The 1,060,801-nt window shown below is 38.7% G+C and overlaps 2 protein-coding genes and 1 pseudogene across 10 annotated transcripts; 1 reads left to right on the top strand and 2 right to left on the bottom strand.

The window, feature by feature from the left end:
* Positions 1–4,886: 4,886 nt before the first annotated feature.
* On the top strand, positions 4,887–10,357 carry LOC306642629 (golgin subfamily A member 7-like; annotated as a pseudogene). Its single transcript has 3 exons — positions 4,887–4,892; positions 8,287–8,337; positions 9,493–10,357. The product of its transcript is annotated as a golgin subfamily A member 7-like (transcript).
* Positions 10,358–241,212: 230,855 nt separating this feature from the next.
* On the bottom strand, positions 241,213–249,771 carry TMEM200C (transmembrane protein 200C). Its single transcript, XM_079108964.1, has 2 exons — positions 248,418–249,771; positions 241,213–245,576 (listed from the first exon to the last, which is right to left on the bottom strand). Exon 2 carries the CDS (start codon positions 245,474–245,476, stop codon positions 243,572–243,574), a length of 1,905 nt encoding a protein of 634 aa, XP_078965090.1. The 5' UTR covers positions 245,477–245,576; positions 248,418–249,771; the 3' UTR covers positions 241,213–243,571.
* Positions 249,772–308,560: 58,789 nt separating this feature from the next.
* On the bottom strand, positions 308,561–799,374 carry L3MBTL4 (L3MBTL histone methyl-lysine binding protein 4). 8 transcript variants are annotated; one of them, XM_079109226.1, is made up of 19 exons: positions 799,034–799,372; positions 682,045–682,127; positions 680,917–681,019; positions 669,449–669,500; positions 636,717–636,808; positions 602,820–602,924; positions 601,258–601,393; positions 599,571–599,662; positions 597,354–597,508; positions 595,955–596,031; positions 563,723–563,808; positions 560,153–560,263; positions 501,160–501,274; positions 472,907–473,009; positions 425,629–425,802; positions 413,900–413,970; positions 321,992–322,161; positions 313,386–313,448; positions 308,561–310,165 (listed from the first exon to the last, which is right to left on the bottom strand). In XM_079109226.1, exons 3-19 carry the CDS (start codon positions 680,986–680,988, stop codon positions 310,001–310,003), a joined length of 1,839 nt encoding a protein of 612 aa, XP_078965352.1. In that variant the 5' UTR covers positions 680,989–681,019; positions 682,045–682,127; positions 799,034–799,372; the 3' UTR covers positions 308,561–310,000. The 8 variants fall into 8 exon arrangements, with proteins under 8 accessions (XP_078965352.1, XP_078965353.1, XP_078965356.1 ...); XM_079109227.1 differs by having other exon boundaries at positions 799,038–799,372; XM_079109230.1 differs by having other exon boundaries at positions 799,238–799,368.
* Between the last annotated feature and the right edge of the window lie 261,427 nt (positions 799,375–1,060,801).

The raw sequence follows: 1,060,801 nt of genomic DNA, 5'->3' as shown, positions 1-1,060,801 counted from the left end.
TCCTTAGGTTCCAGCTCAAAAAAAAGCCATCCCCATTCGTGCCCTTGGGGTTTCTAGACCTGAAGATCGACAGCGCACCTGTAACGTGCTTGCTTGATTCTGTGGCCTGCGTAGTCCAGGCCATGAACACTCCTCCCATGCATGTACAAGGCCGGTTGCTTAGTACTACTCTTGGGCCTTTTAAGAAAACAAGGGGAACATTCTCCTCCCTTTCCCTTCCACCTCTACCCTAAAGACCTGAGCAGGAGGAGTTCACTGCTTAATCTGCCTAGGGCATTCAGGTGCATTCTGCAGGCCCTCTGCCTCTTCCTGGCCCTGAAGTTCAGCTTTCTGGGAAACTGATTCTGTAAAGCCTTATGGAGGAGAAAAGCTATTAAAAAAAAAAAAAAAAAAAAAAAAAAAAAAAAAAAAAAAAAGCCATCCAATCAACCAGAAACATGTGACTCTTGGGTGTATCTATGAGAAAGTGGTGCATTACCAACTACCTATTAGTTTAGTAATATTTCAAAATTAACTGCCCAAATAGCACCTTTTATAGCTCATTAGGGAAATGTCTGTTTAGAGACAGAGGTGTTGTACTGTTAAATGTGACCAGAATGTGCATGGTGCAACCCAGTGGCCAGTTGTGTTTTGTAGAAGCCTCAGTGGGGTGAGAGGGAGGAGGAAAAGCTTCTTGCTAAAGGAAATCAGAAGGTGGCTCTTCACAAGGTCATATTAGGGACAGTTGGTACCAGTCAAAAAGCCACTCCCTATCAACTATTGCTAAGTAATTTGGAGTGCTTCTTTATAGCACTGTTTCCTTGTATTTTAAGGTAAAGTTTTTGTCTCATGAGATCCTGTTATCTTGGGAATTGTAAGCAAACACCCTCCTCCTCCTGTAGCCAAGTGCTTACTGTCGCCTCTCTCAAAAGAGGCAAGCCAGTCCTTGCCCTTCTTCCAGCTCCAGAAAACTTGGGTAGCACAATGCAGTGTCAAAACAGTCACAAGGAGAGATTGAGTGCTTGCTTAGTGAATTGCACTTTGACCTGAATTGGGTGAAACCATGAGTAGAATGAAGGTGCGGCTTACTGGAGTCTGAGTCCAGATCGACTTAATCACTGGAGGAACAGCTGATAAAAGTGGTGGTGGAAGCGGGTGGTGGCTTTGTGCCAAAAGATCAGTGATTGTGAAATCAGGTGTGCATCTCATGTGATGATGGGCAGGTGAGCACAGGTTGACATGGTGTTCCTTTCTAATTCTAATATAGAAGTGATGGGAAGCCCTTCACCAGGAAAACATCTTTTCTTGACAGTAGAGAAGGATCTTCAAGACTAATGCAACTGAGAAAGCATGACATAGGAAAAAGGAGAAGAAAATTTAGAATAAAAAGTCAGAGAGTCTATTGATAGTGGGAGAAATTAGCAGATGCTAGAACCCTGTGTGGTTTCAGATGCTGCGGGAGACCACAGGGAATTGCTGGAATTGAGATGGAGTAAGTGTAGAAGATGGGACTTGAAGTAGCACTTCTAGAGCCAGCAGACATGATAATGAATCTGGTCTCCAACACCTCTGTGTGTGATCTGTTACATTTGCACCTAGTACACATTATGAAGCTTCATTTTTTTCTTATTTATTGAAAGGGGTTAAGGATGCATGCAGTATAAGGCTGTGGTAAGGATCACCTGGGATAATACATCTATGATGCTCTGCATATAGTAAGAATTCCATAAATAGTAGGTTTTGAATGAACAGTGTTTTTAAAGGGGATCAAAGGTCACCCATAACTTCTACCATTTGTTATCAATTAATGATTTTTTCCCAGCATCCAGCCTGCCTATGCATTCCCTGGGATGAAGATCTCACTACCTTAAATGATCCATTTCACCTTCCCTAGCTGAAGGCAAAAATACCTTATCCCCCTCTTCCTTCCTTCCTTCCTTCCTTCCTTCCTTCCTTCCTTCCTTCCTTCCTTCCTTCCTTTCTCCCTCTCTCTCTCTCTCTCTCTCTCTCTCTCTCTCTCTCTCTCTCTCTCTCTCTTTCTTTCTTTCTTTTTCTTTCAACTGTTTTTTATGGTTTCTATCCACAGTGGTCATCCAAACACCACTTCATGGGAAAGCCTTCCAAATTGTTTAGGACAAATAGTAGGGGCCCTGGGTGACTTCTTTTGTTGAGGCTAACTATGCTTTGTCCCTTTGGTCTCTGCTCACATGATGGGCTGTCACTATCTTTCACTGTGTCTTGCTCTCTGGATTGCCTCTGACCTTTTAGTAAAGCACCTTTGCTCAATGTGCTGCTGCCTGTGCAGCCTGCACTTTTGTAACATTTTGAACAGGCCCTCACACTCCTGATACACCTTGGGTTGAGTTGCCTGCTAACTACAACTCATAGATCTTTGGCACATTTGACACTATGTATACTATCTATCATATCATAATATTTAGTATTATAAATAGTATAGAGTTGTACTATTTGGGAGTCCTAGTTTTGTCCTTCCATATTTATCTTCTAAGAAGATAAAATTGGACTAAATGACCAATGAAGCCACTTTTTTAATAATTTATTTTGAAATAATTTCAAATTTACCAAAGTAGGGGGAAATGATACAAAGAAATCCTATGTCATTCTCTTCTAGTTTTATCAATTGTTATTATTTTACGTTTGATATATCTCTGGATAGATACATTGATTGAGAGATACTTATGATTGATATTATTTTCCTAAACTATTTAAGGGCAAATGAAAACACCATGCTCCATTCCCCTGAAGTATTCCAATGTATACATTTTCCCCAAACTACATAAGTAGTGCCCTCCTACATAAGTACAATATGACATTGAGATAACACCATCAAACAATCCTTAAAATTGATTCAAAAAATTTCCAGCTTTCCCCAAAATGTCTTTTATTCCTTTGTGGTTCAGAATCTAACACGGATCACCCATTATCTTCAACTGGCATGCCTCTTTATTCTCTTCTAATCTGCTTCTGTTGTTCAGTCTTTCTCTCTCTCCCCTGATCTTGATGGTTTGAAAAAGCACATATCCTCAACATAGACCCACTGGATATTTTTTTAATACCCAGGCTCAAACAGAAAGAAATAAAAAAAAAAAAAATCAAGTGAATCTAAGTTGAGAACATGTGCCTTTTCGAACAACATGTATAATTTTTTTCTTATATATATGTGTACACACACACACATATTTTCAGGAATATCAAAGAAATGTTACAATGCTATTGATAACGCATTGAAGGGTAATTAACTTTCACCATTAGGATATGAACCTTCATCATCTGGATTGCTGGATCTGGGGATTCTCCATTATAAAGTCACCATTTTCCCCTTTGGAACCAGTAAATATTTTGAAGTATATACTTTGAGAATACACAAATATTCTGTTCCTCATTGAGTCTTCCTTTAGCCAGTCGTGGTGGGTATTAATGACTCTGCTTTAATCAACCACCACTGTGATGGCTGCCAAATGGCAATCTTCCATTTGCATCCTTTTAAAAATTTTTGCATGTATTAGTTGGCAGGGGTTCTACAAAGATTTTCCCCTTTCCCCACATTTGTTTACTTATTCCAATATAGGCTCATGAATCCTAGTCCATTCAATGGGTTATATCCTACTAGTTTTATTATTTATTTTGATGTCCCAATTGCCCCCAGATTTTGCCAATGGGTGTCTGTTTAAGCTGGCTCTTTGGTAACTCTGACATGTCCCCATTGTTCTTTGAATACCCTCTTACTTTCTGGCACAAGATCCTCTAGGTTCATCTTGTCCTTTCCCTGCCCCAGCCCTGGAATCAGCCCATTCTCCAAGGAGATTTGGTTCTTCTAGTGGAGGATGGTATTTATAAATGAGCTCTGGCGCATGCTACTGGCCTATGTGATAAACTCTAGGACTTCTCAGTAGGCAGAGGTGGGAAATAAATGATACATGTTCACACCCAACCACACAAATATATATTTATATTCATGTCTGTATGTGTACCTATACCAATGTGTCTATATCTCTATATATTCATTTATAAATATGAGTCTCTCTATCATGAATTTACACAGATACTGCCAATTTTAAGCTGACACATTGGTATTCTTTCTAGCCTCCTTCCTTTCTGTATCTATAAATCTCTTCTCTACAGAGAGAAACCTGACTCCCATTGTTCTCAGTATACGGACTTATTTGCTTTATCTGGCCTGATGGAACAATCTTCTAACCACATCAGTCCTTGCTCTTGTGCCAGCAGCTACCTTCTTGGGCCTCTCGTTTTCAGGGCCTCTGGCTCCACCACAGCCTCTTCAGCCAGTACCCTTGGTTCCTGGTCTTGCCACTACTCCTCAGTTCCTGACCATACCTTGCCAGTAAAGTGACTTTTCTGTTCTTGCAGTCGTTTACATCAAAATCCCCAAGTCATCTTGGATCACATCCCATACCCTATCTGCAGCAAATTCTGTTTCTCTACCTTTGAAGAGGTCCAATAGGATTTATTACATTCTAGCATACTACACATCATGTTTGCCTAGTTACACTGGCAGCTTCCCCTACCCTGCCTTCATATTTAAACTCTATGAAAAGGCAGATTTTTTTTTAAGCTGTGTTATTAATTGCTAAATCCCCAGTCCTTATAATGATGCCTGATAGGCAAGGGATCATCAATAAATACTGTTAAATGAATGACTGAAAATACAGAAACACATCTATATATTTAAAAGTAAATATAGATAGACCCATATCTGTGAGTGGTTGTCAGTGTGACTTGAGGAATTGACACCAAATGGTGTTCATGTAAAAGGTTTCAGAGAGGAAGCCTACACACACCAAAGGCAGTGTAGTAAAAGGCTATAAAAATGTAAAGTCAGAAAAAAAAGATTACATGGTTGATGAATATGAACTAAAGTAGGTAACATGGCAGTAGGTGCTGTTAGGTATTAACTGACTATTTATCAGACCAAAAGATTAAATTATATACTATCAGGCATTAAAATTAAAAGTCCTCAGAATATTTCCAAAGATAGTCTCTGGGATTATGTTTTCTGTTAAAAGATTTTAGATATATTTTTCTCATGTGAAAACAGAAGTCTCTTAGAGGAGAAATAACTCAATAAGGAGGCTCAGGAGAGACCAAATCTAGTACCTTCTTTTTTTTCAAGTGGCCTCTCAGCCCAAGAGGGAAATAAACTCCCTTTTTGTATTATTAATGTCCAGTTCGGTCCTTTATCAGCCAAAAGCCCTGAGAAAACATTTCCACAAGATGAATTAGAAACTTGTACATGGATTTTAGGATTGATTAGTCATCAGATTCTTAATGTACCTTATTCTGCATACTTTAAAAGACTCTGAGTGCACATCTGAGAACTGTTTAGAAAGCAAGTTTCACTGAGACCAGTCCCACCATTATTTAATGACTGTACTTGGTGATAGCACATGAGACAGAATAATTTACAATTGGAATTGCAAAGTTCATTATTTTCACTTTCCATAAGTTCCCTCGCCCCACATATACAGATACATATTTCAGGCAAGTATGTGAGTCAAACAAAAGATATAACTCTGATAGAAATTTTAGGTATTCTAACATAAATGTTTTCAGTACATCCTTAATGGGATGATCAGATGGTTGGAAAGAAGGTTATTTCTCTTAAAATAGCATGCAGCTTTCAAAATGAATTTTGGACTCTGCAAAAATAGCTATCTGGTTTATGCATTAAGCATCTTTTGAAAGGAAGACCTTTCCATGTTTTCTCAAAGGAGCCATCTTTGCTAACTCAATGACTGGCAAAACTCATCACTGGCATCCTGTGCCTACCCATGCGCAACCCGGAGACTTGCCTTCGCAGCATAAATCTCTTCTTTGCGATGCCGTGGTTCTGCTGCTGAAAACCTCAAAACGTTAAGCAAAAAGTGGAATAAAGTTATGACTTGCAAAATGTCCCCAAAGTTCTTCTCTTTGCTGCTCCCTTGTTAACTGTATGGTCTCAGCCTATGCTGTCTAAATCCCAATGCCTTTAAATAACTTGGGAATGGCATTGTGTGCCTCGTAGAATAGGTAGGAGTAAATGAAATAATTAGGTGAAAGGACTTTGAATAGTATACAGTTCACCACGCTCCTCCTTCTCAAGCTAACTATATTGAATAATGGCAGAAATTTTGAAATGTTGTTGATGGAAAACCAGTCTCTTATTTCCCACCCGCACTCTGTTTTTCTCTTTCTCTAAGTCAGATTATCCTATCCTACTTCCTGCAAAGTGAAGTCCTACTTTCATTCTTAAGACCACTGAATGTTCAGTGATTCCGCTGACCTCCAGAACTCATTAGTTTCAGCATGGCATGAACTAGCATTAGAGTGATTATTTTTAAGTCTCTAAATTAAAATTTAAAAATTTAACCAAATTGCCAATAACAGAAAGTTCCCGAGTAAGCTCTGCCCTTTGCAGCAAAATATCAAACAGCAGTGACTGATCAATAAACCCTCCACATAACTGCAGATCATAAAGTTGCTGTAAAGATTCCTTCTTCTTTGCTTGATGCATGCCAGCCTGTGAAAAGAGCGCTCCAGGAGATGGAAGCCTGTGAGGTTCTTTTCTGATCTAGAGCAACGCATGCAAACTCAGCAGTAAGTTGAAGTTAATTATCTGAAAAGTGAATTCTTTGCCAACTTTTGCAAAGCAAATAGTTTTCAAGATACAAGATAAGACTAGTTTAAAGTTGGCAACTGCCGACATCCATATTTATCACCTTAAGCAATGCTGGGGTTTAATCTGAGTTTTACTTTCTTTCTTTAAAAATTATAGTCACTTTCTTTGCCCACAAAAGCCCAAGTATTGTGACTGATTAGTAATATGTATTTTCATTAACTAAAATTTGGTTAATTTTTATTCTATGAGATCACAAATTATCTTTCTGTCAGCTGAAAATTAGGTCCAGAAGCCCAGTTTCTAAAGAAGACAAACAGTTTTTTCATGAAAATGAATTTGGGCTATTTGGGCATAAAGCTCCTCCATTTCTGTGAAAGCAATGGGTGATTACTGTGGTCTTTATTGTACCTGGGGTTTAAGTTCAGGGTCACTGCTAACCCAAAGGACTGTTTTTGCTGAAAAGTAGCAAGAGGTTTCTCTTCCAGTAAATGACATCCCTGCAGGCACACAACTGTTTTATAGCAGAGCAAATAACTGTGTGGTTCCAAGTATTCATTGGTCTTAGTACTGCTTCAGGCTTTAAAGTCATGTATTATTAGGGTCCCACCAAAATTTAACAGCACCTGATTTTGTGTGGTCAGATCTCAGCCTTGAGTGTTTTCAGGAATCCTTTCCTATTTGGTGACCCTGAGTTTATTTGTGGTGGCAGGGTCTTAGGTTTTCCTTTAACTACTATTATGTTTAGAGAAGAGGAGAAGAAAAGTTCATCAAAACAGAGCCAGAAAAGTGGCTTTTTTTTTTGTTGTTGTTGTTGTTGTTGAACAAACATTTTGAAGATCTAAAATGGACTTTCTAGCCAGGCATGGTGGTGCATGCCTGTAAACCCAGCAACTTGGGGGACTGAGGCAAGAGGATTCTGAGTTCAAGGTCAGCCTCAGCAACTTAGTGAGGCCCTAAGCAACTTCATGACACCCTGTCTCAAAATAAAAAGTAAAAAAAAAAAAAAAAAAAAATGGCTAGGAATGTGGATCAGTGGTTAAGCATCCCTGAGTTCAATCCCTGGTACTGAAAGATAAAACAACAGCTAAAAATGGACATTCCAGAGGTTTTTCCTTCTTAATGCATTTGTATAAGGCTCTAATGAAATTGGTAGGGCTAGGTACTTCAGGACAAAGTAAATGACCAGCCAATGTCATCAGTGACAGAGTCTGATGACAAGGAATCAGTCTGTCTCTGGTCTAATTAACCCTCATATTTACGATCTTATTTGGCCTGATGCAGTTGTTTTAGGTGGTGGAATTGTTCTGTCCTCAGAGTCAGGGGCTGATGACAACTTGCCAGACCCAGGGCATTATGAGGATGGATTTGACAGGAGGCCTGTACACAGATGTCCTGCAAATATGAAGTATTTCTTTAGAACTCAGAGAAACTATGTTATGAATAGCTACCTAAGCAGATACTATACAACTGACATTATATAGGGCAAGATTTGCCCAGAGAACTAACCATTCAATCATCAGATTTTAAGCACACTTGTTAACATTCTCATATTTCCCATATCATTAGATCAATAAATTAGACAATGCTTGTTTTCCAAAGACAATTCAGACCTTAAAATTCGCTAAGAAATTCTGTCCGAATTCAACTTTTAAACCTGTGTTTCTGTGCAGATAGTAAAGATTCCTGCAGAACTTCAAGACCCTGGAGGCTTGTCAGATTTCGTCAGATCTGCCTTCGGACTACATATACCTTGCACAAGCCCACTTCCTCCTTCAATGTGGTTTCCAAATCTCCATGTATCTGGCCTGGGCTCTCAATGGCCTCCTAACTTTTCTCCCACCCTGGGTGCCCTCTGGCTCATTCTCCACATTCCAGCCAGACAGGTCCCTCTTTGCTTAATACTTTTCAATGACGGTCCTTTCCACCAGAGATAAAAATGTTTAAATGCAGAATGTAGCCACTTAGCTACCCTGCAGCTCTATTTTCTCCCACCTGACCTGACCCCAGAGAGGCCTCATTTTGTATTCCATGATTGCAAAGAGTTCTTTCCTAACCTCTCAGGTGTTTTTTTTTTGTTTGTTTGTTTGTTTTGTTTTGTTTTTTGTTTTTTAACCTGCCTGGGTCCCTTTTCCCATATCTCTATCCTGCTAGGCCTGTTTCATCCTTCAAAGTGTAAATGAAGATTACCTTTCTCAAAGGGAACTTGCTTGCTTTCTTCTTTCACCTCTCAATGCAAATTAGATCCCCCATGAACTTCCATAGATTCTCCCCACCCAGCATGGGTTGTTTAGTATTAGCCAATGGCAAGTTCCTAGAAGACAGGGAACCTGAGAGTTTGTTCTCTTCTTTATCTACAACAGGTAGACCATCCTGCACCTAGAGACAACGTACTATCACTGTTAATCTCCCCAGCTCTAGAGCTGGAACACCTGGCTTAATTTCTAGCTCTTTCTGACCAGGGATAAGTGATCTAACACCTCTGTGTACCAACCTCCTTAACAGCAAAGAGCACCATCAAGTTCCTATCCATTGGATTTCCTTTTCTGTCAAGTAGGGAAAATGCTAGGTCCCTTCCACCCTGGGAAATTGTGAGACTTTGCTAGTTAATATGTCAGGTGCTCAGGAAAGTTTTGGGCATGTGATACACAATGCTAGCTGTTATTTTAGTAGGCGGTCTTTCAATCAACAAGTTTTGTTTTGTTTTTTTAATGAATGAATTCTTATGAATTTGTTCACAGATTTCTTCCTCATTTTGGGTAATCCTTCCTTAATTTACATGGTATGATATAGAGAAAAAACTGTTTTTGTGCTTAAAATTGTCAACCAAGAATTACAATTTTCTTCTTATCAAGAAAGATATGACAGAGTGACAGCAGCTGGAGGGCAGAAGAGGTGGCGCCACCGGTCCTGTCTTGGCCACGAGGCCGCAGCAGGCGCCCGTTTCCAGGAAGGTAGTCATTCAAGGAGACTACAGCAGTGGCTCACGCTGCCAGTTCCAGACCAAGTTCCCTGCAGAGCTGGAAAACGGGACTGATAAGGCAGCAGTTTGAAGAGACAGTTCGAACTCTAAATAACCTTTATGCAGGAGCAGAGAAGCTTGGGGGCTAATCGTATCCTGAAGGCTGCTTGGCTTGTTTAACAGCATATACCATCTTCTTATGCATGGAGACTCAGTATGAGAAGGTTCTGAGGAAAGTCTCCAAATATATTCAAGAACAGAATGAGAAGATATATGCTCCCCAAGGCCTCTTCCTGACAGACTCTACTGAGAGAGGACTTCGAGTTATTGAAATTACCATTTATGAAGACAGAGGCATGAGCAGTGGAAGATAAACCATAAAATTAAAGATCCCACCTCCAGCTGGGACCCTCATCTACCCACTGGCTGATCACAGAGTGTCCCTACCTCCTCTCCAGAGCATCATTCCTTTGTATCTGCTGCTAGAGCCACGTGCCATTTACTCCAAGGACTAACTTTCTAAAATTCCACACTTGGAGTGACCTCTAGTCACTCAGCAGCCACTTTGTGTCTCTAAATTGTGTAGGACTGTAATCCTTTGATTCGTTTCTGAGAAAACAAAATGAAGCATTTCACATTTTTTTATTCAAAGTGATTTAATATAATACGCAGTTGGTCAGCCCAATGCAAAGTTTAATTTCTTACCTGCCACCAGTACCATGAATTCTCTTCATTCCTTGCATCAATTTTCCAGGTGGCTTTAGACTTCAACAGGTTTGTATTAGCCAATGTTCACTCTCATTCCCAAAAATTAATAAGAGGCTTTTTTTCTGGGTGAGGGATAGACTGTGGTTATACTAACGCATTTCCCAGATGTCAAAGAACTACCAGTTTTGCCATGATTCAAGTCTTAAATTGATTTCTGTTATTCAGTTTTCAAACTGAAGCTCATTAAAAAAAATACTGTATAATGTTATTTGTTTTATTATAGCAGTTATACCTAGTTAAAGCAGTATCGAATGCAATTTTCAGTTATTTTCTTTGGAGACTTTTACGTTATTATTGCATTACCTTGAATGTTGCAAAGATGTGGTATGTGTTGCTTGTTCATGACACAAATAAGAAAGCACAATAAAGTGGATGGTAAGCCATCAAACTCTTATGTCCCTGCTGTGTCCCTGAATGTGTAATAAGCAAGTAAACATTTTAATTATAGTTTTGTTATAAATAAAACTTATGAGAAAAAAAATTGGTAGGCATAATACTGTATATTGCTAATTTTTAACCCTACTGGCAACTTTATGATTTATAGATTCCTCATACAGTATTCAGTGCACAGAAATCTGGATTGGTTCAAGTAAGTTAAGTGACTTCAAAGTTAAACTCTCAAGTTTGAATCAATATTTCTAGCTCTTCTTTTGTCTGTATGTTTCCAGTGTTTGGGTTTCTTATGCCCTTCATTCTTTTTTGGGTTTGAGAGCACTGAATTTGGGAGAAAGTTAAGAAATATATTAGGAGAGAATGAAAGAGTTAAAAGTTTTACTTTCAGAGGTATTGTAGGTGCTAATACTGGATTTAACTTTTCAGATGTAATTTCTTTTCTGAATGTGTTAGTTACTCAATAAATCCCATAAGTCTGTGCAATATTTTAATTGTATAAAACTTTGTTACTTTATAGCCTTTTACAGTGTATCTTTCTGCCTTTTAAACTCATTGCAATAACTTTGCTGAAATATTGATACCTTAGTAAAACTTTGCTTAAACAAAAAAGAGAAAAGAAAGAGATGACAACATCAAAAAGTTCCAGTTCTGCAATTGCACCAACTCCTAGTTGTAGTGGAGACTTTTTACTTTATTTTTTAATTTTTTTGCCTTTCTAACACAATCTTGGCCTAAAATGACTGCCGCCCCAAACTTGACACATTTTTTGATGGGGAAATGGAAATAGGACCTAGAATATTCCTGTTAATTGAGAGTAGAGATATTTTGTTCTTTTCCTCCAGGTAATTCTATCATTAAGATGTATTTATTAGGAGCATTGCTATACAGAAAGGGTGGAAGAATTGCCAGCTTTTCAGTATGGATATTTCTCAGAAAACTTGGAATGGAACTACCATTTGACCCAGTTATCCCACTGCTTGGTTTATACCCAGAGGACTTAAAGTCAGCATACTACAGCAACACGGCCACATCAATGTTTATAGCAGCTCAAATCACAATAGCTATGGAACCAACCTAGATGCCCTTCAACAGATAAATGGATAAAGAAAATATAGTAGTACATAGATACAATGGAATATTACTCAGCCTTAAAGAAGAATGAAATTATGGCATTTGTAGGTAAATGGATGGAGTGGAGAACATCATGCTAAGTGAAATAAGCCAATCTCCAAAACCAAAATGTTTTCTCTGATAAGTGGATGTTAATCCATAATGGGACAATGGGGTGTGGGGAAGAATGAAGGAACCTTGGATTGTGCAGAGGGGAATGAGGGAGGGGAGGGGTATGGGGATGGAAATAACGGTGGAATGACAAATATTATTACCCTATATACATGTATGATTACACTACAGTGTGACTCTGTACCATGTTCAGCCAGAGGAAGGAGAAGTTATGTTCCATTTGGGTACAATGTGTCAGAATGCATTTTACTGTCATGTATAACTAATTAAAATCAATTTTTAAAGAAGAAAAAAAGAATTGCCAGTTTTTGTTTTTTTTTTTTTTTAATTAGGGTAAAGAAAAATTGACTAATGTAACATTAGCTACCTATATTTTGGTCTCTTTTTCTTTAAATGAATAAATACATTGCATAAATTGAGTTTGGTTTCTACTCAAGTCTCACCTCTCCTGGTTGCAATACCTCTTTTTAAGCTCTGTGTACTTTGGTGGTTATTTTCTAAAACTAACAAATCATTCACCGCTACATATATATCATTTTCCAGGTCAAAGTTTTGGAAAACCCATTGCAACCCTTGTTCCAAGGATGCCTGTCATGTTGGAATGTCTTTTCTGAAAATATACTGATATCTGTAATTTGAAAATATAATTATTTACTTTAGAATTGAGCAAAATAATTGAGAATATTTTGTGATGGCACTCTACCATATTCTGGAGGGTTATCCTGCTATATTTGTTTGCTTATTTAAGTATACATATGCATGTGTAGACTTCACTCTGAACATTAAAAAACAAATCTCTGCTTTGTAACGCCACATTTCCAATTTCTCTCAGGGCATGAGTTAGTTGCCTGCTTTACTGGGTTTTGAAAAGGCTTTTGTACATAAAATTACACCTTAATTTAATGAATCAAACCCATACCTATTTTAGTAAGAAAATTGGAACATAATTAATGTCCTAAGCTGTTGCCTGGTTTATCCTTGCCAGACTAAATTTAGATGTATAGAACCATTTTATATTAAAGGCCATTTTATTTGCTAAGTTTCATTTCTTATTTAAAATAGGGTCTGTATCTTTCCATGGCTTCCCACTCCCCAGTCTTCAGATTATCCCACTTTAAAAATCTTCTGTTTTAAAATTTTGACAATCTTATACTTATGTATATTTTTAAGTACAAAAATACCACGATACTGTACATATTGCTTGGTAACCTTATTATTTTCACTTAATAAGTATTGTAGAAATCTTACTGTTAAAAAGATAAAATTTTTACTTACAAAACAAGGTTAGATTCTATGTTTCATAGGTTAGATTCATATTTCAGCCATGCTGAAATATATTCTCTGAAAGCTGATATTTATATATGAGTCTAAGCAGTCTAAACAGTCACTGCTCCAATGTTGCTGTCCAACATGGAAGCTAAGTATTAGTCTTACAAAATGTTAGGTTTTGCAAATAGCTCCCCTGTAAATGGAGGGTAGTCCAGGGTGGAAAGTCAATCATTCATCATTTGGTCATTTTTACAACTACCAATAGAGTGATTAACGTAATATTTGTGTTTGAAGTACAGATGTATATCCATTTTACTGCCCAAGTATGGATTCCCGCTTGCTGAGGTGAGGTCATATCAAATGTAGTTGGGCACATGCTGCCTGCCTAACCCTGGGAATTGTGATTTAGGCAGTTCAGAGCAGGTTTAGAGTGCTTTTATTTGCTGCAGCTTAAGCTTTATAATTATAGTATAATACACATTTTCATATATGGCATACTATATGCACTTTATGGTGGTATAATATGCATAACATTAAATTTACCTTCTTAACCATTGTAAATGTACAGCTCAGTTGCTGTACATTCACATTGTTGCATAATGATTGCTTGAGCCTTTTTGAACCACCAGCAAACCCTCAAGTGTTTCTTTTCTTTGGGTGTCCTTCTTTCTCTAGCAGTGATTGATGAGAACATACAGTTAACCAGCAGTACTTGGCAGTTTTGGATACTTGAAATTTAATTCTACCTAAAGTGTTTCCTGATATTGTCTCATGACTGTTTAGAACAATTGTGAGTTTGTCAGAATTTACTTAGAAGTATAGGACTAGTATGAAGTACATTGATCAATACCAGGCAATACATTTTGCAAAACTTGACCTTTACAAATGGATACTTCATTCCTCTTTTAATGTCCCAAAGTCCCAAAGCAGTGGACATCTGTGCTGCTTCTTATTTTATGAGGTAATTGAAACTGTGGGGACAAGTATAGCCACCAAACGCAGTATTGTTATGTTTATACTCAGACTAACCAACCAGACTGCTTTTGCAAGACATGCAATGAGGTAACTTAGCTTGAACTCAATCACTTGTAGGACAGCCATCCCTGACAAGATTGAACAGGTGGGCTCTCTCAAAGCTATCATGCCTCCACATCTGTCACTTTGAAGCAAAGAAGAGCCAGTGCCAGGCAGGCATGGCTTTTGTTTCTGATTTCCTTTCTGTACTCTTCAAAGAACATAAGCAGGCATGTGGATTTGCCCAGCATGCCCCAGTGGCTCTCTAGGTACTTGTGCATGACCGAAAGAACCAGGTGGGAAACTCAGCCATACAGAGACTGATTTTCATTTGGATTTTTCGTTTGAATCCCTCGTGTAGATCTAGTCATTTTTGCTGAGTGTTGGCTCTGAATGAGTGTTCAAATCATGAATAGACCATTGCTCTTTTGCTCCCATCTCTTCTTCTTGCTTCTCTGTGTGTGCAGGGAGTTAACCAGATGTGCATACCCGACTGATGTGCTCAGAGCAGTCTATGGGAAAACTGGAGTTCATATCACATTCCATATCTTCCCCATACATTTCTACCACCCCTTACCCTGCTGATGAGGTGCCTTCTTTCTGGATAGTTCAAGAAGTACCCATTCCAAATGAACAAATGTGTCTTGGAACAACAGCTCTCTCTTTTCATTTGCATGATCTTTGTCTATGTTGCTGTGATCTGAACGTTTATCCCCTCTCACTCACATGCTGAAATCAAGGTGAAAGTACTAGAAGGTGAGGCCTTTGTGTTGTGAGGGTTGAGCCCTCTCGACTGGGATTAGTGTCCTTAGAAAAGAGACCTGGGGGAGCTTCTTGACCCCATCTTCCATGTGAGGACACATAGAGGATGCCATCTATGGAAAACGGGTCCTCAAAAGACACCAAATTTGCTGGTGTTTTGAACTTGGACTTCCCAGCTTCCAGAACTGTATGAAACATATTTCTGTTCTTTATAAACTGCCCAGTTTGTCATATTTTGTTATAAAGACAAACTCTTAAAAAATATTGGAGACCCCAAATTGCTTCTGTGTATGTGGATTATATTAATACTTATTATCTTTGAGAGTAAAAGTAAGAAATTTAAGAAATATCAGAATGCAAGCTGTCAGAGTGGTGACATCATTACCTGCCATGTAACATCTGGAAACTTCACTGTGCACTCATTAAAAAAAATAAGAGTAATAAAGACAAACATGTCCTAATTCTACTGGGAAAATAGTTTTCACTTTGCTGATCCCCCAAAAGGGTCTCAGCTATGGGTCAGCATTCCTGGGACTGTGCTATGAGAACCACTCTCCTAGAATAAATCCTTATTTATTTTTAGTTCTTTCTAATTCTTTAAAACATCACTATTTTGCAGAATCCAAAGGACACATTTTAGGAAAAGATATTTGATAACATTCTGCTTGACTTGAAGTGTAGGTGGGAAAGGTGCTTAGAAAAGGAAGTTTTTTTTTCCCCCCTTAAGATACTTTTCTCAGAGTTAGAGTGTCTATTTTTTCCCACCTCCCACATTTCACAAAGTTAGTACTCTGTCAAAACTGGAGTCTTCAGTTGCAATTAAAGAACTCTGGTATAGAAATAGCAGATGAAAGTGTAGGTAAAGCTTGATTTCTTTTTTCTATAATTGTGTTGAAGTTAAGTTAATGGACTTTGTGGATATTTGAGTCCAATATTTGACATGCAATCAAAATAAGGAGAAAGCATTTCTCCCTTGGATATTAATTCTGCAGGGGACCTGTGGAGACGGGAGATTGATGGCATTTGAAATGCCATCAGAGATGCTTGCTGCTGGAGATTTCACAGAGGAGCCACAGAGAACCATAAAGGACTAATAGTGACAAATATAGCAAAACTTACAGGAAAGCTGGTGGATTAAGGAGCTAGAGGGATTGGACCAGCATGTGGCAGGGAAAAGTATGTAGATCTTTATTTATACACAGCGAATGCACAAAATTAGTAGCCAGTCCATGCTATCAGTAAGAAGCAACCTAGTGAAGGGGGAAAGGAAGAGTTTAGAGGTCAGGCTGTCATGACCACCATTCACTGTGTGAATCTGGACCAGTGACATCATCTCTTGGAACATGTTCTCTCTTCTGGGGAATAGTATTCAAATACCTGCTATGCCGGTGACTGCAAAGAGTAGAGATAATGGTTTCTGCACAATGCTAGTTGCTTAATAAGCGATAGCAGCAAAGATAGGATGGAAATAAAAGGTCACATAGTCACACAGTGATAATGGTGATAACGATGATTGTTTGTATACTGTGCTCTTCACAGACCTCCAAAGGTCTAAGGGAAAGGGGAACAATGGCACCAGGTCCTCAACTTGGCCTTGACCACTGGAGAGCACCACCATTGTTCAACAGGTACCTGCTGATGCCTTAGCATGATGTTGGACTGGAGGATAAACCAGGAGGGCTCCCGTGGTGGAATCATTTCAAGACTGATTCTCTAAGATCCAGCAGGGAAACTCCTTCCTGGCTAGACTCTGCGTCCCCACATGATATGCGAGACAACAGTATGGGTCAGTGACATTCCTTCACCAACATTTCAATACAAGTATCCACTGTCTGCCACTGAAAAGAGAGCAGGCCATTTCCCTGGCATTTTCCATCAAAGACTATGGCAAACAAGTCTTGCCAATGAGTTTTGTCCTCCTTGCCAGCATCATTGCATGTCTAAGCTGGGGTGTTAATGTTCAGATGAGTCACTTATGGCAGTGGCTAGACGTTTTCTCATTATTTATTAAGAGTGGTGTGACTTCCCATTTCCTACCCATCTTCCCTTACTTGCTTTGAACCCTTTGTAACTATCTAATTTGTCAGCATTGGCAAATTTCACTTATGTGCTACTTTCTCCACCTCCCAATCATTAATGAAGGTGTAAAACACCGGGGGAGAACAGAAGGAAATGAGACATGTTTCAGGAGTTTTTAATAACCTATGAGTACATCCAAAGATGTGAAAATGACATTTAAGATAAAGGGGGAAAAGCACAACCTGGTAATGGGATTCTTTGCACTTTCTAACCAAAGTTATTATACTGAGCAGTGAAGGACGAAGCCTTTTTTAGAGAGAAGGAATGGCGCTTAAATGTTATATTGTGTTTTAGACATTGGTCAGGTACATAGTGTCACCTTTCATTTGCTAGGTACTTCAGGGAACACCACCTTACTTTCAGGTACTCCATGGACATCTATGCGGGGTGTAAAGAAAGGCAGGGAAGATGAGCAGGAAATGAAAAAAATCACACCATTCTTAACTCACTGATACTTGCTGACATAATTTATTCTCTCTTGGGCTGCAAGTCAGAATGTTCTGGAAATACCCGGTTTCACAAGAACTGGTCAAGTGACACAGGACACTGGTTTTCCTTGGAATTGAGATGAACCTAAAGCATCATCATCCTGTTTTGCACAAGGGCCAGAAACAATGCTCCATCAATAACTAGCAGCCTTGAAGGCTTAACATGTCAGTTGACTGCAATAGATGTCAATGAAATTGTACTAATAATGAACTGGGCATCTACTGTGTGGTATTCCACTTTGGTTGCTGAAAACAATGTTCATTCCCCTTAAGGACATGCAGTGTTTTTAAAAATTACCCGAATTTAATCATTATACAATGTGTACATGCATCAAAACATCACATTATACCCCATAAATTTGTGCAATTATTATATGTCAACTAAAAATTAGACAAAAAAAGTAAGTTAGGAACATGTGGCAAACTGATCAAGGAAAGCTGGCAGCATAAGATGAAGTGACATCATGAGTTTTCAGGGCCTAGGGTTAAGGGACTTTGCAATCCTTGGCCCTCAGGGGTGATCTTTGCAGGATCAGGAGAAAACACCAGAATTGTCAACGTTGATCTCTCACCTACTTTAAATTTCTTTTTTTTTTTTTTATGATGCTTTAAGATGTGCCTTTACAATGCCCATTGGGTAGTATGTTTACATAATTTATACACAAATGTTGTGCCATCTTGTTTGATGAAGTAGAAGGACCAGAGCAGCAGGCAGTGAGGGCTGAAGCAGCCAGAGAAGAAAATAACCATGGTGGGGTCAAGCCAGGAGGCAATGAGGGGTGGAATCTGAATGGGTGGAGGAGGGAGGGAAGAGCATTCCAGGCAAGGAGAGAGCATGAGCCCAAGAATGGAGGTTTGGTGACCATAGAATGTTCTTGAGAGTTGGAAGAGACTGAGCAGCCCAAGAAAGAGAGAATGTATTTGAGAATGGAAGAGCAGGCCAAGGTTTGTTGTCAGAGTAGGCATGAGCAGAGCATTCAAATTCATTACTTAGAGAGGCCTGGGTGAGTGGCAGAGGACATACAGAGAAATGATAGTTGATATTTGAGAGTTTTGGAAATGGATTTTGAGGATTGAGAGTCATGTTTAAGGGAAATTCATTTCGTGACAGAATGAGAACTGGGTTGGAGGCGTAGGTGTGAGGTAGGGATTCTCAGTAGAAATAATGGGAAGAAAGTGGAGGCAGATCTGGAGTATTGCAGTTTCCCCCGATAGGCTTATAGTGATCCTATGCATATGTATGATTACATGAATGGTGTGAATCTACATTGTGCACACCCATAGAAATGAAAAGTTGTACCCCATTTGTGTACAATGAATCAAAATGCAGTCTGTAAAAGTTTTAAAAAAAATTTTAATATGAAAAAAATTTTTAAAAAAAGAAAGTGGAGGCAGACTGTACAGTTCTTATGTAGTAAAGTAGCAAAATGAGCCACAGGTGACTCGGTGAGGGATGGAGGCTGCCCTCAATTCATTGTCTAGGAGGATCTACCCAGTACAGAATACTACCTGCTGAGTATACTCTGACTTGGAGTCACACACACACACACACACACACAGCTCTGAACTCAAGCTTTGCTACTAACTCTAGCAAGGGGCCCACAGGCAAGACTCTCACCACTTCAACCTGTTCTCTGACCTGTAAAAGGCAAACAACAGCAGTGCCTATTCAGAGGGGTATTGGAAGAAATAATGGGATAATGCATTTAAAACCTCTTCGCAAGGGATTTAGACAGAGTTCAGAAAGATTCATTTTTACTTTAATAAAAACTTATTTTAATGAAAACAGCAACACAACATAAACATTAATTGGATTAGATGCTCTTTGAAAACAAACTTTGAAGAAAATATTACACATAGCAATTTTCTATTGATCTAGCTTTCTGTTACATTTGTTTATTTATACTTCACACCTCATGCCTTCCAAAGTAAACATTTAATTTCCACCCATGCTTCCTTGTTTGAAACAATCCTTCCCACTCCTTCACAGGCTCATCCTCTGTGTATGGTAATGACCTTCTTCTTGGAGGCTCCAGAGTTTCAGGAGGGCTCCTTCAGACACAGACTCCTGGGCTTACCAGTTTCTGATAAGATTCCAGGAGATGACAGGGTCACTGGTCTAGGGATCACTTTGTGAAAACCACTGTCATAGGAAGTAGAGACCCAAGTTTCTGTTTCTAGGAATAGACTGGGTTCGGATGCTTGGTTTTGCAGTAAATTCCCACACTCTGTCTACTGAAGAGATGTTCTGGTTGGGGTGTGCCTCTGTCTTAGCTTTGATACTGTTCCTTATATATAGAAAAGCAGAAAAAGACAGGAATTTTTGTTGATTTTGTTTCTTCCACATCCAAGAGATATAAGAAATCTTTATTCCCATCAGCATACAATCATATAGTTGTTCTCTGGCCATGTAAGAAGAAAATTGAGAAATGGTCAGCTCCTTTCTTGCCATATCCCTAAGCATGGATGATTGGACAATTCCGAGTAAAGAATTTTATGACCATAGTTCCCTTAGCAATGACTCTAACTCCATATAATTGAGTCAAACATAAAATGTTTTGATGTGGGGATTTTGTTTAAAACTCCAAGCTCATGCTAAAAGACATAGAATTTTATAATTATTTTTAGAATTTTTGTTTATTTTTAACTGATAAAAATCGAGCATGCTTATGAGGTGTAACATGATGTTTCCATAGATGTATGCACTAGATAATGTTCAAATCAGGGTAAGCCAAATCTATGTCCTCAAACATTTGTCATTTCTCTATGATGAAAACATTCAAAATTAAGAATTTTAAGTATGGCAAAATACACGTAATATAAAATTTACCATCCTGAATAGTTTTTAACTATACAGTTCAATAGCGTTAAGCAAAATCACATGGCTACACAACTGGTCTCCAGAGCTTTTCCATCTTCACCATGTGGAGTTCTATGCCCATTTAACTATACCTCCACAACCCCAATCTCTCTGTTGTGTGGCAACTACTGTTCTTTTTTCCATGTCTATGGGTTTGACTACTCTAGATATCACCTATGTGTGGAATCGTACACTGTTTGTCTTTTTGTGACTAGCTTATCTTGCTTAGCCAAATGTCCCTGAGGGTTATCCAGTTTGCAGCATGTGTCAGAATTTGTTCCTTTTAAAGGCTGAATAATATTCCATTGTATGAATATATGTGCCTTACTTATCCATTCATCCATTGATGGACACTTGGGTTGCTTCTGTCTTTTAGTTATTGTGAATAATGGACTAGGAGCATGGGTATACCAATGTCTCTTTGAGACCTTGCTCTCAATCCTTTTGGATATATACCCAGAAGTAAAACTGTTGGATCAAATTATAATTTTCAGTTTTTATGAGGAACCACTATTCTGATTTTGACTGTGGCTGGAGCATTTTGCATTTCTACCAGCAGTACATGAGATTTCCAATTTCTCTGTATCCTCGCCAACACCTATTATTCTTGTTTTCAAACTTTTTTTTGAGGGGTGATAATAGCCATACTAATGGGTATAAGGTGCTGTCTCATTGTAGTTTTGATTTGTATTTTCCTATTTATAAGTGATTTTGAGCATCCTTTTAATGCTTATTGGACATTTTGTATAGTTTTTTAGCAAAATATTTTTTCAAATGCTTTGCCTATTTTTATATTAAGATTTTTGTTTTTATTTTGTTGAGTTGCAGGAGTTCATCATATATTCTAGATATATGGTGCTTATCAGATGTATAATTTTCAAAAATTTCTCATTCCATGGATTGCCTTTTTCAATTGCAACTCTTGATGTACAGATACTTTAAAGTATGATGTTGTCCAACTTATCTCTTACTTTTGTTGTCCATACTTTTGGCATCGTATCTAAGAAATCATTGTCAAATGCAACATCATAAAGCTTTTCCCTTCTATTTTCTTCTAGGTATTTATCATCTTATTTTTTATATTTAGATCTTTGATATAGTTTGAGTTAATTTTTGTATGCAGTGTGAGTTGGGGGAGCAACTTTATTCTTTTAGATTGCATATCCAGTTTTTTCAATACTATTTTTTGAAAAAAGTCTTTCCCTACTGTTTGGACTTGGAACCCTTGTTGAAAATCATTTAAAAATATCTATGAATGCTTAGTAAGTTGTTGTACCATCTTTTGTTAATATCAGTATTATTGTGCAAGGGCTGAAATCTCTTAGTGGTGTATGAGGCAACTTGAAAGGTGGTTGTGGTACCACACTGCTTCCATGAGCAACTCTAAATTCTTGTCTGCTACCTGAAACATCCAGGTCAACTAAATGTCTCTTTACAGTGATTACTTTTTAAAAAATGATGAGCCCCACTTTCCACTTTCTTTTCAGGTCTGATGATTTTTGATTGGATCATGGGCATTGTGAATGACAAGCTGTAGACAATCTGGATTGTGTAACATTCTTCTGAAGAGTGGCTTTTGCTCTAGTTGGTTACTCACTTCGTTGGTTTTGAACTCACCCCTGTGGTGAGCAGTAGCTGAAATCCCTGCTTCATTCTTTCAGAGTCTGGTCTTTGATTTTTGTCTGGATCCTTGGGATTGCCCACATATGTGTTTAGTTAGAAGTTTGTCCAAAATCAGATTTTTGTATATAGATTTTTATGCTGATCTTCTAAGACTATTTTACTTGTGTGATTTTCCCTCACAACCTGCTGACTTCCTTGTGAATCTTGAACTCTGGCCACTGGTACCTGAAGCCTGTAAGGTTGCCAGTTTCTGCTGCTTATTTACATAGAGATTGAGGGGTATTCACGCCCTTGAAAAAAAAAATCACACATTTTGCCCTGTAGTTGAATTTTCAAAGGTCTGTCTGCTTTGGGTCATTCCAAATACTTCAGAGAGTTGCTTTATTTTCTACTTGTCCATATTTCATTATTGTTATCTGGGTAAAATAAGTCTTATTGAGTTACTTTATCATTAGCAGAAGCTGGAGCTCTAAATCTATTAAACAATGGATTTAATAAAGAATTTTCTCAGTATAAGGATAGCCCACTGCAATTCACCTTCATGCTATTAGGGAGTGAGAACTCTGGCAAATACTTTTCTTAGCTTACTAATCCTCTAGTGTGACAAAGGTAGATAATATTTACTCTGTAGTCTCCCACATATGAAGCTTTGTTACTTTTGTCTTCTCGGTGATACTCTAAGCTAAATGCTCCTTTTCATGCATGTGTAGGGGCAGAGTGGGAGGGGAGTGGGTAGCCCTGAAATACAGAACTCCTCTGAAAATTGAATTACCTATTCTTCCTTGGAAAGGAGAGATGCTGTCGAGAAGCTGAAATCTCCTGTGCTTTTCATTCCCCCAGATCTCTGATCATCATAAACAGCTTCTAAGCATTACTTATTTGAGGTGGGAGAAGGAAAAAGTCTGTCTTTCAAAGCAGCTACTTCAAAAACAGAGGCTGTAATATGGAATGAAAGAGAAAGTCTCCATCACATAGGATTGGTGATGCACACTTCGTAGCATTTCTCTAGGGTCCTCTCCAGAGAACCTACAGCCCGTTTTTAAAGATGTTTTAAGAATATATTGTATGTCCAAACCACAAAGGATCAGATATTGGAAAACAGACATTGGGGATATGAGCTGAAAAGAGTTCATCTACAGGTAGGTTAAAAAGTAATATTGGGCATTTCAAAATGGCATCAGATATCCAACTACAATTTTAAGAAAGTAAAATAGAAGTAAAATTCCCACATTGATGATTGTCTTCACACACCAGAAGATAAGGTATGGTTTATGCAAAAGGGATTAAGAGTTATTCTGTCACTTCCCCATCACCTCCTATTATTTAATACCCAGGCTAAAGATTTTTAAATGTATTTCATTACTAAATGCAATCTGCATAGCAGGTGTTTATCAGACAACCAGTGATTTTAACCAGGGTGATCATCAGAGTCATGGGGGTCCTTTCCCTGATGTGGATTCAGTACAACTCAAGGATTCTCCTGTATTTTGGAAAGGTCCTCTAGATGATTCTACAAACAGCCTCCGAGGCATTCCTAGGAAAAGGTTCATCCATAAGAAACCACAACAAACAGTGGCTCAAAAGTGAGGACATAATAGAAAGGAGAATGTTCATATTGTTTCACTCAAGTCAAACTTCAAATATTTCAGGTCATAAAAGATAATGCAGTCATGTTTAATGCTATATTTGGAGGAAATTAAGCAAATCTGAGAGTGTAAGTTTTGCAGGTTATTCTTGGTGTCATCTTTTTAAAAATTACATAAGGCACATTAAAACATCCTTCTGATGAGAGATAAGGAATCTAAAAATTCAAATCTGCATTTTCTTCTCCTTCAGACCCAGTAAATGGGAAGCAGATCTCAGCCACACACAGAATTTAACATGCATAGAGCTGCTTTCGGCCTCTAGAGGCAAATCTAGTTTCTGCTTGAAATCATGTTACCATCGTAGCTGTTTCTGTTCTGCTTATTGAAAGAGCTCTTGCCATGATTGTGGATGCTAAAATAGACTTCTCAAGAGCTGGTACACAGAGAAAAGCAAAGGAGGTAGAAAGGACCCTGTGGAAAACTAACACCAACTCTTGATCTAATTCCCTTATACCTTTTACTTCTGGAGTCAGCATCCCAGTCTCAGTGTAGTTTAAACATAATGGTTGGAGAATAGCTCCCCTTTTTTGCAGCCCTGGGATAGAACCCAGGGCCTTGTGCATGCTAGGCAAATAATATACAACAAACGATATCCCCAGCCCTAGAAGAGCTTAGGAACCAGTTCCTTTGTAGATAGTATAACACCAACCAGGAAATAGAGAAGGAGGATAATGTTCCTGAAGAGATAATGATGCCCTCATATTCCAAAATTTGAAATCTATTGGTCTCGTTACCAAGTGCCACAGCAAGGTCATCAACACAAACAATCATGCCTGAAAAACCTCTTCCCCAGTGACATCAAAGACAGATCTGTGATAGTCACCCAGTGCTTGAGAAAGTAATGAATTAAGTTTTCAGTGTGGAGTAGTGGGGAAAATATTCTGAAGCTAAGATTACTGAAAATATTGAAGACTCATGTAATTTCCAGAAACTTCTTAAGTGTGGAATGAGATAGCATTAACTTATCTCATGATATTGGGAAAATTCTACCTCATATAGTTTTTCTCAGCTTTCAGCTGTTCCCCACCCATCTTAAAATTTCCAGTGTTAAGACTGGTAAATTTGTTGTGAGAAGGAGTACTAATACCGAGAGATTTTACAATGTGGAATTAATTTTTTCAGACCCCAAGCCCAATTCCAACTGCACAGTGGTTATTTCTCAGTGTTACGTAGAAAAGGCCAGATGATAGAGAATGCATATGACACAGTAGAAGCTATTATTGGCCTTCATAATCAAATGGCATTAACAAGGATGATTTTGTGCAGTCGCTTTTAATTTTAAATCAATACCTACAATGCTTGGGGGTAGAAAATGAAGTACTTTTAACTGCTATATATTGTTCATTAAAGTGGATAGCCTTCTAAAATGTTAAACATGGCTAAAACCCTATATATTGAACTCTTGTTTAAACTAATTCAAGCTCAATCACGGAGGGTTTAGATCATACATTCTCAGGATTTGGTCCCATTACCCTTTGAAGAGCAGATGAGGGAAATGTGAACTCTTTCTTCCTTTTGTGTTGGATATTGCTACAGTTTGTATCTTGAATGTCCCCAAAAGAATGGTGCATTAAAGCCTTGGTCCTCGGGGTGGTGCTACTGGGAGGTCGTAGAACCTGTAAGAGGAGGGGCCTAGTGGAAGGTCTTTAGGTCATTGGGGAGGTGATTAGTGGGACCCCTGCCCCCTCCTTATTTTTTTTTTTACTTTCTGGTCATGATGTGAGGAGTTTTCTCTCCCATCTTCTCCCACAATGATGTCCTACCTTACCACAGACCCAAAGCAACAAGGACTAACTAATCGTGGCCTGAAACCTCCAAAACTGAGAGTTAAAACAAACATTTTCTCCGTATAAATTGGTTATCTCAGGTATTTCTCATAGTGACAGAAAGTTGACTAACACAGTCATATTATTATCTGCTTTTCATTAACTCCGACTTAAGTTTAAATTCCGTGTCAGTGATTTGAGGCCTCGTCATCAGGGCAGTGCCAAAAATCTAGATCCAGAGGCTCTTTTCATTAGGCTCAGAAGGATATGATGTAGCGTTAGAAATTATTTCAGTGCAAGATTTAGCATATTCTATTCTGACTCATGCTCTGAAGTAAGCTGGATAAATAGATGCTCAAAGCTGGACAATTTATGAATAGAGTAAAATTGATAACACTGAAAGCCTCAAGGCATCCTCTCTCTGGATGGAGAAGAGCTTCTAGACCAGAGGCACATACATTTAAATGGAAATGGGAATTAAAATAAAGTAAAATTGGTAGTTTAAATCAATGCATAAAACCTCAGGGACTAGAGACCGGGGGCTGAGACCAGGGAGGGTGGGGCGAGTCTTGAATTTGTTCTGGAGTCTCCATCTTAGTGCTGGGGGAACCCTGGAAAGACTCTGTGTACACACTGAACTGTGTGACCTTTTTCTATGCCTCCTTGGAGTTGGCCCCAGAGCCTGTATAGCCCAATAATTACAAGTTAGTCTCTGAAATCAGAATCCCACTTTGAAGTTCAACTCTACCCCTTCCTCTGCGACTTGGGATGAGCCTCTTCATCCCTTAGGTTCTTTATCTGTAGTGCAGATAATATTTCCTAAATCCCAACCTGCAGGGTTCTGTCCTTCCTATTCCTCAGTTTCCTCATCTATAAAACAGTATTATAACAGCATTCATTTCACAGGTTGTGGAAGAATTAAAGGAGTTGATTTATAGAAGCATGCCGATTCTGCATGACACTTGCTAAGTGCAACATGAGTGACAGCTATTATTAATGGTGTGAGGATTAAATAAAATAAGGAATATACAGCAGACTGTAAACACTCAGAAGGCATTAACTGTTTGAGCTTCTTTCTTAGTTCTGGACTTCCATTAAGCTCCTTTTGGGAGACTAAAGCCTCTCCTAATTCCAGCTTGCCTAGAGTGGGCTTTGATAACCATGCTCTCCCTGTTGGCCTTTTCCTAGAGGTTTGACCCTGCTCATCCACCAGCTAGACACCCCAGAGCACAATGCCACTGCTTTCTGCCCAGAACTGTTGCTATTATGTCCCACTTTCCCCTCTGCATCCCTCGTGTATACCGACACGTCTGTTTTCTATACCTGGATCTGAACTTTGTGATTTGGACTAGTGCCCACCTCCTTGGCCAGGGGCGGAAAGCTCCATTCATTCTCCCCAGGCCCAGGCTAAGCCTCTTTCTCCACCAGCCTTCTGCTCTCATCCCAGCATGCCTTAGAGTCTTGCACACTTGGAATAGGACTATTTCATCACTCTAGATAAGGTGGTAAGGAAGGGAGATTTTTTAAATTATGGTAAAACATACCTAATATAAAATTTACCATCTTAACCCAATGCACAGTTCACTCGTGTTAAGTATCTTTACTTTGTTGTATAGCTATCACATCCAAATCTAGAACTCTTTTCATCTTGTCAAATGGAAACTTTGTACCCATTATAATAACTCAATATTCATGCCTACCCCTCCCCCACAGCCTCTAGCAGTCACTATTCTACCTTCTGTCTCTGTCAATTTGACGGTCCTAGGTTCTTCATAAAAGTGGAATCATGCACTATTTGTCCTTTCATGACTAGCTTATGTCACTTAGCATAGTGTCCTTGAGGTTCATCTGTGTTATAACACATTAGAATTCCTTACCTTTTTAAGGCTGAATAGTATTCCATTGTACATATACATTTTGTTTATCTATCCATAGACATTTGGCTTCCTTCCACTTTTTGGCTATTGTGAATAAAGTTGCAATGAACATGAAATGTAAAAATGTATCCCTTCCATACCCTACTTTGAATTATCTCAGGTAAATATGCAGGAGTAAAATTGCTGTATCATACAGCAATATTTTTTAATTTTTCAAGGAACCACTGCACTATATATTTGGGGGGGGGAGTGACTTTGCTTCATAAAGATCATTTTTGTGTCATTTCAATTCATGTTTTTGTCCATATGAGTTGCATAATTAACTATTCAACATTTAGATTTCAGCTCAGGTGCCAATACTGGAGATCAACCCTGCTTATCATTCCACAAAGTAAGAACCTTGGTTGCAAAACCTTAAGCATGCTAAAGGAAGTGTTAAAATGCTATATCAAGAAGAGAGGAGACATAGGACATCTGGAAATCATTAACATCAATCAAGAAAACGCTGTCTTACAAATATTGCTATGAGTATTTCTCCTCAGTGATAAAAACTAGCTCTCTCAAGGGAGAAAGGAAAAGGTTGTTTTGCTGAGTAAAGAGTAATTCGCTTAGACCCCAAGGAGAGCAGATGTTGGCTTTCATTTCTAAAATACCAGACTGGAAAGTCCTGTGCTGTACAATCTCATTGTACTCTTCCAGGGAAGAAACGGCTCACTTTGTTCTCAGGCTTATTTCATAGTGGAAGCTTTACTTCCTGGGGTCCCAGGGTGACACACGGTCTAAGTGAAGCCCCAGTTGGAGTCACAGTAACCATTGATTTAAGATCACCCATTAAGCAATGGAAGGAGCAGAAAGAGGAAGTCCTCAGAGAGGAATTATTTTTGGATTCTTGGGAAAGACATAAAATATCTGTAAGGAATAAAGCCTATTGATAATAACAACAAAAACATTCACTCTTTTTTCATCCAACCAGAAATTTCTTGATGCTTCATCATGGTGTTTAAGCTATGTGCTGCTTATGAAAGAAAAAAGATTGATTGGTTTTATTCCCATTCGTAGTTTCTTATACCTAGAGGGAAACTTTAGCTTCCTGCGAATTTTTGTTAAATCTTTTAGTATTTCATTGAAGGATAAAAAGATTGAAAAAAAAGGAAAAAAAAAAAAGAATTATATGTTTCCTAGTTTATGTTGAATTTAAAAAAAAAATCCTCAATTTTCAGCATCTAAACAAGACTTTTCAGTTAGCTTTCTACCCTTTGACCTTAGACAAAGACCTTTAAAATTGATTTTTTTCATAGCAGAAAAATGACAAAATGGAATGTTTCTGTTGAAGTCACTTATAATACAATACACCATTAGCTTATTTTGCTTTTCTATGGAGGAAGAAGGCAGTGAATAAATTATAATTGCAATACGGGCCTAGATTCAATTTTAAGAGGGCCATCAGATCTGCTGATCCAGAATCTGAAAATGCAGCCCCAGAACACACATTGTCCAATTCCCTCTCCTTTTTCCTTGCAATTTATTTTTGCAGAGAAAATCTACAGGACAGGAGTGGTCACAAATAACCATTTCACAAAGGATTATTATTTGACATTCTAATTTACATGAAAACAAACAAAATATCTAATAAGCCAAGAATTAAGGATACTGGCCAAAAGTACTTTGGAAATCTCATATATATTCAAACACAATGATTATATTCTGTTAAAATACTGTTAAGAAAGACATGGAAGTTTCTATTTTGTAAAAAAAAAAGTTCTCTTTAAGAGTGGAATTAGAAAAGTTTACAATATTTTATTTGTGACTAATAAATAGGATTGAAATATGAAGAATTAAGAGATGTAATATGCTTTTTTATTTTTCTGATTTACCACATTTTAAAAATTGTGTACTTAATCCTCAGGTTATTTTTATATTTGAAGTGCTCCCTATAGACACTCCTTAATGACATTTTAATGGGGGTCAGGGTGGAAGAGATAGGAGGGAAACTTCAGTGTTTACTTCAAAATCTTCACTTAACCACTGCCCCCTTGAACTTCCAAGATTATTGGTCTTTTAAGCTGCTTGTTGATTGACCTAAATTTTTAAAAGATATTTATTGTGAGCTTGCTCTGTACTAAACACCCTGCCAGACACTGAGTCATAAGAAGAACGAAAGAGACAGCAGGTCTACCTTCAGGAAGCTTGAGGAGGACAGATACTAAGAAAGTAACTGCAATACATACAGTGCATCCTTTGCCAGGTGCTTTGGAGGAAGAATGCAGGGTCTATAGGAGATGGAAGCTGGGATCTCCAGTGTAGAGAGGCTTGAGGAAGGTGGATTGGAGAATGGAGGTCTGTGTTACCCTCAGGGTTTCGGGGAATATAACTTTTCTAGGGCATTTTCACTTAAAAAACTGAAACTACTGGACCAAACTGAATCTCCTGGACAAAATGGCAGCATGCTGGATGGCAGCCTGCTAGGTGTTATGGGATTGGGTGGCCTCCTTGGAGTCCTTGCCTACAGCTCCTTGTTCTATCCCACTCCAGGCTAGCTAAAAAATATTTTGACCTCCTTTCTTAAAGATCTCCACTACCTATCTGTTCTAGAAACAAATTTCTTAACCGTTTTTATATACTCCAATAGGTGAATGCCTCAGGTCCATCCATTCTCAGTTTTGAACCTAGTTCTTATTGGTGAACACTTAAAGTAAGCACTTTCGACGCTCACAAAATCAGATTTCTTCCTTTTGTCTGATGAAGGGTTTTTTTAAAAACAGTGGCAAAATATATGTAATATAAAATTAGCATTGTCATAGTGTGTATTTTTTTATATCAGGGATTGAACCCAGGGGTGCTTAACCACTGAGCCACACCCACAGTCCTTTTAAAATATTTTGTTTAGAGACAGGGTCTCACTGAGTTGCTTAGGTCCTTGCTAAATGGCTGAGGCTGGCTTTGAACTCCTGATCCTCTTGCTTCAGTCTCCTAAGCTGCTGGGATTACAGGGTCTCGCCACTACACTCAGCCATCGTCACTATCTTTAGTGCAGTTCAATCCTGTTAAGTACATTCCCTTGGCTGAAGGCCTCCTGCAGTATTCTTTCCATCTTACAAAACTAAAACTCTGTACCCATTGAACACTGACTCCTCAATTCCCTCTGTCCTCCAAACCCTGGGACCACCCCCCCACCTACATTCTGTCTATGAATTTGACTGTTGTTGGCACCTCACAGAGATGGAATTGTCCACTTGGGACTGGCTTACTTCACTTAGCATAATGTTCTCAAGGTTCATCCATGTTGTAGCCTGTGTCCGAATTTCCTTCCCTTTAAAGCCCCAATAGTATTCCAGTATGTATCACATTTTGTTTATCCATTTATTCCTCAAAGAACACTTGGGCTATGGTAAATAGTGCTGTTATCAACATGGGCACCCTGGGATTGTCTTTCAAGTCATAATGTGCTTGAATGATTTTCACATATAGGATGAATCGATAACAGAAACAACTGTGGGTGGAAAGCTCCAAGAAACCTGGTTGTGTGACTAACTCTATCTTATATCTGATGTGTGACTTTGGTCCAGGTGTGTCCCTCTTTGGGCATCAGTTTCCTTCTCTGTGAAAGCAGAGAGTTGAGCTCCATCTCTATGGTCCATACATGATCCCGACACCCTGGGAAGTCTAGGATGGTGGCATATTAAGGGCTGCCATAATATAGATGCTATATAATATAATGTCTTCATTAATTGAGCTGTCTTAGGTTTTCAAATGACCTCATGCACATGTGGGGTTTTTTTTCCCCCTAATCTTCCCATCTTGGGAGAGAAGAGAAATAAGGGTCAGCCACTTTCCAAAGGAATTTAGAAATGAGAAAAAAAAAAAATAGGAGTCTTTCTCTGCATGGGAACCTATGAAAAGAATGCTAAGTACCCGTCTTAGCTTCCCCTTTTGAAGTGACACAGGCTTAAGAGGGTCTGTCTAATAGTAAAGCAATTTTCATTGGAATATAAGTGGGATCTTTTGTCTCTGTCAAATGCAATTTAGAGAAATGACTCCAAAAGGCCCAAATTTAGAGCATATTACAGTCCTAGCCATAGACCTGGCTAAGCTTTTCATAACCTAAGATTTATCTTAGATAATGCCTTAGCATGTGAATGATTGTGAAACCTAAACCTGACCTTTCCAGTGACCCAGAATATTGGATTCCTTCTTTTTTGCATGTCATAAGTGAAAAGGAGAGAGATTCATCTTTCCATGTGTCCCCAACTCACTGTTTTTCTTACAGCTTCCTGTAGCACTTTTACTTTAAGAATAGTCCATATGATCATTTACTAAGAAGTAAGAGTGACAGAGTCCTGTCAGAAGCACTCTCTGAACACAGAAAGGGATTATCTTTCAAAAGAAAATAGTCCTACAGTTGAAATTGTCTTGTTAAATATAGCAGTTACTGGGTTTGTGTATTAACCCTCAAATTACAGAAGGTGTGGATTTACTAGATAAAATGGAGGATACCCAATTTGCACATCAGATAAGCAGTGAATAGTTTTTAGTTGTTAGGATGGCCTATGCAATATTTGGGACATACTTATACTAAGAAAAAATCTGTTATTTATCTGAAGTTCAAATTGAACTGGGCATCCTATATTTTTATTTGCTAAGCATGGCAACTCTCAGTAGACTCTGGGAAAAAAACATGGCTCAGTTTCAAAACTAAGAACTCTCAAGAAAAGGAGATTTATTTCCTAAGAGGATCTCACAAACATGTGCTTATTCAAATTATGCTTTACAGGTTGAGACACAAAATTGTAACAGGCAAGACTTTCATACGATTTTAATAATGAAGGCTCTCTTTTTTAAAAATAACTTAAAACCATAGTGCAATAGATACCAAAAAAAAAAAAAAAAAAAAATCCATCAGCACTAAAATTATCCAGAATAAGTGCAATAGAAATCAGGTAACAGATTTAGATAAGTTTTACTGTGTTTTCTTTCCTTTTATTTTTGTGGAAATGTAACTCATAGAGTGTTGTCAACATGAATGTGGAAGACAGATGTTTCTGTTCTACCAGCCAAGAGTTACATAGTGAAGTAGAAAGGGGATAAAATAATTTTTTCAATGGAGATGATGGTTTTATTTGATGTAAAAGTTTGTGGCAAATGGAGCAGTTGAGGGATGAATAGTGGTTTTACAAGCTAGTGACTTAATGACTTTTACAACCACCTGAAAAGCTGCCTCACAAACAATTTGCTGTTGCAGAAGTAACTCATAATATTTGATTGGGTTCATGGACCAAAGTCCAACCTTCTCCTTTCCCTGCTTATATGTCAGATTCTCACAGTGATCACAAGAGGTCAATGATGAGCTCACAGGTATAAGACTGTCCAGCAGCAACTGGTGATGAGCTTCAGACGAGGAACAATTTCTTGAGCCAAGAAAAATGATTAAACTAAAAGGAAATACATTGGATTGCCTAGGACTGCATTTCTAGAAAAATGTAGGTTCCCAAGCCTAAGCCTCACAGGGATGGAAGGCCCATTGTTTTGAGTGCCAATTTTCCAGATGGTGCAGAGGACTGATGGGAACAAGTTCTTGATCTTTAGATGTTTATTGATCAGTGATGTCCAAGAGAAAAGCTAGCATCTATTTTGAGCAGAAAAGATTCTCATTCATTTCCCCTCCTCTCATTAATGAAATGTCAGATTTTATAATACTGAGCCAGTAATATATCCTTCACTGGGTCACTGTTCTCATCTGTTCCCATGAAGGCCAATTCCCCAGCCTCAATTTGCTTCCTATTTGGAATTAATATAAGGTAATGAATGTTTTCTCTTGATAGTTCTGAAAAGGATTTCTGTCTTGCTTTCCAGAAAGGTGAGATAACTTCTCAGGATCTCAGCAAGAAGTTGTTCTCTCAGGAACTCTCTGATGTCCTTGAAGAAAAAATACAATTGGCCGATTGAGTCAGACACCTTGTCATCAGCCTAGACTCCTCCTTCACCTGTTATTCAATAAGTCTCTTCGTTCTCCTATTCTATGTTTGGAGATTCTGTCAGATCAGAGCCCTTTCCTCTACCTGGCCATCACCCAATACCAGGGCCTTATCTCTTACATGACCTACTTCATCCACCTCTTCACTAGTTCCTTCCTTCTGGTTGCCCCGACTCTTAAGGATATCGTATAATTATTAAAACTGCATTCTAAAATGTGGACTCAATCATTGGAACTGTCTTATCCACAATAGGTTCAGATTCCTTACCCTGATCACAGAGTCCCTTATTAACCTTTGCAGCATATTTTCTTCCAGAGCTTCATCCCCCAATGCCGTGTTTCTGGTATTCTGAATATGCCCCTTGGTGTGTGATCTTTCATACACAAACCTCCCAAGGACTTGGGCCTCTGAGGAAGTTGTCCTTTGAGTCTCAGACCAACCTCATAACTCTATGAGCCACATGGTTATCTCTCTGTACGCTGACCTTCATCTCTCTTACAGCTCTTGGATTCTTTAAAAATTGTACTTCACTACATATCAGTCTGCTATGGTTTGAATGTCTCCTCCAAAGCTCAGTTTGAAATTTAATTGCCATTGTAGGTCTGTATTAAGAGGTGGAACATTTAAGAAGTGATTGGATAGGATGCTGTCCTCATGAATGGATTAGGCCATTATCACTGGAGTGGGTTCATTATCACAGCAAGTGGGCTCCTGCTACAAGGATGGGTTTGACCTGATTTTTTCGTCTCTCATATGCTTGCTTGCCCTTATGCCATGTCATGAGGCAGCACAAGAGCCCTCCCCAGATGTGGCTTCTGAATTGTGGACTTCCCAACCTCCAGAACCACAAGCCAAACATACTTCTATGTATGGAGCAGAAGAAAATGGACTAAGGCACAGGGCTTCTGAAAATGACTGCCATGATCAATCAACAAACCCTGATTGTTTATTACTTTTTATCTCTTAAATGTCAATCTGGAGATAAGAAATGTGGGAAGCATACTTTATATATGTCTACTTAATTCTATCATCTGCCTTCTCACCTGTCTCTGAGCCCTTCTGCTCTCATCTCCAGGGTAAAAGTGTCAACAAGACTGCAGTGCAGTATCTCAGTCCTGCTCAGCGCCACCCGTAGCCCTGTGCACCAACCCATAACCCTCAATACCAGGGGGTGCAACCTGGAAGTTGGAATTCGACTTGGAGAGAGGGCAAGATGTGCTTTTTATAGAGGGCTGCCCTAAACCTGTCATCCATCACCACAGAAGGAGAGTGGGAAAGAATAATCCCTATGAGAAGGAAACTGAGGGAAAAGGTAGTCTAAAGTCTAAGGTGGGAGGAAGCTGGAAAGGTTAGTGGTTGCTCCTGCTTTTGTAGTGCAGAGACTTGGATATGGAAAGTGTAGGAACTATTGATGATGTTAATCAGTCTGAATACCTTTGGGGTAACCCATTATGCTGGCAAATGCTATTTTCTGCCTGCATCTAGACCATCCTCATATATTTTTTTACTTCATTGCAGTCAGTGCTTCCTCTAGGGCAGGTCTGGTGTCCACATATTCTTGTGAAATGAAAACAAACCCTTATATTACTTTTCTGCAAATTCCACAAATTATTTTAAAACATGGCCTAATGAACAACTGTATGACTCACCTTTTGGTGGTAGGCCACCTGTTCTCTGAAGTTTAGAATGGAATGTAAAAGATGCTCACTGCAGTTCTGTGCTGCAGAAAATGGAAAAAAACGCTGCAACACATCTTTATGAGCTTTTCCAGGGAACCAAGCTTAATAGTATGTTTTATGCAGCATTTTAATGCTAAATTAACTGCCTCACGAGCTGGATCTGGAGCTTTTAAACACAAACAGGGAGACCCTAGTTCTCTGTGTGAGCTGGTCCCGGAGGCAAAGCATGCACCTGGCACTCAAACCCCATTGCAGGGGACGAGTTGCCTTTGACAAATGTCTTACTCAGCACAGGGTCACAAAAAGCAAGTCTGTGAAGGCAGAAAGACAATGGTCAAGGCTGGACATAACAGCACATACCTGTAACCTCAAGAACTCTGGGGACTGAGGCAGGAGGATGGCAAGTTCAAGGTCAGCTACAATACTGAAGTGAGGCCCTGTCTCAAAATAAAACATAAGACTGGGGGTGCTGGGAATATGGCTCTGTGGTTTAGCGTCCCTGGATTCAATTCCTAGTACCAAAAGTAAATAAATAAATAACTGAATAAATAAATAAATAGATAGATAGATAAATAAATAGATAAATAAAATAAAGGAAGAAAAACAATGGTCAAGATCAATTCTATAGTAGATCCTATAAGTAGGTATCGCCAGCTTTCCAGGGTCAACCTGCTAACCTGAAAACCATCACACAGTGGCCTCCTGGAGATCAGAAAACTGTGCTTACATGTGATGTTTCTTCTCCCCCTCTTGCTCCATGTGGCTGTATGTGGATTTTACCTTCTCTAGTTTGAGAGGAAGTGAATTTCCTAAATGGAGAGAAGATGATCCATCCTGAAAAATTTCATTCCCAAATCCCAGTGGGAATGATCTTGAGTGGCATTTCCCGAATGTCCCAAAATAGTTATTTTCAGAGTAAGTTTGGAGGAGCCCTTAGGCCTTCAAAGTTTTCTTAAGGCCCACTGCAGAGTGCACACGTGTGTATACATGTGTGTGCATGTATATGTATGTACAGGTGTGTGTGTGTGTGTGTGTGTGTGTGTGTGCAGGTATATATGTTTATATATGTTTATATATGTGTATGTGTATGTACAGATGTGGGGATCACCCTGCAGTTCAGGGGGGAAGGGAAGGCAAGGAAGCTAATCAGGCGCCACTCACTGCATTAATCAAAGCAGCTACATTTTATTATTTTACCTATTCACTTGACATTTGCAGTTTTGTTTGAATTAAGAGTTCTGGTACCTAAAATGAAGGATAGATGGAGGGTAAGGAGGAAGGGTGAGAAAATGCAAAAAGAGGGAGTAAAGGAAAATTGAAAAGAAAAATGAATTCAATATGAAAAGGGAAAGAGGGAAGAGTATTTATTTCATTTTCTACTCTCCAGTACGTTTCCATAACTTGCCCCTCTGAGTTTGGCACAGTGACATGCCTGTGGATTGAGGAGGAATGCAGAGTCTCCAGCCCAGAGTCCCTGAGCCTGTGACCTGGATTGGCATTCTGAGGTTGGAGGTGGTGTGGATGCACAGCACTGGGCTCCCCAGGGAGCTTCTCAGCGGAGCTGCGGGGCTTTCTCTCAGGCACCTGTGCCCTGCAGTCCTTGTCCTGCCCACCCAGGCGGCTGCCCCAGGTCAGGCATAGGGCTGCATGCCCTAGGAAGAGGCTAGAAATGGGTATAATTGGGGAATCTGAGGGCTCATGCACACTCTCCATTTGAAAGGAAAGACAGGCTTGGCAATAAGGCTTTTGTGAAGATTTCATCATAAAAAATAAAAATTTTGAGGCCACAGGGATAAGATAAAGGTAGAGTGACAGTGATGAACTTTACTGAAAGATTTGCATAAATGAGTGGGTTTTGGTTGAACGGAAACATAGGTATTTCTGCCAGAAAGCTTGATGGGTGCTTCTGTAGCCTGCTTCATTCCAAGGAGGCTTACATGACCATCCAGGCCATTGGAACCTTGGAATCCTACCTTGATGGTGCTGCTTCAGAATGCATTCTGCTCCTCTCCACCTTGACGTAGAGCTGCCAGAAGCCCCAAGGACTTGGAGACCCAGTTATAAAGCACTGATGACTCTCTATTTAACAGGACCTCTCTTTCCTCTCCCACTGAAACTCATCTGACCAGACAACCCTGGAAAGATCCAGAATGAGTTAGCGAAGAATAGATTTAGTTCACAAATCACCTGACATGCTTTGCAGGCAAACATGTCAATTCCAAGATTGTGCTGTTTTCACTGATGGAGACTCATTTAGAGAAGAAAGAAGTGGAGTGAATTTTGTCCTAATTTTAGTCCAAAACTAGAATAATTCTTACTTTTCCTTGTTTTGACTGCATGTATATGAGGATCCTTTTATTCCCCCTAAGGAACACAGCATAACCCACATCTTAGCCTACCTCCACAAATCTAGACTTCAAAACCAACTTGAGGAAAGCCATTTCTGGCTCTTGTTTTCATTCTTCTTCCAATCCTATGTAGGTTCCTAAGAGGACTTTTGGAATCCTTTTATGAAGGTTTAGCCTTCATGGAAAACCTGGATTGAATAGGCCAACATGACTTTTGTCTGAATAAGGAAAGAATTCATTACACAAACAATGTGCCCAGTTTGAAGCAAAATCATAATAGCCTCTGGTTCCAGAGTTCCAAGCTTGCTATTTAACAGATATGTGGTGGGTGAGGTGAATAGACACCTTGTCTTCCCGATAGCAGAGGCTAGATTGTCCCTTGCAAACAGGCCATAATTATGTTCCCCCTATTTTTATATTCCCCACAAGGGATCTAAGGGGGACAAAAATCCCATCTTTCCTAATAGTTCTATGGCAGGGGTGGGGGGAGGCTGGCACTGCAGAATACAACCCCCTGGGTGACACTGATCATGAGATCATGAGAGTAGCTTTTGGCCTGAGGGGATCCTGTCTGTGGCACTCAAAAACCAGCAAATCTTTACAGATCTGAAGAGCTCTCAGATTTATTGATCTCTTGCAACTCAATATCTCTGTTCCCATGCTGCTGTTGAAGACTAAGAAAATAGGTCTCAAGGAGGCTGACTCCCATGTGGGAATCTCAGAGTTAGGGCAGGATGAGCTCAAGGTCAGGCCTTCTGATTGCAGACCCTTTTCCCTTTCCCATGGCCCCAGAATGTCCACTATCAGTGGACAGATATGCAAGAACATTAACCCTTGCTTCAACTCAGAAAGCATTTGCCAAATGTACCTCTGCTCTGGGGCAATGATAGGGGAACTGTACCCTAAAGGGTAGCAAGCACTTTCAGTAAGTCCTTAGTTAGAAGGAGAAAGGCAAAAATAAGACTATTCGTATCCAAGTGCTCAGTGCTCACAGAGGTCAAATCAGGCAATTTGGAGCTGGGTGAGGGAGGACTTCATTCATGCATGTTGCTAGAGTGTCAAGAGGGGCAGCTGGAGAGGAAAGAATCTTCCCAGAGAGTATGGGGTTCATGGAGACTGCATGGAGTTTTCAATGGGTCAGGGTAGAAAACTTCAGGTGTAGAAGCAATGTTGACATGGATCCACCGTCCAGCATTTTTTTTTTTTTTTTTTTTTAGGCCGGGTCAATACAGAGTGAGCAGGAGGGAATCATAAAAGCTTAATCAGAGGAGTGATTTGATTAAGACAGAATGTAGGAAGATCCCTCCAATCCCAAGGAAGAAATCTGCAGCTCGATTTGGTTCAGAGCCCCACAAAGCTTCTCAGAGGTGTTTGCATGGCAAGAGTAGAAGAAGCACCAGTTCAACAAGGAATCTAGAATCAGCAAAAGAAATATGACTGGCATTTGAGAAATTTTTCCTCCTTTTTTTTTTTTTTTTTTTTTACTTCATGGTTAAAATCTTAGACTTAGTTGTTTTGTTTTTTTTTTTTTTTTGTCTTTGTTTTTGTTTTTTTTTTTAAGTTAAATATTTCATGTGTTTTTCTCCTTGGACAGTGTATACTATACTTTGAGGTTACTTCCTTACCACACAGTACCATAAAAACACAATAAATATTTCATAATGTTCTATATTAGGTTGCCAGTTCTTGAAAACAGCTCGCCCCCTTGCCTGGCTCTAAACCTGAGAGCCCTTGGGAAAGGGTCAGAGGAAGCTCGTTCTCCTCCGCCTCCCCTCTCATACCCCCACCCAGGCCACCAAGAAGCTAAACAATTCTATGCCAAGGGAAGTCATTCAGAAGATCTGAATTAAATTTCCCTACACTTTCCCCCTTCAACAGTTTTGAACTCACATAACATTGTAGAGTCAGAATTGTTGAGATCATCTGGTCTCAACTTCTAAATGAAGATAGTGAGGTCCAGAATTAGAAAAGTAAAGGGCATTAACCTTAAACATTGGCCTTTATTTATTGCTAATATAAGATGGTTTTCTGAAATAGGATGCAAAGAATTGTGGATTGGAATAAATGGAAAACACTAGAAGGAACCACCATTAAAATATAGTCACAAAAAACTTCTTAAGCCCATTTTATGCAAATTATTGGTCTATACACTTCCCTGAGGTCCTTCTCAAGCTTATATTTCCTGAAATTAAAAATATGGGTAGAAATATATACATATATAGAGTATCTATTTCTTTCAATCAATCTATGTATTTAGAACTAGAAAGGATTAAGTATTGCTAATCAATCAAAATTCTGAGTTTCCTAAGGAGATTTGCAATGACTTATAGCATCTTCAGGCAGGAGAATTGCAAATTTAAGACCAGCCTGGGCAATTTAGCAAAACCCATTTCAAAATAACAAAACCAAAAGATCTGGATGTCCTTATCATAAGGTGTTTATTAAATATTAACACAAAAGTAGAAAGCTAGCAAAATATCAGTATCATTTACTGAATCAAACTCCATATTGTCAATAATACTGTAACGTGGCCACAAATCCAAAAGTCTCTAAGTGCTGGTTTAAATCAATAGGAATTTATTCTCTATGATCTCCCCGAGGCACAGAAATGGGGATCTCTCAACTCCAAACCTGGCACCACCATGAATGGGAATTTTTCAAGTCAGTGGAAGAATTGAAGAGAAGCAAAACTATATGGTATAAATTTCTGTATGTTTATGTCCCTTCTGTTGCTGTCCAAATCTTTGAGGTATGATTCCCCCATGGAGGGAAGGAACATTCTCAGAGCATAAGGAGATGCTGCTCTACATCCAAAGTCCCTAATCACCTACCTTGGGGTAACATTTCATTTTTGAGCAAAACATTTTTGTGTTGAATTCCTATTTTTTCATAGGGCTTTCTGAGATTTTTGGTTTCATCATGCAGTTGATTTTGCATGACATATTTTAATCATTATTTAACACTATTATGTGGTAATGATACTATCTCATCTGTGTTGTCCAAGCCATTGTCACTGCTGGAAAATAAATAAGAGAAATTTGCATGGTAATAAGGCTGTATAGGCAAAATCATTGCAATTTATCATCAGCACAAATGGATTCATTATTAGCATAGATGAGGGACCGGGAATCATCACCTCTGATACTGAAAAACAAATACTTTGCTGCCCTATTAGAATGTACAATATTTATGATAGAAATTTATCTTCATAGTTCTGAGTGTAGGCAATTTCAGAGTACATTCTGGAAAACATCCCTAGGATAGCAGTGTTTAATTGTTTTGTCATCACTTTGGAACTGAATGAAATTTGGTGCTAATGTTTTTATTAATAAAGAAAGGGTTAAACTTAAGCAAATAGCTATAGCTATCATCTAAAAACTAATAATTTGAGATCCTTTCATTGTCTAAAGGTATTAGAGATGGGATGCAGATTCTTATCCTCCAATGGCAAATTTTCAAAGGTTTAGGTCACAGGGATGCAAGAAAATTCGAGGTAAAGGTCTAGCAATTTCAAGATTTATATCATCAGGATTTATATCATCAAGTTATATCATCAGGATTTTGCATGGCTTGGTGAGTTCAGAGCTTACAGGCTTGGATGCAAAGGGACTAGTTCAGGAGCAGCACCATCTTCCTATTAAGGGCTGTGACTCCTACTGTTACTGGGAAAGAGGAAATGTGAGAACATTTCATTTCAGCATTTATTCATGAAAATGTTCCATGTTTCTTTCATGCAGCTCTGCAGTCTACCTGGAGATTCCATTATTTTTCCCTTTTACCTTTAAATCCCTTAAAGCTCAGATGTTCATAAACCTTGAAATCACCTCTAACACAGACAGAAATTATGTAAAGAACTAATATGCTTTCCAATTCTCAAAGACATTGGGGTTTCTGAGGCTAGAGTTGGGCAGACTTCTTTCAGCAGGATCAGCCTCGTGCCTGTATTCTGAATTCATATTGTCTTCCAGCTGTTTTTGTTAGTTGATATGCCTTGGATGTGACTTGTCTGCTTCAAAACTCATGGTAAAATTTAGTCCCCAGTTTAATCAGTATGAAGAAGTGGTGGAAACTGTAGGGATTTGGGTCATGGGGGCTCTACTTTCAGGAACACACTAAAGTTATTCTCATGGGATTGAGTTAGTTTTCATGGAAGAAGGTGAGTTACTTTAAGAGTGGATTGTTTCAAAAGCAGACTTATTGCTTCTTTTGTGTCCTGCCACCACGTTCTGATGCATCAGGAAACCCTCACCAGAAACTGAGCAGATGTCAGCTCCATGCTCTTAGACTTTCTGGTCTCCAGATCCATGAGCCAAAACAAATCTCTATTCTTTTTTAAATTTTTTAAATTGCTCTAATTAGTTATACATGACAATAGAATGCATTTATGCACTTTGATAAATCATACATAAAATGGAGTATAATTTCTCATTTTTCTGATTATACATATTGTAGGATTACATTGGTCTATTCTTAATAAATCTCCCAGTGTGTAGTTTTTTTTATACCAACACAAAGTGTATTAAGACTCTCCTCAAATTGTTGTCTGTAGAACTAACTGTACAGTTTTGGCATAATCTAGGAGCTCAGTAGAAATGTAGAACCTAGGACTCCTGGTAGACAAGCTGAATCAGAAACTGCATTTTATTTTTTTAAATTTTTATTTATTTTTTAAAGTTTTTATTTGTTCTAATTAGTTATACATGACAGTAGAATGCATTTTGATTCATTGTACATGAATAGAGCACAGCTTTTCATTTCTCTGGTTGTACATGATATAGAGTAATACCATTCACGTAATCATATATATATATATATATATATATATATATATATATATACACATACCTAGGGTAATACTGTCAATATCATTCCACCATCTTTTCCACTCCTGTGTCCCCTCCCCACTCCCTCCCCTCTGCCCCATCCAAAGTTCCTCCATTCTTCCCCTGCCCCTCTCCCACATTATGGATCAACATCCACATCAGAGAAAACATTTGGTCTTTGTTTTTTTGTGGATTGGCTTATTTCACGTAGCCTGATATTTTCCAACTCCATCCCTTTACATGCAAATGCCATAATTTTATTCTCCTTTAAGACTGAGCGATATTTCATTGTTATATATATTGCAGTTCCTTTATTCATTCATCTATTGAAGGGCATCTTGTTTGGTTCCATAGCTTAGTTATTGTGAATTGAATTGTTATGAACAATGATGTGGCTGCACCACTGTAGTATGCAGATTTTAAGTCCTTTGGGTATAGACTGAAGAATGGAATAGCTGGGTTAAATGGTGGTTCCATTCCAAATTTTCTGAGGAATCTTCATACTGCCTTCTGGAGTGGTTGTACTAATTTGCAGTCCCACTAGCAAATTAATGTACCTTTTTCCCCACATCCTTGCCAACACTTATTGTTGTTTATATTCTTGATCATTGCCATTATGACTGGAATGAGATGAATTCTCAGGGTGGTTTTGATTTGCAATTCTCTAATTACTAGAAATGTTGAACATTTTTTCATAAATTTGTCGATTGACTGTATATCTTCTTCTGTTAAGTGTCTATTCATTTCCTTAGCCCATTTATTGACTGGGTTACTTGTTTTTATGGTGTCAAATTTTTTGAGTTCTTTATATATCCTGGAAGTTAGTGCTCTATCTGAGGTGTGTGAGGAAAATATTTTCTCCCACTCTGTAGGCTTTCTCTTCCCATTATTGATTGTTTCCTTTGCCGAGAAGAAGCTTTTTAGTTTGAATCCATCCCATTTATTGATTCTTGATTTTATTTCTTGTACTTTAGGAGGCTTGTTAAGGAACTCAGGTCCTAAGCTGATGTGATGAAGATTTGCACCTACATTTTCTTCTATTGAGCACAGGGTCTCTGGTCTAATTCCAAGGTCCTGGATCCATTTTGAGTTGAGTTTTGTGCAGTGTGAGAGATAGGGATTTAATTGCGTTTTGCTGCATATGGATTTCCAGTTTTCCCAGCACCATTTGTTGAATAGGCTACCTTTTCTCCATTGTATGTTTTTGCATCTTTGTCTAGTTTGAGATAACTGTATTTATGTGGGTTTGTCTCTGTGTCTTCCATTCTGTACCATTGATCTACCTGTCTAATCTGGTGTCAATGCTATGCTACTTTTGTTATGAGAGCTCTCTAATATAGTTTAAGATCTGGTATTGTGATCTCTCCTGCTTCACTTTTCTTGCTAAGGATTTCTTTGGCTATTCTGGGTCTCTTATTTTTCCAAATGAATTTCATAATTGCTTTTCTATTTCTACAAGGAAAGACATTGGGAATTTAATTGGAATGGCATTGAATCTGTGTAATGCTTTTGGTAATGCTTTTGGTAGTATGGCCATTTGGACAATATTAATTCTGCCTATCCAAGAACATGGGAGATCAGAAACTACATTTTAATAAGATCTTCTTATTCATATTATTTGCATCTTAAAGCAAAACACTATTATCCAAACATCATTAAAATTTCCATCACTTCTGCACACTGTTACGTTGGGCACCAAAGTTTACCATGAGTTTTTGAGGGTACAAACCACATTCAAACTGCAACAGGTAGCAAGAAAAGTTGGGAGACTGAATTCTGTTACCTGTTGCTACCTTTCTTGCTACCTGTTGCAGTATGCTGATCCCCCTGAAAGAAGTCTTTGCCCAACTCTAGACTTATAAATTCTGATGTCTTCAAGAACTGGAAGGAATCTTAATTTAGATTAGATAATGAAATATTATTTAGCAATAAAAAGTACAAGACATTGCCATTTTCCACAACTTGAGCAGACCTGGATGACATTATGTTAAGTGAAATAAGCCAGACATAGGAAGAAAAATAGAGAAAAAATAGTAGTAACCAGGGTCAAGAGGCAGAGGTAGAAGAAGGAAAAGGGGAGACGTAGTTCAGAGGATACCAAGTAGCAAATATATAGGATGAACAAGTCTAGAGACCTCATGTCCAACATAAGGGCTTTCAGTGCAGAGCTGAGACACCTAAAAGAAGATGTGCCTTCTCTCTTATCTTTTGTTAGCTGGACAAATGTAGAAAGTATAATGGGGACTCCCCAGTCTTAGGGCAATATTTTTAATGAAGGGTTGGGAACTTGGGGTGCTGATGATAGTTTGAACTCCCAGGTGACATTTAACAATGTCTGGAGACACTTTTGATCATCATAACTAAGATTGTTACAACTACTGGCATTTATTGAGCAGAGGTTAAGGATGCTGCTGAGCATTCTACAAGACAGAGGACAGTTCTCCTACACAAAGAATGATTCAGCCCTTTTAAATCAGTGATAAAGTACCTCTGGGTTAAATCCCCAGTACCAAAAATTAAAAATAAATCACATGATTTATTAAAATAAATTATTAAAAATAAGTCACATGATGAAGATAAAAAAAAAAAAAAAGAATGATTCAGCCCAAAATGTCAACAGTGGGACATTTGAGAGGACCCTGCCCTAGCATATGGTAGAGCCACTAGATGGAAGGAGCTCAGGTTCCTTCATGGAGCACCCCAAAGCATAACTGCTGACATACACAAAACTGTGAAGGGAGCAAAAACTAAACCATTTGTGAGTGAAGATGCTGAGAGCTAAGGGCTGTTTGTTTCAGCAGTTAGCCTGCCCTGAGCAACAATATAGCATTCCACCTGGAACTGAGTCCTTGTTGGTGAGTTGCTGTGCAGAGCTACCTAGGCTGTCTTTATTGGAATGATCCATCTTGTTCAAAGTTTGAAGTGAGCTGAGCCTTGTGAGGAATATAACATCTTTCAATGAGAAGCAGTAGGCATTGCCCATAAACCTCATGCATTTCGGTCACTACATAGCAGAGCCCCCTCCAGGGATGAACGTGGGCACCTGTGGTTACCAAGGAATTAGTCATCACCATTGGTCTCTCTGAAGCACTCTTCCCTAGGCCCCTGCATTAGAAAGATATGGGGTGAGCTGGTCTCAATTACACATGTGAAGTGACTTTATTAGGGACTAACATGACAGTGCCAACTCCATCTCAATACTTTCTCAAATGAGGGGAGGCATATCCTTCTGTAAGTTCAGACTTCAAATGTTAATTTTTATTTTATAAAAAGTGAAGACATTGGGAGCTAGGGTTGTGGTTCAGTGGTAGAGTGCTTGCCCAGCATGTGTGAGGCGCTGGGTTCAATTCTCAGCACCATGTATAAATAATAAAATAAGGTCCATCAACAGCTAAAAAAAATATTTAAAAATAAATCAAAGACACCTGAAAGAGTGACCACATTGTTTGCATGCTCCTATTGCCTGGAAAATAATGGGGAATGTCTTGCTGCAATATGATTGAAATTGATGGTTCTGTGACCCAACACAGCTTACACCAGCTCTTTTTATAATTGGTGCACTATAGTTTTACATAATGATGAGATTTATTGTTTCACCTACTCTTGCACAGGACAAAGTTGATATCGACTAGGCAGGTAACTTGCCCAAGTCCCTCATTCTGCAGAGCAAAGATGAAAACTCACATGGCCTTTGTTGCCTCTGGTCTCCCAGTTACTTTTGAGAGCAGCATTCTCTGTAGCACACTCATTTTTCTCCTTCATGAAGCATTTTGCTCTCCACCAGGCAATTAGGGAATGAGGCTCTGTGGTGTCATATTGATCTTTCCTGTTCAGATGTGTAATTAGCTGTTAACATTTCATTACAATCAAGATTTTCTTGGGTTCATTATGACCCCCGACTCATCAAGTTCCCAGGCCTCTGAATGCTGTGAGTTAATTAATGTTGCTATTGGATGTGAACATATAATATGTGGAACCTGGAGTCTTGGTAGGAAGATACTGTTTGGTGATACATTAGTTTTCATATTAAGTAAGCTTTATCAGAAATACCTACAGAGAAGCAGCTTAAAGCAGTGCTCTCCAGATCCAGCAGAGAGACTCTAGGCTTGCAAACAAATGTTACAAGAAGGGTTATATTTAGTGATATGTAAATGTAACTCTGGAGAGTCATTCTTCTTGAAGGACAATCACACAGGTTACTCAAAGGAGAGAGATATCCTGACACTTTATTATTTGAGCATGGGATACAGTGACAAGCATATCCTTGGGTACCCAAACAAACTTCTACTTACCTTCCTTGCAGGGCAGGTCCTACTTTCAGCTCCTGAAATTGCAAAGCAGGTGATGATGAGAGGCTCACAGAAGAGATGAACCACTTATGGATTAAGCAGAGTGTACTGTGTCCTTTGCATTCAACAATAAAAGGACTAAAGAGAATGCAGGGAGTGGGCCCTTTCAGGCCTCCCAGCACTGTGGACAGTATAGATTTCCCGTATATTCCATGGCAGGGTGTTTGCAATCTCAGCATGTTTGTGGTTCTCATCCTTTTATGGCATCTTAAACCACATGACTACACCAAACTGCAACTATTTTTACCTGTTTCGAGTGGGCTGTATTTCTCCCTGTTTATACCTCTTGTTGCAAAGTCACTTCAACTTAAACTATTACTTCCATTGAATGAAGGAATATACTCATCCAGAATGAGGGCAGATTGAAGCTGCTGCAATGGTAGAGGGACCAAAAAGGATGTAAAGCATATCCACTGGATATATTCCAGGATCATGATGTTGCTTTTTATTTAAATTTAGTGTGGTTTTTCTGCAAACCCCAATGAAACTGGGGAAGAGATTAAATATCATATTTGGGTATGTTTAAACTTTATAGAAAACAAGCCAGTAGAAGATAGGGCAAGAAGCTTCATCTGAGTAAAGTGTGTACTTGCTTGCTGGCAAATCAAGACATGTTTATAGGGTGGGGAAGAGTTGGTTAAAAAAAGAAACATTTCGCTGCTTGGTCAGCTGTCACTGACGTAGGAACTAGCAGCTCAAAGACTGTAAGCTTCATGCAGCTACTTGCTTCATGGTTCCTTTCTTATCAGCTGATAGATTGAAAGAGGAGTTTGCTGAAGCTCTGATTTGGTTTTGTTTCCCAAGTCTCCTGTTCCTTTCCTCCATCTCTTCTGCACTTCTGGGGCACCTACCATGGACATTTTTCCATTCTCCCCACTCTGCCTTCCATTTTTGTGATTATCAATCTGTAGATTTGTGGTTCTAGGTGGAAGTTCAGAACCTTCTGTCTCTGGAATCAAACACATTTATGTTGAATTCCAGTTTCCCTAGTTAGTGGCCATATGTTCTTGGACAAGCTGTTTAACTCTTCTGAGTAGTTTTCTCATCTACAGTGTGTGGATAATAATAGTTATGTACTTTATAGGCTTTTATGTGAATTAAAATAAACAATGTATGCAAAATGCTTAGCAACCAGCCCTGCACCAAGGAAGCATCCAACAAACAATAATTGCTTGTGGGTTTTGCTGATGATTATTACTGTCGCAATTTTTACTCTTGCTGTCAAGAGGCTGATTGGCTCTACTGTCAAATTGTACTGTCAGAAGTTGAATCCAGGCAACCTCACCTGCCTCTCTGCTCCCATGCCACTTCCCAAGATCCCTGGTCTGGGCTAAGGCAGTCTCTCTCTCATTCAAGGTTTTGCTTTTCATGGATTCAGCTACCTGCAGTCATGGATGATCTGAAAATATTGAAGGGAAAATTCTAGAAATAAATGGTTCATAAGTTTTAAACTGCACACCATAACACGCATGATGAAATCTTGTGCCATTCCATTCTGACCTGTCAGGACTGTGAACCATCCCTTTGTCCAGCACATCAGCATTCAGTATGCTACCTGCCAGTCACTTAGCAGTCATGGTAGTGATGAGATCAACCATGATCTGAAGGATCACAGTGCCTCTGTCATTCACCTCACTTCATCTCATCTTGTGGGCACTGCATCAGCTTCCATCAGTACAATAAGAAGGATGAACACAGGGAGAAACCACATTTGTGCAACTTCAAGTATACTATTTTGATTGTTCTGTTGTATTATTGTTGTTAATCTCTCACTGCCCACCTTATTAGAGCTGTGTGCATATAGGGGGAAACATGTTATATATAGGGTTCAGTACTATTTGCCATCCACTGAGAGCCTTGGAATGCATTCCCCATGGATAAGGGGAGACACTGTACTTTGGTATCTGTGCTAATCAACTTTTCATTGCTGTGACAAGTACCTGAAATAAACAACTTACAAGGAGGAAAGGTTTATTTGGGCTCATGGTTTCAGAGGTTCAGTCCATGGTTAGTTGGCTCCATTGCCTTTGAACCTGTGGCAAGGCAGCACATCATGGCAAGAGTGTGTGGCAGAGGAGTTACTCACCTCATGGTGGTCAGGAAGCAAAAGGAGAGAGAGAAAGGAAGAGAACACAATCCCAATATTCCCTACTAGGGCACACACCCCAGTGATCTAATTCCCTTTCAATTGGTCCCACCCCTTAATGGTTCCACCACCTCCCAGTACAGCTTGGTAACCAAAACTTTAGCACATGGATCTTTGGCCAAGCTTCCAAAAAATACCAGTATCTTACAGAAACATCTTCCTACTTCTGTTCTTTCCTATTCCCCATAGAACTACAAGAGTAACTTTTAGTGATTTGTTTTTATCAGATCATGTAACTCCCTGCTTAAAATCCCACTGCAACCAGAATGAAGTCCATCCTCCTCCCCAAAGACTAAGAGGTCTCTCTATGCATTTCATCACCTCACCTACCATCTCGCCCTGGTTCCCTATGGCTCAGCCACGTGGCTCCAGTCTGTCACTCCACCCTGTGTGGTGTTGCCTCAGGATCTTTGTACTCCTTCTCTTGCCTAGGAAACTCTATTCCCAGTCTTTTTGGATGTCCAGGTCTTCCTGTTGTTAGGTAATGAGTTCAAGTGCCACCTTCTTTGAAGACTACACTCTGACTGCTTGTTAAATAATGGGTTTATCAGTATGCATTCACAGATATTTGATTATTCTTGACCTAAACATGACCTTCAGGTACATCAAACACTCCCCACCACTCCTTCGTTCCCATCACTACATTTTACATACAATCTCGAATGTTAGCTATTGACATTATTTCATTTGTGGTTACATTTGTGTGTTGAGAGTATCAGAGTTCTTATATTAGAATGTAAAGTTCAGGAGGGCAAGTACTTGGTCTTTCTTCTTTAGTTCTGTATCCTAAGCACCTAGCAACTTCTCTGCAGATATTTGCCTGATGTTGTATGAATGGGGACATGTATAAAATCAGGTTGACTTTTGTCCTCTTCCAGAGGGTTCATTTATTCCATGTTTTTTTCCTCCACCAATGCCAATATGTGCACACTGCAGGTATGGACCTATGTCAGGAATGACAAATAAATTTTGTCTTAGAACGACTCTTATAAATGGGCACTGCCAGTCGCAGCTGTGTTGAGAAGGATTCTGAGGCTGTATACAATCCCAGCAGAGTGGCATGGTGCATTAGCAGTGATATCCTCCATAGGGCTTTAGTTTCATGTGGGCAGTTTGCCAGTGCTGATTGGGACAGAGTCTCAACATCCTTTCTAATTTCAGTTCATGATGCTATTCTATTTCTTTAAAGCAGACATACCTTCTTACCTATATTCTTTGAAGGGCACTTACTAGTATCCAATGAATTCTGTCGCATTTCTGAATATTTCCAAGAGTATTTTTGTGCTTGTTGATTTTTCAGTTTACCTAAAGAGCATAAAATATTCTACATAAATCTCCAGATACATCTTTATGACTGACTAAAATTTACTCAATTAGACACTTAATGCAAGACTGATTTATATTATTAAGTTGGGTCAGATGGGACCTCAGGGAAATATTTTTAAATTAGCAAACTTCTTTGGGTAGCTGTAGTGGCTTAGGAGCTTCCAGAAACTACCCTTATGTTTCCTAGAACAAAAAGCTTAAGGTACAGACATACAGAAATATATTTTCCCACACTCCCTGCAAGCTAATTATTGTTTGTGATTTGCATTCACTGTGGGAAAATGATGCCAAGAATATGATTAGATTAAAATATGGGTTCCACAATTGAATCTGTTTAATCTTGAGTCCAATAAATGTCCAGTGAAATAAACCTGGTCTCATTCCTCATGCCCCAGAAGGAGACCCCTTATTCTGATGGCCAAGGAAGTTGGGTGCAGGGAAGAAGCCAATCTCAAGCACTCTGAAAACACTGTGTGGCATATTTAGATATGAGGACATATTTAAAATGACCTGTCCAGCACACTCCTCTGGGCTCCTGCCCAGATTCTGTCTGAATTCACATTCACTGGGACAAAGGAGACAGACGGCGAATCTGCCTTGGTCCTGCGCTTCCCTGCAGGAAATTCTGTCCCAGTGAGACTGGCACGCTTCTCTCCCAGTCATGACACGTGCCTTCCCACCTGTGCCGTCCCTGTTCGCCACCACTGTGCCCAGGAACCTTCCTTCACACTACATCTTAGATCTAATCTCATTCAAGCATTCAGTGTGATCCATTTCAAGGAAACACAATTTCCGTCTCTTATTAAGTACACCATGGTGCTCACTTATTTAACTGTCCAGGCAGTGAGAAGCCTTCCCAAGCTAAGAGCGATCTCCCGATTCACTGGGCTGTTGATAGACCATTTATTTTATTTCTATTTTATACTCCAGGTTGAATATCCCTTATCCAAAATGTTTGGGAGCAGAAGTGTTTTAAATTTTTTTTCCAGATTTTGGAATATCTGCATGTACATAATGAGCTATCTTAGGGATGGGACCCAAGACTAGACATGAAATTTACTTGTTTCATATATATTTTAAATACATAGCCTGAAGGTAATTCTATATACTATACCAAATCATATTGTGCATGAAATAAATTTTATGTTGTGGAATTTTCTACTGTAGCATCATGCTTGTGCTCAAAAAGTTTTGGATTTTGAAGCACTTTGTATTTTTGAAGTAGAGATGCTTAACCTGTAACTTGCAACATCTCCTCTATTTTGTAATCTAATGCCATCTTTTTTTATATTGCATTTATATTGGATTTTAACTTTTGCTGTATAGTGAGCATGCACACTTTAATTGGATTTCATGTTTCTGGAAGTAAGGAATATAATCATTCTTTATATCTTCAAACCAGAAAAAGCAGGTAGCAGATTGCTATGCACACATAAGTGTCTTAGCTAAATATTTGGAGAACGATAGAAATAAGAGGCAGAGAAAGAAAAGAAGGGAGGAAGAGGGAGGGAAACAAGAAGGGAAAAGAAGACCTAGTTCCTGAAATCCCAGTCTAATTTAGTGATTGTTTTAAAACAGATGCTAAATACATGCTTGCTTAGTAGACAGAGATATTCAATCTTGCAAAAGTGTCCTAAAGTTGCAAATCCACTTCTACTCTCTCTAGTTCTCACCATTTCTTCACATATACAAAGCATCTGTTCAGACTCCACTTCCAAAATGTGGATTTGTAAGAAAACCAATTCAAACTAAAAAGCAAAGCCTGAATTTTAGAAAATGTCATTACTATATAGATTGATCATTCCCTTAACCTCCAGAACTATTGAACCTCAGCCTTAGGATGGCACATATTTTATACCAATACTAACCACATAATCATTGATTTAGAAGTTGCTTGTCAGATTTCAAATCTGATAACGAGGACCTTTTAAAATATGAGGTCTTAGTGTTAGAAATCAATAATTGACAGTTAATGTTTTAAATTGAAACACATGAATGCAATTTTTTAAGGAGAGAGATCTAAGAAAAGGAATGTTTACAATCAATGAACCAAACCCTTCTGTTACAGTTATAAGCAAACTGGTGGAATGAGGTGTCCCTGAAAATAGTAGGCCCTGCACTACTTATGGTCAGTGTAACATGAGGAATGATCCACAGAGAGGTGTTTGTGTGTGTGTGTGTGTGTGTGTGTGTGTGTGTGTGTGTGCATGCGCGTGCACTCATGTTTACACACACACGTGCGTGCGCGCACACCCGTGTATGTTTGCCAGACTTCAAAAATTAAAGTGCATGCTCCCAGGTAGGTTGATTGTTCTGCATCCCTAGAAGATCCTAGCAGATGTGATTTCAGGTCAACAAGCTGAGTCAATTCCACATTTATTGAGTGTTCAGCATGTTTCAGAGTGTGCAGCATACAAAAGAAGTCAAAGCTCACCATTTCGCTTTGGGCAGGCGCAGCCTCCTAACACATTCTCTCACCATATCGTCACACAGCCACTCAAAGTTAATGTCTCACTTTAAGGAAACAGATTTTTCATCTTAATTACAAAGATACTACCTGCTTAATGTAGAAAACTTGTTATATTCACAAAAAGCACTCAGCAAAAACAACAGACAATTTGAACACCAAAAACAGACCCGCGGTTCACATTTTGATGTTCCTTCTTCCAGTTGTTTTAGAATACAGTTGGTCAATGGGCTTTGCATCTGTGGATTCAAAAAAATGGCAGATTGAAAATATTTGGGGGAAATTGTGACTGTACTGAACACATAGGGACTTTTTCTTGTCATTATTCCCTAAACAATATGGTATAACAATATTTATATAGAATTCACATTTTTAAGGTATTAAAGGCAATTTAGATTTGGTTTAAAGAATATGGGAAGATGTGTGTAGGCTATATGCAAATACTACGGCATTTTATATAAAGGACTTGAGCATCCACAGCTTTCGATATTCACTGGGCAGCTTGGAACCAATCCATTGCTGATGACTGTGTAAGATAATAATGTGAACTTCATCTATAATGTTGATATTCTATTTTGTAAAAACGGCTGACGTGGCAGGGTGCGTCAGCACACTGCAAACTGAGCTTCTATCTGACTTGCTATTGAAATGATGAACACCTGATCCTCAAGTATTGGTGTTCACCAGCTGATGTGATGGAGAGAAGTTTTGGTCACAGATCACTGTACCAGAAACAGGAAAATGGGAGATGGAGAGACCTGGATATGCCTATTAAAGCTCTGAAGTTGTAAAAGAAGTCCTTCCCCATCCTTAGGTCACAAGAACAGTTGATGGTTTGAGTCTTAAATGTCCCTCAAAAGCTCGTGGTTTGAAAGCTTGGTCTCAAACTGATGGCACTGTTGGGAAATGGTAGAAATATTAGGAGGTGGGGACTAGCTAGAGAAAATAGGTCACTGGGGGCATGCTCTGGAAGGGGATTTTGGAACCCTTGGTGAGAAGTTTCTCTAACATGCACTCCCCACTCTGATGTGCTGCCTTGCCACAGGCTCAAAGGCAACAGAACTGACCCAGTGACCATGTACTGAAACCCACCTCTGAAGCAATGAGCCAAAATACAAACCTTTCCTCCTTTTAAGTTGTTTATCTCAGGTGTTATGTCACAGAAACACAAAGCTAACAGTCTTCTGGTAACAATATGGCTTTTGTATTTCATATCTAATCCATCTGATTTTCACTTTGGATGTGCTACCAGGCAGACATTCAGTCTCCTTTTCCCCATTTAGTGAAGCAGCATCCCAAACACCACCCATTACACAACTCATTCTTCCCCAGCAGATTGGCAAGACTGCATCTGCTATACATCATGTTCCCTGTGTTATATGAATCTATCGTTAGTTCTCAATTGTGGTCAGTATGTTTATTCTTGCACAAACATTACATATTATTACAACCATTCCCCCTTCTCTGTGGTTGTGCTTTCTGTGGTTTCAGTTAAACATAGTCAACAGTGGTCTGTAAATATCAATATTCTTCTTGACTCTTCCATGACAGAGACCCTACTCACATAATTCTAGTATGTTGTTATAATTGTTCTATTTTATTATTAGTTACTGATGTTAATCTTTAACTGTGCCTAATTTTCTTTTTTTTTCTTTTATTGTAAACAAATGGGATACATGTTGTTTCTCTGTTTCTACATGGCGTAAAGGCATACCATTTGTGTAATCATGAATTTACATAGGGTAATGTTGTTTGATACATTCTGTTATTTTTTCCCTTCCCCCACCCCTCCCACCCCTCTTTTCCCTCTATACAGTGCTTCCTTCCTCCATACTTGCCCCCCTCCCTAACCCTAACTCTAACCCTAACACTAACCCTTCCCTCCCCCCATTATGTGTCATCATCCACTTATTAGCGATATCATTCTTCCTTTGGCTTTTTGAGATTGGCTTCTCTCACTTAGCATGATATTCTCCAATTTCATCCATTTGCCTGCAAATGCCATAATTTTATCATTCTTTATGGCTGAGTAATATTCCATTGTATATATATGCCACAGGTTCTTTATCCACTCATCAATTGAAGGGCATCTAGGTTGGTTCCACAGTCTGGCTATTGTGAATTGAGCAGCTATGAACATTGATGTGGCTGTATCTCTGTAGTATGCTGATTTTAAGTCCTTTGGGTATAGGCCAAGGAGTGGGATAGCTGGGTCAAATGGAGGGTCCATTCCAAGTTTTCTAAGGAATCTCCACACTGCTTTCCAGAGTGGCTGCACTAATTTGCAATCCCACCAGCAATGTATGAGTGTACCTTTCTCCCCACATGAATAGAAATGTGCCTAATTTTCAAATGAAAGTTTATGATAGTATTGTGTACAGGAGAAAACATGGTGCACGGAGGGTTTGTACTATCTGCTATTTCAGGCACCCAACATCAGTCTTGGAGTACATCTCCCATGAATGAGGTGTGACCATACCACTGTATCTTTATAATATTGTAAGACACGCGAGACAAGTTCTTTCTCTTTACTTTTCTTTTTCAAAATTGACTTAGTCTATTCATTTCCTTGGCCCATTTGTCAACTGGATTATTTGAATTCTTGGAGTAGAGTTTTTTGAGTTCTTTATAGATTCTGGAGATTAGTGCTCTATCTGAAGTATGATTGGCAAAGATATTCTCCCACTCTGTAGGCTCTTTCTTCGCATTGCTGATGTTTCCTTTGCTGAGAGAAAGCTTTTTAGTTTGAATCTATCCCAGTGGTTGATTCTAGCTTTTATTTCTTGTGCTATGGGAGTCCTGTTAAGGAAGTCTGATCCTAGACCAACAAGGTGAAGATTTGGACCTACTTTTTCTTCTACAATCTGCAGGGTCTCTTGTCTGATTCCGAGGTCCTTAGTTCGTTTTGAGTTTAGTTTCGTGCATGGTGAGAGATATGGGTTTAGTTTCATTCTGTTGCATATGGATTTCCAGTTTTCCCAGCACCATTTGTTGAAGAGGCTATCTTTTCTCCATTGCATATTTTTGCCCCTTTTGTCTAGTATGAGAAAATTGTATTTATTTGGGTTTGTGTCCGTGTCCTCTATTCTGTACCATTGATCTACCTTTCTATTTTGGTACCAATACCATGCCGTTTTTGTTACTATTGCTTTGTGGTAGAGTTGAAGATCTGGTATTGCAATACCCCCTGTTTCACTCTTCCTGCTAAGGATTGCTTTAGCTATTCTGGGTTTCTTATTCTTCCAGATGAATTTCATAATTGCTTGCTCTATTTCTGTAAGGTACGTCATTGGGATTTTAATTGGAATTGCATTGAATTTGTATAGCACTTTAGGTAGTATGGCCATTTTGACAATATTAATTCTTCCTATCCAAGAACATGGAAGATCTTTCCATCTTCTAAGGTGTTCTTTAATTTCTTTCTTTAGTGTTGTATAGTTCTCATTGTAGAGGTCTTTCTACAAGCAATCAACAAACATATGGAAAAATGTTCAACATCTCTAGTAATAATAGAAATGCAAATCAAAACCACCCTAAGATTCCATCTCACCCCAATTACAATGGCCATTATCAAGAATACGAGCAACAACAGGTGTTGGCGAGGATGTGAGAAGAAAGGTGCACTCATACATTGCTGGTGGGGCTGCAAATTAGTGCAGCCACTCTGGAAAGCAGTGTGGAGATTCCTTAGAAAACTTGGAATGGACCCTCCATTTGACCCAGCTATCCCACTCCTTGGCCTATACCCAAAGAACTTAAAATCAGCATACTACAGAGATACAGCCACATCAATGTTCATAGCTGCTCAATTCACAATAGCCAGACTGTGGAACCAACCTAGATGCCCTTCAATTGATGAGTGGATAAAGAACCTGCGGCATATATATACAATGGAATATTACTCAGCCATAAACAATGATAAAATTATGGCATTTGCAGGCAAATGGATGAAATTGGAGAATGTTATGCTAAGTGAGAGAAGCCAATCTCAAAAAGCCAAAGGAAGAATGATATCGCTAATAAGTGGATGATGACACATAATGGGGGGAGGGAAGGGTTAGTGTTAGGGTTAGAGTTAGGGTTAGGGAGGGGGGCAAGTATGGAGGAAGGAAGCACTGTATAGAGGGAAAAGAGAGGTGGGAGGGGTGGGGGGAAGGGAAAAAATAACAGAATGAATCATACAACATTACTCTATGTAAATTTATGATTACACAAATGGTATGCCTTTACAGAGAAACAACATGTATCCCATTTGTTTACAATAAAATAAAAAAAGAAAAAGAAAAAAAAATTGACTTAATTACTCTTCGATGTAATTTTCAAAAAAAAAATGAACTTAAGCTTATGGAGTTTAAAAATATACCTTGAATTCAAAATATACCTTGAATTTTTGTTAAAATTTCATTTAATTTGTAGATTCTCTTTGGAGAGAATCCATGTCTTTATATATCATTCCACAACAAAGCAAGGAATGTCACTCCATTTACTAATAAAATCTTCCATGACTTTTAATAAAGTTTAACAATCTTTATTATACTGTATTTTCCCAGTGTTAGAAATTATAAGCATTTTTATGTATACAGAAAAGTTAAAAAAATTTATAGTGAATATCTCAGTTACCACCACCTAGATTCCACCATTTACATTTCACTCCCCTTTTATTATGTTAATTCATATTTCTATCCATACATTAGTCATCTCACTTTGGGTGCATTTCAAAAGTAATTGATGGGTATCAGCACAGTTCCTTAATACTTGAGCATACATAGCCTTAATGAGGGCCTATAGCTTTTCTGTTAGTGATACCATTTGTATGAACTTCCAAATGGATAAAACTTATCTGCAGTGAAATATATCGTAGCAAAGGAGTCATATACTATTTTGTGGAAAGTTTCTTTCATGCAGCATAGTTTTTTGGATATTCATCCATGGTTTTTCAAGTATCATTGGAAATTACTTCTTTATTGTCATTGTATTCCATTGTGTGGATTTACCAGATTATTTTCCTGTTCTGGTGAGTACCTGGGCAGTTTTCACTCTCTAGTCTTTACAAAGAAAGCTGCTATGAACATTCTTGTCCAAATATTTTTTGGTGAACAGCTCTTAATTTCTTTTGGGTTAATACCTAGCAATAAAATGACTGGGACATGAATGTATGTTTATTTTCCTAAAAAATAAACTGTGAGGCCTTTCTGCAAAAGGGTTGTATTATTTTGTATTACCATAAAAATTGATGAGTTCCAGTGACTTTTGAACCTCAACACACTTAATTTGACTTTTAAAAAGATATAATTGTACATTATGGCCTTACACAGTGATATCTCATCATGATTTAATTTTCATTCTCCTGAAGACTAATGGTATAGAACATTTTTCATGTACTTATTGAGCATTTGAGTATCTTCTGCTATGACTCTTTTGTCCAGGTTTTAAAATTTGAATATTTTCACTGAGTGTAGAATTGTAGATGGGCAGTTATTTTCTTTCAGCACTTTATGATGACATTGCTTTAACTTTGGGCTTCCAATAAAAGGGATATGTTGATCTTACTATTGGTCTTTTGAATATAAATTTGTATTTTTTCTCCATATGGCTTAAATATTTTTATCTTGATTTCTATTCTTTAGCACTTTAACTGAATATATGTTTTTATTTATTCTGAGGATTTTCTAGAAATTCTTGAAGCTGGAACTTGATGATTTTACAGTTTATGAGTATTTTAGCCATTATTTGTTTACATACCCTTTTTACCCCATTGAAAACTAAAAATTGTTATTCTATTTCTTTTTTTTATTATTGTAAACAAATGGGATACATGTTGTTTCTCTGTTTGTACATGGCGTAAAGGCATACCATTTGTGTAATCATAAATTTACATAGAGTAATGTTGTTTGATTCATTCTGTTATTTTTTCCCTTCCCTCCACCCCTCCCACCCCTCTCTTCCCTCTATACAGATCTTCCTTCCTCCATTCTTGCCCCCGTCCCAAACCCTAATTCTAACCCTAAAACTAACCCCTCCCTCCCCCCATTATGTGTCATCATCCGCTTATCAGTGAGATCATTTGTCCTTTGGTTTTTTGAGATTGGCTTATCTCACTTAGCATGATATTCTCCATTTTCATCCATTTGCCTGCAAATGCCATAATTTTATCATTCTTTATGGCTAAGTAATATTCCACTGTATATATATACCACAGTTTCTTTATCCATTCATCAATTGAAGGACATCTAGGTTGGTTCCACAGTCTGGCTATTGTGAATTGAGCAGCTGTGAACATTGATGTGGCTATATCTCTGTAGTATGCTGATTTTAAGTCCTTTGGGTATAGGCCAAGGAGTGGGATAGCTGGGTCAAATGGTGGTTCCATTCCAAGTTTTCTAAGGAATCTCCACACTGCTTTCCAGAGTGGCTGCACTAATTTGCAACCCCACCAGCCATGTATGAGTGTACCTTTTTCCCCACATCCTCGCCAACACCTGTTGTTGCTTGTATTCTTGATAATTGCCATTCTAATTGGGGTGAGATGGAATCTTAGGGTGGTTTTGATTCGCATTTCTCTTATTACTAGAGATGTTGAACATTTTTTCATATGTTTGTTGATTGCTTGTAGATCTTCTTCCGTGAAGTGTCTATTCATTTCCTTAGCCCATTTGTCGATTGGATTATTTGCATTCTTGGTGTAGAGTTTTTGAGTTCTTTATAGATTCTGGAGATTAGTGCTCTATCTGAAGTATGATTGGCAAAGATTTTCCCCCACTCTGTAGGCTCTTTCTTCGCATTGATGATAGTTTCCTTTGCTGAGAGAAAGCTTTTGAGTTTGAATCTATCCCAGTTATTGATTCTTGCTTTTATTTCTTGTGCTATGGGAGTCCTGTTGAGAAAGTCTGGTCTTAAGCTGACATGTTGAAGATCTGGACCTACTTTTTCTTCTATAATCTGCAGAGTCTCTGGTCTGATTCCGAGGCCCTTAATCCATTTTGCGTTTAGTTTCGTGCATGGTGAGAGATATGGGTTTAGTTTCATTCTGTTACATATGGATTTCCAATTCTCCCAGCACCATTTGTTGAAGAAGCTATCTTTTCTCCATTGCATATTTTTGGCCCCTTTGTCTAGTATGAGAAAATTGTATTTATTTGGGTTTGTGTCCGTGTCCTCTATTCTGTACCATCGATCTACCTGTCTATTTTGGTATCAATACCATGCCGTTTTTGTTACTATTGCTTTGTAGTAGAGTTGAAGATCTGGTATTGCGACACCCCCTGTTTCACTCTTCCTGCTAAGGATTGCTTTAGCTATTCTGGGTTTCTTATTCTTCCAGATGAATTTCATAATTGCTTGCTCTATTTCTGTAAGGTACGTCATTGGGATTTTAATTGGGATTGCATTTAATCTGTATAGCACTTTAGGTAGTATGGCCATTTTGCCAATATTAATTCTTCCTATCCAAGAACATGGGAGATCTTTCCATCTTGTAAGGTGTTCTTTAATTTCTTTCTTTAGTGTTCTGTAATTCTCATTGTAGAAGTCTTTCACCTCTTTTGTGAGATTGATTCCCAAGTATTTTTTTTTTTCGAGGTTAATGTGAATGGGATAGTTTTCCTAATTATTCTTTCCAAGGATTCATCACTTATGTATAAAAATGCATTAGATTTATGTGCATTGATCTTATATCCTGCTACTTTACTGAATTCACTTATGAGTTCTAAAAGTTTTCTGGTGGAATTTCCTGGTTCATCTAAGTATATAATCATATTATCAGCAAATAGGGATAGTTTGAGTTCTTCTTTTCCTATTCATATCCCTTTAATTTCTTTGGTCTGTCTAATTACTCTGGCTAGAGTTTCAAGGTGGATATTGAATAGAAGTGGTAAAGGGGGCATCCCTGCCTTGTTCCAGTTTTTAGGGGGAATGCTTTCAGTTTTTCACCATTTAGAATGATATTAGCCATGGGCCTTTACAATGTTAAGGAATGTTTCCACTATCCCTATTTTTTCTAGTGTTTTGAGCATGAAGGGGTGCTGTATTTTATCAAATGCTTTTTCTGCATCTATTGAAATAATCATGTGATTCTTAACTTTAAGTCTATTGATATGGTGAATTACATTTATTGATTTCCTGATGTTGAAGCAACCTTGCATCCGTGGGATGAAATCCACTTGATCATGGTGCACTATCTTTTTCATATGTTTTTGTATGCGATTTGCTAAAATTTTGTTGAGAATTTTTGCGTCAATGTTCATTAAGGATATTTGTTTGAAATTTTCTTTCCTCGATGTGTCTCTGTCTGGTTTAGGTATCAGTGTGATATTGGCTTCATAGAATGAGTTTGGGAGGGTTCCCTCCTCTTCTATTTTATGGAATCCTTTGAGAAGTAATGGAATGAGCTCTTCTTTAAAGGTTTTGTAGAACTCGGCTGAGAACCCATTTGGTCCTGGACTTTTCTTTGTTGGTAGGCTTTTGATGACTTCTCCCAGTTCATTACTTGAAATTGGTCTATTTAAATTGTGTATGTCCTCCTCGTTCAGTTTAGGCAATTCATATGTCTCTAGAAACCTGTTGATGTCTTCGAAATTTTCTATTTTGTTGGAGTATAGATTTTCAAAACAGCTTCTAATTATGTTTTGTATTTCAATCCTGTCTGTTGTGATATTTCCTTGTTCATTCCGAATTTTAGTGATTTGGGTTTTCTCTCGTCTTCTCTTTGGTAGTGTGGCTAAAGGTTTATCAATTTTGTTTATTTTTTCGAAGAACCAACTATTTATTTTGTCAATTTTTTGTATTGTTTCTTTTGTTTCAATTTTGTTGATTTCAGCTCTGAGTTTAACTATTTCCTGTCTTCTACTACTTTGGGTGCTGGTCTGTTCTTCTTTTTCTAGGGCTTTGAGCTGTAGTGTTAGTTCGTTTATTTGTTGAGTTTTACTCCTTTTATTAAATGCACTCCATGAAATAAATTTTCCTCTAAGTACTGCTTTCATAGTGTCCCAGAGATTTTGATATGATGTTTCTTTGTTCTCATTTACCTCTAAGAATTTTTTAATTTCCTTCCTAAAATCTTCTGTTATCCATTCATCACATAAGAGAATATTGTTTAATCTCCAGGTGTTGGAGTAGTTTCTGTTTTTTACTCTTTCATTTATTTCTAACTTCAATCCATTATGATCTGATAGAATACAAGGTAGTGTCTCTATCTTCTTGTATTTGCTAACAGTAGCTTCGTGGCATAATATATGGTCTATTTTAGAGAATGATCCATGTGCTGCTGAGAAGAAAGTGTATTTGCTCTTGGTTGGATGGTATACTCTATAAATATCTGTTAAGTCTAAATTATTGATTGTGTTATTGAGATCTATGGTTTCTTTGTTCAATTTTTGTTTGGAAGATCTGTCCAGTGGTGAGAGAGGCGTGTTAAAATCACCTAGTATTATTGTGTTATGGTCTATTTGGTTTCTGAAATTGAGAAGGATTTGTTTGACATACATGGATGAGCCACTGTTTGGGGCATAGATGTTTATGATTGTTATATCTTGCTGATTTATGCTTCCCTTAAGCAGTATGAAATGTCCTTCTTTATCCCTTCTAACTAACTTTGGCTTGAAGTCCACATTATCTGAAATGAGGATGGATACTCCAGCTTTTTTGCTGAGTCCATGTGCATGGTATGTTTTTCCCTATCCTTTCACCTTTAGTCTATGGGTATCTTTTTCTATGAGGTGAGTCTCTTGTAGGCAACATATTGTTGGATCTTTCTTTTTAATCCAATCTGCCAGTTATGTCTTTTGGTTGATGAATTCAGGCCATTAACATTCAGGGTTATTATTGATATATGATTTGTAGTCCCGGTAATTTGGTTCATTTTTAAATTTTATTTATTTATTTATTTATTTATTTATTTGACACTACTTGGTTTCCTTTATTCGAGAATTCCTTTAGGATAATTCCTCCCATTGCTGATTTGCTTCTTTGTTTTTCATCTCTTCCTCATGGAATATTTTGCTGAGAATGTTCTGTAATGCTGGCTTTCTTTTGGTAAATTCTTTTAGCTTTTGTTTATCATGGAAGGATTTTATTTCATCGTCAAATTTGAAGGTATGTTTTGCTGGGTATAAGATTCTTGGTTGGCATCCATTTTCTTTCATGGCTTGAAAAATGTTGTTCCAGGTCCTTCTAGCTTTTAGGGTCTGGATTGAAAAATCTGCTGATATCCGTATTGGTTTCCCCCTGAATGTAATTTGGTTCTTTTTTCTCACAGCCTTTAAAATTCTGTCTTTATTTTGTATGTTAGGCATTTTCATTATAATGTGCCTTGGTGTGGGTCTGTTGTAATTTTGTGTATTTGGAGTCCTATAAGCCTCTTGAACTTGATTTTCCTTTTCATTCTTCAGATTTGGGAAATTTTCTGATATTATTTCATTGAATAGATTGTTCATTCCTTTGGTTTGTTTCTCTAAGCCTTCCTCAATCCCAATAATTCTTAAATTTGGCCTTTTCATGATATCCCATAGTTCTTATAGATTCTGTTCATGATTTCTTACCATCTTCTCTGTTTGGTCAACTTTGTTTTTAAGTTTAAATATTTTTTCTTCCATGTCTGAGGTTCTGTCTTCCAGGTGTTCTATCCTATTGGATATGCTTTCTATGGAGTTCTTAATTTGGTTTATTGTTTCCTTCATTTCAAGGATTTCTGTTTGTTTTTTTTTCAATATCTCTAACTCTTTATTGAAACGATCTCTTGCTTCCTGTATTTGCTCTTTTAACTGTCGATTGGTGCGATCATTCAATGCCTGCTTTTGCTCTTTCATCTCATCATTTGCTTCCCTGATCATTTTATTTATGTACATTCTGAACTCCTTTTCAGTCATTTCTTCTGCCATGCTGTCATTGGGTTTTATTGATGTAACATCTAGATTTGTTTGGGGCATTTTCTTCCCTTGTTTTCTCATATTGTTCAGGTATCAGTGGACCACTGAGATATTGGAGATTTCCTCTATTGACTTATAATGTCCCTGAAGATTTCTATATATATCTATATGTATCCCTTCAGTAGCCTGAAGTCTTGGAGGAAGTTGATAGTGCGGTGCTTCACAAGGAAGCTGCCTCTCTAGGAGTGGTGTCCTTTAGGTGGGGTATATTCCCTGTTAGTGGGCAGAGGTGCCTCCACTTGTTGACCAATGGTCATTCAAAGGGGAACTAGGCTGTGGGCTGAGGCAAGGCCTGTTTGGGCCTGTGTCTCTGGTTTTACCGTCCTTTTGGGAAAAACCTCACCCGGCAGGGAAGACTCACCAGGTGGGGAGGTCTCGCTGGTCAGTTTCCCTCCTAGAGGTTCCCCTCAATCTACAACTACTGCCTGGGCTGGGCTGCCTTCCTCTGCAACGTTCCCAGGGGCCTGGACCTACCTCCTGGGCCTGGGAGCCTCACCATTCGCAGATGAGTCTCCTTAGGCTGCCTCTCCTCAGAGAATCTGCCTGCAGTCCTGGAACCTTCGCTCTGCCCCTAAGCATGTCTCTGTGCAGTTCTTCCACCATGAAGCCTCCTAGGTTCTGGGACCCTGCTCTGTACCTAATAGCCTGGCTATGCGGCCCCTCCTCTGAGCAGCCACCTGGAGCCCTGTATAATCGCTCCGAGTCCCAGCAACCCGCTGCACGCCTCTTCCTCTGGACAGCCGCCTGGTGTTCCTGTGCGGTCACTAGGAGTCCAAGCAACTCATTGCGTGCCTCCTCCTCCCATCAACCGCCTGTAGCCCTGGGCAGTCACTCTGAGTCCAAGTGATCTGCCCTGTTCCTCCTCCTCCGGGTAGCCCCCCGGGTGTTCAGGAGCAGTCGCTGTGAGTTGCTCTGAGTCCCAGCAACCCGCTGCATGCCTCCTCCAGCAGCCGCCTGGATCTCCGGTGTGGCCACTCCAAGACCAAGCGACACACCATGCTCCTCCTCTAGGCAGCCCCTGGTGTTCAGGAGCGGTTGCTTTGAGTCCAAACAACTCACCACTCGCCTCCTCCTCTGAGCAGCCACCTGGAGCTCTGATGCAGTCACTTCGAGTCCAAGTGACCCACTGCGCTCCTACTCCTCCTCCTCCGGGCAGGCCCCTGTGTTCAGTAGCGGTCGATCCGAGTCCAAACAGCTCTCCGCGCAGCTCCTCCTCTGGCAACCGCCTGTAGCTCTGGTGCAGTCATTCCGAGTGCAAGCGACCCGCTGCACTGCTCCTCCTCCTCCTCCTCCGGGGGGCCCCGTTGTTCAGGAGTGGTTGCTCTGAGTCCAAATAGCTCTCTGCGCAGCTCCTTCCCTGGACAGCTGCCCAGAGCCCCAGTGGTTGCTCCGAGTTCAAGCGCTGTGCTGAGCGGCCTCCTCTCCGATGTTCCCAGTTGTCCGAGTTCACTGCTCCTGCGGGCGGAGGGGTGTCTCACCGGGCAGCTCTACTTCACAAAGTTCCCTGCGTTCCGGGACTACCGCCCCATCCGGGACGCCTCCCCAATGGGAGAGACTTACCCGGCTGCTTTGAGTTGGTCCCAAGTGTCTCAATATCTCCTCTTTTGAATCCTGAGTCCTGGAGCAACATGAAATGCAGCCACTCTCTAGTCTGCCATCTTGAAATCCCCTGTTATTCTATTTCTTCCTTATGTTCTACCACTGTTGTTTGATTCTGCATTTAGGTATACTTTGTGCATATGAGTGCTTTATCTTCTTGTCATTTGATCCCAAATGCTTCCATCCTCCCTTTTGATGTTTTTTTGCTTATATTCTCTGTCAGATATTAAGATTTCTTTAATTCCAAATTTGACTGTTTTAACTTTTTCCATCCATTCTCTATTTTTTGTTTTAAGCATTCTGTAGCAGAGAAAATGCTGCTAACTTTTGTTTCTGTTGAAATCAAATCTGAAAGCTTCAACCTTCTAATATGCAAGTTTAACCCATTAGTACTTATTGATTACTATTATATTGGGAATAGGAATCATTCCATTTAATACTCATTTGTTTGCTCTGTTTTGCTTTTGTTTATTTAAGCCTCCTTTCCTATTTATCTTTAGATGGATTGCATTTTCTTCTACTGCTTTAAAAGTTATTTTGTTCTTTCATAGTTGTTCCTTAACCTAGAAATGTTTATAATTATTTACAAACATTTAAACAATACCTTTATCTTTCCACTAACTATAAGTATTTGAGCATGCTATTATGTCCTTTCTGACCCCTCCATATCACGTAAGAATTGTTTAGAATTAATTGTGGGTTGTCCAAAAGTGTGGACATTTTGTCTTCATCCCCACTCTTCTCTCTTTTTCAAGTTTTATAAACTTATCACTGCTGAGTATTTCCTGATGATACTGTGATCTGGACTATTGCTTCTAACTTATAGGAGAAGGAACAGGCAAGTGTTCTTTCTGAATTACTCAGGGAAGAAGTGAATGTAGATCCCAAACTCTTCTCTTACCCCATTCTCTGATTGTTGTTTCACACATACCCTAGTGCAAAACAACCCAAGTTTTACCACTTTTTAAAAGTGCCTGGAATTCATACCCCCATTCAGTTTCTGTAATGTCTCTAAGGTTGATTCTGGGAAGAAAGCCAGCATCAGATGCTTTATCAGTACAGAAATGGGATGGTCTGTATTCCCTTATAGAACAAGGCATGATTCCCTTGGGGAAGGAAGGTATGAAGAGTCTTCCTCAGCCCTGTTTTACAGCTTTGAGGGTATCATAGAGAATTTCATGGGCAGTGCAGGATTATTGTCAGAGAGGGCCCTGCAGCCATGTCAATGGTATAGTACCAGCTCAAGTTGTTTAGAAAAAAAAGAGAACAAGGAGATAAGAATTAAAGGGTATTGTCAATTTTTTTCCTAAATACCTGAGAAATCTCCTGAGAACTTCCATTCAAAATCTAGGGGAAAGTTTGATAACGGTGAACAGGGATGGGTGTGGATGTATGTTCAGGAATGTTCTCCCTGAAGCTCTGTAGTTCTGGAGGCAAGAAGCTGTTAAACCTGTGAAATTTGAATAGCAATGTATTATTAGTGTTGGTATATACTGTGTTTTAATTATTCCTTTGTCTACCTTTTTTCTCCCTCCCTCTTGTAACTGAATGGAAGACTCCAAAAGTACAGGATCCTTCTTAGTCTTGTTGGCAGTTATATCCACAAGTCTGACACAATGCTTGGTATATAATTATATGTGCTCTATAAATATTTGTTGAAACTGTATAAAATTGAAGTATTTATTTACTAAATGTATGCTCCCACAGGCCACATATGAGAATGCCTATTTTCTTAAATTCTTGCAAATACAGGATGTTATCATTCTTCATAAATATTACAAATTATGCAGATACGAAATGATATCTCATTTTTATTTCATAATTTACATTTTTCTGATTCTTGTTATAATTGAATATTTATCACAGATTCAGTGTTTTTAATATTTAAAATTTTTTATCTTTGATTGACAAACTGTATGTATTTATGGGGTACAATGTGATATTTTGATATATGTTTATAATGCGACATGATCAAGCTAATCAACATCATGGGTGAATTTATTATTCGTGTCTTTTGTCTATTTTCTCTTGGGGTATTCATTGTTTTCTAACTGATGTTATGAGATCTTTCTGTAGGAGCTCTTTATTATACATTTATATTGAAAGCTTTGTTTTCTTCTTATTTGTCATTTGTCTTTCAATTTTGTTTTTTGAGAATTAACTTTTTAGAATTTTTTACAGGCTGCATTTTGACTCATTGTACACACATGGGGTATATCATTTCATTTCTATGCTTGTGCAGGATGTAGATTCATACCAGTTGTGTAATCATACACGTACAAAGGGTAATGATGTCTGTCTCATTCCACGATTTTTCAAACCCCCCTCCCTCTCATTTCCCTGTACGTAATCTAGAGAAGAATGGAGAGTTAACTTTTAACGTGTAAAATATATCAAACTTCTCCTTTATGTTTATGTTCTAAATATCTTTCCTTAATTCTCTTCTAATTCACTTATCATTTTCTTTCTTTTCTCCCTCTCTTCCTCCAGGCCTCTCTCCCCACTTTCCTTCTCTCTCTCTCTCTCTCACACACACACACACACACACACACACACACACACACACACACTTAACACTTAACACTATAAAATATTTTACTTAAATAGTTAGATGATGATTCTGGCACGATTCTCCTTTAACATCATCTTCCCACACTAATTCAAAAATTCCCATTTTATTGTGGTCTAAATACAATAAGTTCAAACTTTTCACTTTTAAATGAAACACAGGGACAATAATCATCCTTTCCCAAGTGATAGGTGCAGGGTCTGAACTTGAGCAGGTTAACTCAACCTGTACTCTACTGAAATGAAAGAATATTGTTAGAATGACTGATTCACAAATCATCGTAAGGAAATTTCTCAGAACAGAATAGTTGAACTAATACAATGACATGATAGTACATACTCTTCTGCTCAACAAGTGGAAACCCAGCTTGGTTCGTCTTTGAAGACAGATGAAATTACCTGCTCCTCTTTTGTGTGTGCTGCATTTCTTGTGGCCCTGGTGTTGTACATCAATTATTTTCCAAATGCCATGTCCGAAATCCATGATCGTTGTTAACAGACACAGTATAAAATAAAGCTTCTGAGCAAAGTACCTCAGAATTTGTAATAGTTTCCAAGAAAAAAGTAATAAGAGTTGATTGACAATTTTGCATGGCAAAGGTTGTCATTTGAAATAAAAATGCAGGCTCCCATAGTGTTATTCCGAACATGTCAGAAGGGAAAAGGATTACAAATGGCTGAAGTAGCAGCAGCTGCCCTTGACACTTCAAAGTAGATACATCCTCAGGTTAACACAGACCAGTCTAGGAGTCCTGAGTCTTCCAATGCTGCTTCCTCCTGAAGATCACGGAGTGGTGGGTTACATAATTCTTTGTAAGAAAGGCCAGAAAAGAATGCACAGAGAATTTGGTGGCCCTGTCTAGAATCTTGATGAGAACCAAGTGCATGATGTTCTTGCATTTAGAGCAGGGATACCTGGGGTATCCTCCTGCAATAGGTCTAGGCACCCTATCACTTGAAAAGCATATGTATGCATTATCTTTAGTGCACATTTTGCTCATTAAAGAGGCAGAGGACATGCTTCTGGCCCCATGTGTTTTGTGGCTCTTAAGCAGTATCTGTCCTTCCATTAGCATTAGTGATGAACTAACTAACAGCTGTGAGAGCTGGTAGTCAGAAGGTCAAAGGTGAAATATTCCCTCCCATTAGCCCATTAGTGCAGCATAAGGGCTTCTTCATTAGGAGCATCCTTCCATCTCTTGGTCCCAGAGGGTGTGAAGTTTGGGCACATGGTTCTCCACCAGGCAGATTGTGTCACTAAGAAATCCTGATGTCTCCTTGACACCAGAGACCCAGGGTCAGAGGTTAAGCCAATAAAGTGGCCCTTGGAGATAGTTCCAAGGCTGATGAAGACTAAGCAGTGAATCTGCATGACGTGCAGAAAGAGATGCAGCTGTAGCTGAATGAGCACTTGATTCTCAAGGTTGAGACTCGCCCAAGCTGCTAGCCTTGACTCCTGCACAGGCAGCTTTCTGCCCACTACCCTATAAAGAAATTGTTGTGAGAGAGACTCAGTGGAAATAAAGAACCACAACTCCAAAGTCCAGAGATGAAAGGGACTTGCCCTACATCACACAACTGTGGCGGCCAGGTCTTTGTGGCCTTAACATTCCAGTCTGCAAGTTGTCCAAACTCCTTGGTGCTTGGGATGTGGGCAGAATAGCTGTGCTTCATGATAGTTCAGAAACCTCTCCCTGTGAAGTCCATTAATTTTAGAATAGCACTTTGAAACGGGTCTTCTACCAGGATGAGGACAAGGCAGGTAATGAATCCCAGGGCTCAGGGCTTTGCTCCTACAAGTGAAGTCTCCATAACCTCCAAGTCCAACATGACTCCACTAGTGGAAAATTAAACACCTGACCCCATGTGATGAGTTGCTATCAAAATGTAGGTGCACTAAAAAATTGTAAGATTACCTTTGTGCCACATGTCTAAGGTGCACACGATACATGAATGACTTCTGTTTAAACTTGGATCCAATTCCCAAGATACTTTATTATCCATCTGCAAATATTCAAAATCCCAAATTCCAGGCATTTTGGATAAGAAATTCTCAATCTTTACTGATTATCTATGGTCTTTCTACCCCACCTTCTTCTTAAAAATCTTGGTTACTTCTGGACTCTACTTGCTGCCTGATTCATCCTCTCTGAAATCTGAGACCTCTTTTTCTTGGCATGATGGAATGACACACAATGGATAAGTTGGAGGATAGGGAGTGGGCATCAAGTCACATCAAGAGTGTCTGTCATGAGTCACAGACTCAGCACAGCTCCCAAACTGGCCTCCGTTAGCCATGGGGCATCCTGTTCTGTGGTCACTTCTAATGTCCAGCAATGGTCACTTCTGCTAACTGATGGGCCTCATTTTCTACAACAGAAGGAAGATTTTGGTATCTAGGAAAGGAAAACTATAAATTCCCAAAAGATACTTAGGAAAGAGCACAAGCTTTGACTGTCAGTTACTTAATCCTAAGCAAAGAGGAAATCTCATTAAATAAAATGCAGTATCCCAGAATCTAATGGGGTCAGTGCAGTCTTCTAAGATGACAGTTTGATTGCTTGCTCAGGGCCTTCTGAGTCACTGGGAAAGCTCCTAGGAGGCACAGATTCTATCCTTATTTTGGGCAACCTGGAAGACTCCTCAGACTTCTCCAGGGAGGTTCTAGGCAGGTGGTTCTTTCTGCAGCAGTTGGTGATTAGGGCATGTTCTCTTTCCTTCCTTCACCCCTTATTCATGTTCTAGCTTCAAGGTCATTTTATGTCTGGCCAGTGGATCTCACCCTTTATGAGGCATCAGAATCCCCTGGAGGTGTGTTCAAGCACAGGTTGCTAGGTCCCACCTTAGTAATTTCTGATTCCCTAGCTCTGGGGTGGTATCTGAGAATATGCATTTATAATGAGTTTCCAAGTGCTCCCCCTGCTGCTGCTTGGTGCTCACACCTGGAAAGGACCAATCCAGGTGCCAAGACTCAAAGATTTGTGCACATGTTGTCTTTGTTTTACTCAGAAACTAGAAACCAAGATGAAGATTCTAGGGCAGGGAGTTTATTTAGAGTAGATCTAAGAAAACCCTGGTGGGAGAATGGGGATGCACAAAAGTGAAGGAAGAGAGGGAGATAAAGCTTGCACTGGTAGCCCCAGGCGAGACCTTGCATAGAAGAGTTCTTTTACAAGGGGCTGACCTGTCACCAGTGCCTGAAGGCTGCTCCTGGAGGGCATGGTCTGACCCACCCCTGTGTCCTAGCCCTCTCCCAGGCAGAGCAGGTTCAATCACAAATTACCCTCAGGCCTGGGGTCTTGGGCACCTTAGTGTCCTGGGGTGCCTTGATGGGGAGACCTTGGCAGAACACTGACTGGGATTATCACCTAGGTCTTTTTGGAGTTTATAGTCAATTAGGGAAAATACATGATGTGCACAGAAATTTTTAATAATTCTAGGCAGAGAATTATTAAAATGAATAATTGGCAATGTTAATAAATAGCCATGTTATAAGAAATTTCCATTGCTCAAGAACTTGGAAAAGAAAACCACCTTCTTTGACTCCAGACTCTTCTATGAAAAAACAACCACCATGGAACAGGATCCCTGTTGCCCAAATTAGAACAGATAAAGTCCATCGCCCACTCAGCCTCCTCAGTCATTACCACCACCAACAACACAGCACATAACACATACCTGCAAGCATATGCACACGCACAGACACGCGTGCACATGCACACACACATGCATACGCGGCCACTGAGCTTGTTGATTTACTTTCCTTTGCTTCTTCCCCATCCTGAACTCTATGGCCGGATCCCATTCTTCCCGTCACTATCTTCCTATCCCCAGGAAGCTTGCCTCTTCATGGCCTCAGCTTGCTCCTCATCCCTGTCACCAGGGGTAACAGGAGCCTGATCCCTGAGATCCAGGTGCCACAAGGAGCTCCGATGCCAGTGTTTGATGAACTCAAGTCAAACCCCTGCAGTTTCCAGCTGTGTGATCTTCACACAAGTACGGGGCCTCTTCCACTTCAAATTTCTCATCAGTGAAGTGGGAGAATAATTGTTCCCTCTGCATGGAGGCATTGTAAAGATTAAATGCTTTGGACTCCCCAAGTACTTGCCAAGTATTAGGTCCTAATAAACCCAATAAATCAATAAACCCAGTTTAATAGAGCTGTTGTATGGACTCAATAAGATAATGATTACAAAGTGACCTACACAATTCCCAGCTCACAGTAGGCACTTTTGTATCAGTCAATGTCATGAATAATCACGATTCTTCCAAAGTAATTGGGAAGTGAATATTTGCCTCCAGGCTGTCCTAAATTCAATGCACGATGACTCTGTACCTAGAAGATGCCTATCCTCTCAGAATATATCCAGTACCTCCAAGTCAAGATTTGCTTCTGCCCCAAGTTCCAGGTTTTGTGGGCAGTGTTCAGTGGCCTTATAATTGGTGGACATGGGCACCACACCCCCTCTGTACCACCACCTCACCAACAAATAGTAATTCCTTGTTCATAATAAATATGCTTTTGCTTTATGAACACACATTATAGCATGCCTTACTGAATTAAATAAACATTTCACTGTCTTTGTAGACCATGAAATTACTCAAATTTTAATCTACTTGTTATATTAAGAGAAGAGGCTTCTAATTTAATAGGTTCCACAAAAGTAAGTAATTCATAAACATGTTTTCAAACTCTTTGAAGCCAGAAGAAAAGACTGAAATGTTGTGATAGGAAGAACCCGTCCAAGTCCCAGTTTGGGGATTCAGGATGTGAGGATTTCCCCAGCAGATTTGGTATGTAATTGGGCTGCTTTCTACAGCAAAATCCTCTGTGATGGGGGTCAGGCTCCTGCCTGCTGAGTGGTTCAAGACAAATTTCTCATACTCTTAGGCAAAACACCAGCTGGACCAAAATATGCACCTGCAAAGATACACCCTCTGATCTCATTCCCAGCATCACATCAGAAACTTTCTTTAACCAAATTGTAAAAGAGTATGAAGAGGGAGCCTACTGAATGGGATATCTTTGCCAGCTGTGCCTCTACTAGGGGATTAATATCCAGAATAGACAAAGAACTCAAAAAACTTAACACACACACACACACACACACACACACACACACACACGACCCAACTAATAAATGGGCAAAATAACTAATCAGACACTTGATTTTTTAAATTTATTTTTTTTAATTAATTGTACACAGATGGGGTATAACTTTTCATTTCTCTGGTTGGACACAAAATAGAGTCACACCATTTGTGTAATCATACATGTACATAGGGTAATGGTGTTTATTTCATTCCATTATCTTTCCTTCTCCCTGCCCCCTCCCCACCCCTCATTTCCCTCTACACAATTCAAAGAAGACATACAAATGGTTAACAAGTATGTGAATGAATGTTCAACATCCTTAGCAATCAGGGAAATGAAAATCAAAACTACACTGAATTCATCTCACTCCAGTTAGAATGGACATCATCAAGAATATAAATAACAATAAATGCTCATGAGGATGTGGGTCTATGAATTAGTACAACCACTCTGGAAAGCAGAATGGGATTCCTCAAAACACTGGGAATGGAACTACCATATGATCCACTTCTTGGTATTTATCCCAAAGAACTACAATCAGCATACAATAGTGATACAGGCATGTCCATACTTAGAGCAGTGCAATTCACAATAACCAAGATACAGAATCAGCCCAGGTGCTCATCAAAGGTGAATGCATAAAGAAAATGTGGTACATATACACAGTAGAGGTTTTTTTTTTCCCCTTTTATACACAACAGAGTTTTACCCAGTCATAAAAATGATGAAATTATGGCATTTGCTGGTAAACAAATGAAACTGGGGAACATCATGCTAAGTGAAATAAGCCAGACTCAGTACATGAAAGCTTCCAGCATGTGAATCTTTGGGGGAAAAACCTAAACCAGACCACTTACCTTAACTGAGAACTTGATGAACTTGTTTCTATCTGTGTAAACCAGTATTAGGATATACCCATCAGCCTACAAACTTTTCTGAGGCTCCTTTCCTCTCCAAGACTTCTCTCTATCTTCCCACCAAAGATCTTGAACATTGGAATTATGAATTATATGCTTTTTTGAGTCTTCTTTTGTTTCACAAAATGTTTTTGAAATTCACTCATTTCCTTGCATGTATCAGTAGTTTCTTCTTTTTCATAGCCAAACAATATTCCTTTGTGTGGATATACCACAATTTGTTCATTTACCAACGGAAGGACATTTGATCTTTTTAAAAATTTTTGAGCTCTTATAAATAAAAAGGATATGAACATTCATGTAAAGGTCTTTTGGTGGTGGGATATAGGAGTAGTTTTGCTGTGTTAAAAAGAAAGTATATGATTAACTTTAGTAGAACCTATCACATATGTTTCAAAATGGTTTTATCATTTTACACCATACCAGCAGTGCACAAGAATTCCAGGTATTCCACATTCTTACAAATTCAAGTCTGGCTTTCTTAAAGGTCAATGGATCATCTGTTTCCTCTATCTATTTCCTATGCCTGAAGAAAATGCCTGCCATTTATTGATAGCCTCCTATATGCTTTTAATCATTATTTGCTTTAAATGTCACAACCATCCTGCGAAGAAAGTATTTTTATTTTCTTTTTACAAATGAAGGAAGTGAAATAATTGCTCACTCCCCTAAGCTAATAATGCACCCCACCAGGATTCACCATCTAAGCTCTTAGTTTTGGATGGTGGCCAAGGTGAGAGGCAGTAGGAGTCCTCTACCTGCCTCCTAAATTTGCGGCTCCAGGGCAGGGGCTGAGGCATGAGGACTCGTGCAAAGCCACTAATGGAAAGTCTGTTTATCAAGCAAGCTTTGGCCTCATTTCTCTGCAATCAAATATATAATGATCCCGATTATAAAGGGACGTGCTTCAGAGACCTGTGAGAAAAGTGGTATCGTTTACATTGCTTATGTCTTTTTAACCTATGTGGGCATGGATTTCAGTTTCTAACATCACACCAAAATTGGTTTTGCCACTGTGGGATATAAGTTAAAAAAAAAAAAATGGATGACTTTTGTGCGGAAATACCTTGGGAATTCACAAGCTGCTGATTTTGCAGCAGTGGACTTCGACCTTGAAGAAAAGGACCAGGCGAAGGGCGTCAACAACTGGGTTAGGAAGGCTACACATTTTGTAAATCGATAGCTCTACTTCAGGTGGGTTAGTAGAGATTGCTATCTTAAAATAGAGCCTGAAGCAAGTTTGAGCTGAGCAGACAATGACACTATTCTGGAACAAATAGAAAGATGATTTGGTTTTGGTCAATACAACATATGATACAATTCATTTTTAAGTGATAAAGGAAGGTTTGACTTTTCTTCACCAGCTACTGGGCACTGGGCTCTTACACACACTCTCTCATTTAATCTCACCCTGGCCCGTAGGAAAGGGATTTTTATCTTCATTTTTCAGATGAGGAAGATGAAGCTCAGAGAGGTTAACTAACATATTGATCAAATTCCTGTGATAGTGACAAAATACCGAAGATAATTAACTTTTAAGGAGGAAAGGTTTGTTTTTGCTGCTGGTTTCAGAGGTTTCAGTCCATGGTTGGTTGGCCCTGCTGGTTTGGCACAGTTCATCATAACAGGAACACATAGTGGAGGGGGTTTGTTTAGTTCACGGGAACTGGAAAACAAAGAGCTTGGTCCCCAAATCCCCTTTGAGGTCACAACCCCCAATGATCTAAATTCCTCCAAGCAAGCCCTACTTTTCAAAGATCCCCACTTCTCAGTAGGGCAATCCTAGGGATAAACATTTTATACATGGGCATTTGGGGGACATTTAAGATCCAAACTATAGCAACTAACTTTCAACATTTGTGCAGCAATGGCAGAGCTGAAATTTCATTCAGCTCTGAATTTCAAAGCCAGGACTAAGTTCATTGTAGTATTCTGTCTCTTTGAAATAGAAACTTTGGTTATAAATTTAGACAAATTGAGGTTATTAGTGTTAAAAATCACAAATGTTCAAATAACCAGCATTTCTTCTACATGTACAATGTGCATCAATGCTGTACAAAAACTATACTTCATGTTGTCTAAATGGTGTTTATTTTTATGAGCAATTCATCAATAAGAAGAATGTAAGTCTAAAGATTCAAGATCACATCCCCCACCCAAAGAAAAAAACACTAGTTCAATCAGAAAATAAACCAAAGAGCTGTTCACTGACAGACTAATTGTAAAAGAAAAGCTTCAACTATCTGGGATCCAACTAATCAAGACCCTCAATGAACCAGACCCCCTTTAGTGCACTTAATAGCAAATTACAGAAAGGAAATGGAAAAATTTATTTCTAAATCTCAATCCTAGAGCACATCAGAGTTCTATGTCCAACCCAGCTTTTACATCTGCAGAATCTACATGAATAATCTTATAATTGATATTCTGGAGCAATGGCCGAAAATCACTGCTGAATGTTCCATCATCAGAGAAAGATTCCACTGTGCTCACTGTGCTGTGCTGGTGGAGACAGGAGAATGGAGCAGCTCATTTTGAAATATTTTCAATCACAAGGATCATAATGAAAAGGATTTCTTAGCTCTCAGTTACCTAGAACATGGAATTAATCAAAATACCTCATTGCCCACACATTGCTCTCAATCAAGGTTTTACTGCTCTCAGATTTGCAGCTTTTTAAAAAATCATGCATCATTCTGGTGACACTGACAGAAGAAAAGGCCAAGAGGAGGACTGTGAACTGAGCAGACCTGGGCACAGAAATACTGGACTCTACAGCCCAGGAGGAGATTGGGTGGAAGCCAAGTACGGTACACTGAGCACCCCCATCAGGGTCTACCTGCTGTTTGCACTCACTATTTTGAAGCTGGGAAATACACATGCTCACATTTAGCTGTGGCTGGCCATCCTGAGTGCTCCCCCTCACCAATATTTTGTTCCCAGGAGGTTGACTTTGCAGGTTTTGCTGTTGCTATTTATATCACAACTTCAACTTCTAAATTTGCACACTTCTAGTTTGTAAAGCAAAGGGGGCACTATGGTTCAAATCCTCCTAAGTGAGAGAAGAGAAGGAAATGGAGGGTGAGTAAGTATCATACACCAAAAGCCAGCATGATCCAAAGAATCCAGGCTGGGGGCCTGTGTGTCAGGCAGACAGCCATTATGGGTCAGAGTGGCCTTGGAATAATTAAAACGTATGGCTCATTGTATTTCTTGTTGAGGAGAATTCACCTGGGGACTCAGGTAGCTTGGGAAATTTTATCCTGTCCTTCAAGCTACCCTGAATAATTTATTAGGGTCCTGAAATGGTGAGTTGCTGAATCTCTTGTAGCAAAGTCCATAGATTCACAAATCTTCTCTCAGTGCCTCCTATGCTCAGTAGTCCTAAAGTCCATTCCTAAAGGAATGTTTACAACTAGCAAACACAATTGTGGAACATGATGCTACAACAAGGACAGCAGCACAGAGTCCTTAACTCCGTGTGGCCAATCCAACTGTGCAGTGACCCTGCAGGAGCAAGCCCTCCACAAGAGGTGGCTTTGCAGAGGTGGCATCCCAGAGAGTGACTATAAGGCAGTCAACAGCACACAATGCCAGCTCACAGTTCCTCTTCAGGGCTGTCACCAAGGAAGTGACAGGCAAAAGATGGAGCAAAATCACTTTACAAATGTGAATAGCAGTGAGTGCCAGTAGGCATGTGGGCCACTGGGCCTCTTGGCACCGCTGGTAGAAATGGAAATTTAGACAGCTGTGATGGCAGCATGGCAAACTGGTAGCATTTAATAGAATTTAGTAGGCCTTCCCAGAATGCCTTCACTCTCGCCCACATATGCCAGAGCAATGCATGCAGAATTGTGTAAGGGGATGTGTGTTGGATTCGTTTTGGCACTGTGTGGGAAAGGAGAAAGGACAATATCCTTGTGCTCATCGTTGGAGTTGGGGCCAGGTGACAGGTGGTGGATACCTGCTCTGGAATACTGTGAAGCCATTAGAAGCAACAAGCCAAATGTGCCAAAAGCCTCACGGAGCAAACAGTGTGGATATGAAACAATGATAAAACAACTTAAGAGACAGATCAAGAATTAGAGCAAAATATGAATAATGTCAATTAAAAAACACAAAAATATTTTATAGGAACACATGCATATTTAAGAATGCATATATTTGGGGGGAGGATAAAGGGGAAAAATAAAATAAGAACTCTGTATGGACCAATGTTAACACTTAGCAGTATCATGACTGATGAGTAAGGTTTACTAAACTTTCTATGTCTAAGGTCGCAATTAGAGGGGTACTGTGGAAAGGAACAGTACCCCCATGGAAAGGAACAGGGATAAGATGTGGACAAACTTCAGTAAGGACTTAGTGCAAATATCCTCCTGGAGTAATTGAAGATACTCTGGTTTTGTCTAAGGAACACTGTGACCATTTTCTATGGATAAAGCAAGGCAGGCTAGATTATTCTATATTAAAAAACAGTCAAATCTTAGTGGTTTCAAAGAACTCATGCTATATATCCATCACAGTTTTACTGCATGTCTTCCCTGCGTGAAATGGTCCAGAATCCAGGCTCTAGAGAAGCCCACAGCATGTTACTGGTGTCTGTGGCAGAAGAAAGGAGACCTCAGCTGAAATGCACATTGGTTCTCAAGTATTCAAGCCCAGAAATGCCACCTATCACCTGACCAGAGCAAGCCTTGTGGCCCACACTACCTGGAGAATATCTGGGAAGATGGCAGCCAGAAATAGCTGGTTAGACAAAATAACATGAATGACAACCTTCAGATATCATTTCTTTCGGTTTTGCCCAGTTTTCTCTTGCAAGCTGTGTAACTAGAAGCAAGCTATTTAGCCACTTCATGCTTCAATCTTCTTTCTGTAGAATGGAGATTTTATTACCTAACCCCATAAACTTGGTGTACAAATGGGTGAGGTAGCGTAATGGATATTCCTAGCAGTGAGTCCAGCACCCAGTAAGCCCTCTGTAAATTATGACCACCATTGTTCTTATTACTATTAGTCTTATTTCCTTTTATCATTCCTCCCTCAGATCCATTCTATGCATTAGGACTACTTTGATCTTCCTCAAGCATGGCTCTGATCATGTTGCCTCTGAGGTCAAAAGCATGCATTTGCTCTCCATTAATACATGCTTTGCCTGATTCCCATCAACATGCATCATGTGTATTTTGTGCCACACTACATCTGCCAGATGGATCTTTCTCCCAAGCCCACTGACCTGCATCAAAGACCCACCAAATCAGTCTTCAGTCCAACCTTCCAACATCAGATCCCATGACTTTTTCACATCCAAACTAAACAGTATGCAATGTGAACTACTCCAGTCCTCACTCGTTCTTTACCCTATCTCCTTTCTTTCATTCATTCATGCAGTGAGCACTCACTCCACAGCAGATATTTTTGTAGGTGTTGACAATACATAAATGAAAGGACAGACTGATCAGTCCTCAAGAAACTTGCAAGAAATGTTCAATAAAATGATGAGGATTGTTTTGACTAGTGATGTGAGCTAGAGAGGACAGTGTAGCGATGGGATAGCAAGTGCTTAAGTAGGGTTTGCTCGGGCAGCCAGGGAAAATTGAATGACGACCCAAATGAAGAGGAGGCCCCAGGTCAAGGAACAGAAAGGAAGGCTGTAATGAGCCAAGTGCAGTGCACAGAGAGAGGAATGGGAGGGACAGGTCACCTACAAGAACACAGGACAATTAACCTGGGCATGTGATGCAGGCCTGTAGTCTCAGGCAGGAGGATTGCTTGAACACAGGAGTTCAAGACAAGCCTGGGCAATACACTAAGACCCCATCTCAAAAAAAAAAAAATTTTAAACAATTGCTAGTCTTTTGGGAATTTTATACTTTTGCTCTTCTGTGTGGGCCTATGCCTCCAATACCCACTTAACCAGATCTAATCATCCTTCAGAATTCAAATATGCTTCTCCCTGATCTTCGTCCCTTATTTGCATTATGCCTTGTTAAAAGCAGTTTTTCCACCTCTAAACTCAGAGGGTAACTTACCTAACTTGGAGGTTTACATTCATTTACCTGGATAAACATTTCTGAGAGGCTCAAAGATTTTGATTCTGAGAAACAAAATGTGTATTATTAAAGGTACTGAAGCATTGAGCATTTCTTAAATATACACATAAAAGTGCTAAGGATATCTACATGCAGTTCTACTCTCCATAAAATTCTAGGAAAAGCTTCAGAAAATTGGATTTTAAAAAGTTTCTGGAAATTGGAACAAGTCATTCAGTGTCTTGGGACAAAGAGCTGGGACAATAAAACTGCTTGGTCAGGATAATTCTTCTTTGAAATGTCTTAGCCAGACCCCTTGTCTTGTTATTTATAATCCGAATCCCTTTGTATATTTCTAGAGAAGACAACTGAGCAATAAAGCTTTGCTAAGGAAATAGCAGCTGTATGGTTTTCAGTTGTTGTTTCTAATGCCTTTCCTTTATGACAGTCTGAGTTAGAATTTCTCTCCAAACACAAAGAAAAGAAAAGAAAACAGAGAACTCAGTAAAATGATATCATCCCAGGCATTTTTAGGTCTGAGTTTAAAAAATTGCTTCATTTTCCTATAGAGCTCGTTAGTTTTCCACTCTTAAATTAATGACCATAGAATGATTCCGTTTTCCTGGCCTCATGGTGCCAGGGGGCTTGAATCCCTTAGTCAAGCACACAGTTGTTATTATTTATTAATATTCACTGAACATCAGTCATGCACTTAGATGCCACTGAGAAACCAAAATTAGCTGTGATCACTCTCCAGTGAATTCAACCTCCAAATATGACAGGATTCAAACCAAAGGGGGAAGCCTGTTTCCAGAAAGCAAGGGTGACATCATACCAGTGGCTTCAGATGGTAAGTGGGCCAAGCTGGTTCTGACATTTGTAGGTTTCATGATGGCTCCAGATTAGCTTTTTGGTTACCTGTGTTTGGCAGAGGAGGGGTGAGGTGAGAGCTGGTGGCAGGGGCGGTGGTGTGTGAACCACCAGGACGCATTCTCTCAGGGGACAGAAGGGCTGTTCTCCATCCTGGCTGAAATGTAAATCTTGAATCTATGTTTAGTTTCACTGTGTTTTGAAGGTGGATGTGCTTAGAATGCACAAGCCAACCCGGCAATGTGAAGGGGGATAGAAAGGCTCAGGGAGTGAAGGCTGACCTTTTGGCCACTGACAGAATGAAGAGTGGGTGCAGGCATTGGAGTCTGCAAGATCAAGGTTACAGAGTTAGAAGGGATACTAGATAACAGCAACAGGTCTGGAAGAGGAAGTTTTGCTTTATTTTTTTTCCTTTTTTAAAAAATCATTTTTATCACATTGTAGTTTCCAGTGAAATTTACAGTAAGTTTTGGCAGGCGCACACACTTACATATAACTCACAGTCCTGCCCAGGTATGGGCTGTTTCCATCACCGGGGAAGGTCCGCGTGCTCCCACCCTTTCGCTGCGGCGGAAGGCACTGCCCTCTGGTTTCCCTCACCAGAGCTTACTTGTGCCTGTTTTTGAACTTTGCACAAATGGAATCAGGTAGTCCACACTCTTTGATGTCTGCCTTCTTTCACTCAGCATGTTCTTGAGTGCCATCGTGTTATTAAATACATTGTTCCTTCCTGTTCCGTGCAGATCATTGTATTGCTCTTCTATACTTTTGAAACCCACTCTCTCCTTTTGAAGTCATTTGTGTCTGGTTTGGGGATTTTTTTATTTTTTTTCCCCCAGTTTTGTCTGCTGTCACAGGAAAGTGGCCTTGAGCATTGTCAAATGAGTCTTGTTTTTGTTTTTTAATATATGGTTATCTTTCTTTGGGGCAATGCCTAGGAGCAGAATTTCTGGGTATTCCATTGTTATGTTTGGTGTTATGAGAAACTGGGAGTCCTCCAAAGTGGTTGGACCCTTTTCTATCCCTTCCAACAATGTATTCTCAAGTCATTCCATTTTCTGCCTCTTGCCAACTTTGGTGTCATTCACCTCTTAAGTTTTCACTTCCCTGATGACTAATGATGTCGCATACTTTTTCATGTACTTACTGGCTATTTCTCGGTTTAAGTAATTTGGGGGGAGTTACTTTTATTGTTTTATTTACTTCTTACTATTAATTTGTAAGAGTTCTTTATGTATTCTGTATATGAGGTTTTTCTCAGATGTATCTATTGGGAATATTTTCTTATAGCACAAGGATTGCCAATTTATATTCTTCATGGTGTTTTAAAATAGAGAAGTTTTTAATGTTGATGAAGTCTAACTTAATCTCATTTTTTCTTTGATAGTAATACTATTTGATTCCTGTCTAAGAGATCTGTGTTTACTTCAAAGTCACAAAACTTCTCTGTTTTCTTCTAGAGATTTATAGATTTAGCTTTTATGTCGAGGTCTAATTACTTTTTTAGTGTAAGCATTTTAATCGTGAAGTAGGGAGTAGGGCTTGTCCCTTCCCATACTGGGTTGCAGTTGCTCCAGTGCTGCCTATGTCAAATATCCCTTTCCCCACTGGATTTCCTTGGAGCCTAGTAAGGACAGCATTGGACTAGGAAGAAGTCACTGGTGACCACAAAGGAAAAGGTGGGTGCTGGAGAGATGCCAAGGAGAGAAGAAAAAGCCTATAGTACAAACTAGCAAGGAGTTTTAAAATAAAAGCAATAAAAGCCAGATTATAAAGTCTAAGGGGAGGAGGCAGATTGAATGGGGAGAGCAGATATAGAGGGCATATCTAAGGAATTTGCCTATGAAGAGAGAGGCAAAAATAACACAGTAACTAAAATAGCCTTCTTCAGGTCAAAAGATAAGAAAAGCATTTATTATCAGGCAATGGGTCAGGGAAATAATAATGATAATTGGGAATTTAAAGCACTTTGCCTGATAAACAACTCCAGTGATGTTCCTTCTGTAGAGACCTTGCCTGTTCTATGGGAAGCTCTCCGGTAAACCGAGAGGGACTTAGAGGGACATACACATTTTTTTTTTTTTTTTTTTTTTTTTTTTTTTTTTGACAAATAGCTACTCAATATACGAGGCTCTCTTGGCACTTCTACATTGTATAGAAGTCAGCTGTCTCAGTTGTACAGTGAGTCTGTGGGCAGAAAAAGGCCAGGGTTCCCAGCAGCTTCTATGGCTGTACCATTGCGAACAGGTTTTCCTGGTGCAGAAGCAACCATTGAATCACCCAATGCCCTCTACCATTTCATGCTCATGCTGGGCAAAGCAGTGCACTTTCAAAAAACACCAGCAGAGTTTCTATGCACCTGCTTTTCCATGACAGTCTTCATAAACATTTATATGAATGAGGGGACAGTGCATATATTTTCTCCAAACCTTCACTTTAACCATGTACTCTAAAATTCTAACTGCTCTCCTGACCTCACATGGGACACTTTCAGGTCCTTTGCAATTTGTTCTCCAAAGTAGCTATTAGCAAGCAGGAAAGGAAGGATAATAACACTTACTGAATGTGAACTAGATTCCAGATAGGACTGTTATATACAGTTGTACAGACTGTGCACAACACCAGAATATTATTCCTATCCTAGCCTGATGTTCTGCAATGTGTATCAAGTGCTTCTCTGTGGACTTTGTGAGAGGAAGTCCACTGTTTCATTTTGTGAAAAGAGTTTTACCATGCCCATTCTATGCAATAATGCCACTTGCCCAAGGTCATTCAGTTAGTAAGTAGTAGAGCCATAATCTGTAGATCTGTAGATTCCAAAAAGTTAACATATCAATGACCTTTAAATGTTGGACTGACAAGTATCATCTTTAGAAGCTAGGCAAGTAGAATATTTGGGCTGGAACCAGCAGTCTTTAGAAAGTGTAAGGCCAAAAAGGCCACTGGACTAGAAGAGAGGGGAGGAAATAGTTGAAGGTCCTAGCATGGCTAGAGGAAGAAGGACAGAAATCTCAGATTGGCAGGCCTACAGAGCTGACGGTCCAGCAGGTAAAAACTCCTACCCAGAGTCAGAGGAGTAGAGTCAACTACAACTACCAGGCTGGCCTATTCTGATTGTTTTGGGAAAACCTATCTGGGTTGAGTCACTAAATAAGGGAGTCAGGGTGGGTTCAAAGGCCCTGTTCTATTGCTTGGAAACTTGAGCAAAAATATCCAATGCTTATGTTCAAAGGCAATCTGGCTGAGAGGAAAAATAAGTAAGAGATCAAATTGTGATTCTCACATTAACCAAGCTCCACTACTATGAGACTTTAGGAAAGTTATTGAATCTCAGTTTCACCTCTGTGCAATGGTATTATAGTATTAGCATACATAATTGTTTTGATGATTAAGTGAGATCATGTAACTAATGCACACAGTTGTTTTTTAATAAACGCCAGTCACTCTGTGGCTGTGGGCTCAGTGCTCTTGGCTGTCATCCTTTAAATAGAGAAGGGGAGGAGACTCTAGAGCTCAGGTACTGCCTATGCCACAGCAGGTTATTGATGCCTCTTTAAAAATTGTTCTTCATCCAATTACACTCACTTCCTCTTTGCAGGACATCATGCACATCAGAATGGATTCCTAAAGTGGCCCAAAGACTAGTACAGCTGTGCAATCTGAACTCTCATTCTGAGAAATGCGAACTCCAAACTCTTGGAAGGCAAGAGCTGTCCTTGTTCGTTTTTGCATCCTCAGATCTTGGAACCTAGAAGCTCTTCCATAAATGTTGGCCAGATGACCAGACAGCTAATGCGCCCACTTGCCTGGTCCCTGCTCCTTAGACCTGGCCTGTATCTAGGGCTGGTGAGTTTTGGTGGATAAGCAGAAGGAGATCCTGAGGACTACAGTGCTTAAGCAGGGTAAAAACCCTGGATGTGTCTGTGGGCTTTGAAGCCAGCATTGCACTGAAGTCTGGATCAGCAGCTGCCCGCCTGTAGCAGGCTGTCCATTTTCAGAAGGCAGCCGTGCCCACTGGGCACCTGGAGCCCACATCCCCATGGCACAAGAGCCATTTTGTCAGCCCAGAAATACACCTTTCCTTTCTCTGGGCATTAAGAGAACAGAGCTGTTGAACAGTGAGGGAAAAACAAATCAACCTGTGCTGCCCTGTGGAAAATCCTCTCTCCTCCCTTCTCGTAAAACAAAATGAGACTGACCCTGCTTTTCCATCTGAATTAGTCACTGGTCAGTGCCAAGGTGACAAAATGCTTGAGCTAAGAGGTCAGACCCACAAGGTTGAGTGGTAAAACTTTGGGATTGATAGCTTCTAATCAGAAACAAGGTAGGGAAATAGAGAACGCTTTCAAAGTTCCAGTAAATATGATGCTAAAATATGCAGCCATTTGGATATTGCCATGTTATCAATTCAATTAACCTTGCTTCATACTATCAACTGCATTCAGCAATACGGATGTGTTACAAAGCAACGGGGAACAGCTCTCCACCAATCATGATCCCAGATAACGGAGAAAATACAGCTCTTGAGTTTCAGAGTTTTGCAAAGAAATAAAATTTAACTCTATAGTTATGAAGCCAGTGATAACCTACGATGAGGCTGTGAACAAACCTGATTTTCATTTTATATGCCACATAAATTTGTCAAAATCATCAGCACATGAAACTCTGTATTCTGATTAGTGGTGATAATGGGAACCAGGTTTTAATATTCCACAGTTGAAACGACCCTGGTAGTAATGAAATAAAATTGATACTGAAATGTTTTCTTGAGGAGGTTATTTTTTTTTTTTAATAATGCCCACTGAATTTTTTTTTCCTGATTGCTTTAGAAATAGAGAAACAGATGTTCCTCTTGCAGCAGCTCTGTTTTTTTAAAATTACATTTTCTGCTCAAGGTAAAAGCATAAAAAGTACAAGCTGAAACTATCACTAGTTCTACCTTACTGTTTTTGAACATTTCCTGAAGCTGGTTTTATAAATATTTTATTACAAAAAAAAAAAAAAAAAAAAGACAGATGGGAGGAAAATTGACAACATATCCTGGTAACTATTAGGTCTTTGGTTTTATTTCAGCTTGATTTATCTATCTATTCATCTATCTATTTTATACATACAGAAACATTTTTCAATAATTCAATGCATTGACAACTCTTGTAGATAAGACTGTGGCTGAAATGATTACTAATTTATCTACTCTTGAGGTCTTACAAACAAGGCTTATGGAAATTTTGGCAAGATAGGACAGAATCCAGAAGAAATTTGATTAGGCATTTCTGTTTCAATTTATATGATTTAAACATCAGCTAACTTGCAATCCTCAACCAAAATAAGGTATAAACTTCCAAAAATATTTCCTAAAGTCTGGAATTTAAATCTCTGCTTCAAAGGAAAAAGGAAACAGCTCCCACTTCAGTGTTTTCCAAAAACACCGGAAAATAGAAAACCTATTACATTTTAGTACTTATTCCAGGTTTAGGAAGGAAATGACAGAGTTCAATAACCATTGCTATAAAATAGGTTCCCGTAACTTTTAAACCAGGACTATTACTACTTATGGAAAATGAGATCTTTTCCTGACATGGTTTATAATTTAAGTGTAGGTGAGAGTCAAAATGATTTGAGATCCCGAGATAAATCACTGTAGCTCTGCTTCATAATGAAAGGAATTTACTGAATTAGGTGGTGACTGGTGCCAATGAGACCAGCCTGAACAGCAGAAATGCCAGCGAAGGCTGAGCAGGGCTGTCGTGACTGTCATTCCTTCACTCGCCTCCTTGTAACCATCAACACCGACCCATCAGGGACCCAGTGGCAGGCGTTGCCAGGCTCCATGGCTGTCTTACATGTGCTCTGTTTCCCAGGCAGCTGGGAGACCCTTGAGGACAAAACCTTAACCGTGAATGCCTGACACATTGCAGGTACTCCCAAAATGTTCTAGAATAAATAGGTGTCAAGCAGTTTGCCAGGAGGTAGGTGGAATACAGCTAAAGAAGAGGTTCCTGATCAGTAGTCACGTACCATCAAGTTAGTCAAAAGAACACACAAATACGGAAGACCAATAATCAAGGGTGAACGGTGGTAATGCCTGAGTAACAAAGACATTAATTGCATCAGGACTTAAGGGGAAGAGGAAGGGGAGGCTCAGGAGGAGAAAGCAGAAGTTAACCAATGGAAGGGAATCAGATGTCTGATGTAAAACAATCTGCTGCATGTGATATAAGTGACAATATCCAGTGACCCCAAAAGCACAGGAAACAAAAGCAAAAGTAGACAAATGGGATCCCATCAAACTAAAAAGTTTTTACAAAGTAAAGGAAACAACAGGTTGAAAAGATTGCCTACAGAATGGGAGAAATTACCTGCCAACTATGCCTGACAAATGATTAATATCCAGAATATGGAAGGAACTCAAAAAACCAACCAAAGTAGTAAACCAATTAAAAGACAAATGACCAAATAGATATTTCTCAAAAGAAGAAATAAAAATGGCCAACAATTATATGCAACAATTGTTCAGTATCATTAGCCCTCAGTGAAATGTAAATCAAAACTACAATTCTCACCCCAGTTAGAATGGCTATTATCATAAAAACAAAAACAAATAAATAATCAAAGGAAAAAACAAAAATCACAAATGCTGGTTAGAATGTGGAAAGAAAAGAACTCTCAATACACTGCTAGTGGGAACATAAATTATTATACTCAGTATGGAGAACAGTATGGAGTTTCCTCAAAAAAATAAATAAGCATTCATCCATCCCACTTCTGAGCATATAGCCAAAGGAAATGAAACCATCATGCCCAAGAGAAACCTGCATGTTCATGCTTATTGGATGGAACTGAGGACATTATGTTAAGTGAAATAAGCCAGACACAGAAAGATGACTGCTACATGTTCTTTCATATGTGCAAACTAAAATCAGCTACCTGAGTGTAGAAATGTGATTACTAGAGGTCAGGCAGAGCAGGACAGAGAGGGAGTGAGGTGGATGAAGGGAAACTAGATTTGATCAGTGTACTCTGTATGCAGTGTGAAATATCACACTGAATTACATTAAAATATATAATTAATACATGTTAATTAAAACTAAAATAAAAAGTTCTATTATTTTACAGGATTTCATTTTATTTATGTGATTACAGGATTAATCCCAGCAATTCAGGAGTCTGAAACAGGAGGATCACAAGTTCAAAGTCAACCTTAACAACTTAGTAAGGACCTAAGAAACTTAGTGAGACCCTATTTCAAAATAAAAAAGCACCAGGGGTTAAGAACCCCTGGGTTCAATCCCCAGTACCAAAATAATGGTAATAATAATAGCAATAATAATAACAACAAAATAATTTAAAAGAAAATAAAATAAATGACAACATTCAGGAGTGAGAGTTAGCTGGGTGGAGAAAAAGATTATGGATTCCCTATGGTATTTTTTCTCTCTTCTTTTCCATATTCAGCTCTTGGTTCAGTACCTAACACATGGCAGAAGTCTAAAAATGTGCTGAGCAACTGTAGAATGAATGGACAAAAAAAAAAAACAGAAAGGGAGGAGGAATGTCTGACAGGTTGCAGGTCATGGCTTGTGCAAGGAGAGTTAGATCTGAAGGGAAAGGGGGAGAAATGAGCAGACACAATTGAAAGAGGATTTTTTTTTCTTTTCTTTTTGGTACCCAGATCAAACTCAGGGGTACTTGACCACTGAGCCACACCCCCAACCCTATTTTGTATTTTATTTAGAGACAGGGTCTCACTGAGTTGCTTAGTGCCTCACTTTTGCTGAGGCTGACTTTGAACTCATGATCCTCCTGCCTCAACCTCTTGAGCAGTTGGGATTACAGGCCTGTGCCACCATGCCTGGCCCTGAAGGAGAATTTCCAAGCAGGGAAAGGTCCCTTCAGAGAGGTGGTGACAGAATGAGACTGTAGAGGAGTGCTGGGAGGACGTTAAAAACCCAGCACAGCCCCCTCTGTCACCAGGCTCCATTCCACTCCTCCTTCAGCCCTCCTCACAGATTCCTGATCCCTGGGTTTGGCACCTAAGCACCTCTGGCTTCCCTCCTCCCTGTAGCCAACCCCCAGCAAGGCCACGGTTTATTCACTTGCCTCCCAGCTCTTGAGGTGAGACTGTGAGCCTCGGTGAGAAGGGACCCAGATATCATCCATCTCGAAGTCTCAGCACTGAGCTATAGGTGTGGAAGGATCCAGTGCCCACCTGGGAAGGTCGCCACCACTAGTATTCAAAGAGAGAAGGGATGCGATTCAGATATGGAGGCAGCACAGAGGTTGTGAGGTTAAAGGTGGGTGTCTGTGGCAAGACCCTGGGTGAGATGAGGGGGCTGAGGGCTGAGGAGGGCCGGTGGGGATGACACAGAGAGCTCGGGTGGGATAGATCTAAAGTCAACAGAACTCAGTGACCAGGAGCAAAGAGGAGCAGCTGGTACATGCAGGTCAGGTGGATGGTCTACTTGCGGCAGTGAGGGAGAGGGAAATGGGGGGGAGGTATCTCTATCTATGTCTCCCTGGAAGGTTAAACTTGGGAGGCTCTGAGGATCCATTTCAGGTGGGCTGACTCTGGGCTGGAACTGGCCAGGCAGGATGGACAGGGCACAGCAGAGACAGCCTGGGAGTTCAGAGGACCTGGGAGGAGGCGGGGCACATCCAGAGAGAACAGAGTCAGGTGCTTTGAATGCACCAGGTTCGCAGGGGGAATGAGCATCCAGGGCAGGGCCCCAGGGCAGGACCCCTCCTGCTGCTGCTCAGTGGGCAAGACCCCCATGCTGTAGGCCTCCCTCTCAAGCAGCTCCACCTGTCCCCCGATCCGCTCAGATTTCTCCTCTCCCTGAGAGCATAACTGTCTTCTCAGTCAACAGAGACTGAAATGCTAATAATGGCCTCTGCCTTTTAACAGGGAAGGATAAATAACTGTAATTTCCAAACACTTGTTTTTCTTAAAGGAACATGCACACGTGTTTCTAAGCCAATGTATCATTGGTTAGCTCTGAGTTTCTCCTGGAAAATGGACCGGAGAAAACCCAGCAGGTTTATTTTTAGTTCTTGTAGGGATGAATGACCATCCCCTGTGGTTTAACGATTATTTGAGTATCCCTTTTGGCTGCAACCTGAAAAATCAATCTATGGTTAGCACAGCTTAGTCTGTTCAAAAGGGATCATTATAACTTATATTTCCAGAGAGTGTAGTTGGCAATCTGGCACCAGGAAAGGGAAGCTAACATTAAAACCAAAGGTGTGAGGGTCTCAGTTGCTCTCAGCCCTTGAGGGTCATCTGTTTAGGGCTCTGAGATAGGCAGGCATATTCTCTGTACCTCCATTTATCTACCTGTGAAATGAGACATTACTTGCCTGATGTCCTCTCACAAAGTAGAAATGACACATCCTATAGGTAGTTTCTTTCTACCCAGTCCTTAAAAGAATGACATAGAACTACATGGACTAACATAAAAAAATGTCTAGTGTATTTGGGAGGAACTGTATGTACCTATCAGTGGACTGATTTTATATATATATATATATATATAATATATATATATATATATATATTTAAAGTCAATCCTGCCTATCCATGAACTCTACATCCTTGTATTCAACCAACTGTGCATTGAAAATATTAGGAAAAAAATTATGCCTCCACTGAATGTGTACAAACTCCCCCCACGTCATTATCTCCTAAACAACAGGGTATAAAACTATTTACATAGCGTTGATATTGTTAGGCATTATTAGTAATCTAGAGATGATTTATAGTATATGGCAGGATGTGGGTGGTTTCTACATAAATACTATGCCATCTTATATAAGGGACTCAAGCATCTGAGGATTTGAGTATCTGCAGGGGTCTAGTGCAATACTGGAATGCCTGTGGAATACCCAGGGTTGATTGCACATGCACACAGACACACAGACACACAGACACACACACACACAGAGTTATGTATAAAAAACACAGGAAATTCTACATAAAATTATAACCATGGTGACTTCTGTTATATGTATGATTGCAGGAAATATTTACTTTATTTCTTCCATTTTTAACAATTTGAATATTTACAAGTTTGCATTTTTTTAAATAATCAGAAAACATAGATGAAAATATAAATAGGTAATGACGACACTTCTCTGCCTATGGAAGCCCATTTTGCTCCGTCAATCGATAGATAACTCTTATCCATCTCTGGAAGAACTCTGACACGGCTAGTGTTCCAAGACCTCAAATGGCCTTTACTCCTGACAATTTGCTTTTCACGTCTTGGGTCTCTAATGCCAACTGGTTATCAGAGCCATGCTGATGCCAGCTCATGCAAGATGCCCATGTGCAACTTTAGTCTGCTGACATTTTAAAGCCCCCAAAACTTTGCCAGGAAAAAAAAAATGTTTTGGTAAGGAGTAAACAAATATTTATAAAAACACATGTTTTGTTTTGTTTTGTTCTGTCTTAAAATAGAAAAGAAGCCTTAAGGGGGTCCTTTTTAAACTTTTATTTCAAGAGATTTGAAAAATGATTTGGCAAAATTTGTGTTTCTCCCGGTAGAAGTTAGGAACCAGGGCCAGGGCACGTACATGGCAAGGGCTCTCCTGGGCCCAAGTTCCGAAGGGCACTGGGGGGCTCATTAAATGCCTGCTCAAGCTCAGTTTTATGGGTTGTCTGGGTCTATCATGAGTCGGGGTACAATTATGATGGGAGGTATGAAATTAGTGCAGCTCTGTTTGCCTATTACTGCTGACCAAAACGAATTCTGGCCTGTGATAACTAGGCTGTAACTTTAAAGACACTTAGGAGGGCGATAAAAACACACATTCATATACACTCCATGCATCTGGAGGATTTGCTGGGAAAGAGTGGCAGGGAAATATCTCTCAGAAATCCATGCCAATTTTTCTATATTCAAATATTTTTATCTAACCACTAACCTTGACTTGTGGTATTCAAAATTCTGGGCATTTCTTACATGCTTCTGTTTAATTGAACCTGCAAAGAAGGACTATATCTTACAATTTTCAAGCTATCCTTCTTAAGCCTTAGAAAGTTTGATATTAATAGTTGGGTGACATATTTCTCTGGGAATCTCAAGAATCTTTAGAAAGCATTAGTAAGAGCTGATGATCTTCACAAGAACACTTCAGAGAAGAGGCTTATTGTAAATTATTTACAGAAAAAAATGTTTTAAAAAATTAATTGATGTCCATTCTGCTACCATATTGATTCCTCCTCTTCTCAACCACACAGAGAACATTGTCAAAGTGTTGGATCTTCTAGCATAGAGCAAGCAACAGACCCTATGTCTAGTCCAGGCTGGGAGGGCTACTTTCTGTAGGAATGATTGGCAGTATACCCGAGCAGAATGAAAGGGAAGACATTAGGTGCATAAAGAGATGAAGGCTCAAAAATCTTAAGTGACTCATAACATATCATACAATCGGTTATTTGCAGACCAGGACTAGAACCCACCCTTGACATTCCCAGCCAGCCTTCTTTCCACTAGGCCAAGCTGCCTGTTTATCAAGGGCTCAACTTGCTCCTGTCTCAGGAAACACATTTTAACAGGGCTCTTCTGAGACACAATGATTTAACCTAAAAGAAGGATGCTTAACAATGAGAATTTCAGACATCATAGCAAAATTGCACAGGTAAATCTGTGGAGCTGTCAGAACTTTTGGCTCTCTTCCAAGGCACAGCTCTGGGGTGATTATTTTGCTAATGTAGCTTTCCCCTTGGAAACCCATTACTTGTTTTTCAGCTCTGTTAGACTTGGTGAGATGCCATAGATGTGGGCTTTCAGAGCCCTAGAATGCACGCTAGGGCTCCTTTTTCTTTGATTATAGAAAAGAAGGGCTAGTACTGTTTACATAGTGATCTTGTTGCAAGTATGACTGTTTCTATCACTGAAGACACCTGTCCAAAGTAGTGGTGTGTTGGAAATGGTTCCTACTGGCCCACAAGAGCCAAACTGGTGCATCTCATCCAGCTCCATCCAGTTCAGTGACTTTATACTGATGTCCTGAAATCAGTCACAGGGAGCATCACAGAGCTTGGCAAACACTAAAGGCAATAAAATATCCCCCCATAGAGTGTGTTTACCAGCATAGTATTGGTTCTGAATATGCATTTTTCTACTGCAGCAAGTAACTTTATTCTTTGAGTAAATTATTACCAACCAGTACTTGATACCTGGCCAATGCACAATAGATCTTTGTAAAAGAGAGATTGAATGAATGAATGGGTCTCTTCCATGCTCCATGCTAGTTATTGAGACTCAATGGGGCATTGAAACTATGTTTATTTGGGATTCTCCATCCAGCTTTAGTTTTGCCTGGTGTTCATATAACTCTCTCAAAAAACAGCTTAGACTGTGGGAGTTTTTTTTTTTTGTTTTTTTTTGTTTTTTTTTTTTTTTTCTTAATAGAGATCTTTCTATGTACTTTTTTCGGGCAAGAGAAAAATCATTCCTTCTACTAAAATAAGAAAGCCTGATTTAATTGTCATGAAAGATAATTTTGACTTTCATAGTACAAAAAGAAGGAAAATTTATTTTTACTCAGGTTATTTTTATTTTCAAAAGCAGAAGCAAATCCTAACTATAAAAGCTAAAGTATCTGACGTTGTCTCATTAATATTCTGCTTCTCTGATTACTAGCTCCAGAAATTATGAAGAGTTGCTTTTAAAATTGATGTTCAAATTCAATATGATTGTGCTTTGCATCTTGTTCCAGTAAAATCTCTTGTTGCTTTGCTTGTTGGAAGCCAAGAAAAGAAGCAATTTTTGCCTTGGAAAATCCTGTGAATATTTATATAGTAGTTCTAAGCTGCAGTGAATTTAAGAAGCTTAGAAGAATTTTGCAAAGTTTTTAAAGCAGGGAGTCACTGTAATACCTTGGATAGAAATACATTCATGTCAACTTGAAAATATGTGAGTGCTACTATTACTCTGTTGGACCAGAATGCAGCCTTTTGAATGTTTCTAAAATAATCTGACATGGCAGTTTCTACTTACTCAAAGTGTGCTATTTAAGATTATTTGCACTAGTTTGGTATGTCTGATAAACTCTTAGTAAAGGTACAAGGTTTGGCCTTTGCTTTTCATAAATGCCCATCAAAATAAGTCTGGAGAGAAATTTCCTTTATTATCTCTTAAGTTATTTAACCTCAAAACTCTGTTGTCTTGGTTGAATTCTTCAGAGAAAATATTGAGTAAAGGAAACTGGAAACTAAAATGCGTGACATGTTATCCCACTTACATGAAGATCAAAAACAGGAAAACTGACCACTAGTGTCAGACATCCATATCATGGTCACCCTTGCAGGGGTCATGATGGGGACACTTTCTGGGTTTCTGTTAATGTTTTCTTGATCTTGAATACACAGATGTGTTCACTTTAAATACTCAAACTGTGTACTTATGATTTGGACATATTTCTGTACTTATATTTCAATACAGAGTTTACTTTTAAAATAAGTAGGCAGTTGACTGATTATCTTTGAGATTCCAAAGTGTTTTAAGGAGTGAATCTAAGTAGATAAGTGTGATTTCCAAGAGGGCATTACTCAAGTTAGGTCAAGGCCTAAATGGGGAATGGAATCTCCACACAGAAAGACTTGGTCATACTGTATGAATCCCATCTTTGACTCTGAAAGAAGGGCTGTTACATCATGTGATCAGCAATTTGTTTCAAGGGATATTTTCATGCTCCCCTATAAAAGTGGTTATTGAATGAAATGCTGTCTTCTAGTCCTTTAAAACGTGTTTGGAAACTAAGAAAGACTTTTAGGGGTCACACATAGAGCTCTGTGACAGTTTCGAGAATCCCATACTGATATCTTTTCACCCCATCCTAAAATCTGCTAGGGAAAGCTGAGCTAATTAGAAGTGGCCAGTTAGGAGTTAGTCAATAAATAGCTTGGATCAGCAGACAGTTAATGCAATGCCAGATCAATAGCAACTCTGAAAATTATTTCTTCATTTCCTTCTATGGCAAGTAAGTTACCCATGAAGGACAGAATGTCAGCCTTCAGTCAGGGAAGCACGGAGCTTTTCATTATTCTGACATTGAAAGTTGAGGGGGCAATTGTAAATAGTTCCAAGCTCCTCATTGATGTGATGTCAGATTTTCATTTTGAAATGGAATAGGCTCTAAGAAGCTCTTGCAAGGAAGGCCTGCTCTTCTCAGTCCAAAGTGCTTTTCCTTTCCCTGGAGAGATCCATGAGAAATGAGAACCTGCCATCACTTAGAACAACTCTCTGACTTGACTTTTAGGAGGTGATGGGTAGTTAAGTCCTAATTTTACATAATGAAGGAAAAATTAAAAGAACATTAGAAGATCAGGGGAAACATTTTGGAAGAAAGATATTAAAATTTCTCTTTAAGGAATCTTCTAGTAATTCATATGGGATGCTATTTCGTTTCCAATTTTATGGCCATGTCACAGTGAAAATGAAGTTTCTTTTTGGTACTGTATGATCCAAAAGAGGCCTTTGATTGTCAATGTTTATCACGACCTGGTTGGAAGGTTACAGTTTTGGACCTTGGGAAAACAAAAACTCTGTTGCTAATAATTTACTTCCTAAAATTAATAACCTCCAGCCAGTTAAGAAGTGCAGATGGAAATCTGATGGCTGTCTTGATTTTTCAGAAGTGAGGGAAATGTAGAGTGAAATTGCAGAGTATTTGAGTTTGTTCATTTCTATGATTAACTTCAAACTGATAAGTGAAGCATATTTTTATTCCCACATACAGTTTGAGAACTCCTTTTCTGAATCTCAGATGTGGAAAGACATCTATACCTCAGGAGCAGTTTCTGCTCTACTTATTCTTTGGAACCTCCTACCTCCTGGCAGCACAGCCACATTTCCCTGGGGGTGAGCAATCTGGAACCAGACAGTGAGTTTTCTTTTTTTCCTTCCTGTTTTAGGAAAATAAACAGATACAGAATTTCTTCATCTCTGAAGATACAATTAAATTCTGTTGCAATGCCATTAATTCAGGGAAAAATAAAAGATCTGTCATTTCATCCACAACTTCCATGCATGCTTTTTCCCCCTTCTCTAGCTCTCTGTTCACCCATTCTCCCTGCACAGTCATGATGGGATATTGATTGGCTCACGAGGAATTAATTATCAGCATTGCTTTTTGTTTTTCCCAAGTTACAGAAGGCAGTGTTAAGGTACACCCCAACATGGGGAATGGTCTTTGGTGTTAATTGATGAGTTTTCAGATGTGTGCCCTGTCCGGACACCATTGTCAGGGAGGGAAGACCCCCTGGGGCCTGCTGGAAAGGAGGCTATCTCTCCATCTGAGTGTCTGGTTGGCATCTCCATGGATTGATGTCTTTCTTCCTCTGACCGCCTTCTCTCCCTGCATAGCTCATATTGAGCCAAGATGATGCTCTTTGCACAGGCCTTTCCTCTTCCCCAACCACTCTGCCTCACAGTGCCCCTAGAGAGTTCTTCCTTAAGTCCAGTTCTCAGCTCAACCTACTTCCATCTGGAGGCCTTCTTGACCTCTCTGTGTGAAAAGGGTGTCCGTGCATCCTGCTTCCTTGTTATCTGTCCCCTGATTTTTCCTTCATAGTGCTATTATTACACTCGGCTGTTTAAATGGATTTACCTGCTTCCCTAACTAGAGTTTGAGAACCATCAAGTTATTCATTTTGCCTCTTTTGCTCACTGCTCTGTCCCCAGAGCTTGGCATGGTGTCTACTCTACAGTACATACGTGGCAAATATTTGCACACTTTTATTTTTCTACTACCGTGTTAATGTTATACTTTCCATGCAAACTCATACCCAGAACGTTGTACCAGAACTAGTTTTAGGCTTGCCAACAATTTATTTGACAGACCATAATTTCTTTTTCTATGATAAATGTCAACTTGAATAACAAAATTTTTTTTTTGTATGGGATTGAATATAAACCTAAGCCAAAGGTAACTAAAACTTCCTTCAAATTGTATCTTTCAGGTATGATTAATTCTGCTACAAATATCCTGTTGTTGATTAAAATGGGGTTTCAAATCCAAACAACAATAATTTTCAATAAATAGAAGAAAACTAAAGGCTTGAATGTAGCTTTATGGTGGAGCACTGGCCCAGCATGCACCAGGCCCCTGGGTTCCATCTCTAGCACTGCAAAAACAGAAAATCGTCAAATGAGTAAAATAAATAAATGAAATAAAACTTACGGAGTTATGGACCTCATATCCTTCTGGGCACCAGGGCTGGCAGGATGGGAGGAAGATAAGCATTTGTCTCTTCTGCACTAATTTGCACCTTTCCTTCCTCAGCACCTCCTCATTCCACCGCCCTCAGGTGCTTTAGTATTCTTCTTCTCAGAATATAAAAGTGAGTCTTTGAATAGGTTATTCACTTCAAAGAACACCTGACTTGATTAAGAATCATTATCCCTTCGAAGAGTGTTTATATTATTAGAATTAAATGGACATAAAGGATTACATAGACCAATCTCCTTCTTTATGACCTGATCTGCTTTTTTTTTTTCTTTTGTACCTGGGATTGAACCCAGGGGTACGTAACCACATCCCCAGCCCTTTTTATTTTTTATTTTGAGGCAGGGTCTCACTAAGTTGCTTAGGGCTTCCTAATTTGCTGAGGCTGCCTTTGAACTTTCGATCTTCCTGCCTCAACCTCCTGAGTCACTAGGACTACAGGTGTATGCCACTGTGCCCAGCCCTGATCTACATTTTAATATACACAAAAGGTTGATATAGCATTCCCTTGTGTAACAACTTCCCCTTCCAGAATCTTCCACCCTGCCAAGCACCGTCTGGGGCCTGGCTCCCTGCCCTGCTCCGTCCTCTCAGCCCACCTTACTGCTCTCACCCTTCTGTTGGGTGCTTCCTTCTCCCTCCCTTCCTCTGCCACATTTCCCAGCTGCTCAGCCTGGCTCACTTAAGTGTTTCAATCTCCCCATGTTGGCCCATCTTTTCTGCTGGGACATTTGTCTTGCTTCCTGGATCCCCAGCCCCACCTGGGCCTGCCACAGTTACATCAAAGTCAACAACGTGAATGAGGGAAGCTAAAGAGAGTGAGTTCTGAGGGTGGAATTTCAGGAATTAGCCAGTAAAAAAAGTCTGCTCATTTGGGAACTGAGATGTTCTGTCTCCTGAGCAGTCCTGCACTTTCCCAGAGCTTTAATCCATCCACCACTTCAGGATAGCTTCTTTTGGTGGTAAATGTCACACACACTTGCAGGGTATTGGCTAGGGTTAGCCCATTTGTCAATCAATAAGTACATTTTAAAATTTGGCATCTACTCCTCTAAGTGATATTGTGGAAAATCAGGTTATCTTGTCCCCAAGATAAGCTGATTCATCCCCTCAGCCATGTGTGTGAGCCTGCTCCATCTAGGGGTGGCTCTCTGCCTCCCTGGCTTGACATAAAGTCTCTCAGCAAAGTGGTAACAGTGTATATGTATACTGAATGCCTTCCCCTACTCAGTTATTGTACCTCATTATACTTTATCATAAGATTCGAGTGAATTCAGAGAGGAACTGGAAGAATAAATGGAGGATGAATATTAGAAATATTGCTAAGTTCATAGTTCAAGGCTGAGGATGCATCATGACTTTGCAGTCAGGTAGATCTTGTTAAAATTGTGACTTCTGCTTTCCTGGGCAGAGCAGTGAATCTCTCACCTGCCAGGGAAAGGGGGCGGAGGAACTCACAGAGTTCTGGTGAGAAATACAGGAGGTGGTACAGATGTGTGAAGCAGTCTGGTTCAGAGAAGCTGCTCTTTTATTACCATTTCCCCAGGGAGACACCTAGGTATCAGAAGCCATGAATTTCTGGATTGATAAAAAGTTCCCAGATGCCAGGGAACAATTTAGCCCTGGCTCATACTTGCTTACTCCAAGTTTTCCTTAACAATCAAAAAAGGGAGATAGCAATAGCCTCACACAATTTATGCCTCTACTCACAAAACTTCAAAAGCCTCCTAAATGCACCTCCCTGCCAGAGTTTGTGATGAGCTGTTTTTAGACACTAGGATACTGGCATGGGTCTAGTCCTAAACTTTAGTGAGTCAGGTTTCAAACTGTATGTTCCTCAGGGCAAGAGTGGCCTTTTTTGTCTAGTCATTGTTATTCAGCAGGGTTGGGTCCATTGTAAAGCAGCTTTGACTATGAATAATGAACACTGACTGTCACTTTACCAGTGTTGGAAACCCTGTGAGTCCACCTGGAATAGAGTCCAGCTTTGTGTGTGCACACCAGCGGATGTGCATAAGCATGTGTGAACATGTGTGTGTGAATGAGCATGGGTATGTGTGCAAGGAGTGTATGTGCAAGCATGTAAGAATACATATGAGCATGTGTATGAAGGCATGTTGTGAGTGTGCATGAGCGTGTGTGCAAGAGGGCATATGCATAAGTGGAAGTACACTTAAATGTGTGAGCATGTGCATGAGTGTATGATCAATCATGGGTGTGGGTGGGTGTGTGCATACGTGTGCACGTGAGTGAGCCTGTGTGAGAGCGTGTGTGTGAGAGCATGTGCGAGAGCATGGGTGTGTGGACATGAGTGTGCATGAGCATGTGTGTGTGCAAAGGAGCATTTACATGTGAGAGTGTATGTGTAGATAACCCCTGGTGAGAGAGCTCTAGGGACAGAGCTACATATTTGCAGTTGTGCCCAATTCATCTGGTCTCCTCCAGGTTCCTGTAGAGTGGGTCACCAGGTTCTTTAAAAATCTGCTTGCCTTTATGGAACTTGCTGTCCACATCATCACTGTTCCCCCCGCCCCATCCTTCTCTTCAGGGGTGTGCACACCAGCGCATGTCCATAAGCATGTGTGAACACGTGTGTATGAATGAGCATGTGCCCTGCCGCTGCTGATCCCCACTCTCCTCCCCAACTCCTCTTCCAAGATTCAGTTAGAAGGGCCCTGCAGGTTTCCCTTCTGAGGAAGCCCCACAGGCCCCTTTTCTTGCCTTACCTCTGGTGGGCATCTGTGAGCGTTAGACCAGTGGAGACTTACGCTGCGCTACGCTTTCTGGCCAGACCCTCCCTCTCTTGCCACATCTAACCCCACAGTTACACTAAGGGAGAACTACTGTTAGTTTCGTCTTTTAAAGTGAGGGGGATTAAGGCTCAAAGAGGTGAACAGCTGTCCCCGTGTTATGAGACCATCTGGAGTGGGGTCAGAATCAGCCATGTTTGGCCCAGCCTTCCTCTTTTGTGATTCCCCCTAATGTCTTTAGTTAGGGATGGATGGGGAAGGGGCAGATTGAGCATACAGGTGGATGAAACTCAAAGACAATCATCTTACTTCACTGATGACAACATGAGCCCACAGAGCTGACTTCCGCCAAGATGCACATTTTTGAGGATAGAGCTAGGATGACATTGCAAATGTTCCAACCCTCAGGCCCATGCTTACCGCTGTTCAAACCCCTTTCACTCACGCCCTGCTTCTGCAAACAGGTTGCTGATGAAGACCTGCAGGAGGAAGTTATAGCTCTTGTTTTCTTGGCTGCTCACTCTTATGGCCACTGTGTCACCTCCCCTGGTGAGTGGAGAATAGGCCTCAGAATAACAAGCAACACTTTGAATGAGGGGTGCTGCTTTGATGTTACAAACCTGTGCAGAAAGCTCCCTGCCACAGTGCATTTTTCACACTACATAATATTTGTTTTCTTGTCTTGCATTTGCAGAAGTTGTTTTCTTTCTAAAGAAAAGCACTTTTGTATAGATGAGAACTGCCAACCAATAGGATTCACTATAAGTGATACTGGGGGCTATGCAATTTTGCCAGGGGAATCCCAAATCAGTATCTGCAGATGTTTTTCTTTGGTTGAGTTTCCCTGAGATGATTTTTGCAATTGCCTTCCTGGTGACAGGAGTCTGCTCTTGGGGAATGGAAAAGGAAGAGTTGCACCCCATTACAAAACACAGATTTCCATTTGTTCCTCCTCGTTTTAGCAGGTGCTTAATCCTCAAGTGTGGTTCTGTCTGGTGTTGCAGTCCTAGAACATCTATTGTCCCTGTTGTCTGGAGAGTAACCTCTAGACTTCAGGCAGGGTGTGATAGGGAAGTACTATCTGACTACACAGACCAGGGATGAAAATTGGAGATTTGGTAGTTTTTACAAAAACTTTCAACAAAATCTCCTTTAAAAATAAAATTTTTTTAAAGCGTCACTCACATCTTTTCCAGGCACCTACAATATCTGAATATTTCTGCAAGCCAGTGTGACAAGGCAGCTTGCTTATGATTAGTTCCCTCTCTTGCAGTCTAAGGGTTTGGCCAATTATTTTTGTTCCGTGAGTTTTCTAACTTAAAAAAAAATCAGCTACTTTTCTCTACTGGCAGAACCTTTGAAAAGAAATTTTGTCCTTTTAAGTTTATCACCTCTCCCATTTAAAAAAAAAAAAATCACTGCCATTGTAGCAAAATTTTAAGAAGAGGCCTTAATGTGTTTCAATCTGCCACATTGACCTGGACTTATCATCTTCACTTGACTTAAAGAAATTAAAAATTTATAGAAGGTGACACAACTCAGTCTGAGGCATGGCCAGAATTTCACCCCTCTAGGAAGGAGAGGAAAGGAAGACAAAAAGGAAATCAGGACTGAGTTTATGCAGGATGTCTGTTAGAATGGTAACAGGATGGTGAGCTGGTGGCAGAAGGTGGTCTTATGACACCTGAAATGGTTGCTGCAGAGTGTGGTGGCCCCAAATAATGATCTTCACTTTCTTCTTCTTTTTACCTGCTTCTTTCCCCATCTTTTCTTTCTCATTCACTCCCTTTCCTCCATGAACACATGTGAAGAGACCACTTGTGTCAGGCTTGGGCAACTCCTGGGGATACACCGGTAGGTGAGATGGCACCATGCTGCCCATCACAGGGAGCCCACCATTTAATGGACGTCCATTGCTGTGTGGGGCAGCACACCCAGATCAGAGAGGAGGGGCAACACACCCATCCCAACTTTGGAGCAATGAAGCCTCCGGCTCGTCCCACCACTTCCAGAGCTCCTTTTCCTTGGACCCTTTGTTCCTTAATACCAATGTCATCTTGGTTATTGCAACCAGCATTAGGAGATTCATAACTATTTATAGAAATTCTACTGGTACCATGGGAGACCTCGTAAATAGCTCATATAATTATATTCTCATAACAATCCGACAAGATGAGTAGTATGAGCTTAAGAAAACTGAAATTAAATAATTCATCCAAAGCCGCCAGTAGCAGGGAAGGCTTCCTGGCCTGTCCTGCCATTTGATTTTTTACATGTTCTTTTTCGGTGTCCTCCTACTCTCCAGTGTAGATCGTTGCCACTGTACACTTGCCATTATAAATTTACATTTTTTTGTATATTCTCACAGGAATGATTCCTTATCTCTATATCCCAAAGGCCTAACTCAGTATCTGGCACAGGATTAGAATTCAGTCAATAAATAATGTTTTTGATTTTTTTTGCATAAGGCAAAGCCAGGATCTGAACCTAGATCTTTCTAATTACAAAGCTCATGCTCGCATATTTCATGGAGTGACATATATGTGCTCCAATTGAAGCTTTCTCTCCTTGGTGTCACCTCTTCCTCTTATAAACAAAAGATCAACTTTGGCTCTTTCTCACCCTCTGTCCCAAAATGCTCCTGCTGACAATTGTCTTCCTCTCTCTGGGAAGACCGGCGATTAAACCCATAAGCACAGATACATCTTTTGCAAAATCAAATAAATGCCTTTTGGAAAAAATCCTTTATTGCTTTCAAGTGCAGTCACAGCACAAATTTAAGCATCAAAACAAACTTTTTGTTATAAATATTTACTACATTATGAACAGAGACTTAGGATTCCATCTGTTCCATGGGATTTTCATTTAAGTAGAATCTTTTGAAACCAGATCAGCAAATCATTGTTACCACTGGCCACACATGGAAATATCTTGCTTAAACAGAACCCTATGTTCAAATGGCAACTGTGATGAACCTGGAGTTTGCCTACACAGCGCTGCAGAAGGCAGCAAAGATAAGCAAGGGTGGGAACTGACTCATGGACAGTCAATCAAAAGGTTGCATTTCCTGAACAACTCCCTGCCTGCTCACCAGATCTGGAAACCCAGGTGAAAGGAGCAGATGGGACTGGTGTTGGTATTAAGACACTGTTGGCCTCCCTCCAACTCTTTGCCAATTTCTTTTTCTTTGCCAGATTTGTAAATACTTCTGGAGGCAGAAGAGCAGAGGAAGGAACCTGGTTAGATTCTGCTCTTGCACTTGGAAACCATGGTCTTGGCATGCACAAAGCATCTGAATCCTAATTCTCCATCTCTTTACTTGTAAAACAAGGTTAAGGATATTAAGAAACTAAAGGAAAAAATACAGCAAAACATTAAATAGCACTTTTCAGGGCACATCAGGGTTGGACAATGACTCTTCATTTTCCCTGAAAGAAGATTAAAGGATCATATGTGGAGGTGCCCAAAATCACACCCAGATATTCTGATTTAGTGTGAGACCTGAGCAACTGTCCATCTTAGATGTCCCAGGAAACCTAGACAGAGAACCACTGCTTTAAGCAAGACAAAGAGCCAACTTTCTCAGTTGGGACAAAAGTTTTTGACGTAGGATCTGAAATTTTAGTGGAATAGCAAGTTCAAGATGTAAAAAGCAAGAGCAATCTGCACTTACAAAGCATTTTACAATAATTATGTTCATCCTTCCTTTATCCTTGAGGACAAGTTTGACTTTATGAGCCATACTTTCTGTTTGAGAACATGAAGATAAAAAGGTTTATGCAGAACCTCAATGGCTGTGATAGGATTGGAATCCAAAGTATTTATCATTCACAAGAACTGAACAATACAATTCTTCTCAAACAGAATACCTACCAACAATCTGAATAATGGACTTGTACTGATAATTTTGTCAAATTGGGCTCATAAATTATGTTTTAATACAATATTACAAGTTGGTTGAGGTAAAAAGCAAATATCAATCTTAGAAGAATAAGTCAAATATGTCATTCGACCATTTGTAGAAATGATTAAGAACTTGTCTTCCAACAACAATCTAGATTTTTACTAGAAATAGAGCCAAACCCAGTGGAATGCACAAATGAAAGAAAACAGTTTCTAACAAACATAGGTTTCTAGGTGCAAAATCGGGAAATACAAGTAAGATATCTTGGGAAATTCCTAGAGGTTTTATTTAATGAGAAAGCTAAAGTGTGCTTCTTGGAAAAGAATAGCAAACTCTTCATCCAACTAGCTCCTTCTAGGCTGAACTTATGAGAGTTTGGTATTTCACGCTTTGTTTTCATAACTGCCTGTGTAAAAGATCCAGATCAGGAAAACAACAACAGAACAATTATCTAGAAACTATCATCTGCTGTAATTTGCAATTTGCTCCCTATTCTTCTGTCAAATAGATGGAAGGCATGGGGACAAAGTGTAGCATGGTACAGAAATCATTTGCTAATGATTATGAAGGGGCTAAAGGAATTCAAATACTAAAGCTCCTCCTATAACATAATAATCTTTCCAAGTTGTTTTTATACTATTCTTCCTCAGTCCAATGTAAAGAGATGAAGAATATAGTGTTCATCATTCTAGGTGCTTTGGCTATAATTTTGGCAATGAAATATCATGAACAGTGTCATAATATAGAGGCATTTAATTAGAGCCATTTAACACATTGTAACTTACCAATGATTTTTGGATTCAGCATGCTTCAAACAGCTGAGTTTTTTAAATGTGGAGATTTGTTCACCACTAAATATCAATGGGCCTCTGCAGCTGCACAGCCCCTTAAATCTGGCTTGCTCTGTAGCTTAATGAGCCTTCAGGACCGAGATAGAACCAAGGAAGCTGTAGCTAAGAAAAATACCCAACTGGAGAGGGTGTACACCCAGCCAACGGAGGTGGCCCTGGGCCCAAAGGAAAGCACTCAGCCTGCAGAATGGAATGCACCCGTTTACCTATTCTAACTTGAGTTTGTGGACAATTTTTGAGGGTTGGGGAACTCAGTCCCAAGCACGGTTGCATAGGAGGCCACAAGAAGGCTCATGTCACTCAATTCAAGTTCCCTTACCTGTCTGTTCCCGTAGCAACTCTTCCTCTCCCATCAGAGCTGAAATTCCCAGTGTTAAGGTTACTGCTCTAGCATCCATCAGAAAGGGAAATCCGCTGTCAACAGAAGGAAAATGTCTCCTGCAAGGAAAAGGAGGTTGAAAAGGCCATTAGCTCTCCCTGACTTTCCCTCTGTTACTTTTTTTTCTTCTCCTTTTAAAATTTTTAAATTTTAATTATCAACACATATTGGTTGTGCAGATAAATGGGTTTTACCATGGCATTTACATACATACATGTATCGAGTTTTGATCATGTTCCCCTTCCCTTCTCCTGTTCTTTTTTCTTTTTTAACTTTCATTTGATTGATTGATTGATTGATATGTGGTGCTGAAATCAAACCCAGTGCCTCACGCATGCTAGGCAAGCACTCTACCACTGAGGCACAACCCCAGGCCTATTTTTTTCTCAAATATGGTCTGGTCATCTCTCCCTATTTCTGGGCTCTGCATCTGAGGATTCATTCAACCACAGATTGAAAATATTGGGGGGAAAACTGTGTCATACTTTTTTGTTGTGATTATTCCCTTAACAATATACTATAACAACTATTTATCTAGCATTCACTTTGTATTAGGTTGGTAAGTAAGCTAAAGATGATTTAAAGCATATGCTGGGACATGTGGAGTTTATCTGTAATTTCTACACAATTTTTTACAAGGCTCTTGAGCATCAGTAGATTTTGGTATCTTTGGGGTGTCCTGGAATCCATCCTCCATGGATACTGAGAGACCACTATAAAATTTCCCTCTTTAGCACAAAAATAAAGTTCTCTTAACACCTTAGGATCAGATTTTTAAAAGAAGAAAAAGTAAGAAAAATCACATTAATTCCACAAACCAGATATAAACACTGTTAACACTGAGATAAGAAGGATGTCCTCTCAGTGTTCTTCCTATGTAAGAATATCCTTCTTTTACATATACTTCATGTGTATCTATTATTATTTCCTTAGGATACAGACTGACAGGGGATCGCCTCAAAAGCAATGCATATTCTATGCCTTTTTGATAAATATTATAAAATTGTCCTCTCGAAGACCAATTATTTTATATTTGCATCAGAGAAACCCGAGTGTCCATTTCCTAACACATTTGCTTACAGGGGACATTATATTTAACTTACTAGTTTCAAAGGTGGAAGTCATTTCATAGTTGTTGAAATTCAGATTACTTTAACATTCCCATGAATTTTTACCTCTTGTCATGCCCCAGGGGATTGGTCCTCAGAGAACACTCCTTGAATATCCCCATTTCTCTGTCCCCTATTTTAGTTCTGTAGTAGCACTAGGGCAGGCTGACATTTTCCAAAGGGAGGTTACTGCAGAATGAAGTGGAGACAAGAGGAAATAATTATAGAAAATTAAACAGCACAAAAAAATACATATCTAAAGACTTAACTGAGGAAATCAGGAGTACTTAAAATCAGAAAAGATCTTTCCAAATTTTTGCACCCTGTGTCACCTGGATTCCTCTATGTTTCTTTTCCTACAGAAGCCAACTACTTGAACATCTTCTTTTCAGACATAAATGCTGCTTAAAGCTGCAACATATGACTAGTCCTAAATTTCACAGTCTCAGAAATCTGTATTCTCAATTTTGATGTTTCTGTATTTTGGGGTTGAGAGGTCTGACATGGCACAATAAATCACACTTGGTTGCATATTTAACAAATCGCCTGTGCAAGAAAGTCAAAATTACATGCAATTGTGAAGAATTTGAGACAAGGATTGAAGGAAGGTCCAGAAAGCCCATATCTTGAAAGATAAGGCCATGAGTCAATACATAAATGTATTTCTTACTAAACAAGAGTACCGCACAATTTCTACCATCAAAGTAAACCACTGGTCTTACAGGGTTTGGAGGAGTGTAGCTTCCAGGGATCAGTGAATTTTCACTAATGGGAATGTATAGGGACTGGGTGATCACTTTTGTAAGCTAGACTACTCTAATGGAAGTTACTGATTGGTTGGCTTTCAGAAAGGTAAGGCTGTCACTGATTGGCTGACTTTCATAAGGGAACCATTTACTGGAGTAGGGATGGGCTTGAAATTGGTTCTGGCAAGTCCCAGTTTATGGCTTGGGACAAATGCCAAAGAATTCTCCTTTCTTGAACTTGAAGGGCAGAAACATTTTATTTGGTAGTCCATAAAAGACATAGGGTTGTTTTGTTTTGTTTTGTTTTGCATTAATTGCATGTTTCAGTAAAACTGGACAAATTTTAGATCCACTTGAATTACCAGAACCATTAAGTTCTGGTATTTGAATTCCAACTACTTTCAAAGTACTTTGTGATAACCTTCAGACATGTTTATTAAAATGGCCTCTTGGAGTAATAAAATTAGATGTTCCTTGTAAATAATTTGTGAGCCTCGTTTTCTTACAGGTGGAGAAACTGAAGCCAGAGGCTTCACAGTCCTGGAAGATCCTTCTTTCCCAGTCTTTCTACCAATCTCATGATACTATACTTTTCTGGAATCTTTTGATGGGAATCTGGTCAATGAATAAGAGAAAAAACTATATCAATAATTCATTCAGAGAAGTCATGCATACTTTTTAATAAAATATAAATTAAGTGGAAATTGCACTCTTAATATTAGTATTAAACACAGTAACTTTAAACAGCATCACCAACTATTAAGAATATGTGAATATTTGTCTTAGTCCATGTTGTGCTGCTATAGTAGGATACTGGAGGTTTGGTAATTTTAAAAAACAGAAATTTATTTCTTACAGTTCTGGATGCTGGGAAGTTTAAGATCAAAGCACTGGAATCTGGTGAGAGCTGTCTTACTATATCCTTTTATGACAGAGAGTATGAGAGAACTCACCCCTCAAGCCCCTCTTTAAAGACATTGAAACCATCCATCAGAGCTTTGCCTAATCACCTAATAACCTCTTAAAAGACCTGCCTTCCCATGCCATTATATTAGCAATTAAACTTTGACCTTCACCATTTAAACCATAATAATATTCCTTTATCTTTAATACAAAAATATTTCCTGTTTCTACCTTATTTCCTAGGAGGAAAAAAGGAAAACAGAAGAGAGGAATAATAGGAATTTGGAAGGAAGTGTTCTGATGGAGAGAAAGAAGAATAGATCAAGGAAGGAAGGACTGGACCGAGAAATAAGGTAACATGAAGGTGCAAACAGCTGATCTATGGTCCATAGAAATAAAATAAAAAGTGGATGTTAGATATAAAACCATCTGATCATGGGATTGCAGAGGAGTCCACAATGAAGTAATAGGGTTTTGCACAGTCAAGCTGATGTTTTACTACTTCATCTGAGGAGGCTCACCTTGTGCTTCTGCATTCAGACTGAAGAAAACTAAAGAGCCTGGTGGTGATTTTCCTTGCAAAGCATAGCTCCTGTCCCCTCCTCCCTGGCCCGGCCTCTTTTTGCTGGTCCAGTTTCACGGTCTCCACGTGGCTCTCCATTCTCTTCTCTCTCGTCATCTTTCACACAATAGTCAGCTGCCTTTTGAAAACCCAGGTCTACCACACTCTCTCTCCTCCAAAAGCTTGCCATTGCCCTTTGGCATAGAATCCAATTTTTTAAAAAAATGTCCAATAAATAAGATGGACATATTACCTAGCATCCCAATAGTGGTACTTTGCGAGAGAAAGGGGTGTTATTCCTGGAACTCTCTGGGGAAATCTGGCCAGGTAGTTCCCCCACCTCCAGGGCTGTCCATGGTCCTGTCTCCACATGCTTTTCCACTTTCACTTTTGCTTCCTGCACCCTTTGCTCATAATGTTCCATTTACACTGGCCTTTTTCCCTCAAATGCCCAATTCTTTCTCACTATAAAGGATCTGCAGATCCTGTTCTTTCTGTCTGCAGCACTCATGTCCCTACCCAGGGTCAATTTCTGCTTATTCTTTAGTGTCAACTTTTATGGTGTGTGTGCGCACACATGTGTGTCCAGTATAATCATTTTTATTTATGATCCAGTTACATCTCCTGGTGATCTCATCTTTTGTTCAGTGCAAAAGCCTTCTCATGTTCTCCTCCAGAACGTTCTTTTGATCAACAGAACAAATTCCTTGACTGCCCAAACTAAATTTACTGCTCCTATGATAATCTCTCAGTAGAGCTAGCATATAGGAAAAATATCCTGTATGTTAGTTTTACTATTAGTCATTTTGTATTTCTTTGTAGTGTTGTTTAGTTAACGTCCATCTTCTCTTCCGTGTTGTATGCTTCCAAAGACAGATACTATTCATTGGTATTCGGTCTTTATTCCTATGTCATAGCAGTGTGCAAAGCACATGGTAACCCCTCAAAATATTATCTACTACAGTCCTTGAGATACATTTGTTGAATGATGGATCAGTATGTAGATGGGCGGTTAAGAAGAGAAAAGCACTTATCAAAATGTATAGGGAGAGGGCAGTACAAATATTTTAGACTTCTGCTGGACCCATTTGAAGGTTGCAGAATATCCCAAATAATATGTATCAGTCTGCATAGGCTCAGCAAACTACAGTAACAAACATCACCAGGATCTTAGCTGTTGACAAAAACAAAGGTTAATTTCTGTCTCATATTGCACACGTATTGTAGTTTGGCTGTGTGTCTTCTTCGTTCAGATTGTTGTGGCAGTCCTATTCCAAACCAGAGAGAGAGAGCATGTTAGAAACACGACTTGGTTCCTCCATGCTCTGCTCAGAAGGAGCAACATTATTTCTGCTTCTATTTCATTGACCAAAGCAAGTGACATGGGGCAGAGATGTATAATCCTTTTCACTGGGAGACATCTGTTGAAAGGTGCATATGGAAGTCAACATTTTGAAATATAATATTCTCTATTATATAGTTCATAGGCATCTAATGCTTTTGTTAGAGAGAGTTTTCTTGCTTGCATATTTTAATAAGACCTAGTAAATAAACAGAAAATGTGATGACTGATTTTATTTTGGGGGCAACCGGGGCTCTACAAGATGAGGCAGTAACTTGACATTAAGGAGCACACTATCCAAGTGTCTTAACAAGTCTACCATTATGTTGCCCCTCTATGCAATTCTATTTCCTTCACACCCCCATCCTTTGAGTCATCTCTATGCTTTATGATCGTCTCCAATACCTTTTTCACTTGTGGGAGTTTCTTTCATATTAAAGTTAGATTTTCCTATGGAAGAGTGAGATAAATTCAAATGCACAAAACCCAACCTTCTGCTTCTAGTAGACAAGTTCTATATTTAACACCTTCCACAGACCATTAACATCTCATTTCATAGAAGAAAATTGAAGTGTTCTACTGGGTGGGTTGGTCAGTCACTCTCCTGCTTCCTGCCTCCATCTAGTTCTGGTGGAAGAAGACTCTAATGAGAATTAAACTCAGCCCTCCTGCATAATCCATGCCCTTCCCTCCTTTTTAAAGTGAAAAAGACAGAAATGCTGAAAAATTAAGAATCAAGGGAAATCGCAGCCCTTATAATTGAATTAACATCTGCTTTGTCTAAAATGTTATGCATAGTTTTGAGGCACGAGTTGAACTTCTCTTTGGAAATGGAATGATATTTAAGGAATAGACCTCTGTGACCAAGGATGGGATGGAGCATGGTGAGACAAAGCTTGGGCATGTGGCAAGCTAATGAGCCTCTTTAAAAACGTGTGGGCAGCAAACGTGCAAAATAAGAGACTTATTTTCCTTCTGGCAAATGAGGCTTTGATCCTATGACCTTCATACATATTTAACTGCAGTTGACTTCAATTGACCTCAACTACCTGCAACCCTATTTAACTTATCTCCATTGTGCCAAAAGCAAAATCAGAGTTAAAACTAGAAAGGGAGAGCAAAATAGGCTGAAAAGGCAGACATTGTGTAATAACAATTCTGCAAGCAGCAAAACTCTGCAGTTATGATCACCAAGGGGAATCTTGGAGTCATGGAATGGCCATCCATCTCATGGAGATGCTTGCGCTGTGCCTCATCTGCTTATGAAAAGCTCAACTATTCCTGAAGCTGTAGAGAAAGAGGGTGGAACATCTTTTTATTTTATTAAAGTTTTGGTTTTCAGCTTTATCTCAAGGTAACGTTTACGATCAGAACAATGAGGTGCATTTTCAAGGAGAAGAGTGGTTACTTCTACTTGAGACTGGCAGCATCCACCAAGGAACTGGGGCATCCGATGTTAGAGAATGCCAGCATCGCTGTCTAGTTCAGGGGCACAGGAAATCAAAAGTGAGTATGCATTCTATTCTATGTGTTTTGAAGAAGACTACCCCTTTGCTGAACCCTTTGGTATGAATTAGCTAAGTAATGAAAAAATGAGGGGAAAAAAACACTACTTAGGAGCAAAAGTTAAAGAAATTGAACAAAATCAGTACAGCTGGGGATGCTGTGATGACTAATATGCTAATCATATCAGTTAGCTTATCTCCAAAGCCCTCAGTCTTCCATCTCACAGTGATAACTTGCCATGGGTGCAGCGGTTGCCCTCTCTGATTTCACATGATCTGTACTTACTGCTTGCCTGATTCTGTTGACAGAATCTACTTTATATCTGAGTGTTGAAGTTTTAGGGTTGAAATTGTTTTTTTAAACTCAAGCTGTGCCAGGCATGGTGGTGCATGCCTATATTCCCAGCTACTCTGGAGACTGAGGCAGGCAGATCACAAGTATGAGTCCAGCCTGGGAAACTTACCAAGACCCTTCCTCAAAATAAAATAAGATGGCCTGAGGATATAGTTCAGTGGTAGAACACATACCTCGCATGTGTGAAGCCCTGGTTCGATCCCCACTCTTACAAAAAATTAAAATTAAAAAATAAACTTGAGATGTTTAATCAGGATATTTTAATAGTTTATTCACATAAACACAGTGACTTATAGTTAGTTATAGTAATGACTACAGGTTATACATCTTTATCCCAACTGTGTCTTTTTAACTTCTGAATAATGCTCTTCTATGTTTAATCTTTACTTATGCTACTCTGTGTTTCTACTTTTCAGGAAATAACACCAGCTTGATGGTCAGAGAACTCAACTACCCTCCACACACACCGTAGGCATATACTGAACTGCCATGAGTTCAGGAAAGATCCAGTGACATCATTCCACTTTCTTTATACCTTTATGTACTTCATAGTCCATCTTATACTTGAGAATTCTGGTATACAACTTGTCTCTTTTTTTCCAAAGAAGCAGTATACTGTACTTGTTTATAGCAAAATATGGCAAATTTTAAAAAAGAAAATCTATTAAGTTCCATAGAGTGAATTTTAGGCTTTGTGGACAACACGGATGAATTCTCGACTGCCATGTAATGTGAAAGCAACCATAAACAATATGGAATCAAACGGGTCTGTTCCAATAAAACTTTATTTACAAAAACAGGCAGCTGACCCCATTTTGCCTATGGGCTGTAGTTCTGTGCCAGTTAAACCAATCCTTGGCACAGAACATGGACTTTGCATCCATACTTCCTCATGCCCTGGGTCTTTCATCTGGAGCAAGTTTCCTAACCTCTTTGTGCCTTAATTTTATTCCTCTTTATGGGAATAATAGTAATACCTGCTCTCTAAGGAGTTTTTTGAAGTTTAAATTAGATGATATTTTCTAAGACTGGTTAAATTTGTGTCTGAAATCAGATTTAAAGATCACATAATGTGCACCAAAATAGACAGGTAGATCAATGGTACAGAATAGAGGACACGGACACAAACCCAAATAAATACAATTTTCTCATACTAGACAAAGGGGCCAAAAATATGCAATGGAGAAAAGATAGCCTCTTCAACAAATAGTGCTGGAAAAACTGGAAATCCATATACAACAGAATGAAATTAAACCCATATCTTTCACCCTGCACAAAAATCAACTCACAATGGATCAAGGACCTTGAAATCAGACCAGAGACCTTGCATCTTATAGAAGAAAAAGTAGGTCCAAATCTTTACCTTCTTGGCTTAGGATCAGACTTCCTTAACAGGACTCCCATAGCACAAGAAATAAAAGCAAGAATCAACAACTGGGATAGATTCAAACTAAACGGCTTTCTCTCAGCAAAGGAAACTATCAGCAATGTGAAGAGAGAGTCTACTAAGCGGGAGAATATCTTTGCCAATCATACTTCAGATAGAGCACTAATTTCCAGAATCTATAAAGAACTCAAAAAACTCTACAAGAAGAATACAAATAACCCAATCAACAAATGGGCTAAGGATATGAACAGACGCTTCACAGAAGAAGATGTACAAGCAATCAACAAACATATGAAAAAATGTTCAACATCTCTAGTAATAAGAGAAATGCAAATCAAAACCACCCTAAGATTCCATCTCACCCCAATTAGAATGGCGATTATCAAAAATACAAGCAACAGGTGTTGGTGAGGATGTGGGGAGAAAGGTAAACCATACATTGCTGGTGGGGCTGCAAATTAGTGCAGCCACTCTGGAAAGTAGTGTGGAGATTCCTTAGAAAACTTGGAATGGACAAACCATTTGACCCAGCTATCCCACTCCTTGGCCTATACACAAAGGACTTAAAATCAGCATCCTACAGAGATATAGCCACATCAATGTTCATAGCTGCTCAATTCACAATAGCCAGACTGTGGAACCAACCTAGATGTCCTTCAATTGATGAATGGATAAAGAAACTGTGGTATATATATATATATACAATGGAATATTACTCAGCTATAAAGAATAATAAAATTATGGCATTTGCAGGCAAATGGATGAAATTGGAGAATATCATGCTAAGTGAGATAAGCCAATCTCAAAAATCCAAAAAGCAAATGATCTCACTGATAAGTGGATGATAACACATAATGGGGGAAGGGAAGGGGGCAAGAATGGAGGAAGGAGGGACTGTGTAGAGGGAAAAGAGGGGTGGGAGGGGTGGGGGGGAGGAAAAAATAACAGAATGAGTCAAACATCATTACCCTATGTAAATGAATGATTATGCAAATGGTATGCTGTTATTCCATGTACAAACAGAAACAACATGTATCCCATTTGTTTACAATAAAAATAAATTTTAAAAAAATCACATAATGTATTGAAAGAAATAAAAGATCATTCTCTAGACCCCCAGTCTTACTCACTCTCCACAGCACACAATAACGTGCAAATTATACAGATGTTCAATATGTCTGTGTTGAATTGGAATACTCTGGCTTGCTTTGTGTTTCTGTTTTTGTAAGGAAAACTAATTTCTCTTCTTACTCCTCCACTCTAACAAATACATCAGTTAGTTATTTTGCTACTCCTGCAGCAAAATTATATATACTTCAAGCTGCTGCAAACCAATATGCTCCCTCTCCTCATCTTGCCCCCTTTAGAGTTTAGACTAAAACTTTTAAAGGAAACTTTTGTAAAGAGAGCAAATCTTTGTGATTTCAGATTATTTCCATGGTGACAGGCTCCAAGATGGTCCCCAAATCATCCTCCCCTGTGAGTTCTCATGCTTCTCTGCCATCCCCTCCTCCCTGGTATAAGTGTGACTTGTGACCCACTTCTCAATAGTAAATGATGGCAATGATGATGGGAAGTCACCTTCAGACAATGTCACTGAAGGTTGTAACTTCTTTCTGGCACTCTTCTCTGATACTCTCCTCCTGGTTGATAAGAGTAAGTTGACACATGGCAAGAAATAGGGGATAACTCCAGAAAGGCACAGAAGCCCTCATGTGACAGTTCACAGAAAACCCAGTCCTGCCAACAGCCACATGAGCCCAGAAGCAGATCTCTGTCAGTCAAGCTTCAGATGAGACGCCAGCTCTGCCCAACACTTTAGTTACTGCCTCGTGAGGGACCCCGGAGCAGGGCACCCAGCACAGCTCAAAGATTCCTTACAGAACCTGCGAGATAATAAATGTGAATTATACTAAACAATGATATTTATGATGATTTTATTATGTAGAAGTAGATAATGAACACAATATCAAACCATTGAATTGAAACACCAATTATTCCACATATTTATAAAAGTTTCTTATCGATGATTTGGTTTGTATTTAAAACTTGATTTTTAATGGCATCATGCTAGTGAACTTGGTTCACTGCCAGTACCATGGTAATTAATAATCCACAATAACTCTTGTGTAAAATAGCCTTCTAGAAAATTTGGTTCCCCAAAAAAGAGCTCTAAGTCTAGGAAACAATATCAGAGAATGAACAAATTCAAATATTTGTGACATAAAACACAACTAAGCGAATCTGAAGACATTTTGTAACTGCTCTGTGATGGGTTGACTCATAACACAGAAGCAAGAAGTTAGTCATTTCTAAATAGGTAGAGAAACAGGAACTGGACTTGATGGGAGTTGTTTCTATCACTCCTATTCCATCTAATCATGGTCTCATACATGATCTGGTCAGTATTAGGGCAAGGGACTTGTGGCACGGCAATAATCTGAATTAGTATCTTGTGTTTTAATGGTTTCAATGTATACTAACATCCTAAGCTGCTAACTTTCCATTGTGCAGTGCTTTAAGCTCTGTGGGGGAAAGATTCCAGATGACTAAGTCACAATAAGTCAGGTCATGTTTCCTCTTCCCTGTCCGTGAGAATGGACAAGTGTAATCATGTGCTGGATGGACTGCATCACTCTATCCTATGCTAGGGTGGTGTGAGCAGACCCTACCATCCACAAACAGAGTCAGATTTCCTACACTCGGCACTGATTTCCCTTGCTTCTATAACCCAAGGGGTAAGAGAGCCAAGTGATGATGGTGTAGATCCAAGGATGTGGGGTTTTTCATTATAATATTTCTGTTTCCCTTAGTATTGGGAATGGATAACCAGTTTCTGATACAGGTTGACATTGATGGGGATGCTAGAAAGTTAGGTCCTTCACACTCTGATGTGGTGCAAGGCAGTGGGGCTCATCTCTCAGTTGACTCATTTTATGAGGCAGTCTGGTATTTTCATTTCCAGAGGACAGAAGATGAACAGTGATCTTTCCTCTTCTCCTCACCTAGAACCTTAGAGGACATACTCAAAAAAAGGGGAAAAGGAAGTCATGATAAAAGAATAACAAAGGTTATTCAAAGCCACTCAGGCTTTGTGGAAGATTTAATAGACTTTCCTCAGCAACAAGCAGCAGGCACAGACTGAGTAGGTGGCTGGGACAGTGACTTCACATACAAAGGCACAGGATGAAATTTTTAGCCAAGCCTTCTATGGAATCAGTTTTATGGATTTGGGGTTCTATTTAACTGATCAACTGCTTTGACTCTCCCCCTGACTTTGTAAAGAAATGCCTAATTGCATCTTGGTTTCATAATAACTTGGTCCAGATCTAATTGGAAAATTTGTTTGCTCTTTTGCAAGAATCACTGATAAGCATAATCCATGGATTCATCACGTCTAGACTGTTGGAACTCACTCTGCCTAACGACAACAGCATGAAAATCATAGTTGATTAATACTGTGGTGCCATTCTGAATGGACTCCGAAGCTTGTTGTGGTCACAGTCATTGCTTGCTAGATTGTTTTCCTGCTTGATTCCAGGTTCAGTAAAGCGTTCCAAGGCTTGCAATACTGGGCCGGCATTGAGCTGAGTCCCCGGCTCCTGGAACTGTCACGTTCCCTGCTGTCTCTGAGTGAACCAGACTGGAAAGGTGGTGGACCCGGATCTGCTATGAGACCCAGCTGGGTCCCTACCATCCCCACTGCCGAGAGAGGTCACAACTGACCAGTCAGTCCAAGGTTCCTCTGCTGATTGCCATCTAATTATTTTCTTGGCTGCTATCTTGTTTATAGAGGAATGTGCTCTCTGTCACAGTGTAGGTCAACCTGACCACACTTTCAAATTATTAGAAGTGAATCTGTAGGGGATTTATGATGGACAGTTAATGTGGGACTTTGATTGTGCCTGTATATGTGAGACCACTAGTTGTAAATTCTGTTTTTCTTGCCTGCAATTGGCTGTCACTTTTTTTTTCTTTTTTTTTTTAACAGTGTAATTGTGTTAAATCAATTACTGGAAACATCAGACAATGAAGTATCTTCACCTAACACATCTACTTTACTGCTCTAATAACAAACTCCAGTTTACAATTGTGGTATACTATTGTTCCCAACAAGCCACTCTCCTCTCTGCTCAAGCCACTTACTTCCCTGACCCGGGGTACCTGTGTTACTCTTAAAAGCAAATGTATTTAAGCTTCCAGGAAATATTTTCAATGCCTAGCTACTTTTGATCAGCACAAAACTACCTATACTACCTGCCAGACCTGTCTCCTCAGATTTCACCTCCCTGTTTCCTCTCCGTCCACTCTCCTTATCTCTCAACTGGAAGGCTGCAAGAAAGAACTATGCATTCTACCAATACCCAATGAACTAAGTATAATCAGAATGAGACCTTTAACTGAATTCCATACCCCAGTTGTATCAATCAGTTCTTCATTACTATAATAAAATACCAAAGGCATTTAACTTTATAAAAAGAATAGGTTTATTTCAGATCATAGTTTTGGAGGTTCCAGGACATGGGGTCTACATGAACTCAGTCCCAGGAAGAACAACATTACATTGTGGAGGGTAGAAACAGTGGGAGCTCATGCAGGAACAGGATCACACCTCCAACAGGAGCAGAGATGAAGAAGACAGGCAGGGCCAGGCTAGCTTCTTTGATTATAATCCTCTCTCCAGAGCTCAAAGGGTTGCATGTGAACTACTTCATGTCCCTGATTACCTCCCATTTGGCACCACCTACCAAAGTTTCCACCACTTCACAACAGTGTCTCTTTGGGGACCAATTCTTTAAAACAACGTGTCCTTGGGGGACACAAACTGCAGCACAGTCAACAACAGATCAACAGTAAGAACGATCCGAGTGCAAGTCTGGTAGACAAGTTTACAAACATGCTGGTCAGCTCAATGGCTCTTTTCTTGAATCCACTGGGAATTCCAAGGAGCAGTGCTCAAAACATGCCAGAAGGTGCATTGTAATTAGAAAAGTGTTTTATTCACTGTTTGAATTGGAAAAGTAAACAGAAATTCCAATATGATTTCCTGTTGCCTTCTGAATTACATTCAAACAAAACCCATTTGCTTTTTCTCCCATGGCACTATAATAGCTTTCTTTAACTTCCCTTTCTCCAGAGTCCTGGGATCAAAAGAAGTCAAATTCTGCTGTGCTTGATACTGGGGCCTTTCCCCTCTTGGCTGTTTCTAAGTGAATTGACCGGGTCCCAGAGGCCTGAGCTCCAGGCCCAGGTTTATCATGATTACTGAGGATGTGCCAGGGTCCTAAAGTGTGTCACTCTGGAGATTCCCCGGCTGCTGTGTTAAAAGGAAAGTCACTGCTGAAGGATGAAGACTAGACACTCTTTCTAACTCTTTAAGAAGGGTGTCTTGAGTGAAGTCAGAGCACACGGGGCCCCTGGTGGTGTTTCCTGCATCTTGGAGAATGGTTTTCAGAGCCCTCCTCCTGTCCTGGAGGGCATCCTTCAATCTTTCAGATGGAGCACAAGTCTCTGCTCCTGCAGGGGACTTTCTCCGACCCCTATAGGTTGGGACAGTTCCCCTCATTCTCCTGTGGAGCTCTTTGTTTTGTCCTCTGGATGCACCAACCTAGCTGCATCATCATGCTCTGCTCCTGGCTCTGTTGCCTCCCACAGACCATGAGCTCCTGCAAGCAAGGATAATCTGAATTCTGCACATTTTTTAATTCTAGCACCTGCCATGGGGGCTGACACACAGTGGATACTCAACAAATGTCTTTGAATTTACTGATGAGTGAATGACAACAAAGAATGCCCAAAGTAAAATGTTCTTCCAATGAAAGTCAATGTTCCAGATTCACCTCTGACACTCACAGACCCTGGAGTCCCTCAGATTCCTAGGAAGGGAAGCGGACACATTCTACCTGTGCTACTGGAGAGCCAAACAAGACCAGCCCTAGGTACACCATGTCCCTGGGCAGAGGCAGAAAGCCACTGATACTGCTTCCAATTCTGGCTCCTGCCCTGCAGCAAGCCCCTCTTGCTGACATCTGAAGTTTCCAGTTTCCTGTGATCTCTGCCTTGATTTTCCCCTCACTAAGTAGAGATGACAGTGTTCCTTACTGTTGAGTTCTGGGAAATGGACGATACTGCTTGCCAGTCACCACTGATGCATTCCAGAGATATAAATGAGGTTGCAGAAAAATATACAATGGATTTTGATCTTCTTGAATGGTATCTAATCAACACTGATACTTAAATATTCTCACTAGTGTAATGTCTCCTCCCTATTGACAGTCGGGGCTGGTGCTACCTCTGTTCCTCCTATTCCTTTTCTCTGAGCTAAGGTGCAACCTATGGGCCTTGTTCCCAAGCTAGGCAAATTGGCTTTCCCACCTCTGCCCCCAGGCTTACTTCTGCTTTTATAGAAGGCTTTGTAGAAATTTCAGGGCACAATCACAAATACTCCCCCAACTTGTAGGCGGGCTCATAGATAGTAGGTAGGTAGATAGATGACAGATAGATGAATAGATAGATGGGAGGAATATAGATAGATAGATGATTGATGAAAGAGAGAGAGAGAGAATGAAAGGAGAGAGAAAGAGAAGGAAAGAAACGAAGGAAGGAAGGAAGGAAGGAAGGAAGGAAGGAAGGAAGGAAGGAAGGAAGGAAGGAAGGATCGATCACCAGCTGGGAATCACCCACCTTGGCAGGCCCAGGGCAGTGGATGGAGGGGACTTTCCAAATGCTATGTGCCTGTAAACTTGACCATCCTCAGTTTGGACAAACAGGTAGGAATGACCCTTCCCTCTTTTTATACCCCTCTAACTGTGCTTGATCTTTATCACCCCAAGGCAAGATTCTTTATGATTAGAACTCTGAATCTATTTCTAACTGTGAATGCTGGGCACAAGACTTCAGCGTGGTCAGTGGACACCTAAGAGACAGCTGCAATGTATCCTCAGCTGCTTGCAGGAAGAGGTGGTGGGGCTCAGTAATGGGGGCACGTGTTTCTGTTCCCTCACATCTGAGCCCCTTAATTCCCTCCAATTCTCCAAGCCCATCCTTCTCAGAGTAGATGAACCTTCTGTATTCTTCCAATAAATGCCAAAATTGTTATTTATGACAATATACACCATTTTAAGAGGTAAATACTTCTAAAATATTTATTATGAAAAACTGCAGCCCTTTATCTCTCCCCTACCCCCTGCCCAATGACATCCTGTCCTCCATCCTTAAAACATGAATCACTTGTTTTGTGGCTAAATTTTCAGTGTTAATCTCATTGGGAGTGTGAAGTTATTTGCATCTGTATGTTTTCCATCACAGTTATAGCTCCTGTCTTTTACAATTCTTCCTATCTGGATTGCCTCATTTATTCTTTTACCTGATGTTCTACATATCCGTCTGTTATGGTTTGGGTCTGGAATGTCACCCAAATCTCATGTGTTCGGAGGTGAGGCTTTGGGGAAGTGATTGGCTCGTCAGGGCTCTCACCTCACCAGGGATTGGTCCATTGATGGCTAAATGGACTACTGGGATCAACAGGATCACCCCTGGAAGGGTACATCTTCTCTCTTTTTCTGCTCCCTGGCTACCAGGATCTGAGCATCTTTCCTTTGGCATGCCCTTCTGCCATGATATTCTGCCTTACTTCAGATCAAGAGGAATGGAACCAATCCACCATGGACTGAAACTTCAGAAAACCATGATCCAAAATAAAATTTTCTTCCTCTAAATTGTTCATGTCAGGTTCCAGATAATGAAAAGCTAACCAACATACCATCACTATTGCCAGACCTGTTGATAGAACTGCAAATCTCATCTGGTTTACTCTCCACACGATGGAGCACATCCTCTAGGAACTTCTTGAGCAGCATTTGTGAGGAAAAAAAATCTGAAATATTTTATTTCACACTTGATTGAAAGTTTGGTTGAGAATAGAATTTGAGATTCACAACCTTTCTGCATGGAGTTTTGAAAATATCAATTCATTGTCTTCATCTTCCATGTTGTTCATAAGAAGGATGATACTGCCAGGCTCAATGGTGGCTCATTTCTATAATCTTAGCAGCTAGGGAGGCTGTGGCAGGAGGATTGCAAGTTGGAGGGCAGCCTCAGCAAATTAGTGAGGCCCTAAGCCACTTAGTGAGATCCTGTCTCAAAAAAGAAAAAGAAAAAGAAAAAGGGCTGGGGATTTAGCTCAGTGGTAGAGTACCCTGGGTTTAACCCCCAGTCCAAGAGAGAGAGAGAGAGAGAGACAGAGAGAGAGAGAGAGAGAGAGAGAGAGAGAGAGAAAGTAAGCTTTCTTGATATTTTGTACATAACACTTTTTCCTCTTGGACATTTTAAGATATGCTTTGTGTCTGTGTTCTAAGTTTTCATGACGATATGATTTGGTGTGAGGTTGTTTTCTTTGTTGCTTTATTTTTATTTTAAAAATTACCCATCATGTTGCCCAACAGTTGAGCCCTTTCGGTCTGAGAAACAGAACCTTTGGTTTGAGGAAATGTCCTTGAATTATTGCATTGATGATACCCTTCACTCCATCTTCTCTTCCAGCAGCTTTTATTATTTCTGTATTAGACTTCTGAGATTTACCCTGTACTTGATTTTTAAATTTTCCCATATTATTTTAAAAATCATTTGACTGTGTGTGTGTGTGCATGCATGGGTGTTCTGGGAAATCAAAACAAAGTTTTCCCTTTAATATTTCAATTAAGCTTTAAAATATATTTTAATTTTATTTTCGATTTTCAATAGCTCATTTGATTCCTCTGAGAGTTATCTATTTTTTCATTTATTTGGATCACACTGTTCCAGTTTAATAGATAGAATATCTCCTTTTATATCTCTGTGGATATTAATCATAGTGATAGTTTTTAAAAATTTGCTTGTTTTGTGTATCCAGTAGAGAATGTTTTGTTTTAGTTTCCCCATATTGGGTGTCTTAGTTTCTGCATTAGTTTTCAGGGGCTTCCCTGGCAAGGTACCACAGACAGATTGACTGTCTCCCAATTCTGAAGAATAGATGTCAAAAAACAAGGTGTTCTGAGCTGTGAGAGAAAGGACTATCCAGGCCTCTTACCAGGCTTGTAGATGACTGTGTGTCCTCCTTGTGTCTCTGTATATTTTCTTCCTTCTCTGCTTGTCTCTTTCTCTTTATATGGAGTGTGGTTTTAGTTTTCTTTCCTTTTTTTAAAGACACAGGGTATCACTATGTTAAGCTGACTCTGACTTCCTGGACTCAAGCAGTCCTACTGCCTCAGCTTCCCTAGCAGCTGGGACTACAGACATGCAACACCAGACCCAGATATTGATGTCTTTAAAAAAAAAAAAATGACACCAATCGTATTGCATTAGGACCTACTTCCTCCTGTATGATTTCATCTTATATGAGTTTGGACTTCAGTAAATGAATCTGATGGGGTCAGACAACCCATAACAGTCCCTGACCATCACTTGGGACTTTCTTTGGATGTTTGGCACGTGACAGACACTGCTGTCTTATGTGTAAGGAAGGGCACTGAGAAGCTGATCTGGAAGCCCCATGGGGGTGGAAATGGATGGTGGTGGTGTTCACTGGAAGAAACTCCACCTGGGCCACTGTATTACCAAGCATCTGGAGGTCCTTCTTCTTGGGCTGATAAAAAACAAAACAGGGAAAAATCAATCAATAAACTAGCCATGTTCTCCTGGAGGTTCAAGCCTGGATGTCAGCATTCCAAGGGCTAATTATGAGATGGCAGCCATGGTTACCAGCATTCAGTATGTAAACCTTTATTCAATTCTTGTTGTCAAAGTGCTCTTCCCACCCGCATCTGTGATTGTTTTTCTAGAGTGTAGACAATCCTGTTTTACCTTCTCCAAAGAACAAACATCCCATCTTCTGAGGCAGCCACCTGACTTTTCTTAGCAGGGGAGGGATTTGGGGGTCATGGTCTTACTCAACAGGTTTTGAGCCAGTCTTTCTGTTTCTGCTTCACCTTTACCCTATACCACCTATTCTTTAGACTTTGGGACTTCCGGGTGCCACCAAATTGTATAATAGCTCCCTCCATTTTCTCTGTAGAAGGAATTCTGTTTCCTTAGATCTTCAGAGTCAGATGTCAGCAGACCATTTTCTTTTCAGTTTCCAAAGGGTTTTTTTTTATTTTATCTCTTTTCCCATTTTCATTGTCCTTGTGTGTTTATTACATTAAAAGCACAAACAAAACCTCCTTCCTGTCCTACTGTGCCTTTAGTGCAGTTCCAATAGGGAGCCTATTAATATCAGTTTCATAGGTAAACCTGTGTATTCAATTCCCTCTGTATGACCAGAAACAACGCTACACCTACCCACCGCCCCCACCCCTTGTACTTAGAACAGCCAGAGCTGGTTCCTCCTGTGTATAACAAAGATTCCAGGCTGGCAAGGGCAGGGAAATGGAGACAAGGGAGTGGAACGAGAGTCAAAATCACTCTTCCTTCCCATATATGCACACCCTACACTTCAGTCAAATTTTAGCCAAAGAGGTTGCTGCTGCCCATAAAAATCAGGCTGTTTTTCCCTCAGTATCTTTTCTTATACAGTTGTGTTAATTACAGGTGGGGCCACTTCCTGAGAACCGTGTCCATGGGTGTTCTCAGCCTCGTTTGAACGTTGTAGTGTATACTCACACACCTCAGCGGTATAGGTCAATCACTCCATGTGGCCTCTTGATCCAATCAAAAGACATGTTAAGCCAGTCAAGGTGTCACTTCCCAGTAATCCCAGGTACTTGGGAGACTGAGGCAGGAGGATCACAAGTTTGAGACCAGCCTGGACAACTTATGAAGATCCTGTTTCAAAAAAAAAAAAAAAAAAAAAGAGCTGGGGATTTAGCTCAGTGGTAGTGTATCCCTGGGTTCAGTTCCCAATACTTCACACACAAAGAAATAGACACAGATTGACAAGGTTGTTCTGTCTTAGGGTAAACTTTATTTTTATCAGTAAAAGAAACTTTAAAATAATGATAAAAAGTATTGAGTAGTAAATACATAAGCCAGTAATATGGTTGTTTAGTATCAACACCAAGCATTATGTACTATCCATAATTCTATGTGCTATATATATATATATATATATATATTTTTTTTTTTTTTTTTTTTTTTTGTGGTGCTGGGGATTAGAACCCAGGGCCTTGTGTTTGTGAGGCAAACACTCTACCAATTGAACTATATCCCCAGCCCGCCCTGCTATACTTTTATATATAACTGGCATCACAGTAGGTTTGTTTACACCAGCATAAGGAATGGGAGGGATGTGCTATACCACAGTGTTAGGACAGCTACAATGTCAATAGATGCTGTAGTTTCGATCTTAAATATCCCCCAAGGCCCCTCTGTCAAAGTTTGATTCTCAGGCTGGACTCTTGGGAGGTGGTAGAAAGTTTAAGTGGTGGGGCCTAATGGAAAGTCACCTGGTCCCTCTGGCCCCTCCTCTTCTGCTCTTTTTACTTCCTGGCCACCATGTGATGAAGGGATTTGCTCCTCTGGGTACTTCCACACAGTGGGGCCAGCTACCAGGCACTGAAACCTCTAAAACTCTGAGCCAAAATAAAACTATCAGTTGAATTTCTCAGGTATTTTTTTCCAATAATGAAAAGCTGACAAACACACTAGATGACAGAAATGTTTCAGCTCTGTTACAGTCTTCTGGATCCATACTTGCATGAGCCCGTCAGTAGTTGACTGCAATGTCACTATGTGACTCACAGCTGTATTTCTCTCTTTGTCTGAGCTAATCCCTTCTCATCCCTGACTGCCTGGTAATCGTTCATCTTCAAGTTCAAGGCTCACTGATCCCCATCCCAGGAAGTCTATTTTAATACCTTCAGGCAGATCTGGCCCCACCCCCGCTCCACCCCCACATACCATGTGCATACCTGTATTTGACTGTTCTTGTCTGTTCACAAGCTTTCCCGGCTCTTGATTCTAGACCCTCCCAGGTGGAAAGTGTGTTCTATTTGTGCTGCAGTGCCTGATGCCTAGTAGGTTTTTGATGATTTCTAGATGCTCATGAATCTATGGATCCATGAAAAGCAGATATATTCCAGAAAATAGGTTCCAGTATGATTTCTGGATTTCATATTGGGAAACCCCATGTGTGGCATGTATATATGCAATGCTATGGATAGCTCCTGAAACAAGTGTGGAATTCTGCTCAAATGGTCCTTTGAAAGCTGTTGAACTGCCTCAATTCCTCCAGCTTGATCTCTCTCCAGAAGGTTAAGCATTGAGTGGGCAAAGGGAGCACATTATTTTCTGCCAGCTTCTCCCAACTTGCTATGCAAGTGCACATGGACTTCTCAGACTCGACTGGAAACAGCCTCATGCTGTTAGCCCATGATAATAGAAAATTTGGCATTATTTCTAGAGGAGAAAATAGTAGTGATTTCCTTTAGAGGGTCTATGAATGCTGATATATTTTATTGGAACAATTTCATCACCAGCACAAAGGTTCTGAGGCGATCCCCCCAAAAGGGAGGTGGAACTCAACTCAGGCCATGAGGGTCCTTGATGTCCCAGCAAAAAGGAATTTCAGGACAGATCAAAGGGAGGCATGGATTGAATTTATTGAGAGAAAAAAAGAAGTACGCATTCTGAGAGACAGGGTCGAGTGTGGGCGTTGGAAAGAACGCACTAGCTCCCTCTTAGCGAGGCATATTTATATAGTGAGATCAATAGTACAGGGACATGGTCCAAGGTGTTTTCAGTTCTCCTTTGTGTTGGTTATCATTGACCATTAGCAGGATGGCGGGGTGGGGTGGGGTGGTCATCTACTGACATGTTGAGCATTATCAGGTTGTGAGGCATGTCATTTTCTTCTCCTCTTTGTTTTTGATGCATTCTGCTTTGTGAACATAGCACTTACTTTGGTACACCTGTGAATAAGTTCTAACAATTGACTTAATAGTGCTGTTTGCTACCTCTAAATCTGGACTTTAACTCATGTAAAAGTACACTTTAAATCTGCACTTTAAATCATGGTCACCCTTGTGACCTCTTCTATCCTACCTCAATTTCATTTCTTTGTTCTGGCCCTGGACCTTTGTGGGTTGGGGCCAGGCACCCTTGTAGCCCAGCCTGGTTGAATGCTGGGGATGCAGGCAAAGAAGATGTCACTGCACTTAAATTGCCTCTATATATCAAAATATATAGAGATGCTAAGTCCGCTGGCTAGTTTTATCAGTGATCAATAAAGAGTGCCAGTCGTACATCATCCCGTCACTCAAAATGCACAGAGACCCTCAATATTCACGATGCAAATTGTACAGATGGTGAATTCAAAGTTCTCCAAGGAAGCTGCATCAGAAAGATCCTGCAGACTGTGTAACCTTGACTGAGTAACACTGTGACTGTGGAGAGATGGAATGTTGTAAATCCAGAGCTGAAATTATCTTGGGCTATCTTTGGCCCTTTAGAAAAATAGCCATTTACCGAACATCCAGTCAATTTCTCAGAATGTATTAAAACTTAGTGCACCACTAGCCTCTACCACCCCTAAAGCTAAGAATGTTATAGCATCTGAAACCTAGAGAAAATATTCCCCCTTTGTTATAATCTGCCCACCTAATGCCCAGACCAATCTTTGAATGCATTGATTTATGACTTTTTTTTTTGTTGTTGTTCTTTGGCTATAAAAGTTCACAGAATCTCTACCACTTCTTCCACTTGGGTGGGCCATCATTCATTATAACGTGAGTCCGTGTTCTTGGGGCCTTGGTCACTCAGTTGACTCAGAATAAACAATCATTACACTGAGAAGAGAAAATAATCAAACTTTCACATACTATAATTAGTACATGTTCATACATGGTAAACACGCAGAGCAGGAGAATAAGAGGAGGACAGAGATTTGAAGCGGGCAGTGACCCAGCTTGGGTTATACAGATGAGAAGTCTGGGGTCTGCCCCAGGATTGGCGATTGTCCTCACTTTTTGGAAGATTATCCCCAACCTTTCCATAGTTACACCCAGCTTTCTCCTCCTCTCAAGATTAGACTGAGAGAAGGAAGTGATTCTTTTGGAACCAGAGAATTCAAAAGGAGTGCTCCTGAGAAGCTCCGTCATTAAAGTATTAAGTTTCACATTGATCCACGGCTATTTTAATAGGTCTATTCAGGACTCCTGGAAACTCCAGCCTCAGCCCCGCCTCCTCTTTGTTCTGCCTTGTCTCCAAACCCAGTGGAAATGTCATTCTGTTTGTCACCAGTTTCCTCATGAAAAGTAGTCTGGGGAAGGTTCACAAAATCCTTGGCCCTCGAAGATTTGTCCATGTGTTTTAACTTTCAAGGCGAACAACAGGGGGATTCTCAGGCTTTTTTTTTTTTTTTTTTTTTTTTTTTCCACATTGAAGAATGGAAATGTAAGCTTTGAAAATTGATTTGTCACTGTCTGGCTTTCAATTTCTGACTGGAAAATAATGATAATCATGTCCCCTTCTTGATCTCCCTCAAGTCAGGAAGCAGCAGGGGACAGGGTCATCTTGAGGAAGAACACCAGTCTCCAGGGAGTTTGTCCTAAGTGTGACGACTCAAATCATTTACAGAGATTACCTGACTTTTCTAAATGACACTGTTGTTGTCTTTTTAATGCCAGGTATGTATACAGGATTTCATGAATCAGGATGATGGCTTTGAGTTTTAGCTCAGGGCAGGTTAAGAATGAGCAGCTTTAATGGCTTTGGCATAAAATATATTCATACTTTTAAAAAATGGTGTTTGGCTCTATCTGTCGTAAAATGGTGCAGATATGCAAACTCTCTACTTCTTTTACAAGATGAAGGACTATATTATCCTGAAGTCTTCAGTGTAAAAGAATAAAGGAAGAAAGGAAGGGAGGAAAGAAGAAAGAAATAAAGCAGGAAAGAAAGGAAGGAAGGAAGGAAGGAAGGAAGGAAGGAAGGAAGGAAGGAAGGAAGGAAGGAAGGAAGGAAGGAAGGAAGGAAGAGGGGAGGAATCAGGGAGAAAAAAAGGAGGGGAAGAGAAAGATCAAGGAGAGAAAAATGAGGGAAAAATATGTGAAATAGCACCCAAGCCACTCTCACATAGCTCTTAAACAATTAACCACAGCATAAGTACATAGCTGAACAAAATAGTAACGATAGTAAAAATCACATTTTCTATAGAAGTCAAATGGCATTGGTATGCTAGATATGGTTGAAATCAGAAAAGTCCTCATCTTTGAAATCTGCAAGCCCTTCTCTAGTTCAGTTTGGATACCAGAAAAGTTGAGGCTGTTGCAAAATTCTCTCCTTAGAGCTTCATGACATCCAACACAGGAAACGGATTTGCTTATACCCATACATACAGGGAAAATCATCAAACTAATATTGGAAAAGAAAATTTGGTGGCATGTGGTCACATATCACTATTTGGATCTGTTTTTGTGAACAAAACAAGACAAAGCCTCCATTCCCTTTCAGAAGACAGATTTAAAATAGCTAACTTTCCTTTTCCTCTTTTATATTTTTAAAGATTGAACCAATGTGTAAAACATGATCCAGGAAGTTCCAAAGCTACACAGCTACACTAGTGGAATCAGATCTAGTCTGTTACCTACGGTTTCACTTGTCAAACGAAGCCAACTTTCATCCACTTCAAAATTTCTTTGAGAATTGTCTGCGACCCTTCCAGTTTATTTGAAGGGCAACACAACCTAATCTTTCCTGGGAGCTTAAAATTGCAACTTGTTTAATCACTCAAATGATTTCTCATTTGGCTTCAAATCATTGCTGGTCAACTGCCAGTTCTACCTATGTTTTGCCTTGTTCTGTGTGCAGACAGCAGCCACGCCCTCCTGATTTTCTCCAGGGGTCTCAGCAGCCTCAGATGTGCCAGCAAGGCTGGATTGCTGTCCCCAAGAGGAAAGAGAAAGGTCTACATTGATCAGGTGGTCACTGAGAGCGGTAGCCAGTTTCTCATCCACCTCCAATTCTTACAACAATCCCACAGAGAGAGAACATATACATATTTAATACTGACCCATTTATTTACTCCAGGTTCATGGGCAAGTATAAAGTGATCTCGCATAGATACGTAATTGGAATCCCAGAAAAAGAAAACAAAATACATTTGATGAAATAATGACTGAACTTTCCCCAAATTTGATGAAAAAACATTGATTTATGAACTCCAAAAGATTGATAAGCCCCAAACTACATAAATACAAAGAAAAGCCTACTTAAGAACACAAGGCAGATAACACTCTAGTAGGTAAGGAAACAAGTTCAGACAGAGATCAAGTGACCTGCTCAACCTTACAGTTAGGAAATGTCCGATCTCGAGTTTACAAACAGGTCAGCCAGTTATGGAAGCAACTGGGCTTTGCACTGGGCACTGCAGCTTCAGGGTGTGTGGTTGTGGGTTAAAGCTGGGCAGGGCCCTTTCAGGAGATCACAGTCCTAAAGTTATCAACCGTATAAAAGTGATGCATTATATGTCCATGTATCTGACATCTCTACACGTTGTGTCCTCAGTATCTGACACACTGCAGGGGTGCAAGAACGTCAGTACCTTCACAAAGGAAGCAAGCAAGAAATGCAATAGAAGGGTGAACAGGACAGTGTTCATACACTAGCCAGTCTTACAGTCTTGCCAGGGAGCCAGAAGTGCTCCATATTAACTCTATTCAAATTAGAGCGATAGTTTTGAACCTTGGTTTTGTGCTAGAGTCACAGGTTGGGGGTAGTGGAGGGACAGAGAGAGGAGGTGGGCAGTGGGTAAATCTTTGAAAAAATTCAGAGTTTAATTCAGACTCAAGAATCTCCAGGTAGGACCAGGGAGGGGCTTTTAAAACGTTCCCAGGTAGTGCTAATGTTCAAGCAAGCCTGGAGATCCCCAATATGTGCAGCATTGAGCCTATTACAGGGACAAAGAATGGAAGCATCAGAGCCACAGAGTTTGGTAGGTCTTTTGGAAGTGATATGGTTTGAGCAAGGTCTGTGAAGATGAGTATGGTTTAGCATGGCCGTTGCCAAGTCTCCAACATTGACCAGGAAACCAAGGAGGAGCTGGGAGTCACCTACAGTCATGAGTGAGAGGCACAAGCTGAGGTCTGAAGGCCAGAATATCAGGGATAGAAGCAATAGAAAACAATTAAGTTTGACTCTGCAGTTTGAAATGCCCACGTAGTCACCAGAGGGCCAGCTGGAACCGCTCACTCACTGGGAGGATTCAGACCCTTTCCATGTGGAGGAGCAGATAAGGCTGTGTTCTGTTGGGAAGTTCAGCTTTGTGCCTCTAGCAGGCCCTCAAGAGCCTCCTCTGCAGAAAAAGGAGGCTGTACCTGAAAGGCAGTTCTTAAACGAAGCTCTTGGAGTAACAGGCAGTGGTTTGAATTCAGCAGAGGAGTTTAGTGAAATGAAGATTCCCAGGCCACCATCGAAGACTCATTTGGTGGCCTGTGGGCAGGGGTGTGGAATGCAGAAGCCCGTGTCTCCTAAGGAGCATCACAGGAGAGTCCGATGCTGATCTATTTTCAGAAGCATCACTTAAGACGTCACTGGGTGCCTCAGGGACCGATGTGTGGATGAGGGAAGAGGCAGTCCTGTCCCTCACTGCAAATGCAGAAGCTCCAGATTTGGTTCATATATTGGACTTTGTGCAAGACTTGCTTTGAAGAGAAGGTCTCCTGGAGAACAGCAAAAGGAAGCCTGGAGCCATGACAACAGATGATCCCAAGATCCCATCCAAATTCCAACAGCCTGTGAGCCTCTGTGGAGGATATTACCAAGGAGCTAGGAGAGAGAGAAGAGGAGTGAAGACAAAATTAGAAACAATGCTTTTATCTAGAGTGGGCAGAGGAGATGGCAGTCAAGGGGGAAATATGTAAAAATGTTAAAGTCTTTACTTTTCTGATATTTAAAAATTGTACATTATACAGATAAACCAGAAAAACTGCAAACATCTGGCAAAGTAATATTTTCCCTTATATAAAGGGACAGCTTTTAACCCAACTACAAGGTTTAGGTGGGTAGTTGGTGGTGTGAAATGAGAAATCATCACAAGGACAAGCAAGTGGCTTCAGGGCAGCCATTATGGAGAAGATTGCTCTTCTGTAACTCAATCCAACAAGGACTACAAAACCCCTGCCACCAGGTCACAGAAGGCATTCCCAGAATGGATTTTGAAAGAGGCATGTTTGTGGAAAGCATCCATAGAGTATTTTGCACTGGGAGAAAAATCACACTGCACATTCATTAGGTCTGGGTTCTAGCATACATTTGTGAAATAAGCAAATAGGGAAAGAAATTGAGAGAACAATAGAAGTAGTATTAAAATATGAACTTTGAATAATTTCAGAAGAGCAAAGTGGTCAGTCTCTTCATAGTATATCACTATGATACAGATAAATAACCAGATGTGCCACATTCAAGAGACCCATGTATGCTCACCAATGCAGAGAGCTGATTCTCCAGCTAGTCTTCCTTGATAGACTAACCGTAAGCTCCCTTCAAGAAAACCATGTTGCATCCCAGCACTTAGCACTATGCTTGTCAGACAATGGGCATATACTAAATATTGTTTGACTTTAACTAGCATGGGTCTGAAGGAAATGCAGAAGAGCACTTCCTGTGACTCAATAGGAAAAGGAGTTGAATGGAAACAGCAATCAGAAGCCTTGATCATCCGTGTCTGAGGTTGTTCATTCCAGAACCACACTGGTATTTAAAACACGATGTTTTCATATTACTTCTGCCTTTACTTACATTTCTGCATAATAGGATTGAGTAAACGCCACTCGGCTCATTCGTCACTATGAATTCAAGTCCTCTTAACCCAAGTCCTTTATTTTCTACTTTAAGTCTCAAGTTCAGGAATCCTTCAGGTTTGTATTTAAGATTTCTTTTTCTCTCTCTCTTTTCTCCCCTGCCCTTTCCTTCCAGTCCTGGATTACCATCCCCTACTGCCTTTGGCCAGAAATTCCCATATGTGAAAATTCTTGAGTCAGGTTAACTCAACCAAAATGGAGCTTCTCTCCTGGTGCCAGAATTGCAGGAGGAGGTTGGTCACGCCCCCACAGCACAGCACCTGAAGAGGAACCGCTGCTGCCGTGGGCACAGATGACACTCACTGGATGCTGTGCTGAATCCCATATGGAACTTGTTCTGTTTCTCTGGAGAACCCTGACTGGTACAGTCAGCATTTTCCACCTCCCAAGCCCTCATCCAAATCATTCCTCCCACACCCTGGTGTGAAAATCCTTTCTCCTTTGAGATGCTGTCAGTCTGACTATATCACAGTGTCAGTTAGAATTCCCTTGGGTATAAGCAACAGAAATTGGCTGGATGAGATGGGCTAAATAAGAATTTATTCAAAGGATTCTGGGGAGCTGCAGAATCATATCATGGGGTTGGTGTGGTGGGATGGGGTAAGGGTCCTGGGTGGAAAATCTGGTTCACAGGCTAAGCCGTTAAGAACCCTGCGCAAAACCACTCTGAGGAACTGATCTGCTGAATATCCACTGCTGTCCCCACTGGATAACAGGCACTCCTGGAGGCTGCTATCCATGCCAGTGCTTCTGAACCTAGAAAGTGAGCATAGGGTCTTGGCAGCCATCCTCTTCCTGAATGGCTTCTGCAGAATGGGTATAAGGTGGAGCTTTGTGCTACAAGTTGGAGCAGGTATGTCTGCTTTGCCATCTGCAAAGGAGTCTGAGAAAGCCATCCCAGTATCATAATGAAAGGAAATTCTAAGGTAGGGGATTCTACAGGCAGATTCTACCCTGCCAAACTCTATGCCTACAAGCATGTCACTCTGTCTCACTGTTACTCGACCTGCTGCCTTTCAAGTCACTCCTCTCCTGTTAGGAACCCAACCAGAGTCTTTCCTAGACTCTGTCCTGATGTCCTTAGCAAGGACTTCAGTATCTGTACAGATGCTTCTCAGCCTATGTTAGGTGACCTCCCAGTAAACTCATTGTATGTTGAAATTATTATAAGTAAAAAATGCATTGAGTGCACTTAACCTACCAAACATCCTAGCCAGAAACTGCACACTATAGAATGCTGGTTGTTTCCCCTGGTGATCCTGGGGCTGCCCAAGAGTCGTAGCTGGCTGGTGCTACCCAGCATTGAGAAAGAGAATCAGGCCACCTTTCACTAGCTTGCCCAGGAAAAGATCCAAATTCAAAGCACAGTTTCTACTGAATGCACAATGTTTTCCCACCATCTTGAAGTTGAAAAATGGTAGGTGGAAGCTTTGAAAATCAGGACCTTCTGTATTATTTTACAAACCTCTGCCTGTTGAGCAGCAGTTTACCTATCTGTCCTTGTTATCTGCTTAGTCAGCCTACCCCTGCATCATGACTAAGGAAGCTTCTGCTATACCTCCTCCCAGCCCTGGCTGGTTCTATCTGATGTTAGTGTAACAAGTGGACCACCAGTCCACGCCCTGCTCGGCTGGCCAGGAGACTTCTTCCGAGTAGCAGGTCACTTCCTCTCTGCCTCCACATGCAGTTCATATCTGGGATCACAAGGGGACCTCTGTGGCTCAGAAGAGGAGAATTTGGTCCACCCTTGTCTCCTTGGAGCCAAGAATGACTATCTAGTGTTCTTCTTACTGATGATAGCATCTTGACCTTCTTGAGTTACTGAGTTCTTTCTTATTTTCCTTGACCTTCTGACTAGAATCTAAATTTATATGACATGAAAATTTATTTGCTCCTAGCTTTTGGTTGTTGTTTTCAGTGCTGGAAATTGTATCCAGGGTTTCACACATGCTACGCAAGCACTCTGCCACTGAGCCACACCTCCAGCCCTTTATATTTTTATTTTGAGACAGGTTTTCACTAAGTTGCTGAGGCTGGCCTCAAACTTGTGATCCTCCTGCCTCAGTCTCCAGAGTCACTGGGAATACAGGAGTGCACCACTGTTCCCGGCTGCCCTCCTTATTTTTATCAGCCTTCCAGTGGGCTCCTGCTGGTCTTTCCCTTTGGCTTAGGCAGCACACTTGTGGCAGACCTCCAGAAATCTGCTGCCAAATGCTTGTTGTCAAATCCCTCTCACACCTACCCAAATGCTACCTGAGGCTACCTTGGTCTCTCTCCTGTTCTTGGTCTTCCAGTCATCTGAGCTGACCTCTTTCTCCTATGATGGAGGTAATCTACTTTTATCTCTTATCAAAATTCTTATTCAAACCATTCTAGCATTGCAGAAATAGTTTTCTATTGCTCATGATTTTGTGTATATATTTTTAAAAAGATTGGCTTCTCCAAGTTCAAACCAGGACATAAAATTCTTTGGATTAAAAATATCACTCTTTTCTTATTTGCAAGTAGCAAGGTCGAAGGAGAAAGTACTCTGTTGAAGATAGGGGAAATAAATTGGGGAGACCCTCTAATTTGGGGACTCTAATGGCTCTCTCTGTTCCCATGTTGTATCCAAGTTCTCAAACTCAGTGAGTCTGAGAAGGTGAGTGTCAGAGTATACAAATATTTACACCATCCTTTCTAGAAGGCTCCAGAGCACCCTGACAAAATGCATGGGGGATGAGGAGAGATGAAGTTATAGCAATCTACTGGCTTTGAGGCTTCTTTCTCACAGCTTTATACCTATGACCTTTCAGAAAAAGAAAACCTGATTTCCAGGATGTAGAGATTGTGTGTGAAATCTCTAGTGCTCTGGCTGCCTGTTATTGTACCCTTCATTCAACATAGTACTTTCTCCCCAAGCTTATAAGGTCAAAGTGTTGTGATTCTAAGAAGAAATGCTCCTTGCAAACAAGAAGTCAGAGCGAGTGTTTTTAGTCCAAAGTCTATTTTATCTTCTAGTTTAAATGAGGACAAAGGCTATTTTTTTAATATATGTAATATTCTAAGTAGTTCATTTCTCCAGTGCTGGAATAGTTAGGATAAGGTTTTGGATAAGAGAGAAAACCAAATTATTTTTCATGAGCACCCAATTGTTGAAGACCCTTTTGGAGTAGGTAACAAACACATTTCTTGGTTAAGGATGTGACCTCGACTAGAAGTACTTCATGGATCCAGAGTCATGAACTCATCACATTGGGGTTCCAGGTGGAACAAGGTCTGAGATCTAACTTCCATATTTTTGGAGTTTCTCCAAATCCTAACACATACATAGGTTCACAGTGAAGGACATTACTGCCATGGGCCTTTCCTTTTATTTATTTTTTTTTGTACTTTTGAAATTTCTGATCATATGTACATATGATCAGAAATATATATGTATATATATGATTTTTTGGGGTATTTTTGAAATTTTTGTCATAGTTCCCTTCCTGCATTGATGACCTTGGAAACTTGAAAGTTGAAAGTTCCTGGTCTTCTCAAACTACAATTTCAGAAGTAATCTTGGAAGGTTCACTTTTAGCAAAAATTTGATTCACACTATGATGCTCATAGACAGATCCGATTGTCTGTGAGTGACATCGTGGGCACAAACAAGCAGGCCCCAAAGGAGGATACAGAGAGACAAACTCTCAGTGGGACAAGGGCACTCTTCTTTATATGTGACAGTAAATGAAACTAATGTCTAATTAAAAGGTTGACTTGATTTAAGTACACTTCCTTGCTTGGGAATCTGATGCACTGAATCCCAGTTCAGCAAGGTTCTGATTGGTACCTTCCAGTGTCCTGTCCTAAGCAGTCAATGGGAAGATGTTTTTGACCTAGAGAGGCTGGAGCCTAACAGTTTAGGATGGAAAATAGCCCAAATGGACAAGTAGAAAATGTTAAGGGAGACTGCCAGCAATTTATAAGCAGTGATAAAAGCTGACAAGCAGCCAATGGCAGGGAGCTGGGGACAATGGTTCCCAAGAGGATAGGTAGGAACAAGACCAAGACTTAGAGGGGAAAAAAAGTCCACATGTTTCAGAGAATAGGACAAAGACCATTTCTGGATAAGCAAGAGCTTTATCACAAGGGAGAAAAAGGAGGAAAATAGCAAGCTACTGGTCTCAGGAACTACAGAACAGGGTCAAGGGCAAAGTGAACAGCGCATCCTAACTACACACCTCCATCCCCAGCATGTCCACCACACCAGACCACACATGCCCAGTGACCAAGTCAGGTGATTCTCCGACATAGCATCTGTCTCTGGCTCCATGGCCACTGCCCTAATTCAAGTCTTCCACTCTCTCACCTAACTCGCTTTCCAATTCCAATCTGCCTTTTCTCAATCCTATTCCCTATTCCCTACTCCCCTGGGGTGGCCTGTGTGAGCTTTCAAAAATGCAATGCCAATCAGTTTCTGACTCCATGTTCTTCCATTGCTCCATCCTACCCTGAGCTACAAACCTAATTTCTTTATCATGACCACTGGGTCCTGCCAAATCCCTCCCTGGTCTTCACTTGTATCTTCCCAGAGGTGAAGTGAACTCTTATAAGCTTGAAAGATTTAAGTTTTCATTCTTGCTCATTGGGCTTTACACCCACAGATCTCATAGCCTCCAGTGGACTGTCTTTTCTGCTTAAACCATGGCCTACCCAATTTCTACTCCAATTGTAGCTACAGGTTTCCTTTCCCCCAGGAAGCCAGCTCTGAAATAGGTGCCTCTTCTCTGTCCCCTTAGGTCACCCTAAAAACTCTTTCATAGGGCACACCACCTCCTATTCTTATTCTTTGTTAAGTTTATTTTTCAGAGAACTTAGAGAAGAAAACTGTTTCTTCATCTATTACCAGGCTCCTAGCCCAACTAAAGAGGGTTCCTCCACATGCTGTTTGGCATCACTAACATTCTTGGTCTTTTGCCTGGACTGAACCTTGAGTGTGACTCAAAATGTGGTCTGTGGACCAACAGCATCGACATCACCTGTTAGAAATGCAGAATCTCAGGCCCCAGTAAAGACCAGCTGAAGCAAAATCTGCTTTTACCTCTGTCTCTAGAAGCTTCCCACATGCATGAAAGTCTGAGTTGCTCAGCCCTCACCGTAAACTCCATGAGGGCAGAAGCTCTTCCTCATGGTCTTTCCAGGAGCTGCAAGATGGCCATGCAACATATATTACTTGAAAAAGTTAACTAACTAATCAAGAAGAGGAACTTGGTTCTGAAATCACCCTGAGGCTATTGCCTCTTGTGGCTGGGAGCAGGACTAGTCTCAGACACGTACGCAGTGGAGGCTCCTGGGGGCAGGAATCCATGTGGGACATGGAGGCTGAGGGAGCTGGAGCCAGGCATGCTGTGAACCCAATGGCGAGGATACAGTGGGCAGGCTCCTGGGTTCTGTCTGTTCCTATGAAACACTGGAGAAATCCCTTTGTCTCTATGGGCCTCATTTATTCACCTATAAACTGAGCAGACATAAGTATCTGTTTTACCTTTCTCCCTGGAGTCACAGGAGGATTAACTGAGAGAATGTGTATGGAGACACTTTGTAAATAGGAATCAATTTTACCAAAAAGAGGAGTCATTATTCACTCCTGCACTTTGATCTTCTACTCTGGCACCCACCCCACAGCAGGTAAGACCGGGCTCAGGTGGGGCAGCAGGCACTGACCATGAGAGGACGGATTTCCAGGTCACTGCCAAGAGGAACGGCTTCTCAGGAGCTCTGAGCCAGGTGCATGGTTGCTGAGGGCCCCGCCCTGACTTGGCCTCTCTCTTGGTGTTGAATTTATTCCAAGCATTCAATAGGGATAATGAGCAGCAAGAAATCCATCAGTCCCCTATCAGCCCTGTAATCCTGACCCCATTTAACAAATCTGATGATACTTAGCGTATCAGCATGTTTGCTTTCTTTCCAGCAAACAGTCAAACATGATTAAACTCTTTCCTCATTTCCATATTAATAGCACACCCGTGTGAAGAATTTAGGAAAGCACATTTCTGGAAATCTCATTTTTGATTTAAAATTTTCCAGTGTGGCACTGAACAGAGACACACGGATGTGCAAAAATACCCCTGCCTATCAGGGAGCTCAGAGGAAAGGCAGCTCCCTTGCTAGCAGCTTCTAGTGGTCAGCAACTCAGTCACATGATGCTTCCTTCTCCTTTCAGTTTCTGTTCCTAATTGACTCATAATAATTGTTCGTGTTTATAGAGTACAATGTGATATTTCCATACCCTGTGCAGGGATCAAGTCAGGGCAAGTAACATACCTATTACCTCAATCATCTATCAGTTCTTTGTGCTGAAAACATCCCAAACCCTCTTTTAACTGTTTCTGAAATAAACATGACTCACTATGGTCACCTTAAGGTGCAATCGCAGACCAGAATGCACTCTTCCTAACTAATGTTGTATGGTTGACCAACCTTTCCTGTCCGTTTCAAAAGTCTGCAACTTAAAGGTACTCTGGTTCTTGTCTCTGCCAAGAATAAAGGGGGCGTCCTCATAATCTGGGAAAGGCCCTTCTTAGACTGAAGATGGCAATGACATTATTCCAACACCTTCCGGAACCTCAGTCCTTTCTTTTTCTGGGTGGATGCTTCCATTTCCTCTCGCTGCTCAGATTTGGAGCTGAGGTCAGCGTGCAACTAAGGAATGGGAGAACCTCTTGACACATGGATACAATCAAGTCTCTGACTCCCTGAGCCCATCTTGCAGGATCACAGGACACCATGCTCTCTGCCTCCCGAGGATGTGGGTGCTCCACGGGTCATCTCTACAAGGAACTCTCCCAGCTGAGGAGACCTCTGGGTGCAACCTCAGGCTTGGGAGGCAGGCAGGGCAGGACCTGTGTCTCAGCTCCCCCATGGACAAGCCGTGTCTCACCCAGCACTATTCCTTCACTTATAAAAATAGGAATAAGATGGCATTGCCTCCTAAGGTGGTTTCAGAAGCATTTTAAATAAATGATGTATAAAGAGCACTTTGCTCACTGTTAGGATATAGTAGATGCCCAGTAGAAGTTGGCTATTGTTATTTTGTCTTTTCTGCTCTAAATAATGCATCACTACTCACTGTTCCTTCTAGCATCAGGTCAACAGTCTTGGAGAACAAACTGCTTGCAGCTCCAACTCACTAGGCTAGACCCCTTCATCATCTGGGTGGCAAGAAGGAAGGACCCCTCCATGGAAAGGAGAGGAGCTTGTTCTACTTCTTCCTTTCCACTGTGTCTCCACCTACTGTGGATTTACAAAAACCCTGTTGCTGGGGAGAGGAGATGTGTACTTTAGCCCCAGCTCTGTCTATTATCATTTGGGTGAGCACTCAATTTCTTGAAGCTCTAAAAGTCAGGGATTTCTCTGAAATTGGGTGTAGCAAAGATGATTTATTTGTTAAAAAAAATTAAATTTAAATTAACAGGACACTGTAAGGCAGATTTTACAGAGGAGGAAATTGAGACCCAAAACTGAGGTTAGGCAACTTGCTTCAGACTAGAGTACAAGACTTCTGGGTGCATACTAACTGGTTTTCCACATGGTCTCATTGTTGCCCCAAAGACCCAGGAAGCCCATTTATTGAGAAAAGCTGTGCTCTGCAATGATGGAATCATGGTTGTATTACCTTTCTGTGACTACAGCAAAATACCTGAGATAATCAACTTAAAAAGAAGAAAAGTTTATTATATTTATTTATTTTATTATTATTATTTTTTTTACAGCATGTTCATGAAGGCCTTCATGGCCACTCCAGCCTCAAATGGGGAAACTGAGACAGAGGCTCACATTTTATTTATGTTCCCAAATATATGTTTTTTCTACTTTATGTATGGTAACCATATGTCCAGGATCCAAATTTGTACATATTGTTTTTCTTCCCAGGCTTATAATTTTTTTAATTAATTAAGAGGCTGCATCTGAAGTAGAGCTGGTCACTCTTACCACTCCCCATTACTCCTGGGCAGGCTGGGTAGGACACTGTGGAGGCATGTGGCTCCACCTGCCCTGTAGCTTGAGTTCCTCACACTGGGTCTGAGTTGCTCTTAGACAAATCCAAGGTTCTTTCCACTGGTGTTCTTGCTTCTGTTCCTCCCCTGCAGGCCTGTCACTGGACCTTGGCCTACAGAGCCAGACAATGCAGAAGTGGGCCTTGGAGCCCCTTCTTTCAGTCCATGAAGTGGTCAGAGGTGACTGCAGTGAACACCTTCAGTGTCCCAGTTCCTGCCTTGGGGGCCCTACTTCCACAAACCTAGGGGAAGTCCCTTTCCCCATTTCACAGATAAGAAACAAGACTGAGCTTCAGTGATTTACCCAAGGTCTTAACCCCAAGTCCAGGATCCATCTTATATCTAAAAAAGCAAATAGAACCTGGATATTGTCCAGTGATGTGACAAGGAAAAAATGGACTAACCTTTCTGATCTGGCTTGAGCCTGGCTTGCATTGGGTAGCTGCATCTTGCTTCCTCTGACATTTCCTTGTGTGAAATGTCTTCAGATGAGCAGCTAAGAGGGCCAAAGTGAGGGATCCCTGGGCTCCTGGGGTTATGGAAATTCTGGGCATTCCCACCTGCACCCTCCATGGCCAGCAGTATGAAGGGAATGGTGCTCATGGGCACAGAGTCATCTTCAGAACCAGCCTCATCAGATGTCCCACATTTATTCCTGCTGGCTTGGTGAAGGTGGCTGCTGTCCACTGCAGGAAAGTCTCTGTGACTGGACATTGCGATGACAACACAGACAGATCTATCCTTCCTCCTCACAACAGGGTCTTGGGAAGGGCAATTCTGTTGAGGTGATTTTACCTGGCTTGACTTGTGGGGATGGTTTGGGGAGCCATGGCTTTGTTCCCTGGAGTGGCTATTGTCACAGTGCTGTAACTTTCATCTGTGATGGATGTCTGAGGGATCTGGAAGGTACAGAGTATTGATTTTCTTGGTGCCTTGACAATATATGGATTCTCACAGTCTGTCTCGGAGCTCTTGGTGTGGTTCTTGGAGGTCATATGCTGTGGGAAAGTGCAACTGAGATGTCCGAACCCCAGGCTGTGCCAGTGTGGGTTGGATGGGATACTGAGCCCTGTGATTGACCACAGATCTGGTGGACACAGGGCACACCACCCTGGGCAACCTCCTGAGTAGCCATGTCTCTCTTCATGAGGAAGAAGGTCTGTGAGTTTTGAGCTGAGCTGTCACTCCTTGCGCTCTCTGCTCCATGACTGATGCCTGGTGTAAATGGGGGATCTCGTGGGGGTGTTGCTGCAGTGCTCTAGAGGACCAGACGGGCTGTGAATCCTCCTCAAGAGAGGGTTTGAATGTGAGCAGTGCAGGCTGACTGGGGTGTGGCAGGGTGCAACACCTTTCTTCTTGGAGGTACTGCAGACATGAGCGACTCAGCTCACCTCTGAATGACCAGGGATCCTGACTGGCTAAGAAAATGTTTCTCAGGGAGCCTGTGATTCAGAATCTTCAGATTTTCTGGGAATGGCTTCTCCTTTTTGAGCTTCATCCCCTTTATCCCTTTAGGGAAGAGTTGTCTCTCAGGAAGTTTTTTCATGCACCGTGAAGTCAATACCCAAACTGTGACTATTCCACTCACATCTTGATCCTGTGGGCTTCATCCTGAACACCAACCATACAATCCCGGGGGCTTGGTTAAAGAGAATATATATCATTTCCTGGTGGTCAGGAGCCGGTACTGGTCCCTAGGGATCTTCAGTCCCTGCACAGAAGAGCAACATGGGATTCTGAAACAGGAGTGGATGCCCAGAACCCAAAGAAAGTTTATTTCAAGTCCTGGTTTCAGAGGTCTCATCCATGGTTACAAGTTTCTGTTGCTTCAGGTCTATGAAGACAATACATCATGGCTGGAGCACACAATGGAGGAGGCTTGTTCACCTCATGGTGGCTAGGAAGTAAAAACAGGAAGGGACAGGAGTCCCAATATTCCCCATGATGATATGCCCTTGAGGACCTATTTCCTTTCATTAGGCCTCATCTCCTAAAGGTTCCATTGCCTCTCAATAGCACTATAGGCTGGGGACCAAGCCTTTCATACATGGGCCTTTGGGATACAGTCAGATCCTGACTATATCAGTGGTTAACTTACATCCAACTTGATACCCTCTTTCCTCCCTGGAAAAGCTTTAATCCTGGCTGTGAACTCCAGGCCCATGTGAGCTTTTTTCTTACTGAATTCCTGGTCCAGGTGTCTGACCCCATGCTTGGAGTTATGGGACATCATTCTATTTCTGAGTTCTGCCCTCTGCTCAAGATCAAAACACTAGTGTTCGGTGTGCACCAAATGATACCTGACTCTCGCTCTGTGAGTCACTCAAAACGATTTGGAGTTTTTCTCACAAAACACAAAGCAAAGACAATGGCCCTTTCGGTTTGGGACTAGGAGTAAAGAACATGAGATAAAGTCCTCTCCTCCCTTCCCTTTCCTTTCCTTCTTCTTTCATCTCTTCCCTTGGCACTGATCCAACTCTTAGTTTCCAGCTCGATTGCCCATGTGCACCTGCCTGAGCCCACTTGTCCTGGGGAGGCCATGCTTGATCTCACTTTCAAAACTTACCAGAGAGCCGTTCTGCTGTAATGTTCCAGTTTTGTCCTGGCCACGGGCTCCCAGCTCCCTGTGTCTTTGACTGTTTGCCTGGGAAACACCATATGTGTGAACTAAGTTTATAAAGCAGTGTGTTTAAGAATAAATTTCAAGATGCTATTTTTCAGCAGCCTATGAATCACTTAAACTCATTTGCAAAATAAACTGTTTGCCAGGGGAAATTCATCTTTGATGACCGTGGAGAGAATGAAAGTCATAATACATGGAGCTTTCCCTCTGGATAGCCATGAGCTATTCTGCCAGGAGGGGTAAAAATGAGTAGCCATATAACTTTTAAATTCAAGTTCCTGAGGAATAAAAATATATATCACGTGTACTATTATAGACTCTGATTCTAGTTTTCAGTGCTGCGTGGCATTTTGTCAAACAACTTGGACCTTATTTTGGTCTTTCACCAGAAGTAGGAAGATGAATATTATAATAATAAAAATATATATTTTATAGAGTAACTTTATATCTTGATTTCCTGAAAAGTCATTTTTTTTTTCAACACCTTCTAATACAAAATTTGTCTGGAAGATACTTCCCCAGAAGGAATGTTAAGCAAGAGACTGGGTGGCGACATGAAACATAGCCAGTGTGTTTCTGGTGGGCAGAGGGGATACAAGTGCAATGGAGATCAAGATCTGCCAGGAGTGTCGCTGGCCCTCAGGCTCCTTGTTTTTATTTTATCATGTTGTGCTGCCTTTTCACGTCTGTGGGATTGTCCCCTCAATGGAGCCTCTTCAGCTCTTTCTGCTCCGTGTGTTGTTTTTTATGTCCTTATCTGGAGAAGAAAAGCTGGAGCCTGCTAATGATGATGAAAGAGACCCGCAAAAAGCAATCAGCACCACTTCATCAGGAGCAAAGCTACTATTTAGGTCATTGCCGTGGATCAGAGCCCTTAGCATCGATCCCCTCACTTTCTTTAGGGAGCAGGCCAGCCTGCGCCGGGGAATTGTCTGGTGAAAGGTGGCATGTCACAGAAATGTGCACCTGGAATTGCTGACCCTTCAAGATGGATTGCAGCAGGGGCAAGGACCTGCAGGAATGCTCTTGTTTACTTGCTGCGATAATTGTACAAATTGTGCTGGCTTCTCTGTCCTAGCAGGGTTTCTTTCAGCCGTTCTAGACAGGGCCAGGTTTCTAAAATCAATTTTGATTGGGCCTCCCGGGATCAAACCAATCAAAATGACCTCATTGAGTGACTAGTATCCAAGCTCCCTGTGATAATGGAGTGCTGAAAAGGTGCTGTGAAATGGGGTTTCTGTGCCGACATGGAAGGGAAGTGGGCTATTGAGTTTGGGTTCCAAAGCAAGCCCCTCACCTGTGCTGAATAGAAGACGGTTGCTCTGACTTTCCTGCAGGACATGGAGTAAGGGAAATCTTGGTTCAAGCTAGTCTGGTTCCCTATAGTCTAGAGAGTTGAAAGTAACTTGGGTATTGGCTGACTTAATGCCAGCATGAGTGACCTCCTGGTGTGGAATGTGAATCAATTTGTGGGTGTGTGTGTGTGTGTGTGTGTGTGTGTAAGCCTGGGGATAGCAGGAGCTGAATCCAGGAAGGATCAAATATTATTTTACTGATCTTTTGGTACTTTTTTTTTTTTTTTTTTTTAACTCTGAACCTTAAGCCTTTCTGCATAGAAGTCCCTGGGTACAGTGCACCAGGCTGGAGACGTGAGGGCCAGGGAAGTTTCTCAGTCTGCATTTTTCTGTGAGTTTCAAATTGGAGGTTGAGAGTCACGTTAATCCCCAACCAGTTGCTTGGTATGGATGGCCTTGTCCTAGTTGTCACAATGGTGTTTCAGGACACCATGTGTATGTACAGGTATGTAGGACCCTAATTCTGAGGACAAGAGCTGTCTTCATTCATCTTATTTCTCCCAATGGCCAAAACTATATTCAAATTCAATGAACCAGGGAGATAATACCAACTTCTAAGAAAGAGTCCAGAGTAATAGTCCTGAATTAACTTTGTGCTGAGTCCTTCCCCCAACACACACACACACACACACACACACACACACACACACTGCTGACTTATATATTTATTATACTGTAATTTTTATTATTGTTTTAGAATGTATTCCTACTTATATTTTAAAAGATAGTTTACTGTAAAACGGTGTCTCGGACCAAGGACATAGCTCAGGGGCAGAATGTATATTTAGTAGGTGTGTGTTCTTGGATTCAAACTCTGGTAACAGCCTCAGGTACATGTCATGTTTACCTGTTTACCTTGTCTCTTGTTTGCAGAAAGAGACCACATCACCTCTACCAACCAGGTGTGTGTTGATGTTCACACAACAAAAAATCACCTAAGGATCCACTTCTTAGAACGTGTCCCTATTGTTGGTAAGTGACACAGGACTTCTATTTGGCTTTTCTATTTCTTCTTGAGTCAATTTTAGCAATATGTAACTTCCTAGGAAATTATACACTTCATCTAGGATATCCAGTTTGCTTGCTTATAATACTCTTCTAATATAATAGCAGTGATGTTCTCTCTTTAATTCCTGATTTTATTAATTGGAGTCTTTTTTTTTCTTGGCATGTCTAGCTAAAGCTTTCTCAATATCCTTGATCTTTCAAAGACAACATTTGATTTTTCTCTATTGTTTTTGTATTCTTCTATTTATCTAACTTCTTTCTTCTATAGTCTTTGTAACTTCCTTCCTTCTGCTTATTTTGGGTTTAGTTTAATCCCCCCGCTACCCAATTTTTTGTTTGGTTGTTGTTCTTCTTAAAGTGGAACTTTTTTAGAAATATTTTTTAGTTGTAGATGGACACAATCAATACCTTTATTTTATTTGTTTATTTTCATGTGGTGCTGAGGCTCGAACCCAGTGCCTCACAAGTGCCAGGTAAATATTCCACCACCGAGCCACAATCCCAGCCCCAAGTGGAATGTTTTCTAAAGCAGAAAATATCTAGTTTCTTAAGGTGAAAAGTAAGGTTTTTGATTTGAGACTGTTCTTCTTTTTAACATAGGCTCATTCAAATTCTGAGCTGTGGCTAAACAGGCCAGGAAGGGCTATCATCAGACATGTAAGAAGTCTTACTGGTCCAATATCCACTCATGTAGTTGCTTACTTTTGGGACTCCATGACAATATTTTCATGCTGGAATGAACCTAGGTAATTATCTAATCCACTTCTACTCTGCTGTCCAGAAACCTGAGGCCAAGAGAGTTTACTTGACCCCACCAAAGTCACGTATTCAAGAAAAGAGTTAGTAGTAGCACTGTGCCCATTGTTCTAAGCTTTACTAGCTTTCTGAACCATGCCTATGATCTCTGGATAATCATAAGCCTACTTAGAAGGAAATTTGGTGTCAGCCAAAGAGAACAAGTGTGTCAAGATAATCCCATAAGAATCTTCTGCCAATATTCCACAGAGAGACAGATGTAGAGTTCTGCTTGAGTCAAAAATGGTAGGTTCTTCCCTAAAGATTTTTGATCAGAATCTCACAGAACATGATAATTGATTCCCAGATATAGGCCACTGTAGGAAGGATTAGGGATACATGTATTAGGCAGGAAATCTTGTTTCCAGAGAGATTCTCATTAAAAAGAATTCTTAGATAGCCTCCAATGAGAGTTAGAGTCAGTCCTGGAGAAAATGAATTGGTTCTGGAGTCTCAGACAGGACTGAAGTCCAATGTAGGACTAAGCTGATACAATCACCTAGGTTAAGGGTATGCAGGAGTTATTCAGGTCACACCGTGGTGCCAGATGTGAAGGCAGCAGGAAACCAGATGAGAAGGCTAATGCATTTCTTTGTTCTGAGAGAATACAGGGTGGCAGAATGCAGTGGCCAAGAGGGGAGTCCAGAAACAAGGATAAGGACGGGTGTGGAAGAAGATAAAAAGTAGGGAGGGGTTGAAAGTGGGAATAGTAAGCTAAACCTCATGGTTCCAAAGTACCATGGAAAATGAACTTGCCCTCCAAAGACACAAAGGAGTCTCTGGACACAATCTGGAAGTAAAGTGGGCCAGGCAGAAGCTGGTCCAGAGTCAAGGTAAGGACTGTGTCCATTCATCCCTGAGTGGTCAGTGCTTGTCCCAGCATGGGTTTGGACTTTCCCCTTCCACATATTCCCCCCAGGACCAAGAGTCTTGCTGACACTAGAGAATCACAATCAGATTCCCTGCCTCCTCCTGTCCATGACTCAATATTAGCAGATGTTCTCCTACATGTCACTATGTACCCCAGGAAAAAATGGGTTCAAACCTGCCGTCTTTGTCCTTAGCCCAGGGGAAAGACCTTGAGATCCAAGGAGAACTGTCAAGGCAAGACCTACAAAAGCAACTATAGATTCTGATACTAGGGACCTGGGTGAGCAGAGTTATGAGAAACTGTCCCTGATGGAGCCCATCCCCAGAAGTGTCCTCCTCTTGTGAAGGCAGCCAAGTTGGTCAACATCTCAAGTCCTGTTGTGTCCAGGAGGACATGCAGTAGATTCTGAGCAAAAAGACTTTGGGATTCTGCATCACATAGAAGAACTCCAAAGGTGGAGACCCTGAACTTCTCCTCAATCATAATTTTGTGTGGATTCAGCCTCTCCCTCCCTGGTTTACCTCAGCTGACATTCACAGCTTTCCTATGAGGAGTGGAAACACACTTTATAATTCCAAATGAAGCTTAGTTTACTTTTGCATCATGCAGGAAGAGGATGTCTCAATGACACCTGCCCCAATATGCTCATAGAGAGTCCCTTGTTAGTAGGACAGTTTATCGGAAAATATTCCTGCTTCAATTTTTCTCTAACCTGTATTGAGATAATAGTTAACACATTGTGGTAACTGCCATGGTACTAGCAGGGAATCATTGGTTACATTCTCTGTAAATATCCAACCATGACATAAAATATGGCACTTTCAAATGTGATGAAGGCAAAAATGGAGATGGAGAGGGTCTGGGCAAGGGGATGACCATGTGGCCTGAAGAGAAAGCAGAGTATCCCTAAAATACAATTATGCAGAGATTGAAAGTTCTTTTTACTGAGTGTTTTTCCACCCCCAAAGAGAATATTTACATCCATGATATTTCTTCCTCAAGATGCATTTCATTTCTGGCTAATTGAGTCAGATTACAAATCAAATCTGTTTAATGTAAACAGAAATCCAGTTAGGCTTCACCCTTTCCACCTGAGTCACTCTGATAATTAAGTTCCTGATTTATCAGCTCTCTCTCTCTCTCTCTCTCTCTCTCTCTCTCTCCCTCTTTTTCTCATATCTTCTCTCAGATTGTCCGTGGTCCATCCCCCTCACACCAGCCCTATGGGTGTAAAGCTCCTTGACATCAGACAATCTCAGATGCTCCAGTTAGGGGATCAATAAATACCTCAAAGGCCACCATTTACTCTCCTAACTTATCTGCTTCACAACCAGCACAGCAACACACAATGAGAAATGCTTTCTCAATGAATGATAGTCTCTGTTGTGGAATATTAATTAATTTTAGGAATACCTTTTCCAGTGTACAAAGCATCTTCTCATATTGTGTCATTAATCATTACATTAAAACATCCCTGTGAGTTTAGGCCAGTTATTATCACTGACGTTCAGATAGGTTAAAGGGACCTACCTGTTCAAGGACACAGAGGTAGTGAGTGGTAATTTGACAAATATAGATAAGATAGTCTTTTCACTCAAGTTGTCAGGGTTTGCTTTTTTTTCATTTTTAACTATGTCATAAAAAAGATGAAATGCTTCTATCCTTAATCATAAATTTGAAAGTATTTGGTTTTATAGGTAATAATCTGGACCTAAACAATGGACGAAGAGAATATCTGATGGGTTGGTGGATTCATCTTCAGTTTTAAAGGGTTCTGATGATTTTATTTTAATGAACGCAATAAACAGGATGAGGAAAGGTAAGACATGAGAGTCTGTCCCTGAAGTTTCATTCCATGGCCTTCTTGGCTTTTGCTGTGTTCTTTGTGAGCACTGCATGTCGGACTTGAGTCCATATGTGCAGACCACAAATATGACATGTCACTTTCACCAGAATAATGCTTCCATCACACACCTCTATTCACAACAATTCAACAGCCTTCCTGCTGTGTGCCCAAGGTAATCCAAAACCCACGTCTAGCACCCAGAACTCCCCTTAAAGACTTATTTCTCACCACCACATTCCATGAGATTTTATGCATAATTTGCTCGACCATCCCGTAATGATGAGTTCTCTCTCTCTCTCTCTCTCTCTCTCTGTCTCTCTCTCTCTCTCTCTCTCTCTGGATTTTCTAGACCTTTACCACTGTATTTTCTTTCAGGGCTCAAATGCTACTTTGGGTGGAAGACTTCTATTTATTCTCACAAAGAAACAATTTCTCCTAGTTTAGAACATCCATGACTTTCTATCTACATTTTGCTACATGATTGCTTTTTATCCATTACTACTATTTATAGCTCATTTTCCTTACTCTACCTGTAAGATAGTTGTGATAGGTTTTAATCTGATTGGTTTTGCATTGTTGTAGTAAGCACAAAGCATCATGCCTTACACATTTGGTCTGTAGCCAGCTGGATAATGGCCCCCACATAAGTCCTTGTCCTAATCCTCTGTACATATGACTTTACGTGGTAACAGGGATTTTGTAAGTATGATTGAGTGTATGGAGAATAGATTACCTGCATGGGCCTGGTGTAATCAAACTCTTTGTAACAGGTAGACAGGAGTCAGGGTTAAAGGAGAAGGTATATGAGGGGAGCAAAGATTGGAATGATGTACTTTGAAAATGGAGGAAGGAGCCACAAGCCAAGGGATGGGTGCAGCCACTGAAAGTAGGAAAAGAAAGGGAGCAGATTCTCCCTTGAAAGGGAAACTGCCCTGCCAACACCCTTACCTTAGCCCAGTGAGACCAACCTGGAACTTCTGACCTCCAGAACCACAAGAGAATAAATTTGTGTTGCTTTAAACCACTGAATGTGTGATAATTAGCTATAGCAACAACAAGAAATGAATACAGTGCTTGGAAAAAAAAGTGTGTTGAATGAAAAATAAGTGGATGACTATGAATAATTGAAAGAATCAATGAATGAACTCAGAAGGTTCTAAAATGAATCTCTGCTTCATAATGTTTTCTTGCTTCCTATGTCTCACCAAAATGCAAGCCGTTTCCATAGATAAAAGCATGCCTTAATATTCTTTAATATTTTTTTGGAGGTCCAATTAAAATGCAGATGCTTCAGCTGGGGTTCTGAAAGAAGGGAATGCTTATCTTCCCACACCAGGTGTCCCACTACTCTAGAAGGCAGAGGGCCTGAAGCATAGAGAAGACAGGACTCAGCAGGCATAGAGGACTTGAAGGACTTGGTACACAAGGCCTCTCTGAGACACAGGAGGAAGATCTTGGTTACACAGAGAGTGGCCCAGTGCAGTCTCCCGATGGTACACCCTTGACCTGGAAAGGCAAAGAGTAGCAAGATGGGGAAGGACAGGAGTCATCAAAATCACATCTCTACTCCCTGGAAATCTCCTTTGACCTGCTAGGACTGTTTTGCAGAAACTCCTATTTCTAAGGGCAAAGACTCATTATTTTTCAGGGACCAAAGTTCAAGATAAAGCAATTTTTTCCAATGTATATTAACTTTTCCCTTGATTGACTGGTGTGCCCTCTTTTAACTCTAATTGGAAACCGACCTGAATAAAATACTTGACTTTGACATACCACAATGATTTAAAGCTACTTTTCAAATCCAGTACCAAAACCCACAAAATAATAATTCAAAGGGGTTAATGTGTGGCTTTCCCACTACCTCTTGTACACAGAGAAAGGTTAAATTAATCAGAATTGTCACTGGGCTACAAATCAATTACTACTTAAGGTTACTTTTCAACTTAACTGTCAAACTCTTCATATCCCCTAAAATACAATCCTAACTGTGGTCTTTTGCAAAATAAACCATCCCTTTTGTTAAAGCTCACACACACACACACACACACACACACACACACACACACACACGCACATTCATCTCTTCATGGGCTGTTAACTGAGAGCCGATCATCTCCCTCATTTTCTCAAATAGCAGATATCATTCACACGGAGCCAGAGCATAATTTGAATGAAATCGAATGAGATTTTCCTCAGCTTCAAATGAATTGGAGTGGAAGATGATAATGCTTTCTATTTTTTTCTTGTCCAACAAGCCCAGCTCTTAGCTCCAAAAAGAAGACCAAAAAAAAAAAAATCTCCACAGTGTTTCAGATTTAAATACATTATATTTAATGCAGTTTCTAAATTTTAACTACTTCTGATTGTTTTAACTGCTCAGAAAGACATACGGAGATTTTGAGGTCTTCCAATTGAACTGAAATCAAACCCACAAGAGCAATGTGGATGGACCTATTTAGAAAGAATCTCTGAGTTCTTCGGGCCTCCATGTGGGACATGCATCTTTGTGCATAACTAAGAAAACTTAAAAATTAAAATTCCAAGCAAACAAAATGATTTTAATAAAACTTCTCCTAAGAAAAAGAAAAAGGAGAGAAAATTCTTAGGTAGAATTTCCAAGCAAACCATCCTTTCTATTTGGATATAATTTTACACTGGACTAGAATAGTACCTTACTTACTACCATGATCTATTTTTGCTAGCACTAAGAAATGCTTTTGGGAAAAATAAACAAGAACATTCTAAATTAAGTTGCATAAATAATTTTCACATTTCCTAGTTGAGTGTCTGTGCATATTTCATTGTCTGCCATATTATCTGTGAAGGTGCAGCCAACTGTTTAATATCCTATGCCTGTTCAGATACTGCTGCATGGTTTAAAATTGCAGCTACTGTTTTTGAAACTCACTAATGCTTGCTTCTATGCCTCTTGTATTTCTTCATCTCACAGATTTTGTTCAGTTCCACAATTCCTATATCATTCTTGCCTATAAGTTGATAACTGTTGTCTTATTCTCAATGGGGAAGTTACCCCATATTTTATCTGTACTAGTAAAATAAAGAAGGTCTGCTCATAGCCTAGTATTTCTGAAGGCTGCTGATTGGTCTAACAAAAAAATGACAATACAGATACTTGTGAAGCAAATGGAAATGATTCTTCCTTAAGATCACAGGTTCAGTGATGCAGCCATGAGAACAAAAGAGTGGTAATGCTCTTAGGACAATCTGTTTTACTAGCAGTCCTAGAATTACTTATTTTAATTAAAGATTATATATTAGGCAAAAGGTTTCAGCTCTGATGAAGCCCACAGGAAGATCCCATTATCTCTTATCCTTTCTTGAATGCTTTCACAAGGGACCTCTGATCCCAGTGTTTTGGTGAAAGCACATGTTTGGCAGCCATCTGCACAAAGCACCAAATATGAACTTCAAGGGCAAGAGAGCCACATTTGGAAGATAACTCATGTGCACACTATAAATATTTCAGAGCAGATTGTGCCTCTGTAGATTCTGAGTGAGTTGTGAAGCTCTGACGCTCTGCCAGTAAGTAGTTTTGAGACCTTGACCTTCACTTTTTCTCAGAACTTGTCTTTTTGCCTTTCTGTCTCCTTATTTATTTGTTAAATAGAATGAATAATCTCAGTCTACCAAGTTTGAGTATTATGGGATATTTTGAATTACCAAAAAACATAACACTTTTTCATTCAGCAAATATTTATTGAGCAAATACCTTGTTCCTGGTGCTATGCCAGGTACTGGGAAATATAAATGTAGTCATGACAGAAAGTGCCTCTGCTCTTATAGAGTTGACTTACAAGTGTTGCTACTAATATTATTACAGTTATTATTTAACATCTACTACTTCCTTCTACTACTGTAATATTGGTAAGTTCATAAAAGACATTGCTATTGTTTGTGTAACCATCAACAATCTTTTTAACATTATACTATTTGGGGGCATCTTCATTATTGTTAAATGATTTCTTTCATTTCCAAAACTTTTGTTGATGATTTTGTAGACAACGATGTGATCACCATCAATTTCTATAATTAGAGTTTTTACTTTTAATTTGATTCATGTTGAACATCTCAGACTAACATGTTAGGACCAATCAGAACTAGCCACACTCACAAGCACACAGGAATAGAATAATCTTAAAGGAAATCACATATCAGATCTCCATAGATGTGTTCAGTTTCTATTTTCAATGTTCTTTTTTTGAAAAGTGTTTTACATGGAAAATAAGACTTTGAAATTAGAATTTTCTTAAGCATCTAGTATATGCTAGGCATTTGACATCCATTGCCTCATTTAGATACCCTGGCACTTCATGACAGGGGTTACTATACCTACTTTGTAGTTAAGGTGAGAAGTTGTGGAGATACAGTGACTTTTCAGACTCAGCCAATTGCATGTTAAAGCCAATGCTCCTTCCACTGTACCCAATTCTGTTTTGTCTATTTAACAACCACAAGAAAAATTTTGGGGGATGGGGACTGGGAATTGAACTCAGAAGCACTCGTCCACTGAGCCACATCCCTAGCCCTATTTCGTGAGACAGGGTCTCACTGAGTTGCTTAGCCTCTCCTTTATTTATTTATTTTTATTTTTTAACTTTATTTTTTTATCCTTCTTTTATTTTATTTTATTTTTTATTATTCTAAACAAATGGGATACATGTTGTTTCTCTGTTTGTTCATGGAGTAAAAGCATACCATTTGTGTAATCATAAATTTACATAGGGTAATGTTGTTTGATTCTGTTATTTTTTTCCCTTCCCCCCACCCCTCCCACCCCTCTTTTCCCTCTATACAGTCCTTCCTTCCTCCATTCTTACCACCCTCCTTATCCCTAACCCTAAACCTAACCCTAACCCTAACGCTAACCCCTCCCACCCCCCATTATATGTCCTTATCCGCTTATCAGCGAGATCATTTGTCCTTTAGTTTTTTGAGATTGGCTTATCTCACTTAGCATGATATTCTCCAATTTCATCCATTTGCCTGCAAATGCCATAATTTTATCATTCTTCATGGTGGAGTAATATTCCATTGTATATATATATCATAGTTTCTTTATCCATTCATCAACTGAAGGGCATCTAGGTTGGTTCCACAATCTGGCTATGGTGAATTGAGCAGCAAAGAACATTGATGTTAGCCTCTCCTTTTTGGTGAGGCTGGCTTTGAATTTGTGATCCTCCTGCCTCAGACTCCCGAGCTGCTGGGATTACAGGTGTGCACCTGTAATTTTTTAATGTGAATTTTAAAATGAAAGTTTTTAATGTGACTCAGTTCATATGCAGTTGATCAATAGGCACCTGATGTCAGTTTAATTGATGGCTTGAGGGTAAATAGGTGAATTTTCCAGCTTGACAAAAAGATCAGGAGCTGGCTTTGTCACCATAAAATCAAAGTCTTATCCATATCTAGAGGACTTTGTTGAAATTAAACAGAAATGCTTCCATGAGAAGTGACTGGTATGGTGGCTTCAAGAACAGTGATATTTTCCAGTCTGTCAGATGTTCTGAGACTTTAACTGCATTGGAGTCACTTCAGAAACGTGTTAAAACACAGATGTCTCGGGTCCTGCTCTTTACCAACCCCTGCTCCCAGAGGATTTCCAATTCAGTGGTTCTGCAATATCACCTGAACATTTGTATTTCTGACAGATTTCTGCATGGTATTTGAAACCAGTGTTGAGCTATCTGGGGAAGGTGTCAGTGAAGACAGGGAAGTTAAAAGACATTTTTTCCCGTGTCAACAAAAATTGATGTAAAGGGTGACCTTCAAATCAAATACACGCATATATTTACATGTGTACTCCTATATTCACACACTTATATATGTATGTGAATATGCAATATATTTAATAAATATATAAATGTATGTACACCTATATAAATACATACATACACACATACATTTTATGTTGATGAAAGTGGTCACTGTTGCAAGGAAATGTCTTCAAAGACTTTTATTCTGAAGAAGAAAACAAGAGACCAAGGGGAGAAAGCTACAGTAGTGTTTGAGCTGAATATTGGTACCTACTCCATTGCAGACTAAACTGTGCTAGTATTTTAATTGAGATTGCTATTATTTTTATTACTCTCGATAGTCAAATTCTATAGATTTTGAATGGCCTGCCATAGGCCTCTTTTCCCAAAAAGTCTATCATTTTTTCACATATATTTTTGCAGACCAACAAGGTTTCCAGGAACATAGATAACAATATTTAGAGCTAAATGCTATATAAAGAAATTCTTATCAAATCTAGTGAAAATGACCCAAAAAGCAGAAAATCGAGATGAACTGGCAAATGTAGGTGGAATGGATGAGATAAAGGTGCGTAGGTCTAATAAAAACTCCTTGCAAAGCTTCGTGTCAAATCTCTTTTCTGAATTTGTCTAAACATTATGGCCAGCGGCAGAGTCACTAGTCCTCAATGTTAAAGTTCCTGGAATCAAAGAGTCTTAAGTAAGAGAATTCTTTCAGGTATTTTACTAATAAAATAAAGCCCTCCATCTTTTCTTAAATTAAACAAGACTGTCTTTGACCATATTTTGAGCTGAATTCAACCTTACCAACTTCTACCCTTGGGAACTCTCTATTTGAATTCTGGTAGTGCCTATCAGCTGGTTTTCTGTTCAGGGGAAGGAAAGCCTTTTCATTCCCCTTGGAAATTAATGGGTTGGATGCCTTCCTGGAGGTTACAAAGAGGAAGGTGAGGATGTGCAGAGCTATTGCAAAGTGAGGGGAGAGCTTGCAGGAAAGGGTACTTAAGCTCATGAGATTTGACGTCTTGTCTCCTGGGTTCATTGCATTCCATGCCTTCCCTGGAGGAATTGTAGTCAAAATGCAACCCTCTAGGTTAACATGTACAGCTTGAACACAAGCTTTCCTGTGTTCCTTAGCTTCATACCTTCCACACCGCCAAGTTCCCGGAAGTCATCTCTGGGGTGTCATTTGTGCTTCAGTACTTTGCATTGTCACCTTAAATTAGCTAGCTGTAGAATTGTATTCTTAAAACACAATGTAAGAGAATGCTAATGTTTTAATCCCATGTAAGCTCCTAGTGGCTGATTTGGCTAAATCAGACAATGAGGAAATTGAATGAAAACTTGCTGAAAATGTGCTTCTCAAATGAGACAAAGTGGGAGAATTGAAGGCAGAAATCTGGTGAGCTGACATCTGCAAAGTCATCAGGAGAACAAAACACACAGTATTGTTCAATAATGGAATCAGAATCGTAGATTATGGAGCAAGGCTTCTGTTCTGTTGTGTTTTTTTGTTTAACACCAACCTTTATTTTAAAAAGACCACAGTCACATTCTACTGTCACGTATAACTAAACAGAACAAATGAAAAAATTAAGAAAAAGAAAGACCACAGTCCTGGGCTGAAGGGGAGGTTATCACAGGTTTGGAGTAAAGGAGTAGGCGGTGTTCTGAATTAATTAAAATGTCCACCTGCCTGAGATATTCCAGCACCTTTGGTGATGACAAACCAAGTTCATCAGCTGGATGTAACTGTGTGACAAATGAATTAACAGCTTACCTTGAGAAACTCAAGGTTATGTGATAGCTACAAATGTAGAAAGTTCTCCATCTGCTAAAATTTTAAACCTCTGTGGCATTTTTCAAGACTTGGTTCTTACACATAGATGTGCATTGGGATCACCCAAGGATTTACTTTTTTATTATTTTTTGATTCATTGTACACAAATGGGGTATAACTTTCATTTCTCTGGTTGTACATGAAGTAGAGTCACACCATTTATGTAATCACACACATACATAGGGTGATGATGTTGGTCTCATTCTATTATCTTTCCTTCCCCCGTCCCCTCCCCACCTCTCATTTTCCTCTGCACAATCCATCCTTCCTCCATTCTTGCCTCCCACCCCCACCCCCATCATGTATCATCATCCACTTATCAGAGAAATCATTTAGCCTTTGGATTTTGGGGATTGGCTTATTTCACTTAATATGATATTCTCCAACTCCATCCATTTACCTGCAAATGACAAACTTTTATTCTTCTTTATGGCTGAATAATATTCCATAGTGTCTATATTCCATAGATTCTTTATCCTTTCATCTATTGAAGGGCATCTAGGTTAGTTCCACAATCTACCTATTGTGAATTGAACTGCTATAAACATTGATGTGGCTGTGTCACTGTAGTATGCTGATTTTAGCTTCTTCAGATAGATACCGAGGAGCAGGATAACTGGGTCAAATGGTGGTTCCATTCCAAGTTTTCTAAGGAACTCCACACTGCTTTCCAGAGTGGCTGCACTAATTTGCAACCCCACCAGCAATGTATGAGTGTACCTTTTTCCCCACATCCTCGCCAACACCTATTGTTGCTTGTATTCTTGATAATCACCATTCCAATTGGGGTGAGATGAAATCTTAGGGTAGTTTTGATTTGCATTTCTCTTATTACTAAAGATGTTGAACACTTTTTCATATATCTGTTGCTTGCTTGTAGATCTTCTTCTGTGAAGTGTATTGATTGGGTTATTTGTATTCTTGGTGTGAAGTTTTTTGAGTTCTCTATAAATTGACCCAGACACCCAGGGATTTATTAAAACATAAGTTTCTGGGCCTCAACCCACAATTTTTCACTCAACAAGGCAGAGCTGAAGTATTAATATTTGCATATCCATCAACTTGACAGGTGATGTTGAGGCTGTAGGTTCAGACACTAAAAAGAGACCTTAGGAAGAGACTGGTGATGGGGTGGCAAACACCTCAACCAGGAGTTGTAGGACCTGCAATCCCTTCTAATTAACTCTCATGTGACCAGCACCAAACCACTTGTTTTGTTTTGTTTGTTCTGTGTGTATGTGTGTGTGTGTGTGTGTGTGTGTGTGTGTGTTTTATCTTTTTGGTACTAAGGATTGAACCCAGGGGGTGCTGTCACTGAGTCACACCCCCAGTACTTTTTATATATTATTTTGAGACATGGATTTGCTAAATTGCTTAGGGTCTTGCTAAATGCTGAGGCTGACTTTGAACTCACAATCCTTCTACCTCAGCCTCCTTAGACACTGGTGTTATAGGCATGCACCACTATGCCTGGCTAAAAGTTTGCCTTGTTGGTTTCCTACTGGTAAATGAAGAATTCTCCCCACAGTGCTGATTAATGGTACTTTACCAACTCTCCTTGAAACCTGATAATGTATGTTTTTCAACTGAAGTCTTGAAGAAAAAAGAAATGTAAGTTTTACTATCAATCCATTATTTCACAATCAGCAAACATTCAACTTCCAAATCAATAGACTATGTCTTGGGAAGAAGCTGACGTCTGATTAGGACCAGCTCCTGAGCCGTGCTCCATCACTCAAGCCCTCCCAGATTCTCAGATGACTACATAGTTTCTCCGTGACCTTTTCATCTGATTTAGTCTGAGCTTCATGGATTCAAGACTATTTGGTCTGGGGATTTTAAGGAACTGGGAAGGCTCATTGATTATTTTCTTTTGGATTATGCCACATATGTTAAAAGTCACTAAGCAACAACATCTGAAAAATCTCATTTGCCAGAGGAAAGGAAAACAAACATTTGGATCTTATATCTCAGACCAGAAATGGAAGGACAGGATGCAAATGGGTGGGCTCACATCAAAGTCATTATTAACTGTGCTGTAATATTAATTTATTACATATTTCTTGTCTGAACGTTCCCTCTCTGCTTCTAGAATGTGTGTCAATCTTCCTCCTGGACATACTAGGGTAGTGTGAATGTACATAAATATCTGAGATAAGGTATTTAGCTCTATTATGTTGTTTTATTCAGGATTGTTAAGCAAAGTTTCATGATGCAAGATAATAAAACAGAGTAATTTTAAAGTCATTTTCTGACTCCTTTCCATAAGCACCATCTAATGTTACTTCTCATTAACATGTACATCACCGAATATTCTACTGCCTTACACAGAAAACCCCAATGAATTGTCTAACAAATGGTCTTATCTGGAGAATAGAGACAATTTCCATATGCAGGACCATCAGGGCATCCTTCTGGTAAACCAGTTTGGAGTATCATTTTATCTTTTGCATTTTCACCCTATCATAAACAAAGAGGAATGACTAGCTCCCATTAGTGGATAGGGATAGTAGACAAGCATTCGCAGGTGTCCAGCCATTGCTGGGCTAACTGGCTTGCATTTTTTTCTTTGGGTATCATTTTCTAGAACAGATAAGTACTTATTTAGGTTTAAAATTGACAAGACTAAAATCTTTTGATCAACATGAAAAAGCCATCAAGTTTGCAGATAGATTAGGAAAGATATTTTTCCTAGAGTTGTAATTGCAATTTCAAACCCTACATAAAAGTTCCCTTTTATTTCTGCAAAGTTATTTCATCTCATATCTGGGAAAGAAGCCTCTAAATATTATATAATATGGTGCACATAGAAGATGACATGAACCAAGTATAACAAACTAGAATGCATTTATGAGAACTATCAAAGCACAAGCTGAAACACTTTTCCCTTAAATAACCTTTCTACTAAGAAAAGAAATCATTAAGGCTAAATATTAAGAATATAGATTTTCAATAAAGTAGAACCAATTAGCTCTCCATTTTAAATAATGCAATCTGTATAAGATGGAAAATTGCTTATAACAATAATATAATGAAATTCTATGTTGCACAAAGGTTTTCATGTATTTCACAGTTTCAGTGATTTCTTTAAACATTATGAAAAGGTGATTTCTGAATGTGATGATATTGCATAATTACACTGTTAAATGTCATGTAATTCAGGAAGAAAGAAATAATACTACCTTCTATTTGAACAGTACTTTACAGGTTTTTAAAAAATTTTTTATGGAGTTACAAATCATATATCTTACAATTCACGCAATAGTATACAATTCAATCATTCTTAGTGTATTCACGGATATGTACAACCATTGTCACACTTAGTTTTAGAACATTTTTATCTCCCCAAAGAGTAAGTTTAATTCTGTTATTGCCTCTCTACCTACCAAACTCCTTAGCCCTAATCAATAACTAAGACTATCAAAACTTTCCTATTCTAACTTTCATGAATGGAATGATAATATGAGGTCTTTGTGACTGGCTTATTTTACATAATGTGTTCAAGTTTCATTCATGTTGTAGCATGTATCGGCCTGATTCCTTTATATAACCAGTTAATATTCCATTGCATGACTATATCAAGTTTTATTTATCCTTTTCTCTGTTGATAAATATTTGGGTTGTTTTCTCCTTTGGATGTTAATAAATAATGCTGCTGTGAGCATTAATGCACAAGTTTTATGTGGACTTACTTCCCATTTCTCTTGGGTATATACCTAGGAATAGAAGTGCTGGGTCCTTTGGCAACTCTATGTTTAATTTTTTGAGGATCTCCCAGTCTGTTTTCCAAAATGACTACGACTTTATACATTCCTTTCCACAGTGTATGGATGTTCTGATTTCTTCACCTTCACCCCAAAACTTGTTATATCTTCTGATATTTTGTTCTAGCTGTCTTAGTGCTATAAAGTGGTATTCTCATTGTATCTGATTTGCATTTCCCTCTTGAATAATTAAGTCAAACATTGTTTTGTGTAGTTATTGGCCATTTGTATATCTTTCCTGGAGAAATGTACATTCTGATCCTTTACCCATTTTTAATTGCATTGTCTTTTAATTATTGAATATAAGAGTTGCTTAAAAATTGCAGATAGCAATCCCTTATGAGACATATGGTAAATGTTTCTTCCATTTGATAAATATTTCATTTTCTTGATGGTAGCCATTGAAACAAAAAACTTTTTTATTTAATGAAATTCAATTTATTTTTTCTTTTGTTACTCATATCAAAGAATCCTATGTTAAATCTAAGGTCATGAAGATTTATCTCTGTGTTTTCTTCTATGAGTTTTATAGTTTCAGCTCTTAACTTTAGGTCTCTGGTGCACTTTGATTTAATTTTTTAGTATGAAGTGAGGTAAAGTTTCAATTCCGTTCTTTTGACATGGCTCTCCTGTTGTCCATCGCTATCTGTTGAAAAGACTTTCCTTTCCCCACTGAATGTTCTTGGCACCCTTGTGAAAAATCAGTTGACCATAGATGTATGGGCTCATTTATCAACTTTCTCAATTAAGTTGTTGATTCATTTGTATCCTTGTGCTGGAACCACAGACTTGACTGCCATTGCTTTCTGAGAAGTCTGAGTCCTCGTACCTTGTCCTTCTTTTGGGAAACTGTTGTGGATATTTTGAGTCTCTTACAATTCCATATGCATTTTACAATCAGCTCATCAACTGCTACAAAGAAATCAACTGAAATTTGGATATAGATTTTATTGACTCTAAAGATCAGTTCAGAGAGTATTGCTATCTTAGCATTAAGTTTTTGTTCCGTGAATATATGATGTATACCCATATATTTAGATCACTTTTAATTTATTTCAACAATATTTTGTTGTTTTCAGAGTTTAGGTTTTGCACTGCATTTGTTAAATTCATTTCCAAATATTTTTGCTATTATGAAGACAATTGCTATCTTTTAATTTTCAGGTTGTTCAGTCAAGTGTATAGAACTACAAATTACCTTTTTGTATGTTGCTTTTCTGTCTGTAACCTTGGTTAATTCACATATTGGTGTATTTCTTAGAATTTTCTGTATATAAGATCATGTTATCTTAGAAGGGAGATAATTTTTCTTTTCCAATATGACTGTGCTTTTATTAAATCCATGAAGTTCCTCTCAGTTAACTTGCACCATAACATCCACTGTTCTTTTTTTTTTTTCAAGGAGATAATTTATTTATAGTAGTAAGGATTTCAATAGATAAACTATAGATACCAATAAAGATTAAAAGTAAACTGGGATTGATTTTCCATAGCTAGCCCATTTTAGAAATCTTTATTTTAAAAATTCACACTTGCATCTTTACTATAAGTATAATAATGGCTTATATAAAGATACCAAAGCAAAGATTTGGCACATACTGCCAAGCATCTCCCAATATTTGTTATTCCCTTCTCCTTTGTAGTTATTGAATCCCCGGCATTTAAGCTGGGCACATGGCTGCTCAGAGAAAAAAAAACAAAAACAAAAAACTCAGCCTCGTGGCCAACAGATCAGCTCCTTCCCCATAAAATGAATAAAAGGAGTCATTCAACTTCCTTGCCACATCTCTATAAAGGAAGCTGACAGATGTCCTCTCTTTTTCTACCATCAGGAGGACTGGAAACTTTCTATGATGCTGGTGAACCAGTTTCTACCCCAGAGACTCCTATCAACTGACAGAATAGCAACCTGAGCTCCTGGGTGACCGTGGCATACATAGTTCATCAGCCTGATTATCCACATGCTTCTGACTATTACCTGAGAAAAATACCTTCCATGTTTTACAAGCCATTGTACTTGGGGTCTTGAGAGAATCCTTAGGTTTGAACTTCTCCACACTCTGTTTCAAATTGAGTCAGTTCCTTTGGGAAGAGATTAGGAACTAGCTAATGGCTCATTTCCTCCCCCAGATAAAATTCTCTGAGCCAAGTGTTTGGCGCAGGGCTGGAAGATGTGTACCCTGTGTCGGGGAGGAAGAAGGTCCTCTCAGCTTTCATCTCCTGGGTGAAACCACCACCTACCAATTCAGGGCAAAGATAATTAGAGCCCCAACATTCTCACCATGCTATGCCTAAAGTACAGCCTCCTTTTCATAAGGAAGGAAGGTGTTGGCAGAAGGAGGGAATATTTACCTCTCACGTGCACTTACCTGGAACACAGTTTCAGCCAGAGGTAAGTGGGGGAAGATGAGAGATACTGAAGTCCTACTCATTCCAGGAAGAAAGCCCTCTGACTGAGGGCTCTGGGGAGAGGGTCTCTTGTTCTTAGTTATACAAGGTTACAGTGGAATCTCTCCCTCATTGAGAGTGGGGGGAGGTCACAGGGAGCAGTATTGATTGGTATACCACAAACTTAAATTTTCTTGCTGATTTTTCATGACTAGTCATGTCTTTTTTTAATTAATTTTTATTAGTGCATTATAATTACAGATAATAGTGGGATTCATTGTGACATATTCATGCTTGCACATAACATAGCTTGCTCCATTTTTTGTTATTTCCTCTTAGGATATTTCCAGAGTGTTCTAATGTATTCTTTGCTTTATCATTTTTAACAGTTTCACCAGGAAGCAGGTTAGTGGAGCTCCTCAGGTTGTGATGACAGAAGCTGATCTCCAGTATCTTATGGTTTATAAAGTAGTTTCACATACATTTTTTAAATTATGATTCACTTTTTCATGTATGTTTTTCATATTATGGTTCATTCCTTCTATAGACTTTGATAATTATGTCATTTATGTAGCATTTCTCTCACATTTCAGTTGATATTTACTGAGGAGGAATTCCATGTCAGATACTGAGAGTATAAAGATATGTGTGTTTAGCTCTGTCCTTCAAAGAGTTCACATCTTTTTTAGTCAACATTTTGTCACTGTGACCAAAAGACCTTACAAGAACAATTAGAGAACACGTTTATTTGGCGGATGGTTTCAGAGGTCTCAGTCTGTAGATGGCCAATTCCATTGCTTTGGGCCTGAGGTGAAGTAGCACATCATGGGGGAAGTGTGTGGTAGAGGAAAAGAGCTCAGGACATGGCAATCAGAAATCAGAGGGGGGGTGGGGGTGGAGAGAGAGAGAGAGAGACAGAGAGAGAGAGAAAGAGAGAGCCCTGCTCACCAGAGACAAATATTAACCCCAAAGACACTTCCTCAGTGACTTACCTCCTCCAGGCACACCCTACCTGCCTACAATTATCACCCAATTAATCCATTGAATGGATTAATGCATTGATTAGATTAAGGCTCTTGTAACCCAATTGTTTCACCTCTAAACTTTCTTGCATTTTCTCACACATGAGCTTTTGGGGGACACCTCAGAGCCAAACCATAACAACATCTGCTAGAAAATATGCAGGAAATTCTAAGTTATTGCAGAAAAAAGAATAGGATTTGAACACAGGTCACCTGAAATTTAATCCCATGAGTACATTATGCTTTCTGTTGAATCTTTTCTGTTGAATCTTGGAGACTATATCAAGAAGACAACTAGAATAGCCTCTTTTAATGCAAAAATTATAGTTTTTACTCTACAACTAATTGAGGGCATAGAAATTATAAAAGTCTGTCTCCCACCTGGCATATGCTATTCTATGATATCACTTCTAATTTCAGCTCATAATAACATTGAGTGTCTGTATTTGTGTTAGTTAGCTCTGCAGCACTTTAACAAATACCTGAGATGAACAACTTACCTGGAGGAGAGTTTTGCTTTGACTCACAGTTTTGGATGTTTGAGTTCATGATGAGTTGGGCCCATTGTTTTTAGCCTGTGGTGAGGCTGCATGTTAGGGCAGAAGCATGTGGTGGAGCACAGCCATGATCAGGGAGCAAAAAGGAAACAGAGACTTGGGTAACATAACAACCCATAGGCCCCATCAAGGGCACACCCCCAGTGACCAGAAAATCTCCCACCAGGCCTCCCATCTTAAATTTTCATCACCCTCAATAGCACCAGGCCGGGGACTAAGCCTTTAATACACGGGCCTTTGGGGGACATTTCAGACCCAATTTGTCCTAAGATATTTTTGTGGAATGTTGAGGGTCCAGTGTTTTGTTAGTGAAAATGCTTTGACTTTCAGTCACTCCTTAAAGAGAAGAGCATTTCCAGAAGTCAAAATGGAAGAGACTTATGGCAAAAAAGAAAGAAAGAAAGAAGAAAAGAAAAGAAAAATGAAAAAGAAATCCTGGGACAGGAAGAACTGCATTTTCATAGAGGGATGGAGGGGTTCTATGCCTACAGGAGAGCACTGTGGAAAACCAAGACCCAGCACTCACGAGGACGGTCTGACTACCTTGGACAATCAATGCCATTTCCAGAAGGAGGGGACCCCCAGGGGGTGGAGGCCACAAAGCAGCTGTGTCAAAGGCAAACTACGATGAGCCAACAACCTGAGGATGAGGAGGCTCTGGGCACTGTGGACCCAAAGCATTAGCAACATCACCAGAAGACAGATGTGACTAGGACAGTGTATCTTCAATTTAAAGAGGGAGAATTCATTGAAAAGAGAGTGAAGGGGCTGTCCCTCAAGCAAAGATGATCCACCTTTTGCAGAAATCAGCTGATTGCAAAGACATAAAGGAGGCAACATTAGGCTTAATGAAGCAAGAACCATACCACAGGATGACACAGCCTGCTCAAGAAACCAGCAAGGGAAGCAGAAGCCTTCAATGCCCAACCCAGGAACACCTCAACAAGATCTGCCACAGTTTGGATCTTGTGCCCATACGTTAAATGTTTGTTCCCCAACATGGCACTATTGGGAGGTGGTAAAGCCTTTCAGAGGTGGGGTCTTCTGGTCATTGAGGGCCAGAAGGGATTCTAAGACCCCAGTCTCTTCTTCTCTTTGTCTTTCAATTTCTAGACATGAGGTGACTAGTTTTCTCTGCCACATACTCCCCACCACTGCCAGCTGACTGGCCTACAGTCCTAAAATCAGTGGGTCCACCTACAATCAACTGAAACCTCTAAAACTGTGAACCAAAATAAACCTTTTTCCTTTGAAAGTTAATTATCTCAAGCATTTGTTAACAGTGATGGAAAGCTAACTAGCAGAGCTACTCACAAAGAGTTTGACCACATTCAAATTAGAGGGAAAGCCTTGAAGTACACAAACTCCTTGGCTCTGAAGAAGAAGAGCTATGGTTAGAACAGTCCTATGCCAAGGAATTGGCCCAAGTAAAAATGGAGAGAATGCCAACTTGAAAGGTCCAAGTGGAATGCAGCAGAAAGTCTGTGATAAAGAAAAGTTGAGAATTCCAAGGCAAGAACAGGTCCCTGGGGAATGAAGCATGGAAGTCATGACCATAGACAAGGGAATGATGACAGTTACAAACTCAGGGCAGGAAAGAAAACCAGAAGAAGTTGTGAGGTTGGTGCTAAGACACCAACTTGTTAGAGGAGACACAGCAGGTAATAAAGCAGAACAGGGAGAAAGAACTTCACAGCAGGAGCACAACCTGCTGGAGATGGTGTTAGGGCTATTGCACCAGGCGAGTCTCCACTTGTGCTTGGGTCACACAAAGGCCACAGTTCTTTTGAGCAGCTAAGGATCATGGCCAACAGCTTTGGGTTCCCAGGGACCCAGAGGACCCCTTTGGAGAGTTCTGTGGCCAGAGGAGAAATACCAGATTAAAGCTATTTGAAGTATCTTTGGGTAGCAGCAGCAATCAGAAAAGGCTATTCCAGAGGTGAAGCTTCTCCAGGATCAAGAAAAACATAAAAAGAATCTGGTTCAAAGTCATTCAAGATGAGGTAAAATTTCCCAAGTACAGTTATGAAGATGAAAGGAACTAAGTCAGTTGGTTCACAAGCATTCATTCTGAAGGAAGGGAAGGAAACCCAATGGAAGGATCACACGATGGTAGACTACAAGGAAGGAAGAGAGGATCAGGAAAGCCCAGTTGAGACTCCTTAGCTGACTGAAGATGGTTCCTGGATCAGCACGTTGAAGACTTGGTGGATCAAAGTCCAGAAGCCAGTCACAAGTTGAGAGTAACATGGCAAAAGAAAAACAAAATGACCAAAAGAAATGAAATAGGAGAGTTTCCCAATTATTTTGTAGCTGCTAATAATAAACAATAATCAGATGAGAGCATTTTGAAGCTTTCATAGATTTTTCTTTGGGAATTTTATGAGATGTGAAGTCATCATTATCATCTATATGCTGATATTTGTACAAAGCTTCTTAGACGGAGTCTCTGGATTTCCTATTAAATATCTTTTAATTTTGTTAATATTACCTGTTTCATTCTCTTCTTCTTTCTCTTTCTGCCCTCCCCTCCTTCCTTCTTCAGATATGTCAAAATATCTGAGAATCAAATTTCAAAAACAATTTTAAAGTGATTCTTTTGCAGAGGAAAGTTTGAAAAGCACTAATCTAGAACAGTGTATAGTTAGATTTGTGGGATTATTTAAGGCAATGTATGTGTCCAACTTGTGTAATAAAGAGAGTTTACCTTCCTTAAGGGACTTTGAGTAGCTAAGGGTGGTTTTTATATTATTCCATCTACATATGACCACAATTATAAATTAAATTGTGGTCTTCTTACATTCTTCTGTTTTGTACTTTAGGAGTTTTTCAGGGTTTTGTTTTTGGTTTGTTTTGTTTTATGTATGTGATGGACAGAGTGTTTATCTCAGATTTCCACCTAAATTTCTAAAAGTACTATTGAACTTGATACTTCTTGGAGAGTGAAGTGGTTGGTACAATATCTAATCTAATGGATAAGCACATTAAATCTCAATAAATCCAGTTCAATGTTCTGCAAAGGGATCTGGCATAATGCCCAACAGAAAATGCTTAGCAATATTGAGAGGAAGAGTTTTATACTGGAAATGTTGTAATGTTCTATGTTTATTCCAGGATGTCTTATTTATTACTACTCACTCATGCCATCACTGTTGTAATGTTTTAAATAAATTTTGTATCTTATATAAAGGAAGATAATATATAGAGAAAGAAGGACTTAAATTTAATTTTCATGATTGAATAGAGAAGTTAATGGCTTAACCCCATGCTCTGCTTACTAAGATGGAATGGCAAGTTTTCCTTATGGAAAAGATTTCTTAACTTGGCAAAAACATTAAGTTTGACCTGAAGAATGAAATGAAAACCTGAGTTTTAAGAAAAGTTGAATGAGAACTGTTGGTTAAGTGTTGAGCATAGAGGCCTGATGTGGAGAGGTGTGTTGGTGTGAATGGCTCAGGCAACAGAAATGTGTCTTAATTCTGGAGGCTAGAAGTCCAAGGTCATGATAATGGCTGGACCACGATCCATTTGAAGGTGCTAAGAAAGGATTTGTTCCAGGTTTCTCTCCTACCTTCTGGAATTACCTTAACTGTGGAATCACAGTTCCCATCTTCAATGGCATGCTCTGTGTGCCTATCTTTCTCTGTAGACACGTTTCCCCTTTTATAAGGGTACCAGTCATAACTGATTCAGAGTCCATCCTACTCCAAAATGATTTTATCTTAGCTAATTACATCTTCAATGATCCTATTTCCAAAAAGTTCTTATTCTGAGTTACTGAAAGTCAGGGCTTCAATGTGCCAGATTTGGGGAGGACACCATTCAGCCCATAACAAGAAACATGAGACTTTGGAAAAATATGAATAAAGAATAATATATGGATAGTAAAAGAAAAGGGGGTTACCTCTTTACTGCTATCCCAGGGTTCATCCTCCCAAGGGAAAAAGACATAAATACCCAATACTACAGTGGAAAGTAATGACTAAGCATTTAATTTCATTTATCTTGGTGTGGATGGGAAAAGTGAAGTCTCCAGAGTTAAAGCTAGGTACTTGATCAAATAGAGTAGCAAATCCAAAACCTGAATCTGGGTCTCTTTGTTCCCTACACTGTCTCCTGTGTCCATCTTACTAGGAGCTGGGATAGTGTGAACAACTTTGTCCTTGAAATTAAACCTTGGCTATCAATCTTTGAATATTCAATGCAAGGACCAATTGCTTCTGGACATGAACTTGGACATCAGAGTCACCCAATCTCCTTAAGTTGCCCTTTAAGGTGTACCTGTGGTAGAACTTTCTCAGGGCACAGACTAAAGTTCCTGCTTCATCTTTGACAGCACTCTGTGCTATGTGCACCCTGTGCTTCTCCATTTCTCTATCCAAAATTTCTGTCCTTACTACAGAGCTTAGGACAGCATCAAGATTTAAGGTAAGCAAAAGTGTGCTAACCTGGGCTGGAGTTGTGACTCAGTGGAAGAGCACTTGCCCCACATGCTTGAGGCACTGGGTTCCATCTTCAGCACCACATAAAAATAAATAAATAAAATAAAGGTATAGTGTTCGTACACAACTAAAAATTTTAAAAGGTGTGCTAAACTACTTTATTGCTTCTTAATAAGTGATAGGTAATATTTCAACGGTATTAAGCTAGACTACTCACTCTCACTCCTTTACTAGGAGTCTTCGGGCTTGGTGACAATCACTTGAGAAAATAATAAGACTTATTATATTTTCTCCCATTCTGTAGGTTGCCTTTTCGTTTTGCTAATTATTTCCTTGACTGTGCAGTAGCTCTTCAGTTTGATGAGCCTATTTTTGTCTTTGTTGCCTATACTTTTGGTTCATGGAATCATTACAAAGGTCAATGTCATGACACCTTTCTTCTATGTCATCTTCTGTGAGTTTTAGAGTTTCAGGTCTTATGTTTAAGTTATCAGTCAAATCATTTGAGTTGCTCTTCATAAAATGAAGGTTTAATTTCATTATTTTAAAAGTTTAACTCCAGTCTCCAACATTATTTATTCAAGAGACCCTCCCCTCCTTTCTCCATTGTGCATTCTTGGCACCTTTGTCAAAGATCAGTTGACTGAATGTATGGATTCATTTCTAAATTCTCTGTTCTGTTCCAGTAGTCCATACGTCTACTTGATGCTGGTAGCGCATTGTTTTGATTACTGTAATTTAGAGTGTACTTTGAAATCAGGAAGTGTGATGTCTCCAACTTTCTTCTTCTTTCATAAGATTTGCTTAGGAACTTTGCAGTTTTTTTCCAATTCTATATGAACTTTAGAATTTTTCTATTTCTGTCAAAAATACCATTGAGACTTTGATAGAGGTTGCATTGAAACTTTGGGTAGTATGGATTGTTTTAATGTGGTCTTCCAAACTATACAGCTGAAAAGGGCTTAATCTCCAAATTTTCTAAAGAATTCCTACAAGTAAATAACTTAAAAAACCAATAACCTGGTTGAAAATTTGGCTAACGACTTGAATATATATTTCTAAAAAAAATGAAAATGGCTATAGGTGTATGGAAAAATGCTCAATATCATCAATGATTAGGGAAATGCAAATGAAAACCTTAATAAGATATCACCTCAAACTTGTCAAGATGGTTATTACTAAAAAACAAAAGCAAGAAAGCAAGTGTTGGTAATAGGGTGGAGAAATTGAAACCTGTGCACCCTGTTGTTGAAAATGGTTTGGTTACTATGGAAAACCATATAAAGATTCCCCAAAGCAATAATAACAAAAACACCATGTAATCTAGCAGTCCCAATCAGTTTTTATCCAAAACAATTAAAACCAGAAACTCAAAGAGATATCTCAAAGAGATATTATTCAATTTAAGTAGTCTACAAATTATTTTTATATTATAATTATCTCCTGCCTATGCTCATGCAGCACCACTTATAATAGCCAAGATGTGAATACAACCACATAGACAAGCTCCATCAATGGATGAATGAATAAAGGGTGGCATATACATACATACAGTGGATTATTATTCACCCTTAAAAAAGAAGAAAATTCTACTACATGTGAAAATATGGATGAACCTTCAGGAAATTATGCTAAATAAAATAAGCCAGACACATGTAAGACAAATATGGCATGATTCCACTTGTTTGAAGTATCTAGAATAGATGGAACCAAAGAGTGAAATGGTGGTTCCAGGGACTGGGGAGTTATTAATCAGAGAGTATGAAATTTTAGACAAGTCACAAATGAGCTCTCGTGATCTGCTGTGCAACTTTGTACCTATTGTCAACAGTAATGTACTATACACTTAAAATTTAATTAAGAGGGTAGATTTCATGTTACGTGTTCTTATTACAATAAAATCAAATAAGAGAATCTGTGGTTTTTTGGGGCCAAATTAAAGGTCTCAGATTCACTGGGTAGATGTAGGTGGTAGTCATCATCTTCAAACTGCAAAAAATGGTTGCCATCTTTTTTATCTGTGCTTCATACTCTGACATCTTGGGTGGTCTATGATGAATTTAACACATTGAAGAATAAATAGTTTCTAAAGTAGTTGGAATGCCGTTCAGCTTCAGGGCATGTCTTGAGCTGTCTGGATAAACTACACTGCATCTAATCACACTGGATTTCTCCCTTATACCCCCTCCCCCATTCCTCGATTTCACCTTTTTTCAACCTATTCAAAGATGAGCTCGAAAGAATGCTTTCGAACTGCTCTTACTTTATTCACTCTGTGCATAGGATTTCAAAAAGCAAAATATTGATCAGGCGACTATCCTGGATTGTCTCAGAAAATATTTCATTCTCCAAAACAAGTTATTATCTTCAGTTGCTACTGGAAATGCATCAGTTTCATTATATCAAATTTATAATTGAAAAATGGCACGAGATTAATTATGGAAATGCTTTTCAATTTCAATAGTCAATTAACAGGCAGTCATATGAAGACTGCAATAATTCCATTGTGCTGCAAGCTCTGTACTACACGTCTTATTTTAGCGTAGTTAGGCTTTTAAAAGGGAATCTGATTAGCATTTATATTTTAATGAATTTGACATTCAGGGGATGGATGAATTTACTTTAGATGCTGGATTATCAATTAATGCTTATCAAGTTAACACTGATTTTCTTCATAATCTAGGACCGTCATCACAGGGAACTTTTCTGCATGAATTTCTGCTAGAGGTGTCATTAGGTTTAGGTGAAAGACTTCTGAAAGAGCATAAACTCCCATAGATCCTAGTAAAAAATGTTCTTCTGAAATCTACCTATAGTTTTGCACAAGTCTTAAACATTCATCCTATGCCTTTAACTGAAAACATTGTTTTTTTCTGTAATGACTCCAAAGAGGAAAGCAAGAACAAACACAGTCTCCTGAATTATTCAATTTAAGTAGTCTACGAATTATTTTCATATTATAATTATCTGCTGCCAGAGGCACAGATCCTAAGTGTACTTAGATAAGTAGTGACAAAGGTATAAATAAACAACACTGGATTGACATCATCCTAGAAAGTGGTGAGACTTTATTCCAGTGCCTTGGCTTGAGGTCTCTCCTTGAGCCCTCGAACAGCTGCCCATGTTGCCTGGAGGGTGTGGTTACTCTCATTTCCTCCTTCATGCTTGGAAGAATGGGGAAAGCAGACGTCATGGCTGTTTCATGCTCATTGATAGCTCTCCGACCCTTCCCATAGTTGCTAGAACACTGGTTTTGAAATCTAAGAAACCAGGCATAATTCTTGGTTCTACACCCACTTTTTAGAGTTATTCAAAATCCCTGAGTCTAGGTGACCTTTTCTGTGAGATTAAAATACTAAAATCTACCTCACATGGTGTTATGAAGATTAACTAAGGTGCACCTGCCACTCAGAGCATACTCAGCTGATCCTCCACTCACCCTCTTTGGTTGAAATCTTGGGTGCTGGGTCTTTTCTCTTCCTCTCCCACATTTCAAATGACTAAAAGGATGCATTCAAGGGCTGGGGATGTAGCTTAGTGATAAGAGTGCTTGCCTACTATGTGCAAGGCCCTGGTTCCATCCCTGGCACCACAGAAAGAAAACAAGTTGAGGGGTGGTTGTATATTCCAGCCTTTGAGGACAGTGCATTTGAAAAAAAAAAAAAAGCTACTTTTTCTAATCAGAAAAACTAATCCTCACTAATACATTAGTAAACTTGAGTTATTTCCCTTTCCAGGTACTTTATTTGCATTTTAATTTAAACCTTAAGGAAATGTTGTTTTAACCCAAATAAAGTCAGGAGATTGGGGAATGATATAATATTTGAGGCCAGGAGACTCTACTTCTCTTTAAATTCAAGACAACCAACCATCTGCCTGAGTGCACAGTTGTCTGTTACAGGTAGGTGACTTTGCTCAGGAAAAGATTCTGTGTACAGGTTGCAGACAAATTTTGGATGAGCTGCTTTAAATAAACTCATGCAGGCGTTGAACTCAGAGCCTAGAATCTAAGTGTATTCACAAGGAAGTCGCTTTCCCACACATTGCAATGACGGTTAGCAGTCGCTGCTTAGCAGATGAGAAATAGAGATCAATACTGAGATCAGGACAGCAAGCGGTGGTCTCTCCCTTTGTGAAAACCATCCTGTGGTTTCTACTGGAAGCACCAAGAGTTTATCTAAGAAAGCAGCTGATTAACAGTCCATTTAAATTCAGAGCCCCAGGTGAGAGTCATTATTGCACCCCAGATGAGTTGGTGGACCACAGTTTTAGCCTTAAGAACCTTCCTAAGCATCCTTTTTCCTATGCAAGGTTCTGCCTACCTGTGAAGGTTTTTTTGTTTGCACTATTGGCAGTTGAACCCAGAGATGCTCTAGCTCTGAGCTACATCCTTTTTTTGCAGGGTGGGAGTGTATCAGGTACCAGGGATTGATCTCAGGGGCACTCAACCACTGAGCCACATCCTCAGCCCTATTTTATATTTTATTTAGACACAGGGTTTCACTGAGTTGCTTAGTACCTCACTGTCATTGAGGCTGGCTTTGAACTAGCTATCCTCCTGTCTCAGCCTCCCAAGTCATGGGATTATAGGCGTGCACCAACACACACAGTGGTTACATACGTTTTTTAGGAAAAAATCTGGAGACAGCATCACTCTAAGTTGTCCAAGCTGATCTTGAACTTGTGATCCTCCTACTTCAACTTCCCAAGTGACTGGGATTACAGGCATGAGCTACGGAGCCTGGCTTCCTCATGATAGATTTTAAACACTTTCTTGTTGGCCAGTCCTGATTTTGTATCATTTGCTTTTCCCAGGTAAACTGATGGCCATTCACTTTTGCTTTCCTCATACTTTTCTAAACCAAAAAATAGAATATGTCTTGACCATGTAAGATGCTCTGTGATTAAAGCAAAGTAGATTCTTTTCTTTTCTCTCCCCATGTGACTTTGTACATTCTGAATTAAACTGAAGAACTTGGGGAATTCATATACAACCAGAATTGCTGCAAGCACTGATCCCAAAGTAAACCATGCACCATGAACCATCATTGCTCAGCTCAAAACTGATGATGATGTGCAAAACTGAGAACCCTTTTAGATATATGCAAAGTTGGTCTCAAATGTTTTCCTAGTACATTTAGGCACAACTCTTTTTGCTAGCTTTCTTTTTTTCACATGAAATTTGAAATTCATAATCAACAGGACATGTGTTGGGAGCCATATTTTGTGACCAAGGGCACAAATATAAAAGCAAAAATAAAATTCGATACTCAATACTATTAAATCTTCAGGACCAAATTACTCTCTTTACACCCGTCTAGACAGCAGCAAGTCATTAATGAAATATATGGGTGGAAACTTCACTGTACAGAAAATAGTTAATTTCATTGACCAATGAATTAGGGACCAAGGGGATGGTGCTCAATGAAATACTGTGTTCCCCTGAACATTAATCTAGTTTACAAAGACCTGCTGCAGCGGGGCTTTCTTCACATTTTTGTTACACTACTGTCATGTAGCATCAATTGTCAATGTCAATTGGTATTACCCAGTTAAGTAGCTAGGTTAGGAGTGCCTAGCTATAGTAAAATATGTCAAAGCATATTTTTCTTTCTTACTATGCCTAAAATCTTCATTTTGCTGGTGTCAAAGGAGAGGAAGGATGATCAGTGAATCTGATGACTACATAAGAAATTTTAGTGATCATTGACTAAAAAATTTTGCAGTGTTTCTTTCCTCATTTTGGAGCAATTAAGGGAACACAATCTTTGATGTGTAATGCTAAAACACAAGGTTAAAGATTTGTTATAGTTTGGCTAGGTGGTGTTAATGCAGGAATATTCAGAATGAAATGATTAGAATGTGAGAGGCATTACCTAATCAGTCCATCCTAGTTTGAATGGACTTACTGGGTGGTAATTACAGGCAGGTGAGGCATGACTGGAGGAGGTAGGTCTCTAGAGGTGTGCCTTGGGCTTTTTCCCTGTGGCTCCTTCCCCCTCCCTCTCTCTCTGCTCCCAGGACTCTGCCATGTGCAGAGAAGCTTTCCTCCATTGGATCCTTCCCCCATGATGTGCTGCCTCACCTTGGAACCAGAGCAATGAAGTTGGCCATTTGTGGACCTGAGACCTCTGAAACCATACACCCCAAATAAACTCTCTCTCCTCTGAGTCATTCTCGTCAGGTACTTTGGTCACAGGGATGTAAAAGCTGACGAAACCAGGACTTCAGCAGTATACCTAATTGTACCCCTCCTTTCCTTTTAAGATAAAGTACAAAAAAGAGTAGTGACCATGAAATTCTTCAAGCTTCTATTTGAAATAAGCCATTTGATGTGTCAGTGATAACCAGTTCTGCAGAACTATTCCATTTTCAAGTTCAGTACTCTCAGCTAATTTTTAAAGCCACCTCTGAGTCTTTGGAGATTCTAAATGGCCTGTAGAATAATTCTGATTATTCAAATAGTTGAACTATTCAACATAGGCAAGCAAGAGGTCCTGTGTTGACTCCGTATCCCAAATCTCTGCAGGCCCTGTTATGAAAGATAAATGAGAAATGTTTTCCACTATCTGTTCTTGCTTTCCACAGAGTGAACTTTAAATCAAATTTTTAGCTTTATGTCACTTGAGAAAATAGTGAGAAGGGCTTTCAGGTGGAAGAAAAGAGCAATGATTGAAGCTTGTGAAGGGTTTGAGAACAGCGTTGTTAAAATGTGTTGTTGTTGTTGTTAATGGTGTTGGTGATTTAAATTAGCATTAGCTGGTAACAACCAAATAATCAGGAATTTGCTCCATTTATTTAGGGGTAAGATGGAGGATACATCATTTGGGGTATATATTTAATAAAGAACAGTTTCCCTTCATCATGAATGAATTTGGTGGCCTGCTCTTTGCCACTACAAAACATCAGGAAGAGAGTATAAGTGGAGCCCAATACATTTAAACAATAATGAATCAAATTTCATTACTATATGTGAAAGAATGCACCAGAATAAGAAAGAAAGTACACCAACTTTAGGAAAAGAAATTATGCCTTTACTGGGATTAGAGGCCAGCGTGCCTCTTTGGGAGACCAATGGGTCTCTGTGGACAAGAGCTCAGAGTTTTGACACACAAAGCATGCAGTGAGTTTTCCAGAGACACATCGAGTGTTTCAAGGTCAAAGTGGTTTGAGATGATTGAGTTTCAGGTATCAAACTTTGCCACACTCACAAGATCCAGAATGGGATCCTTCTTAGGTTCCTGCATCTATTCTGCTAGAAGTAAAATGGGGGAAGAGTTATGCTCTGGAATAAAGGCTTCTTCATCATCCAGCAGATGTTTAGACAACAGAGGAATCTTTGCTGGTACTTACTTTGCTCATTAAAGTGTTTTCATTAAAATTTGCACAAATTAGCATTAATGATCATCTGAACCTATAGTATATAATTAAACTAGTGGGTGTGTGTGTATAGGGTGTGCTCTTAAACTTGGAAGGGCCATAGTTTGCTTTCATACAATTATTTTCTTCCCATAGATACATATGTAGAGTACAGTAGGTCCCTCATATCCTGATTCTGAATCCACAAGATTCAACCAACTGCAAATGGAAAATATTTGAAATGAAAATAGTATCTGTACTAATCACCTACAGACCATTTTTCTTGTTATTTCCTGAACAATACAGCAGAACAACTATTTGCATAGCATTTATTCTACAATAAGTATAATAAATAATCTAAAAATGATTTAAAGTATAGATGAAGACATGTATAGGTTATATGCAAATGCTATACCATTTTATATAAAGGATTTGAGTGTCCATAAACTTTAGTAGAGCTAGGGATCCTAGAACCAATCCCCTGTGGATACAAAAGAATGACTGTATTTTATTTCAGAGACCTTAAAATACATGTTTTGAACCATAGTGGTAAAATTCTTTAGAAGTTCTTGTTAAATTGGATGTGGTCAGAAACATTGTTTGCGGTCTCCATCAACCAGGGTAAAAGGCTGTGTACACTACACACAGTGTATAACTGCACAGAAGTACCCAGGGGGAAAGCGCATGGGTAAAACCCATCAGCCCTGGACTGGCTATGCACACACCAGGCTTGCATGCTCTGGAGGAAGGGGCATCTACTTGCCATTTGTCTAGCCAAAAGGTATAAATTCAGTAAATGCAGGTATATGATACATGTAAGTGGAAAGCTGACTGAGAAGCCCTTATTGTCCAAGAAAAGAAAGCACTCAATTCAGGATGAAAGGAAAGGAAAATGAAAACTTACCTAGATTTGATCTGGGTATATGAAATTAACTGGGTCATGGTTTGTTCATTAATAGAGTCTTCAAGTGACTCCTCAGGGCTAGGCACTGGATGAGGTAACTGGTAGAGCTCTTGCACCTTACTACTTCAGGTAGCAGAAGGTAGGATGGCAATCCTATGAGCAAAAGAAGGGACATCATGTAATTAGTGCCCAAAGTTTACATAAAACCCTAAGGAAGCCAGAGAATTTAAGATCAATATCTTTGTCAGGAATGAGTGGAGAAAAGGCCATCATCTCCTTTGAAGCCCTGTTTCTCTCAGAGTATTCAAATGAAGAGGCATGTGAAGTATGATCAGGATCCACCTACTTCCAGGGATCCTTGTACTTTGTAGCCCTTTATTCCTTCCTCTTTGGATATTTTCTCCTTACCCTAAGAAACAAAGGTCCCAAATAAAGGACCTCCATACCTAATCAGGCCCCATCGAACTTAATCTATTGTGGGTCTGTGGTGCCACTAAAGGAAAAGGAAACTAATTGGATAAATGGGTCTATTCTAATGTCATATGGTTGATTGTCTTCTACCCTTTGTCTCTGGGGCAACACATATATGGGACCCTGACCCAAGATTGACTAAGGTGGGGAAGGTATTTGGGAGCCGTTGGATATCTTGGATCATCTTAAATCACAGCACATATGCAGATGCTTCATCAATCAAATGAAGTTATGAAAAGTTTATTCCAAGCCAGAAAAAAAGTTCCAATTTAGAACCACAGAGCTCATACATTCATTAGCATAGTTTTTTTTTTTTTATTTCTCAAAAGAATTACTGAGAAGGCCTTTGATGTATCAAATATTAAGCCTTTGATGTATCAAATGCTATATGCCTGGAGGGATTAGTTCTGATTAGAAAATTCTAGTCTCTGCTGTATCTCCCAGGCTTTAACAACTTGTGTATCCTCTTATTAGGAGGTAAAGGGCAACTAGCATTCTTATGGGAGGTTCCCATGTTTGTGGTACCATAGTGTGTTTCTATCCGTGGAAGATATTCTGGAGGTGGCCGTCCCTGGGGGTATTACTGATACTGAAGATGTTGTTCACACTATTCAGACAACATCATTTCACGTGTTCCTTAAGGATGAGCAGTGCCTTCTAATTCCCTAAAATGTCAAAGATCCACTGGTTGGTTTTCTCCCGGGAAGGAAGGGCAATCCGGTAGCCTGTAGTCATCTAAAGTTTCTCCCTTCGTATATGTCTTTTTTCAAGACTGTTTGACATTGGAGCAGAGAGAAACTGAAGACTTTTGCAGGGTCAGTTTCTTAATATGACATTTAATGGGATGGGCCACATTTGCAGCTGAGTGGTATCTGTAAAGTGTGTGAAGAACAGCAGATATGGGCGGGCTGCAGGGCAGGTCCCTGACCCTGAGTTCCTTGTCATTTGTATAAAATCCATCTTTGTTCATCTAAAATCTTAAGCAACTCTTTAAATATCTTCTTTCCTTGTGGTCATATCATTATATAATATTCACTCTGGAGAAAAAGGAAAATGTGATTTTATAGGAAAAAGAAGGCATTGGTCAATTTTCCCAGTGCTCTGGAGAACTATTATCTGTGATATGCTGATGGTGAACCTTCAGGCTCTCCTGCTGCAGTGGAAACCACTCTGGGTCATAACCCTAGGAAGGTCCTGTGGTGCAGAAGGCAAAAGCCAGAGCAATTTCAGCCACTGGCCACTTCCTGTGAAGGTTGCTTCCCGGGGACTTTTCAGCAGCTTAGCTGTAGTAGAAATAGAGGTCTTTTGATATTGGGTAGTGACTCAAATTTTACTCTCCCAGGGTTGTATACTATTTTGAGAGTGAGCAATTAAGCAGTGCTTGGATTTTTGGCTCACTAGATAAGCCTGGAATGATTCATTTTTTCTTCCTAAATAATCACCCGCCCATAGAGAGATTTTTTTTTTTTTCCTACAGGTGAACTTCAGGGTAGGCTTATAGTACTTGTGTCCCAGGAAGCAGCCATATTGTTTTGGATTTAAGTACCTTTCAGAAATAAGAGCTCTGCACAGTGCTTGACCTTCCCCTCTACAGTGGGAAATACCACCCATCTCTCCTGCAGAGGCTTCCATCCTGACCTCCAGGGAAGGATGGGCAGGTGTCATGTATCCTTGGCTGTCCTTTTGCTTCTTATGCTCCCAGAAGACTGTTCTTCCAAGGAGAGGTTGTGGCTCCAAATTGAAAGAACAGTGAGCATTTGCATTTGTTGGTTCTCAGTTTATATGAACATCTTCCCCACCTGGGCTCTAAATTTGCAATCAATTGGTACACACAGAACTGTAGAGAGAGACAAGGTGATGCAGTGTTTCACAGGATTCTCAAGGTCATGTCTTCTTGCCCCTAACGCATCAGACATAAACCTGCCCTGAATTGAACAGCAGGGTGAAGCCTGGTATAGGAGAAAGTATAAGTATCTTCATAAGGAGATACTTATGAAGGTGAGAGATGCATTTATGTTTTGCTTTCAAATTAAAGGTCGTTTCCCATGGCCCTTGTTCAACCTCTTTCCTCATAAACTCATTCTCACATTTTCTGTGTTATTAAATGTGTATTAGGTTTCTTCAGAGAAAAAGTAGTGTTTTTCTTCCAATTTTTGGCTTCCCACCTCACAAGATTAAACTGCAGAGTGGAATGATTTTAAAGGAAGTTAGGCTGGCCTCCACTTTTCTCAGTGGGCATTTGGAAGGAGTGCAGAGCTCCCCACAGGCCATGAGTCACTTTTCACAGAGGGCCCACAGTCTCCCAAAGGCTCCATAGGCCACCAGCTTGGCCTCATCCCAAGTGCTGCAGGAGGATCTTTAGAATGGAGTTCCTAAAGCCTTTCCCCTAAATGATCAGGAGAATGCAAGATTTGGCTTCTGTTGCCATTTTTGTTGTTGTTGTTGTTGTTGTTCATTTGAATTAACAAATATTTCCGAGATAGAGCTCTCCAATGTCTTCTCATTTATTAAAACTATCACAATGAACTTGTTAACTTCTACCTTGGGAAACACTGCACAGTCACAAAAGGAAGCAAGTAATCCTGTGAACTGTTCTTGAGTCAGAAGCAACTGGAAAGTCACTCAATGCCTCCCTTTGGCCCCAGTGCCTGAATGCTCTCCTTTCCCACCCCAAAATGGAATGTAGAATAGTTTCATGGTCTGTTGCATTGTTTTTGCACTATACATTTCACTAATTTATAAAGGACCCCAAAACTAGAATCTGAATCCTCACAGGTTCAAAGGATATGAGTCAGTGGGATGCAGGTATTCTCCTTCACTTCTTCCTAGCATCCTAGAGAAAAATTCTTTGAGCCTTATTTTCCTCTTCTCTCATGATATGTCCCATAAGGATAGTTGTGTACACTAAGTATGAATGTTTTTAAAGGGTTCAATGGGACCATCCTAGCCTCCAATCCAAAGTGAATGACCAGTGGCCAGTGCATATGCTTGATGATATTAACCTGAGGGGATCTCTATAAAATTTAGTTATGGGAAGGGAGGCACAGTCAGCTTCCCTGAAGAAGATCTGAGGAATTAAAATGTGCCCATAATGCAGAAGGTGGTGACAGGATTGGGGGCTCATTCCAGAGCTTAGGCAGTGATATAGACTGCATGTTATATACCCTAAAATCCATTTGTTAAAACTTAAACCCCCAATGAGGTGGTATTAGGAGATAAGACCTTCTGGAAGATGACTGGGCCATTAGGATGGAACGTTCATACTGAGATTAATGCTCTTAGAAGAGGAGACACTAAAGAGATGCTTCCTATTTCTCTACTTTTGACCATACATCTTGGTCAATTTTCTGTTACTACAATCAAATACCTGTCCTTTTACAGAAAAAGAGATGTATTCATTTCATAGTTTTGGAGGTCCAAGAACATGATATCAGCATCTGCCCAGCTCTGCTGAGGGCCTCTGGCTACATCACATCATGGCAGATGGCATCATGGTGGAAGCATATGTTGAGAGGGAGGGATCACATGGTGCAACATGAGGCAAGATGCAGGGAGGGTCCAGGCTCACTCCTTTCAAAGGAACCCATTCTCCCTGGGAACTTACTGACTCCTGCAAGACACAACCCACTCTGCAAGACTTCATTAATCCACTCATGAGAGTGGAACCCCCCAATGACCTAACTGAATTTCTACTAGGGCCCACCCCCTCAGGTTCCAACTACCTCGGCATTACCACACTAGGGACCTAGCTTCCAACAGATGAAACTTTGGGGGACACACTCAAACTATATCCAAATCATATTCCTAGGTGTGGATGCAATGAGAAGGCAACCAGAAAGAAGGCCCTGATCAGCCACTGCATCTATCAGCACTTTGATCTTGAATAACCCAGTGTCCATAACTGTAAGAAATAAAGATCTGTTGTGTAAGCCTCCTGGCTGGGGCGGATTAAGATAGGCAGGTAACTCTGTGGGGAATAAAATGGCTGAGTTGCAAACCTCATTATCAAAGGGGTTTCCTCAAAATAATCAATGTGGAAAGCCTTTTTGAAATAGCCGGGGAGCAAATCAAGGCTTCTTAAAATAAAAAAAAACAGACATTATGCAACCAAATGATGAACTGTCTGTCTCACAAACTCCCCAGGACCTCACTGAGGACTGTCAGATGACAAAAGCAGGAACTGCACCATACTGTGAGATCCCAGGCTACATTCCTAAGTCTCTCAAGGGACTGGAGGAACCTGGGGCCTGAGCTCCTGGGCCACAGGATGAGCAGTTGCTGTGTTGAAGTCACAGAAGCACCATACAGGGTTCAGTGCTGCAGCTGCCTGCATTAGCCCTGGCCTTGGGGCTCTCAGAAAGAAAACTGCTCCCTGATGTGCCTCCTTTAAATACAGAATGGAACTCCCGTGCCCACAGCCTCTGGATGGTTTATGACCTTCCCTAATTGTAACTCAGAGCACAGAAATGGCAGAGGAGTTGTTCTAACTCACCTTAGAGCAAACTTCTGATTCACAATCCTCAGTCTTGGGGTGTTATAGGAAATACAGAGGCCCAGCCTGAGACTACTCAATTCAGCTCTCAAGTTAGTCCTTAGATGATTCAGGTGAGCAACTGGGACCAGGAACCCCTCAAATCCATTCAAGGTTTCATAGTGACATGTTTCATTTTTAGCATGACAATGAGACATTTCTACACTACACACAACACAGGAAGAGGGTAGCTCAGCTGCTTTGGCATAGCTGTCTTCTAAAGAATAAGCCAAGGACCATTGCAACAGGTCAGAACCTAGGTGCCCCTTCCTATGGGATGCACCCTGCTCCCGTGAGCAAGTTCCTGGATGTTCAGTTTTGATGAAACCTGGAAGCAAGTGCATCACTAGCTAGCAAGGCGTCCTAACCTGGGCTCCAAGTGCCAAGTCTACCTCTGGTATAAAATACCTTGAACTATCCAAAGAGCAATGTGGCAGGACCCCACTGTGTTTAATGGGCTTTAACATTAACTTTGAACATATGGATTTGCTTCCATCACTTCAACACCACCTGCCTGAAGGACAGACTGCAGATTAGGCTTGCTCACCTAGTTAAACCCACAGTCCCACTACTCTCAAGAGCTGGTCATGGTGTAGTATGCATGAAAAACTTAAGAGTTCTTGTTTTTACATTGCAAATTTGCCTAGGAGGTCGGTGGTGGCAAAGTCTTTAATTGCTAGATAATTCAGATAGGCAAATTAACTGTATAGAACTCATTTTCTTCTGAAGTAGATCATAAGGGGAAGTGTAATTGCTAAGAAACTATAAAATGTGGCACTGAAGTAAAAATGAGACCATCCTGTATTTGTAGTGACCAGTGACCTTTTCTGACTTTTAGGCCATGATCAGTGATCTCTTAAATTTGAACAGCTGACCTTGAAGGTGGTTATCATCCCTTCAGATCCAGAGTCATAGTATATAGAGCTTAGCATCAGTCTGGTGCAGTCCTTCTCTCCCAGTTTTAATCATGAGGGAGTAAGAATTCCAAGAATTTGTCAGTGAATAAAACCCAAGTGCATATGCATGCATGCACAAAGCTTATTTTCTGATTTCTAATAAGGTTGTTTTCATATAATACTAAGATGTTTCCAAATCCAAAGACTGAATTTATGAAGGGAAAATAGTCATCATCCATTGTGTATTAGTCAAGATAGGAAAGGATATGCTGTGGTAACAAAACCCCTCAAATCACAATGGCTTCAACTGCAAATGTTTGTGTTTTAATCACCTCTAAACTGAACAGCAGAGGGTTCCACTCCTCTTTGTTACCCAATTGCCCAGGCTTCTGGAGGCACCACTATACTTACAGGTTGCTTCATTTTTTGCCATGGCATGCGGATCTCACATTTCTAAGTGTCAATCTGAAGTGACACTCATCACTTCTGCTCTCATCCCACTGGGAAGAATGCATGTGGACCCTCGTTGCAAGTGACCTAGGAATTTAAGTCTTCTGCACAGAGGAGGAGGGAAAACCCTGATGTTGGTGAACACTGAGATCCACCATAGTTAACCAGGACTCTGGAGCACCAGTTCTGCTGTGTGTTGTACTAGTTACTGATACCAAAGAAGTCCCTAAACCAAAGGATGAAGAAGTCTGTGGGGAGGAAGGGGGAGTGGAAAGAAGGAAGGGGTTAGTTAGACTTGCAGGTTGACAAGTTACAACATGCCAAGTATTTCCATAGGATATTATGGAGGTCATAATGAAAGTATCTCCATAGCATGTTATGGAGGATGTTGTGTCCGATATGGCACAAGCATGATGGGAACATCAGCAAGGGTTAAGAAAGTAGCTGATGTTTGAGTTGGATCTTAAATAAAGAATAGTGTGTCCCCTTAGGAACACATTGTAGTCCCATCTGAAATCTTTCCTTTGTGACTGTTCGGTTGAGGCTTGTTTGAGTTCTATAAGCTTCTTGATAGAAGTTCAACATTCTCTGCTTTTTCCATGCAATGAATAAACTTGAACTTCTGAAGAATCAAGTAATACATGAGCACGGTTGTCTCATCAGTGACAGCTGGAATTGTGACCCAGAAGGAAGCTGGCAAGAGCCCAGGAGGTGCAAATGGAAACTGAACCAAGGTGGCTGTATTATATTTTCAACATAAAATCAGAACGTGAGGACTTACGGGAATTCTGAGTTTTCCTTTGCATGCAGTGGTCACCCGGGAAATGCTGTTTATATGTCATAATTTTGGAATTTCTGAGCTATTCCAGAAGTTTATGGCAATATAGAAACAGAATATCTTAAATAAAATGAGAAAATATGAGATTTTTTGTTGCTGACACAAAAATACAGCAACTTTTACAACATCCATTTGTTGAAAACCTGCACCCAAATCCACAAAGGGCTATGATTTCAATGAAGACAACGATAACAACTAACACAAGTTTGCTAAGCACCATTTGTAATTCTAGGCACATATTAACTCATACTCAAAGCACCCAATGTTGCAGGAACTGCCAATATCTTTAACTTACAAATAAAACTGACAAATAGTTGTGTGCTGCCCAGACTACCAAGTGATGGAACTAGAATTTGTACCCCTACAGTCCAACTTCAAAGCCCAAATTCTTCATCAGTCCACTACACCTCTTTAATTAAGTGATTTATCCTCTGAAACAAGGTCAGTGATAATCCCTTTTCACTAATTAAAAAATAAACAAAAGATCAGGAGCAGTGGCACACACCTGTCCATAATCCCAGCAACTCGGGAGGCTGAGGCAGGAGGTTGGCCAGTTCAAAGCCAGCCTCAGCAAAAGTGAGGAGCTAAGTAACTCAGTGAGACCCTGTCTCTAAATAAAATACAAAACAGGGCTGGGGATGTGGTCAGTGGTTGAGTGCCCCTGAGTTCAATCTCCAGTACCAAATAAATAAATAAGTAAATAAATACCTGACTTGCAGATTTGTTTTAAAATTACTAGTATTAAGTAGAACCTTTGGGGGCCATTGGTGGATCTGAGCTCCTATGCCAGGTCCAACTGACCAAAGCAACATGGAGTCACCGATGCTAAAGTTCTACATCACCACCAAGGTGAAATAGGGTTGTTCATCTGATCTTCCAAGAGACTGGGAGAGTAAGAGATAGTGGTCAAATCCCCAGAGAGTTTTGGTTGGTATGAAAGGCAGTACCCTCTGTTTTAACGTCGAGAAGGACAGTAGCTTTAAACAACCAATCTGTTTATTGTTCTCTATTTCTGCGTTCCTCCATCTTTTCTGTCTATAAAACCAAACTCCTCCACTCAGCACACTGGAACGCTCATTCTATTTTATGATGTATTGCCTAATTCTAGAACTGCAAACTAAAGTCAATTAAAATCTTCAAATTTGTTATAGTTTTGTCTTCTGACTAGGTTGCAAATATTTTCTTTGTAGGTATCCAAATCCACAAAAGACTTAGCTTCATTTAAGTTACTTTTTATAATATTTAGCCACTGTCAAAAACACTTTCCTTGCTCTTCAAGGACTAGAGCTAAATACATTTAGATGTGTGATGCTATAATATTGTGATAAAGTAGAAAATACATATTTGACCTTTATTCCTGGGTTCCTGAAACCCTTATAATTTCGTAAATGTGAAAGTGATAAAGGTAACTGAAGGGCTGGGGATACAGCTCAGTTGGTAGAGTGTTTGCCCCACAAGCACAAGGCCCTGGGGTCAATTCCCAGAACCACCAAAACAAAAAAAGAATTTGTTAATGAGGTTAGGGAGTTGTAATTTCAGCTCTACCCACCAACTTCTGGAGAAGAAATGGCCAATGATTTAGTCAATCACACCTCTATATAATGCATACATAAACGCATAAAAGGATGAGGTTCCAAGAACATGTGGGTTGGCAAGCAGGAGGAGGTGCTGGGAGGGTGGGGAACTCAACATGGGCATGGAAGCTACATAGCCACACCCTGAAACTCGCTGGGCCCATCTCTTCCCTCTGCTTGTTTCAGAGTTTCATCCTCTGAAATCAACCAGAAAACTAGGAATAAAACTGATTTCTTGAGCTCAGTGAGCTGACCTAGAAAACCTGAGGAGGAGGTCACAGAAACCGGCAATGCATATAGTTAGTGGTTCAGAAACACAGGTAACTTGAGCCAATCCCAAAAAAACAGTAGTGGAATGTTCTCTTTCATTTTTGTAAATGCTAACACACAAGGAGGTGAGGAGGGGAAGAACAGAAGTTCAGTGGAGTAGACAAAGGGGAATGAAGGAAAGGGAAAGGGGTTAAGAATAGGAAAAAATGGAATGGATCAGATATAAGTCTCCTATGTGCGCACGTGACTGCACCACAGTGAAATTCCACATTACGTACAATTACAAGAATGGGATCTAAATTATAGTAAGTTTTACACCGTGTATGTTTAATATATCAAAACACACTCTGCTGTCATGTCTATCTAAAAAGAACAAATAAAAAAATGAAAAAAAAAAAGAAAAAGAAAAAGAAACACAAGTAACAACCTGGTCTTTCAATAGGCATCTGAAGTCAGTCAGTCCCATGGGGTTGAGTCCCTAAACTCTGAGTTTTGACACAATTTCCAGGTAGACAGTGTCAGAATTGAGTTAAATTGTAGGACATCTGAAAATTAATGGAATTGTTGTGGGCAGGGGAATCTCACACATTTGTTCACAGAGGAGTTGTAAGTAGTACATCAGAGTACAAAGAAAAACTGGTTTGGTTCTCTTTCAGATGGGGACATTATGTATGAAGGCCACGCAGCACCATGGTTGGCCTGGTCATGCCTGGTCATTGCACTGGGTGCGAGCCCTTTCCACCTCTTAGAGGGAAGGTAGGCAAAAGAAAAAGCACGTCAATGACCCATGATGAGATTGTCAGGTAAATATCCTGTATCCCTTGTCCTCTGTCTGTTTCCTAGCAGTTGGTTGCCTGGAACTGCTTTTAAACAGCTGCTCATCTGGGCCTGTGGTCAAAATTTATCCATCTGCTCTCCCTTTCTCTTAAACTCTGGAATAACTAACAAATTGCTATCCATTACTTCTCCCAGACAACATGTTTTGTGAGCTACTTGAGGCTGTTCTAGAAGATACCAATAGACTAGTAGTGGAAAGAAACTTCAGATTGGTTCAGAGAGAGGCATTTTTCATGGGAAGAACTTTTTGCTGTAACTTTTAGTGTCATTTTCTTAAAACTCTGGCCTTTTTGGAGAGAATTGCTGTTTTGAACCCAGAGGCCCATTCTGCTGCAGCCGCTGCTTGCATTTGCATACCCTGCAGAACCTATTTCTGGGTTCCGTGAAGCTGCTGCCTGCCTACACAGCCAATCTGCCACTTCTCCTGGCAGGGTCCTCTGTGTACGAGCATGTAAACCACACCCAGAGCAGGGCTGCAAATGCTCTGTCCCAAGTCCAGTTTCCCAAGAAAAATACTGAAATGGTCAAAGGTAGCTTCAAAAAAAGGTGACAAGCAACAAGACTCTAGCGAGTGCCAGTCCTAATTTGGAGCTGATCTCAGTAAAAGTGAGTGGTGAATGAAAAGTGAGCAGAACCAGAAGGTATGGATGTGGAACAGAAAGCTCTCGTGCAACACCGAATCAAGGGTGAAATCCTCTGCTCTCTCTCCATGGCCTAAGGTGAGGAGATGTTCATCAGAGGGGATCTTGTCAAAGGCATCGTGTGTGGCACAGCTTATAATAAATAGAACAATGATAGTTCTGAGTTTTCCCTGTACAGTAACCAAGAGGACCTTATAGTAACTTTGGCTATTTAATTGCTATATCATATGTTGCCACTGTCGAGATTTTTGCAACACCCAATTGCAAGAACTGTTTGTAAATTTGCTTGCTGAAGTTGTGGAAAGAGCTTTTCATGAAATGAGCATAGACTTTGCAAGCAGTGAAGCCTTCAAGTCCCACCTGAAGGTTCTCAAGCTATTGAGAGCAGCTTCATGCAGAAGAATGGCAATTACATTGATTGAATTCCTGTACCTGCATCCTTTTCAGGGGCTTTGCTGTACTCTTCTGAACATAAATGAGTCTTCAATGAATATTATGGAATGGGTGATACCATAGGGAAATAGTTCCTGGAAGAGCTATGATTTGAGATGCTGTTCTGAATGTACCTAGCTAGTTCTCTGAGCGATTAGCTCTCTGACACCCTGTCCCACTGTCCCTAAACCTATGAGCCTAGATAATTGGAATTAAGGAAGATGTCTGGAATCATGTAAAAGCTACCTTACTTTTGTAGGTATTAAACCCTGATCTTTGTTTCAGTCGCAATAGGCCTTGTGTGGTGGAACTCTCAGTCTAATATCTACCCTTGGTGGTTTCTTATATAACTACAATGGAATGAATGTTTTTCAAAGGAAGACTTTCAGTTTATGGTCTGATGCCATAAGCCTCTTAAAAATGGGTTCACCTAATTGTCCTGGTTCATCTAGAGCTTTCCTGTTCTTAACACTGAAAACCCCAAGTTCAGAGAAGAAGTTAAGAAAGTGCATCTTAAGCTGGGCATGTCGGTGCACCCCTGTAATCTCAGCAGCTTGGGAGGCTGAGGTAGGAGGATTACGAGTTCAAAGCAAGCCTCAGCAACTTAGCAAAGCCCTCAGTAACTCAGTGAGACCCTGTCTCTAAATAAAATACAAAAAAGGGCTGGGGATGTGGTTCATTGGTAAGTGCCCTTGGATTCATTCTTCAGTACTGGAAAAAAAAAAAAAGAAAGAAACGAAAATAAAAAAGAAAGTGCTATTTTAAAATATGCTGAATTGGAATATTGATTATTTGAAGCCAAAACCACATGGGGAACTATAACTTCAGAAAAGACCATTCAGCCAGTATTTTCCTATATGCAACAAGCCCTAAAGATTGTTTTGGGAGGGCTTTTGTTCATGTGCAATGCCCGAAAATAGCTTTGATCACCAGAGACTCATCATTGGAACTGCAATCCACCCAAGTAAAGAAACTTGCTGGAGTAGCCCTTATCTTCCTTGAACTTCTAACCCCACCCCAGACATCTCTTAGTAACATCCCTAGAATTTACTCCCCTAATCCAGAGACCTATCTGTCCTATCATTCTTTCGCAAATTTGTTTGTTGTCTAAAAAGTATAAAGCATCATACTTAAGTACGTCCTTTGGAATTCATTCTCCTGTGAAGAGCCTACATACCTGTACACTTCATAAAATGTTCATGCTTTTCTCCTGTCAGTCAGCACTTGTATAAATCAGGTCCAAAGAGCTTACATAAGATCTCTCTCTCTCTCTCTCTCTCTCTCTCTCTCTCTCTCTCTCTCTCTCTCTCTCTCTCTCTCTCTCTCTCTCTCTCTCTCTCTCCTGTACTAACAAGGCCCTCTGTCTAGGGCAATCTGGACTGAATGGTCAGTCCCCTTACTTGGAAGGCACAGTGAAGCTTCCCTATGATCTGATATGCTGCTGCATATTTGTTGCGTGGTCTAGATTTCAGGTTATAGCAATACTCTCTGGTCAATTATCTCCATTATCTCTGGTCAGTTATCACCAAGGAACACATTTACTAGATGGGGGGGGGGGGTAGGAGGATGCAATGAGGGATAAAGAAAGCAGGAAGATTAATGTCATATTGGAGTCAGACTGCAGGGCTTCTTTTACACTATAAATATTGAATGAAGTGCTGATGTAACCTTTACTGCAGCATGACATGGGATTTGGCTGTTTTTATGGCCCCCGATTAAAGTAAGACACGAGTCTCTGATTAGATTATTCTTTCCCCCCCATGGACCTTTGCCCTTCACTTTTCCAAGAGTGCTATTTTATGTATGCAATAACTCTAACTCAAACTCCAACACCAAACTATGTAGATCACCACCTAGAAATCATATCCTAAGAAGCATTTTTTATATTCTTGACCTCCAATTATTTATAATCTAAGACACTGGCTTCCTGATAAGCACATCAAAGAAAAGAAAGAGTTGAGTCTCACAATCTGCCTCCTTTTTAAAAGCATATTATCTGTATGTGGTGAAACCATTGATGTTCTGATGAGAACAAGAAAATGGATGGGTTTTTAATGGCTAGTTTTTTGCAATTGCAGATAGCTAAAAACAGTCAACTGAAAAGCAAATTGAGCTCTAAGGAACAGAATTCAATCTGTTGGTTTTCTTCTTCCGGTCCATCCTATTCAGTAATTTAATTATTTGTGAAACTTTTAAACTCAATTGACTCTCATGGAATTTATCCAAGTTGGAGGGCGTTTGGTGTTTTGCTCATTACCTCTTTTGGTCGTGCTCCAGCAATTAGCAACTTGGTTTATTCAATCATAGAAGACCAACCGTATTTGAAATGCCTGTGTTTAGTGTTTAATGTCTTTCAATGATATCCATTTTAAAAATTCAAAACATTAGTCTGCTTATTATGTGGAATTGCAGAAGAACTATCAGGTTCAAATTGAGGGAATATTTTTCCTTTTTAACTTTATACAAATTTCCTGAATGGAAATTTTAAAATTCAATTGCAATGAGTAGGGTTGAAAATTAAGTGATCTAATATAAATAACATCAGGGGGTAAGCCCTCATAAATCAGCAAGTCCGATGTTAAATATAAGTCCATGGTATTATTGTAGATACTAGATGCCACCTACTGGCAGTAATTACTCTTTGATGCAACTGGTCATGGATTTAATATAGAGGGAGAATATTCTAGATACTTGTAGTTAAAAATCAAATTTTGTTTATGGCATCCTTATTTCCTGCAGATCAATCACTGAAAAAGCATAGCTATATTTTGAAATTCAGACTGCATTTAGGAAAAAGATACTGTGAACGGAAAGGCTTATTTGGATGTCACTTATATTTGTACGTTTTGGTCACCCAAGGATATCTTCGTGATGAGACTCATCTGACTACAGCTGATTCTACAGCCTAACTTCCTCCCAGTTGTGGTGCAGCATACAGGCAGTGGATATAGTCCTTTCGTCATTGGTACCTGAGTGCATTTTGCAAAAGCAGTCAAATGGCAGCTGTTCTTCATGTAGGATGTGGCAGTGTGCCAAATATACTGGCTTGTGTGCTATTGATTAGCAACACAGGCTCTATCTGCATTTTTATATTTGAGAATGATTAGTCGTGGCCTCCATCATAAAGAAAGTTAATTACATAAATCAATCTCATGCATTTCACATCTGTAAATTCTACTGAGGCCAAGCTTGCACTCCAGGTAGAAATAATAAGATACATTATGAATAAAGGAGCTAATGATCCCTGGCTGCTGTGGTGTGAACATGTCTCCCCAAAAGAAGCATGTGCAGGAAACTCGATTCCTCACACAACAGTATTGGGAGGTGGGGACTAATGGGAGATGTTTAGGTCACCTCATGCAGGGATAAATATCAATTATAAAAGGACTTGAGGCTGAGTTCAATCTCTTGCTCTCTATCTCCCTCTCTTCACCCTTCTGCCACAGGAAGATGGAAAGAGATGGCCTTCATTAGATGTTGGTCCCTCTATCTTGGGTTTCCTAGTCTCCAGAACTGTGAGTCAATAAATTTCTATTCAGTACAAATTAGCCAGTCTGTAGTATTCTGTTGTAGCATTGCAATATGGGCTAAGACATCTGGGTATCTTGAGAGGAAGAACATGCATAGCAAAGTCAGCTAATGTTTTAGGACAGGCCTTGGCAAACCACAGCCTGTAAACCAAATCCAGCTTACTGCATGATTTTGTAAATAAAGTTTTATTGGAACATAGCCATGTCCATTTGTTTGCATATACTCTATGGTACTTGCTCTGAACAACAACAGAACTGAGTCAGTGAGTCAGATATTACATAGCCCACAAAGCCTAAAATATTTACTCTTTGGCCCTTTATAGAAACATTGCTGACTCTTGTTCTACTTTCACGAAGGCTATCTTTCATTTAAAATGCTAAATCAGCATCTTTGTTTCAATCAGCATAAACTGCACAACAGTTGTAGTTTGACCCTGAAAAGATGATTTCACCATCAGAGTGGGACAGGGACAGTTCCTACTATGATTTGAACTCCCATATAAGTTCCTAATTTGGAAACATAATCTCCAAACTCATATGTTAATGAATTTGGAAGTGGCGAGTTTGTGAGGTAATTAGGATTAGATGGAATCATAAGAGTGGAGCCCCATGATGATATTAGTGGCTTTATAAGAAGAGAAAGAGAAGCCTAGCCAGCTTATTTACTTTATCTCATCGTGTGGTGTCTCCTGACATATTGTGATGTAGCAAGAAGACCCTCACCAGATTCCTACACTGAGCTGTTGAATTTTCCAGTCTCTAATACTATAAACTAAATAAATTTTTATTCTTTATAAATTACCCAGTGGCAGGAATTTTGTTAGAGCAACAGAAAACATGCTAACATAGCTACTCTTCGAAGTTTTCACAAGCAGCTTCCTAGGTGGATCTGCCTACTATGTCCTGTTCCTGGGCTCTAATGAACCAGAGTACCCACCAGAACTCGGTGCAAAAATAGAATTTGTTCCTTCACAGAGCAGAACAGAATTTTTCTTCAGATTTCAGTTTCCATTTAGCTGAAATATATTTAGTAGTGTTGGTAACGATAATAATAAATAATAAATTGGGCTTAAAATTTATTGAAATAGAGATATGAAAGAAGCAGTGGAAACATGTTTTTCTTAACATTTTGGTGACCTGTCAGCACCTTTGAGTTGTACATCACATTGTGTAACCAATTGGGAAAACTTCAGATACTCAAGGATAGGAGGAGTCAAATACATGAAAAGCAAAAGCCCAGATGCTTAGGTTTAAAAAAAAAAACTCACAAGAATTTCATATGAAAGTATGAAATTCATACTTTCATGTACTATTGTAATGTGGAAACGAGATTCAAGAAACCCCTAATGGTGACTTTTTTTGAAATGTCATTATTTGCTGATATACTTAAGACCCTTCATTTAAAGAAAAAAAGTCTTACAATGATAACAACAAAAAGTGGGTTTTGTAAAATTCCTATGCATCTTTGAAGGCATCAAAATTTGATGCCTCAAAAAAATGCTATATGGTAAAAGTAGGAAGGGTTCCATATGCCATCAACAGATGAATGGATTAAGAAAAAGGGATATATACACACAATGGAATTTAGATTGGTCATAAAGAAGAATGAAATTATGGCACTTGCTGGTAAACAGATGGAACCAGAGAGCATCATGCTAAGTGAAATAAGGCAGAAGCAGAAAGTCAAGGGTAGAATGTTTCCTCTCACATGCAGAAGTTTTAGAGAAAAATAAAGGGAAAAAGTGGGGAAAAGCCCATGACAATAGAAGAGAGATCAGTGGAGTTGAAGGAAATAAGTAATGGCGGAAGGAGGAAGACAGGAAAAGAGAAGCACGATGGGATGAAATTGACCCAACTATCTTCTGTGCGTATGTGGATCTACCACAGTGAATGTCATGTTTATGTCTTTCAGTAAAGTGCTAACTTCAAACAACCTATAAATAAATAGAAAGAAGACCAATAGAATGAGGAAGGGGCATGGGGGAGGAAGGAAGAAAGAGGAAGTCCTGGAGACTGAGGTGGAGCAGATTGTATTCCATGCTTCTATGATTATGTCAAAATGAACCCCACTATTATGTATAATGATAATGGACTCATCCATAAAAAATGAGAATTAAAAATATATATAATCTCTCAAAGGAAAAAAAGAGGGAGAGCTATTTTCTTTTTTTTTATTGTAAACAAATGGGATACATGTTGTTTGTCTGTTTGTACATGGGTTAAAGGCATACCTTTTGTATAATCATAAATTTACATATGGTACTGTTGTTTGATTCATTCTATTATTTTTTCCCTTCCCCCCCACCCATCCCACCTCTCTTTTCCCTCTAAACAGTCCTTTCTTCCTCCATTCTTGTCCCCCTCCCTAACTCTAACCCTAACCCTAACCCTAACCCTAACACTAACTCCCCCTACCCTCCCCCTTATGTGTCATCATCCACTTATCAGTGAGATCATTCGTCCTTTAGTTTTTTGAGATTGGCTTATCTCACTTAGCATGATGGTCTCCAATTTCATCCATTTGCCTGCAAATGCCATCATTTTATTGTTCTTTATGGCAGAGTAATATTCCATTGTATATATATATACCACAGTTTCTTTATCCACTCATCAATTGAAGGACATCTAGGTTGGTTCCACAATCTGGCTATGTGAATTGAGCTATGAACATTGATGTGACTGTATCTCTGTAGTATGCTGATAGTCCTTTGGGTGTAGACCAAGGAGTGGGATAGCTGGGTGAAATGGTGGTTCCATTCCAAGTTTTCTAAGGAATCTCCACACTGCTTTTCAGAGTGGCTGCACTAATTTGCAGCCCCACCAGCAATGTATGAGTGTACCTTTCTCCCCACATCCTCGCCAACACCTGTTGCTTGTATTTTTGATAATCGCCATTCTAATTGGGGTGAGATGGAATCTTAGGGTGGTTTTGATTTGCATTTCTCTTATTACTAGAGATGTTGAACATTTTTTCATGTTTGTTGATTGCTTGTACATCTTCTTATGTGAAGTGTCTGTTCATTTCCTTAGCCCATTTGTCGATTGACTTATTTGTATTCTTGGTGTAGAGTTTTTTGAGTTCTTTATAGATTCTGGAGATTAGTGCTCTATCTGAAGTATGATTGGCAAAGATATTCTCCCACTCTGTAGGCTCTTTCTTCACATTACTGATAGTTTACTTTGCTGAGAGAAAGCTTTTTAGTTTGAATCTATCCCAGTTATTGATTCTTGCTTTTATTTCTTGTGCTATGGGAGTCCTGTTGAGGAAGTCTGGTCCTAGGCTGACATGTTGAAGATCGGGACCTACTTTTTCTTCTATAATCTGCAGGGTCTCTGGTCTGATTCCAAGGTCCTTAATCCATTTTGAGTTGAGTTTTGTGCAGGGTGAGAGATAGGGGTTTAGTTTCATTCTGTTGCATATGGATTTCCAACTCTCCCAGCACCATTTGTTGAAGAGGCTATCTTTTCTCCATTGCATATTTTTGGCCCCTTTGTCTAGTATGAGAAAGTTGTATTTATTTGGGTTTGTGTCCATGTCCTCTATTCTGTACCATTGATCTACCTGTCTATTTTGGTACCAATACCATGCCGTCTTTGTTACTATTGCTTTGTAATAAAGTTGAAGTTCAGGTATTGCGATACTCCCTGCTTCATTCTCCCTGCTAAGGATTGCTTTAGCTATTCTGGGTTTCTTATTCTTCTAGATGAATTTCATGATTGCTTGCTCTATTTCTGTAAGGTACATCATTGGGATTTTAATTGGAATTGCATTGAATCTGTATAGCACTTTTGGTAGTAAGGCCATTTTGACAATATTAATTCGTCCTATCCAAGAGGCCGAATCTTTCCATCTTCTAAGGTTTTCTTTAATTTCTTTCTTTAGTGTTCTGTAGTTCTCATTGTAGAGGTCTTTCACCTCTTTTGTGAGATTGATTCCCAAGTATTTTATTTTTTTCGATGCTATCGTGAATGGGGTAGTTTTCATAATTTCTCTTTCTGAGGATTCATCACTTATGTATAAAAATGCATTGGACTTATGAGCATTGATCTTGTATCCTGCTACTTTACTGAATTCACTTATGAGTTCTAAAAGTTTTCTGGTGGAATTTCCTGGTTCCTCTAAGTATATAATCATGTCATCCACAAATAGGGATAGTTTGAGTTCTTCTTTTCCTATTCGTATTCCTTTAATTTCCTTGGTCTGTCTAATTGCTCTGGCTAGAGTCTCAAGAACGATATTGAATAGGAGTGGTGAAAGAGGGCATCCCTGTCTTGTTCCAGTTTTTAGGGGGAATGCTTTCAGTTTTTCACCGTTTAGAATGATATTAGCCATGGGCTTAGCATAGATGGCCTTTATGATGTTAAGGAATGTTCCCACTATCCCTATTTTTTCTAGTGTTTTGAGCATGAAGGGGCGCTGTATTTTATCAAATGCTTTTTCTTCATCTATTGAAATAATCATGTGATTCTTAACTTTAAGTCTATTGATATGGTGAATTACATTTATTGATTTCCGGATGTTGAACCAACCTTGCATCCCTGGGATGAAACCCACTTGATCATGGTGCACTATCTTTTTAATATATTTTTGTATGCGATTTGCCAAAATTTTATTGAGAATTTTTGCATCAATGTTCATTAATGATATCGGTCTGAAATTTTCTTTCCTCGATTTGTCTCTGTCTGGTTTGGGTGTCAGGGTAATATTGGCTTCATAGAATGAGTTTGGGAGGGTTCCCTCCTCTTCTATTTCATGGAATACTTTGAGAAGTATTGGAATGAGCTCTTCTTTAAAGGTTTTGTAGAACTTGGCTGAGAATCCATCTGGTCCTGGACTTTTCTCTGTTGGTAGGCTTTTGATGACCTCTTCTACTTCATTACTTGAAATTATTCTATTTAAATTGTGTATGTCCTCCTCGTTCAATTTAGGCAATTCATATATCTCTAGAAACCTGTTGATGTCTTCGAAATTTTCTATTTTGTTGGAATATAGATTTTCAAAATAGCTTCTAATTATGTTTTGTATTTCAATCTTGTCTGTTGTGATATTTCCTTGTTCATTCTGAATTTTAGTGATTTGGGTTTTCTCTCATCTTCTCTTTGTTAGAGTGGCTAAGGGTTTATCAATTTTGTTTATTTTTTCAAAGAACCAACTATTTATTTTGTCAATTTTTTGTATTGTTTCTTTTGTTTCATAGACTAAAGGTGAAAGGATGGGGAAAAACATACCATGCACACGGACTCAGCAAAAAAGCTGGGGTATCCATCCTCATTTCAGATAATGTGGACTTCAAGTCAAAGTTAGTCAGAGGGACAAAGAAGGACATTACATATTGCTTAAGGGACCCATAAATCAGCAAGACATAACAATCATAAACATCTATGCCCCAAACAGTGGCTCATCCATGTATGTCAAACAAATCCTTCTCAATTTCAGAAACCAAATAGACCATAACACAATAATACTAGGTGATTTTAACACACCTTTCTCACCACTGGACAGATCTTCCAAACAAAAATTGAACAAAGAAACCATAGATCTCAATAACACAATCAATAATTTAGACTTAACGGACATTTATAGAATATACCATCCAACCAAGAGCGAATACACTTTCTTCTCAGCAGCACATGGATCCTTCTCTAAAATAGACCATATATTATGCCACAAAGGTAATGTTAGCAAATACAAGAAGATAGAGACACTACCTTGTATTCTATCAGATCATAATGGATTGAAATTAGAAATAAATGAAAGAGTAAAAAACAGAAGCTACTCCAACACCTGGAGATTAAACAATATGCTATTACATGATGAATGGATAACAGAAGATATTAGGAAGGAAATTAAAAAATTCTTAGAGGTAAATGAGAACAAAGAAACATCATATCAAAATCTTTGGGACACTATGAAAGCAGTACTTAGAGGAAAATTTATTTCATGGAGCACATTCAATAAAAGAAGTAAAAATCAACAGATAAACGACCTAACACTACAGCTCAAAGCCCTAGAAAAAGAAGAACAGACCAACACAAAAAGTAGTAGAAGACAGGAGAGCTATTTTCTATCTCTAATTTCGAGGAGGAAAAATGAAGATTCGGAACAACTTGTGTCTGAACAGTTCAGCTTGAATGATTGCTATCTATTTGCCAGCTTTGTTGTGTTGTGGTAAGTTTTCTCTTGGGGTAAAAAGAAAATCACTATGTCTCAAATTCTCTCAGCTATAAAATGGAGATAGCTTCTACATCACAGAGTTGTGATAAGGACTGTATGTGATAATATATACATAATTGTTAGTAAAGCGATTGTCTTCACAGATGTGCTCAGTAAGCATTGATGATGGCGAGGAGTCATGGCATGCACAGGAAGCAGTCCCACAGCTGGCCCTAGATCCCATCCTTAGAAAGGCCTGCTATCAAGGCTGACCCTTGCCTGGAACCTGGGAATTTGACTAGTGAACACTTCCTTAAAATCAATTAAACTTCCTAACTGATAAGAGTGACTTTCTGTGTGTTTGTGTCAGTACAAATAATTTGGTCATATGCTAAAGACCAGATTTCCTTCTGGAAGGAATTTTGATATCTACTAAATGGTAGTAGCTATGTGACCAACTCCCAATAAAAACCTTGGGCTTTGCTAAAGAGAGTCTTTGATTCCTGAATGGGCTTCCCTGGGAAGAAACAGCACACACTGCTTACCGGAGAAAGGAGAGGCCCAGAGTGGCCCCTCATAGGAGGGGGGAGCCCAAGGAAACCTGCACATGGCTTCTCTGGTTCATGGCTTGCTCTTTTCTAATCTGGAGGTACATCTTCTTTATGTCGCTGTCAGAAATCTTAGCTGTGATTAAAAATACATGCTGATTCCCACAAGTCCTTTCTAGCAAATCTCCAAACATAGTCGTGGTCTAAGGAGCCCCCAACACATTATGTATTTAATATTTTAATGCTAATTTGAGTAGACCAGCCCAGTAGGTCCTAACCTTGGCTGTAACAGGAATTATCTGGGAAATTTTACACGCACAAACACACACACACACACACACACACACACACACACACTCTCTCTCACACACACAGACACACACATCTCTCCAACTGCCTGTGCCCAGACTCACAATCACAGGAGGATTCCTGCTATGAAAGAGCTACTATCAGGATTTTTTTTTTTTTAATTCTGACATTTCTATTCAATTCTTTATAAAATCATCTTTATGTCTTTGTGAAAATTGTCCTCTTCAGGAATGTTGCCAACCTCTTCTACTAGATGCTTTGGCAGCCTTTTAAGTTTTTATTTTGCTATTATTTTAGATTTACAGAAAAGTTACAAGAATAGTAAAGAGCACCTGTTCAGTCTCTCCTGGTTCCTCTGATGTACAATGATTAGAACTGAGAAATTCATGTTGCTTTTAACTAAATAACAGACTTTATTTGAACACCACTGGACTTTTCTAGTTATATTTGCTGTTGATGTTTCAGGGTCCAATCCAGGATCCAACCTTGTGTTTGATTGTCTCCCCAATCTCCTGAATTCATGGTAGCTCCTCAATCATCTTTCCTTGTCTTTCATTACTTTTTTTTTTTTTTTTTTAAATACTGGGGATTGAACTCAGGGACACTCTACCGCCAAGTTACATTCCTGACCCTTTTTATTTTTTATTTTGAGATAAGTTCTCACTAAATTGCAAAGGCTGGACTCACACATATGATCCTGCTGCCTCAACCTCCCAAGTAGCTGAGATTACAGGTGTGTACCAGATGCTTGGCCTACAAACTTGGTAATTCTAAAGGGTGCAGTTTTGTAGATTGTCCCACAATTTGGATTTGTCTAATGTTTTCTCATGATTAGGCTTAGGTACTTCATTTTCAGGAATTACTATATAAAAGTGATGTGCCTCTCTTGGTGTATTACAACAGCAGCAGGTAACATTAACGCACCTTTTACTAGTGGCGACATTGACCTTCATCACCTGTTAAAAGTGTTGGCTTCAGGTTTCTCCACTATCAAGGAAACATTTTTCTTTATAGTTAAAAAAATTTTAAGAAGGCATATTTAAACTGTGCAAATCTACTATTTGTCTTCCAACTTTTTTTCCCACTAATTTTAACATCCATTAGTGGATCTTTCCTGTCAAGTTCTAGGGACAATTTTCCATTTTTCTTATTCCTTCTGTATTTATTAATTGAAATTTTGTAAGAAGAGCAGTCTCTTCTCCCTCACTTATTTATTCAATTATTCATTTTTGTCAGTAGGGACTCATGAATATGCATTTAATTCTATGGATTTTAATAAAATATTTTTATTTTATTACTTGAATGACTCCAGCTTTGGCCACTGGAAACTATGTCAGGTTGAGGTCTCTGCCTTTGGACAACCCTTCATCCTTGTTTGAGTTCTTATTTACTTTCTAAAGCTATATAGTCCCAGTTTCATCATGTATTTGTCTTGCCCCAGCCTCTTTGTCTAAGAAGACCTGATTCCTTTGGTGGAGAATGGAATTTAGATACCAAGGTTGACTCTGGTGTGTTCACCCCTATTGCCTTCAGTCGCTCTTGATGGATACAATGTGGAAATATATGTACTTATGCTAACCCACGCATACCCACACACATCTCTCTGTTCATTTCTGCATCTACTGAATACACTTTTTTAAAAAAATGAATTCATGCCAATTTCTCCAATTCAATTCAGCACCTCAGGGTTCATTCTTGCCTTCCTCCTTTCATAATTAATATTTTTTTTCTTTCTATATGTGTTCAGCCCCAGTACACATACAAAGTGGTTTCAGAATTTCTAATCAAACCCCTGTGAGAAACTCACTAGGTTTCAGTGTTTGTGCATATTTCATTGTGTCCTTATCAGTTGGCCTCTCTGGTCAGAGTTACATTAAAGATGCTCTCTGGCCATTCCAGTCTCTGTGACATCTACATCTGCTGCAGTCTTTTCTATTTTTGAAGACAGGTCACATTTTTCTGCCCCTTTGTGTATCTACGAATACTGGGTTTTATTTGAATCGTGTGTATGAAAGAATGCTAGAGATGAAAGTAAGTAATATGTAATCCACAAAATAATCATGCCTCTACTTGTGTCTGGTTGCCAGAGTTGGGGGAAGGAGCTGATTCAGTCTGACCTGAAGTCATCATGGGTCCGAGCTTTGTGACAGTTTCCGCTTGACTCAATTTGCCACCAGTTTCAAATACTGTAAGCCAGCATCAGGACTATTCTGCTCCAACGTCTGGGACACAAGCACTGGTGAGATCCTGGAGAGCTCTTTGGTTTGACATTTGAACCACCAGCTTTCTGGGCTATTGGGAAACTTCATTCTGCATTCCATTCCAGCTACCAGCCGCTCTGGCTCCTGGGGAAGTTTTGCTGTCTACTTCTGCCCAGCACTGTTAGATTCTGTGGAGGTCTTCTACGCCTCGGGAAGTTCCTCAAGTCTTTCCCCCCTCTCATATCTCTTGGGAGGCAGTTGCCTTGCCCTTGAGGGAGGCACTTCATGCCTTTAGGGAAAAGTCTTTCATCTCTCTGGTCCTGCTTCAGCCTTTGATATATCACTAGGGCAAGCAAAATAATAGCTCCCTGAAGATGTTCCTATCCCAGACCCCAGAAGTTGCAACTGTGCCATGTTACATGAAAAAGAGAAATTAAGGCTGTATAAGGAATTGAGGTAGTATTAATCAGGGTTGTCCAGAGAGACAGAGCCAAATAGGATAGAAAGGTAGATAGTTGCTGGGAGTGGTGCATGCCTGTAATCTCAGCAGCTCAGGAGGCTGAGGCAGGAGGATAGAGAGTTCAAAGCCAGCCTCAGCAACTTAGTGAGACCCTGTCTCAATAAAATATAAAAAGGGCCGGGGATATGGCTCAGTGGTTAAGCATCCCTGAGTTCAATTGCTGGTACCAAAAAAAAAAAAAAATAGTAGATAGTTAGATGATTGATAGATAACTAGATAATAGAAAGATATCAATTGAGTGAGGGGATTTAATAAGAGAAAAATTGGCTTACACAATCGTGGAGGTTAAGAATTCCCACAACAGTCTATTTGCAAGCTGGAGACCCTGGGATGCTGGTAGTGTGACTCAGTTCAAGTCAAAAAGCCAAGAACAAGAGAAGTCAGTGATGTGATTCTTAGTCTGGGATCAAAGACCTGAGGACCCAAGGGACCTGTGGTTTAAATTCTGCAGTCCAAAGGCCAGAGAACTGAAGTTTTGATGTCCACAGGTAGGAAAAGAAGATTTTGCCCCAGCTCCCAGGGAGAGGAAATGACCTCTTTTGGTCTATCCAGATCCCAGATGTTTTGATGGAGCCTCCCACAGTGAGGGTGGATTTTTTCCTCCATTCACTAACTTCCTTGCCGATCTCTTAAAGTTTCCTCACAGACATGACACAAAAGAATGCTTTATCAGTTCTCCACAAATTCCTTAATCTAGTTAAGTGGACACCTAAAATTAACTATCACATTTGTCAATCCACTAGTTTTAAGAAAAGGAGATTAGGTGGAGTCCAGTGGCGCACGCCTGTAATCCCAGCAGCTCAGGAGGCTGAGGCAGGAGGATTGGAAGTTCAAAGCCAGCCTCAGCAATTTAGTGAGGTCCTAAGCAACTCAGTGAGACCCTGTCTCTAAATAAAAATATAAAAAATGACTGGGGATGTAGCTCAATGGTTAAGTACCCTATACCAAAGGAGGGGAAAAAAAGGGGATTATTATGGGTTATCTATGTGAATAATGACAAAAGGATCCCAAAGTCCTTAAAAGTGGAGAAAAGGGCTGAAGAGCAGAGTTGGAGGAGATGCCATGATGGGAGCCAGGTCCAAGAGGTGTAATGCTGCTTGCTCTGACAGTGGAGGAAGGAGCTCTCATCTAGTGAGTGAAGGCAGTCTCTAGAAGCTGGAAAAGTCAAAGAAATGGATTCTCCCCTAGAAATTTTAGGGAAAAGAGCAGTACTATCTCAAAATACTTTTAGTCCAGGGGGACTGTGTCAGACTTCTGACACACAGAACGTAAGAAAATTCATGTTATGCTGAGCTCATACCTTTGTGGTAATTTGTTGCTTCAGCAACAGGAAACGGATACACTTCCCCTGAGCATCAGGGAACACCTGTGGGAAAGATCTGCAGGAAGGCCAGTTGCTCCACACCTGGGCCCTGGAATTCTGACCTCATGAACCAGCCCACTTGTGCCTACTAAAAGTTCCCGAAGAGTCAGACTGGTGTTAAGGGACTGAATTGTGTCCCCATCAAATTCCTATGTTGAAACCCTAACCCCAGCACCTCAGAAAGTCACTGAATCTGGAGACAGGTTTTTAATGAATTGATTAAAGTAAATGGAAATCGTTCAGGAGGGACCTATTCCAAGATGACAGGTGTCCTGATGAGAAAAGGAAATAGGACAAGACAGCACAAAGGAGAGACCACAGGAAGACACAGGGAGAAGACAGCCATCGGCAGGCCAAGGAGCAGAGCCTCAGAACAAGCCAACCTGGACAGCGACTTGATCTTGCACTTCTAGCCTCCAGAGCTGGGAGGAAATACACACCTGTTGTTTAAGGAACACAGTTTTGAACTTGCTGTGGCAGCCTGAGCTGAGCGGCTGAATGCAGCTGGTTTCTCCTCAGTCCCGTCTACAGAGGGTGTATCTTCATGACACTCCCCTGGTGTGAAAGCAGTTAGGATCTCTCATCGCCTATCAAGGGCTCATGACATTTCAAATTTTAACTTAAAGTTTCTTCATGTCTTTAACTCTTTGTTGATTTAAAAAACATTTTTTAAATCATATTTTGTCATTTATCCAGCTTGTTTTGTTTATCAGAATGACTTTCTACATTGAATGTGGAAGTCTCCAAGTACCAGTGTTTTGAAAGGGCTAAATGTATAACCAGGATGGAAATCCTCTTGGCTAAGAGCTCTCCTAATCTAACGGGCTTGGCAATTTTTCACAATTTAAAGCATCAAGCAACCTTTGGAAGAACAGGGCACAATCCATCCCCTCACTCCTTTTACCTCATTAGAAGTATTAAGATAAGTGCTCTTTGACCCATGGGATAGGAAATTTGGATGCTGTTTTAGGTCGCTAGTGAACACATAAGTTTTAGGGGATTTTGTTTCCAGTAATAACTGGTCATGACTGCCTTTCTCTTCCCTCCTCCCTCCTGCCTTTCCTTCCTTCCTTCCTTCCTTCCTTCCCTCCCTCCCTCCCTCCCTCCTTCCTTTCTTCCCTTCCTGGTGTATTACCGAGACTCAGCAGACCTCCAGTAGAATGCCAGACTGTTACACTACAGGGAATAAGCTTCTGGAAACTACACTTTTGTGACAAGAAAATTTCCATCACAAATCTCAAATTCCTAAGGAAGTTTCTAAAGATAGTTCTTCTGGATTAATACCTAGTAATTTTTACACTTCTCTTTTGTATTATCTTTCTAATTATTGAGATGTTTGAAATATTTTTGTTGACCTCTGCTACCATTTTGAGGGAAGTGTTTTAAAAAAATGTATATGTTTAATACTTGAATTTCCTTTTATAGGAATCTACTGCAGACAGATTTTGCTTTGGAGGTGCCTTTCAGCCATGATTTCGATAGTTCTCATAGGCTTTTCATCTTCCATAGAAGAGGATTTTCTCACACAATTCTCCTGTAGTGTAATTTATATGCATATTTTTAATAATCAAATTTTTACTGAGTGCCTCTGTTTAAATGTCACTATTTAAGGGAGATGGACAATCATGTTCAGAAGCCTAAAATCCTAACTCAATTAATGCATGGTTAAAATTATCAGTAAATTTGATTCATAAAGGAAAATTCCTGAATGGCAAAAAGCAAAGAATGGAAGCATTGAAAAGATATCGAGGTCACTGATGTAGAGATTATTTAAATTCCATTGTCTCATACATAAGCCATCCAGGCACAGTCCCTCTCCAAGGGCCTAGTCCTTACCTTTTCTAGTGATGTGCTTCTTCTCATTCTTAAGGCATTTCCCAAATGGTCACATTCATATCCAACTCTCAAAGCATGCAGAGGTGGCATTTACAGCAAGTCCTGTAACTTCAGGTGGACCGCGATATCAATGTTGACTGGGCTGGTGCTTATTCTCCCAGAGGAGAAGTAGGTAACACTTGGATCTGACAGCCTCTGTGACAATATTTATCATATAATACAGTGTAGAAGCTAAGAGCTGTTGGGCCCTCGCTGCTATGTGCCAGATACAGACTCGTGTATTTCACAGCTAGTATCTCATGCAACCCTCACAACAAAACCAGAGGGCAACTAGCATTACCTCCCAGTTCATAGATGCAGAAACTAAGGTTTAGTCCAGTCAGGACACCTATGTTTTTAACTACTATACAATATTGTCTCAACCAGTGACTACGGGCACGATTGATTCCATTAGCCCACAATTACAGAGGCAAGTGTTATTTTAAGTTGTGGACATTGTCAGTCTGAATAGTTGCATGCAATGTAATTCTTCTATAATGCAAGAATTTGGGATAGACTTATACTTCTGTTTCAGAACCATGTTTTATTAGATTTTTTATTTTATGGGTTTTCATATTTCATAGGCATGATTTAGTTCATGCTATACCCAACTCCACAAAAAAAGAAATCTTGATATAATTGAGTGCCACTATTGTATTAATATGGCCATTGGGAAAGCTTCCTCAGAACTAAAATGGAATTATAATCCCATCCTTAATTGGGGTCAGACTGAAGACCATATCACAGCTACCATTTCCTGTACTTCAAGGGATGCTTTCATCATAGAGACTCTGGTTCTGGGAAATGCCTAAAATTCAAGTGGAAACAGACCCTCAAGAAGGGCATGTTCAGAAGGCCTACAGTCAAGAATCATGACATCTACAGAGCCCACTGGAGAAATGTTTCTTCTTTGTATCACTCAGAATGTACCCATTCCACTCAGAAAGCAGTTAGCCCCTAGCAGGGATTCATGACAAGTTTCACAGGGTCTTGATTTCTAATAAAGAAGAAATATGTAATTGGAAAGATACGTTAGAACATTTGACTAATGAGCCCTGTGTTAGGGCTTCGGGTCTCGTGGTGGAGAATGTCCAGAGCCCATGATCATGAGCTACATCTTAGCTTTCATTTCTGGATGAAATACTTCCACACTCCTCCCCAGTTTGAAGTTTTACATTTTTAAATGAGTTTTGAATGATTTTTTATTTCTCTTACAATGAAGTAATTTGAAAGTTAATTAAAACCACCTGGACTTCTGGACAATAGCTCATATTTTAATATTGTTCTTTCATTAATGTTCACCTATAAAGATAGCAGTTCTCAATAAGAGAGGGTAATTTTCCTTCTACCCCCAGGGATATATTCTGGATTTTCACAACTTGGGCAGAAAAGATACTACTGACATTCAGTAGGTAGATGCCAAGTATGCTGGTAAACAGTTCTCCATAGCAAAGAATTATTTGGCCCAAAATGTCAATAATGCCAAAGTTGAGAAATTATGGCTTAGGGAAAGCACTTATAAAAACATTAAGATTTATTTGTATTTAATTTTAGTCTGTCAACTTAGAGATTTTCATCATGCCTTAATATTCTTATTAATTAAATGATATTTGTCTACCTCCTAATTAGCATTAAATAACTTTCCCTATATTGCAGAGCTATAGAACTGTTTGCTCTGATCTTTACAAAGAATATGAAGATAGTTCCTTTGGGATGAAAATCTTCAATAAAACTGATCTGCACTCCAGGCACAAGAAGAAACAGGGATCTGGCTTCTCCCACTACGAATATCTCACGTATCTATTTTCTAAAAACGGAAGCAAGACCAGAGAATTACTAACAAAGAGCAGATTTGGAAAATATGGATGCCAGAGTATTTCTTAATCCAGGCCCAGAGCCAGAGATGTCAGTGGGTGCTCCCACTTGATTGCCTGTGTCGTAGAGGCCGATGAAAAGCCACGCAGAAACATCTCCACAGCTGAGATTGTCAAAAAGGCAATTTTATGAAACAGGTGAGAGATTCAAACAGGTCTTCACTGTGGATGGAGAGACTTTGCTCCAAACCAACACCTGAGCTTCTGCCAGTTCAACCAAATGCAGTGAAGGAAGCAGGGTGGGATTAGAGCAAGCAAGGCAGACAGATGGCAATTTGTGAAGAGTTGAATCAACATAAATTATATCTCATCAGTGAGCAGAGAAAGGGGAGGATGTGTTCCAATGTTCGGCCAACCACTGAGAAGCTGCATGTGCCAGCGGCACAGCGGGCCGATCGTGGGCCTCATTCAGAGCTGGATGCAAACACAGAGGTGGAGAAACCCTCTTTATTGGAAAGCCATCTGGATTACAACTCGCAAAGAGACATCTATTTGAAACAATACAATAAATAAAACTAATGAACACCTGGTATTTCAGAAGGCGTTCATCATAGACTACAAAAAGCCAGAACAAAGTAGCTAATAACTGGATATGACAAGGCAAAAGGTGCCCAGGCCTCCCCAGTTCAAATCTACTTGCTTCATGGTGTATGAAATAAGTGTTAATGTTATTTTCTGAGGTTTGGAAGAGTTACTTAGACCACATACAAAATGTTTTCATTTTTTTTCCTGTAGTCTTAAAATCTGCTTCTTAAAGGAAATACGGATGAAACTGAACACCTATCTCTCACCTTGCACAAAACTCAATTCAATGTGGATCAAGGACGTGGGCATTAGAACAGAGACCCTGTGCCTCCTACGCCCAACTCTTCATCCTGTTGGCTTAGGAACCGACTTCTTCAACAGGACTCCTAAAGTGTAAGAGGTGAAATCAAGAACCAATAAATGGGATGTTATCAATTGAAAAAGTTTCTTCACAGCAAAAGAAACCATCAAAAATATGAAGAGAAAGCGTACAGAATGGGAGAAAATCTTTGCCACCTGCACCTCAGATAGAGCATTAATCTCCAGGATACATAAAGAACTCAAAAAACATAACTTCAAAAAAAAAAAAAAAAAAAACCCAAATAACCCAATCAATAAATGGGCAAAGGAAGTGAACAGGCACTTCACAGAAGAGATAAGAAGTCAAGAAATATATCAAAAATGTTCAACATCTCTAGCAATTAGTGAAATACAAATTAAAACTACATTGAGATTCCATTTTATTCCAGTCAGAATGGCAATTATCAAAAATACAAGCAACAATAAATGTTGGTGAGGATGTGTGGAAAAGGGTACATTCATACGTTGCTGGTAAGGCTACAAATTGGTGCAACCACTTGGGAAAGCAGTACGGAGATTGCTCAGAAAACTTGGAAATGGAACCACATTTGACCCAGTTATCTCACTCCTTGATCTATACCCAAAGGACTTAAAATCAGCATAGCTTAGCTATGCTTCACTAAGCAGCCACATCAATGTCAATGTTCATAGCAGCTCAATTCACAATAGCTAGATTGTGGAACCGAATGAGATGCCCTTCAATTGACGAATGGATAAAGAAAACATGGTATATATATATATATGCACAATGGAATATTACTCAGTCATAAAGAAGAATGAAATTACGGCATTTGCTGGTAAATGAACAGAACTGGAGGCTATTATGCTAAGTGAAATAAGCCAATCTCAAAAAAAAAAAAAAACAAAAACAAAGGCCAAATGTTCTCTCTGATATGCAGATGCTAACACACAATAAGGGAAGAATTGAAGTTTGTTGGATAAGACAACGAACGTTGGGAATGAAGGGAAGGGTGGGGTATGGGGATAGGAAATACAGTAGAATGAATCAAACATAACTTTCCTATGATTGTATATGAATATGTGACCAGTGTAAATCCATATCGTGTTCAAACACAAGAATGGGATCCTAATTAGAATAAGTTATACTTGTATATGTATATCAAAATATACTCTACTGTCATGTATACCTAAAAAGAGCAAAAAAAATTTTTTTAATGCTTCTTAGAAATTAAGTGACTAAATATTAATGTTAACTTTCTAAAAGTTTATAACTATCAAGGGAAATAGAACAATCAACCTGTCCAGCCTTAGCACATTATAATATAGAATATAAGATAATAGAGATGTGAGTTTGCATACAAATGACTTGAAGTCGTGACATTTATAACTTTGGGAGTTAACTTTAAAAGGTCTGTGAACTGAGACATAACAAATATCAGATGCATGTGAAATTAAAAAAAATCTTTTAATGAGATTTCTGAGTGAAGGTAGGCTATTTAAAAATCTCTAGTGTATTGAAGCTTACAGACCAGGACCAGTGAGATGTCTGAACCAGTAGATGGCACTAAAAGAAAAACCAACCGGCTCTGAGACTTTTCAAGGACTTCAAACTAGAGAAGTGAAAAATTTCAAGGTGATGTAAAACAGGTGAAAAAAATCTACATTTCCAATTACATACATGAAAAGGCAAACAATAGATTGTGGGAAAAGCAACAGGACATTTATAACACATCTATTTTATTCTGTCCATTTGAATTATTGGCTATGGGACAAATAAGTTTTACACATCTTGAAGATCATTTCCAATGAATAAGTTGTTGTCTCAAGTTTCCATAAAATAATTATTTAGACATGCCATCATACTAATTGTTCAATTGGAATAGCAGCAGGTGGTTAACTACTTGTAGTAGTTAAGGGACCAAGGGGCAGCTTATATGTGGTCTATAAAGGCTGGGTTTTTTTTTTTTTTTTTTTTTTTTTTTTCTGCTTTTCTGTACACTTTCACCATTTGAGACGTTAGCATAGGACATGCAAAGGCAGAAAGCAGTATTTAATATTTAATAAAGTTATCCTCTGCTGATATTTTGTGGCAGATGTGCTCTGCTTAGTAGGATGTCAGAAGAAAACAGAGAATCAAATGCATTAAAAATTATCAGTCATTCTCATTGGCTGTCCCTGAAGATGTCTCTGAAGGGTAATTACCTGTGTACAAGATGGAAAGAAAATAAAAAGATGAAGAGACATTTTTGTATACAAGTATAGGGACTGATTTTATTGGCAGGAATCATAAGCCTCAGATGCATTATTTCTTGCTACTTTCAGTGTTCCCTTTATTTTTTCCCCCTAAGATGAATTCTGCATTACATACAGGACTTACAGAGGAACAATAGGAGTGTGTTTAATAATTCATTCTGAGAGGAATGAAAATAGAAGAGCACATCTTATTATGAGGATATCAAATGGATTACTTATTCTAGCACGTAGGAGAACACCACAAAACCCTTCCGTTCCTACTAAAAAGACACATTCTTTTTTGTCTTGGACATTCCTGACACCGAAGAACTTAAGATTCATGAACAAGAGCTACTTCCATTCTTAGTGGCTTGTCCCCCTTTGGAGTTTAAAATTGAGATACAGATACAATGTTGTCAGCTAGGAAAAGGAGAAAAGGGAGGGAAGGAGAGAGGAAGGAAATCAGGTTGGCGAGCCGAAAGGTCATTTTCTCCTTCGTGCTAAATGTGCATTGATGTGAGCTGGCAGAAAGGTTGTTGCCCCAGGACGCAGCGCTGTAAGTGACATCAGCACAGCCCTGTTGAACAACTTTTACAAGTACACTGCTTCCTCCAAACCAAATTCTGTTATTTGAATGTGAAATGGCAGCTGTGTCAAAACAAGTTTGCATTATGTCGATGTAGGTCCTAATTTAAAAATGCTGATTCAAAAATCAGTGTAACTTGGCAACAATCAATTATATTTGTCAGTTTCTTTGAATAACGCTTTATGAATTTTTCAACAATCTAGGACTGGATTCCATGTAGCCCCATGGTCTAGGAGCTGTGTTTTCTGAATCAATAACCCCTGCCATTTGTTAGACTTCTGACACCTAGCAATACTGTAGGCCAGAAGTTATGAAGCATCATTTCACTCATGTACTGCTAGATTCTGATTAGATTACAACAAACATACTTTTCCAAGCACTGATGAGGTCATAAGGAAATAAGGGGATTTATTCTTTTTAATTATCTTTTATTTTTTCATATTTTATCATTACACTATAGTTGTAGCTAATGGTGGGATTTGTTGTTACACGTACACAATATAAAAATATAATTTGGACAACATCATTCCCTAGTATTTCCCCTTTCCCTTCCCTCCTCCTTCCCCTTGGTCTAACAAGGGGCTTTTGATGACCAAAATGAGAAATTAAAAATAACTCCAAACAAGAAAAGTGCCCATACCAGGAACATATTTGGAATATAAAGCGAGATCCACCACTGATGGAATGGATAAATCTGGAGATGGTTGCATTTCTCCTCGGCACCTTCTCCATGGAAGGAAATTGCCCACGAACTCATAACTCTCACGGGTTACATGATCAAATGTAGTCATGTTAAATATAATCATCCTATGCCCAAGGAAACGAGTGATCATATCCCCTGCAAAATTTTTCTTTTAAAAACTAGGATAAATTAAAGAGATATTTTATATAATAAAATAAGAGTTTATGATATACAAAAAAAGAAATTCCTAAAAGGTGTATTTCTAGAAAAAGAAAGGTCTAAAATGAAAGAAGATTAATAAAAAATGTAGGTAAATGTCTACGTAAATTTTAAAAAATTTCTACACAAAGTAAAAATAATTAAACTATAAGGATAAAGAGTGAACTGAAATACAGATTTAAAAAAATACTGTGATTTGGAGAGAGGTCATGGGATATATTTCTTCAAGGGTTCTGCTATTATTGTTCAGGAACAAGGTTAAGATAGTGGTGCATGGTAACATTTTGAAGGTAAAAGCTAAAATATTAGAAACAATGAATCACAAATAAGTACAAGGAGAAAAGGAAACATTTTTAAATCAAAAGAAGGAAAAAAGTATCCTTGAAAAAGCAGGACAAATAGAAGGCAGAAAGCAAGAAGTTTGGGACAAGGCTAGAACTTCTATTTCTGGATGGATAAATGATTGGATACCTGGGATAGCCTTCCTATACGAACAAATAGAGGCTTGGATAACATGAAAATAAATTATCTGAATGTATGAACTGTGATATGGTAGTCGATTAAGAAATCCACAGAGGTCTATCATCTGCCATTTGCCTGCCTCTCGCCTGTCCATCACCTGCCTTACTCCTATCCATCACCCAACCCTCGAGGTTCACCTCCCGATCTTCCAAAACAGTCAGCAAACTGATCACCAACCGCCAGGGGAGCACCAGCTGCCTGCTGCTGCCTGGAAGTTCACTGTCACAGTACCTGCAGGTTTGATTACACGTGGCTGCCGCCATTTTGAGACAACAGCCAGGCCCCGTAGGACCCCTGGCCGGACTGACTGAGCCCCATCTCCAGGATCCCTCAGCCTGACCGATCACTCCCTGCCTCTGGGGCCCTCGCATGAACTGACTGCTCCCTGCTGCCAGGACCCCCAGATCAACTGACTGCGCCCTATCACCGGGACCCCAGACAGACTGATTGCACCCAGCCTCCAGGATCCCACAACCACACCAAACACACAGGACCTCCAGGACCCCTGATGGACCAACTGCATCCTGTCTCCAGGACCTCCAGCTGACCACGTCCACCCCTGAGCTGCAGCTCCCCATTTGCCAACACATTTGGAAGCCAGAGCAGCCATCTTGGATAATCCTGGAAGCTGGAGCTACGATCTTTGGGTGGGGCAAATCCCATCCTGAGACGCCTGCTGGAAGCTTGAAGCTCATTGTCAGGTACTTCTCATGCATCAGGCTACTGAACACTGACTGGGAGGTTTCGTTAGTTTATGCCTGCTTTACAGTAGATTTTCTTTTTTCTCCTGTTTAAAAAAATTTGTTCTTATTTCTTCACTTTTCTTGCTCTCTTTTCCTTTTGTTTACCTGTTCTCTCAGAGTCTCATTCTCCCTTTTTTGCCTGCTAACATTCGATTTCTTTTGATTACACTCTCACACTTTCTATTTTCTAGAACTTCTGGATATTCTTTTCTTATTCCATTAACAGCCACATTCTACATCCCTCTGCATCCTCTTTGTCCTCCATTAGAAACTGCAAACCTTATCGCAAACCTGTTTGTTTTACCAAAGATAATATTTGAACTCACTTTGTTTATTATGACAATTTTGTTATTGTCTGCATAGGGGCTATTTGGTCTAGGACTGCATAGTGTCTGATTTGGGCACTGCTAATATTGATCTCCCCTTAAAGAAACGGTTTTGGAAACCTATAGGGCCACTATAAGCCCATAGGGGGAAATCTGCAATACCCCAGATCTGCACTGCTAGAGGGGAGGATACATGAACAACATGAAAAAACAAGGGAAGAAAATGATCCAAACAAATCTAGATTCTATATTAATAGAATCCAGTGACAGTATGTTAGAAGAAATGTCAGAAAAGGACTTCAGATTATACATGATTAACATGATTCACCAAGCACAGGATGAGATAAGAGAGCAAATGCAGGCAATGAATGATAATACCAATAAGCTGAAAGAGCAACTGCAGGAAGCAAAAGATCATATCAACAAAGAGATAGAGATTCTCAAAACAAACCAAACAGAAATCCTTGAAATGAAGGAAACAATAAACCAAATAAGAACTCAATGGAAAGCATCACCAACAGACTAGACCACTTGGAAGACAGAACCTCAGACAATGAAGACAAAATATTTAATCTTGAAAATAAAGTTGCCCAAACAGAGAAGATAGTAAGAAATCATGAACAGAATCTCCAAGAACTATGGGACATGATGAAAAGACCAAATTTAAGAATTATTGGAATTGAGGAAAGCACAGAGATACAAACCAAAGGAATGAACAACCTATTCAATGAAATAATATCAGAAAATTTCCAAAACCTGAAGAATGAAATGGAAAATCAAATACAAGAGGCTTAGAGAACACCAAATGCACAGAATCCCAACAGATCCACACTAAGACACATTATAATGAAAATGCCAAACATTCAAAATAAAGATAGGATTTTGAAGGCCGCAAGAGAAAAGCATGAGATTACATATAGGGGGAGACCAATACGGATAGCAGCCGACTTCTCAACCCAGACTCCAAAAGCTAGAAGGGCCTGGACCAACATATTTCAAGCTCTGAAAGAACATGGTTGCCAACCAAGAATCCTATACCCAGCAAAACTAACCTTCAGATTTGAAGATGAAATAAAATCCTTCCATGATAAACAAAAGTTAAAAGAATTTACAAATAGAAAGCCTGCACTACAGAATGTTCTCAACAAAATATTCCATGAGGAGGAAATGAAAAACAACAATGGAGGTCAGCAAAGGGAGGAACTACCTTAGAGAAAAAGCACTCAAAGGAGAAACCAAGCCAACTTAAAAACCAAAAATAAGCCAAATGACTGGGAATACAAATTATTTCTCAGTAATAACCCTGAACATTAATGGCCTAAACTCATCAATCAAAAGACACAGATTGGCAGAATGGATTAAAAAGAAAGACCCAATAATATGCTGCCTGCAAGAGACTCATCTCATAGAAAAAGACATCCACAGACTAAAGGTGAAAGGAGGGAAAAAACCTACCACGCACATGGACTCAGTAAAAAAGCGGGGGTTTCCATCCTTATATCAGATAAAGTGGACTTCAAGCCAAAGTTAGTCAGAAGGGATAAAGAAGGACATTTCATACTGCTTAAGGGAACCATAAATGAGGAAGACATAATGATAGTAAATATTTATGCCCCAAACAATGGTGCATCCCTGTACATCAAACAAATCCTTCTCAATTTCAAGAATCACATAACCACAACATAATAATTCTGGGCAACTTTAACGCACTGCTGTCTCCACTAGATAGATCCTCCAAACAAAATCCAACCAAAGAAACCATAGAACGCAATAACACAATCAATAACCTAGACTTAATAGACATATATAGAATATTCCATCCATCAACGAGCAGATACACTTTCTTCTCAGCAGCACATGGAACCTTCTCGAAAATAGACCATATATTATGCCACAAAGCAGACCTTAGGAAATGCAAAAAATAGAGATACTGCCTTGTGTTCTATCAGATCATAATGGACTGAGAGTAGAAATCAATGACAAAATAAAAAAGGGAAATTACTCCAACACTTGGAGACTAAATAATATGCTATTGAATGAAACATGGATAACAAAAAACATCAGGGAGGAGATTAAAAAATTCTTAGAGGTCAATGAGAATGATGATACAACATATCAAAATCTCTGGGACACTATGAAAGCGGTACTAAGAGGAAAATTCATTGCATGGAGCACATTCCAGAAAAGAATGAAAAGTCAACAACTAAATGACCTAACATTACAGCTCAAAGCCCTAGAAAAAGAAGAACAGAATAACAGCAAAAGTAGTAGAAGACAGGAAATAATTAAAATCAGAGCTGAAATCAATGAAATTGAAACAAAAGAAACTATTCCAAAAATTGACAAAACAAAAAGTTGGTTCTTTGAGAAAGTAAACAAAATAGACAAACCCTTAGCCACACTAACAAAGAGAAGGAGAGAGAAGACTCAAATTACTAAAATACATAATGCAAAAGGAAATATCACAACAGACACCACTTAGATATAGAACATAATGAGAAGCTACTTTGAAAATCTGTATTCCAACAAAATAGAAAGTACCAAAGACATTGACAAATTTCTAGAGACATATGCTCCTCCCAAACTGAACCAGGAGGACATACACAATTTAAACAGATCAATATCAAGCAATGAAATAGAAGAAGCCATTAAAAATCTACCATCCAAGAAAAGCTCAGGACCACACGGATTCTCAGCTGACTTCTACAAGACCTTCAAAGAAGAACTCATTCCAATACTTCTCAAAGTATTCCAGGAAATAGAAAAGGAGGGTACCCTATCAAACTCATTCTATGAAGCTAATATCACCCTCATACCCAAACCAGGAAAAGACACATCAAGGAAAGAAAATTTTAGAACAATATCCTTGATGAATATAGATGCAAAGATCTTTAACAAACTATTCCAAACCGTATCCAAAAACATATTAAGAAAATTATGCACCACGATCAAGTGGGGTTCATCCCTGGAATGCAAGGATGGTTCAACATTCATAAATCAATAAACGTAATCCATCGTGTCATTAGACTTAAGGATAAGAATCATATGGTTATTTCAATTGACGCAGAAAAAGCGTTTGACAAAATACAACACCCCTTCATGCTCAAAACACTAGAAAAAATAGGGATAGTAGGAACATACCTGAACATTGTAAAGGCTATTTATGCTAAGCCCATGGCCAACATCATTCTTAATGGAGAAAAATTGAAACCATTCCCTTTAAAAACAGGAACAAGACAGGGATGTCCTCTTTCACCACTTCTATTCAACATTCTCCTCCAAACTCTAGCCAGAGCAATTAGGCAGACTAAAGAAATTAAAGGGGTAAGAATAGGAAAAGAGGAACTTAAGCTGTCACTATTTGTGGATGACATGATTCTATATTTAGAGGATCCAAAAACCTCCTCCAGAAAACTTCTAGACCTCATCAATGAATTCAGCAAAATAGCAGGCTATAAAATCAACATGCATAAATCTAAAGCATTTTTATATGCAAGTGACGAAACAGCTGAAAGGGAAATGAGGGGAAAAACTCCATTTGCAATAGCCTCAAAAAAAAAAAAAATACTTGGGCATCCATCTAACCAAAGAGGTAAAAGATCTCTATGATGAAAACTACAAAACATTGAAGAAAGAAATTAAGGAAGACCTTAGAAGATGGATAGATCTCCCATGTTCTTGGATAGGCAGAATTAATATTGTCAAAATGGCCATACTACCAAAAGTACCATACAGATTCAATGCAATTCCAATTAAAATCAATGACGTACCTTACAGAAATAGAGCAAGCAGTCATGAAATTCATCTGGAAGAATAAGAAACCCAGAATAGCTAAAGCAATCCTTAGCAGGAAGAATGAAACAGGGGGTATCGCAATACCAGAACTTCAACTATACTACAAAGCAATAGTAACAAAAACAGCATGGTATTGGCACCAAAATAGACAGGTAGATCAATGGTACAGAATAGAGGACACGGACACAAACCCAAATAAATACAATTTTCTCATACTAGACAAAGGGGCCAAAAATATGCAATGGAGAAAAGATAGCCTCTTCAACAAATGGTGCTGGGAAAACTGGAAATCCATATGCAACAGAATGAAACTAAACCCCTATCTCTCACCCTGCACAAAACTCAACTCACAATGGATCAAGGACCTTGAAATCAGACCAGAGACCCTGCATCTTATAGAAGAAAAAGTAGGTCCAAATCTTCACCTTGTTGGCTTTGGATCAGACTTCCTTAACAGGACTCCCATAGCACAAGAAATAAAAGCAAGTATCAATAACTGGGATAGATTCAAACTAAAAAGCTTTCTCTCAGCAAAGGAAACTATCAGCAATGTGAAGAGCCTACAGAGTGGGAGAATATCTTTGCCACTCATACTTCAGATAGAGCGCTAATTTCCAGAATATATAAAGAACTCAAAAAACTCTACACCAAGAATACAAATAACCCAATCAACAAATGGGCTAAGAAAATGAACAGACACTTCACCGAAGAAGATCTACAAGCAATCAACAAACATGAAAATATGTTCACCATCTTTAGTAATAAGAGAAATGCAATCAAAACTACACTAAGATTCCATCTCACTCCAATTAGAATGGCGATTATCAAGAATACAAGCAACAAATAGGTGTTGGAGAGGATGTGGGGAAAAGGTACACTCATACATTGCTGATGGGGATGCAAATTAGTGCAGCCACTCTGGAAAGCAGTGTGGAGATTCCTTAGAAAACTTGGAATGGACCTACCATTTGACCCAGTTATCTCACTCCTCGGCCTCTACCCAAAGGACTTAAAATCAGCATACTACAGAGATACAGCCACATCAATGTTCATAGCTGCTCAATTCACAATAGCCAGACTATGGAAGCAACTTAGATGCCCTTCAATTGATGAATCGATAAAGAAACTGTGATATATATATATATATATATATATATATATATATATATACACACACAATGGAATATTACTCAGCTATAAAGAATAATAAAATTATGACATTTGCAGGCAAATGGATGAAATTGGAGAATATCATGCTAAGTGAGATAAGCCAATCTAAAAAATCCAAAAGACGAATGATCTCACTGATAAGCGGATGATGACAGGTAATGGGGGGTGGGAGGGGGACAAGAATGGAGGAAGGAGGGATTGTATAGAAGGAAAAGAGAGGTGGGAGTGGTGGGGGGTAAGGAAAAAAATAACGGAATGAATCAAACATCATTACTCTATGTAAATGTATGAATATGCAAATGGTATGCTGTTACTCCATGTACAAACTGAAACAACATGTATCCCATTTGTTTACAATAAAAAAATAAATTAATTAATTAAAAAAAAGAGAAAGAAATCCACAGATACCAAAAGCAGAGTCACAACTGGAATTCAGGTGGTAAAGAGACACCAGAGCCAGCTTTCACCCTGAGGGATGTGGCTGGACTACTTGGGTTCACACAGAGGTTATGCATCAGATCCCAGGGCCTGTCCAGGGTGGGGAAATCTAATGGGATCACAGATGTATGCAGGAGGCTTCTACCTTGTCAAGATTAGTGTGAGATTTCCCTGACCGCAGAGAAGTGGCTAGAAATGAAATAGGCCACCTTCCCCTCGGTGCTGGGTAAAAGGAGGAACCCTCTCCTGAGGATTCATGTCCATGAGGCTTTTGGTTCAAGTTCATATTACCTGTGTTTTCCAACAAGATCTCAAAGAGATCATTTGGAACAGAACAGTGTTAGCACAGTCCTCAAGCAGAAGACAGAAGCAAACATCAACTCACACCTCAAAGAATTCCTGACGATCTAATTCTTAAAGACAGTAAACAGCTTTCAGCCAAAATCAACACTCCTGAATGAGGATGACAGAATCCACAGGCAGTGGAAAGAGACCCACAAAAGATTTCAGATGCTGGGGCCATGGTACCCAACTTAAAGGAGAAATTTAATGTGTTTAAGGAAATAAGAAAATGTTAAAAATTGAAGAGAAAAGAGTCTATTCAGAATGACCAGGCAGATTTGAAAGAACCAAATAGACTTCTACAACTGAAAAATAGAGCAATTCAAAATTTTAAATTTAGACACATTAATCAAATTACACTAAGAAAATTAATAAATAAAAAGATTGATCTAAAACATTATTCAGGATGCAGAACAGAGACAGACATGAAAAATAACAAAAGAAATATTGAAATGAGAGTTTAATGAGATTTAACATATTTAATCAAGTTTCCAGAAGGAGATCAAATCAAGCAGACACAAAATTCAGAAAGAGAATATCAAACCCAGGAAACTAGGGAAATCCAGGATATATAACATCTTTAGTCAAGACATACACTGAAACTCAAAAATACCAAAAAGAAGATTTTAAAGAGGCCAAAGTAGTTTTGTTTTGCTATTTTAAATGGTATAATTTAAACTGATTATTGTTTGTATGTGGAAACACAATTAACTTTCATGTATGGATTTTGTATCCAAAGACCTTTCCAAACTTTTAATTTCTGTAGATTATTTGGATTTTCATGGATAATGTTATTATTAATAATGAGCTGTGTATTTCCTTTTCAAACATATAAAATTTTATTTATCAATTTAATTTTTTTTTGCTTCCCTCATTTTATCCTCTTAATTCTGCTGCAAAACATGGAACATTAATTGTGTGTTCTATTTTGTTATACATAACAGCAGAATGCATTTCCACTCATTGTACACAAATGGAATGCAACTTTTCATTTCTCTGGTTGTACACGATGTAGAGTCACACCATTTGTGCAATCATACACGTACATAGAGTAATGATGTTTATCTCATTCCACCATCTTTCCCATCCCCCTTCCCCCTCCCCTCCCCTCATTTCCCTCTGCACAATCCAAAGTTCCTCCCTTCTTCTCTTAACCCCCACACCCCTTGCCCCATTATGTATCAGCATCCACTTATCAGAGAAAACATTTGGCCTTTCGTTTTTGGGATTGGCTTATTTCACTTAGCATGATATTCTCCAGCTCCATTCATTTACTTGTAAATGCCATAATTTTACTCTTGAGAGAAGACATCTTTGTTACTGATTGTAAAGAAAACCTTTTGCTATGTCATTATTAAAAATTGTGCCTGATTTTTTTTTTTAAAGAAATTCTTTATTAGGTTATGGAACACTTGCATAACTTTTCATCATGGAAGGGGAGTTACCTGGCAGCTTCCTTCCATCTTTTGAGATGACAATGTGATTTCTCTTTAAACTGCTAAGGCAATGATTTCAATGAATTACTTTCCTAATGTCAAACCACCCGTTTTATTCCTGAGATAAACTCCTCTAGATTATGACATTTTTTTTTTTTATTTACTGCTTGATTCAGTGGACTAAGCTTTTATTTGGGATTATTGTTGGTGTTTTTCTTTCTTGTTTTATTTTTAGGGTTAAATTTTTTCTACTAGACTTCATTCTCCAGAATAGTTTGTATAAGCTTGGAATTAGTTGTTCTTTGAACTTCCTGTAAAGTCAGAATGAGTCTTTGTGATGTTTTCTTTATAAGGTTTCTGACTGCTGATTCAATTTTGTTCATGATTGTAAGAATTTTCAGATTTTCTATTTCTTCTGGAGTCGGGTGGTAAGTGGTGTTTTAAGAATTATCCCATTGTGCTGAAACTTTCAGTTTAATGGACTTTAAATTGGCCATGGCACATTTTTACTTATTAAATCTCTGAAGTGTCTATAATCAAGTCCCTTTTCATCCTAATATTTCTTGTCTTCTCTCTCCCTCTCTCTTTGATTAACCTTTTTAGAGTCTTGTCTGTTTTATTCATCTTTTTCAAAGAACTGACTTTTGGCATTGATTTTCTCATTTATGTCTGTTTTCTATTTCATTAATTGTGGCTTTTATCTTCATGATTACTTTCCTTCGTTCTAATTCCTTTGGCACAAGTGAGTGATGGACATGAAAATGCAGACTACTGAAAGGGCCCTTGCCACAGAAGAGGGTGGCTCCCATAGCGAGATTCTGGGGACCAAGAAGATGGGATAAAAGAAGGGATGCCACCCTAGAAAGGTAGAAATGTGCTCAATCATTTTTGCTAGTGCAACAGTTCTCTAACATTTGTTCTCAGAACGTCTTTACACTCCTAGAAATTACTTAGACTTTAAGGAACTTTTGTTTAAACAGAAGATTTTTACACACACATATAAACACATATACCCCACAACACACACACACACACACACACACACACACACACACACACAGAGTCATCCCAAATATCCATGGGGATTGGATTCAGGAGTTCCTGAGGATACCAAAATCTGCAGATGCTCAAGTTCATTATATAAAATGGAATAGTATTTGCTATAACCTCTGCACATTTCCCGGATACTTTAAATCATCTCTAAATGACCTATAATACCTAAGACAATGTGAATGTTATGTAAGTAGTTGTTATACTGTAATTGTCTAAGGAACAATGACAAGAAAAAAGTCTGTACATGTTCAGTAAACACATTTTTTCCAAATATTTTAAATCTGCAATTAATTGAATCTGTGGAGGTGAGACCCAAAGATACAGAGGATTTATATAGATATGTATATATGTGTCTCCATACACATATATACACATATGCATACATATATAATATACTACTGTGTTCCAGTATGGTATATACTAGTATATTCTTTACTATGTTAGAAATTAAAGTTTATATATTTTTAAATACAAAAATGTACAAGCTCACATTTCTTTGTTCCTTTAGTCTTTTACTGAAAGTATAAAGAAACATTTTTGGAGAAAAGTTTTGTAATAAATGTAAAACTTTTAAAAGACTTATCTTTTGATATATGAATCTATCCAAGAATCTTGTATGAATGATAAGGAAAAATATAATGTGTGTGTGTGTGTGTGTGTGTGTGTGTGTGTGTGAGAGAGAGAGAGAGAGAGAGAGAGACAGAGACAGAGACAGAGACAGAGACAGACAGACAGACAGATAGGCAGGCAACTTAAGGTTCCCAAAAGAAACATCAAATACTACAATAGTAAGTATACCTGGTAATGCAGAATAAAATGTTTATGTATTTGATTATGCTCCCACCTCTTAGGGAAATCATCAAACATTTGTAACACCAATATACTCACTTATAAAGTGGGAATAGTTATAATATTTCAGAGGGGTTTAGTGAATATAGATTATCCATATCAAATATTTAACAGAGACCCTGGCATGTAGTAAGTATTCAATAAATATTAGATATTTTACTACTATTGCATGTGAAATGCCATTAAATTATGCAAGTAATTAAGAGAATATAGAATTGAATTTGCTTACATGAAATTGTATTCTTACTATAATTATGAAAAGATTAACAAGACAGCCTACACGGCCTGCTTCTATTTTTGAACAAACATAACCAAAAAATTCTGCAGGTATATACTCAAGTTTTATTTAGTGAATATTACATGTTAGTTATGTATTCTTCTTCTTTTATATATCTGTATTCTCTTACTTTCCTTCCCTGTGATGTACTGATAAAAGAATTTTCCTTAGAAACTGTACAACACCATGACTGACACCAGAGGGCGCAGCAGGACTCTTGTGAGTTTCTTTGGGCTCTAATGTTGAGGGGACAACGCACGCTGAGCTGTCCCTGAGCTGTCCAGGGTCTGAAGAAGACAAAAGCTTCAACCCGGAAGACAGAGTGAACCTAGAGTAGTTTCCCACCAAAAAACAAACTAGCAAAAAAATCACCTGCACATTAGGAGCTACCAGTGCTAGGGTTCCAGCTCAGACCATTTTTATCAAACTCTGGGAGTGTATCCAGACATAGGCTTTAAATTTTTAAAAAATAAAAATAAATCCCAGGAGATTTTATCATGCAGGCAGGGTTGAAAACTCCTGATGCATAAGGGACCAAAGTGACCCCAGGTGCCAGGCAGGACGGGAAGGGGCCATGCCAGTTGCTCTCATTTCCTCAAAGTCATGGTCTAACTGCTGAGGGTTCTGCATGCACCCCCTTTTCTCCTACTCTTATCAGCAAGCCTTCTTCCTCTTCCATAGTCTCTCTGGGAAAGATCTCAGCTGCCTGGCCTCCAACATGCAGTCCTGGAAGACAGAGCAGGACAGAAGCTGAAGGGCTTGAGGCCGCAGTCAAGCACAGCTCATTCAGATGCTCCACTCAGGAGTTCGCACCACACTGGCACTTCCACGCCACAGTCCCAAGGCCCAGAAGAAATTCACTCAGTGCTGCTGCTGAAGCTCCCAAATTCCTTGGAGGCCAGCTTTCCACAAGTCCTGCTTGTGTGGGGCAGACAATGGTGCCTGGAGGTTGGGGGTGGAAGGAACTCTGCAATCTGATTTCTTGTGCTGTGCAATTTGTTGAGGGGACAACCTATGCTGAGCTGCTCCTGAGCTGTCCAGGGTCTGATGAAGATAAAAGCTTCAAGCAGTCTGCAATAGCAGTGGACCAGTTCAGGAAGCATCCCAGCAGCCTTCAAGCTATATATGGGTGGGTCCCAGGCATCTTCCTAAGTGTACAGGTTACCTGGGTGTGAGTTCCTACAAAGGACTGTCATTGTAAGCAGCACAGAGGCCCTAAGGAATGCAATTCCCCTCATTCTTCTAGTGAATTTGGGTAGAATCACAATCTGTGTGTGTGTGTGTGTGTGTGTGTGTGTGTGTGTGTGTGTGTGTGTGTGTGTCCCAGGATTTTCCACTTGAATGCAGAAAGATCGCAACTACAAATAGGTGTATCTGGAAGTTTCATTCTGCGTTGTGATTTTTTTTTTTTACTTCCCCTTCAATACAGCCCAGTTTCTACTGATTTAAGACAAAGAGTAAGAAGTAAAACCAAGACCCTAGCTAGAATGCTTTCATTAGCAAAGAGTAATTTCCAGAAATCTCCAAAGAAATTGGTTGCTTGGTTGGTTATGTCACTGGAGGCAAGGGATAAAGCAATAGCTTTAGATGTTACATACATTCTCTGGGGAAAACTTGTAGGTCTATTAGAAGTAGCTGTGGGACAGTTGCTTGGAGAAACTAAGGAGAAGTAAGTTCTGACCCCACTAAAATGACCCATTAGAGATGTTTTAGTGATTTATTTCTAACAGCCCAAACCTTAGTGACTTGGGACAGCTGTTTATTATTTCTTGCCCTGTTGTGTGGATTGGCTAAGAGTTCCTCTGTTGACCTTGCGGATGCATCTGGGGCAGTTAGGCCTTTCTGTCCACTGGATCTTTCATCATGGGCTTTCTCCTGGCATGATAATCTGAGAGCAGCATTTCCAAAGAGCACAGGTAGAAGCTAAAAGGTCTCTTGAGACTTCAGCTCTGGCATTTGAACACGACTTAGACCACATTCTGTTCATCAAGGCAGGTCAGATACGGGGAAATTAACTCCATCTCTTGACAGAAGAATTTGCAAGACATTCGAAGTAATATACAGCATTGCTTATCTTGGACGCTAATTGACATTTTAGGCCAAATAAGGAATGTGTATTTTGGAATGCTTAGCAGCACTTCTGGCTTCTCATTAGACACTGGTACACAAGCAAGCTAGTGCACATGCACACTTACATATACAATGACCAAAATGTGTCAACATTGCCAAATGTCCCTAGGGGACTAAAAATTATTTCTGGATGAGAACCACTGATCTCCTACAGTGTTGGTCTTATTTTATTTAATTTTTAGATGGATTCTCTCATACTTGGAATTAGCATCTACTGTTTCAATTACCATACTGACTCAAATATGCTTGTATAAATTAATGCCCCCACCTGGGCTATCTCATTTTTGGGAACAATAAGTTCACATACCAATTTGTGGGTGGACCCACAAAACCTTCTACTGAGCTATATGAAGCCCATCCATCATCAAATGTGGACCCTCAAAAGCAATCAGCTTGTCTCTTGTGTTTGCTTCCATGGTTAGACTCACAGACCTGTATCTGGGTCTGTAAGGTCAGGGTAGATGCACAGTGGTCACTTCAAAAGAGAGGGGGAAAGAAGTTCAACTCACAGATGGGAATGGAAGTAACTCTGTACAACTCGTCAAATTTTTGGTTACTTCATTTTTGTTCACACACACAGGTGACATTGCTAAGTCACATAGTCTGGGGGTATAATTTGTGGAGCCTCATTTCTTATGAATGTTCTTTGTGATTTAAACAGTCATCTCTTCCCAGCAGTGATTAATTTTCAGGTTTTCCTTGTACTTCATTGTTCCCTTCCACAAATACCTGATTTGCAGTAATCATTACAAAATAACAGGAAATCTTAACATCTTCAAATGCCAGATGTGCCCTGGTTTGAAAATGACATATATGCCCGTGCAATAGCAGGCTCTTCCCCAGCTGGTTAGGGCTGTTTGTGATGATGATAATCTCAGCTGAGAGGTGTTGCTGACACCATTATTTCTTAAAAGAGACTAAAGGACCCAGCATCTTTATGTTCAGAAAGCATCCCATTTTGTTGTCTCACTTCTTTGATGTTGCCAGGAATCACTGAACTGAGAAGCAGAGAGAAAATTCATATTCCACAGAAAATATATTTTTGCTCAATAAAGGAACACATCATTGGGATAGGAGTTTCTGCTTGTGGAACTGGACACACATGGGGAAACCAATGGTGAGAATAAGACTCTGTCATCTGATTGTGTTCCATGGCCAAGTCCTTTTACAGCCTACCTTATAAATAAAGGGCTCCAAATCCTTATTTTTCATTGAGCAAGAAATTGAGATGTGGGAGCAGGCACCAGGTTGCACGAGTTATCTGTGATGCTAACACAGTTACAGCTTTGCCTTCACGGGTCTGATGAATCGCTGCCAGATTTTAATTGGAACCTACACATGAAAAAGACAGACTCTTTTGACTGTCTATAAATAATCACAACACAGCGGAAATGTAGCAGCTATAGAAATAGTTACAGCAAATAAGAACTTCCCTTGGAAATCTGCAGTCTTTTTTCTTTTCTTTCTCTCTTCCTCTCCACATCATCAGCACTTCCTGTTGCTTCGTGTCTCTGTTTCCTTGAACCTAGAATTGTCTCCTAACCCAGGTTTGTAATTTGGTCCATATAATTTTTGCTCACTTCTGTTTTTCTTCAATATTAGGCTATGCGGTTTTTGCCTTGGTTTTTAAAATTCCCATAAATGATTTAAAAGTTCATTTTCAGTAACATAATATTCTATTACTTAGAGAACATGAGAACCAAGTACCAATGAAAATATGTTAATTGAAAATAAGTGAGAATTTAAAGATTTCTAGGCAATCTCAGGAGCCCTAATCTTTATGTAATGTGCAGGCTTTGGTTTTGAGTTGCATGATTTTCTAAGGGTTCAGAACCTAACAAATCAGAGCATTCAGACTTCCAGGCCTCAACATTTTGCCAGAGAGCAAGTGTGTGATAAGGTGATGAACCACCTCCATGCACATCCTTGTCTCAGTTTCTGTAGGCAAAAGTTTACCAAGACTAAGACAGACAGCCTGCCCATTGAACACTGTAGACTGTACAACTCTTCTACCCCTACAACATAACAAAAGTGAAGTTTTTTTTTTATTAAAATCCTTTTTTATTTTTAGACTGCATTTTGATTTATTGTACACAAATGGGGTACAACTTTTCAATTCTATGGTTGTACACAATGTAGATTCACACTATTCATGTAATCATACATACACATAGGGTAATACTGTCTGTTTCATTCTGAAGTTTTCAGATGGAAACCAGACAGAGAGAGCCAGAGCCCCAGGTCAACAGAGAGGTGGGCACCCTTCCTGGGTATCACACTACACACAGCAAGCATTTTGTATTCTGTACACTGGAAGAAGCAAGACTTCCTAGCAGTGAGCATTGGGGGGATTGTCATTCTGTACTTGGAAATATGCTAGGTGAGCCCAAAGGCAAGAGTGGAGACCCTCATGAAAGACACAGAAAACAATGATAGCTGGATACTAGGTGCTTGGCTAATGAAAAAAGAATCCATGGAGAACTTATTTAGCCACAAAGAGTCCAAAGTTTCAGTCATTTTCATTGTGTTGTATTTATACTGGAACTTTGCCACATGAAACTTTTATGTTTATATGCATAAGTATTCTTGTGTCCACTGAAGAATCCACTTGATTCTCATGTTATGGAATGAGAACAATCATTTTCCATCTTTTGAATTTTTTTATACAGTCCTACATTAAAGAACTCTGCAAGAAATTGTCAGTGCATTATGTGGACAGGGAAGGTTCTGGTGTCCGCCGTGAAGAGGTAGTTAAGCAGCAGAACTCATGGAGGACTGCCCCAGAAGAATTCATTTCTCTCCGTGTGATCATGGGCTGAACTTGGACTCCCCAGAACTCATATGAAGTCCTAACCTCCAGTCCCACAGAATGTAACTGCATTTGGAATTAGAGCTTTTAAAGAGATGATGAAGGTAAAATGAGGCCCTTAGAGTGGTCCCTAATCCATTCTAACCTGCATTCTTACCTAAGAGGAAATCTGAAGACAGACACATAAAGAAGGAAGACCACAGGAGCACACAGGGAAATACAGCCATCTGCAAGGCAGCAAGAGAGACCGCAGAAGCCTAATTTGCCCAACATTTTGAACTTGAACTTCTGGCCTCTAGAACCCTAAGACAATCAATTTCTCTTGTTGGTGCCACCCAGTCTGTGGTTCTCTGCTATGCAGCCTGGGCCCACTAACACAGTGGGGTGCTCTACTTTAAGTCTGCTCAAGGTTGTGGGTATCAGTGGGAAGAAAGTCACCCACAGGGCTGTGAGTGTTGTGGTTCTTAATCTAAGTAAAAAGGCAGGTGTGAACTACCTGGTCCTGTGATCCTGAAATCCCTTAGCACCCTGACCATTCAGGTAAGTCTGGAATTTGCATGAGTCACTGTGATGGGAATAATTACGGGCCTTGGCATTAAGGCACTTCCGATGACATCCTTTCCCTGCAGCATCCCCTCCATTCCCCTTCATGACTGCCCTGCCAGCCCTTCAGAAAGTACACGTCTGGGTTTGTTGTTGTCCACTCAGAGTGACTTTTTTCCTCACTATATACATGTCCTTATCTGAGCCTTCTGAGAATCAGAGGACAGGGTATTTGAAAGACGATTGAGCAGCATTAACGATTGGGTCTTGGGTTATGGTTCTCAGACTTGAGCCTGCAATGGAATCACCTGGAAGATTTGTAAAAATTGCTAAAACAGGTTGGGGTTGTGGCTCAGTGGTAGAGCACTTGTCTGGTATGTGTGAGGCACTGGGTTCAATTCTTAGCACTGCATATACATAAATGAATAAAATAAAGGTTCATCAACAACTAAAAATAATATTTTTTTAAAAAAAATTGCTAAAACAGATTGTTGGGCTCCGTTTCCAAAGTTTTTGATTGCCTAGGCTTAGGGTGGGACCTGAGAATCTACATTCTAATAAATTCCCAGGGATATTCATGCTGCTGATTCAGGGTCCATAGTTTGAGAACCATTCATTCATCTTAGGCCAGAACAAAAGGAAACTGATTATTCATTCTCTCTTCTCTGATCTGACCTTAACCCACCTTTGCTCACAATAGCAGATAGACTAGACCATTTCATATTGTAACTGTATTTTAAATTAGGCTTCAAGTGAGGTAGAATGTAACTTAGAAGTATCAGAAAAAGGTGTTTTGCTGTGATTAAACTTTTCTTTAAATGAAGCTCCTGAGGAGGCCAGCTTGTGTCTAAGAAGAAGACATTATTTACAATTCTGTTTAGCAAGACCTTCTCTTTGTAGTTGATCAGCAATCAATGGTTGTCCATCTGTATCCAAGGTGGATTTTCCATCTGTATCCAAGGATGCCCCCCCATATCGAAATCCAAGGATGCTCAAGTCCCTTTATATAAATGGCACAGTGTTTGCACATAACCTATGCATATCCTCCTGTGTACTTTACATCATTTCTAGATAACTTATAAAATCTAATGTAATGCGTTATGTCAATAATTGTTATACTATATTGTCTAAAATATAATAACCCAAAAGTGTACTGCACATATGTAATTTTTTCTGAACATTTTTGATTCATGGTTGGCTAAACTGGTAAATGCAACAACTGCAGATCCAGGGGCCCAACTGCACTACAGTATTTAAATTTTATAAATAATTTCCTTTTACGATTTACATGTGTATCCCTAAGAATGGCCAAAGGGAAAGAAAGTATTTCTCTATTGCAGTGATCTAGAAGCTAATGTTGATCTTTGAGTTTATACAGGGCATCTATTCTTCAATTTATAAGCATCGGACTTAGGCTTGAGCCACCGAGACAAAGAACAGGCTAGAAGAGTCGAATCCTATTACAGTACAATTGAAAGGAATGTTCAAAGTATTTTGTTTTGTAAGACTTGTATTATATCAGTTTCTATTTGAGTGACTATTGATTCTACCTTGAAAGTATTTTTTCTTAGAAATAATATAATTAGAGTCTTTGTTACGAGAACGAGTAGAATGGTTTTGTCAAAACCCCCTGTTTGGGGGTGCTGAGTGTGCTCGCAGTCTGCACTGCTCCAGCCCCCTCCCAACAGTGACCACAATGGACCATGTGAGGCAGAGGAGGTACCCACTAAACTTGGGCCCAGGGGAGTCCCCTGGCCTCTCTGTATTCATTTAAGTTCTTTTAGTTGTAAGCACAATTGCCAACTTCAGCAAGCAAGAAAAGACACTATAAAGCAGAAATTAAGGGGAACTGAATAATCCTCTTGTATCTAACCACAACAACATAACCAGGCCTGGCATTGCAGGAGCCAGTCAGCTCCTGGGACTTCAGTTACAAGACCTCGGGGACATTCTTTTCAGAGCTGGCGTTGACACCACGTGACCTACGACCTCTAGGGCTTCTTATCTCTGCTTCTCCCTCTTTCACATTTTAAAGTTACGGGAGAAAAAAAAAATCTGACTGGCCAAGCCCAGGCCAGGTGTCTACCCATATTACTAAGCTGTAGCCAGGAAACCAAATTAGCTATGGCAAGTTAGAAACTGGGGGTCAGTGATTGAGGGTCTTCCTCTGGAGGGAGGAGTCTCAATATCAGGCAGTGATCTCAAGATACAGTCATTCTTCTGCTCTATCACTCACTCCCCGAGACTCCCCAGATAATCTCTGATAAATTAAACACCCCTTCTGGTTCATCACAGCTGTCTCCATGACAGCTCCTTGGGCCAAGGTCCTTGGCTCCAGATGTATGACCTATGCTTTCTCCCTTCTGTCATAACACCCACTCTTAATGCTCAGGTATTTATAAGAAGACTCCTGACAATTCATACTGAGGAGTGAATAATGGATAGCCCTTTGTTCACTTTTTTTTAAAATAGTTTTTAGATGTTGATAGATCTTTATTTTATTCATTTATTTATATGTGGTGCTGAGATCGAACCCAGTGCCCCACACATACCAGGCAAGCACTCTACCACTGAGCCACAACCCTAGCCCCATGTTCACTTCTTTTTTAACTTTTAAAATCGAGGTAAAATACACCTGATGTAAAATTTGCCACGTTAGCCATTTTCGAGTACATCATTTTGTTGCATTAAGTAGATTCACACTGTTTTACAGCCGTTGCCATGGTCCATCTCCAGAACTTTCTCATCTTTCCCAGTTAAAACCAGTTATTTAACAGCTTCCCACCTCACTCCCCCTATTCCCCTGGTAACCTCTAATTACACTCTGTCTCCATAATTTGCCTACTCTAGTTATCTCACGTAAGTGGAATCATACAGTGTCTTTTGGGACTAGCTTATTTCATAGCAAAATTCTTAAAAGTTTCATGTATGCAGGATCTTGGGTTAGAATTCCCTTCCTTCTTTGTAAAGGCTGAACAATATTCTGTTGTATGTATATACCACATTTTGTTTATCCATTCATCCATCTATGGCCCCTGGCTTGTTTCCACAATTTGACTTTTATAAATAATGCTGCTATGAACATGAGTATATGTTTGATATATTTTGAAGCATATCATGTTACTAAATCAAAGAATATAATCTATAGTCATGATGTTGCAGGACAAGCTGGGGGGAGGGGATAAGATAATTAAAGACTCCTTTGCTCCCAATTTATGCCCTCTATAATCTAGTCTGTCATATGGGATAACACAATTTCTTCCTGTAACTGGATTGTTTCATATCAGTTCAATATGGTACAAAGTAAAAAAGGGTCAAATAGATCAAGATACCTAGAAATAACTTTCATCTAGTAATTTGTAATCTCCATCTGAGGCTACATTACCCCTTCCTGACTGTAATGCTTACTCTTGCAGCTTCTCCTTTCTTGCATGTTAACCAAATGCTTTGTAAATTTTTAAAAATACTGCTTTTCTTTTGAGTAAATATTTTCAGACTGTTCATTGACTCAGTGTATTATCACTGATGGCATAAAGGAGATATTTCTTGTCACTGCCCTCCAAATCGTTCTTGAAAACCTTGGATTTTGTCTAGTTTACCATTACTACTAGAAAAGGCAACAAAACCACACATATCCTAAGTTAAGTGACTGGATCTAACCAACATAATTTCTGACATCTGGTCCACAATGTGTTTTTCTCTATGTCTTTTAGCAAAAATTGCGAAAAGAAATTTGCTTTCACTTGATAGGACTGGCAATATACTCTCACAACTACATAATGTTCCTATGATCGATTGGGTAAGAAAAAACTTGGACCTGGCTTACAGATGTTTCTGGAAAATGCACTGGTATCTCTCAAAAATGAAGAAGAACAGCAAGGTAGTCTTACTCTAGGGTGACCTAGAAGAATACCAAGGAAGATAAATCCTGCTGTGGGCAGAACTTCAAGTGGTGCACCTGATTATTCCTTTTGCCTGGAAGGAGGAAAGCCTAGTTTCACCTCTACATTTAATCAGAGTATCAGGCACCCGGAAGGAACACACCTGGAAAATAGGTGACAAAGGAGGTCTTGGGAAAGAGGGATGAGGACAGCCCTATTTAAATGAGCACAGAGTGTGAAGACATGTGTGCCCGAATGTGCTCAAAAAAAATAGTCTCGGGAGAAGAGGATTTTAATTATCAGAAGGAAAAGATGACCCATTTTGTAAATTTCAGTCGTCCTCTTCCAAGTTATTTTTCTCTGCCGTTATGTGCTCTGTTCCCAGTGGGATCATGAATGAAGTGATCATGGCAGCAGAGACAACAGCAATCCCTCAGTGTGGTGGCAGGTTGTTGGACCACTTCTGTCAAAGGGGGTAGGAGGGAGGACAGTCCTTTATTCTCACTAGGATAGATGTTCTGGTTATGGATTTGCCTTCTTTGCTTGAAATGCTCTGCCAAATATCACCATCTGTGGACTTTCAAAATGCCATTTTCACCATCATGGTAGCCCACGTAGTTTTGATTCTACAAATAGAAATAACTTTACAGAAAATGTAGCTTGTCGATGAGCTCACATGCACAAAATTCACCAGTTTCAGTCATTGCAATCGTCTTTTGAAGACATAATCACAACCCCAGCTATATGACCACATTTCACAAACTAAGACAATATTCCTGGAATATGGTGCATTCTTTGAGTCAGCAATCAGTATGTATTCATGTTTTTCCCATGGCCATGATTCATGTGTCCAAAAATCAAGGAGTAGAAATGGAAGGGTTCCTCTTGCTGTTATCCCTAATGACTTACTAGTGAAATGTTTGTTTCTGGTAGCTGAGAACATTTTGGGTTCTGCTGGTCTTACGATGTTAGGTCCCAAGAGAGGGATGCTTCCACCATGGTGTTGGTGTGGAACTATAAGCTGAGATTGCCATCTGGCCTCTTTGGGTTAAGCATGCCTTTGAACCTACAGGCAAAGAAAGGAGGTGTAGTACTAGCTGGTGTACTTCATTCCCACTATCAAGGGAATTGATTTTTTACTACACAGTGGAGGTAAGGAAGGTGCCTGGAAGGCAGGCGATTTTGATGGTACCAGTTAGCATTTTCCTGTTCTGCAATGAACAAGTACAACAGCATGATGTAGGCAGGGAAGCTCCTGGCACAGACCTTTTAGGAATAAAGGTTACGGTCACCCACAAGAAAAGAAATCACAACTAGCCAACGAGCTTGTCAAAGGTGAAGAAAATACGGCACATGGAAACTTCTTTTTTCTGTTTTTCACTCCAGCTCATCTACCCTCTAATTTGATCTGTTCATATTAGTTTGTCTTACTACATGTCAATATTGAAGCTGTTAATAGCAGAAGGTTGAGTGTGACTCAGCTACAAGAGGAACACACATCACTCAAAGAAGAATGCACGAATCTGTATCCTCTTTCACAAAGCGTTCTGGTGTGTTTTTAGGCATATGAGAAAAAGTCATATCATGTTAGGTAGTAGCATGATGTTGCTATGTCTTTATCTGGAAATTGAATGTGGTTAAAGAGGTGTATATGGGTGACAAGTTGACAACAGATGGACTCTGGTGCTTTTTTTAAACTGTGTCAGCTTGGTTAGGCTGGACCTATTTTCTCAGAATATGTTGTTCTGGATAATTTTGGCTTGGAGTTGGCCAAAAGACCAACCGGCAGAAGGTGGAAGCAAGATGGCAGGTGTTACCTTTAGTAAGTTTTTGGGTTAGATGAGCATGAAGCAGACACCAAGGTGCTGGTGTGACTGGCTTGTCTTTGCCCTCTTTCCCTCCTCATCCAAACTTTCTGACTGGTGAACAGACCAAGAGCAGCACAGGACGACCTCCTTACATTCAGTGGTAGACCCGTGGCACTGCTTCTGACAGATGCCCCATGAGTCTTCAGCCGGCAATTCCATGGTGGTGTCTGCACACACTTAGCGTCTCAGGTTGAGGACTCCTCCTCTGAACTCCAAATGCTTTTCTGGACCTTCTCTTTCCCCAATTCTTTCTACACAATTCAAGGCCCCATCGCTGCATAATATTTCTTGTCCTATTACTCTTAGTGATTCTGCTTTCTAAGTGAATCTGACTCAAAATGCTATATCAAACTAGATGAAGAAGCTTCTGAGTAGTGAGTGATTAAGAGATGAGTGTCCAGTCCAGGAAACCTATATAATTAATGATGATTTTAATGTCCTTATTAACTAGCAATTATACTAGACAACATTTATTGACACTTACTATACGCCAGACACAGAGCCTTATCTTCCTTATACCACTTACTCCTCACAAAATCCTTCGGAGATAAGTATACTTATTCAATTTTGCAGGTGAAAAAAATTTCAGAAGTAGCTTAAAGTTGAAAATGCGCATTCTAAGCAACTATGTTCTCTCTATAAGATGTCACATACCAAATTATTTATTTACACACATCTGTATCCTCCATATATCCTCCAGAATATATTTATTTATTTCAAGGTCAAGAAGTACATCTCTTAAATCCGAGATCTGAAAATTACAAGATTTTACAAGAAGGTTGTGGCTGCCATTAGTGCTTTTGGTTAAGAAAATTTGTCAGTGAGTCTTGGAACTGATGATTGTTTTATTTTCAGGATGGGACCTGAGCTACATGAAAAGATTCATAAGGAACAGAGTGAACTTATGCTATTGGTGGGAATGATGGTAATGGGAAGAATATGGATTATCTAAATCACATCTTGGCGGGGGGAGTGGGGTGGCAAGGGTGGGCATCCATTATACACAAAAAGCCGGTAATCTTGAAAAATAGCATTTGTTAAGGAGTGCACACTCCTACTCAGCAGTAGGGGGCGCAAGACGTAGGGAAATCTAAAATTTCAGAACAAACACTAAACAAAAACGTGAAGATATCTGAGTCATCTGGGGATAAAAGCATGAGAAAGTGATTTTACACAAAGCTGCCTGAAAATGGGTGTTGATATATTTTAAATAGTCCTCAACTTAAAATGGTTTTGAATTGCTCACTAAAGCCCTAGCACACCAACACCATTAAGGAAGATCAGATAATGATCAATGTAGGAACTCAGGAAAAAGCAGGATAAGTTGTTTTTCTACCTAAACTAACTGATTGTTCTTTTGACAGTGGTAAAATTACCATCAACTATGTCAATTAGATCCAGTCTTGAACCTTTTATTGTGGTCTGAAAAAAACTAAAACTGATGAGAAAACTAATGATATCATTTAAATGAACTTCCCTAGGCAAAATATGACGTGATTATATAAAAATTTTAGTGCTATAGCTACATTACTTATTTTGTGAATAAGAAGCACATTCTGCTTTGACTGTCAAACAGAAATTCACAGACCTGTTCCATGAAGACTAAAAAGCAGAGAAAATCTAGTTCACATCAAGTGTGTGAAATCTCCACAAATCAATGTTTTTGGTGTTAAACTTTGAGTTCTTTGAACACTCTCCATAGCAAATCTCCCAATAAAAATACCCTGAACTGGCATCAGAACAAATCTAAGCTCTTTCAAAATTATTTTGACCATCTCTGAACTTGCTAATTAGAGTAAGACAGAGGGGATCACATATATTCAAATTAAGCAACTTAGTTGCATAATAAATTATTCCTAGTTTATTTTAATTTAATTATGAAAACTTAGTTTGAAATCAGTTCCAATGCCTGTAAAATTGACATTTGTTTGGTTCACTTGATTTTCAGAGCTTTTTCTAGCCTCATGACGTCTTTGTGGCAAGGCCCAGAATCACAGAACACAGGTTTTCACGTATGGTCATAATATTGACTGTGGTAGGCATAATGAGAAGATAAACCATTTGCTGTGAAAAACAAAATAAAATATAAAAACTGACCACAGAATTGAGTCTCATGTATTTGCTTTGGTAATATAAATTCTCAAGCCTGGGCTAGGACAGAATTCTAGGACAGAAATTATAATTCGGAATCTGTTGATTTTCTTAAGATTGTTATCCAGGTCATAATTACTATGTCACGCAAGGCTTATCAGTCCTATTTTCTGATTGAAGTGAGTGCTTTATTACTATGCTATGTGATTTATTTGCAAAAGCGTTTTGTTGTCGTTTGGTTTGGTTTATAGACCTTAGAGTAAAACAGTAAGTTTCAAGGGCGGTCTGCTTTATGCTTCAGTGGCTGATTCACTGGTGCATATGTGTGTGCACACACACCAATTGTGACTTGGTATCTCCTTCGGCCCATAATTTTTGCAACTGAACATCCCAGGTAGTGGTTCTACCAGTGCTTCTATCACCAATACTCATTTTCATTTCAACATTTCAACTTGTAGATTCCCCAGTTGACAATTTCAAGTCAGCACCTGGAAATCAATCTCAGGCACTGATCAGTTTTAGACATTATGGTTAAAATGTTCTGCATTTTAATAGGCACTGTGGTTCTCTTCACAACCATTTACTCCATCAGCTACCTTTAAGGTTGTAAGGAGAGTTTATGAATCAAAAGTTACAATGACTGGATTATTCATTCTAAGGCAAATCTAATATCTTATTGCTGTCCCCCCCTCCCTTTTTTTTTTTCATGAATTAAGTGTACTGAGAGATGTTGGGCAAAGATCAAAGATCCTCATTGCTGTTGAGGTTGCTCTTCCTAAACTGTGTGGATGAACTCAGAGAAGAGCCCCGTGACATTACCCAGATCTCATAATTTTCAATGGGAAGAAAAGTCCACATAAAACCCTCAACTCCAGTGTTTATAATCCAAAACAGCCTTTTAGAACCAGAATTTACAATTTCCTTCCAAATGACTGTGGGAGCATGGCTAAATAATTATACATCTCAACCATTGTGCAAACCAGTTTAATTAGCATTTTTCAGGCATGTCACATTTATACAATCTCTAAATAATTTTCTAAAATTATGTTGCATTAGGAGTTGCCACACAACAACTTGGATATTTTTACTCATGACCTTAACCATGCCTGAATTAAATGATTTTTTCTTTTCACTTTATTTAATTATTTATATATTCGCTGTGACTTGATGCTTCCATTGAACATGATTCATAGTTCCAGCCTGGCCAGATGCTCTGCTCAAATGATTTGTTTAAGTGTTATGTTTAATTGCCATTGACTTAATTAAAGATGGCATTTTTATCAGGCAGTTAGAGCATTATTAAATTTCATTTTCATTTGTGTAAAAATAAAAGAAATATCAGAAAGTATTCACCACCATATCTCTGTATAAATATAAATACTGTATAAATAGAAAAAAAGTTTCTAGTGTCCAACATCCATGGAATTTAGACATGGGTAGGTTTTGAGCATACCTTTTTCTGGTGGCATGTTTCAAAAAGGTATCAGTCAGTTAGTTCTCTCTATGAGAAGACATTTTAAAAATTGGGGAACAAAGAATTACTATATTATTAGTGATGTACTCAAATTACCTTTTGGTCTCCAATAAGCCTAGTGTTATTATTACTGTTATTATAAATGCATTCATTTGTCTCTAAAGTAGTAATCCCAAGCAAGACTCATAAATCAAGAAATGTTCTCAGGCATGAAACTAAAATGAAATTAGGAATATAAATGGAAGAAATTGTACAATCAAAAAACAAGCACGGAAGTCATATTTAGTGCTTCAAACACACTGAGCTGTGTGGTTACATAAGCAGAAGGATTAGCATTTAGGTCACCAAATTCATCCTTTGAATTTTCTTGCTCTTTATCAAGGATCCTATTTACTTTCTGACATCATTTACCTTACCATATCTGACTTCAGCAATTTATCTACCAGTATTTCCAAATTGTATACCTCTTACCAATAACTATATCTTTAGGAAAGATTTATTAGTGACTCTGACAATAAAACTTCAATTGGTAACATCCACTGAATTTTATCTGTAATGGAAAGTACTTTTGTAAAATTCTTACTTGCATGGATTAGAAAAAAAGAATAAACACATCTTATATTTTTGCCTTGATTATTTATGCACTAAAACTCTAAAAAGATTTTTGAAGAATCAAGTAATTATGTGGGGAATTCAAACAAACTAATATAATCTCTTGCTTTAGTAGAATGTTTCTATTGAAAAGCACATTTTTTGCATATGTTTTCCTTTGCATATTTGTAGGTAAAAAAAGCTGCATTTGTACTGCATTATTCTGGCCAAATCTGTTTTCAGTGACTCCCAAAATGACTGGCTCTTCAGAAATCAAAGGGCATAGTCTTTCAGTGCCAGTCCACAAAGAATATTCATTTGCAGCAGGACATTTGGGTCTTGAATAATTTTTTTCTCTTGCTGTGAACACCTATGTGAGGATAAATAAGAATGGAATGCTTGCTATTAGCAAAACTAAGTTTTTTTTTCTGTGACATAAACGATGTTTCAGATCAGTATAGGAATCTATAGAAATACATTTAGTTATCTCATCTAGATTATGAAAAATGACGTTAGCCAAATAAAATAGGCCCCAAGTTTATACCGTTTCTAGTGTTCACTCTACATGGATGAACACAGAATTACCCACCATCTTGGAACAGTTCACAAAACATTGACAAGTGACAGATTCTTCTTTCAAGTTTTATCTCTTTATATACCCATCTAGAGAAATAATTACCAAAACTTGGATTTTTGATTTAAATGCCAATTTTCAAGTAATATGTAATTCAACGACAATCATTCTTTCTCATAAAGATAGCTTAGTTCCAAAATGAATGTGGTGTGTGAGTTCCATGTACTGATATTTCTAAGGTGGGAAGCCCTGTTAGAAGTCAGTCCTAAATGGGGAATAATGAAATATCTCACTTCACGGAATATGAGTATTTTAATGCCCTCATCACTTTAATCTTAGTTTCAAATATGCTTCTATTTATAAAAAGATATTTATTTATCTGTATCTGTAGATATAGAAATATATAGTTTTGATTTATTCTTTTTAAAATAAATGCCTCACTATGCTCTCCAGGGGACACCGGGGGAAAGTCCAACCTAAGTTAACTTGTGAAAATCTATCATGCTACATTGGGTTTACCTTTTGCAAATACTCATGCTGACACTCTCTGCCTACCTTTCTGTAGGTATCTGACATTTCTTCATTTTTCAGGATGCAGCAGGAAGGCCTGGGTGACCTTTGTAATGCTTACATTGTACTGAAATTATTGGTCGTGTACTTGTCTCAAAAAAAAACCCACTGCAAATGCCTGTAGGTGGAAATGCTATCTTGCTCATATTTTCATCCTTTGTACCTAAAGCACAGAGCCTACGTGACTCATGATAGGCAGTTTAGAATATATCTTGAGCTGATCTGAAAGTGATTTGTATGTTCCACCAAGAGGGAAGCAGCTCCGGCCACAGTCACTTACCCCTACAGGTGAAGTTATTTTCTTTAGGATAGATCACTACAAAATGAAGTGATAATAATAAGTATGCACATAAAACAAAGCAGTTATACAAATCCTACACTGAGACAAAGTAATTTTTTGACCTTGTTTGCTCCAATTGACCTAGTGCACCAGTAAACAATAACTTTGGATTATCTTCCTTTGAAAGTACAGACATAGTTTAAAGATAATTGAGTTTCTTAACTTGAAAACAATTGTAAATTTGCCCATAGGTTTCCTTTCAATTATTAAACATTATTAGATCTTTAGTATCTAGTAATATCAGGAGAGTTGACAATAAAACAATGTCTTAAATGTTGAAAAATATACAAATTAATCTTTAGCTATGCATTTGCTGAAAGACTATTTTCTGAGGAATAAAAGCTATTGTAATTTGTATGTTAAGACTCTTGTTTAGACACAAAATGATCCACAAACAAGAGTAAACAAGTGCCCTTTCTTAAGACCAAGAAACATTCTTAGAGACTCTAGCATGACTTTATCTGTTTTGTCTTTCCGTGGGATTCTTTTTTCCTTCCACCCTGGGCCTGCATCCACCCGTCTTTCCTGGTTATCCACAGCCAGCTTCCCGCTCTTGCTAGCACTTGGTCAAAGATAGGATATGAGGCACAGGTTTTTCGAAAGCCCAGGTGTATCTATGTGCGTGTTTTTAGTAATGAGAGAACAAACATCCTGTTTGTCATGCAGGACTACATCTTGGCTGGCATTATTTAAGGGGTTAGGGTGGCAGTCAACTTAAAGTTGAACTACAGTATATTTTCAGATGGCAGAAGCCCTAAATGGCTCCTGCTCTGGAGTATGGGCTAAAACCCTGGACAGAATATAGAAACCTATACTGTGGTTCAAGCCAGCTGGCCCCAACACTAACCCAGTGCTTTTTAGACATCACAGATGGACAGATGGCACACAGAGAAAAAGCAATTTGGGGAGTGACGGGCAGCTGTTTGACTGCCCAACTTGTGGTGTCTTAATAGTAAAAAAAAAAATTATTTTCATATCCACTTAAAGAAACTCATTCCTTTTTGAAGAAAAAAACCTCAAAGATGGTTTCACTGGAAAGGGAAAAAAGAAAAAAGAAGTCTTGGAATGCCTCTCACAGTTACTCATGAAAAAACTTACTCTAAATATTCATATATTCATCCAATGATTTTTTAGCTTTTCCCCTCCAAACAAAATTAAAAGAAGAAATACTGTGAGTCTATCAAAAACCAACTCTGTCTATATCACTCCTATTTTCTTTGTTATGAATGAGGAAAGCGTTCACCTTAAACTACAATCTTAATACAAGAAGATCTTATTTATAAATCAAATGACTATAAAACAAATTTTTATATCTTGGCAAAAATACTATTTTAATAAAATACAAATCCTTTTACTTAGTTTGCACTAATAGTATATATTGTTCAAAATTTTTTTAATTCTCTAATTCCCCCCAAAATATTCAAAACTGCATCTTTATGAGAAATCCAAAATGAGCAAAGAGACACTTAACAGGAAATACTTTTGTCAAGACAGTTTAAATGATTTAGAAGAATTCCTTGTAATCCCAGCAACTCCGGAGGCTTATGCAGGAGGATCCCAAGTTCAAAGCCCGTCTCAGCCACTTAGTGAGGTCTTAAGCAACTTAGTGAGACTCTGTCTCAGTATGAAAAATAGAAAGGGCTGGGGATGTAGCTCAATGGTTAAGTGCCCCTGGTTCGATCCCCAGTACCAAAACAAAACAAAACAAAAAACTCCTGATCTTTCCTTTAGGACTTCTTGACAGACAGGGACTGGGACCTCAGGGGCTTACTGACCCTTCTGATGTGACAAGCTTCAATAAATGGAAATGGTATAATCCTAAATAAGTGCAGTCACGTGAGCAATTTGAATACTCATGGTCACAAATCACAAGAGCATGTGTCTAGTTCTTAATAGTTCTGTTTTACCAGGGGTTATTGCAGGAGTACAAGTCTTCGTTTTTAAGCTATACTTTATTTTCTGATAACCTAAGTTATTAAGTCTTTTCAGTACAGTAAAGTTAAGGTTATGTCCCTAAGAGTTTAGTAGTAAATTTAGTCTAATAATTACTTTTTCTTAATTATTTTGCCTTACCAAGAGTGGTTGATATTTACTGGACTTTTTGTGTGTGCCAGAACTTATTCTAAGTCCTTTGAGCATATTAGTTTATTTAGACCTCATTTGAACAATTTATTCTATGAGTAAAATGCCATTTATTACCTCCACTTAATAGATGTTGAAACTCATTGTTATGGAAGCTCTCTAAGTCACACAACTATGCTACGTTGCCTTACATATTACAATTTTAAACCTAAAGTTGTTGTTAATAAAAAGGAAGGCACAATTAAATAATTCTATTTAGCAGCTGATTCTATCTGAAATAAAAGCAACAAAAATTTTATAACACTAAGTCACAAACCTGTGACAAGCACTTTACACAGTCATGAATTCATTTACTATTCACTTAGTAGTCCTGTGGTGTACCATTCCTATTCCTATTGTATGGAAAGGAAAATTGAGATACAGAGAGGCAAGTAACATCCCTCTGATCGCCCAGCTAGTTCATGATAGAAATTCAGGGGGGAACAACTGTTGCCAGTTTCCATGATTACTTCAGCATCTTAGGCCTGTCACTGCTGATTGCCTCTGAATAATTGTTTCATCCTTCTAAATCACACCAAGTGTGGCTGTAATTATAAGATGGGGGATTCCATGATCCCTAATGTTCCTCCATATATGCCCCTTGGATTGATGGGGTAGAAAAGTCTGCAAAGTCACTTAGGAAAAAAAAAAATACATCTAATGTCAGTCCAAAGACTAAAACACAAACACCAACTTTAAATCTGACTGTAATTCTAACATTTCTCAGCATATGACTAAGAATTGTTCTGGAAAGGGATCTAATGGAAAACTAAGGAAATATGAAGTGCTTCAATGGTCTATTAAAATATTCATTTCATCTTAGTATTTGCCAGCAGGTTCATACAACTGTCAAAACCCTGAAAACACAAGTTCCACTGCTTACCAGCTGTGTAACCCTGAGTAAGTACTCCATCCCTTTGACCCAGTGTCTTTCTATATAACATGGGGATAATACCAATCCTACTTCAATAAAGTTGCTGTGAGGATTAACTGATATAATATATGTCAAGCTGGTAGAACAGAACTTACCCACAGTAAATATTGAATAACAATTAGCTCTATTATTGAAAAAGATTTTTGCTCCTATCCAAGTTAATACTGTGAATTTTCATGGTTATCATTGCAAAGGATTCCTCCTAAAGTTTGAGGAAATCCCAGATGTCTCCCAAAATTTGCAGAATTGAATTCATCCTGTTGGGGGGAAAATCTAGTTAAACTGCACAATGATTAAGATAGATACAACTTGAAATTAAAGTAATTTATCTAGCCAAAGGATTTAATTTCAGAAAACCCGTATGTATGAGATCAACATGAGCCACATTTATTTAATCTGACTAATATAACTAGTCAACCAGTATCACTAAGTATAACTAGTTATTTAGTCTGAATTTTCTAAAGTTTGTAAGGAATAAAGAATACATCTTATTCTACTCACCCCTCTTCATTTAGGCTAAGAAATGGTGGCTTTATTATTTGCTAAATGTCATTACAATGTATTTTCTGAGAACTGGATTAGCATTGCAGAACACCAGAACCATTTTTCCTTTTATATAACATACTCTCAGTATGCTGAAATTTGGGAAATTTCGCTTTGTTTGTTTGATTGTTTGTTTTTGGTAGTGCAATGATGCAATTGGAACTGTTGGAATTTAACATTACCTGGAGGTCTTATTATACTTTTTTGTCACTCTGGTTAATATAAACTCACTTTTGCTCCATAGAGAGCTCAATAAATTAACCCAGAGCCTTAAAGTGAGTTATTAACCTAATGTAGATTCAAACTGAGAACAAATTAGGTCTTTTAAAAAATCATTACAGACTGTTTCATAAATGGAAGTTTATGAAGTATTGTATACACTCTTTTCTAAGTCTTGTGCACAAATATGATACAATTGTATTCAGGATAAAACCAATACTCTGAACTTAGGTAAAGCTTTAAGAGCTGAAGGGGATCATAGAGATTATATTATCCTCCAGGGCCCAGTGGGATTAAGTGATTCATCTAAGATTATGTGGAGAATGAGTGGCTAATCTAGATTTCAACTGAGTCCAGGCCCATTATTGTACAGCATACATTCAGACAATGTATTATAATGGTAGTAATGGTTACAACAGCCATCATTTCTTGCACACACACTCTGGGCCAGTAGTCTTCTAGGCTCTGTATGTATAACTCCTTTGACCATGCTATATCTTCTCCATATCTCTACAAGTATGTCCAGTGATTTTCATTTTGCAGATCAGATGCCTAAAACCCAGCATCTGTGCCATGTTCAAAGCTTCACAAATCTGCAGTCTTTCTGCAGGACAGCTGCTTTGTGCACTAAAACCAACATGACCACTTCTTGTACTGGTTTTCCTTTGAAATCAGTATTTCAGTCTTCTGCAAAAATAGTCTCCTCTGTGTGAAAAACTTCTATCTGAATGGCCAAAAGAAAGCAATTCCCAAACTCCTCAGGTCACACTCAAAGGAGGAGGCATTGGAATTGCAATTATTTATCTCTCCTGTTCTTGAACATTAACTAGTTGACTTTTTAAAAAATATCTTTAGTTGTATTTTGTTATTTTAATAATAAAATATGTGGTACTGAGAATTGAACCCAATGCCTCACACAAGCTAGGAAAGCGCTCTACCACTGAGCTACAACCCCAGTCTGCTAGTTGACTTTTAATAACATCAAATGTAAACAATCGGCTATAATACTGAAATACTACCTTTTTGCCTATGTAAGTTATGGATTCAAGACCAAAAACTTAAAAACAAAATCAAATGGTGAAACCCAAGAAAATGGGAAGGGAATGAATACAGGGCCTGGTCCTTTAGAAATTAATACTTCAAGGTTAACTCAAAATATTATAGAAAAGTGCCATTTATTCATTGTTTCATTCCACTCAAAAGAGGAACTCCCAAATGTTAAGTACTGCCCTATGCTTTTAAAAGTTAAAAATATACTGGAAATCTATTGATGTACTCATACTTTCACTCATACTTTGGGGAAAGATAACTACAAAGTAGCAATGTCATAGCAAACTATTTTAGATTCACCAGATAAACTGTTAAATGTTTACTGAGTTTTAGAAGCAGCATTAGTTCCCAGGCAAAATGAAGTGATCTTATGTTTAACTGTTTGTTTGGAAACTTCTTTTATTAAAAAAGACTTTAAATATTAATGCTATTTTCAATACAGGAGTGATAATACTCAACAAAGCATGTTGTACTTGATATTGTGACCTTAGGAATGTAACAGTCCACCTAGCTTCTGGATCCCTCTAGTCCCAGTATCAAAATGCAAATACCCTTTTAAAAAATAAAGAGGCCTTTGGACAGTTGCAAGAGCAGAGTAGGATGGGGCAAAGAAAGTGCTCTTTTCCTGAATTACTCATGCTTTTGGCTTTGACTTCATTTAGAAAGACCAGTTCTAAGAGAACTGAGACAAACCCTTCTATGCTCCACAAAGAGAGGGAGGGGGAAAAAAATAAAAGCTTGTCAGAAGCAGCAATCCACAAAACCAGCCGCAGAGTACAGGGGTTAGGGAAATTAGGGCTCAAAAACAAAACAAAACAAAAAATTGAAGTAAAGTGCACAGTTACTGTAAAAAATATATTATTCTGATTCTAAGAAAATTAAGAGAATTTTATCTAATGAACTAGATTGCTGACCTTTTAATACATTTGGTTTTCATGAAACATACAATCACCATCGGACATAAAAAGACTAGTTAGCTTTTTAAAAAAAATTGCTTGGAGTTATCTACAAGAATCTTGTGAATGCAATTCAAGAATAACATTCTGCAGCTCTTTGGATATTGGATGATTTCCTCAGACCGGTCCACAAAGGAATAGGGAGCTGTTAACGCTCTAATTCAAATGAGCATTTCTCCCATCTTCTTTCCTTTCCCCCTAAATGCCAGTGCTTTCCAGCTCTCCCTCTTCAACGCCTGTGGCATGAGACCGGGAAATCATAAAGAGTTTCTCCTTGTTTGTAAACTGCCTCTGCACTGCCTGAGGTTGCTCAGCCATTGGTGGCTCCTGGCTGGGACACTCCGAGGGGTCCTGCTCCGCATCCAAAACGGTGGCGGCCTCACAGTCTTGCCTTTTACTGGCTACTACGTCCACCACTGACTCCAAGGAGGTGCCGGCCTCCCGCAGGGGGCTGTAGCCCTTATTGCTACTGGACAGGTCATCCGACTGGGAGCTTCGCGAGTCCCGCCTGGCGAGGGAGGAGTCCTCCAGTCGCAGGGGAGGCGAGGGGAAGGCGGCTGTGTCCTGAAGGCTAGAGTCCAGGTCCGCACCGCGCGGGGAGGGCGGGGGTTCGGGGGATGGTGGCGCCCGGTAGTCCGGGAGTCCGCTGGTGCTGCGGCGCCTCAAGGCCGCATACCTGCCGGTCCTGGGCAGACGGCCTCCATGCCCCCTGGCGGTGTGCGCCGCCGCCACGCCCCCGGGCTCATCCAGCTCCCCAAGCGCCCAGTGCGCGCCGCCCTCCGCGCCGCGAAGGTCGGTCAAGCTCAGTTCAAGCTCTCCCCGCGGGATTTCCCGGGAGCCGCGTTCCCCTGGTGGCCTCTGCCAGCTGCAGCTCGCGCCCTCCGCTTCTCCATCCCTGTCGCGGTCCCCTTGTAAGGGCAGCAGCGCGAAGGCGCTTAGCGAGGAGCCCACGAGGGAGCTGGCGGTGCTCTGGCGCCCCCAGCTCTCGGGTGGGCTGCAGGGCGCCGGACTGCTGCTGCCGCTGGCGGCCGCGGTGGCAGTGGCGGCGGCGGTAACCACGGTGGCGGCGCCTGCGGCTGCGGCCCGGCGACGGCCGGTCACGCCGGAGCGCTCGCGGTAGATACTGTACACGGCCTCCGCCAGGCTTGGGGGCTCTCGCGGGCAGCGCGGGGATGAGGCTAAGTCGGGTGGGGATGCCGCGCCCCGGGCCCTTCCGCTGCCCCCGCCCAGTGCCGTGGGGTGGGGCCAGGAACCCCGGGCCAGCATCGCCGCCGCCCCGAAGGTGTCCCCAGGACCTCCACAACCCCCGGTCTTCAGCTCCAGTCCCCGCGATTGCACGTAGCTCAGGAAACCGTTGAGTGGTGCAGTTCCAGGGGGCGCCGAGGCGGGAGCCGAGGACGACGACGAGGAGGCAGCGGCGGCTGCGGCCGCTGCGGCGGCGGCCGCCAAGTCTTTGGCGCGAAGACTGTGCACGTCGATGACGGTGGAATAGAGGTCACGTAGGTTGATGATCTTGGTCTTCTTGTCCCGGTTTTCGTGCAGTACCGCGTTGGCGCAGATGAAGAGGAAGATGCCGATGCCCATAATGAGGGGCCCAAAGACTTTGAGTTTGTCCGAGTGCAGGTAGCCCGAAAAGATGCGGAAGAAGAAGCCCACCGACGTGGAAGAGGATGAGGGAGGGGCGGCTGACCGCGCTGGAGGCGTGCTTCTGGGCACGCCCACGGAACTGGAGTTGACACCCTCTGGAGTCCCAGGGTGACTCCTGGTTGAGTTTTTGTTGCCATTGCTACTGTTGGCGGTGGTGGCCTGGACGTGGTGGCCACTGCCCTGAGACAGCAGCTGCTTACTTCCCTCCCTACTGGCAGCGTTGGCCTTTGGCCAGTAGCCCACCACAGCCATGGCTATGCCCACGAGCAGCACCAGGATCCCGCAGAGGGCTATGAGGCCTGAGATGGAGCAGAGCTTCAGCTTGCCTTTCACCACTACCACGTCATTCTTGCGTCTCTTCTTGGCTTTTCTCTTGCGCTTAGGGACCTGGCTCTGGGGGCGGAGGGGATCCTGCTTTCTGGCGGAAATCCTCAGCAGGCCTCCGGTGGCGATCATGGCGGACTCCTGGAGATGGGGGCTCGCCGGTGAGTCTGCGGTCCAGGCTTGTGCAGAGGGAGCGCCAGCTGCCCACTAGCTGCTTCCCCACCTCCTCCTGCTGCAAAGCAGAAGAAGAGTCAGAGGGTGTAGGTTTGACTGCAGCAATATCCCACGTGCTGCAATTGTCCCACTCCAGGATCCCGGATCCCATTCCATGTGTGACCCCCACCCTCACCCCGAATCTTTACCCATTAACCCAAGCGCCCAGTAGAGAGACCAAAACTGGGGAGGTATAAATGAAGAGAAACGGTGTTGACCTGATAAAATAATTTTGAAGTAATATTCTCCCTCCTTCCCCATCCTACCCACCCCCATTCCATAGATAATCTCCACCACTGTTCATTTCAAATCCTCCTGGCTGGCAGTCAATGAGGATTCCACCATTGATAAACAGTGTGGGAACTTGAGGACTGTCATGGAAGTGCCTTTCTCTTCCTTTGTTTCATTGGAATTAGAATATTTCCCAAGGGATGGTAAGTCTTCAGGCAAGACCAGGAATCTCTCAATGTGGAGCCTAAAGTTACTGAAACGGTCATGAAAATTCCTATTGAATGAAGGAGAAATAATTCATTTCACTGGATGAAAATAAAAGCCTATATACACTGGCAGGAAGACAGTTTATTTTCTCCAGATAATTAACAGAGTTCATTGTAAGAAAATACCAAAAACATTTCAGTACTGTGGCAATAAATTCCTTCACAAAGTTGGCTCTCACCTATTCTTGTTCCTACCACTAAAGGCAAGCAGATCCCTCTCAAACCTTCTCATCTCTTATCTGCAACATCTAAACAGCTTCTTGGGGTGGAATATTTAGTTTTAGGTAATGGTTATGTAACTGAGCTCTACCTTCTGGCCTTCACTCCTCCCTCAGAGGGACTTCCTTAAAGGTATCTTGTACTAATTTCATCAGGGAATTTGAGAAGTACCCTGAAATCTCCAGGAGAAAGATATTTTTCTCATGTAGGAAAATCACAATCTTTAAAAAAAAAAAACAACTCTGCCATAATAGCTTTCTGACCCCTTATTAATGTTCCAACAGCACTCTACAGAATCCTATTCTACAGTATTCAAATGAGTAGGCAATTAACTAGGTGAAGAAATCCACATAATAATGATGATTTGTAGGATGGCATTTCCCCAAGTGAGAGCTATTTTCTTCATCCTTTTCTCATGAGGTCATTTTGGGAAGGGAGGGTAGCAGTAATCAATGGATTATCCTTAGGAAGTTTATTTAGTTGTTTGTAATAGAATCTGGGTAGGTAAATTCACAGAGGCCTATCTGTAGTTATCTGTCATCTTCTTAAAAGTCCAGTCTTTCTGAATCCTTAGAGTAAAACATTTTCTGTCCCATTGGTTGTGTTATCTCCTATAGTAGAGATGCTAAAATTAAGGGCATTGCATGAATCTGAAAGATGGGGAGATATCTCTTATAGGCATTTTGGTGTTTTATACTTTATAAGATAAATCATGTTTTAGAATAAATGACCCTTTGAAAATGTGGGATTACTTAGGTAGATTTTTGCTTTTAATTGTTGCTTGGGTGGAAAGCTTTGGCCCCTAATTCCTTCATTATATCAATATAGGCATGATCTCTTCTCCATGTGGGAAAGCAGATGGTAATTAGCTCTTTAGAATGTTTGCAAATCAATACCTCTTTGGAACTTAGACTTCAGTAAAAAAGAAACACTAGGTAGGTTAAAGAAGGGTCACTAGAAAAAAACATACCTGCAAGCTTTAAAATTTAAAAAAAAAATTTTTTCACTAGTAAGTACAAACATCATGTACATACCTGTGCGTAAAGAGTAGCTTACTATTCTTCCACACCCCCCATAATAACATTTATTATTTACTTGCAACATTGAGGCTGCTACTTTAACTGGACCCTGGACTCCAGGATCTTTAATAATCTGGAGGTCTGTGGTTATCTTGAAGAAGGGTTGAAAGACAAGACATTGTAGAAGCAAATCCAGACTCAGTCTGCAGGGTGGCTCTCCCAGGAGAGAAGGGCTAACGTTTTGTTTAGGCATTGATAAGGTGCACCAGGATGCTAAATTGTCTTGGGGGAGGAAGGCACCCACATGTATTTCTCCTCAGCAAGGCAGCTTTGGCTCAAATAGGATGTGAGGAGGGTTGGAATGGATTTCAAGAATCGTTTACAGATCTTTAAAATTAGTTTAATAGCTAGTAATTAGTTCCCTAGTTTATCATTCCTCCAGCCCTGTTGAAAGCTTAATTCCTTTTCAACGTATCACCATCTGACATGAAATACTGACAAAGGTCAGGAGCCTTGGAAGACCCACCTTTGAGATTTTCCTTTAGACTTAAGGTAAGAAAGCAAACTTAGCAGTGGAGATTGTCTGCCCTCACAAATGACTTGCCTGGTGCTGGTCTTTCCGTGGCTAAGGAATGGAGGATGGGGGAAGAAAAGGAGTGATGTCTAAAAATACAACTGCTTCCAAGAGAGACATTCAAGTTCTCGGCTCATGATGGATTAAGCCCCACTCGGCGACTGAGGCTCAGAACCCGCAGGCTTGCGAGCGCCATGCTGTGCCGGGCACCCAACCCAGGTCCTAGACCCCCAGCCCCTCCTGGGCAGGGCAGCGCACCCCTTGCCCTTCTCTTTGGTCTGTTTATTTCAGTTGGAGTCACATGAGTGCAGCAGCTGCGAGTTCGCCTCTGGAAAGAAGACAGGCAGGAGAGAAGTGAGGGCAATCCTGAACTCGCTGTTTCTGGTCAGCGCATCCCGGGTAGCCCGCCCAGAGAAAATTCTCTCCCCGAAACCAGCCGGGGGAACCGGGGCTCGGGGACAGGAAGGCTGGGGAGGGGCAGCTCGGGGGCTGGGGACTGACAGAAGTGCTCAAAATGGCAGCACTAGACGCAAACAATATCGCTCACTTACCCAGGGAGACCGGGGGAGCTCGGGGCCGGCGAACAGGCGCTCGGGCGACACAAAGGAACCATGGAGAAACTTTTTCAGCCCGAGCCGACGGCGGGGCGCAGGGACAGCGCCTCGGGGCCCTCCACGCGAGCGCTGCTCAGCAGCCCAGCGGGGGCGAGCGTCCGCCCCGAGCTCGCAACCCCCTCCGGCGCTGTGGCGGGAGCCATTTCCAAGAGTTTCCAAGAAGTGTCAGGTCCTCCGCATCCTGCATCCTGCCTCGGAGCCCTTCTGCCCTCCGGCGCTCCTCCTCCAGTTCTCGGTGTCCCCTCCCGGGGCGCTCCCGAGCGGGCCCCTGCGGCCGCGCGGTCCCCGGCCCTTGCGCTTCTTTTGTGTGGCTGCGGCGCGCCGGGCTCCGCCGGGTGGAGTTGAGCCCGCGGCGGCGGCTCCGGGCGGCCGGACTGGCGGCTGTTGCTAAGAGACCGGAGCCATGACACAGGGAAATTGCGGCAGGATGGCAGTCGGTACCCAGCCCGACTCAGCGGCTCAGGGGCGCATCCGCCCCCCGCCCCGCCCCCCGCCTCCTCCCGGCGGCCCCCCCCCCCGCGGCCTTCCCCCCGCTCCCCCACTTCCTCTCCAGCCGGCCTCCCGTCCCTTCGGAAGCGCAGCGTCCCCCGACGAGGGGCGCGAAGGGAGGCGGAGGAGGCACCGGCGCCCGGCGCTCAGGCTGCGGGATCCGGGCGCCAGCGCGCAGGGCAGGGCGCGGGGCGACTCGGCCTTCCCCGCCCCCGGGGCGCCCCGGGACCGCCGCCAGCCTTCGCTGGCACCTTTGTTCTTTTTCTCCCAACTACCTGTCTGAGCAGTGGGCCGGAGGGGGCCCCAAGAAAGCCCCGTCCCTCCCGGGGGATCCCCCCATCAGCATCCGAGGGGCGCTTTGGGAAGCTGGGGAATAGTGTCCCAGTCTCTCTCCCCCTGCCTCCCGCACCTCTTCTCTCTCCTCTTTTGTTGCCTCTACTCTTCGACGCGACACTGTCTTGACAGCTTTCCCCCCTCCCACTTGGGAGTTTGCAGTGTGGACGGCCGGTGAACACAGTAAGTTGTCCCCTGGCGAGCTCGCGCCCCGGTGGAGTGGAGCGGCCACCGCAGACCCGGGCACACCGCGGACTCTGGAAGCCTCTGTGTGATGTTATCGTGCTTCAGCTCAGCTGGGCTTTGTGACCGGCCTTAGGGGGACCACGGCTGCTACCCGGGACGCGGGCAGCTGGGACTCATTGGAGATTAAAATCTGTTCAGAGGCTCTTCCTTGGGCAGCCCCTGCTGCTCCTACCCTGTGCGGTAATCAGCAAGCATTAAAAGGAAAACTATAATTCTCCAGGAATCAGGGTTAGCATCAAAGAGGGGAGGTGGGGGTAGGGAGGATGTCCAAACTCCCTACGTCATTTGAAAAAGAAGGGTAGAGAGAGGAATCCTGATTCCTAACTCATCCCTCCCTCTCCTCTCAACTATAAAGTGAAAATGAAGGGGAAAGAGAATTTCCAAGTGGAATTTCCCCACAGAGTGTTGAGAAAGTAAGAAAGATTTCGATTATCTATTGAAATGAGGCAACCAGGACTCAGGAAAGAGGTACAGAGAGCAGATAAAGCAAGTGTGCTGTCTGACATTTAGGATCCAGACAAATATTTTGGCGGTGGTGATGATGGGTGGGCGTTGTATATCTTAAGTTTTGCTGTTTAGGGGCCTACTCAGAAGGGCTCTGCTACCCGAAATCCTAATTACAAGATTGTTTTCAATGTAGACAGCATCCACTTGTTAAGTGGAGAACATACATTAAAAAAAAAAAAAACTATAAAGGCACAAAATGCGTAGTCAATGCTACAAATGTGTATCATGATATATGAGGCTACAATGGAGATGGTGGGCAGATGGGAGGAGATGGAGGAGAAATGTGTCCTGAAGTCCCTGCACCTGCCCGTTTCAAAGGTATCTTCTGTCACCCTTTTCAGAAAATTGTGAGTCTAGATTATGATCAGGGTTCAGAACCCACCTCCTTCCATCTGTCATTCCTGCTCAGATCTAGAATATTAGAAGACAAATCATAATAAAAGGAAAGTCTTAAGTCCCACATTGGCTTGTTTCCTTTTAGGGAAATCACTTCAAAGGAGGAATAACTCAACTAGGTCCGATTGTTTTCTAAAGCCTTTCTAGCTTTGAACGTCTGCATTTCTTGAGTCCTGATAATAATCTGGTGTTCTGTACAAAGACTGGGCCTGCGGTCTCATTTCATTACATAGCTTGCTGCTAAGGAACATAGGGGGCACCTGCTGTCCTCTGTTTGCTGGGCTGTACAAACAGGAATATTTTCAAAGAACTTCATTATGATTTTAGATGGATTAAGCCATTAATAGTTTCAAATTTCTGCATAAATTATAGCCATCATTTGCACATTTAAAGCTCATTTGAGGGATTTGGAGAAGGATCTTTTTGGACAAATGGGTCTTGGGACGCAGCTAGCTTATTCTTATGTTGATGACTATAACAGAATATGTGGTTTATTATTCAAAAGCTTCTTTCCAAACTGAGCTCTTTGGAACTGTGAACTGTTCCATTTAACCAGAGTGTTAACACATTAATTTTCTTTGTTTTCAGCTCAGGGTATCAGAGGAAATCAAAGAGATCACATCTGTTTCCATCGGAGTTCTTTATTCCCTCTGAAATACGGTATCAGCAGACATTCCCAGGACTTTTCAAGTTATGTCAAGTTATTTTTTGAAGGAACAATGATCCTCTTGGCCCTTCTGGAGTTATTTTCCTTCTTTTCACATTTCAGTTTGGATGATTTCTGAGATAGTGGGACACCACTTTCATCCTGCTGAGGACAGAAGGGCCAAGGCTACCTAATTGTAATCATTCGCTGATGTCTCTAGATCTCAGAGCTCAGCAGAACATCTGAGCAGGTTGTAGCAGGGATGGTCATGAAGCAAAGCCTTGCGGGGAGAAAAGAGAAGAGGGAAAAGATTAGCTTAGTTTAGTTGGATTAAACTCTGACGTGCAACCTTTCATTTGTGCTTTCTTAAAAAGAATACTTATGTAATGTATTCAGTTTCATAATTTATTCACAACTCATTTAATGCCCCTTATTATTTCATCAACCTGGACTGACTGACCCAACTGTGCCACCTGGATGACTCCAGGGAAGACAGTGACCTGCCAAAGGCACACAGAGGCTCCTCTGGTCTTCAGGAGTGTGCTCACAGGGAAAAGTCTTCTTATGCCCGTAGCTCAGTAGCTTCCACCTCTGCACACATCTTGCTCTCAGGGATTGTTGAGGCTGCAGAAACTGAGGTAGGTAGGGTAATAGGTCCTGGAACCAGTTTATCTCCTCCATTAACCAACTTCTTAATTTGGTTAAGTAACTAAATCACTTAATCTTGCCTGCTTTAGTTTCCCCATCCACAATGGGGATAATGACACTACCTTCCACAAAGCATTGTTGTGATGAGATCTCAACAATTTTAATTGATATAAGCCAAACTTCAGTCCTTTATAAACACTTGTTAAACTTAGCTAAGTCCTTATTAGTATTGCTATCCCCAGCTTGATGCCCTCACCCACCTGTTCCATTCATATTTACCAGGATCTACATGGGACTCAATATGCACTTCGTTTCTTATAAGGGGTTCTAGCAGTTGTGACTGAACTGTCCCTATCCACATGAGGCATGCCAGAGAGCCAATTCCAGACAGCCGGCTCTGCAGGGTAAAAACACTCCTCATTGCTACTTTGTTCATTTTGCAGTTAACCTGGACTCCTTAATTTCATTTTGCTCAAAAACCCTGATTTCAAACTCATGTCGCTCTCCAATCAAATTAGAAATTTGGAGAAACACAACACAGAGGACTAGAAGTTTGAGGACTTCACTAAAAGGACTTTGTAGCCTTTGTATGGCATCTCTACATAAGAGAAAAATCATCACTCCAGATTGAGAACAGGGTGCAAACCCTCATTCCTTCTCTTTCTTCCTTCTTCTGCCCTCTTCATACCCCTGGCAATAAAAAGTAAAATGACAGGGAAAAAAAAAAAAAAAAAGGAATGACAAAGGCAAACAATACATGAAGCACACAACTGGATTCACTAGGTTTATCCAATTAAAATATTGCCAAGGTCACCCTTCTGCAAAAAACAATTTTGTTGTTTATCTGAAATTAAAATTTAACTCAGAGTCCTATATTTTATCTGCAAATCAATCACAATGGACCTTGGTAGTGTCACATTTTTTTCATGGTACATGTAAAAGTCAAAAGAACCTGAGAAGACAGCAAAAATATGAGATGCAAGAGCAGATTAAAGGAAGCCTCGCAAGAAGTCTTTGGGAATGGAAGAAACAGGAAAGGAAAACTCATAGCAAAGCCTGGACAGAGCAACAGAGCTGCAAAGTCCTAGGATGACTTTTCCACGGCTGCACTGAGTACATCATTGCAGCTGCTTGTAGAGAGGTTAAGCGATTTGCATTTCTAGCCTTTCCCAGTAGAACACTGCTGTGCTAGAACAGGTGTGTGCCTCTGTCTCCAGTCCCTAGGGTCCCACAAATGACCTCTGAAGAGATAGAACACAGCTTCACTTTCAAGAATTTCCCATTTGATCAAAGAGAAACGCATATCAATGTCAAGGGCATAACCAAGCCCATTTCTTGTGTTTCTGAGAGGTATCAAAGAAATTCAAGCCAGATACTCTACCACAAAGTCTAAAGTAAAGAAATAATACAAATCTTAAAAAACCTTCCTTAGAACACATCATACAGTATCTTCTTCTTTTATTCTAGACAAATGGCCTGTGGTAGTGGCAGCCTTCATTTCTGTCTTCAGTCCTACTCATTCATATTATTATCAATAACCGTGTTCTCAACTGGAGGACCTACCAGAGGTTGTTTTCTCTGAGAAGTAGGTTCATTTTTGTACATTCAATTTTCCCCAAGAGCCTGAATTTTCTATCATTTTCCATGTACACCATCGAAGCTGGATTCTATGCCTTACAAAATAATTGAGGTCTGAGAAGAGAAAGTAGAGTGTGTTGGTAGGCCTGAAAGCAGATGAAAGCCGAGCTTGGTAAGGGCTTTCATGAGAAGGCTTTGTCAATGGAACAGCCAAGAAGAGACCCACTCCTAAATTTGCCCTGTGTTCCCAAAGCACATCCTAGATATCCATCCTAATGTTCTTATTATTTTGTGTAATCTACAAAATTATGGATACATGGCTTGTCTTACTGAGAGCTAACAGTGACTCACATGTCTGATCTTTCAAAATTAATTGCGATGTTAGCTGCTGTGGGTACAGAGCAGGAAAGAGGAAACACAAAAAAGAGCTAGTTTTCAAAAGTAAAAAAATCATAAGATCCCAAGATTACTATTTGGGTGATAGATCTCTGATTCATCCAATAAGCATTTTCTTTAACATCTCATGTGTGCCTAGCTCTGTGATTCCTGCATTCTTCATGGAATGAATATTTATTATTCAATACGTATTTTATGTTACAGTTTCCATTCAAGACACTGGAGACAGAGTGGTAATCAGTACACAATCCCTCTCTCCTGGTGGAGGGAGGGGACAGAAAGTACATAGTCAACAAAAAAATGGAACATTTCAAATCATGATGAGTGGTATTAAGAAACTAAAAGAGAGTTCTGGGACTAGTCTTGGGGGACAGCAAGAGAGAACAGGCTAGACTGGGTATTTTAGGAAGGCCTCACCAAGGGCTGACCTGCCACAGAGAACTGGAAGCTGAAAATGAGTCAACCATCTGCAAGGATTTCTGGGTCAAGAAAACAATGAGAGGACATGGTTTTATTAGTGTATAATCTAATTCAAATCATTTAAAAAAATAGTGACCAATGTAAGGTAAAGGTAAAAATCTTTAAGTGCTAAAGGACTTTAGAAGAGAAAGAAAAGATCATTAGGCAGTGTTACAGGGAGGAAAATAGGAAAGGAGTATTTCATAGGTCTGAATTCTCTCCCCACTCCCACTTTGACCTGGAATGGACCTGAATAATAAAGGGAAGGACAAGATCAGGCGTGAGAGCAGGAATGATCTGGATATAGCCTCACTGATAGGCGAAAGGGCCCAGAGAAGACAGAGCCCATGTAATAGGCAGCCCAGCAGGTACCTGGTTGACACATATTCAGAAGCTTATAGTGAGAAGAGGTGGTCGGGCACTCCAGCCCCTTGCTCCTCAAAGTGTGGTCCAAGGACCAACAGCATCAGCAGCAACTCCTGGAAGCTTGATAGAAATGTGGATTCATTTCTCCATCCCAAACTGCATCAGAATCAGCATTTTAGCAAGTGTCCAGGTGCTTTGTGTGCCCATAAAAATTTGAGAAATGGGGTAACAGAACTTAGCTGATCCCAATATTTGTTGTACTGGCTTGGTGTGTGTGTGTGTGTGTGTGTGTGGTTCGTCTGTGAGAGAAAGAAAGAATATGTTGCTTTTAAATATGTGTTCCAAATAGTGCCCTTGGAGGTATGTGACATCTGAGTCCATATGCTTTTCTCTTACCTAGGGCAGCAGAATATTTGTTTTATTCCCTCAAATAGAAGATAAAAGTTAAACGTGGTGGCTTTTGAAACTTTAAGCATTTGCTTAATGAACAGGCTTGGTGGATTTGGGACTTGAATCCAACTTTCTACAAAAGACATATTTACTCTGCTCTTGAATCGCTCTTTGGATTCAGATCATTCATGCTCAAGTTACTGCCCCTCCCAGTCCTGTGGTGTTGAGCAAGTTATTTAAGTCTCTGAATAATTGTGTAATCTATAAGGAGTGGCACATTACATCTCTCTTTAAGGGCAGCTGTAAGGAAATGAGATCAGTGGCAGCACTGTGTAACTGTGGGCCAGGGTTCTGTCCCCAGCACCTCCACCCTCCATACAGAGTACCCCCAAATGAACAGATGGAAGGAAAAGTAGGTACTTGCTACATATATGTTCCTCATCCCACTACTTCACTGTTCCTAAGCCGATTCTGTACAGAAATCATGGAACCACCACTGTGAATATGGTTGGGGATATGGGCATTGAGGCCCACAGGGCATTTGTCAGATGTAAGTGGTGCTTGTGATGAACATGAATGTTTATAGAGGGCTCTTTACCCATCGGGCACTGCACTGGGCCCAGGAGCTGCAATGGAGAGTGAAAACCACCTGTAAAATGCAGGGTTCGGGTCAGATCCAACAACCCAGAAAAGCCTCCAAATTGCTTTGCAGTTCCAAACAAGTCCCAAACAGATTGCAGGGGCTTCTTGGGCCCACACTCACCTCTTTAACTGACCCTCACTCTCTTAGAGTCGTCATTCTCTGATATAGGTTTCCTTAAATCACACCCAGGCTATGGGGACTGTAAGTATAAGTGCTGCTGTTTAGAGACCCATGATGGTTCTCTAGTTCCCTCAGAATATTTTGGAATCCCCACTGGTGAGTTTAATAATACACATAACAATATAATTTTTTAAAAATACATTTTTTAGTTGTAGATAGAACCAATACATTTATTTATTTATTTATTTATTTATTTATTTATTTATTTATATGTGGTGCTGAACCCAGTGCCTCACACATGCTAGGCAAGTGCTTTACCATAGAGCTACAGCCCCAGCCCTGTAACTATAGAATTTTAATGTTTGAGGCTCAAAATCAAGAAGAGGCCAAAGGGCTACAATGAGGAATTAAATTCCATGTTTCAAGGGGTGTCACCTACTTACTTTTTAGTGTCCACATCTTCCAGATGAACCCTGATGGCAACATCTGTAAAACATTCATATTCTTTGGGAGTACAGAGTCAAAACAAAAGGGAAAACTGCCTCTATCAATTGCCATCACAAAGCATGTACATGTCTAATCCGTAAAACCAATAAAATTGGCATCCATCCCATGTTTTTACCCAATGGATCTCTTCCAGTCCTATCGGAACCATAATAGATAAGTTAAATGATCAAAATAAACTCAAAGTAATATTTAGATTTTTTTCTCCTGAAGAGGAAAAGCACAAAACATTTTCCATACTAAATTTAGTTTTGAATTTCTATAAAATCTTACTGACAACAATCTGAGCTGGCTTCTTTATACTGAAGAAGATTGAAGTATCATTACATTGGAAAAGCATCACAAATATTTCTTTTCTAGTGAGAAAGATGCCAACATCACTTCTTGACAGGCAAAGGAAAGCAATTACACAGTTTTCCATAGAGGCAAGATATTGGCATGGTATATTGGAAAATGAGATGCAGGAGAATCAGAGATAATATTGCAAATTATTCCTGATTTTTATTATTTTCCAAAGTTATTCCCCTCCCAGGGATCTGGATTTGGCTATGGGCGGGTCTATAAAGACAGCTGAGTATTTACAGCAAATCATATAAGTGTTTAATATATTCACCTCACAAAGTGTAGCTGGGTCACAGATTTCCTTCAAATTCTTTCCAATCACTTATAGCTTCTGACTTTGATGACATTAATATTAATGCATGATAGAAAAATGATACTTTCTGGAAAGTTGATACCAATCAGCATTATAGCCCTACTTCTGTTTTATTTTATTTATTTAGTTGTCAAGGAAATTGTTTTCCCATTTATAGAGATAACTACATAAATGATCAAGACTAAGACTTCACAACCCAAGGAGAAGAATTAGGAAAGCTCCTAATTTGGAGCAGTCACCTTGAGAGCTAACTCATCAGAACACAGATCTGTGGAATGGCTTATTGTGAGAACTCAGAAAATCTACAGCTCCCATTTTGTAAGTAGTGAAGCAATTCCTCTGGCAGCTTGTCAACTGCGGTCATAGGTGAGGATTGTTGGCTGGGCTCGGGTCAAAAAACTATGCTTCTCAACTCTGAGGAAGTTATAAAACTGCAGAACTTTATCAATGGAAATAACTCTCTGATTTTCTGACCTGTTGAGACATCAAAATGTCACCTAGTTTCAATCTCCAAGCAAGACAGGGCTAAGGGATGTCCAAACTATGGCTTTCTACCCTTTTCTTGGGTGATCTCACCTCACAGGCAAGGTGGAGACTTGGAAATGTCCTATGTATTTAAAAAAAAGTAGAAAGTCAAACTAGATAATTTGATTCTCTCTTTGCACTTGCAGCCATAAAAATCTCAAGGGCATATTGCATAACCTCTTGGACCCAATACATATTAATGCACTATTTAAATGATGCATAATGTTGAATAGTTGGTATTGAAAGATGTTATTAAAAGAAAGTACTAGATGGCTTTTAAAGATTCCTTCCTATCTTCTAATCCCTCATATTCTTACTTACAACTGTGGAAACTAGGGATTGGTCATTTATATAATGTTCATTAGGCCACTTTTTCAACTTCTCTGGAATAATGAGAAATATTGGCTTACACAAAAAATAATAAAACTGCAGTGTCCCCAAACAGAAAAGTTAGTATATTTGAATTTGTACCACTATGTACACTGTGTATGAGTTTATACCTGGACTTCAGTGGGAGGAAGAATGTTTGCAAATCTCAGTTCTTCTTGAAAAATTGAGATACAAAATTTACTTTGGATTGAGTTTGCCATAGTCTGGATGAGTGTCCATCAAAGTCCCCCATGTTAAAGGTCCAAACCCCAACCTATGGGTTGCATTGGGAAGTGGAAAAACTTTTAAGAGTTGGGGGCTAGTGAAAGGTCTTCTGATCATTTGGGGGTACTGGCACCTTGGATCCTTTCTTTCCCTCTCTTTTTCATCCCAGCCAAAGGTGGCTTTGCTCACCACATGATCCTGCTACAGTGTGCCACCACAGGCCCAAAGCAATGGGGTGCACAAATCATGGACTGAAACCTCTGAAACTGTGAGCCAAAATAAAACAAACATTTAACATTTGGCTGAATTATTTGTTAGAGAGACAGAAAGTAAACACAAATCACAGGCTATCTAATATTACATTCTTATGTGGAAATATAGGAGACATTAAACATACATGGAATACTATGGAAGTAAAACCATGAACTTTTGTCTGATATAATTTTTTTTTTCCTAAAAGTCATTCTATCTGAGCCTAGTTATGGAACTAGGTTTTGACCCATTTATGGATTTTTCAAGAATATAATTTCTAATACATAGTCTTAGCTAGCATGAAGGTTAGGTAACTAAGAACCTCCATTTTTGCCATTTAACCTATTGACCTTGAAGATGATGCTGCAAACACCATCTTCTTTGTTGTTCTCTGTCCATTCTGGCCTCTGTCAACAATGCTGCATTTCAGGTTTATTTAGCTCATTAGCTACCTTGTTTCTCTGGACAGTACCCCCAGAAGTATTAGTTGGCGTTTTCCCCAGCTTGCTGTCATCTTTTTCGCTGGTACATTTCTCCATCTAAGACATCATTACCTTGTCTATGGCACCTCCTTCTTTCTGTCTCACCGTTACCTAGGGTACTGTTTACTCCTTTCTCCTGATCATTAGTGAACATGCAGAAGCTCAGGAGCACCAGGGGAATTTCTCTCCTGGTTATTTGTATTTGAAAGCTCACTATCCATTCAGGGACAAGTACCTCGGGACCTGTATTGTTTTAAAACAGAGAAAGGGCTCAGCCCTCTTTGAGCCCATTTTTGAAGAAACATTTTATAAATATTTCTTTACATAAACCAGGTTTGGATCTAATCACATCTAATTACCTTCAGCATTTCATCACTGATATACATTCTATAGATTTTCTAACTTCCATCACAGTGTCTCTGCATGAGGTTGATATGATGGACTAGTTGTTTGCAGAGTTCTCCAGGATGCTTGTGAGGCTGGTCCTTTCTGCAACCTCTATTCTGTAGGATTCTCAGACAGAAAGTCATCCTCCCTGTGCCTATGAAGAGAAGCTCCTCTTCTGTGCCAGAGGTTCTTTCTTATCTCCGCAGCCTCTGGGCTTCCCATTTCTTCTTTTAGCAAACCTAGGGACCCTGCTTCCTTCTGCTTGTCAAAGCCATCCTCTGTATGCACTCTCCTCTTTGGGATTTTTCTCTTCTCCAGCTCCTTCTGAGTCAGATGTTTCTTCCTGGACACCACCTTTCTTATATTCTTCAAATAAAAGTAGCAATAGTTTTCAGAATTTTACTGTCAATCACATGGGCAAACAGTCAACATAATGTAAATAATACATCTGAGAGATTACAGGATCTTACAAACTGATGAGACTGGAATCCCATTGTCTTTATTGCAGCTTATTTTATTTCTGAGAGTGTGGCTTGCCCACGTCCCCTCCAACAGACAACTAGCACAGACTGGACACATTCATGCTTTGGCATGGCCCTTCTCCCCAGCACTGTGGTCTTGAGGAGTTGGACAAAACCTTAGGTTCATGCTAGTGTAAAAAATGTGAGTGATATGCATCTCAGAGGCCTTCCAGATTGGAAAGATGTCCCCAGCCTCTACCTAGAGCACAATCCCTCCGTTTCTCATTCTCCAGTAACCATTGTCAGTACTACCCCACCTTTCAGCTATTTAGGAATCCAGCAAATTGTCCCTTCATTACTGGAAAGTAGGTTCAACCAGGGAAGCTACTTCATGTGCTCTTATTTTCTGCATCCTTAACACCAAAGTAAACGACCAGCAAGTATTATCACACACCTTTACGTACAGGACAGTGAATTGATTTGGTGGGCAAAAGGGAAGTACTCACAACTGAATTAAAACTATTAGCCTCCCATTAATCAAAGAACCTATGTAGAGGCTGGGGTTATGGCTCAGTGGTACAGTGCTTGACTAGCATGTGTGAGGCACTGGGTTCGATTCTCAGCGCCACATATCAAATATAAGTAAATGAATAAATAAAGGTCTGTCAACACTTATAAAATATATTTTTTTAAAAAGAGTCTATGTAAGTAAGAACTGGAAAGAGGTTCTATCACTTGAATAAATGCAGGAACATGTCATTTTTCTGGATGGAAGCAATATTATAAACATGTCAATTATCCCTTTGTCTTAATGTAAATCCGGTTAAAACCCAGCTGGGGTTTCCTTTTTAATTTATTAGCCTATTCTAGGGATCTACTCAAGAGACATGAAAAGATATTTGCTTATAAAACTTGTATGTGAATGTTCGTAACAGCATTATTCATGATAACTTAAAAAATGGAGACAATCAAATGCCCATCAACTAGTGAATGGATAATCAAACTGTGTCATATCTGTTCGGAGGAATACTACCCAGCAATAAAAAGGAATGAAGTACCAGCACATGATACAACATGAATAATCAGAACCATGCTCAGTGGGAAAAGACAAGACACAAAAGGCCATATATTGGAATTTATCACTCCATTTATATAAAAAGGTCTAGAGATGTAAAATCTAAAAAGATAGTGGCTGTCTGGGTCTCGGGTGGGATGAAGGAGTGACTGAATGGGCATAGGGTGTGCCCTCCACGTGGCCTCTAAAGATGTTCTAAAACGAGATTGTGGTGAGAGTTACAAAACTCTGTACAGGCACTAAAATTCTTTGATTTATACATTTAAAATAAATAATTTTATACTGTGTAAATTATATCTTGATAAAGTAAAATAGAATATTCTAATGTTTATATGTAAACATAGGGAGGTATGAATAGCCAAGGCATTTTTGAAAAAAAAAGAAAGTACTGAGGAAAGCCTAGTTATTTCCTTTGGGAAAAGTCTTAGAAGGACCTTATAAGGAGAATTTCTGGATTAAAAATATATACCCAAAATGAATAATGGTAATTGTGTAAATAAGTCTGCATGAGTCCATTTTGATAACAAACCTGGACTAAACCTCACACCTGAAACAAATAAACCAAAATGGATCAGATTTAAAAGGAAACATAAAACTCTTAAGCATTTAGAAGAAAACAGAGAAAAGAAATCTGTGGGCTATGGGGCTTAGTGGAGAGTTCATAAACACAACAGGGAAAGCACAGTCCAAGACAGAAGAGTAAAGCTGGGCTTCCTCAAGATTAAAAACTTTTGCTCTGCAAAGAACCCTGCCAAAAGGATAAACAAAATAAGCTACAGACAGGGATAAAATACTTGTAAAGCACATTTCTGAGAAGGGAATCATGTCTAGAATATACAAAGAACTCTTGAAACTTAATAGTAAAAAATCCATTGAGAAAATGGTCAACGTACACGAATGGACATTTCATCAAAGTGATCAATGGATGCCAATTACATGAAAAGAAGTTCAGCCAACCTCAGTAGCCATTAGGACAACGCAAATTAAGACCTTGATGAACTTGTGCTCTACTTCTACTAACATAATGACAATACCAAACACTGGTGATGGGGAGGAGAAACTGGATCTGTTATACATTGTTGGTAGGAATGTCTCTCAGTAGGTGACAGGGTTATATGAACATTCACACTACAGAATGCCACTCAACAATCCAAAGGAACAAACTATTGACATAAGCAACAGCTGGGGTGGATTTGGAATGCTGAATGAAAAATGCCCACCTCAAAAGTTTCATGCTATATAATTCCTAATGGGTAACCTTCTGTAAGAACAGGGTTGTAAGGATAGAGAACAGATAGATGGTTATCAGGGGTCACATATGGTGGGGGAGAAAGGAGTTGGGATTAACTATGAACTGTAGGCCAAGAGATCTTTGTGTTGCTGGAATAGATCTGAATCTTGATTTTAGAGGTGGATACATGAACTACACATGTTATAAAATGGCACAGAACTCTGTCCACACATTGTTCCACAGTTTGTTGGCTGGCTTTGATACTGTGCTTCAGTTATGTAAGATGAACCACTTTACTATACTGGGTGAAATGTGCATGCCCCATCTTTGCAACTTCCTGTGAATCTATAATAATTATTATTTTTGTATTTTGATTCATTATACACAAAATGGGTTATAACTATTATTTCTCTGGCTGTACATGAAGTAAGTTTGCAAGTTTAAAAATTGTTTTAAAAAGGTATGTAGATACAAATATACTATAAAAATTTAATGATTGAATAGATATTTAAAATAATATAGATAATTTAAAATTGTAGATAAATCAGTTAAGAGATTTTAACATATAAAAGGTAATACTTGGTTAGAAGTTAAAATTTTAAAATAAATCTTCCTAAGTTAGCTATCCAGTTTAAAAATAAATGTTAGGTCCTTGCTTTTTGTTACACTATAGAATGAATTCTTTCTTTAAAAGAAAAATAATCATGCCACTAAAAAAATGCAAGTGAATATATACTGAATCTCAGGATAGTGAGAATCTTTCCACCAGAAAAACTAAAACATGAAAAAGCATATATTGATAATTTGTACTATATAAAATTTTAGTATCTTAGTATCCAAGGAAAAGTCAAAACAAAAATAATAGGAAAAACTGTTGCAACATAGATACCAAAGTATTGTTATCTACTCTAGTTTGGATCTGGAGTGTTCCCCAAAGACTCCTGGGTTGAAGGCTTGGTCCTTATCTGGTAGAGCTATTGGGAGGTGGTGGAAATTTCAGGGCGTAAATTCTAGTTGGAAAAGGTGAGTCACTGAGAGCATGCCTGTGAAGATATATTTTGTCCCCAGCACCCTCCTCTACTCTCTCTCCCTCTGCTTCTTGGCCATCATGAGGTAAGCCACTTTTTGCTCTGCTGCACCCTCCCTACCATGATGTTCTGTGTCACCACAAGCCTGCAGTGATGGGGCCAAGCAATTGTGGACAGAACTCTCTGAACCCACAAGCCAAAATAAATCTTTCCCCCTTTACGATGTTTTTTTCAGGTATTTTGTTACAGCAACACATAGCTAACTAATGCAGTCTCTTGCATTGTCTGCAGTATATTTAATATACAAAAATGTTTCTAATATCTAAGATATGGGAACAGACTGAGAGGGGAAACCAGCAAGTCCTGTCTGTTTAAATTCTTCTTGGCCCTTCAGTTGTAGCACTTCTTCCTTCTGGATATGCGGCAGGACCTTTTCCATAATGGGGGTCATATGACCTACAATCAAACAAAGTAGGTCAAAGAATTTCTTTATAGCCAATTCTTACCCTGAAAGTTGGGGAAAAGTTAAGAGCAATAATTTTAAGCTTTATGATTGGCTTGTGGGGACAGGTGTTCTTATTTCTATGACCCACTTTGGGGAAAATGGATTCTGGTATCTATGACTTGAACTGAGGAAGATTGAGGAGGTGAGGAACTGGAAAGCAGCAGATGGAAATGAAAACTTCACTTCTGAGGTCTTCACTTTTTTGAACCCCAAGAATCTGTATTAACTGTTTATTTTCTTTTTTTAAAAAAAGAGTACTTTATAGTCCTCTAGATTCTATGGAATAATTTTCATGACTTTCCTTTCTTCAGATCATAAATATTTTTTTCCTATTGTTTTCATCTGTTTCAGTGCAAGTTAAAACAAGTTGTCCTTTTGTTAGTTTGATTTTTGAAGCAGACAGTTTCCTATTTTCCTGGGATACATTTCCTAAACTCTCCTTCCCCTCCTCTATTTTAAAAGTGCCTACAATCAATCTTCCCTTAAACACTACAGACTTGGTTGTTTGGGTCTTAGACTTGGGTGTTTGTACTAAGGCTCAAAGCTTCCAGTAAGATCCCTGAGACAAGCTGGGCATGATAGTGCACTTCTGTAATCCCAGTGACTCAGAAGGCTTAGGCAGGAGAGTCGCAAGTTCAAGGTTAGCCAGGGCAATTTAGGGAGGCCCTTAGTAACTTATAGAGACTAGTGAGACCCTGTCTCAATATTAAGAAGGGCCAGAGATGTGGCTCAGTGGTAAAAGTCCTGGGTTCAATCCCCAATACTAAAAAAAAAAAAAAAAAAAAAAAAAAAGGAAAGAAAGATTCCTGAGATAAAACAGGACTCTGAGCTCCCTGGGAAGGCAAAGTATACCGAGCTCCTTGTCATAGGCAACATGAAAGTATGAGGATTTGGGGTCTCCTCTCCCCTCTACAGCTTTCCTGGTTTTACCCCATAATCCTAAAACAGGGCAGTGAAAATCCCACTCTTGCCCACATGGGCCTGGGTGTTTAGGACTTCCTAGGGATCATCCAGCAAATTAGATCAATTGATTGATATTAATAGGAAGCGTGGATGCTACTCCCGGGAGACTGGTTAAAGCCCTCCATAGAGACATCTCCTTCCCTTCTCCATCTGTTGTCCAACCTCCAAGTGACTCAACTAATCTGAATTTTGGATAGTGGGTGGAGAAGGATCAGTCTATAGAGGCCCTATTTAAAATGTCTGCAGAGATTTCCCACCCAATGGGTCTAAAGAGCTATGTGAATTTTTAGCACAAAAATTCAATATGCCTACAAGTGCCCAGAAGGACAAGGAAGGGGTATGTTCACCCAGAGGATAGATGCCAGATGAATAATAGGTTCTCTGCACTCTTCTTGTCAGCGTGAACATCAGCTTGTCAGTTTGTCAGGACAATGATACCTAATAATAATTCTCAGCATTTGTCAACTGCAGAGACCTTTACAAACCTCAGTTTATTCCCCAAACAATGCTGACAGGGGTTGGGTTATTTCCATCAGACACATGGAGAAATTGAGGCAGTGTTTTAGAGAGAGAGAGAGAGGAGTCAGAGTGGGCATTAACCCAGGGGACTGTCTCTATATTTCTTTCTGCTGAGTTTGCTACAGAAATATTATTTATAAATTGTGTGAAATGATTGTAGCACCAAGACCACCAATTCAATCAAGGAACAGCACCTGTGTTGTAGCTCCATTTATTTCTCACCAGCCAGAGCTAGCTCTGAGATAGCAATCGGGAGGCTGAGAAGTCATGGCTTCCATTAGTGAGCTCTAGGGCCACCTGTAGAAAGTGAAGGGAGAGAGATTTCCCTGCAGCACTGGTGAGAGAGGCTCTTTCTCCTCACAGGCGTAGGGCCATTTCCCAGAGGAGTTCTGTCTTCTCTGTTCAGAAAGCTGAGTGAATGTGGGTGAGCATGTCATGTTTCTCAAATGAGTTGCCTATAACCCAAAAAGTTCCTTTAAAGATAATGGGCTTGGGGTGCAGCTCAGTGAAAGAGCACTTGCCTAGCATGCACAAGGTGCTGAATTCCATCACCAGCATCACAAAAATAAATGAATAGATAAATAAACAAATATATACACAAACTCATTAAATTAGTGGCAATGCGAAGGTAGAGCTAAATGCTATGATTGAGAAATGGCCATTTTCCTTTCAATAGCACTGTAGATAGGGCTACTGCTGGCTCTCAACTTTTATTTTAAACCAGTAGTTCTCAAATGCTCTTGTACAGCAGAATCCCCCAGAGGACTTGTTAAGACACCAGTTCCTGGACCTACCCCTGGATTTTCTAATTTAGAGGATTTGGAGTGACTTTTGTCACTTACATTTCTAACAGGTTCTCAAATGTAGCCAGAAGACCAAATCCAAGTTTTTGAAAGTCCTGCCAGCTAATTGTGGATTTTACAGATGAACCTTTGCAGTCGACTCCCTGATAGTACACATTAATTTTGAACCTCAAGTAAGTGAAATATGGAAGATCACCACCACTGCTACCCTCCAAAATAAAAAGTTTTGCATTCTTCTCGATAGCAGACCTGCATTACACATGACTGTACTCAGGTCAGGCCCAGCTGGCCCAGCTAAAATGCAGCTACTCAGGAGGCTAAGGCAAGAGAATTCCAAGTTTGAAGACAGTCCCAGCAACTTAGTGAGATCCTGTTTCAAAATAAAAATAAATAAATGGAAAGGCCTGGAATGTAGCTCAGTGGTAGTGTGTACCTGGATTCAATTCCCAGTATTCAAAAGCAAAAACAAAACAAATGAACAATGGTACTCAGTACTATTGCTTGAATTTCATCAATAAAAACTTAATGGAATTTGTTTCCTCTCTTCTTATTTATATAAGTACTCACATAATATCCTTAATTTTGTTTCTGGGAAGGCAAGGCCTTAAATATTCACTCTTAGGCCCTTTACAAAGAGAGGTAGCTGAGCTGGGTTCCACATGAAGACGCTGACTTGGGAATGACTTTGAGAACCACTGCTCTGAACTGTTCTTTATTAAATCCCCACTGCTGTCACTGCCATAGCCAGTCCTGCCTATCACGCAGTATCAAGAGAGATAATCCCCCCTCAACACATATTGCTCCATTCTCAGCAGGGAGTCCAGGGAAGCCTAACAACTTGGCAACGACTCAGCACCTGTTTAGAATGTAGAGAAAAGAGATTAGGAAAAGCATGGTGGAAGTCCTTGAGAAATTTTTAAAAAGGTGAAATTTGGTTTGGATGAGGCCACCTCTCTCTTGCAAGGTTCTTCCATTGTACAAGCTTGGGACTCTGGGAGTTCCCTGACAGTTCAATACCCCCAACTCCTGCTCCCCTGAGAGATTTTACCCAGTCCACCTGAAAAGCTACAGTCCCCTCCCAAGCCAAGTATTGGGTAAGTCTTCTGAATGTAAATCTTTAGAATTTGTAAGTCTGTGACTCATTTCTATTATTTATGGTCCATATGTTCTCTTCCTTTGTCATTTAATATAAATTGCATGTGAGGTCTTATTTGGAAATCAGTGCACTGAAAAATGTTACTCTTTAATCTTGATTTTTGTTTTTTGCCCCTACTCTACAATTTTGCTCCACAATTCTGCTCCAATAGCAGATTGTCAATATTAAAAATCACTCAAGGTGAAGTTTTCTGTTGTAGCTGGTTTTAAAGAAGTTGTACCACCTGACTTCTGCCTACTAATGAATATTGAAATTTTCTCCAGGGAAAGTTATCTCCTCTTGACTCTTCATACCAAGGAGTGAGGCAGCTCAGGGCTTGTTCCTTACATCTTCCCTGAAAAGAGCAGAGCAATCTCACAACAGGGTGAGCATCACTTTTGCTAACACACTGAACAGTTCCCATGGAAGAAAATGCTGCTTTTCTTTTTCACCTCGGTGCCCACAACTGGGAAGCTCCACACCATTATGAAGGAAGAGAGAGCAGCGGAGCACAATGGTTAAGTTTACAGTCAGGGGACCTAAATCTGAGCTCTCATTCTTTCACTAAGAGCATGAACTTGGGCACAACATATAACTCCCTCCCGCATGTACAATGGTATAATAATCACAACTTGGAGGTGGTTATAACAACTAAAAACTGTAATGTGGATAGTCTGTAGGACAGGACCTGGCACATGCCTTACTGAGGACTCCATAAATTATAGTTCTCTAAAAAGTACTTTATTAACCAGAAGTTACTCATGTATATGCTCTCCACTAAATTCATCCATCTATCCATATATTTACTCATTCATTTATTAAGAAATTTTTTTTAAGATCTTTTGCAAACCAAATACTCTCTGGGATTTGGGGACACAGTGCATCCCGCTCGAGCTACATTTTCATGGACTTTGAGCTTCCAGAAAGGAGGTCCCATCCCTGTTTATCTACCTAGAGCCTAGTACTGAACTTAGATGCTTGAAAGGTGTTTATTAAAGAATAACACTTCTGAAGAGTGAGAAGTCCGCTGTGGTTACCTCCTCTCTGCTGTGGCTGGTCTGGGCCACCATTTGCAGCAGCACCATTGGAGGTCCCAGAGCTGACCATCCTCAGAGACCTGTGCTGGAAACTGCCTCCCCAGTGAGGACAGAGGGGAAGCAATGGCCCCTGGAAGACAGCAGTCACTCAGACAATTGTCCTCATCTTAATTGCCACTGTAATTCAGCACTAAATTCCAAGTGGCAGCCACACAGAGGTTGTTTTCCTACATAACTAAATGTTCTTTTCATTGCTGTGTTATACTGAACAAGCTGTTCAAATGTGAGTAAGTTCTGGGGAAGGAAATATAATATTATACTGCCATGCATGCTGAAAGGCAGAGAAGCTTTCATATCATGGTGCAATTAATTAAAGAACAATCATGAAAATGTTCCAGATAATTCACATCAAGCAGCTATTCACTGTTACTTTATTATTTGGGATAATATGTGTGATTATTGTTTAATTTGTTTTTAACATGGATGTACAGTTTTATGTAATCCTTTTATAATTAGAAGCAGCTAGAAGTTCAGGTGCTCTGAAATCTTTCTTTATTCAATTCCTCAACTTTTAGAAGAATTCCATTATGCAATTAACCCAGATTATTAACACATACACATATGTGCTCTGTCTCTTTATTACATGCAGGCACAACTATAATTCTGTCTGGTTTAATTTGTAAGCTTCATGGCAAAAGCCACATTGTCATTTCTTTGCAAATCTAACTAACAATGCTCATGGATTCATATTCCCTATTAGAAGAATAATCAGCAGTCAGCCAACAAATATTTCTTGGACAATTGCCCTGTAAAATGTATGGGAATGGAGTTTTGGAGTTAAGTATATAAAAAATTATAGAGCTTTATCCTTGATCTCTAGACATTTTCAGCTTTGTTGGGAAAATAAGATATAGGTATGGGATGATAATTAACAATATAAGGCAATCAAAGTTGAGTGTCAACTGATAGTATCCAAGATAATCACTGTAGAAATCCATAGGGGACAGCAGTATCTGTGGTTATACTTGGCTCTGGAAGCCTTGCTCAATTAATGGCTCAATTAATGGCCCATTTCATGAGAGGTTGCTCAATTCAACAGGAAGATGGTGCATTAAGTGTACTTCCTTGCTACTCAGAGTGTGATTTTTAGGGCCAGAAATGGCAGCAATACATGGGAGCCTGTTAGGTATACAAAATCTCAAGCACCGTTTCAGACCTACTGGGTGGGAATCTGCATTTTCACAAAATCCCCAATGATTCATTAAGGTTTTAGAACTACTGACCTATACTGCAGAAACAAAAGTCACTTTTCTGTACCTGAGGGAAATACGAGACTCATACTTGGTAATCTTATTCTTGCCCCAATAAAAAACAAGGTAATTAAAGGAAATCATTCACCAACAAGCAAGTGCTCTCTCTGGGTACTAAGCATCTTGTTTCAGTCACACGCAAAGTGTATGCAAGAACCCAAAGATGGTTTTGGATATTCGATCATTCTGGTGACTTCACACTAATGACATGAGGTCTAAGAGCAAAATAGATCCTTAACATTCCAAAGATATCTCCTCCATCAACCTGATCATCTCAGGAAGTGGGATAAGGGTATGAGAAAGTGCTCAGGACACAGGGCGATGTCTGGAGAAGGAGGAATCTGACGCCAGAGCTCTAAGACCATGGCTAGTTCAGTGTTGCATTGGCTTTCTCCTTGTGCTGGAGACTCTGGATCCAACAAACTACTTGACATTTCAGCTTGTGTGTTTATCAGTCTTCTTGATGAAAAGCATCCAAACGGGAATTGTTAACTTTCTCCCACAAATCTGTTTTCCCCTGGCTCTACCTCTTCTTGAGAAATGATATGTAATAACCCAGTTAATAAGCCCCTGTCCCCCATCAAATAGAAATCATTCTGGGGGCTGAGGTTGTGGCTCGGTGGTAGAGTGGTGTCCTGGCATGTGTGACGTCCTGGGTTCAATTCTCAGCACCTCATATAAATAAATAAATAAAATAAAATAAAATAAAGGTCCATCAACAACTAAAAAAAAGCGTTTTTTTAAAAAAATCATTCTGAACTCTTCAGTTTTCCTCCTCATCCTATAAAATCCACAAGCACTTTTGTCAATTCCACTCTCAGACCATGATCTTGGATATGTCCCCTTCAGGTCACGATGGTCTTTGGGCACCAACAGTCATCTTGCCATAATGGCAAGTTACTTAAGTGGTTTTTCTGTTTTCACTTTTGCTTTTATCCAAGTTAATCTCCAGAGAGCAACCAGAATGATCTTAGAATGATAGTAGTCTCTTCATATCATTCCTCTGCCTGAAATGTTAACAACTTCCAATTTACCTTAAAAAATGGAAACTCTTAATCTGCTTCATGTTACCCCTTTCCTTTACCCACCACTCACCCTTACTTTAATCCATTCAAACTGATCATTTTTTTATCTTTAATCATTCTTTCAACACTATCATCTTCTTATGATTTTTGCCTTTGTTCCCTAGAACAGTCTAGAACTATAGTACAGTCAGTCTGATTATTCACATGGCAGCCTCTGAGCTCTTTCAGATCTTGGAGTAACTGTCCCTACTTAAAAAGGCCTTTCCCAAAGTTCAACTTGTTGGCAACACCAGTGCTCTTTATATATGTCATGGTCCTAATGATAATCTTCAATCACATGTTTTAATTTTGTTTGCTCCTCAACTTCAAAATGGCAATATAAACCTGGTAAATACCTCATCTCTCTAGTTCATCTCTGTTTACCCAACACACAGTGTGATCCAGATAAATGAGAGAATGAATGAAAATGTAGTTCTAGGTTTGTGTGATTTGATTCTTTTCCCCTCCTTCAGGGTAAATCTGAAACACTTTTTTTATTCAGTTGCCCAACTCTTAGAAATCTACTGTTATATAATTAACACAGATTATTAAAACAGGCAGCCATAATGTATCTCTGTATTTCATTTAGACATAACAAGGGGCAACACATATATTTAATGTAGGAGACAAGTGTCTCTAGCCAGCTGATGATATGAAGAGGCGCACACCCAGCACCCAGTCATCTTCTGAGTGTAATCAAGCTTTGCTTCCAGTATCCAGACCAGACAACACAGCTGGGTATAGATGGGTCTCCCTGAAAGGACTTTTCAGGTGTAATTGAGGTAAGAGAGGTTCTGGAAGTCACTACATCCTGACAAAGTGCATGTGAATCCCTACAGCCTTAGGAAATGTAGATGAATCTCTACGTCCTGACCTAAACATGGAGGAAATAATTACTTAGATTTCCTTAAATGGTTTGGATTGTTGGGCCCCTTTGAGCTCTAAAGAATTTGGTGACAATTTAAAAAATTATAAACTACCATTTCCATGTCCAACACAATACTACAGAGACTCATACTTGCTGAGTGTGGAAAGCATCCCCCTACACATGGCTGTCCACATCCAAATCCCCCAGAACCTGTGCATGTGTTACTTACAAGGCATACAGTTGAGGGCCAAGAGGTGGGGAGATTATTGTGGATATCTAGATGGATTCAGTGTCACCTTAACAGTCCTTTAAAAAGTCGAAGAAGGAGAGGTGATAACAAAAGTGGAGTGTCAGAGTCAGAGAGAGACTTGAAGACAAAAACATGTATGGTTCTTGAAGATGGAAGGAGCCATGAGTCAAGAAAGCAGTTTCTAGAAGCTGGAAAGGTCAAGGCAACAGGCTCTCCCCTAGAGACTCCAAAGGAACCAGACCTTCTGACAACACCTTGACCTTAGCCTAGTGGAATCCTTTTCAAACTTTTGATTTCCAGATCTGACATAATGTATTTTCATTGTTCTAAATAGGTAAGTTTGTGGAAATTTATCATAGAAACCAATATAGTGGGGGTGAGTGGTAAAGATAAATTCCTTCACAGTTTTCATTTTCATTTGTAATGTCTGCTTTCTAAAATTTTCCCTGTGGTCCTAATAGAGATCATTAAAGACAGAGCATTTCACTCAAAACAGAGCTGCCTCCTCTCCTCACTTTGATCCTCTTCTCTCAGGTTCACATACCATCCTCACAATTTAATTAGCTACCCAACCTACCACAGATTAAACATAACAAATGTTGAATGATTGAAGCAGAAAAATAATATCAGTTATAATATGTGAGAAAGAATGGCTTTCCTGGGAGAGAAAGGATAGAAAACACACAAGAAGACTGCAAGAGGCAGGCCACCCTGGGGCAGCTGATGCTCAGGAATGAGACTGTTCCCAGAGGAACCACCACTTTACAACCCAGCACATTGCTTATTGTTTGAATGGAGACCCTGAGCTGCAGAAAAAAGTTATGTCAGTCACAACAAGCTTCCCTAGACATAGGGAAATGTGCCCTACATTTCAGAGAGATGTTTATCAAAAGTAGTTAAATTTTAAATGAGTTGATGCTTAAAGGTAGACAGTTCAGATTGATTTTCCAATGATACCAGATAGCATGGCATTTCTGTGGGAATCTCTATCTTCTCATAAAAATGACCATCTGATGTGGTTTTCTAAAGGACATTAAAAGATCTCTCTAGGAAACTAGACTCATATGTCCACACTGGAAAAGGGAGTGAAGGGATAGATGGACTGTTGATTGCAGTCAGAAAAATCTGCTCCTGGCTTCCTACCAACCTGCAGGAAGAGCTGTCGGTTGAAAGAGGAATTCTCAGCAAGCATTAGAGCTAAGTGCTTACAATACAATTAGACAGAGGCACAGTTGACATTTAAACATTTTTCATTTTTCATTTTTAACCACCTTGTAAGCATTAAGTAATTAAGCCTCATCAGGCACTGATGTGAAAGAATTACCTCCAATATTCTGCAGATGAAAATAGTTCATGTGATACTTATGAAAGTTCACCTAACAACGCGAAGGAGGAAATGTGTCTTATGCCATGCCTGCTGCAGTATTTTATTTACTTTGCTTGCAATGCTAGGGGTTGAACCCAGGGCTTTGTACACACTAGGCAAGTATTCTATCACTTAGCTACACCCTCAGCCCTACTGCAATATTTTGAAGCAGTGATAGTTAAGAGGGACCTCATGTAATTGAAAGGAGACTCTGTTCAGATATACAACCAAATATTCAGTCATCTCCTCCTGGCGAATGCTGGTACTGCTGATCAGGACCACAGCATGAGAAACATTCATCTAGAACAAAAGGAAACAATTAATTCTCATTTCTCTAGTTCCTGTCCCAACCACCTCTGCTCACCATAGCAGGTAGGATAAACATTTTTTCATGTTGTTCTTGTATTTTAAATTTGGTCTTCATTAAGTTAGATGATAACTTAGAGAGTATCAGAAAAGGATACTTGGATGTGATCAGATTTTTCCTCAAATGAAGCTCCTGAGAAGGTCACATGTATCCATTGAAAAGATGTTCTTTAAAATTCCATTTAACGAGAAATTCTTTTTTTTTTTGGTTAATGTGCAATAAACATAAGATTGCCTCTCAGTATCTGAGGAAGATGGGTTCTAGGACCCTTCACAGATACCAAATTCCATGGATGCCCAAGTCCTTTATATAAATGATGTAGTATTTGCATATCAGCTATGACTTGTGAAAAAGATGAATTCTATCACAAAAGGAAACATCCATTCAATGGGGTCTCTTTATGTTTTAAAAAAATGATCCACTAGTGTATCCTGAGATAGTCAGGAACATTCTGGAACATTTCTCACAACTACATACTGATTTTAACGCTGTCATGATACAAACACCTAGTACAGTGTCGGCATTAATTAACCATATTTCCTTATCCTTAAATATAGGAAAACCTGCTTTTCTATGCTTCCCAAAGCTATATTTCTTCAATGAGACTTAAGAAAGGTACACAACAACACAAACAGGACCTATAAAGAAGAGAAAATCACTATCAGTCCTATTGCAGGCAATTTAACTATCAGTCAAATTGTAAGGGACAATATATCATTCTCTAAAATTTCTATTTGAGAGGTAAATAAATTTATTTGTTATGCCAATCAAATTGAGACTGAAGCCTTATAAACTGCAAAAAGATTTGATGGTCTCTGACAAAACGTGAGAGAGGGAGAATGTCAAAAATGATTTAAAAACAAAACAAAGGTGTTGTGGTTTCAATTTGGAACGTCCCCCAAAGGCTCATGTGTTGGAGTCTTGGTCCCCAATGCAACAATGTTCTGAGGTGAGGATTTAGGAAATGATTAGATCATGATGCCCATAACCTCATGGGTAGACTGAGCCATTTGAGCCATTGGTGGCTTCATAATTTCAAAGAATTATCGGAGTTCCTGGAATTATAAGAGGTGAGACTTAAGTTGAAGACAGCAGGTTTCTGGAGGTGTGCCTTGGGGACGATATCTTGTCCATGGCTCCTTACTCCTTGCTCCCTCCCCACCACTGTGAGAGGATCAGCTGTGCTCTGCCATGCCCTTCTGTCATGAAGTGGTTCTTATCACAAGACCAGAAACAATGGACCCAGCTGACCATGGACGGAATCCTCTGAAACCTCCAACCAAAATAAATCTTTCCTCCTTTAACTTGTTTTTCTAAGGTATTTTTGTCATAGGAAAAAAAAAAATCTAACTAACACAAAACATTGAGAGAAATGTGTTCTGTGTGTAAGGTAAAAATGATGTGTGTAACCACACTGTCTTCCTAAAGGACAGGATTCTTGGCACCCAGTGCTACTCTTATCTGTGCAACACCTCAGTGTGTTTGGAAGCAGAGCCTAGAGAGGGTGGAACTTCTCTGCAAATCTTGAGGAGGAGAGAGGGGAAGGGATTCCGAGGGTGGTCAGGAACTACAGCAGGTAGGAATGAGGAGAGGTGTCTAGGTCATATGTGAAGAAAGGTTTCTCAGTGAGAAACCTCCTTTAGAGGAAAGGGTGGGCAAAAGAATATTTAAGGAACGGGATGTGTATTTCAGGACACTATGTTGTTGGAAATACAATGAATATGTGACTTTTCCTAATGATGCTCCAATCTTTAACAGAAATGACTTTGTATAATTGGGTGTGGGTGTGTAAGCTGAATTTTACATCTATTTAGCGAGAATACAAGGGAAAACATGGCTGTGGGAATATAAACCTTTCTAGAACTCTCAGGTCTCTCGGCTTTAGACTTCTATGGGAAATTTAGCTTAATCGGATATAGTTCTTACAGACTGCAAAAGCCACAGTGACATCTAGGTTATGTCTATGACTCCTTAGAAACTTCCAGGGGTTGTGGGTGGGAAGGAGCAGTGAAGGACTTATTTTAGTGCATTCTAAAAGAAAGGTTGTTGGTGCTTAGCTGAAGGTAATATTTAACTAGGAACCATAGCTTTTATCTTATTGTTATCACATCCTTATTCTGAGGACAGAATGTTTTCAAGGCTGCACATCAATACCAGAATACTTTTCATTACAGTTTTACAAAATTTCTACCTGGGCACATGTTCAGGGATAATAGAAACTTAAATTTAGTTTCACTGAAGAAAATTCTTTAAGGTGTATTAGGAAAATGGTTTAACAAACATTTGAGAAATAACAGTAAGTGCTGGGCAGAAACCTTTTTAGTCTTTCAAGAAGTTGCTGAAATTTTTGGTGTGATACAGGCTCAAAGGGGTAGAAATGGCATCTATAATGAAGATTAAGTCATCATATTTTAAATTGGATGTCATTTATTCCATGCATCCTGTTTTGATTTAAGTGGGGGAAAAAAGCTTAGAAGTAATGTGATTAAAGATTGTTCCCTGGAGCAGTCCCTGAAAATGGTGGAAACATGGGTATGAGAAGTAAGAAAGGGCTTTAGTCTGAATTTTGATTCTGCAAGCTATTGTGTCTCTTTATTAAGCTGGCTTGTTAGCTTGAGGCTTGTAATATCTCTAGTTCTCAACAACTTTATTTCATATACATTTCATATATTTTCAATGTGCCCTTTGAACAGATTATTATGAAATGTTATATGAGAATGTCAGTCTCCTGACAAAAAGAAAAGGAGGCTTACGTTTTGTGTTCTGGGAGGATATGAGTCAGGGACTTGGAGAGAAAATCTATGAAGCAAATAAATATAGATAGTTATGAAAGAGTAGGCCACAATTATATCTCCTTTCCACTGGGAAGAAGCGATTCTGCTTCCCATAGCATACAAGGGCAAAAATTATCAATGCAACTTTTCTGGAAATATGAAGTTAGCAAATTAACATTAAAAGTGATCACCACCACGTATGTGGAAAATGAAGCTTATGTGTTGGTTGGCACAGGCAATGAGTCACCATTATCTATCAACATTGAAAATTAGGGTATGCTGCTGCTTTATTGAACCTAACAGCGCAACCTTCTGGAAATGCAGTTAGCAAGGTAGCTCATGTGTGGCAATGGTGGTGGGGGGATTTCTTTAAGAGGAGACTTCTTTAAGTGATGAGAATCTGTAGCTTCCCTTCTCCTCCTCTCCTTCACTCTTTCGGTTCTTCTCTGTCAGTTCTGTTTGGACTGAATAATTGATATCCCCGCTTCTCTCCTCTCTCTCTCTCTCTCTCTCTCTCTCTCTCTCTCTCTCTCTCTCTCTCTCTCTCTCTCTCTCTCTCACACACACACACACACACACACACACCACACCACATTTTTACAGCCTAGGAAAGCTCAGGTCAGAGGTTTCCTAAAATTTCTATGCAGTGTTATATTACTGACTTATAACTTGGAGTCTTAGGTTATGCAAGATTGCAAACAAATGTGAGACTCCTATTCCACATGAATTTCCACTTCCATGTGGAGCCTACCAGCAATTCCTCAGGTATGGGTTTGCATTTAGCTGAGCAGCATGTTCCACATCAATGAGTCACACAAATATCTCGTCCATAGTTTGTAATGGATAGCTCAGAAGGTTTCTGTGTTTGGACTGAATATTTCTGAAGGCTTGATCGTACTCACCATCAGTACATTGACAGATTCTGTGCTTCTATCCTTTCAAAGACATCACAGTAGCTTCAGAAAGGATAACCACTTAGGTGGAAAGTGGAGTTTGCAATGAGTCATCATTTCAACATTGAAAATTAGGGGAGGCTGCTGCTTTATTGAACTTGACGGTGTAATCATAATGAAAGAAGGAGCAAGTTATCTGCATCATTAGGGTATGGATAATGTGCTCAACGTAGGCTTTGGGGCTTCAGATTTCAATAAGGATAATGTTTATTTTTCAAAAACCTACTATGTGCCAGAAACCCTACATGGAAGTTGATATTCCTGGGCTTTAAAAATCATTGCTTCCTTCCTTTAGGATTGACACATTATCTTCACTATATAGAAACCGAAGCTCAAGGATGCTGTGTACTTTGTCCGGTCACTAGTAGATGCCACATCAGGGGAACTTGGCTCCATAATCTGGTCTTCCCATTATAGGATGTTCCCTCTTGATGAGGGGAGGAATGCTGATGGAAAACTGTGGAATAACCAAGACATTTCCCATCAGCTAGGAAGTGAAGTGGAGACAGTATTTGTTTGGCTACAAGAAAATACCTTAAATAAGAAACCAAAGGTAGAGGAAAGATTACTTCTCCAAATGGAAAAATGTTAAGAGATTAATAAGCGATTTAGATCAGAGAATACACAGTGAGATCTCCAAAATTAAAGATGGAAGTGAAATGTCAAACTGACAGGGATAAACCTTAGTGAGATCTCATGTGGTTTCATGAGTGGGTAGAGAAGTAGCAAATGAGCTCTAGCGTGGGCAGGAGTAAGGCAATATAGTCAGGGAAAATAATGTAAACTTTGCTCATGACACCCCTGAGTTTTCATACAAAAAAAGGAGCTTGATATCAACATCAAATATCATATGTATAGATCTATAATATTTCACATTTTAAAAAAGATGTTTCAGATCCATTATTTTACCTTTCTAAGGAATTAGGGAGAGAAGTTAATTGTTACCCCATTTTACAGAGCAAATAAAGACCATGTTGCTTCAGTAACTTCCCAAGGTCATTCTGGTAGTCGGTAAAAGAATTCAATCTTGAAACCAGTACCAGAGAATTCTACTCCCTGCCCTTCCTTCTGTAGGTTCTTTTATAGGTCATAAAACCAGTAATTTCAGGTTATTATCAAGACATATTATTTTATCTTTATCATATCAAGGTCAAGATCTTAGGCTTTGAAGTCAGACAAACTTAGATTTGAATCACATTTTGCCAGAACACTTATCAGAAAGCAGGTTATTTAAACTCATATAAAATAAAATGAAGTTACAGAATAGCATCTGCCTCACAGAAGTTTCAAGGATTAAATGAGGTAAGATATGAAAAGACTTAATGCCTGGCACATAAATGCTTAATGAATATTTATTTTTGTTGTTGTAAATGGGAAGGACAGTGCAGTAAACTCACAATTCATTGTGTCCCCTGTGCTCCAAGCATACACAAATGATAGATAAACTAATAATAATAATAATAGCAAATAAACACAGCTATCTTAAAATTCTACATAAACTTTTCCTTAGACCAGAAATGGAATAACAATGAAACCATCAGTCAGGCTGAAGATGGGGTCCCTTTGCTCCGTGGGACTGGAAATGGACAGGAGAAGGGATGGTCTGGCCCATTCAGGGTAAAGGAGAAGAGTGTCTCCACCTGAGGTTGGGGCCAGCATCAGGTTCAGTTCTTGGAGCCTGGGGCTGGGCAGTGCTAACCCTTGGAAGAGGAAGATGTGAAAATTACTGTGAACAAGCTACAGTGTAAAGAAAGTCGTAGACCATGGAGAATGTAGACACAGTGGGTCAACAGGAGCTTCATGTTGACTGGGACAGTGAAATCGGGACAACTTACCGAGGTCTGGATGACAATAAAAGCTCTGACCCTGAGCTGTGGGACAGGCAGGTGATGAGCACATTCTCCAACCAAACCTCTAGACTTCAGGACTCATAGAACAGAAGAAATTATCCCAAAACAACCAGGCCTAGTCCCTGAAGATGATCCATTGAGACCTATTGGTTTCCAAAGACTTTTTGATTTGTACAATTCGCAGAAACATTTAATGCTAAGAAAGAAGAACAGACAATTAACAGGAATTAAGTTCATAAGTTAAATATTTTATTAGACTGAGAAACACATTAACAATATTTATATAGAAGGCTGAAATATAAAAACTGGTATAATCATACGAGAAATAAAATTGTGGAAAAAGCAGGTAGAAATAAAATAAGAACATGTAGATATGACTGGGAATCCTTTGAAAACTTAAGAAATAAAAAATGTTATTAGAATTTTGAAAACTTAATAAACAATTTAAATCATAGGCTAGATACAAGAGAGGAGATCAATGAACTGCAGAATATTGCTGGAGAATTACCCTGGAATTCAGTTTAAAGAGACAAAAGTAAAATATGACAGAGAAGTTCAAATACATGGTGAATAGATTGACAATCGCCAACAAATGTCAGTCTGAATTTTAAACAAAGGACTAGAAGGAAGTTTTTAAAAAACAGCACTAAAAGAGATAGTTACTAAAAACTTTTCAGACTTGATGGAAGAATGTGTTTTCAGATTAAAAATGCCTAAAAATAGAACTTAAATAAATCTATTACTTGAAATTTCAGAGTAAAAGTATAAAATATTAGAATAAAAAGAAAGTCATGGAAAGTACCAGGGAATAAAACAGATTATTGGCAAAGCTATGGTACTCAGATTTCTCACCAACAATAAATGCCAGAAAACAGTAGACTTAACAGCTTCAAGATGCTAATAGAAATAATTTTCAATCTTGAATTTTGTGCCTTCTTAATTATCACTGAAGATTGAATGCAAAATGGAAACATTTTCAGACATATAGTGAAAAGAGAGTTTATCAACTACAGACCTTCATTGTTAAAGATTGCATCCTATCTGAAATAAGGAGATACATAAGAGAAAAAGACCACAATAAATACAGAAAAATTTATAAAATATACTACTAAACAAAATTAGCAATAGATTATAAAATATGAAAAACTAACTAGGGGTTATGATTTCAGTAAAGCAAAGAAAAATCCCAACCCTTATTAAATATGCTAAATTTATAGTCTGGTGTGTATGCTGTATATTTAAGAGTATAAAAATACATAAATGTACACATCTGATAAAATCACAAAGAACTAAACACACACACATGTACTATGCATGCACACACACACACATACAAACACACAATTGGACAAATGTAAAACTGATGAAACTTGAATGAAATCACCAGTTTTTATCAGAGTTAATTTCCATACTATAGTTATAAAAGTTTTTGCCACTGGGGGAAACTAGGTGAGGATCTCTGGATAATTTCTTACAATCACATGAAGATCTACAATTATTCTCAAATAAAAAGTGAAAAAAGTAACAAATATTCCAGTTTCAAAACTTCCCAAGGAAAACAAAAGTTGGAGATATGGAAATTCCTATCAATTCAACAAGAAAAAGGGAGAAATGAAGGAAGAGGTTTTTAAAAGATAATAAAAGAAAACAATGCAAAATATAGATAGAAATTTAAACGTAAGACTAATTACAATTATGGATTGCACCTATCCATTAGCTTAGGACAAAGGCTATTGGAATGAATTAAAAAAAAATAAAATCCAGCCATAAGTTGCTTAAAAAAGACATGTAAATCAAAATGTTAAAGATATGTAGAGAAAAAGAAAAATGATATACCAAGTAAATATTTACAAACCAAAATATAAAAGATACCCGGTGTAGTCATATTAAAATGATGCAAGATATAATTTAAGGGAAAAAGCATTAACAGTATAAAACAGCAACAAAATAGATAATCAGGTAAGAGGCCATAGTAATTTTGAACTTTTTTATGTACAAATTAGATCTGAAAGAAAGACATGATTAGCATTTATAAAATTCTATAGACTTTATTTCATTCAGTTCAATAAACTTTATAAATTTAATCTAAAATTCCCTTGCTGTTTTAAAGACTAGAATCACAAGGAAATTTTGTTTTACCTGCAGAGTTGAAACTTGGCTTAAAAAAAGTAAATGTGGCTAAAAGGTCTACCTAAATTAACAGAGCCAATGTTGTTATCAAGGGTTTGTGTGGCTGTATACATCCTCAACTCTGTGGGGGAAAAAATTAAAGAAGGCAACTAAACTCTTCTGTAAAGTATCTATTTGTTCCAGCGTTAGACGTAGTGAGTTGTTCTGGATCATTTTTCTGACACAAGACTGACATTCCAGGGGATGTCCATGAAGGCATGTGAGTTGTGGAGGTTCATTTGATGTGATCTTGTTATAGCTTGAATGTTTGCCCACCCCATAAACTTATGTGTTAAGATCCCAACTCCCAAGGTGATATAAGGAGATGGAGCCTTTGGGCCATGATTACGTCATGAGTTTAGGGCCCTGTTATGGTTTGGATGCGAGGTGTCCTCCAGAAGCTCACGTGTGAGACAACACAAGAACATTCAGAGGTGAGATGATTGGATTATGAGGGCCTTACTCCATCAGTGAATTAAGCCCCTCATGAGGATTAACTAAGTAGTTACTGGAGGCAGATTGGGTGTAGCTGGAGGAGCTAGGCATTGGAGGTGTGCCTTTGACGCAAGCATATATATATGTGTGTGTGTGTGTGTGTGTGTGTGTATCTTTTATATATAAATATTGTTATTTTTAGTTATACATAATAGTAGAGTCTATTTTTGACATATTTATACAACATGGAATATATCTTATTCTAATTAGCATTCCAGTCTTGTGGGTGAACACTATGTTGATATTCACTGTGGCATATTCATATATGTATATAGGAAAGTTATGTCAGATTCATTTCACTATCTTTCCTATTCCTATTCCCCTCCCTTCCTCATTCTCCTTTGTCTAATCCTCTGAACTTCTATTCTTCTCCTCCCCCAGGTATATAATTTTGGAGTCTCTGCTTCCTGATTATTATGTGAACCACTTCCCTCTACCACACTCCTCTGCCATGATACTCTGCCTCATCTCCAGCCCCAAGAAATAGAACCAGCTGTGTAGGAACTGAGACCTCTGAACAGAGAGTCTCCAAATAAACTTTTCCTCCTGTAAAATTGCTCTTGTCAGGTCTTTTAGTCACTAAAACAGCGCCCATTCAGAAAGGAATTCAGGGAACTAGCTAGTCCCTTGTGTCATGTGGGGACACAGCAAAAACACTGTCATCTATGAAGAAGACCCTCACCAATCACTGAATTTGCTAGTCTCTTGAACTTGATCTTCCCACTCTCTAGAACTGTGAGAAATTTCTTTTGTTTATAAGTTACCCAACTTAAGGTATTTTGTTACAGTAGTCAAAATGGACTAAGGCAGACCTGAGACAGACCTATCATTAATCATCATTAATATTTCATTCAGAGCTCCATGAACTTAACTTTCTCTTCTGAGATGCTGAATCTGAAGGCTAGACAAGTTCTGGGTCAATGATATCCTAGGGTCAGTGTTACAGACCACTAGAAGTATGAATTAATAGGAACATGCAAAGCACACCATGCTCAGTCCATGACTTCACTGGTCATCCTTTTGAGAAATCAGCATTATTCTACACTTTCCATCATTAGGTTTATACACTCAAGCCTGGGGGATTTTCTGTGACATTTGTAGAAATTATTTTTGGGGCATGAGTTCTAGCAGTGACATTCTTATTACCTTTTAGAGTAGCTTTTATTCATTTACTGATTAGAAAAGGCCAGCATATCAGAATGAACAAGAACCCTTCTTCTTATACCTCTTCTGCCTGTGGTAGAGACAGGGATTAGGCTGGGGGATGAGATCCTTGGAGATAAAGAGCAAGTGTGCAGGTACATCTTTACACACTAACACACACATACATATACACATACACATACACAGACACATGATACCACTTGCAATGAACACACTAGAAAGATATTGCTTTAAAACACAAACAAAATTGACTTGCAACAAACTCTCATTGTTTTAAGCTTGTAATCAGTGCTATGGGTCACCACACATGTTAGCATACCTTAGTTAGGCCCTGGGTAAGACAAGCACAGAAAGGATTCTAAGGGGGTAGGGGATGCAAAGGATGTGGACCAAGCAGAGGAGGAATCTTCAAATGATGGACTTGGCATAAAACTTATTGTTTACTTACCAGAATCTTATATCTTACCCTGAGCTAGTTGAATGACCTCTAAAATCCTAACAGTATATAATTCTGATGTTATGACTCTTCTGCTCCATTGCATTAGCCTGATAGACTAATGAAATTCAACCAATTTGTGAATACAATATTTTTCAAATATAATACTGCTAAGTACATGTATTTAATTGGTGGGCTGACTGGACTTATCTTTGTTTTCCATATTTTCTCCTTTTAGAATGTTTTGCAAATAATTTTTGTTGCCTCATCAACTTTTCTGAGTCTCAGCTTTGTTTTCTGAACACACACACACACACACACACACACACACACACACAATTTTCTTTTGCAGTTTGCAGACAAAGGGACAGCAGTTTGCAGACAAAGGGATCAGTGTTGTGCTGAGGCTGACTTGGACTGACTCAGAAGAGTTGTTTGGGGCATCTTTTTCCAACTCTACATTCAGTGATGTCACTTTGGTAGTGACACTTTGAAATCAGTCATAATGAAAATATTTACACCATGGAAATTGACAAATACCATAGACTAGGCCTTTTTATTCTGTTTTCTTTTCCTGAAAATCCATTCGTTAAAGTTTTACCAGTATGCCACTGCTCAGAATTCTCTGAGTCTACAGTTAGTTTCCCCTACAACAACCTTCTAAAGCCTGAAGTAGGGCCACTTCAGAGTTTTTCTTGCTGTGCACTATTCAGCTGGAAAGTGAAGACACTCACTGCACATGGTGGCTCATAGCATTTATCTTCCTCTTAACATAAAACTACTGTATTATTCCTTCCAATGTTAATGTGAACACAAATGTCTTGCTATTAGAATACCTTAAAAATCAACAAAGTGTGTCCTTTGGCTGAAATTCTTGATTCTCTTACATTGCAAAATATTGGCTCCCATTATAGTAACATCATAATTCTTATCAAGCATGCTTTCTTGTCAATCAAGGAATGATATGCTCAATGAATATCACATATAAAACAAGGGGATGGGCAATATGCTAGATATAGAGAATGACTGTATAGCATTAAAGTATTATCTGCAAGGAGTGTACAATTTAGATTAAGAGGTTAGACATGTACACCTGAAAAGTCACATAAAGAATTTCTGTAACAGTGTGTCCTTTAAATGTATTCAGATGTTCTTATGGTTAGTTTCAGCAAATTGCACACCAACACACACACACACACACACACACACACACACACACACACATAACCTATCAAAGATTTTTATTAAAGATTTCTGAATGAAGCCAAAGGCAGAAGCTGCATCTCACATTATACCACAAAATTTTCCAAAAATCGTTTTTTTAATATTGCTTCAGTTTGAAAGATTGTGCCCACCAAAACTCATGTTGAAACTTAACTGCCAATTCTTAAGTTAATGATTCTTAGAGGTGGGAACTTTGGAAGATAATTAGGATTAGATAAGGTCATGAGCGTGGGGTCCCCATGATGGTATTACTGACTTTATAAGAAGAGGAAGAGATCAGGGCTAACATGCTTGCTCTGTCTTACCATGTCATACCCTTGACCTTGTTATGATGCAGTGAGAAAGTCCTAACCAGACACCAGTCAGATGTCAACATCATGCTCTTTGGACTCCCCAATCTCTGAAACCATAAACTCAATAAACTTCTATTAGCAAAACAAACATCTTTGAGGAACAAACTCTCATTACAAGGCAAAAGATAAAAATGTGGTAAATTCATATGACTTCATGCGTTGCTTCTACAAATAAAAAATAATTTAAACTGTATCACAAAGATCATTGTAAATTAGAGATAATGAGTTCTGAGGTTTTTTTTTTTTCTTTCTTTCTATTTTTTTTTTAAAACTGGGGATTGAACTCAGGGTCACTCAATCATTGAGTCACATTCCTAGCCCTATTCTGTATTTTATTTAGAGACAGGGTCTCACTGAGTTTCTTAGTGCCTCACTTTTGCTGAGGCTGACTTTGAACTTGCGATCCTCCTGCCTCAGCTGCCTCAGCCTCCTCAGCTGCTGGGATTACAGGCATGTGCCACCATGCCCAGTTTTCTATTGAGAGAGATGAAAACATGAAAGGTCATTTTTAGGGTGAGAAAGCTTGAAGAAGGACACATTGACAGGCGAGTAGAAGGTGTCCCAGTAACAGGAGGGGAAGTAGAGTAACCAGTTTAGTGCTGCTCTCACCAGGGCAGTTACCTGGGAAGTCATTAAGGTAAGCACATGGTCACCTCTTGAAGACAGCAGCCAGTTCCATGTGTACGCAGATAACCCTTCTTGCTTTTCATCTTATCACACACTTCTACATCTGTAAAATGACCCATAGTCTATGGATACTTTTCCCTCTCTCCTAAAAGAGGAAGGCGTCTATTTCAAGTAGACCAAGTGAAGTGTAGATAGATTTTAGGACTTCTCCAAGGTCATTCTGCTTCTAGACGTAGTAGTAGGTCATACCTCAGATATTTGGATCTTAACCAAGGTTCTAACTGCTGATGTATTTAATGGGAGAATGTAATAGTTAGCTGTTTTTTTTTTTTTTTTTTTTTTTTTCTGCTGTGACCAAAAGACCTGACAAGAAAAATGTAGAGGAGGAAAAGTTTATTTTAGGGTTCACTGTCTCAGAAGTCTTAGTCCATAACTGCCTACTCCATTCCTTGGTCTCTGAGGTGAGGGAGAACATCATGGTGGAAGAGTATGGTGAACAAAAGTGGCTCCAGACAAGACCACTAGGAAGCAGAGAGAGAATTCTACTCAATAAGGATAAAATATATACCCCAAAGGCACACCCCCAGGGACCCACCTCCTCCAGCCACACCTTACCTGAATACTGTTACCATTCAGCTAATCCCCACCAGGGGATTGATTACTGGTTGGGTTAAGGCTGTCATAACCCAATAATTTCACCTCTAAACCTTCTTGCATTGTCTCACATGTGAACTTTGGGGAGACACCTCACATCCAATCCATAACAGAGAGTTTTCCAAATAATTTTGAAATGACTAGATATTCCCAGAAGAGATAAACCTGGGTCTCCCTTGCTTCAGATAAAAATTTTACACATGAAAGCCAATAATCCCCTGGAGAATGGCAGCGCCATACTTTTTGGGTCATAAAACATTGGCCACCACATTTTGCTGGTATTTTTTTTTTTTCTTGTATTCTTGTAACAATCAACTACAGGATTTTCATCTGCATTTCTATGGTGCATTATAGTTGTACATAATGATGGGATTTGTTGTTACATATTCATACACGCACACAGCACAATGATATAATTTGTTCAATATCATTCCCCATTGTTTTCCCTTTCCTTTCCCTCCTTCCTCCCCTTGGTCCCTTTCCTCTGCTCTACTGGTCTCCCTTCGATTCTCATGAGATCCCAGTCTCCCCTACCCTTCTTTTCCTTTTTCCTGTCTAATCCACATACAAGGGAAAGCATACAACCCTTGACTTTCTGAGTTTTGCTTATCTTGTTTAACATAATGTTTCAACTGCAGAATTTTTAAGGACTGTTTTCCCCTTTTCTTTTCAATGCAGACTCTGATGACTTCAGTGTGAAGAGATAGCTTGGCAGTAAAGCCTATTGTCAGCAACTTTGGAAGGTTTCTGGCTTGAAAATTTTCATCCTTGTCCTCCAGCATGGTTGATAAGTTCAGAAATCTTGCCCCACTGTTATGAAATATTACCGAACTCCAAAGTTAGCTCAGGGATTTGCATGCTTTCCTTGCTCTTTTGATGACAGAACTGCAGTTTAGAACATGGGGAACCCACAGTGTTAGAGAATCACTGTGTGGAGTCCTTAAACTAACAGCAACCTGATTTCAGGTCTGAACATCATATTAATCTAAACAGCTCCTTTCACAATCAACTACTAAGCACTCCCACTCTTCTGATGGTATCCAAGACACTTGAGTCATTCCACCGAGTCTCATCAGGGCTTCAGGGATATTTAGTTCATCTGAATTCTGAACAATTTTCTCCAGCATCATCAGCAGTTGCTTCTGACCACATGACCTTGAGTGAGTTGTTTAACACCTTCCTGAACCTCAATATTTTCATCTCCAAGTCAAGTTATAATACATTCCATGTCTTCCCAACTGTTCTGTCTCCCAAATTAGCTAATAGGTAAGAAATCACTTGGAAACCTGAAAGTTCTACATAGTATCTTAACGAGAAGATTAAGATACACCCTCTTGGCTGACAAGAAAAGCAAAATTACAAAATCTTGAGTCTCATACACTGGTCTCCAGAGCTAGCATGAACTCACCTCTCAGATCTGTGTTGTGGCATTCCTAGGATGTTTAGCACACATATGTAGTAGGGATTTTCTTAAGATTATTTTCTTTCATCCTGGTTTCTAACAAGCTGTCCCCAAATCCAAGTAACATTGTTGACCTGGCATTTTATTTTATTTTCTATGACAAATAAATTATGGGAAAAACAGGAGTAAAGTGTTCTGGATTGTCTCTAATACTTTTCCAACAAATATACTACATAGCCTTATTGAATTCACAACCCACATGATCTACATGTGACCCAACATCAGACAGATTACCCAGAAAGTAGTAGACCAAACATGTGAAAAACTAACTCAAGTTGTGTTTTAGTCAGATTTTTCACTGCTGTGACCAAAAGACTGACAAGAACAATTAGTGGAGGAAAAGTTCATTTGGGGTTCACAGTGTCAAAGGTCTCAGTCCATAGATGGATGATTCGATTCCTTGGGGGCTGAAGTGAGGTAGAACATCATGGCAGAAGTGTGTGGCAGAGGAAAGAAACTGAAGACATAACACCAGAAAGCAGGGTGATACTGAGCAAAAGAGAGACTGAGCAGAGAGACTCATAAAATATATACCCCAAAGATATGCTCCCAGAGACCCACCTCCTCCAGGCACACCCTACCTGCCTACAATGACCACCCAGTGAATTCGTTCAAGTGGATTAATGAACTGATTGGGTTAAGTAAGTCTCTCATAATTCAATCATTTCACCTCTAAGCCTTCTTGCACTGCCTTACCCATGAGCTTTTGGGGAAATCCTCATATCTAAACCCTAACAAGTTACTTACAGCAACTTTCCCTACATTTCTTTTTTCTTAATCCTCAGTGAGTCTTTCCAATTCTGACCTGGGTGCCTTTTCTCTTTTCACTCCCTTTCTCCCAATCCTGTATCACATAAGCCTAAGAATCAAGCAAGCAAAAGCAAAATTCTCCATGGAGGGCAGGTTGAAAGGGTGAACCTGATTGGACAAAGTCAGAATTCTCAGCAGGGATTAGAGGGATGAAGAGGACACTCATACATTCAGAATTTTTGACCTATCACATTTATAAAGATGCAGCAAGTATTCTGTCTTAAACAATTCAGACAATTCAGACATGCCTGTGTCTGCCTGGAGTTCTGGAGCAGGGTAAGTCAACTGACGGTGTATTTGTAGGAGGAATCAAAGAGAACCCTGAAAATGAAGACAGAGAGAAGGACTGAGCAAAATACATTTTATTGAGGCCAGTAGGCAAAATGTGGAAGGTCGGGTGAGTCTGAATAGAGCAGGATCAGTGTCCCCATGGCTCATATCTCACAAACTCACATCAGAAACCTGGGCAGAGCAGGCGACTCTAAAAGAATAGATGAAAATGAAAGAGCTGAGACTTTGGAAGAGGAAGGAATGATTAGGGCTGGTGCCAGCAGGTCCTGCTGTGACAACAACTGCATCTGGAGCACAAGAGACATCAGAGTGCTTGGTGTAAAGACTTGGGAGGGACCAGCTGAGGTTGGCAGCCTGCAACACTAGCAAGCACTGGAAACGTGATTGATGGCTTTAGGGTCAGTGCTGATGGAGGCTGGGGCCAGAGAGGAGGCAAAGGGCCAGTGCTTCAGAGTAGCCAACAGAAGGCACTGGAATGTGCAGGGCAGGCTAAACATACAGAGGGAGGCTGAGATCCCTGAGTGGCACACTCATCATGCTCTTCACCCTTCCCTTGCATGTCTCTCTAAAGCGTAGCATCAGAATGAGTTACTGATGCTTCATTTTTCTTTCAGGCTTGCCAAGGGTAAATGACATGTAGTTAAGTAGCATGGTAAAGTTTCAGCTACCTAAAAAATTTAACATGTTTTTCAAGTAAACAGATTAGAGATCAGGTTTGACCATTGCATTCCATGTAGCAGCTATATGTAATCTGATTTAAACTTCACTGTTTCCCACTGTGAGTGGTCTTGACTTTCTCATTTACAAAATAAGTGATAGATATAAATGATTCAGAAGATACTTTTCAGTTCCATATCTGCCTTCCTCTGGTTAGTGGCACATCTTGCTGTTCACTAGGTTTTGGGCACAAGGTTGTCTGTAATCCAAAAGTTAAGATCTGTTTTGGTGTGTTTTGCACTACGTTAACAACATGCCTGAGTCTAGGTACATTATAAGTAAACAAATTGATTTGGCTCATGATTCTGGTGGCTAGAAGTGCTAAATACCTTGGTGCCAGCATACTGGTGAGGAATCCCTGTCTATGTCACAACATGTCAGAGAAGCATAAAGGGAACTGGCCTCACACAGAAGAGACCAAGTACATGGGGTAGCCTCACTTTATAACAACTGGCTCTTGCAAGAACTCACCCTTGTGAGGTTCATCCTACTCCACAAGATAAGGATAATCCATTCATGAAGGCAGTGTGCTATTGGTTCAATTCACCTCTTAAACACATTCTGAAATGCTATCGTAGAGGTGTTGGGAGATATTTAAGAGGTTTTTGGGTCATTCATACTGTTCTTTTGATCCTGAATTAATTCTCAAGGGAATGAGTGCATATTTGCTCTCATGAGTGGATTAGTTACCATTAGTGATAAAGCAAGGCCACTCTTACTCTTTGTCCCTTTTGCAAAGCCTATTTGTGCTTCTGCTTTCTGCCATGAGCTGAAGCAGCATGAAACCCTCAGCAGAGGCATCCATGGGGATTTTGGATTTCCTAGGGCCCAGAATCTTGAGTCAAAACAAACCCCTGTTCTTTGTAATTTACCCAGTCTCAATTATTTGATTATGGCATTAGAAAGTGAACTGAGGCACACATGCATGTTTCAGGAGTTCATAATGTATTCCTCTTATTCTTCCAGTGAATACTGGTTGACAGCAATGCCAGGCAATGTCACACAACATATGGTTATCAAAGAAAGAATCAGAGAAGCCTGGAGAAAGAAAGATGAAACAAATTTGTGGCAGGATGCTCCATGTACAAGATCTGGGAAGACCCTGTTGCTCTCAGATAACATACCAGAACAACTAACCCCGCTACTGGGGATCTTGATGATTGTTAAGAGTGACATCCAAGACCAGGCCCAGGAGCATGGGAGAGAAGACAGAGCTCTGGGCAGTGGAAATGGATGTACAAGATTTTGGGAGGAGGTACAAGTGCATTTAAGCTATGGAAAGTTACTGAAATAAGCATAATAATACTGCATTATAAAATTCCAGAGAGGCATTTGTAGAGATAAGCAAATCCACACTACTAGAATCTTCCAAGGCATTTAAAGAGTTTAGTCATTGTCTTAGGGGCAATTAGGAGTGACTGAAATGTTTTCAGTGGGAGAAGGAAGTGATGAAATTTGCATTACATAAGTCACTTTTGCTGCATGTGTAAGAAATGGGGTGGGGCTGGAGGAAGGGAGGTCAACTGGGAGGCCATAGAAATAATCTGGGTGAGAAAAACTATCATTTATATTATAGTTTTAATCTAAAAATGTCCCCCAAAGGGCTTCTGCATTAGGAAATGCAGTCATATTCAGAGTCTAAAAGACTGGATTATGACAATTACAACCTCATCAGTGAATTAATCCCTCTGATGAAGTAATAATTTGAGATGACTATAATTTGTAGGCGAGGAGAAGGTAGGTCCCTTGGACTATATCTTGTCCCTGACTCCTCACATTCTCTCTCTGCTTCTCAACTGCTTCTCAAGCTGAGCTGCTTTCCTCTGCCATGCCCTTCTGCCAAGTTCTGCCTTACCTTAGACCCAGAGCAACAGAGTTGGCCAACCACGGACTGAACCTGTGAAACTGTGAACCCAAAATAAACTGTTCTTCCTCTAAGTTGTTCTTGTCAGGTATTTTGGTCACAGTGACAAAAAGCTGACTAACACAATTTAAATAGGAAAATGGCAATGAGGGTGAAGAAGGACAGTTTCCAGGTTATTTAGGGTGAAAAATCAATAGGATTCAGCTGCTGATCAGATTCAGGAAGAAAATGAGTGAGGAGTCAGAGAACTCCTGAGGGTGTCTGACATGGGTAACTGGGTGGGTGGTGGTGCCAGGTGGGCAGAGGGCGCGTGGGTGTGGGAGATGGCTGGAAGTGGGCAAAAGGCTGGAACCTACCCATTCATTTTGAATATGTCAAATTTGAAAAAGAAGGACAAATAGAAAAAATGGTCAGACAATTTACAGTAAGTAGAACGCTATAAGATGTGGGAAGACCGTGTTTCTGCCAGATGACCTGCTAAAAGATAACATTTTGCACATGGAGCAGCATATTATAAATTCTTGTAACCTTTCTCCACCTCCTGCAGACTTATGACCCCCAGGGGGTCCAAGCAGCCTTGGATCCTTCTAGCCACAGGGTCTAGGACACAGTTGGGCTCTGCCGTCAACCAATATTCACTGACAGAAGAATACATAACCAAATTCTAAATTTGTTTGTCTGACCTATTCCAAAGTGAACTTGTGAGAAAAGTGAGCTCTTACTGTGTAGGTCTGGAACAGAGGTGGGAACTCTAAGCTGAAGACTTAGATTCTGGAATTATTGATCTTCATTGCAATGGAGTAGGCCAAGCAGTTAGGGAACCTGAGACCCCTAGATGGACAGGGGGCTAAAGAGCACCAACATCAGAGATAATAGTTCTGTTCACAAGAGCTCTCATTAGGGAGGAATATTCTGATAGCTGAGGAGAGGAGGTGAGGTTTTCAAGGACCAACCCATAATCAATAGTTTATTTCTAAGCAGTGTGTCTGTTCAACTGTAGGGGTTTTGCCTTTTCTGTGCAGGTTTTGCAAATGTTGGCCTTAAATAAATGTTGAACAATTATTTAGGGAACATTTTGTTGGAAGAGGTGCCAAATGATTGGTTTTCCTGGAGCACATGCCAAACAGGTTGCCGAGATGGCTCAGGAAGTACAGCATACTCAGAGGAAGAAAAGTTTGCATAGGATTGGCCAGAAAAGGAGGGCTGAGCAAGGTCACACAGAAGGCCAGGACACAATGGTATGAAAATAAGGACTTGGGTATCAGAGCACAATGTGGCTGGAAAATCAGGTCAAACCAGGATGGAGACATTGGCACTGAGTGGAACAGCCAGTGGCTCACTGGTCATCATTGGCAATGTTCTGGGAAATGGTGGTAACAATGCCATATTGCTGAGTGTTGGCCTGTGTTACTGGGGGTCAGGAAAGGAAGACAAGGTGTGTGTTTGTCTTGCTGTGCTCTGGTCTCATGGCCCAAGTGGTCACTTGGCAACTGTTCAGAATCAAGACTATGGTGTTTCATTACTTATCTTCTGGTTTTAGTGTTTGGTGTTGTGAATTAGGTCGAGGGTCTTGTGTATGCTAAGCCTGTGTTCTACCACTGAGCTACACCCCCAGTCCTATTGCTTGAGCTTTGACCTTTATCTGATTACTAGTAATAGTGAATATTTTTCCTTATGATTATGTATAATTTTCTTCTTTTATTTATGTACTTTGCCCAATATTCTGTGTTAGTCATCGTCTTACTCATTTTGAAGATGTATTTATATATCATAACCTCTTTGCAGCTACATTTGAGGCAAACATATTTTTCTCAGTTGTCAAAGGACAAAATTACCACAATTTAAAGATCTAAATTGGTTTTATTTTCAATTCTAGAATTGGGCAATACTTCATTCCACAAAATAGAATGAGTGTTCCAATGAGCTCGGAGGAGGTTGGTTTTAAAGACAGAAGAGGGCTACAGAAGGAAGAAACAAGAAACAAAAGTGGATTGATCAGTTTCAAAGTTACTTCACTTGTAAGGTGAGAACAGGAAATCAGAACAAAAGCAAAATAACTGGTTATTTAATACCAGGTTTCATTAGATTAGTGTAAGGATTAAGGTAGAAAGAATTTCATTCTTAGGCCAATTAAAACAGGACTGTTGAAGAAATTTGACAACTATCTTTCCAATCCTGATTTCTCCAAAGGTCAGATAAACAGCTCAGTTTCAGCTTGGTGCCTTGGAACTTCAGCACTGGTGATTCCATTTTGATTTTTAGCCTAATCTGTTGGGGCCTCGTTTAGAAGCAGAGTTCCAAACTATGGCCTCCTGTGATTTTTTTTTTTTTTTACACTGTAAATCTTTACTTCTTTTAAACACATTGAATTGTTTTCTGTCTGTATGTCACACAATCTTGCAGGGGGTTATGGACTTTTAATAGAAAAGTGAGCAGCTGGTTGAGCGAGATGGATAAGGTGGGGCTGTCTGGGAAGCACCATGTAACTTTGAATCCTGGGATTAAAAGAACACTGACAGGCAGCTAGTATGCTCAGAAAACCAGCCATGCCCTGGCAAGAAGAAAGCCTTGCTGAGATCCCTGGTTGGAACCAACACAGGCTATGAAATCCTGCCCGATGCAACTGATGCTGGGCAGAGGAGCCATCAAATGTGGGGAAGGCAGGGCAGCCATTTGGGTGGCACACAGACACATGACAGCCTTGGGGGTTCAGAAGTCACATCATCTCTACAGTTACTGGTCCAGGTACCTGCTCCTGGGGCTCATTGTTGACCACAGGTTAAAGCCCTTAAAGATGGACTTGGGGATCCTTGGCTGACAGAAACAGGCAGCCTACAGAAGCAGGAAGCTCTACAGTTCTCAAAGCCAGGATCTGGGGTTCTACTTCAAGAGGCTCTTGTGGGAGGGAAGCAGCAAGGAGTAGACACCACTGCAGTTGCTACCAAAAGGTGCTGTGACACATTGGCTCATGGTATACATTGCTCTTCACTTAAGTCATTCAATCATTTAAAAATTGTTAATTGAACACCTATTCTGTTTATTGCTGCAGCTGAGATCAATGCAATATTTTGGGAGAGTAATTTAAAGAGATTGTGTTAAGGAAGAGTCCTGAGAGAGGAATGGCCCTTGCAGGTACGCAGCAGGCTGAATGAAAGCTTACTGAGGATCTGTGCCCCTGTAAACAGACGTGTCACTCACAAAGCCTAGGACCACACCTGATGCATCCCAAGTCCTCACCAGTGTTGTGTGATGAAGGTGTTTACCGGGTAGCTTTCCTGCAACACTGAGCTATTCGTCTGCCGGGCACTTTCTGTTCAGCAAGTAGCTTGAACACATTGGTTAGCTATGTGGCCTCTGCATCCAGAATACCTGGGTTCAAATCTCACTCTTCACATGTGTGTCCTTGAGCAGGCAGCAGACGCCTGTTTGGTTTCCCACTGGTAAAATGAGGGTCATGAAAAGCACCTGCTGCACAGAGCTGCAGTGGAAATTAAGTGAAGGAGTGAGCAGAGGGGCCATGTCCTTATTGTTGCTGGTATTATTATTACTGAAGCAGCAGCAGCAGCCAAGTCTCACACTCCCTCCTGAGAATCTCCAGGAAGTGGCTGGGGATCCTGTAAAATTACAGGAGATCACAGCTCTGATTTCCTTCCGGTTCTGCCTCTGTTCCTTAACATAGACCTTTGCATAGAACTCCCTCCACTGCCATAAAATGCTCCCCAGACACAAAGCAGGTGGTGGCATGGTTCCATGTGGCCCTCATTGCAGTGCAGTGACAACTCTCTGGCAGGGCAGAGGAGTTCAAGTGTTGAGGGAGAAGGAGCAGGAAGCTTGGCAGCTTCTTATTTATGTGAAAGGAATTGAGAAGAGAGGGCAGGTGGGAGGAAAGGCTGCCCTGCCCTCCTCGTGGCACCGTGGCCCTTGCGGGCAGGCTTCACTGACCAGCTGTGGCTCAGCGCTGCCCTGCTAAGGTCATTGGGTCCATGCAGCATTACACAAGTTTTTCCTAAGGGACAAGATGACTTTTTTGCTTTTCACCAGTTCTACTTTGAGGAGCATCCTGGAAGCTGGGTGTGGGCTGGATGCCATGTAAAGGGCATTCATTGTTCCTGAACCTGCTTCACTGCTCAGAGATGAGAAGGAAAACAATGGAAAGAAAAACAGAAAACTGAGGCTCCTTTGTTTTCTCTTTTAGAAACATAAAAGGAAGCCTGAAACCAAAGTTCTGATGATGGCACTGTATGATTTCTTCCTTTCCCCATGGAAAATTTTTAAATAGAAGATTCATTTTCTAGGTTGACACTTGGGGATTTTCCAATCTCTGGTGGCAACTGACTGTTGTCATTCCTGGAAATAAGGGTAGTAGGATCCAGGATTTCTTCTGCTGATTTTACTTTTCTAAGGGTGACAGTACAAAGCTCCATGGCTCTGCCTCCACTGTGGTGACTTAGAGTGGTGCCACCTGATACAACTTCCATAATGATGCAAGTGTTCTGTAATCTGCCCAGAACCGTGGGAGCCCTCATGTGTGGCTGTTGGGAACCATATCAAAACAAACTGCAGGGAGCACCGTACATGTCAACTGAACACATCACCCACATGGGAGGAGAAAGGAGGAGACTCAGAGTTCTCAGGAGCTGTATTCCTCCCCCACAGCAGCAGCTTACGCAGCAACACCACTCTTTGGTACTTGAGATGACCACATTTTCTTCATCTGCCAGCTGCAGAAGTAGTGGTCTATTTTCTTAAGGAGGGATGAAGTCCAGATCATGTTAGAAAAATTTTATCTCCTAGGGTAGATAATATTCCTCCCTAGAGGCTCTTTCCTCAGGTCCAGACTCACAGAGTAATTTCTACAGTAATGCCCATGGGGTTTGTTCAGCTCTCAGATCAGCAGGAACCCACTTGAAACCTGTTATGGTTTGGATCTGGACTGTACCTGCAAAGCTAATGTTTTAGGCAATGTAGCCATGTTCAGAGGGGGAAAGACTGGATTCTGAGGGTTGTAGCCTCATCAGTGGATTAATCCATTTCATGAATTAATAATTTGAGTAGACTACTGGGAGGTAACTATAGGCAGCTGGGGTGTAGCTGGAGGAAGTAGGTCTCTTGGGGCATGCCCTTGGGGACTATATCTTATCTCTGGCTCTCTTCTCTCCTCTCTTATCTCTTTTCTCTCTTTCTCCCTCCTTCCTGGCTGCTATGACCAGTTTTCTTCCATCACGCCCTTCTATTATGATATTCTGCCTCATCTCAGACCCAGAGCAATGGAGTCAACTGACCATGGACTGAGACATCTGGAACCATATTACAAAATAAAAATTTCCTAAGTTGCTCTTGTCAAAAACTAACTAAAAGCCCTGAGAGATGGAGTGGATTGGAGCTGGAGTTGGGGTGAATGCTAGGCAGGTCAGGAGGCTGTTGATAGTGGTCAGTGGAGTCCAGGATGGAGACACCGTAATGTGCACCTTGTGTGGCCATGTCCTGGTAGGAGTTTTTTGGAGGTACAAGTAGCTCAGTAGCTGTCCTGAGTCAAAAGACCAAAGAAAAAGGGAAACCCCGAGAAGCAACAAGAGGGTAGCAGATGAAATAAGCCAGTAGTAAACCAGTTCTGAAGAGAAATGTGCAGGTAGCCAAGGGCAGGGCAGAGACAGCAGCAGCAATAGCAGCAGCAGTGAAGAAATCTTCAAAGTAAAGGATGACAGGTTGTTTCAATAAAGGTGTCTAGTCGACTGGATTAAGAAATACCCAGAACCCTGTCAAAGCGAGTGTATTCAGAGATTAGAGTGTGAGTCTGAGTGGATGGAGGGTAAAATCTACTTACTGGATGTTGGACGGGCACCATCCAACTAGCCGGAGAACAGGAGAGAAGAACAGTCAAGACAGAGGTGTCTGTCTCTTCAGGGGCACATTCTTCCTCTCTGGTTCTCAGATGTCAGAGTGCAAGGCTCCCAGACTTTAGAGTCCAGGATTTACACCAGTAGCTCAGGTTTCAGAGAGAGTTTGTATCATTGGTGGTCCTGGTTCTGAGGCCTTTGGACTTGGACTGAGCCATGCTACTGGCATCCCAGGATCTCTGGATGAGCTGTCATGAGACTTAGCCTCCACAACTGCATGAGCTAATTCCCCCAGTGAATCACCTTTCATATGTTTATAATGTCTGCTATTGCTTCTGTCTCTCTGGAGAGCACTGACTAACACACAGGCCCTTAGAATAGAAGAGAGGAGCATGAAGCTAATGCAGAGGGCGGTGGGAGACCCCTGAGACCAGTGACAAGAATAGCTTCACACCCACGAAGAGCGAGAAACAGTGAACAGGACTCAGATCTGCACGTTGGCTCAGACTTCATCCCTACTGTGGAGGGACTGGATGCTAATAATGACACCCAAACACTTCTGTGGGTTGGGGATTTTGCATGCATCCTGAAGACTCTGAGGCAAATAGTATTTTTCCCATTTTATGAATGAATGTGCTGTGACCTGATTGAGGGGTCTGATATTCCCCTAGCTCTGTCTGACTCCTCCTGGCTACTCCCTTTCAGGCTTCCTTCTGAGCACATTCTCTCTACCAGCTCTGTACTTGCTGAATTCCTTGAGAACCCCCTTCCCTGCTACTCAACCCAACTCTCTGGGAACTCCAAAATTTCATCTCCAACATTTTCCATTTCTCCTAGAAATGGAAAAATTAACCTAAAACATGTCCAAAGAAGAAATATATAGACACAAACATTTCTAATTTGTTAATTAGGAAAAAGAAAAAGAAGAGATAATGCTGCTTTTATTTTAACCAATAGAATAGACAAACTACTAACTGACCCAATAAAGGAAATGGGAGAAAACACAAACTTAGAAATGAGGAAATGTTTCCAGAGACCACTCTGTTCAATACTGGGTTGATGCTTTTGTGAAAAATTAAATTAAAATAAAAATTTTCCAGAAAATACTATTGCCAAGTTCATAGCACAACAGAGCATACTACCAGGGTCTGAAGACTAAGAAAACAGAAATCTGAATAATAAGAAAACAGAAATCTGAATTTCTATAAAAATTAGCATAAGCATGACCCAAGCAATATTTGAGACATACTAAAAAAGTATTGGTTCATTTTCTGAAATTAAAATTTAATTGGATGCCCTGCATTTTTCTGAGATCTCTATTAAAACAGATAAATTATTATGGAGAATCACTAGGCACTTGTCAGAAGTTTAAAACACAGCAAGATCAGATGTCTAATTTGAGTTATGTGAATTGAATTCAAGGAATGATTTCAACTTTATTTAAACTATTGCAGAGCATAAAAAGAATAATGAATTCTAAATTATTTTTATAAAGCTACAAAACACTGAAATTAAGCCTGACAGTGACAGCAAAAAAGTGTGGGCAAATCTGGTATGAATATTCATGACACAATCTTAACTGTGATATTAACAAACATGGGGAAATATTATTTTCTTTATAACTGAAAGATTTTTAAAGAAAAAAAAGGTTGAAGAAAACTATCAAAAATCATTCTATCAAGTTTTATGTGTTTTTTTCTCATTCTAACATTTTTGAATATTTTATTCACATAACTCTTAGCTATAAGGTATTGGTATAAATATATGTTACCTTCTGTAAGCCTCTCAAATTGAAGTTCGTTGTTCTGAATGTACTAGTCAATGCAATTAGATAAGAGAATAAATGAGGCATCCGTACTTCAACTGAGGAAACAAAATTATTCCTGTTTTTGGACAATGAGTTGTTCACTTAGAAAAGATTCAAAAGAATTAATTGGGGAAATCCTACTACAAACAATATAATTCAGTTAGATGGACTAGTTTCAAAATTAATACCCCCATGCAGTGGCTTTTCAAATAACAAATAGTATTTAGCTATGAAATATAATGGAGCAAATTATCTCACTTCTAAGGTAATAAAAACATAAAACACCCAGATATAAATCTAATAAGAAATGTGTGGGACCTATTAAAAAAATCCTATTACACTTCCTGAAGGACAAAAGAATAAGAATGAATTGATACAAAGACCTACCAAATACTTGGATAGGAAGATAAGTAAACATACAGTTTCCCCTACCAATTCATAAACCTAAGGTCATTTCAAAATACAAAGAGGCATTTGTATAACTTGATGCTATATTAAAATGATCCAAAAACATAAATTTAGGGAGACTATATAGATTCCTGTACCTACCCAACAATTTCAGGGAGGGCACCTAAGGTGTTTATATTTACCTTCCAACAGTAGAACTGAGGGATAAAGGGTTAACCCAGAGATTTAATTTCTATTTTATAATCTTTCTATTTTTTATTTTATAATTGAAGAAAAAATAATTGACATTATTTAGTAGGTGTATATATTACTTATATGATTAAAGGTGTACTGATTTTAAAATAATATTTCAATTATGTAAATGATTCTTAATCTTCACAACTCTTTAAAGACATAGAGGGGGCTTTAAACATAAAAACAACAATAATAATAACAACAAAAATAGTTAACAGAAAGTACTCAGGCCTCACCTGCAGGTTCAAGCTCAAGTTGTCTGGATTAGGGCTCTGACGTCAGCATTTTTAAAAGCTCTGTGATCCCAACGTGCAGCCAGGGACTGAGAGGCCTTGCTGCCAAGGAGCTCAGGAAGGAGCTTTCCAACTTCCTCATAACACATTGGTTATGAAATTAATTTAAATGGATTGGGAACAACATCAAATAAAACAACAAATGCACAAATCAAAAAAGAAAAAAAAACACAACAATTGAATAAAAATGTGTATGTGTACTGGGTTGTGATCTTTTTGTGGGATACAGTCAGAAAGATTGGGAAGTCACTGCCTGGTGTGACTCAAACATATCACAACTTCTAAAATACCTTAGCAAAGTGTCTGTGATTCTTTAAAGGCTTTTCACAGTTTAGAAATCATAATGTAATCCTGACATTTGTTCATTTGTTATTTATTAATTTATTTATTTTGGTACTGGGGATTGAACCCAGGATACTTTACCATTGGTCCCTGGTCCTTCTTATTTTTATTCTGAGACAGGGTCTTACTAAGTTACCCAGGCAGGCCTTGAACTTACAATTCTCCTGCCTTAGACTCCTGAATCACTGGGATTATATTTAGTAGTGAAAACAGTTGTTCATTGCATATGCAAAGATCAAATATTCCTAGGTAATTATTTGTGCTTTATGATGAACATAGTGACTAACAGAAGTAGATGCTCAAAAAAGGTTTGGTGAAAGATTCTATTAATTATTAAGTGTTATGGTTTAAACACAAGGTTTCCCCCAAAAGCTCATGTGTGAGACAATGCAAGGAAGTTTAGAGGTGAAATGATTGAGTTATGAAAGTCTTAACCTAATCAGCATGTTAATCCATTGGTAGGATTAACCAGGTGGTAACTAGGAGTTTGCCTAGGGTAACCTCCAGGGTGTGGCTGGAGGAGGTGGGTCATTTGGGGGCATGCCTTTGGGGTTTTATATTTTGCTATGAGTGGAGCTTTCTTTGCTTCCTGATGGCCAGTTCTCCTCCACCACACTCTTCCACCATGATGTTCTGCTTCATCTCAGACTCAGAACAAATGGAACTGGCTGTCTATGGTCTGAGACCTCTGCAACTGTAAAGGTCAAAATAAGCTTTTTCTCTCCTAATTCTTCTTGTCAGTTCTTTTGGTCACAGCAGTGAAGAAGCTGATTAAAACATTAAGTAATATTTTGCCTAATTCTCCCTAGAACTATTTTTTTATAAACTAGTTTTTCTACTCCTCACTTACCCCCAAGCACCTAATTAAATAATTACTCCAGGTAGAATACCCAAGAATGTTTGGGTAGATATCCTAGGTTTGGTATAACAATCAAGGCAGAACTTTCTCCCTTGCTCACATCCTCATCCAAGAGAGGACTCTGCTTGGTTAGGGTTAGGCCATGCAGATTCTGGTCACATTCACACTATCACAGATCACACTGGCCTCAGTGCCTTGCCATGACATAAAATACTCAAGAAAGATAAAACCAGAAAGAATTTGGCTAATATGGGTTCAGCTTTGTTCAAAGCAAGTTATTTCATTGACAGGACCATATTGAAATTCAAGTCTTCAGAAAAAGACATTTTAATTCTCTACATAACCAACTTTATGTAACTGAGCAATTACTTATTGAGGTACCATGTTCTCAGCCTTGGGCAAGTGCTGCATGCAGCAAATATAGAAAAAGTATCAGAGTTGCTTAAACCAGGCAATACTAATTATAAGTGAGAAAGAAATTCAGATTGGATGGGGAAAAAATGAAACGGGTAAAATGGAAAAGTCTTCAATTAGCTAGACACATGGGACATCAGACATAGAAATAGAAGTGCTCAGGCAGCAGCCTGAGCCCTGGATTCTAATTTGCCTAAAACCTCTTCATTAAGGGGCTTGTTCTATGTAACCTTTTACAAACCATTAACAAAATAGCCATCTCTGGGAGTTCTCTTTGAACATTAACAGGCCTCCTCTGTTCCTCCTGGCGAGTCCTTGTTGCATGATTCAATGGCTTTCTGGGCTGTCTCTACCTCATGTCCCAGGAATTACACATTTGCAAAGCTGGAATGGGTGGAGAGTGAAAATATCTATGGCATTGTTGACTTTTAGCAGGAACAAGCCACAGGCCAGAGTGACAACAATTGGCTTCTAAAGGACCTTTCAGAGTTGAGGAGGGGGCTTTCCAATGGAACAAATAAATATGAAGGTAAGTGGGCATGAAGATTGGAAATAAGGGAGAATGAGCAATACTTAGAAAGTTTGGAATTAAAAACCTGAAACAAAAACAAAAGCAAAAAGATTAGAAGGGAGATTTAGTTCAGAAAAGGAGACACTAATGGGTGACATCTTTAGGGTCTTCAAAAATATATGGAAGATGATTTTATAGGAACAGGAGAAACCCGCTGTTTTACCTGGTAAGCAGGAGCAGGAAAAAGCGAAGCTAGATCTGAAGGGCACGTCTTTATTTCTCCTTTATTTATTCAATAAATAGGCATTAAATTCCTCTTCTGTATCATCTAGTTGTTAAATATTAAATTCTATTTACCCTGCCTGCGCCTGCACTGTTCTAGCACTTAGAGAGTAGAGAATTTGACAAGTTGCATCTTTCTCTTCAAGGGCCACGTTGAATGAGTCCCTGATGGAGCCTGTATACTTGTTTTATCGAGGGCTTTTTGAAAATGGGTTAATGAAGGTAAGCATGATCACAAGATCCACATATTCAAGTCATGTTCTATTTATCTGTTACTTTAAATTCAGATCCTCATCAAAGTTGAAACAGCTACAGAGTCGCTTCTGAGGAGGATGTGTATAATGAATTATTGTCTGTGGAGTGATGGAAAATGGGAGCCAAATGGATTTGTGGGGATAAATGCTTTTTCAGTAGCTTAAAACCAGTAAAAAATGGAGTACATAAATTGGAGCTTAAGGTTTTAAAATGAATAAGTTCTTTATTTCTTGTTTCCTCCTGAAGGCAGACATTCCAATTGTCTAGCACACAACACAGATTGAATTGTGAAATAAGTTTCTGTCAACTGGAGTCTGCTAAAAGTGGTCACATGTTCCAAATGGCTTTTCAAGTTTTAGACAACTACCCAGTCATGCAAAATTGGTCTTTCTCCCAGGAGTTCATGAGTAGTTGCCTGCTCAAAGCTCGGATCTTGACAAACTGTTATAATTTATAGACTTTTCAATTTAGGAGAATTTGCCTACAGCAAAATAAATAAATAAATACAAATAAATTGGTTTTACTAAAATTGTGCATCCCCTAAGGCTAATCAATTCTCAAATTAACAGGCACCAAAATGACTCATTTAAAAAAATATGCCATGTGGGGCCTCTGAGAACAGTTATATTGTGGGACCCATTCTAGATACCCCGCGTTGTCAGAAAGGGTCAAATCTCCCACCTTTGCACTGGGCACATTCCATCGAGATGTTTTCCTTTTTGAGTTCAGTATCACACTACTCTCATATCACATGATTAACTTTTAGCTACCCTCCTGGAAAAACGAGAGAATTGAGGGTCAGTTGGGATAATTTTTATGGGACTACTGAGCATAGCTATGTAAAAACATTTGTATTTAAAATTCTTATGTATGCATAATAAATATTAGAACTCCATTGAGCTAAAATTAATGAGTCTGTATTTAAAATCTGGCACTATTTAAAATTACCTGCCTGATGCCAATCTCAGTTAATCACATTAGAAGTATCTCTGATTACTTCTTGTTAATTGCCACTTATAATCCAGGGGGAGAAAAAAGGTCTAGAGATTTTGAGGTAACAGGTTGCTTAATGGCTAACATCAACCTGGTGCTTAGTGTATCATTCATATCCGTGAACTAGTCATTAGCAGTATGTATTGAGAGGCACTTCTGGGTAGAGGCTGGTTCTAGGTCCTGCAGGGTATACGAGAGTATCTCCAGTTGACAATGGCAGAGCACCAGCAAAGACTGAGAATCATAGAAAGATCTGGGTATGTGCCCCATGTGTGGTGTGACTCATGTACATAAATATTAGGGGATTCCACCAAATGACACCATCTGGCCATATTTTCTTTTAAGGTCCATGGGCCACAAAAAGGTCATAAGGTCATTACATAAGACTCCAGACTTTTTCTTATTCCTCTATTCATCTTCATGTGTTTATGCTTTTTATTCATTATCTTCACCTACTTGAATTCATATAAAGAAGAAGTTTTATTTGATTTGTCCACAGCTACATCCCAAATGTGGACAGTGCCTGACACATAGTGAGCTCTCAATAAATATTAGCTGATTGAATAAATTAAAAAATTTCCATGTGGACAGATAGGATATCAATTTGGATGGATTTTCTGGTTCATCTGAAGGACATTTCAAAATCAAATGGATGTGTGATATATACCTGTACTTTTAGATTTAACTTTCCCAGTCTAAATGGCATGTGGGTAAATCTTCTTGAAGGTCCAGAAAGAGCAACCTCAGGTTTCAAACTGATGGTAACAAGGGCTTGTGAAGGACAAATATATTCTGAAATTAGAAAAAGAAAGAAAGAAGAAAGAAAGAAAGAAAGAGAGAGAGAGAGAGAGAGAGAGAGAGAGAGAGAGAGAGAGAGAGAGAGAGAGAGAAAGAGAGAGAGAAAGAAAGGAAGGAAGGAAGGGAGGGAAAGAAAGAAGAAAGGAGAAGAAAATAAAGTTGGCTGTTCTGGAGGATAACTCCAAATTGGTTGAAAAATAAAAATAATTAGTTACCAATACCAAATAACCTGTCTGAATAAGTTTTCTGTTTATAAATGATTTTTTGACTGGTTTGTGGATTGTTTTTGTTAGAAAGGCCAGACCAGAAGAAGTTCCAATTGCTTCTTCTTGGAAAAAAACAAACCAAATCAAATCACTGCTGCCTTTTCAAGTCGGCTGTCAGAAAGGTCCTAACCTCAGATTATGGGATCATTTATAGAGAATTAGCCACCTCCATGGAAGCCAGGTGCCATGCTTCTCCCACTGATTCATCTAGCCAGCTTCTGAAGAGGTGCTCACATCCTTGGATGGTCTGTGGGCTGAATGTTTCCACCCATGGTTCATGTCGTTGGCCACTTATTCTCCACCTCACTGGTGCCGGAGGTGGGGCCTAGAAGGGGGTGATTCAGGACTTTGCCTTCACAAATGAATTAAAGTCATCGTCATGGGATGACTTTTTTGTTAAAAAAGAAACTGTGGACCCCTCTTGCCCTTCTGCTTTCCACCATGGGATAATGCAGCAAGAAGACTCTCAGCAGACATTAGTGCCCTGCTCTTAGAATTCCTAGTCTCCAAAACTGTCAGAAATAAATTTCTATTGTTTCAAAATTACCCACTCTGGAATATTTACAAAACAAATGAAGACAAATAAAGACCCTATAAAAAACCCTATTATTTATTTTTTTAAAAAAAGAAGCTAATATTGGTCAATAGTTCTTGGTATATTTTTTTCTACTGAAAGACCTTTGAGACCCCAGAATTTCACAGTGAAATACAGGCTCCTGATTTCCCAAATAATCCCCGTGCATATTCAATAGAACTACTATTAGATACAGTTCAGTGATTGCAATTCAACCCATTGTGGAGACATCCGGGTTTAACCTGGGATTACTCAGTACTTTGTGTTTTTCATGCATCAATTTGCCTTGGTGCCTAAATTTCCAAATCAAAGGGAACACTATCTAATTTCAACCTGAAGTAAATGGAAAATTGATGGGTGCTGCCTTGTTGGAAAAATGCAGCACAAAATAACTTGTCTGATCCTGTGAAACAGAACCATTTGGAGAAAAATAAATTAACTCTATTTTGAACTCAGAGTCTCATTTCTCCCACTTTTACCTTCCATTCTCTTTTTAATGGTGTTCTTAGACTATTTTGCCCCACATCCCTTCTCTCTGCCTTTTTTTTATCTCCGTGTCATTCCTGTGTGCCATTAGTAAGCAATGACTGGGATACTGCGGTGTTGCCCCTCCAGGCCCTGCAGCCCCAGGGGAAAGACCACATGTTCTCACCCTCATCCTTCTGAAGCTAACTCTTCACAGCTGCCTGAAAGTCCTCCGGATGTCCCTGTACATTCCAGCCAGGATGTACAGCTGTGGCAAGCAGGGGTATATTTTATTGATCACTGGATTCAAGATCCATTCCTAAAGAAAAGGACTATGTGGTGCAGAGACTTGGAAGGAGACAATTGCATTGAAAAATCAAATCTCTGATCCCCAATTCACCCAGTGGCTCAGTCAGTAAATTTACTTGTTTGACTCTGAAGTTTGAGTTGAGCAGTTTACTTTTTAAAAATGTTCATAGCATCATTTCAAAGAGTCTGTCTGTCCTAGCTCCCTACTGCAGCTAGAAACTGAAAGTGAGACAGAGGCCAAGAGAGCATAAAAAGAATGTATTTTTAACGGAAGATTTCATCTGAATATATTCTTCATTAATAAATTGATTCATAGGAAGAATGTAAGGATTCTGAATATTCAAGAATCTATTAACAAATATGTTCTTCATAAATGTATTTATTTATAAGAAGAGTTAAGTTTTTGAAGAGGAAAACATTTATAAGAGAATATATCCATGAAGAATATAGTCTCAAACGTTAAGAACACTTCATATTCAAATTAATTTCCTTTAGTCCAGTCCTGGGAATGGCAGAGACAAACTGAATATTCCCTAACATGATATAAAGCAAAAGTCAAATGAATGAATGCGGGAAGTTGGTTATTTATTAGGTGGTTGAAAAATGCTACTAGATCACGCAGCTGGCCAGATCCAGGATGCAGGATTCAAACTCTGACCTCACTCCAAAGCCCAAGTACTTTCCACTATACTTCACTGCCCACAACTCTTATCCTACAAACAATGACTCATCTCAGAAATCCCAGCATGTTTGAAAGTCAACACTCAGCAAGGGAAAGGTGTTAAATTTCGGAGTTTTGGATTATCAAGGAGTTAGTGTCTTGTGCTGTCACTCTTGGAAACTCTTCCAATATGTGGGTTATTTAAGGTCAAGGTGTCTAATCACAGAGGGAGTAAAGAAGTACTCAGAGATTGTTAAGGATAGGCTTTTTTTCCGAACATCCTAGGGTTGTTGGAAGTGAGAAAAATTTATATTTGCAAAATATATCTTAAGTCACAGGTATTCAAAGACTACAATCTCAAAAGTCCTAAGCTTTCTTAGGATTCTTGCTAATGATCTGATTTCCAGCATCATAATGTGTACTTATGATGTGCTGTACGAATAGTCCTTCGGGGGACCTCTTTCTAATAACCTAGAAGTCTGTATTTCTTAAAGCCCCATTGGGATGCTTTTGCTTTCTCCCTGACTCAACCCATATTCCAGATAGGAATTCAGAAGAGAGACCAGGGCCAGTGTCTCCACACCCTCTGCACCATTTCTGGATGTGGCTTGAGGCCTGGTGGTGGTGGCATGGTGGAAGTGGTCCTCCCAGCAGAGTGCAAGATTTCACTCTGAACATTCCAACCCCTTCTGGAGAGTATTAGGAGAGGGGAAGGAGGCTGGTTGGAATGTAGTAGAAGCCAGAAGAAGATGAAGCTGAGTCCAGAGTAGTCCATGGTCCCTCAGCAGCATCCTGGGCCTCTGGCAGGTAGTCACTCCAAGAGAAGCGGGCCTTGTGGAGTTGGCAAATGCTGGTCAGGTTTTTGACACAAACTGAAAGGGTTTGTACGTGGGAGATTCCAGGTAGCTGGGTCTGCTGTCAAAGAAATGAATTCGCCATGCTCTTGTTTGATTGATACCTACTTAATAGCTGCCATCAGGCAGCTATTACCTTATACTTATATGCATGCATGTAAGTACCCCCCAAAATCAAATTTTAAAAAACCCTGGTGTAGTTATTATTTCTTGTTTTATAAAGAAGGTGCAGAGCTGGGATTTGCATTTAAATTCTATTGGCTTGCTTCATTCATCAATGCAACAAAGAACTTACTGTTATGCCAAGTGCAGGGAATCAGTGAAGAACATGGCCAACGTAGACTTTATCCCCACAGTTCTACCAAACCAGTGGGGACAGACAAGTAATAACAATGAAGAGTGCAGGGCAATAAATGGGGAGATGCCATGTGCTGTGGAGCCAGGGAGTCAGTTGGGTGGTTCACAGTTAAGGTGCTAAGAGACTACTGAGGAGGTCAGGGGCAGAACACCTTAGGCAGTGAGATGGGCAAACATAATGGTGGGAGGTGGAAGAGCAGCATGAATTTGGAGGAAGGTTTAGTATAAACCAAGCACAGAATATTAAAGAAAGAATAAAGGGAGAGGACAGAGGGTTGGGTGGAATGTCTGCAGTGTACTGGGGTCAGCAGGGACAAGCTCTCAAGAACTGAGATGCACATTCTTCCTGATTCCACTCTTGTCTAGTTATACCACAGGATGAACAGAGTCAGAGAATTTCAGCTTCTTAGCTTGGGCTCTACTCTGATGAGGGCATTGTTCACTCAGGTGAGAAGATCTGAGTTCCCTTTTGTTTTGGAGGTGGAGGGATACCGAGGATTGATCTCTGGGGCACTCAACCACTGAGCCATATCCCCAGCCCTATTTTGTATTGCTTAGTGCCTTGCTTTTGCTGAGGCCGGTTTTGAATTCCATATCCTCCTTGCCTCAGTCTCCAGAGCTACTGGGATTACAGGCATGCGCCACTTCACCCGGCTTGAGTTCCCTTTTGATTATGTTAAGACTGATGTTGGCAGAGTGGGGTATCTTGCAGGTGACAGACACCTTGATCTATCTCTGTCTGATTATGTTGTCATCCAGAAACACCAGTTCCATACCAATTTTGCTTGGTAACATTTGTCCTGGTCTAGGTCCTACTGTTGAAATGACATACATATAATATGCAAGCCAGGTCTTCCATGGAGCCTATACACAGACCAATTTTGAAGTTCCTATTAATTAAAAAAATCTTCAATTTGATCTCTTAAATTATTAAGACCTAAACCTATTTCCATAAGGGAACATATCCCAAGGAACAAAGTTGTCCAACTGGCTGACTTAACTGTGTAATACACACAGCAAATCAACTTTTGCTCCTGCATGGCTGGGGAAAGCCAGCCTGTGGTGTGGGTACTGGTTATAATGACACACTCAGTAAAGGCAGAGAGATGTGGAATTTCTTTTATCTGTTTATTATCATTTAAAATATATTAAAATTTTAACAGCAGAAGCAGGAATTTTAATTGCACAGGGCAGTCTACAAAAAGCAAAACAAAACAAAATACCACAGAAACAAAATTTACATAAACTGAAAATATATTAAACTTACATTTAGGTAAAGATCTGAACAAATGTATGCATATTTCTCAGAGAAGAGTTTTTCTTTAGTGACCTAAAATTTGGGAAATTCTGTAAGCAGAATTAACTTTCTTAAACTGTTAACATTCTTAAGGAAGCAAATGGATATGGTCAGTTCTGAGTTTTTTTTCTATGGATTCCCTTTTTTCTTCCCACCCTAAAATGAATGAATTTCCACTTCTATGAGGGCATTTGTAGCTTACTGCTCTACATGTAAGAGCTTTAAGAAGCTAAGAAAGAGGTACTTGCCTTTTATAACTGGGGGACCAACTCCATACAACTTGGTTCTCTGATACAATCAATTATAAAACACAAATAAAATCTGATAATGAATCAGAATTTTTCAAACAAAGAACAGACACTGAGCTCCCTACCTTAGAAATCTTCCTTTCTAATGGCAGGGATCTGTAAAAGTGTACACAGGGCCTAGGTACTTTTTATACAGATTCGACAGAATGCAGGAAAAAAACAGTTCTCCTGAAATCTCCACCAAAATGGAAGCAGGAGGATTTCAGGGTGGGTGGCATCTGGCCTACCAGCTAATGACAGTGTTAGGAAGGGGACCCCAGGAGTCCCACAGTTGGTGGAGGCTCCTCAGAAGGGTCTCATCAGCTTTTGGAAGTGTCCACCCAACTGTTCTCCCATGACTCCTGGGCACGTTCCTTTGTGTAGGCTCCTGGACACCTTAGGGCTATCAACAAAGAAGTGGTTAAAGGAATAAAAAAGAGAATTGGTGAATTGCAAAATCATGTGCTTATTTTTTAAAGAGTCACACTTTCCTGAGTAAAGTACACAAAAGCCTCACAGGAAGTCTTTAAAGTGCCAGGCCTTCAACCAGCAGGGGTGAGCCAAGCTCAGATGTGGTTCTGGTGAAAACACAAACAATGTATTGACGCATCTGCTTTCCTGATATTGTACCACTTGAGAGACTTGTGCTTGCAAGATGGAAAAGGTCTTCTTTGATGGTGAGGGAGGGATATAGATGTATGTGTGGGCTTCTTTGGTCTGTTTGTCACAACACATCGGAGCAGAAAAGATCCCACCAAAGATAACCACTCCATAAACCCACACTTGTGCCTGAGCCTCTGAGTCTCTGGCACTCCATCACTCTTTGAAATCCTCTACACACATGAACCACGGATACTTGAAAGGGTCCAGATTAAATATGGATATGACCATGGGGACAATAAAATCAAATTTATGGGTGCCAGTTTATTGCTGGAAGAGTATAGGTCCTGGCACTGGCACTAGTTCAGAAGCACCTTTACCCTGTGACGTCTTGGCCTGCGATAGTGTCTTCTGTGAGGTCCTGGGAGGTCCTGAACATCAGGATGGAGTTGTAGATCTTCAGTGCCGGACCCAGCTTGATCTTCATCACTCTGACAATGTCTGTCTGTGTCAGAAGAAGGAAGGCTTTGCCATCGATCTGCTGCAAACAGATAAACAAACACAAATTAAAATATCCTGCCCTGGGTGCTGAATGTGAGACCAAATCATCAAGGCCTCCCTGGAGAGCTTGTCAGTGACAGAAAAGGACTTGTCCCTTGTTGGGTTCAGGCCCACCCATTCATCAACTCCATCTCCTCCTAGGACTTAGGAATAAAGTTATTTTGAAAAGGTGTCCACTATATTGAGGAAGAATTCCATATATACAAATTTCCCAGGATGAATTTCTGTTGTGGGTTTAAAAAAATCTTAGTCTGAATTTGTATCAACAGCTTTAAAAGTAATGCCACATAAATCTCCAAGAGGCTTTTTTTTTTTTGTTGAGAGAATAATATGCAATGTGAATACTATAGTATTACTTATAACAGTGGAATACTGGACACAATCCAGGGTTCCAATAAGAGCAGAAATAAATAAATTATAGTATGGCCATAGGATGGGACACTAAGCAGGCACCCAAATTTACTTCTCAATGAAACATTTAATGATCTGGGAAATTTCATGAATTGTTAAGCAATAACATAGTATATTGACACAAATCTCAATTTTATTTTTTAAAATTAAATCTACATAAGCACATGTATACATATGTGTATTTAAAATATTTGAAGTTTTACATCAAATATTAACAGAAGTTGTCTTTGGCTGGTGGAATAATGATTGGTTTTTATTTTCTCTTTAAAATTTTCATATATCTTAAGTTTATAAATATTTTATTTATTTTCCTTAAAAACGTATTTTAAAACTAGCTCAGAATGATTCCTGGCTTTAGATGACAATCTAATGTCCAGAATGAGTGGTGACAGATGTATTAGTAATTGTGTGTGTGTGTGTGTGTGAGTGATAGTAGGGATTAAACCCCGGGATGCTTTACCACTTAGCTATATCCACTGTCCTTTTTAATTTTTTTTTTTTTTTTTTTGAGACAGGGTTTTGTTAAGTTACTTAGGGCTGCTAAGTTGCTGAGGATGGCTTTGAACTTGAAATCCTCCTCCCTCAGCTTCCCAAGTCGCTGGGATTATAGGAAATCATCACTATATATCTGGTTGTATTAATGATCTAGATCATGGGAAATTGTTACACAATGTAAATATATGCACAGTAAATCATCATGTTGTATGTCTTGAATATATTCAATTCTTATTAGACAATTAAATATTTGTAAATAGAAAAGTACTTTAGTCTGAAGTGTGATTGCTTTCTGAGTCAGTAATGGTGAATGGCCACCATGGAGACTGCTTGTTCACAGCTTTTGGGGGCCCTGGGGACCTCAGAGCCTGCTTGAGTGTCTTGACCCTATGTCACACCACTTAGGTACAGCCTAAGCGCAGCAAAATTCTGGCTCCAGAACCACAAAAACAAGAATGCAAGGGGTTTCCATGCTTGCAACACTTCCATGAACCTAGAGCCATGGTTATAAACCTTTTCAAATTTCACAATATAAACCCCTTTGAATCCATGTCTCACTGACACTGGTGATTCTTACAGTGGAAGGAAGACCCTGGGTGGGGTTTAAACATTTCAAGTCTTAAAAGTTTGGAAAAGCTTCCTGTGCATTTATGATGTATTGAAGACTTGTCTACATAGCAAATACTAAAAGTAAATACTTTCCCCGGGGCTAAAGAGCACACACCACATGCTCCTTCCATCCCTAGCATGGGTCTGGCTCTAGCATTTTCAGGCAAAAATTGCTGCCCATGTAGCCAGTTGTCCTGAGCATCAGGTGATGATGGTGATGGTAACAGCTAACATCCAAGGAACTCTGATAACCTATTATGTATTTGAGTCTCCTAATGACTCTGTAAGGTAGATGAGGAAACCTGGAATTATAAGCTTATCACATGCCCAGGACCACACAGGTCATAAGAGGCAAAGCTGGAATTTCAGGCAGAGCTTGTTGGACCCCTGAGGAGACCTTCGGCTCTATGTTGCTGCCTTTTTCAAGTCCCTACAAGAACTAGGCTATAAGCATTAAACCCACTGATTATAATATTTAAAGGTCCTCTCTCTTAAGTCTGTTTCAGAGGGGAGAGATGAGAGAGTTTAAGTGACCTGAGCATGTACAGTGTTAGCCAGGAAGGACTAAGCTGGAGTAACTGTGTCACAAAGGGCTACTCTTTCCTTCTCGCCATGCAGACTGCCTCAGGGACAAGGTGGGTAATGCAGACAGTAGACTATATGTATGAGGTTGGGTCAGCTGTGCCCAAGCTGTGCTGCACTCAGGTGGAACCAAGAGAACCTCACATTTCATCGGCAGCTACTTAAAACAATGCCATCTGACCCTGATCTGCTGGGCTCCAAGAGGCCCAGGACCCAAGACCCCAAGAGTGCTTCCCTTGAACCACGCATGCTCTCCACTCAAGAGGGAGAGAGGTGTGTGGTGCTTTCAAGAGTCACTATATTGTAGTTTTCTGGCAAGTTCTAGAGCAATGACTGAGGTTTTGGAATCAGGTGTATATGGGATACAATTCAACTCTGCTCTTTTCTTGTTGTGCCTAGCCCTCCAGAACCTGAACTTCTTCATGGTAAACTGTCATCATAGAGTGTTTTGAGAAACAAAATATAATGATTATAAGTGGCCAGCACCGCATGGCAGGCCTCCAATAGTCACTGCCATTATTATTTGCATTGTCATTCTATTGTTGGTACAGTCTTCTCTGTGGCCCATATGGCTACGGGTACTAATTTCAGGAAAAATGTTAAGCAGTTTAGAAAATTCCCAACCAAGGGGACGCAGGAGGCAGAGATCTCACTGGATTCTGTGACTTCTCCGTGTCCCTCTTGAAGCAAATGCAGGCAGGGATAACAGGATGGCCCCACTCCTACGTTTGGAGCAGAGTACCTTCTACTTCCTGGTAGGAGTCCCAAGGGAGGATTCCTCTCTTCCCCCAAGGTGGCCTCATACAGAGCCTTCATGATTAATTATCTTGTTCATTTACTCTTTCACCAAATAGTATATTTATAGAGCACACTGTCTAAGCTGAGTGCCATAGCATTCTGTGACAAAGCACAGCTAAATAAAAGAGAACCAAAGACAGCTGCTGCCCCACTGCATCCGTCCTCCACCTACTGCTGTGCTCCTCTCCTGCTGGTTCCCTTTTCTCTTGCCTCCCCAAACTGCTCTTATTTATACTTACCTAAACAGAAATAAAACACTTTAGGGCCAGAAGTATGGAAATATATCTAATTTTTACATTTCTTACCTCTTTCTTGAAGCACTTGGCATGTTCTTCACAGCCCAGAAGAGACTGTACAAACTCAACCACCTACAGTGCAAGATGAAAAGCCTAATTTAAGACACACACCTGAAATAATTTGGGGGTTGTAGTAATTCAATGTGTGAGTAAAATATACTTTGAATCCTTCAAACACTTGGGACTTAAATAGTAACTATCAATTCACATTAGCATTTGTCAGCTGAGAAATTAGACCTGCCCTCAGTGTCTTTTCTATCCTCTGGTCACCAGGCTGTTCTGTACAGGGTTATGGTTATAATGGTGGCAGTGATGGCCTCTATCTGAGTGGGGCTCTGGCATTCTAGAAGCTTCTTGCAGCTGAACCTCCTGACCACTCTCCAATGTCAGGGAGGGCAGGGGACAGTGGCCTCATTCAACAATTATCACAAGGACCACTGTCTTTGTAAGCAGACTTGATGGCAAAGTCCCCTCTTACTCACTGCTGAGACTCCAGCTTCTTATCCGGTGCCAGGTAGCCTGCAGGAAATTGGTAAATCTATGCTGAGTTGGATTCCCAATTAAACAACCATGAAACCGAAGCCCAAAGAGTTTTTTTTTTTTTTTTTATGGTTACAAAAGAAGCATTTATTTTTTTTTTTTGATTTTTTTTTTTTGTAAACAAATGGGATACATGTTATTTCTCTGTTTGTACATGGCGTAAAGGCATACCATTTGTGTAATCATAAATTTACATAGAGAGGTTTAACGACATGCCCAAACAAACTCACACATGGCCGATGGGTAGCAGAGATGTTTTGGAACCTGGGTTTTCTACCTCCAAATCCCGAGTTCTGGAGGAGTCTCTTCAACTTGACTTCCTACTTCTCTTTTTCACCCCTTCTCTGTCCCCATGTGCCCCATGTTCCTTTTAATAAAAGAACTCTGTCAAGGATGAACAGTCAGCTCAGGAAGCCATGGACCTGTCCCAACAGACACTTTAGGGGAGCAGCTTGAACAGACATGATGAAATGTAGACTCCTAACAAACCCAAATAGCTCTGGCTATTTCTAGCTAGGTTTGGCATAGTCTCAGCAGGGGAGGAATGGAAGCAGGAGCACAATAGTAAATGGAATTGTGGGAGTGAGATTTGTAGGAGGAACTGCCCGCTTGCTTGTTTTTTCCTTCTTGGCTCTCCGTGTTGACTGAGTGGTAAGAGCTCACCCTGTCCCTCTCCCTTGTCTCACAGGGACAGTATGGAGAGGGCTGCAGAGCTCACAGCCTTGTACCAACAAGTTCAACCATCATAGCGTCCTGGGTGCAACTGCTCCCTCTGAACCCCTCAGGAGAAGTCGGCAGATGCTGCTCCCCTAGGTGCAGAAGAGCACCAGGTGATGCTGACCCAGGTTCCAGAACAGTCAGGACCAATGGCCTAGACATATCCCACAGCTGCACACCTGAGTTCTGTCCATTGGTCTCACAGCCACGTTTGCTCTGTGGTAATACAAAGCACTCAGAATACCTTCTTTGGGGGGGGTAGTGGGCATGTTGGCATCTGCTTACTCACCTCTGGCACCACAAGTCTACTTCATCATGGGTCCCTTTGCAATCATCCTTCTGGAGTGTGAGGTGATAAGGACTTAGAAAGTCCCTCCAAAACTAGCCATCATGTTGCATGAACTGGCACCTCCCAGACCCAGGGCTCTGGGATGAGTGCCCATGTGCTCAGGGAGCTGTGGTTCTTAGCATAACATAGCACTCAGACCCTGGGGCTCTGGAGCACAGGTGGAGGAAACTTAGTGTTTGCTGAGTTGATTTGTTTGTCTTTTTCTAGGTAAAGAGGATGCAGAGAGCATGTGTTCAGCATCTGCAGGGAGCAGGTGAAAGTTATGGAAGGCCCCTGGTCAATGGGAACTCAGGTGACAGGAGCTTTGATGGTAGCTGAGGTGGAGCCCCTAACAGGTCTCTGGCCCCAGACATGGGGCATCTCCACCCTTTCCCAGGCTACTGTTCTGGTTGAGCAGTCCTGACCCTGGCCACATGTGAGGCTTTATGCTGGGGGCTGGGAGGGCTGCACCTGTGAGTTAATGGTTCAGTGTGTGATGGGAGAAGAGAAGGGAAGAAGTACAACACTCTTTCTCATACTATGACACATGGTCAAATGGATGACCCTCCCTAGGAGAAGTGTGAAGGCACAGGCTTTTTCAAGGGAAGACTGCATCCAGGTGGGAACATCATGAAGGATGGGGGTCCCTGAGGTGGTCACTGATGTAAGCTCCCTCTTCCCATGGTGGCGATTTGGGGTGGATGTGGACAGAAGACCTTTCAGGTATTGAGAATCACAGGAGGCAGTCCAGAAGCAGGGCCACACAGGGTGGGTGGGAGCAGCAGTGAAGGGTCCAGATCAGCTGGCATTGAGGAGGGCAAGGGGAGCAGCATCAGGAAAGGCAGGGGTGGCATGGGCTCAGGACATGGGTTGTATGTCCATCAGCAGGTGGCAGAAAGCCTGGCACCCTGGTTCTCCAGCCTGACCACACATTACATTCACCTGCAGAGCTTTCAGGCTGACTGAAGTCCAGGCTCAGGCCACAGAGATTGCAAATGAATGGAGCTGGACTGTGTCCAGGCTCTGGTTATTTATTTTCAGAGCTCCCCAATGGATGCTAATGTTCACTGAGGGCCCAGAAACCACAGGGCCAGAAAAACCTGGAGAGGTGACCCAGCAGCATGTAGAAGGACTCGTGCTGGGTCTTCTGAATGGGCAGGGTATAAGCAGGAAGCAGCAGCAGCAGCCCTGTGGGCTGGGTGAGGGCCTGGACGTCCGTTCTGCATGGGGAAGAGCCTAGAGCTGAGGAGGGGCCACAGAGGTAAAACCCCCAGAACTGGTGACAGGCTGGGTGCAGGGGAAAAAGCAACCAAAGTTGAGTCCAGGGAACATGTTCAAGGGCAGGGTTTCTCGACACCTTGGGTCAGATAACTGCTGTGGGGTGGTCCTGTGGATGAGGGCTATTTAACAGCAACCCTGGCCTCTACTCCTAGCTGCCACTAGCAATGCTCCCTTTTGGTTGTGACAACCAAAAGATGCATTCAGATGTTGCCAATGTCCCTGGGGGTCAAAATCACCCCAGGTCTTCTTCTGGGGTGGCTCTTTCACAGGAAGAAGGGCTGAAGTCATCGAAGGAAAAAGGCAGAGAGAAAAGGGGGACCAGAAGTGAGCTAGAGAGCTGTGTGTCATCCTGTCTCACTCAGGAGCTGTGGTGGGGGAGTCATGTAAGCTGAAGGGACAGTGGCCTCCTTGTGGGATAGAGGGGCTCTTAAATACTTGCTCAAGAGCGTCTGTTCACAGCAGAAGTGCTGCAAGAGACTCTGATGGTTTGCTATGTTAAACTGCCCTTTTCTGGACAAACAATGAAACAAGAACTCTATTCCCCTCCTCAGTACTCTTAGCCAAGAAATCACTGTTCCTGTCAAGGTAAATTGTTTTTTTTTTAATGGGAATAAATAATGTGTTAAACCAAAGTGTCAACAGAGCAGAGTGAGGGCTGTGAAAATGGCAGCCTCCTCCCTGCAACTTGGCCCTGGCTCTCCAGAGGCAGCCGGCCACTTGCATCTGCCCGGCCCACCACCTCTCTCAAACTCTCTGCCTGTTCAGAGAGACTTTCACATTCTGTTTCCCAAAAATAAAGAACAAGTTCCATGAAACCTATTGAGGCAGACTATTTGGATAAGAATGTAAAAGATATCCTTGAGTCAGTATTATTAGTTGGTATTTATTTCCCCTAAAAATAAATTGTATATAGCTTTAATAGTAAGTTCATTTGCTACAGGTTTTCCACATGTAAAGTGAGCTTTTACACACAGAGAGCGATATCCAAAGGTTTTCCTCCCATTCTCCCCTTCAAAGAAAGCTTTTTTTGTTCCCTTCAAGTCTGTGGTAAAATGTGGATAGCTACTCAGCGTGATAAAATTCTATGAGAGAGGAGTGTCCATTTGTCCTCTGTCCACAAAAGGACAGCTGTGGGATGGGTCTGCTATTTCAAAGTAGCAGCGACTCTGTTGGAGACCAGTGGCAGCCCAGGGTTTGGCTATGGCTGTAGGGAGCTCCCCATGGTGTGGGGCTGACATGTGGGCGTGTGCCCTTGGCTGTAGCTATGGAGGCTGACACACACCATTCTCTATGCTGTCAGGAACACAATGTCCTATGGCCAAAATCCCCGCTTTGCTTTGGAAGGACACTGAGTAAGTTAATTGTAGGTATGAGACAGCAGTCTGGGAAGACTAAGAAGGATGACACTGCCTGGGTTCTCAGATGAGCCCTTCACTGTACGCAGCTCACGTCCCCCCCACGACCTACTTTCTAGGCCTCCTCTCCAGAGCGCAGCAGGCCTTTGTTCCGCAGTGGGGCTGCTGCTTCCTTCAATCTTCCTGGATGGTGGTGTTCTCCCTTGCTGAGCCTGGAGATGTGTGCCTGATTGTACTAGCTAAAAGTCCACTGGGGACCATGTTTCCAGTCTGAGTCTCATTTTTTAACAGCACGGTTTATTTGCCCTTTTTTAAGGGCTCAATTGTGAAGGCTGCTATGCTTAGCTAGCAGTACCCTGAATTTTTCAAAACACTCCCTCCTGTGTAAAGTCTGCTTTTAAAGTGACTGCCATCTTTTATAGTTAATGAACATTTAGGGAGCACTTGGTTGAGGCTCAGGCCATTTATATAGGGTGCTTTAAGAAGTATTTTAAGATATAAGAGACGCCCAGCATAACTGAGTCATACCTGCAGTGGTGAATGTGCACGCAACGCTCACAGCCTGCCCAGATGTGCTTAGACACACACCTGGCAGGAACAGACTACATAAAATTCACCTGTCCTTTCACTCACTCACTCAAACATGCATCAGACACCTACTCTGAGCAAGATAGTTTTCTGTGAAGATGTAAAAAGATAAAAATATTTTAGTTCTTACTCTTAGGAGTTTATACTTCTGAGCAGGATATTTCCATGGCCCAGAGTAAGAAATAAACTTACACTGACCATAATTTAGTGTGAGCTCACTCCCATCTCTAACAGAAGTTTCCCAAAACAATAACCTTTGTGATGCATTGTGTACTGTCATCTATTCTTGCCTTCCATTTCATAGCCACTAAATTGACTTCACAGCCTACCTATGCTTTGAAAAACACTATGGAGGGAGAGACAGCCACAGTGATAAAGGAGTTGAAAGCCAGTTCACAGCTCTGGGAGTATGACAAAGGCCCTGCATTGGCTCCTCTTCACAGGTAGCATCACGCAGAGCAGAGGCCTTTCTCCTAGGCCAGGGTGGCAGACAAAGGGAACCTTCTCTCTCTTCTTTTCTGCTATAGACACTTACGTTAGGTCTCTCTGAATGGCACTTTATGCAGGATGCCCAAGTTCTTTTAAGCACACCCCATCCTCGGCTACTGAGGCTCCCCTATGACCAGCACTAACAAAGCACAAAAGCAGCTCCAGCCCCCAATGATCCTGCTTAGACCTGCACTGCCTTTTCGAATCACCCTCCTCAATTGCCATTTCACTGTGGCATCAGAGCAGCCCCACATGCCACTGTTGGTGGGCACCCACTAAACACCCTGATGTGGACTTCCTTTGGAGAGCTGCCTTATTTTCAAAGACACAAACAGGACACAAACACAAAGCCTGCATTTTTGATCCATCAAAGATCATTCTAGAGGACCTATTTCAGGGCTAAGAGAGGTGCTGTAGTGCATAAAGATACAGGAAAGAAATTTAGGATGTGTTCCTTATCTTCAAGGGCATCTTGTTAGGATGACATCAAGGTTGATATAGAGTCAACATGAGGGAATGAGGAGAAGGTTGCCTCTGGAATGCCTCCCTGGTGGGAGTCTTGGTTACCAAAGCATCAGGAAGTGCTGTGAGTAGGAGCAGTTGATGCCAGGCTCTTGGCCTCTCTGATGGCTATTTTGCTTAATTTATAAATTCTCTAAGGTCTTTTCCAGCAATAAAAGGCTGAGATTGCACACACACCCACTACAGAACTCAAGAACTGGGATCTTGCCTTCCCAATAGTCCTTGGTAGCAGCCTCAGCCTTAGCCTTTCTCCTTGATCTTCCTTTTGAGACCTTCCCAGTCCTAATGAGACTTTTGTTTTAGTCACCTTCCAACTTTGTTTTAATGTTAAGTGCCAAACTTGAAATTTGTCAGATCAGGCACCTGCCTCCCATTTCCTATTTACTGCTTGATGCTCCCATTAGGGTTCCTGTTCTTTTTGCTGTCATGCAAAGAAATAAATGAAAGCTCTCCCTCCTCCATTAATAAAAGACATATAGTGCATGATTTTTCCAAATCTCCTGAAGTCCAACTCTGCAGTCCCAACCAGGACCCTGGAGCTGAACCCGCCATCTGCCCTGATGCATGGAAGGTCCATGACTGGCCTCCCTGTGATGCTTCTCCAGGGGCTCCCTCCAGCTCCCCCTCAGGCTCCCCTCTGCAGCTCCACTTCCCCTGCATCTTCCATCTGAGCCCCTGTCCTCAGTTTTCAGAGCTGTCTCTGGGAGCACTGACTTGGTGACCCTCCCCCACCTGTGATGGCAGTGCTTCATGCTTCCCTATGTTGTCCCCCTGCCCCCAAACTGGGTCCTTTCCCCAAAGTTTCACTATTCTGACAGCTCTTGCATTTCCCAACTTCTTGGGCCTTCCAGCTCTCACATATTATTATCCTAATTAAGTACTAAACTGTGTAGTGCTGAGACTATAAATGGAATCACATTTGGCTGGTTTTACTTTTTCATCTTCTATGTCTAATCCACTTCTCTGTGCTGTTGCTTTTGCCTTTAAAACATCTACTGAAGTCAGGTTCTTCTCATGGTAGCACCAGGTCCAGACCCTGATTTTTCCATATCAGGAGCATGCTGGTGACTTCCTGGTTGTCTCCCTCTCCTTAGCTTCTGCCTCTTTCTGCAGATTTGTCATACTCATTTCCCTGAAACATCATATTCACAAAGTGACTTTATGCCCCAAACCTAACATGACTCCAGCTGCCAAATGAGCCATGCTCACTCCCCACCTGGCCTCTGAGGCCTTTCACACCTGATCACCTTTCCCTGTCTGAGGTTACTTTCCTTCATGTCCAGGTGTGCTGTTTGCATGGTGAGCCTGATTCTGACAGTGTAGCCTTAAGCAAGCCACTTAGTCTCTGACTGTCTCAATAACTCTGTCAAATGGGTGAAAAAAAAAGTCTCTCTCTTATTATCACAATATTAATATAGTTTTTTGATGACATAAGGGTCCAAGAGCTAGAAAACTAGCAAGAGAAGAGGAGCCACTCTCAGACTTACTTCCTAGATGTAGAATTTCAAATAACAAGTTTGAAAGTTAAGAATAAATGACATGCCATTGAAACCTCAGTTGGACTTTCCATTTTGTGTGGTGTTACTCCAAGGGCAAAACCATACATGACTTGATAACAGAAACACAGGTTTTAAAGTTGTGGTTTGGAGCTGAGGTTTACCATGTAAACTTATGCAAATTCATAAATAAGAGGCAGACTTGGGATACCCTTTAAGGAGCAAGACCACATTTTAGCTGCTCTTCCAGATACACAGCCAGTTCCTGGCACATTTCAGGTTAACTCTCCATGACCAGCACCATCCAGGCCTTTCAAGAATGGAAGGAGAGGTAGGAAGTCCTGCATGCTGGGGAACAATGGCAGACCACTCTGTTCCTGCCAAAGGATGCTGGGCACAAGGGAATCTGCAGGTCTATGACGTGAAGAGACTGGGGAGGAGTGAAAACAAGGACCTCAGTCCAAAACTACAAAGGATGGCCTACACCATGAGTAAGTGAAGATGACTGTAGGAAGTGCTAGGTGAACATTTTGTGACTAATTTAACTCCAGTTGTAGCTCGAATCTTGCCCTCCGGGTTTGCTTCATTGAAATAAAAAGTTACTCAAGGCCTAACTAGGGAAACATACCTTTATCAGAAAGACATTCCATCAAATAGTGTACTCCTTATAATAACATTGCTTTAAATATGAAGTAGTTCTATAGCATTATAGCAAGCAATTGGGTTTAACTGATCCTTATTAAAAACCAATACTGTAAGGCATATTTATATTAAAATCTGATCCGGCTTTTCCTTCTGTGCAGCATCTTATACAATGTTGAGACCACATACACTTTAAAAATCAACCTAAGGATGACCTGATCATCTTGGGGCTTTGGATGAAGAAATGGGCAGCAAATCTGCCTGCAGAGAATGCATTTGGTTCTCAGGACCTGGATGTCCTGGAGGCAGTGCTCTCTCCCAGCAAGGAAGCTGCTGAACTCAAGTCTAAGATGCTTATACATCTATGATTCCTCAAGTCAAAGCTGGAATGTGGACTTGGAGCTCAGGTCCCTCAGCTTAAAATAGCCCCAGGCAGATAGCGATGGGGTACAGGGTGGCACAGGATAACGCAGGGAAGAAGAGGCACAAAACTAACTGGGCTTTCCTAATTGCCTCAAAATCATGTCTGGCTTCTCATTGCAATTTGGATTTAACTTAATACAGAGGAGGTCCCACCTGAAAGAAAAAGGGTATTTTCCCAGGCAACAGAAAAGCCCAACAACAGGCTGGTCCCATCTCAGGGGCCCTGGAGCTCACCTGGTCCACTGTCCATCGGGCCACCTGGCTGGCCTGGATGTCAGCTACACCTGGCAGCAGCTTGCAGTGCTGCTCCCTGCCAAGGGGAAGGTCCCGCGAAGGGTGGGCAGACATGGATGTCAGGAAGACCGATTGGTGCAGGGCTTGCTGGGTCTGCTCACCTGAGTATTCTGAAAGAGAGGCAGCGTGGAGTGAGCAGCAGGTCAGCCCTGGAGCGGAGGGCCTGTGGTCAGGGTGGGTAAGATGCAGACACAACCAATAGCTTTGTCTCCTGCTTGTATTAGGTCACTGCCAGTGGAGTTCCCACACATAGCATGTACCATGATTCTGCTTTAGACCAGTGGCTTAGCAAAGCAGATATCATGTAAGACCCCTAAGACTATGATTGTTTGCTAACCACATTCAAATCATTTCTATGAGATACTGATTGACCAATGAAGGACTAGCTTGTCATTGCCCCTGGCTTCTCGCTTCTTAAATCAGGACTCAGAGGAACTAAAGACCCACTCAGAATGTGAATGCTGAGCAGATTGGCATACTGAACCATCTGGGATGTGTATGTACAAAAGAACAATTTCTTCCTGGAAACCACTTTATACATCTCTAAAGCTGGAATGAGCCCAGGTCCACATCTGGCTTCCTAAATCCCCTGGTAACACTGAATGAAATGTAGCACAGGGTCCCCATGAGAACTGGGGTGCCATCAGCTGCTGCTGTAGATCCCCAGCAATATATAATGACCTCAGGTGGGAATCTAGGACAGCTAGGGATTTCTGGAAAGCAGCCTCAACTGAGATGTGACTTCCCTGGCACAGGTACTCTTAAATGGGGTGTTCTCTGTTTTGAACAAGCTCTGAATGCACCAGGATTGTAAGGGCACAAAGGACAATGGCTGCTGCTTGCCCTAGACAGGTTGCTCTAAGCAAGGAGTGAGACTTCAGTGGGATTGATGCACAGCCTCATTCTTATCAACACTTCTGTATTAGTTTTTTTTTCCCTTCAAAAGTGACTTCACTATTTGTTTATTGCTGTGCTGAAGACTGAACCCAGGACTTCATGCATGCTAGGCAAGTGCTCTACCACAGTGCTACATCCCTAGCCCCAAAGTGACTTTAAGTTCTTAAGTTATATCCCAACATTTAAGATAGACCATGGATTTAAATCTTCCATATTACCTTGAATCTACAAATGGATAAGGACCAAAAACCTGTTACAGAGATTTCAGAGAAACCATTGCCTTTATAATACCTCCTAAGATACTTTTGACATGCATTAGCAAAATAAAACTACTGATATTTAAAGAGACTTCATGAAAGGAAACGCTTCAAGCCTTCTAAAAGTACCCACTTCATAATACAAATGGCAGGTTAAGCGAGTGATAGCTACATAATGTAAAGTTTATTATGATGGTTGGTGTTTTACACACTGAGCCTGAAGTAGTTATGCAAATATTTCCACCTCAAATTAATTAGTTTTTAATGGGTGAGGCTGACCTGCATTTGACATGGTCAGTCACATAACTTTTATAATCAGAAAGGCTCTAAGCTTTAAGCGAACTGTCCATCACTAGGATTCTCTGTACAATGCTGCTCTTGTGGATCACAGCAGACATCCTCATATTTACCAAGGCTTGCTGTCTACTCAGATGAAGAGACAGCAAAATTGCCAGCTTCTTCCCAATTCTTATGCTCCAGTTACAACCAGCAGCAAATTCATCTCCAACTGCTGATTGTCCAATGCTGACCTTTTTAGTATGTAAATAGGTTATCTCTCTTAGTGTAGTTCAGCAGACAGTATGTAAGGATACAGGTTCTGAAAGGAAACTTCACATCTTCTTGGAAAGGCCAGTATGCTGACATATGTCCTTTAATGAAGTTGTCCCATTGGACAAGGAGCATGTGCAAAAGAAGCCCTGAAACCCAGGATGGAAGCCTCAGGAAGCCAGGTTGTGATTACAGCAGCACAGGAACCTTGGAGAACTTTCCAGGAAAACCCAGAGTTCAAGCCATGTTCTCTTAGGGATTAAGACCTGAGCCAAAGATGGGCTTTATTCTGGAAAAGAATGACTATTTTGCTTATATGGTTGTTTTCGCTGAAATAGTATGAACTTGAACAAACAAACAATTATCTCAAACCCATGCTTTGGATAAATTAACCATGTATAATTTCTAAAATATACAGGACTCTGAAAAGATACGATTAATGAACCTTATGTTTCAGATATAGGAAGACATCAAGAAATGGTGATCATATTGCTGTGATTCACAAATTAAGGCTTCAGGTATTAAAAAATGTCAAAAAAAAGTCACTGTACTCCCAATGAAGGAAATTTTCAACACTACAATTTTGGAAAAGAAATGTTTGTGTTGGATGTTGAGGTGTTCTCTTGGAAGTATACCTAATGTGTCACTTTCAGTACACGAACAGTACTAGGGTTCCCCGGAGTCTACTATTTATCATTGTTGAGGCAGGTTTCTGGCTCTGGAAGATGGCAAATGGGGACTCCGATTGGCTCAGGTAGCAAGACAGCTTTTAGGACTAAAGTTAGGGAGCTTTATGTTGTACTCTGGACTCATACTGGCTTTTGAATACAGTTGACTGTGCCCCTGTTAAATCAAAGTATTCATTTGGAGGGAATTTGGATTACTTAAAGAATGAACAAAACTTAAATGGAAATCTAATTAAGAGAACTGTGGGGAATAAGTTTTATGCCATAGGGGATCCCAACCATGGGCAGTGGAGAAAGATCTGTAGCTGTCTGCTGGGCTGTAATGTCCCTAACTGGGTTCCAAGAGTTTTCACTGAGTATAAGGGTTAGTATCTATTATCTGCAACCTCAAGTCCTGGTGAATTAGTCACATGTTGAATACAGGAAAACTTTTTACTGTTATAATTTTACTATATCAATTTAGCATCATCAGATAAAAGCTTGAAGGTTTGCTTTCCACAGCTTCAGTTACCCATATTCAATCACAGTCTGAAAACATTAAATAGGAAATTCCAAAAATGAACAATTCATAAATTTTAAATTGTGTGGTGTTCTGAATAACTTGATGAAATCTTGTGGCATCTTGCCTGGGACATGAGTCATCCCTTTGTCTAGTGCATCCACTTGATACACCCTACCTGCCCGTTAGTTACTCATTAGCCATTTCAGTTAACAGACTGACCACTGTGGTACAGCAGTACTTGTGTTCAAGGAAACTTTGTTTACTTAATAATGGCTCCAAGTACAAGTACTGATGCAAAGGAGGCAACACGGCACAGAACACGGAAGGAGAGAATAACTATGGTACTAAGTGGCAATGCTTTAGGGCATACAGGAAAAAACAGAATATAGACGGTTCAGTACTAGAGGCAATTTCAGGCATCCACTGTGGTCTTGGTATGCCCTGTGGGTAAAGGAGGATTACTGTACTTAAAAAGACAAGAGTTAGGTTAGGAGAGGAGCTTCTGAATAACCAGTCTGTCATCTCTAAGACATGACTGGAGTTGACAATATCTACCATGCAGTGCTGGTGTGAGGGTGAAGAATAAAGTGCTTAGCAAGGTCGCAGCTGCTATAATCACGCAATGCAGGTACTACTCTAAACTCAATGTGAAAACTCCTTCAGACCAGGATTAATGTTTTATAAAGGCAAGTTGCATAACCCCAAATCTACACAATGAAAGATAATTCTCCAGTAGTGACAAAATGGAATGTATTTGGGGAAGTGTTTCATGGTAACTGTTTTGTCTTCTTTGTACCCTTTGCCAGGTCTACTTTCTTCCACAGCTGATGAGTTTGGAGTGGGACCCTCAGGTTGAGCTGAGGGAGTGCTTAGATGAGCTTACCACAGATACACTGTGGCAATGGGGGGAAGGGTTAGGTTGACCAGATTGCTTCGTTTTGGAGCACGGTCCCTCTGCATAACAACGGTGATCTTGAGTGAGAAGCTTACCTATGCATCCAGGTTTTTCCTCTCTAAAATGGGTAACAATAGTACTTATACCTCACTGAGTTGCTGTGATTAGAATAGCTCTTAGTACAAAATGAGTGCTCAGTACATGTAAGCAATCAAAGTATTGTTTCAAGACAAAGATTTTAAATGTAACAATAGTGAATGTGGGGACATATAATAGTCTCAAAGTCAGCATGGCTAGATGTCCCTAAAACCTATGAAAGCTGAAATCCAGATGGAGACTCAGGATTTTGAAGGACATGTTCAGAATCACACCTAAGAAGTCTTGGAATGGAAATGTTGTCCCTTTGCAGAAGTCCCAGAGGAGGGAAATGAGAGCGGCATTCTCAGGCTGCAGCCAGGGCAGGGTGGGACATCTGCTTCCCAGGCTGGGCCCCATGTGTGGTGGTAGCCTCACAGCACTGCTTAAATGCAGTGGGCCTGGCAGCTTGGAGATTATGTGACTCTTGACAGACTTTTTAAATCAGGGATTGATTTGCATTAGTTTAAATTCTGTGCATAAAATTAGACTTTTGAAAATATCTGCTTAAAAACTTGCATACATCTTTATAAGATGTGAGCACACTGATTTGAACTTTTCTCTAAGCCCAGTACAACTCATATCAGATATCTGCTAGACAGTTGCTAATCAATTAAGTAACATAAGCCACTGATGAAGGTGTACAAATCATGTGCTCTGTGAGGATGTTCAGTTAGCAAAGGGCTGTGTAAATGATGGTGGTCCTGTTAGATTACTGTGGAGCTAAAAAATTCCTGTTGCCTAGTTATTTTATTGTACTTTTTCTATGTTTAGACATTAAGATACACAAATACCATCATGTTACAGTTGCTTACAGTATTTAGTATTATAACAGGCAGTACAGGTTTGTAGCTTAGGAGGATCAGGCTGTGCCAACTGTGTAGAAGGGTCTATCGTCTAGGTGGGTTTAAGTGTACTTTGTGATGTTTGCATGATAAAATCACCTACTGATGTAGTACTCAAGACTGTTGTTAAGTGATACACGACTGTACTGGCCTCAGAAATCATTCTCATCAAACCAAAAAGATCAGATTATTCTATCTTAGGGCACTTTGGGTAAACAAGGACTTCCAGATTGGAAAAGGACATTTACCATGAAGCAGGGAAGAAGGTCACTTGCATGCTTCATCCCGGCTCTGCTTCCACCTACCACAGCTGAGGAATATGGGCTGCTTCCCAGTTTTACTGCCTCACTGCAGTAATGACTCCTCCCCAGCTCCCCGAAAAGTCAGCCAAGGAAATTCATCCTGCAAAAGCAGCCCTCCTACCGGAGGTTTCAACATTCTAATTAATCAAAATGTCCTTTGCACCAGAAAATGAAATGTGTATGAAATCCTGGCTTTGTCTCTAACCCCAGCATGTGAGTGACAATAAAGAAAGTTATCTCACCATTTTGGATACCTTTCCCTTCCAGAAAACAAGAGTACGAAACACTTGTCATCCCATGGGTTGCCATTTGTGGAACTGTTAAAGAATTTTTGCTACCACTTTTTTCACAATGGGTATTTCTTTTGGGTTTTATGGCCTTTAAAAATTATAATGAAGTGTTTAACAATTTCATCAAGGTGCTTAGGGATTTGGAGCACCCTGTAGTTTCCTGGGCCAACACCTTCAGCTTGGCTTCCCACCCCAAGGTCCAAAGAGATCCTGGACTAGAGCAATGGGAGATTTGGTCATGGATGGCGAGTCTCTTCAGGATGACTGGGTGAGGGGAGTTCCATCTCCAAGGATATTTAGGCATTATTGTCCTGCAGAGGCGATAAATAACACCCCTTAAAGACATAACAACAAGAAAAGCCTAGTCAAGAGAGGGCTTTTTTTCTTCATTCTGAGATGGAGGGAATGGCCTGTGGAGGGTGACATGTGACTCAGGGGCTGCTTTTCAGTGACCAAATAGGCTTGTGACATGGAGTAAAGCACCATTTGCTTCCCAATTCCATATATTTTTAAAAAGTATTTGGAGTCTAAAGGATTTTAATTCATCTGAAAAGAGCATGAAAGTAGGTCCCTGATTTCTTCTCTGCCCCTCTCACTCATCCCTCCCATATTGCTCTACCCCCACACTGAAGGGAAAAAACATCCTGTATGGAAATGTTCTTTAAAAATATGGCTGTTTCTTCACAAAAGCCTCACACAACAAAACCAAAGCAAGTGAGTCACAAATGATAAACCAGAGTCTGCATGACCAGGCCTCAAGTTATTTTTAATTCCACTAAAAACAGAGACCCATTTCACAAGTAACCTTCTCTTCAATGAAAGGGGGTGCAACTCTTCTGGGTTCTCTGCTCCAAAAAGTTGAAATAAAAAAAATAAAATTTCAACTGGCCCTAAAATCCAATTTTGTGATTTCTTGCCCACCATATAATTTGTGATAGCTCCTGACTGATTTCATCAATTTATCCAGCACTTGCTGAGCAGTCGCTCTGTTCAAGGTACTGTACTCCCTTAGTGACTTCTGCTGGAGAAGCAAGCAAATGTTCAGAAAGGGCTCTTTACTCGGTAATGGTGTTTTCTTCCTGGGCTCACCTCTCTTGATGGTCTGCCTACTCAAGAGTGCTTGGAGGCATCATTTCTGGGCTATACCAGATTCTTCTCTTAATTGTGATGCTTTTGAACCCACTTGGTCCCTCTTTTTTCCATTTCTTCATCTGCTCTGTGCCCCCAAACAAAAGGAAGAGCAGAACAATAGAGGCTAAAGTATGACTGGCAAGACAATGTCTATGCCTCATGTCATTCCTGGGAACTCATCAAGAACAGACATCTAACTGATGGTGGGCCCTCTGCACTTGCTATTTCTCATATGCCAATCATACCCAAACATGGCATGGCTTGTCTGCCATACCGTATTCCATTTCCTAATCCTCTTATTGTTTAGAATTCAAACACTGATATCTGCTGAGTGCCATAATGGTCCTCCCTTCCTTATCATGAGCTGCCACTTTATATCGGTTTCATATCAATGTAGAAGATGAAGCACAGAAAAGTCAAGGGTTTCCCAGGGACATCCCAGTGGGCTATCAAAGAATTAGATGTTGAATGAAGAGCCCAGGATGTTCTAGATTTGTGTCCTGTACAGTGTGGTAGCCACTAGGCACAGGTGGCTATGGAGCATTTGAATCATGAAATGAATTTTGAGATGTGCCATAATATGTCTTGGATGTTGATAACTTAGAATTAAAAGGAAGAATGTAAAATATATCACCTTGACCTTTTTTAGAATCAATTTACATGTTGAAATGATATTTTGGATATATTGGGTTTAATAAAATACATTGATCAAATTAATTTTATTTGTTTATTATTTTAAATGTGGCTACTAGGCAATTTCTGTGGCTAGTGTTCTTTTTCTATTAGATGGGGCAGGTCTGGGAGGGTGCTGAGCTTTGTTGAGAACTGCTCTGGGTGCAAGAAGCTTGGAGACTGGATGGAATTCACATTACTCTTGTTGAAATAATAACAAAGGCTGTACATGTCCTGTATTCCACCCAGGCCCAGCATCTCCAAGAACAGCAGAAGACTTGAAGACCTGACGTCACAGACATTTTCTAGGAGCAGACAAGTCTGGAGAGACTAGCTGAGTTCTCATCTTGGATTCACAATATTTGCTGTTAAGACTTTGAACAATATATTTCTCTGGCACACAGGTGAGGTTCAATAAATAACTTGTTATACGGATGAATAAGTGGCCAAATTAGTACATGCATTAGGAAAGCAAGAATTTTTAAAATCAATTACAAAAACAAAAAGTGACTTTCAAAACTAGGTTAAGAACCATTCATATATAGAGTCACTTACTCTAAAAGTGTTGCTGCCCATCCCAGATCACTAAGTTCTGAGGGAGTTTGTGAAAATCTGGCTGCTCTTTCCTTCCTGGGCTTGAGTGCTGGTGGGGATAAGCAAGGGTATCTCCAGGCTCCCTGTTGCCATCTTCCCAGCATTCCTCCTCAGTCATCCTGTAACAGTCCAGCTCCTCTAAGGTTCCAGCAGTTGGTTTCCCAGTTCTACTCCAACCAGGTGCCCTCCCATCTTGGGCACACTGATGCCCAGGGAGAAGTGAATGCCCAGCTCTCCACTCAAGCCTGCCTTCCTCCATCTGGTCTAGGTGCCTTTCCCCTCAGTTCTGTCTTATAGAACCCCGTAGTGCATCTATGAAGACCCTAGGGCCTCTGTCCCTGGAAGCCCAGCAGCCCTCCAGCACAGGTGGCCTTGTCTCCTCAGTTTACTCTGTGGTTCCAATACTGTAGCCAACCCCCTGCTAGGTCCCAAAGTCTTCTCTGTACGTCCGTCAGGACTCTGTCACTCTTCCCCAGGTCTCCAGGAACTGAAACCTGCTTCTTCTCTCTTTAAGGGGCTGCCAACCAGCATAGCTATTGCATGGGACAGTCTTCCTGACTACCCTTGCCTGGCTGCCTCCACAGGCACTTTCTAAAGACTTATTGCCAAATGGAGCTGAATCTGATAGAATCAGCCACTTAAATCAGCAGAGGAAGAAGCAAGCAATACATTTCCTGAAACAGAAACCAGACGCCAAGGCTACAAAGGGATTTGGCCTTCAGCTTCAATTCATGAGCATAGGATTTTAGCTCTTTCTTTTGATTTTATTTCAGTAAACACCCCTCAAAGGGGTCCCAAATCCCAGGATGTCCAGCCCTGGGGGTCCTAGATTCAGAGACCTGGAGTTCAGGTACCGAGGTCATGTCTACCTTCAGGCCTGATCACTCTCCAGGGGCCTCCCTCTGCCTGTCTGGGAATGACTCATGCCCTGCCCCACCCCAGGATGCCCCCTGCCACTTGCTACACTATGTTAAAACTTTACTTTTCAGTCCCTATTAGCAGAGCATAAATCCAAGGGCAATCGTTTTCAATTTATCCACAGAACCACATGATGTAGCATAGATCTGACACATGGTTCAGCATAATACAGGTGCTTAATACATGATGTGACTGTTGAGCCATCTGAGGAATTTTACTGCAGAGACAAATAATGCAGTAGCAAAAGCTAATGTAGTCTGTGCCAGTGAAAACAATAAGCATCCATCTTGGGTTCTCTCGTTTGCCAAAGAGACTCATTACTGAAAGGGCTGGGGGTTGTTTGTGAAATGAAATCTAACTGACTCCTCAATTCGATGTTTGAGAAGTAGATATCCCTTGATTTCATTTGAACAAAAATGCAGAAAAGTCCATATTAATTTTTGATATGTTAGTCATCCAATAAAAGACTTCAGTGCAGGATATTTTCTGATGGCTAAAGGGTGACCTTTGAGTTTAATATCTTTTTTGCACAGCTTGAGATATATTAATTAACTTCTTTGATTGAATACTACAATTCAATCACCCAGCATGTATTTTTGTATTCTCTGCAAGACCAATCTCCTTCACTTGCAAAGGTGAGACCATAATTGAATCAACATGGGCATGAACTTGACCAGAGAAGTGGAGTGGCTCTTCTCAAAGTAGATATGCTCTCACCTGGTAACTTCCTACCACCTACTCCACACCATGCAGCAAGAGGAGGTACAGGCGGTGTGGGGTTAGCATTCACAAATTTGAAATGCCCCAGCACTCACCTCTGTGAGTTTAAGATAAAAGAAGCATGAAGAAGTGATGTAAGCATACTCTAATTCCAATAATGCATGGCAGAACTAGATTAAAAGGAGATGAATTTGGAAGTTTGGGTTATCAAAGATGCTTAGGACCAGAAGTGTTTCAAATTTCAGACATCTTTGGATTTTGGAATATATACATGTACATATGAGATATATTTTTTTTTCTTGGTACTGGGGATTAAACTCAGGGGCACTTGACCACTGAGTCATATCCCCAGCCCTATTCCGTATTTTATTTAGAGACAGGGTCTGATCGAGTTGCTCCCCACTGCTGAGGCTAGCTTTGAACTGGGGATCCTCTGGTCTCAGTCTCTTGCACAGTGGATCTTGGGAATGGAACCCACATATAAACATGAGATTCATTTATGTTTTATATATACCTTACACATATAACCTGACCATAATTTTATACAATATTATTGATAATTTGGGGCACAGAAAAGTTTTCACTTGTGGCATCATGTTGGTGCTCAAAGTTTTAGATTTTGGAGCATCCTGAATTTGGGGTTTTGGGTGTGGGAATGTTCAGCCTGTAGACTCTTTGAAGTCAGGGCAGGGAGGAACACCCATGCCTAGGGTGGAGTACAGTGCAAGGAGAAAGAAAACCCAAGCAGGTCTTCCCAGGGTCCCTTACCCACTTTGCCCATTTCTCAGCTCCCACAAGGCGGGAGTTGGAAGGTGAAATGAACAAATGCAAGTTATAAGCCTTTTTTTTTTTTTAACCATCTCCCCACTGCCTTTGCAAACTCCACCCCCTAGTACAGCACCTCTAATAAGAGGTGCTCAAGAGCTGTTTGCTGACAACTAACAGGGCAGGTATAGATGGTGAGAAGAAACAAAAGAACATATGCTTCTGGAATGAAGCAAAGACTCAAATTTCCACTGTGCCATTAGTGAATGCCTTGCTGGAATCTGCCTCCTTTCTCTCAACTTCCCTATTCCCAACCACCAGCAAACCATTTCAGTCAGAGTCCATGGGTGTTCACCTTCATCAGAGAGATTTCTGGTGAAGGTCTGGTGTGACTCCAAATTTCTTATGCCCATGAAGAAACAGTCAATTCAGGGCATAGCATGGTGCTGTCATCCAGTAGCAAGCAATAGGAACAACAAGGACAGAACCCAGTGGAATGAGACTCAGGAGCCAGACTGGAGGTAGGGCAGGGTTGCAGTTGTAGAGATCTGTCAGCACTTGCTCCCCTGGCCAGCATTCCACCCAGGAACAGAGCCCACTGGAACCCAGAGCCTGGCATACTGGGGCACTATTTTCCTCCAGTACTTCTTTAATGAGGAATTTCTCTATGTAGCAATATACAGCATCTGAATTTTCAGATAGGTGCCTGAAAGTACTGTCAGATTTATCTAAAAACTAATGGACTCCAGAAATGCTACTGGGGACCCACAGAGACATGATCAAAGGAGCATCTCAAGCTCCCCAGAAATGAGTGACTGGGTTCTGCTTGGCAGAGGTAAAAAACAGAAGTCCTCCCACCCCAGGTGCCATGCCTGCCACTCTGGGGACCCAGGACTGCGGCTCCCTTTTCTCCTCTAGCCCTGGCACACAGAGCTGCCTCTTTCCCTGGCAGTGAGCTCAGCACAGATGCTCATTCCTGCATGGTGCCAAGGGCTCCCCTTATGGAGATGCTGACGTGTTCACAGATTTAGAGAAGTTATCCTGCTTTGGGGCACTCTGAAGTCCAAGAGGGTTCTCTACAAGTCTTGGGGAGACACCTGTTCTCACAGACTCAGATGCTCCCAGACAGCTCTCCCCATTTGAAAGTGGTTTTCAGTAGAGGATCTTCTGGCACAGGACAGCCCCAAGGCCATGTGTCTTCCCTCCCACTCTGAGAGAGAGAGAGAACTTACTAGAAGCCAGGATGCCCCACCATGAATTAAAAGCACACAATCCTTCTCCTGTGATCATTCATTATTGAAAACATGTAAATAAATTAGTCAGTGGACTTCTTTTCATGGTTCACTTCTGTGCAGATTCAATGAGGAAGCAGATTATGGGCTGTTTTCTTCTTGCAGGAATCATGAGTATTTCTAAACTTTTCCCTGCTTTGCAGAGAAGGTAGATGCACAACACACACAGGACAGGCTGTTCTTCACGTGGCCTGTGCTTTGGTTGGTCTGTGTTCCCTCCTTTGCATACCAAGACAGTTCAGGAAAAGCCAGTCACCCTGTGGCACTGCTTGTATGTGCCTAGTCTGGCTGCACCCCAGTTCCCTGCTCCTCAGCCCCTCCCACCTGCTTTCCAGGGTTTCCTCTGTGCACACAGATCAAATGTGCATCCTCACACATTTTGGCATGAGCCATTTTCCCACATGTCCCCACTGACTGTCCTCTAGGCTCCCTGGTCTGGTCTCACCTTGTGCTAATTACAGGGAGCAATGTGGGCTGTGAAGATTAGAAAATTTTAGGCAGAACAGCAAAAAATTAAGGTTAGTTTTTTAGTTAAAAAATAAATTAGTGTTCTTAGTATTTTTTTAGACTTCATGCTTTCCTTAAAAATTATAACAATTATGAAGAACCAAACAAAATTATACCAAATTTAAGAAGATTCACTTGAGCTGGATAAAACACAAAAAGACTCCATGCTCTTTGTTACCTGGTTGAAGTCTTGTCAGAAACTCAGCTCCAAGCTATGCAAAAGCTGTTCTGTTCAGCTTTTCTCCCCTATAATAAATATCAGCTGATGCCAATATGCACAGATGATATATCTGACCTTCTCCAATTACCAACAGTCAAGAGAACAGAAAGTTTTTAATGTTGTGTGTGAATATGGGTATGTGTGTGTTTGTTGGAAAAAAATAAAAAAATAAACACTCTAAAAATTTCAATGGCAGGAATGAGTACATGACACAATTTAAATACAAATTACAAAGCAAAGAAGCAATCAATGAGTGGACTGATCATTACACGCTGCATTTCAGCCTCTGGGAGTCAGTCAATGGAGACATCCCCATCCACCTGTGACCCAGGCTCCACTTTAGGTCACTTCCCACTGAGGCCACCCATCCCCTTGCATCTTGGCTTTGCTCTTTGCCCCCTGCCCTTTTCTCATTCCAGACAGTGTGGCTGGAGCAAGTTCTTCTCTTCGTTTAGTGATGAGTTTCTTCACACTGCGGGACTAGCATCCCAGACCCACTGAGCTATGGACACAGCCAGAGATGGTATTTTGTTTCCTGATGACATGGTAGCATGGGAGCCAAGAACTTTCAATTAGTTGGAAGCCAGGTCTCTGTTGCATGAAATTCACATCCATCAGTTAGAATCCCATGAGAAAACATGGAACTAGGGAAACCTCCATTCAGAGACCTGGGCTTTGTGACCTCCACTAGAGGTTCTGGAAAATGGCCCCAGAAAGTTGGCAGCATGCTTTTAGAAGGTGTGGCCTGAGGTGCAGGCTCTTTGCAATTTAAAAAGCAAACCAGGAAAAATTAAAGCTCAGAAGAATTAGGTTTATAATACTATTATATTTATGGTATAAACTTGTTTCTCATTTTAATTCTACACATTCATAATATCTTGCAAAAATGACAATTTATCTCATTTTCGTTAAAAATGTGCAAGCTTAGATCTAAACACCACTTTTATCACATGCATCCTTAAGAGGAACAGGAAGGTGTGGGATAAGAGATGATATGCTTTACCCTAGAACTAATGAATTGACTAGGTAAGTATAGCAAAAGAGATAAAATTTGAAAATTACAGTTTTATGAATATTAGAAAGTTTACTAGGCAGCTTTTTATTAGTGCATATTAACTATACAGAATAACGGGTTTCATTTTGGTGTATTTGTATATATGACATATTTTAAGCAATTACTTCATAACTACTTCAAACCTATCATATCAGAAATTTAAGTAACAATGGAAGGACAATTGAGGATTTAGGCTTTCTCACTTAAACAGGAAGGTGATCATTTCTTTGGGTTTTTCATTTCCACATATGTACAGTCATAAGAGAAACTGATGAGATTGTGCTTAGGAAGGCTCAAGTTGTCTGGGTCAGAAGGCAACCTGGTATTGTAAATTAAGGTCTGCATTTCCTATGGGAAGGAGACTCTATATGTGTAATGATACAGTAAGGCTCTTTTTCAAGCAAATGGTACTTGTATTCAAAACCCTACTTTACATCACTGTTAAAATAACTGCATTTGGAATCAGTAATTTTCTTGGCATGGTTACTTTCCACTTGAAGAAACTGCTGTGTCACCAGGATGGAGTGATATTTTAGGGAGTGAATACTTACAGATCACCCATAAACAGATCACTATTAATGAATTAGAGATTAAGGCAGTAGCACCAACACTTAAAACAGCATCAAAACCCTTTTCTTAATTGCCATCCATAACAGGCAAGCTGCTAATATTTGTGTGTTCATGTGGGTGGGTGGGGATTTAAAAAAAAAAAAAAGCAATGTTGGAAAATAAAAAGAATTTTAATAAAGGCAAGTGTCTGCAGAAGAGTGATTCAGGTGCACTGTCACCACACACTCAAAACCTTGTTGGTTGTGATGGGGAATATTTAGAAACATTCTGCAGAGCTTCTAATAAACCATTTGAAAGAGACAGCACTGAGCCAAGATTGAACAGTGACAGAACACGTCGGCGGGGATGGAAAATGCGTCTGAGATAAATGAGAAACAGCAAGTTTCAGAGGCCAGATGACCCCTCCAGCTTCCCAAATAACCTGGAATCTTCAGGGAACAAAACTGCCCCTCGTTTCTCAGTCTAAACTCAGACTGATATTCTCATAGTAACTATTCCTCAATTATAGAGTGAGGCTTCATTGTACCACAGTTTATTCTAACTTGGGAACAGAAGATCATCTGAAACGTTTTTGAAGACCATGGAAATTTACTAGGACACACCAGTGCCATTCTTTGGGGGATTGCAAGGGTAAGTCATGGTGGCCATGTTTCACTTGACAGTACTGTGGTGTCCCTTGATGGAGCCATCCCTTACTTTAGAACACCCTCCATAAGAAAACTATGGTTACAGTTTTATACACCACAGAAAATGGTTTATTTTCCATGCCTTCCTCTTTTTCATAGTTTCCACTATATTATTAAACATGGAAGATAATGACAGAACAGTATAAATCCAAAGAAAATGCCAGACATACTTATTTATGTAACTGCAATAAAACTTAAACATAATTATGGGAAAAGTCTGTTTAAACATTTCAGAGGCAATACTGTTTCTGATTTTGGAAGGAAAAGGGGTCCACTTCCCCCATCTTAATGTATTATTCTAGCAAAGGTGGCTATGGCTGCTTATGTCCTCATTTGGTTTTTGGTGAGAACATTAATTGATAATGCTAGAATAATTGTATCTAGAGTAAATCTTTGTTTCTAAATTATTTTTGGACTTTAGCTTTCTTGAATTATAGATAATGATCAAAGTGTCTTAAGGAGACTTTTCAAGAGGAAAATTGCATAGGGGTAGATTACTGGTTAAAATCATATTGGTCAATTCTAGGTAGGGAAATAAACTGCTGCTTGGGCTTCAAACTACCCTTTCTTAATGACCAGGGAACATCACTCTTGTCTTTTCTGTCCTCTCTGTGAGCTCCACATGACAGCACCATGGGAAGGAGGAATGATCTAATGAAAGCTTGTATGCACTGGCTGAAACTAAGCAGCCTATTTATAAACTACTCAGAAATTTAAGTGAAAAGCTCTTACCTACTCCAGGTTCAAATGAGGGAGCCAGGCTTAAGTGTGAAGACACAAAGGAGAAGTACAAGCTGGGGAAGAAGTGCATGATGGGTTAAACCAAGGGCAATGATGTTGAAGACCGTACCAGGGAACAATGGGAAAACAGAGGGCAAACCTTGGCCAAGACTCACCTAAAAAGCCATGGAGGTGAGTCAATGTAGGTGAAGATGTTATAAATATTGGGTGAGAGGCTCAGCTTGTTCTGTCCCTAGTGACTACAATCCAGCCTCTTTCCCTATGTCTGCCCAGGTTGAGCACATGCCCCAGGGTCCTGTGCTCATGCTGAGCTCTCTAGATGCTAGGCAGCTTGAAGCATTTTCAGGGAGGAGAATGAGGCACAGAAAGGGGATGGAAGTTACTTAAATAATCTGCTAGGAGGCTGGTGATATAGCTCAGTGGTAGAGTGCCTGCCTAGCATGCAGGAGATCCAGGATTCTATTCCCAGTACTTGGGGGGGCCGAGGAGGGAGAATCCCTGAGAAGACATGGGTAGGCAAAAGCTTGTAGGAGAAGTAGGGCTAAGGGAATTCTATCTGCCTGGGAGGTAGGAATGAGGTCTTAAGGTGTGGTATATCTGAAGTGGCATTTCAGAGCACAAGAAAACAAGGAAAGGCAATTTGAGGAGAAGACAAAGGGCAGAGTATTGAGTAGGGGTAAGGAGTGGGGAGGATGCACCCACAGACCCCAGGGGAGGAAAAAATTCAAAGGACCTATTATTCTGACTTGGGTCTGCAGTAAGGATGCTGCTGAGGGTCAGAGAGGGCCACATGTACTTGTCACTCTGAGCATATGTGACTGTGTGTCTAGGACCAGCACAAAGGATGCTGGGCAATAATTATCACCCCCTACCCTTTCCTTTGCTACCTTCCCTTCTAGGCCAGGAAGTAGGTGACTCCCAAATGAAAAGCGAGCCTATCTCTTACTGTCAGAAGGCAGACTGAGCTATGCCTTTGCTGAAGGCAGCAGGACTAGCTGCAGCCTCTAGGTGACCAAGCCTCCAAGGGACTTCACAGAGCAGCTGCCTGGGCATGTGCAAGAGACTCAGGATGGGTGAGAGTCTGATGCCATCTTTCTAGACTTCCCTGGGGCAGAGTAAAGGTGTTCTGAAGTGAGAAGAGGAAGGAAGGGAACAGAGAGAATGTGGGCTTTCTAAAAGCAATTTATTTCTCAAAATTAGAACTCAATGTAAGAATCGAGGGGCTCATACTAATTTTAACCCACCTATACTGTGCCCTCTCCCACTTATCCCAGGAGCATGAGAATGGAATAGCTGCCATAAATGTGTGGCCCCAAGTGGATGTGCTAAATAGAGGCAGCTACATTTTAGTTCCTGCTGTTTCTATCTTTAGTGTCCACCCACAGTGGGCAACACACATTAATGAAATCCCCATGCCTCACCGTGGGCATCAGTTTCATCTCCTTCTCCATCTTCAGCAGTGATTATAACAAGGGTGGTTCTCTGAATACATCTCTGAATAAATCTACCTCTCTCATATCACCTTTTAGTAAAAAATTCATAAAACAACATAAAAATTACTAAAAGTAGGTTAGTGGGAAGGTGGGAAAGAGAACTTTTGAAAAAATTCTCAACCAAATGCATGATTTGGGGATTTCACAAAAGGGACCAATAACACTAGGCCACTCAAATCTATTACTCCAATATTTTCTCTGGCAAGAGAACAGCTTGCTGGATTTGCATTCGGTTTCACTTTAGGACCTAATTCCTTGTTTAAAAAAAAACAAAAAACCTGAAGGAAAATTTTCCATTAGCTGTAAATTTTACTTAGGCCCAGAGACACCTCCTCACTAACACATATTAAAATCAACAATTAAGCATAATTACATTAAAATATTAAAACACTGTAAGCTATTAGAAATAATGAGACTTTTTTTTTTTTTTTTTTTTTTTTGCTAAATCCATCACATGAATTACTCTGATGTTTTGTCAGACCCCTAATCAAGAAGATCTGCCAGAAATGGCAGAGATTTTGCTTGCAGGACACTGCCCAGCATCAGATCAGAGTGCTTGGGGCAGGGATGGTTTTCCATTAAGCTGGAGCATTAGAGGAAGCTGTCCTCTAACAGCATCCTTGGATTAATACTTCTGTACATAAACAGCTGAATTACAAGAGTCATAATAATTATTATAAGGTAATTAAAATACAAATAGAATTTTAGGCCATGTGGTAATAGAGAAGGCAACAAAAGGCATTCTTGGTTGTGGGAAGGGCCCTGCATGATGTATTCACAGAGTGCATGTGTGGTATCTTCCAAATTTTTGTTGTTTTTAAAATAGAGAATGTAAATTATATCTAAATTAAGTCATTTTAAAAAATCTAGTTTCTATAAAGCACTTTGAAGAAATCTTGCCTAGCCAATTCTTTCTATAGATAAAAAAGGTAAATGTTAGGCTACAAAATTATCAGACATCTTTAATCAGCGTCCACATTTATGAGGCTTCAACATAAATCCTGTCAATGTCTATATAACTAGAGGGGTTTTAAAAAATCACTTTGGCATGTTTAATTTTTTTTGTATATAATTTATGCAGAACACTAGATCACTGCTTCTCCAGTCAGATGAGAATCATTCGTGGAGATTTTAAATCTGGTAGTTTTATAGGGTCCCTTTCCCCTGGGTGAGACCTGCTGTTTTAGAGCTGTATTTGTTTTCACTACCAGTTCATTCCCTTCTCTCTTTCCATGGCAGAGGGATGCTTCTGAACAAGGCCCTGAAGGTAACCAAAAAGGAGTCAACTCTACAGAGTCAGAAAGTGGGTCCCCTCCACAGATCCCTAGTCCTCTAGTCCTCACATGTGGTATCTGCAGGGTCTAACAGGCTACTGGGAGACAACCGCTAGGTAAGGGCCTGTGGGGCACACCCCACTTACAGGAGAGCCACCAGTTCTAGCCCATTGTGCCATCAGAAATTGTGAGCCCAAGGCAGCTTGGTTTTCAAGAAAAGTCAGAAAGTTGCTTTGTACATGAAAACCTCTTGATTTTTAAGTGCCCGTAGTGAATTTTAAAACTTATGAAAATCTGCATTCATCAAATAATTGCATGTATGACCAAATGTGGCCTATAACATGTCAGTGTACAGTCTCTGAACTAACACAATATCCTGTACATAGAAAGCATAGTGATAAATATGTGCAGATGCTCCATAAGCAATGTTTAGGAAGTTTTAGTTTTTAAACAATATAGATAAATCTGTATGGTATCGATTTGCAATTTAGTTGTGCTCTCCAGAACCTAATACTGTAACTTGTATTAACAGGCCCCCAAAAGAAGTTGGCTAAACAAAGGATGATGTAACTCCATAAATGAATAAACATTGTAAAGCAAACACACAAACAACCCTGCCCTGCCCACCCAACCAGACACTCCTCAACTCTGCTGTGCCATACAGATCCCTTGGGAATCTTGCTCATACAAGATCAGAGGCTGGGGAAACTGAGATTCTCTGGTTATCACAAGCTCTGAGGCAATACTGATTTCTCTGGCCACAGTCACTCAATGTAGGAATTGGTAAGACTGCTCGCTCCTGGAGGGCAGCACCCTGTCTCTTTTCCACTATGCCTGGCACGTAGTAGGAGCTCAGGAAATGCCAGCTAAGCAACTGAGTGAATAAACTGATTTGGAGAGCTCCTGTTGCAGGCCACTGGCAGTGTGGGGCAGGCTCTGTGGGAGGTGGAGTATGCGTTGGGGCAAGGAGATGAAGCAAGATTGGGGGGGTCTCAGGGTCTAGAGCAGGCAAAGACACACCACCTAGACAGGCAGTGGTGAAATGAGCTTGTTATCTGTCACTGGCAACCCACAGAGATGGTATGCAAAAGACAAATGGGGTCTCAAAGAAAGGACTCTGCATGTCCCTTGGAGGTGTTGGGTTGTATCCCTTTGGCTTTGGGGAGCCAGGAGAGGCTTTTGATCAGAGCAGCTGATGTCCAAGTAGGACTTTAAATTTGATGGTGATGTGATGGGATAGAGGTCCTCTGGGACAAGACCCTTGTGAAGCCTCCTGTTTGGACACTGATGCTAATACCACAGGGAGGTCACTTGTCTTTCTGCACTGTCAATTTTCCACCACCTGCTACAGAAAACAAATCTAAAATGGCAACTACTCTATAGCTCTGCTTTTGCTCACGTTTCTAGTTATAGATTTCTGAGAGCCTTTTACCCAAAGAAATCTGTCTCGTTACAAGTAATAAGCCTGAAGAAAACAATAGCACAAAGAGAAGGCTATTAATTTACATGGGAGACTTCCGGATGCACTGAAACTAGCTTGTAGGAAAGACTCTCTCACCTCTAGTAAAATAGAACTTCACCTCCAAACAAATGGACTTTAGTCACAAAAACAAAACCATCTGTTTCTATAAGAAAAGGGCTGGTAAATAGAGGGTGTACTACTCCCTATGGCCATCATTATCATCTGGTTTATGTGCATGGATAGCAATGGATCACATTTATGAAATAAAAACGAGCTTAGGTCCAGCTATAAACTGGAGTCTTTCCCTTATCAGGACTGAGATGCTTCACAGAACCATAGCCTTCTAGGAACAGAAGAAGCCTATGTGCCATTTAGTCTCCTTGTCTCATTTCACTCTTATGAAAACCCTGTGACACTGTCCTTGTTTTTTCCTAACTAGAATCAAGCATCCCTTCCTGTTTTCCAATAGTGATGCATGCTTCTCCTGTAACAATTATTAATTTTGTCCAAAGCATGTCATTGTGGAAAGAGAAAGCCAGAGAGATTTGGGTTCCAATTCCAGCTATCCCACAGTCAAGCTGTGTAACCTGGGCATTATTTAACCTCTCTGGGCCACATACTTAACTGCTTCATGAAATGAGAGAGTTATTACAAATTCTGAGCCTTGAAATTTTAAAAAATAGTTTGAGAATTTCTTTTAGACTTTAGTATCATTTTCAGACTTTTTCCTCTTTTGCAACAAAGAAGCTGACTACCCTTCTGTTCCAGTGTTCACCAAGGTGCCTTTTATCTGACCGTAGCAGTAAATGGTGATGTGAAGATTAAATGAGACACATGTGTACTATGCTTAGGACTGGATAAACATAATTTTCTCCCTTCTAATTTCCTCATCAACGTCCCTACCTCTCTAACCTTATCCCAGGCCTCTGCCCTTGCATGCAGCTTGCTTTCTGCCTAGGCTGTTCTTTCCTCCTGCAATGCACTCGTTCTTCTCTTGGCATGGCTAACTCTTACAAGATGAGATTAAATGGCACGTCCACAGATAGGCTCTTTCTGCCCTCAAATACCATTTAGATTCCCCCCACACCCTTGCGTTGCTTTCAGTCCCTCCTACGGCACACTGTCCCCTTTCATCATTTCTCTTGTCACACGCTGTACTTCAATGTGTCTATGTTCTCTGTATCCCCTTCCTAGCCCTCAGCCCAGGTCTTGCACACAGGGGGGACTAATAAATACATGTTAAGCAAATGAGTGGATGCATTGCTCATTTCTTTAGGGTGGAATCTCTTATTCAGCTGTAATGATGTATTGAGTATTGCTATTAATAGGTACTTAAAGCTCTGTGAATACTTTAAATGACCCTCCATAATTCACACCACAAGTCAGGCACTTGATACCTGATATCTTTATATCTTTTTGTCTATTCTAGAGCTGCCTATGATACTAACCTGTTTATTTTCACACTTATATTATTCTATATATCTAGAGTAGGAAAAGAAGAATATGGTAGAGGTAAAATAATGAAAAATTCACAGCCAGTAGTACCAAGATTTTAAAAAATACATTTAAAATAGCAAGGAATTTGCTCATGTTGCCTTTAAAATTTCTGCAATAAAACGTTAATATACAAATTTAGCTATATTATGATTTTTAAGAAATATTTCTGGACTGTGGAATATTGCTGAGTTGAAAAATACCAGGTCATCTGAAAATGGCAGTAGGCTGTTGGCGTTTGGAGTGGAATCTAGCTGTGCAGGTACCTGTGTGCTGAGGTGGGCCAGCTTCCGGGACCACACCAGTATCCTACTGCTCTAGCCCGGGATTTTTCATGGCCTCCTCCTCCTCCTCACTCTTACTGGGTGGGGCCTCTCCTGCAGAGCCCAGGGCACTAGGTTTTTAATCAACCATGTACCCACTCATCCAGTGCTATTCCAGGTGTTTGAGATACAATAACAGACAGTTTTTGTCCTCATGAACTCAGGGCCCAGCAAGAAAGGCAGAGGTGGAAAGACTGTCATGTGAACAACACAGTGAAAGTAATGATGAGCTACACCTGGGGTCTACGGGTGATGCAAGGAGGGCATAATGATGGGCCATGGGACTGGATTCTCAAGTTGGGTCTTGGGTGAACAGAAACCTGTTGGGCGGATGGGGCTTAGGACCTTCTGGGCAGAGAAGCACCCTGTGCTTGGTTATGGGGCACTGGGGTTGCATGGCACATTTGATCTGAGGAGTGCATGAGGTGTGGGACATGAGGCTGGAGAGCAGGGGGTGCCGAATGCAGAATCCTCTGAGCACAGTAAGTGCCTAGAACATTTCCCTGAAGGTTCTGCAGCATGGTAGAACTTTGTGCATGGAGAAGCCTATGAGATTTGGGCCCAGGAAGGATCACTCTAGGGGAAGAGGATGGTTTAATGAAGTGTGAGACTGGGAACAAAATGAGCATTCTGTGTTTGAAAGTTCTGAGAAAGAGAGCTATGGTGGCTGCCGGCAGTTCTGTTTACTGCACACGTCAGTGTTTGGGAGCGAGCCTCCTGTGGGCTCCGTCCTGCTTCCACGCAGCATTATTTCCCTGTGAGCCTCTCCACATAGACTTCACCTCCAACTCATTCTTTCCAAAGAGAGACCCTGGTTTTTCCAAATGGAATAAACTTTCCAGGTACATCTGGGGACAGAGCTCAGCCTGGGGAGAAAAGGCTTAGGAACCCCACCTGTAGATTTAGGCCCCTACAAATTTCGCAAAGTGTTAAAAAAAAAAATCATGAAATTTGAAAGAGAATATATGTACTATTTTGGGTAATGAAACAGCTTTTTGCTTTTTTTTTTTTTTTTTTTACTCTTTATTTCTAAACTAAAGTATGATAAGTTAACCTGGAAAAAGCTCTTTTAGAGCAAGTTGTTTTAAAAAAGTTTTCTATTATCATAGGACTAGGCATAATTAGAGCTGTTAATTTACACCAAATGAGTTTTATCACTTGTAGTTCACCAAAGAAAATAATGCCAGAGATCCTTCAAACAGAAGTTTTTACAAATTATGCATTATGATAATAATCATAATACAATTCCTTTGGTTGTTTCGGCTTAGGTGGTAAAAGTAATGAAAAAGTAGAATTGTGATTATAGCCATTTCTTCCTACAAGGACACAATGTGAATAATACTGTTTTATTACTCAATAGTTTTATTCAGAGAGCATAAGAATGGAATTTGCAACAATTTAGAAAACATATGTGCTTCTAACTGAATGCAGTTCTGTAAAGTTAAAAAATAAATGTTTTTGCATTAAAAAGTTTCAGATTCTATTATGTTAGTAAAGTTGAATGAATTAATCAATCAGGGGCTCTAGGAAACCACAGCCCTAAATCAAATCTGCAGAACCTCCTCAGCTCCTTCCATTTGAGCTGCGCCTTCTCCTTTCCTTCCAATGGCCCTGCTCCTCCTCAGGAGCTGCAGGTTAAAGGAAGGCCTCACAGTGCTGTAGTAGCTCCTGCTCTTCAGGACCCTCAGTTACGAAAGTCCCTCTCTGGCCTCTGTCAGGGCACTGCTTACTGTCCTTCTCCAACACATCTGTGAGCAGCATGGAGACTGGACCTACATAGTCTTTCTTACTACTTGCATCTTCGGGGTCTGGTTGACTGCTCAGCACAAAAATCGTGCTCAAAACATGGCATCTCTCTGACACCTTTGAAAATACCCCCACTACTTACATTTAACAAACACATAGCACTTATGACACACTAACTACTCACATTTAATAAACACATAGCACTTATGTCAATCATCCTTCTATGCTATTATTTTTCCAAATATTCACTCCTTAAAATTGTCAGCAGGGGAAGCTCTTGAGGCAGAGAGGGGTTAAGTAAGCCACCTGAGGTTACAAAGTTTGTAGGCAGAGCAGGCTCTAAAGACAGGGAGTGAGGGCTCAGATTCTGCTCATACTGGCATCCCTTCCACTGTGCTGCCCTCACAGGTGCAAGAGACCCTGGGTTATTCTGGATGCAGAGGACCATATCTAGCCAACTGCCTTAATTAACAAAGCATCAAGCACATAAGGCAAACCCTTGCCATAGTTTGGATCTTAAATACACTCAAAAGGCCCATATGTTGAAGTTTGGTCCCAAACCAGGAAGATACTGGAAGATGGTGGAACCTTTTCTGAGGAAGCAGAGCCTGGTGGAAGGAAGGTAGGTCACTGGGTCATTGGAAGCATTCCCGTGAACGGGATATTAGAACTCAGCCCCCCCACTTCCTTTCCTCTCTTTTACCCTCCTAGTCACTATGAGGTGAGCAGCTGCTCCACCAAATACTTCCATTCTAATGTACTGCCTCACCACAGACCAAAGTGATAGGGCCAACTGATCATGCACCAAAACCTCCAAAACGAATCAAATTAAGCTTTTCCTCTTTTTAAATTGATTATCTCAGGTATTTGGTCATAGTGATGGGCAGCTGATTAACACACCCCTAAACCCAAGCATAGCCAGGAATGCTAGCTATTTTCTTTAGGCAGAAGTAAAATCTGCCTCCTGAAATTTCTATCCATTAGCCTCAGTTCTGCTCCCTCGAATAGCCTTGAAACAGTCAATTTTCTCTTCCACATAAAAATTGTACACTTACCATACTACATTCAGATGTCACACATTGTTATACCTTTATAAACATTATATAATTCTTCAAATTTCCCAGCCCCACCTTAAACTGAGATAAGCCTCTCATCATTCTGATTTAGTGAGACTTGTTATTATTGGATGAGAATGGATCCAGAAACGTGATGATTTCTAAAGTATATTTAAAGCAAATTTTCAAAATGGTTGGAAATTAGCTATACTCAGAGCAGCGGCAAGAGAACATGGGGGCATCTGGGAGGGCTGTGGGCTTGATGCATGGGTCTGACAGTCACCATCTGTGCTTTCTGCAGGGCAACCACATCACACAGGGCTACTGCAAGGTAAAGATGCAATCAAGGACTTGGAAAATAACACAGCAGCAGGCACTGTGGACTTGATTAAAGCTGAACTTTCTTATCACCATGTGTCCCACTGAACAGTGGGCTCCAGCTTTACTACTGTGAGGAGCAAAACTGAGGGCTGAAGCTGCAACATTTTTAAAAATTTAATTTAACAGATTACAGAGAGGCTATTTTTGAGAAGCTACTTGCAGGATTGACATTTGTGTTAGTCAGCTTTCTATCACTGACAAAATACCTGAGGTATTTAACTTACATGGGGGAAGGCTTGTTTTGGATTACAGATTGAGGGGTTTCAGTCATGGCTACTTTATCCCATTGCCATTGGGTTGTGGTGAGGCAGTACCTAATGGCAGAAGCTCTTGGTGAAGGAAGCTGCTCACCTCAGGGCAGCTGGGAAGCAAAGAGAGAAGTGGTTGGGGTCCCAATATTCCCTTCAGGTCATGGCCCCAGTGACCTTACTTCTTCTCCCAGGGTCCCACCTCCTAAAGGGTCCACCACCTCCCAACAGACTGCAGGCTGTCCAGTGCATTAACACAGGGGCTCTGGAGGACTTTTAAGATCAAAACTATAGCATCTACTTGTGAAAATACCATTTGGGAAAATAAGATAAAAAGAAACCCAGAATTTAGACAATTTTGTATCAGAGAAAACACATCCTTGGGTCATCTAGATAGGTACCTGGCTTTGCTCTTTTCTTTTTCAGTTAAGTTTGAATAGAAAGACCATCCACGTCACTGAGGATGCCATCTCACACTGATGGAGGTACAGGAACTACTCAAAGAGAGATACAGAAACTGAAAGATAGATTTTGAGGTTATAAGAACAAGTGCAGGAAAATGAGAGCAGAGACAAAGAATAGGAAAATAAGATCCCAAAGAGTGTGATTGGCAGGGAAGATAAAGGAGGAGGAGTAGGGTCCATGGAGTTTAAATATTTTAAAAATGAATTTTTAAATGAGCACATAAAAATTATGCCAACTTATGGGGCATACTGTGAGGTTTCCTAACATGTATACCTTGTGAAATGATCAAATCAGGGTAATCAATGTATCTGTCACCTCAAAAATTTATCTCTTCTTTGTTGTGAGAACAAATTCCTCTCTTCTAGCTCTTTAGAAATATGCAATACATTATCATTAACTATAGTTGCCCTACTGTGCAGCAGAACACCAGAACCTAGTCTTCCTATCTAACTGTAATTTTGTACTCCTTGACAAACCTCTCCCCATCCCTGCACCTGCCTTCACTGTTCTACTCTCTACTTCTATAAGATCTACAAGACTATTTTAATTATATTGAATTTTCAACTTCCATGAAAGGAGGGAATGATATTCTCATGATTAACAGGGGTCTGGGTTAAAAAACCACAGGCAACATGGATCTGGGATTGAAGTGAGGACAGGCACCGGGCACCCTTGCTGGCTGTGGCTGCCTCAGGCCACCTGAGGCACCATCCTGAAAATGGAAGCTGGAGAAGCTTTTCTGTGGGAAAGAAATGGGCCTGACCCAGCTGTTAGGTGTGAGCTAATGTAAGTAGAGGTGAGGAAGCCCTCTGAGGATGCTGAAGGGTAAGTTTTTAAAAACCAGTTACTGAGAATCTGGAAATAAGGTGGGGACTAACCAGTGGAGTGTGCAGGTAGGGATTCAGGGGCAGCAGGAATGGGATGGTTTTATAGGGTACAGAGTTAGGCATCATCTAGGTACCAATTCAAGGATTCTTTAAATGAATAAAAGGTTCTTTAAATGAATAAAACCTGAAGGCTGGGCTACAGGTTAGGGGCCTGGGGGAAGCCAAGAAAGTTAACCAAAGGTCGTTTTCACATTTTAAAAATTTGTCCTAGTTAGTTATATATGATAGCAGAATGCACTTCAATTCATCGTACACAAACAGAGTACAACTTTTCATTTCTTTGGTTGTACAAGATGTAGAGTCACATGATTGTATAATCATACATGTACATGGGGTACTAATGTCCATATCATTCCACCATTTTTCCATCCTTCTGCCCCCATCACCATCCATTTCCCTCTGCCCAATCCAAAGTTGCTCCATTCTTCCCTTAACATACCCTGCCACCCCATTATGTATCAGCAAAGGTTGTTTAACAAGCAACTGCTCCAATCATTTATGAGGCAGAGAATGGGAATTTGGAGGGTATTTGTCTAGCCTTGTCCCAGGTACACCAAGGCTCATTAGAAGTCCTCTGTGAGTCAGTTGGGGGAAGGGGCTTGCTTTCAATAAGCTGTTCTCCAGAACAAAAGGTGGCAAGGATTGCTTAACCTTTGCTGTTTCCCAGTATTGCAGGGTCAGGTAAAAGTCAACACTGTCCCCTCCTTTCTGTCAGCATCCTATTCAAGTATCATCCAGAGTAGCCTGTGATGACCTCTGCCTTCGAGATCCCTCTATTTTCACATCTCCTCCAAGATGCACAAATCTACTTATGCCACTTTCCCCCAGGTCAAAACAAACTAGAAGGACAAACCACACACTGAATTAAAATGATTTCCAAATTCTCTCCCATTATATGCAGGACAAAGAGACACTTCTTAGCTTGGGGTCCAAGAACCCAACTCTTCAGCTCTCACTTGCTGACTCACCTCCAGCTTTCTGTCACTGATGTGTCCTGTACTCAAGTGCAGCCAGACAGTCACACAACCTTGAAAATGACTCTACCATTCTAGTGCTCTGCTTTTGATTATGGAGTTTACCCATCAGGAGTTGCTTTACTCATATTTATGAGCAAATTTATTTAGGGTGCAGGTTAAATGTTATTTTATCCTGAAATTGTTTTTGATTCCAATAAATATAATGAATCTGTTGCCCTCTTCCAAACATCTTGGTTTGAAGCACTACCCTGTATCTGTAGTCATGGTTTCCATCATTAGGCCTGGTTAAGGAGGGACCACTTCTCCCCAGCACTGCCTATGGTCCTCCAAGTACTGTGCTTCATGAAGATATACTGACTGGAAGGAAGGGGAAGAGCACTTGATTCTACTGCTGTCATTTAAAATATGCTAACTATCGGTATTTTCCCTCGCCCTTCTAGAATCATATGAAAATAACAAAGAAAATAAGAAAATAAATAAGAAAACATAAATTCTGTTTTTAGTGAAACTAGGATTCTAATTTATCTGCAATGTAATCTAGTGAATATTAGATTCTAAGGTATCTGCAAGAGGGGACCAGAAGTACCTGTGACTGGTGCGAAGTTTCGTAGAGGGAAGGAAGAGAAGAAGGGCTTCGGTGATGGCATATCTAGTTCTGGTAAGGACCTAGTTCTGGAATGGAAAGGAAAGTCCTTGCTTATACAAATGGGAACAGGATCTTGGGGGAGTAGGGCTGGTGGAAGAAACCCTCTTGGGCTCCATTTGCTGTAGAGTTAGAGGAGTCAGGTCTACCCAAAGAATTATCCAGATTAGCTATATTTGCAGGAAGCACTTTGTTTGAGTGTCAGGAAAGAGGGAGAAAAGTTTTAGTTGTGATGCCTGACCCTCATTCCACAATAACATGAATGTGTGTGGGTATTAGTCCAGATAAAGAGGAAAGGAAGGAAGGAATGTAGGAAGGAAGAAAGAAAAGAAGAATGTATGGTGTTGTTATAAAGATGCCATGAGAAGAATGTGAATGAGGTCAACAAAATTATGTATTAAAAATGCACCCAGGAAAAATGTTGCCATTAAAAAGATGAAAAGGATGATGATACATCAGGTGTTTAGAAAAGTAAAACATGCACACTAAACAGAAATGTGATAATTCAAGAAAGAGATTGACAGGTCATAGAAGATGATGCAGAATGTAAGCAAGAAGTAGAAGAAAAACTAAAACCATCACATGATGAAGATGGAACTGGAAGGAACAGTAAAGGAGAACATATCTTCTATAATCCAAGAGTACTGCTTCTCAGCAAAGTGAGTGAAAGAGGGAATTCACTGAAATTAGGTAATTAGTGTTGTACATGTCATAATAGGCACTGGGTATTTATTTTAACACTATATTATTGCTTTGGTTGGTGCTATTGTTGATTTCCACCTTTTCTGTGGTGCACTGGGAATCTACAGGGACACTACAATTTCACAGGGTAAAAATTCTGTTACTTAACTAATTTCAGCCAAGAGACAGTGCACCTTGCTCCACACACAAATTAGCCAAACTTCAGGTATACTTCAATAGTAAAAACAGAAGAGACAAAACCCCCACACTAATGCCCAGGCCCTAAGTAGGAAAGGCTATGTGTCCTACTCACGGATATCTACTCCTACAGCAAAACAGAATTAATGTAAAAGTTATGGATTCCACACCTACAAGGGATCTCACCATAGATCACTCTAGGACATTTTGTGCATAGAATTAAGGACCAAAAAAAATCACTTAGTCATCCCAATAGATGCAGAGAAAGTCTGATACAAAATCCAGCAGCTATTCATGATAAGAAGAAACACAGAAGAAATACTGAAGAAAACAGGGATAGAAGGAACCTACCTCAACATCATAAAGGATATATATGACAAACATGAAGCCAATATCATAGAGAATATATAAAAAATTGAAAGCATTTCTTTTAAAATCTGGAACAAGACATGGATGTCCACTCTCACTTGTATTCAATATAGTATTAGAAATTCTAGCCAGAGCAACAAATCAAGAGAAGGAAATAAAAAGGATAAAAATAGGAAAGGAAGAAGTTAACTCTTCATTGTTTGCAGATGATATGATCCCATACTTAGAAAATCCAAATAGTTCCACCAAAAGACTGCTAGAACTAATAAACAAATTCAGAAAAGTAGCAGTTTATGAAGTCAACATATAAAATTCAATATCTTTTCTATACACCATTAATAAATCTGCTCAGGAAATCAGGAAAATAATCCCATCCATAATAGCCTCAAACAAAAACAAAAACAAAAATAAAAACCCTAGGAATAATTCTAACCAAAGAGGTTACAAGGTAGTTTTCTACAATGAAAACTACAGAATACTGAGGAAGAAAACTGAAGAAGACTCAAGAAGATGGAAAGATCTCCCATGTTCATGGATAGGAAGAATTAATATTGTTAAAACTGGTCACACTACCAAAAGCAGCATACAGATTCAATGAAATCCCCAACAAAATACCTTTGAAATTTTTCACAGAATTAGAAAAAAAAAAGTACAAAAATTTGTTTGGAAGAATAGAAGACCCAGAATAGTCAAAGCAATTTTAAGCCAAAAAAAAAAAAAAAGCAATGCTGGAAGCATCACATACCTGACTTTAAATTATACTATAGAGCTATAGTAGTGAAAACTGCATGGTACTTGCATAAAAACAGACACAGGGACCAATGGTAAAAAAGAGGAAATTGGTACATAGATGGAGTTAGAGAATATCATGGTCTAAGTGAAATAAGCCAAATCCAGAAAACCAAAGACCAAATGTTTTCTCTGATATGCAGATGCTAATTCACACTACAGGGGGAGGTATAGGGAAGAATAGAGTTACTGTATACTAGGTAGAGGGGAGTGAAAGGAGAAGAAGGGGTATGGGGAAGGAATGATGATAGAAGAAAACAGATGTTATCATCTCATGTACATGTAAGACTACATGACTGATATGATCCTGCAATATGTATAATAAGAAAAATGAGAGATTACTCTCCATTTATGTGTGATCTATCAAAATGTATAAATGCAGTCTATTGTCATGTACAACTAATTAGAACAAATAAAATTAAAAATTAAAAAAGGAGACACAGAGGCAAACCCATACAGTCATCTGGTCCTTGACAAAGGTACCAAAAGCAAACAATGGAAAAAGAAGACTATTTTAAAAGAATGGTTATCCATTTAACCATCTGGGACAATTAGTTATTCATATACAGAAGAATAAAACTGAACCCTTAACTCTCATCCTGCACAAAAGTCAACTCATAATGAATCAAAGACTGAAGAATTAAGACCAGAAAATACATTAACTCCTAGAAGAAAATGTAAGGTCAACACTTCAACACAGAGACACAGATGACTTTCTCAAAACGACCCCTAAAGTTGAGGAAATAGTGCCAAGAGTTGATACATAGGATGGCATCACATTAAAAAGCAAAGGAAACAAGAATGTGAAGAGAGAACCTTCAGAAAGGGAGAAAATCTTTGCTAGATAATCCTTTGACAGAGAATTAATATCCAGAATATATAAAGAACTCAAAAAACTTCACACCAAAAACCAAAACCCAATTAATAAATTGCCAAATAACTAAATAGACAGTTCTCAAAATGCAAATAACCAACAAATATATGCAAAAAATGTTCAACATCATTAACAATTAGGGAAATGTTGATTGAAACTACACTGAGATTTGATTTCATTCCAGTTAGAATGACAGTCATCAAGAATACAAACAATAATAAACACTGGAGAGGATGTGGAAAAAAAGGAACATTTTTACACTGTTGGTGGGATTGTTAATTAGTACAACCCCCTATGGAAATCAATATGGAGGTTCCTTAAAAGATCAATGGAACTACAATATGATTCAGCTATACCACTCCTTGGTATTTATCATGAAGCATACAAGTCAGCATATAGAAGTCAGTAATGCATGCAAACCCATGCTTAGAGCAGCACAATTCACAATAGCCAAACTATGGAACCAGCCTAGGTGTCTATCAATGGATAAATGGATAAAGAAACTGTGATATATATAACAAAGTATTATTCAGCCATAAAGAAAAACAAAATTATGTCATTTGCAAGAAAATGGATGGAACTAGAGACTATTATGTTATACAAAATAAGCCAAACTCAGAAAGCATCATGTTTTCTCTCATATGTGGAAACTAGAGAGGAAAAAGGAAAAGAAAGGTACAGAGAGATCTCATGAAAATCAGAGAAGTCAGCAGAGAAGGGGAAAGGGACCAGAAAAAGGTAACACAAGAGGGAAAGGGGAAATACTTGGGAATGATACTGGCTAAATCATATTGTTATACTGTGTATAATATGAATATGTACCAAAAAATCCCAACCATTATGTACCACTATACTTCATCAATAAAAATATGAAAAATATATTTTAATAATAATTGTTGGTCTGTTTAATACACATAATTCATAAAATACAATTTGTAATAGTAATAATTGAAAAATAGTGAAGATGGAACTATGTAGGAGCAGATTTTTCATATGCTACTGAAGTTAAGCTTGTGTAGATTCAAATTAGTGTTTTTATCTTATACTATTAAATACAATCCTCATAATAACCAAAAAGAAAATACTGATAGAGTATATACGAAAGGAAATGAGAAAGGAATTTAAACAATCACAACAAAAATGAAACACTGAGATGATAATAATGCAGGCAATGAGGGACTAAAATATTCCAAGGTATATAGAAACCAAAGAGAAAAATGATATAAGTAGGTCTCTTTTATCAGTAATTTCTTTATAAGTGAGAATATAAATATTCTCTAATCAAAAGACAAAGATTGCCACTTTGGACAAAAAGACATTGTGCAAATATATTCTGTCTATACATGACTCAGTTTAGATCCAAAGACACAAATAGACTGAAGTGAAAAATGGGAAAAAAAATTATGCAATGCAAAAAGTAACTAAAAGAGAATGGGTAGCTCTACCTACTGTCAGACAAAATAGACTTTGAATAAAAAAAGGATACAAGAAGGACATTAAATACCAATAAAAGGCTCAATATAGTAACAATTATAAAATTTATACATCAACTAAACGCCCCTCAAAATATATAACACAGAAATTCACAGATTTGAAGGCAGAGCCTGCTCTAAAATAATAGTCAGAGACTTCAGTACTCCACTGCCAACAATGGCTGGAACAGCTAGACAGAAGGAAAGAAATAGAGCATTTGAATAAGACAATAAACAAACCTGATCCAGCAGATTCATATAAAGATTCTACACAAGCTTTTCAATTATGAATGGGGTTTTCTCCAGGACATACCATATGTTATGGCCAAAATAAATTCTCTCTCTCTCTCTCTCTCTCTCTCTCTCTCTCTCTCTCTCTCTCTCTCTCTCTCTCTGTAGCATAGTGGGAACTGAACCTCTGAACTACATCTTCAGACCTTTTTAGTTTTATTTTATTTTGAGACAGGGTCTTACTAAGTTAGCCAGGATGGACTTGGATTTGTGATCCTCCTGTCTCTATTCTGAGTAGGTGGGATTACAGGTGTGCACCACTGTGCCCAGTCAAAATCAAGTCAATAGATTTTAAAAGACAGAAAGAAAGAGGTCAAATTATCTCTGCCCCCAGATGACAAGATCTCTGATGTAGAAAACCCTAATGAAATCCTAAGGTGATCATTGATAGATGAACAGGTAAAATACGGTATGTACATACAAAATAGCAGAGGTAAACATTAATTAGCTAAGAAAACAATACAATTAAACTCTGATGAGAAAGGGGAAACATCATTTTTCATTGTCTATTGTAGGAAACAAATGTTCTTTGGAGAGAAAGAAGTCTAAAATGTTTATAAAAAATTAAAATTATGACTGATGATTTGAACAAAACCAGATCTTGTGAAATCACAGAGGAATCACACATGAGAGTCAGGGCAATCAGACCACATGCAAAAGACTTTAATGACTGTAACACAGGAAAGAAGAAATGCTACAGGGGACATAATCAAAAAACCTGAGGAACACAAATGAAAAAACACACTCCTGTTCATCTTTATGTCAATATACTTAAAAAGGAGATTTGATGGATAATTTTCTAGGAAATTTCAAGTTACTCAAACTGATCCAAGAATAAACAGAAAAGTTAAACAGGTGTTTTGTTTTTTTTTTTTTTTTCATTGACAAAATAGACAATGGTATCAAAAACCTACTCTTACTGTCCACTATACCCAAACTTCATGTCCAGTTGGCTTCACAGGGAATATCTACCAAACCTTTAAAGAGTAAAAGATTGCAATGCCATTTACAACTGCCCAGAGCATAGGAAAAAGAGGAAACATCCAAATTAGTTTTATGAAACAAGTATGATACTGACACCCAAAGCTGACAGACTACAGGTACATATTCATTAAAGGTAACTGTAGGCCATTCTGTTTATCAATGCTAAAACATCAATAAAGCATCAGAAAGCAAAATTGTATGTCATGACAATGTTGTGTTATGTCAATAATGCAAGGCAATTAGTATCAGGAAATTTATTCATATTAAAAATCTAAGGAGAAAATGCTTGTGATCATCTTCATATATTATTAAAAAGCATTTGTTAAAGTTCAACAACCATTATCAATAAAAATACTCAATAAAGAAACTGGTATAGATCTTTATCATAATGGAATAGCTTTATTTTAGTATAAAAAATAGTTTCACGCTTACTGGGAAAGCACTGAAGTCAAGTCAAAACAAGTTTGGAAACAGGAAGTCTGCCCAGTAATATAACTACTTTTTATTATGGGCACCCTTGTCCAGGATCCACACCCAGAGAACAACAAAACCAGAGAAAAATAGGAGAAAGGAAGCATTTGAATACTGCAGATGGTATGATTGTAAACCCAGAAACCATGAATATCAACTGAAAGATTCATATCAAAATATGAAAATTTAGCAAATTAGCAAAATACAAAATTAAAACATAGTGTCAAAAGCCTTTAAGACATACAGATAAGGTATATATGAAGAAAAGATCTCATTTATAATAAATACCTAGAAAGTCACTTACAATTATATAAATCTTGTATACAGAAGAATTTAAAACACTACTGAGAAAAAGAAAATAAGATTCGGGTAAATGAAAAGATTCAACATGTTCTTGTATGACAATTAACATCATAAAGGTCCCACTTCTAAGTTACTTTTATATACATAGCATAATCCTAATAAAAACTCCCCAAAAGCTGAGTCTGAGGTTCATATAGGAAATGTAACAAGCAAAAACACAGATGAAGCTTGACTAACGTACCAGATATTAAAATACATTATGACACTTCAATAATTAAAACAAATGTTGCCCAACCCCATGACTAGAAAGGTCACAGAGAAGAGCTCATACACATACCAAATACTGGAAATTTGGTGCACACTAAGGGGCACCAGATGAAAGAGGAGTGATACAAAGTTTTGAACAATCTAGGTAGCATTCTGAACAAAAAAAAAATAAAGTGGCATTCATAGCTGACATGGTATAACAGGATAAATTCCAAATGGGTACAAGATTTAAGGTAAACAAGAGACCCCAAAAAATACTAGGAGAAATCGCAGGGTCCTGTCATGGCCTAGGAAAGCTCTAATAATGTTATTAAGTTCAAAATAAAAATTTAAAAATCGATAAATGAGGGCAAGGCAAAACTAAACTAACCAACCAATAAAACACAACACCCATAAGCAAAGTCAAGAACTAACCAAAATGGGAAAAAAAAACATTTGTAACCCATCTCACAGAGCAATGGCTTATTTCCTGACATACAGATGAAGAACTCTTAGAAACTAGTAAGGCAAAGAATAATATGGCAATAGAAAAATTGGCCATAAAGAGAAACACAAATAGTCCTTAAACATATGAAAAAATGCTCATAATAAAAAAATGTCATTCATAATACAAAATGTCACTTTCAATAAAAATGCAAATTAAAATCATACCAAAATAACACTTTTCAATTACCAGTTAGCAAAAAATCCAAATGTTTGATAACATACTTTGTTGGCATTCAGAGACAGACATTCTCAAAAATTGCTAGAAAGAGTGAAATCAGCATATTTTGTACACTGGGAAATTAATTACTTAAGTAACAAATGCCTATGTATTGTTTCATTTAGTCATAACATTTTGGAGAATTTATCTGAATAGCTCAAGTGCAAAATGACATATGTACACAGTTATTCACTACAGCAATGTTCACAATAAAAAAAGAGTGGAAACACCTACACATTCACAGTGGAGGAGTGGCTAAGAGTGCATCCGTTCAATGGAACATTGCTCTGAAGCTATAAAACAGATCTCGGGGCATTGAAAAGAGACTTGCTTTATACAAATGGCATAAAATCTCCAGTACACTGCTACATGAAAAAACTTCAAGTGAGAACAGTATATGTGGCAGACTGTGTTATAAAAAGGAAGTGAGAATAAGAAAAACTATTATATTTGCTTGCTTATGTACAAAGAAACTCTAGAAGAAAATTTGAGACTATTAACTGTGGTTATGGGGCAGAGATGGATAGAGAAGAGGGTAGGGATAGAATTTTCATTGTGTGCATCTCTCTACATGTTTGCAATCTTTCATGCCTTGTAGATATACTACCCATCCAAAAAGTAAACTAAAAAGGCAAAAGAAAATGCTAAGATAGTTATGTTTTATGTCTTTCTTTACCACAGGGTCTGTAAAATACAGTTCTTTTGTTATCTCATCTCTCTCTCTCTCTCTCTCTCTCTCTCTCTCTCTCTCTCTCTCTCTCTCTCTCTTTTGTTATTTAGGATTGAACCCAGGAATACTTAAGCACTTAGCTGCATCCTTAGTCCTTTTAATTTTTTTAGTTTGAGACAGCATCTTGCTAAGTTGCTTAGGGTCTCACCACTTAGTTGCTAAGGCTGGCTTTGAACGTGCAGTCCTCCTGCCTCAGCCTCCTGAGCTGCTTGGATTACGGGTATGTACCACTGTTCCTGGTTCTCATCTCTTGATTAGAAAAATAACAGAGAAATAGATCCTTCTTTTGTCTCACTGGTGAGTGGTCATGGGGATCTATCCTTGCAGTCAGAATGGGGAGGTGTTACTGTCCCTAGTGCTGGGGAACCCTTTTCTTGGCTCCACTATGTGATCACATATCCTTCTCTTCCTCTGTGACCTAAAAATACCAGAAAACCAAATTCAGCAGCATTTTAAAAGTAGTGTATATTAGGACCAAGTGGAATTTATCCTAGGAAAGCAAGGTTTGAAACACCTAGGCCTAGGTTAGCTATCTCCCGTTTAAAGACTCTCATGGCAGTTCAAGGAAGGTCAATCTGTATCTGATATAGAGATATCCAAGGGATCCTCAACAACAAAAGGATACAAGAAGCTACAAATTTCTCTGCAAGTGTCAGTCTGTGTGGGCTATAGAACAAAATAACACAGACTGGGTGGAGTAAACAACAATTTATTTCTCACAGTTCTGGAGGCTGAGAAATCCAAAATCAAGGTGCTGACAGACTCACAGTCTTATAAATTCCTTCTCCTGGTTGCTGACAGCTGTCCTCACTGCCATGGGAGGATGTGAAGGATGCCCCAAGGAAAAGGGAGTGTCCTAGCACCCTCACAGAGCTTTTCATTGGCACATGCACTAGAGGACAAAAAGAGGCCTTGTTTCTATTCCTCTTTTATATGAACATTAATCCCATTCTGGGGGCCTCAACATCATGACAGCACCTATAGGTCACCTCCCAAAGACCCATCTCCTAATACCATCAAGTCCAACAAATGAACTTTAGGAGGGTATAAACATTCACTCTATAGCAGCAAGGGTTAGGATTTTGTATATATTCCCAAACTAGGCACTGTTTGTTACAATTTGGTCTCTTTCACCAAGCAGTTATAAAACCTGATTTAACTAAGTCTAAGGACTAGGCTCCTGCTAGTTTGTGTGGGCTTTACCAGGCTGATAACTGACTTCAGACAAAGGAGAACCTTTCCTGTATCTAGAGTCCTCCCATATGGCCCTGTTTCAGGGCTTAACCCATTCCTACTGGGACGGAAAGTCTCATATGACCACAAATATCAGTGATCATCTATCAGCACAAGTCTAGGGCAGTAAAGGCACACAGGTGCAGCGAGGAATGCATACGTAGGTATCTCAGGAAAAGTGAGCTGGTGGGTGGGTTCAGATCACAGAAATAGGGTTCTATCAGCTGAATGGCAAGTCAGGTAAGCAGCCTGGTGAGCCATGATTCTTGGTGACAGAAGAGCAGCATAGCAGGCAGGAACTTGAGACCTACAGCAACTTAAAAATTAAGGCCAGAGAGAGAGAATCATTACAGGTGGCTGTCGGTGTCAGGGTGTACTCTGGAGGAGCAATAACCAGCATGAGGCCAATCCTGGTCCCCCGTGAGAGAATGGGTGAAGTTCAGGGCCAAAGAGAGTTCTCCAAGAGCCTCTGAATGTCCTGCATCCACCAAGAATCTGACTTCCTAATTCTTCACATTATGTTTCCAAAGTACACGGACAGGTTAATGTCCTGGAGGCCAACAGAAAAACATGTACGAAGGATCCTTAGCATAACCTCCATCTTTGATGTTTAGATCTATTTTAAATTAGTCCTATTTTATTTGGTCCTAACAAAGACCAGAGTTGCCCATCTTCTCTTATGGGTCAGCTGTGGACTGAAGAATTATAGTTTGGTTAGTACCTGTCATTTCTTATCCAGAATTAAAAAAAATAAAATAAAAAAAAATAAAACTCATACTTTAGCCTTTCAGCATCCTTCTTATTTTTGTCTCTCTAGAACTGATGTGTGCCTTCTCTGTCCTACTCATGCTGTCCATGACTCTTTAAATTTTAGTTATGACTAGTTATTCAACAAGGTGCAAGGTGGGTTTTTAAAAATATATTGAAGATGGTAAATTGCAAGTAATACATTTCTGATTAAGCAGTTTCTACTCTTTCTTTCTTTACAAGACAGGCATTAAAACTTAAAAGCCAGAACACAGAATGAGAAGTGCTAATGAAAATGTCATCAAGTGAGAGTTTAGATTTTAAAATGTTGCTAATCTAGTAAGTGCAGGATGAATGTGAAGGGTCGAGCAGTTCTGGTAGGATATACTTTATGTCTTTGAAATGTCCTCCAAATTTCACATAATATAATGTGATTCATTTGCATCAGTGATGACTCAAATTATTAGGAAAAAAAATTCATGGACAAGTGCAGCTGGAAAGCAGTCCCCTCTGAAGCCACTGCGAGTGGCTTCTCTAGTCAAAGCCACTGTGTTTGGAATCAGCACTGCAGCATTTCTCTTAAAAGACAGATCTGGTTTCAATCTGTGTTTCTTCAATTTTTATCAGTGTTGGCCTAGATTTCCAAAGTTGAGCTAAAATGGAAATATTCTCCCCCCCTTTAACCCATCTGTCTCCTTTTATTTACATAATATAACATCTTTTTCCCTGAAGAATTCTGAGTTTTTTAAAAAGGCAAAATGGAAATAAGTGGAAAACTTTTCCTCACAAAATGAAACATATGATCTTCCCTTTGGATTTACACCCAACGAGACCTCACTACAACAACTGAACTCAATAAAATTCGTGTGCAGCCAGGCTATAAAACAAGATCAGATCACATTTCATTTGTCAAGTGACTCAATAATTTCCCCCCAAAGACAGAATATTTCTGCTAACCTGCTAATGTTGGCTCCTTATTCCAAAGTGAGAAGATTAGCCTGGATAATTACTTAGCTAAGTACTGGCAGAGGGAGGGCTTACAATCATGCTGACTCAGTTGTTGTTTCCACTGCCGATGGAATAATTTATCAATTTATGGTGTCTCATCTAGTTAACGGAAAAGCACATTACCAATAAAAAATGATTTCTAAAGAAGACTTAATTCTACTATATGTGTTTTTAATGTTGGCTGAAAATACACAAGGCAAGCTAAAGTGGCATGTGACAAGTCCTCATTTAGTCTGTCAGACATAATAGCATATTTAGAAAGATACGACACATTTTAAAAAAGATTAAGAGATAGAAGTAGATTCTCCTGTCATCTCAAAACAATTGTAGAATTTACTGGTGAGGTCAGAGTTTCTACTGATAGATACCTGACTAAGACTTCGAGGGAAACTTACGAGAGGGGATAGGTGACAACAAGCTCTCTCCTGGGCTTATGGATCTGGTTGTATTCAGACTAACTCACAGTTATTATTACTTGTTTATTATTTGAATTATTATTATTTTTAAATTTACCTGTTTTTAATTACCTGTTTATTATTTGAATTACTTGTTTATTTTCTGAATTATTATTTAAACTGCTCCCCCGTCCTCAGGTATTTCAGCATTGATTTAACTCTGTGACAACCATAACATACTGATAGCCTTTGGGTACCTCTGTCCCAATCTCCTCCATCTTCAGCTAGCAAGTGCTCATCAGCAGTGGATCAGTCCAGCTCCATGGAAACGCAGTGGTTTTAGGAATACAAGTGAACTCTTAAACACAGAGAACAGGGGTCAAACTACTCTCCCTATCTTCACAGTTTTGTATTACAACACAAATACAGAACATAACTTGGCCAAAATATTTTTTCAAGGGGATATTTTTAACAACCATCACTCCTTATTGAAATAATGGCCTGCCTGGGTTTCCAGTTTCCATTAGTACTAAACTTTGCTTCTGGATAGAAAACTTTTATTTTTCATCCTGAAGCACATTAAAACCAAGGTCTTCTTAATGGTACGATTGGTAATAACTACCTAACTGTGTGTCTGCTGGACTGTAAAGATAGTGGACGGACATTTTAGTAGTTAGAACTGCGCTGAAGTGCAGCATTGACTAATGCCCATAAATGAGATGCAGACTGGGGGAGAACAGAAAACACAGTAGTAAGAGCAAAACGCTAAAGAATAACAGACCAACAGCTATCCTGAAGGGCTTTTACAAGGGACACAAGTGCATTGAGAAATTTGAAGTTCTATTTGTCTGTTGATGAAATAAAAACCAAGAAAAAACATTTTAAAAAGATACAGGAAAAAAGGCAAGTTGCCACATGTGTGATAAAGAATTGAAAGTTTCAAATCCTTATTGTGGACAGCTGGTTTTGAAAACATATACAAGTGTCTGATTTTAATGACAGTGTCTTAGCTTTTTGTTACTATAATGAAATACCCAAGGCAGACTACTTTATAAAGAGGTTTTATTTAGCTCACAGTTCTGGAGACTGGAAGTCAAAACAGTGCAAGCTTTGGCAGAGTACCCTGTATTTGCACCCTGTCATGGTGGAAGCATATATATTTCTGTCTGTGGATCTTTCCCTCTCTTCATAAAGCCACTGGGATTTACCTCAACCAGGTATTATCTAATGCTAATCATTTTCTACAGACCCCATCTCTAAACACAGAACAGGTTTAAGTTTCCATTCTCTTAATATTATTAACGTAAGATCGTGGGGATTAAACTCCTCACAAGTTCAAACTACAGCAGTTTTATCTGAAATCAACACAATTAACCATTTTTCTCTTTTGATTAGTGACAATGATATGCAAGGTAGCTTCCAAGTGGGTCAGCACTGACAGCCTTTTCAGCTCACACTCTAAGAGTCTGTGGGAACTCTGCGGTTTCTCATGGGTCTGTGTCCTAGAGGCGTGCTCCACCTTCACTCTCTCTGCAAGCTTGTCCTTCTTGTTCCGTCTCCAATCTGCTCTCCTGGCCCCTCACCTGGCCTTTCCTCTTCTTTACCCTTCTCTCTTCTGCATCCCTCTTCTTTCCTCATTCACTGGGACAGCCAGCAATCTCTGATGCTGTGCAGTTTCTCCAGGTTGGCCTTTCTTGTACTGGCCTATGGCACAGAGTGACCTCATACTCTTGCTCAGTCTTCTAAGCGGAAACAACTCAGCAACCAACTGTGGTCACAGTGACCCTCCAGGTACAATTCTGAGACCAGGAGAAATGTCCTAGTTGGGCTGTCTTTCAGTGAGGACCCAGAGGTAAGTACTAGCAGTGAAACCCTGCCCACTGGCAACGGGAGGCAGCTCCCTAGGTTTGCAGATCACAGGGAAGGGAACATTCATTTGCTCATCTTCTGTGCCAGCACTGTCTCCTACCAGTTTCCTGCATTGTCTTACTCGTCCCCTAACTTTTCTTCTATAATTGGCTGGAACACCAGTCTTGTGCTGACTCAGAAGGGAAAGTGTAAAAACCGTTAAGTGAAACATTCTGTCTCCCTCAATATTCCACTGTTCTGAGGACCTATGCTCTTATTCTGATGCTTGAACTTCCAAGAAACTAACAGGTGTCTTGCTCAGGGTCTTGCCCTTTCTTTCTCTGCTTGTGCCTTGGGCAGCTCCAGCCCTACTCTTTTCTTAGAAATACTTGGTCCTCAGCATGTTCTCAGACCTCCCTGACAAGTCAAATGTCCCTGCCATGCACTTTTGAGGTGCCAGTTAGGTCTATTTCCAGAGTTCTTCTTGAAATTCCAATTGCATGTGATCTTCCATGGTTTTGACTGGCCTGCCTCTCCCACCATACATACATGAGACAAACATGTCCCCTCTATTGTCACCACCATTCTCACTCCCTGGCATGTATTTGACAGTGTGAGCCCATCTGGTAACCAGGACGGGTACTGAGGGCTAACAGACTGGAGCATATACACTGTGGATGTGGTGGGCAGAAATGATTCATGCCCTGGGTTGGATGAAGCAGGATGGTTTGAGATTCCATCATGTTAGTCAGAACAGAGCACAACTTAAAACTTATTAAGTTTTTATTTCTGGAATTTCCCATTTAATATTTTCAAATCATGGTTGACCACAGGTAACTGAAACTGTAGAAAGCAAAACCATAGATAAGGAGGACTACCATATGATCCTGTAGAGGAGAGAGTGTTTCCATGTAAATAAACCACGACTAAGCCTGAGTGCTGTGACTATACTGAAGGAAAGTGTCTGGCTGAGGTGGCCAGGACAGGTGCCACTCAGCTGTATGGGGGCATGGCTTAGAACACTGTAAGAGGAGGAGCACAGGAAGGTAAGACCTGCATTCAGAGGTGGGGAAGTGAATGAAGCACAGTTTATCTGGACAGTAAGGAACACCGTGTGATTAAAGAATTCACTTGAAAAGCTGCAGGGACATGGCTCCAGCCCTTGGAAGGGTCAGATGGAGGAGAATCTGAAGATACTGGGAAGTCAGTTATAATGACCAACTATAACAATGACCAATTTATCATTTTTTCACTTCTTTATCTCTGTCATCTTATCTGTATGATTATTACTCCAGTTTCTTGGAAGGCAATTTGAACATATGGGTCATGTCCTTTTATCCTTTGATTGTTGGACAGGGACTCAAGTATTTTTCATGTACATAAAACTTTGAAGATGTTTTTGTGGTCTGTGAAGGTCAGTAATGGAGGCTCATAGCTCAGCTGATGTCCACTGTTCGTTTAATCAGGCAGACGACAGTGGCTCTGAGGACCTTCCCTGTCTTAGGGGCAGCTACCTTTGCTTAAGTCACTGCTTCTGAATTGTGCTTCTTGTCTTCTACTGTCATTCAACAATTACTGATTGCACATTTACTACTGGCCAAGAACAGTATGAGGGAACAGGAAGAAATGGTGGCTATGCTATAGCTCTTGCCTGTGAGTGGGCGTTAGGGAGCAGTGGGAGTGGCTGCTAAGTTGATTTGCTAAATGTGTAATATCTACAATGTGTGAACAGGAGAACAGGGAGGGCCATAACTTGGGGATATTCTCTGGTGAGGATGATGACTAAACTGTGACCTGAAGATGGGCAGCTAAGCAGGAGATAGGGCAGGAATGTAGTTGGCAGAGAAAAGCCCTGTGGAAAGTCTGGCCAGAGCAGATGGGCATGAAGGCTGCAGAGGCAGCAGAGCAGAGGCCCAGTGTGAAGGGCTGGCGAAGGGCCCATCAGAGCTGGTGTCTAGGGCTAAGGCTACAGTCTCCCTGCAGTATGTGGGCATCAGCAGGGTGCTTACTAGAGAAATTTGGCAAAGACAGAAGACAACAATTACAAGTGTCTGATATATTCAACAGAGGACTGCATTTCTCCTCCTCAGAAAAATATTGCAAAAGCTGATGTTAAACGAAACACATAAAAAGAATTTAGGTGCAGTTTAAATGAAAATGGACAGTGTGGGACTGCTGGTAATCAGAAACACTTCCCAAGAAGGGATAGCGTGAGAGATGCGGCCCCACAGCAGCCCCAGATAAGACAGGAAAACAACCTACTCTTAATGCTGGCACTGAGTCATGGAGCAGCAGCTGTGGAATTCTATTTACTTTTTCTAGATTTTACACTGTAATTTTAAATTATAAATATATGTTATGTCACCAAACACTACTGTCTACTCAGCACACACTTCTGAATTGTGCCAGGCACTCAATTAAGGGCAGGGAGACAAAACTGAAGATAACATGGCCGCTGCCCTGGGGACTGTCAGTTACACAAGGGCACAGACTCTAGATACCAGCCCATCAAACCACACATGATGAAGAGGAAGGAGTAATTAATTTTGATGTTGGAATTGGGAAAGGTTGAGCAGAGGAAGCTTCAGCAGTAGACAGATGCCGTTTGCCTCAGAGTGGACGAGTGCTTATAAAATGTGCTCATCCGAAACTCCATCCCTGCTCCTATGAATCAGAAGCTCTGGGACAGGGAATGTTGGGAATAGGAGTTTTCTAGACATTTTAGGGTTTTTCTTATGTACTTTAAGGACTAAGAGCCACTATCTTAAGAGATGCCTAGGATTTCAGTAGATAGAAGAAGACACGTGGCAGAGGTGATGCCATAAAGATGGACACACACAGGGAACTAAGAGGTGGAGTGTCTAATGCAGACAGTGAGGAGACCAGAAAGGCAGAGCAAGGGTGGCTGTGGAGACCCTGGAGTGCCATCCAATGCAATGTGATCCCTGATCCTTAGCTAAACTGCTTGTGGAAGTGAATAATACACATACATCTGGCTCCCTTTCCAGAATTTCATGATTACACTTTCTTGGGTGGAGCTTGAGTGTGTACCCTGAAGGAATGGTTACATAGGCGATTCTGATGTACAGCAGAGTTGAGCACCACTGCACAGTCTAGAATTATGGAAGGGACTCATGCCAAGGCCCTGTACTGCACAGTGAAAGCCAAATTTAAGTCTTTTTTTTTTTTAATTTATTTTTATTGTAAACAAATGGGATACATGTTGTTTCTGTTTGTACATGGAGTAACAGCATACCATTTGCATATTCATAAATTTACATAGAGTAATGATGTTTGATTCATTCCATTGTTTTTTCCTTCCCCCCCACCCCTCCCACCTCTCTTTTCCCTCTATACAGTCCCTCCTTCCTCCATTCTTGTCCCACTCCCACCCCCCATTAAGTGTCATCATCCGCTTATCAGTGAGATCATTCCTCTTTTGGATTTTTGAGATTGGCTTATCTCACTTAACATGATATTCTCCAATTTCATCCATTTGCCTGCAAATGCCATAATTTTATTATTCTTTATAGCTGAGTAATATTCCATTGTATATATATATATATATGTATATATATATACACACCGCAGTTTCTTTATCCATTCATCAATTGAAAGGCATCTAGGTTGGCAAATTTAAGTCTTGATATAGAACACTGGTAGGTTCTAGAATGGCACTTAGCATTGACTATTTACTAAAGACTTCAGTGTCACCCACGGTATCCAGACATGAGTGATACCTGTGTATTGTGGACATGCAAAGAATTCCTTGAAAGTTCTGAAACAGGGGAAAGTCCTACCATTTCCTCCCCTATCTGAATTCTGAAGGTCAGTTGGAATTGGTTATTTCTGTAAACACATCTCTTCCAAGCATTCGAATAAGAGTATTAATTCTTAGACAATTGGATAATATTATAATAATAATACAATAGCTAATATAAAACAAATGACATGCCTGTGGTCTATGCTCTGAAAGAGTTAAGAAATGGAAAAAATCTGAAAGCAAAGATTCTGATTAACACATTGTTAAAGAGAGACAGCAGCAAGGATTCCAGCAAAGTTGCCTAAAGGTACACAAGTTAGTTGATGACTTAACATTATCTCAAGGGTACTAAACTGACTGAAATAAATTTGTTACCATTCTGAAGGGGACGTGAAAGTGGTTGACAGAAATCCCACGACATTATGTCTTAGTATTAAAGAACTCATATTTTAGATCTGAACATCAGACAGATAGGCTAAGGGCATGAGTCTTTTCCCAAGGAATAAAATGTAATACACAGATTTACCTAGAGCTTTTGATCAGAATTATATCCACAGTATATGTTTTCAAAAGCATTTTTGCTGTTGCACAGACAGCCACAGATCTTATACTTTTTAAAAAAAATCTCCCTAAGTATACCAGGTTGATGAGGCTGAAGTCCACGGAAAAAGCTGATTATATAAGATCATGTAGAATCAATATCATGGGTGAGTACCAGTGATCTAGAGCAGGTAAATTACTATAAGCATTAAGGAAATAGTGCAAATAATTCCCTCAGGTTGGAGTAAAAGGAATGTTCTACTAAAAAGTCTGTCCTCTGGGTTCTCAATAGTCATTACAGCATAATGGAGTCAAGGGATAAATTACATATAACACTATAGAAACCTCCCTCATCTTGACCCAGGCCGAAGTTGAAGTTGTAATTTTTGTCATATTCAAAAAGATTAATTTTCCTTATTCATCTTTAAGTACATGAATTCAAGAAACATGGTATTAGTCAACACGACCCTGGGTTCAATCTCTAGTACCACAAAAAAAGAATTTAAATACATTTAAATGACATTCAAATATATTTATATACATATGCACAAATAAATATCTTTAAATGATATATACATTTATATACACACACAAATGCATGTATATATATTATTTAAATTACTCTATTTAATCCTTTCTATAGTTTTCATGTGAAGTCAGACATTATTATCTCCACTTTTGTAGAGAAGGAAATTAAAGTATAGAGTGTAAGGTCAATTCAGCTGAGATGAAAAGCTAATTAGTAGCAGAGCTAAGTCTAGAGGCTGATCCAATGTTGGGTCCTTCCACTTTATAAAGATCAACTCAAGTCCTTCAATGTTATCCACTCCTTTTTCTGTGCTAATTTGGATTTTGTATATATTCCCATTATTGTACCTGGGTGTATAATTAATTCATAAGCTTTTCTTCTTTACAAGATTATGAGTCCTTGAAGGCAGAATGCCTGTCTTCTTATCCATTTCTGTATTCACAGGAGTGTTTTTTATTCAAAAACTTAAGTTTCTTATATGCCTGCTATGCAGACACTAAGTAAGGCACTATAGACACAGGGATGAACAAGACAGACACGTTCCTTCCCCCACAGAGCACTCATTCTATAGGAGAAATGGTCAGAAAAAGGAGCAATTAAAAGAGTATAATAAATACCAGAATGGGGGAAGTGCAGGGATATAGGGTTTATAAGGCTGAAGAGCAAGATCCCTACCCTACTGTAGGGAAAGAGGAAGGAAGAGAGTGGAGGTAGGACTAAAGATGAAATTATGTCTAAGACCAGGTGAGAAGATTGCTTTTGATTTAGCCAGATACTGGATGGAGGTGGGAAGGGCAGAAGAAAGTTCTGGAAAGAGGAAATGATATGTGCAAAGACAAGAAGTGAGAAGATAAATGAGAAGGAGGGCATTGGAGAGAAATGGGGCTAGATATATGAGCAAGAACAAGTCCATGAAGGTCTTACTGGGGAAGCCACTGAAGGGAATCAAGCATCCAGTAGCAAGATTACTTTTGAAAGATCACTTCAGTTGTAAAGGGGAGAATGAAATACAAGGGAGTAAGAAGAGGCAGGAAAATCAGTGAAGAAGACATCATCCTATGGGCACAGGGAGAGCTTCTTGTGGCCTGAACTAGGTTGTAGCAGCATGGATAGTGAGAAGATTTTGGAGGCAGAATCAATAGGTTGTTTTCTAATTGGATACAGGTGATTAGTGAAGGAGAGGGGTCAAGGATGATCCTAAGTTTCTGTCTTGGGAAACTGGATAGAGAGTGGAGTTGGTTTAGGTTTGGAAGATATTAAGTGCATGTCTGAGGTGGATGTGTTCATCATGCAGATGAAGGTCAAGGGTAGAATACTTGGAGACAAACTCTGGAAGTCATCAGCCATAAGAGAGAGAGAGAGAGATTATTCAGAGATTGACAGAGAAGAAGAAATCTTGGGAATAATATTTAAAGTCAGATAGAGGAACATTATTCAGGGGAATGATATTTAAAGTCAGAGGAGGCAAGCAAAGATCCCACAGATAGGAGGGGTCAGAGGGAAGAAAATTAGGGAGAAGATAATAATTAGGAAGCCAAAGAAGGTGAGAGTGGTCTCGCAGGGCCAAACACTTCTCTGAGGTCAAGTAAGTGGAGGACTGAACATGCTCCATGGATTTTGCACTTAAGGAATCAGGGGGTCCCCTGAGAACACTGCCAGACCACCAGGGTAGTGGTGCATCAACTTGATGGACTTAGGGGAGGATCTCTTTAGTGGCACATCTTGTACCTTACTTCCTCATCAAAGTTCAGAGCATGATGAAACCACTTTTTTCTTTTTTAAGTGTATTTCCATGCAATTGTGGGAGATGCTGCCCTTAGGTATGTGCAGGGCAGAATCAAGCTTGGTGGAGAAATTCATAAAGGAAGAATGGAGAAATGGACTGAAGAAGACAAAGAGCTGGGACTGTGAGTCTCTTATTTTCAAAGACACTCTATTGGGAAGTACAGTGGCATGCAGTGTCCATTCCCCTTTGTCACCTATAACAGGACCTGTCTTTCATGGCACTCCCTGCATGGAAGTGATTAAATAGAACTAACTATTCAGACTCTCTGTGAGACGTGGACAAAGGGAGAATGTTGACCTTCAGGGTATCTGTAAAATCTTGTAAAATCTTGGTATAGACGAATGGAAGTAAGCTGAGCAGAAAGGCTATTCCATGGCACTGCCTTGTGCTCACTTCTCTGGTGAGGTTTGTTTCTCAACCCCCTTGCAGCTCCTGCTCCTCTTCAGTTCTCCCTCATCTTCTTAGCTGTTTCTCTTCTCGCATGACTCCCTCCACCTTAGCCGTTCCCTTCCTGCCTGTCCCACCCTCTACAGACTTACTGAGTACCTGCTGGGAGCCTCGATGTGATGGTGACATTGCCCGCTGTCATTTATGACTCTCGTTATAAATCCCAAATTTGCCCTCTAACTCAGATAGCTTCCAGAATCCTCAAGTGATGTGTAATAGAGATTTTTCTCTGTGATCTTTTGGTAGGAAATCTAAAATTCAGCTTTTCCCAAACTGGCCTCATTCTCTCACCATAAAATCCATTTCTCATCAAGTACTTCCTGTGTTTGGATTGTGACATCAGCATTTACCCACTCTGGTTTCCTACCCTCATATTAAACTGGCAATTCAACCTCTTTCCTTCCTCCTCCTCTGCATTATCTATGGAGCTGCTCTTCCATTTCTGCCACCACTGTTCTCCTTTAAACCTTTGTTCCTTGTGCCTGGACTATAGGGAAGCTCCAGCCATGTGCCCTGATTTCTGGTCTTGGTCTCACCCATTATGTCTTCCTGATGCTTTTAGACTCTCTCTCTCTCTCTCTCTCTCTCTCTCCCTCTTTTTCTCATATCTTCTCTCAGATTGTCCGTGGTCCATCCCCCTCACACCAGCCCTATGGGTGTAAAGCTCCTTGACATCAGACAATCTCAGATGCTCCAGTTAGGGGATCAATAAATACCTCAAAGGCGACCGTCCCGTAATGATGAGTTCTCTCTCTCTCTCTCTCGCTCTCTCTCTCTCTCTCTCTCTCTCTACTCTCTCTCTCTCTCTCTCTCTCTCTCTCTCTCTCTCTCTTCCAGAAACAACAATATGATCATGTACCTCCTGGACAAAGGTCTAAATATTCAATGCTTTGCTATTTTCAAGGGATCATAGTTGACATTCTAATTCATCACTGCTCAAAAGGTCTTTGAAAACTGGTCTTCAAGCCACATCAACCACCCATGTGCCAGGCACCATGTTACTCACTTTGTAGGTTTATCACACCTAATTTCTGTAAGGTAGGTATTTTATTTTTTTGTTATTTAGCAAAAATTAGGGCACAAAGAAGAGATTTAGTGATTAGGGTCATTTGGTTGCAAGTCAACCAGGTGTCAAACCTAGAGATTTTATATTTCCAAATGTCCTACTTTTTCACTTTTACATATCATCCACTATTACTGACCATTCCTGTACCTTCTGTAGGAAGGGAGGGGAACTGTGGCTACTTGTCAGGTGGTGGTTAAGACTGCTGGCTCTGGATCCACTTTGCTTGGGTATGACTCTAGCCATCCTTACTGTCTAGCCTCATGACCTTGAACAAAGTTTTTCATTCTTCAAGTACAGTAAGATTATAGATGCTTAGGACAGAATGCTGGCTGGTGGTCAGGGCTCAATACAGATAAGGTCACTCCCTGGGCTCTGGTTCCTATTCATTTCCAGTAAAGGTGTAGCTAGACTTAGAGTTTGAAAGAAATAATTTCTGTGGCTAGACATCCTGACTTCTGTGGGAGACAACATACTGGAAACAGTTGTTCTCGTTAGCTTTGGGTATGACAATAAAACTGGAAATGATGAGAAAGGTGGGAAGTGATCTTTGCATCTGACTGCACTGATTGGAGATACATGGAAAGATAAAAGAAAACTCTATTTCTTATAGCCCTTAAACCTCAAATGGGAAAGAGTAAATATCTAGAGAAAGTGAGTCAGTTCATCTTCCCTTTTGATAGAACGGAGAAGGTACCAGTGGAAAATACAGAAATTAATATGCTGGTTGCCTGTGGAAGAATCAGCTTTTTAGGAAATGAGAATGTAAATAAATGAGGATTTAATAATACAACTTGCTACAAACATTTACTACCAGGTTTTGCTGAGCACAATGCAGGACACTGTGGAAAATACTTAAAAAGAAGGGCAGGGGCAGGATTTTTAAACTATTAAAGTTGCTGGGAATAAGTATTTAAAATAATTTTAACTGAGAACCATATTCACAGAAAATAATAACAGTAGTAAACTAATTTTGTGTCTGAGCTGGGCTGTGCCCTCAAAGGTCACTTCACCTGGTCCTTAGCCACAGTAGAGAGAGTACTTATATTCCAGGGGGGAACTGAAATCAGAGAAATAATTTGCTCAAGTTTGTACAGTTTATAAATGGAATATTTATTATTTGAGTCCAATGCACTTTCCATTTAACACAATGCTTATGCAAATACATCATTATTACACTTTTCATAAGTCTATCAGTCTTGTTCTAAAAACCTGTGTGGTCCATTCATATCATTATTTCCCACACTGGAAAGTCATATCAAGATTAAATATAAGTGTACCCCCATGTTATGCAATAGAGGTAGTCCTGGAAATTTGCCTATAAATCAATATTTTCTTGAATACTATTTTTGTTGCTAAATACCATGGATTTCCAGAGATAAACTCTCAGTTTATCATTTATGTACAATTGATAATTGCTACTACCCTGCCATTATTTCACCTTAATTTGACGAATTTATTTTGAAATGTTCACAATTACTCTAAATTTATATATTTGTAAGTGTTATGTTCACCTATTGAAATTTCTTAAAATGGAACCCTATCTGTGCATTTAAATATATGGAGTTAATAATCAATGACAGTATTTTCCCTCTCATCATTATCCCCAAAACACCCACTGAGGGACCCCATCTTTTCCAATGACTTTTATATTACCAATAGCATTTATATTTACATAAGTGGTTTTGCAGGACATGCAACACAAAATGAATCTGTCATTGTTATTTCCTAGTATATTCCAGGATATTGCTTTTCTAAATGATAGTCACTAAAGCCCACAAAATGACAAACTGCATCCTTTTTTTCCCTTTGAGGTACATTATCTGAAATAAGCCATTGCAAAGTAGGGCCTCAGTTAATTAATTAGTGCTGGTCATATTCATTTTTCTAAACTAAGAAAGGAAACTGAATACTATACTTTATGTTCTTTCCCCCAATTCTGGTAAGTGAAATAAGCCAATCACAAAAAACCAAAGGCTGAATGTTTTCCCTGATAAGTGGAGAACGATATATAGTGGGGGTTGGGGGGTGGGGAGTGAGAGAAGAATGGAGGAACTTTAGATTATGTAGAAGGAAATGAGAGGGAGGGGGAGATGAAAAATGGTGGAATGAGACAGACATCCTTACCCTATGTCTGATTATACATCAACATCGTGTACAACCACAGAAACAAAATGATGTACCCCATTTGTGTACAATGAATCAAAATGCAGTCTGTAAAAAATTTAAAAATAAATAATTAAAAAAAAATGAAAGAGGACATGATAAACCCAGCTGCAGAATGCTGCTTACAATAACTCTTTTTTTTCTAATTACTCAAATCAATTGGGTATTTAAAAAAAACTCCTCATATTCAGTTTGGTTGTTGGTTTTACATGACAGGGTGGCTAATTAAAACTACTGCACATTTGGGTATGCAGTTTATGATTATGAGAAGGTCACAGACTTGAAAATAAAGTTCAGTATGCCTCCCACATTTAGCTAAATAATCACAGAGTGTGTTTAAAAATAATTTGTTTCTCCCTTCCAAGCAGTTTCTTTTCTTTCCCCTGTTTACTCATGATTGCCCATCATATCCCCTCCCTTCCTCAGGTAGGTCATACTTACAGGACTCCTCCAAATGCCTCAGTAAACTTACAATTTTGCAGAGGGCATTAGATAACAAGGATTTCTGTTCTGGTAAAAACAAAACAAAATCCTGGGATGATTAACATTCCAGACCGGGAATACTTGGCTGAGTGTTCTCTGGATATCTGCAGCACTCAGCTCCCAGGTCAATGTGACAAACATGAAGAGTCACTTTTGCTTCTATTTTCACTCCATTAATGCAAACCAACCTTCATCTGGTCTTTCCAAAACTAAATTTGAACCTCGAGATCAGTCCAAATCTCTCCATGCTATCAATGTCTGATTAGCCCAGTTGTGTGAGCATATAACCCCATTTTTTTTTCCATTTCTAAAACTTTCACTCTGTTTTACTCTTCCAGACCTTTACTGTGTGTAGTTTCATACTGTTCATTATATTCAGGGTTTCTATTTTGTATGTTAAAGTGTTGATGAATATTTTGCTTCTTATCTATGTCTGGTAAGATGTCTGGTAGGATGATAACCATTGATTGTATAATATCATTTAAATTAGGCTAGCTTCAGATAAACAATAACTAAGTAAGTCACAGATTTATCATGACATTACTGACTTGTCTCATGCAGCTTTTCTTTCCATTGGCCCTTCTGCAATGGATATCTTTACACTCTTGGAAAGGGATAGAAAAAGGGACACCACAAAACAGATAAACATTGGTAGGCTAGAAAAGGCCTGGTATATGGAATCTAAAGGACATTTTGACTGCTATTTCAAATGGGGTTTATTTTCCATATTTAAAATATTTCACAAGCCTTCACAATGCTTTAAAATGTCATTGTCTTATCCCCAGGAGGTCTACTTGTATTATATTATTTAATATTCCAATTTGCAATGATGTTACCAAGAGGGGAGAGTTAATCTTTACAACATTCTGAAAAGATGGTAGAAAAATAAAGGGAGGAGGTCTCATGCATTTATGGTAAGCTGATTAAACACCTTTGGTTATAGGTTCTTATCCCAGCTGCTCCCTAAATGTGCTAAAGGGCCATAGAAATCAAGGAAACCTACCCGGTTTCCACATCTACAACACCATGGGAGGATCAAGGTAATCAGAGTGAAAAGTAGTATCAACACAAAGGGCTGCTTAGGGAGAACTCTGAAGTATGATTACAAATATAAGAGGTTGAATATTTAATATTAACATTTATATTAATTAAATGTTGAATATTTAATAATATTTACACTCACAAATTGAAAATATCAGAGTAGAGAGGTTAAATGATTTGCCAACGGTTGCACAACAAATTGGTTTCTGAGTTAAGATCAAATCCACAACTTCTTGCATTAATTTTCCTCACCCTATGTTAAATTTAACTACAAAAATCCAAGATTATTAATATCCCTTGACCAGGAATTTTAATTAACCTTCATGTCCACTCACCAGTAAAACAGCTAATATTTATACTGATGAGACTTGGGAGCATTATGATACTGAGTCCCCACTGAATTAAGTTATAGAAGAAAGAAAAAAATTAATTTAGTTCCTTACAAGATTAGCAATTTTCAGATAATAAGGCTATGGTGAAACATGCTCAATATTAAAATAACACTACACATGTTTTAAACCAGGCAATTTTAAACTTCTGCTTAAATATCCCCACCCCTGAACATTAAAAAGAATTTGTAAGAAAGCTTATGAAATAGGAATTTCAATCACTCAAGCTGTGAGCACCTCTGACCCCACTGTTCTTTAGGACCAAACAAATATGAGAAGAGAGTTGCTTTCTTTCAGTAAGTAAGAGAATATTCAAATTAAGCTAAAATAAAAGATAAGTTGTAATCATGTGAAGGCAGTAAGGGAGCTCTGTGGATCTTATGGAAGAACTAGCTCCTTGTAGTCTCCATGAACCCCAAGACTATCTTCCAGAGAGAATGCTAAAATACTCTGTCCTAAAATCCTCAAGCTATTTCAGTTAAGGTTAAATTAAAATAAAAGAACTTTTAATAGGCAAAATGATAATTATTTGTAAATGACATGTTAATTTACCTGGAAACCCAAAATAATTGTATGAAAAATTACAAATAAGAGAATACAGTGACAGGATCAAAATTAATGTACAGCAGTTGACAGCTGCCTTTATGTGCTAACAACCATAGTTGAGGTTGTCAAGGAAGAACTGCTTGTGTATACCACAGCAACAAAAATGATAACATGTTCATGAATAAACTTCAAAAGAAGGGTACAATTTCTGCATAAAGAAAACTGAAGAAGGTACTTAAGGACAGGAGATACTTTGAGTGTCGGAAAGGCTTATTATATTTAAGTTCATAAAGGGGAAAATCAAAAGATCATAAATTTAACATAATCTCAAAATTCCCCAACTGAAATTTAAAACAAATGCTATACTGGAAAAACTGATACTAAAATTCATTTGTACATGAACAAGCAAGAGTATCTAGGGGAATTCAGAAAAAGATGACTCTTAAGAAGAGATTAGTTGCTACTTAGATTTTAAAACCTAGTATAAATGCCTGTAATCCCAGCAGCTCTGGAGGTTGAGGCAGGAGGATCATGAGTTCAAAGTCAGTCTCAGCAATAGTGAGGTGCTAAGCAACTCACTGAGACCCTGTCTCTAAATAAAATACAAAATATGGCTGTGGATGTGGCTCAGTAGCCAACTGCACCTGAGTTCAATCCCCAGCACCTGCCCGCCCCCCTGGCCCCCCAAAAAATCCTAGTATTAAAGCTACAGTGACTGAAACAATGTGGGATTTTCATATAACAGACAGAACAATGCAAATCGTACAAAATACATAAGGGACTTTAATATATGATAAAGACATTATTTCAAATCAGTGGAGAAAAGATAGATTATTCAATTAGTAGTGTAGGGACAACTGGAAAGGCAGCTAGTGAGCAGTTATTAAATCTCTACTTCACACTTTAGACAAAGATGACTTCTAAATGGAGCAATACTTTCAAATTTAAAAATGAAGTAATAACTGGAAGAAATCATTGGGGATTTCCTTTTTAAGGAAAGAAAATCCCTGCTAAGTGGGATAAAAAGAACTAGAAGTTACAAATGGCAAGATTGATAAATTTGATACAAAAAATACATGAAAGGTCTAGTGCCATAAACAAGTCCAAAAACATAAAATAAGCTGGAAAATATCATACATTTTGCAATATAGAAAAATGGCCAATTAGACACATGTGCATGTGCGTGCGCACACACACACACACACACACACACACACACACACACACACGACTATTCAGGAGAAAAGTGGGTACAGGACTTAACCAATTATGCACCGAAAAATGAATATGATTGACACAAAATATGAAAAGGCATTCACCTAACCTTCGTGTTTAATACAATTTTTTTGTAAATAAAGTTTCACAATAGTGTGTGTGTGGAAAGAAACACCTCATACATTTATGGTGAGAGTAAGTTGGTGGAATTTTTATAGAGAAAAATTTGGCATTATCTAAAATGCTCATACCCACTGACCAGTCATTGCTCTTACAGAATCTATCCTAGAGACTCCCATGAGTGTGAGATGAGTGTAGAAGATGCTCTACAATGCAATCTCTATTTAGACAATCACCTAGATAGCCGTTGGTAGGGGACTGGAATAACATACTACATAATACTTCTGTGATGAAAACTGTGAGCTTTCTCACTCTTTCCATTATGTGATATGAACCATTTATCAAATTTTATTGATAAACAACATGAGGAAAGTGTTTAACAATGAATGTATATGACCTCGTTGTGTACATTTTCACATACACACATACACACATGGATGCACACCTGCACACTACTATAAACAGAGAGAGAGACAAAGGAAAAGGATGGTGTGATTGCCTCTGGCAAGGCTGAGAGATGGAGTAAAGGGAGGGGATATATTTTTCAGTGTACCCCTTTATACCTTCTGAATTTAATATCAAGCATGTATATAACCTATTCAAAAATCAGTAATCTATTGTTCACTCTTCTAAAACTTCTGGGTGATAGACCAAGTGATAGCAAAAAGTTACGTCTGTTAGAATTAGATTGTGAAATTAAAGAAAGCAGGGACAGTTACATAAATGTACTTTATGTCTTTATCATTAAGTATTACTTTTCATTGTTTTACTAAGCAAAGCACTAGGTTTGAATAAAGAAGGTGTTCTTAAGAAGGTGGCAGATTCACCTTCTGCTTAGGTGGCCACCCACCTCAGACTTTCATGTGGTCCTTGTAACACTGGTTGGTGGTGTTAGGAGTTCATTGCAGAGAAGAGAGAATAAAGGTAGAAGTTAAAAATTAGGTTTTTTATTCTAGTTTTCCAAGTGTCAAATCTTAGGTTCCAGTGTTATTTAAATAGAACAGTTTGCTTCCTTGTGTCTCTCCTTTGATTTTGCCTATTATGACTTTTTTACTGATATCTTGGTTTCTCCCTATTTCATTGATTTTCTAAGAATTTCCTGGCTTGAATTCCATTGCATTTTAAAACTTCTTGTAATAATGAAGGACCTACGAACACAGAACATATTGTAACTGCACTAAATGTCACAAACAGTCAGACCACTAAAAAATCCAATACTTTTCCTCAACAAACACAATAAGCTTACTGTTGTGAAATGCTCGATGCACTATTTCTACCATCTCATCTTTCCTTTAACCTAACCAGTCCGCTTATTTTATTTTATTTTATATTGGCTCTTTGGCTACACTGCTGGATAAAATACCTAATAAGTCCAATTGTCACTTATTAGGAGGCTGAAGTTTGTGATCACTGAGAAAAGCCACATGCAATCAAGTTCTAAGTTCAGCTCTTGTTTTGATTTATGTTCCCTTTTCCTCCGCCATGGGAGCAGAATGACCATTAAGTACTGTTTTAGTTTCTGTTTCAAAGGGGTTGTTGCAAGCCAATATACCTTTTGCTAACAAGCACACTAGAAGAGTGAACAGAGTGCTCCTGTGTCCTTGTACATTTTGGTTACATATGGGTTTTCTGGTTGCTGAGAAGATAAATTCCTCTCTTTACCTCATTTAAGGTTGGTAGAAAATACAGCAATCTCCTTTATCTGTGTTTTTGCTTTCTGCAAATTTAGTTATCTGGTGTCAAATATATCTTAAAATATTAAATGGAAAATTCCAGAAGTAAACAATTTGTAAGTTTTAAATTGTGTGGTGTTCTGATCTTATGTTGCCTTGCTCTGTCCCATCCAGGATGTGAATCATCCCTTTGTGCAGTGTATCTATGCTGTACATGCTGCCCACCCCATTAGTCCACTTAATAGCTGTCTCACTTATCAGATTGACTGTCATACATTGCTTGTGTTCAAGTAACCCTTATTGTACTTATCATGGCACTGAAGAACAATAGTGATAGATATATCATTCTGGATATGTCAAAGAGAAGGTGTAAAGTATTCTTTTAAGTGTCAAGATGAAAGTTCTGAATTTATGCTATAGTTTGGATCTGGAGTGTCCCCACAGGCCCATGTGTTAACATCTTGGTCTCCAGCCTGTGGAGCTATTGGGAGGTGGTAGAACCTTTGGGAGTTGGTAGACCGTTAGGAGGTGGAACCTAGTGGAGGAGGTTAGCCTGTTGGGAGTATACCCTTGAAAGGAATATTGGGACCTCAGCATTTTTCTGTCTCTCTGTCCACTTCCCCAGTCACTCTGAGGCAAACAGCATTGTTCTACCATGTGCTCCCCACAATATTCTGCCTTAGCACAGATCCAAAAGCAACAGGCCAATGGGCCATGGGCTGAAATCTATGAAACTGTGAGCCAAAATAAACATTTTCACTTATTAAATCGATTATCACAGGTATTTTATCACAGTGACAGAAAGCTGACACAACTTAATAAGGAAATAAAATTAAACATACGCAGTAAGACTGAATCTTGTATCTATGAAACTGACAAGAAGGAAAAAGAAATTCATGCAAGTTTTGCTATCATATCGCAAACTGAAAAAGTTATGTTTATAGTGAATGATAAAAGTTAGTGACAGTAGAAAAGGTATTAAATTTTTTGAGTAGAAGATATAAGCAGGAAACATTCCAGTTGATGACAATCTGTTGGATCAGAAAGCACTGGGAGTCTTCACCAAGGGATTCCCTAAAATGAGTGACATCAAGTCATAGGATGCAAATAAGGGATGACTACAAAGATTAAAGAGTAAGTTTGGACTGAAAAATGTAAAAATTACTGGAGAGGCTACATGTGCACTGACAAAGAAGCTGCTGCCACATGTCCAGCAGAGTTGAAGAAGTTGATTGAGTAGAATGCATCCCATCCAAAGCAAGTCTTCAATGGCAACAAAAACAGGCTCTTTCTGGAAGACACTGCTCAGTAGAACTTACGTTCCTAAAAATGCATGTGAGGTGCCAGGGCATAAAACCTGGAAGGACAGATAACTCAGGTACTAGGTGGCAATGTAGCAGGGCATATGATAAAGGCCAGGCATTGTTCAGAGTTAAGAGAACCCAGGTGCTCTCAAAACTAAACAATAACTGGTTTTGTTTCACCTAACTAACTTCACCTAACTTTTAGTATAGTATATACTATAACTGCTCTATTATTGTTCTTGATAACCTCTTACTGTGCCTTATTCATAAATTTATCAGAGATATGGATGTAAAGGAAAAAGCAAACAGCACACACACACTGAAGATACCCAGTGCCAGGATCAGCTCGGCTCTCACTCTGACAGTCCATAGCTGACCTGCTGACTCTTAGGCTCACAGGAAAGGAGGATTCTGTACACCCTGCTCTTTGCTGCTATGATCTCCCCACCCCCAGTGCTCATCCCTTGTATGAGCTCAAATGTCACTTCCTCTGGAATCTTCATCTTGTATACCGGTTATATCAAATCATGTTTATAATAAGTAGGTTCTTAAGAGAACCTACTAATAAGTAGGTTACTAATAAGTAGGTTCTTTTTATAGCAGTTACCAAAGACAGGTTGATGTTTTTTAATATTCACTTGATTAATGTTTCCCTAGCCAGAATGTAAGAGTCAATGAAGACTTTTTGTTTTGTTTCTGATTCAGGTGAGCAGGGTGCCCCAATGTCTAACACAGCCCTTGCTAAGCAACACATTATCTACAAATATTTATTAAATAAATAATGGCTGAGTGCCAATACTTGTGCTCTTAACCACAATGCAGATAGAGATCTAAGTTTTTGAGAATTAAAGTTACAGATCAATGAAATCTTCTATCTCATTTCTAATGACCAGGATTTTTGACAGCTTGTCAATGAAAACAAAAACCAGTCACTTCTGTATTTCTTTCCTTTGACCCAGCTACAGTTTGATGGACTTTCTGAAACTCAGTGCTGGGCACAGAGTGATTGTTCTACAAAATGTTTCTTGAGTGGCTGATCTTAGAATAAAAGGATCTTTTAGCAGGTTCACTATTTTGTAACATATGTTCATTGAATCAATGTTAAATCTAGATTCTTTCTCAAGAGCATCACTAAGGGATAACTGCTTTTGTTTTTAGGTTACCTAGGAAGAGGAATGGTATTTCGAATGTAAATGCTCAGATGACTGCTTTAAGAGAAATTTCCGTATGCAAATACACTAAAGGAACATTAATATTGACATACGATACCAGTTCTCTGAAGCAGAGTGGAAACACTTTGCTGACTCATTAACTTCTCATGGAAATACTCACATCTTTTATTTGAGTTTCTGTTCATGCCACAGCCACAAATGAATGTGGTGGGGAGCTGGCCAATTTATCTCTCATTTTGTCTCAAACTATCACTTGGGAAGGTGTTTCTAATGCAGATTTAACACATGTTGGAGATCCCAACCTCTGCTGCCAAACTACTTCTCAGGACCTAACTGCACTAAGCTGGCATCTTTGGGGATGACCAAATACAGGCACTGGTGCCAACGAGCCAAATGTTAACTGTGTGGCACTATGAACATTACCCACACTCTGTGAACTACACTTTCTCCACAGTTGAAAAAGAAGTGGGAGAAGGAACACTAAGGATTGCCAGGAGCCACCAGATGGGCAAGAGTCCCAGAATAGGTTCTTCCTCATGGTCCTCAGAAAGAACCCACCCTGAGAGAGAAAAGAAGAGGAACCCCCAAAATCATACCACTCCCAAAGATCAAATTGAAACAATAGTTCTTCAGAAGGATATTGAGACCAGTCATTTAAGCTTGACTTGTCAGTAGACTGGTGGGTGCCTATGCCATGAGTTAGTCTGAGCACAGGGGTGAGACTGCAGCACAGACTGTGGAGAACTCAGGGCAGTGACAGAAACTGTGGCTGGTGGTCTACCAATTTGCATAGCCAAGAAGAGTCAAGTGTTCTTTCATTTGAAACTGGTCGTCTGATTTCTGGGATTAGTGTGGCTGATGGGGTGTAGAAACAGGATGGATCAGTGCTGAGTAGGAAGAAATGATCAATCAATACTTTACAATGGTTCCCTGTGCCACCTCCCCTGAACATAAGAAGATCGTGAGGATAGACGGATGCATTCCACACACCTCCCTCTCACACACACTCAGGCACTTGGAATGAGGAATGTGATATAATACAGATCAGTCCACTGGTGGCATTGTGAGAAGGCTGGCCAGCACACTTACACTTTAATTCCTGGTCACCATAACAAAGCCCTTGAGGGCGAAGTCCTCCCTGAAGCAGACAAAGCCCCAACAGAGGCTGCCAAGGAAGGAGAAGGTAGAGTTCAGCATAGAGGCTCCTCTAACAAGGTGGCCCACATTGGGTCAGAGCTGAGAATAAGATACTACTGTCACATAGGGAGTTTCTAAAATTGAAACCCAGGGAAAAAAGGTTTCCATTTCAAATACCCCAGTACTCAGAAAACCAAATATCTGTATGCCAGCTATTGCATTAAATGCTTCATGTAAATTGATTCCCAATGACTCCCCACATTTTGTTTTGCCGGAGTTTTAACTAATTTTCCACATATTGTCAATTAAGTAGATCCTCTCTAGACAGTATGTTTTCCTCTCACCCATCTCTACCTCTTCCCCTTACCTTTATCCTTTTTTCTATCCTTATTTTATCTTTTGTATCCTTCTTTCCCATCTCTTTAATTTTCCCCATTTCTCTTTTACCTTCATATTTTCTTTATTTTTATCCCTTCTTCCTATTCAATTTAGCATATTATTATTAATGCTTAAACTTTTCAACATATTCCATATTATTTTTTCACCATTTTTCTCTTTGGTTAATAAAGTTATGGAGCTTATTAGAAATAAATTTTATAGAATAAATTGACATATGATTTATTTTAAACACCACAGTTACTAGTGGTTAGTCTCTCCTCTCACATTGGTAATGGTAGTTGAATTTATCACTCTGAAAAGGAAAAGGAATCCATTACAGCAGATACACAAATATGGGACCTCAGAAAACAGCAAAAAGATACCTCCAAAAGTTTGTAACATCCCAATAATAGCTGACTCCACAGATATTGAAGTAGATGAAATTCCAAAGAGAACAAAAACTGACTATTAAAATAATCAATGAACTAAAAGCAGATCTAATGAATGACCTAAAAGAGAAAACACAGAGTGTGTAAGAGCATTTCAATAAAGAGATTCTGAAAAGAATCAAACAGAAATTCTGGAAATAAAAGACTCAAAAAATCAAATTAAACATTCAGTTGGAAGACTCAACAATAGATTAGAACACATAGAAAACAGAATTTTGAACTTGGAAGTCAAACTATATGAACCAATAGAAGAAAAATCATAAATAATGAATGGCTATATAAGAATTCTGGAACAACATAGGAGATAAATTTGAGAATCATTGGAATTGAGGAAGGAATGAGAGGATAATGACATTGATAATCTTTTTTCAGTGAAATAATAAAAAATTTCAAACCTTGAGAATGAGATGAATACAGGAAGCATTTAGAACTCAAAATAGGTATGATCTAAAACCAACCTATTCATAACACATTATAACTGAAATGCTGAATATACAGAATAAGGACCATTGAAGGATAGAATTTTTAAAGTCTCAAGAGAAAAATCCCAAGTAACATTTAAATGGTAACATTTGATTTCTCAAACGAGACCCTAAAGTTCAGGAGGGATGGGAAGGATGTATTTCAAGCTCAACAGCTATAGAAAAAACTTTCAACAAAATTTAATATCAATTCATGGTAAAAACAGTGAAGAGACTAGGGACAGAGGAATTTATTTCAACATCATGAATGCTATATATAGACAAACCCAAAATCAACATCATATTGAATGGGGATAAACTGAAAACATTTCCTCTACAATTAGGAAAAAGACAAGGATGTTCTATCACCACTCCTATTTAATATAGAACTTGAAAGTTTAGCTAGCGTAATTAGGCAGAAGAGAGAAATAAACTGAGACATAAAGAGGAAAGTAAGATGTTAAACTATCACTGTTTGTAGATCACACAGATGGTCTAAAAAACTCCAGTAGAAGACTTCTGTAGCTGATAAATTCATCAAAGTAGCAGTACAGGAAACCAATACACAAAGATCAACAGCTTTTCTATGCACCAATAATAAATCAACAGAAATACAAATCCATAAAACAATTCCATTTCAATAGCCTAAATAAGATAAAATACCTAGGAATAAGTCTAACCAAAATGTAAAAGATCTCTTCAATGAAAATTATAGCTTCTTCACCCATGAATGGGTGTTGAATTTTGTTGAAGTCTTTTTCTGAATCTGCTGAGAAGAAAAGAAACTGAAGAATTCCTTATGAGGCAGGAGGACCTCCCATGGTCTTGAATAGGCAGAATTAACATTGTCAAAATGGCCATATTACCAAAAGCAGTCTATAGATTCCATGCAATCCCTATCAAAATTCCAATAACTTTATTCACAGAACTAGAGAAGATGGTCATAAAATTAATAAGGAAGAATTAAAAACCAGAACAACCAAAGCAATTCTGAACAATAATAGTAATTCTGGAGGTATTATAATATCTGATCAAAAATTATGCCACAGAGCTTTACTAATAAATGCAGCATGATTTTAGCATAAAACATACATGAAGACCAATGGAATAGAAAACACAAAGATAAATCCACACAGATATAGCCATCTGATCCTTGACAAAGGTGCCAAAAATTTATGTTGGAGAAGAGACAGCTTAACATATGATGCTGGGAAAACTGGATATCCATACGTAGATGGATGAAACTAGATCCCTATCTCTTGCCCTGCATAAAAATCATTTCAAAGTGGATTCAACATGTAGAAATTAGGCCAGAAACACTGAAATTGCTTAAAGAAAACACAGGGCCAACACTCCAACATACAGACACATGCAACAACTTCCTCAATAGGATTCTTAAAACTCAGAAAATAATACCAAGAATTAATGTGTGGAATTACATCAAATTAAAAAGTTTCTTCACAGCAAAGGAAACAATAGCACAAAGAGAGAGCCTACAGAATGGAAGAAAATCTTTGCCAGCTACTCTTCTAACAGAGCATTAACATCTGGAATATGTTAACTCAAAAACTTAATACCAAAACAAATAAATAACCCAACCAATAAATGGGCAAATGAACTAAACAAGCATTTCTCAAAAGAAAAAAAATACACATGTACCATGATTATATGACAAAGTGTTCAACATATTTAGCAGTCATGGAAATTCAATCAAAACTACCCTGAGATTTCATCTCACTCTATTTAGAATGGCAATCATCAAAAATACAAATAACAATAAATGATAGAGAGGATGTGGGGGAAAGCAACACTTTTACACCAATGGTGTGATCATAAATTAGTATAACCACTATGAAAATCAGTTTGGAGATTCCTCACAAAACTAGGAATGGAACCACCATATGAACTACTATACCACTCCTCAGTCTATCCAAAAGAACTAGTCAGGATACTACACATGATACCAATGTTTATAGCAGTAAAACTCACAATAGCTAAGTTATGGAAACAGCCTATACATCCACAAACAGCAGCTCCAGGTGATGAGTGCCCTGGCAGCTGGCAAACTTCATATCCTTTTCTTCTCCATTATTCTGATTAACAATTAGAAAAGGGGAAAAGGAAAGCAATACAGACTTTTCAACTTGTGTTACTAACAGCAGTTTCAAAAGAGTAACTTTGCCCAGTGAACCCAATTTGATTGCATAGGTCTCCTATGCAATTTAATATGTTCTTTGTAAATAAGATATTTTAAATAATCAGGATGTGAGCTAGCAAAATGCCATTGCAAAATATATGTGAGTCCAGGAATGCACTAAATATAGAATTTAGAGTGTTACAGTAATTATTCACAATACTCAGACTACTCAATTTGGAGTGATAAATATTAAGATAGCAAACTTAGGAAAATCATAAAGTACCTGACAGGACTCTATTCAATAAATACTATAAATAATGAAATAATATTTGGAGAACACTGGGTCAAAAGAAAAGCACTAAGTCTCTGTGTTCTTTTTCTCTAGAGATAAAAACTCTGAATAAGTTGACTTCTCACTATATTCTATTTTCCCATGTACTTTTCCAGAGTATGTTAGAGAAATTTTTTAGGACCACATAAAATCCTGGCTAATCTGGTCTTAGCCTTTCCTTTAAGTAGAAACTGTATAAAACCCAGTTATACGCACCATTCTGAGAAGCAATTAACCTTGTAACCTTCACAGTGATTAATGTGTTAATAACTTCAGTGTGTAATTTTTACAACTTAAGAGCAAAGTTCCTCAGACTCTTTAAATGGTGATACCCTCCATTATCATTAATACCTATGCACAATAATTTCTAAAGTATCTAATTTCAAGCAGCTCAACAAAATCAATGCCTAACTTTTCAAAATGCAAATATAATCTGACTCTAGAATTCACAAAAACTCTCAGATTTGCTATTGGAATGGAATCCACATTGATACTCAGTAGCTCCATGGGCTGTTACTGTGAAGTGAAGCACTTCTGGTTTTTAATGTTTTTTTTTGTTTGTTTTTTTTTTTTTCTTCCTTTAAGGGCAATAACATGGGTCTGAAATGAGCTTTGTTAAGATGGAGATAAAGTAAAAGAGGATTGTTTTTTTCCTACCAGCATGATCCTAATTGGAGAAAAAATTAAAAAGCAATTTTTGTTGCAGAATGTGTATTAGTCTGTCCTTAAAGAATCATAGCTATATGACATTGGCTTAGTTCAGTGACGTTGTTTTCCTCCTGCCTCAGGTCTCTGGGAAGAGCAGATGTGAGAGGCAGAGGTGGCAGTTGCTGTCAGGATTGTGTATGGAGACTAGTGCCCATGATTTTGACATGTGGGCTCTTTTGTTACCTGATAGAGGTGTCCTTTTCAGAACACCTCTTGTGCCTTATTCCATATTGCATCTTCAACATATTCTACTTGACAGAACTCATACCACCAACTGAATTCAGTTGCCAGCCCGGAAGATGGTAAAATCTTGCCAATCTGGTGCCATGAGATACCACTGAGGCCACAAAAATGTCTGTTATTATCTTCAAGAACTGAGTAGTAAAATTCTGTGCATTTCCTTGATAGCACAGATTCAGTGAAAAAATCTGGTCCTTTCTTGAAAATGTCAATAGTGGATTGAACTTATCCTGTAACTATGGTTGAAACACTGGTCATAGCCCTTCTGTACTGTGCTGGGGTATCTGAGTGAGGGAGGTGGTATCTGTGCTGATGAAAGGGATCTTCAGGGGTATGTATTAATGTATCCATTGTATTAATGGATCCTATCATCATAATTGCCCTATTTTTCAGTCACAGTTTTCGCTACATCACATTAAAATTTCTTGGCATTGCAGGATGAGTATTAATAGTAGGGACAATTGAAAGTGGCAGTGACAACTGAAAGTGGTTGCTGGAGCAGTTACCACAGAAAACACCAGAGGGGTCTTGAAATATTTCCCATCAGTTAGCTATTCTGTCTCATTAAACATTGATGGTACACACTTGGCCACTGAGCACTAAGCTTGATTAAAATGGTCTTTCCTTGAGACTTTTCTAACACTGTGTTGTTCAATTACCAACTGTCTACTTTGAAGTTTTTTGAGAAGCAATTGGAGGCCATTCCAAAGGCTTACTATGAACCTAGAGAAACACATAGCAATGACTAAAAAATTGCCTTAAAGTCAACTTCATAAGCATTTTTTTTCTTTGATGGTTTAGTTTAAAAAATATGAATATATATAGGTACTGAGAGCATAGCCCAATTGGAAGTTCCCAAAACTGGTACTATCACACTGATCAATATCAGTTAAAGTAATATTAAAATAATAACTCTGAAGTTTAGTAAGTCTGAAAATGTCCAGAAAAACTTCAGTATCAAGTTAACTCCATTTTCTGGAATATTGCAGTTCATATACAGCTAACTTTCAGTTAATCAATATACTGGATTACTCTAACCCTTGCCAGACACTGATCATAATGAACACTGGGCCCAGTGTACTCACATGCCTTTTGTGGAATAATAAGTATCAGTCTTTAGGCAGTTAAGTGAATGGGGGACAAGGTCAAACATCTTGAAAGGGCAGCAAGTTACAAAATTCATACATGTTTTACCAACTAACTCTATGAGGTAAAAGAGAATCTCACTTTATGTTTTGCAAATACTTGCCTTTTTCTTACTTTGCCAATACTGACAAATTTTCAGTTTCAGGAAAATTTGTAGGGTAAGTAGGATAAGGGCATAAGTAGGATAATAGAAGACAAAATTATGACACTATTAAGTTTTCAGCAAAAGAACAAGTCAATAAACTGGAAAATGCACTGTACCGGCCCAGAACTGTGATTTGCAAATGGAATGCTACAAATTCCTAACCCATGGTGCACTCTTGATGGCAAGGCAGAAACAATTTACGATTTAGGGAATTCCAACAGAAAGTTCTATCAATTTATACTTCCCACAACAAATTTGTCGTTTGGAAGAACAAGTCCAGTGTATGAACATGTGATTATCATCTTGTTCTTGTTTATCATGTCTTCCTATTTTTAAATGGTATAAAAGGTTTCTTATATATTTCCAGCTAGTTGTTGGCTCTTTCAAATATACTATGCTAAGATAGTAAGACAGCTTGAAATCTATTTATGTGTATTAGTAAAGCATCTGCTTGCATAGCTGAAATATAAATTTGATAAGGCAATGCTTGAGAGAGAACAAGGCAAGTGACATGATTCCAGAAATGCTACAAAAATCATTCGGTACTGAGTTTCCACTATAATACTGGCACAAGGTTAGGCCCAGAAAATGAAAAAACAGGCAAAGATTTTTTTGCTATGAAAAGTCTGTGTTCTAGTGGTCACATAAATGTTATGTTCAATTAAGTCATTGAAGTAAACATTATGTAAAAAGCAACTGAGAAGAGAAATCATGACACACAAATGCTTTTGCAGTCTAACTGACATGGTTAGGCTCAGTTCTGTGCTCCAACATGTTTTGCCTGTTTGGTCCAGGCTCTAGCAAACACATCACTTCTCTTCCGATGTAATATTTCAAGTTCCTCTGTGCTGGAGACAAGGTGTGTGCTAGCTCCTTCCTAGTGATAACATTTTTCCCACTGAAGACTCTCCAAACTCCATCTTTACAGCATCACAGATCCCAGAGTAAGAAGTGATGGGTGGAGATGCAGCCCTCATGATGATCTTTGGGCAAAAAGACTGTGGTGCACATCACGGTCACCCCAGCCTCCCAACGAGCCTGCTCACATTAGGAGGCAGTGCATGGGGGTGGCCCAGGTTATGGATGGACTCTGTAGAAAGTCCTGGCTTCAGACCCTGGTTGGGGCCAAAGGTAAATGATTCTATTTCTGTCCCTTTGTTTCTTCTCACTGGAAGAGTACTATATTGGATATTCCCTAAAAAGGATTTAGGGCATAGTACTTATACAGGCAGTGAATGGAAAAAGCCTTCTTTCCTGCCCTTGCCCCAGGGCCTGGTTCACATCTCCTCACCCTTTAGATCTGTGCCTATGTCACTTCTTCAGAGATAGTACCCTGACCTTACAGCACCTGGCAGTGCTCTTTCTTGGCACCTATCTTGGCTGCTGCCTTATGTGGATTAATGTTAGTCATTTTGTGAGCTCCGTGACAGCTCAGACCTGTGCTGCTCTTCTTTGCTGTGATTTCCCTCAGGTCTAGAATAATGCCAGGCATGTAGAGAATATGTGTTAAATGAACAATGGATGATTCTGGTACCCCAGAAATGGTTCTGTGGAAAAGTCTCAAGGCCTCTGCATGGTGAGTGAAGCAACACCAAGTTAGTGAGCTTCGTTCAGTCTCTGTGCCCTTTCTCAGGCACTCAGCTGTTGTTATCTGCTTCACATGTGGGTTAATCAATGTGATTCCACTGGAAGACACTAAAGTACAATTTGGAAACTATTTCAAGACTTGTTTCAGATTTGCCTCAAGAATATGACTAGGTATCTCATGCCATCTATTATTGAATAAGGAACTTGAATTGCACCTCACTTCCATTTTTGGTAAATTTTTTCTATCACCCCCAAGACACAGATGAGAATAGAACCATTTACCCACTCTGACTTCTAAAGGCTCATGGAGTCTAAAGAGGCTTTAACTTTTGTTAATAATGAAACCCCCACAGAAAAGTTCAATTTTTGGTATTCATTCCAAGTTTAATTTATATCGTTTAATGACATCCCCTACTGTCAGGTTCTAATACCTATTTATCTTTCAAATCACTGGACTTAAAAATTGCTAAGCACCAGACAGAGGCATAAGATTCTAAGCCAAGATCACCAAGAGGAAGAACCACTTGCTTAAACACATAGATTTGAAAATAAGGTTTCTTTGATACTGTGTTCAAGTTGCAATTGTTATTGGGGGGGATCTAGATAGATTGGCCAGGAACCATTTAGAATTTTAAGGTTAAACAGAAAACAATACTCAATAAAGGATTACTCGGAAAACTTGTTTTCCCTAGCCCTATGCTCACAAAAACAATAACTAAACCTTTTGATATTAATAGGTAATGCCTCTGCAATTTAGCTAAGTGCCACCCATCATCTGACAGATGTACCAGGGGGAGAGTGGCTCAATGCCACAGGAATAGTGACTGAAATGGAACCCAGATTTCTCAGACCCCCAAGGAAAAATCTTCCCACTGCACTTCATGAGATATATGTGTGTGTGAAACACAGATGGCTAAACTTTTATTCTCAGCTTCTCTGTACACAGGGACTTCATGTTTCTTTTTTAAATGTACCAATATCAATAGCAAAAGCAGTCATTTCTGCAAATGTCTAGAAGGCGATTATCTGCAGGAGAACTTAACCTGCAGGCTGAAAGCACCCAGGCTTTCAGGGGAGTGTGGTTTCCTCTATTTTGTTGTAAAGCATGGCTTTGGGTAGATATGTCCTTATTTCTTTGAAATAAAAGGGATTGGGGCTGTAAAATTCATTAATGGTAAGACAGCAATTCTGTCATCTTCAAGGAGAAATTTCTGGCCAAGCAGAAAGCATTCTTCTTAAGAAGGGCTGTCACCAGTCAGAATAAGAATGTCAGCAACACTGAAATGGCCCTTGACTTCAGGCTTCACTGCCAATCTATTCAGCACAGAGCACAGTTTTAAAGTTTCTGCAGAAGTTGTTTTTGTATTTAAGGGAGAACCTGGCAATGGTCAGAGAGGAAGGAGAAGTCAGAACATCCAGAGCACATACAGCATGTGGGGCCCAACTGGCACCAGGTGTCCCAGCTAGGAGCCTAAAGTGTTAGGAATCACCTATGATGAATTTACAGAGTACTGGTCTGAGTACTGGTCATACTAATTCATATATGTTGTGTTTTATTTTAATGCCCTTTTCTATCAGGTGTCTCTTTTGGTCCAGTCAACTGCTTTGAGAGGTAGAGAAGTGAGGAAACAGGTCACAGTCTCAATGTCTCAGCACAGGAGGTAGGGAGCTTGGGGTTTGGGGACTGGGCTTAATGTCACACCCAACTCCCCTTCTAATGGTATTGCCCACAAAACCACCCAGTCTGTGACTGTGTCCTAATGAAATAGTGTGCTCCAGGAAAAGAGTTTTGGTTGTACAAAGGAAACCCTAACCTGTAACTCTGTCATTTACTAGCTGTGTGACCTTGGATAAGTCACTCACCCTGCCTCCTAATAGCCTCAGCAGTAAAACACCACATCCTCTAAAGGGAAAATGGGACAAACATGAAAGTGATTTATAATCTGGGAAGAACTAGACAATCATGTTATTTTATTATAATAGTTATTATTACCATCATAATGAACACTTAAATAAAACAGTTACCTGATGCCATTGCTAAGAAATGCTTTTTTAAAAAAAAAAAAAAAAAAAAAGATTGTTTTCCACAGTTATAGGATAAGAATTGGGCAAAAGTATATGAATGATAATATTTTACCAGTGAGAAATTATATTTTAAATGTAATTTCTTTTTCTAGTTCTTATATTCTTTAAATGCTTGTTATTTCATTGTTTTTCTTATAGCTATTCTATAATATGATTTTCCTGTACATCAAAACCACTAAGGGCTTGGCAGTTAAAATCTGAAGAAAAAAATATATCAACTAAAATTATTCAAAAAATAAAAACAGACTAATGAGAAAAGCACAAGAAGATAGTAAATGAAAGAGAGTCATGTAAATAATAGAAGAAACAGTTGTTAGGCTAATAAATAAAATCTATGACATAAATGATACACAATGTACCCCCACAAGGCAATGGTTACTATAGCAACAAGAAGAGATGCAATGTACTCAGAGTAACTCAACCAAATAGCTAACTGATATACTAAACATATTTCAGATATATTTCAAACACCTATTTTCATGTGGTACTGAAATGTTATTCCCCAATTTATGTAAAATTGCTCATTTTAACAATAGCTATTCCTTTAATTTAAAAAGAGATGAAAGTTTCTTGTGCCCCCTAACTTACATAATAGATCATCACTACTTAATCCAAGTGTCCTGGGACCAGCAACAACTCTCATATTCTATTTCTCAATAATGAATTTCAGCTCAGATGTCTAACAAGATGACTGTCCAATAATACAGGTAAGAGTCATTTACATATATATTCAAGACAGTACACCTGATTCTCTCCTCAACTTAAACATAAGGTGCTTGGCATTTCTATTTAAGTCTTATCTCTCAACAGTTCAATGGATTTGTCAAAACAGCAATGCTGTCTGCATAGAGAAACCCAGGACAATCTTGGACTGAAGGCTTATAAAAAAAAAAAAAAAAAAAGGAATTCCATTGCCTTATTCCCCAAATTGTTCCAGAATCTTGAACCTTGCCTCTTAAGCTTTCTGTTGTATCTTTTAGAACAAACCCAGAGCTTTATGTCTATATTTTTATGGAACTAATAAGTTTAGAAAACATGTTCTTATGAAACAAGTCATGCTCTTTCTCCCCACAGAGACTTTATGTCAGGGCATTTTCTTAAAAGCCCACAGTACCTACAATCAAGGCAAGAAAGTATCTCACTCTATCAGTCTTACAGAAAGAGGCAGAGGGTCTCTTTCTGACCACTGATACATTTGAAGGGGAAAACGTTCTTTGCTCCAAACTGGGGCTATTTCCCTTTAGCACTGAAATTAGACAAGGAAGACAAAGCCTAGTAGTGCTTGGAGAAGTGACAGATATAGGAGGAATTTCTTTGCTTTGAGGGTGTCCCCAAGCCACAGGCACCCACATAATCCTTATGTGTTCACATGGAAACGTCCACATCCTTGAACTCAACATACAGGCTGGCTGCAACTATGAAGGTGATGCTATCAGAATTCCCTTCCTATCACCTTGCCTGGGGTGAGGACCCCAGAATCTGGAAAACCTGTGGATTCCATTTCAGGCTGGAAGAGGCACACTATGTGGTGCTAGAACACAAAGCTGTGATCTATTCCAGAAATAAGCTCTGGTCCTCTCTGTGCTGTCCACTCTTGCACAGTGCTGGTAGGTAGACACGCCAAGGAACTGAGGTTGACAACTGGTGTCAGATCACTATTCCACAACAAAGTTGGAGGGACCAATTACATATGCAGTCTGGAGGGAGCCAGAAAGGTAAAGCCACCTTCTAACAACCAGAGGTGTCGATGTGGAGAGGAGGATGTGTCAGAGACAGATTCCAGCCTGAGGAGTTATTTTGGGAATATTCTGAGGAAGCCTACGGTGTGGCTGCCCACATCGTGCCAGCCTGGGTGCTGTGGAAGCCAGTTTTCAGAGGTGTCAGTCCCTCCAGTCTCTACTAAAAATAAATATCTACTTATTAAAGCAGATGTTATTTTTACTCAGGCTTTTTCATTCTTGCATAGAGAATTCTCCACATTTGAATTTTCAAAATATTTTGTCAATAATGCTTAGAATTCTTCAAAATCTATAAAGTAAAAACTATACCTCAAATCTTACCAAAAAATGAAAACTGGATTTCTCATTTTCACGTATTTCTGGAAGCTGACAAGAAAAGAGTTTGTATGATAAAAAGGGTTAATGAATAAAAAAATAAAATTAAAAAAGGGTTAAGGGAGTTTTTTGGAATGATAATATAGGATATATTAAAAATGAAGGTTAAAAAAAAAGGGAGCCTCATATGGCCTAGAAAAGAGGCTAAGCAGGCATCCAGACCTCTCCACTCAGCTCTGAGAATCTTCCCCTTGCTAGAGACTTCCCCTTCTAGTAGACCCAGGAATGTGTGAGTGTGTAAGAGGATCTGGCAGAAAAACAAATTAATCATATGCATCTCAGCACCCCTAAAATCTCTAATCTTAACATCTCTAATCTTGGTTGTTAACTTGAGACAAAGATCCTTTGTTAAGCAAAGTAAGGCTGATAAGTATCCTTTTTCATGAGAAACTTATTGTGCTCTATCCCATCTGGTAAGCTTTGATTATTAATATTTTAACTGACATCTACAGAAAGTAACAGAGTGTTGCAGGGGATTATTACCAAGAGCACATGCACTGTCTGTGCCCATAAGAACCAGTACTCATTTACATTGTCCTGCAGCACTACAGTCATTTGCAATAGATGTTTAAACACTTCCAGGCTAAAATTGAGAATATTCTATGTTCTGCTAAAATGTTACCAGTTTCCTTTTACTTAATCGTCAAAATGCCCCCCTGGAGTTACTGTAGGTACCAAGCTCCAGTCCTTGGGATCGTCTTTCAGCCACTGCAAATAATTCTCTTCCACTCTTCCTCACTCTAGTTTGTCCTCTCTCTGTCTATGTTTCATAAACCTAATACACTAAAATGAATGCAAGTACAAAAGCTAACTAGTCATTACAAAGGTACTAAGTATTTACAATAAGCCTTAAACTTAATTAATCCTTTAATTTTTTGAGAAGTTTTAGGTTTATAGGAATAATAAGCAGAGAATACAAAGAGTTTCCTTGTAAACTCGATTTCATAGTTTTCTATTTTTAATATTTTGCATTGTTGTGACACATCTTACATTTGGTGAACCAATATCAATACATTTTTATTAGTAACTAAAGTCCATAATTTACATTAGGACTTCGTATTATACAGTCCCATGGGTTTTCACAAATAATGTGTATCCACTATTACAGTAGATGGTTTCATACGGAAAGATTTCTTCTCCTTTACCTGTTCATACCTGCCCTGTCCCCAACCCCATCTGAACCCCTAACAATCACTGATCATTCAGCTGTCTTTGTCTACTGTAGCTTTGTTTTTTGCAGAATGTTACATACTTGGAGTTATATAGTCGATAGCCTTTCAGACAGGCATCTTGCACTTAGCAATAGGCAATTAAATCCCCTCCATGCCTTTTTGGAGCTCATTTCTTTTCACTGCTGAATAATATTCTATTATATGGATGTAAACATGGATTCCTTATCCCTTCACCTACCAAAGGACATCTTGGTTGCATCTAGCTTTTGGCAATTACACATAAAACTGCTCTAAATATTGGGGTCAAGTTCATGTGTAGATATGTTTTAAATTCATTTGGTGAACACTTAGGAGTGTAACTGCTGGGTTGTATGGTGAGAGTGAGTTCAACTTTGTAAGAATTACAAGTAACAGGATGAGACAAACAGCATTACCCTATGTACATGTATGATTACACAAATGGTATGACTCTACTTCATGTACAACCAGAGAAACAAGTTGTACCCCATTTGTTTACAATCAAAATAAATAAATTATAAAATTAAAAAAAAGAATTACAAAACTGGTTTTCCAAATCACCTGCACTATTTTGCATTCCTAAAACAATAAATGAGAGTTCCTATTGCTCCACATCCTCACCAGTATTTGTCAGCTTTTGGATTTCAGTAATTCTGTTAGGTCGTATAGTGGTACCACGTTGCTTTAATTTGCAATTCCCTCGTGACCTATAGTGTACAGCATGTTTTCATATGCTTATCGTGCATCTGCATCTGCTGAGGTGTCCAGATCTTTGCCTTTGTTTTCTCATTGTTGAGTTTCAACAGTTCCTTATATACTTTGAATGTAAGTCCTTTATCAGATATATATTTGCAAAAACTTTCACCCAGACGCTGACTTGTTTGTTTCATTTGCTTAACAGAACAGAAAGTTTTAACAAAACCCAATTTACCAAGTTTCTCTTTCATGGATCGAGCTTTTGGTGTCACCTAGATTTTCTCCTTTTTTATAGGAATTTTATAGTTTTGTATTTTCCATTTCATTCTATGATTCTTTTGAGTTTGTTCCATTTTGAATTTGTTGCACTTTTTTTTTAATCTTATATTTTTTCTTTTTTGATTTTAATTGGGTATTTCATATGATTACATTTTATCTCTTCACTTAGCACATCAATTATACTTTAAAATTAAAAAATATTTTTATTGGTTGCCCTGGTATACAGTTTGAATCTAAAAATGTTTCAAAAAGAGTTCATGTATTAGGCAATGATGAGAGCTGAATCCTCATCAATAGATTAATCCATTTGAAGGGTTAATAATCTAAATAAACTGAATAATTCAGATTAATAATCTGAATGGGTGGTAATGGCAGGCAGGTGGAATATGGCTGGAGGAAGTGTGTCACTGAGGGTATGGGCATGGGATTTATGTCTTGCCCCAGGGTCCTCACTCACTCTGCTTCCTAGCTTTCCTCTGCCATACACTTCCACCATTATGCTCTGCCTTACCTGGGGTCGAGAGCAATGGATGGGCCAACCACCCACTGATCCTCTGAACTGAGAGACCAAAGTAAACTTCCTCCTCTAAGCTGTTCTTGTCAGGTGTTTTGGCCACAGTGACAGGTGACTAATACACCTAGAGTTTTCATCATACATTACAACTTATCTAAGCCCTCTTTAAACTAATACTATGACAATTTGTGAATACTGTGAGCACCTTATAACAAAGTATATTCCACTAGCCCCTCTCATCCCATATAGCACTGCCATCATTCATTTCACTTATTATAACCTATAATCACCCATTTAATTGTTGTTACTAGTATTTTGAAAATACACTAATCAATTAAGAATATAGAAGAAAGAGTTTAGGGCTGGGGTTGTGGCTCAGTGGAAGAGCACTTGCCTAGCATGTGTGAGGCACTGGGTTCAATTCTCAGCACCACATATAAATAAATAAAATAAAGGTCCATTGACAACTAAAAAAATTTATTTTAAAAGTTTAAAAAAAGGAAGAAAGATTTTATACTTCCTTATTTTTTCTTTATTTAATGTGCTTCTTTATTTAGCTCTAAGTTTCTGATGTATCATTTTCCTTCCCTTTGAAAAGCTCCTTTAACTATGCTATACTGGAGACAAATTCCCTCAGTTGTTGTTTGAAACACTATTCCTCTTTTACTTCTGAAGGATGATTTTGGTGCATATAGAATAGTAGGTTGTAAGGTTTTCTGCAAATGCTTTAAATATCCCACTTCATTCTTTTCTTGCTCATGTGGTTTCCAAAGAGGAATCCAATACAATTCTCATCATTGCTCCTCTATGAGTAAGGTAATAATCCATTTTTCAGATTCTTTCAAGATTTTCTCTTCATCTTTGATTTTGTGTTGTTCAGATATGATACCATCTAGGGGTAGATACTTTGGCACTTATTCTGCTTGGTATTCTTCATGTTTCCTGGATCAGTTTTCTGCTGCATGTCATTAACATTGGAAAACTCTCAGCTATTATTACTTCAAATATTAAAAACTTATTAATTTGCTGATAGTTAAAAATCATTAAACATACACAGAAATAATTTTTGCAATTCAAAAACACTGAAAGCACTAATTCCAAGTTTTCACAGACATATCAAAATTTCATTAACTAAATATTTCTGATAAAGACATATGTAGAGGCTGCCTAGAGAGTTTTAAACATATATAACTAGTTGAGTTTTGTAACTCTGAAAGTCATCTTCAACAGATAACTAAGTGAAATAAAAAAATGCTGAAGAAAATGTGTGTCTTCAAAACTTGTGGAGAGAGCCCACAAGTTTTGATATTTATCTAATTTGATATATAGCTCTTCGTTCTTATTATTTTTCTCAATTCCTCCTTGTTTGTATTCACATTTCTGACTTAATATTTATTGTCCTTCTCTGGATTCAGATCTCAGTAGAACAAGGTGGTTCCCACAGTTTTAGGTATGGAAAGTGTTACAGAAACACACAATACATACCCACAATATCATCCATGATAGAGCTGTGAGGTTTCAAGCACACAATAGAACTTACTATATAAGGATTATATTCACATTAATTCTACTTTTTCTAAAATATAATTTTAAAAATGATGTTAAGCTAAATTAATAAATTAAGAAAGAAAAATTAAGCTGGCATATTACCTTAATTTTGTTAATTTCATGTAGAGTGTAATTTCATGTAAGTGTAAAAATATAAATCCAGAGATTTTCTAAAGGAAATGTATAACTTTGATATTAGAATAAGGATGAAATGAAAACCAGAAACCACAAAAGAAAAAAATTAATAGATTATATAAAATTTATCTTTAGTTGAAGAGAAAAAGTAGACAAGGCGGGACTACACACTGAATCTCTTTGTAAGAGATATCCATAAATATCATAAGCCTGCTTTAAAATATAAAATGATAACAAAAGTATTAAAAAAATAGACTACATATAGGAAAAGCAACTTTCAGAAAATTGCTGACATAGAAAAATAAAACATTTGTTATTCAAAGAAAAATAATTAAAAGCAGGACAATTCTTTATTTTCAAATAAATTATTTTTTCTCCAAATCGGCAAAATGAAAAAAGTAAAATAGTAATTACCTGTAAGGACAGAGTGAAAAATTATTCTCATACATTCAAGCTACAATTACCTTAAGGAAGATTGAAATTAACATCATAATTTAAAATGTGCACACTTTTTAATTTAAGGGTTCCACTCCCAGATATTAATCCTTAGAAATATTCTCAAAAATGACCACATACAATTGTACCAGTACTCACTACGTCTTTTTTATTAAGCATGAGATCTGAAAATAATTCACGGAGATCATTTGAATAAATACATTATAGTAGGATCATCTAGTGGAATTCTTTGTGGCCATTAAGCAAGAATAGGCTGAAAATTCCTTTCCCAGTTATGATAGGAATGCTTGATAGGCACCAATATCCTACAAAAAATGACAAAAGCAGGTCCTCAGATGATTCAGTACTGGTATTTAAGGCATGGAACTACTAACTGTGACTAATGTGTTCATGACAGTAGATGGCAAGAAGAATTTTACTTAATAACTAATCTATAAGTCATCAAGTATATAGAAATTGCAGAAGTGAAATATACAAAGACTTAATGAAAAATTCATTCCATGGGTGTAACAGTAATGACTCCACAGCATTGGAGACCTTGAAGATACACCATTAGAAAAAAAAAATATAGACTGAAGCACATGGAGCAAAAGGGAGGGAGAAAAAAGAGCAAATAAGACATATGAACAATAAAAAATTCCAATATATTTGTATACGGAGTCCCAAAAAAGGTAAAAATAGAGACTGGAGCATAAACTACTTGAAGAGATAATAGTTAATTTTTTCAAAGTGATGAAAGGCATACCCATAGACTTAAGATGCACAAGTCCCCCCCAAAAATACAAAGAGAGCTACATCTAAGTACTTCATAGTAAAACTCATGAACACAAAAGCCAATAGGAGAATCTCATAAGCAATAAGAAAAAAATAAGCTATATTTCACAACACACTCCATTCAAAAGAGACACAATAAAGCTATAGGTGACTTGGATTCTTGAGAAACCATGTATGACTGGAGATAATAGAATTATCACATTTAAAGCCAATGTACATGTATGATTACACAAATGGTATGACTCTACTTCATGTACAACCAGAGAAACAGGTTGTACCCCATTTGTTTACAATGAATCAAAATAAATAAATTATAAAAAAATAAAGCCTGAAAAAGAAATTCACTTTATAACCATTGAAAATATTCTTCAACAGTTAAGGTAACTATAATCCCAGAGACTGGGGATGCTGAGGCAGTAGGATAGTAAGGTCAAGGCCAACCTCACCAACTTAGTGAGAAAAATAAAATAAAAAATAAAAAAAATAAAAGGACTAGAAGAGCTCAGTTCAAGTTGCATAGTAGCTGCTCTCCTGCAAAATGCTAAAGTTAAAAAAAAAAAAGATGGGAGGATCCAAGATGGCGGACTAGAGGGTGACTGCATCTCCCGTTGCTCCAGAACTCAGGATTCAAGAAGGAGAGGTACTGAGAGACTCTGACCAACACAGAGCCGCTGGGTGAAGCTCTGCCTGGGGAGCAGACAGGGACAGTGGGCAGCTTCTTGGAGCAGGGCAGGGCATCGAGAGTCTTTCCCGAGCAGGCTGGCTCGCTCCGGCGGCAGGCCTGGTCCACAGCCAGCTTCTCGAAGCAGGCCCACCCAGTGAGAGCTTTTCTGCACAGAGCCAATCCCCAGCCCTGGACCCAGCAGCGAACCCCGGCCCGCAGGCAGCTTCTCGGAGCAGGCCCACCCAGTGAGAGGTTGTCCCCTCGCAGAGCTAGCCCCTAGCCCTGGACCCAGCAGTGGACTAGGGGCAGCATTCTTCGGAAGCACTGCATTATCAAGTTCCTCCAAGACTTCAGTCTACTGAAGGCTGGGAGGTGATATAGTGGAAATATATAGGGACACTATAAGCAAGTAGAAGAAATCTGCAATATCTCAGAGTCCCACTGATATCTGGCCAATATGAGAAAACAAGGGAAGAAAATGTCCCAAACAAACCTAGATGCTATTTCAATAAAACCCAATGACAGCATGGCACAAGAAATGTCAGAAAGGGAGTTCAGAATGTACATAATTAAAAGGATCAGGGAAGCAAACTAGTAGATGAAAGAGCAGATGCAGGCACTGAATGATGAGATGAAAGAGCAAATGCAGGCATTAAATGATCACATCAATCACCAGTTAAAAGAGCAAATAAGGGAAGCAAAAGATCATTTCAATAAAGAGTTAGAGATACTGAAAAACAACAACAACAAAAAAACCAAAGGGAAATCCTTGAAATGAAGGAAACAATAAACCAAATTAAAAACTCCATAGAAAGCATAACCAATAAGATAGAACACCTGGAAGACAGAACCTCAGATATTGAAGACAAAATATTTAATCTTGAAAACAAAGTCAATCAAACAGAGAAGATGGTAAGAAATCATAAACAGAATCTACAAGAATTATGGGATATCATGAAAAGTCCAAATTTAAGACTTACTGGGATTGAGGAAGGCTTAAAGAAATAAACCAAAGGAATGAATAATCTATTCAATGAAATAATATCAGAAAATTTCCCAAATCCGAAGAATGAAATGGAAAATCAAGTTCAAGAGGCTTATAGGACTCCACATACACAAAATTACAACAGACCCACACCAAGGCACATTATTATGAAAATACCTAACATACAAAATAAAGACAGAATTTTAAAGGCCACGAGAGAAAAGAATCAAATTACATTCAGGGGGAAAGCAATAAGAATATCAGCAGATTTTTCAATCCAGACCCTAAAAGCTAGAAGGGCCTGGAACAAAATTTACCAAGCCATGAAAGAAAATGGATGCCAACCAAGCATCTTATACCCAGCAAAACTTACTTTCAGATTTGACGACGAAATAAGATCCTTCCATGATAAACAAAAGCTAAAGGAATTTACAAAAAGAAGGCCGGCATTACAGAACATTCTCAGCAAAATATTCCATGAGGAAGAGATGAAAAACAATGATGCAAATCAGCAACGGTAGAATGAAAAACAGAAACTTCTCCAACACCTGGAGATTAAACAATATGCTATTATATGATGAATGGACAACAGAAGACATCAGGAAGGAGATAAAAAAAATTCTTAGAAGTGAACAAGAACAAGGACACAACATATAAAAATCTCTGGGACACTATGAAAGCAGTATTAGAGGAAGATTTATTTCAGGGAGCTCATTCAACAAAAGAAGAAAAAAATCAACAAATGAATGACTTAACACTACAGCTGAAAGCCCTAGAAAAAGAAGAACAGAACAACACCAAAAGTAGTAGAAGACAGGAAATAGTTAAAATCAGAGCTGAAATCAATAAAATTGAAACAAAAGAAACAATACAAAAAATTGACAAAATAAATAGTTGGTTCTTAGAAAAAATAAACAAAATTGATAAACCCTTAGCCATACTAACAAAGAGAAAAAGAGAAAACTCAAATTACTAAAATTCGGAATGAACAAGGAAATATCACAACAGACATGAGTGAAATACAAAACGTAATTAGAAGCTATTTTGAAAATCTATTCTCCAACAAAACAGAAAATCTCGAAGACATCAACAAGTTTCTAGAACATATGAATTACCTAAACTGAACCAGGAGGACATACACAATAAATAGATCAGTTTCAAGTAATGAAATAGAAGAAGTCGTCAAAAGCCTACGAACAAAGAAAAGTCCGGGACCAGATGGGTTCTCAGCCGAGTTCTACAAAACCTTTAAAGAAGAGCTCATTCCAATACTCCTCAGAGTATTCCATGAAATAGAAGAGGAGGAAACCCTCCCAAATTCATTCTTTGAAGCCAATATCACCCTGACCCCTAAACCAGACAGAGATACATGCAGGAAAGAAAATTTCAGACCAATATCCTTAATGAAAATCCACGCAAAATGCTGGGGGCTATGCCATATGGACTACGCCAAGATGGCATCTGGCAGCCAGCTAGAAGGTTTTTTTTTTGTTTTTTTTTGTTTTTTTTTTTTAAATCATAAACTTACATAGGGCAATGTTGTTTGATTCATTCTGTTATTTTTTTCCCTTCCCCCACCCCTCCCACCTCTCTTTTCCCTCTATACAGTCCTTCCTTCCTCCATTCTTACCACCCTCCTTAACCCTAACCCTAAACCTAACCCTAGCCCTAATGCTAACCCCTCCTACTCCCCATTATATGTCCTCATCTGCTTATCAGCGAGATCATTCATCCTTTAGTTTTTTGAGATTGGCTTATCTCACTTAGCATGATATCCTCCAATTTCATCCATTTGCCTGCAAATGCCATAATTTTATCATTCTTCATGGCAGAGTAATATTCCATTGTATATATAGCCACAGTTTCTTTATCCATTCATCAACTGAAGGGCATCTAGGTTGGTTCCACAATCTGGCTATGGTGAATTGAGCACATCTGCTGAGGGGTTGATTTACATAAGCACACCCAGGTGATTTGTCATTGGCCGTATTCAATTAAGTCCACACACCCAATGCATGCACACGTGTTCCTGAGTGCTCCTAATCGTGCCTGCTTGGACATCTAGCTCCTCGCCTAATCTTCGCATAATTGGCGTCAGCTCTACCCTTCGCCTCCTGGAGGGGATATAAACCGGCTCTTCTGGAGCGCCAGGGTTCCCGGATTTCCAGAATCTACAATAAACCGCTCAGAATTCAAGAGCCTCGCTACTCGTTTGTCTCCCGCACCAAATTGACTCTGCTGGACGGCGTCAGCAAAATTCTCAACAAAATTTTAGCAAATTGCATACAAAAATATATTAAAAAGATAGTGCACCACGATCAAGTGGGATTTATCCCAGGGATGCAGGGTTGGTTCAACATCTGGAAATCGATAAATGTCATTCACCATATCAACAAAATTAAAGGCAAAAATCACATGATTATTTTGATAGAAGCATTTGATAAAATACAGCACCCCTTCTTGCTCAAAATACTAGATAAAATAGGGATAGTGGGAACATTCCTTAACATGGTAAAGGCCATCTATGCTAAGCCCATGGTTAATATCATTCTAAATGGTGTAAAACTGAAAACATTCCCCCTAAAAACTGGAACAAGGCAGGGATGCCCTCTTTCACCACTTCTATTCAACATCGTTCTTGAGACTCTGGCCAGAGCAATTAGACAAACCAAAGAGATTAAAGGGATACGAATTGGGAAAGAAGAACTCAAACTATCCCTGTTCGCTGATGACATGATTATATATTTAGAGGAACCTGGAAATTCCACCAGAAAACTCTTAGAACTCATAAGTGAATTCAGTAAAGTAGCAGGATATAAGATCAATGCTCATAAATCTAATGCATTTTTATACATAAGGAATGAATCTTCAGAAAGAGAAGTTAGGAAAACTACCCCATACACGATAGCCTCGAAAAAAATAAAATACTTGGTAATCAATCTCACAAAAGAGGTAAAAGACCTCTACAATGAGAACTATACAACACTAAAGAAAGAAATTAAAGAAATTCTCAGAAGATGGAAAGATCTCCCATGTTCTTGGATAGGAAGAATTAATATTGTCAAAATGGCCATACTACCAAAAGTGCTATACAGATTCAATGCAATTCCAATTAGAAATTCCAATGACATACCTTACAGAAATAGAGCAAGCAATTATGAAATTCATCTGGAAGGATAAGAAACCCAGAATAGCTAAAGCAATTCTTAGCAGGAAGAGTGAAGCAGGGGGTATTGCAATACCAGATCTTCAACTCTACTACAAAGCAACAGTAACAAAAAAGGGCATGGTATTGGTACCAAAATAGGTAGATCAATGGTACAGATTGGAGGACGTGCACACAAACCCAAATAAATACAATTTTCTCATACTAGACAAAGGTGCCAAAAATATGCAATGGAGAAAAGATAGCCTCTTCAACAAATGGTGCTGGGAGAATTGGAAATCCATATGCAACAGAATGAAACTAAACCCATATCTCTCACCCTGCACAAAAATCAACTCGAAATGGATCAGGGACCTCGGAATTAGACCAGAGACCCTTCAGCTTATAGAAGAAAAAGTAGGTCCTAATCTTCAACATGTTGGCCTAGGATCAGACTTCCTTAACAGGACTCCATAGCACAAGAAATAAAAGCAAGAATCAATAACTGGGATGTATTCAAACTAAAAAACTTTCTCTGAGCAAAGGAAACTATCAGGAATGTGAAGAGAGAGCCTACAGAGTGGGAGAAAATCTTTGCCACTCATACTTCAAATAGAGCACTGATTTCCAGAATATATAAAGAACTAAAAAAAACTCTACACCAAGAGTACAAATAATCCAATCAATGGGTTAAGGAAATGAACAGACACTTCACAGAAGAAGATATACAAGTAATCAACAAACATATGAAAAAATGTTCACCATCTCTAGTAATAAGATAAATGCAAATCAAAACCACCCTAAGATTCCATCTCACCCCAATTAGAATGGCAATTATCAAGAACACAAGCAACAATAGGTGTTGGCGAGGATGTGGGGAAAAAGGTACACTCATACATTGCTGGTGGGTTTGCAAATTAGTGCAGCCACTCTGGAAAGCAGTGTGGAGATTCCTCAGAAAGCTTGGGATGGAACCACCATTTGACCCAGCTATCCTACTCCTCGGCCTATACCCAAAGGACTTAAAATCAGCATACTACAGAGATGCAGCCACATCAATGTTCATAGCTGCTCAATTCACAATAGCCAGACTGTGGAACCAACCTAGATGCCCTTCAACTGATGAATGGATAAAGAAACTGTGATATATATATATATATATATATATATATGTGTATATATATATAATATATATACACACACACACACATACACACACAATGGAATATTACTCCACCATGAAGAATGATAAAATTATGGCATTTGCAGGCAAATGAATGAAATTGGAGAATATCATGCTAAGTGAGATAGGCCAATGTCAAAAAACCAAAGGACAAATGATCTCGCTGGTAAGTGGATGATGACACATAACGTGGGTGGGAGGGGGACAAGAATGGAGGAAGGAAGGACCGTGTAGAGGGAAAAGAGGTCTGGGAGAGGTGTGGGAAGGGAAAAATAACAGAATGAATCAAACAACATTACCCTATGTAAATTTATGATTACACAAATGGTATGCCTTTACTCCATGTACAAACAGAGAAACAGCATGTATCCCATTTGTTTACATAAAAAAAAAAAAGCTGGAGGAAACTAACAGAAATATAGGAGTTTTTCAGACAGAAGAAAAATTATCCTATGCAAAATGTTTATTGCAGTGGATTAGCCCGCCACTAAAAGAATATTAGAAATGTTCAACCAACAAGGCCAGGTCAGGAGAAATGGTTTAATAAAATAAATTTTGCTAAAAAAGCAAAAATTATACATTTGAATATAACCTATTGAGAAAAATAGAAAATAATTAAGAAGGTAGCCATAATCCAAGATTAATAACATTTAATGTCAATATATTAAATATTCCAATTAAAAGACTAGTATCAACAGGTTGGATTTAAAAGTAAAAGTTGTATGCCATTTATAAGAGACATTTAGATATAAGGAAGATATAAAAGGAGGGGAAAAGATATCATATCCAAACACTAACCTAAAGAAAACTCACATAGCAATATTAATATCAGACAAATGAAAATTAAACTTAAGAAACCATAAGAGAAATAAAGAGTTGTATTTCAAAATGATGACAGTTAATTGGGGATACAAACTATTTTAACTTTACATGAGTCTAATAATATAGCATAAAATACAAATATAAAAGGAGAAAGATGTCACAGTCACAGTAGAGGATTTAAACCTATTTCTTCAGGAACCCAAAGAATAAAGGGAGCAAAGAAAGAAAAATCAGTGAGGAGAAAAAATATCTAACAACATGATAACTTTGTTAATTTACTGTTCAGAATATGTTCTCTATCTGCAGTGGAATAAAGCTAGACATTATTGAGAAGATATGAAAGTACCCAACTATTTGGAAAGGAAATAGTATACTTCAACCCATAGATATGAGAGGAAATCACAATCTATATGAGAAAATATTTTGAATTAAATGATTAAGAAATTTGACAAACTGAAACTTACACAACGTAGGCAAAGCTATGCTTAGGCTAACACCAGTAGCTTCAAGTACATATATTAAAGCACATTAAAAACAGAAGATCTAAGAAACACTTAAAGAAGTCAGAAAAACAAAAACAAATTAAACCCATATGCCATGGAAGAAAGGAAGGCAAAAATTAAACAGCAAAACTAATAAAAGAGAAAATAAGTATACAGTAGAGAAAATCAACGCAGCTAAAAGCTGGTTCATTGAAAAGATGACAAATCTCTAGCCAGATTAATCAGGAAAGAGGCAAAGACAGAGAGAGAGGAAAGAAACAGAGGGAGACTGAGCATGTGAGTTTGTTCACAAGAGAACTATTCAGGAATGAGATGGGACATGACTTCAGAATTTACACGCACTAAAAAGCTCATCAGAAGATACTATGAATAACTTTATAGTAACATTTGAAAATTTAAATGAAATAAATTCCTAGAAAAACTAATACAAAGAGAAATTTTAAAAATCTGAGCCCTCAATTTATTAGAGAAATTAAATATGGATGAAAACTCTTCCTATGAAAAAATTTACAGGCTCAAATAACTTTTCTGGTGAATTCATCTAAATAGTTAAAAAACAAATGTCATGAAATAACTCCTTGTGGAATGGAAAAATACTACACAACTGAGTTATGAGGTCATTGCACCTATAAAATTGACACATGATTACCTTAAAATAAAAAAAAATTACAGACCAATTTCTCCTATGAACATTTTTTAAGAAAGTCCTTAATAAAACAAAGACAGTGCTCAAATAGCATGGTAGTATGTGGCTATAAAATTTGCAAGCTGAAACCATGCAAACTGAGTTTAATAAGAAATTGAAAAAATTGTGATTTTCTTCCATGACTTTTACAAATTTTGGTTAAAACATTAACTCTCTCACCAACAATCATAAATATTTAGGCAAAATTTAAAATAGTGTACACTGTGATTTACAAAATTAAAACACTAAATAAAGCATGTGTTTCTTGCCACGATCACGTCCTATGAGATGTCTTTATCCTCTTTTTCACAACCACATTCCTTGTTGATGCCAATGGGTTTGCCTTCACTAAAGTTCCTGACAGTACATCCACAGTCTTAAAATGGTGGCAGGTTCAGCATTTCATTGGCTGGCTACTTTTCTATAAATCCATTTACATTTGGTTAGAATTGCAGTTCCAGTGTTATCACTTCCTTTCTTTGCTGTACTTTCACATTTGTTGACCAATTCCATTTTGAATCATGTAACTTCATAAAATACCATGTGGATTTATCACAGGGAGACAAACAGGCAACACAACTACACGACTTGCTGTCAGCATGTGAACTAACAGATGGGCTGTCACCAAACACCAAAAGACTTTGAAAGAAGTGATGTCACTGGTCACTGGTCAGGATGAAATCTACTATTTATGTAGAGCTACTACTTCATGTAATCACTCACAGTTAGCACACCTTGGTAACTGAAATCTGAACTGTGCTGTTGAAGGATTGATGTTATTTTACAAAATCAAAACAACTGAAATGCATGCATATTGGAGGCAGGCAAAACAAGAACTACCTAAATTAAGGGTGAGATAGTGCACACCTGAAATCTCAGCAACTTCAGAGGCTGAAGATTGTAAGTTCAAGGCCAGCCTCAGCAACCAGGCAAGACCCTGACTCAAAATTAAAAAATTAAAAGCCCTGAGGATATAGGTCAATGGTAAAGGACCCCTTTACCATAATTCTCAGTACCAAAAACAACAACAACAACAACAACAACAACAACAACAAAAACACTCAAGCAACCAAACAAACACGCAAAAAAACCCAAATTACTGGCTTTATTTCTTGATCTGAGTGCCATATGGATGTTCATTTTTTTAATTAATAAAAGTGTAATTTGAACATTTTTCCTTACTTATGGTATATTTCAACAAAAAAAACTTAAGAATCATTATAATAAAATTCACCACATTATCAGAATAAAAGAGAAAAATTATATGATTATTTCAATTGGAGCAGAAAAGAGCATTTGATAAAATTCAACATTCATCAATGAAATTATAAAAATAGCAAACCAGCAAATTAGAAGTGGAGGCAATTTCTTCAGTCTACTGAAGGGCATTACAAAAACTACATCGAATGTCATACTTATTAAACAAGAATGAAAATGCTTTCCTTCTGAAACTGAGGATGAGACAAAGACAGCCTTGCTATCATGACATCAATTCAATTCAATATTATAATTATTATTGTAGTGGAGATGCTCGCTCAGGGAAACTGCCTAACTTTATTGAAAATTAATGAAGAATTTACCACATTCATGACTTAGAAGGTGCCAACTTACCTGAAATTGGTGTATTAATTCACTGTTTCTAATTAAAGTCAGAGTAAGTTGTATGGTGTGTGTGTATGTGTGTGTGTGTGTGTGTGTTATAAATGGTTAAGTTAATTAGAAATGTAAAGGGACAAAAATATGACAATATAATAAAGAACAAAATTGAAAAGTGACATTCTTAGATCAGGAGTTATTATATAAATCTGTGATAATTAACTAAGTTTGGTATTGACAAAAGAATAATCAAATAAACCCAATGAAACAAAACAGAATTCAGAAACAGATCCACACATAAATAGATAACCTGATTTATGAAAAACTGATACAACCACCTATTAGGTGGAAGAAAGAACTTCTTAATACTTGGTGCTGGGTCACCTGACTATTCACAGAGAAAGTGAATTTTGAACCCTATGTTAAACCATGTAAAAAATAGGTTCCAGGTCCATTCCAGATCTAGATATGAAAGATAAAAAGTAAAGATTTTAAAATGAAAAATAGCAGAACATCTTCACGAACATTGAATAGCAGGAAAAAAATTAAATTAAACAGGATGCTAAAAGTGCTAACCAAAACAGGAAGGAATGATGAACTACATTGAAAACTGGAATTTGTATTTGCCATAAGGCATCATTAAGAGAGTGAAAAGGCAAGTAAGAGGCTGGAGAAGATATCTGCAAGGTATCTACCAATATTGAACTCATCAACCCAAAAGAAGCCCTACATATCAATAAGAAGAAGACAACCTAAAAGACAAATGGGGGGATTCTTCACAAACTCAGATACTCAATGGCCAGCAAACTCAGAAAATGTGTACAAGGCTCACTGGGCCTTAGGGAAATGTCAAAAGAATGGCTAGAGACTGACAAAAATCTGTGCTGACAAGGATGTGGAGCACAATTTCTGTCCTATGCTGGTGTGAGTGCTGAAAGACCATTTTGTAAAAACATTTGACAGCAACTTGTGAAGTTGAACTTACCCAGATACTCCACTCACTGACATTTACTCCACAGAAATGCATACACATACCCACCAAATCACAAATCAGAATGTTCCTGGTGGCACCAAAGGCAAGAATGCAAAACTGAAGATACTAAACACTGAAATGGATAAATTGTTTTTTCATAAAACTTAATGAGCAGTGAGAATAAGCAAACCATGATTTGAATGGATCGGACAAATACATCAGCAAAATAAGTTAAACATATCAGAGTATACAGACTATTGTTCCATGTATAAAAATGTTCAAATGGGGCAAAAATAACTGGTAGTGAGTGAAGTCAGAACAGTGGTTACCAGTCAGGAGGAGGTCAGGGGAGTGCATGTGTTCAGCATTGGGTCAGTTCTGCTTCCTGACCCAGTGGTGATTAAGGGGGTGTGATCTCTTGTGTACTCAGTTAAAACTTTTTACTAAAAAAAGAAAGAATCTGGCAGATGAATCTGAGCTGACTTAGGAAACTAAATATAATGTATCAATAAGTGGGGAAACAAAGCTAACTAAAAATCACCAAATATAATTCTTTATCAGTTGAAAAAATCAAAATGTGAATTATTATATCTAAAATGGATTTATGAAGGATTCATTAACAATATTTACCTCTTTACATTTTTAAACTTAGGAAAATTAGGGATTAAAAATGAGTATCAGTTACATATTTAAGACCAATAAATAAATATGTTAAAAAAGCAACAACTTTCTAGCTGAAATTTCCAAAATTACAAAGAGGTCCCCTAGTATGGTGCAATGAGGGAGCCCAGACAGTGACCTCTGTTCAAGGGGCTGGGTCTTGGCTGCTTTAGCTCTCAGGCACGCTGCAGGGCAGAAAGTGCACAGATGAGCAAGTCCCTTAGCATTAGTGTAAATGCACTCTAATTATCCACACTCAACTGTACTAAAGGAGCAGTTTTGTCCCATTCTCTGCAAAGGTAAAAACCTGAGAGGCTACTGCCCAGATGTCCAATTCCATCCTGGAGAAGGGACCAGTAATGTTGCTCATGCATGATTTTACCTAACAAAAGGCATAAAGGAAAAGTACCACTAGTCCTTTGGGTGGCACCTTCCTGAAGCTTACCTGTAAACTGTAGATTAGTAAGACAAACTCCAGCTTCACACCTGTCAATTTCAATACCAAACATCCTTTTAAGATAACTGTGCTTCCTCAACAAACTTGTATTGTTAGAAAGTAACTTTATATTTTTGTTACTGATCTTATTTTTAGACATTATTATGGAAAAAGAATGTTGAATCTGAGAATCATGCTTGAAAATAGAAAGGTAGCTTTAAATTTTTTCATTATATATACCAAGTGTGTCTATTGTATATAAAATGCTTTAGGAAATAAAGATGGTTACAAGTAAAATTTGAAAACATGTCTAAGATATAAAAATCAGAATCCACATACATTTTGTGTACCCAATCTCTACAAATGCAGCGTATAAAATTTCCTGTTATGGGAGAAACAGAGAACAAATTTTAGTTCATTTTTATTTAAAAAAAAAAAATAAAGACTTGGGCTGGGAATGTAGCTCAGTTGGTAGAGTGCTAAGGCCCTGGGTTCAATTCCCAGTACCGCAAAAAAAAAAAAAAAAAAAAAAAAGTGTTCATTCAAATTTATGCCCAGAGCAAAAACAAAAAGGAAAAACGATAAGGACTTTAAAATTATGCTTAGATTAACAGGCTTAAAAATAAAAGGGTAATGTTAAGTAATCATTTAATATCACATTAGCAACACCGATTCTTGTTGTTTTGTCTCACCCAGGTTAGAACCAGGACAAATGATCTTAACTATCATAATGGGAATCAGTCTGATATAGGAAGAACTGCTCTGGGTGAGAGGCTAAACTGAGAAAGCTGGAGCTATGAGTACTGCATGTACATTTCCATGCAAAGACAGCCCCATGTTATTTCCCACTGCAGGGCATTAGGGGCCCACAGGTACCTAACTCATGTGTTCCCCTGCACGTTTTCTGATAGCATATCTTTTACCACTGACCTCCACTATGAGGAAACTGAAATGTTTAAATTAAAGCACACAGTGAATGCATGAATAAATAAAAGCATATGGACATAAACTTTTTACAAGTGATGCAGAAAAGAACAAGTGCATACTGAACAAGCTGTAAGAGATTTCATCTTTCACATTATGCAAATGCATTTTGCTAGTGATATTTTCTATTTTAGTCAGGATGATCCTCATTACTACTTTTACTATGTGAACTACAAAACTGTGTATCTGTTTTAACAAGAACATATACATAATTACTCTGTGGAGAAATTTTCAAAAGTGTCAAAATATGAATTAAAACACCGACACTTTTTTTTTAAGGCTCCGTATGTGAATCCAAAACATGTTGCTTACAGAATGAAGACTTGGTAAAATGGATGAGAACATTTGTATGGAGGAGTTTCTAAAATACCAGTTATTTATTTAAAGCAAGCTTCAGCTCTGGTTATATGGTTTAGAAACTCTTCTGATGAGGGAAAAATATGAAGATGCAAGATGACAGACAAATAATTTACCTGACCTTCATTTTCTGAGGAAAAGACCCTCACTCTTTGTGGCTGGGATAAAATCAAGAGGCCTTCCAACCCCCAAATTCATCTTTCTCCAACTGAAATGAGCAGGTTAGCACTGCTTATAGTCCTCATAACCCTTTTGTTCAACAATGGCCAAGCATGCTCTTTTCTTCTATAGAAAAGTTGAACAGGTAATTGTACTGGACACAAACTGCAGGGCTAACCAATTGTGCTAATTTGGTGCACTTCTGCTCAAGTCAGCAGAAATCTCACAAATTTCCTTTCTTCTAGAAGATAAATAAATCTCACTGTGTTCTGGGAGAGACAAATTTATAGAACTACTGTGGCTGGAGACATGGGATACTAATTACAAATGACCAATATTTTCGTCTGACCAGATCAAAATATTGACACTAAAATAACACAACCAAGGGAAAACTCATTTCTTAGTTTGTTACCATGGAACCTAGCTCAGAATTCTTTCTACATTGAGTCTTCATGGGTTAAAAAAAAAAAAATGGAATTAAAACATGCATTTCTTTTTCCTACACACTAACAAATTTCTCAACTCTGATGGTTAAGGTTTTTCAAATAATTTCTTTCCTGTCTTACTAATGAGACACCGTCTCTAGTCATCCAACTTATCAAACGCAGTGGGACACTCCTGACTCCCCTCCACGACTTCAGCAGGTTTAGATCTATCCCAGGCTGAGTGGAGATGATAAAGATGACAGTCTAGTCTTTATACTTTTAAAAATGTGAAAATTAAGGTTTAGGGCTGTGAAGTGACGGACCTTAGTACTTGCAGGGTAGGAACTAGAACAAGTCTTCTGACTTCTGGTCAAGTTTTTTCCACCACTCTCTAATGGAATGATAAAGCCAAACAGTCAAACAGATAAGACATTCCAAACAACAAAAAGTATATTCGGTGTTTTTGCTAGTATTTTTGTTTTTACCTCTGAAGAGATTATCCAAGCCAATATCTTCTTTTCCTTTGATTTTCAAACACTTTGCCTGCTGTACAAGTCTGGGCAAAGAACAGAAATAAAATCTAGATTCATTATCCTGTGAAGTACGAATAAATCATGATAGCAGCACGAATTTAAATGAAAACCACAGGGTAAATGCTAGTGACTTAGCAGGTATTATGCTGCACAGAGCCCTGCCAGAAGGTTTTCCTTTTTTTTTTTTTTTTTTTTTTTCTCAGTTTAAGATTTAAAAAAAATATATATACTTTTGTTCAGGAAGTCTATGAAACCTGAAACTTAAAAGTCTCCTTTCCCCCCACATTCTATTATAACAAAAAGTTTCTACAACTCCCTGGAAAAGAATCTTTTCAAAGTCTGAGGAAGATGGGACAGTGGGTGACAGGGTGGTAGATGGGTAAATAATAATTGCTACTGATGATTTTGACACTTACTATTTTAATCAGAAGATTACAGACATTGTGCTCAAACAACTATATAAAGTAATTTAGTTACATTGCTGAATGTCAGAGAATTAATTAACTTTTAAAATGTTGCACTATGCAGTAAGGGCTGATTTTGTAACTCTTTCATCATGGAGCTTTATTAAAACTTGAAGCTCATTCTTCATAATGAATATGGAAGTTTTTAAAATGAAACTTTTCCAGGGATGCTAATTACCTACTAATTAATTATAGGTAGATAGAACTTGATGCAATTAATTTTTCTGTATATGTTTAAAAGTTTAATAAGATCACAATACTTCGCTTTGCACATATATTTTCTTATTATACTTACTCTTTCATTTTATCCTCACTAACAAGTCTTTGAAATGCTCATGAAAGAACATTTCAGTTTCTGTTTCGGATGAAGAAACTGATTCTTCTGAAATCATTGCCAAAAACCTAGGTAGAAACCTAAATGACTTATACATAATGAAGGTAATTTTATCGCTATTCATATAACCATGCATGTCATGGCATAATTACATTTGATTTATTAGTTATCTCTTAATTCTCAGGACTTTTATCAAGATGATTAAAACTGAGAAAGGATCTCTTTAGAAGCTGCATCTTTGGGCCACACAGGTTCCACAACGTGTGTTGTGGAACCTTAGTTCACCTGTGTGAACTAAGCTGCTGTAGAGCTTAGTTCCAAGGTAGCTAACCACCTGTGGTACAAAGGAGGGACAACATGCCAGCAATGGGAAGACCTGGGTTCATAGCCAGGACCCAGGTCCTACATTTGTGATCCCAAGTGGACCTTTAAATACTCATAGTCTTAGCTTCCAATCTGCAAAAGGGAGACAGCACTTGCTTTATTGGGTTGTTCTGAGCAATTACTGAACTAGATATTGAAAAACAGTGTAAAAATATTTTATGCATTAAGGATATGCATAAAAATGTGTGGAATATTATTTTCAATATGTATATTTTTCATTATATTTTCTCATAATCCATATATATCATCAGGATTTGTTTACATTCTTGCAGAAAAGCATGTGATCTGCAAGGAGAGGGCTTAACCTGAAGGAGTAAGTATCTGGTGGAGAAAGCTAGTCAACATGGGATGATGGAGGGAGGCACAACCCTGTGCTATGTAGCTCAGCAGAGCCGTTTTGCAAAGAAGATGAAAAAAAGAAGAATGGTTTTAGTTCTGCTTACTTCTTTTTGGCAAATCTTTGGGTAATTTTCCCTCAGTTCTACAAATTTTATAACTGATTTTCAAACCATCTCAAAGAATCCCTCTGCAATCTGCTAATGAAGATCTTAATCCATGTTACAAAATTAAAAAATAAAGCTTCCTTACATACACTGATGAGGACTTAAAAAAATAATTTTAAAATAAATCAAATAAGTTTATTGAGTTCTTTTTAAAAATGCTAGGCACCACAATTAATCACAGGTTACACTTTAGTATACTCTTGCTTTCAAATTACTACATTGCTATGGAGATAATGCCATGCCAAGTCCTGAGGGAAAACTCCTGTGAAACAGGTACTTTCCAAGGACTCCCAGCCTCTCCATTTAGCTTAACCTCAGATCATTCTCACAAAAACTCTAAAAGGTAGGGATAGTACTCTTGTTTTATAAATACAGAAACTGAGGTTCAGAAGTATTAGTGAACTTGGTCCACATCAGGCACACAGAGCATTGATGGTGTAGCCAGGATATAAAGCCGAGTTTCTGAACTAAAAAACCCAGGCTTGCTTCTGTTCTGCATGTGATCTTTCAGTACTGTAGGGCTTGCTGCTATTTACAATAGACATGGAGGAGTAGTCACAGGCAGAGCAAAAGAAAGGGACAGTCAGGACTGCTCTTGGAGATCAAGGGGAGAACACAGTTTGGCACTCTGCAGAGGATGAGGGGAGGATTATGGAGAATTGGGGAGAAAGAAGAAACTGGACTAGAATAAACATAAGGAAAACAGGAGGAGAGAGGTGTTTTAGGGATCTGATACACAAATCAGTTTTTTTGATGAAGCGCCTGCATCGTGCAAGGAAAGGTGCAGTTGACAGAATAAGGTAAGAACTGTGCTGCAGAGGACCTCGCCTGCTATGCTTGTTTGAACTGGATCTCATGGGCAGCAGAAAGGCCACCAGAGCGTTTGCATCTTGAAAGGATCTGCTGTACACAGTCTGTAGAAAGGTTTGGAAATGACAAAGACCAGAAGAGTGCCAAAGATGAATCTTTTTTTGTGTTTTATCTAAAAAGGCCTAAATCTCCATGTAAATCTCCAGGTATAATCTCCAGGTATATACTTAACCAATAATTTTTCCTAAAGCCTGGCCTGTACCTTTTATATAATCATAGATCCAGGCACCCTAAATAATCTTCAAAATCTTTCATTAGTAGGTTTGCTGTTGTTGCAGCAAGAGTCAGAAACTCCTGTTTGTGTGTGTGTGTGTGTGTGTGTGTGTATCTGTCTATGCCAGATTCATTCCCTAAAGGATTTTAAGTGACTGAGAGGTGAAACCTGCCACAATCACCCAGTAGTCTGCCATTCACTGTTTTGATAACTCCATACATTTGCTACTTCCAGTCAAGGCAGTATTAGTGGCTAGTACTCAGTGCTCATTAAGTGCCAGACCCATAAACTAGATGCCTACCATGAAAATAAGATCAATCTTACTCTGCACTGAAAAAGACAGAGAGGTTAAGGAGCTTGCCCAAAGGTAAAAAGTGAGTAGAAGAACTGAAATCTGAAACTAAATCTATCCGGACCTAGACACCTCCTGGAACATGAGGAAATGATAGGCCACAAGTCAAATCCTGCCCCTTGCACTTTGGCAAAAGTGTTGTACTAGAACACCGTTACTAGTTCATTCCTTCACTTGTGTCTATGACTGCTTTCACAACAATAACTAAGCTCAGTAGTTACAACAGCGATCTTATGGCTGACAAAACCTAAAATATTTACTATGTGGCTCTTTATAGGAAAAGTTTACTAACCCTTGTCCTGGAAGTATAGGAAAAGTCCATAATGTCAAAATACATGTACTGCATGTGTGTTTTATCTTTTCTAAATATTGTCCTAATAATTGTTTGGTTCTAGCTTATAATCAGACTCAAGAGGCAAAAACTGGGCTCTGACTCTCTTTAATTTGGGGGTAAATTCTTCAAGTCTAATCAACATACTGTAAGATTTTCATGCCGACAATTTGCTTTCAGCTGAGATGAATTTTACCACTGAAAGACTCCTCATTTATCAGGGGATTCAGATGTGTGTTCTATCACACTTCATAGGAGGCAGAACAAGAAAAGGGTTGTCACAGAGAGGTGAAGAAGGTTGGATCAGAGAGCAAGAGGGGGGTCTTCTGCATGTAAGGTGGAGAGATTAGAAAAGCTTTCAGGGGTGGGATATGAAGCAGGCTTCAAAACAAGGTTCCCTGCAGAAAATGGAGAGGGGCCCCCAAGTGCAGGGCATTATCCTGTGAAGTGTTAGGAGAGGAGAAGTGATGGGGCGTGTCATGTGAGGAGATGGGGAGTGGAGCTGGGGACCACTGATGAGAACTGCAACAGCTCTCTATGTCTCCATGTGTGCCTGTATATTTGGATATACACAGGTTTTAATCTACAGTACAGCAAAATGGTCCAATGAGCTGAGTCTATTTATCTAAAGAACTAATAAAATATGCTTAGTTTGTACCTAAGAACTAATTAAATATTGAAAAATATGGCAGTAGAAAGCATCCATAAATAATGATATACATATAAAAAGGTTTCCTTGGCATTATGCATAAGAAAAAATATTGGAAACCACTTGTCAATAGGGGAATGGGTTAAATGAAGTAAGGTATTCCATACAATAGTACATAATATGTTGTTAAAAATAAGGCATTGGCTCCACGAAATATTGTATTAATATGGCAAATTAATATGGCAATGGATCCATGATTCATTGTTAAATTCAAGTAACAGGTTGCAGATTAACAAAAAATGATAATTTTTTTTAAAAAGAACTAAAGTATATCTACATGTCCACAGGTAGACATGGCCACTGAGGAGGTGTTGAGAATGTGTGACAACCTGTTGACACCAGTAACCTCAGCTCCTATCACCAAAGTGTAAAGTAACAAATGAGAAATTAAGTTTTTAAAAACCTGAATATTTCTTGAATTATTAACAAGGGCATTTTCTTATATTTTTACAAGCTTCCAAGTTATGCTGTTTTATAGAAAAGGTCTGGATATTATTAATGTTTTAATTTTTTTCTTTTTATTCATTCACATTTTCTAATTTTCCTATAATAAACAAGCATCATTTTAGTAATGAGAAAAAAATCATGTTAAATGTCCCACTTTACTATTAACCATGAATGGGAAATAATTATTTTGAAGCTGGTTAAGTATGTAGATGATAAAAAAAATGCCTGTTGGTGCCTAGGCAGCAAAATTTTGTTTTTCTTTGGTGTAGGAGCACTAATATTTCCTTTTGCAAGGAACCATGGAAATTTTAGGACACAATGTTCTGCAGAATTTAATTACTAAGAGCCTGTCCAAGGCAGGATTCCAGAAATCCAGAGATACACAATAAATTATAAAGTGCCTTATAAGAATTAGCTTTAAAAAATATTTTTAAGATCTTATTAAGGCACATGTCAGTTAATTTATAAAGTTTTAGCAGAACTATAAGTTTGTTTAGGAAATATGAGACAATAGCAAAGGTGCTGGAGACTCCCCAGCAGGTGGAACCCAATTAGGGCTAGGTCTTTCAGTAGCATGGGTTCCAGGCTTCTGAGCTGGTTGCTGAGTGAGTGCTGATGCAGGGAGTAAATCAACATGGCCTCTGTCAAATCCATAGGACAAAGGCCATCCTGCCTGAGTTCCGATCCTTGCCCTAATACTTGCAAGCCTCGGTAACTTTCCTATTACTAAGAAAAGGTAAGAATGGGGTTTTGCCTGTTTTATTCACTGCTGTATCACTAGAGTTTGGAGTAGGACCTTTCCATTCAATAGCTAAAAGTCGAGTAAATGAATATCTCTAATTTCAGAAATGCTCAGAGTTATTCAGTTCTCCAAGTGCCAAAGTCAATTCTGTTCTGACATGGTCTTAATGTCGGGGTGGGCAGTGGTCTGGAACAGCAAGCAGAGCTGTGACCTGGGAGTCACAGAACCGAGTTGCCACCAACACTGTTCATGAAGGAACTTGACTCTTTGCCTTTGGTCTCATTTCCACGTTGAAGAAGTTGGACTGAACTCTTCAGTCCTTTGCCATTGTAAGACTCTTATGTTGGCACACCTGCCCAGAGGCTCCTTGAAGTCCCGCTGGAGGTAAAGGTGGGAGAGCCCTTCTCTGAATGGTCATGGGCTTTCCTGTCCAGCCACAAGGCCCTCTAATCATAGAAGGATTTGGGGGTGTCTTGGTGTTTTCATCACTACGTATTTGATCGAAGGGTTTAATCTGCTTATGAAACCAACTATTAACTCAGACTAAATAAATAAAGGTCTAAATTCCTATGTTCGGTACTAAGATGCATGTTATACACAGAACTGGCCTAATTTCCATATTTTGAAATCAACAACTTTAGGGGGTCAAATTCAATAATTTGGGAGTCTAGAGAATGCAGTTCAGTGTGAGACTGCTTGCCTAGCATGTATGAGGCCCTGGGTTTCAACCCTCAGCATAGCTAAATAAATAAATAGTTTTATAAGAATAATAAAAAAATCTGGAACTATTATTTTGATTCTCTATATATACATATATATGCATATATATATGTACCTATATTCAAAATCATATAAGCCTTGCATTCATGTCCATTTTACAGATGAAGCAACTGAGACTCTATGAGGAAAATGAATGCCTATAATTAAATCAAATAACATAAGACACATATTAAGAACCTACAATGTCTAAAAACAAAAAACTATAAAGAAAGTGATTCCTCCCTTTGGCAGCCTACAATCCTTTTGAGAAAAGAAGGTACACACACAAAGCCAAGTGATGAAGTGATACATGAAGACACACACACACAAATAAGCCATCAGTGTGCAGCACAGACAGGGAGGACAGAGGAGAGCTGAGGGCAGGGTGGGGCTCCCTCTTCCTTGATTCCGCATCCCGGGGCCAACCATTGTTTTGACACATCGTGGCTGGTTGTTCAAAATCTAGTTGGTTTGCTGAGTTCCTAATAAGTGTCAGGCTTTATATTATAGGTTAGAAACACATAGACATGTAAAATATAATCTCTATCCTCAAGAAGCTTAGATAGGTGGGAACAGCTTAGAAACTGTCCAGACAGAGATGAGCCTTGGGGAAGGGAGAAGCTGCAGGCAGGGTAAATGACGTATTCAGGATGGGAACAAAAGTTTAAGTGCCAGAAAGAAACAACACTTCAGACGTTGACAGATAGGGACACTGGGCAGACTTGCATGCCAGGAGCAGAGAATATATGTGGGAAGAAGTGAGAGAAAAGTCTGATGGATTAAAGAAAACCCATTTACTTACTTGGAAGGTTAATAAGTGGAAGAGCCACCTAACTCTGTCATAACTCTGAGAATGGCTCTCACCGAAGGTATTTATGCTGCTGATAATTTGAATAGTGGAAATAAACTAGTTAGCTCACGGCAGTGCAATTTATTATCAGAATCATTAAAGGATGATTCCACTACATGGCATTCCTTCTGATTACCATAATTTCCTCCAGCCATTTCTATTACCAACATAGGCCTTCATGAAGTGCATAAAATTTACAATACATCAGGCATTGGGGAAAACTAGTGAGCTTTCCTAGGCATTTTCTTAGGTTTTCTTAATAGTACTGACTGAGAATGACAGATATTTTAGCCAACAGTGGTGCTATGAATTTGAAAACTATATTGAACACTGCTTTGAGGAGGCAAAAGAGGTTATTAAAGAACACTTAGGTGGGTGTGAAAAGCCTGGAAAAAAATGTCCTTCTCAGGTCTGAGGAAAGAGCTAATGGATAATAAAGGGGGCAGTTACATTCCAGGGTAATTTTCTTGATGATGAAAATGTTTTAATGACTATAATGTTATTCTCATTGCAGATAGAAGGTGAAAAATTTTATATTACATATGGAATAAATAAGAATAAACACTTTGGGGAAAACATGGTAACATTCTTCCCCTTCAGTAGTTCTATTTTCAAAAAATGAGAAATACATGTGTTATAAGATGACCCTGAGAATTCTACACAGAATTAAAAAGTAGCCTAAATAGAAATCCAGTCAGGTCTTTTCAAAGCCTTTAAACCATGCTTCTGTTAGGCTGGTATAGTTGAAATTCGTGTAGGGTTTAGAGTCTGGTAATTCTGCATTCAAATCCCAACTTTCTCCTGGCTATCTATGTGACCTTGGACATTTTGCCTAACCTCTCTGAATGTTCAGGTGCCTTCACTTTAAGATTATAATGAGAAAACTTGCCACACATAGGCTGTCATAAGGGTGAAATAAAATTAACAAGAGGATCTATATAAATTGTTTAGCTCAATGGAAGTATATGATATTATTAGTCAGCATTTATTACCATTGAAATGTCTGTATGAATTGTATGGAAATTGTATTGCATTGTTTATTGTATGGAATACGCTGGATTTAATCAGGAAACCAATGTTTGGGTTTCAAATCCGCAACATATGGGTCCTTGTTTCCTCCCCTATAAATGGCACTGCTATGAGGTCGAAAACACCTGTTTTGCCTAAATCACAAGATTATGGGAAACTCCAAAGAAAATGTGCAAACTATAAACTGTCACACACATGACATATGTTTTCCCCTGTGGAGTTCAGGCCCAAAGGAAGAAACTTAGGTGGAATGCCATTTGCCTCCATTTAATGCACATGAATATACTACTATTCACTTTAGAAACACAAAGAAAAATAAATAAATATACAAATACATATATATATATATATTCAAAAATTATGACCCATTGTGACTCCTGAAAATTAACATACCACAAATATCTGATTATTTTGAAGGCAAATCTTCTAACATCTAGTAGTAAATAATCTACTCAAATTTAAAGCATGACTCTCTACTTAAAATGTGAATGCAAGTAGACTATTTCCACTAGTAAATCATGCAGTGGAACCCAGAAGTGTGTTAACAATAGGCTTCTGCAAATATTAAAATGAGAGCAAATAGACCTTTTAAAAATAATCACAAAACTGTGATGCAGTAAGGAAAAGACAAAATTCTCTAAATGGCCAGGCGATGCCTAATTGGTTGTGGAAGAATGTTTAAAAAGATAGTTATATTTTGCACTTGAATTATAAGAATTCTGGAGATTCTAACTTGACAAGTATTGCTTATACAAGAGATTACTGAAGGCTGTCCAGAGCCTGGGGAAGGACGAATGTGTAATGCTAATTGTTACCAACGTAAACCCCTCCCTCGTCCCATGAAAGAAGCCAGGTAAAAATGACCTTGCCTCAACATGCAGGTGAGAAGGGATGGGATTTAAATGGGATTTATTTTTTTATTTATTTTTTATTGTAAACAAATGGGATACATGTTGTTTCTCTATTTGTACATGGAATCAAGGCATACCATTTGTGTAATCATAAATTTACATAGGGTAATGTTGTTTGATTCATTCTGTTATTTTTTTCCCTTCCCCCCCACCCCTCCCACCCCTCTTTTCCCTCTATACAGTCCTTCCTTCCTCCATTCTTACCACCCTCCTTATCCCTAACCCTAAACCTAACCCTAACCCTAACACTAACCCCTCCCACCCCCCATTATATGTCCTCATTCGCTTATCAGCGAGATCACTCGTCCTTTAGTTTTTTGAGATTGGCTTATCTCACTTAGCATGATATTCTCCAATTTCATCCATTTGCCTGCAAATGCCATAATTCTATCATTCTTCATGGCAGAGTAGTATTCCATTGTATATATATACCACAGTTTCTTTATCCTAAATGGGATTTAAATGTTCTCCTTCCTCTCTATTTGATATCTTGTGATTTCAAGAGAACGATTTGGGATGGAGGAATGGTAGTTTCAGAGAAGTCCTAGGAGGAAAACTGTGAGGAAGGCTGAAACAGATCTTATCTGCACATGGTCAGTCTATGTAACATCCCTGTTGATTCCCTTGATTTCTTTCTTCCTCTGGAATTCAAGGGCATGAACACAATGTCATGGAGATGGGGTAGAAAGAGGGCTTGGGCTGAGATTGTTAATACTATGTATCTAAACATTATCAAGACAGCTGGTCAGAAAAAAAGTGGACAACCACTGTAGTTCAGGGATTGCATTGGTCTTGAGATTTGAAAGCCAAAGGATTCAGGATGTGAGCTGTGCCTGCCGCCCGGCTTCAGCTGCTCACAGTGTTCCTTTTGTGCATGAAACAGTATTGGATTAGATGGGAGGGGCTTTGAGTTTTTGGCTCAGTTGTTAGCTGACATTCTCCACTTTCTTTTTACCTGTAGTAATTATATGTACCTAATATATTTCAGTGCAGAGCCTCCTCAAAAATGGTAAGGCACATAAACTATATATTGAAAGGGGGCAATTTCTAAGATGAGTAAGATGGGAAAAAAAGATTTTGCCAGAAAGAACTTAGCTAACCTCTGAGACAACATGACAGTGTAATTTTTTTTTTTTTAACAGCAGTTCAAAGATCTGCTTAGTCTCTTTTTTTTGACATTTTTTTTTTTTGACATTGAGTATGAACATCTAAAATATTTATAAGAGAGACTGACTGGGTTTTTATGTGGAAAAAAATGCAACAGAATACAGCAAAAAGAACGAAGGCAGGTAGTAGTACTGGTCTCTACGACTTTGGAATAAGTAACCTCAATGGAGAGGAGAGGAGAGGAGGGGAGAGGAGGGGAGGAGAGGGGAGGAGAGGGGACAGGAGGGGAGGGGAGGAGAGGGGAAAGGAAGGTGGGGGGGGGAGGGGAGGAAAGAAAGGAAGGAAGGGAAGGACGGAGGGAGGGATGGAGGAGAGGAGGGAACATTTCTCCCCCAGCTGGGAAATAGAAAGGAAGTACATGCTCTCAACTTCTTAAGTTGTAAACAGTGTGGGTGTGAACAGGCAGTAAAGAACAACTAGACCCTGTGAAGTTTCAACAAGAGGAGTGGGTGTGTACCAAATAATAAAATGCAAGTTACAGATACAAAAATAGAGAGGAATGTGTATCCATAGGAAATAGACCATGCAACAGAGAGGAGGCTAAGCTGCAGTTGGGTGCAGAGCCAGCAAAACCAAACAAGCTATTTAATAAAAATGAAATGTCACCTGAGTGTTCTAAAACAACATTTGCATGGAAAAAAAAATCACAGTCAAGAATGTAAAATCCATGTGAAAAGTGTATCCTACCAGTCAAATTCTCTCAACCAAGAGGTAACTTGGCTTCTTGGGAATGGAGGGGCTCCGCTCCTACTAGGTTCCAATACAAAGGGCAGAAAATTTTTCCAAGGGAAACTCCACACCTATGTGCTGAAAAGAAAAACTGGCTCTAGCCTTAGGAGAAGGAGCAGCCCCTTCAAAGCTCATAAGTGGGGTCTTGATCCTAGAGACCTTGAACATGACTGCCTTCTGCCTGTGGGAAACGCACACTTCTTACTAGTCTATCTGGCCTTTCTTAGATCCAGCTATTTAGTTAATGTTTGATTTACTGTGTTTCTCAGCACAGAGAATGGAGTGCTTTCAACACAAGATGTTATTTAGACTGTTTGCTCATTTAGGTTAAAAAAAATCAAATGAGGTTATATTTGTAATACCTTGGCAAATAAATATATGTAAATAGAAAATGAAAACTGATACTTAAAAGCATAAGTTTATATTTAGGATCAAAAGGATGTTGTGATTCAGAGGAAGAAGTCATATCAGGTAAATCTGGATTAGATATGACAAAGACAAGTGACAGGTATGAGAGGCAGTCCTGACATGACTCAGCAGATACAAACCACCCTGTGCCAAAAGAAAGAACAAGAATAAAGATGTTTTCATGATATGGGTGAATCTTTCAGAACTGTACAGAGAATACATACTTTATATAGTTTGTATACAATTTGTATACACAGAAAGAGGTAAGTAGAAATATTTGAGGATGCAGCATTAGAAAATATTATGTTAAATGAAGATCAAGGATTAGGTCAATTCTATGATCTAGGGAATATATTAATACCCTCAAATAAGAATAATTATTTTGAATAGTTATAAGGAACTATTACTAGTAGCAAATTTGTTCTTTTACTATTTATTGGGTTTACTTTCTGGTACACATTTTTGAAAATTTTCTTACCTGGGTTGACTGTTCACTGTTTCATGTTTTCCATTGAAGTTCAAACTATAGAGATTTTTCGATTTTGAATGTGAAGAGTCTGCTTCCAAATGTGCCTGTGTTTGTTCTCTCAGACGATCATGAAGCGTTGCCTCCTTTTTCAAGTTCATGTCCGAATAAGGGCAGCCAAAAGCACTGGTTTGTATAAAAATGAAAGCACAGTTGTCAGTTTATAGTGATAAATCAGCGATCCATTGTCATTGGAACAGACTCACACTTAATATTTAAAAACTGAATAGAGACATCTTTTCTCACTAAGCACACTCAAAAGCAGTTTCTTTCATGTTGCTTTTAGAGAAAATCTCACTTTCTAGACCACAGACACTGGTCAGTAAATATTAAAGGTAGATTCATCAGCACATATGGCATTTACATTTTTGGAAATGGAAAAATCTAAGAATAGCATACAGATGTGCTTTGAATGGAGCTGTGGAAATGTCATATGACACATTGCTCAGTTTGTATTCTCTAGTATTTATGCCCTGGCTTGACTACCTCCATCACCAAATGCTGTGCATAACTAAAAACATTTACTAGTGTCAGAGAGTATCATACTTCCATTTCTTTATATTCATGTATCTAGAAACACTGTCTCTGTGTTTCTGCTTAGACCTCCCATAATTTTCTGCAGGGTTTTGTGTTAGAATGTGCAGGGACCTCGTAGGTGAACTAGGAGAGTCCCACCAGGTTGCTGAACTTTTTTGTTCCTCTAAATGTCAAGGCTGAATCCTGGATGCTGTTGGAGCCTAGCAACAGGTCACAGGCAGAAGGATCTGCCAAGGCAAATGATCTGGTTCCTTCCAAAGGCTGAGAAGCTGTCTCCATTACAACTACATGCCCCTGTTCCTGTCTCCAGGAAGGTGTCAAATTTTTGGGGCTGCTAAGAAAGAGCAGCCATTGCCAGGGAAAGTGCAGACATGACAAGTCACCTGGACACTCCTCTGGGGAAGGCGCTTCCTGCTCTTGCTTTAGAGTTGCTACCCAGTGAAGTGGGAAAAGCAAATCTAACTGAGAAAAGCTGCCATGACCATAAGAAATCACAAGACAGACAGACACACACAACCAATACGTGTAGCTGCTATCACCACCACCACATCCTTGCCCACTGCATCTAGAGGAGCACTTGGCCAAACGTAGCAACATCAAGGGAGTTGATGTTTTGGGAATTGGCTTCCTAGTCACTGTAAAGTTGTTGATACACAGTACACAATAAATTCTTTATGAATACATTAAAGTTTTCTCTTGTTATTTTAAGGTCATGATAAAATCAGGGACAAAAGTAAATGTTCCTCTATTTTAAGGTAGAATGAGGTTTCCAAAGAGCAATCAAACCTCAGAAGGACTTCAGTGCCACATATATCTGGAATGGACCTCTGGAATTGGGGTGGGTGGTTATGATGCTATCATCCTGCCCAACATGACAGGGTGGCTGCACTGGCATCATGACTGATGAGCAGACTTTGATACAGACAGGAAAGTCCCCTTTCACGCTTGTTCTGTAAATGATAATAATTGGTATTGACCCACTAATTTATTCATCTATTTGGTTATTGTTTAAATAATCTGCTAACTGAACACTTTCTGTATGCCAGGCACTTTAGAGAATATATAGTGAAGAAGATACACACACACACACACACACACACACACACACACATATACATGTATGTGTACATATATACATACACATACACATATATACCAATAAATAGAATTTATAATAAAAACAGCGCTACTTTTACTGAGTATCTAGTATAGAATCATCTCAATTTAAGACTTTACATCTATCATTTCTAATTACTTATAGCTAATTACTTAAGGACAATATTAACACATTTATTTTAAGGTAAGAAAACAGGTTCATATAGTATAACCAGATTTCCCAAAGCCTTTTAGCACTTTCTTGGGAAGCCTTGAAGTAGATGCCTTAATTATAGACACCAGTTCAGGGGGCAGAGGTGGGAGAAGAATTTGAACATCAACAAAAGGAACACGAAGGAAATCATGGCATAATTCTTGTACAAAAAGAACCAGATCCCTGTATTCAAAGTCTAACGCAGCACTGTGTGTGCCATGGTTTAATGGCTGAGGACAAATGTCAGCACATGCAAGATTCCTGAAATAAAGTGCTGCTTCCAGTGCAACAGGGCAGGGGCAGCTGTTTAAGCTGCACCCTATGAGATTTAAGGGAGAGTTCAGAAAGCATTTTCTGCAGAGAAAAATTGAAAATCATTATACTAACTTAAGTGACTGAGAAATGTTTCTTTTTTCTAAAGTACAGCTGTGTTTTCATTAAGATACTATTACTCAGAAGGTTTGCTGTCCATCTAACACATACTCCCAATTTGAGATTTTTAAGCGATCATTATGGTAATGCATTTTCTTTTTCTTAATTTCACATCATCATCCCAACTCCTGCTGCACAGTATTTAATAAAAAATCCCAAAGGTTTTTGAATGTCCAGCACCTGGAGACTCTCGTTCAGTGGTGGCTTGTGTTGAGATTTTGTTCCCTGCCATCTTCATTCATAGACCAGTCCCTCCAGCCATGTGATCATCAGCTTATATGCTAACCATATTCTAGATCCTCTTTGTCTCTCTGGCAATTATGAATGCAAAACCAAACAGAAGCCCTAAAACCTCACTGGAAGGGAAGAGTTCCTGATTCTATGAGGTAAGGCATGTGAGGACAAGGCTCCAGGTTATACAGAGCAGAGCAAGTGTGAAGTTCAAAAGAATATATTAAATGACAAAAATCACTTTGCAGGAGAGGCTGGTGATGAATTTTGGAGAAGACAATGAGAGACGAAAGAAAGTACAAAAGAAGCGGGGATGAGGGGCTTTCAGATGCAATTGTCTGCAGGATTTTGAGGCTTGGAACATGGATCTGAGACTCTGCTGTGAGTAAGTTTCTATATTGCCAGCCTGTGCTCATTTGTGTTCTTTGTAGACAGACAGTTATGTCAAAGAGATGGAATCCTAGAGTTAGCCTGCCTCTTGCAAACTCAAGCATTTACTCAAGCATATGTGCATGTATGTATGCATTTCAGAACACATATGATTCTGTATGAATCTATTTACACAGGGAAAGAAAGGATTGAAGTAGAGGTTTTAAATATAATAAAACCATTTTAAACTTATTTAAAAATGTTTTTAATTTGTTCTAATTAGTTATTACATGACAGCAGAATGCATTTCAACTTACTGTACACAAATGGAGCACAACCTCTCCTTTCTCTTGCTGTACATGATGCTATCACACCATTCGTGCAATCATACATGTATTTAGGGTAACAGCATCCCTCTCATTCCACCAATCTTTCCACCCCGACACCCCCTACCCTCTCTTCACTCGCCTTTGTACAATCCAAAGTTCCTCCATTCTTCCCTACCTGCCCCCATTATGGATCAGCATCCACATATGAGAGAAAACTTTTGGTCTTTGGATTTTTCTGGGATTGGCTTATTTTGTTTAGTATGATATTTTCCAACTCCAATCATTTACTTGCAAATGCCATAATTTTATTCTTCTTTAAGGCTGTGTAATATTCCATTGTGTATATATACTACAGTTTCTTTATCCATTCATCTGTTGAAGGGCATCTAAGTTGGTTCAATAGTTTAGCTATTGTAAATTGAGTTTCTATCACTATAGCAGTTCAATTGATGTGGCTGCATCACTGCAGTATGTTGATTTTAAGTCCTTTGGGTGGGATAGCTGGGTCAAATTGTGGTTCCATTCCAGGTTTTCTAAGGAATCTTAGAGTGGTTGCATCAATTTGCAGTCCCACCAGCAATGTATGAGTGTACCTTTCCCCCCACATCCTCGCCAACACTTACTGTTGCTTGTATTCTTGATAATTGCCATTCTGACTGGAAAAAATGAAATCTTAGATTGGTTTTGATTTGCAATTCTCTAATTACTAGAGATGTTGAACATTTTTTTCATATATTTGTTTATCAATTGTATATCTTCTTCTCTGAAGTGTCTGTTCAGTTCCTTAGCCCATTTATTGATCAGATTATTTATTTGGCGTTAAGTTTTTTGAATTCTTTATATATTCTGGAGATTAGTGCTCTGATATGTGTGTGGTAAAGATTTGCTCCAACTCTGTAGGCTCTCTCTTCATGTTAATGATTGTTTCCTTTGCTAAGAAGAAGCTTTTCAGTTTGAATCCATCCCATTTACTGATTCTTAATTTTATTTCTTGCACTTTAGGAGTCTTATTAAGGAAGTCAGGTCCTAAGCCAATGTGATGAACATTTGGGCCTACTTTTTCTTCTATTAAGTGCAGGGTCTCTCTTCTAATTCCTAGGTTCTTGATCCACTTTGAGCTGATTTTTGTGCAAGGTGAGAGATAGAGGTTTAATTTCATTTTGCTACATATGGATTTCCAGTTTTCCCAGCACCATTTGTTGAAGAGTCTATCTTTTCTCCAATATGTTTTTGGCACCTTTGTCTAGTATTAGAAAACTATATTTATGTGGGTTTGTCTCTGTGTCCTCTATTCTGTACCACCGGTCTACAAATCTGTTCTGGTGCCAATACCATGCTGTTTTTGTTACTATAACTGTAGTACAGTTTGAGATCTGGTATTGTGATGCCTCCTGCTTCACTCTTCTTGCTAAGGATTGCTTTGGCTTTTCTGAGTCTTATTTTTCTAAATGAATTTCATGATTGCCTTTTCTATTTCTATGAAGAATGACATTGGGATTTTAATAGGAATTGCATTAAATCTGTATAGTGCTTTTGGTAGTAAGGACATTTTGACAATATTAATTCTGTCTATTCAAGAACATGGGAGAGCTTTCCATCTTCTAAGGTCTTCTACTTTTGAAGTTTTGGATTTAGTCAAATATTGGGGAAATATGTCTCTGAAAGACATACTCTTCTTTACAAAATTTCTGACATAAATTGGAATTCATGACTTGAAACCCCATTAATCAAGGCAAATGTCAGTTTCTGATTGACAGGAAAATACTATATTCAAATTTCAGATCATTACAGATGGATATAAGGAAGGTAAACACTTCAGGCTGGAGGGGAGTGCTGTATGGCAGAGTCTCTGCTGAAGGCCTGGCTCTTCTCCTTCTGAATTCATGGATGACTGTAATTCACAGAAGGAAGAGACAACAGAGTCTATTAGATTGACCAATATGAAACTGTAGTTTTTAAACAGTTGAATATCAGGAGTTTCATATGGATCAACCAAACACTACCAGAAATGTCAGCCCTAACCTCATCAACAGTCAAGTAGATGAACAAAGGGTATACATGAAATAAGAAAAAAGATGCTAGACAGTTACAGATAAACTTTCAAAAGAGTTTTTTTATATATATCCTACTAGTCTTCTTACCTCATGTTAGAAGGAAATAAAACACCATTAATGATTTACAATGTTAATATCACAAAAATGATTATTAATAACAATAATAAAACAGTAATAGTGTTTTTAGAATGTTTAAGTGTAATTTCCAATATCTGATAATAAATGGAAAAGTGAGCTATTCCCAAGTGTTCTGGGTTTCAATGAGGTCGGGATGTGGAAGACAGCCACATCCGGCAGCAGATGCTGAAATCCCTGTCCTGGGTGCCAGGTCCAGGACCCTGAGCCTCCAGATCCACCTTCCTCACAGCAGGGCTATTTGATTCTGGGGTTAGTGGAGTTTGCCATATTCCCAGGACCCATCCTGATCTGAAGCCTGAACTAAGCCCAGCCCTCTGTCCTCAGGGCATAGGTAGTAGTAGCAGCAACAGCAGTAGCAGCAGAAGCAGCAGCAGTTCTGACACCCCGAACACTGCATGGGCCTTGTTCAGTGTCCCTACCAGTCTTGTGGGCTCTGGGTCTTACATCTGCCTTGATCCTTGCTCCTAAATGCCTTCTTTGCTCTTATGACTAGAATTCAAGTGACATTCCGGTGTAGAATCTTAAGGTCCTATTTTTTCTTGTCACCTCCTTCCCATTACCCAAGTTCCTCCCTTCCAATTCCACCTAGGAAGCACAGATCCACTTTGCAATGTGGATACTGCCTAGCCAGTTTTCTAAGTGCTTCTCACTGAGAATCACTCCCTATTTTGTGCTTCTTCCACTAATTAGAATCCCAATCTTTGTCTTGGGCTTTTCCCATCTGGCCCCAATTCCCACATGCTAGACACTGATAACAGACTGCCAAACCCCTTGGACACCAGGTTATGCTCATCCAACTACATTTTCCTCTTGTATCAGCAATGTTTCATTTCCTCCTACCTAAGCAGCAAATTTGATTACTGTTTCTCTATCTGCTCTGCTGAAAATAATGGGCCATGGTCTGTCAAATCCTACAGACAAGGAGTATGGACCATAAAATTACAACTATATTGTCACAACTTACCTACTGGTAGCCTCCCAAAGCAAGTGCAGCTACTGCCTCAGGGTGGCCATGAGGGGCTGGTGCACCAGAGTCCTCGGCCACTCCCCTCCTGCCTTGAGCAACCTCTAGGCCTAAGTCCCTTCTCATTCTTGAATGTTGATTCTCACTTTCTTTCTGTGATGTAGTATTAAAAAGGTGGGGAGCATTATAAATGTAAGCAAAATGGCAAAGATAGAGCAGCCTCTTGAGTGCTGTATTTCAAAACAAATAAAACTCCAGAAGTCAGCAGTATTTGAGTAAGTGTCAAGTTGTTGACAACATGTCTTCTGATCCTGAAACAGGAAGCAGCCTGAAATAGCCAAGTAGCTCCCATGAGGCACTCAGGTGCAGGAATATGACCTCATACAGCTCAGGAATTAGAGCTGCAGTTAGACTTTGAAGACTTCTGCTCTAAATGAAACTAACCATGTTCATGAGGCCTCCTGTGTTGTACATTTAAGTCTCATTTACTTTATCAGACAATTATATTTTTTCTTCTAGGAGGTAGATAAGACAACACTGAAGTCATGTCCTAGCTGGGAGGTTAGATTCTAAAAGTCACTGTGAGGGAGTGGGTAGGAGGCATCTTGATTTGGAGGGTTTGGTGAAAGAGAAGATGTGAGAGAGTTTGTCTCCCAGACCCAAAGGAGAGCAAGGAAGTACTGAATAGAGGTCTCGGCTAGATCAAAAGGGAAGGAAGGCCCTGAGACAAAGGAGCTAAGTGATGGAAATGGGAAGAAAACAGAGACACATGCTATCTGCATTGCCATCTCCCTGAGCTTTGATGGTACAAGTGTCAAGCTGCAGCAGCAGGTGCCTCCTGAGGATACTGGCAAAGTGCAACCTTCACACCTACTACTTAAGAAAAGCAACAACCTGCCCCCAGCCTACTCCCCTGGAAGAGCTGATTCAGCTTGTGTTCACTTCATAAAAATAACCTACCTCTTTGCAGAATCTTACTATCTTTAATATGGGTTGTCTAACTTTACCCAAGGGAAAAGATTTTAATGTAAAGATTTTAATGGACAGCTTTATTCTTAAAAAAATAACTGACTTCTTGACTAAATGGCACAAAACAGGTAAATACTAAAAGTAGATGACCGAACTTGTATTATAGCTAGAATACCTTTCCTAAAAACTTTTAAAAGCTAACATATGACTTACGTTGTTGTTAATTTTACTTCTTCAAGGATTAAGAGCAAGTACAAATGATAAATGTTGGAATGTACACCGGGAAGGGAGGACCATCACAGATTTTTAGTACCTACTGGAAATGTAACACAATTTAATATATTATTCTTAAACACAGATAGACAAACCCAAACTGGTGTATATAAGAACATTTTCAGGTCTCAGAATCAAATTTTTTGGTAGTGGGGATTAACCCAGGGGTGTTTAACCACTGAGTCACATCTGCAGCACCCCGCTCCCCGTTTTTATTTTTGAGACTGGGTCTCTCTTGCTAAGTTGCTTAGGACTTTACTAAATTGCTGAGGCTGGTCTCAAACTTGCAATCCTCCTGCTTCAGCCTCTGAAGTCTCTGGGAGTACTGGTGTGTGCCATCGTGCCAGGCACAGGATCGATTCTCTCCAAATTCCTATAGCTTTAAAAAGAGAGTTCCCAAGATATTTGTCTCTGAGTTCAATTAACTTTCATCTACAAAATAGTGAATGCCTTCACTCATCGTTTTAAGTATTAGAAAATTAACTGCACATAGAATAAGAAAAAAGTATTAATATTTTTTAAACACTTCATTGGTAAAGTTAAAAGAAATCTACATATGTACGAAACTCATTTAAAGAGCTGGAAAAGTTGGATGAAAAACACTTGGTTGTTAAAATATCCTCAAGTATGTCAGCCTGTAACATCCTAGATCCTACAAACTCCCCAAAATGGCTAAGTAGGAAACTGGAAGATAATTACTACTTAAATTAAGCATAATAATTGATTTGTGTGTGTGTGTGTGTGTGTGTGTGTGTGTGTGTGTGTGTGTGTGTGTGGTGCTGTGGTGCTGGGGATTGAACCCAGGGTCTTGTGCATGTGAGGCAGGCACTCTACCAACTGAACTATATCCCCAGCCCATAATAATTAATTTAATATAGTGGGAAAAGCATGGACTAAGAATTAGAGAAAATTTCATTAAAGTACTAGCTCTAAAACCATAGGCAAGTTATTCAACTTTTCTGCTTTTTATTTCCTCATCTACAAAATGGTGATAACATCTTCCTCACATAGGTAGAAGGAATAAAGAAAGGCATGTCTATTCCATCTTTCTAGAAGTATAAATCCTGAAATATCCTTCTAATGTAAAGAAGCTTTTGTGAAGACACCTCCTGGACCAATAACCTCTCTGTACCTCTTTTTACAGGAAGAACTTACTGTAATCAACTAAAGCACCCAGTGAACCCTAAAGTAGCAAAAGAGGCTTTCAAGACAGGTCAAACTAAGTTTCAATCCTGCTGCTACCCCAGCACAAACCTTTCATAGCTCACAGTTTTCTCTCATGTAACACGGAAATTATATTCTGCTCACGGTGTCAATGTAAGTACTATACCTTAGGTAGAGGGCTTAGTATAGATAGTTGGCATATATGCATTCAATAAATGCAATTTCTTTCCTATTCTAACTTATCCTTTGACAATTTATATTACTATTAGCTATAGGAATTCAATTTTCATGATGCAGCTACATTTCAGAAAGAAAGAGCCATTATTTCTTTCCCTCCTTCCACTAGACATAAATGCATACTCCTAGACTCAAGTTGAAATTCTTTCACATGGCATTCAAAGGCCCACTCCATCTGACCCAGGTCATCTTCCAAGTAATCTCCATGTTATCCCCTCCATAAGGAAAAAAAAAAAAAAAGTACCAGTAACAGCATAATCACTGCTCTCCAGGTTTGAAACGTAATTTTCAACTTTTATGAATACTTGTCTTATTATACTACTGTTTGCATATATCCACCTCCTCTGGTAAGTCTCTTAAATCAGACACCATAAATGTGTCAGTGTAAATTTAGTAAAACTCAGTTACCTCACACTTTAGCACTTGGATTAAATACTACTCTTACACTATGGTACAGCCAATTTATCTATTTATTGATGGGACTAAATTGACAGAAATCAGAATTTGAAGCCTAACAATAAAAAAGAAAACAAGACTTCCAACGTCTCAAATATCAAATGGCACAGAACTTGCTTTCAATCTCTTATCTTGCTCCCTTCATCAATTTCTCCAAACTCAGTTCATACTGGGTTTGCCATCTATTTAGCCATTTAGCTATCGTAGATGACTCCTTCTTCCTGGGAGCTACCTCTGTCCTTACAAAAAAATTAGTTGAGCCTTTCTCACTTTTCTGGGATCTCCATGCATTATTGAATGAAACAACAAAGGTCCAACTGCAGAGCTGGAGAACCAGCTGCATCTTCCTGGAGAAGATGTAGCTCTATCACAGTTTGGCCCCCTGAGCTCCTGATGCAGTTTTGGAGAGACTCATAAAGTTGAAACTGATAAAGATTAGAGTATATGCCAAGAATATGAACCTACAGCTGATGTTGATAGAAATAGATGAACATTAAATACAATTTCCATTTATTACTGTTTCATGAGAGCTTAGAGCACAGTTATTTCATTAATGTCTGTTCTAGTACCAAAAAGTTAAATCCAAGATGTGACATTTAATTGGTATACTTTCAAAAAGGTACTTTAACTGAGCTTGTACAACAATATTTTCTGAATTTTAGTTGTAGGTTATATATTCTGTAAACTAAAGAAAAGAAATACCTCTAGGGAGTAAGTACAAGTTTGTGTGTGTGTGTGTGTGTGTGTGTATGTGTGTGTGTGTGTACTACCTTTCCTCTAAAGTATTTCATGTATGGTTGGTTACTAAAAACTTCCAAGATGTAAACTGGTCTCAAGGAATGTGATACAATACTACTAGTAACACTAAGTGCTTTGGAAACTTTATGCCAAAATCAGCTTAATGTACTAACTAGGTAATTTGTATGATTTATGCATGGAAATGATCTGATTAATGGAATTGCAGTTTAAACATTTCTACTAGAGCACTATCCACACAGTTGATATTGAGCAGGAAATTAAACAAATGAAGTGATTAACATGCTACATTATTAACTTGATCAAAACAATTATAGTGATAGGTTTGTGTTTCTATTATTACAAAGAACATTTTTGTTATTATATATAAGTTGTTTTCATTCTTTTAGTGATATTATTTTGGTTAAGTGGTGTGAACATGTCAAGGAAATATTTTATAGCTTAATTTGTCAAATATATTTTAATTGGAATATTCTAGTTTGACACATTTAATTTCTGAAAAGATATTTAAGCTATGTTTTCCCCCCTTTTAAAAAATATAAACAGGCATTTTTTTAAAACAAAATGTTACTTAGAAAAGAAAACATTTTTTCTCGGTCAGTAACCCAAAGGACACCTGGAAAATAATTCAACTCAAAAATGCTTCAAGTACAATTTTTTAAAGTATCTATAAAATAAGTGTATATAATTTGGCAATTAATGATAATGAACTAATTCCATCTTCATCTTTCAGAAGGCTTTAATTTCAATATATTAAACTTCAATGAAATTATTATATATTATTTGGAAATGAAGATATATACATATATGGTTATATATAGTTATATATAGGCATAAGCATCTCACCCTGTATGTTAAATGCTAATATTAACCCAATCTCAGTCAACAGGAACTCAAATTGTTTTTGATGTTCTTTCTCAAGGTGATAAATTCTGTTATATGGACAAATCTACACAATAAGATTAAGAGTGGAGGCTGTGTGATGGAAAAAAGAAAATGAAAACAAGGCCATCCTTCAACTGCCCAAGCTAAGTCTTCCAAACTCTCCTAAATCCAAGAGGAGTTGCAGAGTCCCACTGCCACCCACCAAAGCAGTGTGTCATGGAGTCCTGTTGCATACTGCAAAAGCAAACACTGTGGGTCTCCACTTAAGAGGTGACCCACCTGTTAGGATGACTGTTATCAAAAAATAAAAGATAATAAGTGTTGGAGATGGAGAAATTGGAACTCCAAAATGGAACCCCACTGGTGATAATGTAAAATGGTGCCTCTGCTTTTAAAAACAGTATAGAAGTTCCTAAACCAAATTAAAAACTGCATATGATCCAGCAATTCACTCTGGGTATTTATCCAAAAGAACTGCAATCAGGACCTCAAGGAGATATGTGCACTCCCATGTTCAGCATTATTCACAACAGTCAAGAGGCAGAAATGACTGAAATGTCCACTGATGAATGAACAAAGAAAATGGGTATCCATGGCATAGGATTCAGCATTTAAAAGAAGAAAATCCTGCCATGTGTGACAACATGAATGGATTTGAGGACATTACACTAAGTGAAATAAGCCAGTTACTAAAGAATAAACACTCTCAATACCACTCTCCTTCTATGAGGCATCTAAGGTAGTCAAAGTCAAACATACAGAATTAGGAGCAGAATGGAGGTTTCCAGGAGCTGTCGGTTGGCAGAAGGAGAGAATTGCTGTTCAGTGGGATAAAGTTTTGCTAGATAATTAAGTTCTAGAAATCTGCATACAATATTGTGCCTATAATGAACAATATTATTAAGTATTATACACTTAAAATTTCACTGAGGGTCAATCTCATGTTATATGTCCTTAGCAAAATTTATAAAAAAGTGTTGACTTTTCATCATTCCACTATCTATAAATTAAAAGCTCACCTCAATGTGTAAAATATAAATAGACAGACTCCATATTAAATATATTGATTTCCAATTAAGTTTCCTCTAAATTAGTTAACATGCCAAAGGCAAACATGTTCTGTATTTTACAGTGCATAAAGCAATGTTGTCCTTATTAGAAATAAGAACTGACATTAGGAATCCTTCACATGAAAACTTGAAGGGAGATGGTTAGAAATAGCTGCTTTAAAGAAAACTAAATAACCCTGAGATATTAAAGATCGGAGGCGTCAATATAATTGGTAATAAGTGTAAATATCTACTTTCAAGAAAATATGATCAATACTACTTTTTCTACCATAAAGCATTCTAAAACATTATTCAAATATATTTTAATTATTTGTTATTGACAACATATATTTTATAGAAGACTATCAGTCTAAAATGCACACATGAATGTTTTTATTTGTATTGAATTTAGGTAGTAAAATTATTTTATAAATTAAAGAATGATGCCATCCAAAATGCTACTCAATTAGTCCAACATCAGTAATACTGAGAGGGGGTTGTACATTCATAGTTTATTATGCCCTATACCCTGATTTAGGCTCTCATTCTAAATCAACTCATCTACCCCCACAATATTCTTATGAAATAGAAATTATTATTATCTGTTATTTGACAGTTAAAGAAACCAAGTCATGGAGAGCTTAAGTCATTCAAGGTTACCTGGCTATTTTATGCAGATAGGATTGAAAGCTGGGAGGTTTTAAACTATTATGCCAAACTGCATTTGGGGCTAGATTTTTCTCTGACTATATTAAAGAAAATAAAAATGATAAAACACCTGGCACAGTGCTCTGCACATACTAGGTGCTTTACCAAATAGGCATTGATAATAACATTTGTATAACATTATTGATATTGTTGATTGTATTGGAGAAGAACAAGTAAGCAAATTAGAGTACACTCAGGGAATTTTAGCTGTTTAGTGTTTGTTAAATTTCATTCTCAAATGCAAAGTTGCCATAAGAATAGAACATGTGGTTCAGAGGGCATTCTCTAGAAACAAAGGCACAGTCTCTGCATGGAATGAAATGTAATATGGAGAACTGGCCATCTGGATACTTTTTATTGGGATGAGCCTGTAATTTATAAACTGTGAGAAAGAAGAAAGAAAAGAGAAAGCTTTGAATTTCTGCCAGAAAAAAAGATTTTAAAGCTTCATCTGGGCCTGTTTTAAGTGAGAATTTAAATATTTCATATCTGGATATGCACACTAAGGTTGCATGTACCCAGCCAAATACAAAATTTTACCTAACAGGCTTTACAAGTACCCAAATAGCATACTATTTTAGTTGAAGCCAGCATTAGGAGGCAGAAACCTCTGCCATTTTATTCCATCCACCAATCTTTGCAAAATGACACTACCAGCACAGCACTAGACTTGGCATATGGTAACTCACAGTATGTCAAAGACCCTACGACTCAAGGCTGTGTGACCTGGGAAGTTCTAAAACAAATGAATTCAAAATTTACAAGGTGAATGTAGTGTATTGTGGTTCATTATTATTATGTATAGCATATTACACATATAATGATGATATGATCATAACAACATATCATACTCTAATTAAACATTTATCATGGAATTATAAGTGTACACTATATGGATTATTTCACTAAATAAATAAAATCCAGGAAAGGAAGGTTTTCATAAAATTACTTTTGCTGTTGCTGCTGGTATGGATTCTTAATTTGGTGCAGAGGATGGAGCAGGCGCTTGTCCTTCAAATAGGATTGGCCTTAACTGGTTCCAAGGGAGAGAGAAAGGCAATATTGAGAGATGCACTTGAAGGGGTAGAAGGGCAGGGTGGGAAGGACATGCTCATAGGAGGGGAGCGAGAGGATGAATGTCTGGCTCAAAGTTGAATTGTTCAGTTGATTCTGAATTAAGAAAGTGTCCCGACATATGTCTAGAAAGTCTTTCTCCCAGTATGGGGAGGATGTTGCTCCCCCTGAGCAGCAGCCTTGAATAGGGCAGAGCAGGACCTAGATGGCTGGCAGAAGAGTCTGGGCAAGAATGCAGAAATAGAGGGAAAAGTTGATTCTGATACAGTCTAGAAAAACAGATAATAACAGAGAAACTTCTAAATTTGGGGGTTTTAGTTAAAGAAGACAATAAAATATAAACAAAGGCACAAGTTTGGTAATGATGGGTAAGGTGAAGATGCTGACTTGGGCTAAGAGAATATGCTTTGTTTCTAACATATTAAATGGCCAGCACAGATCGTATAATTCTGGACTTACCCTGTAGGTGTGCAGAGGTAGGGACGTCAGGCTCAAAGATGTTTGGGGTACTGTAAGTAGACTCCCATAGTGAGGCAGAGGATGGGTGCACTCTCTGTGTTTCAACCCACAAATAGAGTGGCTGCTCCTTGTATTTCATGCACCTATGTAATGTCACCTGGAAATCTCCACAGATTCCAAGGTGAAATCATCACTTTACCTTGTCTAGTCTACCCAGATGACAAATTCTTTTGAATAAAGGGATTAACCACTGAGCTTCCCCAATCATCTCAGACATGGTCCGGAACAGCTTACTCCCACTGCCTGCTTCACCCACAGCACCCTCCTGGGATGTTGTCCTCTTCTGTTCAAAGCAGGCAGACTCTCAGCCCTTGCTGTGCTAGATTTTAACAGAGGTGTTATACATGATCTCCAACTGCACTCCAGGTTGGAGATCTTTAATAAGATGCACAGACATATGCTTTACTGCTAGAAGGTACTTCAGCAAGAAAGATTCCATGATGCGGTCAGGGGAAGACTCCAGGTGGTGGTGGGGGGATGGGGAGTGGGACTGATGTTTGACACTGAAGTAGAAAAAGACAAAAAAAAGTTTTATGCTTTATTTTGTAAATTACCATCTTTTTAAAAACTTGACTGTACAGAAATAGTTGTAATAGAAATGTATGTTTGGTTGGCAAATCTGTCTAGATAAGCTGACATTTTAAGTTTTCTAGATGTGTTAGCTTTGTCATCTAAGAAAACTGGAACTAGGTGCAATTTGCAGTAGTATAGATTACTTGGGTCCATAAATTGTTCACAGTGTGATTTGATGGAGTTGGATTTCACAGCTAGAGTCACTGAGTGGGAGTCCATCACAGAAGATAATAAGTAACTGAAGCAGAGTCAGTCTTGGGGCACATGGGTTTTTCTAGATCTAGGTGGCAGTTCCACACCCCTTGCTCTGAGCCTTCAGAAAGCCTTTCCTGCTTTCTGATTTTGGGCTATATTGAGACTTTCAAGAAACTGGGAATCTGTGAGATGAGTATGTTTTCAGAGAGTTTAAGATAGGGATGTTATCTCAGTAAAAGTAAATCAGAAAATTCTTTTTGTTCCAAAACATAAAATATTCTCAACCAATTATATGCCTTAAGACAATGGTCTTAAATGGTCTCTGTCTTTTAGACCAATGGCAGGTCACTTTTTAGAGCAACACTTAAACTGTAAGCCTGTAATTAACCCAAGACTACACCCTTGCAGTGCTTGCTCTTAGGAACAGTTTTTTTTGAGATTGCAGGTACTCTAAAATTTCACTTTGCTTAATTAAAAAAATGTTTGAATATCTGTTGACTCACTAAGTTTATCAGTTTGACAGTGAAATACCTGTAAAAGTGTTCTGATTCTTTATAGACTTTAATTTTCAGCTCCATGCTTTCTACTCACATGTTTGCAAAATTTACTTATTTGTTTAGTCAGGAAAATTACTCGGAATTTTACTACCTTTGGACCTGCCCACAGTTTTACTTGTCTTCATATTAGCTTGTAAACCATATACTGAAATTTATATTTTAAAATAATCATAGCATCTAATTTTTCAATTATAAAATTTCTAGTATAGAATGTTAATAGAAGAAAAACTGGCCCTCTACTTCCATTGCAAACCATCAATGTTTTTCTTTATGTTCTTCTAATTTCATTTTCTCTGCTGTGCATGCAGGTGTCATGCAAGGGTGTCCAATGTCTGGATGGATGTACATATTGTCACAATTGCTGTCATGAGGTTTGAATTTTGCATATCTAAGACAATCAACTCCAAATTCTTTAGCACCAGCTATAACTCTCTGGTTTACACAGCAGCTTTCCAGGATGTCCCTATCCTGCTGGGCTTTACTCTTCTCTCTGAAGGTCCTTTCTGAATGATTAATCAATATTTTGTTAGATCCAGTTTGGGTCAAAATCCTTATAAAAATCCGTCAGACACTGTAGACTCTATGGCTGACAAATCCATGTGTGCAAACATCAGTGTGGCAGATCCTTTCACTGAGGTCACAGCACTCCTGGAAGCTACCTGCACCCCCAGAAAACACTGGGCAAGTCAGCTCTCAACACAGAGGAGGTCCTCAACAACTAAGTTTGCCTGACCTGCTTACTTTCTTTGAAATGAGAGAGACTGTCATTACTTTTTCACAGTTTTCTCTTTCTTTGTCTAATATTTCCTTTTTCCTTTAAAAACAGAAGAAATGTAGAAGATAAGTGTACACTCCTGGCACAGAGACACCTACAACCAAATGGGCACCATGGCTAACAGAATATGCACCTGAACAAGCCCACTGCGATGGAGAGGCACACACATAGAGCAATTGGAAGAGTAAGCCTGTTAGGCATTGTCTGCAGGGTTAAGGACATGTGTATCACAAACATTTACTAGGAGTCCAAAGTGAAGATCTGAAACAATTTTGCAGTGAAGTCTGATGACTCAATATCCAAGGGCCTTTGCATTCTAGGAATGTCTCCATTTCCAGGCAGGAAACTCTACTATGGACTCAATACCTCAGACTTTCATCAAATTTCAAGTATATCTACTGGTAATCAAGCAAAGAAATCTTGCAGTTAGGATTATTTCTGAAATGTCATCTGCCACATTTAGATGAAATAGCTTTTACTTACACAATGGGGTCTGCTTTTATGTCTTTTTCTCTCTCCCATGTGTGTGCATGGGAGTGGGAGTCTATCATAGAAGATAATAAGTGTGATATGGGGTATTTGTTTTGTGTACACATGTATGCATGTGTGTATGGTGTGTGCATGTGTTTATGTATGTTCAAATGTGTACGCACCATGTGTCTACATTTGTGGTGTGGTGTGTCTGTGTGTATATGTGATATGCAGACATGCGTGTGCCAGAGAGAACAAGGTTGATGACAGCAACATGTGGGCATTCCTAGTCTGCTATGGTGACAACTCTGGAGAATTTAAGAAGACAAGAGTGAGGAGAGGAGGAAAGTGCTGGACAGGGGATAGGTGCATTCTTGATCTCTCTTTTCTGTATTGCTCATGTCCCTCCCCAGTTACTGAGGGCCATGTGGGAAAATGGCTCCTTCTTCTTCCTTTCATTTCCTCTTCTTCCTTCCTTTGTCCTGACCTACAGTCCCTCTTCTTCCCTCTTTTTCTATCTCAGCAAAAATGAACAGTAGCCAGACCCAAAGGCCATTTTTGAGGAAAACAACCTCAGAAGAGAAACAAGCAGGGCAGAAGAGGATCAGGAAAGAGAATTTAAAATGGAGCCGAAGACGCAGAAAAGGAAAAAGAAACAAATAGTGCTAAAAGAAGGGATGAAAATAAGAGGAAAATGTATATGAACAAAAGTTTCTTAAACTGTTTGATTGTGCTAACAGTTGTGTAACTGTGGAATCTCTAAAAACTACTAATTGTACACTTTAAATGGGTGAATTGTATGGTACATGAATTATACTGCAATAAAGCTGCTGTTATTAATAAAAGTGACCTGCTGTTTTACAAAAATAAATTACTGTTTTAAATCAGGATAGTCCCTGGGTCAACTTTTTGCATAGCAAAGCAGCTTGCCTAAGAGCCCCACTTCAACCAATAATATCGCTTGCACTTGAGGTTCCATGGCAGATAGGCTCCTCATTGTCACTAATGAAGGAGACTCATAAGGGGGACTGAAAATGGAAAAGACGGGGAAAGAAGAGACAAGCCTGGTGCACGGGTCCTTTGCTCAGGCTTTTCAGAGCTTGAACTGCTGAGCATCTGTTCATCTCTTCTGAGCATCTGAACACATTATTCATTTATTTATTGACAAATAAAAACTGCATATGTTTACTATGTACAACAGGATGTTTTGAAATATGTATATACTGTATAATTGCTAAACTGGAGTAATTAACATGCATTACTTCGCGAATTTTTATAGTGAGTTCATTTAAAACCTACTCTGCAATTTTGAAGAATATAATACATTCTTATTAAGTATAGCCACTTGGTTGTACAATAGGTCTCTTAAACTTATTTCTCTAACTAGAATTTTACACATTTGGACCACCATCTCCCCATCCCTCCCTCCATCCTCAGGTAAGCACCATTCACTTCTCTGCCTCTATGGGTTCAACTTTTTTAAGAGTTCACATGTAAGTGAGATCATACAGGATTTGTTTTTCCTGAATACATATTTATTAAGAAAAGATGAAAAATTAACTAGTAGAGATTCCTACTTGCTTACCAAACCCAAATTTCCCAACTTCTGCAAACATACACACATGCCTGTACACTCTTGTCAGTATATAATGGAAATAACGACCTTCTGTCACGAACAGTTCTGTTCTATCTCTAAAGTGATAACATTCACTTTTTAACATCTTTTAAAAGGGGACTAAGCCTAACCTTAAATTCCCTGATAACAAGGATCCTTTCTTTTCTCTATAGTGAGTGTGTGTTCCGACAAAATTCTCTCCCTTCTCTGCCTTGGCATGCCACTCTCTGAACTAGGAAAGCCAGGAGTCAAGTCTCTGTGAGTATTTACACAGAGTGCATCACACCTACAGCCTGTAAGGAGAAAGCAGAGGCATCATGCACATTCTCCGGGTGTGCAGAAGCTGTTTCTGGCTTACTTCCAAGGTCTCATTTTTGTTTGCCATGGGAAGAATAACTGGATAAGCATGGGATACTCCTGGTTCCCTGTTTTGAAATCTCTACATCATGTACATTTCTAAATTGAATTGAGAAAAACAATTCTTTTCCTGAATTTTGAACAGTATTTAAATTATAATAAAAATAAAAGTTACATCTAAAATATGGCAGCTACCTACTACTCATAATTTGGAAGTTTAAAGAAGAATACCATGTCTGGGATGTCACAGATATATTTGTGAAAAAAGAAACTGATTTTGAGAGAAGCCTTTCCTCAATGGAATTCAAATTTAAGCTAAGGAGAGGTAATCTTTAAGATGCATGATTGATAAAATAACTCCTTTTTTGATCTTAGTGCATTTAGAAGCAATCAAGTTATCTAGCAAATTAGGGGGAGGAATTGCCTCTGCGATGTCTGGGCATGCACATGGTAAGTGATGGATTTTCCCATTAATGTTAATGAGTTGTGCCTGGTGAACTCCTCAGCACATGAGCAGAGCAGAGCCCAAATCATCTGTCTTTCATATTTAATTCAATTTGTTTATATACTGCATCTTTCACTCAGTGTTTCTCAAAAAGCAATTTCAAGAATAACAAAATTATGTCCTCATACTTTACAGAATTGAATATACTGGTAACAAAAGCAAAGAAAATGGACAGGAGTCTTGTGAGAAATAAGAAATTATATTCTCATGTTTTGTGCACATCTGAGTATTATCTGATTAGCAGTAAAGGCTAACATATTCATTTCATGGAAAAGCATATTGATTCACTTGTTTACAGACATTGAAAGAATACAACAAAAACTTAAAAAGAAAGTATATTCAAACCAGTTTTAAAATGCTACATAGTGTAACCACAAACCTGACAGAGCTTTGCTGCAGCAAAGTGAAACTGTGACAGTAGTTACTGGAGTGACATGTGTGGAGGTGGGAGGAAATCAAATGAAAACCAAGAAACAGAAACTTGTATTTTTATGAGATACTTTACTCCCCAAATGCTGAATCAGCTGCAAAGAATGATTTGACAGTGGCTCTCACAGGTTCCTGGGAAGCCTCCATGTGTCATTTTCCCTCATTTAATAAATACAGACAATAAGGAATGGGAAAAGACATTCATCAATTCACCTGTTTCAAGACCACTAAACCACTCCTGGTCTGCTTTCTCATATCATCTACTAATAAGGAACAACTCAAAGACAATTGAGTTTATGGTTATGGTTATTTTGCTGAAAACTAAATATTGAAAGCCTGATAACGGTAAATGAGAAAAGTTGTTTTGAGCTGTTCCAAAGTAAACTTAAGCACAGGGCTCCCTGTGGAATACACTATCAGCACCTCTTCAGTATCCATAGTCTACCTACTTGGAGATAAGAACAAATTCTAGTGCTAATTTCTTTCCTCCTTTCTTCCAAATATATTAATTGAGCACCTACTATGTGTCAGCAATTCTTCTAGGCACTGGGATTCACAACATTCACACACACACCCATCATAAAAATACATACGCGCGCATATATATATATATATATATATATATATATATGTAAAATATGTATTTGAGATGAAGGTGAATAAAGCAGGGAAGAGTAAGACAATGCTTCCTTTGCCAAGGATCAATCTTTCCCTGATGTCCTTCTTCAAACTGCATTTGACTGACTCCACTCACAGGACAGCATGAACATTCCTCTGGGATGCTTTATGTAACCTCCATCCCCCTCAATTAATCTCTCTCTCTGCAATACTGAGACCCTAAGTACTTTTCTCTGTGCTTTGTCTAAGATAACTCATTGTTTTCTCTTTTGTATTAAATCATCTGTATTCATATATTCATATTATATTCTCAACATTATTATACAACAAGTTCCTTGAGAGCTTACACACTCCCTTTATCACTTCTTGTAGCTCCTCTCATAAAGCCTTGGACACTGCAATATTTCAACCAATGTTTCTAGAATAAATAATAAGTTAAGGATGTCATGAAACAAAGTTGCATTTACAGAACCATATCACTTTTGCTCAGTAAATACTTGCCATGTGATTTACCTGGGAAACCTCCCATTATTTATTCTTTTATATTACAATTCTTAAATCAGTATAGTAAGAGTTATGCAAGTGGACCTCCTACTTCCCAACACATGTGCTCTGGGCCCTCAGCTGGATGTAGTACTCAGTGAGGAACAACACACACAGCTGCCTCCTGGAACACTGTCCAATGCTGGAGAAAGACAACAATGGACACCTGGAAGGAGTTTGCAGGTACACTGGGAGTGGGGGTAGGTACACAATGCTTTAGGAGCACAAAGGAGGTGACACCTAACATAGAAGAGAGGCAACCAGGGTAATCTAGGAAATGATGTCTGGGTTGTGTTACAATGACAGAGGATTCACCCCGTGAGGAGTGTGAGTGGTGGGGCTGGCAAGAGGATGTCCAGCAGCAGGAGAAGCAGGTTCAGCACCATGAGTGAGATGGAATTCAATCCATTCCAGAATGTGCATGTAGCTGGAGTGCAGATGGACCTTAGGAGGCATCTTATTATTTCAGGGAGGAATGGGAAGCTACTGAGAGGTACTTGAAGCAGTGTGAGACAGCCAGATTCAGGTTTGGAAAAAGACTAGTGTGAGTGCAGTGAGGAAGACAATATGGTGACCCAACAAGGAGGGTGGGTGCTGAGTGAGTGGAAGGGCATGAACAAAAGCACTGGTAAAAATGGAGACAGACCAACAAACGTGACATGATTTAGGAAGCAGAACCTATTAACGAGCTTAAGTGACTGACTCAGGATTGGCGGTAAAGGAAGAAATGGGCTAAGAATGATTTCTCACTTTACAAATTGGGTAACCAGTTACCCAATGATCCTACCAACCATTGAAATTTTGGTAGGGGGATGAATTTGGCTTTGAACATAATAAGCCAAGAAACCATCCAATAAAGGGTGCTCATTGGGCAGGTGGATCCATGGGTATCTGTTCAAGAGTTATCTGGGCCAGATATACCTACTGGAAGCCATGAGCATTAGATGTAGTTGCTTCCATGACAACAAATGGGGCTGGGAAATGACCCCAGGAGAATGTGGGAGTAAGCATGGAGACGTGGTTTTCTCCCTGTGCACATTAGAATCTCCTGGAGAACTTAAAAGCCATGCTGATACTTGAACCCTACTCCAGGTCAATGTGGTTAGAACTCTGAGAGTTCTCAGCATTTGTTCAGAGCTATCCTGGGAAGCCCACTCAGAGTTAGGGTGAAGGATCTCTGCAGAGGAGTGAGCAGGAGAGGAACTCCTAGAAGGACCCCGGTCAACGGCACTTAGGAGGCAAGGGGTCAGCACCAAGCGAAGACCAAGGAGAAAGAGAAAAGCAAGAAGGTGCTGATGCCATGGAGAATGAGGAAAGGTAGGTCAGGAACAACCTAAGTGGCTGTGAAACTGGAAAGAAAGCAGTGCCGACCATGCTGTTAAAGTGGGAACTGTGGCCAGAGCCACACAACAGGGCACAGAAGCGTGCTGGGTATCAGCAGAGCAGGGACAGGCCATTCCATTAGGATGTCTGTGATGAAGGGCAAGAGGATCTGAATTGGAAAAAAAGTTACTGTTTGTTTTTTAAATGTATGCAATGTGTGCATATTTAATTTTGTTGTAGTTGTTGGACATGCCACATAAAACAGGCATAAAGTGTGTCTATACTGTTAAAAGTGTAATTTTAAAGCCAATACCTGTGTGATTACCACAAAAATAAAAAAATAAAATACATCCTTCTAAAAACCCCCAGTGTGCCCTCACCAATCTCAACACCTTCTCTATCATCTCTTTGTTTTCACTAGAAAGGAAGAGACCAGGGCTGGGCATATAGCTCAGTGGTAAAGTATGCTCAGCATAGGTCCTGGGTTTGACTCACAGAATGGGTAGGGGGAGAGGAAGAAAGGAAGGAAGAGAGGGACTGACAGAGTGTCCAAAAGGAAGACCAATTCATATTCAACCAGACAAGGGCAGGGATGGGGTTCAGAGATTGGCATTATACAGGAGGAAGGACTCGTTTTTGCCCTGCCAAGAGGTAAGGAGTCCTGATTGGATTGTAATAATTTTTCCAGTGAAGAAGAAGCTGGGGTTAGCCTGCAGAAGGGAGTAGAAGAGGCAGTGGAGCAGAGATAAGAAGAATACAGATACTTTATGAAACAGCTCTTGTAAAGAAACCTAGAAGACTTCCCAGAGAGTGCTGAAGGAGTAGAAGTCATAGAGTCCAACTCAAAGTCGACAGCAAGTAGCCAGATGGGTAACTCCCTCTAGCATCCATTCGTATTCTTAGTTTAATGGTCAGGAAGGAAAGTTGTGCTTCTGGGTGTAATGGGAAAAGTGATCAACTTGGTGAAGCTGGATCATGTTTATGCAAATTATGAGTTTGCTATTTACTGGTAACCAGTAATACAACTAATCCTTCTGCACCTCAGTTTCCTCATCTATAAGATGGAGACAGTAACTACTATACAATGTTGATTGTGACTACTATATATAGCATCACATATTAAAATCTTGGCATATGACAGAAACTTAATATTTGAAGTGCCATTAAAAAAAAAAAAACTTTCATAATGGATTCTCAACAATAAAACCACAACAGTACTGTTAGAAAAGGTGTATTTTTAATGCCTACATCCTGGACTAGCAGAGAATGCTGAATAAACTAGTGGAAACAAAGTACAATGGTCTGTGCTAATGAGAGGAGAAGGGGAAGCTGACCTGCACAGTTACTGTGGAGATGTGCTGGTGAAGGGCACAGTTGACCACAGCACAGACACCTGCCAGGCAGACAGCAACTCACTCAACAAGCTAAGCCCGAGATCTCAACCTCTGAACTCGGAGGTCTTGAAGGTTCACACCCATAAAGGGTTGGAAAGTTTTGGGAATACAGTGGGAGGGGCTCCTGTCATATCCACTCTCCTCAGCCTCTCTTCCTCCCTTGTCACCCATTAGCACCACCATCAACTGGCTCTGTTACTTTCTTTTGCTAGAATATCCCTCCTAACCCCTTTGCTTAAGGGACTACCATCCTTCAGGGCTCAAAAGATCTTACCTTTTCTGGGAAACATTCCTGGAACCCCCAAATGGCTCCAGAAGCCCTATGTGACCACCCATTGATTCTTAAGCATACCCTTCTCAGGTCATTTACTTTATAAGTACCATGCATCTCCATGTTTAGACTTGAGCTTCTGGAAACAGGCCTATAGATCTTATACCTAGCATGACATGGGTTGAATAAAGGGAAGTCAACAAATGCTTGTTCAGCAAAAGTAACAGAAGTCATTTCCAGATAAGATATTCTGTTGAAGACTTCGGTTAATTTATTGAAATTATTAATGCAAATTCTAACTTTTTTATAAGTCATACATTTCTATAGTGTTTTCTCTATAATACCTACTAAGGTACTCTATTTAGAAGAAACTGTTAAGATACAACATGAAAATTTCATTGACCAAGTATTTATGTGATCTTTTTGTTAAATACTTGCAAGTAACACCAGAATTGACTGATTTAACAAATACCAAGTGTTTTATTCTTTGAGGGGCTATTTTTTTGCATATATTGTTGAAGATCACTTGGCACAAATGTTTACATTAAGGTACAATGATACATTTCAACTCATCCAGAATGTCCTCATGAATTGGTACAGTTGACTTTGTTAGCAGAACAGCATCCTTCCCTTCTATAATCCCCCTCTGCAAGGCTGATCTCCATCTTGGCCAGAGAGGCACACAGCCAGTCTATTTCTGAATTTCCACCAGTTACTAACAATAATAATGCCTCATAATAATGTCAGTTAATAACTAATAATTTTCACCAGTTACTAACAATAATAAGTCACCCATGAGGAAGGCAAGAGCACTGGGGTAAATTTTTTGCAACTTGCTGCTGGAATTCTACACTGCTGAAATCCTTAGCACTTAGAGTTGTGAACAACAATCAGGAACTACTGTCACAAGGAACCATGAAAATGGCTGACCGAGTGCAGACGGCACAAAAATGTTGGATGCAATCTAACTCAGATTCTCTGAGAGTTCAGGATATAATGTCAGTCTGCTGCTTGGCAAAGCATGGCTCTCCATCCTTTTTAAAAAGGCTTTTTTAGTGTTTGTGAATTAGCAGCAGAGAATTCTTAGATAAACGTGTGGGTGGAGGGGATAAGAGAAAGAGGCAGGGTGTTAGGCTTGACAGTGTGGATCACTGTTCAGGAAATACTCAAAACAGTGATATATGCTATTTTATTCTTCCTAAGGTTCTATCTATTTTATAATATGGTTTAAATAGCACACAAGTCTGGCCTAAGGAATATCATTTGCCAAAAGACTCCAGGCCTCTCTCAAGTGTGGGAGGCATCTGTCTCAGGCTTATTTCCAGGATGAGGTTTTTCTTGATATGGCTGATACATCTCTCTGCAAACCTGCTGTCTCATAGGAAGAAAATCATCTTTCTATCCCACCCTAAAGCTAAGTATAAAGGAAACAAGAAGAGGGCAACAACTGGCTAATGTTCTTCAGAACACAAAGCCAAAAAGCAAGGTCTCTTAATTACTATCTCAGAGAAATTGAAACATTTTAATCTGTTCTGTTAGGCTCATTCTTAATCCCTGACAGAGACATGCAAAGGAGATTAAACCTAAATTGAACACTGTGGGCTGAGACTCTAATGAGGGCTCAGAATAGCACAGACACATTTCAAACCTCACTCAACAGTGACACCCTTGGCCTTCACCAGGGAGGCCCTCAAGCTGGTCACCTGCCTCCTAAGGGAGCTGACAAGACCAGAGGCCTGGGTGTGATCATTAATGGGTTTCTCCTGCAGTATCCTGAGAGTGCCCTGGAGAGGCAAGAGATTTGGTGCTTCCATCCAAAGTAGCCATTGCTACCCAACCTAGCAGGCTGTCCTTCTGTCTGCCAAAGCAGGTTAGTTTGTGGAAAGCTGTGGGTACATTAGCTAGGAAAGGCTGCTTGGATATTCTTGAGGTAATTTAAACTTGTAAACTTTGTTATTGAAATGACTTTACATATAGAGTGCGCAGATTATAAATTGTTTTCCCAACGTGAAGAAACTCCTGTAATAAGCACACAGATTAGAAAGCAGAACATTACCCCCAAACCCCTCCATGCTCCTCTTCCAGTCACTAAGGGTTAACCACAGGAGCAATCACAGTGCTGCATTTTAATACAATAGATAATTTTGCCTGTTTTTATATCTTATGTTGGAGTCATCCACTATTTTAGATTGGACCCATTTGGTTTCAATCAGCTATACATTTGTGAGCTTCAATCATGTGTGTGGTTGATCTGTTCATTCTCGTTGCTATGCAGCATCTCACTGTGTAAACATGCACAGTGGGGCATTTGAGTAGATACAGGTAGGATTATTATATAAAGTGCTGCTATGAACATTCTGGTACATGTCTTTTAGTGAAGTGATGCACACATTTCTGTTGGGCATGCACCTAGGATTGGAATTGCTCCATTTTTAAGTTATTTTGGAATTAACTACATAATTGATATTTACAACATTCTGTAAAAGGCCCGTCTTAGGTTCAGAGCTCCATTTATTATAAGCAGGATTATCTTTGTCCATTCACACTTGAACCTTCTGCAGCATGTATTAAAACTGGGGTCAATGCCATTGTGTCCATTTTATTAAGCAATATGATCATTTACAGATGCATGACACAGTATTTACTTTGGATTACTGCTCTGGCATTATTTACTTTAGATTAATGTGATCCTAAACCACTCTCAACCTTGACCTCTGTTATCACTCAAGGAGTTCAGTAAATTCAGTAATAATAGCTAGTTATTATAAATAGGCAATGTACCTACTCCATCTAAGCTCCAATATAAAGACAGGAAAATGAATATTAAATGTGACATATGCAGGCCCTGAAATATAATAACTGAAATTGGAGTGTGATGCTATAATTATTAAGTCATCAAAATGAGAATAATTGAGACCAAGGGATAATTAAAATCATCATACCTAGCTTAATATTTTCATAACTAAAGCTTTTATTCCACATTCCTGATTCATAAGTAACATCTTATTGATGTTTCAGATTTAAAAAGAAGTAGTTTAACAACTCTATGTGCCAAAGTAGAGGCAGGCATTCAAGCAGCTTTTATTCTTTATTTTCTATAACAAATTATGTTTAACAACCACAGTAGTCTTGACAAGTCCCTTCCACCTATCCCCCGATGTGTGTGTGTGTGTGTGTGTGTGTGTGTGTGTGTGTGTGTGTGTGTGTATTTTGGAGATGGGAATAAAAAATATACAGTTTGAAAGGAATCCTGGAGATCATTCTGTGCTGGCTTTGTCTCAAGTAAGAATCTTTTCTGCCGTCTCCATAACAGCTGATCATCTAGGTACAGCAGGCTGTATTTACTATCATTGTTCCTTTCTGACCTTAAATCTTCCCCTTCTACAAGTGAGAAGTGAAGTTCTAACTACCATTCCAGTTCTGCATATGTATCTGGTGGTAAGGGAAAAAGCAACAAACAGATAAGCACTTAAAAGATACTGAGTTTAAAATCAGTTCTACTGGTTACATGCTGTGCAATGATGGGAAGAAATTTTGTGCAAGATTCACTTTTTTCATTTGTAAAATAGGAATAATAAAACCTGCATTATATGACTGTTAATGTTATATAATATTAAAATGAATGTTAAAACATGTGAAAAGTGGTTAAATAATACAAATATAACACAATACTGTGATTCCTTAATAGATGATAAAATTGTTTCTTTACAAATGAAAAATGCCAACATTTAAACATCAAATCACACTTAGTCCACTGTATTATCTGCAAGTGCCTTCCAAAAATAAGTTGTTTTTGAAACATTATCATATTCACCAAAGGAAGACTGATCCTGGCTACATCAACTCCTTGGATTTTGGTCATCACATTTTAAAAGTGGTGTTTGTTTTCCAAAATTTAAGAAAAAAACCAGTCTCAAAGAGATTTATATATTTAGACCTAATATATACAAGAAAAAACTATAGAAAGTGAAAAACTTCCAAGGCTCAGGGATGTTTTGTCTTTGTGAAGGGAATAACCCATTTTAATTCATGAGTCAGAGCTGTTCATACATTCAACTTAGCTGGGATAAATTCCTGAACATTTTGAGTATTTCCAGGAGACCACAGGAAGTTAATTATGTAATGATATATATTTTTCCTATACCTGGTAGATAACTAAAGGATCACTGATCTTAACTTTTGAAATACCTCTAGGAAAAGGGGTTATTCCAACCCAGCTGCTATTACCAGCAATCAGTTTATACCTATGGGTCTTACATTTGGAATATAATTCCTGGACTCAACTTATTTATATTTTAATCAATGGTAAAATGCACATATGAATGTTATATGCAATTTAGAATAAATCTTGTCTAGGCAATATGCTATAGATGTTAGAGAATTATGTTGCTATGCATCTTTAATAAACATTATTACAGATATTTTATTGTAGTTCCCCATATCTGCAATTTCACTTTCTTTTGTTTTAGTTACCTGTACAAAACTGTGATCTGAAAATATTAGATGGAAATATCCAATTTCCATCTAATGTAAGCAATTGATAATTTTTTTAAATCTTATAAATCTTATGCAGTATGATGAGATCATGTGCCATCCCACTCTGTCCTACCCGGGACATAAGCATCCCTTAGTCCAACATCAAAGACACCTGTTAACAGCATGGTATTGGTACCAAAATAGAAAGGTTGATCAATGGTACAGAATAGAGGACACAGACACAAACCCAAATAAGTACAATTTTCTCATACTAGACAAAGGTGCCAAAAATATGCAATGGAGAAAAGATAGCCTCTTCAACAAATGGTGCTGGGAGAATTGGAAATCCATATGCAACAGAATGAAACTAAACCCATATCTCTCACCATGCACGAAACTAAACTCAAAATGGATTAAGGACCTCAGAATCAGACCAGAGACCCTGCAGATTATAGAAGAAAAAGTAGGTCCAGATCTTCAACATGTCGGCCTAGGATCAGACTTCCTTAACAGGACTCCCATAGCACAAGAAATAAAAGCAAGAATCAACCACTGGGATAGATTCAAACTAAAAAGCTTTCTCTCAGCAAAGGAAACTATCAGCAATGCGAAGAAAGAGCCCACAGAGTGGGAGAATATCTTTGCCAATCATACTTCAGATACAGCACTAATCTCCAGAATCTATAAAGAACTCAAAAAACTCTACTCCAAGAATTCAAATAATCCAATCGACAAATGGGCTAAGGAAATGAATAGACACTTCACAGAAGAAGATGTACAAGCAATCAACAAACATATGGAAAAATGCTCAACATCTCTAGTAATAAGAGAAATGCAAATCAAAACCACCCTAAGATTCCATCTCACCCCAATTAGAATGGTGATTATCAAGAATACGAGCAACAACAGGTGTTGGCAAGGATGTGGGGAGAAAGGTACACTCATACATTGCTGGTGGGACTGCAAATTAGTGCAGCCACTCTGGAAAGCAGTGTGGAGATTCCTTAGAAAACTTGGAATGGACCCTCCTTTTGACCCAGCTATCCCACTCCTTGGCCTATACCCAAAGGACTTAAAATCAGCATACTACAGAGATACAGCCACATCAATGTTCATAGCTGCTCAATTCACAATAGCCAGACTGTGGAACCAACCTAGATGCCCTTCAATTGATGAGTGGATAAAGAAGCTGTGGTATATATATACAATGGAATATTACTCCACCATAAAGAATGATAAAATTAGGGCATTTGCAGGCAAATGGATGAAACTGGAGAATATCATGCTAAGTGAGATAAGCCAATCTCAAAAAGCCAAAGGAAGAATGATTTCGCTAATAAGTGGAAGATGACACATAATGGGGGGAGGGAAGGGTTAGTGCTAGGGTTAGAGTTAGGGTTAGGGAGGGGGGCAAGTATGGAGGAAGGAAGGACTGTATAGAGGGAAAAGAGGGGTGGGAGGGGTGGGGGAAGGGAAAAAATAACAATGAATCAAACAACATTACCCTATGTAAATTTATGATTACACAAATGGTATGCCTTTACGCCATGTACAAACAGAGAAACGACATGTATCCCATTTGTTTACAATAAAATAAAAAAAAAAAGACACCTGTTAGTCACTTAGCCATCTCAGTTATCAGTCTGACGTCCCAACACTCGTGTTCAAGTTAGCCTTATTTTACTTATGTTAACCATGGCCACAAAACACAACAGAGTGATGCTGGCAATTGGCACATGGAGAAAATAAATAAATAAAAATAAAAAATGAAAGTTGTAAAATGCTTCCTTTAAGTGAAAAGTTCTCCATTTAAGGGAAAAAAAAACCCTCAAAACCACACACTGAGGTTGTTAAGATCTATGAAAGAATGAATCCCTGACCATGAAACTGAAGGAAACTTCATGGAAGTTCTGCCACTACACCTCACATTGCACAGCTTATGACCACAGTGTACTTAAGATGGAAATGAAACTGAATCAGAGTGGAAAACACTGCAGGACTGATTCTGAAGGATGACAGTGTGTTATACCAGAAAGTGTTGAGCTCTCCTAAGACTTCAGTGAGGGGTCCCATGAAACAAGGGACACCAACCATATACTGCCAAGTAAAGGATGGTCACGCAGATTCCAGAAGAGGTCTGGAGCGAGAAATATGAACACTACTGGAGGCTGTATCTACTGAAGAAGAAGCTACTACAGAAGGAGCACATTTCTGGCAGAGTTCCGTGCTACTGTTGCATCAGGTGTCCACTGAGGGTCTTGGAAGGCATCCCTTGTGGATTAGGGGGACTACTGTGTCTAAAAGGGAAAGGAGAAATCACCTAGTCCAATCATCATGTTTTGCAGTAGAAGGAACCAAGACCCAGAGCTGATGTGAACTTAACCTTTGATCTACTAACTGGCATTAAAAGGAGATTCTTTAATTACTTTTGCTTACCTTTTTAGCCCACCTGAAACTGTTATTTTGATAAAATGAAATGGAGATATAATACTTTCCATTTTAAAATGTTAACGTGTAAGGGTCAAGTAGTGTGTCAGCTCCTCCAGGTCAGTAACTAGACTTCTGAAGTGACTGCAATATCCAGTAGAAACCAGATCTGCTGAAGGTTGACACAGGATGGAGAGGGAAATAGACACGGAGACCAGGAAAGCATGGGAGAAGGTATCATGCAGTCAACACATAGAGAAACCTCAGGGGGCACAAAGGTTAAATTTAGTGTTGAGAACATACATGCAAGTGATTTCTCCAGTGCTCAGAGGGAAAGAATGAAGAACTGAAAGTGATGAGGCAACACACATATGGAAAAATGTTCAGCATCTCTAGTGATTAGAGAAATGCACATCAAAACCACCCTACGATTACACCTCAGGCACTTATCAAGAAAACAAGCAATAGTAGGTGTTGCCAAGGATGTGGGGAAAAAGGTACACTCATACATTGCTGGTGGGGTTGCAAATTAGTGCAGCCACTGTGGAAAGCAGTGTGGAGATTCCTTAGAAAACTTGAAATGGACCCTCCATTTGACCCAGTTATCCCACTCCTTGGCCTATACCCAAAGGACTTAAAATCAGCATACTACAGTGACACAGTCACATCAATGTTTATTGCACCTCAATTCACAATAGCTAGATTATGGGACCAATCTAGATGCCCTTCAATAGATGAATGGGAAAAGAAAATGTGGCACATATACACAATGGAATATTACTCAGTCATAAAGAAGAATAAAATTATGACATTTGTAGGTAAATGGATGGAGTTGGAGAGTATCATGCTACGTGAGATAAGTCAATCCCCAAAAACCAAAGGCCAAATGTTGTCTCTGATATGTGAATGTTGATACCTAACAGGGCAGGGGTAGGGAGTAAGGGAAGACCAGAGGAACACTGGATTGTATAGAAGGAAATGAGGGAAGGAGAGGGGGCAAGGAAAAGGAAGATGGTAGAATTAGAAAAACATCATCACCCTCTGTACATGTATGATTACATGAATGGTGTGAATCTACATTGTGCACAACCACAGAAATGAAAAGTTGAACCCTATTTGGGTACAATGAATAAAAATGTAATATGTCAAAATAAAAAAAAAAAACAAAAAGAAAAAAGAAATCTAAAAAAATATATGAGAGACACATGGAACAGGTTCGGGGGACTTAATATCATTTTATAAAAATATTGGAAAGAACATAATAAAATTGAAACAATGTTAAAATATAGAGAAAAATGATCTGATATACAGAACAACTTTGGTCTAAAAGAATTATAGGGATTCAAGATGGCGGACTAGAGGGTGGCTGCGTTTCATGTTGCTCCAGGACTCAGGACTCAAGAAGAGGAGATATAGAGAGACTTGGGACCAACTCAAAGCAGCCAGGTGAGTCTCTCCCATTGGGGAGGCGTCCCGGACAAGGCAGTATCCCCGAACGCAAGGATCTTTGTGAAGTAGAGCTGCCCGGTGAGACACCCCTCCCCCCGCTGGAGCAGTGAACGCGGACAACTGGGAGCATCGGAGAGGAGGCCGCTCAGCACAGCGCTGGGGCTCGGAGCAAACCACCGGGGCTCTGGGAGGCTGCCCAAAGGAGGGAGGGCGCGGTGAGCTGTTTGGACTGAAAGCGACCACTCCTGAACACTGGGGGCTGCCCAGACGAGAAGAAGCAGCACAGGCTTGGCACGTCACTTGGACTTGGAGCAGCTGCACCAGGGCTCTGGGCGGCTATCCGGAGGAGCAGCGTGGTGAGTGGTTTGGACTCAGAGCATCCACTCCTGAACACAGGGGGGTTGCCTGGAGGAGGAGGAGGAGCGCGGCAGGGTGCTTGGGCTCGGAGTGACTGCACCAGTGCTACGGGTGGCAGTCAGGACGAGGAGGTGCACAGGGAGATCCTGGGACTCGAGACGAACGCACCAGATCTCTGGGTGACTGCCTGGAGGAGAAGGAGGTGTGCGGTGGGTCACTTGGACTTAGAGCGACCGCACGGAACACCAGGCGGCTGCCGGAGGAAGAGGCGTGTGGTGGGTCACTGGGACTCAGAGTGACTGTAAGGGGCTCCAGGTGTCTGCTCAGAGGAGGGGCCACATACTCAGGCGATTAGGTGCAGAGCAGGGTCCCAGGACCTAGGCGGCTTCTTGGTGGAAGAGCTGCACAAACAAACTGAGGGGCGGGGCGAAGGCTCCAGGACTGCAGGCAGCTTCTCTGAGGAGAGGCAGCCTAAGGATATTTGTCTGCGAAGGGCGAGGCTTCCAGGCCCAGGAGGTAGGTCCGGGTCCCTGGGAACATTGTAGAAGAAGGCTGCCCAGCCCAGGCGGTAGTTGTGAATTGAACGGAACCTCTAGGAGAGGAACTGACCAGCAAGATCTCCCCACCAGGTGAGTCTTCACTGCCGGGTGAGATTCTCCCACAAGGACTATAAAACCAGAGACACAGGCCCAAACTGGCCTTGCATCAGCCCACATCCTACTTCCCCTTTGGATGACCATTTGTCAGGAAGTGAAGGTACCTCTGCCCACTAGCAGGGAATATACTCCACCGGAAGGCCACCACCTCTAGAGAGGCAGCTTCCTTGAGGAACACCGCATTGTCAACTTCCTCCAAGACTTCAGGCTACTGAAGGCTAAGAGGGGATATACTAGAAATCTTCAGGGACATTATGAGTCAATAGAGGAAATCTGCAATATCTCAGTGGTCCACTGATACCTGAACAATATGAGAAAACAAGGAAAGAAAATGCTGCAAACGAATCTAGATGTTACATCAATAAAACCCAACGACAGCATGGCAGAAATGACAGAAAGGAAGTTCAGAATGTACATAATTAAAATGATCAGGGAAGCAAATGGCGAGATGGAAGAACAAATGCAGGCACTGAATGATCACACCAATCAACAGTTAAAAGAGCATATACAGGAAGCAAAAGATCATTTCAATAAAGAGTTAGAGATATTGAAAAAAAACCAAACAGAAATCCTTGAAATGAAGGAAAAAAATAAAACAAATTAAGAACTCCATAGAAAGCATAACCAATAGGATAGAACACCTGGAAGACAGAACCTCAGATATTGAAGACAAAATAATTAACCTTGAAAACAAAGTGGACCAAACAAAGAAGTTGGTAAGAAATCATGAACAGAATCTGCAAGAACTATGGGATATCATGAAAAGGCCAAATTTAAGAATTATTGGGATTGAGGAAGACTAAGAGAAACAGACCAAAGGAATGAATAATCTATTCAATGAAATAATATCAGAAAATGTCCCAAATCTGAAGAATGAAATGGAAGATCAAGTACAATAGGCTTATAGGACTCCAAATATACAAAATTACAACAGACTGACACCAAGGTACATTATAATGAAAATACCTAACATACAAAATAAAGACAGAATTTTATAGGCTGCAAGAGAAAAGAATCAAATTACATTCAGGGGGAAACCAATACGGATATCAGCAGATTTTTTCAATCTAGACCCTAAAAGCTAGAAGGGCCTGGAACAACATTTTTCAAGCCCTGAAAGAAAATGGATGCCAACCAAGAATCTTATACCCAGCAAAACTTACCTTCAAATTTGATGATGAAATTAAATCCTTCCATGATAAGAAAAAGCTAAAAGAATTTACAAAAAGAAAGCCAGCACTACAGAACATTCTCAGCAACATATTCCATGAGGAAGAGATGAAAAACAAAGAAGCAAATCAGCAAAGGGAGGAATTATCCTAAAGGAATTGTCAAATAAAGGAAGAACCAAGTTGTGTCAAAATAAATAAATAAATAAATAAAATGAGCCAAATGACTGGGAATACAAATCATATCTCAATAATAACCCTGAATATTAATGGCCTGAACTCATCAATCAAAAGACATAGACTGGCAGATTGGATCAAAAAGAAAGATCCAACAATATGTTGCCTGCAAGAGACTCATCTCATAGAAAAAGATACCCATAGACTAAAGGTGAAAGGATGGGGAAAAACATACCATGCACATGGACTCAGCAAAAAAGCTGGAGTATCCATCCTCATTTCCGATAATGTGGACTTCAAGCCAAAGTTAGTCAGAAGGGATAAAGAAGGTCATTTCGTACTGCTTAAGGGAAACATAAATCAGCAAGACATAACAATCATAAACATCTATGCCCCAAACAGTGGCTCATCCATGTATGTCAAACAAATCCTTCTCAATTTCAGAAACCAAATAAACCATAACACAATAATACTAGGTGATTTTAACACGCCTCTCTCACCACTGGACAGATCTTCCAAACAAAAATTGAACAAAGAAAACATAGACCTCAATAACACAATCAATAATTTAGACTTAATGGACATTTATAGAATATACCATCCAACCAAGAGCGAATACACTTTCTTCTCAGCAGCACATGGATCCTTCTCTAAAATAGACCGTATATTATTCCACAAAGGTAATGTAAGCAAATACAAGAAGACAGAGACACTACCTTGTATTCTATCAGATCATAATGGTTTGAAGTTAGAAATAAATGAAAGAGTAAAAAACAGAAGCTACTCCAACACCTGGAGATTAAACAATATGCTATTACATGATGAATGGATAACAGAAGATATTAGGAAGGAAATTAAAAAATTCTTAGAGGTCAATGAGAACAAAGAAACATCATATCAAAATCTTTGGGACACTATGAATGCAGTACTTAGAGGAAAATTTATTTCATGGAGTGCATTCAATAAAAGAAGTAAAAATCAACAAATAAACGACCTAACACTACAGCTCAAAGCCCTAGAAAAAGAAGAACAGACCAACACCAAAAGTAGTAGAAGACAGGAAATAGTTAAACTCCGAACTGAAATCAACGAAATTGAAACAAAAGAAACAATACAAAAAATTGACAAAATAAATAGTTGGTTCTTTGAAAAAATAAACAAAATTGATAAACCCTTAGCCACTCTAACAAAGAGAAGACAAGAGAAAACCCAAATCACTAAAATTCAGAATGAACAAGGAAATATAACAACAGACACGATTGAAATACAAAACATAATTAGAAGCTATTTTGAAAATCTATATTCCAAAGAAGTAGAAAATTTCGAAGACATCAACAGGTTTCTAGAGACATATGAATGGCCTAAACTGAACGAGGAGGACATACACAATTTAAATAGACCAATTTCAAGTAATGAAGTAGAAGAGGTCATCAAAAGACTGCCAACAAAGAAAAGTCCAGGACCAGATGGGTTCTCAGCCAAGTTCTACAAAACCTTTAAAGAAGAGCTCATTCCAATACTTCTCAAAGTATTCCATGAAATAGAAGAGGAGGGAACCCTTCCGAACTCATTCTATGAAGCCAATATCACACTGATACCTAAACCAGACAGAGACACATTGAGGAAAGAAAATTTCAGACCAATATCATTAATGAACATTGACGCAAAAATTCTCAACAAAATTTCAGCAAATCGCATACAAAAATATATCAAAAAGATAGTGCACCATGATCAAGTGGGTTTCATCCCAGGGATGCAAGGTTGGTTCAACATCAGGAAATCAATAAACGTAATTCACCATATTAATAGACTTAAAGTCAAGAATCACATGATTATTTCAATTGATGCAGAAAAAGCATTTGATAAAATACAGCACCCCTTCATGCTCAAAACACTAGAAAAAATAGGGATAGTGGGAACATTCCTTAACATTGTAAAGGCCATTTATGCTAAGCCCATGGCTAATATCATTCTAAATGGTGAAAAACTGAAAGCATTCCCCCTAAAAACTGGAACAAGGCAGGGATGCCCTCTTTCACCACTTCTATTCAACATCGTTCTTGAGACTCTGGCCAGAGCAATTTGACAAACCAAAGAAATTAAAGGGATACGAATTGGAAAAGAAGAACTCAAACTATCCCTGTTCGCTGATGACATGATTATATATTTAGAGGAACCTGGAAATTCCACCAGAAAACGCTTAGAACTCATAAGTGAATTCAGTAAAGTAGCAGGTTACAAGATCAATGCCCATAAATCCAATGCATTTTTATACATAAGTGATGAATCCTCAGAAAGAGAAATTATGAAAACTACCCCATTCACGATAGCATGGAAAAAAATAAAATACTTGGGAATCAATCCCACAAAAGAGATGAAAGACTTCTACAATGAGAACTACAGAACACTAAAGAAAGAAATTAAAGAACACCTTAGAAGATGGAAAGATCTCCCATGTTCTTGGATAGGCCAAATTAATATTGTCAAAATGGCCATACTACCAAAAGTGCTATACAGATTCAATGCAATTTCAATTAAAATCCCAATGATGTACCTTACAGATAGAGCAAGCAATCATGAAATTCATCTGGAAGAATAAGAAACCCAGAATAGCTAAAGCAATCCTTCGCAGGAAAAATGAAGCAGGGGGTATCGCAATACCCGAACTTCAACTTTATTACAACGCAATAGTAACAAAGATGGCATGGTATTGGTACCAAAATAGAATGGTAGATCAATGGTACAGAATAGAGGACATGGACACAAACCCAAATAAATACAACTTTCTCATACTAGTCAAAGGTGCCAAAAATATGCAATGGAGAAAAGATAGCCTCTTCAACAAATGGTGCTGGGAGAATTGGAAATCCATATGCAACAGAATGAAACTAAACCCATATCTCTCACCATGCACGAAACTACACTCAAAATGGATTAAGGACCTCGGAATCAGACCAGAGACCCTGCAGATTATAGAAGAAAAAGTAGGTCCAGATCTTCAACATGTCGGCCTAGGATCAGACTTCCTTAACAGGACTCCCATAGCACAAGAAATAAAAGCAAGAATCAACCACTGGGATAGATTCAAACTAAAAAGCTTTCTCTCAGCAAAGGAAACTATCAGCAATGCGAAGAAAGAGCCTACAGAGTGGGAGAATATCTTTGCCAATCATACTTCAGATAGAGCACTAATCTCCAGAATCTATAAAGAACTCAAAAAACTCTACACCAAGAATTCAAATAATCCAATCGACAAATGGGCTAAGGAAATGAACAGACACTTCACAGAAGATGATGTACAAGCAATCAACAAACATATGAAAAAATGTTCAACATCTCTAGTAATAAGAGAAATGCAAATCAAAACCACCCTAAGATTCCATCTCACCCCAATTAGAATGGCGATTATCAAAAATACAAGCAACCGGTGTTGGCGAGGATGTGGGGAAAAAGGTACACTCATACATTGCTGGTGGGACTGCAAATTAGTGCAGCCACTCTGGAAAGCAGTGTGGAGATTCCTTAGAAAACTTGGAATGGAACCACCATTTGACCCAGCTATCCCACTCCTTGGTCTATACCCAAAGGACTTAAAATCAGCGTACTACAGGGATAGAGCCACATCAATGTTCATAGCTGCTCAATTCACAATAGCCAGATTGTGGAACCAACCTAGATGTCCTTCAATTGATGAGTGGATAAAGAAGCTGTGGTATATATATATACAATGGAATATTACTCTGCCATAAAGAACGATAAAATCATGGCATTTTCAGGCAAATGGATGAAATTTGAGACCATCATGCTAAGCCAATCTGAAAAAACTAAAGGACGAATGATCTCGCTGATAAGTGGATGATGACACATACGGTGGAGGGTGGGAGGAGTTAGTGTTAGGGTTAGGATTAGGGTTAGGGTTAGGGAGGGGGGCAAGAATGGAGGAAGAAAGGACTGTTTAGAGGGAAAAGAAGGGTGGGAGGGGTGGGGGGGAAGGGAAAAAATAATAGAATGAATCAAACAACATTACCATATGTAAATTTATGATTATACAAATGGTATGCCTTTAACCCATGCACAAACAGACAAACAACATGTATCCCATTTGTTTACAATAAAAAAAAAGAATTATAGGTAAGTTTAATGAAAAGAAAACTACAGATAAATTAATCGATCAACTGATGTATCTGGGATATTAAAATTAAACACACACACACACACACACACACACACCAATCACCTGATAGAAGATTTTGCCACCACAATTAAAACTGGAGGCTGAGAGGATGCAACATGGACAAAACTCTGAAAGAACAAATGTCTGGACTTAAATATCAGTCTCATGTCAAATTCCTTTCATCGATGAGAGATATTTTCTCATGTGTAATGAATTTAAATATGACATGGAGACATTACAGAGAAATTAAAACCTTGAAAAAAGTGTGTCAGGATAAGGAACAAAAGATGCTGAAAAAGAAAAAGTAAGCAAATGTGTCTGAGAAGGATGAGAGATTACCACTAGAATCAGAAAAAGACACACAAAATTAAGGTGTGTGGTTGTTTTAAATATGACTGCAAAATATTTCCCCCCATCCTTTTTGTCTAAGCATCTTTATGTCTAAACATTCAGGAGGAAATTATATATATAAAAAATCGAATTTAAGTAATACTAAGGCGTATACTGAATTAGAGAAAAAGAAAAACATTAAGTATTTCATCTTTCCCAAAAGAAAGCCAAAGGTTAATATTCAAATGACTTCAATTAATTATGTAAATACTCAAAAAGGAAGGAGGGAATGAAAGAAGGGAAGAAAGAAGGAGGCCTCATCATCCACAGCACACCAAACGTTTAAGGCATAAAACAAGATGGCATATGTACAAATTGTTTTGGTAATTACAACAAAAATTGCATATAGGTTAAACATTGCATATAGGTCAAAAACAGGAAAAGATGCTGGGCACAGTGTTGCACACCTGTAATCCGAGCAGCTTGGGAGGCTGAGGCAGGAGGATCAAGAGTTCAAAGCCAGCCTCAACAAGAGTGAGGCAATAAGCACTCAGCGAGACCCTGTCTCTAAATAAAATACAAAATAGGGCCGGGGATGTGGCTCTAGTGGTTGAGGGCCCCTGAGTTCAATCCCTGGTACCCTCACTCACTCCCGACCCCCCCCCCCCAAAAAAAAAACAGGAAAAGACTCTTAACATTTTTCTTTTTAAGATAGTTACATGCTTTTCTGAAATGCAAACCTAAATAAAAAACATGAAAGAGCTAAAAAATAAAAGAAGAGGCAAATGCTTTTTGAATATGTACATAGGCACACAAATAAATTTGTTTTATTAATAATGAGACAAGGCAGAGCTCAAGGCAAAAAAAAAAAAAGGAAAAGGAGTCATTTCTAACAAATACAGAATCTAGAATATAAGATCCAGAGGTCTTGAAGTTTACACACCAAACATGTAATGTATGATGAATGCATATAAGGAACATTCAACAACAGGAGAAACAGTGACAAAAATGATACGCATTGTTCTAATTATTCAGTATAATTGTACTGAATAAAACCAGACACATACAATGTTCTTGTCATTTGTTTTTAAACAATATATCAAATAGTTTCTCAGAAAAAAAGTCTGGAAAAATGAAACCTTTAATGCACATTAGCTTTGTTGATGGATTATGAGTGGTTACTTACTTTTTAATGCTTCTCTATACTATCCAAATGTTATTATTACCCATGGGCTAATCTGCTGATAAAATGGTGTCGATTTTAAAATAACGTGTACTACTTATAATTACTAAGAGAATGGATTGTTTTTGTCTACATTTTACTGTGATTTTCATTTTCAAAATGATTTAAAGTGACCAGAGATCATCATTTTGACTTTCCCTTAATTCATGTGCTATAGTTTTCATACAGAAATAAACCAAACTCTTGTCTTCTTTCATCATAATAGGGACACAGTTTCTACAACTTTGGCGATTCATGTACTTTGGAATGTTGTACTTAAAAAATGCTTAAAATTTGTCAAAGAATATACATCTTTGAAAACAATGCCCTTGTTGCTATAAAACTAAGTATTCCATATAGCATTTTCTTTTTAAAAAAATTAGAAATAAAGTGAATTGTCACATAACTATTCCCCAGTTCCATAAAATCAGACCTACACATTAATCTTCAAGAATTTTATAGTAAGGTAAAGACCCATTACAGATCTATACTAAAATATACCCTACTATCAGGTATATCTAAAAACAACAAATTAAAATAAGTACTGAGAAAAAAGAGTCAATGAAAGGGGCAGGAGAAAAACAAAGTAACTCCAGCCTTTATCAGACAGGTAAGAAAAGACACTATCAAGTAAGAACAGGATGCAACAAAAATCAGAGAAAAAGAATATATTCACAAAAACTTGAAAAAAATCATATTATAATTGAAAACTTCAATTGAAGAATTGGAAGATGAAGTTGAGGAAACATTTCATAAACCAGATAAAAGAAAAGATGTTCAAAAGTATGCAAGAAAATTTCAAACATGTGTCTAGGAATGCAGACCAAAAAGAAAGTGATATTGAACAAATACTATGAGACAATTTCCCTGATAAAAGGTGTTCATTTCTAGATTGAAACAATGTATGAAAAGCAGACCATTTCAGAACATTAGTGACTCACAGAAAGTCCTACATGTTTCTGGAAGAGTGTAATTCCTGCAAAGGGGGAGCGAGAAGAGTAGTCTGTATGAGAGGGGAGAGTAATTCTCTAGTGTACTGAAATCTGAATAACAGTCGCCTTCTCAGCAACAAAAAGGTAAACATAACATGGAGAGATGCCTTCAATATTCCAAAGAAAAAAGAGATTCTGATCGGATCTCCACCTATAACCAAATTTTATGGCTGAGGAAACAAAGACAATTTTATACATACTAAACCAAAACAAACCAAATAAAACAAACGAAAACTCTACCTCCCACAAACCCCATCTCCAAAAGCCAGGAAAATGAGAACGTAAATCAGGAAATAGAATTTTTGAAAGGAGTCAAAGGCTAAATTGAGGAGTCTGTCCTCTTAGGTCACAGTGATGCAACCGAAGGTATTTGTTAAAAGTCAACCACAGAGGCAGGAGGATAGCTGAGGAAATGTTTGCTTTGTAGAAAAAAGGCAACCACTAAAATGGTGGAGGGAAGGATGAGAGGAGCCCAGGGGTTTCCCAAATGCCTCATTCAAAAGGAAGGCCAATGAAATAAGTCAAACCACTAGAAGCAAACTCAGAGTTACCAAATGAGAAATCCAAGAGTTGGGATTCCAATTCCTTCCATTAGGGAAGTCCCTTGCAAACTCAGCAAGAGGCATGAACTAAGTAAGACAGCTTTTGTTGTTGTTGTTTTAACTGTATTGTTGCTTATTGTTTATTATCTATTGTTGTAGTATTATCATTCTGTATCAAAGAACCAATTCTTGGATGGTCTTTATAATTTACTGCTTTATAATTTTTATTCCATTGATTTCATCTTTTAATTAGGTAATTCTTGCATCATTGTAATCAATTAAAAAATTCTTATAGCTTTTTGAGTTGAATGTTAAATTTCCAATTTTTTTTAAGTGAGTAGAATGTAAATTTATTTCTAACCATATACAGAGCAATGCCCCAAAAGTTTATCTCCTTAGTGTTTTCATTGCACTAAGTCTAGATTCTCTGAGATTCAAGGTTGGGTTCTCTTTTGAGTCCATGATTACTAAAGCTACAGTGATAAATACTTTTGCATATATTCTAGGTGACAGGATTTTGTTTTCTTAATGCATTTTGATTAGAGAAGGGGTAAAAACTCTTTCGATTCTGAAAATTTACTGAGTTGCTTATGGCCTAAGAGTCAAGTTTTGAAAAATGCTTTTAAGCATTTATTCTGATTTTGCTTGATCCATATCTTTTAGTCAATCTTCTTTTCTTAAAGCAAGATATTCAGAATCTGTATATCCTTGTGGTTTTTTTTTTTTTTTTTTTTTTTTTTGGCCTATTTAATAAATCCTTGTTTGCAATGTATGTGCTAAACCTCCTTATGCTATTCTGTTTTTCTTTATACTTTATACAGTCATACTTTCAGCAGTGTGATACTGTATTCTTCACTGAATAAAGATTTAGGTCTGTTGTAATCTCATGGAACTTGACATTTCCTACCACAAAAAGCTCCCATTCTGAAACTAAGAATAGCGGGCAATCTGCCCCTGCCTCATATCACACAGTAAGTGGCAGGTCTGGATATCCAACTCAGGCCAATCTGAAGCCATGGACATGAATACTCATTCTCCCCTCACCTGCTGTCTCACACACATAGGAACAGATAAAGAAGAAGAAAACATCTGATATAATTTCCATCTTTATTACTAGGCTAACAAAAATATTCAAGGAAATTACAAATAGAGGCTGGGTTATGCCCGAGTTTGCGTAATTAGCACCCAAAGTCGTCTTGGATTCATCTGAGGCCCTATCTCTGGACAGCACATGCTCCTTTGCAGATGCATTGGCAATATGTGCTGTCTCCCACACACCAGCATGAGGGCCAGTGGCCTTCACACTGTGACAAGTAAATTACTTTTGTATACTTTTTGACACAGAGGTAGATCAAGTCTTCCAGAGTCTGCTTTAGTTATTTAGAAAAAGCAACTTCCTGTCTTATCCTGGACCTTGGCTCAAATGTAAGTTTATATGGTGTAGTCACAAAGTTGTCATCTTTGAATATTTCTATGTGAACAAATACACCTACTCCTTTTCATTCAGTAAGTAAATTCATTCAAATAAAATGCAATTTGTGGGATAACTGTGTGCCAAAAGTTCTATTTTCATACAGATAAGAACTGATGCAATTTCTCTCAAATAATGGTTTATATGGATTCTGCATGAACTCCAAATAGACTTGAATATTATTATTTCCCTATGTTAATGAAAACTAAAATAAATGCATCTGAAATTCACCTGAGAAGGACTCACAGGTCCACGTGATTTATTAAACTGATACACTATTCCAAAATGTCTTTATTCATATCTTGATGTCACTGTTGTCCTTGTCAGCTGTTCAAAAGAAGATACATACAACTTACTTTAAGGAGACTGTCCTTTCAAAACAACAGGACTTCAGAATGGGAACCAGGAATTCTGACATGAAATGGTGAAACAACATTCACTACTTGCAAGCACTTCATGGCCTGGGAGTATTTTACAGAAAAGAGACTGAAATAGCCACTTGCCTTCAAGTGGAGCCCTGCTTTCATGCTCACCCATCCCCTGGCTTTGGAATCAAAAGCCAACTGCACACTTCAGTGATATTGGAGGGACTTTCTATTTTTGATTTTTCTTTTTTAAAATATAAAAATATTTGCCTAATAATCTTCTAGAGTATAGACTACATAAGGCAACCTGTCGAAGGATGCCTCTACAGTAAAGGCCCATGTCTGGTGACAGGAGACAAAACACATTTATTTTTTGGAATATGCAAATTCTATCCATTTAAATTTTTCAGGAAACTCAAGCTAGAAATGGCTATCATTCTACATCTAGGATTTGGAATAATGCAGCAACATTTTAAAATCCTTGCCTCTTACCATCTCTTAGATACCCAAGAACAAAACATATAATGGTAACCTTGCGTATGCTATGGAAGCCTTCTATCAGGCATTGAGTTGTGTGTTTGTATGTGTGTGTATCTCATAAGATACTACCAAAAAATGTTGAAGAACAATACTTTTGATCTTTTAGAGCTATGAAAAATTTTGACCCCATTTATAGACATAACATGAAAAGAAACCCTAGAGATAATAGATGATATAAAACAATTTTATCTAGTTAATTACAGGAGGTCATACACATAGTTACATTTATAAATTGATGAAGTTGGTAAAAGATGCTGATTAAATGCTTAAAGCAGGAGGAGAGAAATCCAGTGCTTACTAGAGCTGACCTCCAATCCCATGCCCCACTCTTCAATAATTGCCTTATGATTTGTACTAACTCCACCAGGAAAACTGTCTCCATTCCTTGAATACAAAATAGTTCTAAATAGAATAAAAATCTATTTTGCATTTCCATTTATATGTAAGTTAAGATTTATTTACCTGATGGTTTAAATGTCTTATAAATCTTATATGCAATTCTGAAAAATATACAGTTCTTGAATTCATCTTTTCCATTCTAAAGAGAAGCTAATTGTGGGTACTCACTGCTTTTCATTTTTCATTTCTGAAGACCTGGAATCATTATGCTTTTGAACAATCTGCTCTTACTTGCAGGAGTCCTGCTCTGTCATACTGAGCTCTACAGCTGAACAAGAGCCATCACCCAGTCATCAGGCATCTCCCCAAGCAGATCGGTATGTTTGTGAGGTCTGCAGTTAGGATACAGACTTACGCCTCCTAGGCTCCCTCACAATGTCTTCAGTATTTTATTTTTCCCCTTTGTATTTCATAGGATGCTTTTCTTTAAACTCTTCTTTATTTTTATGTTCTAGTTCATTCAGAAGTTCTGAGTCTAACTTTTAAAGACTACTTAGTGGATAAAATATGTCAAATATTCTCAACATTACTGATAATGAAATGACAGAAATAAGAACATTAATCAGTCTCTGTTTATGTCTATAGAGGAGCAAGAGTTCAGGGAAGAGGCTGGAGGAAGGTTGGTTTATGGGAAGAGTCTGATGACAGTTCAGAATCCAGTCAGAAAAGGTGAATCAGTGACACACAGGACAGTGAGAGAGGCAAGTCAGCTTCGATGAAGTGGAATAAGAGGCCTAAGTGAGCTGCTGGGCAGCCTGAAGGGGCTGCCTAGGGAAGACAGCTTTGCCAGAGGGAATCTCCAGGGAGCTCTAAGGGACAGAAAAACTGCAAAATTATGTTTTAGCTAACTTTGAGGAGAATGACAAGTTTTGAAGGAGGCATTAAGGTGTCCAGTTATTTCACCTGAAAATACTATCACTCAGAAATCCACAAAGAAAAGGTAGAATGTGCTAGACTCTTCTCAGGAATGCCTAACAAACTCTGTGATGGTGGAAAGTTCAGAGAACATTCATGTCTGTGCATGCAATACAGTAACCACTAGCCACATGTGGCTGTTGAGCATCTGAAAAATGGAAAGTATGACTGAGGGATGAAAGTTTTAATATCACAGCTTTCCAGGCTTGCAACCCCTAATAAGGCATGGACCTCCTATACTGCATTTAGATTTCTTTTATTTGAACAAAGGTTTTCTTCTTCATACGGTATATGACTTAATTTCTTTTCTCTTTATACTTATGTGTGATGTTTGTTTTTATAAATTTGGGTACTGGAGTAATTTGATTTCAATTCTTTTGGGTTTTAACTTACATATTCAGGATTATGGTTTGGATCTAGAAATATCCCCACAAAATCTCATGGTTTGAAAGCATGATCCTCAAAGCTCAGATCCTCAAAGGTTCAGAGGTGGGGCTTTTAGGCAATGATTAGGGTTAAAACCTCATAAGTAGATTAATCCATTTGATGGTTTAATAATTTGAATGCACTACTGGGTTGGTAACTGTACACCGATAGGCAAAGCTGGAGGTGGTAGGTCACTGGGGATGTGGCTTTGCACTCTGTCACTGGCTGCTTCCTCTTTGCTTCCTTCTTGCCATGAGCTGGGCAGTACAATTCGGCCACACCCTACCACCAAGATATTCTGCCTCACCTCAGGCCCAGAGCAATGGAGTTAGCTGACCAACTACTGAGACCTCTGAAACTGTTAGCCCAAAGTAAACTTTTCCTCCTCTGATTTTCTTGCCAGGTATTTTGGTCATTGTGATGAAAAGCCGACTAACACATTTTGTTACTGGATCATCAATATGAATAATGTGTCTATGCATCATTTTACCAATTAATGAGGACAGGAAATAGCAGTAAAGACTTGTGTATTTACCTATAGTTATTTTCTCTTATAAGAACCATCTGCTCCATATCATATTCAAATATTTAAAACACAGACATAAACTTCATAGTTATTTTCTATTCTTTCACAGAATTCTCTCTTCTCCAAATGAATAAGAGAGAAAAAGAAAGAGAGACAAGGTGAAAATGAGGGGAAAAGGTAAGAGGCTCTAGAATTCTCTGGAAGAAAGCATGTCTCATAAGAGGTGTGGAGATGATTCAGAACTGGGGTGGGATGTAGGAAGGGACTGTATTAGAGGGCATGCACTTATTAGGAAAGCCACTAGAGAGCAGTGATTCAGGGATAAAAAGTGAGTCTGGAAAATACCTAAGGAGTCCAAGAAGACACTAGAAGGGCGTAAGGAGGCAGATAACGGGAAGGAAGGGCCTTAATAACAAAGAAGGGAGTGTAAGGGGGGAAGCTGACTAAAAGAGATTCATTTATGATGTTACATGAACCAGCTAATCTGCATAATGTTCTAATTCATCCCTAAAATAATTTAAGTAAGAAAAAATTTTACCTGTGATGTCCTGAATAACGTGGACCACGGATATGGCCTATTCCTCTGCACCCAGGTGTAGGACAAACAGCTTGACCTGGAAGGATTTTCACATCATTTGCTCCTTCAGGAAGTAAAAGAACATACCTTAAAAACACCCTCATTAAAGAACTGGAGAGACTAAAATATGTAAATGATGTTAATTGAGACTTTACAAATTAAAAACAAACCATCCCCCCAACAGTCACTTATTGAATACTTGATGTTTCATAAAATCTGTTTCTGTTTAGCAGAAAACACCAGTACTATAATAAATAATACTCACAGCACAACTAATATCAAAGTAGAAAATGAACCAGCATTGAAGAAATTGAAAAACTGAAACAAATGGATATGAAGATATTCACTTATTGGTTCAGTATTAATTACAGCAAAGGGAAAATAGCCATAAGCTTATGTAACTCACGTGACAGCCCGCAAGCAAGCTGGCAACAGACAGGCTGACCCAATGCATGGCCCAACCCACCCCTGCTCAAGGGGCTGTCAAAGCTAGGTGGAAAAAGAACTGACATCATACTGGAGCCCCCACCCCAACCCGCCCCACACTACCCTACACTACCCTACCCACACTACCCTACAGCACTGTTCTCCAACCACTGCAGGCAAGAGACGAATTCTGACAATTCCAAGAGGTCATCTGCCTCTAAAGGTTATCAAGATTAAAACCTCCAAGCCCTGTCCTATGATTCCTTGCTCCTCCCTCCACCCCCAAACACACACACCCACACACACACACACACACACACACACCACCACCACCACCACCACCACCACCACCACCACCACATACACACACCCTGAAACCAACTTCTGGAATGTTCCATCCCTTACCCTCATAGTGTTCTAGGTCGGACAATTCCATACTTTTCTTCCTCCTCAACAAATCCTGGTTCCTTATCCTAGTGGTTTATTTTCTCTATCTCCCAGCTCTACTTTCATCTGGCTGTTGGCTCACTTCATCAAGAAAACCTTCATTTTCTTCCATCAGGGCCTTTCCTAGACCTCACTTCTAAGACTCCTGTTCTTCCAAGGTTGATAAGGGCTCCAACATCTGCCTTCTCCTCTCATTCATCTGCTTTGGTCACCCCAGGTCCTTAGGCAAGATTCTGGAACCAGCTCACCTTGTTCCCACTCTGCCCCATCTCCAAACATCAGCTCAGGTGAGCTCATCAGGCACACAGGTATCTATCTCGTCCACCATGCACCCCATCACTAACCTACTCATCTCCAGTGTTCTCTCCCTGGATCCATCTGGTCACCCACACATAAAAACATGATCTGGGTCCTGTCATCACCCCAAATATACCTATTTCTAAACTCTTTGAGTCAATAACCACATCTCATCACAAGTCACATCCTCCCAGACTGGTGCTCAACCTCTGATGATGTTGTTTCAACATGGATGGAATTTCCTGGTCACTAATTTCCATTGTATTCTCTTCAACAGTCCCATCTCATCATCCTCTTCTAATTTAAATTCTATCAACCATTCTTTCATCCTCTATTGCAAAGAATTTAAACCTCTCTGCCCCTCTGACTTTTGATCACTCCTGGCTGTGGGGAGCGGGGAGTCAATGGTGATGTATCAACTGAACCCTTCTGCTGCCCTGTGTTTTGTATAGCTATGTTCTCCTGGGAAAAAATTACACATAGTACTGACTAGTTTTTAAAAAACACCACTGTCCCAAATCTCCCACTGACTACCTCCCTTTGGTGGTTTGTTTGCTACAAACCAAGAAAACAGGAGGCAGCAGACAGGGGCTCTGCCTAACCTACCTGGGCTCTCATTTCTCTTTTTCCTGCATTCTCCCCTCTCCAAAGCAAATACCTCACCATTTATGTTTGGATGGCATCTCCTTCCCATTCTCCAGGATATTTAGGCTGTCATTTTGATTAATTAACCAACATTTAAATATATTCCTGTTTCATGCATTATTTTTTAAAAAGACCAAAAAAAAAAAAAAAAAAACCCAAACACTGAATTCCATAATTCTCTTCAGATAATGTTCACTCTTCCCCCTTACTCAAACTTCTTGAAGGAGGGATCTCTGCTTCTTTATAGCTCACTTCTCATACACATTAATTTATTTCTAAGATCACTAATGACCTCTACACACTAAGCCAAACTGTGCTGCTGAGTACATGAGTACACATCACATGTGATATCCTGGTACCATTAATCACAGCTAGCCATATCCTTTGTGAAGTGTTACTGTACACCGGCTTTGGTGACATCACATTCTGACAGTTTCCCTTCTGCATATAGACATTCTTTTGTAACTTCCTTTGCCAGGTTTTCCTCCTCTATTTAACCTTAAAACCTCAGGGACCCTTCTCGAGGTTTGCTCTTAGGTCATATATTCCAAAGCTTCATTTCCCAACTGTATTCCATAGATGTTCATAGACCATAGTCCAAGTATCTTTTTTTAAGTTCCAACTGACATTTCCTGGGATCTCTTAAAGTAATTTCAAACTCAGTATATGTCCAAAATGAACTCATCAGCTTGTCCTCCAACCTTCTCTTCCTTTCTAGCTGCTGATCTCAATAAATTACATCACAATCTATGCCAGAAACCTGGATCCCTGATATCTCCTCCCCTTAATTTCACAGCATTCTAACTGTCAATCAATCTCTATTCTCTTAAATATTTCCTTAACCTGCCAACTTAACTTCATCACTACTGTGACTGATCTAAGTCATCATCATCTCCATGGAAATCTTCACTAGCTTTCTCATCCCAATCTATTTCTGATCTTGTAAACAGGACACTTTCAAAACACACATTGGATCATAGCACCTTTCAATGACTTCTCATTACATTTAGAACTAAGCCCTCAATCCCTAGACCTGGTTCTTATCTATCTCTTTAGAGATAGTTAACTTGATTTTTCTCTTTATTCAATAATCTGCATTCATACTGGTTCCTTGAGCCTGTAAATTATTTCACAACTCAGGGCATCTGCATGGTGGAATGAGTGTCTGACTGTTACCTTGGATAACTCCACCTATCTCTAAGGTCACAGCTTATATTTCACTTCCTCAAGCTAACTTCAAAGAAGAGGTTAGGTCCCCATTTGATACAGCATTTACCTCAACCACAAATTAAATGAGTATTTGTTTAATGCCTACCTCTCTTATTAGACTACAAATTGCAAGCCAGAATCTACTTCACTGTGTGTCATCATTATCTAGTCTAACACATAATTAGTACTCAGTGAGTGTTTACTGAATGCATAGGAGAATATTCCCAAGTTGTTCCCTTGTGGTACTCACCAGCTACAAGAGAGATTTAAATTAAACCAGAAATTCCCATTATAGTCTGATTATGCTACATGAAAGTATCAACTGAAGCTAGGTCCTAATGTATGGTGATAGTAGAAAAATACTTAAATCTTAAACACACTTTCATTACATTTATTGAACAATAAGAAAGTATGTCTGAGACACTTATGTTCTCATGACTTTGTGAAACACCTTGAGGGATAGAGAAAAAAAAAAAAAAAAAGAGTTGCTCTTATCCGAAGGCAGTTTTTGGAAACAGCTTAAAAACAACTTTTAAACCAATCAGAGGAATAGATGTTTAAAAATTATAAACAAGTCCCCATTTAGGAAATATGCTGTGTTATAGCAAATGAAAGGATTCATGAGAAAAAAAAAGCATAGGTTCAACAGGTAGGCCTTTCTCCAACTGCATCTCATGACAAGTTGCCAAGGCACCAACATAAAAGTCTAAAATTTTAAATCCAAAGCCAATCAACTAACCAAAATACTCCCATCAGTCAGCTCAGATGTAACTCTGCAGACAATATTCCACACACATGAATGCTACTTAATATTATGTTCAGTACTATTTGAATGAACTTGATTAAATTAAGGATTAACATGATATTTGCAATATTAACCAAGGCATATTTCTCCAGATCCCCTATGGGTACCACAATTCTCTCCTTATTAGAGCTGGGAGGAGAGGTCTGACCTCCACACTGGGAGAGCAGCCATCACATTAAGAACCACAGCGAGGGACATAACAAAGGAGGATTCAAAGAGAATATGAAATAAAAATGAGTGAAGCCTAACCATTTCCTCATTAAATTCTGAATGATGAAGTGTAATGGGTTGATTCAATGGTGAATTAGACAGAGAGTCATACCCAGGGGAAAAAGGAATTAGTACATTCTATAACAGTTCACATTACTGCCATTAAGATAAAGGAAACCTATGATCAAAGTAATGTTTTTCCTCCAGAAAATAATCATATTTTTGCCACAAGAATCTTACTTCTAATTTGAATATTTAGAGAATTAGGTCTGTAGAGAAAAAATGTTCTCAGTTCAAAATTACTTCTTCAGAGAATATCCTGATCTCCTTACCCTTTTTTGCCTTCCTTCTTTACCACTTTCCCTGAGATTATCCTAATTTGTGTGCTTATCATGAGTTTCCCTGCAGTAGTGTAAGAATGTTCTCCCCATCTACCTTCTCTACACTGTATCCCCTGTACCCGCAAAAGCAGGGACTGGCCCAGGGCAGATACACAGTAAGTGTGTATTTGAATAAATGACAATAACTATAACCATCATTTTGGTAGATCCTTATGCTGTAAAAAAATCAATATTTTATTCTATTTGGGGGCTTATCTAAAAATCAATCCCTGACCTTCTATTTTTAAGTACTGTGATCCACTCATTCTATCAAGCAGCATGAATACCTTCTGATTTATTCCAAGTCTTCAATGCTCAGACAGAAGTTAATCTAAAGGCAAGGCTTTTTTTTTTTTTTTTTTTTTTTTTTTAAAGGACAAAAAAGAAACAAAAAAATCCCTGTAAACTGGAAATTATCTGAATGACAAAAACTGCTTTATTCTAACATAAGAAGGTAGAAAGTTGTCCTCCTGGGATCCCCCACTCACAGGGCAATCCACAGCTGCTGGGAGTGACCAGGACAGACATTGGCATTGCTGCTCAATATTCATTCTCTCCTTCCTTGCTAAGCGAAAGGGAGCAATATGCCTATCTAAAAATGTCATCTGACTGTCCAGGACAATAAGACCCCAGGGAAGGAACTGTGGGATTGTCTCTATATGCTTTTCTTTCCTATGAAAGGGGTAAAGAAGAGGCTGGGCACTGCTTTGCCCATTGCCTCTTTCTTTGAACTTCCTGGTGACATGAGGTATAAACTCATGAGGAACAAACATAAGGACAAATGCAAAAGTGTTGAGGAAGGAAGATGGACAGAGCTGGACCCATGACACTGCCAGCTTTGGACCCACTACACTGGTGCTCCTACATGAAGGAAAAACAGCCCTCTCTTTTCATTAAGCCATTTGTAAACAGATCTTGGGTTACTACCAGATAAAAATTCCTGGGCTGAAACAGCAACTTTAGTTTTTCCTTTTGTGAAATCAAGCAATTGTCCTAAAAAACAAAACAAAACAAAACAACAATAACAAAAAACTAGAGCTGCAAGCAGGCATTACATCTATTCTTATGTAAAGATGGTATTATGTAAGACATCAAGGCAAAATCAAGAAATGAAGAAATTGCAATGATAACTAGAAATGAGAAAGGCAACTCTCCTTACTTCCAAATGGTCCTAATTGGTGAGTGGGAGTGATGTAAATGAAAGGCTTTCTGTTTCACCCAGAATGGCTGAGATCACTTCCCTCCTTCTGTGTAGGGTTCAGTCTCATCCCAGTTAGTGTATCTGGTGAAGAGATGACCCAGAGAAGAATAATAATATTGACACTAATTGAAGCAAATGAAGAGGATCTATTTGTTTAAATAAATAGCTGAACTCCAGACTGATGTTGGCCAGCATGGGAAAACAAGGATCAAGCTACAATCTTCTCATTCTTGTTTCAACACTAATTACTCACTGCTGGGAAAAAAAAAAAAAAAAAAAACAACAAAAAAAACCAAACAAACATTCAGTTCAACTTGATTCACTCAGCAAGTATATTTTTTAATGAGAAATTACTTTGATATTGAGTAGTAATATCCACTAGGATACATAAATTATGCTTCTTTGAAAAGGGAAGGATATTTAATCGTCCCCTATAACTGACAAGTTAAGTGCTGTATTTTTTAATTTTAAAATAAAAATCACCAATAAGCCAGGCATGGTGGCACATGCCTGTAGTCCCAGTGTCTTGGGAGGCTGAGGCAGGAGGATTACAAGTTCAAAGCCAGCCTCAGCAACTTAGTAAGGCACTTAGCAACCCAGTGAGACCTTGTCTCTAAATAAAATGTAAAAGAGGCTGGGGATGTGATTCAGTGGTTAAGTGCCCCTGGGTTCAAATCCTTGGTACCATGCACACACAAAAAGAAAAACCAAACCAAACTACCAATGAGTATTATTTGTTCACTTAAAGAGATAGTGAGTGTCTGTTATGTGTCAGAAAGTATTGTTTGCAGCCACCTTAACAGAAAGATCCTGACCCCTTGAAGTTTACTTTCTGGTGCCAAAGGCAGGAAAAAAAAATAAAAAAAAAAGAAAGAAGGAAAAAAAGAAAACATGAGATAAGAACATGATAAGAATGTAACATGCTGTCAGACAGTGAGAGTGGTATATAAACACAAACCCTGTGGTAAAGAGGAGAAAGTGACAAAGTGATCACAATATGTAGTCAGCTTTCCATCACTGCGATAAAAATACCTGAGAAATACTTCTTACAAGAGGAAAGATTCATTTTGGCTCATTGTTTTAAAGGTTTCAGTCCACAATCAAAAGGCTCCATTTCTGGCTTCTGGGCCTGTGAAGAGGTCAAGCATCATGGCAGAAGGGTGTGATGGAACAAAGCTGCTCACTTCATGCTAGCCAGAAGCAGAGAGTGGAGGTGAATAGGAGACAAGAGACAGCCCTCAACTGCACTTGCCCAAGAACCTACCCCCTTCAACTAGGCCCCACACTCCCACAGTTTCCATCAATCCCAATAGTTCATTCAGCTATGAATTCTTAAGTGAATTAATCCACTGATGATGTCAGAGCCCTTATGATCCAATCACTTCCCCCAAACCCCACTTCTGAACATTGTTGTATTGGGGAATAAGCCTTAAACACATCTGCTTTGGGGGGAACAATCCAGGTCCAAATGATAAGATATGGGGATGCATTCTAAGGCAGGGTGGTCAGGGAAGACATCCTGACATTTGGGCAGCATCCTTTAAGCAGTGAGAGTATAGACCATTCTATGACACCAGCACCAGGCCAGTGAGGCGGAGCCACATGGACAGTGCCAAGGTGGTGAGAGCTAAGATCACATGGGCCAAAGTGGAAGAATCTCCCTTTATTCTGGTTTTCATGGGAGACACTGAAAGTAGTGAATGAGAGTGGATTGATGAGAACATTCCTACTGATGCCCTATCCCATGAGAAATGTTTATTTCCTTTATTTGAGATAAGCTCTGCCCTGTGACAGGGGCTAGTGGTGACCTTTGAGAGTCAATGTATTGACACAAGAGAGCCCACAGTGAGCTGGCATCAATGAAGAAAAGTCTCAGGACTCAATTGGGTATCCATCGATAAATGAATGGATAGGGAAAATATGATATATATATACTCAATGAAGTTTTGCTCAGCCTTAAAGAAAAATAAAATTATGTCATTTTTAGGAAAATGGATAAAACTAGACACCATTATTTTAAGTGAAATAATTCAAATTTAGGTCAAAAGTTGCATGTTTTCTCTCATATATGGAAACCAGAGAAGAAAAAGAAAAAGAAAGTTCGGGGCAGATCTCACAAAAATCAAAGGGAGATCAGTAGAGAAAAAAAAATGTTTGGGGGAAAGAAAAGTACTGGGGAAAACAGAGGAAGACAGCACGTGAAGGAAGGAGTCACCGGCTGAGTACCCTGATGTCAAGAGATTAAGACTGACACATGGGCTACTGGGCTGGCAATCCAGGCAGGACTGTGATAACTATAAACATGTTTTGTGAAAACACATGAACAAGACTGATGGAAATTCAAGGGAGAATGGAGGAGATAAATGGGGAAAGCTATAGTTTAAACAACTTTTTTTTTAAAGGTTTTTGTATAAAAGTGGCTATAAAAAGTAGGATTATGGACAAAGATCATCTTTGTTATTGTTTTTGTGCAGTAATGAATGAGGATGTTTTCAGGAGAGTGAAAACTGGGCTATGTAGACCTTTTTGTTGGAAAAAATCCTTGAGTGTGAACACAGTGAGTGATAGGACCAGGTCCAAATGAGAAAGGCTGCAAATAGGAGCAGGGACTATCTACAGCATGAAAGGGAAGTATTATGGTTTGGATGTGAAATGTCACCCAAAAGCTCACGTGTGAGACAATGCAATAAGGTTCAGAGGAGAAATGATTAGGTTGTGAGAGCCTTAACCCAATCAGTGAATTCACTCCCTGACAGGGATTAACTGAGTGGTATCTGAAGTGGGAGGGTGTGGCTGGAGGAGGTGGGGATTAGGGCATGCTCTTGGTGTATATATTTGTATCTGGAAAGTGGAGTCTCTCTCCCTGCTTTCTGATCAACATGTGAACTGTTTTCCTCCTACACTCTTCCACCACAATGTCTTGCCTCACCTGGAGGCCTTCTTTGGACTAAGACCTTTGAAACCATGAGCTCTCAAATAAAATTTTTCTCATTTAAAATTGTTCTAATCAGATCCTTTAGTCAGATCAGTGGAAAAACTGACTAAAACAGGAAGCAAAGTATAGGTGGACAGAGGAAGGGGCTGGTGGACTCCTTGGTGGGAGGAAGACAAATGTCTCGGCTGACAGCTTTTATTTTCTCAGCAAAACAGGCAATGAGGTTAACAGTTGTGATTGAGAATGGGGTAGGGAAGCAAAAGTATTAAATATGAACTAAAAAAATTGATAAACTAAACTCTTCAAATATGCCTAGGCCCCCTTTTCAAATAATTAAGCTTTGATTACCTTTGTTTTAAATTGGAAACTGTTAGGAGAGATTCTGAGTTTTTTCCTAACAGAAATATAAATTATAAATATATATTGTAGTTTTCAAATAAGATTTAATGAAATAATTACCTTTGAAGGTTGGAGAATGCAAATAATAAGCAATATCTTTCAAACTGAAATTATAGGTTAATCATACCTATTCTCCAAGTCCTAATGAAATTAGAGACAACAAATACCCATTGCCAGTCATATTTCACATGTGAAATAAATACAACGATTGTGAAATGGAATTGCAATAAAATAACAACAAAGATTCTTTAAAATGTGAATTTTGTACTTATTTAGTGATCTACAAACACCTTTAAAGGGCAAGAATGTAATCTAACCATCTACCTAATGTAGGAAAGCAGTTAGAAAAAGCGGTTACCTTAAAGATCAGTGAATATAATAATAGCACTCATCCACCATGTAGAAACAATTATGTGGTAAGAAAAGAGTACAAAAACAATGGTTTTCTAAAACTCCTTTCCATAGATCGGAGAGAACTTCTGAATAGTTAAGGCAAAAAGAGAAACATGTTATAAGGGACTTCGCTTATTATTTAAGGGAAGACAGAAGGTCACTTCTTTAATAAATATCTGGCAAATATTTTCTCAGCAAATCATAGTGAAATGCATTTATCACAGATTGAGTTTTAAATAAGAGACAATAATATAGTAGATAATTTGTTAATTTCACCAGGATCCTAGACAAAGATGACGACCTGTATAAATACAATATGGGGAGATCAGAAGCTAAAGGAAATGAGGTGATTTGACTTGCAGGGCCTGGATGAAGCATCCGAGATGGGGCTGTGTATTGGCATGAGAGGTAAGGACTGTGGACAAGACAGTGCACAAAGCCCATGCATTCACCAACTATTTAAATACACAAAATCAGACTTTTAAAAATATATTACAGAGCAATAAAGGTCTTCATGGAAATGTTTATTACTCAGCCTTTGACTTTGCAAAACCAGGAGGAAAGGCACTCTGCAGATCTATAAGGATAGAATAGTAAGAGGTCACCTAGATAGTGCAGAAGCATAGAATCCAAAGAGTTTAGAAATCTTTCAGGATTATTAGCAAACACAAGAAAATTGGTTTATCCATAAGGAAGATAAACTGAATTAAACCCACCTCACTCTAGTAACCTCCCTGTGAAGGACTGAGGAGTAATATGACATTCACAGTAATCACACTATTCCACTAGACATTCCTAGGTCATTTTTTTCATTATTTTTAGGAAAGAAATAAGAATCTGTGATCAAAATATATACATTTGTCTTTTAAACTTAATGTTTATAGAACTGTCTCAGTGTTTTATTAAAAAAAAAAAAAACACTATGATAAAAACTGAAACTACTTCCTTTGCCCTAAACTTCCTTTAGGATTCCTATGGAATCAGTCATTAAAAACAAACCAAGAAAACCTAATTTGCAACTTGATTTAGTGTAAAGGTATTTTCCCATCTCTTCTAAGTGAAAATGCAGCAAAACCACCAGTCTTCTCTTATTCATTCTTTTACTCTCTCATCCCTTCCCCCACCCCAGTCCCTTCCTCCCTCCCTTCACAAGATGAGACTGAAGTCAACCCAAAGGATGGTAACTTGCGTCCTATTTATTCCTAGTATTTTGTTACTTAAATAAAGGAGACAAGGGTCAGGCTTAAAACTAAGCATATCATGGTAGCTTGCAAATTGCTTTTGAGTTTCCCCCTTTCCCCAAAGAGAAAGTTAGTAAATCCAATTTTACCAAAGTTGTCACATATCTTTTTTGACTAAAGAAATAAACGGACTAATTCTGATAGAAATGTCATCTGTTCCCTTAACAAACTAAACAGATACAAATGTAAAAGTTATTTAGAATGATACACATTTTCTATAATGCCAAGACTTCCAAAGTAGGGAATAACCTGAAAAGTGCATCTGGAGCAGTAAGTATGATGCCTGAGATTTCTCCCACATGTTAGTCTAACATGGCTACGTTAAGAGTTTTCATGTCTGGGTGTGGTGGTGGTGGTGGTGCATGCCTGCAAACCCAGCTACTCAGAGTCTGAGGCAGAAGAACGGCCAGCTGGGAAACCTAGTGAGATCCCTTATTTATTTTTTAAAGAGTTTTCATGACCAATAAACTGTTGGCTACTCATAACAGAAAATGTCAGGAGTCACCTGAAAAGCTCTTTAGGTGTGTGTGTCTCTGTGTGTATAAATTCTATTTCTCCCAATGGCTTCTCCCTAAACCTAACTCTACAATTAATGTATTTCCTTATTGAATTACCTGTGAATACACTTGGCAGAATTGTAATTTCTCCACAGAAGGAAATCCCCCACCCCATAGATGCCTCAATGAAGCAAAGGAGCAGGTGCATCTCCCCATAACACTCCTGCACTAGTTTATTCACTGGGGGTTTTGAATTTGTCTGGGTTATAGTACTGGGAGGGAGAACAAGCCCTCCCAGACTGCAAGTGCCAAGCAAGGAGACACAACTGATTAGACTTTCCACATGTTGCCTCATCAAGACAATCAAAATGCTCATGTTCATTGTTGATAAAAAAGCACTTCACTTGGAGAGACAGTTCCCATCACACCATTTAACCATTCAAACAATAACTTGTCTATAGTGTTTAAGTGTCCACTGTGCTGGCCCACATGCGATACCACGTCAAGATGGTCCAAAACAGCAGGACAATAATATACCAGGATCTGCCAGGTCAGAAACCATGGAAACGTCAGGGTTAAGAGAGTCTGGGAGACTACCAGAAGGATGGGGACATATAGAAGTGGAAAAGGGGCCCAATAATGCTTAAATATGTAAATTTCTGGGTCTTATAAAATCAGAATTATAGAAGTAAGTCGTGAATTTTATCTTTTAAGTGTTCCCCCATCCAGTTTAAGGAACCAGGGACCATACAGGATCCATACACTTATTTTTATAAATAAGCAAATAATGGTTTAGAAAGTCTAATAATTTACTGCCAACTCATAAATCATATTGTGGTAGTTAGTACAAGAATTCAAGTTTACTGCTTGGAGATCTATGCTCTTTTGACTGCTGTGCTGTGCAATAAGCAACTGCTATCATCTTTTTTTTTTTTAGTTCAAAATACTTAATTTACATGGATTGTATATATTCCAGATTTATGTGATGTTTTGATATATATATATATATTTATATTACATAATGACTGATTACCATGAATTAATTAACACATCACCAGTCATACTACACATTAGATCTCCAGAACTTGTCCATCTTACAACTTAGAGTTATTTCCTTTGACTGAAGTCTCTCCATTTGCCACCCTTCCAATCCCTAATAACCACTGTTCTACTTCTGAGTGCAACATTTTAGTTTATATAAATAGTCATGTGCTACTTACGGAAGGGGTCCATTTGGACAAAGGGGCTTGTTAGGCAATTTCACTGTTCCGTGAACATCAAAGAGTACACTTACACAAGTCCAGATTGTCTAGGTCAATGAGTCAAAGTGGCTTCTTTTTTTCCCCCCTCAAGGTAGCTCCTTGATGCAATCAAGAGATGTGGCTATCGTGAGATGTGTGAGGCTACTGCCAGAATAACACAGAAAACTGATTTATAGCAAACTTCTTTTGTAAGTAGGAGTACACTTTAAAGTAACTATAAACAGTATTGTAAATACATAAACTCATAACATAGTTACTTACTAACATTATCGAGTATCATGTACCACACATGATTATATGTAATATATACTTTTATGTAACTTCAATGCAGTAGTGTCATTTACACCAGTTTCCCCATGAACAAATAATGTACTGTGCTACAATGTTATCATGGCTATGCCCTCAATAGGCAGTAGGGCTTCTTCAGTTCCATTACAATTTTATGTAACCTATATGCAGTTTCACTGTTGATCAGAGCCATTATGCAGGGCATGATGGTATAAATGTGGTTATATGTCTTCCTGGCTGATTTTACAGTATAATGTTCTCCAGATTCATCCCCAATGTTGTGAATGACAGCATTTCCTTTTTTTATTGGTGAAAAATTTTCCATTGTGTGTGTGTGTGTGTGTGTGTGTGTGTGTGTGTGTGTATATATATATATATATATATATATATATATATATATATATATATATGCCACACGTTCTTTGGTGGATGCAAACAGGCTTTTCCTATCTTGACACCATGAATAATGCTGCAATTAACATAGAGGTGCAGGCATCTTGTTGGAATATATAATTAGAAGAGGGATTGCTGGATCATATGGTAGTTACATTTTTAATTTCTTTTTCTTAAAATTTTTAGTTGTAGATGGACACGATACCTTTATTTTATTTAGTGTTATGTGGTGCTGAGGATCAAACCCAGGGCCTCACATGTGCTAAGCAAATGCTTTACCACTGAACTACAACCCCACCATTATTTTTAGTTTCTTAAGGAACCTCCACATTGTTTCCCATAATGGCTATCCTAATTTATGTTCCCACCAAGAGTGTGCAAGGATTCCCTTTCCTCTATAATCTCATCAACACTTGTTATCATTTGTGTTAGTCATTATAAAAGATATAAAGCGATATCTCATTGTATTTTTTGCCTTGTATTTCTCTGATGATAAGTGATATTGTGCTCATATATTTGTTGGTCACCTATATACCTTCTTTGGAAAAATGTCTATTCAGGTCCTTTGCCATTTTTTATTACATTGTGTTAGTTTTTCTGCTATTGAGTTGTGTCCGTTCTTTATACATATGGGCATTAATCTCTTATTAGATGTATGGTTTCTAATATTTCTTCCCAACCTATAGGTTGGGTCTTCCCTCTATTGACTATTTCCTTGGTTGTGTAGAAGGTTTTCAGTTTGATGTAGTCCTCCTTCCTTATTTTTGCTGCCTGTGCCTTTGTTGTCGAATCCAAAAATTTGTTACTGAGAAAAAAAGTGAGGAGCTTTTCCTCTATGTTATCTTCTAGTTTTATGGCCTCAGATTTTATTTTTAAGTCTTTAATGAATTTTGAGTTGTTTTATGTATTCAATGGAAGACAAGGGTCCAGTTTCTTTATTAACCATGTGGAAAAGTTGAAAAACCACCTTTCATTAAAGACTTTCCATTCTGAAATTGTGTCTCCTTGATGCCTCTGCCAAAAATTAGTTGCTCACACATGTGGGTTTATTCCTGGGCTCTATGATCTGTTCTGTTGGTCTATGTATTTTTTATGATTGTCATACTATTTTGATTATTTTGATTTTGTAATATAGACTGACATCAGGAAATATGATGTCTCCATTTTTGTTCATTTTTAAAACCTCTTTGGCTACCTGGGGTCTTTTGTTTTTTCACATGAATTATAGAATTTTTTTCTATTTCTGTGAAAAATGCAATTAGAATTTTCATGGGGGTTGCAATGAAGTTAAACATGACTTGGGGTACTATGGGCATTTTAGCAATAGTCTTCCAATCTATGAATGTGAGATGTTGTTCCATTTATCTGTAGAAATATTTCTACATGATATTTCTACAATTTCTTTCATCAATGTCATAAACTTGCAATGTACAGATCTTTCAACTCCTTGGTATAATTCTGTATAATTCTGTTTGATGGTATTCCAAATTTAATAGTTTCTTTAAATTTCTTTTTGGTAGTTCATTGTTAGTGTATAGAAACCAAACTGATTTTTATATATTCATTGTACACCCAGCAACTTCACTGGTTTCATTTACTACCTCTGACAGTTTGGGATAGAATCGTTAGAATTTTCTATATATAAGATTATGCCATCTACAAACAATTTAACTTCATTCTTTCCAATTTGGATGCCCTTTATTTCTTTTTATTCTCTAATTCCTGTGGCTAAGATTTTGAATATTACACTGAATAGAAGTGGAAGTAGGAACCCTGGTCTTGATCCTGATCTTAGATGAAAAGCTTTAGTTTTATCAACATTATGTATGACCTTAGTCCTGGGTTTGTCAGAAATGGCCTTATTATGTTGAGGAACATTCCTTCTATACACAATTTGTTCACAGTTCTCATCATGAAAGGATGTTAGATACTGTCAAATGCTTTTTCTGCATCTATTAAGACGATTATAGGGCTTTTATCGTTCATTTGGTTCAGGAGGTAAATCACATTTATTGTTTTATGTATGTTGAATCATTCTTGCATCCCACTTAAATATGCTGTTGAATTTTTGTTTGATGGCATTTGGTTGATAATTTTACATCTTTGTTCATCAGGGATATTTGTCTATAATTTTCTTATAGTGTTCTTATCTGGCTTTGGTATCAGGTATTATTTTGGTAAAATGAGTATTACAGCGTTGCCTCCTCTTATATTTTTTGGATGACGTTTAGAAGGATTGGTGTTAATTCTTTAAATATTGGGGTAGAATTCATCTTGAAGACATCTGATCCTGGACTTTCCTTCATTGGGAAATTCTTGTTTACTGATTCAATCACCTTATGCATTATTGGCCTTCTCAGATGTTATATTTCTTCATAATTTATTTTTGGTAGGATGAATGTTTCTAGGATTTTTTCCATTATTTTCTAAGTTCTCCAATTTGTTAGCATATTATATTTTTCATGGTAGTCTCTTACAATCATTTGTACTTTTTGGTATCAATTGTAATGCCTCCTCTTTTATTCTTGTTTAATCTAGCTAAAGGTTCATCTTTTCAAAAATGAACTCTTTATTTACATTGATCTTTTGTCTTTTTAGTCTACAGTTCACTTGGTTCTGCTCTGATCTTTAATATTTCCTTCCTTTTGTTGATTTTTGACCTAGTTTATTCTTCTTTGTACAGTTCTTTGAGGTATGAAGTCAAGTTGTTTATTTGAAATATTTCTTTCATCCTTATGTAGATATCTTTGCTGCGAACATCCCTCTTTGTTTTGCTTTTCTTCAGCCAATATCTTTTGGTATGTTGTGTTTCACTTTAGTTTGTGTCAAGAGAGTTTATATTGCCTTTTTAATTCTTTCTTTGACCCACTGGTTGTTAAGGAATGTATTATTTAATTTTTACATATTTGTAAATTTTTCAAAATTCTCCTACTATTAATTTCTACCTCTATATCATTTTAATCAGAAAAAATATTTGAGGACTGGGCTATAGCTCAGTGGTAGAGTGCTTATGTAGCATTCATTAGACTTTGGGTTCAAAACCCAGCAAAGATAGGGAGGGAGAGAGGGGAGATGTTTGAAATGATTTCAGTCTTTTTAAATTTGTTAAGGCTTCTTTTGCGATCCACCCTATGATCTACACTAGAGAACATTCTGTCTGAACTTGAGAAGAATATATATTCTGCTGATATTGGATGGAACATTCTGCATATGTCTCTCAGGTCTATTCGGTCTATAGTGTTATTAAAGTGCAAAGTTTCCTTACTGATTTTCTATCTGGATGAAAGTGGGGTACTTCATTCTCCTAAAAATTATTGTATTTTTGTTGATTCATTACTTCATTTCTGCTAACATATACTTTATGTAATAAAAATGTTTATATATACAAATACCAACTTTCTTATCTCAACTACTTTTAGCTTAAAATATCACAAAAAAAGTCATATGCAAAAAGGTGATCAAATACCTGAAACAAATAGAATGGAGTTCCAACATTATCTACAAATTTGGACACACACACACACACACACACACACGCGCGCGCGCGCGCGCGCGCACACACGTGCATATACACGTACCCAAAGAAAAGGAGGGAAAGAAAGGTATTTAAGTAACTATGACTATGGGTAGTCCCACCATGCTATGAAATCAGAGACTGTCACTCTTCTTTATGGTCCTAGTGTCCACATATGTGAGCAGTTCCCCGAACCTGGAGTGGTCCTGGTATTTACACATACAGCACAGTTTTCATGTAACATGCACCCAACTCACTCTGATGATGTCACCTAATGCTCAACAATGCTGCAGTCCAGCTCAATCTAGAGGGCAGTCCACTATGCAGGACTTGCTAAGACATACTCTCCACTAATTGTGACTAAACACATTTTTTACCTTACTTGATGAATTTAGAACCTAACCCTAGAATAATTTGTGACTCCACTATGTTGTTGAATTTTCCCAGATGCTTTTGTTATACAATTTCATGGGAGGTATTACATAAAAAGATGCCTCTCCTAATGACTTCCATTGCAAAACAATTCCATTGCAATAAAAAAGAATGATGACTTCAAAGAAAATGATAGAGGATGTTCTTGTCAATCTAGAAAACACAAACTGCACATTAAAGAATAAAAACTTCCATAACCATATTTCTTCTACTCTGCTTTACAATTCCTTGGAACAATAAAAGCTTTTAATGTTCAGGAAAATGGTAGAATAAAGTAACAATAAAGAGGGAATTTAGGGGGAATAACATGTCTTGAGGAGAGGTCAGTGATGCAGGAGGGTATGAGATAAGCTCTCAGCAGCTGGATCCTTCCCTTAGTGACTTTCAGCTCTGTGGTGATTATAGAATAAAACAGTATACATAGAAAATTTGGGTGAAGAACTAAGTATAAGTAAATTTAGAAGTATTCTAGAAAATGTCCTCAGGTGAATAAGGGTTAAGTCTAGTAGCCAAGTAAAATATAGTGGGGAGAGGCTACTGGCTGGTCAAAGTAGTTGTGACTTTGAATCTGCAATGCCTCAGATGAGGCACTTCTAAATACATCAGTCCTGTTAGTAGTTCATAGAGGTACAGATCTGAGATTTGCTAAGGAAAACTGTATAGATGATTTTTAACTTTCTGTTGTGGAGTGTCAAAACATAGATGAAAAGCAATAAAAAAAAATAGTCAAAGACTCTTAGTTCCCTAGTATGTTATTAAATTTTTAGTTTTCTAAGTTTGTCTTTCATAGCATTCACTGCATTTTAGATTTGTATATATTTTCAATTTCTTGGTTCTTGGATGCTTAGAATGCAGGGTGAAATGAAAAAAAAAACATAATCTTTATACAGCTCCCTTTTATGCAACCTAATATCTTAAGAAACAATGTTTCATTTACATTAAGATATTTGATTCTATGTTCATTCCTAAGAGTCATCTAAGGGCACATCTACTTGCAAAATAAAACTGTCAAGTATTTCTCAGTCTTTATAAAACCATGAAATAAAAATGAACAAAACATTTTCCAAGAGCTAACACTGCAAACTCATCTTTGAAACAAAACCCAGAGTTGCTTTTGCTACTTTCCATCCTCGTCCTAATCCCCACATTTGAAAGAAAGGATTTAATCTCTTAACACTAAATTATAGTGTGTGTAGCAGCCAAAACAGTCACATAGCACCTTCTCTGTCAATCTAATTGCTACAGCACTTCCAGGCCCAACAGCAATGTGTGCTCTCAGAACTCACCTCCTACACTGTAACCTCTCTGGCCCTGGTCATCATTGTCACCAGAGTAGAATGACAGGACTGTGCAAGTCCTAACACAGTGGTTAGTACACTAAATACCAAATGAGTCTCTACTCAACTACAAGAGGAACACTGAGCTGATAAAACCCATCCTTGCTGGAGTCATCTTTTCAGGCAGTCAATTGCTCAAGGTCATTACCAGGTATTGTAGGGTGATGCAGGGCAAGAATATCATGATTTTATCCAGTTTCCTTTCCCTCCCCTGGAAGGAGTTATACCTTTCTAAATAAGGCTGATTTCTTGCCTAGCTCAGAATCTCCACTGGACACTACGCAGGACTTCCATTAGTCTAAGGTAGGATACGAGTTGTAAGCGGTGAGAGGGTAAGAATCTGTCTAGCCTTCCTGTCAAACTACCGAGTTACTTCATGGCTTTTAGAAGTTAGTGAGTAGTACGTCTTAAATATGCACAGAGGTGTGCCTTGTTTAAACACAATCTACTCTTATCTCTAAATAGGATGAGTGAGGCTGCCTTGCCACATTGCATCTCAACCATGAACAGAGATCAGCAGCAAATGAAGTCATCTAGTTGTGAAGAGGAAATAATCTGCACAATTGTTCTGAGCTACCACTAGGCGGACAAAGACCAAATTCCAGAATAAAGTAAATGAGTTCTGCCCTCACGTTTTGAGAAGGTAGAGACACAGGCTAAGCATTTCAACAAGAAACATTTAAAACAGATAATATCATTAAGACTGTAAGTACATTCTGAAATGTATTATTTTTTTTCTTGATAAGTCTATCATGTAAATCTGTAATTAGGGACTTCTAAAACTGCTAACTTTTTTAAGCTCAATATGCTATAATTGTCTATTAAGTCAATGAGTACTCAGGGACTCTTAAAACTGCTGATTACTTGCGTGCTGTGTTTTGGAAGAACAAGTACTAAAGATTTCTTATGATATTCTCTTTAAAGTAGAAGGAAATGGAAAATGAAATGTGCTGTTACCTGGCTAAGTTAACAACCTTGATTATTTCATGGGAATGACATACATTCATCATCATATTTATTGTTCAGATCTAGACTATAATTGTATTAACTCATTTTTTAATCTAAGTAAATTTCCCTCTCTGATTGAATAATACTTTTTCTAAGTCCACAGAACCCCAAAAGTACATTAGAGAGGACTTTATTAATCATTCGTTTCTTAATGTAGACTAAGTATTTTATCTCACTTAATACAATAAACAATGTACCACACCATATGGTATATTTATAAGTCATTTTGTTGTTTTATGTATCTGCTGTGTAATGAACCAAAATAGATAAATATGAGTTATATCTTTTATCAAATCAGGTTCTATTATGATTGTTCATTTATGTTTAATAGTTAAACAAATCAGCAGTGTTCTCAAGGTCTATAATATGAATTATAGAGGCCATATATGATAGATACCATTATAGTTTTTACTATTTTTCAAACACACATTTTAACTTCATAACAATGCTTCATTTAATTTACTTTGTAATCCAGCATTATAATTACTTCCAAATATAAATCAAACAGATGCTAAAGAAAGAACAATGACAAAATTATTTAGACATGAAAGCTTAGCTAGGAAATCTCCTTTCTCTGCCTGTCAGCTTCCTATTTGTGAAAGCTTCCTGAATCGGTTGTAGTGACTGTACTGGCCCATGTCGCTCCAACAAGGCAAGGTTGCAGGTGAAAAGCCAAGTGATATTTATGGATGCCAATTTTGCATAAGTGACTATCCATCTCTCAGACAGATGAAAGTACAGATATGTGATTTTGGAAGCCAGGTCCTAGGGAAACACAGACAGATACAAGGCTCACTGTCTTATAATTCATGAAGCTTAACAGTTTCATGTAGACTAATGAAAATTAAAGTAATTACATATTATGATGTACACTATGGATAAAAGGAAATGGTGGGAAAAAATGGAAATGGTGAAATGGAAAATAATGCTAATGGTTGTTCTCGGAATAATGTGGCCAGGAAGGGTGCCTCTAAGAAGGGATATTTGAATTGAATCTAAAGAGTGAGAAAGAGTCATCCCTTAGAAGAGAATTTGTGAGAAGACCCAGAGTAAGAAAAAGTTAGTGTTTAAGAAACTGTAATGTAAGAAAGGAAGGCAATAGACAAGAGGTGGGTAGGAAGATCAGGAGATCAAGATACAGATTCCCACATTCCTGCTCTTATTTCCCCACTTCAGGCTAGCACTGGGGTGGGAACTGATTAGCTGAGTCTGGGGCAATGGCAGCTGTCTGCTTCATCTGGCATGCTAAGTGCGGCTAAACATCTCTAGGGAAAGAGCCCACAGGGAGCCTTCTGTGTGGCAGCAGGTTACTGGCCCATGGCCATGTGTTTCATCTGCACAGCCATCTGGGACCCAGAGGGGACCCCGATGTTCTCATGTGCCTGAGGAAGGAGGTACGGGATCTCTGGAAGGGCTGGTAGGTGAGCAGAAGTGTGGGGCCTAGAACAAAGGCCACATAAAAAAAGAACTGAGAGTCAGAGCAAACAGCTAGGACCCCCTCCCTTGGGAGAAGTATCTTGAGTTATGAATCCAGGGGATTGATCCAGGCCCAATGAGGATGCATTTTCATGGAAAGGTCCTTTTCCTGGGAAGAGCCACAGAGTTGTGAGCTGCTCATTATGCTCCAGGTATGAGGTATCATCTTTTTTTCTTTCTTTTTTTTTTTTGCACCTGCTTCCCTTCTGCCTTGTGCAGTACTACTGATGCTGCAAAAAGAGGCTGCCACCTCTTTCTGGAAACCCAAACTCAGCCTCACCCAAGCTGAAACTTCTGACCAGCTGTATCACCCTGTTGAGAGAAGGGTACCTGTAACAGGAAAGGGACTCAGGTGATGATGAAAGAGCATCCTTTTAGGCCAAGCCAGGCATTACATTCTGATCAGAGTCAGACATCCCCCTCTGTCTCCAACCAGTTGTGCAAATCACTGGTTCCCTTACCTCTGAATGATAGGTTTGGAGCCAAAATAGCTCTTAGGGCTTTGTTTTATATTCTACATCTCTACATTGGTGATTCCCAAGGAGAAAGCACTATTTTGAGAAAATGAACCAAATCACTTCTCCTGTGTTCACTCATCTTTATACCCAAGCTGAGAGAGCAGCTTTATTCATTTCAAGTTGGAACTACACAGTCTTTGTGTCAGAAACAAGAGGCTAGCCTCATCTGATGTGATGGTTGCTGCATGGCCGGTTCCAGACTGTGCACTGCAGCATTCCCTGGAGAGGGGCCAGGAGTCACCAGACCACTCCACACCCTACCAGCTCTTGTCACTGCCTGTCAGCTCTTGGTCATTTCACAGAAAAACACCTTACCTGTACCCTGGTGCAAAAACTCTATTAGTCACCAAGTGGGGCATCCAAATAGGCATGTAATTAAAAAGAGGGTCGTTTTGTCTCAAGTTTTATCTACCTTATTAGAGGGACTAGGACCTGTCACTTTTTATTTTGTTTTTAGTCCTACCAGAAAACATTAACAAAGTAATTCCATGTAATTGAATATCTTATATTGTTTAACTGTGATTTCTGAAAGAGTGTTAAAAGAAGGGCTGAAGGAGTAGGGAGGGTAGAGTAACATGGCCCACCATGCACAAAGCCAACAGAGGACATGGGCTGGGCTATCCCAGTCTACTGAATGAAGGGGTATGTTTTCTAGCAGGTGGGAGGGCAAGTGATGGCCAGAGCACAGGGAGAAGTCCAAGTTTATGACTGGCACATTCCATTCTGAACCCTTCAACAAACATTTTCTAATGGGCATTTACCACCTACAAAAGCCTCAAAGATTCCAAGGAACAAAATGCATAATATGAAGAAGCTGCTTCAAGGGAGCCATAGGTCACTCACTGGATGACACTCTCTCGAGCTCCAGGCTGCACTGTCTGTGGAGGCACTGCAGACGGTGCAATGGAGAACCAACCAAAACATAAATTCCCTGCCATTGTAGAACAAAGAATCTACAGGGGAGTAGGAGTGAAACCATAAACAAAAAGAGCACATAGCATCAGGCCAGGCTCCATGAGCTTCCAGTGGGAACAACCAAAGCAGGTAAGTGACTAGAAGGAGAAACATTATTGTTTGTGGTGGGTGTGGTAAGAAAAGGCATCTCTTGGAGTTGTCATCTGAACAAAGCCTGAGGATGTATGGCACCACAGAGTTCCAAGGCAAGGGGCAGCAACTGTGAAGTGAAGTGTGGCTGGTGAGCTGCAGAACTTGCCCAAGGCCAGCATGGTTGGTGTGAGAGTGAGGACAAGAGCACAGGAAACCTGCTGGGGCAGTGGCCAGAAGCATCTGTGAAGGGCCTCCAGCAGACAGCAAGCACCTTGAGTGAGTTCTGCAAGCCATCAGAGGGTTCTGAGCAAGAGCACATAACAGTAATAACAAGAAGCAATACTGTGGGATGACAAGGATGAGGGGCAATCCATCTCCCCAAGGGCATCGGATGAAATGTGGGAGAGGAGAAATACTCCACTACAAAGCACTTCATCTTTTCTGCCCAAGTGCTAACACAGAAAACACAAAAGAGGTAAGAGGTAGAAGAAAGTGCCGCTGCCTAAGTCCAAAATAAAGAAAGGGAACAACAGAGAAGGCGGCTCAGGTGAAGACTGGTTAGGACCATCTGATTTGACAACTAGAAAGCTACTGAACAATCCAGAATAATTCTTAGCTCCAGTGATGTATTTGTGTACAGATTTTTACTTAAAGAACACCAAAACTATATTTCAGTTGAATTTGGTTTATAGGAAACACTGATCTTACGTCTAAATTAGTAATTTGAAATGTTTTGAACTGTCCTACATATTAATCAATATTCACTCAGTGATCAGTAATCCTTTTCTGGATAGTAAAATTTTAACAAGTACCTAGAGAAAGAAACATATTAGTTGTATACGTTCTAGGATGTGAAGTCACTCCTAATTTTCTGGACTAATAAAGAGAAATGGAGGCCTGGGAAGAAAATGTGCCAGCACTCTTGGTCCCAGCCTTACTCTGGGTATGAGGCAGTAGAACAGCAGCTGGGATTGCATTTAACCTCCCAAGACTGCATGGCCTAGAGGTAAGCCAGTGGGTACACAGGCAGAGTTGGAGCAGAATTGAAGTTAAGCCCAAGACTTTCTAACTCCAAAGTTCATCATCTTGTTTCTCAACCTTGTTTAATTTCTAAAGCAAGAAATACTTCATTATCCAATAGAGTGTAGGTACTCTGTGGGTGAGTAACAAAGGATATAGTAAAAGAAATGAGCTTGATGAAAAAATTTAATAACCAACATGACTGAGATTAGTTTCCAATTGATAGACCAAAAATCCAGTGAGATGATGGAGGTAGGCATGGTATCTAAGAATCCTTAGGGAATACAAAGTGTGACATAAAGATCTTAGTAACTCAGCAAGGCACATCTTAATTATTTCATTTGATTCTAAGCACAAAGTCCCCCATGAAGGACTATATGTTGGATAAAACAGAAAATTGCATCTTCCTGGATGAGAAAAGGAGAGTGGCATCCTGTAGTGGGACCAAGGATGAAGTGCAGGTTAGCGCCTGTCTGTGGGAATGCCAGCGAGGAGGAAGCTGTGGTCACCTGGTCATACAAACTGGACCTCCTCCCAATAGAATGGAACATTCAAGTTTTCACTCTCCAGAGGTTTTTCTCTGTTGTCTTTCCAAGGACTTATAGTAAATTATGGTCTTAGCCAATATTTGCTGTGCAACCACTTCTGCAGAGGTAGGAAGCTACAGCACATAATGTCTTAGCTCACTTTTTGCAATGAGATTAAATGTTCTTAGCAAAATGGAAACAAAAGAGACATCATTTCTTTAGGAATATCTAAAATTTTAGTAAATTCTAATAAAATTTGTATGAAAACCAATAAGTTCCAATTTTGCTTATGCTTAGGCCACTAGATTAGATTGCCACTAGATAGGGTCAAGCATGGGCTTCTGAACCAGCTCTGGACTGTTCCAAAGGGCTTCTCAGGCTAACCCACAACTCTGCCCACACTTTAAATCCACATTAGCACTTGAGATTTAGTTTTTACATATTGATAGGTAGCTGTGTGATTCATTCTACTTCATACATTTGTAAACTGCTGCCTCTTCAGAGGTAAATTGAAATGAAGCAAAACATACATATATATAAAGAATACATACATACATATGCATCTTATACAGATATGCATTTTCTCTCTTTGTTTCTAAGATATTTATTAAAACACTAGCTACAAATGTGTTGGAAAACAGGAAACATTCATAAAGAAAAAAGAAGAGAATAGATTTAAAAACTGTCTATCTCACACTTTCTTTTATCATTCTTGCTTTTGCATAATATCACCAGTAAGCAACCTGCTGTGATATTGTTTGTAAAAATTAACTAAAGTAAATCAATAAAATAGATAAAGCTTAACCAGGCTCTAATTCCATAAATGATAGTGAATTAGATATCTCTAAGATTTTTTTCTAAGTCCTAAAATTTTTGATAGTCTTCTCAGTGTTTCATCAATAAAGCAATAAAGTAAGAAAGATAATTCTTGAGTCACACAAATACAACACAAATTTTAAAATAGAAGGCAAAAGATATCTGAAAGTTAAACTATCTGAAAACAAATTCAAAATATCTGAGGGCTGGGACTATGGCTCAGTGGTAGAGTGCTTGCCTAGCACGTGTGAGGCACTGGGTTCAATTTGTATGCGGTACCACAAACAGATACATAGATAAGTAAGAAAATGTTCATCAACAACAAAAATATCTGAAAGTTAATGCTGGTCAGATGACTATTCATTCATACATGGCAAAATACTGAGTTTTATTTTATAGATTTACTTATGAAATCTAATTATTTTAATATGGTTATCAAGGATATTGGACATTTCAGTGTGAAGAGTTTAGTTTGAATCGTGTGAATAAATAAAATCAATTCTAATTTAAAGAAGATGATCTAATGTGATCGTGATTTATCATCCATAAAATGTGGAGTGAGCCAAGGCACGGCACATCATTCCCACTGGGGAGCATGCACTGCCCTGCCTCTTCCCACAGGCACTCCGTGCCAGCTGAGGGCTGTCGTCTTCTGTGGAGGAAGCTGGGGTGTGGAGGAAAGCTGTGGAAAGGTGAGGTGCTGACTCCAGACTCCTAGGAGGCTGACATTCAGGTCATTGTGAGTAAATCTGTTTAGTATAAAAAAGGGTTTGGGGAGAATAATAAGGCAGGTTAAGATACAGAGGTGGGCAAAGTACATGTGAAGGAATCTGGAGCTTAGAGACTGTTGGGTGCCAACAAAAAGTTTCAAGAATTGAGACAATGGGATGAGTTTGGAGTCTTGCAGACTGTTTCAGGGAGAGAAAAAAAAAAAAAAGGGAAGAGACAGTCATGGAACCATTGCCAACAGTCAAGACCAGACCCTTAAATTTTTATTTAAAGGAGTATAAGACCAATCATTTCTTTCTACATTCCAGGTAAAGAATAATTCAGTGATTGATCAATCAATCAATCAATCAATAACAGTAATAGTAAGAGTGCATGTATTTTTGCTTTAACAACAGGGGCATGGGTGATTCAAATTAAACCATATTACAAATCTATGTATTTGAAAATCATTTAGGCAAATTCTTAAGATGCAGATATGCAAAACTGTAGTAGTTATATGCAAAACTGTAGTTGTTAACCAAACAATCTGCAATAGGCCAAATTAATAATGACTGACCTAAGTAAAATTTATGAGAAAAAAATGAAGCACAGTAATAACAGAAAATCATGACCAAGAGAAGACAGCCAATTACAAGTTACCTTTTCTCTAAATTCTAGGGATTCTAATTACTGAAATATTAGTACATAATATAGGAATCTTGTAATATGTTGTATTCCCAACAACATATGGAAGTCAAACTTTTGTATAAAGTGAATTAAGTTATTTGGAAATATCCAATCAGATGAATTTTAGTTAAATTTCAAATTTGGAGCCCTTAATAATTCCCATTTTATATGATAACGAAAATCTATAGAATATTGTAACATTTCTTCATAGCAGCTAACTTGGATGAGCACATACTATGAGTCAGGCAGTTTCTGAAGTACTCTGCATACATTTATAACACTTCATCATTTCACATTTATTAGACAGATAATATTATCTTTATTTTATACAAAGGAACTGAGACATAGTGAGACATATGAATAAGCAAGCAATAAAATGGAGAATCATATGCAAGCATTCTGACTCCAGTTTTCATGTTTTTAACCACCTGGACTGTATTTCCTTGAGAACTTGCCTTTTTAGATCCATTTCAGACATGGTGGGAAGACCTGTGCCACCACCAGCAGAGTGTAGACCAAATTCTAAGAATCATTTGAAACCATGATGAGAGCTCAAAATAATGCAATGACATTGAGGAGGCAGAGTGAAAGTCAGAGATGGATTCTGGAAAAATTAAAGAATCAGCAGGCCTTGGTGACTGGCTGCACATGGAAGAGGAAGGGCAAGAAGAAAGTGAAGTTTCCGCATGACTTTGTAGTAAGAAGAAGGAACTTATGGAGGAACTAGAGTAAAAACTGCAAAGTTTGGACTGAAGATGAAGTTTAAACTTAACACTGAGACTTCAGGATGCTTATGAGACATTCAGGCAGAGAAGCCAGGAGGGCAGCTTGAAAAAGGAGTAGGTAATGGGCAAAGTGGAGTGAAGAGAGCTGCCCCTACACCTGCAGTTCCGGCTCATCCCAACGCCAGCTGAAATTGTTTCTAGCTGAAAAAGTCACGAGGTGAGAGATGAATGCAAGGTAAGCAATGGCGAGGAGGATGGTCAACGTAAAATGAGAACCATCTCCTTGGTATGCTGGGATATGAAATCAGGGAGACAAAAGAGTAGGATCAGATAAAATTAAAAGGCATAAATGCTGGCTCCTTCCCAGACCTGGAATCCCCCCACAGGCTGCTGACCATGGTCTTATCTGCCATTCTTTGAATATGGAGCCTCTGCTTGCTGATACACTGTCATTTCCATAAAAGCATGCATCTTATTGATGCTGCAGATTTTGAGAAGTCCAGCACAATATAAGACTGTCATATTCATCAGGGATTCGTCTCACTCTGACAGAAGTTGGGGGATTCTCTCCCAGATGCTGTAGGTACCAAGGTCTAAGGTTCAAGCTCATTAGGCTGGCTCAACATAAGACACCTCATTAACACAGTACATGCCAGCTTCATCCCAAGTTGTCGAGGGAGGGAAGCAGAGGCAGTGAGGGAGCAAAACAATCCCAAGAATGGAGAACACTTGCATGAGTGTCTGCAACTAGTTATTAGTCATGTCAGCCTAATCGGATCAGAGGACTCCTTCAGACAAAAGAATAAGGGATTTTGGTTGGTAGCTCATTAGAATTTAGAGTGTTTAATTTCCTTCTTAACGTTAGGTGGCTACAAAGGCAGAAATAAAGAAGATACCAATAAAACAGAGGTTTTAAAACCTTTAAAATTAAAAAAAAAATTGAAATTGCTGAAATTTAAAATATTTTAAATATTTTCCCCTAAAATTCTCTGTAATCTATTCCAAAAAATTCTCTGTAATCTATTCTAAAAATTAAATTAAGATGGGATATTTAAAAAAACAAATCTGATTTGAACAAAAAGCAATGACCAGATGAATTTAGAGATAGTGGCTAAGTTCTCCAAACTAAAATAAAGAGTTTCCTTTGGAAAACACCATCAAAATAATTTCTTAGTGATTATTACTTTTCATTTACATAAAGCATGCCCTTTGAGGCCTGAAAACATTAACTTTCAATGTAACTATAGCAATGATTAATTCACTCATTTGTTATTTAGCTCTCAAATAAATGTAATGACATGACTAAGCAGCAATAAGACTGCAATTCAAAAATCAGAATTTAAAACCAATCATGAAAAGCAGAATACTTACGATGTGGCACTTCCAGTGGATGTCCTGTTACATCACACCAGCCAATGGGGTGAATGTCAGGGCTGTCTGCCTCCTGCCAATAGTCATACTTATGGTCCCAACCATCAAAGTGAACCTGTTAACATGATTTTTAATAATTACTATTTTTTATTTAGTATTTTAGGATTCCTGTATTATTATTTTTTATATTTTTAGTTGTAGATGGACACAATACCTTTATTTTATTTATTTATTTTAAGTGGTGCTGAGGATTGAACCCAGTGCCTCACACTAGGCAAGTACTCCACTGAGCTACAGCCCTAGCCCCCTGCTTCCTGTATTATTTTAAAACAAATCTCAGAAACTGAGACTGAAACTTTATTGGTTGCACCTTGCTGCTGAAACAATACTTAAAAGTGCTATCCTACAGCCTTCTGGTATAGTCAACAAAGGATGATACAACAATTTTTCAAAGAAATTAAAGAGGTTGGGAAATAAAATTTATCAGAAATGGATTAAAATTTGAAGGAATAAGACCAATACACTTTCTTAAAAGATAATTCACATACTGCTATTGAGGGCACACTTCCTGTTCTGAGTACCTGTCCTGACCGCCACTGGAAGCTGTGCCAGCATCATAACAAACTGACATTAATGCAGGACTTACACTTATGGGAAAGGCATGGGCTAGATTACAAGGAAAATAAGCAATAAATTCCTAGGTCCTCACAAATAAGGAGAGATTCAATGGAACAAAGGAGGCAAAAAGAGGAGACAAAATATGTCACTGGGTTAGATGGATTTGAATAGCTATCTATTAAAGGACAAAATGTAAATTATCAGGAAATCTTCCAAGATAGGGCCTGCATCCAGCAATCTGCTTGGTAGGGCTCAAACAAGGCTCCTTGATCACTGCTTTGTATTTTATCTACCAAACATACACACACAACTCACACATATGTACAAGCCTAATTAAAATAGAGTCCAATTTATAAAATAAAAATCAAATACTTCTTTAATATAAAAAATACTATGTTCTACTAGTTTCATGTTTGGAAGGAAAAGTCCATTTTTTGTGTGTAGAAGAAGAATGAGAAGACTTCATTATTATATAACTCTACTTATTCTCCTGTATGTTTTCTAGTTTTCTAGTTTTAATTAACAATTAAACAAAGAATCTATCCTTTTCGATGTAAAAAGAATCCTCATGATGTTTTCAAAATCATATTTTGAATAAATAGAGCAAAGTACCTAGTGTTATATAAATCAATGGAAATATAAATCTATTATGGTACACTTAGGACCGAAAAAACCAAAACTGTATGTATTGGAATCTACTGCACCGAGGAGAAGCCCAGTCACCAGGCCCAGTGCCCACGCAAATCCCCAGTGCCTGCACACTGCAGTTGACCATCTATCAACACATGGGGTGGCCTCTGCTCACTAGCATTGATTACTCCTGACCTGGAGGTCACCATCAATAGTGGGACAGCACCCTTCTTGGGATACTGCATTATCAAGTTCCTCTCAGGCATCAGGCTAATGAAGACTAGGAGGTTTGAACAGTACAGTATAGTTTTATTGTAGAATTTTTTTCTATTATTAGTAGTATTACAATTATTCCTATTATACCTACTATTATTCCTACTTTTTTCTTTTATTAATACTTTTCTCACTCTATTTTCCTCTTATCTGTTTCCTTGGAGATTCTGCCTTTTCTCATGCTAACAACCTATTTCTTTTAATTCTGCTTTCACTATTCCTTCAACGTAGTACCTCTATAGACTCACTTCTCATTAATGATATATCCTATGCTCCTTCCCATCCTCTTTGTCCACCATTAGAAATTGTGGTCCTTATTGCAAATCTATTATGCTGTAGATAATAATTAAACTCATCATCTCTGTTTATTAAGACAATATGTTTAATATCTTAATAGGGACTATTTAGGTTAAGGATGCATATTGTTTGTATGGTGTGCTGTTAATACTGATCTCTCACTTCAAGGTGAGGTATTGGAAACCTGCAGGGACATTATAAGTCTATGGGAGCAAACTGCAATACCTCAGATTTGCACTGCTAGAGGGGAAGACACACGAAGAACATGGGAGCACAAGTGAAGAAAGTGTCCCCAAACAAACATAGATGCTATACCAACAGAATCCATTGACAGCATAGCAGAAGAAATGTCAGAAAGGGAGTTCAGAATGTACATAATTAATATGGTCAGAGAAGCAAACGATAACATAAGAGAGCAAATGCAGGCAATGAATGATCACACCAATCAACACTTAAAAATGCAAATGCAGGAAGCAAAAGATCATTTCAAAAAAGAGATAGAGATTCTGGAAAACAAAAAACAGAAATCCTTGAAATGAAGGAAACAAATAACCAAATTAAAAACTCCATAGAAAGCATAATCAACAGGCTAGATACATTGGAAGACGTAACCTCAGACAATGAAGACAAAATATTTAATCTTGAAAACCAAGTTGACCAAACAGAGAAAATGGTAAGAAATCACAAACAGAACCTCCAAGAATTATGAGACATCATGAAAAGACCTAATTTAAGAATTATTGGCTATTCTGCGTTTCTTATTCTTCGAGATGAATTTCATGATTGCTTTAGAGATTCTGGGTTTCTTATTCTTCCAGATGAATTTCATGATTGGTTGCTCTATTTCTGTAAGGTAAGTCATTGGGATTTTAATTGGAATTGCACTGAACCTGTATAGCACTTTTGGTAGTATGGCCATTTTGACAATATTAATTCTGCCTATCCAAGAACATGGGAGATCTTTCCATCTTCTAAGGTTTTCTTTAATTTCTTTCTTTAGTGTTCTGTAGTTCTCATTGTAGAGGTCTTTCACCTCTTTTGATAGATTGATTCTCAAGTATTTTATTTTTTTCAAAGCTATTGTGAATGGGGTAGTTTTCCTAATTATTCTTTCCAAAGATTCCTCACCTATGTATAAAAAAATGCATTAGATTTATGTGCATTGATCTTATATCCTGCTACTTTACTGAATTCACTTATGAGTCCTAAAAGTCTTCTGGTGGAATTTCCTGGTTCCTCTAAGTATATAATCATATCATCAGCAAATAGGGATAGTTTGAGTTCTTCTTTTCCTATTCGTATCCCTTAATTTCTTTGGTTTGTCTAATTGCTCTGGCTAGAGTTTCAAAGACGATATTGAGTATAGATTTTCAAAACAGCTTCTAATTATGTTCTGTATTTCAATCGTGTCTGTTGTGATATTTCCTTGTTCATTCCCAATTTTAGTGATTTGGGTTTTCTCTTGTCTTCTCTTTGTTAGAGTGGCTAAGGGTTTATCAATTTTGTTTATTTCTTCAAAGAACCAACCATTGATTTTGTCAATTTTTTGTATTGTTTCTTTTTTTCAATTTCGTTGATTTCAGCTCTGAATTTAACTATTTCCTGTCTTCTACTACTTTTGGTGTTGGTCTGTTCTTCTTTATCTAGGGCTTTGAGCTGTAGTGTTAGGTCATTTATTTGTTGAGTTTTACTTCTTTTATTGAATGCGCTCCATGAAATAAATTTTCCTCTAAGTGCGCTTTCATAGTATCTTCAACTATACTACAAAGCAATAGTAACAAAAACGGCATGGTATTGGTACCAAAATAGAAAGGTTGATCAATGGTACAGAATAGAGGACACGGACACAAACCCAAATAAATACAATTTTCTCATACTAGACAAAGGGGCCAAAAATATGCAATGGAGAAAAGATAGCCTCTTCAACAAATGGTGCTGGGAAAACTGGAAATCCATATGCAACAGAATGAAATTAAACCCATATCTCTCACCATGCACGAAACTAAACTCAAAATGGATTAAGAACCTCAGAATAAGACCAGAGACCCTGCAGATTATAGAAGAAAAAGTAGGTCCTGATCTTCAACATGTCGGCTTAGGATCAGACTTCCTCAACAAGACTCCGATAGCACAAGAAATAAAAGCAAGAATCAATAACTGGGATAGATTCAAACTAAATAGCTTTCTCTCAGCAAAGGAAACTAGCAGCAATGTGAAAAAAGAGCCTACAGAGTGGGAGAAAATCTTTGCCAATCATACTTCAGATAGAGCACTAATCTCCAGAATCTATAAAGAACTCAAAAAACTCTACACCAAGAACACAAATAACCCAATCGACAAATGGGCTAAGGAAATGAACAGACAATTTACAGAAGAAGATCTACAAGCAATCAACAAACATACGGAAAAATGTTCAATATCTCTAGTAATAAGAGAAATGCAAATCAAAACCACCCTAAGATTCCATCTCACCCCAATTAGAATGGCGATTATCAAGAATACAAGCAACAAGAGGTGTTGGTGAGGATGTGGGGAAAAAGGTACACTCATACATTGCTGGTGGGGCTGCAAATTAGTGCAGCCACTCTGGAAAGCAGTGTGGAGATTCCTTAGAAAACCTGGAATGGAGCCACCATTTGACCCAGGTATCCCACTTCTTGGCTTACACCCAAAGGACTTAAAATCAGCATACTACAGAGATACAGCCATATCAATGTTCATAGCTGCTCAATTCACAATAGCTAGATTGTGGAACCAACCTAGATGCCCTTCAATTGATGAATGGATAAAGAAACTGTGGTATATATATACAATGGAATATTACTCAGCCATAAAGAATGATATAATTATGGCATCTGCAGGCAAATGGATGAAATTGGAGAATATCATGCTAAGTGAGATAAGCCAATCTCACAAAACCAAAGGACGAATGATCTCGCTGATAAGTGGATGATGACACATAATGGGGGTGGGAGGGGGACAAGAATGGAGGAAGGAAGGACTGTATAGAGGGAAAAGAGGGGTGGGAGGGGTGGGGGAAGGGAAAAATAACAGAATGAATCAAACAACATTACCCTATGTAAATTTATGATTACACAAATGGTATGCCTTTACTCCATGTACAAACAGAGAAACAACATGTATACCATTTGTTTACAATTAAAAAAAAAAAAGGCGCTCAATAAAAAAGAATTATTGGGATTGAGGATGGTACAGGGATACAAAACAGAGAAATAAAAAATCTCTTCAATGAAATAATATCAGAAAATTTCCCAAATCTGAAGAATGAAATGTAAAATCAAATACAAGAGGCTTACAGGACACCAAATGTACAAAATTACAACAGATCCACACCAAGGCACACTATAATGAAAATGCCCAAGATTCAAAATAAAGAATTTTAAAGGTTGCCAGAGAAAAGCATCAGATTACATGTAGGGGGAAACTAATAAGGATATCAGCAAATTTCTCAGTCCAGACCCTAAAAGCTAGAAGGGCTTGGAAAAACATATTTCAATCCCTGAAAGAAAATGGATGCCAAAGAAGAATCTTATACCCAGTAAAACTTACCTTCAGATTTGATGACAAAATAAAACGCTTCCATGATAAACAAAAGTTAAAAGGATTTACAAATAGAAAGCCTGCACTAAAGAACATTCTCAGCAAAATATTCCATGAGGAAGAAATGAAGAACAACAATGTAGGTCAGCAAAGTGAGGAACTACCACAAAGGAATAGTCAATTAAAGGAGAAACCAAGTCAAAAGCCAAAAATAACCCCAAATGACCGGGAATACAAGTCATACCTCAATAATAACCCTGAATGTCAATGGCCTACTCATCAATCAAAAGACACAGACGGGCAGATTAAATTAAAAAGAAAAAACCAATAATATGCTTCTTTCAAGTGACTCATTTCATAGAAAAATATGACCACAGACTAAAGGTGAAAGGATAAGAAAAATCCTACCATACACACAGACTCAGTGAAAAAGCAGGGGTCTCCATCCTCATATCAGATAAAATTAACTTCAAGCCAAAGCCAAAGTTAGAAGAGATAAAGAAGGACATTTCGTTCTGCTTAAGGGAAACATAAATCATCAAGACATAACAATCATAAATATTTATGCCCCAAATGATAGTGCATCCAAGCACGTTAAACAAATCCTTCTCATTTCCAGGAACCAAATAGACCCAAACACAATAATACTAGGTGACTTTAACACAGCTACCTCACCACTGAATAGATCCTCCAAACAGAAACTGAACAAACAAACCATAGAGCTCAATAATACAATCAATAATTTAGACTTAACAGATATATAGAATATTCCATCCATCAATGAGTAAATACACTTTCTTCTCAGCAGCACATGGATCCTTCTCTAAAATAGACAATATGTTATGCCACAAAGCTACTCTTAGCAAATACAAAAAGTAGAGATACTACCTTGTATTCTAATAGATCATAATGGAATGAAATTAGAAATAAATGATAAAATAAAAAACAGAAACTACTCCAATACCTGGAGACTAAATAATACACTGTAGAATGATGCATGGATAACAGAAGACATCAGGGGAAGATAAAAAAAATTCTTAGAGGTAAAGGAGAACAAGGATGCAACATATCAAAATCTCTGGGAAGCTATGAAAAAGCGGGACTAAGAGGAAAATTCACTGCATTGAGCGCATTCAATAAAAGAAGAAAAAGTCAAAAAATAAACAACCTAACATTACAGCTCAAAACCCTAGAAAAATAAGAACAGATCAACACCAAAAGTAGTAGAAGACACAAAGTAATTTAAATCACAGCTGAAAACAATAAAATTGAGACAAAAGAAACAATTCAAAAAAAAGTTGGTTCTTTGAAAACATAAACAAAATTGAAAAACTCTTAGTCACACTAACAAAGAGAATGAGAAAGAAACCTCAAACTACTAAAATTAGTGATGTAAAAGGAAATATCACAACAGACACTATTGAAACACAAAACATAATTAGAAGCTATTTTGAAAATCTATACTCCAACAAAATAGAAAATCTCAAAGGTAGCGAAAGGTTTCTAGAGACATATGATCCACCAAAACTGAATCTGGAGAACATACACAATTTAAATAGATCAATTTCAAGCAATGAAATAGAAGAAGTCATCAAAAGCTTATCAACAAAGAAAAGTACAGAACCAGATGGGTTCTCAGCCGAATTCTACAAGACCTTCAAAGAACTAACTCCAATACATCTCAAAGTATCCCATGAAATAGAAGAGAAGGGAATCCTTCCACACTCATTCAATGAAGCTAGTATCTCCCTGATACCAAAACCAGACAAAGATACATCAAGGAAAGAAAACTTCAGACCATACCCATAAATGAACATAGATGTAAAAATTCTTAACAAAATTTTAGCAAATCACATAAAAAAAAGATTAAAATGATAGTGCACCATGATCAAGTGGGTTTCATTCCAGGGATGCAAGGTTGCTTCAACATTCAGAGATCAATAAATGTAATTCACTACATCAACAGGTTTACAGTTAAGAATTACATTATTATTTCAATAGAAACAGAAGAGCATTTGATAAAATACAGCACCCTTCTTATGCTCAAAACACTAGAAAAAATAGGGATAGTAGGAACATACCTCAACATTGTAAAAGCTATCTATGCTAAGCCCATGGCCATCATTCTAAATAACGAAAAACTGAAAGCATTTCCCCTAAAAATTGGAACAAGGAAGGGTTCCCTCTTTCACCACTTCTATTCAACATCATCCTTGAAACACTAGCCAGAGCAATTAGACAAACCAAAGAAATTAAAGGGATATGAATAGGAAAAGAAGAACTCAAACTATCACTATTTGCCAATGACATGATTCCATATTTAGAGGATTCGAAAAATTCGAGCACAAAACTTCTAGAACTCATAAATGAATTCAGTAGAGTAGCAGGATATAAAATCAACACTCATAAATCTAATGCATTTTTATTCATAAGTGATGAATTCTCTGAAAGATAATTTAGGAAAACTACCCCATTCACATTAGCCTAAAAAAATAAAATAAAATACATGGGAATCAATCTAACAAAAGAGGCGAAAGAACTCTTCAATGAGAACCTCAAAACACTACAGAAAGAAATTAAAGAGAACCTTAAAAGATGGAAAGATCTCCCATGTTCTTGCATAAGCAGAATTAATATTGTCAAAATGGCCATACTACCAAAAAACACTATACAAATTAAATGCAATTCCAATTCAAATCCCAATGACACACCTTGTAGAAGTACAGAAAGCAATCATGAAATTCATTTGGAAAAACAAGAGACCCAGAATAGCCAAATAAATTCTTGGCAGAAATAGTGAAACAGGAGGTATCACAATATGAGACATTAAACTATACTACAGAGCCATAGTAACAAAAATGGCATAGTTTTGGCACCAAAATAGACAGGTAGAGCAATATTACAGAACAGAAGACACAGAGACAAACCCACATAAATACAGTTATCTCATACTAGACAATGGCACCAAAAACATATACTGGAAAAAAGATAGACTATTCAACAAATAGTGCTGGGGAAACTGGAAATCCATATGCAGCATAATGAAACTAAACCCCTATCTCTCACCCTTTACAAAACTCAACCCAAAATGGATCAAGGACCTAGGAATTAGACCAGAGACTCTGTATGAAATAGAAGAAGAAGTAAACTCAAATCTTCATCATGTCAGCTTAGGACCAGACTTCCTTAACAAGACCCCCAGAGCACAAGAAATAAAAACAAGAATCAATAAATGGGATGGATTCAAACTAAAACCTTTCTCTCATTAAAGGAAACAATCAACAATGTCAAGAGAGAGCCTACAGAGTGGGAGAAAATCTTTACCACAAGCACTTCAGACAGAGCACTAATCTCCAGAATTTATAAATAAGTCAAAAAACCTTACAGCAAGAATACAAATAACCCAATCAATAAATGGGCTAAGGAACTGAGCAGACACTTCACAGAAGATCATCTATGAGCAATCAACAGATACTTAAAAAAAGGTCAACATCTCTAGTAATAAGAGAAATGCAAATCAAAACTACCCTAAGATTTCATCTCACCTCAATTAGAATGACTATTATCAAGAATACAAGCAACAAGAGGTGTTGGCAAGGATGTGGAGAAAAAGGTACACTCATCCATTGCTAGTGGGGTTGCAAATTTGTGCAGCCACTCTGGAAAGCAGTGTGGAGATTCCTTAAAAAACCTATAATGGAGCCACCATTTGACCCAGCCAACCCACTCCTTGGCTTACACCCAAAGGACTTAAAATCAGCATACTACAATGATGCAGCCACATGAATGTTCATAGCTGCTCAATTCACAATAGCTAGATTGTGGACCCAACCTAAATGCCCTTGAGTAGATAAATGGATAAAGAAACTGGTATATATACACAATGGAATATTATTCAGCCATAAAGAAGAATAAAAATATGGCATTTGCAGGTAAATGGATGGAGTTGGAGAGTATCATGATAAGTGAAATAAACCAATCCCAAAAAAACAAAGACCAAATGTTTTCTCTGATAAGTGGATGATGGTACAAAAGGGGGAGGGGAGGGTTAAGGGAAAGTGGAGAAAGGATGGATTGTGTAGAGGGAAATGAGGGGTGGGGAGGGGGATGGGGGAAGGAAAGATAAAAGAATGAGAGAAACATCATTACCCTATGTACAAGCATGACTACACAAATGTGTGACTCTACTTTGTATACAACCAGAGAAATTAAAAGTTGTACCCCATTTGTGTACAATGAATCAAAAAGACACCACACACACACACACACACACACACACACACACACACACAAATGCCAGAGAAATGAGAGGGGAAAAAAAGTACAGATCACAATCTGCTGGGAGTAGAAAGACCAGAGTGCATAGACCTCAGTGATGTATTGATAATGTGATCAAAACCCCCAAAATGTCTCAAATTGAGGGGAAAGAACCATGTCCTAGAGTAAGAGCTACTCTAAATCAACCCTATAGAGGAGTAAAATAAAGCCTCAATAATATTAATAATCACCAGCAATTAACTGTCTGATGGGCACGCTCTACCCTCTTTAAAAAATAAATGTCCCCACTGTATACTGCTCCATTCATAATTTCCAACATACAATAAAATCATTAGACATGTAAATAAGCAGGTGAATGTGAACCATAATCAATTTTTAAAGAAGCAATGAAAAGAAACAGACCCTGACATGACCCAGATGCTATAATTAGCAGACAAGGACTTTAAAGTTGCTTTTAGAATACGTTCAAAAACTTAAAGACAAAGTTCTGAGTGACTAAACAGACAATTTCAGCAGAGAAATGAAACTACAAAAGGAAAACAAATGGAAATTCTAGAATTGAAAAACAAGAGGGGTTTCAAGATGGCGGCCTAGAGGGTGGCTGCATTTCATGTTGCTCCAGGAATCAGGATTCAAAAGAGGAGATATTGAGACACTTGGGACCAACTCAAAGCAGCCGGGTGACTCTCACCCGTTGGGAAGGCGTCCCGGAAAGGACGGTGGACCCGGAACGCAGGGAACTTTGTGAAGTAGAGCTGCCGGCGAGACACACCTCCCTCCGCTGGAGCAGTGAACTCGGACAACTGGGAGCAACATAAAGGAGGACACTCGGCACAGCACTGGGACTCAGAGCAATCACTGGGGCTCCGGCGGCTGCCCAGGGGAGGAGTGGCGAGGAGAGCTGTGTGGACTCAGGACACCGGGGCCTGCCCTGGGGAGGAGGAGGAGGAACGTGGCCGCTTGGATTCGGATTGACTACACCAGAGCTACAGGCGGTTGCCACAGGAGAAGCTCCGCGGCGAGCTGTTTGGACCCAGAACGACTGCTTCTGAATACCGGGGCCTGCCCTGAGGACGAGGAGGAGGAAGAGGAGCGCGGCCGCTTGGATTCAGAGTGATCACAACAGAGCTACAGGCGGTTGCCAGAGGAGGGGCTGCGTGGCGAGCTGTTTGGATTCAGACCACTTCTGAACACCAGGGCCTGCCCGGAGGAGGAGGAGGAGGAGGAGGAGGAGGAGCACGGCGGGTCGTTTGGACTCGCAGTGACTGCATTAGCGCTCCAGGCGGCTGCTCAGAGGAGAAGGCGAGTGGTGAGTTGTTTGGACTTAAAGTGACAGCTCCTGAACACAGGGGGGCTGCCTGGAGGGGAAGCCTGGTGGGTCGCTTGGTCTTGAGTGGCCGCACCAGAGCTCTGGGCTGTTGCCCAGAGGACCCGTGTGGCGGGTCACGTGAATTCAGAGCCACTCAGAGCGACTGCTCCTGAACACCCAGGGGGTTATCTGGAGAAGGAGGAGGAACGGGGAGGGTCACTTTGACTCGGAGTGATTGATTGCCCAGGGCTACGGGTGATTGGTGGGAGGTGGAGGCACGCAGTGAGTTTCTTGGACTCCTAGTGACTGCACCTGAATACTGGGCGGCTGTCTGGAGGAAGAGGCGTGTGGCGGGTCTCTGGGACGCAGAGCGATTGTACGGGGCCCCAGGTGGCTGCTCAGAGGAGGGGCCGCATAGCCAGGCGATTAGGTGCAAAGCAGGGTCCCAGGATCTAGGGGACTTCTTGGTGGAAGAGCTGCACAGAGACAGGCTTAGGGTGGAGCGAAGGTTCCAGACCTGCGGGCAGATTCTCTGAAGAGGGGAAGCCTAAGGAGATTCATCTGTGAAGGGTGAGGCTCCCAGGCCCAGGAGGTAGGGCCGGGCCCCTGGGAACTTTGCAGAGGAAGGCAGCCCGGCCCAGGCGGTAGCTGTAAATTGAGGGGAACCTCTAGGAGGGAACTGACCAGTGAGACCTCCCCACCGGGTGAGTCTTTCCTGCTGGGTGAGGTTTCCCCACAAGGACGGTAAAACCAGAGACTCAGGCCCAAACAGGCCTTGCCTCAGCCCGCAGCCTAGGTCCCCTTTGGATGACCATTGGTTAACAAGTGGAGGCACCTCTGCCCACTAGCAGGGATTATACCCCACCTGAAGGCCACCACTCCTAGAGAGGCAGCTTCCTTATGGAGCACCGCATTATCAACTTCCTCCAAGACTTCAGCCTACTGAAGGCTAAGGGGGGATATATATAGAAATCTTCAGGGACATTGTAAGTCAATAGAGGAACTCTGCAATATCTCAGCGGTCCACTGATACCTGAACAATATGAGAAAACAAGGAAATAAAATGCTGCAAACAAATCTACATGTTACATCAATAAAACTCAATGACAGCATGGCAGAAGAAATGACAGAAAAGGAGTTCAGAATGTACATAAGTAAAATGATCAGAGAAGCAAACGATGAGATGAAAGAGCAAATGCAAGCATTGAATGATCGCACCAATCGACAGTTAAAAGAGCAAATACAGGAAGCAAAAGATCATTTCAATAAAGAGTTAGAGATATTGAAAAAAAACCAAACAGAAATCCTTGACATGAAGGAAACAATAAACCAAATTAAGAACTCCATAGAAAGCATATCCAATAGGATAGAACACCTGGAAGACAGAACCTCAGACATTGAAGACAAAATATTTAACCTTGAAAACAAAGTTGAACAAACAGAGAAGATGGTAAGAAATCATGAACAGAATCTACAAGAACTATGGGATATCATGAAAAGGCCAAATTTAAGAATTATTGGGATTGAGGAAGGCCTAGAGAAACAAGCCAAAGGAATGAACAATTTATTCAATGAAATAATATCAGAAAATTTCCCAAATCTGAAGAATGAAATGGAAAATCAAGTTCAAGAGGCTTATAGGACTCCAAATACACAAAATTACAACAGACCCACACAAAGGCACATTATAATGAAAATACCGAACATACAAAATAAAGACAGAATTTTAAAGGCTGTGAGAGAAAAGAACCAAATTACATTCAGGGGGAAACCAATACGCATATCAGCAGATTTTTCAATCCAGACCCTAAAAGCTAGAAGGGCCTGGAACAACATTTTTCAAGCCCTGAAAGAAAATGGATGCCAACCAAGAATCTTATACCCAGCAAAACTTACCTTCAAATTTGACGATGAAATAAAATCCTTCCATGATAAACAAAAGCTAAAAGAATTTACAAAAAGAAAGCCAGCATTACAGAACATTCTCAGCAAAATATTCCATGAGGAAGAGATGAAAAACAAAGAAGCAAATCAGCAAAGGGAGGAATTATCCTAAAGGAATTGTCAAATAAAGGAGGAAACAAGTTGTGTCAAACAAATAAATAAATAAAATTTAAAAAATGAACCAAATGACCGGGAAACCAAATCATTTCTCTATAATAACCCTGAATGTTAATCGCCTGAATTCATCAATCAAAAGACATAGACTGGCAGATTGGATTAAAAAGAAAGATCCAACAACATGTTGCCTGCAAGAGACTCACGTCATAGAAAAAGATACCCATAGACTAAAGGTGAAAGGATGGGGAAAAACATACCATGCACATGGACTCAGCAAAAAAGCTGGAGTATCCATCCTCATTTCCGATAATGTGGACTTCAAGCCAAAGTTAGTCAGAAGGGATAAAGAAGGTCATTTCATACTGCTTAAGGGAAGCATAAATCAGCAAGATATAACAATCATAAACATCTATGCCCCAAACAGTGACTCATCCATGTATGTCAAACAAATCCTTCTCAATTTCAGAAACCAAATAGACCATAACACAATAATACTAGGTGATTTTAACACGCCTCTCTCACCACTGGACAGATCTTCCAGACAATAATTGAACAAAGAAACCATAGATCTCAATAACACAATCAATAATTTAGACTTAATGGACAATTATAGAATATACCATCCAACCAAGAGCGAATACACTTTCTTCTCAGCAGCACATGGATCCATCTCTAAAATAGACCATATATTATGCCACAAAGCTAATGTTAGCAAATACAAGAAGATAGAGACACTAGCATGTATTCTATCAGATCATAATGGATTGAAGTTAGAAATAAATGAAAGAGTAAAACACAGAAACTATTCCAACATCTGGAGATTAAACAATATGCTATTATATGATGAATGGATAACAGAAGATATTAGGAATGAAATTAAAAAATTCTTAGAGGTAAATGAGAACAAAGAAACATCATATCAAAATCTCTGGGACACTATGAAAGCAGTACTTAGAGGGAAATTTATTTCATGGAGCACATTTAATAAAAGAAGTAACACTCAACAAATAAAAGACCTAACACTACAGCTCAAAGCCCTAGAAAAAGAAGAACAGAACAGCACCAAAAGTAGTAGAAGACAGGAAATAGTTAAACTCAGAGCTGAAATCAATGAAATTGAAAGAAAAGAAACAATGCAAAAGATTGACAAAATAAATAGTCGGTTCTTCGAAAAAATAAACAAAATTGATAAACCTTTAGCCACACTAACAAAGAGAACACGAGAGAAAACCCAAATCACTAAAATTCGGAATGAACAAGGAAATATCACAACAGACAGGATTGAAATACAAAACATAATTAGAAGCTATTTTGAAAATCTATACTCCAACAAAATAGAAAATTTCGAAGGCATCAACAGGTTTCTAGAGACATTTGAATTGCCTAAACTGAACGAGTAGGACATAAACAATTTAAATAGACCAATTTCAAGTAATGAAATAGAAGTAGTCATCAAAAGCCTACCAACAAAGAAAAGTCCGGGACCAGATGGGTTCTCAGCTGAGTTCTACAAAACCTTTAAAGAAGAGCTCATTCCAATACTTCTCAAAGTATTCCATAAAATAGAAGAGGAGGGAACCCTCCCAAACTCATTCTATGAAGCCAATATCACCCTGATACCTAAACCAGACAGAGACTCATCAAGGAAAGAAAATTTCAGACCAATATCCTTAATGAACATCAACGCAAAAATTCTCAACAAAATTTTAGCAAATCGCATACAAAAACATATTAAAAAATAGTGCACCATGATCAAGTTGGTTTCATCCCAGGGATGCAAGGTTGGTTCAACATCAGGAAATCAATAAACGTAATTTACCATATTAATAGACTTAAAGTCAAGAATCACATGATTATTTCAATCGATGCAGAAAAAGCATTTGATAAAATAAAGCACCCCTTCATGCTCAAAACACTAGAAAAAATAGGGATAGTGGGAACATTCCTTAACATTGTAAAGGCCTTTTATGCTAAGCCCATGGCTAATATCATTCTAAATGGTGAAAAACTGAAAGCATTCCCCCTAAAAACTAGAACAAGGCAGGGATGCCCTCTTTCACCACTTCTATTCAACATCGTTCTTGAGACTCTGGCCAGAGCAATTAGACAAACCAAAGAAATTAAAGGGATACGAATTGGAAAAGAAGAACTCAAACTATCCCTGTTCGCTGATGACATGATTATATATTTAGAGGAACCTGGAAATTCCACCAGAAAACTCTTAGAACTCATAAGTGAATTCAGTAAAGTAGCAGGTTACAAGATCAATGCCCATAAATCCAACGCATTTTTATACATAAGTGATGAATCTTCAGAAAGAGAAATTAGGAAAACTACCCCATTCACAATAGCCTCGAAAAAAATAAAATACTTGGGAATCAATCTCACAAAAGAGGTGAAAGACCTCTACAATGAGAACTATACAACACTAAAGAAAGAAATTAAAGAACACCTTAGAAGATGGAAAGATCTTCCATGTTCTTGGATAGGAAGAATTAATATTGTCAAAATGGCCATACTACCTAAAGTGCTATACAAATTCAATGCAATTCCAATTAAAATCCCAATGATGTACTTTAGAGAAATAGAGCAAGCAATTATGAAATTCATCTGGAAGAATAAGAAACCCAGAATAGCTAAAGCAATCCTTAGCAGGAAGAGTGAAACAGGGGGTATTGCAATACCAGATCTTCAACTCTACTACAAAGCAGTAGTAACAAAAACGGTATGGTATTGGTACCAAAATAGAAAGGTTGATCAATGGTACAGAATAGAGGACACGGACACAAACCCAAATAAATACAATTTTCTCATACTAGACAAAGGGGCCAAAAATATGCAATGGAGAAAAGATAGCCTCTTCAACAAATGGTGCTGGGAGAATTGGAAATCCATATGCAACAGAATGAAACTAAACCCATATCTCTCACCATGCACGAAACTAAACTCAAAATGGATTAAGGACCTCGGAATCAGACCAGAGACCCTGCAGATTATAGAAGAAAAAGTAGGTCCTAACCTTCACCTTGTTGGTCTAGGATCAGACTTCCTTAACAGGACTCCCATAGCACAAGAAATAAAAGCAAGAATCAACCACTGGGATAGATTCAAACTAAATAGCTTTCTCTCAGCAAAGGAAACTAGCAGCAATGCGAAGAAAGAGCCTACAGAGTGGGAGAATATCTTTGCCAATCATACTTCAGATACAGCACTAATCTCCAGAATCTATAAAGAACTCAAAAAACTTTACTCCAAGAATTCAAATAATCCAGTCGACAAATGGGCTAAGGAAATGAATAGACACTTCACAGAAGAAGATCTACAAGCAATCAACAAACATATGGAAAAATGTTCAACATCTCTAGTAATAAGAGAAATGCAAATCAAAACCACCCTAAGATTCCATCTCACCCCAATTAGAATGGTGATTATCAAGAATACGAGCAACAACAGGTGTTGGCGAGGATGTGGGAAGAAAGGTACACTCATACATTGCTGGTGGGGCTACAAATTAGTGCAGCCACTCTGGAAAGCAGTGTGGAGATTCCTTAGAAAACTTGGAATGGACCCTCCATTTGACCCAGCTATCCCACTCCTTGGCCTATACCCAAAGGACTTAAAATCAGCATACTACAGAGATACAGCCACATCAATGTTCATAGCTGCTCAATTCACAATAGCCAGACTGTGGAACCAACCTAGATGCCCTTCAATTGATGAGTGGATAAAGAAACTGTGGTATATATATACAATGGAATATTACTCAGCCCATAAAGAATGATAAAATTATGGCATTTGCAGGCAAATGGATGAAATTGGAGAATATCATGCTAAGTGAGATAAGCCAATCTCAAAAAGCCAAAGGACGAATGATATCGCTAATAAGTGGAGGATGACACATAATGGGGGCAGGGAAGGGTTAGTGTTAGGGTTAGAGTTAGGGTTAGGGAGGGGGGCAAGTATGGAGGAAGGAAGTACTGTATAGAGGGTAAAGAGGGGTGGGAGGGTGGGGGGAAGGGAAAAATAGTAGAATGAATCAAACAACATTACTCTGTAAATTTATGATTACACAAATGGTATGCCTTTGCGCCATGTACAAACAGAGAAACAACATGTATCCCATTTGTTTACAATAAAAAAAAAAAAGAAAAAGAAAATGGCTGAAATTAAAAGATACTGGATGGATATAACATTAATTAGAAAGAGCACCAAAATAGGTGAGTGACCATGAAGACACACTAGGAATATAAGAATTCAATTATGAATACAGCCTCAGGCACTCGTGAGATAATATCAACTCTGAAGTCCAGAAATAAAGTACAGAGAGAGGATGGAGTAGGAATAATTGTCAAACTAACCAAACACAGAAAGAATGATGGTCAGAATCTAATTTTGCAAAAGATACCAATTTACAAGTTTAAGAGGAATGGGAAAACCCAAGCATAATAAATACAAATGATATCCAAATCAGGTAAATTATCATGAAAGATAAGAGAGAATCTTGAAAGCAACCAGAGAAATGCAACACATTATACAGACTGAAACCATAACAGTAAATTTGGCCAACTTTATCAGAAACAGTGGAGGCAGAATCAATGAAATGACATCTATCAGCCCAGGATTTTAAATCCTAAAAAAATAGTCTCCCAAAAGAAAACTTGAGATAAACAAAAGCAGAAAAATAACCACCTTGATCTGTGCACTCCCTTTAGGCTGAAGGGAGTGATTCAGATGGAAACTAATCCATAGGAATCAATGACGAGCATCAGAAATGGCAAATGTGTGAGGAGGCATGTGAGACTAGCAGCATGCTGATCATGACCAGTTGATTCAGCACATAACAGAGTTAGGAAGAAAAAAATCTGGTCATCTGGATGGATACAGAAAGTGCTTGACAAAGTTTACTATACAATGACAAACATTCTCAGCAAACTAGTAATAGAGGAAGTTCCCTCACTTTGACAGAGCAAGGGCATCTATGAGAAACTTATAGTTCATATTAAACTCAATGATATTTTTATGGAATGTTTTTCCCAAAAAGTCAGCAATGAGGCAGGTTTATCTGTTCTTACCATGTTTATGCAACAATGTAATGCAGTACAATAAGGCAAGAGAAAGAAATACGAAGCATAATAATTACAAAATAAGAGATAAATGAAGATCTTTAAATTTTTTTTAATTACTATGTCTCAAGATCTAATGTCAATGTAAAAAAAATCAACTGCATTTCTATATATGGGCAAAAAAATTGGAAAAATTATAATTAAAAAATCTATTTAGAATAACATTAAAAACTGAAGAACTTAGCAAAACATCCAGGAAAATAACAAAATACACAAAAGCTATATACTGAAAACTACAAAATATTTCTCAAAGAAATTTAAAATGATCAACATAAATGGAGAGAATTATGCTTGGAGGATGTAGGACTCAATATTATTATTAAGACACCATTTTGTCCCAGATTGCTCTATAATTTAGGTCCATTCAAAACAGCGGACTTTTTTGACAAGTTCATTCTAACATTATACAGAAATTAAAATTTCTATATAATTTTTTAAAAAAAATTGACAACATTGGAGGATTTATATCGCCTGTTTCTGGAATTCTATAGGCACAGTTATTAAGTCAGTGTTGAACTGGATTAGGATAGACAAATACATTCATAGAACAGAACAGTGTACATAAATTGACCCACATATGTACAGTTAATTTATTTTCAAGTAATTTGACGAGGGTATTGAATGGAGAAAGGACAGTCTTTTCAACAAATGGTGCTAGAACAGCAAGATATCGCACATGAAGAAAAATGAACCTCCTGACTTCTACCTTACATCCATCCCTCATGCACAGGAATTTGAAATGGACCCTAGAACAAAATCCAATGGCTAAAACTATAAAACTCAATGTTAAAACCTTAAGATACAATTTTCATGGTAATGGGATAGTCAGGATTTATCAGCACACAGAAAACATTACCATATAAGAATAAATTGACAAATTCAGTGTTCACTATAATCAGAAACTCCTGTTTTTTCAAATCACCAGCTTAAAAAAAAAAAAAAGCCAGACACAGACACTAGCGATGCATTTATTGATAAAAGGATGACAAAAAGTGCAATTAAAAGTGAGCAAAAGGCTCAATAGATACTTCCAAATTTCACAGATAATTAATAATCCAGAAAAAAAAAGACCTCAACATTCTTCTCATAGAACATAAAAGGAGACACTACTGCATGTCCACTCGCATGACTGAAATGACTGACATCAGTTACTGGTGTGGCTGTGGATCTCCTAGAACACTGATCAGTGGTGGAAGGGGTGTAAAACTGTACAATCACCTTGGGAAAAAAAAATAAAACAGGCCAAACCCGGAGAAGGCAGGCCAATCCATTTCAGCTATTGTGCTGGACCTGAGAAACTTGCTGTGGAATTAGATCTAAAACCAAAAAATTAAAATGATAATATCTTTCTCAAAGTTTCCTTGATAGCAGATGCGATGTTTTTTATGTACTCTACTCAACATGCCCTCTTATAATGATGGCTGGGGTCATGGCTCAGTGGTGGAGCACTTGTGTAGCATGTGTGAAGCACTGGGTTAGATTCTCAGCACCACATAAAAATAAAACAAAGATATCATGTCCCTCTACTAAAAAATTTAAAAATTTTAAAAGATCATAAAAAAGAAATATTCATTTATCCTTTCAAGAATATATAAAATTACTTTAATAATACTCCTCCTAGTCCACTAGCATGATGCCCCTTCACCTGCCAGGGTGCCTTAACTTGAAATATATACTAAAAAGTCTGTACCCATATGACGTCTTCTGAAAGAGATTTTCATTATTTTGGGTCTTCATATTTCTGGAACAAAAATACAATTTAAAAAATTTTAACCAGATGCTCAAGTTAATAGAGGAGATTGGCATTTGAAGGATACTTATTCACAAAGAGTCCTTTGTAAAGAACCATTTTGAAAATGAAATCAACCATATTTCATACATTTATGGTTTTTCACATTTTGGATTACATGAAGTAAATTCACAGGGCTTTCTTGCTCCAGTTTTTATGAACTAGAAAACAAAGGTCAGATCACTTAACAACCTCCCATTTCAAGTGCCCATCACTTATTGACAGTAATGTTGTCTGATGGTATTAACATCATTAGATATCAGTGACTGGAAAATGACTTAGAGATTCAAGAATTAAATTGGCATCTAAAAAACAAGGACTAACTCCTTAGTATAAATCCAAAGCTGTCCATCTGACACTGTCTTTCTGCTTTGCCTGATCATTACCACACTGGGACTTGCCCTCATCTCCTTGAGGTTTGCCCCTTGGCCTCAACCACAGCTTATGCCTGCATGGTAAGGGTTCAAAACACTCATCTGAATAAGATACAAGAAGGTAACCATATCTTCTTATTGGTTTGGGCATTTGGAAGATAAAGCAGTTAATAATTTAGGAACACTGGGGCAAAATGTAATTGTCACAATAATTTTGTTAAGCCTAAGTGATTATTACTTGTTTTCTCCTGCTAAATAGTTTTAATTTTTAATTTCCACTTTAACAGGCTTATTGTATATGTATGTTTTATTGTCAGAGTCTTTAAATCTATTGTATATGTTATAGTGAAAAAATTATAAGTACCTACATAGTGTTAACTTACTTAGATACAGCCTCTGTTGTATCTGAACTCTTCCAGCTTTAATTTAATACATTTTCAGCTAACTGAATTGAGCCTTAACTTTCATTCCAGGAAGAAAAAGTAAGTTTTATTATGTAATCTTGAGATCTATTACTCATAGCTGTTGGTGTTAATAAACAGTTCCACTTCTTTTCTGTGATGTGGGATTGTGGGCTTTTCTGTGATGTGAGGGATGGCACCTGGCACCATGGTAGAACCAAGGCCATGCCTTTATAGAACACCAACATAATTTAAGAATGAAAGTGCAGCAATGGCAAGGGAGGGACTCTGATTTTGTGTACAGATGTTCCAGGCACAGCTGTAATGTGCTATAATATACATAGCTACCATATGTACATAATGTATAACATATAAATCTTCTCATTTAATGTCCAGAGTAAGTCCTTTTAATATATGACATACAGTAGAGGTTAAGAGGCTTAGCAAGATCACAAGGCCACAGCAAATGGTAAAACCAGACTGAAGCTAATAGTTTTCTGAGAACATAAATACATTGCAAGGATATTTATAACTACTATTGAAATCTCTTGTAATAGCTAAATTAGATTTTTTAAAACAAAAAGGTGTTTTCATAACAAAAATTATACAATGCTAAATAATACAGGGATGCAGTCCAGAACTACTCACCCTTTCCTGCATTTAACATGATCTGCACATTGAGCTTTGTTGCTCATGTGTCTATCCAGACAAGGCCAGAGGTCTAAGGATTGTGAAGGATAGGAAAAGTGTGTATCTACTGTTAAAATATTTTATTCTCACTTATTACGCCCTTTTTCTTTTTTAACATATGAGACTATGAGATACACAGGGGATTTAAAAATATGCCCACCGTTTCCAAGTCATCATGACTTCAAAACCCTCACTCTCCCCAGGCCTCATGCACTCTCCCCTGGTTCCTTCCTCATGACTGCTTCCACTCTCTCTATGTAAATCATTTAAATGATTTCAATTCCCTCTCCCCTCCCTGCTACCCTCTTCCCAAAACAAGTCACTCTTTCACAAATTGATTACTTCCATCTCTTCCTTCTAGTCCATTCCCTTAAGTATTATGGGGAAAAAAAAAACTTTTAAGCACTAAATTAGAAAATTAATAGCTTTCACTAGAGCTATGCTAAATTTCTTTTTATTTTTCAAGGCCATTGTCAAAATTCTTCATATTTCTTAGGGCAGTGGTTTTCAAAATTTAGTTAGGCAAAATATCAACAATCCTCCCAAAACCATCAACATTTTCAAATGCTTCTTTTGGGTATCATCATGGCAACAGAGTTGTTAATCATCTGTACTGGCTATTAAATCCACACTTCTATTTAAAGCAATCAAAAATGACAACTTTTTTTTTTTTTTTCTTTAAGTAATAGGCCTTTCCCCCTCTTTTGTAAGACAACAAACCAAGAGAAACAGGTTGGAGGCCTGGGGCATAGGACATCCAATTCCAAATGTTTCCATTTGTGACAAGTGAGTCTACCTAAGCTTCCATTTCTCCATTTCTATGGTTACAGTTATAACAAATGCAATTAGTTTTCCCCATAGGATGCCTTCCTCGGGAGATTCCCACAAGAAATAAAAATGCCAAATTTCTAATAGAATCCCCAGGGTTTTAGTTCTTGTTAAGAAATCTTTAAGTATTCATCAGAGTTAAGCAGAACAGCCACATTGGTGATCCATGGCAACATGTCTGTTGTTAACTTCTCAGGAAGAAAAACCTCCCTCATAAGCAGTGCGAGGACAAATAATCTTAAAACCAGTTTATGATTATAACTAACATAAATATTTTCATAAGCTCTGCCATAGAGTTTATAAAACAGTTTGAAGCACAGATGCAGCAAAGTGAACACTAACACCAATGCTGCACATGCCCTGCTCATTAGAGGCTGCTTCCTTCCTCTGCGATCATTCACCAAGTGCTGCTCCTTCTTCCCAGGGCAGCAGATCTCATGGCAGAAATGATTTCAGTGAGCTCTCGATTTGTCCTGAGATTCTGAATTTCCATCTATGTGTCCATATTCCACCAACTCAAAAAGGATCTGAGGTGTTTATGATAAAAGATGAGACGTGAGGAAAGTGAAGGGAAAAAAAGGTGGTTATATCTAGAGGGAACACATAATTTACTGTCCAAATACATGTTGCTGAGAGTACAAGGGAGCATTGCTAGTAATTAGATCATTCCAGTAACTGGACTCGTTCCAGCAATTAGATGAATTTAGGACCCTCCAGGAAAACCAGGAGAGATGATGACTCCAGGGAGTCCAAGCCCAAGATTGCTGTAAATAAACATTCAATTCTCAGTAAACCAAAGGCAAAGGGGAAATATGACACAATTCCCACTATCATGTGAAAAACTGCACTCTGGTTAATTGAATTTGCAAGTTTCCCTAATAAGAATTAATTATATATTTATATAAGAAAAACTAAAATACAATGGACAATATGATATAGTGCATGGATAATGATTTATATAATTGTATAATATGTCTATGGGTAATACCAGCAAAATAGAAATACACATACACACATATAAATATGCTTAGGAACAGAATGTATCATGAGCACTCTTTCTAAAATGTTTGAAATAGTAAGTAACCTATTTTTCCTTTACATTCAAATAGCTTACCTAATTAATTTACCAATTTCATCATCAACAAGTTCTCAATTGATCATTTATGAGTTTTTGACCATTCAAAAATGTCTTTTGCAATAATTGGCCCTGTTTGTACATGTTACAGTATTTTGACTGTTATTGAGGACAGAAACTCTAACTTCTAGTCTTAGTCTCCAGGATGAGGCAGTATCTGGAGCATATTTGTTGAAGCATTTTAACTTTCTATTTGTTCAACAAATGAAGAAATTAGTGAGTGTATAAATTCAAGTATGATCATTCAAATTAGGTAAACATTATCAAACAAATACATCAAAGGTTTCACTGAATTTTAATCCAGACCAGTTTTCTATTTTATAAATCAATCTTTTGGACTACCAACATTTTTTCAGGAAATACAATATTCTAAAATGCATGCAACTGCCTGAACTTCTTTTAAACCACTTATTTTTCTAGAACACTAAACTAGACACAAGTTCCTCTTGGGTACAATAACTACAACATGGGGGATAAACAGGAATTTGGATCTAAGGAAAATCATGACCAAGTGATGGAGGGAATGGATGAAGAGAACAGTGCCCACAGGGAAGGGGCAGGGGACAAGACAGCCTCACCCACTTCTCACACTGTAAGAATCCACAGAAAAACACAGACACTGCACAACAAGCTGTATTTAAGAGTCCTGGGGATAAACATGATAGAAATGAGCTAGACTGAGTTTAAGAGGTTCCCTCTACAAAAGGGAAAATGTGGGGGGGGGTCTTAGGACAATCACCTCATAATGAAACATATAATTACATTTTGCGCTGTATGTGTGACACACTGACAAAATAAAAAGCAAAGTTTTTAATTTGGGTAAATTAGTTCATCTATTGCTAGATAAAGATCACAGAGAAAGAAATAGGGTTCTAAATTTATTTGGTTTGGTTTATTTTGTTGTTCAAGGGGATATATAATGAATTCCATTCTGATCATATTAAACTGAAGTTCCCACAAGATATTCAAATAAAAATGTCCAGCAGATGAATAAAAATTCATTCCTGGATCTCATTTGAGATGGAGGAGGCAGGGGTGGCAGGGTGGCAGTGGTGGCAAGGGCATGCCTGGGCTGACAGAAAAAGGGAGTGAGATCTGGACAGAACTACACAGCAGGAGTCATAAGATCCTCTCCACTCCCTCTAGACCCAAACTGTGCCAAGGAAACACTTTTACAGATGAAACTGAAGGTCTTTGATCTTTGGTTTCCAGTTGGGTTCTAGCCAATGAGAAGTATCAACAGGACTTAGGAGGGCAGGAGATGAGAGGTTTGGGAAATGATCCCAGCCCCAGCCCCCACAGGACTGCAGGTTGGCAGCAGCTCAGCTCCCACCAGCGGCCACAGCTCCTGCCTCTTTCTCCAGCAGCTCAGTTCTCTCCTCCTTTTCCCAGCCCCACTCCTCACTGGCTTCTTCCCACTCTGCCCAAAATGTTGTCAACAGCCCTTTATTAAACTCTGCATGTCCTCTATTTCATGCAGTACCCTGACTGACATATGAGCCTACAAAGAAATCCTGAGAAATTCTGTTAAAAAGTGGCATAGGAGTAAGAAGCAATAAGGAACTCAAAACACTCAAAAAAAAAAAAAAAAAGAAGGAAAGGAAGGAAGGAAGGAAGGAAGAGATGGAAACTCAAGAGAATAGTAAAACAGTAGTTCTGAGAGGTTATTTCAAAATGGAGGTGTGGTCAGCTATGCGGAGGCCACAGGAAAGAGACAGCAGAAATTACACTGCCCATAAAGTGACAAAAATTTTACTGACTTGGTCTGAAGAGTGAATAGGTGGTAAGAATGGCACCAAATGAAAAGCACACTTAATAACCTTCCCGATAAGGATGGTGGTGATTTTCTTAGGAAGGATATATGCAGGACCATAGAACCCACCACATGTTGACAGGAGATCCTGCCTGGGGGTAATGAAGATGGGGTTGAAGAGATGGGACAGGAATGGGATAAACAAAAGAGTTTCAGGAAGAAGTATCAGCTTTGTCTGAGGCACATAAGAAAAATCGAGTCTAATAAAGCTAGAAACACAAGAAGATGAGGCATTAACACAGTTTCGTGGGCAAATAGAAGACAAGGTCTTAGGTTGTGGTAGAAGATGGTCCCAGAACAGAAAGGCAAATAAGGAGGTGGGGGCATCAGACTGTGCCCTGCTCTGGGTTACTCCACAATGTAAAGAACAGCAGTTTTCAGGCTGTGCTTAAACCTGAGTTACTCCATTTTATAAAGCACCACTTTATCACAAGTTACTCCACTTTGAGTTTATGAGCTGAGGTGGAATGACTCTGTACTTTGTTTGTACAAGTAAACAACCACCACCTGCCTGGCACAACCATAAGGCACAAACTGAGAGTGGTACATACTAGTACAAATGACCAACTGTGAACTTATTGAAGCACATGGATACCTGGGAGCATCAAATGCACACTGGAAAAACCAGGCCCATGAGCTTATCAAACACACATAAGCACTGAATGAAGCAAGGCCCATGAAAGAAGGGTTGCCCCAAGATCAGACCTGGCAGCTTCCTGACCCCACTGCCTCGTCACTTCTTGCATGATCCTTGCCCAAGAAAACTGACACAGTGAGGAAACTCCAAATCTCTGTTCTCAGGCTCCAGCAGAGTGTGGTTTCTCCTGCCTATGATGACCATGCGAGTCCCACTCCAAGTCGACATCTCAAGCTGACACTCTAAGCTCACGCTGTGAAACTTCCGTCCATCTAGATCTTAGCTTAGGATAAGCTCCTGCGCTTAGACAAGTCTGCACCCTGAACAGTTCTTCTGGCTGGTTCATAATCTTATCTGACCATCTACAGTGACTGTTTCATTCATATTGGTTCTCGGTCTTTGCACTAAGTTCAGCCTTCTGAACTCCTGTGGCCTCCTTAACCCTTCCTTAACCTCTCTGTGACATATATATTTGTGCTAAGTGTGATGCTTGACTTTAGTGTTAGAAGTTTTTGAATATTAGATTAGAATAAAAGAACTTGTGACTGCCCACACATATAGGTGAACTGTCACTGCTGAAAGTGGTACAGTCTGTGAATTTATTGTTATTCATGAAATTCTGACATTGCAGAAAGACATAAAAATGTTTGGCCTATGTCAATGGCATAGCTAGCTCACAACAGCAGATCAAGTAACTCACCAGCCAAGGACTCTTCTTTTAGTTAGTGAATAAAGGTCCAGAAGGCCACACAGAGATGTGGCACTGAGGGAGTGGAAAAAGCTAGACAACAGTGCTAGTGATGCACTTTCAGTTTGCTCTAGACAGGGACAGGTAGGGATGGCCAACAGACCTGGGGGGCTAGGCAGAGGTAGAGAGGGGCATCTGGGGGCCTAGGTGAAGCTACAGAGCAAGGGAGGCAACAGAAAGGCTAAATAGGAGGCCCCACTCAGAAATGTGATTTCAGAGTTTGAAATCTTTTTTGTTTTTATAAATTTTTTTTGGTTGTAGATGGACACACTACCTTTATTTATTTACTTTTATGTGGTTCTTAGGATCAAACCCAGTGCCTCACACGTTAGGTGAGTGCTCTACCACTGACCTATAATTCCAGTCCCAGAGTTTGAAATCTTAAACATGGAGCTGTCATGTGTGAAGTCAAAACCTCAAACGAGATGGAGACAGGTGTCAGGGACACCAACGGTGCCCAACATCAACAGTTTGTTGCCTTCTCTGCTCCTCTCTGGTGCAAGCAGGGTCTGTTTAGGAAATTTATATTATCTTCTATTCATACTCAGGGTAGATGCTTATGAGATCTAACTGCTTGGTTTTAGCAGATATATTTAAGGTGCAAATCCAAAGGTTTTCATCTAAAACATTTAAATAATAGATGAAGATCTTGGTTCTATTTCAACAATAAAATCTATGTCTACATTCCATTTACATGCTGATTATATTGGTGTCCTGTGAAGTACACTGGGTCATTAAGATAAACACATGTTGCTCCTAAGGAACAAGCAGATTGAGCTTAGAACTGTGTTATGGATTTACACTTCTGCATAAATTGCTCATGTTTACATGTACTGTACCCTCTGAAATAGGTAATTTATCCAGTTGACTGCAGGGGCTTTCCATTTTTCTTCATGTATAGCTGAGTAATTACCTCAACCAGAACAAAGTATTTGAAAATGGATTAAATTTCTAGAGAAAACAATGTTCAATACAGTAAATAATTTTAAGCAAGGGAGGAGATTGAATGTTTGTAATCAAAATATTTGTTTATGTTTGCTTACATTTTTTCATAATTCAATGTCAGAAATCTAAGTTATTTTCAATTAAATTATACTTTCTGCTCATAGAGCTCTTCGTATAGAAGAGAAAAACCAAACCAAGAGACCTGTTTACATCCTGGCTTCTGCTCTGAAAAATGTTGCATCCATGAACTAAACACAAAGGAAATTGTGCCTTTCTTCCACTTTTCTTCCCTTGGAATTCCAGGTCCTGGAGCGTGAAGTCAGAAATTACTGAACATTGCAAAGATCATAAAACTGAAATTGCAACCTGCCCCAGATCAGCCCAGTTCCTATCTGGATCAAAGTGGTCAGTCTGTTTAGTTTCTTAGGTTGTTCTAACTAATTACTGCAAACTTGATGGATTAAATAAGAGAAATGTATTCTTTCACAATTCTGGGGACCAGAAGTCTGAAAGCAAGAGGATGACAGGACCGCACTCTCTTGAAAAGTACTAGAAAAAAAAGCCTTCTTGTCTTTTCCAGCATCCTGTGGCATGAGGTATTGCTCAGCTTGGAGCCACTTCACTCCAATCTCCGCCTCCATTCTCACCAAGGCCTTCTCCTCACCTTGTTGTTCTGTCTTCTCCTATCATTGTCTTTAGGGTGCACCCATGTAAATCCAGAACAATCTAGTCTCAAGATCCTTAACTAAATTATACCTTTACAATCTCATGAGCTGGAGGTGAGAAAGTGGGCACATTATAGTCCTTAGGACAAGCTGCCTAACATAAGGAAAGTCATGGCTCTTTCTGGGAGGAAATAGTACCTACTGTAGTCTCTATGGTTCTTTCATGCACAATATCCAGCACATGTGAAAAAATATGAAACATGTAAGGAAACAAGACAATGCAACCTGTGATCAAGAGAAAGCACAGCTGATAGAGGCAGACCAACAAATGACCCAGATGTGGATGTTAGCAAGAAAGGCTGTTCATTATTCTACACATGCTTAAAAATGGGAGGGGGAGATGAAATGTATGAAAAGATGGAGATATTCAACAGAAAAAATGTACTACCTGAAAAAGAAACAAACGGATATTCTAGAATTAGAAATTCCACATCTGACACTAACAATTAATTGAAGGAATTCTTAACAGCAGACTGGAAACAGCAGAAGAAACAGCTGGTAACATAAAGGACATGAAGGATGAAGTTATCAAATTAAAGCACAAAACTTGGATAAAAATAGAACAGATCTCACAAGACCTGTTCCAAAGAGAGTGCAGAACATATGCATAGTGGAATACCATTTAGTCATAAAAATGAAATCCTGTAATTCAGGACAACATAGAACTGGAGATCATCATGTTAAATGAAATAAGGTAGTCATAGAAGGACAAGTACCAGATGATCTCACTCATGTGGAATTTGAAAACACTGATCTCACAGAACTCATAGAAGTCGAGAGTAGAATGGAGGTCACCAGAGGCTGGGAAGGGGAGAAAGGGGTACAGAGACGGAGGGATGGGGAGAATTAGAACTCAAAAATGTCTTAGAAATTAATTAAAACATTGTAAGATAATATTTTATAACAATTATAAATATATAACCATTATTTCACAAGCAGAAGGGACAGAAAATGAGCAGAATCAACATCTGAAGCAGTAACAGCCAGGGATTTCAAAATTCACAATGAACATCAACCCACATATTCCGAACTCAAGTCAATCCCAAATATGAAGAAAGAGAGAGGGGGGATGGTGGGAAGGGAGAGGCCCAAATAGCACATTCCAGGCAGAATGCTAAAATTAAGGATATGGGGAATGCAAGACTAAATGTAAAGCAAGATTCAACTATATCTGCATTATAAATATTCAAAACTTACATGGACAGATAGGTTAAATCAAAGACATCTGAAATTAAGGAGTAAATACTGTATGACTGCACAGACAAGAAACACAAGAACAGGGAAAATTAACCTATGGTAAAACCAAGGTCAGAATAATGGTTGCCTCTGGGAGACAGGTTGTACTGTTGCAGGCTTTGGGGAAAGTTTCTGAGCAATGGAAATGCTTGCTATTTTTTTACCCAGATGAGCAAGCATGTATGTTAAAATTCACTAAGCTTACACTCAAGATTTGTATATTTAACTCTCTATAAATCACCCTTTAATTAAAAAAAGCAAGAGGAATTGGTCCGCAAATATTTGCCCTATTGTGACAAAGTTACTAGCTGTAATGAGACAGTCAGAATTTATTGGTAGACTTCTAAACAATCATTCACTTATCATTTATTTGACCAATATTAATTGTGTATTACTCTACATCTGGGACTATTTTAGACACTAGGAAAATGTAAATGAACAAAATGGGGGAAATCCCTTGCTTTTGAAGCTTAAATTCCACTAAGGATAATTAGATACTATCAAATAAGTGGATTTTTAGCATAATAAAAGGCAACAAAAAGTTAGCAAAATTAGAAGTCAGATGTAACTCAGTAGTAGAACACTTGTCTAACATGTGTGAGTTCCTGCGTTCAATCCCCAGCACCAGAGTTGGAGAAAGCTGGAAAAAAATAGAGCACTTTTAGGGAGGGCGGGAGTGTGGGAATAGAAAGTTGTTGAAATTTAAAATAAAATGGGAAGAGTAGCCTTAAAGGAGATGATGGAATTAGAGATGTGGATTTATGGGGAAATATTACAGGCAAAGAGAACACAGAACAGCCAGTGCAAAGATCCTGAGTCACAGAGCAAGCACTAGAGAGAGTAGTAAGTGCTACAACCCAAGAGGTGACACTGGTAACCGTATCAGGTAGGCCCTTAAGGACTTCGATTTTACTCTTGGGAGAAACAGAGAAACACAAGAGGGTTTTACACAGAGAAGTAGCTTGTTAAGCTGGCTGCAGCTTGAGACTCTTGGGGGCCATGAATGGTGGTTAGGTTGGAAGCTGGAAGATCAACAGGGGAGTAGTGTAATGAGAGATGATGGTGGCTGGGACCCAAGCAGAAGAAAAGTGGGGAGGAAGAAGCCTGCTACTGCACACATTTCAAGGTCTACGTCCACAGGCTGCTGATGAATGTGAGTACTCGCTGTTACAGAAAGAGAAGAGTTGAAGATGACACCATGTCTGTCTTGAGCAATGGGTAGAATGAAAGAGCCAGGGTCTGAGAAGGACAAAACAATTTAGAGACAAGACCAGGTGCTCAAGTTATGGACAAGTCAACTGTGAGATTTCCATTAGACATCAAACAGGCATGTCAAGTAGGGAGACTGACAAGGAGTTTGCAGTTTATATGCACACAGGTGACATTTAAAGCCCTGCCATTTGGTGGAATCACAAAGGGAGCAAATATAGTTGAAGAAAAAAGAGAACCAGTGGCAAGCCCTGGTTGGGGAGATGAGGAGAAATCAATAAAAATCAGTAAATGGACTCTGAGAGGAGCTTCCAGTGAAGAAGCAGAAAAACTAAGAGCATGTGGTGCCCTAAAAGCCACATGAATAAAGTGTTAGCAGAAGTAGTGACAACTCTTCCAAAGAGGTTTCTTTTAGATAGAAGCAGAAAAATGAATGGAGAGGTGGAGTGAGAAAATGATGTTTTTAAGATGTCAGAAATGACCCCATATTTGTTTGTTGATGGAAACTGGATGATAAAGGAAAGACGGGTAAGATGTGATACAGTGGTGAACTGGTAGGAGAGGACTGGCTTGGACACAAAGGACAGGAATGTGGAGGGTTCCTCTGTAAGAGCACATGGTGGGTAGGTCCCCTGGGTCAGGAGCTGGCAGGTGGGTACGCATAACTTCTGAATGTGCGGGAATTCTGCGGATTGCTTCAGTTTTCTAGGTGGGAAAGCAGGTAATAAGCATCATTAGCTGAGAGCAAGGATTTCGTAGAGGACCTGTCCAGGGGGTGCTCTAGCTACATTTCACTCCAGCAAGCAGGTACGGAGTGGGAAAGAGTTAGACACCACCAGGGCTATTGTTCTAATGACAAAAGTATGCTGAATACAAGGGGCAGGAAGCTGAGGTGTACGCAGTAATCTGATTTTACCCGTGGAATTCATGCTGTATAAGGAGAAGAAATGAAAACAAGAAAGTGAGGGAGGCATAGTGAAAATACTGTGGGATCAGTGGGTTAGAGTTCTCAGGGAGCCAAAGACTGATGGAGTCAGAGTATTCAAGGGGAATGGTCTAAAAAGAAGGCTGTGGTAGTCAGAGAGTAGGATACAATAAAACTGCGGAAAAGTGCTACATTATTCATAGCATGGCCTAAAGTATGACAATAGGGGTCAGTAGCTGAGGTAGGATAGAGGGCACAGAGACTCTCAAAGGACCAAGAAGACAAGGTGTTGGAAAACATAATTTACATGCATAGTGAAACCACCAGGAATGGAGACCAGAGCAGCTGGTGAGATTGACCACAGCTACTAGCTAAAATAGCCCAGGAAAAGGGGGCACTGGCAGGTACCTGCAAATACTAAGTGTTGTGGCAAATACTCTGCAGATGTGAGATTCAAACCTAGAGCACTTTAGGAGCAGACAGGAGAAAGTCTGAAAATAACCATGAGTACAGTTCTCTCCCCTGCAGACCCCTAGGACCCCATTTTCCAGGACAGCAGAAAAGCAATGTCTGAGGAGAGAGACAATTTTTTTGTTTGTCTGTTGTTGTTGTTTTTTTTTTTTTTGTTTTGTTTTGTTTTGTTTGTTTTTTTTCTGTAGCAGAAAGTAAAGAGAATGATCAGAAAAGACATTCCAGAGGGCAGAGTGCCAGGATGAGGGGCCGGGAGAGTTAAGAGGACCCTGAGAGCCTGGAGTTCTTGACCAAATGGATGTGAAGCAAGATGTGAAGATGAGATGTGTGATGTGATGACTGGTGGACCCCAAGGAGAGGAACAAGTCTTCTTTTCGTTCCCACTCTGGGCATATAGACCACTGTCCTGAACATGTTTAAATACTCTCTCCTCAGTATAAACTCAGTGTACTGCTGACTCTCAATTCTTGCCATCTGGCCCAAACCACACCAGGGACTAAAGGACAAATGCATCATCCAACCTTGGCTTACACTGAATGAAACTCTTTTGGAGCTCAGAGTCTTGACTGTGCTCTTTCTGGGGATGGAGAGAAGAAGTACACACCATGAAACGTCCTCCAGTCAAGATTTCCAAAATTATGTTAAGGAAAGGAAAAACAGAATTGAGCCTATTTATATCCTTGCCCATTCTGGGAAAAAAAGAAACATTAGGTATCAGTGAGTGCTTAGTTACTAACATACAGCGCTCAGTTTCATGCCTTATTGAAACTCAGTAGCACATCTACCACACTGCCACTGAAATAAGCAGGTATCCCATAATTCAAATGAGGAAAGTGACTCAGTGAGGGAATGTGAATGAGCCCACTCTCTTGCAGGGGTGGTGATGTCACAGCTGCCTACCCTCTTCTGAAAACTGGCCCAATGCCATTTGGGGAAGGAATGCCACATGTAGGCCACTAAATGCCACTGTCACAGTCATCTTTTAAAAATATTTTTCAGTAAAGCGTCAACTAAGGCATCACAGTTATTACCAATTTAAAAGAAAGCAACTGGGAAGTGGCTCACTTAATTAATTATAGTCCAAGTGCTGTGCAGCCCAAACAGTGCATATTCCACAATTAGCCCAGCACAGATAGCTATGGCATCCAGTAGAAGGCTTTCTTCTCACCCTGTAGGTGCTGCAGTCCTTAACACTAAACTGCAAGTCGCAGTCAGAAAGGGCACCAATGACCAGGAAGGATACAGGGCCTCTATCACTCCCTTCTTACAGGGATGCAAGAAATCAGTGATAAAGACATAGGTGGCTTGGAGGGCCAGGAGGAATTCCTGATGGATCACCATCACTCAGAGCCCTGCCTAGGGTCACAGGGAGGGAAGAGCCCTCAGCATAGAGCAGAGCGAGTGCTACCCACAAGGAGCAGCTCTTCACAGGATGGGGCACACCTTGGTCTACTCAAAACACTACCACTTGGTTTTTAAATGAAATCCAAGTTTCCCCACTTGCTAGCCCAGTGATGCTGACCTTCCACATCCTGGACTGTAGAATGGAGGTAACAATGCCAAATTTGCCTAAGCACAAGGTTGCTATTAGTAGTTCTGTGCAAAAGTGCCTGACCCAGAGTAGGCATTCAGGTAATAATGATCATAGATGATATTGTCACATCAAGATGGAAAAAGAAATCTTCCTAAGGGACAATGAGTTGGTAAAAATTTGGTTCATCAAGAGACCATGATCTGAGTTGATAGCTGGTGAACAACCAGTGTCTGTTCTGGCCCTGAGAGTGAAAATTCAAATGAGCTGTGCTGAAAGCTGGGCCACTGCAGTCCCCCAAGGACACTGGATGATCCAAGGAAGGGAGGCAGTATCCTAGTCTGTCTCAGCACCCTGTCACCTGGATACCTGGAAGTCTCTGGCATCCTGTGCCCCCTGTACTCTGCAGATGGATGGTCTACTTTCTCACCACCTACTAAGTGCTGAATTATTTACTGGTGAAATCCTTGGGTACTGCTGAGAGCTAGCTAATGTGCTGGGGTTCTCTGTCTGGTGTTACAGCTCTGTGGCTGACATGAGCTGCAGTACACTGCTTGACACAAACTCCATTTGGGGCAGACAGACTGGGATGAGTCAGTCCTTACAGACTATCTGAAAAATGTACACAAACGTGTGCCCAGAGCAAACTCAGGAAAAGCTTCACCACAATTTTTACAGTTGAAAAATGGCAGAAATTTATATTTATTACAAGGATAAAATATTTTGTTGCTGAGGGGAGAACATTTTTTTAAGATTCCATGCAATCACTGACCCTGCTCAGTTTAATTTCTGCAGATGCCTGTTGCTTATCTGGTTGGCCTTATTAGCTTTTCCCATAAGCCAGGGCTTCCTGTACAAGACTATGAAAATAGAATTTTCAAGAACTGTTTGCAAACCCACCCAGAAGAGACAAGGTCATACTTTGGTGGCCCCAGGGTCAGCAGATGAGGAGTGGGGTTGGCAGAGTTCCATTCCCCAGTGGACTGCTCCTCTTGGTATTCTTTAATAGTCCATGGTGCAGCCTGGCCCATTCCATCCTTCCTTGCCTTACCTGACCCATATTCTCCTCTCCCACACTTGCACTAAACAATCACTGTACACAGGCAGGCAGAGGGTGGCATCACCAACAGCACCACTGATACCTACTTCCCCTCAAGTGCCAGAAACATCCAACTCATGCCTATCCTGGAGTTTCTCTTAACTAGGTCCTTGGGATCATAACTTGGCTCTGAATACACATAATTCTTGTTCTTAAAGTTTGGGCCTTTGGTTCAAATTCTGAACTAAGTAGATATTCGCTAGAAGAGTCACATCATTTTTGAAACCTGTTTTCTCCTATGGAACTATCTATCCAACAGAAAATGTACAAAGTCTTTCAAATATAAAACTCTAATCCCCTTCTCAGGATAAAAAATGTTCAAAGAAGAGGACATGAGAGACTTCAACGTTTCATAGTGAGTAATAAGCCCCAAGGTATCTCAATAGGTATGGAGAAATGGCCCTGACTTTGGACCTTTACCCTGAAGATATGGAGTCTGGTGAGGACAATTGCTACCTATGGGGTGAGGGTAATATGGTACCAAAATTTATGTGAGCTGACTTCCTTTGGGGATCAGACCTCTACACATTATAGGCAGCCACAACTCAGCCCCATTGTAAATGTCTGCCACAGGGAATAGCTGACTAATCAGAGTATTCCAAGTTCTGCCATGATGATGGGTCTAGGAATTGGCTCTTAACCCCATCAGAGTCTTCCCCATGATCTCCCCACTGGAACATGGAAAAACTATTATCATCAGGATCACTGACCTGGGACGCCATGAAGATGAAACTGCTGGCAGCCTTTCCACATGTAAAAAAGTCAGTCTGACTTCAAGAGGAAAGATCGGCATCCACAGTGAGAAGGAGAGCTGGGAGACAGGCAGAGAGAGGAAAGAGGCCTGGAGAGGGATGCAGATACAGAGAAAGAAAGATCTGCAGGAGAACACTGTGACACTGTTGAGACCCTTGATCCAGCTATGCTAGCAACTCCCCCACCCCCTGCATTTAACCAATGCTGGGTCAGCCCTGGATTTCTTTCACTTGCAACTGAAGTACCATGACAAATACTCCCTAAGCAATTCTTCTGAAACCTGACTGCCCATAGGCAAGGCCACACAGGGTCCTGAGGAACTCACATTTGAAACTAGGAAACCAGGTCTAAGACAGGTATAGACAGTTGCCACTCATGCTTTCCCCACCCTCAACTGTACTAAAGCCTCTTGCTTGGTTCCAGGTGGCCACCATGTCTTTGCTGGCACTGGCCCACAGCAACCCTTGCCTGTGCAGCTGCAGACTGTCCATGGCTCTGTTGTGCTTCTCATCCTGGTGACTCAGACCTCCACTTAGTAAAGGTTACTGCCAGACCCAGACTTGAACAAATATAAATTCATCTGCTATCACTGCAGCCCTCTGAAGCATTTGAAGGAAGTAACAGAGCTTTGCCACTGGCAAGCTGCAGCCCAGTGCAGGCCAGAGGGGCCCAGGTCTGGGGTGACTTGCCTTCTCTCCCCTTCTCTACAACTTACTTTCAGTGCCTCTTAACTCAGCCTGTTTCTTTGATCCCCTCTCTCTTTCATGAAGTCATTGTGATGTTGCAAGCTAATCTGAATATTGCTTTCATCTTTTTCAGTCTCTCTTTGTAGGTATTTCATTGCTGATGAAAAAAAATCACACAATTTATAGTCAACACATCTTCTCACTGAAGACATGAAGAACGCGATTTGAGCACAATATAATCCCCTCACCCAGCTCACTTCAGGGCTGCACCCACTCACGCTCCACAAAAATAAAACAGTTATTTTAGCTCCACTTGTCTTTCACTTCCTCTCATGCTAATCTGATTTATTCCTGTTTATAATAAGATTTTTGATACTTATCAGAGAAAGAAATGCAGAAATTCTGTAGTACTCTCAAAGTACTTCACTCATTCTAATCTTTATTGAGATTTCACATGTAATGGAGTTATTTGCTTTATTTCTGCAGCTTATGCTGTGCTTTGACCACTGGCTGTATAATAAACACAACATTCTACTGTTTCTTTTTCTTACATGTTCCTTGGTCTCTTTTTCCTTTTACTCCACTACTTTTGAGCCTCAGTAAAATCATTCCCCCAAAGAACTAAATTCTAAAATTCTACAAATCAGTGAGACTTGAAAAGAAATGATCATTAGCTTAGGACATACTAAAGGAGGACCTCTTCAACTTTTCTAAGTGGACAGTAAGTATACTTGCTGTCTAACTGATAAGGAATTTAAGTTTTGACAATCACAGAATGGTCACCTGTAGTACTGCACTGTAGTGGGGAACTGCAAAGTGCAGACAGCTTGTTTTACTCTGAGGAGGCAGCATCTATTTGTTATGATTTTCATAATCCTAAAAGTATATTTTAGGGTACAAATAGAAAGGTCAATGTAAATATTTAGGCAAGGGAGCTTAAGAATTAATCACTGAGGAAAAACTGATTTTTGCCTAGGGTTTAGCCTATTTCTCTCTACTCATCTGAATTTTATTTTTGATTTCCAAAAGGGAAAATTCTGCCCAGCCTTTTAAGCTTGTAGTATTCACTAATAATATTAAAGAGACAGCAGGTAGCTGACCTGGGGACACAGCTGACAGAGAAAACCAAGGGTAACTATGGATGATTCCAAACCCAATGCAACATCAGGCACTGGGGATAGCTAGTGGCACTCTCATACCTGACAAGGGGCTTCTTAAGATGGATGTACACTGGCCTCCCTTCTACTTGGCCCTGAGTGCCCCAGAGGTACACTGTAACATATGACAGCCACTGTTCACATGTGGCTATTTCAATTTTAATTAAATTTAAAAGAAATAACAATTTCAGTTCCTCAGCCCTTACCCACATTTCATGTGCTCAAGAGCTGCATGTGATGAGTGGACAACACACTGGAGAGAACATCTGCATCTCTGCAGAAAGCTGCATTGGTCGACACTGCCCCATGTGGCTAGTTTACTGCACAGAGCCCACTGACAGAACACATGGGAAGAATTTACACCTAAGCCAGTGGGTAAAATAACCTTGCAAAGTGGCCCTACCCCATTTTGCCATGAGATGGGAGGAACAGCAGAATTAGGGAAGGTTTCAGCCACCCATAGGCCTGCAGCCCTAAGATGAAAGGTGGGGTCTGAAGATCAAGCAAGGGCACTTGGGGTCAGAGGAGACCTCTATGACCTTATTCTAGAATAAACATGGCTTTCAGGAGCAACTAAAATGAAAACATTAAAATGAGCCTTGGCAGAAGGGAATCACTGCTTTAGCACCACCCTGACTTATGGGTGATAACAGATGAATTATAATTTAATGACGAGAGCAAGATATAAGTCTCCGGGCTTTCAGTATACACCTGGAGCCCCAGGAGCAGCTAAACAGATCCAGGAGTGTTCCATGGGTGGGTGTCCAGCTGGAGGGATAGGAATACCTACAGAAGGATGAACACTCTGAAGCAAAAGGAAATCACCAGCAGAAGCCACCCCTGAAGTTCAAGGACAATGAGGAGCATTGGACAGGGTCAGGAGGGTACATTCACAGAGGTCAATGCTGTAAGCTTCCTGAAGGCAGCAGTAAGCATGGTGGCATCAAATTATTTTATCACTCAGGCATCTTAGATGTGATAAGAAATAATCAATGTGGATCACAGGAAAGGAGCACATGTAATGATAATTGTATAGGATATATCAGCTTAGGGTTTGGGGTGTTTTATATTTATTAAAATACACCATGCTTGGATGCTGATGGAGATACTGGTGCTGACAACAACAACTGTCAGAAGAACTCTGTTAGTTGGCTAGAAAGCAAGATAAATTAACTTGGTCTCAGGATGGCTAAAACCCAGTGAAGTGGGCCACACTCAAAAAGCAATCTGGACCCTTCATGCTGCTGGCAGTTTTTGACATTAAAGTTACATTATTTTAAGAGGAGATTATTATTACTGGAAAATCACTAGCAACCATTACTGTTCAGAATTTCAACCATTTATTATCCATTATGTATCCATTATTACTCTACAGTCCTACTGTTTGTCATATGTTATTAGTATAATGGCCTCATAATGGACTCTGATTCTTTGACACTGTTAAAACTCTGCCATGATTCACTATATCAATATTTCAGGGGAGAAAGCATTATATACAATGAAATAATACCAATTTGCATTATTCAAATATTACATAATTCTCAGTCATGCTTATAATAAGCATGCTGTTTATTAAAGGTATATTAGAAGCACAGAAACACCAATTAACTCAGCTTCCTATATGGTTTATAAATAGCTACCCTCTTGTGAAGGAATATGTTGAAGGCATCTAGTTAATGTCAAGGGCTAATGCATATTTGTTTTGCATAAAGAATGAGTAATAAAAAAAAAAACCGTAATAAATAGTAATTCACTGCCAGGAACCAACCTCTCAGTATATTTTTATTTACAATTCACACTCATTCCTTCATTCACTCACTTTGCAAATGTGCTTTGAGCACCCATGAAATACTGTGTCCTGTTTTATAGACATTGGAGACCAAGACTACTTAGGGAATACAAAGAGACAAAGTGCCCTTGTCACGAACTCACATTCTAGTGGAAAAACAGACTGTAAAGAGATGAAGAAAATTTATAATCTAATGTCAGATAACCCTAAGTACGGTGATAAAAATCATATTAGTAAGAAGACAGTGGATTGTTTTAGATAGGAGCAGAATAAATTATCCCATTGCAATAAGAAGAAACTCAGACACAAATGGAAAGGTCAATATGGCCATGGGACTATCACCAATTTGACTCTGAATTTCTTCTATTTCCCTGTGAAAGGGAAGCAAGAAAATGAGAGAATGAAGGCTTTAAGGAGAAAGGCTATGTGAACTTGTCTTCGTGGAAAACCAGAATGTAAAACGAAGAGGAAAATGCAGCATAAGGACAAGAATGGACTTAGTTTCCCTTGGACATATGTGTAGATAAATCTGAAGAATTCCATGACTCCTTTTCCACTGGACTGAATCTGGGCTTACTCATAAAATTTGTAACCACGGAACTACATGAGAATGGGCAAAAATGACAATCACAATGAAGTGAAGAACTGCAGAGATGCCCCCAGCCACTTCCAGTTCTGCAGCACTATGCTACACAGGACGATGGCACCTGCTTCACTGAAGATTCTTTATCCAGTGCCTTTCAAGTCAGAACACAAACCTGCCGACTCTGAAGGACCCCATAGGTATCTACCCACAGCTTATATCTACAAAGATGGTACATGTTCTAGACTTCACTGTCCATTTCCAAATCTGCAGTCACATAAAATGGAGCACACTTCCATGTATTGATGAACACATATCTACTGACCTCACAGAGCAAGACATTGCTGAAAGAAAATGAAAAAGAAATACATCTATTTCCTGGCTTCTGTCATACATGTCCCCACCCTACCCCTATGTCACAGTTCAGTAATCTGAAATAAAGATGCAACTTACAAAGTTTTGAAACTTTGCCAACTGCCAACTTAGAAATCAGCTATGGAACAGTCATCATTGCCAACATGAGTACTGAAGGTAGTCAATTCTCTAAGAAGGGATCCTGACATATTCAAAAGCAGAAGACAGACTGTGACCCATTCACACAGTTGAGAAGGACTAAAGTATCACCTCAACTTAAAAGAGAAATTGTTAAAAACCAAGTCATGAGTCGCTGATGAAATCTTGATATTTTTATATTTTTCTGCCAATTTTATGGTTGTCTCTAAATGTGATAAAGTGTGGAATAAGAAGAAGTAATCAGGGGTGATCCAAGATGGTGGACTAGAGGGTGACTGCATCTCCAGTTGCTCCAGAGCCCAGGATTCAAGAAGGGGAGGCATTGAGAAACTGGGACTAAAATAGAAGCATGGGGTGAGTCTCCACCACCCGGTGAAGCTCGACCCGGAAGCAGGCCCAGATTCGGGCGGCTTACTAGAGTAGGGCAGGGCAGCTAGAGTCTTCTCCAGGCAGCCCTGAGCACTCCAGCGGTGGGCTCCTCCCACATGGCCAGCTTCTCGGAGCAGGCCCCCCAGTGAGAGCCTTTCCACACAGAGCCAGCTCCAAGCTCTGGAACCAGTAGTGGGCTAGGGGCAGCTTTCTTCGGAAGTACTGCATTATCAAGTTACTCCAACACTTCAGGCTTCTGAAGGCTGGGAGGTGATACACTGGAAATCTACAGGGACACTATAAGCCAATAGAGGAAATCTGCAATATCACAGAGTCCCACTGACATCTGACCAATATGAGAAAACAAGGGAAGAAAATGTCCCAAACAAACCTAGATACTATATTAATAAAACTCAATGACAGAACAGCAGAAGATATGTCAGAAAGGGAGTTCAGAATGTACATAATTAAAACAATCAGGGAAGCAAACAAGGAGAGAAAAAGCAAATGCAGGCATTGAAGGAGGAGATGAAAGAGCAAATGCAGGCATTAAATGATCACACCAATCAACAGTTAAAAGAGCAAATACGGGAAGCAAGAGATCATTTCAATAAAGAGTTAGAGATACTGAAAAAAAAAAAAAAAAAAAAGAAATCCTTAAAATGAAGGAAACAATAAACCAAGTTAAAAACTCCATAGAAAGCATAACCAATAGGATAGAACACCTGGAAGACAAAACCTCAGATATTGAAGACAAAATATTTAATCTTGAAAAAAAAAAGTCCACCAAACAGAGAAGATGGTAAGAAATCACAAACAGAATCTACAAGAATTATGGGATATCATGAAAAGGCCAAATTTAAGACTTTCTGAGATTGAGGAAGGCTTAGAGAAACAAACCAAAGGAATGAACAATGTATTCAATGAAATAATATCAGAAAATTTCCCAAATCTGAAGAAGGAAATGGAAAACCAAGTACAAGAGGCTTATAGGACTCCAAATATACAAAATTACAACAGACCCACACCAAGGCACATTATTATGAAAATACCTAACATACAAAATAAAGACAGAATTTTAAAGGCCACGAGAGAAAAGAATCAAATTACATTCAGGGGGAAACCAATAAGAATATCAGCAGATTTTTCAATCCAGACCCTAAAAGCTAGAAGGGCCTGGAACAACATTTACCAAGCTCTGAAAGAAAACGGTTCCAACCAAGAATCTTATACCCAGCAAAACTTACCTTCAAATTTGATGATGAAATAAAATCCTTCCATGATAAACAAAAGCTAAAAGAATTTATAAAAAGAAAGCCAGCATTACAGAACATTCTCAGCAAAATATTCCACGAGGAAGAGATGAAAAACAAAGAAACAAATCAGCAATGGGAGGAACTATCCTAAAGGAATTGTCAAATAAAGGAAGAACCAAGTCGTCTCAAAATAAATAAATAAATAAATAAAATGAACCAAATGACCGGGAATACTAATCATATCTCAATAATAACCCTGAATATTAATGGCCTGAACTCATCAATCAAAAGACATAGACTGGCAGATTGGATTAAAAAGAAAAATCCAACAATATGCTGCCTGCAAGAGACTCATCTCATAGAAAGAGATACCCATAGACTAAAGGTGAAAGGATGGGAAAAAACATACCATGCACACGGACACAGCAAAAAAGCCAGCGTATCCATCTTCATTTCAGATAATGTGGACTTCACGCCAAAACTAGTCAGAAGGGATAAAGAAGGACATTTCATACTGCTTAAGGGAAACATAAATCAGCAAGACATAACGATCACAAACATCTATGCCCTGAACACTGGCTCATCCATGTACGTCAAACAAATCCTTCTCAATTCCAGAAATCAAATAGACCACAACACAATAATACTAGGCGATTTTAACACACCTCTCTCACCACTGGATAGATCGTCCAAACAAAAATTTAATAAAGAAATCATAGATCTCAATAACTCAATCAACAATTTAGAATTAACCAACTTATATAGAATATACCATCCAACAAAGAACAAATACACTTTCTTCTCAGCAGCACATGGATCCTTCTCTAAAATAGACCATGTCATATGCCACAAAGCTACTGTTAGCCAATAAAAGAAGATAGAGATACTACCTTGTACTCTATCAGATCATAATCAATTGAAATTAGAAATAAATGACAGAATAAAAAACAGAAACTTCTCCAATACTTGGAGATTAAATAATACACTATTACATGATGAATGGATAACAGAAGACATCAGGAGGGAAATTAAAAAATTCTTAGAAGGAAATGAGAATAAAGACACATCATATCAAAACCTCTGGAACATTATGAAAGCAGTACTTAGAGAAAGATTTATTTCATGGAGCGCATTCAACAAAAGAAGTAGAAATCAACAAATAAACGACTTAACACTACAGCTCAAAGCCCTAGAAAAAGAACAGACCAGCACCAAAGTAGTAGAAGACAGGAAATAGCTATAATCAGAGCCGAAATCAACGAAATTGAAATAAAAGAAACAATCGGAAAAATTAACAAAATAAATAATTGGTTCTTTGAAAAAATAAACAAAATTGATAAATCCTTAGCCACACTAACAAAGAAAAAGAGGGAGAAAACTCAAATTACTAAAATTCGGAATGAACAAGGAAATATCACAACAGACACGACTGAAATACAAAACATAATTAGAAGCTATTTTGAAAATCTATACTCCAACAAAACAGAAAATTTTGAAGGCATCAGCAAGTTTCTAGAGACATATGAATTGCCTCAACTGAACAAGGAGGACATACACAATTTCAATAGACCAATTTCAAGTAATGAAATAGAAGAAGTCATCAAAAGCCTACCAACAAAGAAAACCCAAAGATGGGTTCTCAGCCGAGTTCTACAAAACCTTTAAAGAAGAGCTCATTCTGATACTTCTCAAAGTATTCCATAAAATAAAAGAGGAGGGAACCCTCCCAAACTCATTCTATGAAGCCAATATCACCCTGATACCTAAACCAGAAAGAGACACATCAAGGAAAGAAAATTTCAGACCAATATCCTTAATGAACATCGATGCAAAAATTCTCAACAAAATTTTAGCAAATCGCATACAAAAACATATTAAAAAGATAGTGTACCACGATCAAGTGCGTTTTATCCCAGGGATGCGAGATTGGTTCAACATCTGGAAATCAATAAATGTCATTCACCATATCAACAGACTAAAAGTTACGAATCACATGATTATTTCAATAGATGCAGAAAAAGCATTCGCTAAAATACAGCATCCCTTCATGCTCAAAACACTAGAGAAAATCGGGGTAGTGGGAACATTCCTTAACATTGTAAAGGCTATCTACGCTAAGCCCATGGCCAATATCATTCTAAATGGTATAAAACTAAAAGCATTCCCCCTAAAAACTGGAACAAGACAGGGATGCCCTCTTTCACCACTTCTATTCAATATCATTCTTGAGACTCTAGCCAGAGCAATTAGACAAACCAAAGAAATTAAAGGGATACGAATTGGAAAAGAAGAACTGAAACTATCCCTATTCGCTGATGACATGATTATATATTTAGAGGAACCAAGAAATTCCACCAGAAAACTTAAAACTCATAAGTGAATTCAGTAAAGTAGCAGGTTACAAGATCAATGCTCATAAATCCAATTCATTTTTATACATAAGGGAAGAATCTTCAGAAAGAGAAATCAGGAAATCTACCCCATTCACAATAGCCTCGAAAAAAATAAAATACTTGGGAATCAATCTCACAAAAGAAGTGAAAGACCTCTAAAATGAGAACTACAGAACACTAAAGAAAGAAATTAAAGAAAACCTTAGAAGATGGAAAGATCTCCCATGTTCTTGGATAGGAAGAATTAATATTGTCAAAATGGCCATACTACCAGAAGTGCTATACAGATTCAATGCTATTCCAATTAGAAATTCCAATGATATACCTTACAGAAATAGAACAAGCAATCATGAAATACATCTGGAAGAATAAGAAACCCAGAATAGCTAAAGCAATCCTTAGCAGGAAGAGTGAAGCAGGGGATATCGCAATACCAGATCTTCAACTCTATTACAAAGCAATAGTAACAAAAACGGCATGGTATTGGTACCAAAATAGACAGGTAGATCAATGGTACAGAATAGAGGACATGGACACAAACCTAAATAAATACAATTTTCTCACAGTAGACAAAGGTGCCAAAAATATGCAATGGAGAAAAGATAGCCTCTTCAACAAATGGTGGTGGGAGAATTGGAAAACCATATGCAACAGAATGAAATTAAACCCCTATCTCTCACCTTGCACAAAACTCAACTCAAAATGGATCAAGGACCTCGAAATCGGACCAGAGACCCTGCATCTTATAGAAGAAAAAGTAGGTCCAAATCTTCAACTTGTTGACTTGTTGGTAGGATCAGACTTTCTTAGCAGGACTCCCATAGCACAAGAAATAAAAGCAAGAATCAACAACTGGGATAAATTCAAACTAAAAAGTTTTCTCTCAGCAAAGGAAACTATCAGTAATGTGAAGAGAGAGCCTACAAAGTGGGAGAACATCTTTGCCACTCATACTTCAGATAGAGCCCTAATTTCTAGAATCTATAAAGAACTCAAAAAACTCTACACCAAGAATACAAATAATCCAATCGACAAATGGGCTAAGGAAATGAACAGACACTTCACAGAAGAAGATCTACACGCAATCACCAAACATATGGAAAAATGTTCAACATCTCTAGTAATAAGAGAAATGCAAATCAAAACCACCCTAAGATTTCATCTCACCCCAATTAGAATGGCGATTATCAAGAACACAAGCAACAATCGGTGTTGGCGAGGATGTGGGGGGAAAGGTACACTCATACATTGCTGATGGGGCTGTAAATTAGTGCAGCCACTCTGGAAAGCAGTGTGGAGATTCCTTAGAAAGCTTGGAATGGAACCACCATTTGACCCAGCTATCCCACTCCTTGGCCTATACCCAAAGGACTTAAAATCAGCATACTACAGAGATACAGCCACATCAATGTTCATAGCTGCTCAATTCACCATAGCCAGATTGTGGAACCAACCTAGATGCCCTTCAGTTGATAAATGGATAAAGAAACTGTGGCATATATATATATATATATATATATATATATATATATATATATATATATTCAATGGAATATTACTCTGCCATGAAGAATGATAAAATTATGGCATTTGCAGGCAAATGGATGAAATTGGAGGATATCATGCTAAGTGAGATAAGCCAATCTCAAAAAATTAAAAGACGAATGATCTCTCTAATAAGCGGATGAGGACATATAATGGGGGGTAGGAGGGGTTAGCGTTAAGGTTAGGGTTAGGTTTAGGGTTAGGGATAAGGAGGGTGGTAAGAATGGAGGAAGGAAGGACTGTACATAGGGAAAAGAGGGGTGGGAGGGGTGGGAGGGGTGGGGGGGGAAGGGAAAAATAACAGAATGAATCAAAAAACATTGCCCTATGTAAATTTATGATTTTTAATTAAAAAAAAAAAAAGAAGTAATCAGGACCAGACTATGCAAAATCTCATAGGGCACATTAAGGAGTTGGTCCTTATTTACAAAAAGCAATGAGAAGAAACCAAAGGGCATATGCAAGGAAGACACGTGACTTGCCCACATTTAAGATTACTCTGGCATCTTTGTATAACATGGGTTGATGGGGTCTTAACTGGACTCGTCTAGGAGGAACTGGTTGTCCACATGAGAGACATTGTTGACTTTCAGTAAGGTGGAAGGCATGGAGATGGACAGAGTACAAAGGCAGGAGTATATTATCTAAAGTTAGAAGCATTACAGCATGGTGGCTGACTATTTGGCAGTTCTGAGATGCACAGATGTTAAGAATTAATCCCAGGTTTCTGGTTTGGGCAACTTGGTTAGTAAGCTTGCCATTTATTAATTGAGGATGCCTAAGGTTTGGATATGTGCAATGAGAATTTCAGTCCAGGACATGTTAACATAAGACATAAAAAAGATGCCAAGCCACAGTAACCTACTGTATGACCCTGGAGCTTTGGGGAAAGGCCATGAAATCAGATACAGATCTGAAAGTTATTTGCAAATAGAAGGTACTGAAAACCAAGGGAATGGATGGATGGGTTCACTTAGAGAAAAACAAGCGAAATTCTCAGCTCAGACATACATTAAAATCACCGGGGGGGAGGGGTGTTTACAAAATGCTTATGCTTGTTGGATGATATAACTGTGTAATTAGGCTTGAGATCCACCAGTATAAAGAGAAAAAGTAAAGGTCCAAGACCAAGATGGGCAGTGCCAATATGTAGAGGTTAACTAGGAGAGAAGATTAAAATGAAGCAAACAGATAACAGAAACCAGGTAAACACAACTGCATAGAACCTACAAGAACAATTACTACTACTGAAAAGGGGGACAATGATGGAGGTGGAGAGCTGACTCCTCCCCTATCATTACATCAGAAAACCAAAGACTGCACATCAGCTTTGCAGCCCTTTGACATAAACCTTCCCACTGGAAACAAAATTAGGAGAATCCATTTCAAGTTTATTAGTGAACTTCACTTTTTTAAACAGCCTTGCAGGTAGGAGGGCTCCCCAGAGAACCACCCAGATCCTGATGTCTGTTGAATCCACAGTCCAAAGTAGCCACTCCTACCTGACTTAGTGTGGAGGGCAGTGAACCTACTACCCTTCTTAGGACGTGTGGAGAAAGGTATTTAAAAACAGGGCAGCCAGGAACAGAGGTGCACACCTGTAATCCCAGTGGCTCCAGAGGTTGAGTTCAAAGCAAGTCTCAGCAACTTAGAGACACTCTAAATAATTTAGTGAGACCCTGTCTCAAAATAAAATATTTTAAAAAGGTTGGGGATGTGGCTCAGTGGTCAAGCACCCCTGGGTTCAATCCCTGGTATCAAGAAAGAAAAAGGAAAAAGAAAAAGAAAAACAAACCAGGGCAGCCACAAGCCAGATTACCTGCCTAGTAGCAAATGGTTAACTCCCCCTTCAGTATCCAGACAGACTGGGTGGGTTCTTGTTAAAATGCAGGTTTGGATTCAGGTCAGGGATGAGGTATTTCTTTGTTCTTTTTAGATATACATGACAGAAGAGTACACATACATGGAGTATAATGTATTCTAATTAGGATCCCAGTCTTCTGTTTGCACGTGGTGTGCAGGGTTGCTGATGGTATATTCATGTTTGAACATAGTAAAGTCATGTCTGATTCATTCTACTGCCTGTCCTAGTCCTGCCCACCCCACCACCCTTCCCTTCACTCCCCTTCGTGTAATCCACTGAACAGCTACACCTGCCCTTCTCTGCTTGTTGTGTGTTAGTATCTGTATGTCAGAGAGAACATTCACCCCCATTTTGGGGGTATTGGCTTATTTTACTTAGCATAAAAGTCTTGAGATCTACCCATTTACATGCAAATGTCATCAAGTCACTGATTTTTGTGGCTTAGCAATATTCCATTGTGTATATGTGTCACATTTTCTTTATCCATTTGTCTGTTGAAGGATGCCTAAGTTGGTTCCATAGCTTGGCTATTGTGAATTGAACTTCTGTAAACATTGATGTGGCTACATCACTGTAGTATATTGATTTTAAGTCCTTTGGGTATATGCTGAGGAGTGGGATAACTGGGTCAAATGGTGGTTCCATTCTAAGTTTTCTGAGGAATCTCTACACTGCTTTCCATAGTGGTTGCACCAATCTGCAGTCCCACCAGCAATGTATGAGTGTACCTTTTCGCCCACATCCTCACCAACATTTGTTGTTACTTGTGTTCTAGATAATTGCCTTCTGACTAGAGTGAGAAGGAATTTCAGCATAGTTTTAATTTTAATTTCTCTAATTGCTAGAGATTTTAAACATTCTTTCACATATTTATTGATCATATTTTTTCTGTGCAGTGCCTGTTCAGTTCCTTTGCCCATTTATTAATTGGGTTATTTGTTTTTTGGTGTTAGTTCTTTATATATATGGAGATTAATGCTCTATCTGAGGTGCAGGTGGCAAAGATTTTCTCTCTTCATGCTCTTGATTGTTTCCTTTGCTATGCAGAAGCTTTTTAGTTTGGTACCATCCAAATTATTGATTCTAGATTTTACCTCTTGGGCTTTAGGGTTTTGTTGAGGAAGTCAATTCCTAAGCCAACATGATGGAGTGTTGTTGGGCCTACATTTTCTTCTAGTAGGTGCAAGGTGTGGTCTAATTCCTAGGTCCTTGATCCACTTTGAGTTTTGTGCAGGGTGAAAGATAGGGGTTAAATTTCATTCTGCTACATATGGATTTCCAGTTTTCCCAGCACCATTTATTGAAGAGGATATCTTTTCTCCAATGTATGTTTTTGGCATCTTTGTCTAGTATGAGATAACTGTATTTATGTGGGATTGTCTCTGTGTCTTCTCTTCTGTACCACTGATCTTCATGTCTGTTTTGGTGCCAATACCATGCTGTTTTGTTACTATAGCTCTGTAGTATAATTTAATCTCATATTGTGATGTCTCCTACTTCACCTTTCTCACTAAGGATTGCTTTGGCTATTCTGTGCCTCTTATTTTTCCAAATGAAGTTCATGACTCCTTTTTCTATTTCTATGAAGAATGTCAGTGGGATTTTAATAGGAATTGAACTAAGTCTGTATAGTGCTTGGTAGTATGGTCATTTTGACAATATTAATTCTGCCTATCCAAGAAAATGGGAGATCTTCTAAGGCCATCTTCCATTTCTTTCTTTAGTATTCTGTAGGTCTTTCATGACTTTTGTTAAATTGATCCCCAAGTGATGATTTTTTTTGTTTTATTTTTTTTAGGCTATCGTGAATGGGATAGTTTTCTTAATTTCACTTTCAGCTGATTTATCCTTGGTATACAGGAATGCAATTGATTTATGGGTGTTAATTTTATATTCTGCTACTTTGTCAAATTCGTTTATGAGTTCTAGAATTTTTCTGGTGGAATTTTTTCGGGCCTTCTAAGTATAGAATCATGTTGTTCCCATTTCTAACAAACCCCCAGGGATGCAGGTGTCACATTCTGCTGATCTTGAAGAGGAAGTCTCTAGGAAGTCCCCACCTGTGGGAGACCCTTGGAATGCCACACCCAATTTTGGAATGAACACGCAGGTACCAACATGGCCACCAGCAGTCTGGATGTGCAGTCCTGCCTCTCAGACCATTCCCCATTCTCCAGAGCTGTTTTCCTGCCCTAACTCTGCCTCTGGACTCTACTCTGATTTATTGCTGCTGTTGGGTTTAGTAATCCTGAGATATGGATCCATCCTCTGATTTGATAGGATCCACACATCCCTTCTTTCTCTATCAACAGGCCCTCTAATGTTTGGGGAAGATTGTCCTGTTGAGGTGGCCTGGGTACCACCTGTTTTCATGCCAAGAGCTGGTTTTGCCAAAGCAGCAAGGACAAATACACTATCGTGGTGCTCTAGGGTTGGAGGTGCTGGTAGTGAGCCTCTAAGGAGTAGGAGTAGAAGAAGACCTGTAGCAGTTGCTTCGGGTAGGGATCCTCTGCATTTCCCCTTAGCTGCACCCTCTCGGCTCCTACAGTCACAGCCATGCACCTGCCCAGGATTTCTCTGATCACAGGTTGAAATTAATCACTTGTTTGAGATGTTGTTTTCTGTTAAAAAAAAAAATACATCCATACATGCACATACAAACACACAAAAAAAGATTGAATCAGAAGTCTCCTTTGTCTCTGCATAATAGTAAATAAAGACATTTGGTGTTTGGAAATGCAAATAAAACAAGGCATTTTATGCACTTTTTCTAAGAAGAGAAACCTTATTCTTGAGAAGCCAGCTGCCCCCCAGCATATCTGCTCACAAGCCCGGCTGCAAACGCAATGGCTTTGACAGCACTTGGGGGTTTGTGCTCCATACGACCTTACTGAAGCAGGCTTCTTTCCTATCTCCCCAGTCAGATTGTGAGGGCAGGTTCCAAGTCTTAATCTCATCCCCAGGGCTCACAATATCTGGAATGGCCTTCTATCCTAGGGGCACTCAGTAAACAAAAGCTGATAATTACAATAGACCTCATCTACTCTACTTTTTATTGAATTATGTTATATTTTACTACAACTTTTGCAGTAGGCAGAATCATGGGCTCCCAAAGATATCAACATCCTTTCATAACACCTGTGAAACGTGTTATTTTACATGGCAAGAGGAACTTTGCAGGTGTGATTACCTGGTGGGCCCATAGAAATTACAGCAATCCTTATAAAAGGAAGGTTTGAAGGTGATTATGGAGAATGGGGCCATGAGCCCAGGAATTAAGTGGCTTTTAGAAGCTGGAAAGGGTGAAGCAGGGGATTCCTCTTCCAGAAGGATTTGGCTTCCTGACACCTTGATTTTAGCCCGTGATTTCTAACCTAGATAAATGTATGATATATCTGAGTTGCTTAAAGTTAGTAAACTTTTACGTTAATTCATTGTAGCTCTAACAGGAACATAATAGATCTACATCTTGGGAATAAAATTAATCTACCATCATCTACTCCCTTTCAAAGTATAATGTCCTTTCCCTGAGTCTATCACCCTTTCTTATATTACAAGAAATGACATTAATTTTAGAGCAAGGTGGGAAATGTGTTCACCATCTTGCCTAGCCCGTCTGTCCTGAGATATATTTTTTCACTTATTTATTTTTGGAAGATATTCTTCCCATGGTAAAAATACAGTGACTATAAAGCAGGATGTGAGAAAAGGAGATGATGTTCAGCATAATTAGCTAAGTATTGGCATTAGTAAGGGCACATAGAATCTCAAAACTGCAGCTGATGCTGATAGCATGCTTCTGCTTGGGAAATGGCAGAGCAGGCAGAGTACATTTTCCCTAAAGCTAAGATAAAGTCCATAGACTGCTCCGAAGGAATACAGGAAGCCCACGCTGTATCTGGTGATTGAAGGCCTTGGAGATAAAAGAATTCATTATTATAGCAGTTCAGGGGTCCCTCACTTACTAAGCAAATATACAGCTTTGAATGAAATAACAAGAGTATGCAGAATGGAGAGCCTGTTTTATTAACTTCAGAATTGTTAATGTAAAATGATGTCCTTACTCAAAGACCCATTAACCTGTGATGCAGGAATATAATCCAGTACTTGTATATACATGCATGTGCACTTTACAGCAGAACAATCTGTAGCAGATCTCAGACACTCAAAAAAATACATCCTCCTAGAGGGATTAAGAACTAGTGCTGCAACACCATCATCTTTTATTTAAGAGGTTTCTACACACTGTTCTGCATAGGAAACTGAACAATTTTATTTCTATTCTTTGTAGCTCATGACTTATCTGATGCCACATGCCAAATAATCACATGTCAAGCTCTCATTAGATCTGCAGGTCAGGCTGGTAGTGGGAAAGGCGCTGAGGATGGGCCAAAGAGCCCATCACCACAATAGTGCTGGCAGACCTGTGTTTCTGTTCCAGACAGACTGACTTTAAAACAAATGGGAAAGTGAAGTCTCTACTAACAGTTCTTGGGAAACACAACTCTTGTGGCATATGAGTTCACTGTATGAGAAACTATGTCATTGTAGGGGCATTCACACATTCTTAAAAGATGATGGTGTTACAACACATTATTTATTCTTAACCCTTCTCTTAGGAGTACATATATCTTGATTGCCTAAGGAACTGCTACAGATTGCTCTGCTACAAAATGCAAAATGCACAACATCCATTCATAAAACCAAGTAAATGCATAGTAATCAACTGATACTAGGAAAAATGAATTTCTTTTAAATCTAGAGGCCGCTGATTACATAGTAGCTTCATCTCTTATACCTCTTTTTAATGAATATCTAAATTTTATCTAAAACTAGAATTAAAAATTAAATATAGTGGTAGTTTGGTTAAAAAGCAAATTTAAAAAAAAATAATGCAAGGACACAAAACTGCTTATACTATAGGTAGTAACTTAATACATTAAGCTCATGGTCTAATTGATAGAGTATCTGTCAAGATAAGGGTTGACAAGATTATAGTCCACAGGTCAACAGGGCCCTCCTACCAGCTGTTTTGTGTTGCACATGCCAAAAATGGTTTTTGTACTTTTAGATGGTTGGAAGAAAACTCACCACAAGAGTATTTTATGATATGTGAAAATGATGTCAAATTCAAATTTGAGGGTCATTCATTCCTTTATATATTGCCTCTGGCTGCTTCTATGATAAATGGCAGAGGTGACCAGTTACTGCAGAGACCATGTGGCCACAAGCCTGAAACACCTACTATCTGGCCCTTTACTTGAAAGGTGCTATCCCAGGCTGTAGAACCAGGCCATCTGGCTCCCTTCAGGCTCTACCACTTATATGCAGCATGACTCTCTGTGCCTGGTTCCTCACTTCCATCTACCTTGCAGGGTCATTGCTAGGATTATGGGAGCAGAGAAATGTTCAGCACATAAACTGCGAGAGCACCCCTCCCATGTTGGCCATCATTAGTATTATTGCCTTTGCCACTTGTCATATCTGCAATTACACTAATGCACTTCTACCTACCTCAACTGTCCTGGAAATTATGGTCAACACTAATTTATAGTTTCACCAAGTCTAAAAATTATCTTTTCATTAACTGGTCATGATACTTTGGAAAATTGTCCCAGTCTCCTCAAATGAAGACAGCCATCAATCATTGTGACATAATAATGAACACTGATTACAAGTTTAGCTCAAAGGACAGTTATTTTTAATGTTAGTATCTTATCCTATCTTCATATTTCAAAACCCATTTTCAAAACTGCATCTGAGTTAGAAACTTTGCCAAGTGAGATGATCTAATCCAGAGTCTGCTCCCTTCTTGACAGATATTTAAACGAGGAATTGACTTTTCAAAGCACAGGCAACCCTTAATTACAGTAAACATTTGTTGACTTGTGTTTGGACTTTTTCTTTGCACTAATCCACCTGCAGGAGGTTTTTTTCAAACAATATTTTTCAAACAATAGTTTTCAATTTATGTTCTGACCTAAAATCTAAAATAATTTTTAGTCATGTAAGTGGGCATCATACCATGACAATCTTGGTCATGCTGCCCTCATTTCATTTAGAAATGTCACAAATACATCCAGTTAATGCATTAAATATGAAAAGACTTGCTGAAGAGACTCAATTTATTAATGATTCAGGAGAACTTCCTAAAGCATCTATTTGGTATTCATTTATAATTCATTTCACAGCTTAGCTTCAGTTCCCACAGGGCAAATATTTATCAAATATTACTCTGTTTTAAGTCCTCCCTTTACATTTTCTTGTGGAATACTTTTCCCCCAAAATAGTGGCTAAGCTTCCTAAAAGCATCCATCCATCCATCTATTGAAATTTAATGTGCATTTCCTGATAAGGTGACAGTAATGGGTTTTCAGATGTAACAAAGTGAATTGTGCAGCCAAACAAAAGAATAATTATTAAACATAATAACTGACTATAAATTGAACAAGATACATTGAGCACATCATAAATATTTATTAGAGTAACCATGGTAATTAAAAAATAGTAATCAACACAAAGGGGAAAATGGCATCCAGCCATGACCAAAAAAAAAAAAAAAAAGAAGACCCTCTCAGCCTCCTACAAGTGGACCCCATATGACCAAATGAATATAATCACTATGAAAAACAGACTACCTGGCCTGACTAGTAAAGTAGATTTATGATATCAAGAGAGAAGAGTATCTTTAATCAGGCTGCCCTCTGTCCCCTCCCTGAAGCATTGCTAGTTCACCATCTCCAATTCTAACAGCTTATCATGGCAATGGGTAAGTGCTGAAATGTAGAGAACACTGACATTGGATTTAGATGAATCTAACGTTGATCAAATAATGTAAGTTCTCCATGTTAACTGTATATCAGAGATAACATCTTAAAAGCTCTGCTGTGAGGATGAAGATGTGATAAATAACATATTCGGCCAAGTGCCTGCAAAAAAGTAAACATTCAATAATGGGGTGTTCTGTTCTACTAGCACTGCTTTTATTATTTCTGAAAGCACTACTATTACTACATCTACTGCTGTAAGCACTGACCAATAGTTGCTTCATCCCACTTCTGTTTGTCAGGATATTAGTAGTACATATAAAGATAATAATCCATACTTTTGGACCTAAAGAACTTAAGACACACTAGGATGACTAAAAATATGTAACTAACAAAAAAGAAATAACAAGGGTTCTTGAAGATGTGAAGAGACTGGAATCCTCAAATTCTGCCTCTGGGAATGTAAAATGGCGCAGCCACTTGAGAAAACATTGCGGGAGTTTCTTGGAATGTCAAATGTAGAGCAACCCTATGATCCAACATTTCTACTCCTAAGGATATGCCCATGAGAAATGAAAGCACTTGTCCTCGAATGCTCACAGGAATATTATTCAAGAAAGCAAAAAGTGGAAATAACACAAATGTCTTATCAACTGATAAGTGGATAAACAAAATATGGAACTGCTGAACAACGGAATATTATTTGGAAGCAAAATGGAATGAAGTACAAATACATGGATAAACCTTAAAAACATTATGGCAAGTGAAAAAAGGCATCAGAAAAGGTCACACATTATAGGATTCTGTTTTCATGAAATGCCCAAGGACAGGCAAATCCACCGAGAAAGAAAATAGATCTGTGATTACCAGGGACTTGGGCCGAAGAAGAGAATAGTAGAATGAGTAGTGACCACTAAGTGATACAGGTTATGTTTTGCGGTTGATGAAAATGTTCTAAGATTAGTGGTGATGGTTGTACAGTTTTGGAATACAATGAATGATAAAATTTTATGATGTGTGAACTCTACCTCAAAAAAGCTGTTATAAAAATCAAACTAACAAAGCACGTAAGGGCAGCTATGCACTTGGGGAGTGAACTGGCTGCTACTCTACCAGGGAATGCCAGGAGTACACAGGTACCTCCAGACAGGCCAGGCAGTGTGGGCTTAGGCACAGAAGACAAAGCAAACTGGTGTCACTGGTGGTCTACACTCTCCAACGCACACATCTGGTCTCACCCTCTAAAGGGAGTTATTTAGCATTAAAAAAACAGGACATTAAGTGTAAGATGAGAAGTTAAAACATTAAGAAAAATTAGAACATAAGGGTAGAACATAATAAAATTAGAACATAAGAGTAATTAGGACATAAAAATAAGAACATAAGTGGTTTCCACTCTCCATCCCACACATCTGCTTTCCCTCTCTAAAAGGACTTATTTAGGATAAATAAAAATTAGAACATATGAGTAAGGAGTAGGATGGTTATAAGTTCTAGAGATGAAAACCTCTATTTGAAAGCTGGGGTTTAAAACCCTCGTCCCATAAGACAGCAACCTGGGACCTGGGGCCAGTGACCTGACCTCTCTGGGCTTCAGTTTCTTTATTTATGAACCAATTATAACCATAGAACTTTCTGCCACATGATTGTGGTGAGGGTCCATACAGGGCCTCCAGAACAGTATCTGACATGGAGGAAGAGCGTCATCCTGATTACTGTCTTACCGGTGTAGTTCTTGTTAGGACAGTCTGACTCCTCACAGTCAAACAAAGGAGTGTAGCACCATCGCAGGGGCTCATGCTCACGTTCCCCTAGGAACACCAGTCACCTAGGAGCTTGGGCTTACTCCCTGTACTTCCATGAGGTCCCTTTAGTAACACAAAAGTAAATACATCCTAGAGAGCAGCACAGGTATTTGCACGCACAAAGAATTCACACTGAGCACAACAGCTACCCACAAAGCACCTGCAGAGTTAGGAACAGTCCAGGGAATCTTATATATGACACCCCACTGAATTTTCACAACATGTCTATGAGTTGGGTGTTATTAACCTACAGACAAGGCAAGTTGAAGTGAGTTGAGTAACTCCACCAAGTTAATCACATAGTTAAGTAAGAGCCAAAGCCGGGAGTCCAACCCAGGCCTGTCAGATCCAGGGGCACTTCCTGGTTCATAATGTTGAATTAGATTTCCAAAAGAAGAGTAATTAAGAAAGGAATTAAGAAAGAGGGAAGGTACTTTATTATCAACACACTTAATTTATCTATATTCAAATAATTGTCCAAATGCCAAAGTACATTTGATGCATCCACTTCTTCACTCACTCACCCCTTTGTTCATTATCACAAATACTAAGCATCTCTTATATGCCAGGAATATAAATAATCTTTTAAGGATGTTGATTTTAGAAAATTACAGAATTATGTGATCAACACATTAATTGAGGAATAGAGCATTTTGCTGGGCAAAAAGGAGATCAGAAAGCTTCAGATGCTTTTTCAGTTAGCAAAGAAAGCGTCATTCACTGCCTCAATCTCCTTACACAAGAATTCAGAGAAAAACCTGATCCTCACCTTCAAAGTCCTATTTCCACAGCAACTAATGACTGGAATCTTAAGCTATCACCTCACTCTTATCTACATTCCCAAGATGGCCAGCCCTTGGGAAGCCTACTCCCTTCTACCTCATGAAGCAAGACAAGTGTTTATCTAACTGTGGGACTGACTGGGTGAGGATGATGGTCAGCAGAGGGCCCAGGACAGGATCTGCAGAAATGGGCTGCAGGAGGAGGGCTGTGTTCTAGGCCTCAAGCAACCCACAAGCCCCAAGACACTGATGGCCAGTTCAAGGCTGATATATGTCTGGCAGACTGAATGCTAACTAGAAAAAAAATTTTGGAAAGCACCATTCCACAGGGTACTGAGTGCCACTTGCCAAACTGTGTTTTAATTTAGCCCTAAAATCCTCAGGAATTTCTGATTTTCCCATAACCACAGAGATAACTATCAAGGTTGATCCTTTCAGAAGTACCAGATTACCTTTCAACTCTTTTTCTTCCAATAATGAACAAAGCAATTACCATAAAGAAAAAGAATAAGAAAAAGACATACGAAATATTTCTTTGGAAGGATCAGGTAAATGTTTAAAGACTTTAAAAGAGCAAAGCTGAGATGGTATGTGAGAATAAGAAATTCACTTCAGGAGTTAAAGTTTTTTTTAAATGACATTTAAAGGTGATAGATTAGCCCAATTTGTTCACATACTAAACTGATGACAAATGATAACTGGATTCTACAGTATGTATCTTATGAATAACGAGAAAATTTTCTGTCAATTAAACATCAAGGTAAGATTTAATGTGCTGTTAAAATTGAGCTTTTCCTAGAAAGGCAATAATGTTTAAATGAAAGTTAATGACAAAATATGACAGAATTTACAAGGCAATTATCATATCCAAAATCATTTCCAAAGTAATTACCATAAAAGTAAACAACAAAAAACTCAAATTAAGAACCTAAGCAATATGCTTAACATTAAATTTAAAATATTAATAATAAGGTATTATGGGAGGAAATATCTATAATTTCTGAATACAATGATTATTTTTACTTGTTAGAATAATAAAGGATATTATCAGTTTGTGCAATTCATAATCTACAGTCAAGTCAGACACTTACCTTTAAAGTTGGCCAAAATGTGTGTACTGATTAGTATAAATTGAATTAGATATTATTTTCAAATTAGGATATAATAAATAAAATTTCTTTCATATCAATATATACATCAAAGAAATACATCTTTCAATATAATACCTATTAAAATTAATTGTCTTCAAGCTTTTTGTTATGAAAGTAAACCATGTCTGGATAAAAATTTGTTTTTGAACTGTCATATGCTGTAGAAAGGTTAATGAGTTGCGCAGATGCTTTCAGTTTTCTGTGTAAAATAGATAAAAAGCTTTCATTTTAGGAAAATTTCATTTTGAAGATGTTTATATTTAAAATGTTAACAATAAGGACAGTATGGAAATCTGTTAATCAAATCTTTAATTCAAAATCTACTTCCTTTAGCTAGGGTGACTAAAGAAGAGCAGAGAACAAAGATCATTGTTTCAAGGTATTTCATAACAATTTCAAGAAATCTCAGACAATGCCAACAAAAAGAAGCTAAAATTTTTAAAAAGGAAAACTAACAGTGAAAGTCTAAGCAGTCAGTAAATTCAAACAGAAATGTACTGGAATTCCTTTCCAAGTCAGTGAAGTCTTATCTCTACATTTCCCACTCCACATACAGAGAAGCTGGACATTTTTTCGCTCAAACACATGTGAATGGATAGAAGCCAGACACAGCTTTGTTTTCCTCCTGCACCAAGAAATCAGAGCTCAGCAACTATCCTCGTGCAGGTTCCGCTGCCTCCTGTCTTAGGAATCCTATTAGTCCAAATTACATCTTGGCCACAGTCAATCTTCAAGGTCAGACCCAAAATGATTTTTCTCCTCATAAAATTATCGTGCAGGAGAATTAAAAACTGAGGAAGATAAAGGGAAGGCAGGATGGGTGAAACAGAAGAAATATGGAAAAAGGACCAACATAATAATTTAAAATGTGTACCTTTACTCTTTGGTCATCAACTTCTATAATTGTAGCAACACGAATTAACCTAGGGTTTCGTTTATCCACAACTTCAAGTTTCATATTTGGCAGAAAACCATGAGGCAACCTCTGAAACATTACAAGTGCAACAAGTTATGGAAAATCCAGCAATTCAGATTTTCTATTAATTTTCTACTAAAATGCAATGACTTCAGTTTTAACAAACAGATCTTAACACAACTGGCATTTATTTTCTAGAGCACATGGAATTTCATGCAGATTTTTTAACCAGTTTCACAAAAACCTGTGAAAGAATTTTGGGCCGCTTAAACTGTAGCTAAAAAGACAAAGATAGATTAAATTATAAATTCATTAATGGCCATAGCAAAGTTCAAAAGGATCTCTTTTTAATTAGTGCATTATAATTACACATAAATTATACATTTCAACATAATTATGCAAACATGGAATATAATATGCATTAATTCAGTCCCAAATACTTCTTCTTACCCTCCCCTCTTGACATCCCTTGTTCCCTTTCCTCTACTCTACTGGTCTTTCTAGTTATTTGTAGTATTTTTTAAATTAGTGCTTTATAGATACTCATAAGGTCAAATTCACTGTGGTATCTGCATATACGTTCATAGGACTGTTTGGTCAGTTTCATTCCACTGTTCCTCCCATTTCCCATCCTACCTTCCTCTCCCTCAAGCCCCTTCTACTCCACTGATTTCTCTGTTTTCATGTGATTCACACTCCCACACCACCATTTTTTTCCTTATTTTGGTCTAGTTTCCACATATGGAGAAAACATTTGACCCTTGGCTTTCTGAGTCTGGCTTATTTCACTTAGCATGACGTTCTCCAGTTCTATCCATTTACCAGCAAATGCCGTAATTTAATTCTTCTTAATGGCAGAGTAAAACTCCATTGTGTATATGTACCACATTTACTTTGTCCATTCATCTACTGACAGGCATCTGGGCTGGTTCCATAACTTGGCTTTTGTGAACTGTGCTGCTATAAACATTAATGTACCTGTATCACTATAATAATTTTAGTTCCTTTGGATAAAACTAAGGAGTGGGTAGCTGGGTCATATAGTGGTTCCATTCTTAGTGTCTAGAGGAATCTCCATATTGCTTTCCAAAGTGGTTGTATTAATTTGCAGTCCCAACAAAAATGAATGAGTGTGCCTTTTCGCCCACATCCTCCCCAGCACTTATTATTATTTGTATCCTTGATAAATTATGCAGTTCTGACTGGAGTAAGATGAAAATTCAATATAGTTTTGATTTGCATTTCCCTGACTGCTAAGGACATTGAACATTTTTTCATATATTTGTGGTCAATTGTATTTCTTCTTTTTGAATTGTCTGTTAAGTTATTTTGCCCATTTATTACGTATCTTACTACTGTTTACATATCAGCTTATTTTTTTCTTCTTTTCTGAAATTAGCTTTATACATTAGATATTATTGTCTATTCTCCCTACCAAGTTTGGGACTATATGGCCAGAAGGCAAAATTCTTTAACAAATAATACAAAAAGATAAACATGATTCCTTATAAATTTAAACTTTAAAATATTCTTAGACAACAGTTACATAATTTCAACTGTTAAATATTTTAAAAATCATACCATGATATAATTTAAAGTCATAACTAAGCTTTTGTCACTTCATCTGGTAACATTAGAGAGTTGAACTGAGTTGAAATTTCTCTGAAGTCTTAAAATGCCAGAAACCAAGAGTCCATGATGACACAAACATAGGCAATGAAGAAAACAGAAGGGAAAAGACACTGGGACATATCAAATCATTCAAACTAAGGAATTTCAACAATCAAAAGTCAGAGTCACACTGGGCAAGGTACCTGTAATCTCAGCAGCTTGGTAAGCTGAGGCCGGAGGACTACAAGTTCAAGACCAGTCTCAGCAAATTTGTGAGGCCATAAGCAACTTAGTGAGACTCTATCTCAAAATTAAAAAAATCAAAAGGGCTGGGGATGTGCCTTAGTGGTTAAACACCAAAGGTTAGATTCCCAGTAACCTCACCCAGCCTCAGAACCACAAGACAACTCTGATAGTTTTTAGAGATTAGTAGAAAGTTTCCCTTTGAATGCTATTACACATAAAAGTATTCAATTGATTTTATTGGAAATGAAAGTATATTGAACTCCTTAAGTCTAGAAATGGCAGTAAGAAAAAATCTTCTACTGACATGTGACTAATAAATAGTCAAATCTTCTCCAGTATCTGGTATGTTTCTCTGCAGCTTTTTTGGAAGCATATTTCCTTTCTAAAATGCATAATTACATCTAGTAAATGGAGTATACTGAGCTGGGGTTGTAGCTCAGTAGTAGAGCACTTGCCTAGCATGTGTGAGGCACTGGGTTCGATTCTCAGCACCACAAAAATAAATAAAATAAAGGTCCATTGACAATTGAAAAAATATTTTAAAAAAATAAATGGAGTACACTGAGTATAATCAGTTCACTGATTTCTACAAATCTGTTCTCCCCAAGGTCACTGTTCTGAACAAGAAAAGTAATTGTTTAGCATTACTGATGTCAAAGATATATTCTTGAGCGAATCCACAACAACCCTGTGAGAGAGACTAAAAGTTGCCCCTTTTTAGTGAAATCATTTCCTCATTTTCTTATAGTTTTCCTGTTCAAAATATAAACAAAGATTTGAAAGAAAGCAAGAGAGAAAGACTACCAGTAGCTAAGTATTCTTGCTATTCCAAATTCTGCAATTCAGAAAATCTTCTGCAGGACTTTAGCTATGGCCTCCTTCATGTTATACTTCCACAAGTAAATCCAGCCTATTACAACCAATTTTTTTTTTTTTTAATGAAAGAACATTTTTGTTTCAACCCCATTTTAATCCCCAGAAAACGCCAGGAAATGAAATCACATGAATAAACTCAATACATAAAATTATGATTAAAGACAAGTTGAGGAGCCTGAAGTCCACAATGAGAATTGGAAAGGAACAATTTGATAACTGGTTTGGAACATAAATATTTCTGATTATACTATTTCTATCTATGCACTTACTTTTACAAGTTAATCTATACTCATTCAACCCTGGAATAAGTACAGTAGTATAAGCTCGAACTATAAAAATCAACACTAAAAAAATGCTAAAAGAAATGTTCCTTTCAAAATGGCTGAAACTGCACAAAGATGACATTGTTCCTATTTGGTTACGGCACCACTGCCATTCAAACAGTCCCTGAGAAAGGAGCATGGAAGAGTTCAGAGTACTGGCAGAGGGAGCTCATGGCCCTGGAGCTTCCCGGCCTCCTCCACAGCTGAGGTGTTGTCAGCAGAGCCACTGGTGTGCTCCACTGTGCTCCTTCCAAAGAGAAAATCGCCACCTGCACTGGCATACAGGAAAGATAGCAAGGACCCTGTTTGCTTACTTCACTTACTTTGTATTCTTAACTAAACAAAGCAAAGCAAATTGATTATAAAAATATCACTTGGCTTTATAAAGAAAAACCTAGATTAATTTTAAACTGCTGCAGGATTCAACAGAATTTTGTTTAAAGGTAAGAGAATACACCTACACAGAACTTACCATTCTAAAAACTTTGGCAGGGACTGCATTAGTTTGGGTAGTTTCCAGATATTTTGGCCAGGAAAAGTTTTCTGGATCAGGATATCCTGAAAAAAAAAAAAAAAATACACACACACACACACACACATCAGAATCTACAAAACATTGGTAATGATAACACTGTTATCTGAAAGCTCATTACTTATCAGGTCCCATGCTAAGAACTTCATGCAGTATCTCATTTAAATCCTATGCTCCCCTCTGAGAGAGCCAAGGCATCAATGCATGCAAGCAATCATTCACTGGTTCATTCACTCACTCAACAAAATAAAGTGGGTTGGCCAAGGTCAAATGACTACACAAGCACTTGGCAAAAGCAGGTAACACCCAGGACTCTAACTCCTAGCTCCAAAAATGGTTCCTTAGAAGTTTGAAAAATCAAACCACTGAACTGGAAAAACTAATAATCTTTCCTTTCTATCTATGCTGTGTTGTTACTTCTGTCCTTTCAAAGAGTTAAGTACTTGCACTTTTTCACTAGCTCTGACTTCCTTTTTCTTTTCTAATTTTCTTTGCTGCGTTTACTCCTTCTCCTGATTTCTCCTGATTACTACCTTCCTCCTGATTTCCTTAGGATTAATTCATATTCTTTTAATCAAATTGAATTGTAATTAACTTATTTTAATGTTTTTTCATATAATAAAAGTGTTTACAACTAGGAACTTGTCATTGTTTCTACACAATGTATTTATTTTTCTCACTTTTGCTTTATGAAAAGATTATATTCCATCATCATACTGTTGATTAAATCACTGGTCAGTTATTTAAGAGGTATTCCAGGGGTTTAAATATTAATAATATTTACTTTATCACAAAGTAGTTTCAGAATGTCACAAGGTGTGAACAACTCCTGCTTTTGGAATGTGAGGACTTCTTCTGGGGGTAACACTACATCAACAAATATTTAACTCGTGTGTGTATATGTATGTGCATTGTAAGGTTTTGTAACAGTATGCTTTATTATGACCTAGTTACATTATGAAAAAAATGCTTTTTTTAATCTAAGCCTAAAGCCTCAGCAGTAATTAGAAGGCTCTAAGTATTTTCTAGTAGTTACCCAGTATTTCTGATAATTTGTCCCTCTTTTTATTTTTAATTTTTTTCCAGTATTGGGGATTAAACCCAGGGACATTTTATCACTGAGCTACATTCCCAACCCTTTTTAATATTTATTTTGGTACAGTCTCACTACTTTTTAAACTTTGTACTAAAATGCAGTATATTTAAAGAAAGGTACACGAGTCCAGTGGATAGCCTGTATGATCTGATCGAGATCAAAACCTGAGCATCGCCAAAGCCCCACCAACTCATCCCCATTCCCATGATGTTCCCTTCTAGTCGATGCTCCAGTCTTCTCCAGAGAAACTCTGCCCTGGCTTCCAACCAGGAGAATGGTTTTACTGGTTCTGTTTTTCCCTTTATAAAAATGGAATCATACAGTGAGTGCTCATTCATGGAAAACCTCTTTTGTTCATTTTCTGATTGTGAGGGTCTTGCAAAACATGATTATTGAGGGTAAAACATTAATTTTCTTTGTCATACAATATTCCATCATCTGTGTATTTTAAAATTTCCTTCTTATCCATTCTACTTACCACAGTACTTTGGACAGTTTCTATTTGGGGATTATATGGAATGTTCAAGTATACATTCTTTATAGTAACCACTGTACTCGAATGTATCCAGAAGTAAAACTGCTAGATCATGGAATGATTTGCTTCATCATTTTTACTTTTTAATTATTTTGGTTTAGGAGTACCTTTTTCAGGCAGAGATATAGCTCAGTTGGTAGAGTGCTTGCCTCACATGCAGGAGACCCTGGGTTCAACTCCCAGCACAACAACAACAACAACAAAAAAGAGGAGTGTCTATTTTCAACATCTTCTAAATAAAATTTTAAAATAATATCCATTCACTTTCATAACCAGTTTGTTTTCTCTGACTTTCATAAAATATGTCTCAAGCTAGATTTTTTTAAAGCTCTTTTGGGGTTTCCTTTGCTTTCTGCACTTTCCTGTATAAAGTATGCTATATGTCTTAGGTTTCAATAGTTATTTTCCCAATTGCATTTAATTTTGTAGCCCAAAATTTAAAAGAAAAAAAAAAGTTATCTAAAGGCATTTCGTATATTTGGGATCTCTGTCTTTCTGCAAGGCTTCTGAATTATGCTCACCCCTCACCCCATTGGCACTGGTGTCCCTCACCTGGATACCTGGTCAGAGGACAAGAAAATAAAACATAGTGTAGAGAACTGTAGAAAGGACATGGGGTGGGTGAGAAAGGCAGCAACCCGTCCTGCCCAGCCTCATAAAGAAACCTGGCATGCTGCCACAAGAGGCACTATTCTTTCCTTCTCTTATCCTGATAAACAATAAGATAAAAGGATGTAACATTCTAAATGATTCTTAAGTAACTTCTTTGGTGCTACTCTCCAGAAATAAGTTATGCATATGCAAAAAAAAAAAAAAGAAAAAGAAAAAGAAGAACAGGTACCTGCAATATTCCTTGTCCAATCAACTCAAGCAATAGCAGAATGACTACGGCCTCAGGAGTCTTCCAAAAGTTCCCACTGTCTTCCTCCTGGCCCAGCCCTATCATGGTTGGCCTTGGGAGGCCAGAGGTATGGATGCAGAGAAAGGCCAAGATAGGTCCCTTCACTGTGCAGCAATAGAAGGATATTAGCTTTTAATAAATCTAAGTTCCTACTTGAAACAAGAAGGATATATCTGAGACCACTCCATGGAACAACAATATCCTTTAGAACCTTACCTCCTCAGGAAGAAAGTCAGACTCTAACAGGCTTCCCTTTATAGGTAAGCACTGTACCAAGCATTTCATGTGCATTAAGTTATTTATTCCTCAAACATACCTGAGTTACACCTTTTCAACCACATTTCATAGGTAAGGCTCAGAAAAGCTAAGAGCCTGCCCAGTGCTGTGCAATGAGGAAGGAAGAAATGGGATTTGAACAATTGTGTCTGGCTTCATTATGCATGCACTGTACTTAATCCTTGACTCCCTCTGGTCCTAAAGCCCCAGGGCACCCAAGACCCCAGGCCCATCCTTCTAGGTCTCAGGGTCGAGAGCCTGTGCTCACCCTAGGGGACATGGAGATGTATTGGGAGGGTGAGAAGATGGAAAGACAGACATTAGGTTGGAAACTACCCTACATACTGTTTAAATTTACTCATATCCCACCTCATTCCACACTGTTTAGAGATTGAAACTTCAAAGAGATGGATGATCCCTAAAGAAAAATGAGGTCCAAGCTATGGCTGTGAACATGGCTGGCTGAATTAAAGCAAAAGAAAAGTGTTGTGAAAACTGAGATCAAGGACCTGTGGGGCTGGGAATAAAACTGCAGCCTGGGATTTCCCTGTAGTTGGTGCCAGCAATTCTTTGTGTAATGAGAAGATCCAGGTGACAAATGTCTTCAATTAATGTTGGAGAATAACTAGAAGGCAACTAGATGGCAGCAAAAGAAGGGGTATGGTGCAGAGGAACAGGACAGCTGGAGACCCCAGGAGGAAGGGATTTTCTCAGCAGCTTAGAGCTACTTCAGAAGCAGAAAGGTGACATGGGATGTGGCAGCATAAAGTTGCCTGCTTTTTTAAGGGTCACAGAGAAGGGGTGGCCTCAAGGGTGGGAATGGAGAAAGACCTGTGTGAAGAAGCAGGGATAAGTGGAGACTTTTTCCATCAAGCACTTGAAGTGGAAAGGATTCCAGGCCCTCTGGAGGACACTAATACGTATGGAAGCAGAAAAGGAAAACCTGAAGGGTCAAATGAAGTTAGAGGAAAGCAAAAAACACCCAAACCACATCATTCCAATGGCTTCTTACATCACTCAAGGAAAAAGCAAGTCCTAATAATAACCTACAAGCCCCTATACAACTTGACCCCATTACTGTCTTCATCTCAGCTCCTGTTTGCTCAGCTCCTGCTACAACTAGAACACAGCACACATCCTTGCTCCTTAAGTGCTCACACGTTCTGTTCTTTTACCTAGAAACTAGATGGTTCTCTCCAGAGATCCTCCAGACATGCCACCTCATCTTAAGTTGATGTTCAAATGTCAGATGCTCACCAACTCCTGAACTTCCCATGTAAGATGGACTCACCTCTCCCAAATATATGTGCTGTTCCTAACACCATCACTTGCCTTATATTTCTTCATAGTGCTTACCACTATCGTGTCACATATTTTACTATTCGTTCCTCTTACTCCATTAGAACAGAAGCTGCCCTATTATAACAATTTATCCACTTCAATGCAACTTCTCAGAATTATGTAAGTACACGGTGAATGTTTGCTAAATGAATAAAATGTAATTCCTGGGAAGTTTGCATTTAATATTGTGGGGCCCAGTAAAGAGAAGTGAGATGAAAAGATACTGGTCTAGTTCCACAAATCTGAAAGGAACTCTAACATAAACATGTTTGTCTACTGCTTATATCAGAAGTACCATTAGAACAACATGATGTCAATGTATCAACACTGGCTACAGGTCCACAGCAGCACTAAAGCCTAGATGATGCCAAGAGAAAGTCATCTCACTGGTGATATCTGTATGATACTCTTCAATCATTAGTTCCATATGCTAAAGGTCAACATAGGTGTGATATTGGTTATAGACTCTTTGCCAGACCATTGCTTATTTTTTTTCCCAGGGTCCTAAGTAGAAATTTAACGTTGCCACTGAACATTCTTTCTGAAGAAATGTGATCATCCCCGCCTGCCTGGGAGCTTCAGTGTGAGCCCGGCCCCCTCCCCACAGGAACTTCAGGACTCAGCGCCCACAGTACTGCTCCCCATCTACCAACGCATTGGGAAGCGTGTGCAGCCATCATGGCTTATCCCTAAAAATGAAGCCACCATCTTTAGGTGGGGCAGTTCACCTCCTGAGACACCTGCTGGGAATAGAAGCTCATTGTCAGATTAGGTATTAGAAACTTACAGGGACACTATGAACCTATATGGGGGAAACTGTAATGCCTCACATCCACACTGCTAGAGGGAAAGATACAGGAACAACATGAAAAAACAAGGAAAGAAAGTGCCCCAAACAAACCAAGATGCTATATTAATCAAATTCAATGACAGCATGATAGAACAAATGTCAGAAAAGGAATTCAGAAAGTACATAATTAAAATGATCTGCAAAGAAATGGATGAAATAAGAGAGCAAATAAAGACAAGGAACGATCACTCCAATAAACAGTTAAAAGAAAATGTGGACAATGAGAACTACAGAACACTAAAGAAAGAAATTAAAGAAAACCTTAGAAGACGGAAAGATCTCCCATGTTCTTGGATAGGCAGAATTAATATTGTCAAAATAGCCATACTACCAAAAGTGCTATACAGATTTAATGCAATTCCAATTAAAATCCCAATGACATACCTTACAGAAATAGAGCAAGCAATTATGAAATTCATCTGGAAGAATAAGAAACCCAGAATAGCTAAAGCAATCCTTAGCAGAAAGAGGGAAGCAGGGGGTATCGCAATACCAGATCTTCAACTCTACTACAAAGCAATAGTAAAAAAAACGGCATGGTATTGGTACCAAAATAGAACGGTAGATCAATGGTACAGAATAGAGGACACGGACACAAACCCAAATAAATACAATTTTCTCATACTAGACAAAGGGGCCAAAAATATGCAATGGAGAAAAGATAGCCTCTTCAACAAATGGTGCTGGGAGAATTGGAAATCCATATGCAACAGAATGAAACTAAACCCACATCTCTCACCATGCATGACACTAAACTCAAAATGGATCAAGGACCTCGGAATCAGACCAGAGACCCTACAGAATATAGAAGAACAAGTAGGTCCAGATCTTCAATATGTCGGCTTAGGACCAGACTTCCTCAACAGTACTCCCATAGCACAAGAAATAAAAGCAAGGATCAATAACTGCGATAGATTCAAACTAAATAGCTTTCTCTCAGCAAAGGAAACTATCAGCAATGTGAAGAAAGAGCCTACAGAGTGGGAGAAAATCTTTGCCAATCATACTTCAGATAGAGCACTAATCTCCAGAATCCATAAAGAACTCAAAAAACTCTACACCAAGAATGCAAATAATCCAATCAACAAATGGGCTAAGGAAATGAACAGACACTTCACAGAAAAAGATCTACAAGCAATCAACAAACATATGGAAAAATGTTCAACATCTCTAGAAATAAGAGAAATGCAAATCAAAACTACACTAAGATTCCATCTCACCCCAATTAGAATGGCGATTATCAAGAATACAAGCAACAACAGGTGTTGGTGAGGATGTGGGGGGAAAGGTACACTCATACATTGCTGATGGGGCTGCAAATTGGTGCAGACACTTTGGAAAGCAGTGTGGAGATTCCTTAGAAAACTTGGAATGGAACCACCATTTGACCCAGCTATCCCACTCCTTGGCCTATACCCAAAGGACTTAAAATCAGCATACTACAGAGATGCAGTCACATCAATGTTCATAGCTGCTCAATTCACAATAGCCAGACTGTGGAACCATACTAGATGTCCTTCAACTGATGAATGGATAAAGAAACTGTGGTATATATATATATATACAATGGAATATTACTCAGCCATAAAAAATGATAAAATTATGGCATTTGCAGGCAAATGGATGAAATTGGAGAATATCATGCTAAGTGAGATAAGCCAATCTCAAAAAGCCAAAGGACGAATGATATCGCTAATAAGTGGATGATGACACATAATGGGGGGTGGGAGGGGTTAGTGTTAGGGTTAGAGTTAGGGTTAGGGAGGAGGGCAAGAATGGAGGAAGGAAGGATTGTATAGAGGGAAAAGAGGGGTGGGAGGGGTGGGGGGAGGGAAAAAATAACAGAATGAATCAAACAACATTACCCTATGTAAATTTATGATTATACAAATAGTATGCCTTTACACCATGTACAGAGAAACAACATGTATCCCATTTGTTTACAATAAAAAACAAAGAAAGACACACACAAAAAAAAAAGAAAGAAAATGCAGGAAGCAAAGATCATTTCAATAAAGAGATAAGATTCTGAAAAAAAAAAAAAAACACAAACAAATCCTTGAAATGAAGGAAACAACAAACCGAATTAAAAACTCAATAGAAAGCATGGCCAATGGATGAGATCACTTGTAAGACAGAACCTCAGACAATGAAGACAAAATATTTAATTTTGAAAATAAAGTTGACTAAACAGAGAAGATGGTAAGAAATTATGAACAGAACCTCCTGGAATTATAGATTAACATGAAAAGACCAAATTTAAGAATTATTGAGACTGAGGAAGGCACAGAGATACAACCAAAGGAATGAAAAATCTATTCAATAAAATAATATCAGAAAATGTACCAAACCTGAAGAATGAAATGTAAAATCAAATACAACAGGTTTACAAGACACCAAATGTACAAAATTACAACAGATCCACAAAGCACATTATAATGAAAATGCCCAGCATACAATATAAACAGAATTTTAAAGGTTGTGAGAGAAAAGTATCAGATTACATACAGGGGAAAACCAGTACAGATATCAGCAGATTTCTCAGCCCAGAACTCTAACATCTAGGAGGTATGCAACAACATATTTTAAGCTCTGAAAGAACATGAGGGAAGGCAACCAAGAATCTTAAACCCAGCAAAACTAATCTTCAGATGTGATGACAAAATAAAAACCTTCTATGATAAACAAAATCGGAAAGAATTTACAAATAGAAAGCCAGCATTACAGAACATTCTCAGCCAAATATTCCATGAGGGGGAAATGAAAAACAACACTGTAAATCAGCAAAAGAAGGAACTACTCTAAAGGAAAAGCCAATCAAAGGAGAAACCAAGTCAAATTAAAAATGAAAAATAAGCCAAAATGACCAAGAATACAAATCAAATCTCTATAATAACACTGAATGTTAGTGCCCTAAACTCATTAATCAAAAGTCATAGACTGGCAGGGTTACATTTTAAAAAAGACCCAACAATATGCTGCCTTCAAGAGAATCATCTCACAGAAAAAGACATCCACAGACTACAGGTAAAAGGATGGGAAAAAACATATTACACACATGGACCAGTAAAAAAGCAGGGTTTCCATCCTTATATCAGATAAAGTGGACTTTGAGTCAAAGTTAGTCAGAAGGGATAAGGAAGAACATTTTATACTGTTTAAGGGAAGTTTAAATCAATAAGACATAACAATCATAAATATTTATGCCCCAAACAATGGAGCATCGATGTATATCAAACAACCCTTCTCAATTTCAGGAATCAAGTAGACCACAACACAATAATACTGGGTGACTTTAACAAACCTCTCTCACCACTGGATAGATCTTCCAAACAAAAACTGAATGAAATGATAGAACTCAATAATACAATGAACAATTTACACTTTATAGACATACACAAAATATTCCATCCATCAATGAGCAAATACACTTTTTCCTCAGCAGCACGTGGATCCTTCTCTAAAACAGATCATATTAGTAAACACAAAAAAATAGAGATATTACCTTGTATTCAACCAGATCATAATGGAATAAAATTAGAAATCAATGAACAAATAAAAAACAGAAACTACTCCAACACCTGGTGACTAAATAATATACCATGGAATTATGCATGGAGAGCAGAAGGCATCAGAGAGGAGATAAAAAAAATTCTTAGAGTGTGATCTAGCAAATGGATAAATGCATTCTATTGTCATGTACAAGTAATTAGACCAAATAAAATTTACAAAATATAAAAAACTTCTTAGAGGTAAAGAAGAAGAACAGTAAAACATATCAAAATATCTGGGACACTATAAAAGCAGTACTAATAGGAAAATTCACTGCATGGAGAGCATTCAGTAAAAGAATAAAAAGTCAACAAATAAATGACCTAACCACACACCTCAGAGCCCTAGAAAAATAAGAACAGAACAACACAAAAAGTAGTAGAGACAGGAAATAATTAAAATCAAAGCTGAAATCAATGAACTTGAAACAAGAAACAATTCAAAAAATTGAAAAAAAAGTGGGTTCTTTGAAAAAGTAAACAAAATTGATAATCCCTCAGCTATACTAATGAAAAGAAGGAGAAAACTCAAGTTACTAAAATTCATGATGAAAAAGAAAATATCACTACAGACACCACTGAAATACAAAACATAATTAGAAGCTTATTTCAAAAATCTGTAGTCCAACAAAATAGAAAATCTTGAAGAAATCAACAAATTTCTAGAGACATATGATCCTCCCAAACTGAATCAGGAGGACATACACAATTTAAACAGATAAATTTCAAGCAAAGAAATAGAAGAAGCCATCAAAAACCTACCAACTAAGAAAAGCCCAGGACCAGATGGATTCTCAGCTGAGTTATACAAGACCTTCAAAGAAGAACTTATACCAATACTCCTCAAAGTGTTCCAGGAAATAGAAAAGGAGGGAATCCTACCAAACTCATTCTATGAAGCTAATATGACCCTGATACCAAAACCAGACAAAGTCGCATCAAGGAAACAAAACTTCAGACCAATCTCTCTGATGAACATAGACACAAAAAAGTCCTTAACAAAATTCTGGCAAATTGCATACAAAAACATATTAAGAAAAGAGTGCACCATAATCAAGTAGGGTTCATTCTGGGGATGCAAGGTTGGTTCACCATCCAGAAATTAATAAATATAATTCATCACACCAATAGACTTAAGATTAAGAATCATAAGATCATTTAAACAGATGCAGGAGAAAGCATTTGACAAAATACAACACCCCTTCATGCTCAAAACACTTGAAAAAATAGGGATAGTAGGAACATACCTCCAACATGGTAAAAGCTACTTATGCTAAGCCTATGGCCAACATCATTCTAAATGGAGAAAAACGGAAAGCATTGCCTTTAAAAACAAGAACATCCCTGGAACAAGACAGGGATGTCCTCTTTTACCACTTCTATTCAACACAGTCCTGGAAACTCTAGCCAGAGCAATTAGACAAACCAAAGAAATTAAAGGGCTATGAATAGGAAAAGAACAACTCAAACTATCACTATCTGCTGATGACATGATTCTATATTTAGAGGATCCAAAAAACTCCATCACAAAACTACTAGAACTAATAAATGAATTCCGCAACATAGTAAGATATAAAATCAATACTTATAAATCTAATGCAATTCTATTTATAAGTGATGAACCCTCTGAAAGACAAATTAGGAAAACTACCCCAATCACAATAGCCTCAAAAAAATAAAATACTTGGGAATCAATCTAATAAGAGGTGAAAGACCTCTACAATGAAAACTACAGAACACTAAAGAAAGAAACTGAAGAAAACCTTAGAAGATAGAAAGATTTCCCATGTTCTTGGATAGAAAGAATTAACATTGTCAAAATGGTCATACTGCCAAAACTGTTACACAGATTTAATGCAATTCCAATTAAAATCCCAATGATATTCTTCATAAAACTAAAAAAAGCATTTGGAAAATTCATTTGGAAAAATGAGAGAGAGAATAACCAAAGCAATCCTGGGCAGGAAGAGGGAAACAGGAGATAACCACAGTACCAAACCTTCAACTATACTACAGAGCTATAGTAACAAAAACATCATGGTATTGGCACCAAAATAGGCAGGTAGACCAATGGAACAGAATAGAAGACACAGAGACAAACCCACATAAATATAGTTGTCTCATACTAGACAAAGTTGCCAAAAATATGATATGAAGAAAATATAGCCTCTTCAATAAATGGTGCTGGGAAAACTAGAAATACTTATGTAGCAATATGAAATTAAACCTCTATCTCTCACCCTGCACAAAACTCAACTCAAAATGGATCAAGGACCAAGGAATTAGACCCGAGACCCTGCACCAAACAGAACAAAAAGTAGGCCTGAATCTTCATTATGTTGGCTTAGGACCTGACTTCCTTAACAAGACTCCTACAGTGCAAATAATCAAAGCAAGAATCTATAAATGGGAAGGATTCAAACTAAAAATTTTTTTCTCAGCAAAGGAACAATCAGTAATGTGAAAAGAGAGCCTACAGAGTGGGAGAAAAATCTTTTCAACATGCACTTCAGATAGAGCGCTAATCTCCAAAATCTATTAAGAACTTAAAAATTTTTACATCAAAAATACAAAGAACCCAATCAATAAATGATTAAGGAACTGGACAGACAATTCACAGCACAAGATATACAGTGATCAAAAAATATATGAAAAAATGTTCAACATCTCTAGTAATCAGAGAAATGCAAATTAAAATCACCCTAAGATTACATCACTCCAATTAGGATGTCTATTATCAAAGAATACAAGCAGTAATAGGTGTTGGCAAGGATGTGGGAAAAAAGGCACACTTATACATTACTGGTGGGGTTGCAAATTGCTGCAGTCACTCTGGAAAGCAGAATGGAGATTCCTTAGAAAATTTGGAATGAACTCACCATGTGACCCAGCTATCTCACTTCTTGACTTATACCCAAAAAACTTAAAATCATCATACTATAGTGATAAAACCACATCAATGTTTATAGCAGCTCAATTCACAATAGCTAGATTTTGGAACCAATCTACATGTCCTTCAATAGATGAATGATAAAGAAACTGTGGTATACATACACAATGGAATATTATTCAGCCATAAAGATGAACAAAATTATGGCACTTGCAGGTAAATGGATATAGTTGGAGAATATCATGCTAAGTGAAATAAGCCAATCCCCAAATCCAAAGGCCGAATGCTTTCTCTGATAAGTGGATGTTGATACATAATGGCAGGCAGGGAGGACAGGGTAAGGGAAAAATGTAAGAACGCTGGATTGTGTAGAGGAAGTTGAGGGGTAGGGAAAGGGCTGGGGGAAGGAAAGATAATAGAATGAAACAAACATCATTATCCTATGTACATGTATAGTTACAAAAAGGGTGTGACTCTTCATTGTGTACAACCAGAGGAATGAAAAGTTGTACTCCTTTTGTGTACAATGATTCAAAAAAATTAAGTTAAATTAAATTAAATTTAATTTAATTTAAAAAATGTGATCATGAAAAAAAATAGCACAAGACCTAAAGTCCCTGACCTTTGATCTGGGAGACTATTCCACAGAGAAACATTACAGACTTTGATACAATGGTGGCAAATTAAGGAACCAAAAATCATAGGTGTATAAGGACAAAAATTTTTAAGTAATGGGTGACAATCCCATTTAATAATCAGCAATAAAAAGGAGTCTGAGGAGAAAGTTTAATTGGAACAGATAGGATGTCAATCACAGACACACATGCTGGATGGGCTTAACAGAACACTTCATCTAACTCTTCCTTTTATTGATGAGGAAACTGAGACCTGGCATTTTAAGTGGCATATCCAAGGCAAGTCAGCTAGAAAAGAAGTCAAAGCTAGAGCCCACGTCTTCAGACCCACAATTTGTAGAAACAAGCTTCTAAAGAGCCGCTTTGAGGCTTACCACGTGCTGCTGGGCCTCAATCCAAGAGAAAGCATCATCAGAGGAACGAGAATTATATGTCTGGTACCAAGTAAACCCTAGCTGGTTACTGCCAACTTTGTACAGGCCTGAATTATCTAAGAAAGCCCCACAGGCACATATTTATCTCTCAGTTTCAGGTGGCACTCACGGCACTCACAAGGCAGAACAGCAGGCCTCTTAGTGTACAGACTGAGGATATCACCTCTGATAGAAAGCTGCCACTCCCAGAGCAGCTTCTGCACAGCAGACGGGCTCTTTCTGACGATGACCACAGCACCCAGTGGTCACTAATGATCCCATGTTAGACAGCACTATACTAGTTAGTACTAGACTAAAGAAACACATTTACGTGATGACATATGATACCACAATCACTGTGAAGTCTAATCTGGGCTCACCATATTTGGAAAGAAAACATATTAAAAGCAACTTCATATTTAGGGTACCTTGGACACCAGAAGACCTGCCCTTGTATTTAGCTCATCACAATAAAAATATCCTTCTGGCAAGAGAAGTCAATTTAGATTCCCTAATATTTATAACAGGCACCAAATTTGTCACTTGATCCATCAATCACTTATGGAGAACTCTTCAATATATGGTATGGAATATCAGTGCTTTGGGCACTTGGCAGAGAGCTCATTTTGTAATTGTTTTGTGCAAAACATGGATGAACTGAAGTATATCCAAAACAAACTGTGTAAGGAAACCAAATCTCCTAATGGCTGCTCGAGTTCTTTCTTTCTCCCTTTCTCCCCTCTTTGTTTATCCCTCCCTTCCTCACCCCCCTCTCTTTCCCTCTTTACTTAACAGAATTTTTTTTAAAAAAGGTATTTTACTTTTGGGGCTGGGGTTGTGGCTCAGTGGCAGAGCGCTCACCTAGCATGTGTGATGCACTGAGTTTGATCCTCGGCACCACATAAAAATAAATAAATAAAGGTATTGTGTACATCTACAACTAAAAAATATATTGTTTTAAAAAAGTTAATTTACTTTTGTTTTCCTTTCTGTTTCAACAGGTATATAATATTCCATTCAGTGAAATTCTGTAACTGATTTAATTAGGCCCATATGTCAAAGTTATAGGTCAAGTCGCACACTTAGTAGACACCCAGTTAATAGCTATTTAATTAACTAATTAAAGTTGCCTCTGAACTCTTACCTTCTTTATGCCAATGGAGTTCATCTGTAGGAACTAGCATATTACCATCTAAAATATAATCCTTTAGCTAAAAATGTTAATAGTGTTGACATTAAATAGATTTATTTTTACTATACACATTCCTACTGCAATTTTAACTTTGTAAAAAATTACTAAGTAAAATAGTTATTTGGCTATCAAAACTTTGACATTTCTATATATCCATCAAACACCAAGAATACCTAGTGTGTTCAGCCAGTTGGTAATTAAAGAGAATGTAGAGAAAATAATTGCTATGATGCTTACCAAGTACATTCCATTACCTTCCAAAATATCAATCATAGCAGCTTTACTCTCTGAAAATGAACCAGCATTTTATTAACATTCATTCATAAGTTTTAACACAAGACTTCTAGTTCTAAAATGCAGAAAAAAGTATGCATTTTGGCTGTGTTCCCTTCTAAATGCTACCAAAATACAAATACAGGCTTTTTAAAAATAAATGCTTATCAACCGATGAAAAGTTGAATTAATATTGGTACAACACATCATGACATATTATATGGTCATTGTGAAGAAAAAATTAGAACACTAATATGGTGTGGATCTAGAATGACCCCCATAGTCATGTGTTCACAGGAGGGGATTTGGGGAAGTGATTGGATCATTAGGACTTAATCCATTGATGGCTGGATGGATTATTGTAATTTGGGATCTAGTTCGATAAAGGTTACTGAAGGTATGCCCTGTAAAGATTTATGCTCCCTCTCTCTTCCCCTCCCACCCCAGAGCAATGGAGCCATGAGCCAAAATAAACTTTTTTTCTTTTAAGTTTGTATGTCAAATATTTTAGTTACTTTAATGCCAAGCTGACTAACGTATATACCAAATGAATTAAAAGGGATTTATGTTGCCATAAAACAGTTAAGACAAAAAAAAAAAAAAAAAGATGGACAAATATGTACCTAATACAATATTTAGAGCACAATGAAGAAAAGGACATAAGCTCAAGAGTATATGTTATATGAGTGTGTTCATATGCATGAATATGCAATTATATGAGAAATGGTAAAATACGTACAGCATAGAATGCCAATGGTTCAAACTATTATCTTCTTGGGCAGAAAGTTGACTGTAATTCTTGGACTCCTCTGTGGTTAGAGGAAGTTCTATGAATGAATGCTGGCCAACACATGTGGGTAGAAATGCAATAAGCCACTCCTGAGTTTCGTTCCTCAAGCCCTCCCATGCACATTCATCAGTTCAGGTTAAATGGGAAGAATATCAAGGACCAGAGGAGTCCCCATCCCAGAATAATTGCATCTAACAGAACTAATTCTCATCAACTAAGATTTTACTGTAACAGGAGCAACAAATAAACGCCTAATGTGTTACATTTTTGGAGTGGTCTGGTATACTAGTTAGCTTATGCTAACTAATAAGGAGGGATTAGCATCAGCTGATAAATATTTTCCAGCTGGGAGCAACTAACCTGAGTGGAAGGAAAAAAGAGAAGGTAACTAGAAAACTGCAGTTAAAAATAGTAAAAGCATAAGTTATTTAGACAAAAATCAGTAAGTAAAGACACCACCAATATGAGGGAAAAAAGCCACAATGAGAATAGGTAAAAAACAGATGAGCTATATCAACAAAAATTTCTGTGACTATAAAAAGGAAGCCAATGGTTGGGTGGGGGCAGGGAACCGACTTAATATTAAGAGGGCTAAAACAAATTTTCTAAAGACAATGCCAATAAAAAGCAGCTAATTTATATTGCAGAATCTTGGAAAGTTTCAGGAATTGATGGCACCAGACACTCTGAAGGCAGCAGTGTGGGGCTGAAGATTGTTGTCTTAAAGTCCCAAAAGAAACTGGTGGACCCTACCAACAGTGTATAAGCTTTCCCATTTCTTCACATTCTGACCAACACTTGTTCTTTTGTTTGAGGTTATTTGGATGTTTAAGGGTGTTCTAATTGTTCTAAGAAAATAGTGTGAAGTAATATCTTAAAGTTTTGATTTGCTTTTCCATAATGATTTGTGAGGCTGAGCATCATCTCATGTGCTTATTGGTCATTTATATATCTTCTTTAGAGAAATGTGTATACAAGTCTATACTGGTTAATTTGAACTGACCGGATTAAGTCAACTTGACTGGATTAAGAGTCCTCTGGGTGTGTCCCTGAGGGCGTGTCTAGGAATGATTGGAATGTGGGATAGTGAACTGAAGTGAAGTCCCTCCCTAAGGGTAGGCAGCATCGCCCAATAGGATGGAATAAAAGCTGGAAGAACAAGAAAGCAGATGCAGATGCAATCTTGGCTCTTCTTGAAAGGGTTCTTGATCACTGCTTTGATCCTCTTGAGGATATCGAACTTTTGCTTCTTCACTCTTCCAAAGTGGACTCTGCCAGTGATTCTCCAGATAGTTTCCAGAAACCTTGGTCTCAGACTAGGGTAGCACTGTTGATCTTTCTTGTTCTGGGGCTTCTGCATCTTGGACTGCACAGCTGCTGGTTCTTCCAGCTCTCCAGCCTGCAGACAGCCATTGTGGACTATCCAGCTTCTGGTCATGTAAGTCAATCTAACAAATCCCCTTTTATAATCATACTTCCTGTTGATTCTGTTCCTCTAGAGAACCCTGACTAATACAAAGTCCTTTCCACATTTTTACTGCTGCTGCTGTATTTATTTATTTTGGCAGTGCCTGGGATTGAACCTTAGTCCTCACACATTCTAGGGCCAGCACTCTATTCCAAGAGCCACACCCTCAAACACCCTTGCCCATTTTTCAATTGGGTTGTTTGGTTTTTTGGTGTTGCATTTGAAAGTATTCTCTACATATTCTCGATATTCACCCCTTATTGTTTTGCAAATATTTCTTCCTATTTCTTAGGCTGCTTTCTAATTTTCATGAAGTCCAATTTTTAATTTTTTTTGCTTTTGTTGCCTGTATCTTTGCTATCAGATTCAAGAAAGCATTGCTAAATTCAAAGTCACAAAGATTTGCTCAATGTTTTCCTTTAAGAGTTTTCTAAAAAAGAAAAAAAAAGAGTTTTCTAATATTTTCACTCTTATGTTTAGATCTTTGATCAACTTTGAGGTAGGTTTTGTAGATGGGATAAGGTTACAACTTCATTCAGGGCCATTTATTGAAAGACTGCTTTCCAGGTTGAATGGCTTGAGCACACTTTTTGAAAATCTTTAGACCATATATGCATAAATTGTTCTGGGCCCTCTATTCTATTTTCCCCTCTATTCTGTTCCCCATCTACATTTATGCCAAGACCACCTTGTGTTGATTACTATAACTGTGTAGTTGAGCTCTGAAATCAGGAAGCCCTCCAACTTTATTCTTATTCATTATTGTTTTGGTTATTCAGGTTCCCTGAGATTTCATTTAGGGTGGATTTTTTTTTCTGCTAAAAATATCTTTGGCCTTTTGATAAGGATTGATCTGAATCTGTAGATCACGTGGAGGGGTATTGAAATTTTAACAATGTCAAGTCTAATCCATGAAAATGTTATGTCTTTCTACTAATCTGTGTCATCTTTAACTTTTTTTCAGCAATGCTTTGTAATTTTCAGTGTAAACGTATTTTACTATTTTAGTTTTTAATGCTTTTGAAAATGGAAATGGTTTGTTTCATATTATTCATTATACAGAAATATAGTTGATTTTTGTGTGTTGGTTTTGTATCCTGTTCCTCTGCTGAACTGTTTTATTAGTTAAACAAGTGTAACAGGTTTGTTTCACTTTTAGGTGTGGAGGGGCAGTCTTCAGAGTTTTCTACATGTATGATCTTATCAATCTGCTAACATAATTTTTACTTCTCCCTTTCCAACTAGGAAATTATTTCTTTTTCTCATCTAATTAGTTTGGCTAAAACAGTACTATTTGGAACAAAAGGGATAAAAGCAGTCATATTTGCCTTGCTCCTGATCTTTAAGGAAAAGCTTTAAAAACTTTCACCATTGAATATGATATCCCCTGTGAATGCTCATATATACCTTTCATTATGTTAAGGTTTCTTTCTGTTCCTAACTTGCTCAGTGTTTTTATCATCAAAGGTTGTTGAATCTTGTCAAATTCTTTTTCTGTATATATCAGTTGAAATAACATTTGTTTTTTTTTCCTTTACTCTGTTAATGTATCACATTCATCAGTTTTCATATGCTGAGCCATCCTTACATTCCAGAAATAAATTCCATTTTTGATCATGTTCAATCCTCTTAATATGATGTTGAATTTGGCTTTCTAATGCTTTGTTTTTAAGGAATATTCATCTGAGGTTTTCTCCTCTTGTCGTATCTTTGGATAGTTTTGGTATCCTAGTAGTGCCAGTCTTGCAAAATAAATTAGGACATATTCCTTCCTCATAGCTATTTTGAAAAAACTTGAGAATTGGTGTTGGTTCTTAGAATATTTGGTAGAATTCACCAAGGAAACCATCACGTTTTCTTTGTTATTTTTGGTTACTGACTCAATCTGTTCCTGAGTTACTTTATTCAAAATATTTTAATAAAAGCAATGTGATTTATTGGGTATTCTATATACCAGGAGATGTGGACAGAAGTGTGAGCAAAATGGAGTCCTTACTAATACAATATTCATGGAAAACTGTGGCAATATTTAGAGAGATTTCATCTGTTTCATTTTTCTCACTTTCATGTTTTAATTTTCTAATGTTGTTGGAAGGAAAAAAAATTCTAGAGGGCAACCTGAAAATATTAATCAAATTCTTTAAGTTTTTTCCATACTCTGTGATCCAATAATTCTACTTACTGGAACCATAGAGAAAAAACAAACCTATATAATTTATTTAAAAGGATGTCTTCCCATCATTGACTATAAGAACCAAAAATTTAATATATAATACAAAGAAAAAAAAACTGAATAAACTGGTATGCTCATAATACAGACAATTATGTAGCCATTAATGGCCAGATTCTCAAAACTACTTAAAGAAAACAGACTATGTTCAAATTATATTTCCAGGCTTAAAAAACAGTTACAAAGGCAGCATGAAAAACAAGATCACACAGTTTTAATTGTGATTACAATTTTAAATTACCTATATATACTAAAGTAAACAGTGGGGAAAATAACAGAATGGTAAGCTCTATCTAATGGCAGGATTAATATCTTTAATTTATTCATTATAATGTTGCATATTTTACAAAATTTCTATAGCTTTATTTAATAAAAATGTTTTGTGCTTTTTTTTGCCATTTTTTTAGTTGTTGAAGGACCTTTATTTTATTTATTTCTATGTGGTGTTAAGGATCAAACCTAGTGCCTCACATGTGCTAGGCTACCACTTTACCACTGAGCCACAATCCCAGCCACTGTGCTTTTATTTTAAAGGAATTTGACTTATTAGAAGTCCACAGCCTCACTACATTGGTGATGATGTATAAAGAGCCCATGGTAAAATAAACTAATTCATAAAGAATACAATTTGGCTGAGGCAGACTGAGCACTCTTTGCAGAGAAAAAGAACACTATCTTTCTACAGTGTTTCTATAAAATGTGTAGGGAATTAGTGTTTGCAAAATGCCTTAGGGATATGGTGATAGGATTTTCAATCAAGGTAAAGAACAAGAACAAGGATAATAATATTGTGCCATGCAGCAGGTGTCACCTAACGAGGTACCTACAGTGAAACTGCTTCAGGGACCTGTGGTAGAGAAAATCTGTCTGATGCAAACACAATGCTGTGAGACAACACTGTATGTTGTATCAAATGGCCATAGAAATTTGTCCTGCAGTTGACAAAACATGCAAGTTTAATTTTTTCCCACTTTGGGTGACTTTTTACTGAGACATTAATAGATACCTATTGTAGAACAAGATGATATTTACAAGAAAGGAGAGTCTTGCAGGTACAGGAACCAAATTTATTTCCCTGACCCCTCAATTCACAGGGACTTCCAGATTTCAAGAAACTCTGAATAAAGAGTTCATACTTGTCTTCTTATTTAGTCACTTACAAAACCAATTAAGTGGCAACCCCAGAGTGTCTAGGATATCCTAGCCCCATTCCCAAAATGTTGGTTAAGGCTTCACCTCTTATTTTCATATATCCTGAGTCTCCCTAATGGTCTCTCCACTCCTCCTTTCTAATCTGACCTACTACTGCCAACAAAATCCTCCTCAAACATAGTAATATCACAGCTTTGACTATAAACTCTTTGTTATTATATTTAAGAACCTTCTATAAAATGCCCTCAATCTATCTGCCATACTAACACCTTATTAACATTCTAACACTGAACTAAAACCTATTTGGGACTCCACAGTTTCAGAACCGTAAGGTAACAAATTCATGTTCTAAGTCACTTAGTTTGTATTGATTTGACAGAGAGTAGTACACCATCATATAATTCCACAAATAATTTATCTTTCTCTTTGGGGTCAGGTGTTACCTCCTAGATTAATCACCTTGATATCCTTTGTAAGGGCTACTCATTAGTTTCACAGCACCCAGTACACTGTAAGTTTTGAGGTCAAGGAAGAGGGCTCGGTAGCCCACCAAGTAACAAATGATAGCACCCTGAATGAATAGGGGTCTGCGACACCACAAAACTATAAGGAAGCCAACTAATAAATATAGAAGGATTAATAATGGAATTAGAACATCTTCAGTTAGAAAAAAATCAACTAATAACTGGTTTATCTAGCAAATACCAAGGAATGATAAAACTAGCAAGTTAAAGTTTGATGAGGAATGGAACATTTCCATAATCTTGAAGTAATGCCCCAGCAAACAGAGATTAATTCCAAGAATAAAAAGGATAATTTCACAGTGAAGAAAAGTGACCCTCACCACCTTAGTCAAGTGATCCAAGTCATCATGAACAGGAAAGAGTCTAATTGCACACCACCTGACAGGATGCAATGAGAACACAGCATCGCTTCTAGGATCTTCTTTTGGAGACACATGATCCACTTCAAATCATGAGGAAACATCAGACAAATCTAAATTGAGGGGCATGTTACAAAAGGCCTACAATCTTTGTGTCAAGTTATAAAAGTCAATGAAAGACTAAAGAATGGCTGCATATTGAAGGATACAAAGGAGATATGACAAATGGAAGCAGCATGTGATCCTGGATGTTTTTCTGACAGTTTATCTGTTTATGCTATAAAGGATATTATTGTGACAGTTAAAACTTTGATTTTGGGAACATAATCTCTTTTAGTTTGACAGGGAGAAGGACCTTTGCTATTCTTACAACTCTTCTAAATGCTTAAAATGTTTCAAATTTTAAATAAAGCAAAAACTTACAGGCCATTCACAATCAGGATGAGCCCAGTGCTCTTTGTCACTTTTTGCCTATGATCCTCTTCCACGCCATCCACTCCCTGTAACCCCTGTGTTATTTCTGGTGCTGTAATTCTAAGTAGGCAGGGACTTTGGGCCATATGGCTTCTGTGTATACTCTTCCTTCTGCCCAATATTCCCTCTTGCCACATTTCTCTGTTAAAATTTTACTCATCTCTCAAAGATGAATTTAAACACTACTTGCACTGTGAAGCTAGCTCTCACTCTGTTCCTTGAACTCCCCTGGAAGTTTTCCTTCCACTACACTCAAGAAGCCCCTGCAGTCTGGTGAAAAAGAAAGGGCAATGGAATTTTTGAAGACAGTTAACAGGGCTGCTACTAGATCTCCAATGTACCCCAGGAGGGCCTGCCCAGTTACCCAATCTCTCCAGCTATGAAACTAATTGACAAAAATGTCTCAAAGTTGCCTTTAAAACAAATCAGCATGTGAAGTAAATCTGACATACTGGCCAAGTGTTGGTGAGGATGCAAAAGAACAGGAAATCTCATGATGCACTGCTGCTGAGATCATAAAATGGTACAGGCTCTGTGGAAAAGTTTGGCATCTCAAAAAACTGGATGTAGAATTGCCACAAAACCCAGCAATTGCAGTCATAGGTACATACCCAAGAGAAATAAAGACACATGTTCATACATATAAACAATTGGTCACAGTAGCATTATTCAAAATAGTTCAAAAGCAGAAACAAGCTGAATGCCCATTAACTGACAAACAGATAAGCAAATTTGTGGTTTATCCATTCAGTGAAATATTACTTGGAAATAAAACAAATGATGTACTAATAATACATGCTACATTATGTATGAACATAAAAATAATTATGCTAAGTGAGAGAAGCCAGATACGAAAAGCCATGTGATAAGATTCTTATTTATATGAAATGTCTAAAATAGGCAAATGTTCAAAGTCAAAGTAAATAATGTTTCCAAGGGTTTGAGTTTATGGAAAGCAGTGTGGAGATTCCTTAGAAAACCTGGAATGGAACCACCATTTGACCCAGCTATCCCACTCCTCGGCCTATACCCAAAGGACTTAAAATCAGCATCCTACAGAGATGCAGCCACATCAATGTTCATAGCTGCTCAATTCACAATAGCCAGATTGTGGAACCAACCTAGATGTCCTTCAATTGATGAATGGATAAAGAAACTGTGGTATATATATGTACAATGGAATATTACTCAGCCATAAAGAAGAATAAAATTATGGCATTTGCAGGCAAATGGATGAAACTGTAGAATATCATGCTAAGTGAGATAAGGCAATCTGAAAAAACCAAAGGACAAATGATCTCGCTGATAAGCGGATGGTGACACATAATGGGGGGTGAGGGGGGGCAAGAATGGAGGAAGGAGGGATTGTACAGAGGGAAAAGAGGGGTCGGAGGGGTGGGGGGGGAGAAAAAAATAACAGAATGAATCAAAAACTATTACCCTAGGTAAATGTATGCTTACACAAATGGTATGCCTCTACTTCATGTGCAAACAGAGAAACAAGGTATATCCCATTTGTTTACAATAAAAATAAATCAAAAAAAGAGTGACACCCCCCTCCATCTCCATCTCTCTGTCCCTCTCCTCTCATCTCACTGAAGGAAGTTCTTTTATCTAGAATCTATGAAAATCTGCCTATACACTAGGGGCAACTATACAGATCAGCACATGCTGTTCTATTTTCAAGTGTTTTAACCACTCTCAGAAGTGCAATTATACACACACACACACACACAGACAAATATAGCAAACACATTTTTCTCACAACAATGTAATTGAAACCATAAAATATTTAATGTAAAAATCCATAGACAAAAATGATATTCAAAATACAAATTCATTTTAAGTAAAATAACTTCAGCCAGCAAATACACACACACACACACACACACACACACACACACGAACACATACATATGAAGGTTGGGGCAGAGCGCAAAAAGAGAGCCTAATGCAAAAATTCACAGTTTGGGAGCAATGACACAATGCCACAAAAGGAAAATTCCACAGCCAATCTCATTACTGATTGCACCAAAAATGCAGGCACACTAAACTTACTGTGTAAAATCACCTAAAGGCCATGCGTACAAGGTATACATGAAACAAACAAATATTGTACTCAGATTTGGGTTCCATTCCCAAAATGTCTCGTGTATATGCAAATATTCCAAAACTCTGAAAAATTCCTAATCTAAAACTGCGGGGGCACCTGGCTCTCCTTGCAGTGCTTGACAGAGTTCCACTCAAGGATGATTGCAGAGACTCATCCTAAAAGGATTGTAGCCAGATGTATGCCTCCCTAGCTTGGATGTTATTCTGTGGAGTTTTCCTAATAATATATTACTCACTTCAGTCTGGGGATCTTGCTAGAGGTGATGGGAATAATTCTACAAATTTCCAGAAAAACATCACGGAGACAAAACACATGTTGAAACCCTGTGATGTTAACCTCACTACAGGAGAATGTTTTTATTATGTTAAAAATCAAACACTGCATTTACTGGCACAGCCAGAACCCGTTGGGGCACAGAAATTTATATATAACAATGTTTCTCCAAGTTCTAAACACAAAGCACCTCTCACAGTAGCTACTAGATATGGACTAGCTTATTTTATCTATGGCAAGCCCTGGTACCCCCCTAAAGGCAAGCCCTTAGAGAAGGTAGATATAGATCTCCCCCTGTCTCCTACAGGGTAGTTTAATCCAGATGATGGTTGTGTTTATGTGTGGTGGTGAGTTAAGAGAATAAGGTTTCACAACATTCCTTCCTTCCTACAAAGAATATGTCACCCCTATAATAAACGTTGGTACATAATAACCATTGGGACTGCTGTCCTCCTGTAACCCTTAATTCAGCAATTTAGATATTAACCAGATGGACCTAGTAGAGATGGTCACATGACATTATTTGTCTATCACTTTACTGCAGAAGTAATAAGAATAGTCTTAGGTCATATAGAGTTTAGATATTTAGGAAATAAACATTGTATTAGCTCATTGACATAGTTAGATATTCTTAAAATAATTGTGATTTAGTAAGGATAATCTGTACGGTTACTGTTTTCTCATAATCTTTCAGTAAAAACAATTTCTGCCTATGCTTTGGAAACTTCTTTGATTTTATTAATCATAAGCCTGTCATCAAAGCCTGAAGAAAAATGTATATAAACCCAGCCTTCCCCAAAATAAAGTGGGATTGATTGCACCAGAACTAGAGTCTGTGTCTTTCATTCTCCATCCATCGCCGACGCTGTCTCCCGCATCCCATTTACCAGTGTGGAACCCATGAACTCCTGCTAGGGCTGGACCCCAGCATAAAACACTTCAGGTCCCAACCACATCAGATAAAGGATACTCAACCTGTATGTATGTATGTGTCTGCATAGGCATGCATACACATGTGCTATACACAAACACATACACACATACACAGAGACACAATCAAGCAGTCCTAGCTTCAGCCTTGTCTTATGAGAAAGAATATCTGAAGTTGATGTCAGTTCTCCTTTTAAAATTTACCTCTGTCACCCTGCCTCAGGACCCCATCTATTCTCCATGGCTTCAAACTTTTCCTATCTTATGCAGTTAGTAGGGGCTTAAACATCTTTGGTGCACTCAGGTTCCTAAACTTTAGTTTTTGTCTTCAACAAATTTTTGCTCACAGTACTTTTGTATATATTTTCATTATACTCCACTATCTTGATCATACCTTGATTAAACAATCTACTTGAATTTCCATTTTATATATCATCATAGCAAATAAGATGGCTCAGTGAAGACCACCTTGAAGGGTCGACCCTGCACAATATCATGCAAGCCCTTGCAACAGTACTGAGACTTTCTTAAACATAAGTAGTCATGCATACTGTGGATGAATATGTTAAACACTAAACTTTTATACTTATTTCTCCTCCTACTTTTCCTTAGCCTGCAGAAAAGTGTTATGCACTCTACTAGAAATAAATAAATATCTTTATCATCACCATTTTGGTACTTTAGATTGAACACAGGGGTGCTTAACCACCGAGCCACATTCCCAACCTTTTGATTTAAATTTTGAGACAGGGTCTTGCTAAGTTGCTTAGGGCCTCCCAAAGTTTCTGAGGTTAGTCTCAAACTTGCAATCCTCCTACCTCAGTCTGCCAAGTAGCTGGGATTACAGGTATGTGCCACTGTCCCCAACTACACAAAAAACATTTAAAAGAATGGATGAGATTATGACTATACACACAAAAAGTTCAAAAACACTAACAAAACAACTGCAGTAACACATGTACACATACTCATAAACAAACATACACACATGTAGGACTTATTCCAGGAATACAAGATTAGTTCAGCATTTGAGAATCAATCAATTACACCAAATTAATATAATAAAGGACTTTTAACTTAAATGCTTAACAAACTAGGAATACTAAGAAACTTCCTCAGTCTGATAAAGAACATCTATAAAAACCCACTGCAAATATCAAACTTAATGGTGAAAGATTGAAAGGTTTTCCCCCAAACTAGGAACAATTAAAAATAAAATGATTCACATTACCACTACTGTTCAATTGCATATTGGAAGGTCTGAACAAGGAGTCAGGCAAGAAATAAAAGACACCCAGCATAAAAAGGAAGAAGTAAAAGTATCTCTATTTGCAGATAACATTTTTGTATATAGAAAGTCCTAAAGAAGCCCCCCACCCCAGAAAAGATACTAGATCTAATAAATGCACTCAGCAAAGTTACAGGATATTTAAGATCAATACTTAGAAATTGAATCTCTATAAATAGGAAATAATTGAAAGATAAAACTAAGAAAACAATTCCATTTATATAGCATAAAAAGAATAGACCAACCAATATGACAAGAAAATTATAAGCCAATATTTCTATTGAATGTCTACACAGAAATCCTCAACAAAAAACTAGCAAATTGATTCAAACAGCACATTAAGAGAATTGGACACCATGACCAAGTGAATATTTTCCATAATTAAAAGTATTCAACGTAAGAAAATTCATCCACTTAATAATTAAATTTATGGACAAAAGGCAGGAAATAATATAATCTTCTCCACAGATTCAAATAAAACCCTGGAAAAAAATCAACACCATTTCATGATAAAAAGACTCTAGAAGCTAGGAATAAAAGAAAACTTCCTCTACGAAATATAAGAACTTATTAAAACCTACAGCTAACATCATATTCAAACATAGGAGACTGAAATCCTTCTCCCCAAGATTAGGAAAAAACAAATGAAGTCCACTTTTGCCAATGCTGTTCAACTTTATACTGGAAGATCTAGATAGAGCAATTAGGCAAGGAAAAAATAAATGTCAGGCATCCAAACAGGAAATGAAGAAGTAAAACTCTCTTTTGGCAAATGCTATAATACCACATGTGAAAATCTCAGTCCATGTGCAAAGAAAACCACTAGAGAACTAATTAAGTTAATTCAGTAAATTTGCAGGGTAAAAGAACAACACACAAAATCAGATGTAATTCTCTATACCAAAAGTAAATTAAGAAAACAATTCCATTTATAATAGTATCTAGGAATAAATTTAATCAAACAGGTAAAAGACATAAATTGAAAACAAGAAACATCACAGCAAGAAATTAAAGAAGACATCCCGTGTTTATATACTGGAAAACAATATTGTTAAGATGGCAATATTCCCCAAAGCAATCTACAGATTCAGCACAACATTCATCAAGACTCCAATTATCATTTCTTCAGAAATGAAAAGTCAGTCCACAAATTATTATCAAACTTCAAAAGGACACAAATAGACAAAATAGTCTTGAAAAAGAACAAAGTTAGAGAACTCACACTTTTTGGTTTCTAAATTCACTACAGAACTACAATAATCAAAATAGAGTGGTACTAGCATATTAAAGGCAAAAAGACCAAAGAAAACAGAAACAGAGTCCAGCAGTAGACCTAAATAAATAAAATACTTGGGAATCAACCTAACAAAAGAGGTGAAAGACCTCTATATTTAAAACTACAAAACCCTAAATAAATTGAAGAAGACCTTAGAAGATGGAAAGATCTCCCATGTTGTTCAATAGGCAGAATTAATATTGTCAAAATGGGTATACTACCAAAACCATTTTACAAATTTAATGTAATTTCTGTTAAAAATCCCAATGACATTCTTCATAGAACTAAAAAAAGCAATCAAAAAATTTATTTGGAAAAATGAGAGACAGAATAGCCAAAGCAATCCTTAGCTAGGAAGGAACAGGAGGCATCACAATATCATATCTTAAACTATATTATATAACAATAGTAACAAAAACAGCAGAGTATTAGCACCAAAATGGACATTTAGACCAATGGCACAGAGTAGAATAAACAGAGACAAATCCATGTAAATATGGTTATCCAAAAACATACATTGGAGAAAAGATGGCTATTCAACAAATGGTGCTAGGAAAACTGGAAATCCATGTGTAGCAAAATGAAATTAAACCTCTAGCTCTCACCCTGCACAAAAATCAACTCGAAGTGGATCAAAGACTTAAGAATCAGAACAGAGACTCTGTGCCTAATAGAAGAAAAAGTAGGACCAAATCTCTACCATGAGGGCTTAGGAACTGACTTCCTTAACCAGAGTCCTAAACTGCAAGAAGTAAAATCAAAAATAAATAATTTTGATGCTATCAAAATAAAAACCTCCTTCTCAGCAAAGTAAACAATAATATGAAAAGAGAGCCCACAGAATGGAAAAAAATCTTTATCACACACACCTCGGATAGAGCATTAATCTCCAGTATATATGAAGAACTCAAAAAACCTAACACACACACAAAAAAAAAACAAATAACCCAATCAATAAATGGGCTAAAGAACTGAGCAGACACTTCACAGAAGAAATACTATTGATCAACAAAGATATGAAAAAAATGTTCATCATCTCTAGTGATTAGAGAAACACAAATCAAAACTGCTCTAACATTTCATCTCACTCCAGTCAGAATAGCAATTATCAAGAATACAAGTAACAATAGGTGTTGGTGATGATGTGGGGAAAAAGACACACTCATACACTGCTGGTGGGACTGCAAATTGGTGCAATCACTATGGAAAGAAGTGTGGAGATTCCTCAGAAAACTTGGAATGGAACCACCATTGACCCAGTTATCCCACTCCTCAGCATATACCCAAAGGACTTAAAATCATCATACTACAGAGATACAGCCACATCAATGTTTTACAGCAGCATAATTCACAACAGCTAAACAGTGGAGCCAACCTAGATGCCCTTCAAGGGACGAATGGACAAAGAAAACGTGGTACAGATACACAATGGAATATTACTCAGTCTTAAAGAAAAATGAAATTATGGCATTTACAGGTAAATGGATGGAGCTGGAGAATATCTTGATAAGTGAAATAAACCAAGTCCAAAAAACTAAAAGATGAATGTTTTCTCTGATAAGTGGATGCTAATCCATGATGAGGGAAGGGGAATGAAGGAACTGTGGATTGTGCAGAGGGGAGTGAGGGGAGGGAAGGGGATGTGATGATGGTAAGGACAGTGGAATGAGATGGACATTCCCCTATATACATGTAAGATTACACTACAGGTGTTTCTCTCCAACATGTTCAGTTACAGGAAGGAGAAGTTGCATTCCATTTGTGCACAATGTGTCAAAATGCATTCTACTGTCACGTATTACTAATAAAAAAAATCTATGGAAAGTTTATTTTCAGAAATGGTGCCAAAATCATTAAATGGGAAAAAATAGTCTCTTTAACAAGTGTTACTGATAAAACTGGGTAACCTGATACAAAATAATTAAGTTGAATCCCTACCTTATTTTGTATATAAAAATTCAATAAAAATGGATCAATTGCTTAAATATAAGAGCAAAATCTACAAATTCCATAAGAAAAAACCACAGGTAAATTCTCGTGACCTAAATTTGGCAACTAATTCTTACATTTAACACAAAAATACAAAAGAAACAAAAGAAAAAATAGATAAGCTAGAATGTACCAATTAACAACTATTCCATATCAGAGTGCCATGGCTGGGTGTGCCGAGTCTCCCCCTAAGGGTCACTGTTATCAAAAGCATGGTTCCCAGGGTTGTGCTGTTGTTAAAATGGTTAACTTAGCTATATCAATTTCACCTCAATCTAAAAAAGAATAAAATACTTAGTAATAAATGTAATACAGTGAAAGATTTGTAGACTGCACACTACAAATATCATCAGAAGAAAATTAAAGAAGGCCTAAACAGATGAGAAACCATCCCACTGTGAAAATGACAACATTCCCCAAACTGATCTACAAATTTGGTGTGATCTCTTGTCAAAATCCCAGCTGGCTTTACAGAAGAAATTGAAAAGTTAATTCTTTAAAATGCATATGGAAATGTAAGAGACCCAGAAGAGTCAAAAATGATCTTGAAAAATAATTGTAGTGCTGGAGGACTCTTACTTTCCAATTCTGAAATCTATACAAAGCTATGGTAATCAGGGTAGGGTGTTAGAGATGTAAGAACAGACATATAGACCAATGGAATAAAACTGAAGAGTTCAGAAATAAACTCATACTCCTATGATCAACTGACTTTCAATAAGGATACTAATTGGAAAAAGTAATCTTTGGTGACCTTGGAGTAGGTCCCTCAGAGACATCCCAATCCTAATTATAGCAGGATGCTGAACACCTAATTCTTAATGAGCACCACAGAATGTTTCTGGACTCACACAGCACCAAGACATAAAGGTGATGAGCTTGAACAGTGAACCCCTCCAGGAATTTACTGAGAACAAGATGGAACAAAGATAGCCTCTTCAACAAATGGTGCTGGGAAAACTGGAAATCCATATGCAGCAGAATGAAACTAAACCCCTATCTCTCACCCTGCACAAAACTCAACTCAAAATGAATCAAGGACCTTAAAATCAGACCAGAGACCCTTCATCTTACAGAAGAAAAAGTAGGTCCAAATCTTCAACATGTCAGCTTAAGATCAGACTTCCTTAACAGGACTCCCATAGCACAAGAAATAAAAATCAATAACTGGGATAGATTAAAACTAAAAAGCTTTCTCTCAGCAAAGGAAACTATCAGCAATGTGAAGAGAGCCTACAGAGTGGGAGAAAATCTTTGCCACTCATACTTCAGATAGAGCACTAATTTCCAGAATATATAAAGAACTCAAAAAAACTCTACACCAAGAATACAAATAATCCAATCAACAAATGGGCTAAGGAAATGAAGAGATACTTCACAGAAGATCTACAAGCAATCAACAGATATATGAAAAAATGTTCAATATCTTTATTTTAGCAAAGAGATAAATGCAAATCAAAACTACACTAAGATTCCATCTTACCCCAATTAGAATGGCGATTATCAAGAATACAAACAACAATAGGTGTTGGTGAGGATGTGGGGAAAAAGGTACACTCTTACATTGCTGATGGGGCTGCAAATTAGTGCAGACACTCTGGAAAGCAGTGTGGAGATTCCTTAGAAAACTTGGAATGGAACCACCATTTGACCCAGCTATCCCACTCCTTGGCCTATACCCAAAGGACTTAAAATCAGCATACTACAGAGATACAGCCACATCAATGTTCATAGCTGCTCAATTCACAATAGCCACACTATGGAACCAACCTAGATGCCCTTCAATTGATGAATGGATAAAGAAACTCTGGTATATATACACAATGGAATATTACTCAGCCATAAAGAAGAATAAAATGATGGCATTTGCAGGCAAATGGATGAAACTGTAGAATATCATGCTAAGTGAGATAAGGCAATCTGAAAAAACCAAAGGACAAATGATCTCGCTGATAAGCGGATACACATAATGAGGGTGGGAGGGGGCAAGAATGAAGGAAGGAGGGATTGTATAGAGGGAAAAGAGGGGTGGGGGGGGAAATAACAGAATGAATCAAACAATATTACCCTATGTAAATGTATGCTTACACAAATGGTATGCCTTTACTCCATGCACAGAGAAACAAGATGTATCCCATTTGTTTACAATAAAAATAAATTTTAAAAAAAAGATGGAACTGATCTCACTAGAGGAAGATGAAAAGAGAGCAGTTTCCATCTTCAGACACGCCAACTGACAGACATCTTACCTCAGCTTCAGGATGAAGTGACAGATATCACACCTCATCTTAAAGAATGTTAGTGAGCTTTAGTCCTTTTTACAGAAATATAGGAAAAAAAGGGCTCTAAATCTGTATGGCGAAATAAGAATTTAAGATGTTACATGTTTCATAAACCTTTCTAGACCAAATTAGTATTTGTGAATAGTTGAAAATTTTTGTTTTGCTTTGTTTGACTCGTTTTTGTGTTATTAATTATTTAATTTCTGGTCACCAAATCCAAGAATTTAGTGGAATCTTAGTATTTTTCTATACTTAAGGGAAATAAGATTAATAGCAAAACTCCAGAATCATTCAAATTAAAAAATAAACAGCTATTCCACTCTAGAGGGTATCCCTAGCTCTACATTTTTCCTGTATATCATGTACTGAAAGAAAACATTTCTCCTTGGTCACTTGTTCTTAAGATGCTAAGTTTACATAGCCACTATGGCTAAATTTTTTGGAGGGAAGGAAGGTGCTGGGGATCAAATTCAGGGCTTACTGGCATACTAAGCATGGGCTCTACTGCTGAGCTACATCCCTGACCATCATTCATTTTTAAAAGTAAGATCAAAGAAACTTGATAAAGAAAAATCTCTAAAATTTCTGTAATGAAGAAAAATGGCTCTTAAGAGTCTTTATTTAAATGCTTAAGTTGGTCTGTTAAAAGATGTCTGGCAAGTGTGAATACTCATTAAGTTAATTCTCAAGTCTCAGATTTCTGCATTTCTACATTTAATGCCAAAGTTAAATGTACTTAACAATCTTATGACTCAAAAATTAATTGTTATAAGATAAATTATGTACCTATAAATAGTCAGTTTTAAATGCTGGTCCTCAGCAGTGGTATTCATGTACTGAGATAAAAACTCTGTACAACTTTTTAATGGCTGCCTAATACATCTTTACAAACACAGTCCATTTTCGCTATGGGGAAGGATACTCACAGTTCAGACACTTGGTGATTAAAAAAATCTTGCTCAGCATTTTTATCGTATACTTTGTATTGAAATGTGGTTTACATACACAAAAATTAAAATGTAGACAGCCACCCACACAGAGATGACTTCAAAGAAAACCCAGTCTGCTCACCTTGGGGTGCTATCAAAGTTCTTCCATTCTCCTGACACCAACCAACTGGCTGGACATAAGGACTATTCACATCACACCTGCAAAAACAGGATCCTGTGTTAGGTCCCATATTACTCAATGCCAGAGAAAGAATCAAAGAGTAATCGCCATTCTGGATATCAAGAGATATCACAGAAAACAGTACTTCATAGTTTAGGGAAAGAGAAGTAATTTTTAGTACCATATTTGTAGGCTTAGTGACCAGACTTTTCTTTTGCATAACCTTCTTGAAAGTTCATAGCATAAAATAAAGGGGGACAAGGACCAGAAGTGCTAGTGAAGTTGCTTCAAAGAGCAAACACTTTCTATACCTCTCCTACCAGTTCTTACTTACAGTAATGGAAAATATTAATAGGACAGTCTAAATTGTAATAGGACAGTCCAGATTCTAGATAACTATATTTTTCCTTCTACTCCTTTCAAAGAACCAAGAATATTCCACCAAAGACACATACAACAATTACTCTATGGTTTGCTTCTTGGTTAGAAAGGAAATGCAGGCTACCCCTCATGCAAATTAAGAACCAGCCCCTGGCAGAACTTGTCCATTACTCAGGACACACTATGAGGAAATGGTACAAAAAGTATTTTCATGGTGTCCTCCTCGTAGTTCAGGTTTTTATCCAGAAAACCCTTTTAATTCATGCAATGTTAGTTTAATGGCTTCCCAGTATACATTTTCTCTGTTCCCCACAGGCTTTCAAATAATCCATTCTTGTGCTCCCTGAATCTTTCTCAGGAAAATGTGACAGGACGAGTGCAACATCTTTCGGAAGGAAGGAAGGAAGGAGGGAGGGAGGGAGGGAGGGAGGGAGGAGGGAGGGAGGGAGGGAGGAAGGAAGGAAGGAAGGAAGGAAGGAAGGAAGGAAGGAAGGAAGGAAGGAAGGAAGGAAGGAAGGAAGGAGGGAGGGAGAAGGAAGGAGAGAAAGAAAGAAAAGAAAGAAAGAAAGAAAGAAAGAAAGAAAGAAAGAAAGAAAGAAAGAAAGAAAGAAAGAAAGAAAGAAAGAAAGAAAGAAAGAAAGAGAAAGAAAGAGGCAAAACACTGCAAGTTCTTAAATTCCTCTTCACAAAACTGTTTCCCTTACAAACTAGACAAACATACAGTGAAGTTCCCTGACCTGTTCATATTAGTTCAGGTGAGGCCTCACTAGATAACATCTTTTAAGATGTGGATAAAGTTTCTTGAGTTCCTTATTTCAACAATTCACATCAGAGAAGGCTGTGAAAAATCAACCACTGAATTTCCCGATGTTCATTACTATGAGAACAGCAAGAACAGTGATGGGACTAGAATAAAAATAAATTCTTAACACAAACGTATGAGCACGCGGGAAAAGAGAAAAAAAACCTGGTGTCTCACCAGTAATCGTAGCTGTCATCCCAGTTGTCAAAATGCACTCGTAAGCGGTCATCCACAATATCTGCTATGGTAGCCACGCACACCAAGGAAGGGTTCTTCCTGTCCACAGCCTCCAGCTTCATCCCCACCTCAAACTCCTTAGGCACTGGCCCATTCTAACACAGCACCAGCAGGAGAGGAGGCACAAAAAGAAAGGACACCAAGCAGAACTGAGCAGGGTGAAAACTCTACAGTGTTTAGAAGCAGCAAAGCCTAGAGGGCATCAACACCCTCTGGAAAGAAACCAGCAGGTGACAGGAAAACTGTCCTGCAGCTTACATTCCTAATCAAGGTCCGGGAAACTAGCTCCTCTGGGTTTTTCTCTTCTGATGTACAGGGAGATTTTCTTTCCCTATCAACTTCATTTTTCCCTCTTCAGTTCTTAGTGTAATTTGTATTCACTTAAAAATAGTGTTTGCTGAGTATGGTCATATCAAATGATGTTGTCTGTTTCCCATAGGTTTTTCAATATATTCAAATAGTGCTACTTGAAAAAGTGGTAAAGACATGCTCAAGGTATCATTAAATTGATTATTCAATCTGAAAGTAGACTTTCTCAATATTTGAGGAACATATGCGCCATGTATACAAATTACAATTAAAAGAGCAGATGTTTTTTTAAGTACCTGTATATGTTTGTTCATATAAAAATGCTACAGATTATGATTTACAATAAAATAACTGTTATAAAAAACCCGTGTCTTTGAATTGTGATAATTAGCTGGTTCCCCAGAACCAGTATTTGGGAGTATTTACCCAATATCTGGGGACAAAATGAGGGTTTCTTCCCTACTTCTTTAGTATCTACACTAAACCCCAATTTTTATTTTTCTTTAGCACATTCTACTTTAAAAGAAATTTCACATTTCAGTAACTCCCTTTCCTTGACACAATTCTATGGAACACATACAACAATCATGTAACATTAATTTTAAGATCAATAAAGTGAAGCTCCAGAAATTCAAGCAGGAGACCTGCACAGTGACAACCACCTGCAGGTGACTCAGGCCTTCTGTACTGTCCCTGTCCTCTCCCAGTATGCCAGCCTCACCGCTGGGCCCAGAAAGTGGCTGAGAAGATTGATTGGGGTTGGGGTTGTGACTTATCCCATGAAAGGTAACTGGGATGCTGGGGTCAGAGACGGCAGTGGGAGTGTTCTTCATGCAGATGCTCACAGCACCCTGAGTCTGCATGAGCTGGTCCCTTGTTTTCATTCTACTTTATTACATCAAACCTGGTTATATCTAAAGTCTGCCTGAAGTGCCTACTGGTTTCAAAACACCAAAACTAAGTTTAAAAGATTAACTCATTGTAAGTAAAAAAGAAAAATATTTATGAAAGGCATCTTCCATTTTAGCCATCTTTTATTATTATTATTTTTATTTATCTTTTAATTTTTTTAAAGACTGCATTTTGATTCATTGTACACAAATGGGGTACATAATTTCATTTCTATGGTTGTACACAATGTAGATTCATACCATTTGTGTAATCATACATGTATATAGGGTGATGATGTCTGTCCCATTCCACCATTTTTCATATCCCCCCATCCCTTCTACATATTCTAAAGGTCCCCCATTATTCTCTCATTCCCCACCCCCTACCCCCATTATATATCATTCTCCACTTATCAGAGAATACATTCGGCCTTGGTTTTCTGCGCTTGGCTTATTTCATTTAGCATGATATTCTCCAATTCCATCCATTTATTTGCAAATGCCATAATATTATTCTTCTTTATGGCTAAATAGTATTCCATTCTGTATATACCAGAGTTTCTTTATCCATTCATCTGTTGAAGGGCATCTAGGTTGGTTCCACAATCTAGCTATTGTGAACTGAGCTGCTAGAAACATTGATGTGGCTGTGTTACTGTAGTTTGCTGATTTTAGGTCCTTTGGGTATAAACTGAGGAGTGGGATAACTGATTTTAGCCATCTTTAAATATATGTTTTTCAACTTTATACAGCTAACTGAAGTGTTTAATTGTACTTTTAAAAGAGAAAATAAAACAGATGCCCATAGAAAAAGGAGACAAATTAAGTGAGAAAAGTCACAGGAAGTTAAGTTTCCATAATTTCTTAAAGGATTAAAATATAACAGAATATAGAGTGAATTTTAATAAATGTAAGTTCAAGGGAATTTCTGACTTATACTGAGGAAGTAAATACTTACAGAACTTCTGTTTCTGAATAATTTCTTAGGAGCATTTTGCAATTTGCAGGTCTTCAAGTAATCCATCCAAACAAATTTATCTTTTCTATAACCTAGAAAAAAAAAGTACAATTTACTCAAAATATTCACAAGAGGTAACCACAAGTATGTTAAATATATTATTGCCATTCAGTCTTCTGTCACAAATTCCATGCCCTTAGCAGGTTACAAATGATTTACATTAAAAACTCCAAATTGTTTCAATGTTTTTAATGGCATAAATTCAACACGGTTGAATGTGGTTTCCCATTGTGCATACCATTCCCTGCAAATATTTACTGTTCACTAAGCTGTGGCACTGGGACCCTGGGTCTTGGTGGGAGTTTCACCTCCATTAAGGCTTTCTAAAATGGGTAAAGGGATAAGACAAGAGTCTCAGTGTTGTCCCCATCCCTGAAGAAGCCATGTCACAAAGACCATAAGAGATCCCAATGGTGTTGTGATCCAACAAAGCCCTACACGGGAGGAATTACAGAAACCCTTCACAATCCAAAGACCATTTTTGGCAACTCCCACTTTCTGTACCTTATCTTTATAGGATTCCCACTAAAAATGCCTTGTCTTCCATTCATATGCCCTAAGGTGGCTCAAATAGCATTGACACAAATAATGCAGGCTATTTTCTGAGAGAGCATCATACTGAGAACATAAGCCAAACTCCTAACACAGTGGCAGCTCTGACTTCACCTCCTGCCTTTTTTGTCCTGCTTCTCCACTTGTCTCCCTGAGAGTCCTCATCCTCACCAAGTCTACTCCTGCCCCAGGGCATCTGCTCTGGACTTGGCCTGAACCATGTTGCTTTCTCTCTCACTTTGTCCAAGTGTCTATGGGACCCCGCAGACTGGCCTATCTTCACCACACTATCTTTAAAACATCCTTATGTCCAGTCTCAATCCTTCCCCTCCTCCAGAATGAAAGCCCATAGAGAGAGAGGTTTTATTAGTGCTCTAGCTCCAGTACCTGCATATGGTAAAAACTCCATCTACCTACTGGATGAATGAGCCTGTTGCCTATCAGCAGTTCTTAAAATCCCAGCAATCTCAAGAGACTTATCACAGGTCCCAAGGCATAGCCCAAGAGACACTCTGAGTTGATTACTAAGAATAAAACACCTATATACCTACTCCAGAAGTTGCCACAGTCATTTCATAGTCTAACACCCAAGCAGGAGACTGTACGCAGAAGTTGGTCATGCAAAGAAACTGGCCCATGAGCATCTCACTGATCACACCCTCAGCTCATTTGCACAAAACAACTGGCTAGGGTTCCTCTAGTATATAACAAGACAAAGGTGAGATTTTACCATCAAAAGAAAACTTGAACTGAAATTTATTTTTCATAGCTCCATGTTTTCCATGATTCTGGAGTTTACAACAATTGACATTGATTCAAGTTTCTTCACCATAGTGTCATTGATATAGCATGATATTTCATTTCAACCAAGATTTAAACATCAGTTGCTCAATATATAATAAACTTCATGTGCCATCATATGCTCCCATATATTTTATTTCTACCCTATGTACCTTATCAGAATATCAGACCCAAAAGTGACGAACATTTTTTTTTAATCTAAAGAGGATTATCTCTGAGGTTTTAGTTCTCTTTGGGGATCAAATTTTCACACCACGTTCTCTTGATTGCTTACCCTTAGGGATGTGTAATTCATGCTTGGTCTTTTCACACCACCCTACTGGATGTATGTCGGGGGAACCAGCATTGGTCCAAAAATCATAGCAGCTTAAATATCCATCGAAATGAAGTCTTAGCCGGTAACCACACACCTGCAACATGTAAAGTTTACAATTGTTCATTAAATTGTTCATTAAATGTCATACGTTTGAAATGGACACAAAATTATTAAAATATTCAAATATTTTGTGAGTGCTAACAACATTTAAGAACTGAGGGCTGGGGAGATAGCTCAGTTGGTAGAGTGCTTGTCTTGTAAGCACAACACCCTGGGTTCGATCCCCAGCACTGCAAAAAAAAAAAAAAAGAACTGATGCTTCCTCCCAAATGGGTACAAATTAAAGAATCATTAGAGAACAAATTTATACATGACATCTGGTTAAAACAAAACTATGATGAAGTAGATACTGTCCTTCAGGAACTAGAGCCTTCTACAAAATACAGTATTTTACTTGTTGAAGTAATATAAATATACTACAGTAAATCTCACTATTGTGTACATCCACAAGAAATTAATTAAAAATAATAACTATGGGTAAAGGGCAGAAAGATCAGTGGAGGGAAGGCAAAAGGGAATGGGGCAAGGGGAGGGGAAGGAGAGGTACCAGGAATGAATTAGAACAAGATATATTCCATGCTTTTATAATTATGTCAAAATGATTTCTACTGTCAGGTATAACTAAAAAAGAACCGATACATTAAAAAAGTTTAGGGTGGAAAAAAGGGTCCATGATTTAAATATTTTAATCGAGGAGTTTATTTATTAATTCAACACCTGCCCAATATTCCTTTCAGAACCCCTATCTCCTGCTGTTGGTTTGGATTCACATCCCAAGACAGAGTAGACAAGTACAGAGCAAAACAAAATGGGGACAGACTTGTTTCAGCTCTACCATATGCATGCAGCATACTCAATAAAGAGAACATCAGAACAGTCAGAAATATAGCCTCTAGACATGCTGAGCAAGTTTAATAGCTACAATCAATCAAGTGGAGCAAATGAATGTGACTTCTTCAATGAATGCTATTAGAAATACAGATATCTCTTATTGATTTGATAATATGTTTAGTAAATGTTACGTTTTACAAGTCATTTACTTCCATCACAGGCTCTTCACTGTATATAATTTTCATAAAAATGTATGTATTTATAAAAATATATAAATTATAGGCATAAATATTATTCATATACATTTCTCATTAGTTCAACTAAACTGTGAATAATTATGTTTCTGTTAATAGGGGAAAATATTGTGTGATTCATGAATTGTTATCAATCTTAGGTGAAAACCATTAGCCAATTAAGTCAAGAATAAATGCTAGCTGATGAAGGACTTACTAAAAAATTCATCTTCACAGGAGGAAAAAAATTCATTAAGAAACATTTTCACCCATCACAGACTAAAGTAAATCCACAATGTTCTGGAACTTGTTTACGATCAAAAGTACACAAATTTGTTATTCTCTAGAAAATTTTGTCATCATTCAATTAGCCCAAGACAGAACCACATCTCTCACCTCAGCTACAGAAAGCACACAGAATACAGATGGATGTCGGGGATCAATGCCTTCTAATCTCATGCCAACCTGAAAACCATTTTCGTGCTCCGGGAAGGATTGATCCTATGGAATTGCATGATACAACATTAGCCATTGATATTTCTTCATAACTTTATATAAAATATTTGGTGTCAATTATACGTGGACTCCAAAACAACAGAACCCAAAAAAACAGAGTAGAAAGGTGATTACCAGAGGCTAGGGTAAGGGGGTTGGGGAGATGCTGGTCAAAGGATGCAAAGTTGTAGTTAGATAGGAGGAATACATGATATTGGACTTAAGATGACAGATATGTTAATTATCTTGATTCAATCATTCCACACTGTGGAATATATCAAATCATACTGTGTACCCCATAATTATATAAAATTATAATTTGTGTAAAAGATGAAAAATAGAATTTTTAAAAGCTTTACTGTATAGTTTGTAAGCTATTACATGTAATTGTTCTTATATGTAATTGGCTCTCAAAAATGATTTGGTCATTTTAAGATACTTTGAAATAGTTCAACTGTGAAGCTCTACATCCTGTGAACTTCTTACTTGTTGGTGTTGCCCATTCTTCCTTCTGTTCTTGGTGGCTTACATGGATTACCTACCTTCAGTCTGCACCTTGGCTCTTCACTGGTATAGTACTTTGCTATAAAGACTTTAATATCAGTATAGTCAAATACACTCCCTGTAAAGTTTACACATGCAGTTTATGAAGTCCTTCCTGACTCAGGTTACCAAGCTATTCTCCTATTAGTTTTAAAAACAAAATGTTGCAGTTTCATTCTTAGTATTTAAATCTATACTAAAACTGGAATTGCTTTTTCTATGGTGTGATGTAGGGGCCTAGTTTTTTCATATGGAAAATGGTTTTTGACTCATCCGTACTTGAAGTGATCTGCAAAGTCAATTCCGATACCAAGTTTCTATATATCTGTGGGTCTATTATGGTCCCTCTATGCTATTTCACTGACTTAGTTGTCTATTTTACACATTCTTATTTGCTAATGTGGAGCCTTTTCTGTTTGGATCAATCTTTACATATTGAGTTTTCTAATTCAGAAATTTGTTCTTTCTCCATGTTATCTAATCATTTTTGTTTGTCAAGCATTTTCTTCAAATTTTCAATAGATTTCAAGAATGCTTTGTTATACTTATTTAGGGTAAATTTTAAAGTTTATTGCTATTGTCAATGGATTTTTTTTCACATTAGACTTCCTAATTTTCTCCCATTCTTTTCTTTATACTTGCATTAAAAAAAAAAATGAATACTGGTATTCTTTCCTAGAGCCTTACTGAATTATAACTTGTTTTGAGCACTTATGAACAGATTCAGCATTACCAGTCAATTTACTCTTAATTAGAAATAAACTTAAACTAAAGGAAAATGATAACTAGAATCTAGTTCTATTAGATATAGGGCTGCTTTTGAACCACTAATTGCTTATTATTTAATAGTATTTAACATCTGAATGTCTATTTTCTGGTTAGAATTTTGTATTTTAAGAGTCTTTTCATTGGAAATAATGTCAAACTTAAAGAAAATTTTCAAGAAAAATATAGTTCAGGGAATATGTGCACAGCTTTGCCTAGATTCATCTGTTGCTACCATTTTACCTCCTTTGCTCCATCATTTATTGTCACTCCCTCTATCTCACATGCCTACACAGAAAGACATAGGAAGATGATATCAACATAATTTTGTGTGAGCCATTTGAGAGTCCTTCACCTCTGAATACTAAACATAATTCCCTAAGAGCAGTATATTTTCCTGAAGAATAGAATGTCTTACATAACCACAGTTATCAACTCCTATAAACTTAATGTGTACAAAATACTTTTAAATAACATTCCATTTGTATTCCTCTCTGTCCATTTTTCCACCAACACACTTTATAACATTCCCCCCACTCTGCAAAATAGAGTCAGTCTAGGACCAGACACCATATTTAATTAGAAAGTCTCTTTAGTTTCACATGGTCTGGAACATTTTCCATTGCCATGTCTTGTTGTTTATAGCACTGACTTTTTTTTTTAATATTGTCTTATCCCTCCTCAAATTTTTCAGTTAGAATATTCCACATTTTGGATCTGTTTGATGCTCCCCTGCAATTAGGTTCAGGTTACACGTCTTTTGCCAGAATACTACATAAGTGACATGTGCTTCTCAGGATATCACACCCAGGGGTACATAATGCCTTCTGTCCTTCAGTGCAGATATTAAGGGACACAGTATTGTTCAATTTCTTCACTGTATAGTAGTGAAGATTTTGTTCACTACAAAATGTTACATTTTGTAACATTTATTATTATTTATTATTATTTAATAGTTACATTTTGTACTACAAAATGTTACATTTTGTAGTAACATGCAAAATGCACATATACATATATACACACATATACATATCCCCACATGCTTGCTCTGCCTTCCTCCATCCATTCTGTATTTTCCCTCAGGCAAGGTCCACACATTTTCTCCTTTACTAAATCCTACAGTATAATTCTTACAGTTTCAGAACTATTTATTCACAAAACACAGTAATCAAACCTAGAGTTCATGATTTGTGTGCTGTCTCCCCTCACTTCTGTGTCATCCAAGAATGGGGTAGGAAAATAGTTAAAATTGTATATAAAACAACTGGATTCATTTTTTCCTCCATTTAATGCTGTCATTATCCAACTGAAATACAACTGAGTTCACTTGTTTTGATTTGTTTTTAGTGTAGAAGATACTTTAACTTTTTTAGTGTATAGACCCACTTCCAAGAGTTAAAACCATACCTCACACAATCCCACTTCCCCATCTCACCTCTTGAAGGTACCCAACTTAACTGCTTTCTGTATTTTCCTTCCTGAGTTGCTTTTTGCAAAGTAATTAGGTGCATGTTTTTCTAATTTCCCCTTCTTTGTCACACAAAAGGCCACACAAGGCACAAGCTCTTTTCCCTGCAGCCTTCTGCACTTCTGTCTCCTGGAGATCCCCCTGTGCCAGCTCACAGTGGTTAGCCACACTCCTTCCCACAGCCACAATGTGCTTCAGCATGTGCAGGTTCCATGATTCATTCAGTCTTCCATACTTTGATGCATACTTTTTAAATTATGAACGTGAAACCATTTTAAAAGTCTTTATGAATTGGCTTGTAAAATGTTGTTGAAAACTTTCTTACATTCACAGATCATTTTGGAAGCTTCCAAGGAAAAATTTTAAAGATGATAAAACCCAAACATGAAATGGCAAGAATGAATGATTTCTCAGGGATATTTTATTTCTATAAAAATAAATGTCATGTATGTGTTTAACTCTCCCAGCCTGCTTCTCACATCTACTGTTTTCCAGCAGATTGTATTTAACAAGTTTTGTGTGCCTACCTCCTGTTCACTGCCTTGAAATTTCTCAGCTCATTTTAAAAGCAACACACACACACACACACACACACACACACACACACACACACGGCTGAGAAAAAAAACAGAAGAAGGACAGACAGCAGGGGTTAGATGTTAATAATGCAAAAAAAAAAAGTCAAGAACTGGAGAAACTGACACAACTTGGTTGTTGTTTTAACAAAACTGAGAGATGCAAAATTTGGAATAAGAGAAAGCCGTGTTGAGGATACGAATGTGGTCTAATCACACATGAATGATAAATCCAAGGCACTGGCAATAATTCACAGCCAAGAGTAAGATGAGCCCTACTGCTCTTGCCGGAGTTTCAGAATGGCTTCTCATCTGAACACCGGGGAGCTTCCTATAATGTTGAAAGTAACACTAGATGACTGAAAGACAGCATTCCTCAGAGGATTTCAAATAAAAAATGTTCATTTTAACAATCTGAAAGGCAACATTTAGTAAGAAATATCACTGCTTTTCATCAGTCTCTTTTCTGTTCAATGATTTATTCATGACAAGACAGATTTTAAAATTTTTCCTCTCTAAAAGTCTTATATTTTTTTAACATAATTGATGGCTATGCTTATAAAACCATATTTTAGGGCAAGAAAAGTGAATTCAAATCACACATTTAAAGCAAACAAAAAGTCCATTAAATTTAGTCACAGAAAATCCCAAGGTTTGTAGACCTGATAAAAAACTTTTACAGATAAATAAACCGCAGTCCAGAGAGGTGAAGGAATTTCCTCAAGGTCACACAGTCAGTTTAATAGCAGAATATAACTAAGGACTGAAGTTCTGAAAGCCTGCCAACTGTTTGATGTAAGGGGATAAAGCTGGCAACAAAACAGCACACAACGAAACCTGGCTCAAGGCCATGGAAGTCCTCAAGGACATTTCCAAAGAAGTGACATATGCTCTTGGGTTCTGAAGAGAAGCTATTCTGTTTTGCCATTTTCTTTTCCCAGAACAGTTACAAAATAAATATTTCTAGTATGAAATTGATTTATTTTGCCACTAATGATGGAGAGGAAGTATTATTCAAGGTTCTATACCTCATTGCAAAAGCAGGAACAAATTATATTCTATTATTTTAAAAGCTTGTAAAAAGAATCACGAGGTCATTGGATGTGGGTAGCCATGCTTAGGAAAAGTAGACTAGCTACTGGCACAATTCCAATATGAATTATCAGGTAGAGGAGCGACTGTCATGACGTGTGTGCATGTCACCACCTCTCTGCTCCATGGGTGCAGAGTCACCAAAGTGCAGCATGTAAAGCTCACTTGATAGATGTGGGTAAGAAATGCTGGGCATTTCACTTTGACACTGAGAACCCCACACGAGCAGAGAGACTGCACTTTGTAGAGATTATTCTGTAAGCCACCGCAGACTGAGGAAGGCAGATGGCTGTTAGCACTAGTAGCACATCAGCTGAACATGTGTCACTGAAGAGTGCTGATGTGCTAAGTGCATGATTCAATCTGAATGCCCACAGGCATTCTGTTTTATTCACAGGCAAGAGTTGCAGTCAATTTCCTGATCTTTATTCTCTGTTGGAAGAAATGGGGGATATCAAACATGCAATCAAATCATAGTCACTGAGGCCCACGTTTTAAGCATACTATGCAAAGGGCTAGGCAAGACCATGCTCTTATTTCTAAACCTTACACAATAGCTCTAGAAGGGAAGGAGACTCATAGGAGTTTTGTATACAGATGATTAAAACAAAACTTATTACAACACTAGAGACCCTTGCCATGAGTTCAGCAGCCTGCTCAAATGGATTTATCACATCTTCCACACTTTAAATGATCCCAAAGCATATCTCCATAGCTGAAACATGAGTTTTACATGTGAAGTCTTATTTTTTTTCATTTGCCACTTATACATTCTTTTTTTTAATTGGTGCGTTATGGTCATACATAATACTGGGATTCATTGTGGCATAATCATACATGCACATAATATACGGACCATACAGCCCAAATTGACAGGAAGTCTTTTGTAGGCAAACTGTGATAGTAGCTTGACCAGACAGAACTTAATTTTTTTGTCAAAACTTGATGATTTTCTTCATTCAATGAAAAAATAAACATGCTATTCATTAACTTCAAACTAAGGGAGTTTTTCAGAAGGAAATATGAAAAAATCACCTCTTGAGACAAAAATGCCCAAAGAAAAAGCTAGAATACATTTGCAGCTCTCTTCAAAGTAGAGAGATCTTCTAAGCCTGAATGTGACATTCTTTTCAACTCAGCATATGATAGAACAAATGGAATCCAGGCTTCTGTAATCTGAATATACAAAAGTAATGAAAACTATCTGAGAAACTACTGAACACTTGCTATCACAATATACAATAGTGAGATACAACTTTTTCATTAATAGAAATGAATAACAAAGAGAACAGTTATAAGGCCAAAGGTAGGCTTTATCAAGCCATATGCAGAAATGATTTTTTACCCATCAAAGATGCATATAGCACTTACTCTGGCCTAACACTGTTCTAAGTACTTTATGAATATTAACACATTAAATCATCCTAAAAACCCTGTGAAGTTGGTGTTATTATGCACACATTCAGATGACATGCCTAAGGCTACAGTACAAGTACATCTGCCTTTAGTGTCCAAGCAAGCAATCACTATCCTAAATCATTATGCAAAGTTATAAGCAATACCATCCCCTCACTGACTAAAGATTCATAATTTAAAATTTTTATTCTATGATTAAAATTATGAGATCCTTGGGGGCAATTGAGTATATGCTATATAGCCATTAAATGATCCCTATATGCCAAAAGTTTAGAAACAATGCCATGGAAAAGCTAAAAGAGAACCAGAGAACCTGTTTGTGTGGGGGAAGTGTAATATATAATAAAGGTGACATTGTAGACTGTGAAGTAAAGATAAATGGCAAGAGACTACATGACTGTCCACTTAGGAAGAATGGTTAAACCATATTCCCACCATAGCAATATACAATAATACTGTTCAATGGGAAGAAAATGAAAATTGTTCAGTGGAATACAATACAGCTATCGGAAAAGCAAGACGAGACCTGGGTCTGCTGAGGCAGCAGGAAAGCCATGATAAATACAAAGCATGTGTTAAATGAGTACAGAGTATTTTAATTTTTTGTTTATAAAAACAACTAATTGGGCCTGGTGTGGTGGCACACACCTGTAATCCCAGCGGCTCTGGAGGCTAAGGCAGAAAGATAGCAAGTTCAAAGCCAGTCTCAGCAATTTAGTGAGACCGTGTATCAAAATAAAAAATAAAAAGGGCTGGGGATGTGGCTCAGTGGTTAAGCACCCCTGGGTTCACTCCCCAGTACCAAAAAAAAAAAAAGATTAAGAGCCATGGATATCCTTCTAGGGAACATGTCATTAATCAATTCACTGACTAAATATATACCTAGAAGCCTTCAATGAGCAAAACGCAGCAGTCCACTGCAGCAGTTCATCATGTCTATACAGGCCACACAGTGAGGCATGCTTCAAATTCTGCTTTTTCAAAGTGATGCCAATTTTTGCTATTTGTTAGGCTAATGGGAAAAAATCATAACCTACATAATGAAACAAAACCTGCTGCAAAGCTTCAGTTAAGACGGCAGTGAAGAATGGTTGATTATATATTCTTAAACTTTCATTTTATAGACTCTTCTTGTTATTCAGAACATTTTTCATAGATTAATTCTGCAATCAGAATTGCAAGCTACTGCCAAGATTATACTGAGAGACATTCTACAAATAGAGAACACAGAATTCGGGGCTCAACAAAAGTATACTTTAATAAGTTAAGTTAATGCAATTCTTATTGGCTTTTTGTGAATCCATTCTGCTACAATCTCATATGCAAAAGCTCTCATTTCCCCTGAACCTACCGATAGTAGGAAATTTGGCTGTAGAGTCACATTTTAATATGCAGGCTAACCACTGACTGAACTACAGAATCAGAAACCAAAAGAGAATACCTACCAAAGCAGGTAACATACTGCTGGATCTAGGCAACCTGAGACCAAGAAAGAAAAGACACTACCCAATATACAACAAAGGAATACATGGCAAAACTTTTTAAAATAACTTCTGAAGTTCTCCTGTAATGCCCTGGACATCACAGAATGTATTCCAAAAATCTTCTGGTCTAGTGTCTAAAATAATAAACCCACATCCCCTTCCCCCAAATGATTTAACTCTCCCAGGAAAAAAGACAAGGATACTCCTAATAAAAAATTTCCTTTAGAGAAGAGTCATGTCTACCCTCAATTCCAAATGCCACCCTTTTTCCTTCAATTTCTCTTCCTTCTGAAGAGCTCTGAGCTTGACATTCAGTTTCCAGCTGGCACTGCAGATAAGCAGCTGGTACAACAGGGGCTTCAAGTTCCTCCCAGGAACAGAGAAGCAGCCATGATCTGGCTGTCTGGCTCCAGACTTTCAATCAGCTATTTCCTAGCACCCCTAGTACTTTGCATTTCACTATTTCAGAAAAACAGATTCTAAGTATAGGTAAAGTATCTAAGCCACAAGATCAAAGCATATCTTCAATTTTGCCCTAGAACTCAGAGCTTTGGAGACTGTGAAAAGGGGAATTCTTTCTGCTATTTGGAGTTTCAGCAATTAATCAGCCTAAAGACTCCACATCATATGGCTACACTCTGCTTATAAATGGGCTCCATATGCCTGTGATTTAAACTTCAACCAGACATCTGAATATAATGCACACAATATATTTTTCCAAAAAATTTTTTTTCTGGGAAAACTGTTAAATACTAATGAAGTTCCCTTTAAACTGGGGGCAACAAAAGCAAACATGAGAGAAAAACTAACAGGTAAACACTTTGAGCAAATGAAAAGGACATAACACTTGAGATTATAACTTGATTCTAATTATGTCCAAACACATGTGGTATTTCATTATAGCTTGTACAGCTACTAAGGAAACCATGCAAGGTCATCATGGGGCTGTGATCAACATTTAAAGTGCTACCTAAGAAGGATCTATATTAAAACTAGGGTAGTGTTCTCAATGGTTATCAAATAATTTGGAAGCATGTTCACAGTACAAAATCTTGACACCTGACTAAACTATGCTGGAAAGGTTCTAGGTATCATGGGTGGTTTTAAGGGGCATTATAGCAAATAGCAATTTTTACAGGAGCATCTTTCTGTACCTGCAGAGCTAAATGCAATCCAGACTTCACCAAAAACAAAACAAACACACAGCCCTTCCTGAATCTACTTAAGTACTGGCACATTTAGAAAAATTAATTTAAAAAAAAATATAACTGAGACCTAGGTAAAGAAGTCAAATTTAAAAGGCAGCACAGGTATTTCTTTTGCTTATACTTCAAGTAAGAAAGACAGAGAAATCAGGAATATGTTCAAATATGGCTGTCTTCTATCTAGGACAATTAGGAGACTTAACCAGGAAGTGTCTTTGTTCCCCAAGGACTCCTGGCCTATCCAAAATAAATACACTGCTATCATCCTTGAGATGGCCGAAATTTCCTATCAGGACACAAAGTATTTCTTTCCAAAATTGTAATAGATTATTAGACTTTAAAGGGGAAGAGGGACAGAGCATGACACAAGCAAATGGAGAAAGTAACATCTAAGATAAAGATGGCACTGAAGGAGCAGGGGAGGGCAGGAGTGGAAATGTGGATTTGTGTGACTGTCCTTGTTTAGGAGTCCAAGGGGATCAAGCAAGGAAGCACTGTTGTTCTCATCTGAAGAAAGACTGTTAGTGATGAGGTATTAAGGCAGTAGAGAAGAGGACAAGGTTAAGGAAAACAAAAGGCTGGGATGTTTTAGTTGCCAACAGGAAGACACCTGTGAGGTAAGTGACAGGGCTCTGGGACCATTCACTCACCCTGAGTGCAGAAACAGAGCACACATGGTGAGCAGGCAAGGTGCCAAGGAGGACAGCCAGGCATGCAAATGTAGTCAAAGTGAGGCAAAACCTGACCAGCCAGAATCTAGAGAGAGGTAGACAGGCTGGGCTGTGTTCTGAATGAAGGTGGAGGTTGGAGAAGGCTGGAGCACATAGTCACCAAGAAAGGCAGAAAAGAGCTCCAAGGAAAAGCAAGGGACCATGGTCTCAGAGAAAGTAACTTTAAGAATGCTTTGTACTCTGGATACCGTAGCACACACCTGTAATCCCAGAGATTCCGGAGGCTGAGGCAGAAGAATTGCAACTTTGAGACCAGCCTCAGCAACACAGTGAGGCCCTAAGCAACTAAGCAAGACCCTCTCTCAAAATAAAAAGTAAAAAGGGCTGGGGATGTAGCTCAGTGGTAAAATGTTCATGGGCTTAATCCCCATCACCGAAAAATGAAAAAAAGAAAGAAAAGAAAAATATTTTGTACTTAACAAAGTGAACCATATGTTAGCCACTGCTTAAGTTAGATACTTTTACTAGATGGGGTTCTTCAAAAATTGCCCTGAGAAGTAGGTGATCATCTGCCATTTTTGGATAAATACAGAGAAGTCAGAGAGGTGAACCACAGAGCCTTTCCTCCTTAAAGTGAGAGAAGAGGAGCTGGAAAGGCTTCATGAGGCAGCTCTTGCAAAAGCACCAGGAATTGAGGAGCACCAGCCTCCTTCAGGGATCCACGAATACTGGAAGAACTGAAACTTAAAAGGGCTGGAGGGGTAGGGAGAGAGAAACCCAGTCAGTCTTAGGGAGATTGTAATTTCACCAAGAGATAAAATATATTTCTAAAAATAGACATTAAGTATACACACGATACACTGAGGTACATGTTACAAAGACTGGTCTGGCAATAGTGTGCAGGAAAAGCTGACCTGGATAGAGAGAAAAGTCAAGAAATTTTTTTCTAAAGTGTATGTTAAAAAATAAAAATCTAGGGTTTATTCCTAAATTAAGTCAGTAGTGGTGGCAACTGAGAGCAGCAAAGAAATAATTAGGAGGCAGAACTAGAGTAGACAAATGGGCAGACACACACAGCAGATATCCAGCTGGTCACCAGGGACCTGAGCGTGTGGCCTATTCACAGGGACAAGGAGCTCTGGAAGGTGACTCCACGAAAGGAGGCTGGGATGAGTTCAGTTTGAAGGCACCCAGGTTGAGAGAGCTGTGCGCAGTGAGGTGAGGAGGCAGGAATCCCTGGAGGGAAATCAAGAACTCCACTGAAACTTGGTAGGAGGGAAGTTAGGGTGGGTAGATGAGCTGACCCAGGAACATCTGAAGAATGGGACCTGAAGGCAAGATCACAGAAGAAAAGGAATGTGAGAAAAGACAGACAAGGAGTGGCTAGGAACAAGCAAAACCAGAGACCAAGATTAGATGAGTTCTGGGAGCAGGGAGTACAAGATGAGGCCCAATATGTGTCTGGCTGTGAAATCCTGGAGGTCGCCTGTGCAGAATAGTTTCAAGCAACACAGGTAATACAGGTCAGAATGCAGAGGTTGGGGGTGGAAAAGGTTAGAAGTAGCTAGAGAAAATACAATCTAAATTTTCAAGAAGTTAGACTGGGCTATGGAGATAAGACAGAAAAATGCAGAATGCAGGGCAATATTTGTTTTTAAAGATGGGACAGCTCTGGCAAATTTATAGACCAAAGGGGAAAGTACAGAAGAACAGAAATGTAAACTTATAGGTGAGACATGAGATAACTGATGCAGTAAGAGCTCTAGAAAAGCATTAATGAATAGGACCCAGAGCACAGGTAAAGGTGGACAGATGGGGAAGAAGAATATTTCTTCCACTCCAGTGAGGGAAAGCAGTAAGAACAAACTATGCTGAGTGACAGTGTACAGGAAATTGAAGGTGGCACCATATCCATTGTAGGAGTTATGGCTTCTGTTGGGAATGAGGAAAGAGGCCAGAAAGTTCAGCCTTCCTAGGAACAAGGACAGTGAGACCAATGACACAGGAGAATGGTCAGGCAAAGTTTACCATGATGAGACTGAAAAATTTGCCACACGCCAACCCTCAAGGCCTGTGGCTCTTATCCAGAAATGTGTGGTACCTATGGTGAGCACAACTCATCCATAATGGAACTGGGCAGCTTGTGTGGGAGAGAATGACAGGGCAACAGAGGGTTCAGGATCCCAGCAGAGAATGGCTGAAATGGAGGACCTAGGGCACCAAGACTGGCCAGGGAAAACATGAAACTCAAAGAGAGAAAATGAAGGAACTATAAGTTTAAAAGAAAACCTGCTGCTGCCATGAAAACACAGGAGAAAGAAAAGTCTGGAAAGACAGTGGATGGATTCATGCCACTGCAGAGGAGGTTCAACTATGAATTATGTAAATTTGGCCACGAAAGAGAGGGACAAAACTGAAAAGGGGGTAAAGTTCCCTGGGCAGAGACATTCCAGGGACCAAGGAATGTCCCATGATGTCCCAAGATGAGTACAGGGCTGGGAGGGAGGAAAGGTCAGATGAGATGAGTGGTATGAGAGCAGACAGAGAGAATGACAGACTAATGAAGCAACAAGAGTGGAAACAGCAGCAATTAGAAGGCATAACCACAAAAGAGAAGAAGGAAGGGTTGGGTATTTAAGGGAGATGCAAGAAAGGAGCAGGCAGGGAGCTAGAGAACACTAGGCCTGCTCGCTTCCCCTGTAATAGAAGGGACAGTGTGCACCCAGGAAGCAGATGCACCCAGGGGAAGCAGGTGTCATCTGAACACAAAGAGGAGTGAACAATCATTTGAGCTACCAAGGAAGTTTTGTCATTTGTTCTAACACAGACCACAGGCAGGGGTTGCAGTGATCACAGTAGAATCATTTGGAAGGGAGCTGACCCATGAGAAGTCATTCAGTCCACGAGCAGACAGGCTAAGAACAGCAAAGAAAGAGGATGGCACCTGTTGTCAGCAATAATGGCCCTCAAAATTATCTATATGCTAATCCCAGAAACAGTGACTATCTTTCCTTACATGGCTGATAGGACTTGGAAGATATAATAAGTGAAGGATCCTGAGATGAGGAGATTACCCTGAATTATCAGAGTGAGCCCAATATCACCCTAAGTTTCCTACCAAAGGAAGACAAAGGAGGAGATCAGAGGTTGGAGTGCTGTGGGTACACAAGCCAAGTTCAGATTGTGACCTTCAGATAAGGTGACCTTCAGGCTTTTAGATAATAAATTCTTGTTGTTTTAAGCCACTAAGTTTGTGGTGATTTGATACAGAAACAACAGGAAATTAATATAGTACCCTAGCTATACATAATTCAAATAAAACCTATACTACTACATAATGAAAGATATAGAAAAAAATCTGAGAGAATTTTACCTGTTGTAATGACTTTTATTTTGTTCTGAAACACCAAGTTATTTTTAAAATGTAGACGTGTTCCAGCCTTACCCAGGCCTAACTCTTTATTTAGCCTATCAATCCAATACTGGCTGGTGAGAGAGGAATGCCTGCCTAGGGATAAAAGACAAAACTGGCCTTCAAGCCAGTGAATGAGGGTGACTAGAATGGATGGTATGGAGAACCTGAGATTCACTGTGACAGAGTAAATGCTAGGGCAGGCTGAGGTCCAGGTCAGAGGCCTGCAGACTGCTGGGTTGAAGGACTGGGAATTGCTCAGGGCCAGACACACAGGTGGTGGCATCTGGTCTCTCTCCTGTTCCTGCAGAAAAGTGAGGGTGCTCCCTCCAACCCTCACTCCAACCACCTGGCCAGGGTGAGCAGGCAGTCTGGGATAGCTCCATCAAAGGGAGTCTCAGGGGAAACACGGACCTGTGAGGTTTAGGAAGCAAAACAATGACACAAAACTTGGATAAAGTTTGAAGAACAGGAGACAGCACATGAGCCAGCAGGAGCTTGACAGGCTGGAAAGAGCTCTGTGTCCACGCACACATCTGCAGCTGGGGTCTAAGTGCGAAGACTCTAACTCCAAGCAGGACTTGGACTGAAAGAGTGCATTAGGAGGTGTAGGTGAGGTGAGTGGCAGTGCCAGATGACTGGCAGGGAGATGTAAGAGAAACACCAACCTCAAGACAAAAGGAAAGACAGTATTTTAAATTTCCAATCAAATTGAGATAGGCAAATCTTACCAGTAATGAAGAGAAAATGTTTTTACATCTGCTCTGTCAACAGAAGGTGTTTACATCCTCCTATACTCATTATCCCAGATGGTAAAATACATGATAAAATATGAAACACGAAGTTTAAAATAGACCTGTCGATATGTAAAAATATTGTGCACAAATAAAATAGACATACTCTCCTTAAAATACACATATTGTCTTGGTAGAGTATGTATCTTATTTGCATTATGGTATCATTGTATGCATGGGTGTGTAGCTTTGGTATATCTTCTAAAAACTTTTAACATTAGGATGGAAACTACACATTAAAATACAGCATTAGTTCAATGTCTTTAGTTTTCCACTTTTAAATTTTTTTATTTTCACACTTTAATGTCAAAAGTATCAGAGTTCTAAAGCAGTGGCTGACCTGAACAACGTCATTATAATATTTGCATGATGAAAATGAACATTAATAGTCAAGGGCACAATGTCAATATAAAATTGAGTTCAGTCTGATGCTTTCTCTTGGAAGCTGATATGAACCATCTGCCTTTCAGATTGCTTTGAAATCAGCTTTCAATTATAAACCATGCTTATTTCATCTTAAAATACAAATGTCAAGTTGGAGTAACATTATATCTTGACCACAGATGTCTTCTTCAGTCACCAGCACAGTTCAGACTTAATAATTCAATTCTCCTCATTCAGGATCAGATGAGATTTCATCTCACATAGGGATGCCTAGTTAACTCATTACTGGCAAATTCTACTGTCAATTAGCATCTTGTCTTGTACGGCTAGTGTGTTTTATGGGCATAACTTATATTCCAAATAGATGACAATATTCTATAAAACCTTGTCATAAAGCCCTTAAGCTTTGGTCTATCTACACATAATTTAGCACATACAGAGTCTTAAAAATAAGAGCAGCTTCCTGTCAGATTAGAGGGGAAGAAAAAGGTGGCCAACATGTCTAATGTATCTTGCTTTCTTGTTTACTAACACTTTGCTATCACCTTCAGAGTTGACAAATATTAAAGTTTAGTCCTATTTTACAGCCATATTATTAGCCACAGAATCATGCAGGAGCACATGCTCTGTCCATTGCCCATCTCCACTCAAGAGTCTCTCAAGACCCTCTCCACCCTCCCTAGGGAACTCTTGCCTGCCCTTATAGGCCCTGAGATCCTCCTTCCCTCACTGGGTGCTTTCCAGCACCTCTTTTTCCTTGCTCTCAAAGTTAAGGGGAAAAGTTATATAGCCAATAGTTCTATAGTCTGTTACACACTTTACAACATCACCATGAGGATTTATCTCAGGAGCAGAAATCTCATATTTGCCCCCTTGGTGTTTGTTTTTGTTTTTGTTTTTGTTTTAACACCAGATCACAAGGGGAAATCTGGAGGATAAATTCTCAATTCTGTAAGTGTCCTTGTACTGGTTGATGGACCTTAAAGGATTTAATGAGAGAAATGCAGAATATTATTAATATAATGACTGGCTGAGATGAGGGAAAGTAGGAGTTGGGCACAGAACATAATGCTTTGCTGCCATCAGTCAAAACTTGCCTTACTCATCAAATCAGTCTTCATTTCACTTCCAACACCGATACATCTGATGTAATCTCAGGTGGAGATAAGAGAATACCTAGGACCCTGATCTGAAGATAAAGATCTCATTACTAAAACAATATCTTTCATGGCAAATTTAGTTACATGTAAGTTCTACTTCAATCACTATTCCTTCATCTTTGTGACTTCGGACTGCCTTGAGACCTTGATGATGACACCACCACAATAGCTTTGCCTGTGTCCAAACTGGGTGGCATCAGCTCTCAGTTGTGCACCCTACTAGGCCTTTGTCAGCTGTTGTCTGACTCACTGTAGCGCCTGACCTGCACAAAGGTACAGAATGGGTATAGGGCACGAGGGAAAGGCCACTGTGCTTTACAATGGAGTGCCCTGATCCAAGCCAACACTCTAAAACTGTCAGCACTCAGAAGTAAGAATATGTTCCCAGAAGTCATTCAGCCCTGATGGATACATGAGCACATCCAACACAGATGGCCCTGAGAAAGGGAAGGGAAGAACCCTTACCCCGATGGACCCACACACTTTGGGTAGAATAAGTCTTTCCAGGTGACAGCAACATGGGGTTGTAGGAACCTGACCTGAGAGCAGGAACTGAACAGCTCTTATACCTCCTACAGCAGTGAACCTTGAAATTGAACACACAATGTCCTGAGGAGCTTCCCAAGCTGTACAATCCCAGGCCCCATTCTCTGAGATCCTGATTTGCAGGTCTGGAAAACCAAAGCAGCTGTACTTTCAAAGTTCCATAGAAGCACCTTATATGAAGGCTTGGTTAAGAACTTCTGCTCTAGATGTTTTCATTTCCCATATTAGGGAAGCCACTAATCCAGATGACAAAATAACATTAATATTTCCTGAACATGAGGTGCTCGGAGTTGGTCTTAATCACTTCCTCTCTGCTCTACCTCCTCCCCGCTATCTATTGCCATGCCCAGTATTACAAACACTGGCCCTTTCACATAATCACAAATGCTAGAGATATCTCAATAGATAGCATGAAAAGTAAAGCAAATAAAAGTTTTATTTTCTCACTTCAATTTAAAACGCAATATAGGTCTCTTATTCTTGGTGGCCATGTCCTGACCTGCTTTTCTCTGCCACAATATTCCACCATGATGTTCTACCTCACCTCAACCCCAAAGGAATAGGGCCAGCTAGCTATAAACTGAGAGCTCTGAAACAGAGTTTTTCAAGATGGTGGAATTGAGAAGGCCACTATCCCGCCTGTTTTGTGGCATGCAAACAAGAAAGCACATAGGCATCTTCTCAACAAGGTGTGAAAAAGTGGGAGTCTTTGCTGGGATTTTATCCTGGACATGTAAACCAGATTAGGAACTCAGGAGGTTGGATATAATAAGAAAGAAATTCCCAGGGCATGGTCACTGCCACAGCCATAGGCACCAGCCAGAATGGTCCCTTTGCAAACAAAGTGGAGTAATAAGGGGATTAAAGGAACCCACATTTTTAGGAGGCCAGAGGTGTGTCTGGGAGTAGCAAGATCAGAGATAAAAGACACTGCCTGATTAAGCTGAAAAGCATGTTGCACAATATCCTTTGCAGAAAAGAAACCACATCTCTCCTGGTTGCTGTGAGGATCAAAGGAAGGAACCATTTTGCAGCCACAGAGCAGGGTCATGCAACTGTGGGAGCCCATTCCTGGCAAACCCAGGTTTGGCCCAAAATATAAGCCTCGCAAACTCATACTACATGACAAAGAGGGTGCCTAAATGACTAGGAGAAAATCAAATGTGTAGAGAGGTTTACATAGGACACAACTGGTTGTAGAAACCCACCTGATCCCCCCATTCCCCTCCAATCCTGCAGCCTTTCAAGACTGGTTGGGATGGGGCTGGGGTTATGGCTCAGTGGTAGAGCTTTGTCTGGCATATGTGAGGTCCTGGGTTCTATCCTCAGCATTGCATATGAATAAATAAACAAACAAACAATAAAGGTCCATCAACAACTAAAAAATTATATATTAAAAAAAGAAAAAGAATGGTTGGGAAAGATGCACCTGGCAGGGAATTCAAAAGGACTGGGGCAGGAGAAATTGAACCCAGGAGTCCAGGAAAAGTAGGGTACACAGGTGATGTAGGGGACTAAGAATTGCTCCTCCACCACATGAGTGGAACTCATAAGAGATCCCTGGGGTTCAGGCTTCTACCATGGACAGCCAACTTCTGGGCCCTGGAGGTGCACTTAGTTAAAATCTCCAGACCAATCAGCACTCAGCACATAGCCTAGAGACTACCTAAGCCTAAAGCACGTGATAGATACTTTTATATATTCATTTTGGTTTTTTTTCATTACTACCATTTTTGAAACAAGTTATTTTTCATGGATCAGTATTTTGAAAACTAGGATGTTTGATTACTATATTTTGTTTTGGTTATGTATTATTTCATTTTTTAAAAAATTTTACTTAATTTACCCCTCACTTATCTTAGTTTATTTTTTTAAATTTATTTTTATTGTAAACAAATGGGATACATGTTGTTTCAGTTTGTCCATGGAGTAACAGCATACCATTTGCATATTCATATATTTACATAATGTTGTTTGATTCATTCCATTATTTTTTTCCTCCCCCCACTCCTCCCACCTCTCTTTTCCCTCGATACAGTCCCTCCTTCCTCCATTCTTGCCCCCCTCCCACCCCCCATTATGTGTCATCATCCACTTATCAGTTAGATCATTCCTCTTTTAGATTTTTAAGATTGCCTTATCTCACTTAAAATGATATTCCCAATTTCATCCATTTGCCTGCAAATGCCATAATTTTATTATTCTTTGTAGCTGAGTAATATTCCATTGTATATATATACCACAGTTTCTTTATCCATTCATCAATTGAAGGGCATCTAGGTTGGTTCCACAGTCTAGCTATTGTGAACTGAGCCACTATGAACATTGATGTGGCTGTATCTCTGTAGTATGTTGATTTTAAGTCCTTTGGGTATAGGCCAAGGAGTGAGATAGCTGGGTCAAATGGTAGGTCCATTCCAAGTTTTCTAAGGAATCTCCACACTGCTTTCCAGAGTGGCTGCACTAATTTGCAGTCCCACCAGCAATATATGAATGTACCTTTTCCCCCATATCCTCTCCAACACCTGTTGTTGCATGTATTCTTGATAATCGCCGTTCTAATTGGGGTGAGATGGAATCTTAGTGTAGTTTTGATTTGCATTTCTCTTATTACTAAAGATGGTGAACATTTTTTCATATATCTGTTGATTGCTTGTAGATCTTCTTCTGTGAAGTGTCTCTTCACTTCCTTAGCCCATTTGTTGATTGGGTTATTTGTATTCTTGGTGTAGAGTTTTTTGAGTTCTTTATATATTCTGGAAATTAGTGCTCTGTCTGAAGTATGAGTGGCAAAGATATTCTCCCACTCTGTAGGCTCTCTCTTTGCATTGCTGATAGTTTCCTTTGCTGAGAGAAAGCTTTTTAGTTTGAATCTATACCAGTTATTGATTCTTGCTTTTATTTCTTGTGCTATGGGAGTCCTGTTAAGGAAGTCTGATCCTAAGCCAACAAGGTGAAGATTTGGACCTACTTTTTCTTGTATAAGATGCAGGGTCTCTGGTCTCATTTCAAGGTCCTTGATCCACTGTGAGTTGCCTTTTGTGCGGGGTGAGAGATGGGGGTTTAGTTTCATTCTGTTGCATATGGATTTCCAATTTTCCCAGTACCATTTGTTGAAGAGGCTATCTTTTCTCCATTGCATATTTTTGGGACCTTTGTCTACTATGAGAAAATTGTATTTATTTGGGTTTGTGTCCATGTCCTCTATTCTATACCATTGATCTACCTGTCTATTTTGGTACCAATACCATGCTGTTTTTGTTACTATTGCTTTGTAGTATAGTTGAAGTTCTGGTATTGCAATACCCCCTGTTTCATTCTTCCTGCTAAGGATTGCTTTACCTATTCTGGGTTTCTTATTCTTCCAGATGAATTTCATGATTGTTTGCTCTATTTCTGTGAGGTACATCATTGGGATTTTAATTGGAATTGCATTGAATCTGTATAGCACGTTTGGTAGTGTGGCCACTTTGACAATATTAATTCTGCCTATCCAAGAACATGGGAGATCTTTCCATCTTCTAAGGTCTTCCTAAATATCTTTCTTCAATGTTTTGTAGTTTTCATCGTAGAGATCTTTTACCTTTTTGGTTAGATTGATGCCCAAGTATCTTATTTTTTTTGAGGCTTTGCAAATGGACTTGTTTTCCTCATTTCCCTTTCAGCTGTTTCGTCACCTGCATATAAAAATGCTGTAGATTTATGTGTGTTGATTTTATAGCCTGCTATTTTGCTGAATTCATTGATGAGGTCTAGAAGTTTTCTGGAGGAGTTTTTTGGATCCTCTAAATATAGAATCATGTCATCCGCAAATAGTGACAGCTTAAGTTCCTCTTTTCCTATTCGTATCCCTTTAATTTCTTTAGTCTGCCTAATTGCTCTGGCTAGAGTTGAGGACAATGTTGAATACAGGTGGTGAAAGAGGACATCCCTGTCTTGTTCCCGTTTTTAAAGGGAATGGTTTCAGTTTTTCTCCAGTAAGAATGATGTTGGCCATGGGCTTAGCATAAATAGCCTTTACAATGTTCAGGTATGTTCCTACTATCCCTATTTTTTCTAGTATTTTCAGCATGAAGGGGTGTTATATTTTGTCAAACGCTTTTTCTGCATCAATTGAAATAACCATATGTTTTTTATCCTTAAGTCTATTGACATGATGGATTACGTTTATTGATTTACAAATGTTGAACCATCCTTGCATTCTACTAATGAACCCCACTTGATCGTGGTGCACAATTTTCTTAATATGTTTTTGGGTACGGTTTGCCAATATTTTGTTAAGGTTCTTTGCATCTATATTCATCAAGGATATTGGTCTAAAATTTTCTTTCCTTCATGTGTCTTTTCCTGGTTTGGATACGAGGGTGATATTAGCTTCATAGAATGAGTTTGGTAGGGTACCCTCCTTTTCTATTTCCTGGAATACTTTGAGAAGTATTGGAATGAGTTCTTCTTTGAAGGTCTTGTAGAACTTGCCTGAGAAACCGTCTGGTCCTGGGCTTTTCATGGATGGTAGATTTTTAATGGCTTCTTCTATTTCATTGCTTGATATTGATCTGTTTAAATCGGGTATGTCCTCCTGGTTCAGTTTGGGAGGAGCATACATCTCTAGAAATTTGTCAATGTCTTCGGTAGTTTCTATTTTGTTGGAATACAGATTTTCAAAGTAACTTCTCATTATGTTCTGAATCTCAGAAGTGTCTGTCGTGATATTTCCTTTTGCATCATGTATTTCAGGAATCTGAGTCTTCTCTCTCCTTCTCTTTGTTAGTGTGGCTAAGGGTTTATCTATTTTGTTTACTTTCTCAAAGAACCAACTTTTTGTTTTGTCAATTTTTGGAACAGTTTCTTTTGTTTCAATTTCATTGATTTCAGCTCTGATTTTAATTATTTCCTGTCTTCTACTACTTTTGCTGTTATTCTGTTCTTCTTTTTCTAGGGCTTTGAGCTGTAACGTTAGGTCATTTAGTTGTTGACTTTTCATTCTTTTCTGGAATGCAATGAATTTTCCTCTTATTACCGCTTTCATAGTGTCCCAAAGATTTCGATATGTTGTATCATCATTCTCATTGACCTCTAAGAACTTTTTAATCTCCTCCCTGATGTTTTTTGTTATCCATGTTTCATACAATAGCATATTATTTAGTCTCCAGGTTTTGGAGTAATTTCCTTTTTTCATTTTGTCATTGATTTCTACTCTCAGTCAATTATGATCTGATAGAACACAAGGCAGTATCTCTATTTTTTTGCATTTCCTAAGGGCTGCTTTGTGGCATAACACATGGTCTACTTTCGAGAAGGTTCCATGTGCTGATGTGATGAGAAGAAAGTGTATCCGCTCGTTGATGGATGGAATATTCTATATATGTCTATTAAGTCTAGATTATTGATTGTGTTATTGAGTTCTATGGTTTCTTTGGTTGGATTTTGTTTGGAAAATCTATCTAGTGGTGATAGCGGTGTGTTAAAGTCGCCCAGAATTACTGTGATGTGGTCTATGTGATTCTTGAAATTGAGAAGGATTTGTTTGATGTATAGGGATGCACCATTATTTGGGGCATAAATATTTACTATCGTTATGTCTTCCTGATTTATGGTTCCCTTAAGCAGTATGAAATACCCTTCTTTATCCCTTCTGACTTTGGCTTGAAGTCTACTTTATCTGACATAAGGATGGAAACCGCGCTTTTTTACTTAGTCCATGTGCGTGGTAGGTTTTTCCCCATCCTTTCACCTTTAGTCTGTGGATGTCTTTTTCTATGAGATGAGTCTCTGGCAGGCAGCATATTGTTGGGTCTTTCTTTTTAATCCATTCTGCCAGTCTATGTCTTTTGATTGAGGAGTTTAGGCCATTAACGTTCAGGGTTATTATTGAGAAATGATTTGTATTCCCAGTCATTTGGTTTATTTTTGGTTTTTAAGTTGGCTTAGTTTCTCCTTTGAGTGGTATTTCTCTAAGGTATTTCCTCCCTTTGCTGACCTACATTGTTGTTTTTTATTTCTTCCTCATGGAATATTTTGTTGAGAACATTCTGTAATGCAGTCTTTCTATTTGTAAATTCTTTTAACTTTTGTTTATCATGGAAGGATTTTATTTCATCTTCAAATCTGAAGGTTAGTTTTGCTGGGTATAAGATTCTTGGTTGGCAACCATGTTCTTCCAGAGCTTGAAATATGTTCTTCCAGGCCCTTCTAGCTTTTAGAGTCTGGGTTGAGAAGTCAGCTGCTATCCATATTGGTCTCCCCCTATATGTAATCTGATGCTTTACTCTCGCGGCCTTCAGAATCCTATCTTTATTTTGACTGTTAGGCATTTTCATTATAATGTGCCTTGGTGTGGATCTGTTGTGATTCTGTACATTTGGTGTTCTGTAAGCCTCTTGTATTTGATTTTCCATTTCATTCTTCAGGTTTGGGAAATTTTCTGATATCATTTCATTGAATAGGTTGTTCATTCCTTTGGTTTGTATCTCTGTGCCTTCCTCAATCCCAATAATTCTTAAATTTAGTCTTTTCATGATGTCCCATAGTTCTTGGAGATTCTGTTCACAATTTCTTACCATCTTCTCTGTTTGGGAGGCTTTATTTTCAAGATTAAATATTTTGTCTTCATTGTCTGAGGTTCTGTCTTCCAAGTGTTCTAGTCTGTTGGTGATGCTTTCCATTGAGTTTTTTATTCGGTTTATTGTCTCCTTCATTTCAAGGATTTCCATTTGGTTGTTTTTTGAGAATCTCTATCTCATTGTTGAAATGATGTTTTGCTTCCTGCAGGTGCTCTTTCAGCTTATTGGTACTATCATTCATTGCCTGCATTTGCTCTCTTATCTCATCCTTTGCTTCGCGAATCATCTTAATCATGTATAATCTGAAGTCCTTTTCTGACATTTCTTCTAATATACTGTCATTGGATTCTATTAATATAGAATCTAGATTTGTTTGGATCATTTTCTTCCCTTGTTTTTTCATGTTGTTCATGTATCTTCCCCTCTAGCAGTGCAGATCTGGGGTATTGCAGATTTCCCCCTATAGGCTTATAGTGGCCCTATAGTTTTCCCAAACCTTTTCTTTAAGGGGAGATCAATATTAGCAGTGCCCAAATCAGACACTATGCAATCCTAGACCAAATAGCCCCTATGGGGACAATAACAAAATTGTCATAATAAACCAAGTAAGTTCAAATGTTATCTTTGGTAAAACTAACAGGTTTGCAATAAGGTCTGCAGTTTCTAATGGAGGACAAAGAGGATGCAGAGTGATGTAGAATGTGGCTGTGAATGGGATAAGAAAAGAATATACAGAAGTTCTAGAAAATAGGGTGAGAGTGTAATCAAAAGAAATTGGATGTTAGCACGCAAAAAAGGGAGAAAGAGACTCTGAGGGAACAGGTAAACAAAAGGAAAAGAAAGAAAATCTACTGTATAACAGTCATATAGTAATGAAACCTCCCAGTGTTCACTAGCCCAATGCATGAGCGGTACCTGACAATGAGCTTCAAGCCTCCAGCAGGCATCACAGGATGGGATTTGCCCCACCCAAAGCTCGGAGCTATGGCTTCCAGGATTATCCAAGATGGCCGCTCTGATTTTGAAATGTGTTGGCAAATAGGGAGCTGCAACTCAGGGGTGGACGTGGTCAGCTGGAGGTCTTGGAGACGGGATGTGGTTGGTCCGGCAGGGGTCCTGGAGGTCAGGTGTGTTTGGTGTGGTTGTGGGATCCTGGAGGCCAGGTGCAATCAGTTGGTCTGGGGGTCCTGGCGGCAGGGAGCAGTCAGTTGATGTGAGGGCCCCTGAGGCAGGGAGTGATCGGTCGGGCTGAGGGATCCTGGAGACGGGGCTCAGTCAGTCCGGCCAGGGGTCCTATGGGTCCTGGCTGTTGTCTCAAAATGGCAGCAGCCACGTGTCCCAATATCACTCTTTAGCCAGAAAGTTTAAAAGCTTAATTGTGTCTCTTTGGAAGTCCTCAAGAGAGGAACTACATAGAAGAAGATCATCAACATACGGCTGTCGCAGCCTCAGGCCTACCCCTCCAGTGACACACCGGCAACAATCTAACAAACTGCTCGCCAAATCTGACTTATCTTATTTTATTGATTCTCTCTCTCTTTTTTTTTTGGCTAGCCACCAATGTTGATTGTTCTCTCTTTCACGCTTCTCTTAATTTTTACTTCAATTTGTTCTCCACCTTCCTCTGAATCATCAAATCTTACATCACTTCTGTTCTCCCTCTGTCCAGCATTAGAAATATAAACCCTTTTACATACTTACTATTTTTATCATAGGAAATAACTGATAAATCATTTCTGTTTATTGTCACAATTAACATTGTAGACAACAGAGCAGGAACTATTTGGTTTATTGCTGAATACTCTGCATTGGTCATGGTTGTTATTTGTCACCACCTAAACAGTAAAGTACTGAAACCTTCAGGGACACTGCAAGTCCACAGGGTAGAAACTTTACTGCCTCTGATCCATACAATAGGATAGGCAGACACACAAATACAAAAAAGCGAGGGAACAAATCATCCCAAACAAACAAAGATACTTCAATAACAGAATACACCAACACCACCGTGAAAGAAATGTCAGAGAAGGTGTTTATAGAATATTCATAGTTTAACTCTTCAGTGAGGTAAAGAACAATATAAGGAATGAAATCGAGAGAAAATATAGGAAGTGAAAGATCACTTCGACAAAGAGATATTCTGAACAAAAATCAAGCAGAAATCCTCAAAATGAAAGAATCAATAAGCCAAAAATTTGATGGAAAGGATCATTAGCAGACTAGGCCACTTGGAAGAAAGAGTTTCAAGCAATAAAGTCAGAATATATAATCTTGAAAATAAAATTGACCATGGAGAAGAGATATTAAGAGAACATTAACAGAACTTCTAAGAAATATGGAATAACATGAAAAGACCAAATTTAAAATTTATCAGGATAGATGAAGGCTCAGAGATACAAACCACAACCTTTTCAATGAAATAATATCAGAAGATTTCCCAAACCTAAACAATGAAACAGAAAATCAAAGACAGGAGGCTTACAGGATCCCAAATATACAAAATTACAACAGACTCACACAAAGGCATGTTATTATAAAAATGACAAACATACAGAATAAGGATAGAATTTTAAAGGTTGTCAGAGAAAATGAGTGGTTATATTTAGATGGAAACCAATCTGCATCTCTTCTGTTTGCTCAACGCATACACTCAAAGCTAGGAGGTCTTGGAATAATACATACTGAGCTCTGAAAGAAAATGGATGATGGTCAAGAATACTCCCAGAAAAATTAAGTTTCAGAATTTACAATAAAATAAAAACCTTCCATAATAAATAAAAGTTAAAAGAATTCACAACTAGAAAGCTTGTGCTATAAAACATACTCAGTAAGATATTTCATGTAGAATAAATGAAAAATAAAGTAAAAGCCAGCAAAGGAACGAACTGCACTTAATTAACAGCCAACCAATAGAGAAACTAATTCAAATGAAAAATCAGAAACAAATCAAAATTACAAGAAATGAAAATCATTTCTCAGTAATAACACTAAATGTAAACAGCCTAAACTCTTCAATCAAAAGACCAAGGCTGGCAGATTGGATTATAAAACAAGACCCAACAATATGCTTTCTCCAAGAGACTCACCTCATAGGCAAAGACATTCACAGACTCAAGGTAAAAGGCTGGGAAATGAACATATCACTCACATGGATCTCACAAATAAGCAGGGATTTCTATCCTCATATCATATAAAGTGGACTTCAAGCTGAAGTTAATCAGAAGGGACTAAGGTCATTTCATATTGATTAAAGGAATTATACATCAACAAGACATAACAATCACAAATGTTTATATCCCCCCAAAAATGGAGTATCTACATACATCAAACAAACCCTCCTCAGTTTCGAAAACCAAATATACCACAACACAGTAATACTGGGTGAATTTAACATGCATCTCTCATCACTGGGTAGATCTTCCAAACAAAAACTAAATAAAGGTTCAGATCCAAGATGGTGGACTAGAGAGAGGCTGCATTCCTTGTCACTGCATAACTCAGATTTCAAGCGGCGAAAAATTTGTTTCTCTGTAAAGCAGTCTATGACACTCATCAATACCCTACTGTTTAACCCATTTGTCCACCATGATCACCCACTGCCTGCCAGCATATCACCTACTTTTGGAGTACAGATGGCTCACTGACTGCCGCCTATCATCCGCCATTTGCCCGTGTGCCTGCCATTTGCCTGCCCATTGACTGCCTTTCACCTACCCATCATCCATCGCCTGAGCTCCACCTGCTGATCGTTTGCAGGTAGCCTGCAGATAGCCAGCAGACAGCCTGCTAACTGCTATTGCCTGGAAGTCCATTGTCACAGTATCCACAGTTTGATTACATGTGGCTGCCGCCATTTGGGGACAACAGCCAGGACTTGCAGGACCCCCAGCCATACTGACCACATTCTGCCTCCAGGACACCCCAGCCTGATCCATTGCACCTGGCCTCCAGGACCCCCGGCCCAGCTGACTGCACCCCAGGCAGACTTGGCGCCCACACCCACTGCTGCAAGTCCCCATTTGCCCACACACTTGAAAGTCAGTGCAGCCATCTTGGATTATTCTGGAAACAGAAGCTGCCATCTTTAGGTGGGGCAAATTCCATCCTGAGATGCCTGCTGGAGACAGGAAGCTCATACTCAGATACCTCTCGTGCAACAGGCTACTGAAGACTGGGAGGTTTGAATAGTAAATGACTGTTATAGTGAAGAGTTTTTTCTCCTTTTGAAAATTTTTAAGTTTTATTTCTTTATTTTTCTTGCTCTATTTTTCTTTGTTTACCTGTTCCCTTCAGTCTCTTTCTTCCTTTTCTCATGCTAACAACAAACGTTTTGATTCTGCTTTCACTCTTTCTACAATCTAGTACTTGTATATATTCCCATTAATGGTTACATCCTACACCCCTTCCCATCCTCTTTGTCCTTCTTTTGAAACTGCAGACCTCATTGAAAATCTACTGTTAACATCTTCATAGGAGCTATTTGTTTTGGGGCGGCATATTGTCTATATTGGGTGCTACTAATATTGATCTCCCCCTTAAAGAAAAGATTTTGGAAATCTGAATTTTGGTCACCATAAGCCTATAAGAGTGAAATTGCAATACCCCAGATCCACACACTTGCAGGGGAAGATAAGTGAACATCATCAAAAGACAAGGGAAGAAAATGTTCCAAACATTCCAAGATTCTATATTAATCGAATCCAATGACAGCATGGTAGAAGAAATGTCAGAAAAGGAGTTCAGAATATTCATGATTAAAATGATTCATAAAGCAAACGATGAGATAAAAGAACAAATGCATAAAATGAACAATCACGCTAAAAACAGTTAAAAAGCAACTGCAGAAAGCGAAAGATATTTTCTACAAAGAGATAGAGATTCTGAAAAAAAAAATCCAAACAGAAATCCTTCAAATGAAGGAAACAATAAACCAAATTAAAACCTCAATGGAAAGCATCACCAACAAACTAGATCACTTGGAAGACAGAAGCTCAGACAATAAAAACAAAATATTTGATCTTGAAAATAAAGTTGCCCAAATAGAGAAGATGGTAAGAAATCATGAACAGAACCTCCAAGAATTATGGGATATCATGAAAAGACCAAATTTAAGAATTTCCAGGATCGTGGAAGGCACGGAGATACAAACCAAAGAAATAAACAACCTATTCAATGAAATAATATCAGAAAATTTCCCAAACCTGAAGAATGAAATGAAAAATCAACTAAAAGAGGTTTACAGGACACTAAATGTACAAAATTACAACTGATCCACTAAGGCACATTATAATGAAAATTCCCAAAATCCAAAATAAACAGAATTTTAAAGACTGCAAGAGAAAAGAATCTGATTATATATAGGGAGAAACCAATATGGATATCAGAAGATTTCTCAGCCTAGACCCTAAAAGCTAGAAGGACCTGGAACGACATATTTCAAGTTCTGAAAGAACATGGATGCCAACCAAGAATCTTATAACCAGCAAAACTAAACTTCAGATGTGATGACAAAATAAAATTCTTTCATGATAAACAAAAGTTGAAAGAATGTAAAATAGAAAGCCTAAACTACAGAACATTCTCAGCAAAATATTCCTTGAAGGGAAACGAAAAGCAACGATGTAAGTCAGCAAAGGGAGGAACTATCCTAAAGGAAAAGTCAATCAAAGGAAAAACCAACTCAAGTTAAAAACCAAAAGTAAGTAAAAGTGACCAAGAATACAAATCATATCTCTATAAATAACCCTAAATGTTAATGGCCTAAACTCATCAATCAAAAGACATAGATTGGCAGATTGGATTAAAAAGAAAGATCCAACAATCTGCTGCCTTCAAGAGACTCATCTCATAGAAAAAGATATGCACAGACTAAAGGAGAAAGAATGGGAAAAAAAAATACCACCCACACAGACTCAATAAAAAAGCAGGGGTTTCTCATCTTCATATCAGATAATGTGGACTTCAAGTCAAAGTTAGTCAGAAGGGATAAGGAAGGAAATTTCATACTGCTTAAGGGAACCATAAATCAGGAAGACATAACAATCATAAATATTTATGCCCCAAACAACAGCGCATCCATGTACATCAAACAAATCCTTCTCAATTCCAGGAACCAACAGACCACGACATAATAATTCTGGGTGACATTAACATATCTGTCACCACTGGATAGATCTTCCAAACAAAAACTGAAAAAGAAACCACAGAACTCAAAAACACAATAAAAAATTTAGACTTAACAGACATATATTGAATATTCCATCCATCAACAAGAGAATACACTTTCTTCAGCAGCACATAGATACTTCTCTAAAATAGATCATATGTTATGCTGCAAAGCAATCCTTAGTAAATTCAAAAAAATAGAGATACTACCTTGTATTCTATCAGATCATAATGGAATGGAATTAGAAATCAATGATAAAATAAAAACTGAAAATACTCCAATACCTGGAGACTAAATAATATGCTACTGAATGAAGAATGGATAACAGAAAACATCAGGGAGGTGATAAAAAAATTCTTAGAGGTAAATGAGAACAATAATACAACATATCAAAATATCTGGGACACTATAAAAGCAGTACCAAGAGGAAAATTCATTGCATTGAGTACATTCAAGAAAGGAACAAAAAGTCAACAACTAAATGACCTAACCTTACATCTCAAAGCCCTAGAAAAAGAAGAACAGAACAACACCAAAAGTAGAAGACATCAATAAAACTGAAACAAAAGAAACAATTCAAAAAATTGACAAAACAAAAAGTGGGTTCTTCAATAAAGTAAACAAAATTGATAATCCCTTAGCTACACTAATGAAGAGGAGAAAGAAAACTTACTAAAAGTTGTAATGGAAAAGGAAATATCATGAAGACACCATTGAAAGACACAACATAATTAGAAGCTACTTTGAAAATCTATACTCCAATAAAATAGAAAATCTCGAAGAAATTGACAACTTTCTAGAGACATATGATCCTCCCAAACTGAATCAGGAGGACATACACAATTTAAACAGATCAATTTCAAGTAATGAAATAGAAGCCATCAAAAGCCTACCAACCAAGAAAAGCCCAGGACCAGATGGATTCTCAACCAAGTTCTACAAGACCTTCAAAGAAGAACTTATTCCAATATTCTTCAAAGTATTCCATGAAATAGAAAAGGAGGGAACCCTTCCAAACACATTCTATGAGGCTAGTATCACCCTGATACCCAAACTAGACCAATATCCCTGATGAACGTATACACAAAAATCCTTAACAAAATTCTGGCAAATTGCATACAAAAACATATTAAGAAATTGTGGACCATGATCAAGTAGGGTTCCAGGGATGCAAAGTTGGTCCACCATCCAGAAATTAATAAATGTAATTCATCACACCAATAGACTTAAGGTTAAGAATCATAAGATTATTTCAACAGATGCAGAGAAAGCATTTGACAAAATACAACACCTCTCAAAACACTAGAAAAAATAGGGATGTTAGGAACATACCTCAACATGGTAAAAGGTACTTATGCTAAGCCCATGGCAAAGATCATTCTTAATGGAAAAAAAAACCGAAAGCATTCCCTCTGAAAACTGGACAAGACAGGGGTGCCTACTTTCACCACTTCTATTCAACATAGTATTTGGAAACTCTAGCCAGAGCAATTAGACAGACCAAAGAAGTTAAAGGGATACGAATAGGAAAAGAAGAACTCAAACTGTCACTATTTGCTGATGACATGATTCTATATTTAGAGGATCAAAAAACTCCACCACAAAAGTTCCACAACGTAGCAGGATATAAAATCAACACTTATAAATCCAGTACATTTCTAATTGTAAGTGATGAACCCTCTGAAAGAGAAATTAGGAAAACTACCCCATTCACAATAGCCTCAAAAAAAATAAAATATTTAGGAATCAATCTAACAAGACGTGAAAGAGTTCCACAATGAAAACTACAGAATACTAAAGAAAGAAATTGAAGAAAACCTTAGAAGATCTCCCACATTCTTGGATAGGCAAAATTAACATTGTCAAATGGTCATACTGCCAAAACTATTACACAGATTCAATGCAATTCCAATTAAAATTCCAATGACATCCTTCATAGAACTAAAAAAAAAAAAAAAAAATCATGAAATTCATTTGGAAAAATGAGAGACAGAATAGCCAAAGCAATCCTAGGCAGGAAAAGTGATGTTGGAGGTATCACAATACCTTAAATAGTACCTTAAACTATACTATAAAGCAATAGTAAGACAAACTACATGGTGTAGGCATCAAAATAAACAGGTAGATCAATGGTACAGAATAGAAGACAGACAAACCCACATAAATACTGTTACCTCATATTAGACAAAGGTACCATAGACATACAATGGAGAAAAGATAACCTCCTCAACAAATGGTGCTGGCAAAACTGGAAATCCATATACAGTAAAATGAAATTAAACCCCTATCTCTCACCCTGTACAAAACTCAACTGGAAATGGATCAAGGACCTAGGGAATTAAACCCAAGACCCTGCAACAAACAGAAGAAAATGTAGATCCAAAAATTCACCATGTTTGCTTAGGACCAGACTTCCTTAACAAGACCCCCAGAGTGCAAAAAATAAATGTAAGAATCAATAAATGAGATGGATTCAAACTAAAAAGCTTTTTCTCAGCAAAGGAAACAATCAATAGTGTGAAAAGACAGCCTACAGAGTGGGAGAAAATCTTTTCCACACACTTCAGACAGAGCACTAATCTCCAAAATGTATAAAGTACTTAAAAATCTTTACACCAAAAATAAAAAGAACCCAATCAATAAATGGGCTAAGGAACTGGGCAGACACTTCACAGAAGAAGATGATCTATAAATATATGAAAAAGTGCTCATCATCTTTAGTAATTAGAGAAATGCAAATCAAAACCACCCTAAGATTTCATCTCACTCCAACTACAATGTCTATTATCAAGAATACAAGCAACAACAGGTGCTGGCAAGGATGTGGGGAAAAAGATACACTCATCCATTGTTGGTGGAGTTGCAAATTGGTGCAGCCACTCTGGAGAACAGTGTGGAGATTCCTTAGAAAACCTGAAATTGAACCATCATTTGACCCACTCCTTGGCCTATACCCAAAGGACTTAAAATCAGCATACTACAGTGATGCACATACATTAATGTTCATAGCTGCTCAATTCACAATAGCTAGATTGTGGAACCAACCTAGATGCCCTTCAACTGATGAATGAATAAAGAAACTGTGGTATATATAATATATAATGGAATATTATTCAGCCATAAAAAGAATAAAATTATGGCATTTGCTGGTAAATGGATGGAGTTGGAGAGTATCATGTTATGTGAAATAAGCCAAGCCCAAAAAACCAAAGGTCAAATATTTTCTCTAATAAGTGAATGATGATACATAATGAGGGGGATGACAAGAGAAAGAATGGGGTAACTCTTTGGAATGTTGTAGAGGGAAATGGGGTGGGACGGGGTGGGGAAAGGAAAGATAGTGGGCTAAGACAGACATTATTATCCTGTGTGCATGTATGGTTACATGAATGGTGTGAATCTACATTCTGTACAACCATAGAAATGAAAAGTTGTAACCCATTTGTGTACAAGGAATCAAAATGCAGTCTGTAAAAATTTTAAAAATTAAAATAAAAAAATTTTTAAAAATAAAAAGAGATTGAAGAACTTGGCATAAGGAAAAGCTCAGTCTTGACAAAACTGTTGGCAGATTTCAAAATTTTAAGCTCAGAGACAGAAATTGTAATTATTCATTAATGTTACCAACAAATATTTTCTGTTTTTTAAAATATACATCATTATAATTAACAAGTATTAGTACATGGCTCTTTTCTTCTTGTACTGTAATTTTTATTTATTCATTTATTTGCTTATTTATTTATTGTGATGCTGAGGATAGAACCCAGGGCCTCATCCATGTTAGGCAAACACTTTACTACTGAAATAAATAACCATCTTCATAATATTTACTTTATTTCTTTATGGGCATAATAATAAAGCTCAAAAAAATTTTTAACAAACTAAACAAAGAAGGTATGTAACTAAAAAATATAACTAGTAATTTAGACAAAACAAAAATATAGAATATTTCATCCATCAATGACTAAATATACTTTCTTCTCAGCAGCACTAAATGGGCAAAGGAACTGAATAAACACTTCAAAGAAGAAGAAATATGAATGGTCAAAAAATTCATGAAAAAATATTCAACATCTCTAGAAATTAGAGAAATAAAAATTATAACTATACAGGTTTTATCTTACTCCAGTCCAAATGGCAATTATCAAGAATACAAGTAACAATAAATATTGGTGAGGATATGGGGAAAAAAGTACACTCATACATTTCTGATGGGAATGCAAATTGGTACAGCCACTCTGGAAAGCAATATAGAGAGTCCTCAGAAAACTTGTAATGGAACCACCATTTGAACAAGTTATCCTACTCCTTGGTATATATCCAAAGGACTTAAAATCAGCATACCACAGTGATGCAGCCTCATCAATTTTATAGCAACTTAATTCACTACACCTAAACTATGAAACCACCATAGGTGCCTTTCAACAGATGAATGCATAAAGAAAATGTGGTAGATATACACAATGGAATATTACTCAGTCATAAAGAAGAATGAAATCATGGCATTTGCTGGCAAATGCATGGAACCGGAGACTAACATGCTAAGTGAAATAAACCAGTCCCCAAAAAGCAAAGGTTGAATGTTCTCTCTGATAGTGGATACTAACATACAATAAGTGGGGAGAGGGAAGATAGTAGTTCACTGAATTAGACAGAGGGGAATGAAAGGAAGAAAGGGAGGAAAAGCATAGGATAGACAGGAGAATGAATTGTACATAACTTTGTTCACATAACTGCAAGTGTTTATATATGAATACACAACCAGTGTAACTCCACATCATGTACAACCACAAGCTGGGATCCTAATTAGAACACATAATACTCCTTGTATGTATAATATGTCAAAACACATTCTAATGCCATGTACATCTAAAAATAACAAATAAAAAAGGAAAAATAAATAAAATGCAATGATGCAAATCTGATGGAATTCTTCATATAAATTCTTCTAAAACATTGAAAACTCAGACCAAGAATAGGAACGTCAGCAAACAATTTGACACCTTGGGTATAGATGATCTTTGTGGCTGCCAGTCGTCACTTGGTTAAGCAAGACTACAGTGGCTGCTTTGTACATCTTTCTAGTTGGTTTTTCATGATTCAGGGGTCCCATTATCTTCTCCAACATCTTGCTTGACCCACCACTGCCATGCAACACATTAAAGCAAATCCCTGTAATGTGGCCCTTTGGTGTGTATATGCAAATAATATCAGCTGAGAAAGATAAAAATTAACTTATTGAGCATTTATATGCAGTAGTATTTCATGTCCTTTATGTGTGCAATTGATTTAGTCCTCCAACAACCCAAGGGGGTAGGCAGCATGCTTTTCCTACTTTACAATGTCATTCCCAATGTCAAAGAGCTGATAGGTCTGTGGCAGAACTAAGGTTAAAATCCAGCTCCAGCATATGCTTGGAAACAGTAAGGCACTGATGAGTTTCATTAGTTCATTTCCTAATCCCACCTCCAAATTCCAATGAATTAATGGGTTATCTAGACAAATGAATTCATTTTGTTTAATATAAAATATAAGACCTCCAATGGCTGACCTTGGAAAACAGCTCAACAGGTGCTGCTACAGCATTCTGTTCTTTCAAGTACTGCTCCCAAGACCAGGATTCTTGTGTAGCCACTGAAGGGGCTGAAAGAAAAAAATACAGGGTTATCTTCAAGTAGTCTGTGATAGAAAAGTAACAATTTTTTAATTGAAGATAAACACAAGAAACAAGCATAATAAGTTAGTGACAGAAGACCAGCAACTAGGGGCTAGGGCATGGCTCAGTGGCAGAGTGCTTGCCTAGCACATAGGAGGCACTAGGTTCGATCCTGAGCACCACAGAACAAATAAAATAAAGGCATCCTACCCATCTACAAGTACAAAAAAATTTTTTTTTAAAGAAGAGCAGTCACAAATAAGAGACTATCCCCCACTAAAATCACCCAGTCACATTTTTTTCCTATTTGGAGTAAGTTTATGTTGGAAACGTTCACCTCCAGGAAGATACTTGATGAATACTTAAAACAGGTGCTCTCAAAAAGGTTCTCTGGAAAGCTATGGTTTATATTTAAGATAAATAATGTGTAAATTTTCTTTTTTCAGTTTGGAGATCGAACCCAGGAACTCCTGCATGCTAGGCAAGTACACTTACCACTTAGCCATACCCACTTTCTTGAACACTTTGCTTTCTTACCTCTTTTTGGTATAAATGTCAACCTGTCAAAAGGCAATGCAGCAATATTTGTCAAAAGTCTTAAAATTTATTCCTATAATTTGAACCAGCAATTCTCCTTCTAGGAAATTGTCTTAATGAAATCACAGTAGATGTGCTCAAGGGGCAAAACACAGGGTTCTTCTGCTAGAGCTCACATAATAATGAAACATCAGAAATAAACTAAAGGTCCTCCAAGAGGGAGTTGATTAAACTCATTGTGCAGACACATCATTTTAATAACAGACAGTAAAATCACATTGTAGAAGGCTGTCTAATGGCAGAGATGGTAGGTTAATACTGAGCAGAGGAAAAAGTTCAGGAAACAAAATAATCCTTTTTGGCAAATATGTAATGGAGTATAAAAAATGAAAATTACGTAAATTGAAATTTTGAATGAAGTCATCTTTAGATGCTAGGATTATAAATAATTTGTTTTTCTGCTTTTCACATTGTCTATATTAATGGCTAATCACTGTAATTCAATACGTGTCATTTTTAACAATATAAATCTAGCAAAAAAAATTAGTCTTTAAGTTTACATTCTAGAGCTCAGTAACATCTCCTCTAGAATTATATCCTCAGGGAGTAGTCAAGCACTAATAAACGCTGATGGTAAAAATATACATCACAATGCAACTGCAAGAAAGCAAAATAGTGCTATTGTGGGAGGAAAGTTAAATAAACTATAGTATATAGTTTTATAGTATATGATTCAGATCATCAAAAACTATAAACTACATTTTTATTTTTTAAATATTTAATGAGGGTGGTTTCAAGATGGCGGCCTAGAGGGTGACTGCATTTCATGTTGCTCCAGGACTCAGGATTCAAAAGAGGAGATATTGAGAGACTTGGGGACCAACTCAAAGCCACCGGGTGAGTCACTCCTGTTGGGGAGGAGTCCCGGATGGGGTGGTAGTCCTGGAACGCAGGGAACTTTGTGAAGTAGAGTTGCCCAACGAGACACCCCTCCCCCCGCTGGAGCAGTGAATTCGGACAACTGGGAGCATCGTAGAGGAGGCCACTCAGCACAGCGCTTGGACTCAAAGCAAACACTGGGGCTCCGGGAGGCTGCCCAGAGGAGGAGCTATGCGGCGAGCTGTTTGGACTCAGAGCGACCACTCCTGAACACGGTGGGGGGGGTCTGCCCGGAGGAGGAGGAGAAGCGCGGCGGGTCGCTTGGACTCAGAGTGACTACTCCTGAACACCCGGGGGGGCTGCCCAGAGGAGGAGGAGGGATGCAGTGGGTCACTTGGACTCAGAGTGACTGCCCGGGCTAAGGGCGGTTGGCAGGAGGAGGAGGTGTGCAGTGAGTTGCTTGGACATCTAGTGACCGCACCGGAACACCTCACAGCTGCCCAGAGAAAGAGGCGTGTGGCGGGTCGCTGGGACTCGGAGCGACTGTACAGGGCTCCAGCTGGCTGCTCAGAGGAGGGGCCACATAGCCAGACGATTAGGTGCAGAGGAGGGTCCCAGGACCTAGGAGGATACTTGGTGGAAGAGCTGTACAGAGACAAGCTGAGGGGCGGAGTGAAGGTTCCAGGACTGAGGGCAGATTCTCTGAGGAGAGGCAGGCTAAGGAGACTCGTCTGCGAACGGTGAGGCTCCCAGACCCAGGAGGTAGATCCGGGCCCCTGGGAACGTTGCAGAGGAAGGTTGCCCAGCCCAGGCGGTTGTTGTGGATTGAGAGGAACCACTAGGAGGGGAACTGACCACCAAGACCCCACCGGGTGAGTCTTCCTGCCAGGTGAGGTTTTTCCCACAAGGATTGTAAAACCAGAGACACAGGCCCAAACAGGCCTTGCCTCAGCCAGCAGCCTAGTTCCCCTTTGTATGATGAGTGGTCATCAAGTGGAGGCACCTCTGACCACTAGCAGGGAATATACCCCACCTGAAGGACACCAGCCCTAGAGAGGTAGCTTCCTTGTGGAACACCGCACTATCAACTTCCTCCAAGACTTCAGGCTACTGAAGGCTAAGAGGGGACATACTAGAAATCTTCAGGGACATTATAAGTCAATAGAGGAAATCTGCAATATCTCAGCGGTCCACTGATACCTGAACAATATGAGAAAACAAGGGAAGAAAATGTCCCAAACAAATCTAAATGTCACATCAATAAACCCAATGACAGCATGGCAGAAGAAATGACAGAAAAGGAGTTCAGAATGTACATAATTAAAATGATCAGGGAAGCAAATGATGAGATGAAAGAGCAAATGCAGGCATTGAATGATCGCACCAATCGACAGTTAAAAAAACAAATACAGGAAGAAAAAGATCATTTCAATAAAGAGAGATATTGAAAAAAAAAACAAACGGAAATCCTTGAAATGAAGGAAACAATAAACCAAATTAAGAACTCCACAGAAAGCATAACCAATAGGATAGAACACCTGGAAGACAGAACCTCAGATATTAAAGAAAAAATATTTAATCTTGAAAACAAAGTTGACCGAACAGAGATGAAAGTAAGAAATCATGAACAGAATCTACAAGAACTATGGGATATCAAGAAAAAGCCAAATTTAAGAATCATTGGGATTGAGGAAGGCTTAGAGAAATAAACCAAAGGAATGAACAATCTATTCAATGAAATAATATCAGAAAATTTCCCAAATCTGAAGAATGAAATGGGAAATCAAGTTCAAGAGGCTTATACGTATCCAAATACACAAAATTACAACAGACAAACACCAAGGCACATTATAATGAAAATACCTAACATACAAAATAAAGACAGAATTTTAAAGGCTGTGAGAGAAAAGAACCAAATTACATTCAGGGGGAAACCAATACAGATATCAGCAGATTTTTGAATCAAGACCCTAAAAGCTAGAAGGGCCTGAAAAAACATTTTTCAAGCCCTGAAAGAAAATGGATGCCAACCAAGAATCTTATACCCAGCAAAACTTACCTTCAGATTTGAAGATGAAATAGAATCCTTCTATGATAAACAAAAGCTAAAAGAATTTACAAAAAGAAAGCCAATATCACAGAACATTCTCAGCAAAATATTCAATGAGGAAGAGATGAAAAATAAAGAAGCAAATCAGCAAAGGGAGGAATTATCCTAAAGGAATTGTCAAATAAAGGAGGAACCAAGTTGTGTCAAAAAAAATTAATAAATAAATAAATAAATTTAAAAAATGAGCCAAATGACTGGGAATACAAATCATAGCTCAATAATAACCCTGAATGTTAATGGCCTGAATTCATCAATCAAAAGACATAGACTGCCAGATTGGATTAAAAAGAAAGATCCAAAAATTTGCTACCTGCAAAACACTCATCTCATAGAAAAAGATACCCATAGACTACAGGTGAAAGGATAGGGAAAAACATACCATGCACATGGACTCAGCAAAAACGCTGGAGTATCCATCCTCATTTCCGATAATGTGGACTTCAAGCCAAAACTAGTCAGAAGGGATAAAGAAGGACATTTCATACTGCTTAAAGGAAGCATAATCAGCAAGACATAACAATCATAAACAACTATGTCCCGAACAGTGGCTCATCCATGTATGTCAAACAAATCCTTCTCAATTTCAGAAACCAAATAGACCATAACACAATAATACTCGGTGATTTTAACACGCCTTTCTCACCACTGGACAGACGCTCCCAAAAAAAAATTGAACAAAGAAACCACAGACCTCAAAAACACAATCAATAATTTAGACTTAACGGACATTTATAGAATACGCCATCCAAAAAAGAGCAAATACACTTTCTTCTCACCAGCACGTGAATCCTTCTCTAAAATAGACCATATATTATGCCACAAAGCTAACGTTAGCAAATACAAGAAGATAGAGATAGTACCTTGTATTCTATCAGATCATAATAAATTGAAATTAGAAATAAATGACAGAGTAAAAAACAGAAACTACTCCAACATCTGGAGATTAAACAATATGCTATTATATGATGAATGGATAACAGAAGATATCAAGAAGAAAATTTAAAAATTCTTAGAGGTAAATGAGAACAAAGAAACATCATATCAAAATCTCTGGGACACTATGAAAGCAGTACTTAGAGGAAAATTTATTTCATGGAGCACATTCAATAAAAGAAGGAAAACTCAACAAATAAACGACCTAACACTACAGTTCAAAGCCCTAGAAAAAGAAGAACAGACCAACACCAAAAGTAGTAGAAGACAGAAATAGTTAAAATCAGAGCTGAAATCAAAGAAATTGAAACAAAAGAAACAATACAAAAGATTGACAAAATAAATACTTGATTCTTCAAAAAAAATAAACAAAATTGATAAACCTTTAGCCACACTAACAAAGAGAAGACGAGAGAAAACCCAAATCACTAAAATTCAGAATGAACAAGGTAATATCACAACAGACACGACTGAAATACAAAACATAATTAGAAGCTATTTTGAAAATCTATACTCCAACAAAATAGAAAATTTTGAAGACATCATCAGGTTTCTAGAGACATGAATTGCCTAAACTGAACGAGAAGGACATACACAATTTAAATAGACCAATTTCAAGTAATGAAATAGAAGAAGTCATCAAAAGCCTACCAACAAAGAAAACCCAAGGATGGGTTCTCAGCCGAGTTCTACAAAACTTTTAAAGAAGAGCTCATTCTGATACTTCTCAAAGTATTCCATAAAATAAAAGAGGAGGGAACCCTCCCAAACTCATTCTATGAAGCCACTATCACCCTGATACCTAAACCAGACAGAGACACATCGAGGAAAGAAAATTTCAGACCAATATCCTTAATGAACATCGATGCAAAAATTCTCAACAAAATTTTAGCAAATCGCATACAAAAACATATTAAAAAGATAGTGCACCATGATCAAGTGGGTTTCATCCCAGAAATGCAAGGTTGGTTCAACATCTGGAAATCAATAAATGTAATTCACCATATCAATAGAATTAAAGTCAAGAATCACATGATTATTTCAGTAGATGCAGAAAAAGCATTTGATAAATTACAGCACCCCTTCATGCTCAAAACACTAGAAAAAATAGGGATAGTGGGAACATTCCTTAACATTGTAAAGGCCATCTACGCTAAGCCCATGGCTAGTATCATTCTAAATGGTGAAAAACTGAAAGCATTCTTCCTAAAAACTGGAACAAGGCAGGGATGCCCTCTTTCACCACTTCTATTCAATATCATCCTTGAAACTCTAGCCAGAGCAATTAGACAAACCAAAGAAATTAAAGGGATAAGAATTGGAAAAGAAGAACTCAAACTATCCCTATTTGCTGATGATATGATTATATACTAAGAGGAACCAAGAAATTCCACCAAAAAACTTTTAGAACTCATAAGTGAATTCAGTAAAGTAGCAGGATATAAGATCAATGCACATAAATCTAATGCATTTTTATACATAAGTGATGAATCTTGGGAAACAATAATTAGGAAAACTACCCCATTCACATTAGCCTCGAAAAAAATAAAATACTTGGTAATCAATCTCACAAAAGAGGTGAAAGACCTCTACAATCAGAACTACAGAACACTAAAAGAAAGAAATTAAAGAAAACCTTAGAAGATGGAAAGATCTCCCATGTTCTTGGATAGGCAGAATTAATATTGTCAAAATGGCCAAACTACCAAAAGTGCTATACAGATTCAATGCAATTCCAATTAAAACCCCAATGACATACCTTACAGAAATAGAGCAAGCAATTATGAAATTCGTCTGGAAGAATAAGAAACCCAGAATAGCTAAAGCAATCCTTAGCAGAAAGAGTGAAGCAGGGGATATCGCAATACCAGATCTTCAACTCTACTACAAAGCAATAGTAACAAAACCGGCATGGTATTGGTACCAAAATAGAACAGTAGATCAATGGTACAGAATAGAGGACATGGACACAAACCCAAATAAATACAATTTTCTCATACTAGACAAAGGGGCCAAAAATATGCAATGGAGAAAAGATAGCCTCTTCAACAAATGGTGCTGGGAGAATTGGAAATCCATATGCAACAGAATGAAACTAAACCTCATCTCTCACCATGCACAAAACTAAACTCAAAATGTATCAAGGACCTCAGAATCAGACCAGAGACCCTGCAGATTATAGAAGAAAAAGTAGGTCCAGATCTTCAACATGTCGGCTTAGGACCAGACTTCCTTAACAGGACTCCCATAGCACAAGAAATAAAAGCTAGAATCAACCACTGGGATAGATTCAAAATAAAAAGCTTTCTCTCAGCAAAGGAAACTATCAGCAATGCGAAGAAAGAGCCTACAGAGTGGGAGTAAATCTTTGCCAATCATACTTCAGAGAGAGCACTAATCTTCAGAATCTATAAAGAACTCAAAAAACTGTACACCAAGAATGCAAATAATCCAATCAACAAATGGGCTAAGGAAATGAACAGACACTTCACAGAAGAAGATCTACAAGCAATCAACAAACATGGAAAAATGTTCAACATCTCTAGAAATAAGAGAAATGCAAATCAAAACCACCCTAAGATTCCATCTCACCCCAATTGGAATGGCAATTATCAAGAATACAAGCATGGCGAGGATGTGGGGAGAAAGGTACACTCATACATTGCTGGTGGGGCTGCAAATTAGTGCAGCCACTCTGGAAAGCAGTGTGGAAATTCCTTAGAAAACTTGGAATGGAACCACCATATGACCCAGCTATCCCACTCCTTGGCCTATACCCAAAGGACTTAAAATCAGCATACTACAGAGATACAGCCACATCAATGTTCATAGCTGCTCAGTTCACAATAGCCAGATTGTGGAACCAACCTAGATGTCCTTCAATTGACGAATGGATAAAGAACCTGTGGTATATATATATACTGTGGAATATTACTCAGCCATAAAGAATGATAAAATTATGGCATTTGCAGGCAAATGGATGAAATTGGAGAATATTATGCTAAGTGAGATAAGCCAATCTCAAAAAACCAAAGGACGAATGATATCACTAATAAGTGGATGATGACACATAATGGGGCATGGGAGGGGTTTGTGTTAGGGTTAGAGTTAGGGTTAGGGAGGGGGGCAAGAATGGAGGAAGGAAGTACTGTATAGAGAGAAAAGAGGGGTGGGAGGGGTGGAGGGAAGGGAAAAAATAACAGAATGAATCAAACAACATTACCCTATGTAAGTTTATGATTACACAAATGTTATGCCTTTACTCCATGTACAAACAGAGAAACAACATGTATCCCATTTGTTTACAATAAAAAAAAATTAATGAAGCATCCTGAGAATTAAAGTGTTAAGTAAAAAACCTAAGGACAAATCAGTGTGAATGGTCCTTTGTGTCCCCACTGATGTTAAGTGAAATATGAAATAAGGCACAGAAAGACAAATATCAAATGACTTTACCTATATTTGGAATATAATAACTCACAAAAGCAGAATATATAAAGATGATTCCCAGAGGCTGGGGGAGTAGAGGAGGAGAGATGTTTGTCAAAGGGTAGTAAGTATCAGGTAGGCCTATTATAGGGACTATACAACATGATGACTAAAGCTAATGGTAATGTATTGTATACTTCAAAATTCTAAAAGAATAGATTTCTAAGGTTCTCACCAGAAAAAGATGATAAGTATGTGAGGTGATGGATATTACTTACCTTGAGTTTTAATCTTTTCACAGTATAAATCTCTATGAAAGCATTCCATTAAACTCTGTACATACATGTAATTATTATTTGTCAATTAAACATAAAATAAAAATACAAATTATATTTAAATTACTCTATTATTAAAACACTATTTATTCACATATTTATGTGTGCACACAACATAGAAAGCAAATGGAAAGAAACAGCAAAATGTGCTGGGCATGCTGGCCCAATCCTGTAATCCCAGTGGCTTGGGAGGCTGAGGCAGGAGGAGTGCAAGTTCAAAGCCAGCCTCAACAACTTAGTGAGACCCTATCTCTAAATAAAATATAAAAAAAGGCTGGGGATATGGCTCAGGGGTTAAGCACCACTGGGTTTAATCTCTGGTACCAAAAAAAGAAAGAAACAGCAAAATATTACCAGTGGCTATGCATGGATGGTGCAATTAATGAAAATACATTCTTTTCTTGTTACTTTGCACATTTTAAAAATTGTCTACAAGCATTATTATGTAATCATACCAATATGTACCCTTGGAAAATGCTGGTCAAAAAGTGTTGAGTATTAATTTTAACATTTATCATGCTGAAAAAGGTTCCAGAAGATATGAATGGTAAAAGGTCAGAAGTGCACTAGCATTGCTGATGACAGGTGGTAGGACACCTCTAACTCAACCACTTGCACTCTCTCAGGACAATAAAGGCATCTGATGGAAAAACAAACACAAAATCCCATCAAGTTGTGCAAAATAAACTCGGGTTAGACTTATATATGTTCCTTAATTAAGGCTTTTGGCTTTTTTTTTTTTTTTTTTTTTTTTTTTTTTGAGCCTTCTAATCTACCAAGAAGAGTGCGAGTGCTATCCTGGGGCTGAGGGTGTAGCTCAGTGGTAGAGCACTTGCCTAGCACATGTGAGCACTAGGTTGGATCTTCAGCACCACATAAAAATAAATTAATACAAAAGTATTGTGTCCATCTGAGAAAAAAATTTAAAAAGAAAGGGTTCTAACCTACTAGAATAAAAATATAATGCTATTTCAGGCCTAGTCGATTTATTTATTTATTTTTAATAATACACATTATTTTTCCTTTGACATCGAAAGTATCACTGACAACAAAAGAGTAAATTCAGGAAATTAAAAATTCATATTGATTTAAAGTAAAAAAAGACAAAAAAGCATGGACATTAGCACTCACTATTAGTCATAACACTAAATAGTTATTGCTGAGAAATACATTACTAAAGTGTGATAACTCTTTAAAGAATTTTAACCATCAAATAAGACTAACAGAATTACCATGGATGGATTTTCTTGTCTCAAAATACCAAGACATCACAGTGTGATTTCATCAAGGATTTTAGTCGGTTAGCCCATTACAGTGCTAAAAGTTCTGCTACCATTTCTACATCTCACAACACGAGTTCTTCTGCTAAACACAGAAAGCAATATGGCAAACCCTGAAGATGCTCTGACAAGATTATTCAACTTCCCTATCTTTTTGCAGCATTGCAATTATGTGCTTTACAAAAAAACATTACAGCAGTGTTGGCTCTAAAGCAAATACAGATATCTCATTTTCTTCAACAGCTGTGTTCTTAAAAAGACTGTGTGTAATTTCTCAATTTAATCATATTTCCAATTGTCATACATAATCATTTTGCCAAAGTAAATCATATCTAAGACCTCCCTTTGTGATTACATAAGTATGCAGAGAACCTTTTAAAATTTATCATAAAAAGAAAACATAATATCAGACAATAAAAATTTTCAATGAATTAAATATTTTGTAAAGCAAGAGAATTATTCAGCAATGTGGTGCCTGCTGGGAAGATAGGAGAACACTCACAGCCTATGGACAGGCCCTCCTGAACCACTGACCCCCATGGGACTTCTACCCCCTCCTGTCTCTCATCATGTGATTTCATTATTTCCCACAGGGATTAGATGAGCTACAATTAACGAACTTGCTTATTTTCAACTAGAATGTAAGTCTCCAAAGTGAAGGGACTTTGTGGGTTTTGTTCTTCACTGTACTTCCAGGGCTTTAACCCTACCTGGACATATGTATTTGATTGAGTTAAAAGGAAAGAAGGAAGGCCTTCATGAATTCAAGGATATATATTTTGACCAACTCACTCTCAGTTTCCCAGAGAGAAGGAACCAATAATGAGAGAGCACAAGTGCAAGCACCAATTTTTTAATGCAATATACTACATACATGGTACTCACTTTAAAGAATATAAGCTATACTACAGATATGGTACTTGCTTCATAAAATATTGGATATGCATATGGCTTTTTTAAACCCTAAATTTCTTTTTACTATTCTCACTGGTTAACTGGATAATTAAAATGCTCCAATTATTCTCCTGCTGCTAAATGTTAAGTAATATAGAAAATATATTTGTATAGTATCTGCCACTAAATATATATTCATCATATTCCAGGTTCTGAATTAGATGGTTGGGGTGTATGTGTGTACACATGAATATATGTGAGCATATATATTTCCATTTATTGTTTTTGTTTGTTTTGTTTTGTTTGAGTAGGGGTCTTGTTACATTGCACAGGTCACCCTCAAACTCCTGGCTCAAGCAATCCTCCCACTTCATTCTGTAAAACAGTTATGTCTGCCAATGCACTCTACCAAGCCCAGCTTCCATTTATTCTTTACCACAATGAATATTAGATTAAAAACTGGATTTTGTAATTGTAAAAAATTGAAGCTCCCAGATTTCACAACTGAAATGGTCTGGAATTAAACAAAATTCCTAGCCCACATTAGTACACACAGCCTGGTTGTAACAGAAATGCTTATGAAATTATTAACTTTTAAGGTAAAAGCACCATAAAATTAAGTCTTCAGGGAAATTAATAAGCTCACTCATTGATGGTGGCTTTGCAAATATAATTAAAACTTTTGAAAATTATGTTGAAACTATGTATTTATAACTAGAAAATAAGGTGTTGATATTCATTGATCTATTCATCCCAATTTTAATATTTAATCTAAGAAATGCAAAGAAAATAAATGTAGCCTTTACTATAGTACAAACATCAACAACAGAAGTCAAATAAATTATAGTTATGAAGATCACATAATAGTACTTTGCTAATATTAATTAATCAGAGTTGAACAGTTTGTATGTACATTAGCATTAGAACTGTACTTGTCATATGAATAAAAATTTTAAGAAAAAAATGGAGATCAAGTGTTAAAGTGATACAAACTGTCAAGCAATGCAGGACAAAGGTTGACAGATCTGACTGGTGAAGAAGGAGCCCTTTTTTTATATTCAGATAGTTTACCTCTTACTTGAACAGCTAAAGGGGTTAGTGTCCCATGTCCCTGGCACAGAATTAAGAGCAGTCAAATAATAAAACTGTCAGACATCCTGTGCCCTGTTGCTAAGGAGTCAAAGTCATGCTGCAGCAAGGCACTTTAGAGCCTGCAGCTGAAGAGGGGGACTTGACAAAGCTCCAACCTCTCAGAAGGAGCATGGCATTGTCTCACAATGGCCTCCTCCAAGGCATGGAGGAGCATAAAGTGGCCTTGAAGCAGTTCCTGGGCAGCCCCCATGTTCTCATGCTTAGGAGGCTCACAGAATATTCTGTTATGGAAAATGACCTGTGGTTAAACCTTGGCTTCCCAGCCATTTGGATGCCTGTGTGGTTACCAGGGCCCCATGGTATAGTCCTTCCTCTATGAAAGGTGAATTTCACTTTTTAAAAACAATGGAAACACAACACTTCTTTTGTGTGGAAGTATGCAGGGCCATCTCTTTCTTTCTCCAGCAGTGTTAGGTGGGGTGTGCATATGTATTTCTTTTCTTCTAACACCAAGGAAGACTACCTGAGTTTCACCTGCAAGTCAGAGGAGTTTGGCTTACGTGGCCTCAGCCATATTTGCAGATCAGCAAAACTCACAGCAATTCCTTTCACAAAAAGTGACAACTAATACCTTGCAGAGATGTCACACTCACACTTCACCAGTCCTAAATATTGTTTTGTTCTGCACACACCTTGAAGTTTGTTGGCTTCTTCATCAGATTGGCAAGGCCAAAGGAAAGAAATTGAAAGCAAAGAATACATTAAACAATTTAAGAAAGTTCACAAAAAATGTCAAGAAAGCAAGATGGCAGCAGCATGTCTTTTGACCAAAACAATATGATGAAATGAAAAACTGCTTTAAGTACTTAGCATCTCCATGTGCCACTACTACTGCAAGAGGTGAGGTGGCTGTGAACATGTCCCATTCTGCAGCCCTTGTATTACAAAAAACAAAGCAAAACAAAAAGATGGCCATAAACCAGTGTCTTCCATGTTCATAACTATATTTCTTGCCTGCAACCTGAGGTAGAGGCTCACAGACTATCAATAAAGGGGTGAGAGAGGAACCACATTGAACCCAGTCAGAAATGCTCCCAGACATTTCCAGTGGGGTCAACTACAGAAATAATGGTCCAAGTGAGGGAAGTGCTAGAAAGTAGTTCAACTCTGGGCCATGTAGTGGAGTTGGTGGGTCAGTTTCTTAGAAAAACACATCCAATGGTGTGGCAAAATACAGAAGTCCAGTGGAACATAACTAAGAAAGGACAGACTTGATGCTCAGATGGGTTGAAGGATACTGCAGTAACCGATTTTCTTAATGGTATGTCCACATGGCCTTATTTTATGAGCCAATGGGCACAGCTCCCTGGGTCAGACCAACTCTTTACAGACAGGCAAACACAGAGAGGCACAGAGCTTTTGTTCTCAGACATGTTTCTCTTGTGAAGTGCCCACAATGTCTAACAGGCTTGGGCACAATATCACACTTACTAAAGAGGCTCATGCACTAAGTGTGACACATGTCAGACCAGACACACCTTTACCTTTGGGAACTTTTTAGATAATCTAAACTATAACTGTCATTTCAGATGTAAAGTTCTGAATAACTAAGTTTATTAAATTAATAAAATATTTATTTCATTTTTCAGTTCTTAATATGAATAACTTCCACATAGGTATACTAACATTTTTGCTCTCAGCTCTTCTTATAAAATTCATATCATAAAAACAGCATGTTGTTTAAATATGGAGAGAAGCCCTAGCTAAACGACATCTTGCCATACCACTTTTTCAAACCTTACATTTCTCCCTAGCAAGCTCCATTTTTTCTTACAAAGATATCAGAATTACAAAGAATTCAGAATTCCCCACACCAGACACCCTACAAACGGAATAGTCTGGTAGCTCCACACCCTCACACTCAGTCTCCCATTCATACACCTCAGAGAGTAGAGACTGAAAAATCAACAAGAGACCAACTTGTCTCTCAGGGCAATAAGCCTATCCAGTTCTAATAAATGCACAACATTTATTAGTAATTTTCTGAATTGAAATTAAAAATGGCAGGGGGTAAAGAATGAATAAATTACCCCTCTTAAGGACAGAACGTGGTTGGGAATATAGCTCAGTGGTAGAGCACTTGCTTAGCATCCCCAAAGCCCTGAGTTCCATTCCCAGCACTGAAAAAAAAAGAAAAAATTAGACCTGTAAATCTGAAGACTCCTGTTTCAGTCAGCTCCTTCCAATTTCTTTAATTGCAAACACAACCTTTCACACAATACTTTGACCCCATCCCTCCATGTTTTATTGGTGCATTATAGTTGTACATATTGATGGATTTGTTTTTACATATTCGTATGTACACAATATAACAACATAATTTGGCCAATATCACTCTTTAGCACTCCTCCCTCCCTTCCTCTCACCCCTTGGTCCCTTTCCTCTACTGACCTGCCTTTGATTTCTAGGAGACCCACCCTCACCTTTGTTTTCCTTTTTCCTCTCTAGCTTTTGCATTTGAGAGAAAACAGGACCCTTAATCTCCTGAGTTTGACTTATTTCACGTAACATGATGGTCTCTAGTTCCATCAATTTTCCTGCAAATGCCATAATTTCATTTTTCTTTATGATCAAACAGAACTCCATTGTGTATATATATCACATTTTCTTTATCCATTCATTTGTTGATGGACACCTAGGTTGGTTCCACAGTTAGGCTATTGTGAACTATGCTGCTATAAACACGGGTTTGCTTGTATCACTGTATTAAGATGACTTTAATTCTTCAGGCAAAACACAGACAAAAGTGGTACAGCTGGGTCACATGGTGGTGCACGCCTAGTCTTTTGAGGAGCTTCCACACTGATTTCCATAATAGTTATACTAATTTACAGTCCCACCAAGAGTGTACAGGGGTTCCTTTTTCTCCACATCCTCTCCAGCATTTATTATTATTTGTATTCTTGATGACTGCCATTCTGACTGGTGTGAGATAAAATCTCAATGTAGTCTTGATTTCCATTTCCCTAACTGCTAATGATAGTGAACATTTTTTCATGTATTTGTTGACCACTTATATTTCTTCTTTTGAGAAGTATTTGGCCCCATTTCTAAAGCTGTGCTGGGTAAAGCTCTATCAGAGAATATGTGAGAAATAATTGTCAGTAGCAACCAACCAATTTAATAACACACTGTTATAGTAATGCCTTCTTTTGGATGTATTCTTACAAAGCACCCACAACTGGAAATGATACAATCTTCCTAATGTTAACAACTTATCACTGCTGGATAATAACCCCCTGAAGCAGCAGCTCCCTGAGTACACCTGTGCTTTCCAAACTCAGGTTTTAATAACTGACACGTTTCTGCAGCAAGGATTTCTTCATGATCCACCTACAATATTTTTCATTTCTACATTCAGTCTGCTTTTTGTTTCAGTCCAAATGAATTTAAAAATCATTTATTGCTCATCTCCCCAGGCAAAGTAGGTACTGAGTGCGATGAGATGCTCAGAGAACTTGACTTCTGTCCACACACAATATTTGCACGGGGTGGTGGGGGACACAAGTAAACAGATCGATGTCACCCACACCCTCACATAGGGCCAGACTGGATGGATTGATCAATAAGCAAGCAGACCCAGGAGCTAATTTGAACTAGTTAAGAAACCCAAACAATGAGTCTGGGAACAAAATGAAGGATTAACTGAACAGAGAAAGCTTCCAGGAGGCCTTTGTTTTTTGACACAAACAGAAGTTTAAAAGGCAATCCAGGGAGAAGCTGAGTGCAGTATGAGCAAAGCAGGAGAGGCTGGGAAAGCGGAGCTGCCTCTGCAAGCACCAGAGTCTGGGAAGCATTGGACATAAATCCCATAGGGATCCACAGAACAGAGGCCAGAGTGCTGAACTAGGAGGAGGCAGAGTAAGATCATGGAAGTTCTTCAAAGCCAGCCTAAGGAGCTTGATCTTTACTCTTTTGGTTTAGAGAACCATTAGAGAGTTCTGAGTGGCAGAGAACTTGCTTTATGAATCAGCTCTAGGCAAGGATGAACTGGATATGAGAGCAAAGACTGAAGGCTAAGAATGACAATGGGGTAGTTGAGGAAATAGTATTCCTGAGGAAAGGAAGGAAGGAAACTGAGGGAAAACACAGAAATTCAACTGAAAGACCATGACCTACAATGCCTATGGGGTGGATGGTAGAAGGAGAAGGCAAGGATGATCCTGAGGCTCAATCCTGGGCACAGAGAAAGAGAAAAAGAGAGGGAGGGAGGAAGAAAGAGAGAAAGAGAGGGAAGGAGGGAAGGAGGGAGGGAGGGAGGGAGAGAGGGAGGGAGAGGGAGGGAGGGAGAGGGAGAGAGAGAGAGAGAGAGAATGAATTCCCAATATAGAATGTTGGAGGAAAATGAAAAGGATTACTACCAGAAGTATTGAATTTTAGGTATATATAATAAATATGTATCCAACAAAAGGCATTTTGAAAAATTTTTGAAAGAGGCAACAATGAAGAAAATAAATACTAATATAAACCAAGGAGAGAAGGCAAATGATCTCACAGGAGGTGAGTAGGGAACAGGGGAAGAGGCCTGAGGAACAGCAGAGCTGAAGCAAGATCCCAGGAAACACAAGGAGGCCTGGAAGCCATGGGGACAGAGGGCTCCCAGAGGACTCCCAGAGGGCTGGGAAATATGAACACTCAAGTAAGACCAACATCAGAGAAGCAGATGCTGAATTTGAAATCTGGGTGTCAATGTAAACATAGTGGAGAGGATTCAGTGGAGAGATAAGAAGCCAAACAGTGCAAAGGAAAGTGGCAAGAATGAACCAGTTTTAAGAGGTCTGCAATGCAGAGGAACAGGCAGATGACAGGTTCATGTGAGGGGGAAGGACAGTCAAGAGAAAGGAAATCTTTCTTTCCTTTTCATTAAAAAAAAAAAATACAAGCAGTAGTGAGATGATTTCAGTTGAGGGAAATAAACATAGAAAGAAATGAGGTTCTTAGAAGAGATAGGACAATCCTAGGAGAGGCAGACCAGATGGAAGGTTGAAGGAGGTTTGGATCTTGAATGTCCCTCCAAGTCTCAGGTGTTGAAGGCTTGATACCCAGGTGATGACACTGTTGGGAGGTGGTGGAAACTTTAGGAAGTGGGGCCTAGAGGAAGGAAATTTAGGGGGCATGCCCCCGCTCTCAGATTTCTGACCACCACAGGTGAACAGCCTCCCTCACCACATGCTCCTGCTGCCATGATATTCTTCCTCATCATAGGCCCAAAGCAACAAGGCCAAGTGACCATGGACTAAAATCTCTGAAACCATGAGCCTATAAACCTTTCCTCTATTTCAGTTGTTTATTTCAAGTATTTTATCACGGCAATAGAAATCTATTAATACAAGTCCAGAAATAAAAGGGCAGATAGTTAATGAGATGGAGAACAGGAGTTTTAGATTCTAGGAAAAAAGATGGAAGAAGTCATACCAAATAACCTTGATCTCCTTCAAGATGCAAAGGGCATCTGCTAAGCATGAGCCTATCGTGGTACCTTTGGGAGCATAAGGAAAGGGGGAGTTATGAACTCAACCAATACTGAAACACAGAAGTACAAAGCAGTCCTGAGAGCCACACTCATTAAACTGGTAGCTCTTCAGAGACAGCGACTATGCCAAGTGACTTTCTCCAGAAGCTTTTGGCAGTCTGGAAGGGGGAGCAGATGGTGAGGTTTGTAGACAGCTGGGAACTGATGAGAAGAGGGCCACTAACAGGAGCTTCGAAGCCAGGAGAACAGCAAAGAGCCTAACTGGCTCTAGGCAAATGAAGTCAAGAAACAACTAATAGAGAACAAGAAGGGGGAAAGCCAAAATATAGGATACAGTTGTTTTGCTTCATTTTTTAAGAGTCCACAGGACTGAAGGAGAGAGAACAACTGGAGGTTATGGGAGTGTGATCAAGAAGAGAATTACAGAACTCAAGATATGGTGAATCAACAGCTTATTCACCACAGCATGGCTGAGCATCATGTTTGGTGTCCCAACAAGTTGACAGAAGAACAGCCTATAGGGGCAATGTGAGGAGAGGCATGCACACAAGTTAATGCAGAAAGTGGTTTTCAAAGTATGGCCATCCCCTGGGAATTTGCTGGAAATGTAAAGGTGGGACAGCACTCCAGAATTAAGGAATCAGAAACTGTGGACATGATCAGCAATCCCACCAAGTGATTATTTTTAACGATTGGAAAATGGTTAAAAATACAAAAATTGGGAGTATCAGTAAACATTTGGGTTTCTATCAAATCAGAAACTCTTTACAGCAAAAATAAGGATCTGAAGCTGGAGAAAGAGGTGTGACAAAAAAGAACATGTCATTTCTACTGAAAGAAAAAACAGAAAAGGAATGAGTGCTGGTATACACAGAGGCCTGGAGGTAAAGAGGAAAAAGGTTGAAAGAAGAAAACACAGATCTGCACATGGAACTATGTATGGGAATGTGTCCCAAGTGGGAACACAGAGCCATGAGACTTTACTGGAGGAGTCACCTATGTTTTTATTCATGTTATGACAAGACAAAGAGAAAACTGACCCAAGTCAAGTTCCCGCAGATTCAACAAACATTTATTCGATACCCACTATGAGACAGACCCCATGTTAGTGCTAATGATTCAAAGAAAAATAAAATAGAGCTCTTGCCCTTAAGAAGCCTGCAACTTAGTGGAGAAACATAACTATCATAAAAGAAGGAAAATTCAACTGCAGAGACATGAGAAAAGGGCTAAGAATACAAACAGAGTAATCTAATGGTTAAAGACAATAAAACAAGATAAGTGAAATACATAGCATGTCAAACAGCAATAAGTGATACCAAGACTACACAGCTGAGAAAGGAGTTAGGAAACAACGGGAGGGGCTCGGCAATGCTTCTGAATACAGCTAACTTCTCATCAGAAACACTGGAGGCAAGACGACGATGGAATTGCATCTTTAAAGCACTGGAAACTCATAAAACTGTCAAGCAAGAACTATGTAGCCAACAAAAATATCTTTCAAAATGAGAATAAAGTAATAAACTTTTCAGATTAAATAAAAGCTTATTTTTCTATGTATGTCACTTATTTTTATAGGGTATAAGTTTCCAGTTTTGATTGAGTTCTTCCTCACTACTACATTCATTTATTTTCCTAAAATATTATTATAAAATCTATTTTTCCCTTCAAACAATTAAGTCTTTAATTTATTTGAAATTCATGTTTGTGTAGATAAAAAGCAGCTGGGCAAGCACACTCTATTAAATAAACTAGAATTTGTTCCCCGAATTGATTTACCATCTTTCTCATATTACATTTTCATATATCTCTTTTTCCCAAATCTATTTTGTTCTGTAGATTCTTGATCTATTACCATACCGCCAGAATGTTGGAAATTTAAGTACAAAATTATTTTATCCCATTTAAATTAAAACTAGTTGGGGTTCTATTTTGGAATCAAGTTAAAAATTCATTTGGAGGTAACTGATATTTTTGTGGCATATCTTTCCATTTCTTCAGATATTAATTTATATTCTTCAATAGAATTTTCTACTTTTCTTCATATAAGGTCTTCCACATTTCATGTTCAATTTATTCTACATATTCTACACCTTGTTGTAAATGGTATTTTCTTTCCTTTTCCATTTCTAAGTACCAATGACTAAAATACAGAAAAGTTAATGGGTTTTTAAAAATTTCTCCTATATACAATCAACTTCAACATTCTTGTATTAATTATAATATTTTGTAATTAGGGTCTTCTGAATTTTCCAGGTGAAATATCATACCACTTTCAAATGTGTGTGCATGCATATAGGGGATGAAGTGCAATTTTAGGTCTCCTTTCCACCAAAGTTTGTACTCATTTGACTTTGTTGCTTATTTTACTCACTAAAATCTCAAAATAAATAATATTAATGATGATAGTAGACATCCCTTTTTCTTTATTTGAACTGATAAGTTTTTGATAATCTGCTATTACATTCTTATAAAAACTTTTCCCATAATCAATTCTGTTTTAAGAGCTTTGGGTAGGAATGGCAGTCAAACTTTACCAAAAGACTTTTCAGTGTCTAGAGATCATTACATGGCTTTCCCTTTTAATTTATCAATGTATGAATTACACTAAGTAGATCCTATAATACTGAACCCTGTTTTGTTACTGAATTTTACATTAATGAACAATATACCATCTTTGGTAAAAGGGTATCATTTTTCCAATATATGACTGGATTATATTTGTCAATATTTATTTAGCATTTTATATCTGTGTTCAGATGTGATTTAAAGTCTGTAATTTTATTTTATTTTTTGTACTCAGGTTTCACTTGCTACTCCAAAAAAGAACTTTCAACTTCTTCCATGGTCTGGAAGAGTTTATCTATCACTGGAAATAATAAAGATGAAGAAAAATTCAGCTGGACCTCTCAGTGTCTTCTACTGCATATTAAAAGGTTCAACTCCTTTCTCAGGTTAAACTTTTTCTGCATATTCTCAAGTTTGCTAGGAAATAATCCATTTCTCCAAGTTCTCAAATATGTTTCTAAAGAGGTGCACATATTATTCTTTCTCACATTTGCTTGTTTAAAACTTCTTCCACATCTTTATTTTTCTATTCTCATTTAGTAATTAAGTTTAAGGCCACATGGTACATGCTGATTAGTGACCAGGAACACAGAGAAAGAGAAGATTTCAGCAAGGGACTGAACTGAAATGGGTGAAGGATAACTAGGTAGAGTTCACTTCCAGCAGAGTTAAGGCACGACTCTGCCACCAGGTAGAAATAAGTAGTGTAGCAACAAGATGGTAACAGAGGTTACCCAGAGGAAAAGCACAAAATGAGAAGAGAACCATTGTTGAAACAGAGGAGAGGGAAAACCAACACTTTAATAGAAAGTGGAGTAAAGAGAAAGCACTGAGACATAAAAACCAAGAAAGACTGATGTTTCAAAATACAAGGAAAGAACAAGTGAAAAATGAGGAGGTGAGGCTAAGGAGAAGGGAGAAGAAGAGGAAAAGGAGGAGGAGAAGAAATAGTCATCACCTCAGTTGAAAGGTCAAATCAAACCGACAAATGTGGAACACAAGATAGAAGATGAGAAGAAAATGAAAAGTAGACAAAGGGTCACCTCAATAGCAGGGGTTAATGTTGATCAGGATTCCTCAGTGGACCCAGTTCTATCACTAGAGGAGAATGAAGAGCTCAAGAAACTCAACATTCTTACTGAAATACTCAGGGGAAGGTGAAGTTGGTGATAAAGAGCACACTTGCACACAGATTTCCACTGTTAACTGACGTAGTACTAGTGGAGCAGTTCTATAAAAATAACTCTCACCACTGAGACTTCATAAAAGAAAACTCCATATAATTAGGAGGTCAATATTAAAATACTTTCCCATGAATACCACCCAATAAGTCATCAAATTAACAACTGTCTATATGCAGTGGCAATATTCTTCTCATAACATGATTAACTACATATTTCCCTTGAACTTTTTCTTCTATGTATCCTAGAGACACCCATTGTAATCTATTAAATACAATACAGTTCCAGTGATTGTTGGTACTTTCATTAATTTAATTAATTTTGTCAATCAGAATATAGACTTTCCTCTGTTCCAGATATCCCCTGGTGGGCTCCAATTAATGGACATTCTTAAAATATTATTCAAGATTATTCTTCCTCATGATGCTTTAAAATAAATTCTTTGCAAATCATATCTCAACTTCACAGCTTGTTAACCTTTTGCAACACTAGTCATTCTCAGTGAATGTAAGTTTAAAATCCATGAAGAAACATTTAATTTCAGTTCACTAGCAGACCTTTTGGTGCAAAGCAGCATATTTTTATTACTTGGGAAATAAATTAGGACTATTTAAATGAAAATTTAATGTAAAAACTTCTAAAGCAATTTTGTAAAATTTAATTCCTGGAAAGTATAGTCAAAGCAACCAAGAAGAGGTCTGTTAGTCCACACTGGCGTTTTCCCCTCTGAACTTTTTATGACCCTTTAGAAGGGCATCCCCTTAGACCTGCTTTGAGTTAGTGTTGTATATATATAAGGAGAAAATGCAATTGCTGTTAGGCTTAATGACCAAAAACTTTACAGTATGGGCTAAAAAAGTTCAATTATGGTACTCTTCCCTTAGCAACATGTACTAAATAATTGCCATTTTCAACAAAAAAAAAAAAAAAAAAAAAAAAAATGATTTCACAACGTGGAACTTGAGGTGGGTAGAATAATGGCCTCCCAATATGTCCTTGTCTGTATCCCTAGAAATCATGAAGACATGGCAGAAGAAATTTTGCAGATGTGGTTATGGTTTTTGAAGTGGGCAGAATAAATAGGTGGGCCCAGGGTAATCACAGGAGTCCTTAAATGGAGAAGCTTTCCCAGATATGGTCAGGGAATGATGTGACTATGACTCAAGAGCCAGAGATATAATATTGATGGCTTTGAAAATACAGCAAGGGCTCATGAGTCAAGGGATGCATATGACTTCTAGAAGTTGAAAAAGGCAAGATCTCAGTCTCCCCAGAGCCTTCAAAAGGAATGAATCCTTGCCCATGTTAGCCCCATAAGACCCATGTTAGACTTCAAATCTACAGAATTCTAGGATAACTAAATTCTGCTCTTTGAATCTGCTATGGTTATGGCAGTAAGAAGAAACAGAACCACAGAGCAGGAATAACAAGTACTGATAGTAAACTAGTCAAACTCACAACAAAAAAGTTTATAAATGCTGAACACCTGGGAAATTTTACAAATTATCATATTGCATTTGTCTGAAAAATAAGAAAAAAATCCATAAATACTGTGTTAGTATGGGATAACAGTTATCACATAATAGGTATTACATTCTCTGATTTGAACTGAGGTTCACTGTACAGAATACAGAACAGCTAAGAGAATGTACCTGTAGCTAATTTTCCTGTCTCTGTGAGCTAATGCTCGGGAGCTAAATTATAATATACCAGGTAGACGGCACCAAAGACCCATTCACCATTCTATTGTTTTTGTACATAAATTCTATCATGCTAATTCTCTAAAGTAATTTTAAATATAGTTGTGAAGAATCAGGGCTGAAATGTATCTAACAAATCAGCTAATCACTTTAAAAATGAAAAATGTGATTTCCCCCAAGGCACAGTTGTGGCATAAATGTCTTATTTCATGGACCAATTACCCTGATAAGCCATAAACGTAGACTAATTTGAGTAACTGATTTCAAATCCCAAGCATCCTTTCTGTTTTAAAAATCATCAATAAAATAGTTTCTTTGTCAAGTAAAATCTTAAACTACTAAATTCAGATTTGCTGTTATAAAAATTAATTATGATAATAACTATGAGAAAAATAATTTCTTCTAAAATTCTAAGCACTGTGAAGACAATTAAAAATATATAGATAATTAAAAATACAAAAAAAAAGGGTAGACTCTAGGTAGAATACTTATTAACATACTGCAAAATTAAAATAGCAGTGCCATAAACATATAAAACTTAATTTTGTACAGTTTCATGTTTGTTTAGGGGAAAAAAAAATGTTTCTATTTAAAATCAGTATCACACAGATTCTTCCTGGGCACCAACTAACCCAGAGAGTACATACCAAGACCTGGGGCATGTGAAGCTGGACACAGGGTGCCTGGCCCCACCCAGCTGCCCAGGGCTTCTCCTTCCTGACTCTAGGGCCCTGCCTCTGTGCCCTGCTGCCCTCTCTTCCTGTCCATACATCTGCAGCCTTTTTTTGTTACAACTCAACATGCTCCCCTGTAGAGGTCCTCTGTACTGTTCACCAACTCTGTACACATTTGATGGCCCCCCAAAGTCAAACTTGCATGTGAGGCTCCTCTCACTAGCCTCTGATTCAGACCTGACCCCTCGAATGTTCCAAAGGTCTCATTCTCCACCCAAATTAATCCCAGTATTGGCCTTCAAATGTGATCCCAGTTAAGACTATCTACCCTAAATCCAGTGAACCCTGTTCCTAAATCTCTTTGGAATCTGTCTCCTCCTTTTAGTCACCACATGCCCTGTAACAGCTGAGAAAGCCCACCTTGACAACTACTGGCAGTACACTGAAATATCAGTTCCTCTTCTACTACACCCTCACCCCCAGCCAATAGTTATCGCTCCACAAAGAGGCTATCCCTCTGCTGCACTAAGCTTCATCTTTTTATTAACCATGGGACAATGTCCAGTCAGCTGAGCACAGCATACAAGGTGCTTGTCCTAGAAGCCAAACTAACTCTCTACCTCATCAACTGCTCTCTATTCACTAGTTTAACAAACACTCATACAGGACCTACTGTGTACTAGGTTCTCTAGATACAACAAGCTCTACAGTCAAATAAAGACACAACACCTCCCTTATGAACTTTAAAATCCAGAGGGGAGTAATCAACTAGTGCAAAATATGATTACAAATTCTATAAAGTGTTTTCAAAGACTATAAGGCCCTGAGAACCTGGTCTAGGAGATCAGGGAGCTTTACTAACAAGTGGCACTCAAGCCAAAACCTTCAGCAAGACCTGTATTGAAAATTGGGCAAAAAAAAAAAAAAACAGACGAGAGAAAAAAGGGCATTCCAGGCAGAAAGGACAGCAGGTTCAAGAGCCCTGGGGAAGTCTCATACAAGGCCAGTGCAGTCAGAGCAGGAGGGAAAAGAGGGCACATTCCAATCTTGGAGTGGCAAGGGTGAAGAGATAGGAAACAGCAAAACTCTGCAGGAATTAGAGACCTTACTAATGATTTTGCCTAAATTGTATCCATCAGGTAATGGGCAGCATCTGCCCAATAGAGATAGAAATAGAGGTAGAGATAGAGATATATATTTTGGTTGCAGCGGACATAATACCTTTATTTTACTTTTATGTGGTGCTGAGGATCAAACCCAGGGCCTCACATACATGCTAGGTGAGCACTCTACCACTGAGCCACATTCCCAGCCCAGCATCTGACAGGTTTTAAGAAAAGAAAATGTAGTGGAAATGACAGGATCAGGCTTATATTCTGAAGAGAATGATCTGGCTGGTTTGCACAGCCTGGAAGAGGTGGTACCAAGAACAGTTCTGGGGAAATGGGCTGAGACATCCAGGCAAGGGATGACAGCTGGGACCTAGAGTGGTACAGGAAAGATATAAAGAAGTGGACAGACATGACAAATATTCCTGATGCAGTGGACTTTGATGAAAGACTGCCCAAGGGAAGGAGAAAAAGAAATAAAGTGTCAAGAGGGTCCGTAAGGCCCCAGCTGTGTACTGACAAGGCAGGGCCTTCACTGAACTCAGAGCATCTTCACCCACCTTGAAGCTTGGGGACACGCTTGCCTATGACAACAGTGACTCTAAATCCAGCATGTAAGATCCCTTTGATCCCAAAAGAATTAACACTTTCTAAGTTTTCCAAAAGTTTAAAATCTTTATAATCTCATAACTGTATATCTTTTAAATCTAATGTTCAACCTATTAAACAGCAAATCCATGTCAAGACCATTTTCCCATGCTCTTCATGTTCATCAAAACAGTCAAAATCTATCAGTAACAATCTTCAATTTTCACATAAAGTGTTTTTCCAAAAAATTTAAACTTTTAAGGACTCATTTGCTTTATTATATAACTAGAAGCTGCATAGTTTGTTTCTCACGAGCCATTCTTGAACAGCCTCTCTGGGATATAGCTGTATATTTTCTATATACATAGACTCCATATCTGTCCCTCAGAGAAAAATAAGAAAAAAAATACTAAGAAAATGCTTTGCCTAATGCTAGAGCAAACAGTTTTTAAAACAATCCTCTAGGACTCTCCTGAGAAAAGTATTAGTACTTAAACAAAAAAAAAAAGTCTAAGCTTTTTTAAAAGCAAAAATATAAATTCCCTATTAAAGCTGTTTAAGGAAAATGCCATTTTATTAAGTATCTACCAAGAGTCTAGTATATTATGGACACTGTCCCATTTAATCCTGATAATTTTATAGGGTAAGCGATATTATCTATTATTCCCATCACAAGAAAGAAAACCCAGGTTTAAGAAAGCAAATAACTTATTGGAAGTAACACTGCCAATTCAAATTTAAATAAGGTCTGTTTGATTCTAAGCACACTACATATTTCCTTTCAAATATCAAAGAAATCATTCTTCAGAATGAATAACTAAAGTTTGGACTTTCAAAGGTAACACTTACCCTAGATTAAAGACAAAGCCCTGGCTGCTGAACACTCAAGGTCCAGGTTATCTACCTAGTGTGCATATCTATCTTTTTCTTTCTCTCTGTCCCTCCTTCTTTCTTTCTTCCTCTCTCCCCCTTCTTTCTTTTTTCCTTTCTCTCTCTCTCTCTCTCTCTCTCTCTCTCTATATATATATATATATATATATATATATATGTATTTGTAAGCTTTAGATGACATCGTTGAAGTCTACAGGACAGGATATAACACACTGTCAATAAATGGGAGATAATATTATTAAATATTTAAATTAATAAACTTAAAACAACTAAAACAATCTAATAAAAATTTCGCTTAAGGTCATTCATAAAACTATCAGATATCCATGTTTCTCACTATTAAAAACTGTGATTCAAAGATAAAATGAAGGAAATCCAGATTGCATCCTGTGAGACAGTGCCGGAATTATATCACAATAATTTCATAAATTTCATTTATAGAGATAGATAATAAAATAGTGACATAAAGTATGAATATTTGTGTGTAAATTTGAGTGAACATGTATGTAGTGTATAAGTACACAGATAATTCTATAGCGTTGTTCACTGAGAGGTCCTAGGAGTAATGACATTGTAATAACAATGAACACACTCAGTCCCAGCCATGAAAAGGAAGCAGAGTTCCCTGGAGAAATGACTGGTCCAAAGACTGGGACTGAGAGAGAACAAGATTAACCTAAAACATCTTATACTCATGTTATAGTCAGCTATGTCACTGCTGTGACTAAAAGACCTGACAAGAACAATTAGGGAGAAACAGTTTATTTGGGGGCTCATGGTTTTTAAAGTCTCAGTCCACAGAGAGCTAACCTCACTGCTCAGGGTCCAAGGTGAAGCAGAACATCATGGCAGAAGAGTGTGGTAATCCCTATCGGGGATTAAATCACTAATTGGGTGAAAGTTCTCATAACCAAATCATATCACCTCTAAATCTTCTTGCATTGTCTCACGCATGAGATATAGGGAGATATCTCATATCTAAACCATAACAACCAGTAAATTCAGAAGTATTCAGAGAATAATAGAGATACATCAAAAAGACACCAAAATCACCTTCTAGAAGCCCTGCTAGCCAAACTGGAGAGAATCTGAGCATCAAAATAATGACAGAAATGGAAAAAAAAAAATTATCTGAATAAAATAAGGAGCCATGAATTCATAAGAAATAAATGATAAAAATAGGAAAATAGACATCCAGGAGACACATTTATAAAACAACTATAAGTAAACAGAAGAAAGATCAGATTAGAGGGAAGGAAACAGGGGGAGGGAGGAGGAGAAAAAAAGGGAAAGTACTAGGGACAGAATGAGAACAAATTATATTCCATGGTTTTATAATTATGTAGAAATGAATCCTAATGTTTGTATAACTCAAAAGTCAATAAAAATTTAAAAATTAAAAAACAAGGAAAAAGGGAGCAATTTTGGTAGAAAATAGTATACTTACAATTTCAATTACCTCTCTATTAAATATATATTAAATACAAAGGGGGAAAAAATGTAACTTCACAGTGGAAAGACCTAACAAGTTGCCACCTGAAGCAAAAGATCAAAGTTCTCGTCCAAAATAGGACAAATCAAAACCATGTACCATCTGATAGAATGCAAGGAGGACCCAAAAAAAGCATCACTTCTGTGATATTTCCCCAAAGAGAGATGACCTGACTCTAATCTAGAAGAAATATCAGACAAATCCAAACTGGGGGACGTTTTGCAAAGTAACTGCTCTGTGCTCTCAAAATTGCCAAGGTCATGAACAATCAGGAAAGGCCAAGGAAGTGTTCCAAACTAAGGAGACTGGAGACACATGTAATTCCATGCACAGCATGACTCTGAACTGGATCCTTTCACTTAATGGACATTCCCGGGATGCCTGATGAAACCTGAATGGGGTCTAAGCTTGGGGGGGGGGGGGGGGGTGACAGGAATGGATTAATGGCGATCTCCTGCTTGGATGGGCTGGTTGTACTAGAGTTGGGTAGAGCATATTCTTCTGTGTAGGAACATAATAAAGAATTGGGCAGCCAGGTGTAGTGGCACATACCTGTAATCCCCAGCAGCAGCTTCCAGGAGGCTGATGCAAGAGGATCATGAGTTCAAAGCCAGACTCAGCAATGTAGTAAGGCCCAAAGCAACTAAGCAAGACTCTGTCTCTAAATAAAAAAAAAAATAAAAAATAAAAAAAAAGCTGGGGCTGTGGCTCAGTGATTAAGTGTCCCTGAGTTTAATCTCCCGTATTTAAAAAAAAAAAAAAAAATCAAAGAAAGAAAGAATTGGGGTTGATGAGGTATTGAGTTGACAACTTAGTAAGTTAAGAGGAAAAATTTCTTTATTTCTTTGTACTATACTTGCTACATTTTTATAAGTTTGATAATTTCTAAACTTTTAAAAATGTAAGCTAAAAAAGAATACATTCACTCTAAATACCAGGAGAGCACAGGAAGATGAGATGTCATTATAAATAGGCATGTCAGAAAATAAGCCCATGTTCCAAATATTTCAAGTGAAAAAGTTTAGGTCTAAATGAACATTAAAAGCCTTCAAAGTAGCAGCTTAAATCTGAGTAGCAAAAGGTAATTACGCCAAACAATAATTAAATATGCTTTAAAAGAGCAAAGCACGTTAATGGAAAGAATACTTCATTTAGCCTCCAAATGAAACAGAAGCCTCTGTCTTTAGCAAAAGAATGAGCAAGACCTGCAAAAGAGAAGATGGGGGACTGACTCAGGCAAAAGAAAGGGACTGATCATCACTTGATCCTGACTGCAACTCAAAGGTATCTCCACTGGAACAAAGGTCTGCACTGTGACATTCCCTTTTGCTAAATCAATCGGAGCATTAAGGAATCAGTCCCTTTTCCAGAGTTCAACGCCTTTTTTCCACCAGGGACTTCTAATCACAGATGTAGCAGAGACTTAGTGCTGCCTCTGGAAGGGTTGCTCTGTAGGATGGCTTGAAGACATAAATAAATGGAAAGCTTACAGAATTTCTTCAATGAGGAAAAAATTCTAATATGATTTTAACTTTCATATATTAAAGAATTCTATATAGCCTATAAAAGCTGCCTTCATAAAACAAGTGTTATAAATGCAGGCCCTAACCCTATACTGATAAGGTCTTATCCAGTTTCATTCATTGATCAGTTCTAACTTCAAGAGGAAAACAGTTGTGTTTCTTCCCTTTATAAGGTTCTGAATTCACAGGGCCACCAGTTCACCCAGAAGTGGCAGGATGCCATAGGGGAGATGGGTTAGGTTCAACGATGAACCATCTATAAGCTAGAATCAAGAGCAAATAAATGACTTGAAAATATGCACTAGAGACTATTTCTTACAGTAGCAGTTTCATTAAAGCACACACAAATGTTTCAATTATTACAACACCCCCACAAAAAGTTCATTATTTAGAAAGAATCCCCCTGTTGATCCTCCCATGATAGCTTCATGGCTCAGTGAAAATGCAATTGTCTAGGTTCAAAGTAACCAAGTGCCTAAATATTTAACTGTTAATTTAATAATAGGGTCATCTATATTAATAGGAATTGAGTGAAGTGAAATGGATTTGGTTTCCCCTTTTTGGTGCTTAGGAACAGAATTACCTCAGAGGGAGAAAACACACCTTTTACAAATCTTAGAAAATACAGGCATTAGTTCCACTAGGATATAATTATTTTTCAAGAAAGTACCTCTGCTGTTACATCCATGAAGTAAGCGAGCTACCCTAACAAAAGACTCCAGGATAATATTCAAGAGTCAGTCCATCCTTGAAGCTTTTAGAATCATGTAATTAGACATATCCTCCAGCACCAAACCACTCTCTGAAAGTAAGTTAAGCACTTCTGGAAGATGTGCTAATTCTTCTTTGGGTCGTTTAGCTAATTAATACTTCAGATTTCTAGTAAATTATTATCTCACAGTACAAAACAATAGGTCCTATTGGACTTCACAGTATGTCTTTTAAAAGACACCTAACTTAAGTAGAAAATATAGAAAATTAGGCAACTAAATTTTTTTGAAAACCAAGTGCCCTGAGATATGCTGAGAAAAAAAAAATAGAGTAGGGGAAAAAATATAAAAATAAGAAAAGTAGAGAATATAATGAGGTTTTGAAGGAGCCAGTCGGAAGAAAGACCCTTGGGGCAAAAAAGCAATTCCTCAAAAGTAAGTTCTACACTGCATGTCCTGGAAGACTAGAGCAAAGCAGATAAGGCTCGGTAGCATGTAAGAAAATACTGTAGCTTTCCAGAAACTCAGATCCTACTGGAGGCTTCCGGCCATGAGAGAAGAAAGATAAGAACACAGTAAAAGAAGCCATGTACAACAAGGCAAAGTGATATTCTGGACTAAATCCAGGAACAGAAAAGAGGTATTAGTTGAAAAACTGGTGATATCTGAATAAAGTCTACAGTTTAGTGAAAAGTGATGCACTGATGTTAATTCTTAGTTCTGACAAATATTCCAAGGTCATATAAGATGAAACTGTTAGGAAAAACTGGCTAAGGAGTATACAGAGTATCTCTGAACTATCTTTGCACTTTTCTGTAAATCAAAAATTATTCCATAACAAACCACTTATTTAAAAAATAAAAATCTAAGAACAATTTTTCAACAATACCCTCCATTACAGAAATTAAAGTTTTTAGTGTTCAGGAGTTTCCAAATTTAAGAATGTTTGTCTGGGGGCTGGGGTTATAGCCAGTAGAGCACTTGCCTACCATATGTAAGGCACTGGGTTTGATTCTCAGCTCCACATATAAATAAATAAAATAAAGATTCATTGACAACTAAAAGAATATTTTAAAAGAGAATATTTGATTATAACTTAATTATAAACTAGTTGCAAAAAAAAAAAACTCAGGAAATATCCTTTTTCTTACACAACTTAAAATAGTCATTGTTAACATCCTTTTTATTTCTTCTATAAATATGTGCTATTTTTAGCCATCATTTGGATGAATGTCATGGGAATTTTTCCCCCTCAAAATTTTATCATGATCTTTTCCTCTCCTGTAAATTTAAATTTCTTCAAAGGCATTTAAGTGACATAATTTTCTATATACAATTGTGCCACAGTGTTTTACCTATATTCTAAATCTGTTTAACCTTTAGATTATTTCCAACTTTTCACCACTTATAAATAGTGCCACAATGACCAAGACATACTTTAATTAAATATGAAAGCTTAATTTATTGAGAGAAATTTCAAGAAGAGGAGTTCCTAAATTGAAGGAAATATTTATTTAACACTTTTGATAAATACTACCAATAGTCTTCCAAAATAATAAGACCAAATTCTACTCCTAGTAGCAGAGAAGCAAAGCCAGTCTTCCCCAGCCCACAAGCAAGGAGAATCAGCAGGGTTTTGTTTGTTTGTTTGTTCATTTGTTTGTTTAAATTACTGTTCATTTGGAAGGTCCAAAATATCATCACTACTTTTGAATTTGTATTATTTTACATTTCAATGAAACTGAGTACTCTGCCTGGTTTTGATTAAGATCTTGGTGAATTTGATGATCTTATCTGATTCTTTAATCTATTATGGATCAGTCTCCAATAAAAGAATAGGAAAAAAGTACTTCTCACTAAAATGAAACACTGAAACAAACATATGTCAGGATAGAGTGAAACAATAAATACTAAATCAGTAAAGAATCTTAGTTTGGTAACCAAACATTTTAAAATTATTGACCCAAGTCTGTTCTTCTTTTTCTAGAGTGAAAGCTTCAACCACAAAATAAAAGAACCTAAAACAATTTATAATAGTCTGAAAATATGCTGCAAGGAAGACAACAACATCATAAATCACCACCTCTCTCTGAGAAGAAAAAAAAATGTTTAAAAAAACCCCTCCTGTTAGAGCAAGGTATAGTCCAAGTTTATTTCTAAAATCCCAGTGTTGTGGAACTGAAGTATATTTCAACATCAAGTTACATAATTATCAAACTACTGCATCCTATTTTGCTTTTTCAGCAAAGAACATGACAGGCCTGGGGTGGCAGCCAGAGAAGCAAAGGAATTTAAAGCAGCATACAGTGTTTGGTTATAATAGAAAACAACTTTAAATATCATTTAAGTGGTAGGTACAAATTTTTAATATGTTCCAGGACTAAGCAATATAAGGTGGTCTTTTAAAATCTAAATTCTTGTTTGTCATTTTTCAAGGTACTTTTAGATGTTTTTATTACTTAAAAACAAATAAAAGGCTTACTCAACAAATATTTATAGCACTTCTAAAAGTTTATTAGAGGAGTATTATCAAATTTATTTGTCTCCTTCCCACTGAGAAGAGCACAAATATTGCTGGACATTCAACTATATTTACAGAAAATTTAATAACAGTCCTCTGCTTGTATGGAAATAATCACAAAATATGAGAAATATGTATTCCGGTGAAATAACATCTTCATTTGTTGATTTAAAGTATCAGAGAATCCATTAAATGCTAAAAGGCTATTGTCTAAAACCCACTGATATATTAACAACTATAATGAGGGATATTCATTTTAGAGTAAAAGTATATCTCCTCTAAAACATGGCTTTCATCAAAGAGTACAAAAGTAAACCAAGGTGGGAAAAGCTTAAGCAAAGAATTACAAATAAACTAAGCAGCATTTCTTATTTTCATGTTCACAGAGAGAGTTTACAAACTAGAAATCATTTTTCTTAAAGTTTTTTTTTAATCCAAGTAAATGAGATAATAAAAGCTTCAAACTCTCTTCATATATATTTGAAAATCTTAGATGGCACTGATAAAGTCTGAAAGGCAGTATGTAACGTGCTGTAATAAATGGAATAAAAGATTATTACATATTTAAGTTAATAAATCTAAAAGAGCTAAAGCAACCTAATAAAAAGTTCACCATACACTAAAACCGTAACTGATGGTGATAATTACCGTGACTCAAAAGGGTTGCACTGCTCCCCTGCTTCTCCTCTTCAACTTGTTCCTGGAATACAGAAAATGTGGGTTAGATCATATTTCCAGATAACGGCTTGGAACCCTGAAAACTAATGTGTCTGTTTTCAGGAAGCAAAGTCATAAAGATTCCTCCTGTTAGTGAGAGGACAATACACAGTAGGTGGCACTTTCTGGGTGGATACCCAGGATCATATGCAACAATCCACATGGATGTGGGAGGAATCCTTTACTACTGTTTTAACTGTTCATTGGCTAAAACACAAGAGAAATTCCACCTCACAGCAGTTATTACGGAGGAGAACACAGATGTCTCTATGAACTGGATCCCTGGACCTAACAGCCACAGTGCAGGCAGCTGACGGAAGAGGTTGTTCTCAGCCCAAGTCAAGTTCTCCATCCGACTTTTGCTCTCACCCTATTAGAGCCTACTGTACTTTGTAATGCTCTGTTAAGATGATAATACCTATGACAATGTCCTTTCCAGAATGGACAAATGACTTCAAAGCTTCCCCCTAGAAGCCATAGTTTAAATACAGAAAACAGGACAAGCACAAGCAATAAGCGAGAAGAACCCATCCCTAGGTCAAGTGCTCCACCAGGCAAAACACATCAACCACAGCCCCTGAAGCTTATGTTTTATTAATTTATTTCATTTTTTCAGTTTATATGGTTCAAGATACAGATATAGACAGATACACAGATAATATTATATATTCAGAAAATAGAGTGAAAACTTTCCCTTCTGCCCTCCCCCATCTTAATACCCCTACTCTTATAATCATTGTGGATTGGGGCAAAGTTTTCATCATAAAAATACAATGAAACATGAATATATATTCTCATTTTATTGCCCTAGTGCACAAAAGATAGCATATCATAATATTGTTTTCTACCTATCTTTTTACTTAACAAAATACCTGAGTGATCTTTCCCTCCCAGGTATTTTTATAAAGGATGTTTTCATTCTTGTCTCATAACTGCATGATATAAATAGATATGCCAGGACTTATTTATGGAAATTTAGGGTGTTACCATTCATTTTTTTTCCTTTTTCAATCATACCCTACTGCAGTGGCAAAACGTGGACATGTGTGGTTTTGCACACACACCAGGTTATCTGTACAGTGACTGCAGAGTGGCACTGCCAAAGCAAAGGAGACACGCATCTCTATGTTGCTAGGTGCTGCCAAGTCAAGCCACGTGGCTTGACTTGGCAGCTCCTCTTCATGCATGACAAGCTTGATTGGTGCCTATTTTCCCACAGTCATGTCAATAGGGAATGTTATCAAAATCTGGAATTTTTAACAAGATGACAGGTCATTGTTGCTGTCATTTGCATTTGCTTCGTTATGCACAGGTTGAAGATCAAATTATATATTTAAAGAGCGCTTGTATGTCCTTTTCTATAAAACGTCTCTTTTCATCATTGGTTGGAATGATCACCCGATCTTTGGTCTTGATAAATTAGGAAGATTAGTTCTTTGTCTAAGATATGATATAAATTACTTGTTTTTCCTAGTATGTCAGTTCTTTTTTTCACTTTCCTTATGGTATTTTTTAATACCAATGCAGAATATTTGTTGTTTGTTTTAAGAAATTATCAAACTTTTTTCTTGTGGCTTGTAGATTTGAGTAAAATCGAGAAAACTTTCTCTACTCTAGATTACAAAATCTTTCCCCTTTTGTTTATGACCGCTATACTGTGGTTCATTGTTTTATAGTTAAGTCTTTGATAGGTGGAGTTAGGATATGAACTAAGACTCCAAACTTTTGCCCTGATAGTTCCTCACTTAATCCAACACCACTTAGTATCTTCCTCTGCCATCTGTCTAAGACCTGTGCATTTCATACGGAACTCCCAAGTACCTTCGAAGCTATTTCTGGCTTTCTGTCCTGTTTCTTAAGTCTATCTGTCATGTTCCAGTACTATAGTATTTTAATTGACACAGCCTTATATTTTCATGTTTCTTAGGCTACCTAGTATTTTGTACAGACTAAGAGAGTTCTGTTTCTGTACAAATTTTTGAGTAAGAAAGCCAAAGAAAGGTTCAAATCCCAACTCCATCCCTTACTAGCTGTATGATGCTGAAAAAGTTATTTATTTAGCCTCTATGATTTCATAACCTGTGACTTTCACAACCTCCTTTACAAGACTGTTTAAGCATTAGAGACCCATGAATAAAGTCCTTATAATAATACGTAGACATGGCAGGCTCTCAATCAGTGGCACTGCCAACAGTTATTTTGCCAGATATCAAACTGCTAAGAATGTATCCAGGGACTTACTAGAAATTAAACCAGCCTAGCCTGGTTATTTGTGTCTACCAGCTGAGGAAGCATAGCACAAATTAACACAATCTCTCACGAAAGAAGCATTCTGAGGGGGAACAAGCAAGAATATTGAACCCCTAACTGAATCAATTACTTATTTCAAAAAAAAAATCTCTAGGAAATTACAATAAGCCAAGAACTTCATTGGGCTTTGAAGGTTATGAATAAACCACAATATCCAATGTTCATCAGAGGCTCCCTGCACTGAATGGCAACAGAGTGACAGGATGTGCTTACCTGGCTGTCCCCTACTCCTTGTAGCCCCTGACTCCCTAGACTGTGATGTCACTGCACTCTCCCATCCTCTCTGCACACCCCATGCCCTCCTTTGAGTTCCCTACTTGTGCCTCTCCATGCCATGTGCAGCCCTCACACCTCCCTGAAGTCCCTATCCACCCACACCCACCCGGCCCCACCTCATTCTACAAACTCTGCACCAGCTGGGCTAGCCTCCAACTCACCAACACAACCATCAGTGGATCTCTATCTCCCTCCATCAAATTCCCATGATCCAAGCCCACCATGTGAGAGGATCTGGTAAGGAATTGTGGTGTCCTCTAAGAGATGACAGTGGCCTCTGCTTGACAGTTAGAAAGAAAACAGGGATCTGAGTGCTAGAGTCACAAGAAACTGAATCTGCCAATAAGAACAGGAGCCCAGATGAGGATGCTGAGCCCCACACTGGAACTCAGCCATGCCACCACTGATTTTACTTACCCTAAAACCCTGAGCAACAATCCACTTAAGTCGTGCCTGGACTTCTCAGAAACTGTGATAAAACAAATGAGTGTTTTAAGCTGCTAAGTTTTTGTCAATTTGTTATGCAACAACAGAAAACTAAAACTATCCTACTTACTCTTTAGGATTCCACTCATTAAGTATTATGTGATCCTCCCCCGACCCCCTCCACCCAGCATAAGCTGGGAACCCATGGAAGCCTAGAAATACCCTATAGAAATCCATTTCTGGGCCTACCACACTGCACTATAATCATTAGTTGTATTCATTTCTCCCATTTTGGTGAACAGACAATGTGTCTTAACCATCTTTCATCCCCTAAACAGTCTGGCACCTAGTGTAAATCAGCAATATTTGCTGAATGAAAGCATAAAGGCAATATTCAAGAACAGTACTTTTCTGCCTGGAAGATTTCACAACCAAAGTTAATGATGTGTATCTTTATGCAATTAATAAAGCAGGCCTCTTACATTCTCACATGCATGTGAATCACCTGGGGATCTTGCTAAAATGCAGATCTTGACTAGTAGGTCTGGGGTGGGACCTGCGATTATGGATTTTCAACAAGCTCTCTGCAGATGCCATTGCCACACTATCAGTGGCAAGCCTCCCTGCTTTCTTCCAGGGCAGAGTGGGAATGTGGATGGTAGTCACCCAATCACATCTACCCATATTCTGCTGTGTGGGATGAACTCCTGAATCAGAGCTAATTTTCTATGGTAGCTCTTTACACCAATTTCATCCATCTTCATTCAGTCAATACATGCGAAATTCACATAATCCAAAACAACAAAACTCTCTACAGCAAAACTGAAATGGTAACAAGAAACAGCATTCAAGAGTTGATTATGCGCACATAACAGCCACTGAAGCACTTTTATAATCACTGTATCATTGAAAAATAAAAAGAAATATGTAATATGCTGTCACTCAGCTAATGAATTGTGATACTTGATTCAACACTTCCTTATTTGCTATTGAAATTCTGCCTAGAAACGGGAAAAAAAAACACTCCCCACCAAAATACTTTACCCTTCACTTCAGATTTAAATTATCCAAGTTTCCTGCATCTGTATGTTCTTTAGACAGATCAAGTTCTGGATATGCAGACACACACATATACATACAAAAGATCATAATTTTGAGTATCTGAGTAAGTATACACTTCTCTTATGATATACTGACTTAATTTGGAGAGGGTAATAAATATTTAACCAAAGGGTGCTCTACCATTGAGCAATGCCCCCAGCCATTTTTCATTTTTATTTTGAAATAGGGTCTTGCCCAGACTGGCCTGGAACATGTGATCCTCCTGCCTCAGTCTTCTGAATTGCTGGGTTACAGGTGTACACTACTGCATAGAACTTTACATTTTAAACAATTTTCAAACAGAAAAGTATTTAATATCACATGAAATAGTACAAAAATGTTGAATTTGGGGCCAGGAAAAATCCTGAGGTAAAATCCTAACCCTACCTGTAAAAAGCAATTTAAGTTTGAACAAATGATATAAATCCTCTGGACCTGATTTTTCTCATTTGTTAAAATAAAGACACTGAACTAAATGTTCTCCAAAGTTCCTACTAGTTTTACCATTAGATGCTTCTGTCTGAACTAATTATTTCATAAAGGTAATAAATCTCTAATGCTACTAATTAACAGAGAATGAATTTTTAAAAACAAAAGGGGAAAAAATGAGCATTTTACCTTATTTTCCCAGACAGAAAACTTAAGGAAATCAATATGAATTGAGAAAAATGAAATCATTATTGTGATTTCCCAGGTTTCAAACTTTAGTTTCAAAACTGAAAATAAAGCTTTAGAAAAGAAAGTAACGTTCTGAAAGAGGGTAATAATGGTTGAGGGAACATAAAATAAGTCTTTGCAATTGTGCACTCCCACTCATTGACTTCACACCCGTCCTACAGGAAGAGAGGATCATGAGGTGGGGAAATAACCAAACAGGCTAGACATGCTGTCCCTCCTAAGTATGGTACTGGCCATACCACGCTTTACGACAAGTTTCAGTGATGTTTTTTAATTCATCAGTGTGTGGGAACAAAACAAAGAACTTTCAAATCCTCATATTCCTGCAGAGCCCGTCTCTGCCTTCACTGTCACACAGGAGCCTCCGGAGCTCGGGAGGATCCTCAAGAACCCTGCCGTCCCTACCCCAGAAGAACTGACAGCTGCCCCAAAAGCGACACGTACTGGTTTTGTAAACTAGGAAATGCTGGAATCCTATTTAGTAACTTCAGTAACAAACTTCTATATGAAGTTTACATGTTGGTTTGAGTCTATTTTTTGAGTTCTATTTGGCTCTATTCCAATGTGAAATATGAACTAAAGACAAATGAAATTAACCTTTGAGATAAAAATGCAGGAAGTTATGGAATTTTTTCCCATTGCTCTACTGGAATAGTTAGTGAAGAAAATGCTTCCATTTTAAGCAAATACTTGATAATAAAGCTATAGTCTCTGAATAAAATCTCCCTATAGTATTTACTAAGGCATATACAAATCTAAAGTAGCCTTATAAATATCACCTTCCAGTGGTTCCTCTACTATAGAAGAATTCTACTGGCTATTGCAAAATTACATCAGTCTCCATGTACAGAAACAAAGTGATAAAAATATAAGTACTGCTGAAAAATAAGAAATGAGCTATTCCACTATTCAGTCTATGCCCAAAGGACTTAAAATCACCATACTACAGTGACACAGTCACATCAACGTTTATAGCAGCTCAATTCACAATAGCTAAACTATGGAACCAACTTAGATGCCCTTCAATAGATGAACGGATAAAGAAACTGTGGTATATATACAGAATGGAATATTATTCAGCCTTAAAGAAGAATGAAGTTATGGAATTTGCAGGTAAATGAATGGAATTGGAGAATATCATGCTAAGTGAAATAAGCCAATACCCAAAACCAAAGGCCAAATATTTTCTCTGATAAGCAGATGCTGATCCATAATGGGTGGGGGGCGAATGGAGGAACTTTGGACTGGACAAAGGGGAGTGAGTGAAGGAAGGGGATGGGGAATAGCGGTGGGAAAGATGGTGGCATGAGACAGACATCAGTACTCCATGTACGATTACACAAATGGTGTGGCTCTACATTATGTACAACCAGAGAAGTGAAAATTTGTGCTCCATTGTGTACAGTGAGTTGAAGCACATTCTGATATCCTCTATAACTAAGTAGAACAAACAATAAAAAAAGAAAACAATGCTATTCTAAATATTTTCTCAGTATCTATTTAAAAGTGTTATGAAAGAGATTTATTACACTCTGTCCAAACTAAGGTCAACCATTGTTCCCTGCTGTCAATTTATCAAGGCCAGTGACCATATCAAGTACAATTCCCTCTGCTCTGCCCCAAGACCCACTGAGTGCTCAGCCAGAACTACCCAAGTCTTCTTACAATCTCGTTACTCACCAAATCTTAAGCTTACTGAAATAGAAAGACTTAAAAATCTTCTAAAAACAAAGTGGGGCCCAGTGGTAAAGGGATTGTCCTTGGCTGCAGAGCAAATAAGCAACAGAGCCAAAGACTTAACTCCTGTCTTCTAACCCTCATCCTTCGCTCATTCTACTACATTGCCAATAGCAACATCTGCTGCAGTCAGACAAGGCATTAAAATCCTACCATATATCACACGTCATGTTCACTTCCAACCTCACACCTTTACAAAAACCATACCTTAGAGCACTGATATGCTCCATAAGTACTGCAACTGAGCTATATCCCCAGTCCAGTTCTCTTTTATTTAGCAAGACATTAAGATCCTTTAGGGAAATAAAAATGTCTCATATCTCTATCTTTCTCTATCTTCCAAAATTTATGACTCAATATTTAAACATTGATTTGCTGTTTTTAGAAGGTTCAGAGGGAGAGAAAGAATGGGAATTAACATTTCCTTAATACCAGATATTATATACACACAAAGAGAGGCCATATATTTTATTCTTGTACAGTCAAATAAAACTTCCTTTGTATTTGTTAAATTTGCACTTTTCTGTAGGAAATTTGAAATTTTACAGGCTACATAATGTTTTGGGGTTTTGTGCCCAGAACACCCACACATACTAAACATCAATAAAATCACTATAAAAAATGTCGTTTCCCCAATTACCATCTACCTACACTATGCTAGTCAATTCTAAAGGTGATGGGTAGAAAAAGCTAGGAAAGAGCACCCAAAATGACACTGATCTTTGTGTTGGATGCTGTACAAAGGCATCATATGTCAAGGAGTCCCAAAGGAGCAAAGAACACCCTTCTTCAAGTCTATGGCAGCATTAAGGAGACCAGTTCCAGAAACAAAAGTTCATGTGTACAGGAGAAATGAGTGAGCAAAGATATGAGACAAGTAAAAAAACCCAGGGAAAAGAGGCACTCTGGCAGAAACTGTTAGGGAGAAGATAAACTAGAGTAACCTTTCTGCAGGATGACCTTGAAAGGCTACTCCAAATTTTAAATGCATGCACCCTTTAATAAGACAGTCCCACTGATAAGGTTTTATCTGTGAACCCACTGCAAAGGTATACCCAGATCAAAAAGATGTATGACGTGGTGTGTTACCCACAAAAGTAAAAATAAGTCAAATGTTTACAGTAGGGCATTGTTTAAAAATTGTGATATATTCACAGAACGAACACTGTGCACCACTGAAACTAATAAGAAGGCCCACATGTCCAAGATACACCTAATAATTGCAAAAAAAATCAATACAGAACAATAGGTAGAATATAAGGTCACCTGAGGTATGTATTTGTGTTATGTATGTTTATGTGCATAGCAGGTGGAGGTTCTTAACTTTCATTTTTCTTTTTTGTGTTCTACAGATATAAAACAATCTATCAAAAGTGGTCCCACTTTTACAAAAATACTTGGCAATTTAATATACATATGATTGGGCAGAGAATTTATGTCTCATTTCAATACTTGTCTGTACAATTTGATTTTTTTAACCAAATGACTGGGGTTTTTGTTTGTTATATTTTGTTTTGGGTTTTTTGTTTGTTTGTTTGTTTTTGTTTTTTAGGTACCAGGGATTGAACCCAGGGCTGATTAATCATTGAATCACATCCTTAGCCTTTTTTATTTTTTATTTTTTGACAGGGTCTCACTAGGTTGCTTACAATTTTGCTACGTTGTTGAGACTGGCTTCAAACCTGTGATCCTCCTGCCTCAGCCTCCTGAGCCACTGGGATTAGTGTGTGCCATTGTGCCTGGCATGTGACTGTATTTTGAAAAGTATAAATATTTTAAAAATTCTATGCAGAAATACTTAGAAAATATTAATCCAGGAAAACATCCACTGACAGATATTATTAGCATCTAGAAATTACTGGATATTCAAAACATTAAATTACTGTCTCAGAAGCAGATACTGAACTGTGCATTTGTTTGATGCTTTATATACTTAATCTGCCAGCGGGATCTTACTTGTTTGAATGGAAATGCTACTTGTAAAATCAGAAGGTGACACAGAAAGCAAAGAATTTTATTGATGTTTTAAGGAATCTAAGAAAATCTAAGCATGACTGACCCCTCTCTCCATAGTAAATATAGTCCTAGAAGTGAGCTAGCTCTCTGTATTAAACTACTGTTGAATTCAACTGATGAAAATGGGCACTGTAACTAGCAATGAGCCCCAAAATGACTGAGAAATGTTGAAACTCATTCTACATGTGCATCTTTTAATTATCCTATGAGAATATCTGTTAAAATAACAATGTGATCCAAACATCTCAAAACTTAAATTGTAATATGGTCCTTTAAAAAATAATTTTCTTACTATTAATCTAAGAAATCCATTTGCCTGGAAATCCCATTAGATACCAAGAATATCATTTTACAAATTATCAGAAATCCAGCTATGCAGGGCCCCACACTAAAGCACAACTGTCAGGACTTCTTAAGCTCAAAAACTGGGAAAATTCCACTGTAGGGCAGGAAAAATGGTAAAAGCAGTAGGATTAGGTTAGAAACTGAGGTGGAATTTAAGAGACAATGGGGATTTGTACTATAACAGAAAAGACAGAAGGTTAATTATTAAGTTGTAGAACAAGAATACTGAGAAAAAGTGAGAATGATCTTAGCAGTTTAAAGAGAAATGACACTGATTTTAAAAACTAAATACTTTTAAAAGGTGGGGGTGGTCTCAAATGTTGAACTAAAATAACACAGAAAAATGAAGGAGCCAGTATTGATAAATGCATTTCGCCATACAACCATTACCACCACATAGTCGTTACACCCTATTTTTTCAGTCCAGAAATTGGTTTATGACCTTTCATCCTGTCATAGTTGCATGCTATAGTCCTGTTGCTCATGCCACATAAAAGGTCAAAAGAGCAGCAATGTATTCACCCAGGGGCATATGGATACCATATTCTGGGCATTGCAAGCAGTGAGCCCAGAATTCTCAGTGAATGGGCACTCTCAGTTGATTTGTGCAGTTTGTTCAGAGTGCTGAAGCACTAAAATTGTTGTCACTCAAACAAATGAAGAGCCACAGGCTCAAGGAGAGCAGGTGGGCAAGTGAAGCTATATCAAGTAAGTCACATGATACAGTAAGACGCACATCTTCCCACCACAGCTAAACTGTACAGTCACCTTCTGGTTATACATTACTATATGAAGTATTTCTTTCTGATTATGGGCAAATATAAAAAGTAGTCTGCAAACTTCAAACTGAAAGTGATTATGTTCACTGAAGAGCATGGAAACAAAACTGTGAGTAAAAAGATTTTTTGTAGCTTTTTTAAGCTTCACACAATGGTTGCATCCCACTAAAAATCTGCAACTATTATGCAGTGAAATGTATTTTACTCTAATGTATTTACCTATAACACTAGTAGCAGATAAGATGAACAATGCACAGAGCCCCTAGGACAATGGTTCTCAAATACCAGCAGTCAACAGAATCACCTTCATTGATAAAATACAGATTGCTGGGTCCCACCCAGAGAATCTGATTCAGCAGACTGAGACCAAGAAATGTGCATTTCTAACAAACCCCCAGGATATGCTGGTGTTGCTGCCTGGGGACCACAGGAATAACCGAACACATCAACTCCTGATTTTCTTCATACTCTTTCTCTTCAGAGGGCATGACACAGCAAACCAAAGATGCTGAAAAGAATGGTATCCTTGCAAAGTATCAGACAGGTACAACTCTGAGTAGGTCTGGTCCAAGTGACCTCTTAAACACCCAGTCTTCTCTGCAGTACATCTGGAGCTCTGACTCTCCTAGCATTGATCTAAAGATGCAACCACCCAGGGAAATGGGCCCACCTCTACCCAGATCATGCCACCTCACAGTGAGGCTGATCCCAATGAAACAGCTCTGAAGCTTGATACCAAATTATAGTTAATATCTTGAAACTAACTGCACACCAAACCAGTGCTTATGTTATATCTAGGGTTCATCGAACCATACCAAACCTGGCACTGAACCACAGAATGTCCTATATTATGTCACCACACCAAAGATAATGTCTAAATGTACAACCATGGACCACATGAAGACCCCTAATAAATGATGAGAGTCCATGAGGGAGACACAAATGAGAACGCTGTTAATTGGCCACTATTCCAAAAATTGCCACCACAGATGTCTTTGGGTCATATTGCCAACCTTCAAATTCCCAGGAATAGATAAAGATGTACCAAGGAAACAGCACAGTGAAGGGAACTAGATGCATGACGAACATTATACCTTCTAGGTGTCTACATCTTGCTGTAAAGGGATTTTTAGGTGTGATTAGCACCTAATTAAGTAGACTTAAGAAAAGCAGATTACCCTCCATACTGTGGGTGAGTCTCATTCAATCAGCTGAAGGCTTTAAAAGAAAACAGAGGTCCAAGGGAAAGAAAGAAAGAACTCTGCCGCCAGCCTGATGTGGGACTCAAGTCCACAATGCCAACTCTTCCCTGAGACTACAGCCTTCCCTGAAGATTTCAGAATTTTTGGCCCCATAACTGCATGAGACAATTCCTTAAAATAATTCTAGAGACAGGTGATAGATGATAGACACAGACATACTATTGGTTCTGTTTCTTTGAAGAACCCTAATAAAACTATCTACAGTTCACAGTCTCCATTACCCTACTTGATATTGATCAATCACCTCCATCTTTGTAAAAGAAAAGGTCTCCTTTCACCTTTAAAATTAAAATTACCTTTTAAAATGTACCAAACTTTAATGACACATATATGTAAAACTCAACAACAAGCAAGTAGTTTCCAGTGACTGAAAATACCCCTCAGTTATAGTTATAGAAGCTGAACCATTCCACATGCCTTTCAACAGTGACCACAGACTGTGAGGAAGAGCCAAGAAACAATATCTCACCAAGCATCCATCTTGATGCAAGTGCTCTTTGGAGTCCATACTAAGCTTTCTCTTCCTGTTGGGTTGTTTCATTGCCACTTCAGCCCTTCTTAGCAGTGTTTCTCTGCAAAAGAATGTCACATAAAAAGTTGGGGGTTTCTGTCTTTCAGAATTACACAAGCAAATTGAATTTGCTTGTGTAATTCAAATAAAAAAACCATGCTGCTATAGTTCACATATAGTTTGAATATGTCCCCAAGGGTTCAAGTGTTGAAAGCTTGGTCTCCAGTGTGGCAATATTAAGAGGTGGTGGGGCATTTAAAAGGTGAGGCCTAGTGGAAGCATTGCCTTTGAAAAGGATCAACATACTTCTCCTGGGACCCCGGTTAGTTCCCAACGGAGTTGTTTTATATATACAAAAACCAAGCCAAGTGGTGATGCACACCTGTAGTCCCAGCAACTTAGGAGGCTAGGGCAAGAGGATCATAAGTTCAAGGTCAGCTTCAGCAACTTATGAGATACTAAGCAACTTACCAAGAACCTGTCTCAAAATTTTTAAAAAGGGGTGGAGGGGCTTGGGGATGTGGCTCTGTGGTTAAGCACCCCTGGATTCAATTCTCAGTACTAAAAGAAAATAAACAAGCCTGGTTATTCCAACATCTGACTTACTGTGCAGTCTCTTCCCTTACGTGTATGCTCCCACAATTGTGATTCCACCCACCATGAGGTCTTCAACAAAGCCAAGTTGATGCAGCCACCATGCACCTGAACCTCTAAAACTATGAGCTAAATAAACCTCTTTTAAAAAATAAATATCCATTTTCAGGATTTTGTTATAGTAACAAAAAAATTGACTAATATACATCCTTTCAATTATACGTCTTATAATTGGTTATTATAAATAACTGATTATGAGCTGACAAAAATTTTTGTTATTTGTTTTAAATCCCCTTATATAATACCAAAATCATGTGATAGAGATGGTTTTTCTATCTCATCTAGAATAAATAACAAAGAAAATAGACATTAATGCCTTGGGTTTTATCCGTGATAAAATAGTTTTGGAGGGGGATCATTTTGTTTTTCTGTTTGTTTGTTTTGCTGTTGCTCAATTAGGATTCACTGCAAATATACAGAATCTGTACTCACATGGTCGTCCTGCCCTTCAGGAATATGAAGGCAAAGGTATTCTTGGTAAGAGGTCTTAGTCATACAAAGCATAGCACATCAATCTGAAACAGATAAAATAAGAGAAAAAATTACCAATTTGATTTAAAAATAACTGTTCTTCAGAATATTACTCAAGAGGTATCAATGTTCTTTGAAAAGTTATTGGAATAAGATTCTTATAAAGCAGGCTGATGATTTTGGAGAACCAATGATCAGTATGATATGAGTACCACTGGAGTTATAACTTAAAAAGTCATTCATTTTGAATAATTTTAACAATGTATATATAAGTTTTTTAAAGCTTAACAGACTCAAATTATCAATATCTCTCATGCCTAAAAACCAGTAATACTGTTTACATCTACACAAATAAGCAGCTCAGGCTTGGTGCCTTTAGTAAAGTATTCATGCATGAAGAGACACAAGCCTTGCCCAGCCTGGCTTGCCTTTCACAATAAATAACACCCCATGGCTTATCAAGAAGAAATCATATGGCTACTGATGTTTTTCTCCTTACCATCAAGGTGGTCTGCCTTATTAATCCCCAATAATTATTTCAATAACCCTGGTTTGTTTAGTATAAGTAAGCCTGAATTTATATTATCATATCAGAAAAAAATGAAAGTTTCTATACCAAGGAATATCAAAATACAGTTTGGTAGCAACAGAATTCCCTTTAGATTTAGAAATAATAAAGCAGAAACATAAAAATGCCTAACAATCCATATAACATATTGCTGCTGAACAATAAAGGAATCAAATGCAAATCAAAATCAAATATCACTTAAAGGAGATGAATGAAAATTCATTGCATGGAGTGCATTCCAGAAAAGAATGAAAAGTCAACAACTAAATATCCTAACATTACAGCTCAAAGCCCTAGAAAAAGAAAAACAGAATAATAGCAAAAGTAGAAGAAGAGAAGAAATAATTAAAATTAGAGCTGAAATCAATGAAATTGAAACAAAAGAATATTCAAAAAATTGACAAAACAAAAAGCTGGTTCTTTGAAAAAGTAAACAAAATAGACAAACCCTTAGCCACACTAACAAAGAGAAGGGAAGAGAAAACTCAAATTACTAAAATTTGTGATGAAAAAGGAAATATCACGACAGACACCACTGAGATTCAGAACATAATGAGAAACTACTTCGAAAATCTGTATTCCAACAAAATAGAAACTACCGAAGACATTGACAAATTTCTAGAGACATTCTAAACCAGGAGGACATACATTATTATTTAAACAGATCAATATCAAGCAATGAAATAGAAGAAAACATTAAAAACCTAACATCCAAGAAAAGCCCAGGACCGAACGGATTCTCAGTCGAGTTCTACAAGACCTTCAAAGAAGGACTCATTCTAATACTTCTCAAAGTATTCCAGGAAATAGAAAAGGAGGGTACCCTACCAAACTCATTCTATGAAGCTAATATCACCCTCATACCCAAACCAGGAAAAGACACGTCAAGGAAGGAAAATTTTAGACCAATATCCTTGATGAATATACATGCAAAGATGTTAACAAAATATTAGCAAACCGTATCCAAAAGCATATTAAGAAAATCGTGCACCACGATCAAGTGGGGTTCACCCCTGGAATGCAAGGATGGTTTAACATCTGTAAATCAATAAACATAATCCATCATGTCAATAGACTTAACGGTAGGAATCATGGTTATTTCAATTGACACATAAAAAGCATTCAACAAAATACAGCACCCCTTCATGCTCTAAACACTAGAAAAAATAGGGATAGTAGGAGCATACCTCAACATTGTAAAGGCTATTTATGCTAAGCCCAAGGCCAACATCATTCTTAATGGAGAAAAATTGAAACTATTCCCTTTAAAAACGGGAACAAGACAGAGATGTCCTCTTTCACCACTTCTATTCAATATTCTCCTCGAAACTCTAGCCAGAGCAATTAGACAGACTAAAGAAATTAAAGGGATATGAATAGGAAAAGAGGAACTTAAGCTGTCACTATTTGCAGATGACATGATTCTATATTTAGAGGATCCAAAAAACTCCTCCAGAAAACTTCTAGACCTCATCAATGAATTCAGCAAGCTAGTAGGCTATAAAATCAACACACATAAATCTAAAGCATTTTTATATGCAAGCGATGAAACTTCTGAAAGGGAAATGAGGAAAACAACTCCATTTGCAATGGCCTCAAGAAAAATATAAAATACTTGGGAATCAATCTAACAAAAGAGGTAAAAGATCTCTACAATGAAAACTACAAAACATTGAAGAAAGAAATTGATGAAGACCTTAGAAGATGGAACTATCTCCCATGTTCTTGGATAGGCAGAATTAACATTGTTAAAACGGCCACACTATCAAAAGTGCTATACATCCCCAGCTCTCTGGGATTGTGGAAATAACAAACAAAAGTGCTATACAGATTCAATGCAATTCCAATTAAAATCCCAATGATGTACCTTACAGAAATAGAGCAAGCAATCATGAAATTCATCTGGAAGAATAAGAAACCCAGAATAGCTAAAGCAATCCTCAGTAGAAAGAGTGAAGCAGGGGGTATCCCAATACCAGACCTTCAACTATACTACAAAGCAATAGTAGCAAAAATGGCATGGTAACAAAATAGACACAATAGTAACAAAATAGACAGGTAGATCAGTGGTACAGTATAGAGGACACAGACACAAACCCAAATAAATACAATTTTCTCATACTAGACAAAGGTGCCAAAAATATGCAGTGGAGAAAAGATAGCCTCTTCAACAAATGGTGCTGGGAAAACTGGAAATCCATATGCAACAGAATGAAACTAAACCCCTACCTCTCACCCTGCACAAAAATCAACTCACAATGGATGAAGAACCTTGAAATCAGACCAGGGACCCTGCATCTTATAAAAGAAAAAGTAGGTCCAAATCTTCAACTTGTTGGCTTAGGATCAGACTTCCTTAACAGGGCTCCCATAGCTCAAGAAATAACTGGGACAATAATCAATAACTGGGACAGATTCAAACTAAATAGCTTTGTCTCAGCAAAGGAAACTATCAGCAATGCAAAGAGAGAGACTACAGAGTGGGAGAATATCTTTGCCACTTCAGATAGAGCACTAATTTCCAGAATCTATAAAGAACTCAAAAAACTCTACACCAAGAATACATATAACCCAATCAACAAATGGGCTAAGGATATGAGCAGACACTTCACAGAAGAAGATCTACAAGCAATCAACAAACATATGAAAAAATGCTCAACATCTTTATTAATAAGAGAAATGCAAATCAAAACTACACTAAGATTCCATCTCACCCCAATAAGAATGGCGATTATCAAGAATACAAACAACAATAGATGTTGGAGAGGATGTGGGGAAAAGGTACACTCATACATTGCTGGTGGGTCTGCAAATTAGTGCAGCACTTTGGAGTAGTGTGGAGATTCCTCAGAAAACTTTGAATGCAATGGAACCACCATTTGACACAGCTATCCCACTTCTCGGCCTATACCCAAAGGACTTAAAATCAGCATACTACAGAGATGCAGTCACATCAATGTTCATAGCTGCTCAATTCACAATAGCCAGATTGTGGAACCAACCTAGATGTCCTTCAATTGATGAATGGATAAAGAAACTGTGGTATATATATACACACACACACACACACACAATGGAATATTACTCAGCTATAAAGAATAATAAAATTATGGCATTTGCAGGCAAATGGATGCAGTTGGAGAATATTATGCTCAGTGAGATAAGGCAATCTCAAAAAACCAAGGGACGAATGATCTCACTGATAAGTGGATGATGACACATAATGGAGGGCAAGAAGGGGCAAGAATGGAGGAAGGAGGGCCTGTATAGAGGGAAAAGAGGGGTGGGAGGGGTAGGGGGAAGGAAAAATTAACAGAATGAATCAACATCATTACCCTATGTAAATGTATGATTATGCAAATGGTATGCTGTTCTCCATGTACAAACAGAAAAAACATGTATCCGATTTGTTTACAATAAAAATAAATTAAAATTTAAAAAAAGTGTCTCTCATACATCTTATGAGAATGACAAAGGAAGTTTCAAGATTCAGGGTCCAAGGGTATTACACAGGATTATGTGAAACTGAGAATGTTCTAAGTTACTTCCCTAGATACTCCTTTAAATCCAGCCCTTTCTGACACCAGTAGAGCTTTCATAAAATCAGAAAATAAGAAAAAAATCTCTCTGTCTCTCTCTCTTTCACATACACACACACACACATACTTTGGTAGTGTATCCTAGTTTGGGGGCAGTAACAGGTGGCAGGAGACTCCACACATCACCACTGGAAGTCAAATGGAACTTCCACAAAAATGCACAGAGCTACTGGCTATAGCTATGAGTCTAAGAAGGTAGGAAGATACAAACATAAACTGTTGACCAGGACGTGGGCTGCAACAACCAGTGAAGCCAACCACAAAAACCCAGAACACAAGGGCAAAGTGGGCACATGCACAATGAGAGAACACAAACTCCAGGTATGCTCACAAACTAAAATTTTAAACTACATAAGTCAGATGCTAAGAAAATTAGTAAAACCACCACTAATGAAAGGATTCAGTCCTGAGGAAACTTAAACAATAGAAAACAATGATGAATATTTTTAAATAAGTAAGGTCAGAGTATTCAAAAATATAAATTAAGGGCCAGGGATATAGCCTAGTGGTAGAGGACTTGCTAAGCATGTGTGAGGCCCTGGGCTCAGTACCTACTGTCACAAAAAATAAATAAATAAATAAAATGAATCGAAAAAGCCACTAAAAATTGAATAAAAAATTATGAACCCTAATACAAGTAAGTAAAGAACTAAGTATGGAAAAAAAATTTAGAACTTTGGAAATGAAAAGTATAGTCAATAATATAAACAATATACTTTTAGCCAGAAAAACAGGATAAAAAGAAAGGCAACTCAAATGACTAAAATTAGGAATAAAAGAGGTGACACCAGTGCTCATCAGTAAGAAATAAAGAAGTCTTTACTACATCTCTTTTATGGTCAGATTTTTGGTTTATTCTTGGGCCCCAGTTTCAGTAATTTGTGTTCTTGGTCAAAATTTTTCCATTTCATCTAAATTTTTTTTCTTTCTTTCTTTCTTTTTCTTTTTTTTTTTTTTTTTTTTGCATAAAGTTTCCTTACCTAAGGGAATGCATTCCAAGACCCGTATGGAGAAAAGCCCAGATCCAGATGACTTCTACAAATATTCAAAAAACTAATACCTAGTCTTCACAAGCTCTTTCAAAAAAAGAAAAGGAAGTAATATTTCCAACTCATTCTCTGATTTCAAAATTAAAAATGAGAAAACTATACACCAATATCCTTTATGACTAAAGATTCAAAAACCCTCAACATAACACTAGAAAACTGAATCCAGCAACATATAAAAGGTTACAAACCATGAACAGGAATGCAAGGTAAGTTTAATATTAGAAAATCAATTCAAATAATATAGCATATTAGGAAAATTAAAACAATACATACAGAATCTCAATACATACAGAAAAGGGTCTTAACAAAAGTCAACAATTTTAATGATTGCAAAAAAAAATTAAACATAATGGGAATTGAAGGAAATCTCCTAAATCTCAAAGAAAGCATTTATGAAATTCCCACAATAACTATCATAGTAAGGATAAAAGACTGAAAATTTTCTTCCTAAGATCACAATCATGACATGGATGTCTATTCTTACCACTTCAATTAGGCAAGAAAAATAAAATGAAATAAAATACAAGGTATCCAAATAAGAAAGAACCTGTTTCTTGTTATAAAAGTATGACCTACTGTTTTGGTCAGTTTTTTTGCTGCTGTGACTAACTGATCTGACCAGAACAATTTTAAAGGAGGAAAAATTTATTTGAGGGCTCATGGTTCCAGAGGTTTCAATCCTTTGACAGCCGCCCGGCTCCTTTCCTCAGGGATCGGAAGTGAGGCTGAACAGGCAGAAGAGAGTGGCAGAGGGAAGCAGCTCACATCATCAGGAAGCAGAGAAAGTCTGCACTCTCCAGATACAAAATAAATACTCCAAGCCATGCCCAATTCCAGTCTCCTCCAGCCACACCCTACAACTTCAGTTACCACTCAATTAATTCCTTCAGGGATTAATTCACTGATTATGTTAAGGCTATAACCCAATCATTTCTCCTCTGAACCTCCTTGAATTGTCTCACATGTGAACTTTTGGGGAACAGCTCATATCTAAACCATAACACCAACTGTTTTAAAAATCCTAAAAAATTCAATTCAAAATTAAACTTATAAAATTAGTTTAGTGAAGTTACAGGATATAAGGTCAATATATCCAAATTAATTGCATTTCTATAAACTAGCAATTAACAATCCAAAATAAATTTTAAATGATGCTATTCATAATAGTATCGAAATCTAAAATGCTCAAGAATAAATATAACAAATGAAGTGTAAGACTTATAAACTGAACAATGTAAAACAAAATTAATGAAGAAGTAAATAAACACTAGGAAACGTTACTTATTCATAGATTGGAAGATATAATAATTTTAAGATGGCACTCTTCCCCAAATTGATATAAGATTCAACACACTTGCTAACAAAATTCCAGTTGAATTTCTTGCATAAATTGATAAATTGATCCTAAAATCACATGGAAATGCAAGTGTTCCAGAACACTCAAAACAATCTTTAAAAAAGAATTAAATTGGTGGATTCATGTTTCATGATTTCTCAACTTACTATAAAGCTAGAGAAGGCAAGACAGCTGGTAGTGGCATAAGGACAAACATATAGACCAAATAGAATGAGATTCTAAAATAAACCCATAAATTTATGGTCAACTGATTTTTGACAATGCTGCTAAGATTACTCATGGGTAAAGAATAATCTTTTCAACAAATGTGCCAGGACAAATGGATATTCATGTGCAGAAGAATGAAGTTGGACTCCTACCTCAAACATATACGAAAATTAACTCCAAATGGATTATGGACTTAACTGTAAGAACTAAAACCAAAGAACTCTTGAAGAAAACAGAGGAATAAATCTTCATGTCCTTGGATTAGGTAGTTGTGTTAGATATGCAAGTAATAAAAGAAAAATTGGGTCAAGTGAACTAAATAAAAACTGAAATTTTTTGTGCTGCAAATGATACTAAAGAAACTGAAAGGACAACCCAAAGAATGAGAAAAAATACTTGCAAATCACATATCTAAAGGATCATATTCATAATAAAAAGACCAGTTACAACTCAAAAATAAAAAGACAGTCCCCAAAATTGGTAAAAGATTTGAGCATATATTACTCTAAAGAGTTGTACAAATAGCCAATAACCACATGATAAGATGATCAAAATCATTAAATCACTACGGAAACAAATCAAAAGCACAACAAAATACCACTTAACATCTATTAAGATAGCTATAATCAAGAAGGCAGAGCGTAACGAGAATATGGTGAAAACAGAAACTTTGTACATTGTTGGTAGAAAACAAAATAGTGCTGCTATTTTGGCAATTTCTCAAAACATTAAACAAAATGATCCATCAATTTCACTCCTAGGAATATATTTAAGAAAAATGAAAATATATGTCTACACAAAGATTTGGACTTTGGCAGCATTATTCATAATAGCCAAAAAATGAAAATAACACAAAGTCCATGAATTAATGAATGGTAAACAAGACGGAGAATTTCCATAAGATGGAACTTTATTCATAAATGCAAAGAAACAATGCACTGAAACATGTTAAGACATGGGGAAATGGTGAAAACATTACAAGTTAAAGAGGAGAGTCACAAAAAGGCCACATTGTATATGATTCCATTCATATGAATCATAGAAATCCAGATTTAGCACACCTATAGAGACAGAAACTAGCTCACTAGTTTCCTATTTCTAGGGTGAAGGAGAAAGAGGAAGTGACTGTTAATGGGCATTAGTTGGTTTTTGGAGAGAACAAAATGCTCTAAAATAGACTTAGAGATGGTTGCAAAACCCTGTGAAAATACTAAAAAGCAATACATTGTACACTTTGGATGTGTGAATTCTAGACTTCTTAATTTTTTATCTCAATAAAACTCTTTTAAAATATAGCCATTATTTCTCAACAGATTTGCAAATGGCCAACAAGTATATGAAAAGCCACAATGATATATCATCTCACCCCAGTTAGAATGGCTACTGTAAAAAAATAACAAAATAATAAGTGTGAGTTAAGATACAGAAAAGGGGAAGTCTTGTATGTTGGAAATGTAAATCAGGAAAGCCAATAAAAGAAACAGTACAGAAGTTCCTCAGAATACTACAAATAGAACTACCATATGAATCCAGCAATTCCACTAGTGGATATGCACCAAAGGAAAGGAAATATGTATGGTGAAGAGATACCTATACTCCATATTTATTGCAGCACTACTCACAGTAGCCCCAAATATGGAGTCAACCTAGGTGTCTGTTGACAAATGAAAGAATAAAGAAAATGTGGCATACATATGCAACAAAACATTATTCAGCCATGAAAAGAATAAAATCATCTGCAGCAATATGAACTGTACTGGGGGATGCTATGTAAGTTAAGTGAAATAAATCAGGCATTGAAAGACAAATACCACATGTTCTCATTTATATACAGAAGCTAAAAAAAATTGATCTCATAGAAGTAGAGAGTAGAACAGTGGTTACCAGAAGTTATAAAGGATATGGGAGAGAGGATGGTTCACAGAGATGCAGTTAAAAAGGAAGGAATAACTTCCAATGTGCTACAGCATGTTATGGTTAACTATGGTTGACATTTAATGTGTACTTCAGAATAGCCGGTAGAAAGGATTCTGAGTATTCCTAACACAAAGACATGGTAACTATTTGAGATGATATTCAATTATCCTGATCTTGCTATACATGCTGTATATACACACCGTACCCTATAAACATGTACAATTATTATGCATCAGTTGAAATAAGTACTTTAAAAGATAAAAATAAAATGTACTCATTGATATCAGAAAAGTAAACTAAAAATAAAGAATAGATTGAGACTGAACATAATCAAAGAGATTAAAAGTGAATTGTAAGATGTACTGAAGAGTTCATGAAACAACAAGCAAAAAGAATTTAAAATGTTTAAATGAGACAAAAAGGATTTGTCAAATGTGAAAACTGCAATAATGCTGAAATTAACTTATAAATCAATGTAATTCCAAACAAAACCCTAATGTCATTTTTCAGGGAATTTATCAAACTTTTCACAAAATAAAGAAATAAAAGAATGTAGATAAGAATATGTGAAAATATTTACATCATCACTTCATTCTTATGAAGTTGTAGTTCTTAAGACACTGTAATATTTGTGCAGAGATAGATCAATAGACGAATTAAATAGGTGAGAGAGTTGGATATGGTGGCTCACACCTGTAATCCCAGCGGCTCCAGAGGCTGAGGCAGGAGGATCACCATGAGATCAAAGTCAGCCTCAGCAACTTAGCAAGGTCCTAAGCAACTCAGTGAGACCCTGTCTCTAAATAAAATACAAATAAGGACTGGGGATGTGGCTCAGTGGTAAAGTGCCGGGTACCAAAAAAAAAAAAAAAATTAGGTGAGAGAGCCCTGAAATAAAAAGATATAAATGAAAACATGTAATATCATGCTAAGTGAGATAAGCCAATCCCAAAAAAACCAAAGGATGAATGATCTTGCTGATAAGTGGATGATGATACACAATGGGGGGTGGGAGGGAGGCAAAAATGGAGGAAGAATGGACTATATAGAGGAAAAAGAGGGGTGGGAGGGGTGGGGTAAAGGAAAAATAAAAGAATGAGTCAAACATCATTAAGCTATGTAAATGTATGATTACACAAATGGTACGCCTCTACTTCATGTACAACCAGAGAAACAAGTTATACCCCATTTGTTTACAATTCAAAAAAGAAAACATGTTTATCAGAGGACATATTATAAATTATAAGGGAAAAACAAATATGCTAATACATGATACTGCCACAAATCTTTAGTCATATCCTCAGGTCCAAAAATGCTTTGGAATTTTCCTTGATTGCTTTATTTCCCTTCATACGAGTCTCACCAGATCATCATAATATCAGAATAGGAACTGTCTCCTACAATTGTCTGTACCCTTGCTTACTTCTAGTTCCAACCAGCAGCTAGAGTGACTATTATTCAACTTATAAAGTGGAACATAATGATCACTTACAAATATACTTTCAATAATTTGAATTATCTCTTGGTAATTGTTGTGAGAATGAGTTAATATGTTCAATAGAGATAAGAGGAATGTCAGCTGTTCTCTTCTTCTTCTTCCCGCTCAACCCTACTCCTTTGCCTTCCCTTCTTTCCTGAGAAACTTTATCCTAAAGCTTCTAGGTGGGCAGAGCAAGTGGGTGTCTCCACCAGGGTAGAAAGATCCATACAGTAATGATGCCAGAGCCCAACAAGGATAAGGTGGAGGCATGGATGAGCACAGATGTGGAGTTGAAGTGTGCTGGGGAGTACACACATACTCCCAACCTCTACATCCCAGGAGAAGTGACGCCTCAATTGCAGTGAGCTCACCAATCACACCTAGAGCAGATTTTGACTTCTAATAACCAATTCTATTAAAAAGAATTGGGGTATACTTGAATGAAATAGCTAGCTTCAAGAGTTGAATAAAGGAAGAAAAAGGGCGATCCAAGATGGCAGACTAGAAGGTGACTGCATCTCCTGTCACTCCAGAACCCAGGATTCAAGAAGGGGAGGCATTGAGAGACTCGGACTAAAATAGAGCCACGGGGTGAATCTCCCCCACCGGGTGAAGCTCGGCCCAGGCAGCAGGCCCAGTCAGGGACGGCTTTTCAGAGCAGGGCAGGGCAGGTAGAGTCTTCCCCAGATAGCCCTGCTCCCTCCGGCACTGAGCTCCTTCCACATGGCCAGCTTCTCGGAGCAGGCCCCCCAGTGAGAGCCTTCCTGCACAGAACCAGCTCCAAGTCCTGGAGCCAGCGGCGAGCTCCGGCCCGCAGGCAGCTTCAGGGACCAGAACAAGGCAGCCAGGGACTTCCGCAAGCACTCTTGCTCCCTCCAGCGGCAGGCTCCTTTCATGGCCAGCTTCTTGGAGCAGACCACCCAGTGAGAGCCTTTCTACACAAAGCCAGCTCCAAGCCCTGGAACCAGTAGCGGGCTAGGGGCAGCTTTCTTGGGAAGCACTGCATTATCAAGTTCCTCCAAGACTTCAGGCTACTGAAGGCTGGGAGGAGATACACTGGAAATCTACAGGGACACTATAAGCCAATAGAGGAAATCTGCAATTTCTCAGAGTCCCACTGACATCTGACCAATATGAGAAAACAAGGGAAGAAAATGTCCCAAACAAACCTAGATACTATATCAATAAAACCCAATGACAGCACAGCAGAAGAAATGTCAGAAAGGGAGTTCAGAATGCACATAATTAAAACAATCAGGGAAGCAAACAAGGAGATGAAAGAGCAAATGCAGGCATTAAATGATCGCACAAATCAACAGTTAAAAGAGCAAATACAGAAAGCAAGAGATCATTTCAATAAAGAGTTAGAGATATTGAAAAAAAAAACCAGAAATCTTTGAAATGAAGGAAACAATAAACCAAGTTAAAACTCCATAGAAAGCATAACAATTAGGATAGAATACCTGGAAGACAGAACCTCAAACATTTAAGAAAAAATATTTAATCTTGAAAACAAAGTTGACCAAACAGAAAAGGTAGTAAGAAATCATGAACAGAATCTACAAGAATTATGGGATATCATGAAAAGGCCAAATTTAAGAATTATTGGGATTGAGGAAAGCTTAGAGAAACAAACCAAAGGAATGAACAAACTATTCAATGAAATAATATCAGAAAATTTCCCAAATCTGAAGAATGAAATGGAAAATCAAGTACAAGAGGCTTATAGGACTCCAAATACACAAAATTACAACAGACCCACACCAAGGCACATTATAATGAAAATACCTAACACACAAAATAAAGACAGAATTTTAAAGGCTGCAAGAGAAAAGAATCAAATTACATTCAGGAGGAAACCAATAAGAATATCAGCAGATTTTTGAATCCAGACCCTAAAAGCTAGAAGGGCCTGGAACAACATTTTTCAAGCCCTGAAAGAAAATGGATGCCAACCAAGAATCTTATACCCAGCAAAACTTACTTTCACATTTGACGACGAAATAAGATCCTTCCATGATAAACAAAAGCTAAAGGAATTTACAAAAAGAAGCCGGCATTACAGAACATTCTCAGCAAAATATTCCATGAGGAAGAGATGAAAAACAATGATGCAAATCAGCAATGGGAGGAACTATCCTAAAGGAATAGCCAAATAAAGGAGAAACCAAATCATGTCAAAAAACAAAAATGAGTCAAATGACTGGGAATACAAATCATATCACAATAATAACCCTAAATGTTAATGGCTGAACTCATCAATCAAAAGACATAGACTGGCAAAAAAGAAAAATCCAACAATATGCTGCCTGCAAGAGACTCATCTCATAGAAAGAGATACCCACAGACTAAAGGTGAAAGGATGGGAAAAAACATACCATGCACATGGACTCAGCAATAAAGCTGGGGTATCCATCCTCATTTCAGATAATGTGGACTTCAAGCCAAAACTAGTCAGAAGGGATAAAGAAGGACATGTCATACTGCTTAAGGGAAGCATAAATCAGCATGACATAACAATCATAAATATCTATGCCCCGAACATTGGCTCATCCATGTACGTCAAACAAATCCTTCTCAATTCCAGAAATCAAATAGACCACAACACAATAATACTAGGTGATTTTAACACACCTCTCTCACCACTGGATAGATCCTCCAAACACAAATTGAATAAAGAAACCATAGATCTCAATAACACAATCAACAATCAACAATTTAGACTTAACGGACATATATAGAATATACCATCCAACAAAGAACGGATACACTTTCTTCTCAGCAGCACATGGATCCTTCTCTAAAATAGACCATATTTTGTGCCACAAAACTACTGTTAGCAAATACAAGAAGATAGAGATACTACCTTGTACTCTATCAGATCACAATGGATTGAAATTAGAAATAAATGACAGAATAAAAAACAGAAACTTCTCCAATACCTGGAGATTAAATAATACACTATTATATGATGAACAGATAACAGAAGACATCAGGAGGGAAATAAAAAAATTCTTAGAAGTAAACAAGAACAAAGACACATCATATCAAAATCTCTGGGACACTATGAAAGCAGTACTTAGAGGAAGATTTATTTCATGGGGCGCATTCAACAAAAGAAGTAGAAATCAACAAATAAACGACTTAATACTACAGCTCAAAGCCCTAGAAAAAGAAGAGCAGAACAACACCAAAAGTAGTAGAAGACAGGAAATAGTTAAAATCAGAGCTGAAATCAAGGAAATTGAAACAAAAGAAACAATCGGAAAAATTAACAAAAGAAATAGTTGATTCTTTGAAAAAATAAACAAAATTGATAAACCCTTAGCCACACTAACAAAGAGAAAGAGGGAGAAAACTCAAATTACTAAAATTTGGATGAAAAAGGAAACATCACAACAGACACGAGTGATATACAAAACATAATTAGAAGCTATTTTGAAAATCTATACTCCAACAAAACAGAAAACTTCAAAGGCATCAACACGTCTCTAAGACATATGAATTACCTAAACTGAACGAGGAGGACATACACAACTTAAATAAAAACAGAGATAAGCGGATGAGGACATATAATGGGGGGTTGGAAGGGGTTAGCATTAGGGTTAGGGTTAGGTTTAGGGTTAGGGTTAAGGAGGGGGGCAAGAATGGAGGAAGGAAAGACTGTATAGAGGGGTGGGAGGGGTGGGAGGAGGGAAAAAATAACAGAATGAATCAAACAACATTACCATATGTAAATTTATGATTACACAAATGGTATGCCTTGACTCCATGTACAGAGAGAAACAACATGTATCCCATTTGTTTACAATTTAAAAAAAAGACAAAAAAAAGGAAGAAAAAGATGAAAATGAGTACAGAATTGTTGCCCTGAATACCATTTGAGGTTCTCCTACACTGATAGCTATCATTATTATTGTTATTATTCATAATATTGTTTCCTATAGAACAGATACTACATTAAGCACTTCATGTGCATTAATTAAAATACTACACACAATAATAAATGTATTCAACTTAACTTCAGTATAATATACAGGATCTTTAGTTATGGGCAAGGTAAAATAACTGTAACAGTACAAACAACACTCAGAATAAACAAATAATAAACACATGAAAAGAAACTATCACTAGAAATCAGAAAAATGTATTTTAAAAGAATACATCCTTTCACTCCTATGAATGTGACTGGCAGAAATGAAATCTCATCAAGTATTGGACAGAATGTGAAGCACAGGAACCCTTGCAGATTGCTGAAGAAGTGTGAGCTGATACAACTACCTTACAGAGGAAGCACTTGGAAATCTGGGTGGAGAGCACAGAGTTGTTCACTTTCTTAATCTCTATGCTTCATTACATTTAAAAAAATATTTACAGTAAAGAAGTAGCCAGGGACAATTATATGGGAAGTTTCTATGTTTTCATGTTTACTTCTTTAAAGGCTTCATTTATCATAACATATTATTATAAAATAATGAAATTAAACATCCATGATTCAACCATGGATGGATTCAAACAATGACAGATCATAAATATTTAGGAGAAAAAATTTCAGAAAGTTCCAAAAAGCAAAACTTGAATTTTCCACATGCTGACTTCTGCTCTGAATCCACATGAATGAGGTAAGACATTATATGAGGTACTATAAGCAATTTTGTTAGTTCATTGTCACTGTGGTTTGCTAATTCCATTGCTTAGGGCCTAAGGTAAGACAGAACATCATGGTAGAAGGCTGTGGCAGAGGAAAGCTACTCAACTCATGGAAGCCAGAAAGGAGCAAGAAGAGAGGTAAAGGGAGAGAGGGAGAGAAAAGGAGAGGGGGGGGACAGAGAGAGAGAGAGAGAGAGAGAGAGAGAGAGAGAGAGAGAGAGAGAGAGAGAGAGAGAAACAGTGACAAGATACAGTCCCCAAGGGCACATACCTAGTGACTTACTTCCTCTAACCATGCCCCACCTGCCTACAGTTTCCACCACCTCCCAGGATTTCATTCAATTTATTAATCCACTGATGAAGTTAGAGCCCTCATGGCTCAATCATTTTTTAAAAGCTCCACCTCTGAACATTCCTATAGTGGGAATTAGCCTACGATGCATGAGCTAGGACTTCTCAGTTCCATGAGTTTAAGTCAGTTTGAGTTATGTTTCTGTCCTTTGTAACTCATATATTCCAGACAAATAAAAATTAAAAATTATGAAGCAGCATAGCAGCAGCAAGAGGACAGCTGCTCTCTAAATAGGTTCCCAACTCAAAATACTGAAATAGATTTAGATTGTAATACTAACATTACTCTGCCTCATTGACCATATCCTACTTTGTGAATCCAATCTGTATTTTGGCCTTTTGACAAACCTAAGGAGACTCACAAAATTATAAACAATAGTTTAAAACAAAATGATTTCTTATTAATTAAAGTATAAGAAAATATAGCATTTATAATTTTAAGGGAATTAAGAGGTGCTATACAATAAACATATCAATTAATGTTTTAAAAGGTAAAGACTGGTAATAATGACAAATGAGTGGGCTTTGAAAGATGTACAGGGAAAAGGAGATAAGGTTTTGGTGCAAAAAATCACCTAATTGTTTATAAATGAAACATTAGCAGATAGTGGGAGGATGTGGGTAAGGCCAGAGAGATAATCACCTATGTGTTTATGTAATTTGGAGCATAATCCTGGCTATATGAGAAAGACTAGAAAAATCCCAAGGCAAATCAATGAAAACAAGACAAGCTCTTTCAGTCATCCACTCTCTTGTGCCTCTTTATGTTCCTAGGCACTCAATAATGTTAAAATGATCTCCCCCATAACCCCTGAATGTCAAATATTAATGTCAAGCAGTAAGCTTGTCTTTTCATTCTGTCTGCACAAAGATGCATATTATCTGTAATCCAAAATAAAGAAAACATCATGCATAAAATAGCCAGATATTAGTGGCCATAATATATTCCACGGTGTGCCATATTTGATTGATAACAAAGCACATTTTATACATTTAAATGCTTCTCAGATCATGATAGTTCTGTACTTCTGCCAGCCAGGTAGGAGTCCCTGTGTAATTCTCACTGCCTGCCCAAGCAGACTTGGCTCTGCCTTCTGGCAGCTTGACATATCGACTTTTAATAACCCTTTGTGGCTGTGGTCAATATACCACTGGCAGGTCACCTCAAGAAGGAAAGGGGAGTCCTAGTCATTTTCAAGTGATCCATCTCGCAATACCATCAAACTGTGGAGAATGCAGGACAACAGCTTGGAAGAAAAACCCAGGGACAGTATTAAAACTCTATTTTTAAGAAATTATTCAACATTAATACCCCTGATAGCATGGAAGCTGATATTGTGTGGGAAATCACAGACATTGATGACTGAGTTGAAAGTGATTCAGTACTCACACTCAGAAGGTAATAAAGTTTTAGAAAAACCCATCCCATCCAATTTATCAAACTAATATTTTTCATTTTGGTAAAAAAATTTTTAAAGTTTTTAAAAAGTAAAAGAAGTGTTATTTTAATAAAATCTACATTCTTAGTGATAAAAATAAGTGTTCCATTAGCATTGCTTCATCTTCCGTAATGGTACTTCAAATAATGGAACATCTTACAAGCAGTATACTGTGTATTAGATGGATACAGTAATGTCTATGTGGAAGTCATACATTTACTTTGTGGGAGGTCTGGTTTATTTTGGGGTAAAGAGATTCCTTTGTGATCCCCAGAAAGATGTAAAATTATTTCCTTGCCAGACTGCACGTGTAATTTTAACAATTTATAGTTATGTCCTTTTATTTTTGCTTTGTCAAATTTGTGTCTGGGGTTAAATAAGTTTGTTAAACTTATTTCTGAAAAGTCATCTTTGTATACAATCAAAGACACTAAAAGGGAAATATAATTCTGGCAACATTTTTTAAAAAAAGAATACATTCCACAGCCTCTTCAGAACCATTAATGTTTCACCTTGGTCTCTCCAAAATTTGTCTATCTAAGGTATCAAGCCTCTCAGAAATCAATTGCTCTTTTTGAGATAAAAATAGTATGTTCTCACAGCACAGTGATTCTATGAGTATCAGAGTTTTGTGACTGCTCTAAAAGCAATAGGAACTTATAAACTAAAAGCTGCTGCTTTGCTTTAACAATACGCTTTAAAAATTATCCATCAAATTTGAGTTATTCTTCAAATGGCTATATATAGTCATTCCTTAATTCCTAATACTTTACATCCAATCATTATATCAATCTAGGGTTTAAAAGCTCAAGTGAAAGGTCACAGTCACAGACCAGATTTGTGATGCATGTGCTTCTGAAGCTACTCAATTTTCCAAGTAATCATTTGTTGAGAACATATGAATAGGATGTAATACTTCCATGGCAGACCAATACATTCTCTCACATGACAAGAAAAGTCAAATCAAGTACTAAACCAATAAAAAGCATTAGAGGGCTGTGAAAGTAATGAAAACAAGAAAGGATAAGATTACCTCAGAAAAGAAAAAAAAAAAATAGAACTTCAGGGAGTAAGTTGTTGATATGCCACAGCATTTTCCTGGTTATACTTGCACATATAAAGGATCACATGGAGCTTAAGATGTCACAAGGCTATGAGATCAAAACTGAAGGCCTGAAGACCTTAAAACACACAAATAGTTGCACTCATATTTAGCAAGGTCAGACAGAAAAAAGCTAACAACATAAGCGTCTATAAAGCAAAGCAGTTTTATTTGACTTTCATAGAACTATAAAGAGAAAGATCAGAAATGAATGCTCAAAAAAAGAGAGGAGGCAAACACAACATATGCTCAATTAAATTACCAGAGGATATAGTGTAGCATTAGAGACCAATCAGAGACAGACAAGAGATTTAACCAAAACTGTAACCCAACTGAGGTGTACCTTCCAATTTATCTAATAGAGGAAAGAGAAAGGAAGACAGCATCAGTTTGTAACATTTAGAGCATCTATCACTGTTTAAACACAATGTCTGCTACTCAATAAAAATTACTAAGTATGGCAAGGATCATTGATGGATGCCTGTAATCCCAGCTACACGGGAGGCTTAGGCAGGAATATCACAAATTCAAGGCCAGTCTCAGTAACTTAGTAAGACCGTCTCAAGATAAAATATAAAAAGGGTTGGGAATATACCTCAGCAGTAGAGTACCACTGGGGTCAATCTGCAGGGGAAAAAAAGGAAAAAATAATAATTACTTGTCATGATAATAAGATAAAATAACCCAAAATCAGAATTAATAGATATGGAGAATAAGAAATTCCCAAAATAATGAGGCCTTAAAAAAAGAAAAGGGAGTAAAAATGAAGATCATGCATTTGCAGCTTTCATCTCCCAAGGTGAATATTTTCCAGATGCTGGCTGCAGACAAAGAGGATATGTTTTATCATCCTCAAAAGAAAAGAATCTCTAGGAGGTGTTATCTCCTCCAAAGCAAAATCCTTTTTAGGTGCTATCCACAGACCTTGACCGAAAGGCACACATTCCTTACTGTCTAACCAAAACTGATATATGTTCACTAAGCCATCACTCAAAATAACCTATATAAACCTAGTCCCTTTCTTTGTTCAGTGGTTCCTCTTCTACTGGGAAAGTGGGTCCACAGGCACCATTTCATCTGCCTGAATAAAGAACTGAGATGACACATGAGGTTTGCATCCTGTCTGGTCTTTTTATGCTAACAGAAATACATCAAAATAAGTGATACAGATATTGAAGCTAATAGCCAAAAACTTTAAAATAATTGTTTAATGTGTTCAAATAATTAAGGAAAAGATGGGAAAATACAGGAAAGATTGATATTTTCACATGACATTTGGAATATATATAAATGACCAAATGAAAATTCAACAACTGGACAAAATACCTGAAATTACTGATAGGTGGGCCTCCCATATGTTGACATTGCTGTGATCTCAATGAAAAGTTGTACACTTCTAGTTTTACAAAATATTCATCAAGAGTAGATGGGATAAATTGTGATACAATCATCCAAAAGAATGAACAAGCAATGTATACCAACAGAAATGAATCAACTGCAAATCAACATGAATATCACACACATTGTGTTCACTGAAGGAAGTCTTAAACAGAAATACGAACTTCATAATTCTGATAAAATGTTTGTTAACAGGAGGCAAAACTAGCCTAAAGCATTGGAAGTCTAGATATGTATTGCCTTTACAATGTGGTGTCTGGAAGAAGATAAAAGCAAGGGCGACTTTGAGGGTACTGGTAATTTTCTGTTTCTTAGTAGAAGTACTGACTACACAGCTGTGTTCACTCTCTGAAAAGTCATTAAACACTCATGGTTTTTTTTTTTTTTTTGCCACAAAAATGTCCAACTATTTACTCTCAACTGTAGGCTTTTTCTCATCAGAAGCAGTGAGATACAATGCACATTTGCATCTTCATTTTCTCCTATGTATTCGACATTGGGTGGTATTTCAGAATTTTTTTTTCATTATTATTGTAAACAAATGCGATACATGTTTTTTCTCTCTTTGTATATGGAGTAAAGGCATACCATTTGTGTAATCATAAAATTACATAGGGTAATGTTGTTTGATTCATTCTGTTATTTTTTCCCTTCCCCCCACTCCTCCCACCCCTCTTTTCCCTCTATACAGTCCTTCCTTCCTCCATTCTTGCCTCCCTCCCTAACCCTAACACTAAACCCTCCCACACCCCATTATGTGTCATCATCCCCTTATCAGAGAGATCATTCAACCTTTGTTTTTTTGAGATTGGCTTATCTCACTTAGCATGATATTCTTCAATTGCATCCATTTGCCTGTAAATGCCATAAATTTATTATTCTTTATGGAGAGTAATATTCCATGGTAGATATATACCACAGTTTCTTTATCCATTCATCAATTGAAGGGCATCTAGGATGGTTCCACAATGTGGCTATTGTGAATTGAACAGCTATGAACATTGATGTGGCTGTATCTCTATATGCAGATTTTATGTCCTTTGGGTATAGGCCGAGGAGTGGGATACCTGGGTCAAATGGTGGTTCCATTCCAAGTTTTCTAAGGAATCTCCACACTACTTTCCAGAGTGGCTGCACTAATTTGCAGCCCCACCAGCAATGTATGAGTGTACCTTTTTCCCCACATCCTCGCCAATGCCTGTTGTTGCTTATATTCTTGATAATCACCATTCTAATTCAGGTGAGATGGAATATTAGGGTGGTTTTGATTTGCATTACTCTTATTACTAGAGATAGTGAACATTTTCTCATATGTTTGTTGATTGCTTGTAGATCTTCTTCTGTGAGGTGTCTGTTCATTTCCTTAGCCCATTTGTTGATTGGGTTATTTGTATTCTTGGTGTAGAGCTTTTTGAGTTCTTTATATATTCTGGAAATTACTGCTCTATCTAAAAGAATGATGGGCAAAGATTTTCTCCCACTCTGTAGGCTCTCTCTTCGCATTGCTGATAGTTTCCCTTGCTGAGAGAAAGCATTTTAGTTTGAATCTATCCCAGTGGTTGATTCTAGCTTTTATTTCTTGTGCTATGGGAGTCCTGTTGAGGAAGTCTGGTCCTAAGCCGACATGTTGAAGATCTGGACCTACTTTTTCTTCTATAATCTGCAGGGTCTCTGGTCTGATTCTGAGGTCCTTGATACATTTTGAGTTTAGTTTTGTGCATGGTGAGAGATATGGGTTTAGTTTCATTCTGTTGCATATGGATTTCCAATTGTCCCAGCACCATTTGTTGAAGAGGCTATCTTTTCTCTGTTGCATATTTTTGGCACCTTTGTCTACTATGAGAAAATTGTATTTATTTGGGTTTGTGTCTGTGTCCTCTATTCTGTACCACTGATCTACCTGTCTACTTTGGTACCAATACCATGCCGTTTTTGTTACTATTGCTTTGTAGTATAGTTGAAGATCTGGTATTGCGAGATCCCCAGCTTCATTTTTCCTGTGAAGGATTGCTTTAGCTATTCTGGGTTTCATATTCTTACAGATGAATTTCATGATTGCTTGCTCCATTTTTGTAAGGTACATCATTGGGGTTTTAATTGGAATTGCATTGAATCTGTATAGCACTTTTGGTAGTGTGGCCATTTTGACAATATTACTTCTGCCTATCCAAGAACATGGGAGATCTTTCCATCTTCTACGGTTTTCTTTAATTTCTTTCTTTAGTGTTCTCTAGTTCTCATTGTAGAGGTCTTTCACCTCTTTTGTCAGATTGATTCCCAAGTATTTTATTTTTTTCGAAGCTATTGTGAATGGGGTAGTTTTCCAAATTTTTCTTTCCAAAGATTCATCACTTATGTATAAAAATGCATTAGATTTATAAGCATTGATCTTACATCCTGCTACATTATTGAATTTACTAATGAGTTCTAAAAGTTTTCTGGTGGAATTTCCTGGTTCCTCCAAGTATATAATCATATCATCAGCAAATAGGGATAGTTTGAATTCTTCTTTTCCTATTAGTATCCAGTTAATTTCCTTGGTCTGTCTAATTCTTCTGGCTAGAGTTTCGAGGACAATGTTGAATAGAAGTGGAGAAAGAGGGCATCCCTGCCTTGTTCCAGTTTTTAGGGGGAATGCTTTCACTATTACACCATTTAGAATGATATTAGCCATGGGCTTAGCATAGATGGCCTTTACAATGTTAAGAAATGTTCCCACTATCCCTATTTTTTCTAGTGTTTTGAGCATGAAGGGGTGCTGCATTTTATCAAATGCTTTTTCCGCATCTATTGCAATAATCATGTGATTCTTGACTTTACATCTGTTGATATGCTGAATTACATTTATTGATTTTGTGATGTTGAACCAACCTTACAGCACTGGGATGAAACCCACTTGATCATGGTGCACTATCTTCTTAATATGTTTTTGCATGCGATTTGCTAAAATTTTGTTGAGAATTTTTGCGTCAATATTCATTAAGGATATGGGTCTGAAATTTTCCTTCCTCGATGTGTCTCTGTCTGGTTTAGATATCAGGGTGATATTGGCTTCATAGAATGAGATTAGGAGGGTTCCCTCCTCTTCTATTTCATGGAATACTTTGAGAAGTAATTGAAGAGCTCTTCTTTAAAGGTTTTGTAGAACTCGGCTGAGAACCCATCTGGTCCTGGACTTTTCTTTGTTCGTAGGCTTTTGATGACCTTTTCTATTTCATTACTTGAAATTCGTCTATTTAAATTATGTATGTCCTCCTCGTTCAGTTTAGGCAATTTATATGTCTCTACAAACCTGTAGATGTCTTCTAAATATTCTATTTTGTTGGAGTATAGATTTTCAAAATAGCTTCTAATTATGTTTTGATTTCACTCGTGTCTGTTGTGATATTTCCTTGTTCATTCCAAATTGTAGTAATTTGTGTTTTCTCTCTTTTTCTCTTTGTTAGTGTGGCTAAGGGTTTATCAATTTTGTTTATTTTTTCAAAGAACCACCTATTTATTTTGTCACTTTATTGAATTATTTCTTTTGTTTCAATTTCGTTGATTTCAGCTCTGATTTTAACTATTTCCTGTCTTCTGTTTTGGTGTTGGTCTGTTCTTCTTTCTCTAGACTTTGAGCTGTAGCGTTAGGTCGTTTATTTGTTGAGTTTTCCTTCTTTTTTTGAATGCGCTCCATGAAATAAATTTTCCTCTAAGTACTGCTTTCATAGTGTCCCAGAGATTTTGATATATTTCTTTGCACTCATTTACCTCTAAGAATTTTTAAATTTCCTTCCTGATATCTTGTTATCCATTCATCATATAATAGCATATTGTTTAATCTCCAGGTGTTGGAGTAGTTTCTGTTTTTTACTCTGTCATTTATTTCTAATTTCAATCCATTATGATCTGATAGAATACAAGGTACTATCTCTATCTTCTTGTATTTGCTAACGTTAGCTTTGTGGCATAATATATGGTCTATTTTAGAGAAGGATCCATGTGCTGCTGAGAAGAAAGTGTATTTGCACTTTGTTGGATGGTATATTCTGTAAATGTCCATAAAGTCTAAATTATTGATTGTGTTTTTGAGGTCTTTGGTTTCTTTGTTCAATTGTTGTCTGGAAGATCTGTCCAGTGGTGAGAGAGGCGTGTTAAATTCCCCTAGTATTATTGTGTTATGGTCTATTTGATTTCTGGCATTGAGAAGAATTTGTTTGACATACATGGATGAGCCACTGTTCGGGGCATAGATATTTATGATTGTTATGTCTTGCTGATTTATGCTTCCCTTAAGCAGTATGAAATGTCCTTCTTTATCCCTTCTGACTAACTGTGGCTTGAAGTCCACATTATCTGAAATAAGGATGGATACCCCAGCTTTTTTGCTGAGTCCATGTGCGTGGTATGTTTTTCCCTATCCTTTCATCTTTAGTCTATGGGTATCTTTTTCTATGAGATGAGTCTCTTAGAGGCAGCAAATTGTTGGATCTTTGTTTTTAATCCAATCTGCCAATCTATGTCTTCTGATTGATGAGTTCAGACCATTAATATTCAGGGATATTATTGAGATATGATTTGTATTCCCAGTCATTTGGGTCATTTTTTTTTGGACACAACTTGGTTTCTCATTTATTTGACAATTCCTTTAGGATAGTTCCTCCCTTTGCTGATTTGCATCGTTGTTTTTCATTTCTTCCTCATGGAATATTTTGCTGAGAATGTTCTGTAAAGCTGGCTTTCTTTTTGTAAATTCTTTTAGCTTTTGTTTGTCATGGAAGGATTTTATTTCATCTTCAAATCCGAAGGTAAGTTTTGCTGGGTATAAGATTCTTGGTTGGCATCCATTTTCTTTCAGGGCTTGAAAAATGTTGTTGTTCCAGGCCCTTCTAGCTTTTAGGGTCTGGATTCAAAAATCTGCTGATATCTGTATTGGTTTCCCCCTGAATGTCATTTGGTTCTTTTCTCTCACAGCCTTTAAAATTCTGTCTTTATTTTGTATGTTAAGTATTTTCATTATAAAGTGCCTTGGTGTTGGTCTGTTGTAATTTTGTGTATTTGCAGTACTATAAGGCTCTTGTATTTGATTTTCCATTTCATTCTTCAGATTTGGGAAATTTTCTGATATTATTTCATTGAATAGTTTGTTCATCCCTTTGGTTTGTTCCTCTAATCCTTCTTCAATCCCAATAATTCTTAAATTTGGCCTTTTCATGATATCCCATAATTCTTGGAGATTCTGTTCATGATTTCTTACCTTCATCTCTGTTCAGTCAACTTTGTTTTCAAGATTAAATATTTTTCTTCAATATCTGAGGTTCTGTCTTCCAGGTGTTCTATCCTATTGGTTATGCTTTCTATGGAGTTCTTAATTTGGTTCATTGTTTCCTTCATTTCAAGGATTTCTGTTTGGTTTTTTTTCAGTTTCTCTAACTCTTCATTGAAATGATCTTTTGCTTCCCGTATTTGCTCTTTTAACTGTCGATTGGTGCGTACATTCAATGCCTGCATTTGCTCTTTCATCTCATTGTTTGCTTCTCTGATTTTTTTAATTATGTACATTCTGAACTCCCTTTCTGTCATTTCTTCTGCCATGCTGTCATTGGATTTTATTGATGTAACATCTAGATTTGTTTGGGGCATTTTCTTCCCTTGTTTTCTCATATGGTTCAGGTATCAGTAGATTGCTGAGATATTGCAGATTTCCCCTATTGACTTATAGTGTCCCTGAAGATTTCTAGTATATTCCCTCTTACCCTCAGTAGCCTGAAGTCTTGGAGGAAGTTGATAATGCAGTGCGCCACAAGGAAGCTGCCTCTCTAGGAGTGGTGGCCTTCAGGTGGGGTATATTCCCTGCTCGTGGGCAGAGGTGCCTCCACTTGTTGACCAATAATCATCCAAAGGGGAACTAGGCTGTGGGCTGAGGCAATGCCTGTGTGGGCCTGTGTCTCTGGTTTTACCATCCTTGTGGGAAAACCTCACCTGGCAGGAAGACTCACCCGGTGGGGTCTCCCTGGTTCGTTCCCCTCCTAGAGCCTCCCCTCAATCCACAACTACCACCTGGGCTGGGCAGCCTTCCTCTGCAATGTTCCTAGGGGCCCAGACCTACCTCCTGGGCCTGGGAGCCTGCACAGGAGAGGCTCCTTAGGCTGCCCCTCCTCAGAGAAGCTCCCCACAGTCTGAAACCTTCGCTCTGCCCCTCAAATTGTCTCTGTGCGGCTCTTCTACCAAGAAGCTGCCTAGGTCCTGGGACCGTGCTCTGCACCTAATTGCCTGGAAGCAACCCGCCACACGCCTCCTCCTCCGGGCCGCCGCCCAAGCTCCAGTGCGGTTACTCTGAGTCCAAGTGACCCAACACATGCCTCTTCCTCCAGGCAGCCGCCCAATGTTCCCTGCGGTTGCTCTGAGTCCAAGTGACCCACCACATGCCTCCTCGTCCAGGCAGCTGCCCGGAGTTCCGGTGCAGTGGCTTCAAGTAGGGACCCACCACACTCCTCCTCCTCCTCCAGGCTACCGCCTGGAGTTCCCGTGTGGTGCTCTGAGTCCAAACAACTCGCCATGTGCCTCCTCCTCTCGGCAGCTGCCCGGAGCTCCTGTGAGCTGCTCTGAATCCAAGCGCTGTGCTGAGGACCCTCCTCTACAATGCTCCCAGTTGTCCTAGTTCACTGCTCCAGCAGGGGGAGGGGTGTCTCATTGGGCAACTCTACTTCACAAAATTCCCTGTGTTCTGGGACTACCGCCCCATCCGGGACGCCTCCCCAACAGGAGAGACTCACCCGGCGGCTTTGAGTTGGTCCCACATCTCTCAATATCTCCTCTTCTTGAATCTTGAGTCCTGGAACAACATGAAATGCAGCCACCCTCTAGTCTGCCATCTTGAAATCCCAACATTCATGTTTTATACTCTTTTATGTCTATAGTTTAAGTTAAATAAAGGAAACTCTATGAATAAATAGATAAGAAATCCACATCTAGACATATCATAGTAAGAGTGATAACAGAACAAAAACAGGAAAATAGCTCAAAAGTTTTAGAACTTAAAAATAGCTTGGAGTGGGTATGGTGAGAACACATTACTTTCAAAAATCAAAAATAAGACTTACGGCTGAATTCTAACAGAAAAAATGAAAGTTAAAAGATAGTGGAATTATATCATTACAATGTTAAAAAAAAAATGCCATCGGGAATTTTATGCCAATAGAAATATTCCTGAAAAAGAAATACAAACTGAAGGTGTTTTGGACAAATAAAAACTTTTAAGAATTCAGTGACAATAGAACCATAACAAAAGAAAGTGGTGGAGGAGGAGAAGGAGGAAGAGCAAGGTTGGGAAGAGGAGAGAATTCAGATAGAAAATAAATGATCTCTAACGAAACCAAAAGTGTAAGAAGATATAAAAAGTAAAGGGAAATGTGAATACATAGGACAATATATCAAAATTGGTTAATAATAATATTAAGGTCTTCCCAGTTTTATTTAACTGTAAAATGAACATGCATACCAATGATAACACATAAAGGAACAGAGACCAATAAAATTAATACATATTTAAGGAAGAAGGAAAGTAAACTAATAATTTATTTTATACAACAACAAAGTAAGGGCATAGACTTCTAATCACCAGGGTAGCCACTGAAAGATATAATAGATAAGTAATAGCTCAAAAGAGAGTATCGAACAATACAAACACTAGCTGATAAACATGAATACACATCATTCATTATCCATAGATCAAATTCTGTAGTTAAAAAATTAAGATTATCAGAGTGGATTTCATAATCCTAAACAGTAAATCTATGTACATAAGAAAGTAATGTATAAGTAGATAGAGGAGTTGAATTTTTTAATGTAAAAAAAGACTCAACATGCAAAACACAATTTTTAAAAAGCTGATAAAGCTATACTAATATAAGACAACTGAGACCTTAAAAGCAAGAAGCTCTACCAGAGATTTAAAGGGGAATGAGGATCATCTCATAAACAGAAAGGCATCCATGCATTAGGAAGAAATAACAATTCTCTATTGGTATGCAAACACTTGCAGAGCTTCAAAATATGTAAAGGAAAAACCAATGCAAAAGGAAAAACTAGATAAATCCACAAATATACTGAAAATTTAAACACACCATTCTCAGTAGCTTGAAGAGTTACCAGATCTATCACTGCATTCACTCAAAAAGCTAATCATGGGCTTGGGTTGTAGCTCAGTGGTAGAGCCCTTGTCTAACATGTGTGAGGTACTGGGTTTGATTCCCAGCACCACATATAAACAAAGATCCATGGACAATAAGAAATATTAAAAAAAAAAAAAAAAACTAATCATTAGGACTACATAAGAGCTGGACTGTGGAACCAACAAATTTAACATATAAAACAATGCACCAACAAAAATAAATTTAAAAAGCCATTTTAAGAGATAATCAGGTGGTAGCTGAGCAACTGACTGACAGAGCCACTACTATCACCTGAAAAGCAGCTTCAATTTCTTTTTCAAGGAAGCATTTTGTACCTTCAAAGGAAATTCTGGGAGAGATTCAAGATGGCAGATTACAGGAAGGCTGCATTTCTAGTTGCTCTGTGACTCAAGATTCAAGCAGCAGGAATACTGCTTCCTAGTGAGGGGGGTGAGCAAGGGAATTCACTGAAATTCACTACCATCCATTTAGAGTCTCACAGAGACTCAGAAACCCAGATACTTTGAACAAAGAATAAGAAGGAATATATTGGAACCAAGCCGGTGGTGGACACGGGAAGGGCACTAGTTCACCCAAGAAGGGAGGATAACATAAACAGAGAGAAACACAATGAACAAATCTGGGACGGATAAATCTGTGGAACAGAAAAGCAAACTGAACTTAGGTATCCAGAGGCTGCACTGTGAACTGGTGTTTGAAAAGTGCTCTGTGTTTTTCAACTGGAAGTGGAGAGCTGAGGGAGAGTCATCTTGAGGACGCCACACTGCAGCTGCTACAGTGGAACCAAGAGATCACAGCAGACATTGCCATACTGTCCTGGCAAGGGCCTAAAGTATGGCCTTAGGATGTACCTAACAGAATGTGAGTGAAATAGGCACAAAGAAGATTGAACCTGAGGATTCAAGTTAGAAAAACAAAGGAGAACCCAACTCACTTTCCTGAATCTGGTGGCTCACAGGACCATCTGAAATGGGTTGGGGAATCTGAATAGGTAGGCATAATCATACTCAGGGACTAAGTCTGGGAAGGTAATATTCACAGACAGCAGAGTACATGGAGGACTGCCCACCCCCAACAGAATTCCTGGGAGGCTCCTGAGATCCAGACCCCTAGCAGAGATCACATCTGCTGGGCCCTAAGGGTGTGTTGATCTAATCTCTCCAGAGCAGACACCACCCAAAAAAGTCCCAAAGGACTGATAAGAACTAATTCTACCTGCCAAAACACCTCTCATGGAACTCTGCAGCAGCCCCACCCTGGTAGTACACTGATCTGATCTATGAAGACAAAACTCCAGCTAAGAGTATGTCCTATTCTCTCCTACCTTATACTGGTGAGAAGGGAAGCCGAGAGCTATTTGAACTAGCTTCGGTTTTAGACCATTTTTTGGGGGGCGGGGGGGCCGGGGGGTTCAGTGAGCAACACAAAAACAGAAAGTTAAAACAACCTCATGCTCGCTCCCAAGAGGAAACAGAAAGAAGGATAGTTGGGCATAAGTAGGGAGCATCTACCCTCATCCACAGTTCTGTCAACCTGAATGCGGCAATTCTTTCATTTTTTTATCAAGAATCCTTTCCTCTTTTTCTTACGTGTAGGTGTTCTTGCTGTGTTGATTGGTTCCTGACTGGGGGGCGGGGGCAATGCTTCCTCTCATTTTAGGCATTTCTTTTACAATCACCATTTTTCTTTGTCTTTTGAGGGTTAGAGTTTTGTTTCTTTTGGGTTTTTGTTTTTGTTTCCCAATTCTCTTTTTTTCTTTGTACTCCTTTTAAAGCCAAATTCTCTTGTTTTCTCTTTCATTTTCTCTTCAGTTTTATTTTTACTCCTCCTTCTTTATAGCCATCACTTGCAACATCTCTTTTACTTTATCTCAGTTCACATTTTGAACACTCTAAACATTCTTTTATCTTCCTATCCATTTTCTTTTTCTTTTAAGGAACTACATTTTCACCATCTTTAACAACTTTTGGTTCACAGAACTCCCACCCCACATTCATGAAGTTGCAGTTATCAGTACTGTGGGTGGCTTAGCTGACACCTGTTCTTTAAGGCCAGATCTAGTAAATGGCTATTTATTGTTTTTGCTGTTGGCAGTTGCTGACCCTGCCATTCCTGTTCTGTGACAGTGTTGTAGATGTCAGAGTAGGCTCTCAGTACTTTAACACTGTATACTGTTTGCCTCTGTTGTCTCCTCTTCTGTGAGATGCTCAGGATCTACTGGGACACTACAAGTGTGATGGCAAAACCAGGCCTGGCTATGGAAATTGCAAAAAACATTATGGTAAGACACCAATGCCTGGGGAAGGGGTCAGGTTCCACCCCGCATCTCTGTCTTTCTCTAGGAAGCCTAATTAACCATGGGGCCCTACCTTTTGGGTTGTCAATAATGGATGCCTATGAAAGATCTGTTTCTTCTTATCTGTTTTGTGAGCATACTTAAATGTTGGGGACCCAGCACAGGCCTTCAGCCATATAGATTAGGAATTTTTTTTTTTAAAGAGGAAAAAAAACCCATGATAAGATGGGTCCACCAACACGATGTCAAATAACCTATAAATATTGTGAGAAACTGTGGATCAGGGCTCAGAATTTAGAGTTCTGTTCTTCTCTGGGCCCACTAGAGTAAAATAAAGTTTGGAATTCTTGCCGGGTGCTGCTAGCTGCTTCTCAACTAGTCTGTCTCCCACAACACAAATTCACAGGGTAGATACACTGCTGCTGAGCTACAGCCCACTAAGGGATAGCACACGTTGCTCCATACACAAATTGGCCACGCTCAAACTTCAGTAATACTTTAATACAAATTATAGAAGAAATAAAACCCAAACTTATGAGCAGACTCTCCAAGCAGGAACAGCTGGGACAGGGTAGGGTCCCACTCTGGGGACCAGGGTCTGGTCCCACTCACAGACATCTACTTCTACAGCAAAAAGAAAATTAACACAAAGGCTATGGACACACCTATGAGGGGTCTCAATCTAAATTGCTCCCATACTCCTGTTAGAATATACACAGTAATGGACTGAAGAAGAGCCAGTGTCACCCTCACACCCAAACCAGATAAAGACATATCAACAAAAGAAAACCTACAGAAGAACTACGAATGAGACAGAAGCAGTAATAAAAAGTCTTCTAACAAAAGAAAGTCCAGAATCAGATAGATTCTCAGTTGAATTCTACAGGACCTTTAAAGAACTAATGCCATTGCTCCTCAAATTATTCCGTGTAATATAAAGGGATGGAACACTGCCAAATTCATTTCATAAAGCCAGTATCACCCTGATACCAAAACCAGATAAGGACACATCAAGGAAAGAAACTACAGACCAATATCCCTGAGAAATTTAAATGCAAAAATTCTTAATAAAATATTAGCATATCACAGTCAACAACATATTAAGAACATATTAACATATTAACATGCTAATATAAAATATTAGCATATCACAGTCAACAACATAATAAGACCAAGTTGGTCTTATTTCAGGGTTCCAAGGAGGTTTTAACATACACAAACCAATAAAGGTAATTAATCACATAAATTAAGGACAAAAATCATATAGTCATGTCAATAGATGCAGAAAAAGTCTGACATTATTCAGAAACCACTTGTGTTTGAAAAATAAAAAAACACTTAAGAAACTAGGAATAGAATGAACCTGCCCCAATATCATAAAGACTATGTACAGCAAACCCAAAACCAACATCATGGTGAATATAGAAAACTGAAGTCATTTCTTTTACTATATGGAACAAGACAAAGATGTGCTCTTTCATCATTCCTATTCAGTACAATACTACAAATCCGAGACGAAGCAATTAAGCATGAGAAAGAAATAAAAGGGATAAAAACAGGAAAGAAATTGATATTACTTTTGATAGATGACATGATCCTATGTTAGAAGATTCAAAAAGCTCCACTAGAAGACTGCTAGAGTTAATAAACAAATTCAGCAAAGTAGCAGGTTATTAAAATCAACATACAAAAATCAATAACTTTCCTATACAGCGATAATAAATGTGATGAGAAGGAAATCAGGAAAACAATCCTATTCACAATAATTTCAAGAAAAAAAAAAAAACCCTAGGAATAAATCTAACTAAGGAAATTAAAGACCTCTATAATGAAAACTATAGAACACTGAAGAAAGAAATTGAAGAAGATCTCCAAAGATGGAAAGACCTCCTATGTTCATGGATAGACAGGATAGTTATAATAGCCATACTACCAAAATCAATATACAGAGTCAATGAAATCCCCATAAAAACACCAATGATATTTGTCAGAGAACTAGAAAAAAAAATTCTGAAACTCATTTGAAGAATATAAGAATGAGAATATCTAGAAAAAGGAAGGCCAGAGGTGTCCTAACTTCAAATTACACTACAGAGCTATGGTAACAAAACTAGCATGGTACTGGCATGAAAACAAGACATATAGTCCAATGGAACAGATTAGAAGAGAGGCAAACCCACACAGATACAGTAATCTGATCCTTTAAAATGTGCCCAAACACGCAATAGTAAAGAGAACCATTTGTTAAAATGGTGCTGGGAAAATTGGTTATCCCTACATAGAAGAATTAGAATAGCCAAGGCAATCCTTAGCAAGAAGAGTAAAGCAGGAGGTATCACAATACCAGACCTTAAGCTATACTACAAAGCAACAGTAACAAAAACAGCATGGTATTGGCACAAAAATAGACATGTAGACCAATGGTACAAAATAGAAGACAGAGACAAACTCACATAAATATGGCTATCTCATACTAGACAAAGGTACCAGAAATGTATATTAAAGATAGCCTCTTCAACAAATGGTGCTGGGAAAGCTGGAAATCCATATGTAACAAAATGGAATTAAACCTCTATCTCTCACCCTGCACAAAAATCAACTCAAAGTGGATCAAAGACTTAAACACTAGAATAGAGACCCTGTGCCTAATAAAAGAAAAAGTAGGACCAAATCTTCATCAGGTTGGCTTAGGACCTGACTTCCTCAACAAGACTCCTAAGAATCAATAAATGGGATGGATTCAAACTAAAAGCTTCTTCTCAGCAAAGGAAACAATAATATGAAAAGAGAGCCTACAGAATGGGAAAAAATCTTTACCACACACACCTCAGATAGCGTACTAATCTCCAGTATATATGAAGAACTCAAACCTTAACACCAAAACAACAAATAACCCAATCAATAAATGGGCTAAGGAACTGAACAGACACTTCACAGAGGAAGAAAGACAATCTGTCAATAAACATATAAAAATATGTTCATCATCTCTTGCAATTAGAGGACTTCAAATCAAAACTACTCTAAGATTTCAGCTCATGCCAGTCAGAATGGCAATTATCAAGAATATAAGCAATAAGAAGTGTTGGTGAGGATGTGGGGAAAAGGGTACATTCATACATTGTTGGTGGGACTGTGGATTGGTGCAACCACTTTGGAAAGCAGTGTGGAGATTACCATGTAAACTTGGAACAGAACCACCATTTTTGGTACTATATATACACAATGGAATATTACTCACCCTGAAAGAAGTATGAAATTATGGCATTTGCAGGTAAATGGAGAATATCACGCTAAGTGAAATAAGCCAGTCACAAAAAAACCCACTACTGAATGTTTTCTATGATAAGCTGAAGCTGATAAATAGTAGAAGGTAGGTAGGGAAGAATGAAAAAACTTTGGATTATGCAGGGGGTGATTAGGGGAGGAATGGGATGGTGGGGATGGGAAGGATGGTAAAATGAGACAGTCATCATTACCCTATATACATGTATGAAAAAAATTTTTAAATAAAAAAAGTTTCAGTAATAAATGGAATGAATCACATTAAAAGTACAAATTCTTTAAACCAAAACAAGTTAAAGCAAGAAAAACTTGAAAATCTGAATACTTCTTGCCCATTGAAAAATTTAATCACTCACTAAAACTTTCCTATAAAGAAAATTCTAAGCCCAGATAGCTTCTCAGGTGATTCTACCAAATGCTTATGGAAAAATTAATACAAAGCTCACATTATTCCAGAGAAGAGAAAAATAAATATCCACCCCAATCTATTTATAAAGCCAATAACATCAGTCTCAAAATCTGACAAGACAGTTCAAGAAAATTACCAACCAATCTTTTATAAACATGGATGCAGAAGTCCCATCTTAAAAAGAGGAAGAACAGAAGCTAGATGACAGAAGACTAGATTCCATTCCTTATATCTTGACAAAATCATCAAATCTGGCCAATACCTACACACAAAAAGACCTCTCTGACAGACATGAAGTTTAGTTGGGTTTCCAGAACCCTGATGAGGAAGGAAAAAAAAAAAAAAAAACTGAGAAAGGGTGTACTGACCAGTGGATAAGAAGATAAGTTCCACTTTACCTACATCATACTTTCCCCAAGGTTTCAAACCTTGGTGCTGAGACGGGGGCAGCGTTGGCCCACAATTTCTCCCACTGGAGAAGCTTAGAGTAAAGTGCAGCTGGCTTCCACAGCCTTGTGGGCCTTTCCAGGAGGATCAGATCTGTCTCACTCAAATATCACTGAGGGATCAATACAACTGAAATAATATTGGGAGCACCTGGGAGCAGGACAAATGTTGGAAGCTCACAGCAACTAGTAGATGGATCATGGTCACTAGCAATGGACCCTGCTAACCAGTTTTCATACTCCCCCAAAAAGCCCACCCACAAATCCCAGAGAATGACTTCTTGCCTGTTCACCCTCTCAACCAGCTGATCTGTGCCACTAGCACACCATGTATCCCTTCATGGATACCTATGAATACCCTATGCACTCTCACAGATGGTGCACATGAGCTCCATGCACATAGCAAACACATCTCAATAATAGGTGTGGATCTTAGTAGGTCACTCAACTCTGCTGGATTGGAAGAAGACACACAGCTTGAAAATACTGAAGTGAGAATTAAGGACAGACAGTTAGTGTAGAAATAGGGGATCGGGTAAAATTGAGGAACTGAAAGCCATGAAAGATATCTGCCTCTGGAAGTTGGAGACTGCCCCTGGAAGAATGGAATGTCAAAGATCTCCAGAGCCCATTGATTACCAAATTTACCTATCTTTATCAAGGACTGCAAGCAAGGAGATGCTAATTAATGCCCCCTGGGCCCCCTGGGCCCTTACCTCCTGAATCACCTTGGCCCTCCCCCTGCCCATCACTTCTCACTTTATGCAAAACCAGGCCTAGTCATGTAGGCAGGAAGGAGAGATAAGTGGGGTATAGAACTGGAGAACAAACAAAAGAAACCTTAACCCATAAAAGATGTAGGGTATGCTCACTTCTTGGGACTTTAGAACATCAGCCATGGCCCCCTTCTCCCTCCCGGGAGAAGACTATATTATTACCTTTAAATAAAACCTGCTTAATATGCTTGCCTTGGCATGCTTCTCTAGTGTTCAAACTTCAACATTAGAGGGAGCAGAACTCGTCGCCATTAAAGGCAGTATCAATACCATGGCACTGCCCTGGGGGAAATAAAAAGGAAGATCTCAATACCAAGTCTGGATTTTCACGATGGAGAGAAGGCATACAATCTTTCCCCATAAGAAGAAACAGGGGAGTGTAGCAGACACATCCATTAAAAGGGTCTTAGAAACTCCCCAAGCCTCCTGAAAGGCTCACGAGTGAAGGTCTTTCTCTCCTGAAGTCAGTTGGTAAAGACTGGAAGAAGTGACTACCTCTTCAAATACAAAGAAGCAATGCAGACTGGTTCGTTGTAGTCCTGGAGCGAGCTGACGGGTGAGTCAGGCCACTTGCATCGCAGAGGTAGCAGGCGGGCACCCAAACCATCTGCCTTGCAGAGCGGGGCAGTGGGTAGCTAACCTACCCAACCTCCAGGCCAATTACAGATGCCACCACTGAACAACCCCGCCCAACCACCAAGCCAAGGTTTGTCGCCATCACGGAGTTAGCCAGAGGCTTCTTTATAGGCTGGTGCAGGCACTCTGAATTACTCCTGAGGGTGTGGCCATCATCCTTGGCTAGAGGACCTTTGACAAGACCCTGAGCCAAGAAGAGGAGGTATTGAGAGACTCGGGACCAACTCAGAGCCACCAGGTAATATATCCCACCTGAAGGCCACCATCCGTAGAAGGCCAGCCTCCTAGTGGAGCACCACATTATCAAGTTCCTCCAAGACTTCAGGCTACTGAAGCCTAAGAGGTGAGCTATTGGAAATCTACAGAGACAATATTAGTCAATAGAGGAAATCTACAAAATCAGAGAGTTTCACTACTAGAGGGGTAGATACCTGAACAGTATGAGAAAACAAGGGAAGAAAATGTCCCAAACAAACCTACATGGAATAGCAACAATATCCAATGACAGCGAGGGGAAGAAATGTGAGAAAGGGAGTCCAGGGGGGAAGAAATGTGAGAAAGGGAGTTCAGAATGGACATAATCAAAATGATCACTGAAGCAAATGAGGAGATGAAAGAGCAAAGGCAGACATTGAAGGATGAGATGAAAGGGCAAATGCAGGCATTGAATGATCACACCAATCGACAGTTAAAAGAGCAAATACAAGAAGCAAAATATCATTTCAATAAACAGAGATATTGGGAAAAAAAATCCTTGAAATGAAACAATAAACCAAATTAAAAACTCCATAGAAAGCATAACAAACAGGATAGAATACCTGGAAGACAGAACCTCAGACACTGAAGAAAAAATATTTAATCTTGAATACAAAGTTGACCAAACAGAGAAGACGGTAACAAAACATGAACAGAATCTACAAGAACTATGGGGCATCATGAAAAGGCCAAATTTAAGAATTATCGGGATTGAGGAAGGCACAGAGAAACAAACCAAAGGAATGAACAATCTATTCAATGAAATAATATCAGAAAATTTCCCAAATCTGAAGAATGAAATGGAAAGCCAAGTACAAGAGGCTTATAGGACTCCAAATACACAAAATTACAACACACCCACATTAAGGCACATTATAATGAAAATACCTAACATACAAAATAAAGACAGAATTTTAAAGGCTGTGAGAGAAAAGAATCAAATTACATTCAGGGGGAAACCAATACGGATATCAGCAGATTTTTGAATCCAGACCCTAAAAGCTAGAAGGGCCTGAAACAACATTTTTCAAGCCCTGAAAGAAAATGGATGTCAACCAAGAATCTTATACCCAGCAAAACTTACCTTCAGATATGAAGATGAAATAAAATCCTTCCATGATAAACAAAAGCTAAAAGAATTTACAAAAAGAAAGCCGCATTACAGAACATTCTCAGCAAAATATTCCATGAGGAAGAGATGAAAACAACGATGCAAATCAGCAAAGGAGGAACTACCCTAAAGGAACAACTAAATAAAGAAGAAATCAAGTCATGTCAAAAAAAAAAAAAAAAAGAATGAGCCAAAGGACCGGGAATTCAAATCATATCTCAATAATACCCCTGAATGTTAATGGCCTGAACTCATCAATCAAAACACATAGACTGGCAGATTGGATTAAAAAGAAGGATCCAACAATATGTTGCCTGCAAGAGACTCATCTCATAGAAAGAGATACCCACTGACTAAAGGTGAAAGGATAGGGAAAAACATACCATGTACATGGACACAGCAAAAAAGCTGGGGTATCCATCCTCATATCAGATAATGTGGGCTTCACACCATAGTCAGAAGGGAAAAAGAAGGACATTTCATACTGCTTAAGGGAAGCATAAATCAGCAAGACATAACAATCATAAATATCTATGCCCCGAACAGTGGCTCGTCCATGTATGTCAAACAAATCCTTCTCAATGCCAGAAATCAAATAGACCATAACACAATAATACTAGGTGATTTTAACACACCTCTCTCACCACTGGACAGATGCTCCAAAAAAAAAAAAAAAAAAAAACTGAACAAAGAAACCAAAAACCATAACGGACATTTACAGAATATGCCCTCCAACAAAGAGCGAATATACTTTCTTCTCAGGAGCACATGGATCCTTCATTAAAATAGACGATATTTTATGCCACAAAGCAAATGTTAGCAAATACAAGTACATTGTATTCTATCAGATCATAATGGATTGAAATTAGAAATAAATGACAGAGTAAAAAACAAACTACTCCAACATCTGGAGATTTAGTAATATTCTATTATATGATGAATGGATAACAGAAGATATCAGGAAGGAAATTTAAAAATTCTTAGAAGTAAATGAGAACAAATAAACATATCAAAATCACCAGAATTCTACGAAAGCAGTTCTTAGGGGAAAACTTATTTCATGGAGTACATTCATAAAAGAAGAAAAAAATCAACAAATTAACGACCTAACACTAAGGCACAAAGTTCTAGAAAAAGGAGAGCAGACCAACACCAAAAGTAGTAGAAGACAGGAAATAGTTTAAATCAGAGCTGAAATCAAGGAAATTGAAACAAAAGAAACAATCGAAAAAATTGACAAAATAAATAGGTGGTTCTTTGAAAAAATAAACAAAATTGATAAACCCTTAGCCACACTAACAAAGAGAAGAAGAGAGAAAACACAAATTACTACAATTTGGAATGAACAAGGAAATATCACAACAGACACAAGTGAAATACAAAACATAATTAGAAGCTATTTTGAAAATCTATACTCCAACAAAATAGAAAATCTTGAAAACATCAACAGGTTTCTAGAAACATATGAATTACCTAAACTGAACGAGGAGGACATACACAATTTAAGTAGACCAATTTCAAGTACTGAAATAGAAGAAGTCATCAAAAGCCTACCAACAAAGAAAAGTCCAGGACCAGATGGGGTCTCAGCCAAGTTCTACAAAACCTTTAAAGAAGAGCTCATTCAATTACTTCTCAAAGTATTCCATGAAATAGAAGAGAAGGGAACCCTCCTAAACTCATTCTATGAAGCCAATATCACCCTGATATCTAAACCAGACAGAGACACATCGAGGAAAGAAAATTTCAGACCAATATCCTTAATGAACATTGATGCAAAAATTCTCAACAAAATCTTAGCAAATCACATACAAAAAAATATTAAAAAGATAGTGCACCACGATCAAGTGGGTTTTATCCCAGGGATGCAAGGTTGGTTCAACATCTGGAAATCAATAAATGTAATTCACCACATCAATAGACTTAAAGTCAAGAATCACATGATTATTGCAATAGATGCAGAAAAAGCATTTGATAAAATACAGCACCCCTTCATGCTCAAAACACTGGAAAAAACAGGGATAGTGGGAACATTCCTTAACATTGTTAAGGCCATTTATGCTAAGCCCATGGCCAATATCATTCTAAATGGTGAAAAACTGAAAGCATTCCCCTTAAAAACTGGAACAAGGCAGGGATGCCCTCTTTCACCACTTCTATTCAACATTGTCCTTGAAAGTCTAGCCAGAGCAATTAGACCAAGGAAATTAAAGGGATACGAATAGGAAAAGAGGAACTCAAACTATCCCTATTTGCTGATGACCTGATTATACATTTAGAGGAACCAGAAAATTCCACCAGAAAACTTTTAGAACTCATAAGTGAATTCAGTATAGTAGCAAGATATAAGATTAATGCTCATTAATCTAATGAATTTTTATACATAAGTGATGAATCGTTGGAAAGAAAAATTTGGAAAACTACCCCATTCACAATAGCTTCGAAAGAAATAAAATACTTGGGAATCAATCTAACAAAAGAGGTGAAAGACCTCTACAATGAGAACTACAGAACACTAAAGAAAGAAATTAAAGAAAACCTTACAAGATGGAAAGATCTCCCATGTTCTTGGATAGGCAGAATTAGTATTATCAAAATGGCCATACTACCAAAAGTGCTATACAGATTGAATGCAATTCCAATTAAAATCCCAATGATGTACCTTACAGAAATAGAGCAAGCAATCACAAAATTCATCTGGAAGAATATGAAACCCAGAATAGTTAAAGCAATCCTTACCAGGAAGAGTGAAGCAGGGGGTCTTGCAATACCAGACCTTCAACTATACTACAAAGCAATAGTAACAAAAACGGCATGGTATTGGCACCAAAATAGACAGGTAGATCAATGGTACAGAATAGAGGACACGGACACAAACCCAAATAAATACAATTTTCTCATACTAGACAAAGGTGCCAAAAATATGCAATGGAGAAAAGATAGCCTCTTCAACAAATGGTGCTGGGAAAACTGGAAATCCATATGCAACAGAATGAAACTAAACCCATATCTCTCAGCATGCACAAAACTCAACTCACAATGGATGAAGGGCCTTGAAATCAGACCAAGGACCCTGTATCTTACAGAAGAAAAAGTAGGTCCAAATCTTCACCTTGTTGGCTTAGGATCAGACTTCCTTTTCAGGACTCCCATAGCTCAAGAAATAAAAGCAAGAATCAATAATTGGGACAGATTCAAACTAAATAGCTTTCTCTCAGCAAAGGAAACTATCAGCAATGCGAAGAGAGAGCCTATAGAGTGGGAGTAAATCTTTGCCACTTCAGATAGAGCAGTAATTTCCAGAATCTATAAAGAACTCAAAAAACTCTACACCAAGAATACAAATAACCCAATCAACAAATGGGCTAAGGAAATGAACAGACACTTCACAGAAGAAGATCTACAAGCAATCAACAAACATATGAAAAAGTGTTCAACATCTTTATTAATAAGAGAAATGCAAATCAAAACTACACTAAGATTCCATCTCACCCCAATTAGAATGGCAATTATCAAGAATACAAACAACAATAGATGTTGGAGAGGATGTGGGGGAAAAGGTACACTCATACATTGCTGGTGGGGCTGCAAATTAGTGTAGCCACTCTGGAAAGCAGTGTGGAGATTCCTTAGAAAACTTTGAATGGAACCACCATTTGACACAGCTATCCCACTTCTCGGCCTATACCCAAAGGAATTAAAATCAGCGTACTACAGAGATACAGCCACAACAATGTTCATAGCTGCTCAATTCACAATAGCCAGATTGTGGAACCAACCTAGATGCCCCTTAATTGATGAATAGATAATGAAACTGTGATATACACACACACACACACACACACACACACACACACACACACTATGGAATATTACTCAGCCATAAAGAATGACAAAATTATGGCATTTGCAGGCAAATGGATGTAGTTGGAGAATATCATGCTAAGTGAGATAAGCCAATCTCAAAAAACCAAAGGACAAATGATCTCACTGATAAATGGATGATGACACATATAAGGGGTGGGAAGGGGCAGGAATGGAGGAAGGAAATACTCTATAGAGGGATGCGAGGAGTGGGAGTGGGGGGGAGGAAAAAAATAACAGAATGAATCTAAAACTATTACCCTAGATAAATGTATGATTACACAAATGGTATGCCTCTACTTCATGTACAAACAGAGAAACAAGATGTATCCCATTTGTTTACAATAAAAATGAATTAAAAAAAAAAAAGAAGAAGAAACAATGCAAGGCATCAGGAATGACAAAGCATCAAGGAAACAACACCACAAAAGGAACAACACAATGCTTCAGTAACTGGTCTTAGAGAAATGAGTACCTACAAATTTCCCAACAATGAAGCTCAGTGAGCTCTAAGAGAACAGAAATATAACACTAAATCATTTCAGGGAAATAATACATGAACAAAATGAGAAGTTCTATGAAAAGACAGAAACCATAAATAGAACTAAATAGAAAATCTGCAGTTGAAGAAATACAAGGTCTAAACTGAAAAATTAAGTGGACAGCTTCAGTAGCAGAGTCCACCAAGCAGAGAGAAAAAGTCAGTGAACTCAAAGACAGATCATTTTAAATTACCCAGTCAGAGAAAGAGAAAGAAATAAGGAATGAAAAAGAGTGAAGAAAGCCTATAGCACTTTATAGTACACCAAGAAAGTAAACCAGTTTGAATTCCAGGAACCCAAGAAGGAGTGAGAAAGAGAAGGGGATGAAAATGTTGTTTTAAAAAATGACAGAAAATTTCCCGATTCTCAGGATGGAAATAAACATCAAGATCCAGCAGGTAGAGAGAGAGTTTGAGGGAGCTCTATATCCACAGAAGTCCCCAAGGCAGTTTCTACTGGAGGAGCAGAAAAAATGGATTGTAAGGTGACTAGTCCACAGAAAGCTGAAGAAGCAAAGTTAAAAGCAAAGTATCCCCATCTGGTACAAAAGCCTGAAGGTTTGGATTTCTTGAGAAAATTATTACAGAAAAGGCAAAAATATTTTGATTCTAGGGATTACAACATAGGTAAATCCAAAAATGAAGAACAATCAATTTTCTGTTGCAGCTCCAGATAAAAGAAAGATCAATGGTGATGATATCCCTACTTCACAGGTCTCTTGTGAGCAAGCTGGCTAGTTGATTGAAAAACTCACTGCATGAATTTTCTAATTTCCATTTTCTCTCCTTAAAGTGTTACTTATCCACTCTTCCTGTCATTCACTAAATCAATAGAAACTAACAACTTTGTAGAGAGCAATAATCTGCTATTGTAAGGAAATATATATGTGTAAGTTTCTTATTAACTTAACAGTACACTGATGAAAAGGTCATATTTGAGCAACTTGTTAATCTACTTAAAAATAACTGTATATATTATCTAATTCCTGGTGTGGGACTAGTTCCAACAAGCAATTTTCACAATTTTAATGTTTAACTTTCCTTTTTTCATCTAAACTAAATTTTATATATAACTTATTTAATATAGCCTTTATTATACTGATCTATTTTTTCCTTTTGGACTATCTAAAACAGAGGTTTAAGATCACAAGTTGGAGAAAAGGTCATATGATTCAAATATAAATAGATGGGCTCGGAAAGATTTGTATCTCTCTTTGAAATTGAAAGGCTTAAACCTGTTTCAGGTTTAACAGTAGAATGGTACTTGGACACTATTTTCTATTCTGGTGTAACTCATGTAACTGCAGTGCTTAACAGCTGCCATTGAAGCTAGTACGCTTGGTTATTGAACATGTGAATGAAGTATGTATATGCATTGACTGTTAAATTCATCTTTGTGCCACTTTTGTAAACAAAATAGTTTTTCCATATACTTTTACAGATGTCCATACTAATTTCACGTATTGGTAATGAGCCAAATGGAAGTACAAAATTTCCTTCATGGAATTCTACATGTCAGTACAACTTTTATACTACAGAAGTCATTTACAATCTTGGATTTACAGAATTCCAAACCAAAATCTTTATTCAATCACCCATAGACTAAGGCTTATATAACATCCACGACACTGCAGGGACTTGTGCAAACATGTTACTTAGGCATATCTTCTGGACTATGAAAAACATTTTGACTTTCATGACAAATCTTATGATTTATATAAACTTTAAATGTAGAAACTTTTCACTTTACACTCACATTTTGGGACACTAGTGTAAAAGGTATCATGCTCTACCTTCTGTCTTCTTCCCTCTACCCTTGCCCATCCTTTTGTGGTGGTGGTGATGCTATTGATGATGTTTTTATCTTGTTTTGGTTTTTATTTGTTTGTTTCTTTGTCTTAAATGGGTGTTCAGTCGACATGAAAAAATAGGTGTCTATATCCTTACTCTAAGTTTGCTTTCTAAATGTTATGTTTTATAATGCAATAATGGTGTTTTTCTTCTAACTTCCTAATTGTTAATCCTGTATTAGTACTAATATTTGATAATTATTTAAATGGAAAAAAAAATACTCATTAAACCCAAGAATCCCAAAGAGTATAAAATTAAAATGTCTTCACCAAGACATGCTATGGTCAAATTGTCAAAAGTAAAAAAATGTTTAAAACAAGAAAAAGCAACTTATCACATACAGGGAACCATCATAAAAGATTGCAAACATACTTCTCAGTAGAAACATTCTTCTCAGTAGAAACTCGTTGCAGGCCAGGAGAGAACAAGATGACATATTCAAAGTACTGAAAGAGCTGGGTGCAGTGGCACACACCTGGAATCCCTGCAGCTAGGGAGGCTGAGGCAGAGACTTCAAAGCCAGCCTCAGCAATTTAGTGAGGCCCTGAGCAACTCAGTGAGATCCTGTCTCTAAATAAAATACAAAAAGGGCTGGGATGTTGCGATGTTGCTCAGTGGTTAAGTGCCCCTTGGTTCAATCCCAGTACCAAAAAAAAAAACAAGTACTGAGAGAAAAAGAAATTAAAAAAAAAAGACCACACATGGCAACACTGCCCTTTAGACATGAGATAGAGACCTTCTCAGACAAACAAAAGCAATAGTTCACCACATGTACACCTCCCTTATAAGATATGCTAGAAGTATTCTTCATATTTAAATGAAAAGGACACTGATTAGCAACATGAAAAAATGTAAAAGTATAAAACCCACTGGCCAAAGGTAAGTTCAGCCAAATTCAGAATGCCCTAATACCAAAATGGTGGTAGATAAATGGTTTATTCTACTATAAAAATTAAAACATAAAAATATTAAAAATAACTACAATAATTACTTAATGGATATGTAATACAAAATATTATAAGTTGAATAATAACAATTTCCAATTTATGAGGATGCAGAGGAAAGGGAACTCTTACACATGATTAGATATAAATTTATACAGTCATTATGGACAACAATATGGAGGTTCTTCAAAAAATTAAAAATAGAGCTACCATATGCCCCACTAACCCACTCCTGGATATATAATCAAAGGAAATTAAATAAGTATACCAATGTTTATTGAGGTTCTATTAACAATAGCTTAAAATATGAAGCCATCCTACATGCCTGTTGAAAGAGGAATGAATAAAGAAAATGTGGCACGTAGACACAAGAAGAGTTGAATCTCATCATTTGCAGAAATGTGAATGGAACTGGAGAACACTATCATAATTGAAACAAAGCAGGCAAGGAAAAACAAATACCACATGTTATCTCTTCTAAGTGGAAGCTAAAATAGTAAACCTGTGCCGGGGTCCAGCCCTAGCAGGAGTACATGGGTTCCACACTGGTAAACGGGGCACGGGGGAGACAGTGTCGGCAATGGATGGAGAATGAAAGACACAGACTCTAGTTCTGGTGCAATCAATCCCACTTTATTCTGGGGAAGGCTGGGTTTATATACATTTTTCTTCAGGCTCTGATAACAGGTTTGTGATTAATAAAATCAAAGAAGTTTCCAAAGCATAGGCAGAAATTGTTTTTACTGAAAGATTATGAGAAAACAGTAAACTTACAGATTATCCTTACTTAATCACAATTATTTTAAGAATATCTAACTATGTCAATGAGCTAATACAATGTTTATTTCCTTAATATCTAAACTCTATATGACCTAAGACTATTATTATTATTTTTGCGGTAAAGCGATAGACAAATAATGTCATGTGACCATCTCTACTAGGTCCATCTGGTTAATATCTAAATTGCTGAGTTAAGGGCTACAGGAGGGCAGCGGTCCCAATGGTTATTATGTACCAACGTTTATTATAGGGGAGACCTATTCTTTGTAGGAAGGAAGGAATGTTGTGAAACCTTATTCTTTTACCTTACCACCACACATAAACAAAACCATCATCTGGATTAAACCACCCTGTAGGAGACAGGGGGAGATCTATGTCTACCTTCTCTAAGGGCTTGCCTTTAGGGGGGTACCAGGGCTTGCCATAGAAAAAATAAGCTAGTCCATATCTAGTAGCTACTGTGGGAGGTGCTTTGTGCTTAGAACTTGGGGAAACATTGTCATCTATAAGTTTCTGTGCCCCAACAGGTTCTGGCTGTGCCAGTGTTTGATTTTTAACATAATAAAAACATTCTTCTGTAGTGAGGTTAACATCACAGGGTTTCAACATGTGTTTTGTCTCCATGATGTTTTTCTGGAAATTTGTAGAATTATTCCCATCACCTCTAGCAAGATCCTCAGACTGAAGTGAGTAATATATTATTAGGAAAACTCCACAGAATAACATCCAAGCTAGGGAGGCATACATCTGGCTACAATCCTTTTAGGATGTCTTTGCAATCATCCTTGAGTGGAACTCTGTCAAGCACTGCAAGGAGAGTCAGGCGCCCCCGCAAACCTGAATGTAGAATAATGGTTACTAGAAGGTTGGGAAGGAGGTTGATTCTAATCAGTGCAAATTATATGCATATGTGAAAATATCACACTGAACACCGTTAATATGTAAAATTAATACATGTTAAATAAAAATTATTAAAAAGTTGTAAATCATTATATTAATAACAGAACAGAATGGGGGAGAAATAAAAGTACAGAGGTTTTTTAATGTGATTAAAGCTAAATTTTTATCCACTTAAAAATATACTGATATAGCCAAAAGTCTCTTATGTCAGCCTCATAGTAACTACAAAAACAAACAAAAATCCCTGTAGTAAACACGAAAGAATCAGAGAATGGAAACAAATCATACCACTATAAAAAATATCATTAAATCAGAAATAAAGATCACAATAGAAGAAATTACAAAAAAGTCAAAAACAATTACTGAAATAGCCATAGTGAGTTTTTACTTATCATCAATAATTACTTTAAATGTCACAGATTAAATTTTCCAATCCAAAGACATAGTAACTTCATGAGTTACAAAGCAAAGTCCAACTATATGAGGCTTATAGAAGACTCACTTCACTCTGAAGGACACACAAAGGCTAAAAGTAAAGGGACAAAAAAGATATTCTGTATAAATGGTCACCAGAAGACCACAGGGGTGGTCTATATTTATACCATAAAAAAAAAGCTTTAAGTCAAAGACTATCACAAGAGAGAAGGTCATCATATAGTAATAAAGGGATCAGTCCATCGAGAGGATATAACAACTACAAATACACATGTACTCAACATCAGAATACCTAAATATATAATGTAAATATTAACAGAACTGAAAGGAAGAGATGTCAATGCAGTAACAGTCATGTACCCCGCTTTCAGTAATGGATAGCTCATCCAGACAAAAAATCAGTAAGGAAATAACAGACTTAACACCATAGACTAAACATACCAAACAGACATATAAAACATTACATACAACAGCAACAGAATGTACATATATACATATATGTTAGGCCACAAACCAAGTATTAACAAATTTAAGAAGATAGAAATCATATCAAGGATCTTTTTCAACCATAATAATATGAAACTAAAAATCAGTAACAGAAGTAAAACTGAAAAAATCACAAATGTGTAAATTAATCAACTCACTCCAGGAAAACCAAAGGTCAAAGAAGAAATCAAAAGGGGCATCCAAAAATATCTTCATACAAATGAAAAGGAAAATATCATACTCTAAAATTTAGGGAATACAACAAAAACAATACAAAGAACAAAGTTTATAGTGGTAAATGCCTAAATAAAAAAGAATGATTTTCAAATAAACAACCTAATACTTTATGAAACTAGATAAATAAAAAAAAACTAAGCCCAAACATAGCAGCAAAAAGGAAATGATAAATATTAGAGCAGAAAAAAATGAAAGAAACTAGAAAAACAACAGATTAACCACTAAAAAAAAGACTCAAAGTGTAAAAGAGACATTTCAACTGATACTACAGAAATACAAAGTTCATAAAAGACTACTATAAATAACTATTCACCAAAAAACTGATAATTTAGCAAAAATGGATATAACTTCCTACAAAACATACCAAAATGAGACATAGAGAATTTAGACAGACAAGTAACAAGACTGAATTAGTCCATCAAAAAACTCCCAACAAAGAAAAGCCTTGGATCAGATGGCTTCACAGGTGAATCCAATTTGCTCAGCCACTTTTCAAAAAATTGTTAACAAGGGAATACTTTTAAACTCATTTTATAAGGACAGCATTACTCTGATACCAAATCCAGACAAGGATGCTACAAGAAAATAAAGGCCCATATTCCTGATAAACATAAATACAAAAGTCCTCAAGTAAATATACCAAACTAAATTCAACCGTGTATTTAAAGGCTCACAGACCCTGATCAAGTGGAATATACCACTGGAATGCAAGAATGGTTCAACATATGAAAATGAATAAATGTGAGACATCACTTTAACAGAAGAAACTGTGTTTCAATGTTGGTTTATTGTAACTCCATATAATAGAGGGATGCACTATGATATATTTGTGCAAGCATATAACATAATTTGGTCAAATTTGGTCAGTTCTATTGCCCAGGTACTTTCCTCTTCTGCCTCCTCCCAATTCCCATCTTTTACTCTAGGGGTCTCCCTTCTATTTTCATGAGATTTTTTTTTTTTTTTTTTAATTCCCTCTCTCTAGCTTCCACATATGAGAAAATACATGACCCTTAACTTCCTAAGTCTGACTTACTTCACTTGACATGATGTTCTCCAGTTCCATCCATTTTCCTGCAAATGACAATTCTGTTCTGTATAAAGTGAGGAAAATTTTGTCCTGTATATATAACATATTTTCCTTATCCATTCATCCACTGATAGACACCTAGACTGCTAGACTGGTTCCCTAACTTGACTACTGTGATTTGAGTTGCTACAAACACAGGTATGCATGTTATCACTAAAGTATGCTAATTGTGAAACTATAAAACTGTCTCTCTTTGAAGATGGCAAGATATTATATATAGAAAACACTAAAGATCCCACCCAAAAAAAAAAAAAAAAAAAATTTAGACCAAGCTAATTCAGTAAAGTTGCATAGAACAAAGTAAGCAGAAAAATCAGTTGTTTCTATGCTAGCAACAAACTATCCATTAAAGAAATTAAGAAAAAATCATATTTAAAATAGTATTAGAAAGAATAAAATTCTGATATAAATTTAACCACAGTGAAAGACCCATACACTGAAACTATAAAACAACAATGAAAGAAATTGCACACAAGATATTCCATGTTCATAGGAAGAATTAATACTCACAGAATATTGATACTACCCAAATTGATATACAAATTTGATACAATCCCTATCAAAATCCAAATGGCATTTTTCATAGAAGAAGAAAAAAAAAACCTATCCTAAAATTTCTATGGAACTACAAAAGACCACAAAAGCCAAAGTAATCATGAACAAAAAAAATAAAGAGATATTACACTTTCTGATTTCAAATTACAGTAATCAGACAGAATGATACATGGATAAAAACAGATATGTACATCAATGGAACAGAATAATACTGACAGAAATAATTCCATGCATATATGGTCAACTAGCTTTTGCTAAGTACACCGTAAATACACAATTAGGAAAAGATGGTTTCTTTGATAAACTATAAAAACTAGAAATCCACATGCAAAAGCACTGACTTCCACAATACACACACACAAAAAAAAAAAAAAAAAAAAAAAAATCACAATGGATTAGACTTAAAACTGTTAAGACCTGGGCTGGGGTTGTAGCTCAGTGATAGAGTGCTTGCCTAGGATGTATGAGGCCCTGGGTTCCATCCTCAGCACCACATATAAATAAATAAATTAAATAAAGGTTTTTTTAAAAAACTGTTAGACCTAACACTGTAAAACTATTAGAAAGAAGTAAGGGAAAATAATTCTTCTCAAGATTGCTCTAAGGAATGTGGGTTTTTAAAAACTTTTTGTTTGTTCTTTTTAGTTACATACGACAGTATGATGCACTTGGTCATATCATACATACGTGGAATATAACTTTCCATTTTTTGGTTGTACATGATGTGGAGTTACTCTGGTCATTTAATTCATAAAGGAAGGTAGGAAAGTTATGTCTATTCATTCCACTGTCTTTCCTATTTCCCATCTCCCTCCCTTCCCTTCATTCCTCTTTGTCTAATCTAGTGAACCGCTATTGTGTTTTTGAGAATGATACCAAAAGAACAAACAAAAATAAGTAAGTGGGAATATAACAAACTAAAAAGTTCCCATGCAGGAAACAAATCAACAGCGAAGACACAATCTGGGGAGAGGGGTAATATCCAAAATAAGTAATCAATTCATACAAATAGGAAAAAAATTTTAATTAAAAATAACCTGATTCAAAAATAAGCAAAAGCCAGGCGTGATGGTGCAGGCCTATGATTCCAGCAATTTGGGAGGGTGGGCAGGAGGATCATGAGTTCAAAGCCAGCCTCAGCAGATTAGCATAGAACTTAGCAACTCAGAAAGACCCTGACTCTAAATAAAATATATTTTTTAAAAGAGGACTGGGGGATTGCTTAGTGGTTAGGCACTTCTGGGTTCAATCCCCGGTACCAAAAATAAAAACAAAACAGAAAAAGAAATGAGCTAAGCCCTGAATAGACAATTGTCCAAAGAAGATATACAACAGCAAACATATCTACCCATATTATAAAAGATGCACTGATTAGTATAATTATATGAGAAAAAAAGAAATACATGCATAAAGATTAGAGGAAGAAAACTCTCATTATATGCAAGTAACATGATTTCAAACACACAAAAATATCCAAGAAAATCAACAATTAGAAACAAGAGAATTTACCAAAATTGTTAGACACAAGCTTAATATAAAAAGTAATTGTCTTTATATCAGCAACAAAAAATAAAATTTAAAACTCCATTTGCAAGGGCATTAATATTAAAGATAAAATACTAAATCTAATAAAAGATAAATTAGATGTCTAGTCTGAAAACTATACCACATTATTGATGTATAGAAGTAATAAGTTCTAGAGCTCTACAGCACAGTGGGGTGAGTACAGTTCACAATAAACTATTATATATTTTATGAATAACTAGAAAAGAGAAGCTCAAAGGTCCAAACACAAAAGTAATGATAAGAACATGGAAATGTTAATTACCATGATTTGATCAGTGCACATTGTATACATATATTAAAGTATAGAGCTGTACACCATAAATATGTACAATTATTATGTGTTAATAAAAATGTCTGAGGAGCTAGAAATGCTGACCTATGCTAATTATTGATTATACATCATTTACATTTATTACCACACTGTACCACACAAATAGGTAAAATTAAAATGATTAAAGTTTCTTAAAATAACATAATTGAAAAAATTTATAGTACACAAGTAATTAAAAAATACTATATGGATTGGAAAATTAAATATTCCAAGATGACAATTGTCTCTAAAGGTGATCGAGAGATTCAATACAATCTAATTTAAAAAACTAATATGTTGGTGTAATTTTCTTACCAAATTGGTCTACTAATCCAACATTTATATTGAAATCAAAGGGACCAGAAATAGAATAAATCTAGATGACTTGCATTACTATATATAAAGATATTACAAAGCTACAATAATTATGCAGCATGACACTACAAAAGATAAACAGGCACCACTGGAACAGATTAGTAAATTCAGAAAAGTTACCTAACTTAGGACAAGTGACACAGTTTTAAATAAGGAAATGCAATAGTGTATACAATGGGGAAAGATGGTCTTGAATGAATAGTACTGCCATCAGTGGGTGGGTGGCTGTGGTATAGAAAGAAACTTGATCTCTACCTAACTCATCGATCCAAAGGAAGTCCAGATGTACTATGGATCCAAATGTCAAAGGTAAAACAAAACTGTTATGGTGAGATGTGAGGCATCCCCCAAGAGTTCATATGTGAGACAATACAAGAAATTTTAGAGGTGAAATGATTGGGTGATGAAAGCCTTAACTCAATCAGTGAATAAATCCACTGATAGGGAAGGGATTAACTGGGTGGCTGGGTGGTAACTGTAGGCAGGTAGGATGTGACTGGATGTGGATACCAAAATGCTTAAATTAAAGAAGACAGCACACCAAACATAAGATACACAACAATGTGGCACAAACACAACTCCTTTACTACTGATAGTCATATAAATTAGTACAACCAATTGGAAGTAATTAATAAGTCAGAATAAATAAATATATATATATGTGTGTATATATAAAATCTCACACTTCTATTCCTAATTAATACCCAAGAAAAATTAACATATTCACCCAAAGACATATACAAGAATGTCCATAGCAGCACTGTTCCTACTATCTCAAACTAATAACAATCAAAAAGCCCATTTATAGGATAATGAATAAACTGATATATTTATATAATAAAATATTACACAGAATTTTTTTAAATTGCTAAATTTTTTTTAGATTTAAAATTTTTTTAAATTTTAAATTTTTTTATATTTTAGATTTTTAAAAATTTTTTTAAATTGCTACACAAATGATTTCCCAAACATTATGCTAAGCAAAAGAATCCAGACAGGAAATAATACCTACTGTTGTTTTTTACTAATATAAACTCAAGAACTTGCAAAACCAACCAAGGTAGGATAATCACTAGTAGTGAGATGGGACACTGGAAGAAGTGAGTAAAAGGTCCTGATAATGTTCTGTTTCTTGATCTGAGTGCTAGTTTCCCACATGTTCACTCTAAAAAATCCACTGAGCTATGTACTTTTGTGTATACGTTTAGTTTAATAAAAGGTTAAATTAAAAGTTTATTGATTCGACAAACAGCATGAGAAAACTGGATACCAATATGCAAAAAAATGGGGTGGTTCCCTTACCTTCTTATGCCACATACAAAAATTAGTTCAAAATGGATCAAAGACCTAAATACAACAGCTAAAACAATAAAACCCTTAGAAGAAAACATACGTGAAGATCTGCTTGACATTGAACTGGAAATGCCACATTACCAAAAACAAACAACAAAAGAAATACATAAATTAGAATTCATCAAAATTAAAAATATTTGTGTATCAAAGAACACTATCAAGAGAATGGAAAGGCAATCCATGGAATAGGAGAAAATATCTACAAATCATGTACCTCATAAATTATTAATATCTAGAATATACTAACAACTTATAAAATTCAACAACAAGCAAGCAACTCAATCTAAAAATGGACAAAGTACTTAAATAGACATTTCTTCAACAAAGATGCACTAATGGTCAAAAAGCATATGAAAAGATGTTCAATATGCACTTACAATTAGGAAAACACAAATCAAAACCACAATGAAATTCCATTTTATATTTTGTAAGATGGCTACTACCTTAAAAAATAGAAAGTAGTAAGTGTTGGCAAGGATCTAGGGAAATTGCGCATTGCTAGTGGGAATATAAGATGGTCCAGCCACCACAGAAAATAATGTGTGGTTCTTTAGAAATTTAAACATAATTGAGTTTATGATCCTACAATTCCATTGCTTAAGCATATACTGAAACAAACTTAAAGCAGAGGTGTCAAGAGAAATTTGGATACCAACGTTCAAGGCAACATTAGTCACAATAGCCAAAATGTAGAAAACACCCAAATGTCCTTTAATGGATGAATGAATAAACAATATGTGATCCAAACATTCATTGTAGTACATGCTACAACAAGAATGAACCTTGAGAACATGCTAAACAAAATAAGCCTCATAGAAAAGGATAAACATTACACAATTCCATTTATATGAGGTACATAGAATTGTCACGTTTATAGAGACAAAATAAAATGGTAGCCTACCACCATTCTAAGTGGCCCACAGCTATAATCACAGGAACTTGGCAGGCTGAGGTATGATGGTCACAAATTTGAGGCCAGCTTCTGCAATTTAGCAAGGTTCTATCTAAGCAACTTAGTGAGACCCTGTCTCAAAATAAAGAAGAACTGGGGATGTTGCTCAAATGGTTAAATGTCCCTGGGTTTAATCCCTGGTACCAAAGAAAAAAGAAAAAAAAAAAAAAAAGAAAGGTAAATTACCAGGGTCTAGGAGAGGAGATAATGGCAAGTTTTGGTTTAATAAGTATAGAGTTTCAGTTTGGGATGATTAGAAAGTTCTGAAGAGAGATGATGCTAATGGCTGTACAACAATATAAAAATACTTAATGCCACTGAAATATATACTTCAAAATCCTTGAAATAGGAAATTTTGCCAAGTATATTCTACCATAATTTTAAATTATTTTTTAATGTTTATTGAGTACCTATTTTTTTTAGTTATTGTAGTAACTGTTAGGACTATAAATAAATGACCCCCTGCTTGTAATTTTCTACTTATCCCCTTTCCACTCCTAATAGTTACTCAAAATGTGGTCACTTTCACCATTCTTTGCCAGACTCTCAAAATCTGGAGCAGCTGAGCACTGAAAGCTTAAAACAGATGATCCCAACACACCATGATCATTCCAACTCACAGAAATTCTCTCATCTTATTCAAACTGAATCTGCTAATCTTTATGAGTCAAATCTTTTTGTCTCAGTTTAGCTCTGTTAACTAATGCATTCAATGAGAACAGTCCCTTCCACAGTAGATTCTCAAAAAATTTTAAGTCTTATCCATTCAAAATTTAAAAGCCTATTATGATAAAAGAGGAAGGTAAATATTCTCACAAGAGCTAAGAAACTTCATCTCACATGCCCCATCTTCTGATCTGGAAGAATAAGAAATATTTTGATCAGATTAATATGGAATCTAGTATGACCACTTGTCATTTGTAGTTCCCTAACATCTAGGGTATTTCCCACATTATGAATCCTGCTTTCTCCAAAGCAAAGGCCAGAAAACCTTGCAACCAATCTCCTAAAGACAGGACAATGACCTCACAACTGCCAGGAAATGAAGAGGGAAGCTAAGCCATAGCCAACATGACTTCTCCATGTGCTCACTGTCTTTCCTATGTGCTGAGAATGAGAAGAAAAAGGAGACATGGAAGTAGCATAAAAACTGGAGAAGACTGAAAACAGATTTCTTAAGGGAACTATAAACTATCAAAAATATTGTCTTCCTTAGGTTCCACTTTCTCCTAAATTGTCCATCACATATTCCTAAGAAATACTTACACAAAATACAGTTTATGTAATTTTTTTATTTTAAAAGCCAAATACCTCCTGTAACCTTCTAAAATAAACTAAATTATAGTTTTTCAATAAACTGGAGTAAGCATATGTAAATTGTAAGTTACCACAAATATGTGCAACTTACTGCAGTATTTATTTTAAAAAGTACATTGTTTAATAATCTTTGCACATATTTTGTCTCTATTAAACACAAATTTGAAAAACTATGAAGGAAAATACACTGGCTTACTGCCATTCATATAACTCATAGTATGATACAAATCAACCAAACTGACTGTTCAGGAGATAGCTCTAAAACCAAAGCTTTCAAAAGACCATGATTAAAGTAAAAAAGCTATGCAAATGCATTTGCTACTAATCACATATATATTCTACTGATTATTTTCAATAAGCATTCTTACTATAGAATTTTGATATGCACGATGAGGTAAGAATTCTATGGACTTAGTTAAGCAGATGTGATGAAATAAAAGGTACAAAAACATGAGGGAGAGGTTTTTAAAACGAAAGTTGTCAAGAACATACTAAGCAGGTTTCTTAAAAGATTTTTAATAAATTAACTCTTTATTCACTTGAAATAGCTTCAATAACACTATAAGGCAATAAAGACCTATCATTTGATACATACAAGTACATAAAGCTAAATTTACTCAATAAGCTTTTAAATTATATCCATTTTATGTGCATCAACCTTCTACAATATTAAAAATCCATTCACTTACATAATTTATGAATAAGAACGTAAGGTAAAAGATAAATTTTAGCACCCCCATCTGTCTGCATTTGAATTACTTTTCCAATTCAAGTTTATGAAGAACTAGCAAGTTCTTTCATGCACATAATACTATGTGTATGAAAAAGAATTCATCTTTTTCGTAAAAGGTGGATTCATGAAAAAGTATTCATCCCCAAGTGGGTGGGCTTTCTGAAACCACAAAGGTCACCTTGGCAGCCGACTTGAGACCTCTAGGACTCCACTGCTCTGTCACTGCATCACAACCCTCAGAAAGAATCTCAACTTTCATTCTTTTTACCTCACCCTGTGCCATCTACTCCAAGATCTCTTTCTAGTTACAAATAAAATCCCTAAATGTCACCTGGACTTTCTGTGTGTGTACATTTTTAAGTCCAAAATAGTTCTGTAGTATTCTCCGTGTTTACACACTGTGCCAGGACCTGTGCAAGGTAATGCTCACAATCCACAGGGCAACCAACATACTGTATAGACCAGCATTCTTTCACACTTACCAAGTATTACAACTTAACTATTCATATATACATCATCCTTTTATACAGATTGTTTTTCTGATTTTCTGGATCAATACAAACATAGTTGACTTTTGCTCTATCTCATCCAAAGCACTGATATCTTATTAAGTCTGTTCCTACTTGAAACCTTGCTTCAGTTTATTAAAGTTTATCCTTTAAAATGTAATTAAGAAACATCACTTATCTTAAAAAGAAAAGGCAATATTTGTCTTGAGTCTTTGACAGTACTGTTATGTTTTCTTGGTTACTTTTTCATCAAACCTTGGGACATTACATGAAATTTCTATGTCTTTGCTGGGTGGAATTTCATAAGAGAAAATTTAGAAATGTGTAAAACAAAAAATCTTCAACAGTAAGATAACTAGAACCTTCTTTCCCCTCTGCAGTTCATTTAACTGTGGGTATCTTTTCTATTAAACCAGCCTCCACATCACCTCCAGCCAATGGTCTATTCTAATTCCAGGTAGTGAGGATTCCAGAGGAAAAGAAATTGCTCTTATACTTAATGGGATGCAGAAGTCCTCCAAAAACTGATTGCCTGAATTTAAATTGCTCTTATCAAAATGCAACATACACAAAAGCAACTGTGAAAATTCCATTCAACTACTGGGTTCTAATTATCACAATCAGAGCTTTTAGAAAAAAAATCATAAGAGGAAAATCAAACCACATGTATAAAAGGGCAGAAACTAGATTTTCTGGTTACTTCGTGGATAAATCAGTTGCCTAAGCATTGCAGATTATGTAAAATGCATAAATTCTGATACAACAATCAAAATGGAATTACCCATTCATCTATCCATTAAAGGCTCTATCTCCAGGCTGACTTCATTTAGTGCTTCAAAGTTCAGAACATAATCTCATTATCTCACTATTCATTTTCAGTTGCATGTGAAGACACAAACTTTAGTCACTAAAAACAATTCCTCAATCTAGCCATGGACAGATGAAAATAAGTGTGGGGAAAACAGGTGTCTGTCCTCTTTCACTGTCTCACCTACCTTTCCCCTCCACCAAGTTGGAGATAGCAATCTCCCTATCATTACACAGGTTCACTACTCTGGAAGTTAATGACCTAATTTGTAACATCAATGGGTTAAGACTCCCCAGAAAATGATCTTTATGACCTTTTCAGGTCTAACATGTGCTTTTGAAGTCTATTTCCAGTCTAATTTGCACTTCACGAAGACTATCTATTAAATGAGCTAGTGTTTTATGGAAAAGGTTTTAAAATACAGACACAAATCAGTCTGACTTTCTTATTTTAAAGAAAAAGAAGCTAAAGCCCAAACAACTGAGACAAGGTCATGGAACTAGCTGACTCCAGGCTCAAGTCTAGAACACTGGGGTCAGCTCACTCCATGGCTTACCTGTACCTGATCCCATTGCCTAGTGAAAAGTGGCCTCTAAAAAGTTACAAAATGATTAATGGTGCCATTCTTCAGCAGATTTTTCCAAAACCCCACAAACTCTTACTACAGTATCAAAGGAAGAATCACCCAAAAAGAAGAAAGTGTTTCAAAAGTCCAAGGCTTCATGGATAAGAGAGTGACCATTTTCTCACCATGTCAGCTACTCCATTTTCCTATCCCAGATTCCAGTACTCTTCAAACTAAATCCATGACCTTGAAAGATCTGACCTGGACAAGCTTCAGAGAGTCTCAGTGTTGTATGAATTGACAAAGTATACCCTCAGCAAACTTAACACTCCACGTGCACAAGCTGTCCTTTCCCTACACAAGAAACAGAAAAGAGGATAGTGCCTGGGAGGCAAGGAGGAAGAAAGAGGAGAGAGGATGTGCTGCCCTGGGGGCTCCATAAGCAAAAGTCCTTGTAAAGAAGTGCAAGAAGCAGAGGGTGGGCAGGTGAACTGGTCAGGGAAACTTGCAATATATATTTCTGATTTGTTAAATATTCTAGTTGATGTTTTTAGTAGGATTTCAGATTATGAAGTTGTCTCACCAAGAACAGCAATTTGGTCTTTCTATATTTACTGGTTAAAATTTAATGATTTCATCTTGTACCAGTTACTTACATAGCCTAGTCCTACAACATAAGCTTACTTTATCAGTCATGTGAGATATTCTAAAATTATTTTTAAATATAAAATTGTATAATTTAATTAATTCCCAGATCAACATTTAAATAAAATATAAAATAAAATATAAAATATAAAATTAAAAATATCACGACCTCTAAGAATTACTAAGTATATTCCTAAGCAAATGACTGAAATAAATTTTTACTAAGCATTTTTTTCATTTGCACTTGAATAATCCTTTGTAAGGAAAGTTAATCCTTGTCATATTTAAAATAGAAAAAAATACTTTTTTAAAGCATTTGAAATAAGTTGTTGTTGTTGTTGTTGTTTTTGCAGTGCTGGGGATTGAACCCAGGGCCTTGTGCTTGCCAGGCAAGCACTCTATCAACTGAGCTATACCCCCCGCCCAAAATAAGTTTTTTGTTCTAGGAATTTCTGAAAGAAATTTTACAATGAATCCACTTTAACCTCTGAAAACATTCCCAGATTACTGAACTTGCTGGGAACTTTACCAGTTTGTTAAAACACTAGATAACCAAAAAAAAGCCAAAGAAAAAAGAGGCCTCATCAGTGCTTTATAGATTAAGGTTTCAAAAAGACTAAGCCTTCCCTGCATCTTCCCCTTCACCTAAGCTCCTACTTGAGCGCGGCAAGCGGAAGGTAGTAAACACATGACATACGAGGTGTGTGAACTAGGAACCGGAGGTCTTTCCTTTTTCCCTCTCTTCATGTTTCACAGTTACTTAAGTATGAGTTATAATTCAGAATCACCACATTACATATTCATAAGTTGTCAAGTAATCAAAGGTACAATACTTAACATGGAAACAACCCTATGAGGAGGATGTGTGACAGGATGTGTTACATCAGTCACTGCTATCCTAGAGATTTTCACTTTTTCAAGGTTCTCATGTATCAAACATTCAAAAATGTAATTAACTCAGAGAGGGGATTTATTTGCAGGGTCAACTGGATATTTATATGGGAAAAATATTGAGCTTTATCTGTACGGCATGATACACAATAACTAATTTCAAGGTCACAAGGGCCAGCAGAGGACTTTTGTTTGATCAGACCCCCACAAAAGTGTCTATTATCAAGTCTTTCTTACAATTTGATTTGGAACTGTAACTTATCCATTACAGGAGGGCAAGAGGAGTTTCGAGGCAGGTCACTATGTATATACTTTTGGTTAATGGAAATATGTTGAATATCTAGAATCATCAGGATTACCAGCATTTATGGTTATATTTTACATCAGTGGAGACTCATTTCTAGGACACATCTTTCTGTAACTCCTTGGTGTACCCAACTGTATTTCATCAATACAAATAAAATATCAACTAGTTAGAAAAAACAAAGGGTACTTATCACTTTAATGTTATAAAGACTTAAACTACAAGGTCAGCGCTTGAGTGAGAAGAATTAAGAGCAGGACATTAGAGATGATGATTAAGTCACAATACCTTAACAGGTATGTGTGCTTAAACTGCTTTCACATAAGTTACCTGGTGTGATTCCCTCAAGAATAATCCTAGGTAGGTAGAGTGGGTAACAATGATGATTATGGCAATACAAGTATTCATAGAAACAGCAGCAACAGCAGCAATAGCAACAAGCCCCACTGATCCTTCACTGTGGACTTCAGTGTGTTAAGCATATGGCACAACCAGGGCAATGAAATCCACATCTTCCTTTAAAGAAATGCTCAGGCTGTTGAAACTCAAAAGCAGCACAGCCAAGACTCAAACAGATATGCTCACACTCAGTTTGCTTTCCAGTACAAATAATAACAACAGCCCACCAGACTCTCATCCAAATATCTCTTTTTCAAGAATTGCCCCATGTCTTCCCATGCCCCACCATCCATATATTTACATGGAAAGTTGCCCCTGGCAATGCTGATGGTGCCAGGTGACCTCCAGATTCAAGCTAGACAAATCAGGTTCCCTACTGGAAAAGGTATAACCAGAACTAAGGCAAATCATATTTATCCTCCTCTGGGTAGGTAGATGGTAACACATAGACTGGGAATGCTGGCAGAGCCTATGTTCATCATGTGGAAATGGAGAAAAACAGACCGTAGTGAGAAACGAGAATAAAGAGAGATACAACCAGAGCCCTCAGCAGTGTGCACATCAGGGTTCTACTCCTGAGACTGGCTGCAATCCTGTACATGAATTCCATGAACACCCTTCAGGAACCTTCCCATATACCTTTCACCTTACAATACTTCTAATAGGTCTCTGCTCTGAGAAACTAAAGAGCCTAAGCAGTGGAAACTGTCAACAGATGACACGCCCCGCACTAGGTGACTTCACATAATACCATCTCTCTATTTTGCCTTCTCAGTTCCCTGCTCTGCTTTTCTTCACAGTGCCCCCTTCCTTGGAAAACTATTCCTCCCATGCACCCCATGCCAGACATGTGGTCTCTTGGAGAACGGCTACATTCAATAACAAAGAATTCTACAATATCCCTATGCAGTACCATTATAGCCACTTATTAAGTGAGCTTCAGAGAAATTATCTTGGCCCAAATCACACCAACAAATGATATTTCCAGTATCTGAACCAAAGAATCTCTGACATTAAAATTCACACTTTTTCCATTATACCACAACCCCTCCCTTGCAGCCTGTAATCTTTACAGTAAGTTATGAACAAGTATTCACTAACCACTTTCTGTACACAGTACTGAAAAGTAATTGAAAAATAAAAGCAATATGAAATATGGGGAAATCAATGCAATTTTATTAGAAATCATTAAGCTACAATTCCTGAGGTAAAGAAGTCTACTCCACTACAGGAGTTCCCATCTGCTTCCACCCAGATTAACTCATAGGAAGTAGACAGGTAAGTAAGGGAGGTGTCTGTGCTTGCTTTCCTGAAAATGAGACAAGTTATAATGAACTGCCACCCAAGTAAGGCAGTCACCTACTCTGCAGCACTTTTCCTAATCCCTATGAAAACAAGTAAGACTTTTTCTATGAAATCTTACAGAGATGATGGTCTAGAACACATATCAGGGACAAAATTAAATGCTAGACACATTTGGTGGAAAAAATAAGTAAGAGAAAAACCAGCAAAAATAGTCAATCAGTTTTCACAGCTAGTAAACTGGCAGTTAATAGCAAGTGGATACCAGCCTTTGTTTGACTGTGGGAGCCTCTTTTCTAACAAGCTTATATGGAATCCCAGGTATGAGCATCTAAAAGGAGACCCTGATCCTCACTGCCTAAATCCCACAGACCAGACCTCACAGATGCCCCAGCACACCTCTGTACCCCTGTCTTCTCAGACTACCTCCAAGCTGCAGAACTATGAAGCTGACAGCCAAGTAAAGTACAGCAAAGCTTATGTCTTACAGCAAACTGAAAGCATGATGTGAAACATGACATAGATAAATTAGCATATGCACTAAACTGCACGTGGAAAAACTGGCTGTAACAATAACAGCAGTTCTCTTGCTGAGTGCTACATGCCAGACCTTCAAATACTAGGAAGTAAGGACCACTATTATTCCTGTATTAGAGAACAAACTGAAACTGACAACAGGTTAAGGATCTTGCCCAAGGTTGCAAAGCCATCACTAGAAGAGTGGTTTTGAACCCAAGCAGCCCTGGTCTAGAGCTTACACACTCACTTAAAGCCTATGCTAATCTAAATCTCCCTGAGAATATAGTATCACTACTATTAAATTTAACCCACAGAACCACTAACAGCAGCAAACAGTAATGCAGAAGTTTCAATGACTTCTCATTGTCATTACACTCACCCAACCTCTAATATTTGAAGAAAGATAAGGGAGAAATAACATCTTTAAACTCATAACAGTAACATCTTAAAAGGGCTTCTTCCCCCAGGACTGGGGATTGAACCCGGGGTACTCTACCACTATGCTGCACTTCCAACCCTTTTTGTGTTTTGAGACAGGGTCTCACTAAACTGCACAGGCTGGCCTTGAACCTCAGATCCTCCTGCCTCAGCTTCCAAAGTAGCTGGGATTAACAGACACTTGCCACTGCAAACAAGATTCATAAACTGTGATCTGAGGAATGCTGAGGGTCTCTGCGGCACGTTCAGGAGATCCCCTAGATCCTCTCTGTCCCACCCTTGTCACTCAAGCTTGCCTGAATTTTCTTTATACTTCAACCAGCAAAATGCATTGCAACTGACTGAATGCAGCAGATAAAGGCATTAAAATGCCTAGTCAGACATTAAAGATAATTATAAAAATGCAAAGCAATGCCACTCTGATCATAAACATTGTGTTAAGAAATAAGTTATTATGCCATTTTTGTTATTATTGCACTGTAGTATAGTTTAAGGTCTGGTATTGTGATACCTCCTGCTTCACTTTTTCTACTCAGGATTGTTTTGGCTATTCGAGGTCTCTTATTCTTCCAGATGAAGTTCATGATTGCTTTCTCTATTTCTATGAGGAATGTCATTGGGACTTTAATTGGAATTGTATTGAATCTGTATTACCTTTGGTAGAATGGACATTTTGACAATGTTAATTTTGCCTATCCAAGAACATGGGAGATCTTTCCATCTTCTAAGTTTCTCTTCAATTTCTTTCTTTAGTGTTCTGTAGTTTTCATTGTCTTTTACCTCTTTTGTTAGATTAATTCCCAAGTATTTTAATTTTTTCTGAGGCTATTGTGAATGGAGTGGTTTTCCTTTCAGAGGATTCATCACTTATTAATAAAAATGCATTAGATTTATGAGCATTGATTTCATATCCTGCCACCTTGCTGAATTCATTTATTAGTTCTAGAAGTATTCTAGTGGAGTTTTTTGGATCTTCTAAATATAGGATCACGTCATCAGCAAATAGTGACAGCTTTAGTTCTTCTTTTCCTATTTGTATCCCTTTAATTTCTTTGGTCTGTCTAATTGCTCTTTCAAGTGTTTCAAGGACGATGTTGAATAGAAGTGGTGCAAGAGGGCATCCCTGTCTTGTTCCAGTTTTTAGAGGGAATGCTTTCAGTTTTTCTCCATTTAGAATGATGTTGGCCATGGGCTTAGCGTAGATAGCCTTCACAGTGTTGACGTATGTGCCTACTATTCCTATTTTTTCTAGTGTTTTAATCATGAAGGGGTGCTATATTTTATCAAATGCTTTCTCAGCATCTATTGAAATAATCATGTGATTCTTTACTTTAAGCCTACTGATGTGATGAATTACATTTATTGATTTCAGGATGTTGAACCAACCTTGCATCCCTGGGATAAACACCACTTGATCATGGTGTACTATCTTTTTAATATAGTTTTGTATGCAATTTGCCAGTATTTTGTTAAGGATTTTTTGCATCTGTGTTATCAGAGATATTGGCCTAAAGTTTTCTTTCCTTGATGAGTCTTTGTATGGTTTTGGTATCAGAGTGATACCAGCCTCATAGAATGAATTTGGAAGGGTTTCCTCCTTTTCTATTTCCCGGAATAGTTTGAGGACTATTGGTATTAGTTCTTCTTTAAAGGCCTTGTAGAATTCGGCTGAGAATCTATCTGGTCTCGGACTTTTCTTTGTTGGTAGGTTTTTGATGACTTCTATTTCATTGCTTGAAATTTATCTACTTACATTCTATATGTCCTCCTGATTCAGTTTGGGAGGATCATATGTCTCTAAAAATTTATCAATGTATTCAATATTTTCTATTTTGTTGGAATACAGATTTTCAAAGTAGCTTCTAATTGTAATGTATTTCAATGGTGTCTGTCACGATCTTTCCTTTTTCATCACAAATTCTAGTATTTTGAGTTTTCTCTCTCCTCTCTTTGTTAGTGTGGCTAGGGATTTATCAATTTTGTTTACATTTCCAAAGAACCAACTTTTTGTTTTGTCAATCTTTTTAATTGTTTCTATTATTTCAATTTCATTGATTTCAGCTCTGATTTTAATTATTCTCTGTCTTACTAATTTTGGTGTTGATCTGTTCTTCTTTTCTAGGACTTTGAGATGTAATGTAATGACATTACATCTCATTAGGTCATTTAGTTGTTGACATTTAATTTTTCTAATGTATGAGCTCAATGCAATGAACTTTCCTCTTAGTACTGCTTTCAGAGTCTCCCAGAGATTTTGATGTTTTATCTTTGTTCTCATTTACCTTTAAGAATTTATTTCTTCCCTGATGTCTTGCATCATTCAATAGTATATTATTTAGTCTCCATGTGTATGAGTAGTTTTTGTTTGTTATTTTATCATTGATTTCTAATTGCATTCCATTATGGTCTTTAGGATACAAGGTAGTATCTCTATTTTTTTGTATTTACTAATGGTTTCTTTGTGGCATAGCAAATGGTCTATTTGAAGAAGGATCCATGAGCTGCTGAGAAGAAAGTACATACACTCAATGATGGATGAAATACTCTGTAAATGTCCAATAAGTCTATATCATTGATTATAGTTCTATAGTACCTTTGTTCAGTTTTTGTTTGGAGGATCTATCCAGTGGTGAGAGCGGTGTGTTAAAATCCCCCACTATTACTGTGTTTTGGTCTATTTGATTCTTAAAATTGAGAAGGGTTTGTTTGATATACATAGATGCTCCATTGTTTGGGGCATAAATAATTAAAATCATTATGTCTTGCTGTTTTATGCTTCCCTTAAGCAGTGTGCAATGGCCTTCTTTATCCCTTCTGACTTAGGTTTGAAGTCCACTTTATATGACATGAAGCTGGAGACCCCTGCTTTTTTACTGGGTCCATGTGCATGGTATGTTTTTCCGAATCCTTTCACCTTTAATCTATGGATCTTTTTCTATGAGATGAGTCTTTTGAAGGCAGCACATTGTTGGGTCTTTTTAATCCAGTCTATGTCTTTTGATTGATGACTTTAGGCTGTTAACATTCAGGGTTGTAATGGTGATATGATTTGTATTCCTGGTCATTTTGGCTTATTTTTGGTTTTTAACTTGACTTGGTTTCTCCTTTGATTGGCTTTTCCTTTAGGGTAATTCCTCCCTTTGCTGACTTGTATTGGTGTTTTTCACTTTCCTCCTCATGAAATATTTTGTTGAGAATGTTCTATAGTGCAGGCTTTCTATTTGTAAATTCTTTTAACTTTTGTTTATCATGGAAAGATTTTATTTCTTCATCAAATCTGAAAATTAGTTTTGCTAGGTATAGGATTCTTGGTTGGCATCCATGTTCTTTCAGAGCTTGAAATATATTGTTCCAGACCCTTCTTGCTTTTAGAGTCTGGACTGAGAAATCTGCTGATATCCATACTGGTTTCCCCTTATATGTAATCTGACACTTTTCTCTTGCAGTCTTTAAAATCCTATCTTTATCTTGTATATGAGGTATTTTCATTATAATGTGTTTTGGTGTGGATCTGTTGTGATTTTGTGCACCTGGTGTTCTTAAGCCTCTTGTATTTGATTTTCTATTTCATTTTTTGGGTTTGGGAAATTTTCTGATATTATTTCATTGAACAGATTGTTCATTCCTTTAGTTTGTATCTCTGTGCCTTCCTCAATCCCAATAATTTTAAATTTGGTCTTTTCATGATATCCCATAATTCTTGGAGGTTCCATTTATGACTTCTTAACATCTTCTCAGTTTGTTCAACTTTATTTTCAGGACAAAATATTTTGTCTTTGTTGTCTGAGATTTTGTCTTCCCTGAGATCTATTCTGTTGGTGATGCATTCTATTGAGTTTTTAATTTGGCTTATTATTTCTTTCATTTCTGTTTGGCTTTTTTTCAGAATCTCTATCTTTTACTGAAGTGTCCTTTTGCTTCCTGCATTTGCTCTTTTAACTGATTTCTGGAATGATCATGCATTGCTTGCATTTGCTCTCTTATCTCATCTTGTGCTTCACGGATCATTTTGAAGATTCTCAATTCTTTTTCTGTCATTTCTACTGCCATGCTGTCATTGGATTCTATCAAAATAGCATCTCGGTTTTTTAGGGACACTTTCTTCCCCTGTTTTTTCATATTGTTTCTATATATTTCCCTCTAGCAGTGAAAATCAGAGGTACTGAAGTTTCCCCCCTGCAGGCTTATTGTACACTGCAGTTTTCCATTACCTCTCCTTTGAAGGGGAGATCAACAATAGCAGCACCCAATATAGAGAAAATACAGCCCTGAACCAGATAGCCCCTATAAAGACTTTAACATTATTGTAATAAACAGGATGAATTTGATTACTATTTACAATATTTCTAGTTGTGAACAAAGAGGATGGGGAAGGGTGTAGGATGTAAGTAGTAAATAGAGGTACCTGTCAAAGGGTCTCCAGTCTCCTGTAGTTGTCTCAGGAAGGGAGCTGCCCTTCCAATGATGATGGCCATTCACTCAGGAACAATTCAAAACGCCTGCACCAGCCTCCAAAGAAGCTGGGGAGCCCCAGTGAGGGTGCACTGAGTCAGCACAGGGGGCAGGAGCAGTGTCCCTCTGTGGTGGGGGGACTGGGCAGGCTCAGCAACCAGCATCCATCTGCAGTGTGTGTGTGTGGGGCGGGGGGCTCCTCTATCCAATCGACAATTAAAAGAGCAAATACAGGAAGCAAAAGATCATTTCAATAAAGAGTTAGAGATATTGAAAAAAAAACTAACAGAAATCCTTGACATGAAGGAAACAATAAACCAAATTAAGAACTCCATAGAAAGCATATCCAGTAGGATAGAACACCTGGAAGACAGAACCTCAGACATTGAAGACAAAATATTTAACCTTGAAAACAAAGTTGAACGAACAGAGAAGATGGTAAGAAATCATGAACAGAATCTACAAGAACTATGGGATATCATGAAAAGGCACATTATAATGAAAATACCTAACATACAAAATAAAGACAGAATATTAAAGGCCGCGAGGGAAAAGAACCAAATTACATTCAGGGGGAAACCAATACGGATTTCAGCAGATTTTTCAATCCAGACCCTAAAAGCTAGAAGGGCCTGGAACAACATTTTTCAAGCCCTGAAAGAAAATGGATGCCAATCAAGAATCTTATACCCAGCAAAACTTACCTTCAAATTTGACGATGAAATAAAATCCTTCCATGATAAACAAAAGCTAAAAGAATTTACAAAAAGAAAGCCAGCATGACAGAACATTCTTAGCAAAATATTCCATGAGGAAGAGATGAAAAACAAAGAAGCAAATCAGCAAAGGGAGAAATTATCCTAAAGGAATTGTCAAATAAAGGAGGAAACAAGTTGTGTCAAACAAATAAATAAAATTTTAAAAATGAACCAAATGACCGGGAAACCAAATCATATCTCTATAATAACCCTGAATGTTAATGGCCTAAATTCATCAATCAAAAGACATACACTGGCAGATTGGATTAAAAAGAAAGATCCAACAATATGTTGCCTGCAAGAGACTCACCTCATAGAAAAAGATACCCATAGACTAAAGGTGAAAGGATGGGGAAAAACATACCATGCACATGGACTCAGCAAAAAAGCTGGAGTATCCATCCTCATTTCCGATAATGTGGACTTCAAGCCAAAGTTAGTCAGAAGGGATAAAGAAGGTCATTTCATACTGCTTAAGGGAAGCATAAATCAGCAAGATATAGCAATCATAAACATCTATGCCCCAAACAGTGGCTCATCCATGTATGTCAAACAAATCCTTCTCAATTTCAGAAACCAAATAGACCATAACACAATAATACTAGGGGATTTTAACACGCCTCTCTCACCACTGGACAGATCTTCCAGAGAAAAATTGAACAAAGAAACCATAGATCTCAATAACACAATCAATAATTTAGACTTAACGGACATTTATAGAATATACCATCCAACCAAGAGCAAATACACTTCTTCTCAGCAGCACATGGATCCTTCTCGAAAATAGACCATATATTATGCCACAAAGCTAATGTTAGCAAATACAAGAAGATAGAGACACTAGCATGTATTCTATCAGATCATAATGGATTGAAGTTAGAAATAAATGAAAGAGTAAAACACAGAAACTATTCCAACATCTGGAGATTAAACAATATGCTATTATATGATGAATGGATAACAGAAGATATTAGGAATGAAATTTAAAAATTCTTAGAGGTAAATGAGAACAAAGAAACATCATATCAAAATCTCTGGGACACTATGAAAGCAGTACTTAGAGGGAAATTTATTTCATGGAGCACATTTAATAAAAGAAGTAAAACTCAACAAATAAACGACCTAACACTACAGCTCAAAGCCCTAGAAAAAGAAGAACAGAACAGCACCAAAAGTAGTAGAAGACAGGAAATAGTTAAACTCAGAGCTGAAATCAATGAAATTGAAACAAAAGAAACAATACAAAAAATTGACAAAATAAATAGTTGGTTCTTCGAAAAAATAAACAAAATTGATAAACCTTTAGCCACACTAACAAAGAGAAGACGAGAGAAAACCCAAATCACTAAAATTCGGAATGAACAAGGAAATATCACAACAGACAGGATTGAAATACAAAACATAATTAGAAGCTATTTTGAAAATCTATACTCCAACAAAATAGAAAATTTCAAAGACATCAACAGGTTTCTAGAGACATATGAATTGCCTAAACTGAACGAGGAGGACATAAACAATTTAAATAGACCAATTTCAAGTACTGAAATAGAAGAAGTCATCAAAAGCCTACCAACAAAGAAAAGTCCGGGACCAGATGGGTTCTCAGCCGAGTTCTACAAAACCTTTAAAGAAGAGCTCATTCCAATACTTCTCAAAGTATTCCATAAAATAGAAGAGGAGGGAACCCTCCCAAACTCATTCTATGAAGCCAATATCACACTGATACCTAAACCAGACAGAGACTCATCAAGGAAAGAAAATTTCAGACCAATATCCTTAATGAACATTGATGCAAAAATTCTCAACAAAATCTTAGCAAATCACATACAAAAACATATTAAAAAGATAGTGCACCATGATCAAGTTGGTTTCATCCCAGGGATGCAAGGTTGGTTCAACATCAGGAAATCAATAAACGTAATTCACCATATTAATAGACTTAAAGTCAAGAATCACATGATTATTTCAATAGATGCAGAAAAAGCATTTGATAAAATACAGCACCCCTTCATGCTCAAAACACTAGAAAAAATAGGGATAGTGGGAACATTCCTTAACATTGTAAAGGCAATTTATGCTAAGCCCATGGCTAATATCATTGTAAATGGTGAAAAACTGAAAGCATTCCCCCTAAAAACTGGAACAAGGCAGGGATGCCCTCTTTCACCACTTCTATTCAACATCGTTCTTGAGACTCTGGCCAGAGCAATTAGACAAACCAAAGAAATTAAAGGGATACGAATTGGAAAAGAAGAACTCAAACTATCCCTGTTCGCTGATGACATGATTATATATTTAGAGGAACCTGGAAATTCCACCAGAAAACTCTTAGAACTCATAACTGAATTCAGTAAAGTAGCAGGTTACAAGATCAATGCCCATAAATCCAACGCATTTTTATACATAAGTGATGAACCTTCAGAAAGAGAAATTAGGAAAACTACCCCATTCACAATAGCCTCGAAAAAAATAAAATATTTGGGAATCAATCTCACAAAAGAGGTGAAAGACCTCTACAATGAGAACTATACAACACTAAAGAAAGAAATTAAAGAACACCTTAGAAGATGGAAAGATCTTCCATGTTCTTGGATAGGAAGAATTAATATTGTCAAAATGGCCATACTACCTAAAGTGCTATACAAATTCAATGCAATTCCAATTAAAATCCCAATGACGTACCTTACAGAAATAGAGCAAGCGATTATGAAATTCATCTGGAAGAATAAGAAACCCAGAATAGCTAAAGCAATCCTTAGCAGGAAGAGTGAAACAGGGGGTATTGCAATACCAGATCTTCAATTCTACTACAAGGCAATAGTAACAAAAACGGCATGGTATTGGTACCAAAATAGAAAGGTAGATCAATGGTACAGAATAGAGGACATGGACACAAACCCAAATAAATACAATTTTCTCATACTAGACAAAGGTGCCAAAAATATGCAATGGAGAAAAGATAGCCTCTTCAACAAATGGTGCTGGGAGAATTGGAAATCCATATGCAACAGAATGAAACTAAACCCATATCTCTCACCATGAACGAAACTACACTCAAAATGGATTAAGGAACTCGGAATCAGACCAGAGACCCTGCAGATTATAGAAGAAAAAGTAGCTCCAGATCTTCAGCATGTCGGCCTAGGACCATACTTCCTTAACAGGACTCCGATAGCACAAGAAATAAAAGCAAGAATCAATAACTGGGATAGATTCAAACTAAAAAGCTTTCTCTCAGCAAAGGAAACTATCAGCAATGTGAAGAAAGAGTCTACAGAGTGGGAGAATATCTTTGCCAATCATACTTCAGATAGAGCACTAATCTCCAGAATCTATAAAGAACTCAAAAAACTCTACTCCAAGAATTCAAATAATCCAGTCGACAAATGGGCTAAGGAAATGAATAGACAGTTCACAGAAGAAGATCTACAAGCAATCAACAAACATATGGAAAAATGTTCAACATCTCTAGTAATAAGAGAAATGCAAATCAAAACCACCCTAAGATTTCATCTCACCCTAATAAGAATGGCAATTATCAAGAATACGAGCAACGACAGGTGTTGGCGAGGATGCGGGGAGAAAGGTACACTCATACATTGCTGGTGGGGCTGCAAATTAGTGCAGCCACTCTGGAAAGCAGTGTGGAGATTCCTTAGAAAACTTGGAATGGACCCTCCATTTGACCCAGCTATCCCACTCCTTGGCCTATACCCAAAAGACTTAAAATCAGCATACTACAGAGATACAGCCACATCAATGTTCATAGCTGCTCAATTCACAATAGCCAGACTGTGGAACCAACCTAGATGCCCTTCAATTGATGAGTGGATAAAGAAACTGTGGTATATATACAATGGACTATTACTCAGCCATAAAGAATGATAAAATTATGGCATTTGTAGGCAAATGTATGAAATTGGAGGATATGATGCTGAGATAAGCCAATCTCAAAAAGCCAAAGGATGAATGATATCGCTAATAAGTGGAGGATGACACATAATGGGGGGGAGGGAAGGGTTAGTATTAGGGTTAGAGAGGGGGGCAAGTACGGAGGAAGGAAGTACTGTATAGAGGGAAAAAGAAGGGTGGGAGGGGTGGGGGGAAGGGAAAAAATAACAGAATGAATCAAACAACATTGTTCTATGTAAATTTATGATTACACAAATGGTATGCCTTTACGCCATGTACAAACAGAGAAACAACATGTATCCCATTTGTTTACAATAAAAAAAAAATAAGAAGTGTGTCTATAGAGATACTATGTCACAGGAGTACTGAAAGTGGAATTAAAAGAAATTGGTTGTTAGCACATGAAAAGGGAGAGAGTGTCTACAAGGAGACAGATAGATAAGAGGAAAACAGAATGAGAAAAATATTAATAAAAGAAAAGTAGGAATAATAATAGGTATAATACGAATAATTGTAATATTACTACTAATAAAAAATCTACAATTAAACTATACAGTACTGTTCAAACCTCCTAGTCTTCAGAAGCCTGATGTCTTGGAGGAATTTGATAATGCAGTGACCCAAAAAGGATGCTGCCCCTCTAGGAGTGGTGGCCTCCAGGTGGGGTATAATCCCTGCTAGTGGGCAGAGGCACCTCCATGTGTTGACAAATGGTCAATGGCAGTACAAGCGCTAGACTGCAGGCTGGTTTCTGGGCTGGGGCCTGGCTGGTCTGGGTCTGGTTCTCTGGGTTTGCCTCCCCAGTGTGGATGTCTCACCCGGTGGTACTGCACTGGTTCCCTCTCTTCATTAGTTTTTAAGGGTCCTGAGATCAAAAAGTTTAAAAGCTTTTGTCTTAAAATATACTAATTAATTATTTATTTCCACGGGGAATAAAGTCCACAATTCAAATCTCAAAGCTTCAAAGTGACTTCCTAAGTAGAAGAAAAGAGTCATTGGGAACATTTTCTTTCTCCTAATTCTTCAAGATTAAAAGAACTGCTAAACTTTAAAAATGTCAAAATTATATTATCCCCTAATTTTCAAACTTAAATTTACACATAAGTGTAACAAAAATATATATTTCTGTAGTATATGTCAACTAGGATTATAATACTTGAAAGTTTCTCGTGTGTGTGTGTGTGTGTGTGTGTGTGTAGTTCCTATACAACACCTATAATAACTTTCTAACCATAATATCAGACTTCAGTAGATAAGTGTTTAATATCAAGGTAATTTAGATTGATAGCTTACAGTTATCAACTAAATTTAAAGTATATTTTAAAAGCAGCTACATAAAAGACAGTTAACTTCCATACAATTAAAAAAGTATGAGAGTGTTTAATACATGTTATGGCAAGAAATACCATAAACATGATGTAAGTTTCCAAAGTAAGTAAAACATTTTTTAATGCTCCTAGATATGTTTGTATGTATTAACTTAAATTTGAATATTTATAATCAAAGCAATTACAATTAAAGTCAAAAAATCTACTAGATGCTGAAATGATCATATGACAAAATATGTATGAATACAATTTATGCAAGACATGCTTTCTTCCAGATAATAAGCTTTATAAAGGTTAAAAAAACATATAACCCAAAATATATAAACATTATGTTTTATATAGGCAAAAAGAGCAAGATAGATTGACAGACTAGAAATGCAGTATCCTATGGAAAGTCAAATAAACTGTTACTTTCCTTCTATCTTTGTGACATAAAAACAATATGTTATGAAGTGAATAAATATAAATAGGTTAATCATAAGTGCATGTGATAATAACTACTTAGTCTAATCTGGACTAGCTTTAAGTTATTCTGTTTCTTCCTCAGATTTCTTCTACTGTCACCTTCCTACTTAAAAATGGACATTTTAGTCATCTATTGAAGGAAATGGCTCAGATTTTTCTTAAAAAGATAAGGCAGCAACCATGATGCGGTTTGAGTTGTCAGATTCCAGATAAAGAAAACAATACTCACAGAGCAAGAAAATCTTGTTAAGTCAAGGAGAGACCAAGATCCAAGCTACTATCTCCTAATATAAATTGGCTCCTCAGTCCATTCCACTTTCTACAAAATTGCTGGCTTTTAAAAAATTAATCAGAATGCTATATCTTTTATGAACAAAATGATCTTCAAACTATCACTAATGCTTAAAAAATATCAGATGATACTCTAAGTCACATTTTAAATAATAATTAGCTGGGATAAACTGATTCCAACAAGGTTATTTTACTGAATTAGTATAAAGAAGAAACTATTGGTGTACATCAAAGCTTTGAAAAACTCATACGACCTTAGCCAATTGCACCTCATCAGAGGAACAGAAGATGGGGTGCACTCTGTTAGGGAAGCAGTGGGAAGGGTGGCTATTGTATACGTTTTAGTTATATGTAACATTAGAATACATTTGGACATACTAACAAAAGAATGGAATATAATTTGCTCTAATTCAGTCCCTAGCAGTTCCTTCTCACACTTCTCCCTCCTCCTGCCTTTACTCTACTGGACTTTCTGTAATTTATGCTTTTTAAAAATTAGTGTCTTGTGGATATATTTGATGTGGGATTCACTCTGCTATATTCATGTATGTACATATAAAAATTTCAGTCAGATCCACTCAGCTGTTTTTTTCCTGTTCCTCCTTTCTCCTCAATCCCCTTCATCTACTCTATGGATCTTCCATTTTCATGAAATTCCCTGTGCCTTTTTCTTTCCTTTCTCTACCTTTCTTTTAATTCCCCCTTATTTTGGATTAGCTTTGGCATATCAGAGAAAACATTCAACCTCTGAATTTTTGGGGACTGACTTATTTCACCTACCTGATAGGCTCCAGTTCCAACCATTTACTGGCAAATGCCATAATGCCGTTCTTCTTTATGGTTGAATAATACTCCAGAGTAGTTGCACCAGTCTGGAGTCCCACCAACAATGTATGAGTGTACTGTTTTCCCTACATCCTTGCCAGCATTTATTATTGTTTATATACTTGATAACTGCCATTCTGACCGGAGTGAGATAAAACTGCTATACAGATTTGATTTGCATTTCCCTAATTGCTAGCAATGATGGACATTTTTTCATACATATTTGTTGACCATTTCCATTTCTTATTTTGAGAAGTATCTATTTAGTTCTTTTGCCAATTTATTGATCTGGTTGTTTGTTTGTGTTTTTGGTGTTGTTTTTTGAGTACTTTGTATACTCTGGTTAATGCTCTGAGGAGCAGGTGGCAAAGATCATCAACCATTCTGTAGGCTCTCTCCTCATGCTCTTGTTTCCTTTGCTGTGAAAAAGCTTTTTAACTTGATGTCATCCCATCTGTTGATTTTTTATTTTACTAAATAAAATTAGGAGTTTAAAATTTCCTAAAAATTGCAATTTAGGAGTCTTGTTAAGAAAGTCAGTTCCTGAGCCAACAAGTTGGAATATTTTTCCTATGTTTTCTTCCAGTAGGTGAAGGGTTCTGGTCTAATACCTAGGTCTTTGATCCACTTTGAGTTCAGTTTTCTGCAGTGTGTGAGAGAGAGAGGTTAAATTTCATCCTACTACATATGGATTTCCAACTTTCCCAGGACCATTTGTTGAAAAGACCATTTTTCCTCCAGTGTATGTTTTTGGCACCTCGTCAAGTATCAGATAACTATATTTTTGCAGGTTTATCTGTGTCTTCTATCTATTCCATCAGACATCTTCATGACTCTTTTGGTTGTAGTATTTTTGTTACTATAGCTTTAAAGTATAATTTGAGATTCAGTATTGTGATGCCCCCCCAGTTTCACTCCTCTTGTTAAGGACTGCTTTGGCTATTCTGGGTCTCTCATTTTTCCAAATGAATTTCAGAACTGCCTTTTCTAGTTCTGTGAAAAATTTCATTGGAATTTTGATGGGGATTGTGTTGACTCTGGATAGCCTTTTAGTAGTATGGCCATTTTGGCAATATTAATTCTGCCTATCCAAAAGCATGGATCTTCCCATCTAAGGTCTTCATCAATGTCTTTCCTTAGAGTTCTATAGTTTTCATTGTAGAGGTCTTTCACCAACTCTTTAGTTAAACTGATTCACAAATATTTTTCTTTTTGAGGCTACTGTGAATGGGACAGCTTAATTTCTTTTTCAGGAGATTCATTATTGGTGTATTAGAACATGATTGATTTATGAGTGTTGATCTTATATCCTGCTGCTTTACTGAATTTATTTATGAGTTTTAAAAGTTTTCTTTTGGGAGGCTGAGGCAGGAGGATTTCCAGTTCAAAGCAAAAGCAAAGCACTAAGCAACTCAGTAAGACCCTGTCTCTAAATAAAATACAAAATAGGGCTGGGAATGTAGCTCAGTGGTCAAGTGCCCCTGAGTAATCCCTGAAACCCAAAAAAGGAAAAAAAATTTCTTGTGGACTGTTTGTGTCTTCTAAATAGAGGATCATGTCAGCAAATAGAGCTCATTTGAGCTCTTCTTTTCCTATTTGAACCCCTTGTACCCCTTTAATTTCCTTTTCTTGCTCTGGCTAGAGTTTCAAGAACTATGTTGAATGGGGGTGGTGAAAGTAGGCATCCTTTTTTGTTCCTGTTTTTGGAGGAAATAATTTCAGTTTTTCTACATTCAATATAATGTTGGCCTTTGTGTTCATCATATACAGCCTTTACAATGCTGAGTTAACTTCCTTCTATCCCTAGCTTTTCTAGTGTTTTAAACATGAATGGGAACTGTACTTTCACAAATGCCTTTTCTGCATATATTGAGATAATGATGTGATTCTTGACCCTGATGCTATTGATGTGGTGAATTGCATTTATTCATTTCCACATGTTGAACTAAACTTGCATCCCTGGGACGAACCCCCACTTGATCATGGTGCAGTATCTTTTAAATATGTTTTTGTATATTTTGTTAAGAATTTTACATCTATGTTCATCAAGGTTATTGCTCTGAAGCTTCCTTTCCTTGATGTGTCTTTGTCTGGTTTTGGTATCGGTGTGATACCAATTTTGTAGAATGAGTTTGGCAGTATTCTCTCCTTTTCTATTTCATGGAATAATTTGAGAATTGGTACTAGTTCTCCCTTAAAAGTCCAGTAGGACTCAGCTGAGAATCCATCCAGCCCTGAGCTTTTCTTTGTTGCAAGGCTTTCACTAGCTGCTTCAATGTCATTATGTGGTTCAATTTGGGTTAGGTCCTATGTCTCTAGAAATCTGTCAATAATGTCAAGATTTTCTAATTCTTGGAGTATTAATTTTCAATATAGTTTCTGATGATCCTCTGGATTTTAATAGTGTCTGTGGTGATATTTCCTTTTCCATCTCTAATTTTGTTAATTTTAACATTTTCTCTCTTTTGGTTAGTTTGGTTAAGGGTTTTTCAATCTTGTTTATCCTTTCAAAAAGCAAACTTTTTGTTTTGTTGATCTACATTTTTTTATTCTCAATGTCATTTGTTTGGGATCTGATTTCTGTTATTTCCTGTCTTCTACTGATTTTGGTGTTGGTTTGTTCTTGTTTTAGGGCCTTGAGATGTAATGTTAGATGATTTGTTCTCTTTTCATTCTTTTGATGTATGAACTCAATGCAATAAACTTTCCTCTTTTTTAATATTTTTTGATGTTGATAGACCTTTATTTTATTCATTTATTTATATGTGATGCTGAGAATCAAACCCAGTGCCTCACACATGCTAGGCAAGTGCTGTACCATTGAGTCACAACCCCAGCCCAACTTTCCTCATTTTAAAAAATATTTTTTAGTTTTAGATAGATACCATATCTTTATTTATTCATTTATTTTTTTATGTGATGCTGAGGATCAAACCCAGTGTCTCACATGCGCAAGGCAAGCCTCTACCCTTGAGCCACAGTTCCAGCCCCTAAACTTTCCTCTTTGAACAGCCTTCATAATGTCCAAGAGATTCCGATATATTTATCACTATTCTCATTTACTTCTTTTTTTTTTTAAATTTTTCCCCTGATTATTTCTGCTATCCATTCCTCATTCAAAAGTATATTATTTAATCTCCTGGTGTTAAGAGTGGTTTCTGGTTTTAATCATATCATTTATTTCTAATTTCATTCCATTGTGATCTTATAGGATGCAATATATTTTCTATATATTTTTGTATTTGCTTTTATTTGCTTTGTGCTCTAAAATATGGTCTAGTTTTAAAAATGTCCATGTGCTCCTGAGAAAAATGTGAAATTGACAATCGATGAAATATTCTATAGATGTCTTTTAGGCCCCTATTAGTAATTGTATATTTTATTTTTATAGACTCTTAATTTATGTCTGAATGATCTATCTGCTGGGGAGAAGGATGTGTTAAAGTCACCAAGTATTCTATTGTGATGTGTTTTTTTTTTTTTATTAAAATATTTTATTTTTACAGACACATTTTGATTCGTTGTACACAAATGGGGTACCACTTTTCATTTCCATGGTTCTACACAATGTATATTCACGCCACTCATGTAATCATACATACATACATATATATATATATATATATATGTAATACTGTTTCATTCTACTGTTTTTCCATCCCCACCCCTCCCACCCCTTTTTCCTCTACACCATCCAAAGTTCCTTCATTCTTCTCTTCCTCCCACCACCCCCCATCATTATATACTGTCATGCACTTATCAGAGAAAACATTCGGCCTTTGGTTTTTTGGGCTTGGCCTATTTCACTTAGCATGCTATTTTTCAACTTCATCCATTTACCAGCAATTCTTTTTATGGCTGAGTAACAGTCCATTGTATATATATACCACAGTTTCTTTATCCATTTGTCAATTGAAGGGCATCTAGGTTGGTTCCACAATCTGTTTGATTCTTAACATTGAGAAAGGTTTGCTTTATATATGTACAAGTACCACTGTCTAGGGCATAAATATTTACAATCACTGTATCTTGTGGTATGATTCCCTTAAGCAGTATACAATGACCTTCTTTTTTGATTAATCTTGGCTTGAAGTCCACTGAAATGGGAATACCTGCCCCTGTTTAGCATGGTGTATCTTTTCCCATCCTTTCACCTTCATTTGTGGATGTCTTTGCCTGTGAGATGGGTCTCTTACAGACATCATATTGTTGGGGGTTTTTTAATCCACTTTGTCGACCTCTTGATTGAAAGCTGTAGACCATTTATATTCTATGTTATTATAGAAAGATGATTTTTATTGCCTAACATTTTGATTAATATCCAATGTTCAAATTGAACTTGATTCTCTTTTGACTATTCCTCTAGCGTAATTCCTCCTATGCTGGATTTCATTTTTACCTTTAATTTCTTCTTCATGAAATATTTCACTATGTTTTGTAGTAAAGCCTTTCTAGCTATGAATTCTTTTAGCTTCTTTTAGTTTATCATGGAAGGCTCTTATTTCACCTTCAATTCTGAAGATTAATTTTGATGGGCATAGTATTCTTGGTTTGCACCCATTTTGTTTCTGATTTTGGTATATATTTCTCCAAGTCCTCCTGGTTTTTAGGTTTTTGAGAAAACACTTGAACTCTGGATTGGTTTACTTCTAAAGGTAACCAGATGATTTTCTCTGGCAGCTTTTAAAATTCCATCTGTATTCTATATGTAAGGTATTTTCATTACAATGTATCTTAGAGTGACCTATTGTGATTTTGTATAATGGGAGTCCTAAATGCCTCTTGTATTTGAATTTCCACCTTATTCTTAAGGTATGAAATTTTTTCTGATATTATCTCATTGAAAAGATTGTACATACTTTTAGCTTATAATTCAGAGCCTTCATCTACCCTAATGATTCTTAAATTTGGACTCTTGATGTTATTTCAGATTTCTTAAATATTCTGATGTAGTCTCTTAACATCTTTTCTTTACAGTCAACATTATTTTCACATGCTTCATCTTTAAGGCCTGAATATCTATCTTCAAAATGGTCTAATCTATTGGTGATACTTTTCATTAAGTTTTTAATTTGGTTTATTGAGTCATTTCCAGATTTCTGATTGGTTCTTTTTCAGAATCTCTATTGCTTTTCCCTTCCTGATTTTCTCTTTGACTTCACTCCTTACATCTTCTTTTAGCTCACAGAACACTCTATCAACTCTCCAAATTCTTTCTCTGACATTTCCTCCACTGAAGTGTTGATGGAGTCAGTTGTTGAGGCAGTAGTGGGTGTTTGAAATGATTTGTTCCCTTGCTTTTTCATATTAGTTGTATGTCTACCCATCTATTGGGATAGTTCTCATTTCTTCTTTAAAGCAAGGGACTACATTGTGAGCTTTTTTCTCTTAAGAGCCCAAAACTGGGTGACTATCCAGATATTGATACTTTAAGTCACTGAGTGATTTATGCTAATCCCAATATGAGCACATGTTGAGAGATGCCACTGAACCCGATTTACTATAATCACTTCAGAATCAAGTCTCATATTATTTAACTTAAAAAAAAAAAAAAAAAAAAAAAGCTTGTTGATATTCTCTATAGTTCCTCAAATCCAGATATAAACTTGTAGTAAAGTTCATGTCTGAAGATGACTCAAAGATGGCAGGGTATCTGATAGGTTGAAAACTAAAACTAAGATTCAAAATTAGCTCGGATGGACTGAAACGCTGGGTTGGTCCTGTCTCTTCATGGTCTGAGATGAAGAGCTGCCATTGCCTGACAGGAGGAGCTGGGAGGAAGAGCAGGAACTGAGGGGGGAAGGAGGAGAGGAAGGGGTAGGAGATTACACTATCAGCAGCAGTGGTAGAAGGAGGAGGAAAATAAGGAGGCAGCTTTAGTGGCAGAAGGATGAGCATGCTCTGGCAAGAAGGAGAGCTGGGTGTGTGGAGGGTGGGCTCACATGTGTCCCATGGCCCAGGGGTTCATGCATGCTTGGGTATATAAGGGCATCTGGGTATATACTGACTATGATTATTCCAATTAAAACCGAGTCTGGAACTTGTGTATCCTATAGCCAGGCCAAAGTGAAACCCTTCCAGTCTCTCCATCATATACTTTTATAAATCCAATTATATATGTACACAGGTTAGATTAACAAAAGTAACTTCCAACTTTTTAACTCCATAGTCTTTTCCTTCTCTATACTTTAAAGTCATGTCTAAATTTGTAAATTTAACTAAACTATTATCATTACACCATACAGAACAGAAATGCAGGTTAGTGTGCATTTTCTGATATAGTATTAACATGGAATTTCCTGTTCACAAGATATCAGTACATTTTTCATTAAACAACTTTGAAATATAATTAACTCCCCAAAATGTGGCCATATAGATGATACCAATAAATGTGCTCATATCAGAGAACAATATGTGGCTACTATGTCTAAAAAAGGTATCATAATATCATCAATGTGTCTTTTGAGAACATCTTCTCACATCTGAATGTGTTCACAGTACTGCTTAATTCTTAAAACACAAAAATTAATGTTATTAAATAATGACTTTATCTAGGAATAGTTCTTTGAGAATTTTACAAAAAGAAAAAAAAAAAAAAAAGAAACATATAAAACAGAGCCGGGGGAGAACTGTGAGTATTTCTATATAAAACATAGCTAGTGAGTTCATAATGCAAAATAATTACTATTAATAGGTTCTACATATCTATATTCATATTATAAAGCAAAGCTGTTAAGACAACATTAAATGGGTGTCTAATTTCATATATTCCCAAAGAGAATATTCACAGTAGGAATATAGTAGAATAGGCTATGTTGTGACTATAGTACTCAGCTGCATACTGATGTTTTATGCCAAGGAGACTGGGAAGCCATCAAAATGCAAGATTTCTCTTCTCACAGTTTGTTTGCATTTTTCTAAAAGAGTCAAGGATTTAAATTAGCACTTTTAAAGGACATTCATGAATATAATGTCTACTACAGAAGATCTCCATTACTCTAGAACACATCTGTTTGCTCTAGAATAGATCTCTCATTACAAAGAGAAGAAACAGCAGTACTTGGCAGGGACCAGATTCCCCTAACCCCAAACAAGGCACATAACACAACCTCCTAATAGAGCCCACAGCAGGTACCAGAAGGCAAAGCCATGAGAGAAGCTCACCCAATACCAAGAAAGACCAGCACCCTAGTGCTTAACCCTGGAGTTAAGCCTTGAGGAAAAGGCCCTTCTCAAGTTCTGAAACACCATCTATCCTCACTCATTCCAGTATATGTACCCAGAACACTCCTCAGTAAAACAGGGCACGGAGATCTGAACCCAAAACCCACCTAGAAGTAATCACTGAAGGCCAAGAAGACAGGATCATAGTCACTCCTGTTGCCATTGCCAACACAGTTCAATTAGCGAGAACTCTCTCACTAAAAGCCTCACTACTTGGCAAGTATCCTTCCTAGAAACCAAGTTGCTCTGCTGAGAACAGACTTCTCACCAAGTCTAGGAGTTGCGGAATTAGCTAGCATCAATGCTGCTCCCTCTGGGCTCTCCTGGTCTGGTCCCACCCAGGATGCTTCTTTGCACAAAGTCGCTTCCCTTGGTTCTTTCCATTGAATTAGGCACACTGAGCCTTCTCAAGAACTGCAGTGGGACAGTCCCTGGCAATCTCTTATCACCATCTCCCAAGTAGCTGTGGCAGCTTGAACATGTTCATCAGGATCTTCTGAAGTTACATGACTTGGGGCACTCCAAAGGCAAGGCCACTGTCAGATGCCACTGTGTGCCCAGGTTTCCCATCATCATTAAAAAGGTCAACATAAGCAGTATTCATGGTCATGATGGACTGTGATTTACTTAACATAGCTGCCTTGAGCTTTACTCACAAAACAAGGATGCAACATTACCCTGTGAAGAGAATATGTAGTATCATTTACTTTTTCTAAAGAAATTAAGACTCACAGAGTTCAACACATAGCTAAGAAGTGGCAAAACTGGAATTCAATATTAAGTATACAAAGAACATATTTGGAAGAAAGGTTGGTGGAGGGCTGGAGTGGTGGCTCAGTGGTTGAGTGCTTATGTGAGGCACTGGGTTCGATTCTCAGCACCACATAAAAATAAATAAATAAAATAAAGGTATTGTATCCATCTGGAACTAAAAAGCAATTTTTTTTAAAAGAAAAGTTGGTGGAAAGAACTTCAGTTTTAATCTGTTCAAGGATATCGAATCAGCATAATTTCCCTGGAGTTTGCAAGAAAATCACACAAAGGAAAACAAATATATTACATTAGTCAGCTTTGTATTACTACAACAAAATACTTGAGATAACTAGCTTTACAAAGAAGAACAGTTTATTTAGCACAGTTTTCAAGGTTCAAGTCCAAGATCAAGTGGTTCCTACTGGTTTGATCTGTGGCAAATGTGGTACACATCATGGCAGGAGTGCATACAGGACCAAAACAGTACCAGAGCAGAGAAAGACTAGCATTTTACAATCATTTCTTGAGGGTATCCCCACAATTAACCTAAGAACTTCCTAAGGCCCTTCCTTTTAAGGGTACCACCCCACAACAATAGTGCCATCCAGGGGACCAACCCTTTAACAGGTGGACCCTTGGGGATACTTAGACCACACCTAACCCACAGCAAACACACATGCATAAAGACTACAGGTCTACCTCCCTCAATGGCAGAGCAGTCCCTACTTTCACTTCTCTTCCTAACTCTCCTCTATCGCCTATAATGTGCCTATTTATGACACTCCTCCACAACTCAGAGTGAAGTAGCACTGGTACTAATACTTTACTGATATCGACAACATAAAAATCTTCGGGGTTCAAGTATTAGGGAGAAAGCCAGGCCATCTTCATTAAGCCATAGTCCACATACTCCCATTCCAGTCACTTTCCTAAAGAAATAAAAGCAAAATAGCTAGACTCTCCATTAGGTTAACTCCTTTTCTAGACATGGTTGGTGTTAATACCAATAACAGCTAAACAGCTGCTTACTGTGTGCTATCAAGGACCCTTCTAAGTACTTTATATGTATTAACTAGTTCAACTTCAAAACAACCCTGAAATAGAGGGATTAGTAACCTGACTTTGCAGATGAGAAAACTGAGACAGAGCAAGTAAGAAACTTTTCAAAAGTCACACAAAACTAGTATACTACATAGTCCCTGATTTTAAAAACCTAAAACAAAATTACAGCTACAAGGGGCTGGGTTATGGCTCAGTGGCAGAGCACTTGCCTAGCATGCGTGAGGCACTGGGTTCAATTCTCAGCACCACATATAAATAATTTTTTTTAAAAAAGGTCCATCAACAACTAAAAAGAATTTTTTTTTTTAATTACAGCTGCAAAATCAGCTCACTTAAAATGGCTAACAAACAAGATTGTTGCTATGATCTCCCAAAGGTCCATATGTTAAAGGCTTGATCCCCAAGGTACTAGAAGGCAGTAAGACCTAGTAGGAGGTCTTTGGATCAATTGGGAACAGGCACTTGAAAGGGAATGTGGGATTCTGGTCTCTCATTGGCTTCCTGTTCTGATATGTGGTTTAATCCTACTGCACATGTTCCCATTATGATGCCAAAGCTGAGCTGATGACACACTGTTACAGTTTAGATATTAGGTGTCCCCCAAAAGCCCATGTGTGAAACAATTCAAGAACATTCAGAGGTGGAACGATTGGGTTATGAGATCCTTAACTTAATTGGTATATTATCCCCTGCTAGAGATTAAATGGATGGTTACAGGTGGGGTGTGGCTGGAGGAGGTGGGTCTTTAGGGTTCATATGTTTTCACATAGAGGACAACACTTCCTCTCACTATTCCTTCCCAGCTACCCCTCTCTCTACTTTTCTCCACCACCCTCCTCTACCATGATGTTCTGCCTCACCTTGAGTTCTGAGGAATAGAGTTAGCAATCTAGGGACTAAGACCTCTGAAACCATGAGCCCCAAAATAAACTTTTCCTCCTAAACTGTTCTTATGAGGTCTTCTGGTCATAGCAGCAAAAAAAGCCGACTAAAAGTAAAACACATAGCATGCCCTTGAACCTCCAAAATTATGTATTTTTAAAAAAAAAACCTCTTTTTTATAAAGTGGTATGTTTCAAGTATTTTGCTATAACACAAAATGGTCTAATACAATTGTCCAATTACAGTTCAAAGCATGGTGTGCATAAGCCCCATAGTGGTCCTATGAAAGAGAAGATGAGTGAGGGCTATAGTTGACAGGCTTCATGGAGAAGGACAATTTAGAAAATGATAATGGTTCTCAGCATACAAAAATACACAAATTAACAGACAGAAATTGCCAGTGTATATAAAAACCATAACCTTTCAATATGTTGTCCAGAAGAAGTTAGCATCAAGTACAAGAAAACAGGTAGAAAGTGAGAGATCCTGGTAAATATCCTACAAGCACAGAGCAGCGCCTCCCCCTCTAACAATGAATTATCTGGTCCAAAAGTGTTAGAAGTGCCAAGGTTAAATTAGAGGAATGAGGGTATTTAGAGCAGTCATTCCAGACAAGGGAAATAAACAAGTGGTGGCTCAGAAACAGAAAAGAGATTAGACAGGGAGGGGCAATTTATTATGGGAAATATGCTTGAAAAGACTGTGCAAAGGGTTCTGAGAGCCAGCAGGATTATAACTAGATCTGGCTGGAAATGGGAAGACTTAATAGATATGTTTTGACATTCATGGGATGGGAACCAAGAGTTGGGGTGTTCCAGAACCTGGCTGCATTTGCTGGAAGAGCCCAGGTGTAAAGTAACAAGTGGAATCTGTAAAGAAAATAGTAAACTGCATTACAAAAGCAAGGCTGGGCCTGGCTTCCCACTGCACTTAGGGTAAAGGGAAGGCATGGGGAGGAGTCCCTTTCTGTCCCACTTTCTGATATGCATCCAGGATAGTGATTAGCAGGGAGCATGCATAAACGCCTTGTATATGAATCATGAACACAATGGATTCCCACATTACAAAGAAGCTGGGTTCTGATGTTTTCATGCAAAGAAAACATTTGTACACAAATTCAGATTTGGAAAAGGATAAACCTCCTCTAATGGAGCAATAAAGTCAGCTTTTCTTCCATGAGAGGGCAATACTGCTGGTTCTTCAGTTGAACACAGATGTAATAACTGATCTGTGTCTAGGGGTGGCACAGGAAACCCTGCCTCCTATTCAGCACCACATGGTAAACCTAGAGGCACAAATGAGAGAGTAGCAGATGCCATCAACTGTCCCAGGGACCAGAAGGGGCATATTTATACCTATGGGTGGCCAAAAGAAGTGAAGTCACCAGAGTTAAATCTGTGTATGATGCCAAGCATCTGCAGTGCTAAAGAGAAGAACTGTGAAGACTGAGGAAGAGAGGTAAGTGGTGATAGTGGTTGCCCCAGTGGACCAACACTCACTGTCCCTAGTTCAGTCATCTTGGCTTTGAGCACTGCCCCAACAAAATACACTCCTAAGATGGGTTCATGGGACTGGAGATCTTTCCCCTAACTTTATCAGTATATTGATACTTATTCCTCACTGATCAAATCCACATCAAGCACTTTCCACATGAATCACACTGTGGGGAAGCACATGGGCAAGACCCAGGCACACCAAAGAGTGCTGCACCTGGTTGATTTATTAACTTAGACAGGGGGTCGGCAGATTTTTTAGACAGTAAATCATTAGGCTTTGAGGGAACTGCTTCACTCTGATGTTGTGGCACAACAGGAACCAAAGACAACAGGAAAACGAATGAGCATGGCTGTGTGCCAGTAAAACGTTTATACACACAGGAAGCAGGCCACATCTGGTCACCAGGCTATATGCAGTTTGCTAGCCATGGCTTACCCTGTTACTATTAGATGAGTAGCCAGAACACAACCTGACAGAGCACTTAGCAGACAATTCTGAAAATGTATGTGGACAGTATACTTAGATGAGGGGGAAAAGAGAAGCAAAACTGGTTACTTTGGTGAATTAGGGCCTGTGCAGGAGCCTCTAAAAGACAAGATGTTCAGTACCTGGGATGGCCAAACTTCAAATGAGAGAAATGCACCCAGCAAATACAAGTACAAAACACCCCACAGGTCTGAAAAAAAAGTAACCCCTCCTGCAAAGGGTCCTCTGAAACTTCACCAGAATCCTTACTACAGCAGAATGCATGGACACTGCCCACCCCAAGATGTCCCAGGATGTCTCTGAACTGCTGATGCAGGACTGCTGGGGCTTGCTCGTGGCAAATGATGCTCAAGCTCATTCCTAATTAAGTTGCAGATGAATATGTCACTGAATGTGAGAAAACAGATACCAGTTGATAATAAAGCAGAAAGCCTGAGAATTTGATCTTCTGCTTGGTGTTAGAACACTATAAGGAATTCCTTTGTTAATTTCTGGCTCAGTTTCCCAAGAAGGTTGTCGATATCATCATAAAGAAGCCTTTCCAAATTCCATGAACCTCTCCCTGCTAGTGTTTCTTTACCCTCACTTAGATGCAAGATATATAATTCACAACACAGAATTGTTGGGAGATGGTGCCTCAGGCCTTTGTACTCCTACACATCCTGCTGAGTGCGCCAAAACTGAAGAACCCAAGATATCCTTCCACTCAGGCCCTTTCTTAGGGACAGTTATGCATTTGGTAACCTTGACAGGTGAGTTCATGTCTCTCATCCCTTTTACACCTTCTCCTCCCACTCCAGCTAAGATCTGGTTTCCTACAATGGTTAATTTTAGTCATTAACTTAACTAGACTGGGGCTGGGGATATAGCTCAGTTGGTAGAGCGCTTGCCTCGCAAGCACAAGGCCCTGGGTTCGATCCCCAGCACCCAAAGAAATAAATAAATAAACTTAACTAGATTGAGTGATGCCTAGAATATGGGTAAGCATACTTCTGGGTGTGTCTGTTTTCAGAGAAGATTGGCATGTGGGTCACCAAACAGTTGGGAAGACCTGTCCTGACTCTGAGTGTTCCCAAGAGGAAGGGACCCAGATAGAATAAAAAAGTGCAAGGGGGAAGTTTGTATACACCTTCTTGAGCAGGTGCATTTTTCTGTTTGTGCTACCTGTAGCCATCAGACTCCACATTCTTCAGGCTTTGAACTTAAAGACTCTCACAGAATCTTCAATCTCTCTCTCAGCCAACCTACCTTCAACAACTTCCCCCTCCTCCTCCTCCTTCTCCTCCTCCTCCTTATTCTTTCTCTTCCTACCCTCCTATCTTCACCCAACCCCACCCATCTTCTTGAACTGAGCACTGCCAGCTCTCCTGTCTCTCTGGAGAACTCTTAACATGTGTCCTTATTGCTTGCTGAAAAAGTGGTAGATGCCCCTCAGTGAGCAATTCAGTTGTGATACAAACACATGCAGACACAGCATCCACGTGGTGCATATCAAGCTGCGCTGCATGGCTTTGTGGGCAGGGGAAACTGACACCATTATGCTGATGCTCCCACTGCTTGCTGGGCTGAAACCCTCAGCTCCTTTGTCCCTGACTGGGAAGTCTTATGTCTTCTGCCAGTGTCCTTGAAATAGTAACAGGCTAATTTACTAGTTTGTAAGTAGGATAAAATCAAATAAAACTGCAAATCTTGATGATTTCATTTTCCTCTTTTTAACAATCTATTCTTAAGCAAACCTTCTTATACTATGGGCAGTCAAAACTAGTTTGAAAAAAAAAAAAAAAACAGCCCCATTTCACATCTGTGACCTACTGTTTCCAGTCTAGTACATGCCCCTTTCAGCCTCTAAAGCATCCTAGCTTGTACATTAAATTATATGGTCACTTCAGTTATAAACCAATGGATGGGTACACAATTTCTGAAAATATGTAAATCACTTCAATGTTTTGTTTGAGATAATTTCTCTTTAAAAAAGAAGAACAATATGGTCTGGCTTCAATCTGTTCACTTAAAACACATTTTCCTCCAAGAACTTAACCCTCTGCAATTACGTTTTGCAAATAATAGGAAAAAGTTTTAAATCCAGTATCCTCTTCAAGCAAGATGATAATTGATGGTCGTTAAATGCTTTATTGTTGCAAAGCACATTTAAACACACTTTATTTTTCTTTTTAGGAAATCATCATCCAAAACTGGGAATAATGCAAAAATCATATATACTTGATCTTGCACTAAATTTTATGTCAGTATTCAAACAGTCTTCCCACCCGACACCCACCCCCAGCATTCTGGGTGGAAAACTCTCCAAGAAAAATAGTGAAGCTGCACCATAGAGATGTGACTCTGTAGATTCTGGGAATTCATCCAGTTTGCACAACCTCATCTCTGCAACCCCATCCATGTTGGAAATTGGACAGCTCATCTCACGTACAGCAAAGATACAACCTGAACAGAGTAGAATTTTATCAAACCTTCTAAAGGACAGCCAAAACACTTTAGCTTTAAATAGCAGTATGAATGCTATCCAACAGGTTTAATGGGAATGAGGTCCCTTACATTCCTACTTGCATAAAAACAGAGGCAGATACTCTCTCTACTCAGTGGCCTTGACATTGGTTCCCCTATAGCTGAGCCACTACAGAGTCAACATCAATTACAGCTCCCCACTAAACTCCCAGGTCTAACTGGCCCCCACACACTTCTGCACACATACCAAGATTTTAGAGCTCTAACAAAGCAAAAAAGAAGTCACTCTACCCAAACTGTGGTACCAAATTCCCTGCCACAACAAGGAGGCCAACCCAGTAACAGTGAAGCCAGCAGTCTATTAAACAGATTAGACATTGCACAAAATCATCTTCCAGTGAGTCACAGTTGGACAATCCCAGAGAAAAGAAAGGGAGTTAGAACACAGGCCTTTATTTACAAACTGTTTCAGATCCGCCCAAATGTCAGGTGAACTAATAAAAAGAATACCTACACCATGACACTTATATAAACTTTACAAAATAGTACTAATAAATTTGAAAGTTAGACAAAGTAAAAAATCTGTATGATTTAAGTTTTTTTTCCCCAAGAAACAGACAAAAGTAATTTATTGAGTTCTTTAAAGAACGGTCTTAGAAATTCATAGTGGAAACAAAAGTGTGTGCTTAAAAGAGGATTTGTCCATTATTCTCATCCTTACTACCCCAGGTATATCAAAGGTCTTCTGAAGAGTGAAACAGAATAAGACCCTTCCCCAATCCTGCATGCTTAACCTGCAAACACACAAACACCCTGTGTGTGCCCTCCTTTCACACTCTACTCCACCACATCTTCCCCAAAATCCACCTGTGGAACTCCAGTGCAGGATTCAAACCCAGTGCTACCACTTCACAGCTATGTGACTTAGGCAAACGGCTGATCCTCTGTGCCTCAGTGACCTCGTGTGCAAAACGCCAATGATAACAGCGCCTCCCACATGGAACCATCATGAGTCTTAAATGGTCTGATGTTGGTAAAGGGCTTAAAATAAGCCTGGTCTACTGGTGTTTGCCAAAAAGTTTTATAAAGAAAAATGCTAAATAAAATCCCTCACAGTAGCTCCACTTGAGTAGTAAGGCAAAGATGACGCTTACTTTGCAAACATCACACTGTTTTCAGCAAGTCAGTGCCTAACACAGTGCATGTCAAATGTGGGACTGCTGGATACAAAAAGCACACACCTAAAGAAACAAAGGGCCCCTTCCATGATAACATGTAAAATAGCACAAAGAGCTTAATTAAACTGAAGCCACCAGGTGGTACATTGGAGATGGAGTAACAGATGGTGGTACTTTGTCCCTTCCCATGGTCAGTACTGGACCCAATGAAAACACCAGGACACCATTCATCCATCCTCTGCCACCATCCCCCTGCCATAATAAAGCTATTTCTCACTTAGACCGTCACCCACACTTCCCACTGTCATTCCCTTCAATATCACCTCTCTGTTATTAGTATTTATTGCCAATATTAAAACAGAAGGCAAAATGAAATTTGTAAAGGAGTGTGAAATCTATGGAAAAATATTCAGAAGCAAGGCTTTCAATTAATTCAGTATTTAAATGAAATTCATTTCATACCCAATTCAATAAAGCTTTTATATTCTGAAGAATTTCCCAAAAGTATGAAATCTTTTTTTTACAAAAAGATTTTGCTCTTATGCAGTTTGAAATCTGGGTTGCTACTATATAATAACTCAAAATGATCTAATGAATTAATCAGGTATCCACACAGGAGATACAAACCCTGTCCCCAACCCCAGCGCATTCCACTAGGAGGTAACTGCTATATTACCACACCAGCCCCAGTCCACAGACTACAGTCTTTCTATTCTGCAGACCCACTGTCATATGTGGCCTGAAGATGCCTATGACTTGACTCTCCTCTTTACAGTCCTTCAGTAACTCCCCACTATCCAAAGATAAGTTCACCCTAACTTAAAAGGTGTTGCTGCCCTTATTGCCCACTAACCAGCCAGCCTCTAACCCTAGCCAGGTGGTGCCACAAACTGACCTTGCTTGCTGTCTCCTTACCTTCTCCCTGAACAGACTTCCTAACTCCAAGCTGCCCCCTGGGTCTCAGTAAATGTCATTTCCTAGGTGACAAACACTTCCATAGATGGACAGATGGTGCATCCCTTACCATGACCTTGGCACGCTTCTTCATAACTGCTTTGTTTATCTGTCTTTCTAATGGGCCAAAAAAACCCAGCACCTGGAACAAAAGTGAATTTCATGTTTAGACTTGGGTCCCATCCCCAAGATACTTCACTGTGTAGGTGCATATTCCCAAGTCTGAAAAATCTTGTAATTGGAAACACTTCTGGACCTGAGCATTTTGAATAAGAGATGCTCAACCTGCACCTCCACCTGGCCTTGGTCTCAAAGGTCACAAACCTGACTAACCACCAGGAGGACTGTATTGAGTTGTGTGCATTCACCTGGTTATATACCCATTCATGTGTTGAATAGCATGATGTATTTATCTGGTTTAAAGATCAAAATAACATTAATAAGTACATATGAAAAATTCTCACTTCCTATCCTGTCCCTATCCACTCTATTCTCTCTTCCCTTAACCAGGAAGTTCTTAAGATTTTACTTTGAAAAGTTTCTTGTACAACCAGTGTATCTCATACCCTACTATAATTGTAGGGTAAAACATGAAAGTAAAACTGGAATCAAGAATAATTTGTTAAAGATATCACTAAATTGCTTCCTAGAGGGTGTGCCCCTTTTACTCTTGGAAAACATTTAACATAAAATGTCTTAGACCCCGCTCCAAGCCTACCAAGTTAAAATTTCTCAGGATGAAGGTCAAAGAGCTGACTTTTTAAAGACAGCTTCCCTTATAATTGTGATGATTAGTAATATTTGAGGACTGTTGTCTGCCCACAAGAGAGAAAGTCCTCACTAATAAGAGGGAGAAAGCCACTACTACCTTATATGCAGGACCAGCTTACTGAGGCAGCCAGAGCCCTCACCCCAAAATCTCCTTGTCCAGATTTCTATCCTGGAATATACAACCATACTTAGAAGTTTACACACATGTGCACACACACATGCATATTTATGCATACTTATGCATACGCACACATATACATACTGCCATATTCACATGGACTTGGAATTTCTCAGAAAAGATGTATACAAAGTGTAATAATGTTGTCCTCAGGGAATATAATAGGGTAGCCAGAATAAGGGATGGAAGGGATACTGGTTTCCCCTTTGAACTTTGTCATGTACACATATAACCCACTGAAAAACAAACATACAAAAACTCACTCTACTTGCACTGAATTTGTAACATTACTTCCAACAATGCTATGGTGTTTTTAAAATATATTCACAAATATTTTATTAATTCCTTACTTAAAGGGTGGCATCTAATTTTTTCCTTCTTGTGTGTGTCAGGCTTGATGGCTCACTTCCACTAAAGAGAACGCACCAGAAATGACTTTCAAGCCTAAATCGCAAAAGCATAGCTTCCCTCGGCTTGCTTTCTCTCCTGGATGACCCCCCTCGAAGGGAAGCAGCCGCCATGTAGATAGGATGCTCAAGCAGCATGTGGCGAGGACTCGTAGGGGAGAGAAAGGGATGTGACATTCCAAAAGTAAGAAATAACTGGTAGAGACTTACCTGGATACAAGAAACAGGAGTGAGATTCCTGACAGAGCCTCAGTCTTGGGAAGGAGGAGGGACAAGTCTCCCTCTGAGGCAGAAAATAGAAGAAAGGAAAGAGACCCATAGAAAAGCAGAAATTTGGGATGCAAAAGCAGGGACATTGATAAACAAAAGATTTCACTATTTCTGTGAAGTTAGAGAGAGTGATAAAAAACTTAAAGAGGTCAAGATTTCCAAGTAACTGAAGTATAAGAAGGAAAGATGGTTAACTTAACCATTCAGAAGCAACATGTTCAGTGAGATTACAGACCTGTTAATATAAAAATGCACATATTTCTCATCACAAGAACCCATCCCTGGTAATCATGCCATAACAATGAAAGAGCACAGTGTGTAGGACAAATGGTAGGATGGTTATTCTGGCATTATTTGAGAAGAAAAACTGAAAAAATTTAACAAGAAAACAATATGGGATGGCTGAACAAAACACATTCTTACATGTGTCAATATTATTTGAAGACATTTGATAAAATATGCACCCTTCATGCTCAAAACTCTAGAAAAAAAAATAGAAACAGTAGGAACATACCGCAACACTGTAAAGTTTATCTATGCTAAGCCCATGGCCAACATCATTCTAAATGGAGAAAAACTGAAAGCATTCCCTCTAAAAACTGGAACAAGACAGGGATGAACTTCTATTCAACATAGTCCTTGAAACACTAGCCAGAGCAATTAGACAGACCAAAGAAATTAAAGGGATACAAATAGGAAAAGAAGAACTCAAACTATCACTATTTGCTGATGACATGATTCTATATTTAGAGGATCCAAAAAACTCTACCACAAAACTTCTGGAACTAATAAATGAATTCCACAAAGTAGCAGGATATAAAATCAACACTCATCAATCTAATGCATTTTTATTCATAAGTGATGAATCCTCTGAAAGAGAAATTAGGAAAACTACTCCATTCATAATAGCCTCTAAAAAAAGAACACATGGGAATCAACCTAACAAAAGAGGTTTGACCTCTACAATGAGAACTACTGAACATTAAAGAAAGAAATTAAAGAAAACCTGATTAGTAATATTTGAGAAATTCTAGATGGAAAGATCTCCCATGTTCTTGGATATGCAGAATTAATATTGTTAAAACGGCCATACTACCAAAAGTGCTAAACAGATTCAATGCAATTCCAATTAAAATCACAATGACATACCTCATAGAAATAGAAAAAGCTATAATGAAATTCCTTTGGAAGAATAAGAGACCCAGAATAACCAAAACAATCCTGGGCAGGAAGAGTGATGCAGGAGGTATCACAATGCCAGATCTTAAACTATACTACAGAGAAATAGTAATAAAAATGGCATGGTATAGGAACCTAAATAGACAGGTACAGAATAGAAGACACAAAGACAAACTGACGTAAATGCGGTCATCTCATACTAGACAAAGGTGCCAAAACATACAATGGAGAAAATATAATCTCTTCAACAAATGGTGCTGGGAAAACTGGAAATTCATATGCAGTAAAATGAAATTAAACCCCTATCTCACACCCTGTACAAAATCCAACTCGAAATGAATCAAGGACTTAGCAATTAGACCAGAGACCCTGCACCAAACAGAACAAAAAGTAGGCCCAAATCTTCATCATGTTGACTTAGGACCAAACTTTCTTAACAAGACTCCTAGAGCAGAAGAAATGAAAGCAAGAATCAATAAATGGGTTGAATTCAAACTAAAAAGCTTTTTCTCAGCAAAGGAAACAATCAGTAATCTGAAGAGAGAGCCTACAGAGTAGGAGAAAAACTTTTCCGCACACACTTCAGATAGAGCACTAATCTCCAAAATTTATAAAGAACTTAAGAAACTTTACACCAACAATACAAGGAACCCAATTAATAAATGGGCTAAGGAACTGGGCAAACACTTCACAGAAGAATATATACAAGTGATCAACAAATATATGAAAAAGTGTTTAACATCTCTAGTAATTAGAGAAATGCAAATCAAAACTACCCTAAGATTTCACTTCCAATTAAAATGGCTATTATCAAGAATACAAGCAATAACAGGTGTTGGAAAGGATGTGGAGGAAAAGGCACACTCATACATTGCTGGTGGAGTTGCAAGTATGAAGATTCCTTAGAAAACTTGGAATGGACCCACCATTTGACCCACTATTCCACTCCTCAGACTATACCCAAATGACTTAAAATCAGCATGCTACAATGATGTGTGATCAGCAGCCACATCAATGTTTATAGCAGCTCAATTCATAATAACTAAAGTATTTTACCCATCTAGATGCCCTTCAATAGATGAATGGATAAAGAAACTGTGGTATATTTGCACAATGGAATATTATTCACCATAAGGAAGAATAAAATTACGGCATTTGCAGGTAAATGAATGAAGTTGGAGAGTATGCTCAGTGAAATAAGCCAATCCCAAAAAACCAAAGGTCAAATATTTTCTTTGATAACAGGAAGGGGGAGAAAGGGAGGAAAGGGAAGAATGAAGGAGTGTTGGACTGTGTAGAGGGAAATGAGAGGAGTGGAGGGGATGGGGAAAGAAAAGATAGTGGAATAAGACAGACATCATTACCCTATGTACATCTATGAGTGCATAAATGGTGTGAATCTATAGTATGTACAATCACAGAAATGAAAAGTTGTACCCCATTTGTGTACAAAGAATCAAAATGCATTCTGTAAAAATAAAAATAAAAAAACATTATTTGAAGACAAACAGAAAGTCTAATGATGGAATATTTAGAATAAATGATGGTACATCATCATACCATAAAATATGAGACAGCCTTCAATCAGAATGAGCTGGACTTGTGGTAGCTGACTTAGGAGGACTGTTGAGTGAGAAGAGCAAGATCCAGTAGAGCTGGAGGATGCTGACATGAGTGCAGAAAAAGAAGAGGATGGGGATGGCAGTTGACAGGAAGAAGTGCACAGAGGGCATGCTCATAATTACTTGGATATATACCACCAACTGCATGTGGGGGGGTTGTTCAATTAATATGAAGTTTGTGGATTTTTGTCTTGTATTTTGGGGACCAGACCACCAGCTTAGACTGAAACAGAGGGTCCAGGCCTAGGGCAGCTAGACATGTCCCTGTGTTCCTCCCAAACAGGCCACTGAGGCCTGGGAAATAAAATAAAACAGTGAGGGCCAGGTATCAGTGACTCTCAAAGGGATTGACATGGGACAAGGGAAGAAGGGGGAAGGAATTAAAATAAGTGCTTAAAAAAGAAAAGAGCTTTACCTCTAGGGAATGGGAGAATGAGGGATGGTGGAACAAAACAGGAGGCCATTATTTATTAATATAAACCTTTCTGGACTCTCCTTGTCATAATGTATAGGAACTGCTTTGAAAATAATAGAAAATTTTAAATAAAATAAAACCCCTGTGAAATCACCCATACATCCTAATTTGTACAAAATCAATGGACCACCTATCATCATATATTACATGCATTGCATATGCTGGATTCTTTAGACTCATAACCTATTTCCTGTTCACTCTCTCATGTTAGCTTCATGTGACACTGGAGGGGCAGAGAGCTTGCCCCAAAATGGCAAATGGCAGGAGGGAAAGATGAGCCCAGCTCACCTGACTCCTGCTGAGTCTGGGCTCGTGGACTCTATTCTGCCACCTAATTTTCACAGGGAGCAGCAAGTGGATGTACTGGAAACCAACAGGAGAAAACCCTAGGAAACAAAATCAAAAGCACAAACACTATAAAGCTAATGCTAATGACAGCAGTTAACATCAACAGTACTTCCCACAGGCAGCCCTGTCCTGAAAGCTCTACCCATGCTAACCCCTGCTATTCTCCTAACAATCGCCTGTCCCTCCAAGACTTTCTCCATCTCAGGACTCAACACTCTCATACCAGGTGCTTAAGCCAAAAACTTTGTGGCTATGGTAGACTCCTCTCTTATACATATCCAATCAGTCAGGGAATCTCACTGGCTCTAACTCCAAAACAAATCCAGAACACAGCCATGGTCATCACAGATACTGCTTCCATCCAAGTTGAAGCTACAACATCTCTTATCTGGGTATGGTAAAAATCTCCCTAGCAGGTGACCCACAGTCTACTCCACAGTCAAAGTGACTTTCCTAAAGCATAAACCCATCATACCAACTCTCTGCCCGACCCCTATCAGCCCTGCCCGTTACACTGCCCACCTGGGCCTCAAGATGGTACTGAGCACAACAGCATCTCTCCTTTACCACCAATCTTTCTTCTTTGAGTTCCCTACCTTCTCCTCTCCCCTTGCTCACCGCAATCCTTCCACCACCCTCTTGTCTTGACCTTTATTCCTAGTTGCTCTTCCTATCTGGAACTCTTTTCCAGATACTGTCCACTCTGTTCCACACTCCCATCTCATGGGTTCTATACCTGATTACCTGTTCCAATACTCAAAGCTGCCCCTACCCCAGCCCAGGACTTCCTATCTCCATTACTTTCTCTTTTATTTTTCCATAATATTTATCACTCTTCAGGACACTAAATCATTCAACCATAAACTGTTTATCATTATTGATGACCTCTCTCTCACTGGATGTGAGCTTCACAATGGATCTGCACCTGTTTTGCTTACTGATGCACCCACAGCCCACAACAGTGCCTGGCATAGTCTGGGCACCCAAAAGTTATTTGTGAAATAAAGAAACTAGGTGTCAGGTACTAAATTATTCAATCTGAAACAATGCCACTAGATATTCTTAATATATCAACTTTATAAATGTACTGAAAGCAAAAACCAAACACTAAAAGAGAAATTCCACCCTACCACCAAGAATACAAGCCTCAATTCTCCCAAACATACACTATTTTTAAGTTTTTTTAGTGTACATCCATGGTACTTGATAAGATGGAAAGATCATTTGCTTACACAGTTCACAGATGCAAACTTATGAAAATAAACGTGTACTCAATTCTCATATACAGTTTATTCTTTACAAAATTATTCTCAATGCTTTGACATATATGTAGGTTTCTTTCCCTAATGTCAATTCCATTACTTCATAAAATATTATGAGCCTGTTAATTCCAGGTTCACCTTCAATATTGATAAATGATCATTATCATAAGTACAATGGCCTCATTGTTCCATTGCACGATTCAACAGGTTGGCAGGCCATGTCTTATTTCTATTCACTACCTGCTTTCCACATCTAGCCAAATTTTCTTTTGGCTTCTTTCTGCAAAGATGACCAATATTGCTGCCCTGATATTACCAATATTTAAGGGGGGAAGAGAATACAATAAATACAATGTGATGAAATACATAAAGGAAAAGAGTCCTAAGATCAAATAACTCTTATTTTAAAAAACATATTATTACTAAAATGATGTCTGACACAAAACTTGTGACATGTGTGCCTACACACCCAACTTACTGTTTTCAGTGTTAAAAATATGCACTGCAATATGTTTGATGTATTAATTTAATCACAGTCTCAAAAATATGATTCATAGTAGCAGCATTTGTAAAGCTGAGACAACTTTCACTTTGGGAGGAGTAAAATCATAATTAAACACTGTAAAAACTGAGATGTGGCTTTCATTTTTGCTCCACAACAGCAAAAAGGGCAATACATTACCATATTGCATGGGTATTTTATACTCAATTTTCTTTTATATTATTTTTATATTTTAACCCAAGGTATATTAAATACAGCAAAGGAGCAGAAAAAGATCAAGGTACTGTAACATTATTTCTTTCCCAAAGTCTTATAATAACTACTGAGCAAGACTCAAACATGAACCAAAGCACTTACAGTACTAAAACTGGCATATTCACGATGCCTGTTAATCAATGTCATTTTCTCTCAAGGGTTAAAAAACAAAACAAAATAATCCAAACCAAATGAATTAAGAAATAAAAGAAAATTTTGATCTTATGGTAAGAAATTGGGCTAGCTCACATTTTGAAACTGAATTTCACACATTTAAGCATTGAGTCATGAGAAAGTATATCCCAATGAAGATTCAGACTAACCTTTTCTTTTTTTTAGATTAAACCATTCTTTTAAGAAGCACTCAAGAATCTTTAAATTTCAATCACACGGTTATTCCAAAGCCTCAAGGAGACCACATATCACCGACCAGTTTGAATTCTTTACTGCACGGTGTTTGAATAACCAGTCAGTACTTTGTGTTACCAGGCAACGCAGCTCTGAGTAGAGGGTATCCTCAGCAGGGGTGGCCTGGCCCCTTCTGAAACCCTGACACCCTCATCTGCCCACTGACCACAGGGTCAGCTAGTGCTTGGCCAGTGCTTGATGCCTCTCAATCCACCCAGAATAGTTCAAATTCCTGTCTGAAAAATAAAGCCCAAGAGCATAAAGATTTAGTGTGCATGCTCCAGCAACTAATAAGGAAGCATCTGTGATGGTGTGGAAACCACTACGGAGACAGACAGGTAAAGACAGTGACCATCTCTAAGAAAAGAACAAGCACTGCCCCGTGTGTTTACTTATTCCTTTTGAGTATAAACATACCATGTCTGCAAGGTGTAACTAAACAGATTTCCCACTTTGGGACAATATTACAATACATAAAAGTATTTATAACAACTGACAATTTCAAACAGTTACTTAACAGTAGCTATCTTTGTACTCTCTAAACAATTTGTACTTAGAAAGTCATTTAATTGTCACAATACTCCTATTGCCATCCCCAATTTACAGCTGAGGAAACTGAGGCACAATAACTAAGCTTGCAGCTACAAAAGCTACCCAAGGAGCCAAAGCCAGTCAGGGCATTTTTTAATGTTTTCTCAACCAAAGGGTTGTTTGTTTAGATATGCTAATAAACTAAGCAATAAATGATGATAAAGAGCAGAGAAACCAAAGGGACTAAGATGAAATTTAAATGAACTAAGACACCAAAAGAAAGAGGAGTAAAATACAGTCCAGCAGGACTGAGCAGAAAGAAGGACCAAGGCAAATCACTGACAAGCCTCATGAGCACCGAAGACAAAGTGCAGAGTACACTGCACATGTCACACAGCGGGGACTGGGGGACACAAATTTAAAGCAGTTAAGAAACACAGCATTTCATTCAGTAAATGAGAAAGACCTACAAATAGCCTATCTATGCCAGTAGCAAAAAGCTAGCAGTCTAGTGTTGACTATTTCCCCTTTTCATCAATACCTGTGTTACTGTTTTCTTCAACAGTTATTAAAAAAAAATCAAAAGTAGTAGAACAGTTGGACATCGTATCTTGAATCCTAATGTCAGTGTCTGAAGAGTCCCCAACTGCAAAGTCCCTAATCAAGAAAACAACTGCTGGGCTGGAGTTTGGCTCAGTGGTAGAGCACTTGCCTGGCATGTGTGAAGCCCTGGGTTCAATCCTCAGCACTCCATATAAATAAATAAATAAAAGATCCATTAACAAGTAAAAAAAAAAAAAAAAAAAAAAAAAAAATATATATATATATATATATATATATGAAACAACTACTCATAGTCTGGTATCACAAAAAACATTTTAAAACTTTTCACATCTGACAAAACTCCATCACTCCTTCTCTTACATTGTGTTCACTTGCTAAAGATTTCCACCTGTCCTTTCCTGCATAGGAAAATCCATGACTCTGAGATGATGACCCACCTATGTTTTTGTTGCTGAGGTAATCCTCCTAAGAGGAGAAAATCAATGGTAGCTCATTTGTTGACTGTACATAGAAATTACAAAGTAGGCAAATATCTACAAGTCCATATATAGGTATATTCATAAGAAAAAGTCACAAATCTAAGAGTCTGTTCTTCAGATACTAACTTGCTATAGTTGTGATCTTAAATGTCCCCCAAAAGCCCATGTGTTAAAGACTTGGACCTAAGGTGGAAGGTAGTGGAGCCTTTAGGAAGTGAGGCCTAGTGGGAGGTCCTGAGGTCACTGGGGGTGTACCCTTGAAAAGTACAGTGGGGCCATCGGCCCTTCTTTCTCCTTTTCTTCCTGGACACAAGCTGAGCAGTTTGCAACAGTGTCATCAGGAACACCCACCACACGCCCAGTGCCTGCATTGGAACCTACAAAACTGTGACCCAAAATAAACCTTTACTCTTTGTAAGTTGATTATTTCAGGTGCTTTATGGCAGTAACAGAAAGCTAACTAATGTGTGTTAATAGTTTCAAGGACAGAAAAGGAAGAAGTGACTGTGTACTGGGATGGTCAGAGACAGATGAGTACAATGCAGTGCTGGAAACCTTCCTACTCTGCAGGTGGGGCACACTCTTTGCCATTCTGCAAGCAGATGCTGAATGGAGCATCAATCTAAGCCTCTGGTTCAGTATGCCAACTGCAAGACCCAAAACTGCCTGCTGTCATGTTAGGCTTGAGTTGTAAAGCAAAGACAAGGTACACTGAACTCCCTGAAATAGTCCTTTGGTCTGCCTGACTTCCTCACTTCTGTACTCTTGGTAAATACAAATGCCAGAGGCTTGGGAGATTGAAAAACAGATGTTTATGTCTAACACTGTTTTAAAACTCAGGAAATTATACGCACATTTTGTAACTGGATTTCAGACACCTATCAGGAAAAAACCAACAAAAGGACTTAAATCCCTAAATATCATCAATCCATTTCAGAGGCCCTGCAGATGTGTGGCCCCTGTGCCCCAAGCCCACTGCTCCCTCCCATCTTTAAACCCAGGCCACTACACATGCTCGGGTATCCAATGGACCCAGAATGTACCAGAGCTTGTGACCCTTCAAGTCTGACTCCAAGCACCCACAGGGAGCACCCCTAAAACAACCAGTTGGTTTCTGCCAATGGATTAAAAAATATGCTTCAATGACACATCAGAGCTGAATCCTCACTTTGAACTAGTTTCTAATGCACTTTTCCTATTTGTTTTTTAACTAGCTAGACCTAAATAAGGCCATGTGAAGAAGACTCTTGATATTTTAATTATACATAGTCAAATGTTTGAAAAGAAAAAGGAAATAGTGCCACCTAACTGTGTAAGAGGCTTTTGTTCTTAAGATTTTTTTTTAACTGCATATTAATTATCAGCCATAAGCATTTATTTCCAATTCATTTTTATCTCAACTGACTGGATATAATTTAACAAAGAAAGCTCAGCAGTTGCCAACTTCTCAAAAGTAAGCAAAATGTCAAGTTTCTCTATACTTACATCTTATAAAATAGCAAGCTCTGGTTCTTTTAGGTAATACAGCTAATGGAGAATTAACAGTAAATTCTATTCAGTTAACCTTAAGACTATCTTTCAGATGAATTTCCTTTGTATGATTCATTGAAATAGTCAGAATAACAATAATTTTGGTTCCCTCCCCAACCATTTTCTTCTATTGTAGAATTCTTGAAAAGTGGATCACTAGCAAAACACAATATTTTCATTCAATTAAACATTAGCACATTAAAAAAGGAATAACTTTATGTGTTACAGTATAAAGTACTACAAAAATACCAAATTTTAAAAACATACCTACTATAATGCTATAAAGACATATGTGGGGCAAATTATTCCCAGTTAGGATGTTCAGCATCATGACCTTGAAAAGCTCTTTTATGTTATATCAATAGATGCAGGCTACTGCTAAACCTTCAAAAATGCTGAGTGAGCTATAAGCAATTTTGTATGTCAATTTTCTCGGCCTCTTTGGCATTGGTTTGAGTGTAAATCCATGCTAGTTGATAAACCATCACCTATACCTGCCCTGACAGCTCTGCTCTGGGCCAGTACACTTAGAGCAAAAGAAGGTAAGATACAAAAATGTGACAGGAAGTCCAAAGATGATCTCAAAAAGAATACCTGTAAAAAACCTGTGTCCAATTTTTTTCTCATTAACCTTTTTAACTTAGTTTACCTAAAAAATACTAAAAATACATCATAACTGTGTGTCTAGTTTTTTTAATTATTTAGGAATTATCCCAAAAGCTGCACACCCAGACAGTAATCAAGAAAAGAGCCAAATGCTCAACACAATACCAATACATAACTCCTAAGAACTAAACTCTACAGACAGGTCAAGAAAGAAACATACTACCCATCTTGGGTGCCAGGCACTGAGCTCCACACCCAGACAGACAACACCGAGTTTCTATGCTTCTCCCATCATTGCTGTTGTGCGTCAAAAGCTAAGGCTGGCTGGGCACAGAAGTGCAGCCTCTAATCTCACCGGCTCACGAGGCTGAGGCAGGAGGATAGAAAATTCAAAGCCAGCCTCAGCAATTCAGTGAGGCCCTAAGCAATTCAGCAAGATCTTATCTCTAAATTAGGTATTAAAAAAAGAGCTGGGGATGTGGCTTAGTGGTTAAGCAGCCCCTGTGTTCAATCCCTGGTAAAACATACACACACATAATGCTAAGATTTGCACTTGTGGACTAGAACAGAATTTTAAGTTATCTGATGTCGTCAGCCTACTATCTAGTTTTCATCAATAGAAAAAGACTTCCTAAAACTCCACACACTACCCTTCAAATGCGATCTTACAGTGTATCTGATTCTAATTGCATAGCAGCAGGCTAACTGAACTTAGGAGGAATGTGCCTTTATACATATATATAATACATATATACATATATATGTATTGTATATATATCAGAGGCAATAATGGTTACGATATCAATAATGAAACTGTCACATTTGTGGTGTGTATGGGTGTATTTACTGTGTCAGTACATGACAGATCAGTTTTTAATCCTAAAGTACCATTTACAGACATTACTACATATTCATTTTATATTTTACACATCAGACCCTGAATTTTCATTGTCTAACACCATTAATTAATATTTTTCATAGAAATCTGAGACTCTGTTGCTTCTTAGGGCATATTCAAGCTATCAGAAGAGGGCACTAGAGTCTAATACAACTCCACCCTCACTCTACACCTACCCAGAACCACTACCACACTGGGCACAGCTTACAAATTGAAAAGTACAGCTTCTCAGATGTGAGTACAAATAAGGGTGGAGATAGCATGCAAGGATTAGTGCATTACAGCCAAATGACATATGGGTAAACCCCAAGGACTAAAACTAAGTTTCTCTCTCAATTCTATTTTAAAATAAAAAATGGGACAGAGAACTGCAGACTGGTTTTCTTTACTGTTTGTTATATTTAGTTATACATGACAACAGAATGCATTTTGATTCATCATACACAAATGGAGTATAACTTTTCATTTCTCTGGTTTTTTGGATTGGCTTATTTCACTGAGCATGATATTCTCCAACCCCATTCATGTACCTGCAAATGCCATGATTTTATTCTTCTCTTCCTTATGGCTGAATAATATTCCATTGTGTATATAAACCACAGTTTCTTTATCCATTTATCTATTGAAAGGCATCTAGGTTGGTTCCATAGTTTAGCTATTGTGAATTGAGCGGCTATAAACATTGATGTGGCTGAGTCATCGTAGCATGCTGATTTTAAGTCCTTTGAGTACAAGTCAAGGAGCGGGATAGCTGGGTCAAATGGTGGGTTCATTCAAGTTTTCTGAGGAATCTCCATACTGCTTTCCAGGGTGGTTACACCAATTTGCAACCCCACCAGCGATGTAAGAGTGTACCTTTTTCCCTATATCCTCACCAACACCTATTGTTACTTGTATTCTTGATAACAGTCATTCTAATTCGAGTGAGATGAAATCTTAGGGTAGTTTTGATTTGCATTCCTCTAATTACTAAAGATGTTGAACATTTTTTCATATATCTGTTGATTGCTTGTAAATTTTCTTCTGTGAAGTGTCTGCTCAATTCCTTAGCCCATTTATTGATTAAGTTATTTGTATTTTTGGTGTTAAGTTTTTTGACTTCATTATAAATTTTGGAGATTAGTGCTCTATCTGATGTGTGGCAAAGATTTTCTCCCACTCTGTAGGCTCTCTCTTCAGATTACTGGTTGTTTCTTTTAATCTTTCCCATTTATTGATTCCTACATGCAGCTGAGAAAAAAAGTATATTTGCTCATTGGTGGATGGTATATTCTACATATGTCTGTGAAGTCTAACTTATTGATTGTGTTATTAAGTTCTATGATTTCTTTGTTCAGTTTTGTTTGGAAGTTCTATCCAGTGGTGAGAGAGGTATGTTAAAGTCATTCAGTATTATTGTGTTGTGGTCTATTTGATTCCTGAAATTGAGAAGGGTTTGTTTGATGTACATAGATGCTCCATTGTTTGGGGCATAAATATTTATGATTGTTATGTCTTGTTGATTTATGGTTCCCTTAAGCAGTATGAAATGTCCTTCCTTATTCCTTCTGACTGACCTTGACTTGAAGTCCACTTTATCTGATATGAAGATAGAAACCCCTGCTTTTTTACTGAGTCTATGTGTGTGATGTTTTTTCCCATCCTTTCACCTTCAGTCTGTGGATGTCTTTTTCATGAGATGAGTCTCTTGAAGGCAGCATATTGTTGGGTCTTTTTTTAATTCAATCAGTCAGTCTTTGTGTTTTGATTAGTTTGGTCATTGACATTCAGGGTTATTATAGAGATATGATTTGTATTCTTGGTCATTTTGGCTTATTTTTGGTTTTTATCTTGACTTAGTTTTTACTTTAGTGTAGTTCCTCCCTTTGCTGACTTTCATTGTTGTTTTTTATTTCCTCCTCATGGAATATTTTGCTGAAAATATTCTGTAGTGGAGGTTTTCTATTTGCAATATCTTTTTACTTTCATTTATCATGAAAGGTTTTTATTTCATCATCAAATCTGAAGGTTAGTTTTGCTAGGTATAAGATTCTTGGTTGGCAACCATGTTCTTTCAGAACTTGATATACATTGTTCCAGGTCCTCCTAGCTTTCTGGGTCTAGGCTGAGAAATTTGCTGATATCCATATTGGTTTCCACCTATATGTAATTGGATACTTTTCTTTCACAGCCTTTAAAATTCTATATTTTAAATGTTGGGCATTTTCATTATAATCTGCCTTGGTGTGGTTCAGTTGTAATTTTTACCTTTCGTGTTCTGTAAGCCTCTTGTATTTGATATTCCATGTCATTCTTCAGGTTTGGGAAATTTTCTGATATTATTACATTGAATAGATTGTTCATTCCTTTGGTTTGTATCTCTGTGCCTTCCTCAATCTAATTCTTAAATTTGGTCTGTCATGTTATTCCATAATTCTTGGAAGTTCTGTTCATGATTTCTTACCATCTTCTCTGTGTGATCAACTTTATTTCCAAGATTAAATATTTTGTCTTCATTGTCTGAGTTTCTGTCTTCCAAGTGATCTAATCTGTTGGTAATGCTTTCTATTGAATTTTTAAATTGATTTGACCCTTCATTTCAAGGATTTCTGTTTGGTTTCTTTTTTTTAGAATCTCTATCTCTTTATTGAAATAATTTTTGCTTCCTGCATTTGTTCTTTTAACTCTTTATTGAAGTAACCTTTTTTACCTATATTTGCTCTCTTACATCATCCTTTACTTCACAGGTCATTTTAATTATGTACATTCTGAACTCCTTTTCTGACATTTCTTCTGCCATGTTGTTTAGGGTGCTTTCTTCCCTTGCAAGGCTCTCTCCTGCCTCTGCAGGAAGATGGTGGCTATTAGCACACCTAGGAGGGATAACTCAGATACAACCAAGCCTGCAGGACCCTAGGTGATGATCTTTCAGGTTCTGGCTGTTATCCCTGGATGTAAGCGGCCACATCCCAAGTTGGTGGCAGCAGCAACTAACCTGTAGGTACCTTGATAATGAGCTTCTAGTCTTTGAAAGGTGTCCAGGATAGAAGTTGCCCCAACTAAAGATGGTGGTTGTGGTGACAGGGATAATCCAAGATGGTGGCAGAGGAATCTCAAGGGGTTGGTGGATAGGAAGCCACAGTGCAGCACATCCACACAGGGCAGGCCGGTGCTGGAGATTTGCACAGGGCCAGCCAGAGCTGGAGATCCAGACTCGCTTTTTAAAGGTGAAAGCTGTTAAGGAGGCATACCCTCAGCATCTACATGGCAGCTCTAATTTTTGGAAAGCATTTCCATACACTGTACAACTACACCTCCATCACTACCGAGACCAGTCTGGCCCAGGTACAAAGCAAGGACAAAGGCACAGGAAACAAAGTGTGCACAAAGGTACAGTGGAATTTAGCATGAAGGAGTTCTGTAATTAGAACCAGGGTCAAAAGGGACACAGTCCAAGTTCAACCCCAAGCACTGCAAGGAAAAGCTACTCTGGAATCAGGAAAGCTAAAAGCTAAGACTAACTTTCCAACAAGATTGTATTTCTCTAAACCATGGCTTCACAGAGCAATAAGCCTAGGCCTGTGAGTTCCTGTGAATTTCTTTTTTTCTTTTTTTGGTACTGAGAATTGAACTCGAGAGTGCTAAACCACTGAGCCACATCCTTGGCCCTTATTTTTATTTTGAGATAGGGTCTTGCTATGTTGCTGAAGCTAGCCTCAAAACTGCAATCCTCCTGCCACAGCCTCCCAGGTTGATGGGATTATAGGTGTGCCACCACACCTGGCAAAACATGAATTCCTATTATTCTCTCATAATGGTGAACACCTATATCAGCCTAGAAGCATAAAGTGCACAAACAACTGCCTTTAAAACAGGATTTATGCATTCAGATTATATTCATCTTTTCAAGTAATTACTTTGGGGAGCTATATATTTGTTCTAATGATGTTCCATTACTCAAAATATTTTTTTAATTCCAAGCACAGTCTCTACGGCCATCTGTCAGGGATACTCCAGAAATGACTCCTGTATTGGCTATAAAATTAGGATAGGACACTTCTAAGTACCCTTCCAATTCTAATAATTATTCTAGCCTTATAGGAATATCATGAGCATCTGTGATATAATAAAATCATGTAACTCGGGCCTGAATGACAACTTCAACTCCTTACAAACACACATGTACTCACCGACCCAAATACATCCAACATCTATACAACTCTCACTCTATTTGAATATCTCTCTATTTTGTAGAAATCTACCTATAGCCCATTTCAACCTCAGACAATTCGTTCATTTTAAACTAAAACAAAAACCTGTGTGCTAGTTCACCTCTAGAGCCACAAGGATAACCAAAGTTTAACCATAACATATACAAATCATACATATACAAATTTAACCACACATATACAAATTTAACCATACATTTACAAATTTTACTAAATGCAAATAAAGCTTGGTAAACTAAAGCCTCATAATTGAGAAAACCAACATCCACTCATAATATTTTCATTATAAAGTTTAAGTATTGGAAGAATCAAGATAACTTTGGGATTATCAAAATTCTTATGAAATAGGTTAATTTATATAAACTAATAGTCTTAAAAGAATAATTGATTATTCTAAATGCTTTTAAAAAGTAATTTTCCCTTCAAAAAACCATCTTTCATCTGCATCATTGCATGTAATTAGTAAAATTCATTTAAATTTATTTATCCAAAGCAGTGGTTCTCAACAGAGGCAAGAATAGGAAATAAGAGAGAAGTACATCACTGCTAGAAGAATTTTTAAATTTTGTATGGCTCCTTGAGTGGCATTTAATGGACAGGACCTATAACATGTGGGACAGCTTTCACAGGAAAATCTTATCCTGCCATTTGCATGACTGGAGCATCCCATTCGACATTCACAGAGGTTAAAAAGGAAAGTACCTATGTGTGCTTCTTTAAACCTTGAACTTTATTTCATTTTACATATGTTCAAAAAGTGTTTTTGCATGGTTCCAGTATTTCCTGCCTCTCCCAGGAATATAACTCAGTAAACCGAGGAAAACTTTTACTTTGTTTTGTGCAGAACTTCATCAGGATTGTTCACCACTTCAGAAAATGATGCCATTGAACATGATGCTGCCTGAAGACTCTCCTTCCTGACACAGCCCTCTGAGTTGGTATTTTCCCTGGCCACGCCACTGTGCCAGGGAAATAAGCACCAACTGAGTCATTGCATTCTCTGGGCAAATTGTATCTTAACATTTTGAAACAAATGCCATTTCATTAAAAATCACAATCCACTAACTTCTCCATTTTATTTTATATATACATTATATTGATTTTAATTTTACCTATACAAAGTAAGCTATTTATCTATTAATTTCATTTCAGGATCTGTAGGAGATGCTACAAATACATATTTATCAAAGTCTGGTGACGTTGGAAGCCCTGATGCACAAACTTCAGATTCTTTTACCCTGATTCTTTTTACCTTAGGTTCAATACTCTACATGAAAAAGGAATACAGGTGACAGATACCCCTTAGTTCTTTTAAGCTTCTATTTGTATGCCTAGAAGAAGTGGGGGCAGTTCAAGCTCCCAGAACAAAACAAAAATAAAAAGGTTAATTTCCTGTCCCCTCCTTAAAAGAATGTTTAATTTTTAGTCCCAGAAAGAAGATCCTCATGGCCTGTAGGCAAGTATGATGGTAAGGAAGAATATAAAAGGGACGTTTATGATAGAAACATTGAAATGAAATGGATAAAATTTGGAATAATTTAAAGAAAGTGGATGAATTAAATCATCTCTCAAAATAATTTACAAGCTATTTCTTTTGAATTCCAGTTTTGACTGTCATTTTTAGATACTTAAGGCTGGGGAAATCTTGGGAGAACTTTTTAACACTCATACATAAAAGCTTAGATACAATGCTGAATTTACTATCTCCACTTGCAATAGAACACTCAATGAGAACATTCAAAGGCAGGCAGAGTTTTGTCAATTTCCAAAAAGTGAAACAAATCTTCCTTTTGTGCCATATACCAATAGGAGCTATGTAAACAATACTGAAATAACACAAGCAGGGAAGGTGTGCTCATCTCTACAAGGGGCTGATTAAAACTTGCACCTTTTCTTACACCCATACCACATGGTCTCCAGAGGGAGCACTACATGATCGAACCGACAAAGACTATAGCTGTCATGAAGGTGAAGGCCCCAGTGCCATGTCGCTTCCCACGGTAACTACCGAGGCACCACTGGTGGTGCAGGACAATTTGTCAATCAGGGACCTGATAAGGGAGTCCTAGCTCTCTTTCAGGAAGCACACTCACTCCCTGATCCTTCACAGGCCTGCCTCCCTCCTAGACTCTGAGGGCCCATTGCACAGCAGCCCCACCCTCCCACTTCACTGCCAGCCTCATGGGCACTTCCCAGGCAGAAGAGACAAAGTGCATCTTACACACTGAGTAATGCTGCTGAAGGAATAACTGCACAAACAAACTAGGGAGCATTCCATAACAACAAGAAAACACCTCAAACTTGAATCTACATCCCTGGTTGGGGACCAGCTAGTTCTCATATCCCTTATACCCCAAGGCCTAGCACAGCCTTGGTAAAGCAGACACTAAATAAACATTTATGAATGTATTCTTCTTTAGTAGATATTTATATTATTGACTTCATAACTCCAAATTATGCAAGCACATAAAGCATTAATACTCTAGAGTAAAATCTGTCAAGCTATTGAACACAATGGTACTGCACAACTTAGATATGAAAACACGGGTTAGCATGATGTCATAGAAAACCCCATGGACTGGGGACTCTGAAAAGTCCAGTCAATTCCAACTCTGCCATTACTCAGATGGATAAAGATAGGCAAATCAGTTCTTCAAACTGCTATTAATAGAACAAATTATTTACATCTTTGCCATAGCTTGATTAGCAATAATGGCACTTGATGTTTCCTATCTCTACTGTCATAAAAACTTTCATTTTACAAGATGAAGTTTTGAATTGATAAGAAATTCCCTCAAGGTGAATAATTAGCTTATGGTGGAGGAGGGGGGTTACTAGGGATTAAACCCAGGGCTGCTTTACCACTGAGCTACATCCCCAGTCCTTTTTTATTTTATGACAGGCTCTCACTTAGTTGCTGAGGGTCTTGGTATGTTGCCAAGGCTGGCCTCACATTTGTCCTCCTCCTGCCTCATCCTCCCCACAACCTTGTGCCACTATGCCTAGCTATGATAATTGGTTTTTTTATTCCTATTCTGACATAATGACTTCTGACTTTGGAAACTTTGCCTAATATACCAGACCTCTTTATCATATGCAAAATAGCCTGGGCTAAGTCAGCGGTTGTCAACCTGGGGTGATTTTGTCCCTCTGCTCCCTCCCCAAGTGACATGTGGAAATGTATGGAGACATTTAAGGTCATCACAACTAAGGAAGAAGGAGAACCCAGACAGCTAATAGGTAGAGTTCCAAAATCTAGAATGTACAGGAGGGTTCTTCAACAAAAATTAGAACTAACATTGAGAAACCCTGAATTAGATTATTTCTAAACTAATTAAAATTCAAAATACTAAGTCTAAATGTATAACATCAAAAAAAACTGTAAAATTGCTAAATATGAGGCAGCAGAAGCTTTTTCATTAGTGATAGCTGGCTGTCACAAAAATTGTAGCTACTCAGCTGAAATTTCTAGAATTATGAAAGAAAACGAACTCATGAATGCAATTTAAAAGCATACCTAAACCTTGCACTTTGTGCATCATGTTGGTGATCAATATACAACTGTACCCTTCACTTTTCCATCTTCGTTCTCCCAATGTTCAGTCCATAGTAAATGGCATTATTTGTTCTGGATGCAGATGTAAGCCAGTTCTGAAAAGGATACAATGATACTCTCCTTATCCTCATCCTCCTCAACCTCAGTGGAAGAAAGTGACCCTAAAGATTACTAGTGATCTACTGTAATAAAATGGGTGGGCATCCATTCACACAAAAACAAAGACCCCCACAGCACCCAGAAGTGGGCTAGCCCCTGCAAATACTCCATTTGATAATCTTCACAGTCCTTTCCCTAAGCCTGTGATGTGAAAAGCTGCCCCCAAACATTCACAAGTCTTTCAGAAACAAACTCATAGCAAACTCAGTTTTGGAAGAGAAAGGGAAATTAAAAAAAAAAAAAAAAAAAAAAAATCGTTCTAACCATTCTCAGAAAAGGTGTGAATAAAATATAGATTCAGGGGCGCTCTGCTGGCACCTCTAATAATTTACCTGTATAAGGCAGATATTTATATCATTGCACTAAAGGGTGCAATGACAGGGAATTGAAGAATACTCTTTGCCACAAAGCAAAAACAGTAGAACCTTTTATTTTTCTTTGATGTGTGACCATAATATTAATAAAAGGAAGGGCTAAAAGGTCAGTGCTTACATTTTCAATTAAACTCAAAGTCTTAGCTGGTTACTCACAGAATCCCAAAATGTTAGGAACTTTGAAAATTTCCTTTCTTATAGGTGCTGTCACAAACTGACTCAAAAGAATTCAAGCTTCACTTACTGAGCATCTAACATATGTCAGGTAATTACTAAGTTTTAAAAATTTGTGGTTACAAGCCCAAAAAGTTTTCTGGAGAACAAAGAAACTCTAAAACTTGGGAGTTAGATAGTGAACAACAGATCTCAAACAGTAGGAAAGCACACTATTAAAGGGGTATGATTCACTTCTAGGGTGAGAGGGAAAATTCACAAAGGCAGGTAAAATGTACAAAAGCCCTCTCACACAAAAACAGTGTCCATATGTTGCATGAACCAACAGACAACTGATGAAAACATTTTACAATGGGAATATGGTGGGTGGGGGTCCTTAGAAACATGAAGATAAGTTCTACAAGTCCAGGCTGTGCCAAAATCTTAACTACCTCGCCACACCAAAATGTGCTTACAGAGTGGCATTCAGTGGCATAAGAAGTCAGCAAGTGTGTTTATAGCATAAAAAAGTAAGAAAGGCATTCATGCATGGCAAATAAGAAAACCACTTAATCAAAAATGAAGTGCATTCAGTTAATTATGCAACTGACCCTACAATTGTAAAATGGCAGACCACAAACTCCATCTGGTCAGTAGACACACTGTTTATCTTAACAGTATCCTATAAAATTCGAGTCAATACTTTGAGAGAGTCTATATTTTTTAAATGCTGACTTCCAAATTTTTTTTAATATGTGTGTTGTGTTTTAATAATAGCTACTTCCTTTAGAACATGAAAAATTTCTGGCTTGCCATATTCTCTACCATTTCCTACTGTCTACACAGCACTGAGGATTTTTCTCTCACTTTCCTTATACTTAATTATTATAGTATAAAAACAGTAATGTTGAGTTTTAAAAGGTGAGGAAAAATAAAAACAAGCCTAAGAAGACTAGTTTTCTTCTGCCTGCTTCACTCAATTACCTTCCTTCAGATATTCAAATTTAGATTTAGGTCTTAACCCATCTGCCAAAAGCACCAGGCCAGTGTACCTCCCATGGCTAGATCAGAAAACCAAAGCCAAGGGCAAAACATCTGCTCACAGATGAACTGAGCGTTGAGCTGGCATCAGTGGCTAACCTAGATCCATTTACACAGGACCAGAATCATGGCTCTAATTTGTTCCTTGGTTTTTATATAGAAAGAAATTCCCAAAACAATGATGATCATTGTTAAAATGCTGTCATTCAAGAAATATCTTTTTTTTTTTTTTGCAGTGCTGGATCAAACCCAGGGCCTTGGGCATGCCATACAAGGTTTTACCAATGAGCTACTCACCTATTCCTTTTTCTTTTCCTTTTCAGACAGGTCTCAATAAATTGCCCAGGCTGGCCTTGAATTTATAATCATTCTGCCTCAACCTCTGGAGCAGCTGGGATTATAGGGGTGCATCACTACAATGGCTCCATTTTTAAGTCTGATGTAGCCACAAAAGAAGCAACCATGAAGAATAAGCAATGGTTTATAACTGCAGGCCTGAGACCCTTCAGGAACTTAGAGGGTTCCAGTAATCAGGATCTGTGATGGGATATCACATAGGGGAAACTAAGTATTAAAAGTTCCATGTGGCATATCTGACAATTTTAGACCTTCCTATCAGGACTGAAAATGTTACCACAAAGACTACTTGATGTCAGGCTCAGAAACCCATGTGTTTGGGTGCAACATGCCCATTTATAGGCGAGCCAGTTTGTATTCAAGAGATCTATTACAAATGGTGAGAGCTAAGCAGAATACCAAAATTCTACAGCTACAGAAAAGGGAAGAGAGCTCATTGTGCCTACTACAATGTTGAGTACCTGACATATATCACAAACACACCAACTTGTCTCCTTAAAAATACCCTGTTATCCACTATGACTTGCAGTCAAACTCAAGTTACCTGGTCTGTTTCTCACCAGTCTTTCCCATCTCCAAAATCCACCCAGCTTCTTAGGTTAGAGATCAGGGAAGTAGTCCTGGATTCTTTCCTGTCCTCTAATCCATCCACAATTTTGTAAATTCTACCTCCAAAATATTCCTGGAGTCCCTCTACTTACACCTATCTCCACACACACCTTCTCCCCTCCAAGCACACTGACAACCACCTGGACAACTGCTATGGTGTCATAACTGCTCTTGCCACCTGCCCAAATTCTGCAATGGCAGCTAAAATGGGACTTTACCAACATAAGGTAGATCTCATTACAACTCTTCAAAGCCTTCCCATGGCAAAGGAAATAAAATGCAATCCTCAGCATGACCCTCAGGCTTGGACCCTGGCTAGCCCCAGCCAGTCTCTCCATAGACCAGTCCCTCCTGGTGAGCCCATTCTCACCTCAGGGGCTTTTGTCATGCTTCCCTCTGCCTGATCTTTACTGCCCTAATCCCCTCCTGGCTAGGGGCTGCTCATCCTCAGAGGTCTTTTATGACCTGCAAACCCAAATTAGACACTTCTGCGAATCTTCCTGAAGTGTACTTCCAGTCTGCACATGTTTATTCAGGTGATCAGTTAGTGTCTGCCCCTCACTGGACTACAGGACTTCCACAGAGACCTAGCTCAAGTCTATAGAGTTGCCCCCAGACACCACATCAACTGACACAGTGTGGACACCTGAAAAAAATGGCTCACCCTCTTTAGGTTCTTTGACTCGTTCCCCCACTCAAAACTATAGGGAGTAGATCAACGATGATTTAAATCTAAAAAGCTATTTTAAATTTAAAAGCCATGATAATATCTGGCATACCAAAATACTGTATATAAAATGTTGTGTTGGACATGGTGGCAAGGGCTTATAGTCCCAGCTATTCCAGAGGTGAGGCAGAAGGAGCTCTTGAACACAGAGTTTGAGGTCAGCCTGACAAAGCGAGACCCATCTCTTAAAATAAAAAAAAATTGGAAGTGTTACGTTGTCCCTCTCCTTAAACAGTTCTCTCTAGCTAGATATGGTAACAAAGAAAAGTGATGAGGACGAGGGATGCAGCTCAGTGGTAGAGTACTTGCCTAGGATGATCCTGCCCTCACCTGACGCTTTCCAAACAACATTAATCAGTTTTTAATTGTGGCAGCAACCACACTTATCACTTAACATACTTAACATTCATCTTCAGGAGGAAGGCATGAGCATTCTCCAAAATGTCTGGTCTCTTTAGGAGCATGCTTCATGTATGAGCTCAAATCAACACAAAATGAAGAAAGAAGTTCAGGAGCTGACACTGAGCAGGGACCCCTGCTGTGATAGCATCCTCCCCCAAAGGTACACGCAGGTCAGGGAGCAGAGCAGTGACAACTCTGAGGGGTTCAGAGTAAAGGTTTCACTTTTCCATTACTGTCAGGGAAAATCATTTGTTCTTGCAATATAAAACAAGAATAAATTCTCCTACAGCACTATTCTAAAAAATAATAAAAATGTTAAAACAAATTATTTTATGTGGGTGAATGAACTGTAGTTTCATTTCTCCTAAGTATCTTCTAATTCATTGTTTTGCTTAAGTACAAGATAATCATGACACTTAACACTGCTTGCTTGTAAGCACCCTTTCAGTGTATGCAAATGGTACACTGATTTTTTTTAGTGGACCTAAACAGTTTTCTACAATAACATATCCGCAAAATAATATTACCAAGGCTACAAAGACAGAAATGCATTGTAAACTACAAGACACTGTTCAAATGAATGGGGACATCTATATTTCTAAAGCAGAAAGCAAAGCATTACCAACATTCACACTGAAGTATTACATAACTCTGTGACCAACTCTTTACAGTCAAGTTCAACTGCATCTTCTTAGTTCTGGCTTTTCATCACCAACTGAGACTTGGCCCAGCGTTCCCTTCACTTATCATCCGCAGTCTTTGCTGTTATGGTGACACCGGGTTTTCCTCCCAGCTGACCACTTTGTGGCTTCTCTGACTCCTTCCTTGGATATGGCCCACAGTCACAGAACTGCTCTTTTCTCTCTGGGCTAATTTATTTGCATCATCTCATGCTTTTTATTGTCACCCCCATACCCAATCCCTGAATATTTCCTAGCTGGCCTTCTTCTGGCCCAATGACATCAGTTCCTCTCTAATGAAGGTGTTTCAGTGTCTCTTTCTATACTTTATAAACTGAACTTATCTGCTCCACTCTGCTCCCAAATCACCAAAATTGGCTCTCCTGCTAACTCCTCCAGTTCACCAGCAGCAGCTTTCTTTCCTAATTAAAATAATGAACACTAATCTCAGTGATTGTCAATCTGTCCTTTCTTAGGCTCTAGAGAAGGGAAACAAATAGACACATGGGAAGGGGAGATGGGATGCAGAGGAGTTGGGGCTCCTTCTGCCCCCATTGAGGGTCTGGTGCTTTATATGCAGCCTTCTTCATGTGACTTTTCTGATTCACCTGCTCTTCCCAGTAAGAACTCCATGATTTTCCATCTGCAAATCTTCCTTCGTAATCACACTGATCTTCCTCACTGCTGCTTTTCTCACCCCATGCCTGTTTAGAGTCTGCTCACTTACATATTCTGCCCTATGAACATCTGTTGAACAAGCACTTAATCATGTGTCAAGTGCCACGCCAGGCACTGGAGGCTTACTACTACTAAAGATCAATCAGAAGTATGATTTAAGATACAAATCACTCAGGTACTGCACCTGAAGTATAGAGACACAGACTACTTAAGATTCTTGTGATGAACCTGAAAATACACCTATTGCTCCTTAAAGTTAAGGCATTTCCTTAACTGTCTTCACCAGATTACCTTCCCACCAACAGAGCTAAAGTTTATTATAGAGGTAGATCATACTTAATATTTATTTTGACCTCAAAATTGTCAAGCAAAGTGCTGACTCAATGATTCCACAGTCAAGGGCTACATGCCACGCAAAGAACCAGCTGCCTTACATCTGAAAATAGCAGTTTTAAGCTCATCTTCCTACTTAATGATTACACACCAAGTCAGTGTAGCAGAATCCAATCCACCAGAATGCTCCGAAATTGCTCCTTTTTACCCTTTCTCCCAATTTCATAGTATGAATAAATGAAGTTTCTTCTCAAGTTTTCAGCAGCTTGAGAAGAGCTAAACCCATTCAGAACTTACATTATCAAGCACCAAGAACATCCCACCTCACCTGTTTGCTACTTTAACCTTTTTTGGGTTTAAGGGGATTAGAAAACACCATGATATCTCACTACACTTATTTTTGCCAAGGACTGAAACTGGAGCCTGCCACAAACATCATCTAGAACAATTCCAACCGCAGGATCCAGGAGACAAATACACCTTAAGTTTCAGAGTGTTGGCCCAGCAGGACAGGTCACTGGTGACCAGACTGACTTTATGCAGCTATCACACACAGTACTCTCAATAACAGTGGTCAGGCCTTCCTTTTATTCAACTGAGCCTCTAAGGGAACTGGTGTATTAAGAAATGTCCTTCTAAATGGATAGAGCCATATATCAAATAAAGCATATTCTGAGGACTTTAACCAAAGACAGGGGACAAAACCCACCGGGAATTCAACCTCAAGAAAACATTCACGCCAATCGCGCAAGGTAGCTGCGGCTCTGGCCCAGATGTTTCTCCACCAGTGACATGCTGACCCAAGAAGACCAAGGGAGCAGGAGAGGGCTACAGCAGCCAGGGCGCCAGTGTCGCAGATCCGCGCTGGGACGCACGCTAGTTAGCAACCGTCCCACACCGGCGGGACGTCAGCCCTGAGCACGCTCCCTTGCTCCGCACCCGCGCCAGGGCCAGGCAGAACTCCGGAGAGGAAGACCAGCAGCGAGGGGCGGTGGGATGAACTGGCGTTCCCCAGAGCGGCACATGGCACTTGTCCGCCAAGGAGGACCGGAGGGCAGAGGGGGCTTCGGCCCCGAGAGGAAACAAAAGCCAAACGCCCAGCTCACGGCGCCCGGTGCCCGGGGACGGCTGCGACCCCGGGAGTGGCCCCCGGACGCCCACCCTGGTGGCCACGCCTGACACCCGGCCCGGTCCTTGGCTGAGAGAGTGGCAGGGGCTCTGCGGCGGCCGCACCCGTCCAAAGTGGGCGGCAAGTGGGGCAGCGCCTCGCGCGGGGAGCGGGGCGACGAAAAAGAAAGAGAAAGAGCCGGCGGGGCGGAGACGAGCCCTAACCGCCACCGCCCCCGCAGCCCGGCCCTCGCCGCGGGAGACGCACACGCCCCTCGGCCGCCCGAGGCCCCGGGCCACCCCGCGCAGCGGCGGCCGCGGCACCCATGCGGGCTCTCGACCAGCCCGCAGGGGCGGTGGGCGTTCTCCTTACCCCGAGCGGAGCGGAGCAGCACCGGCCCGCAACGCAGAGCCGGCCACCGGTGGGGGCGAGCCGGAGCGTGGAGGCTGGGCTGGCCCAGGCTGCCGCGCCGCTGGCCCCGCGGTGCCCGGCGGGAGGGGCGCGAGGGCGCGCGCCCGGGGAGGGGGAGCCGCCCCCGCCCCCCACCCGCCGCCCGCGCGCATGCTCGCGCCGCACCTGCCTCGCTCGCAGCTCTGCGCCCCGGGGAGCCGGGGTTCGCTGGGCCGCCAAGGTCGGGGCTTTCCCGTACCGGGAGGTGGCGGTGGCTCGCTCTTCGGATGCGGCTTTCTTCGTAGTGGCTCCCTGGACAGGATTCCCCAAACCTTGGCTTCTTCCTGCCCTGCATCCCCGTCCTCCGCAACGGTGTCCCGGGGCGCTCACCGCTGCTTTATCCAGGCTCCTGTTCACCTGCCGAACATTTTCTCCCCTCCGGATACCCTTCTCCTGATGCTCTGTCGGATTTTGCAACCTCTTCTCCGATGTCCCTTTCCCGCTCTTGACTTTGCCACACATGCGTTCTTGGATACCATTTCAAAATAAAAGAATACTCTTCGCAAGTGGAAAGAAGCCTGAGGAGGTCCTAGCTGCTTGGGACTGAGCAGGCGACCAGAGCTAGTTTCTGCCCTCGTGAAATTTACAGTCCCTACTGGCTTACTTTGGCCTGTCACATATCATTGTCCCTAGGTTTGGGAGGAACTTGTTAAATCGTTTATTTTTGGTTTATGGTTTAAAGTAGCTGTTAATTAAAGACTTTAGATGTCCAGTGACCTTAAATAATTTTTTTTCCCCCTCTGCGGGAACCTTGTGTATAAACTTAAGCATAGCTAATGGGTACAGAATAAGGAAAATAAGCATGTTTGCTTCCAGCAAGAAATTCATTAATTTGGTATGAATAATAATAGTAACATCTAAAATGATCTTTTTGTTTTACTGTTGACTATAAAACCAAAACTGAAAACTCGTTTTTTAAGCAAGATTGGTCATTTGTTAGAAACATAATGTGTTGCTCTTGAAGAGAGAAATACAAAACCATTTGCTAATGCATTTTTTTAAATTAAGGAGGAGGATCACAGATACTTCAAATGCAAACAGCATACAAACCATGCCTTGTGCTCTAATCATTTTAGAAAAAGAGATTTAAGGGAAAAAAAAAAAACAAAAAAAAAAAAACAAACAAAAAGCGGAGGTATGCAGAGAAAAGCACTTAAAGTAGGTCTTAATTAAATGGTGTACTTATTTTCATCCCACTTTAACGTGTTTGTTCTAAGACCTTACAGAGTTGTGATGCACTTCTGGAATACATTTGGAAGTACCACCTTTGGATACTTGAACTCACCTGACTGTATAAAATTAGAGTGGGCCTGTGGCAAAGGGGCACACCTGTAATCTCAGTGATTTGGGAGGCTGAGGTGAAAAGATCACAAGTTCAAAGCCAGTCTCAGCAATATAGTGAGACTGTCTCGAGAGAGAAAAAAAAAAAAAGGTTGGGATGTGGCTCTGTAGTGAAGTGCCCCTGGGTTCAATCCCCAGTACCAAAAAAAGAAAAAAGAAACTTGAGTGGGACCCAGTTAAGGAGAAAGATAGATGAGAGTTCCCCCTCCCTGCCATTCACAAGAATACAGTGCTGTTTTATTCTCCTCTTCCTCCTCCTCCTCCTCCAATTTTTATGAAGGGCAATTGCTTCAATTACCACAGTGTAACCCCAAAGGTGTTTACTTATTAAAAGGTCCTAGGTCTCAGTGATATAAACATGAAAATGTTATCAGCACAGAGTTAAAGGTACTTCTGGCTCTACTTGCCCCTCAAAAAAACATTATTAATGTTATATACAATCAAAGAAAAGTAGATTGAAATCTGAATAGAATTAATCTACATCACCTTGTCTTCATTTTTTAAAAAACAGAATTATTTCATTACAACATGTTTATGGATTATTTTTGGCTTAAATTTGTGAAAGTCAAACCTCTCTGTTTTTGTGGACTAGATTTTTTAAAAAGAAAAGAATTCAGGAATAAAATGGAAACACAAGCAGGAAACTTCATCCAGAGCTACTTAAATGTAAACGCATAGGTACATAGCACTGACAAGGTAAGATTATATTCAGAAAAGCTGACATCTGTTTTAAACTACACAATTATTCAGATTTTATGGGAATATGAGCAAGAACACATTAGTACACTCCTTACAGAATTTTTCGAAAAGCAGTCATAGTAAATTCTTTTCATTTGAACAACCTCAGATTAAAGTGAAATAGCCACATGAATTATAACTCTACCAGTGGTCCGTCATGAGCAATGGGTCTAGGACACTGGTAGCTACTAGGTATTTTCCTTTTTTAAATTCAATTGAATCTAGCAAGGTTGATATTGACCAGGTAGAGAGGATGGCTAATCCTGAGCATGCTAAACCTGGTGGCATGGTAAATACAGAAGAATGCTAATTGAAGTTCCTGTAAATGCAACTGAATCACTGCCTTCTGTAACTTGTCTGAGTCCATCTCATCCTGGTGAAAATGAAACCTTCCTACTTCCTAAGAGAGTGATCACATTTATTGAAAGAGTAAAATTTAGAAATTTTTAAATTTGCTAAAGTCGTTTACTTTTATCTGGCTGGGTATTTACATTTCTTTTCTAAGTGATATTAAATTGCATTGCTTTATTATTAGATCAGTAGCAGAACTGGCTAGTGATACAGATGTGTTTTTAAAATGAGAAATTATTTTTAAAAATGCACAATTGTTTTCTAGCATGAACTTTGAATAAGACCTTTTGTGAGAGGTTAGCACAGAGTGAATTCCTTTATACACACTGGTGTAATTAACAAGGTGTCATCTTAACAGAATTTTGTGCTTGCTCCACAACAAAAGTGTCCATAGCCACTAACCTTATTTCACTGGTCACCACTTGTCTACAACAACTATTATAATCAAGTTTATTTTCAAATTAATACCACCGTTAATAATTTTATCCATTACAATGTTTAGGATGTGTTCCTAAGTGGACTGTCTAATATTAAATTTGCTTTAATGGGTTGCAACATAAATCATTGTAGAAATCTATTTAAATGTAAATATTGGTTCAGAAAGAAACAGAAATTATATTGAATAATTAAAACTAATTTTTTAAAAAATGACAACATGAATTTTCATAAATGATAAGATGTACATTATGCTATTTCAAATGACAGTTTCCATAAAGACATTTATTTTACACTTGCACATCTTCTCACTACAATAAACTATCATAAAGGAGGATGAATACACTGACTCTAAGTACACTCCCTGGAATTTGTAAAAATTCAGAGCATATACAATATTTCTGATAATGCTTAGGCCTATATAAACTGAAAAAGATAAGGACCCTCACATGGAATAAGCAAACTTCACTTCCCACTACAACCATTACTGAATAATAACATTTGGAAAAGAGCATGAAGATTCCAGAAGGAAAGCTATCAATCCCTTTAATCTCATTTTCATACATATTAAAGGCACAGCCATGCTATCTCTCAGATGAGAGAACCAGTAAAAGAAAATTTGGTTCTAGGAAATTCATATTATCTTGATTAGCAATATATCCCAAATAACTGTAGCTCAATACATGTTCTTTAAAAAATAGCAGGTGATATAATGATGTACTAGATAGAATATATGCTAGAAAGTCAGGTACAGTGGCACATGTCTGTAATCCCAGTGACTCAGAAGGCTGAAGCAGGAAGATTGCAATTTCAGGAGCTGGGGCAGGAAGATTGCAAGTTCCAGGCCAGCCTCAGCAGTGAGGCCCTATCTCAAAATTTTAAAAAATAATAAATAAAGTATCAGAGATGTAACTCAGTGGTAAAGTCACATGCTAGGACTCAGAAAACTATTACTGCCATCGACCTAGAAACCAGCAGTGTCCATAGAAAGTGTGTCATAGCACAGAACTTGGATTAGGGATCACCAGCTTCAGGGACTAGGTCTAGAGCTCAAATGATAGGTCTAGAAACTTGATTATTAGTGTTCCAAGATGTGATCAGGCTTGGAAGAACCAGCTGAAAACAAGAATGTCAATTACACTGACAGACAAGGATGCCAAAAACATCCATGTTTCCTGGTCAGCACATTCCCACCAATGCAGTCTACAATGGGAGGCAAAAGATTGCCAAGTGACCATGAAATCGGACCAAGTAGAGCTGGCTGCTCTTAATGGGCAGCGTCAATAAGTGACAATTCACAGAGAGATGTCTCCAGCCAAGACTCAATGCTTGTAGCTGGATGTGCTACTATTGAGTTCCAGTTTTCTTTTGATGTCAGTCCTTGGGACATTTCCTGGTCACCATCTCGATTGTATTTGGGTGCTTTAAAAACCCCACCAGCAATATATTTACAAACTGTCTTTTGGTGAGGGCTAATTCTGCAGAATGATCAACTGTTTTGTTTTTTTCTTTCTGGCCTTCTTCACGGTGGCTTAGTCCTAACTCTTTCTTGAATGATTCTCAAAAATGCAAATGTACCTTACTGTTTACCTAAATCCAAACTTGTTTGAATTGTTTCCCTTTTAGATTGAATTTTCCCCATTTTATCAAACCATTAACCAAAGTAAAAGACTATTTTTTCTCTTAGTATATTATCATAGTGTCTAATATTGACATAACGAATAGTCCAATTTTCCTAGGTTGAATAGGCATTTGCTCTTTTTCATTTTGATGCCCAAATGTAAATTCTTAGAAAATTCTTTTCTAATTTTAGAAATATGTGTTTCTCTAAAGCTGCTAAAGTGTCCAGATGGGGTGGCACATGCTTGTAATCCCAGAGACTGGGGAGATTAAGGCAGGAGGATCAAAAGTTTGAAGCCAGCCTGCACAATTTAGTGAGAACCTGTCTTCAAATAATTTTTTTAAAGGCTTAGAGTGTAACTCAGTGGTAGGTCTTCCCTGGGTTCCATCCCCAATACCAATAAATAAATAAAACTGCTAAAGCAACATTTCCATGAAAAATAAAAAAGTCTTCAGAGGGATAGAAGTTGTGCATTTCTTTGGAATTTTAAGTTATCAAATGTACAGCAAGTACCTTGAACTTAAATATTGTCTACTTTCCATTTCTGAATTGAATGCAATTAATTATATTATTGTGCCATTCATATTATGCTAAAAAATGAGATTAGGTATATATGTGCATGCATATATGCACATGCACACACACACACACACACACACACACACACACACACATACTTCTAATAAGAAATATATTTGGTCTTCAATGCCTGGTACAGGTATCCTAAAATCAGAACTTCCTGAGTGATAACAGTGTCTTTTGTTATTCAGAATGAAGTTCTTCCCATCACATCTGAATTTATGCTAATAAGATAGCTCAGGGTGGGGCCTCTGGCTCAGAGTGGAGTTGGTCACCAGAAAGACAAAATGATCAGAGGGCCCAGAACTCTCATCCCCAACAAGTGACCTCTGAGAAGTATGTTTTCAGGCTGGAAATTAAGTTCTATGAAAACCCTTGAACAACAAGCTTCGACAATTTCTGTGCTGGTGAACATGTCCTGTGCCCAAAGGATGGCCCACTCCAACTCCATGGGGACAGGAGTATTTATGGAATTCAATTTCCAAATGTTGGGGTGGTATTTTTAGTCAGCAATAGTTAGGTGAGACCAAAGTATTATTTATTTACTATTATACTAAACTAATGTCTTTTCTCTTTTTTTTTTTTAAGATTTGACAAAAAAAATTTATAAGAAAAACTATTCCGTGATTCTCTTAGAGTAAAATGAATAGCTAGGTGTTCTCTTCCCCTACAACTTGAATGTCGTATGAAGTTAGCATTTCTGATTTCAGGGATAAAGTTGTAGGGAGCAAATACAAAAGTCTGTGTTCTGCACAAATCTAGGATGGTACACAGTACTATCAGTGGTATATTCATTAACATCTGACTAATGTTCTCCCCTGCACAGGCATTCTCTACTCCTTCCTAATTCTCTCTTATGATTTAGTTGCTCAAGTGTTTTCCGTCCTGACACCTACAGAAACCTTCCTTTGGCTTTGCATGTGACTTAGGCAGCCCCACTTCTCTTCCTTTGATCAGCACACTCCAATAAAATCTATCTATAGTTCGTTTTTAGGCTTTCACTCCTTACAGCCTCATGTCTCCCCCACCTCACACAAACACATGCACTCTGCTGGAACCGTGCTCTTGAAGATCATAAATGCTCCTTGAATTTCCAAATGCATTCTATCATGCTGCCATCCTCTTACCTGATTCCTCGGTGACATTTAATGATACTGAGCCCAATCTTCAATCTTCCTCTCCTTTGGCTTTGGTGGGAGACAAAACCCTTAAAGGTCGCTCAGGAAAAAAAAAAGGCAACTTGATCAGACAAGTCAGGGAGCTCTCTGGGAACACAATGTCAGGAAGCACACCCTCCCCTCCCAAGGCACTGGGCAGAGGTTACTTTTAGTCACTCCAGGTCCTTCTTGTTTCTCATTCTGTCCCCTGTTCCTCTGGTTCATCCTCTCTGTCGTTGCAGTTATACATGGCCAAAAACAGTTATTCTGGGCCCAGACTGATTAGTTTCACTGAATTCCAGTTTCACATTCCTGGGAGAGAAAATTAATGGACCCAGCTTAATGCATATGTCTGCTCTCAAAGCATAAGTGGGCAAGGACACATATTCAAACTTCCAGATGCCCACAGCTGGTGTAGGTATAACAGCAGGTGCCTGACGTGTCTCCAGCATCTTGCTTGGCTTCCATAGTACAGTCCAATCTTGATTCTTCACCTTCTCCTCAGACCACTTCTTGGTCTCCTTAGCTAATTCCTCCTATTCCTTAAGTCCTTGGCAATTGACTGATAAGGTTCTGTTCCTTCTAAATCCAGCCTCTTTTCATAAGCTTTCGGATCTATCCGAAAATTTCTGACCAACTATGCAGTTTCTTACTCCAGAAGCTACATCTCACATCAACATTTCTTTGGAGTGGCACACTATCCACCCTCTTGTCACTATTTCTACATGAATCCAAATCCTCTCTAGTTTTCTACCCTCTAATCCTTCTCTTTACTGCTCCTCTCCTCCCTGCCCTTATTTGAGATCACCATCTTCCCAACTATTCCCTCCCTGATACTTCCAAGTCCAATCTGCTGCCAACTTTTATTGACATTTTTCCATATTATTATTTCTCCCCACCTCATTTTTTCTTTTTTTTTCTTTTTTCTTCTTTCTTTCCTTTTCTTTCTTTTCTTCTTTTCATTCTTCACTTCTTATTTAATTTTCCTTCCTTCCTTCCTTCCTTCCTTCCTTCCTTCTTTTCCCTGTCTTTCCCATTACCTACTGTGATACATTTCCAGAACTATATTCTCCTTATAGACAGTTTTGTCTGAACATTTCTACCTTAGGCACTCATGTAATTGTTTCAGCATGGAGTAGAGAAGAATTCAACTGTTAGAAGAAATTTTCAAAAGAAATCCTATTCTTTTTTATCATCTGTGAAAGAACAAAAGAACTGGCTGACAACTCTCTTCCTCCCCCCCTTTTAAGTCCATCCTCTCCTCTTTCCCAGGTCAGCACTTATGGATATCAATCCATCCCTTAAGAAACCTCTGCCTTTTCTTTTACCTCCGGCCTCTCCCTTTCAGAATCTCCGCATTCTCCCAACCTTGTATTACAAAAACGAGAACAAAACAGCAAGGCCAGGAACAGAACATTCTTTCCTGACAGATGGGGTTGAGCAGGAGCTAGGCCCTTTTGCATGGAGGGAGTTGGTCAGGCAGGCAGGGGCAGAAGAGCTGTGAGTTTCACACACAAAAAGTCTCATCCACCACATTTGTCTTGGTCCTTAAAGTTTTTGAAGCACGTTCTAAACAAGTTATTCCCTCCAGAGCCAACAACACAGATATAATTCCGAAATGTCTCACTCACGCTGCAAATGAGGACACTGAATCCCAAGGCAGCTTAAACATGGCACCTGAGCTGGAAATCAAACTTAGGCCAAGTCTTCAAATCAAATTCTCCCAGCTTCTCCAACCCTCTCTGTGTTCTCACTGTCCCAGTTTTTCTCAGCTCTATGAGGAAGATCTTTTCCATATTCAAGGCAAATGTCATCTTTCTCAAAAACCTATCTTGGCTCTTCTTGGCCTGTAGATGCAGGAACCACCAAAGCCTTCAAGGCCACCCAGCTCCATCTCCCACTCATCACCACTCACAGGACACTCCCTGTTCCCAGAACAGCTACAAGTTGACCCATTTCCTGAGATGCTTATCAGGGAGCATTCCTCCTTCAAGCCCTTTTCTGAATATTGAAACATATCTTTGAACTTTCAGCACTGCTGAAATTACCTCCACAGGCTTTTATCAGTTGTATTGCTTTGCATTTTTTTTCTTCTACATTGCAGTATATTTTTACATTAGTTGTTGCATTTATATTATTTTGCTTTTTTCTGTATTTATACATTTGGTTATATATAACTGACAACTTTATGGCATTCTTAAGAAGAGGATCAATGTCTTTTCAGGTGTTTAAATATTCAATTATCTGTGGGCTTTAGCTGCTATTTTTTTAATCCTCTTTAAAACAATTTTTTTTTTTTTTTTTCAGAAAAATGCAGGACGTAAGGTAATTAATGCTCATGCATCCACCAATCAGAAGGAATTTCTGTTAACACTTTATATTTGCCTTTTTTAAAGAAATAAAACACTTAATCCCAGTGATTCCGGAGAATGAGGCAAGAAAACCACAGTTTCAAAGCTAGCCTCTGCAACTCAGTGAGGCCCTAAGTAACTCAACAAAACACTATTTCTAGATAAAGAAATGAGCTGGGGATGTGGCTTAGTGGTTAGGCAGTCCTGGGTTCAATTCCCAGTACCAAAAACAAAAAAAAAAGAAGAAAGAAAATACTATAAAGGTGAATTCCTTTATCAACCATTCAATTATCTCTCTCTACCTCCTTCCTCAGAGGTAACCATTATTTTGAATTTGATGCATATCCTTTTACTATAAACCTTTGTCTTTAAGACTTCTGAGTTTTATGTCTTTTAAAGAATTTACTTCCTGACTCAAAGTTATAAAAGTTTTCTGAAGCCAAGCTTGGTGGTAGTCCCAGCTACTTGGGAGTCTGAGGGAGGAGGATCGCTTGAGTGCATGAGTTTGAAACCAGCCTGGGCAACATAGGAAGACCTGTCTCAAAAAAAAAAAAAAAAGAAAAAGAAAAAGAAAAAAATTAAAGAAAGAGAAGATAATGTTTTTTCATATTTTTAAAATCTTAACATGCTAGTTAGCACCTTGAGTACATATGGAATAGGAGTCGGTTGTGGCAATCTTATTTTGTTCCTGACTTCAACTGGAATTAATTCTACTTTATGGCTTGTTGCCAAGTGCTTTATAGTTTTTATTTTTTTTACTTTACCTGATTTGAATATTATCAGGTGCTCTTTCAACATCTATTGAAATAGTTTTTGTTATTGTTGTTATTCTTCTCATAACAACTTGCTTCATAGAGCTTATTCCTTTATTTCTGGGAGGATCTTAATCATACTTACTTGGGAGTCATTTTGATATTCTCTGATTTGTGCCTTATTGCTGGTTAACTCATTTTTAGTTTTTGATCTACTGACTGCTTTTCTCCCTCTCAAGGTTAATAATTCTTGGGGCCTCTGAGTGGGCGTGGGGTTGTCTTCTTCCCCCGTGCCACTGCCTCCCTCTTTTGCCTCCTCTCTGCCTTTACCTTTTCTCTCAGATTCAGGTCTTCTACGGGCAACTCTGGTCTTCTAGTGATATTGAAGATAAGGCATATACAGTCACCAAGACAGTAAGAAATTGGCCCAGTCCTAAACCTTTCTTTGTGACTATGCGGAAGGAATACAGCTCATAGAAACTTTAACCCCTGATCCCAAAAGTAGTTGTCTTTAGGCTCCTTCCAGAACTCAGAGAACACTGAGTCTGACTCCAAAACTCTACCATGTATGAAATCTGTTTATCAGAAGTGGAACTGCCATCCACCTCTAGCATTTCAGGATCCAGAAACTCCTAAGAGCATAGTTTTAGCCCTTGCATTCTGCTGCATGTTTGCTTTTGCTTCTAGAACATAGAAAAGATTGCCTTTTTAATTTAATTTATTTCAGTGACTTTGTGTTGGGATAGGTACTTCAAAAATGTTTGTAGTGACTCTTCCAAGTTTCCATTTTTAATTTGATTTTGTTACTCTCTCAGCACCTTGCATAGCTCTTTGCACGTGATAAATGCTCCAACAGAGTTTCTGGCATTGAAACTACGTTATCATGTTCAAGCAGAAGCTAAGTAAAGTCTCATCAGAAACACACGGTGGAGGAAAAGCATTCATGCAGGCTTGATCTGGATGAACTTAAATCCTTGCTAAGACTCCATCCCTGTTCACATGCAGAGTGGCTCAGGAGCAAGGTAGGCACATTCCCATGATTGACAGGACAGACATGTTGTTTAGTAAATGGTCAGTGATGATGAGGATAGTACACAATTCAACCCTAAGGAATCTACTTAATATTTCTTACATGCATTTCATTATTGTATCTTCAGATTTTTCTTTCTCTGCCTTCACCGGGCACAGTGATGATAATATTCATGCAAGTAACTAGTCTTTTAGTCTAGGGTTATAGTTTGCTCATTAATCACAATTTCATCCCACTAACCTCTTACCACAGGCCATAACTCCCACATCTCAGGTTGGCAAATGAGCTTCACCTCCCTTCCACCTCTTATTTCTTTTCCTCTTTATTTTTATCCTTATTAAATGCTATCTCTTTATTCTCTGACTAGAGTGTCCAAAGAGCTATTAAATAGAGCTCTAGGCATGCAACTAGATAACCTCGACATTGAAGGGGGGTAAAAAAAAAGTCTGAATGCTCTTTTTGAATCTTAAATCATTTTACCTTGGGCTCTAATGCAGCAAATAAATCTTGATATGATGGTTTTCTATTATAGAGTCACAATCTAAAGGATATCTTCCGAGCTCATCTTTCTTCCATAGGCTGCTTTAAACCTGAAAATTAACTTCCACCAAAAACAATGGACTACAAACAAGAATTCAAAGGAAAGACTCCTACTTCATGACTAAAAGTTTTAATAATCCAAATACATTTTTCATTTGTACAAGTATTTGTAAGTCATAACATCACGCATTGATTTTGTTCACTGAATTGCTCTAGTATTTACTCAGGGTTTAGATAAGGTCTTACACTCTACTTATATTTTACTGGACTATAATTCAAAAGGATCTTAAAGATTTGGGGGAAATAATCTTCTCCACAGAGGCTTTTGTCAACAGTTATCCAGATGCTTCTTACACTTTATCACCTTTATACTTTTTATCATCTTTAAGCTCTGAGGGAAATGCTAAGTAGCTAATTACAACTATAGAATATGAGACTTTTGTCATGTACAAATTATCAATGCCTCTTTAGCACTTTTTCCCTAAATCTCTCAATCTTCATACCAACACCCACCATACCATTGGAATCTATTTTCTTATTTTATAAATGGGGAAAGAATAATTTTATCTATTTTCTACAATGTGGTTAATAATGTATGACAATCCAACCTTGAGAACATCTTATCTTAAATAACCAGATATTGATGGTGAAATACTTAATAGCATCTTTGTTAGTTAGCTTTTCATTACAGTAACAAAGGCCTGAGATAAATCAACTTGTTGAGAAAAAAGTTTTATTTTAGTTCACACTTTTTGGAAGTTTCAGTCCATGACAAATTGGTCCCATCATTTTAGGCCTGTGGTGAGACAGCACATTAAGGCAGGAAGCACACAGTAGAGCAAAGCTGCTCACCTCATATCCAGGAATCAAAAGAGGAAAAGGAAGAGATCAAGGCCCCATAATATCATTGGAGGGCACACCCCATTGATCTAAAAACCTCCCAATAGGTCCCACCTCCCAAGATTTCCACCATCTCCATCTCTATTGCTGCACAGCCTGGGGACCATGCCCTTTGGGGCATGTTTTAGATCCAAACTATAGGAGCATCTTTGAAAAAAAATTGTAGGTTAACAGAATATTTAATATTATTTATTATTTTTCATTAAGCATAAGTCCAACTCAATATTTGGAAAACAGTTAATAAACTATGTATAAACTCCTTTCTGATAATAAATAAAAATATCCTTTACCTTAGAAGAGATTTATTGATTTCATTTTCTGAAAAAAATAAAAAAACTCAAGTGCAAAAATAATCTTCTGGGAAAAGCAAATATTCATTTTTTTCTTCCTTCTCTTACGACCTCGATGCTGTCACTCAAAGTCTTACCCTAAGGCGCTTTCTTGCATCACACTTCCCAAATGGGGGACTGATTCTGCCCAGGAGTAGGTGGGCATCCATGTGCTGAAAGTATTTAAAGCATCTGTTTTTCTCCAGACTATTTTAAAATTATTTTTAATTGACACATACTATTGGCATCAACTGCTACCATTCTGTCCCCCGCCCCCGCTCCACACACCATTTTACAACTCAGATGTCAGTCTGCAAACATCCTAGCCAGTCATTGGTCCGCTTGAGCCTGTGAACATTCTTGGCAGTCGTTGGTCTGAATTGTTAGCCTGCAAACATTCTCATCAGTCACTGGTTCGTTATTATTAGCCTGTGAAATTTGACTACTTAAGAATAGCTCCACTAGCATTCTCTCACTCTCCCTCGCTTTTCCACTTTTTCTCTTTCTTCCCATCTTACTCTCTCCTCCTCACCCTCACTGAAGCTCTCTCTCTCTCTCTCTCACTCACCCTGCCGGTAGACACTCTGCCTGTTCACTTAATAAAATCTGTTGCGTGAGTTCCTGTGTCTGGAGTGGCTTCTGGGTGCTTTCACATACAAACTGTACAAACTTACAGGTGGGATCCCATGTGAATGTTTTCACACATGTATAAATTATATCATGTTCAAAGTAGGGGTAATCGTATCTATCTACTCAAATATTTGTATTTTCTTTGAGGTGAAAACATTCAAACCCCCCTTCTTGGAGGTTTTTGGAGATATATGGTGTATCATCAATCTCTGTGCCACCCTACTGTGCAATAGCTGTTCTGAGTGTATCTTAGGGCCCACCCATCAACCTTTCCCCATCCCTCTTGCCCTGCTTCTTTCCCCAGCTTCTGGTAACCATCATTCTGCTCCCAACTTCTATATATTGTTCTCCAGCATTGACTGAAGGAGAAATAATTATTTAGCTGGTGATTTAAACATTGTTTTTTTCATGAAGACAAATACGGATATATTATGGAGTGGACCAAATTTGCCTGGATTTTTAAGATGAAGCAGAAGGCTTCAAAAGTAATTTTGTTCTTCTGGAAAAAATATTTACTTTTTCTCTATCCCAAGAAAGCAAAGTTCATTATTTGATTTTGTTTTTACTTCCTCTATAATTTCACTCATGCATTCATTTATAACAAAAGCTTTGTAGCTGACAGAAGGAGCCAGATTGTTCATGGGTTATTTGTTCCTTTGATTCATGGCTTTTGACCCAGGTGAAGAGTAACATCTGCTATGGTAAAGGATGACCTATAGAGTTGTTTGTTCATGATATACTGACAATTGTGGTGACACAATTGTTTTAAACTATCCAAGTTGGTATTATATAAATGGATTTAACATTTTACTACATAGCAACTATATTCTTTCTAATTTCAGAACTGATCAAAAACTATTACCATTTGTAAAACTTTATCATAGTTCACACTGGGCATATCTATAAGGGAAAAACATTGTTCCCCAGTTCATAATATGGTCACCTGCCCATAGGATGGATGAACAGCATCAGTGTAGACAGAAGGTAACTGCTTACTAATCATGCCACATTGGCTCAGATATATCTGTTTATTCATAAAATCATTGTACAGATGATAAAATCATTGTCCTCCTGTTTTATTAAAAATACGTGTCAACTTTTATTCTTTTAAAAGGAAAGAATAAGAATCCAATACATTCAATTCAATTTATTTACTTCTCTCCAAACTTTCTTATTTTTGCCAAATATTGTTTTCACATAGTGGAAATCAGAAAATGCTGGGACCTTCTTTTCTAAATTAATACTAATATATTTCCATATATCAGCAAAGTTTTCAAAGTTGACATTTTTATAACTCTGTCTTATAAAATTAATTTTACTGAACACTTTCATTTGACACCATGAACCCCCCTGTTGACAATTTTATAGATCTTCACTAAGCTTATGTTGTAAAATGGCATGTTTTTACTTAGCCATCTCCTATTCTTAGATATTTGGGTTTTTCCTACTGTGTTTTTGTTTCTGTAATCATAAATAGCAATGCTATAAATATTTTATAATAACTAATTTTTAAATTTATTTATTTCCTTGCAGAATGTTCTATAAAGAAGGATCATTGTGCCAAATCATACCTTGTAGTTTCTTAGCTCATTCTTTTTTTTTTCCCCCCAGAAAAACCAAAACAACTGATAATAAAACCAGGAATATTTAAGATTTATGTCATTCTCAGGTTTAACAGCATCAACAGTTTATAATTTCCATTTACTGTAACTAATAAATAGATAAATCATAATGTTGACAAAAATTTATACTCATTAAATAAATGATAGGGAACTGAACTAATCTGTGATGACCTTTTATTTATAGCTGTCAATTCTTGAATGTTCCATTCATTTCATTTAATCAATTATGAAATGGAATTTGAGGATTAGCCTTTGTAAACTTATATTAATTATTTGAATATGTAAGAAAGCAAGTTTTTAAAAAGTATCAAACCTATTGAGCATACAAAAAGTATAGGAGGTAGTATAAAATATATCCTGAAAACACTACATAGATCTATAAATTTCACATTTTGTCACAGTGACTTGGTTTTGTTTTGTTTTGGGGATTTTTTTTTTTTTTTTTGGTTGTTTTTTGTTAGGTTCGTTGGTTAGTTGGATGATTTTTATTTTTTATGAGGGACTGAGGCTGCAGAGAAATAGAATACATTTGATGTAGTTGAAGTTTCTGGGTAACCCTCCTCAATTCAGTCTCCTTCCTTCTTTCTAGAGCTAACTGTCACTCAAAATACAGTATTTATGTAAGTCTGCATTTTATTTTATTACTCCTACATAGGTGTATAAATTTAAAAATATGTGGCAGGCTTTGTATGTTTTCAAATGTCATTTAAATGGTGTTTTCTTTATATATAATGTTATAATTTTGCTTTTAATATTGAAGTTATACTACTTAAATTTTATTTGCTTTGAAACATGAGGTCTAGAGAATTTATTTGAGTGGCTGTTATTACAAATTATTCTTCATTTTCTGATTGAAGATCATGTCAGTTTCCAATTTTTTGAGATTATAAACTGTAATTCAATGAACATTTTCTCATTTATTTTTCTGTTCATCATAATTTTATGTTATAAAATAAATTTATTTTGCTTTTGCATTTTTCTTAAGAAGCTCAAAGTCATTAAGTTTTTTTCCTGTGTTTTAATTTTCACACTTAAGTATTGAAATATATATATATTTCATGGAGTGACTGACCTTTACCATACTATATATGTATAGTGCACACTATATATAAATACATATATAACATATACATATAAATATATATATATAGTACATATACATATTTAGTGTGTTTTAGGGCTCTGTCTTTGGGTCATTGATATTTTAACCTTTAATCAGACTTTAATTTCATCCTGGACTTAATATCTGACCGGAAGACCCACATCTTTGTTCTTCAAATTTTTAATGTCAACTTTTGTTCCTCTACTCTTCCATAAACAGTCAGGCATTGCTTAATATCAAGAACAGTCTGAGAAATTTGTAGCTAGGCAATTCTGTCGTGCAAACATCACAAAGTGTACTTACATAAACCAGTTGGTATAGGTCGGTCACTTCAAGTGGCCTCTTGATGCAATCAGGAGATATGGTAAACACAAACTAGATGAGCTTGCAAACAGTGTCACATGGCATAATGTTTTATATATATATATGTATATATATATATATATGGAGAGAGAGAGAGAGAGAGAGAGAGGAGTACATTCTAAACTAATGATAAAATTATGATAAAAATTATAAGTATATAAACCAGTCACAGTCCTTTGTTATCATTATCAAGTAGCATGCACTCTGCATGCATAACTGTTTGTGCTATACTTGATATAACTGGCGGCGCAGTTAAAATTGTTAAAATTGTTTACACTATTTTAACTACAAACATGTGAATAATGTGTTGCACTGGGATATTATAACATCTACAACATCGCTCAGCAAGTGGAATTTTTCAGCTCCATTAATAATCTTATGGGACCACCATCATATTTGACCCCGTTCTTGTGTAGCACATGACTCAGTGCTTCAGAATCTGGTTGTCAATTTCCAGGAAAACAGCTGCATTTATTTTATGGGTCAATTTGAGGAGAATGGCTGGCTGTACAATATTGAGTTCTTGGGTTCTTCCAACGTCTTGGGCATATCAGGGATAGCGCATATCCAGCCTTGAAGCAGGACCGATCTGGTCCAGTTCCTGCATTTCAGGTCATGCCTGTCCTCCCTCTTTCTAGGTCCATAGCTTGCTGAAATTTACAGGCTAAAGAGGTGGACAGCAAATTTTTTCTTCAAAGGCCTTTTGGAAGTGTGGGAGCCCTTCTCGTGCCTGCACTGCTCCCCCCTCACCCCCTCTGCCTTGTGTGAACCCCTTACCCGCTTTCTGCCTCTCAGAAACTGACCTTCTTGGGCGCTACTTCCTGATTCCAGACCTGGAGTAAAGCTAGTGGCTGTCTTCATCCCTAGTCACTGCTCTGAGCTACTCTTGAAGTTTTGATCCACTGAAGGGTTTTACTGTTTATGAACTTAGATTTTCTTTTCTTTTGGTTTTGTTTTTGTATTCTTTATCCATTTTTGTTACTAAATGTTTGAAGCTGAGGGAGTGTTTCAAAGAATGACTTAGTGTTCCATCTTGATGGAAAATGAAAGATAAAATTTTGTTTTAACTGTATTATGAAAAATCAAGTTATTTCTTATTTGTTACATTTTACTCTACACTTGAAGTTTTCCCATAGGTTTAATCATCTTTGATGTGCTCTATTTTTCAATGGTCATGTGTTTATATGCATTTCAGAAACAGAATGAACGCATAAATGAATTTTTGTCAGGGTATTGGGGCATCCGTTGCAGTTTTGAGTGTGAGTGTGTGTGCATCTGTGGGTCTACATGTCTTCTATGCTTTTTTTAATAAAGAGAAAGTTTGAGAAAGTTCAAGTGGATGTGTGGCCTTGGGAAATTTTCTTTCTCTGTACTTCATTCTCCCTTTTTAAATTTTTTTTTTTTTTTTTTTTTGGTACTGGGGTTTGAACCCAGTGGTGCTTAACCACTGAGCCACATCCCCAGTCCTTTGTAGTTTTTATTTTGAGACAGGGTCTAACTAAGTTGCTGATAGCCTTGCTAAGTTGCCAAGGCTGGTTTCGAACTGGGGATCCTCCTGCCTCAGCCTCCTGAGCCCCTGGGATTACAAGCATGTATGACTGTGCCTGACCAGTCTTCTTTTCTATAAAATATGTATAATAATGTCTATTTCATAAGAGTATTGAATCAATGTATGTAAATGAGTTAATGTATACTATACACTGAGAACAATGCTCAACATCTTGCAATTTTTCCACGTTTATTATAGTTGTTATGATCTTCCAGCAATTGTCTCCCTACAGGCCCAACAATTTAAACAGATATTCACCCACCTTCGGAAGAGCTGCGGAAACCAGGTGAGTGCCTGGTTTTAGTAAAATGATAGGAAAAGATACATTTAAAAAAGGAAGGAAAGAGAGTTGCCTGCATCACCTCTTCTCTAACTCCAGGCAGCATGGGGTGGGCCACCTCCTGGTAAGAGAAGGGAGAGGGAATTAGGTCCAGGCCTTACACTTGAAATCCAGCAGCAGGTAAAAGTCAGTGAAGGGAGAGCCCCCAAGACCCTGCCCCAAGACTGTATCTGCAGACTGAGCTGATGGAACTGCATTGGCCAAGTGACCACCACCCCTTCCCTAACCATCAGCAGAAGAAGGGGAAACAAGGCTCCCAACTGCTGGGAAGCAGGGCACGAAACGCAGGACAAAACTTTGCCTTGGAGCTCTGTACCAGGTCCAACATGGTAAGATCTACCACGAGGAAGAGCCCAAAGGCCCCTACAGTCAGGCCAGAGGTTGCAGACAGAACCTCTAGACCTGTCCCGGAATAAGGCAGGGACCTGTACGCCAGGAGGCAGACTTCAGCTTTGACCTGTATCATTGCCAGCAGGTCAAAGTGGCACCTCCCCAACAGACATGCAGCTGTAACTGTGTTGTGCAGGTTCCTTTGGCTGTGAGACTCAGGTAAGACCCAGCCTAGCCTCACTCTTGGTGGCCCAGGAATTGTCCCCACCTCCCCTCCTCCAACCTTGGGCAGCACAGCTGGCCCCAGGCAAGTGTTCAGGCACAGATTTGAGCCATGGTAGGATGAATTTGTGTGTCAGCCTGATCATTGCCGATGGCATCTGAAGCCTGGATGGTTCCCTTGAGACTTCAGATCTTTTCAATTGTGAGACTCAGGTGTAATTAAGCTTAATGTCAGCCTTGACAGTCAAGGAACTGCATTTATCAGCACTACCCCAACTTCAGCCAATACAGCATGGAACAGACTCCATCTGGGGGGAGTAAGACAGGTTAGTAAGCACAGGACTTTGCATTCTTAGGCGGTATCAACTTGAGTGAAACCTAATACTGGGCAGATCACCAGACTAGAACTCATGGACAGAACATCTGGACCAGCTCCAGTGTTAAGTAGAAATACACATAGCTCCAATCCACTGGAATTCTGTTCTGGCCAGCATCACCTGTGGCTGATTGAAGTGATCTTGGGCCACAAGTCCATTTCAGGAGTAGGCACACCCTAGCAGTGTGTGCTTTGGTTCTGTTTTGGGCTGTGCTGGTCTAAGTGGACCACAGCTCATGGTGACACAGCATTATGGTATGAGTGACCACAGGGATGACATAGGAACCTGGGGTTGGTCCCTCCATGGTGATTCTGCCCAAAGCCAGGTGAGATTTTGCAGTATCTGACCACAGGATGGTGACAATGGATGAGGTACTTGGCCAAATTCAGTCAGGGTGAAGCTTGAGGAGTTGGACTACCCCTTTTAGGAGCTTTCCCCAGGTCATGATGAAAACCATATCAACTGAAGATCTGGGACAAACTTGAACTTGGATTTGCCGCAAATGCTGAAACAGCAACAAAACGCCCATGGTGAACTTCCAACAGATCTAAAATTAATGTGCCAGCTAGCAATAAAAATTGTGAAGGAGAATGCAGGCTCAGAGAAAATAAGTAGCTTGCTTGAATCTTTAGAAAGACAGGCACAAACAAAGCCATATAACAAAGATTGAAATAAATGTCTAATTCTTCCATGCACATAAAATGCTAAACACCAAAAAACAAACAACAACAACAACAAAAAAAAAACAAGAACTTTCAGGTTGGGGCTAGGAATATAGCTCAGAGGCAGAGTCCTTGCTTGGAATTCACGAGGCCCTGGGTTGATCCCCAGTAACACACACACACACACACACACACACACACACACACAAATCTTTCAGGGAACCATGATTTCACCCTACAAGCAAAATAAGACACCAGAAACCAACCAGATAGTAACCACTATGTGCATACTCTTGGATGGAGAATATAAAATAACTGTTTTAAGGAAACTCAACAAAATACAGTACAACACAGAGAAACAATTCTGTACTCCAACAGATAGATTTAACAGAGTGATGGAACCAACTTAAAAAGTCCAACAGAATCTTTGAGCTCAAAACAGACTATGCAAAATTTAAAACATGATAAAAAGAATCAATAGCTGAAGAAGAGAGAATTAGCTTAAGGACAGGCAACTTGAAAACACACAGAGGAAAAAAAGAAAAAATTAATGAAGAGGATTCAACAAAGCTAATGAGAATGAAAAAAGCTTTGGGGTCAGTAATAAAAGATAAATGATATTCAGGTTATTGAAATTCAAGAGGGATTTAAATATGACAAATATGTAGGTAGGCTATTCAAAGAGATAATAACAGAAAACTTCCCAAATTTGACTAAGGATACAAATATCCAGGTACAGGAAGGTCAAAGGTCATCAGTCAGATTTAATTTCATCTAATCTACCTCGAGATATAGTTGAACTCCCAAAGGCTGAAGATAAAGAGAAATGGCAGTAAGAGAAAAGGAATAAATAATTATATAAAGGTGTCCCAACTCATCTGACAGCCAACTTCTCAGTAGAAATATTTCAAGTCAAGAAAGAGTGCATGGGATTTTCACAAAACTAAAGGAAAAAAAAAAAAAAAAAAAAAAAAAACCCTGCCAACCAAGAACACTGTATCCAGCAAAGCTGTCTTTTAGAAATGAAAAATATTTTTCCAGAGAAATAAGAACTGAGAGAATGTGCCTTCACTAGACCTGTTCCATAAGAAATGCTAAAGGGAATTCTTCAAACTGAAAGAGATATTAATGAATGAGAAGAAAACATTGAAAGTGACTTGGTTTTTTGATGTGATGACAAAATACTTGATAAATCAACTTGTGAGGAGGAAAGATTTATTTTGGTTCATGAATTCAGAAATTTCAGACGATAGTTGGCCGGCTCCATTGCTTTTGGGCTTGTGGCAAGGCAGAACATCGTGGTGGGAAGCACATGATAGAACAAAGCTTCTGACCTCATGATCACTGGGAAGTGGGATTTGGCAGAGTTTTAATATCCCCTTGGAGGACATGCCCCACTTCCCTCCACGAGGCCCTACCTCCTTATATTTCCACCACTTCTCAATAGTGTCACTGACTGTACTTTAATGCATGAGACTTTGGGGGATGCTCCAGATCCATACTATAACATTAAGTATAAAATTCACTAATAAGAGTAACTATTCAAATTCAGGAGGCTCAACATTATATGAGTGGCACATAAATCATTCATATCTTTTTAAGTATGAGGACTTAAAAAGAAAATTAAAATAACTGATTTAATATATTGAGATAGATAAAAGAAAGATATAAAATGAAACCTCAAAAATTCAAACTGTGGAGGACAGAGGACAGAGTATAGAGTTTTTATTAGAATAGTTTCTCTTTCTTTTTTGTTTCTTTTCTTATTTTTATGACAATGTTCTGTTGTTATCATTTGAAAATCACCTATTAAATGTAAATACCTTAAATTCCCAATGAAAAGAAATAGAGTGACTAAATGAATAACAAGAACAACAGAAAGACCCAACCATGTGTTGCTTAAAAAACTTACTTCACTTCTAAAAATACACATAGACTGACAGTGAAAGGCTGGAATAAGTTATTCCTTGCAAATTCCGAAAGAATGCCAGAGTAGCCAAACTTATACCAGATAAAAAAAACTATAATTGAAAAGCAATAAAAAGAAACAAGGAAAATTATTTATGTAATGATAAAGGATTCAATTCCATATGAATCTATTGTATTTCTAAATATATATGCCCCCAATATCAGTGTACCAAATATATAAAGCAAATGTTAATAGACCTAAAAGAAGAGATAAATGTCAATACAATAATTGGGGCCTTAACCTCATAATTTCAGCAATAGACAGATCATCCAGATAATAAGTAAAAAAGGAAAGAGCAGATCTTGCGGAGGTTTCAAGATGGCGGCCTAGAGGGTGGCTGCATTTCATGTTGCTCCAGGACTCAGGATTCAAAAGAGGAGATATTGAGACACTTGGGACCAACTCAAAGCAGCTGGGTGACTCTCACCCGTTGGGAAGGCGTCCCGGAAGGGACGGTGGTCCCGGAACGCAGGAAACTTTGTGAAGTAGAGCTGCTGGCGAGACACCCCTCCCCCCGCTGGAGCAGTGAACTCGGACAACTGGGAGCGCCGTAAAGGAGGCCGCTCGGCACAGTGCTGGGACTCGGAGCAACCACTGGGGCTCCGGCGGCTGCCCAGGGGAGGAGTGGCGAGGAGAGCTGTGTGGACTCAGAACAAGGGGGCCTGCCCTGGGGAGGAGGAGGAGGAACGTGGCCGCTTGAATTTGGAGTGACTGCACCAGAGCTACAGGCGGTTGCCACAGGAGGGGCTGTGTGGCGAGCTGTTTGGACTCAGACCACTTCTGAACACCAGGGCCTGCCCGGAGGAGGAGGAGGAGGAGGAGGAGGAGGAGCGCGGCGGGTCGTTTGGACTCGCAGAGACTGCATTAGTGCTCCAGGCGGCTGCTCAGAGGAGAAGGAGAGTGGTGAGTTGTTTGGACTTAAAGTGACAGCTCCTGAACACAGGGGGGCTGCCTGGAGGAGAAGCGTGGTGGGTCGCTTGGTCTCGAGTGGCCGCACCAGAGCTCCGGGCGGTTGCCCAGAGGACCCGTGCTGCGGGTCACGTGGATTCAGAGCCACTCACAGCTACCATTCCTGAACACCCGGGGGCTTATCTGGAGAAGGAGGAGGAACGGGGAGGGTCACTTCGACTCGGAGTGATTGATTGCCCAGGGCTACGGGTGGTTGGTGGGAGGAGGAGGCGTGCAGTGAGTTTCTTGGACCCCTAGTGACCGCACCAGAATACTGGGCGGCTGTCTGGAGGAAGAGGCGTGTGGCGGGTCTCTGGGACTCAGAGCGATTGTAAGGGGCCCCAGGTGGCTGCTCAGAGGAGGGGCCGCATAGTCAGGCGATTAGGTGCAGAGCAGGGTCCCAGGATCTAGGAGGCTTCTGGGTGGAAGAGCCGCACAGAGACAGGCTTAGGGCGGAGCGAAGGTTCCAGGCCTGCGGGCAGATTCTCTGAGGAGGGGCAGCCTAAGGAGATTCATCTGCGAAGGGTGAGGCTCCCAGGCCCAGGAGGTAGGGCCGGGCCCCTGGGAACTTTGCAGAGGAAGGCAGCCCAGCCCAGGCGGTAGCTGTAAATTGAGGGGAACCTCTAGGAGGGAACTGACCAGCGAGACCTCCCCACCAGGTGAGTCTTCCCTGCCGGGAGAGGTTTCCCAACAAGGACGGTAAAACCAGAGACTCAGGCCCAAACAGGCCTTGCCTCAGCCCGCAGCCTAGGTCCCCTTTGGATGACCATTGGTTAACAAGTGGAGGCACCTCTGCCCACTAGCAGGGATTATACCCCACCTGAAGGCCACCACTCCTAGAGAGGCAGCTTCCTTGTGGAGCACCGCATTATCAACTTCCTCCATGACTTCAGCCTACTGAAGGCTAAGGGGGGATATATATAGAAATCTTCAGGGACATTGTAAGTCAATAGAGGAAATCTGCAATATCTCAGCGGTCCACTGATACCTGAACAATATGAGAAAACAAGGAAAGAAAATGGCGCAAACAAATCTAGATGTTACATCAATAAAACCCAATGACAGCATGGCAGAAGAAATGACAGAAAAGGAGTTCAGAATGTACATAAGTAAAATGATCAGAGAAGCAAATGATGAGATGAAAGAGCAAATGCAAGCATTGAATGATCGCACCAATCGACAGTTAAAAGAGCAAATACAGGAAGCAAAAGATCATTTCAATAAAGAGTTAGAGATATTGAAAAAAAAACAAACAGAAATCCTTGACATGAAGGAAACAATAAACCAAATTAAGAACTCCATAGAAAGCATATTCAATAGGATAGAACACCTGGAAGACAGAACTTCAGACATTGAAGACAAAATATTTAACCTTGAAAACAAAGTTGAACAAACAGAGAAGATGGTAAGAAAACATGAACAGAATCTACAAGAACTATGGGATATCATGAAAAGGCCAAATTTAAGAATTATTGGGATTGAGGAAGGCCTAGAGAAACAAGCCAAAGGAATGAACAATTTATTCAATGAAATAATATCAGAAAATTTCCCAAATCTGAAGAATGAAATGGAAAATCAAGTTCAAGAGGCTGATAGGACTCCAAATACACAAAATTACAACAGACCCACACCAAGGCACATTATAATGAAAATACCTAACATACAAAATAAAGACAGAATTTTAAAGGCTGTGAGAGAAAAGAACCAAATTACATTCAGGGGGAAACCAATACGCATATCAGCAGATTTTTCAATCCAGACCCTAAAAACTAGAAGGGCCTGGAACAACATTTTTCAAGCCCTGAAAGAAAATGGATGCCAACCAAGAATCTTATACCCAGCAAAACTTACCTTCAAATTTGACGATGAAATAAAATCCTTCCATGATAAACAAAAGCTAAAAGAATTTACAAAAAGAAAGCCAGCATTACAGAACATTCTCAGCAAAATATTCCATGAGGAAGAGATGAAAAACAAAGAAGCAAATCAGCAAAGGGAGGAATTATCCTAAAGGAATTGTCAAATAAAGGAGGAAACAAGTTGTGTCAAACAAATAAATAAACAAAATTTAAAAAATGAACCAAATGACCGGGAAACCAAATCATTTCTCTATAATAACCCTGAATGTTAATGGCCTGAATTCATCAATCAAAAGACATAGACTGGCAGATTGGATTAAAAAGAAAGTATTAAAAAAAAAGTATGGAGGAAGGAAGTACTGTATAGAGGGTAAAGAGGGGTGGGAGGTGTGGGGGGAAGGGAAAAAATAACAGAATGAATCAAACAACAGTACTCTATGTAAATTTATGATTACACAAATGGTATGCCTTTACGCCATGTACAAACAGAGAAACAACATGTATCCCATTTGTTTACAATAAAAAAAAAGAGATCTTGGAAAGATACATTGTTTTAATTTGCTAGTGGTTTGATCTTGGACTTTCCAGAATCTAGCACTGTGAGAAATAAATTTCCATTGTTTATAATCCAAAAAAAAAACAAACAAACAAAAAGGAAAGAGCGCAGTTATACCATACCTTAGACTTAATAGAGATAACAGGTATTGAGGGAACATTTCACTTAACAGCACTTGGAATGTTCTCCAGTTTAGATCATGTGATAGGCCACAAAAGAAGTCTGAACAAATGTTTAAAATTTGAAATCATATCCAATATCTTCCCTGATCATAGTACAATGAGACTAGAAACAATAACAGGGAAAACTTTGGAAGGCATACAAATGCACGGAAATTCAACAACTTACTTTTGAACAACCAATGAGAAATCAAAAATGTAAGTTAAAAAATTCTTGAAACAAAAGAAAATGGAAGTATAACATTCAAAATTCTATTGGTTATAGAATGCAATATTAAGAGGGAGGTTTATAAAAATCAACTACATTGAAAAGCAGAAAGATATAAAATAAATATCCAATTATTGCATCTCAAGGAGTTAGAAAAACAAAAAGAAACCAAACACAAAGTAAGCAAAAGGAAAAGATAAGGATCAGAACAGCGATAAATGGAAAAGAGACTTTAAAAAATGAAATATCAGTGAAACAAAGAGCTGGTTCTTCAAAAAGAGTGAACAAAATTGAAAAAAAAAAAAAAAAAAAAGAAACCCTTAACTAGACTAAGAAAAAGAGAGAAGTCTCAAATAAGTTAAATCAGAGATAAAATGGGATACATTTCAAATGACACCATAAACATACAGAAGATTATTAGAGAATACCATGAAAAACTATAATTTTGCTAACAAATTTGATAACCTAGAAGAAATGGAAAAATTCTTGGATACTTACACCTTACCAAGATTGAATCATGAAAAAATAGAATACTGGGATAGATCAAAAATAAGCAGAAAGAATGAATCATATTTAAGTCTTTCATTCCATTAAAGAAAAGCTCAAGACCTGATAGCTGCACTGCTGATTTTTGCCAAACATTTAAAGATGAATTTATATCAAGTCTTCCTGAATTATTCCAGAGCCAGGCGTGGTGGTGTATGCCTATAGTCTCAGCTACTCAGGAGGCTGAGGTGGGAGGATCGCTTAGGCCATAAGTTTAAGACCAGCTTGTACAAGACCATATCTCAAAAAATAAAACAACAACCAAATCTTTAACAACTTAAATTATTGAAAAAAATTTTAAAAGAGGGATTTAAAAAAAAAATGCATTCTATGAGGCTAACATTATCCTAATACCAACACCACAAAGGGGCACAACAAAAAATCAAACTATAGGTGGGTTTGGGGGTACACACCTGTAATCCAGCTATTTGGGTGATTGAGGTAGGAGGATCATAAGTTCCAGCCCAGGTTTGATTCCTTAGTGAGATCCTGACTGAAAATAAAATTAAAAAGAGCTGTGGGATATACCTTAGGGGTAGAGTACTTACCTACCATGCAGAAGGCCCTTGTTCAATTCCCATTAATACACACACACACATAAGCTCCAGGCCAATAAGATTCATGAACAAGGTGCAGAATCCTCAAAGTACTAGCAAGCTAAATCTAACAAACCATTGAAAGATGATGATGATGATGAAGATGATGATTATAGCTTATGGCTATACACAGTAGTTGGGTTCATCCCAAGAAACTAATACCTGCATGGAAATCTATTTCCATTCATGATCCTGCCCTTCCCCACCTCCCTGCCATTGAAAGATCATATATAATAAGGCAACTGGAAATCGCACAAAAATGGGAAAACTGAAAGCTTTTTTTGAAGATCTGGAACAAGACCAGGATGCCCACCTTCACCGCTTATATTTTTGTTCTGGAAATTCTTGCCAAAGATAAAAATTAAATGGTATCCAAATTGGAAAAGAGAAAGTCAAATTGTTATCATTTGCATATTACATGATCTTATATGTAGAAAATTCCAAAGACTCCACTGAAACTCCATTAGAACTAACAAATTCAGAAAAGTTACAGTATGCAAAATCTACACACAAAAAAATCAGTAACATTGTTATACATCAAAAACAAATTATCTGAAAAGGAAATCAAGAAAGCAACCCCATTTATGATAGTTAGAAAAAAATTAAAATACCTAGGAATGAATTTAATCAGACATGAGTGATCTCTATAATGATAACTATTAAATACTGATGAGAAAATTTGAAAAGGACACCAAAATTGGAAAGACATCCCATATTCATGGATCGGAAGAACCAATGTTGTTAAAATTTTCATACAACCTAAACCCATATATAGATTTAATGCAATCCTTATCAAAATACAAATGACATTCTTCACAGACCTATGAAAAGCAATCCTAAAACTCATATAGAAGCAGAAAGACCCCAAATAGCCAAAGCAATCTTGAGCATGCAAAACAAAAACAAAAAAACAGAGTAAGAGCATTATGTGACCTGACTGCAAAATACATCACATGCTGTAGTAATCAAAATGGCATGATACTGGCATAAAACAATCATATGGACCAATGAAAAACAATAAAGAACCTTGAAGTAAACATTCACATCTAGAGCCAGCTGATTTTCAGCAAAGATTCTGAGAAAAAATGCATTAGAGAAAAGACAATCTTTTTAACCAATGGTGCTGAGAAAACTGAATATGCACATGCAGAAGAATGAAACTCTCACCAGTTATGAAAACCAATGAAATGGATTAAAGACCTGAATGTGAGACTGGACACTATGAAACTTCTAGAAGAAAACAAGATGAACTCTTTAGGACTTTGAAGTTGACAAGAATATTTTGACCAAGACCCTAACAACATAGGAAACAAAAACACAAATAGACAAATTGGATTATATCAAACTAAAAACCTTCTGCACAGAAAAGAAAACAATCAACAGAGTGAAGAGAGAACCTACCAAATGGGAGACAGCATATGCAAGCCACCCATCTGACAAGGGGTCCGTATTTAAAATATGTAAGGAATTAAAAACTCAGTAGCAAAAAAAAAACAATCCAATTTAAAAATGGACAGGAGGATGGGGTTGTGGCTCAGTGGTAGAGCATTTGCCTAGCATGTGTGAGGCACTGGGTTCCATTCTCAGCCCCACATATAAATAAATAAATAAAGGCCATCGATGACTAAAAAAAAATTTTTTTAATTAAAAATGGATGGTAGACCTAAACTAATATTTCTCAAAAGAAGACATACACATGACTAATAAGTACATGAAAAAATGTCCAACATCACTAAGCATCAGGGAATTACAAATCAAAACCACAATGAGCCTCACCTTAACCCAGTAAGAATGTGCAGAACAGACAAAACGTGGGTGCTGAGGAGGATGCAGAGAAAAGGGAGTCTGAAGTCCCACAGGTGGGAAGTGAGGGGGTCAGGGCTTGAAGCCAGGGATTCTGAGCGCACAGCACCATGCTAAGAGGCCCTGCTCACCACTGCCTTTTCTGGGAGGGCCCAGGGATGTTTCATTAGTGAGAACAGGGCTTTTGCCAGGTCTGTCATTACACTAGGCGCCTTTCCCCACTGCCTGTCCTCCTTGTGCTCTCCAGTGTTCCTTCCTGGTTCCTTCACTCACAGAGGTTTTCCTTCAACTCTTGGGCAAGCTGAAAAGGGATGGGCTAGTGCAGAAAAGATGCATCTGGCATTCAACTCTTGTTCTTTTGTCAGTAAACAGTCTTCACAGCATGTGAAGTCGCTTAACTCTTCCCTGCCCCCGCCTTTCTCTCTTTCCGGTCAGTTTACACTGCCTGGGTTGCATCATCTGATGTATTAACAATTCTTCCATAAATAAGGATGCTGTAGTACACAGTGCATGCCTCAATCTTCAGAACTGCACCACTGATTATTTTTGAAAGTGGATGAAAGCATCAAACAGCTCAATTTATTTTTATGTATGTGAAAAATGACTACATTTTATTTTACTATAGGCTACCTTAAAAAGAAAAACCGTTAAATGCTGATCGTATCTTTTATAAGTCACACAACCCTGGAATATGTCTCAGAATGGCAATTAACTGCATTTCTGAGGAAGTTTGTGTCAGTGAAACAATGGATAGCTGACAAAGGACACTAATAAATTGAATTCTGTCCATGTTTTAAGTTTCTTTTTCCCCATTACTATTTTAGCAGGTTTATTCGCACATGCCTTAGACGAAGTTGCTTAGAAATAAAATTTTAAATCTGGCATAAGAGGCAGTGAATTCAAAATTATAGGTGATCTGGTCGAATTGAGGAAATGGAGGTCCGTTTGGATCCTGGACATTGGAGACAGCCCCTGGGAGATTGGAATGTCAATGTCTCCAGAGCCCTTTGATCACTAAGTTTACCTGCCTATACCACCCCTCTCAAAAGGCTGCAGGCAGGGAATTGCTAATTAATGCCCCCTGGGCCGTCACCTGCCTGAATCACTCCATTTGGCCCTTCCCCCTGCCTGTCTGATTCCCACCTTTTTGCCATCTCACGGGCATCTCCTGGGCCTGTCCACATGGGCAGGAAGGAGAGAAATAACAGGGTGGGGTGCAGGGAAACAAGGGAGCAAAGGAAAACTTTGTAAAACTCTGTAAAAGAGGCAGAGTGCTCTCGCTTCTTGAGATACCAGAATACCAGGCATGTCTCCCTTCTCCCTCCCAGGAGAAGTCTGTGTTACTACCTTTAAATAAAACCTGCTCTATATGCTTGCCTCTGCATGCTTCTCTAATGTTCAAATTTCAACATTTGAGGAAGCAGAACTCGTCACCAATAGCTGGTGGTATCAGCAGCACAGTATACTAACAAGATCAGCCCAAAGACAGCTGGTGGTATCAGCAGCACAGTATACTAACAAGATTAGCCCAAAGACTCAGAAGGCCCTGATTTCTGAATGAACTTGGGCAAGTTATTTAAATTCCCTGACCCCCAATTTCCCTATTAATTAGAAAATTAAAACGAAAAATGTAAAGACCCTTCTGATACTGAAATTGAGTCATTGAAAACAAAACTAATTTCTTAGGATAGACACAAATCACACACATTATTGAAAAACTAAATAAGTACTAGTACAGGAATAAAGGAAAGGTTGCTTACTAATCTTTTTTACTGGTGGTACCACTGCATTTTACCTATATACTATAACAGAGTTGAAATACTAATTTTCTGTTGTGAAAATACTTCAGTCAATATTTATGTTCCGTATAAATATTTACATTACTACTCTTTCCCACATGCACCCTTTAATGACATGTAAGCAGGAATATCATAATCACAACTTTTTCTAGGCAAATTAAAATGTTTTCCAAGCACCCAACTAACTAATAGAGTGTAATATGGAAATAAAGAAAATAAAGGCTCTTTCCAACAATATATACAGTATGAAAGCAATAACCCCTTTGTTCTAGAAGAGAAAAGCAGGACTATACCATAGCTAAAACATGTGATGGGATGATATTTGCCAAATGCTGGGGTCCAGCCCTAGCAGGAGTCCATGGGTTCCACACTGGTAAACCGGGCACGGGGAGACAGCGTCGGCGATGGATGGAGAATGAAAGACACAGACTCTAGTTCTGGTGCAATCAATCCCACTTTATTCTGGGGAAGGCTGGGTTTATATACATTTTTTCTTCAGGCTTTGATGACAGGCTTATGATTAATAAAATCAAAGAAGTTTCCAAAGCATAGGCAGAAATTATTTTTACTGAAAGATTATGAGAAAACAGGAACCTTACAGATTATCCTTACTTAATCACAATTATTTTAAAAATATCTAATTACGTCAATGAGCTAATACAATGTTTATTTCCTTAATATCTAAACTCTATATGATCTAAGACTATTTTTACTATTTTTGCGGTAAAGCGATAGATAAATAATGTCATGTGACCATCTCTACTAGGTCCATCTGGTTAATATCTAAATTGCTGAGTTAAGGCTACAGGAGGGCAGCGGTCCCAATGGTTATTATGTACCAACGTTTATTATAGGGGAGACCTATTCTTTGTAGGAAGGAAGGAATGTTGTGAAACCTTATTTTTTTACCTTACCACCACACATAAACAAAACCATCATCTGGATTAAACCACCCTGTAGGAGACAGGGGGAGATCTATATCTACCTTCTCTAAGGGCTAGCCTTTAGGGGGGTACCAGGGCTTGCCATAGAAAAAATAAGCTAGTCCATATCTAGTAGCTACTGTGGGAGGTGCTTTGTGCTTAGAACTTGGGGAAACATTGTCATCTATAAGTTTCTGTGCCCCAACAGGTTCTGGCTGTGCCAGTAAATGCAGTGTTTGATTTTTAACGTAATAAAAACATTCTTCTGTAGTGAGGTTAACATTACAGGGTTTCAACATGTGTTTTGTCTCCCGTGATGTTTTTCTGGAAATTTGTAGAATTATTCCCATCACCTCTAGCAAGATCTCCAGACTGAAGTGAGTAATATATTATTAGGAAAACTCCACAGAATAACATCCAAGCTAGGGAGACATACATCTGGCTACAATCCTTTTAGGATGAGTCTCTGCAATCATCCTTGAGTGGAACTCTGTCAAGCACTGCAAGGAGAGCCAGGTGCCGCCGCAGCCAAACTGATTCCCTTTGGTGTGTCACTGAATTTCTTACATTCCTGGACCTTCCCCTTTTGACTGCTAGATAAAGGTTCTTTGAACTCCAGAGAAAAGAGACTCAAAATTCTTTGTTCTTCAGAGATGGAAAGACAAATGAAACACTTGGTTGAGGTTAAGCTGAAGGTGCACTTGAAGAAGATGTTTCTTTGTGTACTAAAGAGGTGCTGTAAGAACCCAGAAACCACTCCGGACATGGGAACTCATATAAGGGAGTTTATTAAGCACACAGAGTGTCTCCCTGCAGGGTAAGAGGGAAAATGAGAGGAAAAGAGAAAGGGCACGTGCGCAGGAGAGAGAGAAATGGAAGAGACAGCATGCAAGCGAGGAGGAGAGAGAAGCATGAAAGTGAGGAGAGGAGAAGAGAGAGAGAGAGAGAAAATGGCAGGGGGCTATTCTTAAGCAGTCAAATTCTGTGGGTTAACGGGACCATAACGGAGAAGAATACTTGCAAGCTGACTGATGAACCAACAGCTAGCTAGGATGTTCACAGACTGACAAGTAGTTGGGAGGTGGGGAAAATGACTGCAATGTAAAGGGTGGGGAAGCATCTTTATATTATAGGTACTCCTTGAGCTGGGCAGTGTTGTTTTGAGGGGGGATCCCTCAGGCCAGTGGAGTTCCCAAAAGTGTAGAGGTAAGGCCCTCAGGACATTTGGAGAACCTAGGGTAGAGGTCATTGTGAGACTCAAGAAAGTTGGTAAAACAAGCCAGGTAGGAGAGTCTCCTTCCACTCTGCCACAGCCATAGAGCCGTGGCTGTGGGAGGGGGATCTGGGTTAGAATGGGCCTGAGATAGTCCCTGGAGCCTGCTCAACCTCAGAAGGGCATCGGAGAGATTCTCAAGTTCCCTGCCACCCCAGAATAGGAAGTGGTGTTGGTTTTGAACTCGAACTAATTAAAATAGGAAGCATATTATTTCTAATTTAATTTGCCTTGCAAATAGACAACCACCACCACCAGAAGGATATTTGTGTGTATGTTGGTGACTCTAAGGCACCATCAATTTTAGTTGCACCATTATTTTGTGTCCTACTGAGAAAAAAAAATAAAAACAAAAACCTGACATGCTAGACATTTTCACCCTCCTGAGAAGTGATCTGTGGATCTGCAGGACTTGAACCTGGACTAGTTGCCATCCTACAGGAAACAGCCTCCTCACTGGTGCCATGGTGCTGCCTGTAATCTCAGCGGTTTAGGAGGCTGAGTCAGGAGGATTGCTGAGTCAGGAGGCCAGCCTCTGCAATTTAGTGAGATCCTGTCTCAAAATGAAAATAAAAAAAAGGGTGGAGATGTAGCTCAGTGGTAGAGCACCCCTTGGTTCTAGTCAGCCTCTTTCTCCCCCATCCATCATACTGGAAATGCCTATTATTGTTTCATTCTCTATCTTTCTCTCCACTAAAATATAGGTTCCACAAGAGCAAAGATTTGTCTCTTTTGCTCTTTGCTCTCTCCAGGTCCCAGAAGGGGGTCTGACATATTTTCTGAATGTTTGAATACATTTTATAGAATTTATATTTCAAAGAGAAGTACATGTGTGTGTAGTACATTTCATCAATATATTATGGGTTATATGTTTATTATATATACAAATCAATATTTTGTTTTTGTGTGGTTTATCAATTTAGATATAATTCCTCCGTCTCATCATAAAATTCAAATTGAGAAAAATCTTCAAAATTCTCACACTTCTATACTAACTTGATATTAAAGCTCTTAGAGAAAGTAAATTTGGGTGATTAAAATCTTGATTACAAACTCTTATTTCTTGCCCATTCCTTCTCCCTTGAGCTGTCCTGAGGGGAAACGAGGGCCTACGCAGCCCCAGCCCTTCCCCACCTCACTGTCAGGGCTGGAGGCCTTCTGTTGGCCCTAGACTGTGTTTTGAGGCCTGTTTTATCTTTGAAGGTCTTACCCAGTCTTAGCCAGACTCCTCCTCTGCAAAAGTGGTCGGAAAAAAGGAGACAGGTCATGTGATTTGCTCCATCTGTTTCCTGTTGGCATTACTGCTAATTTTGAGAAAATTTGAAAATAAACTTAAGAAAGAGCCCCATTGATGATTTCAAAGGAGGTTTGGCACCACTGCTGCTGAACATTTCAGCCCTAAGTAGATGTAACAGTAACTCCCATGTTCAAAAAAGTGCTTAGGGAGGAGTCCCAGGCCCCGATCCAGGTGTTGCAACAGTCCGGGGGCTCCGCTGAACGGTCCTGTGGTAGAAGGCCAGGTAATGGCCAAAGACAGTGAGCCCTCATCCAGGAACTCATAAATGTTACCTTATGTGGAGAAAGAGTGTTAAAGAGCTTGAGGTAGCAAGGTTATACTGACTTAACAGGGAGGACAATAAATACAAGTGTCCTAATGAGAGGGAGGAAGAGGGAGATTTGACACAGGCAGAGAGTGGAAGGCAAGGGACCACAGAGGCAGAGACTGGGACACCTGCCAACCACCAGAATCTGGAAGAAAAGGAAAATTCCCTGCCTCTGGAGGGAGAAAAGCCCTGCCCACATCTGCATATCTATTTCAGACTTTGGACCTCCAGATCTGTGAGTTTTATCCTGTCGAATCTACCATAATTTGTTGCAACCATAATGAAAGCTAAATACATCTATGAATTGAGGATTAAAAGCCTTCTTATTCTTTGAAAGAACACTTAGGCATAGAGGGTAAGTGAAAGTTTATACATTTAAGAAGATTTGTTTTGTTGTTTATTTGTTTTGTGATACTGGGAATTGAACTGAAGATTGCTTTACCCCTGAGCTACATCCCCAGCCCTTTTTATTTTGAGACAAGTTCTAGCTAAATTGCTGAGGCTGGCTTCAAACTCATGATCCTCCTCCTGCCTTAGCCTCCTGAGTTGCTGGGATTACAGGTGTGCACCACCACACCCAGCCTACAGTTAGTAATTCCTATAGCCAAAATTAAAAGTCAATTATTTGACTATAAAACTTGCGTTCTTAAATTCTAGGTTGTAGTTTTGATCCAGATCAAAATGAAAATTTTTATCTTCACAGTTCCACCTTTGAAAAAGACTGAGTGGTAAAATTTCAGAATTGAAGGATGGGATTCTTCTCCTTCATATTGGGAGAAATAAAAAAGCAATCCCTCAGGCAACTAATGATACAGGAAACAAAACAAGGATACTTAGGCCAAATGGTTTCCTAAGAACATTCAGAAGATATTGTTTTCATGACATGACCTTAATTATGAAGCACATCATCCAATTAGAAATGTGGAGTCTGAGTTGGGAATATTTAAGGTAATGCTTTTATCTTTTTGGAAGTGGAGGTCCACAGATTCTTTAGCAATGTTTTGAAAACCACTGGCTATTTTACCGAACAAATTCTTGCCTGCATATGCACTGCTTTTGCATAGTATATTTTGCACTTGATGTGAAAAGGGTCACAGAGCCCAAAATGCCTGCTGCATGGATCTCCTGTAATCCCACAAATCCCAGGGTAAGAATCTTTGGTCTTATAGTTGTGCTCATGAAAGGACATTTTTAACAACCACAAAAAAAAAAAAAAAAAAAAAAAAATCTACAAAACAATTTTTTGAAAGCAGTAGCCCCCTCTGCAGTTGCATTAGTTGTGAATATGAGCAAATTGCCCAGTATCTGTGTAGCTAATAATAATGCCTGTCTCATATAGCTTACTATGAGGACTAAATGAGATTGTCCTTTTGCTCTGGTTTGAAAGAGTGTCACCCAAAGGTCTGCACATTAAAGGCTTGGTCCCCAGGGTGGCACTCCTGGAAGGTAGGGATCTTCACGTGGTGGTGCCTTGTGGGAGGTCTTGGGTCATAGGGGGCCAATTCCCTTGGGGGGAATTGTGGAATTACAGTTGGCCCTTTCTCTTTCTGCTTTCTAGCTGTAGATATGACCACTCAATCTGAAATGTGCTTCTACCATAATCTGTCCTCATCAGAGGCCCAAACCAATGGACCTGTCCAATCTTGGACTTGAACCTCCAGAATCACAAGTCCAAATAAACCTTTCTTTACTTCAAAAGTAGCCTGTGTCAGGTATTTTGTTATAGTGACAGGTAACACACCTTTTAATAATTTAACCTGACACCAGGTTTAAGAAAAAAAAAAAAGTTCAAGAAATAATTGCTATTAATCCTATACTAATTATCTCAAAAATCAGTGTTCTTAAAATGTAAATTATTCTATGACAAAAACCACATCAGCTAATATTTTGTAGATATCTAGGTACAATGCCTCAATACAATATAGGCAAACAGACAGAACCAAAATGAAGAAGGAAAAGCATTGAAGGTCTAGGAAAAATAAGAGGAGGGCTTGGGGTGAAAGGACTCACAAGTGTGTGTATGCTGCACCGTGAACAGCAGTGTTTGTGTGCTCATTAAATCAGGGAGAGAAGAACTGGGCACACAGATGCACACTAGCATGGAAGACTGAGGGGCAGATGGGGCATGTACAAATGCCTGAGGTGAAAATTAAAGTCCCAGGTCCATTTAGCTGCTGATCTGAAGCAGACATTGCTCAACTAAAGTCATCTAAGAAATAATTTCCTACAGCAGTTTTCACACTTTAACCTCCAAACCGTTGTTCACTTGAAATCCATCCTATGAACCAGATAAAAAACTGAGCTGCTTTGCCTGAAGCTATTGCTCCCTCTGCAATCTCACTGCCCTCTCCTGGGTCCAGGATATGGATTACAGATCGCAGACCCCTCTGCTCTTGGGATCCCTAAGGCTTTCAAGGATCTTGCCCCTTTTTGTCACGCCTACTCAGGAAACACTGATCTCCCTCTCTTTTCCCCTGAAGCCTAAGGTAGTCACTTTCTAGTTTCAGGATTACCTGTTCTAACTAGTTCCTTTACCCTAGGGAATTGCCATCTCTCAAGGGTTTCTGGTTTTATGGTACAAAAGCAGCCAGACTTGAAACCACCTCTGGTTTTCTGTTCTGCCCTGCCTCCCCAGAGACCTCAGATGGGTGTGGGCCACCTGCGTGGCTGAAAGCAAAGGAAGAGGAAAACTGGACGGTGAGTGTAGCGGGGAAGCCATCCAGCTATCTCATCAAGCAGTTTTCTATGTCTGAGAAGACCGTTTGATTTTTCCATTTTCCCAATACTCCGTAAATTCCATGATGGCCAGGCCCATGTCTGCTGCCCTTTTCCATTGTAACTGTGCAGGTCACACAGTAGGTACTCAGAAGAAAGAAAGGTAAAAAGAATGAGGGAATGAATTAACTGCTGGGTCTGCACAGAAAACACTGTGTGAACCACTCATTCGTTCAAATCTTTGACAGAATGACACCGCAACCATCTGGAATTTATGCACTTTTCTCTACATCTCCTGAATTCCCTCATGTCCCCAACACAGGTGTCCCAGTGGCTCTCTCTTACTTGTCAGTACACACTGCCTTACACCTCGTCTAAAGTGTATGCAAAGATGTCTCTTTCTTCTAATGTGCCCTTTGTAGCTGATCGCCATTAACACAGCTCTTTGTAAACTTTGAAAACCCTGAGGTGGTCCCTCTGCTTATGTGTCCTTGGATGGATTTATCCAAACTCTTATTAATTTTTTTCACAACCCCCATTTTTCATTACTTTATAATTTTGACTGTAATTGTTTTCTCTGGTTTTACTACTTTATTTGTGGTCCTTGCTAAATGCAGTCTCCACACATGAAAACAGCACCATGCCTGTCTGGCTGAACTAACGCTTAATCTGATTTCTTTCTGCAAAACAGACTTGTGGATGCTTGCAGCTCACTGATTGCTGGGGCTTGGTTCATGGACTGTTCACTAGAAAAACTGAGGTCAAGTTCAGATTGGGGCTCTGATACTTTCCAGCCTGTTGAACTTGAGTGAATGGTTTAATGCGTCTTCCATAATCACAGCACTGGGGGGCCTTTTGAGGGTGTGTGTGTTAATATAAGTGGAGTATTCAGAACAGTTCCTGGCACAAGGTGTCAATAAACGTTAATTATTATTTCTGTTGTTGTTAGTGTTGTTATTGCTATTACCTATCAGGCACACTATACCAAAAAACAAAACAAAACCTGAAGGTAGAGTGAGTCATTGGGAGCCTGAGGTAGGGAGAAAGGAAAAGGATAAGTAGTAAAAGGAGATTAGGGACCTTAAAGATTCTTGTCAACTTTATTAACTAAATCTAGACTTTTTAAAAATCAAGCCTAAGCAGGAGGCCCATAATACCAGACCTTAAATTATACTATAGAGCTACAGTAACAAAATCAGCATGGTATTGGAACCAAAATAGGCATGAAAACAATTGGAACAGAAAAGAAGGCACTGAGACAAACCCACATAAATACAGTTATCTCATATTAGACAAAGACACCAAAAACATACATTGGAGAAAAGATAGCCTCTTCAACAAATGCTGCTGGGAAAATTGGAAATCCATATGTAGCAGAATGAAATTAAATAACTACTTCTCACCCTACACAAAACTCAGCTCTAAGTGGATCAAAGATCTAGGAATTAGAAATTAGACTAGAAACCCTGTACCCACTGGAAGAAAATGTATGCCCAACACTCCAACAAATTGGCTCAGGAACTTGACTTCCTCAACAAGACTCCTAAAGCACAAGAAGTAAAATCCAAATAATCAATAAATGGGATGGTATCAAACTAAGAACTTCTTCACAGCAAAGGAAACAATCAAGAGTGTGAAGAGAGAAGCTACAGAATGGGAGGAAATCGTTGCCCCTGCCCCTCAGATAGGGTGTTAATATCCAGAATATACCAACAACTCAAAAAACGCACAGAAAAACCCCCTAAATAATTCAATAAATAAGTGGGCAAAGGAACTGAACAGATGCTTCTCAAAAGAAGAAATACAAATGGTCAATAAATATATTAAAAAGTTTTAAACATCTCTAGCAATTAGACAAATGCAAATTAAAACTACATTGAGATTCCGTCTCATTCCAGTCAGAATGGCGATTATCAAGAATACAAATAACAATAAATGTTGGTGAATGTTGGTGATGATGTGGGGAAAAAGGTTCATTCATACATTGTTGGTGGTAGTGCAAATTAGTGCAACCACTATGGAAAGCAGTATGAAGATTCCTCAAAACTCTAGGAATGGAAACACCATTTGACCCAGTTATCCCACTCCTCAGTATATATCCAAAGGAAATCAGCATACTACAGTGACACAGCCACATCAATGTTTATAGCAGTACAATTCACAATAGGTAAGCTATGGAGCCAACCTAGGTGTCCTTCAACAGATGAATGAATAAAGAAAATGTGGTATATATTCACAATGGAGTATTACTCAACCATAAAGAAGAAAGACTTTATGACACTTGTCAGTAAATGGATGGATCTGTAGACTATCATGCTAAGTGAAATAAGCCAATACCCCCAAACCATAGGTCAAATGTTCTTTCTGATATGTGGAAGCTAAACCACTATAAGGGAGTGGGGGAGATTAGAAGTTCAGTGGATTAGATGAAGGGGAGTGAAAGGGAGGGAGGGGGAAGAGAAATAGGAAAGACAGTAGAAAGAATCTGGCATAACTTTTGTATGTACATATATGAATGAACCACAGTGAAACTCACCATTATATTCATCCATGAGAAATGAATTTAAAAAGTAATAACTGGGTAAATGGCAGAAATATCAATAGAGGAAAGAGCAGGCTGTGGGGGGAAGAGGAGAGGTACTGGGATTTGAATTAGAACAAGATATATTCCATGTTTGTATAATTATGTCAAAATGGATTCCACCTTCATGTATAACTAAAAAGAACCAATAAAAAAATCAAGTCTAGCATGGTGCCTGTTGCCTGGTTCATATTAGAAAACACTCATTAGCTGTATTAGTCCAATTTACCCTTAATGCCCATATAACCTCTTTGTCAGCAAGCAACTTTTTTTTTTTTTTTTTTTTACCTATTAAATAACCATAGAACAAACTAAATGTCTCCCTGGAGAAACTTTCTTGGATAAAACTTTCCTCCAATTCTCCCCAGGGCAGAATTTTGCAAGTTGTTTTAGGAAACTCTAGACTAGTTGCTAGAAGAATCATAACTCACAGCCCAGCATCTGTCTGCAGGGGCTGCAGGTGGTGGCACCTTGCGTAGATGACGTATACATCCACGTGTGCTCGGAGTACAGTGCTCCAAAGGTAAACGTTACAAGATGCATGATGACAGATAATGACTGATGACTACCATGAGTGCTGGAGGCAGCAGAGACTGAAGAGCAAAAGCCATTCTTTTATCAAAGACCCCAAGCTGATCATTGAGTAGCTTCAGTGCTTCATCTTCACAAGCAAGATTTTGCCATTCTGTTTCACCATGCTCCAGTGCTCTTCTTTGTCATCCTCCAGTGCTCTGCCTCAGCAGAGTGTAGCAGGGACAGATACTTCAGCTCTGACATCTCGCACCACCGCAGAGCAAGAAGGGGGCGGCTTCCTCGCCTCCAGTCTCTCCTGGGGCCTCTCTGAATCAAATGGTACTTGTTTTAATACAATGAATATGTCCTTCGTTTACACTGTTTCCATTTTCTGCTGACTGGTTTGGGGTCCTATAAAACATTCTACTTATTTAATATGCTGCTCAAATTCCTGCTTCCCACAAAAAATTGAATCACTAATGTAACTGTGAACATCTTATGTGTGACACCAATGAACACGATCTAACACCCTATCAGAGGCTCCCTCCATGACCAAACATCATATCAGCGATATTTTGTTGAGGGACTATGATTTGAATGTGTCCCCTGAAGTTCATTTGTTGGAAACTTAATCCTCAATGCGACAGTGTCGAAAGGTGGGACCTTTGCAGGTGACTGGGTCCTGAGGGCAGAGCCTTTGTTCTGAGAGTGGCGTCTTATAAAGGATGAATGCGGCCTCTCTGGTGTGCATTCTTTCATCAGGTGGTACTTTTCATCCTGTTTTGGTGCAGCAAGAAGGTCCTCAATAGATACATCTCCAAATGTTGGACTTTGTAATCTCCAGAACTATGAACCAAATTAACTTCTAGTCTATAAAGGACTCAATCTGTGGTCTTCTGTTATAACAGCAGAAAACAGACCAAGATAGGAGAGGATAGGATTGTTCAGTTTTAAGAGATGGTAAAATACTGGTATGCTGTATCAATGGATTGAATGTTTAAAATCATACTCTAAGTCAATATTAAAAAAAAGATTTTGATCACCATCAGCACATATTCCTAATAAGATTGTGAACGCAAATGGGAATGTAAAGATACTTTCTCATGATGACGAATAATATGTAGTTTAAATCAGGAGTAAACATCATATTAATGATAAAGTACAAGAAAGTTTTATGAAAATCCAAAATAAAATAATGGAGCCTAATATTATAATGATTATGTGATATTTTAGGTCATTTGGGATAATCACAAGAAGACATTTGTGTTAGCTTTTCATCACTGTGACCAAATACTCAACAAGAAGAACTTCAAGGAAGAAAATTTATTTCAGTTTATGATTTTGGAGGCTTAGTCATGGTGGACCAACTCTGTCCTGGGTCCAAGGTGAAGCAAAACATCATGGAAGATGGGCATGGTGGGGGTAAGCTTCTTCCCTCATGGCATTTAGGAAGAAGAGAAAGAGGTGAAGGACCTCGGGGAAGATAAACCCTTCCAGAAAGTGCCCCCAGTGACCCACTCCTCCAGGCATACTCTACCTGTCCAGAGTCACCACCCAGTTAGTCTATTTAAACTAGGATGAACTGGTTAGGTTACAACTTTCATAACTGAATCATTGCACCTCTGAATATTCTTGCATTAACACAGGCACTTTTGGGGGATACCTTGTGTCCAAACCAGAACAGAAATGAAACAAAAATTTGATTCATTAATGTGTGTGTGTGTGTGTGTGTGTATAAAATAAAAAGATAAAATTATCATGCTTTGCAAATGGTTTAATTTTAAGCCTAGAAGTGGCAAAAAATCAACTAAAAAATTACAAGAACTTTAAAAATTCAACAAAGTAAAGGCATGCAGGGTGAATATACTAAAACGAATAATTTGTACATATCAGTAATACCCAAATTTAAAAATTGTGATTTAGGAAACGTTTACATCCCTAAGAATAACTAATATAGAGAGACACACTCTTTTTAAAATTTTTAATTTATTTCTTTTTTTAAAGATGTTGATAGACTTTTATTTTATCCATTTATGTACATGTGTTACTAGGAATTGAACCCAGTGCCTCACACATTCTAGGCAAGCGCTCCATCACTGCACCACAATCCCCACCCCAGAGACACACTTTTAATAAAAAAGGTAAAAATATTGAGTGATAGAAAGACCACAATGAGTCAAAGGATGGCAATGAAGACAGCGCCTCCTGGTGGCTGGTGCACCTGGCCACGAAAGCAGACACAATAAGGTTACCTACCACCTGGCTCCTGCAGTCACCAAGGGGCTGGACCACTGAACCTGGAGCAAACCATGGGTTGGTGGAGTTCCTCACAACAGGCCAGGAACTTCCCTTTGTGCCCTGACCCTTCTTCCATGGGTATCCTCACTGCTTACATTTCACCCACTCCTTGCCTTGGCTCAAGAGTCACATGTTACCACCCAGCTTCACCTGGACCATCTGCCTCACCCTGCTTCATTTATCAGCTTCAAACACACCACTAATTAGCTCACTTATTTGCTATCTTTCCCTACTAGTGTTAGCTCCAGGAGGGCAGAGATATTTTAGTTCCTCTTGTTCACTTCTGTATGAATGAATAAGTGTAATAAAACATGCATTAATTTAAGAGGCAGAAAACCACCCAAAATAAAACATTAAATGTGCTATGGTAATGATGTTAAGGAAGATTATGTTTTTCTTTTCCAATGTTTTGCAGCTTGGATTATTACCTTTATGTATTAAAATATATTTATATTTTAAAAGGATTATTATTGTCATGCCTGGCTAGCTCATTTCCCTAATTGTTTGCTAGGGAAAATATATATATATGTAATGGGAACAGACAAGCTCATTATACAGACTGATGACAAAAACAAGCACACAATCCATTTTCATTAGGCTTACCTTTCATTTCCTTGTTTAAAATCAAGTTAAATGTTCTTAACTATAATTGTTACCTGTTTCTTGTGACCACATTTTTATCTTCACCTTTTAATCACCACCCCTTTTTATTCAAAATTGATCGTACAATCTTTTCTGATCCCAAACTGAATATCTCCAGCAACTTTCAAACTGAAATTTGTAAGATTAATTATATCCTAAAGGTTCTTAAATGTGTTCTTTCCTTCAAGTTGAGTCTTTCTTTAGTTACTAACACTTACTGATTTTTTTGTTTTGTTTTTATCACAACTGCTGTGGATTTAAAAAAAAATCCATCTCACTCCTAATGGTCACCCCTTTGGGGACTATTTTAATTTTTGTTGGGATGGGGAGTCTCACCTGTTGCCCAGACTGTTCTCAAACTTGTGGAATCAAGTGTTCCTCCCACCTCGACCTCCTGAGTACCTGGGACCATAGGTGTGTACCATCTCAGGTGGCTGAGATGTTTTATTTTTAATTAAGTTATTAAAAATTAAAATTACTGGGCTGGGGTTGTGGCTCAGTGGTAGAGCACTTGCCTAGCACGTCTGAGGCACTGGGTTTGATCCTCAGCACCACATAAAAATAAATAAATAAAATAAAGGTAATGTGTCCATCTACAACTAAAAACAATTTGTTTTTTAAATTAAAATTACTTATTAAGTGGTTGCTTTAAGAAACTTTTTCTATTTAGATCAGTCTAGATGGTTGCTAGTAACTTTTCAGGATTTGGAACCTAGTTGCCTAGTTGCTTGAGGGAATTTTAGTGTCTGGAGCCCCTTAATTATGTGAGCTTAATTCCATGGAAAGAGTTTGGGGGCCCATTTTCAGTTATCCTCTTTCATCAATAAACATCAAAAACCCCTAAGAAAGAAAATATTGGCCACACTGTGAACCTCAAGAAAGACCATGAAGAGTCTAATTAAATTTTTATTATAACCTGGTGATTATGTACTAGGAATAAAAGTTTATGTGATAGGTACATTTAATTGTATTAAAGGGTCTATGGCTTGTCATTCCTGCATTTGGGGGAACTATTCAAGATTTACTTAAAAACAAAGCCTAAGCACTTTGGGAATGAGGGAGGTGATCTCATAGCCCTCATGAAAGGGTTTCATAACCTTTCAGAAGAGCCAAACGTTCCCACTCAAGCAAAAATTAAATTGGCAGCTATCCTCCTGCTTTCAACACACTCCAAGTGGCAGAAAGCCCCTGTAGCAATCAGTTCCTGGACAACTGTTCCTACAATTCCCTCCAGTGACCCAAACAATCTCCATCCAGTCTAGTTTGTGAGGTCTCCATTCCTTTCTGTGTCCTCTTGGCCTCTAAGAGGTCATGATGAAGCTCTCTGGCAAAGCAAGCTGGCCAAGAGATGTTTGCTTGGCTGCAATCCCACCAGCAAAACTATCACACATTCATCCTGAAGCAATATCTAAATGTCCAAGACAGAAATGTCAGTGCTTATGTTAAGACATTCTGCTTGACTAGACCATAACTGTATATCAGAGATCCATCGTTAAATTCTTTGTCCAGACTGCACCTCCTGGGCTTGGTTGTACTCATCACAGGCTGTATGTAAGCATAACATGCAGGTGTAGGAAATCTCCAGAGTTGGACTCAAAAGGAGCTTAAAATAGAAATATTTATCCCTAGAGAAAACACTCTGGGGGTGTATTAGTCAGCTTTCTGTTACTATACTTGAGATAATTTTCATAGAGAAAAGAGATTTATTTTGGCTCATGATTCTAGAGATTCCAGGGCAAGACCAGGTCACCGAGTGTTGTTCTAGGCCTCTGGTGAGGGCAGCACATCATGGTGGAAACAGACATGGTGAAACAGACTGCTTATATCATGAGCCAGGAAGGAAAGAAAACCGGCTGGGGTCCTACGGTACCTCTTAGGAGACACTCGCAACTAGGGACCTCCCAACAGGCCCTACCTCCTCATAGTGGCCTCTGAGGACCAAGTCTTTAATACATGGGCTTTTGAGTAACACTCTCCCTATGTGAATCTCGGCAGATAGTTACTATTGAAAGCAAGAAATGGAATCTGTGGTTGAGACTTCTGTGGTGTCTCTCATTGTTCATATTTTCTTTCTTTACCTCAAGTTTAAGCTGGGATTGTGACTACTCATCTAAAGACTAAATTTCCTAGCTCTCCTGAAGCTGTATGTGGCTTTGTATGTGACTCTGGCCAGTGAAACTTGAGTCCAAGTGATGCATGCAACTTTTGAGTTATGTAACTACAGGGAAGGCAGGTGTGTCCCTCTTTCTCCTTCCCACTTTCCACTGACTAGAAAGTGGACAGAAGCAAGAAGCAGCATTGTAGACCATGAGCCAGAAGCCACATGTTGAGGAGAGCAAAGAATCTAGGTCTCCAACACAACAGAAGCACCAGACCACCTCTGGACTGTTCGCACTTACAATGTCATTCAAGGTAGCAAAACAACCCTGTCTTGAAGCCACTGGTATTTTGGCCTTTCTTACGACAGACTTGCAACTAAAAGAAACCAAAGGTCAAGACCTGGAAAGGTAAAAATCTGAGTCAGTTTTCTTCTGCTATAACAGATTTCCACAGACTGGTTAGTTTATAAATAACAGATTTATTCAGCTCACTGTTCTGGAGATTTTAAGTTCAAGAGCATGGTGTCAGCACCTAGCGAGGGCTTTCAAGCTACATCACAGAATGGTCAAAGGGTAAGCATGTGCTGGACAGAGAAAATCAGGCCAAACTCATCCTATCATCAGAGACCCACTCCTGCAATCACCTACTCACTCTTATGAGAATAGAATTAGTCCATTCCTGAGGGCAGAACCTTCATCACCTAATCACCTCTTGAAGGCCCTGCCTCTTAAAACCACACAATGGCAATTCAATTTCACGAAGGGCTTTGGAGCACACACTCAAACCATGGCTGTTTAATTGCATAGACAAGAGAATAGAACATAAACTAAGATTTTGAAAAGGGAATTTTAAAAAAATGAAGGAAGATCAAATTAATATGGAACATCAGAACTAATTTTATGAACTCTGAAGATCCAGCAGGGTGCTCCTTAAATGCCCATTCATTGGCAATCGTTTAGAGGGACTCAGACACACTCAGTGTCCTGACTATGTACCCCAGCTCCCTGCTTCATGGTGTAGGACTTGGGGTTTTTAAACTGGAATAAACTTAGATTCTTCTCTGTATCGTGTGAGAAAATGGATGAACAAAGAAGAGTCATTCAATGTATAGCTAAATAAAACCCTCAATACTTTAATATGACTAGTTGCTATTCCATGTGATAATCCCAGATCACTTGACTGTGGACTCAGTTACATTTGTCCTACAAACAATATCTTTACAATTCTGTACTCTCATTCAATTTTTGTATTTACTTTTTTGTGTATGCAATCAGATCAGAGAACCTAATTAATGATTAGGGAATCCTAGATTTTAGTCACAATAGAAAGAATTATTTTTATTCATCTTTTACATGGGGTTAATGATGATTTGTTAATTATCTTTCTAATTAGTTTTATAATTAAATCTTGTGTGAGATCTTCAGTGTGTAATCAGAATTAATCTCTGTACTCAGAATCCCATGGAGTTTTCTTGTGAGTCATGTAAAAAGAAAAAAAAAAGTTTTTGTATCCCAAACAATATGTTTATGGAAAAATTAATTAGGAAAAAAAAAAAAAGGGATATCCACAATTGAGTAATAATACCTCTGTTAAAATTAGGAACATAAGGTAGTTTCTCGAAATAGCTTCCTTATAGTAAAAAAGACTGGACTATAACCATATGCCATATTATTAAAAATATGTACTCCAGTTTTAGTTTTGTCTCTGTGTGAAAATTTTCCTGTTCAACAATTAAAAACAGCAACAACAACAGCAACAACAAAACTTCTCATGCTACTTCTGTCACTATGTAGGTGATGTATATGATAGAGAAAACCATTGACGGTTCTTTTGGTTTCAAATGGGCAGCATTGCAGGGAATAGTTTGAAATCATTAGGCTGAGATAAAAGTCCAATACCTTTTAATAAATAAGATGGCAGAAACCAGAAAGTATTTGAATGTTTTTGTCATAAAGCAGTGATGAATGTTTGAGAAATTTATTTAACCTGATTACACAACATACACATGTATCCAAACATCACATAGTACCCCCATCAATGTGTGCATTTTTGTGTATCACTTAAAATAAATTTAATTTCAATGAAAATAAAAATTGCAGTTGTTTATCCTAGAAAAATGGAGATTACAAGAAAATATTAGAAAAATAAAATCAAAGAGAATTCTTAAAAAAAAAAATACAGATGGCAGGAACTAAGTACCTTTTTGAATTCTGAAGAGAGAGTGTACCCAGAACTGTGCCCAGACAATGACAAAGCACAGGGCTGGAGGTCCATGTGGTTCGGTGGCAGCATGGCTTAGCATCAGCGAGGCCCTGCATTGAATCCCCAGTACAGCGAAAGAAAAAACTGAAAAGGACTAAGTGTGATATCTGCTCCTGGATAAGCTCTGGGTGAAAACCATCATGAAACTGTAATCAGAATTTTTTGACCTAATTTCCATACTCAAGATGTGAGAAAAGTGTGGGTGAAATATGGTGAAGTTGAAAGCTGGGAAAATCAAAATGGCACTGGGCCTGGAGGGTGATCCCTCAAAACTCCAGAGAGCTACAACCGCCCCCCTAATTCCCAATCTAATGAAGAAAACATTTTGTAGAAATAATTCAGTGAGCACAGGCATGTTGCAGAAGGCATCTGCAGAGGGCATTCATTTTAGATAAAGTCACATCTCTTGAGCTATCTATATATATTGCATGATGTGTAAAATGCCAGAGGAACAAAAAAACTATAATAATGGAAATTATCTAGAACTGGGACTGGAAGTATCCAGACTTTGAAGACTTGTATTTAAAGAACCCAAATCAGAGACCAAACACAGTTTGTACTAAAAGGCAGTAGCCATGCAATTGTGGACTAGCTGGAGATAGATGCCAACCAGTCTGAGTTACAGAAGTAGACCAGTCAACTCTGCAGAACCAGGAGATGGAGGAAACCCTAGACCCTGACAGATAGGGAAATATCCATCTATGTTGGATATTCAGCAGCATCTCAGATAGGAGGAACAGGTGATATTAGAACAACTAGGACATGCTGACTTGGTCTTTTGTTACTTGCTATTTATGGCTTTGTTTGTTATTCAGGCAGGTTAATTTCAATGAGTCCTTTTGCTTGCCCAGGGTTGTCTCACTTTGGGTAATGCCCTTTCGGATGCTTTAAAGGGCAAATCTTGGTAAAGGCATCCCCTTTCACTTATTCAGGGTGTCTTCTCAGGATTTCTCTCCTCCTTCTCCTGTATCAACTTTCTTATGGGTAATTTTCATCAGCACAGAAACAAAGAGTTTTTCTCCCATCTGAAAAAGAAAAGAAAAGAATAGAAAACCTTCTATTGAATCCACTTCTACCAACTACTCTTCCATTTCTTCACTCTCAGCAAAACTCCTTTAACAAGCCTGCATTCACTACTGCCTTCAAATTCTCTACCCCTGTTCTCTCTCTTCTTTATTTTTATGGAAGTGAAAGCTACACATCATAAAATTAACCATTTTAAAGCAAGCAATTCATCTGCTTTTTCCAGTTCTATGTTCATTTCACAGGAGGAACCTCTGATCAACAGAAATGCTCTAGGTTAGGGTAAATAATTCATCCCAGTCTGCTCAGTACTTTACAAGCTTTAAAACATGAAGTCCTATATCCCAGAGAACTCTCCATCCCAAGCCAGTGTAGCTGGCCACCACCCAATCCAGGACTGACTACTTATCCTCTTCTCTATCTGCTCCCACTCTTTTGGGAACCTCATTTACTCACATGGTTTTAAGAAACACTCGAATGCCAATAACTCTCAAATGTGCACCTCCAGGTTAGAACTCCTAATTATTCTCTTCCTGACATTTGAAAGTTCTGCTTGACTTCTCAAGTTCATCCTGATCATTAAACTACTGATCCCTCTCCAAACCTCCAGCAGCCTTCCCATCTCTAATGATGAGTCCATTTGTTGATGGAAATTCAACTTTTCCAGTTGTTAAGAAAAACTATCTCAAAGTCATGGTTTGTCATGAAATCTAGTATTTTGCATCTACAAAATATCTCCAGAATTTCAGTACTTACTAAAACCTATATAATCTTACCATCCTGGGTCAAAGTTAATCATTTTTTCTTTGAAGTCCTTTAATATACCCTTAAATTGTTTCTCTTCTTCTTTGCCACCTTCTGTCTATTCTCAGTACATCTAGAATTATTTTAAGTTCATATTATTGTGGTAAGAACATTTAACATGAGACCTATCCTTTCAACAAAACTTTAAGTGTATGTGGGAAATTTATTTATCACAGGGACAATGTTGTACAACAGATCTTTGTTACAAGGATGTGGAGAAATTATTGGTGAGAATAAAAAATGTTGCAGCTCCTACAGAAAACAGTATGGAGATTCCTCAACAAATTAAAAATGTACCTATAATATAAGTCAACAACCCTACTTTTGGGTATTTATCCAAAAGAATCAAACTAAGAATCTCAAAGAGATACTAGTACTCCAGTTAGTACATTGCAACTCTAGTTACAATAGCCAAGATGTTGGAAGCAACATAAATGCCCATTGATGAATGAATGAACAAGAAAAGATGGGATATTATTCAACCTTAAAAAAAGAAGGAAATACTACAATATATGACAACATGAATGAGGAAGCTTCAATACACTATGCTAAGTGAAATAAGCTAATCACAGGAAGAAAAACTGTGATTCTATCCAGATGTGGTGTCTAATATAATCAAATTCATAGAATCAGAGATTGATGGCCAGAGACTAGGCAGGTGGAAAGAGAGGGGGAGTGGACTTAGATTGATCTTTTAAAAAAGTATGTCAGTTCACATCACTCACAGAATAAGAGTCAAAGGCTTTCCAATGGCCTAAAATGTCCTGTCCAATCTGTACTTCCTGTCTGGTCCTTTGGAATTCCTTTTAGTTATCAGGTTCTGTCCGATTACCTGGCTTCCAGATTTCAATTCACCATCATATGCCTGGTAAAGCATGGTGATGACATCCCACCCACTACTCCCCATTGTCTCCAGAGCAAAGCAAGCATGAGGTCACACAGAAGGCAGAACCCATGCTAGGTGGAGTGTTGACCCAAAAAAGAGACTGCATGGACTTACAGGGGTTCACTGCCATTTTACCCCTAGTGCCACCACATTTTCCATATGCCCCCAAGATAAGGACTGGCCTCATGCTGTTTTGCTCATGGTTATCAAAGACAGTCATATGATTCCTCTAGATGACACCAACATAACCACCCTCTCCTAACCTTAGGCCTTACTTCTAGTCTCTCCCTCCCAGTAGCTTTTGGAATTAAACACCCTTACTCAGATTATTTTTATCCAAAAGTACCATACCTATAGATGATTGACTTTCTCTAGATTTTCATTCTTACACTATTCTGTGCATCTTTTCCTTCTGAGTAAACACCCTCTCTACCTCCCCTGACTTTCCTGGGCTTTCTGGAATTTCCACTGAGGAACTAGCAAATGACTCAACCCTTCTCTAAACATTCCTTCTACCACTTTTCCTTCATTTTGACCTATCCAACCCTGGAGAGCAATGGCTTTAGTCCTCTCAAGCACAGGCTTCTGTTCATACTCTCCAGCTCCATTTATTGAGGTTGAAAGCCAGAACAAGTGTCCCTTTATCTTCCCCAATATCAAGTCCTGACCATGAGTCTCTGTCCCTTTTCCCCCAGGTTTATAAAAGTCAATATTTAAATAGATAAAGGATCTGAGCTGTATTGTATGGTTGTATTGTACTGTTACTACATCTGTGTTTCCTATAAACTGGAAAATATATCTAAAGCTTCACAGAAACAATTTACTAATTTTTTACTGAAAAAGATCATTGGCAATGTTGTGGGCTACACATTGCAATATTTCAGAAGGCTCACGACATCTGGTGCACCTCCCATTAGTTATGTGCATACCTACTGAGCCCTGGATTGGGAGGACAGCAACCTTGTCACTGAAGGCTATCATCCTGGATCATAGTCTTGCTCACCAGTGATCTCCTGAATAGAAAAAATAAACTCAGTTTCTCCCCACACACTGTCACAGATATGTAGGGGTTTTCTCCCACACCCCAAACAAGCAATTCTGAAGCAGTAGACACCAGCCAGTGCCCCCTAATTCAACGATGAAACAATCTACCTGGAGATAAAATTGGATGCCACAGATTGAGGGTTCAGTCTCAATACTGCCCCCCCACTTGTTAAATGCCAACAAGTCCAAGATTATTTTAACTGTGCATCTGACTGTAAATTGGAGTTCCTACAACTTACTCCTCAGGTTTCATTAATTTGCTCCAGCAGCTCATACAACCCAGAGAAATACTTACTTGTGTATTATAAAAGGTATTACAAAATATATAGAAGAAGAAATGCATGGGGTAAGGAATGAGAGAAGGGGTGCAGAATGTTCATGTTCTCTCTGGTGCATTATCCTCCAGGAACCTCCCTGTGTTCAGCTATCTGAAAGTTATTTGAACCCTGTTCTTTCAGGTTTTAGCAGAGAGCTCATTGCATAGGCATGACTGATTAAATCCTTGGCCAAAAAATTAAATTGAGAATACATTTGGAATTAAATATCTTTTTCATCCCATAGCCTCAGCCATCCACCTGTGTATGCGTATGTGTGTACCTTGCATAGACTCATGTATACCTATGCACATATATATACATGCAAATGAGCTCACGCCTTCATCTTCACTCATGCACATGGACACACAAGAACATACATGTGCCTACAAAATTATAAATACACATGTATATGCATGATCACATGAATGTTTATTTTTATAAAATGTGAGCATGTTACTCATCTTCAGTTTTCCAATAGACTTTTTTGAGGTATAATATATATGTATATATACCCAGAAAAGTGAGCAAATCAGCTTAAAGAATTATTTCAAAGTGAATACACACATTTACTATCCTTTCACTACTTGTCATTTTCCTTATCACTCTGGGGTGAAGATCCTCCCAATCAACATATATTTTAAACCCTGTCTAATGAATGGGTCCATTCCAGAACTAAGTGTATAATCTATTTAACAAGATCTAGATCTTTAGGCCTGTTCCACTGTTAGAAAAAATGCCACAGTGATAATCTTTGTGTGTGTCTCTGACCACATTTAAGAGCAAAACTGAAAGGGGAAATTCTGGGTTCCCTTGCTGTCTTACAGGAGCACCTCCACAAGCTCCCTTGACAGTCTCTCACTAGTTGTTAAGGGAGTTACAGCCCACTGACCTGCTGTAAGGCTGCCGCCTGGCCTCTACTACTTTGGGACTCCATTGTTCTCACGGATGTTAATGAGCTCAAGTTCTATGTCTGTCTCTCCCATTATCATCGCAGCCTGCAGAGGAGTTTCCACTGAAATTCCTGGTGGTGCTGCTTCCCGTCTAAGGCCAGTGGTCTTAATGGATGGGATGTACTTGGGGCCCTCCTGTGGAGGACTGTGGACCTCAGGGAGGTCCTCTGGCTTTATGTACTATATGCACACCAGCATGCCCAGTTCCCTCAACCCCTTTGTTTCTTCTACTTCCAGGCAAGACATCCTAGGCATTTCCACTTCACCTAGTGTGGGTCTTCACTTTCTCTGAACTTCAAAGAACCCCCCTAGAGGCAAGTTTCCCCACCCCTTGGGATTTTGGTTGACAGATTTAACAAACAAAAGCATAGGCTATCCAGTTAAACTTGAATTTCAGATAAACAGATACCTTTTAACATAATTATGTCCCAAATACTGCATGAAGCATGCTTTCATTTTATCTGACAACCTTCCCTGGGGTCCATTCCAGGGTGTTAAATCCTGTGCTTCAAAAATACATCCCTGAATCTATTTATTCTTGCTTATCAAGTTGTATAGTCTTTCCTCCTTCATCAACCAACCTCAAAATCGACTACCAGAGATGCCCCCTGGCTCTCGTCAGAGCACGGTGGGTAATTATTGCAGCTCCTTCCATGTATCTCTCTCTTCCCTTATCAGGCCCAGTTACAGTCTCAGCCAGGTCATGCTGGAATTTAACCCTCATTATTGGCCTGGCAGCCAGGACAGTAAGTGGAAGCTGCAGCTATTGCTTTGCCAAGAAATTTCTCCAATATCTTCAAGCACAAGGAAGCCCCAGCTTTTCCCAGGGATGACGGGCTACCTCTGTAGGTTCTGAGGCTTCAGGAGAGTCTTCAGAGCCAGCATTCTTTGGGATTTACAGCTCCATGACCCCATATCATGTCTGGGTCCCAGAATTTTCTAGCCGGAGCCCTGACTAGTTGTGGGATGCTAAGTGTTTAACAATCAGCTCTCTGAAAGGGAATGCAAACAAACAAACAAACACAAAACAGAACCAGAAAATGCTTGCTTCATGGTTTTGTGGTTTGTGTGGTGCAAATATTCCACATGGCTGATTTCAAGCTACCAAAATGATGTTATTAAATGTGGAGTCCTAAAGAAACACTAATGATTCTTATGAGCAAAGAACAAGATCCAGCCTACTGTTGGTCCAGCCCTGATACAACAGATATTGGCAACTCATTCAAATGTCTTGGAGCTGGGTGATGCAAATATTAGGGCCTGCATCTGTTGTACAGCTGTGTCCACTCATTTGCCACAGGAGATAAGGGCCCTTATGGAAGTAAGCAAAGAGAACTTCTGCATTTGACACTTAGCTTGTTAGTGGTCCTCAGTCTCTCATGATCTCCCCACCAGGCAGCAAGACAGCTGAGCAGTAAACAGCTAGCTCTGCCATCTTTTTTTTTTTTTTTTTTTTTTTACACTGGTTAGCATCCCTTCCTCTGAGAACCCTTTCCCTATGGGAGTCCTGCTTTATATCTTTCTTCCTGTCTTCTCTTTTCTTTTTTATTTTTTTTCACTTTAAAAAATTTTTTTAAAATTTTTTTATTTTTATTGTAAACAAATGGAATACATGTTGTTTCTGTTTGCACATGGAGTAACAGCATACTATTTGCATAAACATACATGTTTGATTCATTCTGTTAGTTTTTCCCTTCCTCCCACGCCTCCCACCCCTTTTCCCTCTATACAGTCCTTCCTTCCTCCATTCTTGCCCCTCTCCCTAACCCTAACTCTAACCCTAACACTAACCCCTCCCCCCATTATGTGTCGTCATCTGCTTATCAGTGAGATCATTTGTCTTTTGGATTTTTGAGATTGGCTTATCTCACTTATCATGATAGTCTCCAATTTTATCCATTTGCCTGCAAATGCCATAATTTTATTATTCTTTATAGCTGAGTAATATTCCATTATATATATTTACAACAGTTTCTTTATCCATTCATCAATTGAAGGACATCTAGGTTGGTTCCACAGTCTGGCTATTGTGAATTGAGCAGCTATGATCATTGATGTGGCTATATCTCTGTAGTATGCTGATTTTAAGTCCTTTGGGTATAGGCCGAGGAGTGGTATAGCTGGGCCAAAAGGTAGGTCCATTCCAAGTTTTCTAAGGAATCTCCTGCTTAAGGGAACCATAAATCAGGAAGACATAACGATAGTAAATATTTATGCCCCAAACAATGGTGCATCCCTGTACATCAAACAAATCCTTCTCAATTTCAGGAATCACATAGACAACAACACAGTAATTCTGGGTGACTTTAATGCACCACTGTCACCACTAGATAGATCTTCCAAACAAAAACCAACCAAAGAAACCGTAGAACTCAATAACCAATCAATAACCTAGACTTAATAGACATATATAGAATATTCCATCCATCAACAAGGGGATTCCCTTTCTTCTCAGCAGCACATGGAAACTTCTCGAAAATAGACCATATGTTATGCCACAAAGCAGCCCTTAGGAAATGCAAAAAAATAGAGATACTGCCTTGTGTTCTATCAGATCATAATGGACTGAGAATAGAAATCAATGACAAAATAAAAAACAGAAATTACTCCAACACCTGGAGACTAAATAATATGCTATTGAATGAAACATGGATAACAAAAAACATGAGGGAGGAGATAAAAAAATTCTTAGAGGTCAATGAAAATGACGATACAACATATCGAAATCTCTGGGACACTACGAAAGCGGTACTAAGAGAAAATTCATTGCATGGAGCGCATTCCAGAAAAGAATGAAAAGTCAACAACTAAATGACCTAACGTTACAGCTCAAAGTCCTAGAAAAAGAAGAACAGAATAACAGCAAAAGTAGTAGAAGACAGGAAATAATTAAAATCAGAGCTGAAATCAATGAAATTGAAACAAAAGAAACAATTCAAAAAATTGACAAAACAAAAAGTTGGTTCTTTGAGAAAGTAAACAAAATAGACAAACCCTTAGCCACACTAACAAAGAGAAGGAGAGAGAAAACTCAAATTACTAAAATTCATGATGAAAAAGGAAATATCACGACAGACACCACTGAAATACATAACACAATGAGAAGCTACTTTGAAAATCTGTATTCCAACAAAACAGAAACTACTAAAGACATTGACAAATTTCTAGAGACATATGCTCCTCCCAAACTGAACCATGAGGACATACACAATTGAAACAGATCAATATCAAGCAATGAAATAGAAGAATCCATTAAAAATCTACAATCCAAGAAAAGCCCAGGACCAGATGGATTCTCAGCCGACTTCTACAAAGAAGAACTCATTCCAATACTTCTCAAAGTATTCCAGGAAATAGAAAAGGAGGGTACCCTACTGAACTCATTCTATGAAGCTAATATCACCCTCATACCCAAACCAGGAAAAGACACATCAAGGAAAGAAAATTTTAGACCAATATCCTTGATGAATATAGATGCAAAGATCCTTAACAAAATATTGGCAAACTGTATCCAAAAGCACACTAAGAAAATTGTGCACCATGATCAAGTGGGGTTTATCCCTGGAATGCAAGGATGGTTTAACATCCGTAAATCAATAAACGTAATCCATCATGTCAATAGATTTAAGGATAAGAATCATATTCAATTGACGCAGAAAAAGCATTCGACAAAATACAACACCCCTTCATGCTCAAAACACTAGAAATAATAGGGATAGTAGGAACATACGTGAACATTGTAAAGGCTATTTATGCTAAGCCCATGGCCAACATCATTCTTAATGGAGAAAAACTGAAACCATTCCCTTTAAAAATGGGAACAAGACAGGGATGTCCTCTTTCACCACTTCTATTCAACATTGTCCTCGAAACTCTAGCCAGAGCAATTAGGAAGACCAAAGAAATTAAAGGGATACGAATAGGAAAAGAGGAACTTAAGCTGTCACTATTTGCGGATGACATGATTCTATATTTAGAGGATCCAAAAACCTCCTCCAGAAAACTTCTAGACCTCATCAATGAATTCAGCAAAATAGCAGGCTATAAAATCAACAATCATAAATCTAAAACATTTTTATACACAAGCAACAAAATGGCTGAAAGGGAAATAAGGAAAACAACCCCATTTGCAATAGCCTCAAAAAAATAAAATACTTGGGAATCAATCTAACCAAAGAGGTGAAAGATCTCTGCCATCTTTATAGTCATTGCTACCCCTATATCTTCAAATACCCAAATAACTTCACCTGCAAAGGTATTCTCTTTCTCTGTCACTATCCCCAGGTACTAGTGAAATCATAATGGTGGGTATAGGCCACCTTTATCTCATCTAACTCCCAGAATGACATTCTTTGTCCATAGGGAGGTGACTGAGCCAGTCATCAAACCCCATCTTGCTCTCTTGGACAATTCCTGGCACCACTTGAGTTAGTTCTAGTCCCCCAAGGAGCAAATGACAAAAATGGGATTACATGTGCAAAATATTTATTGAGGGAAATGCCACTGGATTATAAATGGCAGGGAGCTTTTGAGCTGTCAGACTATGATGCAGTTCTGAGCCATGTGAATGAGAAGGGAAAGGAATGAATTGGGAAATATGATCCCAGACCTCAGTGAATTTATGATAAAGCTCCAGCAAGGGCTGGAGTTGCACATTTCATAGGAAGGGGCCTGCACTAGGAACGTGGGCATGCTCAGTTATTGACTGGGCAATAGTCACATGGATGAAGATCCAGAAGCTCTTGGTCCACCTCACCCTTTGCAGCAGGATATCTGAGCTGTATTGTATGGTTGTATTGTACAGTTGCTACATCTGTGTTTCCTGTAAATTGGAAATTATATCTAAAGCTTCACAGAAACAATTTACTGAATTTTTACTGAAAGAGATCATTGGCAATGTTGTGGGCTACACATTGCAATATTTCAGAAGGCTCATGATATCCAGTGCACCTGCCATTAGTTATGTGTATACCTACTGAGCCCTGGATTGGGAGGACAGCAACCTTGTCACTGAAGGCTATCATCCTGGATCATAGTCTTGCTCACCAGTGATCTCCTGAATAGAAAAAATAAACTCAGTTTCTCCCCACACACTGTCACAGATATGTAGGGGTTTTCTCCCACACCCCAAACAAGCAATTCTGAAGCAGTAGACACCAGCCAGTGCCCCCTAATTCAACGATGAAACAATCTACCTGGAGATAAAATTGGATGCCACAGATTGAGGGTTCAGTCTCAATACTGCCTCCCCCACACTTTAAATGCCAACAAGTCCAAGATTATTTTAACTGTGCATCTGACTGTAAATTGGAGTTCCTACAACTTACTCCTCAGGTTTCATTAATTTGCTCCAGCAGCTCATACAACCCAGAGAAATACTTACTTGTGTATTATAAAAGGTATTACAAAATATATAGAAGAAGAAATGCATGGGGTAAGGAATGAGAGAAGGGGTGCAGAATGTTCATGTTCTCTCTGGTGCATTATCCTCCAGGAACCTCCATGTGTTCAACTATCTGAAAGTTATTTGAACCCTGTTCTTTCAGGTTTTAGCAGAGAGCTCATTGCACAGGCGTGATTGATTAAATCCTTGGTAATTTGTGATTAACTCAACCTTCCCTTCTTTCCCAACTGGAAGTTAAGGGGTGGAACTGAAAGCCCCAACATTTTAGTCCTGCTTGGTCTTTCTGTGACTGCCCCCATTTTGAAATTACCTAAGGGCTACTAACCATTAGTCAATTCACTTGCATCCAGAGACATGATTTCAGAGCATTTTCAAGTATGTTAGGAGTTATATACCAGGAAACAAAGGTGGAAACCAAATGTATATTCACAATATCACACTTCCCCAACACCAGCACTCAGTCGCCCATGACTACTTGTCATCTCTGGAACTGTGCCATCTCCAAACAACTGGACTCTCACTCAGACGAACATTCCCAGCTCATGTCTTCATTCATCAAGCATATTGCACAGGTGTTCTGCTTGGTTGGTTGTCAATTATGCAATTGTTTTCGATCTCATCAAGTAACATGTTGTGTGGGAAATAGTTCATGGATCTTCAACTTTTGTCATCTTTCAAGTTCTCCTCTTGACATTGCATGTTGCATTTAGTTTTCGCAAAATCTTCTAAGGCAAGTTTGCTTATCCCTATTTGGCAGAGAGTAAGTAGATGAATTGAATGTGAAACTGCATCGGGTGACCCTGCAGCTCATACCTGTTTAATAAAGACAGACTGACAAAGCAGGCAGAGGAATATATACTCAAGGCTGAACATCAAAAAAGAACATGGGGATTTTTATGTAAGAAAGTAAAAGAATTAAAGTAATATATTCTTAAAATTAGTTTGTGGTAGTATTCAAGTGGGATTAAAGGAGGGGAAAAGAAGTTACAGAAAAAAATTAGAAGGTAAGCACAATGATCCAGAAGCTTATGGGTGTGGTGGGGGGATGCGGTACAGGTATAGTAGAGAAAGGAATGAGATTTAGAGATATTTTGAGGAGGAAATGGATGTGACTTTTTAAATGACATGGCAAGGTTATTGAAAAAAATTTAAAAAATATCAAAACACAAAATTACAACAGATTTATTTTAAAGATCTTAATTGGCTTTATTTCTGAGTCTAGAATCAGGCAACGCTTCATTCCATCAGATAGAGAAAGTGCTCTCATAAGCTGAGCAGAAGACATTGGTTTTATAGACAGAGTAGGGTTGAACAAAGCACAAAGAACAGATTGGTCAGTTCAGAGTTACTGTCCTTGTAGAGCGAGGACAGGAGACAGAACCATAGAAAAATAACTAATCAGTTCAGATCAGGTTACTTCAGTTATTATTATTATTATTATTATAGTAAGAATTAAAACAGAGGGAACTTCATTACCATACTGATTGAAACTGACCTGTGTCTGGAAACTTTGCTATTATTTCTCTTAATTTCTTGGAAGGTCAGTAACAGTTTAGTTTGGGTTTGGTGAGGTGTAACTTTAGCATGAGTGACTCCCTCTTGATTTTTGACCTGCTCTCTTGGAATTTAGTTCAGAAGCTTACTCCAAAACAATGGTCTCCTATAATTTGTACTTGACAAATGTTACAAAATCAAATATATTCTGGATCTTGAGACTGGGTGGCTGGGCGAACTGAGCGGACTTTGAAGGGATGCTGAGAGGCAGTGGCTGGCGTGGGATGTTGATTCGGCTGTTTTGTGCATGGGTTGTGAGTGGGGTTGTGAACACAGAGGCGTGCTCTCAACGAGGCTGTGGGTGGAGAAGGAAGAGGGCCAGAGGCCATGCCTTAGGGAGCCTCCACTTTGAAAGGGCAAGAGGAGGAAGAGGAACCAAAGATGCCTTCCCTTTTGGCTAAAGGGGAAGTTGGAGGAGGACCAGAGATCAAAGGACCAAGAAACTAAGTGCCTTGCATTGAAATCATGGTGCTATTTCAAAGATTTTTATATACCACCTGGGAGTACTTAAAATTGAGGGCAGTATAGCCAATATTTGGTTTAGCATGTTTGGCTGAAAAGTAGTATTAACAATAGGGCTTTTTAAAATGGACTTTTTTTGCAAGTAAATCAGAATGTGTCATGTCCCATAAAAAGAAACACTAACATGGTTCTGAAATTAAGATAAAAAGGCCAGTAATTATAGAACAGCCAAATAGGTCTTCAGAAAAATACAAGTCCTGCTCAAAACGCGGGTGTTTGGAGTCCAGCCATCCATTTGCTCATCATGCCTGAAAGTCTGGATACTTTTAGAACATCCTGTCCTCAACCAGCTCCCTTGATTCCCAGCTCCTTCTTCAAAATTACAGGTCTCAGCAATAGCTACCCCTGAAAAACTGGCTTTTTTCCAGGACTGTGGCAAGTAAATATGGCTTGGTTTCTTTTCTTTAAAAATTTTGTGATTTTATTTTATTCAAGATCTTAAAATTCACACAGTCGTTGCTAGTATTTAAACTGTCTTTTCCATTGGGGCCCTGCACTCTAAAAATATTTAGGTGGGGGGCTGGGGAGATAGCTCAGTCGGTAGACTGCTTGCCTTGTAAGCACAAGGCCCTGGGTTCAATCCCCATCACCCCCCCCCCCAAAAAAAAAATTTAGGTGGGCTGGGGATGTAGCTAGGCAGTAGAATGTTTGCCTGGCCTGTGTGAAGCCCTGGATTCAATATCCACCACCAATTAATAGGAAGGAAGGAAGGAAGGAAGGAAGGAAGGAAGGAAGGAAGGAAGGAAGGAAGGAAGGAAGGAAGGAAGGAAGGAAGGAAGGAAGGAAGGAAGGAAGGAAGGAAGGAAGGAAGGAAGGAAGGAAGGAAGGAAGGAAGGAAGGAAGGAAGGAAGGAAGGAAGGAAGGAAGGAAGGAAGGAAGGAAGGAAGGAAGGAAGGAAGGAAGGAAGGAAGGAAGGAAGGAAGAGGAAAAAAATTCGGCAGGAGCACCAAGAAATAAAAAATCATCTAAACGAGGACACAGTGGGGAAAGGATAAATGGCCCTGGGAAAACTGAATTCCCTTGTGTGAAAATTAGGAAACTGGACCCTTATGCAATACACAGAAATCAACTCCAAATGAATAAAAACACCTAAACGTTAGTACTAGAAATTAGAAAACTCTTAGAAGAGAACACGGGGGTGGGGTGGGGAGTTCCTTGATGTTGACCTTGGCAGTTATTGTTTGTATATTACACCAAAAGCTCAGGCTACAAAAGCAAACAAACAAACAAACAAACAAACAAACAAAAAAACACAAAAAACAAGCAAATGAAACAACATGAAATTAAAAAGCTTCTGAGCATCAAAGGAAATAATCAACAGAGTGAAAAAACAACCTATGTAATGAGAGAATATACTTGCAAATCATACATCTAGTCAGGGGTTCATATTCCAAAATATATGAGGATCTCAAACAACTCAATGGTAGAAAAAAAATAAACCAATTAAAAAGTAGGCAAGGGTGGTGGACTGGTACTGTGGTTCAGGGGTAGAGCACTTGCCTACCCTAGCACCTCATACAAATAAATAAATAAAGGTCCATCAACAACTAATAAAAAAATTTTTTTTAAAAAGTAGGCAAAGGAACTTCATAGAAATGCACATGACTGACAGGTACATGAGAACATGCTTGAAATCACTAATCATCAGGGACATGTAAAATAAAACCATTTTGAGATATCAACTTGTACACATTAGAATGGCTATGTCAAAAAGATAAGAGATCCATGCTGGCAAAGGTGTGGAGGAAAAGAAACCCTAGTACACAGCTGGTAGGAATGAAGATTGGTGCAGTCACTATGGAAAGTGATGTGGAAATTTCTAAAGAAATTAAAAGTAGAACTACCATGTGATCCTTTTCTGAATACATGCCCAAAGGAGACAGAATCATCCCCACGTCAATGTATCTGCACACCAATGTTCATTGTAGCATTGTTCACAAGTGCCAAGAGAGGGAAACACCTAAGTATTTGTCAGTGGAAAAACAAAAACAATTCTTTAAAAGAAAAGAAATATCAGCCTTAAAAAAGAAGAAAGTCAAAAAATTTAAAAAATTTAAAAATGAGGACAAATAAAGAGGGAATCCTGCCATTTGCCACTACTTGAATGAACTTCAAGGACATTATGCTAAGTGAAATAAGCCAGGCACAGAAAGGGAAAAAAATATTGCATGATCTCACTTATATGTAGAACAAAGGGGTGGGGAAGGAGGTCAAATAGAGATAGAGAATAAAAAGGTGATTGCCTGGGGCAACAGCAGGGGCAGGGGGAAGTGGAGAGATATAGGTAGTGTAGGAAAATTAAGTCTAGAGATCTCATGTGCAAGAGCAGGACTATAGTTAAAATTATTTTGTATTAAGGATTTTATGTAGATGTTAGCTACTCTTGTCACAAAAAATTATGTCAGACGACAGATATTTTAATTTGTTTTACTATGGTAATCATTTTATTATCTACATGCATCCCATAACATCAAGCTATTCATTTCAAATATATGCAGTGGAATTCCTTTAAAAATAATAAAAATAATAAAATCAAAAGACATAGATGAAACTTTTTAAAAATCAGCTAAATGGAGAAGTAAAACACATTAATAAGAATAAATAAGAAAACTGAGAACCTCACCAAATTAGAAGTTATTCATCAAGTCACTTCACTGCATAGAAAATAGTCAGTCAAAAATCTCAGAGCTCCAAAAACAGGTCATCAAAGTTCAAATCTGAAAGGTCATACATGCTACCAATCCTGTCACTATCTCTTGTACTATCCTCCAATGCAAGGTACAGTTTTCAGTTTTATTTTTAATCTAGTTTTACAATTACTTCTCCGAACCCACAATGGAATAGATCATAAGTAGTTGTATGTGTGACTTAATGTGACTGTGTTTATGGAGATGGGCATTAGAGAAAGATGGGGACATGAGAAATATAGATAGAGAAGGGAGAAGAGTGAACAGCAAAACCCAAATAAGCAGAAACAAGAACTGAACACAGAGGGGTGCAGGGAGTTGTTACTGTCACAGCAAATGGGCCTATCCAAAGGACCTGCTTAGTCTCATGTATCACTTCACAGGGCAAAACTGAAGTTTGGTGGGGACTCTCAGCCATAAAGAATCATCAATATTAATTGGAGAACATCATGCTAAGTGAGATAAGCCAATCTCAAAATACTAAAGGACGAATGATCTCGCTGATAAGCAAATGAGGACATATAATGGGGGGTGGGAGGGGTTAGCGTTAGGGTTAGGTTAGGTTTAGGGTTAGGGATAAGGAGGGTGGTAAGAATGGAGGAAGGAAGGACTGCATAGAGGGAAAAGAGGGGTGGGAGGGGTGGGGGGAGGGAAAAAAATAACAGAATGAATCAAGCAACATTGCCCTATGTAAATTTATGATTTTTAATAAAAAAAATAATTGTTTTATACAATCACATTAAAGGTTTTCATGAAGTATGAATATATATATATATATAAAATGTCCTATAATTCTGGAAAAATGTTCTAGAAAAATAGCACATTTCATTTTTACTCATTTAAACTTGTTACTTTTGTCCTAAATAAATTTTAAATACTTTGGAAAAAAAAATACTATATTTAAGAAAGTCACTCATCCAAAATGGTTAACATTTTCCAAAAATATTTTGAGACCTATAATGGTAGAATTTGAATTAGCTTATTGTACCCCAAATAATAATGTTGGGTAAGTGAAGTTTTAGCATCTACATATGATAATATCATACTGACAATGGAAACATAAGGAAATAGAAGTTTTTGAACTTTAATGTGAAATTTTTTTTCTTTGTGGTAGTGGGGAACAAATTCAGGGCCTCATACATGCTAGATAAGGACTTTACCACTGTGCTATATACCACAATCTATGATTTCTTTTAAAATTAAATATGGCATATATAGTATATATATGTATGTATGAATGAATGGATAAAAATATACCTATAAAGTGTTTTTTCTTTATTGATTTGTATGTCAAATTCCTATGTTTTTAAAGAATTCTGACATCTCGCTCAAATCCCATGTGGGCAAGGGAGTGGGTACCCGTAGGAGGGATGGGCTAGCTGATAAATAAAAACTTGAAAGTGACATATCAGTTACTCCCAATCCAGGACTGTTTGAACTTGGAGCTGTGAGCTAGGTCAGGGTGCTAGCATGATTTGGGCATTCTCCAACTGGGGGATTCTTCCCAGGAGTTCCCAAAGGAGTGGGTTACCTGCCTAATGGCTCCAACATTGAACATCGCTCAGTCCATACGCGGCTCATAGATGGCTCCCAACATGGACAAACTTTTTTAAAAGTTTCATAAGGAGTAATGAAATAAAGGAATTGACCAACCCTTCTCAGAAGTAGCTGCCCAGTGGATGGAGTGCCAGTGCTTTGGAGTAGTGGGATCAAGTGCAGAGCCCATGAAAGGCTACTGCAGTGACTTTGAGCAAGTCTGGGTCTCGGCTTACTTATCTGAGAATAATTCATCTATGCGATGCCTCATTCATCTCCGAAACATTCCTGAAGCTCCTACCCGGGACCAGACCTCCTGGGAGGTCTTGACCATGCAAAGATAAGGCAGAGGAAGCCTCTGGCTCCACAGATTATCCAGGAACCTTGAAACTATTTTGAACTTTTGGTATGAATAAGAGTGCATGAGAAATGGGTTCAAGCCAGATTACCTGGAGATTTGAAGTGCAAAACACTGATTACAAAATTCACTCTCTGCTTTGCATCTTAGGAAGAGCCACATCTTTTACCCTAGCACAGAGCCCTGTGTCCTATGCTGCCTCAGCATTACCGGCTGGCTCCCCAAAAAGGACTGCAGGGTGGAGTCCAGTGTTGGCAAGGCCCATATGAGGCTGCTTTTTACAAGACCACCTGGCAAGAAATGCTGGTGAAAGGTGGGCCCAGAACAATCCCTCCTGGTGTAGAAAGCCCAGGAGGAGCTTGAGTTGCAGGATTAATCACCACCACCTAGCAATAGGCTCCCAGTCTATGTTTAAGCATGATGAGCTAGGAATTGTGTACTACCCACCCCACAGACATTTACTGTGCAGAGATGTCTAGGAGAGGATGGTTAAAGCAAGCACCATCACACATTCCCCTGTGTACCCACCATGGCAGAGAGCCCAGTGTTGGCCGGTGTCCAGTCACATTTGCCTGACAAATGAGGGACCACGTCTGTCCCAGTTTTCCATTTTCTAATTCTTAAGGCTGATTTTAGAGCTGTGCCAGGTCTATGTATTGGCTTAGTGATTTTCTGTCAGTATTGTATTTGTTTAGGGTTTGAAGGGAAATTGATGCATTTGTTCTGGTCTGGAAGATATAAACTCAATTAATGTTGGACTATCTGGGTTCCTCCACAAAGTAGAAGACTTGTGGGTTCATGGTTTATTTCAGGGGACAGGATTGTGTGACAGGGGCATAACACAGGGAAGGAGGAAAAGAATATAAAAAGGTATCATCCAATGGACTACCATGATGGGTGAATAATGCTCTGTTCTGACTGGATCTTGATATGTCTCAGAATTGTCTTCCCCAGGGAATAGGAGGCTGGACCCTGCATTATGTCGCCTATACCTTGAGGTACAAATACAGAGTGGGCTCCTACAGCCCTATAGTCACATTAACTTCCTTCAAGTCCCAGGACAGGCAGAAAGAGCACAGGTGTACACAATTATGTGCAAGTGAGATTGCACCTTCATGAAGTAGTCAGAGTCTTAGAGAATTATGGGATGATGTGCAAGAAATATCCAGTTCAAGCATGATCCTGTTTGGGGGCCATATTTAGCTAAGAATAAAACATTTACACATGTCACAGATGATTCATAACCCCTTCCTAAATTATTATAGCATTATTGATTGGGTGGGTGGGAAAATGTGGAAGTCTTGCTGAGGCTGAGGATAAATAAGGGTGGGCCACCTTTCAGCCTTACTCATCTATAAAATCTCGTGACTCGTCTCCAGTAACTTGGTTATGATCAATGTCCCATGAGGCTCTGACTTCAGTGATTTTTTGTTGCAAATATTAATATTATATTTAGAAGTCCATTCTTGAGACTAAGACTATACATAAATGGTTCTGAAAAACAGAGAGTTATCATTTATTTGGTTAATTATGTCTAACTAGGTACCTAAAATGCATAATAAGAATCCAATGAACATTTTACCACAGAGGGGGATTAATTGAATAATTAATAGCTTTCTTCACTTAGCATGAATAATTATGAAGTCTAAAGGAAGTACAAGCCAAATTCCATTACAACAAATTATTCCTAGGCCAAAACCAACTGCATAATAAAAAACAATATTCAATACATCCAAACTCTAGGATATGCAAATTATAAGAGCATTCAGTTAGAGTTTGTTACAAGTTTTGACCCTGAGCAACAATGACTGGATTTTTCAACATTGTAAAGATATATTTTGTGGTCTGTTTGTTTCTCATCCAGACTGATGAGCCATGTTATCCAGAAGTAAACCAATGGCTTCACTGTTAGTGTAGCATTTGGCAGGGAGGGAGAGTCACAGTGGTTGGATTACTTTTGGAGATGATCACATTGGATTTTTATGCAAATAAAACATTTTGAATGCAAAATACACTGGAATTTCTCTATAATGAGCACCAATCCCTATCAAAGTTGCTCTTCACAGCTTAGTATCTGAAATTCACTCCTACAAGAGAACTCTGCTTCGTGTGTAACCGTGGGGTTCCTACATGGCACCCTCAGGCGGTTTTGCAATGCCACCTTAGAACTATTGTCACTCCAAGAGTTTTCATACAGAGCATGCAGGGCCACCTCTCCCTCCTGAAGCACTTTTCCCTGCATTGACTGTTTACTGTTTACTTTCCCTGCATTGACTGTTTACTGCCATTTCTGGGGGGTTGAGTTTCCAGGCAAGTGCTTGGACTGAAATCCAAATGAAAATCATGGTTTCTTCCCCGATGACCTGTCAAGACATAATTAAAAGAGTTCCTTGATTAGAACATCAACAGTTCCCACCATTTGAACATGTCTTAAATCCAGATGCATCTTAGATTTGATGTGAGTCTTTATTATCATATTGTCTGGCAAGTCTTACAGTCAATTCTATCACAGAATTAAGAAAAACATTGCATTAAAGCAATGAACAGTATACAAGTTCATATTTCGGGAGGGTGCATAAAGTCAGTTTCAAAATAACCAAGTTTAAGGCAGTTTTTCTCAGTTTTTTTCCCTACTTTTCTCTATCCCCCTAGGATGTAACCATGCTCATAGGAGTGGTGGAAAGACACTAGCACTGTGAATATGCTTTTTCTCCTCCTTTCTCCTCCCCTCCTTCCTTCTACATCACATTTGTCTTACCAGATACACTGTGCCCAATGCTGACACCAGGCTTGGCTCCTGCATCAATGATAAAATTACAAATTCTGAACAAATGGCAGCCTCTGCTCAGTCCCCTGTCCTTGCCTTCCTTGCTTTACATTTTCCATGTTAAATGTCACCACCTGAAAGACTGAGCACTTGGCTTATTTATTATACATCTCCCCCACCTCTGAGGTAAGGTCTTAAGGATGCCAAGCTTTGTCTGCTTTGTTCACTGATAAATCTTGTTTTAGGCACGTGGTAGGCTACTTCAATATTGCTTGAATAAATAATTACTGGAATGGATAAATATTCTAACAGAGAAAGGTAAACAAACAAAGCTTCATGTCAAACAATGGAATGAACAGACCAAATAATTACAGGTTGTAATGAATACTGAGTGATGAGAAAGTAGGTAATTAGGGAGGCCACTTTGGAGAGAGGGTGAGGCGTCTAGACCCAAGGGTGAGAGTGAGACAGGGCAGAGCCTGGCAGTCCAGGAGGGGGTGCAGAGCAGCACCTGGGAGTGAGACAGACAGTGAGGCTCATCCCAGGTGGTAGGCAAGAGGAGAAAGGTAAAAAAGGAGCAGGGAGGAGAGTTAGAACCAGCTTATGCTCAGCCCTGGAGGCCATGAGAAAGTGTTGGGATTTTATTTTTAAAGCAATAGGAAATCATTGAAGGATTTTTAAGTCATTCCACGAACTACATGATCTTAAACTTTTTGATCCCCCTGCCCCCAAGAGTAGCATGCTTGGCCACTTGAGAATCTCTGTTCTAACTGAGAACCTCATATCCATCTCACTTACCTGAGGTATTAAGATTCCTCCTTTTACTCCTCTACAGCTTCAAAAAGAGAAATCCTTAGCAACATCTCTGAGACCTTAGCAACAGTCCCTAAACTCAGGAATGGCTCTAGGCTCTGTGATTTCATGCTGGATCCAAACCCTTCTAACCTTCTTTCTCTGTCTACAACTTTGCAAGGTAGGTGGGTGGGGTCCCTTATTAAAAGATTTTTCTCTCTCTTTTTCTCTCTCCCCTCAACTCCTTGTCTTTCTGATGACTAGCCCTGAGCTAATGGGAAGAACCAGCCTTTGTCTGCACTGCTACCCTCTTGGTTTTATGTTTTCTAGACTCCCCTTCTCTCAGGTGAAGCAGGTCACAACCTCTCAGGCAGTCTCCACACTAAATACAATCCCATCTGTTCTCTTTTCCCGAAGAGAATTCACATTCCTGTCTCACCTTGGTCTGGCTCTTTTGGAGAGACTACTAGCTGTCATTGACTGGAGATGGGACTGTAAAGACCACACCCCCCCAGGCATCTCCTAGCACTGGAGCAACTCACCTGCGACTCTTCAGAGTTCTTCAAAGAGTATTCCCAAAGAGCTGGGTCTCATCTCATGAAAACAAGCAAACCCTCTTTATAGCAAGGTATTGTGAATGCCAACTTAGCTTCACATCATTCTCATAACAGAATTAATTACGTCCTGTGAGTGACTGATTTTAGCCTTTCATGGTAACATGAGTTGAAAGCAAAGGTCAATAAGTGAGGGTGAGGTTGTCATTCTGTCTGAAAGCATGGGCTCCTTTTCTGGATAGTATTTTGGAGATGATATGGAAAAGTTCCTTTACCTTCCTGCAATGAGGAAGACTTTCTTCATTGTCAATAAAGGAGAAATGAGTTTGATCATGAAGGTGAACTTTATGACTACTTATGTTATAATGAATCTTAAAAGACTAAAAGGCCATCAAATTATACAAGTCAAACATTTAATGGCAGCAAAGCTTCTGCATGATGCTCAGTCACACAGAATACCCCCACTTTGTCTTTTAAGTGGGAATGAATTCCATCCTCTGAACTCCTGGGTCTTCTGTGTATACCTACATATCCTGAATCATGGTGGTCTAGCTACCCATATACTCACTATGATTCTTGTTGATTGACTCCAGGTCATGTGCTCCTCTCTAGAAAAGGACTCTGTTCAGTTTTAGAATTATCCCATGGATGGAGATGGGGGATGAATTTCAAAGGAAAATTGGAGTTCTGTTACCAGGATAAGGAAGATGAAGGCTAGGGAACCACAAAATAAATCAAATGAATGTGTACTGCAAAGTGCAACATTAAGAGACCAGTATAGAAAACCACTGCCATTTTGATTGAGTTCCTATTACAGGATGGGTCTATATAACTCAAGGATAACTATCTTCCCATTCCTCAGATATTTTAGGTCACTACCTATTTGACCTAAAACTTTTATTTTTTAAAAAATAATCAAAGCATTGTATGAAGGAGACAGGGAGGAAGTAGAGATAATTTGAGCTTAGAGTCCTGCCCTCCTCCCTTATCTCAAGCAACTATGTGCCTATAATGAAGTTTTCCCAAATGAATGCTCTCTATATCTGGGATTATAATACTGAATATGTTTGATCTTCCAGGAAGAAAGATTCTACACTTCATCAACCATGACACATTTTCCTTCATCTGTTCAGAGGACTGAGGTGAAACTCTTATATTCTGAAGCCAGTTTACCTGAATTCAGGTCACAGCTTTGCCATTAAAACTTTAAAGGAAAGGAAGACAGCCGGAAGTTATGAATTCTAGACTTGCCTTTTTTGTTAAAAGCCTTCTAATCTTGAACAAGACACCCTTATTTTTTCTGTGCCTCTGTTTCCACATCTATAAAATGGAGACAATAATTCTAACAATGTCATAATCATATAATAATTCGCTACCTACCACACATTTATTTTTAGTCTACAGAGAAATAATGAATGTGAAAAGATTTATAACATTTAGAATGCTAAACAATTGCATCCCATATGATTTAGTTTTGCTACAAAAAATGAGACCCCATCCTCCAATGACAGCTTAAATAAGAGAAAAGTTTATTTCTTTCATATGTGAAAGAAGTCTGCAAATAGGCAGCTCTAGGAGTGAGTGGAAGGGAAGCTCCCACCAGGATTCTAGACTTCAGGAGTTGGACGTGGCAGCCTCAGATATTCTGTGCTGCTATGTGCAGGGAGAGGCCCATACCCTCATGGGCTGAGCTGTAGGGAAGCCCCACACACGCTTCCAATTATGTCTTACTATTGCAATGGAAGACTGAGCTAATGGTCCCGTAGGTAGATGGCAACATGCCCAGCTGGAAGTTGGGACCCACTGATGAACAAGCAGAAGAGACAGTGGGTGCATTGTGGACACCTGGCAGTCTCTGCCACTGCAGCCACACGAAGTTGATGCCTTTTATACATATGCTTCTCTTCTCCATGGGAGTGAATTCACATTCAGCACTGACTCCTCCTTGTCATCATTGACATCAGTGTGGTCCTCCTCCTCCTCCTCCTCCTCCTCCTCCTCCTCCCCCAATCCCCTTCCTCCCCACATTTCCTCTTCCTCCTCCTCATTTTCTTCTTCTACTTATCTTCATCTTTCTCCTCCTCCTCTTCTACATCTTCTACCCTTTCTTTTCATTCTCCTCCTCCTTCTTCCTTTAAAAAACAACTATACATAGTTATAAATTAGTTGGTCAGTGTTAGGTTATAATTTGGGGTGCAATATGTATTTAAAAATCAACTTTTCCTTATTGGAAACCAATGATTTATTTCAGGAACAAAATAGCAATTGTTAATTTTACTAGAATTCTCTCTTTAAACACACACACACACACACACACACACACACACACACACACACACCATATGGCAGCAGCTAAATGCCCCAAATTGCAGCTGATTATCTAAAAAATTAAAAAATAAAAACTTCATATTCATGCTAGTTTGCTGTTACATCAGAGACTAGGGGAATGAGATTAATCAGAGCAAAAACTCATTGTTTGTAGAGAAATAGTTCACCACATTTGCCTTCTTGATGGTCTAGCCCTGTCCTCTTTATGAATCAAAAACAGAGCATACTGCCACATGGCACCATAGTTTGCACACTTATGTCTTCCTTTTCTTAAAGACACCATTGCTTGGTATTCTTCCAGAAAGAAAAAGAAAAAAAAAAAAGAAAGCCAAACTCTTTAAAGACTTAGATGATCTCTGTATTCCAATAACAACAAAATAGTTCTCTTGTCAAGATTACTTTAGTTGCATTTCATCAAGCCTTTTTTCTAGATTCAGATGTCATCTACAGTAACTATTTTGTCATATAACCTTTTTGCCTATGTCTACATATTTACATGCTGATATATTCCTTAAAGAATTTCAGGTGATTCCATCATATCATGCAATAAATAGTCAAAAATATTTAGTCAGTTTTTCATTTCTGTGATCAAAATGCCTGACAAGAACAACTTAGAGGAGAAGAGATTCTTATTTTGACTCACATTTCCAGAGGTTTAGTCCATGGTCAACTGAGTCTTTTGCTCTGGGCCAAAGGCGAGACAGAACATCATGGTGGAAGGACAAGGTCAAGCAGAGCTGCTCTATTCCTGGTGATCAAGAAGCAGACAGGTGGTATGGGGGTGCAGGGCAGATGAACCCTTCCAGGACTTACCCCCATCCCCATCACCAACCTCCTGCAGTCACATCCCTCCTGCCTATAGTCCCAACTAAGATGAACTGATTAGGTTATAGCTCTTGTAATCTGATTATTTTACCTCCAAATATTCCCACATCAGTACAGGAGCTTTTGGAAGACACTTCACATCCAAACCATATCATGTACATGCACAGAAGATAAACACGTGAAGTAGAATCATTGATGTGGTTCCAAACAACCTCAACTCTAAACTTCATTTGGTTTAGTGAGATGGACATTTAAGCCAAACCCTTAATGTTTTATTATTTTCAAAGTGCTAGTGTTCTATATCTTTACAAAGAGAACTGGCTCTTTAGGTACAGTCATAAGTTCTTCCAGGTGGCCAGTTCTCATCCCAATGCAAGCTTATAGGAGAAGACTCCATGGAGGTATTCATACTGAGTTTATTAGTTGCTCTCTAGCTTCTCACCTGAGTGGGTACAGTCACATATGTGCTTCTTGTCTCTTCTAATGAAGTTCATGGATGAATTATTTTTCCTCATAAGAAAGTAAATTTCTGTTGATTGTAATGATGAAATATAAAACAGGGGAGAGATGGAAATAAAGCACATTGTTTTATCCCGAGGCAAAACATCTCCATCCCCTCATGGGGTGGCTGTACCACAGCAGTGATGCTTATAGCCACGTGAACTGCTCTGTAAGTGTGTGTAGTAACTGTGGTTTCCATTTTACAGAAATCACTGTCAAAAAAGTGAAGCAGTTTCACCCTGAGACACTGTTCTGATAAGTTAAGAACAGTTTTATCCCCAGGAAGTGTCTCACAATGTTTAAATCCTCAGAATTTTACAAAGAAATCTATTTGTGAAGTCTAAAAATGCCATAAGGAATAGTAAACAGAGCCAATATGTTACATTCACTTGAAATTTTCTTTTTTGGGATAATGTTCCTTAGATGGCAGCCCTAGACAAAGACAACTTAGGGGCTAAGCCTGTGACATTGTTCAATTTACTATGTCTGTTGAAAGGATTACTTACCCCTGACATTTTATAGACTTCTCATGGATATATTTGTTTAAGGTTTTGTTTTGTTTCTTAGTGTGATTTTTAAAAGAAATAAATTAATTTTAATGAAGAATTGTCTAATGTTCTATGATGAAACAAAAATGTTTATGGTGAACTTTTTATTCAGCCTCCATGGGACACATCAATCTGAATAACCAACAATTTCAGACCAAAGCTTCCACTTTATCAGGTATATAATGAATAAACATTTGCCCTACTTAACACAACAGTCCTCTAAAAATCTTTAATAACAATGATTGTTGAAAGGGCCTTGGTCTCCCAGGATGAAATGTTCTCATCATGTTACTAACTCATGGAATGCTGTTGTTTTCTACCAGGTCAAATAATCCTTGACGGGTTAATACACAGTACAGAATCACAGAGGTAATGCCCAATCAGGGTTTCAACTTGCCTGTAAGCTGCTCTCCCTGTGCAGATGTGAGTCTATTTAGAAGATAATTCTGAACAGAGAAAGCTCTTGGCTTCCATATGTCCAACAATCACATCATCTATCATTATTTTACAGTTGAACTCTATTATGATGGTACCCTTAAACATGAGTACTTATAAATTGGTTGTGAAATGCAAAAACAATCATCCCCATCTCGTGGGGTCAATGTGAGGATTATTTGGTTTTGTTAGTGTTGCTAGAAGAGCCGTGTATCAGTCCTTCTGCCAAGAACAACTACATGTTTTGCATAAAATATGAAGTGCATGTTTTAAAATGTATTGATGAGCTGGCAAGAGGGAAGACATCTTGAGCCAAAGACTGACTCAAAGCGGAAACCCAGAGAGGTAAGCAAAGGTGGGCTTTTGTATTGAGGGCATGTGTCCTTGTGTGTGTGTGTGTGCATGTGTGTGTGCGTGTGTGTGTGTGTGTGTGTGATTTTAAGTGTACAGGTCAAAGTCTAGGATTTTTCCTGGAGTAGGGGGAGACTGTATGGAAAAGTATAAGGACAAACTTCTTGTCTAAATCTGGCATCCTGAAGGGCTAATTCTTCAATGTAAAGGTCAACAGAGAATAATAACTTATCTCCTAACCCCACTGAAGAAATTTGCCTATTTCAAATCTTGGTACACTTTTACACCTTATAACTACAAACTAGACATCACACATTTTTAGTATAAATTCACACTGCTAGGTGGGTTCAATAAACTTCAAAAGATTCAAATAATCCAGGATAATCTAGCCAATGCGCAGATGCAAACATGAACCTTCCAGAGGAGTCCACTTCAAGCCAGTGTTCACAGAACTTGCACAGATGAGGGTCCAAAAAGTAAGCACTCACATTTTAAAGTAATCAGTGTGAACACAGACCCAGATACACTCACACACACAAACGGCAATGAGGAAAAGTCACAGACATCAACAAACACAATCAGATATGCAAAGCTTTCAAGTACAATTTACAGATAATAGGATATTAAATATGTGTGTTTAATATGATGAAAAAATGATTTAAAATGTATGAAGGGTACATTGACATTTCTATGTCTACTACCTGTGTATATAAGAAACATGAGTTCATAATGATACTTGGGACCTCAGTGTGACACTGTGTCATCGAGCCTGCCACTCGTTTCCTTATTTCTAACTCCTTTCTTCAACAGTGAAAAACCTGGATCTCATAATATGCTTTATATTTATTTACTTTCTTGATCCTAATATACGTGTAACTGGTTTCAACATCTCTAATGAATACCCCTTTGAGAACAAATGCACTATTTCCTGTAAAAGTTTGGGTACAAATCTTCAGACTTATACTGCACAGTCAAGTTGCAACTTTCCAAAAGTATTGGAATACTTCTTTCCTACCTACCTCCTTTAGTATGATTATGTGTTCACTGGCATCACTATTAGGCTTAATTCTCCCCACCATCTGATTAATTTTAATTCTTTATTTCTGAGATATCTGAAACATTACCATAAATACACTTTGTTTAAAACCACAAATAAGAGTTGGGCTGTAGCTCAGAGGTAGAGCATTTGCCTAACATGCACAAGGTCCTGAGTTCAATCCCCAGTACTGCAAAAAACTAAACTGACAAACAAGATAAGATTGCATGCAATCATGATTTTATTCAACATTGTATCAGGGAATCTAGCTGATACAGTGAAGCCAGAAAAAGAAATAAAATTTACAAGGATTGTAAAAGAGTAAAAATTCCCATTACTTTGAAATGATATTATTGTCAGCATAAAGAACTCAAAAGAACATTCAGATATATTTTTACAATTTAACAGGATTATTGGCACAAAATCAAAATAAATCCAACTGTATGTATATACTTTATTAACAATTGTGAATTACAGTAAAAATACCATTTAAAGCTATTAAAACAAGCTATGTAGTTATAAATCTAACAAGAAATGTGAAATAACTTGATGGAAACAGCATAAAACATTATTGAAAGATGATAAAAATAAATGGAGCCATGTCAGGTCCAAAATTTGCTTTACTTAATAACATAAGCTGATCAGTTCTTCCCAATATAATCTATAGATTCAAAGCATTTCAACCAAAATTACAACAGTTTTCTGTCCTTCAGTTTTGATTCTTTTGGATGAGTCTTGGTAGGATGATTCTAAAGGAAGAATAACCTAATTATACTCAAGAGAGAATAACATGGGGGATTCTCAGGATTGAAATCTATGACAATTAAGACCGAGCGGCATTTGCACAGTAAAAAATTATCCAATAGAACAAAATATCAAAGCCAGGAACACACCCACGTTCATGGGAACTGTTGAGTTATAGCAGAGCTGGCTTTGCAAACCAATGGAAAAATAATGGCCTTTTCAATAAATGCAGTGGTGTCAAGTGATTATCCATATGGAAACGATGCAAATTGAATTTTATTTTTCATCAGACAAAAAGACTCTAAGAAGATTAAAAACCTAAATGTGAAGGGCAAAATCATAAATTTATGGAAGGCAAAAGTAGACTCCTTTCATAACTAAGGGAAAGAAAACCATTCTTTTTAAAATTTTTTTTTTTTTGTTTTTACGGACTGCATTTTGATTCATTGTACACAAAAGGGGTACATCTTTTCATTTCTACGGTTGTGCACAATGTAGTTTCATAGCATTCACGTAATTATATGTGTACATAGGGTAATGATGTCTGTCTCATTCCACCATTTTTCATACAAGGAAACCATTCTTAAAAACAGATACGATATGATAAATTTTAAAGGAAAATATATATTTGACTACATTAAAATTAAGAACTGTTTACCATAAGATGTCAAAAGAAAGTGCAAAGATACACAAAAACTTGAAGAAGATATTTACAACATGAATAACCAGCAAGAGATTAGTGTGATGGTTACATAAAGAGACCCTGGACCCCTTGTCTCCAATAGGCAAATAATCATCTAGAAAGATGTATCCCAAACTTGAACCGACTCTTCATGGGAGAAGAAAGATGATCAACCATATTATCAATTGGAAAATGAAGACTAAGGCAATGAGCTGCTACGTTATGGCTACCCAAATACCAAAAATGTAAAATCTGCCTGAATATTGTGCAAGGCGCAGAGCAACCTGAAGCTTCATACAGTACTTATAGGAGTGTCAATTGGTAGAACCACCCTGGAACACAATCTGGCATTATCCGTTAAGGTGAGCATGTGCATACCCATCAGCCAGTCGGATTCAGGATATGTGACCAAGAGTAGCTTCAGTATCTATATAAAAGGATACTAACAAGAGTATATTTAGCTAGATTGTGGAACCAACCTAGATGTCCTTCAATAGATAAATGGATAAACAAACTGTGGTACATATACACAATGGAATATTATTCAGCCATAAAGAACAACAAAATTATGATATTTGCAGGTAAATGGATGGAGTTGGAGAATATCATGTTAAGTGAAATAAGCCAATCCCAAAATAACAAAGTCCAAATGATTTCTCTGACAAGTGGTTGATGATACATTTTGGGGGAATGAGGAGGTAAGGGAAGAATGGAAGAAGGATTGATTGTGTAGACAGAAATGAGGGGTGGGGAGGGAGCGGGAGAAGGAAAGATAATAGAATGAGACAAACATCATTACCCTATGTACATGTATGAATATGCAAATGGTATGACTCTACTTCGTGAACAATCAGAGAAACAATAGTTATATTCCATTTGTGTACAATAAAACAAAAATTAAAAAAGAAAAAAAATTATGTAACTGAAAAAAAAAGCATATTTAGCAAAAAAAAAAAAATTAAAAGTAATTACCCAACAATAGAATGCATATATTAATAGTGGTCTAATCACATACAGGACTATCAGTAAACAGTGAAAACAAATGGACTGCAGCTACACATACTCAATTCACACACACCCAGATTTGACCTTCTTTGCATAAAGCGTGAAAGTATGAAAAGTTATATGACCTATCCTTTAGGAATGAAAAAGAAATGGAAAAATTATAAAGAAAAATCATGGAATGATTAATACAGAAGTCATGTGAAAGAGGAGGAAAGAGAACAGGAATAAAGAACTAGAGTGCATTCAATTCAAGAGTCAGATGCTATTTATTAGGTTGTCAGGTGCAGAGGTGTTTGTTGCTTGTTTATTCTACCTACTTTCCATACTTTAGATTAATTTTTATCTATTGGAGATCTAATAAGATATAAGCATTTTAACAAGTAAATTGCAGAATCATATGTGCAGTACAGCACCTTTTAAATTAACACATTCACACTCAACAGTTGCATCTATCTGTGAGTTTGAGGTTGCATGTAAAGGTTTATAGGGCTATTTACACACTGAACACGGAGACTACTTCCAAGGAGAGACAATGGCATTGTGGGCAGGTGCCTTAGTTCATTTTGTGTTGCTATAACAGAATACCACTGGAAAATTAATGAAGAAAGGAAGTTTATTTCTCACAGTTCTGAAGGCTGGGGAGATCAAAATCAAAGGATCAGTATCTGGCCAGGGCTTTCTTGTTTCATCATTTCAAGGTTGAAGGTGAGAGGATGAAAGAGAAAGTGGGGGTGGTGAGGATAGACTGAGACTGAACTAGAAATCCCAAACTCCTATAATCTGTGTTAATCCATTCATGAAGGTAGAATTTTCATGGTCTAATTATCTCTCAAAGGTCAGGCTCTGAACACTGTTGAATGGGGTTAAGTTTCCAATGTGTCTTTGGTAGACACATTCAAATCATAGCAGTAGGAATCAAGACAAATTTGGATATAGTTTTGTTTTTAAAATTTTTATAAGAAGAACATATTTTTGTATTAGTTGTATAATTAGGATAGATATTATAAAATCGAAGAAATTTGGAGAAAACTTGGGAGGAGGGAAGGAGGTAAGGATAGAGAGGAAGAAGGAAGGAATGGACGAAAGAAAGATGGAAAGAGAAGGAAAAGTCAGGAAGGAAAGAGGAGAGGGGAGGGAGGAAGAAAGGAGTAAAAGGAAAGGGAGGGAGAGGTGGAAGGCAGGGAAAATGCAGGTCTCTGAGTGCTCACGAGGTGGCGCTAGCGAGAGGAAGCGAGCGCAGGAAGACGACCCTGTTCCCTCTGCCGGGCAGGGCTGGAGAACTGCAGAATTGCCTGTCAGTTCACTTGCGACTTCTCAGGAGAGGGGGGAAAGCCACGGTGGCCTGTTGGAGAGGCTGACCTTCTCTCTTTTTGAGGTGGGTGATAGGATTTGAGTGACTCATCTGCTTGTGAGTCAGCGGGTCCCTGGAAAGGAAAACAACCTGCTTGCGGGTTCTCAGTGGAGCCTCCTTCTTTGCTTTTGGGAATTTCTTCCAAAAGTATGCTAATAAACTGCCATAGTTATGAGAAAATGTGCAAACTTCACCTTCTATCATTAATTATTCATAACATAATTTTTTCCAGAACACCAAGTCCTTAAAAAATGAATTCTGTTTTTCTAAAATAGGTTAAAATTTTGTCTAATATTTTCCTATGACAAGACTTTACTTCCATTTGAACATGAGGTTCTTCCTCTTCTCAATTCCTCTCCTTGACTGGTAAATATTTCTCCCTCAAGACAATAATTAAATTCACAAACGAAATTATTTTTAAAGGTACTGTATTTAAATATGCAATAAAATAAGCCAGTCATTCATGCACAGTTTTGGTTCTGAGGCCGGCAGAACATTAATAAAGGTAGAAAGCTAATCTGTAACTCAAACACTTTAATAAATAAAGAGAACAGCTTTAAAAGAGCAGAGAAAATGTGCTGACCTTTTCCAACTCTATTTGTAAAATGCGACATAATTTATGGCACACAGATCTGTAACTACAATCGCAAGCTCCTAACCTTGCAGGCCATCTATCCTACAGCCATGTTCCATTTGGCTGGTTTTAAGACAGTGAGTTGAAGGGCAGGAAAGAGCCATCTTGTCTCAAGGTTTGGGACAGCCCATCACATCTGTTAGGAAATTATGGCAACTAATGCATTACTGCATAAATTCTGTTCATAATTTTTGTAAGTCATGCATCTTAAGTGCTTTATCATCAAAGTAATATATAGTAGGCATTTTCAGAATGAAATGGAGAAATAGTGGGGGATAGGGAACTGAAAAGGGTGTGGAAAGAAAGGACAGCTATTGAGGAGGAGAGAGGAGATTCTAATTCAATTTAAAACTGAAACCTAGATGTTAAAAATGATAAATGATTTTTGCTTATTGGTGCATTACTGTGAAGCACCTGAGATTGTTTTAAATTCCCTACTATTCTCCAACTTGAATTTCATGTTAGAGTAAACCTGAGTAATTCATGTCATGGAAATCCGCCTTATCCTTAGTCACCATTGCATGGGTCACTTGCTTTCCTGTGGACTCACTCCTTTACTCCTTCACTATTTACTGCACATCTATGACATGCCTCTGCTACTAGGTGCATGGTGGAGAGTGTACTGCCAACCATGGAGCAGTCAGAATTGAGAATATTTCCCTTCCTTCCCACTTTTCCTCTTCTCCATCCCCAGCTCCACTCACTTCCCCAAGACCTTATAAATGCCACATCCTTGTCCTTCCTGACCCCTGTTCCAACCTCCACCCCCATTTTACCAACCCACAGACCTGCGATCTCTCTCCCCCAAACCCCTAAATCTTAGGTACAGCTCTCACATCACAACTCACAGGACTCCAAACCAAAGCAATTCACAGTCGTGCCCTGAGCCACCATTGCTTGGGAAATATTTAGAGGCATGAACACTGAAAGGTTTGCAGCAAGGCACAACGGAGGGACCCACATTCAATTCTAACTCCAAGTTAAAAGCAGGTCTTCCTCTAGGGACTTCAGGATTTTTCCCGTGGTCACAACAAGGGAGAAAACACAGCCATTAGGATGGCCAACTGACATCCCAGCAGCTGGACCACAGAAAGGGGCACGAGCTGGTGGTCAGCACCCTGGAGAAGGGTTTCCATGACTTAGTCACAGTGGTCTGGAGACGGGTGCCAGCATGATTTTGTTGCTCACTGTGCATAAGGGCATGCGGTTCTTATTAGAGGACAAAGGTTTATTCATTCCAAGAAACTCCATTTTCCATTCCCACATAGTTTTAAGTTTAAAGAACATTCTTGACTGTTTGACACTTGACCTAGGTGTGCACCCTTTGACCATTGGAGTCCAAGTTCTGACACTCAGCGTGATCCCAGATGAGCCATCTCCCTGCCATGCTTTTGTCTCAATGAACCAGGGCTCCACCTGAGTGTGCTGTGGTCCCTACCAAGGGAACTTCCACTTGCAATGTTGTGTTATAGTTGCTGGCGTATTCGTGATCTCTCCCCTGAAGAAGGGCATGCTGGTAGCCACACACACAGCGCTCACTGCTTTCCAGGCATCATTCTGAGCGCTTACACTGATTAAATCCGTTAATGTTCACGGCAACGTTATGAGGTGGGTGCCATGATCATCTTCATTTTACAGATAAGAAAACTGAGATATGGAGAAGTTACATACAGTATCCAGTAAGTTTTTTGGTAAATATTTGCTACATTACACTTTACCTTTTTGAAAGAGACTCAGTGATATGAGTCTATCTTGTTATTTTGATATAAGCAAGAAAGATCTTCCTATTTGACTCCTTTAACTTGTATAAGATATTAATTTAAGGTGTTTTCAACAACGTTTTTCTGAAGGTTGGTATGTGATGGTTTCAAAACAATATGAAATAGACATCTGTGCTATGCATTTGACTCATGTTTCAGTGTGTTTTTTGGGGTTTTGGTTCATCATCATGAATACTGAAATTTTACTTTTTCTTTTGCACATTCTAAGCATATTTCTTCCTGTGTTAGGTAGTCATTGTATTTTAACAAAAAACAAAAGTCCTTTCTCTGTAATCTCTGTTTTCTTTTCTTCTCTTCAGGGACTGAAATTGCCAACTCACTGTTCTTAAAATTGTCTGCTTCACAGTTAGATAGGAGGGGTAAGTTCCAGTGTTCTGCAGCACCAGGGGTGACCACAGTTACAATAACCTATTACATATTTTATGAAGTGCTACAAGAGTGGAGCTCTGAGTCTCCAAACACAAAGAAATGATGAGATGGAAATGCTAATTACCCTGATTTGATCATTACACATTGTGTGCTCATATTGAAACATCGCACTGTACCCCATAAATATGTACAATTATTTTATGTTGATGAAAAAGGAAAGAAAAAAATATTAAAGAAATTATCTTGTTCTGTGACCTCCAAGTGTAGCCCCATGAGACAGGCTCTTGGGATCACCTGTGAAAGCAGAAGCCAGTCTGGGGGCTCCAGAGGTTGAAGGATGTCAAGTAAGTGGCTATTGTAGATTAGCTGATCTTCTGCAAGATGAATATGAAATGCGCTGCTTGTTGATAGATGTATCTGAGAAACTGTTAAACCAGGTGAGGTGCCGGTATGTGTGTGTGTGTGTGTGTGATTTTCTCCACCATTGTGCTTTTGCTGGTTTATAAAATTCTTACAGGGCTGGGGAGATAGCTCAGCTGGTAGAGTGCTTGCCTTGCAAGCACAAGGCCTTGAGTTCAATCCCCAGTACCTCAAAAAAAAAAAAAAAAAAAAATTCTTATAGGACAAGACATTTTGCCACATAGAGTTAGTTGATTTTCCAAAAGTTTGTGACTTTTTTGTGCTATAGTTAGAGCTGCTTAAAAAAAAAAAAAAAAAAACTTTTCTCCACTGTCCCTTGCATAAAATGCAAAAATAGACTATCAGTAGACTTTTTATGCAGCTGGGTTATGAATCAACAGTTCAAAATGTCCTTACTTCAAACTGGCCTGAGGGAAGTCTGGCTAAAATCAAGACTTTGGGGAGACTTATAATATGACACTAAACAAATTCTGAAGCTCGCTGTTTATCTTTTTTTTCTATATTGGATCCCATATGTGTACTTTTTCCTAGGCTGTCTGGAACCACGCTGAAGGTTTTTGCCTTCAAGGATGCTCTGTAAGCACAGAGCGTGGTGACGAGAGCCATCAGAGCAAGGGGCGAACTGGCGGGAGTGAGCGCTGAGCAGAGCCAGCCCGGTGGGGCTTGTTAACCCAGCGCTCTCCACCATGACTGGAGGTGTGCCTTGACCTTTCTGTTAGTAAATTCCCTACTGTCCTAGGCATTGAGCAAAAACTAGCCAGACTCCATTTTTAGAAATTAAAATATAAAGATAATTTCTTCATAAAAAATTTTTAAAGCAATTTTGTCTTTTTCATATTTACATTTGTGGCATCCACAGATGGAGATGAAATGGCAAGACAGAGGGGAGCTTTTATTGCTTTCGTACAAAGATCATTCTTCAGTTGACACCTTATGTGGCACACATATGTGGAAAACAGGTTTTCTAGACCAGAACATGTGACATAAGATAGCGGTGGGATGGAATTTTTAAAATTGAAAGTCTCTAGGAAAAATTTAAGGAAGACCCTGAGACAAGGATTTTAATACAAAGAGTTTATTTGGGGAAGTGAGCAAGGAAAGGGAGGAAAGCCCACAAAGCCCTCAAGCCACTGGGAGGCCACACAGAACGGTTAGTTACCCCAGGCAAGGAGGGGGCAGCAGAGGTATTGATCCACCAACTGCTCATCCATCATTGGCTGGTGGCTGCTTCCGGAAGTTTATCTTTCCAGCACTTCCTGCTGGCTCTGTGAGAAAACTAAGAGCCAAGAACATCCTGGGAATCAGAGGGAAAAAATCCCTCAGTCTGCATCAAGATGTTCACAGTAAGTGGCCTACATGGGTAGAGGTCAGGGGAAGGGGAGTGAGCCAAGGCACAGACTGTGGAGCTACCTGCCTGTTATAACAACTGGGTCTGGAATGTACCATAAAGGCTCATGAGTTAAAGCCTTGATCCTCAGTGCGACCAAGTCCAGAGGTGGGGCTTTGGGGAAGAGATTGGATCATAAGGACTCTGACCTTATTGGTGGATGAATCCATTGGGATATTTGTAGTTGAAAGGACTATTGGGAGGTGGTGGAAACTGTAAGAGATGAGACCTAGTTGAGGGAGTAGATCCTTGGAGGTGTGATCTTGAGGACAACATCTTATCTGTGGCCTCTCCTCCTCCTTCTCCACTTTCTCCTCCTCCCCCTTCTTTACCTCCTCCTCCTCTTCCTCCTTCTTCTTCACACTGTCTCTTCCCAGTCACCAAGAACTGAGCAGCTTGCCTCTGCCTTGCCCTTCTTCCATGTTCTGCCTCACCTCAGGCCCAAAGCAATGGATCCAGTCAATCACAGACTGAAACCTTTGAAACTGTGAGTCAACATTAATCTTTCCTCCTTTAAACGTTTTTTCTCAGGTATTTTGTCACAGTGACAAAAAACTAACATATTGCTTTACTGAACACAAAATGGAAGTCATTGACCAACTAATGAGACTGTTTCCTGAAGATTTTTCCCTCCTCTTCACTCAACTCTATAGGTTTTGCCTTTACCACATAACCCCAAACCTAAACTATGTCTGGCACTTAGGAGACCAAACTGAGTTGTTGACAAAATGAAAACAAATGAAAGAATTTACTTTCATAAGGGCTGAGACTACTGAATTTTTTTTTCATGTGCAATTCAGGGACAATACTATGACTCACTTCAGTTGGCCCAACTGCTATCATAATGAGTGTTCCAAAGCCCTCTGCTCCCCTGGATGAACAGCATCCTCTCATTTCATGATTATAGACATCACATTTTGATGCACACACAGATGGCCAGGGCCTTTATTATTTGGGATCTGGGGAAACCTGTTTAACAACAGGATCTAACTGCCCTTGGGTGAAAACAAATTAGCATTTCATGCCAATGTTGTTATACTCAGGTGTTTATGAGGAGCAGATGTGGAGTCCCCAGAAATGCTCTTTGGTGGTGACGTTCAGGTCTTACCTGGACCTTCACTGAGAACCCACTCTGTGCTGAGCAGTGTTCCAGATGTCTGTTCATTGACTGTAGCATTTAACCTGTGAGGTTTCACTGGAATCTCTATTAATGGGGAAGAGAGCCTTTCTCAAGGCCCCTACTCCTTAGGAGTTGGCTGTTTGGAGGGAGTTATAGAGACTGGGTAGGGTCTACAGATTTCAGCAGTGTGTGCAAGCTCCGGCTGGCCATTGCTGTTCACCTCCCATACTGGGGCAGGAACTCAGTACTTCCCCTGCTGAGTAAGTCTTCTTGCCTGACCTCGAGGCACCTGGGCTTGCACCCTTGTAACAGTAGGTTGCAGCAGTGCATGTTCCCGCAGTCTATACAGTCTGTGCATCGTTTGGACCAAGTCTCTCTTATCACAAATCCCTTCTTACAGTGCTGGGATAAAGTTGAGGGAGACCTTGTAGGTAGGTTCCCTTCATCCCACACCTAGATGTGCCTCTTAGCCTCTCTGTCTTGAAACTCTCCCCTTTTCTTTGTCCTAAATATTAAAACTCAACTTTTATTTTGCTCTCATTAGCAACCAGACCTTACTCGCACCTTGCTCTCTACCCTCTGAGGAGTAGGCTTCCAATCGCAGACAAGAATGCACTGGAGAGAGATTTAACATTAGCTTTATGACCGATGGAGGTGGGCCGTCAGTTCTGGTCCTGTCTGCCCTGGGAAAGGTTGGGCTGCTTGGATCAGAAATGGAATGACTAGGGACCACTCACCTGAGGGATGCTGGTGGGGCCACAGGTGCCCTTTTTTATGGAATAAGACCCCGAGCTGTGCCTTCATTCCAGGATTTTTATATCTGCTAACTAAAACATAACAGGTTATAGAGCTGTGAAGTTACAGACAGCTGAAGGGCAAGCGTGGTCACTAGAAAATCAACTTTGTTTTTGTCTGATTTTAGTGGAATGGGATATAAAGACATGTAAATGATGAATATACAGGACATAGAATATGAGATGAAAATATTTTGTAAGTTTCATCTCAAAGCAGCCGAAAGCCACACAAAACTGTGGTGAATAGATCCTCAGCGAGGGAGGGTTATATTTGCTTTTGCGGTGAAGAAGAGTTCACTCAACACTAGAAACTTTCTTACCAGCACGAGTTCATCCAAAAATGTGCCTAAGCGGCGTTTCCTTTGAAAGGGCACATAAACCCCAGGCTGGTATCATTAGGAAAGCAAGGATATTGAAACCCAATCCCTGTGGAGGACCCTGCATAATTGGGGAAAGTAATCCAAATGGCACACGCTGGTGCCTGAACAAATTACCAGAAATTGACTGCCCTCAGAGCAAGCTAATTTAATCTTCTCAGAATCTAGCCATCTTGGCAAAGCTGTCCTTCCCTGGAGGAGGAAAAGTGAATTAACCAGCAGTTTATACCAGGTACTCCAGGCTCTCCTCCGCAGGGAAAAGTCTACAAGGCTAATCAGTAGAAATAAAGGGATTCATTTTATATATTTGGCAAAAAGGCTTAGTGTTTGCATTGGCTTCCTTAATGCAGTTGTTAGCAGCAGGCAGATTTATAGTGATGGTTACTGCAGAGAAAAATGACAACCGGCTGCAGGCAGTCACCCACCTCTGACAAGCTGGATTGTCCTGGAGACACTCATTATGTAACTCTAGACTTCAGGCAGCTCCAGGTCTCCTGAGGCCCTGTGTAAATAGTCACATGACAAGGGCTGTCCCAGTGCTACTTGAAATCCCTCCCCGGTAACATCTGCTTTTGTTTTCTTGATGCTCACAGGACATCTGGAATAAACATCATGCCTTATCATCTTCTCCCAGAAATTAACACAAAAACGTGAAGTGGCTGACGGCTGTGATGCTGACTGGAAATCAGTAGGTAGTTTAGTATTATGGCTTGGATCTGGAATGTTCCCCAAAGGTTCAGGTGTTCAGAGGTGGGCCCTTGGGGAGTAATTTGATCATGAGGGCTCTGACATCACCTGTGGATGAATCCATTTGATGGAGTCATAGCCGGATTATTGGGAAGTGGTGGAAACTGGCCGATCAGGCATGGTTGTGTTATGGGGTGCAATTTAAGAACAGACCGACCACCACTGAGAAGTCCAAATTTGAGAGTCTTTATTAAGCTGGCCGGCTAATTGTCTCACACAATGCCCCAAAAAATGGCTATTGGGAGAACAGCCCTGACCACAGGGTTGTCAGGGTTTTTATACCAAAAAATCACATCAATTATAAGTGTCTGTTGTTATGATTTGAAATTACAAACTAACATCATGAGATCATCAACAGAGCGGGAAGTAGGTCAAAATGACCCTTACCTAGGTACAAACTAAAGAATGGTTACTAACATCCGCACAATCACCATTCACATAGTACATTGTTTAGGAGCAATAGGGATCAGAAGAGAGCAATTTTTCATTACATAAGAATTGTCGTTTTGTATTGCTAAACATGTCACGCTAAGTAACTAATGATGGGTACAGAGGCAGGGTGCTCCCATGGGAGAAGCTCATTTCCTCAGAGCAAAATGGAGTCTGTTTAGTCTTTTCCCTTAGAGTCTGGCCTATAACATTCTCATGGAGCCAGATCTGTCAGCCCATCACAGTTGGAGGAAGTAGGTCACTGGGGGCCTGTCCTTGGGGATTGTATGCTGTCCCTGGCCCCTTCCTTGTGCTCCCTCTCCCTCTCTCTCCTGCCTGACTGTCTGGAGCTGAGCAGCTTTCCTCTGCCACACTCTTCCGCCATGATGTTCTTCCTTACCTCACCCAAAGCAACAGAGCTGGCTGAACGTGGACTGAAACCTCTGAAACCATGAGCCCAAATACGTCTTTCCTCCTTTAAGCCGTTTATGTTAGGTATCTTGGTCACAAGGAGGAAAAGCTAATTCACTCTTAGTAATTCCCAGAAATGTAGAAACAGAGGAAAGGCAGATGAAAAATCAGTAACTGATAAAGAGTTAAACACGCAAGCTGTTTCAGAAAACAACTTTATTCTCTATCTGCTTTCAAAAGAGAATCTATAAACCAATGTTAATTTTTTAAAGCTAGATAGCTGCTTCTGGATTTTTTCTGTGATTATAAATATATATACATATATATAAAGCCTTAAATTATATATATGTATATATATAGTTATATATATATATATAGAACATTATTTTGCCTTCTGTTTTCATGTGCACTGTTCAGCAGTGTTAAATATAATCACATTGTAAAACATATCTCCAGAACTTTCTCATCATTCAGAACTGAACTCCATACGCATTCAACAATTCATCATTTCTTCTTCCCTTCTCCATCTGGCAGCCACCATCCTACTTTCTGTTTCTATTAATTAGACCACTCTAGGTATGTAAGTCATGTAAAGGAAACCATGTAGTATCTGTTTTTTGGTGCCTGGCTTATTTCTTTGCATAATGTCCTCAAGATTCATTCATGTTGTAGCACTTGTAAAAATTTCTTTCCTTTTTTTAAGGATGAATAATATTTCATTGTATATTTATATCACAATTTGATTATCCTTCCATCTGTCAATGGACATTTGGGTTATTTCCACCTCTTGGTCATTGTGAATAAAGCCACAATAAACATGGGAGTGTAATATCTTTTCGAGATAGAGTTTTCAAAAATTTCAATATTTATCCAGAAATGAATCACACAATATTTCTATTTTTAGTTGTATTGGTGGAACCATCATACTATTTTCCATGACAGGTGCACAATTATACATATCACCAAAATTACTCAGAGGTTCCAATTTCTCCACATCCTCACCAACTCTCGTTATTTTCTGTCTTTTTAAGAAATAATAGTCATCCTAGTGGGTACGAATGGCACTTCATTGTGATTTTTGTTTACAATTTCTCTAATAATTAGTGATGTTGAGCATATTTTCTTATGCTCATTGGCTGTTTGTATGTCATCTGTGGAGAAATGTCTATTCAAGTCTTTTGTCTATTTTTTAATCAGGTTATTTGTTTATTTTGTGGCTGAATTGCTGGAGTACTTTATATATTTTGCCTACTGTTTCCTTATGAGATATATTATTTTTAAATATTTTCTCCCATACTTAGGTGGCTTTTCACCCTATTGATTGTGCCTTTTGATGCACAAAAATTTGACATAGTCCCATTTGTGTATTTCTTCTTTTGTCACTGGTTTCTTTAGATCATATTCAAAAAACCATTGCCAAATTCATCATCAAAGAGCTCTCCCTTATTTTTCTACTAGCAGTGTTAAGGTGTTGGGTCTTACATTGAGGTCTTTAATGTATTTTAGTTTTACACATCCTGTAAGGGTCAAACTTCATTCTTTTGCATGTAGATGCCCAGTCTTCCCCAATAGCCATTTGTTGAAGAGATTCTCTTTTTTCCATTCAGTGGTTTTGTCAAATTTGTCAAGGATGATTCAACCATAGATGTGAGGTTTTACTTCTGAGTTTTCTATTCTATGCCATTGATCTATGTCTGTTTTTATGCCAGTACTATTCTGTTTTGATTACTATAGTTTTGTGGTATATTTTGAAATCAGAACATGTGATTCCTATTCCTCCAACTTTATTCTAACTTTTTGGAAAAAAAATTACTATTATATGACATTTGGGATTCCATATACATTTTAGGGTTAATTTTTGTTCTTGAAAAAGTGTCCTTGTGTTTTTGAAGGGATTATGTTGAATCTATGAGTAACTTTGAAGAGTATGAACATATTAGGTTTTGTAACCCATGACAATTAGATGTCTTTACACTCACTTTTGTCATCTTTAATTTATTTTAGAAATGTTTTGAAATTTTACTGTACAAGTTTTTTACTATCTTGGCCAGGTTTATTCCTAAGTATTTTATTCGCGATGCTGACAAAAATAAGAATTATTTTCTTAATTTCTCTTTTTAGGTTGTTCATTTTTGGTGTATAGAAACACAACTGATTTCTATTTACTGATTTTATATCTTGCAACTTTACTGAGTTGGTTTATTAGTTCTAAAAGTTCTTTTGCGTGTGGAATATTTAGTGTTTTCTACATGTAAGACCATGTCATCTCTGAATGAACAGAGATTATTTTACTTCTTTCTCTTTTTTTAAAAAATATTGTTTTAGTTGTAGATGGACACAATACCTTTATTTGATTCATCTATTTTATGTGGTGCTGACGCTCTAACCCAGTGCCTCACACACGCTAGGCAAGCCTTCTACCACTGAGACACAACCCCAGCCCCATGCTTCTCTCTTTTCTTGTACGGTTTTAATTTATTTTTCTTACTAATGACACCAGCTAAGACTTCCATACTTCTTTTCATTGAAAGTAAGCGGGGAGAATGGCATTTTTGTCTTGTTACTGATCTTAGAGGAAATATTTTCAGCATTTCACCATTAAGTTTGATGTTGGTCATGGTCTTTATTATGTTAAGGTAGTTTTCTTCCATTTCCACACTATTGTACATTTTCATCACAAAAGAAATGTTGAATTTTGACAGATGCTTTTTCTGTATCTATTGAGATGGTGTGATTTTTGTCCTTCATTACATTAATGTGGCATATTACCTTGATTGATTTTCATATATGGAACCATCCTTGCATTGCAGGAATAAATTCTATTTGGTTATAGGGTACAATCCTTTTCATGTGCTCTTGAAATCAATCTGCTAGCATTTTTTTTTTTTTTGTATTTTTGCATCAATATTCATCAGGGATATTGGTCTATAGTTTTCATGTAGTTTCTTTGATTTAATAACAGGGTAATGAACTTTGTAGAATGAGCTTGGGACTGTTCCCCTTCTTCATTTTTTTGGAAGAGTTTTAAAAGCATTTCTGTTAATTCTTCTTTAAATGTTTATAGAATTCCCCAATGAAGTCACATGTTCCTGGTTTTCCTTTTGGGGAAGTTTTTGGTTACTGACTCAGTCTCCTTATTAGTTATTGTTCTGTTCAGTTTCTCTATTTATTTATAATATCTTCTGGGAATGTATTTTCTTGTTCTGAATTGTCAACTTCAGTGGTATAAAATTATTCATAGTACTCTCTTAAACTCTATTTCTATACTATTGGTTGCCATGTCCCCTCTTTATTTTTAATTTTAGCTACTTTATTTTCTTAATCTAGCTAAGGGTTTGCTAATTTTGATGATCTCAAAAAAATACTTTTAGCTTCATTAAAAATTTTTTTTTTCTATTTCTTTTACCTCTGCTCTAGTATTTATTATTTCCTTCCATTTTCAGTTTTGAGTATATTTTGTTCTCCTTTTTATAGTTGCTTGATGTGTAAAGTTAGATTGTTAATTTGAGGCTTTTTAAAAATATAGGCACTTTATGAGTTTTGGTGTGTTGTGTTTTGGTTTTCATTTGTTTCAAGGTAATTTCTTTTTGTGATTTTTTTTTTTTTACCCACTGGTGTGTTGTTTAACTTTCACCTATTTGGGATTTTTCCAGGTTTCCTTGTGCTACTAATTTCTAGTTTCATTTCATGGTTCCCAGGAAAGATGCTTTTTATACCACCAGCCTTCTTGAAGTTGTAAAGACTTGTTTTGTGGTCTAATATTTGACCTACAATGAAGAATATTCCATATACACTAGAGGAGAATGTGTATGCTTCTGTAGTTGGGAGAAGTATTCTATTTATATGTTAGGTACAATTGCTCCGTCGTGCTGTTCAAGCCCATTATTTCCTTACTGACCTTTGGTCTGTTGTTCTCTGTTATTGAAAGTGAGGTATTAAAGTCTACTAGTATTATTATGTTGCTCTCTGCACCCGCCCCGCTCCCATTTTATCAAAATTTCCTCCACATATTTAGGGAGGTTTGATGTATGAATATTTATAAATATTTTATTTTCTAGGTGAATTTTCCCTTGTGTCATTCTACTGTGTCCTTCTTTGTTTCTCATGACAGTTTTTGACTTCAAGTCTATTTTGTCTGATTTTAATATAGTCCTTTGACCCTTTTGGTTATTATTTGCTTAATATATCCTTTTCTATTCTTCTACTTTCAGCCTTTGTGAGTCTGTAGATCTCAAACAACTCTCTTATGGAGAGATTGTTTTTGTCTATTTAGTGACTCATTACTTTTTGATTGGGGAATTTGATCCATTTACATTAAAAGTAATTACCAATAGGGAAGAACTTATTATTATGATTTCATTGTCTTCTGTATGTTTTGCAACTTTTTTGTTTCTCATTTATGCTTTTATTGCTTTCTTTTGTGTTGCATTGATTTATTTTATTATTATTATTATTATTTGCTGTGGTGTTCTTTGAGTCTCCTTTTATTTCCTTTTGTGTATATCCCATACACATCTTCTTGGTGGTTACCATTACAATTACATAAAACAAAAAAAGTTATAACATTCTATTAAATGCTATTCAAGTTACAGTATACTATTTTAAAATAATAGGCTAACTTCAGTCAAATACCCAAATTCTCCGCTTTTGCAGCTCCACCTCTCCTACTTCATGTTTTGTTTCACAAATTGCATCTTTGTGCATTATATATTAATGTAGATTTATAGTAAAAATTATGTTGCAACTTAAATCATATGTGCCAATTATAATAATGCAGGCTACTCTATTTGCTGAGAACCTTTACTTGAGAATCTTATAGTTTCATATGGCTATGTGACTTTTGTCTCGACTTTTTATTTTTATTGTTTTTGTTCTTTTTAGATACACGTGACAGTAGAGTGAATTTTGACATATGCATACATGGAGTATAACTTTCCATTCTTGTGGTTGTACATGATGTGAGTTTTTTTCTCACTGTGAAGGCCTCCCTTTAGCATTGTTACAGAGATTTATTGGTAATGAACTTTAGATTTCATTCATCTGGGAAAGTCTTCATTTCTCCTTCATTGTTGAAGGACAATTTTGCCATGTACCACATTGTTGTTTAACACTGTTTTTTCAGCACTTTGAATATATATCTCCCTTCTGACCTACAAGTGTCTGCTCAGAAATCTGCCAATAATCTTTTGGAAGTTCTCCTTCTTGTGATGAGTTCCTTTTATTTTCTGGTTTCATTAATTTTGACTTTGATAGGTTATAAGGTATCTAGGAGTGATTTTTATCTGGATTTATCTGAGTTGAAGTTCTTGGAGCTTCTTGAATTTGTATGATAACTTATTTCCTCAGATTAGGAAGTTTCTTGCACTTTTTCCTCAAATAAGTTCTCTTTTTCTCTCTTCATAGATTTTAATAATGCATTTATTGACCCAGCTGGTAGTGTCCCAATGAGCTTACCAAAAAAAAAAAAAAAAAAAAAAAAAAAAAAAATCTATGAAACATAAAGGAAGCCAATAATAGATGAAAGAAATGACAAAATTCCCTTCAGCTCTCTTTATTTTTCTTTATTCCTTTTTCTTTTTGTTCCTCTAACTTGGTGATTTCAAGTGAACTGTCTTCAAGATCACTGGTGGTTCTACCTGATCAAATCTCTGTTCAAACTCTCTAGTAAATTTTTTAGTTCAGTTATTGCACTTTTTAGTTCCAGAAGTTGATTGGTTGTTTTTTAAAAATAACTTTTATCTCTTTGTTTATATTCTTATTTATTCATGAATTGTTTCCCTGATTTCATTTAGTTGTCTGCCTGCATTCTTTTTTCAAAAGTTCATTGAGCATATTTATGACAGCTATTTTATTTTTTTATTTTAAAATATATTTTAGTAGTAGATGGACACAATATCTTCATTTTATTTATTTATTTTTATGTGGTGCTGAGGATCAAACCTAGTGCTTCACACATGCTAGGTGAGCAGTGGACCACTGAGCCACAACCCCAACCCAATGACAGCTATTTTAAATTCTTTGTCTACCAGCTCAGACATCTGCATTTCCTTAGGGCCAGTTTCTGGGGCTTTATTTTGTGACTTTGGATTGTGTTTCTCCGTTTCTTTGTATGCCTCATGATCTTTCATTGAGATTTGGGCATCTAGGAAGCAACAACAACAACAAAACAAAGAGCCTTTGCAAACTATTCATACTAACTTTGTGCAGGGAAAGACCTTCACCAAAGAACCTTGGGAGAGGTTCTAGTACCTCTCAAACCTCTTTTGATCTCTTCTTCCCCCTATTGACCTCTCCTGGAACTGCAGCTCTATTGTGTGGTTCACCTTTATTTTCAATGACTTCCTAAGTCTGGCACTGTGGGGTCCTGCTGTATAGCTCCAAGTCAGGAGAGATAGAAACCATTTTCTGAGTCAGCCCGCCGACAATCCAGAATGTTCAAGGCATTTTGTTTCTATCACACGGGAGGGACTATGGTACAGAAGATATCCTGTTGAGTATGCTGTGCTGTGCCATGGAAGGGGAAAAGGCAAGAATGGACATGTAGAATACCATAAATTCGCCTATTTGCTGGAATCTCTTCTTGGTTTTACCTTGACTTGCTATAACTTATTAGCTGATCTCTAGAGTTCTCACAAAGGTGTTCTAGTCTGGATAGTTGCTAATTCTGTCTTTTTTTTTTTCGGGGGATGGGGGAAGGAGGTTCTGGAGCTTACTAGTTTGCCATTTTACTGAAGTCATGCCTGAATTTTTAAGAATCTTGTATTTCAGCTGCAATAGGTTGTCCTCACCAAGACTATCCCTTGTTTCACTATAGAAAGACATCTGAAGAATTTCTCTACAAGCCCACCAACTCCATAACAGACTGAGGAAGCAAACTCAGCCTTGAAGGCTACCTACCCAAACATGTCCTTCTTCCTTGAGCCAGCCATGTTACCTAGAATCACCAGTATTATTTCTATACATGCCTGTGAGTGGAAAAAGAAACAAACTATTAGAGCCCATCATCAGCCACATAGGAAGTGAAGTGTTGCATTCTGTAATTGTATGTATCATCTCAATTATAGTAAGTGCTATTAATAATACTATAAATAAGTATAATAAAATAAATGTTTATTTCCAGCTCCACGGACTCTCATTGCCAAACACCAAACACATCATTTTCCTTGTAGTTCCCACAGGAAAAGAGCATAGTCTTGTCTTTCTTTCAGGATTTAGAAGTTAGGTTTTTTTTTTTTTCTTTTTTTTCCCTTCTTTTTTGGTTTCAGGTATGGAATGACCTGTCCTGAAACTTCTGCTCAGAACCTCAGAACTTGGATTTGAATGATCACATTGTACTGGATGAGGATTGCTGGAAGTCTGTGGATATGTGTGTTGGGGGAAGGGTTGTGACCTCACTCCAGAAGGATTCTAAGCAAGGTTGGGCCAGGACCCAGAGAAGAGGCTGAGTATGCAGTCTGAAGCAGTAGCGATGTGCACCTCACCCACAGGCGCCTGGCGGGAGATGTGCTGTGGAGTCTGTAGCAGCCTGGCCCTGACAGTGAGGGTGTGGGTGTGGTGGGTGTGGGCCAATCCCTGAGTGCACATAGCATGCCAGTTCCTGCTTTGAGGAACTAGATGGCACAGAAGGAGGAACTCTTTTTTTTTTTTTTTTAAGTTTAGTTATAATATTTTCAAAGGTATAAGTAAAAATAATTTCTTTCCAATACACTTCTTCCTGGAAATGATAAAGGCTGGAGTCTGGGGTGTGTGTAATGACTGTAATGTCCTTACTTTGGGCCAGAAGGAAGGAGCTCTTTATATCTTACTAGGATTGATGAGTAACTGCCATTTTTCTGAACCATTTGAGTTCCCTGTCTTGGCATTATAGGATTTGAAAGGGAGCCACAAACATAACAGATATTATACTTTCCCTAATCTTGGAAAGCAAAGGCTCATAATACATCATGATTTGATGTAGAAACATGAATTATATACCATTTATTGCTCCTAAAGAATTGTGAAGCTTTATATATAACTCTCTCTCTCTCTGTCTATATATATATATATATATACACACACACACACATATACATGCATTATATTTTTAGAAATGGAACTGTAATTGCTTTTTCACTTGATACCATATTATGATTATCATTCTGTGACATTGAATATTCTTCCATAATATCACTCTTAATGACTACATTGTATTTTTTTTTGGACTACATTGTATTTTAATAAACGGTCTTTTAAAGGAAGAATTTGATCGTGTCATTAAGAAGTAAGGGTGGAGCAGGGTGAAGAAGAGACCTTTCTAGCCAGAGAAAGCTTCCTGGGCACATGCACGTGGATATACTTAAAGATGTTGTTTGGTGCCGTATTTGAATGCAAGTTCATCCAGGCCCATAGCTCAAACTGTTTTTATTGTACCAGACATGTTTCAACAATAATTTGTATTGAAAAAATATGTATATAGCTACCTGGTTTATTCATCATCCATTAATGCATTCAAGTTGAGCAATATTTGTTGAGTGTTACAATGTACCAAACTGCTTTCTAGAATCAGAATCAAACAAAATAGGAAAAAGTTTCTGCCCTCATGGAATTTATACTCTGGTGAACAATACCTCCAAAAAAACCAAAACCTAAAAGTAAAAAAGCTATATAGTGTTTAGTTAGTAAAAAGTGCTATTAAGCAAAATGTATGGAAGGTCATTGTTTTGAACTGAACTCCAACATCAGCCCCTGGCTGATCTGACCATACTAGAATGGGTTCACTTGTGCTAAGTGACATAATCAAACTGAACTCTGAAAAAGCTCAGTTTCATTCATAGCAAACTGAAACAGCCCAGTTTATCTGAGCCAGCAGGTTGCAGAAGTCTCTTCTGATTTAGACTCATACGGCAAGTGATTTTGAAATGACCAGTTTTAGTTTTTTAATGCTTTCTTTAGCTTTTTTATGCCTATAAAGCCAACTTCCTCTTCTCAGCTCATAAGAATATCCATTCTATCTTACAGATGAGATGTTGCCTAATTCCAGAGTCACAAAAACGAAAAAGGCAATTAGATCTAAGTTTGTTTTAGCTTTGCCCCTTTCAGTGGTAAGGAAAGGCAAGCATAAAATAAATGCATATGTGTCAAAGTTTAGATTGAGCATTCAGGGAGTGTTTCACTGTTGGGGAATTTAAGTGAAGGAGCAAGTCAGGCATTTATGTAGGGGAGGGTCTTCTAGGTAGAGGAATAGCAAGAGAAATTTCCTGCAAGAGATGTGTTATGGTTGTTTAGATATTAGGTGTCCATCAAAAGCTCAAGTGTGAGACAATGCAAGATTTAGAGTTTAAATGATTGGGTTATGAGATCCTTAACCCAATCAGTGAATCAATCCCCTGATAGGGATTAACTGAGTGGTAACTATAGGCTAGTAGGGTATTGCTGGAGGAGGTGGGTCACTGGGGATGTGCCTTTGGGCTATATAGTTGGTAAGCTGAGTTTAGTCTCTCTCTGCTTCCTGGTGTGACATCTTTAACTGCTTCCCTCCACCACATCCTTCCACCATGATGTTCTACCTCACCTTGGGACCTGAGGAATGGAGCCGGCTGTCTATGGACTGAGACCTCTGAAACTGTGAGCTCCAAATATACTTTTCCTCCTCTAAAATTGTTCTTGTCAGGCCTTTTAGTCACAGCAGTGAAAAAGCTAACTAAAACAAGGTGTGTGCCTGGTGGCTTTGGGGAACAGGGAGAAGGTCAGTTTGGCCAGAAATGGGAAAGTAGAATGCAGGATGAGAGAAGTGGGCAATAAGGTTAGGATGGGGAGCAGACGGTGTAGGGACATCTAAGCTACGCAACAGATGTCAGCTTTAACCCTGAATGGCATGGGTGTCAGGGGAGGGTTTTAATCAAAGGAATGAGATACTTTAACTGTTGTATAGTACACACATTATAGAAGAGGGGAATGAGAGTAGGGGAGAGTGTAGAAGCAGGGAGGCCAGTTAGGAGACTCGTACAATAACACAGGAGAGAGAAGGTGATATGGACCATAGTAATAGCAGTCAGAGGGATGGGAAAAGGTGGTTCAAGGAGGAGTTGTGAATCACCACCTCCAGTGCTGCTGGTTGGCCAAGCAAGATGATGGTTGAGAATTTGAATTTGGAAATGTGGACAGTGTTGGTAACATTGATTAGAACAATTTTGCTGGAATGGTGGACTTAAAGGTCCAAGGGAAGGACAGTCAAGAGAATGGAAGGATAGATATAAGAAAGTATGATACTACTTTCAGAAAATTTCCTTTCAAGGAATTGAAGCAGTAGCCAGGGGGATTGGTGGGGTCGGCAGAGGTTTTATTTTGATTTAAAATAAAATATTATTTAAAATAATGGAAGATTCTGTAGAGAGACAGAAACTGACAATGTAGGAGACTGTATATTGAGGAAAGTTTTTCTGAAGTCTGTACTAAGCTTATGACATGCCACGTGATGCTTTCTATTCTTTTCTGGTCTGTTCTGTTGAATCCCATTCTATGCCGATCTTGCCATATTAAATTGATTTCACAACTCCAGCTTTGGGAAAAGCACCATATCCTACTGGGCTACCTAAATTTAAGTTCCCTCTTCCAGCGTAGAATTGTTTCTGCAACAATACTCACTGTGGGAGAGGCTTTACTTAGAAAAGTCAGGGCAGCACTGTTGATAGACACTTGAAAAACTCAAGAATATTTTGTTTTACAGACTGGCCGTGTTGACAGCCTGAAGCTCAGGAGCCTAAGGGTTACTCAAACAGGACTTTTCAGTTGATTAAAGTGCTAACACTGTCTGCATTGAGTCCGTTAGTCCAAAGTCAGCCATATGCGCAGACACCGGTCACATCTAAAAGAGCAAGAAGACCGATGAGAACTGATGAAATATTCATCCTCCTGATAATTTTGTTTGTTTTGTGGAGACTGGGTGTTTGCTTTTGCCCTGCTAATATGAATCTTTGGCATTTGAACACACTAAATTGACATTTTGAAATGAGTGGGTGAGTGAAGCTTGTTTTCTAAGCAAATGATATTTTCTTGATTTCATATGTGAGGTACTGTTAATTGTCCCTGATAGTAAAATGATAAAAAAAAATAGTGCACACATAAGTCACAGATACACTAAAACATTAATACAGATATACAACAGATACATTAATAATTAAAGCAATTTTAGAGTATATTCTGCTCATCTATATACACATATGCATATACACCTACTACTTTATTTTATAATTAAATCATGCACACACATTGGAGACACTCAACAAATACTCAGTCAACAAATGCATGAAGAAATGCATAGACAGATAGATGCGTGCAGCCTGCTAACTTATCTAGCTATGAGATTTGACTTACCTTTGGTTTTCTTCCGTCCTATCCCCCCTTGAATGTATTTAGAGAAAAGAATATTTACCCACCTCAAATGGGCTGTGATGTGAATATATATTATTGAAATTACCATGAACTTTAAAGAAGAAAGTGTTTTTAGAATGGTAATGCCACTCGGCTACCTTTCTGCTTGGCCCCCAATCATCTAGTAAGGTTGGCTGGTGATAAGAACAATGTGCATGAATTTTTATCTAGGAGTGGAAATAAAATATTCTTATTTAAGTGGAGTTTAATTTGGAAATGCAAAGATGTTAGACTTGAGGAAACTAGGTTATTCACATTTGCATCAACACTGTCTCACTGGTCTCCTTCCTTCTCATGGTGAGCCATTAGGATGGCATTGCTTCAGATCTGGGTAGGCCACCTCTCTCCTCTCTCCCCACTACTGGGGACTTTTATCTCAGGCCACATCATTGCCTGATGTTTGCTGTACCTTTAGGTGACACATCCATGTTCTAGACAGGACGAATAGGGAAGGAGCCAAAAGTCCAACAGAGGACTACCCTTTTCATAAATGCTTTCTTGGAAGTCTTGCCCAGTGACTCCAACTTACATTTCATTGGCTAGAACTGGATAATATGATCAACACCTGTGACAGGTGGTCTGGGATAGAGAGCATCTTATCTTTTCAACCTCCATAATAAAGGAAAACAAGGATAAAAGTCATTGCCAATGGCTTTTGGGCAGTAAAACGTAAGCATCTATTTTAACTGTTTACAGAGGAACATAATATTGGCTCAAGATTTAGATCTTGGAACAGCACAAATGACATGCTATTTGGAAGGAGACTAGAATGATCCCCTTTCATATGTGAATGCTATTTGTGTTTCACTCTCCTGCATTGATGTTGATAGATAGTAGTCTATGAATATTTATAGTACATGTTTTGAATCTTCAGATTAGGGAAAGAAATAGGGTTGCCAGACTTCCAAATAAAATAAAACACACCTAGTTAAATTTGAGTCTCAGATAAACAATTAATATATTCTTAGTATAAGTATTGTTTTTTTTTCTTATTAGATACATTGTTTTTTTTTCTTATTTTTATCTTTTTTTTTTTTTTTTTTGATACTGGAAATTGAACCCAGGGGGCATTTTACCACTGAGCTATATCCCCAACCATTTTTTGTAATGTTTTATTTTGAGACAGGGTCTCACTCAGTTGCTGAGGCTGACCTCACACATGCAGTCCTCCTGCTCCTGAGTCTCTGGGATTGTAAGCATGCACCACTACACCCAGGCATTATGTTTGTTTAATATAATATAATTATATTATATATTATATATTATAATTATATATTATATATTATAATTATAATATATTATAATATATATTATATATATTATATATGTTATAATTATAATTATAATGTTATAATTATATGTTATAATTATTAATATAATATAATTATATTAAACAAACATTCATTGTTTATCTGAAATTCAAATTTAACTGGGTCTCCCGAATTTTATCTGGCAAACTTCTTAGACAGGAATCTCTACTGTGGGCCAGAGCACTTAGCCATGAGCTGACTCCCCAGAAGTGGTATTACCATGTGACATAAAATGCACAGCATATCAAAAAGTACCCATTTTAAAGTTGTTGGCATTGACTACCCCATGCATGAGAACTGTGCTAAAGAAGGAAGAGAAAATATCTGACCCTTTAAACACAGAAATATTTGTTTTGTCATTAGTCTTGACGCTCGAGGGGCAATCTTGAGCCAACATAAGAAAATGTATTCAATGAAGAAGATAATCTGTTCACCCCTCACTTTTCAAGTAATGGCAGGCTGTGCAGAAGGTACAGCCTATGTGTTTCCAGACTGAGCCCAGAGTGCTGTTGCTAAAGGTTCTAGGAATAGATCATTATAATTAATCTGTTCTAATTTGCAACATCTTTTAAAATTTCCTCCTGGGGATTAGAATCCAACCTTCAGGATATATAATTGTATGGAATGGCAGGCAAGCTCACTGTAACTCTTTGGTCTTGGGACTCATTTTCTCTAAAATGCATTATTGACATTTGCAAAGCTTTGCCACCAAAGAGTGACTTAAAGACACAGCAAAAGCCTTGGGAAAGAAGTATGAACTAATTTCATCTGCTCTGAGGTTCATTTAACGAATGAGCCACCCCTTCCTACTTTCCATTCCCGTGGACTTTCACAGAGAGATGCAAGAAAAATGGGGCAATCGATATCACTGGAAAGAAAAAACATACATAAAGGGAGACAAGACTACTGTCTTACTAATTTGTGTGGTACATCAGGAAAAGGAAGTAATAACTCCTTCTCATTGATTTTAGAAAGTGTATCATTGAGGACAATGTTGATTTGCTAGAAACCAAAAAGGAAAAATTCTCTTGCCTTGAGACTGAACATGGGCAACTGTCAAAGCCAACAAGTCTCTGCACACTGATAGGCCAGAAAGTAGGCATTAAGTCAGATAAGGAAATCAGAGACTTGATGCAAGCATGTCAAATCCAAGGGCAGAGATTATTGATTTCAAATTACTGGTCCATGGAATTGGCAGTGATTAAGACAGACTTCTATATCTGCTTTGAAGTCCATATAAATTTAAATTTCAGAGATAATTTCATTACACTTTTTTTTTTTTTTTTTTGGCTACTGGGGATTGAACCCAAGGATGCTTCACCCTAAGCCATCTACCCAGCCCTTTTGATTTTTTTCATTTTTAATTTTTTAAATTTTGAGAAAGGGTCTCACTGAGTTGCTTAGAGCCTTGCTAAGTTGCTGAGACTGGTTTTGAGTTTGTGATCCTCCTGCCTCAGCCTTCCGAGCTGCTGGAAATTCTGCTTCCTCAATAAATTTTGTATTCTTATTAAATGTTTATAGCACCAAGGTAAGACTCCACGAATCTGTTTACTAGTAGGTTTGTGTGCATCCACACCCCGTAAGAAGAAGAACTCTGTTTCTGCTTAGAGAAAGTTCAACCAAATAATGTCAGAGTGAAGGGACCCATCTGTCATTGCCACTGACAATGGCTTCCACATCTGCCCACTAAAGGGTAATTTGTCTTCTTTCCCATTGCAGTGACCATTGAAATCTGAGAACACTCCACTTTCATAAACTTGGAATTTTTCCATCACAAGAAAGAAATGAATAAAGAGCTTCAAATGCAATTACTTTAAAATAGACGTTTAGCTATCAAGTGTAATTCACAAAGCAGATCATCTGCTCTAATAGGGGCCATCTTTTTTGTTCATGATAACTTTGTCAGTGATCATAAATATTTTTTCTGTCACATGAGACTACGATTTCATTTTATTTCTGAGGCCTTAGCTAGCAGGACTGGTCAATTAGAAGCCCACTGAGTGTACCATATCTAGTAAAAACTCATTCATCCTGCAGTCTTAACATTCTCTGTAGCATAGTGTGTAGAATAAATGTTTTGTCTGAGACATTTTCTTCCTCCTCTAACTAACTTCTTGGGAAGGGCAACAGTGGAAAAGGCAATCAATTATGAGCTTGGTTGGCTTCAGCAGAAATAATCTTCAGAACATAAGAACAGAAACAATAAAGACCAAAACAGTAATGGCAACTTCCTGGATCTGAGAGGGGCCCTACCTCAGGGCTCAGGTGTACCAGGCACAAGAGACAACCAGATATGCTCCCATTATCTTGATTGCTTTGGGGCATGGTATAAAGAAGGGGGGATGGCAGGATATAGAGAGGAAGAGGAATTTGAAGAAGTTGAGGTGAAAAATCTACTCATGTATCAGAGCAGGCTTCTCATTACAGCAACAATAGCAAGGTGGCTCTGATTTATTGATATCCACCATGAGTCAGTTTTAGATGGGAACATTGAACTGTGAGAGGTAAATTAACCTGCCCAAAGTTACTTAGTCATTCAGTTTTATCTGTGACTCCAGGTCAGTGTCAGGGGCATATAAAATGGTTCCCAGACTAAAATACTATTCCTGCCATTTTTTAATGTTTCTTCTCTGCTGTCCTCTCTACCACCAAATATTACACACTTCATATCCTCTTATCATTAGCTATTGAGAACATTCCCAATGGTTCAGTGGACATGTAGCTTGATTTCTCCATCTCAGAGACTGTACCACACCCAGTGTTATAAAAACATCATTACATTGGATTTTGGAGATCTGGGTTTGAGTCTCTGAGATTGCTTATTCCTCCCTTACTTTTGCCAACAAATATTTTTGAATGACAAAAGCTAATTTATTATGAAGCTAATGAAAACTTAACTCTCAGGGGTCCTCACTTGTGTGGAACCTTTTCAAATTCTTGGGGAAGCTTCTGTCAGTGTATTCATGTGGTCAAATATTTTTATAAAATTTGCAATAAGGAGATTTTTACCATCATCAGTTTAGATCACTCCATCCCTTTCACTCAGACTTCTTGTGCTTTCTGGGAACAGAGGGCAGCACACATTTCTCTATTCTTGCTAAGGAAAGATTGATTGAGAACGCATTTAGTCTGTGCTTCATGGGCTCTCGTATGTGGTTCACAGTCACTAAATTTGGGGCTATAGCTGAGCATCCTGATGTAGGAGGACTTCCAGCAATGGTCCTACTGCAGGCTGCAATCAATCCACCCAGGGTTTGCCATGAGAGTTGGACTGCAAATACATCCTATAGTGCTTGACACCATAAGCATGTGGGTAATAGAGGGAAAGCTACCTAGAGAGAGCCTTTGGAAAATTCTTCTAGTTACCAGTCAAGTAAAACTGAAAGTGGAAATTTTGGTTCTTCTTGTCTTGTGGTCAAATAGAAGCAGAAGTTTTCTCTGGTTAGAAATATACTAAAAAACAAAATTGTAGCAGATGCAATTACAAATGCACAAGGAATGGGTTTCGTTTTGTTTTATGAGGAAGAATTTTTATTGCAACAGGAAGCAAGTGCTCTTGTCCCACTTTACCAACAACTTTAAGAGTAACAAATATATAGACTTCACACAATAAAGTATAACACAGACATGTGGAGAAAGAGTCCCTTGGACCACATTGGCTTTGAACTGAGGTAACCACTTGACCTTGTTCAGTAAAAATTAAAAAAAATCCTCCGACTTAATGAAAATACAATAATAAGATACTTACAATATTTCATTCACATATACAATTCAAATAAAATGTTATTTGCTTTAATATATAGCATGTTTAGTATAATAGTGTTTATTTTTTAAAAAAACTGTATTTTACTGAAAATTTCCTTATGCTTCCTACTTATCACCAAGTTTGAAAAATCAGAAAAGTATGATACCTAAGAAAACTTACTTATGGATTTAAAGATGCCATTTGTGTGTCCGTCAAAGATGATAAGTATTAGAAGATTGCTGCATCTTTAAAAACTGTTGCTTATTAAAATCGACAAACTCTAGACACAACTAAAAACAAGAGCACAAAATTTCTCCAAGTAGATTAGAATGCAGGAAAGTCAAGTTTCCACGAAACTACTGAGATAGTAAGCAGTGCTAAGCTACTATCAAAACTTGAACATTCTGTTTAAATGGTACACATGCTAGTTCTACACACAGTGAACCATTTTTAACGGAATTACAAAAACTACATTTTAACGGACTTCCTGTTTTTATAGGGCACAAGTCCCATACAGTCATGTATCATTTAACAACAGGGATAACTTCTGAGAAAGGTGTGAGAAGGTGATTTTATCACTGTGTGAATGTCATGGAATATTCACACACACCTAAGCTCTCTGGATACCCTGAGGCTTCTAGGCTACTAACCTGCACAATATGTTAGTATAAGGAATACCAGAGGAAACTGTAACACAATCATTACACAATCATTTGTTCATCTAAACATATCTAAACATAGAAAAGATACAGTAAAAGTATGGTACAAAATATAAAAAATGGAGCACCTGTACAGAGCATTTACCATGCATGGAGCTTACAGGAGTGAAAGTTGCTCTGGATGAATCTGTAAGAGGTGCATGAATGTGGACATTCTTGTACATTATTGTAGACTTTATGAACATTGTAGGCATAGGCTATGCTAAATTTGTAAAAAAAAAAAATCCTTCAATAATATTAGTTTAAAAAAATATTTTTAGATGTTGCTAGACCTTTATTTTATTCATTTATTTACATGTAGTGCTGCGAATCGAATCCAGTACCTCACACATGATAGGCAAGCACTCTACCACTGAGCCACAAACCTAGTCCCAATAATTTAGCTAGTAAGCTAAAACTTACTATAACTTTTTTACTTTATAAACTGTTTTTTTTTTTTTTTTTGGGGGGGGGGGGGGGGAGTGCCAGGGATTGAACTCAGAGGCACTCAACCACCAAGCCACATCCCCAGCCCTGTTTTGTACTTTATTTAGAGACAGGGTCCCACTGAGTTCCTTAGTGCCTCACTTTTGCTGAGGCTGGCTTTGAACTTGCTATCCTCCTGCCTCAGCCTTCCAAGCCGCTGGTATTACAGGTATGCACTACCTCACCTGGCTTACTTTACAAACTTTTAAATTAAAAAACTTTGACTTTTATAATAATACTTAACTTAAAAACACACATTGTACAGCTATACAAAATGTCTTTATACCATTATTCTACATTTTTAAAAATTTTTGTTACTTTTTAAATTTGTTGTTGTTGTTTAAATTAAGACCAAAGCACAAACATTAGGTTAGTCCTCCCAGGACTGGGATCATCAGTATCACTGTCTTCCACTTCCTTGATTTGTCTCACTGAAGGGTCTCTGGTTCCACCATTGGGACCACCATTGTATGTGTGGTCTGTCACTAACTGAAAGGTTGTTATGTGATGCATGACTACTAAAATGTCATGAGTTTGCCCCTGAGGTTGAGAGTTTTATGCCCACGACATACTGACATTGACCAAGGTCACACGGGCCATCACAATGAAGATATCAGTGACAAACTGTTGAGTGTCATCAGAATATTAGATTGGTCACTGTGCAAGAAACTTGAAATGCCCTAAAATCCTTATAACTCTATGAGGAAAAAACCAGATAGACATTTTTCCAATCAAAATAACTTAGGTGACATTACCAATAACAAGTTGTAGAACTAAACTACTAATACAAAATAAAAAATAAGCAGATCAAACAATATAGAAAAGGGGAAAAAATGAAATAAACCCTTCATCACCTATGCTCTTTAGAAAATGATACTAGAAGATTACTGTCATAGAAGGAAGTGAATAAAGAGAACCTAGTAAAAAATGTCAAGAGAAAATATTGTAGAACTAAAGGGGTAGTTTATTCATAAACATATTTTGTCATTTTTCTGGAGTGAAAAAAATGACACAGTAATCTATGTTCATTTTTACTATTAAAAATAATTGATTGTGACTTCTAATTCCAAACAGTCACTGTTCTATTCAAGTTTTGTATTTGTAAATTTGTGTCGTTTTTAAGAGGGACTTTCAGGCTGTATAGACTTCAGTCCCCATAAACCTGGATCTACCCTGTTGATCTCTTCTAGGTGCCAGTGGCAGAGCCCTGACAATATAAAAATTACCTCCCCTCCTCTGGACGTTCTGACCGTGGAGCCGTTAGATGACTGCTAAAACGTGGTGGATTGGATGGTGATAAATGCCCAGAAGAAAAGTAAAGTAGGGAGCTGGGGATATGGCTCAATTGGTAGAGTGCTTGCCTTGCATGCCCAAGGCCCTGGGTTCAATTCCCAGCACCGCAAGGATAAAAGAAAAAGTGAAGTAGAGAAGAAGATGAAAGGGTATGGGGGGGTGGGCTTCACAATTTTGCATGCCACCAGGGAAGACACAAAAGGCAGAGGAAGGAGGGAGCGGGGAGGGAGGCCAGCTGGGTGTTGGGCAAGGGAGGAGCCTGGTGTGGCCCAGATGGGAGTCTCCAGAGTGGGCAGAGAGAGGGGTGAGGTCAGAGAGCCAGAAGAGCAGGCACCTGCCCAAGGGTCCCTAGCGTGGGCCCTTGTGTGGGGGTCGACTGTTACAAGGTGGAAGGAGAAAACCTCAGAACCTTTGGGGCATCAGCTTGACGTGATGTCTTAACTTTGTAACCAGATCCCTGCCACTGAAGTTTTGAAAATAGAGCAAAGAGCAGCAAGTGAGGAAGCTGTGGGGGGTGGGGCAGTTGGAGGGAGGCCATTGCAGAATGGCTGGATTCTGGGCTGATGGAGAAGGCAGAGCTGACAGCATTCACTGATACACCAGAGACCAGTTCTGTGAGAAGGAAGGGAAGCAGGGAAGGTTCCAAAGCTCTGTTGCTGAGCAACTGGAAGAATGAAGTGACTGTTGATTATTATGGGTAAGACATGACAAAGCAGATCAGTCCCGATGGTGTTCCAGTTGGCGTGGTGACACGCGGGCTGAGAACGTGTGAGTTCAGGACAGACGTGGGCTGGAGATGCGAAATGGGACTTGTTAGATATCTATGTGGGAATATGTGTGCATGAGAGCACTTGTCCCCAAGGTTGGAAGGGACAACTAAGGAAGAAAAAGAGATGGGGAGAGAAGAAGAGAAGAGAAAAGAAAATCTGAGCAGAACACTGCTACGGCTTAGTTCTTATCATTTTTCTAGCATTCCTCAAAGTTCTAGCCATTTTACAAACATGAACCCTACCATCGTGTTCTCTCTGTGACAATGACTCCACTGTTCATGGACTGTTCCAGGTTTCCAATAAACCAGCGGACTGTTAGGAATGTCTTGCACATTGCCGATCACATCATTTTAGAAGATTTTTCTAATATCTATAGCCTATGGAACCCTATTGAAGCCTCAATCTGAATTTTTTTTTTTTAAATTGAATTTTCATCTCTCCTTCTGTACACACTGAAAGTTGGGAGGTTTATTTTTGTGACTGTTTTCTTCGCACACTCGGTGAGTGCTGGTATGTAAAAAAAATTAATAAAAAAATTGAAGAAGTTGCGCTGTATCCTGAACAGGTTTATGCCCCAGTTCTTTAGTACTTTGGCCATTTCTCAGAGCTCAGTGCTAAAATGACTTCAGCCTAGTTCATGAGGAAACTCTAGTCAAGGAATTTTCTGAAGGACATGCATAACATTTGTCTCTTTAGATTTTCTAGCAGTCATCCTGAAATGAGCTATTTCACCTGAAAATTTTACATGTATGCACAGCCTCAGGTATGTGTCAAGAATATACATGTTGTTTTATTCTCATTTGTTTTGCTTTTGTGGTGCTGGGGACTGAACCCAGCACCTTGCAGACCACGCAGGTGCTCTACCAGTTAGTTACATCTCCAGCCTGACATTGTGGAGTTTTAAACCTCATGGAAAGCCTTGCTTATTTAAAGGCTCAGAAGATGTTGATGTATGTCTTAGAAACTGTGTAAATCATTCTGGTTATTTTATTACTTTAACTTTCCAAACCGACAAAGGGAAAACATTCCTTGCTGGCCTTCCCTAATGAGAACCTCCTGCTTCTTGAATGAGGATTTGGATCCATTTCAAATAAGCCAAGGATGTAGTTGTTCTTCATTAAGAGCAGAGCGACTGTGCTTGCTCATAAGCACAGGTGCCCCTTGTGCTGTGCAGAGAGCCATGGACAACTGCTTTCCCCTCTGCCCTCAGCCACAGCTACTGCCTTAGAGCAGGGGTGGGGTCCCCTCAGGGTGTGACACGTCCCCATCTTCCTTGGTGCAGGTTGTTGAGGTTTTCTGCTCTATGGCCCTGTTCTCAGTGAGCATTGCCCGCCCAGAGGCAGAGTAGGGAGTTTTCACTTTCATTTGGATGGAATGAAATCAGTGAACAGGATCCCAGGAATACACATTTGAACTGAGGCAATACTGTTACAATTCAAAACTAAGAGACCAAGCCTCCCCTCCCCGCTCCAGAGAAACAGGCCCAAGGGGAAAAGGCAGACAGTGGCTGCTACTAGGTTGTGGTAAAGATTGTTAAAGCTTCAGAAAGGAGAATAGCTTAGACTCCCTGAGGGCGGTGCTCACTCTTGACACTTGCATTTTTACACTTAGAACAAGTAAGCTATTTTTTTTTTTTCTTTGAAGCTACATAATGTTAAAATGAAGTGAATTTGGGGGATGTACTTCATTTTAACAGTTGCACTGTTTAAACTGTAATGGAGACTCACTTGATTCTGATATTGGTGAGTGGTTCCTTCTGATTTAGGCTTCTATTGATTGCCAATGGTATACTTTTTTTTTTTTTTTTTTGGTGGTGGTGGGTGCCGGGATACTGGGAATTGAATCTAGGATGATCTACCACTAAGCTGAGCTACATCCCAGCTACTTTTTAATTTTTTTTTAATTTTAATTTTGAGACAGAGTCTAAGTTTCCCAGGCTGGCCTCCAACTTGTGATCCTCCTTCCTTGGCCTCCATAGTAGCTGGGATTACAGGTATGGATCACTGCATCCAACCCAAAGGCATACATTTTTAACCCCAGAGCCATTTTGACTTTCTTGGTAGTCCCTTACCAGGTACTAAAGATTAACCTCCATTTATCTGAGAGAACAGTTTGGTGTTGAGAAGTTTTCAGGTCCTGACACCTGAAACCAGAAAGCTAGTGAGCATCTTTAAATTTTAATTCTGTACTGTTGCAATTTCCAAATATATTGAAAGACTGGCATCAAATTCTGTATTTCATTTTAATGATATACTATGTTATTTTCCACCTCTAGATTCTAAGTAACTTGAGGCTAAGAAACTGCCAAACTCTATATTTGAATCTATTTCATGGCTTTCCAGAAGTTCAATAAATGTTATTCAACTGAAGTACACAAAATAAGTACTTACAATGCCCAAACCCATTTCTTTTGATGAGCAATATTATAATTTCCTTTGTCCCACCTTTGAATTTATCAAATCATAGTATTGTTACCAAAGATAAATGAAAGTTTGTCTCTCTTGGAGAGGAACATATGTAAATGAGGATATGAATGATTATTTCTAATTTCATAATGACAAAGTACATTGTAATCAGCAATTTGCATTGTAAATATAATCCCTGGTGATCTTTGGGGAAAGGCTGGAGAAACCTTTTTAGAGAAAGCTTTTATTTTCCTAAATAGCCTACATAGAGATTTAATCTGATTATTTAGGTCAGGTCTTACAGCTGGAGGATTTATAAAGCTTGAACAAAACTATCTATCTTGCTGATCCTTTATCTGAAGAATATGAAGCATGAAGATATAGTTCAAGCTTACTTAGGTTAGTTTTCTTTTTATGGGAAAAACTTTATTTTTATTTTTGTTTGAATGACCAAATCTCTAGTCTATTAGAAGCAAAGCTATGTCATCCTATTTTATGCAAAACTGATATTAACATAACCACTAGATGGCAGTGAATTGGCATAAAAAATGTAGGTCTGGCAAGAAGATGTTCACTCAGTTAAAAGGGGCAACGAGAGAAATGGGCTTCTTGTGGATGCCCAACAGCCTCCTTGCCTTGGACCCTTGGCTCACCATTGGGGTGGTGGTTGTATGGGGCTGGTGAACAGGAGCACAATGAGCAGGGAGCAGCTGGAGAGCTCCAAAGTGAAGAGAGCCTGAGCTTCGGAATCAGACAGACCCGAGTGTGAATCTTTGCTCTGTCACTAGCTAGTCACGGGATCTTGGATAAATTTCCTATCTGGGCCTCAGTTTCCCCATCAGCAAAACCGTAGTAGTAATATCTCCATCATAGGGGACTGTGAGTTTCACATCAGACACAGTATGGAAAGCACCTTGTCTGTGGAAGGTACTTGATAAATGACTCTTGCTGCATTTTTCTAAATTATTCAGAATTTTTCAAAAATGTAACCACAAGCATAAACTATTTGTGTTCAAACAAATTTGTATTTCTGTAGCAAAATATGTTCATACTAAATGGGATAAATAATACGCCTAAAATTCAGTTCAGATCCAATGAATGAAAAAAAATTCTTGGGTTTCAGAGCTTTGGGAGTTTGGAATTGTAAGTAAGAGACAGTGGGTGTGAACTACTCATTTTTAATCCATTTCTACGGGATCCTGTATGCACACTGTGGAGCCTCTTGGTGTGAATGCCCTGAGTGAGGGATAGTGAGAATATTAAGTGGCTCCCTTTATTCCCCATCATCCTGGGCTGACTGTTCTATCAGACTTTGTTTTCAGAACTTGAACCAGGAAAATTAACAGCATAAAAAGCAAGGAGAATGGAGAATAGGTAATTTTCTATACCCAAGCATGAGATCTCTCTCTCTTTTTTTTTTTTCATAACAGGGATTGACCACAGGGGTGTTTAACAACTGAGCCACATCCCCAGCCCTTTTTATTTTTTATTTTGAGACAGGGTCTCAGTAGATTGCTTACAGCCTCACTAAGTTGCTGAGGCTGACGTTGAACCTGCAATCATCCTGCCTCAGTCTCCTGAACTGCTGGGATTATAGGTGTGTGCCACCATGCCCAGCCAAGCATGAGACTTGACAAAAAGGCTTATGTTAGAGAAGGCATTGAGAGCTTAAAATTATAATGACTGCATTTACCAAGTAAATTGATATTTACAAGTTTTCTTGCTGGCAAACTTGTTCTTAAAACCATCAATAAAGGTACGATGGCATATGCTAGGAAAGATATCACCAAAAAGATAGTGAAATATTGTTTTGAGTGATTGTTCTAAGTATGTCCCATTCCAATTTCTCCTTAATGTTTTTAGAAAAGTAATTTTGATCATTTCATTTGCGAATGTGCAGCCTGTTCTCCAGGGTTGTCAAACCCTCCAGGACAGAAACCAGCCCCTCTCCTGTTTTTCTTTCCTTGTAATCTCCAGGAAACTTGTAAGTTGTACAGTACTGTGTTTGAAGATGTTAGATAAATGCTGGCCTTCTTAGCTCTAAATTAGAAAAATCCTTCCAGGATAGTTCTGATATTCTCATTTGGGAATTACTTGAGCTCTTTCAGAAATCAAGTATGTCATATGTGACCCAGGAAAAGCAATGTATCTTAAAAGCTTGAAAGAGCTAGTGGCAGAGCTCCTACAATGAGTGGGTCTGTCTAACCCTAATCTGAAGGATTTTTCCTGCATTTTTACTACATGAGCTCTGAAGTAAAAACCCATCTAAATAATGGTAGGATAAATTGAACAATTTCTATTTTTTTTTTTAATCAAAATTAGCAGCACAAGGGGAACTGTGCCCACAGTACTATGCAGAATGCTGCTGTGATGTTTCTGAATATGAACAATCAGGTCCTGTTGGCACAGTGACTGGCAAAAATAGATGGTCAGTCAAAAAATGTCCATCCAGGGCTGGGGATGTAGCTCAGTTGGTAGAGTGCTTGCTTTACATGCATAAGGCCCGGGGTTCAATCCCCAGCACCACCAAAAAATAAAAAATAAAAATCAGTCACGTAAATAATACAACAAACTGCTCTTGAACTTCCCTTGATGAAGAATTTCTGTTGGTTTTTAAGACTCCTTAGGACAAAGCCCACCCAGCCTCTGAGCAGGGCTGTGGGGGCCTTTGCAGATACCTTTTTTAGCCTCATCTTGCTTATTTGTAAATTGTCTGGAGATATTTGTTTAACGTCCTTGGATTTTCTTAAACTCCATCTCTAAGCCTTGAATGTCCTTTCTTCCCCCTCACTTGTCTCTGCCCTTGTCTGCTAGTGATAGTTTCCTCACTCTTCAAAGCCCAGCAAAAATAAAGACTAAAACCACTCCATGTAAAAGCGTTCTAATTCTTCTGCTTTTTTTATCTGCTCACCAGTGAACCCTGATGGGTCCGAGGGAAGGAGTACTTCCTACTGACCTTTATGTCCTACTACTGAATGCCACCCTTGGAAACTCATGGGCTTAGAAGAGTTTGCTCTTATTGATGAAAAGTTGGAGGTAGTCAGGGTCCAGCTCTCTGGTGTAAAAGCTGCACTGAATGTCTAAAGAGAAGTAATATGACTCTCCCTTTGTTGCTTTCTTTTTCCACTCCTGGAGTCCTAATTTACAGATGAGGAAGGGGGGACCAGTGCTAAGTTGCATACATAGCTGAGAGGTAGGAGAATCTTGGAACTACATGGAGCATCACACGCCAGTGTGTTTTCCTGGCTCTGCTTCTACAAATGAATAGGCATAAAGGCTACTTTGCTCCTGGGAGGCAGCATCTCCGCATGGTACCACTTAATGATTTTCCAAGTGACTATGTGTATAAATATAAAATATAGTATGCTTTTTCTTTCTTCTTCCTTGTAACTGGGTAAGTTAATACTCCAAGGGGAATAATGTAGGCATCGGAAAAAATATTAACGGAAGTTTAGTTTGCTAAATCTCGGTGGGGGTGGGGGAGGACTCCTTCAGAGATTTTGCTCTATAAGCTTTTATGCGGTCCCAATGATCATTTTTCAGGAGATGAGCCAGCTGAGGGAGGATGGGTCAATCAGTGACTGCCTTGTATCAGCAGAAATGCAACAGCTTCCCTTCACTCGAGAAACACATTTATGTCAGGAGTTCATGTTTAAGTTCTTTCGTGTTTTCCTCATTAATTTAAAAGGAAACTGCATAACTAAATGTATGTGTTGGAAAAATGTCTGACTTCACAAATATAACACAAAATGTCACATTTTTTATCCATTTGAGTGACTAGGTTAATTTTCCAGCATGAACTTGGCTACAACGAAGATTGTATATCTTATTTAGTCATGTCTAACTTGGTAAAAGTCCAACTTTATCGTCTGTCACAATTTTTGGCATGTTCAATCCCCCAGCTACTTTGCAAGAATTTTTCTAAATTCTAAAGTCAGCCAACAGACACACAGTTGAAACGAACAAAAGCCTAGTTGTTTTTCTTAGATGGGTGAATTTTATTCACCATGTGGTTTATCATTCTCAAAACTACTATCCTGAAAATCCATAATATTTTCTTATGGCTATTCTAGGGTCTTTTATCATTCAGTTATCTGTTATTGATAGTTTCTTTATTTATAATATGCTTATTTTGATACAGTTAATTTTTTTTATTATGGAAAATTCCAAGTATGTTCAGTAGTTGAGACAATAAACCAACACGCTCATCTCCTGGCTTTAATGATTATCAGCCCATGGCTGATCTTTCCTCTGTACTCCTCCCTACTACCTCCCCCCTCTCTGGATTATTTTTAAACACATTTCAGATACCATCTGTGAATATTAGTGAAATATCTACACATCATATGTGTATTTATATATCTTTTAAAGAAACAAGGACATTCCTTTTTAAACATAACCACACTGTCAGTAACTCTCCCCCAAAAAGCAACTCCACAATATTGTCGAATATGTAGTGAGTAGTAACATAAATCTTTTATCATTTGTTTGTTTAAATCAGGATCCAATCAAGCCCATAAACTGGGCAGTTGGTTAAGCACCCCTTCTCCCATGGAATCCTTCCTCCATCCCCTCTACTTCCTGTAAAATGGTGGCTGTATCTAGAAGTTGGATAGATTCCAGTTCTTTATGTTTGCCCAAGAATTCTTCCTAGATAGTACTGTTTACTTCCATCTGGAGGTAAATAATGTGTGGCTGACTCTTTATATGACTTTAGCTGCACTGGTGATCATTGCCTATATTCATTCACTTACTGGGGTTTGTGAAATTATGACATTCTATCATTCCATCTTCATTTGTTTGGTGGGATAATTCTACAAAAAGAAATTTCTTGGGCAGGGGATATAGCTCAGTTGGTAGAGTGCTTGCCTTGTATGCACAAGGCCCTGGGTTCAATCCCTAGCACCACAAAAAAAAAAAAAAAAAAAAAAAAAAAAAAAAAGAAAAGAAAGAAAGAAAGAAAGAAGGAAATTTCTCTTGGCACTTGTTTAATTCCTTGAGGTAAAGCTGATATTGGAAAGATAGGATGAAATTGATTCTTTCCCTTTAATAAATGTAGTCAATATGTTTTCATCCAATACGTTATTATTACTGATACTCAAATTGTCCTCTATTTAGCCTATGGAAGATTATTTAATTTTTGTTGAATCCTTTTGATATGATCCTAGAAGTATTCGATACTTTCTTACATATTTGGATTGAAAAGATGTCTTAAGTCCTGAGTCCTTTTTGTGAGACATGGTACTTACCACTGGGTTCCATGGGTGCTCATTGCTATTGGATTGGTCATTGTTTTTAGACTTTTCAATGAGCAGAATTGAGGGATATGGATTGCTTTTTAAAGATAAAATACATCAGGAATTCATACCAATGCTTCCACTTTAAATTCAGTAATTAATCGAAACTTTATCTCTTTTTTCCCACACCAAACACACCAGTATTCAAAGATAGAAATATAATTACTCATTTACCTTATCTCACACTGTACACACAATAATATCTGAATGCCAATACCATCACTCCCACCAACAATAGGATTATTAGTAAATTTTAAGATTTTAAAATTACTGTTATATTATTACTATTATCAGCTATTCTTCTACTGACTGTGTAGCCCCCTAGAATCTCTCAAAGTCAAGTCACTGGGAATAGTGCCCTGTGTGGTTACCAAGCACCCCCAACTAGACTCATAAATTCATTTGCTTAATGTTATAGAGAACTTTTGGGATTTACATTGTTTTTCTTAGATTGAGTTAAATTTTATGTAATAATATATAAAATATCTCCATGTTTTCAAGGCATTAAGAAAAATCTAACATCTCTCTGTCTCCTCCACCCTAGTTCCCCCTCCTCCCATAGATAATCATTTCAACTGTTTTTTTTTGTTTTATTTATATTTGTTTTTGCTTATTCTTCCATTTTTAAAATATGAGCAACTCTTCATTAATATATGTATATTTTTATGTCAAGTACAAATATTTGTCCCATATTTTATTTGCTTGTTTTTCTTAGTTTACCTTTTGATATTTATAAAGGTATATATTTATATTTAACCATTATATTTAATGGTTTTTTAAAAATTTTTTTAAAAAAGATTATTTCTTACTTTTGGTCTTTTCACTGTTGGTAAATTCTGAATAAAATCATTTCCCCATCATTCTTACATAATTCTTTTAGTATTTACTGATTACTGTAGGAACAGTGTACACTTCTCTGAAATAATGTCACCTTCCTGTTTAGAAATGTTGAAGCAGCCACCTGCAAGCAACATGCCTTTTCCTCTTAGTGAGACAAGTATTTGTTCACCACACAAAGGAAACTGGTAAAAACAAAAACCTCTGATACTCAGATCTCCATGTAACTGAGGATTAAGGAAAAGCTAATCGATTTATAAGAAGAGTACCACTGGATTTAAACAAAACCTGTTCAATTGTTTTATCTTTCAATCTAGTTGCCGGCATATTTTTCTCCTTATTGACTGAAAAAGATGTCATTTCCAGAATTCTGTGAGGTCCTCTTTTCCTAGTCCCCAACTTACCTTGAAAACTTTTACTTTGATCATTTGCAAGTCAGAGGGCTTTTAAAATTTTGTCTTTTCAAATTGGTAAATTCGGTTACAGGTAGGTCACATGAGGTTTTCAGCAGACCAAAGATAAATTGTCTTAGGGACCAAAGCAACTCTTGGAGAATAACAATGATGGGAGCTCCATTGACTGTGGAGCATCAGTTTGATGCAGTATATATTACCAGTTAAGTATTATTCTGGTTTTGTTACTACAATGAAATACCTGATGTAGGCTAACTTTATAAAGAAAAAAGATTGATTTAGCTCACACTTTTGAAGGCTGAAAGTTCAAGATTGGTGGCCTCATTGCTTTAGTCTCTGGTGAGGGCCTAAGAATGGATGACATCATATGGGGGTAGGGGATATACAAGAACAAGGTCACAAGACAGGAGACCAGAGAAGATTTGGGGGTCTGGCTCAGTCTTTTCTAACACTTTGCTCAGGGTTTCCATAAGCACTACCTTAAACTCTTCTGAATACTCCCTTGATGACCTAAGAACCGCCAACTTGACCCTGTTTCTTAACATCACCACCCTAATGACTGAGCTCCCAACACACAAACCCTTGGAAGACAAACGGAATGCAGACCATACTATTCTTGTTTTATTTAACATCTCTTCCATATTCACATTTTGGTTAGTGATGAAAGTGTCACCTAACATTTATAGAGTGTATAGGTTTTCTTAGCACGTTTAACAATGATTATCATATTTTATCATTACCATACCTTAATCTTATGAGGTACCTGGAGCAAATAAAGTTTCATTATCCCGTGTAACTCGTATGGCTATGGAGTCCCAGTGAAAGTGTGGCAATGTCTCTCTCTCCCCACTCTTGGCTTTATCCTCTCCATGTCTAGGCTTGTGTGGGCTGGGAGTTATAATTGAGTGTTGGAAAGGTCTTGTGATTTCATACACAACAGATTTGACTTGCTTTCTATTCACTGTTCAGTCCTTCAATTTTCTCTAGAGGACCCTGGCGATCTGCATTGTGACCAAAGAGTCCCAAATGGGTGAGGCTCCAGTACCGGGATGGCGGCACTCTGCAAAAGCTGTCCTGCCCCTAGAAGCTGTTCTGGAAATCTTCAGTAGTCACAGTTGGGAGTTTCAACTGGCATTTGTGGACAGAATGATAATTGTAGAGGTCTTTCATCTCTTAGTTAGATTTATACCTAGAGTTTTGTGTGTGTTTTTTTTTTTGAGGTTATTGTGAATGGGACTGTTTTCCTGATTTCTTTCTAAGCAAATTTATTATTAGTGTATATGAAAGCTATTGATTTTTGTATGTTGGTTTTGTAATCTCCTTTTTTTGCCAAATTTGTTAATTGGCTCTAACAGTTTTCTGGTGGAGCTTTTGGATCTTCTAAGTATAAGATGATACCTGCAAATAAGATTTGACTTCTTCCTTTCTTTTTTTATCCCTTTTATTTTCTTCTCTTACCTAATTACTCTGGCTAGAATTTCTAGTACTATGTTGATTAGGAATGGTGACAGTGGACATCCTTGTCTTGTTCCAGATTTCAAAGGAAATGTTTTTAGTTTTTATACATTCACTATGATGTTGCTTTGGGTTTGTCACATATATCCTTTATCATGTTGGGGTAAGTTTCTTCTATCCATAGTTTCTTCAAGTGTTCTTTTATAATGAGTGGGTGCTGAATTTAGTGGAAGACTTTTTCTATCTATTGAGATGACTTTGGGATTTTTGTCCTTAATTCTATTTGTCTGATGAATTACACTTATTGATTTGCATATCTTAAACCATCCTTGCATTGCTGGGATAAAATCAACTTGGTCACAATGTACAATCTTAATGTGTTGCTGAATACGGTTTGCTAATATTTTAGTAAAGATTTTTTTCATCTATGATCCTCAGTGATATTTGCCTGTAGTTTTCTTTCCTTAATGTGTTCTTATCTGGTTTTAGTATGAGTGTGATACTGGCTTCATAAAATGAATTTGGAACTATTTCATTTCTTTCTATTTCATGGAATAATTTAAAGATCATTAGTATTAGTTCTTTTATAAATGTCTGGTAGAATATTTCATTTTTTCTTTAAAAATTCTACTCATAACTCACTGATTTTGATTTTATTATCCACTAAAAGATAGTGACACAGTAAATCATTGCTCTATTTGGATGCACAAATTCTCCTAGGACTTTTCTTACATTTATGTGAAGAATAGGAAAATTTTCTTTTGTGATTTCTAGAGGGATTCTTACTATACAACAAATAAAATTCAAAATGAAAATTTACAATAGCAGCAAAGTCATCATTTTTCAAATAATTCAATGTCATTGGAAAAGCATTGGTCCCAAGGAACAAAGCCAGGGTTAATTCTGACTCTTGAGACTTGCTTTTTGCCCTTAAACAAATAAGTAAATATCTCTGAAGTTTATTTTCTTCTCTCAAATGCAGAGATGATCAGTGTGTCTTGTTGGAGGGTATCGGCTCAGGGTTGGAAGAGGACAACGATTATAGTTTGCAAACAGTGAAATGTTGTACAGAGTGAATTGTTACTTAAGTCCATCCACAGGATCTGCTTGCAGAGTACTTTAGTCAATAACAGTTGACTAGTAATTAGACAAAGTGTTCACTGGGCACTTACTAAGTCCTTTGCTCAGACTGACTCATGTGATTTTCATAACAGCTTTATGAAGTAAGTACTATTAATATTGGCCCTTTCTGAAAATGAACAAATTAAGGTTCATGATAACTTGGCAACAAAATTCCGTCTGTAGTGATGGCAGATTTAGGTTTGAACCCAGGGAGTCTGGTTCTCATGCTTGAATACTTAACCCCTCCACTCCACTCCCTAATTAATTAAGGCAGAAACCAGCTTTGTATATTGGTATATCTGAGCCTTTATACAATTTTCCATAGCATTAAATATTTGTTGCAAACTAAATGCTTACCATATTTGAGAATAATCAGCAAAGAAAAAAAAGTACATTTTAAATATATTTCATAAAAACAAGAATGTAATCAACAACTCACACCAAAGGATAATCACCTATCAGCTTTGAAACTTGTAGGCTAGCAGAGTTTTCTGAATGCATATACATGTGTGTGTGTGTGTTCATGTGTGCACCGGCATGTGTGAGCATGTACACACATGTGTTTGCTCCCTACCAAGGATCTAGGTATATTTGTTCAGGAATATAAAGGAAGACTTGAGGAAAAAGAGACCAGTGACTTAACTGTCAGAGTTGGAGGGCCTCTGAGTCCTGCCCTGCTGGCCCCATCCCTGGAGTGTGGAGCAGAGATGAGGCCTAAATCTAGCCTTTGATTCTGGGCACTATCTAAGGCTCTCAATGGTTGAAGAAATGTGCTTCTCAGCTGGAGTGACCAGGAAATCGTGATCAAGTCGTTCATTTAGTTTGGCTCGTGTGTCCAGGTAAATGAGTGTAAATGCCTCAGGGAAGCTTCCAATAGATGAGCCGCTAATCCTGATTTTCAGACTGGAGGTCGAATCGGCACAGAGGTGCCATGTGTAGAAAGGGGTGCTTTTTCTCTCCGCTCTTCTCTCCTGAGGAAGATTTCAGTGTTGGAGATCGTTTTTTTCGGAGCGCTGTTCTGGGATGCTGTCCAATATCCACGTTTCTAATGAATAGTGCCGCCAGATTTAGGAAGAGCCAGGCTCCTCTTTGGAACTAGGTGAACTGGGCTAATTAGAAACAGACCTTGTCATCTGCCATCCAGTTCTCAGCAGGGCCAGCAGGAAAGTCCAAGCCTCTGGCTCCCACACTGCACATGGCAACTGCCAAATCATGCTTGACTTTGCTGAAAAATAATTTTGTTGGTTTACAAATTACCGTCTCTGTCATGTACATCAGAATTAAGAGGAGTGGTTGCTTTTGAAAGGTTCATCTGTTTGATTATGAGAGCAGAGTGACTTCCTAAGGACAAATTCAGATGTCGACGTGCTGTCTTTGCTCAAGTACAGCCCAGATTCACTTCAGTGTGTGACCTTCGCAACCCTGTCGCACTAGAAGGGTGTTCTTTGCTGCGAGAAATGAGAAAATCCACTGACCTCATTTGCTTCCATCCTGTGAACCTCTCTGTAGGCTTCAGAACACCTGGGTCTGAACAGGGGAACTTCAAAATACCTTATCTGACTAGAAAGCTCTTTTACAGCCGCAGGAAAAATGTTCCCAGTCCCACTTCACAGATACCTGGAATTCAGGAAGTCTGGGGATTTCTCTTGTTTGGCTTTCAACTGAAAGTTCCAGCATAAAACAACAAAGGATCCCAGTGCTAAATGTCAGGACGTGATGCACAGAGTGGACTCATGCCATGGATCCCTTCTGAGACTCCATCACTTAATAGGTCTGTGACAGCCCATATGGTCTGTTTTCTACAGTGAGTGCATTAATCCCCTTTATTCATGGTTACTGTTTTTGAAGTTTCAGTTACATATGATCATGGTCCAAAAACATAAATGGAAAAGTTCCAAAATAAACAACTCATAAGTTTTAAATTGCCCATCCTTCTGAGTAGCATCATGAGAACCTAGGCTGCTCCACTGTGTTCTACCAAGAAGTTGAATCATTCCTTTGTCCAGTGTGTCCATGCTGTGTATGCTACTACTTGTGTTAGTCACTTAGTGTATGCCTGGCTTATAAGAATGACTGGCACGGTATTATAGTGCTTATGTTCAGTTAACCTTTATTTTACTTAATAATGGACCCCGATTATAAAAGTAAAGACACTGGCATTTCGGATATGCCAAAGGACAGCATATCTTTCCTTTTAATGAGAAGGTGAAATTTCTCTACTTAATAAGGGAAGAAAAAACCATATGCTGAGGTTGCTAAGATCTATAGTATAAGATATTTTCAGAGACAGAGAGAGGTCACATTCACATAACTTTTCTTAGTATATTGACATACTTGTTCTATTTTATAATTATAGTTGTTAATCTCTTCCTGTACCTAGTTTATAGATTAAACTTTATCATAAGTATGTATGTAGAGAAAAAAACATGCTTTATATAGGGTTTTGCACTACCATGTTTTCAGTCATCCATAGGATGTTTTAGAATGCGTCTCCCACAAATAAGCAGGGAGGTCACTACACCCATAGACTGTGCCAATAAATTCTCAGGTTATTTGAAGATGACAAGTTCAAATTGCAGACTTATGCAAATAGTTCATTGTAGAACACTTTTTTTTAACAGTATGTCTTCCTATTTTTTCCTTTCACGCATATCTACTTCAGGAAGTGTGGAAAGGACAAAGCCTGGTGGGAAAAGTATTTCTGGTGATAATGACATGTCCTGATGGGAAAAACTCTGGGGTAAGCAGAATTTGGATTTTACTGTTAAGCTAACATGAGATTACCTATCCTAACAAGATTTAGGCACCTTGTTTTTCTAAATGCTCTGTCATTTGTTTGAAACAGAGGAAAATATGACATCTAACCTTTTTATCCTGAGAAAATAATCACTGTCCTCTGTTTTGCCAATAACACTTCCCCCCACATATACCCCATTTATTGTAGGACCAATAGTGTTTGCAATTTGGGGAAACAACTACCCCAGCTGGGTGTGTTTGATTTTGCCCTCTGTACTTGAGCTCTTAGTATGTGTATGTGCATGTGTGTGGAAGTATATGGGTGCAGATGTGTATATATATATGTATATATATGTGTATATATATATGTGTTAATTTAAGGAAGGACACTTTCTGAGATGTAAATCATCACAACTCTTTATAGGGAATGAGTTCTTCATTTTTATTTCCAAGATCTGTTGTAATTTCATGTTTTTCACTTTGCATTAAAGAATCAACCTACTCTTTTTAAAAAATCTTCTATATTTGTTCATTAGAAAAATTAGATATTTGAGTCTTTGCCATTAAACAGTTTTCTCCATGTTAATCATTTGCTTATAACTCTCTGAAGAGCAGATTTGCTTACTTAAGTTGTGATTTTCCAAGGACCATTCCAGTTTATCTGTAAAAATAAACAGAAAGGAAAACAGGGAGGAGCGAGGGAGTTGGGAGGAAAAGATGAGAGAGAGCCTGCCCCTTTCATGCATAAAGCTCTGAACTGAAAGACCAAGGCAGACAGAACATCTTCAAAACTATCTTTTGTTTTGTGCAGTTGCGGATGACATATTGGGGCAATTTTCAAATGGAACATTTTTTGGTTATCACAGGGAAACAGCACTTGCCAGGGTGGGTTCTGATCTTTGTGGCTAAAATCTCTAACTCCTGTTATCAGAAGCAGAAACATGAACGAAGCCTAATGTCCATTTGTTTGAAAACCTAATAGAAGAAGAAAATTGAACCTTGATGCATGGAAATAAGCACACAAATGGATACATACACACACGACTGGGGAAATCTGAATAAGATAAGTAGATTGTGTCCATATCAGCTTCCTTGTTGGGATAATGTGGTATGGTGTTACAAGATGTTAACATTTGGGGAAAGTGGGAAAAAATACAGGAGATCATTTTTTTTTTAAATTACTTTTGGATTTATAATAACTCAGAATAAAAACAACTAAAATTTTAGAAAAGTATCAAGAAAAACTGTAGGCTATATTTTCTTTAAAAATAAGTGAGAAATGTAATATGTATTTTGAAAAGAATTCAACTAAAAGACAAAGTGACCTGTTTGCTTTAAATTAAGCATTGGTATGTATCACAGCAGCTAGAAAGCGAAAGAAAACAGACACAGTATATTTCAATTTGTAAGTTTTGGAGGCTATACTAAGTGGATTAAATAATAATCAATAATGAGAAATACAAAAGCAAAGTTTTTTTTGCCTATTTTTGTGTAAGTTATGTTCACCCTGGTTGACAACATCTAGGCAGAACTAAAACTTTTATGACTTTTGTTGGAAAAAATAATGGAATAAGTCAAGTCCATTATCCTTTATGGCTATAATAAAGGAAACAAACAAACAAAGAACATAACTATGTTTTTCAGGGATGAGAAAGAGAGCCTTCTAGAAAGAAGGCTTCAGAATGAAACGTGGGTTGGGTTGAGAAGGTCATTAACTGACCACATTGGCTATTGTAGTGGGTGAAGAAATGGAGAAAAGCGAAGCCTCTGTCATCCATCAATTCATTTCTCATCCATCATCTGTCATCTCTTCATTGCATTATTCAGAGGATACAATTTAAACCCTTTAATTTTGAGATAATTGAAATTTTTTTACATAAAATTTTGCATATCTAACAGAATATATAAAATATTATGTAAGGTGAATTTGAAAGAAATAATAGAGATGCCCTGTACTTTTCCTTCAGGTTTCCCAACAGTAAAACCATGCCTCACCGTAATATAATATCACAAACAGGAAATAGACACTGATACAATCCATGGACCTTATTTAGGGCAAAAGATGCTTTTTTGGGGGAGGGTACTGGGTATTGAACTCAGGTTCACTTGACCACTGAGCTACTTCCCCAGCCCTATTTTTGTATTTTACTTAGAGACAGGGTTCACTGAGTTGCTTGGTGCCTCATTTTTGCTGAGGCTGTCTTTGAACTCGTGATCCTCCTGCCTTAACCTCCTGAACCACTGGAATTACAGGCATGTGCCACCATGCCCAGCTAAAAAATGCTTTTTAAAACAAGTAAAACTGTAGTTTAAAAGTTATTGAAGCAAGAGTTGATTGACCACTAGCATACTTTCCAAAGAACATCCAACTCCCTGAAGTTAACTATTTTGTTAAGTTTGCTTCAAATTTTACAGGTCCAGAGAACATTTCTTCCCTTCTACCTTCGCTCTATACCTTTTGCTTGCTGCCCCTGAGACAGACAGACACACACACACACACACACACACACACACACACACACACACACACGTTTTTGACCCTAAATGGCCACAGGCCACTATGATATGCTTCAGATATTTTCTGACACACAAATGTCATCAAAATGCTGCAAAATGGATTATTTGTAGCAAAAATTTTTTAAAATGAGACATTCTAGAAATGGAATAATTAAGTTCCTTATGAAAGTTATTTTTCTGCGTTGACCGTGTAGCTCACCAGTGAAGTGTTGCCTAGCATGCCCAAGGTCCTGGGTTCTATCCCCAGCAACACACACACACACACACACACAAAAAAAAAAAAAAAAAACAAAAAAAAACAAAGAAAGGACAGAAGGAAAGAAAGACTACCCAACAGCTCATCACAGTCCTTGAGATTTATTAAATCCCTACTACAACACAATCGAGCTATACAGACAACTCTATATAGAGATTTAGTTGTTTGGTTTGGTTTTGGGTGTGTAAATACGTTTTTGTTGTTGTTGCAAGACTCTTTCTAGGAATTGGACCAAAGTTCTCACACATCCTGGGCAAGCACTGAGTTACACCCCCAGCCCCTCTTATTTAGGGTCTGGCTAGCTGCCCAGGCTGGCCTCAAACTTGAAATCCTCTTGCCTCAAAATTCCAAGTAGCTAGGATGAGAGATGGTTCTGATGTGTGATTTTGTTATGTTTGGAGAAAGCAATGATGTTAAAAGGAACACGACTTCCCTTTCAAACTTCTTCTTTGAGAGAAAGACTTGAGGCAGGAGACTGGGTGCCATTTCCATCCAATTCAAGTTTGGAGCTGCCTGAGAAATTCTGCTGGAGAAGCCACGTACTCACTTGGAAAAGGAGTCAGCAAAGAAGTCTGGGTCAACTGTGGAATTTAGGGAGAGGGTGGGCCTACTGTGTTTGAGGCAGGACAAGTAAATCAGTAAAGAATTTATACTCTATTGACCAAGTTAGCCAAATAAAGTTCACTGGTGGCTTAGCATAAGCAATGTTGGTAGTCTGACAGAGAAGTCAGATCGGAATGTGTTGCAGCGTGAATTAAAGATAAGGAGGCAAAGAAAGTATCTATTGCCTACGAAGTAAAAGAAACAGAGAAACAGCAAATAGCAGAATAAATGGAGGAAGATATTGTTTCATGTGAGGATTCTTTTTCCTTTTTTTTTTTTTTTTCAAGATAAGAGCTATGAGAACCATGATTCTGAACCTTGACTGTATGTTAGCATCACCCTGGGAATGATGCCAGTACCCAAGCATCTGTCAAGAATAATTAAACCAGGACTTCTGCAGACATCTCTAGACATCTCTATTTTTTAATCTACACAGGTAAGTCCAATGTACAGGCAAGTTTGAGAACCAAGTGTATTCAAGGTGCTTGTTAAAATGCAGATTCAGGGCCCATGGCTCGGAATTTCTAATAAACCCCCTGGTACTACTGCTTCTGGACGGACAGTACATGCGAATGGGAATGATCCAGAAGAGAAAGAGGATGAAAGACAGGGGAGGGGTCTAACTTAAGAGACTGAGACCAGGTGTGATGCCCAACACCTGGGATGCCCCTGCGTAGGAGGAGGGACTTGGCAACTGGACAGCAGAAGGAAGATGCCTGCAAGGTTATATATTCAATAGTCAGGGAGATAAAGGAGATGGCACTACTGATTCTGATAATCGTAGTTTCCCTTCACACGTTTCTTCTTTTTGCTTTCTGCCACCATTGGTTATGAAGGACCAATCTGCTTCATAAGGACATCTCCCTTTTCTGTGAAAATTAAGGGATAGGGATGTGGCTCAGTGGTAGAGCACTTGCCTAGCATGTGTGAGGCCCTGAATTCAATCCCCAGCACAACAATAACAACAACAACAAAAATGAATTTCTGTGAAGGTGAAAACCTGCAGGATATTTTAGGGCATTTAGTCCTTATGTGGCCCATTTTACAGACAAGGCCCAGAGAGTCACCTCGTCCCAGGAGGACAGAGTGAGGCTACTTACAAGTTTATGCATGTTTTACACAAAGATGTTCTAATTTTTTTTTTTTTTTTTTTTTTTTTTTTGCAAGGTTATCGCTAGCCTAAGTCACCAGGATTGGGCTGAGCCCACAGATGAGGGTTATGTCAGCTTAGCCTCTAGGACTGTTCATATAGGGCTGGACACAAGATTTATGGCTGGCTCTCAGAGGAATACTTTATGGAATTACTGGACTCTATGGAATTACTGTGTGAGGAGGACAAATGGTTGTCTCCTTACCTCAGACCAAACTTGAGTGAAAAGACACAGCTGCATGGTACAGGAATAAGAACTTCAGGATACAGAAGAGTCAGCCTAGCAACTTGAGGAAACTGTTTTCCTAAGTCTGCCACTGCTTGGGAAACAACCAGGCAACTGATCTGTGCCCAACCTACAATAAAAATGGCATTCCCCTCTCCTGAGCACCTGTCCACCAGGTCTGTCATTTCATGGCTTATCTTCATGTGTACTTACAACAATCATATACCCTCAGTACCATCATTATTTCCATTTTATAGCTGGGTAGACTGAGACTTACGGCAGTTAAGGAACTTGCCTCAAGTCACATTCTTTAAAATAGCAGAACTGGAATTCAAACTTAAGCAGTCTGATTGGACCTCACGCTCTTAGCAACAACAGCGTTCCCCTCTTTACGTGTTGGTTAATGAGGTAAGCCATGCCGGGCGACAGTTCTTCATGAATCTCTGGCATTTCTGTGTGTCCACATTTTGCCAGCAGAGGCACCAGTCACCTTTGTTCTGAACTATACTTTCAACGATGTTTACTTATACAGCAAACAGTCTTGGAACATACTCTCTCCAGATCAAAGGACAGGTACACTTGGTGCCAAGTGTAAAAGATTAGCCTCACCTACATCTGAGTTTCCTGTACCGTGTCTTCATTGCTGCAGCTGCAGGTATCATCAGATCCTCTTTGCCTTGTCCTATGGAAATGGGGAGCCAATGTAAATGCTGATGCTCTGGCTACTCTATTGTTGTGAAAAATAAACTGTCCCTTGTCTCCACCCAGGAGTTTCTCGGATGTCAGCATTCATGAAACTACAGCAGATTAATTACTTTCATCTAGTTCTATTTTATGATGGTTCAAGGCAGCAGATTAGAAAAGGGGGTAAAACAGCTGATGCATCCTAAGGGATGGTACCATGATTCCTAGGTGTGTTAAATAAAATTTTAGGAGGCCATTGTTTTGCACTAGGCACTTACACGAGGCCCCAACAGACCAGACTCAAATGGAGTCATTCACGCCAAAGTTCCATGACACTGAACTGAAAACAGTTAACCGATCTTCCAAGAAATCAGGAGGGAGAGATAACAGCCACATTTCTCTCACAGGCCAGTTCAATTAGCATCAGAATGAAACTCCCCCTTCTTAACCTGGTGTTAACCAGTCTGTTATTTTTCTTTTTTTGTCTCTCTGTTCCCACCTTACAAGAAAAGTAACTTTGAAATTTCATAATTTCTGTTTTTTGTCCTGGGTTTTGACTTTTCACAGCACTGCTCTGTCTATAAAACCTATCTCTTTTGCTCTGCTCATTGGAACACTCTTTCTATTTTATGGAACAAAGTGCTGCCTGATTTTAGAATTGCAAGTAAAGTCAATAAAGTTATTTAAATGTGTTGTGTTTGTGTGACTGATTGTGTGTGTATGTGTGTGTGTTTTGACACAGGGAAGGCAGAGAAAGATGTAAGTGCCCAAACTGCTTGGTCACCCAGCTGTTTATAGAGGATACTAGGAAGCTCCACCCAGATCAGACTTTCAGAGTTGAGATGCTCCAATATCGCCCCACTGCTGGGAGTACTGGCAACTGAAGGCTGTCCTCTGAGTCCCTCTCCTGATTTGTCTAGAGCTGCCTTGCCCAAGGTCATACCTCCTTTTATTGGTCAGTGGTACAAGGCTGGGTAAAGAAGGAGAAAGTGAAGTGGCTGGTGTGTACAATGTTCTGCTACCCTCGCTTCTACATAGAGCGACTCTCATCTCAGCTCCAGAGCTTCCTGTGGGAAAGACCTGAGCTTTCTACCTCCTTTACCAAGCATCAAGTTTGACTCCTTCCTCTGCTTGAACTACTTCCTTCACTCAGAGTGTCAGCCCCGAGAGCTCTCCAACAAAATTTCCAACACAGTCTCAGTACACATATGAGAATGATTCCTGGGGAACCAGCCAAAGACAGGTCTCTTATAAATCATGATATGAAACAAAAGGTCATGCACAAAATGTGCTTCCAAAGATTTCTGCGTGCTATTAAGTCAAAGTATTTTGGCATAGATAGGTTGAAATAAGTCACACAAAATACCACCTATAGGCTCAACAAAATAACATAGTTAATACAATTCTTGATAGTTACATGAAAGAAATTATATTTTTAAACATTAAAGTTTTGATAATTTTGTAGTATGTTCACCAAATTGCTTTTTCTGACACATTATTATACTAATAAATAAAGAGCAATAGGAAGAATCATTAGCTTATCATAAAGTGCCCTGATGGAAATTTTAGCATAATCGAATTTCTGTTTTCCCTTGAGATACAAATACAGTGAATGTATCATAGATTATGTAAATGGAACAGTGGGAAGCAAGTCATGCCATTTAATGTGTCCAGGAAAAATAGATTAACCTCCTTCCTACAGAAGGAGGCAAAAAAGACCAGAAGTTTTGTTGCAATGAAAAAGCTATGAGTGTGCAACCTCTCCAGAATAGATTTGGAGGGGAAAGTGATGCCCCTCACCCGCATCTGCAGTTTTACTTCCTGCAGTTGCCTATCTTCAGCTGAGGTCCAAAAGTATTAGATGGAAAATTCTAGAAATAAGCAATTCATAAGTTTTAAATTGCAGGCCAAACTGAAAACTGTGGTGAAGGCTTATGCTATCCAGCTCTGTCCAATAACTGTTGGTCCAGCATGTCCATGCTGTATATACTACCCACCCATTATACACTTAGTCATCTTGGTAATCAGATCAACTGTCAAGGTATCACAGTCCTTGTGTTCAAGTCATCCTTATTTTACTTACTAATGGCCCCAATGTACAACAGTAGCAATGCTGGTAATTTGAATATGCCAAAGAGAAGCCATAAGTTGCTATTTTAATAAAGGTCAACGTTCCCAACTTAATAAGGAAGGAAAACAATTGCATATTGAGATTTCTAAGCTCTAGAGTAAGAATGAATAGGAAAACAAAAATCACAGTTATTTATAGGGTTTGGTGCCAATGCATGGTTCCACGTATCTCTCGGGGGTCTTAGAACATACATCTCTTGCAGGTAAGGAGAACTACTGTGCACTGAAACAACTTGCTTCTGAACTGAGAGTAATAAACAAGCTGAACAAAGACTGGGTGAAGGGCATATAGGTTGTACCAAACTGAAGTACTAGGGAATCCAAATTATTGCCATTGATGTCATCAGTTTTATTCTATCTACACAAATTTGTATAGACATGACATCTGGCTCATGCCTTTCCTGAGGGTTAAAAGGTAATCATGTTTTTGGATTGTTTCTGATTCTAAAAAAACAAGCGATGAAATAGAACACTTCTCTCCGAGCCCGATAATTATTAGTTTTGTCATTTGATGAGCAAATCAGTTTTTTTTTAAAGTCATGCTGAGAGATTTTTAATTTTCAAACTATGTTAAAGGGGAGACACTTTATTACATAAAAGTAAAATCAGCACTAAACTAAAATATTCTAAAGCCTTATATTTTTTTGTTTTACATGAGAAATGCACATTTCTCATGAACAAATGCATTGTATCTGCAAGTTTCATCCTTATCACGCTACCAGTTGAACCAGTTACTTTTAATCAAGAGACTATTGTGCAAGATCTAATATGCAACTCACTCATGTATACTAACAAGGTGAGCTAAAGGCTTTAGGGTCTGCTGAGCATTTTGCTGGGTTATTATAGTACATCTCCCACTCAAAGCAACAACCTTTAAATTAAAGAAATCCAGAGATAATAAGTACTGCTAATATAAACACACAGAAGTATTGGTTCAAACCCTCGCACGGCTTATCAGCAGTTGTGTACAATAAACAGAGTTACATTGTGCTCCAAACAATTAATGTATTGCTTCATATTCTTGGTATCATGTTATTCTAAGCCTTAGAACAAAAATGAAACAACAGATTGAGCAAGTCTCAACAGAGAAGCAGCAGAAGTTCGGTCCATGGAATTGTTCTACAGAGGTGACACAACAAAGAAACATTTTGTTATGAAGCCATCCTGCCTGATGGTATGGAAAGCTTCAAGATTTCTGAAGTTAGACATATTGAAGGGTTATTTCTACCCTACATCATCACTGCTCAACAATGTTCTAGAAGGGGGAACGAAAGGTAAAAGTTTAATCCAGTTGAAATTTGGGTGGTAACAATGCAGACAGGTTACCTTGAGATCAGCATTTGAAGGCAAAGGCAAAGTCTGATTGTGTGTGTGTGTGTGTGTGTGTGTGTGTGTGTGTGTGTGTAAATGATCAAGGACTCTTAATAAGACCCTAACATTCCAAACTCCAAACACTCCTGAGAAAATAAATATATATAAAATATTAAATGCAATGGTCAAAATATAAAAGGTCTCAATACATGGCAGTCTGTGACTATATACAACTGGGGATAATGACTGTCTGGGTGTCTGGAAGGGATTTACTGTAGTCAGGTTTGCATTACAGCTGTAGATAATTCCAAGAAGCCAGGTAGAGTGGTATGTGCTTGTAGTCCCAGTTACTCTGGAGGCTGAGGCAGGAGGATGATTTGAGGCTAGGAGTTCAGAGTCAGCCTGGACAGCATAGTGAGATGTCTAAAAGAAAAAGAAAATCCTAAGCAGAGTTCTTTGATTCCTAATTTCTCTTATAGTCAATAATTCTTACCAATAGACCCTTTCTGATACTTCTTGGAGAAATAAACTTGTTGGCTCTTCTGGAGTCAAAGATCATTTGGGGGATTTTAGAAGCTGGACAGAATTTCCCAGAGCAAGAAAAGAAATATAAGAAAACATGAAGGAGAATGGGTGTGGGCTTACTCTCTGTGGTCAAAAGGAGACAATCACAACTGTCATTTCTGATTTTAAAATCACCAGATTTTGATGTCTTTGTGACACATGCTGGTACTCGACTTTGGAAAGAACACCCTGTGTTAAGTGAATGGGCTTTGTTTTGCACTTTCAATGAGTTGTTCCCCCACTGTTTACCATTCAGGAAAAAATAGAAATCACAAGTAAGAAAAGCTTAAGCCACAAAAGGTCTGACACAGCACCATCAATCAAAACTCCTGGTGAAGCCTGCTCGTGCAAATTCTATTGTTCTCATGAGGAGGCAGAAGGAACCCCAGGGATACCATCTTATCTTACTCTTATACCAGATAAGCCCCAATCCTCTTTCTATCAGTGATAATGTGGCTGAATCATGGTCACCTGAGCTCTGGTTCTGGCATTGCTTTGAATATCATCATGAGACTCTGGTGGACAATAGGAGTGGCAGAGTTGAGACGCCATGGATCAAGAGAAAATAGGTTTAGATCACTTACCTTTGGATGGTTTTTCTGGGTCTAAATTTCTGACATTCAAATTCAGTGAACTGTCCTAGTCCATATGGTAGCCATTTCTCATGATGCCATTTTCTTCAAGAAATAAAGAAATTTAGGGAACGATAAGTTTTCTGAATGGTGGGATGATGATCAATTAGGTGAGCCAGGATTCAGTTGCATCTGTTCCACCTGGTTTGAGACACTTTCCCTCCTTGCTTCAACTCCATCTCTGTGCTTTATAGTTTCCTCATTTGCAAAATTAAAAGTCGAATACACAGAGCTCTAGAAAGGCCTGATTTTTTGGACCCTAGTAGACAACATTTTATCATTTAGAAATGCCTCTTACATTTAATGAAATCCATAATCCAGGTAATGAAAGTAATAAGGAAAGAACTTTGCTAAGACAGGACATCTGTTTTCATTTTTTAATATTTGCAATAGATTGGGGCAGAAAGTTCTTGTATATTTGTGTGGGCATTCGTCTGGTAATGAATTTGAGATGAAAAGTCGACCTTTAAGAAACGCTCCCTTAGGCTTCACATGTATACCAGCTTCCACTCCAGGTTCAACTTTGAATAAACCCTATGCTCTCGGCCAAGGATGAGAAAATCCAGTATTAGTCATGACTGTCTTGTTTTCCTCACACAGAAGCAGCCCACACATGCTCTTTCTCCTCCATGTTTCCTTATATTGTTTTCAATCTTTTATCTTTGAGGAGATTTTGCCCAGATTCAAAGACTCCCAAGTGATCCCGAGCAAAGCCCAGAACTGCCAGAAAGAATATTTCTCCATTAAGTTTCTGAAATTACCTGACAGTTAGAGGTATTGACTATAAAAGCAATCAGACACCAAAGAACTGTGCTTGGAATTTTCTGTAGCTGCAATGCACATTCCTGTGTTAAACCTATCCTAGACACCCAGAAAGACAGGCACCATCTCTACCTAGGCATAGTCACAGATTGGTAGATTGGGGCTTTTTCATATTCTGGCCATAGTATTAGGCACTTCATGAACATTTCTTTGCTCAGTCCCAACAACAGCATGGCAAATAGGCAATCCTAGTATCTCCATTTTCTAGACAATTCAGGTAAGTTGCCCAAGACCACTTGAACTTTGCATCTGATCCCAAAAGCTGCTGTCTTAACTCTTTGGAACATTGTCATCTGTTCTAAAGATCCAATCCCCTGAGGATGACTAGTTGATACTATTTGAACCCTTTAACTCTGGAAGAAGAATTTGAACCCTTCTCCTGACATGCTTATTTAATGTAGTTCCAAGATAAAGTCACAAAAACACTCAAGATGAAACTCAAGTTGAGCAAAACCTGGCATAGATACTTGAAGAGAAAAAAAAAAATTGAAGAGATTATTCTGGGACCATATCTGATCACTTGAAGAAACATATTATAGTCTTTTGCATCAAATTAAAAAAATTTTTTTATTTTTACAGACTGCATTTTGATTCATTGTACACAAATGGGGTACATCATTTTGTTTCTATAGCTGTACATGATATGGATTCATACCATTTGTGTAATCATAACATGTACACAGGGTATCAAAATTGTTTTGAAACACTTAAATTCATAAATTATGGTAGGAATATGTAACAACAAATCCCACTATTATGTGCAAGTATAATGCACCAATTTTAAAAGCAATAATAAATATATTTACAAGCTACGAAGTTGTTTCCTGACAAAACTTTTTTTAAGTCTTTGTGATGGTAAAGCATTAAAAGGAATGCGTTCAAGACCAATGAAAGCAAACCTCCCACATTTTGTTAAGTCTCCAGCATGCATATTTGCAAAACACAAGCTTTGGTCTGCACATGCCTGATTTGCACAGCCAGTCAAATTATATTAGAAAGCATTTCAAAATCAATCTGTCCCAGTTGCTTGTTTAAATTCTGCAGTAACTGCTGTTTGTGGATCAGGGGACCGTGATGGTAAAACATGGATGAGTAGTGAGAAATCTTGAAAATCAAGAAACTTCAATTTTCTTAGAGGTGTTTCAAAGCAAGGAGAGGCAGGAAAGGAAATTAGCATCTACTAGTATCTCATTTAATTCCTTCAAGAGTTTTAAGGGTATTATTTCCATTCCCCAAGGAAAGAAACTGAGGCCCAGAGAAGAGGACTCAGATGTACCATCGCCTAACAATTTAGAGGCACTAAACAAAACTCAGTGTACTCATTTGTTATCAGTGTTGGCTTTCCTATGCCCCAAGGACAGGCAGGAGAATAAAATGTTCTTTAAAATTCACTTTTGTTGTATATATGCTTATGAACTCTTATGAATTTTTACTTAAGTTACTTTGGCATAATAATGTCACTAATTCCATTGGGGGAAAAAGCTTTAGAATCTCTGTTATTTGGCTAGATCACTAAGCTGCCTTAGTCCCTAAAAAAGAAATGAAATTATAAGTCTTGACCACGTGGGAGAGCTTTGGTGCCTCAAGCATTTAAGATATCTTCTTAAATAATAAACCATGTATTTGTGAGAGTCAAAATTCATACATGCAGCAATCTGCAAGAGATTTAGATTCAAAAACTACAATTTGAAAGTGTTTTCAAGTTCTTAGAATAAACTGGTTTTAATTTGGATAAGGCTTATTAAATATGAATTGAGGAAAGTGAACATTATTTCTAATCCCTCTATTGTGAATTTCAAGCCCTGATGCTCCTTAGTTCTTGATTTGTTAGCTTTTCTGCATCAGGAGGCAAAGGTGCCTTGACTTATTGTCATACAAAGATCTGAGCCAACCATCATTTTTCAGGAGACCATGTCTAAGCATTTGTGGGTTTGGATTTTTTCTTACGGTAGACATTTAAACATGGACCAGATTTGTTGTCCTAGTACCTGTATTGTGGAAATGGTCCCTTGCTTCACTTCTAATGGATACTCTGCAAAGGATGTGGAAAATGAGTCACTCCCAGGGGCATGAGGCCACAAAAGGGGTTTCAACCTGGACACTCTTCTGAAACTGAGAGACATGGCTGTGCTTCTCCAGGGACCTGTCTGTAAAGCTTTACCATGGCAGCATAACTGCATCAGTTAAGGCTAGCTGCTCCAAAACAGGGCCACCCAACAAAGTCCTCGGGATATGAAATATTAATGTTATAGGAATTACTGTCATAACTAAACAACTCAGTATATATTTTATTACATATACTAGGCTTTAAGAAAGAGCACTGAGTTCACTTTTTACCTTCTTGGAGAATGCCTTGAATTTTTTTTTTTCTATCCACCCAGTCTAATTATACAGATTACAGGGAAAAAATATTTCCAAGGCCTGTTGCAGCTTAGTTGGACAAACTGTATCTGAAGTGGGAGGGGGAATGATGAACTGAAAGAGGTCTGAAAGGACCAATATTCAACACTTGTTCCTTGATGATCAAACCAATGTCACTGCAAACAAATCAATATGTGTATTCAAAGGAAGAAGTCTGCCCATGCCTAAGAGAGAAACAACTTTTCACCCTGGATTCAAATGTTGCTATGGAATTAAATCATTGATTATGAGTCAAGACTCAGGCTATCCAAGTGCCAGTAAAGATAATTTCGAATATAAATTTGACTTCCAATGACTTAAAGGAAAATACTCATACAATTGGAGTCCAAGATGCAATGGCTTTAAAAGCTGGCTTCATTCAGGAGCTGTTTCCTGTGTTCTACGTGTGTTTGCTGGTGTTGCTCTCGAGGCTGGGTTCACTCAGCAGGACAGGGATGATACAGCAGACCCCTTATCCATGGTGAGTATGTTCTGAGACTCCCAGTGGATGTCAGAAACCATGGGAAGTACTGAACCCTATTGTCACTATGTCTTCTCCCATACACACTTACATAGGATAAAGTGTGATTTATAAATCAGGCACAGTAAAATTAACAAATAAAGGCATGATAATACAATTAACAATATACTGTAAGAAAAGGTATATGAATGATTTTGCTAGACAAGTATTGATATTTTTGGACCAAAGGTAAACAAAAGAGCAGAAAGTGAAACTGTGGATCAGAGGGACTACTGTGTAGCTCTCTCTGGCCTCATACCACTTCCACTACATCCGGGGGAGGATTCTGGAACGTCTACATTAGGTCACATCAGTGGGAATACCTGGCACTAACTGATTCTAGGTTGAATTCCTCGCACCATTCTTTGCACTAAGGAGCCAGGATGATCCTAATTGAGTTAAGATCATGAAGAGCCCCTTGGGTAGGGTCATTTTCTCCTCAGTTCACGTCCTTTGCCATGGATGAGGGGTGGAGGGATGGAGGAGGGATCTTTGCAATGCCTACCAATATTCATGAAATCTCAGTTCATTTCTCTCTCTCTCTCTCTCTCTCACACACACACACACACACACACATCCTTAACTCTGAGAAAAAATAAAGGAATTGGTCATTTTGAGCTTTCCACATGTGCTTTCTTCCTTTTTCCTCATGTGATCCTTTAATTTTTGTACTGGGACAACTGACTCTCTTTACTGGCCATCCCACTGTGCCTTTGCCAATCTTTGGGGCCCTCGGTCTTTCCCACTGTACCCAGTGCTGAAGTGACCTGCTCCACACGGACACTGACCAGATTTGAGCAGGTGGAACCCACCAGCATCTTGCTGTGGGCCCAGTACCCAGGGCTCTTGCTTCCAGGGTTTCTCTGTCCATGTCTATGGAAACCTGCTGGGCAGTGTATAGGGGTTAATATCCCAGGGTCATGTTCACCAAATGGGGTGGAAACTGAGGAATACTTATCTCCCCTTTTGTCCTCTGAGTGAACAGTTCTGTACACATCTCAGGAGGCTCCTCAGATGGTCCCAGGTGAACCTCACATGCATGTTGCATCCCTTTCTTTCGTTCTCTCTGGGATCACTTATCAAATAAACGCTTGCCTCTAAACTTCAAGTCACGCTGTCTTCAGGGATACCCTGGCCAAAGGCTACAGTTCCTAGGCAGTATTTATGTAACATGTTCGTGGCAAATGGAAATGTTACCTTGTAACACATACATGATCCCCCAAGCTTCTTAGACTACAGCAAACTTGAGTCTTGGCTTCTGTGCAAAAACCACATCACCTCTTCATTGCGGAGTCCTATGTAAAATGCCTGTTTCTCCCTGCATTCCACCATCTTTCCCCCTAGACAGTGGGAATCTTATCATTTTTATATTTTCTGGTCCCTGAGTTACCCTGCTTATATGCTGTCATGATTTGGATATGAGGTGTCCCCCAAACGCTCCTGTGTCAACACAGGAATGTTTGAGAGTGAGATGATTAGATTATAAGTGCTATAACCTGATGAGTCCCTCATAGTTTGAATGAACTAACTGGGTTGTAACTGTAGGAAGCTGAGGCATGGCTGGAGGAGGTGGGTCATGGGGGTGTGCCCTGGAAGGAGCCTCTGCCTCTTGGACTGTGAAGCTCACCCTCAGGACAGGTCTTGTTCTCTCAATTTTCTGATCATCTCTGGAAAAACCCTCACAGACACACCCATAGACATGTTAGCACTTAGCCTAGTTTCTAGTTCTCTCAATCCAGCCAAGTTGACAACCAAGATTAACCAGCACGAAGTCCCAAGTGGCAACTTGGGGTGCATCTTTCCTGCAGCCCCTTCAACCCCCGCCTTGATCCTCTCTCTCTCTCTGCTTCTCATGAGCTGAGTGGGTTCCTCTGCTGCACCCTTCTGCCATGATGCTCTACCTCATCTTGGTCTCAGAGCAATGGAATTGACTCAGCATGGACTAAATCTCTGAAACTGTGAGCCAGAATAAACTTTTCCTCCTCTAAGTTGTTCATGACAGGTATTTTGGTCATAGTAATGCAAAGCTGACTGACATATATACATTTTCAGAGAGATGAAGTGACTGAAGAGAAGGTCGAAGTGGAGGCAGAGATGCAGCTACATGAGAGGAACAACAAAAGTAGAGGGATAGCCAAGACAAACTCAGGTCAGGAAGGAGCCTTGTGAGATCATTGGTCAGTTGAAAAGACTGAAATAAAATTGTGAAGACCTGGCTTTGGTTCCTGGCTGGCTCCCCTGAGGTTGGTGTTGTTACCACCTCCAGGGAGAATACGGGAGTTAGATGATGAGTCTCCAGTGCTTATACAGAGGCACTTCAGAAATGCTCCCTATGGTTACTTGGTTGTTTGCTTATGTTGAGGCTCAGAAAGAAGTACCCCAACATGCCACTTGGGACTTTGTGCTGGTTAATCTTGGTTGTCAATTTGGCTGGATTGAAAGAACTAGAAACTGGGCTAAGCGCTAATATGCCTATGGGTATGTCTGTGAGAGTTTTTCCAGAGATGATCATGTATGGGACAGAAAATTGAGGGTCAAGACTTATCCTGAAGGTGGGCTTCACAGTCCAAGAGGCAGAGGCTCCATCTGAAACCAAATAGGTGAAGAAAGCTTTTGCAGTGCCGGGCTTGACCTTCCTTGATTGGGTGCAGTTTTTCTGCTGCCATTGTCCATGAACATCAGGCTCCAGGTTCTTCAGCCTTTGAACATGGACCCCACCTGTGACTCTCCAGGGGCTTCCAGATCCTAAGCTTTGAACTGGGGCTTCCTCATTGGTCCCTCTTATTCTGAGGCTCCATATACTGGTTTCCCTGGTTCTCCCACCTGCAGATGGCCATAGTAAGACATCAGCCTCTGACCGTGTAGACCAATCTAATAAATCCCGTTTTGTGATTACATACATTCCATTGGTTCTGTCCCTCTGGAGAACATGGACTCATACAGACTTCAAACCAAAAGTACCTGGCTAGCAGCAGATGCAGGGTGGACTTTTCTTTAAAGTTTTCTTCTCTGCCTAAAGACCAGATCTGTCCATTGGCTTCACACTTATTGAAATGCCATTAACAAGGAAGATGAAAATCCTATTACAAAGAAAGAGGCTGAAAGACAAATGTCATACCTAGAACCTAGACAAATTTTGTCCCAGATCATTGTCCATTTTGTAAGCCCATTTTCTCCGCTAAAAATCATTTAACTTGGGGGCCAGGGTTGTAGTTCAGAGGTAGAGCACTTGCCTCACATGTGGGTCACTGGATTCCATTCTCAGCACCACATAAAAATAAGTAAAAGGAAGGTGTCCACCTACACCTTAAAATTAAAAAAAAAAAAAAAATCATTTAACTATGACTCTAAAGCTGCCCATGCCCCGCCTCACTTCCCTCTCCTAGAAAAGGATTTTTAAGCCTCAATCCTGTGGCCCCTCTTTAATTTTCATATTGTGTATGGGTCCCAGGAACATGTGCATGATAATAAATTTGTATGCCTTTTCTTCTGCTAATCTGCCTATTGTTACTAAGTTTCAGCAAATTCAATCACTGCACCTTCAGAGAGCATGTTGGAACAACCCTGTATGCAAAGTTCTTCTTATCCTTTGGGTCCTCTTTTTCTCTAAAAGAGTTTTAAGCATCTTCCGCTTTAAAATTTCCTAGCAATCTTACATTATGGGTTGTTGTTGCTGTGCATAAAATTAGACAAATATCTACAATGATCAGAACCTCAGTTGAAGCTAGCTAGCATCAAGATAATTTTTCTCACTTCCTTCATCTAAGAAAAGTTAAAAAACATACAAACAGATGAATGGATAAAGAAAATGTGGTGTATATACACAATGGACTATCACTCAGCCAGACAGAAGAATGAAATTATGGTATTTTCTGGTAAATGGAAGGAACTGGAGACTAACCTGCTAAGTGAAATAAGCCAATTCAAAAAAACCAAAGGCCAAATGTTCTCTCTAATATGCAAATGTTAACACACACTAAGGAGCAGAGGAGAATAGAAATTCACTATATAAGACAAATGGAATGAAGGGAAGGGAGGAGGATGAGAATACAAAAGTCAGCAGAGTGAATAGGACATAACTTCCCTATGTTCACATATGAATACATGACCAGTGAAACTCCACATCATGTATAACCACAAGAATGGGATCCTAATTAGAATAAGTTAAACTCTACATGTACAATATGTCAAAATATACTCTACTGTCATGTATATCTAAAAAGAACAAATAAAAAGAAAAAGAAAATATAGTAACATATTTAAGACAGTTCAGGGAAGAAAATATGTGTCATGGATTGTTAATCTAGCAAAATGACCTTGAAATAAATAGGCTATAGATAGATAGTTTATAACATACAGGAATTCCAGAAATAATGTTTGAATAAGCACTTCCAGAGGAATTAAGTAGGGAATAAACTTCAGACAAATAAGAATAGAGAAGAACTTGAAATTTAGATGTGGTCATTAAAAGAATAAGTATAGAATTAAAATTAAATGTACTGAACAAAAACTAAATAAAACTGGAACTGAAGCAAAGGAGACTATGGTTTCAAATGGTGTTTCAGTCAAGGTGTGTTCAGTTCCTCAACCTAAAAATGGAGGGAAATGGAAAGTATTTAGGAAAAACAGAAGTTTTGCTGACTACCTTATAGGTATTAACAGAGCAACGATTTACTTCAAATCAAGTCCTTGGAGAAGAAGAAGAAGAGTAAAGGGATTGACTTCAATATTGTTAACAGCAGAAAATGAACAGCACATGTAGGAACATAAAGGTATTGAAGAGAAAAACCCAAGCCTTTCTCAAAGTTAAACAGTATTCCAGAGCAAGTGGGGGGGGGAGGGGGAGTGAGAGAGGAGGAAAAGGACGGGAAGGGAGCAAGAGATAGACAGCTGATCATCTTAAAAGCAGAAGGGAAATAAAAGTCAATGAAAGGAAAAACCATGAACAAAACCAAACCTACATGGGAGGAGTTGAGAGGACCAGGTTCAAGCTGGGCTTGTTGAAAAGAAACTTCCTGTGAAGATCTAAAGATTTCAAATCTACTTTTGAAGGTTTAAAAAAAATTTTTAAAATTATATATTTATTTTTTGTTTTTTACAGACTGCACTTTGATTCACTGTACACAAATGGGGTATATATTTTCATTTCTATGGTTGTACACAATGTAGATTCATATCATTCGAGTAATCATACATGTACATAGGGTAATGATGTCTGTCCCGTTTCACCATTTTTTATACCCCCCTCCCTCTCATTTCCCTCTCCATAATCTAAAGTTCCTCCATTCTTCTCTCACTCCCCATGCCCCACCTCCCATTATATATCATCATCCACTAATCAGGGAAAACATTTGGCCTTTAGTTTTTTGGGATTGTCTTATTTCACTTAGCATAATATTCTCCAATTCCATCCATTTATCTGCAAATGCCATAATGTTATTCTTTATGTCTGAATAATATTCCATTGTGTATATGTACCTCAGTTTCTTTATCCATTCATCTGTTGAAGGGCATCTAGGTTGGTTCCACAATCTAGCTATTGTGAATTGACATTGCGGGTAGAGTTGCAAATTGGTGCACTCTGGAAAGCACAGCCACTCTGGAAAGCAGTGTGGAGAATCCTTAGAAAACTTGGAATGGACCCACCTTTTGACCTATATATCCCACTACTCGGTTTAGACCCAAAAAGACTTAAAATTAGCATACTATAGTAACACAGTCACATCGATGTTTACAGCAGCTCCTTTTGAAGATTTGATTGTGGAACCTGTAACAAAGAATCCTTATATAATTTAAAAAGGAAATTGATACAGTGATTAATAAGTTGCATCCAGTGAACTTGATTATACATTGATATGATATTATATTAAATATATTAATGGTTTTTAAAAGTACAAGCCTTGAAGCAAATGTGCAGTCGTTCTTGAGCACACCGCTCTGTGCAGATGATGGAGGGGAAAGAGACAGCAGGAACAAGGGGCAGAAATAATATCAGCTGTAAACCAGGAGAGGTGTTCAGAGATGCTGTCCAGGTAAGAGTCAGTGTCATTTTCAGGATCTTTAACATCATTCTGTGATTTCCCAAAGGTTTCAACTCCTGCCTTCAAGGATGTACCACATACAGTTAAGGATACAAAAATACTACCTTCCAACCAATGCTTTCTCCCCAAAAGGCAAATACAGACAAAAGATTACAGGAAGACACTGAGTATCTAGGGTTTCTTTTTTGAGGGGGAAGAGGGTACCAGGGATTGAAATCAGGGGCACTTGACCACTGAGCCACATCCCCACCCTATTTTGTATTTTATTTAGAGACAGAGTCTCACTGAGTTGCTTTGCACCTCACTTTTGCTGAGGCTGGCTTTGAACTTGTGATCCTCCTGCCTCAGCCTCCTGAGCTGCTGGGTAGGGGCTTATTTTGGCAATGCTGGGGATCACCTCAGGCCTCCCACATGCTATGCAAGAGCTCTGCCTCTGAGTTACACCCCCAGCCCTACAGACATCTTTATTTCTACTCAGTTATCTGAGATGGAGGCAGACTAAAGGGACTTCAGATAATCTTACCTTTTATTTGTTGCTTCACATCTCAAGATTATGTAAATATATTACAAATGCAAAAAGTTATTCATTAGTTTATCTTCCAGGTAGCATGCATGCACTTTCTGTTCAACTAATTGTTGTGTCTAGTGATTGTATTCAGTGTTCCTAGAAATAAATGGTGCATATGTTTCTCATAAGGCCTTAAAAATATGGCAGAAACTACCAGCAAAATTTGACTTATTGAAATTATAGGTCCAAGAAAGACCCGCTCTGTTTCCTTTGTATGGCAAAAATGGTGAGGAAAATTTCTCTTAATTTGTAATTATTGTGGTTATTTTGGGGGGCCTTAGAAACCAGTTATTTGTTTGTAAAGCTGTTCTTGGATTTCAAATTCTCTTGAGTGAAGAAAGCAAGCATCCCAATTATATGGGAAAGCTTGTTATCTTCAGTGAACCTTAATGGAATTAAAAAAAAAATACTCAAAGACTGCTTTGTTAAAAACAAAACAAAAACAAAACAGTCATAAGCCACACAGATGACATCAAACTTCAGCATTGTTGGTCAAACCTTGATGTTTCTCACACTTAAGTCTTGGTAGGAAATGTGAGTTCATAAATACATGAAAGGAAGTCATGATTCATCATTGCTATTTCTATCATTCAAACAGAAAAGGGCTAACACGAGTGTTTCATTTGATGCTTTTTGTTGTTATTCCTTTTTTTTTTTTTTTTTTTTTCCTGTTAGATGGGCAGGCTTGAAACAGCAGGAATATCTGCACAGCACAAGGTCACCGGGTACCAATGGGAACAGCCTTGGGAGAGAGGCTGGGGCTAATTCCACAAGCAGCTCTACCGGACGCAGGTGCAGAATCTTGCTCCAGTTAGTGGAAATTTGTAAGAGGGTTCCTCGTTGCTCAGTGCTTTTGGATTTAAATGACCTTCCTGGTCACCGCCACCAATATAGAGCTGGAACTGTAATTAAGGGGACAGCACAGGAGTATAGAAATTTGAGATTCTGGACTAGACAGGAAGAAATTCTGCAGACCAGTGTGATACAAATAAAAACGAAAAAAATGTTTGGGTGTGATTCAACACATGTATTAAACACACTCTTTTACAATTAAATGTCAAACAGCAACAAAATACGAAACCAAGGGGAAAACTGCAGAGAAACGTCAGAGTGCTCTTTACACTCAGGTTTGAATGCTGGAGTAGCACAACATTTCTTTGGCCTCTCCCAGCTGCACAGCTGTTGTTTTGTTTTGTTTTAATAAGATTCCTAAGTCTCCTCTTTCTCATTTGTTATGGGGGAGAAAGCCATAATCCACCTATAATTCTAAACTCCCAGGATTCTACCTTTCATCTTTTCATGTAGATCTGTGTACTCCACACAGTCAGTTAACATCCACGAAATGAAAAATATCTCTGATCTACTTTCTGACACTCAGTCTTCTCTTCTTGAAGAAATGGGGGAAGTGATTCTTTCTGGAACATCTCCTCCCTTCTTCATTGAATCACCATGATTTTGCTCTATGTTCTGTCCTGGGCTGGTGCCTCTATGTAGATGTCCCCAAGAAGCCTGGAGTCCAGGCCATCATAATCACATTGCAAGCTCCTAATGCTCAGGCCTGACTTCTCCCATCTGTAGAATGGAGATAAGAGTCACAGAAATCGCGAGCGCATCGGTTATTAGGATTGACAGATACGGAAGAGCTGATATTAGCTGCATCAGGCGTCACCCTAAGTGCCTTCTAGAGATTGTCTCATTCACTCCCCATAACTGGAGTGTTGACCTCTCAGATAAGCATTCCTATTATCCCCTTTACACACGGGAAAACTGATATTTAACAAGGCGAGCTAATTTACCCAAGCACACTGCCAGGGAATGCTGCTGCGGGAATACGTCCTTGGGGTGGCCGAGTCTCAGCCCGCTCTTGTAACCCTGATATTCCTATCACGAAGCTGTTCATTAAATTTGTAGCAGAGTATGCGACCATATTTCTTAATTATTCAGGGTTTTTAATTTACCTTCATTGTTTGCAATTATACCATATTCTTTAGAATTCCACCTAGATAGCAAGAGCAGAGGGCCACCTGAGCTCCAGGGCTGGTCCCTTAAGAACAAATTGAGTGTGGCATCTCTCTGCTCTGCGTGCTCAATGCCTAACAAGTTTTCGGAATTCAACAGAAACGTGATGAATGATGGGACATATGAGAGTCTGCGTGAATGAAACAGCTCTCTCCCTTTGATCTGTTCTTTGAAGCAAGTAGCTTCTTCCATGGTTCTCTTTGCAGTGAACCTTCTGCCTGAGCATTTTCCTGCCATCCTCTCTCCAAGAAATCAGTGGTGATATTGAAGGTAATAAAGATAATAGAGGTTCGTAAAAAACTTTTTCTCTTAACCAACCACAAACTCCTCAACATTTACCTACTAAAGTTCTGTTTGTTAGTATTAAAAACCCAGAGATATTTTAATGATTTTTTTTCATAATGTTAATGAAAACAAAATAGATCTCTTCAAAAAATATATATATTTTAATCTAAAGTACCTAGGAATAAGTTTCTCAGAGTTCTCAATCTTGACTTATGCTTCAACATGTTTAGGATTTTTTTTTTTATCATGTGTTTTTCAGTTTCCGATAATAACCCTCCCATATTCTAAAGAACAATCTCATTTTCCAACGTTTCTTAGAAAGAGATGGGAACTGTGTTTCTAGCAGATGGGATTGAGTACATTCTCTCAACTTCTTTCAGTTTTGTTGAACTGATTCTGAGGTATGCATAACTTCATAGATTTATTATTAGCTTAACTGTTAGTCATTCAAATGCATGATATTGTTGCGTTAGTGGGAGTTGGAATTTTAAAAAATGACTCAGAATGAATCTGGATGCAGCCAAGTCATAAAACCAGGTCTCCATTAGGGCGCCTTTGCCTCCTCTCAGTCTGCAGGCACGTCCCACATCACTGTCGCTTCTGGGCTATGATATTAGTGTTCAACCCAGCATCTGCAAAGTCAGCTGTCCAGGTGCCAGTGGGAGTGAAATAAAGAAGATATTAGAACTCCTATTTATGGTTACTTAAATACTTTATGCATTCCATTTTTGTGAATATTATAAATTGTACACAATATATTCAAAGAACAATTTATGTTTATAGCTTATAAATACATATATCAGAGATGCTCAAAACAGTGAAATGTGTTCCCAGTTAAAATAAACCAAAACAGTTTTCCAGATGTATTTAGGAGCTAGTAGTCAGCCAGTGAGTTAGCTGTGCCTTACTAGGCAACTGTAATGTCATGAATTTCCCTCTACTGTCTTGACTGAAAGCAAGACCCACCCAGGTGGAACTCAGAGGTCTCATGGCAGGGATCCTGAGACCAGCAGAAAGTGTGTGTCGGGGTGGAGGTGGTGGGGTCCTGGAGACGTGAAGATGACACCAGGCAAGACTCACCCAATTTTAGTCTTTCTGAAAGGTTTCAATTTTGTTTAAATTTGGTTTCCTTGGGGAAAGACAGCAGATTATCTATGGAAAGAGCAAATCTCTATTTTGAGTCTGTTCTCCTTATGTAAATTCTGAAACAGTTCAAACCGAAGCTTAATCTTTCAAAATATCTTCCATATTGTCATTACACTGCAGAAAATGCCAGCGAGGGGAAGAAATGAACTTGAAAAACCAAATCCTTCTGTAATGATCATTTTGAAGCTCTTTATCTCTATTAGATGGAGGAAAGGGAGTTGATGCTTCCTTGGGAGCTGGAAAAGAACGCAAGGCGTTTTCCGGTTCACTTCTGCTGACTGTTAAGACTTACTTTTCTAATCCTACCTGTGTACCTGGGGGAGGGAGGGGGGCACAGCTTCATGTCCTGACAGAGAACAGCCTGGAATGAGCTCACTCCCTGGGATGGATTGGTTGGCCACATTCTTTAGAAGTATTTGGTTGGAAAACCAGTTAATTGGCATGTCAATGATTTCCCCGGAGTGTCAGACTGTCAGCCACTCATGCCTTTCCTTCCTTTTAAGCAGTCACTTACCTTACCTGAAGTTCAATCACCTAAGGCAAAAATTACTGGGAAAAAAATTTTTTTTGACTTGATCTTTATTTTCAAATAATAAGAAAACCTGAATACAACATTTTTGGTAACAGAATTCTGTCTCAAGTGTAAGTTTCCTAGGTATTGAAAACTGACTTTTGATTTTAAAAGTCTTTTAAAAAATGTTTTTATTAGTGTCATATATAATAGTGGGATTCATTGACATGTTCATAAATGTTCAAAAATAACATACATGTTCATAAATAACATCATTTGTTCCATTTAAATTCCCAGGCACTTCATCTTCCCTTCCTCCTCTCTCCCCCACCCCATTTGTCTGCTGGTTGTTTTGTTTTTAATTGGTACCTTATAGTTAAACATAAAAGTGGAATTTATGGTCATATATTCATACATACATAGTTTGCTCAGTTTCATCCCTCAATTCCTCCCCTTTCTTTCCCATCCTTTTAAATGATGGCTCACTGTCCCAAAGGCCAGATATTCTGAACCTGGCTTCCTATATGAAACAGGAAGGAAATCTGCAGCTTAACCTGAGTAAGAATAAAGTTATGCAACCTCAGAGGTTTTGAATTGGGACCTGGGCTAAAATAACACTCATTCTGAACCACAGAAACACTTCAATTGTAAGGGAATAAATTCCAAGGGGGAATAAAAAGGGAGATTCAGGGGATAGAATAGACCAAAGGATAATTTCCTCACAATCTGTTAGACTATCAAAGTTATTTAACACAAAGTGCTTGAGCACCTGACAGCAATTACAGAGATCCATTGCCAGGGAGCCGATGTCTTGGTTTAGGACATGATGAAATGAGTTTTGGTATAATACCCTGCAAGGAAAAATGTCAAAAGCCTATCAGCATTTCCGGACAATTAAATTTACATTTTATGAATGAATGAAGCGAAAAATGTTAATACAGAAGAGACCATGGCTGCAAATTTACCTATGGGCTCACTAAGCCTTCTGTTTGTCAAGATACTCTTTGCTTTGGAAGGATGATATAATTTGAAATAAAATAAGACTTATTGCTGAGGTTCTGATAAATGCCTCTGAAATGAACTGGAAAAACTACTATTTTATTTGTTGATTTTCCTCATACTTAAGAAACAATATAATCAAAAGCTAAAGCCTGGCATTCATGGCTTGGTATTCAGGAGGAGAAAAAAGACAAGATCTGCTTAAACTTTCAAGTTAAATTTTCTGCTTTTAAGGGAATAGAGAATGTTTCCATGATATTGAAAATATGGAGGCTGTATGGAGAATTGGTTAGGAATCATTAAATCAGATGTCTTTGTTTTCTGATCTGAAGAAGAGAAAATCCACATAACCTTTGCCTGAATTACAGGTTTATTTTAGTTTCCTTCATTTCCTAAGGTTTGATCATTCCTCTTACCTTCTGAAAAATCATTCAGTATGTGTTGGGAAACCAACCACTTCCTTCGGATGAGCAGTTACAAAAATAGACTAGTTCAAGGATAGAGTGATAATAGTAACTCTCTTGGCAGAAATGGTTTTATATTTTCCAAGATCAACACATAATATCTGACTAGGAAAGGTACAATCCATGAAAGGGTGACTCTAGAGGAACCAGGAGCATGTACTGACCCTATGCTATAATGCATGGGAAAATTTATAGCCATGAACTATGTTTCAAACTTCTAAGCTTCCTTCCACATCACTGTAACCTATTCTAGAACAGGCATTTCATTGACCCTCATCTATAAACAGGCCAGCCTTTCCCAGGACAAACACTGAGTTGGAATGGCTTGTCTGGAATTCTCTGGTGGTGTGTAACTACAGCTGCTGCAACCACACCCCACAACCATGGCTATATTCTCTCCACATTTTCAGAAAAGCAAATTTGCCTGCTGACAAGCTAAGGAACTTAGCTAGGTGTCTTTACTTATCTTCTCAGTCCTCTGAGTGACCCTAATTCTTCTTTCTTCCCCACTGAGCAAGGATTTATTGAGACCCTGTGATAAAGCTGTGTGCCAATTGTGGGTAAGACCACAGTCCTAACATCAGATGAATGGGTGCTTGCTGGAGTTCATCTCCTCATTACCATTTGATATTCTAGATCACCAGATGAGACAGGTGTGTCCTTGCTTTTGTGGGTGGACATAATCATAGTCACATTCCCGATATCCTGGAGTAGACTTTATCCCTTCCCCCCAACGTGCCTGGCATAAAATGTCACCTATTCATATCTCCTAAGTCTCCCTTAAGTCCTCTCTCCTCCCTTCCAGTCTTTAATTTGGTCTCTGTTGTGATTTGGATGGGATTTTCCCCCAAGGTTTGTGTATTGGAAGCTTGGTTCCCTGCTTGGTGGCCTTGAGAGGTGCTGGGACCTTTAAGAAGTGGGGTTCAGGGGTAGGTTCTTAGGTCATTGAGGATGCTGCCTTCCTAAGAGACTAAGGAGAGTGAGTTGTTCTACAAGAGCCCTTCCTCCTCTCTGTTCCTGTCTTACCATGTGATCTCTCCCTCTCCCTTTCTCTCCTACGTTGGTGATGCAATCATCAGAGCCAAGCAGAAACCAGCACCATGTCTTTGAACCTCTAATAGATGGGTCAAATAAACCTCTTTTCTTTATAAAGTATGCAACCTCAGGAATTTTGTTACAGTAATATAAAATGAACTAATGTGATCTCTTTTCATTAATACCATAGAACATGTCAATATCTATAATCCATTTTCTTCCCTTTCCTTCTATCTGCCTTGAACATGTGTCCCAGTTTATCATTCCAGCAGCAGTTAGGGCTACTCTCTGAAGTTTAACATGTGACTTTATCTTTTCCTTTTTTCTTATTGTAGTACTGGGGATGGAAACCAGGCCTTGCTCATGTTAGGCAAGCATGCTGTGTGCATCGTTAATCACATTCTACTTTTATTCTTTCCCATGCCTTTCTTAATTTTTATACTCATCCTGGAAATCCCATCCTCACCTTGCCTAAAAATTTCTTCCCATGACTTTCATCCTCACCCCCGAAATGTGTAGTCAGAACAAACACTAAGATGGAATGGTCTCCCAGAATCCTTTGCACAGACACTAAGCTCACAGACTTTGTAAATGTTGCTGGTGTATCTATCTCTCTACCACTCCATGACAAGATCCTAATATTAAGAACTTCCTTTATCAGCCAATGACAGATTCCCTGGTATACATTGGTATTCATCATATATGAAGAAATGACCCACAATTAACTAACTGAGGGTCAGAACCCAGAGTAGTACATTGTTTTTGTAGCAATGAAAGTTTAAAAGATATATTTTGTAATAGACTTATCCAAATGAGGGAAAGAGTGACTTCATACAAATCAATGTTACATTTTCTGAAAGATACTGTTTTCTATTCAAGCATCTATATTATAGATATCACTTGGGTTTTTGCTCAAATATAAGTTTATTTTTAATCAATCAGGAATAGTTAGAAAGACAAAAAGAAGAAATGAAAGTGTGGGGATTGAGTAACTTGATATGGTTACTTTTAAAGCTCAGAAAAGAAGTGAAACAATGAATAGAAGTGAAACCCAATTTATAGTGCACGTCAGTTTCCATAGTTCTAATACCCATTTCCTACCAGGCTACCGCTGTGAAGTCACTAAAGTCACTGGGGTTGAGAAGTGGCGTGAGCCAACTCCACCACAACAGGCCAGTACTGTCACAGGCTGCATTGCTACAGATCCGAGTGCATTCTGATGAGGTGAGGAAAAATACTCCAGAAGTCCTCCTGTGTGTGTGTGTGTGTGTGCGTGCGTGCATACGTGCGTGTGTGTGTGCGTGCGTGCGTGTGTGTGTGTGTGTTGGTTAAGAGACAGAGTTTGGTATCAGATCAACCTTGCAGGAGTAAAGTCAGGTGTCACCTAATGATGGGACATGTTCTAACAAATGCATCGTTAGGAGATTTCATCATTGCCAACCTCACAGATTGTGCTTACACAAGCAAGATGGCGACAGTGTCACTAGGCAATAGCTTAAAGGACCAATGATGTGCATGCAGGTCGCTTGTTGACTGAAATGTCACTATGCTGCTTCTGTCTGCACTGACTTGGTCTTGGAGGTTTGGTGGTGGGCAGTTGCTTCAACTCTCTAAACCTCAGTCTCCTCATTTACGGTTGGAACTGGTAGCACTAGTCACCAGCTTATAGGCTCTCAGAGAAAGTCATACCAGTCATATCTCAGTTATCTTCAGTATTGGGGGTTTGATTCCAGGATTCCCCACAAATAACAAAATATGGGGATGCTGAAGACCCTTATGTAAAATGACATAGTATTTGCCTATAAGCTACACACTTCCTCCTGTCCTTTTTATATTATCTCTAGATTACTTATACATACTTAATACAATGTGAGCTCTATAAATAGTTGTTATACAGTATTATTATAATGACAAGAAAAAATGTCTCTACATGTTTAATACAGATTTTTCTTTTTTAAATTTATTTTTATTGTAAACAAATGGGATACATGTTGTTTCTGTTTGTGCATGGAGTAACAGCATACCATTTGCATATTCATACATTTACATAGTGTAATGATGTTTGATGCATTCCGTTATTTTTTCCTTCCCCCCCACCCCTCCCACCTCTCTTTTCCGTCTATACAGTCCCTCCTTCCTCCATTCTTGCCCCCTCCCACCCCCCATTATGTGTCATCATCCGCTTATCAGTGAGATTTTTCATCTTTTGAATTTTTGAGATTGGCTTATCTCACTTAACATGATATTCTCCAATTTCATCCATTTGCCTGCAAATGCCATAATTTTATCATTCTTTATAGCTGAGTAATATTCCATTGTGTGTGTATATATATATATATATATATATATATATATATATATATATACCACAGTTTCTTTATCCATTCATCAATTGAAGGGCATCTAGGTTGGTTCCATAGTCTGGCTATTGTGAATTGAGCAGCTATGAACATTGATGAGGCTGTATCTCTGTAGTATGTTGATTTTAAGTCCTTTGGGTATAGGCTGAGGAGTGGGATAGCTGGGTCAAATGGTAGGTCCATTCCAAGTTTTCTAAGGAATCTCCACACTGCTTTCCAGAGTGGCTGCACTAATTTGCAGTCCCACCAGCAATGTATGAGTGTACCTTTTCCCCCACATCCTCTCCAACACCTATTGTTGCTTGTATTCTTGATAATTGCCATTCTAATTGGAGTGAGATGGAATCTTAGTGTAGTTTTGATTTGCATTTCTCTTATTACTAAAGATGGTGAACATTTTTTCATATGTTTGTTGATTGCTTGTGGATCTTCTTCTGTGAAGTATCTGTTCATATCCTTAGCCCATTTGTTGATTGGGTTATTTGTATTCTTGGTGTAGAGTTTTTTGAGTTCTTTATATATTCTGGAAATTAGTGCTCTATCTGAAGTATGAGTGGCAAAGATATTCTCCCACTCTGTAGGCTCTCTCTTCACATTGCTGATAGTTTCCTTTGCTGAGAGAAAGCTATTTAGTTTGAATCTATCCCAGTTATTGATTCTTGCTTTTATTTCTTGTGCTATGGGAGTCCTGTTAAGGAAGTCTGATCCTCAGCCAACAAGGTGAAGATTTGGACCTACTTTTTCTTCTATAAGATGCAGGGTCTCTGGTCTGATTTCAAGGTCCATGATCCATTGTGAGTTGAGTTTTGTGCAGGGTGAGAGATAGGGGTTTAGTTTCATTCTGTTGCATATGGATTTCCAGTTTAATGAGCACCATTTGTTGAAGAGGCCATCTTTTCTCCATTGCATATTTTTGGCACCTTTGTCTAGTCTGAGAAAATTGTATTTATTTGGATTTGTGTCCATGTCCTCTATTCTGTACCATTGATCTACCTGTCTATTTTGGTGCCAATACCATGCTGTTTTTGTTACTATTGCTTTGTAGTATAGTTGAAGTTCTGGTATTGCGATACCTCCTGTTTGATTCTTCCTGCTAAGGATTGCTTTAGCTATTCTGGGTTTCTTATTCTTCCAGATGAATTTCATGATTGCTTGCTCTATTTCTGTAAGGTACATCATTGGGATTTTAACTGGAATTGCATTGAATCTGTATAGCACTTTTGGTAGTATGGCTATTTTGACAATATTAATTCTTCCTATCCAAGAACATGGGAGATCTTTCCATCTTCTAAGGTCTTCCTTAATTTCTTTCTTCAATGTTTTGTAGTTTTCATTGTAGAGATCTTTTACCTCTTTGGTTAGAGTATTTTTTCATATGTTTGTTGATTGCTTGTAGATCTTCTTCTGTGAAGTTTTTTTTTTTTTTTTTGAGGCTATTGCAAATGGAGTTGTTTTCCTCATTTCCCTTTCAGCTGTTTCGTCGCTTGCGTAATACAGATTTTTCAATCTGCAGGTTGAATCTGCAGATGCAGAACCTGTGGATGCAGTGGGCTGGAGAGCCAACTGCTTTTGCTAAGGGTTTTCCTAGTCTTGGCATTTAGGGAGTCCTCAGGAAATAATATCTTTTGGATCTTGACAATGATGTGGTAGTATTAGTAGTATTCCTTTGTTCTCAGCTGCAGGAGAGGGGGTATGCTGCTTTCTTGGATTAAGTTATTTAATTTGGGTGTCAGTGTCACTTACAGCTTGTCCCTTTTGGCTTCCACAGGTCCCTAGGTCCTGTTTACTAGAGTGACCCTTTGATCCCTTTTCCTTGTTCTTGTCTTTTTCCTTATGTGGGTCTCTGGGTATTGATCAGTTGCACAGATTTCACGGACATAAATTTTTGTTATATATGTTTTCTTAGTTTTTATTTTCACACATTGCTGCCCAGATCCCTTGATTTGGGAGTATTTTAAACACTTCATCAAAAATAAATATTTCTTTAAAAATAATTCTTGGTGTCTATCATTTTCCATTTACATGACTTTATTTCCATTCATATGATATCTTTTATATGATATCATTTTTAGATAGCAATTTTCTGATCTATAGTATATAAAGAGATAAAACTGTTCCTAAGACTGAGTTTGAGGCCAAATCTCATGTAATGAAGCACAGACCTCGTTTGTGATAATCTCTTGAACTTATCATAATAATATGAATGATAAAACACTATTTTCTTAGCATACAGAAATGCATGCTTCCCCTTTAATCACAGTTGGGATTAGCTCAGGGATATAGCCCAGTTGGTAGAGTGCTTGCCTTGCATGCACAAGGCCCTGGGTTCAATCCCCAGCACCACCAAAAAAATAAAAATAATCTCAGTAAGAGTAAGTATAACTACTCTCAATTTGCAGATGAAGAGAGAAGTTATGTAACCTGCTCTAGGATCCCACAGCTTGTGGGAAGTTTAAGTGTTTAAAATGAGATCAGAACCTAGATGTATTTTCCCCCACAACATGAGTTTACTTCTTCTAAGCACTACTCAGTCTCCATTTATAACTGTTAGAATAATTGTATTCTGAGTTCTACTTAGCAATGAATTGATGCAATTAACTACAATTTGACTTAACATTAAAATCTTCTGTTGCGATATTTTCAACTTAATTTTAATTTGTTCATGAGCATTTTATTCCAGTTAGAATCATCAATAGCTTGTTAATGATAGCATAAGTGAATAAAAGGTGAACAAAACTATAAAGACTATAAAGGATTTAGACCATGCTCTCATTAAGGACGCAGAAGGTCTCTATTTATTCTACAAATTGAGTGGAAGATACAGCCAAGGTCACCTACAGCTTGTGCCTTTTGGCTTCCACAGGTACCTAGGTCCTGTTTACTAGAGTGACCCTTTGATCCCTATTTAGGTAGACTGTTCTTGAGATGCTCCTTGTGGGACAGAAAACATGCTTAATTAATTTGACTCTGGAACAAATCATCAAGACTCGGAAATCACATAATAAAAACCTTTTCCCCACCGGTAGTAAGGTATGGGAGAAGTCCACTTCTGTTATTGGGGAGGAACAGAACACAGCTATCAGCGATATTCTTATGCATTTGTTGCTAATGCTGGGAAAGTGGTAAGGCATCAGGCAACTGGACAACATGTTGGTTATGCCAATGGAGTATGTTAATACCTCAGATGGCCAATGTGTTTGGGATCATGGTTCTGGAAGTTCCAGTCCGTGACCAATTGAGCCATGGCTTTGGGACTGTGGTGAGGAAGCACATCCTGGCAGCAGTGTATGGTGGAGCAGACCTGCTCACCTCATGGCCAGGAAGCAAAAGAGAGGGAGAGGAAAGAGCCAGGATCTCAATATCCCCTTTGAGGGCACTCCTCACATGACCTGGAGACTCCCACCAGGCCCCTCCTTTCAGAGGATCCACTACCTCCCAAGAGCACCACCCCGGGGACTGAGCCTTTGGGAACACTCCAGACCCAGACCACAGCAGAGAGACTCTGGTCCCTCATGCAAATGGAATGGAGCATGACCTCAGCTGAAGAACAGTGGGGAGCAGAGTAATTTTCAAAATAATCAAGTTTTTCCTTTTATATAAATGAAGCCATACATATGGCCTGAGGCACTGGCATTTTAACTAGTTGCTGATGATTTGGGGACTTGTTTCCAGGGACTGCAGTCACTGAGCTCCAACTGCTCTTCATCTTCCCCTTAAATCCACAGTCAAGTGCTTACTGTGAAAATTCTGTTTTCCTGGCCTTTCTCCCAAGACACTCAGAGCCCACTGAGTACCCAGCATCACACTGGCCACTTTGCTCTGTTTTCCTTTAGTCTTTTCAATAACTCTGTGAGAGAGGTGGCATACTCCCCTTTTACAGCACAGGGAGCTGAAATGGACAGAAATTAAAGAATTTACTTAAAGCCCAAATCCTGGCCCCAGCAGAGTCAAAACAGGTATCTGGAGCTGTAACTAGTGTATTTGTCTACAAAAATTCCCTGACTACAGGCCAATGGATGCATTTCTTGCATTTTCTGCATAGAGTTCACACCCTATTTCTTAATTTTAAAAAATGTACAGAAGCATCACAGACTTTATTTCTTTTATCACTCTTATCCATCATTTCTCTCTTCCTTCTCTTCTCCCTCCCTCTCTTCCTTCCTATAGCTTTATGGCGTAGGTCTAAGTACTCTTCCTACCTATGAGAATTTGATAAGGAATCAGAAGAAATAAATTTCAAACTGAGAAAGCATTAGTGGTCCATTAGTTGCTTTCTGAGGAAATAGTTGCTCCTGGAAATGCCATCATTGTGGAATGTACTCCTGCACAGATGGATGTGTGTAAGTGAATCTATAAAAGCAGTTTTGGCCCTGAACCCACAGAGGAGAGGTAATGGTGTAGTAATGCAGAAATGTTCTTGGAACTATCAAAATTTCTTACCGTAGAGTAGACATTGTTTCATGAGCCAGAAAAACAAGAAAAATAGTCATTATTGTACAACACATGAACGATATTCAAAATAAAAGAGGCTTATGTATTTTCTTCATGTTATTTTTGGCTACTACATGTAACTTCATGTTTGGGTTGTGAGAAACTCTGGTGTTTATTCTCTAATATTTAATAGAACTCTGATTTTTCAAACTGAAGAGTTCAAGTGGATCCAGCTGAAATAGAATACTATAGACATGCTTTTATTGCAAAGGATTATTGACACCATTGCATGACACACACTTAGACACACACACACACACACACACACTTTTTACAGCTTTATAAGTGGAAAATGTTGTGAAGGCATAACCAGATGTTTATTGTGATTTTTCTTATTGTTGTTTTAATATCACACTATTAAACTCCACAAGACTATTTCTATCCCCATAAAGGAGGTGAGGTGGTGAATTGAGAGAGGTTGATATTCATAGATTGATAACTGACAAAATTGCTCCAGTTCTCTTTATTTGCATTTAGTAAACACCAACAGTGTTCTGGATGCTGCTCAGAACTGGCTGTTTCACAAACACATGGTGTACATGAGTAACAAACATGGCGTCAGAAAACCTCAGGAAGTCTGGTTCTTCTGGATGTCCCTCCTGGTCACAGACAGAGGAGGCCACTGGAGCTCAGGACAAAAGGAAGATGAGTGCATTCTGGGAAACAAATTCAGCCGACTTCTTAACTGTGATGCTCTGGTAGGTTCCTGACCACAATAATTAAGTAAATTCAGTCCCTGCCACCTTCAAGGCCACCACCTTCTTGTAAAACCAGTTGCTTGCACTTGTGTTTGTTTGCTTTCTTCTTTCACGTGTTCCCAGGCTAAATTGTTGACAGAATGTGGCCGTGCATTCCTTCCTCATTTAACAAACGAGTGTTGGGACACAGGTACTACATGCCTTTTACAATCTTCCAGTACAAGTCCAAGGTAGCCCATGTTTCCTGTGTGCGCGAGCGCACGTGTGTGTCTGCACTTGCATGTGTGTGTGGCTCACATGACTATAGGAGTGTGCCAATATAGCTCTGGGGCAACTCAAGAACTCTCAAGGGCATTTAGACTTGGGAAGTGAATTTCCTCTGCAAATAGGTAAATCTAAACTTCCAGAGCTGCATATGCCAAGAGGAGGAGGCAGCAACTTAGTTAAAAATTCAACCAATTACCTTGTGCTCCTGTTTCCTAAAGAATGTGTGTTCCGGAAGAGAAAACATGAGCACCCTATCCATCAAAGTGGAGAGCATTGTTTTATCTCTTTCCCTAGAAGTTTCAGGAATTTCCACTATATCCTGTGGGAGTCGAAACATCCTTCAAAGATAATCAGTTGCCTGTTTTATCCTCTGTCTTTTCAACCATGCCTTCTTTATGTATATACTCTTATCAAGGGAGGGATCTTTATTTAAAATGATATTGTTCTGCAAATCTATGGTTTGACATTAGCTGACATATCCTCTCTCACTTAAAACATTGATAGCTAGGAAAATTCCCAAAGTTTCATAACATCGACTTGGACTTCTGATTCATAAGCTTTAAACTATAGGATTCTACAAGGTTCGTTGCAGTCCCGAATGGTTGGTGTCTCTGCTTGGATATATAGCGCTTCAGGGTGATGAATGGACACACCCACACCATATGGGCATCTGAGTTATTTTCTTCTGTATTGACAAGATGGATCTCATGCATGTGTTCAAAGAGTGGGGTTAGGGAATGATGTTGTGGAGATGGTAAATTTTGTCAGCCCAGAGGTGACTAACAATAGGAAAAAGGTGAAACCCACATACTGTGGTCACACGGGACTGTGAAGTCAGAAGGAAGTAAAGTCAATGTGAGAAAAGAGCAAAGAGAATCGAGAGGTAATAAAAACAAACTATCTGCATAGTCTGTGGACATTCACCTGCCTGGGGGCAGAGTTGAGGGTTTTGTACTCAGGCAGACAGAAAAAAATTCTGGATATGTATTATTGCCCCCTCTCTTGTGCCTACCAATATCACCCTTAGCTCACAACAGTCATTGGACATCATTGGTTTCGAAACGAGCAACTCCCTTAAAAAATAAATATCTGTCTTAGTTCATTTGTGCTGCCATAACAAAACACCTGAGACTGGGTAATTTATAAATAATAATGTGTTCCTCATTGTTCTAGACTTTGATGAATCCAAGATCAAGATTCGAACATATCTAGTATTGATTAAGGCTATTCTCCAAGGTGGTACTTCTTGCTGTTTCCTCACATGGAAGATGCTAGCTAGTTCCCTCAAACCCTTTTATAAGGAAACAGCCTATTAATGAGGGTAGAGTCCTCATGATTTAATCACATCAGAAAGGCCCCCTTTCTTACTATTCCACATGGGGCCTTAAGTTCTAGCACAGGGATTTGGGGGAGATGCATACATTTAAACCACAGCAGTACCTATGCTCAAAATTTAAAAATCTGTATTATGCATTATTTAATACTTTAAATACAACAGATTCATTTTCTTCTTAAATCCCAAAAATCTTTTCAGCATTCTACTGCCTGCCTTGCCATCTCTATTGTCTAGAATGATCAATTCAGGGGCTCTACCTTAGTGCATGATTTTGCTATAACAGGTTAAATACTAGCCTACCTTTCAAAAACAGAGTCATGTTTACTTTATATGGTCACTTAGGGACAAAACATGGCCCACAACATTTGTTTTTGGTGGCCAAGAGTTTTCTTTTAAAATATTGAATACAAACGATTTGGACTGGGCAAACTTTTCCCATTACTGTATATATTCCTCTGCTCAAGTCAGTTTAGTCCTTACAGATTCATAGGTTATATCTATATCTAATCCATGTTATCTGTTGTGACATCTCAACTCTCTGACTCCAACATCTGTAAGTGCCCATCGAGTACGTAAAACAAGATAACATTTATGGACAGTTTACCAGGGTGCAGGCACACTTCTAAGTAAGTACGATTTTAATTTCCATTCTAATGTACAGAGAGTTTAGGAAATTTGCCCAAAGTGACCAGATGGTTAATGGCAGGATCTGGGACTCAGGCTTGGTGGGCTGGCTCCAGGGCCATTGGGCTTAACCACTTTCTCCGTGTAGTAAAGGGCCAGTGGTTAAGTCTCCTTTCACTTCAGCAAGAGTTTCATCCGAGCGGGGATCCCAGGACAACCCAAGCTTTATCTGTTTCCAGGTTCAGATTCAGAAATGTCTGAAAAACTCGTGTGTGGGGTGGGCGAAGGGACACAATAGGTAAGAGATGGAGGATCTGATGGACCAGTGGGAAAAGGCCCTCATCTGTTAACGGGCCAGGCTCTGCAGCTAGCGCCACCTGCAGGATCTGCCAGGCACAGTGCAAATGAAAACCTGGGGCCTCTGCTGAATGAAGAAGCAGGAACAAAGCAGTAAGATATAGAAATACAAAATGTTTCCCTTTCTTTCTGGCCACTCAGGACCTGTGATGGTGTTTTTGTTTGTTCGTTTGCTATTGAAGAAGCCTCCTCGGGGGTGAGTGCCATTTCTCTGCACAGGTCCCCAGTGCCAGTGGCCCTGCCCTAGGAGGCCTGCAGCAGCCACCAACTACAGTCCACCCTCTCACCAGCCATACAGCCACTGTTCTGTGACCCTCCAGGCAGTTGGCCCTCAGTACCAGGATGCACTTAGGACCTAGGTGGGCTGGGTGAGCTGAATATGCCTGGCCCTGCTAGTCCAGAGGAGGGGGCTGAGGGCCACCACAGTGTCCCTTCATGAAGAACAGCGGAGGTCATATTCCGAGCCTTGATACTTACTGCTCATATTTATATTTATACACAGAATTGTCACTTCAATTCTCTTTACCTCTATTCCTCATTTATCACACTAAATTAGAGTGGGAGGACCTCATTAGATTATAGAGACCAAATAAATAGAAATATAAGAATTCTTGCCCTGCAGGTGGTACACACCTGCAATCCCAGCAGCTCGGGAGGCTGAGGCAGGAGGATCACAAGTTCAAAGCCAGTCTCAGCAACAGCGAGGCACTAAGCGACTCAGTGAGACCCTGTCTCTAAAATAAAATACAAAAGAGGGCTGGAGATGTGGCTCAGTGGTTGAGTGCTCCTGAGTTCAATCCCCAGTACCCCTCCCCCAAAATAAAGGATTCTTACAACAGTTTCTGGCACAAGCATCCCCTGACCCCCCACTGATTCAGATTTATTTATTGGTACTGGGGATTGAACCCAGGACTTGCACATGCTGAGCATGGATTTTACCACTGAGCCGCACTCCAGCCCCTACTTATTTATAGTCGACCAAAACTAACACTTCAATGCCCATCAGAAGCAAATTTAAGGATTTCAAGATGTCTGGGCTTGGAGGTGGGGTTGTGGCTCAGTGGCAGAACACTTGCCTAGCATGTGTGAGGCACTGGGTTCAATTCTCAGCACCACATATAAATAATAAAATACAGGTCCATCAAAACCAAAAAATATATTTAAAAAAAGATGTCTGGGCATTTTTAATGCAAATCATGCTATTAAATATCTATCCTGTGCAAAAGGCACCATGATAGGAGGTGTGAGAAGATCCCATGTGGTCCTTCTTCCAAGGGAAGCATGGTCTATCTGGGAAAATGATGCAGGGAAAAACTTCAAGGAGGAGACAGGGGTCTGAAGGGCCCACAGGGAGGACCTTGGAGCTCAGAGTGCAGGAAGCCAAGCTCCGCAGGGTGGGAGGTCCCAGATGCCAAAGGGTCATTTCTTAAAAGGTAAAATCATGATGCTCTTAAAAATATTTAACCAACTCATGACCAAGATTTTATTTCACTCACTCATTAATGACAGAATCATTAAAAGGCTGAAATTCCACAAAGGATGGAAAGAACATTATGTGTTCAGGGATGCTGAAATAAATTTGCTTGTATATGCGAAACTAGCCTTTTCTCTGGGTGAGAAATCAAATGCCTCTCTGCCTGGACAAAATCCATTACCATCATCTCTGTGAACAAGCATTGTTGGAATTACTGTTCATTTTCAGCAATTTACAGAGTTATCCATGAGCTGTCAAAGGCAACCAAAGTACAGGTCCTGTAATCATATAATCCTCAAGAGTGTGCCTACATACCATTGAAAGGTTACATGTGCCATGGTTTGAATGTCCCCAAAACTCACACTGAGATTTAATCCCTATTGTGAAGTATTAAGAAGTGGGACCAGGTGGGACCTTGAAGAGGTCATTAGGTCATGAGGGATTAACCATTTATGGATTAATGGATTAACGGGTTATCTCAAGAGTGGGGCAGTTAGAAAAGTCAGTTTAGCTCTGTGTCTTGTATGCAACCCCTCTTGGCATGTGATACCCCGTGCCACACTGGGATTCGGCAGAGTCCCCGTCAATAAGAAAGCCCTCACCAGATGCTCTACTTTGTATCTCAAATTTCCCCCCAAGGTTCACCTCTTAAAGGCTTGATTCTCAGAGACAAATTGGGAGGTGGTGAAAAGGAACTTGCGGGAGGTCCTCAGGTCATTGAGGGCATGCCCTTGAAAAGGATTTCAGGACCCTGGTTCCCTTCCTCTTTCTTTCACTGGCTGGGCCATGAGGTGAGAGGTTTGGCTCTGCCATGAGCTTCTACCATGATGTGTTCCCCGCCAACCAGAGACCTGAAAGCAATGGGCCCGCCGAGCATGGCCTGAAAACTCCAAAACTGTGAGCCAAAATGAACCTTTTCTCTTACTAAGTTGATTATCTCAGGTATTTGTTATAGCACTGAAAATATAACCAACGCACCAGATGTCAGCCCTTGACCTTGGACTTCTAAAACTATAAGATAGCCTCTAAAACTATAGACATAAAAGTTCTTTTCTTTATAAATTACCCAGTTCCAGGTGTTCTGTTTAACACTTGAAAACAGAACAAGACATTTAATAATCCTTTATGCCTATTTTAAAGTCTTGGGTAATTTCTCCAGAGCCATCCCAATAATGAATGGGAAGAGGTGTCTGCAGGCTGTCTGTCATCAAGGCACTGAGGGAAGGAGGAGGCTCCAAGGTGGAGTGGGCAGTCATTGCCTCTTCCCGGGCTTCTCTTCCAGATAGTTAGCAGTTACCACCAGAGGCCCAATAGCGCAGCCCCTCTTACTTTAGAACTTTAGGGTAAGAAAACCAACTCTGTGCTAAAGAGTCCAAACAGCCTCAGGGCATATTAAGCTTTATTTAAAACACTGAGCTTTATCACTTATTTGCACCTTGCTCAAGGTCAAATAGGCTGCAAGTTCTTTTATCAGAGTCATTTCCTACTTAATAATAGCTGCAAGCAAGACAATGAAACAGGGGGACTGGGAAGGGGAGGGGAGAGCTGCCTAGTATTTATCTACAAGGTTATAGGAAATTCTCTCACTTCATTTCTGTGGATGTCACAGAAACCCCACAGGGTCAATAGCATTAGCTCCCATTTTGCAGAGGAGGAAACTGAGAAATGAAGTAATTTTCTTAGGGCGAATTCTTTGGTTTGTACTCAGACAACAAGCCAGGAAAGGAAGGCTGTGTTGGGTCTTGGGCCAAAGACTTTGAACAGAGGTCTGGGGGCTTGTGGGCGGAGTTGGAGCAAGATAAGGAAAGGTGGTGGGAACTGATGACTGTAAGCCTGACCTTGACTTTCAAGCAAGGACACTGAGTGGCTTATATCTAAGTTTGGCTTTATCACTGGGAGACAGATGGGCTAAGCAGTCAATTCCCAATTGCTTAACTTTGCTGAATGCTAGTCTTGGGCAAGAATGTTTCTCGGGTCTTTGCCAGCACCAGTACTGGCAAACGGTTGGTTTTAACAGTGACTAAGAAACTCGGGAGGTGCTGAAGAACAGTAATACATGCATGAAAGTAGCTTGTTACAAGCACAGAGTGGCGGGGAGCCAGTTCCATCCAAAGAGAAACTCAACTCAAAAGTGAGTCTGTCCACCAAATATCTGATTAAATCCAATCCTCCTCTGCATTTATTTCTGCAGGTCAGTAAAGGTTGAAGATCGTCAAGTTTTTAAAGGACATCTTTGACAATGGTCTTTTGTGTGACTAAGAGACAAAAGAGTTATGTCCAGGTTCTGTGGATGTCACGAGCACAGAGGTTTACCGTCCAGCTGCCTGCTCTGCTTACTGGGAACCTCTGCAGCCCTGGTGCCATTAGCTAGTCTTCCGCTGTCACGGCTGCTCTGCTTAGACTTCTCAGCTTCACTGTGGATTATACAGCCTCAGCTGGAGGCTGCCAGATGCAAACCTGCTGCTAAGCCTAAAATAAAATGAAAGGCAGCCAGGAGACGGGTAACTGCTTGAGAAACCTGGGACTGGATTTAGACTAGGTTTTAGCGACACATTCAGAAATAAGCCCTCCAGACAGCCTGGACACACTGTGTTTGTCTCAGCATCCTGCTGACCACTCCCAATCAGCACTAGGTCTCCATTCTGCTCCAGTGACCAGGAGTCTGGGGAAGAATGTGCAATAAATTTATCAACTGATAAGCTCAAAGCTCCAAAGAAATCTTTGCTTTTGAAAACCCCTTCCCAAGCCATAGACTGAGTTCTCAATGCTCTCTATCTAAGAATCCTGAGGCTTTTGGATCTCAAGTCTAATACCTAGAATCCCAAGACTAATCTCATTATAGAATGAAGACAATACTCAGCAGGAAACTTGAAATTCATTCACTTAATAAATATTTAAGGAGGCTCTACCACTACTAATCTAAGAGCAGGTAGTACAATAGCAAAGTCCCTGACCTCATGGAACTGATATTCTAATGGGGAAAAACAGATAATAAATAAGACTATAATGTAAAGAAATACGCAGAAAAACAGGTAGAGATCAGGGATAAAGAGTGATGGACATTATCTAGGCTGTCGTGGAAAGCCCCTCCAATGAGGTGACATTTAAGCAGAGGTCTGAATGATCTGAAGGTTCCCCATACCTGGGCAAGGAGATTTAGGGCAGCTAGTGCAAAGATCCTGAGGTTCATGAAGTTTTCCAGCCAGCGAGTTTTCTGTCCACTGTAGCTGAAGTGAAGTGATTCGGAGAGTGGTGGGTGAGGTAGGGATTTAGGATAAAGAGAGACATACTGAGTCTTAAAGAAAATGTCAATGAGCCACTGAGATGCAAAAAGTGCTCAGGAGTAATTTAACTCCCGAATGACACACCCTTGGCCTGCATCCCTATAAAATGAAGAAAGTACCAAATGCAGGGAAAATTGGCACACGTTTGTGTCACCTCTTGTCCAGGCCCTAGCACTGACCCTTCAGCACCACAGCAATAGGTTCATGTCTTTTGCTCTGGACATAACCTGCATTCTTCCTTGAATGCATATTTCTTGCTTTACCCCAAAGGTGCCTCTCTTGAGATGCCCCCCATTCTTCCTTAAATGTGTATCTACATTCCTAAAGAAACCACTGTATATGCCTTTGACTGGTGCATGCCGAAATTATTTTCTGTCATATTTGCCAAGAACCCCATGGGTCCTCTGGGAACTTCAGACTCTTCTTCATAGACATCTTCTCCCATGTCAGTGAGAGATGAAGCCTGAAGGGTTGGGGAGAAAAAATACAGCTCAAAGTAAGGTCATGGACAAATGAGAACATTAACTTCTACCCCTGAGTGGGAAGGAAAGCGATGAGAGTACTTTTGGTAAAGAAGTGACATCCTCTGGCATATATTTTCAAACATTTACTCTGACTGCTATGTGAAAAACAGAAGAGAGACAAGGATAGAAATTGGTTGGTTGTTGCAGTCATCTAGTTCAGTGTAGCTCAAATTTAATGAGCAAATGGATCATCTAGGGATGTAGATAAATGTGATTTTGATTTATTTTGTGTGAGGACAGACTGAGAATTTTGCATTTCTAATAAACACTCATGGTAGCTGGCTTTGCTGGTCCACAGACCACACTTTGAGTAGGGTGATAGCGAATAATTGATAGTGATGCAATTGGTTAGAAATCTTCAGGTCTTGGGCATACATACTTTGGAGGAATAGCCAACAGGATTGTTGGTGAACTGGAGATGGGGAGTAAGAGAAATCAACAATGATTTGAACCCCAAACTGCAAATACAGAGGTACCAGAAATAGAGATAGGGAAATCTCAGGAAGAACTGATGGATGTTGGGAAAAAAAATCAAGAGTTTAATTTTGGACATTTTAGGTTATAGTGTCTATTAGAAATTCCATTGAGGGTATTGAGTAAGCATTTGAGAATAATTCCTTAATTCACAGGTGAGGTCTGACTTGAGATATAAATTTGAGAATCACCAGTTCGTAGTTCATAGCTAAACCAGTGAGGATAACCAAGGTCATAGAGGCACGAGCATGGTTAGATGAGAGCACAGAGCCCTGAGCTCTGGGGTGCTCCAGGATCTGGAAGTTGGGAAGATGCAAAAATTTCTTGAGGAACCTGAGAATTAGCAAACAGTGACACAGAGGAGGAAATGAGAGATATCTAGAAGTCAAATGAACAGAGCATTTCAAAAAGGAGGTGATCATGTGTAATAAGTGCTGCTGGTAGATCCATAGGCTGAGGACAGAGAATGGAGCATGGGATTTGTCCACAAGGAGGTCACTGGTGGCCTGGATAACAGTGTCCATGGAGTGAGGGGTGAATGAGTCTTCTAGAGAAAATGGGAACAATAGGGCAGAGTATTGACAATTAGTTAAAGTATTTTTGCTGTAAAATGGAATTGAGAAATTGGTCAGTAGTTAAAAAGAGTTTTTGATAAGATGGGATTATTATTATTATTATTATTATTATTATTATTATTATTATTATCTGAGTGGAGGATTGAATACAATACAAGGCCTCGCTTATGCTTGGGGATGAATTCTACCACTGCACTACACCCCCAGATAAAGTATTATTATGATTCTACTATCCTGATGGGGACTGTGCAACGTAGGTAAAAAAATAAATAAATAAACACCTTGATGATTCATGAGACAGGGTGATGCAGAGTGTAGACGTAAGGGTGTGGCAAAAGTCCACAGGCCATTCTTTCATGGTATCAGGATAAAAAGCAGAATATTTTTGCAGGTGTGGCATTTTTATGGAAACACGTAGCATTTCTGCTCTAGTTATTCCTATTTGCTATAGTTTGTATCTGAAATGTCCCCCAAAGGTCTATGTGTTAAAAGGTTTGGTCTCCAACCAGTGGGACTATTGGGAAGTGATAAAAACTTTAAGAATTGGGGACTTGTGACAGGTTTTAGATCATTGGTGGTGTGCACTCAAAGGAGATTGTAGGACCACGGTGCCTTCCTCTTCCACTCACAACTGGCCATGAGGTGGAGGTCTTCCTCCATGACGTGCTCTCTCCATGATGTGCTGCCTTGCCACGTCACAGGCCCAAAGCCACAGGGCCAATCTGTCATGGACTGAAACTTCCAAAGTAATGAACCAGAACAAATCTTTCTGCTCCATATGTTGATTATTTCAGATATTTTGTTACAGTAAAAAGCTAATACTTTTGTTTCCGATAAAAAAACAAGATCATCAGCTGAGAGTGAGGATCACTTCCGGGTGCAATAAACAAACCTGCAAATAGAATACCTGCTAGAATAGAATGTGCTGAGGGTTATGGCAGAGTTATGCACAGGGTAAACAAGACAGTGTGAGAAGCTTGCAAAAACCAGACTGGGTACATCGGGCAAAGCCCAAAGGAGCAATGCCATTCAAGTTTGAGGCTGCATGGCAGTTGGCTGCATGGGGTTTGGGTGTGGGCACGGTGTTTCTGGGAAAGGTTCAGAGAATGCAGTAGTACTGGAATTCTGTCCACTGGAGTCACATTTCAAGCTGGAGATGCAGGTCTGCCATGCGCAGGTGCAGTTCCTCTGCTACAAAAGTCACCAGTGCAAAGGGGCAAGGGCTGGAGTCTAGCACATGGGATGCCAGGCTGTCTCAGTCCAGGAGGCTGCATATGCCCTAAGCGGGGCATGTATTTCTAATTTATCCACCCAGAAGGGAGCTTTTTCTTTTCATAATCAGCATAAAGCTGCCTGGTAGGCTGGGAAAACCCAGTCACATGTCATTATCCCTTCAGCATATTTCAGAATATTTGTTCTAAGAATCATGCACAGTTTTGCTGAGTACTCTATAAAAGAAATGACTTACTAGGCTAGTTTGACCTAGGTAGCAAAGTCTATGAACCTACTCAGTTTGGGCTGTGTTTCAAGTAGAGGGAAGCGGAGCGCCGAGTTAGAAATGTGAAAGCATTCTTAGTCCTTTGGGACTGGAGGTCATGCCAAGTCCTTTTGGTTCCTGCCTGGTCATTGGCCTTGAATCTGGGAGGTTGAAAGTTGGGGGAGGAACACAGGCCTGAAGTACATGGATAGGGAAGTTGAGCAGCTACCAGACTGGATGGCTTACGCAGACCACACCACACAGTAAACACCGTAAGGCCAGGCACAAGGGAGTTAGCACGTGGTAGAGGCTCAATAGATACGTATGTAAGTGAATGTGTGAGTGAGTGAATGAATGAATGAATGAATGATCTCTGGAGTAGGTAACAAATGGTCCCCTGGGAGGAGGCCTGAACCTCCAGAGGACACTAGGATGAAGGGTGGCTACAGGGGGATAGGGCATCATTGCTTAGAATGGGAAATTAAAAGTTCCAGAAATTCTGCAGGGCTGTTTTTATTGTCCTTATCACTACCTGCACATCCTCCCTCAGGGTGGTATTGCTTGGAAAGCAGTTATTACACCAATAGCGAATAATTAAGTTGTTTAGGGTCTTAAAAGTTTGTTCTCTGACTAATTAAACTTTATGTATCTAGCTGTTCATTGAACATTATTCTAAGATTACACTATGAACATTATCATGTTGCACACCCTAGGCTCCATTAGATTGGCATTAGTACGGACTCTGAAGCATTTCATTATGCTGATAAACTCCCAAGATAAATGAACCTGAGACATATATGAGCATCTCATAAACTAAACCCTATTGGACTTTCAGTTTGAATGTTTTTGCAGTCACAATTAAAATGCTAATAAACACCCTTTTGCCCAACATATAAAACTTGATGAGCAATCTAGGAAAATGCCATCTTTTTATCAGCACCCTAAAATACTAGAAAAAACTTGACTCTACTATGCACTGTGTGGAAGTTAAAAGGAAATAAGTTTTATAAGCCCCGCTACAACATATCCTTCAGCTGAAATCCTGAAAACTTCAAATGTCAATTTGTCGATTTCATTTAAGAAGGAGTCTTTGAGAATTTACATTTGCTTAAAGAGCTGACACTCACCAGAAAATACATGAGTAATGATAAATCTTTAAAAAAACAGAATTCACTGTAATCTTCAAATGTTAACCTTATACTGTAAAATAGAACAATACCTATATAAATGTGGCAATCAGCTTTCCATCACTGGGACAAAATATCTAAGATAATCAACTTAGAAGGAGGAAATATTTATTTTGGCTTATAGTTTTAGAAGTCTCAGTTTGTGTCCACTTGATCCTGTCCCTTGTGAACTGTGGCACCATATTGCATCATGGTGAGAGCATGTGGCAGAGGAGGCCTGTTCACCTTGTGGCAGTCAGGAAACAGAGAGAGACAGGAAGGGGTCAGATTCTCAATGCCCCCTTCAAAGACACACCCCCAATGACCTAACTTCCTTCCATTAGGCCCCACCCCTTAAAGTTCCACCACTTCCCAAACTGGGCACTATGCCTTTAACACATGAAACTTTGGGGGACACTTAACCAAGCCATAGCAATAAACATATGAACCAATGAGCTTCAGAACACATCAAGAGGACAAGCTGCTGTCCTGTCTCTATTAGAGATAGCTAATATGCTGGTCACATTAGTAGCTTCCTTCTGCACTCAAACATTTCCTTGGTTGCTTGCAGGAGAAGGCACCAAATCGGAAGAGCTTAGAAGTCTGTACGGATAGCCGCATGCTGCACTGAGGCACCAAGATTCACTAAGCATTTTTCAGTCCATCAGGTTTCATGTTCTAGGTTTTTAAAGACAGCATGGTTACTATCATATGGATTGAGGTTACCACAGAATTTTGAAAAACTGGATAATTACATAATTTATAAAATAAAATGAGGACCAATGAGACACTGCATGCAAAACTTTCCAGTGAAACTTTTTAAATTAAAGTGACCTCCTTGGAATGGGTTATTATCCCAGAGAACAGCAGTGATGGTCAGAAGGTGGACTGTGCACAGGACATCCCTGAGATCATGGAGAGGGAGGCACTAAACCGCAGGGTGAGACATCCTCACCCACACCTCATCTGCATTATCCACTTCCCTGAAATCTCCGAGGAGGCTGCAACTTTCCTGAGAGCAAGACCTGTTTTCCAAATGTCATTATAGCTGGAAAATAGATTTTGGATGGTGAAATCATACTATGGTAGTTTGAGCTGGCCAGAACCTTGCCTTCTTACGTCAAAAAAAAAAAAATTTTTTTTTCTGAAATACAAGCTAATATTTTTAAAAAGCACAATGCTGTGTAAACATGGTGTACTAATATCTAGGTAACTGGATCCCTTGACTGCCTGTAAAGCAAAGAAACATCCCTCTGAATCATCCAAAGCCTAATTAATCCGTGGGCTGTAGATAAGCCAGAGTCATTTGGGGCAGCTGACATTTTAAAACTCAAGCAGGAAGTGCTATAGTTTCCACAACCCAGTCTCCCAGGAGGGGCCAGCAGAACTGAAGAGGGAAAGGAATCTTCAGATAGATGAAAGGGGCAAAGAAGGAACACGATCGAGTACTTGGTGTGTGCCAGGACTTTAAATCCTGTCTCATGTATCTCTCATAATAGTGCTATAGGCTAGGTCTCATTATTCTTGATTTACAGATTGGAAACAGCAGCTAGGAAAAGTTGACTGAGTGGCCCAAAGTCACTCACTAGCTGAGGTGAATGCATAGCTCAGTGATGATGTAAGAGTGCAGCACATTCAACCACCTCAGGTCGACAGAGAAGAGAAATTCCTGCATATCTGGGGTTCATGAGTGCCTCCTCAGGACCCAGCTTTTAAAAGACAGATAAGGCTCAGGCCCAAAAAGGGCAAGAGATTGCAACAACTCTTCTTCATTACAGGAACTTCCGAATAAGCTGGGCCTTCTCTTCACCACTCTAACCATGGTCCAAAGGCATCTAAAATCGTAGAAAGACAGCTGCTGTGTAGGAGGGCTTAACTTGTGCCAAATATTGTTGAGCTCTTTTGGAGAATTTGAGCAAACAAGAACTTGAAAGAACAAATATATCCAAAGATTAAACTTATTCCTATTTGAAATTGGCTACAGTATAATAAAGAATTATGATGATATTTTTCCAAAGAAGGGTTGGTAAATTCCCTCACGCCCAAATATGTGGCATGTGGAAAATAACCTGCTCAGTTGATCTACATCACCAGAACCTAACTTCCTGCCCAGCGTGGAAGCCTGGGAAAGCCAGACCCTGACAACACAGCAATCTTTCCATCAGTGTTCTACAGAGAAAATACACAGCTCCTGGAGCTACTGCAGATATGGCCCAATCTGTTTTGGACAGCAGGTTGGGTCAATGCATTATATACTTAACACATTTCTCAGTGATTTCTGGAGTTTTCTATTGGCCGCATCTCAAGCTCTAACTTCAGGGGAGAAATAATTTCACCTTTTCAATTGTGTTAATTCCACCAGGTTAGGCAAAGGGATTAGTGGGCAACTTGACATTTACAATTTAACTGCTCTTACGCTAACAATCCCCCCATTGTTTTCTAGAACGCTGCAACTGCTTCCTTTCTAATCAATGTTTTTCCTCCTGGACTGTCCTTTCTTCCTATCTACCATTTACTGGTTTCTCTCAAGAAGATTCTGTTGCCTTAAAGTCACCAAGGACCAGGCAAACTTATACTTTCATGAGGACTTAAAAAATATTTTGATGATGTTTCAATGGTTTGTTCTGATCCAAACACTGAGGAGATATGGTCAGGAAAGGGAAGTAAATAGAAACTGAAACATGGAGGGGAAGAGTCACGTACAGCCTGTGTCTGTGTGAAGAGGCGGGCTTGCTGGACGGGGCCACTACATGGAGGAACACTTCTTCTGTTAGCTAAGAAATGTCCTTACCAGAGACCCCCCCATACTGTGAGATGTCTCAGACCCCCACCCCAAAATGGTTGTCAAAAGAGAATTGCAACAGGCAGTGTGATACTTTTTTGTAGACAGAGAGAAATGCCAGGAAGGAGAAGGCCACTTACACATACTGCATTCCTGTGGGGCCCACAGCCTTTCCTCCCGGGCTCCCACCTGGCACACCCGCTTCCTGGCAGCCTCCCGTGCAGCAGCTGTTGGGCCACCTGACAGCTGAGGGCTTAACCAGCCGCTACTTGTTCTTGCTCCATCTTGAGGTGGCAAGGACAATGCCCAAGGGCTCAGCGCCAGTGCACAGCCCATGGGGAGAATGAGAGCCACACTTCGAGGGAGGTAGAGGCCTCCCTAGAATTCCTGAACCCTGCCAGCATCTCCTGAAGGGCATTAAGCCCATTTTGCTTTGCTATTTGACTATTTGTTGGGTTTCTAGATTTTCGTCCCACTCTCCCCATCTGTCTGGATTTAAGCAACTTGTGGATATGGCCCCACATATTTAACAACTACTTTGTTAATGTATTTTGCTTATGTTGATTCCTGTACTGGGCTAGTGACACAGGACCAACCAATAGTCCTTGTCACAAAGAATATTCTAGTAGGTGAAAGATACGTTATCTAGTAAACAATATAATATGATGGTAAAGGGGGCAAGAAAAGTTCTTAGAATGAGAGAAAGATGGGAATAATTGTTCCATGGATTCCCTGGGGGATGTGAGCAATGATGATGTAGTTTCTTTCTGGCTGGGTGTGTATCCAGGGCTTTCCTGAGGCATAAGGTAGGACAGCTGTGTCTTAACATGAATGCTAGGTATACTAGTCGGGTTTCTCCAGAGATACAGAACAAATAAGATATCTAGTAAGACATTTGATTGTACTGTGTTGGCTAACACAACGATTGAGGCTGAGAAGTCCTATGATCTGTCATTAGCAAACTGGAGACAGTAAATCAGGTGGATTAAGCCTGAGAGTTTTGAAGTCCTGAGAGCCACAGAGCCAATGGTACAGGTTCCAGGCTGGGTCTGAACACAGAGGACAAGTAAAGGTCCATGACCCAGTTCTAGCAGTCGGGCAGCTTCCTTTGCCTTGGTGTTCTATTCAGGCACTTGATGGGACAAGGCCCTCACACACTGGGGAAGGCAATTACTGACTTTATTCAGATTATCAATTCCAATGCTTATTTCTTCTGGAAACACTCTTCGTAGACACACTCAGAAATAATATTTAGTTAAATATCTGGGCAAACCATGACCCTGTCAAGTTGACACATTAAATTAGCCGTCATGCTAGGACAGCCCACATCCTTGCCCAAGCATTGCCACTATGTGACTGTCAAAGTTAAATAAAGTGAAGCCCAAGCCTGGAGAAATGCCCTCAGCACACAAAGCCAGGGTTACCGTTTGCATCTGGAGTGTCCTCCTTGTGTTACAGGCTTGGTCGACAGTCTATGGCTCTACTGGGAGGTTGTGAAACCTTGAAGAGTGGGACCTAGTTAGGGCATTAGAGGGGTGTCCTTGAGGGGGTTATAAGGAACACCTCTTTCCTTTCTCCCTCTCTTTTGCTTCCCTGCCACCATAGGTGAGCAGCTTCTTCTGCCATGTGCTCCCTACCATGACACACTGCCTCACCACAGGCCCATGGCAAAAGAGTCGGGCAATAAAGGACTGAAACCTCTCAAACCATGAGCCAAAATAAACCTTTCCTCCTTATAGGTTATTTATCTAAGCTGTTTGTCACAGCAACAGAAAACTGATTAACACAGCCATTAAGGCCTAGAAAACAACCTTCGCCTTGCTTGATTTACAAACATAATTGAAACTTAACATGGGCTGCTTTATATAAATGTCCATATTAGAAAAACGAAACTTAAATTCAACCAAACAGAAGCTACCAACTAACCTTTCATTATACAAATATAGACTTTCCAATGAGATAGACCAAATAAGGCAACTACATGAATATAGCCCATCAATTATTTTCTTTGCTTTACTTGAATGTTTGCTCTATGAATCCTTCCCCTTATCCTCCTTAGACAGAGCTCATAACCACTTTTAGGTGGGTGTTGCCCAATTCATGTATTGCTGTTTGCTTAAACAAACTCTTAAAAATTTATTGTGACTCAGCTTATTTATTTATTTATTTTTACTTTTTAGATGGTAATAGACCTTTATTTTATTCATTTATTTATATGTGTTGCTGAGAATCAAACCAGTGCCTCACACATGCTAGGCAAGCGCCCTCTACCACTGAGTCAATAGCCCAGCCCCTCAGCTTATTTTTTAACAGGGACTTTGCTGACACTCACCATCTTGATCTTCACCATTTTCGATGAGGGAAGCATTGGACCCAGTGTTTCTAAACCCTTCCAGCCAAAAACATTGATTTCATAAAACACTTCTGTATGTCTAGATGTACAAATGATGCCGACATTTGTATGGCCAGCATGGGTGTGAATGTGCTATGAAAGGTCACAGCGTCACATAGGGGCCCTTGCCTCACCTTTTTCTTAATGATGGTAATTGTTACTGAGGTCTTGTGGGAAAGGCATTGTACTGAGCACCTTGCCTACATGAAAGACCTTCATTTCTCCAGAGATCCTATAGGAAAAGCACTGTAACTTGTAATATTCAATTCACGAATGAAGAGACAAAGACTCAGAGAGGTCAACTTACTTGTCCAAGGTCACACAGTCACAAAGTAGCAGAACTGGAAACAGAACTGATTAAGATCCTGGAGACTTTGTTCTTTTTTTTTTTTTTTTGTGGTGCTGGGGATTGAACCCAGGGCCTTGTGCTTGCAAGGCAAGCACTCTACCAACTGAGCTATCTCCCCAGCCCGAGACTTTGTTCTTGACCATTATTTTATTTGGCTTCCTCAAGTTCACCATATAATCAGCAAAGACTGGAGGCTGTGAGTTTCCTACCAAGATGTGGCCCCAACAGGAAGCTTCACTTTAAGGTGAAAGTAGGAAGATTATTAGCTAATAGATTACTTGGAAAGATTTTATAGGAACTGGAATATGACTAAAGAAAAGACAGAACCAGAGATAGGAAGAGGGTTGGAGTGCATGAAGTTGGATTACAGGGAAAATGAATGTGTGGAACAGGCCTAGTACTGAGAGTGGCTTCAGATCTCAATTTGGGAAAGTCAACTTCACAGAAATGGGATATCACATTCAGGAATGGCATGGAAATCTCTACCCAGCTCTCCAATGCTAGATTGATAGTTCACCCAGGTCTGTAGCATGGGGATGAAAGTTCCTCATGCAATGCAGAAAATTCCTAAAGGTCAGACCCGAAAAAGGTAGGAAGTCCATGTTTTCTACTGATCTTTTAAAGGGCTGAAGGATGTTTTTGTTTTGTTTTGTTTTTGCCACTGGCAAGTGGCAAACCCCAGTGTGATTTCCTGGTCTGTGTTTCTGCAGGGAAACAAGGATTTGTCAAAGTCTAAGGGAAGAAGGGATTTGACAGTTTTCGCCTTATTTGACCATGTTGATGCAGCCATACTAGAGTATACAGCAAGGAACCCAGAAGCTTATGGAATTTATTTGCTAATATCTGACAAACTCTTCCATTTCTATAGACTGTGTTTATTTTAAAAGTTATGTGGATGCTCATGCAGTTATTTGCTATATGTGTGCAGTAAGATTGCAATCATGACTGCTTAGAAGAGAAGCATAGGCCTGTGAGTTGACAGTGAGCCTGAGGAGACTCAAATCTCATAGCAGCTTAAGATCTTTTCATCAGAGATAGAGAACCAAGTTTAGCTACTTCAGCAGCAAACTGGCCAAGCAACACACACCAAAAAAAAAAAAAAAAAAAAAAAAAAAAAAAAAAACCAAAAAAAAACTGAGAGGGAAAATACTGGTATTTCACTTTGTAGAATTGAAACATAGCAATTAAGTTCAGCACAAAATCAGGTGGCATGGTGACACCCTCTATATCACTAATAGCAGAGAAATAGAGATACAGCCTGGCACTGTCCATCCCAATAAAGAAGTCTTGGGTCTGGTTTGTCTCCCAGCATTGAAACAAACTCATCACCCCAGGCCTCAGGGGATAAAAGCAGAGGTCAGATCTGGTGGAAATCAAGGGAGAACCTTCACCATCCCAACACCTGGACCACTAAGAACACTGTAATTCTCTGTTTTGCCACAGTCTTTCAAAGACTGAACCCTTAAGATAAACCCTTCCCCTGTGCCTCTCCTCCCCACGGTTGCCCATGGTGGGAGAGCTACTCAATTCACCGCCAACTGGAGAGGCACAAATTTTACACTTATTAGCCCTTCGTGGCATATTGTCACCAAGTTCATATTGAGTTGTGCTTTTCTCTCTCTCTTCTCTACTGTGAAGAGTTGTAGGTACCCGCAACTTCTATAGTCTTGGGTTTGAGTTTCTCCTCCCCTGCTGTTTATCTGGGTGGCCTGAAGCACAATTCCTCACCTGTGCACTTGGAGGGTCATCCTGATTCTTCTGAAATGGTGAGAGCTGCCTAAGAGACAGCACTCTCAATGACTGGCACTGCCTCCTCTTTGCCTGCCTCCTCTCTCCAAGCCATGTTTACTGAGAGAATAAGTATTTCTTAAGGGAGCTCACAGGTGGGGCTGGGGATCATGGGAGGAAGAGGCCTCAGTCATGGCACAGATAAGATCTGTTTGGTCTAGTTTCACAGGAGTAGGTGAGAGGCAGTGCTGGCAACCTCAGGGGTAACTCCCTGGCTCTTCCAGAAGTAGCTCTATTGTCACATTCTCTCCAGAGATGAACTTCCCCCTCATACTCTTTAAACTCTTCCAACCGTCCTGGGCTCTCCCTGGTCACTGCATGCTTTCTCACTGAGCTGCACATCCTCTTACCTTTCCAACCTGGAACAAACCTCCCATTTTATTAGCAAACCCCTGCTTAACTTATGCTTGTCCTTCTCCCACTCACTTTCACTAACTGGCCTGAACATTACTCTCATCCTACTTCTCTCCCTGTCCCCACTTTTGCCATCTTCTTTCCAGAGAGCTGCACCTTAGCCATTGGCTATGGTTTGAATCTTGAATGTCTCCCAAAGCCCCATGTATTGGAGAATTGGTCCTCAGCTTGGCACTATTGGAAGGTGATGGAATTTTTAAGAGATACGGCCTATGAATAGGTACTTGGGGCATTAGGAGTGTGCCCTCCAAGGGGGTTGTGTTGCTGTCTTCCTTTCTCTCTCTCACTCCCTGGTCATGGGGGAGTGGTTTTGCTCTGCCACACACTTCCGCCATGATGTGTTCCCTTGCCAAAAGCCCAAAGAAATAGCACTAACTGATCATGGGCTAAAATCTTCAAAACCATGAGCCAAAATAGCCCTTTCCTTTTTATAAGTTGATTTATCTCAGGTATTTGGTATAGTGACAGGAAGTCAACTAATGCACTATCTTTTCCTTAGGATTCTGGCCCCAGTAGAGGCCTCCCAAAGATGGAAGAATGTCTCCAGTGGTTTCCCCATCTTTAGTTTTAGTATAATAGCAGCTCCTCTTCCCAGCAGCACAGACAAGGAACATCAAAGTAGACAAACTAAATCTCATAGCAATTGATTTTTGTTGAACTCACATTATTCTTGGTCTTAGTATATAATCTGTTAAAAGACTTTGCTATCTTATGTCAAAAGATTTAGTGACTTTAGGTAATTATTTGGACCTAGGTAATTTCTTTCACAGTTAAGACAATAAAACATTCAATATAGCAAATGGAAATAACTTTGATACTCTTCCATTAGGCAGCTAAGGGGTCATCATCATTATCTAAATGCTCTGTACATAGGCAAATAACGACAAGAAAACATCAAGAACATAGCTGGTAGTGATATATTTAAAGTGCTCTCCTTGAGCAATTTTTCAACAGAAATGTTCAATTAGATTTCTAGTAAGGATTCTTACTATTCAAAACTAAAGACCTCACACAAGGATTTATTTCTTAATATTTTCTAATATACTTTATATGCCTCTTTTTATTTAGGAAATATGGAGTTCTCCCAGGATAAAAAGAGCATAGCACAAAAAGAGTCACTATCGGCTAATGTCTGTGTCCATCAGATTTCATGATTTCCAAGGAAGCAATGATTTAGTGGCAGGTTTCCTGTCCTTCTTTGCATTTCTCCTCTGCGTCGTTCAATTACTTGACCATGTTCTTGAAACCCTAACAGAACGAACTCCATAAACAAACCACTTCCTCTTTCCTTCTCCTTTACCTCAGTCCCCCTTTGTACTCTCCCTCCCATGCCATCCAACCCTACTCATGAGCTCCCACCAGAAATTCTTATCATCTCAATAAACCTTTCTAGAGAATAATGCAGCGTGCACCAGTGACTTCTTTTCTCAGACTCTCAATCAAGCCATTGTCTTGGTCTTGGTTCTCCCAGGAGCGGACCCTAAAGCCATTATCCGAGTGTAAATAGTTCATTTGGGAGATGATGTCAGGAAACAGTTTAGGAGTGGAGAAGTAAGATAGGAAAAGGGAAAAAGCAAATGCATGCTCATTACCAAACAGATTACCACCGTATGTGATCGGAGCATCATTTCTCTGGGAGCTATACTAAAGAGTTGTCATACCTGAGGAGTGAGGGAGTTGGGGTATTTATACACCAGTTCCTACCAGGAATTCAGCCACTTATTATTAATTCTCCAGCATCTCTAGGCTGCTGTGGGAAGATGGAAAACTGGGTTCTTTTAGCTATAGAAACACATCAGGCAAAAAATCCTCAGATAACTTCAGTTGGATGTATACACTGAAACTGTAAGGACAGGGGCCTGTGGGCAGGGCATTACAAGGTCTGACATAGCCATTGTAGTGCTTACTCATGTGAGTGGACTCCTCTAAATGCTTTTCTTACACCCAGCAAATTGATTACCAGTAGCTTAATAGGGAATGATTCTGAGGTTATGTTAAAAATCAGCAGGACAGATAATCTCTGGTTGTGGTTAGGAGACCTCCCCTAAAAGAGAGTTGGGTGAAGATGGAGTTGGATATTTTGCTAGAAGCTCATCATTCTGAATTCTGGGTTCACTTCTGAGAGTGGTGGTGGGCAGAACCAAGTCCCCTGGTGGTCCATAGACACAAACAAGCAAGCACAAAATACCATTAGGGAAGTAGGTAGGTGTTCAGAACTATTTTAGTTTATTCAGGCTGCTTTAACAAAAATCCCATACTGGATGGCTTATGAACACATTTATTTATACCTTACAATTCTAGATATAGGAAAGGCTGAGGTCAAGATACCAGCAGATTTGCTGCTTGGTGAGGGCCTATTCCTCATAGATGGTACCTTCTTGCTGCATCCTCACAGAGAGGAAAGAGTGAGCTAACTCTTGGAAGCTCTTTTTTAAAGGCAACAAATTCATCCATCATGACCTAATCACCCCCCAGAGTCTCCACCACCTAACACCAATCACAACAGTGGGTTTCAACATACAAATTTCAAGAAGATGCAAACACTCAGACTATATTAAGGACTCTGTGAAAAGATCTCCTCCACCCGCTTTAAATCAAAAACTCTGCTCTTCTTCAGAGAGTTCAAGGGGTCCCATACCCCAAACCTTCGTCTTAGTTCCTATATTAGTTTTATTGAGCTCCTTCACATCATCTGGGCTTATAGATAACCGGGTCTGAGCAGAAGTGAGGACACTTACCTGGGGACATATAAAATGAATTAGCCCAAGTAATGAAATTTTGACACAAAGATTGAATGTTTCATGTGATTTTAAAAAGTTTCCTAAGTTTTTTTCCTAAGTGGAATATCAACTAATGCTTTCAGTTAAAAAGTACTCAGTGAGCATCTGCTTACTATAGGTCCACCATTATCATATGGTCTTAGGAAATAAATTTTAAAAAAGAAATGAAAAGAAGAGAAGACACAATTCAGACCCTAAAAAATTCCCACAAGCTAGGATGAAAGATTGGTAAGCAACTTATCAATATCCCAGGGCAGTGTAGTAGTTAAGGAACCCACATCCCAAGCGTGTCAGTGCCTAGCTGGGTGACCAGGAGATGTTTATTTAATCTCTCTGTGCACCAGCATCCTTGTTGGTTCCCTCTTATGGGGTGTTTCAGAAATGTCATCTGTTAATTCATCTAAAACACAAGTGGTACCTGGTGTATGGCCACCACTCAGTACGTTTTAGCTCTTTGCCTTTCCTAGGAGGACACAGATTAGGAGCATTTCCTCTCCTATCTGGAGGAGCAGGCCCTCTACAAAGAAGATCTGATGTCTGAGACAGGCACTGGTGGACGAAGAGGGCTTGCCAAATGTAGACATAGGAGCAGTCTTCTAGACAAAGAGCAAGCCATGTTCAGAGAGGCAGAAGAGGGACACAAGGCATGTGGGGGGCACGCATCTAGGGAGCACCCAGTGACTGCACAAATGGGGAGGAGTGAATGTCACACTTACTTTCTCTGGCAATGAAAAACAACCACAGATTTTCAGCTGGGCAATGGACAAGATCAAAACTATATTTTTTAAAGTTTTACTCTGAAAACAATAAAATCTATGAGAATATATGAATTGCTATAAAATCCATTATCCTCTTTCTCTAAAATCTGCCAAATAAGCCCTGAATAGAAACTAAAACACACCAACTCCAGTTTCCTAATTTGAGTCACCTCAATTTGAATCTCTGTAGCTTCTATCCCTTAATGTCTCCATCACAGTTGGGAGCCACTCAGGATCCCAACTGTTCTCCAGGCCAGTTGCGGTATGCACCTCACCTGGTCAGATGGGGCAAATGCCATGTGCCCCAACTCCAGCCAACATGGGCAGGAAGATCAGACTTCCATACACAAAATTAATGGATGGCTTTCAAATTGAAGGAAACACTAAAAAAGAAATGAGCAGGGTGCTGTTCTTTAGTAAGAAGGGCCTAGAGTTCCATTAGGTCACATAATCAGGCATATAACAGATTCTCTGAGGATGGAATAGCTAAGCCCAAGACTGAAGGAGAAGTTTCCAGCTTGAAGTCAAGGGAAAGCATTCCAGCATGAGCAAAGGATCACAGGGGAAAAAAACAGAAACAGGGCAGGGTAGCTGGAGTGAAATGAGGGGAATCACTGGTCTTTTCTTCTTGGCTGTTTACATGTTGGAGAAAATGAGAATATTTCATACGCTGTTCACTTCTCTGGTGAAAACAGAACAGATTCCTGGCTTGATGGAAGTAGGAGCCCTGATCAGGAGAAGCAGGACCATGGCACAAGGTGGATGATTCCAAAGGAGAGTGGAAACCTGTCAAATGTATGAAGGGTGGGGACACAAATGGGTGAACTTCAATCACTCAGTGCTATGTTGGGACATGGTTCCCACTCCCTAGGAGAGACTCCACCCTCTAGCACAGATGAAATATACCAGCAGAGTAATATTCATAGGGTTGCCTGGGAAATTATTCCCCTAGATCTCTGCTCACATCAGTTTAGAATCTTCTGACCTCAGAACCAAAAAATGCCAAAGGCAAACTTCTAGGGCAGTCACTTACCATCAGGAACAACCACAATGATATCATTTCAGAGAAATGAGTTGTCTTGACCACCAGAGAAAAGGATTTCACATTTTCCTTCAATAATGACTTCTAGCAATTGAAGCTTTTCCTGAGAGTGTCTCCTGAGGTCTGATCATACCCTCCCATCTGAACTCAGCAACAGGGTGAGTGCTCTGAAGACAGAGTCCAGGGCTTTGAGGGGATGCAGGAATGGGTAGGCGAGCAAGGTTTGCTTGCTCCTAGGAGCATAGAGGAAGTGCCTAGTGATGTGACCCTCGCTTTCTCCTGATGAATGTTTGCATTTCCTCTCATTCTTTTTAACTCCTTTTTATGAGTCCCTGTGGAATTGTCTAATTGCTTTATGTTCTCCATCACTTCTGCAATTGTGGAGAGCAGAACAGGTTTCTGGAAGTTTGTATATATAAAGTCCTTGGAAGGTGGACTAGCCCCCACTGAATTCTACACAAGTGTCTCAGCTCCCCAATCCCCTCCTCTGTCACCTCCCAGGCACTGAAATACCACATGGGAGGAAAAATGCATTAGGCCACTGCCAGTCATAGAACTTTAGGTCAATTCAGGTAGTTGATTCTCCAGTAGGACCCTGCAGGGAGGTGTGAGTGAGCTAAAAGACTGTTAAATTGGTAAGTTTTCAATGGGGGAGAATCAGGGAGGATAAAGAAGAAAAGGAAATGTAAAGGAAAGATCCAAAGTCCTTGGTGGAGCCAGGGGGAGACAGGCCTGTGAAGAACAGGGTGGGACATTTGGGAACCATGAAGGCTGTAAAAACCTAAGGCAAGTTGCCAAAGAGGGACATGAAATTCAGGAACTTTTTACAGAGTAACACAAACTTTATCCAAGTCACATTTTTTCCCTCAGACCAGCCTGCAAGGGGAAAACACCCTTAACTCAGAGATAGCTTTTTTGGTATCAATGCATTGCTCAACCATCTATTTTGCATGTATTTATGAGCATTTGCTCTGTGCAAGGCATGGTCAAGTACTGAAAATATCACACCGTCTGAAGGACCTGCCCTTTTGAATGTATCTAGTTAATTTTAACCCTCTTTCCACATGCCTCACCTTTTACCATTTTGAATTTCCATTTACTCAACTACTCCTACTGTCTACTGTCTCCTGTTCTGAAGTGTCAATATTTTTTGAAGATTGAGGTGAAAACCAGACTCAAAATCATTTTAAAATCATAGGCTTATTCACTATCTCTTGTCAGCATCTTCTTCTGGTCTATATGAAGGGGAAATGTCCTCTTCCTCCTTTTCTTGTTGTTTATCAGACTTGGTGATCAGAAAAGTGTATTTTTTCCCCTTCATAATACACCTTCTAACAGGTATGGGGTAACATCTCATTATAATTTAATTTGTATCCCCCTGATGATTTTATAGTGTTCTCACTATCAAAATAAATGGTATTAAGATAATATATATATGTCAAATGGTTCAAGTTAGTCATTCCACAATGTATACAGATATCAAAACATCATGTTGAACTCCATAAAATATCATTTTTGTCAATTAGAAATAAAAACAAAATCATGGTAGATAAGAACACAAACTGTGGAGCCAGACAACAAGGGTTTGAGTCCCCACCCTGCCCATTTACTAGCAGAACAAACTTAAGCAAGTAATTTCAATCTTTTTTATTTCAGTGACACTATCTAGATGTGTCTATGTGGAACTGCAAATAGATCCTTCCTGAAATAGTGTGAGGATGCAAGGAGTGAGCTACAATCATAAAACAGATTGCTGCCTGGAACATGGTAGGTTGATCAATAGAGATTAGCTGTTTAAACTTTCTAGTAGCTTATGAATAAAAAATGTGGGTAACTATAGAAATAGTCCATGGTTTTATATCCAAAAACATTTTTGTACCAGTTGCTATAGAGCTATCAAAGAACATCTTCCCTGCTGCCTTAAAGTCAGTTTGTTAGTTGTCACTGTTTGACAAAATACCTGAGATGCTGAACTACAAAGGAAGAAAGATTTATTTTGGCTCATGAAGATTTCAGTTCATGGTCAACTGGGCTCTATTCCTTTAAGGTTTGTGGCAAGGCAAAACATCATGGAGGGCAGCATTTGGTGGAGCAAAGCTGCTCACTTCACGGTGACTGGAAAACAAAGAGAGGAAGGAAAGGCCAGGGTCCAATACCTCCTTTGAGGGTATTCCCCCAATGTTCTAACTTCCTTTCTCTAGGCCCCATTCCCTGAAGGTTCCATCACATCCCAACAACACCATCGCCTGAGGACCCAGCCTTCACCACATGAGCCTCTGGGGGTGGGGGGGGTGTCATGTGAGATCCAAACCCTAATAGTCACTATGTCATTTTTAATATCACAAATTCTTACTGATCAAAATTTCCTTCATTACTTAATTTCCAATAATAGGTCAGTTACAAAAAAAAAAGGTGTAGCTACTAAATGGCATGTTAAGCAATTCAAAATAAGGACACAGGACTGTGTACCAAAATGGAACCATACCTTCACTATAAGAAGTGAAAAAGAAAAGGTGTAAAATAATGTAAATATGATGATAATGCAAATACTATGATGATATGCATATGAAAAAATAGACTGGAAGGAGATGACCAAAGTTATAAAAATATTTACATTAGTAACTTGAAATTATGGGTGAGTTTTTCCTTTATTTCCCAATATTTTGTTATATGATTTGATATTTTTATATATTACAATAAGCAATACACCATCCCAATGCATTCCATAATATACATAAAAACAAGTAGAATTCAAATTATTAGAATAATATATGGGAGAGGATAAGTTTTGTGTGAAACCAAAAGCTAAGCATATTCAGAAACATCACATAAAATGAGCAAAAACCTTTAGAAGAATAAGAATCTAAGTCCTTCCCTAAGAAAATAAATTTTCCTTAACAGCTAAAACTGACCATCTGTGCTAAGAAAACACTGGAAGAGCCAGGAGGAAATCTGAGGCTGCTTTCATTTCCACTGTGGAAGCATTTCTAACAGATGGAGGCTTCCTCTTCTTCCCTCTGGTCAGGCCTACAGGAACTCTGCCCCAAACAGGGCTCCTGTCCCCACAGCTGGGTTCCCTACCAGTGCTTGTCCCTTACACTTCAGCAGTACCTCAGCTGGCCCCGAGAGCTGTAGACTCTCACTTCTGCTATTCTTGCCTTATCCTCCTCCCCAGTCCTGCCCTCCCTTTCTTCTCTTCCCTCTCGCTCTGACATTGACTGGTCAGTTCATGGACGTTACTGGACATTGACAAAAATGTCTACCTGTCGAGTTTAAGAGTGACTCAAAGCAATTTTTGGTGACCAGTCATTGTCCAGCATGGTAGCAGGGTGGTCAGGATCTCTGACATTTCATTGTTTGATGTGAACTTACAGCTTCACCTCTTACCAGCAGGTAGACTGGAGGAGTATCAGATCAACTCATGAAACCTAAGTTTCCCCATCTGCAAAGCTGGGATTATAACAACAATGTCTACCTTATAGAGTTCCTGGGAAGATTCAATAAACTACTCTATGAAATACAAGCATGACATATGCTCATTGAAAATTAACTACAATTTCTGACATTTTATGGAAATTTCAGCTCAAGATTGCTCCTGAGATATTTGCTTACACACCTCTCTTCCAAATCTTCTTTTAGCCTTTGAGCTAGTTGCATTCTTTGCATCCATCTCTCCCTGCCCCCTTTCACAGAACATCAGGTTATTCTATAATGGCAGAAAAAGTGAGTCTATAAAGGTCTGTACTTTCTATTTAGAGAAGAGCACAGCCATTTGCCAAAAACCTAGTGAGAGCCATTGGGGTCCATCTAAGTTTGAACCTTGGTTTTCATTCTACAAAGCCTGGAGAGATTAGCAAATTCGCCCAAAGTCTTTGCTACAAATGGTAAATCAGAAATACATTAACATTCACATATGTACCAAATATATATTTTTAGTTTTTCCCTTTTTCTTTCTTTCTAAGAGAATTGATTTAAACTCCAAAGAATGACTTGGGTATCCGTAGATGAAAAATTAGGATCTCATAGATTTCATCCAAATCCCACTGTCTCTTAAATCATACTTCCAAAGGGACCTTGAGGCAGCTTAGCCTCAGCACAGAGGTATAAGGTGGCACCCCCAATCCTCAGCCCCTGCGTGAGACAGCAAGGGAAGCAGAGAGGGAAGCCCTGCTAGCTTTTGGTTATCTTGCTCTACACAGAGGAAATTTCTTAAGAATGGAATATAAATCTTTATAAATTGCATCATTCTTTCAATTGACATTTAGTTTCAGCAGTATGTTCCATGAAGAGAAAAGAAATTGGCCCCAAGACCACAGAAGAATGCAGTAAACCATTTACAATCATACCTTATGCCAAAAAGTATTATGAAATATTTTTTAACACATCCAATTAAGTAAAATAATGACAAAAATAGAACATAGACCACCAGAAAGTGTCTATAAAAAGGAAAAAAAAAGCCATTTTATTGGAAGACCTCCTAGGATTTGCAAGTGTATGTTTTTTTCTTTTAAAACAAAAATTGCTCTCAAAGTTCTCTTCTGTGAACACACCTATCTCCTCATGGTTCTCAGTGGATGTCTCTCACTTATTGGCCTCTTTACAAGCATCATCTCCTTCAGAGTGGGGCTCCTTTCCCAGTTTCCTGGAGTCTCTGGGTGGCTCCATGAGCAAACACAACCCCATAGAAAAGGAAGCCCTTGGAAGTTAGCTATTTTGATACTGGGTAATAGGAGGTCAGCCAGAGACCAGCCAGAAGCGAATGCCTTTCTTCTTCACCTGTCCTCCTCACCACAAGCCTTGAACTTCACATTCCAGTCTGTGCTCACCACCTTTGAGCTAGTCATACTGGAGAATCTTATGCCTTCTGAGGAACGGGGAGAGATCCAAGGAAAAGAGAAAGGCATCTCATAATAAGGTTGCATCCCCAAACATCAGCATGATTCCCCATGAGTCATGTGGCTATGCTCTTCGACCCTCTTTTTCTAGGAAAAATAACCCTTTTGTCACTCAGAGTGTTTGTACCTTGAGTAAAGAATAGAAGGGAGGAATTTTGGTTCATGAGAAATCACAGAATATCTGAACCCCTCCACTCATGTACCCTTTCCTGAATCAGGGACAGCTCTGCTCAAACTGTAAAAATACTGGAGTTCAGCATTGGGATCTGTCCACACAGCCTCCCTTTGGAGTTGATTCCCACTGGTCTCTCTTATTAGCTAAGGTTCCAGGCTATCCTGAATCCTACAGAGTATTCCCTCCCCCATACCTTCCCTTCCCCAGAGTGGATCATGATACCCCCTTGCACTTGAACGATCAATTTCTCAGGGTCCAGTAATTTCATCCAGTTGTCAGAAGAAAAACAGCTGAGTAACTCCTTTCACCTTGTTATACAAGTGAATAAAGATGACAATTCTTCAAGAACTATACAGATGGCCCTCGATTTATGATGTGATTACTTCCCAATAAATACACGTAAATTGAGAATATCATAAGTAAAAAATGCATTGAGTATGCCCAATCTACCAAATATCACAACTTAGCAACACAATAGTACACTGTCCTGTGCTGGTTGATTCCTCCTGATTGCAGTTGCCCAGCATTAGAGATCATACCACCTATTGCTTACTCAGGAAAAGGTAAAAATTTTAATTTGTAAGTCTATTCCTATTGATTGTCTATGGCTTTCACATTATTTGGCTTTTATAATAAAGTTGAAAGTGTAAGTCAAACCATTGTAAACTAGGGGGAGTTCACATACATTTTTGGACACTCATGAAAACTTCTGTATGGAACAGGAAAGAAAATATGTTAATTTGGAAACTAACTCTCCAGTAGTCTAGTTCTAACTGCACAAGTACTATCTAGGATGCCTTTGATTCTCTCTTTCTCTTTCTACCTCCACTCTTCGTGTGTGTGTGTGTGTGTGTGTGTGTGTGTGTGTGTGTGTGTATGTTTGCTTTTTGCAGTACTGGGGATTAAACCCAGGGCCCTACACATTCTAGGCAAGTGTTCTGCCATTGAGTTACATCCCCAGCCACTTCCTCCACTTTTTAAAAAAATATTTTCTTAGTTGTTGATGGACACAATATCTTTGTTTATTCATTTTCATGTCGTGCTGAGGATCAAACCCAGTTCCTGTGCCTCACACATGCAAGGCAATTGTTCTACCACTGAGCGACAACCCCAGCACAACTCTTCCTCCATTTTTAAGTCTATAGTTTCTTCTAGAACTCATCTGGTAAGTAGGTTTGCTATTGTAGTCACTATTTTATAACCATTACCTTCATCTCCCTGAGACTTAGTTTCTTCATCTGTAAAATGGGGCTTCATTGTGTCTACCAAAGATGATTGTGAATATTGAAATAGGTGATTGCTCAATGTTAGCTCCATTTTCCAATAAAACCAATGTTGTCAAATCAAGATAGTATCTTTATCACATAGAAGGTACTCAGAGTTCTAAGAAGAAACAATCTTTTGAAAAATCATCTCCGTGGATTTATGCAATGTTTACCTCATTGTGTTCATTGACATTGCCCACATCCCTACCTCGCTCCTCCCTGTACACACTCTGTACATACACCATGCACCACAGGCTGCTGCAGTTGGCATTGATTTGCACAGAACCGGTCCCTGCTCTCCTTTCTAAAGATGGGCATAGGATCCATTCATGGTCAAGTAGCTTATCCTTTGCCCCAGACCTAGGGATGAAAGTTCCTCACCGTAAAGATAATGAAAAGCTGGTGGTGCCAGGAGCCACCAACGTGAAAGTCCTGAATCTGAAAGTGACTTAGAAGAAAGTGAAGTCAAAAGATGGAGAGGGAAAGAGAGATAACCTTATTGGAAGGAGCTTGATTCTCTGGATTCAGCATCCCTGAAATTATAATTCTTTTCTTTCTTTTCTCTTTTTCTTTAGCATATGGGAGTTTGAATCTTCACTAATAATTATTTCCTTTTTTGTAATTATAATCAATTTTATTGGTTATTATAATTAAATGTAAGAGTGGGGTTCATTCTGCCATATTCAAACATTCACATAATTTAATCAATCTCATTCCCCAGTACCTTCCTTTTGCCTTCCCTCCTCCCTCCCCTGATCTGCTTGCTCTATTCTACTCATCTCCTTCCTATTATTATTTTTGCACTAAACTTATACATATAAGCAGGATGTTGTAGCATATTTGTACATGAACATAGTATAATTTGGTAGGTTTCATTCCCCAGTATTTCCCCGCCCCCCTCTTCCTCCCTCCCTCTCCATTCCTTTTCTTTATTCTATTGAACTTTGTTATGGTTTAGATGTGGTGTCCTCCAGAAGCTCATGTGTGAGACAATGCAAGAAAGTTTGGAGGATAAATGATTGGATTATAGCCCTAACCTAATCAGTGGCTTAATCCCTGATGGGATTAACTGTGTGATAACTGGAGGCAGATGGGGTGTGGCTGGAGGAAGTGATTCATTGGGGGCATGGCTTTGGGGTATATATTTGTATCTGGAGAGTGGAGTCTCTCTCTCTGCTTTCTGATCATCATGTGAGCTGCTTCCCTCTGCCACACTCTTCCTCCATGATGTCCAGCTTCACCTCCAAAGAATGGAGCCAGCTGTCTATGGACTGAGACCTGGAAACCATGAGCCCCCAAATAAACTTTTTCTCCTCTCCAATGGTGCTGGCCAGGTCCTTTAGTTACAGCAGCAAAAGAGCTGACTAAAACAGTCTCCCTTCTATTTTCATGAAATCCGTTTTTAATTTCTTTTTTTTTCCTCTCTGACTTCCACATATGAGAGAAAACATTTGATCTTTGACTTTCTGAGTCAGACTTATTTCATTTAGCATGGTGTTCTCCAGTTCTATCCATTCATCAGCAAATGACATAATTTCATTCTTCCTTACGGCTGAATAAATATACTACATTTTCTTTACCTATTGCCTGTTGACAGGTACCTAGGTTGGTTCCATAATCAATTTTAATAGGTTATTTAACTTGAAACCCATTAATAGATAGTATAATGAAATATGTACATTGAGTAGTGTTGCTTTTACTGAAGTCACCTACCAACTAGCAGAAGGGACTCAATAAGCAAGCCCCCTGAACATTAAAATCTTTGAAGCCTGTGTTCTATTATATGGAGTGGAAATTTTGCATTCCATTCAAAATTATAAGCAATGATTTAATTACAAAAACATTTTAAGCTAAAAGTTATATTGGTTTAATTTCTCTCCTATCCTTCTACGTTTTTTAAGTAAATTAATGCCATTTCTTCTGTGGATTGCTTCATATCCCAGAGGTCATGTAACTAAATTTGAGAAACACATGCTAAAAGAAACCAAAACGGGCCAATAGATAGAGAACTCAGCCCCAGGAATGTTCACCATCTAAGAGTGCATTAAAAGGTATAAGTTTATTTTAAAGGGGATAAGTTTAAAGGGACATCTTTACATGTGCCACCACAATAACATCACATATAAATGCTCAGGTCCTGTTGAATTATCCTTATGCCACATTTGAAAATAAAAAGGAAGGAGCAGAATTGATGTTCCATGAGAAAATTCTGGAACTAGTCTTGCTTAATAAAACACTTCATTTGGTCTCTGTTTTAGCCTCTTAAAACCAAAGAATGAGCCAGGCACAGTGGCACATGCCTGTAATACCAGCGGCTCCGGAGGCTGAGGCAGGAGGATCAGGAGTTCAAAGCCAAAATATGGTTGAGAATGTGGCTTAGTGGTTGAGTGCCCCTGTATTTAATCCCCAGTACCACCCCCCCCCCAAAAAAAAAACCCGAAAGAATGAGCAATATGTAAATGATGACAAGGAATGATTAATTCTCAAAGTTAAGAGTTCTGCCTTTCTCTGGCAATTCTCTCATCTCTTGGATATTTGCCTATTTGGCTTCCAAAATTTTTCTTTTTTCCATCTCCCAATCTTGATCTTTCTCTTCTCTTTGGGGGCAGGCAGAGGTTCATGCCATGGTTAGCCAAACACACAGAAGACAAATTAGAGGTGGAGGTTTTGCTCTTCTAGAAGGATCCAGGAATTTGGCCTCCCAAATTTTTATTCTTAAAATCACAGTGGCAACAAATGTTAACAACGAAAAAAGTTCTAGTGACCATGAATCTCCACTGACAAATAAAAAAGTGGGGGGAGGCGGAGATGGAGGTGATGCTCTTTTAGAGGGATCCAGGAATTTGAGGTCAATAATTATATAATAAGCTTGGGAAAAGATTGGCTTACATCATTCAAGAGAGAGTTCTTGGCCAAAAGATATAAAGATCTGCAAAACTATATGAACTTGAAATCCTTTTCTTTTAAAATGGAATAAACTGTACTTGACATTTGGAAACTGCTGCTTAGGCAGATAAAGGTACCAAGGTTCCCAAATGTAAGGTTGATAAAATGTGGATGCTTCTTAAGATTTTTGAAACATAATTTAGAAGCTTTGAGCAAAGAGTCAGCTTCTTGGAGCATATTTAGTTAAGAAAATATTTTTCTGGACACAATATGCTTCATTTGTCTTAGAGAAAAATTAGCACACAAAAAAAGTGGGGGAAAGACTGAAGATAGCCAGTTTGCACAGTGTGGGGTGGAGGCTGAAGTAAAAAATAAACAGTTCCTTTTTTTGCCTCATAGAAGTGGGAGAGAGAAAGGAAGGAGAATAAATTGATCAGAAAGTATTTTTAAACAAAAGCCATATGATTTCTAATCAAAGGAATTGTGAGAAGGCTTCATAGTGTAGAGTAACTATTATTAGCAACAGAATGCACACCTTACTGAGCCCCAAGTAGTATCAAAACTCCATCTGTCAAAATCCTGAACTAATTGACTAGTGAGAGGTGGAACTAATATCTAAGTCAGCAAAAGGGCCCTGAGATTCACATTAGCCTCAGATTCCTTAATTTTTGGTTCCATGATAATCTCTGCAATTTCTCTGAATATGGGCTGGGGCTGGGAATCCCCTATGAGTAACATGTCTGCCTGCCTCCACGTAAGTACGGCTGTCTCAGTATTCATAGATAGAAACTGTTTCTGCAAACACTGGCAGCATTGGTTTTTGTTTGTTTGCATTTGCCTGAAAACAAGTACAAAATTGTGAGTCTGTTTCTCTTCCAAGTTTTCCCTTATACATAAGAGAGAAGCTGTTGATCAAGTTTGAGCCAGAGTTTATTTCTAGAATAAAATCATAAATCTAACAGTGGAAGTTAATAACAGAAACTGACAACTTCAACTGCAGGGTTTGGAACCAGCAGTTATCATAAAGCTTACAGGTGGTTTCAGAAAATGGTCTTGTTTTTTAAAACTTTTTATTTGACTTGAGACTGAATTTTCATCTATGACTTATTAAATTGAAAAAGGACATGATACCAAAAAAGCAAGATTATAGGTATCAGAGAGCATTACGTTTTCTCAGGCATCTCCCTCTTTCTTTAGTCTAAATTAGAATGCCAATGTACCTATTACTCTAATCTTGGGAGTCTCTAAATTCCCGTGATTCTCTGAGCTCCCCTTGAACTGCCACAGCCTTCTGAAGAGGGAGGAACAAGGAGGTCTGACTACCAAACCAATCTCATCTAACAATCATGCTTTTGATGTTCCTAAACACATAGCCATCAAATAAAGCACCATGCCACAGTGGGACCTGATGTCTATCTTTCCAGACAGATACATAAAACTTTAATTATCTAGAGTCTAAGAAACAAGAAACTTCAGGAAATCAAACATCTCTCTGTTTGTAGAACTGAATGAAGGTCAAGCACAACAAAACACAGGAATTTGAAATTTAGTTAAAAGACCACTCGTTTCATGTTTCTGGCTGCACAAGTACTCAGGTCATCTCCCAGGGCTTCTTTGTAGACACAGTTTTAATTATTTTCTCCTGTATTTCCTTGGGTAATGTTGGATGGTCGATGGAAGCACATATATTGAGTACCCACAGATGTCAGGCGCTGCACTGGGTGTTTTCGCAAATGCTCTCAGTTATCATTCTCCAACAACTCTGCAGCATGAAGCATCATTTTGGGGTTCAAGCTCCAGTTAGATTTCTGGGTCAGTGTTCTTTCCCACAGGCAACCCCGTGTTACCATCTAGGGGTACTGGGTTCGTTGTCTCTGTTCAGCAAAGAATTAAAGAACAGGACACAGAGATATCAAGCAAGCAGCAAGTTAATTGCAAAATTGATAGCGATAGACTTCAAAGAGAAGGGGCCCCAGAGCTGGGAATCCAGTGGGGAAGTTTTGGCTTTTTTTTTTTTTTTTTTTTTTTATGGTCTCTGAAATTTCCTCCTTTCCTTATCTCCTCCCCATCCAGGCTCTCCTCACTGTCGCTGATCGGTGCCCCCTCTGTCTACTATGTCTGTTTTAGTTGTGTGGTTTTTTTTAACCTCCCACTTAGGGGTGTGAGTATGGAAGCGTCTGTCTGATTGAGTCCCCAACTTGTGTCCACAAGCACGTTTGTGAACCAGGAAGCTGACTTCCTAAGAAGACCCTCTTCATGTTCCTTAGTTCTGCCCTTCCCCTGACCTCCTCACTCACTCGCCATCTTGCCCTGGCTGCTTAAGCCCTTCAACATCTCCCTCACCTGTTTCTCCCTAACCTGTTTCATGAGCCATGGGTAAACTGAAGATATGGACTCCATCTTTATTAAAAAGTCTTTCTTTTAACAAATGTAAAAGTATCTTCTGCACATCTCCCAGCTATTAAGAAAATTTCTTGAGCTACATTTTCTGAAATGTGTATGGAAATAATATAAAATTATAACAATTTGCATCCAATGTTAAAAAAGAAAAGATATTCATTCAAAGCAAATTCAATATTATAATTTTTGTGGAAGGTGAAAAACATATGTATTATGATGGTTCTCCCAGCTCCAGAATCATAAGAGAGACTAGCAGTTTTCAACTAACCAACCAACTAAGCAAAGAAGAAATGAAAAAAAAAAAAAAAAAAAAAAAGGAGTGCTGGGGATATAGCTCAGTTGGAAGAGAGCTGGGTTCTGGGTTCAATCCCCGGCACCACCAAAAAAGAAAAAAGAAAAAAAAAAAGGAAAGAAATTTACACTAAGAAAGATCCCCACATGTGAAAATGCTCAAGTAGTCATTTCTCTGGGAACAGATTGGCTATTGAATCCTGATTCTTATCCACCCACTCCTGGCGTATTTGAGATCAAATATTGATGTGAGGCCTTAGAAACCTATTACCCTACGAGTTCCAACACCCAAGAAGGGTAGAAAATCTAACAAGAGATGTAGATTCAATAGATATTCCAATCAACTTGAGCATATCCCTTCTGGAAGCTTCCACCTGCCATGTGCAGGGCAGAAATAAGCTAAATACAGCTAGGGTTTCCCGTGGCATAGTTACCAGGAGGCGAAGATGGACAAAGATACATCATTTGAAACCTCATTAGAACTGCTCTGTGACTCGAGTTTTTCATAATGTGTCTTTGGAGCTGCATCTGCCACAGTTCAACAGCATGAACTGAGATATTCCTCAGCCTGGAACTTGTTATCACCTGGCCATGAAGAGGTGGTCCTTTGGAAGTTCTAGGCTGAATCCCATGACTTCCTCAGTTATTAGGTTGCCCAATGTCCATTACATATTAAAGATCACATAAAGAATATCTTGTTTTTTTAAAAAAAGTTAATGTATGATTATTAAGGAGAAATGACCTTGAGAGCAGCCATCCTCCCTTGTGTGTTGGGGAAAACACACCCAGTGTTTGTTGTCATTCTGACAGGCTTCAGACATCCAGTCTGAACCAGCACGCGTGGAGGTATTGGGTTGAGCCCTGGAAAACGCTGCCTATTTGACTATTGTGGAATATAAAATGGGTATTGAGGGTCTCAGTGTGAGAGGGAGCTTTTTAACTATGGTAATTCAAAGAAGGAAGCTTTCGAAAGTACTTTGGCCTTAAAGTCAAATATGATTTGTGATATTGTTTGAAAATGCTTGGAAAGTCTGTACCAAATCAGGTCATGAGGTAGGTAGAAAATATCTTTACTCTTGGAAATAAGTCCTGATAAATACAATGCTAAGAACAGTGTTCTTATATCAATTCTTCTCAAATCCCTTCAACAGATTCAGTCCACTTATCTTTACAATGGAGGAGAGAGAAAGAGGAAGAAAGAGAGCGATTGAGAGTCGGCAAGTGTCATTATTATCATTTTAGCAAGATGACCCCTATAACCAAAACCACTCTACTACATACAAAGCAAGGAGAAAACTTGAATTTTGTATCACTGAATCCCCACTAAAATTCCTTCCATTTCTCTGCTTTGGGGCAGATTTATTGACACTACACAATATTGAGGAAAATCTCATAATGAAGCTGACAAGACCCTACTTTTTAAAAATATATCTTTACCAGCAATAATGCTGGACACTGCTGATCAAAGTATTCATCCAATATGACTAAAATTCCAACTTTATTTTATACCACCTCCATATTTTTCTCACAGAAGTGCCCATATCTTCATTAAAAAAAGAAAAACCGGGCTGGGTTTGTGGCTCTTGGGTAGGGTGCTTGCCAAGCACGCATGAGGCACTGGGTTCAATCCTCAGCACCACATAAAAACAAACAAATAAAATAAAAGATATTGTGTCCATCTACAACTAAAAAAAAAAAAAAAAGGAAAACTGAAGTAAGTTATAAAATACCTTTTAGCACTCAATATTTTGTTTTCATTATCTTTGTAATTCTCCCACAAAGATGATGAGTTATTATTACTGCCAATTTACAGATTATGAAAATGAGCAAATGTTCTAATGTTGGGTTTGTATAATCCTGTCTTTTTGCATATTGTGCTTTTTAAGAGTAAAATATGATATGTGAAGAAGGGATTGAATTTCATTATTTCTCTGAATCATTCTGAATTCTGAATCATTTAATTATATGAATTTATGCCTAAAATGTGGGGGAAGGAGTGGTCTGCAAGTTGAGATAGGACAAAGTCTGCATGAGTCCCATTAAGTCTGGTGTGTGGTGCTGTAAAGCCTCTACCCCAAGTATAATCCTTACTAGAGTTCAAAGACTTCCAAAGAATTGAATCACTGATGTGATGATGTGGAAAACTCTTAAAGTAAAACTGCACAGGAAAGTCCATCTATATTCAATGAAATAAGTCAAAGATGAGTCGGATATGGATTAAAGTTTTCTATGGATGAAAACATTGCAGGCTGTGCTACAAAAAAAAAAAAAAATTATTGAAAACTATCTCTTCCAACTTAACAAAAGATAGTGTGTGAAGGTGATGGTGTTCATTGGAAATATTTGGCATTCTGTCTGCTCACTGTTCCCATGAGGTCAGAAAGGACTTTGCAGCAGCTGAAAACATTTGCTCAATATTCCACTCACAACTGAGTAGTGATGTCCTGGATCACTTTATTTATTAAGATCATGCTTTGAAAGATTTAATGACATAATTGCTTTAAAATGTTTTCAAGAACAATTACATGCTTCCCATTTTAATGTATTTATTTTTTGAGTAACTTTTTACTTCTGTGAGTTTAACCTGATAATTCTTTGCATTAGAATAACATAAACCTGGAATAAGAATAACATTTTTATAAGGACATTTTAAAAGTTGATTATTTACTGTTTTAAATGTATTAAAGTTTTAGCTTCACTTTTTAAAAATGAGCTTCACTACATCTTTAATAAATAGAAATCACTGCATAATTTTAATTTTAATTTGCAATTCTCATATGCTGAGCAGGGTTGAGAATCTTTTGATGTGTTTAAACGCTATTTGCATTTTTCTCTGCATATTTTTTATTTAGAACTCCTGTCTATTTTTCTACTATGCTGTGAGATTTTTTTTTCTTCTTTCTGAATTTTTTTCTTCATCCCTCAGAACCTTGAATTGTCTCATTTAGGTATAATGTCTAAGGTTTCTAGTGAGAAGTTGATGCTAGGCTCATCTCATTTTTTGGTAAGAGACCTGACTTTCTCTCTGGAGTTCTCTCTCTAAGAAGTTTTTTGTTGTTTTCCTTAGCCTTGCTATTTCGAAATTTCAATCGGAATATTACTGTTTTGCTTTTTAACCTCCAAGAATTTTTCTTTGGTTAACTATTTAATTTCTTCTCCACCATTTTCCCTGTTCTTCCTTGCTAGAACTTTTATTGATAAGTTTTAGATCCTTTGTATCTATTATTCATGGCTTTCAACTTTTAACATAGTTAATCTATCTTTTTATTATTATTTTTTGGTCAATATTACGGGATATTTCCTTATCTTTGCTTTCCAGATTAATACTTTCCTCTTCAGTTATGTCCAGTTTTTAAATTCCACACATCAATTAAAGTATGTATAAGTATATATATGTATGTATAGGTTTTACGTAATCAATGTAGTTTTGCTTCCAAATTTATTCAAACTTCTACCTAATGAGGATCTGATTACTTCTCCCCAACTTTATCCAGTGTCCAGGTCTAAGTTACCACTGTCCCTTAACTGTACTATGTATACTTTGCCCTCCATTGGGGTTCACACAGAAACCAGAGTAATTTTTTTTTTTTTAACATAAGTAGCCTCATTTCATTCCTTTGCTCTGATGGCTTTCCATGTCATTCAGAAAACAGTAAAAGTCATCATCATGTCCTACAAAGTCTGCTTTGATACGGACCTCTGCTACTTCTTTTATCACTGGATTTCCAAATTGTCCCCATCTCACTTTATTTCAATCACTCTGTCACCCCAAAACATTTGCACTATTTTTTCTCCTTACTCCTGGAGCACTCTTCTCCAGATATCTGAGTTGCTTTCTTAGTACATCAGCTCTCAGAAAAATCTTTCCTGACTTCTCTACTTCAGATTTCAGCCAGGCATGATGGCACATTCCTATAATAGCATCCACTCCATAGACTGAGGCAGGAAGATTGTAAGTTCCAAACCAGCCCAGGCAACTTAGGGAGACACTGTCTCAAAAGGAAATAAAAAGGGCTGTGAATGTGACTCAGTGGTAGAGTGCTTCCCAGCAGGTTGGAGGCCCTGGGATCAATCCCCAGTACCGCATTAAAAACAAAAATGACTTCAACCCTACTATTCACTCTCCCTATTCCATTCTGGGCTTAATTTTTTTTCCATATTACTTTATTTTCAGATGACATACAATATTTTATTAATTGGTTGGTTGACACTGTACCCTTGTATAAGTTCCAAGAGGGCAGAGATTTTTGTCCATTTGTGTTACTGTTACATCCCTGGTACCTAGAATACCACCTTGCATGTGGTAGGTACTAATACGTATTTGTCAATTTGGTGAATGAATAAATAAACAAATAATCTATCATCAAAAATTTTTTAACCATAATAGCTTCCACATTAGAACTTCTCTGACATGACTGTTTTGAAGGTTCTATTCTGTTTATTGAACCAACTCTATTTTTTCTGAGATCAGTTTTTATTATTATTAACCTTAGTCTTTCTATTACTTATTCTCAGTTTCCCTCGAAGATCTTCTTCTTGGTTGTGCGTCATTTCTTTAGGTACACTTTCCCTTTTTTTTCCCATCAGCTTTATTCCATTCTGTTATCCTTTAGATCTTGATTTTGTGGCATTAAAAAGACATGGTAGCAGTTAGGGTTTATATCTAAAACTTGATTCAAAGACGCAAGTGTTGACAGCTCTGTCCCCAGCTGATGGTGTTCAGAGGTAATGGAACCTTTGGGAGTTGAAACTTATTGAAGGAAGTTATTGGGAGAGTGCCCTCGAAAGTCACTGGGAAGTGCCCTGGAATGGAATGCTATGACCCCAGCCCCTTTCTCTCTTTCGCTTGCTGGCTGTTGTGAGGTGACAGCTTCCTCTGCCACTGCTCTCCTCTATGTCATGCTCGCTCCCTCACCGCAGGCAAAGGCAGCAGGGCTGAATGACCACAGACTAAAACCTAGAAACCATGAACCAAAATAAACCTTCCCCCCTTTTAAGTGTATGATCTCAGATATTTTGTCACAGTGACAGAATTCTGACTAACACACATCCTCTTCTTATTTCCCAATATTCCATAATTCTTCTGAGCCACTGAAGGTTAATTTGTGGTTGCTTACTTCTCAAAGTATCTTCCTGATAAGTTCCACAGGGACTGTGGGCAGAAGATGGGTGTGAGCACTCTTTCTACCATTTTGAATAGAAGCCTCCCCTATAATTCCAAAATCTGATCAATTTATTTTAAATGCCTCAGATTTGTCTACTTGGTTCTTTAATTAAGAACATTTTGATGTAATAAATGTTGTTGAGGGATTGTTAAGTAGGATCTGTTCTTTTCCATAAATATTCTTCTCCCCTTCTCCTAAGTTTTCGGGATGAAACAAAGCGCCCCCCCCACCAAAAATAAATAAATAAATAATAAAATAACAAAGGATAATTTTACTAATTGAATGTCTGTCTTAAGGACAATGTTGGAAAACTGCCACATGGGCATTAGTGAGAAAATCTTCTGTTTTTAAACATGGTTGTAGCATTTCCATTTGAACTAGTTGAGTGTGTTTGTTGTTTTATGTCTTAACTTCTCATCCTAAATGTGAAAAAAACCATCAAGTGACATTTGACAAGAGTAGTGACCAGTTTACAAGAGGAAAGTACAGTATAATTTTCTGTTCATTTATTTTGTATGTCCTTCTGTTTATCTTATTTTTTATATTCTTCGATACTTGGATTAACTATGTCCTCTGAACTCCAACACTTCTACCACATGAGCTCTTTAATTCACCCGCATTCCTTTATAGAACACAAATCATCCTTGAAATTAAACTGGCCAATTCAGAGAGATTTTTGGTATCAAGCATTTTTGGCTTAAAATTATTTTCAGTTGATAAATAACATTCCAGGTAGTTAAACCTGCCATTGGTTTTGTGAGCTTTTATAATCTCCTGAAGTTCTTGGGACAAATATGATCCAAAAATAAATAAATAAATGAAAGCCAAAAACCAGAGAAGAGCCTAAGACTTGATAAACAATATTTGGAATAATTCTGTACCCTTTTAAGTAGCTCAAGGTCAAAGCTAGGTGAATTTGACTCTAGGAACACATTAGGACAATTACTATGCGCAAAAGAAAGCACATTGTAAAGAATATATTCTCTTTACATTGCTCCCCCCCTTGAATCTCTATAGATCAAAATGAGTGATCCAGACTGAACTAGAATGAAACACTTTGGATAAAAATCATCATTTGACCCAGGTATCCCACTCTTCAGCCTATACCCAAAGGACTTAAAAATCAGCATACTACAGTGATGCAACCATATCAATGTTTATAGCATCTCAATTCTCAGTAGTTAAATTGTGGAACCAACCTAGATGCCCTTCAATACATGGATGGATAAAGAAATTGTGGTATGTACACACAATGGATATTATTCAACCTTAAAAAAGAATAAAATTATGGTATTTGCAGGTAAATGGATGAAGTTGGAGAATATCATGCTAAGCGAGATAAGCCAATCCCCCAAAATTAAAGGCCAAATGTGTTCTCTGATAAGTGAATGCTGATACACAACTGGGGAGGTGGGGTAAGGGAAGAAGGGAGGAACTTTGGATTGGGCAGAGGGGAAGAGGGTAGGGGAAGGGGCCGGGGTGGGAAAGATGGTGGAATAAGATGGACATCATTACCCTATGTACATGTATGATTGCACAAACGGTGTGACTCTACATCGTGTACAACCAGAGAAATGGAAAGTTGTACACCGTTTGTGTACAATGAATTGAAATGCATTCAGCTGTCCTGTATAACTAAACAGAACAAATAAAAGCAAAAAACAAAAAAACAAAATCAAGCATATAGAGATGCCAAAATGTTTTCATTGCTTTAAGTGATGGCAGAGTACTGAATTCCATTCAAGAGCTATCATTCCTTAGGAAGCATTCCCATTTCCCATCCTTTCATCTTTGTGAGTGCGTGTTCATTTTTTTCCTGCATGAACATATTATTCTCTAATTAGGAAATTACCATTTTTCTCTTTTTCTCACCCACAGGCTATTAAAATCAACTGAGCCCTTAATTATTTTGTTAAGAGAAACACCCTAATTGGAAGCCATCTTTTCTTCAAAGATACTTTCAGAGTTTCTAGCCTCACAGCTATAGCTTAGGAGACACTTGCCCAAAGAACCGAAAGGTGCTAATTATATGATTGTATAATTTACATAGATATATGTGTCACATTAACATATATGTTTCCATTTTTTTGAAAATTAATCTCATGCAAACTGATGAGGGTAATCTTTGGGGCCTTTGAGGATTTTTCCCTGGTAATCCACCAAAGTACATCATTTATTTTTTTTAAATGTGAATTAGTTTGTTTTAGTGAAGAGAATCTTATTACTATTTAGCATTCTTGAGACTAACTGAAATAAGTTTTAAATGATGAGAATTGTAGTCCAGTGGGAATGGAATTGTGGGAGTTGGGGGGGGGGTCTTTAGAAAATACAGAGGCCTGCATTTGTGTTTACCCTCTAAGATTTATATTTAGTTATTCTAGGAGGGAGCCCAGGCCTCACTGTTCTTTCAAAGCCCCCTGAACTGTTACAAACAGTCTGGGTAGTACTGAGGATGTGGAACCTACGTCAAGTGTATTACAGACTATTTTAAAAACCACTGTGACCACAAATTAATAATTGAGCAATTATAAACACATTTCAGGAGAGGCAATATTGTAAGCATTTTAAAAAAATTAGCGAGCCTCTTGGCCCATTATAATCAGCATAGAGTCCAAATTACCAATTCGTTCCTTCCTTCCCTTTTTTCAGTCACCCATTCCAGCATTCAATGTGATATGGTCTTTGCAGCTTTTCTAAATGATTAGGAAGGAATGTCCACAATTTGAAATGATTTTAGGCCTGTTATGCAAACTTTTAGTAAATTCCTCTACATTCTCATTGAATAGGACCAATGTTATTTCTTTAAACAAAAATAGGGTGCATAATTCTTACTCTGGAATACGAAGAGATTTCTAACTGATTCTTTTTGCTCTTTTTGCATTAAATTGACTTTTTCTCTCCATTTGGAATAGTCTTAGATCTGTAGTAATGCCTGGTATTAGTCACAATCACAAAGTCAGTTTTCAATAGTGATATTTCCAATTATTAATAAATAAACTCTTCCAAATTCAAGGTGACACCTGGTCTAGTCTCAAGACAGCTGGAAATTCTGAGTGCCATAATTTATCCAGTCACTCATAACTCCAAAAAGCATGTTTTGACCATTTTTTATTTTGGTTATATAAATATAAACATATGCAGATGTAAGAAGGAAATATACAGTAGGACTTTATATTTGAATTTATATTAAGTATTTGTGTTCAGATCATCATACATTGTCCCTTTATTGACTTAATGTACATGTGTTTTCCAAGGTCACTGGCAGAGTCAGGGATGGTGTCCCACATCTGTAATTCCAGCTACTTGAGAGGCTGAGGCTGAGGCTGAGGCAGGAGGATTACAAGTTCAAGGATGGCCTGGGCAACTTAGCAAGATCCTGTCTCAAAACAAAAGTATTTTCAAGGGCTGGGGATGTAGCTCAATGGTAGAACATTTGCATACCATGTGGGAGGCCCTGGTTTCAGTCCCAGGCACTGCAAAAACTGAAACAATACAAAAAACTCCTAGCCATTGGCCAGAGCCAGTTGATCATTGTAATGAACTGATCTTAAAATTGAAGACACACCTGCAAACAAATTATAGAAGTCCATTTAAGTGCCTCTCAACAAGGCACATATTTACCATTCAGGTAAATAAGGAGAAACTATGTTCTTCTCATAAAGAAAACCAGTTATGGTGTAGTGGATATGTTGTTTGTACCCTTGAAGGCTTTAAAAAAATGGCTTAGGCCAAAACAGGTTTCTGCCCGTTATTAAGAAATTGTGTATGTTAGAATGATAATCTTTTGGGAGATATCAGATGTTCTTTCAATATTCCTGGTTTTGCCTTTAAAATCATGCTCCCAAATTCTCCTCCACCAATGGCATCAGGGAAGAAAGACTGAAAGGGTTCCAACCTTCCTTGCAAGCCAGCCAGCGAGTCAGCTAGCTGTGTTCATTGAATGCCAGGTGGCTAATGAACCCAAGTGGTTTACTTTGCCAACATCAGACTGTTTTTCTACATGATCACTCGGGTACCAAATTTTGCACTTGCAAATGGACAAATTATGAATGTAAATTGGAAATTTATGCTGTGTAAAATTAACCCTATAAGTAGACACTAAATTTTTCATCTGGATGTACATCCATACCTTACTTTCATAGATATAAAATCATTGAGTTATGATAAAAATGCATATAACATCTATCTCAGACTGTCATTTCACACACGTGATAGCAGTATACCCCGACCATTGGGGAGTATACCTGAAGCAATTTAATCAACCTTTCATGTTATGAAGCATTTCCTGAAGTACATTCCACGGACTTTTAAAACGAACTATATGGGGAAACAAAAGGGAGGGAAGAAACAAGGGACTTTCCTGTGAGTTTGGGAAATACTGCCTTAGAATTTTAAGATAAGGTGCTTTCTGATTTCTATTAATGTGCAAATATTCTCTGTGAATCTCCAAGAGGGCGATAGAACATGTAATATTTTACAAGTGTGTTTGACCTTATAGGACCTAGTGAAACTTAGGACCTAGAGAAATGCTGATTTAATGAATCAAAACTATACTTTGAAGGTCATTTCCATCATTCTCTTCTTATTATCACAAGTACTGTGCTTTTTTTTTTTTTTTTTTTTTGTACCAGGGACTCAACCCAGAAGTGCTTAAATGCTGAGCCATATCCCCAGCCCATTTATATATTTTATTTAGAGACAGGGTCTCACTGAGTTGCTTAGGGCCTTGCTAAATTGCTGAGGCTGACTTTGAACTCAAAATCCTCTTGCCTCAGGCTCCCAAGCTGCTGGGATTACAGGCGTGCACCACCGCGACCAGCACAAGTACTGCTTTTAACCTATATTAGAAGCTTGCATGCAGTCCAATAAGTGATACAGATTTTTACCTAAGAATATGTGAAGAGACAACCCCAGTGGTATAATTTAGTCAACTTGTTTCTCCAGTGTTTTTTCTGGAACTAATACAGTCCCCACTTTGACATAATGCCCAGGACTTAGGAGTGAACAGTTTAAATGAGCTGGATCTCATTAAGTTGAGGACCCATCCTGGTCATGGGGCTTAGCATCTGCAATCCTTGCTTTAAGTAGTCACTTCTCTGCCTGATATGTTATAGTCCTGTCATCGATGGCTCTTACTAGGCACTGTTTAAGGAAAGATCATGCATGAAACCTTTTGGTTATTCAGAAGTTAATTTCCAGATAATTGCTCATTACATCAGCTAAAGGATTTTTTTGGCTAGACTGCCACAGTAAATACGACTGTGCAGTGTTTTTGTCGTTGTGTTGTTCTCGCAGTTCTGGAGGCAAGAAGTCCAAGATCAAGGTGTGGGCATGTTGGTTCTGGCAGAGACTTCCCTCCCCTGCTTGCATCTGGCCATGTCCCCACACACTCTTGCCTCTGTATGCACATCTCTGGTGTCTCTTAATTTTTTTTTTTTCAATGATCTTAACAGTCAACTTGGATTAGGACAAACCCTAACAATCCATTTTAACAAATTACCTCTTTACAGGTTCTTTCACTGAATAAAGTCACATTCTGAGGTATTGCATTAGTACTTCAGTGTATGAGGAGGTCACAATTCATATATATAATTTTATGTAATACTATATGCTAAGGTGATTTAAGGCTAGTGGAAAAACCAACTAAGCTTTTTTGGATTCTAGTAGGGGCAACAATAAAAAAGTTACCAAAATTTCTCTCTTCTTTTGCACCTTCAATATTTTTGTGTCTTACAGAGACTTAGTATAATATTTGTCAAATTGCAAAAAAAAAGACACAATTTTTCATCCCACTGTAAGTGTGCCTGGGCTGTATTATTGTGACCTTCACATCCCTACTGACAGCCAGCCAACCCCCAGAAGCCAAGTTGATTATCTGGCAGCTGACCTCCAACATATCAGTCAAGGGTCAGCCCAGTCAAGACCTGAAGGACAGCCCAGAGGGACCCACACTGCCAATCTACAGAACCATGAACTAAATAAATGGTTGCCATTGGAAGTCATTCGTTTTTGGGGTTGTTTGTTATTCAGCAATAGTGAACTGATATTCCTTATGTATCATTTTTCCTTCCTCAAATTTAAAAAAATGAAATAAGAAGGTGATTTTCAGTAGAAAATTTATTCCTGGCAAACCATGAAGTCTAGAGCAACAAAACCATGGTAGAGATGAAAGGCCTCTTCTGTGGTCACCATAACACAATCAGAGCAATTTCTTTTTTTGTTTTTATTTTAAATTTTGCTGAAGCAAATGCCTGCACATCTGTTATGGTTTGGATGTGAGGTGTCTCCCCAAAGCTCCTGTGTTGATGCAGGAAGATTCAGAGGTGAAATGATTGGACCATGGAAGCAGTAACCTAATCAGTCCATGCTAGTTTGAATGGACTTCCTGGGAAGTAACTACAGGCAGGTGGGGCATGACTGGAGGAGGAGGGTCACTGGGGTCATGGCCTGGAAGGGTGCATCTTTCTGGGGAACCCTAACCCCTCCCTCTTTCTCTGCCATGAACTGAGCAGCTTTCCTCGCTGGGCCCTTCTCCCATGATGTGCTACTTCATCTTGGGCCCTAAGCAATGGAGTCAGCCTTTTATGGACTGAGACCTCTGAAACCATGAGCCCCAAATAAACTTTCCCTCTTCTAAGTTGTTCTTGTCAAGTATTTTGGTCACAGCAATAAAAAAGCTTACTAAAACAACACACTGTATTTCTCCTTTCTTTGTAAATGAGTTATTATTTTTTAAAGCCTCAGTGGGCCTTATTGTGAGCACACTAGTCCAGAGTGAACTGCCAAGTCTTTACATACCTGGGCTGAGAGGCCTTGGAGACATCATCCAGTATGGTTGCTCTGGGAAATGGATTCTTTCCCAGGAGTTCATTTTCATAGCCACAGGCTTCTGATAGACGCTCACCTCCAATGGCAAAAAATAGCAAACTGCTTTTGTTTTCAAGCTCCAAAGCTTACCTCTGAAGTATTGATTTGTCTTCCTATAAAATTCTTGATGTTTTGTGGGTACACTTATAGGTTAATAAAGTAATTTATTTTCTTATGCCCTACCTCATCACACAGAGGATTTTACCGTGGCTTCAGAGGACTTGTATGACAAGTAGATTAGGATCCCTCTATAGAATGTGAGTTTAACATGCACCCTCTCTCTCTTGAGTGCCTGATGCATGCTTGCCCTGTGCCTGAATCTACTCCATTAGCTCATTATTTCATCTGATCTCAAATGTGTTTCAATGTGATGAGTTTCTCATTACAGTTAAATCTCCCTCCTCTTCTCACTTAGCTCATTGCCTGAAATCAGCTGGCACCAAGGTAGGAGAAAGAGTCGGGCCTAGTGTGGGTGCTGAGAGAGTTGGTGGTTCCATTTCATGCATTTCACCCTGTTCTAGGGGTATTCTTATTTTAATCTTCAGAACATTTCTCTGGAAGACCCTGCCAATTACTAACCATCACTTCCAAGGTTATTTCACATTCCTCAGATGACAATTTGCTTTGGTTCTTTGAGATATTTGTGTTCCCTTGTTATTGCTTTGGGAAGCAGCTTTATTTCATGTGGAGTTTTTATTCACATCATAATTTCATAAAGATCCTTAGGGTCCACTTCCTCTGATCCTCCGCGTATCCTGACTGTTTAAACAGGAAGTGGGCGTCAAAGAGCAGAAGCTTTGACCCTCTCACCAACTGCCTAGCTCTTCTCCTTACACACACACACACACACACACACACACACACACACACACACACACGGAGAATGGGGGATTTGGAGGACTCTAGCTTGGGATTTGGAGAGAAGAAAAAGAAGAAAGAGAGGAAGGGGAGGAAGGCAGGAGAGAAGGAAAGTGACAAGGGAAGGAGGGAAGGAAGAAAAGCAGGCATGCAGACACACATTTTAATGGAAACAAGATCTTAGGAGTAAAGATGTCAGGTTTTAACAAATGAAATAAAACTCTCTATTTTCTTGCCTTTATTTTAGGAAGGGATACCTCATGGATCAGAAAATTATTATGGAATGGAAAGTTATAGAAGCATACTGGTGATTCTCCCCACAACTGCCTGGGACCCGCCCCACCCCAGCTCCCTTCCCTCTGTGTAAGGATCACAGGTCATTGACATCTTAGGTTCCCATCACTGGGTACTGTGCAACCTGAGAATCCTGTGGCAGGTAGAAAGGAGATTCTAAAAGGTTTCTAAAAGGTCTTAGGGTCTCCTAGAAGCAAGACCTGGGTGCTCACTTGAAATTGGTCTCAGGAGACAGGAGCAGGAAAGTTGGAGAATGTTTCAGAGAAGAAAAAGCCCATAAATAACTAGTAAACTACTGCTGTGGGCATACCTGGAGCCCAGTCCTGCTGCCACCCAAGGAGTGGGATGGGGGGATATTGTAAAATGCATGTCAATGTCCATGTCCCTACCTAAGGACTGGAAGCTGGACAGGTGTACATCCCTGGGCCAAATCTCAGGCTGAGCGAGCTCCAGGGCTTGGGTGGAAAGCCCAGGGGCAGAGAAACCGTGAGGCAGGGGAGGGGCATCCAACAGAGAGGACTTCAAGTAGGAAATGCCCATGTTGGCAGGAGAGGTCAGCACAACAAAGGGAAACTGGCTGAGGCATTAAATCCTTCTGCTGCAAGGCTGGCCTTGGGGCTCACACCACGTCTAAACTCCCTAGCTCCTTCCTCCATTGGGGAAGATGCAAATAGGCTTTTTATTGGAACGGTCCAAGAAAGGCAACAATTAAGACCTTGAAAACTTAAAAATATCAAGTTAGAAAATGAGTAATTAGCTGGATGTGGTGGCACATGCCTGTAATCCCAGTGGCTTGGGAGCCTGAGGCAGGAGGTTTGGAAGTTCAAAGCCAGCCTCAGCAACGTAGCGAGACCCTGTCTCAAAATAAAAAATAAAAGGGGCTAGGGAGATCCAAGATGGTGGTCTAGAGGGAGGCTGCGTTCCTTGTCGCTCTGCAACGCTGGATTCAAGCAGAGGATATCTGTTTCTCGGTGAGGCAGTTTTTGCTGCTTATCGATCCCCTGCTCTTTACCCCATTGTCTGCTGTGATGACCTGCAGTCTGCCAGCATATCGACACCTTTTTTGAGAGCAGATTGCTCACTGTCAGGCGTCTATCATCCGCCATTTGCCTGCCTCTCACCTGTCCATCGCCTGCCTTACTCCTATCCATCACCCAACACTTGAGGTTTACCTCCCGATCATCAGACAGCTGCCAGCAGATTGACCGCAGATGGCCAGTGGAGAACCAGCTGCCTGCTGCTGCCTGGAAGTTCACTGTCACAGTACCTGCAGGTTTGATTACACGTGGCTGCCGCCATTTTGAGACAACAGCCAGGCCCTGTAGGACCCCTGGCCGGACTGACTGAGCCCCATCTCCAGGATCCCTCAGCCCGACCAATCACTCCCTGCCTCTGGGGCCCTCACATCAACTGACTGCTCCCTGCCGCCAGGACCCCCAGACCAACTGACTGTGCCCTATCACCGGGACCCCAGACCGACTGATTGCACCCGGCCTCCAGGATCCCACCACACCAAACACACCCAACTGCCAGGACCCCTGCTGGACCAACTGCATCCTGTCTCCAGGACCTCCAGCTGACCACGTCCACCCCTGAGCTGCAGCTCCCCATTTGCCAACACATTTGGAAACCAGAGCAGCCGTCTTGGATAATCCTGGAAGCCGTAGCTTCGATCTTCAGGTGGGGCAAATCCCATCCTGAGACGCCTGCTGGAGGCTTGGAGCTCATTGTCAGGTACCTCTCATACATCAGGCTACTGAACACTGGGAGGTTTCATTACAATATGACTACTATATAGTACATTTTCTTTTTTCTCCTTTTTTAAAAAAAATAATTAAGTTCTTATTTCTTTACGTTTCTTGCTTTCTTTTCCTTCTGTTTACCTGTTCCCTCAGAGTCGCTTTCTCCCTTATTTACATGATGTTATTGTCCCCATAGGGGCTATTTGGTCTAGGATTGCATAGTGTCTGGTGTGGACACTGCTAATATTGATCTTCCCTTAAAGAAAGGGTTTTGGAAACCTATAGGGCCACTATAAGCCTATAGGGGGAAATCTGCAATACCCCAGATCTGCAGTGCTAGAGGGGAAGATACATGAACAACATGAAAAAACAAGGGAAGAAAATGATCCAAACAAATCTAGATTCTATAGTAATAGAATCCAATGACAGTATGGTAGAAGAAATGTCAGAAAAGGACTTCAGATTATACATGATTAAGATGATTCATGAAGCAAAGGATGAGATAAGAGAGCAAATGCAGCAATGAATGATAATACCAATAAGCTGAAAGAGCACTTGCAGGAAGCAAAAGATCATTTCAACAAAGAGATAGAGATTCTCAAAAAAAACCAAACGGAAATCCTTGAAATGAAGGAGACAATAAACCAAATAAAAAACTCAATGGAAAGCATCACCAACAGACTAGACCACTTGGAAGACAGAAACTCAGACAATGAAGACAAAATATTTAATCTTGAAAATAAAGTCACCCAAACAGAGAAGATGGTAAGAAATCATGAACAGAATCTCCAAAAACTATGGGACATCTTGAAAAGACCAAATTTAAGAATTATTGGGATTGAGGAAGGCACAGAGATACAAACCAAAGGAATGAACAACCTATTCAATGAAATAATATCAGAAAATTTCCCAAACCTACAGAATGAAATGGAAAATCAAATACAAGAGGCTTAGAGAACACCAAATGCACAGAATCACAACAGATCCACACCAAGGCACATTATGATGAAAATGCCTAACATTCAAAACAAAGATAGGATTTTGAAGGCCGCTAGAGAAAAGCATCAGATTACATATAGGGGGAGACCAATACAGATAGCAGCAGACTTCTCAACCCAGACTCTAAAAGCTAGAAGGGCCTGGAACAACATATTTCAAGCTCAGAAAGAACATGGTTGCCAACCAAGAATCCTATACCCAGCAAAACTAACCTTCAGATTTGAAGATGAAATAAGATCCTTCCATGATAAACAAAAGTTAAAAGAATTTACAAATAGAAAGCCTGCACTACAGAATGTTCTCAACAAAATATTCCATGAGGAGGAAATGAAAAACAACAATGGAGGTCAGCAAAGGGAGGAACTACCTTAGAGAAAAACCACTCAAAGGAGAAACCAAGCCAACTTAAAAACCAAAAATAAGCCAAATGACTGGGAATACAAATCATTTCTCAATAATAACCCTGAACGTTAATGGCCTAAACTCATCAATCAAAAGACATAGACTGGCAGAATGGATTAAAAAGAAAGACCCAACAATATGCTGCCTGCAATTTCTATGACTCATCTCATATAAAAAGACACCCACAGACTAAAGGTGAAAGGATGGGAAAAAACCTACCACGCACATGGACCCAGTAAAAAAGCGGGGGTTTCCATCCTTATATCAGATAAAGTGGACTTCAAGCCAAAGTTAGTCAGAAGGGATAAAGAAGGACATTTCATACTTCTTAAGGGAACCATAAATCAGGAAGACATAACGATAGTCAATATTTATGCCCCAAACAATGGTGCATCCCTATACATCAAACAAATCCTTCTCAATTTCAAGAATCACATAGACCACAACACAATAATTCTGGGCGACTTTAATGCACCGCTGTCACCACTAGATAGATCTTCCAAACAAAATCCAACCAAAGAAACCACAGAACTCAATAACACAATCAATAACCTAGACTTAATAGACATATATAGAATATTCCATCCATCAACGAGCAGATATACTTTCTTCTCAGCAGCACATGGAACCTTCTCAAAAATAGACCATATGTTATGCCACAAAGCAGCCCTTAGGAAATGCAAAAAAATAGAGATACTGCCTTGTGTTCTATCAGATCATAATGGACTGAGAGTAGAAATCAATGACAAAGTAAAAAAAGGAAATTACTCCAACACTTGGAGACTAAATAATATGCTATTGAATGAAACATGGATAACAAAAAACATCAGGGAGGAGATTAAAAAATTCTTAGAGGTCAATGAGAATGATGATACAACATATCAAAATCTCTGGGACACTATGAAAGTGGTACTAAGAGGAAAATTCATTGCATGGAGCGCATTCCAGAAAAGAATGAAAAGTCAGCAATTAAATGACCTAACATTACAGCTCAAAGCCCTAGAAAAAGAAGAACAGAATAACAGCAAAAGTAGTAGAAGACAGGAAATAATTAAAATCAGAGCTGAAATTAATGAAATTGAAACAAAAGAAACTATTCAAAAAATTGACATAACAAAAAGTTGGTTCTTTGAGAAAGTAAACAAAATAGATAAACCCTTAGCCACACTAACAAAGAGAAGGAGAGAGAAGACTCAAATTACTAAAATACATGATGCAAAAGGAAATATCACAACAGACACCACTGAGATACAGAACGTAATGAGAAGCTACTTTGAAAATCTGTATTCCAACAAAATAGAAAGTACCGAAGACATTGACAAATTTCTAGAGACATATGCTCCTCCCAAAGTGAACCAGGTGGACATACATGATTTAAACAGATCAATATCAAGCAATAAAATAGAAGAAGCCATTAAAAATCTACCATCCAAGAAAAGCCCAGGACCAGACGGATTCTCAGCTGACTTCTACAAGACCTTCAAAGAAGAACTCATTCCAATACTTCTCAAAGTATTCCAGGAAATAGAAAAGGAGGGTACCCTACCAAACTCATTCTATGAAGCTAATATCACCCTCATACACAAACCAGGAAAAGACACATCAAGGAAAGAAAATTTTAGACCAATATCCTTGATGAATATAGATGCTAAGATCCTTAACAAAATATTGGCAAACCGTATCCAAAAGCATATTAAGAAAATTGTGCACCACGATCAAGTTGGGTTCATTCCTGGAATGCAAGGATGGTTTAACATCCGTCAATCAATCAATGTAATCCATCATGTCAATAGACTTAAGGATAAGAATTATATGGTTATTTCAATTGACGCAGAAAAAGCATTTGACAATATACAACACCCCTTCATGCTGAAAACACTAGAAAAAATAGGGATAGTAGGAACATACGTGAACATTGTAAAGGCTATTTATGCTAAGCCCATGGCCAACATCATTCTTACTGGAGAAAAACTGAAACCATTCCCTTTAAAAACGGGAACAAGACAGGGATGTCCTCTTTCACCACTTGTATTTAACATTGTCCTTGATACTCTAGCCAGAGCAATTAGGCAGACTAAAGAAATTAAAGGGATACAAATAGGAAAAGAGGAACTTAAGCTGTCACTATTTGCGGATGACATGATTCTATATTTAGAGGATCCAAAAACCTCCTCCAGAAAACTTCTAGACCTCATCAATGAATTCAGCAAAATAGCAGGCTATAAAATCAACACGCATAAATCTACAGCATTTTTATACGCAAGCGATGAAACAGCTGAAAGGGAAATGAGGAAAACAACTCCATTTGCAATAGCCTCAAAAAAAATAAAATACTTGGGTATCAATCTAACCAAAGAGGTAAAAGATCTCTACAATGAAAACTACAAAACACTGAAGAAAAAAATTAAGGAAGACCTTAGAAGATGGAAAGATCTCCCATGTTCTTGGGTAGGAAGAGTTAATATTGTCAAAATGGCCATACTACCAAAAGCTATACAGATTCAATGCAATCCAATTAAAATCCCAATGACGTACCTCACAGAAATAGAGCAAGCAATCATGAAATTCATCTGGAAGAATAAGAAACCCAGAATAGCTAAAGCAATCCTTAGCAGGAGAATGAAACAGGGGGTATCGCAATACCAGAACTTCAACTATACTACAAAGCAATAGTAACAAAAACGGCATGGTATTGGCACCAAAATAGACAGGTAGATCATTGGTACAGAATAGAGGACACGGACACAAACCCAAATAAATACAATTTTCTAATACTAGACAAAGGTGCCAAAAATATGCAATGGAGAAAAGATAGCCTCTTCAACAAATGGTGCTGGGAAAACTGGAAATCCATATGCAACAGAATGAAACTAAACCGCTATCTCTCACCCTGCACAAAAATCAACTCACAATGGATCATGGACCTTGAAATCAGACCAGAGACCCTGCATCTTATAGAAGAAAAAGTAGGTCCAAATCTTCACCTTGTTGGCTGAGGATCAGACTTCCTTAACAGGACTCCCATAGCACAGGAAATAAAAGCAAGAATCAATAACTGGGATAGATTCAAACTAAATAGCTTTCTCTCAGCAAAGGAAACTATCAGCAATGCGAAGAGAGAGCCTACAGAGTGGGAGAATATCTTTGCCACTCATACTTCAGACAGAGCACTAATTTCCAGAATCTATAAAGAACTCAAAAAACTCTACACCAAGAATACAAATAACCCAATCAACAAATGGGCTAAGGAAATGAACAGACACTTCACAGAAGAAGATCTACAAGCAATCAACAGATATATGAAAAAATGTTCAACATCTTTAGTAATAAGAAAAATGCAAATCAAAACTACACTAAGATTCCATCTCACCCCCATTAGAATGGCGATTATCAAGAACACAAGCAACAATAGGTGTTGGAGAGGATGTGGGGAAAAAGGTACACTCATACATTGCTGGTGGGACTGCAAATTAGTGCAGCCACTCTGGAAAGCAGTGTGGAGATTCCTTAGAAAACTTGGAATGGACCTACCATTTGACCCAGCTATCCCACTCCTCGGCCTATACTCAAAGGACTTAAAATCAGCACACTACAGAGATACAGCCACATCAATGTTCATAGCTGCTCAATTCACAATAGCCAGACTATGGAACCAACCTAGATGCCCTTCAATTGATGAATGGATAAAGAATCTGTGGTATATATATACAATGGAATATTACTCAGCTATAAAGAATAATAAAATTATGGCATTTGCAGGCAAATGGATGAAATTGGAGAATATCATGTTAAGTGAGATAAGCCAATCTCAAAAATCCAAAAGAGGAATGATCTCACTGATAAGCGGATGATGACACTTAATGGGGGGTGGGAGTGGGACAAGAATGGAGGAAGGAGGGACTGTATAGTGGGAAAAGAGAGGTGGGAGGGGTGGGAGGGAAGGAAAAAAATAATATAATGAATCAAACATCATTACTCTATGTAAATTAATGAATATGCAAATGGCATGCTGTTACTCCATGTACAAACTGAAACAACATGTATCCCATTTGTTTACGATAAAAATAAATTTAAAAAAAATAAAAATAAAATAAAATAACCATTTGAAAGAAAAAAAGGGGGGGCCTAAGGATGTGGCTTGGTGGCTGAGTGTCTCTAGGTTCAATCCCTGGTACAAAGAAAGGAAGGAAGGAAGGAAAAGAAAGAAAGAAAGAAAGAAAGAAAGAAAGAGAGAGAGAGAGAGGGAGGGAGGGAGGGAGGGAGGGAGGGAGGAAGGAAGGAAAGAAGGAAGGAAGGAAGGAAGGAGGGAGGGAGGGAGAAGGAAAGAGGGAAAGAAAGAAAGAAAGAAAGAAAAATGAGTAATTGCCCATGACATAGTCTTTGGGCCTGAACATGTTTGTTGATGGCTCATCCTAGAGTCCACAGATGCTGAATACTGTACCATCCTGTGACCTCCAAGCCCTTTCTCACCCTTGTAGCAAATTTATTTTTTCTTAAAAGACAGTAAAGTTGTTAACTATTCAGACTTGAAGCCAGTTTCCAACTTCAGATCTTACCTCTAGCCTGTGTGAAATAACAACCCACTGAAACTTCTGTTTTGTTTGTTTTCCATAAAGCAGGGGTAGATTTACTTCTTTATGTGTTGTGGGGGAGTTAAATGCATACATGTATCTTGTCGCACTTGAAAAAGTTGCATCAGTAGCTGTTGTCATCGTCCCTGATTTTTTAGGTAGACTTAGTGTTATCTCCTCGATTCCCCAGCATACTCACCTCGTTCCTACGTTTCACTTTCTGTACTGTGACCCTTTGCGTGTGTTTCACCCTATCACACTGTACGCCCCAGAGGGAAGGCTGGCATTGCTTTTCCTTTTAATCTTCAAAGTACTTAGCACATAGTTGGTCCTCCAAAAATATCATTTGAATGAATGAAAGTTGCAATGATTTCATAATGCCTGTAGAATAACTCCCGAATTTGCAGACTCAGAATATGACAGCAGCATCACTTTTTTATCTCCTCTGCCACCTTCCTACCTCCACATCTTATATTCCATCCATAAAGTGCCACGCGCAATGCACTGCCGTAATTGGTTCCTGGTGCTCCCGCTCTCATGTAAAGCGTCCTGCCCGGGCTCTACCTCATGAATTTCTTTACTTCCTCAGGCCTCCCTTGAATGTCATCACTCCTGTGAGTTCTTCCAGACGACTCCAACCCCCTAGCCAGAATATATTGCTTTTTTTGATGTGTTCGCCTAGGTCTTTGTTCTTTAACGTCCCGCTTGTGAAAATAAATTGTGGTCGGTCACATGCAATGTTTCTTTCTCCCGCCTTTAAGTTTGTCTGCTCCTCCTGGAGAGAGCATGTCTAGGCTGCCAGATATTCAATAAATATTTGTTGAAGGTTAATGCCCAGGACTCTGCTGCTTTGGGTGATGTTTAGATTTCAGTCTGCCACATCTACTCAGGGTTCAGTAGGTCACCTCTCCTGGCCAAGCTAATCAAAGGCAGGCAACGATGCAAGCTAGGTGGTCCATGCCTGGTGGAGTCGCAGATCATTAAACTTTATACTTTGTATTCAGTGAGCTGTTTAATAAGCCAGGATTTTCCAGGGAGCTCTTGTGGTGCTGTGCTCCATCCTGTCCTGTCCAACTTGAGCTGATGGATCTGAAAGATACCTCCTGGATAGGGGCTGGGAATCAGTGTGTTTAACATCTTATTTGAAGTTTTCCTGACTTGGTTCCATTTATTTTTATATGTTGGAAATTTTCTACATTCTTTTCACAGAAGAAAAGAAACTAGGTTTCTTAAGAAACTGTAAGTTTTCTAGCCAAGCACAGTGGTGCACACCTGTAATCCCAGTTACTTGGGAGGCTGAGGCAGGAGGATAGCAAATTCAAAACCAGCCTCAGCAATTTAGTGAGGCCCTAAGCAACTTAGGGACATCCTGTTTCAAAATAAAATGTAAAAACTGACTGGGAATGTGCATCATTCATGATTAAACACTCCTGGGTTCCATTCCCAGTACAAAAACAAAAAAACCACAGCCGGGCATGGTGGTGCATACCTGTAATCCCAGGGGCTCTGGAGGTTAAAGCAGGAGGATCATGAGTTCAAAGGCAGCCTCAGCAACTTAGCCAGGCCCTAAGCAACTCAGTGAGACCCTATCTCTAAATAAAATACCAAAAAGGGTTGGGGATGTGGCTCTGTGTTTAAGCATCCCTGGGTTCAATCTCTGGTACCAAATATACAAAAACAAAAACAAAACAAAACAAAAAATCAAACCTTTAACTTCTTATAGGTCATTTTAATTTTGTTTTTTGAGTGGATCCTATCACTACCTTGGAAAATTAAATCCTTTTGTCGTCTGATTGATATTACTATTAGGGTTTTTTTGTTGTTGTTGTTGTTGTTGTTGTTGTTTTGTCTTTGCACATGTGTAGGTGTTGCTATTTAGAGACAGGTTTGGTGGATAGGGAAAGAAGAAGCATAATAGTCAATATTCCTAATGAAGGGCTTGGGAACACCCAGAGTGACAATTGAGTTCTGTTAGATTCCTCTTTCTCGGTAGTCAACACAGGGTGAGAAACCAGAATATTCACCAGGTACCAACAACTTCTGTTTCGAAGCCTCTGTTTCTCTTGACTTGTATGTGTCCCTACCTCCCTCAAAGCCTAAATTCTGCATCAAAGTGTTTTCACGGATATTATCTTCTTCATGGGGCTTAGTCACATGAAACCAAAGGAGAAACAGGTAATCCTCTTCCACATTCTCACAGGCCTAATTATTTTCAGGCATGTCTCAGATCTAATTATAAAATGATAGGCATTCACACATGCACCTACAGACACACACAAAAGAAATTGCTTCCAATAAGTTACTAATGCAAGCATATGCTTTTGTGCCTGGTTTTTTTAATTTAAATCTTTCAAAAATTTTTTTTAATGCTACAGCTTTAAATTAAGAAATACAACATGAATTTAAACATTACTTCACATTCATATATGTGATAAATTGAGTTGAGTTTTCATATGGAGTATGAAAATGAGGCCTATACTGTGATTAAAAAACTAATATTCACAGCATGAACTAGGTGGATGTAATATTTGTTTTCATAACAACTTCAATTGTGCATCACAGGACAGAGTTCATTCATGCTCAATATAATTCCATGAGCTCTGAAATTACAGATACACATTCAGGGTCATCATTGGCATATAAAATGATGAACAGAAGTATGACCCATTAGGTGGTCACAGAGTAACAGCAAGGTGTATTTCTAGAGTGTTGACTGATTAGAAAGAGGGCTACTATGCTGTCTTGTTTAAATTCAACCTAATACAACTGGTCCCATATCACAGATGAAGAAACTGAGGTTCAGAGAAACTTTAAGAAATTTCCCGAAAATTACATGCTAGAAAACAACTTTGAAATTTGGATTCAGATGTTTCTGATTTAAAAACTCATGTAGGCACAAATATGTCACAGTACCATCTCCAAAAAGAATTGCTTTCTCTTATTTAGCATCCACCCACTAATTTCTAGTGGATAGAAAGCTAGACTGGTGCATAAAGAGAAGTTGGTTTAAAAGATATTCAGTTGGTGACTTAGCGAGTTAAATATACTCTATGTTTGTACTATTCCTTAAGGGAAAATCTAATAAGATGAACTCAAATGGATAAATCCAAAACACATTTGCTGCCAAGACTTATACAAAACCCTTGTTCCAGGGCTGTGACCATTATCTCCTAACTGATTTCTTTGTCTCTGCCACAGATCTCTGATCTGTTTTATGTTCTGCCCCCAGGTAAGGCTTCACGGAACATGAAGGTCTTCTCTTCAAAAACCTGTGGTTTAAAATTAAAAGTCCAGGTCTCCTGTCCCTCCAAATCACTGGAGCGTTGTGGTTTATACCACTCATCTGGTACTTAACGTATACAATCTTGTGATTTAGCAAGATGTGCACAGTTTATATTTCTTCATGTAATGTAAGCACTTTAAGGGTTGAACCTTAACTGTTTATCCCAAAGTAAGCACTTAATAAATAATTATCAGAGTCAGAATTTTCCACTAAGCTGCATAAAATGCATAATTTTGGTTCTGTGGCTGGCTCTCCAAATGAGCTTGATTCAGTCGTGCTGTACCCTCCACTGTACCTCCAAAACCCACAATTGTCTCATCTTGGTTATTTACCAGACCTCCATCCCTCTCTTATTCCAACCCCTATTCCTTGGGCTTTTCATCCCTGAATTGTTGGCACTGCCTTCCAGCCACCAAAACCTACCTCAACTTTGCTGTCTTCAATATTCCATGAGATCTCAAAATAATCAATATTTGCTATTTATAACTTGTATCAATAACAAATTGATTTTCACTCTGTCACAGTCTCGCCCAGGAGACTAATACCACTGGGGCCAACCCATCCTAACTACTTGCCAGGAAACACATTGTTCAAAATACTTAAAATATGTAGATTTCATTATCCACTGAGTACTGGTGAATTGACAGGAAACCATTGGTTCCTTAGAAAACTCACATAGGTTGTTAGAATGCCTTAGAAAAACTTACAATGTTGAACTGAAAGAGTCCAAACAAAACAGGAAAAAAATAACAGAAATCTTTGTTTTGGTGTCTAGACACAAACATTTCATTTCTAGTATAGTAAGGAATAGACATAGTATCTACCAAGTCATCATGGAGGGCTGTGGAAAGGATCATTGGAGATGGTAAATATGAAAGTTCTTTGCCAACCATAAATATTGCTTGGTATAAGATACAGGAGTCTCTTCTTATTCACAGATTCTCTTTCCACAGTTAGAATTGCCTGAGGTCAGCTGACATCAAAAAAATTAAATGAAAGATTCTATAGTCAATTCTCTTTTTTTTAATATACATATTTTTTTAAATGTAGGTGGACACAATACCTTTATTTTATTTGTTTGTAGTGCTGAGGATTGAACCCAGGGCCCCACGTGTGCTAGGTGAACACTCCACCACTGAGTCACAACCCCAGCCCCTATAAATAGACAATTCTGAAGTTTTTAATTGCACACATGCTGAGTAGCATGATGAAATCTTGCACTGTCCCACCCAGGACATTCCTTTGTCTAGTGTATCCACAGTGTATATGCTACCTGCCCATTACTCTGTAGTCATTGGTTATCAGATGGTCTGTCACACATCACAGTGTTTGTGCTCCAGTAACTCTTATGTTACTAAATAATAGTCTCAAAGTGCAAGATTGGTGAAGCTGGAAATTTTATTACCGTCTACTGTTATAATTGTTCTATTTTATTATTAGTTATTATTGTTAATCTCGTGCATAATTTACAAATAAGCTTTATCATAGGTATGCATGTGTAGGAAAATATACAGGGTTGGGTGCTATCTGCACTTTTGGGCATCGGTTGTGTGTTCTAGAATGTATCTCTGTGGATAAGGAAGGACTAGTGTAAGACCTGGCTCTTGCCTGTTACTGCTATTGGAGAATGAGGATTTGTGACTAGATTGTTTTAGATCCTTCCAGCGCTGCAAATATAAGAGATCTTTCAATTCTGTTCCTTCACACACAAGGACAGTGTTGGGGTTACTTCCTCCCCTCTCCTGGGGAGTCCAGCTCTAGTCATCGGGGCTACAAAATTTTCAAGATCATGTAGCCAAAAGCAAAGGATCAATAGTACGTGTGTCCTGCTCTGCTCATGTGTCAGACCACACAAAAGCCTCTTCCCAGATCTGCTGGGACCCATCTTCTCTCCCGGGTCTCCACTGAGGGTCTGAGTGACCCATGCAGCAGCCCATGTTGCTTCCACCCTCCTAAAGCCCTGGAACTTCCCCCAGCGTTGCTTGCTCTGACACAGTGATCCTTCCAGGTGATCGTGGGAAGTGAGTGCTGGGCTGAGGCATGAGCTCTGCTGCACCTGCTTCAGTGGGAGCTACAGCAGCCTTAGTACCAGGACTGCCTTGCCCAGACCCCTGCAGGGGCTGGGCTCCAGCAGCTCCCAGAGGTGCTGAATTGCACATCCCAGAAGCTCCAGGGAGTTAAGCCCTATTGGCTTAGTTTTCCCTAGGCTGGTGTTGAGGAAGCATCTGCCTATCAGATGTGTACCTTCCTTCCCCGCAGTGACACAGTGGCTTCAAATCACCTCTTGGCTGATTCTCATGTGACAGCACAACCAGCTGTGTCATGTTGAGAAGCTAGGCTAGTTGGGTAATAGACCTCCTGGGATTGGCTCTCACTTCCTCATTCTTCTTTCCTGAGACTGTGCTCCCAAACAGAACACTGGCACTGAGCTCTGCTTCGGGTTCCAGTTTCTGGAAAACTTACACTAAAACGGTTTCCTAAACATAGAGATTTCTGGCCACATTATACCTCATTTCTGGTGGTGGTATAGCAATGTTTCTGAACATTTTCCCATAAAGAAAAATCTTTATTTCCAAACTGCATTTTCTCATTATAGTACACATACTTATTTGGTGGCAAAATATAAAATCACACTGAAAAATGTAAGCAGTAATCGCTGGGTTTTTAAAAAGCTATGCTAGTTTGTATCAAAATGCAAATGATAAATCAAGAATATGTTTGGTATGCTATCTGTGGAAGCAGTTTAATTGACTAAAGCACGCTGCAAGAACATGTTAGGTAGGATCTGAAAGATCCCTGCTTTATTTTATATTCTAGAACATGCTACCATTTAGTTATTCACATTTTGTTTCTTAGTGCTTTTGAAGAAGTCATTATGCTCTTAGAAATGAAAAAGGGAGAAGTGAAGATGAGGACATGGCAGGGACATCCAGGACTTAAGATTGTGGGAACAGTTAGAGCTGCTGGAGGAGAGACACACACACATCTCAACTGCACCAAGAAGCAACGTCCTGGTGTGCATTACAGAATAAACAGAACCACAGAGAGGCACAGAAAACCTGGATATGAAATGGTTAGTTAGCAAAACCTTAGGATGCTGGACCCAAGGACCATTGCTAGAGGTGGGATTCAGGAACTGTAAGAGCCAAGGAGTTTTTAAAGCAGAATCCAATCTGAGAGTAGAGAATCTATCCTTGGGCAATGCACAGCTCCTGCTAATGATTTACTGAGAGTAATTTGGTGGCAACAAATGCAATTAAGTTTGAGATTTGCAGGGATTTGTGTAATAGCCTGTAGAGTCTTAGATACTGAACTGTATGAACGGTCAATGAAGTGACTGTACTTCAAGTTTAAACACTGAGAAATTGGAGTGTGGGAGAGGTTAAGGAATCCCAGAATGGGTATAAAGGACCATCACACGTGCTTCTCAGCAGGGAGTAGAAGTTGGGTGTGACAAGGTCACAAACACAGAGGAAAGTCTGAATAGCAATGACCCTGAGGCCCAGGTGCCTTTGCTACACCTGACCGAGTGTTGCAACAAGACACAAAACCAAACCCGCATCATAAGACATTCACAATTCTTGTTTGGAAGTTAGTATCTATTTGAACTTGTATAGATTTTATTCCATAAGGTTATTTTAATAGTTTTCCTTTCTCAATTAGTTATATAGTCTTTTTTATAAGAGTCTTAGAAAAAGATCTCTATAGTAGGCACTGAACAATAGTTGTCCCAAACAAGAAGACACAACTGCAGTTGAATTCATTCTACTCTCAGTTAAATGTCCACAACAGGTCTGAGTGGAGGCCAGGAGGGGGGTCTTTACCTGAGTGGCTTCGGTGGAGAAGGGCTGAGTGTGGGGCAGGCCAACAAGGAATAAGGATGTATTTTTCTGTACAAAGACACTTAGTGATGAGTAGTCAGAACAAGGTTGCATGTAGAAACTCAAACCTGGAGCTGATGAGGAAGAGGGAAGAAGGGCATAAAGGTAGATCAGGTGACCGAAGGAATACGGTCAATGAACGCAATGCTCAAGCGGGAAAACATTCAGAAGGACTCAAGCAGAAGTATGCCATTGATTATCTTCTTTACCAAACATGTCATTCAAATCATAAGCTGAAGCTGAGAAATCATTTAACAATCAGCATGGTGACTATTGCCAGTAGGAAGAATATCTTGCAGCATGATTTTTGGCAGCTCACATTTTCCCATCTTTGCTGATCTACCTTCATTCTTAAAGAACAACCGATGTGGAATTTGACACTCAGAATGACTTTTCAGAAGGTATCATCCTTTACAAAATGATGCTTCAAATAAGGCTGTTTAGATTTAAATGTGTTTCTAAACATATGTGTCTAATCAAGTTCCTAATTTATCTGTTGCAAAACAGCAAATCTAGCTCTCAGAATCCATGTGTCCTTCAAATCTTAAAGCTGAGGTTTGGAATGGGGAAGTCTATACCTGTCCTCAGATGATGCTATTGATTGCGAAAGCTTTCCAGGATGAGCCTTCTCTGGAGAGCACAGCTCACCTCCAGTGAAGAAGGGACCTTCAGTGGCAGTTCTCAAACTGAATGTGGGAGACTGCCTTTGGGTTCCTTGTGTTCGGATAAAGAACAAAGGAGCTAAAATTCAGGCCTAGGAGCTCAGGAGCAAGATTATAGTTAGGGAAAGTAGCATCTCCCAGTTGGCTAAGTCAGGAGCAAGGCCTTGCTGGCACAGGTTAGTTGGGGGGCTGAGTGGGGCTAGTCTGGAGGGGGATGTGTGCCAGAGTCCATCTCCAGAGGTCACCATGCCCTGGCCATCCTGTGCCCATCAAGACAAATCCCAAAGTCTTCAATAGTCCATCTCTATGGTGTGCACATTTACAAAAGTGGAAGCAAATCTCATGGAATGAAAGTCTAATTTAAAAAAAGGTAAAATAACAACATAAATATTTTCTAAATAAACATATGTTCATTTTTACAACAAAATTTGAGGGTGTTTTGATGTATAAATAAATCTGGAACATTTAGTAAGATTTCTGCAGGACATTGCATTATGTGAAATTTGGTATTTCCCCCAGGATCTGGCAGTGCACATACCCATGAATGACTTTCCTGATAAATGGTCTCAGCAGTATTCTATCCTCCTTAGCTGATTGTTTTAGTGAGATTTTTCATTGCAGTGACCAAAAGACCTGATAAGAACAACTTAGAGGAGGGAAAGTTTATTTTGGCTCACAGCCTCAGAGCTTCATTCCATGATCAGCTGATACAATAGCTCTGGGCCCGAGGTGAAACAGAACATCATGGCAAAGGACGTGGTGGAGAAAAGCAGCTCAGGACATAACAGACAGGAAGCAGAGAAGCTCTGCTCACCAGGGACAAAATATAAAACCCCAAGTCACATTCAGTGACTTACTACCTCCAGCCATACCCTACTTGCCTGTGGTTACCGCTCAGTTAATTCGTATCAGTGGATTATCCACTGATTAGGTTAAAGGTCTCATAATCTAATCATGTCTCCTCTGAACAATTGCATTGTCTCACACATGAGCTTTTGGGGAACACCTCATATTCAAACCATAACAACAAGCTTGTCTAGAATTTTTATTGCATCTTCAATCCCAATATTAAGGTTCTTTCTGTAGATCTGGTCATTTGAATTAATAAGCATCTAAGTCCTCTATGGACCAGGGTCTCTCCCCAAACAATGAATTTCTATGATAGTAGGGATTAAGAATAGAAGAACAGAGATGGATTTCTTAAAGTGAATTTCTTATGAACTGATTGAGGTGAAATACCAAAACCATATGGTAGCAAAAATGTTGACTATTTATTTGCTTTGCCTGATTTTATAGGCTTTCCTCTGATTTTGTAAGCTTTTTAGAAAAAGGCATTTCTTCTATATAACATGGATAGTTCTTTAAAAGCATAAAGGAAACTTTTAAACCAATTATTTTCCTAAGGAGTAAAGAAATAAAAGGGAAACAGTCACATTATCACAGAATCATAGTCCCGGAAAGGAATTTAAACTCACTGGCCTGCCTGAATTGGAGATCCACATGCCACCAAGATGGAATCTATCCAAGAACAGCATTTTGTAGAAATTGATGTGCTTATAGACCAGTGACTTCTAAATCTGTATCTACCAAGCACCAAATTGGTATATTTAAGTGCCTGGTTGGACACAGAATAGACTTCAGGATCCTTGGGCTATGCAAACAGAACTCAGTATAACCCTACATTTGAACTTTTGACTCTTCCTTCTCTTCCATTCCTTGAATTTGGTCACCAAGTTCTATTTATCTGGCTCAGTTTATTTCTTTACAAGCTCATCTCCAATCTTGGAAATTGGGAGAAACTATCCAGGAAGGAAGACATTGCAGGGAGTAAGTTGCAGCCTCTGAACTTGGTCTCAACCTGCCCTTCCACAGATGGTGCTGAATCTCATTTGCAATCTTCTGTCTACAACTCTGTCCTCACCATCTCTTCAAGATGAAATTGCCATTTGTCCCATCTTTGAGTTATCAGCCTCCTTTTTTTTTTTTTTTTTTTTTTTGACAATATCCTTCCCTTTGAAGAATCTCTAAGAGCAGGCAAATAGGTAAAGGGATTCTCTTTATAGCATTGACCCCAGCTCATGCCCTTGGGAGCACAAAACATTTTCAGGCTGAATGTTGAGATCTATCTGATAAAATCATCACTTTACGTTTCCTTCTCCTTCTTCTTAGCAAAGTCTCTTTATTCCTCAGGGTACACAGTGTGTTCTCCGTGAGTACATGGGAATGAACAAATGAATGAGCAAATATGCTAATGAAAGATATATGAGGGAGAAAAAATTTAATTTTAGGAAAGAACCCATTATTTATTTAGTTCATCCTGGCTGACTTTCAGGCGTATCACTTTAACCTGAGAAAATCTTGGCTTTGCAGACAATCCATTATTTTTTTACAGTTGACCTGAAAGAAGAATAGTGATTACTAGGGACTAGAAAAAGTGGAGAGGGAAGGAGAAGGGAAAAACAAAGAATAGATTTGATCAGTGCATGCTGTGTGCATGCATGGAAATATCACACTGAATCCCATCCATACGTACAAGTATATGTGTTAAAAAACATATTTTAATACCTTATTCAAAAATTTGTGAAGCTATGTTTGCAGGGGACATAGGAAAGTGTAGGCCCTTAGACACGCATTCATTTATTTACAGACTAAGTAGAAAGGCTTTTAAATTGTTTCACATGTATAATCAATTTGTAGTTTGAAGATGCATTTGCAATTAAAGAACTCAAATGTTTCATATGATCTTGGTCTCTTCCCGAGACCAAAGGAGAGTGGGATTGATTCTTAGGATAGCCCAGGTCCTGACCCCTATGCCAATCTAGCATAAGCCCACTAGAAAGCTACAGAGAGAGAGAAAAAAAAGAGGGAAACAGAAGGATTTTGTGTTTTCCTGCTTTCCTTTGCTTCCGATTCTTCCACACCAGGTATTAGTTTGTTACTATAACTGAATGCCACAGACTGCAAAATTTATCAAGAACAAAGGTTTATTCTGCTATGGTTCTGAAAGGTGGGTAGTTTGAGAATGGGCAGTCACAAATGATGAGGTCCTTCTTGCTAATAAGGATTCTCTATAGCACCCCAAGGTGATGCAGGGGTTCATATAGAAAGAGAGCATCTTAGTTCAGACCCCGCCTCCTCTTTCTATAAAGCCACAGTTCTATTTGATCTAGGGATGTGCCTTTATGGCCTCATTTCGCCTCACACATCCCAGTGGTCTCACCTCCAAACACAATAGTCAAATTAAATTTTCACTCTCTTCAACTTCACAATGGGGATTAAATTTCAGCAGAGAGTTCGTGGGGTCATGCTCTGCTTCTTCTCCCTTAGCTTTTCCCCAATTTGTTGTTCAGAAATACAAATTCTACTCTGAATCAATGTACTCATAAGAATCTATGTTAAACCACATTTATTTTCTTATAGCTTAGACTATTTTGGTGAAGAGACAGTACAACATAGGTCTGAAGAGCACAGGCTCAGCAGTTGGGTTGAAATTGAAATGCTTTTACTCTTGACTTGGTGACCTTGGGCTTGTACTTAATACTATGCCTCCAAGGCCTCTCTGGCCTCATCTGCTTCTTAGCTCTTGTCCTCTGTGGGTCAGATACTTTCTAGGTCTCAGAATTCTCATCTATATAAAGATGTTAATAATATTGAACCCACAGGGTTGTTGAGCACATTCTAAAAAGCTCAATAAATGATAGCTATATTATTATTTAATGCCTACGAATATGGGATATAGCTGCTCAGACTCTAAGAAATCCATAAAGACTTGAAACAAGCTCTTGAACCCCTGAACTGAAAATCCATAGTGCCTCTTGACAGCATTGAAGACGCTGTGCTCCCCTGGCATGTGCCTCACACGGGAACAAGGCTGGATGCGGCTGTTGTCGTGTGCACCACCCAGCTACCTGTATCCAGTGGGATTTTGCCAGATAAGGTAAAGGTTAGATACAAGCTTTAAAATGGAATATCGGCATGTCAGCTCTGATGGAGCTTTGTTCATTTCTCTACAGATAGTGTCTAAGCCATTCAGCACAACCTGCGCCTCATCGACATTTGCAATTACATAGAGGAGCATCCTCGAATTATTTAAAAACTTGTCTTGTTATGTTCTAACCAGCAGCTTGTTAAACACATAACTCTGCTTTAAATGCCATGAAAGAAAACAGTAGATACAGTTTTAATGTGTATTACAACAAACTTGAGGAAGAGTTAAAGAAAGACGTAGATGCAATGGCATCCCTAGAATGTCCTTTCCCCAAGTTGCCTTCATGGAGTTGCGGTTATGCCTGCTCCCTGACAAACCCTGGTTGTGTTGCTTGTTTTGATTTCTAATAAAGTTGTCCTTAAGGAAATTGTTGTGTCACCCAGGATGCACACATGAAGTTCCACGTTCATTTTTTCTATTAGAATTGGAAACCAAGACCTGTTCTCCATTGAGCAGAAGACAATTTTGCAATTTTCTGTACCTTCCTTGTTTCTCACACCAGAATTTCAGAGCCAGATTTGATTCAATCATAGCAACCATTATGAATCCATTATTCAACCTTATGGGAAATTGTCTTTGGTCCTATATCTCTTTTATTAGCTTTTCTTTTTAATATCTTTGTTTGGATCTTCCTGATCCTATTCAAAGAGGCAGAGTATACATTTTAAAATAAATTACTCAAAGGACTTTGAGTAGATTGGACTCTGCGTGTCATTGTGCCACTTGGATGGAATTAGGCACTGGTGTTGTCAGTTGTGGTGTACTCAGCCTTTCTTAGGATCCAGTCTCACTATGCTTCAGGGATCAGTTTCTTACCATTTCAAGTCTCATTTGGCAGGCAACAATTTAGGAATCAACTTTCTCATTTTGGGTAAGTACTTGGGAAATAATATTACTAACATTAAAATGTTATATATTAAATCATTAGATCACAAACAACCCCATAACCAGTAGAGAAAAAAATCTAAAGTAATGAGTTAGTTGTCATGCCATGTCTTTCTTTATTCTTAATTATCTCAACAAATTGCCAAATCCCTGGAAATCCTCGCTAGAGTTGCCACCACACTAAGCATCATTTAGGAAAGTGGAAACATTTTAATCTTTACAGAAAGGAGAAAATTTGTGGTTAGAACAACTTATCACTAATTTAAAGGTAATGTAAACCAGAGTTTTAAAATTCCTATCACCTTTAATATCAACAGTATTAAACTACTAAAACAGAGAGTTCTAACTTGGAATTGCACATCCCACTAGGGGACCATGGGTTTCAGACACTACTCTAAAGCAGAATTAGGGCTTGTCATTATAGTCTCTCTACTTCCTTCCTCAGGTTTGTATTACCTAGGAGCCTAGAGGCACATTAATGGTCCCCAAGCAGATGGGCTTTTCCTTTATGTGTTCCTCATCACTTAGGCAGGAAAAGCACAGATGCATCCAGCAATTTTGTGCAAAAGATTTCCTAATCACATCCATATCTTTTCATCTGCTCTTCAGCAGGCAACTTGAACCTGGAAGCAGCAGGTTTCCTAGCCCATTGAAGACTAAATGATACTATTTGGATTCTTTTGTTTTTGGTGGTATAGACATGTTTATCAGCAAGTGCTTCTATCTTCAGGAATATGGTACTCCTTCTTACTTGGTTTTCAGTAATCTGTAATAATTAGGAGTAGGCTACCTGTTACAGCAAGCATACCCAAATCTTCGCCTCTCGATGGTCTACAAGTGCCTATTTCTCACCCAAGGTGAGGATAATGTTCAGTGTGGTCCCAGGAGTGAGATAGGTTCAGAGATATTTGTAGGATTCCTTCCATCTTCTACCTGCTTCAAGATCCTTAGAATCCTTCCTATATCCTTGGAGGATGATTTTCTTGGCCTGACCCATAAGTGGTACTTTTTACTCTGCCCAAGTTCCCAGTCATATGAACATATCACTCTGCATGTGAGGCTGGATATAAGGCCCCAAGATCTGGGGCTTGGAGTGTACACAGAAGTTCCCCTATCACATTTTCTTGCCCCAGATTTTCCATCTTCGTTATATTAGCAATTTTTGGTGAACAGACAATTTGCAAGGAATTACTCCAGCAAGGAGCAAGCTGTTCACTTTGGATCTTTGATTCAAATTTGCTCATGTTTCCAGTCTCTGCCTTCACCATCAATACCCACCACCACTTACGATTCACTTAGAGTTTTGTTTGTTTCCCTCAAATTAGCTCACAGTCAGGTTCAAATGGTCTTCATCAGAGGAACAACTCATATGTCTCCAAGAGCTCCAGGAGGTAAGGCAGCAGAATGTAGAGGGAAGAATGTAAGAGAAAGTGAATTGTTGAAGCTGTGCTAAAAACAGGGAAGGTAACCCATTCCACCTCCAGTGGAAAAGTGGAAGCTGCCCGGAGGCGCCTGCCAAATGTTGCCCAGAAGGAACAAGGCCCAGGATTAGTGCTTCTACCTGTAAACAAGGACACAGACACCCAGACTTTCAGGTAAAAATTCTTCATTTGTAAATGTTGGCAACTAATTAAACTATCTCTAACCCTCCAAGCAGACCATGAAAAATAAATGGGATGGCTGGATTTAGCTGGTAGGCTGCCATTTTGCAAACTTAACTTTACTTTTCCTGTTCTGATAAACAAAGGAATGGATTCATAAGAAGATGAGTGGTGAGTCCTGCTTCCTCAGAGGACTCGTACTGGGAGTTCAAGGGCTTTCATCTCTGCCAAGTTTATCAAGACAGGATTCTACAGATTGAGCCTTCCTGTTACTTCTTTGTGAATGTTAGAAATATCAGATGCATGAGAAAAAGACAGCTCCTTTGTAATGGATACAAATGGAAAGGATAGTTATATCAAACTTCAATGCTCTTCAGAAGGAAAAAATACTAAATGGCTGACCCCATTCTAGAGCCAAAGACCCTCTCACTTCAGGGGCAATACCCTATTACAGTAAGAGCATGATCTCTACCAACAAAGAACAGGGGTTAAATTCTGGAATGGCCACTTACTAATTAATTGTGTGACTTTGGGAAAGATAACCTGCCTTTGCTCCAATTTCCTGTTGTACTTTTGTGTGTGTGTGCATGTGTATGTGTATGTGCACACGTGCTCATATATTAATGGAGGGTTTTTCAATGAATTTAAAGTGGCGTATACTGTTTCAGAGTGCCTGGTGGAAATAGATCATTTACAGTGTTTTGTTTCTAAAATCTTTGAAGGGGTAGTGAATAATAAAAGACAAGAAGAGTAGAGAAAGAAAGGGGCATGGTTGATAATATAATGAAAAATATTACCTAAGAAAACCACTTATAGAATACAAAAAGACTAACAGGAATGGAAATAGTAGAGGTAGACTAGCAGTTTTAGGATTTTCCTGCAATGATTTGGGTTGACATTCAGTGGATGGAGTTACCACTTTTCTAAGCAATGAAGCCAAATCTTAACAACCTTTTTTAAGGGTCAAATAAGCCAGGAATCCCTCACTGAGTAGAAGATTGGTGTAGATGACTTTAATGATCCCTGGCAGCACTGAGATTCTAGGACCACTGAGACAGGATTTGCAAAGAGAGAAAAGATTACATTGACGCCCCAAGCAAGTTTCAAATTAAATGAGGTCATGGAAAAATATTCAAATAAATACACAGACCCTTAAGGGAAAGAATGTGAACTAAGAAAGGAATAACAGGAGATAGGAATTAACAAGAACTTGAGATGAAGGGACTCCAAATGCTTCCAAGTCATAAGAAGCACTTGGAGTGGGGGTTGCTTCTAGAAGCTCATGCTATATATAAGCCGACTTCATTGGAGGTCTCACCTCTATGCCCTTTCCAGCATGTCTCTTCTTGCCCTGGAGCCACATCTGTTATCCCTACATATTGTCCAGAGATCCGGTTTCCAGCCTGAGACATGCTATACACGTTCAGTAACAGATGCAGCATTATCCAAATGAGTTTTCTTAAAGTTATTGCATTTTATTCACTTCCTAGCACTTCTTTATAAACATCATTCATCATAAACAGAAGTTTTGCACATTTCTTATGTGCCATGGAGAGGTTTCCTTTATACATTTCCTCCCTACATTTTAGTTCCAATGTCAGGAATTTTTCCATTTCCAAGAGTTTGTTCTATAGTGAACAGTGGTAGAGTATGGTGTTACACTGTGTGACCAGCCACATTCCAGGGTTAGGCCTTTGAAGCTTTATCTTTTTTCTTTTTATTCAATTTTCTGAACCTTTATCCAAACAATTTTTAAAGCATATTTTGAAGTGAGATAGACCTGGAACATGGTGGCATACACCATTGATAAACAAAATGTAAGTCATTAATTGTGTTACATTTAATTAACCTAATTTTTAAAATTGTGATTAACATGAATCAGTTGTGCAAGGTAATCAGGTTCCGTGTGGTATTTTAATGCTTGTGTATACAGTGTGAATCAGCCCCCCTCTAGAAATAACTATTCTACATTCGGATTGATTTTTTCTTTTTTCTTTTTGGTTTCCATGTAGAAGAAAGAATATGAAGTACTTGTGTTTCTGTGTCTGGTTTATATCTGTTAATGTCTTCGGATTCCAATCATTTCCCTGCAAATGACATTTTCATTCTTACTTGTGGCTGAATAATATTACATTGTGTATATATACCATATTTTCTCATTCATCTGTTGATGGACACCTAGACTCACAATATTTTAACTGTTGCAAAAGGGCCACTGTGTATGCAGTGCTCTCCTTAATATGCTGATTTCATAGATCTATTTGCAGTTTGTTGAGGATCCTCTATATTATTCTCCATAATGGTTGTACTAATTTACATTCCCACCAACGGTGTAGATTTTACATTTTAGAGCAGTTTGGTTCATAGCAAAATTGCAAGGAAGAGTTTGAAAAGAAGGGAAATCTACAGATGTCTCCCATATACTTACTCCCTTCCCCTACACAAGAAGAGCTTCCCTCATTACATGCAGTGTTACCAATGATGAACCTGCATGGACACATCATTATCCCTCAAACCCCATAGATTATATTAGGACTCACTCTTGGTTCTGTAATTTGGGCAAATATATAATGACATGTACCCACAATTAAAGCATCCTACGTACTATTTTTACTGTCCTAAAAATTCTTTGTGTTCCACCTGTTGATCCCGCCCCCACAACTCTGGCAACCGCTGATGTTTTTGCTTTCTCCATAGTTCTTCCTAAACTGTCATATGAAGCTGGAGTATAGCTCAGTAGTAGCGTGTTTGCCTAGCATTTGTAAGACCTGGCTTCAATTCCCAGGACCACAGATAAATAAACTAGTAAAATAAAATGCGATGTAGTTGGAATCCTACAGTATTTAGCCTCTTCACATTGGCTTATTTCACTTAGTAATATGCATTTGTTTCTTCCACATCTTTTTATGGTTTAACAGCTCATTTCTATCACTGAATAATATTCCATTGTCTGAATGTACCAGTTTATCAAGTTTTGGCAATTTTGAATAAAGCCACAGTGATTAAAATAAGACACCAGTTGTGGTTTATTTAATTAATTTTTTTGTTTTCTATAAATAGACAAGTCAATAAATGGGCAGACACTTTACAGAAGAAGACACACAGGCAGTTAGTAAATATATGAAAAAGTGTTCAACATCTCCAGTAATTAGAGAAATGCAAATTAAAACAACTCTAAGATTTCATCTTACTCCAATGAGAATGGCTATTATCAAGAACACAAACAATAATAGATGTTGGCATGGATATGGGGGAAAAGGCACACTTTTACATTGCTGGTGGAGTTGCAGTATGGAGAATCCTAAGAAAACTTGGAATGGACCCACCTTTTGACCCAGTTATCCCACTCCTCGGTTTAGACCCAAAGGACCTAAAATCACAAACTACAGTAACATAGCCACATCAATGTTTATAGCAGCTCAGTTCACAATAGCTAGATTGTGGAACCAACCTAGATGCCCTTCAACTGATGAATGGATAAAGAAACTCTGGTATATATACACAATGGAATACTATTCTGCCATAAAGAAGAATAATATTATGGCATTTGCAAATAAGTGGATGGAATTGGAGAATATCATGCTAAGTGAAATAATCCAAGCCCAAAAAACCAAAGGGCAAATGTTTTCCATGATAAGTGGAGAATGATATATAATGGGGGTGGGGGGTGGGAAATGAGAGAATAATGGGGGAACTTTAGAATATATAGAAGGAAATGAGAGGGAGGGAGGTATGAAAAATGGTGGAATGAGACACACATCATTACCCTATGTAATGATTACACAAATGGTATGAATCTACGTTGTGTACAACCATAGAAACAAAATGATGTACCCCATTTGTGTACAATAAATCAAATGCAGTCTGTAAAAAATTAAAAGCTAAATAAAAATAATAATAATAAAAGAGATAAATAATTCAAATCTATTTGTGGAGGCACTGGAAATTGTCTAAGTTTCATTAGATAATAATGCATAACTCCAATAAACATATAAGAATCTTGTAACAGCAGAGGTATTTACCCTACTACTCTTCTCAGGTAATAACAGAAATTTCATGATCTTGATGTTTGAAGCTGAATCCCACTGAGTTTTTTCTTTTCTTTCTTTCTTATTTTCTGATTTTCTATTGTCCATATTTTCATGGCACTGGATAGAGCCAAAAAAAAAAAAAAATCAAAGATAAACTAGTACAGAAGGCAAATCTCAAATTCCTTTAGGAATATGCAAAAATTGATTATAGTAAGTGAACTCTTTTTAAAAAGAAATGGACCAATGTAAAGTGCCAAACAGTCAAGTTGAAACAAATAATTTACTTTCTTTGGTCCAGCAATTTATTCCAGTAGGGCAACAATATGCCTAACGCTCAGAGTGGGTCTCTGCCCAAGGTTGTGAGTGTTCCACCTGAACAGTAGAGCAATCTGGGGAGGGACTCTTCTAAAATACCATGGTCCCCAAATTTGGGTTTCTCTTTAGTTGTCATTTGGGATTAAGAAACCAAAAGCAGAAAGACAAGAACTATATATTCCTCAAAACCAAACCACCACCAGCCACAATGAAACCAGCAGAAACACTAAAAAGAGAAGCTACAGATGGAACCAAGGGACAAAGAGAAACAGGCAAACCTCAGCAAAAATAGCCAAGTTTACCTGGTCAGTTGTGGTTTATATAATTAATCTAACTTTTGTTTTCTATAAATAAAGAGATAAATAATTTAAATATATTTGTGGAGACCTTGGAATTTAAGTTTCATTAGAAACTGTGTTTTCTCTGCTGGGCACATGCCATGTCTGCCCAGTAGGTACCCACTCAAATCTCCAGTATTCACAGAGGAACACAAGCTCAGGAATGAGCTACACAGGAGTCTTACCCCCCAACTGTATGATTAAAATGACACGTTTTGTCAATTCCCATGGGAGTAGTAGAAAATGGGAAGCAGTAAAATTCATACATTAAAGGAAATTCTTCCTATGTAAGAATACTCCCTAAAAGAAAACACTAAAGAAAATATAGAAGTACTTGCCAAGAATGAGAAGACCTGAGATTTTTATCATTTTCCTCCACAAAAGTATTTGATTCAGGAATGCCTGGACTGCATTTGCTGTTGGTTTCTGGCTTATGTTTAACCAGTGGGTGTGTTTAGCAAAGAATATCATGTTTGGCTCAGTAAAATCTGGCAGATTAAAAATGTTGACACTTTTGGAGCTACAAGCTCCAAAAGAATAGAGATTTGCACATTCAAGCACTTATCACAATAACTATTTACATTACTATTGTTTAAATTAATATTCAAGCACATAATGTAATAGCGATGGCCTTGCAAGATGCTTGCATGATCTTGTTCTAGTTCAGCAAACTTTTGATAGGTCCATTGTGTCCAATTGAAGGTAAATTCTTGAGATTGTTTGAAAACTTTTTGAACACTTAGTTAATAATCGAGGCCTAAGTTGCATTTCTTAGTATTTTAGGCATTCCCAAAGCTCTTACAATTAGATCCTGAAGGCCGACACTGTGCTCCTAACAGGACAGCCTGGCAAGTTACCCACTTTTAACCAAGATTTTAATCTAGAAAAGTCTTGTTCTTCAGCAGAGTGTGCTGCTGTAAAGGAAAAATGGTACAACTGACTGACAGGGCAACTCCTGTCCAGGGTTGCAGATGTCACAGGCAGATCACCCTCAGTCTGCTGAAGAGAAAAAATATGGCACACAGAGAATACTCAAGCAAATTGACTTCCAAGAATATTTACCTGCTATTTCATTCATTCATTCACTCACCCATTCCTCTATTTCTTCATTTATAAGTTGTATATCAATATCCACTATGTTAACAATTTAGAGATGTTGACACAATTCTGAAGAGTAAGGAGGTGAAAAAGAAAGGAAGAGGAGGAAAGGGAAGAGAATAATAAATCTCAAATGACAACAGATGAATAATTACTGAGCATTTATTGTATGACAAGGACTAGGCTGAGCACATTGCCTACTAACGTCATTGTCTCATTGAATACTCTCAACTCCTTGAAGTAAATGTTATTGTTTCCTCCCACTTTCTGGATGAGAAAGTTGATGTTCACTTGGGTTACGTGATTTAAAAGCTTCTAAGAGGCTGACTTTGTTCTAGAACCCAAGACTCTCTGATTTCAGATGCAACACCTTATTATGGTGAAAAGCATCATCACTTCAAAGAATGGCCAGCATTACAATTTTGGATCACCATTTACTAGCTGTGTGATCTTGGGAAAGATAACCTGCCTCTGCTCTGGTTTCCTGTTGTATCAAAGATCAGATATATACACAAAATATTCGGAATTACACGTAGTTCATAGTATGCACTGCAACAACTATTTTATTATTCTGAAACCTGTGCTCATTATTAAAACTTTGTTGTCCTCATGGAGTTTAAAGTCCAACAGAAATAAATCTAAGGAACAGCCTGTCACAATACAGTGTGTTAAGAACTTGGAAACGCGACTGTGCAGAGTGCTAAGGGGGCATATTGTGCATTCCTAAATTCAGACTTGAAGTTCAGAGAATCTTCCTAGAAGTGGCAGCTAAGCAGGAAGACCTGGAGGAAGGGGAGGAGGAACAGTGAGCTAGTCCAGGGTCAGGGAATTGGGATGTGTGCTCAAGGAAGTCTTCTTATTTCTAAGAAGGACATGTTTACAAAAAAAACTCAGGCAAGTATTACAGATCTTCACCCATGTTTTCCTGATCACTAAAGTAGAAAACAAGTGCCCTTGACAAATATAGTCTGAATAATATTTACAAGTATATGTTCATTGAATTTAGAATTAGCATTTCAAGCCTCAAAAATTTTTAAGGTACTTTTATTTTGGAGGGGAGGGGAATTGAACTCGCAGGCACTGAACCACTGAGCCACATCCCCAGCCCCTTTTAGTTTTTATTTTGAGACAGAGTCTCTTACTAAGTTGCTGAGGGCCTTGCTAAGTTGTTGAGGCCTTGAACTTGCAATCATCCTGACTCAGCCTCCTGAATTGCTGGGTTTATAGGCATGCGCCACTGCGCCCCTCTAAAAGTACTGATAACTGCCGATTGATATTCACTTCTGTTGGTCTGAATGGTTACATTTCAGAAAACACAGAAATGGCAACTTTCTCTTTCTTTCCCTATGGGCTACTGATCCTTTTTTTCTCCTATCTCTGTTCTCTGTGCTTCCCCTGACTTGCCCCCGTGACTGCATTTGTATTAGGAGTAAAGTGCCTACCGTAAACCTCTTTGTCCACTTTGTGTGTCTAACAGTTCCAGTTATGTCCCACTGGGGAGAGAAAGCATCTTAAGGAAAGGAGAGCAAGGAGAAAGAGACTAGATTCAGAACCACCTGCCTAGTTTTCCTCTAGCACAGTCTAATATTTTTAAGTCTTAGCACTCTCTCCTGCTCTGCATGACAAAGGCTGCTAACTGCACTCATCATTCAATGAAAACTTCTCCATATTCAGAATTAATAATCACAATTTCAATCAAGGTTATTACAAACTCCAGCCTGATCCTAGATAGAAAAATCTAGGTTGGTGAGACCTGTGGTTCTCCACTTAGCAAGATGGGATGCTCTGATTACTCACTTAATCCAGGGTGATAGAACCACACAAAAGCATCAGGAGAAAGATGTTGTTCTTGTTAGTACTAGTCAGGAATTCTCAATTGCTATAAGAAAACACCACCATCCTCTTCCCCAGCAGCAGAAGTAAGAAGCAAATGCTAAACATTTCCATCATAAAATTTCAAGCCTGCAAAATAAATTTTTAAGTTAAATTACACCTCTTTTTTTCTTTGAAAGAAGAAAAATACTTATGCTTTTAAAAATCCCTCAAGGAAAGAGTGTCTATTGTTAGTGTTGCTGAATAATTTGTTTGCTTTTTGCAGCACCTGGAATTGAACCCAGGGCCTGGGCCTCTCCCAAGCTAGGAAAGCGCCCTACCACTGAGCTACATCCACAGTCCCTGATAATGTTCTGTAAATTTCATTTTACCAATTCCCATGTTCTTGTGCTTTGTTATTTGTGGTTGACATAACAGGTCAGTGGTGCAAAACTTCACATATAAGTTGATGAGGTCTGAGTGAGGTGATTCCAATAATGGTCTTTGCCGATATGTTCTGTAATTTAAAAAAAAAAAAATCTTGTTTGCAAAGTCCAGACCAGATCCCTGTTTTGTTTTCTTTCTTCTTTTTTGCTTTTACTGATTTGAAAACAAACTTACTTAAATCTCTTTTCCTCTAGTGGAACCTGATGAGATGCTTACAAATCACAGTATCCTTTTTCTGAGCTACAATTAAAAACCAGTTACATCCTAAGTGACCAATTTTTTTTTTCCATAAGAAAAACTAGAAATGTCTCATGATATAAAAGTGAAAATGCCCCAGGCCAAAATATATACAGGTTGAAAATCTCTGATCCAAAATTCAGAAATCTGAAATGCTGTAAAATCTGACCTGATTTTCGAGCTCTGACCTCTTGCCACCTGTGGGAAGTTCCACACCTGACCTTTGGTGATGGGTCCCGTCAAGACTTGTGTCCACTAAAATATGGCATAAAATTACCCTCAGACTGTGTGCATGAAGTATATATGAAACATGAAGGAATTTCATGTTTAGACTTGGGTCACATCCCCAAGATACCTCATTATGTATATGCAAATACTCCAAACTCCAAAAAGAAAATAAATCTGAAATTCCAAATGTTTCCGGCTCCAAGCACTTTGAATAAGGAATAGTTAACCTATACTCGTTTGAGTCATGTTTTCACTTTTCTGTGCTGAAATGATATGCTTGAACTTTCATCCTATTAATTCGTATAAATACCAGCAGTGAGGATAATACCAGAAGAACTGATGAGGGTAGGTCATTAGTGATACTTCTCTTTAGAATTGTCATCCATATATTTCATAGGTGGCAAGTTACAGCCAATCCTCTGGAGTACTGAGAGCCACTGGTGGCCCAATCCAAGCAGCAGGGTTGGAGGGCATCTATTTGGGGAGCAAGTAGTCAGTATTCACTACTGTACTTCATAATCAGCACCACCTCAAGGAATATGCTGATCCTGCAAAAGAAATGGCTCCAGACTTCCATGTTGTGATCACGGTGCCTGCTGTATAACTTTGTAGTTTCCTCTTGTACTACTGTAATGCAAGCAGTCACTACTTCATAGTGTTTTTAAGTTTGACTTTTAAGAGTCCTTATTGCATTTGTGGGTGTCTATCTATTCCAGACTTCCAAGGGAAGGACTGTCTATCAGAGGATTTAGGACTTGCATTTTGTGTTCAGGAGCCTTTTTCTGTTTTGTTCCTGATTGTCAGTAGTGAACTGGATAGTTAAGGTTTTCAGATAAAGGAGGGGTTTGCTGACTGAGGCCACAGTGTTTGAAATGGAAACTTTGTGTCTGAAAGTAAGTAATTTGGAATGTGAAAATATGTTTCCAATTAAAATAATCTGGCTGTCCAAATCCAAGGCATAGCAAGGCTGAAATGAATTCTAATTCCTCTTTGACATGGATTTGACCAAAATCAAATGTTCTTACTATGAAAACATATCCCATATATAGCTTTCTTTTCACTTCATGCCAAATGATTATTAACTTATTTCTATAATCTTTTACAGATCTCATATTCCAACAATATAGCTATGAGAATCCACAAGCTCTTTATTTTTCAACACATATGAACCTGATTTTAGCTTACAACAAAGCACATATTTTAAGCAAATGAACACAACGTTGAAGCACATGGACAAAGGAACACAGAAATTTTCGTGGTTATTCAATCATTTTGTGATTATGGCAAACATTTCTAGTGTAAAACATTTGTTGAACACATGCTTGGCAGTCTTCCAAAATAGTTTCCAGAAACATCAAGAGGACAAGAAGTCAAAGTGCTTTTCACATTTTTAATACTAAGTTTCTGCTATGGCTGTAATAGAGCAATAATATAGTTCTAGAAATATCAAGTATTGATTAGCTATTTCATTGTCATTTATCTTTTACATTTAATGCAAGTTTGAAAACTTTTGATAGAAATACTCAAATCAAAATCTATTTCTGACATGTGTGTGTATGTGTGTATGCATGCATGTGCACATGCCTATAGGTATATTTTCATTTTAAGCATATAAACTTTTTTGAGTCATTGTACAGTTGACACTGAAGGTAATTCTTCTGCTAAGTCTCTCTACCTTACTTTCTAGTCACTTTGGTGTTACTGAAACAAAATAAAGAACTGAATCAATTAGGTAACATTTTCCAAGATAAAGGTAATTATTACATTTCTGGTTTTTAAATATAAGATGGTCTTTGGAGGAAAAATCAAGCAATATAGGTAGTCCTCAATGGATCTTAATTTTGGCAAAATAATAGCATAAAACAATCATCTAAATTTAAACTTGAGAAAGTCTAAAACGGAGTGAAGAAAGTGAACATTATTTCTAATCCCAGCACCCAAAGTAAGGCATTCTAAATATTTGGGGAAACAATTTTCAGGTATCTCTCTATGCCCATACATGCATGCATATATATATATGCATATATATATATATATATATAATGGTATATATATATATATATATATATATATATACCATTTCAAACTACAGAATTATATATATTATTTTGTAATCTGCATTTAAACCACAGTGTCATTTAGATGTGTTCCTGCCTCTGAATACAGACATACATATCTTCCAAAAGAGTTCCATAGTACACACAACCCCCAACTTGTGGTAGTTCAATTTAGTTTTTTAACTTCCTGATGGTACAAAAGCATATCCATGCAACCATTCTTATCTTCACTTTTATAAATTATATAAGCTATTCAACACTTTATTATAAGATAGGCTTTGTGCTGGATACTTTTGCCCAACTGCTGACTAATGTCAGTGTTCTGAACATGTTTGAGGTAGGCTAGGCTTATAGAAAGTCAAGAGCCATGTGTTTTTCTCTCATATGTGAAAGCTGGAGAGGAAAAAGGAGAAGAAAGGCAGGTGTATCTTATGAAAATCTTGGAGAGATCAGTGGAATAGAGGAAAGAGATCCGGGGTGGGGAGGGGAGTTAAAGGGGAAATACTGAGGAATTATATTGGACAAGCTATATGGTTATATTGTGTGCATGTACAAATATTTAATAACTAATCCTATTGTTATGGGTTAGATAGGAGTTGTCCCTTTAAAGCTTATGTGTGAAACAATGCAAAAATATTCAGAAGTAAAACACTTAGATTATGAGAGTTGTAACCCAATTGTAACTGATATAAATTAACTGGGTGGTAACTGGAAGAAGTAGGGCACTGGGGGTGTCACTTTGGTGTTCATATTTCTGTTCCTGGTTTCCAAGTTCTGAGTAACTTCCTCAGCCATGCTCTTCCACCATGATGTTCTGCTTCACTTTGGGCCCAAAGCTATGGAGTTGATCATCCATGGACTGTACCTCTGAAACCATAAGCCAAAATAAGCTTTTCCTTGTCTAAGTTGTTCTCATTAGGTCTTTTGATCACAGTGAAGAAAAAGTTAACTAAAACACCCACTTTATGGATAATTATAATGCACCAATTTAAAAATATGGAAAGCAAAAAAAAAGAGGGTGGAAACTTAAACTGATAGTGATGTTAAAGAGGTGAGGCCTTTGGGAAATGATTATATTAGGCCATCAAGATGGAACTCCCATTATTGAATCCTGGAGGCTTTCTAAGGAGAAGCAGAGAGACCAGACAAAAAGGCATGCTTCTGCCACAAGGTTATGGAGACAATGGACTTCACCAGATCCTGCCCTAAGCTGATTTGACTTCCAGTATCCAAAAGGGTGAGCTAATTAAACCTCTTTCCTTTGTACAGTTTAAAAAAAAAATGTTGTCTAGGTTAAGCTCTGATGTTTGGTAGTGTAGGTATATTAAACACATTTTTTATTTAAAATGTGTTCATCAGGATGCAGCCCCTTTGTGAGTTGAGGGGAATCTGCTTTCTAATATATGGTTAAATTACAGTTTTACTTAATCCTGTATTAATAGGTCTTTACTTACCTCTAGGACTTAGTATTTTTTTAAAAGATGGTATGGTTAATATTACTGTGCCTTTGCAAATCTGATCACTTATCTTATGGGAGACTCAGAAAGTTCCCTTTATGAACCAGAAACCCTTGGACATATTGAAGTGATGATTTCTTTTTTCTCCTGGAAAGAAAAATTGATAGTCATTGACTATTGTCTATGACCTTAAGCAACTCCTACAAAGATCTGTATGGCCCTTTCCAGAGTGGAAAATATATACTTCAAAGAAACAGAGCATAGGACATTCAACAGTCCCTCTGAAAAGCCCTTTTTTTGTGTACATGGATATAATTTTCCTTTTCAGCATGGTATTACATTGATCTTGGAGAAAAGAAGAAATGCATTTCGACTGATATTGCTCAGCTGAATAATGACACCTTTGAGTGTGCTTGCCTCTTAACAAATAAAATAAAAATAAAAAGAGAGCAGTCTTCTATTTTAAGAAATTTTGTTTGAAGCAACAATGTTACTGTATGGTAGAACTTCACCTCTCAAGAAGAAAGGGCTTTTTCTGGGTCTTCTTACTAGTAAAAATAAATTAAATATTTGGATGGCTTGCTTTTACTTTCTTTAAAGAGTCAACAGAAAATCTAAAGAAAACATTTCTAAGATCATTGATGGTTTTAAAGACTAGAATGAAGGCTTTCTGCTAGAGGAGTAAGTTGACACAATGATGCTGATTTGTTTGAAGAAGTTCCAAAGAGAAAAGAAAGAGATTACTTTGAGATTGATGTAGAGAAGCCAAGAATCATTTTGAGCTTCCAGAAAACCAGAAGAAAATCAATAGGAAAGGGGTCTTTGTTTATAACGGAATTTGAAATGCAGAAGTAAAATTTGGTAAGTCTCTAGAGCTCTCTGAAGAATTGCCGAGTGAGTGAGTGAATGATGAGTGAGACCGATTTGAAGAGGCAAAGGAAAGGAGAAGACGGAAAGAGGTGTGATTCATAGCAGTTCCAAGGAAAGTGGAGCCTTGTTAATTCCAGACAAGTAGACTTCATCATGGGAGCATTTGTGAGTATTATGTAATGTGTGTGGGAGGCTCTTTTCCTTCAGGTCAGCTGAGCTCTGCCTAATGTGCAGTGGAGATCATTGGCCATCATGCCACTCTCTCATGTCCCTTAGGGGCTCCTCCAGGAGCATCTTCATATTGACCTTTACTTATCATTACTGAATAGTGACATTAGGAGGCTTCTCAAAAAGTCGCCCAGAATTTTCCATTTCCAGAAATGGCTAACTAGATTATTGAGACCCACCTTGCTGCTAAAAACAATGAGAATCATAAGTTTTCTCAAAGGAAAGATACCTGGAGATGGGGACACATGAAGGATCTGGGGGGCTGGCAATGTTCTCTTTTTTAACCTGCAGTTTCCCCATTAATAATTACATCTCATGGTATGGTTGATGTGGGGTGGTGGTTACTTGTTTTTGCATTGTTTTGTATGTAATTATATGTCACAATAATTTTTTTTAATCACCCAATTCAACCCTTAACCTTCAAGCAAGGTTGGATCACTCAAGATCCATTTCAATTATCCACAAACAAAAATATTCTCTTCTTTAGGAATCAAATAACACTTTTTCCAAACCCATTTCCTAGGAACTCCAGTGATTTTAAATATAAAACCAAAAGCTGCAGGATCTAACTTGAAAATATTTACATGGAAATTTTTGTCTAGAAAAGGGTATGATTGGGGGTTTCAAGATGGCGGCCTAGAGGGTGGCTGCATTTCATGTTGCTCCAGGACTCAGGATTCAAAAGAGGAGATATTGAGACACTTGGGACCAACTCAAAGCAGCCGGGTGACTCTCACCCCCTGGGGAGGCATCCCGGATGGGACGGTGGTCCCGGAACGCAGGAAACTTTGTGAAGTAGAGCTGCCGGCGAGACGCCCCTCCCCCCGCTGGAGCAGTGAACTCCGACAGCTGGGAGCGCCGTAAAGGAGGCCGCTCGGCACAGCGCTGGGACTCGGAGCAACACTGGGGCTCCGGCGGCTGCCCAGGGGAGGAGTGGCGAGGAGAGCTGTGTGGACTCAGGACACCGGGGCCTGCCCTGAGGAGGAGGAGGAGGAGCGCGGCCGCTTGGATTCGGGTGACTACACCAGAGCTACAGGCGGTTGCCAGAGAAGGGGCTGCGTGGCGAGCTGTTTGGACTCTGACCACTTCTGAACCCCGGGGCCTGCCCGGAGGAGTAGGAGGAGGAGGAGGAGGAACTCGGCGGGTCCTTTGGACTCGCAGTGACTGCATTAGCGCTCCAGGCGGCTGCTCAGAGGAGAAGGAGAGTGGTGAGTTGTTTGGTCTTAAAGTGACAGCTCCTGAACACAGGGGTCTGCCTGGAGGAGAAGCGTGGTGGGACGCTTGGTCTTGAGTGGCCGCACCAGAGCTCCAGGCGGTTGCTCAGAGGACCCGTGCAGCGGGTCACGTGGATTCAGAGCCACTCAGAGGGACTGCTCCTGAACACCCGGGGGGTTATCTGGAGAAGGAGGAGGAACGGGGAGGGTCACTTCGACTCGGAGTGATTGATTGCCCCGGGCTACGGGTGGTTGGTGGGAAGAGGAGGCACGAAGTGAGTTTCTTGGACTCCTAGTGACCGCACCGGCATACTGGGCGGCTGTCTGGAGGAAGAGGCCTGTGGCGGGTCTCTGGGACTCAGAGCGATTGTTCGGGGCCACAGGTGGCTGCTCAGAGGAGGGGCCACACAGCCAGGCGATTAGGTGCAGAGCAGGGTCCCAGGATCTAGGAGGCTTCTGGGTGGTAGAGCCGCACAGAGACAGGCTTAGGGCGGAGCGAAGGTTCCAGGCCTGTGGGCAAATTCTCTGAGGAGGGGCAGCCTAAGGAGATTCATCTGTGAAGGGTGAGGCTCCCAGGCCCAGGAGGTAGGGGCGGGCCCCTGGGAACTTTGCAGAGGAAGGCAGCCCAGCCCAGGCGGTAGCTGTAAATTGAGGGGAACCTCTAGGAGGGAACTGACCAGTGAGACCTCCCCACCGGGTGAGTCTTCCCTGCTGGGTGAGGTTTCCCCACAACGACGGTAAAACCAGAGACTCAGGCCCAAACAGGCCTTGCCTCAGCCCGCAGCCTAGGTCCCCTTTGGATGACCATTGGTCAACAAGTGGAGGCACCTCTGCCCACTAGCAGGGATTATACCCCACCTGAAGGCCACCACTCCTAGAGAGGCAGCTTCCTTGTGGAGCACCGCATTATCAACTTCCTCCATGACTTCAGCCTACTGAAGGCTAAGGGGGGATATATATAGAAATCTTCAGGGACATTGTAAGTCAATAGAGGAAATCTGCAATATCTCAGCGGTCCACTGATACCTGAACAATATGAGAAAACAAGGAAAGAAAATGCTGCAAACAAATCTAGATGTTACATCAATAAAACCCAATGACAGCATGGCAGAAGAAATGACAGAAAAGGAGTTCAGAATGTACATAATTAAAATGATCAGAGAAGCAAACAATGAGATGAAAGAGCAAATGCAAGCATTGAATGATCGCACCAATCGACAGTTAAAAGAGCAAATACAGGAAGCAGAAGATCATTTCAATAAAGAGTTAGAGATATTGGAAAAAAACCAAACAGAAATCCTTGACATGAAGGAAACAATAAACCAAATTAAGAACTCCATAGAAAGCATATCCAATAGGATAGAACACCTGGAAGACAGAACTTTAGACATTGAAGACAAAATATTTAACCTTGAAAACAAAGTTGAACAAACAGAGAAGATGGTAAGAAATCATGAACAGAATCTACAAGAACTATGGGATATCATGAAAAGGCCAAATTTAAGAATTATTGGGATTGAGGAAGGCCTAGAGAAACAAGCCAAAGGAATGAACAATTTATTCAATGAAATAATATCAGAAAATTTCCCAAATCTGAAGAATGAAATGGAAAATCAAGTTCAAGAGGCTTATAGGACTCCAAATACACAAAATTACAACAGACCCACACCAAGGCACATTATAATGAAAATACCTAACATGCAAAATAAAGACAGAATTTTAAAGGCTGTGAGAGAAAAGAACCAAATTACATTCAGGGGGAAACCAATACGCATATCAGCAGATTTTTCAATCCAGACCCTAAAAGCTAGAAGGGCCTGGAACAACATTTTTCAAGCCCTGAAAGAAAATGGATGCCAACCAAGAATCTTATACCCAGCAAAACTTACCTTCAAATTTGACGATGAAATAAAATCCTTCCATGAAAAGGGTATGATTTGATCAATTAGAATAATTTATTAGAGGAATAATGCCTGATGTTTCTACTCCAACATTGTCTTAAAGAATTCCTGTTTCTCTCACATAATTGCAGTAAACCTTATATTACAAAGTTCACTTTCTGAAAATTTACTGCAAATCAAAAAGTAACAATTTTTAACAATGTGTTTTTTTAATAATTACAATCAAAATCTTGATTCCCTAAATTTAGTCCAAATATATTGGGACTGGAAACTCTTCACCTCATTAGGAAATATAATTGTTATCATCAGAATCATTTCATTCATCACTGATAACCTTTATTGAATGTTTGTTACATTCAGACATCATGCTAAACATTTATAAACATTATCTAATTTAACACTCAAATCCTGAGGTAGGTAGAGTGATTAGTCATTTCCATTTTGTAAGTGGGAAAACAGTGAACCATAAAATTTAAATCTCTTTCTCACTGTAAAATAGCTATGAAGTAAGAAAACTATGATTCAAATTCAGGTCCGTTTGTACAAAGTGATTGCACAAAACCATTGTTCTAAGTCCTACACAAGTTGTAAGAAAATTGATACCAAATCACTAGAAACTATATTAGATCATTAATGATGTTTTGAGGTGGTTTTCCCCCAAAAGGAAAAATTGAAAGTAAAATAAAAAAAAAAAAAAACTGAAATCTGATGGGTCATCTTCTCTATAGTTCTTATATCCCCATTTTTACTGAGTTCATGTTTCTTTGCAAAGGGTTATTTACTCCTATTGGTTCCTTTCCCTAAGTAGGAAAATATCTGGTCAGACATCCTTTCCTAGAATATAGATTAATGTTTATATCTCCAAGTGAAATTGGAAATAGCTACCTGGAAGAAATGGGAAATTTCTTTCAGTTATGTGTGAAGCTAGAGTAGAGCAAAGTGACCTGATGAATCTATCTTTCTAGTTGATATGGGGATGGCATGTCAAATTTGATTCTGGTGAAAACAAGTGACTCGATTTCTGTGTAATCTTAAATTCAGTGGCCTATCAACCAGAATTTAGCTAACATTAATAATTTATGTACAGAATATGTGACAGTGTGATCTATAGAAAGGTACCAGTAGCTAGAGGAGTGCTATAGTTTGAATCGGAAATGTCCCCTGTGTGTTAAAGTCTTAGTCCCTAGCTTGTCATTAATGGGAGTGGTGAGTTCAGTAGGTGGAACCTAGTGAGAGGTCTTTAGTCATTGAGGGTGTGCCCTCAAAGGAGATAATGGAGCCCCAACCTCTTCCTCTTCCTCTTCCCCTTCTCAGAAATTCGTGTCAAGCCATGAGGTGAATGAGCTTCCTCTGCCATGTGCTTCTGCCAAATGGTGTACTGAGACTCCACCAGCCCAAAACAACAGGACTGATCAGTCATAGACTGAAACCTCCAAAGCTGTGAGCCAGAATAAGCCTTTTCCTCCCTTTCTAAGTTGATTTATTTCAGGTATTTGTAACAGTAATGGAAAGCTGGCTAAATACAATGAGTCAAAGTCACCACTGGTTAAACTGAAGTGTTAAGTACTAAGGAAACTTGGTCCTTCTTTTTTCCATGTCTTTTTCACGAGGGCATGTGTGGCACTTGTAGGGGCATGCATGTGAGTGTGTAATGTGTGAGAGTATGTTTGGTATGTATGTTGTGAATATACAAATATGTATATATGTTAAGGATACCCCTGTATCCTTTCTTTAAGTGTGGTACTAATCTTTGCTTTCTCTACAAAAATTGATATTGTTTTGGCTAGAGAGGGAGTGTGTGTGTGTGTGTGTGTGTGTGTAAGAGAGATGGGGGAAGATGGTGGTGGGTAGGGGTAGGAATTGCTTCAGAGACTTCTACTTAGCTCTGTACTCCATGATATCTCTTACCCTACAAACTAAAGAACCAATATGAGGTTCTTGCCATCTATCATCTATGTCCATTCCTTGAGACTGGGGATATGACCACCTGCTAGGTCTATGAATAAAACTCCTATAGCTGGACCTTGGCCAGAACTCCATGTCTTATGTTCTACCCTAAATAGGAGGACCATGATGAGTATTCCCATCTTAAGGTCAACTCAGATCCCATACTGATGGATCTGAAAAATTTGACATTACCATATGCATAGTTATTGGAGTAAATGGTCATATGTCTCTTTGGAGAACAACCAGGAATCTCATGACCCTGTATACCTGTTACACAGAATCATTTCTCCTGGGGACTTAAGCTCTTCTTCAGTCAATGAATGGTGAGTCTAAACTTTGATGAGTCTGGAAACTGGGAAAAGAATTATGAATTTTTATTTGAATGATTGCCCTTGGTCTCTTGATCATACATCCCTGATTTCTTTTAGTTGTATAGATTGAGGAAAAATCGTGATATTTTACCACCTAGTATATCCTAGGGGACACCACAGTGTTAACCACCTCCACATAACAAGTCACGTTATCTAGGAAATTGGTACCCCTTTCTTCTCACATTGAAGCACTTCCACTTTCATTTAAGGGTCCTGTCATCTCCATTGCTCTCAGGGAGCACAGCTTGTAACAGCATCTCTGTCATCACTCTGGCCTTCAGAAAATGGTCACCTCTGAGCTTCTTTTTTTTTTTTTTTTTTTGTACCAGCGATTGAACCCAGGGGTATTCAACCACTAAGCCACACCCCCAACCCATTTTATTTTTTATTTTGAAACAGGGTCTCACTAAGTTGTGGAGGCTGGCTTTGAACTTGAAACCTTCCTGCCTCAGCCTCCCAAGCTGCTAGGATTACAGGCATGCACCTCCACACCCAGTTTCTCTGAGCTTCTTTATGATGCTTGTTTCTTATCACTTTAGTGTGTGGAGGGTCCTCTGGACCCTTCCTTGGACCAAGGCCACCTGGTGGGTATTCAAGCTTACATAGTGTAATATAAAACTGATACTCTGCCTCCCAACCACCTGTCAACCTGAGCTCTGCCCACCTCTTATGTTACAATTATGTTATAATTTCCAGCTTATGCCATTTTCCTCCTTCCCACCTTCCGTCCTAACATGCTAAATAGCTATTGGTTCATCAGTCAGCTTGCAAGTATTTTCCTCCGCTACTGGTTCCTTCTAGCCTGGGAGATTCCAATATCTGGGAGAAGCACACACGCCATCTTTCTCTTTTTATCCTTTCTTTTCACCCTGAGCGGACGTGTTAGTCATCTGCATAATAAAGTCTCTTGCGTGAGACCTCGTGTCCGTGGTGCATTTTTCTGGGAGCTATTGGCGAGCCGAGCGAGCAGGCAGCAGTTCAGCGGGATCGCGCAGCAGCGGCTATCGCCACAGGTCCCAAGCTGCCTTACACATAGCACTTTTGCTCCAGATTGCCACCTCTCTAAGCCTTTGGATCCCTTCTTCCTCACTCTGCCATGATGATTATGGCATTTCTGCTTCACTTAATGTACATGTTATTTCCCCCAAGCTTTCAAGTGCTACCCAAGCAGCTTCATCACCATCTCTGGATAAATTATTCCTTATCCTTATTTATCTTATAGGGAGGCCTCTTCAGCAAGCATCCTCAGGACAGAAAACCATTCAGATTCTCTGGGCTCCAAATGGTCTGGGTCTGCTACATCCTGCAGCTTCTTTGAGATATTATGAGGTATAATTCTTTGTCTCTCTTAACAGATAAAAAACTTTCCCTATTAAGGTTATACTGTGACAAACTCTAATTAGGCCACTGTCGGCCATGAAGGAGGATGGGGTTAGGCACAGAGGGCAACTTGTGCCATTTTGCTGGAAAGAGACCTCTGCTCCATCTTCAGGCAAAGTGATAGCATTAGCCTTTAACAGAGAGGAGTGACCAATGTGCAGGTGCAGGAAGATTAGAGGAATCTTAGAATTCAAGATTATCAAGTGCATCAACTCAGATATCCCCATAACATGCCACACTCCTTCCCTACTGAGGTCCCAACAGGGTGTAGCAGGTATGCTAAGGCTGAGAAGTCAACCTCCTTTGGAGCTTTGATAGTTTCATAATTATTGGCCTGGATTTAATTATCATTTTGTTTCTGTCTTCCAGCTGCAGGAGACGAGATTCTCTTTATATGCTTGCCTGGAGGTTTGATGGTTTTCACAGTTAGCATAAATTGATGATTAATCACCATAGCAGGCAGAATAATGGCTCCAAAAGATGTTCACAATCTAATCCCTGAAACGTGAAAAGAGATTTATACAGGTGTTGAGATATTGAATATTTTGAGATGGGTGATTAGCCTGGATTATCCGGGTGGTACCCATGTAAGGCCAAGGGTCCTTGTAAGAGAGAAGCAGGAAGGTCAGAGTGATAGAGGGAGAATGGATGATGAAAGGGAGGTTGAAGAGATGTGATTACTGTCTGGAGGCCACAAATCAAGGAATGCCCATGGCCTCTGGAAACCAGAAAAGGCAAAGAATGGTTAAGACCCTGGGCCTCCTGAAAGAGTGCTTTTGTGCCAACACCTTTTTCTTAGCCCACTGAAAGCGATTTTGTACTTCTACCTTCCAGAACTGAATCTGTGTTATTTTAAGCCACGGAATTGGTAGCAATGTATTATAGCAGCGATAGAAAACAAAATCAAACACTTTTCACTGTCTTTCTACAAATTTTTCTTTGATCGCCCTCAACAATAGCTGTCCAGTTCCCTGGTTCTTATTATTAGCACTTCTCCCAATCTCTCAAATGCTAAATACCTTGTACCTGCCAATACATTTTCTTCCACTGAAGTCCCATCCAAGTTCACCACCACAAAAAGTTTAAGCCACACTGCTGCCACATGCCAGTGACTACTTACCAACAGTGCTGGGGACTGCATGACCAGCTGCTCAGCACATGTCCATCTCCCATATCCCATTTTGGTGTCTTTCCTTGGATCACTTCTGGCAGCAACCTTTGAGGGTCAGGTGCCTTAGGAAACATACTCTGATATTTGTACACATGAAATGTATTGGGGAAAGCCCCTGGGGATTAACAATTATGGGGAGTCAAAGAAGGAGAAGCAGAAGATGAGTCAGAATGCAGCAATACTGTCGATGGGTGTGTGTTTTCCAGCTGGAATTGTTGTGCAAAGCTCCGTCCTTATTGGTCCTTGTCCCCAGTGCCAATCCAGTAATGAGAACATGGTTTTGAGAAAAAGGAAAAAAATGGTTTATTGCTTTCCTAGCAAAGGAGATACACAGGGGACTCTTGTCCCAAAGGCTGTGATTCTGCCTGTCATGGGGAGCAGAGGGGTGGTTTAAAAGGTGATTCAGAGAAAATGATATTAGGGTGGGGAGATTAGGAAGGAGAAGATCAGGGAGGAGAAGTTTTGGGAAAAGAAGATCAGGGAGAAGGTCAAAAGGTTGAGAAAAAGAAAAAAATCATGTAAGTTTCAAAGTGACAAGGGATATAGTCAAAGTATCAAGTGAAACCCTGTTACAGAATGGCTCTAGACAGGCAGGAGCACAAGACTGTCTCTCTCTCTCTGCACCAACAAGTCACTGCATTTGGGTTGTGGGAAGGGGCTGTCTTGGTCCATTCTGGTTGACATCACAAAAATATTACAAACTGGATAGCTTATAAACAACAGAAATTTATTTCTCACAGTTTGGAGGCTGGGAAGCCCAAGAAGAAGCTGTTAGTCACTTTTGCATCTGGTGAGGGCCCTTTCCTCATAGAGGGAGCATTCTCATCTTGTCCTCACTTGGCAGAAAGTCAAACAAGCTCCCTCCAGCTCCTTTTATTAAGGCACTAACCCCATTCCTGAGGCCATGTCTTTCTTATCTAATCACTTCTCAAAGGCCCCACCTCTTAATGCCATCCCTTTAGAGGCTATTGTTTTACCAGCGAGGTGAGGTTTCGGGAGACATCAACATTGAGGCCACAGCAGGAACATAGCCTTGGCCGTCTTCGGTCGGAGGGCACCACCCCTAGAGGAACTAATACGCTCTGCAGCTGGGGAATAAGTGCCAAGTCCTGCCTTAAAGGTGGATGGGGTGTACACCTGACATCCTGACCATGTCTTTTGTGTGTGGATGCAGGTTATAGATAAAGGTATTAAGTATGTCCTGGACTGTATCAGGGAATGAGCATCAGTATAGACACATTTACAGTAACTTTTTCAAAGTAGAATGTCATAAACCCCCACCTATAAATGTAGTCCAGTTTCTAAGGTGTTTACTGTCGTCATCCTCCTGTTTTCTACAATCATGGCATCTTAGATAGGAGCCGTATCTGCATCTTAGATGAGTTTATTTTGCTGGAACATTAACTGCCCTCCTGTTAAGGAAGAGAAGCTCAGTACTTCTGGTCCCCTGTGTTTTCAGGAGTTTGTAAGTGTGTGTGTGGTGTGTGTGTGTGTAGAGTAGCGAGTGTGATAGTGTGTGGTGTATAATGCGGAAACACACGTGTGATGTATGTGGTCTGTAGGTGGGTATGTGCATGTATGGTGTATGTGAGAGTGTGGGTGAGAGGGTATGTGGTGTGTGATTGCACCTGTCACCGGCTGATCTGAAGTCCCCTGCCCCAGATGTCCTTCCTGGTGTCCTGGTCTCATTATCTAGGTCCCCTTTTCTGGTGTGGCTCTGCCAGTGCCAGTTTCTACTGCTTATAGTCTGCTTCCCTGACTCTCTCCATTACCTTCTGTCATTCAGGGGTCAGCAACTCATCTTCCCATGTGCCCACATATCAGTGACCATCATTTACTCTTGATCTCTCATGACCCCCATTCCTGGTCCTTGAACTCCCTTCTGTCCTCCTCAGTGGTCTTTTCTCCATCTTGTCATTACTGACACAGAAACTCGATCCTGGAGAAAGGAGTCTGACAGGACAAGGTTTATGCTCCTAGTAGTCTCTTTTATATCAATTTCCTCTTCTTCATAGTCATCAAGGCCACCTTAGGAGAAGGGAGAGGTACCGAGTTTGTGAATTTTCACACACACGCCACATACACACACACACACACACACACACACACACCACACACACACACACACACACACACACACACACACACACACTTCACCTGCCTGCACCAGGCTCCCTCCAATACTAATCCCTGGCCCCGAGTCTGACCTACCTGCTAGGTTTCTTCCTTATTGATAGCTTCTTCAAGGTGCCTCTTAAATCAGGCTTTCACTGGTCTCTCTGGTCCAGCAAAAGTCTGTGGGTGTCTGATCTTGAATCCTAATTGGGGTTCAATTTTTTCCGTATGGAGTTTTTAGGCTTCAAGAAATTCAGGCTTTCTAGGTATAACTCTGTTACAGTATTAAACATGCAATGAAAGTGGAAGATTCCTCTGAGCATCCCATGCCTGACCAGAGTACAGAACCTCCAGGAAGGAAGTGCTGCCCAATGCTACATCCCTGGCTTTCCCAGTCAACATCAAAGAGACCTCCCCCCATGTGGTGAATTGTAGCTTATGTGGAGTTCATTGCCATATTCAGAAGCCAAGCTGAAAATTGCTTAAAAACAAATTAACTTTTGAAAATTCCTATAATTTAAGTATACTACAAAGTAAATATAGTACCATCAGTAAGCCTAGCATTGGAAAAGAATCTTGTTCCTTGGTTGAACAGCAATTAAATTAGTCAACTCCTTGAACTAGGGGTGTAGCTCAGTGGTTGTGCATCTGCCTAGCATGTAAGAGGACCTGGGTTCAGTCCCGGGCATTGAAATAAACAAACAAAAAAAGGCTCTGTTTAGGAGTTATGCTGAATTAAAAGAACAGCAACACACAATTAACTCTGTCTAAAGTGACATCCAGCATCCAGCATAATGAGGAGCTCTCACTACATAAGTGCTGGGGAGCTACGGGAGACCAAAAGAACTACAGATTTGCATCTCTCTCATTTCCTCATGCTGCAGCATATGCTCAGTGATGGCGGGGAGAGTCAACTATTTATATTTCAGCTAAAATAAATGCATCAAATAAATGTACAGTGTGAGTCTGCTGCATACATGGGAAAGAGACCAGAAGAAAACAGATAAATTTTTTTAAAAGGCTATTAGCTCTGGATAGTGAGAATATGAGTACTTTAATTTTATTTTTATGACCCCTTTTGAGAATTTCCAATTTTTATTATATCAAGCATACCTTTTTAAAAGCTTTTTTCTTTCTGATGATAAAAGCAATGCATGACCCTTGCAGGGAAATTGAAAAAGGCAAGAAAGTATCTGGGAGAAAGGAAAGATCACCCTATCACCCCACCATCTATAAAAAATAGCTGTTAACATTTTGGTGTATTTTGATTCCATTTTTTCCTGCACACCCAACTATGAATGTTTGTGTTAATACTAGGTGTTCAGTAATGTATCTAGCTTTGTTTTCTTTGTTTGTTATGTTTGTTTTTTATCATCACATGGTGAGCTTTTTCACTTATTCTTAATTTTTGAAACTTTTTAACAAAGGCAGAAGATTATAGTATACTTCCCTACAGCTCAACATGAAAATTCTCTCCAGTTCTTTGACATTACAAATATCAAAAAGATCAATAATGTGATGACTAAAAGTGTAGTAGATATTGAACCAAATGTCAAATTCTTTCCCTGGGACAGATGACAAGAAGTGTGATGTGGATTACAATTATAATCAGAAATATATGTATGTTACATTAAAAGCATCAACCTATGATATGGTCAAAACACCTGCAAAGCGTTAGCTGGCACCACTAGATTTTGGGGAAACAATGCATCTTTTCCCTCATCACAGGCCAGGCCTGCCTATGTTTAAGGAAAGAGGCCAACACTTGATACAGATGGGCAGCCTAAACCATCTTCCTTTGCCTTGGACAGTAAAGTGATAGGTTTAAGAAAATCTTGGTAGCATGGAAGAGAAATCTACGCAATGTTTGTTCTCATCATGGGGTGATTCCACAGGGAACATTGGTTCTGCCCCTCTGCTGAAGAAGATATTCTGCTCTGCTCTCCCTAGAGATGATATGGCACAGTAGATAAAGCATCTTTGAGAAAAGAAGCCATTTTATAGGTGTAACCTCTACACAGCAGCCAATATAGTGAGTGTGGTCAAGCTGTTCCCATCACTGGATGAACCGAGAGAAAGAACCCCAGAGATCCCCCACCAAGGGAGCAAATTATCCTACGCTCAGCACAAGATAAATTACGCATGAGAAAATATTCCTTCCAGACTATTAATCGATGCTATGCTTTGCATCATTCACGCCAGTTTGCTAAAATATGCAGAGAAAATCATTGCTACCAGCTGAGAGAGAACATTGCTATGGGAAACAATGAGCCTAACTTCTCCCTGGCAGAACTTTAATCCTTGTCTCAAATTCATTTTGCCCTGTTCATCCATATGTTCACCTTAGAGAAAATAGTGCAAACCACATGCAAATACAAACTGAGAAAGAAATAGTGGCATTTGCTTATGGAGAATTTTTTAAAAAATAAACGATTCTAAGAAATGATTTGGAAGATTTGAGGTGAACTTTAAATATTCTCTCCCCAGAAGATTGAAAGATATGTAAGAATATTTCCACTAACAAAGAAGAAATAATAAAAGGGAAGATCTTTTTTGAAATTCTTGAAATAAAACACTCAGTAACTGATCTCCATGGAGATATATTCTATAAATGACATAAATATATGTGTTTGGATAATTTTATTTAATATGCAGTTATAAACACACACACACATATATATATGTATATATTTAATATATGCTTTCTATTTTAGAAAAACTTCTCTTCCTGTTGAAACAGGGACAGTAAACTTTAGCAGTAGACCACATTATCAATTATAATAATGGACACAATAGCTCTTATAAAAAATGGCTTTTCTTTGAAGACAATGACAGACACACTAAGTCATTGCAATCTCTCTCTGCACAGCTAAATTAAGAGACTCCATCATCAATCATGTTGAATTTGTTGAAATGCTCTTTATGCAAGGTTGTTAAAGCACTAACCTATTGTACTTACTGTCATGCTCCTCATTTTATTTAAGCCAGATTTTTTGGAAGAAAGCAGAGTAGCATTTGACATGAAAGGAAAGAATTTAGCACGCTGGTTGTGATGAAAAGAACCACACTGAAAGATGTAAAAGCTGGTAGAGGGTGAAGTTTAAAATATCTCCAGGGGGAAAGGCAATTAATTCCAAATAATAAGCACTAATAAAAAAAGAAGAAAAATATTCACATTAATATCTTATTAATGCTAATTACTGACATGTGTATCATTTTAAGGATATTATAACTGTTCATTCATATATATTGATTTTCAAAATAGTACTATTTATTATCCAAGAACTTCAGATGAGCAAACTAAAGAGAAGAATGGTTAACTGACTTGTTTCAAGTCACAGATCTAGTTAGTGTCAGAACTTGGACTGGAACCCAGCTCTGGTTGCATAAAAATATGCATCTTCTACTCACACTCATGGATTATGTATATCTATAAATCAATATAGCAAATCATTCAGTTCAATTCAAAGAAGAGTTATTGATCTCAATCTTTAGAATTGTTGTTCTGACCCTGTATCTCTTAAATTTATTTTCCCCCAAATACTTTCATATCATTATCTCTGAATCTTAACAAAATATATTAAGCAAGTGGTCACAATTCTATTATCATGTTTTTTTAAAATATATTTTCTTTTAGTTGTTGATGTACCTTTATTTTATTCACTTATTTCTATGTGGTGCTGAGAATCCAGCCCAGGGTCTCATACATGCAAGGCAAGTGCTCTACCACTGAGCCACAACCTCAGTTCCTCTATTACATGCTTTTATCAGCTGGGGAAGCAAAAGGTTAAATGATATGTCTGAAGTCAAATGAGCTAAAAGATGACATGGAGCCAAGAAGACAGAGTAGGTCTCCTGATGCTGTCCTCAGCTCTGCACACTCTACCACTGGTTTGTGGGTGAAATTGAGAAAATCATACAGAGTCAGCCTTCCTTTCCCCAGGGAGTTCAAATAACCTATGACCATCTGCCACTTGGATTCATGTGTGAGACTGTGATCAGTGAATCCTCCAATAGTTTCTAATGCCTACCTGTTTGTGATCACATTGCTCCTTCCATGGAAACAGAGTCTTTGTATCCTTTCACATTTAGCCCACCAAGGGACTGAGATGAGCACAGGTAGATGGGCTAAGTCTAGAACCTCACTCCAAGGGGCTTTGTCCTGCCACTCCATGCTAAATGCTTTTTTGAGCATATGTTGTGTGTCAGGCTTCATGTTAAGTATATACATACATATATATATATATATATATATATATATATATATATGCAGCTCCTCATTTAATCCTCTTGACATTATCATTATTATCCTTATTGAATAGAGTGGAATTTATTTGCCCAATTTATGAACTTGGGAAGCAAAGAATTTAAACTCAACCAATTTCACTCTCAAGTCCTGATCCTGAATCACCATGTCACTTACCTTCTGTCTCTAACTTGAAGCCAAGTGATTGCCAATTCTGTCTATTTGTCCATCTCTAAATAATAAGAATGCCATTTTCTTTTCTGGTTCATATCTTTTTCATCTTTCTCACTTCCTTTCAGTGTAGTGCTCTCCGTTTGCATCAATCATCTCTGGATAACATTAAACCTAGGAGGCAGGACCCAGTGACAGTTCTCATTTCCTAAGAAAACTTGGGCACTTGGTACAACGTTTCCCTTGTGTAAACTGGTATTTGATCTCAGGCTCCTTGAAGCTCACTGTCAGTCCCTAACCTGGTGCTGACTCTGCAAAGCAGTGTGTGATAAACTGCCTGATATTTCAGCTTCTGGGCTTTAAGAGCACAGTCATCTGTCTACATCACACAATTTCTGTGTCATTGTCAATGATGTTTGATAATGTTTGTAATCTGGTAAGGTGAAAGTCTCCCAGGTGTCAAAATACATATTGTGACACAGCTTTCTAAACCTCTTGTTGCATTCTCATATCCAACTGCCCAGAAAGAGTTGAACAGTTCTGAACATAGCATATAATCCGACTTCACTCAATTTTTGATGAAGAATTGGTGAACTGTTCAGAGTCACTAAACTTTTCAGTCACTAAACTCACCAGAGTTGCCAGAATACAGTTCTTCCAGTAGTTGCCAACTGATTGTTATGAGATCTAGAAATGCACTTTAGAGATTCTTATGCTATTTCCTTCATCTTTCCTGTGCATTAAAACTAAATGTATCCTACTGAATGGTAAATACACACATAAGGTTTCTCAATAGTTGACCAGGGAGATGCTAACTAGAATTTTCAATGCAAAGGTTATTGTTTGAATTGGTTAATACTTTGTTTAACATATCTAGCATTGATTAGCAGTACAAATGACCACAGGTACGTGAAAATGCGAATTTCGACAAATTTAAATGTCAACTTGCGAAGCCAGAAATTGAATGTATTTTAATGTGTATAAATTTGTCAAATAGCCTTGCTTACGCAAAATCATTAGACTTAACAATAGGAAAACCAGAACAATAATTTGTTTAATTTGTTGTATTATTTTGAATTCAATGTGGTTTGTTGAGATTATTTTGGCATCAAAAGTTATATAAAAAATAATAGTTAAGCAATCTAGACTGGACATTGGAAAGCCAAGTTGCAAAATCTATTTATTTTTGAGAGAGGGTCTCAAGAAGTTGCCCGGATTGCCCCTAACCTGGGATCCTCCCGCCTTAATCCCCTAGACCTGCACCACCCTGCCAGCTTCCTTTGTCATCTAAATTCAAGTTCCCAGGGAAGAATGTTCAGCCCAGTCCTAACTAGCTCCTTTGAATTTAAAGTTCTTTCCTTGACCTGTGATCAAATCCTCACAGGCTCATGCCCTGTGCCATGTATTGGAAAGACATTTCGCCACTCTTTCAGCTTGTCTTGGGACGTGTAAATCTTGAGCTACGACCTTTAACGCACACAGGTTGGTCACTCAGGTGCTCAGAGGGTTGTGAAAAGGGTCTCAGCTTCACCTATGGTGGTCCAAGGGTACAGGAAATTTGCATAGGGCAGACAGGAACCTTTCCTGCTGGACAGAAGACTACTCTGTGGCGTTGCAGTATAGGAAAGTGTGGTGGGCACTGGGTGGCCTCAGGCAATTCCCAGGGTTTGCTTGGCAAAGGCTGAACTCCGGGCAGTTCTTGTCCAAGGGAATGGTGACTCACTGATCTCCCTCCTCACCATTTGAGACATGTAAGTGTAGGCAAGCTCTATTGTCTTTCAAACTATTGTTTATACAGACATGCCAGGCTCTGCTTCTAATGCTTACAACACACTTTCACCCTCTGCAAACAAAAACAAAACAAAATATACTCCCAGTTATTATCAATCAAATCTTATCAGTGCTGGACTCGAGCCAATTTCTTGACCCCGCCCCATTTGAGGTACCCCACCCCTGACGGAGGACTGCCGCCCCCCAGGCTTCTGCGCTACGGGACTGGCAGCCACAGGAAGCTTCCGGGCGGGGCCTGCACGCCCCTCTGCTACGCAGACTCGGAGGCTGCCATTCTTTTGCTGCGGCCTCCCCGCGTAGGCCCAGGCCTAGTGACTTTTGAAGAACCAGGGATTTTCCCGTCTGGGCTGATGAGGGGGAAAGGCTGAGAGAGCCTCGAAGCTGTCGAGCCCTGCAGAATGGACTATTCCTCCCAGATTCCAGGAAAGCCGAGGCCTAGCGCGTGTCCAGGCGGGCCTCCTGGACCGGCTTTTCTGCAGTGATGCTTGAGGCTCGTAGTCCACACGGGCTCACCTGTGGGACTCCTGAGCCATTGTGACCCCAGTGAGCAGGCGATAGATCACGACCCGCTTGTGTCTGGCCTTGGGAGGGGACCCCAGGGCTGAGGTCACTCCCTGGGAGGCCTCTCAGGGCCCCTTACTCCTTCGCCTCTTGTAGCAGATGTCCAAGATGTTTTCCCACCGTGCCTTCCAAGAGAGTAAGGGACGCCTATGTCCAGCTCATAAAAATGACCGAACTTGTGTGCAGACATTCATACTGAGTGGAGGAACATGCCCAGGGCATAAACTGAGCTGAGAATTGAGAGGCAGCCCGAGTACCAGGCAATCAAGGTTTTCAGGTAAGGTTTGGAGTCTCCATCAAGGTTAGAGAGAAAAATCCCACAGTTCAAGTACAGATGAGCGTTCACTGGCCTTAGGGAGGGGATGGCTACCAGTACTAGGGAAGGGAAATCTGCTATTTATCTTTACAGTTTTCAGAACCCTCCTTGTGGTTTAGGACAGTGTGTTGTAAACTTTGCTGTCAGGACGTCACAACATGCCTAAAAATTACTGAGGACCCCAAAGAACTTTTGTTCATATGTATTTTTATCTGACAGTATTTACAGAAATTAGAGCAGAAGTGGGTGCAGTGGTGCACGCCTGTAACCCATCCTCTCCAGAGGCTGAGGAAGGAGGATCCCAAGTTGGAGACCTTCAGCAACTTCTCAAGACTGTAAACAACTTAGCAAGATCCAGTCTCAAACAAGGACTGAACCAGTACTGAAAAAAATAAATAAATAAAAGAAAGAAATTTAAAACAAGAAGTATGTAAAATACTAGTTTATTTAAAATAGTAACCAACCTCTTACAGGATGACTTTTTTTAAAAGAAAAATAAATAAATAATTGTTTTTTGAAGAGTGGCATTGTTTTCTTTAATTCTTCCTCATACCTTTCAGCATTCAGACTTGTGGAATCATGTTTCATAGAGCTGCTGGAAGATTTCACTGTAAACCCCAGAGAGAATGAGAATGAAAAAGATAAATAACTTCTTGGCATTAATTATGAAAACGGTTTTGGCTTTGCACACTCACTGCCTGAAAGGATCCAACTTTGAGAACCTTTAGGAGGTTCTAAGACTGAGCTCATCTCAAGTACCTGAAGCAGGTCAGGTACTTGAATTTTCAGTATACCTAGAGGTGAGGGTCCTGAAGAATCATTAATTTATACTTTTTTTTTTTTTTTTTTTTTTTTTTTGGTGCTGGAGATTGAACCCAAGGCTTTCTGAAAGCTTAGCATATGCTCTACCACTGATCTACACACCCAGCCCTTTTTTCTAAATTTTATTTTGAGACAGGATTTCATAGGTCTATTCAGTTTTGACTCTGAGAAGCTACAGGCTGTTCCCAAAGGTGAGCATTCCCAAAGACCAACAAAAAGCTGTTTTGAAGGCCTAGAATACATGATTTGTGCTTCCTGTTATCAGCTGAGTGTCATAGGAGACCACTTAAACTCTATGGGCCTCAATGTTCTTATCTATAAAATGGCAGGGGGCGGGGAGGGAGACATTTCACTTATTTACTCACCAAACAGGATTGTTATGCATGCTCAAATGAAATAAAATATGTGAAAACAGTTTGAAAATTCTAAAGCACGATGAAAATCTAAACTATTATTGTCATTATGATTCCTTTTGAGTACACTCCTGTTACCTTAATGGAGAGATGAAAATACCCTCATTTGCTTTCCTCCCTTTTAAACTTGGTATCCTCTGATGAAGGGCACATACAGTAAGAGTAGATGGCCTTAAGCCTTATCACTTGTTCAGGAGCCAACCTCCCTCATGTGTTTATTTGGATCCTGTCTGTTTCCTTTGTTCATTTACTTTTCATGGAAGAAAACAAGTCATTTGTGGACTTGGGATACATAGGCATAAAATGTGCCCTTCTTTCTATTCAGGAATAGAGAACAAGAATAAAAACATGAAATTTAAGGTATTTCTTTAAGCTGTTATGAGATTGAGGTAGCCAATATTTCACTTAACTAAAAACTCTAAGTATTAAAATACCTTTGAACTTTCTACATAATAATATAGTAAATATACAAATATTTTCCCAAGCTATACAAAAGAATCCATTTTATTACTTTATGGCTATCCCTTTGAAATGCCTGTGTTCATTAATGCCATGGTTACTACAGTTATTCGAGTATAGGATACAGAGATACAAAGATTTTACTACAGATTTACTATCTGCAACTATGAATGGACTGAAACCATGAACCAAAATAAAGCAAGAGAGGGTGTCATCAGAGGATTGGGATCAAAGCAAGATATAAACCCAGCAAGGCAAACATTAAACCCAGCAAGGCAAACATTAAGTCCTCAGCCCTGAATCTGGCATTTGAAGCATGTGGTGGCAAGATGTAATTTCCAAATGGTTTGGACAGGCCCACCTCTAGGCCTTGCTAACTGCAACCCACATAACCTCTCTTTGGGGCTGGCTTTGCTTGTTCCTTGAAGATTCCCTCAGCAGGCGTTTCATGTTATTGGCATCTTTAACTTCCTGGGCTCTCCATTGCAGCTTTGGCTTCATTCTCAGAGCTTCACACACCATCCTCAGGGACTGCCCATAAGTATTCAAACCCTGGCACATATTATCTGGTTTCACAGGCTTTCCTTTAAAGTCTGGGTTGAGGCCTCCATGACCTGTAACCTCAGAATTTTGCATTCCTGCAAAACCAGCACCACATGGACAATACCAAGGTCTGTTATCAGTGGGCACAATAGCTGAATCCACTTGAACCATGACTTGAGCTGGCAACAGGTGGTCTTGCCAATTCCTGAGATGCCCTCAAGCCATCTTTCCTATGGCGTTAGTGCCAAGTACTTGATTTTTTTTTTTAGTGGTGCTAATCTTTTCAACAACCATAACTTCTTTCTCCCCAACTTTAAATGACCTTTTCTGGCCAAACTGCAAGTTTTTCTAACCTTTCTATTCTGTGTTTTATGCCTGATTATCAGAGTAAACCTGATTAGAAGCCACCAGCAATCCCCATGCCTGAATGCTGCTGTACTGCCTTGAAGTTTCCTCCACCAGATTAGTCTATCATCTTTAAATTCAGTCTCACCTAACATTTCAGGACATGGACAAAATGCATACAAGTTCATTGCCAGAATATAGTACAGTGGCCTCCAGTCCAATTCAATAGAGTACTCATTCCCATCTGGAACCTCATGAGTATAGTCTTGACTATTCACTTTCCTATTGCATTCTGACCTTCCATGCTTACTCCATAATCTCACTTCAGGGTTTCCAACCCTGACACACATTGCTTGGCCTGCCAAGCATTTCTTTGAAATCTAGGTGGAAACCTCTGTGACCCTGTAACTCCATTGTTTTGCATTCTTCCTTATGACATTCTGTGATTTCTCCAGCCTGCATCTTGAAACTTCTGCAAATTCCTCCCACAAACCAGTTCCAAAGGCTTTGGAATCACATGGTCATGTGTAGTCACAAAACGAACCAATGTCTAGTTTATTCAGCTTTTCCTTGCTATGACTAAAATACATGACATGAACAATTTAAAGAATGCTTTATTTTTGGTTCATAGTTTTAGAGGATTCAATCTATGGTCGACTGGCTCTATTGCTTTGGGCCTGATATGAGGCAAAACATTGTGGCAGGATATGGCTGAGAGATGGTGCTCAGCGTATGACAGCCAGGAAGCACAGTGATGGAGAAGGAAAAGGGGCTAGGGATAAGAAATACCCTTCCAGGGCATGACCCTAGTGACCTACTTCCTCCAAACATACCCCACTCCCTTCAATTTCCAACCACTTCCCAGTAGTTCATTTAGCTATCATTTGGTTGATACACTGCTAGATCAAATCCCTCATGAGTCAATCACTCCTCCAAAGCATCATCTCTGAACTGGGCTGTATTTGGGACCAAGGCTTTAATACATGAGTCTTTGAGGGATATTTCATAATCAAACTGAAAAAATAATATACTTTGTCATTGGTACAGGTGTACACTATAGGGAAAAAACATATTCACAAAGTATGGTTTCATGTACACATGCATTTACAAATGGGTAATTATAGAGTAATAACATGGATTCTTCTGTGTGGTTTATGAAAATCATTCTGTGTTTAATGATTTTGTATTAACTGGTTTCAGGCATCCCTGGAAGTCTTGGAACTTATTCCCCATGAAAAATGGAAGACTACAGTTATGTCAGTCCTAATGAATACTCTGGTCCTCTAGAAAATAAGCGAAAGTTGCCAAATATTGTGTAGGGCACAATAGCATTAGAAGGAATGAAAAGAGCATTCTCCTCTACTTGCATTGTCCACTGTTGAAACCCTGCTTGTCCTTCCAGGTCTAGTCCAAAAGCCATTTTTACCACAAAGACTTCCCCAGTCTTGTGGTCAGAGTCACTCACTTCACCTACTCACTCATCCTTACCCCACCGTCCCTTCTGCCATTGAAGCTGGATCGATTTTACTTAATCTTGCTCTTGCATCTTAATTTTTTATTCCTGTCCCCACCCACTCAATTCTAAGTGTTCTGAAGGCAAGGATTGTATTATTCACTTGGTGTGTGTCAGTTCCATCTCCCACCAGCTGGTACAGAGTACAGTGCTTGCATGGAACACATGTAGTGGATGTTCAGAAAATATTTGAGATATTGAACTGATTTTTCACATTGGTATTTCCTCATCTTTACTTTCAGAACCTTTCAGAAAAAAAGAGGAACTAAAATTAGTTTGGATGACCAAAGGTAGGTACCCAAGAAATGATTTTTTGTTGTTGTTGAGGTTTATAGAAAGGGAACTTGTGGGAAAAAAAAAAAAAAAAAAAAAAAAAGTCAGTCTGGGTATATTAGGGAGTCCAGGGCACAGAGCCAAGTAAACTAATATTGTTGAGTTTAAGAGGGAATGGGATTGGATTTATAGCTTTGAGAGTTCTTCAGGACTGAAGTATGAAAGTTGGCCAGATTGGGAATCCTGGCTGTCACAGAAGGAAGAAAGGTATGATTATCATGCCAAACTGGCTAGAGCTGGCATTCGTTTGACTGTTTTGGGAAGAGCAATGGGGAATAATAGAGAAGGGACCCAGAGGGTTGCTTTTGTCTGGCTGTGGTGGGGCGGGAGGAACTGGGTCTACAATAGGAGTGAACCTGAGGCCGGGATAGAAGTGGATTGGTCGACATTTTCCAAACCAAACCAAACATCAGAATATGGATAAATACAAATGAACGTATGTATTTGTATAAATACAAATGAACAATAATGCAGAATATTTGGAACTGGAATGGTTTAAGAAAATTACCATAGATAGTTCTAGTCATAGAAATGTTTTAAGAGGCATAGGCTTGAGACTGATGGCCCTTGCTTTCTCCTGGCCTCTGTTACCTTTTCCCCCTTATGTAACTTGAATGCTGAACTGGAAAACATTTTTATTATTACGTTTTGTCTTACCAGCAGGTGAAGTGATTTTTATGTTTTTCTTTCTTAAAAAGTCAATTATTGGTTGTCTATGGCCCTCAACGGATTTTTTCCACTTTATTTAAAGTTTCTGCCTTTCCTCTAAGAGTCTCTTTATAAAACTATTTAAACTCCCTTCTAATATTTCCCAAGGCCATGAGAATTTATACCTGGCTTGAGAACATACTATATCTGTCTCAGTGGCCCAAGAAATTTTACTTTCCTCCTCAATCCTTCTTATAATGTCTAAATGGATGGGATTTGTAAAGACATTTATCTCTTTGTATACTTTCATCTAGCATAAGAATAGCCCTATTACTAATCCCTCAAATGTAAATGAGCTGCAGTATATTTTCATTTTTAGGCATCTCTAGACATTAGGAAGAGGGCAGCCAGTAGAGAGTAGGAGGAGTAGAAGCCAACTTGAGTGAGCTTTTGCAAATAAAATGAACAGTTATCTTAATGAAAGAAAAATGTCAGTAAGCCTGCAACTTTTATTATTTTAGATGACAGGTTCTTGCCATCAAAATAAGTAGCAGATTGAGAAAAATTTCCCCTCTTGCCCTGATTTTTTTTTTTCTTTTAAGTAAATGAACAGTTAAGATCCCATCTGAGAACCACTGGAAAGAATTGCATATTATCTCCATTTGATGATTGTTAACTTTCCCTTAACCTTTTCTGTGAAGACTATCTTCTTTTACATGAATTTTAAGAACATATTCAGAGATATTTTGTAAATTGCCATATATTTAGGTTAGTACAATTTTTAAAATATAGAATTTGACTATAAAGAGAAAGGGAGCCTATCTTGTGAGTGGTAACATAGCTGGGGTGTCAGAGTTTCATAGAGAGGCAACAAAGTATAGGAGATAAGTACATGAACTTCAGAAAAACCCAAACCTGAGTTTATGCTCTGCCTAGCTTTATGACCTTGGACAAATTTCTTTTCTTT

This window comes from Sciurus vulgaris (assembly GCF_902686455.1).
Source record: "Sciurus vulgaris genome assembly, chromosome: 13".
In the NCBI taxonomy this organism is placed as follows: Eukaryota; Metazoa; Chordata; class Mammalia; order Rodentia; family Sciuridae; genus Sciurus; species Sciurus vulgaris.
This window is presented reverse-complemented; position numbering and strand designations above follow the sequence as displayed.

What these genes read in the sequence shown, in the direction of transcription:
- TMEM200C (XM_079108964.1), bottom strand. Translation starts at nt 245,476, where the DNA reads ATGATCGCCACCGGAGGCCTGCTGAGGATTTCCGCCAGAAAGCAGGAT.
- L3MBTL4 (XM_079109226.1), bottom strand. Translation starts at nt 680,988, where the DNA reads ATGAAACAACCCAACAGGAAGAGAAAGCTTAGTATGGACTCCAAAGAG. An exon ending in CGTTATTCAGGACATCACAG is followed by an intron (nt 425,803 to 472,906) that starts GTAAAATTTTTT and finishes TATACAAACCAG; the next exon opens with TGCTTTTGGCTGCCCTTATT. An exon ending in CTTGGATAATCTCTTCAGAG is followed by an intron (nt 322,162 to 413,899) that starts GTAAAAACAAAA and finishes CCTCTCTTTCAG; the next exon opens with AATACTCAGGTGAGCAGACC.